At 41.5% G+C, this 1153433-nt stretch overlaps 2 protein-coding genes, 2 long non-coding RNA genes, 1 other non-coding gene and 3 pseudogenes across 6 annotated transcripts; 5 read left to right on the forward strand and 3 right to left on the reverse strand.

Moving 5' to 3' along the window:
- The first annotated feature begins 9256 nt into the window (after positions 1–9256).
- On the forward strand, positions 9257–914434 carry SDK1 (sidekick cell adhesion molecule 1). The gene is made up of 45 exons (XM_020281544.2): positions 9257–9551; positions 332747–332906; positions 347867–347973; positions 350118–350265; positions 531901–532034; positions 661195–661306; positions 661974–662164; positions 671005–671088; positions 674763–674957; positions 677765–677881; positions 679345–679512; positions 681351–681453; positions 683910–684086; positions 694206–694342; positions 714858–715005; positions 715925–716065; positions 720557–720738; positions 744968–745083; positions 746718–746910; positions 752165–752263; positions 759169–759360; positions 762357–762478; positions 790225–790334; positions 792017–792167; positions 792751–792988; positions 804176–804291; positions 805778–805967; positions 808337–808435; positions 819992–820186; positions 823815–824016; positions 831905–832008; positions 835086–835156; positions 842626–842761; positions 843489–843548; positions 845446–845547; positions 861499–861614; positions 863791–863977; positions 865688–865825; positions 871690–871851; positions 872530–872655; positions 883386–883550; positions 886734–886871; positions 889939–890059; positions 894029–894158; positions 913143–914434. The coding sequence occupies exons 1-45, from the start codon at positions 9257–9259 to the stop codon at positions 913401–913403; spliced, it is 6639 nt and encodes a 2212-aa protein (XP_020137133.2). The 3' UTR covers positions 913404–914434.
- On the forward strand, positions 144270–165339 carry LOC142862431 (thymosin beta-4-like; annotated as a pseudogene).
- On the forward strand, positions 283349–283455 carry LOC142862544 (U6 spliceosomal RNA). Its single transcript, XR_012913618.1, has one exon. It is a non-coding gene; the product is annotated as a U6 spliceosomal RNA (small nuclear RNA).
- LOC105868204 (ribosome biogenesis protein BRX1 homolog pseudogene) lies at positions 506552–507613 on the reverse strand (annotated as a pseudogene).
- A 145240-nt stretch (positions 914435–1059674) lies between the features above and the next one.
- On the reverse strand, positions 1059675–1072046 carry LOC109729597 (uncharacterized). Of its 2 annotated transcripts, XR_012913505.1 has the most exons (4): positions 1071751–1072046; positions 1061800–1061934; positions 1060844–1061238; positions 1059675–1060142 (listed from the first exon to the last, which is right to left on the reverse strand). It is a non-coding gene; the product is annotated as an uncharacterized LOC109729597 (long non-coding RNA). The 2 variants fall into 2 exon arrangements; XR_012913504.1 differs by lacking the exon at positions 1059675–1060142 and having other exon boundaries at positions 1060718–1061238.
- Positions 1063969–1064810, forward strand: LOC142862453 (endosome-associated-trafficking regulator 1 pseudogene; annotated as a pseudogene).
- A 14638-nt stretch (positions 1072047–1086684) lies between the features above and the next one.
- Positions 1086685–1088226, reverse strand: LOC105855906 (Y-box-binding protein 1). The gene has a single exon (XM_075995258.1). The coding sequence runs from the start codon at positions 1088085–1088087 to the stop codon at positions 1087098–1087100; it is 990 nt and encodes a 329-aa protein (XP_075851373.1). The 5' UTR covers positions 1088088–1088226; the 3' UTR covers positions 1086685–1087097.
- A 47810-nt stretch (positions 1088227–1136036) lies between these two features.
- On the forward strand, positions 1136037–1140383 carry LOC142862432 (uncharacterized). The gene is made up of 3 exons (XR_012913506.1): positions 1136037–1136446; positions 1136889–1137424; positions 1137557–1140383. It is a non-coding gene; the product is annotated as an uncharacterized LOC142862432 (long non-coding RNA).
- The last annotated feature ends 13050 nt before the right edge of the window (positions 1140384–1153433 follow it).

The raw sequence follows: 1153433 nt of genomic DNA on the forward strand, positions 1-1153433 counted from the left end.
CATCCCTCCCTCCAATATATTCCCATGTATTCCAAATTTTGTAGGAGAAAAATGGCTTAAACAATTTCCCCCACTTAACACTACTTTATCATTTTCCCATGCCATTAAATATTCTTTGAAAATATAATTTTCTTAGTATTTCCCAAAGCAGATAAACCATAATGTGGGATAATTTCTAATCTTAGATGTTTAGGTTGTTTCTAATCTTTTCCTCTTACCACAAAGCAGAGACAACCATTCTTGAACATAGATCTTCATATTTTCAGTTATTTTAAAGATATACTTATTGAACTACAATCTTGGGCCAAAGAATATGAACTTTCATGTATACGTATCACCAAACTACTCTCCATAGTCCCTTTGTGGCTCTGTAGAAATGAGCCTCTCTTCCTAGTAACTTTTCTGAATGATGGAGTAGATCAACTCTCAGTTTTACCTCATAACTGAATGTGACACAGACAAGTGAAAGGTAAAAGCTATATGCAAAATGCTAAATTTCTCTCCAAGGATCCTAAGCCCCATAAGTGAGGAAAAAACATGAACAGTTGGAAAGAAAATTGGAGTTAAACTGCCATAATTGAAACAAACACATAATAAATGTCCCAATTGAAGTTGAAATGCCAAGTGCATAGGTATGTAAAAAAAAAAAAATCCCTTAAATAAGAATGGCAAGTCCTGTGCTATTCAGCATGGTAAATCTTAGAGATTGTGCCCACATGGCTAGAGGCACCTAGTCTCTCACTGCATCAGTTTGCTGGGGCTGACATCACTGAATACCACAGACTGAGAGGTTTAACAGACATTTATTCTCTCACAGTTCTGGAAGTTGCAAGTCCAAGATCAAGGTGTGGGCAGGGCTAGTTTCTTCTGAGGCCTCTGTCCTTGGCTTGTAGATTGCTTGAAGATCAATTGGTCTTCCACCTGCACATGTTTGTGTCTTAATCTCCTCTCTCTTCTTTTTATAAGGACACCAGTCACATTAGGAGGGCCCAACCTAATAACCTCATTTTAACTTCATCATTTCTTTAAATTCTCCAAATATATTTGGAGGTACTGAGGGTTTGGGTCTCCACATATGAATTTTGGAGTGAAATAATTCAGCCTATCACCCTTAGCTAGAGGGTTTTGTGTTTGTAAGAAGCTGATCTCATCAGCTTCTGATGCAGGACTCCAGGCCCCTGCAAAGTCTCTTTCTTTCCTTCATGTATTTCTGGGAGTCTTCAGGGGGTATCTCTGGCAAATTGTATTTTCCCAAATGGTTGCAACAATATCTCCTATCTTGCTGGCTCTTCTGCAATGTGATCTCACCTTTCCCCATATCCAGAGATAGAGTCTTATTCCCACTCCTCTTGGATCTGGGCTGGCCTTACTAACTCGCTTACTACCAACAGAGTGCAGTGGAGATGAAGCTGCATGACCTCCAAGGCCAATTCAGAAAAGGCCATGCAGCTTCCTGGTACTCCCTCTCAGAATCCAGCTGCCAGGTTGTAGAGGGAGCCCAAGCCAAAAGGAGAAGCCACACAAATGCACTCTGGCTGACAGTCCCTATTGAGCCCAGCCAGCAACTGATCCCAGCTCAGGTGCCTGACATGTAAGTGAAGACTTCCCAGGTGATTCCCATCCCCAGCCACTTTCCTGCTATGTCCCGAATGAATTCCTGTACCCCCCAGAACCTGTAAACACAGTGAAAGGATTATTTTATACCATTTTTGGAAAGAGGGATTGTGGCTTATTCAAAGTTATTTGGCTGGTTACTAGCTAGATTAAAACCTAGGCCTCACAAATTTTTGATTAGAGGTCCTTCCACCATTTATTCTTTCAATAAATGTTTATTTTCTACAGAACTCCACATACTGTTTTGGGGATTGGAGAGATAGTGACACTTGGATTTAGCTCCAGAGTACAGAATAAGGACCTGTGGGTGGCTGCTGCAGAAAGGTTGGTTATGATTCAGTGTAAACAAGACCTCAGTATTTAGGAGAACTTTCTCCAAATAGAATGACCTTGACGGATGGCAATGAGGAGCTGAATGCCTCAGGCAGACAAGTGGATTTGGCGAGTGTGAAGACCAGTCCCAATTCTCCCTGGCAACTCTGGGAGCCCATTGTTTCCTAAAGGAATTTAAGATAGCTTTCTTTTATTTGACTTAAAACTTCCTCTTTTAAACAAGATGCTCTTAAAGACCCTTTCCAAGTTTTCATGATACTCTTTGTACAATATTTGTCCTGCCTGCCCCAAAAGCAGGAGGCAGCATCGGGAGACATAGGTTCAAATCCCAGCTCTACCTCTCATTGGCTTAGTGGCCCTGGGCAAATGATGCAAATTATCTGAGTTCCAGTAAAACGGAAAAAAAAAAACCACCAAACAAACCATACTTCCCACCACACAGGGATTGTTGTGAGTATTAAAGTGCTTATGCAAAAATCAAGTGAAGAAATGTCTATTAAATATGTTGTTAAGTCTCCCTCTTTCTCCAAAGAAAATATCATAAACTTTCATTGTCTGCACTGCCTTGAAAGTCTGCCAGTTCCCCTCGCCCCTCACATTCAACAGGTGACCTAGCTAGTTCAGAGAAAGAGAGAGAAGAAAAACATCAGGTGTGTCTCCCTCAATTTTCTCTAATTACTCTTCTAACTGAGCTGTGCCCTCTCCCCTGTTCTCCCTTATGGTAGACCAGAGGGTCTTCCCCTGTCGAAGGCTAAGCCCCCTCTTCGGAAACATTCCCAGCGGTCTTGACGGCCCCGAGCTATTGGTGACGACCCCTCCTCCTTGGTCCCCTTTTCTATAGAAAACAAGCCAATATTTCTCCTGCTGTCTTCTGCCTCACCTTCACACTAAACCTCTTGAAAATGTCATATGTCCACTTCCTACTTGTGCCTCTACCACCTGGGCTGTCATGGCGTCTGCAAGGACACCTTTGTTGCTCAACCTAGAGAGCACTTTTCCATCCTTCACTTCCCTGCAGCGTTGCCTTGACTGTTCTAGGCTCCTCCAAGTCATCTTCCACTGCTCCTTCCTTCTCAGGCCTACCCCCAAACATCCTCATGTCTAGTGAACATATCTGTGTGTGGACATCCTGTAGACACATCACATTTAACAGATTCAAAATCGAGTATATGGCACTGTCTTCCCTGTCCCCACTCCTCCAAGTCTGACCCACCTCCTGTGTTCCCTCCATTCAGAAACCAAATGGTCATTTTTCCAGTTTCTCAAGCCAGAAAACAGAATGTCATCCTCAAACCTGGCTTTCTTAGCTATGTATTCCATCTAACCTTCTAATTAGCTTGATCTGCCTTTTCTTGCCCATCCCAACTGTCCTGGTTATTTCACATTCAGATTGCTGCGACAGCCTCCTAGCAGGTCTCACTTCACTTCAACCCAGTCCCTGGTCTGAATGGTCTTTCTAAAAACATTTCTGATTCTGTAATTTTAAAAACCGTCATGGTTCCCTATTGTTCTCATGCTAAATTTCAAACTCTGGGCTTTTGCATGTGCTGTCCCCTGTGCCCAGAACACACTTTCTCCTGGCTGTTGCTTCAATTCTTCATTCTGCAGCTCTCAGTTTAGATGTTACTTCCCCTGATTCCTGCGGGCTGTTAGATCCCTTCTCAGATAGACCCTTAAGTGCTTTCACTTATCATACAATTATTATAATTGTGTATTTCATTCTTGCCTGGCACTGGGGCTGGCACGAATCAGGTACTTGATAAATACTTGCTGGAAAACAAGAACAGAAGGAGTTACTTTCCACCAATGGTGATCCAGCTTGAGTGTGCATTAGAACTACCTGGAGGGCTTGTTAAACCAGTTCACTGGGCTCCACCCCCAGAGTTTCTAAGTCAATAGCTTGGGGAGATGCCCAGGTGATGCTGATGGTGCAGGTCAGAGACTAGGCAATAAGGCTCTCTGCTTCATCCAATTTAAAGCAGCCTGAGAGGTAAGGGATAGCTACTTTTCAAGAAAGCTGGTAGGAACTCTTGGAGGCTTGGTAAATTCCTGGTACCTCTCACTTCATAGCTTCCTTAATAAGAGAACTTCATGAAATTTTAGCTTCTGAAAATATTCTCAGGAAACTAGGTAGCTCTAAGGTAACCAAAGCACATGCCCCATTAGGGCTCAAAGGCAGCACCTGGAGCTGCGCCCTGCTCGGTAGCGGGTTGCCAGGCAACGGAACAAAGGTGAGGCTGAGCTGGGATTAGCAGCTGGGGGAATCTAAGAGTGAACCATTGAGGCAATTAAGGGTGGAGTTCTCATTAGGAGAGGACCACAGTTTTGGGGTTGTAAAGAATCCCCAGGATGTAGATCGGGGGCCTTGGTTTGCAACGGGAGGCCATAACATCCTCACGTGGACAAGTTCGTGTTGCAACTTGGCCTCTAATAGCACTGGGGTTTATTTTTCTCAGAACTATGAGAACTCATGGGGGAGATTTCTTAATGAGTTCTGGGTAAGAAGTAACTTATTACGCTCATCACCATCAGCTTTTAAAAAATGTGCTTTATTAGTTTATTGTAAGGTACACATTCACATTTGAAAATTTAAAAAGTATGAAAACAGGCCGGGCGCGGTGGCTCACGCCTGTAATCCTAGCACTCTGGGAGGCCGAGGTGGGCGGATTGCTCGAGTTCAGGAGTTCGAAACCAGCCTGAGCAAGAGCGAGACCCCGTCTCTACTATAAATAAAAAAGAAATTAATTGGCCAACTAATATATATACAAAAAATTAGCTGGGCATGGTGGCGCATGCCTGTAGTCCCTGCTACTTGGGAGGCTGAGGCAGAAGGATTGCTTGAGCCTAGGAGTTTGAGGTTGCTGTGAGCTAGGCTGATGCCACGGCACTCACTCTAGCCTGGTCAACAAAGTGAGACTCTGTCTCAAAAAAAAAAAAAAAAAAAAAAAGTATGAAAACACATATAATTCCATGACCCTTGAAGGAAACTTGATTATGAGTTTGGCATTCATCTTTTCAGAGACAATAAACATAAGTGAGATTATTCTATATATATTTGTCCTATAACTTAAGATAACACTTAACTGTATAGAATGGACATTTCTGTATCAACACTTCTAACTATTCTTTTAACAGTTGTAGAAATTTATTGTGTAGATGTAAAATATCCTCCTTTGGGGGGGCTATTTTTAGCAATGCTGCAATGGACAACCTTATCCACAGATCTTTTGCATTTGTGAGTTGGAATAGCTAGATCAAAAACATATTGAAATTCATATTTCAAGTTTAGCTATGGCTTGCAGGTTTCTCTCCAGGAGGGCTGTTTCATTTATACTTCCACTAAGAATATATGAATGCCCATTTCCACATACCCTCACCAGCATTTGTCATTATTAATCCTTAAAGGATAATTAAAACAATAGGGCTTTAATTTTATAAGCCCCATTGCTTTCATTTTTTAGATTATTTTTGTGCACCTCTTCAAATGTTTATTCTCTTCGTATTTCTCTGAGACGTGCCTGTTCCTGTTATTTGCTCATCTTTCTATAGGGCTTGTTCATCTATTTTACTTATTGACTTACAAAAGCTGAGCTGCTCTTCTAAGTCTTATTGATTTATATTGAGAGATATTAATACTTTCTCCAGTTTTTTTTCACAATGCCATAAAGATATTTTTGGTTTTTAATTTGTAAACAGTTCAATCTATTGATGGTCTAGAAATTTGCACATTTTCCTTAAAAATAAAATAAAATTACAATTATTTAAAGAAAGCTTCCCTTTTATCTCATGGCCCATTAAGAAGAGGGGGAAGAAAAGACAGAATGAAACAGAAGAGGAATGAAGGCAGAGAGGAAGATACAAGAACATAAAAGAGAGTTATATTCATCAAGCTTATTAATTCCTAAGAGACACAAAGGGATTAATTAGATTAGTGATTCTCAAACTTTAATTTACATAGGAATCACTCTGAGATATTGTTCAAATACAAATTTTCATTTAGTAGGTGCAGGGCTGTGCCTGAGAGTCTGCATTTCTAACCTGCTCCCAGGTGAAGTTGATGGTCTATGAACCACACCTGGAGTAGCCAGTCTTTACATTATAGTGAAGGGCAAATATTGGTGGTCTCACTGATCATCCTAATGCCACTTAAATTATCCCCTGTTTTGAAAACTAACTCTCCCACTCTCGCTTTCCCTCCCTCTTTAATTAAGCAGGGAAATTTTTAACTTCTTGTTCTGGGAAGTGGGAGATGCTCATTTTTTTTTTTTTTTTTAAGAAAAATAAGTCAGCTTTCATCAAGTAACATCCTTCCAGCTCATGGCTTTTTAGAATATATGGCTAAATATATGGTGAGTATACAAGCATAAAATGTTCACTCCTTAAGGCCTGTTTGTTGGGCTGGGTAAGACAGATTAACTGGCCTTTTGGGCAAAAATATTCCAACCCTGTCCTGGCTCTCTCTCCTCCCCAGAGTTATAAAGGGGTTTCTCTGTATTATTCTCTGAGAGAAAATAGCCATAGTCTAAACACACTCCCCAAGATAGTAACCTAATGGGTCTTGTAAAAGGCAACATAGTCTGGGCAGTGGGGCAAAAAAAAGTCTTACAATAGGTCTCAGGAGAGCTGGATTCTTGTTCTGGCTTTAACACAGTTGCTTTGCCTATAAAACTTTCCTGTCTTGGTTTCTCCATCTGTAGAATGGAGGCTATCATATAGCTTTACTTCCCCAGGACTCTAATTGGAGTAAAAAATTTCCCAGAGTGGCCTTGGGACCTTCTCTAGTAGCACTGATGCCACTGGTCTCTCCTAACCTAGTGCATACTGACTTGGTTTTCCAACTGCCAAGCAAATTTCCACAAAGCGTTCTGTTAAGTGCAAAGTAGAATCACAGCCAAAGAGGCTTTGGGCATTTCTGGAGTGTCCCAAAGTCAAGAAGTTGCCTAAGTCATATCCATGCCTCTAGGTACTTACTGTATGGGCATTATGTTTCTATTTGAAAGTAATGGGCATCTGTTACTACCTGAAAGGAAAGATTAAATATGGGTCACACTCAACTGGTAGGCACAGCAAGGGAAGCTTGGAACAAGCATTGGCACATCTGTATAGAGAAAGGGATACTAGCATTTATTGAATGTGAATCATCTCACTTTCCTTCCACAGCCCTCTGAGATGGGAGTGATTCCTAACTTTCCCCCCAGGAACTTAGAGTCAGCAATTCGCCAATTTTCACAACTGAAGAGGGTGGAGCTAAGACCTCAAAGTCCGGATCTGCTCCACTGGTAGATTGCCCCCCAACCCCCCAATTTCTGATCAAAGCAGGGGTGCTTGGGGATGGAGAGAATGGAATTTGAGTTCTTGACCTGGGGGAAGCCGCTTCATCTCTTCAAGCCCATTTCCCCACCCGTACCAGTGACAGCACCTCTCACGCACACAGAGCTCCTGCACAGGGCTGGCCCACAGGAAGTGCTCAATGACCAACAGGTATTGTCCCTCTACCCCCAGCTCTCACATAATCTTCCAAGTTTGAAGAAACCCAGGGTTGCTGGCAACAGAAAACAAAAATAGACACCCCTCCCTGCCTCCAGTCAGTCTCACCCCCAAGTCCTCAGGGCCGGGAGGTCACTGCTGTCCTCTTCCAGCCGGTGCCCACTTACAAGCCCTATGTTCTCAGGACAGGCGCCTGGGAGCTCATTTTACTTTTGTGCCCCTTCCAGCACGGTGTGGAGAGGGGGCAGAGGGCAGCCTGGGGAGCAGGTCTGTTCTGAATCCTCCTCCACCTGGCTGCTGTGCTCCGGCTTGTCTCCCCATCTTGCGCTCACGTGGTCATCCTTAAGACTTTGCAGACAACGCAAAAAGCCTACTACGGAGCTAGCTTCTGCCCCCAGCCCCTGCCCTACTCGCCCCTCCCCCCCCCGGGGGTCTTTCTTGGCTGGACGATCATGCAAAGAGAGCAGCAAGTGCTTCCTGGGCGCACACCCAGCCTCTCGCCTCCAGCAGTTACGTGATCGCATTTAGTCATCATTTCAGGCCCCCAGGCTCCTCCCCACCAGCTCCCCGCAGCATCAGCCTGCGTGTCACCTCCGGCTCTCCGCCCATGAAAATGCTGCCTCCAACCTCCAGAGCGCTTAGTTCACCCCATAAACGCGGCTGATGCTTACCACATGCTGCTGAGTCTCGCACCCACCCCGCACCCCTGCGGGCTCCCAGGCCCCGCTGGGAGACCCTTCCCCGGCAGATCCCTCCGGGACACCCGCCCACCCCGCGGCGGGAACGCCGGGCGCAGTGGTCCCCAGGCCAAGAGTGACCTTGGGCACCCCTACAAAACCCTGTCCACTCCTCTGAACACGCGGCAAATTTGCACCCAATGGTGCCTTTTGTTGCCACGAATTAAAATACCGCTTGCGCGTGTTGCTCATTTGCAATTACGGTAACTTGGCGAGTAACCCCAGGCACAGAGCCCGCAGGTGGGAGCAGGGCGGCTTCTGGGCGCGCCCACCTGTCCTCGGCCCGGGGCTCCCCAGGATCTGCGAGTCCCGCTGCACCTGGTCTAGCCCCCAACCCCACAGGCTGCCCAGGGCCAGCGGCCCCGCAGCGGGCCAGCCCCACCTGGGTGCCCGCACGGGCTCCCAAGGCGCCGCCCCGCCCGCGCACGCCCTGCCTGCGAGCCCGCCGGGGAGCGCGTGCCGAGACGGCGCCGGCTGCAGTCCCCGCCGCGGGTCCCTAGGGGGCGCAGCCGGCGCGGGAAGCCGCCCAAGCCGAGCACTGGGGCCGGCGCGAAATTGCAGGCGGGCGGGCGCCGCGAGTTTGAAAACAAGCGAGGGCCGTGGGGGCGGGCCCGGGGCTCGGGAGCCGCCTCCCTGGGCCAATCAGCGGCGGGCGGCGGGCGCGGGCGGCGCGTGCGGCCGGGCTGTGAATGGGGAGCGGCGGCGCGGCGGCGGAGGGCGAGAGCCGGCGCGCGGGCGGGCGCACTTTCTCCTCAGCGCCGGGCGGGGGTGGCGGCGGCGGCGGCGGCTCCTCTTCTAGCGCCCGGCGGACCCCTGGAAGAGAGCGCTGCAGGGCCCGGCACTCCGGCCGCGGGGCGGCGGCCGCGAGAGGCTCTGGACTGCAAGACACGAATTTTCTTCGCTGACAACTTCTCCTTCGCCCGGCTCGCCCGCTGCCCGCGCCGCGCCCCTCACTCGGGGACCCGGGACGCCGCCCCTCAGCGCCCGGCGGCCGCTCACCTCGGGCCGGGGGGCGCCGCGTCCACTCGGGGCCGTCCCGCCGGTGCGGACGTCCTGCGCGGTGCCCGGGGTGGCGGCTGCTCGGCATGGCCCGGGGCGCCCGGCCCTCAGCGGCCGGCGGCGGCGCGGCGCCCCCTGAGCGCGCGGGCCCGGGGCGGCCGCGGGGGTCCCCGCCCGGCCGCGCCCGACCGCCGCCGCCGCCGCGCCCCGGCCCGGAGCCCGTGTCGGGCCGCGAGCCCCCGGGACCCCGCGCGGCGCCCGAACCCCCGGGCGAGGACGCGGCGAGTGTGGGGCGGCGGGCGGCAAAGTTCGGCCCGGGCCGCCGCGGACGGTGGGCGCTGCTGCTGCTCCAGCTGCACTTGTTCCGGGCGCTGGCGCAAGGTAGGTGCGGGCGGGGGCGCGGCGTGCGGGGTCCCCGCGGTTCTCGGGGCGCGACTGCGGCTCTCCAGGGACGGGGGTGGGGAGCAGAGGGGTTAACGCGGCGAGTCTTCTGGTCAGCGCAGGACTGGCGGGGAGGGACGGCGAGCTGTCTAGAAAACGCGCCCTGTCTGCTGCTTTGCTCTTGTATTCTCCCGAGCGAGACGCCGCAAACGCCTTCAAAGTTGGGACCCATTCGCCCGCTCCCTGACAGGACGCCCGAGGCCGGTCCCGCGGCGCGGACTAGAAATGGGTTGATTTGTCTCCGTCTCTGCACCGCGGGGTCTTGTTAGCCGTGAGTGACGCGGACCGCAGACTCCCGAATGCCGGGCTCGGCGAGCCTCCCCCAGCCCCTCCCCCGCGTGCCGCCTCCCCTCGTCGCCCAGTCCCCCGAGTCCCGGTGCCCGACCCCGAGTGGGTGCTGTACAGTCGGTGGAGCAAAACTTTCAGTGCCCACAGCCTTTCCACTTTGCTTTGTTTTTCTCCCTCTGTTGGCTCCTGTTTAGAATACAGCGGTGATCTCTAAAACAGGGAAAGAGGATCTGCTGATTCGAAGTGACCTTTTGAAGAGGGAGGTGGAATCTCTTCTGAAATGTGTTTTACTCCCTAATTCTGGATGATTGTTTTTTTCCTAAACCGGTACTGTCGCCCTGCCGGTTAGCATCTTTTTTCGCTGAAGTTTGCTGGTCTTAAAAACCCAAAAACCCAAACAAGCCAGAAATAACTACTTTAATATGGCCTTTGATGAGGTCTTTAAAACAGGATAGTGAACCTGTTTTGCTGTTGGCAGCTTTCGGAAAAATTAACTTTGTTCGTTAGCTGTATCCTGGAAGACTGCTGTCGTGGTAAGGAACTTGGTACTCTGAGGTTGTTGGAAAATGAGAGCCATTAAACTTAAATTAGCTGTGTTCTGTGTCATGTGAAGGTGATTTATATGTAGTAATATGATTTAAATGTAATGTCTTGAAGATCTGAACTCAAAACTATCAACCGGTAGTTTAACAACTCATATTTTTATTAATGCTTAGGTAATGTTATCTAAATTGTGGTTCCCCCCTTTCGTAAATGCCTTTCATGTTTTACTATATGAAAACAAATTGCCATATTTCTGGTTAATTTAACCCCTCCATTACTTGGAAAATTTTCATTTCACTTATTTGTGCTGCTTTTTGCTTAATGACTTAGTCTGGAAGAAAAGCATCTATTAAGTCATTTTGTAAAATGGGATCTGTAGATTGCCAAAGAGAAGCCAGGTTCAAGTGAAGAAATCTAAATCACTTAGGATGACCTTTAAAATAGAAGTGGTGTTTGTTGTTAAGTTTCCTTTTTTTAAAACAGTGACTTGCATTTTGCAGTAAGACCTGTATATATACATTTGAAGATGTGGTCACAAATTGAGATGGTGGGGAAAAAAATCTGCCAGTGGCTTTGTTTTGAAGTATATTACATGGATTTCAAGTTTTGTTTTTATCAGTTGTGCTTTGAAGGCTATATAAAGAGTTGCATTTTTACAACTGAAATGTTAATGAAAATACATTATTCTTTAAAAAACATACTAAGGCAACAGCCAAACTTTGTTAGGGAGGAATATTTTATTCCTTGTTGACAGTGAAAACATTGGTACCTGTTTTACATTTATATGGTTTATGAAAGTATATGGATCTTTTAGTGTAAAATTTCAAATAGGTTGTCACAAATTTTAAATTCATTGACAGGTTTCTGTTCTCTGTGCTCTGTGAAATGTGTAATATATCTATCACTTTTTATATCATATTGAAAATTCATATTACAGAGGAGATGTCACCATTTGACAAAAGCTCATGTATCTTGAAAATGAAAATTCTGGTGCTGCTGTAGAGATTTCTGATGGGATGATGAGTTGGTCATGTGCGTAGGAATGTATTCTCTTGAATCTCATTAGATAAAATGTAACATTCTAAATGGGATAGTTACCACTAAGTTGGAACTGGTCTTAAGTACCACATTATTACTATGTAGCCAGGTGAAGCTATTCCTAACTTCTGTTTTTTTTTTTTTATGGACCTTCATGTGGGCATGCTTAGTTTTGATGGGAGATATGTGCAACATTGACCAGTAAAAGTTAGATATTTATAGCTGATGTTACAAGTATGTAATTGATCATTATGTGAAATGTTAGGTTCATATCTTCCAAATGTAACTGATATGTCCTGGAGTTTCTTCTCCATGGTAATGAGAATTTCTGAGTTAAATACTCTGCTTATTGGTGTGTGTTTAATTGCTTGTGAATGCTGGATTCCTAAAAAGCCAAGTCTTTAATTCTGAAAGGCAGGTGGCAATGCATGCTTGCTTTATGCTGTCCAACAAGAAGCCAGATGTGAGTGGTTTAGAAGGATGACTTCTGAAGCAAAGGATTTATCATAAGTATGATATGTGTGAAGTCTGTGGTGCCTTTAGCTTTACTGCTGCATCTTTCACAGGCTTGCTGATTCTGGTAATGTCCTATACACCCCATAGATTTCAGCTTGTGTTCACCAGGGCCAGAGGGTAGGAATGCTCCTGTCAATTACTGTCTTGGAGAGGTGTTCATAGTCCTTAGTTTCTCATCTGGAGTTATTTCCAGTCACTTACACCAATCGTTCTCAAACTTTGGTATGTATCAGAATCATCTGGGGAGTTTGGTAAAGCTGTAGAAGATGGCTATATTCTACGAGCAACAGTTTCCTTTCCAGGTGATTCTGATACACAGAACCACTAACTTATATTACCTTGTTTTTCCTCATTCTAGTTACCTGGTGACTTTCTGGAGACTTACTAACCCTGTGTTTTTCTCAAACTTGGTTGCACATTAGAATTGCCCAGGAGCTTTAAACACTACTGATGCCTGGATCCTCTAGAATTTGTTGTAATTGAGGTTTGACTTGGGCATCAGGATATTGAGACTCCCCAGGTGATTCTGATGTTTAGCCAAGTTTGATGATCATTGCCCTAACCCCTCTAAATGAGATCACATGACTTGATTTCCCTTTAACGTTGATTTGGGCCTGTAGTCTGCTCCCAGCCCTCAACCTCCCAATTCCAGTAACGTTTATGGATCTGGAACCTATCTTCACTTATACCTGTTCCAGGTTTATGATCTCAAACTTGGAAATTTCACCCTGAGCTAATCGGGTTTTTACTCACATATTCTGTTCCTACTGAGACTGTTATGCTCCTACTTTGTGCTAGCCTGCGGTGTGCTTCAGAATTACCAGCGAAAATTTAAAAATGCAATTAAGTGGGCTCCACCTCAGACCTGCTGGTTCTCAGAAGCATGCAGTTAAAAACTCTACAAGTGATTCTTGTGTCTTTCCGTTACATTTTTTATTTATTTATTTATTTATTTTTTTGAGACAGAGTCTCACTTTGTTGCCCAGGCTAGAGTGAGTGCCGTGGCGTCAGCCTAGCTCACAGCAACCTCAAACTCCTGGGCTCGAGTGATCCTTCTGCCTCAGCCTCCCAGGTAGCTGGGACTACAGGCATGCGCCACCATGCCCGGCTAATTTTTTCTATATATATCAGTTGGCCAATTAATTTCTTTCTATTTATAGTAGAGACGGGGTCTCGCTCTTGCTCAGGCTGGTTTTGAACTCCTGACCTTGAGCAATCCGCCCGCCTCGGCCTCCCAAGAGCTAGGATTACAGGCGTGAGCCACAGCGCCCGGCCGTTACATTTTTTATCCTTGTGTTTATCCACAATCTCACCCAATTCTGTCACCCTTGGCCTGATACCCTGTAGTCTGGACTACTTAGGCCAATTCCCAACATTGAGTAAGGTCTACTAATTAGGCTTTTCAACCACTTGGTTGCTGGAGTGTTACTTGAATTCACTACCAGTTTAGTTTCCTTTGTGTCCATATTTTTTGTTAATCCAAAAGTGCTTTGTTTTTCATCTTCCTCTTATCCTAAGACTGCCTTCCACTTACAGCTTTGCAATTTGAGTCTCAACTGGAACTTGATTTCTGGACTACCTTGCTTCACTAGAGAGTCTTAATAAAGGATCTTACACTTAATAAATGCTCAGATACTTAATTAAATTTTTATTAGACCACTGAGTTATTTAACAGACGGCAACTGATCACTTGGTTGGTTACTGTCTTGTAAATCCAACAATAAGCAGTTATCACCCTCTTTTCAGTCTGTAGTCACCTATAGCTGTTATCTAGCCCTTCTGTGCCAAACACTAAGTGCTCATTCTTCATGACAGCTCCTGAGAGGTAGCATTTTTTGTTCTCATTTTATTGGTGAGGAAACCAAGGCACTGAGATGTTAACTAATTTGCCTGCCATCTCAGGACTGGTAGGGGTGAAGCCCAAATGAGAAGCCTGATCTGAGTCTATGAACATAATTTGAGTTTGTAACCACTGGGCTTGTATGTCTCCCAAGTAGCCTCTGCCTTTATAAGGTCAGGGAGAAATGGGCAGCAATCCAGTCTATGCCAAAGGGAAGATGGTAGTAGATGTTTTCTGAATACCTGGTTGTTATCTGACCTCAAGTTTCAGGTTGCCTTAGTTATTACAAAACAGTAAAAAATTACGTTAAGTAATTTGAAAGATAAAAGAAGAATATACATAAACCCCTACATATACCCATTCCTCTCTCCTAGTAAAATTACTATCACCATTTTGGTGTATTTGTCTTACCTCCCCTTCCACCCCAACATAGCTTGAGTTCCAGCTCAGTGAGTTGGGGTCTGTTGGCAGAGATTTGACCACCCTACAATTGACTACTGGAAATGAACCAACCATTTTTTGGGGGAACTTTTGGAAAATTCTTTTAGGTGCACTTAAGTATATGAATTTTTTAAACAAAGAGGTGGAGTTTGTAAGGTACAGGTGTTTTATTTGTTTGCTTTAGCATGCATTTTATCTAACCACAGTTAAGTTCAGCTATGTACTGGGGTTATACCTAGCCAGGAAATTTCCTGTACTCTCAAATATTGGGATAAAACAAATTGTAAGGCTGCAAATTAAGTGGGTAGTTAGGTGATGTCAGATAAGACTTTGTAGTTTAATCCTGCCTACCAGTTGCCTTTATATTATTTTCATCCTAAGCATTGTTGCATTTCATTGTGGTACATGGGATTTGGTGTTTCAGGTGGTTGAAGTTTGTGGCATGTACTGTCTTTCTGCCTGCCTTTTGGCCTGTCTTAAGGTGTCCCAGTGGTCAGAGATGGGTAATATCAGTTGACTAAAACTAGAGAATGGAATGGACACAGTGAGGATTTTGATTAGGTCATGGCTTAAATTTCTCTAAGAATTGAAGAAAGTAGACCCTTGAAGTTCCAGTGCATTAAAGCTGAGTAAGGCTGAGCATATGGAATGAAAATCAGGTCGAAAGGTGTAGCATAAAGAATTAAGGAATTATTTTTTAAAAAGTAAAGGTGTTAATGTGAGTTTATTTAGTTAAATACTCCTAGTAAGCAATGATACATTTCTACCTAATGGAACTGATCACTGTAATTTATATAGTCTCTTATTCTAATTAATTGGGTCTAACATTTCTGTAAGGCATTTTCTTAATTGAGTGTCCCCTAAATTTGTACCATTTCTTTTAAATAAAAAGCATTTGAACCCCTAATCCTGAGGGAGAATACATTTTGTAATTTGGGACTGCAAATATGGCACCTCCTGCCATCCTATGGTAGCATGTAGAAATTACAGTTATAAGTTTTTCAATGAATCCCTGAAATGCAAGAGTCAGTCATAGTGTGACAGATACCTACCTGCCAGTTATCGATCCTGTACCTGAGACCTGGAGAAATTTATTACTCTTACAGCTTGATTATATTAACACTACTTACCAAACACAAAATAATATGTGAGCATTGCTTTAGGAAACCTTTGTTTATGCATTTGCTAGTCTAGTATGTAGTTGGTCTGGCCTCTTGACAAGCAGCTCAAGAGCCAGAGACTCATTGTTAGCCTGGCCTCAATCTCCTGTGGGTATTGTGGGAATGAGAATATTTTTAAAAAACCTTTCCTAGAAACAGATGTGGCCAATGGGAAAGGCACACTATGTCATACCTGGCTTTTATTTCATTCTGTAACTACCTTGCCATATGAGCAAGTCTGTTAGCCTGAGTCTATTTTCTCACTTATAAGAGGAGGGGTTTAGATGTTGAAAATCGTTCTGCTCTGATTCTCTGATCTTCCGTATGTTGTCATATCCTTTCTGTCCTTCACCAGACTGTGTGTGTCTCCTGTCTGGGGATTCTATAACTCCATATGTCTTAGCTCTTAGAACCTCATTTTCTTCACTTTACTTTTGCCAGAGAATTTACAATGTTGAAGATAACTAAGATGCAATATAACGTTTCTCCTTAGGTACTGCCATCTAAGACATGATGTATATACTCTAGCCTCAAAATGGTTCATGCTCAAAATTTTAGGTTCTGTAAAACAAATTAGTGCCATAATTTATCAATGTAAGCTTGAAGATTAGAGAAATAAATTTCCTTAAAATATGAGATGCTTATTTATCTAAATGGCTAAAAGAAGAAAGGGCAAGACTAATGGAAATCTGGAGGTAATTTAGTGAGAAATCTAAAAGGATACAAAATAGTGATGGACGGGGGGGGGGGGGAATGGGCATTTATTGAAACCTTAAAATCTGTACCCCCATAATATGCCAAAATAAAAAAAAAGTAAAAAAAATATATATATTGCAAAAAACTGACAGAACCATAAGGAGAAATAAATAAATCTAGTATGAAAAAAAAAATAGTGATGGATGGAAATGTTTATATTTACACAGTGACCATCAGGAATTACAGAAATCAGTAGATGGTATCTATTTCTTTGCTCAACTGAATGTTATGTTGGTATAATTATTTTCATTAGGGACATGTAGTAAAGAACCCTTAAAATTAACACAATTATTTTTCAATTTAACAGGCTTAGTGGGCAATCTATTGATATACAGACAATATCTAGTGAAGGTAACAGCTATCAATTAAATCCAATTTCTTAACAGATACATGAGTCAAGTAAATTTATCAATTTACTGATCTTTGGCAATTAGCTTATTGAACATGAGCTGAGACTACAGTTTCTGCAGTGTTTTTGGCTTTGCTGTGTTTCTAAATTTTTTTGAAATTGACAAGGCCATCTTTAGAGATGTGGGCTTCAGATAATGTGCTGGCCCCTGGGGCCCATATTATTACATAGACAAAATTAGCCTTTTGTGCAATGTTGCATCACCTTTTCTCCATTTTAGAACTCTCCTCTGTATTCTAGACCTAATTTTTTTACCATGAGAAGTTTGGAAGTTCTGTAAGCCTGATTTTACAAAGATGAATGGAACTTTCCAAGAAGAGAAATACAGGGAAATAACCAAATAATGACTATGGTGTGACTTTGGGGAGAGTGTAGATAGCTGGGGAGCTCCAGTAGTTGCCCTTATTAAGAATAATTGGTAGCGGGAATTTTAACAACCTTAAGCATGCTAGTTAGGAATGTATTTCAGATTCAGGATAAGGAGGGTTCATATAGGTATAATCTATCATACTTAGATAAGGGTGCTCCTTTCCAGAGGTGGTGTAGTGTCTGTGGGTTTTTCTCTTTAGTGTTATCCTTAGTTTATTTTGCTTTGTGGTTTTCTCATGAGGAAGGTCAATTTTATCTTCTCCGTACATGTTAGGTGTGATGCAAAAGAATGAAAGATTTTGATTCTGTGTAACCAACTCCTTCTATACAATGGATGTCAGCATTGATTTTTACGCATGAACCACCAGATGGCAACAGAAAAAGTGTTTATATAGGATAGAATCTGTAGTTTCCACAGCTAATTTTTTTCTTCCATACTGCACCAGTTCTCAGTATATTTGGGTAATATTTAGGATTCTTGGCCGAGAGCAAGGTGAGTTTATAATATCTGACAATGCAAAATCACAACCAGGAAATAGAATAGTGGTAAAATGTCACTGGAAAAATATTTTATTTACGTGAGTGCATGTATAAACTGTTTCCAAAGGGAGGGAGTTCCCAGGGATGCAGCTCTATGATTTATACTATTGTATAGTCATGCTTTTACTTCTAATTTTTTATTCAGCATTTATTCCACTCTTACAGTAAGCTGTGATGATTTGCAGAACATAAAAGAAAACATGGCTTTTACCCTAAAGCATTTTATGTAACACCTTTAAAAGGAAGGAGATACGTGAGTTTATAAACAGCATATTTATATATTTGCTGGCCAAAGGTATTTTTACTTTATGTAGAATTTGTTTTATTTTTGCCTTGTAGACATATCCCCTTTTCTAAGATTGTTGCTTTGGCTCTTCTAAAGCCTTTTTTTTTTCCTAAGCTAAAACTTTTAGTTGCAAGCTAGAATCTCAGCCTGAAATACTTAAGGAAAAAAGATTTTTTTTCCTTTTTATTTCATCATATTATGGGGGTACAAATGTTAAGGGTTGGAGGTGTCCTTGGGGTATTGCAGCATAACTAGAAGAATACCCTAAAACCTGGTAAGTTTGGGATTCAGTTCCACCTCAGGAATAACTAGAGGTAAGTGCTCAAAACCTCTTAGATATTGTCCTCTTTGCCCTCATCTTCCAGTTTGCTTCTGTTTCTGGATTGGCATCATTCTTGACTCGCTGAAAATTTTATCTTTGTGGCTGAAACCTAGCTGTCACCAATCTTTGCATTCCCATTGTTTCAGACTATGAAATAAAGATTGATTTAAAGCTTTGCTGCTAAGTCCAAAACTTTTATCAAATGATCAGATTTGTATTTTAAAATCATCTTGGGGGGAAAATAAAAGTACCATTTTTGTTGCACAGTTGAAAATGGGTTGGAAGAAACCAGAATGAATGACTGTAGGTGAGTTAAGCTATAACAGTAGTTGAGGTGAGACGATGTAGCAGCTTGAGCCAGAGTGGTTGTGCTGGAGATCAAGGGAGGTGGATGCAATAGAGAGATTTGGGAGGCAAAAAATGGACAGGATTTGGTAATAGGTTGGATATATGGAGGGTGAGTTAGAAAATGTTATAGGTAACATACTGGTTTCTGGCTTATGTGACTAGTTAGTACTAGCATTCACTGAGGTTGGTTCACTTCAGTTTGGAAAGTATGATCATGATTTTGGTTTTGATACATCAATGTGAATCTTCGAGGCATCCAGACAGGGCTGTTAAGGTGTTTGGATAGGTGAGTTATGTGTTTAAGAGGGTTCTGGGCTTTTGGTATAAATATTTGTGGAGCCAGTATAGCATGTTGTTTAAAACAATGGGCTTGGCATAAAATAACTGACTCAACCACTTGCTACCTGTGTATCCTTGGATTGGCTAACTTAATCTTATTTAAGTGTTATTTTCTTCCCTGAAGAATTACATAATTGCACCTACTTCATATAGCTGTTGTGAAGACCCATTGATCCTGGCTGTGATTTACTGGATGAACTACAGGGAGGAGAGTGTGGAGTGATAGGGATGAGTTAAGGAATGATTGAAATATAGTATAGGAATGATAAATATTTGAACTGGTATAGAAAAATTGGAATGGTCATTATTGTTGCAGAGAGGTGAATAGATGAGAACCAAGAAAAGGCCATTGGATCTGTTAAGGTGAGAAATGACAATCTTTGAGTATAAGTTCATTTGAGTTGTAGGAGTATAAAGTAGATTGAAGCTGATTATGGAATGAGTGGATAGGGAGAAAATGGAGTCAACAAGTGTGTTCTTATACTATTGAAATTCTTAAGGAAAGAACTGTGAAGCCATTTGAAAAGCATAGTGACAAAATGGTCTTAAAATGCCTTGGGAATATTTATTTTTTCCAAATTTAAAACCTGTTGTTGAGGCTGGGGAACAAAAGGTGAGTGGTTATCATCTGACAGAATGGTAAGTAATCATTATCAGTATCATATTTTGTGACTACTGGAGACTTCTGGCAACATTGCTGCCAGAGTTGATATTGAGGACTCCCACCCTCTGCCAAAAAACACATAGAAACTGTGGACAATATATAATAAGAACAAACAAACATAACTGGGCTTGAAAGACCAGGAAATCCCCAGGAGCCAGAAATGAAAACTAAGTTTGGGGAGTAAGCGGGAGCTCTCAAGGCTTGTAGCAGTTTCAGATCTGGATACAAATAAATTCATACCTAGACATAGGTGAAATGTTAGAAAACAAAACCAAAGCAATCTAGGAGAGCAGACATCTGAACTGGCAGGTGTTTTGCTCGTAGCAGAGGATGATTAATATGCTGAGGCAGAAATCCACCACCAACCTAGAATTCTATATCCATTTAAAGTAATATTTAAAAGAGTGAAATAACATCTTTATACATAAAGACAAAGTTGATTCATAGACTTTTGCTGAAGGAACTACTAAAAGATGTACTTCAAGAAGAAAGAAATTGAAAGGAGTGAAATGCAAATAGCAAAAGACTAAGAGGAAGCAATGTAGTAATGTGTCCCTCAAATTTACTGTATGCATATTTGCCTTGTGGTTTTGGAAAAGTGTTAGCAACTTCTACATGTATTCATATTGTAGCATGTACTGATTAGCTAAAGAGTGTGAGCAGCAGGGAGTGGGAGGGGCTAGGGAGATCTTGGTCAAAGTATACAAAATTTCAGGAATAAATTTAGGAGATCTTTACAACGTGGTAACTATAGTTAATGATGTATTTTGTTGAGTTGCTAGGAGTAAATTTAGTCTCACCACAAAAGTATGTGAAGTAATGCATATGTTAAGCTCGATTTAGTCATTCCCCAATGTATACATATTTCAAGACATGTTACACATGATAAATATGTACAACTTGTAGTCAACTAAAATTTTAAAAGTATATGAGCAGTAGAGTTTATTTAGTCAGTGCTTCAGTGAGTAAAGTGCTATATAAGGCAATAAAGGCACAATAATAAAACATACTTCCTTCATGGAGCTTCTAGTTTATTAGGGCATAGGCACACTGACAAATATAATGCAGTACAATTGGCCTGGGAGGGCCCTTTAAGCCATATAGAGGGTTCAGAATCTGGTAGGTCAGCTTAAACAGCTTATGCTTTTGATTCCAGAGAACAGAAGTTAGAGATGCAGATGGTCTTCGTCTTTCCAAATGTAATACTCCATGATACCAGACTTAAGTAATTTTCAAACTTCAAGAGTTGGTGAGAAGCAACCAGCTGATAACAAGTTGCCACAAGAGTACAAATGGCCACAATTCTTATCTGTAATTAGAAAAACAGGACCTTAGCAGACATACAAGTAGGCAAGCTGTGTTAGGATCTGGAGATTCAGATTAGCGCTTGGGACACAAACATGAAGGATACAGGTAGAAAGAGACTCAGCAACAGGAGTGAGGAACTCAATGCCTAGATCATAATGGGATTCTTGCAAAACAGGTAGAAGGACCAAACAACATGACCTTCATGTTTAGATAATACATTCCAAATGACCTCCAGTACATTCTGAATTGGGCTCTTGCTTGTCATAGCTGTGGAAAAATAAGACTTGGATCTTGGCTATCAGAGAGCAGACTGAACGCACAAGATAAAGTACTTTTAACAATTGAGGGACAATGACTCCTGCCTGTAATCCCAGCACTTTGGGAGACCAAGATGGGAGGATCGCTTGAGGCCAGGAGTTTGAGATCAGTCTGGGCAACATTAGCAAGACCTGTTTCTACAAAAAATAGAAAAAATTATCCTTTTGATGTGTGCCAATAATCCTAGCTACTGTGGAGACTGAGGCAAAAGGACTGCTTGAAAGGAGTTGGAGGGTACAACGAGCTATGATTGTGCCATTTCATCCCGGCCTGGGCAAAAAATTGAGACCCTGTCTCAAAACAAAAACAAAGCCCCAATGCCCACAAATGATTGAGAGAAAGCATACACATAGAAGAACGTGGTTAAGATTTGAAGAAGCTCAATGGATGTGAGAGTTAATTACAGATAAGAATGTGGCCATTTGCACGTTTGTGGCAACTTGATATCATCAGCTGGTGGTTTCTTACCAACTCTTGAAGTTTGAAAATTACTTAAGTCTGGTATCATGGAGTGTTAAACATTTGGAAAGATGAAGACCATCTGCATCTCTAACTTCTGTTCTCCGGAATCAAAAGCATAAAATGTTATAGGATATAGTATGCTTCTATGCAATTAATACTTGATAACAATTTAAAAACTTTAAGATTTCATTGGCTGCAGATATAGCTTAAGAGAGTTTTTTTTTTCAATTCGCAATTATTTTGCTTCAAAAGTTGCTGTTTCTTGGGTGAATAAGCTGAATTTCATCACAGATACTATTGGCAACAAAAATAGTTTTTTAAAGCCTAATCCTACTTGGCCTTTGCATTGTCCCAAATCAGCTAGTTGAGGAAACATTGAGAATCCTGACCTGCTCTGACTTCTATTCCCTTGTTTTAGGGAGCAAGCTGGGTTGGCCGAGTCCTCTGTCCCCATATGTATCAGTCAACAGCAAGTGACCCTGTCCACGATGATGATCTGAATTTCTGGTTGCTTTTACAGTGACTGATGTGGAACAGAAGACTACTATGTTGGTATTAAAAAGGATAGTGTAGAAGTGGCTTCAATTGATATGAAAGGATTTCAGAATATATTAGTTGAAAAAGGGAGGTTACAGAATTTGTTGTGGAATCTAATAGCTTGTTTTTATTGAATGCTTTTCATATGTCAGGCGCTGTGCTAAGGTCTTTCTATGCAGTGTCTTATAACCTTTGCAGTCCTATTTTATAGATTAGGAAATTGAGCTACATAGAAGTTAATGTGTTCCATTTAAGTGATGGAATTGGGCTTTGAATTGCAGCCCTGGCTGTCTCCAGAGCCCTTGTTCTTAGTCTTTACACTGTGCTGCCGTCTGTACATGATGTGAGCTCACGTCATGGGAAGTCTTCAAGTATCAGCTTTCTTTGATGTAGGGCCATTCGTATATTAATATATGCAAGTAGAATAGGGTATGAAAGTCAACACACCAAGATACTGGTATCAGCTGTAGAGTAGATGAGTAGAATTGTGGGTGTTTTATTTTCTTTTGCTTTTCTCTATTTTCTGATCTATAATGAGCTTAGATTGCTTTTGAAATAAGAAATAATGTAAAATCTTACTGGAAAGCATAAAGATTAAAGTATGGGGATATAATAGTAAAAACAGATAGAAAATTATTCAGTTTTATAATATGATACAGTGAGTATGATTGAAGAAGTAGACCAACCTGCTTAAAGTGCTTATCTCTGTTACAGTGCTATAGGGGATTTTCCTTTATTTCCTGAATGTTCTAAGCTTTAAACAATAAGCATTTTTTATAACTTTTTAAAAATTATGAAAGCCATTTTAATTATCATAATGTATTAGTGGATTTTAGGAGGAATTTGGTATTGTTGTAGTTTAGTGGTTCAGACTGAGAGTGCATTAATAAGGACCATAGATTTTGTTTTTTTCCCTTCATTTGAGGGAACTTAAATTATTTCAGGCCTATTTTATTCATCTTTTTGAAAAAGCCATGTGGTATCTTAAGTTACAGGCTCATTATAAGAATAAAAAACTCCTTTGAAAGATGGATTGATAAACATGTTTGTACCATTGATTTCTGGTTAGTGCTGTTTAATCTTTGATTCTAGTGTCGAATTCTCCCAACAACTGATATTGAATCAGTTCAGTACATTCAAGTTTTTTATGGCAGTATGCACAAAATTTGAAGCATATAGTTGTAAATGAAAATTAGGAGTGAAATTTAAATTTAAATATACATAAATTTAGTATTTAAAACTTTAAGTGCAGTCATGTGCTGTGTGATGTCATTTTGGTCAACATTGTGTGGCATATGCAACAATGGTCCCAGAAGATTATAATATCACGTTTTCACTGTATGTTTTTTATGTTTAGGTTTGTTTAGATATGCAGATACTTATCATTGTATTACAGTTCCCTAAAGTATTCAGTATGGTAACATGCTGTATAGGTTTGTAGCATAGCATCCATAGGCTGTACTGTATAGCCTAGGTGGGTAGTAGACTATTCTATGTTTGTGGTAAGTTCACTCTGAACTTCGTTCCCACAATGACGAAATCATGTAACCATGCATTTCTTAGAATGTATCCTGGCATTAAGTGCCACACTGACCTGTATATTGAATATAATGTAAATTAGTAGAGCATTATGTATGAATGCTATAGTGTAGTAGGCAACAATTGGGTAGCACCTGGCTCACAAAAATGTACCATTTTCTCAGCATGCCCTGGTACATAGTAGGGGCCCCATTGGTCACATCTCTGTACTATCCTCTCTCCACTCTTTTATGGAACTCTACAAATCACTGCAGCCTGGAGCTATTCTGGTTCTTGCTGGTCCTGAGGTTTGGATGTTCAGTTTTCCTGAAGTTTACAGTGTTTGTTTTACAATGTATCCCTTTTTGCTTAAACTAGCCAGAGAGAGGAGGGAGAGAAGGGAAAGAGGGAGGGTGTTTTTAAGCAGTCATTATTCAAACCTTTTAAAATAGGGAGAGGGTGCTTAATCTTATTTTAAATATAAAATTATAGTATCTAAAAGTAAAGTTTTATAAGGCAAGCAAAGGAGCATTGATTCTTACTATATTATTCATTTGATGACAAATAAAATTGGTCTTCATGTACTTTGATTTTTGTTTTCAGCTTTTTGCTTTCCAGACTAATTGGGAGTAAGAATTCCTATTCCTGACCTTGCTTAATTTAGATGCTTCTGTGACTTCATCTTTCTTTCACATTTCTATAGCTTGGCTTTGCTCTGCAGCTGTGTTACCTGGGGCCTGCCAGGTATGGGCTTTGCTCTGCCCATTCCTCCCTCTCCCTTGACTATATCTGGCCTTTTTTTTTTTTTTTTTTTTTTTTTGCTTCCATACATCTATTAAGACTTTCTACCTGCAGTTTCTTCTCCCATGTTCACTGCAACTGGTTTTTCATTTTCATGCGTGACAGCATCTTTGGTTCATATTTAGGATGTGAGCAGTGTTAATAGGCATCCTTTACAGGTAAAAACATCTAAAAAGGATGCTTGATTAAAATTAGGTATGTTGTTACTATTCTTAAGCATCTTTATTTAGCTTTGGTAAACAGGCTAAGGTATCCTTTCATTACAGGATTTTAATTCTCGTGGTTACATTGTTGTGTTATGTAGTATTTCTTTCTATTTCAGAATATTATGGGGGGTACAAATCCTTTGGTTAACATATATTGTCTTTGCACCACCCAAGTCAGTGCTATAAGTGTGCCCAACCACAGGACAGTGCACACTATCCCTGTTAGGTGTCAATTTACCCATCCCCTTTTCTCATCTCCCACCTGCCTGACACCCAATGAATATTAACTTACATATGTGCACATACGTGTTGATCAGTTAGTATGAATTTAATGGTGAGTGCATTTGGTGCTTGTTTCCACTCTTGTGATATGTAGTGCTTATTTCTTATAAAAAACTGAGAAGGTTGAATTCATACCATACCAGAGTGAGGTAGTGAAAGTCTCTGATGTTTTGATCCTCAGTCCCCTAGTTACCTCTGCTTGTGGCTGTCACTGTTCTCAGTTTCATGAGTGGTGTTTCAGTGCTGTCTTACGCAGATAAAGCCGTGTATGTCTTTCCCCTCAACTCTTTGACTTTATACAAATGGTAGCGTACTAATTACTTTCGAGGCTGGCTCTTAGGACACTTGCCTTTTTTCATTTAACATCGTGTCTTAAAGGTCATATTATGGGAATATCTTGTTAAAAACATGTAAAAAACATGCTTTAAGACCATCTGCTATAATGTATTGGCATTATAACATAGTGTTATGAGTTTTAGAATAGAATTCAAATCCTGGCTCTGCCATTTATGAGCTGTGTGACCTTGGCAAGTCATGTAGCTTGTCTGTTTCAGGTGCTCATTTATAAAACAAAGTCAATCTCTCTCACAAGGTTTTTGTAAGGATTAGAAGAGATAATGTATGTAAAGCATTTAGCACAATGTCTTGCCTAATAAATCATAGCTATTATTGTACTCATTAATTTATCAGATCAAATGAACCCCTAATGTGTTTCTCCTTTCTCAACTAAAATACACAGAAGGCACTACTTATTACTTGTTTTGTGACCTTTTTACTTACCTTGGTTGTCCTTTTTGTCTCATTCCATTCTTTATATTGTTTCCCTCTTTCTTCCTGACCCTCTCCCTGACAAATGTCATGTATTTCTTTTACTTTTTGAAGTTTCTTGGCTTGTTAATGAATTTACTGACTTATCATATCCTTGCTGTTGCATTAGGTATTGTCACTTGTGGTTTAGTATAAAAACTGAAAAGGAATATTTCTGTTGGTGATACTTGAGTGAATTTAATACTGGCAATCAAATTTATTCAAGTCACTAGACAGGATGATTCTTTTTGTGATTGGGATTTCAGATGGAATAGAGAACTGAGATTTGGATATAGATGGCACCTGGCAGAGAGTGATAAATGTGGGGTTGAGGTGCTGCAGAAGCAGTTCAACAGTGTGGGCCCCTCTGGAGGTGGCCTGAAGTGGCCAGTCATGAGAGGGGATGGGGAATACAATCACCCATCATTAAATAAAAATTGGCTTGATAACTCATGTGTGGGTTTACCAAGCTCCAGATGATTCAGCTTCATATGTGCATCTGCCTCCCCACCTCCCTCCCCACATGCACTGAAGAAGTTAGGCCTTCTAGAGACCTGATTCTAATTTTCATCTTTGCCCTCCTTTGAAATGATAGCTTTTTTCTATTTTTTTTTTCCTATCCCTTGTCCTTAAGTTCTCATATTACACATACTTTGAACTCTGGAGAAAGCTACAAGTAAAGTAAAAGTATTTTTATATTATATGGAATAAACTCATGTTACTATAAATTGCTGTTTAATATCACAATTGTGTATTTCAATGTCAGAGTTTCTTTAAAAAAACAATATTTTCTTTTCTATGAAAAACCTAATAAAGATAGAAGGATTTTGCCTAATTTTTCTTTACAAATATTAATCATCAGAAATCAAACTAAATTAATCTCTGGTGCTAGTTTGTGGTGCTTATAGATTTTAATCAAAGATCTTATATTTTAAGCAATTGCTGTATTTAATACTAATTACAGCTATCCCAGAATAAGTCCTACTTGATGTATGCAATTTGTTCAACTACTAGTCTTTGTTATAAAACAAATACTGTAAGATCTGTCATGTATCCTTTGCTGCTTATAGATTGAGACCAAACTTTATATATAGTGTTAAGCTTGACAAAAGTATAATTTTAGTAGATCTCAGAAATGAGAGAAATTAGTACATTGGTACTGTCAGGAAAAGTGTGGCTTAAAAAAGAAAAATCAGCCAGGGCTCAGTAATCTTAATTTAAACCTTGTACTTGATTAAAAGTTGGATGTTGCCTGTAGACTGCCATCAGAAAGCTCTTGAAGTTTCTGTATTTTTCTTCTGAAACTTAACTTTTGCTACACAACATAGGATTTATGGATATTTTCCAGTCCTAAAATATTAAGATATTTCAGGGCTTATCAACTGAAGGCTTTTGAAATGAAAACTGTTAAGTATATTTGTCATATGTGAGAAGATCTTTTTGAAACTAAAAAATCCTTTAAAAAATTCAGAAGCAAGATGATACTGTGGAGCTTTTTTTAACAGACTGCTTAGATAGAAGCATCAAAATCAAAGTAAAAGTGAATTAGAAAGTCCTCTTTGGTTTTCCTGAGTCTTTTGAGTTGATTAATTTGAGTAGAGCACAGTACTAATGCAGTCCTGGGTGGTCGGCCTGTGAGCAGTGAGCTTTGGCTTGTTCTTTTTTTTTTTTTTTTTTTTTTTTTTTATTTCGGCATATTATGGGGGTACAGATTTTAAGGTTTCAATAAATGCCCATTTCCCCCCCTCCCCCCAAAAGTCTGAGTCTCCATCATGACCATCCCCCAGATGGTGCACATCTCACTCATTATGTATGTATGTATATACCTGCCCCCCTCCCCCCTCCCACCTGCCCAATACCCTATTACTGTAGTACCTATGTGTCCACTTAAGTACTACTCAGTTAATACCAGTTTGCTGGAGAATATATCTGGTGCTTGTTTTTCCATTCTTGGGATACTTCACTTAGTAGTATGGGTTCCAGCTCTAACCAGGAAAATATAAGATGTGCTATATCGCCATTGTTTCTTACATATACCACATTTTATTAATCCATTCTTGGATTGATGGGCACTTGGGCTGTTTCCACAGCCTTGCAATTATGAATTGTGCTGCTATAAACATTCCAGTGCAGGTGTCTTTTTTGTAGAGTGTCATTGGATCATTTGGGTAGATGCCCAGCAATGGGATTGCTGGATCAAATGGTAGATTCACTTGTATCGCTTTAAGGTGTCTCCATATTGCTTTCCACAGAGGTTGAACTAGTTTGCAGTCCCACCAGCAGTGTAGGAGTGTTCTCGTGGATCGGCAGACTCAATATCATCAAAATGTCTATACTACCCAAACTGATCTACAGATTCAATGCAATACCTATTAAAATCCCATCAGCATTCTTCACAGATATAGAAAAAATAATTTTATGCTTTGTATGGAACCAAAGAAGACCCCGAATATCAAGAGCAATTCTAGGCAACAAAAACAAAATGGGAGGCATCAATATGCCAGATATCAAACTATACTACAAAGCTGTAGTAATTAAATCAATATGGTATTGGCACAAAAATAGGAATATTGACCAGTGGAACAGATGTGAGAATCCTGATGTAAAACCATCCTCATATAGCCAGCTAATCTTTGACAAAGCAGACAAAAACATACGCTGGGGAAAAGAATCCCTCTTCAATAAATGATGCTGGGAAAACTGGATAGCCACCTGCAGAAGGCTAAAACAGGACCCACACCTTTCACCTCTCACAAAAACCAACTCACGCTGGATAACAGACTTAAACCTAAGGTATGAAACTATTAGAACACTACAGGAAAAAGTTGGAAACACTCTCCTAGACATCGGTCTGGGCAAAGAGTTTATGAAGAAGTCCCCAAAGGCAATCACAGCAGCAACAAAAATAAATGGGACATGATCAAACTACAAAGCTTCTGGCTTGTTCTTTCCAGCCCTGGAAACTCAGCCCAGAAATGTGAGTCAGGTGAGACTGTATCAAAACATGTGTTACTGTTGTAAGAACTCAAGGGCTTATTTGGTTGGTACTTAGAATAATCATTTACATGGATGACAAGCCACACTGCTGTTTTAAACACAGGTAAAGATATTGTAAACAACATATCTGAAGTTACTTTCTAAAGAAACATTCTTCATATTGTGACAAAAGAAAAGTTATTTCTTAAACTTAAGTTTGATAAAGTGAATGTGGATTAGTTAATTTTTTTTTTTACTGCTTTGGAAATGTATTTATAGGATTCAAAGGTCAAACTGTAGGAATGTATACACAGGAGTTTTGCTTGTTCCTTCAACTCATTTGCTCCCTCCTTCCACAGGTAACCATAAAACCATTCTTTTAGATTTAAAAGATTTTTTTTTGAGGTGCAATTCACATAACATAAAGCTATTTTAAAGTGAACAGTTCAGGGACATTTAATATATTGACAGCGTTGTATGATCACCACCTCTATTTCCAGAACATTTTCATCTCCCCCAAAGGAAATCCCATACTCATTAAGCAGTCATTCCCTATTCTCTGCCACCCCCCCCCCCAGCCTCTGACTACCATCACTCTGTATTCTGTTTCTATGGATTTATCTATTGTGAATATTTCAGATAAATGGAATAATACAAGACTTTTTGTGTCTGGCTTCTTCGACTTGGCATAATGTTTTCAAAGTTCATCCATGTTTTATGTGTCATTACTTCATTTCTTTTTATGACTGAATATTCCACTATATGTGTATACCACAATTTGTTTATCCATCTGTTCATGGACATCCTATGTTATTTCCACCTTTTGGTTATAGTGAATAGTATTGCTGTGTACATGTATTTGAGTACTTGTTTTTAATTCTTTTGGGTATGTCCAGTAATGGAATTGTTAGGTCATATGGTAATTCTGTGTTTAACTATTTGAGTAAATGCCAAACTATTTTTCACAGTGGCTGAACCGTTACATTCCTACTGGCAATGTACAAGAATTCCAGTTTCTCCACATCCTTGCCAACACTTGTTTTCCTTTTTTTTTTTTTTTTTTTTTTTTAATTATAGTCATCCTAGTTGTGAAGTGACATCTCATTATGGTTTTGACTTGTATTTACATAGTAATTAATGATGTACATCTTTTCATTTGATTGTTGATCATTTGTATATCTTTGGAGAGAAATATCGAACTCATTTGCCCATTTTAATTGCATTGTTAGTCTTTGAGTTATGAGAGTTCTTTATATATTCTGGGCATTAAATCCTTATCAGATGTAACTTGAAATATCTTCTCTCATTCTGAGTTTCTTGTTCATTCTTCCCATGTTCTTTTTGCATATATGCACATTTTTATTTCCCCAGTCTTATGTAAAAGGTAGTGTATCTCAATTTTCTACAACTTGATTTTTTTCCAACTTAATATGGAAATCTCCTCATAGTACATGGAGAGATTCTTTGTCTGTATAATATATCATTGTGTGGATATGCCATAGTTTATTCAACCAGACCTCTGGCTACTTGGTTGTTTCCAGTCTTTTGTTATTTCATATAGTCCATATTGAATAATTTTACATATGGATAGTCTCTTCCTTGTGTTGGTGTATCTGTGTGATAGATTTCTATAAGTGGGATTACTACAGCAAAGACCTATAGTCTTTTAAAATATGACATCCTTGAAAGAAACTCTGTTATTGTTACCTGAGCTTTTTCTCTATTGCTCCCATTACATTTTATCATTTCTCATTCTTCTTGTATAAGAATTGCTGTGTAGTGTTAGACTTAAGGCTCATTCTGAATGGTAGCTGCCTGTTGTCTTACCTACACTCAACTTTTTGATTATTCTTTTCTTTTATGCAATGAGAGTAATTGCAAACAGTGACTAAAATAATGTAAAATTCCACCTACTGTTGTTGGTCTTTGGCTTTTACCTGTTACCTCTGTGCCTTTCTTATGCCCCATTTCTTCTTTGCAGGGTCAACTTTGGATGAATTCTCCTTCATAAATATTTCCTAATTAACCCAAGCTAGAATATTTTCCCATCTCCTATGGCATTTTTTTGAAACTTTATTAATAGTATTCAGAAGTTGCTGTCTAGTATTAGTTATGTATATATAAACTTTCCTGTTGTAGTATAGGTTCCTTGAGACCAGAGATTGTATCTTTCTCAGAACCTTCAGTATATTGTGTGCTTAAATATAGCTGAGCTTTGAATGAATTAATGTGTGAGATTTTGCACTGATTTCTCCTCTTCTTACCTCATAAGTGTTGATGTTCTTCAGGTTTCCTCTTTGGCATTTTTTTTCTTGTAATTTCCTCTAGTCTTTGTCACTTATCATTCCTAAACAAAATGAATTTGTCTGTCTCTCCTCATTCTAGCTCCTGACCTGAGTTTTGGGTCTGATCCACTGTATCATAACCTCAAATACAGTATCTTCCAAGCCAAGGTCATCATTGCATGATCTAGAGCTGCATCTGACCTACAGTAAGCATTTATATTTTTGGAGTAAGTGCATAAATAATAGAATACATTTTTCATCCAGCTCTTTTGCCTGACTTTTTAAAGTAATGTTTCTCAGACCCTGCTTTGCCCACCTGTCTAATCAATTGCTGGGCCCCATTGTTCATGGAAATATCTCTTTCTGTTTTCCTACTACCACCACCTGAATGTGCTTGCTACCTATTGTTTGGCATATTATAACAGCATTTTCCAAAGGATACCTTTGGACTACTTCTTTAGTCTAACAAACTTTCCTTGGAGCCACAAAGCTTACCAAGTTGAGCCTAGCATTAAGAACTGTCCACCATCCTATAGACCTCTCTAATCAGATTTCCAGTCTTTTCTCCTATTCTTCTGTAACTAGTTCTTATTTCAGCCAGTATTTTATCTCTCTTCATGTCACCATCAGCTGAATTACCCAATGCTCGAACCTCACACTTCTCGAGTCTGCCTCTTCTTGATCATCCCCACCCCTTCGCCACCTGGTGTTAGTTTTGAAATCCTGTGGGTTTTCTTCTATTTCTCAGATCTGTCCTCATCATTCTAACCATGCTTTCTGCCCAAATTTTTGGTCTAATCCATCCCCCACATAGCTTCCAAAACCTAAATTTCACCATGAATCTCTGCTTATAATGGCTCTTATTGCAGCTTTTGGGGATCTTTGTAGTCTGAGCCTTGTTTTCCTCTGCAGTGTAATCTCTTCCTGGTTTTTTTTGTGTTTTTTTTTTTGACACTCTAAGTAAGGGATTACCAGCAGTTCCACTCTTGTGCACCCTTTCCCCATCACACTAGTGCCTTGCAGGTCTCTATAACCCCAAATACTGCCATATCCCCTCCCCACTCCACCTTTGGCCAGGCAAATTTCAACTCATTTGCTGAGTTCCAGCTCAGGATCACTGCCATCATGTAGTCTTTTCTAATTTTTGTGCCCTCAACACCAAGAATTAGCTTGGTTTCTGTAGTACTCTTTGCGTAACTACTGTGCATACTCTGTGCTCTAAATTTGTACCTTTCTCATTACAGTTTATCGTGTCAGTCTGTTACCAGTCAGTGAATTTCAAAAAACAGGATTATTTTATTTGTTGTTACATTCCCTGCACCTGGCACGGTGCCTGGTATAGTAGGAACCCATTAACTGTTGACTGAATGAATGTATTTTTTTTTGCTTTTATCACCATTTCTGCCTATGCTTATTTCCAGAACTTGCTGTAAAAGATGGGAAGAAAATGTATGGCTAATGTTGGTCAGTGTTTGAGTGGGTCTTGATATCTGGAGTTTCTAGGGAAAAATACACTTCCAAGCTCATTTATGTTGTTAATCAAGTACAGTTCCTGTGGTGGTAGGACTGAGGTTTCAGTTTTCTTTTTGGCTGTCAGTTGGAGCTTCTAGAGGCCACTTGCATTCCTTCTTATGTGGCCCTTCCATCTTCAAACCAGTAATGATGTATCAGGTCCTTCTCATACTTTCAGTATTTCTGACTGCTGTTTTCAGCTGAACGAAACTCTGCTTTTAAGAGCTTATGTGGCTAGATCAGGCCCACTGGGATAATCTATCTTCAGGTCAAATGTGCCAGAACATGACATCACCATAGGAGTGAGATCTCATTTTTAGTCATAGGTTCTAGAGTTTGGGGTAGAACATTTTTGAATTTTGCTTACCACAGTGCACATAGTTGAATGATGTGTTGATAGATTGGGTAAAGGTTCTGCTTTAACCAATACAATGTCTCTTTCCCGGTCTTTTGTTTGCAAAGTTTATATGACCTGTTTCTATTTCTTCAAGCCTCTTAGTATTGCTTTGTATGGTGACAAGGATCATATCATATGATGTATATCGCAATGTAGAAATAAGCTTGGGAGAAATGAGTGTAAATGGACTGTTGGCCCCACAATGAAATCTAGGATATATTCTAGGAAAATACGATTCATATTTCTCCTTTTTCTTTTTTTTTTTTTTTTTTTTTTTTTTTTGAGACAGAGTCTCACTTTGTTGCCCAGGCTAGAGTGAGTGCTGTGGCGTCAGCCTAGCTCACAGCAACCTCAAACTCCTGGGCTCGAGTGATCCTTCTGCCTCAGCCTCCCGGGTAGCTGGGACTACAGGCATGCGCCACTATGCCCGGCTAATTTTTTTTTTTTTTTTTATATATCAGTTGGCCAATTAATTTCTTTCTGTTTATAGTAGAGACGGGGTCTCGCTCTTGCTCAGGCTGGTTTTGAACTCCTGACCTCGAGCAATCCGCCCGCCTCGGCCTCCCAAGAGCTAGGATTACAGGCGTGAGCCACAGCGCCCGGCCTCTCCTTTTTCAACTTAGTTTTATCATTTGTCTGATCCTCTTTTAGCATTTGAAATCATTGAGTAGATTGTTTTGATTATAAACAACAGAATCTTTTTAAAGTAAACTTTTTGTTGAAATATACATAACAGGAAGACAAATAGTGTATTGCTTGATAAATTTGCACAAAGGGAACATATACATGTAATTAATGCCCAAATCAACACATTAGAACTTTCACTCGTACCACGAAAGCCTACCTACTTAGTGGTCCCTTTGAAAGCAGTATTTTGCTTGTCTGTTAACTTGATGAACTTTCAGCCTATTTAATCCTTTTTTACTACTTTTTTCTTTTAATTTGAGAAGTAGGTATAAAAGACTAATCCTTAAAATGTTTGGAGCATGGGGTGAAAATAGTTAGGAGGTAGCTCTTATTAGGGGCTCAATACCTTCTCAGTAATAGGAAATAAACTCCTGTTTAACTTTTAGTTATAAAAATGGGTTTTGCACTCAAAGCAATAGTAGGCTCTTAATTTTACTGTTATAATAGAAACTGAAAAATTATTCTTTAGGAAAGTCATCCTAATGGGGTCAATTTGAGGTAGTTGCTGGCTTTCATATTTTCTGTATTACCAATATTGCTAATTTTTCTCTTATTATTTTACTAAACCTGTGCCCAGAAAAAAGTTGAGGACAATTTCAAAATCTATGTATTAGAAAGTTCTTTTGGTCAAACATTTGGAAGAAATTCCTTTTTCTATGCTTAATTTTTGTTTTTTAATAGAGTAAGCTTTCCATGTTGAACTTTTTCTTAACAGAGGGACAAGCTTTAGGAAACTATTCAAGTCACATATAAAATGGTAGCTTCTACTACTGGAATGAATATTAGTTATGTTTCTGGAACTGTACTTACTTATTACTGTTACCAAAAAGATCCTAGGCTCTTTGGTAAAGACAGCTTCTCTTAATGTTCTTTACCGAACCACATTTTTGGTGATGCTTGAAACACAGATTCTGATGTGATACTCCAATGTAGAGATTTGAGATCTTAAAGTCACAGACTGTATCTTAAACATCTAGTCCATAAGGATTCATGATCTGAGCATTAATAGCCTACTTTTTCTAATTACATATATAATAGTAATCCTAACCTTTTATGTCTAACATCCTAATCTTTATATATAGCATCTTAATCTGTTGCTCTGTATTTCTTTAATGCCATGGATTATTGCTTACATTTATAAATAAGTAACTTTATATTTTCATTAATATCCAAAGAATACCAACTTAAGGAGAAAAATATGGGTATATTTTTCAACTGAGAATTTAGACACTGAGCTTAAAATTCTTTTTATTATGATAGCATGTGAAGCTTTTTATATAATCCCAGTTCCCAGGGACCAAAATGATGATTTTGATTATAGACAATAAAATATAAGAGTAACCATTTCCATAGAACTATTATAAAAGATTAAAGGACATATCAACAAAATAAACCAGCTTGTGTAAACTTATTAATATTGCTAAATAATACAGCTTTATATTTGTCTATAAAAGTACAAAAAATTGCTGAATAATGTCTTAAAGAATTTTTTTTTTTTTTTGAGACAGTCTTGCTCTGTTGCCCTGGGTAGAGTACAGAGGGATGATCATAGCTCACTGTAGTCTCAAACCTCCTGGGTTCAAGGGAGCCTCTTGCCTGGGCCTTCCGAGTAGCTAGTACTACAGGCACACACCATAACACCCAGCTAATTTTTCTGTTTTTAGTAGAGATGGGGTCTCACTCTTAGGCTGGTCTTGATCTCCTGAGCTCAAGTGATCCTCCTGCCTTGGCTTCTCAGAGTGCTAGGATTATAGGTGTGAGCCACTGTACCAGACTTAAAATTTTTTAAAAAGTTGTATGTAAGTAGTCCTGAGTTCTATTGGATTTCTGACATTTTGCTCAACTAATTTTTAATTTGCAGGAAAATCTTATAGGTTGTTATAATAAAAGTGGCATGCTTTTAGAAACCACAACTAGGCTGCATGAATCCAACATACTACCTCTAACAGACCTATGAAAGACCATCTCTCTTGGTTGCATCCAGTATACTCTCATAGGGAAAAGAGCTAACCAAATAAAAGGGCATATATACTTAGGCATATATAGTGAAGCTATAGGCAAATATTTCTTAAGATAACTTTAATAATGTGGTTAGACTTTTGCCCCCAATGGTTTAGTTTTTGTAAAAATCAGTTATTCATTGCAAATTATAGCATGTATAAAAGTATAAATGATAATCGCCTTAGTTTATGGTGAAGACCTTGAAGTAGGATTGCTGGTTCATAGAGTATGTCTCTTTTGTTTCATATCACCAAATCGCCCTTCAAAAAGGTAGTTTACACTTACTAAGTCCTCATTTCTTGTCTAACCAAAGCTGCTTTGACAGTATTCTAAATTATTATACATTTTTTATTATAAATATTTATGGTAAATTAAATTCAATTCACCCATATTTTATTGCTTTAACTGTTTATCATGACAAATGTAAATATATGTGATGGTAGAATATATATTTACCATCACCCAGTTGCAGCAATTCCAACTAACAGCTAATCTTGTTTCATCTATATCCCACCTGTTTCTCTTCATTTTTTGAAGCAGGTTCCAGACATAGTATCATTTAATCTGTGATACTTCATTCTTATTTACATCTCTTCGTATATTACTGAAACTATCTTTTTATATACTTATTAGTTACAAAGTGGTTATAAATTTTAATTTAATAGTAAGTGATTTTTTTTCTTCCACTGGTTTTATACCAATTGCAAAAATGTGATTTAGTACTTAGATTTAGTAATCCTAAACTGTTAGATGTAAAGATAATGTTCAGTTCCAGAAAAGTAACCAGACTATGTGATCAGATAACATCTGTTGCATTTAGTACGGGGTGTGATATCTTAGGAACATTGACAAATGAGCATATACATAAGAGAGTGGCCAGCATGGTGAAATGAGAGAGCAGTGTCATACACAGTGGTTGAAGGAGGTAGGTGTGGGGGCTCTTCAGTGTAGAGAAGGCAAAACTGAGGGGAAAAAGGCGGGGGGTGAATGGAATGGAAACAGCTGTTTGCAGATGATTCATGTAGAAGGTTTCAGGGATAACAAGCAAGAAGCTGCTAATTAAATAGCAATACATTTTATCTCCCCTCTGGCTCCTCAGACTTAGCTTTTATTGACTTTAGATATGGCTGATGAAAGCAACTAATAATGGGACAGAAGCGATGCTTTTGGGTATCCAGGAAACCCTGAGATGATCTTTGTCAGGTTTTACTCCACACACTCATCTCTCTAAGGATTTAGAATTGAGATTTTTCAGTAGAGAAAAATAATTTTCCATTTGAAAGCTACCCAGCATAGGGTCAGAATCCTGTGTCTGTAGTTTCAAAATAAAATTATGACAGCAAAATGTGGTTTGTAACTCATTTAGAGGAAAAACTTGACCTGAACAGATGACTTTTTCCCACTTTATGTGAATATTCATACATTTCTTTGCAGAAATAGCAATGTTTGATTATGATGTGCATTTCCCTACCTCAGGGAGTGTCATGTAATGCTATAATTACCCTTCAAAAACCCAAAGAAGTCTGAATTCCGAGCACTTCTGGCACAAAGGGTGTTTATCCCTATAGTTGTATTTTTTTTCATATATTGAATGATATGCGGTGTATTTTGGTACCTGATCACTATGCAAGAGAATGATAATGCTTTTCCTGTTTGTCCCTTTGGAGGCTATGAAAATTAGATTACTATGTAGAGCATATTAAGAACAGGACTGCCTAAAAGTAACGTGTTACTAGTAAGGTATTCTTATTCTGGGCATGTTTAACTTTCCTTCTGAAAATAATTGGGAAGAATAATGTGGAAATATGTAGTTGAAATATTGTAACTGTTGAACAAAGATGTCTTACAGAGGCAAAATGACAAATGATATTTTAAAAATATTTTCACTTTATCCAATCTGATTAGTACATTATAGTGTTATGAATTATTTGAAATGAAGTAATGTATCATAAAACAGAATCAGGCCTATTTTAAGGTCTACATTTATGAGCTGTGAATTTGCTTTTAGGCATATATATTGAAGTTGCTTGTAAATGATGATGATTTCATTTTAGATCATGCTAATATCCTAGTTCAAGAGGTCTACATTGCTTGTATTTGTATGGCAAGGCCTAAACTTCATACAGAAAGGGAAAGCAGTGTGGTTTTGAAAAGGTGGGTGTGTATACACATATAGAAAACATTGAGTTAAAAATCAGAAAAATGTGTGTATACATTGACATATGCATATAAAAACCCAGTTAAAAACCAAATGGGAAAAATGTATTATATAAAAGGTCTCCTTCCTCTAATCCTTCACAAAGGTAACTAGTATTAAGTATTTTTTGTGTTTTTTTCCCCATAAAATCTCCACTCATATGTCAGTATTTATATTTTTCAATTACACAAAATAGGATCATATGCTCTCTATTTTGTCTTTTGCTTTTTTATTTATGTGCCTTAGGAATCTTTCTAGAACTGCCTACATAAATCTTTTTAGTGACTGTCCAGTATTCCATGTGTACCATAATTTTCACAACTAGTTTTTCAACTCATGGGCCTTTAGTATTTTTTTAAATTAGTGGAAATGATCATGCAGTGAACATCTTTGTATATGCAGTTATATTTTTGTAAGAAAATCCAAAAGGTAGCTTCCTACCATGAAAATGCTGGTTTGAACATTTATATTGATAGTACTGAATTAATGTATTTTTTACTGCGTTAATTGATGCTGTTTATCCCCTTGCTGCTCTTACGCATCATTTAAGTAGGTATGTTTTTGGTAGTAATATTCTCCGGGGATTAGGAGGTTGTAGGGGGCAAACTCACAACTAAAGGACATGGTGAGCATTGTAGAAGGGGGAAGGGCATGCCTCTAACCCTCACTAGGGAGAGGCAAAGACATAAAATGTAACCAAAATGTTTGTACTCTCATAATACCCTGAAATAAAAGATATGTTTTTAAATATAATGAACATTAATTTTTTTCATTTAAATGGATTCATATTTTGTTAAAGACAATGAACTTAAATTTGAAAAAATAGTTAATATATAAATGAGGCCATTTTTCATTTTGCAGAAAATGGTTGGTACTCATGTAGGCTCCCAGCTCCTGTGCCTTTGGACCACCTCCATGAAGCACTCTGATGATTTCCCCTCTCTTCATTTTGATCTTCTTGGGAGGAAGCAAGCTCCTTATTTGTATATGTTTAACATTTTTTTTAAATTTTAAATTATGGGTGCATAATAGTTATATTAATGGGGTACATTTGATGTTTTGATACAGGCATATATCAAATCAGGGTAATTTGGATATCCATCACCTCAAGCATTTATCATTTCTTTCTGTTAGGAACATTTCAATTTTTCCAGTTATTTTAAAATGTATAATAAATTGTTAACTGTAGTCACCCTGTTGTGCTGTCAAATACTAGATCTTATTCTAACTGTAGTTTTGTTCCCCATTAACCATTCCCACATTTATATACTTGAAGAAAAACTTTGAGATAACATTCACATACCATACAATTCAACCATTCAGAGTGTATGATTCAATAGTTTGTAGGATATTCAGAGTTGTGTAATGTTTGGTAATCAATTTCAGAATATTTTCATCTTTTTTTTTTTTGATAGAGTCTCGCTTTGTTGCGAGACTCTAGGCTAGAGTGAGTGCTGTGGCGTCAGCCTAGCTCACAGCAACCTCAAACTTCTGGCTCAAGCAATCCTTCTGCCTCAGCCTCCCAAGTAGCTGGGACTACAGGCATACGCCACCATGCCCGGCTCATTTTTTCTATATTTATTAGTTGGCCAGTTAATTTCTTTCTATTTATAGTAGAGACGGGGTCTCGCTCTTGCTCAGGGTGGTTTCAAACTCCTGACCTCGAGCAATCCGCCCGCCTCGGCCTCCCAGAGAGCTAGGATTATAGGCGTGAGCCACTGCACCCGGCCTGAATATTTTCATCTTTCCTGAAAAAAACTTCACTCTTTAGCTATAATCACTCCATATCCCTCAACCCCTAACCTAAGGTAACCGCAGATCTACTTTTTGTCTGTATAGATTTGCTTGTTCCAGACATTTCATATAAATGGAATCTTATACCATGTTCTTTTTGACTGCCTTCTTTCACTTAGTGCATAGTGTTTTCTAGTTTCTAGTTTTCATGTGTTCCATGTTATAGTGTGTATCAATTCAGTTGACCCTCTGTATCCAACCAATTGTGGATCAAAAATATTAAATTATCTGCACTGAACATGTGCAGATTTTTTTCTTGTCATTATTCCCTAAATACAGTATAATAGCTCTTGACATAACATTTACATTGTACTAGATATTATAAATAACCTAGAGATGACTTAAGTATATGAGAGACGTGGCTCACATCTGTAATCCTAGCACTTCAGGAGGCTGAGGCAGGAGGATTGCTTGAGGCCAAGAGTTCGAGCCCACCCTGGGCAATGTAGCAAGATCCTGTCTCTACAAAAATATTTAAAAAATGAGTTTTTACATTCAATTAGATATTATAAGTAAAGTATATGGGAGAGGCTGGGCATGGTGGTGTGTGCCTGTAGTCCCAGCTACTCAGGAGGCCTGGGGTAGAAGGATCTCTTGAGTCCAGGAGTTAGGGGCTGTAGCCAGCCATAATCATGCCACTGCATTCCAGCCTGGGTAATATAGTGAGACTCCATCTTTAAAAAATAAAGTATGCAGGAGAATGTGCTTTGGTTATATGCAAGTACTATGCCATTTTATATGAAGAATTTGAGCATCTGTGGATTTTGTTATCCCAGGAGGTCCTGGAACCAATCCCCCACAGATACTGAGTGGGTAACTTTATTGCATTTCTTTTTATTACATTGTGTGGATATGCCACATTTTATTATCAGCTGATAAACAAATATTTGGGTTCTTTTTGGTGGTTATTAGTAATGCTGACACTTAAGTTTTATATGGACATATGTTTTCATTACTCTTGGGTATGTACCCAGGAGTGAAATTGCTGGGTCATATTACAGTAATTGTTTAAGCTTTTGAGGAACCACTAGACGTTTCCTAAGTGACCACATCATTGTACATTCCCTCACCGGTGTTATGAGGGTTCTAATTTCTCCATGTCCTTGTCAACACTTATTTTTCTTTTTTTTAAAGTTGTCGTCTGCTATGGTTTGGATATGTACCCCCAATTTCATATCTTAGAAACTTAATCCCCAATTCCTTATGTTGATTAGAGTTGGGGCCTTTGGGAGATAATTAGGTTTAGGGATAAGGTCATAGAGTGAGGTCCCCATGATGGGACTGGTCTCTTTATAAGAAGAGAGAGACCTGAACTGATATAAACACCTTTGCTCTGTCTTGCCATGTGATGCCTTCTGCCCTGTCATGAAGCAGCAGGGAGGCCCTCACCAGATGCCAGAACCATGCTCTTGGACTTCCCAGCCCCAGAGCCATGAGCTAAATAAATTTTTCTTTATAATTTACCCAGTCTGTGGTATTCTGTCATAGCAACAGAAAGCAGACCCCACTACACCATCGTGGGTAAATAAGAAGTGGTATCATGGGGTTTTGACTTACATTTCCTTGATGGCTAATGTTGTTGAGCATCTCCTCATGTGCTTATTAGCCATTTCCACATCTTTGGAGAAACATGTATTCAGATCCTTTGTCCATGTTTACATTAGTTATTGATCTTTTTATTGAGTTGTGATGGTTTTTTATGTATTCTTGATACAAGTGCTTCATTAGGTACGATTCCCAAATGTTTTCTCCCATTCTGTGGGTTTTTTTTTTTTACTTTCTTGGTGTTCTTTGAAAGGTAGATGTTTTTAATTTTGATTTGTCCTTTTGCTTGTGCTTTTGGCATCATATCTTTGGTAAACATAAATCTGTGAAGGATGAATTTACTTGGTGAAACATCTTCCCTTTGGATATTGTGTTCATAAGATTGGACACAGTTGATGTGTCTTTTTTTTTTTTTTTATCCCAACCATTCATTCCTTGAGGATGATCACAATTGCAGCTTATTCTAAGGCAGTAGTAGTGAGTTGGCTTTTAGACATGTTACTTGGAAGTACATTTACAGTTATTGAGAAAACTAATCTAGCTTTTATAATCAACTCATCTACTTTTGCAATTTGAGAATGTAGCTTTCTCATTCCTAATTTTGGTTAGCATTAAGCCTCTATGCTTAGATGATGATTAACTTATTATAAGCTGAAGGATACTTTATTCAAACTATTAAAAGTTAATATGTCTAAAAATTTTGAATGACACTAGTTGATAACTGAGATTTTTGGAGATTTAAACTGGTTTATTTTTTGATCATCCACAGAAAACTTTAAAGATTTATTATCAAATTGTGGCTTTAAGTCTCCTTGGTTTTTTTCTGGATAATTAACCTAGAGGGCCTGGCTTACTGATAAGTGTGACTACAGTTGTACAAATTAATCCTAGCAGGGTTCCATCCTTTAATGTCAGTGCTGTAAATTGTTCTCACATTATTCCTATTATTCTGGCATTATATCTTGATATAAATTCTTATTTTGTGGTTGAAGAGGGATATGGTTCAACAGGATTCAAGGACTTAAAAATTGCCCTCCTTCACATTTCTAATACATAATAACTCTTTTAAAGTGAAGCCAGTAATTATAAAAGCATGGTAATGGAATCTGTTATCTATTTGGAAAAACAAATCTTTTTGCCATTTATAATAAATGTAAATGACCTGCCATTTATTTTAGAATTATATTCCTAGGTCCTAGAAAGGCTCTGCATTTCATAATTCAATTACAGTTAGTAGAAGCTGGATCAGTTTCTAGGAATGTCATAATTTGTTGTAGGGGACTATGATACTTTTAAAGGTTCTGACATTCAGCCAGTAAGGTGTTGCTATTTCCAAATAACTTGTGCACCCCCCCCCCAAATAGATACAGGAAGTATTTTTGGTAAATCTGCGAAGTTTATTGTGGTTCTCACTATAACGAAAGTGCACAAATAATATTAACATTTTTAAGTTAAACAGTTATTCAGCCTACCACTTTGGCATTACCCCTGATTAGAATTGAAGGCTAAGTTGAGCTTGGGGAATAGGTTTCATTGTCTAGAAAAGGGCTCTTAAAATTTTCCCTCTCAGTATATTATAACCTTTTATAAGGGCAGTGCTAAGAAAGAAGAAGCTGCTACTTCAGGTGGTGTATTTGGCATTCTCACAGGTGTGCTGTCTGTGAATGAGTTCAGATCTCTTAAGAAATTGGGAACTGCTTCCTGTGGTTCTGTTGCTTTGATGGTGCTTAATTTCTAAAGAAGGCCAAAATGCCCAGAGTCAGTAGGGCTAGTTCTTAGCAAAAATTATGTTCAGAAACTTCTGGAATGTCTACAATGTTTTATAGATATCCTACGGATGTCTGGTTTTGGGAGAGTACGTACAAATGGTATATGAAAGGAATGTTCCATTTTCTGAGGTGTTCATTACATTTTATAACTGTATGTTACCATTTAATGAGGTCAAAGAAGTTTCTTTACTGTAACTATGAAATGCTCATTTTTGTTCTGCTTTCCTTTAGTTGGTGTCCTAAATGTCTGTCTTTTTCATTATTTCTGACTTCTTGTGTGTTAGCAGCAGCTTTATTTCCTTCCGTACTCAGCCTGGATTCCAGGGTCATTTCTAACTTGTACATCAAGACCCTGAAGTGTTTTGTCTGTTTAATTTGTCCTATCATGCTTACCTGCAACCCAGCATAAACTCCTTACCTTACCTGCTTTTGTACCCACGTTGCTCAGCACTATTGGATAAATTAGAACAACTTTGAAGATTGTACTGGTCAGGGGTTGGTTGTAGAGAACAGAATCTAATTCTTCTTTAAGCAGAATGGGATTTATTACAGGGAATTAAATGTCTTCATGATTTCTTGAGGGTGCTTAAAAACATACTCCAGTGTGGCCTGCCAGGAGAAACTCTCACATCCACCTTGTAGAACTGGGCTGCCAGGGTAGCCACTGTTCTAGCCCAGCCATGGAGAGGGCTGTTGCTGTGAATGTTGCCGCTCAGCCCCAGGACCATGCTACCTTGGCTGCTGTCCACAAGAACAAGATGCCTATGTCACATACTTTCTCTCTCCCACTTGATTCAGTTTGTCTCAACTCAGTTGGAGCATACAAGTTCATGTGTTGCATGATTCGTGTTTATCTTGCTGTGACTGACAGAACTTCAGACCAGAACTATAGTAGCAAGAGTGTTAGGAAATGTGGTTTTTAGTTTTCTGGCTTCTGCAGTTTTCTGGGAGGCTGGAATAGATTTGAGTGAGTCAGTATACAATATTGTCCACAAATTTATGGTTTCTAACTATAACTGGTTCTTCAAAATTGTCCTGTAGTCCTTTCACTTTTCCTTGATGGGTTCTTTTGTCCCATAAACCAGCACTTCTGACTCTACTCTGATGCCTTTTACTTTTAGTAGATGGTGGAGCCTAAGCCTGAAAGAAGCAGCAGTTTTTGGGTGTGAATCTCCACTTAATTATGCTTCTGTCCTTCTCTCCTAGCCCTTTCAAATTACCGTAAGTAGCTGTGATACCACTGTATGGAGTATAGGAAAGAGGAGGTGAGAGTCAGGAGTCTGTAGGGAAACAGAGGGTGGGATTCAGGAGGTGAGGAGGACAAGTGTGAGGAAGGACACAAAAACATTCTAGAGGCTCTAAAAACAACCTCTTCTGAGCATGTGACACCAAATTACTCTTTTGAAAACCTTTAACTCAGAATCCAGGACACTCAACTCCTATCTCACTGAGTGCAGCTAGTTCTGTTTTCTTTATTGAATCTCTTCTTCCTAGCCTCAGAGCTCAGTTCTTACTCTTCTTTACTTCTGTTCTCTTTGTCGGCAATCTTCTACTCAGATTATCTATAGCCTCAACCTTCCCCAGAAGTCTAGAGTTATATTTCCAAATGGTCTACATTTGCTGCTGCTTAGATGTCTAATAGGCTTCTTAAATCTAAACCAAACTTTTTTTTTCTCCTCTGAATCTCATCCAGTGTCCCCTCTTTTAGTAAGTAGCTTTATAATTTACCCAATAACTTAGGCCCCACATCTTGGAGTTATCCTTCATCTTTTCCTTCTCTCATTTTTCACATTCAATCCTATTAGCAAATTCTGTTTCTCTGCCTTTAAATTATACCTTGAAACTGACCAGTTGTAATCAGCCTATTGCTGCCATTGTAGGCCACTATCACCACTAACAAGCCTTGTAGATGGTGGGCCTACTTTTAACTTCTGTACCCAACAGCCAAAGTGACACAAATCCAATCATGTCTTTCCACTGCTTTCTTAGAATATAAATCCTATTGTACTTCAGATACAATTTAAAATCCTCACTATGTGCCTGTAGTGTTCTATGTGTGTGGTCCTGGCTGTCTTTCTGACTTGATCTCCCACTATTACCTATCTGGCTCACTAAGCTGCTTCCACACTGCGTCCTAATTATTACCTGGTTAAAGCAACTGCTTTCTCAACTTAGTGGGATAGATACATAATGGTACATATGGTTTTTTCCCCCCTGTTCCCCACAAGAATATAAACTTCATGAGGGCAGGAACTTTATTTTGCTCCCTGTTTTATCTTTGGTACACAGTAGGTGCTCAAATATTTGCCAAATGGAAGAGGGGCAGTGAAATTATTACAGATCTTGTCTTGGAAGATTGAAAAATAAAATGTCTTTGTGTAGGGATCAGTTGGGTAGAAAGTGTAGCGAAATATGTGACTTTCCCTTTTGTTGTGGTAGTAAGTGTTAAGGAATAAGACAAGTATGGAACTTTCAAATTCATAGGAGAAAAATGGAATGAATAACACCCTAACCAAACCAGTAAGAATTAGGAAAAGTGGAAACAGTATAGAATAGCAAAGTAAGATGAAGAAATGGGAATGGGCCAGAGACTTCCTGTTTGACCAAGATGAAGCTGTCCCATTCTCAAGCTCTACCTTCTTACAGCTCAAAATCCCTAGACTTAGTATGACAAGGAAGCAAAGGAAGATGCTGAAAGATGGAAAGAAGACTGTGGACAGTCTAGAGTTCTGGGGACTTGAGAAATGATGAGTGAGTCCCATGAGTTTCCTTATCTCCTATATGTCCTGCACAGGGTGCTGTAGAAGCCACCAACCCTCAACCACTAGTAGGTACAATTTTCTGTTCCCTATAGCCAAAGGATAGGGGAAGGGTGGTCTAACAAACTTATCAGGACTCACCCTGATCTAGCTAAACACCCAAAAGAACTGACCCTCTCCCCTCCCAGGGTTCAACAGCAGGCAGGCATGCTCTGGTTCCCCACCCAGAGGTTGGAGGCATGCCTGAGCAGGGAGCTAATCTTTCATTTCCTGGCTGGCAGAAGCAAGTGGTACTTCACTTTCCCTGCCAGGTATTGACAGGGTCTAGTGTGGAGCTGATCTTCTACCCTGTGCCCAGGAGGAGAAGCAGGTGATGCTCCAACTTATTTGCCAGGTTAGTGTCAGCAGGATCCAGCTTGGAGTGGCATTCCCCGCCACAATGTGGTGGTGTAAGTAGGGGCAACTTAGCACTACACTTGACCACTCCCATGCCTGTGTCTTCTAGTGGGGAGGGTAGCCTCCACATCCTCTGGCATCAAAAAGGTACAATGAGGGAGGGAAAGAGGGCTGGTTGGCACTGTACTCCCTCTGCACCCCTTGTGGTATAAATAGGGCCCACTGGGGTGCTGAACTTCCACTCCTGTTATGCAGCAACAAAATGGTATGACTTAGCCCTTAGGTTCCCCCTCCCTGGTACTAGCTTAGCCCAAGGGAGAGCTGATTTTAAACAGAGGCAACAGAAATGGTGAATTGGAGTCAGTTGCCTGGGAAGGTGTCAGTGAGCTGAACTTCTATCCCATCTGTCTGCAAGAAGGTGGTATGAGTTAGTACCTCACTTTTGTCAGGGTGATGGAGAAGGGAGGGCCTAGCAGGTAGCTGAACATGCACACCCACTCATCCCTGGTATTATACCTTTAAGAAGGGAAACTGCCTGAGAAAGAAGATTAAAATAGGATTCAAGGGTTCTTAATACCAAAAATGTATACGATACAGTTAAACGATCACTTGTACCAAGAACCAGCAAAATCACTTGTGAATGAGAAAGGACAATCAACAGGTCCTAACACAGACTTACCTGACAAGGATTTGAAAGCTATGATAAAAATGTTTTAACAAGATATTACAAATTCTCTAAACAAAAAATTAGAAAATCTCAGCCGAGAAATAGAATTTTGAAAAAACAAAAAACCAAAAGATAATTATAGAACTGAAAAATACAAAGTGAAAAAATTGCTGAATTGGCTCAATAAGAGTGGAGATGACAGAGGACAGAATCTGTGAACTTGAAAACAAATGATTAGAACTTAACCAGTGTGAACAACAGAGAAAACAGACAAAAAGCAAATTGAGTCTTGCAGACCTCTGGGATGATAAAAGAGATGACATTCATGTCATTGTAATTTCAGAAGGAAAGGATAGAGTGGGACCAAAAAAGTATCTGAAGAAACAATCTGATAACTTCTCAAACTTGTGAAAGACATAAAGCTATGGATTGAAGAAGTTGAGTGAATCCCAAACAGGATAAACCATAAGAAATCCATGTCAAGATACATCATGATTAAGCTTCTATAAGCTAAAGATAATGAAATTATTGAAAGTAGCTGGAATTACGAAATGTGTTACTTATAGGGGAAAGCAAATCCAAACTAGAGGAACTTCTCATCTGGAGTTACGGCAACCAGAAGGAAGTAGCACAACATTTTTCAAGTAAAAGAAAAGAACCACTAACTATGTATGCTTTATACAACAAAAATCTTTCAGGAGTGAGGGGGAAAAGAAAATCTTCTTGAAGGAAAGTGAGAGGAATTTATTGCTAGCAAACATGTTCTTAAAGATTTTAGATAAAAGTTCTTTAAACAGAAAGGAAATGATAACAGAAGAAAGCTTTCAATTTCAGAAAGGAACACTAGAATGGATAAATATAGGGGTAAATATAGTAAACTATAACAGTTTCTTAAATCATATTTGAAGCAAAAAATTATAACTGTGTTGTGCTAAATGTCTACAGAGGAAATATTTAAGATAATTAAAGTGGGGAGGATAAAGGAACCTAAATGGAAGGTATGTTTTCTATATTTCTAGTGATAAAAACGTTGGTAACAGTAGTGTGTGCCAAGTTATATATGCATGTTGTAATCCTTAGAGCTGCCACTAAGACAGCTATGCAAAGTGATGTACTCACACTATGCATGAATCCAGATGGATTTATTTATTTATTTATTTTTTTATTTTTTTATGATTTATCTTTTTTTTTTTATTTTGGCATATTATGGGGGTACAGATTTTAAGGTTTCAATAAATGCCCATTTCCCCCCTCCCCCCAAAAGTCTGAGTCTCCATCATGACCATCCCCCAGATGGTGCACATCTCACTCATTATGTATGTATATACCCACCCCCCTCCAGATGGATTTATTTTTTATTTAAAAATTTTTTTATTCATATTACAGGGGGGGTACAAATGTTTAGGTTATGAATATTGCTTTTGTCCCACCTGAGTCGGAGCTTCAAGTGTGTCCATCTGTCAGACAGTGATCACTGAACCCATTAGATGTGAATATATCCATCCTCTTCTCCCCCCATCCACCTAAAACCTGATGAACGTTACTACATGTGCACTTAAGTGTTGATCAGTTAATACCAATATGATGGTGAGTACATGTGGTGCTTGTTTTTCCATAGATGGATTTATTAATATAAAAAGGTTACATAACCCATGGGAAGATAAGGAGAAATAAGAAACAACTAAATGGCAGGTTTAGGCCTACCATGTTAATAATTGCCATAAGTGTAAGTGGTCTGAATATACCAATTGAAAGGACAGATTGGCATAAAGAAAACATTCAAAATCATGCTGTTTTGAAGAAAGTCACTTTAATACAATGACACAGGTAGGTTGAAAAATAAGAGGGGAAAAAGATAGGCCATACAAACATTAATTTGAAAAAACAGGAGTCGACTATATTAATACCAGAAAAGGTAAATTTCAAAGCAAAGAAAATTATGAAAGACATACAATGATAAAAGGATCAATCTATTAGGAAGACATAATGCTTCTAAATGTATACCTACCTAACAGAGCCTCAAAATACATGAAGCAAAACTGATAGAGCTAAAAGGAGAAATAAATTTAATAAGTTAGATACTCTCTATATACATAAATTTAAATGAGATAAACTTGTGATCTTTAACACCCCACTCTCAGCAATTTGTTATAATTACTATACAGGAAATCAGTAAGACTATAGATGAACTTAACTGTCAACTAATGGAATCTGACATACTTAGAATACTCTAACTCAAAACAACAGAATATATTATTTTTTCAAATGCCCGTGAAAAGGGCTAAAAAATTTTAAAAGGATTGAAATCCTACAGAATGTGTTCATTGATAATAATGGAATCAAACTAAAAATGACAACAGAAAAATCTCCAAACCCTTAAACACATTTATAAATAATCTCAAAGGAAAATTTTAAACATATGAGAATGAATGAAAATACAATATATCAATATGTGGGATGTAGCTTAAAGTAGTGCTGAGAGGGGAATTTATAGCACTAAGTGATTATATTTGAAAAGGAGAAAGGTCTTAAATCAATCTAAGCTACCTCAAGAAACAAAAAGAACAAGATAAACCCAAAGCAAACAGAAGGAAGTAAAGAGCAGTCAATGAAATTGAAAATAGGAAAGAAAAAAATAAACTGTTTCTTTGAAAAGATCAGTAGGATTGATAAACTTCTAGCAAGACTGTGAAAGATGAAAAAGGCCCAAATCGCAATGATCAGGAATGAAATAGAAGATATCATTGCAGAAGCAGCAGCTGTTAAGAGTAATATTTAATAAGATAATGTTGCAAACGACTTTGCATACTTAAACTTGACAACTTAAAGGGAATATCTTTAACTTAGTTTTTAGTTTTAGTTTTCCTTAAAATGAAAAAACAAAAACTATATACTAAAACATACCAAAACTCAATCAAGATGAAATAGACAACCTGAATGTAGGCATACCTCAGAAATACTGTGGATTCAGACCACAGTAAAGTGAATCACACAAAGTTTTTGGTTTTGTAGTGCATATAAAAGTTGTTTACACTTAATAAGCTATTAAGTGTAAGTAGTATTGTACATATTGTACAAAAAGTACTGTTATAATGGCTAAAAATGACACCTATAGACTTGCTCAACAATGTTGCTACAAGTCTTCAATTTATTAAAAACAAAGTATTTGCAAAGCACAATAAAACAAAGATATGCCTTACAGCTATTGAAATTGAATTCTAACTTTAAATGGTCCTGAAAAGTAAACCTCTGGGCCCAGATGCTTTCACTGGAGAATTTACCAACATTTAAAGAATTAACACCAATTTTATTCACTTTCTTCCAGAAAATAGGAGGAAAGACTTATGAATTCATTTTAGAAGTCTAATATTAATTACCCTGACTGCAAAATCAAAGACAGGAAAAAATAAACAAAAACCTTTACAGTGCAGTATGTATCATGAACTTAAAAGCTATGATCCTCAACAAAATATTAGCAAATCAAATCCAGTGATATATAAAAAATACTTAACCAAGTGAGATTTATTTCAGGCATGTAAGGCTGGTTCAACATTTGAAAATCGATGTGTTTCGGGCTAAAGAAGAAAAATATCAGTTGATCACAAAACATTTGACAAAAGTCAACATTCATTCATGAATAAAAACTCAGAAAACTAGAAATGAAGAACTTTGAGAGTATCTACCAAAACCCACCTCTAGCTAAGACCATACTTAATAGTAAGGGGTGGACTGTTTTTCCTCTTCAGGTTCAGAACAAGGGCAGGATGTGTACTCTTAGTTTTGCTGTCCAAAATAGTACTGGGAGTTCTAGCCGCTGCAATATAGCAAGAAGTAGTAAAGGACATACAGATAAAAAGGAAACAAGACTGTCCCTCTTTACAGATAACATAATTGTTCATACACAAAATCCTAAGAAATCTAGGAAAAACTCTGAACTAATAAGGGAACTCAACATGGTTGCTGCATACAAGATCAACACCACATTTCTATATCTTAATATATAGAAATTGAAATTAAAAACACCATTTGCAAGTGTTCCACAAAAACTTGAAACAGGTATAAACTTCAACATGTATAGGATCTTTGTGCTGAAAATTACAAAATTTTGATGAAACAAATCAGGGTACCTAAGTAAATGTTGTTGCATATCGTGTTCACATATTGGAAGATTCAGTAGATACAGCAGCTTTCACTCAGTTCTATAAAAATCTCAGCAAAGTATTTTGATAGACATAGACAAGATCATTAAGAAACTGGTATGGAAAGACATAGGCCCTAGAATAGCTAAAACAATCTGAAAAAGAATGTCATTAGAATCACTCTACTGATATTAAGGCCTTCCTTATAGTAATTAGGACACATAGATCAATACAATGGCATAGAAGACCAAAAATACATTTACACAAATATGATTAATTCTTGACAAAGGTGCAAAAGCAGAATGGCCTTCTTAACAGTGCTGGAGCAATTGGATGTCCATAGACAAAACAATGAACTTTGATAAAAACTTTATACAAAATCAAAATGGAACAGGAACATAAATGTAAAATTATAAACCTTTAGGGAAGAATAAAAGGTCTTCAGGGTCCAGGACTTAGGTAATGAGTTCTTAGTCTTGGTAATAAAAGCATAATCCATAAAAGAAAAAAATGGATTTGAATCTGTTAAATTTAAAAAACTTTTTCTCCATGAAAGATTGTATTAAGAGAAAGAAAAAACAAGCTACAAGATGGTAGAAAATATTTATAACCGCTATATCTGCCAAATGACCTAGGACCTAGAATAGGTAAAGAAATCTCAAAATTCAATAGTTAAAAAACAATCTAGTTAGAAAATGGGCAAAAGACATCAACAGACATCACACTGAAGAGGACATTAAAGTGGCAAATAAACACAAGGGTGTTCAACATCACTAGTAATTAGGGAGATGGAAATTAAACTAGTGAGAAACCACTGCTTAAATGACTTCAAGTGACATCATCAAATGCTGGTGAGAATGCAGAGAACCAACACTTGTACATTGCTAGAGGGAGTGTAAAATGGTTCAGCTACTCTAGAAAATAGTTTGGTTGTTTCTTATAAAACTAAACATGCAACATACCATATAACTGAGCAGTTGCACTCCTGGATGTTTATCCCAGAAAGACGAAAATATATCCATATGAAAACCTGTACCCAAATGATCATAGAGGATTTATTTGTAATACTCCCAAATTGTAAACAACCTAGATGTTCTTCAATGGATGAACGATTAAACAAGCCATGGTATACTATGTCAACATTATTTCTCCTGATAAAAAGGAACAAAGTATTGATAATGTAAGTGGATGAATCTCTCTCTTAAGTGATAAAAAGCCTATTCCAAACGGTTACATAGTGAATGATTCCATTTATATAAAATCTGTGAAATAACAAAATTCTAGAAATGGATTAGTGTTTTTCAGTGGTTAAAGAGCAGCTGAGGGTGAGAAGACTGTCGGTATGGCTGACAAAAGGGAATCAGGGAGGGATCCTTGTGGTAAGGGAAGTATTCTGTATCTTTACTGTACTGATGTCAATATCCTGTATGTGGTATTGCACTTGGTGCTCAAGATGTTGTCATTGTGGGGGAACTTGGTCAAGGGTGAGTGAGATCTCTTTGTAGTATTTAAAATGACATGTGAATCTACAATTATCTCACAATTAAAATTAAAAATTTTGAATGGACTGAATTCTGTTATAGAAGATAAGAATAGAATAGTTCCTTAAAAATACAGCTAATCACAAGTAGCACTTCAATCAAATTGTTAAAGGGAAGATGAAAATAGAGATGGGTAAAAAGATACCATACAAACAAACACAGAAAGAAAACAGAATGGCATCTAGTTGAAAGCACTAAACATTATTATGGGAACATTAATGACTTTAAAAAGGCACCATTTATGAAGAAATTATAACATTGAAGATGTGTAGACACCAAATCGCATAGTTGTTAAACACATTAAACCAGAAAAACTGAAAGTGCATGTTAATTTTCACAAATTTAGATCAAACCAATAAAAGGAATGGCTCCATGAAAACTGTATATATGGAAAAATCTATAGAGTTAAATGTCTTCAGGATTAAAGAACACAAAGTAAAAAGTGGAAAACAAAACTCCATACCCAATTTAAAAAATGTTTTTAAAATTGTGGCAAAATACACCTTAATTTTCCATCTGTAATTTGTAAGTGTACGGTGCAGTAGTGTTAAGTACATTCACATTATTGTGCAACCAATCTCCAGAACTACTTTTATCTTGCAAACCAAAGCTCTGTAGCCAGCTGAGGATCCAATTTTTCCTGTATTTCAGTTGTATGAGAAAATTTTGATTGATTTAAGTAGTTACTAGCAGTTATTAGCTTTTGAAACCAGTTTCTCTTACAATTTCAAGATATGCTCTGCTTGTACTGATATAGAAGCTTAAAAGAGGAATTATAGAAAGTTTATTTCTGAGCTGAATAAAAATATAACAGCTGCTCTTATATTAATAGAAAAGACCCCCAAATTTGCAACAAACATCAAAACTATGTTATGATCTCAGAATACATGGATATTGTGTTCTCATTTGTTTTTGTAGGACTCAATATAATGGGGTATGCTGAAGCACATTTCAGTCAGATGTACGTGCGTAGGTCCTGTCTGGTGTATAATTAACTTGGCACATGTGTCGCAGAATTATGTTTGGTGGTAAGTTCTGTGAGTGAATGTAAAACTTCAACAGTCCTAAATTCAGAAAGTGATGAGTGGTGAGCCTTTGTAGTTATGACATGAATACTGCAAGTCATACGCTTGTACAGTAATAACAAGAGATGCTTTATTTCAAGGTCTGCACAAGCACAAGTTAATCTGACTACACGGGGTAATGCTTTGGAGGACTTCCATATGTAAGAATTTGGAGTTGTATCTATCTAATGACCATTGTGCTTTATTATAGGTCTTAAATATATTGCAAGTGTTTAGAAGCCTCGAAGTGATGCTGTAGAACCTTGTGGCTTCACAGAACGTATTAATAATTCAATCACTACTGTAGTACATGGAAAGAATGTCATTAGGAACTGCATTTTGGATTTGGAGGATTTTCTCATATTTATTCTATAGTAAAAATGCTTACATTTATATAATCTATATCCTTATTTCTCTAGGACCTGACTTGTTCCAGATTAACATTTCCACAGCTTAAATATCTTCAGAAGAACACATTGTTTGAAAAAAGATACTAGGGCATTATGCATGTTAAGAAACAAATGAGATTAAAAAGAAACAAAACTAACCTTTTTATTTAATATAAATATATCATGTAAACAATTGAATGAAGTAGCTGTCATTTTTTGAGATACTTTCCTGAAAAAAGTACATAAAATCTTAAATATTCAGTGATATAAACACATGAAGTGTGTTTTACTCATACAATTTTACAATAAGCATGATTTGCAATGCAGTTTTACTTACATGGCAAACATCATTCAATAACATGAGTTTTCATTTCTCCAGAAAATTTTTTGATTTGAAGATAGGATTATGGTAACCTCACTTATCAGGACCTGTAACATGTTTTTAGAAACACAAATTCTAGGAAGATGCCACAGCTCTTTGAAGATCCTTCAACATTATCTATTTTCCCTGTGCCTTTTCTTTTTACTTTGTTTCAGTGTTTCTGTGGAATATTTCCTTCTCTGTAGTAAACAACCTTGTACCATGAAATTTGAGATATATTTCATGTTAAATAGTTTCTAGTATTTTTAATCTCTTTAGGATGGACATCACCCTGCTTAGATTACATGACTCGGGCTGCTGTGGCATCAGTGGTCAAATGTTCTCAGTCTGTTGGAATTACACTGCCATCACTCATTATAGTTATCTAATTCTTTTTTCTTTTAAGCATAATAAAATGATTATTTTAGAATCTAAACTAAAAATCCTAAGCTCCCCAACTGACTAAATAGACCCACTCTTGGCCAAGGGAGCCCCAGAGAAACAAAAACTGAGTTTCTGGCTGTGACTGGATGAGAGGTCAGACATGCCTCATACCCCTTTTGTTTGGCAGTTCAGACAGACTGGACAGCATTAATGTTAAAATAGAGATCTTAAGACAAAATGGACTCTGACAATAAGATATCAAATTATAAACGAGACCTAAGACCATGGAAAGCAAGGATTAAGTCTTGCCTGCAGCCCATCAATTTTGCTAAACAGGTTGTCTTGACACAAATATATATTGGCTTACTTTCCAACCTGACTCTAGCATGGCATAATATGATAGATAACAGACCCCCTTTATCTTTAGCATTCCTTTCTACTGACTCCAAGTTTTTAGACAAAGGTTAATTCTTTCAACCCATTGCCAACTGAAGACTTATAAGCTCCCGCTTCTAAATGTACCACCTTTTCGGGCCAAATTGCTATATACATACTTCTCATGTATTTCTTAATTTTTAAAATTTATTTTTAAGAGATGAGGTTTCTTGCCCAGGTTGAAGTGCAGTGGTGTGATTGTAGTTCGTTGCAACCTCAGCCTCCCAAGTAGCTAGGATTACAGGTGTATGCCATCACACCTTGCTAATTGAAAGAGTTTGTTTTTGTATATACAGTATCTCACTATATCGCATAGGTTCATCTTGAACTCCTGGCCTCAGGTACTCCTCCCACCCCTGCCTCCCTCAGTGCAGGGATTACAGGCATGAGCCACAGCACCTGGCTGTTTTCCCATGTATTTAATTTATGATTTTGTCTGCAACTCCTGTCTCCCTAAAAGTGTATAAAACCAAACTGTAACCCAACCACCTTGGGCACACTTTCTTAGGACCTCTCGAGACTGTTTCCTTGGGCCAGGGTCACTCATGTTGGTTCAGGATAAACCTCTTTAAAATATTTTAGAGTTTGATTTTTCCATTAAGAACAATTCCATTGTTAGATGCTTCTGGCATTTGTACTTATAGATAAACTTTTTGGGTCTAATTAAGATTTAGAGTCTTTTTCTAAATTGCAACTTTGAATGGCCTATACTTTCCTGCTTAAAATCTTTCAGTGGAGTACTTGTTGTCGTCAGAATAAAATTCAAGCTCTTGTGCATGCAAGACTGCTGCTCACTATAAAGCTGGTTGAGCCTCACGTGTGAATACCAGTGAGGAGAATGAGTTCCGCCAGCCTGTCCTGCTACTCAAGCTCTGGGGCTGGTTGAGGAGGTTTCCAGCACACTGAGAGGTGTCATATGCGCTAGTGGAGCTCCAGTGAGCCTTTATGCAAGGCTGTTCATTTGACTTTTGCTGCCTTCCTAGGCTCCACCTTATTGTCTCTCCATCCTGCCAGCACCACAGACATATTTCTATGGTATTGATATAGCAAACTTGAAGTTTTCCAAATGTGCTATGCTTTCTGGTACCTTTGTAGTAATAATTAGAGCTAACGTTTGTTAAGCACTTAACTTAGGCCAGACACGTTACATGCGTCATTTAATCCTCGTAGCAAGAGTGTGAGGGTAGGTGCCATTATTGCTGTCATGGAGATGTTGAGCAAATTTGTCTAGGACCATACAGCTATAAAGTAGTGGAGGTAGGATTTGAACCCACGTTGTGATGATTCGGCCCAATTAGCTTTTGAAGACTCCATCATTAGAAATTTAAAAGTTATTTTTTAAAAAATTTGCAGAAGTTTTTCTGACTCTCTGTTGATGGAGCCAGTGTTGCCTTTGGGGACAAAATGCTGCTTTGAGAAGCTCACTTAAGTAGTGAGCTTAAGGTTTTTTGTTTATGTAAAAGTATGCAAGACATTATTCTGAAGGTGGAATCAAACTTCTGCATGTAAAATCTAAGGAGATCCCCCCACCCCTAACCCCTCCTGTTGAGAGGAGTTTGTACTTCTAGATCGTGTGCTTTTAAATGAAGAAGAAAATTCCTGAGCTCTCTGTAGGTATTAAGGGATGTCAAAGGCCTGGATTTCTGGAAGATGAGTCTTAGGGAGGTGGTAAATGACTAGACTTGTGACCAGTTGGAATGTAGAGTCTGAGCAGTTGAGTGTCCATGGCAGCACACTTGTCTTTCAATAGGAATAGAATTAAAAGCACACATCACATAAGGACAGCAGTATTATTTTATTGAAGGAAGAAACTATTTTAAGAAAGCGTGAACACTGGAAAAGAACAATTAAACCATACCAAGTATGGCTAGTTATATCTCTACTTGATATTGGGTATAGCAAAAATACTAAAGGAGAATTAGTATTAATAGAAGACAGTAAGACCACATGTGAAAAATTAGCAATGAAAGTGAGAATTCTTTATCCTCCTCTTCTACAAAAATTGGAGTTTCACGTCATACGCTAAACTCCTACAGTTAAAATTCTTGCTGAGAAGTCTGCACCTTCTCACTTCCATTTGTTGCCATTGCCATTCCCTCTGCTTGCTTTTTTTGTTCCCTCCATTGGGATGTTAGCCTACTAAGTTGTCCTTGTCCTCAGAGACCCTGCTTGGATGCCAGTTCTTCCAGGAATTGTCCAATTGCACAAACCAGAAATGATTTTATATTCTTAGAGCAACTTTGTACTACTTTGACAACACTTGATGTTAATTTGATATTGTATAGTATATGGAGTAGTATTTTTATAGATTAAAGAGCCTAATTTTGCATTAGTAGTGTTGATATTGTCTTGTACAATGTGTACAGTGATATTTAGATTGCTGGAGACCTGTAACTACTGATGTGCTGTCACTGTGAGACATTGAGAGGGAGGAATATTCCTGGCTGATAGGTTTATAGAGAAGGTTAGACCCCCTGGGTGAAGAGGCTGGAAGAGAATGGGAAGGTGGTGGCTGCCAGTTGGAGACCAGCGGACTTCCTAAAGCCACTGCTCTTACTCTGCCTCTGCCAAAAGTACTTGGGCAAAGCAGGAGCACGATAACTCTTCATCTACCTGCTCTTTGATCGCTGCAGTCAAAGCTGTGCCCTACCCACTGGGCCCAAATGCTCCGTCCAAGGTGTTTTTCTATCCAGAAGACCTAGATATTTCCAACTTCCCTTTAGTTTCATTTCTGCCAAATTCTGCAGGTCCAGAGGCTAATCCACTAGAACAGTATTACCCTGTAGCTTGAATTTTAATTTTGTTCTGAATTTAGTTTATATTCCTAAATGGCTTTACAAGTTTTTTGTCTTGATGCCCTTAGAGAAGTTATGTGCTTCTGAACCTCTTGGGCACCATTTTAGTAAATTAAGAATTCAGTTCACTGAGTGGTACCTTGTGGTGTGTGAAAGAGTTAATACAAGTTTCTTAAGTACTTTATTAATTCCTGGGGAATAATTTATACATTAGAGTGTGGTTTAGTATTTAGCCAGTTACAAACACACTACAGTTTTTTTTTTTTTTTCCTTTTGGAAAGTAGGGCCCTGAAAACAAATGGAGGTTCAACTTAAATTAAGAATCCTGATTCATAAATACTTAAATATGTATAGTGCTTAATTGAAAGAGGGATATTATAATAAAGATGAGGTGGATTCATATCCCAGCGCAGCTGTACACTTCTGTGAGACCTTGGTACATGTTAACTTTTATACGTTTTTCTCTCTAAAGTGGGAATGATGTTTACATCGTAGTGCATAACCACTTTGCTACGCTGTCTTAGGTTTTAGTGCATAACCCAGGTGCACCTGCCTGGGCTCAGTTCTTGGCTTCACTACTTGATAACTCTGTGATCTTAAGCAATTTCATTAACTTCTCTGATTCAACCTTTCCACCTGTTAACTGGAATAATACTAGTACCTAACTCAAAGCTGTTATGAAGGTAAATGCTCAATAAATGTGAGCTGTTATTTAAAAAAAAAAAAAACTCATCGTTAGGACTTTTTGAGCTGATCAGATGAAATAAATGATAAAAGTACCAAGTACCATGCCTGGAAACGTAGTAGTAAACACTGAATAGAGGATAGTTTTTGCTATTAGACACGGTTTATCTGTGGAAAGTTCCAGTTTTAAGGTGAAGATGTAAAAAGCCACTTACAATATGAAATATTTTGATGCTCTGTGCCTTGTTTCTTATGCTTTTATGCTCCATCCTGTCCCTGGAATGCACACCACATGTTTTTGTACATGTTTCATAGAGTTTATGTGGCTGGCCTGTGCTGCTTTCTCCTTTTAAGCCCCCTAGGCAGCAGTGTCTTGAAGTGAACTTTAGTTTTGTGATTTTTCTTCATTTCCCTACTGTGTCCCTACCCTTCTACTTTTGCTGCCTTCACCCTCAGTCCTTTACCTTCAGCTGCCTTGTGGTTGCGATAATGATGATAAAAGTAATCCTGTACACAGATGTATAACTGTGACTTGTGGAGGGCTGGTTTTGTGATAAGAGCAGGGTCTTACCCTTATAGACTATGGTTCATTATCACTTAAGGGGAAAGTCATTCTTAGAGTCCAAGAATGTTACTCCACGAATGACTCATCTGAGAAAAAGCTAGCTCCTCAGACTGGGAAATGTAGGATAGGGGTGCTGGGGAGGGAGGGTGGTGAGAACTCTGGGTTACTTGAGAATGAAACTCTGATTCTGGGACCTGAGTGTGACTGACAAAAGTGTCCAAGGAGGAGCTGCCCTGGCATGTGTCCAGGAGGAACCAGCCCTGTGGGAGGCAGAGCACTGAGAAAATTGATATGCCTTTTCTCTAGTTAATCTGCCTTTTGTGAGTTGATTTTTCAGTGAACCCTCAGAAGGCTGAGGGGAACATTTTTTTTTTTTTTTTAGCAAAGGCATATTTTTATTTTAGAAAGATTGTGGCTTTGGAGAGGAGGTTGGGTCAAGGGAGTGGAGCAGAAGAGGCACAGGATAGTTGCAGCAGTTTAGGAATACAATCAGGGTGGCAATGCACATGGAGTGCAGGGGATGGTCCTGCAGACACTAGAAGGTGAAGGTGTTAGGATAAGGGCTTAAGTGTGGGGCTGAGGGAGCCAGACGAGGCATCTGCTCAGAAGATATGTGTTAAGGTTACCCAGCTAGAAAGTGGCAAAGCTGAAATTAACATGGTGGAGCTCTAGAGAGAAGCCAGTGAGGGAACGTCACAAAGTGTGGCTGCTACAACTTGTTGGACATTGTTGGGCTGTTAAAGTAGCAGGTGGAGGATGAAGTTTCACTAGGGACTTCATATATCTCACATTTATGCTATGTTATGTAGTAAAAGAACAAAAGTTCACACTGTTGGTTGATAGATGGGTAAGGTAGTCTAATAACAGTAAGTTTGGCTTAGAAGGGATAAATCATTTTGAGTCAGTATATAATGGATCAAAGGAAGAAACCTAGCCTATCAAAAAAGCATAACAGGATGAACGTCATAAAGGCAAAAGGTCATTTAACACTGAACACAGAAAAACAAGAATTGAACACAAAGTTTGTCAGTGCCTGTGCAAGCATTACCTATTGGAGCGGGTGTCCTATGCAAATTCCCATGGTGGAAGCAGATACAACGTGATACCATGAATTTCTAAAACCGGCAATTAACTCCCTTTGTTGTGATTCCAGATTTACTCAGTGCTTTGTCTATTGTTCTCCAGTGTAGTTTAGTAGGACAGATTACATTGACCATAAGAGTTCTGTATTCAGTCTTTATGGCAGTTATTTTCTTGTAAAATACTGATAATACACTATTTATCTTTTGTAATTGATGGCCTTTAGGCCTGAGGCATTTTTCCTGAGTCTGATCAACTCTAGGACTATGAGGTCTTTGGGCCGCAGACTCGAGGGATCTTATCCTAGACCCCTTGTCTGTGAGGCATTTGGTAGTGGCCAGGTAACCTTTTCTTAGTGATGTCCTAGATTTTGCTTCTATAGTCACCAAATGTATTGAACTTAACTGTTTCATAATGCTAAACTTTGTACCTGTTCACTTCTCACAACTGATCATACAGTTAGGATAGTTTGTGTAAAACTTAAGAAAAAAATTAGTAAGATGACTATAATAATCTGTTTCTTCCCCATTAAAAATGAAATGACATTCTTTTATTTCTGAGGAATTTGATTTCAACTGGTTTTTATTTGGGGCTAGATGTTAAGAGAATTATGATAGTATAAACACAATTAGTGACATCTGATTGCCACAAGGATCAATAACATCTGATACATAAATACCATTTTGTGATAATATACCTTAGTTTTCATTGAATAAAACTAGGATAAAATATTTGAAAGCAGATTGGTTACTGTCGAAACAGCAGTTGTTCTGAGAGCCTGTTGCTATCATTTTTATGGGCAGCCTTGTACTTCTGTAGATTAGGTTAATCTTAAAGACCAGATGGTAGTTATATCAAAATTTCATGAAGATTTTATTCTTGTTTTGCCATCAGCTAAAAGTATGAGAATTTAACTAAGAAGGTTATATTTATATATATATAAATAATACAAGCAAAAATTGATTATTTACCTATTTACTGACATGACTTAAAGAGAACAGAAGGGGAAAAATTAGAAAAATAGACTTTAACACCATTGCCTATGATGATGAAGAAAAAACATGGACGAAGCAGGAAAAACAAAGCACAAAATAACACAATAGTTATAAATGCAAGTGTCAGTAATCACAATTAATGTAAATAGACTAGATTCAATGAAAAGACAAAGGTGGTTAGCTTTTATAAATAAAATCTGAGATGCTAGGTTTATAAGCACATCTAAAACATAATACAGAAAGCAATAGAATGGAAAATTTCAGGTTCATTTTAATCAAAAGAAAGCTGATATAACTATATTGATATCATAATTGATAAAATAGACATTAAGGCAGAGGGAATTAGAGATGAAGAGGATCACAACACAATAAGTTCAGTTCACTAGTTGTAGATACAAATTATATATAACAAAAATAGAAGGAAAATAGCCAAATCCAAAATCCTAATGGAAAGTTTACATTCCTTTTGGAATAATTAATACATCTGGCAGATAGAAAATTTAGAAGGACATAGAAGATTTAAAGAAGATAATTAACAAATTTGACCTCATGAACATAGAACATTACATAGTTTCTGTACAACCCACTCTTTTCAGACTCATGTAGAACATTTAACATTGATTATGTATAGAATTATAAAGCAAGTCTCAACAAATTTCAAATGATTGAAATTATGTAGAGTTTTTCTTAACCATCATGGAATTATGTAAGGAATCAATAAAAATATAATGGCAGTATCTCTATCTAGAAGTTATTTTATGGATTAACAAAGCTTAAAAAGTTTTGTGAAAGAAATGAAAACTCGTTTAAAAAAATTGCTGAACCCAGTAACTATTAAAAAAATTGTCAGCATTTGGGACTCTTATGTCCAAAGATCCCCCATATTTTTGAGAATGCTCATGTCTCAGGAGGCTAGTGATCATGTATGTTAGATTAGGGAAGTAAGTCTTTGAGCTAAATGGGGAAGAGATCATTGCTGCTGATAGCAAGGAAGGTGTGCCATGATCAGGTGGTCTGTGGATTTACTGAAAACGTGGGATTTACATCCAGAGTTTAATTCGTTGGCTGTGGTCTCCGTTTTCATTTATTTAGAAGCAGAGTCTATAGTTGTGTGTCCTTGGACCAACACTTAAGGAAATTTGAGGCTCAGAGAAGTTGAAGGTGGCTTATTTCCACTTCCATATTTAAATAACAAAGGGTATCCATAGGCTCTCACAGGCATTATGTTTGGAGTTTGACCACCCTTTTCCATTTACATTTCTGAGGAAAAAAGAGATTTTTCAGATTACTGATTGTTGGTGATTTAGGAAAGCCCTTTGCTTAACCTTCCCTTTTTTATTTTATTTTATTTCAGAGTATTATGTGGGTACAAATGTTTTGGTTACATAAATTGCTTTTGTACAGTTTGACTCAAAGTTATAAGTGTGCCCATCACTCAGATAGTGTGCATCATACCTGTTAAGTGTGAATTTACTCATTACCCTCACCTGCTTGATTTCTGATGAGTTTTATTTCCTTCTGTGCACATAAATGTTTTTGATTAGTTCCAATTTAATGGTGAATACATGTGATATTTTTTTCCATCCTTGCAGTACTTCACTTGGGAGGATGGTCTCCAGTTCCATACAGGTTAATACAAGAGGTATTAGTTCATTCTTTTTATAGCTGAGTAGTACATATACCACATTTTATTAATCTACTCATGTATTGATGGGTACTTGGGTTGTTTCCACTTCTTTGCAGTTGTGAATTGTGCCTCTATAAATGTTCAGGTGCAGGTGTCTTTTTCATAAAATGTCCTTTTTTTCCTTTGGGTAAATACCCAGTAGTGGATCAAATGGTAGATCTACTTTTAGTTCTTTGAGGTATCTCCATACAACTTTCCTTAGAGGTTGTACTAGTTTGCAGTCCCACCAACAGTGTATAAGTATTCCTATCTCTCTGTATCCAAGACAGCATCTGTTGTTTTGCCATTTTTTTTGACAAAAGCCATTCTCACTGGAGTTAGGTGATACCTCATGGTTTTCATTTGTATTTCCCTGATGATTAGAAACATTGAGCATTTTTTCATGTGTTTGGCCATTAGTCTATCTTCTTTTGAAAAGTTTCTGTTTATGTTCTTTGCCCACTTTTTAATAGGATGGTTTGATTTTGTTTTTTCCTTGCTGATTTGCTTCAGTTCTTTGTAGATTCAGGTTATCAGCTCTTTATTGGATGTATAGCATGCAAATATTTCCTCCCATTCTGTAGGTTATCTATTCACTTTGATTTCTTGGCTGTGCAGAAGCCTTTTAATTTGATCAGACCCCCTGTTTAGTTATTTTTGTTGTTGCTATGATAGCATTTGGGGTCATCTTTATAAATTCTTTGCTTAGGCTAATGTCTGTAAGAATTTTTTCCAACATTTTCTTGTAGAATTCTTATAGTTTCATGCCTTTAGGTTTAAGTCTGTTATTCATCATGAATTTTTGAGAGTGGTCAGAGGTACAGATCCTGTTCAGTCTTACACATGTAACTATTGAATTTTCCCAGCACCCTTTGTCAAAGGTCAGATGACAGTATGGTGATGGTTTTATATCTGGGTTCTCTTTTCTGATCCATTGGTCTGTGTTTTTGTTATTTTGCCAATATCAGGCTGTTTTGGTTACTATAGTCTTGTAATATAGCTTGAAGTCTTGTAAAGTTATGCCTTCCAATTTGTTCTTTTTGCTTAGAGCTGCTTTGGTTATTTGGGCTCTTTTCTGGTTCCATATGAAGCATGGAGTTATTTTCTCTAGATCCGTGAAAAACGATATTGGTATTTTAATGGGGATTGCATTGAATCTGTAAGTCACTCTGGGTATTACAGACGTTTTAACAATGTTGATTCTGCTTATCTGTGATCATGATATATTTTTCCACTTGTTTACACCCTCTGCAATTTCCTTCCTCAGTGTTTCATAGCTCTCCCTATAGAGGTCTTTCACCTTCTTGGTTAAATATATTCCTAGGTATTTTATTTTCTTTATTGCTATTTTGGGAGGGTATTGAGTCTTTGATTTAATTCTAGGCTTGACTGTTGTTGGTGCATAGGAATGCTTCTAATTTGTGTACATTGATTTTGTAACCTGAGACTTTGCCGAATTTATTTATCCATTCCAGGAGTCTCTTGGCATAATCCTTGGGGATTGCTAGATAGAAGTTCATATCATCAGCAAAGAGTGATAGTTTGACTACTACTTTCCCCATTTGCATACACTTGATTTTCTTCTCTTGCCCAATTGCTCTGGTTCCGTCAGCACTATGTTGAATAGAAGTGGTGACAGTGGGCAACCTTTTCTGGGTCCAGTTCTAAGTGGGAATGCTCTCAATTTTTCTCTCGTTAAGTATAATGTTGGCTGTGGGTTTGCCATAGGGCTTTTGAAGCTTTTGAGGTATGTTCCATTGTTGCCTATTTTGTTAAGAGTTCTTGCCATGAAAGGGTGCTGACGTTCGTTGAATTTTTTTTTTTTGAGTCAATTGAGAGGATCATATAACCTTTGATTTTACTTCTATTTATGTGGTGAATGATGTTTGTAGATTTGCATGTGTTGTAAATCCTTGCCTATCTAGGATAAAGCCCACCTACTTATGGTGGATTGTTATTTATTTATTTTTTTGATGTGCAGCTGAAAGTCGTTTGCTTGAATTTTATTGAGAATTTTTGCATCTACATTTATAAGGGATATTGGTCTATAGTTTTTTGTTACTATGTCTTTTTCTGGCTTTGGTATCAAGGTGATATTGGCTTTGTAGAATGAGTTGGGGAGGATTCCCTTCTCTCACTGTTACAATTAATTTCTGTAGTACAGAACCAGTTATTCTTTATGGGTCTGGTAAAATTTGGCTGTGAAACCATCTAGTCTGGGACTTGTTGTTGGAAGAGGTTTTTTTTTTTTATTGCTGCTTCAATTTCATTACTTGTGTTCTGTTCAGGAGTTGTGGTTCTTTCTGATTGAGCCCAGGGAGGTTTTGTGTTTCAAGGAATTTGTGCATTTCCTCAACATTTTCAAGTTTATGTGCATAGAAATTTTTATAATTTTCAGAGATGATATTTTGTATTTCCATGGTATTAGTTGTAATATCTCATTTTCTGATTGAGCTTATCTCAGGATCTTTTTTGTCTGTGGTTCATCAGGAGAGAGGCCTGTTGATTTTCTCTTTTCCAAGAACCAACTTTTTGTTTTGTTAATCTTCTGTAGAATTCTTTTGGAATCAATATCATTTAGTTCTGCTCTGATCTTAGTTATTTTCTTCTGCTGGGTTTGGGACTGGTTTGCTTTTCCAGTTCCTTGAGATGATTCATTAGATTGTTGAGTTGTGATCTTTCTGTCTATTGGACATACATTTAAGGTTATGAATTTCCCTCTTTGGACTGCTTTTGCAGAATCTCACAGATTTTGATAACTTTTGTCCCCTTTGTCATTTAGTTTGAAGAATTCTTTGATTTCCATCTTTATTTCCTCCTTGACCCAGTAATTGTTCAGCAGTAGGTTGTTTAATTTCTATGATTTTGTCTAGAGTTGAGTGTTTTTGATGGAGTTTATTTCTAATTTTATTCCACCATGGTCTCAGAAGATACATGGTATAATTTCTGTCTTTTTTAATTTATCAAAAGTTTGTTTCGTGGCCTAGGATGTGATCAGTCTTAGGGAATGTTTAGTAGTTTGGGGGTAGAATGTTGTGTAAATGCCTGTGAGGCCCATTTGTCTTAAAGTCCTATTTAAAATCCATTGTTTCTTTATTTTCGCTTTGGAGGATCTGTACCATTCTGTCAGTGAGGTATTGAAGTCCCCGGGTATTACCATGCTGTTGTTTATTATTATTTTTAAATCAAGTAGGATTTGCTTTATGAATTTGGGCATACCTGTGTTAGGTACATAGATATGTAGGATTGTTATGTCATCTTGTTGAATTGTTCCCTTCACTGTTACATAATGACCACCTTTGTCTTTTGTCGATTTGAAGTCTGTTATCTGATATGAGAATGACTACATTAGCTTTCTTTTGGTTTCCATTTGCAGGGAGTATTTTCTATCCCTTCACTTCAAGTGTGAATGAGTCCTTTTTGGTTAGATGGAGACAGCAAATACTTGGATTATATTTATTTTTATCTATTTAGCCAGAGGGGAGTTCAAGCCATTAACATTGAAAGAATTGATCAGTGGGGTGGATTTCTGTTCATCCTGTTGTGTATAACTTTATTGCTTTTAGATTTTGAGCCATTGTGGTGTCTGGGCTCTTAACTTTAGTTTTTGGATGGTTACACTGGTGGGTGTCCATTGTACTGATCACTGCATAATGCAGATCTGAGTACTTCCTTCAGGGCAGATCTAGTCTTGACAAACTCCCTCAGTATTTGCTTGTCTGAGAAAGTCTTTTTCTCCCTCATATAAAAAACTTAGTTTTGCAGGATATAGAATTCTAGGCAATGCATCATTCTGTTTTAGAAGACTAAAAATGAGTCCCCAGTCCCTTCTGGCTTGTAAGGTCTCAGTTGAGAAGTCTGCAGTTAGTCTGATTGGGTTTCCTTTGTAAGTTATGTGATGCTTTTACCTTATGGCTCACAGGAGTGCTTCTTTCTTGTTAACATTGGCCAGTGTGATGACAGTATGTCATGGTGATTGCCTCTTGGTGATGGATGAATCTTCCAGGAGTCTGTTGTGCTTTTGTAGTACCTGAGTGTCCAGATTTCTAGAAAGACCTCGGAAATTTTCCTCAACTATTTCCTCAAGTAGATTTTCCAGATCTTGTGTGTTTTCTTCTTCACTCTCAAGGTGGTTTATGAGTCTTACGTTAGGCCTCTTGAAATAATCCCATATTTCTTATAGGCTTTGTTCATTCCTCTTATTTCTCTGTTCTTTCTCTTTGATTGACTTGTTTAATTTAAATGCGTTGTCTTCTAGCTGTGAGATTGTTCCTTCTGCCTGATCTAGCTTACTCTTAAGGCTTTCCACTGTACTTTGTATTTCCTCAAATGAATTTTTAATTTCCCGAAGCTCTTCTTGATTTTTTTAAAAAATAATTTTAGTGAATTATTCATTGATTACCTGTATTGTTTTTGTAGTTTTTGTTTTTAGGTTTCTATTTTCTCTTGTATATTTCATTGAGCTTTCTTACAGTTCATATTTGAAATTCTTTATCAGTTATTTCAATATTCTTATTTTGGTTGGTTTCCATTTGTATAGAGTTATTTTTTGGGGGGGGTGTCCTTTCACTCTGATTTTTCATGTATCTGGAGATCTTTTGCTGATTCCTTCTCATTTGGAGCAGATTTTGCTTGTTTTGGGGTTTTCTTTTGATTACATAATGGCACACTCAGTTTAATCTCTGAGATGGTGGTGCTTGTGAGACTCAACTACACTCTGTATGATTGAATCAATAAATACTGTAAAGGGTTTGCAAATTTCTCCTTTTTTAAAGTTCTGAGGAACATGAAAAAATATAGGCATTAACAACATAAGGAAATGAATTCCAGCCTGTATTTTGAAAGAGTGGGAATCTAAATCCAGAATAGATACTAGGTTGAAGAAATTATTTTGTCACATAATGGATGCAAAAAAACTATATATGGGAATACTTTTTTGGAGATACAGAGGGTCTGTCTTGAGAAAAAATAAGGCATAAAAAGTATGTGAAGTGTTAGGTAGATACATAGGTTTTTCTGGTGATCATATCCCATTGTCTCATTAGTTCCTTTTAAAAAAAAAAAAAACAACTTTCATATCCCAGTTTCTTTCTATGAGTCATTTTCTATTTTGGTTTCCTATTATCATTGTTAAAGTGCTTGACTTAATTCAAGATAGCCACTTACAAACTTAATTGAATATCTGTCATCTTGGGGATTATTTTGAAAATTCAATGTATTTAGAATAAAAGTTAGTCCACATTTGAATTTATAAAATGTACTGAGCATAGGAACTTGCATGACTCCTAATTTTTGAAGTAATCATAGTTTATAAAAAAAAAGTTAAATCACGGAACTGAAAAGTTAACATACTACTCCTTGGCATTAACAGGATAACATTTTCTTTGTTTATACTCTGTGTAAAATTGAAAAAAGTGACATGTAGCACTTAGTAGTGCCCTATGCATATTTTCTGTAATGGTTTCTTCAAGAATTGGCTGCAGTCCCTTTCTTAATGCTTAGTGGAGCTGCCCACCACTCCTAGACCTGTTACGAATGGTGATATTCCTCCTCTGTCACAAAGTATTAATAACTAGATTAACATGCATAGATGACATGATTCATAGTTACAGGGACCATAGGGACCATGTTTATCTTTGTTGGGTGGAGGACCATTCACTATGGATTTCATGCATATCAATAAATAGAAGAAACAGCCTCATGTGTTCCAGCAGCTTTTGTGTGTGTCAGCTTCCATGCAGAATGCTTTCCATACATGACCTCATGTTGCCCTCCTCCTCATCTCATGACGTTGGAGATGGAAATTGAGACCAGAGGTTAACTGACTTGCTCAAGTGACACGTTTTGTGGTAGAACTGGCTCTGCATCCATATTTTAGATCACTCTTCATTTCACCAAAATCAGATTATTTTTTAAGACAAAGACAAAACAAAACCAAGCCTGTGGACCATTAGAAGACAATATGACATCCTTTTGTCTCTTACAGTTATGTCTTGAAAGTTGAATATAAGGAAAAAGTTGTTTTTGAAATACTATTTTTTATTGGTATCTGTGATCAATCATTCTAGAAATTAACTTTCTGGGAAGAGAGTATAGGCAACATAATAAAAAGTTTAAGTCTTAACATTTCAATTTTAATAATATTTTTTGTCATTTAGTGTTTTAACAGCTCCTGATAAAAATTAAGTCATATGATATGATCAGCGAAGAGCGAGAGTTTCTCATTGGCCCCCACTTGGATGCCTTTAATACCCCTCTCTTGCCTGATTGGTATAGCTAGGACTTCGAGCACTATGTTGAATAGAAGAGGAGATAGTGCGCATCCTTGTATAGTTGTGGTTCAAAGAGGGAATGGTTTTAGTTTTTCCCCATTCAGAATTATATTGACAGTGGGTTTGTCATAAATTTAAGATATAAGCCGCCTATGCCTATATTTTAAGAGTTTTTATCATAAAGGTGTGTTGGACTTTATCAAATGCTTTTTCTGCATCTATTGACAGAATCATATGGTCTTTGTTCTTGTTTTTATTTATGAGGTGAATTACATTTATAGACTTGCGAATGTTGAACCAGCCTTGCATCCTGGAACAAAGCCCACCTGGTCATGGTGAATTATTTTTTTGATGTGCTGCTGAATTCTATTTGCTAGAATTTTGTGGATTTTTGCATCTATATTTATGAGGGATATTAGTCTGTAATTTTCTTTTTTTGTTGCGTCCTTTCCTGGCTTTGGGCCTGCAAACATATGAAAAAATGCTCAACATCTCTAATCATTAGAGAAATGCAAATTAAAACCACGATGAGATACCATCTAATCCCAGTGAGAATGGTCTATATCAAGAAATCCCAAGACAACACATGCTGGCGAGGATGTGGAGAGAGAGAGGAACACTCTTACACTGCTGGTGAGACTGCAAATTAGTGCAACCTTTGTGGAAAAGAATTTGGAAATACCTCAAATAGCTAAAAATAGAAATACTATTTGACCCAGCAATAGCATTGTTAGGCATCTACCCAGAAAAGCATAAGACATTCTATTATAAAGACATCTGCACCCGAATGTTTATGGCAGCACAATTCACTATTGCAAGGAAATGGAAACAACCTAAGTGCCTGTCAATTCATGAGTGGGTAATTAAAATTTGGTATATGTTTACAATGGAATATTACTGAATTCTAAGAAATGACAGCGAGCTAACACCGCTTATACTATCCTGGGTTAAGCTGAAGCCCATTATCCAAAGTGAGATGACACAAGATCAGGAAAATAGGCTCCACATGTACTCACCATCAAATTGGTACTGATTAAAACTATGGTACTCAAATGGTGGTAGTGTTCACCAGGGATTGGGGGCGGGGATTAGACCCACATCTTAGGGATGTGGTAAGCATTGTGGAGGGGAAGGGCATACGTCTAACCCTTCCTAGGGAGAGGCAAAGATACAAAATGTAACCAAAATGTCAAAAAAAATGTATTGGGTGTTAGGCAGGTGGGAGAGGGGAGGAGGAGATGGGTGTATACTTACATAATGAGTGTGATGTGCACCACCTGGAGGATGGACGTGCTGGAAGCTCTGACTCGGCGGGGAGGGGGGTAGCAAGGGCAATATATATAACCTTAACATTTGTACCCCCATAATATGAAATAAAAAATATGTTTCAGGTACAATTCTTAATTTGAAAAAAAATTACGTCATGATAAACATTGTTTATGTATAGCAAAGGCACCCATTTATTAAATCATATGCCATTAATTATGTTTCATTGGGAATTCATATTGACATTATAGGTCTAGTGTAGATTGTTTAAATAGCCCTGCTATTTACAGCATTAATCCTTGCCCTTATTAAAGATATTTCCTGAAGGATAAGGGCAAAATATTGACTGTATTATGCTTAACTATCTCAAAATGAAAATAGAATGAAACCAAGTTAAACTATTGTACTTAAACTATCCTTTAGTTCAGGCGTCCTCAAACTACGGCCCGCGGGCTACATGTGGGCCGCCTAGCACATTTATCTGGCCCTCCGGGTGTTTTTGCCATTGTTGCCTGTCCTGCTTAGCAGCTGACTGGTCCTGGGCCCACAGTGTGCACTCTCCAACAGTCTGAGGGACAGTGAACTGGCCCCCTGTTTAAGTTTGAGGATCCCTGATTTAGTTGATCATCTTAAACTTCATTGCTTTGTAACAACCTACCAGACAACACTTAGTACACATGAAAGTCGTTTAATTTCTTTTATCTACTGGGAAGCTCTAATTATAAGTGAGTTGCAGTTTATTTTCTCATTTTCTTTGATTATATGCATTCTGGCCAAATCTAGTTTTTTAGTCACGTTATTCTATTGATAAACTTTATTAAAATTTGCAGGGTTTTTTGTTAAGTAGGTTTCAGAATTTTATATCTAAAAATTTTGCATACATTCTTTGAAATTAGGGCTGAAAGTTCTTTGTTAAAATATAAATGACATGTCTTCACTTAAGTTATGGAGTTACTTTTAGAATGTGTAGAATGTGGTATCCATTGGAGAAAAATGTAAAAATGTACTGTTTGCCATTTGTAAATTTAAATCTCAACACTTCCCCAGTATTTCCAGTTTTCATGTCCATTTTTTGCATCAGCTCTTCACAACTTTGCCATTCTTTTCAGGGTCCTATTCCCTCCCTCCTCACAGATGCCCTTCATAGAAGAAAGGGAAGCCGTCACTGGGAACACCGTTAACTTCCTATCCACAAATTTATTCCTCTAGACACCCATGCATCTTCACCATTTATGTTTTAACAAAGGCTTCTGATTCTTATTTCAGGAAACAATCTCTAAATTCATCTATAATTCCCAAATTCATTATCCATTAAATCTATTTTATGCCTCTTATGTTTTTCCATTCAAATATTGAGAGGGCAGAGCATAGAACTTCGGAACACCTACCCAGAGTGGTTGTCCTGGAGTGAATTTGATGCTGTTGCTAAATAATTCTTTTCTTTGAAGTTAGGAAATAAAGCAACTGTTCCAGCGTTCATGGCATTTCTCCATCTTGGGGCCCACTCTCATCCCGTTATCATGAGGACTGTGCCAAACAAATAGGATATCTCATACCTCTTACAGGCTATAGTTCCTAACAAGTAACACCTGTTGAAAAAGATTTCACAGCTTTGTATCTTATGAATTCCCATGGCAGCTTCATTAGTTTTTACAAACTATTTTCTTAGTTTGTAAGAATCTTACTAGGTATACATACTAAATATAAATGACTATAGTTTTTGAAAATTGAGTCAGTGTTTGCTTTCCTTCAGTCATCTTGTACCTTTTAAATTTTTTAACCTTTTTTTTTGGTGAAATATAATACAAAGTGCATAAAACCAGATGTATAGTTCAACCAACTATGAAATAAACACCTGGGCAATCACCACCCAGATCAAGAAGTAGGATATTGCCAGCTCCCAGATGCCCTCATATTTGTTACTTCTCTTTAAAGGTGAAGATAGTTGTTCCATGAGATTGTCCAAATTCCTATGTTGTAATTCATACAAGTTAGGAAGCTACAGTTTAGAGTGTAAGATTCAGTCCTTTAGTATCTTACCTTTGGATTTAAGTTTCCTCTTTCTAGTGTTTAGTTTCTGGGTATATTCTGAAGATTTTCTTTGACCAAGAAAGTAGGTATAGTGTTAAGTATGTTGTCTCTAATGAGTTGCTACAATGTAATGTGACTAAAACTTTTTTCCGTGTTTTACAAATTTCATTTCATTCTCAGATTGTTTCCTGATACTAATTTTAGAGATTGTACATTCTTTTATATGCATGATACATCTGTCTTTTAAACATCTCCTTTGAAAATCTGAGCTCATCAGAAAAATACCCACTTGGCCATGTTAGTCTCTTTAAGCATCTCTTTCATTTTATTGGAATCATGTGTTTGTGAAATCAGAATTTAATCTTTTTAGGGACTCTGGACACTTCTTTTGAATGTATTCATACAGTCTTAGAGAATGTGACATTTTGTTTTTGTGTCTTTTTCTTGCTTCTGCTCTTTATCAGTCTTTTTGCTCTTCTGTTTTTTTTCCCTCTTGCTTAGTTCTCTGTCCACTTCTCTTTCCTCTTCTCTTTCCCTGAATTAAACGTGGTACAGAAACCAAAAAGTGCCCCACAAAACTAAATTTATAAGTAACTTATGGCATAGATGCTCAGGTTGTCTAGCTGTGGCTGTAGGACTGAAGAGAAAAGGGAAACAAGTTCAGATGGGTAAAGAGCTGGAAACACATTGTTAGGACTGAGGTACACATAATGTGACCACTGAGCATGTGATCTGTACTTGACAGTATCTTCTAACAAAACAGATAAACTGTGAACTTTCTTTGCTGTTGAATTTATGATTTATGATTAACCATTTCTTTCTTTCTTGCATGTTAGTTATGCATAGTAGATGTATTTCTCAATTATATTTGCTTTAAAAAATACATATTTAGTGACACAAAGAATGTAGCATAATAAAACTTTAAATCATTAATGATACTTGTAGATTGATATGTAAGCTACTGTGCCTGTTTATTTCCTGTACTAGAAGTGGTGATCTTTGACAGTTTGTTTCAATAGTAAGCTGTTTTAATGAGGGGAGAATATTTGGAACAATTAGCTAATCTAATTATTACAATGTTCTTTTAAGCTTAAAGCATAAGGTAGGAGTCATAACAAAGTTTTCTGTAAAAGCAGTCTCCCAATATAAAGAATTAAGTGCTCTCTGGAATTACTATGCAGCCAGAATTTTCTGTAGGATGATAGGTAGCAGCAGCTCTAAGTATTGATATTGATTTTGAAAATTAATCCAGTTGGCAGTCATCCCTTAGAAGAATTGATTTCTGAGACCTGTATATGTACTTGCACTTTATAGTAAATAAGAATATATCCTAGGTGGAGCCAAAATATGAGTTTCAAGCATTTAATAAAAGTATTATTTTGACATTTTGACTATTTTTTTCCTTTTCAATAGAGTTAAATAATTGTTAGAGATATGGTATGCCCATTCCTGGGGCATGGTTTGGAACATTAGCACAGTTTTTCCCCAAGAACATCTTAGAGTCCTAGGTTACAGGTTGTGTTCCTTGGAACTCCATGAGTTATGAGAGTTTCCTCAGGGATCATTTTTGGTGTTTTCTCCCATCATAGAACCTTATGGCATCACCTTGGAGACACAGTGTTAGTTCAGGGAGTGGGATGTTACCAGCCAGGTCAATTGGAGTCCCATTTGGTGCTTTTCTGTAGGAGTAGCAAGGAAAAACAGCCTTTTCTTGGATTTCTAGTTGTGTGTGGACTGCCAAATGGCTGCCTTCCTTGCTCCATGCAGAATGTAGCACCTGGAGGGTGCCAGAGACAGGAGGCTCGAGCCCTGATGACACTCTAGGAATCTAGGCCCTAAAAAGGTGGAATTTCTCTACTCTAGAATTTCTCAGCCTGCTACCCACTTGCATGATGAACATATATCCCTTCTTGTCTAGGCTTTTTTTTTTTTCCTTAAGTGGGGTTCAGAAATATGACCAATACCTTAGGGAAGTTGGTAAGTTAGGAGCCATACTAGCAGGCTCTTGTTACTAAAAGAATCACAGAGGCTAGGTTGTTAGTTTTAAATTTTTTGATTATTACATATCTTTGCTTATTTGTGACGAGTGAATCTACACCTGGCTAGGAACACATTTGAATATAAAGTTTTAGATACCTTCTCTAAAATGTCTATTCTGAGAACAGGATTATTACATGGTCCCTGAGTCTTGACATTCTACTCCACAGGCTGTGCGGAGTTCTATGAGAATGCAAGAGCTGACATGCTGATTCCAGGGCAGTCTATCAATTATGAGCCTCACTTTCAAGAATTCAGCAATTTTGAAACAGTATCTTCAAGCTTTGTGGGACTGTTTGGGGGTTGCTGCTATCCAGGGCATGCTGGAGATCACTGTAAAAAGGAATAATGTTCAGTAATTAAGCCCTGGAGAGTGGAATTATTACTGTAGACATGACCCTTGACGTCTTAGGGCAAATTGAGGAAGATTCTTCATTTGGCTGAATGAATCTTGAGGCATCCACCTTACCCTGGAGTTATTGTCCTAATTCATAGCAACAGATACTTTCACAAAAGGTTTATTAAGCAAAATATAACATTCTCCATTTATACTCTGCCATTTTTCTGTCATGTTTTCAAGCCATATAACATTAGGGATAGGAGGAAAGGTGTTCTTTCATCTTTTATCTCCTGGCCTGCAGCGTTCTTGGACCAGAGAACCCTTTAACATTACTATCACTTCTATTAGTCTGCTTATTTAGTGTTAGAATGTAAGCTCCAAATATTCTTGGATAGCCCCAGTCAAGTACCTGACACAACAGGTGCTTGATATATAATCTACTGAATGAGTAAATGAAGGTCTTAAGTTATCTAAATTTTAGTAACTGTTGAGGTGGATGCTCATCAGACAGGTGCAGAGAACAAAAGGTATTTTAAAGCAATTAAACTTCACCAGAACACCATTATGCAAATATGTAGCAGTGGGATGCCAGGCCTATAATGTTAATGAAGTGTGTGTGTTTGTATATGTTTTCTGGAGTGAAGGATGGGAGGAGTCTCTTAATATTAGGCTTCCATAGGTTTACTGATACTCTTTGATAGAAGTTAACTGTTGAAGATTGCTGTTGAAACATACATACTTCTATTTTTCATGTGTTTTAAAACTTGTCAAAAATATGTGAAAAGCTAGTGTTGGGTTGATTTTTCCAGGTGGCCCAATGATGCCACTGCCATCTCAGCCACCCAGCCTGTCAGATCCTGGAGCAGTGTCCCAGAGAAGAAGATACAACTCTGTTAGGTAATTGTGAGTCTTCTGGGAAGGAGTGGAGAAAGTTTTTCTTTGAGGAATTTCCATATGGTATATTTGACACAGTACCAATGGGTTATTCAATATTTAAATGGTAAGGCCTCCAATTGCCATTTATAGAGTATGTGCTGAAGAAACAAAATGGCGAGTGAGTTGGCAATCATCGTCTTTCCACTTTGGTTGAATTTCAGAGTAACAAACTGTTTTACTTTAAGAAACTCGATCAAATGACAATTTTAAACACATACCAAATTTTTAGAAAAAACATATCAGTTATCTCTGATACTGTAGTTTTTTCTATATTAAAATCAATTTTAAAACCTTCATTGGAATAAGTAACTTTTTAAACATTCATGGTAAGAATATTTGCATTTCTTTTGTATTACCTCTCTGTTACTTGTTCTTGGACTCTACCTTCTTGTCCGACTTGCAGTTTCTCTTCTAATTTTTTCTTTTTCAGCTTCTTCCTCTGGTCTTTACTTCTGTATCTCTTCCTTCCTCGTGTTGGTTTCTTTTCTTCTCCCATCTGTTTCTGCATCTTGTCTCTTTATCCTGTGATTAGCTCCATTTAAATTACAATTTCATCATCTCTCATTGGTTTATTTTTTTATTGTTTATAAAGCCCAGCAGTTTCAAATAGGATAAAAGCAAGGTGTGCTTCCTGATGAATTATCCTGTGGCTGCCACATTTTTAGATCCCTTTGCTAGAATTTTTCTTTGATCATGCATAGGAGATAAGACATTTACTATAGGTTTATTATAGGGCTAAAAATAACATAGTTGTTTCTTGACCAGTACTATAGCTGGGTAAGTTTCTAATCTTGATCACTTAAAAATTACTAGTGAATTTTCTAGGGTGATTAATTAAAGTGCTATACTGATAATAGGTACGAAAGTAAGCTGTATGTACAACCTGGTAATTTTTTAAAAAATCTCTGTGAAGTATTCTAGATATACCTTGGAGCAGATTAATTTTTCAATGGCAGTCTTCATTTTTTCTATATTGAGTTATGTCTTGGTACCACGCTTTATTGCAAAACTCTCAAACCTAAAGGATTTAAAGTTTATTACTGTGATTTTAGAGCAGGTTAGAAAGAAAAGAAAAATAATTTTCCTGAATGAAGGGACCTAGCTCTTAGAAAAGCATTTTGATCTGAGGACTATGCCATGATAAATAACTCTTACTATAGAATCTGGATGAAATTAACCCTGGGAGAGAACCTTGTATATACTTGAGGCATTAGTTGGCCAATTGTGACTGTGTATTATCTGTTTTCACATAGTATAGTGCACAAGTGCACGTGTGAGCAGAGTGTAAGTGCACCCTTCCTTCACCTTTTTTGATTGATTTTTTTTTTTATTTCTAAATGTTTAAAAGGTTTTTTTTTTTATTTCGACATATTATGGGGGTACAGATTTTTAAGGTTTCAATAAATGCCCATTTCCCCCCCTCCCCCCAAAAGTCTGAGTCTCCATCATGACCATCCCCTAGATGGTGCACATCTCACTCATTATGTATGTATATACCCGCCCACCTGCCCAATACCCTATTACTGTAGTTTGAGACTCATTTTGAAGGGGATCTAACATTTGCTTGAGTTTTCTCTTTTTGTCATTTGAGTAGGGTTTTGATGCTTGTGTTTGAACATATATACATAGAAGTAGAAAATTTACATAACACCAAATTCACAATTATTCTTGGATTTATTATATCTAAAGGATTTATTATATCTAAATTATATCCATATCTATATTATATAATTTATTGTATCAATATTTTCATATTTTTCCCTATGTCTTTATAAGCTTTACTAGAACATTAAGTTTAAAAATTGTAAGATTTTTTTTCTTAAATTTCTGAAGGAATATGCAAGATTTTAAATTCATTAATTTTTAGAAATAAAGAATTTTCACTTAGTAAGGTAACACTCTGGAATATGAAATAATACTGAAATGTATAATTAGGGAAAGCAATATTGATTGAGAATTATATGACTCTACAAACAGATTTCTTCCTGGGAGACAGGTACTTTTTGGGATTATGTATATTTCAGTGAGTTTCCTGTGCATGTTTTACTAGACTTCTAAGAAAACCTTAGATAGTTTCAGGATAATAAAATTTTTTATATTTTCATTTCAGTGTAGTTCAGTCATTAACAAATTATCCATTTGTTTTATTTTGGGAAAATTATATTTTAACATACAGTTATAAGAAATATTAATAATACAGAGACATCCATTGCCCCTTTTTACCAATTTTCCCCTAATGGTAACATCTTGTCAACTATGGAACAATGTCATATTCAGAATATTGATACTGGTATACTCAAACACAGAACATTTCCATCTCATATTGCCTTATAGCCACACCTATTTCCCTCCTGCCACCTTCCACACCATTCCTGGCAACTACTAATTTATTATGCATTTCTATAAATTTATCATTTTAAGAATGCTATATAAATGGAATCATATACTGTGTATCCTTTGGGGATTGCCTTTTTCCACTCGGCATAATTCTCTGGCAGTTCAACATTGTTGTGTATATCAGTAGTTGATTTCTTTTTATTGTTGGATAGTGTTCCATGGAATCTATGTACCACAGTTTAACCATTCACCCTTTGAGGACACCTGGGTTCTTTCTACATTTTTGCTATTACAAATAAGGTTGCTATAAACATTTGTGTATAGATTTTTTTGGCAAATAGAAGTGTCAATTTTTCTGTGATAAGTGCCCAGGCATGTTATTGCTGGGCCATATGTTAAGAATCCTTTTCTGAAGTGATAATACTATTTTACAATGTCACCAGCAGTGTATGAATGATTGAATTTCTCCCCATGCTCATCAGCATTTGGTATTGTCATTATCTTTTAGCCATTCTGAGAGGTGTGGTACTTAATTTTGGATTTAATTTGCATTTCCCTAACATTGAGCATTTTTTATGTGCTTGTCATTTGTATCTCTTCTTTGGTGAAATGTCTTTGTCTTATGCCCATTTTCTAATTGGATCATTTCTGTTGAATTCATAGAATTCTTTATATATTTTAGATACCAGTCATTTGTTGAACATGTGATTTGCAAATATGTTTTCTCAATTTGTACACTGTACTTTTCATTCGTTTAAGAGGGTCTTCTGCAGATAAAAAATTTTTAATTTTGATGAAGTCAAATTGATATTTTTTCTTTCATGGATCATGCTTCTGATGTCAAAGCTAAGAATTCTGCCTAGCCCTGGACTTTGAATATTTTCTCTTATGTTTATGTTTTATAAGTTTTATAATTTTGTTACACATTAAAGTCCATCCATGATCCATTTGGAGTTAAATCTGTATATAGTTGAGGTTCATTTTTTTTTTAACCTATGGATGTACAATTGGATCTGCACCATTTATTGAAAAGGCTATTTTTTCTCCATTAAGTTGCTTTTGTACCTAGATCAAAAATGAGTTGGATGTATTTAGTTTAGTTTAGTTTTGAGTTTTCTCTTCATCTGTGTATCTGTCCCCCAGGCAGTGTCACATAGTCTTGATTGCTATAGCTATATAATTTTTGAAATTGGGTAGACTGATTATTCCCCCTTTGTTTGCTGTTTCAAAATTATTTTAGCTATTCCAGTTTCTTTATCTTTTCATATAAATTTTTGCATACTCTTGTTTATATCTATACAAAATCTTGCTGGGATTTTGATGGGAATTGCATGAAATATTTAGATGAATTTTGAGAGAATTCACATTTCTACTATGAGTCTTCCAATCCATGAACATAGTATGTCTCTCCATTTGTTTGATTTTTCATCAACATTTTTAATTTTTAGAATACAATTCCTATGCATGTTTTGTTAGCTTTACACATAACTATTAAATTTTATTTGGATTTGATTGTAAGTGGTATTTTAAGTTTTGGTGTCCATGTATTCATTGCTAGCATATAGGAATTTTATAATATCCTGATTGTGCAAATAGGAAGGCACAACTGCTGTAAATCTAAAGCCAGTGCACATGAAGAAGGCAAAAAACAAAACAAAACAAAAAATGGAGTGCCTTGTATATGAATAGATGTTTGGTAGAGAATGGTGATAGTGGACATGCCTCTCAATTTCATTCATTTTCAGTTTGAATAAGTCACTTTTCATGTTACGCTTTTCCAAGACCTGAAACTTTTTCTCTAAGACGTCCTAGTCTCTTTCAGGGGATGATATTTGGAAACCAAGATCTGGGTGCCATTGCTTCAGGAGGACATTGCTTCAGAATATTTTCAGTGGTCAGACCTAGGAAATGAATTATGAACTTGTATCAGTATTTCCAAGCCAGAGTTAGCAGCAGAGTGGTTTTCTCCTTTTTTCACATGAGCTGAAAATAGTAGTTCCTTAATAACATCAACTTAGTTACTTATTTGCTTTATCTTATAGTAAACATAAAATGTCTTAAAATTGCAGAATTTTAAAAATTGATCAAAGCTCAAGATTTCTTGGCAGGCTTTTTTTTTTGGGGGGGGTAGGTATAGTGGTTCTAATGCACACCACCAAGAATGTAGACAGTACTGAGTTTAAGTCTCCTCAAATCTTTTCTCTGCAGATATTTAACAATTTGATATGAATATTGGTTTAATTATTCCCATTTCTTTATATTGTAAGTCTTACATTTTTTGATTTAATTTTATTTCATTTTCTGCCATATATTATTAATGTATTTTAAGTTTCAAAGTCAAATGTTATATTTAGAGAAGTCTCACTTCCAATTCCTCTCCTCCTCCCCACTATCCTCCATAGGTAACCATTTTTACTAATTTTCTGTTACGAAATTAAAATACTTGTTTATCATCTCCTACACAAGATTATATTCTATATTCTGTTTTCCACCTTGCTTTTTGTTATTTTACAATATATCCTGCAGATTACTTCATAGAGATTTTCCTTGCTCCTTTTTACAACTGCGTATGTACTGGGTCATTCTGCCTGTGTACTTTTCATTAGATACTGCAAAGTTCTCCTTTATGGGAATTTTATTCTGTGCTTTCATCAGCAGCGTCTGTGATGTTCAGTTTCCTAGCCTTGTCAAGAGTGGATTTTTGTCAGATAGATGAGAAGTACTATCTCAGTATAGTTTTTATTTACATTTCTCTAATGAGGAGAGTTGAACATCTTTTAATTTTTAAGGGCTTTTGCCTTTCCTTTTTGTCAGCTTTTCATATCTTTTGCCTATTTGTCTATTTTTTTAAAAAATTTTTATTGGTGTCTTGATTTCTAAAGAGAAAGGATTATCTCTTTGGGAGATAGGTTGTGACTGTTATTTCTCAGTTTGTCATTTAACTTTTGACTTTGCTAATAACTTTTTTTTTTGCCACACACATGGTTTTTAAAATATATTTATATTTGTAACTTCTTGTCGTTTTCATGTGATCTGGCTTTCTAGATGTTTCACATCGATGAAACAGAAGTTAGAAATTATTTTCATGCCTGTATTCTTTAGCTGCTCACCTTCTTGAAGGGTATATATGGAGCCAACGGTCACGAACAGTGCTTTATTCTAGGTCCTATTTTGATTTTTCTCACTATGTACCAGAAAACCATAGAGTGCCACTACTGGCATTTCATCTATCATATACTTGTCATTTGTAAAACAAGTACCTGGTGATAGGAATTCTTTCTGTAGAACTGTGTTCATGTCTGTTTTTCTTCTGTATTTCTAATTAACTCCCATAGTCTGTGTTCTTTGGGTGTGTTGTCTAAACCAGGGGTTTGCAAACTTTTTCTATAAAGGGTCAGAATTAAATAAGCTTTTCACATTATATAATCTCTGTCACAAGTACTCATATCTGTTGTCAAAGTATAAAAGCAGCTGTAGACAACATACACATGAATGGATGTGGCTGTGTTCTAGTAAAACTTATTTTCAAAAATAGGTGGAGGTGGGGGAGAGCAGAGAGTTGGGCATATTTGGTCCACGGGACAGTCTGCTGACCTGGGGTCTAGACTATTAGGATTTAACTCTCCTTAGATGTACTGCCTGCTTCCTTGCTGTCAGTTTGAGTTAGTCAAATTCTAGTTGCCTTAACTATAAAACCAGATAATAGAGCCATGTACCTCCAGGGCATTCAGTATTATTTGGATGGTGATTGGGTTTTATTTACTTTGTTTTTTTGATATAACCTATTATAACAAAATTGCAGTGCAAAATGAATTCATAGGAAAGTATTTCAGCAAACTGGAATAACTAGAACATCCTTAAATTCTTATTTATTGCAGGTTGATGTTACTTGATAGTATTCCCTTTAAGGTGAGCATGCAGAAAGACTATTAAAAGTGGTGCCATCACATCATCAGTCATAATTCTAAGAGAAAATGATCTGCAACAGGAAAGGAATCCTGTCACATTTTTACAAGTAGATTATTGTCTTCTAAAGAAAATTAAACCTAGTAATAATGGCATCAATGAGTAAAAAATCTGAAGCAGATAAAAATATGTAAGATTGCATTAAACATTGAGTTAGTGCCACCTGGCGCCACCTTCATACAGGGCAATTTGTTATTTCAAAGGAAAAGAACTTTTAAAATCAATCTTTGTTTTAGACCTAACTCAACTTGAATTCAGAGCCATAATAAACAGTATGAACATAGTCATAAGATAAAGTTTGAATTTAGACCTGATTTTGAATGGAAAGATGTATATCACTTTAGAAAGTGGTTTTGATAGTGTGATTGTTAATGTCTCAAAAGGAGATCAGCTTCATGAGTACGTGGGTTTTCAGTACGGTCTCCTTACCAGCAGGAGAATACCATACAGTGGTGTTCTTCAGACAGTGAAGCAGATGGCTCTTCCTCTTCAGTACAGGGCGTGCCAACCAAAAGAGATAGTTACACAAATGTTAACCCTGGAGGGAGAGAGAAAACAGTTGCCATCAGTTGTTCTTTATAAGTCTGTGTCTTGACTTCAGAAAGATGTAAGAATTAATTTTGTCTTTTACAAAAAGTATGCATTAAATGCACAACTGCAGCCTATAATCTGAGTTCTCAAGTGGTGGAAGATGATGTAGTACTTAAACTGTGTTTGACATTTCTGGGATAAGGTGGTAACAGACTACTTGGGCCCTGATATACCACTTCCAAATTCTTGTTAAAACATGCATGAAGACTGTAAGCACAGGCAATCACAGTATAAAGCAAATTGCCATATGCCATTATTTGGCAGAATCTTCTCTGATATGGCTGATGGAACAATTGAGAATAGTCTTGGACTACATAGCACATGTTCTGGTCTCTAGTCTTGGTTCCACACAAGGTAGGGCACATTGAAAAAAATTTACTTACATAATATGCCTCACTTTGGGAAGCCCGTATGTCTTGCTGAATGGCACAGGTTTGTCCTTCACAGGCTGTGGAACCAGTCATGCCAGAGCCCTTGACTTGGCCCTTCTCTTCATCTCTGCTAGTTCTTTTTTATTCACTTTCAATTAAAAACCCTACCTCCCAACTTGCAGCTCTAGCAGCAGGAGAGCTAGGGAGATAGAGAAGGTGCCCTACGTTCTTGGGTACAAGTCACTTAAACACTTTGGAAACAGAGTAAGAGCTGTGTGTTTAGGTTCCTACAAACAATGCATGTGACAGCTTACAGGAGTGACCAACTGTCAGAGTGGGAAGAATTATACTCTCTCCACACACATTAAAAGGAATGTCTGTCATACATGACTAGTCAGGCTGAGAGTAGAACATGTCTATTTCCAAGTTTAAATCTCAGAGAACCTGCCAGCATTTAGTGGACATGGAGAGGAGACTAAGGACGTGTTACCCTGTCTGTGCAACAACATTAGATCTAGACAGAGCTCTCCTTGTCAAAGGTGTAAGTACATAGAAGCAGCCTAGCATGTGGCTTATGAAATTCCAGAATATAAGAGAAAGGAAAGAATGGCTTTGAAGACAGTGCTTCTCTCTGAAAATGGTCATGTTTGAAAAACAGGTAACAAATTTAGGATAAATCTCCTGGTGTCTTAAAAAAAAAATCATGGGTTTGAGGAAACAGTGAAACCAGAGGGCGGTAAGGAGAAACAGGTTGAGTTAAAAGAAGTGTCATAAAAAAGGTTGGTTGAAATAATACAAGGAAACCAAAATTGTAATAAGACTTAAAATTTATAGTAAAGCAATCAAAAGAATTGATCCCACAAAATAGAGTAATATGCATGAAAAACTTGAACACTCCCAGAATACAGAGAAGAAAAAGGCAAAGATAAGTAAATATGAGAAGTGGTAGTGGAAGACAATTAGGTCTTCAACCCAAGTGGTGTTCCTAAGTAGGAAACCAGAACAGTAATCAGGGAAATCATGATTAAACATGGCTGTGCCAGAGAAGAGTGTTAGTAAATAGCAAAAGAAACCCTGACAACCAGCCAAAATTGATGAGCAAAGTTTTCTACTTAAATCTATCATGGCGAAATAATTTTAAGGATAAATAGAACAGGTTATCTGTGAAGGAACACCAGTTAGGTTTGTTTCAGATATCTTGTCTATTAAATGCCAGGAGTCTATAAGGCTGTGGTCCAGTAACTATAGTCGTTAGCTTTGTTAATACACACTTTAAACACTGTTTTCACATGTAAAACAGAATGGCTGGGTGGATACCCTGGTAAAGTTGAAAAAAAGTTGGGTTCCATCTTGTAATTCAAATTATGAACAAGTCAATGGAGAAAAACCATATGGTCTCAATATATGTTAGGGAGTTATTTGATAAAATTTAATCTGTTCCTCCTTTGAAAAAGAAAACCCTTTAGTAATAGGAATTAAGGGATTGAAGGGTGTTTTCCATCTAAGCACAATCAGAGATATGTCTCAAATCTATTAAAAATGTTTTTTTCTTTTTTTAGGAAGTTATTTGACACTGAAAAATAGTGACAGGAAGGAGGAAGCAAAATTATTGTAGCTTGAAGACATTATATGATTAGGAAAACAAAGGTCAATGGACAAATTGTTAGAAGCAATTTAATAAAGGGGCTTGTTTACAAATTGCTTTTTTATATGTACTAATAGTAACCACTTATAAGTAATAAAGATGACCCCATTTACAATTGCAAGTCCCAAAACTTGAAATAAACTTCATAAGAAGTACATATGATTTAATATGTAAAGAAAACCATAAAATTTTAAAGAGGATCATAAAAAATACTTGCAGCAAGGATACCTTGTTTTTACATGAGAATAGTCAACTTTGCAAAATGTCATTTTTCCCTTGGTCTCAAATTTAACCCCAAACCAAATTGTGAATTTGTTTAAAGCCTGACCTGCTGATATCCACAGTAATTTGGACTGTTGGAAGAATTTGGATTCACTGGAGTATATTCATAGCTGGAGGGCTGTGTAATTGGGGGAGGTTATCTGAGTCTAGAGTCAGGAACCCACTGTTGCCTCAAGTGGTTCACTCCTTAGGATCAAGACTTACCTCACTTAACTGCTCTTATTAATAAGTTTTCTACTTAGGATTTATTACCTTCCTTGAAGACTTGTAATTTACCCCTACTCTCCTGCTGTGCACAGAAGGACTCATTATCATTGGCTACTATGGCTACACAAAAGATTTTTTCCTGCAGTTGACTTTCTATGATGTTATTAAGTATGAAATGTCTGATTTCTTTAAGTACTAAGTTTGACAGTTGATATCTCTGACATTTCACTTTGAAATTGTTTGATTTTTATTGTGAAGGTACATTGTCAGTTTTTCAAATGCACGTTGTGGCTTGTGATTGTCTTGTTTTGCACATTTTTTAGAGCAATTTTTGTGAAACCGTGGATATATCAAAAATTCTTGTTATTTTTGAATATGATTTCTTTTGGTGGAACCAATGCAGCAGAAAGCTTGAAATATCAATGAAGTGTTTGGAATGGCATGGCTAATGAACACACAGTGTGTCTATGATTTGAGAAGTACTGGCCTGGTGATTTTTATCTTGAAAATTAGCCAGATGGGAGACCTAAGACCAAGGTGGATAATGAGTTGAAGGTGATAGTGGCAGTGAATCCATGTCATTCTGTGCATGGATTAGCAGTGAGAATTGACATTACTATTGCAACAATACTGGATCATTGGAAACAAATTAGCAAGATAAAGAAGCTGAATAGATAGATTCTGCGTGTATTAAATGAGTACCAGAAGAGAAAGTGAAGCTTGCATTTCTTTGCTGTCACTACATAAAGTGAACCTTCTACACTGTCTTGTTGCGTGTGATGAAAATTGGATTCTTTTTGATAATTGTAAGCATTTGGCATAATGGTTGGATAAAGATGAAGTGCCAAAACACAGTCCAAAACCGAATATTCGTCAAAAACAGCTAATAGTGTCTGGTGGTCCAGCACTGGTACTATCCACTACAGCTTCATGAAACATGGTCAATTGATTATAGCAGATGTTAACTGCAACCCATTGGAAGAAATGATGAGGGTGCTTGTGATTAAGCAGCCAAAATTGGTCAATAGAGACAGGCCAATCCTCTTGCAAGACAACCCTCGACCACAAATAACACTGTTCAAACTACAGAGGCTGGACTTGGAAATTCTCTGTCATGCACTGTATTCACCAGACCTTGCACTAACTGACTACCACTTCTTCCAGGCTTTGGACTATCTCTTGCAAGGAAAAATACTCTCAACAAGCTGCGGAAAAAGCCTTTCACGATTTCATTGCCACTGGCTCTGCAGGTTGCTTTGCTGCTGGCCTAAACAAGTACTGTGAAGATGGTAAAACTGTGTGGATAGTTTAGGTGCATACTTTGATTAATTGTACTGCTTCTTGTTTGAGATATAATAAACTACACTTTTGATTAGAGATCAGACATTTCGTATCTGATGACCTAAATTCCATCGTCTTACTATATCTTTGGGGAATTTGGCTGCCTTACTGTAGTGTCTTAGCCATCACAGCTCTGGCACCAGTGCAATCTAACTTTCCCTCTGAGAGCTCTGTACTGGCTCCAGAGATTTCTCTTGCCTACTCCCTGGGCCACTACTCTCCTCTGGTCTCTCATCTTTCCCTACACTGTAACTTGCCTTTTTTCATTGTTTTGAACAACTCAAGTTTTCTCTGCCTCAGGACCATTACAAATGCTGTTCCCCCTACCCGGACCAATTTCTAACCATCATCTGCTCACGCAACCCCAACTACACATACACATACCTGGTCAACTTTAATCTTTCAGGAATTCTAACACTTCTTTAGACTTTTTTGATATTTCAGAAATGATTAGGTCTCCTTGTTATGCTCACTGTTTCAGGCCTTATGCTTTTGTCTCATAGCACTTACGTGTAATGTATTTATACAATTTCTTTACAGCCTGCCACTCCCATTAGAGGACAGGGACTGTGTCCCTTTAGTTCACCATTGTATATCTAACACAATTGTATCTACCACTTAGTAGGTGATCATTAATTTTTTTTAGTGAATAAATGTGCAGTAATTTAAAGCATATTGGTGTCATATATGTCAAACATGTCAACATGTTTAGTGATGCTGCATAGGAATTTTCCTTACACAACTTCTATCAACCTTCCCCACTGTAATCTATCACAGAGGCCAATCTGGTGTCTCGTATGTAATAAAGCTAATATGAGGTGAGGGTTAACTATCTCTTTCCCCTGAAAGTTTGCTGAAAGATCAACTCATAACTAAGACAGATTAATGAAGAAGAGGTTTATTTACCTTGTGCAGGGGGAGAATCACAGAGTGATTACCCACTATCCCAATGGGATCCAGATATTTTTATATCTGCCTTTTAGAGGGGAACGGGGATGGAGGAGTATAGATAATGCTGTTTAGGGGCAATAAATGGTTGCTAGGGAGGATGTAATGGACGGGGGAACAGATGGACTGTAAATTAACCTGAGAGACAGGTATTATGTTTAAAACGATTTGGGCCGGGTCTGGTTGCATTCTTGATCTTTTTTTTTTTTTTTTCCTGCAGTATACTGAGATAACAGGGCAGGGAAGTCAATTGTGGTTTTGAGGGGTTAGTCTGGTTCGGTGCTGACAGAGGGAAATCCCCTTCCAGTGCCTGCTGATCTTGACCTTTGATTCAAAATAATCTTTATACCAAGGACTCATTTTTGAGATGAAATTTCCTGAGCTCCTTCACTAACTTTAAGTTCATTTGCAAGAATAAAGAATATGAGAAAATTTTGGAAAATGTACACAAATATAAGAGTTGCCTTTATATATGACAAATCTGTAATTATTAAATTGTTGTAGTACTGACCCAGGAATACACAGAAAGTGAAATAAAGTCTAGAAGTAAGCCCAAATATATATGGGGTTTTAGTGTATGTTCAGTATATTTCATTATAAATTACTATAAAACAATAGGAGATAGTCACCCTCCAAGATGGTCTCCCAGTGATTATTGCCTCCTAGTATCTCACCCTTGCATAGATTCTTCTCACATTGGATAGGCCTGACCTATCTAACTGATGGGATATTATGAAGATGATAGTGTTGACTTCCAAGGTTAAGTCATAAAAAATGTTGCAATCTCTGTCTTGTGCACCCTTGTGTCATTTGCTGTGGGGGAAGCTAGCTACCATGTCATGAGGATGCTCAAGCTGCTTTCTGGAGAGCTCCATGTGGAGAGACACTGAGGCCTTGGTCAACATCCAGCCTCAGCTTGTCAGCCATGTGAGTGAGCCACCTAGGAAGTGGATCCTGAACCCCAGTGAAGTCTTAAGATGACTGCAGCTCTGGGGGACATCTTGCCTGCCACCCCATGATGTTACAACCGAACCAGAATTGCAAAACTAGTTGCTCCCAAATTTCTGACCTACAGAAACTATGTGAGATAATGTTGATTGTTTTAAGCCATGAAGTTCTGGGGTAATTTATATAGCACAATAAATAGTCACATGGATTGTTCAATAAGTGGTGTTGGAATGACCAGCTAGAATGTGGGGAAAAATAATTTGGCTTCTTACTGAAGTGTTTGCATCAAGAAAAACCCAGATGGATCAAGTATTTAAATATAAAAATGGAACAGTTAAGGTATTAGAAAAGAAGCTGAAAATTTTTATACTTTCAGGGTGGAAAAAGACTTCTAATTATGAATATGGAATCTCCAAACTACCTAGAACTGTTAAAAAATTCTACATCTCCAAATTTAGAACTTTTTAATGACAAACTTTATAAACATGGGTGAAAGACAAACCACAAATTGGGAAAACATTAGCAACCTGTATCACAAAAGGCAGTATCTCTTAAATGAACTCTTAAAAAATCGCTAAGAATACTCTTATTTATCAATGGGATAGCCAGGGACATGAATAGGCAATTCGCAAAGTAGAAATATTAATAAAATATGAACAGTGGTTATCTAAGAAATATAAGAACAATAGGGGTCATGTTTTCCTATTAGATTGACAGAGGTTAAAAAGATTGACAAGGTTAAAGAGATTGCTATTTTGGCAGGAAGGTTATACAACGTGGGTGGGAATGTAGATTTGTCTAACTGTTCTGGAGGACAGCCTAATAACATGTCTCAAAATGCAAATAGGAAATGAGTGCACACTGTGACTCAGCTATTCTACTTGTATAAATTTATGCTAAGGTAATAATTTGGGCACACATAGAAAGATGCATATACTATTATTAAATTCAATATTATTTGGCCTAATTAAATTTTATTCTGTTTTTTTCCCCCGCTGTTTTCTCCTCCTATTGTCCCTATTTCCTTATGCAGAAATTCCTCTTGGACCTTCCTAGATCTGTTTTTTACTTCTCAACGTTGTGCTCTGTTTCTTAAATCTTTATTTCTTCTCTATATTTGTAATCTTCTTAATTTTAATTTCCATGTTGCCAACTCTCTGTCATCTATTCTAACATTCACCTCTGCTTTGAAAATTTTATTTTAGCAATACTTTTAATTTGCAAAAATACTTTATTCCTGACAAATTCTTTTTTCTAGGGTTCTGTTCAACAATGGATATATAGCTCTTAAATCTCTCTGAGGATACAAATTAGAATTTTTAAAAACTTATCTTCAGATTATTTGATTATGGTTGTTTCTTTAGTGGTTAGTGGTTGTATGTATTCATCTTTTCCTTCTCTCCCATGCTTTCAGGTCTTCAAGGCCTGATGATCCTTGCCTGACTGCTCATATTTATTAATAATTGACTAGGTTAATTAACACTGGTAGCTATCACATGTCTTCTCTCTAGTTATATGTATTTTCTGGTTATCTCTTTCCATGAATGGGAGGATTCACTTCAGGCTCTGTGGCTTCTGGGACGTGTTACTTGCCAAGTTTCCCTGTAGGGTGCTGACTGGGTGGGGAATCAGTAAGCAGTTGGCTTCCCTCCAGATTGCCAGTGTAGAGGGAATTTGCTATGAGGTAAATCAGTGTCCTGTTCCCAGCCAGGGCTGCTGTTTTTCATGCCCTCTCCCTTCTCACCCCTTCCCTTATGTCTGTCCTAGAGGTTAGGTGTTCCCTTTCCCTGTTCTATCTCTAGCCCTAAGATGCGCACTTGGAGCTCTCCACAGATAACTCATCGATTGTAGGTTTCTCTTTTCACTGCCTCACTAAGGGCAGGGGATGTATGTGGGGTGCTTACTAGCCCAGCTGTTCCACACTCTTTTTAAATCAAGTTCTCATTGACCGTCTCTTCCTTGTATTTGTTGACTCTGAGCTTCTTTTTGGACTTCTTGAGAACTGTTCTTACACTGATCTGTTTGGGGCTATAATTGACAATGCTCTGTCTTCTAAAAGTTGCTCATATTTTTTGTCCTACATATTTTCTGTCTTCTAGACACTCCATAAAACATACGGTTTGCTGATGGCACCATTTTTTGTGTTCCAGAATTCTTTAATTTTACTTACAAACAAGTCTCTTCTGTCAGTTCATGAGACCTTGGGTGAGAGGGGAGGTAGACATTTGTGCTCAGATGTGCTGTCCTTTTTTCTGTGGGTGTGTTATCTCTTGAAATTTCTGAATATCTTCATTTTAAAGTTTTCTTCTGCTTACTGTAGCAACTGTTTACTGAGGGATCAGGAGTATACACACACACAGAGCAACACTAAAGTCTGGGTTGGGATTCAGAGCCTGTCTGTCTGATTCCAAAGCCCATCTTCTTAACCTCGATGCTGTATTTTCTCATTGTTCAGTTGAATGCCTCTTTCTGCTGTTTGTTTACCTCAAAGGTTTGGTGTTTGCTACATTTCTCTTCACATTTGTAGGTAAAGATCTACAACTGAGTGTATTGCCTTAGCTCAAGTGAGAGTCCTTCTTCACCTTGTGGTGAATGCAGGTTCTAATAGAGGGGCTCAACTTCCAAGGACTTTTCAGGGCAAGGGGAGGTGGGGGCATCATTTAGCTTCCTTGTTCTGTAGGAGCTCTGACCTACTTAGCTTGTCCCTAATTGGGCTCTGTTGTCTTCTCTGTTGGGACCCCTCTGTAAGAGAGCCCCTGTCATGCCCACTGACCTCCCATGCTTTCCCTGGAGCAAACATTCAAGTCAAACAGGGAAGTAGAGGAACTAGGTCAGCTCTTCTAGTGTCTAGTTAGTTACTTGGCCAATTTTCTGGGGTTGGCTCTTCCTAGCCTGCACTGCACCAATAGTGGGATCATTCTGAGCTGCTGCTGGGGAAACTTCAGCTGACACAGGTTCCTTATATTTCTTTAGGTTTGGATCGTTCCCATCAATTTTAGATTTTTCAGGAAATTTGTCTGTTCTGTTTGTTGTGGAGGGCATTGTGCTGGGCATTAGAGAAAATGGTGAACACAAAGCCTATCATGATGGAGTTTATATATAGTTTTATGGGGGAGACAGGCATTAAACAGTTAATTTACACATACAAAGTACATGTTTTGTGAGGAAAAGTTGAATTGTCCTGTGGGGGCATATGGAAAGGCTAACTTACTGAGAGATTGTCATGGAAGTCTAATTGGGACAAGTGACAGTTGACCTCAGATACAAAGGAAAAGAAAGAAGGACTAGGTGATGAAGAATGGGAAGAATAGTGTTCCATGCAGAGAACAGGATATGAAAAGACCTTGTAGATAGAACATGGTCTGTTGGTTTCATAGATATTTAGTATTGCTGTGGATTTTTTCTCATTATGTATGTGTTCTCCTATTTCGTGGGATTTGGGAGGGAGAAAAAATTAGATGGACCTGATCTTGAATCAGGAAACGTCAAAGAATAATGACTTGGAAAAACTTTACCATATAAGCAATAAATGAAAAGCATAAAGAACTTACATGTCATTTATAATACTCACATACTGTATACTCACAGGCTGAGCATCCCAAATCCGGAACTGTTTGCCGACTTGCTCAAAGGAAGTGCTCATTGGAGCATTTCAGAGTTTTGGATTTGGGATGCTCAGTCAGTAAGTATAATGCACATATTCCAAAATCTGGAAGAAGCCAAAATCTGAAAGAAGCCAAAATCTGAAACACTCTGGTCCTAAGCACTGGATAAGGGATATTGAACTTGCATTAAATATTGAAAAGCAATATACTAATAACAAAAATGTAACTTTGGGATGTGGGATGACAATTTTTATTACCTTTTTAAACTTCTATTAATAGTTTGAATTTTAAGATTTCCATTAGTGTAGATTGTTTTTATAATCAGAAGAAAATGTTCCTAAAATGATGTTTATCTTGGGATTTGACTTATAATATGTACATGTAGGGTTTTTTAATAGGTGAATGTCTGCAGTATTGTAAAGATATTACTATGTACCTAATGGAAATGGCATATGATGGGTAACAAAATGGACTCATACAATAGAACATTACTTTATTGTGAAGAATTCTTGCTAGTGTCTCATGATGTAATGTTTTGAAGTTAAGTGGTTCATAGTGATCAAAGAGTTATAATCTTTGCCTCTTACATAATGTTTTAAGAGTTACAGAAAAAGCTATCAGTTTTAGCTGCCTTGAAATTGCAGTATTTGCAGAATAGTACTTAGATATTCAGACCTACAATGTGTGTTTCAGGAGATGGCTGTTCAGTTTGGCCAACTTTGGTATTAGTGGGGATTGTATTCAAGCTGCAGGTAACACAAGTTCAGAGGAACAATTGCTCAACTAAGTAACTTAAAGAGAGCAAGCTTAAAACTTCAACTTTTTCAGCTTCAGGTTGTGTGTGTGGTAGTTACACCATTAAAGAGCCAGGCAGGCTCTTTCTACCATCCCAGTTTACTGTAGAGTATGGCTTTGACTTCATGATAACAGGGTCGCTGCTGCACCTTTAGAAATTACATCTGTGATTCTGACAGGCAAGGGAGAAGGGTATGTTAGGTGTTTATCCCTTGTTATCAGAAAACAATAGCTTTCAGAGAAATTGTACCCATTAGATTTTCATTTACATTTCTGTGACCAGAACTGTCACAGAGCCATCTTTAGCTGTAAGGAAACCTGAGAAATCAAGCTTTCATGGTTCTTGTTTTTAAACCAGCACATTGCTGTTCAAAACAAAATCAGGGTTCTGTTAATAAAGGAGGGAAAAATGGATTTTGGTTAGGCAATTTGCTGTGTCAGCTACAGGAGTTATGTGCTTATGGATGGTAATTGAAGTCAGGAGTGTGATTAACGTTACTCAGGGGGAGTACACAGTAAGAAGAAAATCGGTGAAGGAACTTTAGTGTTAAAGGGGCAGGCAGAAATGTGTGTTCTCAAGAGACACTAAGGAGGAGTGGCCACGAGTGAGTTGGGAGTAGAGTGATCATTTGGAGGACTTGGTGGTACACAATTTGGGTTGATGGGGAGGCAGAGTTTATATTGCACTATATGCTGATGAGTCGTCTCGGCTAGGAACTGAGACATGAACTTGAGGTGTAGCAGAAAGAAGCCATTGGTGACCTTTGAAGCAAGAGCATCTGCAGTGGTGTCCATGGGCTACTGAGTGACAAGGAACAAAGCAGTGACAGTGAAAGCCTTTGAAGGACTTTCAAAGGCTAACTGTGACTCTAAGATGGAGGGGGAGGGGCGGGAAAGGGAGGAGTGTGACTGGAGAGAGATGGGGGTCAAGACAAAACTTTTCTTTAAGGCAGATGGTACTAGATTAGAGCATGTTTAATTTTGAGAAGCGGGGCATTGAAGAATATTTGAGAAAGATTCTAGGAGTATTATTTCTCGAGAGATGGAAAGTGTGATCCAGAGGATAAGCTTTGAAAGAAGGAAAACACCTTTACTTCCCTTGAGGAAGGCAAGAAGGGTGCGTGAACACAAGGGACTTTTGTAGTTTGGTGGCAGCAGTAACAGGGGTAACTTGCTGGCTTCTGTCCTCTCTGTGAAATGAGAAAAAACATTCTTTGCTGGGTTAGGAGAGAGACGGCAGTCCTGAAGTAGGAAAAGGGTGGAAAAAAGATCATTGATGAATATGGTAGAAATTCGAGACAGCATGAAACATGGGTAATTGGGCTGCATTAAGAGCTCAGTCATGGTTAGAGAACCTGAATTTAATTAAGGGTGGTGGTACCAGTCTATGCAGTGCCATTATCTTACATAGAAATTATCTTTAAAAATTTTAGTTGACATTTTTGAATGATACCTACTAGCATTTTAGAGGTATAAAACCATAAATTTGCACAAAAAAGCAGTTAAAACTTAATAGTTACATTTGTCTCTAAAACTAGAAGTTTATAACTAACATTTATTGGTACCCTACTCTGTCCCAGACAGAACTAATTACCTTACCTGCATTATCTGCACAGGAAAAACCTACGCAGTGCATGTTGTTATCCCCATTGTAAGGACAATGAAATTTAGGCTTAGATTATTTAAAATATCATGTTCTAAATCACACAGCTAGTGGTAACACCAGGATTTGAACTACATATCTGACTCTAGAGTGGTGTCATTAACTACAACTGTGTGGATTGAACCACATGAAATTGCCTGTCATGTAGGTGAAAAATGATAAATGCTGGGCACTTGGTTCTACCTAGTATACTTCCTCACCAAAATAGCCTAGGTCAGTGGGCTGCTTACATTGTGCCAGGTATTACCCTGTGTTTTGACTGCCATAATCTGTTGCAGCATTTTGAAATATTTGCAATCTTAATTATCCTGATTTTTAAGATAATTTTATGCTAATTTTTGAATAATATACTTGAGTACAAATAGAAAAAGCGATACTGCTTTTTCCTGACTATACTGATAAAATTATATTTTGGGGAAACTACTGGAAATATTGACAAAACTTATAGAAGAATAAAAACATTGCAATCTAGTTTTTCACAACAGGAATGTTTTTTGGTATTTTCTGCAGCATCTGATTCATTGAGTGGTAGTTGCCCAAGAGATTCCGGTGAATTAGTTTTTAATTCAGTAGATTTCTGTCTTGTATATTTGTTTACTCTTGATCAACCTATATTCTTTGATTTATGCAGCTTATTTTGGGTAAAGAGAAAGAATGCCTTTCCATCTTCTCACTTTATCCCGAACTTGTGAACACCCATGGTGATATTAATAGTAAGTCACCTACTCTCTCATTTTACTAATATTCTTAAATTCTTATATTTCAGCTAAAAAATGCCATTTAAAAATAACTTAGAAATTGGATGAGTTTTTTTTTTTTTTCCAGTTGAAAAAAGGATAAAAAGATATGCCTTGTGATAGTGTTTGGTTACTTACAAAGCTTGTGGTGGAGGGACTTTGGCCATCTTTTTTTGGCCTCCATGTAATCGGATTTTATGCGTATTTGAGACACTTAAAAAGTGTCTGGCTAATTGTACTCTATATTTTGAGAGCCTGATCTTAAACTCTGTGGTCTTGGTATTTTCATGTCACTTTTAGTTCAGGTACAAGAAGCCTTTAAAAAGGCATGAACAATTAATTACGTGACCGAAAAAAATAATTTCCCCCAAGTTAATTGCACAAATTACTATAGCCCTAAAAGGTTAATGATTGTCAACCATCTTTGATGCATAGAGCCTATTAAATACCAGTATCATTTGAATAATTTAAACAACTAGTCCTGCTTGGGCAAATAGACCTCATCCAAAAGACAACAGTAAATAGTTCCTTTTATATGTTTTAGAGGAATATTTTTAGACTCTTCAACTGGAGAAATAAGTCAATCTTATGGACTATAATAGATGCTTATATTTCAAAGTATAAGACTTAAATAATTATTTTGAAATGTAAATATGACTTTTAGGTAATTTATTCTTACTTTATAGAGCTACTGAGTTAATGGCCAGGAGTGGTGGCTCATGCCTCTAATCCTAGCACTGTGGGCGGCCAAGCTGGGAGGATTCCTTGAGATCAAGAGTTTGAGACCAGCCTGAGCAAGAGCAAGACCTTGTCTCTACTGAAAATAAAAAAAATTAGCTGAGTGTGGTGGTACCCACCTGTAGTCCAAGCTAATGGAGAGGCTGAGGCAGGAGGATCGCTTGAGCCCAAGAGGTTGAGGTTGCAATGAGCTGTGATAATGCCACTGCACTCTACCTAGGAAGACAGAGTGAGACCCTATCTCAAACAAACAAAAAACCCCCAAAGAACAAATTCTCCACCCCCACAAAACACTGAAGAGTATCTTCATGATTTAGTCTCAGATCCTTTGCACCTGCTGGGTCCCTCTGCCTGCAGTGTTCTTCCACATGTAGTGACTTGTTCCTTCCTTTGTGTCATATTTCAGCTCTCACAGCCAACCTTTCACTTCCCTGACCATCCAAAAATTGCCCCTCTATGTGTCTCTTTATCCCTTTATCCTACCTTATTTGGCTTTATAATTCTTATCACTATCAGACATTTTAACACATACATCATTTGTGAAGTGAAATGGAGATTAGTAAGATATTGCCATATCTAGTAATTCTGATTTTTAACAAAATTTCTTTAGAGCAAATTTTTGCCTGCTTGTATAGTTTTTCATACCCATTATTTCATCACTTTAGAAGTAGGGAAGCTGTCAGATACATAGGTTACTTACCAGTGGTACATCTATAAAATTCTCTAGTAAAATTATCAAAATACATGTGCTCACTCTTTCCTCTCTGTGTGGAAATTTTTTCCCTTAGGGAAATGGGGGTAAATAAAGTTACAATTTTTCATTAGCCAGTAATATTAATAAAATAAACTATGGGGAAATATTTTTCTTGTCAGATTGAGTAGCTAGTGAAATAATGGAACCACTTATTTTAAAACTGAGAACTTTAAAAAGATACTTGGTAGAAATAAGACTCATACATTAGCATCCACCCAAATTATTATAAGTGATCATGTAATATAAGGCCAGTGATACTTGAAGATGTACAAGATTGGGTCTTATACTGTATCTATTAGAAATATGTTTTTATTTTGTTTTTGGTGATGGTTTTAATACCATGGAGGTTATAATTTGGGCTATCAGGAATTTCTGGATATTTTAGGTAAAACAACTTCTTCCTTTAAAGGGTTAAGGTTTTGTAAGACAAAACGTGATTTCACTTCATACAGCTTTATATCATAGACTTTTGCAGTAATTTCAAAATATACTTCCATATTTTGTTCACAGTTAAAAGAGCTGTCTAGAAGGAGTTTCTAGTTTCTTTAAGTTATTCATGATGTTTAGATTATTTTCCATGTTCTTTCCCGAGATACTTTCTTCTTCCTCTGGAAGTAGATTGTTGGTGCTTCTCTAAATATTTGCCTTCCGTGAGTATGCCCTGTGTACCTGTTCATTTCCAATGGCTTACTATTTTCCTAATGAAGATCAAGCCCAGATATTCTAGTTCAGCTCCTGTAGGCAGAGAGTGCACCTGTACCGGGCAGCTTAGAGTCAGTCTCCGGGTCTCAATATCTTGCAGAGGTTTTCTGCTAATTACAGTTGCTCCCGCCATGTTTATATTTTGGGAGACTGGATGCTGCTCCTCTTTTAATGCTTTGGCCCAAGAATAGACAACATAAGTATAACTGACACAATGCTGTCCTGTTTAAAGACATCTTTACTGAATATTGCAGAGTAGTGAAGGGAAGAAAACCCAGAGAGTACTGTGAGTCATGAATTTAGGCATTCTAACTTTAGAGCTATGGCATATTTATCTTCACGTAGTTGGGACTGTCATAATATTTGCACCATAAGTGCCTTTTCTCATTTCAGAATGAAATGAGGTTCCCCAGTTGAACGTATGTTCTCTCTGGGCTGACAAATTACAAAGAGGTGTCACCTCTAGGCACATGCCTCCTTAACCAAGCTGAACCAGCCCCAAGTCAGGGTGCCTGGTTGCTAGGGCATGATTTTAGATCCCACTCATGTCCCCAGCCTGGGCACTTTTGTGCAGGTTTAAACACACATGTGTGGCCCAGCATTAGCGGTTGCCTACTGAGGATTTTCTTAGCTTTCTTTTTACCTTCTCAAGATAACAGAGCACTTTTAACAGTCCTGCACATGGATCTTAGGGGTCCCTCATCTCCTCAAAGTCCACAGACTGTCATCTTTTATCTCCCCTCTACAGATCCCCTTCATGGTGCTTGCTTCACTTCTGAAGCTCTATCTTCTTTTTGGCAACTGGTACCATGAATGATCTCATCTTTCTGTTAAGACTGTCTCCTATCTATATAATGATAGAATCTAACACCTTCAACATCATGTAAGAGCTGCATATGCCAGTCACAATTGAGTTGTTTATCCTTTACCAGGTCTCCATGTTTTGAAGGTAAATATTCCTATTTCATTTTGGTGTGTGTTACAATGTATTGCTTAAAAGAGTTCTGGAGATGGATGGGGATGATGATTATACTACGAATGTATTTAGTATTACTCAACTATATACTTTAAAAATGGTGAATATGGTAATTCTTATATGTATTTTACTACAATAAAAAATTGATAACTATATTATTAAAATAATACTTGATAAAGTTAATGTAGTTTTTACTATATACCAGTTGCAATAGAAAACTAAAACAGATTTTGGAACCTGGAAGTGTAATGCTGCTGTAACAAATATCTAAATATGTGGAAGTGGCTTTAGAAAGGTCAGCGGGGAGAGGCTTGAATAGTTTTGAGGTTGCATGGTTGATAAAAACCTACATTGTGTTGAACACACTGTTGGTAGAAATATGGATGTTAAAGACTCCACTGGTGAGGTCTCTGAAGGAAACTAGGAGCTGCTTGTTGGAAACGGGGGGAAAGAGGATCCTTGTTATGTGGTGGCAGAAACTTTGGCTGAATTGTGTCCTACAGTTCTATGGAAAGCAGAACTTGTAAATGATGAACTTGGATATTTAGCTGAGGAGATTTCCAAGCAAAGTGGTGAAGGTACTGCTTTGATTCTTGTTGGTTATGGTAAAATGTGGGAGGAAATTCTGCCTATAGACTGTAGCTTCAGATTTATGCTAGAGAGTTCCAGTGTGCCCTCTGATAGCCTACCCTACAGACTTCCCTTTGAGAAGCAAAGGGAAGAGAACTGTAGAGAACTGTTTATTCATTTAGCGTGTCAAATGGATGTCATATACAAGAGTTTGGATTTGCTCATCAGCCTTCTAAATGTTTACCACTGACAGTGACTTTACTGATTTAATTACAGTTATCTAAGCTAATATATAAGAACTGTTCATTCTCTTATTTTTTTACATACTTGTTTGGTAAGCATTTCTCCTGTACTAAGTTGAATAGTGTCCCTTCAAAGTTCATGTCCACTTGGGACCTGTCAATGTGACTTTATTTAGAAATAGGGTTTTGTACAGGTGTAATAAAGTTATATTGGGTCATACAGGATTAGGGTGGGCTGTAAGGGAGAGTGCCACATGCAGATGGAAGCAGAGATTGGAGTTAGGCTGCCACAAGCCAAACAATGCTGAAGATTGCTGGCAATCACCAGAAGCTAGGGGAGAGGCATGGAACGGATTCTTCTTTTGAGCCCGTGAGAAGGAACCAACTCTGCTGACACCTTGATCTTGCAGTTTGGGCTTTAAGAATTGTAAGATAATAAATATCTGTTGTTTTAAGTCATTAAGTTTGGCATTTGTTATGACAGCCCTAGGAAACCAATATATCTCTTGTCAAGTAAAAGTTAAATAATGGACTCCAATAAATTAATATTTAAAAACCCAACAGAAAACGTCACTTATCCATGGAGCCAGTATCTACTATGGCTGTTTTCCAAACTTGGAGTTCTGGAAGAATTTTAAGTTAGCTACTATAGCTCCTTGGGTAATTCTTAAACCTTTTGCATTGGGTCGGACCTATGAATGGAGTAAAAAGACCTTGGCACAGAATCAAACTTAATATCACATTGAGAAGTGACAAGAAGGAACTAGAAGAAATGCTACATAAAGTGGTGCCATGTCTTCTGTAATTTCTTTCTTGTAATATTTGCCCTGGGCTGGCCAGGGAAATAATAGATTGGTTCTACAGAAGTCAACTCTTAAAAATGACTTTTCTATCATTTTTTACCTCTGTCCTTTCAACTACACATGACCTTTGTTCCATCGTGCATGCCTTATGAATGCACCTGGAATGTAAGCAGTTCCTTGTAATGATATAGAAGCAAAAGGATACTTCATTTTGTGGAATGGAGTTGTCTCTAAAAATTTTGTTTAAATGTAAATTTGGAAGTGAAATTGTTTCTTTCCCCTTTTAGCTTTTCTGTTGTGGAATAAAAAATTTCTTCCCACAAAGAAATAATTGTACCCAAAATATGTCTGAAAATACACCATGTATCCTATTAACAAATAGTTGGAATATTTTAAAGAGTATACCTATGATAGCAAAATACATGTTACTGAAGGTTTAGTTTAACAATGAGCATTCAAGGCTTCTACAGAGTAAAATAAATGCACTGATGTATGACATTCATGATGGAAAGTATCAATGTTACAAAGATGGCCGTTGTCACACATTAATCCATAAATTCAGTTCTAATCAATAACTGAACATTTAAGATATTTTTAGCACAGACATTTTTAAACTTCATAAAAGTAAAGAGAATAATACAGTGAACCCTGTGTACCTACCATCCAGCCTTGACAGTTACCAGCATTTTGGCAATCTTACTATAGTTCCAGCGATTTAGTAGGGATGTTTTGTTTTGTTTTTCTGGGGAATTTTAAAGCAGGACCAGAGATCATCAGGGATTTTAACTGAGTTTGTATTTCTGTCTGATAAGTACTTATTTTTAAAAATGTACAGTATTCCATTATCATGCCTAAAGAAATTAATGATAATTCTTTAATATTTAATTTTGCATCTATATTCCGATTTCTCCAGTTGTCTCCAAAGATGGCTTTTTACAGTTGCTTTCAGTCAGGATATAAATAAGGTCCCCACATTTTATTTGCTTGTTATGTCTCCCAAGCTTCTTTCATTGTGTAATGGTCTCCCCTTTTTATTTCATACAGTTGATTTGTTCAATTTATGGCTCTGTGTTCAGGTGGTATGAGCCTGATCCCTCTGTTATAACCTACCTACCTGAGGTTTTAGTATCCACTGATGACTGTTGCCTAGAACCGTGATTTCTTCAGGGGTTGTAAAACAGTACGTTTCTAATTATATCATTCCTTATGCTTTTATTAAGAACTCTTTATGGAACTAACCTGCGTTAACTGTGTAGTTACCCTAAAATGGTTTGTACTGAAGGACAGGATAAATTCTTGATTTTTTTTCTTTATTAATTTTCAGAGGAATGAACTGAGACCTGCTTGGTTATCTACAGCTGCATAACATTACCCTCAAAATCAAGGGGCTTAAAATAATTGCTTAATTATATATCATGATTTGATAGATCATGAATTTTGGAGGGCTTAATCGGGAAATTGTATCTATGTGGCAGAAAGTATTTAGCTGGTGAATGGGCTGGTCTGGATGGTCCAAGATGACTTCACTCGCACCTGGCACTTTGGGTGGGGATGATTAGAAGGGTGGGGCTCACCTGGTACCATCTATGAGAGAGCCTATACATGTTCTTTCCATCATGGTGGTCCAGAGTGGTTGGACTTTCTCCACAGCAGCTTAGAGTTCTATAAGAGAATGTTTCAAGAGCTGAAGGTGTGTTAACTGAAAAGCTTCTTGTGTCCTAGCCTTGGAGTCTCAGATCATCAGTTCAGTTACATTCTATTGGTGAAGTAAGTCACTAAGGCTAGCTTGGATATAAGGGGAGGGATAGAAAACAGTCTGCAGCTGTCTTTAATCTGCCATAAAACCCCAGTAGACTACACTGGTGACCGATGATTTCTTAAAAATTTAGTATTAGTAATAACTTGAGTTTTTAAAAGAATACTTGGGGTGCTTAATTCATGTCAGTCGCTAGTTTTTATTGATACTCAAATTGTCACATCTTTGGCCAGCTGAGACACCTTTAATTTGGATCTTGTGACCTTTTGACATGACTCCATTAGTAGTTGTAAATTGTTTTATTGTGATAAAATACACATATACATAGCATAAAATCTGTCATTTTAACCATTTTTAAGTGTACACTTCAGTGACATTAATTAAATTCACGATGTTATATAGCCATCACCACTATAAGATGATTTCTTCACTTCAAACGCAAACTCTGTAAAAACATTAAGGAATAATTCCCTATTTCCTCCTCCCCCAGACCTTGGTAACTTCTCATCTACTTTCTGTCTCAATGATTTTGGCCAATTCTATGTATTTCATAAAAGTAGAATTATACAATATATGTCCTTTTATGTCTGGCTTTTTTCATAATTTTATTTTTATGCTTTCAAGGTTCATCTATATTATGACATATATCAGAATTTAATTCCTTTTTTGGCTGAACAGTATTCCAGTCTATGCATATACCACATTTCATGTATTCATTCATGTATTGAGGACACTTGGGTTGTTTCTACCTTTTGAATATTTGCTGCAATGAATATTGGCTTATAATTATCTGTTTGAGTCCCTGTTTTCAATTATTTTACACATATACCTAGGAGTAAAATTGCTCAGTCATACGGTAATTCAGTGTTTAGTTTTATGAGGAACTGCCAAACTGTTTTCTGCAGTAGCTGCACCATCTTACATTCCTACCAGAAATGTATGAGGGTCCGAATTTTTCTGCATCCTTGCCAAAACTTATTTTCCATTTTCTTTTACTGTAGCCATCCTAGTAGGTATGAAGTGGTGTCTATACAGAAATGTTCATTGTAGCATAGTTAAAAGTGAAAAAAAAAACCTGAATTATGTATGTGAAAAGAGTAAACTGTGGATTATTCATACAGCAAAACATTATATAGCAGTTAAAGTGAATGGGCTAGATTGCATCTACATCTTGGTTTAATTCTCAAACCGAGAGTTGGATGGAAAGGATGTGGATCCACAGTATTTGACATATCACCAGTGTGAGCATTACTACATAAATTGTTCTATCAGCTTGGAAAACCAGGTTGATATTATATCATAAAATTAAAAGTTCATATACTCTACACCTGAGCAGTATATGTACCCTTATATATACTATATACTGGGAACATGTGTATGATCTTCATGCCAGTAGTGTTCACAGTAGCAAAAATCTCGGAAGCAACAAAAATGCCCAATGAAAAGAATAAGTGAATAAACGCTGTGTATTCATTCAGTGGAATACTGTACAGCCTTCATGCAACATGCAATGATGGAGATTAAAATTTTTTAGCAATTTCTTTAGTTTTTGTCAAACAACTTTATTGTGGTATATTTTATATATCATAAAATTTACCTATTTTAAGACAATTCAATGATTTTTAGTGGCTTTGTTGAGTGGTGTAACCATCCCATAAACGTTTTAGAATATTTTCAATCACCTTCCACCTGTAATAAGATCCCTCCTGACTATTTATAGTCAATCCGTGTCTCCACCTCCTACAATCCCCAGTAGACCACTCATCTACTTTCTGTTCATAAATTTGCCTTTTATGAATATTTTATATAAAGGTAGCATACAATATATGGTCTCATGTGTCTAACTTATTTCATCTGCTAATAGAAGAATGTGTTTGAGTTTAATCCATGACATAGAATGTGTCAGTATTCTGTTCTTTTTTATTGCTGGATAGTATTATATTATATGGATAAAACACATTTTTGTCAGTTTACCAGTTGATGCATATTTAAGTTCTTTCCACTTTTTGGGCATCAAGGCTAATGCTGCTTTAAACATTTGCATTTTCTCAGTGACTAATGGATGTTGAGCATCTTTTCATTCACTTATTAGCCATTCTTATACCTTATTTGGTAAAATGTTCATACATTTGTCCATTCTTTGATCTGGCCATTTTTCTTCTTCTTACTGAGTTGTAAGGGTTTCTGTAAATTGTGCATACAAGTTCCTTACTTGGTATGTGCGTTGTAAACATTGTCTCCCAGTCTTGTCTTTTCGTTTCCTTAATGGTGTCTTTGAAGTGAAATATTTGCGAATTTTGATCAGGTTCAGTGTATGAGGTTTTCCTTTTGTGAATAGTGCTTTTGGTGTTTTACCTGAGAAATATTTGCCTAAACAAAGTCTCAAATTTTTCAATCTGTGATTCATTTTGAGTTAACTTTTGTGTATGATTTGAGGAGGCAGAGGGTCTAAGGTTATCTTTTTGCATTTGGTCTACTACTACTATCTAGTAGTACTGGTTTTATTTGTTGAACAGGCTATCGTTTCCTAGTGAATTGCCTTGGTATGTTTGTTAAAAAATCAATGGAGTATAAATATAAGGATTTATTTCTGGATTCTTAATTATGTTCCATTGATCAATGGCTATTCTTTCTGCCAATACTATGTTGCCTTGATCACTTCAGCTTTATGAAAGTTTTGAAACTGAGAAAAAGTCCTCCAAATTTCTTTTTCAAAACTGTTTTGGCCATTCTAAGTGTTTTGCATTTTCATATAAATGTTAGGACCTGCTTATCAATTTATATGAAAAAACTTCCTGAATTTTGATAGGGATTGCTTTGAATCTATAGATACACTAGGGGAGAATTGCCATCTGACAGTTTTGAGTATTCCAATCTATGAACATCAAATGTCTAAGTGTTTTTAAAGCTCTTTAATTTCCTTCAAAGTTTTATAATTTTTAGGTGCAAGTCTTGTGGCTTTTATGTTAATTTTATTTGTAAATACTTTACTGTAAAATTCTTAATGCTATCATTAATGGAGTTGTGCTGTTAATTTTATTTCCAAATTGTTTATTACTCATATTTAGAAATACACTTGATTTTTGTTATTGATTTTGTATTCTTCTATGCTGTGACCTTGATGGTTTTTTTATTCTAGTAGTTTTTTGTGAATTTCTTTGGCTTTTCTATATACAGGATCATCTCACCTGTCAATAAACGTAGTTTTACTACTTTCTTTACAAACTGGATGCCTTTTATTTCTTGGTTGGGTTGCACTTTCAGTATTATGTTGAAAAGAGGTGAGAACAGAGATCTGTGCCTTCTTCTCTAAGCAGAAGAGAATTCAGTCTTTCACCATTAGGTATGATATCTGCTATAGGTTTTTTGCAAATGCTCTTTATCAGGTTGAGGAAGTTCCCTTCTCTTCTAAGCTTGCTAAGAATTTTTAATCATGAAGGTATGTGGGTTTTGATAAAGCATGGCTTTTTTTTTTTTAACTTATTGAGATGTTCATCTGTTTTTTGTTCCTTATATTATTAATATAATGTATTCCATTATTTGATCTTTAGCTGTTAAAACAACCTTGCATTTCTAGTGTAATTCCCACCTGATCATGGTTTATAATCTTTTTTATATTTGTTGTTGAATTTTGGTTCACTAATTTATTGAGGATTTTTACATCTGTTTTTGCAAAGGGATATTGGCTTGTAGTTTTCCTTTCTTGTGATGCTTTGTCTGGCTTTGCTATCAGGGTGTCATTGCCTCCTACAGTGAGTTGGGAATGTTCTAGAATGAGATGAGTGCTGTTTTTACATCTACATCTTCTACTTCCTGGGAGATTTTGTGGAGTATTAGTATTACTACTTTTAAATATTTGGTAAAATTCCCCAGTGAAGCCATTTGGGCCTGGTCTTTTCTTTGTGGAAAGATATTTTAATTGCTTACCCAGTCTTTGTGCTTGTTATAGATATTTTCAGATTTTCGATTCCTTTTTGAGTCAGTTTGTTCTTTGTGACTTTCTAGGAATTTGTCCATTTTATCTAAGTTGTTGAATTTGTTGGCATGAAGTACAAAATACTTCCTTATAATCTTTTTAATTTCTAAGGGATCAGTAGTAATCTGTCTTCCATTCCTGATTTTTGTGGTCTGTTTTCTTTTTTTAATGCTAATGGTTTGTCTCTCTAAGGGTTTGTCGATTTTGTTAATGTTTTTAAAGAACTACTTTCTGAATTTACTTTCTGTATTGTTTTTCTGTTTTACATTTGTTTAATTTCTCCTTTATTTTTTTCATTCATTTGCCTTTGATAGTTTTGTCTATGTTTTAAAAGTGAATGCTTAGATTATTGATTTGAAATTTTTCTTTTTTACTAATATAAGCATTTAACCCTATAAATTTCACTCTGAGTATTGTTACCTGCATTTCATGCATTTTTGACATGTTGCATTTCTGTTTTCATTCAGATTAAAATGCTTTTTCATTCCCCTTGTAAATTCTTTTTTTAGTAACTTCAACCGATAGGTGTTTTGGAAATATGTTTAATTTCCAAATATGTATAGATTTCTCAAATTCCTTTGTGTAATTCTAATTTAACTACATTGTGATTGGTAAACATACTTTGTACTATTTCATTCCTTTTAAGTTCACTAATACTGTTTTATATCCCAGCATATGGCTTATCTTGGATTCTACTTATGCTTGAAAAGATTGATTATTGTGCTGTTTTGTGGAGTGTGCATTAGATGTGTAAAGGTAAGTTGGTTTGTAGTGTTAAGTCTTTCATGTTGATCTGTCTACTTTGTTCATTATTGAAAATGGAGTATTGAAGTGGGTCAATTATTACTGAATTATATCTCTCTTCAATTTTGTCAGTTTTAGTTATGTATTTTCGGATTCTATTGCATACATAATTGTTACCTTTGCCTATTTAACTGTTTGGCTGTTATAAAATTTACCTCTTTTTTTTTTTTTCCTAGTAAAATTTTTTGTCTTTAAGTTCTTTTTCTCTGATAGTCACATAGCTGTCCTTTAGCTACTATTTGGATGTTAGATCTTTTTCCATCCTTTTGTTTTCAACTTACTTATATTTTTATATCTAATGTGAGTCTCTTTGGCAGCATATAGTTGAATCATGTTTATTTTTCAATAATGTATTTCTGCCTTTTGATTATAGTGTCTAATTCATTTATATGTATTGACATTTAATGTAATTACTGATCAGATAAGATTTAAGTCTACCATTTTGATATTTGTTTTCTATATGTCTTGTGTGTTTTTTGTTCCACCATTCTTCCATTACTGCCTTCTTGAGGGTTAACTGGATTTAAAAAATTTTTTTATTTTTACTTTTTGTTTATCATTCTTATTGTTTCTTTTACTATATTTTTGAGTTATTTTCTTAGTGGTTACCCTGGGGAGGTCACAATTAACATCTTAAAACAATTCAGTTCAAATTAATCCTGACATAAAGTATGCAGAAGTTTGTTCCCATGTAGCTTCTCCCCACCTTTATGCTGTTTTTGCCTTACAAGTTAACATTTTTAAACATTATGAGCCTATTAACAAGGTTTTATAATTATTGCTTTATACAGTTGCCTTTTAAATCAAATAGGAGTAAAAAGTTACCAATAGAACATACTGTCTTTTGTGTTTACCAGTGTAATTGCGTTTACTGGTATTGTTTATTTCTTTATGTGGATTTGAGTTCTCATTGAGTTTCATTTCAGGTAGAAGTAATCGTTTTAGTATTTCTTACAGAGCAAGTCCACTAGTGACAAATTCTCTCATTTTTTATCAGGGAGTATCTTAATTTTCATTTTTGAAGGATAATTTTGCTAGATATATAATTCTTGGTTGATAGTCTTTTTCTTTCAGCAGTTTGAATATGTCACCTCACGTGGCTTCTGGCATTTTATGGTTTCTAATGAGAAGTCAGCTACTAATTTTATTGAGAATTCCTTGTAATGGACAATTCTTTTTTTCCTGTTGCTTTCAAGATTCTGTCTTTCAGCAGTTTGTCCTGATGTAAGTGTGAATCTCTGAGTTACCCTATTTGGAATTCATTGAGCTTCTTGGATATGTAGATTAATGTTTTAAATCAAACATGGAAAGTTTTTGGCTATCATTTCTTTTTCTATTATGGTTCTGGCATTTCCTTTTGAGTCTTTTTTAGAGTTTACATCTCTGCTTACATTACTCATCTGTTCTTGCATATTATACACTTTTTCCATAAGAGCTCTTAGCATATTTATCATAGTTATTATAAATTTATGATCTGATAATTCCACAATCTCTGCCACATATGAATCTGGTTCCAATGTTTGCTTTGCCCTTTTAGATTGGGTTTTGTTTTGTTTTGTTGCCTTTCAGAATGCCTTGTAATTTTTTGTTGAAAACCCAGCTTCATATACTGAGTAATAAGAACTGAGGCAAATGGGCCTTTAATGTGAGGTTTTATGTTTATGCGGCTTGGAATTAGGTTTAATGTTTTCCTATAACTGTAGGTTTCAGAGACTTTAGTTTCCCCTAGTATTCTTGGTTTTTTTCCCCTCCCCTGTTTTCTTTTAGTTTCCCTAGAAATTCCTTCTTAAATAGAGTCTGTATTTTGGAACTCTTAGTTGTAATCTACTATTGCTACACTGGAGCCCTGTTGATGTTGTGATAAAGTGTTGTGGAGAGGAAGCATTCTATAATCTTGTGATAAATCTCAGATTTATTTAGTAGGCCTGAATCCCTTGGATGTGGCCTTCAGAATAGTTTTTAATACTTTTTCTTCGTCTTATGTGAGATGGGGATAATAGAGCAGACTGAGTTGTGCAGTTGCCCTTTCCCAAGGCCAGATGAAATTTTGAGTTTCCCCTGAGGGAAGGCCTTTTTTAGGGAAAGCAATTCTCTGGGCATATTTCAAAATGCTTATTTTTCCCATGGACATATCTTAAAATGGTTGCTTTCCCCATCCCCTTGCTTGGTTCGTGATGCTACTTTTCTCATCACCAGGACAACCTGGGGGGGCTACTGGAGGTAAAACTTATGAAAGCATAAGGCCCCCTAAAACTGGTCCCCCAGAAATTTTTTTCCCTTCAAGCAAGTTAATACTAACCTTCTGGAAAATGGTTACCACTTCAAGTGTTCCTAGCAGTTACTGGCTCCTAGGGATTTCCTCTTAGTAAGCTATGATTCCCTGTGTCTCTAGTGTTCAGCACACACAGCCCTGTGACCTCAATTTTCTGATGTATCTAAGAAGAATTGTCCATGTTAAGTTTTTTCAGCATACTTCTTGTTGTGAGGATGGGACTTTCAAGCTCTTTACATGTTGCAGCAGGAACTGGCAGTCCCATTATCTCTTCATACAGTCTTCTTTTTCTCTCCTGTTCTTTGGGACTCATGATATGGGAATCTTTGGTGATATCCCAGAGGCCTCAGACTGTTCATTTTTCTTTATTTCTTCCTTCTGTTCCTCATACTGGATAATCTCAATGTATCTTTGAATTTGCTGGTTCTTTTTCTGTCAGTTCTTATCTGCTGTTGAGCCCCTGTAGCGAATATTTCCTTCCAGTTATTGTACCTTTCAATCCCAGTGTTTTTGTTTGGTTCCTTTTTTATAAGGTCTAATTATCTTGAAATTCTTTATTTTGTGAGACATTTGTTGTCATACTTTAATTTTTTAGACATTTCTTTCAGTTTTTTGAACATATTTATCATAGCTGATGTAAAGTATTTGTCTGAAGTCCAACGTCTGGGCTTAGGGACAGTTTCTATTGACTATTTTTCCTGTGTATAATCTGTACTGTGTCTTCGCATGTCATAATTTTTTGTCAAACACTGAAATCATTTAAAATGATTTAATGTGTAAACTTTGGAACTCCATGTTTCTTATCTCTCCAGGTTATCTTCTTATTCATATGGCTGCTGTGTGTAGTGACTTTTCTACATTAATACTGTAAAGTGTTTTCTTTGTTGTGTGGGGACACTAAAGTCTGGTCTGATTAGGGGTCAGCTAATGATTAGACAATGATTTCCTGAAATCTATTTTCCTAATACATCTCCTAGCTTTTTGTGAGGGGCTCTGTGTTGGGGGCATACTTTCAACACTTGGGTAGTTGATGAATCTTCCTTAGTTCTCTCTGGTTGTATAGGGCCACAAGGTCATCCAGAAGTCAAACTCAGGTCTTCACAACCAGTGAACTGTGGCTGTTGTGGCCAGAGCCCCCAGACCAGTCACCTGAACCATGAGTGATCTTGCTACTTTCCCTAGCAAACCATGTAAAATTACCATTTCCTGTGGGTTCAGTACAGGAAAAAGTTTGGGAAAGTACTGTTTGACTCTGTTAATACTATTAATATCTCTCAAAAGGTCTTTCAATAAAATAAATTTTCCAGTGGTAGTACTCTCATTTTTAAGGCCACATGTTGACCCTTCTGTATTCTTTAAAACAGGAAAACTGTAACTGTTTAAATTTCTATTAGTTACTGTTCCATTCTGATCCTATCTCCATGATATTTTGTACAACTTATCATGGCTGGAGTTTTACATATTCCCCTGAGTCTTCAATCATGAGGTTATTCTAAAACCTTTGTTGCACATTGGGTAAGTGGCCAACATCAAGTGTGGATTTTACTAAGAGTAGCATTATCTGTGTACTCTCCCTGACTGTTCCTATATATTTACTAAATCTGTCAGAGCACATTATGGAGCCTGAGGGCTAGGAGGCTGCAGATGGCAGCAAGGACCTAGGCAAGGGTAGTATTAGCTGACTGCTTGTCCCATAGTGGCATGAGCTGCCATCTATTCTTTCCTCTTTATACCTGTCCTATGCTGACACTGGAATTAGGCCAGCAGAGGCAGCCTTATGTGAGGCTGGGTAGAGAAATGTTCCCTAAACAATAACTCTGGCAATAAAAATAGCTTTGAAAGTTGAAGTTGAATATCCTTTTTAAAACTGCTACATAATAGCTATCCCATGCCATGTGAAAACAAACACAACCATAAAGTGTGTTTTCCTGTGTATATATTTTTAATGATGTAAAAGAAGCTATGAACCCACCACTGCAAAATAAAACTAGACCTTACTTATAATGTGTGTTAATATATTATCCCGGTGTAACCCTTACTCTTATCCCTGGGCCTGCCACCACCTAAGGGTAACCACTGTCTGGAATCCTGTGCTTTCTTTTTTATAGTTTTATACTCGTCTATGTTATATAAATATGTACATTTTGATATACTTGCAAGTGTATATTTGTTATTTTAGTTTCTAAGTTTATATATATATTTTTTTGCGTATTTATGTTTTATTTTTTATTTATTAATTTTTTATTTCAGCATATTGTGGGGGTATAGATTTTAAGGTTTCAATAAATGCCCATTTTCCCCCCTCCCCCCACAAGTCTGAGTCTCCAGCATGACCATCCCCCAGATGGTGCACATCTCACTCACTATATATGTACATACCCGTCCCCCTCCCCCCTCCCACCTGCCCAACACCCTATTACTGTAGTACCTATGTGACCACTTAGGTGCTGTTCAGCTAATACCAATTTGCTGATGAGTATATGTGGTGCTTGTTTTTCCATTCTTGGGAAACTTCACTTAATAGTATGGGTTCCAGCTCTAACCAGGAAAATATAAGATGTGCTATGTCACCATTGTTTCTTAGAGCTGAATAGTACTCCATGGTATACATATACCACATTTTATTAATCCATTCTTGGATGGATGGGCACTTGGGCTGTTTCCACAGCCTTGCAATTATGAATTGTGCTGCTATAAACATTCGAGTGCAGGTGTCGTTTTTGTAGAGTGTCATTGGATCTTTTGGGTAGATGCCCAGCAATGGGATTGCTGGATCAAATGGTAGATTCACCTGTATCGCTTTAAGGTATCTCCATATTGCTTTCCACAGAGGTTGAACTAGTTTGCAGTCCCACCAGCAGTGTAGGAGTGTTCCTCTCTCTCCGCAACCACGCCAGCATTTATTGTTTGGAGACTTTTTGATAAAGGCCATTCTCACTGGAGTTAAGTGATATCTCATTGTGGTTTTGATTTGCATTTCCCTGATGATTAGAGATGTTGAGCATTTTTTCATGTCTGTTGGCCATTCTTCTGTCTTCTTTAGAAAAGTTTCTGTTCAAGTCCTTTGCCCACTTTTCAATAGGGTTATTTGATTTTTTCTTCCTGATTTTCATGAGTTCTAAGTATATTCTAGTTATCAGTCCCTTATCGGATGCATAGGATGCAAAAATTTTCTCCCATTCTGTAGGTTGTCTGTTTACTTTGATGACTATTTCTTTGGCTGTGCAGAAGCTTTGTAGTTTGATCATGTTCCATTTATTTGTTTTCGTTGCTGCTGTGATTGCCTTTGGGGACTTCTTCATAAACTCTTTGCCCAGGCCGATGTCTAGGAGAGTGTTTCCAACATTTTCCTCTAGAGTTCTAATAGTTTCACACCTTAGGTTTAAGTCTGTTATCCAGTGTGAGTTGGTTTTTGTGAGAGGTGAAAGGTATGGGTCCTGTTTTAGCCTTCTACAGGTGGCTATCCAGTGTTCCCAGCACCATTTATTGAAAAGGGATTCTTTTCCCCAGTGTATGTTTGTCTGCTTTGTCAAAGATTAGATGGCTATATGAGGATGGTTTTATAAAAGGATTCTCACATCTGTTCCACTGGTCAATATTCCTATTTTTGTGCCAATACCATATTGATTTAATTACTATAGCTTTGTAGTATAGTTTGATATCTGGCATATTAATGCCTCCCATTTTGTTTTTGTTGCCTAGAATTGCTTTTGATATTCGGGGTCTTCTTTGGTTCCATGTTGAGCGTAAAATTATTTTTTCTATATTTGTGAAGAATGCTGATAGGATTTTAATAGGTATTGCATTGAATCTGTAGATCAGTTTGGGTAGTATAGACATTTTGATGATGTTGAGTCTGCCGATCCACGAGCATGGTATGGATTTTCATCTGTTTACATCCTCTGCTATTTCCTTCCTCAGTGGTTCATAGTTCTCCCTGTAGAGGTCTTTTACCTCCTTTGTTAAGTATATTCCTAGGTACTTTAATTTCTTTGTTGGTATTGTGAAGGGAATTGAGTCTTTGATTTGGTTCTCAATTAGGTGGTTGTTGGCGTATATGAATGCCTCTGATTTCTGTGTGTTGATTTTGTATCCTGAGACTTTACTAAATTCATTGATCAGTTCCAGGAGTTTCTTGGTTGAATCTTTGGGGTTTTCTAGATATAATATCATCTCATCAGCAAACAGTGAAAATTTGATCTCTTCTGCCCCTATTTGGATACCTTTGATTCCATTTTCCTGTCTGATTGCTGTAGCCAAGACTTCCAGCACTATGTTGAACAGAAGTGGAGATAGTGGGCAGCCTGTCTGGTTCCAGTTCTAAGTGGGAATGATTTCAATTTTTCCCCATTCAGTATGATGTTGGCTGTCATATATGGCTTGTATCATTTTTAGGTATGTCCCTTCTATGCCTATTTTCTTAAGTGTTCATATCATGAAGGGGTGTTGAATTTTGTCAAAAGCTTTTTCTGCATCTATTGAAAGAATCATGTGGTCTTTGTTTTTGCTTCTGTTTATGTGGTGAATTGCATTTATAGATTTACGTATGTTGAACCATCCCTGCATCCCTGGGATGAAGCCCACTTGGTTGTGATGGATTATTTTCTTGATAAGCATCTGGATTCGGTTAGCTAAGATTTTGTTGAAAATTTTTGCATCTATATTCATTAGGGATATTGGTCTGTAGTTTTCTTTTTTGTTGCATCCTTTCCTGGTTTTGATATCACAGTAATATTCGATTCATAAAAGGTGTCGGGGAGGTTTCCGTTCTTCTCGATGTTGTGGAATAGTTTCTACAAGATACGTACTAGTTCTTCTTTGTAAGTGTGGTAAAATTCAGGTGTGAAACCATCTGGACCGGGACTTTTCTTTTTAGGGAGATTTTTAATTGCTGTTTCTATTTCAGCTCTTGAGATTGGTCTGTTCAGGGAATCTATTTCTTCCTGGTTGAGCCTAGGGAGGCTGTGTGTTTCTAGAAATTTGTCCATTTCCTCCACATTTTCCAGTTTGTGTGCATAAAGATTTTTGTAGTTTTCATAAATTATATCTTGTATCTCTTTGGGATCAGTTTTGATATCTCCTTTTTTGTTCCTGATGGAGCTTTTATGAGATATCTCTTCTCTGCTTTTCGTTAGCTTAGCCAATGGTGTGTCAATTTTGTTTATTTTTTTCAAAGAACCAACTTCTTGTTTTATTAATCTCCTGAATAGCTTCCCTGTTTTCAATTTCATTTAGTTCTGATTTTATCTTGTTGATTTCACTTCTTCTGCTGTGTTTGGGGCTGGTCTGTTCTTCTTTTTCCAGTTCTTTGAGTCATTTCGTTAGATTGTCTATTTGTGATCTTTTTGTCTTTTGGGTATAGGCATTTATGGAGATAAACTTTCCTCTCAGGACTACTTTAGCTGTGCCCCAGAGGATTTGATAACTTGTCTCTCCATTGTCGTTTTCTTCATAGAATTTTTTTATTTCCGTCTTGATTTCTTCATTTACGAAGTAATCATTTAGTAGGAGGTTGTTTAATTTCCACGTTTTTGTTTAGAAATGTGAGTTTCTGTTAAGGTTGATTTCTAGTTTTATTACAGTGTGATCTGAGAAAATACATGGTATGATTTCTATTTTTTTAAATTTCTTGAGATTTACTTTGTGTCCTAGGATATGGTCAATCTTAGAGAATGTCCCATGAGCTGAAGAGAAGAACGTATATTCAGTGGATTTTGGGTAGAATGTTCTGTAAATGTCAGTTAGACCCTATTGTTCTAGAGTTTGGTTTAAGTCCATTATTTCTTTATTAATTTTCTGTTTGGAGGATCTGTCTCGTGCCGTCAGTGTGGTGTTGAAATCTCTGGTGATTATAGAGTTGCTATTAATCCATTTGCTTAGCTCCAGTAAGGTTTGCTTTATGAATCTAGGTGCACCTAAGTTGGTTGCATATATATTTAAAATTGTTATCTCTTGTTGAACTGTGCCCTTCACCATTATATAATGACCCTCTTTGTCTTTCACTACTTTTGTTGGTTTAAAAACTAAATCGTCTGAAATTAGAACTGCCATGCCAGCCTTCTTTTGGCTTCCACTTGCCTAGAATACTGATCTCACCATTTTACTTTTAGTCTATGTGCATCTTTGCAGGTTAGATGTGTTTCTTGAAGACAGCATATACTTGGCCTGTATTTTCTTATCCATTCAGCCAGCCTATGTCTCTTGAGTGGAGAGTTTAAGCCATTCACATTTATTGAGAGAACTGATAGGTAAGGTAGATTACTGTTCATTTTGTTGGATTGGATGTTGTTGCTTTGATTTCTCTCTTGAGCCATTGTATTATCTGGCCTTTAATCTTTGGGTTTTGGTTGTTTTTATATTCATGAGTTTTTATTACGGTGTTCCGTGTGTAACATTGTTTTGAGTACTTCTTGTAGGGCTGGTCTTGTCTTGATCAATTCTCTGAGACTTTGCTTGTCTGAGAATGTTTTTATTCTCCTTCATATACGAAGCTTAGTTTTGCAGGGAATAGTATTTTAGGCTGGGCATTGTTTTGTTTCAAAAGAGTGAGAATGGGGCCCCAGTCTCTCCTTGCTTGTAAAGTCTCATTAGAGAAGTCTGGTGTTATTCGAATTGGCTTTCCTTTGTATGGCTTTCACTTCTTTTGTCTTACAGCTCTTAGAAGGGCCTCTTTAGTTGATACTTTGGTCAGTCTGATGACTGCATGTCGTGACGTCTTCCTGTTTGCATTGAATCTCCCAGGGGTCCTCTGACCTTCTTGAACTTGTATATCGAGATGTTTAGCAAGGCCTGGGAAATTTTCCTCTATTATATCTTCAAATAGCTTGTTCAACCCTTGAGTGTTGTCTTCTTCCCCTTCTGGTAACCCTATGACCCTCACCTTAGGTTTCTTCACATAATCCCACATCTCTTGTAGGCTTTGTTCTTTTCTCTTGTTTCTCTGCTCTATCTCTGTGACAGTTTTATTTAGTTGGAGGATGTTATCTTCAATCTCTGAGTTTCTTTCTTCTGTTTGATCTACCCTGTTCTTGAGACTTTCCACTGTATTTTGTAGTTCCTTGAATTGATTCTTCATTTCCAGGAGTTTGGTTACACTTTTCTTCATTGTGTCTATTTCTTTAGTGATCTTTTCTTCTAGGTCCTGGAGGCCTTTTGTGGTTTCTTTGTGTTGATTATTGAGTTGTTGTTGCAGGTCGGTGAGTGTTCTTATGATCCACATAAGAAATTCCTGTTCTGTCATTTTGATTGCCTGATTTGTGTTGGTTTCCGTTTCTAGGGGGCTGGTGTTCCTCTTTGGGGGTGTGTTTTCTGTTTGGTTCTTCATATTTCCTGAGTTCCTTTGCTGATTTCTTCCCATGTCAATCAGTTGTTGTTTCTTTCCTTTAGGTGTGTGTTTGGGTATTCACAGACCTTGGGTAGTTTCTGAGCCGTTAGGTGGTGTCTGTGGGTGAGATTCGACCACTCCCTGTATAATGAGTCAGTGTTGTGCCGTGAAAAGGCTGTGCAGGATACCGTCCCTGTCAGTAGGTGGCGCTTGCTTGGAGGAACAGGCTATGCTGTTGTTTTTGTGTCCTTTTATCAGCTCTTGTTCTGGGTGGAGCTCGGTTGGGTAAGCCTGCCCTCAGGTACCACCAATGCCCTTAGCAGGGGTCAAAGTTCTGTTCTATGCTTCCAGGAAAAGCTGTCAGCAAGGGGCTGGAATGGTCCCGCTCAACCAAAAAGTCTGCGTGTGGGGGTGGGGCTGTCTGAGACCTGCAGTCTGGAGCGGGCCTCGCTTCTTTCCACCCTCCCCAACTCCGCAGCTACTCCTCGGCCTCTTTCAGCAGGCCAGACCACATGCCACCAGGCCTCCCAGGACTGTGATGTCAGCGTGGAGGTTCCCTGTTCAGGAACACCACCTATGCTGGGCGTACGTCCTCCTTTTGGGAGGAGGGTTGCCCTCTAGGATGCTGATCTGCCCCTGGAGGCACACACACCTCAGTAGGCTGTGCATGTACATCCCTTCTGTGCCCTGGGCAATGCTAGACCTTGGTGCATGGGATCTGGTCTGCAGGTCCAACTTCTGGGTCCCAGAGTTCAAACTGTATCCCCACCAGGGAGAGGAGTTCGGGTCCCAATTCACCCACAGAGAGCCCAAGCTGGGTCTGTGTCTCTCAGCCTCTGAGTTGGCACCGTTCTCCTGGGAACACCGTGCCAGCAGCACCTGGGAAGGCTGGCGGGTAGGGAGCTCATAGTCTGAGTTCCCCTTAGTCAGCTGTAGGGTCCCAAAAGGGAAGGTCCTGTTCCCTGGAGGTGCCTCTGGCTGGTGGCTGTATTGTCTCTCTTGGCAGCTGCTGGTAGGGCCCGGGGAGGGGATAAGGAGGCAATATGGCGCCTGCCGTGCGGCTCAGGTCTGTGCACCCGTAGGTGCCTGGAGGGAGTTGGGAGCCTGGTGCCGCGTCCGCTACAGGCTCACCGCTAGCTGGTGGCGGCCGTCTCTGGGCTGGTGTCTGCAGGTCTGTCCACTCGCTGGGGCGCCCACCAGCAGTCCCAGATGCAGGGGAGGGGAAATGGCAAATCCACCTACCCTTCCTGCTGGTCTCTGGGCTGCTCCGGCGGTCTCAGCTTCCAGTTCTCCTCCGCAGCCTCCTCCCGTGGAGTCTTCCGTGTCTCAGGTACCCCTCCTTCCAGCCCTTGTCCGCTGTATGCTCGTCTTCTTGCTTCTTTTTTCTAATTTCTGCTAGAATCTGTCTTTTCTGAAGAGACATTCTGTCTGGCAGTGTTTCTCGTCTGCCATCTTTATATGTTTTTCAGTTTCTAAGTTTATAAAATGAGTGAATGCTGTGTTTAATCTTCAGGGACATACTTTTTCACTTGTTACTAAAATTCATCCATATGGGATATGAAACTATTTGAATAGTGGAGTGAAGACCTGTGGAAATGCTCTCATCCATAAAAACAATGAAAATGCTGGCACTATTTTCAAAAATAAGCTTTTCCAAAATTTTGGAAATTAACCAAAGTTATGCAACAACCTAACAACCTAAGGCATTATCCTAGGAAAACATCTGAATTTTGGTTAGAATGGCTTGGTTTATGGCATTTTAACTTCGTTTACTGCATCCCCCTTCTCCTAAGCTCTACAGTAGCCTTAAAAATGAGCAGTCTCCCAACCACAGAAACTGTGAAAATCTGTAGGCCTGGATAATGCTACTGTTAGTAAAATCCATACTTGATGTTAACCACTTACCCAATTGTTCAAGAGAGGTTTTAGAATAACACCATGATTGAAGACTTAGGGTAATAAATATGTAACACTCTAGTCATGGTGAGTTGAGCAGAATATCATGGAGGTAGGATCAGAATGGAGAGGTAACTAAGAAAACAGAAATTTAAACAATTATAGTTTTCCTGTTTCAAAGAATACAGAAAAGTCAATGTGGGGCCTTAAAAATGGGAGCACCACCACTGGATAATCTAGTTTTATTGAAATACTTTTTGAGAGAGAGTATTGGAGTCAAACAGTGCTTCCCAGACTTTTTCATGTATTGAGCTCACAGGAAATAGTAATTTTGTGGTTTGCTGGAGAAAATATTAATTATCAAGACCACTCATGGTCCAGGTGCTCCTCTGGAGCACCTGGGGGCTTGGGGGCTCCTCTGGCCACAGTAGACTGAAACAGCTGTAGTTCACTGATCGTGAAGACCTGAGCTTGACTTCTAGACTTAATTTCTTATTTGCACTTGGGCATTTATGTTACTTCTTTGAGCCTTAGTTTACCTATCTAAACTTTGGGGATAACACTGTATATAATGATTTTGTGTCTACTAATATTAGAATATAAAAATTACCCTAGTTTCACAAATACTTAAACTCTAAAATAACATTTGAGTATTGACCAAGATGAGAGCAAAAGCCGTTTGTACAAATGCATAATTAATCTTATTATTTATTTGGAATTGAAGGCTAGTACATGGCATATGCTAGTTTATGTTCACATTTAAATTATTTTGTGTAACTGTCTTGCATCTGTCAATTTGGAGGTAAGAACACCTGCTGGATGTGTATTAATACCTTGTGTTAGCTATTGTGGGATATATAAAAGAAGCACAAAACTGGATCCTATCCTCATGAAACTTAATCTGGTTTTCAAGGTATGACTTTTATGTGAATCACTGACAAAATGATGCCATTTGCAGAAGATAATACACAGAAAATGAATGTGAAAAGAGCTGGAGGGCAAAGCTCCACGTGGCTTAATGTCCAGCACTCAGTAGGATATGTGGAGGATATGTATAAAATCTAATTGAGATTTTTAGGAAAGGCTTAAATGAGGACTAAAGAATGAATTATTAGATATAAAGGATTGGTGAAGTTTGGCTACTGAGAGAGTAATGGGGGGAGGTACTTCAATAGTTTTTATTGTCTTCCTAACAATATTCATTTCTGAAGAGTCGAGGACTAAGTTTGAGAAAAGAAATTTCTCCTAAATGCTATTATAAAGTTTGAGTATTTCTATTATGATTTTATGCCTTCCCATCTGTGGTAGATGTTTTCTTGAAATTATTTGGATGTTATCATCAAGCTGTGACAATGATGCTTTAAAGGTCACACAGAAAACACAATTAAATTTTCCAAGCATAATAAGAATATGCATTGTGAAGACAAATAATTTGAAGTAGTTCCTTTTTTTTTCATACGGTCCATTTTATGATGACATTTTGTGGTGTTTAAATAAATCAGAATGTTGCTTTTCTTCTTGATTGCAGTTTTCCCTTTTTAATATTTGTGTAGCTTTAAAAATAGAAACCAATGTGTTTAAGTTTCAACATTATTGAGCCTGTTAATATAGTTAATCTAAACTTTATCCTAAACTCAACAGTAGGTTCCATTATAACTATGTGGAAACTTATGAAGATTATTTTGTTCTCACATAAATGTGGTAGCTTCTGATTGATAGACATTTAATTATGCATACTTTGGCTTATGAATTAGAATTCATAGAACATTTCTGTACCTCTTGTTTTTTTTATTAGTTTATTCATTAGGTAGGAGATCACTAGAATTCCTTTAATTTAAAATTTTGTGATTTTATTTTACTTTCCCTTTCCATAAAAGTAATGATTACTTCTCTGAAAAGTTTGGAAATGAATTCTGGAGAATTATTAGCAATTATTACTCTTTTCAGGTTATTTGAGTATTGTGACTATTGATGTATTTATTTTATGTTTGATTTGTGGTGCTGACTTGTAAATGCTACTGAAACACAGATGTTTTTGTTCTAATTTGAGGAGGGATTGTTTAGGTAGCTTTAATGACTTTGGTAAGTAGAAGTTGCTTTGCACCTATGAGGAAAATTACAGATCATACCTACATATCGGAGTAAAGAGTAAAAAGAACACAGGACGATAGGAAAAGGAGACAAACATTTTCAGTTTTTTGATGTTAATAGCCCAATAGTTGTTGCATATTTAAAACATTACTATTGTCTATATCTATACTGATTGCTTACTTGTGTGCTGTCTCTGAAAGGGTAAAGGTACTACACATCTGTTTGGATACTGTCATAGTAAATTTCCAAGTTGCATTAAAGGGATGTGAGAGAGAGAGAGATATCATATATACCATATACAAACCTACCTGTGAGATTGTTCAGTTCCAGACCATTGAATCGCACAAACTTTTGGTTTTCCAGTGCATATAAAATTTGTTTACACTATACTGTAGTCTGTTAAGTGTATAATAGCTTTATGTCTAAAAAAATTACATACCTTAATTAAATAATACTTTATTGTTAAATAATGCTGACCCAGACACAAAGTGAACACATGCTGTTGGAAAACTGGTGCTAATAGACTTGCTTGAGGAAGGGCTGTCACAAACTTTAAATTTGTGGGGGAAAAAATCTGCAAATTGCAATAAAATGAGGTATGCCTATGTGTGTGTATATATATAATTTATGGCTTCAAACATTGGATTCCTGCTAACATATGGCTATGTTATTCTTGTATTGTTACTGATTTGCAGTAATTGACATTTTTTTCTACATGGCATGTTATTTTTTGCCATGGTTGATAAACAGGAAGTTAATTTACTCTTAGATAATAGAGAATTGATTGCATTATTAATGGAGCCTGACTTTGTTGTTGTTTACCTAAACAATTTAGTAGTCTGCCCTTAGGTTTGACATTATTTTGGGAGTATAAGAATATTGAGTGGGAAAGGAGTTTTGATATATTTTAAAATTATTAAGTACTTCCAAACTGGTTCTGAAAGCTTCTCTGGGCCGAAAGCCAGTTGGTGGTTGTTAGTATTCTTACACAACTGAGGTCAGTTACTTGAGAATTTGAACAACTGCAGCCTTGGTAAATGGTCCAGTTCTGTCCCGTGGTATAATATGGGATCATTTTAAATGTTTCTGTAATTGGTATTTTAACAAATGTGTTTTGATCAGGCAAGAATGTAAAAGCTCTTTTGGAGTATTTTCAAAGGCATGAAGTTTAAAATAATGTAACTTGTTAATTTTGTACTCTTTGATGTATATAAGATTGAGGTTTCAGTGTTTGTATTAAGTAAATAAAAATATTCAAATCAAAGATTCTGAACAAAAATAGTTGAATTTTAAGAATTAAACTAGATGCCAGAAGGCTTGGGTTCTGATGATGTCCACCTTAAAGCAGCCTTTGTGACTTGGACAAGCCTCAGTTTTCTTATTGTTAAAGAGGATCTAGTCCAAAACTAGTTTTGTCTGACTTCGTCATTTGTAAAACTTTCCTTAATCTTGGAATACTTTTCAGAAGAAATGTGGCATATTGGTGGCTCTGTGAGTATTCTGGTATTATAGCTGCTGAGGTTTGGGGGTGGGAGTGGACTAATTGGGAGTAAAATTTGGACCTACAATGTCCAGAAAATCTAGGACCCTATTGCTAGAGGAAACAGCATACATTTTGCACAGTGAGTGCACAAGTTAGAAACAAGTAGCCAGTGGGCTGGCCATTGTTTTTCATGTATCCTGAACCATAGTAGTCAAAAAGTTTGAATTAATACACTTGGAGATTCACGCACTCTCTCACTCCCTACAACCTCTACCTTTCTTTAGTCTCACACTGGACTGTTTTACCTGTCTCTTGTTTTGAAAGCTTTTGAGTTTACCCCAAAAAAGGTAATACATAGACATAGAAGGATTGTGAACAGGAGATGGCATTATCAGATGATAGTATGGTTTTGGCTCCAAATCTCCTGTTGAAATTTGATCCAGTTTTGGAGGTGGGGCCTGTTGGGAAGTATTTGGGTCATGGAGGAAGATCCCTCATGAATGGCTTGGTTCCCTCACTGCAATAATTCAGTTCTTGCTTTATTTAGTTCACAAGAGAGCTGTTTGTTTCAGGAAGCCTGGTACCACCACCACTCTCTCTTTCTCTCCTTCCTTCTCTTGCCATATGACAGCCTGTTTCCCCTTCATCTTCTGCCTAGAGTAGAAGGCTCCCTAAAGCCCTCACCAGAAGCAGATGCTGGTGCTACACTTCTTGTACACTTTACAGAACTTGGAGCCAAATAAACCTCTTTTTTTTATAAATTACCCAGCCTCAGGTATTCCTTTATAGCTATGTAAACAAGATTAACATAGATAATGCTTATAAGAAAAGCTCACTTTAGCAACTCCGTACAGGGTTGATACGGCAGTCATGAGTAGTGGCAGGTAATGAACTCGGTAAGAGGATTGATACTAGTCATCTTGATTGTATTTCAGGACCTTCTTCGTCAGTATACATCTGTTGAGTTTTCTTAACTAACTCTATAACAAGATAGTCAAGTCTTTAATTCAATGATTTTTGCTCTCATTTAAATGCATTGAAACATGAACTCAGTCACCATCTCACTGAGCTGCTCTTGGCATAGAAGTTGGATATATGTGTTATACTAGATTCTTGGCTTTAAAAATATATCTATTAATATAACCGTGGGAAAGCTTTTCATATAGACCAGACAATATAAATTGCCCTAGATTTGTACTTAAGGAGCAAATGTGTTTGTGAAGTTATCACTGGTGTCTGAGAGGAACCTCCCTGGATTATTTTTCCCTCTCCGGACTGCCATGGTATTAATATATTCTTGTCAAGATTAGACACTGTGAAGTCAGACCTTGTTCAACTGTTGTTTCTCCTCCTTCAACTGTGGCCCAGTTCGATTATCTCTTTGAGCTTTGGTTTCTTACTCTATAGATTGTTTTGTGGATTGAATGAAACATGAAAGCATTTAGCTTTACCATCCAGACTAGTGTACTAAACAAGAAAAGCCAGCTTTCTAGTGTTTGGATGTGTTTGAGAAGAGGGGCTATTTAGGGGAAAATATTAATCTCTAGTCACTCATCAAAGACTTTTTGAGTGATTGGGAAACCACATACATCCACATATAAACACACCCATATATATAAGGAGATTTATGTATGTGCATGGGCACAAATGTTGATATACACATAAAATGAATTTAGAAAGTTAATTGACGAATGGAGAAGTTTTTATTATATAAAATGTGAGTAGTACATTTGTAATGTAAGCAGTCTACTTTTATACTAAAACAGTCAGAAAATATGCTTACTGTAGTTTTTACCTATTTGTGGACAAGATAAACTACAGAGTGGGCGAGGCACAGAAAATTGGTTGCCAACAGGATTAAGAATGCTACAGAAAAGGGCAGAGATCATCCTTTCACCCAAAATTGCTCTGTTTCACTCCTGTATAGGGTAGAAAATAAACCAAAAACAGAGGCAAGGAATACAGGTCTGCACTAATGATGCATGGGGTGAAAGAAGTCCTTACAAGTCTTGTTTCTCCCTTAGTTTACAACCTATTCAGAATTTACTGGGTTTCCTGGAACTTCGTATTAAAAATTTTGTATATCCCAGTAGCAATTTTCAAAAACCATAATCTTTGCTTACCAAACGTTTGTTCTTTCAGTGCCTGATTGAAAACAAAGCTTTTGTGAGCCCTCTTGTGTGATGCTAGTCTTCATGGAATTTGCATCTTGCTAGGTGATATTTTTTGTGACCAGTGACTGGTCTTAGCAACCTGCATAAATATCTACAATGAAAAGACATGAATGAATGAATGAATAAACGAAGGAAAAAATAAGTATAGTGACAGTATACTTATTAATATATCCAGAAATGTGTTTCTGGATATATATGATGATATATATGTATGATATTGGGCAGCCAGCTGTCATTTAATGAATTAGATTTATTTTTAGGAAACCAGTTTTTTTGTTGGTGAGATACATTATAAAATCCCAAACTGGATACTATAAATTAAAAATAAAGTTCTTTCACTTGGCAATTATGTTATCAAATATTCTGTGTCAGGTACTGTTCTAGGTGTTGGGTATACAAAGATACGTAAGAATTTGTCCTTTCGATGAGTTTCTACTTTTGTAGCACAGAAGGCCTTGAAAACAATTCCCTGAACTACCACTTACTGAGTGACTACAATGGGCCAGGTATTGTACTAGGTTCTAGAGAGAGAAGCAAATATAGCCCTGCTCTCAGCAAACACAGTTTTATGAGAGTAGTGTAAGCAGGGAGCTGCGAAGCACAGATAGAACCTAAAAAGAGTTGGGTAAAGGCCAGTGTACTATGATAACATGAAAAATGCCATAGTTCATTCTTTTATTTTGGCTCAAATAAATTTACTTAGCGATGAAAGTATTACTTTTTCCTTACTAAATAATCCTCTGTTCTTTATTATTATAAATATTGGTTTTATTATTTTTAAATTTAGACTGATTATTTCTAAAGGGAGTTACAAATAATTTCATATAGCATAGTGTTTGGCAAATTATTGAAAAAATATTTAATTAATACATTTGAGTATCTCATTTATCTTGTTATTCAAGGAGGTTTTAGCTGATTGCTCTTTGCTTTCCATATGTTGATTATTCTTTTTAGGCACCCATTTATTTAAACGTACTGAATTGACCTGTACTTGAATTAACTATTTACGTTTGATATGTTGGATAGTACCATAAATTGTTCTATTTAGGAACAATAAGTTTTTCTTCAATATGTGTGTCAAAATTCTGCTTTTATAATAGAACTTAGTTGCTTGTGTATACTTAATTATATTCACTAATGTTTGATAATGCATTATAAAAGAGCAATGCTATTTATTTCTCAAAGGCTTGCAATATTTATTTAGCAGTTTGCAGTTTTGAAATAATTAAGCAATGATGTTCAGTTTTAATTGTATTTTAAAATGTAACTAGTTAATTAGTTTAAGTGGTTCTGTCAGCTGTATTGACAGTTGGGGACACATAGTGCTGGCTTGTCAGGCCACTAAAATGAAACTTAGAAGAATGGCTTACCTTGGTTAGCTTCTTTTCTTTCCTGTCATTGAGATATGAGTGGGCTTTATTTTTTGTGCAGTAAAAACAAAGCCAGATAATGTGAACTTGACACTTATTCTGATTAACACGAGCCTCGTTAAATTTCAAGTAGTTGCTTTTCCACTCCTTTGCCTCACTGAGATTTCACTAATCTTCATATACTTAATCTGCACTTTCCCTCATGGTCCGTTTTAAGATTCTATTATGTTCTGTTTTGGATGCCTTTGAGGCCATTTGAATAATGCTCTTGGTTGACCTGAGAACAGATTACAGTCTGGTCACATATTTACTCCTGCATCAGTGTCTTGTTGCCTGTATAGTCAGGTGGTCTTGTTCCCTCTTCACCCTCCACTGCCTTTCAGACATCCTTCATGGATGAGACTTTGAGGTGTTGCCACTCCTATTTTCATCAAACTTGATATAAATTACAAAAGTATTCTACAAACATACATTTAGTACAGTTTGTTTGGCTCCAGAATCCAGTCCTCTGGCAGGATCAATAAAGGAACTGGAAATGGAGGAAAGAAGAGTACAAGGAGGGAGAAATCCCAAGACTAGAGGTGAGTGGGAGAGAAGAGTATCAAGGATGGCTGTAAATTAAGCCTGGGTGACTCAGAGAAAAGTTGAGAGGAGAACCATGCTTTATGGGTGAGTGGGGCAGGGGGGAATGAAATACGGAGTTTGATTTATGACATTTTCTTTTTTATGTTGGTGAGACATCTTGTGTAAATCTTCTAGCAAAGTTTAAGTGAATGAAGATGTCTATATTTGATGGGATATATATTTGAGAGTCATGGCATAGAGGTAATCATAATAGCAACCACTACTGAGTGCCTTCTAGCTACAGTGATAAGTGCTTTATGAACATGCAGTCTATGCCTCAGTTTCCTTATCTGTAAAAAGGGGTATAGTAGGATTATTATGAGGATTAAATGAATTAATATATGTAAAGTGCTTAACAGTGTTTGGCACATAAGTAAAATTTAAATTTTATCATTGTCATCACAATTTAACTCAACATCCCTTTGGAAAGAGTTATTATAAGTTGAGCATCTCTAATGTGAAAATTTAAAGTCAAAACTGCTCCAAAATCTATAACTTTCTCAGCACCAATGTGATGCCACAAGTGAAAATTCCATATCTGACCTCATGTGACAGGTCACAGTCAAACTGTAGTCAAAACTTTGTTGAAGAAAATTATTTAAAATATTGTATAAAATCACCTTAGAGGGCCAGGCATGGTGGCTTGTGCTTGTAATCCCAGCACTTTGGGTGGCTGATACAGGAGGATTGCTTGAGGCTAGGAGTTCAGGGCAAGCCTGGGTGACATAGATCTATCTCTACCAAAAAGAAAAAAAAAGCTGGGTGTGGTGGTGCATGCCTATAGTCTAGCCTACTTGGGAGGCTGATGGATTGCTTGAGCCCAGGAGTTCAAGATTGTACTGAGATGTGATTGTGCCTCTACTGTATTCTAGCCTGAATAACAAAGTGAAGACCCTGTTTTAAAGGAAAAAAAATCACTTTTAGGCTATATGTATAAGGTGTATATGAAACTTAAATGAATTTCGTGTTTATACTTGGGTCTCATCCCCAAGATATCTCATTATATATACAGAAATATTAAAAAATCTGAAGAAAAATTAAAATCTGTAACACTTCTTGTCTCAAACAATTCAGATAAGGAGTACTCAGTCTGTATACAGATTTTATACAAGAGGAAGCTGTAGTTTGAGCAACATGACTACTCTGGCAAAGATTTATGTAACTCGTAAGTGGCAGAGTCAGAATTTGAACTCAGGTCAGATCTTATTTTTATTTCTGCTTGTCCCTTACCTTCCTTTGTGAAAATGAACTCTTCAACAGAGGCTGCCTGGTGGACAAGAAAGATAGGACAAAATACTTAACATGTAAGAGGTTGTTATGAGTATTAAATGGACATTGCACTTTCAAAACAGGTAATGAAAGCTTTTGAATGATGATCATTCTTATAAGAGAAAATCTTACAGAAAGATAAAAGAGTAAGGCTTGGCATTTGAAAAAGGATGATCAGTGTACAGGGCAAAGCAAATCTGAGAGAGAGAACAAGAGGGTAAGAGGAAGAATCATGTAGTTTCTGCATTTAGGGACAAAAGAGCTTCAAAAAGTACCTGATGGTCAACACCATCAAGTGCTGCATGGAGGTCACAGAAATGAGACCTAAGGAAAGGCAGTCTGTCATTTTTTGAAGTTAGTAGATCAAATTATTTCTCCTTAGAGCCAAAACAATTGACTGTAAGTACAGTTACAAGAAACAGGAACATATGATTCAATGATACAGATGAATCAGGAGCTAAAATTTTGAGCGTAGATTTATTCCTTTGATTTTTCCCTCCCTTTTGTAATTCATGTTTTACCAATAGAGCATTCTAGTAGCAAGCAGTGTCTGACATTTGTCTGCTTAATTAGAAATCCAGTTACAAAAGTTAGCTATCTTATGGGTCTGTGATACTTCTCAGCAAATCTGAAATGCAGTAGATACACTGCTATGAAATGATGAAAAATATGCTAATGTTAACCTGGAAAGGCTCCCTTTTAATGTGATGCTTTATTCATACTAATTCTTTTCACTTTTTTTTTTTTGTATTCCCTGTGTCTGGTCTCTCCACAATTAAAAAACTGAGCTGATTTGACTATAAGTGCAAAAGATTAAAAACTACGATGTTTAACTTGCTTAATGTCTATGAGGCATGATTGGGGCTGAGACTTTGTTCACCAGGTATGACCCCATTGCCTAGAATAGTGCCTGGCACATGGTAGTTCCTTAATGAAATACATTTTAAGGGAATGAATGAACTCTCCATGGAGTTTATATTGATAAAATTTATTTTAAAAATCCTGACACAATGTAATGATGGACATAATTGTTTTGCTTTTAAATGAACAAATATTAGAAATTAGACTAGGTAAACTGCCATTAAGTATGATTTATGTAATAAAAGCAGGCTTTTCTGCAATTCAGATTGCATGTGTGCATGCATGAGTAGTGAGACGTGGATGGTGGAGTTGGGAGCATTATGGAGCCAAGCTCAGGGGCCTGGACAGGGAAGAATTAGTATAAAAGATCCCTAGATGTATAACTCACTCTAATTGAGGTTCCTGAGATTCCTTATTTGAAGGTATTCAGACCTTCTTCATCAAGAATTATAAGATGACATACCATGAACATCCATAACCTGGAAGCCCACTTATGATAGGATGCCTCTGCCCTCTTTAGTATGAAAAAACATAATTGTAACTGAAGGCCAAAAAATAGATAGGAATTGGGATATTCTAGGGGTGAGGTTTCCAGTGAATCCCTAGTGATGAGATTCCTGGTGCCTGTAATATTAACGTAGGAACTATAATTTGAGAATGTTTCTTTACCAGGTATTTAGGGAAATCCAGAGGTGAGTAGGGCATGATTCATATCCTGGGGAAGCATACTATTTAGTCAAGCAGATAGTCTATATGTTAGAAAAGTGAATAACAATGTGAAGTAGCTGATGCTGAGTTCTGAGGAATGGTGTACCATCAGCTTCTTACAGGTATTCTTAGGAAAAAGAAATCATTTCCAGTGTAAATTATCATGTAGCATAAAAATTCACAAAGGAAATAAGATTTGATTTACACAATGTTAAGAAATGTAAGATTTCATTAGAAGAAAAAGAGACATTCCCAGCAAAGATTGAGAAAAACAATGTTTAATAAAGCAAATGTCTAATGTAGCTGAAAAGTTTCAAAGTAAAGAGAAATGGAGCTAGATTTAGAACTGTTATGATGTGGACAATTCATATATTTATGTGGTTTGAAATTCAAAAAGTTTAAAAGCATTTCCGTAAAAAGTCCCTTTGCCTGTTGCTTTCCTCAGCCACTCATTTTTCCCCTAGTGTCAGTGTGCATAAATTTTATGCATATACAAACATGTGTATTGTTTCTCTTCTCCCTTTTGTTTCTCTGAAATGATGTCAAACTGTATGTATTCTTCAGCACTTTGCCTTTTTGTTCACTTAACATATTTCTTGGAGATGGTACCTAAGCAGTATGTAACCATGTATCTAGTAGATAGGCAGGTGCTTTATTCTTAAAGGGCACTGCAAAGAATTCCTTTATATAAGATTATACCATAAATTAACCTGCCTCTTACTGATGGACATTACAATCTTTTGCTATTACAAAGTACTATAATCTTTTCCATGTGTTATTTCACACATGTGCATGTAAAGCTGTGGGATAAATTTTTAGACTGGATAGATTAAAAGATGAAGTTATGATTTTGAAAGACATAGGTGGCTTTCTATCAAGGTTGTAAGTGTGTGGAAGACTTAATTCCAAGCCAGTGGGTCTCCTTTGCTGCCTGCAATAAACTACCAATTAGGATTTTATTTGGGTTAATAAGTAATCCAGGCCTGGAAGATTTAAGGAATGTGACCTTCTTAATGCTGATTATTTTTAATTCACTGTGCATTTGACCTAATGCCCAGCTGAGAGCAAGCCATCTGATACATACTTACTGCAAACCTACCATTTGGTTCTAAGGAATCAGCAGGAAGCATGATGTTCTTGCTGTCTTGGAGTTTATATTCTGGTAGATGAACAAGTAACGTAATTCCAGGGAGTGATAAATACTAAGAAGATAAGCATGTTAATGTTATTATGATATAATAGACTGGTTATGGAAGACCTCCCTGAGGAAGTGATATTTCAGCTGAGCCTGAATGATATAAAGGAACCAGACATGTGAAAATCTTCGGTAAAGGTAGCAAGAACAGCAATTACAAAGAACTTGACCCAAGAGCAAGTCTAGAGGTTCTAAGAACAAGAAGTAGGATAGGGTAGTGAAGGGGAATATGGTCAGCAGAGGGGAGCTGGGTGGGAGGAGGGGCTCAAACCAAGTAGGCTCTTGTTCTGTGGTAAGGAGTTTGTAGGATTTTAGGTATGGAAGTGATGGTGAGATTTACTTGTTAAAAACATAACTTGGGCTGCTGAGTAGAGAATGGGTTGTCAGGTGGCAAGGGATAAAAACTGGCAGCAACAGGGGTAAATCTTGGAATGACATGTTTGTGCAGAGTGGAATTGTCAAGATTGGCTGATGCCTTATCATTAGAAATAAGAATCAAGGACTTCTAGAATTTTGACTTGAGCAAGCTGGGGGGTCAGAGGCAGAAAGAGATAGGGGTGTGGTGGGTGGTGGAGGATAATTTTGGAGGGTCCTGGGGGACTTCATTGAGAGAAGTGGCCTGAAGAAAGTGACAGAAGGGGGTATTCTGGCTTGCCTCTGGGAGCAGGAGGGTGCTGGGTTTTAGAAATGGGGCATTTCAGAGCCCTGACATCAGTCATGGTGCCTGGAGACCTAAAGTGGGGAGAACAACAACAGTGATACTGAGAAATGTTCCCAAGTCTGGAAATTTTCTTTTGTAGGTATGTGTATATAGACCTATCTAATTCTTCCTTCACAAAAAATGGATGAAGTTTGCAAATTTATGGAACTAAAGAAGTAATACCTTATGTTTTTGTGAAACTTTCTTTGAGATATAATTCACATAACATAAAATTCATCATTTAAAAGTGTAAAATTCAGTGATTTTTAGCATATTCATGAGGTTGTGTCACCATCACCAATACCAGAATGTTTTTAATCACGTCAGAAAGATATTCTGTATCTGTTAGCAATTACTCCTATTTCTCCATTCCCCCAACCCCTGGCAACCACTAATCTACTTTTTGTTTCTATGGATTTGCCTATTCTGGACACTTTTATAAACTGAAACATATAATATGTGGCTTTTTGTGATTGGCTTTTTTCATTTAGCATAATGTTTTCAAGAGTCACCCATGTTGAAGCATGTGTCAGTACTCTATTCTTCATGGCTGAAAAAACTACTTCATCGCATGGGTACATGCTACATTTTATTAATCTGTTCATTAGTTGATGAACATAAGGTTGTTTCTACTTTTTCACTATTATACTTAATGCTGCCATGAGCATTTGTATACAAGTTTTTGTATGAACATGTTTTCATTTCTCTTGGGTATATACATAAGGAGAATTGCTGAGTCATATGATAACTGTTTACCTTTTTGAGGTTATGTAGAACTTTACTATTTATAAAGTACTTTATATCCTTCATATAATTAATTCGTTACAATAACTGAGAAAGGAAACTAAAGTTTTAAAGGATTCAATGGAGTAGGCAGCAGTCCCCAACCTTTTTGGCACCAGGGACCAGTTTCACGGAAGACAATTTTTACATGGTCTGGAGAGGTGGGAGGGAGGGAGAATGGCAGAGGAGCTCTGCTGCCCAGTCCCTAACAGGCCATGGATGCAATGCTGGTCTGCAGCCCAGGGATTGGGGACCACAGGCCTAGAGGAAAACTTGTGTGTGTCACAAAAATATATTTAAAATGAGGTTCATTGATCCATTGGCCAAAATAGGGCAGACCAGGAAACTTTAGTATATGTGTATCAGAAAAGGAAATAAAATGTGTAATATTTCTATAGAAGAATATGACAGATTTGTATGTAGCATTTAAAATTAAATGTATGTAATCTTAATAGGGATTAAAAACATAATCTTGAGTGAAAAGAGTTGTAGGATGACATTTATGTAAGTTAAGAAAACTAATATATATTGCTGAGAGATACAAATGTACATACACATACACACTAAAGTATAAAAAGGATTGGAAATACCCACAAATCTATGCCAGTGGTTCTGTATCTCTACTCCTGATCTTTAAAAACCATGTCATTTCTCCTTAATACATATTTGCAAATTATTTGTTACATGACTGTACATTTCTTTAGGGGCTATATTTTCTTGACTATTTGCTATCCATTGCCTAGCACATACGTGTGAAAACATTTTTGAATGAATACTAGACCACAAGTTATTTTGGGGACAAGACAGGGGAGGATGAATAAGCCATTCTCCTCTTTTCTGTTCATTGTCTTTACTCCCTGCCTTCATATTCTTAGTGTTGTCATAATATGAGGCTTGCAATTACAAGAGCAGTTCTATGTGACACGACATGCTAATAAAGCAGATGGCATGTGCAAATAAGCAGGATAAAAGAGATCTTTGCTGCAAAAGTCATTGCTGTCTCTTTTAAAGTATGGAATATTTTATGATTCCTCAGTAGATTTTATCTTCATTGTCAAGGTAATGATTATGGATCATATAAATCTTTATGGCTTTGCTGTATCAAGTGTCAAATTATACAGCTTAGTCAGGTGGTTGTGGAAAGAAAGATGTGTATGATCAGATTTGGAAATAGTAGTAGTAGAATTTTTGCCTTTCAAGAAGGCGTAAATCTCACTTCTTTGTGTTTAGATAGTAGAGGAGAACCCTGCTCCCACTTGAGGGCCCACCCTCCTTTCTCCTTATTAACTTGTCCCCAGGGGAAAAATAATGTCAAATTGTAAAGTTCAGAGCTTGGCATTAATACAGGTGAAGTCACTGGATTTCCATACAGCCTTCATTCTGTCTTTCTCTGTGTGCTTCATGGGCTGTAGAACAGAAATCTGCCATTCTCTTCTACTTCCTGTCTGCTGTTTTCAGGCAGTAAATGAAACAGGGAGGTGTGCCCCTGGCAGGCCTAGCCTGGTCTTTAGCATTTCTAGTCTAGTGTTTCAGCCTTCCCCTGGGTCGGTAAGTCAGTCCAGGTTTGCTCTGTGAATCTGGCTGCCTTCAGGTCAAGGGTGTAAACTAAAAATTAAATTCTTGAGCCCTTATCCGAAGTGAGGGGTAACACAAGATGGGAAGAATAGTCTCCACTTGTACTGACTGATTAACAGTATGGTGCTCACATGGTAGTAATATTCTCTAGGGATTAGGGGGTTGTGGGGGGTAAACGCACAACTAAAGGACACGGTGAGCATTGTAGAGGGGAAGGGCATGCCTCTAACCCTCGCTAGGGAGGGGAAGGGCATGCCTCTAACCCTCTCCCTAGCGAGGGTTAGAGGCAAAGACACAAAATGTAACCAAAATGTTTGTACCCTTGTAATACCCTGAAATAAAATTCTAAGCCCCCCAACCAACTGAATGGACACCCTTCTTGGCCAGAGGAATCCCAGAAAAACTGAGTTCCTGGCCATCATGGGAAGAGGTTGGACATGCTTCATTATACCCCTTTTCTTTTAGAGTTTAGACATAACAATTGACGAATGTAATGTTGAAATAGAGATCATAAGATTGACAAAACAGGAGTGGGCTTTGTGGTTCATGCCTATAATTCCCAGGATTTGAGGAGGCTGAGGGCAGGAACATCACTTGAGGCCAGGAGTTCGAGACCAGCCTGGGCAACATGGTGAGATCCTGTCTCTACAAAAAAAAAAAAAAAAAAAAAAAAAAAAAAAAATAGTTAGCTGGGCACGATGGCTTGCGCCTATAGTCCCAGGTACTTGGGAGGCTGAGTTGGGAGGATCACTTGAGCCCAGGAGTTGAAGGTTACAGTGAGCTATGATGCAATCCAGCCTGTGACAGACAAAAAATAAAAAAACAAAAGCAAAAACAAAAACAGACTCTTCCTGAAATAAGATACCAAATTATAAAAAAGACCATTGAGACTCCCCCAATCCTGTCCCCATCTTAAGCATTTCTTCCTGCTGACTCCAAATTCTTAGTCAAGGTTTAACACTCTCAACCAATTGCTAACTAAAGAATTCTTAAACCCACCTGTGACTTATAAGCCCCCCCCTTTGAGATTTCCCACCTTTTTTGGCAAAACCAATGCTAATGTATACTTTCCATGTATTGATTTATGATTTTACCTGCAATTCCTGTCTCCGTGAAATACATAAAACCAAACTGTAATCCAGCTGCTTAGGGATCACTCATGGAAGACTTCTTGGGTTTGTGTTTACCCAGGTCCAGGTAACATATGTGGCTCAGAATAAACCTCTTTAAATTATTTCAGTTTGGTTTTATCCGTTAACAGGAGAAGAAAATAGGAAGCTCCATTTTAACCTTAGACCTAAACTATAATTGCCAGCACAGTTTATCAGAACCCTTTGGGGTTATGTGCTACCAAGCCTCTAATAAAGGTCATGTTTTGATCCCCATCTGTTGGTGAGTTATTTGTGGCTAGGCTTAGTTGAGTAGAACTCACAAAGGTGGTAAAACTGAGCCATGTATATGGAGACTGAGGTTCTAGTTCTCACTTCAGGCTAAATATACACAATTTCACTTTTAAAACTATAGAACAAGTAGAGGTGGAACACAGGCTGGCCCAGGCCCACCTCTCTAGCCTCTTCTTTGGCCCTTGATCTTCTTTCTGCCCCATATAGTCAGTCTGACTTAGTTTCTTAAGCTTACCAAACTTCTTTCAGCCCTGTGTCCTTTGCCTATGTTACTTGTTCTGGCTAAATTCTTCCTTTTGTGGTCACATTCTAACTCTTCAAGCTTACGCTTAAATATTACCTTCTATGACTAGGCTAGGTTTGATTGCTCTAGGTTTGATTGCTTTAGTATACTAAGGCAAGTGTACCTTCATGTATTCACAGTGTTCAGTATAGGGCCTGGTACATATTTAGTGCCTAATGAGATTTGCTGAGGGAGTAAATAGCAATGTCCAACAGCAACATATACTGCTGAGATATATGGCAAGTCAAAGTCCGAAAGATAGCTGATGTGTTTGGCAGTGACCTCCATGGATATTTTAGAACTATGGTCCCAAATCCTGGGCTGGAAACCAGTACTGGTCTGTGACCTGTTAGTGAATGGACCTTACAGCAAGAGATGAGCTGCGGGTGAGCAAAGCTTCATCTCCATTTTATAGCTGCTGTTCATACCCGCCCCCCACCCCCCACCTGGTCCATGAAAAAATTGTCTTTGGTGAAACCGGTCCCTGGTGCCAAAAAGGCTGGGGACTGCTGTTTTAGAAGGAATGTTTTAGTAGAATGGTAGGAACAGAAGTGATACTACAAAATATGTTACAATAAAAATAGCAAAACTTAATTACCCAATGTTAAACATCAAAACACTTGCAAATGATTTTTCTACTGACAGAATTTCTCTACTGACAGCAGCTTTTTGGGTTTTTTTTTTTTTTTTTTTGAGTTTTACTAATTCAGTAGACACTGTCAGATTTTGCCAGATTACAACAACAGGATAAAAAATAAGTCCCAAGGCATGATACTATGACTTCTTTTCTCAATGGACGACGAATAGAATAGAATATTCACTTAAGTACAAATAATCACAGGCAGGCAGTTCAGAGCATTGTGCTCCAGAAAAAGCAAAGGGTGAACTAAACATTTCTGATCTCCTCTGCTTATCACTGAGCCAAAAGTGGAGTCATTTTTGTTTTTAAAGACCAGTGGCATAAAAAAACATGTATTCTTTTATATCTATGCTCTATAGGACTTGAAACACAGTCTTAAATGACGAGCTCTTCACTTAAGCATGAAATAATTTAGAAATCCTTACATAATGGAAGTAGCCAAGCAAAGACCTTTATTGTCAAGGCCTTCCAGGGTGTATTGTGGGAGGTGCTATGGCAGGTATATAGGCAGTGCTATGCATAGCCCAGGATATTCTACTTTTGATAATTAACAGTAATTACAGATATAACACTTTGGGCAAGTTAACTGTTCTAAGCACTTTGCATATATAGTCATCCCTTATATACATGAGCAAATGGTTCTAGGACCCCCACCTATACCAAAATAGATGCGTACTCAAATCTTGCAGTTGGCCTTGTTGGAACTCTTATACAAAAAGTTGGCCTTCAGTATACATAGGTTTCATATCTTGTGAATATTGTTTGTTCTATCTGCATTTGGTGGACAAAAATATGTTGATAAGTGGACCCATGCAATTTAAGCCTGTGTTGTTCAAGGGTCAAACTGTATTAACTCATTTAATCCTTGTAGCAAATCCTGTGAGAAAGTTGCCCTTACTCCTTTTACAGATCAGGAAACTGAAGGTCAGAGAGCTTAAGTATCTTGCCCCAAGTAGCAGAATTGGCATTTGAACCCAGATGTTTTGGCTTCAGAAAGCATGTTCTTACCCATTAATTAGGTTGTACTGCATCTCTGTGGCCACTGATTATAAAGTCTGTGCTTAGGATTGACTGTCCTTCCCTTTCATGCTTCTGTCCTTGTGCCCATGTTCTTATCCTCAACACTGGAGCACTTGTTCCCTTCCTCATCTCCAGTCTGAGTATCTAGGGAAACATCAACGCAGAGGCTTCACTTTGTCCCACCAGGCATTTCCATAGGGGAATTGCTGTTTTGGTAAGTATTGAACACTGTGGACACCATTATCTATCCTGTAGGGTTCTTTTGTAGTATGACCTTCATTGCGAATTCAGTCAATTTTTGAATGCTGGTCAGGTGTCCTAGTTATCCTTCACAATACTGATCATATGGGAAAATATGTTCCTAGTTTCAACAACTGATTTACATGTACACTTTTGGAACATAATCTGTTTTTAAGTTGATAACTACCTGTGTATACATTAAGTACTAAAGTTGCCAGTGTTCAAGAAATGCCCTATGCTATTAAAAGAGAATTAGCAGCTTTCTCTAAAGAACAAAACTAATCCCTTCCCAGAAGTTCCACAATCAAAAGGGCAAAATGTGGAGAAGCAAAGGTACATAAATAAAATTGGAAAATATGCCAAGTCGTTAGGATGTACCAATGACTCAGAAGCAGGTAATAATGAGAAATGCAGCCGCCCCCTGTGACTGTGAAATATGCCACTGAAATTTTGGGTTTTTGAAATATTTCTCTGGCACTTGAACCTTTTTGTCAGTGGCAAACTGGAGAGCTTTCTGTAGTTACGTGCAAACAAGAGAATGCCCTAGAGCAGGGGTCCTCAAACTTTTTAAACAGAGAGCCAGTTCACTGAAATAGCAATTATTTTGCATAGTTTGATGCCTTGCCCAGCAATAGGGAAAAACTTTGCAATTCCTATGGTTTCAACACTCTTCTGATCTTCTTTTGCATTTTTCCTTCTCATTAATTGTCACTTTTTCTTTTAGAGAAGTAATCATTTTACTATATGTAAAAGAGGTGCTTAAGTAGTTAGGTGCTAATGAACTTGGCCCATTTTCTAATTGTTTGTCTCTTTATCACAGCTCTTAATAGTCTTGCTAATCTTTTGGGGGAAGGGTTAAGGGAAGATTGTACTTAATTTTGGGACTTGTCTTTTAGGGAGCTTGTCAATATAAAGAGAATCCTTATGGAAGAATATGCTAGATCTCAACAGTTTTTTAAAGCAGAGTATTGGATTGTTTTACTGTTTTGTTGCTTAAACACAGGAACTGCCCTGTGAGTTAACTCATGGTAGTTTTCAGACTGGGGCCTCATGAAGCATATGTAACTCAGGTGTCTTCACCTTGGGAACCACATGAACTATTTTTCAAGTTGGGTGTAACTCATGCACAGAAAACAATAAAAAATAACACATTTTTCATTAAATTAGAAAGGATTGTTTCGTTTTCAAAGTCTTTATTCTGTTTTCGTAATAAAACACTGTGGAACCAAGGAAAAATTTTTTTCTAGTGTGGCAATGTGTTAAGTGGCTTTTTTTGAGAAGCAGTAAATTAAAGCTTTTTATCAAACTTTTTTTTTTTTTTTACAAACCTTTACACTCCCATTTATCAACGTTAAATTTACCATTTGTCACTAAATGTGATGTTAACCAAAGCTTTCAAAACTACATTCTTGTAATTTTGTTACTTTCTAATAGAAAACCTTTTGATTTAAATATTTAATGAATATTTTAAAAATTTCAGATTATTGCTATTTTGGTATGTAAAGTTTAGTTTTGAGTGTTGAACTACCATATATATTTTTAAGTTGTTAAAGAAAAGAAAAAATAAACATAAATAATTGGCTTCAAGCAATTCTCCTGCCCCAGCCTCCTGAGTAGCTGGGACTACAGGCACGTGCCACCATGCCCAGATAATTTTTCTAATTTTAGTGGAGATGGCGTCTTGCTCTTGCTGAGGCTGGTCTCCAACTTATGAGCTCAAGCTATACTCCTGCCTCAGCCTCCCAGAGTGCTAGGATTACAGGCATGAGCCACTGTGCCCGGCCCACATATAAACTGATATATTGTGAAGACAATAGAGATTGGATATTTATTACTGTGTTTCCCCCAAAATAAGACCTACCCATAAAATAAGACCTAGCAGGATTTCTAAGCGTTTGTGCAATATAAGCCCTACCTGGAAAATAAGACCTAGTGATGGGCGTGGCTACGCAGCCTATCTGCACAATCCATGCATTTCATCCTGGAGCGGTAAAGAAAATGAGCAGCTCTTCTCATCTGCCCCATGGGAGCTCTGTTGCTCGATATGAGAGATTGGGGCCAATGGCTCTAAAGGAAATAGAGACATAAGAAATTCAGAATGGAATTCAGGTTTTGGAGAGTTATGATGATCCAGAAGACGATGACTTAACTATATTTGAATACATGTAGATTGTTGTACTTAAAAAAAATAACACATCCCCTGAAAAAAAGCCCTAGGGTGTCGTCTTGAGGAAAAATAAATATTAAGACCCTGTCTTATTTTCGGGGAAACAAAGTACAATGGCATGAGTATCTACAACTAAAGAGGGTATCTCTAGGAAATGAGGTAGCTTTCTGTTAGCTCTTGGTTGAGACCATGTTCTTGTGGACTTGACAGTGATGTCATATCAAAAGATACTAACTCTCTTTCCCTAACTTAAAGATGACATTTAAAGTACTGTGGGGAATAATCAAGATGGCGGACGAGAAACACTGCCACAGAGTGTCTCTGCAGAAAAGACAGATGCTAGCAGAATTACAAGAAAGAAACAAGATGAGCACACATCAGACGAGGGTCAGAAGGAGGGGTACCTGAGACCATGGGAGACTCCACGGGAGGAGGTTGCAGAAGAGAACTGGAAGCAGAGACCTCTGGAGCAGCCTGGAGACCAGTGGCAAGGGTAGGTGGAGTGGTTAACTTTCCCCTCCCTTGCATCTCAGACTGCTGGTGGGCTCCCCAGTGGGTGGAGAGACCTGCGGACAACAGCTCAGAGACGGCCACCACCAGTGAGCAGTAAGCCTGTAGCGGACGCAGCACCAGGCTCCCAACTCCCGCAGGGCACCTCCCTGCACACAGACCTGAGCTGTTGGGCAGGCACCATATTGTCTCATTCTCCCCCCCTCCCCCAGCCTATCCATGGCTGCCCAGAGAGACAATATAGACATCAGCAGGAGGCACCTCCAGAGAACGGAACCTTCCCTTTTAGGGCCCTATAGCTGACTGAGGGGAACTCAGACGGTGAGCTCCCTACCTGCCAGCCCTCCAAGATGCTGCTGGCACAGTGATCCCAGGAGAATGGGGTAGACCCTAAGGCTGAGAGACATAGACCCAGCTTGGGCTCCCTGTGGGAGAATTGAGACTGGCACTCCTCTCTCTGGTAAGGATAGGGATTGAACTCCGGGGCCCAGAGGTCAGACCTGCAGACCAGATCCCGTGCACCCAGGTCTCGCATTGCCTGGGGCACAGAAGGGATATACGCAAACAGACTACTGAGGTGTGTATGTCTTCAGGGGCAGATCAGGGTCATAGAGGGCAAACTTCCTCCCAAAGGGAGGCTGTGCGCCCAGCCCAGGTGGCATTCCTGTGCAGGGAACCTCCCAGCCGGCATCACAGCCAGAGGAGGCCCGGTGGTGTGAGGTCTGGCCTGCTGGCAGAGGCCCAGAAGTAGCTGCAGAGTTGGGGAGGATGGAAAGAAGTGAGGCCTGCTTCAGAATGCGGGTCTCACACAACCCCACCCCGATACGCAGACTTGCTGACTGAGCCGGGGCCATTCCAGCCCTGCCCTGACAACTTTTCCTGGATGCAGAGAACAGAACATTGACCCCTGCTAACAGCATTGGTGGTGTCTGAGGGCAGGCTTACCCAACCCAGCTCTGCCCAGACTTACTCCCAGGCCAACCCTCATTGAGGGGGAGAAAAGGACACACCTGGAAGTCTCAGAGCCCCACCGACCACCTGAGGCACTACAATGTCTCTCTAGGGGAACAAGAACTGGTTACAGGACACAAAAACAACAGTGTAGCCTGTTCCTCCAAGCAAGCGCCACCTACTGACAGGACATTCTGCATACCCTTTTCATGGCACCTACTGACTCATCGTACAGGGAGTGTTCAAATCTCACCCACAGACACCACCTACCAGCTCAGAAACTAAATGAGGTGTGTGAATACCCAAACAAAAACCTAAAGGAAAGAACAACTGATCGACATGGGAAGAAATCAGCAAAGGAACTCCGGAAATAAGAACCAAACGGAAACCACACCCCAAAGAGGAGCCACCAGCCCCTTAGAAATGGACAAACAAAATCAGGCAACCAAAATGACAGAACAGGAATTTCGAATGTGGATCATAAGAAAATTCAACAAACTGCAAGAACAACTCCATAACCAACACAAAGAGACCACAAAAAGCCTCTAGGACCTGGAACAAAAATTCACTAAAGAAATTGAAACAATGAAGAAAAGTTTAACCAAACTCCTGGAAATGAAGAATCAATTCAGGGAACTACAAAATACAGTGGAAAGTCTCAAGAACAGGGTAGATCAAATGGAAGAAATAATCTCAGAGATTGAAGACAAAACTTTCCAATTAAATAAATCAGTCACAGAGATAGAGCAGAGAAATAAGAGACAAGAACAAAGCCCACAAGAGATGTGGGATTATGTGAAGAAACCTAAGGTGAGGGTCATAGGGTTACCAGAAGGGGAAGAAGACAACACTCAAGGGTTGGACAAGCTACTTGAAGATACAATAGAGGAAAATTTCCCAGGCCTTGCTAAACATCTCGATATACAAGTTCAAGAAGCTCAGAGGACCCCTGGGAGATTCAATGCAAACAGGAAGTCGTCACGACATGCAGTCATCAGACTGACCAAAGTATCATCTAAAGAGGCCCTTCTAAGAGCTGTAAGATGAAAGAAGCAAGTGACATACAAGGGAAAGCCAATTCGAATAATGCCAGATGACTTCTCTACTGAGACAAGGAGAGACTGGGACCCCATTCACACTCTTCTGAAACAAAACAATGCCCAGCCTAGAGTCTTATTCCCTGCAAAACTAAGTTTTGTATATGAAGGAGAAATGAAGACATTCTCAGATAAGCAAAGACTGAGGGAATTCACCAAGACAAGACTAGCCCTTCAAGAAGTACTCAAAACAGTGTTACCCATGGATCAGCACAATAAACACTCATGAATGTAAATCTACTCCAAGCTAAAGATCAAAGCCCAGACACTACAATGGCTCAAGAAAGAAAACAAAGTAACAAAGTTAACCCAACATAATGAACAGAAATCTGCCCCACCTATCAGTTATCTCAATAAATGTGAATGGCTTAAACTCCCCAATCAAGAGACATAGGCTGGGCGAATGGATAAAAAAACACAAGCCAAGTATCTGCTACCTTCAGGAAACACATCTAACCTGCAAGAATGCAATTAGACTTAAAGGTAAAGGGGTGGAGAACAATATTTCAACCAAATGGAAGCCCAAAGAAAGCTGATGTGGCGGTGCTGATAACAGAGAACTTAGATTTTAAATCAACAAAAGTAATAAAAGACAAAGCAGGTCACTATATAATGGTGAAGGGTATAGTTCAAGAAGGCATAACAATTCTAAATATATGTGCACCCAGCCTTGGTGCACCCAGATTCATAAATCAAACTCTACTGGATCTAAACAAATGGATAAACAACACCATAATAGTTGGAGACCTTAACACCCCACTAACAGCACAGGACAGATCCTCCAAACCGAAAAACAACATAGAAATAATGGACTTAAACAGAACCCTAGAACAAATGGGCCTGACTGACATCTACAGGACATTCTGCCCCCAAACCACTGAATATATGTTCTTCTCATCAGCTCATGGGTCATTCTCTAAGACTGACGATATCCTAGGACACAAAGCACGTCTCAAACAATTAAAAAAAATAGAAATTATACCATGTATCATTTCAGACCACAATGGAATAAATGTAGAAATCACTCCTAACGGGAGTCCTCATTTCTACACAAAGTGATGGAAACTAAACATTCTTCTGGTGAATGATCACTTCATAAACAAGGAAATCAAGATGGAAATCAAAAGATTCTTTTATCTAAATGACAAAGGTAACACAAGTTACCAAAACCTGTGGGACACAGCTAAAGCAGTCCTGAGAGGAAAGTTTATTTCCATAGATGCCTATATCCAAAAGTTGAAAAGATCACAAATGGACAACCTAATGAAGCATCTCAGAGAGCTGGAAAAAGAAGAACAGACCAACCCCAAACCCAGAAGAAGAAGTGAAATCATTAAGATCAAATCAGAACTAAACAAAATTGACAACAGGGAAACTATACAGAAGATTAATACAACAAAAATTTGATTCTTTGAAAAAATAAAATTGAGACACCATTGGCTAGACTAACAAAAAGCAGAAAAGAAAAATCTCCAATAAGCTCCATCAGGAATAATAAAGGAAAAATTACAACTGATGCCATGGAGATACAAGATGTAATTTATAAATACTACAAAAACCTCTATGTACACAAACTAGAAAATGTGAAGGAAATGGAAAATTTCTTAGAAACACACAGTCTTTCTAGGCTCAACCAGGAAGAAATAGAATTCCTGAACAGACCAATATCAAGTACTGAAATTGAAGCAGCAATAAAAAACCTTCCTAAAAAGAAAAGTCCTGGACCAGATGGTTTCACATCTGAATTTTACCACACCTACAAAGAAGAACTGGTGCCTATCCTGCAGAAATTATTCCACAACATCGAGAAGGATGGAATTCTCCCCAACACATTTTATGAAGCCAATGTAACTGTGATACCAAATGAGGAAAGGATGCAACAAAAATAGAAAACTACAGAGCAGTATGCCTTATCAATATAGAGGTAAAAATTCTGAACAAAATCCTAGCCAATAGAATCCAGGTGCTTGTCAAAAAAATAATTCATCACAACCAAGTGGGCTTCATCCCAGAGATGCAGGGATGGTTTAACATACGCAAATCTATAAATGTAATTCACCATATAAACAGAAGCAAAAACAAAGACCATATGATCTTCTCAACAGACGCAGAGAAAGCATTTGACAAAATTCAACACCCTTTTATGATAAGAACGCTCAACAAAATAGGCATAGACCGGGTTTTCCTAAAAATGATACAAGCCATATATGACAAACCCACAGCAAATATCATACTGAATGGGGAAAAATTGAAAACATTTCCACTTAGAACTGGAACAAGACAAGGTTGCCCACTATCTCCACTTCTGTTCAACATAGTGCTGGAAGTCCTTGCTACAGCAATCAGACAAGAGAGCGGAATTAAGGGCGTCCAAATGGGAGCAGAAGAGATCAAGCTCTCACTCTTTGCTGATGACATGATATTATACCTAGAAAACCCCAAGGATTTAACCATGAGACTCCTATATCTGATAAATGAATTTGGTAAAGTCTCAGGATACAAAATCAATACACAGAAATCAGAGGCATTCATATACGCCAACAACAGTAAAAGTGAGAACCAAATCAAAGACTCAATTCCCTTCAAAATAGCAAGAAAGAAAATAAAGTGCCTTGGAATATATTTTAGGAGGTAAAAGACCTCTACAGGGAGAACTATGAAACACTGAAGATGGAAATAGCAGAGGACGTAAACAGATGGAAGAATATACTATGCTCGTGGGTTGGCAGAATCAACATTGTTAAAATGTCAATACTACCTAAAGTGACCTACAGAGGCAAGGCAATCCCTATCAAAATACCGTCATCATTTTTCACAGATACAGAAAAAATAATTTTACGCTTCGTGTAGAACCAGAGAAGACCCCGTGTAGCAAAATCAATCCTAGGCAATAAAAACAAAATAGGAGGTATCAATTTACCAGACTTCAAACTATACTACAAGGCTATAGTCATTAAAACAGCTTTTTATTGGCATAAGAACAGAGACATTGACCAGTGGAACAGAACAGAGAACCCAGATATAAAACCATCCTCATATAGCCAACTAATCTTCGACAAAGCAGACAAAAACATACACTGGGGAAAAGAATCCTTATTCAATAAATGGTGCTGGGAAAACTGGATAGCCACATGTAGAAGACTGAAACAAGACCCACACCTTTCACCTCTCACAAAAATCAACTCATGCTGGATAACAGACTTGAACCTCAGGTGTGAAACTATTAGAATTCTAGAGGAAAGTGTTGGAAATACCCTTCTAGACATTGGCCTAGGCAAAGAATTTATGAAGAAGACCCCAAAGGCAATCACAACAGCAACAAAAATAAACAAATGGGACCTGATCAAATTAAAAAGTTTCTGCACAGCCAAAGAAACTGTCAAGAGAGCAAACAGACAACCCACAGAATGGGAGAAAATTTTTGCAAGCTACACATCTAAGGGCTGATAACTGGAATCTATTTAGAACTCAGGAAAACCAGCAAGAAAAAATCAAACAACCCTATCAAAAAATGGGCAAAGGACATGAACAGAAACTTCTCAAAGGAAGACAGAATAATGGCCAACAAACATATAAAAAAAGAATATTCAACATCTCTAATCCTCAGGGAAATGCAAATCAAAACCACAATGAGATATCACTTAACTCCAGTGAGAATGGCCTTTATCAAAAAGTCCCCAAACAACAAATGCTCCATGGATGTGGAGAGAAGGGAACACTCCTACACTGCTGGTGCGACTGCAAACTAGTTCAACCTCTGTGGAAAGCAATATGGAGATACCTCAAAGTGATACAAGTAGATCTACCATTTGATCCAGCAATTCCACTACTGGGCATCTACCCGAAAGATCAAAAGTCACTTTATGAAAAAGACGCCTGCACTCGAATGTTTATAGCAGCACAATTCACAATTGCAAAGCTGTGGAAACAACCCAAGTGCCCATTAATTCATGAGTGGATTAATAAAATGTGGTATATGTATACCATAGAATACTACTCAGCTTTGAGAAGCAATGGTGAGATAGCACCTCTTGTACATTCCTGGATAGAGCTGGAACCCATTCTACTAAGTGAAGTATTTCAAGAATGGAAAAACCAGCACCACATGTACTCACCAGCAAATTGGTATTAACGGATCAACACCTAAGTGGACATATAGAAGTAACATTTATCAGGTGTCGGGAGGAGGGAATGGGTATATACAACCACGAGTAAGATGTGCAACATTTGGAGGAGGGACATGCTTGAAGCTCTTACTTGAGGGGGAAGGGGAGCATGGGCAATATATGTAACCTTAACACTTGTACCCCCATAATATACTAAAAGAAAAAGAAAGTACTGTGGGTTTGTGAGAACCTGTTCTTAACCTCAGATAATAAAGCTGCTGCTGGGGCTGCTGCTGTCCTTCCTAGTTTCTGGGTACTTAGGACTCTTTTGGAAAATGGAAAAAGTTCTTAAAATAAGCTATCAATTCACTCAAGATCCCTCCAGTGGTGAAGTTCAATTCAATTACTACTTACCTTAGTTTCACAGAGCCTCCCTAGGTTTTTATAACTAGCTTGAATAATAACTATGGAACCTGTTTTTTGATTTTTGTCCATATTGGGTACTGTAGGAATGACATTTAAGCTGAGACCTGACAATTAACTTTTTAATGGAATTTTCAGGGTACTAAGTCTATTAAACAGGAGATTGATATCAAAATGGAATAATCTGAGCATGGGAAAGAGTTCTTTAAGATGTAAGGCATATTTTCTGAATGGGGGAATTACAGAGCAAACTTCATGGTGCCGAAAATGAAATAGTAAATTAGAAGATATAAGGCCTAATCAACAAGAAACAGTATATAATGAGATATGTATGTCTATAGTGAGATTTCTGAATTTGAAGATAAAGTGAAAGTTCTATAAATATCTAATTATAATAAAATACGTTTTTTTCAAGTGGGGAAAAGTATCAGAAAGTTTCCAGAATTCTATACCCAGCTAAACTATTACTTAGGTGGTTAAAGGATCAGCATTTGCAGACATACTATTATTGTTCTAACTATGAATTCTTTCAGAAAAAAATTTAGAAAATACTTCAGTTAATGGTGAAATCAAAAGTGAAAAATATCACTATAACCAGAAGGAGCTAATGGCTTATATGCAACCAAATGGAACTTCAGTTGAATCTAAATGTTAATACGTTGTAATGCTAAGTGGATTCATTGACATGAAAAATACTCTAGATGTAACCAGTTTTTCTTAACACTGAAGTTCTTTTTAAAACATAAAATTAATTTTTTTTGGTTACTTCAAGTTCACATGTACCTTTAACCTATTGAAAATCCTACTCTGGCAACAAAATATTGAGCAGAGGATGGATAGATGAGGGTAAAGTTGAGGTCTTCCGGATCTGGGAGAGGAAATTATACAAATATGATAAACTTGTCAATTACAGGGAAAAATAGTAGAAACAACTGGTTTGATTTTTCAGAAGTAATCATAAAAATAGGTAGCATTTATTGAATGTTGCAAAGTCTTGTGCTAAGTATTTTTATTATCTCATTTTACCCTGCGTGTTGTCAGAGATATTAATGGCCAGTCCAATTTTATGTACCTGCAGAAATTGTAATGCTCATTCATTAGTATTATATACATGTTAATTATAAAGTGATTTTAAAATAAATTTCCCTTTAACTCAGATTGAAAACTCTAGAGGAGTAATCATAATTTATAGAATTGAAGGAAACAATAGTAGATACTGCATGTGAAGAGAAAAGAATGAATTTAGTTGAGAGAGTCACCCTTCTTTAAGAAAATTTAAACAATTCGAACAGTTTACATTTTTTATTATAGCCAATATAGTTGACTCGTTTTATATCAGACAGTAGAGAAGTGGAAATTTTTATTGATGAACCACTTCCTGAGTGTCTCTTAGAAGAAAATAAGTGATTTGTATGATTCCTATCAAAAGAAAAATGAAATTTTGAGATTGGCTGAGCAGAGGTAATAAAGAGCAGAGTTAATTAAATCTTCATCAAAAAATTTCTTGAGATAAGCAGGTTTCTATGATTTCATAAGATAGAATTTTGGGGCAGTGGGAATATAAATGCAAGAAATTCAACAACAAAAACTCAGTAAAGTCTCTGTATTGTTTTAGTTATGGAAACAATTGCTTTTTATACCTCCTCACTTTTATTCTCCATGAATATTACCCTAAATATAAAGGGTGTGTATATCTATGCAGCAATGTGTTACAGAGCTCGGTGGTATAAATTGATTTTAATTTTGCTTTGATACCTGAGTAGATTAGGATAATTCCTTTTAGGAAACTGGAGACCAGAAATCAGACAGACATCATATTAGTTTCTTTGGTATGAAAATTATAATTCAACCTTGTAAAAATTTTCTAATGTTATGTTCTCTGTAAATAATATAGATAGTAAAAATAAATAAAATCATTACTTTGTGTTTTTTCTCTACACATTCTGAATGGTAAACAAATGGTTCTTGGCAAATACATACCATTTTAACATTAGTAATGTTATAGCTCATTTTGAACGAAGTTGTGAAAAGCTAAATTATTTTATGCCTCTATGTGAGAGCTGAAGTAGCTTGCTGTAGACGTTTGGTGTCTTTTTAGATAGTTTTGTAAGAATTTCTCTTCAAAACCAAAACATCTTTCATGCTTAGAAAAATAAAACCTAAAATATTTAAGAACATCACAGTCTTTTTCATTTTTTTGAAATAGCAAAAGCTGATTAAAGCCATTTCTAGCCAAATCAATTATTTATCAATTAATACAGTTTGTTACATACTCTATATGGATAAAGTATTCAAACCTTTAGGCCTAGATTTTTTCATTCTTGACAATCATAAAATTGTCAGCACTTTTGTAAGTAGTAGACAAATTGTAAGAACTACAAAACTAAAAATTACCTTCTCATTTTCTCGTAAGCTGCTTAACAGTTAAGTAATCTCAGGGAGACAGACCCGTTGTCATCCTTCTATGGCACTGATTTACACTTACACAGAAAGGAAATTTATAGCCCTTATATGTTGAAGACTTTTATGAATGACTGGTATAAATCAAGAATTGAATGAATATTTTCTCCTTTGAGCATAAATCAATGATTGGGAGATTGCTTTCTGAGTAACTCTTAGGTAACCTATTTAAATTGTCATCTACCAATTTTCTGTGTTTTGGCATAAATGGAATAACTAAAATATCACTTAATACCAGCATGATAGATTTGTTTTTCTTGTTAGATAGTTCTGGAATTTATCTAGACCCCTCATAGGCCTCAGTAAATAACTCAGTTAAAACTTAAAGTAGAAAACAAATTTATATAGTGTAAATCCCATTAATGGGAATGAACAACACAATTATATTCACCTTCTAGGCAGGAGAAAGAAAATGAAAGAAATATGTTTAATTTTAAAGGTTCTTAAAATGTGCCATTAATTAGGGAAGTAGGAAAAGTCAGTCATCTCTAGGACACTTGAAGACTAAAAACCTTTTATTTAAAGTATTAGGAAGAGTATGTAAAAAACTTAGTCCAATGTGATCTTTTGAATATGCTTTCTTAAGAGGCTTTCTGTCAGGAAGATGTCTGTCTAAAAACAAAAGACTCAGACAATAAAAGCCGACATAGAGTGAAAAGCTAGAAATTAGGTGGGTTAAATAATTTTATGGACCACACATTCAGGGCAACTTGTAACCATGCTCCTGGGTAAAAAAAAGATTAAAAAAAACCCAAAAAACTTCACATATATCATTTTTCCCTTTACAAAAAATTATCCATAAGTGGCAACTTATAGATGGATGGGTTATAAAGTGCATGAAATTGTTTATTTTCTTCTCAGATAAATGGCCCTTTATCTTCCTGTTCTAAGCAATTATATTTAACTTAAAACTTAAAAACATGAAAGAAAGGGTTAGTCAGTAGATAAACAGCTGATCCCAGTTTTTTTTTCTTTTTTGAAGAGAACTTTTATGATATTAGGAAGAGAAAGTGCTGATCATATAGTGGGTGCTCAGTAGTATCTGCTATAAGACAGGAGGAAGGAAAGCATCTGGGATGGAAGGGACTACAGCATGGAGGGCACTAAGTGCGGAGAGATGGGGCCAGGCATGAAAAAAGCATGGCCCACTGATGAGTGGGATGAGAGGGTTCAGTTTAAGTTCTGGAGTTGGATTGGCTGGCCTCATTCTGCAGGACCACTTACTAGCTGCGAGATCCTAGGCAAGTTTTCTTCTCTCCGTCATATTTCCCTTATCTCTAAATGGTGAGAATAAGAGAACTTACCTCCTAAAGTTGTTAGGATTAACTAAGTTAATATGCAGTATATATGCAATATATGCATATTGCAATATAAAACCCTTCGGACAGTATCTGGCACATTGCATTCAACAAATGTTAGCAAAATATTACCTTAGCCAGTCATTCATAGCCATTATCAACATCTGTCTCTAGCTATCACTATTTTTGGTCAGTTCCTCATTTAGATATTTCTTAAAGATGGTTTCTCTTCTCCATTCTAGTGGCCACAGCCTTAGATACTTTTTATCTCTAATTCAGTTCCTCCTTTTAGTCACATTTTAGTAAAGTCCATCCTGCACAGTATGACCAGTTAAGTTTCTAAAAGGCAGATCTTGCTCTGCCATTCTCCATAATTAGGGAGTGTATCTGTCATCATTCATTGTGCACTACCTGTTGTATTGACAACTTGGAGTGTAGTTTTCTGTAGAAATAATGTTTGAAAATGTGATTTTTATATGCAGTCCATACTGTAAAACCTATATTATATGCCTAGCTGTATGTGTTTCCATATCTGTCTATGTATCTCTTTCTGTGTTATTTAAAATGCATGTACTCATTCCATAAAATGTATTTCATCTTCCAATTTGGGAACTGTGCTCTGACCTGGAGGACAGCCCTTTTATAAGCAGTACTACTGATGACTAGGAGGACCAGTGTGTTCGTTAAGTATTTACCTCTGTGCAGCAATGGCTCCTACCTTTCTCTCTCCAAGTTTGTAAGAGAAGGAGCCATTTTGGTGAATTATTACTCAAGTATTTATAAATTTGGTATTAAAAGGACATGATGCATTCTATATTCAGTTTCTCTGACTATATAAATGTTCTTAATTGTTTTTGTTTATTGGGACTATGTCCTAATTAAGTTCTTAATTAAGGTTATTTTGATAGAATAATAATAAAAACACACTCTAGATCACTAAAAAGAAGATACTCATTCTAAGGCTACAAGGGTTTCATGTATATATATGTTTTAAAAATATACCCGCTGGATAGAATGAGGAAAACATGACTCTGTCTCATATGACTGAATTATGACAAGAACTCAGTGAATCTATGTGAAATACTTCAAAATTGAGTTTCGCAGGGCTGCAGTAAACAAAGACTATCCTCATACCTTAGATTTCGGGGTGAACATTTTCCAGTGTAAAAATTACAGGAGTGCTAATTTTGCTATATCCTGGCTATCGTGTTGACATCAGTATCATAAGGGTCATGGCATTATGACACTGGTGCTGAGTCAACGTGCACAATTGGAACCATGTCATCTTGACTCAGGGATGACTGTAGGCAGTTTTCATTTATCTATTGCTACTAGAATTTTGATACTGCAGTGTTGAAGGGTTGATTTGTACCATGGCAATCTACGCCTACTTGTGAATTCTCTAGAGGGCAAAATATCCTAAAAAGCTAAAATGTAAACAAGCTCAAAGGATTAAAGAAGTACAACAATATAGGAATTTGGTTTATGTTGAATTTAGATAATCGTTTTAGTTATTTAAAAGTATATTGCTATAGGGAAGAAATATATTTGGCCAGATTTCACATAGAAAAACTGTCCTCCCTGGCTAGAGACAGACAAGACCTGAATTTCAATAGGAATCCAGGTTTGTTGTCTTCCCAGTGTAGACTGTACCTTGCTCTGTCATAGAAAAGTGTTGGTTGACTGGGTTGTGAAACAGACTGATAAGCACATTTAAGGTGCCTTTGAAGGAATCGATTTACCTCCCCCCCCCCACAAATACAGTAACAAAATTTGTTTATATTCCACAAATTATTTTTCTCTATCTAAAAGAGATTCTCCCAAACCAGTTTGAAAAATTGCTAAGATGAATATTGCTATGCCACCTTTTCTGGAAAGAATTTCATGGTCATTGTACCAGATTCATAGCATGCTATTACTAACCTGTAAATATTTATTTACAGAAAATAAACACTATAATCTCTTAGAGTTCTTTTGGGCCAGGGATGGTAGCTCGTACCTGTAATCCCAGCTACTTGGGAAGCTTAGGTGGGAGGATCACTAGAGCCCAGGAGTTGAAGCTCAGTGATACAGTGAGCTATCATTGCACCACTGAGCTCCAACCTCAGTGACAGAGTGAAATCCTCTCTCTTAAAAAAGAAAAAGTCCTTTCATGTTGGTGTTGAGGTTTCTATCCAAGTTAAGGTAGTTTTCCATTCATTTTAGAGGAAGGTTTTTCCAAACAATGATTCTTCTTGATTGCAAAACATGTCTCCAGAGATACCAGTCAACATGATTCATGCTGACCATTTGATTCCAAGTATGACAGCACAGTATTCAACAAGTCCAAATGAAACCTGGTGGGGACCAGAGGATATGCCTGGCTTTGCCTGAATTATCTGATTAACTGCTTCAGTTCTAGATTTCAGCTGGCTTCACATGAATGCTAAAAACCATTTGACTATGTTTTCACACTTCAAAAGGTGTGCGCTAGTTGATGTTTGGCTTAGTCGCATTTCATCACTGGCGAGAGGGGTTGGTTGAATTAAATTTCTGCTTTTATTTCCTTTCTCTGAGAAAGGTAAGGCAGGCTCTCAGAGTATTGTATTCAGTTAGTAAACTCTCTGTCTGCATCTCCTCTTTTGCTCTCTCCTTCCCCTATTTCCTTTCCCTCTTCTTTAGGTTTATATGAAATAGAAACTATTTTCCAGCACAATGACTGAGTGAATTGCAGCATTAAAGACTGCTTGGCCAAGAAACTATTAATCTTTGTATGGCAGGCTTTAGGGACCAACATTAAATACAAACATGCTGGAATTGTTTTTGCCATTCTAGCTCAACTGATTCAGACAAATTTTAAGGGCAATAGTGAATGCTTACCAGAAAACAGATAATGTAAATTTGAGAAACTCTCATCTTTAACATGGCTTTTACATCACAAGCTTGCCAAGCTTGCCAACCTTGCAGATTACATGCATGCCACGGTTGGCTTTACAATTTTGTGTTTTAGATGCAATTTTATGTTAAATTTTTCTCTAAATTTCATTTATTAGGTTTAACTTTTGTTAGGTTACTTTGTGTATAACTACTATAATGCATTAAGAAGGAAATGTTAAAAATTGTCCCAGATATCTGATTTAACATCATTCCATTTAGGCAATCAATAGAAGGAAGTTCAATAGTGGAATAATGACAGAAAAGAGGTGCACACTGTAGATAACAGGTCCATCACATAACCTTTTCTTGCTGGTAATTTTGGCCTATTTTGTGATACTTTTTTCCTTTCTCATTGAAGACTCAGAGGCAGCATGATGAAGAGAAGATTAGGGAACTGTGTTTTCAAATTCATTCAATGCAGATGTCAATATGATTTTTCTTTAGGAAGCTGTAAGAGAATTACCACATTATTCACCTTGATTTTGGTGTTATGAGGTGGAATTTTTATGGAAGTCCTGTCTATGTTAATTTTTTGAGGATAGGCATTCCAATCTTGCCATCTTGGCTTACCCTGGAGAAGTTTGTTTACTTACAAGTGCCACCCACTTCTTTTGGAGAAGATGGAGTGTCATTACTATAGCTACCATTTATTGAGGATCACTTATTTTTAATATTTTAATCCTCACAACTTTATAAGTAGTTGAAAGATGTTAAGTAGCTCACCCAAGGTCATTTTATCAGTTAAGTGGCTAAGCAGGGGCTCTAGCCCTAGTCAGCTTCACCCAGTGTGGTCTTAACCAGTTCTCTAGATTGCCTCCCCATGAGGTGTGAGTTGCCATTGTCAACCCAGGACTATCTACCTTTGGGGTTCTGAGTTTGAACTCCCAGCTGGGCAGTGGTGCAGACAGTAGGGTAGATCAAAATCATAGAGAAAACAGCACCTGCTGGCAGAGCCTCCCACCTTCGTTGACTGCCAGAAAACCTAGACACAGGTTAGAATTGGCTTATTTCACAGCAATGTTTATTTTACCTTTTCTTATCTCCCAGGTGATTTTTTTCTGGAGGAAACATGAGCTAAAATTTTAGATTAGTTTTTGAAGACTTTTCCTAATTGTCAAATCTCCATCAGGTCCCATTAATAAGATATGAAGTTATATCCCAGAGAGGAAAGTACCAAATTATGTAATCTTAATGTGGCCAGTCAGTTGCAATTTGTTCAGCTTCAAATGAATTAAAGATTTCTAACTTATTTATTCTTGTCATTCTTAATACTTCTACAAAAGTCCCTATTATTGAAATAAGTATTTTCTCATTATTTATGTTATGGAAGATGGTGACTGGGAGAAAGCAAAATATTAAGTATAAAAACATATTACATTAGAAATCTATTTCAGTGTGATTTCCCAACCCACATATTTTGATATCTGCCTTTTAAAGAGGCACTAAGGGGTAACTAATCTCTAAGCGCTTTTATGTACCTCCCACCCCATTGCCTGTCTTATAAGGCTGTGGTCTCCAACCCCTGGGCTGTGGACCAGTACTGGTCCATGGCCTGGCTCACACAGCAGGAAGTGAGCCCTGGGCAAGCCAGTGAGCAAAGCTTCATCTGTATTTAGAGATGCTCCCCATCACTTGCATCACCGCATAAGCTCTGTCTCCTGTCAGATCAGCATCAGCATTAGATTCTCATAGGAGCGCTACTCCTGCTGTAAACTACACATGTGAGAGGTCTAGGTTATGTGCTCCTTTGGGAATCTAATGCCTGATCTGAGGTGGAGTTGAGGCAGTGATGCTAGTGCTGGGGAGGGGCTGCAAATAGAGATCATCATTAGTGGAGAGGTTTGACAGTACAATAAATATAATGTGCTTGAATCATACTAAAATCATCTCCATCCTCATCTTCCACCAAGTCCATGGAAAAATTGTCTTCCATGAAACTGGTCCCTGGTGCGAAAAAGGGGCTTGTTCCCTGTTCATATTCACTCTCTGCAGCCCTCATATTGTCTTATGAATTTATGTTGATTACTCCCAAACTTCTATTTCCAGCTCTGACTTCTCCCCTATAATCATTTGTTAACAAGATTCTATTAAAGGAACCAGCAAAGCTTTTTGTATCAAAAATATGAAAAAAGGCAAGGCTGTTACTCCTGCCTAATGTTAGCTTTGGAAATGAGGCCTAAATTAGGTTTAAGGTTATAAATGAGCTTAGTATCATGTGGCTTACATGATAAGTTATATTAAAGAGTTTAGATTTATAATTGTTAAAAATAATTATGTCATTTTATTTTCAATATAATATGGTTCTTAATTGTAACACTAATAAGCACTGAGGGCACTTTTAAGATTCATCCATATGAAGTGATTTGGTGAAGTAAGGTGACATTTGATGGATTTAGTGGAAGTTTAGATCCAATTTGCATTTCAGTGGTATTTTATAGCTGACTTTAGAAAACTTTTTGGATAGGATTTCTTGGTAAATTAAAGGATTTAGGGGAATGATTATGAAATAATTGATTAAAAAGTGTGCAATATTGGTTTTCATTGAACTTAAGCTTGTATGGGTTCAATTTAAAGTCTAATTCAATACATTTTAGATTTTATATTTCCCTGAACCTCTTTTGGTGTATTAATTTTGTCATGCTTGTCATTCTAATCTAATGATGATTTAATGTTTGCAAACCTGAATAAATTTGTATGCAAGGAGTTCTGTGTTTCTAATCAATGAAGATTGAAATTTGGCAACTGAGATAAAAAATGAAAAATTTTAAGTAGGAAATGAAAATAATGATTAAACTTTAGAAAGTGCTCTTATTAATGTTCTTGGTTATGAACAACATTTTTCTCTTCATCGTGTAGTATTTTGAAGGTGACTAAACTTTCAAAGAAGTAATTACCACTAAATCATGTACAATATTTAAGTTAGAACAGATTCTTTGTGCTTACTTTCTTCCTCCTTTCCCTGAAACCTGTGGTCTACAGTTGTAAATAAGAGCTAGAAGAATGCTAGACTACTTTTTAAATACTCATTTACCCTCCCTAGGAACTTGCATACACAATAGAATGTTCTTTAATCAAAGTATATATTTACCTCATTCTCATTTGTCATTGTTGAGAAAAAATATAGAACCTAGAATGTCTAATGGATGAGTCACGATAGAAAAAAATTCCTGGGTTGTGTATCAAAGGGCCAGCAGCCCCTTTTCAATCAATCCAGGAGAGCCTGGTCTAATTTAATATTACTTTTCTTTTCAAATGATCTCATGACACTAAAAGACGATTAATACATTCTTTAAAAATCAATATGAGACATTTTATTGTAGTCCTTCACCTTTATTGTTCAGTGCCCTTCAAGGATGAAAGGAGATATTCCAATGCAAAAAATGTTTGAAATCCTGAGTGATGAGTAATAAGTGATTATTAAAAAAATGTCTTCTAACATTGTGACTTCCCAGATTAGAGATGTGGATCTGGGAGTGCAATAAAAGATGACTGTGATTATTTTCAGGGCTGAAACTTGACTTTTTTATAAAGCATGTTTTAGCATAGTATCACAAATGTCTTAAAGTATATAGAAAACAAAACTTTAAAAAAAAGTAGTGGGAATTTACAAAACCTGTAGCCCCCTATTAGATGACCTCAGTCAAAATTAGGTATGGTTAAGGAGAACAAAAAGTTATTCAGATAGCTTAGTAGAGGCTTTGGCTAAATAGAAGTTCCATCTTCTGTAGTATTGGAACTTAGTGAAGAAATTACATAGTTGACATCTCTGAAAGAGAAGGCGATGACAGTGAGAATACTGCCTTACATCTCTGTGAGTCTTGATGGTTTCTTTCATATTTTCTCATTTGAATCCTCCAAGTTCTGAGACGTTCTTGGGGCAAGTGGAATCATTCTATATTTTATAGACATAGAAATGAACTTGGAATAATTGTTATCCAAGGGCATAGAGTTAATGTTTGCAACTAACCTTCACCCCGGATCTTTTGATCTAGCCTTCCCTGCTCCCTGACTCCTACCCTACAGACCTTTTAATGTGCTGCACTGTATGGTCTTCTATTATTTTGATTTTACGTGTCATAGTTAACACTAAACTAAAAGTTTGCTACTAAGACCTATATTATTTTATATTCTCAATGACTATGACTTCTGCATAAAAGCATTTAACTAGGGTTACCATTTTATGGTATGTCATCTGTCATCTTAGCTAAATTTATCACCTTCATATAAAGACAGAATACAGAATGTGCTATGTATTCAAAATGATTTCTCTTTAACCATAGCATATTCTATATTCTAAGATTTATATTTGAGAGAGGCTACATAAATGTCCTGTTTCCTGTTGTTGCTGTGTCTGTGTTATCTGTAAAATGTGGACGGCTGCAGAGATACTGTCAGACTCATGCAATGTCCTTGTGAAGGCCTCTAGCCCATGTATCAGTGCCATTGATGGCATGAAAGAGGGTTAGTATAATGGTTAAGAATTTGGACTCTGGAGTAGACTGTGTCTGGTTTCCAATCCTGACCTGTCATTTATTTGGCATGTGACATCTCATCTTTGATTCTTTTCTTCCCCACTTAAAGTTTTAATCTTTAACTCCTTGGAATGTTCTCCTTTCACTTCAAACAATGCATATATTCCCATCCTGAGAAGATTATTCTTCATTAATTCCCTCATTGGTAGTGATCTTGTGTTCCCCTTTCCATTCATTATCAAGCATCTTGAATGTATAGTTTATGCCATTTTTCAGTTGAGGGAAACCAGTAAAGCTAATGTTTCTCAAATTATGATCATACATGAGGAGCTTGCAAGATCCAGCTATTCCATTAGAGACCCCAATAGTGTACTCTTTTCAAACCCTGGAGAACTGATCAGGAGTAACACTGGATTGTTTGGGGATCATAATACACTGAGTCTGTACAGGAAGGCTGCTGTGTGTTGTAAGAATGTTCTGTGATGGCTTAGTTAATACTTTCCAGTGGAGTAGAAAACCCAGTATGTTTCTCCTCCTTTTTGTTAATGATCCTGATACACTTTTGAATGAAGTATCATAGCTTGCTTTATAGGACAAAAAAAGCATTTTCATTAATATGATTTAAAGCCACCAGATTTGTGAGAGGAGATAGGATTGCCAGGACAGCTTTAACTATGCACATTAAGCTCTCTTTCCTTAAGAGAGGGCCCTTGTGCTGTCCTCAGAAGCTTCTGAGTTGGATCAGAATAGAATAATAGTTAGATTAACTCCCAAACTACCCTATACTGGACTTTTATTAAATAAAAAAAAGTTACAGCTATCGAGATATTAACATAGTAATGGAAAACATTTAAAGTATATACTTGGATTTGTTTTGACATACATGTATACAGTATTCTTTTTATCTTTGTTTGTTTTCTGTGGTTTTATTTACCCATGGTCAACTGTAGTATGAAAACATTAAATGGAAAACCCCAGAAATAAATAATTCATGTCTTAAATTGCATGCCATTCTGAGTAGTGTGATGAAATCTCTTGCCATCCCCCTTAAGACATGACTCATCCTTTGTCCAGCATATTCACGTTGTCTGTGCTACCTGCCTGTTAGTCACTTAGGAACCCTTAGTAGCCATCTTGGTTATCAGATTGGCACAGTATTGCAGTGCTTGTGTTCAAGTAACTCTTATTAATGATGTCCCCGAAGTGCAAGAATAGTGATGTTGGCAATTCAGATGTGCCAAAAAGAAGCCAAAAGTGCTTCCGTTAAGTGAAAAGGTGAAAGTTCTTAAGAAAAGCGTGCGCACATGCACACACACATATCACATGCTGAGATTGATAAAATCTACAAATCTATTGGTGAAATTGTGAAAAAGAAATTTGTGCTAGTTTTGCTGTCACACCTCCGACTACAAAAGTTACAGCCAGAATGCCTAACAGATGGCTAGTTAAGATGGAAAAAGCTTTAAATTCGTGGGTAGACAGGAGTGGAAAATATGTTGCATCAGAAATGATTGAGCCTGTAGGAAGACTTCAGCAAGGTATCACCTGAAATGAAGGACATCAAGTCTTTTATTGCAAGTAAGGGATGTTTACATAGATTCAGGAGTACAGGTAAGTAGTAGCCTAACCATCACAATATCTACACCATTCTTCGTACTTCATTTCATCACATGGAACCTGTATTGTCTCACATCATCACAAGAAGGGTGAGTATAGCACAATAAGATATATTGAGAAAGAGATCTCACATTCATATAACTTCTATTATTGTATGTTATAATTATAATGTTTTTAATCTCTTACTGTGTCTAATTTATACATTAAGCTTTATCCTAGGTATGTATGTATACGAGAAAACATACATAAGGTTCAGTACTGTTTCAGATATCTACTGGAGACCTTGCAATGTATTGCCCCTTAGATAAGAGGGGGCTGCCATACATCATGAAATCATTGACTGAGTCAAGATAGTGAAAATATATCCCTTCCTCCTAAATTTTACCAAGAGTTGGATTTCCTACCTCAAGTTTCTTGTAAGTTCAGTATTTGAGAAATCTTTGCACCCTCATCATCAAATAATCACTGATCTGCTCTTGTCATTGTAGTTTCCTTTTTGTAGAGTTTTATATAAAATGGAGGCATACAGAATGTCTTCTGTTTTGCCTAATTATTTTGAGATTCATCTGTGTGTGCAGCAATGGTTCATTCCTTTGTTATTGCTAAGTATTCCATTGTATGGATATAACACACTTTGTTTATCCATGCATCTGTTGATGGACGTTGGAATTATTTCCAATTTTGAGCTACTACAAATAAGCTGGTATGGCTATTTCTGTTTGGACACATTTTCCTCTTGGGTAAAATACAGGAATGGAGTGGTAGGATCATATAGTAGGTGTACCTTTTAAAAAACTGTTTCTAGGGTGGTTATATCATGTTCTAGGATATTTCTAATGTCTCTGCATCCATGCCAATACTTGATATGGGCAATCTTTTTAATTTTAACAATTTTATTAAGTGTTTAGAAGCATCTCATTATGGTTTGTTTTAATTTGCATTTTCCTAATGATGAAGAACATAAGATGTTGAACATCTTTTTATGTACTTGTTTGCCATCTCTATCGCTTCTGTGGTGAATTATTGTGTAAATCTTTTGTACATTTTTAAACTAGATTGAGTTTTGAAAATTCTTTCTTTTGAAAACAAGTTTATTGGGTATATGCTTTGCAGAGATTTTTCTCTCAGTATGTGACTTTTCAGGCTAACAGAATCTTCTGAGGAATATTTAATTTTGATGAAATTTGGTTTTCCAATTTGTTCTTTACCTGTGCTTTTGGTACAGGGTATCTTACATCCTAAAATCTGAAATCAACAATGCTCCAAAATCCAAATTTTTTTCAAGTGCCAAAATGACACTGTAAGGAAATGCTCATTGGAGCATTTGGATTCAGATTTTTGGATTTGGGATGCTGAACTAGTTATAAAGGAAATATTCTAAAACCTGAAAAAAATACAAAATTGGAAACAGTTTTGGGCCCAGGCATCATAGATAAAGGGATATTTAATCTGTATGGTATCTTAGAAATTTTTTTCTAAACCCAAGGTCACAGATATTTTCTCCAAATCTTTTTATCTAGAAATTTTACAGTTTTAAGTTTTACATTTAGGCTTATGATCCATTTTGAGTTGATTTTGTGTATAGTGTGAGATACGGATCCAAAGTCTTTCGTTGTGTGTATATGTGGTTATCTAATTGTTCTAGCACTATTTGTTGAAAAGGCTGTCTTTTCTCTACTGAATTGCCTTTTCACTTTCTCAGAAATCATTTTCCACGTATGCATGGGTCTATTTTTTGCATCTGTCTTATTTTGTTCATGTTTTTCTTTATACCAGTACCATATTTTGATTACTGTCAGTTTATAATAATTCTTGAAGTCAGGTATCATTACCTTTCAGCTTTTTTGTTCTTTTTCAACATTGTTTGGGCTATGCCACATGAATTTAGAAACAGCTTGTTAATTTCTACCAAAAGGTCTCCTGAAATTTTTTGATTGGGATTGCACTGAATTTATAAATCAATTTTGGGGAGCACTCCTTAGTATATCGAGTCATTTCCAAGTCTCTGAAATTTTAAACCATTATCTGGGTTTAAAATGTAAACCACTCAGGATCACTGATCAGAAAAGAAAGCAGAGAGGTTACTTTTAGGGTGGCTTGAAGTTATAATAAACAGGATCTGGGAATTGATCTTTTTGCTTGATTTGCCTGACCAATTTTGCACAAAATTCTCACTTAATATGATAATGTCAAAATAGTGGATGCTTTACCCAAAGGAGGAACCTTGAGCCATCTGCATGCATCCTTATCCCACAGATGTCAGTTGACCATGAATGTGTATACTCACCAAGTCTGACACCATGCCAGATGGTGGATATTCGGGGTGATATTAAGATGGATTTAAACCAGATATCCGAGAATATGCAAATTCTTCCCAGGTCAACCAATGCTTCCTGGAAGTTTCCTGCAGGAAATGCAAAAGAAGACATGAAAAGAAGATTAAGCCATTATTCATGGGAGCATCCTAATTCTAGTAATGAAGGAAAGAGGTCAGAGTGACATAGATATTTAGATAGCCATGTCGTCTTTAGAATATAGCCTTTCATGTTTGGGCTTCACATTTTTCTAAGGGAGTGTTGATTATAGTGGTGAAGCTGTGGTTTGACTCGTGTGTCAGGTAGCTGGATCTTTCATTACCACCACAGCTGATACCCATACTCCTGTTTGGTCAGTTTCTTGAAAGACAATCTCAGACATATTTATCATTGAGAATGTCCTCTTAAGACCTCTCGTAAGTGGAGAATATACCTTTTGGACTGGGGTAATGTGGTTAAGGGCATGAAGTCAACCTACCTGGATTCAAATCACCACTCTGCCACTATGATAGGTTTGCAAATCTAGGGATTTACTTAGTTTCTCTAAGCCTATTTTCTTTAAGGATATGGAAAATTGTAATGGTAATGTGAAGAGATTGAGTTGAGTACTTGTAAATGTTTAGTGCACTTGGTAAATTCGGTGTCTTTAGCATAATATTTTCTCTACTTTTATCTTTCCTTTTCTATGTTCTTATTGCCACTGACTACCTGTGAAAATGTGAACTGTGTGTTCAGTGAACTGCTTTTGCTTCACTTTCTGTAAATTACTTGTTCTGCTCACCCTGTATCACCTCTCCATTCCCTCTTAACTTTTTTGATTTTTTCTTTTTTCCCCAGTCAGGCTTCTCTTTCACTTCAAAACTAATGTGTTCTGAAGTGCCTCCCCTTATGCTCCACAAATGACATAGGAATTAGATGAGGGGTGGGAAGCATGTTCATTAACAAAGCAAGCAATCCAAACATCCTGCACACATCAAACCTATAAAAATAAAAAGCCAAATGCTCTTTTCTACTCTAGAATAAAGAGAAAAGTTAGAGTTACATCCTTAACATGTAATTAAGAGAGTTCAAGATATTTTATGTCTTATATAGCAATGCTGAGAATATTTAATAAGCATTGACAAAAAAAATTTACACTTGTGGTGGATAGCATTCTCCCAATTAACAATTTAGCTACAGAATGAACTGTGTCAGTATGAGAGCTAACATTTACTTATTTTTGACAATTTTAGAATAGGAATAAGATAAAAATACTCAACAGCGATAATGGTAGCTTGAAAACCATTTATGTCAAATATATTAAAATTTGAAATAGTTGAAGGCTAGAATCCAAATTCAGGAGTAATTAACCAAAATAGTTGACAGATGTCAGCCATGCTAATAAAATTTGTATACCCTGAATATTTTCCAGCTTGTAATTAACTGTACAGATGATGTGATCTGATTTTGTCACTAACTGCTTATTAATGAAAGAGATGATGACTAGTTATAAAATCCAAAGTGCTAGCTGAATACTAAGTTTAAATATTTCTCACACAGCTGGCATAAATAGAAGCCACGCTAGCCTTGATAGTGGTTTGATTTGTGCTTATTCTCTTGTTCTATAATTGCCAAGTAGAAATGGAATTTGTTAAATTCAGCTCTGAGTGACCTTGAAGATAGTAAATCTATTTTTATTTGGTGGTCAGCAAGCATAATGGCCCTTATTTTTAGATTCTTTATTATAAATTTATTGTCATCAGGCTAGTGATATCACCATTGGAAGTTCCATAATAAAGTGCGCACAGATAATTTCAAGTTCAATTAAAGCTAAGCAGAAAATGATCTGCCCATATGACTTGAAGACTTGAATGCAGAATACTGTTAAGAGAAATGGTTTAATAACAAAAGAGCATTGTTTACTATTGATATCACATAATGTGGCATTTACTTTAAAAGAGAAATAAATACTTCTCAGATGGGTGATGAGCTTCTAAGCATAGATAAGATTGTATCAGGTGTTTCTGACTTTAGAGCACATATTTGCTAGTGATAATGGGCCCTTGCTCATGGTTCCATTCATTTATTCTATCAACCAGTACTTACCCAAGGCCAACTATATGTTAGACACTAAACTAGGTACTGGGGATATAGTGATAAACCAAATTGTTTAGCATCTAGGGTAGCTTACACTCTGCAGGGAGGTAGACAATTAGTAACACCAACAATTATAATTTTGGGTGTCCTGCAAGTCAGGAACTTTTTTTATTTAACTTTTTTTTTGGAGACAGAATCTAGCTCTCTATGCCCTGGCTAGAGTATAGTGGCATCACCAAAGCTCACTGCAACCTCAAACTCCTAAGCTCAAGTGGTCCTCCTTCCTCAGTTTCCTGTTGAGACTACAGGTGCATGCCACTGTACCCATCTAATTTTTCTGTTATTGGTAGAGATGTGATCTTGCTCTTGCTTAGGCTGGTCTCGAACTCCTGAGCTCAAGCAATCCTCCTACCTCGACTGCCCAGAGGGCGAGCATTACAGGCATGAGCCACTGCACCTGGCTGGTTAGGAATATTTTATTGTTGCTGGAGGTCAAGAAAAGGTTCCTTGAGGGATATAGTGCTAAAACTGAGATCTGAAGTTGACCAGGTGAAAAGGGAGGGAGGAGCATACAAGCAGAGGGGAATGGCTAGTGTTCAGTCCCTGTGGTGGGAGAGAACATGGTGGATTTAGGTACTTAGAGTAGGCCGGTTAGGCTGGAGAAGGATGGGTAGTCATATCAGGTTACAGATGGTTCTGGAGAGTTAGGCAGGAGCCAGAATATGCAGGCTCCTCAAAGCCAGTTTCAGGTGATGTGTCTTAATGTTAAGAGCAAAAGGAAACCACTGAAGGGCGTAAGGAACAGAGATAATATCAAATTTAGATAGGAATCTTTATGGCTGCCATTGGAAAATAGACTGCAGTGAGCCAACTAGATGTGGGCTGTAGCATTTAGGCAATTACACTTGTTTTGGAAATAAGCATGGAACCCTGACAAGAAGCAAAAGCTTTCAAGAGATACCATTGGCAGCCTTTTCACCTGTGCCATCTCTGTCTAATAAACTGTTAGAGTGCTTTTCTCTCTTCAGAAACCTTTACCCTGTATTGCTATTTCCATTTGCTTTTCCCCTGGAAAGGACAGGCTTAGTTCTGTCCTTTTTTGTAAGACAGAGGTGGTTGCTACCTTTTGAGCCCAAGTCCCCAGCTATTTGCCTTCTTCCTTGGGTGGTCTTTCTAGTAGAGTGGTCTTAAAGTATTTGCCTGCTAGCTGGTCTTGCTTGCTTGACATCTCCACGTGGATGTCTCTCAGACATCTCAAACTTCACATGTCTTTAGTGTTACTTTGATTTCCCTTTTCTCAAACTGATTCCTCTACCTCCTCCCTCCCTCCTCTTTGTTTCCTTTCTCTTCCTACCTTACTTTACTGTTTCTTTTCTCTTTCTTTTCTTCTTTTGTATTTCTGTGTTTAGGAGTGCCTTAATAACTTACTTGTTGAGTTGAATGGGTGAACTCAAGATAGAATTGCAGTAGCACGTAGTTCTAAAGAGGGAAGATTTTTTTCCTTACTCTATCCAAGATTTTTTTTTTTTAACAAGAGAACTCTAATTTTTCAAAGTTCTTTTTAAAGTGGGTCACCCAGAATTAGACACTCTTATTGTTTGCTAGTAGTTCTCCTTGGATAGTCCTACCTCTGTGCCCCACTCTCCAGCTGTGTATACATCTACTCCACAGTAAGTTATTAGGTTGCTATCCTTAATTGATTTTCCCCAGCATGATTGTGTGGCCAGCTTCACCAGTGGCCAGCTTTATCTAAAGCAATGTTCCCTGTTTGCACAGACAACCTCTTTTTTTTTTTTTTTTTAATTTCTTGCAACAATGACAGCCTTCAGAGCCCATACCTGTGTGGTTTGAATATCCTCAATAACCAGTTTTCACTCTTAGAGAATAGATACGCATTATAGAATAAGCCAAAAGTAATTCAGAGCAATATCCAGTAAATAATATGGGTATTCAATAAGAGTATAAAACAAACAAAAAAACGTGAGGTGGCACTCAGTGGTGGCCACTGCGCAGACCAGATCCTCCTAGCTCACATACTTTGCTCTGTTTCCTCCGCAGCCATGTCTAACAAACCTGACATGGCTGAGACTGAGAAATTCGGTAAGTCATAACTAAAGACTGAAATGCAAGAGAAATATCCATGGCCTTCCAAAGGAACAACAAAGGAGAAGCAAGCAGGAAAGTCGTAATGAGGCAAGCACCACGAGTATGCACTGTACCTACCTCAAGCATTGCCTTACTACTTTTAGCTATTTAACTTGGTAAGATGCAAAGAGATTGAATCAAGTTTAAATGACTGTGCTGCCCCTTTCACATCAAAAAATCAAGAACTGACAATGAAGCCACACTTGCCTTTCCCATCTTCCTGTCTGGCTAACAGAGAAGGCAAAGAACTTGAATGCTGGTGAGGGAAAAAGTGGATGGGAAGACAGTGAAATCTAGAGTAAAACCAAGCTGGCCCAAAGGTTCCTGCAGGCTGCAAAATGCAGTTTAATCAGAGTTCCATTTTCTTTTTTGTTCAAATTATTTAAATTATTGGAATGTATAATTTTTAAAATATGCAAATAAAGTTTTAAAACCTAAAAATGTAAGGTGTATGTAATGTAAATAATATAATGAAGCTGTGTTTCCTACTTACAAAACTATTTTGAAAAGTTGCAAAAACTGTTTAAAAACATTGATAATATCACTTGAATTAATATGCATGTTGCATGGAATTAATATGACTGTTTTGAGATGTAGGATACTTAGTGTACATTTTGGTATATTTGTTTTTTTTTTTTAATCACATATTTCTGAGAAAGATAATTTATTTTTACCTATGCTGCATTTATATTAAAATTGTTGACCTTATTAATAAGCCAAATAATATATTCTTTTAAGAATTCAAAACTCTAGTAATACTTGGATGTAATCTGATAAAACTTTCATGCATGTGGGTATAATCTTAGATGTCTATAGAAGAGAACCAAGACAAAAATGGGCTCAATGGTAATAAGAGAACAAGTATTAATATTTTAGACAGAATTTATTGACTTTAGCATGAATAGGTTAAATTAGGTTAAATTTTAGAAGGAAATGGTATTTCCTATCTCCTGAAAAGTTTAGGAGCAAAGTATAATCTTGAATGATTTATTAACTTGAGTGAAGTTAAAAAGCACTCTTTTAGTTTTTTATTTTGAGATAATTTTAGATTTGCAGGGAATTGCAAAGATAGAATGGAGGTCCCAGTCCTCTTCACCCAGTTGCCCCCAACGGGTATTGGTTATGTAATTTGGGAAACTGACATTGGTAAAGTGTTTGTGTATAGTTCTATGTCATTATAGAAACCTTACCTTCCTTAAAGTCTGCTTATCCTACCCTATTTATAATTGCCTTAGATATTTCTTTTACATGCACGGAGAGCTACATCAGATAATATTATAGTTTTCGCTGGAACCGTCAAACATAATTTAGAAAACTCAACAGAAGATTGTTTTACCCATATTTTTGCTGTTTCTGCTGTTCTTTCTTCCTGATGTTCTAAGATTCTTCTAGCATTTTCTGTTTTCAACTTTCTTTAGGTGTTCTTTCACAGTAGGTCTACTAGAGACAAATTCTCTTCATTTTCCTTCAACTGAGACTGTTTTGATTTTATCTTCATTTGTGAAGGATCATTTTTCTGGATATAGGAGTTTGCAGTTGGTAGCTTATTTCTTTCAGCACTTAAAAAATGTACAACTTCATTCTGCCATCCATGGTTTCTGGTGAGAAATTCTCTGTCATTCGAATTGATTTTCTCTTTAGGTAAGGTCTCATTTCTTAATGCTTTCAAGATATTTAATTTGTTTTTAGTTTTATGTTTATGATGTATATTGGCATGGATTTCTTTGGATTTATCTTGTTTGGGGTTAACTGAGCTTCTTAAAATCTGCAGATTTATTACTTTTGCCAAATCTGGGAAATTTTTAATAATTATTTCTTGGAGTACTTTTTTAGCTGCACTCACATTTTTTTTTTTTTCCTGGACTCAGTTAACATGAATGTTAGGTATTTCGTTACAGTGCCACAGATTGCTAAGGCTCTTTTAATTTTTTTTTCGGTCCATTTTCTCTCATTTTTCAGTTTGGATAATTTTTGTTGTTCTATCTTCAAGTTCACTGATTGTTTCCTGTCCTCTACATTCTGATGGTTGAGCACATCCATTGAGTTTTAAAATGTGTGTTGTTTTTTTCAGTTCTGTAATTTCCTTTTTAAATAATTTTTCTTTGCTGAAGTGCTGTGTTTTTTCATTTGTTTCAAGTATATTTGTAATTGTTTACAATGCATTTTTATGATGACTACTTTAAAAGCCTTGTTGGTTAATTCCTACACCTCTGTCATCTTTGTGTTGGCATCTATTAATGTATTTTTTCATTTGAGATTTATTATGGTTCTTAGTATGACAGGTGACATTATACTGTATCTTAGATATTTTGAATAAGACTCTGGAGCTCATTCAAACCTTAATTTCTGACAAGTCTCCTCAGAAATTACACCTGCTGAGGAACAGGGTGCCTCATATTGCTTCTAGGTTTGAGATGGGGGAGGGTCTCCACTTATCCTTCATTAATACCCACAGGGCCAAGGCTCCTTGCTGGTGTTCAGTGGCAGCAGGATTTCAAGCTTCCACTAGGACTCCATTGATGACGTCTTGGAGCTTGGAAAGGAGAGGGCCCCTTGTTATCACTGCCCGCACAGCCTTCACTGACACAACAGGAGGAGGAGACTTATTGCTGCTGGGTGGTGGTGAAAGTCTGGTTTGCCACCTGGTCTTATCTGACACCTTGATGGGAGGAAGAAGGGTGCTCCATATTCACGAGAGGGAGTGGAAATCCAGGATCTTTGTCTTGTCAGGTTGCCCCTTTCCTGGTCATTTGGTTGGTTAGAGACCGCAAGTTTTTTAGGGGAATTTTCGGTTTGTTCTCATTGGTTGGTTGTCATCTTTTATAACATCCAGTCAGGGTAAGGCAAAAAGAAAACTTGGGGAATATACTGCTGTGTTTTCTTTGGGTCCCAAGGTCCCTAGCCAGTCTGACCTTTATCTTCCAACTTTCAGATTCTTTTTATGTTTGTGGCTTTTTTTTTCTTTTTTTTTTAAATACAGGGTCTTGCTCTGTCTCCTGGGCCAGAGTGCACTTATCATCACAGTTCCCTGCAACCTCAAACTTCTGAGCTCAAGTGATCCTCCTGCCTCAGCCTATGGATTAGCTGGAACTACAGGTGCTCATCACCACTCCTGGCTAATTTTTCATACACAGGGTCTCTTTCTTGCTCAGGCTGTTCTCAAACTCCTGGCCTCACGCGATCCTGCCACTTCAGCCTCCCAAAGTGCTAAGATTACAGGCATGAGGCACTGTGCTAAGCCTTTATGTTTGTTTGTTTTATATAAGATACCCAGAGTTTTTAGCTTCACTTAGGAATAAGGAGAAGTATGTCTGCTCCATCTTGGTGTGGAGCCAGAAGTCAGGAACTTCTCTTTACTGATTATATTTCTTTTAAATAAAACTTGTTTAGTAGATAAAAATCTCCTTTCCCAAGGGAAAGTAATTTTACTTTATACTTAAAGTATAAAGTTTACCTTATACTTGTTTGATGTATATTTGTTTGCATTTTGCTCTGTTATTAGAATTCTTAATAGCCTTGCTATAAATCTTAAATCTTGCTATAATCATATTGCTATAATTCATTGAGCACCTGCTTACGTGTTTGGCATATGTTGCATGCTATCTCTAATCTTCATAAAAACACCCTGCATGTTGAGTTGTATTAACTCCATTTTGTGGATGAAGACTCCTAGGCTTATAGAAATATGTTAACTTAGCCAACGTCACAAAATTAAGAAATGTTTGAGTTAAGATGTGAACCAAGGTTTGTCTAATTTTAAAATACTTGCAGTATGACTGTATCACACAATTGTAGACAGTTGGATAAAATCTTAGAGTTAGCAAGTTTCCCACCAGCCCCTTTCACACAACAGAAAATAAAATTTGTTAGTCCTTTATTTGACTTGCATTTTAAAATAGAATCTTAAATAGGTACTATGCGTAACAGCCACCAAATTTACTTTTAGAAACATTATCACGTTAAATATTTTGGATCATTCACCTCTATCAAGTCTTTGCTTTTAATTCAGTTTTCTCCTGTAGATTCCTTATACAATGTATTGTGAACTAGCATTTGTAGAGTAAGTTAATAAAAATTTTAAGCAATACCTGTTTTCAGATAAGACTAAACTGAATTTGAATTTAATCCCTAAGAAATAACTAGTATCAGTGGCACTGCATAGAGTTTAGTTAATATCCCACGGTATTGTTTTAGCTATAAGTGTTTGTGGATGTTAACCTGTATAGTCAAGTGGGTTTGTTTATGAGATTATTGCTTTCTCATGTATTTATTCTCTTAAATCTTTTCAAGATTTTGTAGTTGACTGGTTTATCTTTTTAGACACCATGTAATTGATAGAACAACAGTGAAGAAAAAGATTGATAAAGACGGATGAGTTCTGTGAAGGGAGATTTAATGAAGCAATCTGAAATATCAATGAATTGGGATGTGCAGTGGGCTTTAGGTTCCTATTTTTGTGCAAGGGACAGGTTATAGAGTTCTGAAATTGAAGTCTTATTAAAATCTCTGAGGATGCATATAGAATAAATCTCATTTAAAAAGTACTCTATGTGACAGATTTATAATTCAGTATTATATGTTTTAATATATTAAATATGCATTAGCCTATATTAGAGAAGACTATCTTTTGTGGTCAATTTTAAAAATTTAATTAAAATAAAAACTTAATCATAACAATTGAAAAAATTAACATATTATGAAACAAAACTTAATTATCTTCAGTTGCTTTTGCTCCATCCTCTCTGAACTAATGTAACATTAATCCCTAACCATAACATTGTAACTTATGTCTTTCCATACCCTTCTCCATGTTTGAACAAGTACAAACACACTTAAACATTTCATGTATATTTGACGTCAGTAATAATAAATATTTGCTTCACAAATGAGATCATTTTTTATACATACTAGTCTATGTTGCATCCTCCATTCTTCCAGGACAATAAATACAGATCTAAGTCATTTAAAATTAACTATAGTATATTCATAGTGTGGACATGCCAATTTATTCAGTTATTCCATATTGATGGGCATTTGGGTGGTTTCCTGTGAGCTTTTCTTTTTCGTTGCTATGATGAGGCAATAACTTTGTTTATGTTTATTCTTATGTAGCAATGTTTTTATTTCTAATGGGCAGATTTCTGATAATGGGACTGAAAAGTCAAAAGGATATATATACTTAATTTTGCTCAGATAGCTTTCTATCCCAAACGTTTGCTGTAATTCATATTCCTAAAAGCATTGCATACAATTGCTTGTTTTCTTAATCTTTTATCAGTCTTTTAAATTTATGCTAATATGATGGGCAGAAATAGTATCTCATTGTTGGTTTAAGTTGCACTTTCTGATTATTGGTGAAGTTGAACATCTTTTTATCTATCTTGAGCATTTCAGTTTTCTGTGAATTTCCCCTTTATACTATTTGCCCATTTTTTCCATTCAGTTGCCTTGTATGTTATCAATTTATGGGAGTACTTTCTATATTAGGGATAGTAACTCCTTATTTATTTTGGAAGTATTTTTCCCCAGTGTATATATTTTTGGAACAGTTTAGGGTAGTTTTGCTATGAAATAAATTAAAATATGTAATCACATTTATTCACCATTATCTTAATCATGTGTAGGTTTCCCATCTTAGTTCTACAAATATTATTCTAAATTCTCATATCTTGAATATTACTGTGGTGTTTTTTATATGGAAATCTTTAATTCATCTGGAATTTACTTTTATTTATGGTGAGATATAGGAGTCAAGCTTTACCTTTTTCTAGATATCTAGCCATTTATTATGCTAATGCCATTTAGTAAATAAACCATCCTTTCTCTCAATTTAAATGCCATCAGTATTTTTAAAAAAATATTAAAATGATTACACGTCTTTCCCAGCTTAACCCATTTTCAGTAAGGTAATGACTTTTTAAAAGCAGGATTTAGTAAATTGGAAAGGTTATTTCTCTTTGCTCAAATGTCAAATGCTACCTGATACACTTTATTTTTGCTAACTGAAATTGCAAGCACAGGAAGGATTATTGCTGTGGACAAATCCACTGATCAGGATGCCAGCTTAACTGTTTTAAGACCCTGGAGAGTCTTAAAAGGGAAAATTTGGGATATTTATTCAGTTACTCTACCAACACAGTAATGCATAAACACTGTGAATAAAGGCATTTATGAAATCTATGAAGAAAAGTTTTTTCTTTTCTGACACACAGAAATTAGGGTTCATAGAGGCCTTCTTTTCCTTTATGGCATAAGCTGTATAGGGATAGCTCTCCAAGTAAGGCTGTGTCTTATGTTTTGGGACTACGGGTGCCTAAAAGCTGTTCAGAGAGATCTGAAAGCAAACAGCCTGTTGCACCATTTAATTTGGGTTCATCCTTTAAGTATGCCTTGCACAGAGGGATCAAATCCATACATATCTTACTTTCATTCATTGTGTTAATAAGTCCTCAGGCTTGGTGATACAATGTCATGCTTTTCAAAATCATCTTGCTGGGGAATGTTGATTGGATTTATCTGCCAGTATACAAGTGATGAAGGCTCTGTCAGCCACCAGGAATCTACTCTGCCTGATCGCTTTCCATTTTGCTCTGCTTCAAAATGTTCATTTTTTTTTTTTTAATTTTGTCAAGCATAAATATTTAAAAACAAACTGTATGTGGTCAATCAAACCACTGTACTAAGTAACTTAGAGAAGTGCATAAAGGTGGTGTTCGGACAGTTACCAGGGAAATAAGGTTCAAATGGTGGGAGTGTTAGCATAGCATTCGGGTTTCTCTGCTTATGAGCTCTGACTAAAATACTGATTTTTTTTTTTTGTATATAGAATAAAAGAATTTGTTCAAAAGTCATTAAAGTGAATAAACTTGTATTTTAGAACCAGGAAGAAGAAACTAAACTACTTACTGAGTTAAATTGTATAAAGTTTTCCAAGGGTTTCTAGGGTAAGCCGACTCACATGATAAAATAAGTTATGAACATTTTTGTTCATTATCTGTTCAAAATATTTGCAAACTTTGTCATGTCAGCTTTCATGGACAAGTAGGACAAGTAGAATTTCATCTAAATTCTTCAGAGTAAATGTTTACTTTCTTAAGGATTCTAGGTGGTGGTTAAATTTGCCAAATTCTTAGATGCTGGTTATATAACTTTCTTAAGCATCTGTTTTCTTTCTGCCACTCTCTATAAGCAGGTAATTGATACTATCAACTGACAGGTTGTGAATAATGTACCCTCACATTAAAAACAGGAATTTATTAATTTACTTTTGAATCAGAGAAATCCTTACTATAAACATCCGTATAATAAAGTTATCCTTACAATTGTTATATCAAAAGTAAAAAGGAAGTTTTTATTAAATGGACTAATAACAAATCAAAATCTTTACTACTCAGATGTCATGTTGAGAAAGCTTAATTTTGTTTAAAAAATGAAAATACTTGCCAACTTGCTATGTCTTATGTTAGAAAAATTTCTCACAATATTGTCCTATGCATAGTGACACTCAGAGTTAAAAGAAATATGTGTAGTTATTGATTTTGTGTGGAATTTCCCTTCCTTCATCCATCACCCTGTTATAAATGCCCATTGTTTACTCTTTCCAGAAGTCTAGCAAGGTTTTTTTGATAAATCCAGTTCCTGTTGCTCCTGCTAAGGATACCTCTTTCTTTCCTCCCTCATTTTGTTGTGTGTGGTTCATTCTGGTGGGTTTCTCCCCACCCAAGACAGAGCATAGTCACCTTAATACCTTTGTTGCAGTCAGTTACCCCATCCCACCTTATTCATCCATGAGGAAACTGCATATGGCTACTGTTTTTAATGGCACCGCGGTCCCCGTTCCAGCATTGTTTCCTTAGTTTAATACTGCTGCCATGATAAAGTTGACCCTGCTGTCACAACACCATATGTCCACATCCTGCCACTGGTGTCTGTGGTCATAAGCAGGTTAGACTCCAATATTCTCTCTTACTCCCCCTACCTCCAACTGGCTAAATTCCCTGTACCAGTACCTGAGCAGAGCAAGTGCCTTGGTGTTCTGGGAGTTTCCTTTCTTAATACTTAGTGTGGTGGCTCTAAAACTTGACTGTATGTGAGAAGCATCACTAGCTTGTAAAGGATGCAGAACCCTGGTCCCCACAGCCAGAAAATTGTGATTTAATAGTTGTTGAAGGCTGAAAAATGTTCTCTCTCCCCACCCCGATAAATAGCCACATCAAATCTCTGAATCCTGTGGATGTGATCCTATTTGGAAAAAGGGTCTTTGCAGATGGGAATAAATTCAGGATCTTGAGATGAAGTGATAATCCTGAATTTATCTGGGTGGGCCTTAAATGCCAGCACAGTGTCCTCACAAGAGACAGACACAGAGGGAAATGAAGACAATAGAGGCAGAAGTGTAGTGTGTTCAAAGACAGAGATTGGAGTGATGTGGCCACACATCAAGGAAAGCAGACACTGCCAACTCAAAGAGGCAAGGAACTGATTCTCCCTGAGAGCCTCCAGAGGGACAGAAGTTCTTGTAGACACCTTGATTCCAGACTTCTGGTTTCTAGAAATCTGAAAGAATGAATTTCTGCTGTCTTGATTTGAGACTTCTCTTCTCCAGAAATCTAAAAGAGTGAATTTCTGTTGTCTTGAGCACTGAGTTTGAAGTATTTTGTTATGACATTTGCAGGAAACTGGTGTAGTAGCTTTGGGAAGCTTTGGAGCCTAGGAATATGTGTTTTTCAAAAAGCACCTAGGTAAGATTCAAGTCCTTAGTTCACTAGACTTTGACAATATTGGTTTGAAATTCAGAGCTATCTGCTTGTGCTGTTTTAACTGCAGCCAGTGTGAGATGATACCTAGCATGTCAGGTTGAAATTTGGACAGTATTTTTTAATGGAACCGAGAGTGTTACATCTTCCATTTCTCCTAGAACTGTAATTCAGGCACATTTGGAATAACTGTTAGTCTGGATTAGTCCAGGTCTGTAAAGTAATCTCATTAATTTTATTAATCTGTTGCAATGTATGTCTGTGGTGTAGTAGAGGAAAAAAGTTGGGAAGTTTTAGGAATTACAGGTTATGTGGATTTTTTTTATGTTGAGAACTTTGTCATTTTCATTTTCCATTATAACTTATTTTCTATTCATACAACTTTAATAGCTACTTTTTTACTTATTATGTAAGCCTGGGCCCAAAATGGATTGGTTGCTGATTTATTAATACTTACACATGTCTTACTTTGCAAAATTTTTTAGGTACTACACAATAAAAATACATAAATATAATCTACATAAAGGAAAATCAGGCCCCACAATAAAATTGATGTAGCTAGATAATAAAAATCAATTCAGTTTCTAGGATTTCACTTTATTATTTTATTTTTTGAGACGGTGTCTTGCTCTGTTGTCTAAGCTCCTAAAATGCGGTGGGGCAATCATAGCTCACTGTAAGCTTGAATTCCTGGGTTCAGACGACTCTCTTGCTTTAGCTTCCTGAGTAGGTGGGGCTACAGGCTCGTGCCACCATACCTGGCTAATGTTCTGTTTTTTGGGTTTTTTTGGTAGACATGAGGTCTCACTATATTGCTCAGGCCAGTCTCCAACTCGTGGTCTCAAGTGATTATCCTGCCTCAGCCTCCCAAAATGTTGGGATTACAGGTGTGAACCACTGTGCCTAGCCAAGTTTCATCTTTATCATTCATTTTAATATTATGTTTTTTCTTTTAATTTAATTTTTGTTTAAAAATGAACTTTTGATTAGTAAGCATATTTAGATTTATTTTATGTGTCTCCAGATTTGTGTGTTCATATGCATTTAAATCTATGATTTTCACAGGTATAGGTTTGTTTCCACAGTCAAGAGAATAGTTCCATTGTTACGAAGGTTTCTCATGTTGTCCTTTCATAACTATCCCCTGCAACTCTAATCTGTTGCAGTGACAAACTTGTTTTCTGTTAGTATAATTTTATTTCAAAAATGATACAGTATGTAATGTTTGGGGATTTGCTTTTAGGTTCATAATTTCCTTGGAAATATCTAAGTTGTGTTCATCAATAGCTCATTCATTTTTATTGCTGTGGAGTCTTTCATGATACAGATGTACCACGGTTTAATTATTTACCTGTTGGAGGACATGTAGGTTATTTTCAGTTATTGGCAATTATCAGTAAAAATGTTGTGAACACTTATGTATAGGTTTTTGTGTGAACATAACTTTGTTTCTCTGAGATACATGCCCAAGAGTGTAGTTGCTGGGTTGTATGGGAACTGCATGTTTAGTTTTATAAGAAAGCGCCAAACCATTTTCCAGAGTGACCATACTATTTTACTGTTTCACTATATAATTGGTACTATTTCTCTGCATCCTTACCAGTATTTGGTATTACTATTTTTAAATTTTACATATTCTGATAGGTGTGCAGTGATATCTTATTGCAGTTTTAATTCCCATTTCTCTAATGGCTATTGGTGTCATATAGCTTCTGATATCTGTCCGTGTCATTTGCCCATTTTATAATTGGATTTTTTTTTTTGCTGTTGAGTTTTGAGAATTCTTCATATATTCAGATACTTGTTCTTTGTTGGCTATATCAATTGCAGATACTTTCTGTAAGTCTGTAGCATGTCTTTTCATCCTCTTGACAGGGTCTTCACAGAGCAAACGTTTTACACTTTGATGAGATACAATGTATAAATTTTTTCCATACAGATTTATTTTTAATGTAATGTCAGAGAATTCTTTACTCACCATTATTTCCTGAATATTTTATCCTGTTTTATCTAAATATTTTATATTAATAGTTTTAAGCTTTACATTTAAGTCTATGCTCTATTTTGAGTTCATTTTTATATAAGATGTGAGACTTAGGCCGTGGTTCTTTTTTTATTTAATGAATGATGGAATCTTGCTCTGTTACCCAATGTGAAGTGCAGTGGCACAGTTGCTCACTGCAGCCTTTAACTCCTGGGCTCAAGAGATTCTCCCTCCTCAGCCACCCAAGTAGTTAGGACTGATTTTTTTTTTTTTTTTTTTTTTAAGAGACTGGGTCTTGTTATCTTGCCCAGGTTGGTCTTGAACTCCTCCTGGCCTGAACTGTTCCTTCTGCCTTGGCCTCCCAAAGTGCTGGAATTACAGGCTCACCACCACACCTAGCCTTTTCATATACATTTTTAAATAGTTTTATCTATTTCTTCAAAAAACCATGCTGGGATTTTCATAGGAATTGCCAAACCAGTTCATGAATTTGGCGAAGAATCAACATTTTTTGTTAAATTGGGGCAATATTTAGCCATTATTTATTCAAATATTCATTCAGCCCTGCTAACTTTTTTTGAAGTTTCAATGATACAAATGTTGGGTCTTTTGTTACTGTACTGCAGGTCCTGAGGTTCTGTCATTTTTTCCCCAGCCTATTTTCTCTCTGTTCTTATTGGTAAATTCTATGGTTTTGTCTTCATGTTCACTGATTCTGTCCTCTGTTATCTGTATTCTTATTGAGCTCAGCTGATGAGTTTCTTTTTTTTTATTTCTGTTACTGTATTTTTCCATTCTTTAACTTTTATTTGGTTTCTTTTTCATAACCAGTACTTTGCTGAGACTTTTGTTTCATTTGTTCTAAGAAAATATGTAATTACTTGTTTATGCATTTTTATGATGGCTGCTTTAAAATCATCGTGAGATAATTCCAACATTTGTCATCAGTTGATAATTTGCTCTTAAGTTGGAATTTTCTTGGGTTTTATTTTTATTTTTGTTTTTGTGCCACATTTTTAAATTAGGTGATTTTGGGATGTGTTTATTTTAAAGTCTGTTTTGTTGTTTATTAAGATACAATATTTTAAGATGGTAAATGGCATAACTATTTCCATAAGCTATTGCTTCCTGAAGTGTTGTAGGCACAATAAGCATTTATCTTTTTGATGGGGAAATGCTTTCTAAATTTCTCTGAGCCAAATTATAGTATGGGGGCAACTGCAATAACTGTGGGTCATACCTGCTTGGTGTAGTTACATTTTGGGATGATCATGTTATGCCTTTCATAGGAGTAGTTCAAGAAAGATGGAAATGGGTGAATGAATCACTTTATCTGAAAAGGTTTAATTATTGAATTATCAATTTTTAGGAACTCTGCTTTGGAATCTAAGTCAATAAATGTCTATTACAGGTTTAGATGTTTATATCATTGAAAAACTGAAATTTATCTTATTTGACAATTGATTTATATGAAAATATCTTTCACATAATTTTCATATTTACTGACCTGAATCTTGCCGTTTCTTTTCTTTAGGTCTATCCTTATTTTATAGGTTGTATTATCATCCCTAATGTCACGATTTGAAAGGAATTAGAAATAGTTTTGTTTGTGATGTCAAGTGGCTTTGTTTAGTGATTGTGAAGGAATCAGTTAAAAACTTAAGGGCTAAAAACAGTCTAATTGTTATAAATTGGAGAATGAATAAATAAGGAAATTTGCTTATAGAAACCAGTTCAGGTTATTAATATCCCCTTATTGCTCTATTTCTTGACATTGGTGTTTTTAAAATAAGATGACTTAGAGTAAATTCTTGACTAAAAAGCAACCTTTGTACATTTGACAGAGAAATGTTTCTTTTTATATTATAAATACATGGACATTCAAGAGTATATTATAGCCAACTTGAGAAATATACATATCTGATATAGAAATTTGCTAATATATACAGATTTAACTGGAGTTTACACATTTTATTGTTTCTGAGGCCTTGTGAAGTTTTCAATTTAACTTTCATACATGATGGTGTGTTGTACAAACCAATTTGGAGTGCAATCTAGGAATCAGTCTCTAGTTAAGTTAGAAGTTTACAAACACAGCAGTTGCCTAAGCAGCCTTGCTATTATTGAGTCTTGGCTTTGTGTAGCTTTTGTCCAAAAATGGACAACAATCTCGTCCATTTTTGGAACCTTGTTTTCTAGTCCTGGTGACCATTCTGTGAGCAACATGGTTGCCTTGCCATAAATTCCTTTTCTGTTTGATACAGCTAAAGTTGAGTTCTTTTATTTAAAATCATAACCATGAGTGGTAGAATAAGCATATTAAGTTTTAGGTAACATCCATATCTCTCTGAGAATACTGTGATTTTAGTAGCCAAAATTTCTTTGTGTAAGAGTCATGGTGGGGGGAAATGATATGAAGCAGGGAGAAAACAAAAAAGCCAGAGGACAGAGCAAACACTCTTGTGGTGTGGCATGAGGGCTGAATTCAAGTTTAAAAATCTGGATTAGAATCCCTCTGTCACTAGTGGTTGTGTGACTGTGTTCATCATTTAACTGTTGTGAGGTTTGATTTCAGCTCAAAACTTTCCCTCTTCTCCCATCACCATCTTTTCAATAGATGACCTCATCGTATAATTGACAAACAGAAGCCATTAGGTAGAAACTCCCTCAGCATTCCACTTTCAGAAGTGACTGACCTGTGTATATCTTCAGCATTTTCTCTTTTTGTTAAATATTTAAGGTCAACATCTCCATCTGGTTTTGAATTCCATCTTCTTCTGTCTTCCTTAGGAATATGCACTGTTGTAAGTTCTATATTTCTCCTTTTTTGAATACTCAACCACCTGCTCTTAACCAGATCAATTCCATCAGCATTTGAGCTTGCTCAAGACTCTGTTTAAAAAAAACAAAAAATCTCCTCCCCTAAGCCCTGCATCTATCTAGGTATTGCCCTTTCATTCTTCTCTTTACATTTATAGCAGAACTTCTGGGAAGAGTCGTCTGTACTTGCTACCTCAACCCAGGTCTTTCTAATGTGGTTTCTGCCTCCATTGTTCTTCACAATTGCTCTGCAGAAGGTGATCAGTGACCTCAGTGAAACCAGGCCTAAAGGATATTCTCAGTTCACATCTCTGATTTCTCAGTGGCATTCTTCACTACTGGTCTCCCTATCCTTTTTAAATAATTGTAACAAGCCCACTCTCTTGGTTTTCCTCCTAAATGACCTTGCTTTTTCTCTGAGTCTTTCTCTATTTTTTCCCAGGCTGGGTATGATTATCTACTTATCATTAAAGGTTGGCATTTCCCTAACCTTGTCCTAGTTCTGTTCTGTTCTAATCTATACTTTCTTCCTAAGCTATTTCATTCATGTACATAGTTTGAATTGTTCTTTTATATGTTATATATTGATAATTAAAAAATTATCTGAATTTCTATCATGTCTGTCCAACCATTAACTTGATTTTTCTACTTGGATATTTCCAAGACACTTCAAACTTAATGTATTCTATACCAAATTTATTTAGTCAAGTTAATGTCATAAATTTAGGACTTGTTCTTGATGAATCGTCCACTTTAACCCCACATATCACTATTCTCATCTGTCTTTCTCTGTCTCTACTGCTGCCACCCTAATCTAAGCTACCATCATCTCTTTCTTGGACAACTGTAGTAGTTTTCTCACTGATCAAGTCTCATCCATTCTGGTTTGCTGCTAGACTGTTTGCCACTCATTGCCAAAGTGAGTTTTGAGAAACAAAAATATCATTTTACCCCCATTTTCTCATTCTTGATTGCCTTCCGATTGCTGTTAGGATAAGGACCAAAATCCATCACTTGGATTTTACCTCCTTGGCCTACCTTATTTGGCAACTACCCCATGCTCTCTCCTTTTTCTTTCCCTCTGATATGTAAATTTTGCCCTGTTCCCTCCTGCTATGGGGCTTTGCACTTGTGTCTTACCCTTATTTCACCTAGCTTTTCATCTAACTCCATCTCATCCTTCAGATCTTAGCACAAGTGTCATTTCCTCAGGGAAATTGTCCTTGAGTCCCACAGATACAGGATCAGGATTTGTTATAGGATTGGCTTGTTCTTCATAGTCCTTTAGAGACGTGTAACTTTACATTTCATTTTGTGATGATTGGTTTAATATCTTCTTTCTCATGACAGCATGGACAATATCCTTTTGTTTTTTTCCCCACCATTATAACCTTGGTGTTGCAAAATGTTTATGATGTAGTTGGGACTCACATATTCACTAATGAAGATAGATTGGCTTTTGAGTCCTGGCTCATACTTTTTTTGTGTGATCTTGAGCAAGTTTTTAGAAAGGTCAATTTCTCCAAAATCCTTTTTCTCTTACCTTTTAAATAGGGATGATAATTTTACATAGTAGTTAATATTATGAATGAAAAATGCACAGTTTAATGCCAACCCATGATAAGTGCCAATAAATTATCATGTGGTCATTATTACTGGAGTAATTGCAACTTCTGTTTTTATAAAGTAAGTACATTTTCTATGCCTATTTAAACTTCATATCTCCAAGGAAAAAGTAATGGAGGATAGGGTTTAGGTCTTGTGAGGGACCCTTCTGGTCTCATGCAACATTTCCCTCTCTGCCTCTTGTAATGCTGGTCTCTCCATACATTTCTCTGTGCTAATGTCTGATGGCTTTTAACATGTTCCCTCTGTGATGGGCCATATGAGGAGAATCTAAGTTAATGATGATTTTGGCACATGAATTGCCTCTTTGGCACTTTCCAGGGATGTGAGCCCCAAAGTTATTATTTGACTCAAGGCATTCATAACTTTAGAGCTAGTTCTCCCAGCTTTGGAGCTTCAGCACTCAGAGGACCACGCAGATGTCAAAGGTTCCTCTTACTATTAATTTCTCAATAGCTTTAATCTAAAAACAATCAAAATCCTTTTATTATATTTTAACTATGACTTAACAAATTGTAAAAATTATTCTAAAATATTTTATGTACTTATTTCTGCGTACAGGTACACTGACACATCTTTCTTTGAGTGAAATGTATAGAGAAACTTTTTTATTCCTCTGTTAAAACAAAGTATTAAAGTTTCATTCTGTCAGTTACTCTTTTGTATTTTTATTTTATTCTGAGAAGAGATATGTTTTTTTATTTTTTTTTTTTTGAGACAAGCTCTCACTCTGTCACCTAGACTGGAGTGCAGTGGCACAATGATTGTGGCTCGCTGCAGCCTCAAACTCCTGGGCTCAAGTGATCCTCCGCCTCCCAAGTATCTGGGACTGTAGGTGCATACTACCACATCTGGCTAATCTTTCTTATTTTTGTTTTTATAGAGATGAAGTCTTGCTATGTTGCCTGGGCTACTCCTGGCCTCAAGCTATCCTCTGGTCTCCACCTCCCAAAGTGCTGGCACTATGCCTGGCCAAAGCTGTGTTTTTGTTTTTGAGACACTCTTGCTCTGTCACTTGGGCTGGCAAAGCTATGTTTTACAAAGCCAACATTTATAACTTAAGAATAAATATTGGCTTCAAGCTTGATTCATAATATGTTAACATTCATTGTATGTGCATGCATGTATATATTTATACGCACATAAAAAGTACTTGAGCTGAAATATATTTCAATTTTGACTTCAGTTCAATTTTTTCAGAGCAAAATTTTATAATTGTGACTTTATACTGTATATCAAAGTAGTTCTTACTTGAGAAAAATACATTTATGTGATGTTTTTCTTGTAGTATTTGACATTGAACTGTAGTTTCCATTGAGTATTTTAAAAATAATATACTTCGTGTTGCTAAGGCAACATTATTGCTAACCAAAGGTATTGCAGAGGAAGACTTTTTAAAGGGAGGGTACAAACTCTTACAGACATCAAAAGTCAAATTTCACATAGGGTGGAGCTAACTCTTATAAGTAAAGGCTACAACTGGACAGGCTCCCCAAATTGAAGTTATGCCTCCATTCAGTGCAATTAGTGGAATTCCAAGGTCCAACCCTACAGTGAACCTTTTGATTCATGATATAGCCTGGCTTCTTTTTTTTTTTTTTTTTTTTTTTTTTTTTGGGAGATAGAATCTCACTCTTGCCCAGGAGCTAGAGTGCCGTGGCGTCAGCCTAGCTCACAGCAACCTCAAACTCCTGGGCTCAAGCAATCCTCCTGCCTCAGCCTCTTGAGTAGCTGGGACTACAGGCATGTGCCACCATGCCTGGCTAATTTTATATATATATATTTTTAGTTGGCCAATTAATTTCTTTCTGTTTTTAGTAGAGATGGGGTCTCGCTCTTGCTCAGGCTGGTCTGAAACTCCTGAGTTCAAACAATTCGCTCACCTTGGCCTCCCAGAGTGCTAGGATTACAGGCGTGAGCCACTGCGCCTGGCTAGCCTGGCTTCTGCTGTGAAGCAAAGACCCTCATACTCAGTTTGTTACTTGTGACAATGGTTATCCTAATTTTCCCCAACATTTGTATAGCACATACATAAATAGGAATAAAAATACTTAAACCAAAAAGGAAAATTAAAAGAAATAGGTATATAAAACACTAGGGGTAACCAGCATAATTTGAGATTTGGGCAGTGAATACTAAAGTTGAGAAGAAGAATTTCTACAGGGACATTCTGCCGTCCCTGACATCAGTTTTTCCTATTGTTTAGTATCTAGGAAAGCTTCTCTTCCTTCTTTGAATGGCTTTGCATTCCTTTCATTGCTGAAGTTTACATATTCTTGGGTCATTGGTGGGATCCAAGTTCCCTGTATGCTGTGAACACACCCTTTCTGATTAACCATTTATACTGAAGATGGGAAAGGTCCACAGAAGAAGATGGGCCCATGTTCCCTTGTCATTTCCTTGTCTGACCACTCAGGAACATGGCTTTGGAAGGTTGTAAGGAGTGTCAGGTGAGCCAGTTTAGAGCAGTAGATTGGTGTCTATGAAAGGATTTTACACTCTATGATGGAGCATTTCAGGGAGTGAATACTCAATTGGCCATCAGTCTAAAACTCCAACTGTAGTGGTATGCTGAGGAGAATTTAATATAAACAGCACCTGAGATATGTTCACACATGGATCAAGTCTTTTCTGAATAAAATGTGTCATAATTTTCCATCACACTTTTTCTGGAGCAATAAGGACAAACCAGGAATCCCTCCTGGTGGTGGTTTTTCTCTTTTCAGATGACAACTCTGTTAGGCGAGATTTTGTTAATGGATATGCCTCTTAGAATGGGACTTTGGGCACAATGACATCCAAGACCAAATACTTTATTAATAGATGGGAAGCTATGTTCAGTTTTTGGTATATAGAGAGCTCTGGAGTCCTAAGGCAGATTTTTAGCTTTATGTGCTAGTTATGGGAGCTCTATTTTACAGGGTGTGGAAGCAGACATTTACCTCACAAGTGAGAAGTTCCATCATGAAGTCCTGGATATTGCTTCTGAAAACATTAATAGGAAGCAGAGCAACATCAGACCACACTTTCTCTTTGATACTGGAGAAATGCTGCGTGTTTATTTGGGTAGCAGAATGAACATTGTTCTGTCACAGGGTTTTTGTTTAGCTTGTACCCTAATCTCAAGAATCCAGGTGCATTGTGTGTTGTCAGTTGGAGGGACACTTTAGCTTGGGCTATAAGCTCAGCCCTGTGCTGTTTCTGGTGGGTCTACTTACCTTCATCTACTCTTATCTCAATGGGGTATGCCTGTTTTTTGAGCCATGATCCATATCCATAGTTCATATGAAATTATTTGTCATTCTTATCACTTAATAACTGGCTTCTTTCTACTGTAGCATTTGTTAATGGCAGAACTATTCAAATGATTATGATAATCTGTCAAGAGGATTAGACAAAGTATCTCAACCTCCCAACCCTTCTCCAAAGCAGAGTTGAATTGAACATCATAAAGGGCATTTTCATAGCAAAGGATTTTTACTAACGGTTTACTGTTTAAATTGATGCTGAATGACTGGAGGCACTGAGTTTTTAAAATTGGAAATATTTACAAGCTGTTTGTGGTAAACATTATGTATCATTCATTTCTTTTCCATTAGTGTTTTCTCTCTAATTTTGAAATCTCTTTATAAATGTACACACCCAATCAACTACATAAAACATATACATAGTAAGTAAAAAGGACTTTAAGGAAAGACATCAATATGTTAATAAAGATGATTATGCCTTGTTAGTAGAATTGGGGATATTTTAAAATTCTTTATACTTTGCTCTCTACTTCACATGAAACACAGTATCTTTCTGATCAGTAAGAATATTTTTCTGTACCAACCATATATTATTTTTATAATAGGAAAATTCTTTTAAAATTTGCCAGTAATTAAAATCACAGTAAAATTTGTATATTGAGCAACATTTGAATTGGAACTAATTAAATACCATTTACGTGTCTCTAAAAAAAGGAAAATACTTTTACTCAGGTCATTAAGAGGCCCATTCATTAGAAGTGTTGCCCCACTGTATTTTCGGTATATGTAAAAATATAAAATATACCAAAAATAGTAGAATATAGAATTATATACAAAAATAAAATTTACCAAAACCTAGTAAAGTAACAATCTAATTGGTTTTTGAAGAAATAACTAGATGTTCCTTTATCTGAATGAGTTTGTTTGCTTTTAGGTAATAATTCTTAGTAAATTCTTTTAAACTTGATATCTGGTACTAAAATATAATGGAAATTGTAATCAATCTTTTGCAACTATTACATTTCCTTAAGAACAAAGTTTGTTTCAACTCTTATGATCAATTTCATTTGTGATTTATTCCTTTTTTAATTATAAATTGAGATAAAATTAGAGGTAAACTTAATTTTATGGAAAAATATTTGAAATTGGATGGCATTTAAACTTGTCCTTTAGATAAAAATTTAGTCTTTTCCCTTTAGCATTAGACTTGATTTATTAGCTTATGCCCTATAACAATGATTAGAGAAATCTGAAAACAAATCACAAGTTTATTAGAGATCTTGCTTTCATGTAATTTTTAGGCTTTTTGATTGTCATACAATAGATGACATAGTCATTGTCATTATCATGTTTCTTTAATGAGGGTTTTAAGCAGTTCTCCACTTCAGACATTTATAATGTCATGTAATATATCCAATAAATGAATATTATCTCAATGTTTTTAAATGGAAAAAATAAAGCATAGGGAAATCATTTAAGTTGTGAAGCAGTTCAGATATGTTTGACATTCGTTTATTCTTATTTCATGTGATAATCATGTTGTCTGAGAAGTATATTTTCTTTTACTATAAATGAAATTTGATTCTCTTATGCCCAATCATACGCTTTCTGAAAGGATATAAACAAAAGTGGTTAATATGATTTTGAGGGTTAACTGTTTACACAATTTGGGCTTTTCTTTACTGAATTTATGGTATGAAATACTTCTATTGATAATGTTAGGTTTAAAGATTGATTTGTTTTCTAATCATGTCATTATGTACAGGCTGATTTAAAATTTTATATCAATTAAATGATTTCAAGACCTGCAGTAAATAGCATTAGGTGAGGTACACCTCCTTAGTATTTTTGAATATTTATAGAGACCTTGTTGACTTAACTGTGACTTTGTTTTTCCAAAGAAAATTTTTTTTGTGTATGAATGGCTTGCTGCTTTTCCTTATCCATTGACCTTTCTGAAGACTTTGTTTTCTCCATTTAATGCCTAATTACTTAAGGATTCTCTGAGCACTTTGCTTGAAGTATGTTTTTCCTTCTTAGCCCTTGCTGGAAAACACATCTGCCTGAGTGAGGCCACTTTGATCTTCAGAGAGCTTTATCTAAGGAGAGATTAAAAAGAAGTCTGTCAGGCATTTTCCCAAAGAAATTGAAAATGCTTCCTAAGATTTCAGATCAGGTAAAGCCTTTTCTCTAGATTAAGACACAGGAAAATAACTATGCTGATGAATGGTTCCATAAGTTATAGATTGCAGAGATTTGCTTTAGGTATGGGGAATATTTTTATTTCACCTCAGGCACAAAATGCATGTCATAATATTGATGGCCAGAGCAACTTCTTTCCATTAAAAAATTTTATACCATATTTAACACTAATAATGTCTGTGAATAAGAGACTGGAGAAGTTACATTTGTAACCACTGACTTCTTGAGGTCTAGTATCATAAGAATTTTCAGTTTGTATAGTCTGAATCTAGAGTTTAAAAATGTCTACGGTCCATATGCCAACCTCCTCCATTCTCCCTTCTTCCCTCTGTCCCTCCCTCTCTTTAAACAAATGTATATATAGGGTGTTTTGTGATAGACTCTGGGTTTTTAATATTTACCAAGAGCAAACCTAATAGGTGAGTATAGGATCTGATACACTGTAGGCTACAGAGAGTCAAGGTACTATTTTCAAAACATGTGTACAACTATTTAAAGATCTCATGAAGTGCCTAGGTTTAGTAAAGCCGTATAAAATCTGTAATCAAACAATTTAATATCTGATATACTATTTTAACCTTTTAAAAAGTTACAGCTAAGGAGCTACTAATTTATCAAATAAGATAGGTATGTCTATAGAAGAGCCTGCTTTGAGATTCTCAGTAAGAAAACCTTGAGGAGAAATATTTAACTGGGTACATTGGAAACTTTTTATTAATTTGGTGGTATGAAAGGAAAGAAAACAATATGAAAAGTTTTAACAGTTATAGACTGATTTCTGAAATGAATAGTTGAAAAGATACAAAAAAGAATGAAAAACAGGAGAATGAAGTTTACCAAATTTCTTTTCAGAAATTCCAGGCTTTTTATGAAGTTATGAAAAAATAGTTTAGCCTTCTGTTCTTCCATTTTGAGCTGCTTGAAAGAAAATATTACATAAATGCAAATGTCTGGTATCATTTGTTCACCTTGTATTATGTGCTTAAGGAGTAAGAGAAATGAGAAGCTGTTTAATATACAAGGCATTGCCTACAAAATATTCCTTTGTCACATGGTTTGCTGTATTGATAAACAACTACCTTTATTTCCTCCTCATTTACACCCCAAGTTAGTTTCTGAGTTGATCAAAAAGACCCTGTCAACATCTGACAATTATTATATCTGTTTGACGAATATTGGTATATGGGGCTTGAGTTGCTATTAGTTGATAACATTTTGATGTCCTTCATTTTGTTAATTAGTTTAGGAAAACTATTTGGATTTCATATACAAGTGCTTGCTAATTACTTGAGTGTTGAGAAGACTGAGGTCCAAGTGTCCTATTAATTCCTTTGAGTCTGAAAATTTTCTTATAATTGGTTTGGCAAGAAGAATAAGTGAGATTAGTTGCTAATGAGGAGATAAGTATGTAATTTTAGCATGATATAAAGCTGTGATTGTCAGTAAGTGGTATTAAGAATCTAGATTATTTTTATTGAACCTTATTTCTTTCTGCAAAATCATTATCATCTCCTGATATTGTAAATTGGGTTATTTCACACCATTATTTTTAATATGTGTTAATACTCAAACTACAGGTACTTAAAACCTTGATAATTAAAGAGTCATTAATAAAGCTGGCAATATGAGCAGTCAGTTTAGATTTTTCATATAATTTAGATGAAATTTAATTTTACATATTTACACTGTGTTTTTAGTTTGGGTAAAATGTTTAAAGTAAGCAAAGAATAAGAAATGTTGTCAACTTCCAGTTCATAGGCCAGCTAAGCTTGTTTTCAACTGAAGAACTGATAACGTTGTAAAGAAACAGAAAATACTATTTTCACTAGCCAGAAACAAAATAAGATTTGTATAGTTTTACTTTTTAGAGTCCATTTACCTTTCTATTTTTAACTAAGACTTGCCTGATTAGAGTAGTTGGAAATGCTCTTGGGACCTTTATTCATTGAACTTCAATTGTAAGGTGAAGTTAGAAACAAATATTACAGTGTTTTGCACTTGATTTTGAGAAAAGGTTTATTTTCCTCTTTAAAATCAGATTGTTCAAATTATTCATAACCATAGTCACCTTTACCCGAAGTGTGCTCTTTACTTAAAGCATCTTTAGCATTTTTTCAGGTTTTTACCTTTGTAATCTTTATATCCCTCTTCTGTACTTTCATTTATGTAGAAGAAGTACTATTGTTATGTTGTATGTGAGCATTTTCTTACCCTTTATTCATCTCTTTCCCCACTGCATTTTGGGTTAGTAAATGCATAATTCTCTCCTTTACCTTTTGGTGGTAAAAGGGATTGTAAATACTGTTTTGCATCTCTTGTTTTTTAGATATCCACAGAATTCAATTTTTAGCCATAGTGCTTTTATAATTTTGGAGTATCTTTTGCTAGATAGGGGAGAGATTACAAAGAACAGTTTAGTTTCTACGTGTTATACATTTTGTGTAAGTTTTATTGGGCATCTGGTATGTGCCCAGTACGTTCTTAAGCACTCTGAAGGACAAGAAAAAAAACTGTTGATTTTTTTTTTTTTTTTTTTTTTTTTTTTTTTACTGCCCGAGGAGGCTTATGATCTGATTAGAGGGACAAGGCTAACCAAAAAAGTAGAAAGCAGTACATGATGAAGATACTATGTATGTTTACGAGTTTATTGGTATATCTTAGTAGAATAATTATGACTGATAATGACTGCTTCTACATTTAGTTAAAAATGTTTACTTCCCCATGGCAAGGGCCTGAAATAAACAGGATGCTATGTTTTGAATTTTAAAGAAAACAAAATCAATATCTTTTTTTTTTTTTTTTTTTGTGGTAGACTCACTCTCTCACTCTAGTGGCATCATCATAGCTCATTACAACCTCAAACTCCTCTCAAAGGATCATCTTGCCTCAGCCTTCCAAGTAGCTGGGAATACAGGCACATGCCACAATGCCCAGCTAATTTTTGTATTTTTAGTAGAAACAGGGTCTTGCTCTTGCTTTGTCTGGTCTTGCTTGACTCCTGAGCTCAAGTAATACTCCTGCCTCAGCCTCGTAGAGTGCTAGGATTACAGGAATGAGCCCATCATCAGTCTGGCCACAATCAATATCTTACTGAAGTTTACTGAGCACCGTAGAGCTTTCAAAATTTAGAACTTTAACCTAAATGACTCAATTTACATTTGAAGGGACTGAGGCCACTGACTTGCCAGAGTTACACAGTTAACTAATAGTGCCAGCGTTAGAACACAGGAGTTAACAGCCAGGCACATTCAACTTGTCTGCAATGCTTAGGGAAGGAGAACTAGTAAGCATTGCTAATGTAATAAAAATGAAAGCCTGTTATACACAGACAGTGGTCTGTATTATTTGACCCTCTCTCTCCCTCCCTCTTCTTTTTCCTCATTTTCCTATTGCTACTCTTCTTCCATCATTATCAACATCATCAACATCATTATCCCTTATATTTGTATGGCTCCTTACGGTTTTAAAAATGTTCTCATGACTACCCATTTATTTGAACATCACAACAACTTTGTGAGGAAGGTCAGGATTGACTATGATTGAAGATGAGAAAGCACACCTGCTAATCAGTGAAATAATTTGCTAAAGTAAGTGAAGCCAGACCTCAAACCCAAATTGCCTACTCCGTCAAGCCTTTCACTGGACACACTGCCCTTTAGAAAGCTGGTTCCACTCCAAATCTTTCCCCAAACCAGGGACTCAATTAGAAGAACATGTAGAAAATGAACATTGAAGTTGTGTTTAAATGTTTATAATTACTTGGGTTGTACTTTTTAAAATGATTTATAAATTTACTTCAGTAATCTTTGTAGATTTGTGTTGAATGCATTGTTAGTAATTATACAGCATAAACAAAAATCTAGGCTAGTTTAAACAGCTTTGTGGAGTTTTTTAAGGACTCTTGCATTAAGTGGTATGTTAGCTATCTTGAATGACCTCTATAAAGGCCTTTTGAATTCTACTCTGTGTGTCCGTGTGCTTATTCATTACTACATTTTATTTCCTGGGTTCAGCTACCAATAAATCTTGATTCATTGCTTTTTTTTTTTTTTCATTTTGTCTTTGTGGTTCCATTCATTCTACTTCTAGCTGCTGCTTCCTAAACACAAAGCCCTAGCTCCCACAATAGGTTGTTAATTTATATGATAATGTTCAGGGAGTGTGATAGAAACTAGGCAATCGTTTTAGACCACTATATTGTCTTTTTAATTTTTCTTACGGTTTTTCCCCTCCCAAGTTCATATATATTCCTAGCTGCCACAGCACTGAAGAGGGGGGTAGTGGAAGGAATTTGGACTAAGGCTCTGGAGCCAGAATAGTTTGGGTTGAATGACAGCCTCCACCCTTTACCAGCTGTGTGGTTTTAGACAAATGCCTTGATATCTTTGGGTATTCGTCTTTTAAAAACAAGGGTAGCTGCCTTGCCATGTGGGGAGGGTGCTAGAGTCCCTCTGTTTGTCAACTTGACATCTCTACTAGATGTTTTGAAGACACACATACTTACCCTTTCCAATAATGACCCTAATATCTCACCCTATCTCTCCCTCCAGCCCCTTCTATGCACCTGATCAGTGTTCTTTAGTTTCCTTAACACTACCGTCTTCTATCAATGGGCACCTTTTTCTCCTCCTCAAGCTTTCTGTCTAATCTGTTATTTTCTTGCCACTGCATTCTTGTCTGACTTATCTGCTTTCCACCTCTGTCATCACATTAATTCAGATTGCTGCCATCTCTTACCTGGGTCATTGGAGTAACATTCTCGCTGATACCCTCTAGTACATTCTGCACAAAGTAACTAGGGTGATCATTTTAAAACAAATGTATCATGACTTTCTCTTGATGAAAACTCCTTAGTTCCTTCCCATTGTCCCTTCTGTAAAATTTGGCATGTAATTAGGTCTCACATGATCTGGAACCTGAATTCTCCCTCTTTAATTATTAGCTGCTTTCTTTTATCTTCAAGGCATGGCTCTTCTCTGAGTACTTGATCTTCCTCCTGTCTGGAATTCCTGCTCCTTGGCACCCTCTCCAACCCTGTCTGCTTTACTGCCCCGCCTGCTTGTCCTGGTTAATAACTGCTCATTCTTCAGTACTTTGGGCAGACTCCTGAGGACTGTTTATCCTCCTTTCACACTGTGGAGGTTCTTCCAGACTGGTGTTTCTTCTGTTCAGAGCACTTTGATCTCACTCAGTGGGATGATCACTTGATTTGGCAAAAACGAAACCATGACATAATAGATGCGTAACATACTAATTTTCTTTTCCCTCTATCTTTTTGTACAGTTGTGAAATTTATTTTGGTTAGTATTTTATTGGAAGGAAATTATTTCTCTTTAATTGATCGCTTAAAAAAAATCAAACAGTATCACTTGGTTTTGTTATGGCCAGGTACCCCCTCCCCATAGGGGAATTGTTCTGAAAGTAAAGAAATTCACTTAACTGTCAAATCAAAATTTTATGATATATTCATTCAAAAGAATGAAGTACATTATATTTGTATAAGATTGTCTTCAGGTAGAAATATGTGATTTCATAATGGCTCTGCAGGCTGGCGCGGTGGCTCACACCTGTAATCCTAGCACTCTACGAAGCCAAGGTGGGAGGATCATTCAAGGTCAGGAGTTCAAAACCAGCCTGAACAAGAGTAAGACCCTGTCTCTATTAAAAATAGAAAGAAATTAATTGGCCAACTAAAAATACATAGAAAAATTAGCCAGGTATGGTGGCGCATGCCTGTAGTCCCAGCTACTCTGGAGGCTGAGGCAGAAAGATTGCTTGAGCCCAGGAGTCTGAGGTTGCTGTGAGCTAGGCTGACGCCACGGCACTCTAGCCTGGGCAACAGAGTGAGACTCTGTCACACACAGACACACACACACACACACACACACATCTGCATTTAAAAAAAAAATTACTGTAGCTCTTCTATATATCTCTGTGGCATTATGAGGTATTTCTTATTCATTGCCCTATGTGATTTCTGCCCCAAAAGATTAACTAAAAAATTTGACTTTCCCTTTAAAATTCCAGCATAATTTAGTAGCTTTAGTTCAATTTTAAATGTTATTTATATATCCTACTTATTATCTTTTGGTAATTAAAACTTTTTCTATTTGTCATGAAAAGGACTTATATTTTTAAAACCAATTTAAAACATTTTCAAAAGAATTTCTCTCACTTTTGAGTTAGGTGATGATTGTATTTGTATCTTGTTTCATTCATTGAAGGTTTCAGAGTACTTCCTAAAATGTATTACATGTGTATGGAAGTTGCTCCTGTGATCCTATTGTTCTGATCTGTTCTCACTTTTTATGGCTTTCTGTAATATCAGTGACTGGAATATAGGGTTCCATAATCCAAAGCAGTTTACCATTTATATGTAGATGATATTCTTTAGTCACTGTTACCTCTCTAAGTCGTGTCCAACACTGAGAGGGCTGAGTCTTCAAAAAATGGTGAGTGATGATTCCAGTATTTCTTTTAAGAAGAAATTTTTTCCTAGATTATTATACTGTTGCTCATATTGAAATTAATATCCATATTTCTGCCAAAATGATACAATTTAATGAAATCCTCTTAATTTATTGCCAAAAGCTTGAGTTCATGAAGAACTCTACCATTATTTCATTTCAGCATGCTTATGAGTTTTCTACCTGTGCCATTGCCTTTTGATTTTAATTGTGAATTTATTTTATGTTGAAATTTAGCATTATTATATAAGTAATTTTGTCTATCTCTTTATAGTGAACTTTTCCAATCTCTTTTTTTTTCCCCTCTCTATCTTCTGCAATTGCCATTTGGTTTAGATGACCTCACCCCCAGGCTCAAGGATTGATCCTATTTAGTTGAATTTAAAGGCATGATGCCAGGTGTCTTGCTGAGACTGGAACTTGTGCCTAATCCAACTAGTGGATGAGAGTAACTATAAAGAGATGGGTATGACTAGGACTTTTGACAGTAGATGGGGAAAGAGAAACTCTTTCCAGTGTCATGAGCCATTTAGATCTAAGAACTAAAAGTCCGTAGGCATGATAGAAGAGGACAGATTTGAGAGAATGGCAGGGAAATGGAATCAGCACTTAAGTCATGCTCAAGCTAATTGTAACCAATCTCTTTACTTTGCAGTAACATGAGCCATTAAATTACTTCCTTGGTAAGCCAGTTGAAATAGATTTTATATTTGAAACTTGAAATATCCTAACAATTCATTTTTGCTTTATTTTTATATAAAATGTCCCGTGACACATTATATATGTACCATGGATGGAAATTTTACTTACATTTTCTTATTCTTGTTTGTTCATAAGTGTTTTAATCCTTATGTGTAGTATGTGGTTGTATGGTATGACTTAGAGGTCTTTCTTTACTCTCCCCCCCCCCCAATAATTTCCCATTACTTACTGAATTATATCTTTTCCTACTGATTTGAAACACTGCTTTGGAAACTTTAGCCTATTTTTGCATGTTCTGTTTTGTTCCCCTGAACTGTCTTTAAATCACTATATCAATAAAAAATTTTAAAGTAGCCTCTTGTAATAAAAAAAATTTTTTTTAATGTTTTTAGGGAAAATCTCCTGTGTTATTTTCCCAAAGTTTCTTGGCCATTATCTCCTATTTATTCTTCAGGATTAACTTGAAAGTTATTTTATAGTTTACAAAATAAGTTTTTGGTGTTTTAATTAGAATTCTATTCATTTTATAAATTGTTTTATAATTAATATGGCTGTATTGACATCTTGATGTTATTAGGTTTTCCTTTTTCTTCCAGAAACATGGTGAATCTCTTTATATGAAGTATTTTTATGTCTGTAATTTTTTGAGATATATTCACCACAATTTTTGTTAATGTACTTTTAGGCATTTTATATCATCATTGCTATTGTGAATGAGATCTTCATTCTCTTTTTTAATTTGGAGAAAATTAAAAAAGGCACAATTGATATTTATTAGAAAAAGAACCTGGGAATGTTATATTTGTACCTTCGCTTTAAATACAATACAAATAAAGTTGAATATCCAGTTACTATGAATTTTATGTGTATCCTTGAGTCCGTTTTTATTTGGGCCTTTTTCTTCTTGATCAGTATTGCCTAGAAATTTATCAGTTTTATTAGGCTTTCCAAAGAATCAAAGATTTTGTTGAACTATTGAATCTTGGTTAGTTAATTCATTTATTTTTGCTTTTATTATTTCCTTTATCTGATTTAGGTTTATATTATTTCCTAATTCTTAAATTTGATGCTTACCTCATTGATATTCAGTTTATATTTTATAATTTAAACATTTAAATTTATATATTTTTTATAATCACTTGCTTCATATATACGTGGTTTTTAACTTTTCATATGTAATTATTTTTAATCAATGAATTATTTAGAAATGTGTTTTTAAGTAAAAAAGTCTTAATTTTTTTTAAAAATACTGATTTCTAACTTAATTGCATTGTGCTCAGGGGACTTGTATATTAAGCTGATTGTTTAAAACTTGTTGAGACTCACTTTCTGGCTCTGTATGTGCTTACTTCACATAAATATTTGATGTTTGCATAAGAATATCTATTGTCTAATTGTTAGATACAGGGTTCTAAAAATATCTGTTAATCAACTTGTTAATTATGTTGTCCAAATCTTCAGTGTCTTTAATCATTGTTTTTGGTTTGATTATCTAGCAGTTACTGAGATATGTTAAAATATTTCACTAAATCATGAGCCTGTAATTTTCTCCTAATTCTTTCAATTCTTTCTTTTTACATTTTGAAGTTATGTTACTAGGTATTGCAGTAGGCAGAATAATGACCCCTCCTTACCCCACCCAGATAAGGACTGCACATCCTAATCCCCCGAACTTGTGAATATGTCCTTTTATACCGTAAAGGGGAATTAGGATAGCCAAAGGAATTAAGGCTGTTAATCATTGCATCTTAAAATCGGGAGCTAGTCCTGAATTATCTAGGTAAGCTCAATATAATCACAATTGTCTTTAAATGTGAAAGGAAGAGGCATAAAAAGAGGTCAGAGTGATACTGGAAAGATTCTGTCATCCATTGCTGGTTTTAAATATGGAAGATGATGTGAAAGTTCTCAGTACCAAAATGGAGTAACTTATGTCAAACCCTAATGGAGGCCATGAAGAAGGAGCCCTCATGCATATATTCCTCTGATAAGAACGAGTGCAAGGAATTCCTCAGAACTGCAGTATTCCAAATAAACTGCTTTCACAAGGAGACTTGCTTGACAAGGCTGTCACCATTGGTGAACTAATACCACCTCCTGTAACAAACTCTTGTAACCGATGGTCTTTGTTTCAAGACAGCTTAAAAGGACTTCTCCTTTTTTCCTATTAAAAAAAATTCCCCTTGTCCCAACCTCTTTAGATGGGCTTGTGGGTCCCCCATTGCATGCCTATCTTCAGATTGCAATCCCCTGCTTTTCTGGAGTAAACTCTTAGAGAGCCACTTCCTGTCTTCTGTTGTAAGTTGACAAAGGGCTATGATTTAAAGAATATAGGCAGCCTCTAGAAACTTGAAAAGGCAAGGAAATTGATTCTTTTGTGGAGCTTCTGTGAAGGAATGTGGCTCTGCTGATTTTAGCTCAGTGACACTCATTATCAGACTTCGGGTTAGTGTTTCTCTACATTTTTTCCTTTAACTTTGTATTAATACCTTTCAATAACCTCATAAGTGTACCTCTTGTAAACATTATGTATGTACATTATGTATGTGAATTTCAATTTTTTTTTGTTTTACCTATTGTGACTATATTTTAAATTGGAGAATTCTGAATAATTTTACTTATGGTTACTGATGAATTTGGAGTTATTTGAATTATGTTCACCATTTTTTTGTCTTTTCAAAAAATTTTTTTTGGCTGGGTGTGGTGGCTCATGTCTGTAATCCCGACATTTTGAGATGTTGAGGTGGGAGGATTGCTTGAGCTCAGGAGTTTGAGACCAGCCTGAGCAGCATAGTGAGACCTTGCTACAAAAAATACAAAAATTAGCCAGATGTAGTGCACACCTGTAGTACCAGCTACTTGGGAGGCTAAAGCAAGAGGATTGCCTGAGCCCAGGAGATGGAGGTGGCAGTGAGCTGTGATGACACTGCTGCATTTAAGCCTGGGCAACAGAGCAAGATCCTGTCTCCAAAAAATAAAAATTTCTTTGTTGTATGATCTTTCTCTATCACATTGCTTGTAATAAATCATTTCTATCTATTCTCTTTGTAGTTACTCTCAAAAGTTTAATGGCATACCAGAAGTCCAAAGGCTTTTTCAAGAACTTCTAAATGATTATAACTCTGGCTAATTGTCTTCTGTAGTTTTACCTTCCACTTTTTTAGTTCTATCTTGTTTTTATTTGTAACGTTCAAATTCAGTAACAATACTGTTGTCTTATGCAGTCAATATTTGTTTGCAATTAGTCACACGTTTACTATTTTCATGCCCCAGTTTTCCTTATTGCATCTTCTATCCTTCTGATTTTATTTGGTTTCTTTCTGAAATTCCTTTTCACATTTTTAGCTTTTCCTTGCCTGAAAAATGACAGTTTTATTTCCTATAGAATTCTAGGCTGACAGTTATTTTTATCACAATATCACGAAGGTATTCATCTACACTTAAGGTTATTTTCTTTCTGCCATCATAAAATATTCCATGGTCTTCTGATTTCCAATGTTGCTGTTGAGAAGTTCTCTGCACATTGAATTGCTATTCCCTAATATTGTTGTCTTTGGTGTTTTGTAGTTATTATACATGATATGTCTAGATGTGAATTCTTGATAATTACCTTAGTTGGGATCTTACTGAATCTGATGGTTTATATGTATCGTTAATTCTGGGAGAGTTTTTAGTCCTTATTTCCTCCTCCTATCATTTTGTTTGGGGATTGCTATTTTATGTATGTTAGTATTTCTCACTGTATTCTGTGTCTCTTTGTCTTTATTTTACTTTTAAAAATATGTTCTGTTTGCCTTATGCTACATTGTAGGTTTACAAGTTCTCTTTTCAGCTGTATTTGCTGTTTAGTTCCACTTTTTTTTATTTTCAGGACATGTAGTGTCTATAAAATACACTTAGTCATATTTTCATCGTTTCTTAGTTCTTGTGACTCTAATTGCCTATTTTTCAAAAACATTGAATATGCTTGCTTTGTTTTCTGTCAAAACATTCTATGTATCTTAAGTTTTTTGTGTGTGTATCTGATTATTATATTTGTTTTTTCTGTTGACCTTCACTTACGCTTTCTTTTATGTTTTTATTGTGACCTCACGTTTGTGGAGATAGTTACGCCAATTCTCTGAGGGCTATATTAAGGGAGCCTTTCTCTACAGATAATTATGTTCTCTCTGTCATATGTTTGGAATAGCTACCAAGGAGGGACTACTTCAAATTAATTTCTCTATTTGGAGTGTTTTAGATCACACAGATAGAATAAAGTTAAATTTGAATCATTAAGGTTAGTTTGTGATTAGAATTAACAAGACTTTTTTTTTTTTTTTTTTTTTTTTTTCTCATTTCTTCTAGAATCAAGACCAAGAGAGACAAGTTTCCTTTCTGTTTTATGGAATAGATTTTTTTTTTTTTGTAGTTCACCTTTTCACAGAAGTAGGGACCTTTAGTTGCTCTGTTGCTATAACTTCCCACCTTATATAAGCCCAGAGTTGTCTTTCCTGTTATTTGTGCAGTCATTAGAAACAGAAGCTCTAAGTTGTTGGGCTGCAGTCTTAAGCCCTTCTGGGTTTGTGTTCCCTTTTTGTGCTTTGTATTGGTTTGACCTACCTTTTGAAAAGGAGTTCCCTTTCCTCCTTATAAGCTGAGCTGTGCACTTAAAAGTTGTTTTTCAACATTTCCCTTTCCTTTTTGGTATTTTATTGCAAAAAAAGCTTTCGCAGTATCTAGATTAGTTCATTGTTTTATTTTTCACTTTTTAAAATGTATACATTTTTAGAACTTATAGTTATGAACAGTGTTCATTATTGCTTTATGATGTATAGTTCTAAAATATGAAAAAATATGCTAAGTGCTCTTTTACTCATTTTTAAGATTTATGTAAATATAGTATGAAATATGCATGGAATTCCATCTTATGAATAAGTAATGTGTTATCCATTTCCTAACAAGCATTTAGGTTTTTTTTTTTTTTTAACTTTTTTGCTTTTACATACAAGAATATTTTCATGTGTTTGGGCATTTATGGGAGAAGTTTTCTAAGGCATATTAGAGAATATAATTCCAATTAAAATTGGAATTGAAATCTCTTAAGTATGTAAGGTGAGCCATTTATAATTCAACTGGTTTGGTCTCTTTAACAAGTTAGTGCTAGGAAAAAAAATCATTGGGGATCACTCATGATTACAAGACAGTCAAGAGTGAGCTAATAGTGGAATGCAATGTGTTGCCATTGGTTGGCTCCTGATTTGAATAAATGAGCTATAAAAGTCATTTTTTAGACATTTGTAGAAATTTGAATTTTGAATACATGAAATTAAGGAATTGTTAGGTGTGATATAGTCTGAACTATGTAGCAAAATATCTTTATTTTTAAAAGATGCATGCTGAAGTATGTATGAGGCTATATCATGATATTTTATATTTATGTGAAAACAATTAAAAAATATTGCCCAGGCACATATGGTAAAATGTTAATATTAAACGTGGATATTGGGTATAGATACTATGCTATGATTTTTTACTTATATTCAAAGCAATAATACAATATTCCTTGGTATCCACAGAGGAGTGCCTCTAGGACTCCTCAAAATTTGTAGATGTTCGAGGCCCTTAAATAAAATGGTGTAATATTTGTGTATAAGTCACACATGTCTTCCAGTATACTTTAAATCATCTCTAAATTACACCTAATACAATATAAACCCTATGTAAATACTGATGTACTGTATAGTTCTTATTTACATTTTTATTTATTTATTTTTTTATTTTACTTTTTAAGAATATTTTTGACTCTCAGTTGAATCTGCATCTGTGGATACAAAGGGCCAACTGTGGATACAGAGGGCTAACTGTAGTTTTAAACAAAGAAACAATTTCTGCTTTATTCCATAATAGGGATTTACAGACTATTTGCCCAGTGGCCCTATGTGGCCCTACCCACATCTTGTAAATACAGTTTTATTGGAACACAGTAATGATCATTTGTTTATGAATTGTCTGTGGCTCACTTTGTACTTCATTGTCAGAGTTGTGTAGTTTCAGCTGAGGCCACATGGCCTGCACAACCTAAAATATTTATTATTTGGCATTTTACAGAAAAGGTTTGCAGACCCCTTCTCTATATACTTTGATTTATTTTCCTGCATAGCCTCATCTCTCTGTTCTCAATCCCTACCTCTCACACCCTCAACATATATTTTATTGTTTGAATTTTGTTTCAAGAAGATAACCTTCAAAACAGCATATTATAGATCCGTAAATTTTTGCCAGTAAAGTGGGTGAAAGTGCATTATGTTACTTTACTACTAGTGAGATTATGCATTTTTTCCTCTGTTCTCAGTTTATTGATTATGTATATTTTATCTTGTGTGAATTGCCTGCTGATCTTTCACCTGTTTTTTTATTTGGTTGTCTTCAGTAATGTTTCCAATATTGGGTGGAAGCTACTTTCCTCCAGAGAGGATTTGTCTTTGTTTTTGCCAGTTGCCTGGGGACACTAACTACTTGAAGACTGCATTAAATTGTTTGCTTGAGGTTGTTTTGGACCTCCCTGGTAGTGTAGGAATATAAAGGGTAGACCTTTGGGAGGCCCCTGGTGGTTATAAATTCTCAGAGGATAGCTTTCCGTTCTACTCCAGCGAGTTAAGACTTGTTTCTTTGCTGTTCTCTTCTACACAGGGATTTATTTCTCATTCACCTTTACACTATAGTTTGGGGGTTCCAGCTTTATGCAGCAGTCTCTTTTGAGCTTCACACTTTGTAGAAACCGCAGGCTTTATCGGGAGCCCTGTGCAGCCATCAAGGCCACCAGAACTCAGAAAGGTGGTGAAAACAGTGTGAAGAGCTCACTGCCCTCCCTAGAGTCCAGCTTTCACTTTTGTTTTTCTGCCAATTCCTTACTTTCTTGCCTGATCAGAAATACATTTTTAATAGCTTTTTAGGGAAATATTTCATGTAACATTTTAAATTATTGTTTGTAGGTAGGTAGTTTAGGGTATCTGATCTATCATAATACTATAAAATGAAACCTATATCTTTTATATGTGCTAATATTATACTATGTCCTTTGGCTTTATTGTATATCTTGTCTTTTTGTTAATAGATATTTTGACATTTTTATATGTTTGGACTATTAATCCTTTATATTTTTCTGCGTTTTGCTTTTCGATGTGAAGTAAGGCTTTAATAATTTATTTCCACAAAAGGATAGGTGATTTGATTAAGTATTCCTTTCTCACTTTATCAGAATCCTGGCAGAAAATAGATTGTGCAAACAGAGCTATAATTTGGGAAGAGTTCAATAAAGGGCCTTTCACAAAGGTGTGGCAGTTTAGGGGAACCAAAAGGAGTAATACTACACCATGGAGCAAATAACTGCTTTTTCCACCTCCAGGCCTTAAAGAATAAGGGCAGGGAAGTAGAAACTAGATGTTGAGAAGGCTTAGTTGGGGCAGGCTACCTGGTAGGAACTGTTTGACCTTCTCTAAGGGAGATAGAAGCCTGTGGTAATCCTATAGAAAGGGAATGATGGTGGGGAGGGGAGGTGGTTCAGGGCCAGAATAAATTCCTTGATCTAATTCACTACCCTCATTTCCCATTGGCTGGATCCAGTTGGTAGCCACAAGGCAGGCCACCAATAGTCCAAGAAGTTCAGCCTCTGGGGACACAGAGCAGGGTGCAGAGAGCTTATGTGGACTGGTACAAGGAAGGTATCCAACATATTCTTGATCAGAAATCCTAGCTTTAGCTTACCAAATTCCATAAATACATGAAACTATACCAGAACAATATGTGGTTGCAACGGTCACATATATGGGATTGAAATCCAGTTTCTGCAGTACACTAATTGTAAGATTTCGGACAAGGTACTTAACCCTCTGTGTCTTAGTTTGCTCAACTACAAAGTGGAACTAATAAAAATACCTACTTTAAAGGAATATTGTGAGAATTATCCAGCTATGTAATAAAGTTAGAACTGTGCCTGGCACCCAAATGCTAAATAAATGTTAGCTCTGATGATGTTGATGATAATGGTGATGTTGATAATTTTAAGGCTCTTTAATTCTCTTTTATTAAATATTGACTTCTCTTTCTCTGTTAATATCACACTATTTTAATTAATATGCTATAATGTTTTCAAATTGTAAACATTTTTAAAATGTTCAAATTCTTTCATTGTTTTAAAACGTTTTTTCTTACATGTTCATGGTGTGTAAGTTTTAGGATTACCTTGTTTCTGAAAAGTGTTTGGGTTTTGATAGGGATGGGGTTACATTTATAGATTAATTTATGAAAACTGACATCGTTACAATATTGAGTCTCACCATTTCTGAACAGGGTATATCTTTAAATTTATTCAGGCTTCTTTTTTGTCATTTAGTAAATTTTTATAGTTGTCTTCCTAAAGATCTTGAATATATATTTTTTTAGTTTTTTAGCAACTTTTAGGTTTATGTTTCTTTTTTCTATTAGACTCTTAAATTGGGTCTTTTGAAGGTGTAAGAAAGCTATGGATTTTTGTGTTCATCTTGTATGTGGTCCCCTTCCCAAAATCTTTTATTATTTTTTCTGTTTCTGATTTTCTAGGTGAATACTCAGTGTTTATGAATTATGATAATCTTGTCTTTTCCTTTTCAACATTTATATTTCTAAAGTTTTGTTTATCTTATTGCAATGCCTGAATCAGCACAATGTGGGATTTTTGGTAAAACAGATATCCTTATTTTACTGTTCATTTTAATGGATGCTTCTAATATTTTACCATTAAATATGTTCTCTGAATTTCTGGTGTATACCCTTAATATGAATTTGCTGAGCATTTTTGTCAAAATGAGTGTTGAATATTGTCAAATGTTATCTTAGCCTCCATTTGATAGTCATTATCAGTTTTTCTCCTTTAATACATTAACACAGTAAATTCATTGGAACTTTTCTCTTTATCATTGAAATGTCCTTGTGTGCCTTGGATAAGCCTCACATTGCTGCAATACTTGGCTAACATTTTTAAAATTATTTTTTATTTTTAATTGATACATAAGTTATACATATTTATGGAGTACATGTGATATTTTGAAATGTGTAGACAATGTATAATAATCAGGGTAATTGGGATATTCATCACCTCAAACATTTATCACTTCTTTCTGTTGGGAACATTACAAAAATTCTCTTGTAGCTATTTTGAAACATACAGTCATCCCTCAGTACACTCAAGGGACTGGTTCTATTAAACTCATGTATACCAAAATATAGGAGTATTCAAATCCTGCCATCAACCCTCTGTATCTGTGGGTTTTGCATCCTGAAAGTACTGTACAGTTGACCCTTGAACAACATGGGTTTGAACTGCACAGGTCCATTTCTACACAGATGTTTTTTCAACCAAACATATATCAAAAATATTTGAGATGCAAAACTCACATGTACAGGGGCTGACTTTTGCGGGTTCTGTAGGGCCAAATGCTTGACTTTATGGGTGGTTTTTGGTATTTACAAAGGTATTGGAACTAATCGTCCACATATGCTTAGAGATTATATTTTCAGCCCAAGTTTGGTTGGAAAAAATCCGCATATAAGTGGACCTATGCAGTTGAAACCTGTGTTGTTCAAGAATCAACTTCACGATAAATTACTGTTAACTGTAGACTCCCTTATGTGCTATCAATAGAACTTATTTCTTCTATATAACTATATTTTGTACTCATTAAGGTTGCTCTCTTTATCCTCCACTTCCCTGTACCCTTCCTTGCCTCTGCTAACCACCGTTTTGTTCATGACCTCCATGAAACCAAGTTTTGTAACTCTCACATATGACTGAGAATGTGTGAGATTTGTCTTTGTGTGTCTGGCTTGTTTCACTCAACATAATGTTAACTCGTTCCATCCATGTTGCTACAAATGCCGGATTTTGTTGTTTTTTATGGCTGAATAGTATTCCTTGGTGTATATATACCACATTTTCTTCATTTTCTGATGGACACTTAGATTGATTCCGTATCTTGGCTATTATAAATAGGCTGCAGTAAACATAGAAGTGCAGATATTTATTTGGTATAGTGATTTCCTTTCTTTTGGATAAATGCCTATTAGTGTGATTGCTGGATCATATTGTAGTTCCATTTATGGTTTTTTGAGGGACCTCCACACTTTTTTCCACAGTAGTTGTGCTAATTTACATTCCCATCAACAGTGTACAAACATGCCTTTCTATTCATGTTCTTACCAGCATCTATTTTATTTTTTTGAAAATAGTTATTTTAACTGGGGTAGGATGATATCTCATTGTAGTTTTGATTTACATTTCTTGATTAGTGATATTCAGTATTTTTTCATATTAGCCATTTGTATGTCTTCTTTTGAGAAATATGTATTCAGATATTCAGATGTTTTGTCTATTTCTTTTCTTTTTTTCTTTTTGAGAGAAAGGTAGGGTAGGGCAGGAGAGGCACAGGGAAGGAGGGAGTTTTGCCCATTTTTAAATCAGATTATTTGATTTTTTTCACACTGAGTTACTTATATATTCTAATTATTAATCCTTTGTCAGATCGATAGTTTACAAATACTGTCTCTTCACTTTGTTGTTTGTTTCTTTTGCTCTGCATCAGAAAATTAGATATTTTCCCAGTCTTTATAGTCTGGCCTTATGTGTACCCATCTGTCTTCAGACAGCCCTACTTGGGAGTCAAAGGGAACTGATTATTGAGTCCTTAAGCCTACAGTGTGGCCACTGTAGCCATTTTAAGATTAGAGTGGGCCCTAAACCCCATTACTCTGCAACTGTCTTGCAGATGCTAGATGTATAGCCTTGACGGACTTGGAAAGATAAAGGAAAATTCCCTAGGTTTCTAGGCAAATTACCTCCTTTTGCTCTCTGTCCTTCAAGCAAAAGTAGTCTTTCTCTCTGTTGAGCTGTCTGGGGTTGGGGGAGGCATGATACAGGCATTCCCATGGCCACCATGGCTGGAGAAGCAAGCTGAGTTTTGCCTGTGGCCTGCTGCTGATGTTTATTCAAGCCCCAGTGCCATTTTAGTAACTTTTACTGTGCCAGTGGTGAAACCAGCTGTGATTTGGGTCTTTTCTACTGGGGCAGTGAATTTCCTTCTGGCCTAGAATGGGTCTAGGAGCTCTGTCCAGGAGTAATAGCCTGGAATCAAAGTGCTTCAGGTTTCTGCCCAGTGCTGTGTTTTACTGTGGCAGTACAAGGTTCCAAGGCAAGGGGCCTTGTACTCTTCCTCTCCTTTCCCCAAGTAGAAGGAAATCTCTGTTCATGCTGCAGTGGGGAGTGGAGGGATAGGGGCATTCCTATTGTTCCTACAGCTCTTATGTCTTTGGGTTGTACATTTTCCCAGCTCAGCACTGGGGTTCACCAAAGACTGTTGTTGCTATGGCCTAGCTGTCTCTGAAATTTATTTGGAGCTCAAAGCTACTTTAGTCAGCCAATGGTAAAGCAGATTGGAACTTCGATTCCTCTTTTGAGGGTGGCAGATGCCTATCTGGCCTGAAATGTGTCTAAATTTTCCTTTTATAGATATCTGCCTAGAATCAAGGGCAACCAAATTCTGCTATATCAACTAAGTTTCTCTTTTCGTATTTTTACTGTTTATGAATCCAACTATATTGGCCTTTTAAAATATATTAGGGTTTTATAAAATCTTTTTCTTTGTTCTAGGATAGTTTGTATAACATTGGTATTATCTACTTTTTAAAGACTTGGAAAACTCTTCATTAAAACCATCTGCATGTAATGCTTTTTTCCTTCCATTTTTTTAGTTAAATCATTACCCCAAACTGTAGCTTTTTCTATGGTTATTTGTTCTGTTGATTTTTTTCTTTTTATCCTTATGCAAATGTTAGTATTTTAAAAATATTTTTAATCTGTTCTCCCTAGCTTTTAAAGTTAATAAAAATGGTGAAAAATTTTAAATCTTTCATGCCTGAAGTTATTTTTTTAGAATTTCTATTGTTAACAGAAATCGACAGATACATATGGACTTCCTTTTTTTCTTAATCAGACTTGCCAAAACTTAGCCATTTTTTATTGGTTATTTCAAAGAACCTGGTTTCAAATGTCATGGTAGTTTTTTTGATTTGATTTCTAATTTCTTTATCTTCAATAATTTATTATACTTTTTGGATTTATTGATGTTTTGTTCCCTTATTTTCTGAGTTATAAACTAAGTTTACCTGTTTTCTATTTCTTGTGTTTTCTGATAAATGCATTTTATGCTGTGATTTTCTTTTGACCATGCTTAGGCTGTTTCCTATTCTTTATTTTGTAAGCTCTAATTGGTGTGTATATGTGATGAAAATGAAAATTTTTCTTTGTTTTTTTTCCAGCAATGTACATTTATAAGTGAGGTTTTAAATTTCAATAAGATATTAATAGATATAGAGGTAGTAGTTTTTAAACCATGTTTTAATTTTATTCCATTACATTTATTTAAAAAGATTTATAAGATTTGTATTTTTTTGAATTTGTAAATATATCCCTTTGTCCTAATACTTGATAATTTTTGTGAGCATTGCACATGAGTTTGATTAAAAGGTACATTCATTATTCTCTGGCTCTCTTAATTCTCTACCAATTTCTCCTACTTTTTTTCTTACAGACTAAAACTTCTAAGTGCATAAACTTTATATTAGCTTTGCTAAGATAGTGTTAGCTATTTTTTTTATGGTCTGCAACAGGGGTGGGCAATATTTTCTTTTAAAGGGCCATGTAATATTTTAGGCTTTGAGAGCCAGATGGTTTTTGTCAAAACAACTCTGCCATTGTGGTGTGAAAGTAGCCTCAGATAATATGTAAATGAAAGTGTGCCTGTATTACAATAAAATTTTATTTATAAATACATGTGGCAGGCCATAATTGGCTCACTGGTCTCAATTTGCCAACCCCTGGTCAGCATAAGCATTTTGTGACTCTGAAGTTTTTTGATATTAACTGTCTGTCATAGCATAACCTTTTTGGTAATAATTTGTTGAAAATTCATGCAACTTCACCCATTGATTTTGGTATTTCTGCTATTCTCTCCTTTGAATCACTATCCTTATTTTTCTGAAACACTTTACTTAATACATGCATTCCCAATAATGATAACACTGAAAATTGGTTTGGGTCAGGGGAGCAAAAAAAAAAAAAAAAAATTAAAAATTAGTGTCTTATGGTGGTGTAAAGCTCAATCCTAGCCAACAAAATTTCATTCTTTGGGTTTAAGTCAGGATCTCTGTGGGCATGGTAATGCACAATAGGTAAAGTATTAAGTATATTAATGTAATCTTACACATTTTTGTATTTGTTTCTGTGGTACTATTGCTATAGATTTTGCTTGCTCTCCTACTTTTTTGCATGTTGTGTTTTCTCTAATTTTTTATTAGACTAGCCAGAGGCTTGTCTCCCCCACTCCAGCTCATTCTAGATTCATCTTTTTGTCTTTCTTATTTATTTTGCTTATTTTTGTTTATTTCTGGTATCTTTAGTTGAATGATTAATTTGTTTTCTGCCTTTCCTGTCCCCAATTTTATGCTATGTCATTTCCTCTAATTATAAATCTGCCTATATTTGCTTTTTTCTTTTACTGTTTTCTTTTTTTAATTTCTTAATATGCATTATTATTTTTTTAAAGATTTTGTAATTGTATCTTTAGCTGTCCTGAGAAATGATTTAGTATCTGTGGAGAATTTTAAAAATATTTCCCTTACTTAGCTATGTTTTGGTTATATTTTTGTCCTGAATTTCAGTTTTTATTATCTTCAGAGAATGTGATCCTTGTAATTCATATTTTTTTGAATTGAGGCTTAGTTTGTGGCATAATACATAATCAGGTTTTATAAGTGTTCCATGATTACAAAATGGTTTTTGAAGTCCATTACAATGATTGTCAGTTAGGATGCTTTCAGCTACAGGTAATGGAAAACCAACTCAAAATGGGTTAAACAGAAAGGAAATTTATTATCTATATATTATAATAAGCCCTGAAGCAGGGTAATTGTATAGATTGTTAATTGGGGGTCTCAGTAGCATCATCAAAAACCTAAGTTTCTTCCATTTTCTATTTTCTTCTCAGCTGTGACAGACTTGGGCTTTTCCTTTTATGCTGGCTCTCCTCAGGGTCTCAGGATGGTTTTCAAATATGATACTGAACAGAGGCTAAATGTCCCCTTTCTAGTACTTCTTTTTCCCTTTTCTTCTTCTTCCCTCCCTTTGTGTGTTGGGGAGGAAGGCCTTCCCAAGCTTTTTATAGATGGATAACTCTCATCAGTGACCAGAATTGTGTCATATGTATAATATATTCCGAATCATTGGGAATGAGATCACTACTTGAGAGTGAGTCCAGGCTAGCAGTACAGAGGGATACTAGCCTTTCCCAATAACATAGTCCCTGGGCCAGAGTCCCTGGGCCAAAATCACAGTTCTAATAGAGACCTTAAGGCTAGGGTGGGGCAGGGAGGTATAGGAGGTGGTTAGGCAGGCAACCAACCAATTGTATCATCTGTACTATTGAGGACTTGACCTATAACATTGTGGAAACATTTGGAATATTTATTCCTTCAGGTGTGAACTTAAGCATCTTTTTTAACTGCAAATAATTGAGTTTATCATGAACAGTTTGGGTGATTTGTATTTAGTATATAATTGCTGTAGCACTGAGAAATAACTATAAAATTTTTTGTTAGAATATCAGATATATATTTTTGCTATTTCTTTATAATTCAGAATCTTAGGATTTTGAGCATTGTGTATTCCTTATTGTTCATCCAGCTCTGAGCACTGGATTTCCAGAAACTAATTATTGGTAGTAATAAAATGTGGATATCTGGAGATAGATTGAAGTGTAACTCAAGATGTGATTAGCTACTCAGTTTGTATTAAAATGTTATTTTTTCCTGAATATTTGTAATCCAGGGAAAGCTTATAATATGAAAAATAAAGTAGATTTATTTTAAGGCAACATATAAAAATAATTGGTTCAACAGCATTGTGTGAATACAGATGAAATTGTCCTATTAAAATTTGGTCACAAAGTGTATATGGTAATGCAGCAAGATTCATACCAACTAATTATTCAAGTTTGGAGTAAAATGTTGAATTATTGGGAAGTTGTAGTGTTACTAAATGAGTCCTGTCATGAGGAAATGATATTGACAATTACACATAAAATCATCAAAGGTTAATACAATTGTCAAGATGGGCTCTTCCCCCTCTCTTGTGCTTACTGGTTATTTTCATTTTTGTTGAGAATACACAAAAATGATACCTTGTCACTTACTTTCAAGCTAGAATTATTTCTCTTCATGTTTCTTAGTCACAGGTACCAATTAAGTGAAAAGAAATAAATCTGTCTTAAATGAAATCATACTAGTACAGTGTATCTTGTAATTGTTTTATCTTGTAACTGCAAGGTTCTTTACTTTGCATCTAGGTATAGTATGAATGATGGATTATTAAATTCTTTTCATAGGAGATAGGCATATTTTAAGTTAATAGTCCTTATCACTAATACCAATTAGCAGAAAGCAACGAATTTCCTGGATTTATATTTCTTAATAGCTCTTTCAGGATTATTTTCTTACTCTAGGGGAAGGTATATGAAATTTGGCCTAGATATTGTGTCCAGTGTAAAATTTATCTTCTCTTTCAACAAAGTATTTGAGTACTTGTTCTATGCCAGTCTTTCCTGTGTTCTATACATCATTGTAGAGATTACCATTCCTTTTCTTTAAATACTTTATCTTTTGTGTTACGAATTTGCCATGTGGAATGCTGTGATTTCCTCTTCTGTTTAACTTTATATCAAATGTAGAATTCAGTGTGAACATGTGAAGGACCTACTTGCTTAAACAATGACTAAGTGAAATGGCTGTATGAGTAGGAAAACATAGCCTTCAGCCTACATCCCTAAGTGGGGCAGGACAGATTTGGGTGGTCTGTGAGCCCCTATACTCCTGTCTTACATACTGAGGCTATTGCAGGGAGCCCCAGTTCTCACTCTGGGGCAGTTTCTCAGATTCTGCCTGTAGGTCTTGATCAAGTGTATATGCTCTTATTTCTTGGGGTATTCTTGGAACTCTGGGAGAAGAGTGGTTGATCCTCCCTGTCCCCCACACCCATAGGCAAACTAGTTTCTCTTAGGCATTCACTTCTGTGTAGCATTTACTGTGGGGCCTCAAATTTCAGTGGTGATACAGCCACCATCCACAGACTGATCACCTTGCTTGTGCTGTGTGCTCTGAGCACTTTTAAGCCTCACAGCAACTTCTGGATAGGTGTTTATTGTCCCATTATATAGATTACAGAAGAAAAAGTATAAGGATTTTATTTGAATTGCCTGATAGAAGTTCAATAAAGTGTTCATGAAACCTCATTTAATAGTGTTTATCCTTAAGTGAGCAGGCATTGAGGTCTCTTTGGTTGCTGAGGGGCTCACTTTTACTCATTCAGTTATTTCTCTTTCCCTTATTGACAGTATACAATGATACTACAGCAAGATAGATCAGTATATCTTCATATCCTAATACCGCAGCGTGGAGTACTGCAAAAGTGAGATCCCTGTATGATTTCCTGAATTGCAGAGGAGCACATCTTTGGTTTAGAGCACCTATTCTGTATTGGTATTGGAATCACCTGGGGAACTTTTAAGACTGCTGACACTTGGACTCCCCTCCCACCTACTGATTAAATCAGAGCCTCTGGGAGTAGAACCCAGGCATCCATATTTTGCAAAGTTCTCAAATGATTACAGTGTGCAGCCAACTGTGAGACCCACTGGTTAGAGCCTTAAATAGTGCAGTTGCTATTGTTTCATGGTAGATCTTACAGAAATATGTTGTTGAATTTCCTATAAAATGAATTAAAGATTAAAGCATTTCTTTTTCCCCCATTCATAAACCATTCTGATAGCAGTCTTAACTTCTATAGAATTACCTATTTTGCCTGATGAGGTTTACTTAGAGAAGGAAATAAACATACAGCTATCTCTCTCCTGAAGCCTTTTTGCAGTGACTAATTAAGGCAGTACACACATTCTCAGTTGAGCTAGAGGTTTAGATACTGTCTCTTTGCTCTTAAAGGAAGGAACCCAAGTGTTATGGCTTTTTAAATGAACCAGAGCAATAAATTCAAATGTTGTTTGTAAGCTAAATACTTTTTTCTCATATGCCAACAATTATGTAATCATAGTATAAGGTAGCCATGTAAAGATTCCTTGCTATTGAGCAGAATTTAAATTTAAAAATTAAAAGTGGTAAAATCCTCTATCCGTATGAAACATATTACCTTTTGTTCCAATTCACATTGACTTCTTGTGGGAAGAATACAACTGAAGGTGTTGATTTCATTTTCAAAGCCAGATGTGATTTGGCAGGATAAAACTTAAATTTTCTCTAATGAATGTTTTTTAGGGACTTAAGTTACTAGGAAATACAATAACTGCTTGTTTAAATCTAGCATATTTCCAAAGGTCCTTTGTATTCACCTCAACCTTTTCTCTCTGCTAAAATTATTTGTGAGAGCAGATTTGTGAGTTTTAGAGTAATGTTTTTAATTAATAAGCTGGTGCCTGACATGCGTCTGAAATTGGGTGAGGTTACTTAAGAAATATATAGGGAGAGCAATGCCATGCAAGGAGTAGTTCTTCATAGTGTTCCTCTTCCTTAAAACAGCAGACTTGATCCTGTATCTCCGCAGTCACATGTAACAAGTGCCCTGTGTCTTTCTCGCTGACTGATGTTCTGTTTCTTACATAACATCCTGACATCCTATTAAGACTACAATTATAAAACACAGTCCCAACTCATTGACAATGATGGCAAGCAGAAAGATGCAGCTGTTTAGCCTGCTCCTCTTGATTGAACATAGAATGTAATTTGGCCTTTACTTGACTAATGACTAAAATTTTTATGTTTAACGATAAGCCAAGAAAACACTGGGTGTTTAATTGAGATTCAAATAAGTAGCTTATGTGTGGGTTGTGTTCAAAGAGAAGATTTAAATATATGTCTGTCTACCCACCTATCAACTGTCTATCCTTGACATTATTCAAGAGCTAAAAGTCTTCCTCAGAGTTTTTAATCTTTAAATCCAGAGCTCAGTCCATTGAGTTATTGTGTTCACCAGATTTCAATGCATGGTTATGGTTTTCTTAAGAAAATTGCAAACATTATTTCTGATGTGGTTGTACTGTTTTTACTGCAGAATATTAATATTTCCTTTATTTCTAATTTATATACATTGACAAGGAAGTGCCCACTCTGATAAAAAACAAAACAAAACAGTGTCAATCAAGAAGTTTGACTTTCTTGGACTATTATTTAACTAAAGAAAAGAATTATAAAGAATTTTATGAATGCTATCTTCATGAGTCAGGGTTTTTGCAATGATAGGTAGTTTCAGTTTCTCTCTTGTAAGATTAAAAGAATTATTCTTGTGTTAGCTCACAAATACTGCATTTGATCGTCCTTTCCCACTTACAGACATAGCCTCAGTGACTTATGGAACATTGGATTTGCTATAGTAGATCTGTCTGACTCTGTGTCTACATGGAATGATCAGATTGAATTGACAACAAAATTCCATTACAAATCCTTTATCCCACCTTCCAGTTTGAATTGTAAATATCAATTCAAGCAGCTTGGAAGCCATTAAATATTTCAGTGGTTTTATAAAGCTAGAAGAAGCAGAACAATAAATTCTGGTATAGACAGTTCTTTGAAAGAGTCCATTTCTGTATTATACCTACAGAGTTTTGAAAAATTAGAACATACTTTTTTTCTTGGTAAACTTTCATCCCATTTATTTAGAAGTCAGATAAGTTCCAGGAGCCTAGGAGAAAGCAAACACCTTCCTCCTCCCTTCCCCCAACATTCAAAATAGCTATTATAAAGCCCTTTTTCTAGTTGGGCATGGTGGCTCACGCCTGTAATCCTAGCACTCTGGGAGGCTGAGAGGGGAGGATTGCTTGAGTTCTTGGAGTTCGAGACCTGCCTGAGCAAGAGGAAAACCTCTACTAAAAGTAGAAACTTAGCTGGGTGGAGTGGCATGCACCTGTAGTCCCAGCTGCTCAGGAGGCTGAGGCATGAGGATCCCTTGAGCCCTGGAGTTTGAAGTTGCTGTGAGCTATGATGACACTACTGCCTTGTACTGATGGTGACAGTGAGGCTGTCTCCCCTAAAAAACAAAACCCTTTTTCTTACTGCATAGGGAAGACTTCTGTGTGCTTTTTTATTTTGAATCAGCCTTTTTATGTTAAGTATAATTTTAATAAGTCTTGTTATGTGTTCTTTCAATCCAGATTAAAGATAGCAATTTAGAGATGGGTAGATTAAGCAATGAGAAATGATAGGGGCAATCTACCTGGAACAGAGTGAAGAAATTGTAATAGTCTGGGGGCATTTAGGTGGGGCTAAATACCTCTGGGTACGGTAAAGACTTCTTTGGGCATCAGTGTTATAAGTAAGACAATGTTCGAAATTATAAATTTATGAAAAAATTACATTTTTATATTTTTTTGGCAAATGATTATAAATATAAGGTACACAGTGATGTGATGTTATGTATGCAGTTGGAATGATTGGATGAAGCTAATACACCCATCACCTTAAATATTGATCATTTATTCCTCCTTTCTAGCTGTAATGTAACTATGTATCCTTTGACAAACATCTCCCTATCCCTCAAGAATTATGTTTTATACACTCCATTAAGGAAGACAGGATATATTTGGAAAACCACCAAATTTTATTAAATTTATTACAATTTTAACATTCAAGAGCAAATATTTGTAAGGTTCAAGATTATGCTGTGTAATTGAGGGATTATTACATAGAGTTTATTTGGTAAACATTTATCATGTGCAAGGAGTGATGTGGGGGCATCCCTAACCATATTCTCTGCTGCTGTGTTTTTATGTGTCTCCATCTCTCTTTCTGTAACCCGGACCTCTCTCATGAGTTCCAAACCATTATTTCTTATGGGTTAATAGCACTGTTTATTATGTCCTGTAGCATCCTCAAACCTAGTGTTGACTTAGTGGTCTGATTTCTTCTCTCTGTGCCTCTAAAGTGCTATTACTACAGGGCATTCCTTGTCTTGATTAATGACAGATGCCACTATCGGTTGCTTTCAAGCTTGAAGCTTCAGAGTGTCCTCAATGCTTTTTAAAATTTCTATATCCTACTGATCCCACATTGTCATGAATCCCTCAGAACTGTTGTTTTAATGAGCCTCCTTCCACTTCTGTGCTTTGGTTGAAGCCCTGAGCTAGAATACATAATAGTTCTGATGGGTCTCCCTATGTTCAGGCTTTCCACAGCAATTCTTTTTAAAAAACAGAAGTAATGGGTACCATGCTTCCCACAAAAACCTTCACTAACTACTCCATATGATTCCTGCCTCATCCATACCATTAGCTCTCTCCACTGCTTTCTCAAAACATGCCCTACAGGTACGTGACAACAGTGAACTTTCCTTTGTCCACCACAAACTGGGTTCCTCCATACCACTGCATCTTTGCACATGCTATTCTTGTTGCCTAGATGCTTTCATAAAATGTATCCTCTTATAAAATGCTAAAGCCAAGAAGAAAATGTGCCAGCCTCTCCTAATTTAACATCTTGTTCTAGAGTAGATCTTTTATACTTTTCAAAATTTTAATTCACATGCCTACCACACCTGTGGCTAAGAAAAAATAAAAAAGGAAATTTCAATTCACAAATTCCACAAGAATTTTGTGTGTATCTAGAACATACTTATATTTTATCGGTGCTCTGTTGCCAAAAAATAGGAGCCTAACTATAAAATAAATTTACATGATAAAACTTTTCCCAAGAAGAGAGTTGGAATAACAGTACCTAAGAGCTTGGCCCCTGGAGACACATGGTTTGGTCTTGAATTCCATCTCTCCCACTGAGTAGCTATGAACTTCTCTGTCATTGCTGCCACCTCATCACTGAAGTGGCTTCCCGATTCCTGGAGGATCGACCAACTTAGCATACCTGGAGCTCTGAGGCTAGTGTTTGGTATGGAATTGTTTTAGCTACTGCTGTTATCGTCATTGTCAGTTTTGATTCTATGGCTGTAGATATGTTCATAATTGTCATAGTGTATTCTTTAAGGAATTCTGAATAAAACTATTTTGTTTTCTCCTATGTGATATTTTGCAGTTAAATCTATAGAGAGATATGTTCCTATGAGTTAGGATATCAAGCTGTATTTTTAATATTTTTAGCATTATGGAGAGGTTGTATGTACTTCATCTTATTTTGCTTCCTAATTATCAAATACAGGGAAAATCATATCATTTGCATGAACAAATGTATTAATTGGAACAGGTTGCTTGGCGTAAGTGAAAAAACAGGATTCAGCTCCAGTGTAATGTATTGATTTATACCTAAAATTCATAACAAATTTTCACATGTTGAATTTGTCTGTTTTATGAAGTATAGCTGTATTCTGAACATTTTACTTGCCAGTTCAGTTTCATTTGTTACATGCTGAAAGCCTAAAGAATGGGCCATTGGTTAATTTGTCCAGTGAAAGTATACAAATTCCAACTAAATATGTCTAATCTCTCCTACAGGCTAGGAGGTAAAATCCTTTTAGCCCCCTACAATTAGGTCAGTAGTGCTTGATGTGACCAGATCCCTCTTCAGAGGTTACCTGATTTAATTGTGGCTGTGAAGAGGCTGAACAGTATGAATTCCTATATTTGTATTGCTGTCCTTTTATATTCTCAGCACAGAAAATAATTAAATAATTATTGTTGGTCATATTTTTCCAGTGAAAAATGTTCATAATACATATGTGACAGTTCAGATTGTTCTGGATAGGAATGTTTATTGATGGACAAGATAGTGCTTATTCCTAAACCTCCATTTTAATCTAAGACTTTACTAAAAAGAGAAACCCAGAAAAATGTTCTAACAAGGACTTAACCTCTATAGGAATACAGTGATTACTCTTTTATTTCTTAAATTGGTTTGCCCTGAAGGTAGGTATTCCCAGGGCTGAAATTGTGGAATAGAATGTACACAAGGGGACTGGTGCTTGTAGATTTGTGTGTATAAATATAGTATTTGTGGGGAATGTCAAGCTACCTACTCTTTTTTTACATTTTATTTATTTTTTGATAGATGATGTTTATCACTCTTTTTGTAGCTCTCTGCTGCAGACATCATTGCACCTTTATTATGAAAGTGCTGTAGCTTTCCAGTCATTGCTATTCTAGAGTGAGTTTCTGAAGCAGCAGGAGTGAGATGATTTTGCAAATTGCAATATAATACCATATATGATCTTGTCTCAACCTGTAACACACATATCTTCACAGAAACAACATTTAATTATGGTAATATCCTCCCTGATATCAGACACAGTATGGCGCCTGTTAAGATTATATTGTTTGTAGTAAGATGGAGTAAAAGTGGTTTAAAGATGAAGGAATAAAATCACATACCTTGATAAACCCCTTAGATGCTATTTAGGCTGTGGAGAGCTAGCTTTTTGATTTTGTTTCCTTTCTTTTCTCCCAAAATAAAATTGCAAAGAATAATTTGACAGACAAACAGTGTCATACTCTGTAACCCTGTCTAATCCCCTCACTGCACATCTTAATCCCTGATGGACTTTTCTCAGATATATGGGCTATGAGGTTAGGGAGTTTCTGGATGTGATACTTTTTCCAAAGTCCCCCAGTGACAGATGCAGTGACCTTATCATGCAAGCAGCTCTATCCAGTTTGACAGTCCAGCCATCTGGCTCATATCGATCATAATTGATTTAAAGAAACTCGCACTCCAGAAGTTGGTCATTTAAAACACTAAGGTTAAATTGGCCTACATTTAATTTGAAGTTTTAAACCTTTATTTTTAAAACTAATTTTGAACTTAAAAAATTCAGCCTCATTTCTTAGCTGTGTGGTGGGCATTTAGGGTGAAAAAAAAATCATGGCCTGATTTGATAAAAGTCAATTTTTATGGAGACTGTTTTATACTCTAGAGACTATATATAAATGTGTCCTCATAGGTATATATTTATATTTCTTCTTAGATTTTGCAGGACTTTAAAACTGGCAGGGTACAGTGGCTCATGTCTGTAATCCTCCACTCTGGGAGGCTGAGACGAGAGGATCACTTGAGATCAGTAGTTCAAGTCCTGGCTGAGCCAAGAGCAAGACCCCCATCTGTACTAAAAGTAAAAAAATCAGCTGGGTGTGGTTGTGCAGGCATCACTTGAGGCCAGGAGGATGAGGTTGTAGTGAGCTATGATGACACTGCTACACTCTAGCTGGGGTGACAGAGTGAGACTGTGTCTCAAAAAGAGTTTAAAACTTAATTGGACTTGGATTGTAGGACTTCTAAAAGTTTAGAAACATTTAGGATGGTTTATTTACTAAGCTTTTGAACTTTGGCTACTCTTTGAGTCTTGGTTTGCTCATCTCATTGCATTGTTGGGAGAATTAAAAGAAATAATACAAGTCAAGTGCTTACCATACTGCCTTAGCACATTGTGTGTGATAAAGATTTATTTTACAACTGATTGCCATCACTAGTTAGTAGCTACTATTGATAGTTATTACTACCTTTTTGAACTTTTTTCATCTGTTGGCTTCTAAAACTTTCCTCTTACTTTCTTTTCCTCCAATATCACTGACACACTTGCTCAATCTTTTATGTGTTTTTCATCTGTCTGCCTATTCATGATTGGAATGTCTCATAATTTTACCTGTAAGCCTTTCCTGTTTTTTACTTTACATCTTGCATGACTATTCTCATTTACAGCTTCATCAGTTCTTAATTACATGCTGAAGATTTCCATACTGTTATCTCTAACCCAAATCTCTCTTTTGGGTTCCTTTGAAGGTACTTCTTATTCTGCTGCATGTATGGTGGTTTAGGGGACCCAGTAGGCGTAAGGGCAGGTAAACGTAAATTTGGGAATGAATACCATTGATCTGGAGCCAACTCTTATTGGTTAATTGATAAGAATATGTGGAAATCCAAAGTTTAACTAAAATGTTGGTATTTATATGTTGTGTTTTAAAATCTGATGAATGTTTCACTATAATACAAATACATTTTGGTAAAGCATTCCCTTTCTACAACTCCTACTTATAACGTAGCCTCTGTAATTGTTTGTTTTGGAGAACTTGGTTTTCTGAAAAACTGAGATTTTATCAATTTCAGCAGTAAATGGTTTAAGATGGACATGTTTTTAGATTTATGCATTGATTTAATTCAACAATTAATCATTTATATGACACTAACTTGCATAAATGCCTTCTCAGGCACAAATTAACTTGTTTTATTAAAATAGTTTATTAGCCAATCATTTGTTAATGAGTTAGCCATGTTTTTTATTGCCGTTTTGAATTTTCTTAAAGTGTGAGAAGAGTATATAAAATGTGCATTATGGTATAAAAGATAGTACTAAAATCAACACCAAACTACCCAACTTCCAGATTTAAAAAATGACATTTCCAGTGTCTTAGAAACCACTTTGTGCCTCTCCTTTGTTTCCCTTTCCCTCACCCTCAGAGGTAAACACAATGTTTACTTGCTCTTCTTTACAGGTAAACTGCCACGTTGTTTTGCTTAAAGCAATTTATTGTTTTGAAAAATTGGGTAACTTGTATAAACCTAACTGTGTAAAGGAAAGGCAGTGTTACCACTGCAGGCTCCTATGAGAAGAGAAATTGAGCTGATTCTCTGAGTCATAGCTAGGCTTAGTTTTCCTTGGACTTTATAAAAGTCCCTTCTGAGGAAGTGAATGGCCAGGGTTATGAATGGGTTCTGGGAAACATAGGGCTTACCATAAGTCAGAACAACTGGCAGGGCTGTTGTGTGCTAGTTAGACATTAGATGTCTACCAGAAATATGCTAAGAGGGGCTGAGTGCTTCTCCATTTTCTAAGTTCACTGTGCCCACTCCAGCTCTCAGGAGTAGATGAAAGTGGACCATTATAGGGTGAAAGGAATGTCCTCAGCTGATAAAGGCATTAAGGTGGGATTGGGGGAGTTGATGGAGTATAGAGTAGGAACTCCATTAACATGTGGTTAGGACAAACCAAGTACAGATAGGAGCCTTGGTCAGGCTCACTGGGGCATTTTGCCTTGTAGTTAAAGAGGGGAGGAGTTTTTGTGGTGCTCAGCTCATCTAAGATACCTCTTCAGTCACGTTGCTAAAGTGGGGGTCCAGTCCTTCTACCTTCATTGTATAGTTCTGATCCTAGCGTATTCTAAGGATTCCATCTGCTTATTTGTACTTGATCTCATTTCCCATATCCCTATTTTCCATTTTCTTGCATTATACTCTTGTGTTGGTGGAACATGTCATCTAGTATCTTTTGAGATAAAGCTATATAGGAAATGGTTTGTAACAGTTAATTGAAAGTATTGCTCCATTGCCTTCTTCCTTCCAGTGTTGCTATTGAGAAGTTAAAAACCATTCTGCTTTCTAATTATTTTTAGGTAATCTTGCAGTTTTTGTTTGGTTATTTTAAGAACTTCTTTATTCTTCAGTGTCTTGAAATTTCACAGTGATATGCCTAGGTACAGATCATTCCCCCCCCCCCCCATTGTGCTGGGGTGCTCAATAGATTCTTTTAACATGGAAACAAATTTCCTTCATTCCTGAAAGGTTTTCTGGAATCCTTTCATTAATGATTTTCTTGCCTTAAATTTTTTGTCTTTTATTTCTAGGACTCCTATTATATGGAAGTTTTACCTCCTGAACTGGCCCTTTTTTTCTTATCCTTCCTTTCATTCTTTTTTTTACTTTGTGGGAGATTTTTTTTAAACCTCATTTTCCAACTCTTTTTTTTTTTTGGATCATGTTAATTTCTATGAGTTCTTTTATGGTGTTATTTTTGTAACATATTGTTCTTGTTTAATGGATGCAAAATCTTTTAACATCTGAGACTTATAATGAGAGATTTTTTAATTGTTTTCTTCTGTCTGCATAGTCTTTGCTTTCTCCAAGTTACTCTTCTTTGTTTTGATTTCTATGTTCTCTGTTGAAGTGTTTTCTTAGATGACTGTTTATCACACACACACACACACACACACACACACACATATATATAATTTCTCTCTATATATGTGCTTACAATGCAAAGTGGCAGACTTATGAGTTGATAGTCTGAGCATGAAGGTGGGACATGTTACTTCAAGTTTCATAGTGGGGTGATACGTTTGAGCTCTTGTCTTGGTAATTTTTGGTGCTAGTATCTTTAGGGACTGATTAGATTTCCTGGAGCAAATAAATTCCTTCAGTTTCCTGCTTGGCAATTTACTGTTGTCACTGTTTCTTCCTCTACTTTTGTCTTAATGTACCATTTTCCAGTTTGCAGTAGGTTAGGGAATCAAGGGGAAAAAACTGATTAGGATACTTTGAAAGTAGAATAGTTAGGTTCTAAGTGACAGCCTACTGGCTGGTGAATAAAATGCTTTTATGTGTGGAATTTTTTGCATTTGTTTTGGTGACCCAGAACCATGTTTTTGTTTGTTTTGTGTTGCTGAGTGTATTGTGGAAATGTGATATATCTAGGTAACAATTCTAAATAGATGAAGTATTAGTGCAAATTGTTCTATAGTAATTTGTTTTTTCTCATTCATTTCAATTAGTGTGGTATATATAACTTTTCTAGTTGATTATAAATTGATTTATTAATTTATTCTCTAGTCTTCCTAGTTATTGAAGTAACTACTTAATGGGCTATAATTACCATATCTCTTTATTTTATTGAAGTAGGAACAGTCATTTGAACTTTTCTCAGTTATGGATTATCACTATGATTTCTCAAGTAATGGAAGACTGTATTTTAGAAATATTTTTCACTTTTGATATTCTGAAAGATTCACATTATGAGTTGCTGTTGATTTTCAGACTTTTGGAAATTTAAAGTATTTTGCAATCATTGATTCTTATCCTTGTTCCTGCTTAATGTTTTACCCTCCTAGACCAGAGGCATTTGCTCTTTACCACTTTATATGTTTATTATAACAGATGGATTTTTACTAATAGGCAAACCTTTAAAAATTCCACATTAATTGGGGCTCCTTCAGAGAGTGCTGACATTTATTGTTTTAATAAAATCTTTTCTTGAAATGTTTCAAAAGACTTAATTTTTTTTATTTTGCTACATCATTTATTGTATTTACCTTAATTGATCAAGTCTGTGATTGATAGATTTTTCAGTGGGAACTGAGTTGTTGTTTTTTTTTTTTTTTTTAGTTTTAGCGTATTATGGGGTACAAGTGTTAAGGTTGCTTATATTGTCCATGCTCCCCTCCCACCTCGAGTAAGAGCTTCAAGCATGTCCATCCCTCAAATGTTGCACATCTTACTCGTTGTGGTTGTATATACCCCTCCCCCTTCCCACTCTCCCGATACCCGATAAATGTTACTCTTATATGTCCACTTAGGTGTTGATCCGTTAATACCAGTTTGCTGGTGAGTACATGTGGTGTTGGTTTTTCCATTCTTGAGATACTTCACTTAGTAGAATGGGTTCCAGCTCTATCCAGGAATATACAAGAGGTGCTATATCACCATTGTTTCTTAAAGCTGAGTAGTATTCCATGGTATACATATACCACATTTTATTAATCCACTCATGAATTGATGGGCACTTGGATTGTTTCCACAGCTTTGCAATTGCGAACTGTACTGCTATAAACATTCGAGTGCAGGCGTCTTTTTCATAAAGTGACTTTTGATCTTTCGGGTAGATGCCCAGTAGTGGAATTGCTGGATCAAGTGGTAGATCTACTTGTATCACTTTGAGGTATCTCCATATTGCTTTCCACAGAGGTTTAACTAGTTTGCAGTCCCACCAGCAGTGTAGGAGTGTTCCTCTCTCTCCGTATCCACGCCAGCATTTGTTGTTTGGGGACTTTTTGACAAAAGACTTATTTTTAATAACACTAATACATTTAAAGCATCATCACATATATAAAATTTGGATTTATACACATTTTCAGAACTATGTATTTTACATAAGTACACATCTATTTATTTTATTTTTGACTAATAATTGTATTTATGGGACACAATGTGATTTTAATATGTTTATAATGTGGAATGACTAAATCATGTTGATTATTAACACCTATTTCTTGACAATAAGAGGGATTTTTTTTTTTAAGAAACCAGCTCTGTCTTTTGATTTTTTCCAAATGACCTTGAACAAATTATATACTTGTTCTATGGTATACTTCTTGTTATAAAACTGAGATGAAGATGTTAATCCTGATCCAACCAAATCATTTTGATATTGTAGGGATTATTGAACTGTTTGTAAAATATTTTGTTGGAGTTACCTGAATAGATGATATTATCATTAATATTATATATTATGTTCAGCATAGTAGACTAGATAATGATGCCATTGTTTTATCTAATGTTTTGAATTTCTTTTAATTAAAATTACATGGAGATACCGGTATGCTTGCTACAATCTTGTCCTCCTCTGCAAATGGCAAGTTAGTATTATTACAAAATATTTAAATTATACATAATTTCAAGGTTCTTAAGAATTTATCAGCTGCAGGGGAAAAAAATGAGTAGGAAGATACTCATTAAGACTCAGAACTTCCAGGAACTCTATTTGGAAGAATTGGATTATTTTGTTTATGGCATTCATAATATTTCAAAATGATTGATTTTTAATGATTAAATCTTGTCAAACATAGTATACAAACAACTGCATTTATAATAGTATTAAAAAGAATAATATACTTAATCTGGAAAAGTGGAAGACTAGTACACTGAAAATTATAAAACATTAAAAGAAATAAAAGATCTAAATGAATGGAAAAACATGACATGTTTATGGATTGGAAGACTAGTGTTAAAACAGTGTTAATCTTAAAATTAATGTACAGATTACTCATAATTCACATAAAAATTCTAGCTGGATTTTCTTGTTACAGAATTTGACAAGATGATCCTAAAATCACATTGTGGTAATACAAAGTGCATGCAGTAGTCAAACTATATTAATAAAGAAGATCAAAGTTGTAGGATTCATGCTGCCCAATTTCAAACTTTAAAGCTAGAGTAATCAAGACACTGTGGTACTGGCATAAAGAAAGACATATATACATAAATAGACTAGAATTAAGAGTCTAGAAAAGAACCTTTACATTGATAGTCTATTTTCACAAGAGGGCTAAGACAGTTAAGTCAGGTAAGAATAACCTTTTCAACAAATTGTGCTGGGGCAACTGGATATCTAGAAGATGAGGATGTTTGGATTCCCCTCAAGCCATACACAAAAATTAATTCTAAGTGCACTATAGCTAAAATTATAAAATCCTTAGAGGAGAACATCAGAGTAAATTTTCATGACCTTGGTTAAGGTAATAGTTTCTTATATATTAAAAGCACAAACAACAAAATGAAAAACAATATCTCATATTTTGCTGGTAGGAATGTAAAACGGTACAGCCACTTTGGAAAACAGTTTGGCAGTTCCTTAAAATGTTAAAAATTATAATTACCATATGAACTAGCAATTCCACTCCTAGTTTTGTACCCAAGGAAAATGAAAACATACATCCATGTATAACATATATACAAATGTTCCTAACATTATTAATCAAAAAGTAGGATTAACCCAAATGTCTATTGATGATAAATAAAATGTAGCACATCCATGTATAGGCTGTCCCTGGGTTATGGACAACCTGACTTACAGCCTTCCGTACTTAGAAACAGGCTCCCAAGGTGCCCCATAAGGACAATTTGTATTTGAATAATGAAATTAATAATTTGGGAACTAGTTTCCATACATATAAACAAATCTTCATGGCATAAGTGATTTGTTGGTGCAGCATCTTTACACTAGCAGCTGGTCTCGTTGTTTATATGGTTGCTTACACATAGCATCACTTTCATCTTAACTTTTTCATTCTATTTTGTGAGTGTATGTTTATCCTTATTACTATGCCTCCAAAGAGAAAGTCCACTGCAAGTCCAGGTGAGCCTACAGCAAAGAGAAAAGTGACTCTTATGGAAATGAAAGTAGAAATCAGCTTTTGTAGAAAGGCCAGATGCCACCATTCATTGGGAAAGCATTAGGCTTCAGTCACTTGATTATGGGAGGACTTACAAAGAATGAAGGTGAGAGTAATGGAGCATGTGAAAAGCAGTGCTCCAATGAAAGCATCAATTATTACTAAGCAGTATAGTGGATTAATTATTGAAATGGAAAGACTATTATTGATTTGGTTAGAAGATTAAAGTAAGTATAACATTCCTATTAGCCTAGGAATTCAAAGAAAGAGCACAATAGTTTCTGTATCTTACTATTTCAGTACAGGAGTAGTATTGCACTATACTGTTACCACATAGGCATTATAGTATTATTATCATTAGTGTATACGCACTGTTTATCAGGGATCCAAGTTACATATAAACCCAACCTAAAGATGTTCTCAGGAATGTATCACATCCACAACTCGGGAACTGCTTGTACTTGGATATTATTCAGCAGTAAAAATGAATGAAATACTGATACATGCTATAATGTGGAAGAACCTTGAAAACATTATGTAAAGTAAAAGAAGCCAGACACAAAGACTACATATTTTATGATTCCATTTGCATGGAAGATCCAGAACAGACCAAATCTATATAGAGGAAAAGTATATTAGTAGTTGCTTAGGGCTGGGAGTGAGATGAGTAATGGGGATTAACTGCTAATGGATGTGAAATTTCTTTTGAGGTTGAGGAAATATTCTAAAATTAGGTCGTGATAGCACAGTTCTTTTAATATATCAGCTTCTGTTGAACTGTAAACTTTAAATGGGTATATGTTATGATATGTGACATAGAGCTGTTTTTAAAACCCATCTATTTCATAGTGGTCAGTAAAATGATGTGTAAAACCAATTTTTCAATTGTACTTCATGAATAGTTTTTGCTTTACAGAGATGTGTTTGGGGTTGATAGGGAAACTAAAGTGGCAGGGTTCCAGGTGCCCTGAGGCCTCCCTTAAACTTCTAAATAGATTGTTACAGAATTTTGTTTGGAAAATGAATTGTAATGCTTTTTAAAATATTGGGAAATTGATATTTAAAGCATAAACCACCATTTATAAGAAGTTGGCCTACCATAAAATGTAATTAAAAGACCAGTTTATTAATTCAACTAATGTTTATTGAGCATCTCTTATGTGCTTTGCATTTTTCTAATCACTAGTAATACAGAATTAAGCACAATAACGCTTTACCAGAAAAAAAAAGTTTTCATGCTTATGGAACTTTCATGGTAAGGCAGTGGGCTGTCAATAAACAAATAAAATATATAAAATATCAAGTAGTGACAGAACTCCTGATGTTTCATTTGATTCTTTTTCTATATGGCAAGCCTCTTTATTAAAATAATTTTCTTTAAAAAATATAGGGTGTGTGTATTTGATCAGAATAAAGTAGAAATTTTCCTTTTTTATTAGTGTATAACCTATATATTTTGCTTTCTTAGCTAAACCTCTTTATGTTGTTTTTCTAGTCCGTGTGTTTACAGTACTTCTCTATAATTTATTGTTGTCTGTCTTCAAATAATACTGTATCTCTTTATGTAAAAGATAACATACTTAAAATAGTATATAGTTGATGCTTGAACAAGATGAGCTTGAAACACACCGGACCACTTATATGTTGATTTTTTTTCCAATGAATACAGTCAGCCCTCTATGTCCACAAGTTCCACAGATGAAACAAAACTCAGATAAAAAATAGCAGTATTTGTTGGATGTGAAACTCACAATGCAGAGCTTTTCATATACGCAGGTTCCACAGGGCAACTATGGGATTTTAGTATGGACAGATTTTGATATCCCTGGTGGTCCTGAAATCAGCCCTTATGAATACCAAAGGATAACTGTGCTGCTATTTTTTCCTTCTTGTTCCTTTCACTGTTAATACACTTTGTATGTATATATGTTACAAGCTCTACAATGCATTTTTTTGTTTTTTAAGACAGTCTTGCTCTGTTGACCAGGCATAGAGTTCATACAGTGCAGTGGCATCAACCTAGCTCACACCAACGTCAAACTCCTGGGCTCAGGCCATTCTTCTGCCGGAGCCTTCAGGGTAGCTTGGACTACAGGCATGCACCACAATGCTTGGGTAATTCTTTTCTATTTTTAGTAGAGATAGGGTCTCCCTCTTGCTCATGCTGGTCTCAAACTCCTGAGCTCAAGCAGTTCTCCGGCGTCAGCCTCTCAGAGTGCTAGGATTACAGGTGTGAGCCATCGCATCGGGCCTAAAATACATTTTTATTTTTGCTTTTAACTACCAGTTTTTTTTTAAAAAAAATAAGTTTAAAATAAGTGTAAATTTAATTTATATTTACCCACATTTACCATTTATGGTGTTCTTTTTGTAGCTGCAGGTTTTCATCTGATAACATTTTCCTTTTGCCTGAAGAACTTTTAGCTTTTCTTGCAGTTCAAGTCTTATAACAAATTCTGTCAGCTATTGTTTGTTTGAAAAAAAAAAATTGATTCCATTTTTGAATGACGTTTTTATTGTATATAGTATTCCAAGGTGACAATTTTATTTTTTTTCCTTGACCTTTAAATTTGTTCTTCCATTGTCTTGTGGTTTGTATTGTTTCTGATGAAAAGTCTATTCCCTGTCTATGATTTATGTATTTTTCTTCTGGTTGCTTTGTAAGAATTTATCACTAGTTTCCAGGAATTTTATTATCATGTACCTCAGTATGTTCTCTTTATTTTTATTCTGATGTTTGTTGACCTTTTTTAAAATATATGGTTTTATATTTTTAACAAATACCTGAATTTTAAACATTGTATCTTCAAATACTTCACCCTCTTCCAGCACTCCAGTGACGTACATGTTATGTTGCTTGATGTTTCCCAGTTTACTGAGACTCTGTTCACTTGCAGTATTTTTCCTCCCCACAGCCCCTTTTCCACACTTCAGTGTGTGTAGTTTCTACTGCATTGTTTTCACATTCACTGATCTTTTCTTCTCCTGTGTTTATTTGCTTTTAAATACATCCAAGGACTGCTTCAGTTCAGGTGTGTCTTTTTTTCTTTTACTCTAGATGTTTGTTTGATTTTTCCGTATTTTTGTATAAATTCATTAGACTCTTTGTTTTTCTTTAAATCTTAAACATGTATATATTTATTTGAGTTCCATGTTTATTCTATCATCTATCAGACAATATAAATAGGCACAAAGATGCTGCACCTATTTATATTGTTACATTTATCATTGCTACACCTATTTATATTGTCTGATTTTTCTCCTGGTTAAGGGCTGCATATTCCTTTAAAAAGTATCTTCATTTCTTACCATAAGCTACACTACATGTGTATCAACTTGATCTATTCAAGTCTGAGTTTTGTATTTGGCGAGTGAACAGTATTATTGTTGGGTTTGTTTAACCCTAATGCTAGTGTGTGGTGTTACAGGATTTCTACTGAATGCCCCAGGTGTTCACTGAAGTTCCAGTGGGACTCTGACGTCTTCCAACCCTGTGGGCTCCAGTAGTTGTTCATTGCACTTCTCTCCAGTGGTTGCTCTTGTTATTTGTGTTGTCTGTTAAAATCTCACCCTACACACGTGCAGCTTAGTATTCAGACAAAAAGCCAGCAGGACCCATATGTAGACTTCTAAACTTCTCTATAGATCTCCTTTCTTTTTAGTATTTTGCCCACAAATTCCTCTGATCTGCGTCTTCAGCTAACAAGTGTGTGCTTTTGGGCACCCACTCACCATCATTTATTAGATAATGGTCCAATAAATGCCTCAGACATCACAGTCTAGTGACAGAAAACAGTTGTTTCCTATACTTTCTGTTTTCCCGCTGTTTACTGCAGGAAGGCTGATCCAGTCTCCATGATGGCTGGCAGTCCCCATCTATTATTACTACTTGGTTTTCTTTTTGTTTGTTTTCTTCGTTAATGCAGAGACTTTCTCGTCTTTGCTATATTCTCATATCTAGAAAAAGCCTGACACATAGTAAGTGCTTAATAAATATTTGCTGAATGTTTTATTCAATGTACAATCTCTTCCTTTTTCTTTGTATGTTTAATTTTTCCTTCAGTGCTGACTCCTTTCAGTTAGCATTTAAATATGCTTTAATCTCTCTTTGTCTTATTTGCCATATGTGGACCTGCTGTTATTCTCAACCTACTCCATCCTTTGATCCAGCATTCACTTTGCAGTAGCATTCGTCAAGTTATTCTTGGCTCCCCCATTGCTTATATCAGTGGACCTGACTTAGTCCTAATCTCCCTTGATTCCTGGTGGCATTTGGCAGTGTTCACTATCCTGAAATTCTCTTTCCCCCTGACTTTCTTGACACCATAAGTTCTACTTTTCTTTTTTCCCTTCTGGTTGTACCTTTTTTGTCTGTCTTCCTTGTCCATTGCCAGGTGTTAAAAGTTGGTGATACTTGAGGTGTTGTCTATGGTCCTTGTCTTTTCTAATTCTACATACTGTTTGTTAGCAATCTTACATACTTCCAAGACTTGAATGACCGTCCAGAAGTTGTTTTCCAAGTATTTTTTTTTCCTGTTCAACTTCTCTTCTGAGCCTGAGATTCATGTGGACAGCCAGCTGTTGACTTCCCTATCCCTCAGACTCTCAAACTCAGTATGCCTGCAATTGAACTAATCATTACTCGTATCCCTCTGATATCATCATTCTTTGTGGGATTTTTGTTTTTGAAGGTGGGGTCTTACTCTGTTGCCCAGGCTAGAGTGGCATGATTATAGCTCACTGCAGCCTCAGGTTCCTTAGCTCAAGTGATCCTTCCCCCATAGCCTCCTAAGTAGCTAGGGCTACAGGTAGACACCACCATGCCTGGCTATGACGACATCATCCTTGAGATTGTATCTTACCTTTCTGTAATTCCAAGGTCCTTTCCTGATTCTCTGAATTGTTCTGCACTTTTTTCTATCTTAACACCTATAGCCCTTGTATTGAAATTGCCTGTAGTGCATCGACATTGCCATTGCCCCCAACTTGCTTGTTTCCCTAAATTTGAAGTTCTTTGATGTCAGGACTGGTTGCTTTCAGTAGGTACTTGATAAAAATTTATGGATGAACACATGAAGGAATAAATGAGATTCATAGGAAGTGTTAGGGTAGCATGGGATGAGAAAGAATTCTCGACATAAAGATTAGGATAGATTTAAAGCAAAACGTTTACTTTCCAAGGGATAAAGGGCACGGCACAAAAGAAAGAAGTAGTGCTAGTCCCGAGATTGAGGGGTGTAGGGGGGCTGGTTATTGGGATAAAGGGAAAAGAAAAAGTGCTGCTGGGAGCTGATAATGGGGCAGCTGTGAGGGGTGTGTGTGTCCTCTTCTTTCTGCCAGGCTGGCTTTATCTTAGTCCTTGGAATGTGGTCTGGCAGGAACTGGGTGGAGGTCATTCTTCTGTCTGCTCAGTTTTTTAAAATGCTGTAAAAACAAACTGTTAAAGGCAGCAAAGTTAAGCCAGAAGTGGTTAATCAAACAAAGGGGTGATAGTGTGCTGTGATCTTTTTCTCTTTTTTCTTTCTGTTACTTTATTTTTTTCTCTGTTAGATAGTTTATTACCAAGGCTGTTCTTTCAGGAAGTGTTTCTTTTATTGATGTAAAAGATGTTTATTCATCTGCTCTTAAAGAATAAATACATCTGCACTGTTTCAGTAGATGGAATGTTCTAGTAATTGCTCGCTCAGTGATAGCAGTTGCTAGCAGGCAGGGAACAGTGATGAACTCAGCATTTTATGGCAGCCTAATTAGTGAGGGTTGGTTGTGTGTGTGCTCACATGCTTTTGTGATAGTTACAGACACAGGTAAGTCCATCCATCTTAAAGAATCAGAGTAAAAAGTGAGATTATGTAGTGTTAGACAGTGGAGTTTTGCCCATTGACATGACCCCCCAGGATACTAACCCTGATACAGGATGCTTGGGAGGGTCCTTGGGCTTTCCTATTCTATTGTTTTTAATGGAAAAGAAACCAAATTCTTTAAAATAATTTTAAAGAGATTTATTCTGAGCCAAATTTGAGGACAGTGACCCAGAACCATGCCCAAGTAGCCTTGAGCACGTGGACTCTCTGTGGTTGGGTTACAGTTTGGTTTTATACATTGCAGGGAGACGGGGGTTGCAGGTAAAGTCACAAATCAATACATGGAAGGCATACATTGTTTTGGCCTGAAAAGGTGGGCCATCCCAAAGCAGGGGGCTTACAGGTTATATAAGATACTTTGACTTTCAATTGGTTAAAGACCTGAAGCTTTGTATAAAGCCTTGGAATGTTTTAAGATAAGGAGCTGTTAACTGGAGATAAACCACCAGACATATGTGTTGTGTAAATTGAGGGACCTGAAGGTTTGTCTTGCATACCCTTAGGCCTGTTCATGGATTACAAAGGATGTCTTCAAGAAGGGGGAAAGAGGCAAGGAGCCATGATAAGGCATGTCTTACCTCTCTCCTTGTGGTAGGCAATTTAGTTTTAGGATATCCCCTTGGCCAAGAGGGTGTCCATTCAGCCTGTGCTGGGGTGGAGGTTGGGGGAGAACCGTTAAGATTTTATTTTAGTTCACACTGTATTTCTAATATTAGTGACATGAGCTTCTCAGGCTGCTTCTGGAGTCTGGGCTTTGAATCCCACATCTGCTGACATGTTACAAATCTCAGCAAATGTCTTTACTTTTCTGTGTTTGTTTCCTTGCGTGTAAAATGGGGATAATGATAACACACACCTCCTAAGAGATAATGTTAGTAAAGCCCTTGAAGGGTGTAAATGCTGTTTATAGGTTTGTTAAATGCTTACAACCACAATGTTGGGGGCTATTCTCTCACCTCCATTTTACAAAATTAGGTCCAAACAGCTGAGTGTTACTGGTGTTCCTCAAGTAGCAGAGCTGGTCTGTCCATCTCCAGGCCCCTTTCCCCAGACCATGCCTACCTGCCTCTTCACTCACCACTTGACTCTCAGGTTAACATCACAGGGCAGGGTCACATGGTAGCTTCCAGACCATGGGTGTTTTCTACCATTGGCTCTGTGTGGGATATCTATAAGAAAAGCAATATGGCAGTCAGAGAGAGCCCTCTAAGACACAGAAGATGATTATTTAGAGCCTAAATTTTAGAGAATAGAATAATTAGATCAGAGATTCTCAATTCAGGCTGCACAATAGAATCTTCTAGTAGGATTTTTAAAAATATAGATGCCCTGGGCCTCACCCCAGATTAATTAAATCAGGATCTCTGGTAGGTAGGGGTCAAGTACTTCTCCAAACTCCTCAGGTGGTTCAAATATGCAGCCGTGCTTGACAGCGACTGACACATCGCTGGGATGGGGCTCAATATTATCTTGGTCCTCCAGGTTTTCCTAAGAGACAACCTTATCAAATGAGTAGATCCTAACAGTGTTTTCTCAGTGCTCAGACCAGGGGATTATTTTTTTACTCCAGCTTTAATCCAGTACACTATGGATTAATCCAATATGGTGAGGCAAGAGCATTGTAAGAAGTGAAGCAGCCAGGATGTCTCAAGGAGTTTAAAATTTCAAAAGAAAGCAATATCTGAATACTGATATTATACTGCCACTCATTTGCTAAAAAGCTCTGCCGTAATAGGTGTTACTGAATAATGTGGCTGTTTGAGGTGTTTACTTTAGTTATGTTTGCTGACCATGCAGTGCTGGGTTGTTTGCATCATGTGACATTCTTTCAACGGGCTGTTGACATTGATTCTTGTTACTCAGTTTTTTTTCTTTTAGAGATAGGATCTCTTTCTGTTGCCCAGGCTGGTATGCAGTGGCCTGATCATAACTCACTGCTGCCTTGAAATCTTGAGCTAAAGCAGTCCTCCCACCTCAGCTAGTACTATAGGTGTATGCTATCACACTTGGCTAATTTTTTAAAAATTTTTGTAAAGATGGGGGTTTTGCTGTATTGTCTTGGCTGGTCTGGAATTTCTGGCTCAAGTGATCTTCCTGCCTTAGCTTCTGATAGTACTGGGATTATAGGTGTGAGCCACTGTGTCCAGCCTTTTTTTTTTTTTTTTTTTTTTTAAAGCATGACATTTTATGATAGGTACACTAGAAACCCAGATATCACCACTGTACAATTCATCCCATGTAACCGAAAACCACCTCTACCCCTAAATCTATCAAAATATAAATTTAAGAAACGAATAAACATGATAGATGGAGGATTAAAAGAAGGCGGCTGATGAGAGGCTAGTTTGGAAAACAAATGTTTCTTTTCATACATTCTTTTCAGGTATACCAGTGCATGTTTTTCTTCACAATGAAAATAATTTCCTAATAAATGATAATCACTTTTAGGAGTATAGGCATTAAGTGTCATTGGTCTTAAAAGAGACAAATTTAACATTTTAAGATAGTTTTAGGTAGATTTCCCATGATACGCGTGTATATTTTGTGTTGTGTAAATGTACTACTTTTTCCCATTCATTCAACACACATTTATTCAGCATGTACAACATGCCAGTTAAACTCTAGATGCCTGGGAAACATCAGTGAATAAAACGGACAAAATTTCCTGCCCTCATGAGCTTTTGTTTAGTGGTGGTAAGGATATGGGGGAGACAGGATAAATAATAAACATAACAATTTATATAGTACATTATAAGATATTAAGTGCTATGGGGAAAAAAAAGAGTAGAGAAAAAGTGATGGAGTTTGAGTAGTCTGCAGCTTTCACCAGGGTGGTGGAGGGAGTCTTCATGGATGGTAACTTCCACATGAGAGAATGTGGGGTGAGCAGTGTGTTATCTGGGGAAAGAGCATTTGGCAGGTGCAAAGGCCAAGGATTCACTGAGTTCTGTGGCCTTGAGTTGGAGATAGATTGGGGTCAGGAGTATAAAGCTACACTGGACATAAGGGCTTGGCCATCGCTGCCTTTATAAGGACCTCTGTTTTTACTTTGGGTGAGATGGGAAGCCATTAGAAGATGTGACATGATCTGACAGAAAAGGATCTCTCTGTTGATGAGTTGTAGGGGTGTTACTGAATCAAATTAAGGTCTGCTTGCCCAGTGCAGCAAAGCCAGGCACTGATGCCAAGAGTTGCAGTGGGAGAAAGGGGCATTTTTATTGCATGGCATCATGACAACGAGAACAGGCAGCTAATGGTTAAGACCCAAATTCCCTTATGGCTTATAAGCAAGTGTTTTTAAGGCAGAGGTACATTTCAGGAAAGCAGAAGTTGCACACAAAATCATAGATTAGTACATGGAGGTTATGTATTGGTCTGGTGAAATAAGGCAGAGGGTATCTTGAAGCAGGGGTTGCTGGTCGTAGGTGGATTCAGAGATTCTTTGATTAGCCAAAAGGGATGTTGAGGTGTGTGTGACTCTCTCCAGGCCCATAAGGGAGAAACATGGAACAGAGAACAGGATCAGAGTTCAGTTCCTCAGTTCCTCTTTGTATCTGCATTTTCAATCTGGAGGAGGTTCTGGAAAAGCAACTCAAGAACACGTGTTAAGACATTACCTTTTAGTTTCCATGGGGAACTAAAATATCTTGAGACTGTGGCTTCGAGAACTATTGTTCCTATCTTCTTGCTCATCAGGTTGCCCATTTCATAAGGCTAGCCAGGTGCCAAGAATTTCCCTTAACAGGACTGAAGATTTTCCATTATTTTCATGCTTAGGGGCCAGGCAAGCCCCTAAGAAGGATCCCCTCTCTGTTTCAGGGAAACAAGGAAGAATATGGGACTAGGAAAGAGGAGCAGTGGGTTTGGCAGTAATCTGGATAAAAGGGAGATGACAGTGGCTTTTGGGGCCAGGGTACAGGGAGGTTTTTGAGGGTAGAGCCAGCAGATTCCATAGTCTGAGAAAGAGGAGTCGAGGATGAGTGCAGGCTGTACTTGTGTCTGTTGAAGTTCACCGCAGGCTATTAATTTAATACTGTGATTTAGAATTTTCATTTGTTGGGCATTTTACAACATAATTTGTTATATTCTTTTTTTTTTTTTTTTTTTTTTTGAGACAGAGTCTCACTTTGTTGCCAGGCTAGAGTGAGTGCCGTGGCATCAGCCTAGCTCACAGCAACCTCAATCTCCTGGGCTCAAGCAATCCTACTGCCTCAGCCTCCCGAGTAGCTGGGACTACAGGCATGCGCCACCATGCCCAGCTAATTTTTTCTCTGTATATATTAGTTGGCCAGTTAGTTTCTATTTATAGTAGAGACGGGGTCTCGCTCTTGCTCAGGCTGGTTTTGAACTTCTGACCTCGAGCAATCTGCCTGCCTCAGCCTCCCCGAGTGTTAGGATTACAGGCGTGAGCCACCGCACCCGGCTGGTATATTCTTAAAACTATATTATATTTGGATTGTTTCCTTTCTTTTTAGATTCAGAGTGATAATATCCTTGCCTGTTTTCATCTTTGGAGATTTTTGCATTTGTTTTCAGGGCTAAGGACTTTAAATGAAGTTCTAGTTAAAAAATAACATTCTTTGAAGCTTAAATTATTTAAAGTTCAATAAGTAGATTATTTTGGTAATTTTACTTTAGTTCTTCACATTAAAATTTTCCCGTTTAATGAATATTTAACTAATTAGTAAAATTTACTAATCTAATTGTCAGTCTCTGTTAAATGGCTCGTCAAAATGTTTATTTAGCACTTAATTTCGGTTGTCTTAACATTGTGAATCCCTGTAACCTTGTGGTCCCCAACCTCTGGGCCTTGGACCAGTACTGGTTGCTGTCCTGTGAGGAACCAGGCTGCAGAGCAGGTGAGCAGCGAGCTATTGAAGCTTCATCTGTACTTACAGCCCCTCCCAATTCCTGGCATTATTGCCTGAGCTCCACCTTCTGTCAGATTACCAGCAGCATTAGATTCTCACAGGAGCGTGAACCTTACTGTAAACTGTACATGTGAGGGATCTATGTTTTGTGTTCCTTGTGAGAATCTCATGCTTGATGATCTGAGGTGGAGCTGAGGTGGTGATGCTAGTGCTGGGGGAGCAGCTGCAAATGCCAATTATTGTTAGCAGAGAGGTTTGACTGCATACAGACCATAATAAATCAATTGCTTGCAGACTCATATCAAAACCCTATCAGAGAGTGACAAGCTACATCTGGTGACAGTCTTTATAGTGGCAGATGAGCATCTTATTTCAGTTGTACAGCTGCATCTGTTGGCAGGCTTTAAGTCAGAATTCGACATTTATTTTAGTCTGTACGTGGCCTGCCCATTGTTTTCTTTACCACGTCCATCCATTCCTGTTTCCTTCGCTGCACACTTGTCACAGTCACAGTTCTGGTAAGCCCACAAAAGCTAACCCTAGCAAAAATGAGTAAAAGGCAAACGTTACTGGAGAGCTTCGTTGAAAAAGGGGAAGGACCCAATAATGAGACATCAGAAGACTCTAAGATTGTTAACAAAACGAAGGCTGCATTTAAAAGAAAAGACCAAGAGTCCTTAAATTTTGGGTTCATTGTAACAGGTGATTGACAGTCTCCAAGCCCATTTTGTGTAATATGTCATGAGCAGTCATCCAATGAAGCCATGAAACCTTCCAAAAAACTGCCTCCCCACATGGAGACCAAGCACCTTGCATTAAAAGACTACCTTTGGAGTTTTTCAAGAGAAGAAAAACGTTAACATGAAGAATAGAAGCAATTATTGGAAGGCCACTACTTCATCAAATGTGTCTGCACTGAGAGTATCATTCTTAGTGGCTAACCACATTGCTAAAGCTCAGAAACCTTTTACTATTGGTGAAGAGTTGATCCTGCCTACTGCTAAGGACATTTGCTGTGAACTTTTAGGAGAGGCTGCAGTTCAAAAGGTGGCTCACGTTCCTCTTTTGGCTAGTGCCATAACAATTAATTGATGAATTGATGAAATAGAGGATATTGAGGCAAAATTGTTAGGATTAGTGAGTGACCTTGGTATGCAATCCAAGTTAATGAATCTACTGATGTTGACAAGGCAACAATGCTTGCTTTTGTGCAGTGTATTTTTCAGGATGATGTGCATGGGGATATGTTATGTGCACTTTTGTTGTCAACACCACAGCTGCAGAACTGCTCAAGTCTTTGTTCTGTTAAAAATACATAATCATTGTAAGAGCCATGTGATTCTAATGAGATTTAACATTCACCTATTCTTACAAATTTGGGTTATTTCTACCTTTGAAAAATGAATATTACAATTCAAATAAGCGTGCATAAAAAGCTTTCAGGTATTTTGTGTTATGTTCTTACAATACATCCCAGAAGTTAGATCACTGGTTTGGAGAGTGGAAACATTTATGAGGATCTTTAAACCTATAATGAGGGTTTTTAAACATACTATGATGTTCTTTAAACCTATCATGAGGTTGCTTTCCAATAATTATATTAATGAAAATATTAGCAGTTAACATTTATTGAGCTCTATCTATGCTAGGCATTAGGCTTAGTCTTTCAGATGTTTTAACTCATGAAATTCTCCCAGTAACTGTGTGGTGGGACTTAGGACTATTCTTGTTTCACAGGTGGAGAAACTGAAGCCCAGAAAGATGGTAAAAGTCTTCAGTAAGAGATACTATAAATGACAAAGATTTGAATAAAGATACTCTATGTATAAGAAGACTTTTTCAGATATCAGTTATTCACAAATTGATTTACAAAGTTAATACAACTCCAAACAAAATTCTACAATTTAGGGAAAATGTAAATACTTAAACTTCCTGGATGGTATTTCTAGACTTCAAAATGATAGAAGACATCATAAAAGAGACAAATTAAGGAAGACTTAAAATATTTTATGGCCAACAGATAAAGTTATGACAAACAATATAAAGAAAATAGAAATAAGGGAAGACCACAGGACAAGGTAGGTTATATCAGTGTTTCAGAGCAAATGTCTATAGACTCACTATCTAATGGAGTTCGTATGTTTTTAGTTTAAATCCCAATTACGATTATCTTTTGTGTGTGTGTAGCTGTAGGAGCTTTACAATGGACATTTCTCCATTTTATAAAAGATGTTGTATAATCTTTCCTTGTTTCTTGTGTATGTTTTTATGTGTTAATTTGTATTGTCTGTCAATGAAACAAGGAAAATGTGTACACTTAAAACACAAATATATTTATAGATTGCTTATCCGTTAAATTAACTTTTCTTCTGATAGAAAATCTATTTGGCTTAAACAAGGGAAAGGTTTATTTCTCTCATAAATTTAGAGAGGTAGTCCAGGGTTGGTGTGGCATCTCCACAGTCATTAGGACTCAGGCTCCATGTAAGTCAGTGCTCTGCTATCCATATAGTATGTCTCTTTATTGTCCTAGATGGATGCCCTAGTCCAGCTATCATGTATTTCAGCATGCAGGGAAGAGAGTAGGGAAGAAAAGTGGGGGTGGGGGAGTGGGAGCAAACATGTGCTTAGCTGTTTGATAAGGAGGTTTCTGGAAGTTGCCATACTATGCTTACACCCCTTCTCCTTGGCCAGGACTCTAGGCCTGTGAAACAAAGTACAATGTTTGTGCCCAGCTAAAAGTCAGGACTTGTACTACTAATGAGAAATGGGAGAATGGATATTGGGTTAGATGAGTAAGTAATGTCTGCTCCACCTTATTTATATTTATCTTTTTATGTATACACACACATAAAAACATTTATTTTAAGTGTAATAGCAAAGGAAACATTTATAATACTAATCAGAACAGCAATGTCTTTGGCCCTTTTTATCCACTAAATATAAAATTTTCATAATGAAGCTTTATCAGGCTTTGAAGTTGCCTTTGACACTGTTGTTCCTGTGACATCATCTAGGGGTGAAAGTGGGGAGGCTGGACTTGGCAGGTAGGAGATCAGACCTGGAGGTGCAGTAACTTCTCATTCTGCTGTTACTGAGCAATCTGGTGAAGGTGAGCAAGGCTGTGGCTGAGCACTGATGCTTAACTTCTGTGACCATCCTGAGAAAAGGTACCTAGGAGGTAAGAGTCCTGTATTTTATGAAAAGAAGAAAATTCATTCTTTTTTTGTTATATCTATATTGAATTCAGAAGGGGAGGTAACTCTGGAGGGCCAAAATTGCATCCTTATGAATTGCTTAGCGCCGGTCCCTGTATATAAGGCCCTCAATAATTATTTTAATGGCAGTGATATGATAATGTTAGGGCTGAAACTATATAATTTAAAATTCTGTACCTTCAGGAATAACTTCATTTAAGAACACATAGTATTCTCCATAAGTTATTCTTACAGGTATATTTTTTTATAAAATCACGTATCCTCTATAATCTGGAATGCATTCTTAAAAATACATAAACTTCTTGTAATCCCAGCACTCTGGGAGGCCGAGGCGGGCGGATTGCTCAAGGTCAGGAGTTCAAAACCAGCCTGAGCGAGACCCCGTTTCTACTATAAAAATAGAAAGAAATCAATTTGCCAACTAATATATATATAGAAAAAATTAGCCAGGCATGGTGGCTCGTGCCTATAGTCCCAGCTACTCGGGAGGCTGAGGCAGAAGGATGGCTTGAGCCCAGGAGTTTGAGGTTGCTGTGAGCTAGGCTGACGCCATGGCACTCACTCTAGCCTAGGCAAGAAAGCGAGACTCTGTCTCAAAAAAAAAAAAAAAAAAAAAATACATAAACTTTTCTTGTCCTCCGGAATTTAGAACTGAATAACAAGTAACTTTCTAGGTTTAGGATTTGGAAGTCACTTCAGAATTAAATAAGGTGGTTAGTCAAAGAGAAATGTTGATGTGAATTTTGCTTTGTACATTTTGCTCAATTTTTCAACTCCCTTGATTTTACTGCTGAAATTACAAATGCATTATTAAAAAATCCCAATGGTACAGTCTCAGACATAAATCACTTTATTTTGATCAATTTTTGAAGATTGAAACAAAACTAATGAAAATTATTCTTCACTATGTAGAAGAGACTTAGCTGAAATTTTTCATTTTGACCTTTGAAAACGTTCATGTGGTATAATTAGAAGGGCTTTCTGCACATGTTATTATTTCATTACTAATTGTTATTTAATACTTAAATGTGTCATATGAGAACCAAGGCTGAAAAAATATAAGAAACTTTGAGAACCCTTTTGTTCTTATTCTTTAATTCAAAAGATATTTTTGTTGTTGTTTTTTTTGTTACACTTTAAAAATAGACATTTAGACTGGGTATGGTGGCTCATACCTATAATCCCAGAACTTTGGGAGGCTGAGGTGGTAGGATAGCTTGAACACAGGAGTTGGAGACCAGCCTGGGCAACACAGTGAAACTCTGTGTCTATAAGAAATAAAAAAATTAGGTGTCTACAAGAAATAAAAAAAATTAGGTGTCTACAAGAAATAAAAAATATTAGGTAAGCATGGTGGCATAAGTCCCAGCTTCTCGAGAGACTGAAGTAGGAGATTTGCATGAGCCAGGAGTTTGAGGCTCCAGTGAGTTATGATGGTGCTACTGCACCCCAGCTTATATGGCAGAGTGAGACCCTGTCTCAAAAAAATAAGACATTTGTATGTATGTATACAATATATGTGTTTTATATACACATGTAAGATACATACAAACATTTACACACCTGTACATATATAGTATGCTATACATTTGTAATATACATATATCCTATTGTTACTGAAAAAAATGTGTTCTTTCCCTGCTTTATATCAGCCACAAGGAAAGAACATCCAATTGATAAGGCAGTCAGGATTTTTATTCTTTTTTTTTGTACTTGAAATTAAAAGGGAATTACTAGCAGATTCCAATTTAATAAGTGTATCTTTTGATTAAGACTAAGGTGCTCACATGATGGGATTTTTCTTCTTTGGTCAAAGAATGGAGAAGGGTAAGCTTGTGCTCTAAGGACACCTTCTCCCCTAGCAAAAGAAGATGTGGGAGTTTTAAAGACGTAGATAGGGGATAGAGGAGGCATTTAAACATGTACAGGATAGAGTTTCAGATGCACAGATGCAGCCCATGTACATGCTTCGTATATTGCATGTATAGAAAATGGCAGCAATTCTCACTTGAGGGAGTGATTTTTAGTATTATGAAGACATATTAATGAGTTAGGGGTAACTGGAGATTGTCTGCTCTGGTGTATTCAAGCTGTGCTCAAGTCCAGGCCTCTGGCATCAAGGCAGACAGGGGGTCATGTGGCTATTTGTAGCCTTTGGTCCTTCTGGTGTCCTTGGGTAGCTGTGTTTCTGTGTTTCTAGATAATGAATGCTAAAGAAACTTAAAAGAGAAAACTTAAAGTTTTTCCATCTGCATTGTCAGGCCATTCAGGTAAAACTACATTCATACATACATGCACCTACATATCCTCCCTCTTCCCCCAATCCCCTCAGTTTCTCAGTGGAAGCTACCTATGTCATCCTACTGGGTGATACTTTTCATATTCTTTAAACCAAAAACTAGCTTTTATAATTAGAATTTATTTGCCACAGGCTAATAATGTAAAGTATAATAAGTAATTTTAAGTATTTTACTTAAAAGGTTGTTTTATATTTTAAGAAATAATTATCAAATCTTTTATGAAAGTATTCTCTTAATTCCTAAATGAAGTATTTTTAGAGCTTCCATGACCTCTTTGTGAGTTCATTTTCTAGTGTATTACTAAAAATATTTTCATGAAGTGTTCTAAGAATATGTTAATTAGAGTGTAATAGTCTTTTGGATGAATTGTTATGTGTTTGTATAAATGATAATTTGGGAAAGTTCACTAAAGTCTAGTGTGAAGAACTCTATTGTGTAACAACCATCTGAAATGTATCCGGTAGTAGACATTTTTACTTTAAAAGAAATTGATATAAAAATCATTCAAAGAAAAACTCATTCTTTCTGAGGAATTCATTAACTGTAATGGACTTCATTACTCATAATTTGAAGGCATGAAAAAGCACTAATTTAAGGAGTTGTGAAGTACCATTTTGGGTCAGATTGGTTGCTGTTAGGTTTCTGATGTTGACAACCAGCGACTATTTTTTTCCTTGGGGGAGGGGAAGAGAAATGTGTTTGCCTTTTATTGTGTCATCTCAGGGGATTACAGTTATATGCAAACGGTCCTCAGTTTTCTTTATAGCCTATATTATATGTATCATTCATACATGGATAAAAAACCCTTATTGAGCCTAGTTACAGTTTTAGTCTAAACCATTTCTAGAAGGAACTTATTTCTTAAACCTTCTCAAAGAATAGCAGCACATGCTCTGATAGTTAACTATATCTTTAGGGTTTATAGGAGTGCCCCATAATTCACATGTGTTCATCATTATGTAAAAACTTATGCCCAGTTTACTCTTTCATTTTGCAAAGCATTCATGTTTTTAGTCTGTAAGTGGAATTCTTATATCCTCTTATTTTGGCTTATTTTTGTTTGGTGTGCTCCCTTTTGAGTTGTACCCATGTAAATTTTGTATTGCATTAGAGATGCGTCTTGATTCTATAGAAGAGGAAGTGAAGTAGTGTTTTGTGTTTCTAACACTCTTCCTGGTGATACTCACCACGTTTTCCTTTTGCAGTAACTTACTGTGCTTGTTTGATTAGGAAATAGCCCACAACAACTTAGAGAGCCAAGCATGTGTCACTTTTCAAGACTCACAGTTCAAAGCCTGTCATCTCTAGAGTAAGCTTGAGTTATTATCGTAAATGTGTTACCTGCAGGCTGTCTACTGCCATTCTTCTGATAAGGCTCTCAGGTTTTCTATGTTGTATAATCTATTAGCCTTGAAACCAAACACTTCCTTTTCCTAGCATATCTAGAGAATTCCATGTGCATTTCTTCTTCTAGGTCACCACTAGATAGGACCATTCTAGTGCCTGACACTACAGTTGGAATTGTTCTTTCCAGAAAAGAAATTCCTTGTTGTTCTATCTTTAACTAGTTCTTATTGACTAAATATTTTTTCTTAGTCTAATGGTTCTTCATTTGGTATTTTGTTTGTTTGTTTATGTGATTTCTGTTTGGTAGCAAATCTTAACAGGGTACTTAAGGAGCCAAATTAAGTTACAGTTTTAGGCATGTTCTTGTCAAACAATTTATTTTTCAAAGTATTTTAGTAAGATGTTTATATTTACAGTTTTGGGTTTGTTTGCCTACAAGATAGGATGAGCGTATATAGCATACCCAGTGTTGGTAAGAGGCAGAAAAATACATTCCTTAAGGGTGAATAACTTATTTTGTACTACTCTTTCTTGAGATCAAACTAGCCATATATATTAAAAATTCTCAAAGTGTGAACCTTTTGCTTCAGGATGATTATCTGGGAAATGGTTTTGTGAATAAATCCTCAAAAGCAGAGACAACAAAAGCAAAAATAAATGGGATTATATCAAACTAAAAAGCTTCTGCACAGCAAAGGAACTAATCAACAGAATATAAAGACAACCTACAGAATGGGAGACAGTATTTGCAAGCTATTAATCCAACAAGGGATTAATATCCATAATATGCAAGGAACTCAAACATTTTAACATTAGAAAAAATAATAAAAGGTGAAATGATTTGAGCAGACAGTTCTCAAAAGAAGACATACAGTCAACAGATATCTGCAGAAATGCTCAATGTCACTAATTATGGAAATGCAAATCAGATCCACAATGAGATATCATCTCACCCCAGATAGAATGGCTATTATCAAAAAGGCAAAATATAACAAATGCTGGTGAGGATGCAAAGAAAAGGGACCTCTTATACACCATTGGTGGGAATGTAACTTACTAAAATCAGCATGGAGAACAGGATGGAGGTTCCTCAAAAACTGCATATAAAACTGTCATATAATGCAGTGATCCCACTACTGGGCATTTATCCAAAAGAAATGACATCAGTAAATATATCAAAGAGGTATCTGTACACCCATGTTTACTGCAGCGTTATTCACTATATCTAAAATATGGAATCAACTCAAGTGTCCAAGAACAAATGAATGGATATAGAAAAGAGGTATATATACACAATGGAATACTACTCAGCTATAAAAAAATGAATCATTCATTCAAGGCAACGTGGGTGGAACTGGAGGACATTATGGTAAGCCAAGAACAGAAAGTTACACACTGTGTGTTCTCATATGCAGAAGCTGTAAATTAAGTTGATCTCATAGAAGTAAATAGAAGAGAGGATACTCTGTTCCCCAGAGGTGGGGAAGGGGAAGAAGAAGGGAGGGGGGGGGATAGGGAGAGATTTGTTAAAGGATACGAAATTATAGCTAGTGTTAGGTAGCACTATAGGATGACTATAGTTAGTAATATATAATTTAAATAGCTAGAAGGATTTTGAATGTTCCCAACTTAAATATTTGAGAGGATAGATGTGCTAATTATCCTGATCCAATCACTATATGTTGTATGTATCAAAACATCACTGTATCCCATAAATATTTATGATTATTATGTATCAGTTAAAAAATAAAATTGTGAGCCCTTTCACCCAATAATTACACTTTTGGGGATTTCCTGTCAGAAATAACAATAATAGCTAGCATTTTTATACTGCTTGCTATGTTTTGAGTATATTTTAAGCATTTTACATATAACTGCTCATCTAACTCATAATTCTGTGAAGGTAGGTGCTACTATTATATTCATTTTATAGATAAAGAAGTTGAGGCACAAAAGATTAAGTAATTGGTCCAGTGTCACATAGCCAGTGAATGGTGAAGTTGGAATTTTATTTTGCCTCTATTACATCCAGAGATATGTATAAAACTATATATAAAAGATTAGAAATTTTGAATCTACTTATATTTCCACAAATAGAGGTTACTATTAATTAAATAAGACATTATAAAATGAAGTTTAACTTTACATAATGCTAAAAGTTTAAGAAAATATTTTTATAAAAAAAGATGTTAATACACATATTAGAATACAAATATCATATATATAAACCAGAAAACTATTCAACAGAATATTAATAGTAGTGATTACGTATGGATGTTTACATTATGGTTGATTTCATTTGTGTGATTTCCTGATTCCAAGGCTTTTTTCATTGAGCATGTATTTTGCATTTAGAAAAAGTTATTTAAAATTATTTAAATTAGATTAAAAATTATTGTCTTTAATTGTGTTTTTGCTATTATGTTAGTTAGGCAAGTAAAAATTGCAGATATCACATTACCAGAGTCTCTGGAGCCCGTCTTATGGGGGTTGCAGTTATATTCAGCCTATCTGTTGACGTGGTGATTTTGTAAGTGATATAGTATCAGGATTTTGACCCCAAGTCCACAGTTTCACCCTGTGTTCCTCTAGAGCTTCTGGATAAATCCTATCTGGTTCCATTGATTTGTCTATATCCAATTTTGTCAGTTAAGAACTTCTTGTGCAGTTACCTGTTTGCTGTGTTGAGCCCTTAGATGGTTATCTCTTTAATATAGTGGTAATGACAGGGCTATGTGTATGATCTCTCTGTATGCAACTGTTTAACTTTGCTGTGTTTTGTGGTGCAGACTGTTTCCCTAACCCTGTAAAAGAAAGCCCATTGAGTCATAAGAGGATGTTTTGCCCAAATGTTGGGAAGTTTTAATATAAATCTCTTTATATCAAAAGCAGTCAAAGCAAATAGTCTTATCATATGCTATACTCCTAATGTATTTGACCTGCATTACTTTAAACTTCAGTTTGGGTATGTGAATCTCTCCAAGTTTTTCCTAAGAAAAATTGCAATATTAAGCCTGTTCTTTCCCTGTTCAAGAGGGTATGTTGATCCTTTATGTAACAAATTTGCCAGCATCTAAAGAACCACTTACGTTTGGATAGCATGTCTGAAAATGCATTTCTTCCTTCCTGCCTTTTTGTTTGACCTTGCACAACAATATTTATTAGTGTATTAGTTTCCGATTACTGCCATAATTAGCACAAATTTATCAGCTTAAAACAGCACTCATTTGTTGTTTCACGATTCTGTATGTCACAAGTACAGGTAAGACACAGTGTTGCCGCCCAACTGGGTTATATTGCCTGCTACATGAAAAAGAGCCAATAAACTGAGGCTGCCACAGTTACAGTGGAGAAAGGGTTTACTTCTGCAGAGCACTAAGCAGGGAGACGACGGGGTGGGGGAAGTATCTCAAATCCGCATCCCCAGGAATTTGGAAGACAGGGTTTTTAAAGGTAGTTTGGCAGGCCAGGGATTAGGCACTTGTTTGTTAATTATTTAGGTTTAAGGCCAAATTACAGGTGTGTAGAAATTATCTTCTTGTGTTGAGTCAGTTCCTGGGTTGGGGGTCACAATTCCAGTTGAGAGAGTTTGTTGGTATGGTCCCCTGGTCTGGGTGGATCAGCCAATCCACTGGAATGTTGGGCCTGGGAGATACCATAGAAACTACCTTTAATTTCTAAACCTTTAGGTTTTGAAAAGGTGATGTTATCTACAGAGAACATTAAGAATCTTGATGACCATCAACTATGTGACTCCAGAGTAGCAATTATAGAGAAGCAAACGGGAGGGGGGGGACGGGAGAGGGGCAGTGGCTGATTATTATTATTTTTACCTAAGCCTGTATCTTTGCTGAGTTTTAGACCCTTACCATGGTTCTCATCTTGTTACCCCCTGTTGATTTGTAAAGGGCAGTTTCAATGGCTTAAATAGTTCCTCTGCTTAGTCTCTCACAAGGCTAAAATCAAGGTGCCAGCAGGACTATCTGTGTTCCTTTTTGGAAGTACTGAAGACTAATCTCCTTCCAAGCTCATTCAGATAGTCTGCATTTTGTTTGTTGTGGTTGTAGGATAGAAGCCTCCATTTCTTGCTTGTTCTTGGCTAGGGGCTGCTCTTTGCCCCGGGAGGCTGCCCCCATTTCTCATATTTTCCGTGTGATGCTCTTCAGCAACAGCAGCTTGAATTCCCATTCTAGGGAATTTTTTACTTCCCTTCTGCTGCATCCCTCTGCTTTAAGAGCTTATGTGTTAAGATTGGGCCCACCCAGATAATCCAAGTAGTCTCCCTATCACATTTGCAAGGTCTCTTTTGCCTTGTAACACATAAGTTCCAGGGATTAGGGTCATAGACATCTTTTGGGTGCCACTCTACCAGTCAGCCTGTTTGTTCTCATGAATATAAACATATTTCTTCTAAGTGTTTACCATTTCAGTGTACACCTAGCTAGTAAGGAATATAGTCCTGATACAGTTTGTAAAAACTAGTTGGGAACTTGTGATAAACACTTTAATGTATTAGTATTTTGGGAGTTTAAAGGAAAGTTAGTGAAGATGAAAAATAGGGAAGGCCTTATAGAGGAGGAAGCACCTGAGTGGGCCTTTGAAGACTATTTTGGATTTTTATATTCACTGAGGTGTTTTGAAATGTGGAAAATAACTTGATCAACCTGAACAGTATGATGTGGGATAGGGCCTGATGTTTTTATGTAGCAGCAAGAAGCTATATTGTCTAGCAAGAAATGGTAGAAAATAATATATACAATTGTGGATGGTTCAGAGAATCATACAGTTGGAATTTAGGTATGATTTCCTAAAAAGAGGAATGGCTAAGGTTTTGAGTAAGAGAGAAATGTAAGGAAATGAGTGCTTGTTAAAGATTACTCTGGCAGTGATGTGCGGTGGATGGAAGGTGGGGAATGTGGAGTTACAACAGGAGAGCACAGAACAGAGGGTCTGCACCATCGTTATCATGCCACTTCCTCCATAGGTCACCTTCTTAAATACTGACCGCAAATGGTTTTTGGCATTTCAAAGCGTAAGCTTTAAGTGGCTACTTCATTAATTCCTTCATTAACAGTGCTATCTTTTGATTTTATTATATATTTTTATATACATACTATTATAAATCTTTTTTTTTTTTTCAGGCCATGATGCCAGTAACAGTGATACATCTACCTCCTGTGTCAGACTTTTGGTGCTTCACATGCTATTCAGATAGTAGCCTTCAGGGTGGAAGGAATTGCTTTTTCTATTTGAATAGGAAGAGTTAAAATTCAGGAATCGAAGTGATTTTTATCCAGATCACTCAGCATATCAGTGGCATAAGGAAAAGCAAAATTCTAGTCTTTAATTCTGATCCAGTGTCCCATCCCTGTGGCTATTCTTAAATACGGTGTGAGATAATCTTGAGACACACAGCTTAAAGTAAGCTGAATAATTTTCCTGCTTAATATATATACATATGTGTGTGTGTGTGTGTGTGTGTGTGTGTGTAGTTTTTAAGGGGATAACTTACACATCTGGCATAAAATGAATACTTTGGAGCTCCTTGTAGGTAGGGACTATGTCTGGATTATCATTGGTGTTACCAGCACTTAATATGGGATCTGGCTGGTAGAAGGAGCCCTGTGATGTGATTGATGATTTGGATCACCTAAGGCTAACCTTTGACAGAGTGACTTCCTATCCTCTGGAGGGACAGTTGACAGATCTGGGGAGGTAATATCCTCATCTGCTGAGATGCTATCCTGAATCTCTGATAGAGTTCCAGCTTTAAGGTTCATAGTATCTTTTAAAAAACCTGCTTTTGTTTTAAAATCATTTCCACATTGATCCTTTTTGGCGATGGTGCGATTCACTAGTATATCAGTGAGTATGAGCAGATTTTTCTGTGGAGATCTGATTAGTTTGTTAAATTCACAGTAGCATTTTAGACATGACTTCAGTAAAGGTTACAGGCACTCTTTGGCTCTTAAATTTCATTTCAAAGTAAGAGGTCCCTAAGGGTTAGTTTGACTTATTTAATTACACCGTACAGGACTTAGGCAATAGTTTTATAAAAACCCTCTATAAGGCAAATTCATAATTTAATACAAAGTGGTAAATTGGTAAACCTTTAACATTTGTATCAAGAGACAGGTGATGTAGATCAGGATTAAATAAAAGGGAACATTTAGGTATCATACTTGAATTCAAAATGACAATATTTGTGTGTTTTTGACAAAATTTGAAAGAGCAAAATCTCCTGGAAAACACTGTATGCAATTGACCTGAATGACGTAATTGTTAAAAGCTACTGCAAAAGTATTTGTAAATCTTAAATGATAAAGCTTATTTTCTTCTCGGTTAAATTTCAAATGTCTCCTATGTGCAGGGAAGTGTGCTAGATACTGAATCTTAGAGATGTTGTCTGTGCTGGCAATAGAGTTTCTAATCTTGTGGGCAGTGACACACAGACACAGGATGTACATTTCCAGTGTTGTTTGCCATGGGCCCAGAAAGAACATGCAAAAGATACTTAGTACAGAGTATCTAAATGTTGCATTGGTAAATGAAAGTGACCCTTCTCCTAGCCCTGTCTGCCTATCAAAGGGCTACTGATCTTTCAAGGTTTAGCTAAGTCCCATAAGACTCCCTTAGAGTGTGTTTTTTGACCCTTTATTACTTTTATCCCCCACAGTATGCAGTATGTGCATCTATCTCAGCATTTCCAATTCCTCAGTGGGCATAGTGTGTCAGAATGAGAATGGGAGGAGGAGGTCTGGGACGCCCAGCCTCCTAGAACAGGAAAAACCTTGTAACTGTTAAGAAATCAGAATTATCAAACATTAATGTCACATATTAAGTAATCTGTACCACTTGTCAACAACCAGTTAGACTTTTGATTTGCAGCAGTGTAAAACTTTTTCTTTTTATAAAGCTAGAAAAAACAAAAGACAACTAGAATCCTTTAGCTTAGGAATCAGTTCTGCTTCAGGGACAATGAAGGGGGAACGTATTTTGCCTGCAAAACCCTGCCCCTTCTCCCCATCCTGCAATGTTCATTGCTTTAGTTGGTGTCTGATAAATGTTCAGGAATATGTTAGGGGAATACTAATTCAAAGAAAACTTTTTGTTGTGCTTGTTATCATAAGTGGATTTAATATTTTTGTTTACATTTTTGCATTCCCTGGGAAAAGTCTACTTCTCTTGCGCTAGTTTTGTCTAATCATGGGCATTGTGAGTTTCTGGAACAAAGCTCTTTTACCTGCATGACACTGAGAGTAATAGCATTGTCTTGTGTCCTCTTGTTAAAGAAACATGTTCTCCCTTTTGTCAGTTGATGGCCTCCACATTTTCTGTCATCTGTAGTTCACTTGCCTATATAAGATACATTCATTTATTCATTCATTTCCTCAATAAGTGTTTATTGAATAGCTTATGAGCCAGGAACTATTCTTGATATTGGAATAAATCAATTCAGACATGGTACCTGCCCTTATAAATATTATAGTCCAATAGAGAAGACAAATAATTAAGTTATTGCAGGGTACTGTGGTTAGAATTATCATGGGGACATTGAGAGGACTGAGGGGGTTTAGGAAAAGAGATTATAATGTTATAATGGAAATTTTGATGTCAGGAAGCTCTGTGAAAATGTCTAGTAGATTTTATATACCAAAGACAGGAATATACTATAAAGTAGTCAACCAAGAAGAAGTAAATCTATCAGTGTTGTCAGTTAAGAAACAGAAAACCGTAATATCTTCAAATTGTAATCTGTTACATGTATACGTTGTGAAAAGAAAATTGAGCAGACATTTGAATTAAAAATTTTTTTAGATAGGTAAAGGAAGAAATATTATCTGGTATATGTGGTAAGTAAGTAGGTAGATGGCTATATTTTGGCCCCTGAAAAGATACACTTTATAGTAGTGCTCCTCAAACTATCTGTGGTGAAGAACCAACTTTTTTTTTTTTTTTTTTAAGTCACTAATAGTCATTCTGCACATGATTACTATGCAGCTCCTACCACATGGGACCCAAACTGGTCAAGGAGACCTGTTCACTGACATATCCCAACAAAGTCAATTGCTGTAAAGTTTCTAAATGCTTACTCTTAATTTCTGTTCTTGTTTTCTCAGGGACCAGAAACAGTGTGCAGACTGATACCAATTTGAGGTCACATTTTGAGCAGCAATTCTACAGTGTAACTGGGATGCTTAATTTTTGGTATTATATCAGATAATTTAAGTCTGTTTGTTCTAATTTTATCCTTACCAAGCAGTTGTGTGGTTGGACATTTGGTTTTCTATTTCCTTATGTGACAAAAATATTACTATGACTGTGGGTACAGCCCCTGTTGTCAGCTAATGGCTTGATGTCTATACCATCTCCTTTGAGTCTGGATTCTTGTTCCTGGCCTCTGCTTTCATCTGAGGGATTAGAAGCCTGAGTCAGGATGTTAACTCTATTGACAGCATTGGTTCATTCATTCATTCATTCAGCAGATAATGCCTGAGAAGATGACATTTGCTCAAAGATGTGTGCAGTAAGGAAGGTCGTGAGCTAAGTGAATATATGGTGCAAGAACTTCCCAGAAAGAAGAAAAACAGCAAAATTAATTGCTTGAGATATGAGATGTGAGGTCAGGGTTGCCAGTTCACGTAGGGCCTTCTAAAGCATTATTTGGAGTGAGATGACAAACTATTACAGGATTTTGAGTCAAGGTGGAAATGACAATATCCTACTTAGGTTTTAACAATTACTCTGGTTGCTGTGTTGAGAACAGTATGAATGGGGCAAGTATAGAAGCAGAGAAATCAATTAGGAGGCTATTTAAATGATCCAGACAAAAGATGATGAGATAATTGGATCAAGTGCTATCAGTAGAAATGGTGAGAAGTGTAGGAATTGAGGATAATTTAGAAGTTGTGCCAATTGGCTTTACTGATAGATTGGATATGGAGAGAGAGTGTGTGTAGGTATACACATGTGCCCATAAAAGAAAGGAGAGACAGAATGGAGTCAAAGATTACTGCAACATTTTTGACCTGAGAAACTGTGTTTCTCTACATTGAGATGGGAAACTGGGTAGCATGTTTGAGGGGGAATGTCAGGAGCTTAGTTTTAGATATGTTCACTTTGAGTTGTCTGTTCGATATCCAAGTGGGACTATCAGATAAGCAGTTGGATGTACAAATCTGGAATTAAATTCTGTAGAGGTTCAGATTAGCAAAACAGTTGGAGGGTCATCAGTCTAACCAAAGGTTTAAGAACCACAGGCGCAGATGCAATCACTAAGAGAGTAAATATAGATAAAAAAGAGAAATGATCATCTTGAACTGGACACTGGGACTCACCAGCATTTAGAGATCTGGGCAGTAAAGAGGAACAAGCAAAGGAGATTTCAATGGGTGGAACTGCCAGAGCTGTAGGAGCAGACCAGGAGAACATGGTGTCCTGGAAGCCTGGAGAAGGAAGTAGGTCAGCCTTGTCAGTGCAGCTGCTGAGCCTGCAAAGAGGCCTGACACCTGAGCTCTGGATTCAGCCATATGGATGGTGTTGGTGACAATGATGAAAACGTGATTGAAGTGGGTTCAAGAGGCATGGGAAGAATGAGATGGGAGATTGTGAAGACAGGCAGTTCTTACATGGAGTTTGTTTTAAAGGTGATAGAAGGAGTGGTACTTGGTGGGAGGGAGTGAAGGGCTTTCAGGAAAGGCTTTGAAAAATATAATTGGGTGAGTAATTTATGGGCAGAGGGGAAAAAGTCCAATGGAGAGGGAGAAGTGAATGATAGGGGAAAGAGGGTAGAATTGCTATAATTATTTTCTTGATCTAGTATCCCAGTGCAGGTTTTGGCCTTGGATAGCAGTATGGCCAATTTATCTATAGTGATAGGAGAAAGTGCGGAATATACAGGTATGGAGACCTTTATGCGGGTGGGTAAGTGTTGTGTAGGGGCTCTTCTGATTGTATTTATTTTCTCAGAGGAACAGGAGCAAGGTCATCAGCTGAAAATGAGGAAGAGGGAGGATATGTGTGGGAGTTTTGAGGAAAGCAATATGAAGTAGACATCTAGGAGTGGGAGAGAGAATGGACCAGACAGATGTGAGTGCCAGGCAGCAAGAAGGGACTATTTGAGGTTTGTGATCATGAATTCAGAGGAAGACCAGTCAGTACAGTTGGATATTTTTCTCTAGACACAGCTGCCTAGGAGCAGAAATGAAGCTCACACATACAAGAGAGTCGAATTAGAGTGGGCCCTCTGTATCTTGGGTTCCATGTCCACAGATTCAACTAACTGTGGATCAAAAATAATCAAAAATATTAAAAATATTTACATAGCATTTACATTGTTTTAGATATTATGTGTAATCTAGAGACGATTTAAAGTGTACAGGAGCATGTGTAAATATTAAGCCATTATATATAAGGGACTTGAGCATCCAAAGATTTTGGTATCCTGGAGGGTGGGGGGGTTCCTAGAACCAGTTTTCCCTGTGGATACTGAGGGACAACTGTACTTCTGTAAGCAATTATGGGCATCTCCGGGTGAATTCAAGCCACCAGGAGTGGGTTGTGGAAACAATAGATCATTCTCTGTTCCCTCTTTATCTAGCAGATATGTATTGGGTAATTTGCTCACTTGCACCTGAGGAAAAGCTTATTGGCTACTAAGGTTGTTTTTGACCCAGGGGTTCCTTTTTCTTGTTTTCTCTGAGGTTGATGACATAGTACATTTACTCTTCAGGTATTCTATAAGTGTCGCTGCTTGGTAAGAGAGCAGAACTTAATAGTGTCTCCTGGTACCATCAACCTGGTTGTTAAGAGAGTTGAACCTTAGTTGTGTCTCTCAATACCACCGACCTGGAACATCTTTGTTGGAGGTGCTTAGCTGTATAATATCCTCCTGATTGCAAAGGTTCTACCCTGGTATTAGATCAGGATTAATTCCTGTTGGCTCCTTTTTTCTTAGAGTTCCATTTCTAATGAAGGGATGATTTTGGACAGATGATACCTAGTTGCAAGCCATATTTAAAGTTCATCTTCCAAATCACTTCTCTCAAATGTCCAATTTGTGTCTCACTTGCTTTGTAAAAGATTTCTTCTGCCTAGAATTCCCCAACTCCCTGTTCTCTGGCCAATAAAAAGTTATCAATTTTAATGTAACAATTTGTCCTTTGCAGTTTTGTCATTTAAATATAATTCAAATTTTACCAAGTCCAGTTTTAAATAGGATTTACCATGGATTTTTACGATGGTATCTATTTCACTGTAAACTGACAATACTTTTTACGTATTGGAGAAAATTTTTAAAGCCAGTTTTCCTCCCTTATGATTTGATGTATCTTCTGTTTAATCATTGTTTTTAGATTGAAATTTTATCAGCTCCCTTTTTATAGCATATGTTTTCCATGTATATAGTAATGTGAGTATATGTATTTAAATATAGATGTAAATGGGTTTTTTTTGTTGTTGTAGATAGTTATTTGGTGAAATTTTTATATTTAGTTATGTTTTTCCTGCATCACTTTGCTTGATAGTGCTGGATGAAAAGGTTACTTTCATTCCCTCTCCACCATCATGATTATTTCCTGCAGTCCCATTTGTTTTTGTCAAGTTTTCCTTCATGTCATCAATCTGTCTCATTTGTGTACCGGTTATGTTTCTTTTTCTTTTCTCACAGCCGCAAAGAGCCATGGATGATCTTTTATTTGGTTGGTTTTCATTCTTGATGCATATACAAACCACTGGAGTATGCATTTTTGAATCTTATATATGTCTTCCAGATTTAGCTTTATATTATTATGAAGATATTTATCATCTGGGCAGCTCAGAAAGGCTTTTTCCTTGAGACACTCTCTGCTTACCTTTTATAATGTTCAGATGGCAGATTGTCAGTTAACTTGCTATAAATCTGTCTTCAGTTTCAGTATTCTATAATTATATAAATTCTATTATTAATGGCACATTTCTAGTTTGGTTTGCTCTTGATGTTGCCTAGTGGTCACTAACCTTGTTATTTTGGCATTTATAGTAACTGCATATCTTGATGATTATATTTCTCTTTGTTACACATTTCTGTTAATGTGTCAATTAAGGAAATATTTATTAAATGTCCACAATGTATTAGACACTATTATAAGTAATAGGAATAATACAGTGAAAAATGCCCTGTAAGTATTATATTCTAGTGTAGGAGGGAGACAAGTGGCAAGTAAATAAAATAGAGTATAGAGCTATACAAATAATGTTAAGTAACATGAAAATAGGATGCGAAGGTGGAGCTGAAGGCATGCAGTGTGGTCAGCGAAGGCTTTTGGGGGAGGTGACATTTAAGCAGAAACCTAATTGATAGGATGGTATGAAGGGCAGTTTAGGGAAGGAAGCAATAAATTAATAGGCCCTGAGGCAGAATTAGGCTTGGAGTGTCTGAGGGGCAACAGAAAGGTCAGAGTGGGTGAATGATGGTCAATCAGGATGAGTGGTAGGAAGTGAGGTTGGGTGATGGTCTAAAGAGGTCCATAGTAGGAGGTGAGGTTCGGTGGTGGTGGACCAAGGAAGAGTGATGGCTGGAGAGGTTGGAGAGGGTAGAAGGAGTGATCTGAAGGCCTAATAGGGTATGGGAAAGAGTTTGGGTTTCATTTTAGGTATAAGAGAAGCTCATGGAGGATTTTCAGTTGGGTATAACTGTGAGCTTGTTTGCATTTATTTAAAAAAAAAGATTATTCTGGTTGCTGTCTGGAGCATAAACTATAGGATTACAAGAGAGATGATTTAGGAGACAGTCTTTGTGAGTGACGAAGGCAGCTTGGATTATAGAAATTGCCCTGAAGATGGTGAGAAATGGTAGGGCTTCAGTTATATTTTGAAAGTAAAGTACATGGAACTTGGTAATGGTTTAGATCTGGAGTCTGATGGGAAGAGACAAACCCCTGTGTTTTTCAATCTGAGTAATGGGATGAATCGTAGGTGTATTTATTGAGAAGTGGAAGACTCAGAAGTAGGTTTGGGACTGAACTTGAGAAATTCCTTTTTGGGCTTTTTATGAGCTCTTTCTAATCTCCTTCCCTTCCCTTCCTTTTGAGGCAGTAGCAGGTACAGGGGCTGAAGAGGGAGCAGCCAGCTTAGGGTTGAAGGGGGCAGCAGATCTGAGAGCTGAGAAGGTCACCAACATAACTGGTGAGTTGGTTATATACAGGGGATTGAGAAGACAAATATATTGAGAATAAAGGGAATTAGGTTTGTCATCAACAGATAAGTGATTTATAAATACAGAAAGAAAGGAATATTAAAGAGAATCTTGAGGTGTTAGTCTAGAATTGCAAGTATTAATGTAAACTCATGGTTTTCAAAACATTTTTATATATAGGTAGATAATAGAAAAAAAAAGTGTGTGTGTACACACTCGCAAAAACACACATGTCTACAGCAGATAATCACCTGTTGGCAAGGAGTATACCAAGTGCCTAGGTTTTGGTTTGTAAATTCCATTCTCTACTAAAGGGGAAACCAAGGCTCCTTGAAGGAATGGGTGATTCCAGGAAAAGTCAAGGTAAGCCTGGAAAATATATTTATGGTAGAAAGTAAAGAAGTACTCAGAATGGTGGGAGCATGTCAAAAAGTTATAGGGGCCAGCTTAAGGGGGCTCTCACTGGCCAAATTTTGTACAGTTTTGCACATCAAAATAAAATGAAGGATATAAATAAATGAGAGAAAGGAAATTCTATTTAACAGGAGAATGCCTGTTAATAAACAAGGAAAGAATGGAGTTTTTAAAAAATCACAATTTAGTAACCACCGTAGCAGTAGTTGATTCATGTGGGAGTTATCAGCATACTAAGGTTCATGGGATGAGGTTTGATGAGAAACAGAATATTGATGAAGTCTTGGGAATCTCCCCACAAAATATTTATTATTACAGAGGGAAATCTGGTGACCAGGTGATCAAGGCTAACATTCCCAGTGGTGGATTATGTTGATGACATGTGCCTCCTGATGAGAATCCTGAGAAGGTCATAGCATCATTCCTGTGGTATTCCTGGCAAAAATCCAGCCTGAGTCAGGGCATGAGGAAACATTGATAGACTCTGGTTAAGGGGCATCCCAAAGAGTGAAAGGCCTGAACTCTTTAGAATTGTTAACATCATGAAGATGGGGAAAGACTAAGAAACTGTTAAAGGCTGAAAGAGGAGACATAGCAATGTGACGCAAAAAGTATAAAGAGATGTTGTTAGGGGAATTGATGAAATAGGATCTGTGGATAGGATTGGTGGTGCTATATTAATGTTGATTCCCTGAATTAGGTATATTGTGGTTATATGTGAGAGTGTTCTTGTTTTGGGGAACACTACCACTTCTGTGGTAGTGAGGGGTGATCATTGTTTAGGTCAGAAACTTGCTCCTCAATAGTGATGATAATGGGAACAGTGAGATAAAGAGGGTGATGAAGCAAATGTGGTAAAATATTGATGATTGAGAAATCTGGTGTGCCAGGGATCTGGTTCTCTGTAGTGGAACAGTGAGATAAAGAGGGTGATGGAGTGAATGTGGTAAAATTTTGGTGATTGAGAAATCTGGGGTGCCAGGGATCTGGTTCTCTGTACTGCTCTTTCAGGTTTTCCCTAAATTTGAAATTATTTCAAAATAACTTACAAAACAGTAGTTCTTTTTTGGGCATGTTGGGATTTAGGTGTCTAATAGACATCCAAGTAATTATTTGAGTAGAATTTTCATATAGGAGTCTAGATTTCCAGGGAGAGTTATGGCTGGAAATAATTTTCAGATTTATTATAAATATGACATTTAAAGTGAGGTCCGATCAGCTTGGTTTGGGGTTTTTTAATGAAGCATTTTGAGCTGTTAGTGTGCAGGTGAGGTAGGGTTAGAGAGTTGGGTTTAATCAGTGTTGGGGTTTTCCAGGTGTCAGTGCCAGAGGTGAGAGAATGATGGAGCATCATAATTACAGTGATGGACAGTGGAATCTAAATGGGTAGAGACTAAGGTAGGGCACAGATTGAGGAGTGAAACAGTAAAGATGGTAATCAGTGGATTCCAGTTTTCTCTGGAGATCAGTTCTTGTCAGTATTAGCAGGACTGCTTTGTTGTGTAGCTCTGGTTGTGTAGTGCACAGTAGGATACTGGAGATTGAGATTTGTCATAGGCTCCAGAGTATGATCATGGAAGGAGGTAATTGAGTTACAGAGTTCTTCAGAAATGGTGACTGCTTAGAATTGAGAGATCAGCATGATGGATGAATCATCTGTGTGCATATTAAATAATATTAGAAATTGTGATGGCATAAAAAAGAACCTCTCAGTACTAAAAGTTTCATCAGTGAGGGGAGGGGATGTTCAAAGGGTAAGTAGCTGGTTTTAGCAAGAGACAGGTAAGGCACAGTGGTCTGATAGTCAGGATACCCTCCCCCCCAAATATCCACGTCCTAATCTCTGGAACCTATGAATATGTTACTTTATAAAACAAAAGGGACTTTGCAGGTGTGATTAAGTTAAGAATTGTGATAAGGGGAGACTATTATAGATTATTTGGGTGGGCCAAACATAGTCATACTTAGGTCCTTATTTACTTTTTTTTAATTTTTAGAGACAGGGTCATGCTCTGTTGCCTAGGCTGCAGTGCAGTCAGTGGGCCTGAATCATAGGTCACTGCAGTCTTGCCAAATGATCCTTCTGCTTCAGCCTCCTAAATAGCTAGGACTGCAGACATGTACCACCAGACACAGCTATTTTTTTTTTTTTAATAGAGGCAGGGTCTCACCCTGTTGTCCAGACTGGTCTCTGGGGTCCTGGCCTTAAGTGATCCTGCTGCCTTGGCCTCCCCAAATGCTGGGAGTACAGGTGTGAGCCACCAGGCCTGGCCAACAAAGTTTCTTATGAAAAAGGAGGTGGGGAGGGTTAGAGTCAGAGAAGGAGATGTGATAGAAACAGAGCTTTGCATGTGCTATGCTGCCAGCTTTGAAGGGGCCTTTAACTTAAACTGGGCTATTTAAAAGGAAGGAGCCTCTAGAAGCTGGAAAACACAGGAAAAGGGATTCTTCCTTAGAGCCTCCAGAAGGAATGCAGTCCGGCGGACACCTTGATTTTAGCCCAGTGAGCCCCATTTCATACTTGGGACCTCCATAACTGTAAGATAATAAATTTGTGGAGTTTTAAGCTATTGAGTTTGTGGTAATTTGTTATAGCAGCAATGGGAAACTAATACAAATAGTTTGAGGCCATTTCTTCAAGTTTACTAAAAGTTTTAGTGAGGAAAAATTCTGGAACCAGCTATAACATACTGTCTTTAAGCCATGGCATATGGAGTGTGGCAGATAAAAACAGCTTTCATGTACTGTGGCTTGAGGGAACAGCCTAGTTTCAATTAAAGAGGTGATGGGGTAATTCAGAGAAGAAATCGAGAGTGTAGAGGCATGACAGTGAACTCCAGAGGGCATTGTGGTATGGAGATATGGAGGTCAGGAAGGTAGAATTTGAATGTATTTATCAAATGTGAAGTATTATATGGAGTTCAGAATCTGCATAATAATGAGTAACCTAGAATACTCAGGGTACTTGGGACTGAAGTTTAAAATAAACCAAGCAAACAAAACTCAGTATTGAAAGGCATAATGGGATTGCTCCTTGGAAAGATGGATGATCAGTTCTAATTTTGACCCCTTTCTTAGGATTCATCTGTTAGGCAATGCATAGTGGGTGAGATATGTGAAGTCATGGCCTGGGGCAAGCAGCAACTGCTAGTCTATACAAACTCCTTGGTGCAACCTGGGATCTTACCCTTACACAGCTGTAAAGCACTTTAGTAGTTATAGAGATACACGAAGATTGTTCTCCAAAACTATGGTGAGACAGGCACAACTCTCCTACTCCCAGATGTACAGTCACTCTTACTACACCACCAAGAAAGAAAGAAAGAAAACTTAATTCCTTAAAAATTATCTTCATTAGTTCCCTGATTTTTTTAAAAATGTAAATTACAGAGATGTAGTAACATGTAAAGAAGAAAACAAAAATTACTTGGAAATAATCATTCTATTTTGGTATGCTGCTTTACTGTTTGACATAGTTGAAATCATGTTATATATATATAGTACAGTTCTCTGTCCTGTTACACATACTCTTACCTCATAGCCATTTTCCATTTTCCTTTTTAACATGTAAAGCAATATTTTAATGTAAAAAATATTCTATCATAAATCATAATTTGATATTGTAGTTTCAGAGTTCTAATTTTTCACTATTATGTGATAAACACCTTTGTGGATAAAATTCTGTACTTCAGAGTATTCCTTAGGTTAGAGTTCTAAGAATGTAATAGGTAGATAAATGAGCAAGAACTCTTAAAGACTCTTGAAAAGTATTGTCAAATTATATTCCTAAAACTTAACATCAATTTACATTCACACTAGTGATATATATATGCAAGATCCATTATATCAGGGCCAAGTAGCAATGAGTCTATTTGCATACATTTTAAAATAAGGACACTGTAAACCAGAGAGTCTTAGAAATGACCCATTTCAACTTGGCTAAGAGCAGGAATTACAGATATTTCTGATGCAAGAATATTTTCTATGGCATCCTTCACAGATGTACATCATAATTCTGCTTAAACACTTTCAGTGAAAGTTCATGGATTTTATGTTTTTCTCAGTGGCTAAATGATTATTAAAGTTTTAGGGCTTTCCAAATTACTGAAGGAAAATTATCTTTTATAATGTTATTAACCTTTGTAATAACCTACAGAAGATATCTACTGATAATTGATTCTTAGAATGCCTGTACATCATGAGAGAAACAAAAAGACCAAGTCAGAAAGGATAAGGAAGGAATGGATAGAACTTAAATTTGCCCTTATGTTTTATAAAAGAATACTGACAGACTGAGCAATAGAAGAAGAAAGTAATGTTCCTGTTGTTTGTGATAATATTAGTACTCATTGTCAAATAGATAGCATATAAAGAAAATCTTGTATTTCAGAATTCAACATATATCATCAACTGTCCAAAAGGACTTTTCATTGCACAACAAATTTTAATGATATTTGGACTTAACTGCTGAATAGTTGTCTTCTGTTTTTATACACAGAGAAATAGGCAAATGATTCTTTTAGAAAATATGTTATCACATAAATTGGTTCATAGATGTAATTCAAAGACTCACTAGTAACTCCTCATGAGGTAAATGAATACTGGTATTCTATGTGTGCATTTACCTACCTTGACCTACATCTTTCTTGTTTATGCACCTTTCTTGTAATGGACAATAAGTGAGTCTTTGAATTACATCTATGAACCAATTTATGTGATACCATATTTTCTAAAAGAATCATTTGCCTTACTATTTCTCTGTATATAAAAACAGAAGACAACTATTCAGCAGTTAAGTCCAAATATCATTAAAATTTGTTTTGCCATGAAAAGTCCTTTTGGACAGTTGACGATATATGTTGAATTTTCATTGATATGGAAATGGTGTGGCTAATGTTTAGAATTATGTTATAATATTCTACCAAAATTACTTCATGTACCAGTGAATGAATCATTCATTTAAGACATAATAAGATTTTACTAAAATGAACTTTAGTTTGAATATTGGATTTGTTCTTGTCAGACCAAATACCCTTGGACTACATGGGGTTTTCAGTAGATATGAAATGCAAGATTTTTGGTAAGTCCATATTTTTATTTGATCATGCTGAGCATATTTTGGATTGATCTTAATCAGTGCCTTATATTAGTGCTTACTTTAAGTCATTTATTTACTCTTAGTTTTATATTGAAATGTTCATGATTATTTTGACTTTATTTCCTTAAGGGAACTGAGAAATGTGACAGAATTTGTTTTTATTTGAATAATGGGCATTTGCTAAATTGAAGATGTATTTAAACTTTTTAAAATTTGAAAAACTGAATTTAAGCTAGCTGCAATTGGAGCAGTTAATGTCTTCTGTACTTTTTCACTGAGATCCAAATTTTCCCAGCCATATTCTGAGTTTAGCTGCTAGAGAATATAGTTTGGTTAGAACATACTGAGTGTATTAGTAATTGAATTTGTGCTACGATCTAAGTATGTCACGTATAGTCAAATATAAGTGATTTTAATGTATACATTATTTAGTATCCATACTATGTTTTTCCATATTACTGTAGATAGTTAAATTAATACCACTATGTATTTTTGTTTCACCTGGGTAATGACAGTTTTTAAAAATGATACATGGAGAGTTTATTTTTTTTTAAAAGAAGTGATTTTGGTTTAATACTTCTGATGCTTATTGGAATAACAAAGTGTTATAGATAAGTATTTTAAATATATAAGGAATTCACAGGAACTACTTTGCAGTTCATGTAAAAATAAGATGTCTACAAATTAAGTAGGCTTTTGTCTTAAACCTTATTCATTTATTTGTACTAAAGTAGCACATTCAGTAACACACCATTTATCTGGTCATTTTCCAGAATAAGATGGAATTTTCCAGGTAACTGATCATAAATTAGTTTTCCAGATAACTGAATCATATACCTTCAAGGACTAAAATCTTTTAAATTTAACCATTTTAGATGGAAATTTTTATGAAATATATCTACCTTCTACTTACTTTCCTGTGTCTTTTTTTTTTTTTTTTTTTGGAGACAGAGTCTCACTTTGTTGCCCAGGCTAGAGTGAGTGCCGTGGCGTCAGCCTGGCTCACAGCAACCTCAATCTTCTGGGCTCAGCGATCCTACTGCCTCAGCCTCCTGAGTAGCTGGGACTACAGGCATGCGCCACCATGCCTGGCTAATTTTTTGTATATATATTTTTAGTTGGTCAATTAATTTATTTCTATTTTTGGTAGAGACGGGGTCTCGCTCAGGCTGGTTTCGAACTCCTGACCTTGAGTAATCCACCCGCCTCGGCCTCCCAAAGTGCTAGGATTACAGGCGTGAGGCACCACGCCCGGCTCCTGTGTCTTTTTAATCAGTGGATACTCAATGTAATTAGACCTATTTTCTGATGACTCAAGATTACTGTTTTTTTTTTAACATGAAGTAGTTGACTGTTATGCTTGCTTTTAAGTTTTTTTGATCCTTCTTGGTCACAGTATTAATAAATGCCATTTCTTCTGCTCTTGTATTCACCTCCGAGAACCCTTCTTTCTCCCTTAATGGTTTCTCTTTTTATTTTCCATGGCTTGTGAAACCAAAGTTGTTAGGAATTACTGTTGATGGTAAATCAGAATCCAAGAGGGTCATCTTGAGGGCCTAAGGAAGTCAGTCTATGCTTTAGTGCTGTTCCTTTTTCCTTGTTTTGTCAGGCTTTCACATTTCCCAGCTTGCTTCTGACTTTGGACTTTTATCTGAAAGGTTGATTATTGTGAAGTGGGTGACTCATGGAATGTTAGGTCTTAACTTGGTATATTTGCCTTCTCTTCACAGGTGAGTCAGTTGAGCCCTAATAGAGTATTCTGGGAATCACTGGCGCTTGCATACACTATTAGTGATAGAACCCTGTTTCCTCACATCTCCCATCTCCAAGTCCACTGTCTTGTTACTATAATGTTAACTCCTGGTAATTATTACCAGCATGGTTAGAAGTCTTGATAAGTAATAAAAGCTGTGTTCTTTCTTGATTGGATTCTTGTTATTCACCCTCTTACCTAGGTTAGAAGCTAGAGTCGTCCTAGACTTCTCCATACTCTGTATTCACAGAGTTACTAAAGCTTTGTCTAGTTTACTGCCTAAATATCTCTAGTCTCTTCCCTCCTTTCTGTTCTTGTTACCTGGCTCTTTTTCAGATCCTTTTGCCTTCTTTCCCTCCTTGTTTTGCTCCTTGTTCCTGGACTCATTTTCCTCAAAAGCATCACCCATTTGGCCAATAATTGTGGTGGAGAGGGAGTGACTAAACAAACAGAAACACCTGAGGGGCAGAGAATAAATATCAGTGGGTAAAAAATCAAAATTCCCAAATACAGATAGAGAATAATTGAACTGTACATATATAGATGTGAAGGAAAATGATTCCACCATTATAACCAATGTAAGTCATGTGATCAACATAGACTGACACAGTGAACACCCTGAATGCACATACTATCTAACATAGACATCTCTCTTATTATGTATTTGAAGATTAATGTCACTGCTGATCAGACTCTGATTAGAATTGCGTTTCTAGCATGGGGCAGTATTAAATAGTAGACACAATGCCTGAAGGACTTGAGCTCTACTAAGTAAATTGAAAAGATAGTTAAGAAGACTCATTGATAAAGGTGAAAGGAAACTGAGTTACTCAGACTTGGAAAGGTCAAGGGAGAATTTAGATATGACTTTTAATGTGTGAACATTTTTATTCTGAGGGTGATACCAAAATGAATTCTATATATTCCCTAGATGGTAAGAGTTTGTTATATAAGCAGTGTTTTAAATGTAAATATTTTAATTTTTATCAACCTAACATTTTCTATGTTAAATCAATTATCACTATAATGAAAAATAATACTAGGTACTCTGTTTATCCTTAATATATGGAAATTAATGTTCTAGGAATTTGGGGGATTATTTCTCTGATACTTTCCTTCTTTTTGTTTTTAAACTCTTTTTAGAACTCTTGTTGTTTCCTGTTGAATTTGCTGGATTGATCTAATTTTCATCTGTTTCTCTTTTATCCAGCTCTTTGGCTGCCCCCATTTCATTGTTTGACAATATTTTTGTCTTAGTTATCTGAGGATATTCAGTTTCTTTCCTTTTGGTTTCTTCATTGCCTCTGTTTCTTCTTTCTATTTTTCAAAAAAAAAAAATTAAGTTTTATTGTGGTACGAACACTTAACATGAGATTTACCCTCAACATATTTTTTAAAGTGTATAATGTATTGTTAAAGATACAGTGTTGTACAGCTGATCTCTAGAACTTACTCATCTTACATTACTGAAACTTTATACCCTTTGATGAGCAGCTCCCCATTTGTCTCTCCTACAGCCCCTGAAAACCACTATTCTGTTCTCTGCTTCTATGAGTTTGATTATTTTAGATACCTCATATAAGCGAAATCATATAGTATTCTTTGTGACTAGCTTATTTTACTTAGCGTGATGTCTCTTAGCATAAGGTTCATCCATCTTGTCTCAGATAGCAGCATTTCCTTCTTTTTGTAAGGCTGACTTAGATTCCATCATATATACAATATAATACATATTATATGTATAAAATATATATCACATTTACTTTATTCATCTGTTAGTGGACATTTAGGTGCTTCCATGTCTTGGCTATTGTGAGTGATGCTGCAGTGAACGTGGGAGTGCAGGTATCTCCTTGAGATCATGATTTCAGTTCCTTTGGGTATATATCCAGAAGTAGGATTGCTAGATCCATATGGTAATTCCATTTTTAATTTTTTGAGGAACCTCCATACTATTTTCCATAATGGCTATACAATTTTGTGTTCTCACCAACAGTGTATAGACTTCCAATTTCTCCACATCCTCACTGGCGCTTTCTGTCCTTTGTTTTTTTGATAGTGTCCATCCTGACAGGTGTGAGGTAGTATCTCATTGTGACTTTGGTTTGCATGTACCTACTTCCTTTATTATTTGTTTGGTTTGGTCTCTGCGTTTAATGTTGGAAGGTTTCCTCACTTGTCTGTTGGTTGCCACTTCATAAACCCCTTGCACATGGATGTGATTGGCATGCCTTTCGGTAGGGTGATCATTTTATTTCGGTGAGTTCTCCAGCTGTAAGTATATGTTGTTCTTTCCTTACATATTAAGTTCTCCATATTTACCTAGCAAAACTAAAAAGCTATTTAAAATAAGCATAAGAAATACTTAAATTCTGGAAATGTTTAATACATTGCATTCTCATGGAATTATAACATCTGAAAGCTTATTAATTATTTTGATTTTTAAACATCAGTGTTATCTGTGATGTTTCTAGTGTGGGAGGTTTTGTTGGAGGAATTGGAAACAGAGTATTCTTGTGTGTTTTGAACAGGGAGGGTGTTGTTTCAGGAGCATTACAATTCCACTTCCCCAAAGTTTGCTGTAGTTTAGGGGATAAATTTGGTCTAAACTAACAAATTATAGCATATATTTTCTTCTCCTGGTAGAATTACTATAGCCACTTAGGCGGTTGAGAATGACTACTAAGTGATAACTTTATTACTGTGATCCTTAATTAGGATGAAATAATGGGTCATTTTCTTCATTCTTGTAAACTTAGTTGTAGGGAAACCATTTCATGTAAAAATAAATGTTTTAAACCAATGTAAAAAGTAGGTAGATGTCACAAAGAAAATACAATGTTTTCATAGAGCAATGATAAATATTTTCTCAAAATTGTTTTACTAATAGATACTAAGGGTCTTGTAAAGTAAGAAAAATGCATTTAGCCGTATGGTTTAAATTAATAAAATGTGCCAATTTATTTCAAAACTATCAAAGCTAATAAAATAAAAAAGCTTGCACATTAGCTTTCATTAGTGTGATTGTGTTAAGTGTGGTTCTTTTATCACATTAAAACAAAAGAAAACTGTGGTAGGCTATAAAGAGTCCCTTTGTTTATCTGTTGGTTTAATTTAAAAGTAAAATGTATATTCTAATTATATGGATTAGTGTTGAATGTTACATTTATAAGTTTATGGCTCTTATTCTTAATTTTAACAGCATTTGATTACCTTATGCCATATGGCTGCAGTATGTTGTATGGAAAGAAAGCTTTGGGAATCAACCAGGCTCAGTTCTACTACTCATTAGCTGTGGGACCTTATGCAGGCTTCTTAACTTCTTTGCTTTAAAGTTTTCTCAGCTGTGAAATGAGAGCCTTCTATAACATGATTCGTTAGGGTTCCTTATCTGTAATATTCCCCTTTTATATGACAAATTATGCCTATATAGGACTTTTTCAAATAATGAATAATGCAAATGTTTTATATATTTATGTATGTGTTTCTGTGTATATACACATGCATACATGTACACATATGGTTAAAATACATAAATATACATGATTAAAAATTCAGATGTTATCAAAATATATAAACTGAAAAATGATTTTGCCACCAGCCTCACTCAAAACAGATTTTTAAAAAAGTCTTTAGTGACAAAGCTACAATTGGTAATGGTTCCTTGTACATTCTTGTAGAAATTCTTACACATGTGTCAGTATATGCACATAAATCACAGTGCTATTTAGTACCTTACATTTTTTTCCTTACATCTTGGAAATGATTCTATATAAACATATTCCTGAACATATTTATTTCTAGTCAGTATCTGGTAGCTATAATTTATAAAAAGAAATTTAAGTTTTCTTTGTCTTTTTTTTCTTAAATCTTATGTTCTCCCCCCACCCCACATGTTTGAATTTGTATTAGAATAATTTTTAAAAAATATTCACATAGAAAAATGTCTGGAAGCAAACAAAGCAGATGTTAATAATGTTTGTATTAGGTGGTGAATTTGAAGTGATTTTTTTCTTTGTGTTTTTCTATATATTTTATATTTCTAATAGTTAATCTTGGGAAAAATCCATTGCAATACGTACCATGCTATTATGAAGTCCTAATTATCAATCAGTTATTTAATTGAATTATACAACCATATTTATTGACTGTTAAATCACACCTCATTAAAAATATTTTATTGATTTTTTTCTTTTTTAATTGAAGTATAATTTACATACAATAAAATGCACAGATTTTAACTATACCTTTTGATGAGTTTTTTTATCCACTGTATTAAAATATAAAACATTCCAATAATCTTATAAAATTTCCTCAAGTCCCTTTTAAATCAGTTTCTTCCCTCTACCCAGGCAGCAACTGATCTATCATGGATTAGTTTTTTCTGTTTAGAACATCATATAAGTGGCCTCCATATATAAATCCTTTATAAATCAATTAAATGGAATCCAACTCTAGGTACACTTTTGTGTCTCGTTATACCACTATGTATCTTCATCACAATTTAAAAATATCCATTATCCCCTTGTTTGTTTGATTTTGAGACAGTGTCTCACTCTGTGTCTCTGGGTAGAGGGCAGTGGCGTCATCATAGCTCGCTGGAGCCTAAAACTCCTCCTGGGCTCAAGTGAACCTCCTACCTCAACCTCCCAAGTAGCTGGGACTACAGGTGTGTGCCACCGTGCCCAGCTAATTTTTCTATTTTTAGGAGAGACAGGGTCTTACTCTAGCTTAGGTTGGTCTGGAAATCCTGAGCTCAAGCAATCCTTCAGTGTTGGCCTCCCAGAGTGCTAGGATTACAGGTATGAGCCACTGCACTCAGCCCCTTTTTTCTTAAAGTTTAAGTAACTGGCCAAAGTCACACAGCTGGGAAGTTCCAGAGCAGAGCTTGGCCTCAGGTCTGTGTGACCCCATAGCTCTTTTCCCTAATACTATATATGCTGCTTCCCAAGGGCTCTTGATAGAAATACAGTTGGAAGAAAGGATGATGTCAGATTGTAAAATGCTTTGAATGTCATTCCAAGGATTTCGTATTTTATTCCTTATATGTGGGATCTCCACTGTAGCACCATGGTTCTTTGGGGTTGCTGAAGTATAATAACAAGTTTGTTACAAAAGAAAACCCCAGTTTTTCTTCAGCAGATATTCATCAGGCAGCTACTGTGATCAGATACTCTTCTAAGCAGGTCGCCAACCATGAGCCTTCTATGTGGGAGTGGAGTACTCAGCACTGGAGAGTCAGGGAACTCACCTTTAGATATTGGCCTTTTGAGGCATCTTGAGCGGGTCAGGTTCCCTAGAGAAGACTCTACTACTCTTCTGCCTGGCCAGTGATAGCCTGGCTGCCAGTGTTCAGGAAGTTTAGTTGGAGCATATGTGTGTAAATCCGTATAATCTCCCTGTTTCCAGTGAAGTATCCTGGCCATAAGTATCTCAGAGTCTCCCTCTCCTGAGAACGAACCTCCAGTGCTTGTCTAGGATGGGAGAGGGCGAAGAGATACAGATATTGATAGTTTTTTTTTTAATTGCCTTTCAAGTAACCTGCCTAATTGTGGTTCTGCTTCACCCCTTGGGTAGCTCAAGCCACCAGTCCCTGGAGTCCCCAAAGGAGACGTTTTGCATTGTAGGTTAGACTGGCTGTTTGTTTTCCCTATTGCCATGTTAGGATTTAGGCTTCTTGGGTCAGCTCTAACACCTCCCACTGCTATAACATTTTTCAGCTGTCCACATTTTGTATTCTCTTGTGTTTCCACCTCTAAAAGAAAATTCTGCTTTTTATCACAGAAGGCATTAAGAAACAGCCTAGGTACAGATCTCTTTTGTTAATTTTGTCTTTTCATTGATAAGTCTGTTAATTCTGAGGGAGGTTCTGATGAAATAGTGCATTTTTGGTTTTTCTGTAAGTTAATGTCATTTTGACTCTAACACCTTCTTATTGACTTGTTAGCACATTGTCCTTATTCATTCGTAAAGTAAGCACTACCCCCCTTACCTGGAAAAGAGGACAGTGTCAGATTGTGAAGTACCTTGGATGTCATGCTGAGGAATTTGTATCATATTTCTTATAACATGGGAACTGATGAAGCACATGTGGTCTCCTGTGTCTGCCCACTCAGCTGCTTCTGAGGTAGACTTAGGGGTCAGCAATTTAAGATACTTCCTACCTCTACCACAGGACTTTAAAAAACTTGGAGAGCTGGCAGAACTTTTGGGCCCAGATCAAGAGGAAATCACTTCAGTGGTTGGGTAACATTTTAAGGACCAGAAGAGGGCCAAAGAGTCCCCAAAACATATTTATGCTGCTGTCATTATTTTCTGGGTGTAGGCACAAAAAGGCAGAAGGAAGCTAGATTCCATTTCCTGTTTCTCTCCTGTCCTCTAAATTGGCATGCTACTTCAACCCAGTCACTAACTGATGTGATTCAGCTCATAAGAAATAGTTTTTGGTTTTGTTGTTTGTTGAATATTTCCTGCCACCATTTTATGCATAGAAGAAGACCCAAGAGAGAAGTTGTTTAGTAGCTTCCCCTTCTTTGCTCTTGCCACCTGTTTCTGAGGTTGGGAATAATTTTCTGCCCACAAAGAGGAGACAGTAGGCTAGGGCATCCTCTTTCTTGTAGTTACCATGAAGTGGGAACATAGCTATACAAATATTTTTTCCAGTTAGTGCTTAGCTTTTAGCAATTGCTTCAAAGACTTGAGAAGGATATATATATATATATATATATATATATATATATATATATATATATATATATATATATTATATAAAATAATGTATGTATTTCAAAACAATTATTTGCATTTATATGACATTTTAATGGGAAAATGAGAGAGGAGCTGTTGGGCCCTTTCCTTTACTACCTGGAGTACTCAGAAGAGGGTTTCCTGCAAGAGTTTTAGGTTGGACCAGCTGAGTTTTTGCCAGCTTTGGAACATCCATCATGAGATGGTCCCTACAGTCTGGAGTTCAGCAAAGATTAGTGGACTTTCCCACTCCTTCAGAGCAGGGTGATATCTCATTTGTATTTGGATCCTGGCATCTGGCATAATTCATGGCATGTAATAGGTGCTCAGTAAACAGTTGTAGAATAAATGAATGACCAAATGAGGTAGTCACTGTGGCAATCATCCATGTCAAGGTGAGTTGTGGATATAAATGAGGTTAGGAAGAGTTATTGCCCATGTTTCAGGGCTCACCCAATGAGTGCATACAGGATTTAAAGGAACAGTGCCCATTCTAGCATTATAAATGGCAGCTGAAATTTGGTCACAGTGTAGGGGTAGAGAGTTGCAGAAGGGAGAGCATGTGCCTTTTCTAATGGGGGCTGTTGTTGCTTGGATGCAGCCAGTAGGCATGATGACACAGTTCCCAATTTTTTAGATTTAAGTAAAACTCTAGATAATAATATGAAGCATCTTGACTTTTAAATTCAAATTTATTGAGGCACAAATAAAACACACTTATGAATCATATTTGATTGTAGGCCTTCACATTGTCTTCTCTGGTAAACCAAACAAGAAGAGGTCCAGGTTGCCAAGAACTTACATTTAAGGGGAAGGTGGAAGAAAAAGAATTTTCCAACAAGATTAAGGAGAGATGAGTTAGAAGGGAGCAGTGAATCTGAATCTAAGAAGAAAAGACTTTCAAAAAGTGTAGATAAGATTGATAAATATCTGCTGTGATACATACTAAGGCAAAATTAAGTAGTTAGAGAACACAGTGAATCATTTACGAATGCAGAGAGAATATGCATTAACATTACGCAGCTAGTTTGGGCATAAATGTGATACAGACTGTAGCTTAGGTATCAATTGGACCAAACTTGTTTTTAAAGTTCTTTCCTTAAAGCTCTGGCAAGAAAAGAGCTCAAGTTTACATAAATGAATTTGTCATTTTGAAAACCCTCATTCATGTATCTATAGCAAAATACTTCAAAGGAATATTTATAATATTTCAAGGAATTTATATGAAACTGTTAAGGAATTGCTGTTTTTATATCTTCCCTGTGATAGTATGGGCCTTCATCTTGTCTGTCAGTGGGAAGTTATGATGATAGATCCTAGTCCAGGAAGTTTTATTTTACTGGAGGGGAGCCCAGTTGAAGTCCCAGTGTTAATTTCCTGTCATGTTAACTACCAAAGAACAGATTTCCAAAGTCTCTCAAACGTGTGACACAATCATTTCCATTTGTTAAACTATGTTTTTTGGATGATATGTGCTTTTTAATTCAAAATTGAACAAAGTATATTCTTGACCATAACTAAGTATATTCTAAGGCATTGAATTAATACAATATGTTTTCATTTTTATGTTAATTGTTGAAAGTTACAATTAATTATAAATTACTCTAAAGAGTGCTTTGTACAAGTTAGAAATTGTCTAGTAGAACAAACAAAATCCATTTACTAAGTTCCATCCATATACTTCCATATGCTCAAAGCCATCTAGATGATTTGTTATTCTCACTTTGCTAAAGAGTAAAAGAGTGTGTAATCTGAGGCATACACTGTTCATTCTGTCTTCTTGTATGTCTCCATGCTTTTTCTCATATGTTTGCCTTTGCCTGGAATGTTCCATCTATTGTCAACCTTTTTTCTTTCTAATTTTTCTTGTAAAGTCCTCCTTATGCTCCAGAGACAGTATAAAATGTTAGTTCTTCTATAGCAATCTCTAACTCCTCCTTATCATAGTACCCATAGCACTTTGTAAGGACCATAGATACAGCACTTATCAAATAATTTTTTTGGTATTTATTTTTCTCTTCCACAAGACCGAGTTCACTAAAGTCCATGTCATTAATTTCTGCATCTAACCATATATCTGACATAGGAGAGCTTTTCAATAGTTGATTGTTGAATTAGGTTGAATCCATTCAATAAGACAGACATCACCTCAGTGCAAGAATTAGGCAAATACACAAATAACCCAGTGTGTTACTGAAGAACCATTAAGCTTAACAGTATTATGAGCTAAATGCCCTCATATGTTGTTGTTATGTAATTCAAACGAACAAAAACTAAGAATCTTTAAGATAAGGACTAGGTATATACTTAAGCCTTTGTAAACTAATTTTTTATTTAAAAAATTAATACTAATTATATTTTTCATGTTAATTTAAAATTTAGTTTTTGATAAGTCACAAACCCAAACTGTAGAATTTTTTATTCAGGATGATAGGTTTCTCTAATAATCTGCAATAGATTTCTTATATTATAGCCTGATATGGTTTGGATATGCATCAATTTTACATATTACATCTTAGAACATTATTTTCTCCCCATTACTGATGCTGTGGAAAGGTGACTCCTTATCTCTAAAAGATCTTTCTCAGCCTCTGCTTTGTAGGGATTTGAGCATTACCCCACCTTGTACAGGCCTGTGTAGCCAGCATAACCTCTTTTGGCAGCTCCTGGACAGAGCCCTGGATCTTTCACAGAGAAGGATGCAGTGAGCAGGGGCTCTAGTGGGGGACATCTTTATATGCCCAGCTCATGTTATGCATGGCTTATAGTAGGTTAGCATTTAATAAGAGTTTCTTTAATCTTGCTTGATTAAAATGACAAAAGATATTTTAATCAAAATTATTAAAAATACTTAAATAATAAGATACTTTATAAAAATACCTTACAATAGCTATTGGCTATACCTTACAGTACTATTGTCTCTTTTTAAATCTCTCTTAGAAACTGTGTGGTAGCTTTAGTTTTATTTTTTGATTACTAGAAATACCATCAGAGAAGGCACAGAGGTCTCAAAAGGGCCTCTTTCAAGTATAAGTGGAGAAATTAGAAAAAACATCAAAGACAAAGAAAGACTTTTAAGAGGGAAAGGAAAAATTGATATACCTAACTTCAGAAGCTTCCCCAAAAGCAGGACTGGGGAAAAAAAAGAGTGGAGACCAGACCTTGCTGATGGCATCCTTCATTTCCTCAGCTGCCTTTTCTCATTCCCTAATGCCAAGAGCTTTTGTGGAGAGACTAACCTTCATGGGGGAAGTTATATTTGTTGTTGTACTCATCTCCATGTTGAGGCAGGCTTAGAAGTAATGCCTGTCAAAGTTTCCTGTCAAAATGTGTTGAACTGTGTTTCCAAGCTAACTGAGGTTATACTTCATTTTAATTTTAGTTTTGAAAATTGACTAATGTTTCTAGCACTACCAAGAAAAATTGAGATGTTACCATAGGAGAATTGTCATTGAAATGGCATTTGTGATAGGATTTGACCTTTCCAAAAAAAAAAAAAAAAAAAATAGATCCCACTCCTCTTGGCTTCCTACTATACTTTGTGTGTTTAATTTGTTTTATTAACATGATCATTATTTGTTGTGATTGTGAGGCAAAAGCCACAGGACCAAGACCCCACCCCACAGGGGAGCCATTCTTACTAAAGAGATGGCTCAGTTCTGAAGGGAACATTGGCAGAATGGGCCCCCAGTGGGTGGGAGGCAACTTCCTTTCTCATGGTCTGCTCGTGGCTAGTAATATCTTTCTAGGGGCCATTGCTAATAATGGGTAATAAAGATAACACATAGCCATAGAAAGGCAGATTTGGACACATATAAAGATGTCCATTTGCTTACTTCTGAGGAAAATATTTGGAATGACATAGATTATATTTCTCAGCAAGCAGAGCAATAAGTTTGTTGATCATGATTGTGTTATGCATGCTCAGACATGGGCAGGAATTATATGGACTTCACTTTTATAATGCATTTTAAATTGATGATCATATGTTTTGAATTCTATTTTTGGTGTATTCTCTACAAAAATCTTTTTAGAGCATTTGATGAATATTAGCTTCTAAATTGCTTCAAAATATTCATTTATTGGTTACTTAATAATGAAAATATCAACAGCAATCTGAGTTCTTTTATATTAATATAAACATTTTGTTTTTGTCATTAAGATGAGCTGTATTTTATTTTTGAAAAATGATCATTACTCTACTCATAGATTATTATCACTAGCCATCCATGCTACTGTTCAACTTGTTTAATTTCTTCAACCATAACAATTGTGTAGTTTTTATATTTGAATAATTTTGCTCATAGATTGTGTTATCCTTGGCTAAAGGCTTTTCTCTTTAGTAAATGCTTTTGACTGTCTGGCCTTTATAGCATCAATTTCATTTTTAAATGTCCGTGGAGACATGCTTGACTGCTTATAAATTTTCTAGTATAGTTCTGTAAGAATTCTTCACTTTCCAAGGACCATATGTATCCGTCTTGGTTCCCAACAGTTTATAACTGCCAGAGTAATTTAAAAGGCATTTTTCCTTTGCAACTTAATTTAAAGTAAAACACATTTTGTCAGAGAAAGTGATGTAGGAAATGGCATGGATCAAGCAGCCATAGAATGCCAGCAACATCAAAGCCAGGTTGGGGCATGCGGAAAGCACTGCACTGGTAATCTGCTGGTGTGGCCTGAGTTCTAGCCATGCCCAAACAAAGGGCGAGGCCTTTCCTAGTCACTGCTTGTTTCTTGACTTAAGTTTCTTTACATGGAAAATGAGGTATTGGTCTAATGATGCCCCAAGGTAAGTCATTGATTCTAGATTTTAACATTAGTAGTTCAACATGAACATTGTCAACTCAGTCTTAATAATCCTCTCTGTATCAGAGCACATTTTGGGATTGCATTCTGAAAAGAACCAGAGAAACTAGGCTATGCTACAAGTTTTAACTGTAAAATCTTAGTGGCATAAAACGAGTTCATTTCATGCTTAATGGTACACATTCAGTCTGGGTTGGGTAGAGGAGTTCTGCTCATTACAGTCAGTCAGGGACCTGGACTGATGGAGCAGCTTCCATTTCAAATGCTGCTGATAATGTCAGAGGGGAAGAGAAGTGTGGCAGACAGAAATACAGGCAGTCCCAGGTTATGAATGAAATACAGTCTGTCTTTAGGTTAGATTTGTATGTAACTCTGATTCCAGATGAACAGCACATACACAGTCATAATAACAAAAACACTATATAATGGCTTATCTGTAGTAATAATATAGTGTAATACTGTAATAATAATGATGATGTCCCTGTACTGTAATAACAAGTTACAGAAACTATTGTGCTCTTTAATTCAAACAGAACATTAAAAAAAAAAACTCATACAAAAAGTTTAGATGCGTGATAGGAGAAACTTCAAAAATTCTCCTAATATTGCATCAATGTCTTGCTCACTGGAAGGGGCATTTTTGAGGCAAGAAGGTAGGCTGACAATAATTGGAAGATGATGATGGAGATGGTGCTGGACAATTAGGAATTGATGCTGTTACTGGAGGCGAGAGGAGCTTCCCACTGAAGTCAGTTTCTTGAAAAAGGTATCTAGGGTTGTTTGCACAGCCTTTTCATTATAAATGGCCTTGTAGCAGCTGATGTTCTCACTAACTGCTTGGTAGACTTTTGTAAACCACTCAATGTTAGGATCTTGCTCCTCAAGTTTAGCAAATCCTGCTCCAGTGAGTCAAAAAGTTTCTTTTCATCTTTAATTCTTTTTTCATAGGCTTTCTTGGCTCTGGATCTTGTGATTCTTCATGTTCTTGTGGTTCCATCAGTTGCTTCTCTGTCTGTGAGACTAGCCACTAGTGTAAAGATGCTTTGCCAATGAGCCGTTTATACCAGGTGGGTTTGTTTACATACACGGAAGAAATTAGCTCCCAAACTGTTAATTTAATTATTTAATTATAAATTATCTGTATGGGGAGCATTGGGAGCCTGTTGGAAAGTACGGAACACTGTAAGTTGGGTCTTCTGTAACCCAGGGACTGCCTGTATATAATTCACTGGCTCCAAAAGCTTTTTACCTGCAAGTGAGTTCATAACTTATGCTTACATTTCATTGCTGCAGCAAGTGACCCTCACTGATTCAGGGGAGTGTGGTCTTGCCAGGGCCAGCAGGGGAACTGGGACTACATGGGATTGGCAGTGGGATCAACACCACACATTACAGAGGGCTTCTGACCAAAGCCAACTTGAGGAGAGGGTTTTTATTGATAGCTAATAGACCTTTGCTGGGCACACTTCCATGTTGTTCACAATGACAATGATAGCTGGTGTCAAAGCTGCAAGGGATAGGCAAAAGGCATTACATGGAAAGGAGAGAAGTGCATGGGATTGATGAAGGGATTAGAAGAGTAGTAGTGGTGAACCAAATAAGCATTTCAGTAGGATGTCAAATGGCCTAGTGTTAATGACCAATTTTTAGGACAAGGTAATAATGAAAATTTGGGGGAAAAGAAAAGATTAATATGGAGTCAATCCTCTCATGTTAGTCTTTCTTACAGCTGTCCACTTCAGAAGTCTGTTACTTCTCATCCTTCATGACTTAATTCAAATATTATTTGTTTACATGCATTTTTTCCTACTCAAATATGAATTCCTCCAGAACAAGGGGCCATTTTTGTATCCTCTGTGCCTAGCACGTAGTTTACAGGCACTACGTAAATATTGAATGATTGAATTGAAACCAGCTGGCAACCTTCTCCCACTGTGCCCTTCTGACTGCAGTCCCCTGGTTGGTTCAGTGTTTCACTGGGCCAGGGCCGGGCATGGGATTGGTGCTGGTAGAAGCAACTAAGTCAGGATGGATGGCATTTCTGAGACTTCTGGATGCCACTTTAATTTTGGTGGAGCCAAGTAGGAGTGGTAATAATATTGCATTTTGAGATCTGAAAGGTGAAAAGAGAAAAGTAATTTGTACCTAAAATATAAGTTTTGTTCTGTATGTTTTAGTTTCATTCTTTTGAATTAGTATATATTGAGTGTCTTAGAATGAAGAATACCTAAATTAGTATAATCTAATCATTTAAAGAGTTTTATAACCCATTGACATTCTTCACATTTTTTTAATTATGGAATTGCTGAACATAATTAGATAATTTAAGTTTTCATCCTTGTGATGTAGAACAATGGTTCTCAAACTTGAGTGTGATCAGAGTTGCCAGGGCTGGGGGTTGGGGGGAGGCTTGCTGACTCACAGACTGCAAGGTCCCACACATACAGTTTGTTTCAGTACATCTGAGGTGGGGCCTTGTAGTATTCTTAGAGTTTTAGATAACTTTATGGCTTACCCTTAATGTTTTAAATTTATACTTAATAGTAAGTGTAGAAATTAATATTGAATGTGAAGTATTAACATTTTTAGTCTAAGTGCTTTAATAGCTAAATAATTAAGATTACATAAAAATTATAATTTAATAGTCACAATTATTATCACTTATATAAAAATATGAATTGTATAGGTCAGAGCAAGTTATATGGTAAATAAAAATTATTTTTTGACAATAAAATTGAGAGTTTTAAACTTAGGGCAGAGACTATATCTGGATAATAAATTGAGCTCTAGACATTGAAGTGTTATTATATATACTATCTATCATTATGATTAATATAGCATTATTATATAAAAGCCTTACTGAAACTGTAATAGCATTTTATTATGTATTATTTTCAACCAGTGAATACTAAAAACCTTGTTACTACCGTATGGGTTCTATTTAGATTCTTGGCATTCAAAAAGGAATTTTGATACTCGAATACTGGGAATCTTGCCCTAGTGGGAAACCTGCGGCCTTGGGGCCATATGTGGCCTTCTGGATCCTTGAATGTCGCCTTTTGACTGAATCCAAGTTTTACAGAACAAATCCTTTTAATAAAGGGATTTTTTCTGTGAAGTTTGGATTTGGTCCAGGGGTTACACTTGGGAATCTGGATAGCCACATGTGGCCTTGAGGCCCCAGGTTCCCCACCTGAAAAGGTTTGTTACTTACATATTTCTTACCCTTTTGGATAGAAAGCAAGGATCAAAAGCTAAGAATATTAGGTAGTTTAAGATGTGGGCATACTCCACCACTCCCTTAATACGTAGATACACTTTAGCCTTAGATGATGTCTTTTTGCTGCCTCATTTTCCTTTTTACCTGGCCATCTCCTCCTTAAAACCACTGATCATGTTGGTTCACATATTCTTGTTGGAAAGTATAGCCAATCCCCCCAACAATCTTTCCTCCTTTTCTTTTTCCTTGCTTTCTTGCTTGCTTGCTTTTTTTTTTTTTTAAGAGACCAGAGGATCACTCTGTTGGGCAGGCTAGAGAACAGTGGCCCAATCATAACTCACAGTAGCCTCAAACTCCTGAGCTCAAGCCATCATCCCTCCTCAGCCTCCCAAATAGTTGGAACTACAGGCATGTACCAACATGCCTGGCTAATTTGTTTTCATTATTTTTTGCAGAGGCAGGATCTCACTATGTTGCTAAGGCTGGTCTTAAACTCGTGGCCTCAAATGATTCTCCTGCTTTTGCGTCCCAAAGTGCTGGGTATTACAGATGTGAGCAATCATGCTTGACAACCCTTCTATTCTCTTAAAGACACATTTTATTGTTCCTAATGTACCAATGGAAAAATAAGTGTCAAAATTTGCCCTCAAATTTTTGAAAAATTATAGTGTAGGGGAACTCTAAACCACACACTCTGTACCACAAATTTCCCACAATTAAATCAGTATGAATTAGCATTGAAATGAATCAGTTGAATAGATTAGAGATCCAGGTATATATGAAGATCTGATATGAAGCTGGCAAAAATCAGTTCAGAAAAGGTGGTTTATTCAGTAAATGTCGTTGACATAACTAATTGTATATCTGGAAAAATAATTATAGAATGCCTTTTTGCAGTGTATATAAAAGTTAATTTCAGATGAATTATTGTTCTTATTCTGTTTTACTCCAAAACTACTAAGCTACATTTTAAGCGTTAATAGGTAATGTCAGATTATATTCCATAAAGAAATGAGGAAACATTTTCTTTTGCTAATATTTGGTGGTTTTCATTTTATTTTACTTTTTGTCATTATAAACAATGCTGAAGTGAATATCCTTAGGTCTACATTGATAAAGGGGCCCATGATTATTTTCTTTTAAACAAATTCCTAGAAATGAAATACCTGTGTTTAAGGGTACTTAGGCTTTTGAAACAAACTTCCAAATTGCTTTTCCGAATAGCTGTGCCAATTTATTGGCTTGATTCTTTTGTTGTATTTAATATCTCACTGTTTTTCTCTTCAGAGTAGACTATATTTTATTATAGAAAAGCATTATACTCTCATCTTCCTGTTATACTGGCACGTTTTTAATTAACTTAGTGCTCCCTGAGAAATGTGGAGAAGTTGATATTTTGCATCATTTTTATCATGTGTTACAGATTAATATATTAATAAACTCATGAAGAAAATACCACTTCTTTGAGCCAAAATATCTCCTCCTCTAGCATTCATTAGAGACATCCAGCCCCATAGAATAACAACAATAGGGTTTTACCTTCCATAGTGTCAATATGTCATCTGTGTTAGAGTTGAGGTCCCCTCTGCCTGTCAGGAAGTTGTGTCTCTGGGTAGAGCTTGCTCTTACATGGCTTCTGCCAAACTCCATTATCTATTCAGTATAGGTACAATGTATTTCCAAACTGTATAAAAAATGTGCTGCATGAAGGCTTATTCCTATCTTTAATTATCTTTCATTATCTTTCATGCATATGGTTCTTTTTGATAGAATCTAGAATTTACTGAATTCATTCTGAAAGCTGTGAAGTATGATCTCAATGAGTTCTAGTCTTCCTGTGATGGTGCATTCTTTTTGTGGAATGAGCCATGGGATTGGCACATTATTATTTTTTCCACATACTTTTTGTACCTTCCTCTGTAACCAATATATGATGATGTTGAAGTGATAACATCTTACCAATTATTTGATATATATTGTCCTTTTACTTAAAATCTTTAAATAATTTAACATGCTAAATATTATCCTTTGTGCCAAAAGAAAGTAAAAGTAAGTTCTTATGTTAGAGCAGGGAGTTTTATGGCTTACAGTATTCAGAGTGAAATAGGATAGAGATGTGTGATCAATCACTGTACACCCCAGACTGAATTTAGTGTCTGCATTCTGGGATCAGAGTTACCTGGTCTCTGTGCAGTATGTGTCTTGTTTTTTGTTGTTGTTGTTGTTTTTTTACTTTTTAGCATAGACTTAGACTGTTAAACTATTAAAAAGCTCAAAATTATCACAGGAATTAAGTTAGCCCTGGTTAATAACACTGTTGATCTTTCTGTAAATGGTGTTATTAATGCACATATAGGCACTGTCCGTCACCATTTTCCTTCTACTTACTGCAAACCACCTAATACGTAAACAGAGAGCTGAATCGTAAGTTGTTTTTCTTATGTGTAGGCCAACTCTTTCCTCAAGCCAAAATTTAGCCAAAAAGGAAAAAAAAATCCCATTTTGGTGCATGTAACACTAAAATAAAACTATGCAGCTTCATTTATAGTTTTCTTTAATCTGCATCTTAAAAATACATTTTAGGCCTATAATATGTTAAACATTAGCACAGTTATCACAATAATAATGATATTCGTAAAGCCAATGTGAACTTGTGGCTTTATATATAAATATATATACACACACATATGCATGCATACATACATATCTCGACATATTTATGCATATTTATCAATGTGTGTATCTCATGTGTATCCTATATTTACACATATATATTAATACAGCATAGATTACAAATGATTATTAAAGAGGCTGCAATTTAGGAACCTTGTGATCAAAAAAATCCCATATTTCTGTGCCTGGAATTAGCCTTTGTATTTTATTAATAGTTATTTGCATTTTCTTCCCTTTTCTAAATGTAGTCTTCAAATGAATCAATATACTCCAAATCAGCATAATACAGCAAGAGTAAGAATGATGAGTACTATACAAGTTGGCAGGGATTCAGTCGAAACAGTTCTGATGACTACTTGGTTAAAGCATGTACCTCATGTTCCCTTTACCTTCAGCCTCTTCTTAGTTCAGCAGGGCCCTTGCTGTTATCCCTTCGCTGATTGCGTTGGAATTTGTGCTCTGGAATACTTCTTTGTCATATATTTAGTTCTTCTCTATCCTTAATACTTGATGAATGGCTGCTAAAAGTGAACTTTAGGACATGTAGAACAAGTCAGGAAGTCTCTTGTGTTGATTATATCCACTTGATCAGAAATTTTCTTACAGTCATTACAAAGTAAAATTTGAATGTTTTGTATGATATTAATATTGTTATTACTATGATAAGTGTTTTAAAAAGAAAAAAATTTCTTTTAAGAACACATATTTCATCCTATTTTCATGTTTTGATACTTCTAGGTAATGTATTATTAAAGGTAAGAGATTTATAATTTGGTACAGTACTGTTGTGGAGCCTAGGTGAAATTAGTGTATTAGCTTAGTTTAAGCGTTCTTATGATTTTTGATTTTTAAAAGAAATGAAGGTTTAAGTAGATTGTAAACTCAACTAGCTTTTAATAATCTTTTTTTAAAAGAGGGTAGGAAAAAGAATAACCTATTTAAAGACCTAACCTACCTTTTTAAATCATGCACTCTATTTTTTTTGTTTTTTAAATCTTTTGCCTCTTTCTTCTTTTTTTTTTTATTTCGACATATGATGGGGGTACAGATTTTAAGGTTTCAATAAATGTCCTTTCCCCCCTCCCCCCACAAGTCTGAGTCTCCAGCATGACCATCCCCCAGATGGTGCACATCTCACTCATCTTTTGTATTTTGTTTATTATAGCAGTTGTTTGCCAGGAATTACAACCTAGCCAAAAAAACAAAACAAAACAAAAAACCAGAAACATATACACTGTGTTTATAATGCAATATTTATTAATATAGGTCATATTACATTGATATATCAGTACCTGATGGGGATGTGAATTATTTAAAATGAGCATCCTTGTACTATTTTATGGTATCTGAAATAAAATGAATTTTTAATGTTCATATGTAATGCGATTTGCCAAGATTATCTTGGTAAGGTTTTTAAATTCAAATGGAGAATCAGCAATATTTCTTCCTCATTTCACAGGTAGAGCAAACTTAAATTTGGACACAACCTTTAAAATGGGCTAATTATGTATATGTTTATAAACCATCATATTAATTTGTAAGTCAGTCAAACTTCAAGCTCACTCTTTGAGGTTTTGTTTTTTTAGAATTAAAAGTATCCAAAAATAAAACCATGAACATCAATTTAGCTGACGTCAGTTTCCCCTATAAAGTTTTTTGTTTTGTTTGTTTGTTCTTTTCTGACAAGGTCTTGCTCTGTTACCTGGGCTAGAGGGCAGTGACATCATCATAGCTCACTGCAACCTCAAACTCTCAGGCTTAAGTGATTCTCCTGCTTCAGCCTCCCACATAGCTGGGACTATAAGCACACGCCACCACACCTGAATCATTCTTCTATGTTTTGCAGAGACAAGGTCTTGCTTTTGCTCAGGCTGGTCTTGAACTCCTGGCCTGAAGCAGTCCTCCCAGCGCAGCCTTCCAAAGTGCTAGGATCACCAGCACAAGCCACTGCACCCAGCCAAAAGTTTTTCTTAAGGGAATGGTTTGGACTTAAAAATTGTGAATCATGTTATCAAGCTTTTAAAAACTCTTAATTAAGTACTAATCTTAAAGTCTAAGTCATTTGGATTGCAGTGTGATACAGCCCCTAAATGTGCTGCTGTCACAGCTTCTAACCATGATTCTTTTGGACCCTCTGGTTATTGACAGTTGAAGTCCCAGGCTCTCAGGAGATGTTTGCTGATTATATTCTCACTTTGCCACTCTATTTGCCAGAGGCTACTAGATTTTCACCTCTTTTCCCATCACATCCAGACTAACAGAGTCTGAAAGGAAGACAGAGTTTGCTAATATGTTTATGATACATATTTTTTCAGGGAAGTGATTATTTTCATTTTCCTGGACAATGTTTTAGAGTGCTTCCTTCTGTTGATTTGATTCTAAGTAATGTTTCAGAGCTGGACTGACCACAGAGTAAGATCTTACCTTATTCATGGCTGTGAATCACATTGAGCCATTTGTCTTAGCTGTCATGCAATTTGCTAATTAGGTCATTCTAGGGGTTAAGGGAAATAAAATACTTTGAAATAATCATTACATTTTCAGGACAAAGCAGCAGCAGTTAAATGCTTTTGCCTAGTCATTTTATTCTGATGTTTCATAAACCCAAAAATGGAAGATAAGTTAGGATGTTATTGTTACATTCATTATCTTTCTCACTGTATCTGAAGATTGTGTAGAAGATATTTAAATAAATACCTTAAGGAATGATAAGTTGTGTATTTCTATTTTCCTTATTAAAAACATTTTATCATTAAACTATAAATGTTGTAGAATATTTGGAAAACAGAGAAATATTAAGTAAGAAAATTTAAAAGTACTCCTGATCATATTATCTAGAAGTATAATTATTTGATGGATTTCCTTCTGGCCTTTTCTATTCATATATTTTTTCATAAAATTTAATTATTGCATTATATTGTGTAACAATAGCTGACATTTTCTGAGTGCTTATTTCATAGAAGTCAGTGAGCTAAGAGCTTTACATGTATTACATATTTAATGCTTACAGCAATCTAGGAGGCAGTTATTTGCCAACAGTGAATCTGAGAGTTACATTTGCTCAATGTCAAAAATTTGGAAACTTGAGACTTCTAATTTGGACAGGGTGACATAGACCTGTTTCTCCCTTCTCCTCTTCTCAACTAAATACAATGATAAACCCTGGAAATAATGCAAGAAACAAAGGAGAAGAACTCTGAAGGTGATAGGAAGAAGTCAAGGTGGTTCAGAACCTCAGGAGTAGAAGACCAGTATAGTGACAGGGCATCTCACATTTCCTCACCCAACAGAAGAGGCAGACCTAGTGTTTCTTGACCTTTGAACTAGCACCCAAGACAGCCCAGAGGCTGTCCTCCCTTCCTTTCTTGCCAGTCCTGAGGTAGTCCTTCCTAGTGAGAGACACCTGGGCTTCTGGGAAGTACCTCTTAGAGGGATATTGCCACAGCAAATAGCCCAGCCATGAAGCCATTTTGTCCCCATGGACGTGAGACTACCCTCTCCGGCCCAAAGACATAGAGTTGGCCAGGGAAACCTCTTTGGGCCTGAGCACCACCACCCCTTCTTCTGAGAGACACTAGGAGTCAGCCCTGGGGAAATCCGTGTACCCGCCCCTCAGGTAGCATCAGCCGGGACCAAGGGGAACCTCATCGCCAGCAAATGAATGAAGCAGACCAAAGACCCCTGCAAGGCTCTCAAAATTAGGCTGTCATGGGAACTATAGTCCACAAAAGTAGACTGGGACCTGCATGCTCAACCTAAACAGAGTGACTGCCTAGACAGAAAATCAACAAGGATACAGGAAGTCTGAACAATGCTATCAACCAATAGGACTTAATTGACATTTCTAGAGCACTCTACCCAACAGAATGCATAGTCTTCTCAAGAGTTCATGGGACATCTGCCAAGATAGAGCACATCTAGTGCCATAGGGCAGACCTCAGCACTTTTCAAACAATTGAGCTCATGCAGAGTGCACCCTTTGGTCACAGTGGAGCCTAAACTAGGAATCAATGACAGAAAAAAACAGGAAAATCTCCACATAGTTGAAAATGAACAACACACTTCCACATAACATATGGGTCAAAAACGAGGCCTTCTGGGAAATAAAAATACACAAGTCTGACTGAAAATGAAAACATCAAAATACGGGGGATGCAGGTAAAAGCAGTTCTGAGAGTAAAACTTAAAGTACTAAATGCTTACGTTAAAAACGAATGTTTTCAAATCAGTAATCTAAATTCCTACCTCAAGAAAGTAGGAAAAGAAGAACAAAATTAGGCAAAGAAGAACCCACAACAAGCAGAAGGAAGGAAATAATGAAAAGCAGAAGTCAATGAAATTGAAAATAGGTAACAGTAGAGAAAATCAGTGTAGCAAAAAACTTTCTTTGGAAAAAAATCAATAAAATTGATAAATCTGTAGTAAAACATAAAAAAGTGAGTAGACACAAATCACTAATATCAAGAATGAAATGGGGCAACAGTACAGATCCTGAAGCCACTAAGGAAATAGTAAGGGACAACATTACAATCATAAATTTTCCAACTAAGAAATGGGAACAATTTATCAAAAATTACAAACTTCTAATACTCAACCAAGATGTAATAGATAACCTGAAGAGTCCTCTCAACATTAAGGAAAATGATACAGGGTAGTGGTTGTGGTTACAAGAGGGTGAGACCAGGGATCCTTGTGGTGATGGAAGTTGTTCAATATATCTGCATGGTGATGGACTCATGAACACACACATGTGCTAAATTTTTATGGAATTAAGTACAAACATACACAATTGAGTACAAGTCAAACTGTGGAAATCTGGGTAAGATAAGTAGATTATATCCATGTCAAATCCTGGTCCCAATATTGTGCTAAGGTTTACAAAATGTTACCACTGGGGATAACTGAGTAAAGGGTGCTTAGAATCTCTCTGTATTATTTCTTACAAGTGTATGTGAATCTATAACTTTGTCAGTAAAATTTTCCATTCATAAAAGACAGCTAGCAACTTGTTTTAGGAGTCTAATATTTCTTTTTATTGTTCAAAGAAATTAATTGAGCAAAATGAAGGATTTTCTGCAAGGACCTCGGAGTAGGTATTAGGATTAAAGAAATTGCTGGAAGGGACAAGAGAGCGCTGTTGTCCATAAAGTTTGGAACCCAGGTGCTCACGTCAGCAGCACATATACTAAAATTGGAACAATACAGAGAAGATTAGCATGAACCCTGCGCAAGGATGACATGCAAATTAGTGAAGCATTACATGTTTTTTCTATAATCATTAAAAATTAAAAATTTGAATCATATCATATATTGCTTTTCACATTTAGCAATATTATGAATTCCTTCTTTATCATCAAATAATCTTCCCAAATACTGAGAATGGCTATATAATTTTCCATTGTATGAAAATACTCTAATAGTTTGAGCATTTCCTTACTGTTCGGCATTTGTTTCCAATATATGTTTTTTAATTATTATAACCAATGCTTCTGTAACAGTCCTACTAGCTGAATTTTAATGGATATACTGGAGATAAAATCCTAAAAGTGGAATTTTTATGTATTAGGTCAAAAAGTTTGGAACCTAGGTCATACTCTCTTCATTTCCATCTCTTACGTTTTCTTCTGAGTTTTGGCTTCCACTGCACACATTGCCTGCGGTGGGATCATTGGTGCCTTCCAGTGTTTTGATCTAACAGTCCTTCAGTAATGAAGGAAAGGGAACCTCTCTATTCCAGAGTTATTTGAAAAAAGTCCCCGGAGGGCTTACAATTTTCTTGGCTTGGATCATGTGCCCAGCACTTTTGTAATCAGTGGGCAAGGGGCGGTGACTGGCCCATTACAGGCTATGTGGACAAGAAGGCAGAGGCTGTTGCTGTATGAAGGGACGGCATCAGGAGCAGGGAGACCCAGACACACCCGTTAGGGTGACCACTGAGCCAAGGGTCGCTGTATTCTGTGTCTGTAGTTGTCAGGGCAAGATGTCTAAACAGTAAAATCATGAATATAAAAATCATTTTTAAAGTATACTTAATTGTTACAGCTTTTGAATTGAGTAGAATATTTCCTCTCTGGTAATGAAAAGGCAATATACTCATATTACAGACTATCAAAAATATTTCATAAGCATTTAAACAAGGAATTTTTATGTATTTTAACATACATTCTATTAGGCAAATATGTACTCTATTACAAATTCATATAATCCTCCCCATCCCCACGATACTCAGGGTCACATATCTAAGATTGTTTGAAAGAAGGCTTTTGACGAATGAGTGTTGGAAGAAATGACTGAATGTTTTAAAATTTCCTGGTATGTACAGGATATGTAATTTTTGAAGACTTCGGAATGAAAATAGCATATTCTCTCCAAATGAAATTACTTTCCTTGAAGCTGTCAGTGTATAAGTCAGATGCGGAACCTATGATACATAAATATTTCTATTATAAATGTAACCTATAAACTTGAAAGTAAAGTCCCAAATAGTATAATGAGTCTTGAAAAGATTGATAATTGAGTAATTTACTGTGATGCAGTCTGACTTTATAGCTAATCAGCATAGTAAGCCTCAGTTTAAACGATGCTGTTTTCTCCTTTGTAAGGTGGTAGCTGAAAGTATCGTCCACATTGTTATCCAGCATGATTTATATGAAGATCTGTGCGGACCCTGCTTGGGTCTATTTCAGGAAAAATATTTTCTATGCCAATGAACTTTGATGTTTCTTTTGCCAGAAAATGAAAAAAAAAAAATGCATGTTTTAAGCTTTTCTTTAGTGCCAGGGCACTTAGGAGCCCAATTCAGTGTCCAGATGTGGAGTCAGCTTCCTCAGATGTAGTGATTCATTCATAATTTTTTCTGATTCATCATGAACTGTCTTGCAATAGCTTTTATCTGCCTGAAGCCCTGTTGTAAAAGCAGTATCAATTCAATTCACTGCATCTGTTTATAATATCTAGTTCTGCAATCATAAATATTTGAACCTCAACATAACCCTGTAAAGTATAAATAGCGATGACATGTTTTTTCCTTCAAAAATAAGCACAGATGAACTTAATATTAACATAGATTGTAGTCTCCACAAGGGCCAGGCTATGTTTTAACCACTGTATCCCTACCTGCTAGTATAGTGCCTGACATTGAATAAATGTTTTAAGATGATTGATGTTGAATAAACTTAAAAAGCTCTGAGCTCCTCAGAACTTGTGATAACACAGAAGAACTTGTATTTGCAGAAGAGAGAAATGCAAAGCCCTGGGAGATCAGAATATAGCTCAAAGCAACCTGTCACAAGCACATTTGTTTGAAGTCTAGTGTTTTATCATAATAAGTCATACAAATTTGAATTTTACTTCATATTAGAAGTGTTTCTTTTATCTCAGAAATTGTTTTAAATGTTACTTTTCATAAAATAATATGCTTCTGCGAAATATACAGTGTTTATACTGAATACCCCTAACATCTCTAGGAGCACATACTTGCATTGCTTCTGAGAAATACAAATGTCTGATTAATTACATTTTATTGATATACGATCTGTGTGCTGATGATATCCACATTTATGTCTTACACCTTACCTCACCTCTGAATTTACCATTTTAGGTAATGGCAACTCTGTTTTTAAAGTTTATTGGGGAAAAAAAAATTTCTGGAGTCATCTTTGACTTGTTTATTTCTTTTATACTTTACATCCAATATATTAGGAAATACTGTTAGCTCTACCTTGAGAATATATCCTGAATTTGATCACTTTTAGCCACTCCTACTGTTGCTACCAAACCACCACCATCTCTTGCCTGGATACATGCAGGAGCCTTTTTACTAATCTGTGTCTGCTCTTGACCCCATAGCCTAGTCTCTACATTGGTGTGGAGCAATGGTGTGATCCTGTAAACACATAGGCACTTATATTTAACATACCATTTTATGTGTTAAAGGTATTTAATGTCTCTCACTGCCGCTTCCACCTGCATCCCTAGTACATCCCCAGGTTGTAAGATGGGTGAAGGTAGGAGAGAACTGTACCTGTTATATAATAGGCATGCCAGGAAATCTTTGTTTAATCCTGATCTGTCTTTAGAGATTTATTTGCATTCTTCCCCACCATTTTTTTTTTTTTTTTTTTTTTTTGAGACAGGGTCTTGTTCTGCTACCCAGGCTATAGTGTAGTAGCATCATCATAGCTCACTGCAACCTCACACTCCTGGGGTAATGTGATCCTCTTGCCTCAGCCTCCTGATTAGCTGGGACTACAGGCATGCACCACCATGCCAGGCTAATTTTTCTATTTTTATGGAGACAAGGCCTTGCTCTTGCTCAGGCTGGGGAATCTTCCCTTTTAACTCTCCCTCACTCTTCTCTTGGTTTCAAATCTATAATACTCATTCACCTACAAAGTCTATTTCTTGGCTTTAGATTGTTAGGACAACTTAGAGTGAGGAATACTTCTCAGCTGCCCCTGGTTTTTTCAGGCATCAGGAATAGAGCTTTTACTGGGGAAAGGAAAGACACCATCTCCTCTCTGGTCACTTATTTATTCCTGGGTAGCCCAGGCTTATTTCTGTATGTTGGGTACTGTAAGCATGGTTGTGAAACTTGGAAGTCTCCAAAAGCATAAACTTTCTCACAACAACTGTTCTTCCTCTGAGTAGATCACTCCTGTGTAGACTGATGTTAAGGTGCGAGTGTGTGGTGTTTGTTTCTCTAAATGTTAGTTATTGGTCAGGAAATAAAGATTAGCACATAGTAAGTGTTCAGTAAATCATTTCTGAATCAAGACTAGGTTCCTAAATTTGAATTTGATGACTTCAGTTTCTCCCTATACAAGTTGCATTTGGTCTTCACGTTTTTTATATTCTGAAGCTGTAGGAGGTACATCATAGGCCAAGCTATGAGGAATCCATGTTCCCTCCCAAAATACACTGTTTCTAACAAGCAAGCTAAATTAATTTCTCTGAATGTAGATTTAAACAAAATTCATTATAGGAACCTGTAAGTTATGAATATTTCACTTTCTTTTCAAAGTTTTCTTTTTAAATGCACATTTGCTTTCATTCTCTTGTTAAAATGGATTGAGAAAGATTAACAAAAATGCCAGTAGGGAAAAATACAGAGAAAATATGCAATCATAATAAATATTGTGGGCCTCTGTTTTTCAACAACCCACAGCTATGTTTACATAATTGATCTAGGACAGAGCGCAGTGCTATATCTCTACAATACGCTGCCTCAAAGCCAGCTCTCACCTAGGGAATATAATTTGTATGTTTGGGAAATGGCATGGTGCCCTAATGAAAAATGATTCCAAGTGCAAGGCAGATCGTGTCTCTAAGGATTTCAGACCATGTTCTGTGGTTTCCAAAAATAACCTCCCATTATCAGCTTTGACCCTTCCTTTAAAATAACATTTTTTTTTCTATTTAAGTAAAACATGCTAATCATAGAAAATACTTTGGCATATTCTGCCATAGATTTTAAACATAAAAAGTGATGTATAGGCTTTTAATCCCAGCCAGGATGGTAAGCTAGCGTAGACTACTGAATCCTGAATGCCATATTAACTTTGAAAAAGTTTAAAAACTAGAGGGAAATATGGGTGCTAAGAATGAACAACAAAAACATAAGGATCCCCTTGGGAGACTGAAGAATGCTTTAACTTTTGTATAGTTGGGAAGTGGATGGCTGCAGACTATGGAGAAGGCAGCCAGAGGTGTCATGAGAGTGTGAAAGAAATTATTTTTTAAAACTGGTTTTTTAAGTTGTGGTAAAATAGGTGTAAAGTTTACTATTTTGACCATTTTTAAGTGTACAATTCAATGGCTCTAAGTACATTCACATTAACTCCTGCTTTTGCCTTTCCTACTGCTTTGAATTTTATTTCCAGACAAATTGTCACTCAGAAGTGAGAGATTAATAAATATTGTCAGCTATACAAGGCCTTATAAAGTTTCACATATAATAACCCATACTGAAATATGTTGAGAGGAAATTTAATGAAAGGAAACAAATACATGAACAGCTATAAGAGAGGAAGTAAGGAGCATCAAATTCCCTAGCAAAGTTTTTCACTGATGCCTTTGAAAGTCTAGGACCAAAGAAAAGAGAAAATACATACAAAATAACCAAGAACTAAAACTCAGCCTTACTGGGTGGAGGACAAACCAAAGGAACTTAACAGTAGGGGCAAATTGGTATAAGAGTGGACCTGGAGGGCAGACACCATGAAAACAACAAAAAAAAACCCCAGAAGGTATAGCTTTTAAATGAGCAGAAGAAAACTGGATGTATCTGACCAAAAATAGGAAGGGGAGAACAGGTGCAAGGAAAAACGCAAAAAGAAAGTGTAGAAAATGGGAAATATGAATAGCTATAAAATCCTAGTAGAGTAGTAATTACAGTTATGTTACTGGGTTATAAAGAGAAATTTCAGACAGGATGGAAATACACGATGTAAAAATAAGTTAGCTATAAGAAACACTTCAAAAGAAAGGCGGAGAAAGGTTGAAATAAAAGGATGGAAAAGAGTACACAAATGTGAATCCAGAGAAAACCAGTAATATATGGTAAAGGACAAAGGAGAATGTTATATATTGATAAAAGGATCATAACGAGAAAAACAGGTATCTGTAATATAGCTTCTGCAGTTGACAGAATTGCAGAGAGAAAATCAACAATGGTATTTGAAGATTTTTAACACTGTTCTCAGAAATCAATAAATCCAAAAGTCAAAAAATAAGTAGATGTGGAGAAAACCTGAACAATATCATTAATATGCTTGAACTATTAGAAATATACCAAAAATTGCAGGCTCAACAGAAAATGTGTGTTTTTTGAGCTCATGTGAAATGGGTTATAAACACAAAGCATGTATTATGCCGTAAAGGAAGCCTCGATAACTTCCCAAGAATGAAAGTGATACAAATTAGGTTTCCTCAGTGTATTGCAATGTAATAAGAAATAACTAACAAAATGGCAGGCCACCCCCCAACTCCTTCTGCTTACAAATTAACATTTCTACAATAACTCTTGGGTTATAAAGAAAATAATGAAATTATGATAAGTTAGAACTAAAAAAAGTGTCTGAATTGTGGGATATAGTTCAAGCAGTGATTAAAGGGATTTTGTAGTTTAAATACATTTATTAGTAAACAAGAAAGGTTTTAAAAATTAGCCAAAAAGTTGGTAAAAAAGAACAACAAAGTAAAACTCAAGGAAACGAGGAAAGAATAAGGGTGAGCACAGAAAGTAATTAAATAACACTAAATGATATAGAAGGTTGAGAAAATAAAAATCTGGTTCTTTGAAGGATATATAAGGTAGACCTCTGAAGGACTAAAGAAGAAAAGAGAAGCTAAAGTAAAATACAGAACAACAAAAGAAATAACTGGAGGACAAAGAAATATTCACATGAGGGTATTAGAATAAATATATACTAATTTGGAGGAAAAGCTAAATAAAATGAATTTTCAAAAAAAGATACAGAATGTCAAAATTATCAGAAGAAATAGAGAATGTGATTAGACAAATACATAGTGTAGAAATGGAGATAGTAGTAAAAAATTTTTCTCCCAAAAAGCCCTCGGGAGAATTTTACAGATGATTTCTACAAACCTTTTATGAAACAGTTGCCTTTTCCTTTTGGTTTGAGATAAGGTCTGTCTCTTTTGCCTGAGCCAGAATTCAATGGAGTGATTATAGCACTCTGCAACCTCAAACTCCTGGGCTCACTAGATCCTCCTGCCTCAGCTTCCTGAGTTGCTGTGACTACAGGCATGTGTCACAATGGCTGGATAATTTTTCTTATTTTGGGGTTTCACTATTGCCCAGGCTGGTCTCAAACTTGTGGCCTCAAGAGATCCTCCTGCCTCAGCCTCCCAAAGTGCTAGGATTGCAAGTATAAGGACCACACACAGCCTAATTCTTACCTTTTACAAATTCAGAAAAGCGAAAGTAGAAGGATGCACAACTCGTTTTATAAAGCTGCTAAAACCTTGATCAAAAAAAATCTATGAATGTAATTCTGTACATTAAAAGAGCAAAGGAAAAAAATTATCTCAAGCAGTGCAGCAAAAGCATATGGTAAATTTCAACACCAATTTATGACTTAAAAACTACACCCAGACCATGCTTGTAATTCTAGCACTCTGGGAGGCTGAGGCAGGTGGATTGCTCAAGGTCAGGAGTTCGAAACCGGCCTGAGCAAGAGTGAGGTCCTGTCTATACTATAAATAGAAAGAAATTAATTGGCCAACTAATATATATAGAGAAAAAATTAGCTGGGCATGGTGGCGCATGCCTGTAGTCCCAGCCACTCAGGAGGCTGAGACAGAAAGATTGCTTGAGCCCAAGAGTTTGAGGTTGCTGTGAGCTAGGCTGACGCCATTGGCATTCACTCTAGCCTGGGCAACAAAGTGAGACTCTGTCTTAAAAACAACAAAAAACAAACAAAAAAACCCACACCCATAACAAATTTGTAATGGAAAGGAACTTCCTTAAAGATCACGTACCAAAAAATATATCAAAGATTATACTTAATGGAGAAGTTTTAGGTACATTCATTCCTTCTAATATTGGGAACAAACAGATATGCTGGTGTCAGTCACTGTTTACTGCAGGAGACAATCTAGATTTTCAAGCAGACAGATGGAGTTTGGTGGATCAAGTATTTAAACAGTTGGAAGGACGGAAGAAGCAGGTTTGGGAAAGGAGGGTGGTTGCATTAATAAGATCACAACCATTGTAGTTGCAATCTAGGAGACAGGAAGTTGCTACTACTGTCACTTTCATTAACACTTTGTTTTTACACACCCTACAAGGGGATTAACTAGACACCAGAATGTGGAGTCTAGCCCCATAAACACCTCTCTCTAATCTTGCCTTCCACCATCCCCATCCGCTGGAGCAGGAAAATGTCCTCTATTTCACCACCACTTTCCAAATCTCATGAGAGTGCATATCACTGACAGATCCTAAATTGCATCCAGAACCTTACCTACAAGGGAATCTGGGGAATGTAGTTTACCTCTCAGGTCTTTTCAAATAGAGGGAGTGAAATGGTGTTTGAGAAATTCAATCTAAAGTGTCTGTTACATGTGCTCATTGGCTCTGCTGCTGTTTAACATAGCATTTTATGTCTTGACCAGTGCTATCCAGGAAGAAAAAGAAATGAGGCATAAGTATTGGAAAGAATAGATAAAATTGTCATTATTTATAGACAATATGGTCATCTTAGCAAGGAAAATGTAACAAATGGATTACTAGAACTAAAGAGTATGATGACATCACTGTGTATATACAGTTGTACTTCAGTGTGTGCAGGGGAGCGGTTCTCGGACCTCATGCAGACACCAAAACCCATGGATGTTTCTGATATAAAATGGCTAGTATTTGTATCTAACGATGAATATTCTTCTATATACTTTAAATTATCTCTAGATTGCTTATAATACCCAATAAAATGTAAATGCTATGTAAATTATACTGTATTATTTGGGGAATACTGAAAATGTACATGTTCAGTATTGGTGCAATTATTTTTCATTCTACATCCACAGTTGGTTGAATCCATAGATGTGGACCCCGCAGATATAGAGGGCTGACTATATATATGATCAATCTATAGGAATCAGTATAATTTGTCCATGCTAGTAATATTCAATTAAAAATGTAATAACACATAAGATACCACTCATGATGGCAACAAAAATTTTATAGTATCTGTGAATTAATCAAGCATGATGCACAAAATCTCTTTGGAGAAAAATTTTAAATTCTAATAAAAGATGTGAGTGACTAGGGAAACTTTTTATTCTCTTGGAGGCAGTATTTAAAAGGTCTCAGTTCTTCCTATATTGTTTAAAATTCAATTCATTCTCAATTTTAGTTGTGTATTTTTGAAGAACTTGATAAACCTCTTAAGAGTATAAAGCATTGGGGAAAATTGATTAATTTGACTATATCACAATTATAGATTTCTGTTTAATGAAGGCCTCTGTAGACAGATGACAGAATGGGAGATGATCTGTGCAATGTCCAAAATTTTCTAAGAGATTAATAGCACATTTGTGCCTAGAACTGCAAGAAACTCCTTGCAAAACAATATGAAGGGAGGATAACAATCCAAGTAGAAAAATGGGAAAGAGATATGAACATGCACCTCACAAAAGAGTAAACCCAAAAGGCTAACAGTCATAGGAAGAAATCATCAAACTCATTAGCAACCAGAGAAATGGGAATTGAAGCAACAATATGATATCCCTATTAAACTAGCAATAGTTAGCTGAAAATGGCAAGTACTAGTGGGGATGTATAAATATAGGAACTCTCATGCAGTGGTGGTGGGAACGTAGACTTTGCGGCTATACTGGAGAACATTCTGGAAGTTCTTAATCAAATTAGGCACAGAAACACTGTGATCCACTGTTTATTCTCCTGAGTACGTATTCTAAGGACATTTTCTATAATTGAATAAGGGATACGCGTGAGGCGGTCGTGGCAAAATGATTACTAGAGGCAGGATGTTTGGGTGCCATTCTAGGAGAACAGTTGGGTAGAAAGTGGTGGCTGTGTGCAGTGGAAAAGTTAGAAGCAGCTGCAGCTCCTGTACACAAAGAACATGGTAAGAGATTATGAAACAATACTGGGAGAAAAAGTAAGCAGGATGAGCTTAATAGGACAATACCATCATTCATTTGAATTAAAAGTATATGCACACAAAGCAATATGCATTTTGCAAGAGCCCAAAGACTACCCACCAAGCACATTAGAATCATTACTTTTTGTCATGAGGGAAGAGTATGGGGATTGAGTTTAAGAGGGAATCTGTACATAAATTTGTCCTTACACATACACTAAAATGAGGCCTTCTGCAGAATAATATGTTTTGTAAGCATATGTGTTTTGATGCATCTATGATACTCTCTTTATGAGTAAGTATAATTAAGGCAGGGTGCCCTTTGTTAGGTGCTTAGATTGTTAGGGTTTTTAAAACAACTGTGATAAATATCTTTACACATACCATTTGGTCACATTTCAGGTTATCTACTTAGGAAGAATAGTGTTTTGCTGTTTACTAACTGTGTAACCTCAGCAAGGTATTTATTTATCCTCTCTTCTTCAGTGTCTTCATGAGTGGTTATGAGAATGAAATGGCTTGCTGGAAAAATAAGTGCTTAGGAAATGGTAGCTATTACTATAGCATTATTCCTGGAAACCCAAGCATTGGGTTAATTAGTATGAATTTTTTAAAGGCTCATTTTAATTTGAGTATTTATTAAGTGATACTATACGTCTTGGCATTTAGACAAAGTAGACAAAAATACATGCCTGGGTGGTACTAAACTATCACAGTAAAATGAAAAAAAGTAAATAAGATATATGTTAAATGGTAGTAAGTACTACAGATAATGCCATCATTGGTTTTGATGGGACTTTGATTGAAATGTGTTCAGCATTTGTGTCATCTACTCACCTTTTCTTTCTTCATTTGTTTCATTCCACAAGTATCAGTAACAGATGGTAAACTTCTGAGATTTTCCTTTCGTTCATCTTTGGTTCCTAATCATGATAGGTTAAAATGACTGCCCACTTGCTGTTTTATAACATTCTCCATGGTTCTCTCAAAAGAAGTGATCATTGAGAGATTTGTTGTGTGAACGAACCACTGTTAGCAATGATAATGTGTGGATCAATTCATTTAATAAATTAATCTTAACTACTTTAGACAAGTCTGATACGCCATATCCATTTTCCTAGCTTCCTTCCAGATGAAAATACTGTTGTTCTTTTCAGGGCTCCCCAAACTCTTTGAGGCTCTGTTATAGCAATTATCACCTTTTTTTCTTTTTATTGTAGGATATGTATATTTTTCCCTGATTATATTTTAGATTCTTCTAGTCAGAGACTATGGTGGCTTACCTTTGAATCCCTAAAATGGTTAGCATTCAAGAAGTTTTTGTCAAACTGCATTCTTCCCCCTTGGTATCCTTTGTGCTCTCTGCTGGTAAATATTTAGAATGTACCTCAAGGTTATTTATTACCATATTCTAAAGAACCACAGAAATGATTCTCACCAGCAACTTATGGTAAAGAGCAGAGCCTTGGCAGACAGAGCCATCATAATTTATGACTCTGTCTTCAGTGACATGGCCTTATGGCAGACTCTCTGGTTTTTCCTGAGTTGATTGGGAGTCTCTGTAATGGGTAATACTGGTTGCCAGATCCCTGACAACACTGTACAGAATCCCAGCAAGTTTTGCTTCTACACAGAAGCATATATCCATTTTATGTTGTTAATAGATAGAAAATATTTTCTCAAAGGAATTATATAGGCAAATTGATTTAGTGTATTTTTCCACTATATAATTAAACATTTATTTTTAGTTTAACTTCTTTAATTTATTACAGAATATTTATTGTGGCATATGTTTTTTTCTAGTACCACATTACCATTACCATGAGTTCTTTAGACCTTAATTTTCTCATCTGAAGAATTAATCTATATTTTTTGCAATTTAGTCATTTACAATTTATATCATGCTTAGTTTTAAAATGCGTTTAAATTTGATGAAAAGCATACAGAGAATACAGACACAGATACATCAGTTAGAAGTAGGAAAAACAAAAGTAGATGTTTGAACTAGAACTGGAAGTGAGGCTGATAGAAAAATGCAGAGAGCCTTGTTGTCATGACTGTGCATGAGGTTAGTAACATGATGCTGTCTATTACAGCAACCAATAGGAAAAGGGAATCCTAGTCAGTTGCTGGGTTCTCAAGGTTCACTGATAAAGCAAATGCTGAGATGCATACTAATTAATCATGGTGCTAGTCCAGAAGGATATTTTTCTTGAGAAGTTTAAGAAGGGCACTGTGATTAAAAGAGCAGTGTCTCAGTGGCATCCTTATAGTAACCTTAATGAAGACTCCCAAAGGGCTGCCCAGGACACCCTTCTCCATACAGGCGGTGAGGTCACTCCCTCAAACCAGGAGAAGATGAGAAGGTAGGCACTGGGTGGGTTCTCGGCCCTGGCAGTGTTTGGGGTTTTTCTGCTGGCGGGGCCAGGGCGTCTGTGCTCATGATTCAGTACTGGCTTCTGCTTTGCATTTATTCGAATAAATTTTTACTCTATTTACAGGAACTACAAATGGGTTACTTTAGGAGGAAGAATTTGACCTTAAACTTATTTGGGTCTGTTCTCTGTAACATTCAGTTGATACTTTACTTGCTCTTGTAATGGAAAATGTGTCCACTTCGTGTGCCCATGTGTGATAAACCACCATATTGCTTTGCCTCTACCTCCCAGAGGCTCAGAATGTTTTTCTCTTGCTTCAGCTTTAAGAGCATCATTTTCTTTTATCAGTCTGTTTTCCTCACAATCCTAACAACAACTCCATCATTTGAGAGAGGTTGAGGACAGAAACCCCTGGCTCTTAATTCTCTGTGTAGCCACTGGCATCCCATTGGTTTGGACCAAGCCTTAGGCTGCTACTTTCCTGGCTTGTTAAGTGTCACTTAACTAATGGGTCCCTTTTTCCAGACTATTCTCTACCTTTCACTGGATGAGGAGGTTTCCCATTTAATCCATTGCTCTTCTGAGAATGTCTGTAATTCTGTCTTATCTGGAGATACTTCTTGTTTTCTAGTGATAGGTTAATTTGTAACAACATGATCATTAACTTATGTCACAGTCACAGATGGCAACAGCCTGGCCATATCCTGCAATCACATTCCAAGGCATGTGAGAGCCAGTGCAATTTACTGCATTGATGGGTCCCTAAAGGCATTTCGAGCTTTGCTCCACAAAGTATTTTAACACAAATTAATGTTCTTTATTTTGTTCAGTGATTTTGTCAATATATAAATGCTTAGAATTCATTATAATCACAGTTTGCTTGCTTTTCATGCATGCTTCTTTAATCTAGGGTGATTTATATGTTTACCATCTGCAGTATGAATTTTTCTGGCAGAAAATGACTGAGATATTTGTACTTCTGGTACACATATTTGTTTTATATTTCCCAGAGAGCTAATATTTTGTTTTTTAAAAGGTATTTGTTTAATAAAATTAGGATCTTCATGTTGAAATGTTTATTTTTAAAATCTGAGTTATATTAAGTAGTTAAGTCTAATTTATTTCAACTTAGAGTTGGCTTATTGAAATTAATTTACTCAAATGTAATAGCTGGAGAATATATATATATATTTAAGTCATCTTAGGTATTTTATATTGCCAATCTTGATTTCAGTATTGTTCTTATTATAGATTATCTTTGTTGTTATGGGAATATCTTTTTGTTTTAGAGTTTGTCATAAGGGAATTCACAACTCTAATTCTTTTTAAAATTATTACTAGTTGATCTGTAACCTTTTTTAATAAGCAACTTTGAGAAATGTGAGGAGTGTATTGAATATAAAATTCTTGGTAATCAGAGAATGGGATCCATTGATTAGCTTGTATGAGCAGTTCTAGCATGAATTATGAGGAAATATAAAGTCACCTGTTCTCTTAATGTTGAATTAAGTCTGTCTGTATTTTTAAAGCAAATTGTTGTACTTCTGCCTAGCCTTCAAAAGGCCATCAGTCATTTTTCTGTCATCCTATTCTCTTTTCTTACCTAAGTTACTCATTTGCTAGACTGCTATGAAAATCTTTAAAATCTACTTGTTGAACATGTAAGTATATGGGATTAATTAGCTAACTACTGATGCTTAACTATCAATGAAAGGGCACCCTTTAAGATAAAACTTTTAGATCAGCAAGAAATCATTAATATTTTTTATTCAATTCAGGGAACATCTACTCGGCACTTACTATGTTCAAAGAACTGTGGAAGATAGGATTAATAAGTCAAGAGTTCCTAAGTGAAAGTAACTTACATGCTTGTTTTTTTTTTTTTTTCTTTTCCTTTGCCAGAACTTTAATTTTTTATGGCATTTCAGGAATTTTGGTAAAGTAAAATATATTTTATTAATGTCAATTCTAGACAAAAAATGCCTCATCAGAGAGAATGTGGAGCTTATTTGGGATCAGGATCTTCCAGCCCCTCAAAGCAAGAGTGGACTTGGCATAGACAGCATGTCTGACTGGGGGTAATTTCGGTTTGTATGCCCTATAGAGAGTGACAGAGGAGCAAAGATTGAATGAGCCAAAAATAAAGTGCCTAGCAAATTGGCTGTCAGTATGTGTGTTCAATAAAAGGTGGCTTCTATTATTATCATATTATTTTATTTTGATTAACTTAGTGAAGGTGGATAGCCATTCATTCAATTGGCTATTTATCAAGTGGCTGTTGTGTGATAGGCATGGTACTAGGTATAGAGAATTTAATTGTGACCTAGACAAGCCTGGTCATTGCCCTCATAGAACTTAGTGGGGGATTTGGACAAGTGTGCAGGCTAAACAGTTAAGTATAATGATGATGAAAAGTAGAACATACTGTTGGAATATATTCCCCTTAAGGGTTCAGGAAGAATTCTCACTGGAAGAATGTTTCGGCTGAAGTGGAAGTAGGAATTAGAGTAGGAAGTAGGGATGGCAGGGGACATTGTTCAGGCAAAGGGAGCATCCTGTGTAAGTACCTCGAAGTGAGGCACAGCGCAAAGCCTTGGGAACTTGTATGAGTCCCAGGGCTTTGCGCTGTGAGTCCAGACATGGCCAAGTAGGGACCTGCTGCGGGCAGCGACTCTCAGCTTGCTATGACGGAGTCTGGGCTTTATCCCAGGACATTGGGGAGCTATAGATGAATTTTAAATGGTGCCGTGATCTGATGAAATACTTAGATTTCTCTCTCCTCAGAGCAGAGAATGGGCTGAGATGGTGGAGCAGGAGCTGCGGAACCAAGGCTGTGGTGGAACCAGGGCTGGAACTGGGCACGGGACTGACATTGAGCAGCTTTGACCTGGACAGGCAGAAGAATGCAAATAACCTCACAGATGTTGGGAAAATGGGGCAAAAGAGTCAGGGGGCTGAGCAATGGGCCCTTCCATGCTGGGCCAGCCTTGGGTGATATATACTTTGTATCAACAGAAAACCAGTGGATCTGTTTGCTTTGGGGCCCAGGGAAGACAGGCATTGGGGAGCTGATGTCACTGGCTGATGACAGCAGATGTGACTGTCCTCTAGAGTACAACAATGTCTATGTGCACAGTGTGGGAAGAAGTGACTCACAGTCTTTTTAGCCACACTCAGGACCTTAATTACCACTTCTTTCAAAGCCTGTCTTTGATTATGAAGAACAATAATCAAATGATGTTTTCCCCAAGAATTGGATGGGTTATCCTGATTAACTCAGGGACAAAGCTAAAACTAGAAAACTGACGGTCTTCTGGGAGTCAGGCTACTTTGTGGTTACTGTGGCCAGGTAACATTGTGATTTCTGCTCCTTCTTTTCTAAGGCATGCTGAGAACCCTTGAAGGCTCCTGCCATTTTCTTTTCTACTCTTTCCTTCCAGTGCTCATTGAAAGAAAGAAAGAGGAGAAACTGAATGTGTAAGTAGATCGAACATATGTTTTTACAAAGGCCAAACTATGTTTTTTTTATCTTTTTCTGACAAGTTCATCAATTCTACATGTATTTGTTGAATACTTACTGAAGGCAGAGCTGTATTTTAGGTTCCACTCTATATGGAGCTTTTTTTCACTTTAGCTCTAAGAATAAAGCATGTGTTGAAGAACTTCTAGTAGCTTTCTTTGACAATGCATATAGGCTTTGCTTCTGCAGCTGTTCTTCTCAAGTAGACTGTACACACACCTGCTTTGACTCTAGTATATGAATTGCTATCTCTGGTATTGTTAACTGGTACCAGCGCCTGAGCTTAAAGTCACTAGCAGGACCAGTGTACTTTTTGCTGAGAATATATGAATGGGGGGGGGAATCTCTGACCCCCTTGCACCCTTGGCTTTGATCAGTGCAGGGTGCTTACCATTGGCAAAGCAGGGCCTCTAATCCCACTCCATACCCCCTTCTGTGCATGCATTCCATGTAGCTAAAGTGGTGTATAAAGTATTATAGCTGAAACAACACTGTACTACCTGGCTTCGTGAAAATCAGAGGGAGAGCATGTCATTTAAAGTTATGAAACTACCAAACCAAAACGAAAGAATAAAGAAACAATGATAAAAGGTGAAAGAAAGTTTACTGAAGTAAGAGTCATAGGATTAAAAAAAGTAATCAATAGTTTCATAAATTAATATATGAAAGGCATTTTCTCTGAATTATAGAAAATGTTTGAGTGTGATCTGTCATGTTAGAGCCACTTGGTACCTGCAGAGTACATAGTAGTCATTTTCTGAGTTCTTTGTAGCACACTTCAAGCTGTTTTAAATCATCATTGCCTTACATTCATGGAAAGCCTAAAGAATGCCTCCTTTGGTTCTTAGAAGACAGATTCTCAAATTTTAATTGACATCTGTCTTATTTATCTCTGTCTTCCATTATAAAATACCATTTGCTGGGTGGCTTAAATAACAGATATTTATTACTCACAGTCTTGGAAGCTGGGAAGTCCAAGTTCAAGGTGCCAGCTGAATTGGTTCCTGGCCAGGGCTCTCTTCCTGGCTTGTAGATGGCCTCATTCTTTCTGAGCTCTCCTGTGGCCTTTCCTTGGTGCATGCATGTGGGGAAAGAGAGAAAGAGTGAGTTTTTGGTGTCTCTTCTTATAAGGGTATTAATTTTATTATGTAACCCTCCTCATCTAACCCTAATTACTTCCAAAGGCCCCATCTCCAAATACCATTACATTAGGGGTTCAAATTGATGAATTTTGGGGGACACAGATATTTATTCCTTAACAATAGTTCATTTGAAATTTTTATTTAAGCTAAAAGAATAATTTTTTATGTTTTTCTGGAGGGAAAAAAACCATATTGGCTATAGACAGTGGTTTTGGCTGGCTTTTGATTTTTCATGGTCAGGAAAAATAAATCTAGAAAGAAACAATAAAATCCCATGAACAGATTCAAAGGGACCATCTTAGTAAAGGCAATAAATCTGTTATAAGAAAGTTTTGGGGGTCAACTTATTAATAGCATTCAAACTCTTCAGGTTTTCTTTATTCTTTTAAAGTTATGGGAATGAGTTAAAGACAGGTTTCCCAGTCTATCATGTATCATTGAAACCCAAAACACAACAGCATTTGTCTTGTTACAAACCAGGAGGCTGTAAATCTATTATTTATTTTTTATTTAAAGGTGCAAGTTCCAGAGTGAGGCCCATGAATAGCCCAGAGAAATAGGAGATGAAGCCTTTCATCTCTGCTCAGTTCTTCCCCATGTGACCCAGGTCAGCAGTGATTCAGTGTGCCTGCTACTCTTATGAATGTGTTTGTTTACCTACACTATGTTCAAAAGGTAAAGAAGAAAGGGAAAAATGGAGAAAATCACAAATCTGACTTCATGTTTCAGATCAGATTTCAAATTGTAATTAGAGAAAGCATCATTATTTCCAGCTCTCAACAAAATTTTCCATCAAACCAGTTGTGCTTTGGGTCTCTTATGAGTCATTATAAATAATGTAGAATGATAATACTGTGCTGTTCAGACTTATCTTTTATGGCCATCCCCTCCAAATAGGCCCCTTGGGGTCACCATTGTTTATAGAATCGTGATAGTTGCCTCACCCAGGTGAAAGCTTCTGAAGTTACACTACATACCTCAGTCTGACTCTAAACTAGTCGAGGGTATTTGCAAGCAAGGTAAGCTGTGTGTTATCTTGTTAGAGAAAGCCTATGCTTTTCCCTGGGGACTCATAGGTGCAGAAAACATTGAGCAAAGAAGTCCCAGCTTGTTGCCAGTGGCAGTGGTAACAGAGATGTCTTGCTCCTTAATATGTTGGTCTTCTAAGGAACTGATTCAGTTCATGGATATCCAGCAAATAACTTCTTTGTGTGAATATTTTGGTTGCACTATAGTAAAGCTGCCAGTCTCTTTAACTTCCTAGAAATGCAAATCATAATAAATTCTATCATTTTTCTCTGGGGTAGAAAACATCACTTATACCCATGTGAATTATGCATGGCCGTGTATGTGGCTGTGTTTTGCCTGTGTTAAGCCATGTGCACAAACTAAGAAGTGTTTCTTGCCTTCCAGAAGCTAGAGCTTCTACATTTTATTCCTAATGCTTCCTTGATTCAGGAGGATGGTGTTTACTTGTAAAATATATACAGTACATAGTCTCTGCAAAGCAGAAGTCAGCTGCTATTTGCTTGGACTGCTTAAACCCATCTTGGGGAATAGCAGTTTAATTTCCTGATAGCTGATCAGGTACCTAAAACAGTAGACTTCGGGTGTGCATCCCTTTGCACTTTCACCATTGTGGACAGACTGTCATCAGTTTTTATCGATGCCTTTGCAGCCATCCCTTGACATGACTCCTTATGTCTGGTCCACCTCACAGAGACAGGGCAGCACATGAATCCCCCTGGAGCCTGGCTGTGCTGGAGAATTTCACCAGCCTCTGAGCCCCATTCCAAATGAAATGTACATTTCTCCATCTGGAATCCCAAACTTACTACACCACCACCACGGCCCACCTTTTACTCCCTTTCCTCAACTTGTCATCATATAGTTCTCATAACAATAAGAATAGCTAATAACAGCCTTCAAATCTCTACCAACGTCATCTTAGCCTTCATTACAGCCCTACTAGGAATGTTCATATTCTGCTCTTTCCAAGGTTGGTTCTGTTTTATAGACAAGGAAAAGGAGACTTAAAGAGATAGGTACCCAGTCCAAGGTCCCAAGGACAGTGCACTGTAGTGTCAGATTGGTCCGGCCTGTCTGACTGTGGGACAAATTGTGGTGCTGCCTGTCCAACTGCCTTGGACCTCATGGGCTCCTGAAGGTTTTCATGCTCTTCCCTCTTCCCTCACTGCAGCTGCTTCTACCTCAGGGGCAACCTTTCATTCAGTAGATCTTTGATGGAAGTTTTCCTCCCACCAGGTGATTCCCCGGGAACTCTTTCTTTCCTCTGCTATTTATCGAACCCTGTCTGCGTCAGACACTATGCTAAGAGCTTTCAATGTTTGTTAGGTTAAATTAAAAGGAAATAAACTAAGAATTGAATTATTGCAGCAGCCCTGTGAGGAAGGCATTCTCTCTTTTACAGATGAGAGAACTGGCTTGCATTAAGTTTTTCTGTGGTCATATTCTCCCCCAACCATGTTAAAAGCTTCTTGAGGGTAGAAACTATATTTTCCTCATCTCCTGTATATCCTAATAAATCCCAGGCAACTCCTAATATATCCACACACCTTAGAGGCATGCACTGAATGCATTCCTTGACTCAGTTTAAAGGAAATCTGAAGATATTAGAGAAATGGTCAGGGGAACAAGAGCTGAAAGAGGTGGTGAAACTGAGCCTTTTGATTCAACTTATGATGATGAGTGAGATAGTGATGTTTCTTTCTTTTCCTCCTTCCCCCTTTTTTGGTTTTTATCTTAATTTTTTCCCCTGTAGTTTGCATTACTTATTATAAGGGGGCTCTATGAAAGTGCTTACCAGTGCTAGTCTGAAAATCCAGGTACTTAAGTTCCAGTCCTCATTGTAATTTTGCTTTTAGAGAAAACAGAATTCCCCTTCAGTTTCTCTGGCTAGGCCTCTAGCCTTCCCCAGCCCTTTCTCACGTTTTTCCCAGCTCTGAGTATGGCAACAACTTTATTATTATGGACCTCAGTGGTGCTGACTAGAAAAGAACTATATATAGGGAAAGGATTGTGGCAGATAATAATGAAATTACAAAGGTGATGACTGTACATACTGGGAATTCACAGGTCTTCAGGAGATTGTACTCCTAAGGTCCTTCCCTCTGTTACTCAGCCCTAGTCCTAAATGAGGCTGGCAAGGGTTGGGGGAGCCGGTGGGAGTAAAAGCATTTTGATAAAGAAACTCATATTGGAGACTTGGACAAATTGGCATAAACATTCTCCAGGCCTCCGGTTGTTTCCTGCATTTAGGCATTGGCTGTAGCTGTGCAGGCCATATATCAGCACGACCTTGTTTACAGCTCTCAGACTAATGAGGATTATCATTTATGCCCGAGAGTATGTAAATTTGGCAGTTCTTGCTCTAAAATAACATTCTCTGTCTTTTCGGGGGTAAACTGATTTCTTAGTAAACAAATTTTCAGTTTATTATGTTACCATTTAGAAACTTTCCTCTTCTGGTGCCAAATTGCTCTTAAAGGTGAGTGATTCGTAGAAAATATTTTGTTTACTTTGAAATGAGATTCTGTTTGGAATAGTATTAGAACACAAGCCGAGTCAGGAATTCATCATTAGAAATATATGAGGAGCTAAAACATTGGAATCCACATCTGTGTTTGTCTTTTAGAGGTTGCTTCTGTCCAGTTCATAGCACTTATATCTGTATCATTCATTGAGTAGCTAGTATGTGTAAATTCCTCTGCTTGGGGAGCTCCTTGAGATACAGAAATGAGTAACACATCAGTCTTTGGCATCCGAGCCTCTATACTTTGGAAGGGGAAATAAAACAAGCACTAAAATAAGAGACAAGAGTCCTGGGTGCCCTCTGAGATGTGTGGTGTACAGCAGGCACAGGCAAGGAAGCAGGGTCAGATGAAATACCACAGAGTAGGTGGCATCTGTGACAGCAGAAATTGCTTAGCAGTAGAAAGACAATGGCAAGCATTTCAGGTGGAGAGATAGTCTCAGCAGAGGAACACATGAGAGCTTCTTGGAGCAATGGGAAATCTCCTTTGGTTGAGTGGAGGTCACATGTCAGCAGACCAGTCAGAAATAAGGCTGGGCCTCACCCCTTCACCATTCCAGGAGGGGACCAAACTGCCAATCTAAGGTGGTAGATGATGGAGTTTGTACAGCAAGGGAAATCAATTATTTGAATAACTTTTCCCAGAGTATGTTTTTGCAAACCTAGTTTGCAGTATTATGAGATTAAGAGTTCTGTGCTTAAATAAGTTTGGGAAGTAAACATATTTGTTGTCTCACAGCCTTTAATATGCTTTGTGACTTTTTGGAAGTGGGTATATACCAGCCATATTTGGACCATAGAACCTGAATTGGACACAAACCTGCTGTGCCTTGTTGGATTCCCTTAGTTTCCTCTCTCCTCATCAAGGCCCTGCTTGCCTGGCATTCCCTCGCCAGTTTAAGGTAAAGCTCTGTCCCTTCATGGCCCCACATGGCCCTCCCTCTGGGCTTTATTCTGATTGAGTTGTCCATTTCTGGACTTGGATAAAATGCTGCACCCACAGGGTTCTTGAGCAGCCACTAAGGGGCTGCATGGTACAAGCTGGAAGTCCTGGGGGAGTTAGCTCCTGAGAGAAGAACCTTGATCAGTGATAAATGGCAGGGAGCCTGGTTGGTGGGTGTCACATCCTTTCCCCTCCATGAACTGCGCCAAAATGTGCTTTCCTCTGAGAACTTTTCAGAGAAGACACACATGCCTGGATGTGTCTGCCAGGTGAGCTAATGTGTCTGAGTCTGTCTGTATCATTGCTGTAGTTGGAGTGTCCCATCACTTCACATCTTCCTTGGTTCACCTCCTGTTTCTCTACATCCTTCTGCACTAGTTTGTGCTTCCCAAATATGATGTTGGTGTTTAATCTTTGCCTTAGCTCTGCTTACTGTAGGGCAAGATAGACTCCTGATTTCACTGAGCACTTTAGACCAATGTTTCCCAGGACTCGCTTCGGGAAATGGCAATTGGATGGCTGCATGAGCTAAACTGGGGCATTAAGCATTAAGAATGACCAATTTTACAATAGCCCAGGCAAGAAACAGGAAGAATAAGGAGAGGAAATATCTAGTAAGTAGTTGATGAAGTGAGCCAGGACTTGGAATAGAGGCTCTGGAGGCAAAGATCTGGGGGTAGGTGTCTTGGAGACAACTGATGAAAGGCTGAGAGTACAGGCTGCATATGCCAGGGAGTAGGTAGGAAAAAGATAAGAGATGGCAACGCTGAAGCATGGTAGAGGGAGGAGGGGGAGCTCTTGGTGTGAAAGGACTAGATATAGTAAGTAGAGTGCCAGGTGCAGAGCTGCTGAGAGTCCAGAGGATGGGCCTAAAGGAGGAAATTGATCAGGGCCCTGAGTTTGTTAAATGCACGGTCACTGTGAGTAACAGAATGGTGGAGTGCACAGCTTTGGGTGGGGGCAGTGGGTGACTAGGAATTTGAGGTTTGGGGAGAGGAGGAGGGTGGCAGCTTCATGGTATCTTAGGGTTGCGGAAAGAGGAAAGGTAAGACATGAAACAGAGTGAAAAACATCTAAAAGCAAAATGGATCATACCACTCTTGCCTTTATAGATGTGATATATTTTTGTCAGTGAGGAAATCTATTTCTTGTAGTTTCAGAGAATGATAACAATGGGATTAGAAGAAAGACTGACACTTTAGGGCCTCTGCCATTTCTTTGTTGCTAAAGGAGACAAGGAGTATGTGGCTCTTTGTTTTAGCAGAAACACCAGTGAGCTTTTGTGTATACAAATGTAGGCTCCAGAGCTGATTGGGTGGATTTAGCTAAGTTGTGCTAAATCCAGAGGGGAGAATTGCCTTTGGGACTGACCTGGGAGAGAAGCCTGGAAGTGAATTGAGCCACTAGGGGTAGGGAAAGCTGAGAGACCTCACCATCACGCCTAAGTGAAGTGTGGTGCACAGAGAATGCCTCACATGAACACCCTAGGCAGCAAAGAATGAAAGAAAAGAATTTAAGTCACACAAAATGGGCTGAGTTCTACCAGGTCAACATGGACCAGTGGAAGAACCCTCCATGAGCCAAGAGCTGTGAATGGGAGCGTGTGTGTCCAATTGATGGGACTGTAAGACTGCATCTCTTAGTAATTAACAGCAAAATTGAGGACAGCTTTGGATTACCCTCAATATGTACAAAAGGATAACGGAAGCAGTTTTATTACGATGTCCAAGGACAGCGTAACCTTAGCTGTCCTCCAGGTGTCATGGGAGACTTCTTCATGTTTTACAGGCAAGGGGAAAGCACCCACTGAAGACAAAGTTGCTGCCACTTCAGCAGAGAGGTGACATGTACTGAAACAGTTGTGAGCCACTGGAATGAGGATTCCATAAAAGATGCTTTTTAAAAAAGCAGTGGAAGTCCATACAGGATTAGCTGGCATTGTAGTGAAGCAGACAGCATTGCTGCTAACTCTAGGAGAGGAGAGGAGGAGTAGGAGAGGAAAGGACATTAGGCACAATACAGAAATTTGGAGTTTAGTATGGTGGACATGGGTTGAGGTCCTGTCGGGGAGGGATTCTTGGGGGTATGAGAAAACCTGCTGAAACGGCTATCTGTGGGTCCAGACACAGTAGTTAAGTTCTAACAAAGAACTCTGTTCTTGTACCTAGGGAAAAGGGAAGAGTTGAGAATTTAGCAGTCAAATTTAGGCCAAAGACAGAGAAGTGAGACAGTGGAGGAAAAAGATGGCAAGGAATGGTGGGCAGAGTAGTTAAGAGAGTTTGAGATTTTTAGTCAGGGCTCTCCAGAAAAACAGAACCAATGCTGTGAGTGTGTATGTATAAATATATATAAAGAGACTTATAGAAGGTATTGGCTCATGTGATTATGGAGGCTGAGAAGTCCCATGATCTACCAGATGTGAACTGGAGCCCCAAGAAGGCTGAGGGTGTAGTTCACAGACCTGAGAGCTGGAGGGCTCATGGTATAAATCCCAATCTGGGTCTGAAGCACTGAGAACCAGGAGCATTGAGTGAAGGAGAAGATCATCGTCCCAGTGAAAGCAGTCGGGCAGAGAGAAGGAACCATGAATTTAGCCTTTCTTCTGCCTTTCATTTTTTTTTTTTTTTTTTTTTTTTAATAGAGACAGGATCTTGCTCTGTTGCCCAGGCTGGAGAGCAGTGGCACCATCATAGCTTACTACCACTTCAAACTCCTGTGCTCAAGTGATCCTTCTGGCTCAGCCTCCTGAGCAGCTGAGACTATAGGCGTACACTACTACGCCTGGCTAATTTTTAAAAATTTTTAAAGAAATGCTGTCTTGCTGTGTTGCTCAGGCTGGCCTCAAGCGATCCTCCTCCTTGGCCTCCAAAAACATTGGGATTATAGGCACGAGACACCATGTCTAATCATCAGCTTTTTGTTCTATTCAGGCCCTCAGTGGATCAGATGATGCCTACCTACCTTGGGGATGGCCATATATGCTTTACACCAGGGGTCCTATAACTTTTTAAACAGGGGTCCAGTTCACTGTCCCTCAGACCATCAGAGGGTCGTTGGAGAGTGCAGTGCACATTCCACACATGCGCACTGTGGGCCTGGGACTAGTTGGCTGCTAAGCAGGACAGGCAGCCCCGGCAAAAACACCTGGGGGGCCAGATAAACGTCCTCGGCGGACTGCATGTGGCCCACGGGCTGTAGTTTGAGGACCCCTGCTTTACACAGTCCACCATATCTTCTGGAAATAGCCTCACAGACACACCCAGAAATGATGTATAATCAGGTGTCTGGGTACCATATGGCCTAGTCAAGTTGATACACACAATTACACTGCTCCTTGACCTTTCTTGGATGCTACCCAGCTTTCTACATATATACCTGAGATCTCCATATCTAAATTATAAGCTCCTCTAGGGCAGGGGCCCAGATCTTCTCTTGTGTGTTCTCTGTAGCTGATACAATGCCATCCGTGTACTAAAGGTTCAATAAAAATGTGTTGGACGGTTCACTGACCCAATAAACTTATGTCTATGCCAATACAGAATTGCTCTTGAAAAGCTCTGGGCAAATCAATTTTTTGTAAATTGAATCTTATTTCAAATGTAGTAGGATGTTCATTTCAAGAAACTCTGGATTAATCTTTTGTGAATCCAAGAGTCCTTTACTCTGTTGTTCTCATTTTACAGATAAGGAGGCTGAGTTACAGAGAAATTAAGTGACTTACCACAATCTGATTTGTCAGTCAAATGTAAGGTTTCTTCAAGCAAAGTATACCTGTTGTTTAGGTCAAGAGTGACTTGGTGAAAAGCCTGGCTATGGAGTTTGGAACATTAGATTAATGGCATTATGTTGTCAGAAGTGTTTATTTTTAGTCTGCAGAAAATTATTAAGTTTGTTTAAATTACTAATGAGTAAAGGCTATGCTGAATTATTTAGCAGTTGATGGCAGGTTAAAAACAAAAGAACAAACAAACAAAAAAACTTCTGGCCAAGAAAATTCACTTCTAAAAGACTCCTAGCTGGAAACATTCAATATTCTTCTGTGATTTGTGTGAGGATGATGAATGTTCTGGATAGGTGCCAAGTCCTGGGGTCCTGCAGGGTGTGTTCCTAGGTTTATTGTTGATGTGATGAAAATCTTTTCAGTTGGTGGCTTAATGTCAGATGTGAGAAAGATACTGGAAATGATTTAGGGAAACCTTTTGGACACCTCACTGATTGAATTATTCATTTTAAATTGATTACGTTTTATCAACATCTGTATTGGGTTGATTTAGTTTCTTCTTGCTATGTTCTAGAATAAAGTAATTTATTAGATGTGAGAGAACTAGGAAAAGAATGAAGTTACTTTGCATCACTCTTTGGATAATCCAAATAAAAGAAGAATCAAAGTGTGCATTTGATTTGGTCTCCTGTCTCTCCGTAGTCATTCTCACATCCTTCTGCCTATCAAAAATGAGATTGAAGATGTCATTCACTACAGAAGAAGCTTCTTTTTCATTTAGGCTTTTAGTTTGTTGCTATGGAACAGTGAATCAGTTGTGGGGCACAGGAGTTAATTTGTGTTGATATTAGCTTACAGCTGTTTTACAAATATCAACTCACTTAATTCTCATACCTTGGCAGGTAGAAATTATTACCTCCATTTTACAGACATGGAAACCAAGATTCAGAGGGAAAAAGATACTTGATCACTTAGTTAGGATGGGCCTTTTGACATCAGTGCATGAACCATTTTGCTCATCAGCCACCTGCACAGCCTCCCTATGTCATCTTTTAGTTTTTACATATATTATCATTCTTGCTTGCTGTGAGCACTCTTCTTGGAAGGCGATGTTACTTTATTTACATAGTAACCTTTTGAATAACGTTACTACATGAGCAGTAAGAAAAGTGTGGATAAATGCAACCTTTATCCAAACTCTATGTGCTTATTGCAGTTTTCATGTAACCAGAATCAGATGCTTCTTGAGCTAGTTATGTGATGCTATGCCAGGACACGCACAAAATGATAGCGACTGGAAATTTTTTTTCATATTATAGTAAATATAAAGGTTAGGGGATAAAGGATAAACTGCGTATGGATTTATAAAATTGAGAACTAAAATTGAAATGTATAACTTGTAGCAGGCAGCTTCAGGCTATGTTCCCAAACCCCGGGGCAGTACATGTTCAGTTTGTTTACCTACTATGGGTACTCTTGACTAAGAGTTCACTTTTAGTGGGTTTGAAGTAAAGAAATGGATAGATTTCAACTTTTCCCCTCCTTTCTTGTTCCCACTTCCTTTGCCTTCCTTTTGATTGATGTGTGAATGAATAATATTATAGCCAAAATATAATAAAGAAGACAAATTATGGGTAAATTGGAAAATCAAACTCTGTGGAGCAAAGATTTATTATTTTTAAATTATATAACAAACTTAATGAAATAAATTGTCCCCAAAAGTGAATTGACAATTTAAAATGTTTTGTTTAGCTCCTAAAAGAATGAATGCTAATAAAGTTTAAAATCACTAAATCACAGTAATTTCTTGCTTTGTGTAACAGAAATCTATTAATTAAAATTGAAAGTCTAAAGATAGTTTGGATAAGAGTGCTAATTTCAAATAACTGTGAGCGGTATCCTCACATTGAAATTCCTTTCAATAGTTCTCATCCTTAGATGCACATTGAAATAACAAGGGAAGCTTGGAAAATTCTAATGCCAGGGCCTCACCCCCAACCTTCAGATTTAATTGGCTTGAGGTGAGAGCTGGGTGTGGCATTTTAAAAAATTCCTCAAGAGATTCTAATGTGCAAGTTAAGAATTACTGTTTATATTATAAGCATTCTTTAATCATAGTTATATTTTAAAAGTTAGATTTCTGTATTTTAGCGTTTGACTTTAGAGATGTAATATTTTGAGAAAGGCAGCCCAGATCAACTTACAGGCAATTCAAGATGTTGACCTTTATCTGTAAAGTTTATATGTGTTAGATGGCAGTTGCTATAAGGATTACCTTTTTCCTTTTGCAGTATCATAATAACTGAGTGCCAGGACCTAAGTTTTTGAAACCTCCCAATAGACCCTTTTTAAACTGCTTTGAGCCTGCAGGGCATGGCTGTACCAAGCCGTTAATTCAGTACTTTCATCTGATTGACCTGGGAAAGATCACCAGCTACCTAGGGGAGGCCTTACCATTATTAATTCCTTCCTGGATGTCCTTTATGTGTCTGCCCAGAGGTTTTGGCATTGGGCACATTGTGAAAGTCATATAATTAAAGAAATATTTTGCGCTGGCTGCTCGTACTGACATTCAGAAAAACAAATCACAGTAATTGCTGGGGCTTCTTCCTTTGAGAGAACATGCAACTAGTTCCTTTCTGGTATATTTCTTGGTAGAATTTGCAGTGGGTCTATACCTCATTGAGGGGTGGAAAAGCAGTAATGATCATGATAGGGCCACAGCTGCTGGAAACTATTTGTAATCTTTGCACTCCTGGGGTGTGTGTGTGTGTGTGCGCAGAGGTGCACATATGGTTTTGTTTGCCTTTAAAACATGAGGCTCATTTTTTTAAATGTTAGCAAAATTTGTCCAAAGGGAGGAAAACCTTTAAATCAGTGATTATCAAACTTCTGTATGTATATTAGGATCATATTTAGTAAACCTGGCATAGGGTCAGAAGCTTGAGAGTACTGGTATACATAGATTTTCACAAAAGGCTCCTTTTCTTAGATGGTGTGATACAGATTATAAACAAGGCTATTGATGGCTCTATACAGAAACAAATGAATATATTTTTACCATTTGTGAAAATTGTAGTTTTGAAACTGGGAAGGCCTAGGTATCACTATCAGCTCTACTTTTGGAAGTAATGGAGGAAGTATTTCAACCTGATTACTGCCTGTGGAGTGAGGAATTTCTTAGTATTTGACTGACCACCTGCTGATACTTTATTTCCTTAGAGCTCCTCAAGTCATTATAAGAATCACCCAACAGTTTGAAATCAAAATGATGTCTTACTATAAAATGTCAGCTATCGTAAAAGATTATGCGCCATTTTAAAATATAATTGCCATCCCTACCCCCACTTATATTCAAGCATCTCAGGATAACAGAATCCTTGCAAAATGAGAAGGAGCATTCAAGGTTCAAGCCTTGCAAATTTGAGAAACTGCCTTATGCTTTAAGTCTTTTAATAGTCCAGATAATTATAACTTCACTCACTGCCCTTTTCTTTCTCTCTACTTCCTAGTCATTCTTGTGGCATTTTAATGATGCTGTTTGTGTATTGCTGCTGATGAATTCTGCCGAGTGCAGGTTATTTATTTATTTTTCCCTGAGCTGGATTTTATCCTCTGTTTACTTATCTTGGTGTTCTGTTTCCTTTCTTAACTGCTACCAGACATTCCTTTACATGCCTTTATATAATACACAGAAGGCTGATGAAGCATGGAGATTCCTGCTGTGGAAGCCCTGCTTGGGTAAATGTCACCACTTTATATAAAGAACTTAGTTAGATCTTAGCAACTCCAGAAACAGCTTAAATGGCCACACCATACATACTTTATCTGATTATTAGTATGTGTTTTTTATGATTTTGAAGCACTGAGTGGTTTTTAATGCATTGTTCATTAATATCCTTGAGGTGAAGGTGAAAACTAGCTGATAGGTAACCTGGAGTCCATGTCATCCTGCCCTCTGCAGGCCTGCAGGATATTAGGCAGTTGAGACAGACACCTGAGAAAAGATATCTGTAAAAAAACATTTTTGATACATGGATAAAGTGTTGCAATTGCAACTTAATGGAGGTGCAGAAGAGAATTCTGCTTCTGTCCCACTGTTGGGGGAAATAGTTGATAGAGTATGTGTGATAAGCTGGTGTATTAGGTACTATTGTAAGGAGTTTTATTCATTTTAAGGATAATTTATTGTTATTAGGAACATATTTATGCAGTCCTTATCTCAGCACCTCAGAACTCTTGAAAAGGGGCATTTTTGTCTTCACTGATTTCTGTATAGCAATCTCTGTTCCTGTTCTTCCCTTTCTAGCGTAGAGCAAATTGGGGGAGAAGGCATTGGAGACAAGGTGGGGCTGTTCTTCACATGCTTCTTGCCCCTCAGGTCTGCAAATGGCGTGTGATCCAGATAAGCATAATCATAATCATGGGTCAGTCAGCAGCCCCATTCTGCTAATTTTGCTTTACTCATAGACCTTCGTGGCTCTGAAAGTGCTCAGTTCATTTTGTGTATAATTCTATTTGTTTTGAACATCATTATTTCTAATAAAACTTTGAAGACACCTTCTCATGGTTTTTCTTTCCTATTCTCAAGTTGGATCAACTGGCCTCAACTGAAGACCTGGTCCAAAAGAAAGGTGCCCCTGCATACCTTTCAGAATGCATGCACAAGCTTAAGCCAAATGTTCTTCCATCTTTCCATTTTCTCTCCTGTTCCTGTGTCCCCTCCAACCTCCCTATCCCTCCTCCTGCTCAGTGACCACTGCTGGCACTCCCAGACAAAAAATTACCTGTTTCAACAGGGCATATGACACAGAGGTAAGAACATAAACTTTGAGGGGGGGGGGTCCTGGGTTCACATCTTGACTTTGCTACTTCCTGCTGTGTACCTTCAGGCAAATTCCTTAACCCCTCTGTGCCTCAGTGTTCTCATTTGTAAACAAATGAAAATAATAGCATTTATCATGCCTAGCAACAATAATATTTTTTAAATATACAGTTTTAACAGTTCTGTTCAGATACAACCAGACACTGTTGCTCATGCCTTGTAATCCTAACACTTTGGGAGGCCAAGGTGGGAGGATTGCTTGAGGCCAGGAGTTTGAGATCAACCTGGGCAACACAACAAGGACCTGTCTCTATAAAAACTAAAAAAAAATAAAATTAGCTGGGTGTGGTGGCACACATCTGTGGTCCCAGCTTCTCTAGAGGCTGAGGCAGGAAGGTCATTTGAGCCCAGGAGTTCCAGGCTATAGTGAGCTATGATCACACCACTGTATTCCAGCCTGGGTGGAGGTAAAAACAAAGATATAATTTACAGCATAAGGTTCACCTGTTTAAGGTGTATAATTCAAGTTTTTTTATATGTTTAGCGAGTTGTGTAACCATCACCCTAGTCTAATTTTATAATATCCCCCAAAGAAACTATGTACTTACTAAGAGTCACTCCCTATCCCATCCTCCTCCTCTACTCTGCTTCCCCATCCCCCAGGTAACCGCTAGCCTACTTTGTCTGTATAGATTTGCTTATTCTGCACATTTATATTAATGCAGTCATACATTACGTGGTATTTGTCACTGGCTTCTTTCACTTAGCATAATGTTTTCAAGGTTCTTCCATGTTACAACACATACCAGTATTTAATTCTTTTTTATTACAGAATAATATTACATTTTGTTTGTGTATTCATTGGTTGGTTGATATTTGGGTTGTTTTCACTTTTTGGCTTTTATGAATAATGCTGCTATGAACATTCATGAATAAGTTTTTGTGTGGACATATGTTTTCCTTTATCTTGGGTATATACCTAGGAATGGAATTACTGGGTCGTATGGGTAACTTGATATTTAACTTTTTGAGTAACTGCCAAACCATTTCCATTTTACATTCTCATCAGCCATGTCTGAGGGTTCCAATTTCTCCACATCCTTGTCAATACTTGTTATTATTTGTCTTTTTGATTGTAGCCATTCTAGTGGGTGGTGTGGGTGGGTTATCTCATTAATCATGATTTTGATTTTAATTTTCCTAGTGACTAATGATGTTGAACATTTCATGTGCTTATTAGCCAAACTATAGTATTGATTGTAAGAAAAATTGCTTACTGTTTTAGAAAAAATACAGATATAAGATATATCAGTCCCTGCTTTTATAAAGTGGGCAACCATTGTAAGAGTGAGAAGAGTTTGCAAGTCAGGCATACTTAAGGGATCATACCTGCATCTCATTAAAAGTAGAAAATATTAGCTCTAGGTAAAACTAGGTTGTCATTAATGTGTAGAGTTTTATCATTTTTCTAGTAGTTTTATGTGTAGAGAGATCATTTTGTTTGGTTTGATCTCTATTTGCTTTTGAATTTTAATTAAAAAAATGGGTGATTGGTAACATGGAAAATACTTTTGTTGCCACCACAGTGAATTCCATTTTGTTTTCAGCAACTAAGATTGAAGTCAGATGTAGCCAATTTTCTCCCAATTATTTTTTTTTCCATCTTGCCTGAATAATTTAAGTTTTTCAACTAGTCAATTAACACTGGTTTTTCTGCGGTATTGGTGAGTTTGATATTTTACTTGTAGGAAATTATATATGTTCATTTTTATACCTCAATTTACCCTAGTCATTAAATGTTCCCTGTATGGAATATATAGCTACTGCAAGGGTTATCTTTGATTGCTTTTCTAATAACAAAAATCTGTACTTGGCTTGGTCTTGGGTTTGAGGCATATTTATGTGTATGTTTTCTATTTATTGAAACAGAAACATGAACTGTTCCCTCTGATATAAAACTCACAAGTACCATGCAGTGTAATTATACAATTATAATTCTGTTCATTTTTAGTTTACATTCTGAATCTCAGGAGCAATAGGGCAGAGTGATATGATCTTGGAATTATTTAGGTGACAGGGGTTTGACCTTGACTCTACCACTTTGTGACCTTGAAAGAGTTACCTAATCACTCTTACACAGTATTTCAACCTGTGTAGTGAGCATTTTAAAAGAGGTAATACTACCTATCTCATCAGGTTGTTGTGGGAACATTTTAGATGTTATTTATTAAAGTATTTACTCAGTGGGATGAGCTGGCTCACGCCTATAATCCTAACATTCTGGGAGGCTGAAGTGGGGAGGATTGCTTGAACTCATGAGTTCCAGACTAGCCTGAGCAAGAGCTAGACTGCCATCTCTACTAAAAATAGAAGAAATTAGCTAGCTATCATGGTGTGCACTTGTAGTCCCAGCTACTTGGGAGGCTGAGGCAGAAGGATTGCTTGAGCCCAGGAGTTTGAGGTTGCGGTGAACTAAGCTGATGCACTGCACTCTAGCCCGGGCAACAAAGTGAGAGACTGTCTCCAAAAAAAAAAAAGTATTTCCTTGTTGGTATGCAGTAAATGCTCAATAATTGTTATGTAGCACAGGTTGAGTATCCCTTGTCAGAAAATCCATAATCTGAAATTTTCTAATGAGCATTTCCTTTGAGTGTCATGTTGATGCTCAAAAAGTTTCAGATTTTGGAGCATTTCAGATTTTTGGATTAGGGATACTCAACCTGTACTAGTAGGAGTACTAACAGAAGCTGTAATCTTTCTGGTTCTTCCATAGGGCACATGCAAGGAATTAAATGGTAATAAAATAATTGAAATTTTAGTAACAGGCAATCTTATTAGCCTAATAATTAGTACAAGAGAGTAAGTTTCAAAGTACCAGTGACTATTAGAATAGACAATAGTAGTTGGAGGCAATGACTGAGAAAGGTGTATCTCCATTTCTGAGGCAAGGGGTGTAGGTGTTTACCCTAAGGATTTTTAATTAAGGTAAAAGTTATAAATAGTGAAGTTCATAGATGTTAAGTGTAAAATTCAGTGAGTTTTGAAGGAATGTAAACTCATGTAAACCACCTTGTTACTAAACCAAATTGGGGCCAGACACTGAAGCTGGGAGTTGCAGGAGGAGAAAGAAACACTGCTCTGTGTATGAGAATGAGCAGCTGATGCTGAAGAATGGGACTCCCTGATGGCTTACAAGCCAGGGTTTTTAAAGACTGGTACATTTCAGGCAGGCAAAATTGTAAATCAATATATGGAAGTTATATGTAGACCAAATCCAAAAAGGTGAGATATCCTGGGGTTGGGAGCAGGAAATTAGGCGGATTCAGAGATTATCAACAAGGAATGTTAAGATGGTTGTGATTGGCTCCTCAGGGGAGATTTAGAACAAAGAATGGTGGTCAGAGTTCAATTTCTCATTTTCCCCTTATTTGCATTTTCTATAAGGTAGGGGTTTCTGAAAAACAACTTAAGAACATATATTAAGATGACATCTTTCAGTTTCCATAGGGGATCAAAACATCTCATGACTCTGGCTTGCCTGAAGGATCAGTGTTATTCCCATTCCCATTTCAAGGCTAGCTAGGTGCTCAGAACATCCCCCAAAGGGGTGATCAACAGAAAAGAACCTGAACTCTGTAAAATAATTTAAAGATTTATTCTAAGCCTAATGTATGTTATGATAGCCTGAAGAGCCACGCCCAAGAAGCCTTGAACAAGTGGTCCTACTGTAGTTGGGTTACAGTTTGGTTTTATACATTTTAGGGAGATAGGAATTACACATAAAATCATAAATCAATACATGGTAGTTGGACCTTGGTTTGCCCTGAAAAGACAGGACATCTCAGGGGTGTACAGGTTACAGGTGGGTTTAAAGATTCTTTTATTTGTAATTGGTTAAAGAAATAAAGTTTGGAACATTTTAAGTTAAGGTTATCTGTTAATCGGAGACAAGCCACCAGACATTTACGGGAACTCAAATGAGCTGTCAAGTATGGTTTAAGCTTTGCCTTGCATGGCCTTAGGCCTATTAATGATTTAGTATCTTACTGTTACAAAAGGTAGGGGGCATAACTAGGGTGTCTGACCTCTCTTCTCCTCATGTCTGGCAACTCAGCTTTAAGGTTTTTCTGAGGTCCCCTTGGCCAACAGGGAGTCCATTTAATCCACTGGGGGGCTTGAGATTTTTAGTTCATGGGACTCAAGATTTTCCTTTATTACCATGCTTGGGGGGCCTGGCAGGCCCCTAAAAGGTGTCCCTGTTCTGTCTCAACCTCAGTCTAACTCCATTTCTGTCACCTCAGCAAGTTTCTTCATGCCCCTTCCAATCAATCTCCATCTCTGTAGGCAACCACTTTTCTGATGTTTTTTCACATAGAGTTATTTTGTCAGTGCTTGAATTTTATATAAAGGAAATCATACTGTTAAAAGAAAAACTTCAGACAAATTAATTTAGCAGAGTTTAATTGAGCAGAGAATGATTCACTGATCAGGCTGACCCAGAGCCAGAATATGGCCAGAGTGCTCCAGGGCTGCCACATGATTGGATAACATTTATGGGCAGGAAAAAATGATGTACAGAAAACGGAAGTGAGGTACAGGAACAGGGAGATTGATTACAGGTGATATCTGCCTTATTTGAGCTTTGTTTGAACAGTTGGCCAACTGTGATTGGCCAAAACTCTGATTGGTACAAGAGTAGGTGACAGTCTGTTTTATATATCCAGTTAGGGTCTAGTTCACGGTATATGGTGAAACCTTTAGGCTAGAGCTAACAATTCCCCTCCACTCTAGCAATCATAAGTGGACATATTTGGTTTCAAATCCCACTGGGAAATAGAAAGTTTTGTAAGGTGGAGACCAGAGAACAGAACAATAGAAAAAAAAAATACTGGTTACTTAGGTTACTTTTTTTATAAGGGTTAGAGTAAAGGGGACTTCCTTATTAAGCTGAAATCTCCTGTTTTCAGGGGGAAGAAAAAGCTGCTCTGTTTTGGGATCTTTGTGCCTTCTTAAAGTTTTAGTTTGCTTATGTCACATTTAGCATGAGTTGAATGCCTTTTGGTGTGGTATGATCTATTGGGGGCCTCGTGCAGGAGCTCAGTCCAGAACAATCTCCTGCCATAATTTTGTTTAACAGTACAATATGAACAGTTTTGTGTCTGACTTTTTTCACCCAGCATAATATACCTGTGAGATGCCTCCATGGTGTTGGGTTTATCAGTTCGTTCCCTTTTATTGATGTACATCTTCGTTGTTTTCAATTTAGGATATATAAATGACACTGCTATTGACTGTTCATGAAATATTATTTGTGTGGATGTATGCTTGCTTTTCCTTTGGGTAAATATCTAGGCCTGGAATTTCTGGGTCATTGTGTAGGTGTTTAATTTTGTAATTAATTGTGAAGTCTTTCTAAAGTTGCTTTACCATGTTTACGTTCTTACCAGTAATGTATGAGAGTTGCATTTGCTATATGTATTTGCCTACATTTAATGATGTCTGAGTTTTTCTACTTAGTCATTATAGTCCCTGATGTCAAATGATGTTGAGCACCTTCCCAGTACTTGTTGGCTATTTGTATATTTTCATTTGCCTTTTGTATTATTGAGAAGTAGGCATTGTATATGTAATCTGGATACAAATCTTTGCAAAATACAGATAATCACAACATTTTCTCCCACTCTGGCTTTCTTATTTATTATCGTAACAGTACATTTGCTTTAATAAAACTTTTTTGCTCTGAGATAATTATAGATTCACATGCAGTTGTTAGAAGTAATACGAAGAGATCCCCTGTACCTTGGTACCTTTCATTCAGATTTTCCTAGTGGGAATTTATTACAGTAGTACAGTGTCACAACCAGGATACTGATATCAATGCAGCCAAAATACAGAACATTTCCATCACCACAAGGATCCCTCATGTGGCCCTTTTATAGTTGTACCTACCTCATTTCTTCTGCCCCCATTCCTGACCAACACTAATCTCTTGTCTGTTTCTATAAGTTTGTCATTTCAAGAATGTTGTGCAGGAGGAATCATATTGGATGTGACCTTTTGGGATCTTTTTTTTTTTTTTTTTAATTCAGAAAAATTCCCTGCAGTTCATCTAGGCTGTTGGATGTATCAATAGTTTATTTCATTTTATTACTGAGTAGTATACCATGGTATGATTATACTGCAGTTTGTATAACCATTCACCTTTTGAAGGACATCTGGGTTGTATCTACTTTTTAGCTGTTATGATTAAAGTTGTTATAAATATCTAGTACAGGTTTTCATGTGAACATATATCTTCATTTCTTTGAAATAAATTCACAAGAATGCAATGGCTGGGTTGTGTGGTAGTTGCATGTTCAGTTTTATCAGAAACTGTGTCTACCTGTTTTCCACAGTGTCTACATTACTTATGCACTAGCAGTGTATGAGTAATCCAGTTTTTTTACATCCTTACCAGTATTTGGTGTTGTCACTGTTTTTTACTTGAGCCATTCCGATAGGTATGTAGTGGTATCTCACTGTAGTGTTACTTTGTATTTCTCTAATGGTTAATGATGCTGAAAATCTTTTCATGTGGTTCTTTGCCATCTGTAGATCATCTGTAGTGAAGTCTCTGTATCTCGTTCTCATTCTCTATTTGGATTTTTTTTTTACTGTTGATTTTTTAGGATTCTTTGTATAGTCTAGATAGACACTAGTCCTTTATCAGATAGCTGGTTTGGACATATTTTTTTTCAATTCATGCCTGTCTTTTCATCCTCTCTAAATATTTTATAGTTTTATGTTTAAGTCCATGGTCCATTTTGAGCTAGTTATTACATAAGATGTGAAGATTAGATAGACTTTTTTTTTTTTTTTTTTTGGCCTTTTGGATGTTCATTTGCCCTAGCATCATTTGTTTCTCCTTCAGCCATTGAATACTTTTTTCTACTTTTGTCAATAATCTGTTGGGTGTGCTTGTTTCAAGACTTTCTATTCTATTTTTCTAATCCATCTACCAATACTATGCTATATTTACTATTGTAGCTATATAATAAGTCTTGAAATTAAGAAGAGTGATTCCTTCTATTTTATCCTTTGTTTGTTTGTTTGTTTGTTTGTTTTGAGGCAGGATCTCTCTCCATTGCCCTGGCAGTGGTGCAATCATAGCTCACTGCGGCCTCAAAAATCCTGGGCTTTTAAGCCATCCTTCTGTCTTAGCCTCCCAAGTACCTGGTACAGACACGTGCCACCATGCTTGGCTAATTTTTTATTTTAGTTTATTTTTTTGTAAGACATGAGGTCTCACTATGTTTCTCAGGCTGGTCTCAAACTCTTGGCCTCAAGTGATCCTCCTGCCTCAGCTTCCCAAAGTGCTGGGATTACAGGTGTGAGGTGTTGCGCCTGGCCCCAGGATGTGATCTGTCTTGACTAATGGTCTATAAGCACCTGAGGGGGAAAGAAAAAGAAAAACACATGTATATACTAGGTATGATAACTATTATAAAGTTTAATTTGTTTTCATCTTGTGGTATTGCCATTTGAAAGAACAGTTAAATAAGAAATTTTAGACATCGTGTCTCTCAGGAAAAAGTATACATAGGTCACTGCTTATAGGATTGTTTTGAGCAATACTTCATTTAAGGAAAAATGTTCTCAAGAAAAAATGACTACAGATCTCAGTGAGCAGCTAGAAGTCTCATGTACTTCATTGCTCAGGCTCACAGGAACTTCTTATGTTTGACTTTTCATAGTGTTCCCATCCTCTCACTATTGGGAAGGAAACTGAAGTCCAAAAATTGTATTTTTTGCCAGTAGGTTATTGATGCCATTATATGTTTAGAAAGGACATTTTCTTATATAATAAAAATGTCATCCACTATTTAATTTTCCTTTCCCTTCTAGAGTAATTTTCACTGGGTCTGATTACATAATTACATTTGATACAACTGGGTATACTTGATAAGAAAATGAGAATTAAAATATTTCAGAATGTCATTATTTCAGGGATTTTGCTAATCTTTCTTTTAGATAATCAAGATAATTTATATTTTTGACTTTGTTATTTTTGAAATCTAGAATATTAAATTTTAACTCCTCATGAAATCATATTGTTTTTAATGGTTATGTAATTTATATATTTCATATCTTTGGCAAAGTTTTTTAAATTAATGAATTTTTTTCTATGAAACCTATCCAATTAGCTAATTCCAAATGTTAATTTTGGAAGGTGTTAATTTCTAAACTGTTAATTTTGAATTTTTCTGGGAATCACATATGTTACATGAACCTGTCAATTTAACAGCTTTACATGGATGTCTAATATTACTAGATCTCAAACTTAGTATGTTCAACATTGGACTTTGGTTCTTTCCCTCTAAACCTGCTCCTCCCATGGTCATTCCCACTTCAGGAAATGACAATGGCATCTTTCTAGTTTCTCTGGCCGGAAACCTTGGCACTGCCATAGATTCTTCCCTTTCTCTGACACCTGCATTCTACATCTGTAAATTCTGTTGGCCCTACCTCTACAATATGTCCTAGGTCCAATCATCTCTTGCCACCTTCACTGCAACCAGTTTGCCACATTACCATCATCTCTCTTTGGGATTGATACAGTGGTCTCCTGAGTGGTCTCCCAGCTGTGGCCCTTCCTGCCTAATCTCAGCACAGTTGAGTGCTGAATGAGTAGTGAAGCAATGGACATTGAGGTCAGAGCCTATCACTCTTGCTCAGAATTCCCCCTTGGCTTCCAGTGTCACTTGTAAAATCCAAGGCCCCACAAGGCTTCCTCCTCTTTCCTCCTTTGCCTCATCATTTCCCATCCTCCTTGCTCACTCCACTTCATCCAGCTGGGCCTCCTGTTCCTGGCACACATGGGACTCACTTCCACATCAGGGCCTTTGCACTTGCTCTCCCTGCTGCCTAGGATACCTGAGTGCATCAGCTCCTTCTGATGCTTGTGTAGGTGTCAGCTTCTCAGCAAGGGCTTCCTTATCTTCCTCATTTAAAATTTCTGCCCCTTTAGCAAAATTTTTTTCTTTTTTCTCATTTTTTTCCCTAAAGCATTGTGTGTAAGATTATCAAGCATTATCTTATTTGCAAGTATTTTTCTTATTATTCCATATATGTGTTCCTGAAAATTTTCATGTTCTGTGAAATCATATAGTAAAATAACAGATCTTATGGGAAAAACTGTTAAGGGCAGACCACTTGAAAACTATGGAACTTTGCAGTCAGGACCCTAATTAAAAAAAAAAAAATACTTGTGGTAACTTCATTGATTTGCTGTTTTGATAGGAAGGGAAAAGCCTTCCAAACTTATACATCGGTATGTGTAGCTTCTTTCAACGGTGTAATGCATACTAGTGGAAAGTGAAGTGGTTCATGAAGACTCTAAACTGGTCCCTGCTTGCACTAAGCAAAGGAAGATACTTTTTTTGTTTTTAAAGTAGTTTTTTTGTTGTTGCTGCTGCTGCTGCTAATTGCTTTCTTATAATTTTCAGGCTGGCTTTTTAGTAAATAATAAAGTTTGTTCGTGATCACCTTAGAACATTAATATTCTGGGAGGAAATCATGCGTAAATCGGAACAACTTGCATGTTATACCATTGTCAGTTCCCTGTTTACCACATATGAAGTAATTTGCATAGAAGAAAATGTTAGCAAAACAGACTGTACTATTTATTTTCTTGTCTACTGTTTACTCTCTGAACTAGAAGGTAACTCCCTGAAGGTGTGATTTCTATTCTGTTTTTTTTATTCCCATCTGTATTCCCATTTTGTAGAAGTTTTAGTAGGTATTTAATATTTGTTGAATGAAATAATAACTAATCAAATAGATATTTAGATTTCTCTAGAATTCTGAAGTAATTTGAAACACCTGTTTTTCTTTAAATTGGACAACTTCATTGGTTTAATAGTTATTGACATTTAAGACTAGCTTGATTTATGTGTGTTATTTAGAAAGCCAGAAGTAAATGTGTTCTGGAAGAAGTTCAAGACCCAGTGTTCTGTAGGAAGGTGCAATTTCATTTTACAACAATATGTTTTAATAGACACTAATACATATGTTGTGCTTCTCTACCAGGCACTGTCATAACCATTCTGTACACATTAAGTAATTTAATCTTTGAGGCAACTCTAGAGCAGCAGTTCTCAAAATATGTTTCAAGAACCTCTGGCAGACCCTGAGACCCTTTGCTAGAGGAGGCTACGAGATCAAAAGCATTTTGTAATAATACAAAGACCTTTTTGCTTTTCTCTGTGTTGAGATTTTATTGGTGATACAAAAGCAATCAGAAAAATTCTGGCACTTGAACATCAAGGCAGTGGTGCCAAACTATACTATTTGGCACATTATTCTTCCCTACGGCACATCTGATTAAAAAAAAAATCCAGTTCTCTAAGAATATCCTTGAAATAGTAAAAATCATTAAATAAATGTCCTTTTAATATTTGGTGTCAAAATGTGAATTATGTGTAAAACACTTCTGCTGTATGCCAAAATGTGATAGTTCTCTCAAGGCAAAGTCCTTGTGAGGTTATCTAAGCTAGGAGCTCAACTAGATGATTTTTTCATAGCACTCCATTTTTAGTGGTAATTCCGACTTGGGTATTTGGCAGTATTTTTTTTTGAAAATGAACAAAATAAGCCTGTTGCATCAATGAAAATAACTGAGAGTGTTTGTGGCTAAAGATAAAAATCAAGCTCATAAGTAAAAATTAGTATTTTGGAAATCTTGTATGTACTGCTAATATGAGCTTGTCATTTTCTCATTATTGAAGGACTTATCTGATGAGATAGGTAGCTATATTAACATGTGATATTGTTTACATTGTATAATGAAATGTGTCAATATTGGGAAGATCTGCACAACTCAGTGAACCAAGAAAGTCATGCATATGTGAAAGATCTATTTAAATTGCAAGATAGACCAAAGAATTTTAATTTAAAAGTACCAAAATTTCATTGGTATCATTTCAGATTGCACATTGCAACTAACCTTTATGAAAATGACACTTGTTCAGTTTTGGTACAGTAATAATAAGAATATTCACAATTATTTAAGAAGAGTATTAAAATACTCCTCCCATTTCCAACTACATTTCTGGGAGGCTGTATTTCATTCATATCCTTCAACCAAAACAACATAATTGCAAGAGACTGAATTCAGAAGCATGTATGAGAGTCTAGTTGTCTTTTATTAAGCCAGACATTGAAAAAAATTGTAAAAAATATAAGACAATTCCACTCTAGTATTTTTTGCTTTGTTTTGGATAATATAGTTATTTTTCATAAAAATGTCTTGTGTTAACATGTAATGACTTTAATTTTTTTAAAAAATGAATTAATAGATATTCTAAAAGTTTTCTAATATATATATATATAAAGAAATAACTCACATAAACAAGAATTTAGGGGTCTTCAATATATTTTTTTTAAGTTGCAAAGGGATCCTGAGACCAGAGAGTTTAAAAACTGCTGCCCTTGAAGAAGTTGGTTCGATTATTTTTTTGACTGGAAAACCCAGACATAGGAGGCTAAGCAGGTCACCCAAGATCACAAAGCTACTGAGGGTAGTACTGGGATTTGAACAGAGTCCCAAAGTCTTTGCTCTAAACTGCCATCATGTACAAGTACTCTTTGAGAAACCTTTATGGTTTATGACTTTGCTAAAATCAGTAGGTTTTATTTGATTAAACTTAGGTGTCCTTAGGAAATTCTTTTCAGTTGTAATTTTCTTGGTGTAAAATGAAATCTTCACCACTTAGTTATCTTTTGAGTCCCAGTTTTTGTATTAGTAAATATGTACCATAAACTCACCAGCAAACATCTAAGCCAGGAGAAGGTAAATCATATTTGAGGGTTTTTTTCTTGGACCTTTTGGCTTTCTATTTAATCAGAGTTGATTTTTAAGGCTTATTTGAAAGAGTCTTTCAAAGAAATATTATACCATATTCAAGAATAATGGTTATTTTTGGTAACTTTCCTCTTATTTTGATTGGTCATACTTTTTCACTACAAACTATACAAATCACAATTTAGTGCACGTCTGCTTTGAAGTAAAATATTGGAGAGCTGGAAGCTTATTTCAGTTTGGAGAAATATGGGAATCACTTTTATCCTACTACCTCTTATTATTAATTTATATGCCGAAATAGATTAGCACAGTGCAGGACATACCAGTACATAAATACAGCCCTTTATGTTTCTACCATCAGCTTCAGCTGTAGATTAATCTCACTGAAAGCTTGAATGGTTTCTTAGGGGAAAATATTGGAAAGGTAAGTTTACCTTATGAGTTCCCTTAAATATGCTGTTAATTCACATTGATTTCAGAGAAAACATAATCAGTTTGACTTCCCCAGTGACTGAATGTGTAGGCAAGCTGTTCACAGTACTGTTTAATGAAAATCTTAGGGACCCCTCCTGCTTTCCCTGTTTTTGAATGCACAGATTCACATATCAAGTGGATGCCATGGATGCACTACTTGGAGAAAATCCCACACTTGTTAGTCAAACCTTGAGTACAAAATGATGACTTTATGGTGCGATCTAGGAAGACGGAATGTAAACTTTTATTTGCTTTGTCTCTTCTGATTATGATGCCTTCCAGAGAACAGTGGGACAGAGACCAGAAAGAAGGGTGAATGTCTGTTTTTTCTTTGGTCTTACAGTATGCTCAGGTATCTGTGCCCCAGCATATTCCCAAATTCTGTTCCAGGCCAAGCTTAGCAGTCACTGATGTCCCTGCTAGGCCATTCCTTGGCCTCAGTGTCCTCCATGACTCTCCAGACGTGAGAAGAAGTTCCTGCAAGACTGCTCACCTGTCATAGCCAGGCCCAGGCACAAACAGAAAGCAAAGTGGTTCCCAAAAGTTTGCTTCTTAGTTGGAATCTGGGAGTGCATTCGTCTGAAAAAGTTCTTATTTGTCATAGAAGATGGGGCAGGGGACAGTTCTTTAACAAGCCTTCAAAAGATTTTGAAAGCCGCTGATAGCAGAAGCAGCACCAAGAGATGTGCTGAGCCCGACCTGTTTCTGTAAGTCCCTGGAACCTCAGTCCTCTGAAGGCTGAGTCTGTCAGAGTGCCCTGGGCTCCCCTGGGCATTGGTGCCCCTTGAGCTTCTGCCCAGGCTGAGGTGTAGAGACTTCAACCACAGGGAGGTCCTCAGCTGTGAATATCAGGGGCCTTCTCATGGCAATGGCTTCATGCCTTTGTCAACTCAACTCCTGGTAATGCCCTTGGCTTCTTTTCAAGTGTCGTATTTCCTAGAGCATGAGCTCATTGGAGCAGGGATCAGCTGTATCCCCAGTGCCTGGCAGCCAGGAGGTGCCCAATGAATACTTGAGGAATGATTAAGTGCCTTTGTAACAGTGGAACAGGAACAAATATGGGCATGAGCCTTGTGCCTCCCCTTCTGTGTGAAGGTCAGCAAAAACTAAGCAGGTAGTGAGAATCTGCTTACTGTTGGTCAGAAATACTACAGTACATTGAATCAAGATCATATGGGTTGTAACTTATAGTTAAACTTCCAGCCATGTCTCACCAGAAATAATTGCAAGAGATTGCATAACAATTTGAAATTTGAAAAATATTGTTATGTTTTGTACTCATCAGTTTTTCTGATTCTTTAAAATCAGATATATACGTATATATTCACTTGTAGCTACTTTTCACTCTGAAATTTCTGATATTTATTTTACAAGGCAGTGAAAATATATAAAGTGACATATGGAGAAGATAATTTTTTTTAGATTCACAGAATATGATGGTACATCCTACTCTAATTGAAAGTCTATCACTGGAAAATATTTACAAATATTTCTGATAAGCAAAGAGAATGAAGTCTGAGAATTAGCTGTGATAATAGAGCCAACTCTTTATTGGAGTGAGAATTACCTAGTTTGAAAATTAATGTGTACCCTTCATTTATCTCTTCTTTCTCCTCCCTCCTCTTCCTCCTCCTCCTACTCTTACTCCTTTATTTCACCTTTAGCAACCTTGTCCTAAAACAGTTATAGGGTCCTCTTATAGCATCATTGTGTGACTTTTCCATATTTGCATATTTAGCTGTAGTAGAACACATCTAGTTATATATTTAAATGTTAGCTCAGAAGTACATTTGAAATGCCTAATTGTTATCATTAAAAAGATTAATATTACTATTATGAAAAGAGCACATTGTGCTGTGAGATTAAATTCTTGGCCTCAATAGGTGTACGTAATGAACTGCTAGCAGCTGAAATTTGAATGACTACATTTACCAGAAAAGGATCTTCTACCCATATTTTTAAGAATAGTTGTTCACAAATGATACATTATGCCCTGTGCTTTTGTTTGTCACTGGAATTTGAAAAATAAAACTTTATGTTAGTGGTAAATTCATAAGCTTGGGGCATGAAAATGTTTGAATTTGATATAAAGGAAGTTTTGAAAGGAAGATTAGTGATTTACACTGGAAGATTAGTCACCCTGGGAAATTCAGTGGTGGTAATGCAGAGCTCAGTAATAGAAGGTCCTGCTCTGGCTGATTGCGCCATTCATGCTGCGATTCCTGATCCCCCGCTGGACCCTCACCTGATTGATGGTCTGATTACAACGGCTTAATAAATTTCATTGTCACTTTACCAGAACATGTGGAATTTGTCTGCTTCAGGCACCCCCTTGTTTGTGGTACAGTTGATTCCTCTGCTAAGTGGAGGTTGATTATTATTTCTTTATTCATTATCACTTTTAAATGGAGGAGAAAAGGGCAAGTTACCGAATAGATTACAATTATCCTAGTTGAAGCTCTCATTGGCAGAGTCGCAAGGAGAGCTTAAAGCTTGACTTTCTTGGTACCTAGTAGTTGTTTCCTATCCATTTTGCTATTAAAGTGTTTCAGGTAATAGACTCTCAATTTTCTGTTGTGGAGGCAGGAACTAATGAAAACCCATTCCAAGTCCCCCTTCTTCCTGTCAAGGAAGCCTGGAGCCACAGGGCAAGGCTCTGCCCCAGCACTGCTTGTGTTCTAGTGCCTCCCGAGTCAATGATTTCTCCTGGTCTGATGGGTCATGGTCCCTTTCTAGTAGGCAGAAGATTATCTTTGCATCAGGCAGGTAAAGTTAAATTCATTTACATTATATCTGTAAACCTTGAAAGTTTATTTAGGGAAGTGGCTTTTACATCATAAAATTATGATGTCTTGAGAGAACATTAAGTCCATTCCTCTCCTTTGGATGGACCTTAAATCTGTATTATTGAGACACATGAAACTCTCTGTTTCATAAATGATTTATGTTCTATTTAAAAGTATGTGAAAATGGAAATTTCATAGCTTTCCTTAGTAATTCTTTCTAGGGTCCTATGACGTTCATTGTTAGAATACAGAAGTATGCTTAATATCTGCTCATTTTCCTTGAGGAAAGGGATGTCTGTTGTTATTTGAAACACAAACACTTGCAGGAGTGTGCACGTGTGTGCATGCACACATACACACACACACCCCAGCCACCCCTGTCCCTTTCAAAGAGCATTGAATGGACCGTTAGCATTTCCTCAGGTCAGAGATTGGCAACTTTACTTCAGAGGTAACTCAGTCATTTTTTTTCTTTATGTATCTTTTCAGACATTTCTTTGCCCAAGTTAAAGTATCTAGTGATTAAATTCTTTTGTAAGGGATCTGTGCAGACTTCAGTACTAATCCTTCTTTCTCCCTTTCTCTCCCCAAAGCTTTTGTGTTTTGTTGCCTTTATGTCCATGATCTACTGTATTTCAGTGGTAGATAGTGCTGGGCTCGTGTGGTGTTCTCCACATTGGCTAATCTATGCTAAAATACTCATGGAAGTAATTTTAATTTGGATGCTTAAAATTCCAGAGCATTGACATATTTGCCTTCCCTTCTTCTATATTAGCATCTGTGCTAACCGAAATTCTACAGTCATTTGGATCACAAGATATTTGCTTGCCAACTATATATACATGAAACTACCCATTACGAAGATTTTTTTCTCTATTATATCAGAGAACCTAGCATTATAATTTGTACATAGTATAGGCATGTTTGGTTAACTATAAAATCTGTGAGAAATTGAATTGTGGTATCATTTAAATTCAAAATCATCACATACTGTATTAAATTGGTGATGCTCTCTCAATTGTAAAACCAAATGCACGTTCTTGAGCTTCTGTCTTGAAGCTTTTTCCTTTCAAAAAGATGTATTTTTATGACTCATTCATGTAGGACACTGGGGCCATATGAAGTAGTGTTTCTTTTTCTGTTGTTAAATAGAGTGCAAATGGAAGGACATTAATAAAGCCTGTAGCTCAGTAAATCCCAAGGTGGTGAATCTATATCCATTGCAGCTCAGCTTTATTAGACTGTTTGGGTCATAAGAGGAGATTATTTTAGCTAAAGTACATAGCAAAAAGGGAAATTGGACACACAGCTGACAATCAAACCTAAGAATGCACTTGAAATACAGCTTAGAGCATGTTATATGCAGCAGAAGGCAGTGGAGCTCTTGGACTAGAACAAGGATTGATTACTCCTGACTTTAAGTTACATATTTTGTCACAGTACCTACCACTTTACTGTTTATATTCCTGTGTCAGACCTTGATTCTAGCCTCTATGGAATAGGGATGTGTCTTAGTCCCTTGGTATTTCTAATGCTGCTAGTACACAGAATCAATGCACGTTTATTGAACAGAAAATTGGACAAGCCAGAGACCTAAGAATCCGTCTTGACACTTCCCTTTCTCCTGTAACTGATCTATCACTGAATCTTTTTTACCACCTAAATATTATTTTAAAGCCACCTATTTCTTTTCATCTCCTCCACCACAGTCCCTGTTACCTTGGCCCAACCTCCATCATTTTTAGAGCATTTTTCCTGGATCACTGCAGTGGTTTCCTGACTGGTTGACTCCAACTACTTTGTTCCCTCTTGAACTCCTCCACATTATAGCCAAAATGTTCTTTTAAAATCACAATCCCTTCAAAGGATTTTTTTGCTGTCCTTTTGTAATAATAGCTAATGACCATCATCATGGTAATATTGATAGTACTTATGACCAAGGTGTTTAAATAGGGTGATTATGTAACTTATTTATACTAGAATGCTTTTGAATGTGGAGTGGGCACTGTTGAAATCACACAGGGATGTGCTCACCCTGTCTCCATTCACCCTCTCTGTACCTGCAGTAAGGCTTACTTTTCACTTTTGTACACCCCACCGTTGTTCACCACACTTGCTTCCACTACAGGGCCTTTCTACTACTTTCTGAGTATTTTGACTCCTTCTGATCCTTTAGTTCTCAGCTCCTGCATTCTATCTCATTGACTAGGTTAAATCTCCTTATTGTAAGTTCTTACCATGTTCACAGTTGCAATATAACATTTATTTACTTGAGTGAATGAATGCTAGTAAGAAGTTGGAAATATTGTATTACTAATATACCAGTTATGATGGAATACAGTGATCAGCACAATGGCAAAATAAACTCTACATATTAATATTTAAATTCTATATATTCATTTTAGTTGTGACAGTTTAATGTGTAGCTGCAGTTTCAATTTTAACAGTCTCAATTTTAACATTGTGAATATACTATTTGATGTTTCATTTATTAAATATATAGTGATTTAACCTAAAAGTCCAGCTTAATAACTTTACAGATTATCAAAAATTTGAAATTTGAAACTAGATATGAGTTAAGAAGAAAGTTTCCTTATTGAGAATTCTGTGACATTTGGAGTCAATATATAGAACTGGTGGGTTCTGGATCCAGATTATGTGGATTTAAATCATGATTTCACCACTTACTTGCTGGCTAGCCTTGAGGAAGTTACTTAAATTCTCCATGCCTCTGTTTACCCATCTGGAAATAGGTATAATAATGACATCTATTCTGTAGGATTTTTGTCACAATTAAGCTAATAAATATAAAGTACTTAAAACAGTTTCTGGCACATAGTAAATGCTCAATAAATACTAGCTATTGCTGTTATTTGTGTTTATTCATTCAACAAATAGTTATTCAATATCTACTTTGTATCATTGTTCTAGTTGCTGGGAATTCAGAAATGATCAAGACGAGATATAGTGTGGTGTAACCCATAAACACTTTAATTTCAAAATCTGATGAGTATTGTGAGCGAAATAAACATAATGATTTGCTTGGGTATATTGGAAGGAGGGGAGGAGCCTTAGTTAACCTAAAGGATGAGAATAAGTCAGCATACACAGAACATGCCAAGTGGAGGAAGAGTTGAGTACAAAGGCTCTAAGGTAGTTGTTGTCTTGTTCCATTTTCTGTTGCTATAACAGAATACTACAAACCAGGTAATTTATAAATGATAGAAATTTATTTGTCTCACAGTTCTGGAAGCTGGGAGTCCAAGAGCCTGGCACTGGCATCTGACAAGTCACTTGATGCTGCATTATCCCATGGCGGAAGTCAGAAGGGCAAGTGAGCATGAGGGAGGGAGAGAGAGACAATAGGGGCTGAACTCATGGTTTTTATCAGGAACTCACTCCTGACAAAACTAACCCATTCTCACAATAATAGCATTAATCCACTCTTTAGGGCAGAGTCCTCATGAACTAATCACCTCTTAAGGTTTGCTCTTTTTAATACTGTTATAATGGCAATTAAATTTCAACATGAGTTTGGAGGGGACGTTGAAGCCACAGTGGTAGGAAAGAGCTTGACCTGGGTTTAAATGTGAAGAAGTGAAGTATGTTTGGAGTGCTATATGTGAGTGGAGAGGGTGGAAAGCCTGAAAAATAGACAGGAACCAGTTTATGTAGGTGGGTGTTGGGATCTTTGTGGAAAAAGGAGTCACCATATTCTATTTATTTTGCAGATGAAGACACAAAAACCCATGTGTCCTGATGAAGGTCAGGTAGCTAATTAGTCATGGAGCTAGAGTTAGAAGCCGTGTGTCCTAAATCCATATTAAAGATATTGAAGTATACTTACAAAATGGAAAAATTGTGTGGTTTTCTATACATTTTCACAGAGTAAATACACCTTTGTAAACTTATAGAAATAAGCCTTGACCAGCTCTCCATAAGCCACCTTGATACGTACGCCCCCATCTCTTTCCTGTCCCCCAAAGATAACCCTTATCCTGACCTCTGACACCATAGATAAGTTTTGTCTGGTTTTGAACTTTTATCAACTTTTGAATGGAAGCAGCATATGCTGTAACCTTTTTTCTATCTGGCTTTTTGAGTCAATATTATGTGTTTAAGATTCACTCACATTATTTTGTGTAGCAATAATTGGTTCATTCTTACTGCTGTGTAGTAATCCATCATGTGAATATACCATAGGTTTCCAGTTTTATATTCCTCTGAAAGTCACTAAAAGAGACCATTTGTGTGTGTGTGTGTGTGAGAGAGAGAGATAAAGGAAATTTAGATCGTGATGTGTGTCATTTATGTACATGGATGTATGTTAATCTTATCCTGTTACTTTTTAAAAAAAACAATTGAAGGTTATATGATGAAATTTCTCTTTTGTAGCCTATATATCCTTAATTGTTATTTTACAAATAGATTGTCTAGTAAAAAACAAAGGTTTATATGAACAAGGATTTCCCAATATGTCCCTTTGAAAAGCTATAATTAGTCATAAATAGAAATAACTTGGATGAACCTGTCAGATGCTTTCAAATCACGGTATCATTGAGCCTTTGGCCTTTGAAATATTATCTGGGATATTGCATGTTTCTGGGGATGGAGGAGTCAAGGATTATTTGCTTATTAATTGGGTCAAATAGTCATCATTTCTATTTTTTAAAATTAGATCTGTTTAAATAAATTATTAATTGAATGAATACCATTTTCACATTCATTTTTTTTAAATCTTTCAGATGACGTTGCACCATATTTTAAAACAGAGCCAGGCCTACCACAGATTCACCTGGAAGGGAATCGCCTTGTTCTTACTTGCCTTGCAGAAGGCAGCTGGCCTTTGGAATTCAAGTGGATGCACAATGACAGCGAGCTCACCACCTACAGCAGCCAATACAAGTAATTGCTTGAAAATAAAATTTCATTTCATGTTGATGTGTTTAGAATACTCACCTTATTGGCCATAATAGTACAATGGGTGAAAATATTGGATTGAATTTCTAATGCATTAAAGATTAAAGGAATAGATTTGAACATGTAATTAGAATGTGATTTACTATTCTGGTATAAGCTGTATTTATATGTAGAAAGTCTATCATTATATTTGTAAAAGTAAGTCTATTAGTGCAACTACCAGACAAAAAGGCTATAGTTACAGGGTAATGCACGTAACAGCTTTAATATGATAAATTTGCTTTCTTGGGGAAATCACCCTACCCAAACATACTGTTCCTATCTAATGAGCATAAATGTTTAAACAGAGGGCTTTAAGTTGGTAGCTTTAAGTAGTGAACAAAAAGCTTTCCTAGCTGAATTTTCAAGTTGGGATGGGAAAGGATGGAACCATGGGAGAATGGACATGAGTAGAGCTTCTCTCTTCAGCAGCAAAATCAATATATGTCGAACTCGTGCCGTGTGCCAGGCATAGGGATGCAGTGTATGTGGGGTAGATATGATGTGGGAGCAGCATACAGGGGCTGAGACTGGGGCAGAGCTGGAGATCAGGTTCAGTCTGAGGTATGTCTCTACCCAGGAAGCAGCAGCATTGCCTTTTAAGCATCAGCATCTCACAGTGTTTGAGAGCTTTTCAGGTTTGTACCTGGTAAGGATTATTGTACTAGGTGCTATAGTTCTGAATAGGATGGAGAACTAGTGGTACCTGAAAAGTCCAAGAGGCTCCAAAGTCAGCCAAATGAGCAATACCATGCTCTTCTTTAGGTGAAATAAGAAAGAATTGGCTATACAGAGGTATTTTAAATAGTTTCTCAACATGGGATATAGCCTATCCACTCCCTCTCTTTACCTCAGAGGTTGTAATATAGTAGTCTGTGAACCACATGCCTAGATCCTGCCTAGATTGTGCGTGTGTGTTTTAAAAATCAGCTGAAAATATACGTGGGAATACATACAACATATTTTTAATTGGTTGCCAACATTTGACAATTGTACAATTTTATATAAAACTCTTGATTTATGGCCTCTCTAGACCAGTCAGAAGGCCTGGCCACCAGCAAAGGTGGAGACCCTCCCACATTCTCCTCAGTGCTTTCCGGCCCTGTCCCTTCCTGTAGCACCACACCTGCTCTACTCATTTCCATTGTCCAGTCACCCTTTAGACATGAATTTGGGACCTCCTCTTATGTTATTAGACCTATCTTGTGTCAGAAGTATCTATCTGTTTTGAGGGGAGTAATTTATTATAATAGTTGAAGTCAAACAATCCTGGGTTGGAAGTCCAGCTCTACTACCTGTTAGCATTAGTGTTAGGACCTCAGGCCACCTCTGAGCCCTTCTATAAGTTTAAACAGAGAACTATATCTGCAAAAGGGGGATGATCACACCTCATTTAGGGTGTTCTAATGAATGGAAAATAGTGCATTTTCTGGCATACAAATAATCCTTTAATAAATTTTAGGCAACATTATAACATTATTGCTATATGACATAATGTGGCTTGGTTTGTTAGAAGAGATGTAAGGAAGCAAAAACAACAAAAAAAGAGAACTTAGAAATAAGAACCATATATGAGTAATAGATTTTGATGACAGATGACTTCAATTTAAGCACTTGCCAATCAACTTATTATCTGTGTGATTTTGGGTAAGTTGTCCATTTTGATATTTCTTTTCTTATCTGAAAAATGGGTATATAAAACCCATCTCACAGTGTTCTCATAAAAATTAAGTGACGTGTTTTGTGTGCCCGAGAAAGAAAGGAATGGGGTTTTGAAAGAACCCAAATCATTTCTTTCTAATAAAAACAAGTAGTGATGTGGATAATCTATAATAGTGGCCTTCAAACTGGGGTACATACCATGGATGGTGGGAAAGGAATTGTTTTCTAGATCTTTAGTTTCCATATGTATGTTTTGTGAAATTGAGCTACCCAAGAGCATGACTTTGTCTAGGCACCAAGCCATTTCTCTTTTCCTATGACCTGTAATAATGATTTCTTCCACTTCACAAAAGATAGATATACTACTCCTTTATGTGAGTCTTCTTGTGGAAATATATCGTGGGAGTGCAAGAGTAAAAAACAACAATATCAGAATTCTTACTGTTAAGAGTTCCTTTTCTTTATAAATGGGTAATATAGGTATCAAAATCATATTATTTGCATTTCATTGGATATACAGACAGTACCCAACTTATGGGTTCAACTTCAGAATTTTTGATCTTCACAGTGGTGCAAAATCATTGCTTTTCACTTTTAGTATAATATTTAATAAATTATGTGAAATATCCACACTTTATTATAAAATAGGCTTTGTGGTTAGATGATTTTTTCCAGTTGTAGGCTAATATAAGTTTTCTGTGCATGTTTAAGGTAGGCTGGCTAAGCTGTGATGTTTGATAGGTTAGGTATATTGTATTTTCAACTTATGATTTTTTTCCAACTTATGGGATTATTGGGGCATAACCCCCATCATACACCAAGGAACATCTGTTTTTAAAACCATCATATAACAGTTTTATTTTAAAATGACAAAGTGTACAATATGCTATTGTATATGCAATTACTTACAATCAAACAATTTTGTTGTTAACTTAAAAATAGAGAGGTAGAACTCTATTTGCATTGCTCCTTCCACTAGTAAATTTACTTGTTCATTTGAAATATACCATAGATAATCCACAAGAGGAAAAAATGTTGGTTGTATTTAAGCAAGGCAGAGAGAGTGACTTATTATATATGGGCCACTCGAATAAGGTATATATAATACTTTACTCCTATTTCACTGGAAACATGATAAAAAGAAATGGGTTATTCTGAAGCAAGAATCATTTGGGGTAGATGTGATGAATTGTATTCTGTTCACTGAGGGCTTCAGATACTGAGATGGGTTATCAAGAATCCATCATATTTTGTCATTGTTTTTTTTCCAGATATAAAACCTGTCTAAAAATCTCATGCTATTTTTTCAAATTACTCTTTCATCTACATTCCTTCAATAAGCACCTTCACTTGTCATATGTTAACCTTCAAGAGACCTTTCTAAGTTTCAGATTGAAAAACATGGATAGTTTATGAAAATGGTAGCTGTTTCCTACCTGAAAGCAAACCACTATTTTTCCATGCTTCGTTGTCAGTTATGAAAATGCTAACCCTATAAAGAACAAACAATATAAATCCACCTCTTTCAGCTTTGACTAAAAATAGAAGTTTCTTTGCTGTGTGTGTTAAAAACTGCACAGTGAATTTCATTGATTTTCAAATGTTATATTTCATATTGATGCTCATATCTACATTTAGGCACAAGTGTCCACATTGGCAGATTGATACTAATTCAATAGTTAAACCAACTTTGCATAGATGTCTTAGGTGTATTTATATCTATTTTTTTTCAGAAAGCATTTATTAATTTTCTACTTTGGGATAAAAACAATCTGTTGTAATTATATTCAACACACACCAAGAATTTAATGCTAGGCACAGTACTTATTGTTATACCAGGAGGAGTAATTGGATACTCTAAGCTGCTAAAACTTTTATAGTTTTCTTATGAGAGTTGTCTCTGTGGTTCAATTTCTATGACAGTATAAAAATAGAAATTCAGTGGATGTTTATTTTTTTATTCCAGTAAAAATAGGAATAGTTAAAAGTTATTTTTTATGTTTTATAAAAAGGAAAATAAATTTCACAATATTAATAAAAATTATGAAAAACCTGGGAATAATTTTTATAAGAAATGAGAGAACTTATGTGAAATGTATATAACCTCACTGAAAAATATAAAATTTCCTTGATAGGAAATTTAAACATTATAAAAATGCCAGTTCCTTTGAAATTATCATAGAAGTTTAACCCAGTATCAATGAGATTTTTCATAAATCTAATATCAATAGGATATTTTAATAAAGGTATCAATAGGATTTTGGGGGGGGTAACTTGACTGATTGTTCTAAAGCTCATCTAGAAATATAAACAGAAAAGAATACCAACCAATTTTTTAAAACATTAGGCGAATAATAGAAGTTTTCATTTCTAGGATTAGGTTATTTTAGAATGCTAAATAATTAAATAACATGTTAGTAGTATAAAAATAAATAATCCAGAGAACTTTGAGTGAGGCTCTGATACACATAAAAATATATATAATTAAATGAGCATTCACACCAATGGTAAAAAAAAAATCAATTATTTGGAAACAGCATTCAAACTAGATCCTTAGACACCAAAATAAACTTCAGATACATTGAAGAATTAAATGTAAAAATGGAGGCATAAGAAAACAAAGGGATTACTCAAATAGTCTATAAGTATATCAGTAGAAAGTATAAAAGCATTGAAAAAATTTACCAAAAATAGATCGCAGATAACTATACAAAATTTTACGATGTCTGTGTGCTTAAATAATCATTATGAATTGAAAGACAAGCAACAAACAAGGAAACTATTTGCAACAAATCAGACAGCTTATATATGTAATAACCTGGAATCCTCTAAGAACAGTGCTTGAGACAAATGGGACATCTGATTGATTATTTGTAATGTAATCACAGGCAGCAAGTGTAAATAAAGGAGGGGTAATGAAACAGGGAGGAAGGAAAAGGCAATGCAAGGATCTGTTATCATGTTGGTGATCATTGTAAGTGGCTGGAGCTGAACCTTGCTTGGAACTTCCATGTAAACTTAGGAAAATGCATTTTAAAAATGTCCAACCTAAAGAGTAAAAGAGGAAAATAGTTAACAGCCCCTTTACTTGACTGATAAATATTGGCCCTGTGGTCATTAGCCTTTGTTTCTCATTAGCTCAAGCTCACTAGAAATGTGCAGCACGCAATAAACATTCTTTATGTGGTGCCAGAGAATCTTCAGACAGGAAGCAAGAAATATGAGGCATCAGTTAAGACCAGGTACTGCCAACTGTACCAGTATGAAGCCGTTCAAGGCTGCCTGGAACTGTTAGCTACAGCAGTGGCTCAAGTAAAAGGTGGAGCCAGAAGGAATTTTGAAATGAAGCACAGGAAGATGAAACTGAGTCCATTCCTTGAGCCCCTCTGTGTACTTATACCTACTATTAAGTCCAGTCTATCAAAGAGTCCCTTCCAAGAAGATAGTTACAGTTTCTACAAGGACATTATTCAAGAGGGTTAGTGGAACAAACTCTTTTTCTTACGATTTGAGCAAGCATTAAAGCTTATTTATTTTCTCCTCCTCCTCCAGCCCATTCTAGATATGCCTAACTCTTAGCCAGCTCTTCAGCTAGTCCAGTTTGCTTGCTTCTGAGGTGACCTAACTCTCTGTCTCCGCTTTTAGTTGCCTTGCTTTTGTTACCACATGGATGTTGTAGTGGCAACTGGTCTTGGAAGCACTAAGCAGTACCCTAGTGAATTTCCTCCTCCTCGCCTTCATTGTGTGGTACGAATCTTAGTGTCTTGGGTAATCAAGGGCATTTATCTCCATCAGTGTAGTAACTCTTTTTTTTCCCCTTCCACTAGCTCACTGGCATGAAAAGTATGAAGGGACCAGGATGAATTGTAGATTCAAGTTCCCTGGATCCCTTCCTCTATCTCAGATGGGAAGTGTTTCCCCCTGAGAACCAAGACCTCTAATCTAAAAGAGCCTAAGGTTGGGAAACACAAATAGATCACTGGAATGGGGCCAATTAATACTGTAATCCATTAGTTATGGCCATTGATTCAACACATTTATCTTAGAAAACAACATACAAAATTATGTAACATGTAGTTCCCAATTCTTTTATCCTTTAGCATGGCTACTTCCAGGTGGTACAGTATATACTAGAACTATAGGATACCTGCAGAAAAGTGCCTGTTTTTACACCTCCTTTGAAAAATAAAATTAGTCCCTGATCTGATGCAATGCTATACAGGCTGTCATGATTACAGATTGAGTATTCTGTAAGTCCCCAAGTTGTGATGCTGGCTGAATTAGCAGGGAAGACAAATCCATTTCCAGAGTTGATACTGAGTTTGATAAGGATGAATCACTGCAGGCCTCCATGGTACAAGGGTCAGATGTAATTGACCAGTCACAAGTGACTAGTGCAAAGAATGTTGCTGTGATGAGGGCTCAGCCTTAGTCTCTGCTGTTGGCAGTTTGGCATCTAGTAGTAGCAAGAACCAGATTAGCTTTGATGAGGAACAACCAATGCTATTGGACCCATTCATAGCTTCAGTCCTTGCCAACATGACCAATTTATATACAATTTCATTAATTGAAGAGAAACCTAAATGACATCCACGGTTGAGTCATCCTATCCAGTTGACTGATGAGTGCCTTATCTGAAGTGGATGCTCTCTAGTGGTATTAAAAGATCCACATACTGCACCCACCCATATGGATCTATTAACATATGACTTTCTTGTTTCTGAATTTCCAGCCATGCCTCTCACCAGCCTCTTTCCCATCAGCCAAGCTATTTGTCACTGCCCAAGTGTCTCTTTATATCTATTCTCAAGCTATTCCTTCCGCAAACTTCTCCTTATTCAAAGTTAAGGGCTAAAGGTACTGCTTGAAGCTCTGTATACTTGGGACAGCATTCCTTCATTATGTCCCTTTTGGCCAACCATGAGTAGGGCTGTAGTGTGACATCTCCATTTTCAGCATTGAGGTGACCCATGTATAAATCCAGACCCAAGTGTTTAACAGTTCTGTCAATTGGTGAGACCTAGGTATAGTTGAGAGAGTCTTACTCTTATGATTTCATGGTTCTGATAATAATTTCCTCATAATGGTTATCTCCAGTTGCATATTTTCTTAATATCCATGGTTTGATGATCAATTTGTACTAAGCAGACCAGGAGTTGCTTTTCAGTGTATGTAGTTCCGTGCTGCAGAAGGCATAATCTTGTTCCAGAATCTTAAGGTTCTGTGCTTGACTTTTTTTTTGGGTTACTAAAGACTCCCCATGACATCCTTAACCCCAAGATGTATCTCTAGCAACATCAGGTATATTAGGATATGTGGCTTAAGTGGAGGAGCAACTTCCAGAACTGTAATTAAGTCCTATTGCTGAATCCTCTCTTAGGGTTAGGGTTAGGGTCTGGCCCCCACTAAACACTGACAGCCTGGGCCAAGATAAAATAACAGGTCAGATTTACTCTCTCTCACCTGAAACAACTATAAAACTGGAGAAGAGGTAGAAACAATTGTTTTAAAGACACTAGACATCAGGCAGGGAATGAAAGATTGTGATCCCTTGGGAAGACACACAAGGTAAGCCCTATGATTCTCCCCATCTTACTACTTTGAGGGAATTTCTAAGGCTGTCTCACAGAGTAGAAAGATTCAGGCAGAACCTGGAGGACTCCTGAGTTGAAGACATGAGAGTTTGGAGAGATCAAGCCAGCTGGATTTCCCACGACCAGAGTGCTAGAAAGGAGAGGGCTGCACAGGGAAAAAGCTCTGGAGACCACCAGAGGGTCCCCCTAATGATTTTTTTCCAACTTACGGGATTATTGAGCATTTGGCAGAATGTTTATCACATTCATGTGAGGAAACTGCTCAAGGCCAGGGAAAGAACTACCCAAGAAGATTAGAGGTAATAGTTCCCTGAGCTCACACAGCATCTGGCTGTTCTCACGAGCCAAACCATAAAACATCATAATTCATGGGTTTATTGGTTAGAGTACACGGAATTGACTTGGGTCCATAGTGGATAATTATAAGCCCTTAACTAAATACTTCTCTGATTCTGCCTCACAAATAATAATAATAATAATAATAATCAAACAAAAAAAACAAGATCCAAAAGGATCAAACTGTTTTCAAGTATCTTCACAGTATCAGAGAGCAAAGCTCAACAATATTTATAGGAATAAAAAAATATTCAGCACCCAACAAATAAAATCACAATGTCTAGTCTCTAATCAAATATTATTAGGCATGTACAGAGGCAAGAAACTGTGACCCATAGTGAGGAGAAAGATCAATTAATTGAAACCAAGAAAGAACTGGAACAGGTGTTATAATTAGCATAGAAAGACAGTGAAACAGTTAAAACTGTATTTCACATGATCAAAGTTAAGTAGAGACAGAAATATTAAAGAGGCAGAAATCAAAGTTGCAAAGATAAAAATTATAAATTCTGGGATGAAAAACACCGGATGGAATATCCGGAGATTAGACATTGCAGTAGAAAATATTAATAAACTTAAAGCAATAAAACTATCCAAAATGAAAGGCAGATAGGAAAAAGAATCAAATACAATGAAAAGAGCATTAATGTGTTGTGGGAAAACTTCAGTGGCCTGATATATGTATAATTGGAATCCCAAAGAAGGCAGGAAAAGGAAAAATATTTGAAAAATAATGCTGAAATTTTTTCAGATTTGCAGATCCCTTGCACTGGAGTTACTAGCCAGTGCAGTAAGACAAACATGAAACCCAAAAAACTGCATCTAGATTGTGGATGAGAAGAAGAAATAAAACTGTGTTTATTTTCAAGTGACATCATCTATGTGGAAAATGTGGTATCTGTAAAAAAGCTGCTAATAAATGAGTTTAGCAGTGTTATAGGATATAAAATCAATATACAAAAATCAATTATATTTCCAACAAAATTCTGAAAATTATATGCTAGTTAAAAGTGGGTGAACTATTGTCATTTCATTACAAGTTGAAGTAACTAACATTGACTTCCCAGGCTTGTATGGTATGCACCTCTGCTCTCTTTTTTGATTAAGATCTCTAATACTAATGTGGTGTGGCGTCATGTTTATTGCTCCTACAGAGTTGTATATTATTTATATTGTTTCTGGCTTTAGTTTGACTGCATTTTTCAACTCTTTGTGGTCATAGCAGATGTGGTTGTTTCTGGAGAATCTCCGAAGCACAATTAGCACTAAGCTCTTTATAGTTCTTAATTGGAAATGATTTAGATTTAGATAATTAATCACTTTTGACTCTTTTCTCCAGGGATCGTCGTGGAATCTAAGTGAAGAACTTTTAGCGAGAAAAACCAAATTCTTTGTTGACAAATGAGTCCAGATGAGACAAGTGGGAGCTTTTTAAATTTATGTTTGTAATTCACTTGTGCTTATGTTGTATTATGTAATAGAGTAGATTGGGTCCTTTTTCCATTATGTCTTAGTATGGATATTATTGATTATGTAGAAAATAACATTTACCTCATATTTTAATACTTCATATAATAGTCTCTGATTTTTTATATCCATAGAGAATCAGGCATTATGTAGAATTAAGTAAAGAAGTATGCAATACAGTATTTATAATCCTAAAAAATTCAATGTGTTTTATCCAAGAGTTTCTGTATTTCCATTCTCACTGACTTGAGAGAGCATTTAATCCTAACAATAGATTTAACAGACTGGTTCCAGTCATGTGTCCATGCTTCATTAACTATGGATTTCACATTTTTTTGCTCCTGATTTGATAAGGAAGAGTAGGAATAAGTGAAGAAGGAATGAAAACACAAATATGGTTTATGTTAGGGAAAATTACATAAACCAGAATCCCAGGAGAAGAATCTTAGGCACATTTCAATGTTCACTCTTAAATCTTTGGATTGGCTTTTATAACTATTAACGAAGATAAAGTTTAAATGTAGTTATTCATGGTATGATGTCGGTAAACAGATTTTGGAAACTTAGATTCTAATTGGTCCCTGGGTGGCTTATATTCCCCAGATTTATGTTCCTGAAACAACTGTAGCAAATTCTGTAGACTCTTAGCCCATCCCCACAGGGACTTGTTTATTGCCCTTCTCAATATAATATAATTTTGAAATAAATACAGATTAAATAACTTTTGTACATATAGTATACTTATCCAATAGCTTCCATCTTTACCATGCTATTTTCTTTAACTTCATACTGATTATTTCAACTTTTTTGAGAGAACTAAAAACAACCATCAGCTTGCTTAATGCCTAGACCTATTAGTGATCTGTACACACTTTCAAAATTGCACGTATATCTCTTAACAAATTTCAGTCTGGATTTTTCATTTCATTATTTTGCTTGAGGTAAAAGCTAGCTAGAGACTCGCCCTACTTTGAATTGTTTTTTAAAAATTTCATATAGGAAATTTATAAAGATAAAATTGAAAACATATTTATCATTTCATTCTAAAAAAGAGAATTGGGTGGTTCAAGAAGGATATAAATGGCTTATAGTTATTTTTTCTTTAACCCTTTTTTCACTTGAAGGATAAGAATGGGCTTTGGGCCAAGATATAAAAGCATATTGTAGAACTTGCTTGTTTATTTTCATGCAAAATAGGTACTTTTATACCAGTATAAAATTACATTTGTGGAGAATAGTCTTATCCAAAGTGGCATTAAATGGGTGTTAACACCCCACCCCATCAAAGGAAGGAAACCTAACATCTAATTTTAGTGAATATAAAAATTCTTTCTTATGAGTTGAATTATGTTCCCTGACCATGGAGGGAAAAGTACAGATTTTCTCCTGTATACTGAAGATGTGATTTTATTATTGTCATATATAAATTTAGTGATAGTATCTAACTGTTAGAAAGAACAACAGTCATGATTCTAAAACTAGATAGTATTTTTTTTAGACATTTTCTAAAATATCAGTGTTTCATATTCAGGAAAACTCCTTATACCAGGTTAATTTGTCCCAGTCTTTGGGGATTCTGTCACCTAATGATTTTTAGTGGTTTACCGGTGGACACCAGTGCTGGAGCCACTGCCTCAATTGGCACTCCATGTTCATACTGCTTCTGGGGCAACGTAACCATGTTTATATAATTATTATTCACTGGGGCACACAGTGTTCCTCTGTGTCCCCACCAGTGCTGCTGTCAGGTACGTTCCCCTTTGACCCTGTTCCTGGGCATCACCCAGCCCCAGATTGAGAAATCCAGAGTGTGTATGTCTAATTGACCATGCTATGTCTCATACCTGTGAGACACAGGGGCAAGGGTTTGGGAATATCCATATGTGATCTTTTTGGCATTTAATTTGAGATAAACTTTTCTCCACCAAGATTCACAGAGTAGCATATTCTCCAAGTATAGGGAAGTGGTTCAGATCCTAGGCAGACAAAAAATGTCAAATATCTGCTCCAAACACTTGTTCATGGGCTAAAATGGACCTGATGATGCTTCCTAGAGAAATTCTGAGGTAGTTCCAGTGGCCCATTCACAGTTCCTGTTCATGACTAAGGTATTCTCCTGCTTAGCAGAAATGAACGTTTAAACTCTTGGTTTTGTTGGGATTTTGTGTTTGATTTTCTTTGCCATTCCTGATAATAAACTAGCCCTGGAAAACTGTCAGTTGAGTGAAATTCTGCTTTGGTACAGTGAATGCAAACATTCCCCTGCTGTGTTGATTTGAAATAAGAACAGGCATTTTCTATATTTTAGCAGCATATGGTGCTAAGATTTTAGCATACTTTCTTATAAAGAGCCAGGAAACTACTTCTGCTTAAAATGTGTGTTTATAAACAATAGACTTACAATGAATATTCCCATCTGTTAGGTGAACATAATTTGTATAGGAATTCCCATAATAGGTGGAGGACTATGCAACTTTTTTTGATATTTTTTCCCTGGTGAGACATTAGACTAAAGAGAAGGTACAAAACAGCATATGCTTAATATTCAATTTTATATCTGTTTCTCCCTGTCGTTTGAAAGCAGTATTTTTTTTTTGTGCCTTAGTATATAGGATTGCTATACAAATTATAAAAATTTAAGATCTATTTAGATATTGCAAAAAAACAAAAAGAATGTATAATAATTATATATATGGTTAAGTTGCAATCATAAAACTATTTGTAGTTTTTCAAATATGTACTGCAATGACTTGTGCTGTTTCTTTTCTTAACTTTTTTTGACTCTGTTTTAACCTAATCTTGAAACTCCCCTCTGTTGTAATCACAGTATATAACAATCACAGCTGCTCATCCTTCTAGTCTTGATTTGTAATTTAAATACATGGCATTGACTCTTTGTGTTCAATTTGATATTATTCTGATTGTATTCATTAATTAGTTTTGTTTGAGGTGAACCATTCCTCAATATAGAATAAAAATTTAACATTAAAACTCAGCAATATTTTTACTTTTCAAATATTGTATTAATTGTGCCATAGGATCTCAAGAAGATTATCAGAGGGAAGAATGTACTTGGATTAATATATGCTTAATGTTGAATTACCTCTATTGTCCAAATGTTTTATTCACTTAAAAATTATGCCTATCAGTTCCTTTTTCAGGTTGACTAATTGGACATACTTGAATAAAAAGATGAGCAATTAGTTAAATATAAGTGATTCAAGGTATGCTTAGGAACGGAGCAAATAAAGCATACGATATACTTTCTTTTACCTGACTTTTTTTTAAAGTTTCTCTGATTACACTCTGTAAGAGGAAATGTTTTTAAATTACAACTAGAACATTTTTTTTGTAAAGGATAGCATCGCTGCATTTTCTTTCGTCGTCTTCAGAAAATAGGCTACCATTTGAGCGTGTTTCAGGTCTTTTTCTTAAGATAGAAACCTTCCCATATGTGAAAAGTATCCATGCCTCAAGTCTTACTCTTTTTTCTTTTTGGCATTCAAATATTATCTATCTTACTCAGTTGCGATGTGCTGCATACATTTTATTTTTTAAATGAGATGTGGTTGACACAAAAAGCTGTACATACTTATGTATACAACTCAGTGAGTTTTGAGATAAGTATACACCCATGAAACCATCACCACAATATATAGCATAAACCTCTCCATCATCTCCAAAAGATTCTACCTGTCCTCTTCATCTGTTATCATTTTTGTGTGATAAGAACACATAACATATGATCTACCTTCTCAGTACATTTTTATTTAATAAATATATAATACAGTATTTTTAACTATAGGCACTATGCTGTACAATAGATCCCTAAGACTCTAAGATTTATTTATCTTGTATAATCAAATCTTTGTGCCCTTTGATTCCTGCCCATTTCCCTTTTCCCGCAGCCCCTGGCAGCCACCATTTCACTCTCTGCTTCTATGAGTTTGACTATTTTAGATTCATGTTTTATGTGGTTCTGTGTCGTATTTCTTCCTTTTGTGTTTGCCTTATTTCACTCAGTGTAATGTCTTCCATGTTCATTATGTTGTCACAAACGGCAGGGTTTCCTTCCTTTTAAAGGGTGAATAGTATTCCATTATATGTATATACTGCATTTTGTTTATCCATTCATTTGTTGACAGACACTTCAGTTGTTTCCCTATCTTGGCTATTGTGAATAATGCTGCAATGAACATAGGAGTGCAGAAATTTCTTTGAGATCCTGATTTCAATTCCATTGGATAAAGTAAGATTGCTGGATCATATAGTAGTTCTATTTGTGATCTTTTAAAGGAAACTCCATACTGTTTTCTATAATGGCTGTACTAATTTACATACCCACTCACGGTGTACAGTAGTTCCCTTTTCTCTACATCCTTGCCAACATTTGTTATTTTTCATTTTTTTGAATAATAGCCATTTTAACAGGTATGAGATGATATACCATTGTGGTTTTCATTGGGATTTCCTTGATTATCAGGAATGTTGAACACCTTCTTTGTCCTTTTTTTTTTTTTGAGAGAGGGTCTTGCTTTGTCACCCAGTATGCAATGGCACTATCATAGCTCACTGCAGCCTCCAACTCCTGGCTCAGTCTCCCAAGTAGCTGGGACTACAGGCGTGTGCCACCATGCAAGGCTAATTTTTTTCTTACTGTCTTGTAGAGATGGGTCTCAAGTTGTTGCCCAGGCTGGTCTTAAACTTCTGGCCTCAAGTAATCCATCCCTCTTGGCCTCTCAAACTGATGGAATTATAGGCTGAGCCACCACACTCGGCTTCTTTGCCCCTTTTAAAATTGGGTTATTTGGGGTTGTTTTTTTTAGCTATTAAGTTATAGGAATTTCTTATGTATGTTGGATATTAGCCTTTTATCAGTACATGGTTTGCTCAAACCTTACTCTTGATTTGTTTGTGAACATGGCCTAGAAACCAATTCATGTGCCATCTTAGGTAGATTAGAAGGTGTGGGTTCAGGAGCTGTAATACTCACTTCAAGTGGTCATTGGTTATATATCTTTACATACTATGGATCCATACTTTCAGATTTAAAACATCCTTTAGGGTTAGCAATAAACTTAAAGCAGGGTTTTTATGGAAACTATGTCTTAATTCCTTTTTTCCTTTAAAAATAGACTAAAAGTTTTATAAAGTCATAATTTGAAAGATATAGTCACAGGAATGGAAAATACAAATGAAATGACTTTTCTGTCATCTAAAAAAATTTAAAGTTATTCTCAGGCCATACATGGAGAAGTAAGAATAAGAAGCATATAAATTATGTCTGGAGATGTCCACACTGGCAACTGGATAGAGGCGTGGGTCCTGATGCCATTGCTTTCTTTGCCTTAATGACCTCTGTATTTCCTGGAAGTGTAGATTGAACTTTCATATAGAGCGGTATAATACATTGTGTTAAGACTGTTGCCGGTTCCAGAAATAATTTCTAGAAATTCTGAGATTCTACAGAGAGAGAATTAGAAATAGTTTTTTATTGAAAGAGCTAGTTTAAATGCAATGACTTTTAATTATTTAACATTTCTCATTTTCAGCCAGTAGCGAGTAATATCTACTGTATGCATGGCACTATGATAGACACCAGGATAAAATGATGAATAAAACAGATGTACATCCTAGCTTCTTGTAATATTTACAGCCTACTTGGGAAGACAGATATTGATGAAATAATCTCAGAAATAAATTGCTGGTGTAGTTAGCATCTTGGTCAGGGAAGGATTGCATAGGTATTAAGTTACCAAAAATAAAATATTTGTTAAGCACCTACTAGATAAGATGGCAGTGCTATTCTAGATATAACCATTAACACTTCTTTTTGGTAATTGGCAGGTATATTATTCCATCTCTACAGAAGCTTGATGCTGGGTTTTACCGCTGCGTGGTGCGGAACAGAATGGGAGCACTACTGCAAAGAAAATCGGAAGTCCAAGTGGCATGTAGGTGTACGGGAAAGAGATCACCACATGTGTCTGTGGGGGCAATCAAATCACTGTTAACCATTGTAGGAGTTGAGATTTTATCTTTGACTCTATTTAGAGCAGAATAATTGCTAAACTCAGTGAGAAACAAGTATGCAGCTAGTTGGCTGGTCAGGAGAGGGGACTGATGAAGCAAATGCCACTTTTTTCCAATTGAAAAGACTAGGGACCTGACCAGGCACTGGGGAGGATAAAACAAATGAATAAGGCTTCCTTCTGTTTTATGAATCAGCTGCTTTTCGTATGTAAGATACTCAGATTCAAAATGCTTTTAAAATAAAACCCATTTAGGTTAAAGTTCATCAATTCATTATCAGTTCTTTCTAATGATGATTTGTTTAGAAGAAATCATTTTGCTGCACTACAGAAAAGTACATGAATAATAAACATCACAGATGATATTAATGTTGTAGTGATTTATTCTTTATTGAGCAGATCCATTTTGGAGAATGAAACTTTCAGTAGTAGCCAAAGGAGATATCGAAATGCAGGGAGCTTGAATTTTAGTGTAATCTTCAGAAGAAATGAGAATGAACTTGGTCTATGCAAAGCTTTTTTTTAGTCCTTTCTCTAATCCAAAATCTAGGAAGGGTAAGATTTGTCTAAAGTGGAAGTCTGCTTCATTATATTTTGATTTTACTACCAAAATATTTCTTTGTTTAAAAGTAAGCAAAAACTTATAAAATTTAAAATTATATTTTAATATGTTATTATAGACTTTAGAGAACATTAAAGGGCTCTTGAATTTGGCTGTGCTGTTCAGTGATGATGGTATTTCCTCATTTGTTAATTTTGATCCCAGTTAAAGCTTCTAGCTTTCTGCATTATCATATAAAATAAGATAATATGTAGTCTACGATTCTACAGTAAGTCTAGTGATTGAGGTGCCGATGATGCACGTGTTTAAATATTAAATCATTTTTCTCAATTGTGGTAATGAAGTTACTCAGCTAAATTGGTCTGCAGAAAAATCCAGAACTTTTGTTCAGTCAAATAATTGAAAACATAACTAATAAATAAAGAGTGCAGATCAATTCCCAATCCATATCTGAATAAGAGCTTCAAACTTACTATATTAAATTCTATTTTGTAAAATTTAGTTTTGAGCTTTTACTTATTTATATCCTTGTTTTATCATTTAGCTCTTAGATTTTTTTGTCTTTCTTTTCTCCTTATCTTTGATAAGAAATTTCATTTTATTTTAAAATAACCATTAATATTTTTCTAATCTGTTTCACTGATTTCATCTTTTCCCTCAAATTTTATACTATGTCACATAGAAAATTTCTTTTGAATCAAAAAGCCATTGATAATAGAGCTCTTCTATGGGCTATTTCAAACTTATATACATTTAAATAAAATATATTTGGCCATATCTATTTGTATACACATTTATCTGTCTCTAACCATAAGGTGGAAATTTTTTGAAAAATTTCAAATGTTACTAATTTTAAAATTAGCCATTTATACCCACATTTTGTTGGTGGTGTTTTCTTCCTGTGACCCCTATTTTTGAAATATTTTTAACCAGCAGAATAAAGACCAGAAGAAAACTCAGTTGCCTAGAATTAAGTCAACAGTATGGGAGTGGGAGAACTCTTGGCGAACTTCAGTGGTTGGCCAATATTGCTCCCAAAAGATCTGTGAGGGAAGCAGTCACCTCAGAAACAAAAGGCAGGAGAAGACCAAGCAGGGCATGGGCCAGTGCTGGGGTAGACCGAGCTTGACAGAGTTGGTAGATTGAAGATGTCAAGAAGCCTTTTATTATAGTTTCTGTGAGAACTGCTTCATGTGGCATTAAGATGGTTTTCAACAACTCATTTCAATATGACAGTCAGTTACAAACACTCCTAGTATTGTTGCAGTGAGGCAGACCATGTAGCTTTGCTGGTTGACACACTGCTTGGGTCCTTTGGAGGCACCTGGCTTTGCCTCTTGCTTCACTCACAGCAGGATCTGCACTCTCAGTGCTGCCCTGTAGTCTCACTTGTTTTGTTATTAAGTATAGCAGTATTGGTAACATATACTTATTTCTATCTCTGATCTCTCCTCCACACAAAAAAGTTTTTTAGAACTGAAAAGGACTCATTTTTTCTCTGCAGATATGGGAAATTTCATGGATACAGACCAGAGGAAAACGGTTTCTCAAGGACATGCAGCAGTTCTAAACTTACTGCCCATTACCAGCTGCCCCAGGCCTCAAGTGACTTGGTTTAGAGAAGGGCACAAGATTATTCCAAGCAACAGAATGTAAGTTGCTCCAAACCTTAAAGCTTCAAATACAATTAATGATGCTTGCAGGCACCATTTACATAGTAAGTTACATAGTAATTACATAGTAATGTTGCAATTGTGGTTACCAATTATTTGAAAAGAATAACCTAGTCTAGTAGTCCTACCCTAATCTTTAATAAACAACTATTTTTTAGGACTAGCTTGGATATTTTTAGGGCAGTGTAAGTAAATAGCCATGTAAATTTATTATTCAGTATGTTGCATGCCCTAAAATTAAAGTACCCTTACATATTTGTACTCTTTTTTTTTGGAATGCACTTTTTAAAGATGTCATTGTATATCCCTAAGTTATGTTTAGCTCCAAGTATTGATTTAATGAGTGCTGGTATTTACTTACAGAGCTGTGGGGTTTTTCCCCCTCTTTTGATTGAGCCATGTTTGATACTCCTTTCTCTGACAATAAAACAGTAATTACTGCTTATTTCTCTTTATCCTTTTATCCTACCATGACAGTTTTATTTCCCTTCATCTAATTAGTGGTTTGCCCATCTATTGCAGAATAGTTGCTTTGTGATTAGTTAAGCATTATTTCAAGGTGTTCTTGCCTATCTCACATTCAAGGTGTATTTATTTAATGTCAGACAGGTTTTCTTCATTTGGAACTTGAAGCAATTAAAAAGAACATTTGGTTTCATTTCATAACTGGACATTTGCAATCTAATTTAAAGACAGTATTACAAATATAAAGGTTTCAAAGATGAACATTTCCAAAAGAACAATGAAATACTACAAACTTAGGCTAAAAGCCAGATATTTATGCCATCAAATGGTTGCACTCATAAAAATTCATGAGGGGAAAAAGCTCTCGTTTTTTTTGTTCCCCCAAAAGAATGTGTGTAAAATAGTTTGCTGAATAGATATGAAGTGTATTTATGAAAGTAGCTGTGGGACATACACTCGTTATCTCTGTTGCTTGAGCATCTATGGAAACCCTTCTCTAAGCCTCATGTCTCCAGTCTTCTACCGTGGTATCTGAACCCTGCTTGAAGGTAAAGTATTGAGTTTATTTCACAATTGTTTCTATTTGAGTTATTGGAAACAAGGAAAAAACTGGAATATATGTAAAAGCCATATTTTAAGATTCCAGTAAAAATACCAGTTCCTTAGAAAATGGGATAACTGCTATCCTTTTTGTTTATTTGATTAAAAATTACTTAGGTATCTACCTTTATATTGATTTAAGTCATAAAGATATCTATTGAATTTGGGTGAAACATAGATGAAGGATCAACTTTTATGCTGGGACAGAATTGGTACCAGGGATGGGGAAGTAGATTGAATCAGGTTTCCTATTAAACACTGGAGCTTTTAATTAATGCCAATGGCAGCAAAATTCATGGTGGAGGGATTATTTTAACTTTGCAGCATATAAATATGCATTAATTCATTTGTTAACCTGTGGTCTAGCTATATTTATGAAACAATACTTATTCAAGAAATATGAAAGGATACAGAATGAAGTTATTCTTAATTTCTTACTTTTTTTTTTTAACTTGCAAATGCATGCTAAAGATTGCTTAATCCCTGGTAAGCTAATAAAGTAAAGATGCTGGTAGGGTTTTAACTTAGTGTAATATCTAACAAATGGTCCGCTTACAAGCGTGAAGCTATTGATAAATCTCTAATCTCAGTAAAATAATGTAGTATACCATTTTTTGAGGAGATGAGATGAGGCTGATTATGGATATTTACATTTTGCAAGGCCCTTTAGTTTCATATTTTCCACCTCATCATCACCCCACATTTATTAAGTACCTGCTGTGCAAGATAACATAAATCAGTATGTGTATAGTTTTCTTGACAATTTTATTCATCATTCAAAGATAGTATTGCTCTCCACTTCCAAGGAAGTACAACTTTTGACTGAAGGTAGAAGGACATTTCTGCATTCTTCCTACCCAGATAGTCACTAGGCACAGGTCAGCTGGCATTAGATCTCTTCTGCACCACCAGAGGTGCCATTTAAAAACTGGAACATTTGACTCAAAGTGCTTTCTGTGAATTATCACACAGGTCAACATTCTGTATATGTTTTTAACCTCCTTATGTGAGGTCAGTTCCCTAATACAGCAAGAAAGGTGGTGGAAAAACCTCATCTCCTTTCCCCCCATTTTTTTAAACATGTTCTCACAACCTTTAAAATATGAGCTTTAGGCTTAGAATTAAATGATTTTTTTTTTCATTTTCAAGAGAAACAGTCTAATGTTTCCTAACTTGAAAAATTAGTTGAATAGCTTATTAATACTCTTAACAGTGGCTATTATTTATTGAGTACCTATTTTAAACATATCTTCTTTAATCCTCACAATTGCCTTCTGAGGCAGGTATAATAGCTCCACTTATAGCTATCTAGAGCAAAGATTATAGATGTTAAACAACTTACCCAAGGGCCCACAGCTCATAAATGGCAGGACTATGATCCGAACTCAGGTCTTCTGGACTCTAAACCTCACCCTCTTTCTTGCATCAGGCTAATTCTTTTTTTCACTTTATTTGCGGAATATTTTTCATGATTTTGATTATTTTTTTCTGCACATTGCTTCAGATTATTTTTTTCTCCTGTTTTAGAAGGCCAGCTTTTAATTTTAAATAATTTAGGTTAACTTGGGTTCACATATAGGTGGTGAAAAGTGTCAGATATGGATGTATTTTGGAAGTAGAATCAGTAGGATTTTCTGTTGGATTGGATATGGGATATGAGAGAGCCATGGATAAGTCTTATTTTTGGCCTGAGCAACTGATAAAATGGAGTTACCATTTCTTGTAATGATATTGGGGAAGTGATTTGGGGATAAGTGAGTTTTGTGTATATGGGTTGGGGTTGTTAGTGGTGTCTGCCATTTGTTTTTGACATGTTAAGTTTGAGATGCTTATTAGATAGCCCAATGGAACCAATGATTAGATAGTTATATGTATCAGACTTAAGGTCAGCAAAGAGGTCTAGGCTGTCTGGATCCTTTAGTGTGGCCTTTTGACTGAATCCAAATTTTGCAGAATGAATCCTTTTAATAAAAGGATTTGTTCTGTGAAGTTTGGATTCGGTCTAGGGGCTGCACTTGGAGATCTGGAGGACCACATGTGATCCTGAGGCCATAGGTTCCCCACCCCTGGCTAGGTTAAACTTGGGAGTTGTTGGTATATTAATGGTATTTAAAACTCTTTATAAACCTACAAAATAAATAAGTCAGTAGGCCAGTTCCAGGAGTTCCACTGTATCAGTTAAGATGCTCTTGGCTGCAAGTAACAAAGGTTGACTTTGGCTATCTTTTACAAAAAGAAAATTTATTGCAGTATGTAGAGAATTATGGAACTGAACCAATAGGAGAGGACTTGGTGGTATACAGGGCCACTCTTGATGCCTAAGGAACATGGAGCAAATCAACAGTGTAATAGCCTCTCAAAGACATCCATGTCCTAATTCCCGGAATTTGTGAACATGTTAGATTACATGGACATGTTAGATTACATGGCAGAGGTTGCAGAAGCAGTAAGGAATGAATACAGTACAGGTAGGAAGATGGGACAAAAGGAAAAAGGCAGTCTGATGACTAGTGCAGTTAAGCTTTAATGTCTATACCCTATGACTAGCACATGCCCAAATGCTGGCAGTTCCTCCTCTCAGCATCTAGCTTTCATGCTTTAACCAGTAAGAGTTGTGTCCCAGTATCTGTGACTTACACATTCCATTCTGATTCTACCAAGCTTCATCTGCTCCTCTCTGAGTAGAAAGGGTAAAGCATTCCTACTTTTAGAGGTAGTTCACTGGATTCATTTTGACCACCTTAAGTACTCTTTACAATGCTTGGGATCTTAACACGTTAACTGCCATGTAAGTTGTATTTAACTCATGCTATTGTTGAGCCTGGGGACTTTGTGAAGCATATGTAACTCACATGTCTCTTCACCTTGGGAGCCATGAGAACTATTTTTCAAGGTGCATATAACTTAAGCACAGAAAACAATAAAAAATAAAATTTTCATTAAATTAGAAAGGATCATTTTGTTTTTGAAGTTTTTATTCTATTTTTGTAATAAAACATTCTTGCCCCAAGGGGGAAAATTTCTTTTTCTAGTGTGGTAGTCAATGTGTTAAAAACAACATTGTTTTGAGATTTATAGCTTCAGTCAAAACTCTGAGATAAGAAAAAACTTTTAAAGCATCTTGTTATTTATCTTGAGTTAATTGTTAGCATTTGTAGGTACTGTCTGCTCAAATAGTTTTCTTTTCCCCCTACCCACCTGGGGTAGTCACCAAATAAAACTTCTTTATTTTTATAACACTATCTGGCCCAGTGGCATGCATAGCAGATATGCAGTATTGGAGTGGTTGAATGAATGAATGTGAAGGAAAATTATGTAATATCTGTAAACTTTCTCAGCAGAAGGGAAAAAAATAGCAAATCTTAAGAAAAAATGTTGATGAAGCAGAAAAATATCCTGGAAGTACAAACAGTATTTTAAAAGAACTGAGAATAAGTTATATTCAGAATTTTGAATAGGTAATTATAGGTTTTATTTATGTGAGAAGTTGAAAAAAATGCATGTTTATTTCTCTGATTTACTGAATCCAAACAGTTTTCTATCTTTGCATATCAAAGATGAGTATAGCTTTGTCTGATAAATATAGTCTAATTTGATAATAAAATAGTTCTGTGTTATTTTGATTTAGATATATTTTCTTTGTTTCTTTTTCTCAAAATATGAATTGTGAATGTGGATGCCATGCAATATTTCTCTTACCTCCAGGAGGTAATTTATGTTGGTAGTTATCAGATTAGAACGCAAAAACTTGTTCTGTACAATGCCATTTTTTTGCTTAATTGCAGGATCTTGTGCTCAAATTGCATCCTGTAGCCTACCTGACAGGAATGTGTAAGCATAAGTGTTTTTGCATGTGTTTTTCTGGAATTTGAAGTTTATAGATTAAATGTTTCAAACTTCCAGTCAGCTTTGCAATAGACGACTTGCCAGGAACGATCTGGATTGTGAAGTAGGGGCAGTAGTAGATAGCATCCCAGGTAACTTAGAAACAGTCTGACTCCTAATTGTCCATGCTTAAATACCTGAACATCCATTAACTCATTACCATCTCATTTTACTTGCTTCAAGAAAGATCTGTTTAAATTAGCACTTGCATTAGAAGTCACAACGTAATGCTTGAATGATCTGGTTATAATAATATTTTTATAGTTAACTGAGCTTTCAAAATAATGTGGTTTTAAAATTTTTATATTTTATAGGCACTTTGTGAATGTTTATGGAGTATGTACAAACAGCCATATTTGGTATAAATAAAACAGATGAGGAGATAGGATTCTAGACGTGTTTCCACCATAACTATGACCTTGGGAAAATTACTTATTCTCCCTTTGCTTCAATTTTCTCATGCCAAAGATGAGGAAGGTTTACTAAATACTTCTAAGATCCTTTCAGGTGTTAATATTCAGTGATGTTATATTAATGGAAGGGTGTACTTATGGCCAATTATGCTACTCCTTCCCTCTTTCTTCCTTCATATGTTCCATGGATATTTTCTGAACACTTATTTAGTGCTAGACATTGTTGCAGGGTGCTAGGAACAGAAGGGAGGCATTGAAGAAGGCATTGAAAATACTGCCATCAATGAAGTGATGTTCTGATGTGGAAACAGGTAAATAGGATGCTTTCCGGCAAGGATGGATGCTATGAAGATAGTGAATAGGGTAGGATCAGGGGAGTCCTGAGTTAGAGGAGGTTGAATGTGGTGGTTAAGAACAGCCTGTCTGTGGAGGTGACATTTTAAAGAACCCCTCTTATTCCTATACCACAAAAGAACTCCTTCCATGCTAAGAGAGCAATTTTTAATGCATGTGAAACCAATGATAGTAGCTATACAAATCTATAAAGGTGATTGAATGTCATACATATACACATATTTAAAAAATGCAGGTAATAACTGGGGAAATCTGAGTAAAGTCTGTGGTCTAGTTAGTTGTACCAATGTCGATTTCCTTATTTTGGCAATGTACTATAGTTATGAAAGATGTTATCTTTGGAGGAAGCTGGGTGATGGATACACAGTACTTCTCTACTATAATTTTTTGGCAATTTCTTGTGAGTCTGTAATTATTCTAAATGTAGAAGTTTAAAAAATAACATATTAAATTGTGTTTATTAAAAAAATTGATCTGGCAGTACATATCTGAGGTTTTATCAGATAACCAACCCTTCAAAGAAATAATCATATAGAATAATATACCGAAGAAAAGAAAATAAATAGGACTAGTATAATACTAAGTAAACCAATTGTTTCTTAGGTGACTAAGATGTAATTAATAAATAAAAAGAAATAATAACTAAAAGTTTAAAAAATAAAAACCACTTTATTGAGCTATAATTTATATACAACAAAATGTACAGATTTTTAAGCACATTGGTCGATGAATTTTAACAGATGTAACCACAGAAGTAATCACCAGCCCAATCAAGAAAGTTCCCTGTGCCTCCTCATGCAGTCAGTTCCCCTTCCTGCAGCTCCACCCTCCCACTAATCTGTAGTTCCACTGCCACAGGGTAGTGTTACCAATTCTAGAATTTCATATAAATGGAATCATTGAATATGAAGTCTTTTGTGCCTTGCTTCACTTACTCAACAAAATTTCTATGTTATTCTCAATGTGATATTTAATAATGACAGTAATTAATGATTTTTGAATGCCAGGCACTGTTTTAAGGGCTTTATATATAATGATTCATTTAATCCTCACAGCAACCCAGTGAGTTGGTACTGTTGTTATCATCACTTTCCTGATGAGAAGAACTAAGGCAGAGAAAGGCTAGCAGCTGGTCAGCAGCAGAGCCATTTACTCCTGAGTCCACACTGTTCCCTCTGTGCCGTGTTGCTCTCTTAGGTCGGTAGCTGAGAGATGAGAGGGAGCCAGCCATGCACAGATCCAGAGGATGAATGTTTAGACAGAGAGAGCGAAACAGGAAAGAACTTGATATGTTTGTTAAACTGAAGAGACAATGGTGTGGTTAGAACATTGTGAGAAAGAGGCTGGCACAGTAGACAGAGAAGGTGCCTGAGGCCCTGTAGGTCCCAGAGTCTGGGAAGGAATCTGGGTTTTATTCTGTACAGTGGGAAGTCTTTGGAAGGGTTTTTTTTCTTCCTTTTTTTTTTTAAATGTAGTAAAATGTGTATAACATAAAGTTTATTATTTGAACCATTTTAATTATACAGTTTAGGCGTTAAGTACATTCACATTGTCATGCACCCATCACCACCATCTATTTCTAGAGCTCTTATCATTTTGTAAAACTAAAACTTGATACCCACTGAACTCGCTCCTTATTCCCTCCTGTCCCCAACCTCTGGCATCTACCATTCTTTCTGTCTCTGTGAATTTGACTACTCTGAGTACCTTATGTATGTCATACAATATTTGTTCTTTTTTCCCATTTTTAATTAACACATCAACTGCCATGCTAGAAAAAAATTTCTCCTTAGGGCCATGGTGTTTTATTATGAAAATAGAAAACAAAATAATCCTTTCTAACTTAATGAAAAATTTGTTATTTTTTATTGTTTTCTGTGCATGAGTTATATACAACTTGAAAATTAGTTCTCGTAGCTCCCAAGGTGAAGATAGGTGTGAGTTACATATCCCTCATGAGGCCCTGAGCTCACCTCTAGCTTGAGTTAAATACAACTCACATGGCAGTTAATTTGTTAAACATAGTATTTTGAGATAATTATAGATTCACATGCAGTCAAAAATAGTACAGGGAGATCCCATGTAACCTTTAACCAGTTTCTGCAAATGGTAAGAGCTTGCAACACTGTAGTACAGTATCACAACCCAGGCCATTCACATTGATACAGTCAAGATACAGATTATTTCTGTCATTGCAAGGATTCCTCATGTTGCCCTTTTATGGCCACAACTACTTTCCTCATACCCCCTCCTAAATCCTGGTAATAACTGATCTGTTGTTCATTTCTATATTTTGTCACTTTAGGAATGTCATGTAGATGGAATCATGCAGTATGTAACCTTTTGGTGTTGACTTTTTTCACTCAGCGTAGTTCTCTGATTCATCTAGGTTATTGCTTGTATGGATAGTTGGTTTCTTGTTATTGTTGTGTAGTGTTTCTTGGTGTGAACATACTAGTTTGTATAACTATTCACTGTTGAAAGACATCTGGATTGTATCCAGGTTTTGGCCATTATGAATAAAGCTGCTATAAATGTTCTTGTACAGTTATTTTTGTGTGAACATACGACATTATTTCTCTGTGATAAATGCCCAGAACCAGAATGACAGAGCTGTATGGTAGTTGCATGTTTAGTTTTGTTTTTTAAGAAAATGCCAAACTGCTTTCCAGAGTGGCTGTACCATTTTATATTCCCACCAGCAATGTATGAATAATCTAGTTTCTCTGCCTCCTTGCTGGTGTTTGCTGTTGTCACTGTTTTTTATGTTAGCCATTTGAATCGGTGTATGATGATATCTCATGGTGCTTTTAATTTTCATTTCTGTAGTAGCTAATGATGTTGAAAATCTTTTAATGTACTAGTTTTTTGTTTGTTTTTTGGTTTCTTTTGAGACCAGGGTCTTGCTCTGTCACCCAGGCTGTAGTACAGTGGCCCAGTCATAGCTCACTATAACACTGAACTCTGGGGCTCAAGCAACTGAAACTACAGCATGTACCACCATGCCCAGTTAATTTGTTTTATTTTTTGTAAAGACAGGGTCTCACTATGTTGCCCAGGCTGGTCTCAAACTCCTGGCCTCAAGTGATCCTCCTGCCTCTGCCTCTGAAAGTGCTGGGATTACAGGCATGAGCTACCATGCCTGGCCTTAATGTGCTAGTTTTAAAAAGAGCCAAATAAGGAAAAAAATCCAACTTCTTAAGGTGAAAACTGTATTCATTTATTTAAAAAGTCAGTGAATGGATGAAAGAACAGACAATCTGCAGCTAAAGTGAGTCTTACTGTTCTGGGAGAGTTGAGAAAATTACTCAGAATAAAGTAGAGATAAAAAGGTGAAAAATATGGAAGAAAGGCTAAGAGAGATAGAGCATAGAATAATCAGTAGACATCTAAGAAGAGTTCCACAAAGAATGGAGAGAATGGGGTATAGATAATATTAAAGATTATTACTACCATATTTTCTAAAATGATGAATCTTCAGAGTTAAGCAACAGAATGAGCTCCAAGTAGGACAAATTAAAACAAACCCAAATCTTATACATATTATAGTGTAAGTGTAGAAAAACAAAGACAAAGAAAAAATCTTAAAGGCAACCATACATGTAAATCAGGTTGCTTCAAAGGAACAGCAGTCATATGATAGCTGACAACAATAAGAGAAATGATGACAGAATAATATCTTCAGGATGCCAGTGGGTATAACTGTCATCATAGAATTCCTTATCAGCTAAAGTAACATTCAAAAGTGAGGGAGAAAGGGAAATATTTTCAGACAAGACTAAGAATTTGTATTTCCAAGAACATTGCCGAAAGATCTAAGAATGGGTTTAAAGAAGACACTAAATCTAGAAGGAAATAGAAATGTTGGTCTTCATTTTATTATTTTCTCTAGTTAGGAAATGTTTAGTATTTGGAATTTTCAAATATTTAAATAAAAGATGAGGAAGTAGAGATAGCAAGTTAAGATAACTCTTTAGAGATTTTTATTGTGAGTGGTTGCAGAGAAGTGGTGATATGTCTATAGTGCACACACGAAGTCAAAGGAATTGTGTGGTTTTTGTCTTAAGATAGACAATACCAGAAAATATTTATAGGCTTATGCAAGTTATTCAGTAGAGGAGGAGAATGTAAAGATTCAAGAGCATGTAAGCGTACGAAGAAGAGCCAAGTCCTGGCACAGGTGACATGGGCATTTATAGAATAGCATGATAATGAGGGCCCTGAAGTTGTGCTAACTTTCTGCAATGGCTCTTCAAGGACAGCTTCCACTCTAATAAGACAGAAGCCAGAATATAAGTATAGATTTATCCTGTTCAGTAAATGTACTTATGGACAATTCAGTGACTTCTTGTGGATTTTTATTCTCTCTGTGAATATTCAGATGAGCTTATAAGCTTAGAATGAGAGGAAGTGTTAGAAGAGAAGTAACAATGTTAAATAATTATTCAGATAGTCAAAAGGAAATTAGGGCAAGATGCTAGGACATCATACGGAAACATCTGAGTGCAAGTGCACAGTTGCAGTTATTGGTAATGGATTTTTTTCAGTAGAGTTTGGAAGTTGTGATGCAGTTGTAAAGAAGGCAGCTAGTTGGGTTCAATTGAGGCCTCTCACATGGAAGTAAGAAACAAGGGTGTTGAGGGTGTTTGCAACGGGGTAATGGGTCTCAGTTGTCTCTAAGTTGTATAACTGAGGAAGTGAAGGACATTCAAATATGATGTAGTCAGAAGACTTCAAGAGTCTATATTGATTGGAAGAATAATTGCAATGGACACAGGAGTGAGTATATTAGGTACCTCAGATCCTCTAATCCTCACTTCAGCTGTTCCATTCAATCCCAAATACTGGAATTCTCCTCTCATTTGGAGGAATCAAATGATAGAATCAAGAAAAGTGACAAAGTTAAATTTTTGTGGGGTTAACTTTGGCCCTTAGAGAATCAGAGAATGGGTGTATGCAGGTAGATCAGCAGGTAAATTACTGATGCCACCCCAGCTGGATTGTTCTGTGACACACACCTTCACATTGCCACTCTGAATTCATCCTGTGGGTTATGCCCTCTTTCCTCTGTCCTCTCACTTTTCCTAGGATCTCACTCCCCTGTAGAGAGAAGGCCAATGGGTAAGCTGTTGGAGAAGTTCTGTTTTTCTGAAAACCCAGGCTGACACATGGGATATTTGAAATCTAGACTTCAGGTGGAACTTTAATTGGAGTTGACATAGTTTAGGGAGTGACCCAGGAGCATAGGGTGCTGAGATGGCATAAAGGAAAAGGTAAGATGGGTAAGTTGCTGAGGCCTCAGTGTTAGAGTGAATGTTTACATGAATTTGAAGACACCTGGGATAATGACAGGAGAAGGGGCAGAGGAACGTAGAGAGCCAGGAGCTATAGTCTTCAGTTGGGGGGAGGAGAGAGGGAATAACCATAACGTCAGGTGTGACAGTACTGAGGATAAAGGGTACTACAGCCTGATCACATAGGCTTCAGAGGAGCTGGGATCTGGAAGGAGGAAGAGGAGAGGAGTTGATAGTGCCTGCTCATGGCTGTGATGGGGGTTACTCTTGGTAGACTAGATAACATAAAGGCTTCCTGGAGCTACTTCTTTGGGCATTTGACTACAACACCTTGCAGCTTGGAATCTCAGGACATCCTGGTGTGCCTCAGCTTCATTTATGAATAGGGAGAATGATCTCTTCACCCTGGAGTTCTAAGATTCAACAGAAAAGAATAAGCAAGAAAGTAAAGTGAGAGACCGTATATGCTATATGCCACCCCTCAAAAAGATAAGCCTGGATGCTACCTTAAAAATGTTCTTTATGAATGTGGTCCTCTGTGTGGTTGTGCATGTAGCTGTCCTGTGAGAACCTCTGTCCCAGCTTGTCTCAGTGCCTCTACATGCTTCTCCAAGCACTGGTTTCTAAAGCCCAGAAAGTTCTTTTTGTTGTTGTTTTCACCACATTCAGGAAGATGGGACATGGTGGGAGTCCGTTGTCTGAGCCAATATTATCCTGGGGCGTATTAGTGTCCATCAAAGTGGGTAAGAAGAAGATTGAAGTGTCATATTGCTTTAATGAATGGGATGTAGACTGCTGAGTAAGGCTCCCTGTCACTGTGCTTTATACCAGAACCCCACTGCATAGTGAGAAGTGGACTCAGATTTTTGTGAGAATTAGTTATTTTCTTTCAGATTGTCAGGCAGTATGATGAAGGGTTACCTTATAAACAACATTAGATCAGGTTATGGGCTGTAGCTAGCAGTAAATTTGAAGTCTGTATTATCACGTGGTACAATTGGACCTAATGAAGGTCATTAAAATATTCTCTCTTAGGTAGTGCTTGTTGGGCATCTGCAGGTAGCTGACACGGTACCTGCTGCTTTGGGACAAAGGGTACATCACAGATAGAGAACCACTTTATGCAAACCAAGGAGCGGGGAATGGGGATCTTAGAATTACTTGGTTCCATTTGAGTTGGCAATGTAGTATTTAACTTTAATGACAAGAGTTTAATATTCTATGTACCAATTTTTCATTTGAAATAAAATACCACTTCATTTTACATGAGCAGATCTTGTGACAATAATGCATTTCTTTACAAATATTAGCCTATTATACATCTTAAGTCAGTTGCACATAATTGCATTTCACCTACTCTACATAATACTTTAATTAAAACTAGGATAATTAAAATACAGTTTTAATGAACAATAAATTCTGAAGTTGCCAAGCCTAGAATGAGTTAGTTGAATCATACCTTTTTCCTTTTTAGCTCTTAAATCTGTATCCACATTATATTTTGAAATGGCAACGATCATGAGCAAGAGGCATTTTTAAATGCATATAATAATATGTACTATTAAATAATGTGTTTCTTTATGGCTGTCTTATATATCTGTCTATCCTCTTGCATATAGTTGGTTATTTGCTACTAACTATAATCTCTAGAAACAAGGAAAAGGTTTCCTTTGTCTTTGAAGGCCCAGCAACTTACCAGAGTGCTTGGCCATACTAAGTAGTGAATGTTTATTGGATGAATGGATGAGTATTTCTTGAATGAATGAATAAATAATAGCACATGGCTTATTTTGGGGAGAAGGTGTGAGACAAAGTACACTAGACTGAGGCTCAGAAAATAGGGTTTCAGTCTCAGACTTGCTACTTAGGACCTGTGTGACCTTGGGCAAGTCAGTCAACTATTCTTAGCCAAGTTGAGATAGTGGTATATCTCAAATGGAAATAATAGTAGCTACCTTACCAACCTCTTGGAATTATTATTGAGTGCATATATTTGGTGAATAAAATTATAGGTGTGAAAACACTTTTTAACCTGTAGAGCAAGCATATTGTAGTGGTATTATCACTCCAACCTCTGCTCATTCTGCTTTCTAATTATATACATGAACATGCATCAGTATTCATAGTCAGCTGTTCCTCATCTCATTTGGGACTTTATGTTTTAGGAAGTTTTTGCATAATTAATTTTCAGCTCTTGGTTAGTGACACTTTGCCATATAGAATATAAGGAGATAAGCACCCTGCATCCTTCCCTTTCCCCTTCCTTCCATCCCAGTTATATTGTCCTTGGGAATTCCAAGTGAGTCTTAATGTTGTCTGGGTAATTAGGGAATCATTGCTACCTGTGCATCTAATAGTTTATTGCACAGCCACATGTAAGTGACTTTTATTAGCTTTTCTTTTGTATTATCAGTGTCAATGCTACCCTCCCCCAATACAAGTCATTTGTTTGTATAACAAATACCTCATTGTACTCATCACCCATGAAAGTTACTCCTAGAGCTCCAAATTTTCTATAAAGCAAATGTGCTTTACACCCAGGCCAAGGGGATACTGCTGGAGTAGAAAGTCAGGATGTTGTAGTGCTGGTTTACTTGTAACCCAGAACTGGGGCATGGTCCCCATGAGCAGCTTCCAGTGATGCTCCAGGGTACATATCACCTGTACTTCTGTGGAGAGCCAAGGGTCAGTGGACTCAATCTGTACCTGCTCTTTGGGAACTCTGTATGATGCCAAGCCTGGTCTCATCTGGTCTTATCCCAGGCTCTTTAGGTAGAAATCTTGTATGCAAAATTACCTTCTCCCATCCAAAGGATGAGGGGGAAGACACTCTCTAGAAGGAACCTTGGAGAAGGGATGTGCGCAGAGCTCAAGGACCATTATAGGATGTGTATCCCCTACAAGGCAGTCATGTACTTTAGGGTTGGGACTGTGAGGAGTCTATAAACAGGAAATATCAAGACAGTGATGTTTAGAGAAGGCAAAGAATGTTAAGCAGATGAAAGGCAGACTGCCCAGAGTTGGCTAGAGGTGCTGTTACAGTTGGCAGCCTGTGTCCACAGGGTGGGTCCTTCTTTGTGGAAAAGGAAACAGCATTCCCTTCCATGGGTGAGGGGAGGAGGAATAACGCAGCATAACCTGCAGAGTCCTTGAAAGTGAGTGAGGAACATAACTGTTGGAAAATAAAAGGCCCTATACAAATGTGAAGTGTGTGAGGAGCATGGTGGGGGTAGAATGCATACTGGATTTGAAGTAAGAAAAATGACTTTAAGAACAGCTCTACTCTTTGATCATTTTCTGATCCTTAGAAAGGCTGACAGTGTTTGAAGGCCTCAGTTTTTTCATGTGTAAAATGGGGTCAAACCAATCCTGTGAATGTCTGGTGTGAAAACATTTTCTGTTGGTTGGTGCTGTGGTGAGGAGTGAAGGGCACTGGCAGTCCTTGGGAAGAAGATACTTCTAGAAGCAGGGGTAGGGATGTGCAGCCCATGCAAATGATGTGGAGTGGAACACATTTTTCCTGTCTTTCTGCAGGACAGCTCTGAGTCTTCACAGCATGTAGTTAAGAAAGCAGGGAAGCCTTATCGCACCAATTTTTTGGATAACTGCATGGGGGAAGAAAGTGGCTACATGATTTAAGGTCAAATAATACGTTTGTGATAGGGCTGAGGGTGAGATTCAGCCCTTAACTGATACCCCTCTGGTCATTTTTGTGCATGTTTATGACAAGGTTGGTCTCAGCTTACCCATAAGGGTGGTGAAATGACAAAGGGCAGCCTGCACTGGGCCTCTGGCACCCTATGCTTTGGCCCCAAGATGTCACATGCAGCCACGTATCTTAAGGCAAGTTTCTGACTTCTGCGAGGCTCCTTTCCTTCAGGTGATAATAAACTGGCCTGCCCACCTCACAGGACTTTTCTTTTTGTGCATGATAATCAAATACTGTAACAAATACAAGAGCGTTTAGTGAATTATGAAGTGTCATGTCTGTGTGACGTGGAATCATTTTCTCATGAGGGCTCATTCTTTGTTGTAATCAGATCTGACCAAAGCCTAGTTATATCTAATTGCCAGAGTATTTGCTTCCAAATGCCAGTCCCTCATATCAAGGTCATCCTTCCTTCCTTCAGTCAGTCAGCACTGTGCTAGGCTCTGAGGATAAAAAGATCAGTACAACAATTCTGGCTTCTCAAGGGCTCACAGTCTGCTGAATGGGTTACAGCAGTCTCATAGTAGTTCATCTCATGTAGTCTTTTTTTTTTTTTGATAACAGCTTTATTGAGATGTAATATACCTACCATAAAATACACCTTTTTACAGATCATCTAATTCAGTGGTTTTTGTCTATTCACAGGGTTGTGCAACTATTGCCACTATCTAAAAGAACATTTCCATCTCTACAAAACAAAACCCTGTATCCATGAGCAGTGACTGCCCATCCTTCCCTCTTCTCAGGCCTGGCAACCACTAACCTGCTTTCTGTCTCTGTGGGTCTGTCTCTTCTAGACATTGAACATAAGAGAAATTGTGCACTTCGTGGCCTTTTGACACCTTCCGTAATCTTTACTCAGTTATCTATTTTTCTTCCTTTTCATCTTGCCTTATATTGATCATCATTAAATATTTCACTGGGTCCTTTTTTTGGTCCCTTTCCTGGGCCAAGTTCCATGGTGCGGGGGAGGGATCAAGAAAAGATATTCCTTCGTTCTTTAAACAGATACGTCAGAGGCCTCCTTTATGTCAGATGTTCTTGCAGGTACTGGCATGATGTCACCGGTTCCCATACAGTCTGGTAAGGGTGAACCAATAAAAAAAAAAGTGGATAAAACCCAAACACATACAGCTGGTAAGGTGATGAAAGAAGCTCTGTCCAAGGATGTATTTGTAGGAGAAATAGAGCTGGACATTGTGCACACAGCATTTGCAAAGGAGCTAAGGTGGGAGAGAGTCCAGTGTGTACTTTGGCCTGAAAGGAAGCCAATGTAGCTATAGTGCTCTGAGGAGAGTGGTCCAAAATGAGGTCAGCAGGGACAGGATTGTTCAGGCTTTGTGGAAACAGGTTTGGGTTTTATTCAATTGCGGTGAAGGGATTTAGACCAGGAGAGTGCCATGATCTGATTTGGTTGAAGAAAATGTGGCTGCTTTGTGAAGAATGTATATTAAGGGCAAAAGAGGGAGCAGAGAGAACACTTGGGAAGCCTTTGCAAATGTCCTGGCAAGAGATGTTGGTGTCTGGGATTAAGACAGGGCAGAAGAAATGGAGAAAAGTAGACCAGTTGAAGTTATAGGTTAAAAGTAGAATCTTTGTGGTGCACACCACCTGGGGATTGGACACATCGGGGGAAGGGAGGGGGCAGGGGCAATATTTGTAACCCTAACAATATTAGTACCTCCATAATATGATGAAATAAAAGGAAAAAAAAGATTTTAAAGTTGAGTACATAGTGGAGTCACGCTTCTTGTTTCCGATTTGTGCCCTTGGGTGTATATTAAGTGAAATGATGACAACTGGCTTCAGATGGGGTTTTGTGCATGTTAAGTTTGAGATCTTGTAAAAAATCTGGGTGGGAAGATTAACTAGACTTTTGTATATACACAAGTCTGGAGCATAAAAATTGGGCTGGAGATTTGAAACTGGAGCTCATTAGTGTGGGGGAGGTGTTTAAAACTGTGGGAATGGATGACTCTTCCAGGGAGAGAGAGTTTAGAGACAGAAAAGAAGAGAAGCAAGGTCGGAGGACCTCAAACACTTAGGAAAGAGTAGAGAAATAGGATGCCCACAGAAATATAGAAAGGGAGGGGCAATGAGGAGCTTGCTGCTGTGGGATCACCAAGAAGAGAACTTTTCACCAGATTCCAGCCCATAAGTAGCTTGAGTCAACAGCACTTGCATTCCAGCCCTGAATGAATGATTGATCAGCAGAGCATAGGAACAGAATGGGAAATGTGGGAGAGAAAAGGAAGTGGAAAAAGACAGACAGTAGGGAAAAGCCTATCTTTTTGTAGCTTTTGTCACCTTTTGAGTAAAACCTGCACATAATGGACTCAGCTGCACAGCCTGGTGGGAAAAGGTCTACTAGTTTCACTCTCCACAGTGGCTATAAATTAGAAGGCCCTCTGAAAAAAAATGTGTTGTGGACAGATTAGAAAGTTTAGGATCAAACAGCCGTAACAGCACTAGGTCATGTTTCACTCAGGATGATTTTTCTTCATGTTTTAGTACTTGGGGTCTTTGTCATAGCTGACGGAATTGCACTGTTTTACCTTGGAAGGTTATAAATGGGGAGACGTCCTTAGAACTTATTTATCTTTGAGAGCATGAATCTTTCCTTCTTCAGTCTAGACTTTCCCATTCATTATTAGATGAGGTAAATTATTATATCTGAGAGATAAATTATGTCCTTTGGTGATATGTGTATACTTTATTTTTATAGTCAGGGTCTGTAGTTTAATGCATGAAGCAATTTTGAGAATTACCTATGCTAAATAATTTTTAGTATTTAGAAATTACCTATATGAAGTCTACCCATGTTCACGGTCATTTTAACACCCATATTTCATTCTGTAAAATCACTAGGAAATCCTTATTGCCTACTATAGTGATCTAGATTTCCATTTACCTGTGCTTTGTTGAGTTTAGTATTTTATCTAAAAACCTGCATATGCCAAGTAATTTAAACAACTAATTCACTATCAATGATTTTATTAATATTTTTATTATTTTTAAAATGGATGTATGCAGAAAAGCCCTAGTCTGGTTTGAAGCTACTGCATGTGGATTAACATTTCTGAATTTAATTTTAGTTAAACTTAAGAATTTCATCTATGAAAATGAATGTGAAGCAGTACTTGTGTTAATTAAAGTTGCAGCAAAAGCAGGCATAGGCAACCTGCCGTTGGCTTATCTTTGATCCTTAGTTGTGAGTGGAATGTCCAGTTGCTTAGTGCCTTGGCCTTCGTCTAGCGTACTCTATGTGAATTTTAAAAAATTGTAAATGCCCTGGATACAATTTAGTCATTTCTTTGATCTAATGATGAAATAAGGAATTGTGGCTATCATGGAATTTTATAAAAACATCTACTGGTTAAAACTTTTTAAGAAACTGTTTCTGTAATAAATTCTTAGTGTGAAATACCCTTGGTTTAGCATTTTCCATTATTTTGCTGTTCTTAATATCTTTAGAAATAGATAAAAGATATTAATATAATTTGGAAAGAGACAAATATAAAATGGTGGCTAAGAATGTGAACTCAGAAATTAGAATGCCTGGGTTCAAATCCTGGCTCTGACACTTAATGGTTGTGGGACCTTGGGCAAGTTACTCAATTTCTTTGTTTCTGACTTTCCTCTTCTGCAAAGCAGGTATAATAATAATAATGCCCAGCTCATAGTATTATTGTGGGGATTACTTGTTTAAGCACATTTAAATCTAGAGGGCTTGGACTAAGATCAGCATAATTGTTAGTGGTTCTTATTTCTTTCATTATTATTATTACTACTTATTTGAGTGTTCCAAATAGAGGAAGAGGCTAGGGTTGTATCATTTTCTTGGTGTTAGTTCCGTTTAAGGAAATCTTGCAAAGAGAATTGAATTTTGTAATATCTCATTACTTTCTGGAGACATGAAAATTATTAATCCTTCGTGTGAACAAAAGTCCAAATTCAGTAACAATAGATAAAATGGAACTGAGGAAACAGTAGTCAAATGGATCCTGAGGAAGGAGTTGTAACTTAAGTTATGCAGGTTTTAAAGGCATCATCTGAACACTTCATAGTACTTTTCAAAAAAACATCCTCCTTGGTTACAGACAATATGGAGCACCAGAATGTTTCACAATATGGAACTTGGAGTGAAGGATACATCTTTTTCCCAGTCCCCTTTCCTTTTCAGAACATTAGTTCTGAAAGTAACAAACCCATCACTGTGGGCAGCTCTCCTAGATTCCATTTGTACATTTCAATGCCCTATTCAAGCAAGGTAGAGAAGGTACTGAGTACTGAGGATCCAGACGGTCCGTCTTAAGTCCCAAGAAAAGAAGGGTGCTGACAAGGGCCACTGCAAAGAGGACCAGGAGCTCGCAGATTCCAGGCCAAAGAGGTGGTTCTCCAATTAAGAGCACAGTAGCAACAATAGATGTTTAGGTTTCTGTGTCCTCCAAATGTGCCTCACAGGTGTATAACACACATAAAATTATATACAGGTTGAGCATCCCAAATCTGAAAATCCCAAATTTCAAATGCTCCAAAATCCAAAACTTTTTAAGTACCAACATGAATGATACTCAGAAGGAAATGGTCAGTGGAGCGTTTTGGATTTGGATTTGGATTTCAGATTTTTGGATTTGGGATGATCTGCCACTGTACATTCTGTAAATATTTCAAAATCCAAAAAAAATTGAAATCCAAAATACTTCTGGTCCCAAGCATTTTGGATAAGAGATAACCTGTAATATTATTATCTGCCATATATATGCAAGTTTGCATGCACATATGGATGTGAAAGTATGTATACATGTAGAGAGATTAGACAGCTACTATACATTTCATCTCATTTTGGACTTTGAATGCATAATTAATTTTGTTTCCATATTTTTAAATCTATTGCAGTGGTAAAAAGTCTCTTAATCTTATCCATATTTTAAGTGAATAAAATTATGATATTGATTAGAGTAAGATTTGTAATGATAAAACATCCTACATCACAGAAATGAACATCCATGTTTTTGTCTTTGGGATGTTCTACCAGTATACATTCTGCAGATATTTCAGAATCTGAAAACCAAATAATTAGATAATTTTAAGTGAATTATACAAAACTGAAGATTATTTTATGGATACTGTTTTTCCCTTTTTGAGTTTTTAATTAAATGAAATATCTAAGGAAGCAGGATTTATGCTTGTAACATATCTTCTTGATTTGGGGCTTGTTCTCATGGTTTTTTTGTTTGCTTTTTATGAAGTTGCCCTCTTAGAGTTGAGGGATTTGTATAACACAACATTGGATAAGATGAGAAAATAGAGATTACTGTTTAGCCCATGTGGCTAGAGGGCATATTTGTGATATACAGGCTCCAGCTCATTCTGGTTTGCCCAGGATTGTCCCAGTTTTAGCACTGAGAGCCCCCTCAGTCCCTGGGCAAACCAAGATGGTTGGCCACCTATTTGTTTTATAGCTACTGTGGGCATAAAACTTGCCATATTAGAATTATATCTTTTCCCTAGTACTGTCAAAGGCTCTACATCTAAAAGTAAGTATGGAAAATAGAAAAATAAATCTAAGATTAGCTAACTATCCTGTAAATGCTAAGCAAGGCAGAAATGTTTCATGAACAGGACTGAATTTATTTTCAAAGCATTTTTCTTAGTCATGTATCATTGTCATATAGGAAGAACTTGATATGTTTCCATAATATGCTAGGCTTGTGAATTCAAGAAAATTAACCATAAGATAGTCCCTGACTCCTAGCACCTCATTCTAGTTGCCTAACACCTTTTTACAAACATTCTAGTTTATTTTCCCTTTGTTCTTTGTCTGAACATCATTCAGGGCTTGTTGAAACATACCTGTTGAAATTAGCTCAGTGAGTATTTCCCAGTTTGCCAGAGGGAGACATTTTTCTTTCTTCTTGGTGGAATGCTTGACAAAAACACAGATGCCCTGAAGGGAGTGTAAAATATGAGGCAAATCAGAGGAGTGCCAATGAGCTGCGTTACTAGGATACTCTTAGTCACAGCAATTGTTATAATGAGAAACGCCAGGCTGTTAATTGCCCCCACAACTCAGGGCACCTCCAGCCAAAATGCAATTGTGTTGTGAAAAAGTATGACGAGAAAATCTGATATGTATACTCTGATCCCCAAATGTATACTTTCTTCTGGACATCTTATAGCCTTTTCTGTTAAGCTTATAAATTTGAAAAATAGAAATGGTATGATAGAGCCTTTGGTATGCTTTGAAATCTGCATGCATTCTAACAACTTGTCATCTTGCTCGTGGCTTTCAGACAAAGGAACATTGCCTTCAAGAAACAAACTGTTACTTTCATATCTTCATATATTAAAAATAGCAGTGATTTTAAAGGACAGTCTATCATCAGGAAGAATAGATCTGACCCATATCCACAGCAGAATGATTAAGATCTTTATAACTTTGGGTGAGTTCTTTTGACTAACTCAGAGATCCTTGAGTTTACATGAAAGTAGATAAATAAATTAATGATGTAAGTCTCTAAGAAAGAATGGACCTTCTCTCTGACTGTTGTTTTTCCCAAGCCTGTGGAGAACTTGTGAATGGGCCCTCCACCTGTGAAGTAGGTCCCAGGTGTGAATTCCCTAGGTGCTTCCTCAACAGGTGACGGCATGCATGGAGACCAACCCTGTGCACCCAAAGCGGTCTCTCCCCTCATTATCACTTTATAATGATGCTTTGGGACCCTCATTTCACTGTATTTTACAACCAGTAGTCACACTTATGGGAACACTTTGAGCAAATTCTGCCGGTTCTTTTTAACATAAATGAAAACTCACATGAATCTATATATCAATTATACTTAATAATAATGAATATTTCTTTTATTCCTGCTCCAACCCCTGTTACCTTAAATCAAATTAGGTTGAAATTATTTGACATCAGGGACTGATTTTTGTACACCTTTTTGTCTCTTGTATACAACACAACACAGCACACTACATGTCGGCACTCAAGAAATACTCGTTGATTGAATGAGTGGAGCATTGTGTCATACCTGATAAGTTAATAAATATTTTTCTATTTGTTTCTTTCTCCTTCTCCCCATTTTTTATTGGGATAAAGAGACAATGTTATAGCAAAAGGCAGGTGGAAATGGTATTTTGTGATTATTGCAGAACATTGGCCGGGGACTCCCTCTAATACTGGTACCACTGCAGTTGGCAGTCATAGTTCAGTGCTCCCCTTGTCACCCAGAGTCTAGAGTCAAAAGTGGTAAATAGTTTATTTACTTTAGAAATAGTCATTGTTGCTTGTGTTGCTTTTCTCTCTTTATTGACAGATTTAGGTTGATTTTTAGTAATAAATATGTTTTCTCAGTTGGTCTCATTTATGAAGAGGCAGGGCAATTTAAAACACTTTTTATCATTTTCTCATAATTTCTCCATTAGCTTACCATTTGTATCCCAGTTGGGCATAAAGTTCACTCTTTTTGCACTGCCACTATCTTTATTCAGGCCATCAGCATATTCTACTTAGATTCCTGCAAAAGCTCTTAGCTTTTTCCTGTGTTTACCTCCCAATCCAGTCTATACCCTTGAGGTTAAGGAGATCTTTCTGAAGATCACAGATAGCACCCTATGTGGACTGCCCATCCCCTTTAAAAATATTTTAATGGTTTCCAGTCTTTAGGACGAAGTCTGAGCCCTGATCCTACCTGCCTGGGCACTGTCTGCCTCTGGCCGCCCCTCCTGTCAGGCCCACCTCTCCTTTCCCTAACAAGGCAGCCACACTCAGCTATTTGTACTGCCCAGCTGCCTCAGCCCTCCTGTCCCAGAACCTTTGCACATGTTCTTCCCTTGCCTAGAGCCATTTGCCTGATTGGCTTTTTACTTTAGCTGCATGATTGGCTTTTTACTTTAGCTGCAGATTTCACCTTAGATTTCAGATTTTATTACTTTCTTTGAGACTATTTCCCAGGCTACTTTCCTTACCCTCGTTGCTCACAGAGACCAGGTACAGTGGGATTTCTCTGTGGTCTGATGGCATCTGTCCTTCCCTCAGTTGTGGGTCTTGTCACCTATGTGCTGAACTGGCTTGCTTATTGGTTCTATCGTAAGCTCCTTGAGGACAGACATCTCTGTAACCCCATGGCTTAAAATAGTGCCTGGTGCATAGTAGGTAATTGGTATTTGTTTGAATAAAATAATTAACCTATTCCTAATGCTAATTTTCACTCTTCACTCATCAACTCATGAAGGTCTACTGTTGCTCCTACAAAGCAATAATCTTTCAGTTCTTAGCCTACTTGAACTTAGCTAGTGTTGACCCTTTGGTCTACTTTCTACTTCGTAAAACACTCTTTCCTTTTGGATTCAGTAATACCACACAGTCTTGTTTATTTTTTTTTCTGTCTGTCTCCTTCTTAGACCCCTTTGCCAGCACTTCTTCCTCTACCTGTCCTTTGAATATTGTGTTTCCTCAATCCTTGGTCCTAGGATTTCTTTGCTTCTCACATTGTTCTCCCACTTTTGGCAATTTCATTCAAGTTCATCAGTTCATATACAAACCATGGTACTTGCAGGTGACTCACAAATTTATATTTATTCATGGTATTTTCCTGGATTGTTTTGAAAGGTATTTCTTACTCAGTGTGTCCAAAACAGAACTCTCTATCTTCATTGGCTATGTTTTCCTGTCCCTTACTTTACTGCTAGCTCTTCTCCAGTGTCCATTTCTTAACATAAGTGACACTACTGTCCTGCAGTTGTCCAAGCTAGAGTCAAGGAATTATCCTTGATACTTCTTTTTTTTCTGCCACCACATCTGATTAGTCACCAGTTTCTCCTTATCATACCACCTAATGTCCCACAAATCTACTGACATCACTCTCTGTACATCTCTGCCACCCTACCTGACCGGACTTTTCTTCTCTTATGAATTTCCTAATTGGTATTCTAACTTATTTCTATATGTCCACTTCTGTCTTCTCTGTTTTTCATGCTGTGGTCACAATGATTTATTAACATGAATCTGATCATGTTACTCCCTTCCTTAAAATCCATTAGTATATTAATCTGAATAACAAAATCTTTAACCTACAAGGTCTAGATAATATGGTCCCTTACCTCATCTGCCTTGGTTCAATTTCTTTCCCTTTGAAGTCCAGCCACACCCACTTTGGTGTAATGATTAGATTCTTAGTTTCCAAAGTCTTAGCTTTTCACTTGCCAGGTGTGATCTCAGATAAGTTTTTGTGCCTCTGTATCAGTGTTCTCATCTCTGAAATGGAGTTATTAGTGTCAACTTCTTAGGGTATTGTGTAAACTAAATGAGATGACACATGTATAGTGGTGGCATAGGGCCTGGCATTTAATAAGCTCACCATGAATGTTAAATTATTTCCTTAAATGAACCATCTAACTATCTTTCTTCTTGTCTCTTAAAATTCTCACTGGCTCTTCCCTATTGTGCAGGTTACTTTACCTGGTTAAAACTGACTTACCCTTTTCACCAAGAGGACCTTACATCATGGTTGACTCAGGACAGACCCAGTTCATGTCTTTTGTAGATCAGTTAACATCAACTAATTATTTTTAGGTGTCCCCTTTTACTTCTGTTTTTTTTTTTTAATATATATATATTTTTTTACACTTCCATGCTCAGTTCAAAAGTAATTTTTCTAGGAAAACTTCCCTGATCCCACAAACCTAGGTGTCCCAGGACACCTATTTTTCTTATAGCATATCCTTTATTTTTCTTTGTAGTAGTTATCACAATTACAATTACAATAGTTAATTATATAACTAATTATTTGAGAGTTTCTCTTGTTAGGCTCTCAGCTCTCAGAGGACTAGGACCTCAGCTGTCTTGCTTCATCCCTCAGTCCTCAGCATTGGTCTTATTCAGAGGCATTACTACATATTGTTAGAGGAAAGAAGAAACACTAAACAGGAATCCAATTTGGCCTTCCCTCCTGTTTCTGACAATAAATATCAAGTCATTTCCCCTCAATGGGCCTCAATTTTTCATCTTGTAAAATAAGAAAATTGGACTTAATGTTCTCTAAAATTCCTTTGGATTGTACATTCTGTGAGTTTAGGTACATCAAAGAAATTTCTTAACCTGTTTTCTAATATTTAAACTCATAAATTTTAAGAAGCATATTGAATCGATTTAGACCTCACCAAAGATAGAATAATGTTGCTCAGAGAAAGAAGCCCTGATTGTTACCCTTTTTACTTATGAACTCCTAATGAATAAATGGTGTGTTATCCATTCTTTCTCAATATGTCTGAGAAAAATATATAGTCTATATGATTATATAATTATGCTATACCTATTAACAAGTTTAAGAATGAGCCAATAGGGAAAAAAAATCCAAGTTAAGATTATTTAAAATGAACTTGTCTTTCTCTAGGAAGTTAACATTTTTTTGTTGTTGCTGTTGTCTTGCAGAACAAAGCAATCCTTGAGGAGACAGTCTCTTGAAAAACTTAAAGCATTTTTGTTGAGTTTTATAATTAAATTAAGTAAAAATTAAGAGCAGAAAATGAAATTTATAACACCAGTGGGAAATCTTGAAATGATATTATAAGGTTTTTTCCTTCTAATTTAATTGAATCTCTTAATATGTCTCTGAGGTTGAGAAGGTTTTTGTTTGCTTGCTTATTGTTGGTATTTAATAATGTGGGGAAATCAGCTGAAACTAACTGCTTCCTTTGCAGTTGATACATGAATAACACTGCAGTCGCTTAGAACTAAAAGTGGAAAGACTTGGAAACTGAGGCACAGCTACTCTGAAGTCATGGTGGCCTCTGGGAGGACTTCACAATGCAGGATCTCCTGAGGTCTTGAAGGAGTCTTCTTGGTAACTTGACCAGTTATCTAACCTGAAGGATTGTCAGAATGAGGGGCAGGGAAGATTGTAAGGAGATAGTCTATACTGCCAGTGAGAATAGAAACCCCTGAAGTGGCTTCCCTGCCAGTCCTGTTTTTGTAGTGTGAATTATTGTGCACCCACCATGCATTATTCTGTCATGACAAGGAGCTCATCTATTCCCTGTACCCTGCAAACCTTTAAATGTCTTCCTGTTTTTTGGCCCTCCTGGAGGTAAGCCAATATGAAAAACTAAAGCTGAATTTGTACTTCTACAGAAAACTCTTGAGAAAAAAACTGAGGCATTGCCAAGAGAGAGAGGAAATCCAGATGAATAAGAAAGATGATCTGGAAATCAGTACCTAAATAAGTCTAGAAACAATCTTATTTATAGGCTCTCAAGTGAGATTGCCTTGGTAAAGGAGATGATGTGGAGAAATGAGAAAAGCATAGAAAGCTCTAAGCATGCAGAGAGCACACTTGTGCCAAAATAGGCACCTGTAACGAGGATCCCCCATTGAGCGCTGGAGTGCTGTTTGGGTAAAAGCTCTATTCTAACTCTTGAAACTGTTAAACTTTTTCTAGGTGCATCTTTCAATATTACTTCAAAGGATTCTAAATGACTTCCTTTTTTTTTTTTTTTGCCTTTTTGTTATTTTTAGAAAATAAACATCTTTCTTTTACTTCTTTTAGCTTTGAGGCAGCTCTTGCCGATACTAAATAAATACCTAAAGTACAAAGATACTTTTTTATAGCATTCGACCAATTTTTAAGGCAGTGGTTTCCAAATTTCAATGATACACCAAGCTTTTCAGAAAATGAGTTCCAAAGGGAATTGATTTTTATCTGTAATACTCTCATTCTACAGACAGGATATTGACTACATTTGATAGAATGGAAGTGTAAAGCCAGAATGAAGCATTGCAGTGACAAATCCTATGGGGGGAATTCTTGATCAACGGAATTGTTCATTGGATGGAAAGATCTGAGACCTAGATGGTGTCAATAGGGGAGAAGGAGAAGTAAAAGCATTCGTTTTCTGAAAGAGTCTTTTCCCTGGAGTTGTATGGTTTTTGTTGACAGGCTCTTCCTTTTAGTATGCTTTCCATTCCTAGTTGTTCATTAGCCCATGTGAGAATCTTAAAACTCATAATAATTTGTAATCCAGTATTTATGTGGCAAAATAAAAATACTGGCATACCATAGCCTCTGCTGGCATGTTACCACATGATTTGATTCACATTTATTGTGAGATGCCTTGGTATAGTCTCATTCTTTTATTTCTGTCTCATGTTATTTTGAACATTCTGCTTTCCCAAAGCATTAAGTAGTTTTGTCTTACTGTGGGAAGTTAAAAGTTCTGTCATCAGTGTATAGGGTCTCTTAAGGACTGCATTCCCTGCTGCTTTGTGTATTTGGTTGCTGGCATAGTTACTTCATTATATAGCAGACAGTAGTTTGCATTCCAAGGGAGGAAAACACATGTTGGTGTCATTTGATTATTATATCATAAAACTGAGTTCTCTAAGTACCTATTCTTGAATATTGACATCATTATTGATGAAATGATTAAAAATTATTCTTAAAAATAAGAACAAAGCAAATTTTATCTCATTAAAGCCTAGTAGAAATTTAATCAAGAATAAGGGGTTATTTCAAGGAACTTTTTAATAAATGACAACAGAGAGATTTATTTGATCGTGGATTTTTTAAGTGCTTTTAAGTTCTTGAAATCTATTAAGGCATAGAAGAGAGAAAAGAGGAGTCAATATCTCTGAAGAGCACAGGCTGATCAAATGTTGACTGAAGGACTATCAATGTACAATGAAATTGTAGGTCAAAAGTTATATCAGTAAAAATAAGAGATAGCATCAAAAGTTGACTGCAACAATGAAGGTGTAGTGGGAAATAAAGTTAGAGGACATGAGATTCAAAGTTAAGAATGGAGGCAAGTTGAGAAGAGTGAGGTAAAGTGGATTGGATTCATCATGAGGAGGTAGAAGCACACCTATCCCACCTCCAAATGCAGTGGTGTGAGGGTTCTAGAGAAGGCTACAGAGGCACAGATGTCAACACGGGAGAACTAAGTTTCTAATAGAGCAAGAAGAAGAAACATTCAGAGTAGAGGTTGACAACACAGGGGCTTTTACTGAGGTTGCACTTTGAGTCCTAGAAGGTACAGTGGAAGTGGTTAAGGAGGGTTGGATTGGTGAGGGATACAGGGGAGCAGGAGCTATTCATAGTGGTCTGGGGATTTGCATGCAGGAGATAAGAGATGAATTGAGATGCTAGAACTTCATCCTGTAAACACGATGAAAGGCAGTAATGTGTTGTTAAATGTTTAATAATTGGCTCTTGCCAGGGAAGAGTCCTGATTTGTAGCTTTTGCCAATTTCCATGGTGTAAATACTCTCACCATAGATTTCAACTGACCAACCTGACCTCATTCTATAGGGAATTGGACAGAGAATCACAAAATTGGCTGTTTTGAGCCCATAGAAACTGGCTTCACACACACTGGATAAAGGGCATAGTTGGATTAATCCTGGTGGATTCAAGCAGAAATTGGGCAAGATTGTGAGTTGTAGGGAGGAGAGAAACACTGGCATCTCCCTTGATCCCTGTGGGTAGAGGTATAGTGACCTGAGGAACAACAGCCATCTTGGCCTGTGGGCCATATAAAATTGGGTGTGTGTCAGATCTGGCTCATGGGCTATTGTTTGCCGTCCACTGCTCTAGCTAGACCTTACCATCCTATGAGACATCTCCAATTGGAAATCTAATAAACATCTCAAGTTTAGATCTCTCTCTATGCCCCAAACCTGCTCTAGTCACAGTCTGTATTATTTCATTGAAAGGCAACTTTATCTTTCAAACTGTTCAGGCCAAACACCTGCTGTCATTCTTGACAGCTCTATCTATCTTTCACCCATAGCCAAAGAAAGCCTGTTTGCTCTCCCTTCAAAATGTATTCAGAATCCAACCATTTATTATTTTCACTGCTACCACCTTGGACCAAGCAACAGTCATCTACAACTGGAATTTATTATAACGGTCTCTGGTCTAGCCACCTTCCATATAATCTATTCAACACTAAGCCTATGTTTTTAGAACATAAGTTAGATCATGTTTCTCTTCAAAATGAGAAATGGCTTTTTCTTGCATTCAGAATAAAAGCTGAAGTACTTATAGTGCCCTATAAAACCCCACCTAACCTGGTCACCATGACCTTTCTAACTTCATCTTTTACCCTACTTTGGTCCCCAGAAAATAACAACGATTCTTGTATCTCTTGGCCTCTGGGATGTGTATTTCATATATCTTTTTTTTTTTTTTTTTTTTATATTTTTTTGCGATGAGGATGGGATGTGAACCCACGCGTGCATAGCACAATGGTGTATTTCATATATCTTCTTCCAGAAATCTGGCTAGCTAATTTTGTACCTTCTTCAAGTTTGTTCATATGTCCCCTCCTTAGTAAAGACTTTCCGACCAACCTAATTAAAACTGCAACAGATATCCTTCCTTGGAATTTCCAACCCCTTACCCAGCTCTGTGTGTGTGTGTGTGCGCGCACACGCACACACACAAGTACACATACATGTACTAGTTTTATTCAACATGTAATACTCATCTTTGGCCCTGGATTTTTCTTTTCTAGATGTTAATATTATTAAATGTTAAATGTAAAGATAAATATTGTTTGTGGATTAAAAGATTCAACATAGTAAAGATGTCCTAAAAGTGGTTTATTGATTTAATACAATTCCTATCAAAATCCCAGCAAGGTTTTCTGTAGACATAGGTAAGCTTATTCTAAAATGTATTTGGAAGAGCATAGACCTTAAGTAGCTAAAACAATCTTGATGAAGAATAAAGTGAGAGGAGTCACTCTTCATGATATTAAGACTCACTGTATTGCTGTGGTAAACAAGACAGTGTGGTATTAGTGGAGCAATACACATATAAGTTAGCAGAGTGGAGTAGAGAACCTAGAAATAGATATGCACAAGGATAACCAACTGATTTTTGACAAGGGTACAAACTTCAAGAAATGGATATACAGAATATATAAAGAACTCCTACAACTCAACAACACCTAAACAAACAAAATATTTCTCCAAAGATGGATGTACAGAAGGCCAATAAACATATGAAAATAAGCTCAGCATCATTAGTCACTAGGGAAATGCAAATCAAGACCACAATGAGATACAACTTCATACCCCTTAGACTAGCTAATATAAAAAATTGAAAAATAACAAGTGTTGGTGAGGATGTGGAGAAGTTTGAGCCCTTCTGAATTGCTGATAAGAATGTAAAATGGTGCAACCACTGTACAAAACAGTTTGTTGGTTCCTCCAAAAGTAAAACCTAGAATTACCGAATGATCCAGCAATTTCACTTCTGGGTATATACCCCAAATAATTGAAAGCAGAGACTTAAACAGATCCTGTATACCAATGTTTACAGCAGCATTATTCACAGTAGCCATAAGGTAGAAACAACCCAAATGTCCATCAATTGATGAATGAATACACAAAATGTGGTATATAGATACAATGGACTGTTATTTATCCATAAAAGGAGTGAACTTTGAAAAAAGCCTCAACATGGATGAACCTTGAAAACATTATACTATGTGAAACCAAACATAAAAGAATAAACATTGTTATGACTCTACTTATGTATCTAGAATAGGCAAATTCATAGCAACAGAAAGTAAAATATAATAGGAATTACCAGAGGCTAGGGGGTAGGGGGAAATGGCAAGTTTGTGTAATGGGTACAGAGTTTCTATTTGGGATGATTAAAAAGCTCTGGAAATAAATAATGGAGACCATTGCACAATATTGTGAATGTACTTAATGGTGTTAACGTATATACTAAAAATAATTAAAATGATGCATTTTATGTTATGTATATTTTACCACAATTAAATCGGTGGAGGAAAAATAATCTTTTCAACAAATGTTGCTGGAGCAATTGGACATCTACAGGCAAAAAAAAAAATGAACTAACTTAATCCTCATGCATTATATCAAATTTCAAAACCCCAGAACTCAATGCATATTATAGATTATAGATTTAAATGTAAAATGTAAGATTGTAAAATTTATGGGAAAACATAAAAGGCAATCTTTAGATCCTAAGGATTAGTGAAGAATTCTTAGACATGGCACCAAAAGCATGATCCATAAATGAAAAAAATCAAAAAATTGGATTTGATCAAAATTGAAAACTCCTCCTCTGTGAAAGATACTGCGCAGAGGATGAAAAGACAGACTACAGACTAGGAGAAAAATATTTGCCAACCACACATCTTTCAAAGGACTTTCATTTGAATTTTATAAAGAACTCTTAAAATTGAATAGTTAAAAAATTCAATTAGAAAATGGGCAAAAGAAATGAATAGACATTTCACTAAACAGGATATATAGATGTCAAATAAGTGTATGAAAATAGATTCACCATCACTAACCATTATGAAAATGCAAATTCAAACAATGAGATTTTACTACATACCTGTCAGAACAGCTAAAATTAAAAAAATAACAGCATCAACTACTGTTGAGATGTGAATATATGAAGATTCCTCATACATTGCTGGTCGGTATGTAAACTGACATAGCCACTCAGAAAAGTAGTTTGGCAGTTTCTGTAAAAACAAAACATATACTTACTACATGACCTATCGACCACATTCCTTGACATTTATTCCAGAGAAATGAAAACCTATGTTGACACAAAAATGTACACACAAATGTTTATAGATGCTTTATTTGTAATAACCAAATTTTAGAAATGTATTTGTAATTAACAAAAAATTAAAAACAACTCAGATGTTCCTCCGTAGGTGAATGATTAAACAAACTATAGTACATCCACACCATGAAATATTTCTCAGCAATAAAAAGGAATCACCTAATACAGTCAACAACTTTGGATCTCAAGGACATTTTGCTTAGTGAAAAAATCCAGTCTGAACAGGTTATATACTGTATAGTTGTATTTACATAACATTCTCCAAATGACCCAGTCATGGAGATGGAGAAAATATTAGTGGTTTCCAGGAGTTAGAGATGGAGGAGCATTTGGGAAGGAAGGTGAGGGGAGAAGGGTGGATGCGAACATAAATGGATAGCACAGGGGATCTTGTGACAATGGAACAATCTGGGTTTTGAGTGTGGTGAGGGTTACACAAATGTACATGTGATAAAATCACATAAAACTATATCCCCACACACGAGTACATGTAAAAATGATGACCTAAATAAGGTCTAGAGATTGTACCAATGGCTATACTGGTTTTGATATTATACTATGGTTATATAAGATTTTACTTTTTGGGAAAGTAGAGTGAAAGCTATATGAGATATTTCTGTGCTATTTTTGCATCTTCCTATGAACCAATTTTATTTAAAATCTATTACTGATATTAAAATATAATTTTGCAGCTTAATTATTATCAAGTATATATTTGCATATCAATGTCAAGAAATGAAGCACTGCAGCATCTGAGAATCCCTGGGTGTTTCTTTCTACATCCTATCCTTTCTCTGCCCCTTTAGGCAACAGCTATCCTGACTTCTACATTAGCCACTTTGTATTTCCTTATAATTTTACTAAAACCCTATAAGTGCTTTATTTTTTGGACTTTATATAAATGAAATCTTACTGTATGTATCCTTTGTGTCTAGCCTCTTTCACTGAATGTTATTTTTGTAAAATTCATATTCTAGAAAACATTTTTTTCATTGCAGTTTAATATTTCATTGTATGTACACAGCAGTGTGTTTATTGTTGATAGATTTTGAGTTATTTCCTGACTAGACTATTATAAACAGTGCTGCTATGTACATGTCCCTGTATACTTGTGCACATGTTTCTTTTGGGTTTTACCTCAGAATGGGATTGGTGGGTCATAAAGGTAGGCATGTATTCAAATTTATGAGAAAATGCCTAATTTTTTAAATGATTCTAATTGTCTTTTTTTTTCACTAGCACTTAATGTTGTTTAACATGCTATACTTTTTAATAATGTTTATTATGTCTTTCATCACTAAAAAATAAGCTCCCAAGATCATGCACTTTTTTTCCACTTTTTATCCCTAGTGTCTAGAACAGAGGCTGGCACATAGTAGGCACTTAATAATTATTTGTTGAATGAATAAATTGAATCCATGGATGCTGCATCTAAAAGATAGCTTTCCTTTCACTGATTAACTCTACTTTGTGAATAAAGTGTTCCTTTTTTGCATCTTTGGCACGAGATATGTTTTAGAATTCAGAATTTTATTTTTCATATTCTGGAAAGATACAATCCATGCACTGTATATAGCTCAATACCACAAATGTAGTCTCTCAGCACATCATACAGTCAAACATATTAATGTCTCTGCAGTGAACACTAAATAGGATAAGAACAGACTCTAAATAGCTTTACCTCAATTAAGGTGATTGTTTGATTAATAGAAATTTAAGGTATCTGCCTGTCAGACCTCCAATGAAGATTGTGATGCTATAAATTATACATCAGCATTTATAAAAATGGTTCACCTCTCTTTACAACTCTGAGATTATAGGCAAGCTAGGTATTATTATACCTGTTTCACAGATGAGGTGATTGAGGCACCAGAGAATATGGACCTTACCCCAGGGTTTACTAGACAGCAGAGCTGAGACACAAACCTTATCTTTTGATTCTGTCTAATGCTTTTCCAGCAATGCCGCAGCTGCATCTACTTGATGAAAGTAGCAATTTTTGTGATTTATAAATTAACATTTCCAGAGGGGAAAAGTGTCCTCCATAATGAAGCTGTCATAAATCATGCACAGTTGTCCTGGGATTTGGAACAAAGCTAATGGCAGTGTTCCCACGGAGGTGCATGTATGAACTAGAATGTCCAGGGTCAGAATTCATTTGTCTGCTGCAGAGAAAGTGCTGAGCCTCCACCCACACTGAAGTTGGCCTTTAGCATTGCTGACCTCCTCCTCTTGTGTTCTCCTTTCTTTGTTGAGAAGTTTTATATCAGCTTCGTCGTGCTTCCTATTACACTCTAGCCTGCTTTCCTCTTTCAAAACAGAGGATTGAAACCAACCATTTGGACTTACAGATTAAATAGCAAATTGTACTGGGAATGAGCTTCAGACAAGGTATTACCTGGCAAGGCATTTATACTCGTGACCTGGTTGAGTGGATGAAGATAATATATAGTCTCCTTATGCAATGTATTTACTGTTTTTGTCTCCTCCAGCAGAAGTTAAGCTGCACTAGTATAAGGCTTTTTGTCTGTTCTCTTCTCTGACACTTCTCTAATACCTGTAACAGGACCCAGCACATACCCTGTACTTGCAAATATTTGCTTAATAACAAATGAGTATTTAAGTTTTTAAAGAGGTATATGACTTTGAGCTCTGGTAACAAAACTAGTTTAGACAGCAGGAAGCAGATAGGGAAATTTTTGAGGGTAGTAGGTGGGCTCATATATGCCCCATGTGAGCACTCATCATAGGTTATTATAATTTTTAAATGTAATCTTCTGTTAAGATTTTGTTCACTTCATGAGGATAAGAAACTCATCTATACCAGGTACGGAGTAGTCATTCAAAAAGTATTTACTGGCCTCATGCTCTGTCAGGATAGAGTAGCCTCATTCCTCTCAGGTACTCCCCCCGTACAGCTGAAATCCCTATGCATAGCACAACAGGCCAGTGTAGGAGTACCCTGAAGACTGGGAGAAGAGGCGACTTGCCTAGGAACCTTGGACTTTGAAGAGCGATGTGTTGGTGAGTTCTCTGAATTGCCCTGTGGTTTCCATGTGTCCTGGACAAGAAGCTGTAGAAACCTCTAATCTGGAACTAGCAAGACACAGACATAAAACTCTAAGAAAAGCCTGTTTCCAAAGGACTGGCCAAAGTGTGACCTACCAAAAAAAAAAAAATGGGGGGTAATACCTGTCCTACTCCAGCCAAACAGGAATGGAAAAATGGCACGTTCTCCTCCAGTTACCCTTCCACATGCTTTCAGTGGGCAGAGTGGAGAGGTAATGTTCTGCCACAACATGCAGGTGCTCAGATTACCCCACTGGGTGGTTTGGGCAGGACTGAACAGGGGTCTGATCCTCCATCTCCTGCCCAGTGGTAGCAGGTGCTCTGACCCCCACCTGCACCCCAGAGTAGTGCAGGTGGGTCTGGTCTAGAGCTGAGCCTCTATCCTCTTCCCCCAGAAGAAGAGATCTAAGGTGGTTGAGGGAAGCTATGGTAGTGATTATTAAGCTTCACTCCACACTCCCTTTTCAGCTGGTGCGAGTTAGCCTCTCATTCCCCTTCCTGGTGGCTGTAGGGCCCATTTTGAAACTAATCTTTACCCCTCACTGAGAGGCAATGAGGGGAAGGTCAGGGTCCCACTTTTGCCAGGGTAGTGTTGGAGGATCTCAGTACACAGCTGAACATATATGCCCACCTGACCCTCATGCTACTCATCCGCAAAGGGTACACCTGCTAAAAAGACGATTACAAAGAATGCTAAGTCTTATCAAAATATCTGAGATATAATTGAAGATCACTTATCAAACTTACAACCAGGAAGAATCACAACTTGAATGAGAAAAGCCCGTTAATAGGCACTAATAATACGGAGTTAAATTAGTTGTTAGAATTATCTGAACAAAATTTTGAAGTAGCCAATCATAAACACTTTAATAGTAATGATGACTTCTCTGAAATAAATGAACAGAAAAATCTCAGCAAAGAAATAAAGGTCATAAAAAAAGAACCAAATGGAAAGCAGAGAACTGAAAAATACAATCATCAAAATAAAAAAATAAACTCATTGTATGGTCTCAATAGATCAAGAATTTAGCCAGTACGAACAACTGAGAAAAAATAGATTGGGGTATGGTGCGGGGAACAACAGACCCATAAGGGACTTGTGGGACAATCACAAGAGCTAAATACAGATCATCAGAATTCAGGAGATGAGAACTAGGGTTGAGCTGAAAACACGTTTGAAAGCATCCTGGATTTGGACAAAAACTTAAGACTATGAATTCAATAAGCCAAGTGAACTGCAAATAATATAAATACAAAGAAATTCACACCAACAGCTGGGCTTGGTGTCTCATAGTCATCCTAGCACTTTAGGAAACTGAGGTGGGAAGATCGCTTGAGGCCAGGAGTTTGAGACCAGCCTGGGCAAACACAGTGAGACTCTGTCTCTACAAAAAATTAACAAAAACAAAATAGCATTTGCCTGTAGTCTCAGCTACTCCTGAAGCTCAGGCAGAAGGATTGCTTGAGCCAGGAGTTTGGGTTGCAGTGAGCTATGATAACACCACTCTAGCCCAAGTGACAGTTCACACCAAGGCGCATTATAATTAAACTTCTGAATGTTAAAAAAAAAAAACTTGAAGTCAGATATGACGCATTACTAATAGGGGACCATGAAAATGACAGCAGTCATCTGATACCACGGAGGCTAGAAGGAAGTAGCACAACATTTTTCAAGTACCAAAAGAGAAAATTGTCAACAGCAAATTTTATGTCTGGCAAAAACATCCTTCAAAAATGAAAAAGAAATCAAGATATTCCCAAACAACAACAGAAAACTAAGAACTTTTGTTGCTAGCAAATCTTCTTTAAAGAACAGCTGAAGAAACGTCTCTCTTTTTTTCTTCTAACTCTGCAAAAAGAAGTCTCTAAACAGAAAAAATGTAATAGAATAAAGGTTAGAACTTCAGAAAGGAAAGAAAAATGTTGGGATGCATAAAAATAGGGTTGAATATAACAGACTCTCCTAGTTTTCTTGAGGTTCATATCTGATGGTTGATGCAAAAATTATAATACCATCTAATACAGTGCTCAGTGTATATAGAGGAAATACCTAAAACCATTACATTTAAAAAATGGAGAAAGTAAAGGGACTGAAGGGGAGTAAAGTTCCTACCCTCCATTCAGAGTGGTAAGTCATGTCTATATATTATAATACTTATTTCAACACTAGGAAAACTATACAGAATAAGATACAGAAAAGTACTAAAATAAATCACTATGAATTTCTAAAAAATATATAGGAAGGTAAGAAAAAAGAATCAGAAGAAATGAAAATAAAATTATTAATAGATTTAAGCCATATGTATTAATAATTATGTTAAATGTAAATAATCTAAATATACCAAAGTGCCTAGATTTATAGAGTAAGTAATAAAAACATCATAATACACTATAAGAAACTCACTTAAAATACAGTGATACGCAATGGGTGAGCTGAAAGTAAAAGAACAGAAAATGTTATATAAGAAAACATTAATTTTTTTTAAAGCAACAGTGGTATCTGTATAAACATGGCACAAAGCACAGTTGTATTAAGTTCCCAGGGCTGCAATAAGAAAGTACAGTCATGACTGTGGAATGACATGCTCCCATCACTCATATGTACATTGCTGGTGAAAATGTAAAATGTACAGTCACTGTGGGAAATAGTTCAGCAGTTTTTCATAAATCTAAATATGCAAATACTATATAGTGTTTTATAAAATTTAAGATCGGATGGCAGGATACAGCACAGTTCCCTGGGGTAGGTAAAAGGCAGAACTCTTTGTTACTTGTGGCTCTGAAGGGGAAGTTGAGGTCACCAGCAGGGCCACACAGGAGGCTGCAACCTAGGACAGGGTAACAGTAAGCAGCAGCTGTAGTTGTTAGCTTATGTTTTGCAAACAGTTAGCTAATTTTCTAGGGCTCCCTGTGGATTGGATAATTTGAGATAATTTCAGTGGGTTTCAGGGCAGAAGGTTATTCTTACTTGTCTGGTGCCTGGCCATGGAGCAATTAGGATGGAGAGATAGTGGTTGTGGAGTATGAGGGCCCAATAAGGGAAGCAGTTGGGATGTTGATTTGATTGATAGCTCAAGAAAGGGAACTTGACTGGCCACTAGCCAGGGCCTCCAAACTGGAACAATACAGCATAAAACAACAACAACAAACCTATATCATGTAGATATTTTTCCCAGAGAAGTGAAAAATTATGTTCACACAAAAGTCTGTACACAAATATTTATAGTATTTTTATTCATTATAACCCAAAACTGAAAACATCTCAAATGTCCCTCAATTGGTAACATCATCAAACTGTAATACATCTACAATGTGAACTATTGCTCACCAATAAAAAGGAACGAGCTACTGATGCATATGGCAACTTGGATGAATCTCCAAGGAATTATGGTGATGAAAAGACTCAATCCCAAAGATTATATGCTGTATGATTCTATTTATATAATATTATTGAAATGGCAAGATTGTCAGCAGATCAGAGGTTGCTAGGGGTCAGTGAAATAGGGGAGAGAATAGAGGTGGATGTGATTATCAAAAAGCAACACAAAGGACTGTGGTGATGGAAATGCTCTGTATCTTGCCTGCGTCAATACAGTATCCTGGACATGATGTAGTATAGTTTTGCAAGCTACTACCATTGTGGGAAATGGGTAAAGGGTACACAGGACCTCTGTGTTATTTCTTACAACTGCCTATGAATTTGCAATTATCTCAAGAGCTTAGAGAAGGGAATCAGAGAAGAAATGTGGTGCCTTTGAAGATTATTAGAAAAGAGTTTATTTCCAAAGATTAGAAGATTTCCAAAAGGAAGCTACTCCAAAAACTGTTTTTAACTGCATTTGGGGCAGCCAATGTATTCAAAGCTTTAAGACAGTCAGTGCTCGGTGTGGTTATGATACAGGCATTTCCTAACTCCTTTTTGGGTTTTGTATAAGCAAAATTAATTGTATCATTACTATTTCAAAACTACTGAGGCTTTCTAAGTGTTTCTTGGGAGTATTACAAGCCTTTTAAAGTCCTAGAGAGCAATGAGGTATGTTTATAGGAGGCTGTAGTTAATGCAGAGTGGTGGTTTGAGAGACCAGGCTCTGGAATCAGACCTGGATTTAAATTTCATCTCTACCAGTTCCTGATTGTATGGCCTTTGACAAATTAGTTAATATTTGGGGCTTCAGTTGTTATAAAATAAGAAATAATTGTATCTATATAGAAGGGGTGTTGTGTGAAGAATAGATGAGATAATTAACATAAAGCACTTCATAAATTCTCCACAAATGCCATATTTGCTGCTGCTGCTGCTATTATTAGAAGCAGGAACAGCCGTGGTACAAAGGAATCAAGAAACAAATGCCATCTTTGCTTTTCACAGTGTGATTTCTGGAAAGTTGTAGCTTTCTAGACCTTAGTTTCCTCATCTGGAATCTTAGTATGTCAGAATAGATAGTATGTAAAGTATCTTCCAGTTTTCACCTTCTTGGATGCTAAGGTGAACTTTTTAGAGGGAAAATGACATAGTAGTGGTTGAAAGCACAGACTGAGGAGCTTATAAGCCTTGGTAAGAACTCTGCCTCTACTGTGTGGCACATCCTACTCACGGCTGATGCACATTCTGTTTCCTCAGCCTTCTAATAGGACTGTTATTTTGTTCAGCACCCCTCCTCCCTGTGCTGAATCATGATTGCTGTAAGACAAGTTAGCAAACTACTGCCCAAGGGGCAAATCTTCTCACGTCCTCACCCACTGCCTGTTATGTGTATGTGTATAAATAAAGTTTTATTGGAAAATATCCACCCATTCATTTACATTTGTCTATGGTACTTTTTCCAGCTATATGGGTGGAGTTGAGTAGTGACAGAGACCATATGGCCTGCAAACCCTATTTTCCATCTGATCCTTTACAGAAAATGCTTGTCAACCTCTGACCCTCAGTTCCCTAGCTTCCCTTCCGGCTGTGGGGGACTGTAATATACACCTCTTCCAGAAGGATGTACACAAAAGCTATTGTAGCTGGCTGTTCTCCCTCCTCCTTTTGCCTGCTGGATTGTGTTCAGTTGTTTCTAGCTGTGGTGCTTGTAGGTGAGTGGCCAGCCTGCAGTTGCAAGGCAGTAAACAAGAGACAAGCTGAGCAAAGCGGGAGGGAGGAGCAGGATTCTTGACAGACATCATTGAGCTGTTACACTGGCCCTGGCCCTGCAGTTTTGTTTTGTTATGAGCAAATAAGCTCCTATTTTTTTTAAAGGCTTTTAAAATTGTTTGTTGTTTTTGCCTATGACTGAATGGAATCCAACTGTTACAGTCTTTTGCTATTTGTGAAATTTTGAACAAATTACTTAACTTCTCTGAGCCTCAGATTTCCTGTTTCTCACTTTAATAACAATGAGGATTAGATTAGATGATAAATATAAAGCTTATATTAATTTCCTTCTATACATAAGCAAATAGTTAGAAGTTATTATTTTTATTTCCTGATGAATCCATACATAATTCTAAATTACTGAGTCTGTGTCTACACAGGCACATATTTGCCAAATTAAATACCTTTTGCAAAAATCATGCTTTATTTAGAAATGTTTTGACAGCCAGAACATATGTTTCTATCGCAAACAATAATGTTTCCAGCTTAGAAATACTTGTTTTGATCATCTGTGTGGAAATGAATGTTTTGTATTTGAATTGTTAAGCTACAAAATATATTTGCTAAATGTTTTTGCAAAAATGTTCGTTTCTTAGAATATTGCCTTGGAGAAGCACCCAGTGGCAATTATGCTCTTAGGCAAGGTTTACCATTTATAACAGAGCAGAACAAACCTTTTGAAAAAATATAGAATGGAAGCTGGTGCAAACAGCCTGGTTCATTTGATGCAAGGCTTCTCATTCTTCTTTATGACTATAATATTATTTCCAGTGCTAGCTGGTTGATCTTCCACATGATGATTACCATGAATCCAGAAACTAAATGACATGTTATACTTCTGTCACAGGCATCATACAATATGGATTTTTGTTTTTACTGGAACTAGAATTTTTTTTCTTTGAAGGTCATGAGAAAAAATTTTTTTTCAAAAATGTAATAATTCTGTTGATGCTTATTGTTAATGTTCCATGATAATGGCAAGGGTTTATCCTTTTATAATCCTCATACTGTTTCTCTTTCAAATTTTACATTTTTTGAATAAAGAAAGTAAGTCCACTGAATAGCTTATACCTTTTGCTGGCATTTAGGATAAAGAGAAACCCAATAAATCATGCATTGAGGAGCCTCCCTGATATTGAATTATAAGATCATAGTATAACTTTTATAGATAAATCACCAAGCAAATGTCACATAATCTTGTTTAAAAAGTATGAAAGAAGTTCTTCTTTTTAAGATTCTATGTTTGTTTTAACCCTATATAATATTATACTGATAATTTTTTATTATAACTCTCTACTACAAGGTCAAAATAAACTTTATATTAATAAAATCCATATGACTTATCTTTAGAAATCCAAGAAAACTTCATTTAAAAGTAATACTTTGCATCTGTATAACATCTTTCATAATATGTAGTCTCAAAATACTTCAGAAATAAAATACACTAATATTTTAGCTTGGATTTACAGGCAATTCACTGGGCTAATGTCTCCTTTTAAAATTCTCTAACCTACCAGGAATACTCAAATACAGTGTATTTGTCCTCATCAGATGCTTTTGTCCTTCAAGGAAAATTATTTGGAAGAAAATTTCTTCAACTTGTATAAGAGAAAAATATTCATCTCTCGTTTTCTTATCATTTGGCAGGAAACTTACTGATTTCTTTTAGGTAATTACACCAATGTTTCATACCTTAGAATCACCTTTCAACATGAATTCAAGTGTATATGAAAAGCAACTAGAGATTTCTGAATTTCAGATTTGCTAGGGACAAAGATACCTCAAATTTCATTAATTCTTATGATTATTACAAAGCAGAGTTAAGATGCCATAGAACAAAAATGCCTTATGTTGATATGAAGGGGTCAGGCTCTTCCTCGAAGTACCAGATCAATCACAGGCTTGGTTTTAGACTGGAATGGACACCCCCTCCCCCTCACTTTACCGGTGGTTATCCATAGACAGTCGTTTTGTGGAACAGCCAAATGAAGTCTAGGTGTAATGCACCTTGCTTCATCTAGGGTACTTGGAGCATGTTGTAAATGGCTCAAAATACAGGATCATCTCTTTTCAGAGACCTATATAAGGTAGCGGTTGTATTCACAATACAAAGTAGAAGATAAATGTTCTCTGGTGGCATGATATTTTTTAAAAAGTAGATTATTATCTGTCTTGATCTATTGTGAATGGATCTTATCTTCCTATTGTGACCTTGGTCATACAGCACCAATACAAACGCATAGCCCTTGCTGTTAGATCTCGTTTCAGGTATGTTTAGAATGCATTGAAGTCAGAGAAGTAAAAATAATGGGCTTGTAGTACTTGTTTTTGCCTTAATTAAGAGGTAAATCTTGGTTTATCTACTTATTCCTTCCTACGACATGTCTTAAGAATGTATTATAAGCCAGATAATGGGGTAGGCAATGAGGTTGTCTTTAAGAAGTTAATAGTTATAGGAGCTCCATATCCTGCCAGACTCACCATGACCTTGTTCTTCCATTCCTCTATATCCCACATGTGCTCTCTTCTCTTTGCCTGTCTCTCTGTCTCTCTCTTCCACCTCCCCCTCCCTCTTCTTAATTTATTCATTCATTCATTCATCAGAATATTCATTGAATTCCTGCAATGTACTAGGCACTTAGAACATAGCTGTGAGCAAGATATGTGGTTCCTACTCTCATTTAACTTGTAATTGAATTGGGAGACAGACATTAAATAATTACATAAATATTTTTATTATAATTCCTGTTCAGAGATCCAAAATAATTTCGAATTTCAACTTTTTTTCTTCAAAAATGCTTTCTGGCAAGTGGAAGCCAAAAGAAGGCAGGTGTGGCAGTTCTAATTTCAGACAATTTAGTTTTTAAACCAACAACAATAGTGAAAGACAAAGAGGGTCATTATATAATGGTGAAGGGCACAGTTCAACAAGAAGAGATAACAATTTTAAATATATATGCACCCAACTTAGGTGCACCCAGATTCATAAAGCAAACCTTACTGGATCTAAGCAAATGGATTAATAGCAACTCCACAATCACCAGAGATTTCAACACCCCACTGACAGCACAAGACAGATCCTCCAAACAGAAAATTAATAAAGAAATAATGGATTTAAACAAAACTCTAGACCAATTGGGTCTGCCTGACATTTACAGGATATTCTACCCAAAATCCACTGAATATACGTTCTTCTCATCAGCTCACGGGACATTCTCTAAGATTTACCATATCCTAGGACACACAGTAAACCTCAAGAAATTTTAAAAAATAGAAATCATACCATGTATCTTCTCAGATCACAGTGGAATAAAATTAGAAATCAACCCTAACAGAAACTCACATGGCTACACGAAAATGTGGAAATTAAACAACCTCCTACTAAATGATTACTGCATAAATGAAGAAATCAAGATGGAAATAAATTCTATGAACAAAATGACAATGGAGAGACAAGTTATCAAATCCTCTGGGACACAGCTAAAGCAGTTTTGAGAGGAAAGTTTATCTCCATAAATGCCTATAACCAAAAGTCAAAAAGATCACAAATAGACAATCTAATGAAATAACTCAAACAGCTGGAAAAAGAACAGACCAACCCCAAACCCAGCAGAAGAAGTGAAATCAACAAGATCAAATCAGAACTAAATGAAATTGAAAACAGGGAAGCTATTCAGGAGATTAATAAAACAAAAAAGTTGGTTCTTTGAAAAAATAAACAAAACTGACACGCCATTGGCTAAGCTAACGAAAAGCAGAAAAGAGAAATCTCTAATAAGCTCCATCAGGAACAAAAAAGGAGATATCACAACTGATCCCAAAGAGATATAAGATATAATTTATGAGTACTACAAAAATCATTATGCACATAAACTGGAAAATGTGGAGGAAATGGACAAATTTCTAGAAACACACAGCCTCCCTAGGCTCAACCAGGAAGAAATAGATTTCCTGAACAGACCAAACTCAAGAGCTGAAATAGAAACAGCAATTAAAAATCTCCCTAAAAAGAAAAGTCCCGGTCCAGATGGTTTCACACCCGAATTTTACCGCACTTACAAAGAAGAACTAGTGCCTATCTTGCAGAAAATATTCCACAACATCGAGAAGAACGGAAACCTCCCCGACACCTTTTATGAAGCGAATATTACTCTGATACCAAAACCAGGAAAGGATGCAACAAAAAAAGAAAACTACAGACCAATATCCCTAATGAATATAGATGCAATAATTTTCAACAAAATTTTAGCTAACCGAATCCAGACGCTTATCAAAAAAATAATCCACCACGACCAAGTGGGCTTCATCCCAGGGATGCAGGGATGGTTCAACATACGTAAATCTATAAATGTAATTCACCACATAAACAGAAGCAAAAACAAAGACCACACAATTCTTTCAACAGATGCAGAAAAAGCTTTTGACAAAATTCAACACCCCTTCATGATACGAACACTTAAGAAAATAGCCATAGAAGGAACATACCTAAAAATGATACAAGCCATATATGATAGACCCATAGGCAACATCATACTGAATGGGGAAAAATTGAAAGCATTCCCACTTAGAACTGGAAGCAGACAAGGCTGCCCACTATCTCCACTTCTATTCAACATAGTGCTGGAAGTCCTGGCTACAGCAATCAGACAGGAAAGTGGAATTAAAGGTATCCAAATAGGGGCATAAGAGATCAAACTTTCACTGTTTGCTGATGATATGATATTATATTTAGAAAACCCCAAAGATTCAACCAAGAAACTCCTGGAGCTGATAAATAAATTTAGTAAAGTCTCAGGATACAAAATCAATACACAGAAATCAGAGGCATTCATATATGCCAACAACAATCAAATTAAGAACCAAATCAAAGACTCAATTCCCTTCACAATAGCAACAAAGAAATTAAAGTACCTAGGAATATACTTAACCAAGGACTTAAAAGACCTCTACAGGGAGAACTATGAAACACTGAGGAAGGAAATAGCAGAGGATGTAAACAGATGGAAATCCATACCATGCTCATGGATTGGCAGACTCAACATCATTAAAATGTCTATACTACCCAAACTCATCTACAGATTCAATGCAGTACCTATTGAAATCCCATCAGCATTCTTCACAGATATAGAAAAAATAATCTTACGCTTCGTATGGAACCAAAGAAGACCCCGAATATCAAGAGCAATTCTAGGCAACAAAAACAAAATGGGAGGTATTAATATGCCAGATATCAAACTATACTACAAAACTGTAGTAATTAAATCAATATGGTATTGGCATAAAAATAGGAATATTGACCAGTGGAACAGATGTGAGAATCCTGATATAAAGCCATCCTCGTATAGCCATCTAATCTTTGACAAAGCAGACAATAACATACACTGGGGAAAAGAATCCCTTTTCAATAAATGGTGCTGGGAAAATTGGATAGCCACTTGTAGAAGGTTAAAGCAGGACCCACACCTTTCACCTCTCACAAAAATCAACTCACACTGGATAACAGACTTAAATCTAAGGTATGAAACTATTAGAATTCTAGAGGAAAATGTTGGAAACACTCTCATAAACATCGGCCTAGGCAAAGAGTTTATGAAGAAGTCCCCAAAGGCAATCACAGCAGCAACAAAAATAAATAAATGGGACATGATCAAACTACAAAGCTTCTGCACAGCCAAAGAAATAGTCATGAAAGTAAACAGACAACCTACAGAATGGGAGAAAATTTTTGCATCCTATGCATCAGATGGGGGACTGATAACTAGAATCTACTTAAAACTCATGAAAATCAGCAAGAAAAAATCAAATAACCCTATTGAAAAGTGGGCAAAGGACTTGAACAGAAATTTTTCTAAAGAAGACAGAAGAATGGCCAACAAACATATGAAGAAATGCTCAACATCTCTAATCATCAGGGAAATGCAAATCAAAACCACAATGAGATATCACTTAACCCCAGTGAGAATGGCCTTTATCAAAAAGTCTCCAAACAATAAATGCTGGTGTGGATGCAGAGAAAGAGGAACACTCCTACACTGTTGGTGGGACTGCAAACTATTTCAACCTCTGTGGAAAGCAATATGGAGATACCTTAAAGCAATACAAGTAAATCTACCATTTGATCCAGCAATCCCATCACTGGGCATCTACCCAAAAGATCCAATGACACTGTACAAAAAAGACACCTGCACCCGAATGTTTATAGCAGCACAATTCATAATCGCAAGGCTGTGGAAACAGCCCAAATGCCCATCAAGCCCATCAATCCAAGAATAGATTAATAAAATGTGGTATATGTATACCATGGAGTACTATTCAGCTGTAAGAAACAACAGTGATATAGCACATCTTATATTTTCCTGGTTAGAGCTAGAACCCATACTACTAAGTGAAGTATCCCAAGAATGGAAAAACAGGCCGGGTGTGGTGGCTCACGCCTGTAATCCTAGCTCTCTGGGAGGCCGAGGCGGGAGGATTACTCGAGGTCAGGAGTTCGAAACCAGCCTGAGCAAGAGCGAGACCCCGTCTCTACTATAAATAGAAAGAAATTAATTGGCTAACTAATATATATATATATAAAATTAGCCGGGCATGGTGGCGCATGCCTGTAGTCCCAGCTACTTGGGAGGCTGAGGCAGAAGGATTGCTTGAGGTTGCTGTGAGCTAGGCTGACGCCATGGCACTCACTCTAGCCTAGGCAACAGAGTGAGACTCTGTCTCAAAAAAAAAAAAAAGAATGGAAAAACAAGCACCAAATATACTCACCAGCAAACTGGTATTAACTTAGTAGCACCTAAGTGGACACATAGGTACTACAGTAATATGGTATAGTGCAGGTGGGAGGGGCGAGAGGGTGGGCATATACATACATAATGAGTGAGATGTGTACCATCTGGGGGATGGTCATGCTGGAAACTCAGACTTGGGGGGGGAGGGGGCAAAGGGCATTTTTTGAAACCTTAAAATCTGTATCCCCATAATATGCCGAAATAAAAAAAATGCTTTCTGATTCTAAAATTTTATAGATAATTTAGAGAAAGTAAGAATAAATCAAGGAAAAATAGCCTAAGATATCCTACCAGCCCAACATAACTGTTGTTACCATTTTGATACATTTCCTTGCAATTTTTCTTTCTCTTCGTACTTATGTGCATCCATGTATGTATTTGCCCATGTGTTTACCTTTGGGATCATACTATGTATTCAGTTCTGCTGTTCTTTTTAAATAGTGAGAAATTCTCATTTTAAATATTCTTTAATAACATTTTAAGTTTGCTGAATAATTTTTTATTTTAGTTATGTGACATAAATTATTTAACTTTCTTTGGGTACATTTCAGTTATGTGCTACAATTTTTGTGTTATTTTAACTGATGATGAAAATGTAAATTTTTATCTGCATTCTGATTATTATTCAAGTATATAATCTAGAATTGGAATTACAGGGTCAAAGGGTACAAATATTTTATAATATACCCTATATATAATATACAATATGAGGCATTCTCTTCTATTCTAGAATTGCATCAATTTACACTGACATGTTGTCAGTGTGTAAGTGTCTAGTTTTCACATCCTTGACATCATCAGTTATTTTTAGATTTTAAATATATAATAATTTGATAGAGAAAAGTAGCATCCTGGTATTTTAATTTAATATTTCCATTTATATATCATATAGTTGTATTTTACATGTGCATGTTATGATAGTCACCAATTTTCTGTTGAAATGATAGTCTAGTCTTGTTTATTAAATATATGAACATAAATGTCTTAATATTATTGCAAATATCATTATCTTAAAACGTATTATTACAGATCCCTCTAGTTACTTAATTTTCATTGTTGCATGTTGTTACCTCTTAATTCTTCAGGTCAGTTTCAGAATTTCAATGGATAGTTCAAAAAATACCTTAAGGATTTTGGTTGGAATTATATTAAAGGTTAAATTAATTTGAGGAGAACTGACATCTTTACTATATTACATTTTCTCCTTGAGAAATATTGTCTGTCTCTCAGCTAGTCTGTATTTTCGTTTTTATCTTCCAGTGATGTTTGGTAAGGCTTTTTTTTTTTTTCGCCATAGAAGCCATGCTTTTTTATATTGCTAGATATTTTATATCTTTGGTGTTTTCTTGAATAGTTTCTTTTCATTGTCTTTTCTGATTGTAATTATTATCTTTCTCTCTTGGAGACGATTTTCAACTAAGTTGTTCAAGAAAGTGGCCCAATGGTCTACGTGGGTCCAGCCCCTGGAATATGTGGGATATCTATTATTATTTCCTCTAGATTCTGGCATTGGGTTTTAATTTTTACCAGCCCAGTCTCTACTGTCCTTCTACGTATACTCAAGCTGCAGTTGAACTAGACAAACACCTGGTTCCTGTAAACATCCCATTTTCTCTCTTCTGCACATCTTTCTATGCCCCATCTCCTCTTTCTGCCTGTCACTATTTCACCCATCTTCCACCATTCGGCTCCCATGCTACCTTGCTTATATACTTGTTCCACCTGAATGTGACTACCTCTGTCATCACACGTTCATAGCATTTTGTACCTTTCTTGAGATGATTTTTCATATTTTGCATTTTATAATTTATGTGCATACCTATCTTGCTGCAAAGTGTGACAGAGTAGAAAGCCAATTGTGAAAGACTAAGCCCTGTGATAGTGGGAAAGTCATTTAGAAAGCTCTTTGCCTCAGTTTTCTTACTTGTATACGAATATTAAGTTATGCCCTGCCGACATCGTAAGATTGTGTGGAAGTACTTCAAGATGTGAAAACTGCAAATCTAAGAGAAGGTGACCATGTGTCATTTTCTCTCCTAGGTTGGGAGGTCCACAAAGGTAAGTCCTGGCTCTTACAGTTTCTGTGCAGGTTTATTCATTTAGCACAATGCTGTTCTCTTGTAGACATCCTCAGACTGAATCAGTGGAGGGCTACTCTTGGCAAGTGGGGGTAGCAGCCAAGTTCTAGTAGGTTTTGCAGCATGTACAGTAGGAGGGATTCCAGATAGTCAAACTTAAAATTACAACTAAACCCCAGGACCACTGATTATGTCTGGCACTTATGTTGGTCTGGAAAGGGTGTGTGTATGCTGATGGGAATAGTTGCAAGTAGAAGAATCTGAGATTGAAAAAGTATATGATTTAATAGGTATTCCAAAACAGTCTCAGGAAAACAATATTCAGATCTTGGTGTGACTGGTATCCTAGGGAACTTTTGAAAACATCGATCTCCAGGCGACATCTCTGGATTCCAGTTCTATAGGTTGGGTCCAGGAATCTACATTTTTATAAGCATCCTTGGTCATTATGTCATCAGGCAAGTTTTTAAATGATAGCACTAAACCAGCAGGATTCTTAATGATGATGTGCAAGCCTCACTGGAAATCACTGGTTCTACCAAATGAGAAGCTAACAAGCAAAATGTACAAACACACAGGCACATCCCCTAGAATAATATGTGTTTCTGTGCTCTGGAATTTCTCTTTTCTTGTCAATCCTCCAAACTTTGAAACATTTCTAGTATACAAATGCTGTGCCCTGAAAGCAGGCATAGAGCTGGTTCACTGGAACTGTACATATTAGAGACAAACATTTGTTGATGTTAAACTTTTTTGTAGTGGCACATAACTCAAGCTTTATTAATTACTAAAAACATCAAAACGTGATTGTGCACATCCTGTAAGACAGCATGATCTGTATTAGCTCCCTCACATAGCAAATAAATAGACATTTCTCTCTAATAACTTGCACACTAAACATACTTGTAGGAGGATAGGGAATTGATTCTGTATAATGTGATTTAATTATCCCTTTCCATGATTTTTAATATATTATACAAACTACATATTCATTGTAATATATTAGATAAATACAGAAGAATATGAGAAAGTAGATAAAATTACCTATAATCCTATTTTCTGTAGGCATTCATAAGCATTTTGTTATGATTTACTTTCTCTTATATATGTTTTTCATTGAGATCCTACTTGTTAAACTATTTTGTAAATATTTTAAAATTAAGATTATATCAAAGATATTTTCATTTATCAAAAACTCTGAACATCCTTTCAAATGGCTGCATAAATTTATAATGTTGGGGATACCATACTTCAATATGAATATTTTTACAAATTGAGAACTTATAAAATATGGAGAATTGCATTGCCAGTACATTACATTAAGTATTTCAACTAAATACATTTAGTTAAATGAGACTATATCATGTATACATTTTCCTTATAACATGTGTTTATTAATCCAGGTGATATAAATGCTTGAAGGTAAACAGAAAAGGCAAATTATGAGCTGGGAACCAGTGTACACAGCAGAGGACATACAGGAATACCAGCATTAACACCCAGAGGACATCACTGAAATCGCCTTCTTGTAGTTCTGCAGTGGCAGCCCAGTCAAAGCTAATGGACAATTTCCACTTTTGACATTATTTTGTCTTTTGTAGCATTTGGAACAGTTGAGGATCTTTGACTTCCTGATGCATCTTCTCTGCCTCAACTCTGTTCTTCCCTATTTCTCTTTTGACTCTTCCTCTCAGCCTCTTTTACAAGTTCTGCTTCTTCCACTCATCCCTCCTTCTTGTACATTGTCTACTCACCCTCTTTTCTTCTCACTCTAAATTATTTCCTGGTCTGTTTCTTCTTCCCATGCCTCTAACTCTCCTAGATATGATGCCCTACCAGTTCACATCCTGTTGCCTCTCTCTCTGCCTGCGAACTCCCACTTAGCTCCTGCCCTGCGGACCTGGTCCAGATCCCTGTTCTTTTGTAACTTGGCCATTCTTCTCTCCTTGGACCCCTCAGATCACATGACCTCTGCTTCTGCACAGTGTACAATGGGTATACTTGCTGTGTCCTCTGCACATGGAGAGCAGTGAATTATTGACTAAATGACTGATTGGATCACTGACTGATGCTAATGAAAATTCCTCCCTCACTAATTCCTGTACAACCCTTATTATCTTCACCTAGTATTTGAGGATGGTGCTCTGTAATATGTAGTCCAACTTTCTCTTTCTCATGAAGCATACTTTTCTCTTTTTGTGTCATCATCTACATATAAGGTTACTTGAAAAGCAATAATACTTATATTTTATGTAATTATTGTCTAAGCTTCTAATCCTTTGTTGCTGCTGATTTCTAAAACAATATTAAGAAAAGTAATCAAAAGAAGAAATAATAGCATATATTTAATTTTTTAGTTTATTGATTCTCTAGTTATTGAATTAATTATTGTATTGAATTTAGCTACTAAAATGAAATTATAAGAAAGTAAGTCACTGAAAAAGCATTTTGTTGTTTCTAATACCTGTAGGGTGCCCAACAGCTAGTAGCTGGGAAATCTCTAGTATTTACCAGAGCAATTTCTTTAAAAAAAAAAACCATAAGTAACATGGTATATGTGATGAATTCATTTTGTTTATAAAATAGTAGTGTTGAATTGAGCTTCAGAAATCCTTTGAAGATCTTGAAAGGGATATACTGTCTCAGGTTCTTCAATATAAGAATTAGAATGTGAAGTCTTTTATTTTCTAGATATTCCTTCTCTAGCTGTCTTTGACCAATTCTTATAATAAAAATAGATGGAGTGAATGCAGTGAATGTCAACCATTCTTTGCTAGGATTTTTTTTTTTTTTACCTTTGGAAAATAATTATAATGATTCTGTGCAGGGCTGTGGTTTTTAAATTGCTTGTCTGCTAATTATAAGAAAAGCCAAGATATTGAAATTTGTGTAGTGCTAATTACTCACCCCTTTCTCTCCCACTGTAATTTACAGTGTGTCTTCAGGATGTCAGTTGCTGATTTGGAGCTTCTATCTCTGCTTTTTTCTCAGCAATTAGGTCTCATCTTCAGCTAATGGAAGTGAGCCATGTTTAGCTAACAATATGGAAAAACTTCTCTTCAGCTTTGCTTCATGGGAAGTTTGTGTGAGACCTGGTTTCTGGTTTTTTTGTTTCTAAGGCCAACCGATATTAACTTATTCTAATATCCCCTTTTCTTGAATCATTATAGCCTCGTTGTGTTCTTACCCTTTGCCCTCTACAATTCTTTGACCATCTCCATCTCCAAATGTGTCTTTTTGCCCCAAGCAAAACAGATAAGAAGTACTTGTTTTTACTTCCACACTTGATGTACAGTTCATAATTTACTCATTTCTTATGCCTACTTCACTCCTGCAGTAGATTTTGCCTTATTATTGTTGTTCCTCCCTCATTTCTATGTGGTAATGATCCTTGAATCTTATTTTGCTGATCATCAATCTGTGGAAGAGAATCACTGTTAAAAGAGGCTTCTCAGCTCACACTTCTGGAAAGATTGAATAGATGTACATATCCCTTTGTGTCCTGCCAAGTACAGCTAAAAACCCTGAACAAAATATATAGAAAACATATAACTCTGAAAGGTTGGGAGAAGAAGGCAGACTGACTGAGGACCTTGGGACTAAAGGGAAAGGACAGAGTGGCAGGATCCCTTAGCTTCCTGTTCACATCACATATCTTGTATTGAGTGCCAAGAAGCTGACAATCTGGATGCCAATACCACAGACCAAAAAAAAAGCTCCCCCAAACCCTGCTCTTTCCACTAAAAGACCCCAAAAGGGGTAGCTTAGCATAACTAACTGCTCTACTCCAGCCAAATACTACAGAAGAAAACTATGGCCACATTCACAACCCCTAGCCCCAGACTTCCCACCTCACCCCACTGTAAAGATATACCCCAACTGCCCTATCAAAATGGTAAGAAAGAAGGATATTAATGTGCAGCCAAGGATTCTGTCTCCTTTGCGTGGTAATGAGCTACCTACTGCTCATGGTATCAGGGAGGCCATGTGTGGAGCCTGGACTTCACTCCACCTGGTGTTATCAAGGTGCTTCTCTCCCCTACTGTGCAAAGGGAGGCTGTATCAGGAGCAGTAATGGACCCCTTCCACCTCTGTCTTAGCCTGGGCTACAATAACAAAATTCCACTGACTGGCAGATTTAAATAACAAACATTTATTTTCTTATGGTTTTAGAGGCTGGGAAGTCCAAGATTAAAGTGCTAGTCAATTCATTTCTGGGTGAGGGCTTGCTTTCTTTCTGGCTTGCAGATAAGCACCTTCCTGCTGTGTCCTCAAGTGGGGGTGGGGGTGGGGGTGGAGGTGGGTGGGGAGAGATTGAGAATAAGCTCTCTGCTGTTTATTTTTGTAAGGGCACTAATTTATTTCATCATGAGGACCTCAACCTCATGACCTCAGCTAACCCTAGTCTCCTTTTAAATGTCCCATTTCTAAATACCATCTCATTGGGGCATGAAACTTCAAAACATGAATTAGGATAGAGGAGGGGACCCAAACATTCAGTCCATAACAATCTACCATTGGGAGGTATCAGCAGAGGCCTAGTGGGGAATTCCCACCCCAATCCAGCAGTAACAAGGAGTCTGCTCTCCATTCCCAGGGGTCTAGTGGTAATTCTATACTTCTACCTTCAGCTGGCAGCAATGAGGGGCAGTGCGCCCCTTTGGCCTCTACTGGCAGTGTCAGAAAAGACCTGCTAAAATAGAAGATTTAAGTAATATACAGAATCTTATAAGACTCCAAATGTCCAGATTTCCATTGAAAATCATTGGTCATAAGAAGAAGAGGGATATGTCAACTTGAATGAGGAAAAACAGTCAACAGACACCAGTGCCAAGATGACACAGATGTATGTTAGCGATATCTGACCAGCATTTGAAAGCAACAGTCAATAAAAATGCAATTGAAGAAGAGTTACAACCTTGCTGGAAACCATTGGGGGGGGGGAAGGAACATCTTCTCAAAGAAATAGAAAATGTCAGTAAAGAAATAGAAGAGATAATGGAGTATTAAATGGAAATTATAGAACTAAAAAATATAGTAACTTAAATAAAAATCCCAATGGACTCAACAGCAGAATGGAGAAGACAGGGAAAAGAATCTCTGAACTTGAAGATAGAACAATAGAGATTACTTAATTTGAACAATAGATAGAGAAAATAGACTGAAAAAGTAAAAGATGAAAAAATCCACAGAGCCTCAGAGATCTCTGGGACTACAACAAAAGATTTGACATTTGTGATCAGAATCCAAGAAGGAGAGGAAAAAGAGGGTGGGGATGAAAAAGTAAAGAAATAATGGTTGAAGTTTCCCAAAATTTGGCATTTCAAACACACAAATTTATAATTCAAGAAAGACACCTGCACTCGAATGTTTATAGCAGCACAATTCATAATCGCAAGGCTATGGAAACAGCCCAAGTGCCCATCAATCCAAGAATGGATTAATAAAATGTGGTATATGTATACCATGGAGTACTATTCAGCTCTAAGAAACAACGGTGATATAGCACATCTTATATTTTCATGGTTAGAGCTGGAACCCATACTACTAAGTGAAGTATCCCAAGAATGGAAAAACAAGCACCAGATATATTCTCCAGCAAACTGGTATTAACTGAGTAGCATCTAAGTGGACACACAGGTGCTACAGTAATAGGGTATTGGGGAGGTGGGAGGGGGGAGGGGGGCGGGTATATACATACATAATGAGTGAGATGTGCACCATCTGGGGGATGGTCATGATGGAGACTCAGACTTTTGGGGGGAGGGGGGGAAATGGGCATTTATTGAAACCTTAAAATCTGTACCCCCATAATATGCCAAAATAAAAAAAAAAAAAAAATATTATAAAAAAAAAAAAAAAAAAAAAAAGAATCTCAGTGAATCCCAAACAACATAAATTCAAAGAAATGAACACTATAATCTTTAAACCTCTAAAATTAAAGACAAAAAAATCCTAAAAGCAGCCAAAAAGAAACAGCACCTTACCTATAGGAGAAAAACAAGCTGAATGTCATCAGATTTCACATCAGAAACCATGGTGACAAGAAGGTGGCAGAACATTTTTCAAGTACTGAAAGATAAGAATTGTCTACTGATAATTCTATGTCTGGTGAAGCTGTCCTTCAGGAATAAAGGAGAAATTAAGACCTTCGTATATGAATGAAAACTAAAAATGTGTTCTATAACACCTACCCTTAAGAAACTTATCCTTATTAGCCTTAAGCTGAAGGAAGCTCTCTATAAAGCAGAAATGATTAAAAATTATAAACAAAGTGATAGTTATCTTGGGACATAAGAATAACAGAAAGAGCAAAAATATGAATAAATAATTTTTCCTATGAGCTTTCTAAATTATGTTCAATTGAAGCAAAAAAGTATAACATTGTCAAATATGTTAATAGTTCACAATGATGTAGAGGAAATATTTATGATAAACATATTAAATATGGGGTAGAGTCCAGGACTTAAAAGGAGGTAAGGTCTCTATAGTTCGCTCATACTAGTAAAATGTTGACACTAGCACACCATGATAAATTACCTAGAATAATCTAATATTAAGAGTAATCACTAAATAGCTATGCAAAGAGATATACACAGAAACACTATGGGTACATCAAAATAGAATTCCAAAAAAATTGTTCAAGTAACACTCAGAAAAGCTAAAAAAAAAAAAAAAAAAAAAGAAAGAAAAAGAAATTACAGAAACAAATGAAAAACAGAGAAAACATTTTTGATTGAGTTTATTAAAGCCTTTTTCTTTCTAGTTCTTGTCAATCTGGCAAAAGGGGTATCAATTTTGCTTATCTTTTCGAAAAATTAGCTTTTGGTTTTATTGATCTTCTCTATAGTTCTTTTGTTCTCAATTTCATTTAGTTCTGCTCTAAGTTATTTCCTTTCTTCTGCTATGTTTAGATTTTCTCTTCCTTTTCTAGTTCCTTGAGAGGGTTTACTAGTTTGTTGATTTGTGAGCTTTCTGTCTTTTGGATGTGAGCATTTAATGGTATTATTTTTCCTCTCAGGAATGCTTTTGCTGTATCCCACAGGTTTTTATAGCTTGTGTCCCGTTATCATTTAATTCAAAGAATTCTTTTTTTTTTTTTTATTTCGGCATATTATGGGGGTACAGATTTTAAGGTTTCAATAAATGCTCATTTCCCCCCTCCCCCCAAAAGTCTGAGTCTCCATCATGACCATCCCCCAGATGGTGCACATCTCACTCATTATGTATGTATATACCCGCCCCCCTGCCCCCTCCCACCTGCCCAATACCCTATTACTATAGTACCTATGTGTCCACTTAGGTGCTACTCAGTTAATACCAGTTTGCTGGAGAATATATCTGGTGCTTGTTTTTCCATTCTTGGGATACTTCACTTAGTAGTATGGGTTCCAGCTCTAACCAGGAAAATATAAGATGTGCTATATCACTGTTGTTTCTTACAGCTGAATAGTACTCCATGGTATACATATACCACATTTTATTAATCCATTCTTGGATTGATGGGCACTTGGGCTATTTCCATAGCCTTGCGATTATGAATTGTGCTGCTATAAACATTCGAGTGCAGGTGTCTTTTTTGTAGAGTGTCATTGGATCATTTGGGTAGATGCCCAGCAATGGGATTGCTGGATCAAATGGTAGATTCACTTGGATCGCTTTAAGGTATCTCCATATTGCTTTCCACAGAGATTGAACTAGTTTGCAGTCCCACCAGCTGTGTAGGAGTGTTCCTCTCTCTCCGCAACCACACCAGCATTTATTGTTTGGAGATTTTTTGATAAAGGCCATTCTCACTGGGGTTAAGTGATATCTCATTGTGGTTTTGATTTGCATTTCCCTGATGATTAGAGATGTTGAGCATTTCTTCATATGATTGTTGGCCATTCTTCTGTCGTCTTTAGAAAAATTTCTGTTCAAGTCCTTTGCCCACTTTTTAATGGGGTTATTTGATTTTTTCTTCCTGATTTTCTTTTTTTTTTTTTTTTTGAGACAGAGTCTCGCTTTGTTGCCCAGGCTAGAGTGAGTGCCGTGGCGTCAGCCTAGCTCACAGCAACCTCAAACTCCTGGGCTCGAGTGATCCTTCTGCCTCAGCCTCCCGGGTAGCTGGGACTACAGGCATGCGCCACCATGCCCGGCTAACTTTTTTGTATATATATCAGTTGGCCAATTAATTTCTTTCTATTTATAGTAGAGACGGGGTCTCGCTCTTGCTCAGGCTGGTTTTGAACTCCTGACCTTGAGCAATCCGCCCGCCTCTCTTCCTGATTTTCTTGAGTTCTAAGTATATTCTAGTTATCAGTCCCTTATCGGATGCATAGGATGCAAAAATTTTCTCCCATTCTGTAGGTTGTCTGTTTACTTTCATGACTATTTCTTTGGCTGTGCAGAAGCTTTGTAGTTTGATCATGTCCCATTTATTTATTTTTGTTGCTGCTGTGATTGCTTTTGAGGACTTCTTCATAAACTCTTTGCCCAGGCCGATGTCTAGGAGAGTGTTTCCAACATTTTCCTCTAGAGTTCTAATAGTTTCATACCTTAGGTTTAAGTCTGTTATCCAGCGTGAGTTGGTTTTTGTGAGAGGTGAAAGGTGTGGGTCCTGTTATAGCCTTCTACAGGTGGCTATCCAGTTTTCCCAGCACCATTTATTGAAGAGGGATTCTTTTCCCCAGCGTATGTTTTTGTCTGCTTTGTCAAAGATGAGATGGCTATATGAGGATGGTTTTATATAAGGATTCTCACATCTGTTCCACTGGTCAGTATTCCTATTTTTATGCCAATACCATAGTGATTTAATTACTACAGCTTTGTAGTATAGTTTGATATCTGGCATATTAATACCTCCCATTTTGTTTTTGTTGCCTAGAATTGCTCTTGATATTCGGGGTCTTCTTTGGTTCCATACGAAGCGTAAAATTATTTTTTCTATATCTGTGAAGAATGCTGATGGGATTTTAATAGGTATTGCATTGAATCTGTAGATCAGTTTGGGTAGTATAGACATTTTGATGATATTGAGTCTGCCGATCCAGGAGCATGGTATGGATTTCCATCTGTTTACATCCTCTGCTATTTCCTTCCTCAGTGTTTCATAGTTCTCCCTGTAGAGGTCTTTTAAGTCCTTGGTTAAGTATATTCCTAGGTACTTTAATTTCTTTGTTGCTATTGTGAAGGGAATTGAGTCTTTAATTCAAAGAATTCTTAAATCTCCATCTGAATCTCTTCCTTCACCCAGCAGTCATTTAGCAATAGATTATTTACTTTCCATGATAAACTCAATCAGAAATGTAAAAGGAGAAGTCACTACAGACACCATGGAAATACAAAACATTATCTTTGAAAACTATAAAAATCTATATGTCCAAAAGCTACAAAATGCGGAGGAAATGGACAAATTCTTGGAAACACAACAACCTCCTTAAGCTCAATCAGGAGAAAATAGAACACCAGAAGAGACCAATAAGAAGCTCAGAAATTGGAGCAGCAATAAAAAAATCTTCCAAAGAAAAAAGAAAAGTTCTGGACCAGATTGGTTCACACCTGAATTTTACCAAACATACAAAGAAGAACTCATACCTGTACTGTAGAAATTATTCCAAAACATTGAGAAGGATGGTATCCTCCCCAACTCACTCTATGAAGCCAATATTACCTTGATATCAAAGCCAGGAAAGGATGTAGCAAAAAAAGAAAACTACTGACCAATATCCCTCATGTACATAGATGCAAAAATTCTCAACAAAATTTTAGCAAACCAAATCCAACAGCACATCTAAAAAAGTAATTCACCACAACCAGGTGGGCTTTATCCCAGGGAGGCAAGGCTGGTTCAACATACACAAATCTATAAATGTAATTAATCACATAAATAAAAGCAAGAACAAAAACCATATGATTCTGTCACTAGATGCAGAAAAAGCATTTGATAAAATCCAGCACACCTTTATGATAAAAACATTCAACAAAATAGGCATAGATGGGGCATTCCTTAAAAGTATTAAGGCCATATAAGACAATATCATACTGAATGGGGAAAAATTGAAAGCATTCCCGCTTAGAACTGGAACCAGACAAGGTTGCCCACTATCTCTACTTCTATTCAACATGGTACTGGAAGTCCTTGCCAGAGCAGACAAGAAAAGGGAATTTAAGGGTGTCCGAATGGGGGCAGAAGAGGTCAAACTCTCACTCTTTGCTGGTGATATGCTATTATATCTAGGAAATCCCAAGGATTCACCAAGAAACTCTTGGAATTGATAAATGAATTCAGTAAAGTCTCTGGATACAAAATTAATAGATACAGATTAGTAGCATTCATATACAAAAATAACAGTCAAGTTGAAAATCAAATCACTGGTAGGAGATTGGTAGTTTATGTAAAAAAAAAAAAAAAATGACCCAATTATATGCCATGATAAACTCAATCAGAAATTATATTATTTGCCATTTATATATAAATGACCCACATATTCTGATGTGAGTTTCTTGTAGAGAAACTCACATCAGAATGATATAGGTACATTAAAAGTAAAAGATGTAAAAGATATTCCATGCAAACATAAATCAAAAGAATTCAGGGCTGGTTATATTAGTAACATATAAAGTAGACTGCAGAACAAAAAAAATTGCTAGAGACAAAGAGGGACATAAAGAAAAAGGGTCAATCTGCCAAGAAAATGTACCAATTTAAAAAAATGGTTTAAAATTTTAAACCAAGCAACAGAGCTGCAAAATATGTGAAGGAAAAACAAATGAAACTGAAAAGAGAGATGTACAAATCCAAAATTATAGTTGGAGATTTCAATACCTCTCGCTCAATATTTGATAGAATAAACAGAAAATCAGCAAGGATTTGAAGAATTTAGCCACACCACCTTCAACCAACAGGATTTAGAGGACATTTTACCCTAGAACAGCAAAGTACACAATCTTCTTAGCACTCATTGAACATATACCAAGATAGACGTTATCCTGGGCCATAAAGGAAATCTTACTCAATTTAAAAAGAATTGAAATCACACAGTATGTTCTCTGACCATAATGGCATCAAATTAGACACTAATCACAGAAGGATAACAGGGGAATGTTTAAAGAGCACATTTCTAAATAATCAATGGATCAAAGAAAAAGTCTCAAAATGATTTTTACAAACTCAATGAAAATTATAATACAACATGTTATAATTTGTGGGATATAGCAAATTCAAGGCTGAGAAGGAAATTTATAGAACTAAATGCTTACATTAGAAAAAAAAGTTTCAACTCAGTAAGCTCCCACATTAAGATACTAGAAAAACAAGAATAAAAGAAACCACAAGCAAGCAGAAGGAGAAAAATAACAAGAAAAACAATGAAATTGAAAATAGACAATAGATAAAGCCAGTAATAAAAAAAAAAATTCTTTAAAAAGAACAATAAAGTATACAAACCTCTAACAGACTGACCAAAAAAAAAAAAAAAAAAAAAAAACAAAAGGAGTGGGGGGAGACAGTAACTTACCAATACTTGGAATGAAACGAGTGATCATGATCGACACTGCAGACATCAAAAAAAATAAGGGAATACCATGAACAGCACTACACACACAAATTTAACATAGGTGAAATGGACCAGTTCCTCAACAAAGCACATACTACTACTTAACTCACTTAAATTGAAATTGATAATTTGAACAGCCCCGTGACTATTAAGGAAATTGAACACATAATTTTTAATATTTCTAAAAAGAAATCTCTAGGTGCACATAATTTCACTGGAGAGTTATACCAAACTTAAACTCAAAACATCAATTCTATCCAGTCTCTTCCAGATAATAGTAGAGGATGAAATGCTTAAATAATTTTATGAAGTCAGTATTACTTTCATGTTAAAATTAGAAAAATGTATACACACATCCAAAAGAAAATTACAAACATCTCTCATAAATATAAACAAGTAGTCCTTACCAAATTATTAGCAAATAGAATTCAGTGATATATTAAAAAGAATTATACACCACAATCACATGGGATTTATTCCAGTTCTGCAAGGCTTGTTCAGTGTTCAAAAATCAAGCAATGCAATCAAACATACAATCTAAAGAAGAAAACTCATGACCATGTCAATTAACACAGAAAAATGATTTGACAAAATTCAACACCCATTCCTAATACTCTCAATAATGGCAGAACTTCCTATAAACAGCACATACAGAAAACCTACCATTAACATATTTCATGGCAAAATACTGAATGCTTTCCCTGTAGTTTGGGATCAAAGTGAGGATGTTCACATCACTCTTCCACATAGTGCTGGAAATTCTAGTGAGCTCCATAATGCAAGAAAGATAAGAAAGAAAAGAACTGTTCCTATCTGCAGTTGACATGATTGTCTACCTAGAAAATTCCAAGGAATCTACTAAAAAACAACAAAAAACTCAGAATAAGTTTAGCAAGGTCACAGAATGTAAGATCAAAATATAAAAATGAATCACATTCAGGCTGGCGCGGTGGCTCACGCCTGTAATCCTAGTACTCTGGGAGGCCGAGGTGGGCGGATTGCTCGAGGTCAGGAGTTCAAAACTAGCCTGAGCAGGAGCGAGACCCCGTCTCTACTATAAATAGAAATTAATTGGCCAACTAATATATATACAGAAAAAATTAGCCGGGCATGGTGGCACATGCCTGTAGTCCCAGCTACTCGGGAGGCTGAGGCAGGAGGATCACTTGAGCCCAGGAGTTTGAGGTTGCTGTGAGCTAGGCTGACTCCATGGCACTCACTCTAGCCTGGGCAACAAAGCGAGACTCTGTCTCAAAAAAAAAAACCGAAAAAAAAACCAAAAAAAACGAATCACATTTCTATAAAATAGTGATGAACATGTGGAAATTCAAATGAAAAATTCAGTACTATTTCCAAGTACTTTTATAAAAAGAAATAGTTTGGTATAAATTTAACAGGTACATGCAGGACTTGACATTGAAAACCACAAAACACTGATGAGAGAAATCAAAGAGCTGAACTATGGAAGACATGCCACATCCATGGATTGAAGGAGGTCAGTTTTCCCCAAATTGATATATAGTTTTAATGTAATTCCTATCAAAATCCTAGCAAGATTTTTTGTAGGTTCAGAAAAGATTATTTTAAAGTTTGTGGATAAAGAAAGGAGCTAGAATAAGTGAAATGATTTTGAAAAAGAAGGAAAAGTGAGAGGAATCACTCTACTCAATCTGAATTCTTGGGATAAAGCTAATGTAATCAAAACTATGATATTGGTGTATGAAACAGAATAGGGAACCCAGAAATAGATCCACACAAGTATAGCCAAGTGATTTTTGACAAAAGTGTAAAAGCAATCAAGGAAGAATAGTCTTTTCAACAAGTGGTGCTTGAATTGCTATGATCCCAGGAGTTTGAGGCTTCAGTGAGCTATGACCCAGTCACTGCACTCAAGCCTGAATGACAGAGTAAGACCTTGTCTTTAAAAACAATAATATAATTATAAAATAGGCAAAAGACATGAAGAGACATTTTACAAAAGAGGATATGTGGATGACAAATACAGGAAAAAGATACTTGACACCACTAGCCATAAGGGAAATGCAAATTAATACCACAATAAGATATCATTAAGTAGCTATTAAAACTGCAAAACTAAAAAGTTTTAATTATTTGCTGAATACTGGCAAAGATCTGAAGAAAAAGGATATTTCATACATTGCTGGTGGGGACATAAAATGGTACGGTCACTCTGGAGAATAGTTTGGTAGTTTCTTTAAAAAGTAAACACATGCTGGTGATACCACTTAGCAATTGCATTCCTAAGCATTCCAGAGAAATGAAAACCTATGTCTACACAAAATGTGTGTCTGGATGTAGAAACTGTCATTAATATCCAGAAATCATAAATAACTCATATGTTCTTCAATAAGTGATTTAATAAAATGTGGTACCTTTATATCATAGAATGCTACTCAGCATTACAAATGAATGAGACGTTAATAATACAACACTTGGATGAATCTCGGGAATTCTACTGAATGAAAAACCCATCTTGAAAGGTCACATGCTGTGTGACTCCATTCATATAACATTCTTAAAATGACAAATTTATATACTTGAAAAACTAGTGGGTGCCAGGTTGGGGATGGTGAAGGGAAGAGGGAGAGTGTCTCTGAGAGGGTAGTGTGAGGGAGATGTTTATAGTGATGGAATAGTTCTATATCTGGATTATGGTGGCAAAGCCAGCTGCACATGTGATAAAGTGACATGGAGCTATACCCACATGTTGCACTGATGTCAACTTCCAAGTTTTTCATTGCACTGTATTTCTTTAAGATGTATTCATTACAAAAATCTAGGTGAAGGATATGTGGTTTTTCTGTTTTATTTTTCCAACTTCCTATGAATCTATAATTATTTCAAAATAAAATATTTTTTAAAAGGAGTTCTTAGATGTCTTTCAAAAATATTTGTCACTGGCTTCCCAAAAGGTTTGATTTTTTTGTTGTTTTGTTGTGTTACAGTTTTAGGTTTGCATCAACAAAAATTGTCCTGTTTTTGAAGTAAATCTTTGTCTTGAAATTGGGCTTGTGAAAAATTTTTCTTAGCTACTTTGAAGGATGAACTGAATTTATAATATTAAAGGATAACTTGGCCCAAGAATTTGCAAAGGTTGGAAGCTGCAGGGTTCTCTTCTCTTGGTATTTGTCATCAGGGACCATAGTGATCCCACATCCTGGCTGCAGGATGGGCCCTGTGTGAGCTCAAAGGAGCAAAGTATGTGCCAGATGCCCCAAGACTTAGATGTTCTCTTTGTTTTTGTATTTTTAAAATAATTTGATTAATTATTTTTAAATTGTTTGATCTATTATTTGACTATAGAGGAAAAAATCAGATTTGTATTAAAGCATTTCTTATTAAACTTTTCTTTTGCTTTTTACTTACAATGCTTTTTATGTTTTAAATCATTTTAAGACAGAGAATTGACTCTTGTTGTTCATTGACAGATCCTGTGGTACTTATAACATGCCGCAATTGTTCTGTTGTCTCATATAAATATATTTTGTTTTCCCACCTGGATTTCTTTTTTTTTTTTTTTTTTTTTTTTTTATCTTTTTTTTTTTTTATTTTGGCATATTATGGGGGTACAGATTTTAAGGTTTCAATAAATGCCCATTCCCCCCCTCCCCCCAAAAGTCTGAGTCTCCATCATGACCATCCCCCAGATGGTGCACATCTCACTCACTATGTATGTATATACCCGCCCCCCTCCCCCCTCCCACCTGCCCAATACCCTATTACTGTAGCACCTATGTGTCTACTTAGGTGCTACTCAGTTAATACCAGTTTGCTGGAGAATATATCTGGTGCTTGTTTTTCCATTCTTGGGATACTTCACTTAGTAGTATGGGTTCCAGCTCTAACCAGGAAAATATAAGGTGTGCTATATCACCATTGTTTCTTAGAGCTGAATAGTACTCCATGGTGTACATATACCACATTTTATTAATCCATTCTTTGATGGATGGGCACTTGGGCTGTTTCCACAGCCTTGCAATTATGAATTGTGCTGCTATAAACATTCGAGTGCAGGTGTCTTTTTTGTAGAGTGTCACTGGATCATTTGGGTAGATGCCCAGCAATGGGATTGCTGGATCAAATGGTAGATTCACTTGGATCGCTTTAAGGTATCTCCATATTGCTTTCCACAGAGGTTGAACTAGTTTGCAGTCCCACCAGCAGTGTAGGAGTGTTCCTCTCTCTCCACAACCACGCCAGCATTTATTGTTTGGAGATTTTTTGATAAAGGCCATTCTCACTGGGGTTAAGTGATATCTCATTGTGGTTTTGATTTGCATTTCCCTGATGATTAGAGATGTTGAGCATTTCTTCATATGTTTGTTGGCCATTCTTCTGTCTTCTTTAGAAAAATTTCTGTTCAAGTCCTTTGCCCACTTTTTAATGGGGTTATTTGATTTTTTCTTCCTAATTTTCGTGAGTTCTAAGTATATTCTAGTTATCAGTCCCTTATCGGATGCATAGGATGCAAAAATTTTCTCCCATTCTGTAGGCTGTCTGTTTACTTTCATGACTATTTCTTTGGCTGTGCAGAAGCTTTGTAGTTTGATCATGTCCCATTTATTTATTTTTGTTGCTGCTGTGATTGCCTTTGGGGACTTCTTCATAAACTCTTTGCCCAGGCCGATGTCTAGGAGAGTGTTTCCAACTTTTTCCTCTAGAGTTCTAATAGTTTCATATCTTAGGTTTAAGTCTGTTATCCAGCGTGAGTTGGTTTTTGTGAGAGGTGAAAGGTGTGGGTCCTGTTTTAGCCTTCTACAGGTGGCTATCCAGTTTTCCCAGCACCATTTATTGAAGAGGGATTCTTTTCCCCAGCGTATGTTTTTGTCTGCTTTGTCAAAGATGAGATGGCTATATGAGGATGGTTTTATATCAGGATTCTCACATCTGTTCCACTGGTCAATATTCCTGTTTTTGTGCCAATACCATATTGTTTTAATTACTACAGCTTTGTAGTATAGTTTGATATCTGGCATATTAATGCCTCCCATTTTGTTTTTGTTGCCTAGAATTGCTCTTGATATTCGGGGTCTTCTTTGGTTCCATACGAAGCGTAAAATTATTTTTTCTATATCTGTGAAGAATGCTGATGGGATTTTAATAGGTATTGCATTGAATCTGTAGATCAGTTTGGGTAGTATAGACATTTTGATGATATTGAGTCTGCCGATCCACGAGCATGGTATGGATTTCCATCTGTTTACATCCTCTGCTATTTCCTTCCTCAGTGTTTCATAGTTCTCCCTGTAGAGGTCTTTTACCTCTTTGGTTAAATATATTCCTAGGTACTTTAATTTCTTTGTTGCTATTGTGAAGGGAATTGAGTCTTTGATTTGGTTCTCAATTAGATTGTTGTTGGCGTATATGAATGCCTCTGATTTCTGTGTATTAATTTTGTATCCTGAGACTTTACTAAATTCATTGATCAGTTCCAGGAGTTTCTTGGTTGAATCCTTGGGGTTTTCTAGATACAATATCATATCATCAGCAAACAGTGAAAGTTTGATCTCTTCTGCCCCTATTTGGATACCTTTGATTCCATTTTCTTGTCTGATTGCTGTAGCCAAGACTTCCAGCACTATGTTGAACAGAAGTGGAGATAGTGGGCAGCCTTGTCTGGTTCCAGTTCTATGTGGGAATGATTTCAATCTTTCCCCATTCAGTATGATGTTGGCTATGGGTCTGTCATATATGGCTTGTATCATTTTTAGGTATGTCCCTTCTATGCCTGTTTTCTTAAGTGTTCGTATCATGAAAGGGTGTTGAATTTTGTCAAAAGCTTTTTCTGCATCTATTGAAAGGATCATGTGGTCTTTGTTTTTGCTTCTGTTTATGTGGTGAATTGCATTTATAGATTTACGTATGTTGAACCATCCCTGCATCCCTGGGATGAAGCCCACTTGGTCGTGGTGGATTATTTTTTTGATAAGTGTCTGTATTCGGTTAGCTAAGATTTTGTTGAAAATTTTTGCATCTATATTCATTAGGGATATTGGTCTGTAGTTTTCTTTTTTTGTTGCATCCTTTCCTGGTTTTGGTATCAGAGTAATATTCGCTTCATAAAAAGTGTCGGGGAGGTTTCCGTTCTTCTCGATGTTGTGGAATAGTTTCTGCAAGATAGGTACTAGTTCTTCTTTGTAAGTATGGTAAAATTCAGGTGTGAAGCCATCTGGACCGGGACTTTTCTTTTTAGGGAGATTTTTAATTGCTGTTTCTATTTCAGCTGTTGAGATTGGTCTGTTCAGGGAATCTATTTCTTCCTGGTTGAGCCTAGGGAGGCTGTGTGTTTCTAGAAATTTGTCCATTTCCTCCACATTTTCCAGTTTGTGTGCATAAAGATTTTTGTAGTATTCATAAATTGTATCTTGTATCTCTTTGGGATCAGTTGTGATATCTCCTTTTTTATTCCTGATGGAGCTTATTAGAGAGTTCTCTTTTCTGCTTTTCGTTAGCTTAGCCAACGGCGTGTCAATCTTGTTTATTTTTTCAAAGAACCAACTTTTTGTTTTATTAATCTCCTGAATAGCTTTCCTCTTTTCAATTTCGTTTAGTTCTGATTTGATCTTGTTGATTTCACTTCTTCTGCTGGGTTTGGGGTTGGTCTGTTCTTCTTTTTCCAGCTCTTTGAGTCGTTTCATTAGATTGTCTATTTGTGATCTTCTTGCCTTTTGGTTATAGGCATTTATGGAGATAAACTTTCCTCTCAGAACTGCTTTAGCTGTGTCCCAGAGGAGTTGATAACTTGTCTCTCCATTGTCGTTTTCTTCATAGAAGTTTTTTATTTCCGTCTTGATTTCTTCATTTACGAAGTAATCATTTAGTAGGAGGTTGTTTAATTTCCACGTTTTTGTGTAGAAATGTGAGTTTCTGTTAGGGTTGATTTCTAATTTTATTCCACTGTGATCTGAGAAGGTACATGGTATGATTTCTATTTTTTTAAATTTCTTGAGATTTTCTTTGTGTCCTAGGATATGGTCAATCTTAGAGAATGTCCCGTGAGCTGATGAGAAGAACGTATATTCAGTGGATTTTGGGTAGAATGTTCTGTAGATGTCTGTCAGACCCAATTGTTCTAGAGTTTTGTTTAAGTCCATTATTTCTTTATTAATTTTCTGTTTGGAGGATCTGTCTCGTGCCGTCAGTGGGGTGTTGAAATCCCCGGCGATTATGGAATTGCTATTAATCCATTTGCTTAGCTCCAGTAAGGTTTGCTTTATGAATCTGGGTGCACCTAAGTTGGGTGCATATATATTTAAAATTGTTATCTCTTCTTGTTGGACTGTGCCCTTCACCATTATATAATGACCCTCTTTGTCTTTTACTACTTTTGTTGGCTTAAAAACTAAATCGTCTGAAATTAGAACTGCCACACCAGCCTTCTTTTGGCTTCTGTTTGCTTGGAATATTGATCTCCACCCTTTTATTTTTAGTCTATGTGCATCCTTGCAGGTTAAATGTGTTTCCTGAAGACAGCATATACTTGGCCTGTATTTTCTTATCCATTCAGCCAGCCTATGTCTCTTGAGTGGAGAGTTTAAGCCATTCACATTTATTGAGAGCACTGATAGGTAAGGTAGATTACTGATCATTCTGTTGCGTTGGATGTTGTTGCTATGATTTGTGTCTTGAGCCATTGTAATATCTGGCCTTTAATATCTTTGGGTTTTGGTTGTTTTTATATCCGTGGATTATTATTATGATGTTCCGTGCATAACGCTGTTTTAAGTACTTCTTGTAGGGCTGGTCTTGTCTTGGTGAATTCTCTGAGCCTTTGCTTGTCTGCGAATGTTTTTATTTCTCCTTCATATATGAAGCTTAGTTTTGCAGGGAATAATATTCTAGGCTGGGCATTGTTTTGTTTCAAAAGAGTGAGAATGGGGCCCCAGTCTCTCCTTGCTTGTAAAGTCTCATTAGAGAAGTCTGATGTTATTCGAATTGGCTTTCCCTTGTATGTCACTTGCTTCTTTTGTCTTACAGCTCTTAGAAGGGCCTCTTTAGTTGATACTTTGGTCAGTCTGATGACTGCATGACGTGACGTCTTCCTGTTTGCATTGAATCTCCCAGGGGTCCTCTGGGCTTCTTGAACTTGTATATCGAGATTTTGAGCAAGACCTGGGAAATTTTCCTCTATTATATCTTCAAAAAGCTTGTCCAGCCCTTGAGTGTTGTCTTCCTCCCCTTCGGCTAAACCTATGACCCTCACGTTAGGTTTTTTCACATAATCCCACAGCTCTTGTAGACTTTGGTCTTTTCTCTTGTTTCTCTGCTGTATTTCTGTGACTGATTTATTTAATTGGAAGGTGTTATCTTCAAGCTCTGAGATTCTTTCTTCTGCTTGATCTACCCTGTTCTTGAGACTTTCCACAGTATTTTGTAGTTCTCTGAGTTGATTCTTCATCTCCAGGACTTCGGTTAAAGTTTTCTTCACTGTGTCAATCTCTTTGTTGAACCTTTGTTCCATTTCTTGGAGGTTTTTTGTGTTTTCTTGGTGTTGGTTATTGAGTTGTTGTTGCAGCTGGGTGAGTGTTCTTATGATCCACATACGAAATTCCTTTTCTGTCATATTGGTTGCCTGATTTTGGTCGGTGTCCGTTTCTAGGGGGCTGGTGCTCCTCCTTGGGGGTGTGTTTTCCGTTTGGTTCTTCATATTTCCTGAGTTCTTTCGCTGATTTCTTCCCATGTCGATCAGTTGTTGTTTCTTTCCTTAGGTTATTGTTTGGGTATTCACACACCTTGTTTAGTTTCTGAGGCGTTAGGTGGTGCCTGTGGGTGAAATTGGACCACTCCCTGTATATTGAGTCAGTGGGTGCCGTGGAAAGGCTGTGCAAGATGCTGTCCCTGTCAGTAGGTGGCGTTTGCTTGGAGGAACAGGCTATGGTGTTGATTTTGAGTCCTGTTATCAGCTCTCGTTCTGGGCGGAGCTGGGTTGGGTAAGCCTGCCCTCAGGTCGTTAGCAGGGGTCAAAGTTCTGTTCTCTGCTGTCAGGGCGGGGCTGGAATGGTCCCGCTCAGCCAGAAAGTCTGGGTGTGGGGGTGGGGCTGTCTGAGACCCACAGTCTGCAGCAGGCCTCACTTCTTTCCACCCTCCCCAACTCCGCAGCTACTCCTGAGCCTCTGCCAGCAGGCCAGACCACAAGCCACCAGGCCTTCCCGGTCTGTGATGCCCGCGGGGAGGTTCCCTGCACAGGAACGCCACCTGGGTTGGGCGCACGGCCTCCTCCTGGGACGCCGTTCCGCCCCTGGAGGCACACAGACCTCTAGGACGCTGATCCGCCCCTGGAGGCACACAGACCTCAGTAGGCTGTTCACGTATAATCCTTCCGTGCCCCGGGCAATGCTAGCCCTCGGTGCAGGGGATCTGGTCTGCAGGTCCGACCTCTGGGTCCCAGAGTTCAAACTGTATTCCCACCAGGGAGAGGGTTTCCGGTCCTAATTCACCCACAGGGAGCCCAAGCTGGGTCTATGTCTCTCAGCCTCTGAGTCGGCACCGTTTTCCTGGGAACACGGTGCCAGCAGCACCTGGGAGGGCGGGCAGGGTCCCAAACGGGAAGGTCCCGTTCTCTGGAGGTGCCTCCGGCTGGTGGCTGTATTGTCTCTCTGGGCAGCCGCGGGTAGGGTCGGCGGAGGGGAGGAGGGGGCAATATGGCACCTGCCTCGCGGCTCTCCGTGCACACGGAGGTGCCCGGAGGAAGTTGGGAACCTGGTGCCACGTCTGCTACAGGCTCACCGTTGGCAGGCGGCGGCAGTCTCTGGGCTGATGTCCGCAGGTCTCTCCACCCGCTGGGGAGCCCACCAGCAGTCCCGAATGCAGGGGAGGGGAAACAGCAAATCCACCTACCCTTGCCGCTGGTCTCCGGGCTGCTCCGGTGGTCTCAGCCTCCAGTTCTCCTCCGCAGCCTCCTCCCGTGGAGTCTCCCGGGGTCTCAGGTACCTCTCCTTCCGGCCCTTGTCCGCTGTATGCTCGTCTTCTTGCTTCTTTCCTCTAGTTTCTGCTAGAATCGGTCTTTTCTGCAGAGACCCTCTGTCTGGCGGTGTTATTCGTCCGCCATCTTGCTCCGCCCCCCTCCCACCTGGATTTCTTAGAGGGGTCATGTGACATTCCTCTATCAGAATAACTAGCTTGATGAGAGATCCTCACAATAACTTGTTAACTGGTTATTCAGTTGTTCCATGCTATTTTAATGAGATTGGGGAAAAAGCCATTGCCCAAATCTGATTGTTCTTTATTTAAAAGTTTTCATGTTGGAATAATTAAGGACAGAGATCTGGTCAAGAGCACTTCTAGTTTGGATATAAGAACAAGCTGTTTAGGAAAAAATCTTTCTCTTCTGTTTTAGTGCTTTACTATGTATTTTTCTAGTTAAACAGAGTCTTTATACTGTTTTCTCTCCTCTACTAAAACAGAAGAGTGAAATATGAGGCAAAGATTGTGAGAGTGCTTTGACACTCTTGTAAATTAACCTTGTAGTTAATTTAACTACAGCTGTGTTATTGCTTGAACTAAAGGGGCTTCTAGTTGATTGAGAAAGGAGCAGAGAGGCTAATGGGTCAACAATGTTGGCAGCCAAGTTCCATCTAATTTTAGAGAATTTCCTAGGAATGTTTGCTTTGGCATATGATTATTTCTGTATCTATTTTCAAATTACCTTATACTATTATGTGGTATATTGAATGTTGCATCATTAATATCTGATTGATATCTCATTACTGTGGTTTCATGTGGTAATATAGAGATTTTCCTCTAAAAAAACAAAGTATATTTGAAAGCTATTCTTTTACATTTAAATCACATTCAAACTTTTGAATTTAATTTTATTTCCAGGAAACTCTCAGGAGGTTCTTTTGTGAATTCATAAAGTATAATTTGATCGTAATTCATATTATTTTTCAAAAATAAAATAGCTCTACGTCCAAAAGTTTGAATTATGTCATTTAAGAAAGTTGATGTGCTTTCTCTTTTATCACAGGAAAAAGTATGATTTTACTTTTTTAAACAGCATAAAAATATTTCTAAATATTTTTGCAAATTTCTTGCTTAAAGTGGGAATAATCTCCATTAATTTCAGAGACTATGGTATCCATCATCTTTGCTGTTAAGGATTCATTGATTCTGTCATTAAGTGTTTATTTAGTACTAGGCTTACACTTCAGGTTACATCATAGAGTAGACAAATAAGGTCTATGACCTCATAAAGTTTGCTTGTGGGAGACAAGCAGTTAACAAGTAAACAAACGAATAATACAAGATGATTATAGATAGCTATAAATTATATGAAGGAAATAGTGATTTATGTAATAGAAGTAATAGGTTACTTTGGTGAGGGGTCAAGGATGGCTACTCTAAGAAGGTGATATTTGTGCAGCTTTCTAAAGCATATGAATGAGCCAGCTATTCTGCAAATACCTGGGGTTAGAACATTCAGGCTGTGGAAATGACAGTCTCAAGGAGCCCAAAGCAGCAAAGCTGAGTTTGTTCAAGAAGCATGAAGAAAATGAGTGTGGTTGGAGTATTACAAGCCAAGGAAGAGTCAAAGACAGGGATGAAGAGTTACGCAGGGACCAGATACTATAGGGCCCTGCAGACCATTTATACTGAATTTTATTCTGAATGCAATGGGAAGCCTTTGAATACTTTTTAGCAGGGTGTAATGTGATCTTCTTTAAAATGTGACTGCTTTCCAGCATGTTCCTATGCTATAGGCAAAACATCATAATAATAAATAAAATAAAATGTGACTGCTATGTGGAAGCTATGTAGACCTCCAGGGGAAAAATCTCTTGGACTATTGTCTTATGTGGGCAAGTTACTTTGTCTAAACCTCAGTTTATTCATGTGTAAAAAAGATTAATGATAACATCTACACAATAGGATTGTTGTGAGGGTTCTTCTGTAAGAACATGTATGTGAAAGGGTTAACACATTGTTTGTGAACTAAGCAAGTGCTCAACAGTATCATAAAAATACTGTAATGTTGTTATAAAGATGAATAGGACATTTCACTGCCTTCATGAAGCATGCAGCAATGGGCATATAAACAGACATGTACTGTACAGTAGTTTTGCCATTATAAATATATTACAGGGTATACCTGGACACAGAGAAGTTCATTCTAAGAGAAAGGATCAGAAAAGGCTACATAAAGGAGATAAGTCTAAATGTGGCTAAATATATGCCAAATGGCCCTGTGATTTGGCCCAGGTACCCCAAATGTCTCCCCCATAGACATTCATTGGTACCATGTATTCTCTTCTTTGGGTTAGGACATTGTTCCCCAAAAGCCTCTATGAAGGTGCAAACTCATATGCTCAATACTCAGGAATATTGGTGGTTTTGTTGGCCCCAAGGCTTTCTTGGGATGGGAATATCCAAGGGATGCCAAGGTAGATTGTGTGACAGGCTGCAACTCCTGGAGCAGCAGGAGATCTCTGACAGCCAGGGATGGCTAGAGCGTGCTGGGAACCCTCCAACAGCCTGGGAAACTCCTGGGATAAACACCTCCTTCAAAGCTGAATCTGGCTGGTCAGACCCTAATTCAAGGAGTGTTTCATCTCAGTCCACAAACAAATTTGAAATTTCAGACTAAAAAATGTGAGAGGCAGGTGTACACAGTCAGCAGCAAGGAGTGAGCTGCAGCCTAATGGCAAAGGAGGAGATGGGAGAATGCAAAATACAAAGCCGAGAATTCAAAAAAATGGCATTTGAAGCTATGTTGTGAAGGTGTAAATAATCCTGGACATATGGTGCAGCAGAAAGAGTTCTGGGCTTTAAAGCTACAGATAGATCAGGAGGTAGAAGCCTTGGTCATGCCCACCATAACCACACCCATTGCTTAAAATCTCTGAACTTCAGTCTCCTTGGTATAAAATATGAAGGAAAATAATTATTCTTAGACTTAAATGAAATATTTGTGAAAAAGGCTTTGGAACTGTAGAAGTATAATATGAATGCAAGCTTTTTTTTACCCCTTTTTTTGGCCCATTGAGTAGTTGTCTTTCATCCTCCCTGAGCCTCAGTTCTTCTTAAATTGAGAATATTTTATTTGCCTATTTCACACCAGTAAATAATGTCCTTAAAGTGCTTTGCATTCTGCCACATCTTCTATAAGTGATGATATTATCATTACTGCATTATAACACAATAAGCAAATTATGAAAATGGTCCTGAGGCCTTAAGAAAAGGTTAAATGTCATTTGATACACTTTATTTAAGAAGGAAGAGCACTGCTGTATAATTAATTTCAGGAAATTTATTTTCTTTGAAAAGTGATTCAGAAACAAGTTTCCATGCTTAATGCATTGAGCATCAAGTATCTGGGAAATTTGTTTATTTAGGACAGCTCATTTCCCAGTTGTGCCAGAATGAATTGTTTTGTGTATAAGTGCCAAGCATGGAGAGGTTCTGATTAAGTGCAAAGTATAATGAAATTAGTAAATGATACCAATTTTTAGATTTTAAAATGGGCTTTGAAAGAATACAGTATGGGCTTAGATGGATAGTAATTCTCATTTTTAAAATTATGATTCAATGTTATGTAACATTAAAACTCGATTAAATAAAAATTAAATGAAGAATCAAGTAGAGAGAACACTCAGCTTTCAGTTGGCTCAACCTTTCAAATAATGACTTAAAATCTGCTAAATCCTAAGGTTGTAATTGTTCTTATTCACTGTATTCCAAAATGATTGCACATATAATTAGCATCAGTTAATGAGAAATATTATTCACAAATATGCTAGGTCGTCATAAATTGTCCAATATAATTACAAACTTAAGGTTTTATTTCACTTTTTGCAGATGACCCACAGACTAAAAATGAATTTATGTATGTAACCACTTACCAGAAATTCTATGAAATCAAAAAATATTTGACCAGCAATTTTCTGATCCATCCCCCAGTGGCAGAAGGTGGGCCAAGCAGGGGAGAGTGTTTCCCTCCCCAGGTGACACCAATCAAGATTGATGAAGTCCATCAGCACCTGATAGCCCAGAGAAACCCTCTCAGTTTACAGGGCCAGGTACCCCTCACATCCCCCGTAGTGACACAGGGAAGCCTAAGGAAGTGCCTTCTGACCCCACAGGAGGGACTAGCAGGATCCCCAGACTTTATGGAACAAAGGAGACCAGAATAGCTCTAAAAAATAAATTGTCATTGGAATGGCAGCCTGGAAAAATAGTCTAGATCCTATACACTAAACCTGGCAGGCAACTGCTTGCCAAAATAAAAGATTTAAATGGGATCAGGAGTGTCAACGTATAGTATCTAAAATATCTAGGATACAATTGAAAATCAGTTATCATACAAAGAACCAGGAAAAATCACAACTTAAATGAGAAAACACAGTCAACTGAGGCTAAAATTGAGATACATTTGATGTTGAATTGCCTGACAACGGTTTTAAAGCAGCCATCATAAAAGTGCTTCAACCACAAACTATTTTAATTCTCTTTGAACAAATGCAGTAGAATATCTAGGCAAAAAAAAATAATAATAATAATAATAATCAGAATTAAAAACTATCAGGATGAGCTCTGTATATGGGGAAGACAAAGATCAGTGAATATGAGAATTGATCAATAGAATTTACTCAATCTGAACAACAAAGAAAAAATAGACTTATAAAAAAAGAACAGAGCTTCCTGTGAGACTCTAACCAAAGATCTAATTTTCATGTTGTTGAAATTCCAGAAGGAGAGGAGAAAGAGGGTGGAACTAAAAAAGTATTCAAAGAAATAATGGCTGAAAATTTCCCAAATTGGGAAAAAAACCTCACAAACCTACAGATTGAAGAAGCTGAATGAATCACAATAAAATGAACTCTAAGAAATCTATTTGAAAAACTTAAACTTCTATGTTGAAGATAATTAAATTTCTGAACTAAAAAAAAATAAAACTCTTAAAGCTAAAATAAAACTATGACAACCACTAATTCTATATCTGGGAAAAGTATTATTCAAGAATGAGGGGAAGACTCAGACTAAGGAGAACTCAGATAGTGTGTTGCTATATCATGCCTACCCTTAAAGAATGACTACAGGAGGCCTTGCAAACAGAAAATAGAGAAGGAAGTTTGGAACTACAGAGAGAAGTTCTGTAGAACAAATCAGTGGTTAAAATGAGGGTAAATAAAATAAACTGTCCTTCTCTTCATGAGTGTCTCAAGTTATATTTGAAGTTTGAAGGATAAAATTATAATGCCATCCAAAGTGATGCTAAAATTTATGTAGAGGAAATGCTTTAAGGCAATTATGTTTTAAAAATGGAGAAGGTAAAGGGATCTCAGTACTTCATGTGAAGGAACAGAATGATGGTAGGAATAGGCTATGATTAGTTATAGACATATACTGTAATAATTAGAGCAACCACAAGAAAACTATACAAAGTGAGATACTAAAAAACACTATAAATAAAGATGGAATTCTAAAAGCTGTTCAACTAACAATTGAACAGTAAAACAGTAAGACAGTTGAACAGATGACAGTAAAAGAACAGAAGAACAAGAAGTAGAGGAAATAGACTCTAAACCAGTTGAAAGATTGGCAGAGTGGACTTAACAATAAAACTTGCTTCAAATGTAATGACATATATAGGTTGAAAGTAAGAAGATGAAAAGTTATACCAAGAATTAATTTTTTAAGAGGCAGGACTGGCTATCTTAATATGAGATAAAGTAGACTTTAGAGCAAAGACAAATCACAAGAGGTAAAAACAGACATTACATAATAATGAAAGTATGCTTGCATCAAGAAGACACAAAAACCTTAAATGTGTATGCTCTGAACAACAAAACTTCAAAATGAGTCAATTAAAACTCATTGACCTGAAAGGAGACATAGACAAATCCACTCTCACCAACTGATCTAATGGATAGCAAGAATAGATAGGGACTGAACAATACCATTGACCAGTATGACCTATTAGTAATTAAGCTTTATAGAACACTCTACCCAGTAGCAGCAGAATGCACATTCTTTTTAAACCACCATGGGACATTCTCCAAAATAGACCATATCCTGGTTCATAAAATCTCAACGAATTTGAAAGAATTGGAATACAAAGTGTGTTCTGTGAACATAAGGGATCAAACTGGAAATTAATAACAGATAACAGGAAAATCTCTAAACATGTGGATATTAAACAACTTCCAAATAATCCAAAGATCAAAAAAAGATATTAAATAAAAGAAATACACAGAACTGAATGAAAATATAAAACAAACTTTGGGGGTACAACTGTAAGAACATGCTGAGAAGAAAATTTATTACACTAAATGTTTATAATAGAAAGAGGAAAGTCTCAAATCAACCATTTAAGTTCCTATCTAAGAACTCAGAAAAAGAAGATAAGAAAAGAGAAAATACCAATCACTAATTTAGGAATAAACAGGAGATATCACTATGGGTTCTGCAGCTATTAAAAGGACAATAGGACAATACTACAGGTGGGTTTATGCTCATAAATTTGACAACTTAGGTTAACTGGACCAAATTCTTAAAAACTATGAAGTGTCAAAACTCAACTTACATAAAATACATATCCTGAATGGTCCTATAGACATTGAAAAAACTTAATTTGTAGTTAAACTGTCCCTCCTCAATATCCTGGCCAAGATCATTTGACTGGAGGTATTTGCCAAACATCTTAAGAATTTAAACGAATTTTACATAATTTTATTCATTAAACTGAAGAGTAGAAAACACCTCCTAATTCATGTTATGAGGTTGGGATTATTCTGATACCAAAATCAAGGACAGCACTAAATAAATAAATAATAAACAAACCAATATATCTCATGGATATGGATGAAAAAATTCTTAACACAACATTGGCAAACTGAATCCAGCAAGGATTATAAACCATAACCAAAGCAATTTTATTCCAGGTATGCAGTGCTGGTAAAATATTTTAGAATTATTTCGTGTAATCCATCATAACAGAGTAAAGAAGAAATCTTACAAGTATTATCCATTGGTACAGAAAAAGCATATGATAAAAATCCAACACTGATTCATGATAAAAATTGTCAGCAGCCTACTTATAGGGAGTAACTTCTTTCACCTCATAAAGTGTATGTGTTACAGAACTTACAACTTGTATCATACTTGATGGTGAAAGGCTCAATGCTTTTCCCCTAAAATTAGGGACAAGGCAAGTATATCTGCTCACCTACTCTTTTAACAGAGTGTAACTAACCAGTACAATAAGGCAAGAAAAAGAAGGCATAAAGATTGGAAAGGAAGAATAAAACTGTTCTTGTTTGCAGATGACATTATTGACTACATAGAAAACCCAAAGGAATTTACAAAAAAACCTCTAGACTAATAAGTGATTTCAGCAAGATTGCAGTATACAAAACATACACACAAAAATCAATCACATTTCTACATAACAATAAACATGTAGAACCCAAATTAAAAACACAATGCCATTTACGGTTGCAAAGAAAAAATACTTAAGTATAAATCTAACAAAATGTATAGGAACTATATGCTGAAAATTACAAAATGCTGAGAAAAGAAGACCTAAAAATTTGAAGAGACCAAAAAATTGTTCATGGATTAGAAAACTTAACATAGTAAAGATATCACTTCTCCCCAAGTTAATATATAGTTTTAACACAATACCTATCAAAAACTCAACAATCTCATTCTAAAATGTATATAGCATCAAAAGGGACCTAGAATGATTAAAACAATTTTGAAAAATAAAGTGGGAGGAATCACTTTATCTGGTGTTAAGTCTTACCATACTGTGATAGTAATTATGACAGTGTAGTATTGGCAGAGGGAAAGAAGACACATAGGTCAGTGGGACAAAATAGAGAACCCAGAAATAGACCCACAGGAATATGCCCAAATAATTTTTCATGAAGATGGAAAAGTGATTCGATGAAGAAAATATGGTCTTCACAGTATAGCTGGAGCAGTTAGACATCAATAAGCAAAAAAAAAAAGGAGGGGGAGAACCTTGATCTAAACTTTATACTTTATTAAAAAAATAAAAACCTTAAGTGTCATAGTACTTCACAAAATATAAAATGTAGAGTTATAAAACTATTAGAAAAAAAATCATCAGAGTATTTTTAGGACCAAAGAATAGGGGAAATTTCTTAAACTTGATAATATAAAAAATATGATCTACGAAAGAAGAAAGTGAACTTCACAATTAAAAATTTTTATGAATGACCATATTAGGAGCATGAAAAGACTGGCTGAGTGCAGTATCTCATGCCTGTACTCCCAGCACCCTGGGAAGCTGAGGTGGAATGATTGCTAGAGGCCAGAAATTCAAGACCAACCTGGGCAGCATAGCAAAACCCTCTCTCTGCAAAAAAATAGAAAAATTAACCAGGTGTGGTGTCCCAGCTACTCAGGAGGCTGAGACCGGAGGATTGCTTTAGCCTGAGAGTTTGGGACTCCGGTGAGCTACGATGATACCAGTGCACTCCAGCCTGAGTGACAGAGCGAGACCCCATTCCTGGGGGGTGGGGGGGGAGTACGAAAAGACAAATTACAGACATAGAAAAAATATTTGTAAACCACATAGCTGATGAAGGGCTAGACTATACTAAGATATGTAGAATATATAAACTATGCTCAGAACTCAACATTAAAAAACCTATTAGAAAATGTGCAAAAGATATGCACAGACATTTTACCAAAGAGGATGTACAAATAGCAAAATAAGCACTTGTAAAGATACTCAACATCACTAGCCATTAGGAAAATACAAACTAAAATCACATGATATATCACTATTTACTTATCAGATAAAAAATGTTGATAACACCAAATGCTAGTGAGAATTCAGAGAAACTGGGTGGCTCATACATTGCTGATGGGACTATAAACTGGTACAGCCATTCTGGAAAATAGGTTGGGAGTTTCTTCTAAAACTAAAAATGCGCTTATTATATGACTCAGCAAGTACACTTTCGAGCATATCCCAGAGAAATGAAAACTATGTTCATAGTTTGTAAATGTTCATAGCACCTTTCTTTGTAATAGCCCAAACCTGGAAATAACACAAATATCCTGCAATAGATGAATGTTTTAAAAAACTGTAGTACTTCCACACCATCATATATTGCTCAGTAATAAAAAGTAATGGACTACTGATACAACAACTTGAGTAGACCTCAAGAGAATTATGCTCAGTGAAAAGGGGCTATCTCACATAGTCACATACTGTGTGATTCCATTTATATAATATTCTTGAAATGGCACAATTATAGCGATGGAGAAGAAATTTTTGTTGTTGCCAGGACATTGGAGTTAGGAGCAAGGGAGTAGCTTAAAGAGGTAGCTGGAGGGAGCTTTGAGGTAATAGAGCAGTTTCTATCTTGGATGTGGTGATAGTTACACAAAGCTACATATGTGATAAAATTGTAAAGAAATGTATTTACACATGCAAATGAATGTAGGCAGCACTGGTAAAATCTAATATCTGTGGATTGTACCAATGTCAATTATCTGATTTCAATATTGTACTGTACTCTAGTTAATTTGTAAGATGTCAACATTGGAGGAGGCTGGGTGAGGGGTACATGGGATTTCCCTGAACAGTTTTTTGCAACTTCCTGTGAATCTATAATTATTTGAAAATTAAATTTTAAAAATGTTATTTGAATGTGCAAAAATCAAATAAGTCTTCTAAAGTATGGTATAAGCTTCTGAATTTGGGGAAGAGTATCTTAGAAAGATTTGGTAACATGTTTGTGGGCATGTGCTTCTGATGCAAATGGTCTTCTACCATTTGTTCTGCTCTAACCAGACACCTGTCATAATGGGTGTCTGGTGTTTCCAGAGGAAGATGGGACAAGATCAGAGAGGGCATTGTGTTCTCCCTGTGAAAGAGAAGGAATAATGATCTATTCCCAGGGATAGAAAAACAGGGAAGAGATGATTTAGGACCATAAGAAAAGAAACTCCAGAGCTGAGAGCAGGCAGAAATGTGCTCCACTCCATTTTACTAGGACTTAGCATAATAGCTTCATGAACCGTCTGCCATCCTTTAAACTCTCCCTTATGTGCCAATTACCCCATGATTGTCTCATGATTATTAGCAGTAAATCTTGCTAAGAAGATTTCCACAGGAAGAATGCTCTGGCTTGTTAGATTTCATGGAAGAAGGGGAGGCTAGAAGACCACATCCTGCTGTGGGTGGGTCTCCAGCCACTGCTGGAGAGACAGGAACACTAAGAACAGAAAGAAAAGCTGAGCTGAAGAAAACAAGCAGAACAATCTCTTCCCCCTGGCACTTCAGCATCAAAAAAGAGGCCCTGAGGAGTAAGCCCAGGGTAGAGAAGTATATGCAGAGCTTTTAATCACCAAAGCCTGCAGGGTTCCCTTACTCACTTCAGGGGACACCACCAGGGAGGAGAGCACCCAGGAGCCATCTGCTGTTTGTACATTTCATCAGTCCTTTATCTCTGCATACTGTTTCAGAACTGGGTCCTCCTTAGGGATGCGCTGTTTCTTTCATTCCATAGCACACCACACAATTCTGGACATGGGGATGCTGATGAAGGGCTGTAGTGTATCTAATAGCACCCCACCCCCACCCCCTGGTGCCAAGATGCCTGCAGGATGAACTCAAGTAGGTTCAGTGTCTGTAGAGACAGAGGCTGGGAAAGTGGTGGGTTGGTACATTCCTCTCTCTGCTTTTTGGTCCTGCCCAGAGGCCAGAGCAGGGTGGGCTTCTGGCTCCCAGGGCCACACATTTGCTCCCCTGTTGACCTTTTCCCTCCTCTCTCATGAAATATGCTTCCCCAGGATGGGAAGGAGAATCGGCCTAAGTACTTAGTATTTGTAAACTCCTTTTACCTTGAAATTGCTTTACAAATTTTAAACTTAACATTACTCTTTGGGAGAAGGAAAAAATAACATGCAATATTCAATTTCACACTTGGGAAACAACAGTAAAGTTAAGTAACTTTCACACAATGCTAGATAGCATATCTGTGTTAGGAAGGAATTTGTGACTATATATAAAATTCTGTTCTCAGACCTTTCTCAAGTGAGTTCTAAAATAAAAAGCTTCTGTACTCAAAATTTAGCTTTGTCCCTATTGAGTAATAAATTAAGAGTTCAAAATGAGACAATAAATAAAGGTTAGAGCAACTAAATAAGCTGCCTTTGTGTACTGAGGTATAGACATAAATTCATCTGATTACCATAGAAATCAGAGAGCACTTTCCCAAAATAATAGAATAACAATGTTTGTATCTTAAATATAAGCCTCTGAAAAATAAGATGTTTGTTGATAAAAGAACTAAGGAATGCCACTTTATCTTGATGACTTAACAAATAGGGAAGTTGAAAGAGGTTATTTCTTAAGCATTCTTTGTTCACACATTAGTAGCAAAGTTAGGAAACTCAGAAAATTTTATCTTTTTTGTTGACCTAACGATAATATTATGAACTTTTCATTGTAAAACCTGTAATATTCTCTTTAATGAATTTTGAAGAATTAGAAGACGACAATTCATGCATTTAGAAAGTAAAAAATGGTATATTAAGTAGTTGTCATTCTATTGTACTATCAGCTTATGCTAAAGGGTGAAGTTAAGAGAAAACTTTTTTTGTGATTATGATCATGCCTTCTGAGGTGCCTAATACTGAACTATGTTATGCTAGGCTATTAACAGTCTCAAAAATATATAAAAGCTCAAACGCAATAGAAGTGGTTTTCATTCATAGAAGAGCCCAGGATAGGTGCTCCCAGTCCTGGGATTGTTGTCTTCTGTGAGGTGATTCAGAGACACAAACTCCTTCCATTCTGTACTCCTACCGTCCACCAGCTGCTCTGCATCCAGCTTTTGGAAGAAAAAGGAGGAGGAAGGGGCACACCTTCCTCTCATGAGCCTGGCCTGGCCTGGAGGCAGCACACATCATTTCCACCAACATTCCATTGAAGAAAACTTGGCCACATCTACCTGCAAAGTGGGTTGGAAATACAATTTCTGGCTGGAGTATAAATGTGTATTTTAGAAATAGAAAATAGATTTTGGCAGACGACCAGCCCAGCTGCCATGAAGGTTTGCTTAAGCCGTATTAGGTTAGACTTTCTTATTTAACCACATCTTGCGTCCCTACATGTGGGCCTAGACAAGTACTTTTAGAGAAGGATAGTTCTGAGAGTTGAATCCATTTTCAGTTGATAGAGGAATCAATTTTTTCTGATTAGAATTCAGTTAAGGAAGAAAACTTGCTAGAGCATTCTGAACTACAAGAAAATACACCCTGTTCTTACTATTAGATAGAAAGAATGCTGGGTTTAATGCAGAGAGTCTTTTGAATGTCACTCCCAGAAACTTCACAGTGAGATCTGGAGCGTGTATGCCTGGACCTTGAGCATGAGGGAACTCCCCTTCTCAAAGTGTTGCTGCATGATAAAGGGCAGGTAGGTGGGCATGAAGGGCTTGGCAGAGGCGCTGTTTGTTAAATAATCATCTGACTTATTTTCCTTGAAATCAGAAAATTACTTAGGTTTTGATAAATTTCATGTTTTTTTAAAAAATGTTCTAATCATAATTCCAGAAGAAGCTGTGAAAAGATCAAGTTAAGAGAACATTAATACTATTAATAAAACTACTTATTCCGACAACTTTAGCCCATTCTTGCTACTCTTTGGCTCTCTGCTTTTCAACATAAACCACAAGTAGATAGACAGAAACCCCCAAAACAGAGAGGATGGCCACCACGCTGAAGAAGTAAAGCAGTCTTGGTCCTTGGAGCCTCAGCCATAAGTCAGACTTCACAGTTGCCCAAAGCCAAGACCTTTGGAAAGAAGATGATTGCTAGTGCCAGTGTGAGAGTTACATTGTTGTCTTCTCTTTTATAAGTGTGGTCATGAATGGCATCTGATTTGAAACTATAATTTATTACTGTAGTGAAGTTTCTAATATTACTGCAGTCAGAATCCAATTATATTGAATAGTCAATTGATTCTGGATTAAAACATGCTTACATCACAGAATAATGATTGGTTTGAGAAAAATAAAGTTGTGTTCAGGAGCCAATATCTCAATGTAAGAGAGACACTATTAAAATTCTTTGGGGGAAAATAAATTGCTGATTTGCTAAGTATGCTTGAAGTAATATCACCTTACATTTGACTAATGTTTATTATAGCATCCCAGTGAAATAGGTAAAGTAGGAAGTTCTACTTTATAAAGAAAGGATCTAGGGCTCTGAGAAGCTACCATGTCAGAAGATTTTTGATTAGTACTAGAACCCAGTTCATAAGGCTCTTGACTCCAAGTATAATATGATGGCCACTGGGTTGACAGAAACTTTTTTTAAAGATCATATTTAGAGGCATGCTCACTAAAATTTATTAACTCTGATTCCTATGAAGAATAAATGCTTTTTGGATATCAAGATAGATGGTATATGCAAACAATGAAATTGGAAGTAGTAACTCAGCTGTTGGTATTTCTTATAGGAAACTTTTTTTGGTAGCCTTATGGCAAATTTTGAGGCCCAAATGTCACCCCTTTGCATGTTTTCCTTTAAGGAAATAAATGAATTCTTTGTTTTGTATTTTGTTAAAGCTTTCAAGTAGTTGTTTTCATTTTGTTTTATCCCATTGCAAGGCAATTGTTTCTGATTTTATTCTTTATTATTGAATCCCTTGTAAGGTTCTAAATTAAATTTAAAAAAAAAACTTAACCTTTAATGCTTTAAAACTTTAAAATGTGCGGAATGGGGAACATCAAACTCTGGATTCTCTCATATAATCAGGAGCGAGGAGAAAGATTTCAGCAACATCCTCAGTACCAGCAGACCTTCCTACAGATGTTTATCAAAACCTTCTGGGCTTCATTCTTCTAAGTAAATGTTCTACAACTTGCCCAACTCTTCCCTTTACTCAACCCCTTGTTAGTAACCACCATTCTATTGTGTAGTCCATCAGGGTATAAATCACACCAAGAAGTTTTTGCTCAACCACTTTGTTAGATATATTAGAAAGAAACACCATTTATTACATGCGAATAAAACCATAATTGTCCCCCTGACAAATTGACCATGAATAAGGTAGCTCTTTTTGACTGACACTCTTGGGAATGTGCATCGCAGTTAGGACATGCTTGTGATAAGAAAGCAGGCTTGCTGTTGGGGAGGCAACAATGTTTCGCTCTGTCTAAGGAATTGATTTTTAACATTTTCACTTGCCTCATAAATAGGTGTTGAAAAAAGTATCACTCACTGATTGTTTACCTGGCAGATAGAGAAGCAAGTTACTTTTAGTTTAAAAAGCAACCTTGTTGCCATATTGATTTAATCAGAGTTCTGTTTGTTTGTGTCTGCTGATCTAATGTGTAATCAGAATCCCTAAGTAAGAAATAGTTTCATTCCATTGCTCTGTGTTCTGGAAAGAAAGTATGATGTTGGGTTTATCATTCACATTTGCCATCAGCTTGTCACCATCAAAGCCTTTTGCATTATTTTTTGTGCTTTTCATAAAGCTGGTTCTGCCCTATCATCCTTCTCTTTTTGCCAGAGACAGAAATTTAAAATGAGCCATCAGGAATAAAACATATTGACTAAAGGCCATACTTTATTCAGATTCTCTTAGTTTTTATTTTATGCCCTTTTCTATTCTTGGAGCCATCCAGGATACCATGTTACATTTAGTAATTGTGGCTTTTCCAGTCTATAACAGTTTCTCAGATATCCTTGTTTTTGATGACCTTGATAGTTTTAAGGAGTGTTGCTCAGTATTTTGTAGTATGCCATTCAAGTTTGAATATGTCTGATTTTTTTTCCATGTTTAGATTGATAATGAATTAGGGGAGGAAGACCACAGAAGTAAAGAGCCATTCTGGTCATATCATGTGAAGGATTCATGCTGTCAGTCTGGTTTGTCATTGTAGATGTTCACTGTGAGTGATGGCTGAAGTAGTATTTGTCATGTATCTCCTCTGTAAAGTTATTTCCTCTTCTTTGTGTACTAATACTACCTATTTTAACTCTACCTGTCCTGCAAAAATTATCTCAGGCTTCACCTTCTTCTAGATATCTTCTCTTAAATCTGACCAATTTAGTGGACTATTAGATCACTGACTTAGAATTTAAAACAGGTTGTTTATTGAGAACTACATTAGGAAGGAAGTGAGCTGTGTACACCAGATCTTAGCTGAGGGACCCACACTGTGATTCCACAGCAGATCACAGTTACAGTCTTTTTTTAACACATTGGTAAAATTTAACACTTCTAAGAATTGCTCTGTGGTCAACAGTGGAGAGGAGATGACCCAAAAGTCATGAGTTAGCAAACTCCAATGGGTATTTCTAACAATGCAAGTACATATTTGAGAGACAATCAGTGTTTCCAGTAAAATATTTAGGATCTGTCACTTTGCTGAGATTTTAACCTATCTTTGCTAACTAGCAGGATATGTGGCATATAGCTTGGTATGTCATCAATGTTTATCCCCCAGGAATTCCTCTCCCAGAACTCTGAGCTTTTAGTTATTCTTAACCTATGTTCACTTTTATCTGGAAAAATTTCCCTTAAATTAACTTTAAATCAGACACTGTGTCTACTGTGTTCTCTATAACTTCTAAGCTTTAGCACAGAGCTGAGCTTTCATGACTGTGCTCTTCATGATCTCTTGTTTTTCCTTCTATCACTTGTCATGTTGTGTTATCATTAGTTGTGTATGTGTGTAACTCTGTGACATAAGGGACTGAGTAGTATTCATCCTTAGCACCAGTCTAGTGCCTAGCACAGAACAGACATTTTAAACAAAAGCAGCAGCAAAGGTCCTTATAGCTTATAGAAGAAATGCAGTATAAAGTGAAATAACCACAAATTTCCATTGAAATGACTACATTTAAGAATGAATTTGTTAGTGTCAAAAATTCATTAGTAGTTGTGTGTGGTGGCGCATGCCTGCAGTCCCAGCTACTGGGGAGGCTAAGGCAGGAAGATCACTTGAGCTCAGGAGTCTGAGGCTGTAGTCCACTATGACCATGTCTGCAAATTACCACTGCACTCCAGTATGGGCAATATAGGAAGACCCTTTAAAAAAAAAAGTTCACTAGAAAAAATTATGTTTAAAAATTATGAAGGTAATTTAAGGGAGAATATAGGATGCCAACAGTGTCTCATTACCTTAGCTTTTGAGATCGGGTGCTGATAGCCTGGGATCCTACTTGATCATTCAATTCAACTGTAGTGGGCAATATTGTTCTTGCCTGGATGGTTTATACTTACTTTACCATGACGTCAGACTTTTTTGGGTATTAATAAAAGTTTAGAAGTAAAGTCTAATAAAATTAAGTGTCCTTTATCTTAGAACAACATTTATTGTTTTGTTTTACATTGAGAAGCAAAGTTAGCATTTATATATTCAGGTATAGAATTGTGTATTAGCCCAGATGAAAACAGACCTTCACAAAGGAATATAGAGTTTAATGGCTGTGTTATTGGAAGCATTCTCTCGAGTGCTATATTCAGAGACTTGTAGCCTCGATTATTGGTTGAAAGGTGGTAGGGGGATTATCCCTTAGGGAACACTTGACAGTGTCTGGAGCCATTTGGGGTTATTACAACTGGGTGGGGGGCAGCTACTGGCATTTTGTGAGTGAAGACTAGGGATACTGCTAAAAATTCTACAATGCCCAAACAAGTCCCCATGGCAAAAAATTATCTGTCCCAAATTGTCAACAGTGCCAAGGTCGAGAAACTTATGATTGACTACATCACCTCTGGTTCTTGTCTAGCTCACATTTCCCTAGACGCCGAGACATGCTGTATATTTAGTTTAGTTATATAAACCAGTTAGGTAACCCCAGAAAATGTCTGTGGACCTAGGGAAAATTACCAGAACTTTCAAGTATTCTCATATAATTGTTGAGCTCTTACTATTGAACAAGAGCTCAACTGAGAAAATGTATAACGATGCTGACATACTCTCTCTGTCTCTCTTACATACACAATGGCTATGGATTTTAATAATATATTTAAGGTAATTTTTATTTTGTTGAGCACACTTTTGGAAAATAGTAGTACAAATATATGTTTGTGTGAGACTCAGTATTTCATTATTTATTCAGTCTATAGATAGTGCCTGGGTGCATATGGATTTGATGTCCCCAGCAGGAAATCTTTGTCCTCAGAGTGGAAAATGGCCCACGATTTAGAAACCATTGCCAAAGAGGGTTCCTTTGAGACAAAGATGACATGGTGAATACCCACATCTGTAGCTAAAATAAATAGTCTAGGGCAGAGGGATATCTTAACCCCACATACAGTGACTACTTACTACATTTCTGCAAGGGAAGGTGGGGGCTCTATTGTAGTTTTTATGCATTATCACCGATTAAAGGAATCCGACAGCTGAGGCATCAGGCTGCTTTCTTTAGCTGTGGTGAGAGCAGGAGCTCTGGAATGAAGCCAGTGAATAGAACTTCTGCCAAGACTCTGAATCTTCTGGGACTATCTGTGTCCACTTTTTCAAAAAGCAGATTGTGAACTGACAGGAGGTAGGACATCGAGGGTAATGGAGATGTGAGTGAGAAGATCTAGGAAGGGGAGAGTGAGGACTGATGCCAATGGGAAGAGCCATCAGAAGATGAAGTGTTCTGGCAGGAGGACTGAGAGGATGAGGTGACAAACAGCTTTTTTTTTTTTTTCTGGGAAGGAAGCCAGTGATGTGCAAGAGTTGTGGCTTGAGTTCCAGATCTTAGATCAATTTTCCTTACAAGATTAAGGTCCACATTCCTTCCAGGAAACTACCTAGAGTAAACAGATCAAGAGGTGGCCAACTGGAAGAGCCTCAGATGTAGTAAGAGGGTGAGGACATATAACTAGCTCTTTTGGCAGCCGTACCTACCAAACTCTGGCTTGAGGATTTTGCTCTGGCTCCCAGACTAGAGACCTTTCTGTGTCTTTATCAGTCTTTTTGAAATAAAGCTTAAGGTCCCACATGAACCACAGGACAGCTTTTATTTTGAACATTTTGGTCCTCAATTCCTGTTCTCTAGTTTTCCATTGAGTGGTATATCAGTCAGCTATTGCTATATAACAAACCACCTCCAAATTCAAAGAGTAACTTTTTGTTATTTCTCACAAGTCCATGGGTTGGCTAGGTAATAGTGCTGATCTGGACTTGCTCATGGATCCCTAGCCATAGATAGCAGGATGACTGGGGGCTGGTTGTGCAAGGATGGCCCCAGGGCCCACCTTCCTTTTTTGTGTCTCCCATATCCTGCTATAAGGCTCATGCAGGCATGTTTTCTTGGCGGTGGGTCCAGCAAAGAAAGCAAAAATGCACAAGTGCTTTTCCAAGCTGTTGCTTGTGTCCAAATTACTACTGATCCACGAGGAAGCAAGCCACATGGCCAAACCCAGAGTCAACATGGGCAGGTGTTAGCACAGACTGCAGACACGGGGAGGGAGTGGGAGAGCCTCTGATCCCATCTCTCTGCTGTAGCTGGTGTAGCTGGTGAATCGCAAGGACACCAGTTGGTAGCTTCTCACTAGTCTTCAGGATGACGTGTTTTCTTCTGCTATTTTACATTTAGTGGTGTTGCTTTGGAGCAACACATTACATGTTTAATAAGCTTTGTGGTTGAGATTACGTCAGCAGGCATCTTGACTAGGTATTTTAAGTAGATAATTTTCCTATCTCTTAGCCATTCTGTTATCTCACCTATGTGATGATGATTGAAACCCCAGGAATACAGACACCATTCTAATACAGTATGTTCAGATGAACTGAATAAAAGAGAAAAACATCCTGGTAAATTTTATTTTTAAGATGGAATGGTGGATGAAGGAGTATTTGTTAGCAATGACTTCACAGAGCTCCAGTTGGCTTTTTGTGTTTTAGAAGTAGGTAAGAGGTATAGTGAATTCCAGCTATTTGTGTTTTGTCAGTAGGGTATGGGAAAACTGGTGATTTTCAAATTGCTATGATCAAATGAATACAGAATTATTTATAAACATATATAAATAATAAAAATATGTTTTTGCATTGTCAGGAAGCAGCTGACATGTTATTTAGAGCTTATTTAGATAGAATAAGGTAGAACTTTCTAAGAATCCAAAGAAAGATACAGGAAGATTTTTATAAAACTTTATATAAGTAATTTCCACTTTATACCATTCATATTTATAACATTTCCATCAGTCATCTCTCAATCTTAACTATCTCTGTTCACGTTTTTGTTCAGTGCTAATATATATATATATATATATATATATATATATATATATATATTTATTTATTTATTTTATTAGCAACGTATTTCTCTGCTTTCTCCTTAGGATGCATTCAAAGAGACTGAACAGCAAACTAATCCTTGCAGCATGTCTCTTTGGTTTATTTAACTGAGGCACTGAAATGTCTAGGAACACATTCAGTGAAGTGTAATTCAGTGGCAGAGAGGGTATGGAACCTTCAGTTCAAGACTCCATAGCTGTTTCAGTAAACATCATAAGGTAATACTTGTGAGGCACTTCAAGGCTTTAAATTTCACTGAATGTAGGTGTGGCAGCTAGATTGTCTTTTATGTGCTATTTCACTTTTCTTAAAGTGGCTATCCTTACTTGCTGTGAAGAATGAGTTTGTCTTGATTGGAAGTCATACTGGAGTATAGAGAGGCAACCCTGTTTTGAGCAGATAGTTTTGGGAATTCCAGGCTTGTGTTTCTTCCCCCCATAATTTGTCATTTGTCTGCACACTGGCAAGTGACTTCATCCCTGGGGAGCTATATTTTTCCCCAATTAAACAAAACAGATATTAGGCAGTTTAATGATAGGCTTAAAAGAGTTTGACAAGTTTCTTTAAAAAGAGGGTATTAGATAACTATGAATGGCTCTCTATGTAAAGTATTAAGTCTTTAAAGGATACTTTAATTTATCACCTGTGTCTTTAAAAAGGTCACTTGAACCAAATTTAATATCCAAGAAGATACTTTGTCTGAAGAACTTTTACACATTGACATGAAGATAGGTACTACATTGCGAAGCCTTCTAATACGTGCAGTTAGATAGCTGGTATAAATTATCTGCGATATTTCATTCAGTACAAGCTGTCTTACGAGTTATTTTGCATGTTTGATTTGTAGAAACTACAGATAATAAAAGTGCTCTCTTTGCTTTAAGTGGATTCATTTGGTCTTCTTCCCCAGGCTGGAGGTTCTAGGTTTCCCTGCTCTGGAGGTCCAAGCATTAAGCAGTGAATGACTGAAGAAGTGTGGTAGGCATTCCTGGGGGTACCTCTCTCTGTAGATTGTATGTTTTGTATCTGTGTTCACATGTAGCCTGTGAGTTCCAGCTGTCTTGTTCAGCTCTTGTTTTCTTAGCTCGACTACAGTGACTAGTAATAAAGTGATCAATATAGATTTATAAAGTGAAGGGATAAATGAAAGCAAGTAAGGGGAATAGAATTTGCTTCTGTGTGGGGAGTTTTAAAGCCCTGTTGCTTCACTAGCCTTCCATGCATGAGGTTTGGTGGCAGTTCCATCTCATTTCTCACAATCTATTGTGACTGTTCTAAGAACAAATAGCTTCCAAATCCAAAAGAATTGTACACCTAGGTTACATGCCCCAGAACTGACTCAGATCTCCAAGCAGTGGGCCACAGAAGTTTTTTTATTTTCGAAAGGCTCCCAGGATGTTTCAGATGCAACTGCTATGTGGATCTACATTGGGAACTATTGGTCCAGACTTGCCACAGGCCCTGGCTGTTCCCTGGACCAAAAGCTCCTTTCCTTGCCCACGTGCCTTGTAAGATGAAGGCTCAAGGAACTCATCTCATCATCTTCATGGCAGGCATTTAGAATTAATGAGCAGTAGTTCTCTTATCCATAATAACATGCTGAAAATTTACCATAATTGTTTTTGGTATGTATTTGTATTAGGTACCTTAGCGCTCCTGGAACAGAAGCCTAGTGCGTAGTTAGTGCTCTGTAAGAAATGGAGGGATGGATATGTGAATTCTGTGACCTACTTAAGAATGAAATCCAAATTGACCTGCCTAGGTCAAGAAGAATGTTGAATTTGTCTTTACACCAATTAGCATAAGGAAGTACTTCTATCCAAATTAATAAAGGTCATGAAATCTATATTCGGTTTTTGATTCACTTATAGATGGTGTTAAAAATTATACTTGAATAGAGATACATTTTAGAATTTGTCTGCTTTGGAACTGCTCCTTAAGTACTGAGTCAGTAATTCAGTAAGAGGGTTAAACATTTCAGTTGAAGGTGTTATCTAAGATTAGTTACCATCTTCAGTGTAAATAATGTATCTCTTCCATAATTCCATCAAATGAAATAACTGTTAATTAAATACCAGTTCTTTTCCAATTGGAGGACATGAATGTAAATATCAAAATCTGTAGGCCAAATTATTTTTGAGACATAAGGGACATTTGTAATGCATGTAGCTGATGTGCATCTAAACCGCTTCATCTTCTGCATAGGTTTTGAGTAATCGAACAGCCTGTCTTAAAAACAAATTAAAATAATGTTAGGATCAGCCTTCTTTTTTTAGGCATTTTTTTCCATCTCAGGTAGCCTGTGTTTTCCACATTCAGCACATAGCAAGCAGTCAGTCCTGTTCCTGGCCAAACTGTGAAATAAGCAATCCGTTTTTAGTGTCATGTCCCTCACTCTCCTTTGCATGTACATGTTAAGACCCCTATAATTGTGCAAAATTCCCTCAAGGTAGGTTAAGCATGGTGGAGAATATGTAACTGGAATATTGGGTATCTTCAGAATCGCAAGGCATGTGTCCAGCTGGGACTCCAGAAGGGGCTGGACCAAGCGCTACAAAACCTCTCTGGGTTTCTTTTTCTCTTTGCAACTTTCTCTAAATTTGCTCCCTTCATTTCTTTTGCTACAGATTAGCTTCTGTTTCTTCTTAAATTTTAAAAGATTAATTATGCTAAAATACACATAACATAAACTTTACCATCTGAGCCATTTTTCAGTGTACAGTTCAATAGTGTTAAGTATTAATATATTCACATTGTTGTGCAACAAATCACTGGAACTTTTTCACCTTGCAAAACTGAAAATCTATACCTATTCAATAGTAACTATCCAATTTCCCTTCCCCCTACCCCCTGACAACCACCATTCTACTTTGTGTCTGGGTTTGACTGCTCTAGGTAACTCATATAAATGATATCATACAGTATTTGTCTTTTTGTGACTGACTTACTTCACTTGGCAATAATGTCCTTAAGTTTCACACATGTAGCATGTATCAGAATTTTTTTTAAGACTGAATAATATTCCATTGGATGGATATATACCATGTTTTGTTTATCTATGGAAAATTGGGTTGTTTCTACCTTTTGACTATTGTGAATAATGCTGCTATAAACATACGTATACAAATATCTCTTTGAGTCCCTGTCTTTAGTTCTTTCAGATACATACTTGAAAGTAGTATTGGTGGATCATATGACAAATCTATGTAAATTTTTTCCACAGTGGCTGCACCATTTCACATTCCTACCAACAGTGTACACAGTTTCCAATTTCTCCATATTCATGCCAATATTTGTTTTCTGTTTTGTTTTATTTTTATTTTTTGATAATGGTCATCCTGTGTGAGGATTATTCTAATAGCTCAATGTGGGTTTGATTTGCATTTCCTTATCCACTGGTGATACAGAGCATCTTATCCTATGCTTGTTGGGCATTTATATACCTTCTTTGGAGACATCTATTCAAACCCTTTGCCTGTTTTTTTTTAATTTTTTATTTATTTTATTTATTTATTTATTTTAGCATATTATGGGGGTACAAGTGTTAAGGTTACTTATATTGCCCATGCCCCCCTCCCCCCTTGAGTAAGAGCTTCAAGCATGCCCATCCCTCAAACGTTGCACATCTTACTTGTTGTGGTTGTATATACCCTTCCCACCCTCCCGACACCCGATAAATGTTACTCCTATATGTCCACTTAGGTGTTGATCCGTTAATACTGATTTGCTGGTGAGTACATGTGGTGCTGTTTTTTCCATCCTTGAGATACTTCACTTAGTAGATGGGTTCCAGCTGTATCCAGGAATATACAAGAGGTGCTATATCATCACTGTTTCTTAAAGCTGAATAGTATTCCATGGTATACATATACCACATTTTATTAATCCACTCATGAATTGATGGGCATTTCGGTTGTTTCCACAGCTTTGCAATTGTGAATTGTGCTGCTATAAACATTCGAGTGCAGGCATCTTTTTCATAAAGTGACTTTGATCTTTTGGGTAGATTGCCCAGTAGTGGAATTGCTGGATCAAATGGTAGATCTACTTGTATCGTTTTGAGGTATCTCCATATTGCTTTCCACAGAGGTTGAACTAGTTTGCAGTCCCACCAGCAGTGTAGGAGTGTTCCTCTCTCTCCGCATCCATGCCAGCATTTGTTGTTTGGGGACTTTTTGATAAAGGCCATTCTCACTGGAGTTAAGTGATATCTCATTGTGGTTTTGATTTGCATTTCCCCGATGATTAGAGATGTTGAACATTTTTTCCTATGTTTGTTGGCCATTATTCTGTCTTCTTTTGAGAAGTTTCTGTTCACGTCCTTTGCCCATTTTTTGATAGGGTTATTTGATTTTTTCTTGCTGATTTTCCTGAATTCTAAATAGATTCTAGTTATCAGCCCTTTAATAGATGTGTAGCTTGCAAAAATTTTCTCCCACTCTGTGAGTTGTCTGTTTGCTCTCTTGACAGTTTCTTTGGCTGTGCAGAAGCTTTTTAATTTGATCAGATCCCATTTGTTTATTTTGTTGCTGTTGTGGTTGCCTTTGGGGTCAAAATCAATACACAGAAATCAGAGGCATTCATATATGCCAACAACAATAAAAGTGAGAACCAAATCAAAGACTCAATTCCCTTCAAAATAGCAACAAAGAAAATAAAGTACCTTGGAATATATTTAACTAAGGGGGTAAAAGACCTCTACAGGGAGAACTATGAAACACTGAAGAAGGAAATAGCAGAGGACATAAACAGATGGAAGAATATACCATGCTCCTGGGTCAGCAGAATCAACATTGTTAAAATGTCTATACTACCCAAAGTGACCTACAGAATCAACGCAGTCCCTATCAAAATACCATCATCATTTTTCACAGATATAAAAAAAAAATAATTTTATGCTTCATATGGAACCAGAGAAGACCCCATATAGCAAAATTAATCCTAGGCAATAAAAACAAAATAGGAGGTACCAATTTACCAGACTTCAAACTATACTACAAGGCGATAGTCATTAAAACAGCTTTTTACTGGCACAAGAACAGGGACATTGACCAGTGGAACAGAACAGAGAACCCAGATATAAAACCATCCTCATATAGCCAACTAATCTTCGACAAAGCAGACAAAAACTATACACTGGGGAAAAGAATCCTTATTCAATAAATGGTGCTGGGAAAACTGGATAGCCACATGTAGAAGACTGAAACAAGACCCACACCTTTCACCTTGCCTGTTTTTTAATTGTGTTATTTGTATTTTGGTTGTTGAATTGTAGGAGTTCTTTATATATTCTGAATACTATCCCCTTATAAAGTACATAATTTGCCAATATTTATCCCATTCCATTGGTTGCCTTTTTTACTCTGTTGATTTTGTAATTTGATGCACAAAAATTTTTTTAGCATATTATGGGGGTACAAATGTTAAGGTTATGTATATTACCCTTTCCCCCCTCCTCCCTTGAATCAGAGCTTCAAGCGTGACCTTCCCCCAACGTTGTACATATCACTCATTGTGTTTGTATATACCCATCCCCTCCTACCCCCTCCCACCTGCCAGACACTCAATAAATGTTATTCCTATATGTCCACTTAGGTGTTGATCTGTTAATACCAATTTGCTGGTGAGTACATGTGGTGCTTGTTTTTCCATTCTTGAGATACTTCACTTAGTTAGAATGGGTTCCAGCTCTATCCAGGAAAATACAAGAGGAGATGCACAATATTTTTTAATTTTGTGTTGAATATATCTACTTTTACTCTTTCCCCTTACAACTGTAAACATTTTATTCAATGACTTCTCTTATTTTGTGATCTTTTTAAAAATAATACAACATTAGAGGTCCTTGTTAGCTGCTATCCTCAGTTTAATTTCTCTTTCCCCTATTATAGGGTTTACCCTCAGCTCTATTAAAGTATAACTGACAAATAAAATCAATATATTTAAGGCTTACAACATAATGCTTTGAGATATGTATATATTGTGAAATTACCACCACAATCAAGTTAGTTAACTCATCCATCATCGCACATAGTTAACATTTGTGCATGTGTGTATGTGTGTGTGGTAAGAATGCTTGACTTAAACCTAAGGCATGAAACCTTAAGAATTCTAGAAGAAAATGTTGGGAAAACTCTTATAGACATTGGACTAGGCAAAGAATTTATGAAGAAGACCCTCAAAGCAATCACAGGAGCAAAAATAAATAAATAAATAGGACCCGATCAAATTAAAAAACTTCTTCACAGCCAAGGAAACTTATCCTTAGAGCAAATAGATAACCTACAGAATGAGAGAAAATTTTTGCTTTCTACACATCTGATAAAAGGCTGATAACAAGAATCTATGTAGAACTTAAGAAAATTAACAAGAAAAAAATCAAACAACCCCATAAATAAATGGGAAAAGGGCATGGACAGAAACTTTTCAAAAGAGGACAGAATAATGGCCAGCAAACATACAAAAAAGTGCTCAACATCTCTAATCATTAGAGAAATGTAGATCAAAACCACAATGAGATATCTCACCCAACTCCAATGAGAATATCCCTTATTAAAAAGTCCCAAAACAGCAAATGCTGGCTTGGATGTGGAGAGATGGAAACACTCTTACACTGCTGGTGAGACTGCAACTTAACACAACTCCTGTGGAAAGTAATTTGGAAATATCTCAAAGAGCTAAAAATAGAAATACCATTTGATGCAACAATCCCACTACTAGGCATCTACCCAAAGGAGAAAAAGATGTTCTATAATAAAGACATCTGCATTTGAATGTTTATGGCAGCACAATTCATAATTGCAATTGCAAAGATGTGGAAACAACCCAAGTGCCCATCAGTACACGAGTGGATTAATAAAATATGGTATATGTATACCACAGAGTATGACTCAACTACAGAAAACAACAGTGAACTAGCACCTCTTATATTATCCTGGATAGAGCTTAAGCCCATCCTTCGAAGTAAGGTATCACAAGAGTGAAAATACAAGCACCACATGTACTCGCCATCAAATTGGTATTAATTGATCAACAGTAAGGTGCTCACATGGTAGTACTATTCACTGAGTTCCAGTCAAGTGGGAGGGGGCTGGTAAGGGTGGGTAAACTGTATGAGGAGTGCACTGTATGGGGGAAGGACATGCTTATAGGCCAGGCTTGGGTGAGGCAAAAGCATTATATGTAACCAAAATGTTTGTACCCCCATAATATTCTGGAATAAAAAATCTACCCTCTTTTAACAAATTTTAATTATACAACACAGTATTATTAACTATAGCCACTATGCCATATGTTAAATCCTCAGAACTTATTCATCTTGTAACTAAAAGTTTGTATCCTTTGGCCACTATCTCTCCATGTCCCCCATCTCTCAGCCCTTGCTAACCACCATTCTACTCTCTATTTCTATGAACTGTACTTTTTCAGATTCACATACAAGTGAAATCATACAGTATTTTTCTTTGACTGATTCCTCTTAGGAATAATAATGGCCTTAAGGTACATCTATGTTGTGACAAATTACAGGATTTCCTTCTGTTTATGGCTTAATAGTATTCCAGGCTGTGTTCCACAATGGGGCAGAGCAGTAGGCTGAGCTCCACAGCTGGACGGGACTGCAGGCTGTGTCCTACAGTTGGGTAGGGTCACTGACTGGACTCTCTGCCTGGGCAGGGCCATAGGCCGCCTCCACAGTCTGATGGGGTTGCTGTCTGGGCTCTTTAGTAAAGTAGGGTTGCAGGCTCTGTTCCATAGGTCAGTAGAGTTGCTGGCTAGTTTTCTTCCTCAGGAGTAGCTGCAGGCTATGCTCCAACGATTGGGCAATGCTATCCTCTGAGCTCTGCAGCCTGGCAAACTGTAGTCTGGGTTCCACAGCTAGACAGAGTCTCTGGCTGGATTCAGGCCACACTGCCCTGTTGGGGAGGGCTGCTGGTTTGGCTTTCTGCGCAAGTAAGGGTGGGCTCCAGGCTTGGGCCAGACTGTTGGCTGTGACTAGTGCCAGGCAGAACAGCATGCTGACAGTTCTCCCTGGCTAGATAGTGACACTGGTTCAGCTCTGAAGGTAGGTGAGGCCACTGGCTGTGCCCTCTCATCATTAGCAGGGACTAAGTGTCACCACTAATGTCTACAAGCTCATTGCTTTGACCTCACTACTTTTGTTTCTGGCTGACCCCAGGTAGCCTAACCCTGCCACTTCCCCAGTGTGCCCTTTGTGAGATGAGATAGAAGTGAGCCTCCTGTGAAGTTCCAGAATGCTGTGGAAGCTGGATGTCCACCTTAGGCTCTCTTTTCCCCACTGGAGAAACCATAAGCCTAGAGGAACCCTCTTGATCTGTGTGCTCTGCCAGCCTAGAGGAGGGGCGACATGGGAAAAATGAAACCTCTCCACTCCTTTTACCTATCTAATGCAGCTTTTATTGGTTTTTGTGGTCCAAGGAGGTGCTTCAGCCTCATTACTGGGTTCTGGGATTATCACAAAAGGGTTTTGTCTTTGGATAGTTGCTAGTAGGTCTGTCTTTGAAGGGGACTAAACGTGGGGACCTCCTATTCTACCATCTTACTGATATCACTCTATTTTTACTTTTGTTGCCTGTGCTTTTGTTGTTATATCCCAGAAATCATTGCTAAATCCAATATCATGAATCTTTTCCCATATTTTTAATTCCAAGTGTTTTTTACTTTTGGGTCTTATGTTTAAGTCTTTGATCCATTTTGAGTTTATTTTTGTATATGGTATAAGATAAGGGTTCAATTTGCATGTGGATATGCAGTTTTCCTAATAGTGTTTATTGAAAGACTGTCCTTTATCCATTGAATGGTCTTGGCACCCTTGTCAAAAATTATTTGACCTTATTTGCAAGGGTTTATTTCTAGATTTTTCTGTTCTATTGGTTTATATGTCTCTCTTTTTTTTTTTTTTTTTTTTTGAGACAGAGTCTCGCTTGTTGCCCAGGCTAGAGTGAGTGCCGTGGCGTCAGCCTAGCTCACAGCAACCTCAAACTCCTGGGCTCAAGCAATCCTGCTGCCTCAGCCTCCCAAGTAGCTGGGACTACAGGCATGCGCCACCATGCCTGGCTAGTTTTATATATATATTAGTTGGCCAATTAATTTCTTTCTATTTATAGTAGAGACGGGGTCTCGCTCTTGCTCAGGCTGGTTTCGAACTCCTGACCTCGAGCAATCTGCCCGCCTCAGCCTCCCAGAGTGCTAGGATTACAGGCGTGAGCCACCGCGCCCGGCTTATATGTCTCTCTTTATGCTAGTACTACAGTGGTTTGATTACTCTAGCTTTATAATATGTTTTGAAATCAGGAAGTGTAAGACCTCCAATTTTGTTGTTTTTCAAGGTTGTTTGGTTATTGGGATTCATTGAGGTTCCCTATGTATTTTAGGTTGGATTTTTCTATTTCTGCAAAAAAAAAATACCATTAGGATTTTTATGGGGGTTGCATTAAATATATAGATCATTTTGGATAGCATTGACATCTTAATAATCATCAAATTCATGAACATGGGATATCTTTCCATTTGTGTCTTCTTCTTTTAAGTTTATTTGTACTTTAGTGGCTTTGATGCTATTGTAAATGGAATCATTTTCTTAATTTCGTTTTTATATTGTTCATTGTTAGTGTGTAGAACAATACTAATTTTTAATGTGTTGATTTTATTTCCTGTCATGTTACTAACTTTGTTTATTCTAACTGTTTTTTTGTGTTTGGAATCTTTAGGGTTTTCTATATGTAAGACCATTTGTCTGAGAACAGAGATAATTTTACTTCTTCCTTTCTAATTTGGATGCCTGGATATGTAATCTTTGGTTGACTGTTTTTTAATTTCAGAACTTTAAATATACCATCTCATTGTCTTCTGGATTTCATGGTGTCTAATGAGAAGTAAGCCACTAATCTTACTTGGTGTTTCTTTTTTGACTAGCAATTTTTCTCTTGCTGTTTTCAAGATTTTTTTCTTTGTCATTTAACAATTTTACTTTGATGTGCCTGAGTGTTGATCTCTTTGTATTTATCTGTCTTAGAGGTTTTTTTTATGATCTTATGTGTGTGGATTTTTTTTTATATTAAACTTGGCAAGTTTTCTTTATTATTTCTTCAAATACTTCTAAAGTATTCTTTCGGCTTCTTTCTCTCTCCCTTCCATCTGCTATTCCCATTACACATGTGTTGGCACATTTAATGGTATTTCACATTGTTTCTGAGGGTCTTCCTATTCTTTTATCTCTGTTCTTCGGGTTGACGAATCTCTATTAGCCTATCTTCAAGTTCAGTCATTCTTTTTCTGCATGTTAAAATCTACCATTGAGTCCCTCTAGTGAATTTTTTATTTGTTATTTTACTTTTTAACCAGGAACTTAATACTTTTTAAGTAATCTCTATCTTTTAATAGTCTCTGGTAACATATTTTTCATGCTTTCCTTTAGTTCTTTACAAATTGTTTCTTTTAACTTTTAAAGTATATTTAGAATGGCTAATTTAAAGTTTCTGTCTAGGAAGTCCAACATACGGGCTTCCTCAGGGACAGTATCTATTGATTGCTTTTTCCTTGTGGATAGCCCATACTTTGATGTTTCTTTGCATATCTCATAAATATTTGTTGTAAACTGGACATTTTGATGATATAATGTGGCAACTAAACTTAGTGGTCACCTAATGACTGGAGAGAGATTTATTTAAATGATTTGGCCAATAAATCTCTGAGCCTTTAGCAAGGGACTTGCATATGTGTTGAGGCCTTCAGTGCCTTGGAAGGCAATTTATAACCCTTCACTTCTTGCTTGTGTAGAACCGAATGTCAGCCAGAGGTGAGTAGGGCCTTTTGAGATGCTTTTTCTGGACGTGTGCACAGCCCTGCACATACGCGTGGCCTTCTAAATTCCCAGGAATAGGACAACTCTTTTCAAAATACCCTGTGCATATATTCTCCAGTTTTTCCATTTAAGTTTTTTGATCAGTCACTTTTTAACCCCAACTGGTGTTGTTGCCTCAGGCAACTGCAAGATTGATCAATTGTTACTGATTATTTTTAACAAAGAATGCCCTAGGTATAGGGCTTTTTACATAGAACAAGCTGAGATTCAGGTCAAATAAAGGCAAGCACCAAGAATGGACCTTTAAAGAGAGCTCTTTGACTTATCAAATGGTAATAATTCTCTGCTCCATCCTCTTCAGTGGTTTCGAGGCTATTGGTTTTCACAGCTACTGTAGTTGCAAGGCTGTTGGTTTTCAAGAGTCCTATGGAACTAGGGAAAGAGATACAGGAATAGGCAAGTTAAAACACCTACAGTTTATGTGTTTTTAACAAGATTAGTCTGATTTTCTTGAATAACCACTCCTTGGATTGTTGCAAGACTTTGATTAATTTCTAGAGTTTTGCAAATGTTGATTTCAAAATTTTTTCAGTGTTCACTGACTTTATGGAAAAGCTGATTTTCAAAGGCTTTTACTATGCCATTACAGAGTTCATATTTTCTCAGGTGCCTTTCTATGGTTCAATCAAGTATGGATGCAAGGAAGGATCACTTTGTAAAGAAAAGATCACTTTGTGAGGGACCTATCTTTGTGATTAATGTGCCAGTTACCCCTCTCTGGAACCTCATGGAGTGAGATATCTGTGGATTATGGAAAACTAGGCTTCCTTGGCCACATCTCATTGAAAACTCCATCCTGCCACCTCATATATACGAAGTGAAAGTTCTTAATACTCTCTTATGTGTTAAGAAAGATGTCAACAAGCTTTCAAGGACAGTACTTCCCCACCAACCATAGGACTGGCTGAAGTGTTTTGAGTTTCCCCCGTCTGAATCTTTAAAGCAATCGGAACCAGAGAAGACCCTGTCAGCCCACCTGCTTCACTGGAGCACTGGGCAGTAACCCATGGCCGGTGTCATCCCAGGTCCCTGGGTGCTCTTTCTCCTTGCTCTGCTCTCCCACAGTGGGCTGTGTGGTAGTTGTGCACCCCGTGGGCAGTACCATATGCGTGTGAAGCTTATTTTAGCTATCCTAATCAGGAAATGATTAAAACAATTGGTTTTTAAAACTGCTCTGTATTTTATCTGTGTTATTCTTGAATATTGGATTTATATTAAATAGTAGTTTGCCCTAATTAACTTTAATATTACAGATTTGTGCTTTTTGAACTCAGCATGCAGATTTATGTAAATTACATAAAGCGTTTAAACTACTAGTCTAGAATTTACATTTCCAATCCCATTTATCCTATGTCTCCTTATCACTGACTCACAAAAGAATGACAGGAGCTATTGGGATGGACGTGCTTGATTATTTTAATTTTGCTATTGTGCAAACCAAGGAACAAATAGTAAGTGATTTCTCCAAAGATACATGTACATATCTCTGTGTGTATATGTCTTTGGATATACATTTATGCACACTTACAGAACCAAAACCAATATCTGGGTCTCTTAACTATAAACCCAATTCCCTGTCCATTTTCTTGAGGTACAGTTTGTATACTATACTGTAGTGCATACATTAATACATGTGTACTGTATGTCTGTTGATTTTAGAATTAGTGCTTGAAATAGAAAGCACAGAGCACTAATTTTAGGGGGCAGTTTTAATTTGGTTTTCATATGTCTGGTTACATTAACTCCTCTGTCTCTATTATTTTAAAATTGCTTTTCTTCTCTCTTCATTCTTACCTTTTCTCCTCAATCTCTTCAGTATCTCTCAGCATCTCAGGCAAAGTTCATGACATAGAAGTTGTAAAAGATTGGAATATGCCACCCCAAAGTACATCACTCTGGCATATGGATTATTTTGAGATGAAGGCAAGTGAGAAAAAGCAGACACAGGATGAGCTCTCTGCCCTCCTCCATCCACCTGAAAACAGATCATAAGTTTCCCTCCTGAAGGTATTCCTCTCTGCCTCCACTTCCTGTAAAGGAAATTCCCAGAAAAGGAATAATAACTTTATTACTAGAGATGAGATGGCACTGAGAAAGAGTTTATGCAAACAAACACTACTTACTAGTCATTATCTACCGTATGTGGAGACTAGCTATTAGCTAATGTGAGCCTTCCCACACTGCCACTCAGGAAGCCCAAAGTCTCTTTCCATCTTCTTCTTTGCTTCAAAATTTTAATCCTTTTTCCAAATAGTATAAAAACTTCCAGGCATAGCTGTTTCTTTGGGGGTTTCTATCTTTTTATGAAGCCCCCCTCCCACCCTTTTCCATGACACCAAATAAAATTATAGGCTTTTTTTCTGTTAATCTGTCTGTTGTCAGTTAATTTCAGACTAAGCCAGAGAACCTGAGAGGGTTGAGGAAAATATTTCCTCCCCTACAAGGTTCAGTGTCTTTTTGGATACAGTTTAGAGGGATTAGTTATTGGAAAAGAGCAATATTCATGGAGAAATATGCTAGAAAGAAATTTATTGCAATCAAAGAAACAAAGAAATGCCAGCAGGCTGTAGATGTTAAATTGGGACTGGTTTTCTGCAGAGGACTGATCTTCGTCAACATTAGTAAGCACGTATTGATATTCAATATGACATGATTCCTACTTATTGATAGGCATAAATTTGTACAGAATTTTCCCAGATCAATGCACATGTTGTATATCAGAAAAGGCTGTATTCAGGAATGTGATGGGCCTTGGGGATCTTGAACAGGACAGTAATACTTAAGCAGATTCCAGCTCATCAGGAAAGTCTCTATATAGAGGTAAGGCGGTGTGGAACTCATGTGAGGGATAGTGTAAAGGAAGTTCTTTGTTAAGATTACACCTGGTATACTGACAGGTGAATTTGGGGTTGGAAGTTGTTTTCTGGCTTCTGAGTAAGGTTTGAAACTCAGCTCTTGTAGCTGTGCACATGTGACCATTGAGTGCTCCTCTCAGCAGTGAGTCACAGACCTCAAAATCCCCTTGCCACATTCCCCACACCTCATGTGACCTTCCATGTACAGAGCTAGAACTAGCAAAGCAATTAGAGTGGGCTTCTCATACAATTATGAGTAAAGAACAAGCAGCCCCAGAGGAAATGGGAGCCCTCATAAAACAACCCCCTACCCCCGCTTTCTTCTGCATTACTAGAATGAGTGTGTGGGGATACAAAATGCCCTAAAATAACTTCAGCTGCAAACAATTATAATAGTGAACTTGTAAAAATTATTTACTACGTGCCAGAAACACTGCTTAGTGCTTTATCTGTATTAGTCATTATAAATAGATGTCATAGGAAAGAGAGCGAGTATATATCACCACTGTGTGTATGAAAAAACACAATGTAGGCCGGGCGTGGTGGCTCACGCCTGTAATCCTAGCACTTTGGGAGGCCGAGGTGGGCGGATTGCTCAAGGTCAGGAGTTCGAAACCAGCCTGAGCGAGACCCCGTCTCTAACAAAAATAGAAAGAAATTAATTGACCAACTAAAAATATATACAAAAAAATTAGCCGGGCATGGTGGCGCATGCCTGTAGTCCCAGCTACTCGGGAGGCTGAGGCAGGAGGATCGCTGAGCCCCGGAGATTGAGGTTGCTGTGAGCCAGGCTGATGCCACGGCACTCACTCTAGCCTGGGCAACAAAGTGAGACTCTGTCTCAAAAAAAAAAAAAAAAAAAAAAAAAAAAAAAAAAAAAAACCACAATGTAAAGACGTGAACAGAGCTGCATGGTGAGAAAGACCTCCTGATAGGATATTACTGTAAGTGCAATGCCTGGTACCACACTAGCCATGAGTTAGTTGCTGTCTGTAGCCATAAGTGGATCAGAAAAGATGTCTCCCAACATGCTGACATCATTTAGCCACTTAGCCCCAGCAATAACACTGAAATAATTTCTACAGACATAATATTCTGTGTGATTAATAAAACACTATTAAACAGTATTACTCTAATATTCTGTTACTTGCATTCAAAGCCATACTACTGGATATCTCAAGTCATTGCCATCTCTCACCTTATTTATTTCAACAGCTTCCTAATTTGTTCAGGAAATTTGCCGTGAGTGCTGTTCCAAAATTTTTCCATATCCTGGTCCCTCCATTTATCCAGTTGTTTTCTCAAATGTCATCTCCTGAGAAAGATTCTCCTTATCTAAAATATCCTCCCTCCCATTCCTCCAATTATTGCTGAACTCCTTTCCCTGCTTTGGTTTTTTGCGTAGAACATACCACTACCTTTCCATATATAGAAGTCATGTTTCAAGCATGGACTTCATCTGACAAGCATACACTAGGCATCCAGTAGATCTGCAGGAGGAATTAATATGGTATAACCAACATGCAGAATCATCTTCTTTTGGTGATTATGCTGCTTTTTTTCTCTTCATGAAGACTAAATTTCCTTGTATGCTTCAATAGAAATCAATGACAAGAAAGTGGTAGTGATATCAGAGCCTTATTATAATTGTCTATTAGCTGTATTATTCTCTTAAAGGTGAAAAAATCATAAATCATTGGTTTTACTTCTTACATTGACGTTCCATGCCATTGCTGAATATAATCTTTGGGATTTTTTTAACCAGTGCATGAATTAGATTAGGTAAGATCCTTTGGTATCTTGACATCTCTGAGCTCAGTTTCTTTTTTTTTCTTTGAGACAGAGTCTCACAGGCTACAGTGAGTGCCATGGCGTCAGCCTAGCTCACAGCAGCTCAAACTCCTGGGCTCAAGCAATCCTCCTGCTGTGACTACAGGCACGTGCCACCATGCCTGGCTAATTTTTTCTATATATATTAGTTGGCCAATTAATTTCTTTCTATTTATAGTAGAGACGGTGTCTCACTCTTGCTCAGGCTGGTTTTGAACTCCTGACCTCAAGCAATCTGCCGCCTCGGCCTCCCAGAGTGCTAGGATTACAGGCGTGAGCCACCGCTCCTGGCCTGTGCTCAGTTTCTTTATGTTTTGTGGAAATATTACCCTTTAAGTATATAAATGATACATATCTTAAACCAATTGTACCTATAAGTGAAATCCTAAAGCATTACTCTTAGTGTCTAGAATAAAATGAAGTGTTTTTGCTATTACTCTTTATTTGGAAATATAGGCTCATAGTAAGTTGCAAAAATAATAATCCTGTAACACCCTCAACTTCTGCCAGTGGTGATATCTTGTATAACTATAGTGTAATATCAAGACCAAGAAACTGAAATTCATACAATGCTGTTAACTAGAAACAATGCTGAATTTTCACCAGTTTTAATATGCTCTCATTTGTGTCTATATGTTTGAATAGTTCTATACAACTTGATCCTATGTATAGATTCATTTAATCACCCCCACAATCAGGATACACACCTGATCCATCAACACAGAGAAACTCCCTTGTGCAGCCACTTTACAACTGTTTCACCTCATTTCAGCCTCATCACTGCCGCTGTTTAACACTGTTTTAGAATTTCTAGCCAATATAGTTACCCATGACAAATATTAGTAATGCTATTGGAAAGGAAAAGTGAGAAGAAAAATATATCATTGTTTGAAAATGATATATTTGTCTCTCAAGAAAAATCCAAAATAATTAATTGAACAACTATTAATTTAAGATTTACTATATTGTGATTTAAGAACATGTACTCTGGAGCCTATTGTGAAGGTTTGGATCCTACCTACCCTTGTATTAGCTGTCAGTCTCTTACAAAATCACTTAACCTCTGTATAAAGGTTTTTCTTATCTATAAAGCAGGGATAATAGTAGTTACCTCATTGAGTTGAGAGAATTAAAGACTATGATGCAAGAATACTTCAGAGATCCTATGGATTTGCCACAGACTACCACAATAATGTGAATATCATAATAAAGCAAGTCACACAAGTTTTTTGGTTTCCAAGATCATATAAAAGTTGTTTATACTATTCTGTATTCTATTAAATGTGCAGTAGCATCATGTCTAACAAACAATCTTAATTTAAAAAATACTTTATTGCAAAAAAATGTCAACGATCATCTGAGCCTTTTTGCTGGTGAAGGGTCTTGCCTTGATGTTGATGGCTGCTTACTGATCAGTGGGTAGTTGCTGAAGGTTGGTGTGGCTGTGCCAGTTTCTTAAAATAGAAAACAATGAAGTTGGCCATATTAATTGAATCTTCCTTTCATGAAAGATTTCCCTGTAGCATATGATGCTGTTTAATAGCATTTTACCCACAATAGTACTTCTTCAAAAGTAGAGTCAGTCCTTTCAAACCCTGTTACTGTTTTATCAACGAAGTCTATGTAATATTATAAATCCTTTCATTTTAACAATGTTCACAACATCTTTACCGGGAGTAGATTCCATCTCAAGAAACCACTTTCTTTGCTCGTCCATAAGAAATAACTCCTTATTCATTCACGTTTGATCATGAGATTCCAGCAATTCAGTCACATCATAAGGTTCCACTTCTAATTCTAGTTCTCTTGCTATTTCTACTACATCTGCAGTTACTTGAAGTCTTGTGTCTCTCAAAGTCATCCATAAAGGTTGGAATCAGCTTCTTCCAAACTCCTGTTACTGTTGTTATTTTAACTCCTCCCATGAATCATGAATATTCTTAATGGCATCTAGAATGGAATATCCTTTCTAGAAGGATGTTTATATATTCCAATTTACTTTGGAAATATTTTCAAAGTAAATATTTCAATTTACTTTGCCCTGCTCCATCAGAGGAATCACCGTTTATGGCAGCTATAGACTTACAAAGTGTATTTTGTAAATAAAAAAACTTGAAAATTAAAATTATTCCTTGATCCATGGGCTGTAGGGTGGATGCTTGTTAGCATGCATGAAAACAACATCAATATTCTCATACATCTCCATCAGTGCTCTTGGATTACCAGGTGCATTGTCAATAGGCAGTAATATTTGAAAAGGAATTTTTTTTCTGAGTGGTAGTTCTCAGCAGTGGGCTTAAAATATTCAGTAAACCATGCTGTAAACAGATATGCAGCCATCTAGGCTTTATTGTTCCATTTATAGAGCACAGGCAAATTATATTTCATATAATTCTGAAGGACCCTAGGATTTTCAAAATATTAAATGAGCATTGGCTTCAACTTAAAGTTACCAGCTGCATTATTCCTAACAAGAGGGTCAGTCTGTCACTTGAAGCTCTCAAGGCAGGCGTTGACGACTCCTCTCTAGCTATGAAAATCATAGATGGCATCTTTTTCCAATAGAAGGTTCTTTTATCTACATTGAAAATCTATTGTTTAGTATAGCCACCTTCATCAATTATTTTAGCTAGATCTTTGAGATAATTTGCTGTCGCTTTTACATCAGAACTTGCTGTTTCGCCTTGCACTTTTATGCTATGGAGATGACTTCTTTCCTTAAACCTCATGTACCAACTTCTGCTAGCTTCAAACTTTTCTTCTGCACCTTCCGCACCTCTCTCAGCCTTCACTGAATTGAAGAGAGTTAGGGTTTTGCTCTGGATTAGGCTTTGGCTTAAGGGACTGATGTAGCTGATTTGATCTTCTAACCAGACCAGTAAAACTTTCTCCATATCAGCAGTAGGCTGTTTCGCTTTCTTATCATTCATGTGTTCACTGGAGTAGCTCTTTTAATTTCCACCAAGAACTTTTCCTTTGCTTTTACAACTTGGCTGTTTGGTGCAAGAGGCCTAGTTTGGCGTTTGACATGCCTTCTCAGTAAGCTTCATCATCTCTAGCTTTTGATTTAAAGTGAGAAAGGTGTGATTCTTCCTTTTACTTGACCACTTAGAGGTCATTGTAGGATTATTAAATGGCCTAATTTCAATATTGTTGTGTCTCAGGAAATAGGGAGGGCTGAGGAGAGGGGGTGAGATGGGAACAGCCGGTTAGTGGATCAGTCAAAACACACACAACATTGATTGATTATATTTATGTTGTATGGGTGTGGTTTGTAGCACCCCAAAACAAGTACAGTAGTAACATCAAAGATCACAGATCACCACAACAGATACAATAATAAAAATTTATTATGAGAATTACCAAAATGTGACACAGATACATGAAGTAAGCATATGCTGTTGGAAAAATGGTATAAATAGACTTGCTAACAAAAGGTGGCCACAAACCTTCAATTTGTAAAGAATTCAATATCTGCAAAACACAATAAAATGAAGCACAATAACATGAGGTATGTCTGTATATGTAAGGTGTTTAGAACTACACCTGACATATAGTACATTAAGCCATATGAAATGATTGTTTTAATAGAACAGAATGGCTAGGTATTGGCAATGTCATTTAGTTTGATCTAAGAGTAATGAATATGTGTTTTCTTTTGTTAGTATTATTATCACCCATAAGAGAATTGAGGAGGGTACCTTGTTAAAAAATAAACATTAAAAAATCAGAGACTATCAGCTTACAGCATGACAGCATGTGGGGCTCTGCTGACCCAATCCCCAGTGAAACTGGTATAAATTATTTAAAAAGAAATGAAAGATTTTGGAAATGGTTTGTTCTGAAGGTAAACAGACAATAAACATCTATTTAAGAAAATGTACAAAAATTCAGGAAGAAATGTGGAATTTGAATTAAGACTGCTCCTGCCTCTTCCCCCTTCCTCCCTCCCAACTCACCCAGGTAGAGATTCCAGTTCTAACTGCTTCAGTCAAGAACACAGGACTACTTATGCCTCAGGCTCCAGGTCTGAGGGCTTTCTTCTCAGGAGAGCTGCCTGTTGCTAAATCAAAGCCCTAAGTGGATACAGTGGAGAGGTGGAGGCTTCTTTCTTTTACCTAGCCTCTGCCTGTGGATATGAAGCTCTACCTTGGGCTAGACACTCTAGGAACACTCGGGCCCCAATTGCCCTGGAGGCAATGGTTCCATGTCAAGAGATATAAGCTGAGAGAGCCTCAGCCTCCACGCTCTGGTGTCAGTGTGTGTGACACTCAGAGAAACTTCTTGTTGTCTCCACTCGCTAGCTCTAGAACCTTGGCTCAGATTGTGCCTGGAGGGAGCCCTCCTGAGGTCAGGACAAATCTCAAACATTGGCCTCAGAAACCATTTCTTTGAAGAAGTCAGAATTTGATTGAAGTAGTTTGTATAGTAAGTTATGCCTTGGGTCATTGTTGAAAACAATAGAGCTATCAACTAGCAATTAGTGGAGTTTAATAGGTGGATGTGGTCAGGGAAAGAAAAAGGAGGAGATCCCTACCATAACCACTGTCATCCCAGGAAGACGTGGGCATGCCCAAAGCTGTGCTTCTCTTAGGAGCAAAGTTGGAGGCTTCACATTCTACATGAGAAATAAACTTCATTTAAATAATCTAGCCAGTCACTAAATAAAAAATAAGCAAATAACAATAAAAAGCCCCATAGTGTAGGAGAACCAATACCCAGAGTTGCTATAGAATATTTCCTACAATATCCAGTTTCCAAAAGAAAATTAGGAGTCATGCAAAAAAGTAGGAAAGTATGATCCATACACTGGAAACAAAATGGGCAACAGAAGCTGCTTATAATAGTGAGCATATGTTGGATTTATCGGGAAAAGACTTCAAAGTTGCCATTATAAACATGTTCACAGACTTAATGGAAATTCCAATTAAAGTCAATGTTGCATCAAATAGAGAAAACAGTAGAGAGATACGAATTATTAAAATAAATCAAATGGAAATTCTAGAGTTGAAAAGTACTATTGAAATTAAAAAATAAAAAAAAAAATAAAAAAACATCCTGGAGGAACTCAACAGTAGATTTCAACTTGCACAAGAAAAAAAGTAGTAAACTTAAAAATTGATGGATAGAGATTATGTAGGTTGAAGAATAGAGAAAAGAAAGAAGAAAAATAAAGAGAGCCTAAGAGAAATGTGGGATACTATTAAACACAGCAACACATGCTTAATAGGAGTATGGAAGGAGAGGAGAGAGAGAAAGGAGCAGAAGATAATATTTGAAGAAATAGTGGCTGAAAGCATTACAAATTTACTGAAAAATAATAACCTTTCCATAAAGGATGCTTAGTGAATGCCAACTAGGATACATTCAAAGAGACCCACAAACAGACACATCATAGTAAAAATGCTGAAAGTCAAAGTCTGGGAGAAACTCTTGAAAACAGCAAGAAAGAAATGGCTTGTTACTTATAAGAGAACTCCAATAAGATTAGCAGGTGACTTCTCAGCAGAAACAATAGAGACCAAAAGATAGTGGGATAGCATTCAAACTGCTCAGATGAAAAAACCCCAACAACGAAGAATCCTATATTCTGCAAAATTATCTTTTAAAAATGGAGGTAAAAGTAGGACTTTTCAGATAAACAAAAATCAACAGAATTTGTTTCTAGTAGACAGTCTTTACAAGAAGTACTAAAGGAAATTCTTCAGGATGAAAGCAAATGACACTAGATGGTAATTTGAATCCACATTTTTTAAAAAAAAAAAGCATGGATAAAGCTCTATCAGAGATCACACAGATCACAGGGCAAACCACCACCCCAAAAGTTGGAGAGATAGGTAAATATAGAGAATCATTGGTGAGATCAGCTACCTAAAACAGAAGCCACTGGAGCCAGTAGCTGGTAGGAACACTGAACTGGTAATTTTGATGAATTGCTAGAGACAGAGTATGGACTAGCTTGAAGTTAAAAATTCTCAGGGTCCAGAGTTAGTAGGGCTCCTATACTTTTATGGATTTTATTTCTTGTAATCCCATCAGGTTCTTCATATAAAGTTGAGAGAAAAATCCTCTCTTGTTCCAGGTAGGGAAGAGAAAGAGGAGCACTTTGAAATATACCCAGGGCATTCCCTATGCAAAGGCCCACCCTCCAAGGGAAACTGACTTACCTAAGGGTTGTCTGACCGGGGAAAAGAGCAATTGGCCAGCTCTAGTATGTCCCCTCCAGCCTTCCTGTCTCATGAAAGAGAAGAAAAAAAATGGCAGATAAGTACTGGAATCTGATGGTCCCTAGGAATTCAGCCCCCCTTAAAAACTGAGATTTAATCATAAGATTATAGAACTTCTTTTTTCCTGTACACCTTACCACCACATCAGTATGGCTCCAGTATAAAACAGTAGATAGCACCTGAGAGAGCTGCAATATACAGACTCTATTGAAGAAGGAATTCTTAGGGAAAACCAAAGACACTGATGGGGTTGGGGGGAACGGGGAGATAAGGATATTGAAGTTCTGTCACCTACAGTTGTAGCAAACATAAAACATACTCAGTTCCTAGCCAGACAAACAAAACCTCACACTAAAAGCCTAATTACACCAGTTTCTAGTACCCAATACATCATTCCTGCTTTTCAACAAAAAATTATAAGGCATGTAAGAAACGAAGTCACATTCTTCATTGCCTTAAAATGCAACAAAAGTGGAATGCCAAAGCAATGATTATAGAAAAGACTTTCAATAAATAGTGAGACAGATGGCTAACTGTAGATGCTTCTTGACTTACAATGGGGTTACATCCAGATAAACCTATCATTAAGTTGAAAATATTGTGAGTCAAAATGCAATTAATACACCTAACCTATCATAGCTTAGCCTAGCATATTTTAAAAGCATTCAAAACACTTACATGAGCCTATAGTTGGGCAAAATCATCTAACACAAAGCCTATTTTATAAAGTTTTGAGTACCTCATGTTAATTTATCGAAAACCATGCTGAAAGTGAAAAACAGAATGATTGTACAGATACTTATTGCAAGGTTTCTACTGAATACATGCATGTTGTATTGCCTTTGCATCATTGTAAAGTCAAAAAAGTGTAAGTCAAACCATTGTAAGTCATCATTCTCGTTGGTATTATAATTAAAAGTGCATTTTAAACTGTCAATAACAATATTTAGTTTCTTTTATTAAATAGGCAACTATTTAGAAAATAATGATACAATAACCAGTGTCTGTGTGTAATTTTAAGGGTGGAGTAAAATGTTTACTATGCTAGTCTCTGGTGATATTTATTGAAAGCATTCAAAATGCATGTAACTTTTGACAGTCATATTTTAAAGAATTTGTCCTGAGAATTGGTCAGATACACTATGACTTTTGTTTACTAACATCTTATTTATAGTCAGTCCTTTATTTAGCAAATGCTATTGTGGGCCTTCTCTATGTGAGCCATTGTGATAGATGCTGGGAGCATAGTAGTGAGCAAAGCAGAAAGACAAACGTTAAATAATGGAGGAAAAGAAAATGATCCCTAGTGTTGAAGGAGGAAGTACTGTTCTAGATATAAGAGGGCCTGTAACTGGAGGATTTAAGTTGTTCTGAGTGTGCATGTTTGTGTGTGGTAAGGAGTCCTCCCTGAGGAAATGATGAACCCTGAGCAGAGGGAGGCAGAGAGGAGAGAATGGACGAAGTGTGAGGTGACCAGCAGTAGCATATGTACAAGGAGGCTGGTGGCTGCAGCAGAGAGAGAACACAAGAGAGGGGCATGGTGACTCTGGGGAAGTAGGAAGGGTTCATGACACCTTTTAGGCAAATCTGAGGTTTTAGCTAGGAAACGGATATGAAAAATAATGTTTTTAAGGAAATATAATGAAAGAATATTAAAGAATATTAAAATTAAATGATATAATTTTAATGATATAATAGCATTATGGCATATTATATATTATAATGGCTTTATAGGCTTATATATTATGATTATGATTACATACTATATAATCATTAGTATTGAATTATATGTTTTAAATGATACATAATGATACAATATTTAATGATACATTATTAAATGATAAAAGAAGAATACAAAACAGCATGTATGGTTTAATCTCAATTTTGAAAAGGAAAAATTTTAGCTATATATTCCAAAACTGAACTGCAAATTGTTGTTCCAGTGATTTTTTTGTATGGAGGGATGAAGGCTGCTTTTTATATTCTCCTTTATTTCCCAAATTCCCTAAAATGAATAGGTGTTACTGTGTATTATTTGAGAAAAATAGGTTCCATTTATCTTGGGACATTTAAATGAATAGTCTATATATATTATAATAGGCTTATGGAATGATACTGAGAAATGCCCACTAAATGGCAAGTTGTCTGGTCTAATGTTGGCTTTTGTCCCTTTGAGGTCTCCTTCAATGTGTACTTTTCCATTAGGTACTCTTAAGCTTCAAAGTTTTTATGGAAATATATTATTCAATCATATAGATCTAGGAAAGAAACTGAAACTAGCTAGCCTTGGGCAATTGCTTTAGAAATTCTAATACATGTTCAGTTTCCTCATGCTTTATGTATTGAACTTTAAAAATTCTCTCTTTGTTACCATAGGAAAATCATAGGGCAAATTAAATCTCAGCCCTGTTTTATTTGACTGGGAATGAGAAACAAATCTTAAAATTCAGAAGTATTTGGTGCAGCCATGTGATTACTATGCATAAACCCAGAATCTCAGCCACTGTATGTCTTCATTTTCAGTATCATTCACAGCATCACTATTTTTCAGGTATATCTGATTCACCAGGTCCGGACAAAATTTTTTTGTTGTTGTTCTACAGAAATTAATTTACAATTATAACATTCTGGTTTGGGATAAATTCAACACACCAGGTAAAAACAAACAAAAGACAAACTTAACCCATAATTAGACAGAAACATAGCAATAATAGGATATTTTTGACAGATCATATTCTCACCATTCTGTGCCTTCAGATTTTAATCAGATTATCTAACAGATTATCTAATGCATGAAAGAAAGTTAAGGAGAATATCACCTCTTAATCTGATATAAAAGAAGTCAAAGTTCTGATATAAGGACAGAAATGGCTCTGCTGCTGTTGAGCCCCTTTCCCCTGCACCAGCTTGCTCATGGTTAAAGTGGTGTGGGAAGAGAGAAAGCACCGCTTATAATTTTTTCTCTTGAAATGTAACAGGACTGGTGGGATAAAGTTCCTCTTTGGCTTATGCATCGGGCTGGTGTTTCAAGAGTTCCAGTGTCCTGTATCCTAATAGTAGTCATGAACCCTACAACTTCGAAGGCAGGAGCTGTCCTGATGTAAAATAGCAACAATCAAAAATAATTTGGCATAAGTCAGTAATGTAAAGAAAAAACAAAAGTGAAAACAAAACCTCACCTTTCACAGCTGTATAAGCCAACATAAATTGGTTAAACCCGAGTTCTTGTAAGCATGCAGGCATTTTTCACACTTTTAAATATAAAGTTCACACAGGCTTTATAAACTATGATAAAACAATATGTTTAGAGACCAAGAAGTGATTTATTTACCTAGCACAAAATTGACTTAATTTATTGAACAAAATTGGCAAAGGTGTTTTACTGTCTGAATATGTGGTTATTTTGACTGCTTCAATTAAAAATCACTTCATAGTATATGTTCATCATTGCAAAGAAGGACTGGAGATTTAGTAAGATCTTACAGACATCTCTAAAGAAGATGCTTAATTCAAGCAAAAAAGTGACTAGTTGGACCACAAAGCTGCGAAAAGAGGTGTTAATTGTATTGGAGAAGAGTGGTAAGAAAACTAAACCATTTAATTTCAAAGTCTGTCATGTGCCAAACAAGCATGAGAGTATTTGAATATATGTAATTTATATGTACTGCTTTCTGTGGAGAATGTTAAAACAATTCTTCAATACTTATTAAAGCATGGTAAGGAAAACTATTCGGGACCACCGTGAGAGGCGTAGGGACCACTGCAGCAGGGTTTTGCAGTGCGGGAGAGAGATTGGACTCAACTCTGAGCACAGCACAGGCCAGTGGGAATTTATAGCCAAGGAGCAGTGTGGGGGTCAGTGGATGGAAAATTACTAACAGGAAGGATCAGGGGCTTCTGGCTAACCTGACTTAGCAGAGTTCTTTGCTAAAATTGGATTTTCCAACAAAGAGTGCAGATGAGTCTAAGAGAAGGTTCAGACGCCTGACTAAAGTTTGGCCAACTCTTTGTCAATAAACACTAGTGAAATAAAAGAGATTTGGTAGAGTCAAGCAGGATAAGAAAATGACTTCTATATCTGTCATCTCTTCACAGTTTTCTCTTTTGCACCTTTTTTTGCTTCCATTGTGAGGCTATGCCTGCATATGGTGGTGACAGCAGAGCAGAAGAGGTACACTTCAAGGCTGTCCTCTTTGTGCAACCATCGTTTCTGCCCACATGTGCATGATATTTGCTTTTTGAGAATCTATTTCCTTTTAAAGAGTGGGCCTGTCCCCCAGCAACAGTACCTTGACACTCCACCTTGTAGCTGCTGTCACAGATGGAGGCTGGAGAGCTGCTCATTGGTGTTGGCCCAAACTCTCCCCCTGGTCCCTCTGTGGCTACAAGCCTGAGGAGTTGTGCCTCTGATATTACAGAGCATTTAGGCAGTCACTAAAGTAAAACTTAAATTTCAGCCTGTGGTTTTTTCATGAGTATTTCAGTTTTCTGAAGGTCTGATGGTTCTTCTCAAGGTATCAAATACAAGGGCTACTAAAGCAAGCATGATGCCCCTCTTTGGCTCCTGTCCTGTAAACCTTGAAGTCAGTGCCTCTGTTCATGGTTCATCACTGCTGCACAGTTGCTCACTCCACGATGCTGCTGATGACAAACAAAGCAGGAGTGGTAGAACCAGAGATGTTGCACACAAGATAAGAGAACTTTGGGGTCAGGGAGTGCAGAGGGAGGGCAGTACTATGGAGTGTGGTTAAACACCTGACAGACTCAATACTGCCTAGCCATCCCTTAATCGTCCAGTGTGGACTGCTGTCACAGGCCTTAATCTTAGTGATAATTCTGACAGCCACACAGACTTCCTCTTGATAGGTCCTTTTTCTCAAAAGAAATTATTTAGCATTTCACCGATGGGAGTACTGAGCTCTGTAATCAAGCACAGCTGATGGTGCTGGGAAGGGTTACTGGGCAAGGACATTTACCACTGGTGCCCCTGAAGCTGCCTCACAGAGTAGTTGGCACACTTGGGCTCCAGACAGCCCTTCTCCTCAGTGTCTGTTGAGAACCACTCCCTTCTAAAAGCCCTGGGAAAATGGCTTTTGACTTCCATTTTTTTTTCTTGTTTAGTTATGAAATTTGTATAGTTATATCTAATTTTTAAAAATATCTTGAATAGTGGGGAAGAAACTAGAAATAGTATCTCATTTGAGGCATATTTTGAATGAGTAGAAGATGAAATGAACTCTCAAGCAATGAAAAAAGTATTCCCTTGGCCTGCTATGATTTACATTTCAAACATTTTGGGAGAAAGTTAACCAATAAACACTTTCTAAGTCACTGCCTATGTTATTGAATATACATTGCAGTTTGTTTTCATCTTGCCAACCTATTGGTGAACTTGAAATTGACTCTGTTAACTGCCCTCCATTAGCTTTTATTCACTGTCTGCAGTCTATGTAATGAATTTATTAGATCAATTATTTTTATCTTAATGCATGTTTAGGACTTCAAAGACCCCTTTCTTTTGATTTTTTTCCCATTTAAATAGTTTTCTGAACATCACAGTTTTGGTGCCTTTACTTTGATACATAATTACTATTCTACAGAAGATCCCAATACTTTTAATGCCATCTGATCCTAGGTTTTTAATAGAATTAAATGAAAACAAGATGAGGAAACAAGGGTCATGGAGAAACTTTGTTAGTGAGCTTTGGTCAAAGTGGGATTCTGTCTTTAAGAAATCAAAAACATGCCAAGAGATGCCTTTAAAAACATTTATAGAAATACTTTTTTGAGAGTTTGATTTTAGTATTCTAGTATGGATTTATATCATCTGATACTATATAGTATAGTCTTTTTTCCTTATCCTCTAATCCCCAATTCTTAAAACTGTATGAATCCTTTTTGTTCTTGCATTTTTATTATGAATCATGAGACCCATCTCCAAGGCAAGAACCTTATTATTGGAAAACAATGTATAAAAAATGCTGATTTGTTACCTGTAAGTATATAGTAAGCCTGTTATCTTTACTCACCCTTGGAAATTCACACATGACTTGTAATAAATCTATAGTAAGTATATTGAATTTTTTTCATCTAGATTTTGTTACTATCCCAGTCTTAAATTTCATCTTTCCCTAATTACTGTCTCTCTACCCTAAAAGATATAGGGTAGACAACATTGATGCTACTAGTTATCTAACTAACTAGAAGGAGAAGCACTAACATCTTTGAATTTCACTGCTGTCAGATATATGAGATGTCTGAAGTGGTGATCAAAAATTGAAAAAGTTTTGGTGAGGGGGCAATATTTCCAGATATAGTAATTTATAAGCTAGTTTTGATATTGTCAGAATTAAATTTCATTACTATTTTTCAACCTGAATTTATGGAAATAAAACATCTCAAACTCTCCTTTATTTTGTGAACTTGATTCCTCAATTCCTCTGAAATCTATTGATGTTCAGACCATAATTCCGTATAGTAAAACACCATCAGGAAAAAAGCAAAAACCCTCGCCATCAGTATTAGAGATGAAAGAAATGCAAATTTTCTAAACTAAAAAGTTAGTGTCACTTAAGGAGCCCTTATAGCAAGAAGAAGATCATTTTTGAGCTCAATACCAGAACCAAAAAGAGAAATGCAAGAAAGAAAATAGGTGTGGGCTTGGACAGGTTGCAGCCACAGGAAAGTCCTCGCAGTTTATTGAGGTTGACTTCTTGCCCTCTTGCGAGGCCAAGTGTGTTGAGGGTGAGCGGCTGACTACTGAGCCAAGTCCTCTCAGCCATTCTACAGACCTGTTTGTTACAGGGAAACTTGGAGGTGTCTAACTATAGTGGGGCTTTTATTATCAATGAAATGCATGAAGTAATAGTCCTCGGTTGGTGAACTCACTTTTGTAGACTGAATATGGCTATGCATACCTATGGCAAATAAAAGACACATTCCAAGTAGCTAGAACTGGGCACTTCAGTATTTATTGTCCTTATTTTCTTCTTTTTACTATATTTGACAAAGTATATCCATGAGAATTCAGCATTACCTATGAAATAAAATTCTGAAGGAAAGTCAAATGAAAAATAATTGAATTGATTATCTGATTAGGAAAATCTTTCTAACAGAAACGTGATATTTCTAAGCAATCCTCTTGGCTTTCCATTCAGGACTTCTGCCCAAACCATGAAAGTAAATGACTAGGCCATATGGAAATTGGTTGTAAAAGATGTTTTAGATTAGCCAGTCACTCCAGGAGTCTTTGATGTTATGCCGGCTAATGAAGTTGGCTCTCAGAGAGGTTTTTATTCAACCTAACTGAAATTCTGTTTCTGAGAAATTCATATTGTACTTTCATACAGTTGTCTTGGTTCATGCCCTAGGGATTTATTTAAGTTATAATTGAATATTATGTTTTTAAGTTTTCTTAATTTACTGCTTCCTTCTGCAAATTTTGCTTTGGTATTGTTCTTTCAGAATAATTTAATTTTGCATTGGCTAATTTAGCCCATATTAATACTTCATCTGAAATTCTGATAGCTTGGCAAACTGTTACAGGTAGTAAGAAAGAAAATTCTTGTATAAGAAGCATTAAAATGTTAACATTGTTGTGAAGTGAAATCTTTTATCAGTCTTTGGAGATATTCCATTACTAACATTGTATCTTTTCAAGAAAAGTTAATTTTTATTCAAAAACTGCTTTCCTTTTCTCAGTTCCTCCTCTTCTCTTGCATTCTCCACTGCTCCTCATTCCTCCCTGTCTTCTCCTACCCCTGAAGCTCTTCCAGGATTGCAGGCTGTAATAACAGAAGACTGGTTTCTAAGTAACAGAAAAAAAATCCCTTGTCAGTGGTAACAATATGCAGTGAATAATTCAGACATGATGAAAGAAAGTCTCATTTGACAAGGTAGCACCTGTTTCACTGAACAGCTAGTGTGGAAATAATGATGGCATTAGTTAGGGGAATACAAGAAGTTCAAAAGGGTTTTTGTGGTTGTGAAGGGGAATTGCAGCATGGGGAGTCTTCACCAGCTTCCTTTCTAATGTTCATTTGTTATGCCCGAAGTTTCTTACATTACTGATTACATAGCACTTGGGCAATGTTTTATCTAATTTCTGATAAGGCTTTGTTTTATAAAGTGGGTTTGCTTCTGTGGAAATAAATGAAGACCAAGTGAGAACAAACAGAGGCTATTTATTCAGAGCTTGCTATAGCAAGGGAGCCAGCACTATCCCTTGCTCTTGGCAGAGACTCAAAGGCAGGCAGAGGAGTGAGAAAACTGCAGAGTGGAAAAGCGACAGTTTCCCGTGTGCTCTGATTGGTGGCTGTTGGCTTGCGGAAGCTGGAAGTGGACTCATGGGAAAGGGGGCATCTCATGTGATTGGCTTGGGGAGCACATTTGGCTTCCTTCATTGGTCTTGAGTTGGAAAGGGCTGGAGGCAAAACTAGGGAAGTTGGCAGTCATTGGCCAAGTCCCAACCATTCTGGATCATGGTTGCAGAGGTTGTGGTATGACTTACTGGATTCCTTCCATACTGTGTTTGGTCATCATGTTTTCTTGTTCTCCAATCTGTGACAATTTTTAGTCTTTCCATATTTTTCATAACTTTGACATTTCTGAAGAGCACTAGGCAGGTATTTTTTATAATGTCCCTCCATTTGGGTTTACCTATGGTTTCCTCATGCTTAGCCTGGGATTGTGGATTGGGGGAATAATCTCACAGGAGTGAATCCCCTTTTTATGATATCATATCGGGGCATATGACATCAGCATGACTTATTCTTGGTGATGTGAACCTTGACCACTTGGTGAGGGTGTTTTCAACCAGGTTTCTCCACTATAAAGTTACAATTTTTGTTCCAGACCCTATTCCTAAAAATCGTTTTTATTTTTTTTTCTCACACCAATCCAATACATGGTATTTTTCCATACAGATTTTCCAACTCTGACACCAACTCCCATAGTTAGTACAGCCCCCATGTGTTAAGGACTCAAGACTACTGCCACTCAGATGCCAACTGCAAGTCCCAGGTTTCCGCCTGGACTTCTGATCAACTGGGGATTCCCACAACCCCCTTCTGAGGTTCCATAATTCACTAGAACAGCTCAAAGAACTCAGGAAGCCACTTTACTTGCTAGCACCACTTTACTATAAAGGATCCAACTCAGGAAAGGCAAATGGAAGAGATGCATAGGGCAAGATATAGGGAAAGGGGCACAGAGTTTCTGTGCCTTTCCAGGGTATGCCATCCTCCCAGTACCTGAATGTGTCCACCCACTCAGAGGCTCTATGGACTTCATTATATAAAGGTTTTTATGGAGACTTCATCACCTAGGCATGATTGATTAAATCATTGGCCCTTGAAGTCAATCTCCAGCCCCTCTTCCCTCCCAGAAGGTTAGGGGCTGGGGCAGAAAGTCCCACCTTTCTAATTAAGACATGGTCTCTCTGGCGACTAGCACACATCCTAAAGCTATGCAGGGACCTGCTAAGAGTTGCCTCATGTGAACAGAAGACTATCCTATAACCCTTAATCACTCAAGAAATTCCAGTGGTTTTAGGAGCTCTGTGCCAGGAACTAGGGACAAAGACCAAATATATATTTCTCATTATACCACAGTTCCTTAGGAGCAAGTCACTAAGTCTAGCCCACAGCCAGGGGAAGGGCAATTAACCTAACCTCCACTTCTGGAGGGAAGAATATCAAATAATTTGTGGGCATTTGTTAAAACTACTGCAGTGCTTAATAAATATTCTGAGGAAGATACTTTGAGGCTTTGCAAATATCTGTTTCTCCTAAACTTTGACCCATCAGTTTTAGCATTCATCAGTGGATCTTGCTTGCAGTAGTTATTATGGTTCTGGTGGTGATTCTCTGATTTCCCTTATTCCTTCCACATTTTTGTTTTTGGAATTTTTCTATAAAGGAAATTTGTCCCTTCTCCCCATTTATTTATTGAGTCATTTATGTGATTATGACACATGGATGTTTATGTTATTCTTTGGGTTATAATCTTCTATTTTTAATTTGTAGCTCAGTTTGTTCCCACTATGGGCTTAGGAGATTTCTCAGGTTGGCTCCTGAGTCTGTTTGACATGGTCTCATCTTTTCTTAGCACTTGCTTACTCTGGCACTACAAAGACTCCAGGCTCATTCTGTATATTACGTGTTCCAGCCCCAGAGTCAGCCATTTGTTTAAGAATGCCTGATTCCTTTTATTGGGAAATGGGGTTATTTACTACTATTGGGGTGCTGAGTGTGCTTATTGCTACTGGATTGTCACTACTTCTAGGCCTCTCAGTGGACAGAGCTAGGACATACATATGTATCCTATGTATGTATGTGTATTTATTTACTTATTTAAGGTATAAAAAACTTTTAGAATTGCTGACTCATACCCTGTGAGAAACAAATTTACCAAGCAGAATACAGTGTTTATAGACAGCTTCTTTTTCTTTGGGGCTTGCAATAATCAGTCAAATCACCATTTTCCAAAGGGGTTTGGATCATAATACCGAAAGGCACAATCTTGAATGCCATAATCCCTTCAATCTAATCCTGAAAGATCAAAAACAGAAGATGGGAAGATTTATTAGGGAATGCTCATGTCAGTGCATATCGAATCACAGGAGAAGTTCAAAAAGAACAGCACCATGTAGAAAATGAGTGTGAATATATTCTCTGAGTAAAGCTATATTCTAAAAGAAAAAAAAAAAAAACAACTCTTCATTGGGATGTAACACTTGAAAATATAGTTAATGATTTTTAACTATGAAATGAAATGAAAGTCAGCCAGTTCTATGGACCATCTCCATGCAATTGTTTATAATCTATCCCAGTATATATACTTTTTTAAACATCAAATTTTGTTTTTAGCTTTTTTCTTTTTCATTTTTAGAGTTTTTTTCCCCAAAATATTAAATTCTCAGCATTATATTTTACAATTTGCTGTGCTATATATTTCATCTTCACATCATTTTCAATAATGGAGGCATACATTCTGTAGAGACTTTTAGAAAGTTCTAATTCATTTTACACATTTTTTGCAAATTTGACTCCACGAAAATGGATTATCAAAACATTGACTTTGCGTATGCACATAGAAACATTGAATCTTCCTCAATAATAAAGAGATGTACCTTTTATGCATCTGTGTTTATGAAAGATAAAATGTCTTTAGATCTTGGCTTTTGGGGCCACTGCATTACACGGGGGTGACCCATCTCACTTTTCTAATTAATCTCGTCAAAAGACTTAGGTTATTCATCATATTTCAAATGACTGCAGTTATAAAGCTGGGTGCACATTATAAATGCACCATAGTGATAACATTTATGCATTTTCTGTTTTCACCTATTTCTTTTTTTTTTTTTTTTTTTTTTTTTTTTGAGACAGAGTCTCACTCTGTTGCCCAGGCTAGAGTGCCATGGTGTCAGTCTAGCTCACAGCAACCTCAAACTCCTGGGCTCAAGCCATCCTACTGCCTCAGCCTCCCAAGTAGCTGGGACTACAGGCATATGGCACCATACCCGGCTAATTTTTTCTATGTATTTTTAGTTGGCCAATGAATTTCTTTCTATTTTTTGTAGAGACGGTGTCTCGCTCTTGCTCAAGCTGATCTCGAACTCCTGACCTTGAGCGATCCACCTGCCTTGGCCTCCCAGAGTGCTAGGATTACAGGCGTGAGCCACCGCGCTCGGCTTTACCTATTTCTTTGTGAATATGGTTTGTCTATTCATAACTGTTGTGTAGCTGTCATTAGTGTATCTGAGTATTTATAGTTGTGAAAATATGTATGTTACTATTGCCTATTTTATTGTGTAAAGTGGCCTATGAATGCCCTTTTATAAATATAAATAAATATATTTTAAGGAATTTATAAATTATTTTTACAGAATTATGTTTTCAGAATTTTGATCTTTCAAGATTATTATTTTTGAGATTTTGGTCTTTCAGAATTTTAACATTTTTGGATTATGGCATTTTGGATTGTCTTTCAGGATTATAATTGGCTCCTAGCAGCCACTGATCTGTTTCTGACCCTATGCTTTTGCCCTTTTCAGTAGGTCATATAAGTTGAATAATGTATGTAGCCTATTTGGTCTTTCACTTAGAGAAATGCATTTAAGATTTATTCATGCTGTTGGGGGAATCAACAGTTCATTTCTTTTTTCATTGTCTGGATGTATCATAATTTGTTTATCCATTCATCTGTTGTAGGATGTTTTGGTTGTTGGGATAATTATGAATAAAGCTGCCATAAACATTTGCCTATATATTTTTCTGATTATGTGAGCTTATACTTTCAATTCACTTGGGTAGATACCTAGGAGTGGGTCAGATGTTACAAATATTTGTTTAATTTTTATGTAAGCTTTTGTAACAATTTGTTAATCTACAACATAGAATGGATAGCACTTTTCCCTAGTGAGCATTTTGATTACCAAGTTATGCATAGCTTTTTAAGTTGATTGACTTTTTTTTCTAATTTCTTTGAAAAATCCAGTAGGTTTTCTTTTTTCTTTCTTTTTTTTTTTATCAAGTACATTTTTATGGACCCACACTGAGGATCTATTTAGTTATTTGGTGGCAACTCGTCTTAACAAATGAATTTGTATGCCATTTCATCTTTTCTGTCTTAAAAAAATATAGGCCTAATCATTATACAGGGATGATGGAGGAGAAAAAAGAGATAGGAAGAAGCAAAGACAGTAAACATCCAGGATGTTGGGGAAGAATGCAGAGAACTAGGAATGACTCAAGAATTTTGATGATACAGTCTTGATTAGAGTAAAATATGCAAGTGCTGCAGTGGCTAAGTAACAAATGGAAATGGAAACTTTAAAGTTATGAAATCATGCAGGACTGGAACACTGAGGTTGAATAATCTGAAAATTGATAACAAACATCATAAGAATAATATGTAAAAAAAAGTATGAGGCTTTTGTGTTTGCTCAGATTTTGAATAGCAGAGAATGTTTGACTTTTCACTATGGGCTCAGTGGCTTATATCCAACCCTATGTAAGAATAAGCAAATATTGTTTCCATATGACAAGTCTTTAGCTGCTATTTGAAATGCTTTCTTTGTAGTGAACTATAGTCACAGAATATCAGCAGGTGACTGTATACCTGAGCATATCTTTGTGGGGTTGGGTGATTTTAACCACAATTTAACCACAAATTATTTAAAGAGGTTAAAGATATTTTTGTATTAAAATTATTTAGGAATGAGCACACAATAGCCTGCTAATTCTGTTTTGGGGGATATATTTCTACTATTAAAATTGAAATGCTTCTAAAAAAAATCCTTTCACGTTAGCTCAGTGGTTTTTAGTAGTTGTAGTATTGCCTCCTACAGGACATATTGGATGTTTTTGGTGGTACCAGTGATAGCAGTCATTTAAGAGGATAGAAGTCAAGCTAGGCCTCCTGCAATGCTCAGGACAGTCCTGCAGGATGAAGAATGGCTCTGTGCCCTCCTCTGTCTTTTTGTATGTTCCCTGAATGTTTACAAAGGTTAAAAAAAACAAAAACAAACAAACAAAAACCTATTCATTATAATCTGAGCCTAGAACTTCTTTTTTTATAAAAACACATAGTATTTAGTATAATATTTTTGTGGTGTTTTAACATACACTGAAATTTTCTGCAAATGCAATTACTGAGTCAGTTGAGAGAAAATTATGCTTTGTTTCCTTGGGAACTTTACCAAGAGTCATTCTCCATTTCAGCAATGCACTTGTGGTATTTGAGCTGCCATTACTACACATGTGTATCAATCTTCATTTGTAGCTGTGGCATGCAAATGTTTAACAGAGGGGATGTGAGAATCATTGTAATAGACTTAGAACCAAATATCTTTTTAATTAGTAGAAGAACATGAAGTGTGACAATATCACTGACTTTTATTAATAGTTTTTAAAAGGTCACTGTCATCTTCTATATATTTTTTACTTTAATAGTATGACAATATGAATTATGTTATAAAATCACATTTAAATTATTAATTTTTGGGATTGCCTATAGTTTTTCAGTCTCTGTCACTACACCCAGTAGTCTCTTGATTCTTTCCCTTTTAAGTATCAGAGACTGGATCTATTACTTGGCATGTGAGAGGGATTTGAGATAGGAGATATATTTTCTGGGACCCTTTGTAACTACCCTATCCTATGTTATCATAGGACATTATTTTGACACTGCACTTAAAAATAATTCTCATTTTTTCTGAGAAAGTGGTAGATTTTCTTTACTTTAACAATGAGTAATTTGTCTTGGAACTTTATTTCCATAAAGATTAATTCTTCTTTATTTCTCATTTAGAGATAAGCCTAGTCTCTTATTATTTAGAATAATGTTAGTATCTTTAATTAATATTTCAAAATTTTAAATTTAGTATAACTTATATATAGTAAAATACACAATTCTAAGTGTAAAAATTAATGGTTATTTTCACATTTTATTATGAACATTTTCGAACATACAGAAAAGCTGAAAGAATTGTTAATGAACACCTTTATACCGACCACCTGGATTCTACAGTTAACATTTTGCTATATATGCTTCATCATGTTTCTGTACATTTTCCAGTGCCTCCATTCTCCCACCAGTCCATGTATTCTCTGATGTATTTCAAAGTAAGTTGAGGACATCAGTACACTTTATTCATAAACACTTTGCTATACGCATCATTAGAGTTCATTCAATGTTAGTTTATTTTTTAGGTAAAATTTGCATGCAATGAAATGCATAAATATTGTGTACCACTTGATTAGGTTTTCAAAATGCATATATCTATGTCCTGTAAGCCCTCCCCATCAAGGTATGAAATATCACTATTACCCCAAACAGTTCTCTCATGCTCCTCTCCAGTCAAACCTCACCCCAACCCAAAAGGAAACCAAAGTTCTGAAAATTTTCACTATACAAAATTAACCCTGGTCTGGCAATTTGTGGGTGACCCTGAAACCCTTCAGGGGACCACAGAATCAAAACTATTTTTATACTACTACTTGGATATTATTTTCCTGTTTCTATCTCATTCTCTTGTGGGTGGGATTTCTAGATGCTGCAGTAATTTTTTGCATTGTGGTGTTATTGCTCCTAGGTTCTGTGTTGAAGGGAGGATGATGAGCTAAGGAAAGTTCAACTACTTCAAAATGATCTAAGGCAGTATCCTCTATCCTGCTGGACAAAATACCTTCCTTTTTTACAACAAATATTTAATCACGGCTCCTTTACGCTCTTGCAATGAAATTCATAGATTAAAATATCCAGCCTAAACATATAATTTTTAAAAAATCAGTAGAATGCCCTAGCTTTGACATAAAGAAGAAATAAAAGAAAGTAATTCATAATGAATGTTTCTTAATATGTAAATCTTATGCAGAAACAGATATGAGAATCCAGCTATCTTCTATTAAGCCAAACATTAGACATTTTCAAAAATGTAAAGCAGTGCCATTCTTTTAACTTCTTTTTTCTTAGGAAAACGTTTTCTATAAAATATGTTATATATACTAATATGTAAGGTTTCTTGTCATTTTTAAGGGATTATGAATATTTTAACTATCTCAGTTTAAAATTTAATATGGTAAATATAAGTAGGTATAACTGACATAAAGGAAAACTTTTGGGTCGTTCTCAAAAATTATAATTTTTAGATTGTATGAGAATACTAAGACCAGAAAATTTGAGCACTACTGTTTTAGCTTGTACTAGAAGTTCACATAAATAGATCCTACAGAGTGTTTGTTTCTTTTCAATCTGAGGCTTATTTTACTTAGCATAATGTTTTTCAGATGAATCCATGTTTTTTTGTATATTAGTATTTTGTTCCTTTTTATTAATAATATTCCATTGTATGAATATGCCACAGTCAAAGAATTATAAGGAAGGTGTTCTTTCATGTCTGACATCTTTGGCTTGACATTTGCTTCTGAGAGTCAACTGAGTTGTATGCAACAATAGTTTGGTTTTTTTCTTTACTTCTATTATAACACTAGTTCTTGTTCTAGTGTCCACCTGTACTTGTGCTCTTTCATTTTCCTGTATGTTTGTATGGAATGGCTTTTAATCTTCTTATAGTTTTACATCCAGACATATTCATTATATGAAAGTACAAGCATCAAGCAACTTTATTATGCTTCCAGTGTAGTCAGGCTTAAGAATTTACATATTGAAATACATAGTCATTATAATTGCTTTCTTTCATTTCTCCTTTACATCATTGTTAGGTGATTATATTGATTCTTTAAAAATTATACGTAAAGGCTGGTTATTTTATCTATGAATTTCATTGCAGGAGAATAAAGGGGCCATTATTAAATATTTGCTGTTATAAGGGAGGTAGAATTACATCCAACAGAATTGAGTCTACCTCCTTAGATCCTGTTTTAAAGTATTTATTCTCTTCTTAGCTCATCATCCTCACTGGAATACAAAACCTAGTAGCAATAACTTTGCAATACAGGGAATCATTTGTTTTATAAGAATGTTTTTGATAAGTGTACCATTTATATAAAAAATGGCTTTTCTCCAAGAGCTGACATTTCTGGCCAGATGGCCAGAATTTTCAGTGATTGGTAGAAACTTCATGCTTGATGATTGGCATCTTGAATTATGTGCAAAATTCTAATATTGATTTATAGATGACATTATTCTTATTGTATATGATCATATTTACTTATCTCCAGGTTATCTCATTTGCATTAGTTAATATTAAATAAGCAAAATAGTTGTCCATTTTTCTCAGTCTGAACACTTTCTAAATTCATGCCTGAAGAAACTTAAAAACATTTCTTGAAATAAAAATTTCAAATTAATTGCAAAGCGTATTATCTTATTTTTCACTTTGGGAAAAAAACTAATTAAAGTGAGGTCTCTGCAGTTAAGACTATCTTAATTTTTAACATGGCTATACCAGACTAGTCATATGCCCATCTGTCTCGGTTTCCTTATGTATGAAATGGGGTTATCATGCCTACTAAATCCTACTAATTCTACCAACTTATTAAGGTTGTTATAACTATTAGATGGAATAGTTACAACTATTAAGGTGGTTGTAACTATTAAAGCAGCTGTGAATAGTAAGACACTTAGAATAGTGTTTTTATTAAGAGTAAGCTTTTATCTGGCATACTGATACCTCCCATTTTTTGTTGTTGTTGTTGTTGTTGTTGTTGTTGCCTAGGATTGCTTTTGATGTTCAGGGTCTTCTCTGATTCCATACGAAGTGTAAAATTATTTTTTCTATATCTGTGAAGAATGCTGATGGGATTTTAATAGGTATTGCATTGAATCTGTGTATCAGTTTGGGTAGTATAGACATTTTAATGATGTTGAGTTTGCCGACCCACGAGCATGGTATGGATTTCCATCTGTTTACATCCTCTGCTATTTCCTTCTTCAGTGTTTCATAGTTCTCCCTGTAGAGGTCTTTTACCTCCTTGGTTAAGTATATTCCTAGGTTCTTTAATTTCTTTGTTGCTATTGTGAAGGGAATTAAGTCTTTGATTTGGTTCTCAATTAGATTGTTGTTGGCGTATATGAATGCCTCTGATTTCTGTGTATTGATTTTGTATCCTGAGACTTTACTAAGTTCATTGATCAGTTCCAGGAGTTTCTTGGTTGAATCTTTGGGGTTTTCTAGATATAATATCATATCACCAGCAAACAGTGAAAGTTTGATCTCTTCTGCCCCTATTTGGATACCTTTAATTCCATTTTCCTGTCTGATTGTTGTAGCCAGGACATCTAGCACTAAGTTGAATAGAAGTGGAGATAGTGGGCAGCCTTGTCTGGTTCCAGTTCTAAGTGGGAATGCTTTCAATTTTTCCCCATTCAGTATGGTGTTGCCTATGGGTCTGTCATATATGGCTTGTATCATTTTTAGGTATGTTCCTTCTATGCCTATTTTCTTAAGTGTTCGTATCATGAAGGGGTGTTGAATTTTGTCAAAAGCTTTTTCTGCATCTATTGAAAGAATTGTGTGGTCTTTGTTTTTGCTTCTGTTTATGTGGTGAATTGCATTTATAGATTTACGTATGTTGAACCATCCCTGCATCCCTGGGATGAAGCCCACTTGGTCGTGATGGATTATCAAACTATACTACAAAGCTGCAGTAATTAAAACAATCTGGTATTGGCACAAAAATAGGAATATTGACCACTGGAACAGATCTGAGAATCCCAATATAAAACCATCCTCATATAGCCATCTAATCTTTGACAAAGCAGACAAAAACATACACTAGGGAAAAGAATCCCTTTCCAATAAATGGTGCTGGGAAAACTGGATAGCCACTTGTAGAAGGCTGAAGTAGGACCCACACCTTTCACCTCCCACAAAAATCAACTCACGCTGGATAACAGACTTAAACCTAAGGTATGAAACTATTAGAATTCTAGAGGAAAATGTTGGAAACACTCTCCTGGACATTGGTCTAGGCAAAGAGTTTATGAAGAAGTCCCCAAAGGCAATCACAGCAGCAACAAAAATAAATAAATGTGGCATGATCAAACTGAAAAGCTTCTGCACAGCCAAAGAAATAGTCATGAAAGTAAACAGACAACCTACAGAGTGGGAGAAAATTTTTGCATCCTACGCATCTGATGGGGGACTGATAACTAGAATCTACTTAAAACTCACGGAAATCAGCAAGAAAAAATCAAATAACCCTATTGAAAAGTGCACAAAGGACTTAAACAGAAACTTTTCTAAAGAAGACAGAAGAATGGCCAACAAACATATGAAAAAATGCTCAACATCTCTAATCATCAGGGAAATGCAAATCAAAACCACAATGAGATATCACTTAACTCCAGTGAGAATGGCCTTTATCAATAAGTCCCCAAACAATAGATGCTGGCATGGATGCGGAGAGAGAGGAACACTCCTACACTGCTGGTGGGACTGCAAACTAGTTCACCCTCTGTGGAAAGCAATATGGAGATACCTTAAAGCGATACAAGTGGATCTACCATTTGATCCAGCAATCCCATTACTAGGTATCTACCCAAAAGATCCAATGACACTCTACAAAAACGACACCTGCACCCGAATGTTTATAGCAGCACAATTCATAATCGCAATGCTGTGGAAACAGCCCAAGTGCCCATCAATCCAAGAATGGATTAATAAAATGTGGTATATGTATACCATGGAGTACTTTCAGCTCTAAGAAACAATGGTGATATAGCACATCTTATATTTTCCTGGTTAGAGCTGGAACCCATACTACTAAGTGAAGTATCCTAGGAATGGAAAAACAGACTTCACATATACTCACCAGCAAACTGGTATTAACTGAGCAGCACCTAAGTGGACACATAGGAACTACATTAATTGGGTATTGAGCAGGTGGGAGGGGGGAGGGGGGCAGGTATACACATAAATAATGAGTGAGATGTGCGCCATCTGGAGGATGGTCACGCTGGAAACTCAGACTTGTGGGGGGAGGGGGAGAAAGGGCATTTTTTTGAAACCTTAAAATGTGTACCCCCATAATATACCAAAATTTAAAAAAAAGAGTAAGCTTTTAGTAAGTGATCAATAGAGAATAACTTTTGGTTATTGGCTATTATGACTTTAGAAATAATAATTATAAAGCCAATATTATTAGCTGTTAGGAATTTAGAAATATGAACAAATGATGAGATTAAAAATTGCTCCTCTAATGAACTTTTTGGAATTAGTTTTCTTAGTAGGCAACAAGTATATATTGACTATTATGTGTAGATACTGGAGAATTAAAGAAATACATGAGTCATTATTACTCCTGAGAGCAAGCTCATGTCATTGACACTGTAATAATATACCCCAAATTGGTTATATTTAAATTCCACAAAAGAGAAGTAGCAGTGTCATTTGGAGCATTGGATTTTAGTGGATATTTGGTTTGGGAATCAGGAACATATTATTTCATAGTGACCCTAGCAGGGCAAGCCAGAGAATGGAAGGGATATAAAGGAAGTAGAGACTGTGTGTACCCATTTGGGGTAAGTTTGAGAATGGAGCAGAATGGGCATCAGAGGGGGTCCTTTTTTAAGGAAGAGATAAGGTGAAGGCAGTGTATTGCACAAACTCGAGGGGTGGAGACTATGACAGAGGGAAGGGCAGACTTCCATGTGTTGACCACACATGTGAAGACCAGCTGTGGCTGCAGATGGACACTTAGACTCTAATATGCCATCATCGGGTTGACCTAGGGGCAGAGTGGGCAAGGTTTGAAATTATTGCAGAGGGAAATGAGAACAACACAAGCCCTAAAATATATAAAAAGCAAACAAAGAAGTACCGTGCTGAGAGCCCACTAGGATGGGACACTTTAGAGAGTGGGAATATGGTGAGACCTTTTCTCTTTTTTCCATTATTTTGATTATAATTTCTTATTTTAACACAAAATGAAATTCATAATAGCTAACAAATAGTACTTACTGTCTATCAAGCACTAACCTAATCTAAATATTTTACATATGCCAACTCATTCCATTTTCTAACAATTTTCAGAGCTAGGAGGAAATAGACACTGAAATATTAAATAATGTGGTTAAGAGGAGAAGCTAGACCTGGGCTCTCTTAGTTCTTAATTATTTAATTATAATTACGTTGCCTCAAAAAACAAACTTTGAAATCATTCAGAAGGAAACAACAACAAAAATAATAACACAAAGTTATAGTTTTCCTTCTTCCAATTCATTGATTGTCATGAAGTGACTTTCTACGAAAGCAAGGAGGGATGATTATTTAACACTTACTTTGAGCCAGTTAGTATCTTAAGCCATTTACATCACCTTCCCTTTCTTAATCCTCACAACTCTAATAGGTAGGTACTGTTGTTTTCCACTCATTCACACACATGGAAACCAGAAGTGCATTGGTTTTCCTAAGGTTGCACAACAGGTAAGAGGCAGAAGCATAATGCAACCCCAGGTACTTGATTGTCATATCGACCATCATTAATATCCCATTTATTCTTTGGTTGGTAATGTAACAGCCAGCTTTTTAATTGAATTTACTATTCTATTGAAAGCAGCTTTGAATGTAATAGCACAAATTCCTTTCTTCTAACACCTAAATTTCAATAGGAAAACAGTTACTTTAAAGAATCTGTATAAGCATAGACTTACCCACATAAAGCAGAGTGTAAAGGCCCCCAAAACTCAAGGACAATATTATAATACATAAATACAGCAGATTTAGCATGCCAATGAAATTTTTCATTAACATCTTGAACCTTAAACTTTAAGGAAGCTAAATAAAAACCAGTAATGTCAAAGAGTATTTCATTAAATAGGCAAATCCTTATTATTAACCCCTCAGTACTTCTTGGCTCAGTGGCAGTTTCTGAGACTATGTCTAATAATTTGAATGGCTCACACAGGCATGTGCCTTACATTTGGAATGTCTTAGACTTGCTTCTTGGAAACTCCAGTGCCACCAGATGACTAGAGTAAATTATATGCATATTCCCATATACTGACAGAAGTTTTCACTCTTCGCATTGCATAGAGCACACAGCTGTAGGTGCATGTCTATGCTCAACACTGAAAAATTGACCAGAAAGAGTCACCAGTGCTTTTCATCTTCTAAAACCCCCATTCTTGTCCCTCTGAAGTCTGTTCTTCCTCGCTTATGCTACCCTCTCCATGACCCAGATTGTCATTAATGTGCTCCTTTTCCACTCAATTTCCCTTCCCCCTACCTTAAATCCTGTAGATTTGCTGTAAGAATATAGAACAGAATGAAGTAGTTTCTTATAAGTCCATAAATTCCTAATGGTCTTGTTATGTTGTGACCAAAGCCTGTGTGTGTGCTGAGTTAACATCTGTAAAATGGTCACAATAGTGCTGCTTTCTCTTGGTGTCCTACTATAGTTTCCATTCAATTTTGAACAATGGAGCTTTTTAAATGAAACTTTTTATTTGGAAATAATTATAGAATCACTTGCACTTGTAAGAAATGCAGACAGATCCCATGTACCCTTTACCCAGTTTCCTGCAGTGGTGATTTTCTTAGTCCATTTTCTGTTGCTTATAACAGAATGCCTGAAATGGGTAATTTGTAGAGAAAAAGAATTTATTTCTTACAGTTATGGAGGCTGAGAAGTCCAAGGTCAAATGACCACATCTGGTGAGAGCCTTCTTGCTTATAGGGACTCTGCAGAGTCCCGAGGTGGCACAGGGCATTACATGGTGAGGGAACTGAACATGTTAGCTCAGATCTCTCTTCCTCCTCTTGTAAACCACCGGTCCCACTCCCATGATAACCCATTAATCTATTAACCCTTTAATCCATGAATATATTAATCCCTTACGACCCAATCACCTCTGAAAGGCCCTCTCAATACTGCCTCATTACGGATTAAATGTCAACATGAGTTTTGAAGGGAATAAATATTAAAGCCATAGCAGTGACATCTTGAAAAAATATAATATCAAAACCAGGATATTGATATTAAGTCCACCAATCTTATTCAGATTTTCTTAGTTTTACTTGTTCTCATTGTGTGTATATGTGTGCATTTAGATCTATGTAATTATATCATGTGTCAGTTCGTGCACAGTCTACCACAGTCAAGACACTGAATAGTTCCATTGCCACAAGAATGCCTCCCATTGCCCTTTTATAGCTACACTCACCTCTTTGGATTCTACCTCATCTCCCCTAGCACCTTGCAACCAATAACCTGTTCTCTATTTTTATAATTATGTCATTTCAAGCACATTATATAAATGAAATAATCATACAGTATGTGAGCTTGAGATTGTTTTTTCCTCTCAATTCCCTTGAGGTCCATCCAAAGTGCTTCATATATTATTAATAATGGTTTATTGCTAAGTAATATTTCATGGTTTGGATGTACCACAGTTTGTTTAACCATTTGCCCTTGGAGGACATCTGTGTTATTTACAGTTTGGGGCTATTACAAATAAAGCTGCTATGAACATTCATGCACAGGTTTTTGTGTGAACATAAGTTTTTATTTTTCTGAGATAAAAATCCAAAAGTACAATTGCTGCATTGTATGGTAGCTGTATGTTTAGTTTTATAAGGAAAAAATACTATTCGAGCTATGCAACTATTCACAAGTTCCACTTCAAACAGAAACAGTGCACTGTTGTCAAAAGCTAACAGACTGGTGTACTTGACCCCCATAAACTCTCATCAACCAGCCTCATGTGGTAGCGGCACCAGTCAGGTGGGGGAAGTTAGAACTGAATCACGAATGTAGCAGCCATCAGTTTAGCCCTTATGGCTTACTAATGTTCTAATTGTGCTGGACAGTCTGGGAGGATTATTTCATTGAAACGTATTCTCTGGTATTTTAAATATGTTCATTTTAAAAATAAAAATATAAAAGGTGAACAAGAATGTATTAATAAAAATAAAAGGATTTGTTCTGTAAAATTTGGATTCAATCAGAAGGCCACACTTAAGGACCCAGAAGGCCACAGATTCCCCACCCCTGGCCTAGTGTGTCTTAGTGAGGAGGAGAGTCTCAGACCTAGTAGGGAAGGAAAGTCCTTTTTCAGGCCGTTTATTCTCAGTGGGCCCCGATTGATTCATCCCCTTGCTTGTGCTACAAGACTTACCTTATATTGTCAGTGGGCCTCCATTTCAGGTAAGGGATCAGCCTGCCTGCCTTCTGTTGCTAGGTTAGGGGAAACTCCAGGCCTGGGTTACTTTCTTCTGTTGGTGGTGGTGGGATATTGATGGTAAGATACCCTGCTGCCATCTTCCTCCAGTCCTGGTGTCTCTAACTAGTTTCCCTGCATGTTCACAATAAACATTTATTGTTGCTCATGAGTCTCTGGTCAGCTGGGTGCTTTTTCTAATCTTGGCTGTTCTCATCCATGGTCAGCTGCAGATCAAGTGGGTGGCTCTGCTGATCCAGACTGAGTTCTCCTACATGTTTGGGGATCACTGGCTATAGGCTGATCTAGGATGGCCTCAACTTGGACAGTTGTTTTCTTCTCTGCATGGTCTCTGATCCTTCAGCAAGCTAGCCTGGGCTTGTTGTGTGGTAGTTGCAGGGTTCCAGGAGAGTGTGGAAGATCACAGCCCTCTTGGGCCTTGACTTGGAATTGGCAGGTCATCATATCAGTTGCATTATGGTCAGCCAAGGCAAGCTACAAAAAACAGCTCAGATTCAAGTGGGGAGGGACAGACTCTAAAGGGGAGGAATTTCAGTCTTATAGCAAAGAACATGGATATAGTTAAGGGTAAAGAATTGAGTCCATTTTTGTAATAAATTCACCCTCATTGTCACCCATATGTATGATCAGGTTAGTCTCTTGAAGTTCTGACACCCTTAACCTGTCTAGGGGTTCAGGACAGAGACTGAAATCTATAGCATTTCTCTTTGCTTCACAGGATGAATTTGGTTTTTGAACCATTCATCGTGGAAAGCAGTGTGCTTTGTCTTCTTGGAAATTGGTATTTCTGCCAGATTATTTGTCTTGACATTTTTCTGCATTTTTCAAGTTATCTTTAAGGAGTATGTAGCTTTTGTCCAATTTCTTTTATTGTGGTAAAATACAGATAACATAAAAATTACCATCTTAAACATTTTTGAATGTACAGTTCAATGCTATTGAGTATGTTCATATTGTTGTACAACCATCACCACCCATCCATCTACAGAATGGTTGTCACCTTACAGAATTGAAACTGTATATCCATTAAACAGTAACTCCCAGTTCCCTCCTTTGTCAAGCTCTTGGTTACCACCCTTCTACTTTTTATCTTATGCTTTTGGCTACTCTGTATACCACATATAAATGGGGTTATACAGAGTTTCTCATTTTGTAACTGGTTTATTTTACTTAGCATAATGTTCTCGAGATTCATTCACATTGTAGCATATATCAGAATGTCCTTCCTTTTTAAGACTGACTAGTAAGGAAGGACTTGCTTCTGTCATTTTGCTATCTGTCTTCTATATGCCTTATAGCTTTTTGTCCATTATTTCCTGCATACTGTCTTCTTTTGTTGAGTTTTTGTAGTGAAATGTTTAAATTTTTCTCAATTCTTTTGTTTATATTCTGTATCTGTTTTCTTTGTAATTACCATGGATTATATTTAATACCCTAAAGTCATATACTATAATTTGGATTTATACCAGCTTAATTTCAGTATCATACAAAACATTACTCATTTATATCTTCATCTTCACTCCTTTTAGTTGATACCACAAAATAACATCTTCATACATTGTCCCAAAACATAAACTAATAATTTTTAAATGTGTTAGCCTCTTAAATGATGTAGAAAACAAAATATGGATTTTCAAGCCAAAGTTGTAATAATTCTAGATTTTTAGGCTAATAATTGCTTTGTAAAAAATGTATTAGCTTCATAAACCATATAAGAAAAAGAAGAAGAGTTACAAGCTGGTGTTATAATACTACTAGCTTTTATAATTGCCCATGTATTTACCTTTCCTGAGATCTTTATTTCTTCATATGGCTTCAAGTTACTGTCTAGTGTACTCCCATTTCAGCCTAAAGGACTCCTTTCATCATTTTTTGTAGGGCAGGCCTAATGATAACAAAGTCTCTCAGCTGTTATTTAGTGGGAATGTCTAAATTTCTCCCTCACCTTCTAAGGATAGTTTTTCCATATATAAGATTCTTGGTTGCAGGTTTTTTCTGGTAGCATTTTTTATATATCAGCCTAATGCCTTCTGGCCTCCAAAGTTTCTGGTGAGAAATCTGATAATTTTATTGAGGCTCCCCAGTATATCATGAGTCACTTCTGTCTTACTGCTTCCAAGATTCTTGGGCTGGGTGAGGTGGCTCATGCCTGTAATCCTAGCTATTTGATGGGACAAGGCAGAAGAATCACTTGAGGCCAGGAGTTGAAGACCAATCTGAGCATGAGTGAGACTCCGTTGCCACAAAAAATAGAAAACATTACCCAGCAGGAGGATCACTTGAGTCCAGGAGTTTGAGGTTGAACAGTGAGATATGATGATGCCACTGCACTCTAGCCCAGGTGACAGAGTGAGACCCTGTCTCAAAACATGAAATAAAATAAAAAATAAATAAAAGATTCTCTCATTGTCTTTGGACAGTTTAATTACAATGTGTCTTAGTGTGAGTCTCCTTAAGTTCACTGTACTTGGAGTTTTTTAAGCTTCTTGGATGTTTATTTCCATGCCTTTTATCAAATTTGAGAAGCTTTCAGCCATTGTTTTTCATTATTATCTCTGCCCTTTTCTCTTTCTCTCTTCTCCTTCTAGGACTCCTACAATTCGTATATTGGTTTGCTTTAGTGTGCTTCACAAATCTCTTACACTCTGTTCACTTTTCTTTGATCTTTTTTCTTTCTGTTCTGTAAACTCACTATAATACTTTCCTTTGCTCTATCTTCCTGTTCTTTGATTTTTTTTTTCTGCCTGATTAAATCTGCTTTTGAATTCCTCTAGTGAATTTTTCACTTCAGTTCTTTTTTTCAGCTCTAGAATAGCTTTCTGGCTTCTTTTTAGGCTTTTTGTCTCTTTATTGATATTGCCATTTGTCCAAACATTGCTTTCTTGGCTTTCTCCACATCTTCCTTTATCTATGAGCATCTTTAAGACAGTTTTAAAGTCCTTGTCTAGTAGATCTGCCATCTGGCCATTTTTAAGGTTCAGTTTCTGTTGTCTTATTTTGTCCTTTAAGTAGGCCATACTTTCTTGTTCCTTTGGTATGCCTTGTGATTTTCTGTTGAAAAGTGGACATTTGAATCTAAAAGTGTGGTAATCTAGAAATCAGATTCTCCCTTTTACACAAGGTTTGCTATTTTGTTTGTTTGGTGGTTGTGGCAGGCTTTCTTCCTGCCAAGGATCAACCTAAAGTGTAAACTATAGGTCTTCTTAGGTCTTTTCTGAGCTTGTGCCTTTCCCTGGGCATGTGCAGTCGCTTTCTAATTTTTCCCCATATGTGCAGTTGCTTTTGAATGTCGTATATTTTAATATCTGACTCCCAAAAGGAGAAAAAGAGAAATATTATAGGGGGAAAGATTGCTATCCCTTTAAATTCCCTGGTGGTCACTTTAGGAGGTGGTAGGGACTTGCAGCAGTGAAGAGAGGGGCAAGAACAGTGACCACTGGCCTCTTTGTCTACACCTCTAGGATCAGGAGCAGCAATCAGTGATCAGATCACAGATCTCTGATTTTTGGAGGCAGTGCCCTTTTTGCCCACCCTGGCTCCTTCAAGCTGTGTGTAATATGCTCTAGGAACATGTGCACAGCTGCCTGCCATTGGGCTGGGTGTGAGGGCTGGGTGGCTGCTAAGTACTAAGAGCCAAAATTGACTGAAATCAACTGCAACTTACTGTCCAAGCCTTTCCCTGGAAGTTGGAAACCTTCAGTAGCCTCTAGACTTACAAAATAGTTATACTGGACAGATTCTGCCAGTGCAATTATTATGTAGGTAGGGATACAAATTTTTGGTACTTCCTATTCTGTCTTTTTCCCAGAGTCATATTTTTGTATCTTTTTATAATCTGAAAAATAGTTTTAAAATGTGAAGGTATTTTTCTAGGTTTTATGATTTTTGTCGAATGAGATTCTTTTGTCTTGCCTTTTTTAATTTGTGGTATTAGTATCCAGATAACTCTGATCCTGTAAGTCTGACAAACCGTGATGTGACTATATCTAAATGAGATTGCTAAACTATCAAACCGATGCTTACTTCTGTGAGGGAAACCATTTGCTTCTGCAGTGGGTCCTTGCAGAGGGTCCGTCTCTTAAGGATTTGTAAAGCCTGGGCAGTGCCCAGGGTCAGCTCCTCAGGAGTCCTTTCCATGCTCTTCCGCTCTTGTTCCTGAAGAAAATCACCCTCACAAAGCTTCAGCCAGCTATTTTGGAATTACCTATGTCATTGTTCTGAACATGCTGGTTTTCAGTAAATGTAGGTCAAATTAGAGGTTTAGAAATAGCTCAAGGTATTTGTTTTTATGAGGTCCTAATAATCTCTCTTCACTGTTTTTGCTTGATGTGGGCCTTCTTGGTTTCTATTAAGATGAATCATATGCAGTTGTCGATTAAAGCAATCGAATATGAACAACTGCATATGATTTAACCTAATACTTTATATTTTACTTGAAGCAATTTGTGGCTTTGCTTGGGTCGCCTTCCTGACTTTCCAAGGAAGTCTTTCTTTCACTGTTTAAGAGAGAAAGGCTCTTTCCCAGGCCAGACATATTTTAATCCCTGATACATATGTGTTTGTTCTGGTCATTCATGCTGTTTTTAAAGTAGTTTTCAGCCTTCCATAATAACATTTTTTATTTATTGATACCTCCTTAAATGAAATAATTATTTGATTAATGTTTTCGATGCTCCTTCTTCCACAACTTGTTTGTGACCATTAGTTGCACTGATTCACCAAGCAAGTGACTCTTCCACCAGTCTTATTTGTTATCCTAAGCTTGTGTGATGTGTTTGCCACCCTGTGTTGACCACGGTATTCTTCATTCATCACCTACCGTGCATCAAGCCAAGTGCCAGACACTCAAATTGTAAATATGATAGTAACTGGCATATAGTGTGTGCTCAGTAGTTTGTTGAATGAATATATGAATGAGAGTCAGTGAATGAATGGATAGGATTTGCTTTGAGGAGCTTTCTGTCTTCAGGAGAAAGAAACTTTTAGGCAGACAGTTTGAGTGCAGTGTGCAAAGGACAATAATATTAATAGATGTATATGCCGAGTTCAGAAACACTGCAGAGACATTTGTTTTTCATATGCACTATACCTATATTCTGCTCCCTTAATTACACTCTGAAAGGATATTCTGTCAGATTTAAGTTTGGACAATTCAAGGCCTGTATTGCTATCATCTGAACAAATTGTGCAGATTTCTCATTCACATTTGACATTTCTAACTCAATATAATGAACTTGTTCAGATTCCATTGTTGTATAACATTTTTTGGATGTAGGCTTTCCTCACCTATCTCACAAGTTTGTTTATGAGGCTTAAAGGAAAATAATATGTGGATGTATTCAATATTCATATATTGAATATTCATATATTCAAACCACTATGTAAATGGCATGTATGTTAGCAGTCTCTATGTGGAATAGTTGTTAATCATTGCCCACAGTAAATGACTTGAAAACCAGCTGCTAGGAAGAAGAAAAGAAATTTTCCTACTTTTTTTTCTAGAATAAATAGAGTAAATACTTAAATTTTGTGCCAATAAAATAGTTTCCTGGACAAAGATGAATCTAGAAAAGACATTTAACAGAAATCAACCTTGTTTTTGTTACAGCAACCTAAGAATGTCAGGCAATAGCCTCGCATAAACCTTACCTAAGTCTTTCATATAGTGAAACGTCTCAAAATCCCCATGGTAACATGCAGAGAACTGTATCACAGATTGCTGTGTATACCCACACGGACTCTGCTCTAGCTAGAGAGAGTTTTTCCATTCCCCACACACGATTTGCTCATTTTCTTCTCTGTGCTTTCCCAGTGCCTCAGACACCTGCTTCCTCATTGCTAAACACGATGTTATTTTTCCCTAAAATCTGTTTCATAACTCTTTCTGATTTTACTCTCTACCCCCTTGGCACTTACATAAGATGAGATAAAGGTGTCACTGTAGGGCTGCAAACTTCATTATGAATAAGACACTTGAAGCATAAAATGAATGTTTTAATATAATAGCAGACCTGAGCAAAAACACAAGTTTGATCTTCAAGCAACTTTTGTCTCCCTCTTCATATTCAAAAGGCTGTGCACTAATTTGCCCTTGTTAGTATGCTGCTTAATAGATATTCCTAAGCCTTTTTACAAATAATCTAATGTTTGAACATGACTTTATGGCTGTCAAAGTGTTTACTCATATAATCCAGTTGGATCTTCACGTTGTGAGATAGTCACAGGAGGTGATACGGTTATTGTTTTACAGGTGAGGAAACATCCTCTGAGGTGGATTTACCAACCCATAGTGAGTGAGAACCAGAACCAAGGCCCATGTCCTTGCACTTACATTGCCATATGTGCCCCCTGAGGAGCTGGGTGACAAACATCTAAAGGGCCCAGACACTCTGCCAACTGTGTCTCCTCACAGCTACTAGTATGATCTTTAGCCTTGAGCCCAGAGTGAGTAAAGATTTTGATTGACTACCAGCCTCAAACTTTCCATGCTCCCCTTTTATATACTATTTACAATAATTATTATAAGCTTAGGGACTTTAAAGAAAGTTGTCCATAAAGTATTGCTAAAAATATATAGCAATTACAAAAAAGAAACATGGTCATTATTTTTTCCCCTTAATTCTAAGCAATCAAGGCACCATCTTTGTGCTGAGAAAGGATCAGCAGGGAAGGATAGAAATTGTTATTTGGTAGCTGACCTTTCTTAACGTGACTTTATTTTGTGTAAGTTCCTTGACGTTTTTATTGATTATTCTCTTGCCTTCCTTTCAGGCAAAGTTAATGTTTTTTACTCATAAAAATCAAGTGGTCAGTGCATTTTCCATGCCATTATGACCACCATCTTGGTGTAATAACTAGTAGTGTATAAAATGAAAGCCCTCCCACTTTTCAGCAAATCTTTGTTTTCCCTATTAAGAAAGAAGGTTAATCTGAAGCTAGAGTTTTCTTTACTAATATTAGTCCATATTTTAATAACATTTTTCTAAAGAAAATATGTCAGCATGAAAAAGCAAGATGATATTATATTTTGGAGAATGCCCTCATGGCTTAGATTTTTAAAGTAATGCTTTTGTTAAGTATTTTGGCTTTGAACAAAAAGCCTCCTTGAGAAACCCTGTTATCCGTTGCATGGTTCCTTAACTGGCTGGGTTAAAGTTCATGTTCTTTATCTTTTTATATCTGAAAAATATACCCAGAGAATGTGTTCGCTTCATCTTACAGTTATTTCTACAGATTTGAGCAGACAGCTTGCATGCACCTGTATATATGCATTGGTAACATGACTATATATTTTGTATTTCATTATTGAAGTACTTTACATATGCTTCTAGTAGGCTGAAGTATATTTAGATCAAACATGAATCTACCATGATCCATAAACTAAAATATATTTAATCTTAATAGACTAGACTTGGTCGAATGGCTGACTTTAAACATAAGCTTAAACAAAATGATGAGTTCATAATTATTTAATGTAAACTGAATAAGGTTGAAGGGCCCTGTGGGGTGGATTTCAAAGTGCTTCAATGATTACACATTATAGACCGCCTTTCCGGTAGAACACTATTCAGGTGGGAGACTAGCTGACAGCACTATAAAGTACCTAAATGGTTTCAGACTAAAGAATCTGTTAGTTTTGTAGGTTTAACATCCTTAACACTTTATAGGATTTGAGATTCCATTGTAGCAGCAGCTTTTATTGCATGACACTTTAATTGAATGCCTTAGAGTAAAATGAAATTAACAAAGGCAGTATTAAATTATGGATGTTCTTTTTTTATCATTTGGCTAAGAATTCTGCAGTTTCTTTTCTAATTATATTATTTTAAGCTGATTGATTTGAAAAAATAAACACTATCTGTAAAACTAGGTATACCATCTGGTCCAAGAAATTCTAGATAGAATGAGTATGGAGTTGGAGTTGGCCAAGTTATTTCTCCAAAGCTTTGAAAAGCAATTACATTAGGGACAGAGTAGTTTAAGAATGGTCTGCAATAAATCCCCATTCTTCAGTGGGTAAGGAAGTGTCAGGCATCTCTGTCTTCTATGTTGCCACTACCAAAATTATGGATGATCCTAAAGACAGATTGGAGACACTGCACAGTAGCTGATTTTTGTTTGTGAAGTCATGTTTTCCTTAGCATGGCAAAAACCAGTGACCTATATGTTTTAAAATCAAAGACAAAGCCAATTGTGACTTGTTTAAATTTAAACATCCTTTAGTGAAAAATAGTTTTCATATTTGGATGTTGTCAATCCTAATATTGCTTCTCTTTTCCTCTAAAGCTATTTCAAATAAAAGGAATATGCAATTGAATCAAAATCTTGAAAGAAAATTATATAATTAAGAAGCTGAAAGTGATGTCAGCAGATGATGGAATAGGAAGTCTCAGGTTCTACTGCCTTTCACAGAAAATTCAACCAGCAACTATTCACAAACTAGAACATCCTTTTGAAAACCCCAAAACTTGGGAACAAGCCTGAGACACCCATGTAGTCCTCAGAAGTGAATGAAATCCAAATTAGTTGGGTAAGAAGAATTGTCTGCTCTGAATGTATTGCCCTCTCCCTCCCTCAAGTCAGCACAATGCCAGATGGAGAGAATTTCCTTGCGCCCACAGTTTGTATAGGGTAAAAAGACAACTAGAGTAGTCATCTAGTGTTCCTAGTATTCCAGGACTGTCCCCAGGAAGCCCACTCTAGTCTCACCTCATGGGGAACACTAGAGGCAGCAGCAACGCAACAGTGTCTGGAGTCAGACAGAAACAAAGGATCAAAGGTCATAATGACCAATGCTTAGATCTTGGTGGTATCACTGTATTTCTGTCAGCTGTGGTGCCTGATTGCGTATAACAGCCAACTTCGTAGCTAACTCACAAAGCTGAGCTAGTTACCTCCAGAAGCATGGTGATAATTTTAACCTAGCTTGAGCCCTCTGGCTTCTGGTCTTCCTGTCTAGCCTCAGAGCCCATCCTAATGTCCTCCTCTGTTACCCCCCCAACACATAGGCAAGGAGATGTCCACCTCCTCTCATTTTGGAGAAGTGGAGATGGCTAGACCAATTTCACCTGGGAGGTCAAGCAGTGGCTCCACCCAGCCAAAAAGCCTACCCAACAACCGTGCCCAGGCAGTGATATACCCACCTCCTTGCATTTTGGAGAAATGTAAGGGCTAGTCCTGTTTATCTGGGAAGTCAAGCGCAGTAGATTCACTCAGACAATAAGCCCGTCTAACAACTCTGCCCCCAGGCAGGGAGATGTCTATCTCCATATATCTCAGAGCAGCATAGGGTCTACATTGGTTTGATCCAGAAAGTTAAGCAGTGGTTCCACTCAGTCAAAAAGCCCACTTAATGATCCCACCCAGGCAGGAAGACTCCCACCTCTGTGAATTTCAGAGAACCAGAGGGGCTAGATCTACTTGACTAGGAGGTCCAACAGCCACATAGCCAAAAGCCCTCTCTACAGCTCCACCTAGAGAGAGAAGCAATCCTCAATCTTGGATTTCTAAGGAGCATAGCTTCTGATCTCACTTGTCCTGAACTACAACTTCATATAACCTCAGAGCCCAGCCTGTAGCTCTGCCCAACTGCAGATTTCAAACAGCAGAATTGCCTGCCAAGGAAATACATCTTGTGACCAGTCTGACCAGAAGCCATAGCAGTACAGAGCCAGAAGTTCCACTTAATAGCAGAGACCAGCCTGTGATCTCATAGGACAGTGGAGCCCATCCTGCAGCCCCACCTGAAATCAGAGCAAAGGGAATGGCCCAACCAAGTAGAGAATTCACAACAAGCTCTGTCTGCTCAAGACTGTGACCAGCTCCCCTTCCAGAATCACAGGCTAGTCTAAATAGTGAAGGTCAAACCCCATCATGTCAAAAAACACCTGTGTCCTCAAATGTGCAGACAACACAAGGATACAAGAATTACAGAAAGTACATGTGGTGATCAGGTGTCAGGCAGATGGAAGGGGGGAGGAGGAGATGGGTATATACATACATAATGAGTGTGATGCGCACTGTCTGGGGAATGGTCATGCTTGAAGCTCTGACTCAATGGGGGGCGGGGGGGGCAAGGGCAATATATGTAACCTTAACATTTGTACCCCCACAATAGGCTGAAATACAAAAAGAGAATTACAAAGAATCAGGGAATTGTAACACCTCCACAGGAAACTAATCAAGCTCCAACAAGATATGAATATGACTAAATTTATAATGACTAAATTGAAAAAATTAATAGCAAGCTGTAACAGTAGTCTCTATCAAACAGAAGAAAGAAACAGTGAGCTGGAGGACAGAACATTTGAAATTACCCAGTCAGAGGAGCAAAAAGATAACAGAATGAAAAAAGAATGAAGAAAGCCTGTGAGAGTTATAGTGTTCCATCAAGAGACCATACTTTTGCATAATAGTAGTTTAAGAAGGAAAAGAAAGAGGAAAAAGGGCCAGAAAGCATATTTAAAGAAATAATAGCTGAAAACTTCTCCACTCTAGGGGATCAATGCCAACACCCACATACAGGAAGCACAGAGATCTCCAATCGAATTCAACCCAAAGAGGAGTATACCAAAGCATATAATAATCAAACTATCAAAAATCAAAGACAAAAAATTATGGGAGCAATAAGAAATAAGAAACACATCACATACAAAGGAACACCAAGACTACTCTCAGTGGATTTCTCAGTAGAAGCCATTCAGGCCAGGAAAGAATGAGATGATATATTCAAAGTGCTGAATTTATATTTATATTTTATAATAAAGTATTAAATATGTCATGTAAGAGTATTATACTGCATCTTGCTAGCACAGGAAAAGGTAAAAATTCAAAATTTAAAGTTAATGTGCATTGCTTTCTTACCATCATAAAGTTGAAACATTCTAAGTCAAACTATTGTAAGTCAGGGACCATCTGTATTTCCAAACTCTCTTTATGAGGCCAGCATTACCCTAATACAAAGCCAGTCAAGGACATTATGAGGAAAGAAAACTAAAGGCTACATATCCTTGATGAACATACATGCAAAAATTCTCAACAAAATACTAGCAGACTGAATTCAACAACACATTAAAAGATCATCCACCATGATCAAGTAGGATTTATTCTTGGGATACAAGGATGATTCAACATATGCAAATCAATAAATGTAAACATATCACATTAACAGAATGAAGGACAAAAACTTTGTGATCGTCTCATTAGATGCAAAAAAAGCATTTGACATCCTTTTATGATAAAAACTCTCACCAAATTAGGTACAGAAGGAATGTATCTCAACACAATAAAAGCCATATATTAAAAACCTACAGCTAACCTTATACTCGATGGTAAAAAATTGAAAGCCCTTCCTTTAAGATCTGGGGCAAAGCAAATATACCTGCTGTCACCACTATTGTTCAACATAGTATTGGAAGTCCTTGCCAGAGAAATTAGGAAAGAGAAAGAAATAAAAGGCATCCATATCACAAAAGAAAAAGTGAAATTGTCACTATTTGCTTATGACATGATCTTATATGTAGAAAACCCTACAGACTACACCAAAAAACGAATAAACGAACACAGTAAAGCTGCAGGATACAAAATCAACATACAAAAATCAGTAGCATTTCTATACACTGAAATTGAACTACCTAAATAAGGAATCAAGAGAACAATTTCATTTACAATAGCTACAAAAAAATAAAATACTTACGAATAAATTCAACCAAGGAGGTAAAAGACCACTACACTGAAAACTATAAAATGTTGAAATAAATTGAGGATGACACAAATAAATGGAAGCATATCTCATGTTTATGGATTTGGAAGAATATTAATATTGTTAAAATGTCCATACTACCCAAAGCTATCTATAGATTTAGTGCAATCCCTATCAAAATTCCAAAGTCATTTTTCATAGAAATAGAAAAACCAATTCTAAAATTCATGTGTAGCAACAAAAATCACCAACTGGCCAAGGCAATATGAACAAAAGGAACAAAGCTGGCCAGGCACAGTGGCTCACTCCTGTAATCCCAACTATTTGGGAGGCTGAGGCAGGAGGATTGCTTGAGCCTAAGAGTTTGAGGCTGCAGTGAGCTATGATCATGCCACTACACTCCAGCTTGGGTGACAGTGTGAAGCCCAGTCTTTAAAAAAAAAAAAAAAAATAGCTGGCAGTATCACACTACTTGATTTCAAATTGTACTGCAAAGCTATAGTAATTAAAACAACATGGTACTAGTTTTAATAAAAACTGTTTATATTTTAATAAAAATAATAGACAATACTGACCAGTGGAACAGAATAGAGAGCTCAGAAGTGAACCCATGCTTGTAGGACCAGTTGATTTTTGACAGAGGTGCCAAGAAGACACAATGGGAAAAGGACAGTCTCTTCAATAAATGGTGTTGGGATAACTGGATGTCTATATGCAAAAGAATGAGATTGGACCCTTATAGTAAATGCAAAAATCAACTCAAAATATAATAATGACTTAAATATAAGACCAGAAATTGTAAAACTACTAGAAGAATATAGGGGAAAAACTATGTGACATTGGTCTGGGCAGTGATTATCTGGATTTGACCCCAAAAAGTGCAGGCAACAAAGGCAAAAATAGACAAATGGGATTACATCAAACTAAAATGCTTCTGTACAGCAAAATAAACTATTAATATTAACAGTGTACAGAAACAACCTATAGATTGGGAAAAAATATTTGCAAACGATTTATTTAATAAATGGTTAATATCTAAAATATATAAGGAGCTCAACTCTAATAGCAAGAAAACAAAAAAAATCCAATTAAGAAATAGGCAAAGGACTTGAATAGACATTTCTCAAAAGAAGATATATAAATGGCCAACTGATATATGAAGAAATGGTCAACATCACTAATCATTAAGAAAACTCTCACCAAACTCTCTCTCTAATTGAAACCATAATGACATACCATCTCATACCTATTAAAATGGCTACTGTCAGAAAGACAAAAAAAAAAAAAAAAGGTAGCAAGCATTGGCCAGGATGTGAAGAGAAGGGAACCCTTCTATACTGTTGATAGGAATATAAATTAGTATAGCTATTATGGAAGACTATATGGAGATTCCTCAAAAAACTAAAAATGGAATTGCTGTCTAATCCAGCAATTCCACTTCTGGGTATTTAATCAAAAGATTTTAAATCAGTTTGTCCACTCTCATGTTCATTGCAGCACTATTCACGGTAGCCAAGTGGTGGAATCAGCCTAAGTATCTATAAACAGATGAATGGGTAAGGAAAATGTGGTACATATATACAATGTAATACTATTCATCCTTAAAAATGAAGGAATTATGTAGTTTGCAGTGGTGTGGATGAAATTGGAGATCACTATGCTAAATGAAACAAGCCAGGCACAGAAAAACAAATACTACATGATCTCACGCAGAAGTGAAATGTAAAACAATTCAACTCATAGAAACAGAGAGTAGAACAGTGATTATGTAGGCTGGAGGGTAGGGTAATCGGAAAATGATGGTCAAGGTGTACAAAATTTCAGGAGGAATATGGTTTTGTTTTGTTTTTGAGTTCTATTGCTGAGCATGGTGAATATAGTTAATAATGTAGTATTTTACATTTTAATATGGCTAAGAGAGTAGATTTCAGATGTTCTTACCACAAAAAAAATTAAGTATTTGAGATGATGTATATGTTAAGTAGCTTGATTTAATTATTTCACATTGTATTCATAAATCATAACATCACGTTGTACCTCATACCCTTATACAATTATAAATTGTCTATTTGCAATAAAAACATCTAAAAAGATTTTGAAAATACATAAGGGCAGTCTGCTTAGAAAATGTGAAAACAGAAAAGAAAATGTAGGAAAACATTAAAAATTAAATAATTATTTTCTTAACCAACTATCAGTGTAAATGCTTTATAAGTAATTGTCTATTGGAGGGAAAGCAGGGAAGAAAACAGAACATATTTGAGAAATTAACCAATAATTATAAGCATTTAATTTAGAAAATACAATTGTCCATGATTATGAAACTTTTAAGCTCAAAGTCTGAAGAATATGAGGAAAAAGGATACAGTCTCTTAAAAATTTCACAAGCGCTAAAATTCAGATCCTCTGTTGAGAGTTGTTGCATCTGCTGTTATTCACATCACTGTCCTGTTAAACAACTGTGCATTCATCTTATTCCTGGTATAAAATAGTGAGGTAAATATTCCTCAAGCAGATATGGTATTTATTTTGGATAAACACAGTAATAGTGAATTGCTGACTTTTATTAGGTCATAGATCTTGCTGTCTGGGTTTGTCACATAATACAATTGTGGTCATGCAAGTAACACAAATGTGGTCTCTTTCAAAATAGGAGAAGCTGATGTTGCAATGAAGCATGAAGAGAGTAAAATTGTTCTCCTTAAGCACTCCTACTTCATTTTCCTCTTTCTTTTGGGGTCTGCCTGTTGATTTCTCCGACTCTCCATTTTTCCTTCACTCCTTCTAGTAAACAGCATTTATATGCTGAACAGAAACATGTACAGGCTGACTTATAGCACAGTCCTCTTGTATTGCTGCCATCTTCACACATAATTGGTGATCGATGATTTCCACTTGTTGCAGGGTCAGAGTTTTCTAGCGAATGCTGACTCTAGATAGAGGCATAAGTGATAGTAACTGAAATAGACCTTCTAAGGGGCATTTTATAGCTTTTCTTCTGTCTCACCTAAAAACATACCAGATACTTTTGCATTCAGAATCTTAAATCCTGGCCTAGTGCCAGTCATGCATGTGAAACACAAAAGGAGAGAGAAGGTTATAGTTAATGCCTTATAAACTTCTCCATATACAAGACTACAGATAAAAATGCAAAGAATGTCACCGAATGTCTTTTTTTTAATAAAGCTTTTTATATGTTTCAGTGGATAGACTGAAGTATAGTACAGCCTATTTGCCCTGATATCTATGAATTCTTGTACAATAAATACATTGTCTGATCTTTCTCTCTCTGATGAAATGAATGTTTGTTAGGGCTGGAGGGAGAAAAGAGGTATGAATTAACTGATAACTGTTCCAAACAAATTTTTAGGAAGACACATAGGTATTGCTGCTCTACAAGTGGTACCCTATGACTCCCTCTGGCTCTTCCTGCTCCTCACCACCCCCCAAAAACACACTATATAAAAACACACTGTATAAAACTAATATTACTAGACCTCCACATCATTATCTTTTAAAAATTTCAAAGCAAATAGAAGAAATAGCATATAAACATTATTCTCTCCTTTTGTTCAAACAGAATCGATAGACATCTTTTCCCTTACACTTTAGTCGTGGTTGAAATAAACATTGTTTTGTTTTCAAGGTGTAAATAGGAAATGAGACTTGACAGTTTATTCATTATCATTAAAATTATTTTATTCCTGAAAAGACTTACTGTTAAAATCACTTACAAAAAAATTCATTAGGAAAACTTTCAGAAGTAGAATGTTTTCCTTAATCTTCTTTCTTCTTTTTCCTGGTTACTTTTAATTTTCTGGCATTGTTTGAATAGTGATTATAATTGGAAAAATTCTTTTTTCTATACGTAAGCATCTAAATTATGATTAACTCATGAAAGTGCAAAGAAAATACTTATTCCATCTGCAAAAAGGCAAAGGTGACAGTGCAGTCACGAAGTGAAACTGGTCATACTGGAGATGTGCATGCTCTGTGTTCCTTCCGCTGTAGCTGGCTCAAAAAGCATCTTCTTACCCTAGAGCTGCATCTATGTAAAAATAAGTAAATACCAATAGAAACTGAGTGCAACTTTAGAAAAACTAATGACATTGGTATAGAATCTCTTCTACTTTCCTCAATTTCTGTATCTCAGATATTCCCAAAGTACCTTTTTATAAGTAGTAAGAAAAGTTCCTCTGTATGATGATTCCTTTGTTTTTTTCCAGCTGTCCTGGGCCCTATCTATTATCTCCTTATAGAATACTGGGCAGTTCACCATAATACAGTTAACTCAGAAATGCACTCTTAAAACCACTCTGAAGTTGACCTGCGTGGCAAAAGTATGACAAGTCTGTTCTCTCTGCTGTCCCTTATACAGACAGTAGCTTTGTGAAGTACTACATAAAAGCAGTTTTAAACATAAGAGGTTGTTTGGTTGGTGCCCTTCTACCTCAGGACCGCTGGAGTTTTTGTTGCTGTCAATGTCAGATGCAGATAGCATGGCAACCACTCTCAGTAGTCTGAAGAGAAGGGAATTAAATATAAAAGCTAGATTCTTTTAGGGCCATTGGAAGGACTGGAGGGGCAGGCTCTGGACTAAGCATGGAAATCACTCTCTGAATTGAAGCCTAGACGCAGGATCACTCTGGGGAGGGGGCAATCAGAGCAATCTCAAAGTTGTGGCCCCAGCTTCCAGCCCTGGGACCTCACTCCCTCTGCCCAGATCAGAAGCAGGAAGCCAGCTGTGCACCTGCTGGCTCCAGGAGAGAGCGCTTGGGTGCCAGCATCTCTAGCACACACTCTGCCTCTTTACACTCATGAAGTGGCTGTTGCTGCTGACACCAAACAGCCTCATGTCTGTGCTTGTCAGAAGAAAGAGCAGAAATGTGGAACTCCCCCCCCCTACTTCTCCCTCTGTCACCCGCAGCAGCAATGCATGCACCCAATGTGTGGAACTCCACAAGGGAGTCTAAGAAATGTAGTGTTGAGCCTTCTAGCTTCTCCCAGGTCAGTGCTCTACTACAGAGTGGTGATGTGGAGTTGAGCAATCCATTCTGTGATGTCTACCACCCAGTCTGCATTTGAAGTACAGATAGCTTTTGCAAAGAAGTCGTGTTTTATAATGTTTTCTGCATGCCACACAGTTCTAATGCCCTTATTTCTATACCTTTAGGTCATTTGTATGGTACTCAGTGTTCCCCAGAGGTCCCTCAAAAAGCATCACTTGGTTGGTATCTCCCAGTGCCAGATGAAGTGGAACTCAGGTTTGAATCTTCAGGCAATGTGGGTCTGCTGCTCAGTCCTGGGAATAGGGCCTGGGCTTGGGGTGGGGTTTAGGAGGTGTAATTTAACTATTTGCTGGGCATCCTCGGTTCCCTGAGTATGGTTGTCATTGGTTGGCACAAGTGCCATGGCTAACTAGGTCTTTTCTGAGGGAGCAGAGCTTGACCATACACTAGATAGGACAAAGCTGTTCTTTAAGGATTGCTTCTGAATTGATTGACCCTAGGAAAGTCTAGTGACTGAGGAAATTAATTCTACTTCTAGCTGCTTTTACTACTTTAACATGTAAATAAGTGTTCCTAGGTAATCCCTTTTAAAATTAATCATTTTAATGCTTGTGTTATTTTGTTATATTGTATCATTTTGTGTTAGGTTATTTTAGAAATGTTGGTGAGGTCATTTGTATATACTTTCTGAATTAAAAAAGAAAAGTGGTAATGCATTGAAAAAAATATATCCTCTAACTTCTGATTAGACATGGAACATTACACTTTTATCTCCTCTTCCTCTTGAAACTCCATGAAAATGACAGTAAGAGAATAAGAAAGTATAAACTCCAAGGGCAAAGGAAATGGAGAGGAGACAACAGTGGGCTATATATGAGAGAGTTCAAAAGACCTTCTAAGGATAGAGGTCAGCTGGAACCCCAGGAGCTGATTAGCAGAACAGAGACAATGACAATCAAAGAGCCTGCAGATCAGTTTCCCCTCACACTCTGGGAAGGCAGGGGCTGTAGTCGGTTGGGTGGGACAGGTGGGAGTGGAGGGAAATATATATACAACATGGCCACCAACCAGCTCTGCACTATTTCTCACCACCATCCATCCCCGTTCCCCAGTACCAAGTATTTATTAGTGGAGAAGTTGAACTAGAGAGAGACTCGATGCTCAGGAATACCGGGGGCAGCAGAGGGTGGGGTGAGGGCATTAGAGATGAAGCCTGCATACCAAATGGTGGGACCAGCAGCCCATTTTCTGCCCTACTCCCCCAGATACCAGCAACCCGATGTTTACTCCACAGTTTGGAAGACAAGAGGTTGTCTCTGAAGAAGCTGGATGGATTCAGAGAGAGTTTCCAACATTTATATCTGAAAACAGAAATCATGCTAGATATTTCAACAGAGGGATTTAATATATGGTATTGATTTCATAGGAGATAGAGGGCTGAAGGACCAGAAAGGAGGTAACCTAGAGCAGGAAACAGCTACCATCTCTAGAGATGGGGGACAGAAAGAGGCTGCTGCCACTATGGTAACCCAGCACCTGGGGTGACAGCTCCTCAGAGCTGGGCTTAGACATCTCAGGAGATGGTGCCACCTGGCGGCTTCTGGAGACTTCAAGGAATACAGTGTCCTGAGAGCGCAAAAGAATCTGGAAGCAGGAGAGTGGCTGCTAGGAGTGTTGCTCACAGGACACCTGGCACTGCAGCAGGGGGTAATGGGAAAGAATCCCTTCTCCCCTCTGTCTGCTCTCCAGTCTCTCTGTGGTCACCCATTGGCAGGTCCTGACAAGGAGCCAGCTTGCAAAGGAGTCTGTGAGACTGCAGAAAGCAGGGTAAGGAAGGGTGGGTTTGGAGCTGAGAGATCAGAAGTGAATGGCCCACACAGGCAAATACCAGATCAAATGCTTAAAAAATGTGAAAGTGATTGTCTTTTGGGAATGGGACTTGGGGCTAGGGAGTGTGGGACAGGGTACTGCTGAGGGTTTGGAGAGAGGTTAGAGTATGTGGAAATGAGCTTGACAGTGGAAAAAGGAACTTTGACTCTGTAGTCCCCATGCTCGATTTGAATCACAGCTCTACTAATCTGCTGTGTCACCTTGGGCAAGTCACTTAACTTCTCTGTGTCTCAGTTTCCTCATCTATAAAATGGGTCTAATGACAGTGTCTAGCTCCTAGGGTGTTATGAGTATTGTTTACTGTTTGTAAAGCCCTTAGAACAGTGTCTGGCATTATAGTAAACATTATATAAGTGCTGGTTAAACAAAAGTACCTGGATTATGGCTTATGTCCTGAAGGGCTGAAATGGTGGACAAAACCTGAATTTAGGTGAACAGGAGCATAATTTTGCCAGATCAACCTACCTAGTAGAACTGCAGCCAGTGAGTAAGAATTGCAGAAGCAGATTTAACCCTTGGGAACTGTTTTGCATTTAGATACTGGGGTCCAGATTTTATAAGAGAACTGAGGGAAAAACAATGTCATATGGACCAGATCATTGTGGTATGGGCTTGAGGGAAGACTGATATTGTGGCAGTCCCCAGAGCATTTATCATAAGTCTAAAGTAACATGATGCTCTGGATCCTACTATACAGAGGCATGATGCTGCTAGAGTGACTGCTGCCTGCCTGCCTAGTCCTTAGTACCCAGTCAAGGATGAGTGTGGTGGCACTGGTCACTCCCCTGAGTGGGGAGGAAGATTGGGAAAGGTGGGGGCTCACAACAGGTGCCCACTCAGCTTCGAGAAGCCTCCAATTAATTCCCCATCTCTGAAAGGGGAATCAGTTTGTGCAATAGACCCTAATCAAGGGGGATCAGTCCAGGCTGTGCTCTAGGTATGCAATTTGTTGGTGGGTCCTTTGGCCAGATGTGGAGCAAAGTTCCTGGAACGCTGGCATTGCTTTGAAACTTGCATGGACCCTAAGCTTGGCCTCTTAGCACTGCCTGGCTCCAAACCGTGCTATCCCTCCCCGCCACCATGCCCTATCCTGGCCAGATCCTGACCTGCAGCTGCCTGTGAGGCTGCACATCCTGAGCTCTTCACCACAGACCTGGCTGCAGGTGCCTACGCCTTCCCTCCTCCCCCTTAATCCCCCCTTCCCTTTCTTCAGCCATTTCTAGTGAGCATGGAGAGTTAATTTAGTCATTTTCCTTACTAAGTCATGTGTTCTTGAAGGCAGGCACTGTGTCTTATACAGCTTTACAGTCACTGTTCCTCTGCCCAAGCAGGCCCAGCAAAGAACTGACCCAAGTTATTATAGTTGATGAATAAGTAAATCTCACAAATTGGGCCTTTATGCTGTCATCTCTTCTCTACTGCCCAACTGATGTCCCTTCAGGCATGTGAATCTTTCTTTCTTCTCTCCCTCTGATCTTCCCATCATCCATTTATTCATTCATCCTCCCCTCCTATCCTCTCACCCGACCATCATTCTCCTTATGTGCTTGTTGACTTACCATCAGGACCACTGATGGCTCCTGCTTGGACTCTGTTTCCCTGTAACCTCTTCTCACACATGTCCGGCGTTATAGAATAGAAAGCTAAAGGAATACACTGCATTGTGCTTGGGAACAGCGAGATATTAACATTGTGATATTATAACTCAAACCTTTCATATAAAGGGAAGGAAAGGATTCATTTCACAACAATACTGAGGACTGTGTGGGGGATAATGGAAAAAAGGGTCAAAGGATTCCAGAATCCTTCAAATGGGGTGATGACAAAATTAAGAAGAATGATGTGCTCTTATGAAAGATATCAACCCAATTGTCCCTTTAAAAAGTTATATTTTCACATAAGGGTTATAAATTAAATATTTTAGTCTGTTTCTATAAAAGACAAATAACACATTTCTAAATTTGAGGGCAACCCTCCAATATTAAAAGATCCTGTAAATGATTCATTTAACTTGTTTTAAATCTTCTATTCCTCTTTGAAAAGACATGATCATTATTAATAATCAGCTGAACATAAGATGTATTCCTCACAGACAGAAAAGCTATGTATTTGAAGGTCTTTATGTTCTATAAAGAAAGAGCCTGCCCAGCAATTGACGTGACGAATACTGAATATTTCAGTGCACAATGGTGGTCGCTTTCAGCTTATGAAAGGATTCCTTGTGCCGTAAGATAGTCTTCAGGTTTCTTTCTTAGTGCAAACTTTTAAGTAGACCCTTGAGCCTCTGCCCTTTACAGCTTTTGCATCCTTCTTGTGTTGATTCTATAGCTATTGTCAATCTTGTTTTTTCTTTAGATTTGGAAAGCTATAAACTGTATCTTTTTAAACCTTCCAATCCTCTGCCACTTACTGAGCTGTTGGAAGCAAGGTTTAAAGCATAAATGAGGTGTCAGCATTCAGAATACTGGATTCTTCAATGACTGTGCAGTCTGGTTATTCTAGGATCTCAGAAAGGGAGGGGTTTTAAGTGGGGGCAGGGAGCAGCATTTTTACACAATTGAAGTCACCCTGGAAAATGTAGCTGGATCTACCTAAGCCTGATTAGGACCTCTTCATGTCAGAGCAGGTGCTTCCTGCCCTGCTCCCTAGGTAATATGAACATCCTGAAACCCTCTTGCCCTGAGGGTAATATGAACATCCTGAAACCCTCTTGCCCCAACCCCCATGTACTAGTAGTCGGCTGCCCCATGTATGAGAACGGAGTCCTTGGACTTAGCACATGATGAATTTGTTTTATTTTTAATAAACATGTTCGTTCGTTCCCCCCTCCCTCCCTCCCTTCCTTCCTTTTATTTAAGAAAAGGTAATCATTGATTTTAAGATAACATGCTAATTTTTCTTTCTTTTGAATGTTATACTAATTATATATAAGATAGTACCAGATAATAAAAGTATTTACATACTAAATACAGCATAAATATAAAATAACAGAAAAATGAATTAGTTATCGATTGATTCATTTTGGTTTCCCACTGTCCATCCTCTGTTTCCTTTTCCTTGCCTTTTGTAAATCCTTTTCTTTCTTGCTTTCAAGTTGACTTTTGGCTCTGGTTTTACCGGCCATATTTCTGCGGATTCTTCTTAGCTGGTTTAACAGAAGCATCGGCAGTGGGGTCATGTGGAAGAAGAGTCTTTAGCTCTTGCTGTCTGAGTTTCTGCACATCTTTCACTTGCTGTTTCCCTTTGTATCTCTCAGCAATGATGGATCTTATGACACGCCGAGGGGTGTTTGGTGACTGGTAGTAAGGATTTTCATGTAAAGTTGGTCCTCTTAAACTTTCCTGGAAAATCTTTATAAGATTTAATACAGAACAAGGTTTTATTTCTATAAGAGCAGCATCTTCTTCAATTTACTGAAAGTTCTAAAACTATGTTCTGTTACCCAAAATGGCGAGAGTAAGCATATGGTCCACACATACTTGGCTTTGGGGATGATACTATGGAGTACTAACGATCTGAACTAACAGCTCTTCTGAAAGATCATCAAAAGCAAGGTCAAAGGACAAAGGGCCCAGAACCTTTCGAACAGTTTCCAATCATCTTGTGTTTAGCTGGGGTATGAGCATTTTGAGGAAGGAATTTAGCAGATGCTCCATAAGGTAAATTTGAAATCCATACATAGAGATCCTGTTTTTTCTTAGCTTCAAAATAGATGCATTTATTACAGTTTTTCATTTTACAGACCTCACAAATAATAACAAATAATTTATCTTTTATGATGCATTTTAGTATCTGCTTTAGAATAAGGTATCAGCATTCTCAAGTCCTGCATTAAATGTCTTATTGTGAAATTTATTTCTGTGGAAGAAAAGATGAAAATCCGTTCCTTATTTTTCCACTTGCCCTTGCTAATAGGGCCTGGAATACAGTCTCAGTCCCTTGCTTTCCTCCACCTCTTCTATGCTGCTTAACTGGTGACCAGGCATTGTTTTTGGCTTCTTTTTGGCATTTTTGCCTCCAATCTGCTTCCTCTTGGTTGCCACCATGAAATGTGTTATCTTTATAAAATTTCTCTAATATGCTCCTTGGACTCATTTTACATTTTATGATTTTACCTCTTTCAAAAGTGTAATGAAATATTTCAGACACACAAAACAAGTAGAAAGGAGAATGTAATGAATGACCATATACCCAGCATGCTACTTGAAAGCATAAAACATTACCAGCCTGGTTGAAGGCCCCTTTCTACCTCTCCCATCTCTCAAGACATAGACATTGACCTGAATTTGATGTTTAACTTTTCCATGTTAGCTGCTACTTCATTTTTATTTTATAATAATTTTAAAAATAGAAAAAAAATGAAGGTATATGTAGCAAGGGAATAGCTTTGGGACATGGTATAATTTGAAAGTTTGTCCCTCATGAAATGCATGTTGAAACTTAATCCACAATGTGGCGGTATTAAAAGGTGGGGCCTTTAAGAAGTGATTGGGTTATGAGAGCTTTGTCCTCGTGAGTGGATTAATGGGCTAAAGTGGGAGGGGACCTGGTGGCTTTATAAGAAGAAGAAGATGAAGAGATGCCTGAGCTAGCACTCTCAGCTCCCTTGCCATGTGATGTCCTGTGCCCCTTCAGGACTCTGCAGAGTCTCCACCAACAAGAAGTCTCTCACAAGATGTGCCCCCTTGACCTTGGACTTCCCAAATTCCAGAACTGTAAGAAATAAATTGTATTCCTTATAAATTATCCCATTTTAGAAACAGAAAGCGGGCTGAGACAGCATGCCTCCACGTTTTGCATTTCAGAGGTTGGACATCATCCTCTCTCCTCCATTTGATTGGCTCTGAAGACGTCTGTTTTAGATCCTCTGTCTCTTGCTCTACATGAATTCTTGGACACTAAACTTGGCCTTTAGGAAAAGATTAATGGACTTACTATAAAAAAATAATGATAGATATTGTTATTGTTGCTCTTATGCTATTAAATGCAAACTCTATGTCAGGCACTCAGCTAGAAACTTCACAAGTGTTACCTTCTTTACTTCTTACAGCAGTCCTATGAGTGTCATTATTCCTTTTCTCAGACGAAGTGGCAGAGCCTTAGGGCAGTCAAATGGCTCATCCAAGGTTAGTGCCACAACTAAGTAACTCCAAAATCTTTTAACCACATCAAAACATCCTGGCACAGTAGATGACATTTATTAGTGGGGACTCAGATACCTACATCCTTCATTATACTTGGTTGGGACAAGGTTCTGTGGCTGTGATTTTTTTTTCCTTTAAAGGTATGCTGGATAGGATGTCATGTAAATTAATGTCACCAGGCATGCCAGGCCAAATGAGGCTCAGCTTTCAGTAGACCCTGACACTTCCTGTAGTATTGCTGGAAGAGGCCTTACTCAGCCTTATAAATTATTTTGTGAGTTTATTACAGAAGGGGAAACAAGGGTCCAGAAACAAATATAAAGTATCCTGAACGCCTTCAGAAATAGGACCTGAGAGGAGTCTTAATAACTTTAAAGGGCAAAGTGGGGAGGATTGACTGTACTTGTGGAAATTTTTCTTCTATTTCTCACTGTATCTGGTTGTTAAACATGTGTCTTATAGCTGGTGTTCTCATCCTTCTCTTATTTATCATGAAAAGTTAAATTACATTACATTGAAAAGTGACACTGATGTATTATAACCCATCACAGTAGATTGAGAACTGAGACCTAACTTAAAATGTGCCCTTTCTAAAGTATCATCTCTAGAAAGTATTTGGCGTTCTCCCCATATTATATAGTTATATGATAAAGTCACAAGAATGGGTTTGTACCCATTTGTATTCTTCCTTGAGTCAAGTAGTAAAATTTATGAAATTGACTGATTATACTCAGAATAATATCCGCGAGGGCAATAAATCTAAACTTTAGCTCTCATAAAAAGTGTTTCTGGGAAGGTAATGATTCATGATCAGATGCACACACAGACATCACAAGACTACTGAGAAATAGATTCATAACCTTTGGCTTTAAAAATCATAGACTTTTTTTTTTAAGCTAAACCAGCCTGCTCTGGAGTTCAACAATTTTGTGAAGTCTTTCTCTTTGTTTGGCTCTCTTGGTTTGCTTAGAGGCTTAGGATCAGCTTCTTCTGTTGTGTTGGAAAGGAAGAAAAATGATTAAAGTGATAAAAAGCAATTCTTTAAAATGAAAGGGGCAATTGAGTTTGTGTAGGTTGACAAACTTTGTGCACCTGTGGGTTTGATAACAAAAATGATTTTTATTACTTTTGTTTTCTTTGTTTTGATTATTAATAATGCTGAGCATTTTTCAAATGGGTAGCATTAATTTTTAATTTTAAAATGAATTTTCTGTTGTTTTACACATTTTTGCTAGTTTGCCTTTTGATGTTCTTGGTTTTTAAGTAAACTGAAATTATAAGTGTTATGTAGTCAAGTTCATTAATGTCTTCATTATTTATTACATAGTTTTTACATTTAGAAAATAAGTTCATATTTAGCCATTAGATATATACTTATCTAAAATTTTATTTTTGTGTTATAGTGTTTAATGCTTATTATTTAATTTCTATAACATATATTCCCATGTTATAATCTTAAATATGCATAAATGTGATCAGATACATCTTTTATAAAAGTTCATTGTTTTTACCTTGTTGCTTCCTTTTCTCTCTTTTCCTCTGATATATATATAAACAAACTAATAGGTATCTTTTTTTATTTTTTTGTTTGGTCATATAGTCCTCTGTAGACATGGGCATGCACACACACAGTTTTTATTGCCAGCGTTTTAAAAATTTGGGACATATTTTATATGCTTTACTATATCTTTTCATACTCAACAATATCTACAAAAATTACTGAACTCCATTTATATAGCTCTAATTCATTGTTTTAAATGGTTGTGTAATAGCCCATGCTTACTTAGTATGCCATAAATTATAGTCTATTTTCATAAATGCTTTTCTATTGGAATTTTATATTGCTGTATGGCATGAGGTAAGGATCTATTTTTTTAAATGACTAGCCAATATTTCCTTTATGTTTTTGAAATATCTATTCCTGTCCTATTGATTTATAGTTCTTTCTTTACTATGTATTAATCACACATATCTATGATGGCCTGTATCGGGTCTCTCTCTTCTGTACAAATGTCAACTTTTTGTTGTTGATTTTGTTCAATATCATTTTAAATCTCTTTTTATGTTGAAATAATTTTAGATTTATAAAAGAGTTGCAAGAGAGTTCTGATATTTCCTTCACCCACATTTCCCTAATGTTAACATCTTGAACGATCATAGTACATTTATCAAAACTAAGAAATTTGCATTAGTACAACACTATCACCTAAACTAAAGACTTTATTCTGATTTTTCCAGATTTTGTCCTAATGCCATTTTACTGTTCCAGGATCCATTCCATGACCCCACATTGCGTTTAGTCATATCTCCTTAAACACTTCCAATCTGACAGATTCTTGGTCTTCCCTTGTCTCATGACCTTGATACTCTGGACAAGCACTGCTCAATTATTTTTAAAAATGTCCCTCAATTTGGGCTTGTCTGATGTTTTCTCATGATTAGGCTAGGGTTATGGATTTGGGGAAACAATCTTACAAAGGTGAACCTCTCATCATATCAGGGGCACATGACATCAACATAACTTATTACTGGTGGCGTTAGTGTGATGATTTGGTTAAGGTGTTTCAGCCAGCTTTTTCCACCGTAAAATTAGTGTTCTCACTCTGTGTTCCATTAGAAGTGAGTCATTTAGGCCAGCCCACATGCAGGGAGAGGGTAGTTAAACTCTACTCACTAGAGGGAGGAGTATCAATGAATTTGTGGACATATATTAAAACCACCACAAAAATTAATATCTTGGGTAGATACTTCGAGGTTATGCAAATATTCTGTAAGTTTTGCCCACTAATTTCAGCATTTATCAGTGGATCTTGCCTACCATAACTATTTCTGTGGATTTCTAATGGTCATTTTTCTATTTCCCTCATTCCTCCACATTTACTAATTCCGATTCTTCTGTAAGGAAGATTTATCTCTTCTCTCCCAGTTATTTAGTATTCAATCATTATTTATAATAGTATGGATTTAATATCATTTGACAACCAGTAGGGTAAGTCCCTCATGTTTATTCTCCTTCTAAAAACAATTTTGGGGCTTTTATTACTTTTTTGATTCTTCTTATAAACATCAAAATATTTTCCATTTTCAGAAAGTTTAATTGGTATGTGCTTTAGAATTTTGTTAAATGTTGCAACTAAATCTTGGAAGAAATAATACTTTTATGATCCAATAATTCTCCTATCTAAAAGTGTGATATGCCTCTCCAATTTTCCAGTTACTCACTTGAGACTCCTTCTGCCTTCTCCATGCTTAAAGGCACATGAATATGTTAGGCACTATTTATTCTAAAATTTACACAGGTGGGCCCATAACTTCTCTCTACCCTTGCCTGAGTTTACATGTTCTTCACTTGTAACTATGTGCTTTGGGTATGTACTTCTAAATTTACTGACTAAATTACTATAATATGACTTGGTTCACATTTTTTTCTGATTTATTCTACATGTTTCGTTCTTCTTTTAGGCGAAGTTTTGATTTCTTATCTTCATGAAATGGAACAATACCTTTCCCAGAACTATGTAACCCATTTAGGTTACTATATGGGATTTATTATAACCTGCAAGTATATTTGATAAAAATGAGATTTATGTTTTGGTTAGATGACAGTAGGTGTGTGAATTTTTCTCCCAATACCCTAACTTTCCATTGCACAGGCTTCAATGTGGTGGGCTTTCTACTCTGTATCCTGGTATGCTAGATTAGAAAGCTTCTAGCCTGTGCATCTAATCTGATAAGGACATGTTTTAATAATAATTACATTTTCCTATATTTTTGAAAATTCTTTGTTCTAGTAGTTCTTACCAGCTTGGTACTTCAGTATTGACATATATGTATCTTTATTCTCATTATTCATCTGTGAAAATTTCTAGCCATATTGATATGCTCTCAGCTACACTAGTACCTTTTTTTTTAAGCTAAGTACTATTTGCCATTACATACCAAATGATTCATAAACTAAAATGGTATTCAGGCGTTTTCATCTGAATCACTCTTACATACACACACACCCTCAATCCCTCAATCAAAAGAGAAAAGTCCTCTGTACCTTTTGAGATATCTTATTGACCTGTGGTGTGTTGGAAGCCCAGGTATACTAGAAGGTGTTCCCCATTGTTCTTGGCCTAGCAGACTTGTCACAATTCCTGGCTTTGGTTGAGCTAACTCCCTTTACCTTTCTTTTTATATTGACCCCTTTTCCCTTTCCACCCTAAGAAATATCCCAAACTCAGACATTTGCCCAATGATAGGTAGTTTTTAGTAAATTTCTCTTATTTTCATAATACATTCTAAAGCACAGTTAAGCTAGAAAGACTAAGCTGATGGTTTTTGAACAAAGGAAGACAGAGATGCAGATTATAAAATAAGATACATTCTTTCATTTATGAGATGTTATGTAATTAGCTATTTCATATAACTGTTTTTCTTAAAAGCTGAAAGTAATATTTTATCAACATAACCTTTTTTCCCCTCCTTGTGGTAGCTTTAATGAAAACTTTTCTAATATGTCTCCACTTTTCTTTGGAGCATATTGCATATAATTTATTCTCTTTTCAATGTCAGGGCAAGGTTATAATTAAAAGCATAAATTCTTGTTTCATGACTCTTGGAGCCTACTGAATGTTTAATTCTTTTTTAAAAAAATTCATTAACTGGCCTCAACTATGCATTTTGAGTTCTTATGGCTACATTTATATAAAATTATTTATTTCAGTTATAGATTGCCAATGTGCTCTCTCTACATGTGCCCTCCTTAGCCCTAAGGACCATCAATCTTGACCAAAGCAGGAAGGTGGGGCTGGATGTGATAGGTTACTGATCCTTCTCATTGATAAGGACTCCTGAGCAAGGTCTGGCAGGTTCCAGATGACATGGCTGCTCCAAGCTCATATCTTCTCCGTTTCTTTGGTTCCCTCTAGTCTTCCCTCCTGGGCCTCCTTTGACATCCTGTAACACACCAAACCTGTCCCATTTCAGGGCTTTTGCACTTAGAGCTCTCTGGATCCTCCAACCTCTATCTTAATGTGTTTCACCCTGTTTGGTTATTCAGTTCTCAAACTACAACATTTATCTACCCTGAAAATGCCAATCAGACCTCTCTGTTGACGAGCTGGTGTGTTCTAGGAGGATAAAACAGCTTGTTGGTTTTAATTTTTAAGTTATTCTCTCCTTGTAGAATGAGTTGGGGCTGTTCCTTCTTTTTCTTTTCTCTAGCAGAGTTTTTATTTTCTTTTGATTTTTTTAATTCAAAATAATTATACATTCACAGATAATTATAAAAGTTGTTCAGAGAATTCCCATGTACCCTTCACTCACTGGTTATATTTTACATATAGTACCATATCAAACCAGGAGATTGCCACCAATATCATGTGTGTGTTTATCTGTGTGTGTGTGATTCTGTGTCATTTTACCAGATTCTGTGTCATTTTACCAGTGTGTAGATTTGTATAACCACTGCTACAATCGATACACAGAACTGTACTATCACCATAAACATCTCCCTTGTGCTAGCCTGTCATGCCTGCCCCTCTCCCCTGCAGCATCATAACCTAGCAACCACTAACCTGTTTTTCATCTCTACAGTTTTATCATTTTGAGAATATTATGCAAGTGGAATCATACATTATGTGACCTTTTGAGTTTGGCTGTTTTTCACTCAACCTAATACCCTTGAGATCCACCCAAGTTGCATTTGTTTTTTCCTTTTTTTGCTGTATAATTTTCTGCAGTATGGATGTAGCACAGTTTAACTCTTCACCTATTAAAGAACATTTTTCCCCAACATTTTGATTATTACAAATAAAGCTGCTATGAACATTTCCATACAGGTTTTTGTGTAGATGTACATTTTTATTTCTCTGGGATAAATGTCCAGGAGTACAATTTCTGGGCAGAATGTAGAATGGTAACTGTATGTTTAGTTTTTTAAAAATACTATCAAACATTTTTCCATAGTGGATGTGCCATTTACATTTTTCTCAGCAATGTGGAGAGATTCAGTTTCTCTGCCTTACAATTTTTTATTCTAGCTGTTTTAATGGGTGTGAAGTGAATACTTACTGGGGTCTTAATTTGCATTTCCCTAATGGCTTGTGATGTCGAACGTCTTTTTATGTGCTTATTTGCCATCCACATATTCTTTGTGGTTAAAATCCTTCTTGCTCTTTGTCCATTTTCTTAATTGGATTTTTTTTTATTGTTGACTTTTAAGAGTTCTTTATATATTGTAGATATATATCCTTTATCAGATTTGTGTTTTGCAAATATTTACTTCTAGTATGTAACTTGTCTTTACCTCTTAATTGGGTCTTGTACAGAACAAAAATGTTTAATTTTGTGAAGTCCAATTTACCAATTGTTTTCATTTGTGAATTATACTTTTGATTTCATGTCTAAGAACTCTGCATCAAGCCATAGGTCCCAAAGATTTTTTTCCCATATTTTCTTCTAAAAATCTTATAGTTTTACATATTTATCTGTGGTCTATTATGAGTTAATTTTTAGATAAAGTATTAGGCTGAGGTTAATTTCTTTTTCCATATGAATCTCCAGTTGCTTTGGTACTGTTTGTTGAAAAGACTCTCCTTACTCCACTGACTTACTTTTGAACCTTTGTAAAAAAAATCTGTTTGGGATCTATTTCTGAGTTCTCAATTTTGTCCCATTGACCTATCTGTCTATTCCTTTGCCAATACAACACTGTCTTGATTAGTGTAGCTATATAGTAAGTCTTAACATCTGGTATACTTATTTCTCCCACTTTATGCTTCTTTACAAACTTGTTTTGGCTATTCTAATTCTTTTACCTTTACATATTCTAGAATACTTTTTCATATATCTACAAAAAATCTTGCCGATATTTTTATAGGAATCACATTAAATCTATTATAGACCTGTTTGGAATAAAGCTAATACCCTCCCTTTATTGAGTTTTCCAATCCCTGAACTTGGTATGTCTCTCCGTTTGTTTAGAACATTGATTTCTTTCTTTTGTATTTTTGTGGTTTTCAACATACAAATCCTGAACATATTTACCAAATTTTCACTCAAGTATTTCTGTTGAGTGTATAAATGATATTTTAAATTTTGCTTTACATAAGTTCATTGATATTATATAGAAATGCAACTGGAGGTAGAGAAATTAGGAAAATGTTAGTCAAAAGGCATAAAATTTTAGTTAGGAAGAGTAAGTTAAAGAAATCTATTATACGTCATGGTGACTATATTTAATAACTATATTGCATTCTTGATAATTACTAAAAGAATAGATTTTAAGTGTTCTCACCCCAATAAAGTATGAACTGTTGCATATGTTAATTAGCTTGATTTAACCATTTCACAGTGTGCATGTGTGTGTGTATATATATTAAAAAATAGGTTATTAAGTATGAAATGTCCAATTTCCTTAAGTACTAAGTTTGACAGTTGATCTCTCTGACATTTCACTTTGACACTTCTTGTTTTATTTTTATTGTGAAAGCATGTCCTCAGTCTTTCAAAAGCATGTTTTGGCTTGTAATTACCTTTCAAAATTTTTTGTAGAGCAGTTTTTGGGAAACCATGGGTAAGTCAAAAATTGACATTATTTTTACTTCAGTTTTCTACATGTGGCTATCCAGTTTTCCCAGCACCATTTATTGAATAAGGATTCTTTTCTCCAGTGTATGTTTTTGTCTGCTTTGTCGAAGATTAGTTGGCTATATGACGATGGTTTTATATCTGGGTTCTCTGTTCTGTTCCACTGGTCAATGTCCCTGTTCTTGTGCCAATAAAAAGCTGTTTTAATGACTATATCCTTGTAGTATAGTTTGAAGTCTGGTAAACTGATACCTCCTATTTTGTTTTTATTACCTAGGATTGATTTTGCTATACGGGGTCTTCTCTGGTTCCATACGAAGTGTAAAATTATTTTTTTTGTTTCTGTGAAAAATGATGATGGTATTTTGATAGGGATTGCATTGATTCAGTAGGTCACTTTGAGTCGTATAGACATTTTAACAATGTTGATTCTGCCAACCCATGAGCATGGTATATTCTTCCATCTGTTTACGTCGTCTGCTATTTCCTTCTTCAGTGTTTCATAGTTCTCCCTGTAGAGACCCACACCTTTCATCTCTCACAAAAATCAACTCATGCTGGGTAACAGACTTGAACCTTAGGTGTGAAACTATTAGAGTTCTAGAGGAAAATGTTGGAAATACTCTTCTAAACATTGGCCTAGGCAAAGAATTTATGAAGAAGACCCCAAAGGCAATCACAACAGCAACAAAAATAAACAAATGGGACCTGTTCAAATTAAAAGGTTCTGCACAGCCAAAGAAACTGTCAAGAGAGCAAACAGACAGCCCAGAGAATAGGAGAAAATTTTTGCAAGCTACAAAGGGCTGATATCTAGAATCTATTTAGAACTCAGGAAAACCAGCAAGAAAAAATCAAACAACCCTATCAAAAAATGGGCAAAGGACATGAACAGAAACTTCTCAAAAGAAGACAGAATAATGGTCAATAAGCATATGAAAAAATGTTCAACATCTCCAATCATCAGGGAAATGCAAATCAAAACCACAATGAGATATCACTTAACTCCAGTGACAATGGTCTTTATCAAAAAGTCCCCAAACAACAAATGCTGGCGTGGATGCGGAGAGAGAGGAACACTCCTACACTGCTGGTGGGACTGCAAACTAGTCCAACCTCTGTGGAAAGCAACATGGAGATACCTCAAAGCGATACAAGTAGATCTACCATATGATCCAGCAATTCCACTACTGGGCTTCTACCCAAAAGATCAAATGTCACTTTATGAAAAAGACACGTGCACTCAAATGTTTATAGCAGCACAATTCACACTTGCAAAGCTGTGGAAAAAACCCATCAATTCATGAGTGGATTAATAAAATGTGGTATATGTATACCATGGAATACTACTCAGCATTAAGAAACAATGGTGATATAGCTCCTCTTGTATATTCCTGGATAGAGCTGGAATGCATTCTACTAAGTGAAGTATCTCAAGAATGGAAAAACTAGCACCACATGTACTCATCAGCAAATCGGTATTAACGGATCAACACCTAAGTGGACATATAGGAGTAACATTTATTGGGTGTCAGGAGGGTGGGGGGCCGGAAAAGGGGATGGGTGTATACAACCACAATGAGTAAGATGTGCAACATTTGGGGGATGAACATGCTTGAAGCTCTTACTTGAGGGGGCAGGGGGCATGGGCAATATATGTAACCTTAACACTTGTACCCCCATAATACGCTAAAAGAAAAAAAAAGAAAAAGAAAAAAAAATTGACATTATATTTGAATATAAGTTCCACAGTGGAACCATGGCATCAGAGCTCAAAACATTGACAAAGTGTTTGGGAAAGTTGTGACTAATAAACTCACAGTACATTGATGGTTTGAGAAGTTCTTTTCTGTTGCTTCTAATCTTGAAAATGAGCCACATGGGCAACCTGAGACCAAGGTGGATAATGATGAGCTTTAAAGTGTAGTAGAAGTGAATCCATCTCAACCTACGCATGAATTAGCAGCAAGGTTTGATATTATTGTTCCAACAATATTGGACCATTTGAAACAAATGGGCAGGGTAAAGAAGCTGGATAGATGAGTACCACATCAATTAAATGAGTGTCAGAAGAGAAATCCTCTTGGAGCTTGTCTGTCTTTGCTGTTATGACATAAAAGCGAACCATTTCTACACTGAATTATTACATGTGATGAAAAATGGATTATTTTTGATCATCCCAAGTGCTTGGCACAGTGGCTGGATAAAGATGAAAACATATTTCAAAACCAGATATTCATCAAAAAAAAAGCTGATATAGTCTGTGTTTGGTGGTCCAGCACTGGTATTATCCACTACAGCTTCATGAAACTTAGTTAATCGATTACAGCAGATATCTGCTGCACCCAATTGTACCAAATAATGAGGATGCTTGTGATTAAGTAGCTAAGACTGGTCAATAGAGATAGGCCAATCCTCTTGCAAGACAATGCTTGACCACATATAACACAAATAATGCTGCTGAAACTACAGAAGCCATACTTGCAAACTCTCCATCATCCACTGTATTCACCAGATCTTTCACCAACTGACTACCATTTATTCTAGGCTTTGGACCACTTCTTGCAAGGACAAATATTAAATTCTCAACAAGCTATGTAAAATGCCTTTCATGATTGCATTGCCACTTGCTCTCCAGGCTTCTTTGTTCCTGGGGTAAACAAGCTACTTTAAGATGGCAACACTGTGTCAATAGTTTAGGCCCATACTTTGATTAATTGTACTCCTTCTTGTTTGAAATATAATAAACTACACTTTTGATTCCAAATCAGACATTCCATATTTAATTACCCTAATATATTTCAAAACATCATATTGCACACCATAAATATATATAATTTTTATTTGTGAATTAAAAATAAATTTGTGTTGTTTTAGGCTAACAGAAAAAAGAAATACAAATTTTTATATATTTATCTTCCATCCTGAAACCTTTGCTGAACTTACTTATTAGTTATGTGAATTGTTGTTGCTACCATTGTTGTTTTGTAGATTTCTTGGTATTTTCTATGTAGACTATGTCATCTGCAAATACAGTTTTACTCTTCCTTTCTGATTTGTGTGCCTTCATACCGATGCTGACATTTTCCCCTTTTTGTGTGCAGTCTCTTTAGGTTGATTCCTGAGTCCTTTTGCCAAAACCCAGTCTTTGCTTTCTCACTATGTAGTTTGAGATGTTTCAGGCTAATCTTGTACATTCCCTGCCCTAGACCTATAATTAACCATTTCTACAAAAAGCACTATTCCTTTTTGTAGGAAATGGCATTTAGAGACCACAGCCTGGACATTAGGGATTGCAACCAGCACTTTGAACCACTCTGATAGCAGTTCCCCATTATGGGTGCTATGGACTATAGACTGATCAACCCCTTGAAACTCTATTATCTATCAGTAAACTCCTCAGGACTTGATAATTGTTAGTCAGATGAGTAAATCAATGAAAGAACAAATGAATGAAATGCATCTTGTGCTAGTCTCTGCTTGGTGGCAAAGGAAAAAAAAATCAGTCTATCCAAAAAAGAAATATTGTCAAAGTAATTCAGATCACTACCAGTCTTTCAGAGAATTACAAATTAATGACAAACCACAAAACATCTCTTTAAATCCCCAATTACCTCCTCGCAGCCATCCTGGCTTCTCCTCCCCTCTCCCTTCCTTTCATGAGCTATTCTCATTTCCATGTTTCTTTCCTCAGCATGAATTTTCAAGGCTCTCCATCTCTGCTTCTCTGCTCCTACCACAAACTGCATGATAAGGCCCTAAAGTGAAAGACAAGGGAAGATTACAAATGCTTATAATTGAAAATCTTCTCTTTTATTCTCATCATAAATAAATGAATGAATGCCAACATTCTATCAGAGGAAGCTCTGAGTCAGTCTTGCCATAAATTTGAATGTGTCTATGTGATAATAAGAAGCATGTTGTTGAATATTTCACAGGGCCAGGCTCTATGCTCATCACAACGTACATACTTTAAACTTAATTTTATTTTAATACACATGACAACTCTATGAGCCAGATAGGTTCCTCTTGTTTCCAGGATGAAGAAACTGAAGCCTAGAGAGCTAAAAATTTTCAAGGAGTATATTAGTATTCAATTGCTACTATAACATTACCATAAACTTAGTGACTTAAAACAACACAACAATACAAATTTATAATCTTACAGTTCTGAAAGTCAGAAATTTGGAATAGGTTTTATTGAACTAAAATCAAAGTGTCAGCAGGGCTGAGTTCCTCTGGAGAGTGCAGGAAAGAATTCATTACCTTTTTGTTTCCTGCTTCTGAAGGCCCACGTGCCCTGGCTGGGAGTCCTTCCTTCACCTTCAAAGCCAGCCGCAGAACATCTTCAGATCTGTCTCTGGTTCTGACTCTCTGACTCCCTTTCATTTTTAGGACTCTTGTGATTACATGGACCCACACAGATAATCTAAGATAATCTCTCCATCTTAAGATCTTTAACTTAATCATATCTACAAAGTCCCTTTGCCATGTGAGATAGCATATTTATAGGTTCCATGGGTTAGGACATTGATGTCTTTGGGGGGCCATTATTCTACCAGCCAAGAGAAGGTTCATGTGGCCCAAATAGTTGGCTAAGAGTTGATCCCAGAACTCTATTACATTCACCTTTCTCTACCTTCTCCACCCAGCAAAGGTTGTTGTTCTTCAGAGAATCACAAAGGTCATTACCTTTATGTAACTCTGGCAAAGGGTTGGCTGTGGCCCTTTATTCTGTTCAAAACTTAGTGCCTGGTTCATTTTAATCATTGTGGGCCAGGGTGCCTAGTTAAATACTGGTTGTGGCAAACCTGTAATAAAATGCCTGTTAAAAAATGTGGCTAAGGACTAAGAACAAATACATCACAGCTTAATGAACAATGTTGCTGTTCTCTGAGAAGATAAATGGAGGCAATGACATCTTATGTTATTGTGTTATGTTTGTCATGGAAATGAACCTCATGGTCATTAACAATGGCCATTAGTAGAGACAGTTGGGAAAGTAGCTGCTACCTTTTTTTCTGTTTTTATCCATTTTTCCCTGTTTTTATTTTTGTGTGCAGTGTCTAAGAACTAAGAGTGATATTACCTAAATTTGCCTACTGCTTGTATCTCACATGTGTATTGTCATGGTTAATAATGTTTTCAGTATACTTAGACTTTCTCAATATGGCCCTTTTTGAATTATTTATAGTTATATTTCACCCAGGCAAATCTGAGGTTTCCTTCTTATCTTCTCATTTTAGACACATCTTAAATCAAAACAAAGGGTAAAGCCTTTCCTGGGAAAGTCCAGAGTTGGTACCTCTTGAGAAAAAACATTCCCATTCTCCAAAGGAAACTGTTTTCATTAATCTTCAGTGACTGGACCCAAGGCTCTTAGTTCTGCCTCTTGTTAGCTAAATTGCTGGGTCTTACCTAGCAGAGGAGATAACTTCTCTTATAATAATAAAGTAGGCCTAATTTGGGGGACTCTCTCAAGACAGGAAAGGGAACTACTTAACTCCACCTTAGGGTGTCATGGGGGCTCCCCTGTTGAGATCTGGTATATTGCGATGTAGTCATTTTTCTGGTAGATGGCAGTGCCCAGGACTTCCTCAAACCCAAGTGGTCATAGCATCCACTCCTACATTTTGTCACCAGTTTTACCATCATCACTACCATATAAGACAGGCACTGTCTTAGCCACCTGGGAGTCAGATGTGAGACCTACAGAAGGGAGGAGATAGAGAAAAGACAGAGACAGACAGACAGATACTCAGACAAAGGCAGAGAGAGACAGAGTAAGAGGGAAAATGGGTTGCCCAAAATGCGGCACCATTAACACCATGATAAAAGTGCACATTGAGTACTTTTCCTGGCTTCTTTCCTAGCTGAGACTGAAGCCAAGGTAGGTAGCAGAGACTGGGGTCAGGGAACATGAAGAATGGATACATTTGAGATATGTGGTAGATGAAGGACTGGGTTAGATTCTTGATTTTTCACTTCCCTTGGGGAAGTTATTTCACCTCTGATAGCCTCAGTTTCCTGTCTGTAAAATGGGAGTAATAACAGTGGCTAACCATATTTGTGATTTGAGTGTATGCTAGATACTGTGCTAATCACTTTTTTTAATATTATCTCATTTAATTCTACCAACTCTAAGAGATGGATACAGTTATTATCCCCATTTGACAGATGAGGATCGAAGGATTAGTGTCAATAGTCAAGCAGCTTTCTCAATGTCACAATGTCACAGGGCTAAGAAGTGCCCAAGAAGTGTCTCCCATGCAGTTGTCACTGGGTCCAAACTCTTGCCTCTGAGGGAATTTAAATATGTATAGGATCGCTGTGAGGACTAGGTGAGGTAATGCATGTAGAGTGCTTTAGCAACTTGCCAGGCCCATAGAAAGTTTTCAGAAAAGGTTAGTTTTCGTCATTACTGTGAGGAGGGCAGAGCAGGAGCTCCATAGGGAAGAAGGGTTGAAAGGGAGCATGGTGCTCCTTTTGAGGGACTGCAGGAACTCCAGTGATGGGGTGAAGAGGGCACGGCTAGAGGGTCAGTCCTTAGGGAGGTAAGTCCCAAACAACAGCTTCACTCCTGCTGAAAAGAATAGCAATGTTTGTTTCCCAACTGTGGCTAATGCTTCAGCTGGATTTGCTGAGCAGCACCTTTTGTATAATTTCCAGGACAAATGTCAATTAACACAAGGCCTCCAGGAGCCCAGCCCAGCTGGCAGACAGGGTGGCCCTGTCCTAGAAGAGATGTGCTTTCCTGAAAGTTTAGTTTAGGGACCCACGATTTTAAATAACATCTGGCCTTGTTTATAAGTTAATTTCTACCTACTAGACATATTACAATTTCCCTGCACTTGATTGTCAGGATGTTGCCCATAACCATAGACAGTGATGGTGCTGGTGAGTTGTATGATGAAGCAGAGAGCCCAGTAGACATTCTGTTTACACACAGATGCCTTGCCTATGGAATAGTCTTCAGAAAGAAAAATTTGTTTTAGAAAATTGTATTTTTCTTATAGACTTATTTTCACCTTCACTATTGGCAGAGTTCTGGGCTTGAGCATGAAGATCCAGCCCTATAGTTGGGGGAGCACTAGCTTTCTAGTAGTGCACTGAAAGGCCTTGCTGTCACCGAGATCATTACTCGCGGCCCTGGGTCTGCATGCTGTCACAGGAGCTCCCTTCTCTGCTGGCACAGCTTTGTCACTTAGGGATCAAAAAGAGTTTAGCAGAGGAGTGGAACCCCTTGGTAATAATTATGCTCCTTCAAAGAGAAGCTAATATAATGACAGACTGGAAAGGTTGAGAGCATTTATGTAAAAAGCAGTTTGCTCTGCTTGTAATTTTCTAGTATTTCCCTATTGTTTGCTTTAAAGAAGAGCTCTCTCTTTCATAGCAGTGGCCTTTTATGCTTGATCCAGCCGTAAAGACATAAATCCTAGGCAGGTGCTACCACATGGAGTGAGGTTCGCGTGCTCTGTCCACTGCCCCTTTATCTGTAGAAGGGAAGAAAGACTCTTGAGTGCCTTGTTCTGAAGAAAATAAGACATGGAGAGAGTGTTTGGCTTGTCTGGAAGCATGAATTACTAGCCTTGGGCTTTGGTAACTCAGCCCATGATGACAATGACTGCGTAGGAATGGCCAGGTCAAGTTTCCCACTCAGAAGTTGCAGGTTAGGACGCTGATGGCAACTTGAGGCCCCACCTAAAAGCTCCTATATTCCCTGGATTGGCAGCAGCTCTGTTCTGATATTCTTTTAATTTGGTGAAAAGTGTCTTGCTTAGCCATGGAAATATTTATTTACTTTTGAGTGAAATATTCATTGTTCTTTTATTCTATCACTGTATAAAATGAAGTGATTTCAGACTTGTCTACTGCTTTTGGAGTTATCTCAGAGAGAGAAGGACTCACTGTGAGCAGCATCACCTGGAAAGGCTTTAACTTACTGGTCCTATCTGTATTTTTTTTTTGAAATGAAGTCTCACTCTGTCACCTGGGCTAGAGTGCAGTGGTGTCATCATAGCTCACCGCAACCTCAAACTCCTGGGCTCAAGCGAATCTCTTGCCTCAGCCTTCCGAGTAGCTGGGACTACAGGTGTGTCACCACACCCAGCTAATTTTTCTAGTTTTACTAGAGATGGTGCCTTGCTCTTGCTCTTACTCAGGCTGGTCTTGAACTCCTGAGCTCAAGTGATCCTCCCACTTTGGCCTCTCAAAGAGCTAGGATTACAGGCATGAGCCACTGCACCCAGCCCCTATCTATTTTTTAGTCACCTTTCTGTCATCTTTTTAAGGTTTTCTAGTTTGAGTGGATTTTCTACTCTCGGTAAATTTCACTGTTTAAGGACCTAAAGACCTAAAAACACAGATTCCACACATTTTGTCTTGTTTCTTTTCCCTTTTACTAATTTATTTTGATTTAGCAGACAAACTCTTGCCTGGAAGTTTTTATGCCTAAACCTCAGCTTTGTATAAATTCTCCTATTCCTGTATTCTTCTGCATATGGCCACACCAGGAATTTGGCATGGCCATTTATTTCTGTCTGGAGCTAAAACAATTAGTTAAAATAGCAAAAGGCCCTGGATAAGTACAAATTGACTGAAATGCTTTTTAAAGATTAGCTAGAAAATTTAAGAAACACTATAATAAATAAGAAATATATTTCTTCAGTGTAAAAATCCCTGATGAAATAAGTCCTTCACCAGTTACATCAACAGTTACCCTGAAATCTCTTCAATTTCTTTTCCATCCCTCCTACTAAACAGAGTCTTTCCTGGAGGAAAAGAATCAATTCTATTTATGACACATAAACACATGTTGAGCAAAGGCCAGAGATTTTCCAGCATTAAAGTCTTGTAAAGTGGGTTTTAACAGTTGTGTCAGCTGGGAGGACGTATCTAAAAATAAGCTTTTCATAGGCCTCTTTGCTAAGTCGTTACACTTTGGCTCCAGAGTACATGGCTTTGTTTTAGGTAATAGAGGCTTCAGGCCATTTTATGACTTTAATCTGATAATTCAGTGACCAGGCTGTGTTTGTACAGAAGTCTCTTAGCTAAAACTCTAGAAAGTTCTTGGTATTTAGCCCACAAAAGAGAACAGTTGACTACATTTCTCAATGAGTAGCTATGAGTCTGCCTCGTTCATGTTATTACCTGCTTTGCACTTCATAAATGCCCTTTTGGCATAAGTATTACCATTCCCATTTTACAGATGAGAAGACCAAGCGATGAGCCTGAGAAAACAAAATCAGGGCCAGGTTCAGTTCCCATTCCATCCAGGTAACACTTGTCTGATGGCTTTGAGGGCTTCTCTGTATTAACAGAGTACTGTAGTAACTTAATCCTCAGCGTATTTATGGCGTTACTTTCTGTCAGCTGTGATCATCTTGTTCTGCTAGAAAAAATGAGGTGTCTTTTCTGTAGACCACTTTGGATTTTAACTTCAAGGCAGATTGTATCCTGTTTCCAGTTACCAGGCAGCTCAGGGAGCTGGACTGGGTGAGCATGCACCTTAAGCTCAGCATGCACCTTAAGCTCAGCAATCTGTTTGGCTTTTGTTCAGAGACTGACAACGTTCACCCAGGTGGGGTGTCCCTCTCTGCTTCTCTAATAACAGTTCACTGAAGTTGTTCTCTGCCCCTGTTGGCCATGCTGACTGGGACACACCCAGCGCCTGTGCTCCAGAGGCAATCAGAGAAGCCCCAGGTCAGGAGAAAGTTAAATGTGCTGCCCTGCCTTGCAGAAACCCAGAAGCTCTGGTGGACAGCGAGCCACAGAGGTGGACGGGTCAGCAGCAGGGAGTGCGGTAATTCCTCACGCACACCTGCAGAAGTAGTCATCCCACCGGAACTAGTAATACCTCCTAAGCTAGAGAACTGGGTTGTCTTTCTAATTTGATATCCTATCAGATTTTCACATTTTAAGAAGCTTTCACGAGGAATATGACCTGCATGTTTTGTGGTGGGTTGGCTGCCTATTTGGCTTACTACTGCTCCTCTAAAATTCTATGAAATACATAGACTAGCTTCACCCGGTTAGAAATTCATATAGCTATCATTTATCTTTTTTTACACCTTTGGAGCTCTTCTTTTCATTGAGACATTTCCTTGTGTTCAATGATCATATTTCCCAGCATGCCTTCCCTGGAAAGTGTTACACCCAGCATAGGCACTACAAAAATAATTATTGAATGGTTAAATTACTCCTCTCCTTGCTTGGGTTCTAGGCACCAAAATGTAACTGCAAGCTCAGAAAAAGAGTAAATATGTGAATATGAATACCTGAATATTTCCTTCTTTGTTTTCATTCATTTAACTCATATTTTTTATGACATACTATTTGTCAGGCTGTGTGGCTAAATACTGGGGGACCATTGTGTATAGGCAGAGCATATGTGCATCTGAATGTATTTCAAATCAAAGAATGTTAAGAAATTATCATTGTAGAAATTCTACCCTACAATTTACCTCCATTCGTGTCTATAATTAAGAGTTGACAAGCATTCAACGTAAAATTGGATAGAAGGTGAATTCTTATAAATTTAGTTGTATTTTTCCATGTGCTTGCCATTATGAAATTAGCTATTCCTGTCATAGAAAAGAACCCCTACGTAGACTAAACTGAAATGTTTTGCAAGGAATAGGCTACTGCATTAACTAAACTGGTGGAGGGCTTACATGGTCCTTTTCTGTCTCTAGTATCTTCCCTCTCTGGTCATCTTTTGGTCTTCTCCTACACAGAAGTATAGTATATCCTTTACTGAATAACCACAGTTCCCAAATTTAATGGCTATCTTTCTCCTTTGGAGGCTGCCTTACTATATGCAATAGTGCTGAGCTGCAGTCCTATTTATCCAGAACTACTTAATGCTCTATTCAGAGTATGCATGCATTCTGTTAATCAGTATACCTCAACTTGTCATTTCTGTTGGTTTGAAATTATGAGAAATAGGTTTTTCAAATTCTTTCTTCATTTGCTTTTAAAATGTGTTCTTGCATCCAGGGCAAATGGTCAGTGGCAAGTGTTTGCCTCTTGACTAAGTGAACATGTCACTCTGGTGCTATAACATTTATTGAGTATCCAGGGACTCATTATTGCCAAAACTATTTGGAAGCAATTTTAGTTCTTGTCATTATACAACTGAGGAGAGTTCATCAATTTTTAAGTTGTCTGCCTTCGATGTGCTAATAAACTGTGAGGCTTGAAATCCAGATTATACTCAGAACACTAAGCCTTAGAACCAACCCAATTAAAAACTTGCTTAATTAAAATATAGGATATTTTGAATGTTTTTTACTTTTTGAGGGTTTACAAACTAATGTTCTTCATTTTCCTGTACTCTGATTCTTTTTAAATATACTTGAATGTCAGTTGAAACTGATCAAATGTTACTTTAACATTTGTAGTGGTAAAACTATAAGCTCAAATTATTCTTTTAATATTTCATGGGAAAATTTCTTATTTTATCAAACATTTTACTGAATTTTCATCATAATGTATACATTGATGTATATATTACCATCCTAGTTTGTGTTAAAAGTGTCAAAGATCAAAATATGTATTGATAACCAAAGAGAATTTATCTTTTCGTGGAAGCCAAAGGATGGGCTACATTGCAAGTGTTGAGGCAAATCATGAGAAAACTTTTGGAGACCTCCTGGAACTCCTCCCTTTGGGCCCACAAATATTCTTAAGGGAAATTTATTAAAGTGCTTCCTGTTACTTCTTGTAGTTCATAAATATACCCAATCCAAGCTCCATCCCCTGGTTCAAGTTAATTTCCCCTCCACTCAGCCTTGCCTGGGGACTCAAACAGCTGCTGATGAAATAGTGAATGAAGCTTCTTGGTCTGTTCTGATAGTGTCAGAGCAATGGATACCTTTTCTTTTCCTTCCTGGTCTTCAGGCACCTATGAAGTGTCCACTGGGCTGTTTTCACCAAGCATAAATCCTGTGCTTCCAGGATGTCTATATCTGTGTTACCTCCCTAGAGGCAGGTCATCTCTTATGCATGGGGAAGGCAATGCCCCCTGGACACTGGCAAGCAGAGCCGGAAGCTCAATCGTAGATACCCCAGCATGCAGTTCCATCCCCTATACTGCAAGGGATTGGTCTAGGCACCCACCTCTAGGGGCATGTTTCCCCAAGGGTATTTTTGGTCAATGCTGATAGTCAAAGATGCCAGGTAGCTCCTCTCTGCCTCAGGTTTCATCTTTTCTGAAACAGGGAATTATTATTTTGCCCAATACCTCACAAAACTGTGAGAGAACCAAGTAAAGAATGGCCAGAAGCATGTGGGAAGTGCCCACTGCGAACAGTCATCCTCTCCTGAACTGCAGCATGCACCTTTTTTGTGGATCTCAGCTGCCAGAGACCACGGCTTGGCTTCTCTCTTGTGAAGACTCTTCCTGTGCTTATAGTTGGTACCTCAGGGAGCCTTTAACTTGTTCTCATGAATCCAGCAACCTAGTTCCTGACCTATAATAGGTCATTTCACCTATATTGGACTCATTTTTGTTTCCTATTCTCTTTATTACTGGTCCATGGATTTAGATGTTAGAATGAGGAGGTTTAATTTTTAAATGTAGAAAGATAGAGGAAGACTAAGGAAGTAATTTTACATAAAACCGTAATACATTTATTTCAATAAAGTTAAAGGAGAAACTCTCTGGCTGAATACTATAATTTTCCTGTAAAGACAAAATAAGTTTTAAATGTATAACCTGGAATTATGTTATAATAAGGCCAGGTAGTTCAGATTATGGGAAAAATATTAAACTTTGCTAAAATAATTACTAAACATGCCCTTGTATTTATTTTGTTACCTTCTGATAACAAAAAGTGTTTATTGTAGAAAAATTGGAAAATATTTTAAAATATAGAAATCAAAGGAAAATAACTTGTGATCTTACCACTCAGAGACTGACCAATGTTAATATTTTATGTTTACACACATATACCAAAACACATACATAGAGTTTTTTTTCTCTGCACAGAACATACACTTTTTTAACATCCCAAAGCGATGCTATTTATTGTATAGGTTGTTTCGAATCTGTATCTTTTTGACTTTTAGTAATAGAAACGTTAACTGAAACAATATTGAACGTGAATGAAGAGTATTATCCGATGAAATAGGAAATCCAGAGATAGGACAGGCTGCTGGATGATTGATTCATTGGCTTAATGGGTTATCAAAGACCCAGGTGCTTTCCATTTTTTTCTGTCCTGCCACCAATATTATCAGCTTCATGCTAGGGTTGTTCCCCTTGTGGTCATAAAATTATCACCATGAACAGGTGGGACACAATGATCAAGACTCAAACCTGATGCTGGGAACACGGCCGGCTTCCTCACATTACAGGCTGGAGTGAGTGGAGGAGGCGAAAGTACCATGACGAATTCGGGGTCTGAAGTGAAGAGGTCTCAGAGAAGGGATGCTTGGTGCACACTTCACTATCTTTAAAAATTGTTTTTCTCCTTAAGCATTACAGCAATTATCAAAATTTAAAATTAAGATGAATGTTTTTAGATATTTTGTTTTCATTTTTAAAACATCAATTTATTTTGTAGAAATGCTCTGTTCAGAAAGATTAGGATAGGAGAAAAAAATAGTTTCCTAGGGAATTTATCCTTATTTATATAATGTTCTCCAAAGATTTAGCATTTCTGTGGTGTCTTTTTTGGCAACAGTTAAGTATTTCTTCATGAATTTTGACTGAAACCTATTTGGAAATTAAAAACTAAAAGAAAAAGATGAGTTTAAAAATAAAAATTATAATAGATAAAACTTTAATATTTTTATTCTTTACTTTTTTACTTTCACTACCCTTGAACAATGCCATAAATACATAGAGGGAATTAATGGGCATTTTAAAAGAATAATTCTGAGAAATAATAGGCGTATTTGAAATTACTATGGTAAAAATCAGATGTTAAAGAAAAAAGTTATATATTCAGTTTTTAAATTATACTATTAAATGTATAACTTCATGTGTAGTAAATATTCATATTTAATTTTAGGTGCCAGTGTAACATATAATAAAATAAAATGGAACAATTTCTATGGTTCTATAAAAGAATCTATAAAGGAGTCATAAATATAGTAAAACTCTTTTGAAATATTTTTATGGGACTAAAAATTGAAAATTTCCTAGTAGGGAAATTTCCTAAATGAGACATGAAGTAAGTTAGTCATAGAGACCTCAAATAGTAATATATCCTATGGGAACCCTGAATAAGCAATAACTTCTTAAGATAATTTTATATAATGTATAAAAATCAAGAGTTTTTGAAACAGCCCTCCACAAGGTAGCAGAAAGAAAAAGGTGGTTATTATACTAAAATTCCTCATGAGAGGTTTATTCATTTTGCTTGTTTTTCATGTTACCAGAATAAAGATTTCAGATTATCTGAATCGGAAGAGCTCTGACTGCCTGGGATTAAAAAAACAAACACACTAAACTTTTCTGTGTTGCGTAGAGTAACACAATTGTGGTGGGTAACCCAGTTCACTCTAGAGTCTCAAGATGTTTCTAGTATTTTTGGAAACTAGAGCACAGATTAAATGATATTTTGTTTGTTAGAATGCATCTTACCTTCTATGCCCAATTCAAGAGTCAGAGAATAGTTTACTCACACTTGTAATTTTTAAAAACAAATTCTACACCCTCCTTAACTAGCAAAAGGAATACAGAACCGTAACATGAGCAAAGGATGCTATAGGCACCCATTTTAATTAAAAATTGTTTGTATTTATTAAAGTTGTATCTTTATTATTTTTCTTCTTTAAAAATAAGTAATACAATGAGAGTCTTTCTATGATATGATTGGAAGAGTATTAATCTACATGTAAGAAGATCTAGGCCCTCTGGGATTAAGTTGCTCTGTTACCTTGATCAAGAAACTTGTCATCTGTGAGCCACAGTGGCTCACGGCAAGGGTGAGTGGGTCAGCTGTGTCTCAGAGGTTCCTTTCACACTAGAATTGGGATGAATGAGAAGGATCTGGGCCTGACCAGTAGACTGTTTACTTGTTTGCACTCCTAGGATATGGCCTGGAGTAAATGACTGTGGAAGAATTTACATCATAGGGGATCAGCACTATGCCCATCAGCAACTTTCCTTCCATCCACTAGTGTTGAAATAGACATTCAGAGGCACTAGAGGCTCCCCTGAGATGGAGAAAATCACAACAAATTCATTTGCCTTGGTTCAAGGTTTTGAAGGTCTAGACTTCTGTTTGAAAGGTTTGTAACCATTGCATGATCAAACAACCTTGCAAGAAAAGGGACAGCTCCTCTGGGATTTATTCTAACTGGTCTTATTATGAATTCTCAGGGGAACCTCTGAGTTTTAACAAATTCTGAATGTATTTGTCCTCAAACATTGTCTTCTCACAGTTAAGAGTTGGTGTGGATGTGGAGCACCTGGGACATTCAGACACTCTGGTGGGAGTGTGTCAGCCAGGTCAGAGGAGGCTCAGCCACGGTCACAGTCTTAAAGTCAGCCTATGTATTGGTTTTGTCTTTTTAGCTCTTTTTGTAAACTCTAGACATTCCTTTATATTGGCCTAATAATTAGTTTTGCCTTACTTGTAAGAAATTCCCTGGAGTGGCTTTGACATTGTCCTCTACTTCTTTGAAACAGAGCCATCACATTGGAGAATCAGCTGGTGATCCTTGCAACGACGGCAGGTGACGCTGGGGCTTACTACGTGCAGGCTGTCAATGAGAAGAACGGAGAAAACAAGACAAGCCCATTCACTTATTTGAACATAGCAAGTGAGTCTTGAAATCCCAAATGATAATTCTGAAAATAATAAAATCTTGCTTTAATTAATAACCACTGTCTGGTGGGACATTTTGCAATAAATCTTATTTCTGGTATGGTAATTGTGATTGAATATTGATCTAAAGTCAATAGTTTGGAGAGCTCTAGGGGCTTTTGCTTCCTTTGAAATGATGGGCATAAATATTAACTTAAATGATATTTGTGAATACAAGATCTTTTTTATAAATTAAAAAAATATTTTTGCTTTTGTACATGGTTAAAGTATATTATTTTTAACAACAAAAAAATCTTTTGACTTATATGAATTGTATCCATGAACCTTATTTGAGACTACATCAGGTGCAGCTTATGTTCTTTTAATCTAAGAATAAAAACCTTGAGAAAAAATAATATACATAAAGTCGTATTAAAATTAAAAGTACTTAGGCATAATCAGTTGGTCATTTTTTCCTGAATCATGAAGAGACTACACACAAATCACAGTTATATGTACATCTTATTTAAGGAAATTTTAGTTTGAGGAAACTTAATTTAAATGTTTGGCCTTTGAAATTCTACCAGCAAGATTTAATGGCTAGAGAAGGGAAAATAACTAAAAGCAAGAACTTTGAACTAAACTAGATTCAAGCATGTGTATCAGAGGACGTGTCATCAAATGATTGCAGTGTGAAACTTCATGGTATGAAATGCAGTTATTATGTTGTTGAGAAAATACAGTTGGAAATAGTCATGGCAGATGGTAAATATCAAATATTGTGATCATGTCATACAAGAGTGAATTATATTGATAGTAGTGAATTTCATCTTTTTAAAAATCATCTTGAAACAATAGTTTTCCCCCTTAAGATGGTTTGAAAAGTATATGGGATAGTTGGATAGTGTTTGCCTTACATGATTCTTGAGGGATACAATTGTTTTAGGCCCAGTAGAATGTACTGGGCAAATCATTGTATCAAACACTGGGTGCAAGAGTCTCTGTGGGAATTAACTGAGCTCTCACATGCCTTCCACATTCCTGATAATTGATCCTAAGTGGCTGTGCTGTGTTGTCATCTTGCTATTAGCTCCTTAATTGGAGGAATTGAATCCTGCTCTCTCAACCATATACTAGGTACAGATTTAGGATTAGCGAAGTTTTTTTAATGCTTTGGAAAATTATGCACATTGATTAGGTGTGGGGTTCACAAAGCCCAGTGCATGATGGACTGCTATTTAAAGGACTGTCTGAATCAAGAATTATAGTAGAAATTAATATGATTTATCAAAATTTTTTGCATTGGTGATGATAAAAAATAGAAATTGTATTATCAAATAGATTGTGATTATTTTAGCGATTTCCAAGTTTTACAAGCAGAGCCATTCATTCTGTTTAGCAAATCTGATTCAGCACTCAATTGTAATATGAATACCAGGATAACAATAGTTTATGGGGGTGGAGGGTGGAATTCTGGGTCAGAAACAAGAAATTGGCCTTTGTTAGAAGAGGGGAAAAAATCATTTCACAAAAATTCTGGTTTCCATTGCAAAGTTATAAAATAGTCTGCACCTAGTAATTTCCTACATGCCTACTCTATAAAGGCCAGTAGAAAATAAAACTAATGCAGTGAATTTGCAAATTGCCATTCTAATGCAATACCATGGTGTTAGATAATTGAAATATGTAAATTTTTTTCAGTACTTTCAGTTTCAACCCAGACCAAAAAGTATATTGGAAGCTGCTCATAAATATTATAATTAACTGGCTTGCATTTTGTTCCCTTGTATATTTTTAACTTTTCATTGGCACCAGGTAAAATGTGTAAAAGGTCAGCTATAAGGAGGTTGATGACATGGTATGGACTTATTTTAAATCTTAGGAGAAAACTCACATTTTTTTTCCTTTATGTATTCTTTGCTTTATCAGGACCAGGTAACATGTGAGAAGTAAGGAGGTTGAGGAACCTAACTGCCTTATTTTAATTCTTAGGAGAACCTCCTGCCTGTTGACATATTGGATTTAGCTAAATGTTAAATGGTACCCAATTATGCATTTTCTCACTAAAAGTTCTGTTTTGAAAACCTTTAAAGATCAGAAGTCTTGATAAATCTTTGGAACACTCCAGAATCCTATGTTAAATTTTGCTGCTTTCTGGACTGCAGTGAGTGCTCTTAGCAACAGAAACTGCAGCCTGGGACCTGTTGGCTCAGCTTGTGAGGACCTGAGATACTGAAAGATGTGTCACCCCACTAGATTTACTATGAGCTAGATAGTCTCAAGACCTGTTCATACTGGTAGTAAGACATAGCGTGTTCTGCAGACTTAAACATCTTTCTTTTTCTGATGTGGGCTTTTATAAAAACACAAAACAAGATTGATGAAAAATTTTAAAAACTTGCCAGCCAGCATTTCTGAAAAATCAAAAGGTATTACAGCCAATTATCATCTAATGAAGATGAATTTTTCCTTGGTGTCGAGAGAATAAAGCAGGGAACCTTTATGTAGTGAACATGATCAGGATGGTAGGAGACTGGAAATTAAATTCCTGGTGGATTGTACTGCAATTAATTTACAATCAGAGTGCCATGCAGCCCCACCCTTTGTGTCCTTCTGCAGGGACAGCACAGTGTCCGAGGGGAGTAGCCACTAGTAGCACATTTATCTCAAAACGTGAATTAGTGATATACTGCCACTCAGCTAAAAGGAGGAAGTAATGTACTTTCTCAAACAACTGAGTACTTGAGAGTTCAAAAACCTCATCCCCTTTTCAGTTGCTAAATATTTTGGCTGAGCTTGAAGCTTATGGGAGGCAAAAGGTAAAGAGGGTTTGGATAAAAAGAAATAATTTTTTTTAAAAAAAAAGCATGACCATTAGAAGTGAAATCCATAATGGTACCGCCTACTGTTTTGTGCATGTTTAGTAGATGGCATCATTATCTCTTAACATTTCTTCCCTCTTTTGTGTGGTTAAGAAGATAAATTCCAGCGTGTTCTGTGCAGATATTCCTGTCGGGAAGGAGAAGACTTCTCTGAATTATCCACCTCCTGCTCCTGATGAAAGTTTGCTGCCATCTCAGGGGTGGATTCACTTTGAAGTTTTAATGTGATGTGAAGCCAGCAGATGTTAAGGACATAGGTGGGACTGTTGAAGCATCCTGCATGAATTTTTCATAGCTGGCTCCCACAGCTCAGGTGCACACCAGAAAAGGAATGGGCTGAGCTTGCTTGAGAGGAGACATTTCTATTCTGAGGTCAAACCCAGGCAAGCTTTATAAATCTGTCAACCTGTTTTTGGCTTTTGCTTTGAAGATTTTACATTGAGTTAACTTTTGTGGATCAGACCTTCTGAACTGATTAATATGTGAATAAGAGTTTCTTCTTTTTAAAAAAAAGCATAAAGTTAGGAAATGAGAAGAATGCTGTACAGTGGTTAATCAATCATTGTTTAAATGCCATTGTACATACCTTAGACACATCATCAGTTCTGATCCAATATTCAAAATGTCCAGCGTAATGAGATTCTGTACTAGGGATGAAGCTTAGATTAAAAAAGAAATGACTGCCTCTCTCCTTCCTGTTTTTTTCAGCTTTTTCATTTTAATGTCTCCTCTTCAAACAACATTTGCAGATAGGATATCATTTCAGCTGATCCTCCTTCAGGCTGACAAACTCTTGCTTTTAATTCTGAAGACCACTTAACATTCTTTTGTCCTCTATAATGCTAATTTAACTGCAGACCTCACTTAGTGTTGGTAGTTGAAAGTGGATTCCTGAGAATAATGTCTAAGAACAGTCATCTGAGAGGACAGCCCTGATAGGACTGCCCTGTAAAACATGACTTTTGTGTGCCCAGATAAAATCCTGTCTTGTTTTCCTTGTTCCTTTAACATTAAAGAGAGAGAGGGGAGCAAGCATAAGCCTTTCAAATGGACTCTGACATGGGCTGGATTTCTAAAGCAATAGGAACAGTTTGAAACACTACTAAAAACCGGTTCCAGGTACTGTCCCCTCATCACAAATGAGCAATTTGGAATCAAGCTACAGCTTTATAGGTTGCATGACACTTTGCTGCCAGAATTTTCAGAAACATAAATAAGAAGTGTATTTTATAGTAAAACCATGAGTTTAATCATTTAGGCATGTATTGAACCTGCTAAGTGGGGTATGTGACAAAGTGTAAGCTGTGCTCTGACCCTGACCACCTGAGCTGGTGATGGACAGAACTAAGTCTAGGCTGCAGTCTCTAATGCTTTTTTATAGGCACACCATCAGTAAATAAGCATTGAGCATTTACCCTTAATATATGAATGCTTAGTTGATTATGAATTATAAGGATTAACTTTCATATAAAAGAGATATGGTGGAATAAACAGTATTTTAAGTATCTTGCTAATCATGAAAGTTTCATTCCATCTTTAGATGATGTCTCAGGGCACAATATGCACTTTGTAAATGGAAACCCATATTTTACTTGGTCTTCCTGGTAATGTTTAGTTTTTTGGCCAAATTATTATGATATTTGGTTCCAGAGAATTGTTTTTCCTGGTAATGTGGCTCATATTAACAACACAAGTGTCAGTGCTGCCATCGATAAGTAACTCAGATCTGTAGTTTCTTCCCAGAAATACTTTTGCATTCAGGTATCCACTCTGTGAGAGTTAGTTAAAATGAAATACACAAGGACGTAAATCCACCTCTCTGGGCAGAGGTGAAACTGTAGTGCAGTTTCTGGAAAGTTCTGGAAGCAAAAATACATATGAGGGCATCTTGTCCACTTCTTCGAAACTGAGCATTTTCAGATCTTCCCTTGGGATAGCTTGCACACAAAGTATGACACAGGGCCTTCCAACATATAGACTCAACCTGTATAATAGTATTAGCGCTTAGTTTTCATCCTACGATTTCAGTGAAAAAAACAAATGAAAATGCCAATTCTAATATTTTGTTCTGAATCACAAATGTACGTGTATACAGACTGGTGAATGAGGTTTGGGTAAGAATACATCTGGTGACTCTCATGGAGACTTTAGTAACAAGTGATTGAAGAGATAACGAGTCCATGATTCTCTCCTGACACCCACAAAGCAATACTGGATTATTTCTGTTACCTACTTATGCTTTCTCCACCATATGCCCATCTCTTCTCATCCCCAAGTGTCTTTCCTTTTTCCTTTGTGACTTATTTCAACAAATTTCATCATTGGTAAATCTTAGGGAACCAGGTTAAACCATGAATTATAATTTGCCCTCAACTTTAGAACAAATTTGGGACAGCCCTAGATTCTCAGTCTCCCAAAGTTGCAGTCACTGGTCTGTGAGTATCAGTTGGGGTACATATAGATTTCCAAGGGGTAAGCAGGCATATATAATTTTCAGGGAATCTATTTCCAGTTTCTTTCATGTATTCTTTCCATAAATGGATCTGTCTGAGGTGCCTGAGGTCAAAGTGCTTTCACAGTTGCCCCTCTCTTGCTGTACAAGATAGAAGGCTCATGTCTTATTCATCCTGAATCTTTAATATGAGCATTGTCTGAGGCTATAAATGTCCAGGTACCAAAGAAGGGGATAATTCTAAATATCAGTGGCAGAATTGAGAAAGCAAAGAACTCTAATAACTGAGAAATAAATCATTTTATAAACCGGGTGTTTTCAATCCTTTGCTATCTACAAAAGGAGGTAGGACTTAAATGTATTGTCAGCTGACATTTCATTACAAATAATTTTTGATGCTTGCTGATTGTGAGACTCCATTTATTCTCATGACAGAAAAATATTTCCACCCCTTTGCATTTCTGGGGGCCATGTGAAAGGAACAAAGTATGTCACTTTCAGGCCACTCATTTAAGACCCAGTATGTCACGTTCACACTCTCCTTTCCCCTTTGGGAACAACTGTGGCCAAGCCACGTATTGAGATGGTGGAACTATAAGGTGGACGCTACCAGGTTTTTGAATCAGCACATAGGAAGAAGGGCTGTGGAAGGTTACCTCAGCATAATTGGACTTTATATGAGTAAGAAAAAATCCTTTCTTTGGTAAGCACAGAAATTTCAGGGCTTACATAACTAATACATTACTTTATGACTTTTAGTATATAATACAGAAGAGGGTTAAAGAATTGAGAGATATTCTATGATAAAATTCCTTCCATTCTCATCTATTATTTTATATGAACAAAATTTCATTTATAGCTATAAAAAAGTAAGATTAGAATTAGTATAAACTTTACTATTTATTTCATTTCTGGTTTTTTATATAAATTATTCATCAAAATTTATAATAGTTTTTTAAATTGAGTGTCAATAATAATTGTAACAACTCAATCCAAGACAAGATTACTTTTTGGTAGTGACAGGGTCTCACTATGTTGCCCAGGCTGATCTTGAATTCCTGGCCCCAAGGGATCCTCCCTCTTCAGCCTCCCAAAGTACTAAGATTGCAAGTATGAGCCAGTGTACCTGGCTTTTTTTGTTGTTTATTTTAACCACATAGTCCTATGATCACTGGGTGACATTTAAATTTATATACATATTTTTCAGAGATTATGATAGAATGGTCAATAAAATACTTTGAATCAATAAATATAATAAATTGGGATAAAACTGTGGGAGGAGTAGGATGGAAGTACAAAAAGAAAATAAGGAATAATGTAAAATTTCTGACTATTAAAAATTAGAGCTTATTCATGTATTTTTAAAATGGGTGATAATGTGTACCAAATCCTTAGACCTGCTCTATCAAATATTTAGATTCCTTTGAATACATATTAAATTGCTGCAATACATATTAAATTGCTGCAGTTTTATTTTATTAAGATATACTAGAATATTAAAATATTAAAATGTACTAGAAATTATATTCTATTCAGTCCTTCAAATTTATGATGAAAAATTTTAGATGTCAACTTAAAATGTAGGGAAGATATACAGTTTTACAAAATTCTTTTAGGTGATTTAGTAGCAAAAACTGTTTCAAACTATATACAGATTTGACGATAATTTACAAATAAAAGTACTGTTAAATGATTCTCCAAGGGCACAGATAGAAGAAGGGCACTAACATTTCTTAGGCACCAGATGGATATTTTCACATATATTTTTCTTCTTTTTTTTTTTTTTTTTGTCTACTTGTATTCAATTTTTTTTCCATTTTTTTTAATTATTTCAGCATATTATGGGGGTACAAATGTTAAGGTTATGTATATTGCCCATGGCCCCTCTGTCCCCACAGTAGCACTTTGGGTTAATGAGCAACTCCATTTCAAAGCTGAGGACATCAAGGCTTTATGAAGTTAGGTTATTGACCCAAATCACAAGAATAGTAAATGGGAAGTTGAGGATTCAAGCCAAGGTTTATTTGACCCCCTAAAGCCCTCGTTCTTTCTATAAAAGGGGAACTGCATATATCCTGAAGGCTGGCTCTTGGTACCAACATGTGTCCAAGTGAGACAAGCCTAAGGAGAAGGCAAAACTCAGGGGGGAGAGTGGCCGTCCCACATCTGAGCCCTCCCTCTGTCCTGGAGGTTCTCTGTCAAGAGCACTGCTACACTCAAACCTGAGAAGAGCTTGGTTTTGTTTAAAATAAAGATGACCATCTATTTTGATGTTAAAATCATTCCCACTGAACGTTCAGTCTAGGTAACACCAGTGTGCTGGCCCTATAAATGCACCTTTGAGGCTGGCACCCTTTTGCAACCTTAGTGAGGCACGTCTGGGTGGACAGTGGACACAGGTTTGGCTTGAGGGTGTCATGGGAGGAAACTGGAGTCCGTGCCTACTAATGGAGAGTCATAACAATAATTTACAATTTATCATAACAAAGAGGTGATTTTGTTATCATCAATAATGCATTAGACACCACACAGGATATAAAGTAAGACGTGATCTGTCCCGATGGATTTACGAGACTAAAGTGCATGATTACACTCCCTAATTCCCAGGTATTAATATTGTACTGTAATATTAAATCTGTTGTGGCAGATTTTGCACAGAGTAAACCTCACCCAGGGAATAAGGTAAGTATTTGGGAGAATTCATTAACCAAACAGAACTGACCAGTTGGATTCAGTAGATGGACCATAAGTATTCATTTACTTCTCTCAATTAAGGTATGAAGATTTAAGGGCACAGATTATCATTCAGTAGTGATTTGACTAATCAGAATTTTTACAAATTCTTCCACAAAACTCAGCTTTAATAATTCCTCCAAATCACCGTTTCTCCTGCTTCTTTGTTAAATATACCAGCTTAAATTATAATATTCAGATATTTAAGCATTGGAGTCCTTTAATTGTGGCAGTTTTAGGGCTGGAACTCAAAGTAATCCTAATAACTTTTCCCTTGACTCTGGGATTTAATTTTTTAAACTTAGCCAACAGCCACATGCCTGAATTTAGCTTACAGAGAATTTAAGATAATTTCATTGTCAGCTCGTAATATGTAAACATAACATTTCAAAACTTACAATATATTGAGCATGACTCAGTGTTGTAACTTACTCAGGCCTTATCTTGTTGGCTCTGATCAGTCTGGATGTTACATTAGTTGAAGTACTTTGTCTGCTTTCACTGTAAGAGTAATTGATATGAAAAGATAAGATATTTTTAGAGGGCACAAACAAGGGGGATGGAAAATTGAATTTTGCTTGCTATCGTTTTATAAATTCTAACATGTATCCATTACACAACTTGTCAGTGGAAATCCTAAACAAAGTAATGGTTCCTGGCCAAGATGAGACCACAGAAGTAGTTGAATATAAATGATGCTCCTAGTCAATTCCCTGGTGTTTTCTTTTAGTTACTTTCTAGACTAAATAATTCTACTCATACCTTCCCAATGTTATTTTTCCTTTTATGAATGAGTTCAGTATTCTGAAGCTGCTAATTAAGAAACACTTGTTTAATTTATCTTCTTTCAGAATTGTTGCGGTTTTCAAAATCTAAATTGTCTGATTTGCTAGGCTGAATTGTCTTTCCATATCTCATCTTTCAGAAAAATGAGGGTGCATGATTTTCTAATTTGGAGGAACATCTAGAGTTGGAACCAACATTTTCTATAAAAACATTCTATTTATGTTGAGGGTAGGCATTGATATCTCTTATGTTAACTTAAATTTCAAACTTTGTGGATGGGAAGACGTGATTTGGCTCAGTGTCTAATGAAAGCGTATTATAGTAGTATTAATAGTAACAACAGCCATTTGTTGAATGTCTACTATAAGGCCAGTATGTAAATTTCTACCTCATTTAAAAAATTAATCCCTACATAATCACCATTATTTAAAAGACAAGAAACCATGAGGTCAATATTATCCCCCTTACACAGATGAGGAAACAAATCAAAGGAATAAATAACTCATACAGCCTTACACAGTTAATTATGTGGTTTAGTTTTGAAGACAGATCTGTCTTCCTCTGAAGAGACTTTCACTATTTTACTTGATATTATTTATATTGCAGAATTGTTTTTGATTTTAAAAATCATGTTATAACTTCTTAATCTGGCTGCTGCTTTAGTGTATATAGCCTAACAATTGGTCACCTTTTGATAATAGTTCAATTCTACCTTTACCACTTAGTCATAATGTTTTATTACTGATCACTGTAAATGATGTTCTTTTGGCTCTTATAGAAGGCAATTACAGCAGGTAATTAAAACTGTAGATCTTTACAATGTGGTTGAGAATATTAAATCAAGTCCTAAGAAAATCAGGTAAAGTATATGTTAAAGTAAAAGGCCACTTAGCAACTCTTAGCCACATTGCCAAATCCAGAGTGCTGGATTCCTTGCTTTTCCAAGAACACTTTGTATCTGAGATGTAAAAAAATGGAATTTATATCAGAAATAATAGGAGCCAAAATTTATCTGAAGATGTAGATTCTTTCTGTTTGTTCTAATTAGTGAGTTCTTAGCAATAGTCTCTGCCTGTGATTCTTGTTATTTCAGGTAATTACTCTGCCCGTACTCTTTCACCTTTTATGATCTTCAGGAATATTCTCTTTATTACAAAATCAGTTCCTTCTCTTAGAGTCTAGTGTAGCTCTGTATTTGGCAGAGCAGGTCACAGGAAGGCCTAAGAAACCCTGGGACCTTTGATTATCAGTATAACCTGTTATTTTACCCAGGAACATCTGGCAAGTGTAGCTTTTTAAGGTGGATACCAAAGGCTATTATTTTACATAGTTTTACCTTAGTTATAGGCCTCTTTGACCATCTGGACAGTCCGAAGGCTGTGATGATTTTGAGATTCTGCTAGAGAGTAAGATACAAACATAAAAACTGGAGGTGCAAAACTCTAGTGAAACTCTTGAAAGAATGAATGCTTTCTCATTCGGTTCCCAACTTGGACTTAAGAAAAAGGCGGAGTTAGAGCTAGGAAAGAAAGAAATCGGGAGTGGTAACCATTCAGCTGGTCCCTGGGGTTGTGTGTGGGTTTGCTGTCTTAGTGATGATGCATTTTGTTGAGGTGCGTCCCATGAAGGCTGCTCCATTCCCTTCCTGTGAAAGATGGTTGCACACTCTATTTCCCCAACAGGATGTTACTCTGTGGTTTTATTAATTCAGACAGGGTTGAATTTCATTTGGGAAAGTTTTCAGCACAGGTATATTCCAGAATTCAAACTTCTCCCTTTCCAACCCTTAAGACTTTTAGAAGTATCCTCATTAGTCAGAATGATTTACCATGTTTCCCCAAAAATGAGACCTATCCATAAAGTAAGCCCTAGCAGGATTTCTAAGCATTTGCGCAATATAAACCTTACCCCAAAAATAAGACCTAATGATGGGCGTGGCTATGTAGCATATCTGCACAACCCATGCATTTCGTCGCTGAGTGGTAAAGAAGACGAGCAGCCCTTTTCATCTGCCCCATGAGAGCTCTATTGCTCGACATGAGAGATTGGGGCCAATGGTTCTAACGGAAATAGAGTCGCAAGAAATTCAGGATGGAATTCGGGCTTTGGAGGGTTATGATGATGCTCCAGAAGAAGACAACTTAACTATATTTGAATAAATGTAGATTGTTGTACCGTACTTAAAAAAAAATAACACATCCCCTGAAAATAAGCCCTAGGGTGTCTTCTTGAAGAAAACTAAATATAAGAACCTGTCTTATTTTCAGGGAAACACAGGAGGTATAGAAAACATACGCATAAGTTAATCTTTGCTTATTAATCCATTTCAGAAAGCTTATGTGGTTTCGTACTTCTCAGCCTACTCAAGAAAACGTAACTTCTGAATTGAGAAAATGACCTTGGAAAAAATATGCAAAAATGGTATCATATCAAGAAATATGAAGTGAATAGGCAGTATTTTGAGCATTTCATTTCTTGATTTTTTTAAAAAGTGCAACATTAAGCATGTTCTTGATAAAAATATTTACTTGAATTCTGTACTGGCATTGGATCATATCTACTTCTTAAGCTTGTACCAGAAGAAATGATGTTAAGCCATTTTGCGTCCACTGGTCTCTGTTCGGTCAGTGTGCCTGCCATGTTGGTCATTAAATATTTTGAATATCATCTCAGCCTGGAAGAATACCTACAGATGTATAAAACAGTAGACTTACCATCATTATAGAAATAGTTTGCATACTGGAGTCATCCCTACATCATTCTTGTAGGTCTGCAAAGAAGCATCAGTTGGAAGTGCTGCATATGATTTCTTCTGGCTTTTATAGGCTGTATATCTTACTTGTGTCCCAAGGTGTGTGGTTCCTTTCCTTTTTTAAAAAATTCAGACTTCAGTTCTGGTATTAAATTCAGAAACACTGAGCATCTGGTATTTACCAGACATTATGCTTGATGCTGAGGAGACTCAGTGAATAAGACACGTGGTCCTTGCCTTTCCTGGGCTCACTTTTTGCTAGAAGAGGCAGACCCCTGAACAGATGACAAGAATACAATGTGTTGAAGGCCAATTGAAATGGAACTATGTAGAAATGTCATGGAAGCAAAGGCCAGGCAGCTTTTAATTCTGCTTCCAAGAATTGGAAAAGCAGACAAAACTTTTCTTCCATTTTCTTTGTTAGCAGACAAAGCGTTTCTTCCATTTATGGAGAGACGTCCCACCAATGAGATGGTTGGGAGAAGGGGATTGGGGTCAGAACAGTGCTTGTTATGACAAGGGACTGTGTAACTATTGTCCTGTTGTTTACTCCCCTGCTGTCCAATACCAGGGTCCCTCAGCAAGAGTCTATGTTTCATATAACATCATTCCAAGAGTCCTCACTTATGAAGTATCTTATCTATGAGTTCCACAAGGACTTGTCCCTCTTGTTTCCACAAGCAGCTAGAAGCATGCATGACAGACAGTAAGGACTCAATGAATACTTGTTTGACGGATGGATGAACATCCATGCCATGAGCCATTTTTCACTCCCTTCCTTGATTCTCTTCATCTTTGGCTTTCTGGATATCTTCTCACTGGCTTTGTTCTTGTTCTTCCTGTAGCTACTTTTCTTTTGGTGTTCATTGCTCCTTTTGGTTCTCCTTATCCCAAGATGTGAAGATTCTCCATTGTTATTCCTTTGATGCAGTGTTTTGTTTTGCCTTTCTGCCTTTTTCCCCCCCTTGGATATCTTATTCATTCTTGTGACTTTAAGTATCACCTTTGATCAAGTGTTATCTCCAGGCCTGAATGCCAGCCTAGGCATTCAATCTTTGTTAAGTAGAAAGTTGGATGAAATGATTTTAAGTCTTCTCTAACTCTGAAATTCTGATTGTCTTCTGATTCTTGAACTTATTGTCTGATGCAGTAAGTGCTTGAAGATGAAAGGCTGTCCCCATGCATCTCCTCACTTATCAACTAACTTTTTTTTCTTCAAATGAAGAAACTTCAAATGAAGTTTTATAACTTCATTTGACCTGTTGGTCTCTGGCCTCCCTCTTTGTCTCCGTCTTACTCATTAAACTGATTATGTTGCCTCTGGCTACAGTGGATAAGTCTCGCCCTGTCTAGCCTGGTGCTTGGGACACTGTGCCCTGACAATGGAGTCCACTGTTTGGCTGGGTGTTTTCACTTGGAAGTTAAATTAACCTGCCTCCTTGTTCTTCCTATTCCAAAGTTGTTTCTTCTCCTAAATTCCCTAGTAAGTCATCTCACCTTTCTGTGTTTTCAGCTCTTACCTATCCTGAACACTTAGCTTAAATCTCTGCTTTATCCAGAATATTCATTTATCTGCCCATCTGTCCATTCAGAAACCCATCTGTTAATTCATTTGTTCAACATGTATTTAGTGTTTACAAAGGGGCATGGGCAATGATAATATAATAATGCTTGGGGCAAATGGGTTTCTGCCTTCAGAGCTGATGTTGGGGGAAGAAAAAGACAAAGGAGCACTTTCTATTTCATTTGGAATGTCTAATAGAATAGTGATGTTCCCACTGTAAGGTTTTTCGGAGGTGGCGAAAAGAAAAGAGACACAGAAAGAGAAAGAGTAGGGGGGCCAAACCACGTGGCTTTATTATACACTCGTGGACGAGGTTCTGGGGCCCCAAGAGCGGGGGCCCCGGAAGTTACCGCAGTTTGAAGGGGCTGAGGCCTTTTATAACGTTTGGGCGGGGCTAGGGACTTGTGGCAGGAAGAGCTGGGGATTCTCTATTGTGACCTTGGAAGGTCGTTGAGAAATAGGAGGGGCTGGAGGTATTGTGGAATCCAGGAGCGAATCCAGGTGGAGATCTGGGTGTGGTTCCTCTCAGTGGGGCCTGGCAGTTTGTCCTTGGCAGGTCAGGTCACTAAGCGTTTTCTTTTTCAATCTAGGGAGGGGAGGGGGCCCCTGCCACCAGCCTTACACCCACATCCTGAGTTTTTGCCACTTCTGTTTTCAGTCCTTTGCCTACTTTCAAAGATGGGGTTGGTAAAGGTAAAGGAAGATCAAAATATGCAAGACTATACGCTGAAGAAATACTTTCTTGGGACAACTTATCAGCAGTTCTTATTTATATGCCTATTAGTATAAGCTTATATAGAGAAAGTATAAAAAAATGTCACAAGTAGAATAAGTAGAATTATAAGTAGAATAATCTGTAGAATTGCAGCCTTCAAGCCACAGATCTCATTCTCATGAGCAGGACTCTTCTATACACAAAACTGCCTGGGCCCTGTGGAACAGCACCAGTGCCCATGTTTGCAAGCCCACTGTGGCAAACTGTAACTTTAAAAAATGAGTTGCTTCACAAATGAGCTATTTGTATTAGTTCTTCATCTCTAAGCAATTCAATATGTTATTCTTAAACATTGGTAATCTTATATATAATATATACATGTAACTTATATACATACACATAAAATGCCTTAGATGCATGACTAAGTTAAAAGTATTGCATTGCTCAGCTTGGGCTGTCAGAACAAGAAGCCACAGACTGGGTGGCTTAAACACAGATATTTATTTTCTTACAGTTCTAGAAGCTGGAAGTCCAGGATCAAGAGGCAGCTGTGTTGGTTTCTGGTGAGGCTTCCTTCCTGGCTCTTAGCAAGCCACTTTCTCACTAGTCCTCACATGGCTTGTCTTTTGTGCAGGGGGGTGGAGTGGAGGAGGAGACTTAGATATCTCTAGAGTCTCTTCTCTTCTTGCAAAGGCACTGCTTTTATTGGATTAGGGCTCCACCTTTATGACCTCGTTTAACCTTAGTTACTTCCTTAAAGGCCCTGTTTCCAACTACAGTAACATGGGGGTTAGGGGTTCAACATATTAATTTTAGGGGAACAAAATTCAATCCATAACAACTACACATTCCTTATTCTTGTGTTTTCTCTCCTGAGGTCCAGTACTACTCTAGATCAGAAGTTCAAACATGCCATTTGTCAGCTGGATTTGCTTCTTTACTGTGTTTAGCCCTCATAATACCTTAAAAATACATGTGCCGATATTTAAAAGTTGGGAGAAATTTTTCCTGCTTTTCTTAAAATATCTGACTATACTAGGATCCTGGCCCCAGTTTGAACAGTCTGTACAATTGAATGCCGCCTTCTGAGGAAGATACTTTACTATGGAGTGCACTGTTCTTTGTTATATGAATTTACTCATTGTGGAATTTTAAATCATTGTAGATTTAAAGCAGCATGTGGGACAGACATTTCAGAGTGAGAGATTGTCTTTTTGTTCTTGAGGTAAGTTGAGTATTTACATTAGCAGACCTCCTCTTTGAAGAGAAATATTTCTTAATCTTAGCCTGCTGCTTTTATATTAGCTACCTGGCTCTGGAAGCATTTGGGGTATGGCCTGTGATCCAGTATCAGGCTCTGTGATACAGGCAGTATCCCCTATTTGAATGTACAATGTGGTGGTCATTAGCTAGCTGCATGGAGCTATTGAGTATTTGAAATGTTACTGTTGCGACTCAGGAAGTGAATTTATAATTTTATTTAATTTCAACTAATTTTAATTTTAGTAACCTCATGACGCTGGAGCAGGACAGTTTTATAAGAACACATAGCACTTTGCATCAAAAAGAATTTCTGTTGGAACTGTCCACATGACTGTCACTGACCTTAACAGGCTCCTGGAACCATCCAGGGGTGGTAAGAACTTGTCAGAGCAGCAAGTCTTGACCTCGTAGGTCTCCTGAGAGCCCTTGCACATAAGACCTGTGGCTTGTATACCAAAGTTCTGTGGCTGGGGAGCAGTGTGTGGGGGGAGGCTTTCCCTTGGGAAACATACTGGCTGGTCACTGTGTGGGCTGTCACATTGTACACCTTCATGGTGTACAGCAGTCTATGTTAATGCTGCCTGAGAGAAGTGGTCGGTAGGTAGCCTGCATCTGTGTACACAGCAATCCTGATTAATTCATTCAATAGCTATTTATAGGGCCCAGTGCTAGGCATTGCACAGTTAGGGAAATCCAGGTGAGATAGTCAAAACCTGGAGTCTACAGGAGCCTCTCTACTCACAGACCTTCAACTTAACCAACTATCATAGATAAGAACAAAGCTCTGTCTTGTTTATGACCAGCCTTTTAAAACTCAGATATTCCACGTAAATATTGGAGATCTGGTGTTGCCAAGCCCACATCCCTCAAGACAATGATCAGCTGGAGCTGACGAGATACTGTTATCTTTACAGGGAACATCAACGCATCAAGTATTCCAATCGGTGCCCGTAAGTAGGAGGCCAGTCAGTTGTTTATCAAAATGTTTGTATGTTGGGCATGGTGGCTGATTCCTGTAATCTCAGCACTCTGGGAGGCTGAAGCAGGAGAATCGCTGAGGCTGCAGTGAGCTATGATCACACTATAGCACTCTAGCCTGGGCAGCAGAGTGAGACTTGGCCTCAAAAACAAAAAAAATTTTCTTTTCACTAGTGTTTTTCTTATAGTAGGGAAATCATTTGCTATATCCAGGTCTATATCAAAAATAGAGAAATAGAAGTTAGACAGAAAGATGGAGTGTCTCTCACACTGGACTCTTATTTATGCTACCTATCTGCTTGGCCCCTACAGGCATTAGTTTGGGCAAAGGCATGTCACCTCTGCCCCTTGCTAACAAATAGTGTTAATCTAGATTAGAGATCTTCAAATCAGGGTTCACTTACTCCAGGGGATAGTCAGTCATGGATGGCTTTCAGGGGATCAGTTCCCATATCCTCAACTCCCTTGTGTACCCTTTCCCTAAACTGATCTGCCTGAAAACGTGTTTGCAGTGGAGGAGTGGGTTCTTCCTCTCATCTCTCCTTCCACATTTGTTTTTCTCCCACCTTCCGAACCCTAGTTTTTCTTGATGCATTGCTTTGGCCTATAAAGCCCCCTACTTGCCAATATATAGATGATTTCAAATATTGGGGTCGATGTTGACAAAGTGGATGACTGTAATTATTGGGTAAGAAATCCCCTTGCAAGCCATATGGCTTGCAATTCTTAGCAAAATTGCAGGGGGACCTAATCAAATTGTCAACCAATAGATCATTAAAAATAATGTTCGATGATGAATTACTGTGTTATTTTGGGCGTAACTATCAAAATGATGTCAGAGAATTGAGTGAAATTGTTATAACAAAACTGTTTCCATCCCCATATATTTATTTATGAAAATAAGTTTTCTCAGTGCATACATTTATAAAAACAAAAAATAGAAATAAAATTGATGCCGAATACTTTTTAATTTTCACTAGAAGTGATAGTCATCCATGAATACATCAACTAATTTAAAAAAAAGAACAGTCCCATTCATCTCATTAAGAGATGCATTTCCAGTAAATTTTACTTTTTATAGTCAATAATTGTCAGAGTTTACAATGATGTATGTTAGTTTGATTAATCATTAATAATAATTGTGACAGATAAGCAACCCAGATTTTTATTTTTTAACATTTAGAGTGGTAGGATCACAGGAAGTTTTTAAAAATTATTGAAATATCTGTCATTTCTGTATAGAGAAGTATGGTACAGCAATAAATAAAAGGCTTTGGAGCATAATATATATTACAGTAAATAAAATTCTGTGCATTAATTGAAGGACAAAAATATTGTAAAATACCATTGTTAAAGGGAGATTTTTTAAATGGGTAATAATAGCCGTCAAATCACAATGGTATCTAGGTCCCTTGGATCATATCAAAAAGTGATCTAAAGTTTTATCTACAGTACATTAGAAGTTAAATTTAAACATTTACAGGTAAACTTAAAATATGTGAGGGGGGATATAGTTTTTCAAAATTCTTTTATGGAGCAGATGGGCAAGAATATTTACAGGACACGTTCGGTGAAAGTGAGTTTTAAAATGACACTTGAAACAGGGGAGGTGGAGAATGGGGAAAAGGGAGAAGAGAAGGTGCTGAGCCCATGTATTTAACAATTATCATCGAGAAACAGGAAAAGTGACAATATAGAACAAAACCCTTTTAAATACATAACGTTATTTCTTAACTATAGATGCCCAAGAAATCACCTGGACTGGATCAGGACTTTTTTTCAGTTCCCAGGTGATTTACTGTACAGCCAGGGTTGGGAATTATTGGACTGAACTTAAAATGTGGTCCTTGGACCAGTAATATTAGCATCATCCTGGGAGCTTGTTAGAAATGCAGAATTTTGGGCTTCATCCCAGACCCACTGAATCAAATTCTGCACTTTAACAAGATACTTAGGTGATTCATATGCACATTAAAGTTTTAAAAAACCAAGATTTCTAACAAGCTCCCAGGTGATGCTGTTGCTACCGGTTCACAGTGTGCAGTTGAGTAGCCAAGTTCTGGAATAACGTTACTCTGAAGTTTTGTGGCGTGGGTACTCAGAATATGGCTCCAGAGTCAGAAGCATCAGCGCTGCTTGATAGAGTGAAAACTCTCAGGACCCATCCCAGACCAGCTAGTCAGAGTCTCTGGGAGTGGGGTCCTGGAATCTGTGTTTTGTCAGGCTCTCTAGGTGATTCTGATGCTCACTGAAATTTTAGAGGAACTGTTATAGACATAATCCACATTAACATCTGATAGCGCTGAGCCTCAGGTTAATTTGGGAGATAACTAGGAGGGCTAGGAGTTTGTTAATACTGAGAGGCCCAGCTTAATGAGAGAGCCACTGCTGAAGCTTTCATCACAGCCTCACCTGTCTCTAAGCCTAGAGTCACCTGTTCTGCAGTGGGTCCCGAATGTATGACCAGTTTTATGCAGGCATGAGCTGATAGTACCTTGCTTCTTTCCACATGCCACATGCACGTGCAGCCCTTGGGCACTGCGCATTCATGTATTGAGTTATTCAGCAGGCTGTCAGTTTCAAGAGGGTCCAGACCAAGAGAGGACTGTGCAGTAGATTCAGTTGCAAATTCCCAGTTGTTCACATCATTTGATCCCACAGGTCTGATGGTGCTAGAGACATCTTGTTTCAACATGATGATGATGTGAGAGTCTGTGTAAGCCCCAGTCACCGACTTGCAGTTCAGGGCCTATAGTTCTAGAGCAAGTCCATTCATTCTAGGGCAGAGAACTGCTCATCATTTGAGCCCTAATAAACACTGCACACCAAGTGATTGGGAATTAGAACTACCCCTCACAAGCCAGGTATTATCAGATTCTCCAAGACATGGTCAGATGCAAGAGCAATCCATTGAATGATAGAAATGGTATATTTGGAGCCAGGCCCAAGTTGGTAAAGAAGGCCGAAGTAAGTTACATAAAAGGTGACCCCAAACTCCCATACCACCTACCTCTTTAGCACTGACAACTCTCCTCCACCTCATGGCTATAGCCTCAATGGGAAGGGGTCCTTATGACCAACTTACACAGAAGTAAAAACTTGGGACTGACTTACAGATGGGCCCTAGCGATATATATATTGGTGTTTGCTGAACATATAGTTGCTCAATACTGCCCCTCTCCAAGATGGCCCTGATTAGCAGTGGCATAGGGAAATCCCTTCAATGGGCAGTTCTGGGGTTATACTTCCTGTCCCTAAATATTAGGTTCTGCTCTTTATAGTCCTGCTTCCTGGGAGACAATGCCTCCACCAAGCAATACACAAGGGTTCCACGACTAACTTGCAAAGAAGGAACTCACTGGGCTGGCATGGTTCGCTGCTACACAATGGGGTCCAGGAGGGGTCTGCCTAGCCAGGTGACTTGCTGGTGTGTCCTGTGGTGCTTCCACATCCAGTGATAATGGTCCCTGGGCAGTTGTAGCAACCAAGGACAAGTCACCTTAAACCCTTTGAGAAAGGTCTGAGATACCCCATCAGGCCAGCAACCTAGATCAGCTAAAGTGCTGACCAAGCATGAGAGAATTGTGCTGCTTTTTCCCCTCATTTCTGCTTCACTGGAATTATACTCCCTGAAAATCCTGAACTCAGGCTAAGATGGAGATGTCTGGATGTATATAGCAAAGAGAAGGTGGTGTCACCACAGGTATAACCAAGAAATTTACTGTGAGATTTGTGGACTCCAATGTGAACCAAACTTGTCTCTTTGGGGAAGGATTCTCTTAAGAACCTATATCAGCCAAGGAGAAGAAGGTGGCTCAACTTACATTCTCATTTGGTGAAAGTGCACTTAACAACTGCTTAAATCTTCTTAGTCAGTTTGGATTTATGAAAAGAATGGATCTAATGAACAAGCCTGTGGGTACTTAATAGTAGAGGAACATCTGTAATTCAGTGCAGCATGCGCCTTTCCCAGGGTCTGGATTTGCTGAACACTGGGCTTTGGCTGAGCTGACAGGCTCAGCCATTGATTTTAAGTCTTAGCATGAAGCCTAATAGTAACCCAAAAGGGAAAACAAGAACCACTTTCCTCAACTTTTTGTTAACTTACATTTACTTCAGAATTCTGCATAGCATAGACTCATACTGCTTTGTCTTCCAGACCAAGTTGAATCTCCTGGCTTCAAATTGTCCATTTCATAACTATAGATGGGATATGATTTATTAACTTTGTCTCTAGCTATTTAAAAAAAAGAGCTTTTATTGTGGAGAAGAAATTGTTAAAGTCCTATCACCTGTAAAATAGGACTTGGCTCTTTCTTTCCTGAATTAACTAAAATCAACCTGTTTTCAATTGGTGATATTCCTTCATTAGTTTTAATTCATTTTTTAGCACATCTGATTTTTTTATTCATAATGCTTTTGAGGAAAATTAATTAGTTTCTTTTAGCACTGAAACAATATTATCATGGGCACGCAGACATCGTTATAAAAAAGAGCCTTATTGTAAAGCTGGTCTCAGGATTCAGAGCGTGATTCTACAAAGAAAACTCACCTTAGAATGAAGCCAGGGGTGTGCTGATGCTTTTCTGGCTGCTGGGGTCTGGGCCTCAGTTTTCCCATCTGCAAAATGAAAAGTTTGAACTATGTCAACTAAATTTTTGTTTTATAAGCCCAACAAAACTAAGTAAACATTTATAAAAGATATGTGAAGAATATATACAGAGGTTTATGTAAATATTATAGTGCTTAAACATTTTCTTAGCCCAATGCAGAATGCTAATCAATATTCTAACTAGTTAAGGGCCTAGAGAAAAGGAGAACTGCTCATACAGGTGGATGAGGAGAAGAAAGAAGAGGAGTGGATCCCATCAGACCCCCTCAGGTTTAATTACTAAGACTTAGAGGACACTCAGATATGCTAACCTGCAGGTGTCTTGGATGTGCTAAACTGACTTTCAGGGGACCATCAAACTTGGAATCTACACCTTTCCTGACCTTGCCCCAGATGTACAGCTTCCTGCAATTTGATCTCTTTTACAACAGGGAACTGTGAAATCAAAATTTACTACTAAACCAAAGAAAAACCCACTTCCCTAACTATAATTCAACAAGGAAGAGTTTAGAGAGAGAGAGAAATCACTTTTTAAAAGTACTACTTAATGCAAACAGCAGCTCTCCAACTTGAGTTCCGTACATATAATCTTGCTGTTTGCCTAAGGCCTTAGAGCAAAATTCAAACCTGTCTACCTGTCTTGCTGCTGATTTGGTCTAATTAAACAAGAGCCTTAATTTTTATAAAATGTGTACAATTCGTTATTCAAAACCTATTATGAGTAGAACCTTCTGAATTAATCATATGATCACTTGCCAAGTAAGTTTTCTTTCTCCCCCAAGAAAAGGGCTTATAACAGTATTTATTAGCTATAATATATGTTTCAGCGGAATATCTACCATCACACAAGATATAGAGAATGACCTGTCTAAAAATCTGGGCTTGACTGGCCCAGAGGCCAGGTGAGTCTGCTACCTAGAGGTGCAGCTTCAGAAACAGGAGGTCTCAAGAGCAGGGTGGGCCCAGAGCAATGGCCCAGAAATTACTGGTGGACATGCCCATCTGAGGACAGCCAAAGGAGGAAGGAGGGTAGGTGAGTTGAGTAGGTGATAGGTGGGGGGACCTCATCTGTGAGTTGTGAGCCAGACCTGTCACCATAGTGGAGGGAAGGGTGAGACGTGGAGCTGCTCCGGTGGCCTGACATGTGCACATGCTGGTGCGCTGGTCACACTGGACACCGGGTAACAAGCAGGCCCTGAGCAAAGCAGCCCTGACACGCACTTCAGCAGCCTGTCTCTTCAGCATTCACACCTGATTCTCTCTGCGCTTTGTTTTTCTTCTTCCCACAAATACAGCCTAGTCAATTAAAAAGAAATTGCATTTGCAGTGGGTATTTATTTAACGCTGAACAGGTTGCTTGGTGTATGAGACCCAAAATAATAAAAGTAAAATAACATTTGAGTGAATAAATTACTGGTACATTTAGAAAGTGGATGAATCGTCAGTATAAACAGATTAAAATTGTGGTTTCTAGAATAAATTCGGTAGAAATTATATTTTATTTGAGCTGCTCCCCTACATACAACTTTGCAGAAATCCAATTTAACAGTTTTAGACCATAGTCCCAATTACTTAAAGGAGAAGGGTGGGTTTGTATTTCTTGATAACACAGGTATTTCTGTTTGAAGTAAATGAGAGTGACTTGCACATAGCAGGAGGAAAGTGAGTCCCCAAAATTTTATTAACTAGAGGTTGCTGATAAATGACACTCTCTTAATTCATGAACTGAATAATAAAAGAGCTCCCCAGGACATATACCCAACACATATATGTACATACACACACACAGGAAAAGAAAAATGTGCTAGCATTCCCCTTTGGGTATGCAGTTAATATACTGTTTAAAGCAATCTCAATAAAGATTTCCTATAAATTATGTTTATTGCATGAAAATAAGTAGAGTATATGGTATGAATTCTAAATGTGCTAAGGGAATTTCACCCTCTGATTTTAAAAAGAGAGGGACATTTGTTTAAGGAATTTGATTATCTACTGATAGGTCATTTCTGAAAATAATATAGAACATTCATCTTCAATCATAGTAGATGCTTTAATGCAGACCACTTCCCCAAGCCCCAGTTCCCTGCACACCTCACTCTCAACAGGCTCCTGATTCTTTGAGAAAGGAAAGTCATCCACTACTCTATAAATTTCCCCCAAATATATGCATATTGACTCATTCTTATTAAGCTCACTCCTATTCTGGGAGAGTACTGCTACTCCTTTTCAAGCCTAAAGCTTCTGTACTTCTGTGAACTCATCTTCTCTATACTTGGCTCTATTTTCTCCTTTCTGTCTTACCTTTATCTAGAGCTCTGTAGGTATACTCAGCACCTTTCCTAGACTCCTATCAAGAGACAACCCTGTCTCCCTTCTCCCTACCATGAGGGACAAAAGCAGCCTCCACCACCTGCCTCTGTGGTCCTCTTTACTCTGTTGAAACTGTGCTTGCTGCTTGTCCAGTCCCCACTGGAACTGCCACCAGTGGTGAAAGGTGTCCTGTTCATCTCCACATCTGGGAGTGTGTGTTGGTTTTCATCTCCTTGACCCTAGTGACAGGGCTGGCCATCCTTTTTGCCATCGTAGGTTCTGCCCAGGGTTTTCATGATCTTTTCTTCTCTGCCCTCCCATCAGACCTTCTGTTGGGAGCTGCCTAGGCCTCACAGCTCTTTTCTGTTCTAGTCTCTCACTTATGACTGAAGCCTCCAAACCTGCTTTTATGATTTTGAGCTATACTGGTGGAACTCACATGTGTCCCCTGCTGTCTAGATATCCCATAGGCTCCTCAACATCTACATACATGCAACATCTACATAATAAAACTCAGCATCTGTGTAAACTCATCTACATAATAAAACTCATTTCTTGCCCAGACCAATTCCTCTCTCATTATCAGCTTGGTCATCCTAAAACTAGAAATCATAGGATTGTCTTAAATTCTTCCCCTCTTCAATTAAGTTCCCAAATTCTATTGATTCTATTTATGAAATAATAGTAATTTTATTTAATATTTACCAGGGCCTATTATGTACTACTCTGAGATGGATATTTCACAGAGGAGACTGCTTGTGGCCATGGCCACAAGATGAATAAGTGACAGAACCAGGACTTGAAGCAAGTGTATGCAACCACAAAGCCCAGTCTTTCACCCTCTCATGTAGCTCTCACGCCCTACTGTTTCCTTATTGCCATTGTCTGCTGTCATCGTCCCTCTCTGGAGTAATACTCTTCAGATGTTTTTGCTACTGCTCCTCTTGAAAGAACTTTTGAAAGCCACATATTTCCTTGCACTTTTAAAAAAGGATATTAAAAATTTTCATACATGTAAGTAGTTGCAAGGAATATTTAAGTATTGACTTTTAAAAATAAAACTATTACATCATTCTTCTGAATGGATTAACTAGAATATCAAATGATACCATCATCTATTTCAAAAGTATATGAAAAACATTTTCTTCAATGGTTGGAAGTAGTGCTGGTACATTATTATACTCCCTCTCCCCTCCCCCACAGAATTATATTCTAATGTTTTTTCACGATTGAGAAACTCTTACCACGCTATCATGTTTTCATGCAACATACATACACATATTCACCCATATATACAAATATACACATGCATACACACACACAAAAAGAGTATTTGAAATTTTTTAGTTATTTTCAGTGATCATAAAACTCTGTTTTTACAAATTCTGTACTGAACTATTACTATGATAATTTTAGGACACAGTTCATCAGAATTCCATATTACAAATTTCATAAATAATTATTGAACCTATAAAATTTTAATTGGAAATGCATCTTTTAATGAAATGAATTCAGGGACGTTTACATTTTGGTGCCCTGATGAAAGGAATTTAAATTGTTTCTTTGTTTTGATACCCCGAAGGATTTTATCCAACAGCCCTTTTTCTGGAATCTGTGAACATCCTAGCACTCTAGACAGTCATGTCTTATTCAAGGTGCTTTATTCAAGGTGGTAAGTCCTTAAGATTCAGGACAGTGAGAGGTATGCCTTTCTTTTTTAAAATGAGAAGGACAATTGTGCAGGTGACAGGGAGAACTGGAGTTGAGAATTCTCAGGCAGACAGTTTTAGGAAAGACGACACATAGAAATTGGATATCTGCAGTTGATTCCCTTCAAACTGCCTGTCTTAGGAAAGTCTGTAAGGAACACACTTAACTCCAGTGGAACAGGTACCACAGTGTGAAGACCACCCTGCCCCCCAAGGCCACTTTCTGTAACTACAGTGCTGTTCCCTTTCTAAAACACACCACTTTCCTTCTCCAGGACTCTTCATAGGCTCAGAGCATGAGATCTTCACACCTGTCCTAGCTTATGTTTAGGGTTTCAATTTTCCATCCCAACTTTCCGTCAACTCTTCCCTCTTCTCCCCAAATCAATGCATCCCCTCCCCTGCCGTGCTATTTTTTGAACAAATCCCCTGGCCTGGAATGCCATTCCCCTTGTTTCTGCCTACATATCTTTAAGACAGCCCCAGAGTCACCTCTTCTCTGGAATCATATCCACTCCTCCTGGCCCAGTCACACCCCTGCCATCTGCTTATCAGTGCTGGTGTACCTGCCTTGCCTGTTGAGGTTGGGGCTCCTTCCCAGGCAACACCCCCCTTTTCACCTGGTATCCTAGGGTCAAGCACAATACCCAGTACAAAATTTGGAATGGAACTTTTATAATTTTAGCTGACAAGAGGTACTTGGATATTTGTAGGAAAATTGATTAGTCTTTGGAAAGATAATTTTTGTAGAAAATTTGTTTGAACAGTTCAGTATTATATTGATTGGTTGAGGTGGGAATTTTTGACTTCAGAGAATTTTGCAAGAAAATATTATGAATTTGGAAGATCTTTTGAACTTTATACAGACTAGTGAATTTCAATTTAGAGCAGGATGCAGAATTCATTTTGATGGATTATTCTGAGAGGGCTGCACATTTTGATAATAGATTGGAATGTTGCTGATAGCTGGCCATTACCTATGTTACGACAAATAGTCTTTTGGGTAGCAGTATCATTTGTTTCTTTTCTTGTTATTGTACCTATCTGTGTAACTTTCAAAAATCATAAATAAATCTTTTTAAAAAACTGTTCCAAAACTCACATAGGGAATTCATGATAGAGAAGCCGACAGACCTTTAATTATGAAGGCAGTGCTTGGCACCACAATAAAATATTAGCTTTGCTAGAAAGAGAATTCAGAAGTTTGGAATAATAATGTGCATTTTCACAAGTCAAAATGACCAATAATTCACAAGTTGAGAAGGGACTGGAAGCTTGTAGTTTCTTGAATGTTGTGTAACAAGTTATTTTCTTCTACATTGCTATTCTATGACAAAAGCGAGTTAGGGGAGAGTGTATCGCAGAGTGAAGAGCTCCAGCTCTGGGAAGAGGCCAGCTTCCATCATGCACTGGGCATGTTGCCTTTTACAAGTTAAGGAACCTTCTTCCCTGCTTCCCATTCCTCATCTGTCAAAGGGGAGTAGCAATACTACTTCTCTAACAGGAACACTGTAAGTGCTAAATAAATACATGGAAAGCATGTATGACTACCTGACATGTAGTAGTAAAGTGTTACTTATTTTAATTATTATCGTCTCAAATGAAACTGAAAATAAGATACCTTTTTTTGGTAATTTCAAAGAATTATTTGAGTTCTTGACCAAACCTGATGGGCCAACTAAAAAAATCCCATGTGCGCATGATTAGTAATTCAAAATTATACAATGAGTGTTGGCATTTTCACTTGTTAGAGTAAAAATTATCATTTTATTAAAATTCATTTAAAGCTTGTTAAAAGCAGACAAAGATGCTATCTACCCTGAAAATTAGCCTTTAGAGACAATGTCTTTCTTGAAGACATGATATAGTCTTTTTTAAATTGAATTATTTGGTGATATTAACATTTTAATGAAGGAATTATTCCATTTTCATATTTCTTAGAAACTGATATTTAATTTCTACTTCATGTTAATAATGTAAGTATTTAACATATTTAAAGTCTCAGTTAAAACAAATTCATGCTTAATATTTCTGTGAAGATAGAAGCATAATATGCTTCTTTTATTATGTGTTTATGTTCTTGTTTTGTCACAAGTTTTCCCTTTTATGGAGCTATATTTTGGAGATGCTAATTCTCAGGGAATAATAATTGAGATCAGTCATATCTTTGATGTGAAAACTTGCCAATCACATAGGTGTTGTGAGGATGTATAATTTTAAAAAGCACCTTACTCACTAAGTAACGTTCACTGACTTTAGGCAGCCTGGTGCATGTGATTTATAGGAAAGCCTTTCCATGGTTTTGCACAGTTCACCAGTAAACCTTCCTCACAGATAGACGTGAGCTCCAACCTAGAAGAAATGGCCTTTGGAAAAAGACTGGACATTGAAGCTAAATTACTAAATAGCCTCAGACATCCCCAGAGGAAGAAAAATAAGATTTAAAGTGTTGTTATTTAAAAATATGATCTATAAATAAAATAGTATATTCTCATACCCCTGACAGATTTTGACAAATAAGTGAAAAATGTGTTCCTAATCGGAAAAATGTGTTTGAAGTGTGTTCTAAACTATTTAATGCTGCTGGTGCATTGAGAGATTGCTGATCAAGTTGAAGTTGAGTTAATCTGACTGAACAAAAAGAGAAGGAAGGGTCACTCTGCCTTGGAGGTCTGCTTTTCACAGAGCTTCTTTAAAGATGACCAGACTGGAGGACAAGCCTCGCTGCTTGTTCTCAGGCCCTCACGTGGATGATGAGCTAGGTACAAGAATGTGGGTCTCATTTTTATTTGGGATTCTTTAAGTCATTTTGAAATTTTGATTTTAAAAATAGTGCTGGCTGATATTCTGTAGCAGCATGGGAGACTGGCCAGCCCCCAGTGACGGATGGGACAGGGTCCTGGAAGGGCAGTGTATGTGTGTGTGTGTGTTTGGGAGAGGCAAGTGCACTGCTGTGGATACAGGGCTGTCATCAACCATCACCACTGCTAACATTACAAAAGGTGAGAAAGGTACCATTTATTTAAAAATCTTTTCTTTAAATTTGCTTTAATATACACTATTTCAGGAAAGAAAATATGTTTCTTTAATCTTTAAATACTGAGTACCTTTGTCTTAATAATCACCCATCCCCAGAGTCTTTCTGAGAAAATCATCTCATATGAGTACAGAATGTTAACTTGTGGCTAAACTAATTAGTTCTGTCTTCTTCCTGACAGTGGGGGTAAGGGAGCATTTGTCATTGGATGATGCTCAGTGTGCGCAGTCATCCCTCAGCAGACACCGGGGACTGGTTCCAGGACCACCTTCCTTCCCTACACCCCCAAACCAGCATCCTCATATACCCCTAGTCGGTCAGCCCTGTGGAACCCACATAAAGGAAAAGTCCCTCCATGTATGTGGGTTTCGCATACTGTGAATATTGTGTTTTCTTTTTTTTTTTTTGAGACAGAGTCTCGCTTTGTTGTCCAGGCTAGAGTGAGTGCCGTGGTGTCAGCCTAGCTCACAGCAACCTCAAACTCCTGGGCTCAAGCAATCCTCCTGCCTCAGCCTCCCGAGTAGCTGAGACTACAGGCATGCGCCACCATGCCCGGCTAATTTTTTGTATATATTTTTAGTTGGCCAATTAATTTCTTTCCATTTATAGTAGAGACGGGGTCTCGCTCTTGCTCAGGCTGGTTTTGAACTCCTGACCTCGAGCAATCCGCCCTCCTCGGCCTCCCAGAGTGCTAGGATTACAGGCGTGAGCCACCACGCCGGGCCAATATTGTGTTTTCAATCTGCTTTTTGTTGGGATAAAAACCAAACATACACTTTTGATTGAAAAAACAAAAGGTACAAGTGGACCTGTGCAGTTCAAGCTCATGTTGTTCAAGGATCAGTTGTGTACTGACTTTGCCGGTTGTTATGGTGGAAAGCAGTCTATTGTCCAGACTCATCTCAGAAACAGCTTATAGTCCTGAGTGTAAATTCTAGAGTTTGTTCATTTATCCAACAGCGTCAAAGGGCATCTCTTAAGTGCCAGCTGCTGGGGATATAGCAATGAACTTAACTGTCCTTGTGGACATTACAATCTAGTCTTGCTTATGTTTTAAAATTGTGTGTGTGTTTAATCAAGTGAATTTTAATATTAAAAGCTCTATTAGGAAACTTCTTAAATATTGCATATATACATGTATGTGTATGCATTACTTTTACAGGTTGTGTGTCCCTTATTCAAAATTCTTGGAGCCAGAACTGTTTTCAATTTTACATTTGGAATATTTGCAGAATACATACTTTTTGAGCATCCCTAATCCACAAATCCAAAATATGCAGTGCTCCAATCAGAATTTCCTTTGAGTGTCATGTGCTCAAAAATTTGGATTTGGGAGCATTTTGAATTTAAGGTGTTTAGATTAGGGATGCTCAACTTGTATTAATAAAGCTCTAAAAATATGAATTATAATTTTTAGGAATAGAATGCTTGAGAAAGATACAGTGAATCTCACTTTGTTAGAAAACTCTTAGGAGCCAAAGATTATGCCTGGTGTGGTAGACGAGCAGAGAGAGGTTTGGGGACCATCTGACCTCAGTTCAGATCTCAACTCTGTTTCTTCCTAGTTTCATGACAGTGGGAAGGTTACCTAAACTCTTCAGACCTCAGGTGCGACATCTAAAAATATGAATAATAAACATACTAGTCTGTACCTTAAGGAGTATTTGTGAATATTAGATTATATAAGTAGAACCCCTGGAGCACAATAGACATTTAATAAATGTCTTCTCATTTCCTTACCTGAATTCTCAGTATTTATTACTGATGTCTGTTATTCACTACTAAAGATGATCTGATTATTATAGAATAACATAGTGACCATATTTCATAATGCCAACAAGATCTTTCAACAAGAACAGGATATAATTTAAGAAATATTTTACTCATGAAATTTTAGAGTCATGCAACTACACTTGAGTGTGTCTGTTTATTAGAAAACATAAAAGTGACAATTTAGGTTTTTTCACAAAATATCTTCTGAAAGTACAGGAAGAATATTTAAGGAATTTTAGATCAAATTTCAGACTAAAATACCTTCTGTAGCCTCTCCCTCAAAATATAGAAACAACAAAAAGATAGATACATAGGTTGAAAACACGAAGAAGAGGAAGAGAGATGTATTATGAGGGATCCTTAAAAGAGAGCAGACAAGATTGGATTGAAAAGAAATCTACAAAAGGTGAAAGTAACACTAGAAGTGAGAGACACCATGAGCAAAATGCACCCAGGTGCAAATGCTGGATGATTGAGCCCTGACCTCTCCATCTGCAGTATTCTCCGTACACTGTGCTTCCTCATTCCACTCCTGCAGTGGCCACAAATGTGTCTGCCCACAGGTGACAGCTGTGAATATTAGGATTTAGGTCTGAGAGAGGTCAATTCTTTAGTGAGGTAGGAGGAAAAGAGAGCACTTTCTCCCAGGAGATTATCTAGATAAGCATCCTGACCAACAGCACATCGCCATCTCTCACGGCAGGGGATGGACACAGCAGATATTCTCACTGGAATCTCAAATACAAAGATGAGCACAACAGGAACCACTGACAGCTGGGAAGTGCTGACATCATGAAAGAGAGACACTCACCCAACAAGGAATATTCGTGCAAGGAAACATTGAATAGAGCAAGTGGCAAAGAACTACAGACAAGATAAATTTATTATTTCTGGAACAATGCAAGAACATATTGCATTTGTAAAAATTGGAGTTACTGGATATTAAACATTGATTGTTGAAGTAAAAATTCAATAGACTGAAGAAAAAAGTGAATACAACTGGAGAACAGGCTTAGGAATTCTCCTAGAATATATCACAGACAGACTAGGAGATGTATGTGAAAAAAAATTGAGGGATCTAGCAGATAAAGTCAGGCATGAAAATATTCGTCTGATAACAGGAGTTTCATAAGGGAATGTTGGGGAGGTGATGTGCAAAGAAATCCTAGACAATTTTCCATAACTAAAGAAAGACAAAGGGGTCATTGGGTGCCAATAAAACAAAAACAAATGAAAACTTCCAACATAGTATCTTCCTATATTTTCAGAAGTCATTGCAGAAAAAACTTAAATTGTCACTTTTATGTTTTCTAATGAACACACACTCAAGTGTAGTTGTGTGAATCCAGGTGCTTGTCAAGAAAATGATTCATCACAACCAGGTGGGCTTCATCCCAGGGATGCAGGGATGGTTCAACATATGCAAATCTATAAATGTAATCCACCATATAAACAGAAGCAAAAATAAAGACCATGTGATCCTCTCAATAGACACAGAGAAAGCATTTGACAAAATTCAACACCCTTTTATGATAAGAACGCTCAACAAAATAGGCATAGACGGGACTTACCTAAAAATGATACAAGCCATATATGACAAACCCACAGCCAATATCATACTGAATGGGGAAAAATTGAAAGCATTCCCACTTAGAACTGGAACAAGACAAGGTTGCCCAATATCTCCACTTCTGTTCAACATAGTGCTGGAAGTCCTGGCTACAGCAATCAGACAAGAGAGCGGAATTAAGGGCGCCCAAATGGTAGCAGAAGAGATCAAACTCTTACTCTTTGCTGATGACATGATATTATACCTAGAAAACCCCAAGGAATCAACCAAGAGACTCCTTGATCTGATAAATGAATTTGGTAAAGTCTCAGGATACAAAAATCAATACACAGAAATCAGAGGCATTCATATATGCCAACAACAGTAAAAGTGAGAACCAAATCAAAAACTCAATTCCCTTCAAAATAGCAACAAAGAAAATAAAGTACCTTGGAATATATTTAACTAAGAAGGTAAAAGACCTCTACAGGGAGAACTATGAAACACTGAAGAAGGAAATAGAGGACGTAAACAGATGGAAGAATATACCATGCTCGTGGGTCGGCAGAATCAACATTGTTAAAATGTCTATACTACCCAAAGTGACCTATAGAGTCAACGCAATCTCTATCAAAATACCATCATCATTTTTCACAGATTTGGAAAAAATAATTTTACTCTTCGTATGGAACCAGAGAAGACCCCGTATAGCAAAATCAATCCGAGGCAATAAAAACAAAATAGGAGGTATCAATTTACCAGACTTCAAACTATACTACAAGGCTATAGTCATTAAAACAGCTTTTTACTGGCACAAGAACAGGGACATTGACCAGTGGAACAGAACAGAGAACCCAGATATAAAACCATCCTCATATAGCCAACTAATCTTCCACAAAGCAGACAAAAACATACACTGGGGAAAAGAATCCTTATTCAATAAATGGTGCTGGGAAAACTGGATAACCACATGTAGAAGACTGAAACAAGACCCACACCTTTAACCTCTCACAAAAATCAACTCATGCTGGGTAACAGACTTGAACCTTAGGTGTGAAACTATTAGAATGCTAGAGGAAAATGTTGGAAATACTCTTCTAAACATTGGCCTAGGCAAAGAATTTATGAAGACGACCCCAAAGGCAATCACAACAGCAACAAAAATAAACAAATGGGACCTGTTCAAATTAAAAAGCTTCTGCACAGCCAAAAAAACTTTCAAGAGAGCAAACAGACAACCCACAGAATGGGAGAAAATTTTTGCAAGCTACACATCTGATAAAGGGCTGATAACTAGAATCTATTTAGAACTCAGGAAAACCAGCAAGAAAAAATCAAACAACCCTATCAAAAAATGGGCAAAGGACGTGAACAGAAACTTCTCAAAAGAAGACAGAATAATGGCCAACAAACATAGGAAAAAATGTTCAACATCTCCAATCATCGGGGAAATGCAAATCAAAACCACAATGAGATATCACTTAACTCCAGTGAGAATGGCCTTTATCAAAAAGTCCCCAAACAACAAATGCTGGCGTGGATACGGAGAGAGAGGAACACTCCTACACTGCTGGTGGTACTCCAAACTAGTCCAACCTCTGTGGAAAGCAATATGGAGATACCTCAAAGTGACACAAGTAGATCTACCATTTGATCCAGCAATTCCACTACTGGGCATCTACCCGAAAGATCAAAAGTCACTTTATGAAAAAGACACCTGCACTCGAATGTTTATAGCAGCACAATTCATAATTGCAAAGCTGTGGAAACAACCCAAATGCCCATCAATTCATGAGTGGATTAATAAAATGTGGTATATGTATACCCTGGAATACTACTCAGCTTTAAGAAACAATGGTGATATAGCTCCTCTTGTATATTCCTGGATAGAGCTGGAACCCATTCTACTAAGTGAAGTATCTCAAGAGTGGAAAATTCAGCACCACATGTACTCACCAGCAAATTGGTATTAACGGATCAACACCTAAGTGGACATATAGGAGTAACATTTATCGGGTGTCGGGAAGGTGGAAGGGGGGAGGAAGGGACGCGTATATACAACCACAACAAGTAAGATGTGCAACGTTTGGGGGATGGACACGCTTGAAGCTCTTACTCGAGGGGAAAGGGGGGTATGGGCAATATATGTAACCTTAACACTTGTACCCCCATAATACGCTAAAATGAAAAATAAATGTAGTTGTGTGACTCTAAAATTTCATGAGTAAAATACTTTATACTCTGGTTGGTGGGGCTGGGGAAAGGTTTTTTAGTCAAGGTTCTGAGTGAAAAACTTTGAATGTAGAACTCTTTCCTGCTCTCTTTCAAGGGTCAAAATGAAATAAAGATGTTAGACTTTTTCAGACATTCAAGGTGTCTTAGAAACTTGCCACCTACAGACTGTGAAAGAATTAATAAGTGATGTACTCCAGCAGTAAGAAGACTACATACAAATGAAGTAATAATGAATAAAAAATTTGCTGAAACTTGTTAAGTCTAAATAATGTTTATTGTTCCAAGAATTATACAATCAGAGATATTGGGAGTTTTAGGGAAAGAGAGAGATGGATGGGGAAGGAGTGAAGAGAAAGCATACCAGTTTTGTTTTCTTGCTTAGGAGAAGGATATACCTACTGATGAAGTCCAGGTATAAAGGAAGTTTAAATAAATGTTAAAATTTAAGGGTAGCCAGTAAAAGAATAGAAATTGAATCCATAGCTTCCAAACCACTGGAGAAAAAAATTATGAAGTTAATCTTATCAATCCAAGACAAGACAGGAAAAGAAGGTTAATGAACCTAAACTCATGGCAAAATAAGTACATAAAAAAAGACATCAGTCCAGTCCAAACAGATTAGTGCTATCAGTAAATGTGACTAATTTAAACTAATGTGACTAATTTAAACTACCTCTGAAAAATAGAGCCTTTTATATAGGGTTAAAAAAACCAGCTACATTATATGCTATTTACAGGGTATAAATTTTTTAATGACATAGGTTAAAATAAAAGCATGTAAATGTGTTAGACAAATGTTAACCATGACAATTAGGTTTAGCAGTATTAATAAAAATTAGAATTCAAGGAAAATTGTATTATTGTATTAAAATGGACATAGAGGGACATTTCATGTTGAAAAGGGAAAGATCTACCAAGGTATTAAAATAGTCATACTTAATATACCATCACCAAGTAGATTGAATCCCCCCAAATATAAAGATGGTTCAGAATTACAGTATGAAAAAAATCAGTTCCCATTCATTGAAAAACTTACTCTTAGCCACCTGAGTATAAAAGGGACATAAATTAACCAAATAAAGGGCATCTAACAACAATATACTAGAAATAACTTAAGGGTGAATTATTAGAAGCATTAAGTTTAAAATCTAGATCTGGGCAAAGATGTCTGCTGTTAACATTACACTGAGAACAGTCAATGCAGTAAGAAGCAAAGAAGACAGGGAGGGAGGGGGTAGGAAAAGGAAAGAAACAGAAAAGAAAGAGGTATACTATATATTAGAGACCAGAATGTCGTTATTTCAGGCAATGTGATTGCTTACGTAATAAACCTAAGATAATCAATTGACTACTAGGATTTATGAGAGAGTTCTGAAAGATGGTTGGATACAAGATCAACATAGAAAAAAATTAATCCTTTTCCTGTTCATCAGGAATAACAATTTAGAAAAATATAATAGCATATAGCTATCAAAATAGGATTATCCCTTTCACTATAGCAAACTAAACTTTCCAATATTTTTTAATAAACCCAATGAGAAATATATAAGAATCTGTAGGACTTTACTGAAGATGATTTTAAAAAGGAACAAATGGAGGATGTGCCCATGTACATGGATGGGAAGACTCAATTATGTAAAGATATCAACTCTCCAGAAATGAGTCTATAAATTCCATAAATTATGAAACTTGTCAAGATGATTCTAAGATTAATATGGAAGCTTTAATGAAATTGCTTAATAAACCACAGTATATTCATACTATATCTTAATAGTACAACATATTAGATAAGGATAATGAGGTAGATTTGTATATATGAGTATGGCTATACATCCGAAATATATTTTTCTGTGGAAAAAAAGTTGCATAACAGTACATGTAATATGATATCATTTCTTTAAAAAATGCAGAATACTTTGTACACTTTATTAGTACATGTATATTCATCTAAATGAATTGAAAAAGATCTAGAAAACAATACATCAATCTGTTCACTTCCTCTCTGGAGAGGAAGAATAAGGATAGAATGTAGAAAATTTTTCAGAAGGGTGTTTCACCCACCTTTCAGAGCCTTCTTATATTTGCTTTATATGTAAGGCCCAGGGCTTTTAGTTGTACTTAGGAGGAAGAATTGGGAAAAGTATGTCTAGACCATCTGGGAAGTGCAAGTCCCAACACAGCTTTAAAATAAAGAAAAAAAAAAAAAGAGGGAAGAATTTCCCTATTAGGAGTCAAAGCATATTGGAAAGATAAAGTAATAATTATGATATTGGAACAAGAATGAACAAATGTATTGTTTTTGGTTATGTAGTGTAACAACTACCCCCAAATTTAGTTGTTTAAACGACCTTGTTTTTTCCTTTTGCTCAACATGTTGTGGGTCATGAATTGGCAAAGTGCTCAGCTAGGGAGTTCATCTCTCAGGTGGGTGGCTGGGCTAGTAATCCGTTTCTGTGGTGGCTTCTCCTTGTGATATCTCATTCTCCAGGATCTCCGTTCATGGCTTGAGGCTGTCATTGTGTGGTGGCTTCAGTATAGGTGCGCTTCTTTGATGGTGAAATCCACTTATCAAGTAGATGCCTTGAGCTTCAGTAATAGAAAATCTCATCTCAAGCTGGTTTTCAAGTACAATCCTTTATTATCACACATTAAGCCCAAGGGTATCACAGGTGCCCATTGTGCTCATATTGTCATCAAAGGCCTGATTTTTTCCATCTTTCTGACTTTATCCCAAATCAAGATGACTGCTGGTGGCAGTTTGGGCTCCATGTTTCCTTATTATATCATCTAGAGACAAAGTCATGCAATGAACATTCCCTCCCTTTTGTCTTATTAGATCAACTACAGATATGGGGAAAGGAGCGCTCTATGCTCATATAAAACAATAAATCATTAAGAAATATTGGTGTAGGGAAGACCTTTTTAAGAAACAAAATTTTAAAGCAGTAAAAGAACTGATAGAAAATACCTTATTGCATCAGAATTTAAAACCTTTGTGTAACAAAGGCCCTATAAACAAAATTGAGACAAGACACAGATTGGTAGAAAATATTTGCAGCATAGTTCATCTACAAAGGCTTAATATTATAGAGGTAATCAATATGAAAAAAGACAACTCAATAAATTAAGCTGGGCAAAGGATATGACAAGGCAGTTGATAGAAGACGAATACATATTGCCAGTAAACTTAAGAAAAAATGGTCAAACTCAATGTAGGAAATCCAAATTAAAACAAAATACGAATTTTTCACTCAGGTTGTCAAAGATTTAAGAAGTTTGATAATATCAGGTGTTGGGTAGGGCAAAAGGATAGTAGAATTTTCAAAATGAAATTGATGTATAAATTAGCACAGCCATTTTAGGAAGCAATTCAGTGATATCTATCATAATGATAAATCTCCAAGCGCTATAAGCCTCCAGCCAACTGCTCTGAGAAATAGTTGCTCAAGATTACAAGGAGATATGTATAAGGATGTTTGTACTAGTGTCAACTGGAAACAGTTATAATGTTCCTGCATAAGGATGATTAACCTATTATATATCTAGAATATATTATGCATAAATATTATGCATAAAGGTCAGTCAGTGCAGTGCTATGCATAAAGATCAGGAAAGATACTGATCAAATTTACTTTCCACTGGTTAAGTCATATATATATATTTGTTTAAACAAAATTCACTTGTAGTTGCACTTGATGTCTTTGTAAAATTGGAACAGGTTCTGTACTTGGTTATCACAGTGTTTACAGGAGGAGGGCAGTCACTGTGAAGGCATCTTTGGGTTTGGGGAGTGCTTGTGTGCTTCAAACTGAGGAGTTTTAGCTGACCCCCTGCTGCTTTGGTGCCACCAAAAAGAAATGAAATGAGTAATTTGAACACAAATGGGAGAAAGCAAGACTCATTTCCATACTGTGGAGAACCTGCATGTCTTCACCAGAAGGGAGTCTGTTAAGTTGGTGCTCATTCAAAACCTTATTTGGGACTAACACTTCTTTATAAGCTGCCTTCATGAGCCTGAAGTAATTCACAGAGATTGATTTGAAAACATTCTGAATCAATTAAGGCTTTAATCAGCAAAGTAGCAAACTTCACATGGCTTGTGGACTAATTTTACCATCTCCCATCAATGTGAACCTAAGCTGAAAAAAGAAAACAATTAAGAGGATGCAATTATCTGTCCTGATTACTGAATTAGAAGAGTTTGTGTTTATCTGTCCCAATGTGAAGGTAGGTATGTTCTGTGGAAAACAATCCCAGCAGCTATGGCGTGGAGGAGTCCAATGTGGGTTACTGGATCTCCTTCACACAGACCTGCTCAGCATCCCAGAGACTCTAGTGATCATGCTTTAAGTGGCCCAGCATCAAAGGCTCCTGATTATTATTTTGTATAAATGTTTTTGAGAGCAATATTTGAAAAAGTTCCTTGGCAATGGCGGTGGGAGTTTCCTGCACAAACATCTCACAAACATCTTGAATTACCACATCTACTTACACAATGATTAGGAAATTGGTTTCCTTTATTTAGACCAGCTCTCCATGGTGGCTGCATATTAGAACCACGTGGGGAGCTTGGAAAGTCCCAGAACCACCCCTACCAATTACATCAGAACGTCTGGGGGAGGAAGCCAGGCGCTAGTACTTTTAAAGCTCCCCAGGTAATTTCTGTAGCCAAGATTGACAAAACCCTGATTTAGACAGCATTTTTAGGCTAATGCAATCTCAGCCTGTGTTGTTAGGTTATGGTGACCAAGACTTTTGGGAAGAGACTCATTTTTGACAATTTGTTCACTTTGGTAAAGGCTGTGTGTTAAATGCATAACTAAAGTTAACCTTTGTAACTTTTTTAGACTTTTTCATATTTATGAATAAGAAAGATTCTCAGATAATGCTTCCTAATTCTTAATTTGGAAAAGGTGGTTATGTGAATTATTTGTTAGGCAAACATGAATAATCAGTAACTTTCATTTAGTCTCTTCCTTATTTTCACCTGAAGTTTCAGCCTTTGTCTGAGAAATCTTGACTTTAAGTTACTAGTGGTTTACTTGGGACATCTTCTCTTAGCTCCGTATTCCAGAGCAACTTAGAGGATGGGCAGAGAACTGCTAGTGGAAATGTTCAGCCTGTTTTCTGTCATCCTGAGCCATTCTCCTCTGTCCCAAACAGAAATGTTCTGCTTAGCAAAATAATCCAAACTCCTTAGGAGGAGTTCAGGGAATATAAAACACTGTTACTTGTGCTTGTCTTCTGGATTCTTTGCTTCTCCCACAAGTAACTTATCAGAGAACTTTCCCTGAGAGGAGTTCTGGCAGGAACTTTACTTCTCAGCATTTCCACTGATGTCTTACTACCCCTTTTGAGATCCATACCCCAATCTTTTTTTAAAGGATTGTGGCAGATATACAGGAGATAAATATTACCATCTTGACTATTTTGAAGTGTACAATTAATTGGCATTATAAGTATATTCACACTGTTGTGCATCTATCATCACTCTCCATTTCCAGGACTTTTTCATCATCCCAAACAGAAACTGTGTGCTCATTGTATGAGATTCCCCATCATCTTTCCTCTTCCTCCCATGACTTTTATTCTACTTTCTGTCTCTGTGAATATAACTGCTCTAGATACCTCATCTAAGTGGACTTATACGATATTTGTCCTTTTGTGTTGGGCTTCTTTTGCCTATCAATGTTTTCAAGATTCATCTGTGTTGTAGCATATATCAAAATTTCATTCCTTTTAAGGCTGAATAATATTGCATTGTATGGCTAGAGCACAGTTTGTTTATCCATTCATCCTTTGAGGGACATTTGGGTTGTTTCAACCATTTGACTGTTGTGAATAATGCTGCCGTGAATATGCGTGTACATACATCTGTTTGACTCACTATTTTCACTCCTTTGTGTATCTAGGAGTGGAATTGCTGGGTCCTATGGTAACTCTATGTTTAACTTTTTGAGAAAGTATCATACTCTTTTCCACAGTGGCTGTTCCATATTATATTCTCACCACCAGCGTACATGGGTTCCAATTTCTCCACATCCTCACCAATAATTTTTGTTTTTCTTTTTCATAATTATTCTAATGAACGGATTGTAGTTGGTTGGTCCATTTTTAATATAATCCTGCCTGGAACTGGCTTCCTCTAATATTTTTACATGTGGAAAGGAGACTGATTTTATGCAGATTTGGGTAGGGCCCTCACTAGCTCTGTGTGCAGATGGGGACAGTGCTCCATTTCAGCCTCCAGCTTTACCATAACTTCCATGGTCCCTGCAGTCTCCAAGGCCTGCCACTTTTCTGGGATCTGCAATATAAATTCCCTAATCTTTTTAAGATATTTTTTAAAACAGGCACTTGTGTTGTAATTTCCTCTCTTCCCATCAGTTTTTTTCTTCCAAAAACTTTTAGTAATCTCTAGAAAACTATGTCTCCTCTTCTCTTCACTTTATACTGATAGACCAGTAATTTTTTTAAAAATCTTTTGCTGTCATTTTAGTGAGGTATTGAAAAGAAAAGAAGGTAAATATATATTGACAATTGTTATGGTTTGGGAGGCTGGATAAATAGTGCCCTCTCTTTCCTGACCAATCAGACAAAAGGATCAGGCAAACAAGAAGTTAAAATACTATTTATGACTAATAAGCAAATATTGAAGATGTGGCTAATATCTGCAGGAAATTCAGTTTCCTAACACCAAAACCCTAGCTGAACCTACCCACTCAGTCTTGGACAGCCGTGAGGATAGAATGAGGCAGAGCAGCTGTGCCTCCTAGTAACCTGCCTAGGAAAAGGAAAGAATTCTATATAGATTTTAGTTATTATCCCTTGGATGTGTAGCATGCAAATATTCTCCTTCATTTTGTGGGTTGTCTATTTGCTCTGATGATAGTTTCCTTGGCTGTGCAGAAGCTTTTTAATTTGATCAGGTCCCATTTATTTATTTTGTTGTTGCCGTGATTGCCTTTGGGGTCTTCTTCATAAATTCTTTCCCAAGAAAGAATTTTTGCCAACATTTTCGTCTAAAATTCTTATGGCTTCATGCGTTAGGTTTAAGTCTGTTATCCCATCGTGAGTTGATTTTTGTGACAGGTGAGAAGTGTAGATCCTGTTTCAGTGTTCTACATGTGGCTATCCAATTTTTCCAGCACCATTTATTAAATAAGTATTCTTTTCCCCAGTGTGTGTTTTTGTCTGCTTTGTCCAAGATCAGATGGCTATGTGAGGACGGCTTTATATCTGGGTTCTCAGTGCTGTTCCATTGGTCTATGTCTCTGTTCTTGTGCCAGTACCATGCTTTTTTGGTTACTATAGCCTTGTAGTATAGCTTGAGGTTTGGTAAATTGATGTCTCCCTATTTGTTCCTTTTGCTTAAGGTTGCTTTTGCTATGTGGGGTCTTCCCTGGTTCCATACGAAGCATAGAATTATTTTTTTTAGATCTGTGAAAAATGATGTTAGTATTTTAATAGGGATTGCATTGAATCTGTAGATCACTTTGGGTAGTATGGACATTTTAACAACTCAGGAAAATCAACAAGAAAAAAATCAGCCCCATTAAAAAGTGGGCAAAGGACATGAACAGAACTTTTCGAAACAAGATAGACTAATGGCCACGAAACATGAAAAATGCTCAACATCTCTAGTCATCAGTGAAATGTAAATCAAAACAATGAGATATCATTTAACTCCAGTGAGAATGAATGGCTTTTATCAAAAAGTCCCAAAATAGCAAATGTTGGTGTGGACGCAGAGAGATAGGAGCACTTATACACTGCTGGTGGGACTGCAAGCTAATCCAACCTCTATGGATAGGAGTACAGAGATATCTCAAAGAACTAAAAGTAGAAATACCATTTGATCCAGCAATACCACTACTCGGCATATACCTGAAGGAAAAAAAGATATTCTATAATAAAGACATCTGCACTCGAATGTTTATAGCAGCACAGTTCACAATTGCAAAGATGTGGAAACAACCCAAGTGCCCATCAGTACATGAGTGGATTAATAAAATGTAGAGTTCTACTTTGCCACAAAAAACAATGATGAACTAACATCTCTTGTATTATCCTGGTTGGAGCTGGAGCCCATTCTACTAAGTGAAGTACAAGGATGGAAAACAAGCACCACATGTACTCACCATAAAATTGGTACTAATTGGTCAACAGTTAGGTGCACATATGGAAGTAACATTCATCGGGTGTTGGGCAGGTGGGGGTGGAGGGGATGGGTATATTCGCAAGTAACGGGTGTGGTATACACTGTCTGGGGGATGGGTACACTGTAGTTTTGACTCGGGTGGTACAAAGGCATTATATGTTACCTGAACATTTGTACCCCTATAATATTCTGAAATTTTAAAAAAAGAGAGAAAAAAAGGAAAGAGGAAGGAACACACCTTTGTATTTCCCCAAATTCACTAGTTAGCTAAGTCATACCTCTTTCCCCAGTGAAGGGAAGAATTAGGGGACAAAGGATGAGTTATAATAGTGGATTCTCTCCACAAAGAAGAAAAGAGAGATAGATAAAAAGCATTTTCCCTGAGTACAAATCTTCCATATTTAAAAGACTCTTTTTACCCCCATTTGAACTTAATCTCTGACCACTGTCATCTTGAGGTAGCTAGGTTTGACCACACTTTCTATACTTTCATTTGGCTTTCTAGCACTCAAACCTGTTCACTTTGGCATGAGTCCTCTGTGTCCTTCCACATGTTTTACTGACAGGAGTAGAAAGGAAGAGTGTGCCATGGCCCCTGAACTTGGGGAGTGAAGGAGATCAAATTTATGGGAAGCCCTGCCTGAGACACAGCAAAATGGGCAGGAGGGAGAGGGGGAGGTTGCAAGTTGTGAAAGCAGGTGATTTGGAGAGAAGTGGTGATCCTCTGAGGGCAGCGAGAGTGAGGTGAGCCTTGAAAGAGTGAGTAGTTGAGAAAAGGGAAAGAGTGGAGAAGGGTATGCCATCTATCTCCCTTTGAAGGGAGGGTAGAATGTGTTAGAAATAAGACTACAGGCTCAGGACTTTTTTTTTGACATATAACATGCCATTTATAAAAAATCCTACCTGTAGGAAAAAATGGAAGAACAGCAACCAGCTAGAAGCCAAGTGACTATTTCAGCTCAGTTGTTAACCAGTCAGTTTATGGCTTTTCTGCTCTATAACCCAAGTACAACCCTACCACCAACATCCTTCCAGAAATTATTTTGGGATCCACAGGGAAAGGAAGCCCTTGTAGTCATAAGTAAACAAACTTTGAATATGCATTTGAGAAGCAGAGAGAGCAACAGTAAACAAGGCGATATATAGGTCTGAAAGGAGATTCAGAGACATATTTGAAAGGAAAGGGAGTCACCTTAATAAAGCAGAAGATAGAATAAAACATTATGAACACATTTTGTTAGTTGAGTTTTTAGATATTTTAAAATATATAGCATAATGTCCTTTTGATCATCAGGAGGCTGATTTCTCCAGCAACCACATGAGAGCCTTTCTTAGGTCTCAAACCACATTGAAGAGCTGATTCATTCATGTATTCATTAATTCAGCAAATATTGACTGAGCATCTCTCATTGGCTAGGCCTATTCCAGGCTTGGGGGATTCTAGGGTGAGTAAAACAGAGATGATCCTGCTCTACTGAGCTCTCATTCCAGTGAGGGAAGATAGCTAACAAGTCAACAAGCACATAACTGTGATAATTCCGGATAGTGATCTGTGCTTTGAATGATGAAAGGAGGCTAAGTATTCTTTCTCAGCAGAGAAAACAAGTACACAGGCTTTAGGAAGGTGGGAATTTATTGTTTTGGGGGAAAGAAGACTACAATAGCTGGGTTACAGCTACCAAGGTGGGTACAGGATGTGATGACAAATGCTGTGGCCCAGCTCTCCAGAACAACACACACACTCACACAATTTTTCATACGATTCTAGGGAGGTTATAGACTCCCTCACCCCAGCCCAGAATCATGGACTGCAGAGAGAGACTGAGCATTGGTTTGAGGGTGTACAGAAACAAGGCTGGGTGGAGTGGGGAAGCAAAATGTTCCTGGTACACAGGAGCAACATGCTGTGTTTAAGGGCAGTGACAGCGGAAGAAGAGTGTGAGAGAAAGGCAAGGGACAAATTATGAAGGACTTTGATGTCCAAACGGAAGAGTTTGACTTTGATCCCTTTGGTCCTGGAAACTGGGCTGCCAAGAGAGCACATGGCCTCCAGTCAACAGCTCAGTCTCTTTGCTGGGCCTCAGGCTGGAGGGGGGTCCACCAACTCATTCATTCTCTGTCCCTCTGACAAATTAACAACACACTGGCTGGACATGGGGGAGGGGGCCATGGCTGGTGTGAATGGGTGTGGGTCTTCATTCCCAGTGCTAAAGAAAAGTCATATTTTTCCAAGTGATGCCATAAAGGCCAAGGAAAATTAAGGTTCAATAAAACACAGAAAGAAATGATTTTATCATGTTGGATTCAAATGAAATAAAAATTGACCTTGGTTAGTCTTAATCTAAAGATATGAGTTCAAACTGGCTGAAGAAAAAAAAAAGTCCTCTAACACAGGAGAGAAAAAAAATGGGCTCTTAATTGAAAGCATATTTTCCTCAAGCACATTAAGAAATTAGAATTTGACTACTTTGGTGTGAAGGTATATAAAAATATGCCTCTTTTGATTAAAACATTTTTAAAAACTTAAAATATGTTTTTGATATTTATTTTATTTCAGAATATTATGGGGGTACAAATGATTTGGTTACATGGGTTGCTCTTGTGCTGCTTGAGTCAAAGTTATAAGTGTGCCCATTTATGATTTCACCCATCCCCTCCTACCCCCCCATCTGCATGATTTCCATTGAGTTTTACTTCTGTCTTTGCACATCAGTGCTATCGGTTCCAATTTAATAATGAGTACATGTGGTGTTTGTTTCTCTATTCTTGTGATACTTCACTTAGGAGGATGGTCTCCAATTTCATCAAGATTGTTGCAAAAGGTATTAATTCATCTTTTATGGCTGAGTAGTACTCCATGGTGAACATATACTATATTTTATTACTCCACTCATGAGTTGATGGGCACTTGGGTTGATTCCACATCTTTGCAATTGTGAATTATGCTGCAATAAACATTCTAGTGCAAGTTTATTTCTGCTAAAGTGACTTTTTTTCCTTTGGGTAAATACCCAAAGGATTGCTGGATCAAAGAGTAGGTATACTTTTAGTTCTTTGAAGAATCTCTATACTGTTTTCCATAGAGGTTGCGTTAGTTTACAGTCCCACCAACAGTGTGTAAGTGTTCCTATCTCTCTGCATCCATTCCAGTATCTATTGTTTTGGGACATTTTGATAAAAGCCATTCTCACTGGGGTTAGGTGGTATCTCATTGTGGTTCTGATCTGCATTTCTCTGATGATTAGGGATGTTGAGCATTTTTTCATATGTTTATTGGCCATTAGTCTATCTTCTTTTGAACACCTTCTGTTCATGTCTTTTGTCTACTTTTTAATGGGGTTGTTTGATTCTTTTCTTACTAATTTCCTTGAGTTCTTTGTAGATTCTTGGTATTAGCCCTTTATTGGATGGATAGCATGTAAATATTTGGTCTCATTCTGTAGGTTGTCTATAAAGCTTTTAATTTAATCAAATTCCATTTATTTATTTTTGTCGTTGCCCTTGGGGTCTTCTTCATACATCTTTGCCTATGCCAATATCTAGAAGAGTTTTTCTAACATTTTTTTCTAAAATTCTTATGGTTTCATGTGTTAGATTTAAGTCTGTTATCCATCTTGAATTAATTTTTGTGAGTGGTAAGAGAGATGAATCCTGTTTCAAACTTTTACATGTGGCTATCCAATTTTCCCAGCACCATTTACTGAATAGGGATTCTTCTCCCCAGTGTATATTGCTGTCTTGTTTTTTCAAAGATCAGATGGCAATATGTAGATGAATTTATATTTGGGTTCTCTGTTCTGTTCCATTGATCTACCTCTCTATTTTTGTGCCAATCCTGTGCTGTTTTGGTTGCTGTAGCCTTGTAGTATAGTTTAAGGTCTGGTAAAGTGCTTCCAGATTTGTTCCTTTTGCTTAAGGTTGCTTTGTTTTTTCAGGGTCTTATCTGGTTCCAAATGAAGTATAGAATTATTTTTTCTAGATCTGCAGAAAATGATTTTGATATTTTGATGGCGATTGCATTGAATCTGTAAATCACTTTGGGTTGTATGGACATTTTAACAATGTTGATTCTGTTGATCCATGAGCATGATATGTTTTTTCATTTGTTTACAGCATCTGCAGTTTCCTTCCTTGGTGATTCATATTTCTCTTTGCAGAGTCCTTTCACCTCCTTGGTTAAGTATATTCTTAGATATTTTATTTTCTTTATAGCTATTATGAAAGATACTGAGTCTTTGATTTGATTCTCAGCTTGATTGTTATTGGTGTATAGGAATGCTACTAATTTGTGTACATTGATTTTGTAGTCTGAGACTTTCTGAATTTATTTATTAATTCCAAGTGTCTCTTGGCAGAATTTTTGGGGTTTCCTAGATACAAGATTATATCATCAGCAAAGAGTGATAGTTTGACCTTCCCTTTCCCCATTTGGACACCCTAATTTCCTTCTCTTGCCTAATTGCTCTGGCTAGGACTTCCAGCTCTATCTTGAATAGAAGTGGTGACAGTGGACATCTTTTTCTTATTCCAGTTCTGAGTGGGAAAGCTTTCACCTTTTCCCCATTCAGTATAATGTTTGCTGTGGGTTTGTTGTATATGGCTTCTATCATTTTGAGGTATGTTCCATCTATGCCTATTTTGTTAAGAGTTTTTATCATAAAAGGGTGCTAAATTTTGTCAAATGCCTTTTCTGTATCTATTGAGATGATCATGTGATCTTTGTTTTTGCTTCTGTTTATGTGGTGAATCACATTTATGGATTATGTTGAATCCCACAGATTTTGGTAGTATGTGTCCCCTTTGTCATTTAGTTCAAGGAATCTTTTGATTTCCACTCTAATTTCCTCCATGACCCAATAATTCTTCAGTAGTAGGTTGTTTAATTTCCATGACTTTGCATAGAATTAAATGTTGCTAGCGTAGTTGATTTCTAATTTTATTCCCCTATGGTCTGAAAAAATATGTGGTATAATTTTTATTTTTTAAATTTGTTGAGACATGGTTTGTTGCCTAATATGGCATCAGTCTTAGTGAATATTCCATGTGCTGATGAGAAGAACATATATTCAGTAGTTTGGGGGTAGAATGTTCTGTGAATGTCTGTTAGGCCGATTTGCTCTCAGTCCTGTTTATGTGTAGTGTTTCTTTACTAATTTTCTGCTTGGAGGGTCTGTCCAGTTCTGTCAGTGGGGTGTTTAAGTCCCCAGCAATTACGATATTGCTGTTTATCACTTTGTTTAGATATATTAGGGTTTGCTTTATGAATCTGGGTGCACCTGTGGTGAGTGCATAAATATTTAGGATTGTTATATCTTCTTGTTGAATTTTTTCCTTTACTATTATATAATGACCATCTTTGTATTTCTTTACTATTGTTGATTTAAAGTCTATGTTATCTGACATGAGATTGGCTACACTGCTTTCTTTTGATTTCCATTTGCATGAAATATTTTTTCCATCCCTTCACCATGAACATGAATGAGTCTTTGTGGGTTAGATGTGTTTTCTGGAGACAGCAGATACTTGGATTGTATTTTTTATCCATTCAGCCAGCCTGCCTATGTCTCTTGAGTGGGGAATTCAAGCTGTTCATATTTATTGAAAGAATTGATAAGTGGGATATATTTCTATTCATCCTTTTGGGTAGAGCATTATTGCTTTGTTTTACTTTTTGAGACATTATTTTTTGGGGGCTCTGAACTTTAGATTTTGAGTGATTTGGGACTGGTGGGTTTGTATTGTGCTAATCGATGTATAATTCAGATCTGAGTACTTCCTGCAGAGCAGGTCAGATCTTGACAAATTCCCTCAGTGTTTGCTTGTCTGAAAAAGTCTTTATTTCTCCCTCATATAAGAAACTTAGTTTTGCAGGATACAAAATTCTAGGGTGGCCATTGTTCTGTTTAAGAAGACCAAAGGTGGGGCCCCAATCCCTTCTGGCTTGTAAGGTCTCAGTCGAGAAATCTGCAGTTAGCCTGATGGATTTTCCTTTCTAATTTACCTCATGTTTTCACCTTATGGCTTGCAACAGTTCCTCCTTTGTATTAACTTTGGCTAGTCTGATGACTATGTGTTGTGGTGATTGCCTCTTTGCAGTGAATCTCCCTGATATTCACTGAGCTTCTAATACATGGATATCTAAATTTCTAACATGACCAGGGAATGTTTCCTCAATTATTCCCTCAAATACGTTTTCCAACCCTTGTTTTTTTTTTTTCTTTTTTCACCCTCATGGATGCTTATAATTCTTATATTTGGCCTCTTTACATAATCCCATATTTCTTGTAGTCTTTATTCTTTCCTCTTAATTCTCTGTTCTTTATCTTTGACCGACTTGTTTAATTTGAAGGTGTTGTCTTCAAGCTCTGAGATTCTTTCTTCTGCCTGGTGTAGTCTATTCTTAAGACTTTCCACTGTGTTTTGTGTTTCCTTGAATGAATTTTTCATTTTCAGAAGTTCTTGATTTTTTAAAATAATTTGATTTCTTTAGTGAATTTTTCTTTCATTTCCTGATTTGTGTGTGTGTGTGTGTGATTTCTTTCTGTTGGTTTTCCATTTTCTCCTATATTTCATTGAGCTTGCTTCTAATCCATATTTAGAATTGTTTATGTGTCATTTCAACATTCTGATTTTGGTTGGTTTCCATTGCTGGAGAGCTGATATTCTCTTTCGGGGGCAACCTTTCTCTCTGATTCTTCATACTTCTGGATTCTTTCGCTGATTCATTCTCATCTGGAGCAGCTGTTGCTTCTTTTTTTGGATTTCCTTTTGTCTAGATAGAGCTTTTTCCCCTCACTGCACTTGTATGGGTGTGTTTATATCATATGTTGGATAAGAACCTTCGGCTGTGCTTGTGGGGGCTTTGATGACAATCTAGGTTCTAGATGGATGCCTTGGTAATAGATATTCTTGGTGTGGTGGTATTCTCAGTTGCTAATTGTTTGCAGTCTGTAGGAATGGTAGGCTATGTGAGTAGGTAGATTCCCTTATTCTCTTTGATGAGGGAGGATGGAGGCCTTTGAAATCCTTTCTCTTTCCCCAGACCCATGGTCTTCTTAACAGTCTAAGTTGTCATGGCATGCAGTTTAATCTCTGAGGCAGTAGTTTGTGCTTGTGGGTAAGAATCAACCACACCTTGTATGGTTGAGTCATTAAATGTTGTAAAGGGCATACAAATTGACCTCCCTGTCAGTAGGTGGTACTTGCTTTAAGGAATAAGGCTCAGTATTGCTTTGGGGCCCTGTGACCAGCTTTAGTCCCTCAGGAGAAGCACTCAAATGTCCCACATGGTAGGTGGGACCCTGGAACTCCAGGTGAATCCTTATTCTCTACCACGGCAAAGGTAGATGGGGGAGTGCAGCTGGGTGTGGCTGGGTTGGATGAGCTTGCCCTCAGGCTTCACAAAAGCTGGCAAGGTATCTGTTTCAGCAGGATTCAAAGGTTTGCTTCCAGCTTCTGGGCAAAGCCACCAAGGAGGGACTGAAGTGGCCCCACCCAACTAGCAAGTCTGCTTGTGAAGGCTAGGCCATCTGAGATTCACAATTTGGCAGTCTAGAGTACGCCTCACCTGAGCTTAGAGTGCTGCCTTCTTGTCAGGGGAGAGGTACCTCACGAGCATGCTGCAGCTGGGACCCACACTGCACTTTCCCCTAAGCTTCCCATTTGGGCTCCCTCGCCTCCTGAGACTAATTCATAAATCTCCCCTCCTTGTCCCTGAGCAATTCAGTTGAGACCTGGGGGTATGGGATCTGTGCCATGGGCCCATCCTCAGGTTCCCAAAGATTAATCCCTGACCATGTCAGGGAGAAGCATGCCAGTCCCGAGTTGCCCATGAGTGCCCAAGCAGGTTTGATGTCCCTCCATCTCAGGGCATTCCCTAATTTATTGGAATCACTGGGCCAGCACCACCAGGGAGGACTAGTGGGCAGAGAGCTCACAGTCATAGCACCCCTCAGTCTATTGCAAGAATCCAAGAGGAAAGATCTGAGCCCCACTCTCTGTGGAAGCCTCAGTGTGATGGCTCAATTGTCTCTCTTGGCAGCCACAGGTGGGGGAGGGGAAATGGAGAAAAACGGTCAGAAGAGAGGAAAGCTAGCACTCTGATCACGTCTGTCCCTTGTTAAGGAGTTTGTCTTCCCAGAATGTCAAGGCTCTGGAATCACACAGATCATCTGAGGCCCACTTGACCCCTGTGGCTCCTGTAGTCTGGGCCAGAGTTGAGAAATGTCTGTGGAGGCCAGCAAGATGGAACCTGAGGGGCTGAAGCCCCCTGGGGAGGACAAAGGTGCACAGTGGGTAGAGAAGCAATAAGGCACCTACCATCCTGGCTCAGGTCTGTGGAGATAGGAGGCGCCCCCAGGGGGCTGGGAGCCTGGTACCCTGTCCAGAAGAAGCTTCCAGCTCACTGGTGGCAGCAGCCTCTGGGATTGTGTGGGCAGAAAGTCTCTCTGGCAGCTCAGGAACCCACCAACTGTCAGAGATGAGAGGGAGGGAGAAACAAACCACTCTACCTACCCTTCTCACTGGACTCCAAGCCTCTCAGGGGTTGGTCTTTGCTGATACCTTGCTCCTTCGTGTTCTGCTCTACAGTTTCTTCCCATGGAGACTCCTGAAGGTTCTGGCACCCTTCCCTCAGATCCACACCCAATCTCTGCTTGTCTATTCACTTTTCCTGTTTCATCTAAAACTTTTCCTTCTTACTGATATGCTCTGGCAGCTGATATCTCTGGTCAATAATCTTGCTCACTCCAAAATATGACTTTTGATCTCTAGGTTGTTTTCCAGCCTTGAGGTACTGTGATTTTTTTGTTGTTAAATCAGAATTTTCTTTAGAAATAATAATGTGTTTTATTTCTTAGCTATCACTCCTTGGTTATGCATGATTTTCTACTACATTAGTGTGTTTTTTTTTTTTTTTTTCTTTCATGGAAGAAATAAATATGATTTCTGGCAGACCATTACTTTTCCTTTATATCTTTCTAGAGATGATCAGAGTCTACGGATTGCATAAAACCTCTCATAAAAACTCTGTTTCATAACTCAAGAGTAATTTTGGTTTGAATGTTTAGCAGAATGTTAATCCCGGCATATGTAGCTGCCATGATGATGGATTTCAGCTGTTGGCATGTAAAGTTCAGGAGAAATGCTCCAAACTGATGAGTCATAGGTCAGTCTTATAAATTGGAAAGAAATACAATCAAGTAACCTGACTCTACCCATTAGGAGTGCTATCATTTATTATTTTTTAATAAATAATAAACAAACCTGTTACCAATCATCAATTCTGAAAAATCTGCTTAGTTTATTCCAATAGCTGGTATCATATGAGCAGGGGGGATTTGTCTCAGGGAAGCACAGTGATTATTAAATACCATCAAGCAGACCCTTGATAGAATGAGATTAATACTGTCTATACAGAGGAACTAGACTTTATTAAAGAAAAAATAGGAAAAGAAAGCCACGTTATCAAAGTTGGCTTATAGTCTGGGTGACATCTGGTTAATAAATTTGCTATTTTTGTTGAAAACATAATTTGCATTACTATTAGATAAAATAAAATATATTGGTGTCTTCACAAGCAGATAATGTAATCTGTTCTACTACTATAGTCAAACCCTGTTCTTTTATCTATGATCTTCTTCCATAAGAATTTACTAATGTTTAATGCTGCATTTTACCCTGATAAGCAGTCTAGACTTTCATCCTAATTTCATACATTAGCATGAATGTAAACATACACTCTTGTTTATTGTATTTCTTCATAAACTAGTGGCACCTCTGAGGGCACATAAGTTACCTGTGACTTGCACACATAGGTGTGTGTTCATGAGCTGCTGTTTATAAAAGGGTGTTTCCTTTGGCATCATTTCAGCCTTCAGAGTAAGAAACATCTACATTGCTTGCTTTTGTTACCTAATATTCTGAGCTGAATAAATGATGTGTACAGTATCATTGCTCTGTATAACAAAATGTAAATTACGACATTACGTTGTTGGAAGGCAATAACACAAAAGGGAAATATGAAATCGATTGACATTTCTCATTCGGGAAAAACAAAGCCGATTCAGGTGCTTTTATATGCTAGATTCTACTTGGCTGCAGAGCATTGTCAATTGAAGCTTTCTTAAAAAAAAATAGTGGAAGCTAGTGCAGTGTGCTTTTTGGCACAATCAAATTTTCCTTTTTCCTAAGATTTCAGTCTGGGGCACAAACACAGAGGGAAGCAGGGTGGCCGGACGTCAGGGCTCTCTGCAGCGGCTGCTCTGCTCACTTCTACCCGGCAGTTCCCGCTCTTTCTGTATGAGCAGCAATCAGCTTCCACAGGCCAGGTAGATACGTTTCCTCTAAATCAGACAATGTGGTACACTGTTTTTAACAATTTGACATTTAAGATTTTGTGATCTTACCTGGCAGAGAACGTTGCCACTCTCAGGCAGTCACCTGCACGTAGGAATGGCTTGCTGCCCCCCCAAAATGAGAGGGGGCCAAAGTGTACATTTAAATTAAAAACCAACCTAACACATTGCCTGCAACCTTTAACAAATAATACATTGGTTCCTTTTGTTCCCACAGGGTAGGAAAAGAAAATGCTGTTGAAATTATTTTATTTGAAAGAAATGCCATCTGATATTTATAGTTCCCTGAGTATTACAAGTTAAAAATTTCATGGATTTATTTTGGGTCATCCATCTAAGTGTAGTGCAAAAGGTTCTGTGTAAATGGAGTTCTGTCATTGCATCATTAAAAGTAAAAATGATCAAAATAATAAAAGGCATTTAAAAAGACATTATTCTTTAATACAAAGCCTTGGTCAGCACTCAGAAAAGTTTATGGAAAGCTATATAATACTTTGCTTTTAAGACTCTATAAAGATATTATAAACTATGGGCCATAGTTTCCATGGGTTTTTGATATATTCAACTTAACTCTCTCATTCTATAAATGTATTCTAATATATCAAGTAATTGCCACTTCTCATTATTTTTATAGCTCTTTGCCCCTTTTAAGCTTAGGGAGCTGACCTTATGTACCAATTTCCAGGGGAAGATGATGGCCATTGGAAATGAAAGAAGTGTTCAATAAGGATATAACTGTTACATTGAACAAGTAGGACTTACAGGGTATAATAATTTAAAAATAAATAGCTTTAGGCCAGGCACCGTGGCTCACGCCTGTAATCCTAGCACTTTGGGAGGCCAGGGAGGGGGATTGCTTAAGGTCAGAAATTCAAGATGAGCCTGAGCAAGAGCGAGACCTGGTCTTTAAAAATAATTAACCTATTGTGATGGCACATGCCTGTAGTTCCACTGAAGAGGCTGAGCAGGAGGTTCACATGATCCCAGGAGTTTGAGGTTGCAGTGAGTTATGATGATACCACTGCACTCTAGCTTGGGGAACAAAGCGAGACTGTCTCTCCAATAAATAAATAAATAGCTTTTATTCATGTCTCCCACTGCCCATTTAACACACCTTCCTTAGAATAGTCCTTCCCTGGACTCTTCAGGGAAGTCTCCAGCAGAGATCATTTATTTTTTTTTTAAAGTACACTTTTAATTTTAAATAATTTTAGATTTATAGAAGAGTTGCAAAGTTAGTACAGAGAGTTTCCAAATACCCTTTAACCAATTTTATATAACATTAACATTTTATATAATCGTAATACATTTATCAAAACTAAATACAGAGCTGGGTACAGTGGCTCACGCCTGTAACCCCAGCACTTTGGGAGGTTGAGGCGGGAGGATCACTTGAGCCCAGGAGTTCGAGAACAGCCTGGGGCAACATAGCAAGATCCTGTCTCTACAAAATTTTCTTTTAAAAACTAAGAAATTAATATTGATATATTACCATTAACTATATAGTTTATTCAGATTTTCTCTGTTTTTCCACTAAAGTCCTTTCTCTGTTACAGATCCACTCCAAGATATCATGGTGTATTTAGTTGTCATGGTTATGTGTCCTTAGTCTCCTCCAAAATGAATAGTTTCTCATTTCTTCCTTGGTTTTTATAACCTTTATACTATGAAAGGGTACTGCTCAGGTGTTTCATAGAGATTATTTGATTGGTATTATTTTGAATCTATAGATCAAATTGAAGAGAATTTGACATCTTCACAACATTGATCTGCCAGTCCATGATCCTGTTGTACCTCTCCATTTATTTAGGTCTTTTTTGTTTGTTTGAAACTCCTTAGTCAATTTGCATATTTAGGTCTTCTTTGATTTCTTTCATAGCATTTTATAGTGGTTAGCATACAGATCCTACACATTTTGTTAAATTTTTATTTAATTTATATCTCTTGTCTTTTTTCTTTTTTGGTGCTAGCATAAATGGTAGTTTTGTTTTGTTTTTATATTTTTCTGCCCAAATTTCCATTGTCTATTGCTGATATATATAAAAACAATTGATCTTCATATATTAACCTTGTATCCTACCATCTTACTGACCTCACTTAGTTCTAGGAGCCTTTTTGCTGATTCTTTGGGGGTTTCTAATGAACAATAATTTCACCTCTGAATAGAGACAACTTTATTTCTTCCTTTTCAATCTGTATTTCCTTGTACTGGTCAGGACTGAATAGTATGTAGTACAGGGTGATTACAGAAAACTTCCTTTTCTTGTTTCTGACCTTAAGGGAAAAGCCATCAGTCTTTCACTATTAAATATGATGTTAGCTATATATTTTCTGTGGATGTCTCATATATCATTATTTCTATTTCTCATTTCTGAGACTTTTTATCATGAATTTTGTCTGCATCTACTGAGATGATCATATGTTTTTCTTATTTAGTCTGTTAATATGGCAAATTACAGTGATTGGTGAACCTACTTTACAATCCTGGGATGAACCCCACTTGGTAATAATGTATTATTCTTTTATGTATTTCTGGGCTCAATACACTAATATTTTGTTGAGAATGTTTGTATCTATATTCATGAGGGGTATTCATCTGTAGTTTGCTTGTAATATGTTTATCTAGTTTCAGTATTAGGGTAATGCTTGCCTAATAAAATGAGTTGGAAGTATTTTCTTCTCTTTTATTTTGTGTAAGAGATTGTATACAGTTGATATGTTTGGAAGATTTCACCAGTGACACTATCTGCATCTGGAGTTTTATTTTATTTTATTTTGTTTTTAAAGTTTTCAACTCTAAGTACAATTTCATTAACAGATATAAGACTACTCAGATTATGTATTCTTCTTAAGTGAGTTTTGGTAGCTAGTTTTTTTTAGGAAATTAGTCCATGTCATCTAAGCTGTTGAATTTATAAGCATAGAATTCTTTGTGGTGTTTCCATATTCTTTCTCACATATACATATAATAGGTATCAGCAGCGATGCTCCCTCTTTCATTCCAATATTGTATTAATAATTTGTGTCTTCTCTCTTTTTTGTTAGTCTGCCTAGAAGTTTATCACTTTTGTTGCTATTTTCAAAGAACAGCTTTTAGTTTCATTGATTTTATACCTCTTTTCTGAAAACTTTTTTCGTGGCTGTGGTAGGATTTGCAGTATACATTTTAATCGGAATCCACCTCCACATAACTATTATACTGCTTCACATGTAGTGTCAGGACCCTACAGTGTATTACCAATCCCCTCCTGTCCTTTTTCCTGTAATTGTCATACATTTTACTTTTACATATGCTAGCAACACACGAAGCATTGTTGTCATTATACCTTTAAAAAGTCAGTAATCTTTTAGAGAACTTAAAAATAAATAAAAAGATTTTAATTTACCTTCATTTACTCCTTTATGGTATGCTTTGCTTTTTTATATATATCCAAGTCTCTATGTCATATTCTTTTTGCCTCGATAATTTTCTTTAATGTTTCACCAAGAGTATTTCTGTTGGCAGTAAATTCCCTGAGCTTTGTTTTTGCTTTTGTCTGAAAAAGTATTTCTTCTGCACTTTTGAAGGATATTTTTACTGGGTATGTAATTCTGTATTGAAATGTTTTTCTTTCTACATTTAGTGTCATTCCATTATCTTCTTGCTTGTGTGATTTTTGACAAGAAGTCTGCCAAATTTCTTATCTTGCTCTTCTGTAGGCAAAGTGTCTTTTTTCCCTCTGGCTTCCTAAAATATTTTTTTCCCTTTGTCCTTGGTTTTCAGCACTTTGAATATGATGTCTAGATATGACATTTTGTATTTTGTTTTCTTTCATTTGTTTTTATGCTGCTTAATATTTGATAAGCTTCTGTAATTTGGCGTCTGTCACTGATTTTGGAAAACTTTTGGTCATTTCTTTAGCAATTTCTTCTGTCCCTTCTCTTTTTTTCCTGCTGTAGGAATCTAGTTATGTGTATGTTAAACTATTTGGTATTCTTCCACAGCTTTTGCATGGTCTATTTGGTTTTATTCACTTTTTTTCTCTTCTCATTTCAATTTGGATAATTTCTAGTTACCTGTTTTCAAGTTCAATAATCTTTTCTTGGTTCTTTCATGAGCTTATCAAAGGCATTCTTCATCTCAATATACTGTGTTTTTGATTTCTGTCATTTACATTTGATTCTTTATTGTAGTTCATTTAATTCTTTTTGTAGTTCCCATTTCTCTGTGAAATTACCTATCTGATATTATATGTTATCTACCCATACAGCCTTTAACGTGTTAACCATAGTTAATTTAATTTCCTTGTCTGAGAAGTTCAACATCCATGTCATGTCTGAGTCTTGTTCTAATGATTGTTTTGTCTCTTCATGGAGTGTTTTCCTTGCCTTGTTCATATGCCTCATAATTTTTTGCTGGAAGCTGGGTATGTCATATAGGAAAGTAGATACTGAGGTAAATATTTTTTGTGCTTAGAGATGAGCATGCCTCTCTTCTGCTAGGCCTTTAGTAAGAGGGTTTGTGTTAATTTAGTCAGAGATTAGGCTAGGTGTAGTTTGTTGTTGCTATGATCAGCCTCATTCTACCTGAGGCTTCAAACTTCTGTAGTGATATCTTGTGTTATTGGTATATGCTCATTTTCTAGAGGGTTTTTTTCAGTGTATGCTCTCCACTTGTCTTTGAGGTGCCTGACTTGACTTTGGGTCATCTCTTTGCATTGCTCCCATGAGAGACTCTGTCTCTTGTGGCTCCCCCTGCTGAATCTTTCAGTTATTTTTACTTAGTGCTTTTGAGTGTGTATGTGGGTTAGAGGAGGGGGTGCAGGGACAGAGTACATTCTTTTATACTCTGATGAAGCCTCGATCTTAGGCAGGTCCTGTAAACCTTGGCTCAGGTTTGTGGCCATTACAAGTGTTCATGCTCCTTCTCTCCTTGTCATGCTGAGCCTAGCATATATTCCTGACTCTCTCCCAGGGGTAGAATTTCACACCCCTTACCTTCCCCATCTGCATGGCATTGCACCAGTGCCCTCATGCTATAGGTGTGTGTATATATATATATATATATATATATATATATGTATATATATGTATATATATATATATATATAATCTTGTTTGTTTTTGCTCTTTCTCCTGCATATTAAGGCTTTTGTTCCTTAGGGAGATGGGTATAGGCAGAGTTTAGTGGTAGCAACCATTGCCATCCCCTGGCCACAGTAGGCTTCCATCAATGCCCTAAGGCTATGAATATTTAGTCCTTCACCCTACTGATTAAGGCTTTTGTTCTCCTAGGGACATATGGGAAATGGGTCTAGGGCTGAGTTTTGGCAGGGGCTGCTATTCCTCCCTCCCCCCAGACAGCACCAAGGGTAAAAGCTTTCTTAGGATTCCTATTGATCTGCCCTGAGAGCACTCTGTAGAGTTCCTGGAGGAAAACCCTGCTCTAGGCTGTTAACCCTTTTATGTCCTGGTCCCTAGTGCTTCACACACTCACAGTAGCCCACAGTTGGCCTTAGGCAATTCATTAAATCTTTTTGCTGAATCTTCCTGTGGGCTTGTATTGAGTTTGAGGTGTCTGCCCAAGATACACAAATGCTTGAGTCTGTTTCTTCCTGAAAGTGCCAGTCTCTTTCTGGATTGTCTAGTTTTTGAATTAGTCCTTTACCCTGCAATCTTGGTTCTCTGACAGATTCAAGAAAAGTCATTAGTTTCTACTTTGTCCAGTGTTTTTCTTGTAGTGATGGTGAGAGTGATGTTCTTTCCAGCTCTCTACATCTAGGAGCTAAAACCAGAAGTTCACTGTAGCCAATTTCTGCCATTTACCTTTCAAGTCACTCTCAGAAAAATAAACAGTTCTTCAATCCCTTTAATACCCAAGATAATCCCACATTGAGAAATTAAACTGTCTGGTCCCACTTAGAGGAAATGCTCTTGAAGCTAGTGTTCCTTCCCCTGCACAAGCTTGTGTGAAGCTGGCTGTCTGCAGTGGGAAAGAGGCTGTGGCCAGCTTCTCCTCTTTCCCACTTCAGTTTCCTCTCCATCTCTCCCAGCTAGCTATGGGTTCTACTGAATCCTCCCAGTTTGGAGATTTAAGAACAGGGTAGAGGTGAAGGAGAAATGTAAAGAAAGGAGACAGAAAGTTTACTTAACCAGTACTTTCTTGAACTGGCAGAGGTGTTTAAATGTGATAGTCTCTTCTGAGACCACTTCGTGCTGGGGACTCTTCACTTACAGATCCCTTAATATGTAAGATGCACCTCCTCCAGCCCATAGGTCCTGTGTCCCCTTCTTAGCCCCTTGCACCAGGTGCTATGCTTCCAGCTTCCTTGTCCTCTCACTCTCCTAGCAGTTGTCTGCAACAAGGTCTAAGACATTAGCTCTTCCATGATCCCAGGGAAACTTTGACCTTGGCAGCCTTGTCACCATAGGTGGTGGTACAGTTACTTTCTAATAAGCAGCTCTTCAACCACAAGCACTTTAACCAGAATTGCTCTGGTGTGAGTCAGGCACCTGTCTATTGTTTCCCCCCAACTTACCAGGGACACATGCAAACTCTCCTAGCGTCCTCCTGAAGCCCTTCTCACTTGACATGAGGTGAGATGTGGTAAAGGCCAAACTCTTAGTGTTCTGACAACTTTCTTCAAAATTTTTCTCCAGCTTTTTTGGTGTCCTCTCCCCCAGTTGCCTTTAGGTTGGAAATTTGTGATCAGCTAAAATGTTGCAAAACAAGTTTTTGACATTCAATATTTCAATCTTGTTTTCAGGATCTTGTACTGTGAAATGTGGAAGGAATTATGGTTTAAATTCCTTAAGAACACTTAGCCAGGAAGAATTCAATATTAAAATCTTTGTATCAGTGCTCATTCCCTTTAAAGAAATAGATATTTTTAGTAACTGGTTCCAGGAAGTATTATTTCTCTGAGTACTATTTTTATAATTTTAAAATGGAAAAGTAGCCAGGCGCCATGGCTCATACCTAATATCCCAACACTTTGGGAGGCAGAAGGATTGCTTGAGAACAGGAGTTTGAGACCAGCCTGGGCAATATAGTGAGACCTTGTCTCTACAAAAAAATTTAGGGAAAAAAAATTAAATACAGTTAGATGGTCCTTGAGAACTCATAACATCTTAAGATAGAGTTTAAGATATTAGAAATTACATTTCAGATTTCAAAACTCATAATACTGTAGATCTTAAGTGGTCAAAGGAAAGGTATTTTGTAGAGCAATGGATACTTATTGTCTTTTCTTTTGACATAATGGCACTTTTAATCAAGATAAGCAACCTTGCTTCCCTTGAAGTCTGTATAGCTGAAGTGAAATATAGAGGTTGAGTTGGATTCACCAAATCTTAGCATTTTAATATAGCTCTATTAGACTTTACCTATTGTCCCCAAGGTAATTTTTGTGGAATTGAATTATATCTTGATATTAATTGGGATTTTCTTTTGAAATGAATTGTATTTTGTTCTTTTCTTAAAACAGAGACTTTTTTGATAAGGTAAATAACTTCTCTCCCTCTGCCCCTTCCCATTTGTCTTATGTATAAATCTAATTCTTAGATTCAGAGGCAAAGTGTTTATAGTTGAAAGGTCACACTTAAAAGACCTAGCTTCAGAATCAGAGGATTCACATTCTTGCCAAGAACAGACCCCGATCAGTCAGGATGAATGTCTGACTAATCCGAATGGCCACCTGATCGTCATAGAGCCCTGCAGCCCCTACTCCGTTTGGCCTGTAGCAGCTGAGCCTGCCCGTTTTCTGTATGTCCATCCACGGGGATTGTCAGCCTCTCTGAGCCTCAGCTTCCTCCACTTGTGGGGATGATAACCTCCACCTTGCAGAATTGTTGCGAGGGCTAACCAAGGTACATTGGTTCCTTGCACATAGTAGGACCTCAGCAGAAAGTAGCTGCTATTATGGCTTTGTCATATGTTATATATCTCAAAGAGTTAGAAAGGGCATGCTCCTTCTCTGCCTCGTAGTTCAGTGTACCTACCCTCGTTCACATCTTTTGGGGAGTTAGTTAATTGAATGGAAATATGAACTATATCTAATGGAGATGTTTCTTTGTTTTCCAGATAAAAATCTTTAGATTATTTATCCCTTTTAATTTTGGTTATAAAAGTATAGAAAAAAAAAGAGAATACAGAAAAGATATGAAAAATAAATGTAAAATTATCTGTGATCCTATCACACAGAGTTAATCACTGTTAACTTTTTAAGTATATTCTTCTAAACTTTTTTCTGTGAAAATAAGCAGATATGTACAAGAATGTGCATTACAGTAAAGGCAATGTGTTAGAACCTCCTTGTCACCCAGTGATCTGTCACAGGCATATTTCCATGTCAGAAAATAACTCCATCAGAGAATGCCAATATGTAGACTTTCTAAATTTATTTAGCCATCAATGAAATTTAGATTACTTCCAGTGAACTGCAATGAACTGCCCTATCCTTATATCTTTTAATATATAGATAGTTATTTTCTTAGCATACAATACCACAAGTGAATTTGCTGGAACAGAAGGAATGCATATTTTAAATAATGAGACATATTACTGAATTCACTTGGGAAAGGCTGTTCTAAATTACACATACTCCTATTAAAACATATATAATATCCCTGTCTCCACATTTAGAAGCTCTTGAATAAAATAATTTCTGTATTCTGTGATAAATGTGTGCATTTTCTCCCCCAAATCAAGTAGTATCTGTTAAAAATTTCTTCATATTAAAGTAAAAAAAAATTCAGTTATTTAAGAAATAAATAAGCAAAGGCTTTTAACTGCAAACTAAGTCCTTTTGCTATGATGACTATTAAAATTGTATTTATCAGAATCATAGTGAAGTCTTTTTTTTTTTTTTTTTTTTTTTTTGAGACAGAGTCTCGCTTTGTTGTCCAGGCTAGAGTGAGTGCCGTGGCGTCAGCCTAGCTCACAGCAACCTCAAACTCCTGGGCTCGAGCGATCCTTCTGCCTCAGCCTCCCGAGTAGCTGGGACTACAGGCATGCGCCACCATGCCCGGCTAATTTTTTTATATATATATCAGTTGGCCAATTAATTTCTTTCTATTTATAGTAGAGACGGGGTCTCGCTCTTGCTCAGGCTGGTTTTGAACTCCTGACCTTGAGCAATCCGCCCGCCTCGGCCTCCCAAGAGCTAGGATTACAGGCGTGAGCCACCGCGCCCGGCCAATAGTGAAGTCTTAAATACCATCTTGTATAATCTGCAGATGAGCAAAGTGAGGTCTGCAATCAGAGGGTTTGAAAAAACAGGAGTCTCCTAAGTTCTGGTTTGTCACTTTTCCTCTCACCTGTTTTCTTATATTGAAATAATTACCTTTTTTATTTCTAAAGGAAATACTATTAATATTATTTTTCTCCTAACATCAAGGCCAGCTTGTGACATTTAAAATTTTTTATTGAAAGTATAACACCCATACATAAAAATGTAAAAATCTCAACTGAATGAATTATCACAAAGTAAACACCTGTGAAATCACCACTCAGGTCAAGATCAAAAAAATTTTAATTAACACTTTCTAATATAGATAATCACAATGAAAACTGTAAAATTGTCCTCACAATTTCTTGGACTACAACTTTTATATCAGACAGTCAGTAATTTCTTCCTGGGAGAAAGTACCCAGTTAGTCACCCCACTTCTATAGTTATTCTTCTCTGAGGCAATTAATTTGTAAAATTCTGTATGCAGTAACTTGCATAGTTTTTAAATTACCCACAACACTGAAAAAACTTTTAATATTTTTGCTACTTGACAGTGAAGCCAAACCAAAAATGTATAAGGACAAAACATGGTGGCTTGCAAAAGTGTGTGATTGAGAGCAGATCACTGTGGCCTAACACCAACTGCTTTGATACAAGCCAAAACGAATGATTGGCTTCAAGTCATTATTTGGTACTAATCTTGCAGTTATTGAGTAAAGGTGGAGGTAAAATGATAATTGGACACTCTGCATCTGGGAAGCTTGTAGGTGTTGCAAGTACCTGCACAGATTTTGGTGCAACAACTGGACCACCAAGGCCCTGGGCCTGAGCCACTTGTCCATGACTTTGGAACTCATTGGAGACAGAGGCCACAGCACCCCTGACTGCTGGACATCTTGCCCTTTCCAAGGGACCAGGCTATGCTTCAGAATCTTGGCAGAAAAGATCCTGCTTCTGCACTGGCTCTGGCAGCCAGTGTTGCTCCCGCCCCTGTGCTCAGCTCACTTAGCCATTCGCTGCGTATCCAGGATGGACACCTGGTTTAATCTTGTTGTTCAGTCAATAGCTTTTGCATTATCTTTCTTTTTGTGGTTAATGTACCATTTTTCTTCCCTTTTCTTCCCCTACACAAACACTGCCATGCCTGAAGTGCTTCCCCTGCTTGTAGAGAAGTTATAGCCTGGGCTGTAGCGGAACAGTGCTCTGATTAAAGTGATTAAAACTATATACAGCATGCATAATTAACCTTTGCGCGGCTGTCACAGCGAGCTGATGCATGGAGCTGATACCGTATCTGTCTGTGGCAGCCGGCGTATGCTACATGACCATTTTTTTTTCCTGCAGAATTTTAATCACTGGAGATAAAGAGCCAGGAGAGAGAGATCAAGGCTGTATTAATCCTCTCAATGGCTTTATAATTTCCCTTCTATTCTGCTGCTGGTAATCAAGAAAAATAATGCTGCCTTAATCCTGGATGCCAAGGTCAATCATCTCTGTGCCCTTTGATAGTAAGGATGTCATTATGAAAGGATTTTTAATGAACATAATGCTCTCTGTACTCCTCAGGGACAGGGATATGTCCACAACGTCAGGATGGTCAGGCAGTCCTCAATTTCTGACAAAAATGATTTTAAAACATTAGCTCTATTAGAAATAAATTCCTAACAGCTGGTTGAGGTTGTAGACCAGCTACACATAGCAATTGGTGATTGAAAAATTCAGGAGTGAGCCACAGCAGCCAGTCCACAGGTGAGAAGGGCCCGACCCCCTGATTAGCAGCTGGGCAACGCCTGGAGACCAGCGCTGGCTGGCAGGCGAGGCAGCAGAGCGCAGCCCCCCCCCATGAACTCCCACACATCTCTGGAGGGCTGCCAAGATCAAAATACAAGTGCAGTGATACGCAGATGTGTGGTGACATTTTAAAACAATGCCTTGGTCTTTTTTTTTGAGAACACGTAGACAGGTGAAAAACAAAAATCCTTTCAGCTCAAGAGCACCTGAACTAGATCCCGGGTGACTACTTGCTGCTCTTTCCACACACTTCCCCTCTTGGTTTTCCCCAAAATGCATCCCCTAGATCGAGGTGACAGAGCTGACATAGCCTTCACAGGAACACGTAGGCCTGACAGACCAAGAGCAAGCTGTTGGCTCCGGAGGCCCCAGCTCGTGTAGCGCTGCTGGCCATGGATGTGAACTGCAGCCTGGCAGTGGGAGGCAGGGCTTGTTAGGAAACCTCTATGTAGTGTGGGTCACTTGTCCTGTGAAGACAAGTGAAGAAAAGGCTGAGGGAGGCCTTGAGTTCACACTTCAAACACACACAGGTTATTGAAATTATGGAAAGAAATGAATGGGTAGCTAGCTAGCTAGTCATCCTTGAGAATAAAAGAAAAGAGAAACCTTCCTCTCTGGTAAACAGGATTTCAATACCATTCAGTGAAAACACACAAACATTCTAAAGGGAGCCTTCACACTGGAATGATTAATATAAGTGGTTCTTATTTGTATGTCTTTAAAAGCACATTAGATTTACTTTCTCTTGAGTGGCTCATGTGTAGCTTCCCGGCATGCTAAGGGATGGCCACAGGAGCACAGAGCTCTGGTTCTGAGATGCTCCTGAATTACCAGGTGGAGTGGCCATGGAAGACCACCTGAGATGCCCTCCACTCCTGAGATGCACAGGCAGGTGACTTCGGATGGTTAGAGTGAGAGTCAAGGCCATCGTGAACCAAGAAACACTTTTCCAATAGACCTTCTTTCTTCTCTACTTTATAATGTGACCCTAAACAGTGATTCTTGTCTTCTAGAATTTTTGCTTGGATTCGGTAAATACCTCCGTTTGAATTCTACTCATTTAGAATTTATGATTATCTGACTTGGCCTGGGCTGAAATTTACTCTTGTACCATCTATGAGAAAAGTGTCAATGGAGCAGCGAGGAATGTAAATAGCATTGTAGGGGCATGTTTTGCCTCCTTACATGTACAAACTGTTTTTAAGGACTTCTATACCACTAACGTCACTATTTACAAATGAACCTTTTTTCTTTATTAAAGCAGACTTGGCAGGGCCTCTCCTTGAAACCACTTTGTTAGCAATTCAGTTGAGCAGTTACAATGAATGAAACTGAATTAAAAAAAATTTCCACAATTTAGACCTTCACTGCTTCCTCTGAGTTACTGTACTGCGTTGATACAGGAAACAGTTTAGTCATGCATACCTAAGAGACTCTTCTGGCTTTTTTCCCCTTCAAATGTAATTTCAGTAATGGAGCATTTGCCCCATTTCCATAGATCAGTAGAAGTATTGGCTGGAAGGGCCACGTGGATGTTATCCTCATAAGAAACTGGAACAGAGGAGGTGCCACACTGAGTTTCTGGTCCTGTTTATGGAGCCCAGAAGATTTTCTCCTGGGTGCCACAGAGCCCAGGGGTTCTGGAAGGTGCCTAGAGGTCTTCCAAGGGTAAAGCCAAGATTCCCTGGGTGGCCAGTGTGCAGGGCTCCCTCAAACACACACACACACACACACACACACACACTTCAAGCAGAGTAGCCTGCTTTTGTCTATTTCCTACTTTGGGGTTCCTCCTAAGACTTCTTCTGGGAAAAAGGCTTGTAAAAACGTAAGGACTTGTATATAGCCCTTTGCTCTGTCTAAATGGAATTTATATCTATCTATCTAGAGATGGGGTCTTACTACGTCACCCAGGCTGGTCTCAAACTCCTGGCCTTAAGTGATCCTCCTGCCTCAGCCTCCCAAAGTGCTAGTGCCTGGCCTCAACAGAATTTACAAAGTCAGTTTATCTCTTGATAAGAGACTTAGGGAGGAATGTATCTGAAAGATTAAGTTCTTTTGGCAGTTGTTATAAGTCTTCTACACATTAATCCAGATGTGCGTGGGGGCTGTGTACACATGCGCAGGTGTGTGTGTGTGTGTTCTTCATTGAGGCCGTCTCATTTGTCAGTTGAGGCCCAGAAATTCATCCTCCAGGGTAACTGGGAAACTAGGGCACATAGGGACCAAGGAAAGACTTTGAGACTTAAGGGTAGTAGACCCTAGATTATGAAGGCCTTTGGTCTCTGTTCTGAGAAAGTTGGACTGTACCATGAAGACAGAAGTAGAAACCCAGAGTTATTCTCTAGATCTCTCCCCTCCTTTTTAACCAATCAATCGTCACTCTGCCTTCATGGAGAGCCTCTAATCTAGTCCTTCCTCTCCATCCCTATTGCCCTGGTTCTAGTCACCATCATTTAAACCTAAAGCATTTAATGTCTTAACTGTTCTGTCTCCAGACTTTCCCCCCACTCAAACTCCCATGTGGTCCTAAGAATCCTACCTTTAAGACATAGATATGATGAAGTCACCACCCTTATAAATAATCTTCAGTTGTTCCCCACTGCCAGAAGATGAAATTCCAAAGTTCCAGCCTCTTAACAAGATATTCAAAGTTTTACACAGTTTTGTTCAAAGTGATTTCTTTGCCTATAGCATTTTGCTGGCTGTGCATTCTTTCATGTCCTGCAGGCTTGAGGCTCACTGAATGCCTGTTGCCTTTGAATTCCTGTGCCTAGGTGTTCCGGATGTTCAGTTGCACATTTTACTTTGTTGTTGTTGAGGCTATTATTTACTGAGCATTACTATTATTGTGCCAGGCATTTGACATTTGCCCCTTTCTAACTCCTCATAACAACCTCAATCAGTAAGAGCTGTTAGCTTCATTTCTTAGATGAAGAAACTTAGTCTCAGAGAGATTAGATACCTGGTCAAACTTTATTATTATTTAACATCCTTCCCACCAACAATTCTTGAGCACCTGTTGTGTCAGGTGTGTCCTAGGTGCTAGGAACACAGACACGGGAGGCTGAAGGCAAAGGCCCCCCTCGGGAAGTGCACAGGCTGGCCAGGAAGACAGGCCCCTCCAGCCCCAGGGAGCACATGGGGATGTTCCCCACTTCATGGGAGGCAAGTATGGTTGGTGCTCCATAGACAGAATGTGCCTATTGTATGGCTGCTTCAAACTTTCATGAAAGAAAAGGTGACTCCAGGGGAGTCCTCAAAGGTGAGTGGGTGGGGGCTTCTCTCCTGAGGAATGGGGCTGGACCTCGAGGCATAGCCCCTCTCCTCCCCCAGGCAAACTGAAAAGGAGACAGGAGGATGCTCTTCTTGACCTGGTGTGTACCCCTTCTCTGCCAGTCATCCCCGGCCAATAGTGGGGGCGGGAGTTAGGTGTACTGAGCCCAAGGCTGCTCCGGCAAGATTGTAGCCTTCGTGCGGTGGCCTTCTATGCTGGGCATGACAATTTATGCGGGCTGGTTTTGGGAGAGAGCTGTGAATGAGCTGGCAATTACTCGGGGTTGGCTGCTTTGTGAACAACGTATGTAAACTGTTTATATATGTAAATAACATATGTCCCATGCAGAGACAGAGTTCCTCGAGTACAGTAACTTGGGAGCTGACTGTGTGGGCGTTGGGGTCAGAAGTTGCCTATGACCCACATTCCTCACGTTTTATGGAGAGTGCAACGCCGGGTCTCTGATGATTGTCCTGTTTGTGTTGTGTATTTGTTGTACGTGACAATCCCCATGCTTCTGATATGTGTGTGACTTATTAACAACCCACAGTGGTGTTCCACCATCCCACCCACCCAGTCTAACACTTCAGCCCTCGTCCTCTGGCTGTGGCACCCAGACCCACCCTCCTCCCCTCTCGATGGTGCTGGTGGCACTTTTGTGTGCCTCTGTTTTCTCTACTACGTTGGTGAATGCTGTGTCAACATATCTTTCAACAAATATTAATGGGTAGCTGTTGCTTAATTATTTAGTTAATTCCCAGCCTGCTTTATTTCCCCATCACTCCACAGTGCCAGCTTGCATTAGTTGTACAATTTCATTGAAGCCTTCCCTGTCTCTTGTTTCCTCCCAAAGTTCATAATAAATAGCGATAGTAATAACAAATGCTAACATTTGTTAAGTACTTTCTAGAGACAGGGCACAGAAGTATGCATTTTGCTATTGTTCTGTTCTGAATTCTCCCACGTACCCCCTAAGCTGAGTTCTGAGTTTTGATTGTCCTCGAGGCATCTCATGAGGCAAGGATTTCAGTGCAAGCGGTTTATAGGAGGTGATCCTAGGACAAGAGAGACATGTGACACAAGGAAGGGGAGGCAGCCAATTAGAGGTCATCAGGCATAGTAGTACTGTGGATAACCATGGCTGATTTCTCTGGGGAACTAGTTATCCCACCTCAGAGATGAAGAAGGGAGCTGGGGTGTTATACACTAACGCCCAGCATTCATCTTTGACAGTCGCACATAGGCGATGCTAATTCTCTAGAACATCTGGTCATTGTGGATGAAGGCAGAGCAGGCTCCAGCCACCAGAGAAAGCTGTTAGGCAAAGAGATACAGATGCTGGCCACAGGAATTTGGCCACATGCACCATACTGGTAATGCTGCAGAGGATACAGACATCAGCAACATCTGCTATGTTAGGCATCCACAGTATTTTCATTTTATAGATAATGAAACTGAGTCTTAGAGGACTCAGTAACTTGCTTTAGGTATCACTCCTAAGTCATTTGTGTTCTTTCCTCTCTGTGAAAAATTTCTGACAATACAAATATTTAACTTGCAATTCAGTTCACCAGCTATTTAGCGAGCTTGGTGTCTGCTTATGTCTGGGTTGGGTGTCTTTTCCACCTGACCCTGCCTCAAAAGTTGGCTCTTGAAATGCCAAGCCTACTTGTGTCCATGTAAGAGTATGTTTCAGTCTACTCTAAAGAGAAACCAATGAGGCTAGGTAAATATTTTTGTTAGAATGATATATTTTTAATTCAAACTTTGAGTAATTGATAAGCTAGGTTATGCTGCTGTTATAAACAGCTCCATAATCTCAGTGGTTCAACCCAACGTGGGTTTATTTCTCATCATACAGAGTCCACTGCAGGTTCATGTGGTGATTCAGGGATTGAGGCTGCTTTGATCTTGTGGCTCCCCAACCTGAGCTCATCAGTAGTTATGGCAAGTCAAGAATGACTAGAGACTCATGCTTTTCACTAATTCACTCCAGAAATGATAATGCCCTTTCTATTTTCATTTCATTAGTCAAAATATGGCCCCAACTAATTATAAGGAAGCTAAGAAGTGCAGTCTTCCCTGTTCTCAGAAAGGGCAGGGTGAACCACTGGGTATTAGTACACCAGAAGTATCTTCCCCAGTAGAGAAGTAATAATTACTGAGCGATCATGATCAAGGCCTGCCTAGGGCATTTCCTGAGGATTTCTGAAAGGCTGGAAGACTCTTGCCGAGGGCTGTAAATGTCAGTTGCTCATTAATTCCTAAGAAATGCCCAGAGCCAAAGTTTCTATTGCTAATGAAATACATTTGTTTGGTTATTTAACAAAACAAAAAAGCATGTTGTCATTTTCCCCTGGACCTGATGATTCTTTAAGCAGAGGAGTATTCTCCATTTTATAATCATATTAGTTGTAACATCTTTTTCTTTTATATCCCTCCAAGTTATGGTTGAGAATAAGTCTCCTTGGCATGGAATATCATCATGGGGTAGTAGTCAACAGTTGTTCTCACAGCTGTTTTGAAACCTAAATAACTAAAAAATGCATTTTAATGTTTATTTTAATAATCCCTTTACCCCTAGCAACTGATGTGAGATTTGCTGGTCTTGGATCTGCAAATTTTCATTAACATTTGGTGTATTGTATTTATTTTCTTTGTCCAGTTGTTTCAGGAAAAAAAGTGACATTTAGTTCTTGCCTCCTTACCATTAAAGATGCTTTCCAAATGGTATATATTTCTTTGACATATATTTCAGCCAAAAGGGTAACAAAAGATTTAGGAAAACATTGGATCTGCTTTATTTAAATGAGTGGATGAAGTTTTACTTTCTTCTTTCGTCAGTGAATAATCGATGCCGTGCCTTCTGCATGACTTGCACAGATTCCATATGGTACAGGAGGAGATTGTACCCTCATAGCTTTTCCCACATTGTCCTCACTCAGCTATTTGTTGTGAAAATTGTGGAAATAATTCCTTCGTTCAAGTAAAAATGAAGCATCATGTACCTGATGCTGTTTTCATAACATTGCCCAGTCCTACAATTTGGTCTCTAGCATCTGGGATGGAATTGGAAACAGCTCCTACTGAGAGCAAAACAGGCCATGCACCGTACTCCACCTCTGGAGGGCCCATGCTTTTATTTTCCCTGATGTACACAGTGGATTTACAAAGCCCTTTGAGAACCCAAAGAGAAAATGTATTCAATAAATCAACGGTGATACATTAATAGACTGCTACTGTATTCATTGTTCACAGAATGTAATTCCTTGATAATAGCATTTTTGTACAGTATATCATCACAAAACAATAGCAATATCACCACAATAGAAATGACTTTGATAAATTATACAAGAATAGGATCTTAGAATTTCAGTACATATCTAATTTGGTGTAAAAGGATTTGTGGAGAAGTAGATTTCATTTTTACATTGTACAGAGGTACAAAAAAATCCTGGGAGGAAGAATGCACATATTGTGAGAAGCCAATGTATATAATGAGTTATTGGTGCAGAATTGGTGAGGTTTTCACATCTTTTGACTCATTCTCTTCTTATTCCATTTGATATGCTATGTTCACTTTAATTTTTCATTTTACTAAAAATGAATCTATGAACACTTCTGAAAATTCTAGGAATGTTAAAAAGGAACTATGAAATTTTAATTTTTAAAAAGTAGAGATATAGAAATAGCATAGTTTTGTTGCTATTCCTTTTAAATGAGATGTGTTGATATTACTTGGTAATATTTCAAGGATCCTGACATAATTATCCATGGCCCTTGCAACCCTCTGCGACCTTGAGGCTTAGAAAACCCACTAAAACCCACTAGCAGCTCTTAGCTCTCTTACATCTGAAAAGAATTGGGATGAAAAGTGATATCTAATCAATGCCTCCAAGATCCAACCTAATAGTAAGGTCCTTGAAAAATATAACTGTATTGAGTTATACTCAGATGAGTGTCTGTGTCCTATGGCACTCACACTGGTGAATCTGGCAGTGAGGCCCTGGTGGGAGGTCATTCTCCCTATCCTGGACCTGGCTTCCAAGAGTTGGACATATAGGTGGGCTCTCCCAGGACAATGAATGCAGTATAGTTGGCAGAAAGACCAAGGAGGGATTGAGTTCCTTTGTGGTAGCTACAGCTGCATTAGAATCCATGTTGGTAGTATCCAAAGGTGGTGAGTCCTACAGTGACATCCTGGCCGACTCTTGCTACCAGAAGATGGTGGTTGTGTCTGCTGTTTCTCTGATGACTAGGCTCCTGTTGGTCTGTCTTCCAAGGCTGACCAGCCACTCTTCTAACAGTTTTGTGAACTCTTGAGACCCTTTCAGGAAAATTCCTACCCCTCCTCCTCACTTTTGCCTAAGTTAGCCTTATTTGGTTTCTATCATTTACAGCCAAGAATCCCTGACTGGTTCTGTAGTTAGTATTGGTTTGATGTTTCCTAAATGCTCAGATCAGAGAGAGACAACTTTCAGACATATCCCCAGCCCAGAGTCCTGTAGACAGCTGGTAGCTGAGCAGGGACCAGACTCTGTTCTTCTGACTCCAAATCTAGTGCCCTTGTCACTTGTGGAAGGTTTAGTCAGGAGAAGAATTATTTTGTAGACTATACTCTCCATTCGGCAAACCTGCACTACGTGGTAGCCACTGGCCACATGTAGTTACTGAGTAACATGTGCCGCATCCAAGTTGGTATGCGCTATAAGTGTGAAAACACGGCAGATTTTATGGATTTAGTACCAACAAAAATGTAAACTATCTCATGTTTGGATTTTTATGATCACATGTTTAAATTTTAGATAATGTTGGGTGAGATAAAATATATTAAGCGAGTTTTTACCTTTTTCTTTGTGCTTTTTGCAATATGGCTATCAGAAAAACTAAAGTTCCATGTGTGACTTGCATTCCACATCCATTGGGCAAGCTGCTGTATACAATTCTGACAAAGATAGCACTTGAGTCTCTATGGGTGGCACTGGGCTATGGTTGTTATGCTGAAGATTGTATTCTTCAGGTTTTGCTGTGGTAAAAAAATGTGCTACAAATTTGAGGAGCTTACAACAACCCTCACTTATTTTTCACCATGGGTCTGCCATCAGCTGCAGCTCTGCTGGGCTGGGCCAGCCTAGGCTCATCTCAGGCTACACGTTTGTCATTTCAGGACCCAGGCTCCAATGGAGCAGCTGCTATGTGGGGCATGTTTTTCAAGCCCTGTGTACCTTGAGCTGCCAGAGGGTAAGCAGAATCACAGGAGGAGCTAGACAGGAAAATTTCCTTTTGTAAAGAGGATGAGGAGAAGGTCTACCACCATCCCTACCAGTCCTGGTGTCCTGCTGGGCAGACACTGTGAGGGCCCTGAGTCCTGGAGTAGGGAGTGTTGATTAGGCCTCCGTCGGGCCTCCTGGGAGGGCTTCACAGTCTGTTGTTTGCACTGCTCTGCATCTACCCTCTGAAAGTTGCACCCTCTGTTATCCTCCTTGGCTACCTCTGAGGAAGACACTAGAAGATATTCCTTCCTTGATGGCTGAGCCAATTTCTTAACCTGTTTTCTGCTCATGGGAAAGATGAACACCAAGGATTGTTTTAGGTCTCAAATAGCCACAGTCTGTTTTAATCCAGCTGAAAGGGCAGTTAGCGATTCACCTTTTATGAAGCCATTTGTTTGTTTTTAATCTACTTGATTCCAGTCATGTGCATGCAGCACTCCCACAATTATTTTCAGGCCAGTACTTCCCTCTCTAAACTCAGTACAGGTACACTGAGCTCATGCTTCCAAGAGACTGAATTCTGGGTCTCCTTTCCCAGGTCACTCTGCAACTAAAAGATTTCATCAGGGGCCATGTTAATCCTACTAGAGATTTCAACAAAAGTGGCAATGGTCATATCTTTGATTCTGTCCTTGCTAGGAGGCTGTGTCTTAGTGGCCAACCTTAATTTAGTGAAAAATAGTTCCATTTTCACATCCTTAAAGTCCTGGAATTTTTGGATTCTCATGTTTCCTTTCAATCACGTTTGCAGAACAGTGAGGGGATTTGGGGGTCGCAGGACAGTGCATTTCTTTCCGGTAGCCCTTTTTCAAAGGCATCCTACAAAAACCAACTCACATAGGTAAGATTCTGCTTTTAAAACAAGTTATTAGGTGCATTTTCTACCTTCTGAGTAATCACGTGATTTTTTTGCCAAATGTTTCAGCACTATGTACCTTGAGTTGCCATTTTTCCAACTTCCTGTTAGAATTTTCTAGCTTGCCATCACTTAACCTAAAACCAATGACCCTTAGTTCAGGTTTTTGTAGTGGCAGCCTTTACTTCTACAGACCAATTTCTGTACTAGTCAGCTTTTGCTGTGGTAACTAACAACCTCCAAATCTCCATGGCTTCCAACAACAAACATTTATTTTTCACTTAAGAATCCTGTGAGTCAGCTGCAGCTCTGCTGAGCTTGGCTGTGCTCTCTGTGTCTTCTCATGCCAAGCTGAGACTGAATGAGCAGCTGCCATCTGGGCTGTCCTCTTCTCGAGGTGGGGGGCAGGAGCTCCAGAGGGTAAATGGAAACCCACAATATCTCATAAGCCTTGCTGGGAACTGGCACACCGTCCCCTTCCCCCACAAGTCATATGGCAGCCTAAAGTCAATGGCGTGAGGACGTGCCCTTCACCGTCTGGGAAGTCATGATAAGACCAGGGAGGAGGCAAATGATTTTGAGTAAGTCATACAGTCTCTCCAGGTGCAGACTCCGTAAAGACAGCCAGTAGTGAATCATCAGGCCTCGCATCAGGAGCAGCTGTGTTGCATTTTTAACAGCAGGTGCACAGCGGGATAACAAACCACGAGACTGAGGACCTCGGATTTAGATGGACATCCAGCTGTGCACCTGGCTCGGTGTAGTGAAAAGAACCTGTGGGGAGTTAAGAAACCCAGTTTTGGCCTCGGCTCAGCCACACTTAGCTGTACACCGTAAGCAGGCCACTTACCCTCTGTGGATCACAAGTTCCTCTTTAATATTAATGAAGAGTTGGATGCAACAATATCTTGGGTTGCTTTTGAGGATGATGCCCTGATTCTCTGCCAACCCACTTCTTGTGGTGGAGAACATGCTGCATTACTAGGAGGCTGGGCTGCAGTAGAAAGAACGTAAGTTTAAGAATCAGGCTGATGTGAGTATGAATCCCATTCTGCTATTCACCAGCTGGCAGATTGGGAACATGGGCTATCTTGAACTCTCTGAGTCGGTTTCTTTGTCTGTGAAATGAACATGATAGCACCTAACTCAAGGGTCTGTTGATAGGATAATTATTTTATACAGTGTCTATTGTTAGGAAACTCTTTGTCAGGTAGTCAAAATCTGAGGCCCTGCCAGTGAACTTTGGCCCCACTTCTGCCTCTATAGAGGGGCAGCAAAGCACAGAGGTTAGGAACCTGGGCATGGGTCAGACTGCCTGGGTCTGAGCCCTGCTCTGTCAGCGCCCAGTCAGCATGGCCATGGGAAAGATATGCAGAGCCTCTGCCCCTTAGTGTGCGGATCTGTAAGTGAGGTACGGACAGTATCTGCTCCACAGTCTCGTTGTAAGAATAAAGGAGCAAATGCCAGTGGCTGTTACTATTTCCAATGGCAGCTCTTTAATACCTGAGCCTGGTTTGATGCCTTCTGCATCCTCCCGGATTTCTTCAGGCAAAGCAGACTCAGATCCCTCAAGCACTCTGTAGATGTCAAGATTTCTGCACTCATCACTTGTCTAGCTGTCCTCTTTTGAATTTGCTTCAGCAGCTCTAGTTAAGAGGCAAAGGAATAGTGAGTGCATTTGAGTTTATCACAGGGATGATTGCATCTGAATGTCTCCAGACTTCCCCACAGACACTCGGGATCTGCCCAAGGTCCCGCCATCTTTCCCCTGTCCTGCTCCCTGGCTGGCATGCTTGGTTTGGGGCCATGCCCTGCCCTATCCAGATCGTGGGGATTTTATGGTCCCAGGCACCTGCCTCAACACTCACCTTATCTTACCCTGGCATTCCTGGGCCACCCACTTGACAGTTGAAATTTTTTTGTCTAACTTTGACTTTTTTACACTGGTATGCAGGGTTTTACAAGTTTACCTTCAAACAGGACTTCTAATTCTAGCATCATAAGCCATTTATTTATTCTCTGCTTTAGGGTATGTTTCTTATTTGCCAGCATTCTATTTTAACAATCTGGAATAATTTGTTAAGTGGATCCCTGAAAGAGTTAAGTTACTTAAACAGGGAAAGCAAAACCAACAATTCTCTGGCCTTTTTAGCTGGAGAATAACGGGATAATTTATTATTTTTCTGAAATCTATGAAATGGTCACTTATTTCTTCATTTATATTTAAAGTAGAGATCCACTCAGCATTTGATCCTGATGAATCACATCATATAAGAGTTTTTTAAAAACTATTACCATCCTTTAGCTATCAAGCAAACCATAGTAAGCATTCTGAATGCATATTCAGAATTCTGAATTCCCACAGTATTTATATAAAAAAATCACTTGCCTTAAAGGAAACATACACTCCACTCCAGGTATACAAGAGTTGCACAGCAGGGGTAATAAGACCACCTGTATGCTCCTAGTATAAGTACCACCTGTGTTGTGCTGCTGAAGAAATGAGACCCTGACTCACACAGCCTGCATTTTCCTTTCAGGACTTCTCTTAGCTTCACTTCCCTGCTAATTTCTCAATGGCCAGGCACTGCAGAAGTGTTTAAGATAGAATAAATTCACCAAAAGACATGGGAAATTTTGTAAGCAATGTCTCCTGAGAAGCTCTGTTCTGAATAAGGCAAGGTGTGTTTTAAGTTCTTCATGCTTGAAGCTTTTCCTACTTTCCATCGTTGCAGTTGGACCAGTTCTAAAATATATATATATGTACCTCATAAATAATCTTCAGAACATTTTAATATACTACCAATAGTATTAAAAGTCAAAGCTTTCACAAAATTTAATTTATTTCTCTGTGTAACTTAAATCAAGAATGGTTTTAAAATGTGCATGGCTCCTGCTAAATTTAACAGCTTATCCTTTAGCTTTCTTGGCTTGGGGGCTACAACAACCTGAACCTGGAAGCTTAGTGGCTGCAGTATCTAGTGAAGCTATGTGTTCCACATCTGCACTGAAACCTCTTTATGGCCTTTGCTGGGTGTTGGTGTCAGGCCCCCGGGGATGGTGGGGAGTGGGCCTTCCTTTCTTTTTTTTTTTTTGAGACAGAGTCTCACTTTGTTGCCCAGGCTAGAGTGAGTGCCGTGGTGTCAGCCTAGCTCACAGCAACCTCAAACTCCTGGGCTCAAGCGATCCTTCTGCCTCAGCCTCCCGGGTAGCTGGGACTACAGGCATGCGCCACCATGCCCAGCTAATTTTTCTATATATATTAGTTGGCCAATTAATTTCTTTCTATTTATAATAGAGACGGGGTCTTGCTCTTGCTCAGGTTGGTTTCGAACTCCTGACCTTGAGCAATCCGCCAGTCTCGACCTGCCAGAGAGCTAGGATTACAGGCGTGAGCCACTGCGCCCAGCCAGGCCTTCCTTTTTACAAAGCCTTTATGGGAGGTTCAGATAGAAACTCCCAAGATGGCCCCAGTTGCTGGATGGAATCCTGTGCCTTAGTTCGCAGCCTGGTGATCCTGTAGGATCTCCACCAGGGCGTCTTCCTGGACAGTTACCATGTCAGGGCGTCAAATCCATAGAAAATACATGTGTTTCACTGTCCATGAGGTGTGTATTGAAACCAAAACAGAATAATACTATCTTTATTTCTGAGCTCTCAATTATCAGCATGTATCTAATATACATTTTGTCATTCATTCCTCTAAGAATTTTGATGCTTTTACTCAATATGGTGAAAGTTTCTATCATAGGATAATAATAATAGCACCAGATATTCAGCAGGTACAGAAGAAATCATTGCTGAAGAAAGGAATCCTGATAAATAGTAGTTCAGGGGCTTGGTACCCATGGACTCAATTCATAATCATCACAGGAAGTCATTCATGTATTTAATTATTGGAGCATGATAATGTTAATCCCTTGCTTTTGTTTGGGTATTTATGGTTTATTAGGTGCTTTTTATGCAATCACCATAGTTCCCTAGACACTTGCAGCTAGATGTGGCCTTGTAACAAAGTTCTGGCCAATAAGAATTTAGTGGAAGTCTGCAACATAGGGCTTACAGAAATGTTTTTTGTTTAGGATAAAAAGGGAAAATGTGACTAGCAACACTTTGCCATTCTCCCTGCCTGTTCTGGAACATGGGTGTAAAGCTGGAGATTGTGCAGCCTTCTTGTGACTGTGAAGCAGTGATCATGAGGACAAATGCCAATTCTCTGAAGAACTCCCGCTTGCTCTGTTTCCACTATGCTGTCTTGAGTGTTCTTTTATTTTTAGAGTTGCATAAAATGGGTACTTAGTTCATTTATTTCAAATCTTTCTTCTTTTCCACTGAAAGTGCTTGATGCCACCAGTATCCCTAGAGCATTGCTTTAGGTGCACCCCAATTTTTATGTTGGGTTTTCATTTTCATTCATGACAGGAATTTTCTAATTGCTTTTGCAATTTTTCCTTTGACTCATGAGTTATTTATAAGCATGTTGTTAAGTTCTGGCTATTTGGGGATTGTCCAGATATCTTTCTGTTATTGATGTCTGATTTAATTCTGTTGTGGTCAGAGAATATCTTGCATGATTTTAGACCTTTTAAATTTATTGAGATTTGCTTTATGGCCCAGAATATCTTGGCAAATGTTCTTTGGACACTTAAAAAGTGCATTAGCTTCCAAAGTAGGACCCAATGTTGGCACTTAAAAAGAACTTGTATTTTACTGTTGTTGGGCGGAGTGTTCTATAAATATGAATCAGGTCAATTTGGTTGGTAGTGCTATTCAAGTCTTCTATATGTTTAATTATCTAACTTTTAAGGAAATTTGAAAAATGAGAAGCAAAAGTTTCATATTTACTCACATATTAACCATATTTCTAGTATTCTTTATTGCCCTTTGTACATCCAGCTTTCTGACGGGTATTGTTTTCCTTCTGCCTGGAGGCATTTCTTTCACATTTCTAGCAGCACCAGTCGGCTGCTGACACATTCTACCCAGTGCCCGATGTATGAGGGTCGGTGGGAGCACAGACTCTTTATGGCCTTAAGTGGGCTCTCAGGATTACTGTTTTTCCTGGCCTTGGTGGTTTCCTTACACACACAGACAGATCAGGACTCAGTGGAGACTGGGGGGATCTCCTACAGATCTCAGAAGCTCTCTCTGTATAGCTGTCTCCTCTCTGGTGTCCTGCTCCACAAGCCTTAGCCTCCTTGGCCTCCCAACCTCGAAATTCTGGCCTGTCAATTCAGGAAGCCCACTGGGATCTGTTTGGGTTCCCTCACCCTGGCGGGAAGCTCTTTGAGACATTTGCTTGAGTACATATTTGTTTTCCTTCACTACGGGACCACTGTCCTATGCTGCCTATGGCCCAGTGTCTGAAAATTATTTTTTCATATATTTTATCTGCTTTTCTAGTTGTTTAAGGTAGAAGAATAAATCTGATTTCTGTTACTCCAAAAGTTCTCTCCATCTACTTTAAAAAAAAATTGTTTAGTTGTAGCAAAATACATATAACATAAAATTTATCATCTTAATCTTTTTAAGTTTACCATTCAGTAGTATGAGGCATTGTTGTGCAACCATCACCACCATCCATTTCCAGAACTTTTCCATCTTCCCCGAATGAAACTCTGTACCCATGAAACAGTGATTCTCCCATTCTCCCCTTCCACGGCCCTGGCAACCACCTTTGTGCTTCCTGTTTCTATGAGTTTAACTACTCTAGAGACCTCATATGTTTGGAATCATACAGTATTTGCCCTTTTATGACTGGCTTACTTCACTTAGCAGGATGTCTTTAAACTTCATCCATATAGTAGCATGTATCAGAATTTCCTGTCTTTTTAAAAATTTTTTATTTGTAATTATTATGAGTACATAATAGTTGTATATTTTTATAGGATATATGTGATGTGTTGATACAGGCATACAATGTGAATTAATCAAATCAAGGTAACTGGGGTATTTATCACCTCATGCCATTAACATTTCTTTGTGTTGGGAACATTCCAGTTCTGCTCTTATTTTAAAGCATACCCTAACTTACTATTGATTATAGTCACTTTGCTATGCTATCAAATATTGTTCATTCTATCTTACTATATTTTTGTACCCATTAATCATCCCCAGTTTATCCCCCACCCTACTCCTCTACCACACCCCCCACTAGCCTTCCCAGCTTCTGATAACTCTGTCTCCATGAGATAAATTGTTTTTAATATTTAGTGCCCACATATGAGTGAGAACATGTGAGATTTGACTTTCTGTGCTTGGCTTATTTCACTTAACATACTGTTCTCCAGCTCCATCCATGTTGTTTTAAATGGCAGGATTTCATTCTTTTTGTGACTATACACTATTCCATTGTGTATATGTACCACAATTTCTTTATCCCTCAGTGTACACTTAGGTTGATTCCAGACTTTGGCTATTGTGAATAGTGCTGCAATAAAGAATTTCCTTTCTTTTTAAGGCTAAGTATTATTCCATTATATGTATGCACACATTTTATTTATTCCTTCTTCTGTGGATGGACACTTGGGTTGTTTCCCCCTTTTGGCTTTTCTGAATAGTGCTGCCACACTCTGTGTACTTTTTAATGTTCCAAAAATTTCTTAAAATTCTTTAAATGCTGTTAGCCATTTCACCATATAGTTCAGTTGTTTTTATACCTCTGTGTGTATTTGTGTGTGTGTGTGTGTGTGTGTTCTAATGGGAAGAAAAAGAAATAAATGGCTGTAGTTCATTGCCAACTTCCTTGCCATTTCCCTTTTCTTTTTCTTTCCTTTACCATTCCTGTTTCTCACCTTTTCTCTTTTCCCACTTCTTTTTCTCTTCTCTTTTCTCTTTCTTTGCTTTAACTTTTTGTTTTTTCTATTCTTCTAAGTCCATTTCTTCCCATCCCTTCCTTCCATGTAGGCATGTGCACTTACTGTAAGAGTCCACTGTGCACACAAAGACCAGTCACCATGGTGGGTGTGCTGCAATGTTAACATGAAGCAACTCACACCCCAGCAGCAGCGAGAAAACATGGACCTCAATGACTATAGGGTGTGCTGAAGTGGCCTAAATATAAGAACAGAAGTCCAGATACTGTGTTTCAATTATTCAGTGAGAGAGGTTATTTTTGGTTAAGGACAAGCCAGAAGGACTCATTGAAGAGCTGACAGTTGACCTGAACCCTTAGAGTTAGGCACAGTTTAGCTCACCAATAGTGGCAGAGATTTTCTAGGTTAAAGAAACAACGGGCAAATGCATAGGCAAAGGAAAACCTAACTTCTAGTGCAGAGTCTTGTCATTGTGTCATTCAGACCTCTCTTCCCAAAAATTCTTTTTAGCTATCTTTTCAAATTTCAAAATAATATATAGAAAATTATATATACAAGTAAATTAAAATGAGCTCATGAAAATTATTTACTTTTTATGCACTTTGCTCTTTGTTGTTGGTTTTAGACATTGTGTATTACAAATATTTTTCTAATTTTATCATTTGCCTTTTGTTTTTTATAATCCTATTGTCCTTAAGAAAATAATTACTCCTGAAACTAAAAAGCAGCATCTTAGTAATTATGACTAATGATAATAAGTCATCTGAATTAATAAAAAGTTTGAATGACTAATTTAGAATTTTAGTTTTATTATGTTAAAGCCCTTCTGTCACATGTGCTTGTCAAACTGAGTCTTAGCAATTAGAGCTCTTTAGGAATATGTTTTAATAAATAAATGGTGACTTGTTTCATTTTGAAGTGCAAAGTTTATTCTTGACAAGGTCAAATGCATCTCTAACATCTTATTTATGTTGTTGATTTGCTTATAAAAATACTTTATCTTTAAACAAATATAGATTTTTAGTTTAATCCCTAAATGAATTCTCATAAATTCTGAATTAATGGTTTCCCAATTATATAGTAAGGTAAAACAGTCCATATATGCCTCATTTTATTTATAGCACAATTCCATGAGAAATTTGCTAAAGTATCATATTTCCTATGATCCTACTGGTTTTACTGGTATTCTAAGTGCAACTGTGTGTAAGAGTTGTCTTTTGAAAACAGCGATGTTCACCCTCCATCATCTGGTATTGACGGACCTCCACACTTGTCTTAAATTTTTAACATATCACCTTCAGTTCTCCTACAGAAAAAAAGTGCTTTATAACCTTCATATGGCTTTTTCTATGATGCATCTGTTCTTGCCCTTTCTTGGATTAGAGTTCTCCAATATCTCCCCATCACCTATGGGTTAAAGTCTGTTTGAGAGCAAAGAACTCTGAGTCTAGAAGCCCTATTTGATTTCCTATCCAAATCCTACGTCCACCACATACTATGAGACTTAAAGAAAATTACTCATTTTCTCCCAGCATAAGTTTCCTTGTCTAGAAGATGGGAGTCACAGTGGCTGCCCGCCAAGATTGCTGGAAGGCCAAATGAGAGTGCGTGTAAAGCCCTCTGCTCATCCTCTGCTACAGAGCAGGCTGTCAGGAGTGGCCACTGCTCCACACTCCCAGCAGCAGCCAGGCTCTCTTTCCCTTCTCACCACACCCCCTCCATGCCAACTCCTCAGTCACACTCCTGCTCTGTAGCACCTCAGCATGCAGGCTCCCTGCTCATCTCTCCCCTGAACCCCTTGTCCATCTGCCAAGCATCTTCAAGTGTCAGTGCAGGCTGACATTTCTCTAGGGGCATTCCCTGACTCTGACTGCCCAGGCGAACCCAAGCTCCTTGCCCTGCCCTGCTGGGCCTGGTGCATGTCTCAGCTGCAGGAAGTGCTGCAGCAAAGTGGGATTCTTCCCTTGGATTTTGCTCCCTTGCTCACATTCTGACTTATCATATAAATCTTAAAGTATTTGAATGGATTTTTAAAAAATTTTAAAAATTCTAACTGTGAAATATTTCAGACTTGTGGAAAGCTATAATTAGATACCAGTGTATGAACATTTTAAAGAAATACAATTTTACAGAAAACCCAAACCCCCTCCCATCCCACTCTCCTCTCTTTGCTGAGCAAACCATTAACCTGAAGTTGGTGCTACTTCTTCTAATCCATATGTCTTTTCATTTTATTGTGTATTTTACCCCATAAATCTATAGAATATCATTTGTATATTTTTTAATTTACACAAATATTTCCACTTTTAAAGTGATTACCCAAATATTTAGCATGTGTAAATGACTTAAGAGAGTCTAAAATTAACCAACACATTCCAAAAATAAGCTACCTTAGAACACTGATTCCAATCAGCTGCTCTTCCATGTTTCATGTTTTTGTTGTTAGTATATTTGTTCTACCTGGTTTTTAGTCCCCAAGTTAGTTTTAATAGTAATGACAAGTTACGTCTCATAGTTAGCGCTCTCTTAGCTTTGCCAGCCTGCTGTACTCATCCTGGCTTCTCTGCTCCCACTCCTCCCTGTGGTATAACATCCTCACAGAAGTGCCTCCTTTGGAAGTCACTTCCTACTGGAAGGCTGCAGGATGTCTTTATTTCACCTCACTCTTTTTCTCTTCTACTTTTATTTGGGAAATTTTCACCCTGAAGAAATGTAAGATGAATAGACTGAGCATCTTTCACTTAGATTCACCAATTGTTCACATTTTGCCACTTGTGAGTCCTCTCTCCCTATCTCTCCCTCTCTCCCTATCCTTCTTTCTTTCTCTCTCTCTCTCTCTCTCTCTTTAGGCTGAAGCATTTGAGAATTTGTTGCAGATATCCCACTCTAATACCCCAGATCTGTAATCTCTGAGCATTCTCCTACGTAACCACAATATTATCAGCCTTAAAAATTTAACATTGATTCAGTACCATTATCTAATATATAATTCAAATTCAAATGTTCCTAATTATAGCTAAAAAGACCACTACAATTTTTTTCCAACTCCTGCATCCAATAAAGGATTATTTGCTATGTTTAGTTCTCATGTCCTCTTTATTTCCTTACCCTTAATCTAATAGTTCCCTGACCTTTTATTTTTCTTGAAATTGACATTTTTTAAAAGATGAGAACAGTTGTTTTATAGAATATCCTTGCATTTTGGATTCATCTTTTTCTTCCTTACTCCAGTAAATGGACCATCCTGGAGACACCGAGCCCTGCTCAGTGTACCACGTCAGAGGCACTTAATGCCCATTTGTCCCATTAGTGACGATTTTTAGTGTGATTATTTGGTTAAATGGGGCCAACAGATTTGTTCAAATACAAAGGTGCATTTTTCCTTTGTAATTTATTAATAACCTGTGAGGTAATACTTTGAGACTACACAACTATTCTCTTTCTTAATAGTCTGTACTCATTTACTGATGGCTCTTGCATTAACCAAATATTAACATGAGATGTTGTATCCTAGTGATTGTTTTAACTTCTACCATTTTGTCTATATTTATTCAATTGGCATTCATCTGTAAAGAACTTCTTTTCCTTCTCCACACTTCTATCCTTTTTTATTTTTTAGAAGGGACTTGTATTCTTTCTATTAATTCAATATGTTACAATTTAATCCTTCAGTTATTCATTTTTGATGCTCAAATTGTTTTATATTTGGCTGCTGGGAAACCCTTCAAAGTGTCTCTTGTATCTTTTCAACATGTTCTCTTCTGGTTTTGAGTATTTATCACTTTCTGTCACCACAAGGTGCTCCAGGCTCATCTGTATTTTCCCTACCCCATTGCTAAAATCAGCCATTGTTCCAAGCAGCCCTGGTTCCTCTGAGTGGACTGTGATATTTGGAAACCAAGATCTGGAAACTATCTGTGCTTATTACTGCTGGGAGATTATTGTTTCCAGGCTCTTTCAGTGGACATAAATGTAAATAATATATAGTAAGTTTACACTGGCACTTCTAACTCCAAATGGATATGACAGGGTTCTTTCTCTCTTCTCCCTATTGAATATTACTGTCTTCTCCCACAATGAGAGCACTGGTTCCCAAAGACATTAATACATTTACTCATCTACTCAATCCTGTAATTCATACTAAATTGCTTTGGAATTGCTATACCAAGACTACTACCCACTACAAACTCACTAAGAAAAATGCAAAATTTTTTTCTAGTCCTTCTTGTACCGAAGAGATGTTCTATTAAGGATTACAGTCAGATATTGGATTCTAAACTTTCCTGCCTTAGTTCTTTTTTTCTCTTCTGTGTATTATGTTTTCTATTTGATATACAGTTGGGTTCATTTATTTCAATGCAGGAAAATTTTCCTGTCTCCATTAATTTAGTAATATATTTTAGGATATGCAAAACAGCATAGTTCAGAAATCAAAACTACATGCAAAGATATGCTCAGAGAATCCCCATCTTTGTCCATATCAATACTTTGTATCCCATTCACAACAATACTCCATAAATAGCCATTTTCATAAATTTCTGGTATATTCTTTCTGCTTTTTAAAATTTGTTTTTTGCTTTTTAGTGGTATTTTTGGTTTGTTTTTTTGTCACTTTCTTCTTCTTCTTCCTCCCCCTCCCCCTCCTCCCCCTCCTCCCTCCCCCCCCTAAAATAAACATATAGCACAGAATGGCAAAAAACGTTTTCATACCATATATCTGGTAAGGCTCTTGTCCATGATATATAAAGAATTCTTACAATCCAACAATAAAAAGACAAATAAACTAATTTAAAAATGGACAAAAAAGTTTAATAGTTCTCCAAAGATAAACAAATGGCCAAGAAACACAGGAGAAAGTGCTTAACATAATGAGCCATTAGGGAAGTGCAAATCAAAACCACAATGAAATACCTCTTCACACTCACTAGGCTGATGGCAATAATTTTTTAAAATGGAAAATAAGTATTGGCAAGAAGTAGAGAAATTTGAACCCTCATATGTTACTTCCAGGAATGTAAAATGGTACAGCTGCTATGGAAAGCAGCTTGGCAATCCCTCAAAAAGTTGAATTCAGAGTTACCATATGACCCAGAAATTCTTCTCCTAGGTATATACCCAAGAGAACTGTAAACATATGTTCACCAAAAAACTGGCACACAAATGTTCTCAGTAGCATTGAGCATTGTTAATAATAGTCAAAAGGTGGAAACAACCCAAATATCCATCAAGAGATGAATGGATAAACAAAGTGTGTTATGCCCATTCATGCAATGAAATATTATTCAGTCATAAAAGTAAATTAAATACTGCTACGTGATAGGCTATGGTTTCGATGTCGTCCCCTCCAAACCTCATGTTGAAATGTGATCCCCAATATTGGAGGTAGGGCCTAATGGGAGGTGTTTGGGTCCTGAAGGGAGTCCCTCATGAACAGATTAATGCCCTCCCTTGGTGGCGAGGGAGTTCTTGCTGGTTGTTAAAAAGAGCCTGGCACCTACTACTCTCTGTGGCTTCCTCTCTTGCTGTGTGATCTCTGCACGCACTGTCTCCCCTTCTGTCTTCTACCATGAGTAGAAGCAGCTGAAGGCCCTTAGCAGATGCAGATACCCAGGCTTAAATTTTCCAGCCATCAGAATCATGAGCCAAATAAACCCTTTTTTCTTTATAAATCACCCAGTCTCAGGTCTTCTGCTATAGAAACACAAAACAGACAAAGATATGGTACAACATGGATGAACCTTGAAAACATGCTAAGTGAAAAAAGCTAGACACAGAGGCCCACACATTTTATGATTCCATTTATATGAAATATTCAGAATAGGCAAATCCATAGAGACAATAAGTAGATTAGTAGTTGCCAGGGGCTATGGGGAGAGGGACAAAGGAAGGCAACTGCTAAAAAACACAGAATTTATTTTTGGGGTGGTAAGTATGTTCTGGAATTAGATAGTGGTACACAACTTTGTGATTTTAATATTATCATGTTGTATAAATATTATATAGTAAAAACTACTCAGTTGTGTACTTTACGGTGGTAGCTTTTATGGTATATGAATTATATCCCAATAAAATATAAGCATACTTTATTTCTTAAATATTCATGAGGCACCTTGTTTTTCCCCCACACCCAGTTAATATCCTGGAAGTCAGTACCTATCGGTTCATAGAAATCTTTACTTTTATTTTATTTTATATCTGTTACATATTCATTATACTATAGTGTATCAGTCCTATATGGACTTTTTTTTTGAGACAGACTCTTGCTCTGTTACCCAAGCTAGAGTGCAGTGGTGTCATCACAGGTCACTGCAACCTCTAAGTCCTGGCTCAAGAGATCCTCCTGCCTAAGCCTCCCAAGTAGCTGGGACTATAGGTGCATGCTATCACACCTGGCCACTTTTTTCTGTTTTTAGTAGATATAGAGTCTCACTCTTGCTCACGCTGGTCTCAAACTCCTGGCCTCAAGCAATCCTTTCGTCTTGACCTCCCAGAGTACTAGGATTACAGGTGTGAGCTACCATGCCTGGTCCTATATGGACATTTAAACTACTTTCAATATTTTTATATTATATGTAATAACAATATTTGTGCATCTTTTGTATCACTGGAGATAATTCTTGAATGATAATCTGGATATGTATAAAATTCTAGGTTACCTAGGTTTACTTTCTTTTGACCCTTTGACACTATTATTACATTTTCTTCTATCTCCTTTATTTTTCTGGTAAGAAATCTGCTGTCAGTATAATTATTCTTTTGTAGATAATCTTTCTCTGGCTATTTTTAAAATTTTTTCTCCCTTGTCTTTGCTGTCTGCAATTTCACTAGGTAATTTATTTTCTCCTGCTTAAGAATCATTATGTTTCTTACATCTGAAGAATCATGTCTTTTATTAATTCCAAAATTCTTAGCCTTATTCTTTCTAAATATTGCTTTTCTTTTACTTGTTTTAGTTTCATTCTAGAATTCCTATTTAAACATTTTGGACCTTCTAATTTTTGCCTTATTTTTTCTTCGCCTCCCATTCACAGTTTACATCTCTTTATCTCTCTTTGCTCCATTCTGGAAAATATCCTTGATCTCTTCCACTCAGTTGTTTCTTTAGCTTTGTCTTATCTGATATTTCTCCTTACCTTTGAGTTTTGAATTCCAATGATTACATTTTTCATGTGTAGTTCCATTTGCTGCTTTTAAAACCCATCTTTTTATATTGTTCTATTATTTTGTTAGAATTTTAATTCCTTTTTATGTTTAATCATTTCAGACTTATTTTGTGATCTCTCTCAAATTATCCTGTTGTCTCAAGTTGAGGGTGAAAATCTTGTTTTTTTGAATGTACTGTCTCTTCCTAAAGGTGCTATTTGTGTGTGTGTGTGTGTGTGTGAGAGAGAGAGAGAGAGAACTCATCTTCATTAATTAATTGTTATGCTCATACAACTCCCATGCTCCCTGGATTATGTAATTGTTACACTATGGGATGGTTTTGCATATGTTTGTGCCATTGTCCCACTGGCTTCACTGGTCTGGAACTGGTTTAAATTAATTTTTCATATTAGGGAGTCTTACAAGACACAGGTAGTATTTCAGTATCTTTTTAATCTTCTTATTTTCTGGCATATGTTAACTGTCTTCTTTTTTTCCTATCAAACTTAGCTCTTCATTTAAGACGTCTTTCTTATATTTCACCTAGAATTTTTTGTGCTTGTAGCAGGAATAGGGTTTGTGATAGCACATTCTGCCATGTAGCTAAAATAAAAAATCTTCAAATAGATTCTTTTTCTTTTTATTATAGTTATATATATAAAAGACATAAAATTGCTACTTTAGTGGCATTAATTATATAAACAACATTGTACAAACATCACTAATACATATTTCCAAAGTGTTTTCATCACCCCAAACAGAAACTATGCACCAGTCAAGAAATAATTTCCCTATTGCTGTCTCCCCACCAGCCACTTCTAATCTACCTTCTGCCAATGAATTTGCATATTCTAGATATTTTGTGTAAGTGGAATCATACATTGTCCTTTTGCATCTGATTTATTTTACTTACCATAATGTTTTAAAGATTTGTCTACATTGTAGTATGTGTCAAAGCTTCATTCCTTTTTATGTCTGAATAATATTTTATTATATGATATATCACAATTTGTTTATCCATTTACCCGTTGACATACATTTAGATTGTTTCCGCCTATTGGCTATTATGAATAATGCCACAATGAACATTCATGTGCAAGTATGTTTGAGTCCCTATTTTCAGTTCTTTGGGATATATACCTAGGAGTGCAATTGCTGCATCACACAGTAATTCTCTGCTTTTAAAATAGATTCTTAGCAAAATAAAATCAATCACAAAGGCATAGCACTCAAATAGCAGAAGTGGTGAGGATCTTATATTATCTTGCATCCATTTTGGTTAACATATATTCAAAATTAAGAGCAATACCTTTTAGCCCTGGAATGGTCCCGTGTTTGTTACTTGTTGCTCAGCTGTGTACACTATATCCATCTAGTGTGATTTTTAAGAGAACTAAAACAGTTTGAGCAAGTGCTTGTGTACTTTTGTTTATTTTTTTTAACTGTTGTTTTAGGAGGGGTTTTTGTTTGTTTCAGGTTTGGGGGTGATATTGAATCAATACTATACTCATTCCTGCTTCAATACATTATTCACTGGCCTTTCTATTTCCTCTGTGACTGCTGTTTAGCTTTTCTTCTATTTAACAAACATTTATTGAGTGTCCATAATGTGCTGGAATCTGCAACAGCAATACAGTAAGACATGGGTCCTAGTCAATGAACCAGATACAGAGAAAAAATGATTATAGAATAATGTGGTCAGAGCTATAATAAAGGAATACAGAGAATGTTTAATAACTATAGTCATAACCAAGATGAGGCTGGTGTGTGTGTTTTTGCACATTGGGCTGCAAAAATCAAACACTCATTTAGCTTCCAGCAAGCGATGGAAAATTCATTATACAAGTACACGTGGAAATAAGGAATGCAGAATCTTTAGGAATGATGCGAGATCCAAGAAGGAATCTGCTTGGTCTAGTTCCCCGCTATGAACCTTGTGTTAAGACACCACTGACAGATCCCTTTGTATCCTACAGCCCAGATGCCCATCTGTGGTCCAGTCAGCTGTGACCAGAATGGCTGGGTCATTTGGAAACAGCATAGTGATTCATGCGGAAGGTTCTCTTAAAAGGATGACATTCTGATGCTTAGCCCATCTGGTACAACCTCCGTTAATCTTCCTTCCTTTAAATATTCCAGCAACTCCTCTCAGACTCTTATCACACTTAATCTTATATTGATAATTGTCTTTTTCCTCCAATTGCTTTTAATTTATTTTGTGTGTCAAAGGGAAATCATACTCTTGTAGGAGAATACATGATACGTCTATTTTACCTGTGTCTCTTATGTATCTAGAGTAGGAGTCAGGGAAACAGCATTTTGGGGAGGTTTCGGGAGAGAAAGAACTCATTTTTTTCCTGCTTTAAAGAGACAGTGAGTTACATTCAGAAGACATGGGTTGGAGTCTCCTACTTCCACAGGTGTTCCCTCTTCCACTGTAGATAACATTGGAGTTCCAGGACGGGCCATCAGGAGGTGACGCCACATCGGGATGGCCATTCTTACTCAGGTGGGTGGGAGTGGGGAGGAAGGTAGGAAGGCAACCCCATTGGCTGTGCCTTTTGGCCCGTCTTCCTCACGGTTGCCCTGCAAGTTGTTTATTCCTGGAATTGGCTTTAAAATTAAATAGGAACTTTTTTGGCACAAGTAACAGAAAGATCCCAGGACAGACTTGTCTTCAGACACAGCTAGATCCTCATACTCTGCTTCATGAGATCCGTGTTGTTCCATTTCTGGGTTCTGCTGCCCTCCAGGTTGGCTCTCTTCTCAAACAGGCTCTTGAGTGGTGACTGGATGGCCGCCAGTTACTCCATGCTTACATCCTGTCTCAGCTGCAGCATGCACCCTCTACCCCGCAGGTGCAGCTGCCCGCAGTGTGAGGAGTGGCTGGCACAGCCGGGCAGGGTGGAGTGGCCTGTGCACATTCTGAGAAGCCTCTCCATCCTCCTGCTTCAGCCTCTGCTCAGGCTAGCATAGCCACCTAGCAGCACTAATTGGCCTTTCACACTTTTGCATGTCCCTAGCTCTCCCAAAGACAATAAGCTTGGGAAACATGGAGCCTGGTGCAGCGTCTTGCAGTTAGCAAATTTGTGTAGATGGAGTTGGCCTGTATGTGTTACCCATTATGAGGCTGTATTATTCTAAGAATAACAAATACACATTTTCTAAATGCAAATATTTTAAAATTTACTGCAAGGAAGGTCAATGATTAAAAAACCATCTCTTGATTCTCACGGTCTATGGCTTTATCTTGTTGTATACCTTGCTTGCTTATGAGGCACCTCTTCATCCATAAATCAGCCCCCTTTGAATAATAGTTAAATCCAACAGGATTGAAACACAGTCTTGAAGACATATAATGAGCAGTAAGGATTATTATCTATCTACACCCCCAGGGATTTGAATATTTTATATGAGAAAAAGTAGAGGCCAAGAGCAAGGTTCATTTAAAATGTATAAAAATAATAAAAGCGCTGGTGGATTGAAAGCCCATCTGAAAGGACTGTTAACTTTTTGGTGATGCTGATGTGGAATCATTGTGTTTCTTTGCAGAAAAAAAAAAAAAGACACAGTGTATGAATGGCTCCCTGCATCGTGCTGCATCAGCAGACAGTCACATTATTTTTCTGTGGAATGTGCAGTGCTTTGTGCCTCTGTTCTCTCTTTAGCACATAGAGCCACAGCGGAGAGAGAATCCGAACATTCAAAGAGAGACAAAACAAAAACAGATTATTCTGCTGTGCTGCTGCATGGCCACAGCACAATACTCTGTTCAAAATTATCTCCTGTCAGGCACATTTTTTAAACAGTATTATGTTTATAAAGGCTCTCAGTGTTGGAGAATTTGCATGTGTAGGGAAAATAGCTGCATGTTGCAGAATATTTCCTGGAGGTCAAATTTATTTTCCCTCCCCCAAGGAATCTGTTTCCTCAGATTTTAGAAGGTGCCTGAGTTTTCCATGGTCACTAAAATGTACTGAGTAGTTGACTGTACCATTCTGTTACATTAAGTACTGCCGGCCTTGTCTGATGCTTTCACAGGCCTCTTAGAAGGTCTTTTTTATACCCCAGTCATGTTTTTTGCATAGACATGCAGTCCAGGCACAGTCGGTTGGAAGGTGTAGAATTGGACATCTTTATTTCCCAATTGCCTTGTAAGTAGTCTTCAATGTTAATTTTCAGAATGCAGGTCACCCGAAAGGCCAGTTCTTGGCCCTTCTGCCCGAATAGCTGATGATTCCTCCTCTTACATCCATCATGATCAATTATCCAGAAAAATTGATTATTCAGATCGTTAAATCCTCAATTAGTCTGGATAATCAGCATCCTATTGTAGCCCATAAATGTGGCCTGTGCTGTAGATCAGGGTGGGCTTCTTCCTGGCACCCTGTGGCTCTTCTGTCCACATGCTCAGACGTGCTTCTCAGTCCCAGGCGTTCTGCTCTGTTGGCTTTCTGCTTGCCTTGAATGCTACAAATGCAGGGCCTTGCTAAGGTGGTACCCTGGACTTTGTGTCATGGGGACTAGAGTGACCCAACTGGGGGATTTCCTCAGACTCTCTCTTTTTTAACTAGAATAAAACATACCCAAAACACAGATTAACTTTAATGTACATGCCCTCACATACCTGACATGGCTGTGAGAGTGTTTTCTCTACCTGTGGCACTGCTAGATTTCAAACCCATGTTCACCTGGCCAATACTTTTAACTAAGAAAGATGGCAGCAACAGAAATTAGGTGACCTATTGTATTAGTCCATTGGGTTGCTATAACAAAATACCATAAGCTAGGAGGCTTATAAACAACAGAAATTTATTTCTTCCAGTTCTGGAGGCTGGGAAGTCCAAGATCCAGCCACCAGCAGATCTGGTGTCTGGCAATGGCTCACTTTTTTGGTTCATAGATGGGGCCTTCTCACGATACCCTCAGCTGGTGGAAAGGCCAAACAAGCTCCCTCAGGCCTCTTTTATAAGGCTACACCCTCATGACCTAATCACCTCCCAACAGTCCCCTCCTCTTAATATAATCACATTGAGGATTAGGTTTTAACATACGAATTTTGAGGGAACACAAACATCCAGACTGTCCCACCTGCCTGAGGTCTATAACTGGTGAGTAGCCAGGCCAGCCAGCTGTTTCCTGGACCCCTGTTTTGTCACTAGTTCTGCATTGGATGTTGGAGCAAGGGATATTGTGCAGGATTTGAAAATAAGTGAGATGAATAAGGAGCAGGCCCTGCCTACAGGAGCTTAGGGGGAAATAGTAAATCCCCTCAATAGTAGATGATGGTAGCAATCTAAAGTGGGTGCAGATAAATGACCTGGGCGAGCTGAGGTGCTGTGGGGACACTCATTCACGATGCAGCTTAAAGTGGGAGAGAGCTCCAGGTAAGGCGTCAGTGAGCTCATAGTGGGTCAACGAGGGCCAAGGGGCCCAATTCACAGAGAACAGATGTTCTGCAGAATAAGTCTGGGAAACAGACCAGACAACAGAGGAGTTGGAATGGAGTTGAAGTTTATTCTGTGACCTCATCGAAGGTTGAAAGCTAAGGAGCTATGTGATGACGGCTGTTTTAGGAAGACAAATCTAGCAATGGAGCAGATGGGCTGAAGGATCACTTTCTAAATTGCGTTTCTTAGGCCACAGGAAGGGAAGCTGGCTTTATGTCTTCAGGATTTGCTTTCAAATGCTAATGCATATATGGTGAATTCGGAAAAGAGGAAGAGTTCCTAAATTTATTTGACCATAAAACCTCTTTTCATAGAAACTGGTACGTCGTAGGCCCTCAGTGTTTTTGCATGAACAAATAAGCAAGTACAACACAAGTATGCCACAGAATGTGGTTCAGGAAACATTGCATTCTTTAGAGGGGCTGAAGCAAGAAGGAAGGCCTGTGAGAGGCTTTGATATTTATCCAGAGAAGATGTGCTGATTGCTCAAGCTGAGCTTTAATGGGCTAAAGATAGAGAAGCCAACCACTGACCACCCTTCTAAGCACGTCCCACCCCCGAGGTGGACTTGGCTGGGGGACCCACTTCTGGGCTCTCATGCCCCATGGCCCACCCCCACAGTGACTAGCACAGGTCTGACACGTAGTGGTTCAAGACAGTTTGTGGAAGGAGAGGAAGGGGACCTCAGGGACTTGGCAGGCAGGTGGATAAGAAGAAGACCTGACTTCTTTATTTATGTGTTGACTTGCTTGAAAAATATTTTCAGTCCTTAACCAAAAAGCGCAGTGACCTTTCCACTAAACCATCTGTTCGCACTGGATGCAAGTGCGAGTCTCCATGTAAGGGCTCAAAGAAACCATGGAGGGTAGGGAGCAGGCAGAGATGGAGTATCTGCCTCTGCTTTTCTCTTATTCTTCTTTCCTCTCCCCTTCTAAAATCATAATCTGTCCTTAAGGGGGCTTTAATGACAGGAGACTCAGTCAAAGTGAAGAAGAGTTCACCTAAAGGAAGCATCCAGGATGTGGGCAGAGCCTGGGCATTAGGGACCCTGTCCTGTAAGCCCTCCAGGCACCAATGGTTGTTGTAGCTCCTCCAGCTCCTGGTTCAGGTGAAGCCCACCCAGTTCTCCAAACTGCTCTGGGTCTCCTGGCCTCCTAGAGCCTCTGGGTCTCTTCTCTCCCGTCTTCTGACCTTTCTCTTCTGCCTTAGCTTCTCATCCATTATTTTCTCTGGAATGTGTCACTGCTATGCTAATGTCCTTTCCCTCATTAAACTCTCAACTCTCCTAGACCTCCTTGAGTAAATTTACCAACAGGTTATTCATATTCTGTTCTTGTCTCCATGTACAGCAAAAATAAGAAGACTCATTCTGGGGCAGATAGATGCTGACCCTTAACAATTTCTCTTTGCTTTTCCTCCACATGTTCTCCTTGTCTTTTCTTTCACCCATCTCTAAGCCAGAGTACATGAGAATGACTGATTTGTGACTGATTTGCCCCCGATCACACATCTGGTTTGTGGCAATACTGGGAAGAGAGCCCAGTGTTCTATTCTGCTATACCCACCCCCTTCCTCAACAATGCCTGCTTTTCTAGAAGCTCTTGCTTTGATAAAGACAGTCTACTCCAGATGTTGAGAAAAGGTAAGGAGCAATTATGAAAGCCCACTACTGGGGATGGCTTAGTGTTTTGCACTTAGTGAAAACCCATTTTCAGCTTTTCCTCATATTTGGTTGAAAGCATTTGCATTATACAGTTCATTTATGCCTTTATCATAATTAGGTGCAAGTCGCTGCTGCAATATGCTTGTCTACGTTATTATTGTGTTTGCCTTTTTTCATTCCTGCTCATCTTATGTTATTTTGTCTTATTGGCTTTATGTCAAATCATTTAGATATTTATAATATTCTGCTTTCTGAGACTGGGGGTGGGGCAAAGATTATTGTCAAAAATTCATGGAAAATAAAGAAATGTGTATACATATGTAAACAGACAGAAGATCTCCATTGAAATCACAGTGAGGTTGTGGCAGACATGAGAAAACATAAGATTAACAGCTTAGAGAGTTTTCATGCTCCTGGAACTCAGAAATGGTATGTTTGCAGTTGCTGCACAAACATGGTCTAATTGCCATAGCTATTTTTAAAAGGAACATTTGAATGGCTAAGGCAGGGAAGTTGAAAGGCCTCTCTTACACATGCACAGTAATTGTTCCCAACTCTTGTATCAAAATGACTTTTTGCTTGAGGACAGAGTGTTGCATGTCTGTGACAGCCACAGTGACATGGGGCTACGAGGTGGCTCCAAAGCAGCTCCAGAGGAGCAGGGATGGCCCACTGGGTAATTAAAAGCTAAATGGAATGTTGAAAAGATTCCCATACAATTTGATTGATTCATTGATTCACTTTTTTTGAGAATTTAAATGGGACCTTCACAATCATTTGAACTTTTAAAAAGAAATCGTTTTGAAAGTCTCTGAAAGTGAGTGTGTTTGTGTATCTGAGTGACTGTTGAGATTGGACTCATTTTATGTGGGCATTGATAATATGGGTGCAGCCGTCAAGTGTGTAAGTCATATTTTTCTTAGAAATCTTATTGCTGCTTATTGACCTTTATGGCCCTGGTCCCTGAGAGCTTTGAATTAGCCCCTAAAACACAATGACTGGAGGGTATTTTCCACATAGCAGAATCTACATGTGCATGATCAGGTAGTGGCAGGGTTGGGTCAAGCAGAAAGAGCAAGAGCTCAGTTTCTCCCTCATTCTTTGTGGCTCTTTAGCAAAGCCAAGTGGTCATGGTAATGAGGAAAGGATGCAGGAGAAGCCAGGGAAGTCTGATCAGGTGTCCTGGAGGGCGTGTGTTCTAACCAAGCACCCTCTGCGGCCAATTACAAGTGTTAGGGAAATTGATAAAGTCCCCTAAAGAACTGAGTACTGAGTTATGCATTCTGACTCGTTGTTCTTTACATTCTATATCTACCTTCAACCCAGAGCACTGTGTCAAAAAACTGGCCTGGCCTGGTCACAATTTGGATAATTATTCATTTTGTAGATATTTCACTTTTTTCCCTTTATTTTGCAACCTACCCCTTGTTCATTTCTTTATTCTTTACAACCTCCATTAAATGGGAAGGGAGAGTAAACTCTAAGAAGGCCGTCCTGTTACTTCTTAGTGCTCTGGCAGAAAAGGAGATTATTTGTGCTCTTGCCCTTATCTTAAGAGACAACGGAAAGTCGACTGCTCCTGCATGTCGGAAGCAAATTGGTCATTTTAAGCAATTTCTAGGCAATGTTTACCATGGCCTCAAATAATTAGAGGCCTGTTAGGAATTATTTATATAAGCCTGTGTTACACACTTTGCCTCCATATGTGTGTGTGTGTGCATTGTATTTCTAGGAAAAATATTGAATAGCAGTTCACTGAATAATTATATATTAGAGAAATTAATCAATACCCCTTCCAAATTCTGTATGCTTCATATTATCCTTCATATTACCTTCCATCTGTTGAAAAGGAGAAAGCTATAGAAGATAGATGGATGGATAAATGGATGATGGATGGATAGATGATAGGTGGATGGATGGATGGATTGATGGATGGATGGCTAGATGGCTGCATAGATAGATAGATGGGTGGATGGATCGATAGATATAGATGGGTAGATGGATAGATAGAGGATTTCAGCTTCTACAACAATTCTTGATTTCACTGCAGTTGCACACTCGCTGTATATAGTTGTTCATCATGCCTAGTGCCTGAGCATTTCCTATTTTGATGGCTGTTCTAGGCCCAAAGACTCACAGACCTGAGGCAAATCTCCATCTAAAAACACTACCATCATCTCTTAACAAACTGACTACAAAGTAACTCATTGTTTTCCATCAAATGAATCCTAAAGTAGTATTTAAAATACAAAGATTCTGTCTGTTTCATGGGCCACACATTTTCAAAATTCTTTTCAGGCTTATTTGGAATCTGACTTGGCAATAAAGTAGAATCAATCACTTGATAGCATATCTTATTTTTATCTAATATCTTGTAGGCAAGTGTCTATATTTCCAAGCCAGCCTTCATCCTGCATTTAGCTAATATTTATTGAATCTCTGTGTTCTGTTGGGAGTTATGTGTGACATGAGGGTGGCTGGGACATCAGGTGTCCAGCTGTGAGCATTTCTCTCCTAGGAAGGCTCCTTGCACCAGGACACAGACAGCTGTGGGCGCTTTGGGAACTCAGAGGCAAGCTCCTCCCTGCCCTTAGGGGCAGCAGGCAGTCCTGGCAGGGGAGTTGGCAGTTGAAATGGACCTTAAGGGGTGGGTGGGTGGAGACTGTAATAAGGAAGTGGGGAAGGGGGTGTCAGGAAGTCATGGCTCCTGTTTGAGCAAAGCCAGATGAGCCAAACTCCTAATCAGGCTTAGAGGAACTTTTGCAGGGCCAGCTGTCAAATTAAAAACATAAGCCATGCCTTTGTTTTCAGAGCTCTCAAGGAAGAAAAACTAGGACATCCTAGACACAGTTTTGATTTCTAACAGAATTGTCTCAAAGTTACTTTCCTGCTTATGCACACACGCACATGTATGTATAAAGAGTGGTAAGTGAATACACACATACGTGTACACACATCTCCTCTGCACTCAGGGTTTACCGTCCCCATGTGAAGAGATGAAGATGTAGGCTTCACAGATCTTGATCATACTCTCAGTAAAGCAGAAACATCTTCTGTTGTAATTCTACGTGGCTGTTTCAGGGCCCAAGAAAGTCAGTTTCATGGGCCTCATATGCAATTCATAGTTTTGTTGGAATACCCTTGGAGGCAGGGATCATAGAGCAACCTTTGACCTGGTCTCAGGTCAGCTGCCCCAGGTTCTGCCTTCCCACCCCAAACACAATAGGAGATTGTCTGGTCCCAGGATACTATGGGCTATGTGTCTGCCATCTCAAGACCATGGCATTCTACAACACTTAGGAAGCATCTGTGTCCCTCTCAAGTCTCTCTGTAGGAAATGACAGTTCTCTGTAGGATAAGCAGTTCAACTGGCAGCCTCTTTCTTCAGCCGGTCCAATTTCTAATAATTTTCCACATACATGCTTTCTCACTAATGTATCTATACCACTTACAGTTTTATATTTCACCTCTTTTCAGATTAATCTGTTAGCTTAGAATTATTCTTCTATCTATTATTATTACAACATTCAATGTAATCATCATTAGCCCATTAACTCATAGCCGTTACTATCATTGCTAATATAATGACTGTTAACTAAACATGAATAATTTATGCCATCACTAATATAATTACTATTATTAACTATATTCTATCTCACATAATCTATCTTTGCTGCTTCATCTCCCTCTACTTCCTTTCACCTTCTCCCTGCAACTCTGTGTTGCAAACTGAACAACTTAGAGTTTCTTGCAGACTCTAAGAGCCAGGCTTCTCTCCCTGGGCCATAATGAATGTGTGTCAGTGATCAATGAACAATTAGTTTCTCTGCCAAGGCAAGACCTCAGGTGAATTGCTGGTTTTGAAGGCTGTGTGGGTGTCCCGGTACTACTCTTGCTCATTCAATCAGACTTTCGCCTTTGCTGATGCCATAGGACCCGCCTTATGCAGCAGCTGAAGCGTCAGAGACAGGTCTTGTGTCCTGCCCTCCCCTCCCATCAAGTGAGAACAGATGGCATGTGGAGGGGACGGAAAGGAGGAGGTCAGAGGGCTAGAGCTGCTCTCTTATTCTTCCTGGTTCACTGAAAATACCGATAATATCAAGGTGTTGACCAAAACATCACCATGTGTTCTATGCCCTATGGAATCTATTTCTGATGGAGCATTAGGTCTCAGAGCTCTTAAAGACTCTGATTTATTAAGTGATTCCATGTTGTTGTGCTGGGGGTCCTGTGGGGTAGTTAACAGCTGTTAGCCTGAAGGAACTTATGTGTCTTGTTAGGGGCTACAAGGTGTAATTAATTCATTAGGACCTGCTACATGTTAGAGGCTGTGCTAGACACTGGGCTGCACTTACACCTCATATCTCAGACGCAGGCTTGGACCTCAGGGAGGCCACAGTCTTCCGAGGGAGAGACCAGCAGAACACCAATCAAAGACTTCCTCCACTTATGCCACTGACCACTGGAGTAAGCACAGGGACTCTGGGGTCAACATGGAGGGGTCACCTGATTAACTTGGGGGATGTGCCAGTTCTGGGAAGGCTTTGCAGAGAAGATGACAATTAGCAGAAACTTTTAGGATGAAAGGATGCAGTTGAGAGGCCTGGGTGAAAGGGCAGCATAGGCAGAGGGAACCACGTGCAGAGGCATAGAGCCATCTCAGGAATGGCAATGAGTTCTTCCTGGGTGGTGGCTTGTTCATGTTTGGGGGAAATGGATTGTGGGCCTGGGGATCCCACTGTGCATACGGAAACTTCTGCAACTCAGTCTGTGGGTCCTGGTAAGTCGTTGAAGGGTTTTAATCCAAGGAGTGTTTTAAGAAGATCACGCAGGCTGCAGCATGCAGACCAATTTGAAGGACAGCTTTTGCAGTATGTCAGCTGAAATAAGATAAGGACTTGAACTCAGAAAGTGGCAGTGAGCATAGAGAAAGAAGAGCAGACTTGTGAGTTTGGGGGAGTATAGAATCAGCAGGATTGATGGTAATCTGCGGGACTAAAGAGTGGGGGGTATCCTCTCTGAATTTTGTGCTTCTAGCTTGAATGACTAGACAGGTGCTGGTGGCATTTTAGGGCTCAGGATTAGATAAAGAGCAGAATTAGGTGGTAGGGCAGGGAAGAAGACAAAGAAGTGAATTCTGCTGTGATACATTGCATTTTAGGTGCCAAGATGGAAATGTCCAGAAGGCAAATTGGCACTTAAGCTACAGCTGGTGCTGGAGTTAGAGATTTGGGAGTCATTACTGTAGGATGGTTTTGAATGATCTCAGATCACCCAAGAAGAGGGTAGAGGAAGAATGTGCAAAGAACTCACCAGCATTAAGAGTGAAGAAGGCAGATAAATAATAATAGAAAGCAGTAGATGGTGAGTGTCAAATAGAACATATTAAGGACATAAAGCAACTTCTCTGAAGTTACTTTATAAAAAGACAGATCTCTTGAATTTGAGTGCTAAAGAAGGCCTTTGATAATCACTTGAGGGCCTTCTCTGTGCCAGTCTCAGGTACTGCAGCCACAAAAATGAATAAATACCATGCCTGCTCTCAAGGGAAGGCCAAATAAACAGATAAATTATAGATCAACTCTCTAATTACTATCATTGAGATATAAACAAAGTATTATGGGAACACAGGGTTCATTTTCCTTTCTTATTACAAGAGTAATAAATGTTAATTGTAGAAAAATTAGAAAATGTATATAAACAGAAAGAAGATATATAGAACTCATGATTCTATAACCCAGACACATGACTCTTAAAAAAAAAGCAAAATGGGATCATACTCTACACATACTATTTTGTAAACTGTTTCACTTACTATTTTATTATGTAATATTAACAATCTATGGTATCATTCTAAATAGCTGCCTAGTTTCTTTTTTAAGTGAATTTATCATAATTTATTAACCTTGTTCTCAAGCACTGAACATGTAGATTGTTTCCTGAGTTTCATCACTAAAGACAGAACAGCAAATATCCATATAGCTGCATCTACACAAACATCTAAATTATTTCTTTACAATCAATCCCCAGAAGTGGAACTGTTTATGTTAAAGGGTCTTCTAGTTAAGCTTTTTAGTTACAAGAACTAGACAACCCCTACAAGCTTGCTAGCTCCAGTATAAACATGGGGAAAAGGGAATTGTTATGAACAAAAGGAAATGAGGGACATGTCCAGGCCTCTCAAGAAACTGGACATGCAGCACCCCTGTATCCAAAGCACTTTTTCCTGTTACTCGGGAGCCACATGGCCTGTCGTCCATGCTTCTCTGTGCCTCTCTGCTCACTCCCCTTCTTCTCCAGCCAGGTTTGCTTACTTCTGCCCTCAGACTCAATTTTACATCATGACCACTCAGCCTCAGAGGCTGATAGCAGTCTCTGTGTTTCAGTTAAAATACTTGAGACAATGAATCTGACTGGCAGATTCCCACGAGTCTTAAGTCCCAGCCAGCTAATCTTGAGCAGCCGTGAACTTGGGGTTGAGGGCAATGTGCTGGAGCCTGCTCACCCGAGCTAGTGGGAGCCAGGCATCTTCTCCCAACTCCAGGTTCAGTGCTGTCATGCTCATAGCTTGAAATCTGCCATGGTGGGAGTGATTACACCAAGGAAATCAGCAAATGCTATGAATCATGGCCACTTGTGAAATATTTGTCAGATTACCACTGAATGTCACAGAGAACACAACCATCTGACTCTTTGGGAAAGGGGTGTGGCCAGTGACGGGCATTATAGAATATTTGTGAGACAATTTAATTTCCTTAAAATTCTGTAGATGTTACTTCATTCTATTCTTGTGTTTAATCCAGAGTTCTTTGGTTTTCATTTTTGTTTTCTTTAGGTTGATGCCCTGTTTCATCTTTCTGGACTCTTATAAGTTTTATTTGTTCACAAAGCTCGAACACGTTACTGGGGTATGACTATTGTAGCTCTCCTTTTCTTGGTACTCAGTAAATCCTTTTTATTTGATGAAGCAAATCTTTTTTCAAGTCAAGGAAGTTTTTCCAAGTTGTTAATTTGATTAATGTTTTTCTGTCACTCTGTGTTCACCTTCTGGGATTCCTATTGTGCTTATATTGGATCTCTTGGATCAGCCTTCCATTTTGCTTATCTTTTCCTCCTCATAGTTCACTTAATCTATTTCCTCTGACTTCTGGGGAAAACTCAATTCCAGCCAAATTCACTGATTTGATTTTATGCACTATGCAATCTGTTCTTCAAGGCTTCTATTGGATTGTTAATGTTGGCAATTGTATTCTCATCTGAAAGTCATCCTTTCTGATCTCAGATTATTCCATTTCCATGTTTACAGTATGTTATTGACACCTCTCAATGAATTTTTTTTTACTTGATACAGATTCTTTGATCCATCTGAGTCAATTTGATTCAGAAATTTCCTAAAGTGTTCTGTTTTATAAGAGGGATGTAAGAGGGATGTTTCTTTATATTCTTTAAATTGATCCCTTTATTATGGACTTTTTTACTATACACTTTATTATTGGGGTTATTTCACTTTTATATTGCCACATTAATGAATGTGTAGGCTATACTGAGGGGACTATAGTTCAACATAATTGGGTGAAGGGAGTTTTATTACAGGGCTGAAGGAATTCTTTTCTTCTTTTGTTATAATAATCCAGAACTTGCAAGGGCTCTCTGCTCTTCCCTCACTTCCACTTAGTGTGTTCGAGAGGTTCTCAAAGTAGAGTCCGCAGACCGGCAGTGTCAGCATCACCTGAAAGCCCGATAGAATGCAGATTCACAGAACCCACTCCAGATATACTGAGTCAGAAACTCTGGGGGTAGTGCCTAGGAATCTGCATATTAACAAGCCCACCAGGTGATTTTTATGCCATTCAAAGTTTGGGATGTACTTATCACTCATTACTATGTTTCTAGCCATAGCAGGTATGAGCCAGGTGTAGTTTGTTCCCTCATGCCCACATCTGTGCTCTTGCAGGAGCCATTCGCAGATTGACCCAGCCGATCAGTCAGCTCCACAGGCTGCTCTTACCTTTAATTCTGGCATCCTGACCCTTGTGTGGTTTGTGCCATTCCCAAGGCTCTCTTGCACTGTTCTTTTGCAGGTGGGAGTTTCTGACTGGTAAGCCCTTCCCTCACACAGGGCTCGCTCACTCTGGCTTGCAAGAGTTCTCTTGTGGATAGTGGTGAACCTGATTCCTGATTTTCTGTGTGAATATGGATCTTTCCCTATTTTTTACCCTTCAGATATTCTAGAGGGATTTAGGAAGAAGTACTAAATGAGTGAATTCAAATCACCAAGAAGAAGATATTTTGTTTTTGTTTTTTAACAACAGTGTTTGGGGTGCCCTGAGGGAGTATAACCACAGAGAATTACAGGGTAGAGGGAAACTGTTGTAATTGTCTAGGTGGGAGGTGAGAAGGGTCTGGCGTAAGGCTGCGAGTGGCATTGGGGGGGAGGGTTGGACTCCCAAGTATTTCTGAGGTGCATTGGACCCACTCGATGAGCAGCTGAGCGTAAGGAATGTGGGAGAGGATAGAGTTCAGGAGGTTAAATGTTCTAGCTTGGCTTTCTGGTGACTTCTTGGAAGACATCAAATTGTGTTTGGCTTGGCAGAATGATGGTACTAGATATGTGAATGGAGGGGGTGGCCATTCCAGACCATGGGGTAACATGGCAGGGACATGAGGACAAGCATGTTGCGATGATAGGGGGTAATCTCCCCTCTCCTGTTGCCCCTGGAGCAGTCCTGGTCACATGCACACTCACTGTCTGACAAACAGGGTGAAGAACTGTTTGGTTCAGTTTCTTCCAGCCATTCCTTTTGGGTCTCTTACATTCCATTTTGTTACTGATGAAAATAGTGTTGGGGACATTTCTCCAAGTTCCCTGACAGACAGCCAAGGAGAAACAGCCCTGTTCCTCATGCTCCTGTTACCTCCGATTGGCTTGTAGCTTTTCCCAAGCCAACCCTCTGAGAGTTTTGGCATGTTAATTTTCAAGTTTACGAAGTGGCACTAAAGATAATAATGAATTTCTTCACCCATTACCCTCCTCCTATCTGTCGTAATTTTTCCCACTTAAAATGTTTGTTTTCCTTGTTCCTGCATGTGTGTGACAGAGGCGAGGGCCAGCCTTCACGGTAAATAACCCACTTGTCTGGTACTTCAAGTCTTGGATTCTCATTCCTAATTACGGCCATTGTAATTTTCACCCAGCTGGTGATGTGAGGACATCAGCTCAAGCCTCTCAAGGGCTCCACGACCTGCTAGATCCAGCCTCTTAATGTGACCATTAACAATTGATTTTGTCAGCTCACTTTCCCTTTTTCTCCTCATCCTGTGGTAGCTTAGCATCTGTCTGCTTGTCCTGAGCATGTAATGAAGCCACGCCAGCCAGGCCATCTCGGAGGGCAGGGACTACGGCTAGGGGCTTCTCCGCGCCCTTGTGCAGTAGGAAGCTCCTAGCTGCCCTCTTGCCATGGGAGCTACAGGAACACTGAATAGGGAGAGATGTGTTGATAACATGAAAACTTTTTACCTTTTATTAGCACAATTGACATTAAAAAATAAAAAGAAGTAATGAGAAACTGAGAAGAAATCCCTTCCCATTGAGTTTGCTTAGAGGAAAAAGTGCACTCAGGTTTCCATTTAGAAATTGCAGTCAGTGACGCTACACACTGAGTTCTGTCGCTCAGTATCCTTGCTTACGCTGTTATTGGCAAGAGCGATGGTGTTTTTGCAATCATTAGGAGAGACTATCACTATTAATCTCCAGCCACCAAAGTAAACAGTTTTAATCCAGAAGCAGAATGGAGATGAATGAACATGTGGAGGACGCTTTACTGGAGGCTGCACATTCTTGTCGGTCTGCCGTCCTGCTGCAGCCTCAGAAGGGCAGCCTGGGCTTCCTGCAGTGGGTGGGGGCTTAAGACACCAGTCCCCTCCTTCAGCTGAAGAAATGCTAAGGGAAAGTGGCCTAACATTCAGAGCAATCTGGGAGGAAGAGCAGCTTTGACCTGCTACAGAAGGGCTCTGCAGGTGTGCCCTACAGCCTGCTGAGAGCCTGCAAGCAGCCTCCCTCTCTACTCGGTGGAAAAATAAAGGGGCGGGCCTTGCCCCTCCTTTTCCCATTGTAGAAATAGAAATTAACTTTAGAAATTGTGTCTTTAGCAATACTTTGTATTTTCACAGGTAGGTTTTTACAATAAGTTTTACAAATGTTTTATCCTTTTTCACATCCTAACTTAAAGAAGGGCTGCAAAGGGTGTAAGTGAGAGTAGAGCCCACAGGGGGGACCCTGAGTCACTTCAGGGGAATCAACACCACCCATGCAGAATCACAAGTCAGCTTGTCTAATCGTATAGCACCAGAATAAGCGCTAACAGAGTCCACAGAAGCGTGAGTTGCCATGGAGAGAGCGTGGGCTTTGGTGCTGAGCAGACCTTTGGACAGTACCACTGCCATTAGAGGACCCTTAGCTGGCTCATCTGAACTCTCAGCGAGGGTGGTTGTGAACAGTGAAAATGATGATATATATATGGACACTTAGCATAATGTCTGGCATGGAGTAGGGGCTCAACAAATGTTAAGTGTGTTATGTTTGTCTATCAAATGTTAAATTTGTGTCTATCGTCTTTTCCCAGTTTCCTCAGGGTTTGGTTAGAGTTGAAATGTCATGAAATTGGTTTGATTTCAGATTCACCTCTTAAAGCACACGTTGTCATGTGCTGGCCACAACTTCCTCTGAGGCACCAAAGCTCGGAGGTTAAGAACACAGGCTTTAGTGTCACAAGATCTGGGTTTGCATTCTGTTTCAACCACTTGGTGACTGTCTGACGTAGGCCAGGTTGCCTGACTTTTCCATGTGTCAGTGTTCCTAGATATAAAACAGAACAATCGTTTTGTATTTAGGGGAGGGTAGGCAGAAGCCAAATTTCCAGCAGGATGTGGGGACCTGCGTGTAAATGAAAGTCTGCCCCAATATTATGGTCACTCTTAGGGCTAAACTTGGGGCCCCTTTATATCCACCAGGCTCCAGATCATAGAGGAATTCCCGATCCGTCTACCCATGGGTTTCCACTGTTTTGTGTAAGGGGCAGGTATGGGATGATACTCTTTTCTCTGGCTTAGATTTCAGAGTTGGAATTTGGGAAGCTCAGAAATCACCTATGAGGTCTTACTGAACCAGGTCTGATGTCATATTAACTGTAAAAAGGCTCTGAACATGTTGGTATTTGAGAATCCTTTTGAAAATATGTGATGTTCCAAAGCAACCGTATGACTTAATTGAAATAATTTTTTTCATTCAGCAAGTATGGGGTTTGTTCATTTCTCACCTGTTTTTAATTAGGTATTTGGGGCATTTACTTCATTTACTTAATTGAGCAGCTACTATGTGCTAGAGGCTGCATTATATGCACCATACATATGTTATTGTATTTAGTCCCCACAACAACTCTGGAAAATAGGCCTAATCAACTTTTCCTGGATTAAAGGGGAGCTTGGAAGTAAACAAGCTTGCCAGGGTCAGAGAGAGAGCAAGGGAGCAGCAAAGTCAGGACTTATACTTCAAGATGGTGGCCTCTAAGCCTGTGCTTTCTCCATGACACTGTCATTTCAGAAGCTACATGGTATACTGTGGCTAAAGACCAAACTCAGCTAATATCTGCTGCAATAAAGAATTCATCTGCCTTCTCTTCTATTGTTTTGTCCAACTTGTTTGTCTGGACATACTTTGGTCACTTTAGAGAATTCTGATTGGCAGTAAAAATAATATCCTCTAATTTCATAAATATATTGGGTTTTGAGATGTACTTCTTTGCAGGAATCTAGCTCACTTAATGTCTTTAGATATTGAAAATTGTGGTCATGACTGAGGTTGTTTCCTAAGTTAACAAATAATTGTTCCTCACCACAGAACTGTAGGAATGACCCTTACAAATGAACACATTCCTTGCTTTTTCTTGATTGCTGACAGCAGCCACTGTGGGGCCTCAGTAGAAGAGTATGTAGTGAGAAAAGCCAAGCTAGAATTGCAACAGAGGGGAAAAAAAGGAAAGCAATGAATTATCTTTCTATTTGCACCTTCAAAAATAGGTTAATTGTTTCAGTGACTGGGTCTGTCTTGATTAGGAAGCATTAATAGCAATTACTGATATAACTTCAAAAATAGGTATAGGAAAATTAATAGAATTCTTAGCCAACATAAATTATAGTCATTATCTACTGTATCCAGAACCATCAGGGCTGCCAACCTAGTTGATTAAAGGACAAGTGGATTTTTTTTGTCTGAATTTTATAGATAACTGAACAAATCTTTTCTTGATTTTTTTAGTATAAAATTCCATATGGTGAGCTAACAATATTATTTAGTTTAAAATGTCTTAATCCTACACCTTAATTAAAAACGTTTCAAAAGTTAATTTTATTAATGTAGGCACATTGTGTATACATGTGCAAATATTTGATTGTAATGATGCAATTTTTTACCAAAAAAAGAAACTGCTAAAGTGTGGCAAAAAATAGTTCAGGTCAAAACATATGAAATTGTAGGACTGATTTTATCTAACTTATCTAGCTTTAATTCTACTGTGCAGTAGAAACAGAATGTATTTTCTTTGGAAATGCCAATAATACTAAGAATAGCAATAGCAAATACAATAGAAATAGTGATAACTCATGTGGATATATCCTTAATCTGTACCCAGGACTGGGGACAGCACTTCACCTGCATCCTTGTTCATCTTCACACTTACAGCAATCTTCGTGGTAAGCAGTATTATCCCACTTTAAAAAGGAGGAAACCATGGTCCAGAGATGGTTAGGAATGTGTCCAAATTCCAACAACTGGCTGGCAAGGCTGAGACTTGGCCCAGGTGGGGTAACCCCAGGTGTGCACTCTCAGTCTCTCGGCTGAACTGCCGCATGGAAGTTGACTTATTTTAAAAAGATAAAATTTGTCTCACTAGACCCAACTCTCTGCTTTATTCGGTATTCTTTCTCACTGTCACCAGAGCACACATCAGATACAGTTCTCCTTCCTGATGTTAACTCTAGACAGATAGGAATGTCCCTCAAAAGAGTCTAGGCTGGCTGCCTAAAATTTTACTCTTGGTTGGAAACTGGTGCGTTTGTTTTCACTCTTGGGTGGACTATTATCTGGGTAAAGTTGGCTTATATTTATCCTTTTATTATCCTTAATGTCAAACTTGCCAGTAAATTCCATCACTGATTATTGAGACTTGATGAACAGTCTCCATTGATCTTACACATCTGTTTCAGGGTTTTATGGACTTCAATAACTTTGACCAGTCCAAACCTGCCAGGCACTCTCACCCAGTTGCAGTGGTTGCTTTGTATGTCTTTATTAAAACTTTCTATCTTGTTCTTTTTTTCTGGAGATAGACATCCAGAAGAACATTCTGCATTTGTACCTTAACCTATAAGGAACATATAAATAGGGCTCTTTGTTGTTGTTGTTTTCCCCAAGAATGTTTTCGAAGGCTAATTTCAGAATTCTGTTGGCATTCTTGGACAAAGCAGCAGAAATGTTTTCCTTTGAACAAAATATTTATTGAAGTATTATTGTTTGTAATATACACTGCTTGAGGGTTGTAGGGATTTGGAAGAAAGGGTCAGGGTGATTAGGGAAAGTTTTGGAGGAGATGAGATTTGGTCTGGTCCTTGAGGGACATTGGCATTGGCAGAGATGGATGGTTATTTGTAGATAGGTGGGAGGGGTGGGGGTTGAATATGAGCCAGGTGCGGAGCTGGGAAGCAGCAGACCACACAAGCAGGACAGAGAGAAACCAGCAGGATGAGAATTGAAGAGAAGTGGAGGGTAAAACTGGATTATAGTCATGAAGAAATGCATTGTTAGGTGACTTTGTCATGGTGCAAACATCCTAGAGTGTGCTCACATAAACCTAGATGGTCTAGCCTACTACACACCTAGGCCAGATGGTCTAGCATACTGGTCCTAGGCTACAAACCTGTGCAGCATGGTACTGCACTGAACACTATAGGCAACCATAACAGCATAAGTATGTATGTATCTAAACATAGAAAAAGTACAGTAAAAATATGACAAAAAAGGTTTTTCTGGGAACAGGGATAGGTAATACCCTCCTGTGCCAGGAAGATGAAGAGAATTGGAAATCTTGGTGAGCTTTATTAATCTCTCCCAACCCAGGCAAAAAGGTTTAGACTTGGAGCAGTTGTCAGGGTCTGCATTTGCTGAGAGTGTGTTCCAAGAAGGTTAGCCCAAGTTCCTCATTTCAAACAATTCCAGCTTCAGAGTTTCTCAGCTCTCTCCCCTCTACGAGCTTTTATCTATACTGCTCATGTGTGGGCAAACCATGGGCCTGTTTGTCAGAGTTAGAATTGGGTGCTAGTTAAAAGCACAGATCCTAGCTGTAAAGCCCTGGACTTATACCCCAGCTCGGCCATTTAGTGGCTGTATGACCTTGGGCAAGTAACCCACTTTGCAAGTCTTAGTTTCCTTGTTGGTCACAATGAGAACAACACAAAATACACATGATGATGAATGCAAAATGGTTAGCGGGGTGTCTGGCCCATAGAAATAGTTAACAAGTGTTTGCTACAATTCTTATACTCTTGCTGCCCCTCTGGGGTCTTTCATTCTATTCACAGCCTTCCTTCCCTCTGCCTTTCCCAACTTCCTCCCCTTCTTGCCTCATTGGTGCCTAATTCATCTCCAGAACCCCCGACCCCTATCCCTCTCCTAGCAGCCCTTCCTTCCTAAATACCGTGGGGGTCCACATCTTGATTATTCCCTTGCACATACCAGTCCTCTCTTGACCTTCCAGAGAGGGTCACCTTGCCAAAGCTCAACCCATCCTTCAACTGCTCCCTCCTCTGCAGGGCTGAGGCTCCACCATAATTGGGTGTTTTCTAGAATCTTTGGAGGTGTCCGCGCTGTACAGGAATCCTTGGATTCATCCCAAGTTTCCTCCTGCCTCTTTTGCCCTGGTAGTTGGCCCAGGTCTTGCCTCCTTTCACCCTACTTACTGCTGAGTCATGTTCATGAAAACAGTGTTTTTGTTTACTTTTACCTAATTGGTGAAGGGGTGATTATAAACCTATTTGGAGAATAGAACACCCAGCACAGAACTTCTCAAGTTGAATGAGGATTCACTGAGATGATGGAGACATCGCCAGCCAGCTTGTTAACATTGAGGCTCAGATTCAGCAGGTCTGGAGTAAGGCCCGAGACTCTGCCCTTAAGACCAGCTCCCAGGAGAGGTCTGTGGTGCTGGTTCTGGCTCTGCTTGCAGGAGGAAGGAGTTGATTGACATGTATTGAGTACTCACCATGTGCTGAAAAATATGACCTTTCCTTGGAACAAGTTAGAGCTCTATTCCTAAAGCATGCCCAGAGCCCAGGCTTCAGGGAGCTGGTTGGAAATACTGAATCTCAACTTCATCCTAGACCTGCTGATTTAGAATCTGCAAATGAACAGGATCCCCAGGTGAATCATACATACACAAAAGCTTGAGAAGCACTGACTTGGAAGACATAAATAAAAAGGTCTTAAGAACATTTGTGGTTTTTCGGTGCTCAGAAAACTGAAAGTACTGGTGTCAAATTAGGTTAATTAGGAAGTGGGTTGAAATTAATTAGTAATAAAAGTCTCTCTGAGGAAAACAAATTTTATGCTAGGTTTAGAAGAAGAAAAGGTATTTATAAATATATTTAAGATTTGTATTTTTAGCATCAGTTCGAACATCTTATGTATAGTCATTTCTTAGAGCCTAGTTATAAAAGAATAATTATATTTGCATATCTTGCTGAATTGCTTTTATTTTGTTATTTTTGTTTATGCAACTAATAGCAAATATGCATGTATAATCATTTCTTGTCTTTTCTAAATAAATATGAATAAAAATAAAGAAATTGCAGAGCACTTCCAATCTGAGACACATTGTAAGGATTCCACCAAAGGCAGCTCCGTTTTTTTTGGAAGAATAATTTTGGGGAAATCTTTGCCTTATATTCAAGCCTGTGTATATTCAGGCATGTGGAGTAGGTTCTAAGCTCCAGAAACTGCCCCTGTCTTCCTCAGCAAGTTTCACCGAACATCCACAAACTGACTGATCCTGTGCTAGCTACCAAGACAGTGCCATCCTGGTTTTGTTCTTTCTCCTCTGTGCTGGCTTATACGGAATTTTACTGCTTATGCATTAGTTTTTTCCATGGATTGAACAGAGGCTAAGTGAAATTTTTAAATAAATGGATGATATCCTCTTATTGGAAGCTTTGGAAGAGGTTTGGGAGAAGTGCCTGTTGTAATTGGTTTGCCATAATTACTTTTGGATTTTCTATAATTTTGCTATAAATCTGTTATTCATGCTGCCTCACAGAATGCCGAGCACCCACGCTGCTTTAAAACTATTATACATGAGACTGCTAAGCATCTGAAATGTTCTTGTTGTTCATTTGTTTGAACTGATAGTTTGCACAGGCTAGATTTGCTGAGTAATCATCGACCTTCCACATTTTAAATAGGCCCACACTGACCAGCTTCATTCTTAATATATTTGAACAATCACACAATCACTTTATTTTTTTATTCACCTGCTTTCCAGTCTACGTGAACAGATTTTTTATGTTCCTACCAGCGGTACACTCCCCTCTCAATAACGCTTCTGATAATATATTTGTAAGTGTATATCTTGGGAAGGATCTTAGCTGTGTTTTTATACACTTAATTCTGTATACACAGCTTCTGCTTTATACCTTCTCCTTCTCTCTATCTTCAACCTTAGATTTATTGTCAGTGTTGATTTTAGACCAAAATATAAATGAGATTGTGTTGACATTTTTTTAAAAACCTTACTTCATAGCAGATTGAGTAGAGAACCAGTTGGTTTAAATAGATAACCTTGGGTCATATCAGAAAATGTCTTATTCTAGCAGAGTACTCTATTCTTGCACTGTGGGACTGACTTTATTCATTTAAAGGAAGCTGAGGCAGACAGGAAAAGAAATATTTTCTTCTCTCAAGATTTTCTGATTTGTTTATACCTCTGTTGTGACACCCAAGGGTAATTCTGATATAGCAACTTCTAACAAGAAGAAAGGAGATGGAAAGACAAAAGGGGAAATGCCTCTGTGGTTATGAGCTCTCATTCTTCACTATCGAAGTTTCCTGTACTCCAGTTGGTTCTGTGGTCTTGTTTGCTATGCTCCTCATCCAGGACAATGGCCATTCATTTCCAGAGAGAGACAGGAAGGAGAGAGCATGGGGCATGCACACGTGAGTGAGAGAGAGACCCAGAAAGAAGCCAAGAGCCGCTACTTCTTTCTTACCTGTGTGCTCAGGTTGGGGGTAGCAGTGTTCTACAGCCACATGTGAGAATTTATTCTTCTCAGGATTGGGGCTCTCCACTCATGGCGATAAGTACCCAGAGAGGCGGAGCCCAGAACATGCCCTGGTGTGTTAGGAGTTAGTCCCACCCTGTCGGTAGATGATACAGCCCTGCCAGGCCCCCCTAGAGCTGAGGCAGGGCAGAGTACCCATTCCATCTCCCACAGGGAAGTGCTCTTTGATTCTGATGTCAGAAAATGGACATTTTATTTTGAAATACATATTATCGAAGGACTTGGTTCACTATCAAGTTGTTTACTTACTGCTGATTTGTTCTGGAACATTTAATACTCATAGTTGCTTTGTATTGGTTAAGATAGAAATCTTAAAAGATTTTCTGCCTCAGAGGTTGCCTTCCTCAAAGATGAAATAAATAAGACATTGATTATCCAAAAACATGGCAGAGGAAGTATTTATCAGTCTATTAGTATGAACATTCACTTTTAAGGTGGGAATACATAAGAAAAGAAAATGTCCCATGTCTGAGAAAATGTTTCTCCAGTTCTGGGTATTACCACCTTTCAATGTTTAGTGTTTCGTTGTGAACTTCTAATTTGAGAAGCTCTGGTTTTATTTAAGATAGGACAAAATGAAAAGAGTATCAGTCACCTGGTGGTCCATGGGGTGCCCCTTCTGGTTAGGAACTGAAGCCTCGAGAAACCTGTCTCTCTAAATACTGGCCCCTGGGCTCTGTGTGTTTTTCACATGGCTGAGGGAGGGTGTAAAACATAAAGCTTTCTATTTTATGTTGTTCCCATCAACCAAAGTCTTCACAAAGTAATAGCCCTGGGAGTATTCACCTGGAGTATGGCTTCTCAAGCAGGTTTCTTTATATCTAAACTATGAATTTACCTTCAGCTTCAATTGCCATAATTTCTAGTCAGTGAGTTGAAGAGTGATATCTGTAGCAAGGGAAAATAACTTCAATTTAGTCTGATTTTCTAAAGATCTTTCTCGTGTTTTAAGGAGGGGGCATAATTGTGATTTTCAAAGCTGTATTCTCTGAACAGGCTGAGACCCCCTTCCCTCTTATTTATCTCCTTTTTTTCTTTCTCTCATGTGCTCAAAGCATTTGTTAAGACAATTTTCTTTTTTTCTCTGGGGACTCAAGATTGAATTTCTTTGTTCTTGGTTTATCTATTAAAGACACTTTTCTAGTTACAGATACTGTTTCTTTACATGCTTTGTAAGGAACATCTGATTATCAGCAGGATTTGAGCTCAACAAAGAGTCACAAACATCCCAGGAGCAGAGCTATGCTGCTTTCCTGAAACGTGCATACAAAATTCTTGACTTGGGGAAGTCTTAGGAACAGGTGTTGATATCTGTTTGGAAAATGTAAAGTTAGATTCATTCAATTTAGCAAATATCTTTTAGGCACTTACAGTTTGCCAAATGCTCTAATCCATACAGGGGCTCAGAAGTATTATGTGCTTTCAAGGAGTTTACAAGGAATGGGGCTGAAAGAGATGGACTCTTGTCTTACTCTCCCCAGAAACAGACTATGTGAGCTCAATGAAGATGGAGTACAGTAGTACTGATAGGTGATCCCAGGAAGTATGGGCAAAGGAGTGTGCAAAGGAAAGGTGCCAATAAGAGTTCATGAGTGAGCCCATCACTGTGGCGAGCAGGTGGGCCTCAGCCCCCAGAAGACCTCAGGGAGACTGTACAGAAGCCACCCTAATGGGAGTGAAATGTCATCTCTGTGTTGCTCCCGGGGTGGGGAGGGGTGGAGAAAGCTTGGGTATTTATTCATCAACTTCCCTCTTGTATGGGTTGAGAACAACTTTCAGGGAACATTCTGTTCTGTCTGCCTCACCTTTGTAGGCCAACCATACCCTGGGCCAGAGAATAGCTTGGAATTTGCAGGTGAATGGTGAGTGTCAGGGCTTGTGGGCTGGGCACAGGCAGTACCTGCTACAGAGCCATATTAGAAAGTTATAAATATATACTGCATACATTACACAAAAATATACAAAAATGAACTGAAAATGGATCAAAGTCATAGTAATAAATATAAGACCTAGAACTGTAAAACTCTTAGAAGAAAACAGGGGAAAAGTGTCAGGATGTTGGATTTGGCAATGATTTCTTGGATATGACACCAGAAACACGGGCAACAAAAGAAAAAATAAAAACTTTTTTTCTGCAGCAAAGGACGCTATCAACAGAGATTGAAAAGGCAACCCATGGAATGGGAGAAAAGTTTTACAAATCATGTATTTGAAGGATTAATATCCAAAATATATAAAGAATTCTTACAGCTGAACAACAACAAACCTAATTTAAAAATGGGCAAAGAACTTGAATAGATATTTCTTCAAAGAAGGATATACAAATGGCTAATAAGCATATGAAAAGATGTTCAACATCACTAATCATTAGGGAAATGCAAATTAAGGCCACAATGAGATACCATTTCATACACATTAGGATGACTATTATTAAAAACAGAAAACAAAACAAAACAAAGGCAGGAAATAAAAAGTGTTGGCTAAGATGTGGAGAAATTGGAACAGGAACACTTACGCATTACTTGTGGGAATGTATAATGAGGTAGCCACTGTGAAAAACAGTATGATTGTTCCTCAAAAATTAAACATCGAATTACTAAATGATCTGATAATTCCACTTCTGGGTATATTCCAAAAAAAACTAAAAGCAGAAACTTGAATAGATATTTGTATACCTATGTTTGGAACACCATTATTCATAATAACCAAAAGGTAGAAGCAACCCAAGTATTCATTGACAGATGAATGGATAAACAAAATTTGGTCTATCCATAAAATGGAATATTATTCAGCCTTAAAAAGGAAGGACATTTTGATACCTGCTACAACATGGATGAACCTTGAGGACATTATGCTAAGTGAAATAAGCCAGACGTAAAAGGACAAATATTGTGTAATTCCATTTATATGAGGTACCTAGAGTAGTCAAATTCATAGAGACAGAAAGTAGAATGGTGGGTGCCAGGGGTTGAGGGAGGAAGAAATGGGGAGTGAGTGTTTAATGGGGACAGAATTCTAGTTTGGGAAGATAAAAAAGTTCTGGAGCTAGATGGTAGTGATGGTTGCACAACAGTGTGAATGTGCTTAATGCCACTGAACTGTTCACTTATAAATGGTTAAGATGATAAATTTCATGTTATGTGTATTTAACCCAGATTTAAAAAAAAAAAAAAAGAAGTATACCACAGTACAAAGAGGAAAACCACTTTAACTGAGGGCACTGGGCAGCCTCCATGGAGCAGGGATGTGTTCTCTGGGCCTTGCTGTATGGGTGGGATGTCAGGAGGCAGTAAGGGAGTGGGGAGGAGGTAGGAATGGAGATCATTGTTACAGATGGAGACATTTGGATCAGGGGAGGTAAAGGTGGGGTGCTCAGAGAATGCCGTGTGCTCAGGTGCAACTGAAGCTCAGAATATTGGAAGTCAGGAGGAGACCCAGTGAAAGGGCAGCCCTGGCAGCCTGGTCGTGGTCACCTTGTGCCCGTGGTCCCCTTGTGCCCGTGCAGTAGCTGAGACCTCAAGAGCAGGGTGATTCTAAGTGAGACTGCACTCGAGACTGGAAGATGAAACCTCTTAGCTCTATCACACTTGGCCCTGCAGAATTCACAGACCCAGAAAGGAGAGACTTGTCCCAAGGATTTTACTCTGGGTCCACTCAACAGTTTTTTGCTGAGCCCCTGCTACATGGCTACAGGTCAGGCCCTGTTCTAGGCCCCAGGAATGCCTATGTTCACAGTCTTACGCCAGACTGGAAAAGAACAAATGCCAGTGCTCCTTCAGGTGGATTTGAGAACCACGCCAAAATCAAGGCAGGGAGGGAGGCCTTGTCACAGAGCTACCCAGCCTGCAGGGGGACAGTGCATCCTGTGGCCTTGCTGCTCTTCCTAAACAGTGGGTTTAAAATGAAAATGATGGTCTTATGTTATGGACATTAAAAAAAAAATCAAAAGTTGGTTTTGACCCCTCTATTCCAGTTTATTAAATGCAGTGGTGTTCATCCTACAGATCTAAGAATATTTGGCATTTAGACTAACAACCTTAATGTTTCCTGTCTCTCATTTCAACTTTGAAAAGAACTTTCTGCCAGGGAGCTCCTGCAATGGGGGTGGAGGAGGTCCAAGCCTTCAAAGGCCCCTGCCAGGCGCCTGCAGTTTCCCATTGTCCTTGCTAATAGCCTCAGATGGCATCAATTGCCCTGGTGGGCTTGGGCTCCACGCCCAGATTTGCATGCTTGGCAGAATTATTCAAGGGCATTTCTTACTGCAGCTCAGAGTGATCTGTATTGTACCTAGTTACATTATCAGTAATTTTAGAACTCCATTTGGAAAATTGACCTAATCTCATGAAAAATACCCTCTTACTCCTTTGTCCACCCAAACTGTGTATAGTCCCAGTCTTTCTATTGGTTGTAGTTCTTCCACTATGAAATGACAGATTATGCATTTATATGTTTAAATAAAAAGCAGGTTCTCAGCTGTTGTCTTTTGAATCAGATATTTGGATCACTCTAGTGTCCAATCATGCCATTCCTAAATCTACACTGCCATTTATGGTTTGTCAATTTGTGCTCATTCTGAACATACACACATAAGCCAACTGTAGAGTTATCATTTATCACCTTCATTTTTCTCTGCCCAGCAAAAAGCTGATGAAAATACATCCTTTGTTACCATCCATTCATTTCCAAATGTGCAAGTTTTCAAATGTTATAAATGAGAAGAAAAGAAACTGCTGGATTGTTTGTCAAACTACCTTATTATTTTATTTATTGTCTTTTGTCGGTAGAAAAGTCCAGAAGTGTATTGAGATAAAAATGGAAGTACATGTGAAGATAAAATTGTAAAAGGGATATACTGCTGTATTTCCTCTTATTTTTTCTTTCTCTCCTACTGTTGGACAGTAAACAGGAGGAATCTAGTCATCCGTGCACACTGGTCTCTAGGGAACGGCTAGAGCTTTCTGAATTTGGGTTTGTCCACAGGAGCACACGACCCCTCCAGCACACCTCAATTCCACCTCCTAGCACCTTCACCATTTGTGAATTGTGTTTGGTTTACCATTTGTGAATTGTGATTGCCTTTGTGATTTGTGATTGGTTCTGGCTGATGAACTATTAATATAAGGAGACAGCCTTTAAAAGAATAGATGTTTTTCTCTCATACAAATTATTAGCCCAGAAATTTATAAACCACTCCCACCTTTTCAGGAGCTGAGTGAGTATAAATTTAAAAGTGAATTTAGGGAAAGTAAATGGTGGGAGGAATTTTCTATTTAGTGAACATGATATTTTCCTATTAGGACAGTTTATTTCAGTTTTCACAATAAAGTGAGTCTCAGAATCGCCCAAGTTCTGCCTCTAGAAACTTAACTCTGGAGTGCTAGGGAATGACTGGCGTCTGCCTGCTGCCTGAACATTTTTCACTGTGTACATTTTAATGAAAAAAAATGTCTATGGGTTCTTGGAAATATCTATTTATGTCTAAGTCTTAAAAAATACGTATGCTGGGGGTTCAGAGTTCCAGTGTGAACTATCAAGATGGCAGCTCCCCTTGGTGCAAGAGATCAGACACATCTATTTCTTTGAGATGCTTTTGCAGTCAGGAAAGCACTTAATCCCTTTGCCAGGCCATTTTAATAATGCAGAGAAAGATGACAGACTTCAAGTGGTTATAAAGGCAACTGATAAACAGAAAAATCCACCTGATTTTTTTAAGTGAAATGTCTTGAAGCTCTTTTACCCAACCCCCAAAAGAGTAGCAGTGCACCTTGCTATGTAATGGGGGAAGGTCGAGAACCAGACAAGACTGACCAATTGTTCTTTTCATTGTCATAAAGCAGGTTGAGCATGGTCAGAGCCAGCCCATTTGCAGAAATTGACCTACAGAACTGAACACAATAGTGACTCAAGTTCCATAATGTTCTAAATGTGTTTTGTGGTACAGTGAAACACTTCTTGGCGAAGGTCAGGACTTATACATAGCTCTGCATTCCTTAGCAATTATCCTATGCGGTAAACTCAGATTGATTTTCAAAAACTGATGGCCTGGCCAACATAGCAAAACCCATCTCTTCAAAAAAATTTTAAAAATTAGCCAGGTGTGGTGGTGCATGCCTATAGTCCCAGCTACTCGGGAGGCTGAGATGGGAAGATTGCTTGAGCCCAGGAGTTCAAGGCTGCAGTGAATTATGATCATGCCACTGCACTTCAGCATGGGCAACAGAGTATGACTCCATCTCAATTTTTTTTTTTTTTGAGACAGAGTCTCACTTTGTTGCCCAGGCTAGAGTGAGTGCCGTGGCATCAGCCTAGCTCACAGCAACCTCAAACTCCTGGGCTCAAGCAATCCTGCTGCCTCAGCCTCCCAAGTAGCTGGGACTACAGGCATGCGCCACCTTGCCTGGCTAATTTTTTCTATATATATTAGTTGGCCAATTAATTTCTTTCTATTTATAGTAGAGACGGGTCTTGCTCTTGCTCAGGCTGGTTTTGAACTCCTGACCTCAAGCAATCCGCCCGCCTCAGCCTCTCAGAGTGCTAGGATTACAGGTGTGAGCCACTGTACCCGGCTCAATTTTTTTTTTTTAAATAGAAGTAGGTTTGATCTTACATGTGGGAATTCTTGTCCATTAGGAAAACATAACTGCCTCTTTCCTTAGCTCTCATAACATCTTCTCTTCCTTCTACCATTTCTCTGGCCACTCGTCCATACTGTCCTTAGTGGATGTCTTTCACCTACCATTTCGGTCAGTGCTCCCTGGGCTTCTCTTGGAGGCCTGGCTTCCGTCCACGTTCATCCTGCTCTTGTGGCATATTCTCCTTTTCTCCTACTTTGTCACCACACATATGCCCCTGACCCTGTGCCCCTAGGTGCCCCATAGGCACTTCACCTGAAGCACAGGCTTCTTCACCAAACGGCCCCTTCTCCTCCCTCTGGACACACCAACATCACCACCACCAGTCCCTGTCTGTCTTCTGAGTGTCCACTTGTAATGGGCTGCTCCACCACCCACCTGACCACTCAGGCCAGAGCCTGGAGAGAAGCTGGCAGCCACAGCCACCTCTGGTCCTCTCACCCCTCCCTCTTACCTCCAGTCAGGCTCTCAATCTCACCCTTCCTCTTTCTTCATGCTCCTTGGGATACCCTTGACTCACCAGGCTTTGGTACCTTGTCCCCCAGCCCTGTGGTGGGCTTTGGCTCCAGTCTCCCCACTGCAGTTCGTTCTCACATGCTGTGGACAGTGTGTAACCTGATCTTTGCTTTCCTCCTGATCCTCATTGTGTGTCAGCCATCAAGAACTACTGGCATTTTCTTCTGTTCCTGAACTGCCTTTCCTCCCCTTGTCTGCCAGGAAAGATCCATCCTCTTCCCTGCTCAAGCCTTTCCTAATTCTCCTAGAAGAAGTGATCTTAGCACCCTCATGCCCCGCCTCATGCTTGCTCTTCACCTCTGCTAGCTCACTCAGCAATGTATTTGTACTTGTTCTGTTCACATGGTTGCCTTCCTCTGCTAAACCCAGACCTCTAGATGATGCAGACCTAACCCAGCTTAACTTTGTATCCCTAGTGCTAGTGTAGGGCCTGCCATCAGGGATTCCAAATAAGAGGCAGTTGCTACTGTCATTACCATCCTACAGCAATAATGCTCTGATGATGATAACCAACGTGTTATATATGGACAAGCTTAATTCCTCTTTCAGCAAGTGCTTATAGAAGGGCTGTTGTAGGCTGGGCCCTTTGCTAGTAAGTCCAAAGATGACAACACGTATGTCCCTCCTATTTCAGAAGATGGGCAGGTCTATCAACAGATAGTACTGCTATAATGAGATAAGAGCAGTGTCCAAGGAGCCAGGGTACCCATGACATTGGCCGGAAAGTGATCACTTCTTCTTTCCAGATAACAGTGTGCAAGATTTTAACACATTTTTGTTACCATTATCTCATCTGGCAACACAATCAATAAATATTATTAATGCATGTTGGAAAAAGATTCAAAATAAGCCAAAGAACTTATTGCTCAACACGGAGCCTTTAAAATAAGATCTTTTTCCTTGGTTTATTTTCAATCTTATTTTCTCTTTTGTTTCTACAAATTTTAGAACAATTGTTTTGGGGCAAGAAGATTTTGAGGTTTGAAATGGTCCTGTAGACCTCCTTACATGTTTGTTTTTTGATGGGATCTGTTAGTTTTGTTCAGTGAGAAAAGTATGTATAGGACAAAATGCAGTTAATGCAAAACTTACGCTTGTAAAACAATAGCCCCAAGAGCCTGGAGAGTCCCTGGAGGTTGTAAATCTAACAGACAGCTGCAGCTGGCATTCCTATGCCCCCTGATAAGGACAAAACTATCCCCACCCCTGTCTCTGCAGGTGTTGCTCACTCCCCGCCCTGGAAAACCCTCTATACAACCCAAGGCTTTCCCCTCCCTCATTGTGGACGCTCTTTTGGCCTCCACCCATCTGCATCTAGGTGCTCAAAATAAACACCATTTTGCTATACTAAGGCTTCATGTGTCTCCCTCTTGGTTCTAGACCTAACAGGATCCTGTGTTTTACAGAAATAACTCTATAGATATAGATGCATTCCAAAATAAAAACCTGGAAATTTTGTTTAATCCTAGAATTTGTGGCCCTTGTGCTACAGTTTATCTTGTAATAAGCCACCTCTCATTGGATACATCTATTTGTATTGCTCATTTTGCATGTGTTCACATGAAAATTATATGTGAGTTTCGTGTCTCGGGACAAATATGACTTAGCATCTTTTGGTTGAGGGAAGCATTTGACCTTGTTGTTTTCTGGCATGGCACAGGGAGAAGCCTGACAGTGCATAGGTAATGACCCCCAGCCTTGTCCCTGCTCCAGCTGCTGCAAAGATCTCCCAAGGGTGTTTTCCAGGAGCACACAGCTATGAGTCAGGATACTCAGATAGTGGTTTTAACAGAGAAAACCAAAACATGGGATTTGCTCTCTCAGATGTTCTAAAAAAATTCCACTTTTTTAGGGCATAAACTTTTTCTGAAGAAAGAAGGCTGTGGTTTTTAACGAGGTGTTAAGATCTTTGTAACAAGTGTCCGGGGAAATGTGACTGTGCTTTGAGCCCCAAGTGCGGGCTTCTCCCTCTGAGCTGTGGGCAGGGCTGCCAGCCTCCCACAAGGTTTAGGCTCAGCATTCTTCTGCACATAACTGGGAGCAGAGCAGCCGCTGGTCCAAGCACCTTTAGGCCATGGAGAGGAGGGCATCACCGGCAGGAGGAAACCTTGGCCCAGAGCAGAGAGCAAGTACTTTGTTCCCAATAATGACAACATGGGAACATATTGACAGTAATATTAATACTCACTAAGTTTGGGCAGCACTTCCTATGTGTCAGTCACTAACTGGCAAGCATCATCTGTACATGCATGCATATGGAGATACCCACATATATTCTTATATTTATTTATTTGTTTGTTTGAGACAAGGTCTGCTCTCTTGCCTAGGCTGGAGTGCAGTGGCATCATCATAGCTCACAGAAACCTCAAACTCATGGGCTGAAGCGATCCTCCTGCTTCAGCTTCCTGAGTAGCTGGGACTACAGGCACGCACTATCATGCCCCAGCCTATTATTTTATTTTATTAGAGATGGGGGTCTCGCTATGTTGTACAGGCTAGTCTTAAACTCCTGGCCTGAAAAGATCCTCCTGCCTTGGCCTCTCAAAGTGCTAGGATTACAGGTGTGAGCCAGCAACCTAAGCCCATTCTTGTTTTTTAATGGCCTTGTGAGGTGGGTATTGTTTTGAAAATGAGGCTCAGAGAAGTTGGGTAACTTGCCCCCAAACAATCAGGAGCCGTGAATACTTTCAGGTTCTCTGGATTCTAACCTCACTTCTCCTTATAATATGCCTCTTAGCTGTAGGGCACATGGGAACTTCAGCTGGGATCATTGGGGGGAGGTGGAGACACCTGGAATGGGAAGGACCATGGACTGGAGTGAGGTTAGGGGTCTGAGTGCAAGACTTGGCCACACTCCATACCATCTTGTCCAGAGAACAGCTTGGACCTGGTTGGGAAGAAAGGCTTGGTCAAGGCTCAGCAGGTCAACAGGTCAAGTGTGCTGGCAGAACAGGGCTGGCTTCCTCTTGGAGAAGTTCAAGTGAGAAGGGAACGCAGGCAGTTCTGCAGGGTTGGGACCAGAGCGCGGCTGGGGTGGGAAGAGCTGAGTCATAGTTTGAAGGCCATTAGCAAAGCAAGTTACATACCTACTTCAGGCCTCAGGGACAACTGCAAACTCTACCCAAGGGAAGTAGGAAGCTCCATTCTGTGGGGATCAGGAAGAGGGTGTCCAGAAATTGCACGGTGAATACCTTTGGGATCTGGTGTGCAGCTCTGGAAAAAGCAGGGTCCAGTGGGGAAGGACAACACCCATCAAGGACTCTGGGCCGAGCTCAGTGTGGGATGATGCCCCTGGTGCCTGCAGGGGAGTTCCAGCTGGACTTGCCCACTGGCCACCCTGCTTTGTGCCGAGGAGAGCCCTCCGACCAGCCAGGGCAAGAACGGAAACCCAGGCCAGGGAGATACTGCCCACTGCCTCCTCCCAGGAGGTAGGCAGCTTTCTTAAGAGGCATTGGTGGGACCAGAGGAGGCAGAGAGGAGAAAGGCTGTGTGTAGAGGGCATCACAGGGTCGCTGCTGGCCCTGTGATGAGTCGTATCTCACATTTAACACCTTCCAGACCAAATCCCAGCTTTACCCCCACAGCCTCCTCCCTTTCTCTCTCCAGTTTTTCCATCTCAGAAATGGCAACTTCCCTCTTCTGGCTCCAGCTCTGCAGCCATCCCTATAACCAATCCATCAGCAAATTCTGCCATTCTGCCTTTGACAATGTCCTAAACCTAGATAACACTGCCCCTGCCCCCGCCTTGATGTCCCTGTGTCTTGCATGGGCCCTCACAGTCACCTGGCCAGCCTCCCTAAGCCCTCCTTTGCCCACCACAGTTAATTCCCCACAGTCTCCAGAGCTTGGTGTTTTTAAAATAAGGTCGTGTCATATCGCTCCTGCACCCCAAACCCCCCCCCCCCCGCATTCAGAAGACAGCAGCCCACCAGGCCCTACCTGAGCCTGTCCCTTCCCAGGTCAGCCTCCTGCCCCTTCACTGTCTGTTCTAGCACAAGCACGTCCTTCACTGTCTGTTCTAGCACAACAAGCACTTCTCTGCCATCTTTGCCTGAATGCCCTGTGCCTAGGTACGCTTGTGGCTGGGTTTATTTACTCCCTTCCTTCTAGGTCTTGGACCGCCACCTCCCCTGACTCCTTGTTGTGTCTCCGTTACTTGCCTTTTATCGCATGCCAGCTCTCCCATCTAAAACCTGTGCTTGGTTGCAGTGAAATGGGCTATTTTCCATTTATCCTACTTTATCTGCGCTAATTCCACAGCTTAGCAGTTCAGGTTAACTTTGAACTTTTTTTTTTATGTTTCAGAGACTTGATATTCTTTAAATGTACTTTTTAATTAAATGTGACCTAGACAACTTCTCCCTACTCTGCCTCTTTCAGTGAGAAAAGAAGTTCATGTGGGGGAAATTGACTAGGATTAGCTTCCATTTCCCTCTGCTCTGAGTTCTTTATTCCTGTAACTACAAAGAGGCTTCGTCTAAAGTATTTGCCTTTCTGCCTCTGAAGCTACCTGGTGCCCATTTGTTGCTGACTTCTGCAGAAATACTCTTTTGATTCAGTGTCTTCACCTCCAACCACCTAAAACCAGCCTGGGAAATGTTCAGTTGTGAAAGCTACCGTAAAGTCGCAATTAAGGAAATGCTTGGGGGAAGGAGTGTTCTAGTTAATTTAATTTTTGGTTAACTGAGCAGAACCAGAGTTTTTATTAGGAGGAGGCAGCATTATGTGAAAGAAAGATTATAAACTTTGGATGAAGACATTTCTTGAGTTAAAACCTTTCTCTATCATCTGAAGCTATGTGACTTTGGGCCTTAATTTTCTCATCTCTAAAGGGGGATAATAATACCTATCATATTGAGTTGTTGTTAGATTAAGTGGGTAAACCATTTAGCAAAATGTTTAGTGTCTATACAGGAGCTTGGTGAAATAGAATTCCCTTCCTTCTTTCTATTTTGTTTTCATTGTTCTTGGAAATAATTCTTCATACATGGTATATGGCATTTAGAAAATGTTTTGATGTAGGATGTTGAAAGAGAGGGTAATTGTAGTGGTGGTGGCAGTAGTGGTGCCTTGTTCTTGTAGAATATTTATGATAAATAAATCATTGAGTATTTGTTCAATGTATATTATACATCAGAAAACTATGGGAATAACAGTAATAAAGAGGTTGTTATATTCTTTTTAAAGTGCTTACATATTCTTCTTTGCATCTTTCTTTTAAAAATTAAATATGGAAGCCGGGCGCGGTGGCTCATGCCTGTAATCCTAGCTCTCTGGGAGGCTGAGGCGGGCAGATTGCTCGAGGTCAGGAGTTCGAAACCAGCCTGAGCAAGAGTAAGACCCCGTCTCTACTATAAAGAGAAAAAAATTAATTGGCCAACTAATATATATATAAAAATTAGCCAGGCATGGTGGCGCATGCCTGTAGTCCCAGCTACTCGGGAGGCTGAGGCAGAAGGATTGCTTGAGCCCAGGAGTTTGAGGTTGCTGTGAGCTAGGCTGACGCCACGGCACTCACTCTAGCCTGGTCAACAAGCGAGACTCTGTCTCAGAAAAAAAAAAAAAAATTAAATATGGAATAAATTTCAATAGAAAAGTCATCATAGCAGGTTAAAAATGGCAGACAAAGCATATCCATTTACTTCCTCTTGCTTAAAAGCCCCACTAAATATCAGTAAAGAAAAAGAAATGTAGGTGTCCCCTATGCCAAACAGAAAGGGAGAGAAGCCCTTACCAAATGAGTGATAAAAACAAACGTCGCGGAAGCAGGTCTCGGGTAGAGGGATTTTGACCCTCAGGGGAGGAGGGCTCAGTCTGGCAACACGTGGAGCAGACTTTCCCATCAAGCGTTAGCTATGGCTGTGGCGTAGAGCTGAAAGAGCGGGATTCAGGGGTAGTTTGCACATGGAGCAGTCTGCTTCCTACCCCTACCACTGTGAGCAGAATACTCAGAAGCTAAAATAGGTAGGTAGACACACAAACAGGTAAGGATTCCTCTCCACTGAGAATGAATGGTCCTGGAGAAATAGAACTCTGCACTCTGGGATTTAGGTTTCTTTCAGAATAATAGTGAGTTTCTCACCTGATTGAAGTGAAGTTGTCAACTGACATCTCCCAGTTCATTCTTAAGTATAAAAGGACCCTAAAGGGTCATTTGAAGAAAGCCTCTACTGTGAAAGACATACCAAATTAACAAATAGGGAGGAAAAAAGATGCCAGAGGAAACAAATAAAACAGAATTTGAAAAAGTGTTTATACCTTTGAAGAGATTTGAAAGTGTATTTCATCCATAAAACAAGAACAGGTTGTTATAAAAAATGAACAATCAGGGGAAAAAGCACTCTTGGGAATTACAATATGGTTGCTGAAGTAAAAATTCAGAACACCTGTTAGAAGATAAAGTTGAGGAACTCATTCCAAAATTTAAAAAAGGAAAATACTGGGAAAAAGTGAGAAACATACTGAATCAGTACAGAGTCTTAAAATGAGAACACTAGAAAGAGAGAACAGAGAAAACAGAGGGCAGAAAATTATGAAGGAACTGATGGGGTACTCCAGAGTGGAAGGGCCCGTCAGGTACCTACCACCAAGCACAAAATTCTCCACACATAGGCACATTGTGTAATAATATTAAATACATCAGCAGTCCCCAACCTTTTTGGCACCAGGGACTGGTTTCATGGAAGACAATTTTTCCCTAGACTGGGGAGGGGCGATGATTTCAGGATGATTCAAGCACATTACATATATTGTGCAGTCAAACCTCTCTGCTAGTGATAATCTGTATTTGCAGCCGCTCCTCAGCACTAGCATCACCGCCTCAGCTCCACCTCAGATCGGGCATTCGATTCTCATAAGGAGTGTGCAACCTAATCCCTCATGTGCCCAGTTTACAGTAGGGTTCATGCTCCTATGAGAATCTAATGCTGCCACTGATCTGTCAGCAGGCAGAGCTTATGCAGTGATGTGAGCAAAGTGGAGCGGCTGTAAATACAGATGAAGCTTCCCTGGCTTGCCTGCCATCCACCTCCTGCTGTGTGGCCCAGTTTTTAACAGGCCACAGATGGGTACTGTGGGGACCACAGAAATACATGAAGAATATTTCAAAAATTCAGAGAGAGAAAAAGCAAACAAGATTACCTACAAATAGCGAGAATCAGATTTATCAGACTTTCCCCTATAACTTCAGATACTAGAAGACAGTGGAGCAGTGTCTTCAAAGTTCCAAGGCAAGTTTCTACTTGGAGTTTTCTGCCCAGGCAGCCAACTACATGTGAAAGCAGAATAAAATCATTCTTTCCATCATTCAAGAACTTCGCAAATTTACCTTTTCCACATATATTCTTCTTAGTGAGTTACTAAGAAGAAGGAGACAGTGAGGTCCAGGGAACAGTGGATAGGACCCAAGAATGCAGCTGAGGGCAGGCTGGGAGGACAAGTCCGCACTGAACAGGGAACTCAGCAGATTGCCTGCACATGGACTAAAGAGAACAGTACAAAAGGCTTAAAATGAAATGCAACAATTGCCCCAGTTTCATGCCAAAGGCATTCTCATCTCCATTTAGCCCTTTATTCTAGTATTTAACTCCATGTGTTAATTATATGTATCTATTGCTATTTCTTGGTTGCCAGTTTTAGACATTATCTATTGACTTCCTGCAATGATGGATGAACTTCCAGCTCACTTACACCACTTCACACATCCTTCTCCATACAATTAAACCAGTATTTTTAGTTCTTTTGGTCCTTACCTTTGTAACTTTAACACACACACACACACCTTTGTTTCTTGTGCTGTTGGAAACAGTATCTTTTACCCTTTGTTGTATGATGGAAAGCCACCCTTCCTTTCAGTTCTCTTCTGCTCTTCCACTTTGCTCTGTCTTCTGTAATTTTATATCATCAAGATTAATAACGCTTACATTCTCTTTCATAGTCACAATTACAGCTTCCATTTTGGACTATAGATTAATTACAAAGCTTTGAAATAAATATACAATGTTTATATTTTGTTTACCATGTAAAGATTATCCACTGCACATCTAGTAGTATGCAATGATTATATTTCTCTCTTCTATAGGTATTTTTGTTTTCCTTGGATTTCTAATTTCCTTTCCTTTTAAAAAAATCTATATATTTAAATTACAATTACAAAGGTAAATAACAGAAGAACGAAAATCCTGTTTGAGGGATGTATGAAATGGTGTAAGTGAGCTGAAAGGTCATGCATCATAGCAGAAAGTTCATAGATAATGTCTAATATTGGAAAATCAAGAAATAACAATAGATGCATATAATTTAAAGACAAGGAGTTAAAAACTAAGATAAAGCATTAAAAGATTTAGAGGACATTGCCTTGGGTGGGGAGGGTATGGTTTCATTTCATTTTAAACCTTTTTGTACTGTTCTTTTTAATTTATGTGTGTATCTGAATTTGATTAAAATTTAAAAACAATTTTTAAAAGAAGAAAGTACACCAGAATTTAGTACTATGATGAGCACTATCCTTGCTATTGGGATATCTGAATTCTAGTCACTTATGTAAAATTTTACTGAAATGTTTTTGTACAATTTCAATGGAAAATGCATGGGCTTTGCAATCAGAAGACCTACATAACTTGACCTTGCTGTGGTGGTTTCCATTAAGTCAAATTGACCTTACCAGTGACCTTGTGTGTATATTACCATTACTCTTTTAAGGCGCTATTACATTTTACTCTACATCTCTTCCCCTTTCTACTTCTCCAACAAGTATCCTGTGGCATTTATATGTGTGTCATTAGAAAGAACAAAGGAGTTGGGGTTAGAAGCTCAGGTTAGAGAGCAGACTATTCACTAACCCTGAACTGAGCAAGTCCCTCAGCTTGTCCTTTAGACTCTGTTGGGTGAGGGTACACTGCAATAGTGTATTTGTGTGTGCTTATTGTTCTTTATGAGCCAGAACTAAGGACTGGTTCATCTTTCTCCTCTGTAGCTGACACCCGCAATGGAGTGGCGCATGGGGCACCTGCTCCGCTTGCCCCTGAAAGTTTGTGCACTCAGCCTCGGGGCTTCTCTGGACCCTGCACAATCTCTTGGGATCAGCCTGGAGCCGAGGCTCACCGGCCTGGGGAGGAGGAGCCTCAGTGGCACGAGGACTGTCCTCCCCAGATATCCCCCCCACCTCCAGTGCTGAGCATGGGCTTCCTTTCTGCCACCGTGGCTGAGCAGTGATTAATGCCAAATTAGCACCTTGCTCAGTGACCTTTCAGCATTTGCTGCTGCTCTCCTTCACTTCTCATAACTATTTGCAAATATTAGCTTCTCAGGTCGTTTCTCCTCATCAGCGACTTTCACAGATGACAGGCAGGTCGTTAATCTGATTGGCATTCAGTTTATGTCCTTTGCCCCATCATGAATGTGTCTGTACTCTGGCATCTCCTCAGAAATCTGATAACCAGCCCAACAATCTCTACAATATTATAAAGGGAGAGTGTCGGCAGGAAGGTGTGCAGGGAGCCCTGGAAGGCTGCTGACTTCAGAGCCAGCGCATTTGGGGAAAGTGAGGGCTGCCTCTCAGCTCTCCAGGGGACCGGAGGAGAAGTGAGAATCAGCCTCCCATCGTGTAATCAATGTATAGGATTTAAAAAATTAAGTTGTTGGCACTGCCTGCATCAAGGTTTTCTTTCCCCCCTTTTTAAATTCACATGCATCTTTAATACAAAAATCACATAGTGCTTAGGCAGTGAAAGGCAGAAGACGGAGCTGCTAGAAATCGATGTTGATGAGAGGCCAATCCTTTCTTTCCTGTTGTTCTCTCAATGGCCCCGACCCCACTGCCAGCCAGGCAGGCTAGAACCTTTCCTGTACCCGAGTTCCCTCCACTGCTCACAGTGGCACAGGTCTCTTCAGCATGAAGTACAGATGAAGCGTTTTGCATTTGCTGTTGTTTAAATTTATTTTTATTTCCAATCTCTTACAGCTCCACCCTTTATTGAAATCTCTATTCTAGAAATGTTTGATCACTCTTCATTTTTCCTAAATAAACAGTAGTAAAGTGTACTGTGGGTAGCTTAATTTTGATGTTACATGTATTTTGGAGAAAAGTAGCAAAAATATGTCATATTTTTCCCCTTGTCACCAGAAGTGTGAGCTAAATTATTTATAGTTTGATACTCAAGAAAGAGGGATAGATTCAGGATATTTACTTTTCAGAAAAGAAAAAGGATTGAAACTGCAGTCATGGAATGGAAGATTTTGTTAACTGAATGTGTTTGCTCTCGGGAATCACATTTGGGCCCGAGTAAGAAAGCCAGCCACTTTCTAATGATACCTGTGCCTAGCAGAGTGCCTGACATATGAAATATTTGTGGAATGGAGCAAATTTGAAAATAGTGGTAGACTAAGGAACTCAATAAGCAAAGTCTTAAATCAATAAAAAAAAATAAAGCCAGTGAGCATTTTGAAAAATGCTCAACAGCTGAAAGCCCCTTAGCCACACGATGTACCAAGCAGTAACATAATACTCTCAGTTACTGTGCGTTCTAGTACAGCCTGTGGATTCTCACAGAGGAGACTGGCTGTGCTCAGACCCTGCTCATATGGTGTGATGAAGGCCAGTGGCAGTGACCACACCCCAAAGTTCCTCATAGGAAGTTCAGGTAGGGTCATAAGATTCTGGGTTTCCTACCGATGCAGCTTGACTATTTCCTTTATTTGTCATGTTCCAATCATCCCGTCTTCTACACAGTAGTCCCCTTATCTATGGTTTCACTTTCTGAGGTTTCAGTTACACATGGTCACATGGTCTGGAAGTAGATATGCACCATACAATAAGGTATTTTGAGAGAGACAGAGAGAGGAAGAGACCACATTCACATATCTTTTATCATACTATGTTATAATTGTTCTATTTTATTGCCAGTAATTGTTAATTTCTTACTGTGCCTAATTTATAAATTAAACTTGATCATAAATATGTTTGTATAGGGAAACTCGTAGCACAGATGCTCCTCAGCTTGTGATGGGGCTGCATTCCGATAAATCTATCTTAAGTTGAAAATAGCACAAGTTGAAAACACACTATCATAACCCCATCATAAGCTGAGGATCATCCTAAATGTATATTGCTTTTGCACCATCATAAAGTTGAAAAAATTGTAGACTGAACCATCATAAGTTGGAGACATCTTGTGTATATAGGGATTGGTACTATCTTTGGTTTTAGGTATCTACTGGGGATCTTGGAAAATACCAGCTCAGATGAGGAGGTACTACTGTACTTAAAAGAGTTGCATGACGATTTTTGTTTTTTCTGCCCAGTAGATATTGGAGCACCTGAAACCATGGCTCCAACGATTGTGGTTCCCCCAGGCAACAGGAGTGTGGTAGCTGGGTCCAGTGAGATCACCTTGGAATGCATAGCCAGTGCCAGGTATGAGTCACATTCCTTGTGTGGGAATACTAATAAATAGTACCTGTGAAAAGACAATGACAGAAAAAGACAATGGCACATGTGGTTCAACCTTCTAGCAACAGTGGTCTTGTTGGTCCAGCTGGCTGTGAACAGGATGCCTGGCAAGACAGGGAACTGGGTGTGATAGCTTCCCCAAGGCTTCCGCTGAGACAGGGCCATGCTTTCCGTGTAGCCATGGGCAGTGGTGGGCAGCCTGGGAGGGGAGAGGAGTTGAGGCCACCGAGTAGCAGAGGGAAGAGTCCATTACTCCTTTCTTCTGTGGCCCTGGGTATTCTCTGCCTAGTTAGTGGCTACTCCAGAAACACACCTTTCATATAACTGTGTCCCCTAGTAGTATTTATTTTAAACATTCTTTTCCTGAGCAAATGGAATCATTAGCACTGATGGTCCATTGCTACTGCAATTAGCTATCCTTGCTCAATAGCCCTTGAGCAGAATGTATCGTTGATGCGTGCTGTAAGGGAGTAGAGTTCTATCTGGATTGATTTTTAAATGTCCATTGCTCACCTCGCCATGGTTCCTGGTAGAATTAGCTGTGTCAAGCCTGTGCTGAATGCCTGAAGTTATTATTATTGCCATCTACGTGGCTCACAATTACTGTCACCAGTGCCCTTTGTTCTCACAGGCCCGTGGAGGAGCTGAGTGTGAGCTGGAAGAGAAACGGGGTGAGAATCACCAGCGGCCTGCACAGCTTCGGGAGACGCCTCACCATTAGCAACCCGACGTCCGCAGACACTGGGGCTTACGTCTGCGAGGCGGTGTTGAGAGGGAGCGCCTTTGAGCCAGCTCGAGCGAGAGCCTTTCTTTCCATCATAGGTAACGCTCAAACTAGCAAGTGCTGTTGTCAGCATCCTCAGATAGCGTCCCCACCCTGACACTTCCATGGAAACCAAATAGTAACCCCTCTATTGTACCAGCTTTCTTTTTAACTCAGCAAAAGAGATGAGGTGGAGTTTATCTTCCACATTCACCCTATTCTTCTTTTCCAAGAATATAAATCCATTAATTCCAAAGTGTTGCTGTTCTGAATGCTTCCAGCCATAAAGCTTGGGAAATAGAGTGGTAAAATTCTTGTTGTACGTATCACCTTCTGATGCTAGCTCCCGTGCTTCACTGGAACTCTCCTTGGCTATTACAATCAGTGGTCAGAAAGTATTCTATTATTGTTTTTATTTTTTTGATACAGAAGAAAATTTAAAACTGTTGAATGTTACCTTTTGTTAAACTAAAAAGTGTGAGCAGAGATACTTCCTAAACATGAGCAAAATATTATTCCTGAATCAAGAGAAAGAGGAGATTAAATTAAGTATATATGAGTTGCCGAGCTCTAAGTGCTGGAAAATATCAGTGTTTAGGAAGTGTGCATCGCTCAGTGGCTAAAGAAATCCTAAATTTATTATCGGATTATGATAAGATTACATTAAGTTGTAAGGCAAGTGCCTTTATTTTTCTCAGTTTTCTGGCTACCATCATATGTTTATTCTTCCTAAGTGGCTATGATTACTATTGTAGTACCTGTCTTCCTAGACGGGTCAGGTAGACACTGCCGATAAGAGAGTGCCTTAGTGGCTGACTCCAGGAAGGAGAATCTCTACTTTGTCTCTCCTCTTTGGGAACGGAGGAACTGAGACTATGAAAGATCAAAGAAGAAGAAAACTTTCAGAAAGCAATTATTCCTTAAGTAATATATTTTGCAGTTTGCCACTTTGCAAAATAAGAAAAAACTAAAAGCTTGTATTTTCCTATGAAATTGCCAGGAGAATCAAGGAATACTGTATAAAAGGTGTAGTTTGCTTGATCATGTCATATTCCTATAAATTATTAGGAAAATGGCTTTGTGCTCCGAATATGACTGCTAAATACAATGTAGTGCACACCTGTCAGTCCCTCTGAAAGAAGCGTAAGAGCAGTAAAAGTATCAGAGAAAGCAGGCTTCAAGTCACAAATCATTGTGGATTCTACACTAGGGATCTGAGCCTGCTCTTTTGCTGCCTTTCTCATCTGTGCTTTCGCTATAGATGTAAATATCACATCCCATTCTCTGCAAAGACTTTTTCATCAAGGTTGATCTATAGCTATATAAGCACAGCACATTATAGATTGAACCAAAATTAAAATTTGTGAAGTGTAAATCTCTAGTAGACAAGACTATATTGTGTTAAAATATTTTAGGGTAATTTAAACAAGAGAAGAAATTTATCTCCCTATAAACTAGAATGTTTGTTTCAATCATAATTCCTTTTTAAAATATTTAAATCTATCATATGAACTTTGGTTTTGCATTTATATCTGAATTCCAAAGCAGATTGTTTTTGAGTTCTCTGGAGTTGGCATCTCTCTGTGTTCTGACTTTTAAAGGTGCATGAACATACTTCCCTTCTTTATGGTGTTGATTTAAATCCCCTTTATTCATAAGACTTTGCTATGATTTTGTGGTTGGATCTTACTGGAAAAGCCCTGAAGAGAGTGCCTTTGTCAATTCAGAGGGATTTTGTGAGATTATAAGCCTACGCCTAGCTGCCACAGAGGGATCCTCAGGCATGCTACCAGTTTCCCAGGGCTGTCACCAGTGGACCTGTCATAGAGCTGTTGACATGAGCATGCAGATGAAAGAAAGCAGAAACAAATGGGCTCCCAGTTACTTTCATTTCATACTGATGAGACAAGACAGACCAGTTATGGCTGCTTACCCCACCTGTTGCCTTCCCTGCTGTGTTGCTTAATTTCTGTGCTTTAGACAGGAGCACGGAGTTCTGGGCCAGGCAGCGTCATACCTGCTGAGAGGCCTTGTGGCCGCCCACTGAACGACCAGCCCCTCCACACACTGCACACAACCTCCTATTTCCCCAGGGCACACACAGCCCGACACACTCACATCACTGCTCTGTGCCCAGCATGTCCCTTACCTCCTCTGCCCGGTGTGGCTTCCAACCGCAAGTGCCTCTGTTTCCCTCCTGGTTGTATTCCTGGGTGCTGGACCCTGCTTTGCCCACTGTGGCAAGCTGGAGTTGCTGGGGAGTGACACGCTAGGAGCAGCCTCAGCCAGCATCCGATAGGAGCTGGTGGGCAAGTACCCAGGCCCCCCGCTCCTGAAGGGGGCGTGTTTGTTCTTGGCTGGCTTCCAGAGCGTCCCCTGGGCCGAAGCTCCTATTGGAATCCAGCCCTGCCTCAGGGCCTGCTTCTGGGAGGACCAACCCAAGCCATCTGCTCAGGCCTGTGTGTGGGATGAGTGCCCCTTGCCCTTGATGCCACCACCCTCTCAAACGTCACCTCTGCCGTGACTCTCTTGGGCATCTCACCAGGGAGAAGACTGACTCTCTCTCTCTGCTGTGCCCTCGAAGCATCTGGTACACACGGGGTGGGGGGGGGGGCGTTGCCTGATGTGTAATTATGTGGGCTTTGAGGACAGAACCGGGTCCAGATCCTCACTGCACCATTCACTGACTTGAACAAGTGTCTGCCTCTGTTGGCCTCAATTTCCACATTCATAGAATGGAAAGGAAGCACTGAAGTAGTGGCTTTGTTTGCCATTGGCATGACTCTGTTATAACACATGCAGCATCTTAGACTCAGTGAGAGGCAGCATATATACTTCTCCTTCAGTCAGCATTTTCTCCTCATCTCACACAAAGCAGAGCCATTCACGTGGTTGCCCTACTCCCATAATTGTGCACATCTTAGCACCCAGGTCTTTTGCGCCTGCTCAAAAACTTGGGAGAGTGAGAATAACTATTATAGAGAGCTATCTCTGTATGTCTCAAATCTATTCTGATTTTTTATATACAAATCACTCAGGAATTTGAAGACCTTAACTATTATTAATATCTATTATCAAGATAATAAGTTACTTGTAGCATCTTTCAGCTGATACCAATATCACAATTGAGAAGTTATTTTGTAGCTATACTGTAGAGTTGTCTAGAGATGAAACTGAGCCCCTTTTAAATGTTCACATCTCAACATAAAATCCATTCCATCCTTCCCTCCCTTCTTTTCTCCCTCCCTCACTTTCTTCCCTCTTTCCTTCCTTCCCTCCTTGTTTCTTCCTTCCTTTCCTCCACTTATTATAAAAACATGTATTGAGTTTCACATCCCAGACTCCATGCTGGGTGTTGGGGGCAATGGAGTGAAGAGACAGCCCTGGTCCCAGCCATGGAGAGTTCTTGTGTGGAAGACAGTCCCTTCAAAGGCTGTCCAATACAGCCCAATGAGTGCTCAGGTAGGGGGAAGCTCAGGGGCACTGGGCAGTATGGGGGCAGAGGCTGTCTTGGCACATGGCAGACCCCCTGCCCAGGGGCAGAGTGAAGGACTCCCACTAACAACCCCGGCAAACATAGTCCCCTACTTGTGGAGCTGTGCAGAGAGTACCTGCCTTGTAAATCAGTCACATTGGCTTAAAACAAACTTAAGATGTCTTTTTTAAAAATAGATTTCACATATGACCTGTATGAGAAGCACCCAAGTTATTTATCGATGTTAATCCAAACTATAGAACTTTTCTGTATGGCAGTTTATTACTGAATGAAGTTCAGAAAATGCAGGTATTATATTAGAATAGAACTGCTTCCAAAATAAGAGGTAAATCTGAGTGAGCCAGAGACCGAGTGATGTTTGCATGGCTTGCTTCTGAGTGCAGCATGCAGGCCAGCTCTCAGTGCTCTGAGACAGGGCAGGAATTCGTCTTGAGGGTTAGGGGCCAGGCTCTTCTGTATACCCTTCTCCATCCCACCCGTTCTTCCAGGCTCTCTTGCCCTCTTCTGTCTTCTCTGCCCCTTTACCAGTCATTTATGGAACTCATAGTGTATGTAAGGCACTGAGTGCAATGTTGGCATGAGTGAAAGATGGAGAAGGAGGATTTGCAAAGAAGAATTAGACATATTTCCTCCCCTAAAGGAGTTTAAGCTATTTTAAGATCTTTGGTAGTCTCTATCTATCTTCCAGTAGATAGTTTTTAAGTGTCTTCTCTGCAATTATGATAGGTTCTAGACATGCAGAGATGGGCTGGGCACAGTGGCTTATGCCTGTAATTCCAGCACTTTGGTAGGCCAAGGTGGGAGGATTGCTTGAAACCAGGAGTTCAAGACCAGCCTGGGCAACATAGCAAGACTCCCATCTCTATAAAAAAAATTTTTTTTTAATTAGCTGGATGTGGTGGCACGTAACTGTGGTCCCAGCTACTTGGGAGGCTGAGGTGGGAGGATTGTTTGACCTCAGGAGTTGGAGGCTGCACTGAGCTATGATTGTACCACTGTACTCCAGCCTGAATGACAGTAAGACCCTGTCTCAAAAAAAAAAAAAAAATACAGAGGTAACTAAGACAACATTGTTCTCTGAAGAAACCTACAGTGTGTGGGGGAGATAGATATATAGGCACATCACATGGATATGGGTCGCCAGTGTCAGAAGGGTACAGGGGGAGATGGAGCCTGCCCGGGGAAGTCAGGGAACCTTTGCAGAAGAAAGGAGGCTTGAACTGCATTTTGAAGGTTGAGTCCAAATTTGCCAATAAGATAAAGTTGAGAAAGACATTCCTTGCAGAGGGAATAGATGAGTATGTTACTTTTTTATTGCTGTTATGACAACTGACCACAAATTTAACAGTTTAATACAAATGTATTGTTTCCTGGGCCTGTGGGTCAGACATCTGGGTGAGTTAGCCTGTCTCTTTGTTCCAGGTCTCACAGGCTGCAGATGTCCACTGGCCTGGCTCCTACCTGAAAGCTCTGGTGGGATTCCACTGCCAGGCTTCCTTGCTTGTTGGCAGAGTTCAGTTCACGTGGCTGTGGGACTGGCTGCTGGCCAGGGGTCATCTCAGTCTCTGGAGGCCACAACATCCCTGGCTCATGGCCACCTTCGCCTCCACCTGGCAGTGAGCCAAGTCCTTCTCGCATTGTAACCTCCCTACTCTCCCTTCTGCCTTGTTGCTCCCGCATCCAGCTGGAGAAAGTTCACTGTGTTTAAGGGCTCCTGTGATTAGACTGCCCCCACCCCAGCTAATCCAGAAAAATCTCCGTATTACAGAGTCAGAGGCCAGACTCATATCTGCAGAGTCCTTCTTGCCGCATGACAGAGAATATTCACAGGCTCCTGGGATTTGGGTGTGGATGTCTTTGGGGACCATTGGGCCCACCATCCTGGACAAAGGCCCACAGTGGACAGTGGGGGCCGAGGGCACACCATGCGATTTGCTGAGAGGGGCATTCTGGAGGGGAAGGGAGTATAGAGCAGGGAGCATTTTTGGGTCTTGCAGCGATCCCCACTGAGGACAAGCCCTGCAACTCAGAAGCCAAAACCAGCCTCGAGGACAGGAAAGCGTGACGCATTCTTGGTGTATGTGTGCCATCTCCACTGCCTCCATCAGGCCAGAACCTGCACTCCATCACACTAAAATTTTGGAGAGTGGGACAATTTGATAGAGGTCCTTGGCTTGGGGGCTGCCAAACCTCCAGAATTGGGAGCTTGTGCCTAATTCTGGAGGCTGCTGTCATGGGCTTGGGGCCGAGTGGAAGGCAGACAGCCTGTGCTGGCCTTCTCTTAACACCCCGATCTCGCACAGGGCACGAGAATTTCTCCTGATGTCTTCATGTCATTTCACAAGAGATAGAGGTATTCATTTCAACCTCCAGTCTTATTGGCTGCAGTTGTGATCAATTTATAAAAGTCCAGGGTGGGTCTGTATTGGCAGTGCACCCTTTCTAGAATGAGTTGTTACCAATTAACTCACCATTTTGCCCTTTGAAGATTAAGTGTTTGGAACAGTCTATGCACGGGACAGCTAATTCACAGTGGATTTCCCATCCACTGAGATTCATCCAAGATGAGTTACACTTTGCTAATATAAAATCCATATATATATATATAAACGGTCAGCACCCGCAGGACCAGCCTGCCTTCCCCGAGGTACTGACTATGGATGCTGTCTGGAAGCATCCATAGTTAACTCACAGGCTTCTCATAGTGGACAGGCCCAGTATCTCCTGCTCGTTTTCCTTATAGCAGACCCTGTGGGGAAAAGTAGCTGGGGATGGGAGGGAAATCTTCTGAGCACTTGCTGAGTTGAGATAATGTGAAGGGGAAGCACTGAGAGAAATGGCATCTGTGCAAGGTGGGGAGGAGCTGAAATGATGGCCGGGAGCTGTGTGGGCCTGCGAGGCCTCTGGGGCCTGTGTAGCACCACACCCACGCTGCTTGCTTGGCTATCCAGAATGCCTCTTCTGGAACATGGCACGAGCATCAACAGTGAACGAATGGGCCGCGCCCATGCCATTCTCCACCTTCCTAGTACTGACTGATTAAAGTCCCCAGGTGTGGGCTTCTGCAAGCATTGGCTGCCCTTCCAGGCCTGGCCCAGGGCCAAGGTGCTGTGGAGTCGATGGAGTAGGGTGAGTTTGCCTACCCCGTGGTGTGGTGTGTGCCAAGCCCACACAGTAACTGGTGGGATCAAGGGAGGCCCACACTCAGAGAGGAGTGGCCTTGGCAAGGCCTAGAGGTCCCTAATGCACATGCCAGCCCCAGAGCCATGCACTTGGTAAGTTCGAGTCAGATGGGGTCACAGTGTGAAGTGCCCTCACCTCTAAATCCTTGAGTCACTTCCTGGACTTGAGGGAAGCCACAGGGCATTGTGCCAGACAGCATCCATAGTCAGTACCTCGGGGAAGGCAGGCTGGTCCTGCGGGTGCTGACCGTTTATATATATATATATATATATATATATGGATTTTATATTATCAAAGTGTAACTCATCTTGGATGAATCTCAGAGGAATCATGTTGAGTGAAAAAAAAAAAACAATTGCAAAGGTCACATACTCTCTAATCCCATTTGCATAACATTCTTACATTGTTGAATGACAAACGTATAGAAATAGAAAACAGATTAGAGGTTGCCAGTGGTTAGGGATGGAGGCTGTGGGGTATGTATAGAAGAGCCCCATCCTTATGGTGATGAGCATTCTGTGTCTTGACGTGGTGGACACATGAGCCACACGCGATAGTGTTGCATATGAACCTTACATGCGTATTCTCTCTCTCACACACGCTTGATTGCACTTGAACAGAGCTGGGAGATCTGGATAAGACAGGTGGATTGTATCCGTATCAGCATCCTGGCTGAGACATGTGCTAAGTTTGGCAAAATGTTGCCATTAGGGGGAAACTGAGTAAAGGATGCGTGGGAGCTTTCAGTGTTATTTCTTACAGCTGCATGTGACTCTAAGCTATCTAAGAATAAAATGTTTAGCTAAGAAAAGGAAAATTGTAATTAATCATAGCAAATGTTGATGCTTAACACATTTTTTTCCTTTTCCCCTCACATCCTTTTAATCAGAGCATGACTGTAGATATTGACTCAGCATTCACTGATGAATACGGGTCAGGACCCACGCAAAAGGGCTTTGACAGGATGCAGCTTCTGTATAGTTAGAATATAAATAATGCTGCCTTCATTACTATTGATTAAGGAAATGTGGCTGAATAGGGAATAGATGAGTGTGCAGTGAAGACCATCTCGAAAAAGGTAGACATTAAATCTTTGAAGGGTTTCTTTAGGCCTGGTCTATACACATGAAAAACTAAGTAAGATTCTGCTTCCATCTAGTGAATTTGCAGCCATCTCTCAGCCCGAGTGGATAATTCAGGCAGATTGTTTCTGCTTGAGTGGTCCAGGTAATTGCAGAATTGATACCTAACTTTGCCTCCATTCAGAAACCTTCAGTTTTTTCTCTTTAATCATGTCTTTGAAATGCTAAGTTTTCATTTTTCTTTTCCCTCTTTTAGGTTCTGCCTTGTTTTAAAGATATAGTCAATGTAAGAGGCATGCCAAGCCATATTATCCACATTCAACACAATTACAATGAAAATAAACCACTCTGGAAGACAGTTCCCAGAAATTAATTATCATGCAGAAAGTGAATGCAACAGCTTTTTGTTATCATGATAATGAAATCACTACCACCTTAATACTCTGCAAACTTTGCCATGCCTCTGCTGAATTTTTGCTGAATAAACTGAGAAAAATATTGCAATTTATTCTCCAAGGAAATTCATTGTTTAATATAACCATTATTTTTTTGTTGTTGAATAGGGGAATGGAGTATATAGAGATATATAAGTGGTTAAGAGTTTCCTTTGCTACTAAAGATAGTTTCCTTTGCTATTATTTTGCTTTCCATTGAAGTATTAAATCTGTATTTTGGAGAAGAACTGCTATGACTTTAAAAAATATGTTAATAGGTTGCACTGTTCCTTGATACAGGCTGGTGCCTGGTGCCTTGCTACCGCACTTTATTTGACATGCTTCATGAGTTGGTGTTTAGTTTAGATACTGAAGCAAACTAGCCTATAAAATACTGTGCTGTAAATATAAACCTTTATGAACCTCTTGGGATAGTCCTTCTAAAATGTGAATTAAGATATTTCATGATTCAAGCTCATAAACTGAAAAGTAACCATCACCCTGAGTAGTAATTTGCCTTCTGAAACCTTAGAATATAAATTGCCTTTGGCCTCTGCTCGCTGAATTCTAGTTTGTATGTATGATGGTAACTAATGATGAAATTTTAAAAAATAGTTTTAAAAGGAGCTCAAACTCTTTTAAGCTATATGGTCTCTGACACATCCTTCTTTTGCTTAGGGGCTATTTTTTTTTCTTGTTTAAAGAGCCACCATATTTCACTGCTGAACCCGAGAGTCGGATTCTAGTTGAAGTGGAAGAAACTGTGGACATCGTATGTCGAGCCATGGGTGAGTGTGGAGAGGCTGTTGGACAAGGAGCTGTGACGTGGAGGAATGAAAACTACCTTTTTCCAAGGCAAAATTTTCATTGTTCTAGGGAGACATTGAGTGTGATGGTTAAGGACAGAGTTTGGAGTGGAGTAGAACTCAGTTACTGGGTGTGTGACCTTGGGGACGGTGTTTGACTTTGCTGAGCTTTGCCTTCTCATCTGTAAAACAGGGATAATAATACTTATCCAAGGGACCAAAAAGGAAGGCTTCACCCTGTCTTTCCCAAGCAGTGACAGAGGGAGTATAGTCATGTCCTGTTGACTGCCCTTGAGAGGCTCTGATTCCATAAGAGCATGACCCTCCAAGACTTGGGGCAGAAAAGTCATTCCCATCCATGGGGTGAATGGGACTGGTGACCAGATTTGCTCTGAAGGAGAACAGATTGTTTTGTATTTTTTGAACAGCAAGTTTTCCTTTTTCTTTTCTTTTCTTTCTTCTTTTTTTTTTTTTTGTTTAGCCTTTTCAGCTTTGGATCAACTTTTCCTTCGCTATTTAGGTAATTCCACCCCTCATCCCCCATGCCTTGATTACTGTCATCATTTTATGCCTGCAGCACAGGTAATTACCCCACACCCCCAGGAGAGGCAGGGTTTGCAAGGCAATTTCATTCACAAAACCTGTGTGTGTTGTCTGGCAACTGTCAAGAAATGAAAAGGACCTTTTCTTTTTATTTCTACCTGTCCATCTTAAGGATGGGTATTTTCTCCAACCCCCTAAGAACGTGGAGGGTAAGGATTACTACCAATCTTGTAAATCTTCAAAACAGCTCCATAAGAGAGATATTATCTCATTGTACACATATGAAAACCAAACCTTAGAAAGCAAAGTTAAGTAACTTGCTCAAGACACAGAGCCACAAAGATGAAACGTGACATTTCTCTTGTAAAATCAGTGCACAGTGTCTGACATATAGGAGTTTTCCATTAAATACCTGGTAAGTAACTTACCTAGGGTCATATGGTGATGGAGACAGGTTCCAAAACCAAATCTGTCAGCCACCAAAGCCTGTGCTCTTGCCAGGACACCTGACTTTCCCCCAAGATCTGAGGCCCTGTGATGCAGACAAAATACCCTTGATCTGCAGATATGACCATAAGGATGGCATTTTTCATTTCTAAAAGTGAGTGGGATGCTACTCCTTATAGTACTGACAGCAAAGCCTGAGATGGAGACCCTTCCTCTGCCCACTGTGCTTGTGTGGCTCCTGCCTCTGCCCACAGGATTTGTTCCATTAGCAGTTCTGTTCTCAGCTCCCAGTCAGCACACAATAGCTGCTGCCTGCAGACCTGCCCTGTGTCTGTTCTTCTCTGTTCTAGCTCTACTGATACAGCTGCAGGGAGGGGTAGAGACAGGTGGGAGAAGAGCAATATGCATTTCAAATGGAAATATTTCTTTTACTGTGGCTGCATTGTTCTTTTTCTTGTATAAGTGCCAGCTTCTTAAGGCCAAAGACTGTGAATGTAAAGCTATAAAATATTTAGAGTGCTTATACTTTAGAAACCAGAGTATACAGTACTGTGGGGGATACGATTTCTGTTTATGACATTAAATTTCCCCAAAATAGAAACAGGCCTAGTTCCCTATGTACTAACAATTATTTTTCAATAAATGACAATCTTAAACTCTCCCTTTGACAAGAGAATACTCTTTTTTTTTTTTTGCCTGATTTTTACATAGTAGACTGCTTGTTAAGTATAGATGTATAAATATATGGAACAGGTCTTTCAACATTGCATTGCCGTTGTATAATTTACTCCTTTCCTTTAATTTTGACAATGAAGCTATAGCAGCATGTGAAGTGGTTATTCTTTATGAAAGCTACATCATGTAACTGCTAGTATAAGATTTTACATGAATTGGTTTTGCTTTTACCTTCAAATGGTTTTTTTTTTAATTTCCTGATTTAATGAAAAGTGACAGGAAACATAATTAAGGCAAAGAACAGAATCTGAGAATACATTATCTTGAAATATTCTATGACATTAACTTTATTTATTAAAGTAGACATCTTACACCTACTTACATAGCATCTTAAATCAGGGGATTTGGGTGTGCTTTCCACAGAATTGTATCAAGCTGTGTTTTTTATTTAAGTCCACTTTATATTCAGGAAAACTGAGGTACAGAACCACCTGAGATCTAGAACTAGGTCTAGATATCTCCTCACTTCTCCCATGGGCTCACAATAGTCATCCGTGTACCCACCATATTTCTGGACTTTGTGATCTTGTGTGCTTCAGTCTAGTTCTATATCAGTCCTCTCTGTTCTTCCCAGTTTACCCTTCCTGGGTGGGCTGGGCCCTGCTTGACTTCAGGAGGGCCAGGGAGAAGTCCTTGGGAAGCAGTCATCCACTGTTGCTAGCCACCCAGAGAAGCCACCAAGAGAAGGGGCCTCGTGTTTCCTCAGTCAGGGCTTGTCCCATACACAAGGCCAGCAGGGAAACAGTGTGGCAGCATTCATTCACCAGCACCTGGACTACAGGACTGACCACAGCCATGAGGGGACAAGCAACAAAGGTCCTCATGCTCTCAGGCCGAGGATAGTCCCTTCATTTGCAACTCAGCTTCTTCCCTTGTGAGCTTGTCTTTTGCCCACTGTGTACACCCCTCCCAGACTCAACCCACAGCCTGATTCAGGGTGGGGCTGGCTAGACCGTGTGCAGCTCCAGCCTCACTAACCAGAGGCTTTGTTTCCTGCTGTGACACTGTGGAGATGAGGAAGGGGCAGCGAGGAGTGGTACTGTGCATTTCATCTCGGTCTGACCCTCCTGTCCCCCGGTCTAACTCCTCACCATGTTCTCAGCTCACTTCACTCTTGGGGTATGAGAACAGAGCCAACCTGCAGTCCCTTCTCCTCACCTTTCCAAACATACTCGCCTCTGTCTCAGGGACCAAGCCACTTTTCCTATGTGCACAATGTAATACTTCTGTGTCTCCTTGACCTTTACCAAATGCATCTCCTGTGCTTGTTGCTTAACCTAATAAATCACTCCTCTGATACAGTACAATTCTGTTAAGGTCAGTGATATCCAACTCCTCCAACAGAGTGTGTTTTAAAGTTGGCACTCCTTTTATTGTTGTTAGGTGAAGTCATGAGTAGCAACACTGTCCATTGAGTGCTCACGGCCAGCTGTAAGAGTTCTAGCCATATGTGCACATCTAATCTTCACAGCCTTTTGGAGTCATAAGTGTTTCCTTACTTGTATGTGAGGCAGCAGAGACAATGACAGGTAAAGTACCCGGACCGAGGTGACCTGGGTTTTGACCTGCATCCTGCTGCTGGCCGTGGTAACCCTGTGCCTGTGCCTTCCCGCGCTCTGCTCGGGTCCTGCAGATCAGGAGAGGCCATCGTCTCCATCTGAATCTTGGCGTCACTTTGTTCCCCAACAAGATCACAAACCCGTGTGGGCTCAGAGTAGAGCCTGGAAGGACGCACAGCCCCGGTATTTGAACGCCTCTCTATCGATTTCTTCAGATAAGATTAGCAAAAAGCTCTTTATAGGGTGTTTGAAAGGAATGATAGATGAGAAAAGGCCTATTAAAATATTGCCATTTTAGCCTTTAAAGCATCACCTTAGTCCTCATGGAAAGAATTACTTTTTAAAAATGACATTTATTTCCATCCTACACAGGGGTCCCTCTTCCCACCCTCCAGTGGTACAAAGATGCTGTCTCCATCAGCAAGCTCCAGAACCCCCGATACAAAGTGCTCTCCAGTGGAGGCCTGCGCATCCAGAAGCTGCATCCAGAGGACTCCGGAATCTTCCAGTGCTTTGCCAGCAATGAAGGAGGGGAGGTCCAGACCCACACCTACCTGGATGTAACCAGTGAGTACTGCCTGTCTGCAAAGCCAGACTCGGGACTGGGTCTTCAGGCCACAGCTTCCCAAACCTTGCCTCTTGAGACATACACAAAAAATGGTGGTATCCGTTCCTCCCCCTGAGATAAATGGGCAGGATGATGTGGCCAGAGGTGGCCAGACAGGAGAGCCACACCACAGGCATGTCTTAGCCCACTTGTGGGTCCCATAGAGAAGCTCTGCTAAAACCCATGAGTAGTGAAGATGCCTGGCTGTTCCCCGATCCCTTGAGCACTCGCTGTCCTTATGAGAACCTTGCTTCCTCCTGCACCAAGCCCTCCTCTTTCTTGAGGAGAAGTAGAAAAAAAATACCCCATTTTCCTGGGTGGAAATGGAAGGGCTTTTGAATGAATAGTTTACTCCTAATCTTTTTCTTTTGATCTTTTTTGCTATTTTTATATTCATTCTCTATTTTAGTTTTATTGAACAATTATAGTTCTTTTGTGAGTTTCTTTTATTATCCCATTAACAGAAATACCTTGGCACTCTGTCTTTGAAAAATAAAATAAAAGTAAAGGCTTTCATTGTATCTGTGGGTTTTCTTTCTAATCTTCCATAGTTGTATAATATTGTTCTAAAATGAAGTGGAATTTAGTGATTACGGAATTATACCTTTCATGTTTGCCCTTTTGGAAGCAAAATGCTGATATCCTCAGGTGTGAGAGCTATTTGAGAAAGCAAATCAATGCCATTGTGCGCATGGCTGTTGGCTTTTACAGCCAGGGCTTGTGAAGAGACTGACAAACTATTTAAAGATCCATACATGTGTTTTCATAAACTAGGGGCCACTTCCTTGAATCTTACCCAGTAGTCAAGTTTGTGCTCCAGTTTGGAGCATAGGGACCAAATATTGTTTCAAGCAGTAGAAATAATATCAGGTCCTTACATGAGAAACTGAGTTTTGAGCACTTATAATTATTTAAAGCCTGTCTTTCAGTAGTGGGCCAGGATGTTCTGGGCAGGGATCAGTAGGCTTTTTCTGCAAAGGGCCTGACAGTAAAAATTTTAGGCTTTGAAGGACATGGTCTCTGCCATTAACTACTCAAATTTGCTATAGCAGCATGAAAAAGCAGCCACAGACAGTTCTAAGTGAATGGGAGTGGCTGTGTTCCAATAAAACTTCATTTACAAAAATAGGCAACAGGCTGGATTTGGCCCACAGGCTGTAGTTTCCAACCCCCATTCCAGTGAGAGACCTGGGCATCGGGAAGGAAGGTGACCCAGAGCACGTCTCATTGCCTCTCTCAACCTCCGTTTCCCCATCTGTTGAAATAGAACCAATCCAGCCCAGTGTATAGGTGCTCCTCAGGTCAGATTGGAAATTTAAATGCAGGTGCTGCTTAATCTGGTTACCATGGCAATTGTTGAGTGAACAAATAAATAAATGATTATGATAATGCTAAGTTATCTCTTCTGTAAGTACAGAGTTTTACAAAATGATTTTTTCATCAAATTAAAATACCTTTAAAAGATAAAACAAAATAAAATACCTTTAATGAAAGGAAAATATGTGTTAAGAAAATCAATGTTTGTTCATTCATTTAGCAAATGGTCCTTGAGCATCTGTGTCGAGCACAGTGGGTTAGGCTCTGGGGGTACAGCTATGAGGAAGGTAGGTGAGGCTCCCATGCTTCCAGGACAGGGGGTCCTGGAGGGGGGAGAAGGACAGCAGGGCCCAGTGTCTTCCATCTGCCAGGGTGCTGTGGTGAGCGGCACAGTGAGCAGGAGTCTCCCTGCACAGAGAGGAGCTCTCTGGGGTGAGACCTGAAGGCAAGAAGGAGCCAGTTGAGTGAAATCTTGGAGACAGGCATATCACAGGGTGGGGGACACACTAGGCATGTGCAGATAAAGGGAGGCAGGTGGGAAAAAGCCTGATAAGGAGCCTGACAATGAGCAAGATGGCCTGGGGGGAGGGGCCCTTGGTGGGGGATAAGCAGGGTTGGGGGCCTGGGGGCTTCAGGAGCTCTGAGCGGGCCAAGGGCAGGGCATGAAGTCCTTTGTAGCCTTCAAGGGGCACCCCAAAGGTTGGGTGTCGCATGGACCGTGAGGCAAGCGCAGTGGCATGGAGACCAGTTAGGAGGCTCTGCGTCCTCCTGGTAAGATCTGGGACTCGAGTGGTCTTGGGTGAGGGGGAGGCTTCAGCATGTGCCCTGGAGGTGGAGTCGCTAGGACTTGCTGTGGTTCTCAGGGATAACGTAGAGGCAGTGGTTGAGCCCTGGGCTTCTTGAGTCCTGTCCACAGATTTGGGACACAAAGATCACCATGAACAGGGGCACTGACCCTTGGGGCTCACAGCACCTCCCAGAAATTGGTCTTTATTGAAGTCTTTGAAATCAGATTATTTTAACTTTCAGAGCAGATCCTAGAAAATGTGAAAGTATCATCTTGTGGATGACATTTTACATTCAAAAATTAGCTTTTTTTCCCCTTTTATGCAAAGAACAAAAGCAGTTTGTTTGGTTTATTTAAATAAATGTGTCTCCTGTTTTAACATCCATTTAAAACTGTCCTTCCTGGGCCCCTACACTTCCTACTTGTGTATCCATTATATTAGGAGACTATATTTTCTCTTTAGGTTATAAACAAAGATAGGTAATTCCTGGGAGACGAATAATGGAGGGTTATAGTCGCTCCTGAAAGGTTTTCATTTTTTATTGCTGCAGTTTTCTCTGTGATTGGCTCTATAAAGCCCATATGGAATACTCCACCGGGCTGGCGTGAGCATCTCTGAGGGACGATGTACTGATCATTTCATTGTTTAACTCCTCTACCCAGATATAGCTCCAGTGTTCACCCAGCGTCCTGGGGACACCACAGTTACTGACGGGATGACAGCCATTCTGAGGTGTGAGGTGTCTGGGGCTCCCAAACCTGCCATCACATGGAAGAGAGGTAGGTGGCTTCCGTTCTCCGAAACAGCGTGGCCAATGCGGAAAGTGAACCCATTGGGCCAATGGTTGTGTTTATTATTCTCACTCTTGTTTATTTATCCCTTCATTTACTCACTCAGTAAAGATTAAATAACCATTCATTGAATGGTTATTTGCAAGATGCCAAGGGTGCAAGGATAAATAGGACAGAAAAGACCCTTGCCTTCCGGAAAAGGAAACAGAAAGTAAAAAAAGAAAAAGAATCGTGTATGCCACTCTCTTTGACCTAAGTAAGCTCTTTATAGAGTGCCTTATGCCTATTTTAGGGTTTCTTAAAATGTTCTTTCTTTTTCTTTTTCTTTTTTTTTTTTTTTTGAGACAGAGTCTTGCTCTGTTGCCCAGGCTGGAGTACAGTGGTACAATAATAGCCCACTGCAACCTCAAACTGCTAGACTCAAGTGATCCTCCTCCTTAGCCTCCCAAGTAGCTGGGACTGCAAGCATGTGCTACTATGCCTGGATAATTCTTTGATTTTTTTATTTTTGTGGAGGCAGAGTCTTGCTCTGTTGCCCAGGCTAGTCTCAAACCCCTACCCTCAAGTGATCCTCATGCCTTGGCCTCCCAAAATGCTGGGATTACATGTGCTAGCCACCACACCCGGACCTAAAATGTTAAGTATTGGATGTGAAGTAATGCTGCTAGGACTCAGTTTTCCAATGTGTGAAATAAAGAAATTCTTCCTTAGAATCATGTCCTTTTTTATATAAGAAAGAAATATACTTCTAGCACAGCATTGTTTCATGCCCTCTCCAGTTTGATGAGTAAAGCTTAGCTCCATCTGTGTTTTCGATCCCTGTGAAGAGTGACATCAACATCACAGGCTGCCTTTGCAGTTCTCACAGCCCTTTCACAAGTGTCACCGATTGAGCAGTGACACGTCCACTCTTATCTTCTCTGTGCTGAATTGTGTTGATTCACATGGATTAACCAATCCAGTACTTGGCGGACTATATTTATATCTTTTCCATGCTACCAGAAAACTGAATGGTGGCTTCTCAAGTCCCAAAGGGTACAACTCAGCACATTCAGACACAACTTATATACATAAAGATCTGAGAAACTACAGATCAATAAGAATAGGTTTTTCTTTTATACATTTTCTTCTTTCTCTTTCCTGATTTCGAATGTAATAACTTTATATAGAAAATTTTCAAATGCATATAAATATAAAGAAAAATGAAAGCCAATCACCCAAAGGTAGCAATCACATACCTGGATCAAATTTTGTTTAACCAAATCTCTCTATTGAACAATTAAGGTGTTCTTGGTTTATGTTATTCTAAACAATGCTAAAATAAACTACTTTAGTTATTTGTGTGCATAAAATGTTTAATCTGTAAGTTATTTTCTTGGTTATGGCTCTGAACGTTATCTTCCTTTCTTTCAATTGTTGTGGCTCTATCATCCCTGTTTACTGTTCTCCAGAAAACCACATTTTGGCCAGTGGCTCTGTCCAGATTCCTAGGTTCATGCTTCTTGAATCTGGAGGTCTTCAGATAAGCCCCGTCTTCATCCAGGACGCTGGCAACTATACCTGCTACGCAGCTAACTCAGAGGGATCCCTGAACGCCACGGCAACACTGATCGTGTGGAGTAAGGACCATGGTCTATGTGAACCTTCTATTAATCATGGTTTAATCATCATGTCATCTTGCTCAGGGGATGTCAGTATGCCCTTGGACTTTCTAATTTAATCAAAAGAGAATGATTATTTTTACAACTTATTTATAGAAATCTGTTGAGCAATTAATTTTTCAGTTTCTAAAAGAATAATTAGAAAATGTATTCAAAGATTTAATGGGGACGTTTCAGGAGAGATAAAAGATTGACTTTTTAAAGTCATTAGAGTAGGGATATTATACCAAACTAGCTCAAATAACAAAATTGATGTATTGGTTAATTTTATAGGCATTTTATAAGAAAACTGAATTACAAATTAAAATCCCAAAGAATGTATATTTTTCTATACTATTATTCTGATAAACTAAAACACTTCTAGTATATTAACAATGAGTGCTTCTTATGTATCAGGGAGTAAACTAAAAAAAAAATCTTTATTGTTTCTCTAGCTTTTGCCATTCTTATTTTACCGATAATGCAGGTTTCTGAAGTGCAGAATAGATTTTTCTCTGAAACATAAGAATTGGAACACTTAATCCCCCGCCCTTTTTAGCTTCAATTGCCAATATGCTTTTTCCTCTCTGCTTCATCCAAATCTGTATTACTAAAAACACGTCTGTTCAAAAAAGCAAAAGAATGCTCACTAACAGACTTTCATGAAGCTATCTGTATGAGCAAAGAAAGTTTTAACTTGCTTGAGTGAATAATTCATTAAAATGCCATTCTTAAAAATAACTAAATCATTGTTCTTTATTTCATATTTGTTTAGCGTTCTCTATCATGTAGTATATCCACTTTGTAAATGACTCTAATTTATTAGGTGTTCTAAAAATATCATGAATTGAAAAGAAATTAATCCAAATTCCCACTATATTGTCAAGCACTAAAAAAGAAGTTTTGTTCCATTTGAGTCAGCCACTTATGATTCATCATTTATCCCTAAACATTAACCGTACCTTTAAAAGCTTACGAAAAAGTAATATCTGAATCTCTGTAGATCACTCTCCAGAAAATGTTGTGGATCTGCAAAGATTCAAAGTCATAACAACACTAGAATGCCTGGTATAACACCGTGGTGGCTTACAGAACATTTCCTTACTTTACCTACTTTTCTCTGTACAGCCATTAGTGATGTTAACATCCCCTTTCACAGACGAGAAAACCAAGACCCAGAGATGTTTTTCTGGATGCACCATTAACAGCAGGTCTTGAATTTAGCCTTGTGACTCCCAAGCTCCGGGCTCTGTTCTTGGCACCAGAGCAGCATCTCCCTCAGGGCTGTGTGTGATGCAGGACACATGGCTCCAGCTGCCTCAGGTCCACGCAGAGCCATCTATTCTCATTCCTGAAAACTGGGAGTAGTGATATAACAGCTCTCACAAGATTGTTGTGAGGATTAAATAAAACAATATAAACGAAAACACTTGGCAAAGTCACAAACTGCTATGCAAGCATTAGACATTACTAGAATGAGGATTAACTTGAATCTAGATTAATTAGAATCTAGATTTTAAGCAAGTGCATAGAACCTAATAAATATTTGCATATGATCTGCCATGCTCATTGTCTTCTGGAGTGTTTGAGGTTAAAGAGGACTTAGGGGGGCCAGTTGGGTTGACTGACTTTGCTGCAATGTGGAAAGGCTTGTTTTCAATGCTCTGGACGTTTCTGAGCACTTCCATTTGCACTTGTTCTGCCAAGATAAGAGAAAACCTGGAGGATTTGATGTTAGATGACCAATTCATTATCCTCCTGAGGGCAGAAACTCTCACACCCATCCTTCATCTGAATTGTAACTTGTGTTTTTTCAGACCGAACGATCATCGTCCACCCTCCTGAGGACCGAGTAGTAATTAAGGGGACTACAGCCACGCTGCGCTGTGGGGCCACACATGACCCTCGGATTTTGCTCAGGTTGGCCCAGTCAGTTACAATGCCTGGGGCTTGTTAATATGCTATGAGCTTATGAAGTGAAGTTGAGATGAGAAGGAAGAATTTGGGGAACTTTGATTTCAGCTGCAGATCCCTGATTACGGCATCTTATAGTCATGGGCTCTGTCATTAATCACACAAATCCCATTTTCCACTCCAGCCTTATGTATTATTTACAGTGAGCTATGTTCCACTTCATGACTTCAATACAGCGTTTCATGATTTTTTCTGCCAAGGTTAATACACTATCTGTAAAACGTACTTGTCAGAGGCTGATACTTAATGAGAGAAAAATCCAGAGGGATCGAATAGGATTTCAGCAGTGTTTACATGGGGGCTATTTGGTACTCAAGAGGGGTTTTCTTACTCCAAGGATAGTTTCATTGTGAAATGGGGAGCGAGGGAAACCTGCACGTGGAAGAAAGGCAACCACAGTACCTAACACACTTAGCAGAAAATATACACAAAGAAGGAAATTAGATAACTTGAGGATTTTCTAAAGGATTTGCAATATCCTGTCTTTGAATTCGGGCTCAGAGAGTAACAGTGAAAAATATGACATTTCAGGTGAATGCATGGCAGCAGACAGGCGGCTGTCAGTGGTAAGCTTTTTCCCAAAGAGCAGCCACTTTCAGAATAGTTTTTGATTTTCAGAATCAGCCTGAAAAAAGAAAATAAATCAAAAAAGAAAAATCCAATCATCATAGTATTTTCACTCTGGCTGTAGCCCAAAAAGCACACAGTTAGCCAAATGGGTGGATTCAAGATGCTTTCCTGCTTTTGGGGACATTTTATTCTGAGCAGAGGGGATGGCTTTGACATATATGTCATTAACTGGATTCGGAGCTAAGCCATTCTCTCACTCTTCTTGAGCAGGTGTTTGGCAAATCATAAATTTCCATATCTCCACCTGATTCTCTAGAATTTCCCAGGGCTCAAAAACCAAGCTTTGTTTAGTTACAAGGATGCTGAATGCAATACAAAACAAACAAAAACTAGCAAGTTAAAGATTACCTGAAAAATCGTTGGGGGCTTTCCTAAGAGATAATTGTCATTTCTAGAAAAGAATTCATTCCTTTCTAAATGATTTGGAATATGATTTCCAATAAGTCAGGTTTTCTGCTATTCTGAGAGCTCAAAAAGAGTCCCTTTGGATCTTTGTGGTTTTCTTGTAGCTTTGTATATGTGATTAAATTGGAGACCACTTCCTGAAAAGGAACTGGATTATTCACTCTTGGGCACCCCTGGTCCCAGGGTTTCTCTGTCCCAAGGAGCACCAGGCCCTACATGACAATTTCAGGCTGCACCCCAGAGTGAGCAACCTATTCATTTCCTTTTTGTGGATTAGTCCTGTTCTGTCTCAGAGTAATTTCAGATAAGTAGTTTATAAATGTCTGTGCTCTTTGAATATGATGGATTTAAAGAGCTGGGTACATTTGGAAAACCTGATCACTTTCATCCCATCTAGCAGTGAGTAGTGGCCCTGCCCGTGGACATCTATAGACAGAACAGGCTCTTAATTGATTATATATTTGAAAAGAAAAATGTGCTACAATTGCTATAGATAAAGATTAAATGAGAAAGAAATGCAGTTTTAAGGACCATCTGCCAGAATGGTTGGATTTTAAGAAAATATGTTTAGGGGGTGTGATTTTTTTTTTTCATGAGTTGGGTAATTCTACTCTGGAGATTTTTAAATAATTGTTGCCTCCTGTCTAGACAATACTCTTGTCCTCCAGGAACATTCTGGGGCAGGAATGTCAGGTGCAGTTTTATCAGGTGACAGGCATGCAGATGATGCTGCACACCCCATCTCTAAAACATACGCTCAGACAGATGTTGTCAGTCATTTTCATTGTCCTGTTTTTAACTTTAGCATCTATTTTTGTATTATCTGTTTTTTCTTTTTTTTTTTTTTTTTTTTTGAGACAGAGTCTCGCTTTGTTGTCCAGGCTAGAGTGAGTGCCATGGCGTCAGCCTAGCTCACAGCAACCTCAAACTCCTGGGCTCGAGTGATCCTTCTGCGTCAGCCTCCCGAGTAGCTGGGACTACAGGCATGCGCCACCATGCCCGGCTAATTTTTTATATATATATATCAGTTGGCCAATTGATTTCTTTCTATTTATAGTAGAGACGGGGTCTCGCTCTTGCTCAGGCTGGTTTCGAACTCCTGACCTTGAGCAATCCGCCCGCCTCGGCCTCCCAAGAGCTAGGATTACAGGCGTGAGCCACAGCGCTCGGCCTTATCTGTTTTTTCTTTTCTTTTCTTTTTTTGGGCATAATTCACATACTATAAAATTCACCATTTTAAAGAACATAATTCAGTGGTTGTTAGTATATTCACAAGGCTGTCAGTTGCTTGCTTTTTAACAAACAAGAAGGACCAGTGATTCTGTACTTACAGGTTTCGTAACTCTAGACTTTTGCTTGGCCCACAGCTATGTTTGGAGGAAGGACAATGTGGTCATCACTCCATCTAGCAGTTCTAGAATTGTGGTGGAGAAGGACGGGTCCCTTCTTATTAGCCAGACTTGGTCAGGTGACATCGGTGACTACACCTGTGAAATTATATCCGAAGGAGGGAATGATTCCAGAACAGCCCGGCTAGAAGTGATGTGAGTAATTCAATGTTTGGTGTTAATCAGTTCTTAATTATCTGCATTTCTGCATTCAGCCAGCACTCTTGCAAGTAACTACCACTTAACATGTATGATGCCCAATTGTGTCCCAAGTCAGCAGTCAGAGGCCACATAGCCACGTCATATCACATAGCCGTGTCCAGTGACAGGATATTTTGCTTATTGTAAAACTTCAAAATCAAAATGTGTCATCTTTGGTGTGTAGACAGTCTGATTGTTATTTTTTGTCCCCATTGAGCCCTTACGTCATATTTTCCCCATTTGACACCTTAGCCCGACAGACTGTTTACCACATTGCATTTAAGTAACAGTAAGTTCATTTTTCCGTTAATGCCCATCAGAGCTTCCGATCAGTGAAAAATGCCAAGATCAGTCCATGGAGGTGAACGCCAACTAGACTCCGAGTTCAAGTTAAGTTAGTCCCTGCTGCCTCTCCATGGGAAAATAGATATTTTCCTTTAAGTCTTTTGAAATCCTGAAAACAGCAAGCAGCTGCCCATTACTTCCAATCCAGACCTTACTGGGGGTCCAGAGAGCCTGGGTGGGAAACCATCGATCTCCTCTGTCTTTTCTCTCTCTCTTCCTCAACTCCCTCTTTATTCATGGAACAGGAAACTGAAATGCCTGCTGACAAATTTTATTTTTCTGACATGTATTTATTTGCTTTTTAAAAGTTGTGCCTTCTCAAATACTCCTGGAGTCCATGAGTACAAAAATAAAACCTGAAAATAAAGAATCAAAGCTGAGGAGTTGTCAGGGCCCCCACCGCCTCCAGGGGCACATGCCAGCCCATCCATCCCTGGTTAACGTTTGACATGCTGGGCCATTAGAAAAAGGCAATTTTGAGTAATTTTTCTTACTGGACTCTACCCACCTTCATCCAGGAAAGATTCTATATACAAAAATCATTCCCTAAAAATAGAATTTGAACACTTTGAGCACAAAGGCCATGTCTCATTTATCTTTGAATCTCTAGACTCCAGCTGAGAGGATTAAAAGTGGAAAAAAAATGCTTGCAAGTGCTGAGCACATGGCCTTCTGTGTTTGTTGCGTGTGTGTGAATGAGTAAAGAGACTAACTGCTTTCCTGTAGCCTCTATTTGTGGAATTTAAAAAGTTAATGATGTGTAGCAGCCACTCCAGAAAGCCCTGTTATACCTTCAGTACCTGAAAAAATATTTCATTCCACCTCCTGCTCTGTCTCTCTCCAGGATGACTCCTTGTTCTCTTTCGACATTAGTCACCTGTTGGGAGCAAAGGTCATCCCAGTTAGTCATGAAGACACAGGCGTCCTTGTGGCCCCAGAGGACTAGCTGCAAGGCTGTCACACAGATGGTTCTCAGCTTTGGGAATGTGCCTGGGAGGAACATCTCTCAGCCCCTACCTATAGGCATCGGAGCCCCTGCCTCTGGCTCTCCCTGCCCTTCCCATGGGCCTCAGCCATCTGCTGCCCTTGCAGCTTGGCTTGCCTGTGTCTTCTGCCAGCTTTATCTGAATCCTTGGAATTCATCTATAGGATCGCTTCCTGCCACATGACGCCAGGATGCCTCCTGCAGTTCTTCCCCGCACCTGGCCCACCCTGCCCCTTCACATTGGGCACACTGGGGGTGGGGGTGGGGGCCTGAGCACATCCTCAGGTTCCTCCTCCTTCTGAGGGAGAAGCATTTGATGACACAGGTTTGCATTTGAGTGCCTGACACAGTGATGGGTACGCAATAGGTATATAAGTATATGCTGGTCGGTTGGCTGGTTGGATGCATGGCTGGATGACTGAATGTGTGTATGTCAGAGCCACTGGCAGCCCCTCCTGACCCCCCACCTTCAGTGCTGGTGTGCCCTTGGCACCCCTTGGATAAATGCACAAGCCCACATTGCTCTATCCAAAGCCTGGCGGTCAGTGCCTGGACGCCCTGGATGCTCTGCTCCTGCCTCTCCTCCTGCCTTCTGTATCTCCAGTTGAGGACTGTTTGTTTGGTTTTTATTTTCCATTTTGGTAATGTTGGAGGAATTCATATAATCTATTGTGCTATTCACATTTTTAAAACTACCTTTGAGAACCCTTAGATCATCCATCGTTGATATCAAATAAATAAGTGTTAGCAGTTCATAAAGACTCTGTCAGCAGAAGCCAAATTGCATACTTCCAATAAAGCACATTCTTTTTATTCTGCACAATTTTTATGTTCTACTGATTTACATATCTTGCCTACTATTTGCTTATTTGATTTTCTCTAAGTAAAATACATTTTTCAGCAAATGTTGCTGTATGTATAAAATAATAGGCTTTCTGTAATGGTAAAACACCTCATCGCTAAATATAGAAATATTTGCAGATTTGTGATTCAAACCAATTTGGGTACAACTGGTTACAGAATTGATTTGGAATATACAGTTGTTCCTTGTGACTTGTTAGTGTAATGAACTCTGCTGCCCAAGATCTAAATGGATGGGGAAAGTTGTAGGCTCTTTTGTGACATGTCTTTAGATCCAAATAGGACGTGACTTTACAACATCAGCAATGACAATAGTAATGATAATAATAATAATCCACGATCGCAGGGCATTCTGGGCTTCTCTGAGAACTTTCAAATGGAGCTCAGTAACATTTCCATATTTTACTCAGATGACAAAAAAAAAAAAAAAGGCAAGAAAAAAATCTCATATTGCAGAAGGGACTGAGAGGTACTTATGGCTAAACAATGTCCTTCAGAAAAGCCTGTAAGCCTTTTTTCCCCTTGCCTCTCCACTTCAGTTAAAAGCTACTTTGTTAAATACAGAAATTAGGAACATTAGAAGTGAGATTTTCAAAAATAGACCATCCGTAGGCATGTTCTCCTGTTTGTTTGCTCCATGGCTTGTACTTTAGCACTAAACTTTGGCTCATTTAAGCCTGGTTGAAGGGGCAATCCCTTGACCCCACCTCACACCCTTGACAGTCATGGCAGGGCCACAGAGCCACCTACGGGTGAGATTGGGTGGGAGTTCCTGCCTACCTCTTAGTCCTCATGTGACTTTGGGCTGGTAGCCTCATATCTCAGCCTCGGTTTTCTCAACTTGTAAACTGAGCATTGCATTGTGCCCCCTAAAGGACTGTCCTGAGGGTTGTGTGAACCAGTGTTTGTAAACCTGGCGTGGAACCCAGCTGAGGATGGGCATGCGGTTATTTCTATCTTATACAAGAATGCCATTCCTCCCGTCATCAACAACACCCTGGCCTCCTGAGGCCGGGACGTCTCTCTCCTCTACCCTGCTTTATTCCTGCTCATGTTCATATGGCCGTGTGACGCTGGACACTGGATGTGTCTGCTTGGCCTGCAGCCCTCAGTGCCTGGAGCAGTGCCAGGAGTATAGCAGGGCCCAGTAAGTGTCTGAGTAAGCCTCACTCTACTCTCCGAGTAAAAATGGGACGCTGCACTGTGCGCCACTGAGGAGGACTAATTTATGAGGGCTCTGCCTCAATCCCCTCCCTGAGACAAGAAGCTTCTAAAATTCCAGATGGTTCCATGATGTATCCTATAAATTAACAACACACTTCATCGTTAAACACTGGTCACCCCTTGTTTTAGTAGCATCTTTCCTATTAGTGTGCTGGTGGCACAAGGGCAGAAGCTGGTCTCTGGGATGACTCTGTATCCCCCAAAGCGTCTTGCTGCATTGAGCACACCAGAGAGACTGGGCTCCTAAGGCTTTATGGATTGATTAATTGTTAAATCATTTAAAGACCCAATTAGCATTGCATCTATCCTCCTGAAATCAGAGACTAATTCTCATCAGCCTGGAGTACAGAGAAAACCCAATTTACGAAGCTGACCTTCTGAAGACTCAGATCCTGAGGCAGTCGGAGAGGTTTCTTTCAATAAAACCACTTCTGACAAAGCCATAATAAGGAGTGAACAATTTAATACGTTTTCCAGAGTTATCAAGCCCCCATCATCTTCATCCTCAGAGTGAAGTCAAAGAAGATGGGTTTGACCAAGTCATCATTTGTGCATTAAAGGGGCAATGCTTTCTATATAGAAAAATACTTATCTGATCCTCTTCTGCCAGAGCAATTCCCCCCTGCAGCCACAATTTTACCAATTGCTTTCTCTTGAGTCTTTTTCTAAACTGTTTTCCTCACACACAGCTCGCTTAATCTCCTTCCCGTACAGTCCAGGTTTTTGTTCTTTTGTTATTTTTCATTTCTGATATTATTGTAGTATGATTTGCCTGATGGTGATCCCCCACCCCCATTCTCTTTAAATTACAAAGTGACTCAGCACTGGGCTTCTTTCCATTGTTCTCTGGGACCTTTCATTTGTCACCCTGTCTGCATATCACTGTCTGTGAGTCACTCTGCTGATCATTTATCTCCTTTCAAAGTTGGCAGAGAAATGCCTAGATGCAATCTATTCCCATCAGATAAGAGTTTCTGAAATGGATTCAGAATATATTAAAGCCTCATTTATCCGTTATTGATGGGTTAGTCAAGGATTTCACAAAGCTTAATTTTCCAGATAACCAAAACTTATCGTTTAAAGAAGTGGTTTGTATTTCTAACATAAGGCATACCTTGTTTTATTGCACTTTGCAGATACCGTGTTTTTAATGAATTGAAGGTTGAGGCAACCCTGTGTTGAGCAGATCTGTTGGTGCCATTTTCCCAGTGGGATGTGCTCACTTCATTCTCTTTGTCATATTTTGGCAATTCTCACAATACTTCAGACGTTTTCATTATTTTAATATCTATTATGGTGATCTGTGATCAGTGATCTTTAATGTTGCTATTATAATTTTGGGGGGCATCACATACTGTGCTCATATAAGGTGGTGAAATTAATCAATCAATGTTGTGTGTGTTCTGACTGCTCCAACATCCAGCCATTCCCCCGTCTTTCTCTCTCTTCTTTGGCCTCCCTATTTTCTGAGATGTAACGATGTTGAAATTAAGCAAATTAATGACCCTATGGTGGCCTCTAATTGTTCAAGTGAAAAAAGAGTCACATGCATGTCTCTCACTTTAAATCAAAAGCTAGAAATGATTAAGCTAGGGAGGAAGGCATGTTGAAAGCCAAGATAGGCTGAAAGCTGGGCCTGTTTCACCAACCACTTGGGCAAGTTGTGAATGCAAAGGAGAAGTTCTTGAAGGAAACTGAAAGTGCTATTGCAGCGAACACACAAATGATAAGAAAGTGAAACAGCCTTATTGCAGATATGGATAAAGTGTGAGTGGTCTGGATAGAAGATCAAACCAGCCACAACATTCTCAAGCCAAAGCCTAATTTAGAACAAGGTGCTATTCTCTTCAATTTTGTGAAAGCTGAGGTGAGGTGAGGAAGCTGTAGAAGAAAAGTTGGAAACTAGGAGATGTTGATTCATAAGGTTTAAGGAAAGAAGCTGTCTCCATAACATAAAAGTACAAGGTGAAACAGCAAGTGCTAAGGTAGAAACTGCAGCAAGTTGTCCAGAAGATCTTACTAAGATCACTGATGAAAGTGGCTACACTAAACAGCAGATTCTCAGAGTAGACAAGTGCCTTCTGTTGCTTCTATCTAGGATGGATTTTAAGCCCACTGTTGAGACATACTGCTCAGAAAAAAGATTCCTTTTAAAACATTACTGCTTATTAACAATGTACCTAGTCACCCAAGAGCACTGATTGAGATGTATGAGGAGATAGATATTATTTTCATGCCTGCTAACACAGCATCCACCCTGCAGCCCATGGATCAAGGAGTAATTTTGACTTTCAAGTCTTATTATTTACAAAATACATATTGTAAGGCTATAGCTGCCATAAACGGTGATTCCTCTGATGGAGCTGGGCAAAGTAAATTGGAAACCTTCTAGGAAGGATTCACCATTATAGGTGCCATTAAGAATATTCATGATTTATGGGAGGAGGTAAAAATATCAAAATTAACAGGAGTTTCAAAGAAGTTGATTCCAACCTTCATGGATGACCTTGAGAGGCTCAAGACTTCAGAGGAGAAAGTAACTGCAGATGTGGTAGAAATAGCAAGAGAACTATGATTAGAAGTGGAGCCTAAAAATGTGACTGAATTGCTAGAATCTCATGATAAAACTTTAACAGATGAGGAGTTGCTTCTTATGGATGAGCCAAGAAAGTGGTTTCTTGAGATGGAATCTATTCCTAGTGAAGATGCTATGAACATTGTTGCAATGACAACAATGGATTTAGAATATTACATAAACTTGATTGATAAAGCAGCAGCAGGGTTTGAGAGAATTGACTCTACTTTTGAAAGAAGTTCTACTGTGGGTAAAATGCTATCAAACAGCATCGCATGGCACAGAAAAGGAGGAGTCAATTGATGCAGCACACTTCATTGTTGTCTTATTTTAAGAAACTGCCACATCCACCCAAACCTTAGCAACCACCACCCTGATCAGTTAGCAGCCATCAACATCGAGGAATACCCTCCACCTGCAAAAAGATTACAACCCACTGTAAGCTCAGATGATTATTAGCATTTTTAGCAATAAAGTATATTTCAATTAAGGTATGTACAGTTTTTTAAAATACACAACACTATTACACACTTAAAAGAATACAGAATGGTGTAAACAAAACTTTTATAGACACAGGGAGACCAAAAGATCTGTGTGCCTTGCTCTGTTGTGATGTTTGCTTTATTGTGGTGGTCTGGAACTGAACCTGCATTCTCTGTGAAATGCTTCTGTATGAAAAGGTTCTTTGCATTGCTAAATAGGTAATACTGACCACAGGAGATATTGCAGAGGGATGTTCACATAGGGTGGGCACTAGGAGTAGTGAAAAAACTAAATTTCCTTCCAACTTCGAGTCCTGTGATTTGTGTAAAAGTCGTCACACTGGATATGACTCTGAGCCAGCGAGGTGGATGTTGTTGGCAGTGGTAGACAAGGGCTTTGCACCTGTCTGTGTGTCAGGGACACTGATGGCCTCGGGCCCCACGGGGCTGGGAGATCTTAGTTCCTACACTCGGTGTCTCAAGGCTGCTTTGCTTTTTAAATTCTTAAGTATTTGCTTTTAATCTTTTAAAGAATCTTTCTAATCCCTTTGTCTCAGGCTCTTAGCTGCCACGTTTGCTATTCATTGTGCCTGCTTTTGGCAGACCGGGTTGCTTCTCATTGATTGCTTTGATCTGCCTAGACTCACACCCTGAGCAGGAGTGAGCAGGCTCTGTGAGAGGACAGAGGGACACAGGAGTGTATCCCAGGGATCTTAGGAGCTCACACCTGGGTGGCAGATGTTGCTTGGTTAGTGGTCTCCATTTAAGACAGTGTGACAGGGCTACAGTCTACAAAGCCCAAAGAGCAAGGCCTGTGAGACAGGCCATTTCCGTGTGCACTCACATGTTAGGCTAAGAGAAGCCTGATCTGAAACAAGAATAAGATTTCACTGCAGGAAAAATAAACTTAAAATTTAGAATAGGCTCAAGCATAACCCACTTGGGGTCATAAGAAAAAGTGTGCAATAGGGTATTGGGCAGGTGGGAGGGGGGAGGGGGGCGGGTATATACATATATAATGAGTGAGATGTGCACCATCTGGGGGATGGTCATGCTGGAGACTCAGACTTGTGGGGGGAGGGGGGGCAATGGGCATTTATTGAAACCTTAAAATCTGTACCCCCATAATATGCCAAGATAAAAAAAAAAAGAAAAAGTGTACAGATGTAGCTTCTCAGGGACCACAGATCAGACACTCCAACAGGAGCCCATTCATGTCATATATGATGGTCACCAGGACAAGATGTCCCTTTTGCAAAGTATGTGCGCCCTTTATCTCTTCCCTCGCCTGGCTCCTTGAGCCTCTGACCCATGGTTAGTTAGCCTATGGTCTGTCCTCCCTCCCGACTGTTACAGGTTATTACCTACTAGTTGTACGATCTCTTGGTACCATTTCCAATGAGCTGCGCTTGGGGTCCCAGTGCCAGCCCTGGAAAGTCAGTATCAAAAAGATATCCCAGAAATTGTGAACATGGACTCCTTCTTGGTCTCTCTGGTCAGGAGTACCAAACCTTTCCTTGGCCCTGCCCTGCCTCTCTTCTTTTGCCTGCCTCCACAACCCAGTGCAAACCCTGCATCCCTGCTCTTCTCACTGCCCAGACCTCCCACCAGTCTTACCCACGCCCTTAACAGGCCACTCACCTTCTTCATCCTGCCTGAACTCATGTTCCCATTCACCCTGGGAGAGCCTTCCTTCCCTCTCCACTCACCCAGACCACTCCCAGCCACTGTATCCCCACCTTGCCACTAGGCCTGCCCCCTACAACCCTGCTCTGCATTCCAGACCACTCCATGGTCCACGCCTAGATCTCTGGGGTCTGGTGTTGTCCTGGACTCTGTATGGCCTTGTGCCCCTCCCTGGCTTTTCAGCTCTGGGAGGGCAGGACTGTGACAGCAGGTTAGGCTGGCATCACCTCATCGAGTCACTTGGTTGGTGTTTCCAGCAAGGCCAGACCCCATCCTGGACTGGTCCAGAGCCCCATCCTGAGTCACCTCATGAGCATAAACTCAGTTGTGGCTAGAGAGGCCCGCCATAAGTGACAAAAACAGTTCTATCATTCAGGAAATTCCAAGGGTTCAGAAGCACCATCCCAGACCAGATGAATTCTTAATGATACTATAGTCTTATTTGGATATATCAATCCAAGTTTATTCTTGGTTTGTTTTCAGGTGGGGCTATTGCAACAGCTTTGGTTTGGTTTCAGACCAAACCAGTTCAGATTGGGGGGAAACATTAATAGGAAATAGGGCTTGGGAGAAGTAGAATAAATATTTTTATCCTGGCATTTCCTTTATGTTGATCTTCATTGGAAATTGAATGGAGATTTGGTTTTTAGAGAACTCAAATAGAAGTAACAGCTCTTTTGGTGATTTAAAACTTAATTCACAACTAAGGAAAAAACAAGATAGCATTTCAGACTCAAGTTGGTTCTTTATTGTACTAAGGTATAATATAGTTGCCTTCCACATTAGAAATACTAGTATATTTATGAATAGCACACACGGATTAGCTATGTTTCTTAGGCTGCTGAAAGCATGAAACAGCTTAATAAATTTCAAAGTATAATGAGTACAATTTTTAAATTAAAAATATCAAGTATAATTATGGCTTTTTGTTCTGACCTGTTTGGTTCAGCAATAATTGATGTCTAAGAGAGACCAAAAGCTGGTTAGTGGGTGAGGTGGGTCAGGCTCCGCAGCCCTTTTTCCTGGCACTGCCCAGGAAGCTGCAGAAGCGGCAGCCGTCCAGAACAGCCATGGAACAGGGTCCTGCTCCCAGATTCCTGAGTTGTGAGGTTAAATACTGGGCTTGGGCAGCTTATAATGTTAAGGTTGCATACTCATCATTGGTAAAAACTGTACAGTAAGGTTTTGTAGCTTTGTCACCATTAAATCCCAGTAAAAACCCTTTTTATTAGTAATGTCTTTTCAGAATTTATTTGCTTTAATTACATTTCCATTTTATAGCCTTGCTGATGTGTTATTTACCATTTCCACGGGATTTTAGCTAGCGTTTTCACCACATTTCCTTTAAGTGCTTCCCCCAAATTTCTGTATTCCAACGGAAGATAGAATGGCAACATAACCTCATGCTGTCAATAAATGAGGTGACTGTGTTGTCTAAGAATGCACATGGACGTTTTCTCTGGAACTCCAAATGGCTAGTGTTGGAAATTTCGTACTAAGTCACGGTTACTAGGCCCTTTCCTGTGTCTATGGTTTATTTCATTTCCATGACCAGCTTTTAGTTGTAAAAACAAGTTGTTGACATGTTTTCTCAATTAAGTAATATATGTATGAAAATCTGCATCCTTCCACCCCCATTTAAGTGACAGTGTCATCACTTGCTTTGATACCTACCATAGGGATTAAACACAATTGTGAAATTTGAAATTCAGAAAACAAACTAATACTATAAGGAGTGGGGGTGGATTTTGTTTGTTTGTTTGGGAGGAGAGAGGTTAGTATTTGTGTTTGGGCATATTTTCATGTTCTTCATGTTCAAAACATACCACACCAGGACTGCCCATGTCAGGACTCAGGCTAACCGTGGATTCTGATATGTGTTTTCTTCTTTCTCCTTTTCATTCCTTTTATTCAAGTGAACTTCCTCATTCACCTCAGAACCTCCTGGCCAGCCCGAATTCTTCTCACAGCCATGCCGTGATGCTCTCTTGGGTTCGGCCCTTTGATGGAAACAGTCCTATTCTCCATTACATTGTGGAGCTGTCTGAAAACAGTAAGTAGCGAAACAAAACTGTCACCATAGACCATAATCCAGTTTCTTTGTGTGCTCTTCATGTCCTTAACCTTTACTTCTGGCTCAGACCCAAAACAACTAGTAAAATGTTATGATGCTTTCTATACGTAGTTTCGAGCGGAAAACACACCTTGCGATTTAGAGAAGAGAAAGGCACCATGGGGCCCAGGAGAGGGGCTGAACATGAAACAGTTGACATGACTGAAACAGTTAGCAGGGCTCTTATGGGAGTGGGTGTGGGGACCAGTGATGACCATGACCGTGGGGTTACCCCTAGGGTGAACTTGAGACGGGTTAGTAATGCCTCCCACCGGGGCTGACTCAAGAGTTAACCACAGCACAGCTCACGTCTGTGGAATGTTTTCTCCAGCACAGACATGGTACTACATTTAGCGGGCCTTTTCTTTTCTCACCTTCCTCGACCTCTCAGCCCCATTTAGTGCAATCCTTCAAACCTCCCTCGTCAAACACCCCTTCCTCGGACAGCCCTGCAGCCTTGGCTTTTCTTGCCTCCCGGCCATTCTTGCCCCCACTTCCCGGCCACAGTGCCCACTCATCTCTGCCCTCCCTGGAACCTCCTTCTAGGAAATCTCACGTGCCCCCATGACCTAAGTGACATTGCTTCCTTGATGACTCTCGGGCTGGTACCTTTACCCCAGACCTCCAGGATCACATGGAACCCAGTGACTTCACATCTCCATCTAGTTGTCTCACAGACGTCTCAAACTTCTTTAAACTATATCTTTTAATGTTTTTAACCTAAACCCTGTCCCCACCTCACTACTGCAGCCTTTTTTACCTCCGTGACCACACCCTGGGTTCCTGCATGTCCCCAGCCAGGAGCCCAGGGAGGGTCCTCAGCTCCTTTCCCTGGAGCCCTCCCCCATGCCCATCGCATCAGTGGCCCATCTGCCATGTTCTGGGATTCATTGGGATTTGCTCCCTTCTCCCTCTCTCTCTCTCTCTGACCTCCATTATCTCTTACCAGAACAATTGTAGTCACCTTCTAACTGGCCCTGCTTCTGTTTGCCCTCTTCCAAACCATCATCTGCACAAGCTACAACCCTGATCTTAGAATATGATTGGAATAGACTGCCCTGTACAAACCCTGCATGGGTGCCAGCTGTATCCCAGAGGAAAGTCAAGCCCCTTGGTCGCTGGGCAGCCGTGGCTCACCCCTGGCCATGGTGCTCTTTGCTCAGCATGTACCAGCCACAGTGGCTTGCTTCATGGTGACTCCCTGAATGCTCCAAGTTTTCCATCTCGGGGTCTGCTTCCTCACCTGGAATGCTCCCAGAGCCAGATGGTCACCCCTCACGATTACCCATTACCTCCTCAGAGAAGCTCTCCAGCACACCATCTCCATCTCACCTTTCTACTCCCGAGCAGGAGTCCTCCTTTCATTATCTCATCCTTTCTGCCAAGTGAGAGCCTCCTCCCCTGAGCCTCCTGCCCTGGGCCTCCCCCAAGGCAAAGCTGGCCAGACCATAGGTTGCCTGTCTCCTAAAGCAACCAACTTCATTTGGCCTGTGGTTTGTCTCATGGTGGCACTGCCATTGCAAGCAGCTTCCTGTTTCCAGGACAGCTAGGAGTGGTGCTTTCTCAATGTTCCCACCCCTGAAACCCAACTGTATTTGGTGACATTCCCATGTATTCCTGCGCTGCTCACTTCTGTAGGCAGAAACATTGGCAGTTCTGCTAGCATTCTTCCCAAGCTCACACCAACCTGTAACTCTTCCTGTCATTATTGATGTAACTGACTTTACTTCCCCTAATTATCCTTTATCTCTTCCTCTGCTAGGATAGATTCCTCTTCTGGTGATACCACATGCTCATACCACAGCAGCCCTGTTTGGTTCTCATTTTATAGTAAAGGGAATGGGTGTGTAGAGGGTGTCAGTCATTGGCTCAGGGTCACTCTCTAGTGGTAGGTGAGATGGGATGGCCCAGGCTGTGACTCAGAGCCTGTGCTCTCACGTGTGTCCTGGGAGCAGTCTTCCCTCTCACACTTCAGCGCAAGCCCTGTGGTGCTGTCAGGCTGGCCAGCTGCACCTGGGTTCCAGTCTGTGCGGAGAACAGAGGAAGCCATGCTGAGACTCTGAACTGGGCATCACCCAAGCCAGTCCCCTTACGGTGTTCCAAAGACAATATTTTACTTCCATTTCTTGGGGTTCCAAGTTTGCACCCTTGGCTACAAGACTTCCTTCAGAGCAAGGTCAGAGCCCAGTGGGCATCCCTGACTCTGATCAGGCCTCTTTCCTCAGAGAGGCTGGGAAGCAGTGGAAACCGGCCTGTGTGCAGACAGCTCTGACCAAAGAGGCAAGGGATTGGCTTTGTTTATTCAAATAGCCCTTGTGAGAAGCTAAGGCTTTCCTGAGGGTGTCACGCCATGTTGCCTGTGAGTAAAACAGGACTTCACGATGATCTGTGTGGAGAGAATGTGACAGGAGTGGAGTGCTTGTCATCCAAATTCTAACAAATGCCTGACGTGCAGACAACTCCCATCGGGCGTCCGTCGCCTTGAGATTGAGGATTGTTTTACTCATCTTCATGTCCCTAGGTTTCTGTCGGTACTCGACAGAGGAGCTCAAGTTCATCTCTCTGGTTAACTTCTTAATGGCCCGGCTCAAATCTCACTTCCCCACATCTCGTGGTGGACTGACCATTCCAGTCACACACCATCATCCAAAACGGAGGTGTTCTGCCTTCCCCAGTTTACACAAAATGAGGCATTGCTTCAAACTGCCATACCGACCCTTTTCTCAACCAATCGCATGGCTGGTTCTTCCAGTCAGATGTCTTGCCTAAGTAGGAAACATGTTTTGTGTGTGACCATCCAACCATTGCAACATAAATCTTGACTGGCCACCAGCTCTGTACCAGACACTCTCCTGGGTGCTGGGACACAGAGATGAGGTGATCATCTCAACTGTGAGCAGCAAGGAAAGGGTCAGACACATCAACATGTCCCCATGGAAGATGTTGCCATCGAAGTATGTACAAAGTGCCCTGGGACCATGGTAAAGCAACCAGATGGGAGACAAATCAGAGGAAATCTTTGAAAGGGGTGACATGAGACCTGGGGCGGATGGGGGCCAGGGGGGCAGCAGGAAGGGCCCCTGGGTGCCAGGTCTCAAGGCATGTTTGGAAACTGCTGGCTGTCAAGTGTGACTTAGGGACATTGCTGCTGGCATGTGGCAGTGTCTTCCTGGGGAGATTCTTCCTCTTAATGGCCCAGCTCACATCTCACTTCCCCACATCCCATCATGTCCAGGCAGAATTAATTTTCCCTCCTCAGGGTTCCTATATCACTATATGTATTTCCCTTTGAGCACTTAGTACATTACGTGATAATTGCTGGTTTATATGTTTGTCTTCTGGCAAGACCATAAACCCCTTAGGGCAGGCAGGGTCCGTGTGTCAGTGCTGTCCATACCTGTGATAGCTGACAGAGTGCCTGGCATGCACTGCACCACTCTGTAGGTGTCCTGTTGCTCCATTTCACTGAGAAAATGACAAAGAACATCGTTCGTCCCTCTTTAGCCTCAGCCTCTCCTGACTATCCTTAGCTTAGAACTGGCTGAGATTCCAGTTCTTTTTCCTCCAGAGCCTCTACTGCAGGTATTACTGCATGGAGAATGTACAGTGGGTAAGAGGGTTGTCTCTTGGCCATTTCTGATTTCAACTATATAAAGTACGTCTGTGACCTTGGCTGAAGCAGCGTGCGCTGCTACCAGTTAATGGACACGTGCCTTCCTGCTGCGGCAAATAGAAAGAGCAGTACCATCATCCGCGCCAATGATCTGGTTTTTATTTTTATTAGGAACAAATGCCCTTAAGAAGCAGCTGAACAGGCTGGCTAATTATAGCCAGAAAGAGCGGCTTAGCAGCAAGTACACTAAAATGGAAATTATATTTGGCCCACACTCAGCGCTGTGCAAGTGGACAGTGCTAAATAGCTCCATCCAGTAGGCCCATCCATCAGCTGCTTGGGGGACCCTCTGCAGCCAGCTCCTCCTGGCAGGCCAGTTAGGATGTCATTCTCCTGGAAACCAAGGGTCCTGCGCGGGCCACACTGACATGATTTAGTGGCCATGGGAGACACCTCGTAACCTGTGCCCTTATGACATTCCCACCACTACAGAAGGGCCTCTTCTGAGCTTTATGGAGCAGAATGCTGGGGTTTGAACTGAGCCTTTGTCCATCTGCTTGACTCGAGTTGAAACCCTGTAAGGAAAATGTGTTTGGCTCTCTGCAGGCATCCTGGGTTTTGCCTGTTTGGGACATCTGATCGTTCTTTTGTCTCAGGTGCACCTTTAGGACACCTTGGGCTCAGAGGGACAGCAGTGTGCTAGGGCCTGGTTCAAGGTGCCTACCAGGTGGGTTGCAGAGTACAAGAGGGTCAGGCCAGGAGATGGATGAGGGAGGCCTGAGGGATCCTCTGCTGAGAGAGAGCAGGGATTATTATTATTATTTTTTTGAGACCGAGTCTCGCTTTGTTTCCCAGGCGAGAGTGAGTGCCGTGGCGTCAGCCTAGCTCACAGCAACCTCAAACTCCTGGGCTTAAGCGATCTTTCTGCCTCAGCCTCCCGAGTAGCTGGGACTACAAGCATGTGCCACCATGCCCGGCCAATTAATTTGTTTTCTATTTATAGTAGAGACGGGGTCTTGCTCTTGCTCGGTCTGGTTTCAAACTCCTGACCTCAAACAATCCGCCCACCTTGGCCTCCCAGAGTGCTAGGATTACAGGCGCGAGCCACCGCGCCTGGCCAAGAGAGCAGGGATTCTTGATGGTACATAGAGAGGACCCTAAAAACGGGCTAAAAATGCTATTGAATAATAAAAACATTTGGCCCACTCTCTAAAATGTCTGTTGCTTATGATCAAGAATCATCTTCCTTTGAGATTATTATGATCACAAGGAAGAAGACTGTCAGGACAAAAAACGTAAAAGACTTTGCAGTGGACCAAAAAATAAATAAATGAATGAATGAATGAATGAATGAATGAATGAATGAATGAATGAAAGAAAGGGTGTCTCATCCAGCACCCTTCAAGGATGATTCCACAGGGACTGCCCTTTATTGTCTTTGGCTGTTTTACAACTCTGTAAATGCTTTTTTTCCATAGAAATGCTAATAAATTTTGTCCTGTAGAATATAATTGGCTATTGCTCTGCCGATACTGACCAGTTTTGCATCTATTTATAAATTCATTTTAGTATTGTCAATATGTGTGCATTGTCTGATTTCTCTTTTGATGCAGTTGTGACATCTTACCAATTCCCTCTTAAATTAATGAGTTAACTAAAATCTTTAATACATGTTCCTTTTATATTTGAATAAGAGCCATGATTTTACCTTTTTAAAAATGTATCCTTTAACATGAGTGAATTGGCATCACACAATATTAGAAATGCAGATACTCATCTAATGCAACAGTTGCCACAGGTTTCCATGGTAACCCTGATATTTGGGAGAGGAAATTCTAGTTCTCAAACTGAGCCCCTATGAGTTTGCCATGGGTCGGACTAAGGCATCCCACAGCTGGCATAGAATAACAGTGGTCTTTTACCAGTTAGTAAGAAAAACTATTCTTCCCCAATATAAAAATCTTCCCAGGATTTTTCTTCAAACCTTAACATCTACTATCATGGTGTCTCCTAGTAAGAACCTATAGGTAACAAGCATACTGATGGTAAAAATTCAGAAAGCTTCTTTGTATTTCTTCTACTGCTAGTTTTTAATAGGTATGATTGTTCATACCTTATAATATTTATGATGTTGTATCATACCTTGTAATATTTAAATTTAATTGAAATATAAGATAAATTTGTACCTTTTATTGTTAAAGTTACATATGATCATTAATAAAAATTTAGATATTACTTAAAGCACAACAGACATGAATAATCTCGACAGTCTCTCATATGTTGAAGCCAGTCCTCCACGCATCCCTTTATTCCCTCTCGCTGCCCCTGGACTTGGCCCTGTGTTTAATCCCTCTGTTCTCTGTCTTCAAGTTCTCCCTCTCTCCTGGCTCCTTCCTCAGAGGCTCTGCTAAGTGTCTCCACTTTCCAAGCCTCCCTCATGCCACCCAGCCCTGTCTCCTGGGATTGTGCCACCATTGTTATAAAGGACAGACTGGTGGGCACTGCTCAGTCCACATCCCCCAGTTCTCCTCATTCCATGCCCTTCGTCACTCCTCCTGGAGGCTCAGCTCCCATGTCCTCTTCCTTCTTGCCTCTTACTCTCCTCCCTGCCCTTTTCACCGACTCCGCCCCTGCCCATGCTGGTGCTGTGGTGTGTCTCGCTCCGGAACTGCTCTTCTCACCCCACGTGCTTTCCCTAGTGAGTCAGGTCTGTGGCTCGCCTTTCACCCACATGCTGCAGGTCCCTAACGTGTGGTTCCAACCTGGACCTCTGCCCTGAGCCTCAGGTCCTTGTAACCAAATGTCTTCCAGACTCCCACACCTCCATGTCCTAGAGGTGCATCACACTCAACCTCTAAAATAGAACTCTGCTTCTTCCCCCAAAGTTGTTCCTCTTGCAAGGTAGAAATATAATGTCATTCTTGACTCCTTTGCCATTACCTTTCCCCTACAAATAAATCAATAAATCCTGACTTGTCATCTAATCCATCGCGCTGCTCCATTCCTGCAACCACCCACCCTGCCTGGCTGTGGCACTAATCCGTGGCTTTGGCCTCCTTAGAGCCATCCTTCGTGGGGCTACCACAGGGAGCTCTATAAAGTACAAACCTGACCAAGTGGCCTCCCCAGCTTGACACTGGTCAGTGGCTCTGCAAAGAAGACTCCACGGGCTGGGCAGTGAGGCTCGAATTCCCCATTGTCCCACTGGCTCCCCACCACGAGCTCATACTTCAGACAAGCCTCCCCATCCAGATCACCAGCCCTATTTCCCCCCTACATACGGCTTCTCTCTCCTTGAAGAATACAGCGCTGCGTATCATCTGACCTCCGCCAGCCTCCCAGAGTCATCGCCAGCCACTCACTGCTTTGTTTTTCATGCTTCAGCAAGGAGGCATTGCTCGTAGTTCCCTGGGCACACCAGATATCCAACGCCACCATGCCTGGCTCAGCGTGTCTGGGAATCCTCTCCCCACCCTGCCCTTCTGCCTTTGCCTGGTCAGTCCTAGTTAGCATCTTCTCCTGGGACATGTCCCCAGCTCCTCTCTGCCCAGTCACCTCAGCAGTGCTGAATGACACAACAGCCAAACTAAGCCTTTAACTCTGCTACCAGCAGAGGCAGGATTGCAACACCAATGAGAATGTTTAGAAGGAAATTGTTTTAATAATCTTCCTGCTGCAAGTTTGCAAAGATAGTCACCTATGTTTCCATTCAGAAGATTTATGTTCTTACTTTCAGGTCTTCTGATGGTGGTTTTAGTTTGCGTTGCTCTGACTGCTGATATTAAACACACTTTTCCAAGCTGGTTGGCTTTGTGCACTTTCTGTGCTATGATCTGTCAATTTCTTTTCCCTCGTTTTTCTATCTAGTCTTAGGGTTTTTTCTTTGATTTGTGACAAGTATTTTTTTCAGTTTGCTTTTTACCTTTAATTTTGGGATGTTACTTATTGACATATAGAAGTGTTTGGTTTTGTGTAGTTAAATCTATTGATATTTTCTTTCATGATTTCTTTCATTATTTTTGTGTTTGGATATTTTAATACTATTTAAGTATGAAAATATTTTTATAGATTTTTACCTTGTTTTTACAGGTTTAATTTTTAATATATTTAACTCTTTATTGGAATTTAGAAGTGTGATATATTCTGACGTAGGACTTTTTCTTTCTTTCAAATGATCCATTTTCTAGCATGATTTATTGAACAATCCATTTGTTTATGTTTCCTTGTTATGTATTAAGGGGACCTATTTATACAAAAGTCTGTTTGGGACTAACTTATTTCCATTGACTCATCATCTCTTTTTCTGCCAGTTTTATGATACTTTAATTGCTTTAGTTCTAAAATGTATTTTAATACCTAATAAAGCAAGTCCCCTCATCTTTTTAGAATTTTATTTCTTGTCACCATTTATTCTTCTAGAAAAAATTGGAATTATTTTGTTAAGTTTCAAAAATAGTCCCATTGAATTTTTAATTATATTAAACCTATAATGAGTTTTATCAGAACTGACTTCTTGTTAATTCTTCTCATCCAGAAAATAATGCTTCCCTATTTATTCAGCCCTTTTTTTTTTTGTATTGCTCAGTGAAGTTTGCACATTTGTATCCATAGGCTGTATACCTTTTTTTTAACTTCAGCATATTATGGGGGTACAAATGTTAAGGTTACATATATTGTCCATGCCCCCTTTCCCCCCTCGAGTCAGAGCTTCAAGCGTGACCATCCCCCAAACATTGCACATCTCACTCATTATGTTTATATATACCCATCCCCTCCTCCCCCATCCCTCCCGCTCGACACCAAATAAATGTTTTTCCTATATGTCCACTTAGGTGTTGATCCATTAATACCAATTTGCTGGTAAGTACATGTGGTGCTTGTTTTTCCATTCTTGAGATACTTTACTTAGTAGAATGTGTTCCAGCTCTATCCAGGAAAATACAAGAGGTGCTATATCACCATTGTTTCTTAAAGCTGAATAGTACTCCATGCTATACATATACCACATTTTATTAATCCACTCATGTATTGATGGGCACCTGGGTTGTTTCCATACCTTTGCAATTGTGAACTGTGCTGCTATAAACATTCAAGTGCAGGTGTCCCATTTGTAGAGTGTCATTTGATCTTTTGGGTAGATGCCCAGTAGTAGAATTGCTGGATCAAATGGTAGATCTACTTGTATAGTTTTAAGGTATCTCCATATTGTTTTCCACAAAGGCTGAGCCAGTTTGCAGTCCCACCAGCAGTGTAGGAGTGTTTCTCTCCGCATCCACACCAGCATTTGTTGTTTGGGGACTTTTTGATAAAGGCCATTCTTACTAGAGATAAGTGATATCTCTGTGCAGTTTTGATTTGCATTTCCCTGATGATTAGAGATGTTGAGCATTTTTTCATATGTTTATTGCCCTTTATTCTGTCTTCTTTTGAAAAATTTCTGTTCATGTCCTTTGCCCATTTTTTGGTAGGGTTGTTTCATAGGCTATATACTGTCCCAAGATTTTGTCTTGTGCTATTGTAAATAGAATTTTACCCCCATTTCATCTTCTAACTAGTTATCATTAGAACATAGGAAAACTGTCGAGGTTTAGGCATTTATTTTCCATTCAGCCACAAATCCATATTCTCTTACTACTCTATTGATTTTTCAGTGGATCGTCTTGGTTTTCAAGGTAGACAATCATATCTTCTCCAAAGAATAAAAATTTATTATTTTCTTTTTGTTTTTCCTCTTATTGGGTTGGTCAGAATAATTTCAAATAATACTTGGCACAACAGTGTCTCTTGTTGCTTCTTCCCTGATCTCTATGGAATGTCTACTAGGATTTTACTGTTATATATGATTTTGATTTTAATGTTTCTTGAGATATAATTTGCATGCAACAAAATGCAGAGATCTTAAGTGAGTTTTGACAAATATGTATACCCGTGTAGCCCAGATCTCAAACAAGGTACAAATCATTTTCAACATGCCAGAAAGTTCCCTGTGTCCTTTCCAGTCAGTCTTCCGCCTTCAAAGGCAAGCCTTTTCTGACCTCAGTCACTGCAGAGTAATTGTGCCTGCTTTAGAACTTCATAGAAACAAACATGATATTGACTTGAATGTGCAGTTTTTTACCCCACAAGACATTCTTCCCATTCTTAATTCTTAGGATTTTAAATATTGTATAGGGAAATTTCTTATTTCTAAGCAAATTATTCTTAAAATAACTAAATATTACATTTAGAAATGCCCTACAATTTATGCAAGAGAATTCAACATGTGCTGCAGCTTCCCAGCTCTGACATGAATTCCTGAGGCTCTGCCCCCTGGACAGGTTTCAAAGCTGACGTTCTAAGGGACTTGGTCTTCATCTGTAACTCGAGGTTCCCAGGCTTCAAGCTTGAAATCAATGTACTTTTCCTTAACTCAGAAAGAAACACTGTCTTCTACAAATAAGAGTTAATACCATATCTTCACCCTTTCTAAAAATGTGGTAGAAGGAACGACAGGTTGGAAGAACATCTCCCTGTCTTCTGCGTCTCTTACTGTCTCTCATACATAGCTCCATGCAATAGATGTCTCTGCCCCCTAGGGAATGCTTGTCTCTTTTGATGATTTCAGGAGCTTCCTTTGGAAAATCTACATCCAATACATTTCTTTTTTTTTTTTTTTTTGCCTTGGTTGCTGGGAAGCCCAAAGCTAACCTGAATGCCTGACTGAAGGACCTAACTCATCCCAGGTTTTCAGAACAATGCTTTGTCTTCTTCTCCGTGATGATTTTGGATTTATTTATATTTATTTTCATTTTATCATCCAATTTTATACATATTTTCTCTTTAGAAGATCTTTAAGCCCTCTTAAAAAGTAGGAGAAAGCTCTTTCCATATACATGCATACAAACATATAAACATGTATACATGTGTCATGTGAACATACTTTAAGGACAGGCTCATGTGAAACTAGAGCCATCGACCTCTTCATCTTTTTTATTCCCCTCCTCATTGACTTGGTGTACAGAGCACAGCAATGTCAGGCAAATCTGCAAATGATGTAGCCGCTCCTGTCTGACAGAGCTGAGACACAAGGAGATGCCTGGAAGATGTAAGGTCAATCTGAGAGGCAGAGAAAAAACACACAGAAAAGTAAATAACAAATCCAGAGCCGAGAGGGGTGTAAGTGGGTCCACGCTCAATTGCCAGGGAAGTGGCACTGAGAATGGGGACCCTCAATGAAGAGGGGTCCTTGCGGCCGGAGTAGTCACTGTCCTCAGAGGTGGGCCTGAATGGAACGTTGGGATGCGCAGGGTTCAGATGCACTGGTGCAGGGGGCAGGGGGGTGGGGAGGATGGTGGCCAAGGACTCCAGAGGCTTGAATGCAAAGCAACGAAATGGGAGGGAGGAAAGTTTCCAGGCAAGTGGATTAATAGGAGCAGAAGGCTCTTTGGGCAGGAGAAGCAGGAGGCTGGAATGGATTGCTTTAAATAAAACCCATTTTCTATATAATAATGTATTTTTAAGAAGTAATACGTGGTCACTGAAGCTAGAGAAATAGTACAAGATGTATAAAGGTGGAGTTTCTTATCTCCCTCCACCATGAGGGACCGCTGCTAGCAGCCTGGTGCGTGTCGCTCCACACTGAAAAGAGAGGCCTGCGAGGAGCACAGAGGCCAGACGATGCCGGACCACAGTCTTACACAACAGAGAGCGAGCAAGGGAATGTTGTATGAAAACAAGTTTTTAGCAAGATTAATGTGCAAGTGGCCTGCCGGAAGCTGTTGCGTGAAGTTCAAGGAGTGGGAGAGAGTAGGGGCAGCGGGCCCAGTGCAGGATGACTGGTCGTTCCTGAATTGCTGATGGGGTTTCCCGGGGCAGGAGGGGCCAGAGATGGCTGGGGACCTTGGGCCTGCCCCTGCACGGCAGGAGCCCACTGAGGATGAGTGGAACATGCTGAAGCTGAGACGATGTTTTGGGATCCAGATTGCAATATCCTCTGTACAGTCTGTCTCTCCTCCAACGTGGAACATGCCAGTACCCACAGTGGTCTGCTGCCTTTTGTACCCACCCATCTCTGCTTTCTCCAGCACAGCGGGTTATGTCAGCTGCTGGTCTAAGACTAGCTTTTGGAGAATGTTCTACAAGGCCTGGTGCCTCTCTGGGAAGGAGCGCTTTCTTCACAAAGAGAATTCCTAAGCTGTGAGGCTCGCTTCTTTCTCCTACCACAGGTGTCTTTTCATGTGCGGAGCCATCAGCCGTCTTGCACTCTGCTCCCCATGAAAGCCGCTCTGACTGTCACTGCACAATATGTTAAACATCTTCATCCCTGGTTGCTATTATGTACTTAAAAGCTGATGGGCTTTGTGCTGTGTTGCTTGCCAAAATGGCAAAGAGACTTTGTTCTTTATGCTCCAAATCATTTTAATGCTGTCTTTGAAACATGTCTCACATAGGCATTTTCTAATAGTCCCAGAGTTGTTAGGAAGTGTTTTATGTTTAGCTCATTTTTCTTTGGAATTTTGCATATTGAGCCTCACGTTCATAGCATGTGCTCCTGATTTAAAATGAATCCAAGGAGATGGTGTCTGTCACAGGTGTTTATGGAGAGAGGACCATGGCTGTGCTGGGGACCAGAGAGGGGCTAAGGTGGAAGGCTTTGGGCTTCACTCCCTGTTAACGCCCTGCCCTCGGGCAAGATGGGAGGGGTGGGAAGCATGGGTTCTACATCCTCTATTGATCCCTCATGGGTTCCACATCCTCTCTTGATCCTCACCTTTCGGCTCTGTTCAAGCCTGTCCCACAGACTGATGTACGCTCCTACACAGGTATGCCTGTCGTGACAGCTCAGTGCAGGATACAGAGTGTCCTATAGCTTTTCCTGAGGCTGGGCCACCTGCTCCACCCTGTATGTAGCCTGCCAACCCAGGGGAGACAGGCTCCAGCCTGCTGCAGAGGTTTACAACTAAATCTAAGCTTCTGGATTTGTCCAAACTGAAAATACCCATCCCCTTCCTATACCTTCTTCTCCATGTTCTATGAAATCTCTGTCTGGTGAGCCTTTCTTTCCCAGGCACTCCTAGAGGTGCATAGCCTGTCCCTCCTGGGGCCTCAGTCTTAACTTCCAAGGTTGCCATGAGCACGTCTGTGTGACGACATTTTCACAACTGTGTTTGTGCTCACATGGGGATGTGCTTAGTGCCCTCATAGGGTCACATTCGTCCAGAGGACCCCACAGTGCTCTTGCCGTGTCTGTGCTACACACGTTGTGTTTACCAGCCCAAGCATGCAATTCTATAGTGCTGCTAAAATTATATTCCTTTCATTCTTTTAATAGTTTTTTAAAACTAGAATCCTGTAGAAAAATCTTATTTAACCTTTGCAGAACTAGTTATTATCTGTGCTTCTCTTTTAATGCCCAGATGAGCTTTGACTAGACCAGGAGAAGCTTTTCCTTAGATGTGGGTGTGCCTGTCTTTGAGCTCGCTGACCCCAGCCTGGAGTGGGTGAGTGGCTCGGAGCAGGAACTCCTTCTGCAGCCTTACCCTAAGCAGTGTGACTCTGCCGAGGCTGGGATCATTTGTTGTCTGGGCTTTGAAACCGTGTATCTCTGTTCATGTGATGATAGTAATTTAAGGGCACTTTAACATAGAGAAGCAAACATTATTCATTCCACCCAACTAATCTCTATAACTCATTGAGCTGAACACTAAAATATAGGTTGGAGTCTCCAAAAACTTGAAAATAGTTACAAAAAACACTTGAACAACCATGAGAATGGTTTTAAAAAGGCAACTGCAGTTTGGACCTGTGCTCGTTTAATTTCATTATTTTCTCATACTCTTTATTTTCTGAATTTTTGTTAATGAATTCGTATTACTTTTTTGTGGTATATATACATATATACACAAACATATACGTATATACAAATTCACAAACAAATATACACACACTGTATACATTACATAAAATTTACCATTTTGTATTACCTTTTTTTTTTTAAGAAGACAGGATCTTGCTTTGTCACCCAGGCTGGACTGCAGTGGTGCAGTCGTAGCTCTTTGCGGCCTCAGTGATCCTCCGCCTTGCCTCCATAATAGCTGGGACTACAGGCGTGTAACACCACACCTGGCTTGTGTTACATTTATGGTGGGAAAAAATGTGGCCTGGGAGATGGATACATGGTTCTCAGGAGTGGATCCAGCTCTCTGGAGCCCTGTAGGCATTGCTCCAAGAGAAGAGCTCAGCTTCCCGATCATCCCTGCAACCAAGCCCTTGACTTCCTAGCGTTAACTACTAGGCAGCCACGAGACATAGAAAAGCACAGTTGAGTTTACTGGGGAGTTTCTACCAAGGAGTGTTAATATCAGGTGGGGAGACTTTGAGTCAAAACAGCAGTGGAATTAGAACAATACTACATTCACACTTTAATTCTTCCACTTAACTCTGTAACCTGGGGGAAGTGACCTTGTTTTAATGAAAGCACGTTCAGTCTCATTCATATAAAAAAAACAAGGTAAAGCATCCATGAAATCACATTTTTCCCCCGTCAAATGAACAATTGAGACAGAAATGCTCAGAGCTAGCAATGTTGTAGCAAAACAGTTACCTTCTAAAACCTTTTTATTGTGATTAATACTAAATAGACATGAAAGTATGGCTTCAATGACCGGTAACATTTTTACCATATTTGTTTCATCTATTCTCCACTGTTTTATTTGCTGGAGTATTTTAAAGAAAATTTCAGAATTTATGTCATTCATCCCTAAGTGATCAGTAAGCAGCTCAACAAAAGGACATCACACCTAACAAGATCAATTGTAATCCTTAACACTACCCAATATTAAGCCCATATCTAAATTTCCCCAACTGTCTAAGAAAATGTCTTTTTACATTTGATTTGCTTAAATCAGGACCCAAACAAGGTCCATCCTGTTAGGGTGGGAACTTGTGGCTCAGGATGAGAAATAATTCTCAACACAAAGATTAGAATAGTTTTAAAGGAAGAATGTTTATTTTACTTCCTAAAGGTAGGAAAGGGTATGGGGTTTGAGGTTTTTATGAAGATAAGGAGAAGAAAAAAAAAGGTTGTTACTGCCAGCTGACAGCAGAAATGGCTATGAAACAGCTGTGTCTATTTCCCCTCTTTTTTTTTTTTTTTTTTTAATCTTTTTCTCTGTAAGGCTGGCTTATCAGAGTCCTTGGAATGTTGTCCAGGGAGAGCTGGGAAAGTATCACATTCTTTCTGTCTACTCAGTTCTTTTTAAGTGCTATGAAAACAAACTCTTAGAAGCAGGTGGTTAATCTTAAAGACAACTAGTTGAGCCACTGGTGGCTAATCAAACAAAGGGACAGTTGTGCTGTGATCATTCCTTTCAAAAGGTCAATTATGTATTGAGAGTTTTCTCTTTTTTTCTGTTAGTTTATTAGTAAGGCCATCCTTTCACATTCCTTGTATTGATTGTTTTGTATCTTCATGTCTCTTAATCAACAAAAGCTCCCACCTGCCTTCCCTACCTCTCCCAGCCCTTGCCTGGGCTGAGGCCATGTCATCAGTCCCATAGAATGTCCCATATCCTGGATTTGGACCATGGAATTATTTAATTGGTTCCTGTGTCTTCTTTATTGTCTGGAGACTGGATTTAGTTTGCATTCAGTTTCTGGGTTTCTATGTTTTCTTGAAAAGTGTGTGTGTGAATACTTCCCAGGTGTTGCCAGGCACTTCCTACTGTCCAACCCAAGAAGGCACAGGAGGCCTAGCAGCTCCACCTTTGCTAATATGGGAGTCCAGGTGGTGACCACCTGTAAATTGGGAAAAGTCATTTAAATTTCTATGAGTCTTGGTTTCCTCAAGTGTAAAGAGGTGTGATAACACCTCCTCCTGAATAGTATTCATATCTGTGGTTACAGATATGAAAGCACTTCCAGACTGCACACTGCTATACAAATGTTAGGTGTTAATAATAATAATGATCCTTTGGCAATTAAGAATTTTTCCTTCATAAAACATTATCCTTTCCCAGGCACCTTTAATTGAGAAAATAGCAATGGTCTTTTTTATTAGACAAAGCTTCCAGTACATTTTCAGAGCTTGCAAACCACCAGCTTTTTAACCAACAGATAGAGCGGAGGATGATTAAGTCCTCTTAGATTCTGGACCTTGACACTAAGAAAGAGTAGTGATGCCCCTCTGTATAACAGAGGTTGTTAAATAGCCCGATTGGGGAAGTCTAAAATTCCTCAGTCTTCTAGTTCAGAGATTCCCTAAAGGGAAAGAAAAAAGACATTGAAACTTTTATGGGATGTTTCCTTTATCAAACAAAGGGTTTTCTACATTCCATCCCCCATGACAAGCATCCTGTGGCACTCTTTTGTGAAGACTGGCTGGGGGGAGGATCTTTTAAAGGGATCTTGCTTATTGATTGTCAGGAACAGACTTGCTATTTAAATTTTAACAGTTCTCAGCAAGCTCGCAATTCCGAGGCTTGTGAACAAGCGAATCCTTCCCAAACCACTTTTTTTTTTTTTTTGTACAAATCAGAGTGCCCATGAGATGGATCGGGTTCATTTGTATTAGTTTTCAGTTTAATCTCTCTTCCTGCCAGATCTTTTATCTTCTAGTAGAAGAGGAAAAAGAATAAATAAAGAATTCTATAGTTGCAACAGGAGGACTGAGCAGAGCCCGGAGGTCCAGAGGAGATTAATAGGCCCTGTTGTCAAATCAAACTGGGCAGCAGACTCTGCGACTGGGGTTATAGACTTTCAAGAGCTGTTTACACTGGAATGAACACAGGGTCGAGGCTGGAGGGGGGCTAGGGCAAGAAGGCAGCGTCTCAAGGCTCTCTCTGCCCTTTCCTCATCTGATTAATCACTTTAGTCAACTGGTCACAACTGTCCTTTTGACTTTGTCTCTTTCTGAAATGACTGTTGTTCACTGTGTATCTGACCGAGCAGGTGAGCTGTTCACTTACAAACACTGAAACCTGAAGGAGGAAAGTGGGGGAAGAAGAGTTTTACCGAGAACTGTATGGGTCAGAGTTCCCACAGGAAACAAGTGACGCTCTTGACTTTAGAATAATCAAGGAGGAAGTTTTAGAAAGGGAGTGTTTACAGGGCTGTGGGTGTAGGGGAACCCCAGTGACCTGGGGCTGGTAGCCTCAGAGCTGGTTCTTCCCTTAGGTCAAAGAGACCAGGATAGTTGCAGAACCCCTGAAAGAGAGATTGTATAGAGCTGCCCCCTTGAGAAGAGCAGGAGCCTTTGGGTGAAGGACACAGATAGCCCCAGGCAACCTCCCAGTGAGGAAGGAAGAGCCCTGACTTCGTCTCCTCCTGATCTCCCGGTGGAAGCTACAGGGCAGGACCACGCCCCCACCACCACCACCGGGAGGCAGAGCTGGGTCTAGAAGGTGCTGTGTGGACCTAGCAAGAGTGGGAGCACCCATCACAAATGCAGCCAAGTGTCCACCTGGCCAAGCTTCCTGCTGGTTCAACACTTCCAGCATCTATTACCTCATTTCATACTCAGGCAGTCTTGGGAGTTAGATGTTATTCCCCCACGCCATCTTTTCATCATTTATTTGTTAATGGAAAAAGACCCAAACTCCGTAAAATAATATAAAGAGGTTTATTCTGTGCTGAGTGTGTGTGACTGGCCCAGAGCACATGGCCTCAAGAGGTCCTGAGAAAATGTGTCCGTGGTAGCTGGGTTACAGTTTGCTTTTATACATTCATGGGGACAGGAATTATGGATATGTAAGACCATAAGTCAGTTGAGTAGAGTGTAGATTGATTTGGCCAGAAAAGGTGGGACATCTCTAAGCAGGGGCTTAGAGGTTATAGGTGGACTTAAAGATTCTTTGATTTGCAATTGATTAAAGAAATGAAGCTATGTCTAAAGGCTTAGAAATGAAGCTATGTCTAAAGGCTTAGAAATGAAGCTATGTCTAAAGGCTTAGAATGAAGCTTGTCTAAGATAAGGATGTGTGTTAATCAGAGAGAAACCACCGGACCTTTACTGAAACTCAAGTGATCGGTTCAGCAAATTGATGGCCTACAGGTGTGGTTTAAGCTTTGCCTCCCATATAGCCTTAGGTTTGTTAATAAGTTACAAAGGATATCTCCAAATGTCTGACCTCCCTTCTCATGACCAGCAACTGAGTTTTAGGGTATTTCCGGGGTCCTCTTGGCCAAGAGGGAGTCCATTTAATCAGCTAGGGGACTTAAGATTTTTAGTTCACATGTTTTAATTTTCAGTTGTGGTAAAATACACATAACAAAATTTACCATCTTCACCATTTTTAACTGTGCAGTTCAGTAGCGTTAAGTACATTCACATCATTGTGCACTCATCACCACCACCCTCTCTAGAACCCTTCATTTCATTCTCTAGAATGAAACTCTGCACCACTAAACAGTAATGCGATTTCCCCGCCCCAGCCCCTTCTGCTTTCTGTCTCCATGAATTTGACTACTCTAGATACCTCATGTAAGGGGAATCGTACAATATTTGTCTTTCTGTTACTTGTTTATTTCATTGAGCATAATGTCCTTGAGGTTCACCTATGTTGTGGCATGTGTCAGAATGTCCTTCATTTAAAAAGCTGAATAGTAGCCACTGTAGGGATAGACCACATTTTGTTTATCCACTTATCCACTGGGAGACACTGGGTTGCTTCCACCCCTTGGCTATTGTGACTAATGCTGCTGTGAGCACAGATGTGCAAATATCTCTTGGAAACTCTGCTTTCAGTTCCTTTACTGGCTATGTACCCAGAAGTGGGATTGCTGGGTGATATGGTAATTCCACTTTAATTTTTTGCGGAGCCACCATACTGTCTTCTGTAGTGGGTGCACCATTTTACCTTCTCACTATCTGTGCACAAAGGTTCCAGTTTCACCACATCCTCACCAACACCTGCTATCTTTTGTTTGTTTGGTTTCTTTGATAACAGCCATCTTGATGGGTGTGGGACAGTATGTCATTGTGGTTTTAGTTTGTCCCTCATTTTTACAGAAGAAGCTAGAAAAAAAAGAGCTGTAAGTGGAAGAGCACATAGCCAACTGTGGTTTCCATGCTTTTTTTCTACTATGGATCAGTCGTCTTCAGAATGAAAACTGCATTTCCATGGAAGCTTGGCTTGGCACGAGAGGCCCAGCTTCCTACCAACCAAGTGTAGCTACACTGATGTTAGGAAGTCTCTTTCATCTTCTGTGTTGGCAAATAGCTCTTTTCTGTAAGGGAGACTGCTTAGAAAACCAGCTCCCCATGAGCTGCTTAATGCTAACAGGAGGGTCTCAGACTCCCAAAGTGAAAAGAGAATCTGGCATGAGTTTTTCCATAGGTGATTAGGGAGGCACACATTGTGTTTCTAAAGGAAACATAGAGCGGGATCTTCATCAGCCGTCAATTATCCATGTCACTGAAAATCAAAAGCCAAGAACACTGAAATGCCCAGCTGGTGGTGAAGACTGCATTCCCACAAAACCATTTTTGGAAGCAGCTTTATTTGAAATAATTAAAAAGATTCAATCTTCATAGCCAACTGGCATCATGTTTCAGAGCAGCTTAACTTTGTGTTAAGGAATCCGGCTAACAAACTCTGAATTAGTGATAGACATCTCTGTGTGAGTCAACAGAAGTTGCCTTTGAGAGTCTCATTTTCATTTTGGAGTGATTTGTGTCTACTGCTTAGTGACCTGTAAGGAACCAGAGTGCATTTCTGGTGAGCTGCCAGCCATAGACTTGTGAATCCCCGTGGTACGACCTTTAGGCTTTTGGAGAAACGGCTGTGATTTTATGTGTGGGGTTTACATGCAGCTGGTATTGTCTGCAATCTTAGCACAGCCCAACACCACAGTGGAAATCATGTGTCACCTCTTTCTGACTACCTCCAAAGTGAGTGAAAGGAATTTTGTGTACCACTTCAGTTGAATGAGAAAGACAGTTTAATTTCCACAAGAATCATCAACCCCCTTCCCCACCATGCTTTACTTCACTAATAACTTGAAAATTCAGTCCCAGGCATCATCGCAATTCAGAATGGGAACTGACAGTGGATGCTCGAAGCCATTGCCAGGTCGTGTTCATTCCAGGGCATCACTCTACAAAATGATCGGGCTGAAAAGCATGTTTAAGCTCTGTAAAAATCACGCAAGGGTGTAGGATCCCCAGCAGAACCTTCTGAAGCCTTGCAGGCGAGAGCCCATTTGGCTGACGGAGTCGCTCTTGCACACCTGCCGGAAAGCTGTGTGCAAAGATATCCTAAACTAGCTGCGAATTTCATTACATCTCTCTCCAGCCAAAGCCACTCAGGGGTGTGGTGGTGTAATGGGCTGCCACGCAGATGGGCTGCGAAATACACAGCCCATCTGTCTTTATCATGCTCATTTCCTCTTTTATTAAAATGTTAATGAATATAGTTTTTATTTATCATTCAGTGACATGTGCAGCATCCTTTTCTGGGAGACAAATCTGCAATCTGCCTACCCATGTGAGCTGACAGAGAACTTTCTCCCATTACATATTGAACACAGGAATTAGGAACATTTTGGTTCCTTTTAAACCACCGCCATATGCAGGTTAAAGAAAACTTCCCTTTACTTGTTGATGGTAACATGGGGGTAAGCTGATGCCACTAGGATGCCACTAGATCTAGGATGAAAAACCCCAAGTTTCATGTCAACCTCACTAGTTACTGGCCATGAGACTGTGAGCCTCAGTTTCCATAGCCATTAAATGGGAATAACCACTCCCTCTCCTAGAGCTGCCTTGGTAAGTAAATGAGCTAATTTATGGGAATGTATTTGCATTCACTTATTATTCAGACATGCACTTATGTGAGTTTGAACTTGTTTCGCTCATTCTTTTAGACTCACCATGGAAAGTGCATCTGTCAAACGTTGGCCCTGAGATGACAGGCGTCACTGTGAGTGGCCTGACTCCGGCTCGCACCTATCAATTCAGGGTGTGCGCAGTGAATCAAGTGGGCAAGGGCCAGTACAGCACAGAGACGAGCAGGTGCGTGAGTGCCCGTCCCTCCGTGTGGGCACAAGAAACAGCTTGGGTTTGAAAATAACCAACTTGCATCCCTTAGGGATATTGGCAGAAACATGAGCAGAAAAGACCGTCACAGAGAGGGAAGGCACAGTCATCATATGTTAGGTTAGCTGGGTTTTTCTTAATTGCTATAAGGCAGGTTTCTTGGATTTCTCCTGTGGTGCTCTGGCTGTGCCTACATAAATCGTTCCTGATAGCACAGCCCTCGTATCAAGGAAATTAAGGACTTACATGTTGTCCATGTCCTTTATTTACCCTGACTGCCAGCAGGGTGGAAGCTGATGCCACTGAAGCTGAATGGCCCCAGTGTTTCCTCAAAGGTGTTGCGTTCCTGAGTAGTCTTCACGCTCACCTGTCCCCGGGAGGGCTGCTTCTAAGGGCCATTCAAATGTGACATGGGAAAATGGCTTCATCAGATTTCAGCACACCCTCCCCAACCACCCTGAGCTTTCAATGGGCTTGAGTTTTAGCATAGCTGAGCTGTAAGTGACTTTTTTCAAAATGCGGGAGTTTGATACGAGAAATATTGAAAGAATTAATAAAACAGTTTGGAAGGAATCTCAGACTGTGGGCCTATGAGCTGATGGTCTCAGGCTTGTAATCTGTTTAAAGAGATGGGGCCTGTGGGGTATTCAGACAGAACAAAGTCACCTCCTATGGCTGCCTTGTTGCTTGCTTAACTGATTTTCTATTATGCTGATTTGTTATATCTATTTCACACATGTTCTTTCAGTTTGATAGGCTGTGTATTTTGCTTTTTTTGTCACCTGATTTTGATATTCATAAATAGTCAGACTCAAGATGCAGCAAGATAGAGAATGCAAATGGGCAACCTTTGTTTCTGGAACTCGTCTCTCTCCTACCCATCTCTTATTTTTAGGTTGATGTTACCCGAAGAACCACCCAGTGCACCCCCGAAAAATATAGTGGCCAGTGGCCGTACCAATCAGTCCATCATGGTGCAGTGGCAGCCACCCCCGGAGACAGAGCACAACGGGGTGCTACGCGGATACATCCTCAGGCAAGTGGCCTGTGACTGACTGTTTCTACACTGTCATTGTAAAGAGTCAAGTATCTGTTTCGCCAAGGTTGCAAACTCATATGTCTGCAGGAGCCAAACAGCAATCAGGGACTGGGGCCGAGGGTGGGACTCTGGGGGTGGTGGAGGCAGCTGACGTAGCAGCCTTGCAGACATGCTGTGCGCATCCAGCTGAAATCACGCACACAAAACTGGTGCCAGTGGTTGCACTTTGGCATGAGAAGGGAGTTTATTATGGGTTGGGAGGAAGATATGCTATCTATTATAGGTTCTTTAATTCCATTTAAGTTTTCACCAGGGGTGTATTATCAAATATAATAATTTAAAATTAATAATAATTAATTTGATTTAATTACCTAATTTGCATGATGCTGATATGTTGTTAAGTATTGTCAAATCTTCTAGTATTTGCAGGAAATCTAAAAATCTAGCTTTTTACATGCAACCACACAATTTTTAGATGTTGGAAATGAAACCAGTATGTTGTGAAACGTAGAGCAAGCCAGACGTACACATCCGCAGGCCAGAAGGGTGGCCAGTTTGCTATCTCTGCCTTGTAAGGGATGGTTCGGTTCCAAAACTGTGGAGAGAACTATGTCAGAACTGGCTGTGTTCTTAAGACGAAATCTCCTTTGCCAAAACCACTGCTAATTTAAAAATGGCATTCAAAGTGGTAATTGCAGTGGTTTATTGTCGTAAGTAAAAAGAAAAAGTAAAGCAGTATTAAAGGATAATTATTAAATCTCTTCTCATAGACTGCACTGTGCTATGGATGTATTTGTTAATTTTATCAAGCATTACTGGGACAAGAACTGTAGGTATCTGTCATTCCCTCCCTCCAAATGCCTGCCCTGAGCTCTTCTGAGTGTGTTGACCAGTAAATATTTGGTTAACAAAGGTCGTAAGTGGATAAATTTAATACCTTAGATGAATGTAAGAAACTGTGACAGTGTTGCTTCTTTAACTCCATTATCTTTTTATATGAAGGACAACTTATTCCCAGAAAGATGTGTATAATCACCGTTCATCAGTTAATACATGTTTCTGTGTGTGTATATGTGATATTTGCCTGGCAAAACCAATTCACTGCTGTGCCCCCAGGTTTTCCTCAGGTGTATAGACTCTCCTCTGAGTATAAGCCAGATGTCACCTGCCTGATATGGGTTGAATGGGCCATCCCGGTCCACAAAGGGCTAGAATCAGTAGTCGTGGCCCTTCTGTCTCTTGCCCCAGCCATCCTTCCCCATTTCAAAGAAGGAGAGGAGGATACTCAGTCTGCCCCCTTGGGTGGGGCAGTGCCATAACTGCCCATGCTGCCTCCCCTACGGAAGACAGCCCAGCGCTTCCTTCTGCCTGACGGCGGAGGCTGCAACCCCTCACTGGCCCCTTGCCCTTCTTCTGCACCCTTCAACTAATGAGAATAATTGGCTGCCTCTCCAGCCAGCCCGCACACGCTCGCCTTCCCAGCCGCCTCTGCCTCTTCTCAGCGCTTGGAGGAAAAGTTTCCTCAGGCTGAAGCTGTCAAGTAAGGACTGTAAAAGTCATCCCACAGAACCAGGCTCGGGGCACAGAGTTTAATAATAAAATCTCTCTGATGTTATGAGGCCACATCAGGGACTGCACATTTCTCTATTTAGTGGGATTACTACTGTTAAAAGGATTTTCCATGATGGAGTCAGAGAGTTGAGTGCTAGAGATGAGGACATCTGTATTTGTAGGGGCTTAAATCAAGAAAGCCCTAATTTGAGGGTGCACCACCCTAGGCCTGTGAATATCAAAGTTTTCAGAAATTAAAGACCCATGCCAAAATGAATTTGCTTGGAAACATTTCCGAATAATCCTCCGGTCTGCAAATCAGCTCTCTGTTTGCAACTGTGTATCCTCCAGGGCACAGTCTCTGTGTCAGATCCAAGGCACAATGCATGCAAGAGCAAGTGGAAATAAATCACTCCCGTGGCTCTGGCCATAAGAAGTAGTTAGGATGCGTGTGCAGTAGTAAAATATTTATAATAATAGGCAGGGTGTTTCTTGGAGAGGAGCATAGGGGTTATGTCCTTTAAAAACATTCTCCTGTTTGTTTCCATGTAAAAAATCATCTTGTTCTGGCAGAGACTGTCTCCTGGGCAACATATCCTACCAGAAAGAGGAGAATGCCTTGCACTTCCATTATTAATTGTGACCTTCTTGGACATCCTTTGAATATTACAAAAGCACCCTGAGCCTCTCTGGTCAGAATGGCCAACATGCCTGTTCTGGAAGGGAGCACAGCCTATTTTTAAGATGTGAATTCTGCAGTTTGTTTTTCAATATGTTATAAAGAGTGGCCTGGGAGAAGATGGGTGGCTCATGCAGGCTTAGTTTCTTACAACTCAGAGTTGTCTCTTACATACTTCTTAGTAGAAGAGTGGTGTTTTCCGCAAAAAAAAAAAGGGGGGGGGTTCTTCATACTTTCACATCTCTTTCACATCCATTGTTTCATTTGGTTCTTGTAACAACTGTATGAAATGCTATTATAATTTCCATTTTAGAGAGGTAGAAACCAAGCCTCAGAGAAATTTAAAATTTGCCTGAAACCCTCCAGCTCATAAATGACTGAGCAGGGACCTCAACCTGAACCTTCTGATGCTAATTCCTTTGCTTTCCCCTGGAAGGTGTATTGTGTAGTGATGGCCCTCCTTAAGAGGCCGTGCTTATCACACCATATTGATTATAGAGGGTCCTTGGTAGCATTCACATGCCCGGTGACTCTGTCATATGGTGTGGGTATAGAGCCAACTTTTACCTTTTTCCAAATGGCTAATTATCTCAGTGCCATTTATTTTAAAAGTTTATCTTTTGTAGATGTTGAATTTAAATGGAAATACCTATTACAGGGGTTAATCCATGCCAAGCCATCTCCCTGTGGCCTGTTGCCTTCAGAGCCATTATACTATATAAGGGAAGTGAATACCACTGAGGTTTGCACTTGTGCTTGCCTGGTGCCGGTAGTCTATGAAGGAATGCCCATTTAGTAGGAATCAGAAGTTGGCAGAATATGAAGCAGAAATGGGTTCTGGGAACTTTCATTTTTGCCAATCACAGAATAATGCTCTCCTTCCCCTGTGCCACCCACTGGGCAAGTGGAGGGACCGCTTGCTCCTTTCAGGCAAGAGGCAGGGGGAGGCCTGGGCCTTCTTGGTATTCAAGTGCTGTCCTCCCCTGATCATTTGTGTCTCCCATCAAACAGGCCGTACCAAGTGCAAATGGCCTGTAACAAGAGGAGCCCAAGGAAGACTCTCAGAAAATCCTGCGTTTTGTGAAGAACCTTTTACTGCCATTTCTCTATTTCCTTACTGCATTTGCAGCCATCATTCTCTTTGGAAAGTTGTTTTATAGTTAGGGGCCTGAGTTTCTGGGGTTTTGCTTTTTTTGATAATGCCAGTGGAGGAACTGGAAGGTCTTGACACGCAGTGAAAAGTTAAGGGATCCGGTGCTGCCACTCTGGCTTTGGATCCCTGTCAATCTTCCCCCTTTCCACTTAGCATACAAAGCCACATTTTTCTGAGACAAGACCATGGCTGGGATAGAAATTTGCTTTGGGAAGCTGCAGGATGACTAGGCAATTGCTCTTACTGTCTGTGTCCCTGGCCTTACCCAGGGATACTGATCAGAAAAGCTCAGTAAATTAACTGAGTCAGTTCAGTGCATTAACTTCTATAAACTGAATTATGGAAAAACATTTGCTAATCAAAATAGTACTATAAAAGCTCTTTCATAGTACAAATAGCAATTTCCCAATTTATACATTTTCTAAGTCCAGAGTTGTGTATGTCACCTTTTTAATAAACACAACTTTAAATTTCTGCCTTTAGTACACTAAAGAGCATGCTACCCAAGCACTCAGAGAGGTCCCCTAAAAAGCAGTTTGTCATACTTAGCATTGGACTAATATTTTAGAAGTTTTAACACCTTTTCAAAGCCGCTTATCCTAGTTCTGGGATATATTTGGACAAATCTGTAATTCCTAAATGGAAACAGCACCAGGCGCTCCGGCCATGGAGACCAAGAGGCCACGTGCTGCCTGCTTCTCTATTTCTCCCCACGTTTCAGAGTCATGATAGGAAAGTATTTCTCAAACTGATTTATAGCAATTCCCCAGTGGAAATCATATCTGGATTTTTTGGTACTAAGTCACTGTATTTCCTAGACAAGTCACACTTAAAAAGCTATAATTTTTTCTTAACTGTATCGTAGTTGAAATGTCAGTTCTATTTTGCCCAGAGCTTATAATCACTGTGAGATTAGATTATACTTTTTTAAATCATTGAATTAGAAAATGTTATCTGGAGCTGACCTCTCAGCTATGCTCTTGTTTATGTACTTCCATTTTCCCCTAACCATGCAGAATGACCGGTAATGACAGGTAATGACAGGTAAACCCAATTCCTTGTTCCAGTTAATTCTCTTCTGTCTCGGGCTTCCTTTCTGGTGCAGGTACCGCCTGGCCGGCCTACCTGGAGAGTATCAGCAAAGGAATATCACCAGCCCGGAAGTGAACTACTGCCTGGTGACAGACCTGATTATCTGGACACAGTATGAAATACAGGTGGCAGCTTACAACGGGGCTGGCCTGGGCGTCTTTAGCAGGGCAGTGACTGAGTATACCTTACAAGGAGGTAAGCGTGCTCTCCTAATCCATGAGGTTGTGGAGTCTTTGTTGGGGAACAGAGTTTGCAAGGTTTGATTGGAGTGTGGTAGAACTAAAAATAGAGGATGCAGTCCTCTAGAGAGCATTCAGAAGAAAATCCACCACGTTTAATTTAATCTCTCCATCTCTCCCTAAACTAAAGCAATACCGTATAAGGGAAACAAATAATAGTATTCCAGCTGCTTTCTTCAGCTAGTAAGGGCAGGAAGCATCTCAACACATCCTTTAACTAGTACACCTATTCTTGCAAAGTGTAGAATTGAATTTTTCTAAGTGAAATAATTATATGTTTTGCAGTAAAGCTGGTTGTGCAGTTCTATGTGATACTTACTGTGTTTTTCAAAGAGAATGATTATTTATAATTTTGTTTTTAATGATATAATGTGATTATTGGTAATGGAATTTATAACTGGTGCTTTTGTTTGTCTTTTTCAGTCACACAAGTAAACAATTTACTAGATCAATAAAAACTCTCCCTACCCCTGCCCCCCAGAAATGACCAGACAGAATGTCATAAGGCCAGTGGGTCTTAAATATATGTGCTAAGACCCAGGCTGTTGTTTAAAGCTTTCTGCAGCATCTGATTCCTCCACTGCTTTCTGGAGGATTCAAGTCTCAAACCCAGGAGGAGCTGGGCCCCGGGTACCATGTCCACGTCTGCATTTCATTGTCACTGCTCTCAGCAGCAATAAATAGACCCTCTCTTGATGTAGCCTCGTTTGTCCTGCAGGAGCCCAAATCCTTGCCCAGGGAAGTAATTTTTCCACAAAGTCTAAAATCCTTTTTCACTCGGCGATTTATACCCTCTCCTGATTCACAGGTGTGATTTTATTTGCTTAGGCATTTTTATTGCTACCAGGCCTTGACCTTTTTCAAATGATAAGGTTTCTAACTGCCCACTTCTCTCCCCAAATCATGCCTGAGACCTAATGTTCCTTGATATTACATGCTGTTATTATCATCCCTTATTGATTGGCTGTCTGTTGTCATCTGTAAGTCCATAAATCCTCCTTTATAAATTAAGTGCAGTCGGTTCTGCTTGCACAGTGACTAGCAGAAATATTTAAAATGTAGGACAGCCAGGAAGGACCTGTCCATCTGCAAGTAATTCTTGATTACTCATTTGAAAAGAAAAACAGCTGAAAACCTGGACAATTAATGTTTGCTTTAATTAGTCTATTTAATAAAATAACAATAAACTTAGAAACACTTAAAATGACTATTGCTATTAATAATCCCCTATTACTATTAACCGTGACTGTTTCATTTTATTACTGATGCATTTGAGCTCTGCGTAGGCCGGAGGATAGCAGATCTCGACCTAATTGAGAAGGGCTTCAAGGCGTTAGAGTTTGGCTGCTATTCAGTTGGCACTGGGGAGCCATTAAAGGTTTAAGAGCCATGAGTGACGTGATCCAAATGCTGCATTAGGAAGTGGAATCTCTGGGCGGCTGTGCAAGACAATGGGAAGGCAGCAGCGATCCTCTAAGAGTTGAACCCTGGCTCTGATGGGTGGTAGCAGGAAGGGTAGGGGTAATTACCATTTTCCAAACAGTTGACAGGGTTACCTCGGCTGAGCATTGCAACAATGCTGTGAACAGACTCGGGTTAGCTCCTCAAGCTCTCCCAGAGCCTCCTGTACAACAGGACTGGAGTCCAGACCCTTTCTCAAACTGCTTACAGTTTATAGAATGGAATAGGGCAGATGTGATTTTCAGTCACTTATAAGGAAACTGAACATTCGCTAGCTTGAATTTGGTTGGTCTGAAATCGCACGGCCAACAAATGGCAGAACTAGCACTAATGATGTCCAGTCTCCTGAGTCAAGACAACAGTGCTCTGAGTGACACCAGAGCCTCTGGCATCGATGGGACTTGAGAGGAGATTCTGGCTTGGCTGGTGATGGGCTGGCTGCCCAGACTCGGGACTGGGGTCCAGGGTTCTGCAGGACATGGTGGCCCGATGCGTGGGCTCTGTATGCGAGCAATCTTCCGGGTGGAGAAATTATTGAATTATACTTTCGTTCCATGAACAAATTTTCTTTTTCTTCATATGAAGGAGAATTTGACTTCGATTCACTTTTTGTCAGAAATGTGGTTTATCATTTCTGCTTCTTTTTTTTACTATTAATGAGCTAATGTTTGTGGATAATGCTGCCCATGCAGTCTTCCGTCTGCAGCTCTGCTTTTGTAGCTGAGTTACCTTTCTCTTGCCCGGGCGCTTGATGTCTGGTGTTGGCACACAGAGGCCCTCAGAGGTTCCAGGAGCCACCTCCACCATGGACATGGTCATAATCTACATCTCCATGTGTCCTGTGTTTCCACACTCTTGAGGACGCCCTTGTACATACGTCATGGCTGTCTTCTGTCCCCCTACTGAGCCCAGGAGCTTCCTCAGTGTGTGCTCAGGAGTCACAGGTGGATCTGTTCTCCCTTTGAGGGTCTCGGTCTTCCTCTCTGTGTGTTTCAGACTTCCCATGTGCCCTGTGAGATTGTCAGTGCCCCGAGGGACATCTCCTCTGAGCTTGCTGGGGTTCAGAAGGTCACTTAATGCTCTTCATCGAGACCCTAACCAATCCTGCGCCACTGGACAGAATTTCTCAGGCTTGTAACAGCCTCTGAGACTTGCCCAGGAAACACCACCCACTCTGACCCTACTTTATTTGAGGGACATTCTTGAGCCCTGGGACAGATGCAAGGAGTTGACAACACTTATTGACCAGAGCTTGGGACACTGTCCCTTGGACTTGGCTGTGGCACTGACACAAAGCTGGGCTCAGGTACTCGGCTGGCATCAGGAGGGGCCCATGGCCTGGGCAGGGTGCTGGCCCACAGCACCAATGCCTTGGGTGTGGTCACGCTGTGTGTTCAAAAACCTCCCAGTCAGCAAGCATGTCAATTCTGTCCTTAAATCCACGTCCTCACCCAAGATAGGACAGAGATAAGAAAGGATGTCAGAGCACCAAGTTGGGATGAATGCGGGAGGGGAAGGAGGAGGGGGCAGGGTTAGCTGGAATCAGGAAGGGAGGATTTGGGAGCTGGATAAAAAGGGGTCTGACCAGGAGGTAACACATTAGGAAGAAAAGTGACAACAGAAAGGGACCGTGAGTATTTTTAGGAGATACTGATGGAAGCACAAATCTGTATCCACACGACCCTCAGAAAGAGCCTCTTCCTAGGAGTTCATCCAGGCCTGAATCTCTGCGTTTACTACTATGGTGCCTTCAGGAAGCACAGTTAGCCTTTTGGAGCCCCTCAATGTTTTCATCTGTAAAATTGTGGCATTTACGTCTGCCTAACTAAGGGCTCTGTGAAGAGAAAATGAGACAATACACTTGGAAAGTCTTTGGAAATGAGATTGCACAGATATCAGCAGTGTTGCTTGGTTATCTGTATTCATTTTCTACTATGATAACAACTAGTATCCACTACAGTATTTGAATGTTTCTATAGTGGCCATTATACAGAAAGAGACTAGGGGTCAATGTCCCTGATAAGAGTAAAATTAAGCACAGACATTCAGGAATTGACACATATATCTATTGTGTGCTCAGACTTGTGGGATGGGGTGCTAGCACCGGGGTAGAGAAGATGCCTGATGCATCTTCGACATGGGGACCTACCATCCAGCCCAGGAGGTAAGACTGACGCTCGTGAAACAAGATTAAGAAAGAGAGAAATCAGCCTCACCCATGCGTGTGACCCCTCACGGCCTGCAGATCAGTGGTCCCAAGCACACTTCAAAGATTCCCCAGCCAAGCTCCAGAGGAACACGCTGGAGGTAGGGCCGTCCCTAAGGAGGGGCTTACCGTGATCCACGAGGGGGTGCACATCAGAGTTTGCCGCTGTCTGCATGGGTAAGGAATGGTGTCTGGCAGCTAGAAGTGGACCCAGGGTAACAGTAGCTTAAACAAAATGGAAGTGTGTTTTTATTTTTCTCACGTCAGAAGAGCAGGCAGCGGGAGGTGTGCAGTTGTAGTGGCAGCTCCAGGGTCATCAGAGAATCAGGATCCTTCTGTCTTTTTGCTTTGCCGTCTAGCATTTGCCTCATTGTCACAGGCCGGCTGCTGCATTGCCAGCTATCATGTCCCCACTTAGAAGGGAAGAAGGAAGAAGGCTCAGCATTGTGCCTTCCGGCCAAGTGTTGCCACCTTTAAGAAGCTTTCTTAAAAGTCCGTTTCCTGCTGAGTTCTGCTTACAATTCATGTGCAGGAGCAGCTGGAAATGTGGCCTTTTGGCGGAACACATTTCTGTCCGTTGTTAAGAAAGAAGGGGGATGGATACTGGAGCAGCTTCTGCCTCACTTTCTGAAGCGAACCCTGCTGAGCAGGCAGAGGCTGGATGTAAAAGTGTGTTACAGTCTGCCTGGCGGACGGCACTTCATCATCCTCTGTGCTGGGAGCGGCAGAAACTGCAGCCCCGCAGCTCTTCCGGGCGCAGCCTTCCCACCAGATCCCCGGGGCACAGCCTGGGCCCAGGCTCAGCGGGGCTGTGGGGCGGCAGCTGAGCAGCGCTGCTTTGCCGCTGGGAGCCCCACTTAGTGTGCTTGAAGGGTCCCACGACCATTAGCGCTGATTGCCAAGACAGCCTAGATGCCTGAGTAGGTCCTTGAAGCTGAAAGGGGAATAATTAAAATGCCTGTATGTTAAAGGGAAAAAGAATAACTCATAAAATTAATTATTTGTCAGCCTAATTTGGGAAATTATTGGAATGTATAGAAACATAATTCCACAGCGTGTCAGGAGATCATGCATAAGGCAGGAAATACTCAGCCTGGGGAAGGATAAAGCGTCAGTCCAACCAGCCTAATTTTTCTTCTCCCTTCGGCCAAGTGGCAAGCTTGATGCATCAGGAGAAACGAGATGTGATTTATCCTGACTTTAATAAGGCCCTGGGACTGAGCTCCTCTTGAGAAGATTTGGGGATGCTGGGAAGATGGTGTGGCTCACACTAGCATTAGGTGGGTGTGGGGCTTGCTAGACAGTCCTCAAGGAGAACCTATAAAAATGATGCAGCGTTTGCCGGGGGCGAGCAGAGGGAAGGCACACAGGCCACCCGTGTTGGGACAGCAGCAGCAACTGAACGATGGGAAAGCTCTTTGATCCAGACACCGGGAGCAGCTCATTCCTCCAGAGCACAAGTTTTGGGCCTCAAATGCGTTTCCTTTAAGAAAACTCCTTAAGGAAGATAAGCAGTTCTTCCCTCCTGGAGCTCCACACAGTGTGGTGTTGATACCTGAAGCAGTCTGAACCTCCCGTGCACTGGGCCACACCCCTCATTTTTCTTTGCAATGCCATTTATTACTGAAGTATATTTAAAACGTATGGTTTGTCAACTCTGGCTCTTTCCAAGTTACTAGCATCTTGGTCATGCAGGGATGACTTAATATAAACTTTCCAACTTCCCTGACTTTTCATATTCCCACTTCATCCACCATCCCCCATTATCTTGTCTGCCAATCCCATTTAATTGATGTTATTAACAGTGCCTCCGCGACCTTTTCTGCGCAAGGCATTTTTAAATGGGGCATATTAACTTACAAATGGAGCAGCAAAGCTCTAATACAGTTTCAGCCAAGTGAACTTTCTAGGGGGTGAGAGGGAAAGGTTGGTTCTATCACAGGAGCTATGGCCTGAAATTCCAGCACACTTGGAACCCACTTGTCAAATTTCCATTACGATTACCCAAAGTGAAATGGAAAATAGCTTAAATTTACACGAGAATTTTAAAACACTTCCAGAAATCAATATGCTTTTGGTTTCAAGTGGCAGAAACCATAGAGTGTGAGTTCTGCATAACTAAATGCCCAGGATAATTAGAAGCATTTTTCTTCTTGCCAGTGTTTACTTCAGCAACTTTGTAACCATTTAGTGTGGGAGGGAAAGTACTACCCACGTATGAGCAATCAGTAGTTCAGATTCAATGCTGATTCAGTGTTTGGTTCACAAATTCAGTTTTTGTTAGAAATTGTTCAAGTAATGGTGAAAGGCACATGAAGAAATAATATGACCATGAAGTTCTCAGGTGAACCTGAGTGTGGAATACTACATGCTGGCTGTCAGAATATAGAATGTGAGAGATTATAGTTATACCCTAAAATAAGCCTGTGAAGATTAGCAAACTACTTCTATTCATTTTTTAAACGTATCTGTTAAAATGCAGATGTTGATTTTTCTATAAAAGGTCCAAAGACAAATTATACTATAAATCATCATTTTGAGCATACCAAGGTTTTACTTTTTTTTTTTTTTTTTGGCTTTGTTTCTTTACCATTTTTCTTCTTGTAACAGGTATATTTGTGCTATAATGATTTGTTCTGGTTTCAGAACATTACCTTATAATGAAAGAAGAATATTTCATATTTAAAAAGAAATGGAAAAAACATTTGGTTATCCACATTTCTAAAACATTAGTAAAAGCTCCTAAATGTTCACTTGGGCTTTGAAAGGTTTTTTAAAGTGAGGATTATAAATGAACACTCTGTTTACAAGCCCCATTCTTATCTCCTCTTGGGAGATTCTCAATGCGGTATTAAATGACATTGCACAAAAGATTTGTTTCCCAATCCCTAAGGCTTTCTAGACCTCAGGCTGTACCTAAAGAATAGGAAAATGTTCCAAATTCTCCAAGCATTACCTAAAACACTAAGTAAAAGCTGAACAAAATAGATATGGGATGTTCCATTAGGTATGAGCTTAATTTGGTCTTTTAGAACTTACAGGAATGGTAAGGATAGGAAACTCGCATTTGGGGGGAAGCCACTATATACCAATTTTTGTTATGCTGTGCTGTAATGCACTTACACTCATTATCCTATTTCGTTCATTCCCCCAGTAGTCATGTGAGATAGGTATCACTGTCCCTATTTTACAAAGAAAAAAATGGAAGCTCAGAGAAGTAACTAACTTCCCCAAGGTCTTATAGCTAGAAAATACTGGGAATTAAACCTAAATATACTGGCTTCCCAAGGCCATGCCCTTTTTGCTATAATTCACTTTTTTTCTATTTGCATATATCAGGCATGGATAAAAATTACTTCCAGATTTTCACTGCAGCTTGTATATGGACTAGAAAAGGGGTGAGATCTCATTTCACTTATGTTCACATGGCAAGTGGGTTTGCAGCAGCTTTTGGACGTTTAGACTGCAATGCACAATAATAAATGCATCTTACATTGAAACCCTAGTACACACACACACACACACACACACACAGCTGAAATAAAATGTTCATGGAACAGTAGTTACCCTCTCAGTGTATGATGTTCTTTGATATTTTCTGTTCTATTCTGTTTCACTCTTTAAAAAAATGCTGGTGTGACCATTGAATTGATTTCCTGATCTGCTAGTGCATTTGTGACCTATAGTTTGAAAAATACTGAATTCAAGCAATACAAGGTGTTTGGTTTGACTGATCTTGCATCACTTTCAGAAAAAGCTTCCACTGGAGTTAATATTCATCTGGGTCAGGGCTGTGAGGCCTGTCTTGTGTACGCAACTGTGAGAGACAGAGGAGGGGTCTGAATGGGGATGTGAGCAGGGGCCACAGGCCTAGGCACAGAGCTGAGGTCTGGGGCAGAGGAGGTGGCAGGGGAGAGGTTGGCGTCTGTATCTGTGCGGATAGCCTTTGTGAAAGAGAAGGGTCCTGAGATTTTTCATCCCACTGCCACTAGAAGACACATGGAAAAATAAAACCAACTTTAAATTCCTGTGACTATCTCATTATTTTGTGATTTACAGACCTGTCTTTCCTATTAGCCTAGGGGCTCTTTGAGGGCAGAGGCTGTGTCTGATTTTCTTTTTTATATCTGTATCCCCATATCTGAGTGCGATGCCTGACACATAAACAAAGCATAAATAGATGTCTGATTAAAAATAGACTGCTCACTGTTCCTACTTCAGTGTCCGATGCTGTGCCGATGCCGTCTCCGTATTCAGCGCAGAGCACTGCCTTCTGCCCTGCCTCTTCTCGCTGTCTAGAAGGCAGCTTTGAGCACTACAGTGTGCAGGTGGGGCCTTTCTTGTCTTTCTACATAATGACATCCAAAAGCAAACCTTCTTGCGTGCTGCCCACACTGAACCTGGCTTTGCTCGGCAGCCTGAACTTGGAATCCGCCCCTCACCTCTGCTGGAAATGCCAAGTCTGGGACTGTAGCCAGGCACATGTGTCGGGATGTTGTCTACATGACAGTGTCCCCAGCATAATCAGGAGGCATGCTACTCAGTGTCACGGAACCCAAGGCAGTGGCACTCGTCCTTAGCGCATCAGTGACCGTGTGTGTGGAGATGCTGCTCACCCACGGCTTGCAGGGAGAGCTGTTCATGTAAGGGCAGAAGAGAAACCACAGATATGCAATTTTACCAAACGCCGAGAGCACACACAGATTGGGTGCATGAGGAAAAGAGGAGTCACCAACTGGGCAAAGTCAGCGTGCTGATGAATGAAGCCAAGGGAAACCGTACCGAGCATCAACCCTTGGCAGCCTTGGTCCCTTGTTTTGGAAACTCAGCGTTTGGCACAGGTGAAGATATTTTGTAGGAATGAAACTGGTATTTCATGAATAGAAATATCCCTGTTCTTTCATCTTGTCCCTATCCGGCTACCGATTGGGAAGAGTGGGCTCACGAAGGCCTCAACGGCAGCCAGCCCAGGGCAGCTTGCTCTGTCCTGTGCTGAATGGGATACAAAACTTTTCAAGTGTTAAAATATTTTCTTATGAAGATCATAAAAAGATACTCAAGCTTATTTGTCAAATATTTATCTTAATAATGTGTTAGGAATGTTTAATGCAGTGAGAACATTCAGGTGTAGCAAAACTGCAAGAACCGTAACAACACAAGAGCTCAGCTGTAGCCTGTAACGATCTGGAATTAACGATAAAACCTGGCACACAAATTGTAATATATATATCCACCCAGTAACGGGTAGCTAGTGATTCTTCCAAGTAACGAGCTCTCTTCTCCCGTGTTTGAAGGGCATATGCATTTAATTCTGTGGGGTTACCTGGAGAGATAATGAGCATGAATTCCCATTAAGGTCTCACAGACACTTCAGTCCCCAACATTCGAAATCATATACTTTTAGGATAATGAAAAACAGGCATGCCATTGTGGCAAGGACTTGAAGATCAGTGCCTCTTCCATGGTGTAGGGACGTTACTGGGAGCACCTGCCCACTCTCCACTGTGTCCCCAGCCCCTTGCCTGTGGTGGAGCTGTGACAGGTTCTCATGATGGAGTGCACGATGTGGTGAGATTCTTTTCCGGGAGAAAGTGGTTCTAAAGCCAGCCGGGGGAGACTGGGGCCGGCAGGTGGACCCTGTGTGGTCCAGTGCGAGGCTGCCCACCACCCAGGAAAACTGACATTGCACACAAGGGTTGTGAAAGATGAAAGTTTAGAGATTTGGTGGTTTTTCTGTAACAGATAAGGTAGTGTTACTTTAATAAGTACAAGTGGGCATGTGAAAACATAAAAATTATGGTGGCCAATGCACTATAAATTTCATTCTGTGCTAAATTCAGCTGATTTTACAGCATTCTTAGGGGCTTCTCGTCATGTTTGGGTTTTCATCCGTCTGCTAGGGGGTGATAAGCAGGACAGAGGAGTCAGTCATTTCCTGCCATGGAGGCCTGGACCCCCATGTCTGCCTGTCCCCAGAGGCCCTGTGAATTGCTCCACTAGTACCTCGTATCACTTCATTATTCATAATTTTATCTGACATGTTGTGAATTTCTGAAACATCATATAGCTCAGGTTTCTTTTGATTAACCATGATTTTAAACTGTTTCTGCCATTTATGAAGATGGAAGAGAAGATGAATTGTAATAATAGACTAGAATTTACTCAGGGGTATTGCAAATAAGACTTACATTATCTGCATAATATTATTAGACTTAAATGAAATATCAAAAATAAAAACGTGTGTCTCTTTTCAGCTGCAGGCAATGGTGCCTGCCCGATGTAGTCGGAAGGCCTGTGGCTGTAGCAGCACTGGACGCTCCTGGTAGCAGCGGTGGGGAAGAGGCTGTGGGAGGGAGACCGGGGCTTTCTGCCAGCCAGTGAGTTAGTCTCTAGATAGAATAAAAGTAATAACCAAGGGAAGAGTGTAGGGGGAGAGAGTGAGAGGGCAGAGAGAAAGGAGGAGGAAGGCAGGCAGGTAAGAAAGAAGTCAGGGAGGGAGGAAGGAAGTAGAAAGGAAATTTGGAACAGTGGTTTTCAAAGGTGGCCCCTCAGCCAGCAGCATCAGCATCACGTGGGGACCCTTCCCAGATCCACCAAATTAGGAACTCTGACCATTTGTGTTTCAAGAAGCCTTGCAGATGATTCCGATATGTGCTGTAATTTGAGAACCTTCTCTAGAGGCTGATGGGTGCAAGAGAAGCAACAGTCCACATGAACCACAGTACATCATGTGAGCTTGCCATGTGTGCAGGTGCGTGTGTTATAGGAGTAGGGTACCTCCCACGAGGAACCCCAGCTGTGTTTCTGGACACTCTGGTGGTTGGGCACGAGGTTGGTGTCTTCTGTAAGATAAAGATCATGACTTTGGAAAAGAGGAGAATTTAGGTAATGATGAGGGTGCAGCTTCTTGGACCAAGGTTAACCAGTGACAATATACATATGTTTGCAGGAGACGAGAATTTCAGAGCAGTTTCTGCCCTGCATTCCTGTTTCCAGCCCTGTGGAAGAAAATGAGGCTGGGATGGGCACATGTATTTCAGGTCCAGCGGCCTGACCGTATTTCAGTAATCTTTTCTTCTGCTTTTGTTCTGGCTACTGTCTAGATGAATGGGGTTTTTGTTAGAACAATAGGTTTCTGACAGGGGATGGGTTCTTCCTTCCAAAAAGGACAGGAAGAGCACCACAGTCAACAGATACCTTGCTGATAATTGAGGGATAGAGAGGAAAGGCCTAGACGAAACTGCAAAACAGTCCATGACGGCCAGCACTGCAGGTATCACTTAAAGAAAGAGGCCGAGAGAAACATGGCCCTGTGATCCCCAGGAAATGTCACCAGGAGTCTGTCTGGTTCACTTGGAGCAAGTCACGTTCTCCCAACCTCATTTCCTTTCTGGGGAGGGTCACTGAATTGATAGATCCAAATATCATATTCATTTTGTAGCTTGACTTTCATTCGTTCATTTGTTGCCCTGTAGATAAGATGGAGAAATACGGATTGGGTGATAAAGTAATTACATGGATTCCTGGACTTGAGCTGTGCCCAAAAAGTGTGATTTGCTTGACTGCCCACCACAAGGCAGCATTAGCATTGCCTGGGAACTTGTTAGAAATACAAATTATTGTTGCAGAATCCAGCATTCTTCTGGGCTTTTCTTGGTCAACACTCTGTCAGAGGCTCGGAGGGAATGGAGGTGGCATGCCTATCAAATATGTCATGGCTGAGCGAGTAATTATTCCATCTCAGAATCAGAAATCAAAAATAAATTGCTTTGTTAGATTGGTGGTTGCACTCAACAAGCCACAATGTAAAAGGTATAAACCAAGGTATGCTACATTTAGATGCAAACAACCAATGACGTGACAACAGGATGGGGAGACATGACTTGCCAACAGCTACCATAAAGAGACTGGGGGGGGGGTAAATGCAAGGAGAGCTATGACCATAACTTCATCTCTCTCTGTGAGTGATGGGTTTCTAAGTCAAGGCGGATCACAGCACATGCCATCCTGTGCCGGGTCGATGCACTTGGAGCCTGGAGGCCACAAGGGATGGTGAGAAAACCCAGGCTCCTCACAGAAGGAAAGCCAGAACAGCAGTGCTCTGCCCATCCTATTGTATGAGAAACAGAGGAGAGAGAGAGGCAGGGCGTCTGTTTGGCCTGTGGCAGTAAAGCCTAGCTGGATGATTTTGTGATTTTCAAATAGTCTAGTAGCTATATGATACATGCATATGAGGAACAGTTTACTCTGCAGACAGAGTGGGAATCAACAGGTGAAAGTTGCAGAAGGAAAGGTTTTGGTTCAGCATGAGGGAAGTCCTCTGACAGAGCACACCGGAGATCAAGTTGACCTAAGAAACAGGAAAGTTGTGTCCAAGAAGTTTCGCCAGCAGCAGCCGAATGCCGCCTGCGTGGGTGCTGTGCGCAGGGCTGGTGAGCCACGTGACCTCGGAGGACGCGCAGCTCCCCTTCTGCGGTCTGCAGATCATCATGCAGACAGCAGCAGTCGGGCTGTTTATGTATCCCTTGCTCTAGGAAGCTTCACAGCAGCATCATTTACCAAAACTCTGGTTATTGTATTTTCAGAGGATAAAACCATGATGTTGAGTAGCGTGTATGTATTCAAGTTTGCGTCTGTGCCTTGGCACATTCATACGATTGTGTGAGTATTGTGGGACTGGGTTGATGTCATCAGAAACTGAGGTTTTCAGCATAGTTGAAACTCTAAATCTGAATTGGGAATATGACGATTTTATCTTTCACAAAAGAGGATTTCTTGTAAAAAAATAATAAGGGGGGGGGGCTGGAAATGAGAATGAACCCATTAGCACTGAGTTTTCCAGTACCAGGAAATAAGCAGGCTTTCTTAGAAAAGTAGATGGTTCCAGGTCAGAGGCAGGCAATGTGTGAGATGAGCCCGGAACATTTTGTCATTTCATAAAAGCAAAGAAGCTGTCAAATATTAATGTGGGCTTGTCAAAAAGGCTCAGATGCCAACTCAAAAAGTTTGAAATTGATAATAATAGTAACTTCAATAGATTGAAAGGTATCAAGTATGTCTCAATCTATAGATTCATAGCAGCACTAAAAAAGTCTCATTGATCATCTTTGGAGAATGCTAGGGAAACTATTAAATATTGGGTTTGTGTGAAACTTGCAAATCAAAAATCTCTTTGAGAAACTTGAGCTTGGTTGATGAACATAACTTTTTCTATATCTGGTTTTGTTCTTGAGATGGCTCCATTCAAGACTTTTAATGACGACCACCTCACATATTTGAAAATTACCATTGATAAGAAAGTCTTTGCACAAGTAGGAGGTCACAATTGCCAGGAGGTTATTTATTGCTTTTTCCTCAGTTGAGAGAAACTTCTTTTTTGCCATTAACCAGAATTCAGATATGCCAATCTCTTTAAATTATGCTGTAAGTGTGCAGTGTTTCTTTAGGTCAACAGTTCTTCCTTTTATTTCCGTAGCAAAAGTTATGTTAAATGGTTTTTGTGATAATGAGAATAGATTTGGAATCTGATCAAATGTTTTTAATATCAGGTATCTCAAAATAATAGGCATTTCCGTAGACTTACACCAGTGCTGCTCTGCCAGTCTTAATCTTCCTTAGGGTTCAAACACTGACTCCTTCAGAATTATAAAATTGATTATATATCACTAGCTAACAATTTTTACCTCTATATTATACTTGGATTTTTGCTTTGAATCCATACATTTTACACATACTCATAGTATATACTATGGTCTGAATGTTTGTGTGCCCCCAAAATTCATATGTTAGAATCCTAACCCCCAAGGAGATAGTATTAGGAGGTAGGGCCTTTGGGAGGTGATTAGGTCATGAGGTCTCCACTCTCATGATTGCGATTAGTGCCATTATGAAAGAGACCTCTAAGAGCTAGCTAGTTTGTTCTGCCATACAAGGTTATGGTTAGAACATCATCTATGAGAAACCAGGCCCTCACCAAACACCAAATTTGCCTTGCTCTTGGACATTCTAGCTTCCAGAACTGTGAGAAATAAATGTTTGTTGTTTATAAGCCATCCAAACTAGAACAGACTTAAGACAGTATACTTTCACACATTCTTAAAAAGTCAGTTAAGAAGAAGCCATTTTTGATGCCAATAACCTATCCTTCTCTTTTGGAAAAATCATGGGACAGTATAGAAAAACTACCCCCCAAATGTAGAGGAAACAGAGGGACCAAAGAATGACTCAGGCAAGTCCAGCTAGATGAGTTTATTAGAGATTATTTACAAAGTCTCTTTCTCTCACTTGCTCCTGGGCAGCACATCAGTTTCTTCCACAGGAGCTTTCTTGCATGCAAAATCCACATCTGCCCACCCTGTGGTGTTGCCTTAATCCCTTCCCAGTGAGTAATGCAGCGTTTTTACATTGTGGTGTTGCTTATTCACAGTGAAACAAATCACACAGATGCAAGACCATCATCATAGGCTGTCATGCAACCCATTTTGTGTTAATGATATTACAGTTTTCTACTAGGCAGGGATTTTAGTACACAATTAGCTAAAGGGCAGTATAGGCCAGCCAAAGAGGCTCTAAAGTAATCCAGGTCAGGCTGAGCTGGCTGTTTCAGGGCAAGAAAGTGCTGAGACACCCAAGAAAGTGCTGAGCACTCCCCCGCCCACCCCAGTAGTTATCTTAGTATCTGTTTAGTCTACTTTGTGACAATTTTGCTGAGCACTCTAGGCTAGCACCCTGTTTCTGTTACTTGGTGGGGAACCTGCATGTTTTCTCCACTTTCAACAAATCTTTGAAGTGAGACTCCCTTTACCAAAAATAATAACAATGATGATGATAATAATAATGCCTTGTTCAGTTCACAGATTCTGGCAAAACTCAGGTTTTTTTTGGACAGCCAATACACTTCTTTTTCCACATTTTTTTTAAATTTCAAAATATTATGGGATTACAAATGCTTTTGGTTGTATGTATCAGTTTTGTTATGCTTAAGTCAGGGTTATAAATATGCCTATCACCCAGATAGTGTTCATTCCCCTTCCTTTGAAATTGAAGTAGGAAATAGGAAAGTTTCCACTTTTGAATAATATAGTTTGAAGATGCATGGATGCCATGTCAGATGGCCAGAGACAAACTTAGTCCAGATGGTAATTAAATTAAACAAGTTTCTCTTGCTGGTTGATGAGTACTAATGTGAGTGACGGCACTTGGTGTGTAGCATGAGTTTGACTCTCAAAAGTGGTGTTCTCATTCCTTGCCTTTCACAAAGCAAAAAGTAGGCAGACTATAGTGTGTTGGACTTTATTAGACTTGCTGTTCTGATAGCATCATTTAATGAGGAATTCAGGTCTCCAGACCACCTTTTACATAGGATACCTTCTCTGTTAAATACAGCAATGGATTTCTTGGTTCCCAGGCTTTTCAGATTAAATTCTGCTATAAACTCTTTATACCTTTCTGCCAGCCTTGGTATTCAAAACATACTGTTTTCCCTAATATCTTGTTTATTCCAAAGCGTCCATGTGGCTTTGACCATTGCATCCCCACTAGCTTGTCTGGTGTGCGGTGGACACTGTGGCGTCCCATCCACATTGGCTCTGCAGGGCAACACGCCTGTCCTCAGTGCTGGCCCACGGGCTGCTGGGCTCACAGCTGTGACCCTCCCTGGGAACTGCCTAACCCGAGGTGGCACCCTCCCATGGGTCAGCCTGAGACCCGCTCCCCTTGCCTCAGTTGAGGACAACTTGAGGAGACACCTGTACTCCAGAGCTCCCCACAGCATTGGCTCAGCCACCGTTGCTGCCATGTGTGGGGCAGCTCCTCCCCCTGCCCAGTCCCGACCTCCCCCCTTCCACACAGGTGTCTCTGCTGAGCCCCAGTAAAGCTTAAATCCAAAACTCTCCATGCCTGGAGTCTGTGATCAGGGCAAACAATTGAAGACAAGTATGTTTTTTTGTACCACAAATAATTTTCTAAGCATTTCTTTTGAAAGATTCAAACCTATGCTCTCCACCAAATGCCATTTCTAACATCAGTACTCATCAATCTGCAATGGAAGCTTGTTTGATTTAATAATCTTCTAGACTAGGTTTGTCTCTGGGTCATTTGACATGTCATCCAGGCATCTTCTAACAGTATTATTCAAAAGTGGCACCTTTCCTATTTCCTGTGCTTCACTGGTCCCAAGCATGCTGCTGACAGTTTCTAGGCAGCCTGGCAAAATGAGTGATTCTGCAATTGCAGGAGGAATTTTGGCTTTAGCTATTAAATGCAGGACATTGTAACTAGCTTCTTACACTCAATCTGATACAATTGTAGCCAAACTAATAAATACCCTTGCTTCTTACTGGGTACCTGCAGAAAATTTTACTAGATCCGATCTTTTTCTGTGTACTATTAACGCTTTGGGGAAAGGTGCTGGCATGATTTGTCTGGCATCATGTCTTCATCTGATTCCTTTTTCATTAAATATGACATTGAGGATTGGACAACGCAATCCTCAATGAATGGATTTGAGCTCATCCTCATTGTACTCCCTGAGTAGAAAAATTTTGGCTACTCTGACTTGGTATACTTGATGACTTCCTTTTAACAAAAGAGTTGTTCATTACAGTGGGAAAATATGTAAAAAATGTCTCTATAAATATTCAATAGTATTAATAATATTGACATAAATACTTGTAATAAGTATATATTTAAATATAAAGTATTTAAAGTGGACCACAAGCATTAATGGCTGCAAAAATCAACTTTTCAAAAAGTTTTAATTGCATATATCTTTAAGAATGTTTCAAAATAAATCAGATTGAAAAATTCAAAGAATGAAGCATGTAGTAAGCAAAATAGGCTCTATTGACACATTCCTTTTTTATTTGATTAGAGAATTAAAATTCTAAAAATTTTATGAATTTGAAAAGTTATGTCAACTCTGATCTAAAATATTTTGAAAAGTCGATTATTAGAAGTTATAAAACCCTACAGTCCTCTTTACTAAGTTGATTTAATTATGTAGCTTATTATTTTATAATTTTAAAAATTTCTAAAAACAGATTCATTTTGAAATTCCATCAAAAATCAGATCTTGCTGAATTTACATCATCACTAGCCAGGGAGAAAGGGAAGGAGGAAGAAGAAAATATCATCCGTATATTATTGGGGAACGAACACCTAATACCACATAGTAATCATCAGCATAATCATGCATGCCTTCTATACAGGACTGGGTGAAAATGGTAACAATTAACAAACTGTACAAAATACACACACTGAATAAACAAATTCACAGATGAGAAGCAACTTGCAGCTGAAATAAAGCCCAGCCTGAGCAGAGGGGTCAGCAGGTACTGAGGAAATTACTTCATGGCTTGACTGCTCGGAGGCCTCTCTGCAGCAGGTGCTATAAAGATAGCTACCAAATTCAGGTTTATAGAATGGCCATGTGTGTAGTTTTCTTTTACCATATTTTTTAGAGCAGTTTTGGGTTCATTGAGTAGAAAGTTCAGAGAGTTCTCAGATACCCTCTGCCCCCAACATGCGCACCTCCCGCATCATCACCAGCCCCTCCAGGGAGTGAGACCTTTCCTATGTCCACCTACAAGGAAGAGGCTGAAGTATAAAATGTGATTTAAAGAGTTTATTTGAGCCAAAATGAGGACAGCTGGTCCAGGAGACTGAGACCCAAGTAACTTTGCACATGAGCTCTATTAGGCCTTTGTGACAAGTCGGTTTTTAAAGGCAAGAAAAGGAAACAGGGAATGGACAGAGACAAAGTTGTTTGTCAGGAATTCTCATGGGTTTACAGATTAGTGATTGACTATACACTGTTGAGCTATAGGGTGTGAGTTATAGTGTTCAATGCCACATTATTAGGTTAATGTATAGCTACCTGTGACAATAGCAGTTTCAGGGATGGATACATGGCTCAAAGCAGGTAGTAGGACATGATTGCTGTCTTATTTCAGTATGTTTCTGGACCTGATAATTTAAAAGGACTTGCATTCCTCAGATAAAAGTTATTTTATTTTATCAGATGCAATCAATGAAACTACTTTGACACATCATTATCGCCCCAAATCTACAGTTTACATTAGGGTTCACTGTTGGCATTGTACCTTCTATATGGACTTTGACAATCATATAATGAAATGTATCCACCATTAAAGTATCATATAGAACAGTTTCCTTGCCCTAAGAACCCCCTGTGCTCCAGCTATTACCCCCAACCCCTGGCAACCACTGATCTTTTACTGTCTTTGTGGTGTGGCCTCGTCCAGAATGTCATATTGTTGGAATCACACAGTATCTAGCCTTTTCAAGTTGGCATCTTTCACTTAGCAATATGCAATGCATATGTATAGTTTCCAAATGCAATTGCAACTGCTGTACATTTTTGAATGATTCTAAAGAATGGTTTGTCATTATGAAAATTAGAAGACACCAGTGTCTCCTGGCCCCTGTGCAGGCCAAGCAGGCACAGTGGGGGTGGCTGCAGTGTCCTGCCTCCTACTTGCCCATTCCAAGGAACCCATCTCCAGGAAGAACAGCTACATTTCATCCCAGTTGCAGACATTTCCGTCACAAAACCCCTACTGCCTAAAACATGCTTTCACACGTTGCTGTTGTTGGGAGTGCTGGGCGCTTCAGCACGGAGCTCCTTGTGTGATTGGAGACCTGTCAGATGGGTTCAGGCTATGTCAGATTTAAGACTGAGGACCTACTCAGGTCTGTGCGGTGGGAATTATCTAGTGAAAAGAGATTTCTTTCTGAGCAATGAAAACCAGAAAAGAGCATAACACCTGTCATGTTACCAGGCTGCTTCAAGGCCTGCCTTAGGGGCATGGAAAGAACTGCACTTTACATGCTAATTATCTGGGGAGGAAACATCCCTGGAGACCTCAGTCTGAGCAGCAGGAGGCCGCAGCTTCCAACTAAGAACGTGTGGGAAGAGGGAACCCAACCCTGTGAAGGCAGAGTAGTCACACTCTGCCCTTGTCTTTTTCTTCAGAAGGGGCAGGGCTATGTAACTTCAATAATTGAGACCTTCCCGCCATAACTACTCTTTTATTTTAAATACTGTCAAGAAGGATTTATTGGCTATAGCTCTTTTTCTCACTTGAGGGAATTTTTAATTCCATTGTCCATGGATTTCTGAGTCACTTCCGATGACAAAAACTAAGACAAAGATAAGCCGAGGATCTGTGAATAGAAGCAGGCTGAGAAGAGTCGGTGAGGAGGCTTTAGACCCTCCTTGGTCCTGTGGCTTTGGGGATGGAGAGTGTGGGCCACTGGGTCAGACTCCGTGGCTTTGATGGAGGCTCAAGTAGAGCGATGGTGCAGGCGGGATGTGACGTGGCCCCCATAATGAGAAGGGAAGGGGCACTGCCTTCTTACCTGGGTCAACAGGGGGGTGGGGGTAACACTCCTGGCATGTGTTTCTCTGAGACATTCATGGGTCCCGGAGAGACCTGACTTCAGGGATGAAGGATCAGCACCCGGCATGACACTACACAACCGCAGAGCAAAGGTGCAGAGGTCCTCTTGAAACGGAGGGAAGTGATTGCCTATTTAAATTACACTGAATATTTTTTCTAGTATATGATTGTATGGTCTTATTTTAGAGAATTTAACAACATTTGATGGAAAAGTGTTAGGAATTCTCCTGTGGAGATGAGATGCGCCCCTCAATCCCAGACATTGCAGGTCCCAAGACAAAAAGTCAAAACATATTTTAGTATTTTCCCAGTAGCTCCTGAAGTTTATTCTTCCTTTTCCCTTTTCTTCCTTTTCCTCCTTCCTCCTCTTTTCTTCTCTTTCTTTCTTAGAGATTGTCCTGGTTATCTATGGCTACATAACAGACTACCCCAACAATTAGGGGTTTAAAGCAACAGCCATTATATCATATGCCACGATTTTGTGGGTCGGGAATCTGAGCAGGGTCTGGGTGGGATGACTGCTTGTGCCTGGTGGTGTCACTCATTCAGTTGGGGGTGGGAGCTGGGAAGGTGGCTTCACACACACGTTGGCATCCCGGCAGGGAAAGCGGTAAGGCTGGCTCTCTGGGGCTCTCCCGCAGGGTGGTCTCACCGTCCTTCAACGACTTCTGTGGCCACTCAGGGCTCCCAGCCAGGAGTAGAAGCTCCTAGTTTATTAAGACCTGGGTTGTATTCTGTTGGTGACAGTAGTCACAGAGCCTACATTCAAGGGGCCCAAACACAGACACCACCTCTGCCTGGGAAAAGTATCAAAGAATTTGCAGCATGTTTTAAAAGTGAGATTTATTGTGCTGTCATTTGTACACAGTAAAGTTTTCCCCTTTTAGTGTACAGTTCTATAAGTTTTGACAAACACTTTCAGTCCACATTCACTATTATGATTGAGATTAATAGACTGTTTCTATCACTTCAAAATCCCCCTGGGCTGCCCTTTCATGTTCAAACCTCTTCCCCTCCCCCCAGCCTTGAGCAACCACTGATGTTTTCTCTTAGAATTTTGCCTTTTACAGAATATAATGTAAATGGAATAATCCAGTATGTAGTCTTTTGAATCAGGCCCTGTCCTTTGGTGTCACGCCTGTGAGTGGCATCTGCACTGGTGTGTGTTTTGTCTGCGGCTGAGCACAGATCCGTTCCATGGACATTCTACAGTTTGCTTCCCCATCCACCAGTTGAAGAACACTTGGAATGTTTTCAATTTCGGGTGATCGTTAAAGCTGCTATCAACATTGCATACAGATTTTCATGTGAAACTAAGTTTTCATGTCTTCTGTACAATTATCCAGGAGCAGGCTTCCTGGATTGCGTGGCTAGTGCACGTTTAACATTGTGAGAAGCCACCAAAACTGTTGTACCAAGTGGCTGTACCCTTTGGCATCCCTTTCTAAAAGTGTGAGAGCAACGGTTGCTTCACATCTTCACTAGCATGTGGGTGTCGTTTGTTTTTATTTCAGCCCTTTGCACAGAGGTGCAGTGGTATCAATGATGTTGATTTCCCCCAGGACTGGTGATGTTGAGGTCCTTTGCACATGCTCATTTTCTATCATTATATTTTCTTTGGTAATGTAACTATGCAAATTCTTTTGCCCGCATTTTTGACTTCTTGGTTTTCTTAGTATTGAATTTTAAAAGTTCCTTACACATTCTGAATAAAAGTTCTTTATTGGATAAGTGTCTAGCAGACACTGTCTCCTAGTCTATGGCCTGTCTTTTCATTTCCTTAACAGGTGTTCTATCATAGAGCAGACGTTTCCTATGAAAACTTTTGATAAAGTCAGATTTATCAATTTTTTTCTTTTATAGACTGGGTCCTTGGTGTCATATTGGAGAAATTTTTACCTAACCCAATGTCACAACTATTTTTTCATAGAAGTATTTTAATTACAGGTTTACATTTAAGCCTATGATCCATTTTGAGTTAGTTTTTGTATATGATGTGAATATAGATCTAGACTTTATTTTATTTTTTATGTATGGATGTCTAATTTTTCCAGTACCATTTGTTGAAAGACTATCTTTTCTTTAAAACTGATTGATATATGTGTAAGCAATTTCTAGACTCTATTCTGTGTCATTGATAAAGGTGTCCATCTTTTCTTCAGTAATACCTTGTTTTAATTACTATAGATTTATATTAATAATTAGTCTTGATATCATGTAGTGAAGGTTGTACAATTTTTTTTCAACATGATTTTGGCTATTTTAATTACTTTGTCCATAATAAACTTTTAAAATCACCCTTTCAATTTCTAAAAATATCTAGTGGGATTTTGATTGGGATTGCATTCACTACTATACAGATCATTTGGGGAGAAGTGACCTCTTCACTGTGTTGTCTTTTGATCCACTAATATCACAAGACTCTCTATTGAGTTAGGTCTTTGGTTTCTTTCATTTAGTGTTTCGTAGTTTTCAGTATACACACATAGTTTATTAAATTTATATCTATTTCATGTTTTCATTGCTCTTTTATTAATAAATGATACTGACTTTTTAATCTCAATTTCCAAATGTTTATTGCTCATGTTTAAGAACTTAATTGATATTTTTGATTTTGAACTGGTATCCTGACATCTTGCTAACCTCATTTAGTTCTAGAAACTTTTGTTGACTCTTAGAAACTTTCTACATAGATAATCTCATTGTGAATAGAGAAACTCCTCTCCCCCACCTCACATACTCTGTAAGCTTTTTATTTCTTTTTCTGGCCTTACTGCCTGGCTTGAACTTCTAGAATAGGAATGGTGGGAAAGACATCTTTGCCTTGTTCCTGATCTCAGAAGGAAAGCACTGAGTCTTTCATCTTAAATAAGATATTAGTTGTAGATATTTTACAGATGCCCTTTATCAAGTTTAGGAAGGTCCTTTAAGTTCCTACTTTTCTAAAAGTTTTTTTTTTTTTAATCATAACTAGATGTTAAATTTTTGTCAAATGATTTTTCTAAATCAGGATGACCATCTGTTTTTTTTCTTTATTCTGTCGATGTGATATGGTGAATTACCTTGGTTGATTTTCAAATGATGGACCAGCCTTGCATTTATAAGATAAATCTCATTTGGTCATGATAGATTTTTATATATTGCTGAATTTGACTTTTTAATATTTTGTGGGGTATTTTTAAAACTTGTGTTCATGAGGGGTATTGATCTGTGGTTTTCTTTTTGTGTCTTTTTCTGATTCTGACATCAGAATCAGAAAAATCTGGTGCTTTAGAATTGGTTTAATTTATTCCTCAATATCTGGTGGAATAATTAACCAGTGGAATACTCATAATTCTCATCTTGCTCCTCTGTATATAATGTTTCCTTCTTGTGTGTCTGTAGCTGCAAAGATTCTATACTCTCAGGTAGCCCAAACTCAGCCTTTAGGACTTCACTGAGGACTTTAGCTGAATTTTATTTACCCAGTTGCATGGTACCCATTGTCCCTTTTCAAGTGCTTGGTGATAGGAGAGAACCCACAGCCTGGCTCCTTGGAGATGCCCATCTTTCCACATATGTCAGAGTACAGACCTGTGATGTGGCTCAACTCTCTTAGGAGCTCAAGAAAAGTTATGATTTTATAGTTTGTTCAACCTTTTCCTGTTCTTAGGCAGATATGATGTTCTATACAACTCTGCATCCTGGGCACAGCAATACTTGTGTCCATCCCTCATCCACACAGTCCTGTGGGCACTGACCGGACAGTTGGGCGGTTTCCTTGGTGACTTGTGGAGGAAGGAACTCATGGATGTCACAACCATAGCCAGCAGTAGCTAGGGAAAAAGAGTGACCTGGAAGAGCAGCCTTAAGGGGCATGTCAGAGTTCAAGTTTGTTTCTGCTCTGCCTGATGAAGAAGAGAGCTGTGAAAAGTGCAGTGGCTTTTAACAGGACCATGTTGGACCCATGTGTTCGGTGCTAGGAGCTCTTGTTTTTGTTTCTTGGCCTTGAGCCAAAGGATCCTTAGGGCTTCTGTGTCTTTTGAAACAAGCTCCTAAAGATCCAGGACCTTCCTTTCCACTGTAGAAAGTCTGATGTACAGTCAGTGGGTAGAACCCTAAGTGTAGGCCACTGAGGCTGTTACCCTTAAAAAGCTGGTCCAGTCACGCCACTGCCTTTTTCAAAGAGTTTTCAGTTCCCCAGTGCCTGCCATGTGCGTTACTGACCACGGTGCTGGGCACACAGGCTATTCTAGAGCGACCTGCCCACCTGCTCTGCCCCCTTCCCCCACATCCCACGTCTGGCCGTGCCCACCACGTTCTCACCCCACATTAGGCTTGCTTGGATCCTGCACCTTTGCTCACTCCATTTCCAGCTGAGAATGCCCTTCTCAAGACCTTCCCCCCTTCAAAGGCCCACCCTCCCTTCCAGACATTGTCCAGTGCAGCCGTCCTCCTTCCAGGGCGCAGCCAGCTGCTCGCCCCTCCTGCTGAGTGTGTAGTGACATGGGCGTCTCCCCCACAATGTATGTTCCTTGGAGGCCATTAGGCAGGTATATAACTGGGTTCAATACCTGTTCCATAAAAGAAAGAAATAAGCAGTGGAAAATCCAAACGTGTTTGCCCCTATCAACAAAGAGAAATTTAGCCTGCCTCCAGAAGAACAAACGCGAATGCATGTGAGAGTGAGGAATGGATTTGTTTGTTTTTCATATAAAGAACAATTGAACTTGTCACATGGTGGTAAATATTGAGGGGTATTTCTAGATGAAGCCTTGCCTTAATCTCAAATATTGGGTAATTGAAAAAGAAATCAGAGAGCGCGTTCTGCTTGCTGTCTGTCTCAGGTCCAGAGTCCTGGCCCATGTGGACTGAGAAGATGGTCTAGCCCACTATTCTGCCTGTGTCTTAAGGCATCTGCAACAGAAAATGAGAAATAGCCCAATTCTCTTTCCTTGTAATGCCACTGTTAGCTTCCAAAAACATTCTCCACACTTCCCTGTCCCCGGTACTGGTTGCCTGGAGTCCTGAGTGGCAGCTAAGGGTTCCTTCTTCATCTCTCCCCCTACGGTGCCTCTGTGCATTTGCTTCGCTGTCTTCACCACCGCCCGGAACAGTGCCCACTGCGCCCCCGCAGAACGTGCAGACGGAAGCGGTGAACTCCACCACCATCCGGTTCCTGTGGACCCCTCCTCCTCAGCAGTTCATCAACGGCATCAACCAGGGGTACAAGGTATGCGGAGGCTGCCCCTCTCCTTTCTTCAGGAACCCCTGGAATCAAGGCGCAGAGTGTCTTGACCTTGGCAGGGCCACCATTCACCCCGGGCTTTCTCACCAGCTCTCCTGGTTCAGAAAAACAAATTCTTAGTTACCAAGACAATGGTTCATACCTGAGAGAGCAATTTCTTATGAGAAAGTCCATTGATTTAAAATGACCAGTGGGAGACCTGTTGGTGATTGAGATCAGCATTTGTGCAAACCACTTCTTTCCGGAAGGGAGGCCTCTCAGAAGAACATACACGTAGAGCAACGGGTACTGGATTTGGTATTTCTGTCAAGTCAGGGCATTTATTCCTCCCCCCTTTCTACTTAGTACTTTAGTACTTTCTTTCTACTAAAGAAACTGAGACCAGTTGGCTCAGGGGACCTATCTGACTGCATTAGAGACAGACACAGACAAGGTTCCACCTGCCATCGTCTTTTGTCCTTAGTGACCAGAATGTGTCACCTTCGTAGGTGTGCTCAAATGCAGCCTCCGATGGTGTGTCTTTCCTTTAAATCAACTTCTCCTGGTTAGATTCGGGAGCCCACCTGAGCTTACCTACAGCATGTTTACCACCCTTCTTTCATGGCAGGTAAATGTAGGGAAGCTCTCTAAGCAAAGGGATTCCATCCAGTGTGTTCAAATACATGGTGATTTCAGATTCAGAGAGTGTTATTTCCTCAGACACATGGTTCATTTTTTTCCCCATTTGGATTCAACTTATTAAAACACTTGCCTGTCTTCTAGACAGGCAGAGGTAACTAGAAATTTGCCCTGACTTTTGTTTCTCCTCAGAGGTATCTCAAGTCAGAAGCTTTTCTGAAAGAAAATCATATTGATCAGCCACGATGACTTTGCCTTCTTGACTCTCCTGTCAAGTCTCGTTGGCGAGATTGCAGTGTTCATTTGATGGCTTCGTTGTCAGTTTGATCTACTAAAAATACGATTTGTGTCCTGCAGCATGTCACCTTTCAGACCTAATTAATCCTAGAAATGTTTGGCGTCAAAAGAATTAAAACTCACATGCATACATAATGGTACCAAAATATTAAAACAGCTTTCCTTGGAATGTGTACATACTCTTTATTTCTTTAAAATTATAAATAATTTCTTAAAATCCTTTGTAGGAAACTAGTATGATATAAATAATAAATAATTAAAATTGTCCCTATCAAATTATGGGCTTCTTTTTGAGTCAGAGTAGGTGCCTATCTGGGAAAATATCCTTGTTTATTTCATTATACTGAGTCAGTTGCAGTAACAGATAGTGTCATATTTATTCTTCACTATTAAAAAATACATATGTTCTATAACATGTTTAAGTGAAAGGAAGGTGAGGATCTGAGGGAGTGCCTGTTATTCCAATGAGGTAAAGTAGATTATTTATATATACATGTATAAAATATATGTAAATATAAATGTATACAATAATCTGTAAAATGTCTTTTTTAACTCAACTTTTTTGAAGTGAGATTATAAAATGTAGAATTTACGGGCTTTCTTATTTATGACTTTACTTTTTTAAAGACATATTAACTGTAAAATAACACTCTGCACAGATGTGCAATTAAAAGGGATCTCTTTTGCAATCTGTTCCATTGCAGCTTCTAGCATGGCCAGCAGATGTCCCTGAGGCTCTCACTGTGGTCACCATCGCCCCAGATTTCCACGGCATCCACCACGGATCTATAACCAACTTGAAGAAGTTTACCGCCTACTTCACATCTGTTTTGTGTTTCACCACCCCGGGGGATGGGCCTCCAAGCACACCTCAGCTCGTGTGGACTCATGAGGACAGTGAGTGTCCTTTCTCTGTGTGTCATAAGGCCAGGCCCGGCCCCATAGGTCAGCTGTTGGAGGCAGGCACCACTATGATTTCCAACACTGGGCGAAGGTGGAGATGGAGCACACGGAAGCCTGTGTTCCCAGGGTGCTTACCATGTGCTTGCCCCAGGGTAGACAAGCCATTGGCAGGTATAGTCATGCTTGGCAGGAGATGGTCCACGGTACGTGGAAAAGGGCAGTGGCTGTGGGGGACCCCTGGGGACAAGAGTCTATCCCAGCTGTGGCCACTCATTTGGTCTTGCTGAGCTTGTTCTTCACCTAGATTTCAACTTCCAGTCCCCCCACCTCCTTCCTTAGTTCCCTTAATGCCTCCCTGCAACTTCCCCTAGGCCCTCCCAGGGCGTCTTACCCCAGCCCTCCCCTTGAGCCCCTGGACTCCAGTTGTTTCCATCAGGTCAGCTCAGCCTGCTCCTTCCCTGCGCACAGGCCAACTGGCACGTCTGGAAAACGTTAGCTAACGGAGCTACCCTGAGAAAATAATCACAGACGTACACAATTTACTCATGGGGAGGCTTATTACAGTTGTTTGTTGTTGGAGGAAGAAATGAAAGGCTTTCAAATATTGCAAATGGAGAGAATTTGAAAAGTTATGGAAGGAAAATAAAATAAACATTTTATAGATACTTTAAAAGACAAAACTTTGCAGATTCAACATTTTGAGTGAAAATGGTCATGATATAATGATAAGTGAAAAAAATTGTATATAAAACTGTCTGAGATTCAAATTTTATAAAATACCATATGAACTAAAAAAAAAGACCTTGGAACAAACATGTCACAGAATTTTGAGAGTTATTATTTTGGTGTGATATGATTGTGGGTACGTTTTATATTTTTCTTTGTATTTTCCCTCACTTTCTAGTTTCTACCATAAGTATGTACTCCCTTTATTAGGAGAATTAAAACTAGGATAAATTTTTTTAAGTCTCCCAGGCCATCCCTCCCCCAGCTCCACTCTCTCTGTCCCCGCTGGGCCCCGGGGTGGCTCAGACTCTGCTGCTCCTGTTCTTGGACTCCCAGCTTTGCTGCAGCAGGTGACACTTGCAGAGTCAAAGAGCTTCCCTCTGCCCTCTCCCCGTGTTCTCACCCTTGATTTTCTTTCCTCCTCTCTCACAGGTGAAGAGTCTGACTGTGTTGAAGGGTCCCTGGTCACTCCGTGCCGACCTCCCTTTCCCTCCTCATGGCCCTCTCTGTCTCCTTGCAATGGGCCCCTTCCCCTCAGCCCACACACATGCTCCGGTCTCCTCCCTGCAAACTGGCAGCTCCCAACTATGCTGCCCACAGAGCTGCCCAGGTGGCTCTGCATCTCCTTTCCGTACAGCTGTGGCTTTGACCTCTGACCTTCTAAGCTCTCCTTGACCCTTGGCAGCCTGGTTTTCACCTTGCCATGCTCATCCTGTCTCGTTGTGGACTCGGTCCATGTCACATTAGTGGCACAGGGAGAACAGGACATGGGTTTCTTGACCCTCTGAGACTACTCACCCCTCTCCCACCAAAAACAGATAAAATAAGAAGCAATCGGCTGCTGATCTTAATGGACCCCAGAAGTTCTTCCCATACTTTACCTTGGATCTGCTCTCTGCTTCTTGCCTGACATTTTTATTGAGAAAAACATCTAACTGACATTTTTATTTATAGATTCACATGCAGTTGGGAGAAATAATTCTAAGATGACCATATACACTCTGCCCAGTTTCCCCCAAGCTAACATTTGCAAAACTATATTATAACATCACATCCAGGATGTTAACATGGATACAATTCACCCATCTGATTCAGCTTTCTCTAGTTTTATTTGTTCTCATTTGTGCATATGTGTGTATTTAGTTATTTGTCATGTGCACAGGTCTGTGTCTATGACCACAATCAAAATCCACCGCCACAAGGATACTTCCTGCTTAGTAGCCACACCCACTGTCCTCTCGTTCTTCCTTTCCAATCCCTACGCCTTCTTTTCTTATCTCCTGTTCTTGCCTTATTTGCAGTATCTAAAATTTCTAGTATTGACTAAGGTGGATTTTTCTCTTTACCATTTCCTTCCATCTGCTGGCTGTGGGTTTATCTTGCTCTCCTTTTCTCATTTCTTGAGGGAGGAATTTAGATTATGGATTTGAGGCCTTTCCTCATTTCCAGTGTAAGCATTTATGCTATAAATTTCCTCTTCAACGTTGCTTTAGCTGCATCCACATCTTTTGCTCTGCTGTGTTTTCATTCTCAGTCCATTCTGTGTATTTTTATTTCCTTCGACCCACGGATTATTTAGAAGTGTGCTATTCAATGCTACTCAATGTCCACATGTCTGGACATTTTCCTGTTGTCTTTCTACTATTGATTTCTGATTTCATTCCATTATGGTTGGAGGACACGCTTTGTATGATTTTAATTATTTTAAGGATATGGTCTATCTTGGTGAATGTTCAATGAATGCTTTAAACATATGTATATTTCTGCTTTTTAATCATAAATTTTATGTCTCATTAGAGAAAACTGAAAGTAATGTTATCTTTTTTAGACTTTTCTAACCAAACCACTATTTTTAATAGGCAAAGAGCTATTTATTTTATTTAGAAGGACACAGCATCCTTGTGAATGTTGACTATCACATTAAAACATTGGAGGGAGGGTTGATATCAGCTCTTGGGGTACAGCCTTGAACAGAAAAGTCCAGACTCTTGGATGCCAGGGAAACAGCCTCCGTTGCTCTCCAGCCGATAGGGCTGCCGTCACTGCACGTCTTCTTTTCACAGCTCCAGCGAAGTAAGAGCTCATTGGGGGAGGGGACAGTAAAGAGGCAACGATGTAAATTTTAAGCCTAGACGTTGGCAGCTGGTTCCTGCAGAGCTAGAGGACAGCATATTTGGGCAGGAATCCAGGAAGCAGAAATACTGAGAATATAAAAAGAGCAAAAAGCTTTCTTTGCTATTCCATCGATTGAAGTGAGAACAAGTCAGTTCAAAAATCCGTCAGACTGTCTTTCTGGAAGCTCACAATTGGGGCAGGATGAGATGGTCTTGACAGCCATTCTATTTTACCATCTTCCACACTAGAAAAGTGAAATTTGTCAGCGTGTTTGAGCTTATCCGTAAAAAGTCTTTTGAACGTTTCACCCAGATGAGTGTATTTTCTGAGACTGTTACCATTTCTAAAAAATTACAAGTTGTGCTAGAAGGCTTTGTCCGAGTTTCAGCTGAGTAACAGGTATTGAATTCGCCCTAAAAACCTGCTGTCTGTGCAAGTAGGGCAGGCAGTAGCCGGCGCAGGGGCTTGCAGGGGTGAGGCTTCTCCGAGGGGACCCGAGAGCCCTGTTCTCTCCCAGAACAGCCAACACCCTCGACTTCATGCTTTCCTATTGTAAGCTAAAAAATTGCCTTTTTTATTACTAAAAAGATCTCGGTGCTGCCCCCTCAGCAGGTTCTCTAGAGCAGCGTGCAGTGGGAAGCGGTGCGTTCCCTGCCGGGCGTGGGGTTGGTGCTTACCCGGTACCTGCGCAGGTGCAGGGAGTTCTCTTCCTCATTCTCCTCCTCTCCTCCTGTTTCTCCAGCTCTGCCTTTGACCTTCCCTTTCTTGTTCTTCTGTCTTCCTTCCTGTGTCCCTCACTGTTCTCCTGGACTGGGCACTGAGAGGGGGACATGGGGGGAGACTGGCAGACTGGCGGGCTCTGGGCTGCAGGAGCAGAGCAGTTCTGGGCGAACCAGCTGTGTCTGCCTGCGGAAGTGACCAGTGGGCGCTACGCACTCCTCAGGCTTGAGAACAAGAGCACTGTCTCTCTTCCTTTCCTCCTTCCCCTGTTTGATCTTAGGCCTCCTCCGAAGTGCGGCCTTTCCACCTGGTCCCCATACCCAGCTATGGCTGCAGAGACTGTGGCAGGCTGCGGGCAAACGGCAAGGCTGGGGAGTCACCAGCATCCATGATAACAGCACCCTTGGCACCCCCACCCCCCAGTCACCTCCAGATTGCCAGGCGCCCTTTCCCCACTCCCGCCCAGCATGGGGAGGGCTGGCCTGGGCAGACCTGTTGTGGGGGCAGTGAAGGGCTCTAAGCCTGGGTGAGCTGAGCATGAGGTGAGGGGACAGAACCGCCCTGAACACCCCTGCAGTCCATCCAGCAGTGGCCTCATCCCCTGTCCTGCTGTCCTGTGCAGCTAGCACACCACTCATCCACATGCGGGACTATGCTCTGCGATCCTGGCTGCATGTCCTCCAGCAGGTTGCTTCACAGACCTGGGTCTGGGTCTTGGATTTTTAACACAGGTTTTGGACTCTCAGATCTCTTCTCTCAGATGGCAATAAGCTAACTTTAGAAGTGACTTTACATCCTGATGACAGGGTGCTGCTGCTGCTGGCCAACCATGATAACAGCAGCTAATGTTCATCGAGCATTTTCATGGTGCCAGGGACATGCTGATGCTTTCATGTTTTATTAAATTTTGTTCTCACAATTACCTTGCAGAGTTATTTTTATTTTCCCCGTTTCACAGATGAACAGACTAAGGCTCTGAGAGTTTAATTGCATAGCTAGCGAGCAGTGCAGCCAGGTCGTAAGCCCAGCTCTGGCAGCAGCGTTTAAACATAACTTTGCTACTCTGCCCTCCCACATTAGCAGGAGGGCTTCAGGTCACAGAAACCCCCGGGGAAAGAAGCCTATTTTTGCAAGGACTTTCTCAGGTCACTGCCCTGCCCCTCTGGAATCCTTCAGGAGAGTGAGTGGGGGTTGGAGCCTGTAATTCTGGATCGAGTTGCCAGGTGGGCCAGTGTGGGCCAGTGTGGGCCGGGCCTGCCCCTGGGCCAAGGCTCCCTGCTCTGGCTGCACAAGTCTCCCAGGGCGCTCAGGCCAGAGGCTGCAAACCAGGTGGAGGGATTCTCAGTGTGAGCAATTGCTGTTGAGGATCCAGCCAGCCTGATTGTTCTAATTAGATCAGATCAAGGAGATAGACAGAAAATGAGTTGTGTATAAATCTCCTGCCGCCAGTTCCTTACGTGCCCCGTGTGGCTGGGCTGAAGCTGGGAAAGATAATTCATACGATGATAGCTCGGACGCCTTTAACCTTGAATTCCTTCAAACCCTCTGCATTTTCACTATGTCTCCTGCAGGTTTTTGCTGGCCCTGGCTCACCACTTCCTTTCCATAGTTAGAATCTTCTATATAAATTTGATCAAAAGAGAATTGGGCTATTGTGTTAACAGATGATTTTATTTTTAATTGGTAGAACCAGGAGCTGTGGGACATCTTAGTTTCACGGAGATTCTGGACACATCTCTCAAGGTCAGCTGGCAGGAGCCCCTGGAGAAAAATGGCATCATTACCGGTGAGTATCCCTGTCTCCTGAAAAAGAAAAAGATAAGTTTGAGGTGCCTACAGCTTCAAACAAAACTGCGGAGAGAGGAACTGGTGCCCACCGCCTTCTTGAGGGTAACTGAAATGTCTTCCTGGCAGAATCGCAGTCCCCAGGACTGTTCCATGGAGAGCCAGCCTTGGGGGAGGGAGGCAGGTTGTGCCACGTGGGCACCAGCCTCAGAGTCTGGAGACTTATTCTCTTTGCATTATTTTAACAAGCTTCTACAGTTCCTTTGATCAGTGAGGACAGTCATTTAGTGATACATTTGTTCACATGCATTTATCTCTCCCAATTCTTGTGGCAACGGCAAGGTAAATATTAATATTACGACCATTTTACAGGTGAGGAAACTGAGCCTCAGAGACAGTATGCCAGTGGTCACCAACCTTTTTCGCGTGAGGGACTGGTTTCACGGAAAACAATTTTCCATAGATGATGGCGGGTGGGGGGAGTGGGCGCTCAGGCGGTGATGCGAGTGATGGGGAGTGGCTGTAAACACAGATGAAGCTTTGCTTGCTCACCTCCTGCTGTGCGGCCCCCCGGTTCCTAAGTTTCGTGGAAGACAATTTTTCCATGGATGGGGCAGGGGTGTTCAAGGGAGAGTGGCAGAGCTCTGCAGCCCCGTCCCTAACAGGCCATGGACAAGTACCGATCTGCGGTCCAGGGTTTGGAGACCACAGGAGTACGAGACCTTTCCTTCCTTTAGCAAATAGCACCGCAGGCGCTCTTCTCCACCGCAGCCAGGCTGCTCACATGCCAGTGTCTCAGCCCTTGCCCCACAGCTGTGAGTGGCAAGGCCAGGACAAAATCTGGGTCCTCTGACTCCAAATCCCATGTCCTGTGCCTTCCTCACTGTGCCTTCTGGTGATAAAACTAAGGATGATGAGAGGCAGATGCCTCTGAGGAAGTTCTGAGTTGTGCACAGTAGGAATGAGGGCTGAGCGTTGGCTGCCCTCAGACAGTAGAGCTCTCTCTCCTCTCCTGGCTCAAGGTGTCTCTGGGGGAGGGAGCTCACCTTTTGTAGGGTTTTTAATGATTTCATTTTATAGAAGAGGTTTCTGAAAAACCTTTCAGATTAAAGCTTAATTTAAGTCTTAGATTAATAAAAATTATTGGTTTGATAAAACCAGCATAGGCTTTAGCCTCAGAAGAAGTTAGGGAGGGTCCCACTGTCACTGTGGGAGCCTCCACTTACTTTTCAGAGCCTCAGTTTCGACTGTGGGCACAGCAGTCCCCCTCACAGGGGCTGTTGGGAGGATTACCTGAGGCAAATTGTATCAAGTGGCTGCCCACGGCCTGCCCAGAGCAGCTTGGCCACCAGTAGCATCCTTCAAATTTCCTCGAAATTCCTGAAGTTTTAGGCAAGCCACTAAATAGTCTTATTGCTTGGCCACCCATATGGTGGACACTTATATGTCAACCCTTGCTAGGGAACCTTACCTATGGCATCTCCTGTCCTATCAAGGACTTCTATCTAGATATTTTACATGGGCCCTGAGGTTTCAGGCCGCCCAAGCTTCTGAATAAGTTGTTTATTTTCACGCTAGCGGGTCAATTTGGAGCTGAGCTACTTTGTCACACAGCTGGTAGTTGTGGTCCCAGAATGCCCACAGGAGCCCGTGTCATTCCTTGAGTTCCTGACAGTTCTGTGGAGCAAACTCGCGCTCTCCGGGTGTACCCAAGAAGCCTGTGGAGGGCTCATGCTGCTTGGAGACCAGGACCAGGTCTTGGAGACCTTGGAGACCAGGTGGTTCCTGCTGCCCAGCTGCACTGTTGTGGGGGGCCTTCGTCCCATCACTCGTGTCCCGGACGGCAGCAGCAGTAACAACCATGGGTACTTCCCATGTGTCAGTCACCTTAGCACTGCAGGCATTTGCTCAACACCCACTCCAGGTATGTCTTATAAGCCCCATCTTGGCAATGGTGAACCTGAGATGACAGGCACCAACGTCCTGTGGTCACAGCCTGCAGGTGGCTGAGCCAGCACAGGGACTGGTATCTGCGTCCTCTTCTTTGTGTCTCCAATGTGCCGGGGCTGGGGTTTGAACCATGCTCTGACCCCTACACTGGAGGTTGCTCATCTGCCCCATCTACAGTTCTTTTAGTGTCTTAGGAAGTTTCTTGAAGCACCCCAAGACCAAAGAAATACCTAACAGTTCTGTTTATTAAGTAGTTATATCCAAACAACTTAAGTATGTGCTAACAATTCATTAGCCATTTAAAAAATAATACATGTTAATTGAAAGAAAAAAATACTTACATTTCCTTCTTCAATAACCACAGTTAGTTCCTAGTGGATGTTTGTACCCATTGGACTCTGCCCAGCTTCTCAAACGTTAGAATCAGACTACACCCCTCCTCCTTCATTTCCTATTCATGTTGGTTTTCACATGGTTCTTATTTTCTTATCCCAACAATCACCAAACCTCTGCTTTGCAGAGATAGGATGTATCCAGAGGCGCATGGTATGCTCTGATCTTGGAAACTATAAACTGCCTCAAGCTGGAGGCTCACTTTTGCCCAACAGCGTTGTGCAGCCTCTGCTTTCCTGCAGTGCTGCTGGGGGTCACGGCAGCATCCTGGGTGCCCCAGGGCACAGCCCGGAACTGTGCTCCCACACAGAAGGGTTCCCACACGGAAGGGTTCCCACATGGAATGCCACTATTCTCTCCTGTTACGCAGCAGAACGGTACCAGACCCGTCACTGCTGATCAGTAAATGTCTGCAATGGCCTCACCAAGCACATCTCCCGTCCCCGATGGGAGCACTCAGTCCCATCACACAAGGGCACCTTGCAGCCAATGCCACCTCTAACCTTAACCTTTAAATAAAACAAATTTATGAATCTGGCTCTGCCTTCAAGAAGTTTATGTTTTGAAATACCCACATGAACCAATGTAATGACTCCAGGAACGGGGAAAGTCACTACCAAGATTTGACATCAAACCCCCAATCTGTTGTACATCTTATTAGCATAGAATTGCAAGTACTGAGCATGAAAAGTAAGAAAAACATCCTATTTATTTGACGTAGAAGTAATTAAAGGGAGGGGGAGCAGCAGGGGAGGGACATTAGAGATGGCGGGAAACTAATTAAGTTTGATATCACTTTAAACCATACAAAGGAAGGAAAAACCAACTAGTTGGGGGGTGGGTAGGGTTAGCTGGACCCCACAGGGACCAGGTCTGTGCCCGTGTTAGCACTGTGCTCACCCTCCTTCCAGAAGTGAGGCTGCCGTGAGGAGGCGGATAATTCATGTCTGCCCGGGGGCTTTTCAGACCCACAGTCTGTCCCCTTTTAGAGTCTAGCTGACCCCCGGTAGGCGGTTCTGACACAGAGGACTTCCCTTTTTATAGATACACACATTTAGCCCCTGCCCTGTCCTTTGTGAACACACTACACATGTCATTCTTGTTTTAAAGCGTAAAGCAAAATCTATAGGCATGATCATTTGAGTTAGGCCAGCATCTCAGGGCTAAGCGGTGGTTGCCAATACTTCCAATTTATGATCTTCTGTTGTCACCACCTAATAGAGCTTAATGAACTCATTTTCCTATTTTATTTACACAAATACCTGTAACTACAAGCAACAGCCTATTGTTTATTGTGGAACTTGACCTGGTCTGGAAGCTCTGGTCTTCTGAGTCGGGTTTAGCCGGGTGCTGCCCTCTGCCGAGGCCTGGGTTTGGAGGTGACCATGCGGTCCATGCAGAAAGGCCTAGGTCAGAGCTTCAGGGAGACTCTCAGGGTGGCCACATGGTTGCCCTTTCACTATGTCTGGCCTGTGCCTTTTTCCATTGCTACTCACTCTCACAGATGTACCTCATGTCACCAGAAACTGCGGTGGGTGCCCACAGCCCTGCCTTCAGCAGCTCTGCAGAGGAGAAGGTCCTACAAGAGGTGAGATCAGACGGTCATTATCTCATTAGCCGGGCGTCACCCCATCACCTTCCAGGGGCACCTGCTGTCAGTGGCGCTCCCCCGGCCCTAGGTGCTCTGCCCTGACAGTCGGCACCCCCCAAATAGACATGGATTTCTAGTGCGACACACTGGCAGCACCACAAAGCTCTATTTCGTGCTGAAGGTAGAGTATTTTATCAACTACAGCAAAAGAAAAGCTGTGTTTGTGGGCAGAACTGGCCTCTAAAAACCAATTTCAGAAAATGTTGATGTGGCACCACCATCCTTTCAAAGACCTCTGCTAACGCAGCCCACTGCTCTCAGTTCGGCTGCTGGGAGCGGACGATAGCCTAATCACTGGCCCTCTGCACTGCGCCACGTTTCGGCCCCGTCGGACAAGAACGGGGCTTCCTCAGCCTGGCCAAAGTGGGCGCCCCCCTCCACGCCCCCTTTTACATTCAGGGCCTGGAATGAGAGCGACGCTGGAGCGGGGGCGGACGCACACCCGCCGGGTAAATTGCCCATTGCGCTCTCATTGTAAATTTCAGGATCTTCCACTCTCCCTCTGTAAACTCTGATTTATGAGGGCCAGGATGCAGACAGACAGTTTGTGATTGGATGTACTGCTCTCTTGTAGGGAATTTACTTCAGATCAACAGAAAATTATTTCTGAAGCTCCTCCGGTCGTTAGTCTCAGTTAGGCAGCCGCGGGGAGCAGGTGGGATGCCAGGCTGGGGGCGCCCCGGCTCCTGGCTCTGGGCGCCTCTCTTTTTTCTCCTCTCATACACGGCACCAGATGAGACATCCGCTGGCCAGACCTTCTGGAGTCCACCACACACAGCCCCCAAATCTGTGCATGAGTCGGGGGGCATCTTGACCCGCCACATGCCATGGTGCTGCCCATCTGTGTGCTCGCAGGCGTCACTGGCTGTCCCGTGTCACGAGTGCTGGGATAGTGCTGGCTCTCAGCTGCTGTTTTGCTTGTAGATCAGCCTCTTTGGTTGTCAGTTGGTTTGTGTTTGTAGCCCTAACACTTTGAGCATATTGTGTTGTCAATTTTAGTGTTAAATACCAATAAATCCCAGCAATACTGAGCTTACTGAAGGTGCTGGAATCTCCTGGACTCACCTCCAGGCTGACATGATGAATAAGATGCTGTGTTTGAGCAAATTTTGATGAAAATTCAACAAATAAAATTTTCTGGTAGACAATGCTGTAACATTAAACAAAGACTCTTCTTACATTATGTTCACAGCAGATCCTGGGTTTCAAATTATTTAGAGATCCATTAGGCATAACCTGCCTAGGCCAGGGTGGTTTTCAAGTTCACTCATCACATCAGAAGGAGGTGGAGAAGGAGGCTCTCTGGGAGGCCAGGGATTGCAGCATCCAGGCAGAGCCTGAGCCCTGGAGCCGGACTGTTTGAAGTTCTAGCAAGTTCACGAAGCTCTCTCTGTGCCTTGGTTTCCTCCTTTGTAAAATAGGAATAACAATGGCGCCAAGTTCCTTGGTGTGTAGTGAGGATTAAATGAATTAATGAGGGGCTAGATAGGGTGGGAAGATGAGGTGAGGCATAGGGAGATTTGAGGGTCTGAAGTTAGAGGCCAGATGGGGAGAAGGCAGCGGTGCGTGGAGGCAAAAGAGGAGCAGCTGGGAGCCCTTGGCGAAGCCACAGGGAGGGCTGCTTAGTGATCCGCACAGGCCTGGCCAAGACCCAGAGCCCAGGAGAGCTGCAGCCACTCGGTGACTCAGTTAAAGAAGCTGGGGGAGCTCTGCTGGGCCCCCCTCTGGTTGCTCTTAATCCGTTGCTGTCCCTGCTTGTGCCCCCCAGCATGGGGTCACCGGCGCTGGTGCACAGAAGCTGCTGGGCTCATGAGGCTGTCGGACAGAGGACAGGGAGCGGCTTCCGACATCAATTTTTTTTTTGAAATAGTAAAGGCCCGAGACGCTGTCCTTTAAATTCTTGTTTACCTGCAAGTGCAACTTCCTAACTTTATTTATTACTTTCATCAGAATGAGAAGGAAGTTTAAGATGTGTCCTAGTGCTTCAGCATCCCTGAGTTTATTGACTGAAAAGAAGGAAGAGCAAGCGTTTTCAGCGGTTTTCCTTTGCCTCTGGACCCGCGAGCTCTCTCCATCACCATCTCCCTCTTTAAAAGACACTTTTAAGTGTTCTCTAATCACATAAACTCCTCTCCAAGGGAGTTGATTCAGGAGCAAGTTGAGTCTTTTTTCTCAAAATCCCAAATCACGACGGAACCCGAGGTTGAATAAATTGCAATCACGAGGCCCCGCTAGACTGAACAGAGTACAGGAGAAATCAGATTTGCTGGGAAAACAGGATATTCAAAAAGGGGAGGGGCAGAGCTCGAAGCAAAACTCATGCACTCAGGTAAAAAGAAACTTTTCCAGGCAAAGCACTTTGCAAAATGGAAGAGTGGTCCATCAATCATTGCATAAAGGAAAAAGTAGAAGTGTTCCCACAAATTAGTTGCAACCCAAGAGCAAGCCACTGATTTAGGGTACTGTATAATGAAAATATCAGCTTATGAAAATGGAAATATTGGTAAAATGCACCCATAATTCAACAAAAGAAGGTTGCATCAAGCACAGCAGGCTGGCAGTCATCATCCTTCTGTAGTCATTGCACCGGGTGCTGATGTTCCCAGAACATCTGACAGGCCTGTCCTGGTGAAGCTCACCTGGCTGGGAAAGGCAGGCCGCTGCGGCAGGTGAAGGGGCAACAGAGATTGCGAGGGGGGTAGCATGCGTGAATCTGAACAGAATACAAAACTTTGAATAAAGTATATACAGAGGGAGGGGCCAGGCCCGAGCGGGGCTACAGGCTAACTCACCTCCAGCAGTCTAGCTGAGCTCTCCCTCATTCCAAATCTGCAAAGATAGTGATATGGCATCTAGCCTCAGCCCTTGACTTTCAGGAGACTTGAGTCAGCTCTTGTATTGTCACTTTCTAGGCTACCAGATTTCCTGGGAGGTATATGGCAAGAACGACTCTCGTCTCACGCACACTCTGAACAGCACAACTCTTGAGTACAAAATCAGAGGCCTGTCGTCCCTCACCACCTACACCATTGACGTGGCCGCGGTGACTGCCATGGGGACTGGCCTGGTGACCTCCTCCACCATTTCTTCCGGAGTGCCCCCAGGTCAGTAGAATCAATGCGGGTTTCCTGCTATTGTCTTTCCTTAGTGATGTCTGACCCTAGAAGTTGATCGTAGCACTTTTGTGCAGAAGCTACTGAGTCTCTGGAAAAGGGGGTGCCAACCTCCTGCTGAGATGCTTGACGGTGAATATTGACCCAACTTCAGCCTTTTTTCCAGAGTATTCAATTGTGGCTTAACATTTCTCCTGTCACTGCCTGGATTAGTAGAAGTATGCTTATGGGAAGAGAGAGATTTGTATTCCACCAAGTGTGAGTGTGGTCTCAAGTGCCCTGAGACTGAACTAGCACCGAGGAAAGTATTAATATGAAACTTAAGACTAGAAAGCATAAAACTTTATTCACTTAACAAAACAGTAAAAGTTTGGGTTTATTTTCAGAAAAAGAATAGGAGACGGTGGGAAGAATAAAAGGTAAAGAGATAGAGGGAGAGAAAAAGGTCTCCGTTGGGAGTGAGGAGAGCCCTGTGGTGTGGGCATGAGCCGTAGCTGTGATCACGTGTTTTTGAAATTCAGATTATCTTCCTAAGTAAATGCTCAGCACACTCATTTCAGCTTTAGAAAATTGCTACTCAGCTCTTTCTCTCCAATTTTAAAGTTTATGTTCAAAAGTTAAGGTGTTTTTCCACAGAATTCTCAAAGAGATGTGGCTGTGAGAAAATACCACAGGGCTATCCGTTCTGTTCTTTAATGAATATCTCTTGCCATTGAAAATATGTCAGTTTTCCTTATTGTGGTCTTTTGAGAAAAGCTTCACTGCCTCCCTTGTAAGGGCTCAAAGGATCCCTGTGAAACAAGCGTTTACCCTCTAGCTGCTCCACATGCAGGTCAGTTTTCATGCCCTAATGATTTGGGGGGAGGGTAGCATGCATGAATCTGAACAGAATATAAAACTTTGAATAAAGTATATACAGTAAAAAAAAAAAAAGTCCCTGCAGGAAAGCACACGTTCACTATGCTTACCTCCCGCAGTCCAGGGAGAGGCAGGACGTGTTCTGCTAATCCCCCCACTGCCCGGCAGAGCCTGTGCCTGTCTGTCCACTCGCAGCCCATGGCCATTGCCCTCCCTTGGAGGCAGGGGACCTGGCACTGCCTCGCGCTTCAGAGCCACAGACCACCGGGCCCCACCACGAGTGTCTGCTTTGTGGATCTGGGGTGCAGCTTACACATTTACCTTTGGAACTTGTTCCCAGGGGCGCCTGCTGCTCAGTGACTGTACCATGAAACTCTTGCTCTCGGGCATTTCAGTATTTTTAAAAAATACATTCACAAAATAAAATAAATAAAATAACAATCAAATATATTCTTTTTAAAGAAAGAAGTCTTTGACTTACAGGAAGATTCATTTTCTTCATTTATTTTACACAAATATCCAGTTCCTATAACACATGTTTGAAGTATTTAAAGCCAGTTCCCTAAGCACACATTTAAAATATTACTAATAGTTCCAACACAGTAGGGATTATGAAGGCATGCTCTTTAATCTGTTAAAAGTGGCTGCAGATACCGACTGAGGGTAACACTGGAAACAGACCTGTGTGTGAGGGACCAGGTTTTCCGGCGATGGCTTGGACACTGCAATCTAGGACAAGGGAACAGGCCAACTGATCTACCAAAGGCCTCTGGGATCCACACTGCACCTGGCCCTGCAGAGTGGAGGATTAGAGGGAAAACCGAGGCCTGCGTAATTGGATAAAGCCCTGGGAGCCAAGGTGCAGCAAGGCCATGGAGTTGCTGTTGCTTCATTTGCCGGACAGATCACCTGTGGCTGGAGAGTGAGCCCAGGACCTGCCCACGCATTCTAAGTACTGGCGGAAGCAATACCATATGGTGGTGATCACTTTGGGGGGCACTGAATTCTATTTGCTGTACTTGAAGTTTATATCCATTAATGACTGGAGAACCATCCAAAAAGTCCAGAGAGCTGAGAAATATATGGAAAAGAGTCACTTATCCTTTGATTTAAACATTTTCTTCTTCAAATTCATTAAACAAGATGTGGAAAGGACCCTTGAGGTCCTAGAGACCCTGCCTGTGCCAACACTGAATTGATCCCTAAAGTAGTTCTAGTGTCCCTGTGCTTGGGTTTTAAATACCCCAAACAATGGCAAGTTAGGAAATCATTCCTCAGAAATAGTACAGTCTGAAAGCTGTACTTGCATTGCATTTCGTTTTTTAAATCTCATTTTTTCTCATTATATTCCTCTAGGGTATTTGTATTGCATGATAATAAAAAGCTCTTACTCTGAACTCAGTGTTACACTTTAGTGGGAGGAGCTTTTTGGAGGGCAGCCCCTACCAAAGGGTCTTTTGTCTGCGGGTGGGCTTAAGCCAGAGCCTCCCTCAGAGGATGGGGGTTTATTCAGAAGCACCTTCTACCTTGTTGAGTTGCTGGAGCAACTGAATACAAGCAGAGTGGGAAGAGTTTTGCACTTTTACCTGAATTTGGTTGTCTTGGAAACCAGACCAGGAAGGCTGAGGCTCAAGACCTGAACACTCACCCAGACCCTGCTGCCTAGAAGCAAAACTGGTCCTGTACATTCTTCCGTCCACTCTTCAAGGTGGACGGTGATGGAGAAAGGGAGCGCGGCCGTTCCGTTCTTGGCATTGGCTCAGGAGCCAGGAGGAATTGTATCCTTCATCCTTGCTTCATTCGACAAGTGTCTATTAATTGCCTACTGTGTACAGTGATGACTAAGACTTGATCCCGCCCTATGAGTTTATCCTCTAGGATAAACCCGACTCGTGATGTCCCCAATGCCACCTCAGACGCATGGAGCCATGGGTGGCTGTTAAAGTGGAAGCCGTGCTGCAGTGATGCTCCTGGGGGAAGCTGTGTTGCTTCTCACCTTCGCGGCTGTGAAAACAAATCCTCATTTGGAATAGGGTCATTTTGAAACTGTTTACTTGCGGACATGTTTGATACCTTTTCTAAGTTGTGACAGAATTTAAATCTACCTTTCATCTCTCATTCATGTCCAGACCTCCCTGGCGCCCCGTCTAATCTGGTCATTTCCAACATCAGCCCTCGCTCAGCCACTCTTCAGTTCCGGCCAGGCTACGACGGGAAGACGTCCATCTCCAGATGGGTCGTCGAGGGGCAGGTACGTGTCTCATCGGGCTGGGTGCTGGCGTTTGGCAGAGTCATGTTGGGACCTGTACTTGGGGGACCGAGCGACGCCTCTGCAGAAGGCCTGGTCAACAGCTGGCGTGGCCGGGGGTGGTCAGGGAGGTGGTCGTCCCTGGAGGAGGAGAGCCAGAGCCTAGAGATGACCTGGATGCTCGGGCAGGACGTGGACAGACGAGGGAAAAGCAGACGCCCTCCTAGGCGAAAGGAGGGGTCGTAAGGGTGAAAATTCAAGTCATGGTTCAGAGTGGGCACCCAGCATTTGGTAGCATAGTTGACTGAGTTTTTTCAAATGTTTTATTTATTTATTTTATTACTATTAAAAATTGTTTTTAGAAATAGGGCCTTCCTCTGTCACCTAGGCTAGACTGTAGTGGCACAATCATAGCTCACTGTAACCTCGAACAAACTCTTGGGCACAAATGATCCTCCCATCTCAGCCTCTTGAATAGCTGTGGCTACAAGTGCACACCACTGACAAAGTTTCTGTTGTAAAGGAGAAAAGTTCTCTTTTGGGAGGAAGGACCCCGCTGTGGGGAAAGGACATGGAGTTACAATTGAGGGGCAGCAGGAGGCAGGTGGCCGAATGAAGGGCCTGCAGCCCAGAGGGCAGGGAGTGACCCTGGAGAGGGCCAGCGGCACAGCACACAGGACCCAAGAGAGGAGACCACAGACAAGAGCGCCTGACCCTGGGTGTGACAGCAGGGCAGGGCTGTAGCTGGCGTTGATGAGAGCTACACAACCCACAAGTTCCATGTTCTAATAAAAGCAGGAGAAAAAAGACAAAGAGCCAAATTATGAGGAGTAGTAAAGTTCCAAAATAGTTATTGTCTGTAGTAAAATCGTAGTGATTTTCATGATTGTACTTGTCCTATATTGTAAGACAATTCACTCCTGGAAATTGAGCATAAATTTGGGAACCAATTCTATATACATCTTCAAAAGTTTCACTAAGCAGACATTTCTGGAAATCTACGTCAGGCCCTGCAGGTGTGAGCCATCCATGTGGGACTGATCCAGAAATGAAGCAGGAATGATTATTCACTTAGGAAATGTAGCAGCATGTTCCTACCTCACATCAAATTAAGAAAATGAACCCCAGTGAATGAAGACTAAAATGATAAAAGCAAACTTTACAACACTTTGGAGGAAATACAGGAGTTGAATCATGGTATCTCATGAAAACCAATTTTAGAATCTTAAAGTCCGTCAGGAGAAGGAGCTGGGCCAGGACTGTGAGGACTGCAAGAGCACCTGGTGTGGCCTTTGGCATGTCATTGTGCCATGAAGCTGGGCACCACCAAGACCGAGGTGGCAGCGCTCACTGCAAACTCAGAAAACTTGCGATTAGGCTGGGTGAGGGCCCGGAAACAGAAATGCCAACGTCGTCATCATGGCTCAACACACTAGAGCTTTCTTCTGTGCTTCCGGAGCAGGCTGAAAGAGGGTCACACTACTTTTGCCCACTGTTCTGCTGAGGTCCTGATGGGCACAAGACCCCCGTGTAACTGCAGGATGGGCTGGGGACTGATGTGCTTTAGTTTGCCCAAGAAGAAATGACAGGCTGGACACAGCACAGTTTGCCACGGCATATTGGCTTTATGCCTCTGTCCCACGATCTATCTATTTGTATTTTTAATATGTAAAGTTGTAAACATACCTAAAAGGCAAGAGAATAATATAATGAATTTCCATATAACCATCACCCAGATTCAACAATTCTCAAGGTTTTGCGACATCCATCAATCCCCCCCTTTTACTGTAGATTGTGACGTGTATTTCAGACCACATGTCATTTCCACCACGTATTTCACAGGCCTATCTGAAATAGACATACATGCACCAGTACAGGGGGATTTCATAAGCATATGTTGAGCAAAAGAACCCAGACTCCTAGTTTGAGCATATACTGTATGATCCATTTATATAAAGTTCTAAAACAGGAAACCCTAATCTGGTGTTACCACTGACTGACGGACTGGGTGGATATGGCCGGGGAGGATTCTGGAATGCCAGAAATGCTGTTTCTTCATCTGCATCCAGGTTGTGGGGTTGTGTACATGCTCATTTTGTGCATATGCGTGTGGTTTGTAAACTTGCCTGTGTGTCTTACTTCAGTGAAAACTTTATATTAAGAAGACAGGATTCCACTGTGCAGACACCTCATTTGCCTCGCCCTGATCCTGGCCCACAAATCTTGCATTTATTTAAAATTTTGAGATTTTGCTCATCAGGGATTTTTCTTTACATTAGTTTACAATTAAAGATATTGTGTTAGAAATATTAAAAAACAAAATACATTACATTAAAGTATAGATATTTTCTCTCATAATTATAATGCATTGTCACCCCTGGTAAAATTAATAAAAAATTCTTAATACCATCCAATAATCAGTCCACATCCAAATTTTTCCAAATTTTCCAAAAACATCTTTTTACTATGGTTCTAATTCAAACAGTAGCCAGACAAGATTCACATTTTTTTAGTATATTTTTTATTTTAGCGTATTATGGGGATACAAGTGTTAAAGTTACTTATATTGCCCATGCCCCCCTCCCCCCTCGAGTAAGAGCTTCAAGTATGTCCATCCCCCAAACGTTGCACATCTTACTCGTTGTGGTTGTATATACCCCTCCCCTCCTCCCCCCTCCCACCTTCCCAACACCCAATAAATGTTATTTCTATATGTCCACTTAGGTGTTGATCCCTTAATACCAATTTTCTGGTGAGTACATGTGGTGCTGGTTTTTCCATTCTTGAGATACTTCACTTAGTAAAATGGGTTCCAGCTCTATCCAGGAATATACAAGAGGTGCTATCTCACCATTGTTTCTTAAAGCTGAATAGTATTCCATGGTATACATATACCACATTTTATGAATCCACTCATGAATTGATGGGCACTTGGGTTGTTTCCACAGCTTTGCAATTGTGAACTGTGCTGCTATAAACATTTGAGTGCAGGTGTCTTTTTCATAAAGTGACTTTTGATCTTTTGGGTAGATGCCCAGTAGTGGAATTGCTGGATCAAATGGTAGATCTACTTGTATCGCTTTGAGGTATCTCCATATTGCTTTCCACAGAGGTTGGACTAGTTTGCAGTCCCACCAGCAGTGTAGGATTGTTCCTCTCTCTCCGCATCCATGCCAGCATTTGTTCTTTGGGGAGTTTTTGATAAAGACCATTCTCACTGGAGTTAATTGACATCTCATTGTGGTTTTGATTTGCATTTCCCTGATGATTGGAGATGTTGAACATTTTTTCCTATGTTTGTTGGCCATTATTCTGTCTTCTTTTGAGAAATTTCTGTTCATGTCCTTTGCCCATTTTTTGATAGGGTTGTTTGATTTTTTTCTTGCTGATTTTCCTGAGTTCTAAATAGATTCTAATTATCAGCCCTTTATCAGAAGTGTAGCATGCAAAATTTTTCTCCCATTCTGTGGGTTGTCTGTTTGCTCTCTTGACAGTTTCTTTGGCTGTACAGAAGCTTTTTAATTTCATTAGGTCCCATTTGTTTATTTTTGTTGCTGTTGTGATTGCCTTTGGGGTCTTCTTCATAAATTCTTTGCCTAGGCCAATGTCTAGAAGAGTATTTCCAACATTTTCCTCTAGAATTCTAATAGTTTCACACCTGAGGTTCAAGTCTGTTACCCAGCGTGAGTTGATTTATGCATTTTGTTATTGTATCTTTTAAATCTTTTAAAAATATTTTTAAATGGCTTTATTTAGGTATAATTGACATATAATAAACTGCATATATTTAAAGTGCACAGTCTGATAAGTTTTGACTTAGCTGTACCTATGCATGCACCTGAGAAATCACCATGACCTGGACAATGAGCACAACTATCACCCCCAAAAGTGCCCTCACACCCCTTGGCATCCCTCCCCACAAGCCCTCCCCATCCCCGGGCACACCTCTCTGGTTTCTGTTGCTATAGATTAAATCTCTCTTAATCTAAAGGAGTGACCTGTCACCCCTCCCCTTTCCCCATGCCATTACCTTGTGGACAAAACCCAGTCACCTGTCCCGTGGAGCATCGCATTGTAGATGTACCTGTTCACTTTTCCATGGTGTCACCTGATTGGTCACTCTTTCCGCACGTGTTCTGTAAACTGGAAGATCATTGCAAAGGCTCCATTAGCTTTCATTTCCACCTCTTCCCTCCCTCCCTCTGTCCCTCCCTCCCTCCCCCCTCCCTCCCTCTCTCCTTCCCTCCTTCCTTTCCTTCCCTCCCTCCTTTCCTTCTCTCCCTCCCTCCCTCCCCCCTCCCTCCTTCCTTCTTTCCCTCCTTCCCTCCCTCCCTCTCTCCTTCCCTCCTTCCTTTCCTTCCCTCCCTCCCTCCTTTCCTTCTCTCCCTTCCTTCCTCCCTCCCTTCCTTCCCTCCCTCCCTTCCTCCTTTCCTTCCTCCCTTCCTTCCGGGTGCTTCCCAGGTGGTGCTGCCCACACTCACGGTACACTTGCAGTTGCTGCACTCAGGGATGCTGACTTGAACAGCAGGTTGTCACAGCCTGATCCCTGCATTCTCAATTCCCCCATCAGCTTTTTATCTAACAGTCTCATCCATCCATGATCTCTGCCTGAATTAATATTTTTTTTTATGATATTCAAACCGGTAATTCTGTCAGTCTTTCCTCATTTGGTAGCTGGAACTCAGAAATGGAGCTCTCATCCTTCAGACTGTTTAGTTACCCTAAAATACAGGAAGGCAGAATAAATGTTTAATTCTTTTCCTTAATTGCCAATTTTCAGGGTGAGAGATTAGTCCCCTAGTTACTTCCAATGTTAGACAGAGTTTTCTTTCTTTCTTTTCTTGTCCTGCTCTTTCCTGAGTATCATTATGAAGGCATAGGTTTTTATATATTCAGTGTGTTTCGATCACCTATAGTCATTACTATTTTTGAACCTAAAATTGACTTATCTTTGGCCTGTGCAACCTTTCATGTTCTGGACCTTTTGGCATAAGGAATAAGGACACAAGTCTTTGCTGATGTCTTTGCTTTATGATATGGCAGAATGTCCTAGGATCATGTTGTGCCTTCCTGCCCCAAGCTCAGATGGAGCCGTTCCTACAGGGCTTTGGTTTCATTTAGTGTCAAGTGGTGTTTACAAACCTTACTGGGCACTGAGCCGGGTGGGCGCTCACTGTTACCAGCTGCTCATTGCTTCTAAACCTTTCCGGTGGACAGAGAAAGGAAATATGTGTTTTTTTCTGAAACATCCTGAGTACATGCTGATATTTCCAATTCAAATGTAAGATTACTAACCTTGAATTTATATTTTATGTATTTTTCTCTTCCATTAACATTTTGCTTTTTAGAAATCCTGACATAATTGTTTTCTTTATCCTACTGATGTACTGAGTTTTAAAATTGTAATTTCAGTGGTATGGCTAGAAATAAGATTAATGAATGAAATTTAAGTGTTTGTCCTTAGAATATATTACATCGTGGATGTGTAGTCAAAGTACCAAGTCCTAAAGTTACATAATTCTTCCCTCTGTGATTATGTCACCAACTTGGTACAGAGTTAAGTTCATTCATTTCAGGATTTTTGTTTTATTTTGTTCTTTGGCTTCAATTTTTAGAAATGATTTTCTTTTAGAATCATTTTACTTTAATAAAGTTATTGGAACATTTTAAATTTATTTTTGAGTATGTAACTCATTGACATGATCTGAAAGTCAAAACCAAAATAAAGTTATATGCAGAGAATTTTTTGTTCTTCTTTGTCCCCTCTGCCCTGCTGTGCCTCTCTCCCCATGGATAACCATATTTATTTGGTTTATGGTTTATTCTTTTTTTACAACATGAGCAAATATGCACATTTGCATCCCCCTTCCTTACACAGAACCTTGCTGCCTTCACCCGTCCACACGCCCCGCAGACCCAGGTGCGTCTGCGTGTGGAGAGCCTCCTTGCTCTCACACTTGCACAGGTCTCCTTGGTGTGCATGAGCCAGGTTTGTTTGCTTGGCCAGTCCTCTACTGATGAATGTTCGGGATGGTGTATTAGTTTTATATCGCTGCCATGACAAATAACCAAAACCTTAGTGGCTCACGATTCTGTAGGTCAGAATTCCAGCATCGGTCTCACGGGCTCAAATCCAGGAGTCCTCAAGGCAGCGTCTGCCTCTTCTGGAGGCTTTGAGGAGGAACTTGCTTCCAAGCTCATCCAAGTCATTGGCAGAATTCAATTCCTTGTGGTTGTAGGGCTGAGGTCCCATTTCCATGCTGGCTCTCAGCTGTAGTCATTCCCAGCTTCTAGAGCAGGGGTCCTCAAACTTTTTAAACAGGGGGCCAGTTCACTGTCCCTCGGACCATTGGAGGGCCAGACTATAGTTTAAGAAAAACTATGAACAAATTCCTATGCACACTGCACATATCTTATTTTGAAGTAAAAAAAAACAAACGGGCAAAAACACCCGCATGTGGCCCTCGGGCCGTAGTTTGAGGACACCTGTTCTAGAGGCTACCACGGTCTGTGGCTGAGGCCCCTTCCTCCATCTTCAGAGTCAGCCACACCTGGTCGAGTCCTTCCCAGGTTTCAGCTTTCTCCTCCTGCCAGCTCATCTCTCTGGCCCTCTCTCCTGCCTGTTTTCTAATTTTGAGGATTCCTGTGATTACTTTGGACCCACCTGAATAATCTCCTTATTTTAAGGCTCTTCGCCTTAATCACATCTGTAAAAGTCTATCCTGCCACATAAAGTAACATACTCACAGGTTCCAGGAATAGAGTGTGAATAGCTTTGGGTAGGAGCCACTCTTCTGCCTAAAGGCTGGTTTTTTCCAGCCTTTTACATAACCATTTTGTATTTTTGCTACTGTGTTTTGGGAGTAGATTGCTAGCAGTGAGATTTCTGGAAGTTAATGAACATAAAAACTTTCTAGACATTGCCAAATCCCTCTTCTGGAGGTTGTAACATTTTGCATTCCCATTAGCAATATGTATATATTTTTTGCCATGCAAACAAAAAAAATTGAAGTCCATTTTATCAATCTTTTCTTGCATGCCTTTGGATTTCGAATCATAGGTAGATAGGTTTTTCTCACTTTCTGGTTATAAAGGAATTCACCCAATTTTCTGCTACCACTTTTATGGTTTCATTTTTACATTTAGAACTCCATCCATTTGGAACTTGTCCTTATATATGGAGTGAGGTATGAATCCACTTTTATCATTTTGCAAATAGCTATGTAATTGTCCCAGTGTCATTTATTAAAAAGTCCACTTTTTTTTCTCTTCCTAATTTGTAACATTAAATTCTCATATCCACTTGGGTCCTTTTCTAAATTTCTTATTCCATTCTATTGTCTGGTTATTCGTGCACTAATTCCACATTGTTTAATTATAGAGGCTTTAGAATATCTTTTAATATCGGGTAAGGTCTCTCTCACCCCCACCAATACACACACACACACACACACACAGCTTGACCTTTTTAGGATTTTCCTGGCTACTCTTGTTGATATCTTATGATGTTGAATCTTTCTATCCAGGATGAGATACATCTTTCCATTTGTTTAAATTTACTTTTGTCAGTTACTTTCTTCTTGGCAAAAGCACTAGGCTATCTCTGCCAGCCATTACCCTGCTCTCAGAAAGGCAGGCAAAGTGAGGGCAATCGTTGTGCCTCAAAAGTTGCAATCCTACAAGTATGGGCTTTGGGCCAGATGGACCTGGGTGCCCCTTTTTAGCAGCCCTGTTTCCTAGCTCTGTGATCCTGGACTTATTTCTTCACTTCTATGTTGGGCTTAAGTTCGTCATCTGTATAATGGGGTCAGTAGTACTATCTTCAAGGACTGCAGTGAGGATTAATTAATGTATGCATATTTTAAATTGTATTTTCTGACGTTGTTGCTGGCATACAGGAATGTGGTTGACTGTTTTCTTTTTTTAGTGACAGGGTCTAGCCCTGTTGCCTGCACTAGAGTGCAATGGCATTATCATAGCTCACTGCAACCTCCAATTCCCGGGTTCAAGCGATTCTCCCACCTCATCCTCCGGAGTATCTGGAGGATTACAGGTACTCGCCACCACATCCAGCTAATCGTCTTCTTCTTCTTCTTCTTTTTTTTTTTTTTTTTTTTGGAAAGACAGCATATTGCTGTGTTGCCCAGGCTGGTCTTGAACTTGTGGCCCTCAGGTCATCCTCCTGTCTTGGCCTCCCAGAGTGCTGGGATTACAGGCATGAGCCACCGCACCTGGCCCACAATTGGTTTTTGAGTATTTTTATTTATTTAATAAACTCTCTGTGTTCTAAGTGCTTTCATAAATATTAACATGCTCACTCCTCACAATGACTCTCTGGCTGCTGTTATTACCCTGTTTTACAGATAAGAAGTAAGGGATGAGGTTACTTGCCTGGAGGCACACAGCTGAGCCCCAGCAGTCTGCGGCTGCCCAGCCTGGTGTGTTGGTGTTATAGCCAAAAACTTTGGGAATTCTCTTTTTAGTTTGTTAGTTCTACTATCATTTTCTATAAAGGATCTACATTATCTGTTAACAGTAATAGCTTTGTTGCTTCCTTTGAGAGCTTTTTATCCTTTCTTTCTCCTTTTTGTATCATTTTATTTTTTTATTTTATAATCTTACTGGGAGGGCTAGAACCTCCTGTGTTGTGTTGAATTGGAGCAGTGATAGCAGCCAATGTTTGTTTTATTACTAACTTTAAAAAATTCTTTTAAGGTTTTATCATCAAGTATGACATTTACAACATTTGTAGTGGGCTATATATATATAGCTAGCCTGTGTTGGGATGAGATGATTCTTTTCTAATCCTGGTTCTAGGAGTTGTCTTTTTGTTTTTGTTTGATATTTTTTTCTTTAGAAATAATCATAAATAAATTTAATCAATTTTTAAACCATTGAGTCATAGATATGATTTTTCTACTTACATATGTGGGTAAGATGATTCTAATTTTTCACCATTCTGGTGTTCCTGAGACAAACACAATTTGATCATGGTGTTTATTTTGTTTGGTTTTATTTGGGGTTAAGATTTCATATATGAACTTGGCTTTTTCTGGTTGTTGGTTTGACTTGATTTTTAAGATCAACCATTTATTTTCTCACCAATTTTCATAAGCAAAGAGTTGATTGCACTTGGCGTTTCTTAGACCTCAGGCAGAGGTGAGAGGCAGGGCTGCTGCCTGGCCTTGTTGGCACAGTCCAGGAACTCTTGGGCATCTTCCTGAAGTGCTCAGACCTTCTCAGTCCTGGCTGCACATTGTAAGTAGGGAGATTTTTAAACACATGGATGCCCAGACCCCACCTGAAGTCAGTTTATCAGAATCTCTGGGGTAAGGTCTGGGACATTGCTGTTTGTTTAACTTGGAAGGGGACAAAGTAGATTGTCTGCCATCTCTGTTGTGGGTCCACCTCAGCCAGCTGGCCTCTCCCAGTGGCTCTTCCCCTGATGTGTCGAGGTGGCCGTGCCCCTTCCCCTGACCTGCACTGGGTCACACGCCCCCAGTCTGTCTGGGGTGCTCAGAGCAGTGGCTCCACAGTGCAGAGCCCACAAGCTGACCAAGTCCCCTCTCCGTGTGTGCGTCTCCTGGGCTGCTTTACTCTCAGGCTACCTCAAGTTAGCTGCAAATTCATTTAAAATTTTACCTGGAGTTTTCAATTGCCCTGAAGCTAAATCTTTACCTTTCATTTTGAAAGTACTTTAGAAACTATAGGAAAGTTTTAAGAATCCTACAGAGAACTGCCATTCACCCAAAGGCCCCATCCAAGTCTTGCCAGTTGTCCCCAAATGTCCTCAGTAGCTAAAGGGTCCAATCCAGGACACAGGTTGCATCCAGTTGTCACATCTTCCTGATCTTCTCCAAGCCCAGTCCTTCTTGGACTCTTGTGACCTCGACAGTTTTGAAGATTCCAGGCCAGTCAGTTCTTAAAATACCTCTCCATTTGGATTTCCCAGAAGTTTCTTCATGGTTAGTCCTAGATTATACATTTTTGGTCAGAATTCGGGGAAGTGGTGCTGAGTTCTTCTCGCTGCACCTTGTTGGGTTTGATCTGGTGTTGATGTGCCCCGTTGTTGGTGGAGATAATTTTGCTCCCATGAAGATGGTGTCTGCCAGGCTTCTCCATTCCAAAGTTATTCTCCCCCCTTTGCAGTTAATATTAATAAGTATTTGTGGGGATATACTTTGAGATTATAGAAAAGTCTCATTTCCCTTTCCACTTTCATCCACTAGTTTTGTCATGTACTGGTATTTCTTGCCTGGATTAATCAGTACAATCATGGCACCAGTGATTTCTTTTTTTTTTTTTTTTTTTTTGAGACAGAGTCTCGCTTTGTTGCCTAGGCTAGAATGAGTGCAGTGATTTCTTAATATGATCATTTCTTCTACATTTATGTGTTGGCCTTTTACTGTAAGAGAGAGCCTTCTCTTCCCATTTATTTATTCATTTCTTTATATCAGTGTGGACTCATGACTTCCTATTTTATTTCACAGATTTTAACCCATTGTTGTAAAAACTTGTTTTGCTGCTCAAATGTGCCAGCCCTGCATTTGCCAAGGGGGAGGCCCTTCCATTTGGCTTCTGTGTTCTTTTGACATCTCCACATAGTTCTTTGAGCACTTCCTTACTTGATGGCACAAAATGTTTTCAGCTCATCTTGTTCTTTCTCTCTTCTTTTGCAGCCATTTCTCCAAGGAACCTCTGGTCATTTAAGTGGAGAGTGGTATTTAGAGACCAAGATCTTAGCAGTAGGTGCTCATTCCAACTTGGGTGTCACTGTTCCTGGGTCATCTCAGTGCACAAGAGATAGGAAATACACATAAGCTCATGTGTCTACAGCTGGGTCAGCTTCAGTAGTGATCCACATATTCTGGACAGCATTATTTCTCACCCTCACCTCTAAATGCAACTCAAATCCATCAGTTTATTTGAGCTGCCCCTCTCCACGTTATGCTAGTTCTTCTTTGGCTCTCAGGAGCCTTAGTATTTTACTTATTTGTTTAATTTCCCTGTATGTGGCCCATCTCTTGACCAGAGTGGGCTGCCACCCTTCTTGGACACATTCTTTGTAAAGGCCCTGACCCTGCCTTGGTCGCCCTCACACCCTGCCCCAGGAGGGAAGGGCAAAGACTCCCCTTAAATTTTTCACATGTAAACTGAAGTTATCAAGGTATAAAGTTAGTCATTATCTCTACTTTCCTTCCACAGTTCAGAATTTTAAAATTGCTAAATTCTAATCAAGTCAGACGTGTTATATGTCCAGTATTTCAGTTCTATCTTGCTTTTGTTTATGCGTGAAGGCAGCGATCATTGTCGGTATCTAGCCTCACAGTGTATGCTTCCTTAGGTTTGACCACGTTTGCCATTTTCTTTGATCGTGATTCTTTCCTGCATTCTTCCTCCAGGTTCAATTTCCTTTTCCTTCAAGTGTATCTGTTAGTTGTTCTCTAGGTGCAGGTTTGTGAATGGCAAGTTCTCCCATGGTCAGCGCTGGTTGATCTGGAAATATCTTTATTTCAAAGCTATTCTCGGAATGATAGTTTAATATTCTAATTATAGTAGTTATTGCTGTAAAGTTTGAAGATAACATCCCATTTTCTTTTTGTGTCTATTGTTGATTTTGAAGCTTGCTTCCTGACTAGTTTTTATTTCTTTGTGGATAATCTAGTGTTTTAAGATCTCTTGTCTTTTGTGTTCAGGGTTTTACTGCACCTCAGGTTGGGGCGAGGGTGGGGAGCTCTTTCTAAATCCCGCTCAGGATTTATTGAACATTTCGAACCTGAGAATTCGTGTCTCCTAGAAAATTCCCTGTCATGATGGTTTTCAATATAGCCGCTCTTCTCTGTCTGTTCTTTCCTTCTGGAATTCAAATTAGACATGGGAACTCAGTTCGCATTCTATCCTCCACGTCCCCAAGCATCTGCTTCATGTTTTCATTCCTAAGTAATTTCTTCAGATCTAGCTTCCAATAAATTAATTCTCTGTTGACCTGTGTTTAATTAGCTTTTTAGTCTATTCGTTGAGTTTTAAATTTATTTCAGTGGCATATTTTTTCATTGTAAGCAGCTCTATTAGTTACGTCTTTAAATCTGCCACTTTTTAAAATAAACAGTGGCTTATTCTGTACTCATGCTTTCAATTTATTCTTTTATGTCCTCTGTGTCTTTTTAACAATTTTTGTGTATTTATTTTTCAGTCTCTGTCCTTAATCACTTTGACATACTAGTGTTTAAATCTCTGCCAGGTACTTTATAATCATATTTTATATTTTCTTTCTCTAGGAATCCCAAACCAAAAAGAGGGCAGGCCTACGATTATGAGTTTTTCAGATTGTTTTTTTTTCTTTCCTCTCCCTGCTCCGACCCAGGAGCTCAGGCAGGGGGAGGGAGGCAAGCTGAGCCCTGTGCTTGTGCGTGGGTGTGAGCTGGTGCCTCTTTCACTGAGGTGCAGCCTTCTTGGTCTCAGTCTTGTTTGGAGAGTGTGAGGGAGTTAGATCCTCCTCATGCCTCCACTGGGCGAATGCCCCAGGTGCCACCTCTGAGGCACTAACCCCCACTCCTTTGGTTACTGTGAGCAGTCCCACCCAGAGCAGCTGCAGGGTCACTGCCCACTTATGTGTGGCCCCTGGACACTCACCTTGCTGCTTTGTGTACTCAGTTGTGCATTTCAGAAGATGATGTCTGTCATGCTCTATCAGCATGTCTCCAGCTTTTGGAGTGAGAGACTTTTTAGATGATTTAGTCTGCCACATTGCCAGAACTGGAAGCCCCTTAGAAGTATTCTTTCTGAGATATTTAAAGTTAGCTTCACAAGTCGACACATTCTGGTAGTGGTGCAGATGGTCTAAATTTCAAAATCAAAAGATCATCTGTTTTTCCTAAAGCTCATTACCTGAACCATTTGTGTTTCAATATTCCTAGAGAGGAAATGTTAATCTGTAAAAAGACACTTAGTTCCAAACATGAGAAGGTAAGGATTATAGACTTATCTCTGGGCTCTTAATGGCAAGAGGAGCAGTAGAAGATAAGTTATTGAGCATTTCACCCCTCAGTGTTGGGACCCTGAGCCGGTGCTGTGGCAGAGAGGAGCACGCACGCGGCTGTCACGTGGCTTTTCCTATTGGATCTTTGTGCCCCATACAAGAGATTGCTTCTCTCTTCAAACACCCAGATTGAATGCACCAGCACCCTGCTACCTTGGTTTTATGTTGTACTAATTCATTCTCTCTTGGTTGAACGAGCTGATCTGGTTTTCAATAATATACTAAATTATCCCAAGACAATCTCACAATCTGACATGGCCGAGGTTAGAATTAATAACCATTTGTTGGCCAAACCAATCCTACTTTTATTTGAGACCTATTCCTCCTAACCTGGAAGGCACGTTATAGCAGGGTGTGTCTTTAACAGGAGTGGATGGCCAGCTCTTTCAATGCTTCAACGGCACTTTCCCTGCTGGGCTGGTGTAGATAAAGTCCAATGTTTGTTCCCTTTTCCACAGACTTAAGCAGAATATACTCTGGCCCACCCACATTGTCATCTGATGCCTTGTGGCTCCATCCAGGGAGAAAACAACTCTGCAGCCCTTGCCACCATTCTCAGCACAGGACTCTGGCCACTCTATCTTTCTTTCAAGGCGCTTGGTCCTGCCTCACTCCACATACCGCCTCCCAGGCCTTCATCACATTCCCTGGATAATCCTCTGACTTACCCCCCCAGGAAAGATGCCACTGACGTGTGGTGCTCGTAATGAACCAGTGATGTGAAAACAAACAGCACAGGCTATGAGATTGGAGGACTAGGCCTTGGATCTCAGCTTTGCCACTTCCTAGCTATGCGGCTTCAGGCAAGTCACTTAGCTTAGGTTCTTTAGCCATAAGATGTGAATAGTAATACCTGTGAATAGTAATACCTGTCCCGCAGGGTCACTGAGAGAATTAGAACATGTGTTATGTTTATTTCTCTAAGATATTCATGCTTCTGCTTTTTGCCGGGCTTGAGGTACTTCACAGACTAATCTCCTCTGAGAAAACTGCCACGGCCTCAGGGCAGCCTGGGCTGTCCCCAGCTTCCTTGGTCCTATCCATGTTCCGTTGCCCTCTGGGAAGCCTGACTTTGGTTCACCCCAGCTCCTTCTCTGACATTGTGTCCCTGCGCTCCTTGGTCCAGGCAGGCTCCATAGGTATCCACAAAGCCCCACTTTCTGCAAGTCCAACAATGGGGCCCTTGAGGCTGTAACTAGTATACATGAAGCCTTCTGGAACGTTCCACCACTAATCCATTTTGAATGGGATGCAAGACAAACCCAGGCTTTCTCTGCTGTAGGGAGACGCCAGGGTTCTCTCTCCCCACCTCTCATTCCGGAAGCGGTTGTTGACACCTATTCTGTGCCTCGCGCTGGCTGTAGTTTGGTGAGGAGCAGGACTTAGGGGTGTGTGGTCCAGATGAGAGGTCTGTCATTCAGCAATTCATCCCAAGAAAACCAGGGAGATGGTTTAAGAGAGGTTTGCTCAGGTGCCAAGAGAACGCTGAGGAAAGAGTAGCTGAACCCGTGGGTGGTCGTGGAGCATCCGTGAAGGAAGTGACACTGAGACAGGTCTGGAGGCTCGGGGAACATGAGCCCAGGCAGATAGTAGCAGAGCAGCCTTCCGAAGGCCGAGATTGAAGGGCTCCTGCCCAAACACTTGTCTTCCCTTTCATCCACTTTTCAATTATACTTTCTTTGCAGAGAAGCTTCCTTTAAATTCTAACCATTTTTTAAAGTGCACCAAGAAGGTTTTATTATTTAGAGTTACCTCCAGTGAATTATAGAATGAAAGATCCTAATCATTGGAGGAGCCTGTTGAAAGGCCCTGTAATAAGTTGATGCTCAGATGTAGGTTAAAAAAAAAAAAGCAGCAGCTTTTATAGGTGTTTCTGGTTCAGTAATGCTTTGCTTAATTAGTAACCTTTGACTGTAGAGTGAGCAAAACATCTCTTCCCACATTTTTATGGCATACCATAAACGGGGAGAATGCAAATGTTACGTGTTTTCATTTGCCACTCCTGGTGCCTGCTCGGTTACCTCTGTAAACCCCTGCCGTTCGCAGCCGTTTGCTGTGCTCTAATAGCCAAAATAACATCTCGTCTCCTCAAAAGGCTGCTTTGAGCAGAGTTTTCTATAATGAAGATGCTAGTGGTAACACTCTGGGTACAGCTAAAACAGTTTCATTCTGAAAATGGAAAGCAAAAAAAAAAAAAAAAAGCCACTTAGTGCTTATTTGTGCATAATAGTAGCCATTTTCTTAGAAGAAACTGTTGCAGAGAATGTTATGGGCTAATAAAATAAAGCTCAAGTCTGTTTAGTGCTGGTCTCTCGGTAACTAAAGAGTAGTGGAGATGGAGCAGGCGGGTGCCCAGGAGCCCCCAGGTAGGACACTCACTGACGGTGAGGTGGCCCGGCATGTTGACAGCGATGTCATTAGGAATGACGCATTCCTTGGTGAAGTCAGGGCGCAGGTAACATTGTCTATCTCCTAAGTGCACTGGGTGCTGGGACTGCATCTCGGCTGACGGATGAAGGCCACAGGCTTTGTTTCATTTTTCTGTTTGCTGACGCACTCGCCTGGGAGGACATCATCCAGGATCTATGGGGCTTTCTGTTTCCCTAACATGCCCTTGATCCAAAGCCTTTTGCAATAAATTTCTCCTAGAGGTGACTTCTAGGGAAAATGTTGTCTCTGCAGATGAGCATGTCTGTTATACGTTCTCTTGTCAGAAGTGAAGCCCACACAACCCAGGGTAGCCCCCTTTTGCCTGAGCGGCCCAGGGGTTTTAAAGCCAAAGATGTTGCCCAAGACCACTCCCCTCTGCTCCCGTGCACTGGAAGTGCTCTGCCCACCCCTCATCCAGGCCCTGCGTGCTCACATGTGCTGTGCTCCGGTGTGCTGGACGCTGCCGCCTCAGAGACGAGTGAAAAGCAGCCCCTGCCTCCGAGGCACTCGGGAAAATCCAGACAGGAGAGCTCACGGCAGTGGCTCTGCCTCAGGGAAGTGAAGGGCGCAGGTCTGAGGTTTCATGCCTGAAGACCTTGTGACAATGGGAGATGTGGACAATGGGGAGCTGTCCTGAAATGTTGCTCTAACGTGTCCACTTTCCTGTGTATGTATTTTCTTTAATTTTTTTTCTCCCTTCGAGAGCCCGTAGGAGTGGTAAGGATAGCAAATGGGGCAATGTTGGGGTTCGGAAACGCCCAGGGCTCCGTGGAATACCATGCTCAGATGCCCTCTCTTTGCCACCTGTATTTCCCTAGTTCCATCTGCTTTCTGAGTGGAACACTGGGGCATCGTGAACCTTCTCTAAGCCTCAGTCTCTTTATCCTAAAACTAGGAAACTAGTATTGCATTTAAAGCTTTAGCCTGGGACCGGCACATATTAGGCACTTCATAAATGGAAGTTCATAGTTAAAATAATAAAGTCAAGGCAAGCAAGCCTTTGGCCTCCAAGAAGGCTGCTTGAGATGCTGTGAGCTTTGGAGGAAAGAGTATGTTCTGGGGCTTAGCCCTGAGCTCACTCCTGGAGAGAGACCTGTGGACAGAGTGCCGGCTAAGCCCCAGGAAACACCCAGAACAGCAAGACCCAGCTGGCCGGCGTCTTGGTGCAGGGCCCACCAGACATGATCAGTGCCAGCAGGAGCTGAGAATGGGAAGCAAGGTGCACTGATGTCTCCGTAGTCAGAGAACCAGGTGGCTGGGTCCCCAGTGAGTAGAAGAATTTGTGGAGACTCAAGCTGATGGTACTTCCGGTGCATTCAGACAGAACCACAAAATCCCGCAGCTTGAAAAATATCAAATGTAGCAATCTCCTGTCTCCTTTTCCTGGTAGAAATTAACTTCAAAAATAGCCAGGGGCTTCCCAACCAACTTTACCTGCCTAGAAGGCAAGGCCGGCCCATCTCTGCAGAAGGATCTGCCTGCTCCTGCCCCAGCATGCCTCGAGGCATGCACAGAACCAGCAGCACAGCCTGGACTGGCTGTAAATGGGGCGTCACCTGGTCTGTGAGGCAGACCACTCCAGCAGGGCCAAGGGGCTCCACATTGCTCCATTTTGTCTGCATTTATCTGCTAGGTGGTTATTGTCTTTGTCCTCCCAGGAACACAGCTTGGTGAGAGCAAGGACCTTGTTTATCCAGTATGGGCTCTCGCCTGGGCACCTAGAACAGGCCTGATGCATAGAAGGAAGGTTTGGGAAATGCCCTTGAGTATGTGGGTGGGGCACTACACAAATGCCAGTGGGATCAGAGACAGCCCAGCCTGCTGAAGGCGGAGTTCCCATCCTTTAAAAGCAGGCTCTTTGTTTTACTTAACTGTCCACTTGGCTACCTATCATCTCCGAAGGGGGAAGGAAATTCTAGTGTGTTCTGTCTTCTTCAGGCTCATCAGCCAAGTGTTTTTATCTCATCACTCCAACTTCACTGGAGTTGAGGATTTCTAATCACTAATGTTATATCTCCCCCTTTCCTCATTACGGGTGGACTTGAGGGCTGTTTGTGGCCTTTTTGATAAATATCTGTCAGCATTTGGATTGTAATAAACCCTGGCTATAGTTGAATTTCTTTTTCATAATAGGAAGAAAAAGAGTGACATTATTTTTGAACAGCCTGTCGCGTATGCATAGGAGAGCTGCCATCGGCTCTAATGGCTCCTTCAATAATAATGCGGTCATCTGGGTAAATTTGCCGAGACGGGCTTTGTCTTTTGTTCTTGTGTAATGTCTCTGCCTAGGCATTTAGGTACCGTGGAGACAGGTGACAATGAAATACACACTCAGAAATTCCAAATGTTTATTGGTTGTTTGATTGTCCATAATAACACCCTTAGAATGAATTTTCCCTCTTATTTCTCGGCCAGCATAGGAAATCTGTACCCGATGAACAGTTGAAAGTGGCTTTTTTGTTCATTAGTCTATCAGATCCGTTTACGTCCTATAATGGGACTTTTAGAACGACCACAGGAGAAGAAAATGCTGCAACATAAGTGACAACTCCAGCAAACTGAAGGAAGTGTTTTACTACAAATGTCATTTTCGAGAAATAGAGGTTAACGTATATATAAATCACAACTGTCAAACCAAATTAAATTTTATGTGAGTAATATTTTCCTGTTCTGTTTGAGGACCGCTCTGTGCTGTAATTGTTTTGTCCTAATTCTCTCATCGGATTTTTAGATTTGCCTGTATGTTTCATTTTGCCAGTCATTAGGTTTTATATTTGTTTCATTCGTTCATCCATTCATCCAGCAAACATTTATTAAGCACCTACTGTTTTATAGGTTTCATTGTTTCAGGTATCATGCTATATACTAAATTATTAAGGTGAAAACTTTTTACTTTCTCCCTCCAGGAACTCATAATTTTTGTGGAGTGAATACAGGAAGGAGGATTGAGAGGTGGTCTGATGTTTGGTACAAATGAGACTTAAAGAATTGTCATAATGAATTGTTGCTAAGAAATTATGGGAGAGCAAGTGAGTGAGGAAGGTAATCAAGGAAGGCTCCAGGCAGGAGGTGAAATTTTTAAGGTGGGTCTTGAAGGATAAACAGGAGGACATTCCAAGTGGGGAGAATAGAGAAATGAAGGCTTAGAGTTAGGAAATGCACAGCACCTATTGTTTTAAAGTGTAAAGTTTTTATTCAGGTATGGTGAGGCCAACAGATCAGGAGCCAAATGGTATTGAAGAGACAGCTCATTACTCACAGATCCCAAGAGGAAGGGGCACCGCACACCAGGGGGCATATGTGGAGTGGGGGGTCCTGGGGCAGGAGCCTTTGTTGTGGCTTCTGAGGGAAGAAATGGGCAAGGCAGGTGAGAAAGGCTTAGCATTGGTCTCTGTCCCTCCTTCACGGCTGTCCCTAGCTGTGTGGCACCTGGCCCTGGGTGATTAGGACAGGGCATGGTGGCCTGGAGTGTGAGAGCCACCAGAGGAGCTGGCAGATAGATGGGCTTCAGATATGGAAATTGCCCCCACAGGTGAGTTGTTTGCTGTCTCAGAGTTGGCTAACCTGGGAGGGGTGGTCGCAGCAAGGCCCACCAAGCACAGCACCAGGGAGATGTGGCTGATGCACCAGCAGAGAAGGCCCAGTGGCCACATAGGAGGGCACGTGTGAGCAGGACGTGACAGGCAAGCCTGGGGGCAAGCAGAGCCTGCGTGGAAGGCCTCAAGCACTGTGCTCAGAGCTGGCTCATTTCTGCCTGAAAACACCCGGGAGAAACTGCAGCTCTGGTCACCAACCAGGATGCCACGTACCAGAGTCTTCCTGGCTGTCCGCTCCCCTGGTCCCATCTGGGTCTCCTAATAGCCCTTTGAGGTCACCTTTGTTGTCCTTCCTGTACAGACAAGGCCAAGGCATTGAGCATTTCGTGGGCACCAGCCCGGCCTGGTTTCCTGGCCTGGTGTGTTCGGCTGTGGAGCCAAAGCCACTCCCCTGGGTCCCCTTCATGCATGACAGAGCACGAAATCCTACCGTGGGGCACAGGGGACATTGGCATCCCATTGTCCTTGACTGGGGTTGTGTCTAATGGGAGAGACAGGACAGACACAACACATGTGACAGGCACAGAGGAAGCCAGTGCATGCGAGAGATGAACAGGAGCTGGGAGCCAAGAAGGCCTGGGGAGGCCGCAGGGGTGGGACTGCTCCCAGGCTGCATGGTGCATGGGGTTTGCAGTGCAGGGGTAGCTGTGGGGGTCAGAGGTGACCCTGGGAGAAGCCTTTTCCTGGGGTGGGCCTTTGGAAGAACAGGTTCTATGAGGGCAGCATGGGGTGGGGGTGGGAAGGCAATTTCAGGGGGCCACGTTTGGGTAATGCGAACAAATGGGCCAGACTGGAAGGAGCACAGGGGAGATAAGGCAGGTGCTGTGGGCTGCGTATCTGGACCCCCAGGTCCCTGCATTGAAACCCCCAGCCCCAAGGTGATGGTGTTACGTCAGAGGGGGGATTAGGGCCCTCAAGAAAGGAACCCCAGACAGTGCCCTCGCTCCCCTGCTTCCTGGAAACTGGCCCTGGTTGGACTTCCAGCTTCCAGAACTGCAAGAAAATTAGCTGCTGCTGTTTGTGAGCTACCCAGTCTGGGAGCTTTGTCACAGCAGCCTGACAAGGAATGTTGGAAGACAATGGTGGAGGTTGGATTGGATGCGACTGCAGGCAGCACGGGCCAGCCAAGGAGGCTGGACTCAACTCTGCGGACAGTGAGTGCCGTGCACCGCAGCTTGGGTCAGAGAGAGAAACCACGTGCTGTCTGAATTTTCTGGGACTCTAGAGTCCCTCCTCGGCCTGGCCCTCACTATGGCTATGAGCACTGAGCCCAGGACATCCTGAGATCCGCACTGCAGGGCCCTCCTCGGGCTGCACCACCTCAGGGACGGAGTCCTGGGCATAGATACATGATGAATCACCGTGGAACCTGCAGTTTTCAAACTGCCCGTCTGCCTTGCCTGTGTCAGTGGCCACTGCATGGACCTGGGAGACCAACAGCTGGGCAGACCTGACCCTCTGGTTTGTCCTAAAGTAGCAAGGATGACTGCGTTCTTTTTAAAATTCACTGAGCTAGATTGTCAAAATAGTTCAAGCAAGAAGTCAGGAGCTGCTAACCCAGAGTCCTGCCACTGAGACTGAGCAAGCGTGGGAGTGGCGTGGAGCCCTCCCCACGCAGCAGCTGCGCTCACCAGGGCGGAGAGAGAAGCAACATCGACCCGGGATACTGGGGGGACAGTGGAGAGGACTGTGCTGTCGGGACCAGACATGTGGCCTCCAGCGGCACAGCTGTCTTGGAAGGAAAAAGACGTGTTCTGGCTGCATTGTGGAGTTTCGGGTGCTAGTGCAGAGATGTCTAGAACCAGGAAATGTCCACCCTGTGGTCAGCAGGAAGGCAGACCGCGGACGGAGACCTGAATGTCCCTGTGGAGGGACAGGAAAAGCCACATGGAAGGAGGCCGTTGCCGAGGGGGCAAGGGCAGACTTGGGGGGAAACTTTATTTTAGGGTTGCTGGGGACAGAGGAGGAGCCAGAGAAGAACAGTCGGGTGCACAGGAGAAGCAGAGAAGCTGCCTCAGAAGAGCCGGAAGAGCAGAGCTGAGCATGGAAGGAACGTGGTCAGAAACCCAGATGGTCATTTCTCAGCCCTTCTGCTTCTGCAGACAGAAAGAATATTTAGAAACTACCTGGAAAGACAGTACAAGGGAGGGAAGGGCTGGTGTGAGACTCTTTGGAAGCACGAAACCTCCTCCGGAGCTGAGACAGATCAAGAGCTGAGAAAGATCCGCTCAGCAACCCTCAGGTTCAGAGACTCGTGGGTTTGGGGGGAACTGGACTTTGGGCCTCCTGCAGGCCTCAGGGCCCTTCTGTTTGTGCTACGAACACTTTTGCCAGAAGCCCCCATCTGTCCCTCTGCCTCTGCCCCCTCCAGCTGCCTCCTTTGGGGAAGCCGCATTTGGCTGTGGCACACGGGAACGCGGCTCAGAACAAGAGGGTACTCGGTGTCTGCGCATGTTGCTAGACGTGCAGGTTTTCCTGCTGACACCAGAGTTTCAGCCAAGCGGGGTGCACTTGGCTTGGCAACTTTCCATGAAAGGAGTTTTGGAGCGTCTGTTTCTTCCTCTTCTTAGCTCAGGATGAAAGGAGAGCTGCTTCCTCGCCCTGCGTCCCCACTCGCAGCTGCCGCTCTGTGTGCTTCCTCCCCATTTGCAGCATTACCTTTTGGATGAGGTTAATGACTGTCCTCTAAGTGGCCATTGACCCCTGGCCTCTGGGTGCTGAGCTCATCATGGCCACGGAGCCTCCTGGCGGGAGTGTTCGAGGCCCTGCCCAGTCCACCCAGTCTCCACCAGACTTCCCGGAGGCTGGACCTGGTGCACACAGAGCGCCCAGCAGACAAACAGGCCCAGCCCACTGGCTGCTGGCGCCAAACACGGGCCAGGCGAGGAGTGGGCAGGCAGGGGCCTCTAGGTGGGGCGTGGTGGGGCAGCAGCGGCTCCAGTGGCGTTGGCAGACAGCGTGCTGTTAATGGGCCTAGAGAGCTGCTCCCTGCGAAGTGGCATTTCAGATGTGTGGCATTTCTGCTTTTGTAATAAGTATTGTGAAGTGCTGTTTGTTAGCTTTAAAAGAAGAAGTTAAAAAAAAGAAAGAAAGAAAGAAAAGCCCTTCAAAATCCCAGCTTCCCCATGGAGCTTTGATTTGTTTTATCTGTAAAGAATTCTGCCTCACTCCATGACCAGCACATTGTCAGTGAGCAGCCGGTTCCGTCTCGAACACTCTGTCATGATGGCCTTGAAATCTGACTGGAGAGCCAGAGGAGCCCAGCGAGGGTTAAAGAACTCCTGTTCCTCACTGAAAAGAATCCTGGTCTCTTTGGATCAAAATGTAAACCTTTTATTATACAAATTTAAGTTTTACCCCCAGAGGGCTATAAGTAAAGTTACATTTTTGGTAATAATTTGCATTTGGAGCATGTAAAACAACCCATTTTGTATACTGATTTTCAAATCACTCACACGTTCATTTGTATATCTGTTCGTGTGTTAGACAGGGCTGAGCACCAAATTTAGGCTAGAGGCTGGCAGAGATGCAGGAGATATAGGGCTGAGTCAGACCCTGTACATGCTTCAGGAGCGGTCTGCAGGCAGGCAGTAGTGACAGCACCACATGGCAAGATGGCTCAGAAATGGAGGAGAAGGAGCACTGTGTGCGTTTGGTGGTATGCTGGAGCAGGGGTTGGCAAACTTTTTCTGAAAAGAGCCAGATAGTAAGTACTTTAGGCTTTGGGGCCAGATGGTCTGTAACAACCATGCTGCTCTGTTGTGGAAGCATGAAAGTAGCCAGCAGCAATGCCTAAGTCAAGGGCTGTGTTCCAATAAAACTTTATTTACAAAAACAGGAAGTGGGCCACATTTGGCCCAAGGGCCTGAGTTTGCTGATGGTGGTACCTCATTGAATAAGCCTGCATAAGTGTCATCTGCCATAAGGGATATCATTGTGTTTGACTTACTGTTTGTTGGTTTGGCCCAGATGCTGTGAAGTTAGATGCTAGAATATCTTGTGGAAGATTGAAAGTTGCAAAGCCAGAGGTTATGATTGTGTTGTTCTTATAACCAGTTTTATTTCTAGCTTTTAAACCTATTTAAGCATTCCTTCTTTCATTGACTCTACAATACTTTGACTCTTATATTCTCCTCTGAACCAGTTTTATTATCCTACTGGTTTCCCTCATTAACAAGCAAAATGAATCTTTGACACTCACTGTGTGTTTGCATGAGTCATGTTTTTAAACAAATGCTTTGTCCAATAAGGTCAACATTGTATCTGGTATGTAGAAGATGCTATGGGGGCACAGAATGAGGATGTCAGGTTCCAACACCCCGGTTGGGGGAGGAGCAAAGGGGGATGTTGTTCCTGAGGTTTCCTGAAGGCCCAGATGCTTTCTGGATTCCGGAGAAGGTTGCCAGTTCCACAGAGAAGGGGCATATGGAGCAGACACACGCTGAGAGAGGAGAGTATGTGTGAGGGTGCAGGTGTTCGAGACTGCCTGCTGCCTTCAGGTAATGGCACACTGGGGTTGGGAGGAAACATGCAGGTGGAGCCAGGTGGGGACACATGACACCACCTCGGCTCTCCAGTGATTGGCACCTGTTCAAATCACATCTTTCAAAAAGGGAGGCCCAGAGTTGGATGGGAAGGGCAGGGAAGTTTGACTTTGGCTGTCAGCCTCAGTCCTTCTCTGTTGTCATCTTCCACTGGGTTCCAGCCCTGGAACTGGGTTATACTCAGTAAAACAAAAGCCCCACAGTTACCGGATGTTCCCTTCTTAGGGGCAGTTTAGGGGTCACCTATTAGAGAATGGCAGTGGGGCCTTGGGAACCTGCAAGGGAAGCCTCTCTCCTCAGAGCCGCTCCTATGCAGGGGGAGGATTTATTTCCTGCTGGCCCCTCAGGTCCTAGCTGTGCAACGGTTTCCCAAGACCTCGGCTGGTGGCGCTGCAGGCCTGGGGGTATGAGAGGAAGGGTGAGCATGGTCACCTCTTGGTGCACTTGTTTCTCACCCTCCTGCTCCTGCAGTGCCCACAAGGCTTCTCTTTCATCTGGGCAGTGTCTCAAGTCTTACCAGGTCCCTTCCATTCCTCTTGGTCCTGTGGGTTCAATGGCCTTGAATCCCAGCCACTGCCCTGACACTACCCACCCTGGAGTAGCCGCTGTGGACACGGGCATGTCCCACACTCAGTGCCTGGACAGGCCAAAGGTGTCCACAGGGCCAGGGAGCCGCCAGGCAGACACATTCATACAAGCCGGCACCAAGGCAAGAGCAGGACGGCAGGACGTGAGGCAGAACCCCTGACTGCAGGACCCAGTGTCCCTCAGCCTTGTTTATTTTTCCCTCAGGGACCTCAAAACACTCATCCAGGGTGGGGGACAGACAAAAGGAAAAAGAAAGGAGGCTCTTTGTGAAAGTGAATGAGTGTCCGCATTTCCGCCTTGGGGAATAAATGGAACCGCCACGTGTGTGGGGCAGATCGGGCAAGGAGGTGGGAGGTCTCCCGCCAGCCCCTCGCTGAGCCGTGCACAGCACCCCTGACTGCTGGCTCTGTCCTTAGCTCTTAAACGTGGAATTGAGTGATCAATAAAAGGTCTCGAGTTGACTGGCCTAAACTTCAAGTCATCTCTTTTTCTTTCTTCTTTCCTTCCTTTTTTGTAAACTTATCCACAAAATAGCCCAGCACTTTGGTTTAGCATCCAGAGGATTCATTTCACTAAGAGGTGCCTATCCAAGGCACCTCGGACTCTGAACCTCTGAACCGTGCTGTGGGGCCCGCATTCTACACTCAGTAAAATTCAGCCAAATTTGGTAGAATTCTGACTTGAAGGAATTCATAAATTTCATTAGCAATTAATCAAAAGGTAAGATGTGAGCTGGGAAAACGAAGGGCTCAGCACACCGCCCCAGCCTCTGTCCCAGCCGCCGGCCATCTCTGCTTCCCTCCCCAGGGAGCCTGAGCCACTGTGCGTCCTCACCCCACACCCCACACCCCACACCCTGCTGCTCTGTGTGTTTTCGCTCCATCTGGAGGCCTCGAAGGCACTGTGGGCTGTGCTGGGCTGTGACCTTGAACAAGTCACTCTTTTCTGGGCCTCGGCTTCCTCTAGTGGACAATGGGCTGGGTGAATTCTTGCAGCTCTGTGTCTTATCTGTTAGCTCTCTCCTCCACTGATTGCAGATAAACAGCGAGCATCTCCCCCACGCTAAACACCGTGCCGGGGCGGGGCTTTCTGGTGGACATTGGAGAGCTCCCTGTGATCCCCACGTACCCCAGCTCATCCTCCGTTTGCTCACCGGGGTTGGGTGGCTCCAGGCCACATTCTGCGTGGGCCAGTCTCCTGGTCCTTCCCTCCTCACAGACACGATGAAGAAGGCAGGCAACAGCTGTGGGCCCCCTGGACAGGGCCTGGTCCTGTCTGGTTCTAGAGCTTGTCCCCGCTGGTTAGTGTAGACCCTTCCCTTCTCTAGGAGTAGTATTCTGCCTACCCTTAATCTATCCACTAAGCCTTGTTTTCTGTGTCTCTGAAGTGAGGACTGAGGACTTCAGTGGCTATCCTGGTGCTAAGAACTGGCCTGCTTTGGTGCCGGGGCACTGTCCCCCTTCCTCCTCCAGCTGTGCACACGGCAGGGTCTCTTCCTAATGACACTGCCCCGCTTTCAACTGCCTTGCTGCTTTGCTGACTTCTGGGCTACTCATTGTCTACTCTGACCTCCAGATCTTTTTTCACCCACTGTTTTGGCCAGGCATTCTACATCTTTATTTTAATGTTTCTTTTCCAAGTGAGGTGAAATTCACGTAACATAAAATTAACTGTTTAAAGTGTACAATTCACAAGTTAGTAGATTCACAATGTTGTTCAACCACCTCTATCTAGTTCCAAAACATTTTCATCCCCACAAAAGGAAGCCCCATACCCAGGAAGCAGTCACTCCCCACCCCTGCAATCACCAATCTGCATCCTGTCTCTACAGACTGACTACTCTGGTCATTTCGTAAGATGGAATCACAGTGTGTGCACTTGAGGGTCTGGCTTCTTCCGCTGTGCATCATGTTTTAAGGCTCATCCACGTGGTACCATGTGTTAGTACTTTATTCCTTTGTACAGCTGAATACTATTCCATCGTGTGGCTGGGCCACGGAGTGTGTATCCTTCATCCGTGGACCTTTGCCTCGTTCCCGTGTTTTGGCTGTTGTGCACAGTGTGCTATGAACATGTGTGTCCAGGTATCTATTAGAGCACCCATTCTAAATTCTTCAGGGTATACCTAGTAATGGACTTGCTGGGTCACGTGGTAACTTTTGGAGGAGCCACCCACTACTCTGATGCTTTTCACTTAGCGTACTAGAGTTCTGTGCTTCGCCTTTCACCATCTTTAGGAAGCCCCAACACCTGTGCTTACTCAGGCGCCGCCGCATCCTCTGCATCCAAGGTCGTTTTGGATTCTCACACCACCCTCCCGGGACTTGGCCACCTGCCAGTTGGTTTCCTCTGCAAACATAATGAGCACCTTTCCTATTCTGTCAGTTAAGCCAGTTATGAAGTGTGAACTGCTCAGGGCCTGTTAGCCTGATGCACTCTATGCTCACAGCCTGACTTCTCTGTGTGTCCCTGGGTCCTCCAGAGCCACACAGCCATGTGAGGCCCGAGTGCGCCTGTGGCGGGGATGTAGGATCTGCAGACCGGAGCGCCAGGGCTCTCCCGGCTGGCATGAGGCGGCGGGGTCTGCCCTGTGGCTCCCGTGCTGGGCGTTTTGTGTGGCATTGGCACAGGAGTAAGGGGTGTGGTCCCCTTGGCTCAGACAGATATAGAAGCCACAGTGGACACTCGGGTTTCAGCGACAGCAAAGGGCAAGGCAGAGTGACAGGTGGCTCGGGTCAGAGCAGGGGTCCGGGAAATGAAATAGCCCTGAGCAGGCCGACAGCGTGGTGCTCACAGAGGGAGCAAAGTCGGCAGGAGGCGGATCACTGGGCAGGACCTGAGGCCCGGAGGGGTAGAGCTGGGAGCTCAGAGGGCACCCAAAGGGTCCCCTATTAATAGACTTGGAAACGACAACGCTGTTTGAAGGGAAGGGTTCTCCCCAGTCAGCTCTGCTCTGAAGCGGTTCCTTTAAATCATAAAGGGACAGGGACTGCCGGATCTGACTCCCAGGGTGGAAGCTTGGTCCTTCTTTGTGTAAGGACCTTCCTCATGCCATGGGCCAGCAGTGGTGTCTTTGGGGCAGAAAGGGTCAAGGCAGAAGTGGGGAGAGACAGTCCTCCTGGGTCAGCATGTGGTGAGGACACCCAGCCTGTGTCCACAGCTCACACTGGGATCCTGGCCAAGTCCTTCTCTCTGAGCCTTTCCCTGAGGTCTCACCTGCCAAATGGGAGGAAGGACAAGGCAGGATTGGAAGTCCTCTCCGTCACTGCCAGTCTCTGAACCCTCAAGGCTTTGTTCCCAGAGGTCCCACTGTCCAGGTCCCACCTCCTGGGGCCCAGTTCTTGACCAAACCCACCAGACTTGATGGTGGCCATAGCAAGAGCCATATTTGCAAGGCACAGGAGGCAGGTGTGCAGGACTCAGTGCATCCTAGGTATGGGTTGCTGTGTGGTTCTGCCCAGCCCACCGCCCACTGGGCAGGGGAACGTGGTCCTTAGGGCAGCCTCAGGCCCTGCGGCACGTCCAGCAGTCTCAGGATCTCCCTTTCTGCAGGTTGGAGCCATCGGCGATGAGGAGGAATGGGTCACCCTCTATGAAGAGGAGAATGAGCCTGATGCCCAGACACTGGAAATCCCAAACCTCACACCTTACACTCACTACAGGTGAGCACAGCAGGTGATAAGCTGCCAGAGAAGGAAGTGTTGGCATCTCTAGCAGGTGGCTTCTGTCAGCAATAACAAAACCCAATTGAACACATGCAAATTAGAAGTTTCCAAGTAGCAATAACCATAAATCAAAGCCTTAAGGAGTAGGCGAGATACACAGTTGGTTATTATTCCAAGGGAGATTATACCCAGATGATAGATTAGCAATGTTATTTACATCAATACTAGCCGGCAAGTACCATATAGAAATGGCTCACTATTATATTAGGCTTAATAATCAAGAACCACAGGCAGCAGAAATGTGGCGCTTTTCTTCACAAAACTCCACAACCTCTTGGGACTGTTAACACGCTATGTGAAAACAAAGCTGATGTCCTGGGCATATCCTCCCGTTCCTTTCCAGGGCCCAGGAGCTGCTCGTCCCACTTATCAAGCACTTAACGTGCCATTTAACCTTTTGCTTCTTGATCCTGAGACTGATCAGGCCGTAAATCCTTGGCCTTAACAAAGGGTAGAGCGATCACGAGCCGTTAGCGACGTTACAGCTTCCCGTAAGGCCGTTGAGGGAGATGAAATTTCCAGTTATCACCAGATGTTGAGTTTGATAATGTCATTATTCTGCCAGGACGGATACATTTCACAAGATTGGGGTATGAAAGAATAAGAATTACTAATACAGGGAGTGAAAGGTGAAATTACATCTTTGTGAAGAACATTTTTTCATACAAAAACCAAAGTTAGCTTTAAAAAAAAAAAAACCTAATGAGAAATTGTTTAGCTTCTATTCATTTTAACATCCTTCCTAAGATGAGAGCAGACAAATCAAGGCACAATGCCCTGAGTTTTAAAGAAAAACGTTTAGCTTAAAATGAGCTGTTGGGATTCAACACTTACCATGTGAAATTAGCTGCAACTCTATAATTATTTCAAAGATCAGGAACTGCAATTAGAGATCAGTGTCCCTGTCTTAAATTCAGGCACGTTTAGGGAAACTATAATAAATATATGTGTGCATGTGTGCTTAGGATTTTTCTTGTATGTAAGTTCAATTCAAATAATTATATATAAATAAAGAGACAGAACTGAAAGTGTTACCATAGACTCTAAAGAACATCTAACTCCACCTCATTTCATAGCTAAACAGAAACAAGTCTGATTTGCTGAAGGTCTCACAGTTACTCAATGGATTAGAATCCAGGGTGTGGATTCTGGGGCCGTTGCTCTTCTCCTGAACCAACGCAGGGGTGCCCTTGGTCCTTAAAAAGGCATTGGACTTTCAGAACTGTCCCCCAATAGCCACATTCTGACACTCCAATTCTGTCAAATAGCTACTTGATCTTTGATCCCCTGATCAAAAAGTTGAATCAGCCAATGGCAACTGATGACATAGATTTCTGGCCATCTAACCCATCCAATTATATTTCACTTGGAAATTTAAAATTGTTGAGTTGCAATAGATTTACCATTCTTTGAAAGCTTTTAGGGAAAAGGGATATATATATATGTAATTTGCATTTGATGAAAGGGGTAGAAAGAGAATGTCCACAAGCAACAGCCTTTATGATACAGGTAGACACATGTCTGAGCCTTCTCCTGAGAACCAGTCATGGGATTTTTTGGTTTTGTTTTCTTTTTTCCTTGATTTGGTTTGGAATAACTCTCAATCTTCTCACCTTTAGATTTCGAATGAAGCAGGTGAACATTGTTGGTCCCAGCCCCTACAGTCAATCATCCCGGGTCATCCAGACCCTACAGGCCCCACCCGATGTGGCTCCGACCAGCATCACGGTCCGAACCGCTAGTGAGACCAGCCTGCGGCTCCGCTGGGTGGTGAGTGGGCTTCAGGGACAAGACTCTGGAGGTGGCTGGAGCAGGCACAAAATCCAGAGCTTAGCAGTCTCTTAGCTGTGCCTTTCTCCTCGTCAAAACTAATCTCATTGTTAAACCAGAAAGTATTACATTTTATTGTTAGTGCTGGATTTCAGACCAGCCTCGGATATGTGATTAATTAGTAGCATTACTCGCTCTTTTCTTGGAACTGAGGGGTATTCCTGGGGGGAGGAAGGCTGGTGGTGCTGACTGCTGGACCTGTAAGTCCTTAAGCTGGGTCAACATGGAACCAATACTCAGTATTTGTAAGGCAGCCAGCCTGATATTTAATCAGAACATTTCCCCACAAAATTAAGCCAAAATGTATTAAAAGAAATTATATCCAGCCAAAGTTACTGATAGGGTTTCATTTAATTAACAGAGGAAAAGTTTCAGGGAAAAACAGAGTAGAAGGTTCTAAGATTATTCCCTTAGTAAAGTATTTTATATGGAATTGGCCTCATAAGACAAACCTATCCTTTAAGACCTTTAAGGGTGACAGTTCTGAGACATCAGCTCATCATAGACTGTTATTCATTTCCAGCCCCTGCCTGATTCCCAGTACAATGGGAACCCCGAGTCTGTGGGCTACAGGATTAAGTACTGGCGCCCAGACCTCCCGTCTTCCGCATTGGCCCAAGTCGTTAGTGACCGGCTGGAGAGGGAATTCACCATTGAGGAGCTGGAGGAGTGGACGGAATACGAGCTGCAGATGCAGGCCTTCAACGCCGTCGGGGCCGGGCCATGGAGCGAGGTGGTGCGGGGCCGGACCAGGGAGTCAGGTGAGATGAAGGCAGTTCCAGTCCCAGAGACGTGGCCCTTTCCATGCCTCGTTAGAGACCGATGGGGTTTAGTGACCCCACGTCTCCAAATCCCATTCATGTCTATGTTGGTGCTCTCCTAACTGCTGGTAGGCCAGCCTCGACGGGAATCTCAGTGAAACTTCGCCAGGGCCCTGAGCCATTCATTGGAACTTGATGAGTTCTAGCAAGGGCAAGACTCGTGTTATTATTATTTTTTAGTTGGGGATAATTTTCCCTATCAATGATGAAAAGCCAGAATGTGTAAAGATCCTCTGGGGGATCTTTAAATACAGGGCATTGAGGTCACCTCCTCACAAAGGAATAGGGCAGCACGTTAAGTAGTCCAGCCTGTGGTAACAAACAGACCTCCAAAAGGTCTGTTTAATTGCCATCACACAGCAGAAGCTTATCTCTCGCCCATACTGCAGTCTCAGGAGGTGTTCCTGCTGGGTGAGTGGTTCTCATCCACGAGGCGATTCAAGGACCCAGGCTCTGCTATTCTGTAGGACTAAGCACCTTCTGCATACGGCTACTAGAGGGAAAAGAAAGGGCTTCTCCACACTGCAGAAATGTGGCTCATCTGCTCACCTCACCGGGCCCAACCAGGGGTTGCTGCTAATCCCAGGGAGAACAGGAAAAGTGTTCTTGGTCACCCTCGAGTGGACCTCTGCTCATTACGCCGATGATGAATGCCCCTAGTCTTCCAGGCTTTGTGGATTGACCTCAAACAGGCAACAGTGGTTTCAGGGACCTTTTCTTGCCTAATTTGAGTTTGCAGAAACACAAAGGGAAGAACACAACTAACACTCTTTAAAGACACCCTACAGCCGGTTCTGTCCTGAAAAGGATGAACTTTCTTTCCTCTCTAGAGCCGTCTTTGATGGATGTCACAGCATGTGCTTGATGTTCCCAAGCTGTTAATTCTAGGCTAACTTAGGCTGCTAGAAATAGTACTTAAAAATAAATTGCTGGCCTGTGTCCAGGCGGGAGACAGTGAACTAGGCCAGTGGTCAGCGGTAAAGAACAAAAACACTCCCTCCCCTCCGCCAGGCGGTCCTCTGGCACTTTGCTTATTGATGTCAAATGCCACTCATTCTCTCGTCCTCCTCAGCACCAACTCACATTAGATGAAAATCCTTCAGCACTGCGTTTTCGCTCTGCAGTAGACGTAGCTCGAGGACCTCCCCTCTCTGCATCTGTCCCTGGGTTCAGACACCATGTGAACAGTCTCCCTGTCCTGTTAAGTAGCAAAACGAATTAATTAAATTTTTAAATGTTGAAAACCGCCATAGGAGATAACAAAGTTAGAATCCAGAGTGACTTTGGTGGGAAATGTACAGAAGGATGAGTTGGGAAAGCCAAGTGCACGTCCGCACCTTGGAGACAAACCTGGTGCACCAACCCAAGCGAGGGCGAGCAGGCAGCTGTGGTTGGCTCAGGACCTGCTGGCAGGGCTGTAGGTGGCTTTGGAAGCAGCGTCCTCAGGACCAAGGAGTTTTGGGGGAGTAAAGCTGGACACCTGGGGAGCCCCGTGGCTGCCAGCGCCAGCCTGCCTGAGACAAGCCCCATTAGGAGCTCTGAAGAGGTGCTTGGGAGGCAACGCTGGAGTGTGAGGACGTGGACCAGCTTTGAGCAATAAGGAAAAGAAGATCCGTGGAGACCAGGGGCATGGCCCTGGCCCCTTAGCTCCTCCCAGTGCTGTTTTGTCTCATGCCAGGGATGCTGCCTGTGCTGTGGTCAGGTGTAGGGGTGCTAAACCCTGCCTCTTGGTCCTTGAGGTGGTCAGCAGGGTGGAGTGGTTCTGCACCTGGGGTGGGGCACAGCAGCACACAGCACAACATGTGCCAGCAGATGCCACCTGCTCTGTGCACCACAGCATGGAGAGCTTGGGGAGCTCTGGATAAAGGCTCAATCCCCTGTTCCCACCAGTGACAGACACCAGGTAATTCTGAGTCTCACATTGCCATTACCAGATGCACACATAGGTGCCTAGGATTTACCCTTGATTTGGTCAGCTTTCAGGCACAGATTACAGGCAAACGCTCCCAGGCAGGTTTGTGATTTTATTTCTTTTAATCTTCTGGGAGTGGGTGGTGAGGGTGGACGGGAGAACCCTTGAACAGTAGCAGGGAGAGACAGGATCGCTGTCTTGGGGGATTGCTCTTGGTGCATAGTGTGAACCCCGGCACCCGCCGTGAGAGCCCCTGGAGAGCAGCTGTGGTGACAACTGTCAAGCTCTGAGAGGACCAGTATTTAAAGAGGGATTTTCCAAAGCAGTCAGAGCTGATCAGACATCTTCTACAGCTCTCGCTCAGACTGTAGGTTTTATTATGTTAGAAAGAAGAGATTGAGACACACTGATACTTGGCTTGTGACTGTGATCACATGAATTTTAAAAAGCTATATTTTCTTCAATGTCTGAATCGTTTTTGACAAAAAGAGAACTTAAGAAATTCTAAGGGACAGTTCTAAATCCAATAATAGGCAGGCCAAGAAAATATTTTTCAAAAAATATTCTGCTATAACCAACTAGAAAATTATGGATGAAATATTATTTCTTGAAACTTTAAATTTATTGACATGCTCATAAGAAAAACAAGGAAACCCCCAGGTGTGAGAGGCATAAAAGGAACTGAAAACAGTTCAGCAGTAAGTGCTGTGCGGGGCCGCAGCTGCCCTGAGTGGGCCGGGATGGGGCTGAATGCGTCCTGGTGGTTTCAGGACTTGGGATTTGGTGCCCTTGTGGGAACAGGAGAGTCACCTGGAACCTATGTAAGGAGGGAGTCAGAACCCGAACCCCTGCATGGAGACATGACTCTTGAAGGCTGCATCTTCTTTGATAGGGGAGAAAATACCTGCTTTCAAAAGTTTGTCCATGTCTACTGACTCTGAATAGGGGAAAAAGATCAACTCCGAGTCCTGTGCCCGACTTGAGTTTGGGTTTTGAATTTATGCTGTATGAATGTCCCAGATACTCCCAGGATAGAAATTAATGTAAAATTTGGTTCCAGAAACCAAAAGTACAAGTAACAAAAGAAAAAAAGTATAGATAAATTGGACCTCATCAGAATGAAAACCTTTATGCTTCAAAGAATATCATAAAGAAAATGAAAAGCAACTCCCAAAATGGAAGAAAATATTTGCAAATTATATATCTCACAAGGGACTTGTATCTAGAATATATAAAGACCTCTTACAACTTCCCAATGAAAAGACAAATGATCCAATTAAAAGCTGGGCAAAGGATCTGAATACACATTTCTCCAAAAGAGATATATGAATGGCCATAAGCACAGGAAAAGCTGCTCAGCATCATTAGCCATGAGGGAAATGCAAATCAAAACCATAATGAGATATCACTTCACACCCTCAAGATGGCTAAAATAAAAAAGGATGAACAATAACAAGTATTAGTAAGATGGAGAAATTGGAACCCTTGTACATTGTGGGTGGGAATGTAAAATGATGCAGCAACTTCGGAAAAGAGTTGGCATTCCTCAAAAGGTTAAACATAGAGTTATACGACGTGAAAATTCCACTCCTAGGTATATATACAAGAGAACTGAAAACATGTCTACACAAAGACTTGTATACATAAATGTTCATAGCAGCACTATTCATAATAGCCAAAAAGTGGAAACGACCTAAGTGTCTGCCAGTTGACAAATGGATAAATAAAATGTGGTATTTCCACACAATGGATAATTCAGCAATAAAAAGGAATGGATTCAAGATACATGCTACAATGTGAGTGAGCCTTGAAAACATTGTGCTAAGTGAAAGAAGCCAGACACAAAAGATCTCATATTATATGATGCCATTTATCTGAAATGTCTAGAATAGGCAAATCTATAGAGGCAGAAAGTAGATTAGTGTTGCCTAGACCTAGAGAGAGGGTTTGAGAGGAATGAGGAGTGATTTATATGGATGCAGGGCTTCTTTCAGGGGTGATGAAATGTTCTCAAGTTCATTGTGATGATCGTTGCATAACTCTGTGAATACACTAAAAAATATTGAATTGTGTACTTTAAATAAGTGAATTACATGATATAGGAATTATATTACAATAAAGGTATTTTTTAAAAGGAAAGCTTTGCCTTCCCTAGATTAATTTTGTACAGATAAAATGTTATTGAAATAAGTAAGGTTCATAGATTGTACACTTTCCCTAGGGTTGGAAGGTCCTGAAGATCATCCTACTGCTCATAATATCCTATTATCCACAGGAGAAATAGTGATCAACTCCTCCTGAAATAGTTATATATTATATTCAATAAGGGATTTTACTTTTCTCCAAAAACAAAACAAGAAGAAAATACAAAAACAAAACAAAACAAACAAAAACAAAAATGAAAACAAAACCCCAACATGGTTCCAGGCCAAACCCTTTGGGCAGACAACAGAAGCAACATGACTCCTTTTCTGGATAGATATTGCCATAGACACATTGTCTCAAATAAAAATAAAGCCCTTTTAAAGATGAATCATAATTATCAAACACAGAATGAAATAATTTACCATAATTAAAAATGAACAGCCTAAAAAAAGAAAATAAAGATAGGTGTCCTTGATTACTTTAAAATACACAGTAGTCTCAAAGAAAATATGTGATAAGTACATTTAAAATCTTAAATTACTAAAAGAAAGCATTAAAACTTTAATATTAAGATACCATTTTTCAAGGTCAGGAGTTCAAAACCAGCCTGAGCAAGAGTGAGACCCCGTCTCTACTATAAATAGAAAGAAATTAATTGGCCAACTGATATATATATAAAAAATTAGCCGGGCATGGTGGTGCATGCCTGTAGTCCCAGCTACTCAGGAGGCTGAGGCAGGAGGATCGCTTGAGCCCAGGAGTTTGAGGTTGCTGTGAGCTAGGCTGACGCCACGGCACTCACTCTAGCCTGGGCAACAAAGCGAGACTCTGTCTCAAAAAAAAAAATTAAAAAAAAAAAAAGATACCATTTTGTAAAGAAGTCTTGTTGTTTGTTTTTAGAGAAAAAACCAAATAGGACACAGTTATTTAAAAAAAAAAAACTCTGCAGTTCAGGTAAAAAGCAATTTAGACACTGTCAAAGAGAGAATTACCAAACTAGAAGCTAGATTTGGGTAAATAAATCAAAATTCAGCACAAAGACATAAAGTTTGAAAATATGACAGAGATTAAAAGAAAAAGAACAGAATGAGAGGATCTCACATGTATCCAGTAAGATTCAAAAGGGAAAGCGGAAGGACATGTGAGTGAGAAAATACGCAGAGATGATGGCTGAAAAATTCCAAAATTGATGAAAGACATTATTTATCAGACTGAATAAATGAATGCAGACTAAAACATGAATCCTGAGCAAAATAAATAAAAATAAATCTACACTAAAATGAATTTGGCACAAATGCAAACACCAAAACCAAAGAGAAAATCTTAAAAACAGAGTGAAAGATAACCCAAGAAGACAAGATGATTTCACTGATGTGACCACTCAAGAACAATAGGGAAGAGAAAGCAATGGGTTGATGATCTTGAAGGAGCTAAAAGAAAAGAACCCTCAACCTTGAATTTTACACCCAGCTAAACTACTTTTCAGGGATTTAATTCAGAAAACAACAAAAGAAATGTTATATAAAAAAATGAAGAAATTATAATAAAAATGGAAATATTGTTTTAATAATTTTTCAAAGGATATGCTTTGAAAACCAAGTAAACTAATGGCAAATTACTGAGTTGAGACTATATTTTTTTTCACACCTTTCCAGCTGTTGAAAACCTGTTTTTACAGTAGTCAAGAGGATGCAGAGGATAATCCTTTATGTGTAAACTCACTCACTCCAGGTTTTTTTCTTCTAACTTTGTTCTCTTCAGACAATCCGGTATCAACTCTTACACAATAACTCTGAGGAGTCTTTCTCCAGCAATGCTGTTTAATTTTTTAGTGACTGCTATGTTTTAATTAATATTGAAATATGGATTTTGTATCAAAAAAAGCATAACGAATCATTTTTGTCTTAGTCAATTGAATCAGCTATAGCTCCAGGGGGCTCACAGACGGCCTATGCAGAATTAACTGCATCGATTCAGTATTGCTGTATTCATAGTTCACTTGTTGAGAAGGTTTTTGATCAAGAGTTATAATTGTTCTTGCAACTGAAGCTTTGCTTCGTCAGTCACCACGTTCTTTCTTTCTTTGAAGATTATGGCTTACAGAAAATTATTTTTAAATTTTTGATTGGATTTTTGTTCAATTAGAAATGTGGGTGCCACACATATCTCTCTGGGAAGAAGAGTTGAGTTTTGGTTCAAGTATTTTCATTACCAATTGAACAATTGGGTTATTGATGTTCATTTCAAGATTGGATGATTCAGATTGTAGACATTGTTAATGCTGGAATAATGAGCCCTTAGGGATGGTTCTTGGGCTGATCTTTTTTCTGGTGGGTGAGGGTTCTCAGCATCAGTCCTCCCCCACCTAGGGGTCCACAGATGCCCCTCCAATGCTGCTGGTCCTATAGTACTTTGTCTTTCCCCTTGTACTTGGCTCTTCTTAATGGAGCTTCCAGAACCTCCTTCTGTGGGAAGCTCCCTTCCTCTAACCTCAAGGCCCTTCCAGTCACAGCAGCTTTGACTTCGTGCCCTCCCTGGATCTGCTGACACTTCCCTGCCCAGCAGAGGAGCTGAGCCGAGCCGGCCAGGCACTGCTCAGCCTTTTGAAGTGGGGGCGGAGGCAGGGAGGGGAGGTGGGGCTGTTGTTGACATAAGTAAGGATCATAAGTTGTACACTTTGCGCATAGTTGGAGGGTCCTGAAAATTGTCCTCATTGCCCATGATATCTTCTCACAGGGCTGAAGGGTAAAGCAGAACCCTTGGGGTAGGGGAAGAGCTAGAGAGAGAACTAAGGAGGGGAATGGAGCTGCTGACCATGTCTGGATAAAAGTGTCACCTCATTGAAAACAGCAGTTCCTTGAGACTTAGCAATGGCACCATGTGCAGGAAACTGGACCCAGCACTGGGACGTGGAAAAGGACATTTCGAGCCACATCTCAATGAAATTGACGACCTTGAAGTGCAGTCTAGCAGGTCCTGTGACATCTTATGATATATTATGAGCATAACCGAGGCCTTAAAACCGAAAGAGACCACATGAAGAGGAGCAGGAACCCCTGTGGAGGAGGGAGAGACGTGAAGGAGAGAGAGAGCTTTCTGAGTGGTTTTGTTTTTAATGAAGGGCATTTCTGAGAACGTCTCAAAGTTTAAGATGCCAGGTTGGAAAAGGAGTTGAATCTGCCTCAATAGAGATGATGGGTAAGATTTTTCCTCTTCAAATCCTAAAAACTTTGCAAATAAATGACAGATTTTGTCCTGGTATGATAGCATTTGAATTAGCCGAAACTGGCATGCTGAACTCTGTCTGCCTTTTTCTTCTTCAGCAGCCTCGCCTGGCTCCCTCCTTGCGAGAAATCTGACTGTGCCTGAGTTGCTGCAATCGCCGGGTTGCTGCTGCTCTTTGGGGACATGGATGCCCCTCCAGCAAATGGATGCACATATTACCACCTCTCAGAAAATCAGCTGTCATTTGTAGGTCTATAGTGAGAATTGGGCACTTACAGTTTCAAAGATTGACCCACAGGAAGCAGTTAAGGATTAGTGGACCCATTGTGTTGCTATGACAATGGCCTCTCGTTTTACAGCCAGGGACAGTTTTTGGAACACAGCACTAATATCTTGGGCATATAGTCTGTTTGGTGTTCTCATCTTGTTCTGAATAAACTCACATAAATTGTAGGTTTATATTTTCTTTTAATGATAGTGACACCTTTAATTCATAGCTGATTCAATGTTTCAGTTTATTACTCTCTTTTGTAAAATAAATATATGTATATGCCATTTCATGGTAAAAGCCCCAGTGGTGGTTAAGACACCCCATGGGTGCCACTTGCAGGCACAGGGAGCAGGAACAAGGAGTGTGGGCACCACAGCTGGAAGGCACGAGGACAGAGGGCCCCCTGACGAGCATCTCTCCTCAGAAAACCAGGCAACCTCAAAATTACAAGTGTTTCTTTTCTATGACACTTAATCTGCTCAAATAAATTAATAGAGTTTCATTGAAGGACTGAACAACTGAATGAATGACTCTCACCTGACATATTTGGTAGGGAAATTTATCTGCTACACTGAGCTGACTAGCAGTATCTCTGTCCAGAAATGTAAGGAGAGTCACTATGGTTTTTATAGTAACAGGCATGAGCAGGTGACTTTTCTATATTGTGGGCACATCAGTGACGCCTGTGCAGGGAAGATGCACAACGTAGAAACGAAAGAAGAGGAGAGATGCTGCTCCTAGAGCCATCAGGGCCAGGGACAGTGCCCTTCAAAGACTACATGCTCCCCCCCCCCCTCCGGGGAACACCTGGCAGGGTGTGGAAGGGGCAGAGGGGGTGCGGGCCACCACCCCCAGGCTCAGTGTCTCCTCAGCCCTGCTAGGCTGTGACATAAAGTGTCATCCTTTCCTCTCCCTCATCCTTTGTTTGTAGAAACTCCCAGCCATAGTGGCCGCCTGCTTATGCCACCAAGTCATGTAGCAGCAGCCCTTCGAATACTCATATGGATCCTGGCATTTTGCCTTAAAAAACATATTTGCATCATAACTGAGTACCCAAACCGGGTGGCTAAACAACAGAAAAGTATTCTCTCCCAGTCCTGGAGGCCAGAATCTGAGACCTAGGTGCTGGGGGAGGGTCTGCCCTATCCTCTCTCCAGCTTCTGGGCCCCCCGGGCTTGTGGCAGCATCTCTGTAATCTTCCCACAGCATTCCCCCACTGTGCGTGTCTTCCTCTTCCCTGACACTTTCACTGCATGTGTGTCTGTGTCCAAATCCCTCCTTTTTATAAGGACACTAGTCATATTGGATTGGGTGCCCCTGCTTCAGTGTGACGCACCTTGACTAGTTGTATGTACAACAACCCTGTCTCCAAATAGGGTCATGTTCTGAGGCACCTGGGTTAGGACTCCACACTATGAATTCAGGGAGTGCACAGTTCAACCCATAACCAGAGAGACCAAAGCACTTGGCTATAGAAAATCTAGGGATCAGATGTTGGGGACAGCATTATTGTGCAAACCCATTTTACTTTACGTATCTTCAAATTAACTGACTAGCAGAGCTATCTTCATGGCCCCTTTGTAACAGGGAGGAAGTCCTCGTGTCTGCAGGAATGGATGAGTGAATGGGTCTACAGAAAGACAGTAGAGGAAGCCCCTGAGCTCCAGCTGCAGAGGTGCATTCGTGCATCCCAGTGTCCTCGGAGCTCGGTAGGATTGCCAAGGAGAAAGGGAACCGACACCTCCATTCACCTTCTGTGTGACAGGCTCTGTACCAGGCACTTCCCACTTCATGGGGTAGGGGTGGTTGTAGCATCAACATTTCACTTTCTACAGCAAATAGCTAGAGCAAATCACCTGCTAATAGCTACAGCAAATCACCTGCTAATTGCAAAGTGCTGGGCAGGAGAGAAGACAGACGCCAAAGCATGAAGGTGGGCTGGGCTTTGCCATTTCACAGATGGGACAACTGAGGTACAGAGGTCGGGGCAGCACCCCCAGGCCCCATTCTGAGTCAGGTCCTGCTCCATCGCCCCCTGAATATCTCACTCCCCTGTGTGAGCCTTAAGACCTCCTGAGTTCAAAAGATGATTTTGCCACCTAGAAGTGACTTGTGAGAGCCTCTGTTCCTTCATCTGCAGAATCAACCACCCTGTGGGGTGCTCAGGAGGGTTAAATGAGGCAAGGTGCTGAAAGGTGGGGAACTTCAGGTGTTTCTCTTCCTGTTTTGACCACAGATGCCTGGTGTGTAGTGGATCTTCAGGCCCCGCTGAGAACCTCTTGTCTCTGGTTACAAAGGCGCATCCTCTGACTTGGCTTGGGATGTGCCCAGCTCCATCTTTTCCTGCATGGATAGTGTTTGAAGTTTGAATGGGCCCACAAGAAAATTAGCAAAGCAAATTGATATTATCTAAAACAGTGGTCCCCAACCTTTTTGGCACCTGGGACTGGTTTCATGGAAGACAGTGTTTCCGCAGACTTGGGTGGGGACGGGGATGGTTTCGGGATGATTCGAGTGCATTATACCTATTGTGCACTTTATTTCTATTATTATTACATTGTAATATACAATGAAATAATTGTACAACTCACCATAATGCAGAATCTAATGCCACCACCGATCCGACAGGTGGAGCTCAGGCCATGATGCAAGCGATGGGGAGCGGCTGTAAATACAGATAAAGAAGCTTCAGGTGTTTGCCTGCCACCCACCTCCTGCTGTGCATCCTGGTTTCTAAAAGGCCACCAACTGGTTCATGGTCCCGGGGACTGAGGCCCACAAATCTAGAATATAAAGTCCTTTTTTAAAAATTTTAGCTGTTGTTTTTGTACACATTGTATCTGAATCACTGCAAACATATCAAGACAAATTATTTCATTGGCAATGTAAACAGAAGGGAGATTGCATGAAAGTAAGAAAATGACCTGATGTGCACATGGGTCAAGGATTGTGTGGCTGCCCCTGTACACCCGTCTCATTGTCAAAACACCTTCATTTAAATGGAATAGAACTCAATTTCCTCGAGCTCCAGTTTTCTCATTGGTAGAAGAGGGTAATGATATCTACAGCATTGGATCATTGTGGGGATTAAGTACAATTATGCATCTGAAGGCAGCTGGCACAAGATAAGCGCTTAGTAAACCCTTTTTCTTCTCCTTGTTATGTGTAAATCCTAACATCACCTCCTCCCACCAGCCCCGCCTGTGCCCTCCCAGAACGCTGGGTTCAGCAATGGCAGTGAACTGAGGCTGTCTGAAAGTGAGGATTTCCTATTTGAGATAAAAGTCTGCAGTTTCCACAAGTTAATACAGAAAGAAAGACCAAGCATATTTTCTTGCTAGGTGGACTCAGGTAAAATTGAGCTCCTAAATACCCAGGATTTATGGAATTTGTTGCTAATATTAAAGAGATTTACATATCTGTTATACTCCTGCAGGTTTAATCTGATTACTACAAAATGCTCAGAATACATTGCTATTTCAAGGACAGCTTGATTATTTGGTTCAAAATCGGACCTTTATTTGTAGAAGCCTTTATACGTTTGATGCCAATCTATTTAACTCATTCTTTGCAGTTCCTTCAGCCGCCCCTGAAAATGTGTCAGCCGAGGCTGTCAGCTCGACCCAGATCTTGCTGACATGGGCTTCCGTGCCGGAGCAGGATCAGAATGGCCTCATCTTGGGCTACAAGGTATGTGTTAAGGTGACCCCCCTTTGCTTATGGAGCCAGCTGGGGAGATGCTAACACGTCGTGCCTCCAAACCAATGCGTGTTTACTCTCTTACACATCTACAGCACTGTCCTGTTTTACATCAGTGGTTTTTTTTTTACATCAGTTGCCTTATCCAAGCCTCGTTATAGTTTGAGAATTGGGCCTGGCATGACACTTAACAAATACCAAAACAGGACACTGACAGTAGCATGAACTAGGGGTTGAACTCAGACTCTCAGCTCACACCCAGCTCTGCCCCTGGCCGCTGCCATGCTGAGCCGGTTACTTAAACTCTGTGCCTTGTCTGCTCACTTATGAAGTGGAAAGGATGATAGTAGCCCCTTGATAGGACTGGAGTGGGAATTAAGTGGGTTATTTTACAAAGCATCCTTGCTCACATTCAGCACTAAATGTACTTAGACAGGTACGTGTTGGTACATGAGTCATTGTCACCGGTTGGTCCTAGCAGTGGCATCAGCTGTAAGAACAGAGCCGTCGCAGCTTCTCCAGGGAGCCTCCTCTGGGTTCCATGCATCTACCTTGACCCTTTAAAACCTCCTTCTATTCCTTGTTCCGTCACTTGGGGTGACAAGCCCATGTCCCCGTCTGCTCTCAGCTCAGCTCTGCCAAGCAGCAGAACGAGCTTTCCTGGATGTGGCCAGCAAGGCCACTCTTGGCGCCTCTTTGCCTTCTCAGAATTCCCCCTACCTGGCTCTTGTTCCCTCACCTGTTCTCATGCTTCCTCTCTCCCAAGCCTTCTAGGTGCTCCCTGCTGGCTCTGTGATACATGACAATCCTGTTGAGTGGGTTCAGTGACCAAAACTCCACGCTCCTGGGTCCTGGAGGAAAATGCTCCTCCCCAGCCCCTCCCTGCAACTCTGCCTTTCACAGCCTCTGGGTCCCTGATCTCAGAAGGCGGCTCAGAGAGGTGGGCTGTGAGCAAGGACTTGGGGGCTGTGGCCGAAAGCACCGCAGGATGGCTGTGCCTGTGGCATGGGCATAGCCCAGGGAGGCCGCCGCTTCCGGTCCACGTGGAGAACAGCAGATCTTCTGGGGCAGAAACCCAGTTTCCATGGAGCCTGCAAACCGAGTGGACTGCTGGCTCCTGCTTAGGAAGCAGAATGTCTCTGTGCTCATAACTGAGTCTTTGTTTTAGTGGCTGTGCTTGGCGTGGCTGCAGTTGGGCAACTCAGATCTCGCAAATTACAACCAGGCAGCCAACTCGCGCAGCCGTGGGCAGGGTGATGAGCTCCCCTTGCACTCTGGAGTGCAATCACTTCATCACCCTCTTCCTCCCCACATGCCAACGTGTTGCGATTAGATCCGTAAGCTTTTGGCACAGCTGTCCTCGGGGAGAAAACACGGTTGGTCCTTGATTTGTGGTTGGGAGCTTGCCCCGTGCCCAGGAGGTCTCTTCCTAACATGCTGCGTCTTCGTAACCGTCCTCGCTGTGTCGATGCTCCAGATCCTGTTCCGGGCCAAAGATCTGGATTCTGAGCCCAGAAGCCACATCGTGCGAGGGAACCACACGCAGTCCGCGCTGCTGGCAGGCCTGCGCAAGTTCGTGCTGTACGAGCTCCAGGTGCTGGCGTTCACCCGCATCGGGAACGGGGTCCCCAGCTCGCCCCTCATCCTCGAGCGCACCAAAGACGATGGTACGTTTATGGCTTGCACCTTCCTGCGCCTCGCTGGCTCCCAGGGTTGCCTTTCCAGTCCAAACAATTTGAATTGTTGTTTTTTAACTTAATTTTCAAATGACTTTTTTTGTTTTTAAGTTGAAAGAAAACAAAATTGTTTTTCAGTCACCGAGTGTTTATATGGCCAATTTCAGCCTGGAGTGAATTTTTACAGCCTAATTATGAACCTGTGCAGAATTTCCATCGTATCTCTGCCACAGACGGTGCTGGAGAGAGGCCGTGAAGGCGGGGCGGCTGCTCCGCTTGGCCGTGGCTACACACAGCTATGGCGGTGTCCACTTATCCAGGGATATGTCCCCAGAGGATGCCTGAAACCACAGATGTTATGGGACCCTAGAACTCCGTTTTTTCCCACCTGATAACTGAGATGGCTACCAAGTGGCTAACGGCCGGGCAGTGTAGACAGCGTGGATGCGCTGGACAAAGGGAAGAGTCACGTCCTGGGCGGGTTGGAGAGGGACGGCGCGAGATCCCATCACGCTACGCAGAGCACAGGCCATCGAGAACTGATGAATTGTTTATTTCTGAATTTTCCATTTAATATTTTTGAATCGATACTGGAAAGTGAGACCGAGGATAAGGGGGCTGTTGTAGTTAAAAAGTCCGGTGTGGACTGGTGTGCCTCAGTTCTCTCGGTTCTGCCTGTTCTCGCCACATGCATTATGAGCCATGATTAGAAGTTCCCTTCCCGTGTGGGCAGCTGTGTGTCTGACGGGCTCCAGGGTCCCCAGGCCCCTGCATTTCCAGACCTGCATGACAAGTATGTCTCGCTGGCTTTGTTTTATGCAAGTCTAAGTCACCAGTAAGTATGTTTTCCCACCTTGCAGATGTCAAACACCACGCAAATGTTAGCGCCTTTATATTTTCATTATTGAACAGACTGTAATGAATATGTCGGGGGAAAGACACCAGTCTCCCCCCAAAAAACCTGCCGTGGGGATCAGAGCGTTTGACGGCAGTGAAGCAACTGCAGATTTTCTTCAGCATCTTTACTGAGTGACTGAATTAGCCCCAAACACACGCCAACCACTGAGTGGAAGCTTCTCTCCATTTCACTGGCGAGCAGCACTGCCAGCCTCGCCTCGATGCGAGAGTGAGCCCCTCCCCAGTGCAGGCTCTCAGGGCGCCGGGGATCTGTGAGGGGAAGTAGAGCATGGACGTGGTTTCTTTGCGAGACTATACACAGCATAGTGTCCTGGTTTACTCAGACAAAACAGAAGAAGGGACATTTTAGAAACTTCCTAACACTAGGCCCGTTTGGCATTGTTTCTTCCTGAAGCACGAGGGCGAGTATGGATCAGTCTTCATACAGACGAGTCCTTCCTCCTCCTCATTGCAATGTGATCCCCTGATTAGTCCAGGAGGGGTGGGGGGAAGGGCGGCATCAGAGTTTGCACGTCTGTGAATTAGTCCTGGCTGCAAGCCAGCGGCCTCCTTCAGCATTTATTTTACCCCAAAAATAAGTGTCATAGCACATGTTCAAAATTTAAAATACTGTTCTCAGCTTAATAGCCGGAGGCAGAATTCACCAGCCCTGGAATGACTAACGCACATCATTGTATTCTGGTATTGATTGGTCCGTGCCCGTTCCTCTTACCTGGGAATCAATTGGTTATTAAGTCCCAACAGGAAGCTCACACTGGCCACACACTTACTTGCCTATCTATGTAAGTAAATGTATTTTATGAGGGCTACGACCCTATTATTCAATGGTTCTACAACACATAACTGCTTTTTGAATTATTGGTGCACTGAACCACACAGAAGAATTATTATATACATTTGTGCACATCAACTCTTAATTTTCTAGGACAATACAGTAGAGAGGGAACATGCATATGAGAAAAATCACTGATTGTAAACATCTTATTTCATCAGTAATTATAACCTGCATTTAGAGTTGGAAGGAACATCGGGCCACCTCATCAAACGACTGCTTTGCGGTTGTCAAACCCAGTGAAGGAAGCTGAGTTCAGATTAGTGAAATCTTCACTTTTGACCTAGTGCGCACTCTACAAAGTCTTCTGATGACCACACACTAGTTTCCTGGCATATCATGACACTCACATTATTCCCAGCATAGTTGCTGAGCCCTGATTTTGGAGCTTGGAAAGTAGATGGGCAGGATTCAAAATGAGGTGTTTTCTCAAACTCGTCAGGGAGCCACACAGAGCCAGTGAGATTGCAGAAGTCATTCGAGCGAGACTTCAGAGCGCTCCACCCTTGAACAGTGTCATCCATGCTCGGGGCTGCAGTTGGCTGACCCTCGGAATCCTGTGTAACCTGTCATTGTCTCGGTATCTGGATCACTGTGTCTTTCTCTTCAGCCCCAGGCCCCCCCGTGAGGCTGGTGTTCCCCGAAGTGAGGCTCACCTCGGTGCGGATCGTGTGGCAGCCTCCGGAGGAGCCCAACGGCATCATTCTGGGTAAGGAGCCGCGGCGACCAAACGTGGAGCAATAAACAGATTGATTCTTCCATTTTTATTAGGTACTTATGAGGTTAAAAAAATCACGTCTACAGCAGCCTCACGTTTTCTGAACTGAGATGATCATGGACCCCTTGACTGTTCTCTGAGTTATGCACAAAGGCTCTTTTGTGGAATGAAATTTGCATTTTGTTAACCCAGAATTTGTTCTGTTTATTCGAGGTTCATGGAAATGCCGTTTGTAATCAACCTTCCCTTTGCGCTGTGAAATATCAGGCTATTTTGATGTGTATTTGGGAAACAATAGGCTAGTTTTTCATAGAAGATGCAGATATGGGCTTTGCTCCCGAGCTCCTGGAAACATCTTTCTGCCACAGTGCTTGCACCCAGTCCTTGTAATAAGCTACTGAAGTGAAGTGTATGCCTTGGGCCCCAGGAAATTTGTTTACTTTTAACTTTTCATTCAGAGAAGCAACTCTGATAACATTGATGAAAAGCCTTAATTTTTCCCAGTTCCTTAAAGGCAGCAAATTATATTTTATAATATCATCAGTTCCTTTATTTATTCTCCCTTTCACTGAGACAAATTAGGACTTTCTATGAGCCAGGCATCATATGCATAGTGGGAGGTGAGGAATTAATAGGATGTGCCCATCCACAACACGCCCCCTGTCCCACGAGGGAGACGCACAGTGAAATTACAGGGTGGTGAGTGTGATAAAGACTCTGTTAAATGCCCCCTAAGCAGCTCCTTCTGGGTGAGGGTCTTAGTGGGCTGCTTCTGATCTGGATCTCAAAGACAACTGGATTCCAAAGCCTTGGAAGGAGGGAAAGGAAGCATCCACTCAGCCAGAATAGGATGCCTTTCCTGTGGGGCGGAGGGCAGATCCAAGGCTGCCGGTGTCGGTGGGGTTGGTTAAGAGCTGCTGTGAGCGCCCTGCTATGCCCTGGAGAATGTGGCCCTGAGGCCCAGATGTTTTAAATTGGGCTTTTAGAGGCAAGGCCACGAGGCACAGAATATTGCTCCAGACCCCGCAGTTCTCAAATACGATATTTACCTAATCCTAACACACTGGAGACCCCCTGATTCAGTTAGTGTTCTAGGTGATTTTCAGTAAAATTATAAATCTGAAATCACAAATGAGTGGTAAAAATCCATCACTCTTGCCTGCCTTTGATCTTGAGATTCTAAGGTTTGGGTTGAGAAAGGGTTTCATTAGGAAAAAAAAAAAAAAAACTTTGGAAACCTGCGCCGAGTGCAGTAGGGAGTCAGTCACCCAAGGACTCTGAGCGGGAGAGTGACATGATCAGATCTGTTTTTTAGATAACACCTCCGGCCGCAGTGAGAAGGTTGGACTGAAAGTCAAATATTTATCGAGCATTTGCTTCATTAGGATGGGGCCTGGAGCATCCCTACACGAGAAGGCTGTGGCCTGTTTTCACTTTGATTTCTGTGACTTCTGGAGTCGCTGGATTGAAGTATTTCGCTGTGCGTGTAGCATTCTTGACGTAGGTGACCTTTGGAATTGCAGGTTCTTGCTACTAAAATCACAAATTTAAAATCTTGCTACTAAAATCACAACTGCAAAAGCCACCATGGAAGTGAGCGTTTCAGGGCCTGCTACAGCTGAGGGGCCACAGGTCACAGCTGGGGCCTGTGCAGAGACGCCAGACCTGGGGAGGGTTTGGTCTGCAGAGCAGAGGGCCAGATGGCCAGGGCCAAGAGGTGTGCCGGAGCCCCAGCCTGGCAGGGCCTGCCTCAGTACACCACCAGGCTGCAGCCTTTCTAGACAAGCAGGGCTAAATACCTAATTACCCAGAAGTCGTCCCCAGCATGCGGTGAAACAGGAAACACTGGAGCGCAGAGGGTGAAATTCTGACCTCTTGCTTCTAGTCCCAGGAGGTCGAGGAACTGTGTTCACTGTGAAGAAGCAGGCATTCCCCGGCCCCATCCTGCCCAGAGTCCCTGGCTCCCACTGCCCGCCTCAGTAGAGCCTCCCAGCACATCCTGACTCTTCCATCATCTCTGTGCATTCACTGTCACCCCACTGGGCTGCCAAGAAGAGCAGCAGTTCTGGAGCAGGGTTGCATGGGGCCATGTGGGAGCTAAGTGTGTTTCATCTGTTTCTCTATTGCTAGAGAGAGGCCTGTGCTCTGATTCTGATGCCATGACTTTGACCTGCCCACCCAAGGCCTTTCTTGTAAACATGGTGAGGCTCTGGCCCCAGCCAGCTCCAGGGTGTGCTTGTTGGGGCCCCTGTTCCTCCGTGGAGACTCACGTAGAGTGTCCACTGTGCCTCCAGGTCTCTGCCTGCTTGGGTGTTTCTCTTTGCTCCCGGCAGCGCGGCACGATCCCACTGTCCAGATGAGACTGCCAGCTCTCTTTAAAATCTGTCGTTAACTTTTCAGGCTGTCTTTAACCTTTGTTTCTCTGATTATAAAGGCAGTATAAAATGATAATTGAGGCAACAATGGAATGCCATTTCACATTAGTCAGATTTGGAACCATAAGAAAGAGTGATAACACCAAGCACACATGGGGATGTGGAGGAACAAGCCCCTCCTGCACGTAGTTAGGAAGGTGAATCGGTACAGCCACTTTGGAGACCCTCCTGCCAATATTGAGGAAAGGCAAACAGTCCATGCTCCATCCGGCAGCTCTGCAGTTCTAGTCTGGGCCTTTTGCCCTGGAGAAATTCTCACGCGTGCACACAAGGAGAAATGCAGGAGGATATTCATTGCAGATTCATTTACATAGCAAAAAAGAAAGCAGGTTAGTCTGCATGAGTTTTGTTACGTGTCATGAACCTCAGGCTGCCTGCTTTTATTTTCCCCTGTGTTTTAAGTGCTGTGTCACAGACAAACACAGTGGCAGCGTAGGTGAGGTTTTGGACGTGACAGCAACACTACCCAGGTGAGGCTCCAGCCTGCAGTTTACTAGCTGAGTAAATTCGTGAAAGTTGTTTAAAATCGCCATGGCTCAGTTTCCCCACCCCTCAAAGGGGAATAACATTCATGCCTCCCTCATCAAGTTAAATGAAGTGCACCCAAAGCACTAAGAACAATGCCTGCCACATAGTAAGTGCTCAATAAATGTTAGTGTTAATATCACATTTAATATTCCCTCATTCCCTGGACCATAGGGAGCTAGAGACCTGGGGCTGCTCATAGGCCTTCATGTCACTGTGGGCTCAGCATAGTCCTCATGTCTGCTTTGAATTCACTGAAGGGGCATTACGTTCATATGTTCTCCATAGCTCCAGGTGCTGGAGCAAGGGTTCATGTTGATAAGAGAGGGGAAAAAACCTAGAAAGGCAGTTGGGTTATAGAATGTTCCTAATGGACTTTGAGAAGTTTGGATTTTGATTTGCAGTCCCTAAAGGCAGGTCACTGAAAATCACAAAAGCTCAGGTAAGGAGAGGTTAATATTTAAATGGTTTGAGCACTCCAGCCATGGCAGAGCAGATGCTAAATCAAATACTCTGTGTCTACCTGTGGTGCAGAAGACATCATGTTGGAGCCTCTTTTGTTGAATGGCTTTTGGTTGTAATTGTAACTCGTGTTGTCTGGGTAACCTGTCACCTGTATGTTATTGCAGCCAGCACACCAAATTGTAGATGCTGTAGGGAAGATGGGAAGACAATTTCTAAAGACTCCAGTTGGTGTTCATAGGGGAAAAAGAAAAACATCTTTTTGCATGACTCACTTTACATCCTGAGACCTTGAATCAATGTTCCCACTCTGGCAGCTCGGCCTTCGAAGTATATAAACACCTCTGCAGTCCGAGCTTTCGTAATCTATATCAAAACATGTTCTTGCATTTCCAAAAGAGATTAACAGCATGAAACACAGCCAGGTGCCTAGAGAGAAAAACACTTGCTTATTTGCGTAAATATTTTACTATGGAGAGCTTTTAGTGCGTAGAACCTTCCTTTGGGGAATGCGGCTGTAGCCGCCTGAGTATGGCCACCTCCCCTGCCTTCAGCAGACTACTTCACACGACCATAAACACTATTGAGCTAATGTAATGCTTGAGCTCTGCAGACCCCCCAGGACTACCCACGCCAGAGCTCCCCTCCCTCACCTCCCCACAGTCAGGAGGCCGTCTGCCTACGAGGATCTAACACTTACCTTCAGCTTATTACAAAGGGTGTGCGGGGACTCAGCTGAGAATTAGGAGCTCAATTGGATATAATCCATGTTTGCAGATTCATGATTCAGACCCACTGTTGCATTGGTTCACTCCCAGCCCTCAGATGGATAAATTGTAAAACCAGCAAGCCACGGCCTCCAGGTGAGGCTGTGTTGGCCTCCTGGGTGATTGAGCGCTTGTGGGTTCTCTGACCAATTCATGGACGTTGGTGAAGATGGCCCCCCCTACCCACTCACTGACAGCCGCTAGTGAGGGGTCAGCAGCATATGCCCTACCGAAAGCCTTGCTGGGGAGCCTGAGCTTGGGGCCCCAGTGACATCCCACTTAACAGGCTTTCTGTGTACCACGGAGCGTACCATCCATAAGTGCTTTGCAGCCACCTGAAACATCTCCCACGTCGCCCTGAGCACCGCTCTGTGGCATCAGCTTTGGTCTGATCGAGAAGCCGAGACCCCCATAAGGCTACCAGTCTGTGGTCCCATCATCTTAGCATCACCTGTTTGTGTCTTGCAAATGGATGGTTCTGGAACTTGTCTGACACCCATAGCACACACTCTTTTTGGACTCTTTTAAGATGTGTGATGTCTCCTGCATCTTCTAGGTGTGTTCAGAAACCTGTTAGGCCTCTCACTCTGTGTTTTTAATCTTCAATTTGATTCAATGTTCCTGGTAGTTGGCCTTGCTCCTTGAGTGCTTGTATTATCATAATTCATCCATAACCTTAAAAATAGGGCTTCTCTCCAGCCACATTTTACCATCAGTATTGATTGGGCTTATCCATTCCTTCCTAGCACACACCAGAGTCTTCTGCCCTTGCATTGCTGAAATTCAAAGCACTAATGGTTTCTGATCTTGCTATAACCATAATTACATAACTAGCCTTTTCCACTGAAACACTCTTATCTCCCAACACCATCTATCATTATTCTCTGAAAATGCAAGGACTGTTACTCAGCTGCTTCTTTTAGCCATTTATGCACAGAAAGGCCTCCTTCCCATTGTCCACTGAGTCTAGGACTTTTTAAATGTGTCAAGGTAAGATATAGGAATTAATCTTTATGTTCAACAGACCGAGGTGTGGGGACCAGATGATACCATTTTTCCTTTAAGATACATAATAGGAAGGTGCAAATACTACCCAGAGGCTGAGGAATTTTCTCCTAGTGGCTCAGCATGGAAACTGAATCAGAGGTAGAAATAATAACTCAGATTTCTGCAATTAGGAACAAATGACATTGTGCTAGACAATTTGCATACATTATCTCAGGGGCTGCATCCTCTCTGTGTTAGAGTGGCAGAGGCTAAAGTTCGGGGAGCCGAGGGCACCCCTGCAGCAGATACCCCCCCTTGTCCACACAGTGCAGTATTATGCAGTCATTCAAACTCTTGCTTCTAAAGAGAAAAAATGCTTTGATATGTTGTGTGGAAATAGCAGAATGAAAATCCCGATATTTAGAGTAAAAACCCAGTTTTGTTTGAAATTCATATGCATAGAAAAATGATTACCAAAATAAAAATTCCCAGGGTAGCAGCAACTATCTCTGAGTGGTGACCTCATTGCACTGTGGTACGAGCCTCATTGCAGACCCGTCACCCAGGACTCGCCCCTCTCAGCTTCCAGGGCCTCTGCCTGGGGGGGGGGGGGGCTTTCTCTAGTGCCAGAGCCTGCTGTGCCATTAGGATTCAGCCAGACTCTTAGGGGTCCCCCAACAGCCCTCAGCCAATGCCACTTTGGTAATTTGCCAATTACCAAAGCCAGTGGGTAAATCCGCAGCTCCCTCCTGCTCTGCACCTCTGGGAGGAGGCTAAAGCCTTCTCCACCAGCTCCCCAGTGGGCAGAGCCCAGCCCAAGGGGTCCCTGCTCTGAAGCCCCTGCCCAAGTTCATCAGCTTCCTTCCCTGCCCGTCTCACTTCTACCCCCATCCTCTGTCCCTGGGCCGCCTCCCACGTCACCATTTGCACCCCAATCCTTGCCTCGGGTTCTGCCTCTGGGGGACCCACCCTGAGGCCATAGATGATTTCTAATTTCAAGCATTTTGTTCTTATGTTTTAGATGACTTTTATAATAAGGAAACAAACTATATATATAATCTTAAAAAGGCAAACCCCCATCCCCCAGGAGCATTATGGGACTTAGGGGCCGAGAGCTTTGGAGCCACATCCACCCTGGGCTCTCCTGAGTGGAGCACTCAGACTCAGGCCGAGACATTTCGTAGAGGAAAGTGTCTGTGCCGGGGCAGAGCCCAGTCAGTGCACACTGCTGGCCAGCTCGGCAACAGTGACTCCCGCCATGCCTGCAGACGCGTGACATCCAGAGCGCCTTGTCCCCGTATGGTTTCTCTGGGAGCAGGCACTTCCCCTTCTTCCAGTTCTGGCTGCTGCCCCCGCATGTGTCCCCAGTCTGCTCCTTGTAGGTTGTTCTGTCCTGCTCTCAGAGTTGGTGGCTTCACCTCCAGCCCACTGCCTGGCACTGACCCTGGGCCCACCTTGGTCAACCTATTTCCCTATGCTGCACCCGAGGCTCTTCCAGAGGGTCTGGTTTCTTTGGCACTTTCTGGAGCAATATGTCCTCCCCGGACAGCAATGTCACATGCCGGAGGTCCTGCTCTGCGGCTGTGCCATAGCCAAGCCCCTGGCACCATGATGTGGATTCACTGCTTCTAGATGCTGTGCAGTTGCTCCCACTCCGTCATGATCACCGTCAGAATATCCTGCTGAGGGACTTGCTCCAAATTGTTTTCTGTTCTGTCTCTCTTTTCTTCAGTGGTCACACTGCTATCATTTTACAGCAGGAAGGGGCTCAGGAAGACAGCAGGTATTCCCGGAAGAAACCCAGGGGCCCCTGGCCCAGCCCTGCTCACTGTGTGCTTGTGGCAAACCCTCACTCCCCGTCCTCTACTGTGAAGTGGAAACATTAGTCTCTGCTCACCGAGATCGCAGAGCCTAAATGAGACAGGTATAAAGTGCCTGGAATATAGAGGCCCCTGATAAGTTGTGGCTAATTTTTAGGAAATTATCATTAGTAAGAAATGGGTACCTGAGGGCCATAGAGAGGTGGGACTTGCCCCAGGCCTCCTGACCACCCGCTACATGATCAGAGCTTCTGAGAGAGCTGTGAGGCTCACACCCGCAAGAGACAATCCAAACATACCTGGCAATGCAGCATTCAGGGCAGGTGAGGTGACACACGCCTGCGAGAGGAGGAGGAGGGTGGACACAGAGTCACATGCAGAAACCCACATGGTCCGAGGCGTGGCTGAGGCCAGGGTCACCCTGGGGAAACCAAGAGAATCAGGGGCAGCCGTGGCTAGAAAGGAGAGTCTGGTTAGTCTGAGAGATTGGGTCTCACTTCATGCCCACATTCTGTGGGTCATGAAGACATGCCTTTGAACAGAACCTTCCTTTCCTCACAGCAACAGCCTCATCTGAGCAGAGACAAGACACGAAGAAACGGTAGAGATTAAGCCATAAGGAGAACACATCTGTAAGAGTTTATACACTCTTGCTCCTAAGAGTAAATAATACCTCATTAATTCACTTGTTAGTTGAAAGGCAATTTGAATTTTTAGTCAGGAGTCCTAATCACACACAACTTTCCAAAATATGAAGTAGCAAACGCAGGGAGCTAACGTGAGCTGCTGGAGATCGCAGGAGACGTGCACTAACGGGTGTCAGGAACGCAGGTCTCGTGTTGGTTCTACAGATGTTAGAGCTCGTGTTAGTGCCCACAGATGCTTGGAGAGCACGTTGCGTTAGGTTTGTCTGCTGTCCTGGCTGCCAGAGGTTCAGACACGTTTTTTCACACTGTGAAGAGGAAATCTGTTCAGCTGCTGTGCAAATCAATGAGACAATCCCACACGACATTCTGAGTGTAGAGCAGGCTGAAACCCACACGTATGCACGTTGGTGTGTTTCTCATGCAAACCTGAGTTTTGCTGCTTCAGGGACGGGACAATTTGTATCTCTTCATCACAGGAGCGATGTTCAAATGCCTAAACTACTGGGTCGCACATCATTCTTGATGTTTTTCAAGTACCATGTTTGATTATGTTTTTGTTGGTGATGTTTGTGTCTGCCCATGTAGCCTCTGTGCTTTATTATGAAGTTTGGTTTGTCTTTGTGGAATATCTTTCTTTAGTTTCTTTAGTTTGCAATTGTGCATATGATGATGGCGATTGGCCCTTGGACAGTTGCTTTTGTGTGAGTCACAAATTGACTTTCCTCCAGCTGTCAGGTGGACCAAGGCCCCTGGCTGACACCTGGTTCTACGTGTAGCTGGCTTTGGCCTTTATCTGTGAACCACAGTCTCCTGTGGACCCAGCTCTGATTTCCCCTGTTTGCTGCTTTCATGCTATTCATACCCACAGTCCCAGGTTGTGCAACAAAGTGCCAATGCTCCAAGTCATAACAGCATGACCGTAGTGATATGACTCACAAAAGCCAGGGGTAGACAGACTGAGAAGGTTAGAGGTGATGAGGAAATGCTGATTTACACAGCTTCCAAAGCAGTGGGTGATTGTCAAGAGATATCATTCAGAGATAATAAATCAGGAAATAGTGATATCAATGTATTTAAATGTATAACGGCAACTACTTGGAGAAATAAAAGCAATAGCATAACTAGCCAAAGTCGTGTGACAGAAAAGCAGGGCTGAGAAGAGGGTGCTGTGCCAACCCTGTCACCATCGGCAATGAGGAGTTAGCAGGTGCTCCCCGGAGAAGCCGAGGATTGAGTCAGTTATGCAAATTGAAACTTCAAGGGTATGTACTAGAAGAACCAAAAACAGGTGATAAACCTTCCAAAGGCTCAGGAGGGGAAACACACATCCAGCACACCAAACGCCAGTGAGAAGGCCACAGGCGGGACAAGGGGCCCACGATGCCACCCATGCCACCGTGTGTGGAAGAGGCGTCTTCCCAAGTGCACCCATTTCCATATTCTCAGCGTGTGGCTAGAAAGACGCACCAGAATCCCGTGATGGGGCTTGCTTGGGAGAGGGTAGAGGGGGGCCTGGCTCAGAGTGGACAGAAACATGCTTTGTACTGTCTGCCTCACCCTTGTGCACTATTTTTGAGAATATTTTTGAGAATATAATACAATTCAGAAAGTAATAATAGGACATTTTAATGCCTTTAAAAAGAAAGGCAGCATAAGTCTAGAAGTTTCCTAAGATGAACATGAATTCTGTGATCATAGATGCTGTTCCCAATCGGAAGGCAGCTGCCAGAGGCCTTAGAATTAGGATGGTTCTCCCAGCCCCCGAGGAGGCAGGACACTGCTGAGAAACACGCACTTGGAGGGGTGCCCCGCTGATGGAGCACCCGCTCCGCTCCTCGCGCAGTGCTGAGCACGGCCACACGCAGCTAGCTCAGTGAGGCCTCGTAAAGTCAGGGTGTTACTCCTACTTTACAACCAAGGTAGGGGAAGTGAGCATCTGTCCCCAGGTCCTTAGGGGCTAGGCTGGGAGTTGGACCGTGTCTGTTTCATGTTCACCATCCTGTCCTGGAGCTGCCAGGCCTCAGACACCTGTAAAACTGTCACAGTTTCAGTGCCTGGGGGGGGGGGGGGAACCAGAGGTGCTCAGAATAAAATCCGTGGAGGTTATAAAAATATGATAACTCTGTGGTTGGGACAGAATCACCAAGACACCAGAAGGCAAAGGGCCTGCTCGGGACAGCATCCTGCCAGCTAGAGGAGCAGAGAGAACCACCATAATTATTTTGTAATGACGTTAAAGCCAGGAGCAAGCATGCAGTGACAGATGTGCCTCCCAGGTCCTCAGGAGTGTGAGCTTGTGGAACCCTCCGGGCAGCCTGCAAGGTGTCTCCTGTTATCCCCAACATTGTCTCACAAACTGAGACTCAGAGAGGCCACCTCGTGTGTTCACAGTCACATAATGGAGAATTTGCAAGGTCCAGATTCCAGCCCATGAGTGCCGCTCTAGGGCGTGTGTCCCCCCTGCTATGGGACACTGCTTTTTGTTGGAAAGTGTGCTCATCTATTGCAGCATGGGGGTCTGAGGCTGGCCGGGCCACATTAAGAAAGCCCCAGGGCAGCAGGGCACCACAGCAGGGAGAAGAGCCGTCCACAGAGCAGGGTAGTGGCCATGCTGGCAACTCAGGGCCTGAGTTCAGGGTCCTGCAAACACCAGGGCCTACAGGTGGCATCATTAAGGACAGGGCAGGGCGTGCACCCCACAGTCTGTGTGGTGATGAGGATGACACTGGTGATGGCCAATAATGGCTGCAGGCCTGGTGTTAGGGCAGCTTGAAGTCTGACCTCCATGTAATTGTCTCCTGGCCTCCCAGATGGTGGCCGGGAGAGCTTGTTAAACAGTTGGATAAACGACAAAATGCAGGAGCTGGGAAGATGCCAGCAAGCTCGGTCGCCAGTGGAGCCAAAGCCCAGGCAAGAAGGAGGAGCAAAAGGAGTGGGGGCACCTCACCCAGGGTAGAAGGATAGGGGCCTGGCAGCAGGTATGGCTCATGCAACCCCGTAGCGAGGCAGAGCTGGGGACACCCCTCTCAAGGTTTGCCCACTTGGAGGCAGAGTGGGCAAAGCCACAGTGCAGCTCTACCTGGTCGGTTTCTTCTTGTTGAACCTGAGCGGTTGGGTTGTGGCTGATATTTTTGGATGCCACTGTGCCCCATCAGCTCTGGTTGTAATCCGTGCTGGGGCTCCGCAGCTGGGCCACACACTGTCTGTGAGCCTAGGGAGGCTAAGCCCCATGTGGACGGCAAGGCCTGGGTCTGGAGAGGTGGCAAGGCCTTTGGAGACCCGGTGGAGAGGCCTCGAGTGGCCTGGTCAGAGAAGTTTGATCGTTAATAACATCTGATGGACCACAAACCCTGAGTAATCAGGGAACTTTGAGAGACATTGGGAGCCACCAGCCCTCCCTCCACTGATTAAGAAGCTCAGGGAGGATAATTTAAAGTGGGGAGAGCTGCTGGGGGTGGGGGTGGCTGCTACTGGGAGGGAGCTGGGGCTGCAGCAGACAGGACTGGCCGGAGTGAGGGCCCTGGAGCTGTGTGACCTTGGGCAAATGCCTTCCCCTCTCTGTGCTGGGCGAGGGAGGGGTGGGAAGGCCAGAGTACCCAGGAGCAGTGGTGGGCACCTGGCACTGGTGGCATTCTCTCTGCATACCAGCATCCTCGGGAAAGACAAAACTGCCTTCACATCTCGTTCCTGTGAGGGATGAAGAGGGAAGCGCGTTGCTGGGGAACGCGCCCAGAGGCCCCGCCATCCGTCATGCAGCAAGGACGCCCTTTCAGGGTGCAAATAGCTGGGAAACGAGCAGCTTGCTCCGGGTTTCCAGCCCAGCCTCATGCGGGGTGGGGGCCGTGAGGGGCTTCCCCAGTGTCACGAGTGAATGGCTAAGCAGCTCCTGTCCCCACCCTCACAGGGTACCAGATCGCCTACCGCCTGGCCAGCAGCAGCCCCCACACGTTCACCACGGTGGAGGTTGGCGCCACGGTGCGGCAATTCACAGCCACGGAGCTGGCCCCAGAGTCCGCGTACATCTTCCGGCTGTCGGCCAAGACCAGGCAGGGCTGGGGGGAGCCTCTGGAGGCCACTGTCATCACCACGGAGAAGAGAGGTGAGACCTGCAGGCCGGAGTCTTGCTGCTGCAGACGGATGGGAAGGACAGGAGGGAAGATGGGTTGGGATGGGTGCTGTGGGCCTGGCGGGCGCGGCCTCCTCAGCCAGGCCCTCCATGGTCTGCGTGGACACCAGGAGGCTGGGGCCTCCCTTTGGAGCAACAGAGGGACCTGAGCATTTATTAAGTATCCACTGATCCAGACACAGAGCCAGGCATATTACTGTATGGCATCTGCATAGCACGACCTTTAGCCACACACCTGCTCTCTCAGATGGGTGAGCTCATCCCAGGTTTAAAAACAGAGAAATACTCTCAGAGAGGTTGTATAACTGGTCCAAGTTTGCACGGAGTCTTCGGGTTTGAGTGTAAGCCCTCTGAAGGCAGTTTCCTGGTCTCTGAGGTTCAAAACCACATCCCCAGTTGAGCAGGTGCTCAATAGATGTTTCTCCTAAGCAGCGCTCCTGCTAGTAAGAACTGCCATTCCCGAACACACGCTCTGCTCCCAGCACTGGCTTTGCTGCCTAATATACTTTACGTGGCCCAACCTCACTGCAGCCAGGGAGGAGCATGGTATTAGCTCCGATTTTACAGAAGATGAATTGAGGAAAGCGAGACAGATTTATTAATTTGCCCAGGACACACGGCTGTGGATCTGAGATTGGGACCTGCCTCCGGCAGTCCACAAGACCAGCTCTAACCACTAGAGTCTGTGGTGGGCTCCTGTGTCAGTGGGCTCCGCACCGGGCAAAATCGAGGCCGCAGCCCCAGCTCTACCTCCAGGTCCTGACGACATGGCCAGAGATATTGGGGGAAAGGAGGACAGGAAGGAACTTCCCTGGCTCTAGAGCTGTGTGACCTTGAGCACATCCCTTCCCCTCTCTGTGCAGTGGGCTAACGAGGGCTGACAGTGTTGTCCTCAGAGCCCCCAGGGAGCGGGCAGCATAATGCAAGTGTCAGTAATGTGAGCGAGTGTTATTGGTGTCTCAGTGACGATTTCACTACAAGATCTAAGGCAGACAATTTAAGGGAGCAACAAATTGAACGCAGAGTGCCTGGAACACAATTTGGTCTGAAATTACGCAGGCTGCGCTCTCACTACTCATCTCGTGAGGCGTGGCCACATCTGTGGCCTTCCTTACCTTCCATGGAAGCATCCTGAGGGTTTGCTGGCCAGGAGGCCGGTGCTCCACAAGGTGCTGTAGCCCCCTAAAGTTGGTGGCAGCAGAGTGGCTGAGCCCAGGTTGAAGGCTGGGGCTGTCCTGCTCCAAGGCCTGCTCTGCGCTTAGCCGTCCGTCGCCGAATCCACCTGTCCTTCATCTGGTGTTCAGTGAAAAGGCCACAGTGCGGAGCAAGCTGACTTTAAGAGTAGACTGCCCTGAGAAGGAGACACCTCTCATTTTTGATTTCCAAACTGGCGCTTAGATGACACAGGTGAGTCAGGCCTTCACAGCCGTGATGCGCGGGTCTGCGCCAGGCCAGAGAGCCATGCTGATTTGTTCTGCTCAGTCTCTGGACTGAGTCCCAAGAGCTCACTCGGTCCCCAGACCCCCACCCTGCCATCAGGGCCCTCCCTGCCGGCCCCAGAACCCACATGCTCCAAGTGGCTCCTTCTCTTTCTTCCTTTCCTGGATCTTAAGATCAGAATTTTTTTCCCACTGCTCAGAGTTTAACTCATCACTCCCTTAAGCTGTCTACTCTAGATCTTGTAATAAAAACAGTCACAAACACAACGCTAACAAGCTGTCTCAGCTTGTTACCACTCCACCTGACTCGCCTCCTCCCAGGGGCTCCTGGACAGTGCCCACCTGGATGGCCCCGGTGGGGAGTGTTGCTGATGGGCCACCCTCCCCCCAGCCCACTGCACGCTGCCAATCTGATGTCACTGACATAGAGCGGGGGACAAATGGCTGTCAGCTCCTGCATGTTAGCTGTGCTGGAGCACATGGCTGACCACCTCCAGCCAGCAGTGGCTCCCCCTTCCTGTAGCTTAGAATCTTCTGGGGGAGGCTGAGTCCCAGCCCCTTGTGCACCCTGGTCACCCTGACTGGCAGCTCGGCGCTGACCAGTGAGCCTACTTCCTGGTGATGTGATGGCAATGCCTCCCACAGAGCAGCCTGGCACTCAGAACAAGCATGTGCTCCTGCACTGCTGTTACATGATGACTGTCATTTTGATCACTCATTGGAGGGACAGAAGCCTTCATGTCACCAGGGGAGGGCCTGATGGCAGAGCGGGGATCTGGGGACACAGTGAGCTCTTGGGAAAAAGGGCGGGAGTCTGGACTCGTCCCGGAGACCAGGCAGCAGAATAAATCCACACAGCCTCTCCAGCCTGGCGCAGATCCTCGGGCCGTGACTGGTCCAGGGCAAATGGCACATGGAGGCCTGATGTACATGTGTGACCCCAAGCTTCTCCAGAAGGAGAGGATCCCTGTGACAGCCACCTGTGCTCCTGCACTGGTTGTCAGCACAAAGTGCCTTCCAGCATTTCAGAAAAATGTCAATACACTCCCAGAGCAAACGTTTTGACTTTATTCTTCAATGTACTTGTGTAGTTTTACTGTTCATTTTTCTGAAACGCTGGCTGTGCTCTTGCTATGGCCAGGCATGTGTGTGGGTGCTTCCCAGATGGCACCCACAGACTCTTCCCTACACCCCGAAGTCAGCCCCGCCCGCCCCTACCCTCCACAGCACCACCTGCTTTTCAGGCTCCAGATCTGGGGAATCTCCACCGGCCCCCCCCATCCTCGGTCCTGTGGCTCCAGGAGAAGGAAGCCCGGAGAGATTTGCCGGGTGCCAATACGTCCCAGAGGGGGCCCTTGATGCGGGGAGGGGGGCTGCCATGCCGGCCGTTACTCTGAGGCCAGGAGAAATCACGGTGCTGATTAAGTTAGATCGAAGTGCTCCTCACAGACTGGCCACCGCAGGCCCGGCAATCAATCGCTGCTTTATTACACGCCACACATTTTAATCAGAATCAATAATCTTCATGATAAACAATTAAACAATTATTCCTCTCTCTGTGGACTTTCTCTGCTGAAATCGATGGGGTGCAGAGACACAGAGAGGGCAGACGCTTCTCGCTGGAGGCCGGGCCCCCATCCCCACTGCTGCGGACCCCGAGTGGCGGGCGGCCCCAGAGGCACCCTCGCCCCCACGGCAGGTCTGAGCAGAGGCCTTTAGTGCTTTAGGCTCAGGTCGACTGCAAGAGAGAGGATAGTCAATGTTAAGGATGCATTCATCCCAAAGTCAATAAAAGAGTCCAAAGGGACCTGGAAGTGCTTGGGAGAGCCCGGGCCCTGCGATCCCAGCTGCCGTTCCCAGATGACTGTGCTCCGTGGTGAGCAGGCTGGGGTGCCTGTTTTGGCTCACTTCTGTCTGTCTGGCTGCCTGGCTCGGCTCTGAGTGGTGCTGGAGGCCTACAGGGGTCTCCAGTCATATCCAAGGTGGGCGCATCCACAGTCAGCTGTAGGAGAGCCTCACACCCGGGAGGAAGCGGGAAGGCTCTAGACTGAGCCCTGCAGGCAGTACCTGTGGGCTGTCAGCAGTAAACAGTGGGCTTCCTGGGGAGCCTTTCTGGAGGGGCAGCCTCTCACCTGTCCTGGTCTGTCCTCATTTGGTTGCAGAGCGGCCAGCGCCCCCCAGAGAGCTCCTGGTGCCCCAGGCAGAAGTGACTGCGAGAAGCCTCCGGCTCCAGTGGGTCCCGGGCAGCGACGGGGCCTCCCCAATCCGGTACTTCACCGTGCAGGTGCGAGAGCTGCCCCGGGGAGAGTGGCAGACATACTCCTCGTCCATCAGCCACGAGGCCACGGCCTGCGCGGTGGAAAGGTACTGAGAGAGCCAGGAGGACCCTCCCCGGGCAACTAGGGCCCTGCCAGTGGGGGTCCCTGCCCACCTCCTACTGCTGGCTGCTGCCCACAGAGTGGGGAGTCTGTGTGGGCTCAGGAAATGTACCCCTGAAAGCTCATGCCCCCCTTCTTATCAACACTCCCCAGGCCAGAGACCCCAGCATCCTGGGTCCTGGAGCCACTTCCAAGCCCACCCGGGCCCTTCCCCTGAGCCTGCCCTTCCAGGTGTGCATCTCATGTTGGTTCACATACCCAGGCCCCCGGGACTGGCGAGGCATGGAGGAGCAGGTGGGCTTGGATGGTGGACTGGAGTCCTAGCCCCTCTCCAGGCCACCCTTAGGGAGAGGAGGGGGTGGGGAAGGGGTGGGCCCAGACATAGGTGCTGAGGGCTGGAGAGATCCCTTCTCCGTGTGCTCGAGAAGCAGCCGGGATGGACTGCATCTCTCTGTTGTGTTGTCCTTCTTTAGTGATGGATGATGGGGAGGGGGCTTGCCCAGGGGACACGATGAGAAGCTGCTCACCTACTCGTTATTAGGGAGCTGTAGGCACGGGCGGGGCAGCACCCAGGCGTGACCCCGTGTGGGCCTGATGACTACAGTTTGCAGTCTCACCCGTCTTTACCCTTGAGGAAATTGAGGCTGAGAGACTCAGACTAACTGCCCGGACCTCACAGATGGGCAGCTGGATCCCCAGAGAACCCCTGACCCCACACCTAGCCCAGGCACAGTTCAGGCTCTGGAGTGAGGGGCCAGGCTGGAGTGTGGCTCTACTGCTGCCACCTAGATGTGACAACAGTGGGATTTAAGAAGGGAACTCGGGGGGAGGGGGGAAAATGGGCATTTATTGAAACCTTAAAATCTGTACCCCCATAATATGCCGAAATAAAAAAAAAAAGAAGGGAACTCGCCTTCCCTGGCTCAAAGACCCAGCCTATGCCAGAGGGGAAGTGTGTGCACAGGAGAGACGGTCTGCAGATGAAGCCAGAACCTTCTAGGTGCTGGTCCAGCTCCCACCATTGCCATTTGGGGGATCCTGGGCAGGTGAAGCGGGCTCGTGGTTGTCTCCTGTCACTTGCCTTTTGAGTTGTGTGGAGATGACTGTAGGTGCCTGGGTACTGGGTACTGGGCCCTGGACCGGCGGGAGCCATTAGTGTCCTGACACCACAGCGTCACCCCCACGCTGTGCCCCAGGAGGTGCGGCAGTGTGTTAAACACAAATCCTGACTAGAGTCCAGGAGCCGCCTAGGCAGGTCACACAGTGCCTGTGTGGGGCTCTAAGGCTGAGGGACCCCTTGGAGACAGGCTCAGAGCCAGGTCCAGGCCATCAGCTCACAGCCCTGGCTGTCCGGGCACCCAGATGATAAACCCTGGCACAATCACCCTCTTCAGCCTCATGATCACAAAGCTCTCCACTCTGTCTGAATGTCAAGGTTGGGTGGTCCTAAGCACAGGGATTGTTTTCAGCGGGTCCAGGGTCACTTCCAGCCCCTCTTAAAGGGGACAGCGTTTGTCCAGATCCAGATGTGTATGTTGGCGAGTTGGAGTTTAGAAAGCGTGTTCCGTCCCACAGCTGCACTTACACCCCTTGAGGGAGTTAGGAGGACGGGATGGGGCAGCACTGTTCGACGCTCTCCTCTGAGGTGCTTTGCAAGGTAACTTATCAAGTAGCTTCCAGATGGCCAGCACCTCCTGTGGAGACTCCATTTCTGTCACTATTACCACTGCTGTTCTCATAGCCATTATCACTCATCATTCTGTCACTTTCAGAACCTTTCCATATGTTGTTTGATTAGTGAAGATTCGGACCAGACCTCTTCCTGTTCCCATTTTACAGATGAGGAAGTTGAGGCAGAGATGTCTTAAGTAATGCATATGCTGTGTCTCTGCTTCTCCAAATGGAAAAGATAGCCCTAAAATTGTTGTGGCTCTGACATCCTGTGGGCCTATAGCCCACAGCTTCATAGGCACAGTCCATTTCTTGCAGTGGATTTACGAGGGTCTGGGATGTGGTGAAAATCTAGTGCGTGAGTGTCTAAGCACCAAGCCTTCAGCATCAGTCTGCCCTTAGTAGCCATGTGGCCTTGGAAAAGTCCATCCATGGCCACTCCCTAAGCCTTGGTCTTCTCATCTATGACAGGCAGGGCTGGAGGAATGGTCCTGTTGTCCTTTCTGCTCTGTGAGTCCAGGATTTTCCTCGTTGCTGTTGGCAAACGGCAGCCAGCAAATGAAGCCATCCAGATAGTCAGACTGTCCTCCAAGCTCCTGCCAGCATCCCACTGACCCTTTGAACAACAGCGGTGGGACTGGAGAGGCATCGCTCTTGGCCCCCAGAGGACAGTGCTGTTAATGGCAGGTGCATCCACCTGAGCCCTGGGATTCTCCTGGCAGGGCCCTGAGAGTCAGACGAGTGCGGCCAGGCATGCACAGCCTTGCTTAATAAGCCACGCTGGGTGCTTAGCTTAATTAGCAACGTGCGAGTGGATATAAATAACCACATCCCTTTGTGTAACCATCTGAAAGAAAGAAAAGAAAATCCAACCACTTTTCCTGGAGGCTTCTGAAATCAAACAGACTAATTGCGTGCTTGGGACTTCATGTTGGAAAGGAGAGGTCCATGTTTCAGGACGGACAGTTTAATTTGGTATAGGAGAAACTGTTGTCAATTTCCTAATGGGCCAGAACTAGGACAAATGCTTCCTCCACCTATCAATAGAAAGCATGGCACAGGCAGAATCCCAGGGAAGCAATATTTCATACACTACATGGCATAATCCCCCTTCCTGTTTAATAATCCTGACAGCTACATTTTACTTTTACCAGTTACATTAAATCTGCTAGTGTCCAAAAATCATGAAGAGTTTAACCATCTAAATCTAGTGACTGTGACTATATTTAGTGAATATGCGTCTAGACCTGCAGGGAGCAGGGTGGGTCTGGCGCGTATCAAGGTATGACCAGTTTCTGGCTAGTGGTTGAAGCTGGGAGACTGGGTGGCCTCCCGCAGAAGTATGGTAGAGAGGAAGAGAAGGGCTTCGAGCCCAGAGCCACATGGAGATTCTGGATGTCACTTAAGGGTGGAACAGGACAGTGTGAGCTCAGGGGGTGGTGGTCACCCTATCGTGGTGGGTCCTGCTCTGCTCTGAGCTCTCCCACTGTGACAGGTGTGATGGATCCACACAGACAATGTAAGGCCAGGAGGAATTACCAGCAGGATTCCGGAATAAATAAAAAGTATTTATTCCGCATAGGGCTGTATGGGCAGAAGGGAGAATTTGGGAGACAGGGTTTTTAAGGATAGTTTGGAAGTAAGAGATTAGACAATTAGGTTAATTGGAGCAAAATTATTGGGGTGTAGAAATCATATTCTTGTGTTGCTCCAGTCCTTGGGGTCACAATTCCAGTTGAGTTGGTTTCTTGGTCTGGGCCGCCGGTCTGGGTGGGCCAGTTGATGCACTGGAATGAGAGGCTTGGAAGATACCTTAAAGACCACCGTTAGGTTTCAAAAAGGTGATATTATCTATGGAGAAAGTTAAGAATCTTTATAGACACCAACTATGGGGAGAAGTTAAGAATCTTTATGACCACCAGCTGCATGGCTCCAGAATGGCAATTATAGATAAGCAAACAGGGGAACAGCAACTAATTATTATCATTATTTTTAGTTAGGCCTGTGCATTATTTTTAGCGAGGCCCTTACCATAGTTCTTGCCATGCACCCTTTTTTATTAATTTGAAAGGGCAGTTTCATTAGTTCCACTGGGTTGTTTCTTTTCTTATTCTCCCACATAATCTTTAAAAATACTGCCAGGCGGACTTGGCCAAAGATACACGTGAGCTTGATATTCTTTGCTCCTCGTAATGTCAATAGTGAATTCTTACCATGTATTTTCAGTATCTTCAAGATAAATAAAGGCATCAGTGGATTGCTTTTAAAATGCTCAGGACTCACATATTTTATATGATAACCAATATTCATATATGGGGCTCCCAATACTCATATGAGTCTGCATTTAGCCTGGAAGAAGGGACATTGAATTGTCAGCCATGACCTCCCACCCCTGACCCCAGAACACTGTTGCTGTGGGGTGAGGTTTGGCTGTGAGGCTCACAGTCTGGGAGGGCACACGCACAAACTGGCTTCCTAAACATACCAGGTGCCTGGTTCTGGGCGGCGAGGGCCCTGTGTTATCCAAATCTGTGTATTTCCTGAGTTTCAGGTGGTTAGAAGTGAGAGTTTAGAGAGCAGGTTTTGTCTCATAAATGTACCTAATCTATTCCGTTTTTGAGTTTGGGTGGTGGGAAGTGTGCGGAGGGCTGAGAGCCGTGCACAGCACTGATGGCTTCCTGGGGGCGAGGGCGCCAGGGCCTTGCCGAGCCCTTGAGGAGACAGGAAAGGGAAAGTAACATTTGTGAATTGCCTACCGGGTGCCAAGACCCGTTAGACTTCATGAAGGTGGCTGTAGAACTTAATTTTCACCCGGCCCTGGTGGAACAGGTGCTTTCTCCATGTCCGTAGATGAGTAGGGCAAGACTCAGGGAACCTGCCCAGGTTAGTCACGCCAGGGCCAGCATTTGAGTTCTGCTTGGCCAACTCCACAGCAGAGCTGAGTAGACCTGGATGAGTGAACAGAAAAAAGAATTTGGGGGCATTAGAGGGTTTCAGGAGAGTATTCTGGGTCGTTTGTTCACGTGTTCCCTTACCAAGTAGTTGCTGCAGCTGTGCTCTGCTGTGGAGGGAGCGTGGCAGGAGTGAGGGTGCGGGGAGGGGGTGGGGAAGTAGACCAGCAGTCCAGAGGAGCAGCTGCAGAGAGGCGAAGAGGGAGGCTGGGGTGGACGTGCAGAGGATGTGGCGGTGCAGGACCCCTGAGCAGGGCCCGGGAGCGCACGTTGGGAGAGGGGAACCGCTGCAGGGAGCGCCCTGAAGACCCAGAAATCAGGGCGCTGGCGTGGCTCGCAGCCGAGAGGGTTGGCCTGTGTGTCAGCCCAGAGACAGTTAATCAATCCTTGGTGAGCGAAGTGAGCCTGGCAAGACACAGGGCTCACACCAGGACCCTGCTCCCTGCTCCCTTTGCCTCGTTTGTCTCAGAGCTGGGTCCAGCGCTGCCTGCACACCACTGCGTGCCCAGCGTGCAGAATGGTAGAGAGAAGGGGTCTTCAAGGACCCTGCAGTATGGCCCTAAGTCCCCAGATCGTTATCGAACAGTGAGGCCCTAACTGTATGGTGCTAAATAGAGTGACGATAGTTGTTTCCAGAACACCTGCTATGTGCCAGAGACTGTGCTGAATTGTACATGTGTCCTCTTACCCGACCCTCCCAAGAAACTTCAGGGACAGGGACTATCATCCTTCTTCCTTCCTTCAACACGCAGTTACTAGACACAGGGACACAGCAGTGAATGAGGCAGACCTGGCCCCTGGCCCCCTTGGACTTTGAGTCTTGTGAAGACGTCAGGCAGCCCTCAAGGAAACGTCAACTACCAACGGCGATGAAGAAGATGAAGGAAAGGGATGGGTGGGGAGGGCGAGCGGCAGGGCTGGGTGTGCACTGTCGCTATCTAAGATGGCTCCTAAAGGATAATAGTAACAACAGCTAATATTTACTGAGCACCTGCGACGTGCCAGACCCTCTTCTAAGTGCTTCACCTGAATTTAATTCTCATCAACTTTATGATGCTGGCGCCACATCAGCCCAGACACAGACGCTGAAGCAAAGCCAGCTGCCCGAGGTTTGCTCGGAGTTCGGAGCAACACAGTTTGGGCGCAGAGTCCAGGCTCCTGACTGCCCCTTTGCTGTTGGCACTGCAAGAAGGAGCAGCTGGCCCTGCAACCATGTGTGGCTCAGTGGGCAAGGAGGGCGGCCACAATAGAAAAAGCATATGGTTATCACCAGCCGGGATAAAATAACTTCTAGGAAGCTAGGTGCAGGCAGAAGTTGTTTGTTTGTTTCGACTTAACAAAGTCTACCTCCCAGAGACCCGTAGCAAAGATCATTCTTAATGGTTGGACGTTAGCAGCATCTCCATTAAAGTTGGGACCAAGGCCAGGCTGCCCCTGTCACTGCTCTCTCTCATGCAGAAGCTGAGTGCAGAGGCTAAGACAGGTGCCTGCAGTCAGGGCCTGGGAGTGCAGGTAATGCCGGGTTTGGGAGGGCTTTCAAGAAAAACCATCCCCTGAGCCGTTAACTGGTAGAGAAACATTGCAGTCTGGTCTCAAGTAGGAGGGTGGTATGAAAGCAGGAATAGAGGGAAAGTTTCTGATTGTGGTTTCCAAAACTGGTTATCAATTTTCTAAAACACAGAATCTTTTCCTTAAGCCAAGTATTACCCAGGACCAAATGTATAAACCAGGCAGAAATGGAGCTCCTGTTAGTGGAGCAGGTGGTGTGGGGCTCTGGACTCACAGAGGGTTCTCTGGGGTTGCATAGAGTCTTGGGGGATCCACGGTGCTCGGTTTGAAAGCCACTAGTTTTCAGATTGGACTGGAGGGAGGAGGGAGGATTCGTCTTCAGATGACAAGCACTTTGGCTTAGACTGATAGTCAAGGACACTCAGAGATAACTTGGCCTGGGGAACAGGGGTTGGAGAGTCCTGGATCACCCCAAGTCTTCTGGTCTGGGAAACTGAGAGAATTGTGGAGCCATGGCTAATACAGAGCCACTGCCAGGAGGGGAGGAGAAATAAAGTGGCTTCCTTCACTGCTCATTTCGAAGTGATGGAAAGGACGTCAAGAGGAGTCACTGGCCAGATCCTAAACAGGCGAGGGCGTTTGGAACTGCAAGTCAGGTCGCTGAGGGGCCAGGGCTCCATGGACCCTCAGGCACTGTCTGCACAGAGGAGTTTGGCTGAAATCTTAGTGTCAGGCGCGGCTGGGGCTTGGCATCCGAGACCCAATCCACACAGAATGGCTGGATGAGTGGATGGATGGAAGGAGGAAGGATGGGTGGACGGATGGCAGTAGGAACACCGAGCAGTGCCTCAAGGGCATTAGTGCCCCTAAAATCTCCATCAAAGGGCTGGGGGCATTTTTTCATGTGGACAGTAGACACAGATGTATTCTTAGGTAAAGTGGCACATGAATGTTGCTTTAAGAAGAGCCCCCCCCATTCCAATCCTGCACTCAACAGTCCTCTGGCAGTAGGCACGAGAATGGATCTAACTGGGCCCCTGTTTTCTCATCCTTAAAAGGGGAATAACAATGATTCCTGCCTGTCAGAGTGTGTGCAGGTTAAATGGGGTAATGCTTATAAGTGCTGGGCATGATGTCCGGCTCAGTAAGTGGTAGGGTGTGGGTCCAGGTGGGGCTGTGCTGACAGCTGGGACAGAGGCTGGGCTGGCCTGTGCAGACCTCTGCAAGGAACATTTAAGGATGAGAGAGGAAGTGAATCAGGTGGGAGGGAACTCATTTACCTCTCTGGATGGCACGAGGGCTGATCTGATTAGCTCCTCCTGAGGAATTCCCTGAGTCCCTCAGAGAGCAGTGATTTGCTGTGCAGGAGTGTCTCTAATGACAAGAGGTGCTAGTACCTCCCTGGGGAGCTCTGAGCAAAACCTTCCTGGCCAGGAAGTTCTGCACTCCCCTCCACTCTGTGAAATCCCTCTCCCTGGGCATTAACATAGTCCAGGGTGTTCAGGGGCTGCTCCCAGACAGATTCAAGCTCCCCTTAAAGGCCTTGCTCACTGCAGCTGAGAAGGGGCACAGTCCTGACCTGAGAACAGCTTCCATGCTGCAAGGTAATCTGTCGTGCCTCACCCAGAGCGCCCGTCAGGGCAGGGACGAGGTTTGCCCTTCCTTCCAAGGCGCCACCAGGAGTGCCATGGGCTGGGCAGGGTGGCAGGTGCCTGGCAGTCATGAGTCTCTCCCACATTTCAGGCTGAGGCCCTTCACTTCATACAAGCTGCGCCTGAAAGCCACCAATGACATTGGGGACAGCGACTTCAGTTCAGAGACAGAGGCGGTGACCACGCTGCAGGACGGTGAGCAAGCTGGGCCCAGAGTGCTCTCCTGGCTGCTGCCTCTGGAGCCAGGACACTTGTTCCGAGAGAGGGGCCCCGCTTTCATCCTGAGCCAGGAGGGGCCCCCGGGGAGTTGTGGTGGGCAGGAGAACTCCATTAGTCACAAGTAGCTCAGAGCTCTCCGGTATACCCTGTGGCTGTAAATCAAGGCTTCAAGAGCTTCCAAATGGAATGGAAGTTTCTTTGATTGGCTTCCAAAGCCCCTACTATCCATTAGCATCCCAGAAACTGAATAATTGATAGGGGAGTTAAAAATAAATGTCAGCGGGTAGCTGGGTTTTAAGAGGTTTTCCCAATTTTTCTCATTCACAAGCCAATGTTTGACAATAGGGCAGGTAAGTGATGGAAGTGAGATCTCCTCTAAGCTCCAGGTGGCATTTTCACCCCCTCTGATCTACCTCAGAGGTGCTGGGCCTAAAGATTTACTGTAGTTTCACATGACCCAGGCTACGGTGCGCCTGGAAGACAGCTCCATCCTATGCCTCCAGTGGGGCTGGCTGGGCAAGTAGGACGGAAGAGAATGGGAAGTGCATACCAGCCGCTGCAGCTCAGATCCCAGGCCAGAAACCCCAGCACTCAGCTCACCCAGGAGTGCTTATAGCAATTCCCTAAACCTACCCCAAAGCACTATCTATTTCATTTAACATAGCAGTGGAACGATTTTCAAATACACTAGCTTCCAGCAGGCTCAGCCCGTGACCTCACATCTTCAGTTCTGCTCTTTTTAAGACCTGAAAGTTAGTTTCTCTGACACAGGCCTCACATGACCTTAGCGACCAGCAAAGGGGCTGAGGGGAACCATTCTCTGTTTCTCAGCAGCGCACAGAGCTGTTCTGCAGCAAACCCAGTGCTCCCAGTGGAGCAGAGTCTCAGAGGGCCTCTGACAGGCCCCCAGGTGTGCTCCCAGGAAAGGCCAGAGAACTGTTGTCTTTGTGGCTCCTGTTTTCTAACCCAAACTATTTCGTGGGCACTAATCCTTGGAGTTTATTAGATCCCAGAGGAGACCTGTAGGAGAGAAGGCAGCAGGGCTCAGGGAGAAGCCGCCCATGCACAGGGTGTGGCCCGGTGAGCTCTGTGGTCCTGGGGTTTGGGGACCAGTCTTGAACTCACAGCATGGGGGAAACAAGAGATGAGACAACCCAAGGACGAGGGTCCTGGAGGATGAGGCCACTTGTGGCTGGAAAAGCGTTTCCAATGAATCCACTTAAAGTGGGGGCTGATTTCATGCTGAACTGCAAGGAAAAGGTTTCATTAGAACTAAGTACAAAGCCAAACTGTGCAAAGGCATTCATTTAATCTTACATTTAACACAATTGAGGTAATATTTGCAACTAAGCACTCATTCTCAGGATAAAGGAACAACACACACAGGCTGGTTTTGTTGTCCTAATACCTCTGACAGATTGTGCCAGAGCAGGATACAGCAGCCTCCTTGCCAGGCTGTGCATCCAAATGGTTCATTTCTGAAAAAATATCCAGGGGCCTCTTTAAGCTCCCTACAGGCCTTTCTTAGCCTTTGATATTCAAATCAGTGCTTTGATGCACCTATCTTGTCTTCTCCTTTTCTGAGATTTGCAGTTCTCTCTGCAGTGGATTTGCATTGCATTCGTACTGCATTTCTGTGCTATCTGCTGGAGATTGGCAGGCGCAGCCTGACTCCAGGGCCCAGGGAACCCCAGCTACATGGGGAGAGTCCTCTGTGTACGAGATGGTTTCCTGATACATATTTTCTTATTAAGGTGATTTTTATTTCCCTGCACACTCTCACACCTTGAGGCTATCAAGAGCCCCCATAATTGCACTCTAGCCTGAGCAGAGCTAGCAGGAGAGCTGGTGAGAGGGCCCCCCCAGGCTGGAACGGCAGGAGGTTCAGAGGGCAGGGAGGGAGATTGATCGCAAAGGCAGAGCTGGGAGGGGAGGTGTGACTTGTGCAGGCTCTGCGGGGGCTGGGCACCAGATGAGGACCAGGCCTGGCAGGTCCAGAGGAGAATGGAAGAACAGGTGCCACAGGGACAGATCCTGGGTGCAGAGTGGCGGGTATCTGCCAGACACATGGGTGGGGGCATGGGGAGAAGACCCTCAGTCGTTCAGTGCAGTGAATGTGCAGCGAGCGGAGGATGTGCGGGGCTTCTACTGGGTCTCAGGATCTCACAGCTGGGGAGACACAGAGAGGCCAATGCAATATGCCAAAATGGGGCCGCACAGACCCCAGAGGGAGCAGAGGGGTGAGGGAAAGGGACAAAAAAGCCCTCCTGGATGGGTGGGTGATGAGAAGGATTTCAGTTTGGGCAGAGTACAGGGCACAGTGATGGGCAGAGGTCAAACCAGGCTTGACCCTCAGAGACCAGAGCAGAACCGCTGTGGCCACCTAGAACCGTGGCAGACTGCCTGTCAGCCTTGCTGTCCCCGCCAGCTGCAGCCTCACTAGAAATTAGCCCCATTCATGACAGTCACATCAGTGTTTCAAGCCAAGAGCCCTGAGACCTGGCTTCATCATTTGCCCTATTCAGGAGAGGTAGCTCTGCCCTAAGTACCGAAAGAAAGAGAGAAAGAGGGAAGGAGGGAAGGAGGGAAGGAGGGAGGGAGGGAGGGAGGGAGGGAGGAAGGAAGGAAGGAAGGAAGGAAGGAAGGAAGGAAGGAAGGAAGGAAGGAAGGAAGGAAGGAAGGAAGGAAGGAAGCCAGGAAGCCAGGAAGCCCTCTCCCCCAGGATATCCTAGAACTTTAGAGAGGGAGGGTCTGGCAGCAGCGCACATGGCTGGCTCTCAGAAAGTCTGCCTGGGAGGGAGCAAAACTCATTCCTTGTCTTGGTTTGGGTCTGTTTGTCAGGGACACTATGAGGATTGGGTCCCTTCTATCCTGGGCACAGGCTTTGAAGGGGAACCCCAGGAAGCTCTGAGAAAAGGCAAGGAGAAGGGGGTCCCTGGGGAAGGACGGGCGCTGGGCTTGCTAGCTTCCCACGCACTGGGGGGGCGGCCCCAGAGCACGGTGAACTCTGACAGAGCTGGTTAATCTCCGCTTTCTTCTTGTGCGGGTTTCAGTTCCAGGGGAGCCTCCAGGTTCTGTCTCCGCCACGCCGCACACGACCTCCTCTGTTCTGATCCAATGGCAGGTAAGAGCCGGGGGAATCACACGTGTTCTGTAAAATGTGTTCTCGCTCCTTGCTCGTTCAGCCACGTTGGCTGGACTGCACGCCGAGCCCCGTGCTAAGTGTTTGAGAGCAGAACAAAGGAAACACCCTCATCGGGCTTGCGAACCCGAAGGGAAAGTGGTGTCAAAGTATAATTTCCTGGCAGATGCAATGCACATACAGAATGAACTTGCACTCAGCTCGTTAAGGAGGGCCTGGCAGGGTGGCAGGGCTGGCTCAGGACATGAAAGGAACTGGAGTTTTACAGGTATCTGACAAAGGATGGTCGGGTAAGACTACTGCGTACACACAAAACTGGTCAGTGTCCTTCAGGGCAGTAAAATTATAACCTCCCGAGTGATCCTTTCTAGAGAAATCACTTGCAACCAGATCAATATCTACAGGATTACACGTATTTTCCCAAAGTCTGGGGCTCCAGTGTGCAGTGAACAGTGAGGCGAGATAAGCCACGTCCTCCGAGACAGCCTCACAGCCCTCGGCGGGCCTGTCACACTGCCCCAGTGAGGCACTGGAGTACACACCGCGGCCGCTTTCCCTTGTTTCCGATCTTGGGTAGTGTTTGCCGACAATGAGGTGCATTGAGGGAAAAACCAACAGGGCAAACCTGCCCAGGAGGGTGCAAGGCCCCAGGAAAGCCCAGCTGAGGAAGGAGGTGGGACTCTGTGGGGGTGGGTGGCGCAGGTCCCAGAGCAGAAGGGGGCAGGCGCAGCAGACCCATGTGCAGGGGCAAGACTGAGAGCAGTGGAAGCTTCTGGCCAACAGGGGACACTCATGAGGCCAGATTGGGGGGGGCTGCCATGTAGGGGAACGGGGAGTGCCATGGGATGGGGTGGAGGGGTCACTGTGGTCTGTGTCAGTGTCAGGGTCAGCCGGGGAGTGGCCTCTGGGAGCTGGGGGTCAGGAGGGTGGTCTGTGTGGGCGAGAGAGTCTTGCTGGAAACTGATACTGTCAAGGAGAATGACAAGGTGCCCAAGTCAGCGGGAAGGAGGAGACAGTCTGGGAGGTCAGGAGGGAGAAGGACCTCAGTGACACTGACAACTGAGAACAGAGCACTGGTCTTGGCGAGCCGAGGGGGGTTCTGACCACATGCACCACACTGGCATGGGGGAGGCTGGGAGGAGTTCCTGCGCAAAGGGGAGGGAGGAAAGCCAGACGCAGAGGCAGGGGTGCGCCGAAGCCCTACAGAGGCCGTGAGGGAGCTCATTCTAGAAGATGCTCCCAGGGGGCCATGCAGAGGGGCAGTCTGGGTGGGCTCGGCCCGGCCCTGCAAGCATGAGGGTGCAGCCCAGGGCTGGGCAAGGATGGGAGGAGCAAAGAATGTGCCAGAGACCCCTCGGGGGCTGCAGCTGGGCTGAGGACCCAGAGCAGAGAGAAAAATGCCAAGTGGGCAGCCTCAGACCCAGACTCCTCAGCTCTGTCCTGACAAGGCCTTCCCAGGAGGGGCTGGGTGTGTCTGTGGGGGTGGGGCAACCAGAAGGTGCTTTCTGGACCATCCAGCTGGTGACTCTGACCTCTGATATCCCAGCTTCCCTCGGTTGTGTTGGAAGTGGGTGGTGTCAGTGCGTGTTAGGCTAGAGTACATGTGATCTGACCATGTTTGCAGGGCAAAAGGGGCAATTTCATATCATTCAACCTAACATATAATCACTTGATACTATACTTACATCAGCGATGGGTGGTAGGAGTTTAACAATTGGGTTTCTGTTAAGGGTGCGTAATCTCCTCCACGAGTGGATAGAAGAACTGTGGCCACTTCGCCTCCTTCCTGTCACTTAGCAACAGCTGCTCTGGATAGAGTGGGAACATTTCCAGGTGATAAAAAGACATTTCCAGTGTCTCCTGGTGAAACTGGAAATTCACTGCTGTGGCTCGGCCCTGTCTGGGTTTGCAGAGTGTAGGGGTTGGAGCCGGAACCAAGAAAATGCAGCCTGGCCCCTCCCTGCCTCTGGGAAGCCACTGGCAAGCTGACAAAGTCCCCCCAATTTGCCATTGAGCAGCTGCGACCTTGAGAGGACTCTCTGCCTCCAGGTTCCTCCTTTGTAAAAACAGAAGGTCACAAAGGTGACCTCTGAGGTCCCGTGCAGAGTCTGTGGTCTTTGGTCTGTTAGACCTCCACAGTCCACGCTCCAGCCTGGACTTCACCAGTGTGGTCAGCAGGAGGTGGGAGACGTTCAAAGTGGCAATCCAAGGTCCCCAGCACTTCTGTTTCCCACTCTCCACTAACACAATCTACTGAAAGAAGATAGGTCCTTTGTACTGTGCTGAATTTTGCTAGAAAATTAGCATTTTCTTTGTAGACATGGCAGCAGCCTGCCAATAACTAGGTAAGTGCCTTTTCTGTAAAGGCAGCCAGCGTCAGGGCTGGGACGTGTCACTTCCTCAAACAAGGGCTATGAACGCGTCGCCCACTGTCAGCCTCAGCGCCCTGCCTCTCACTGGCGCAGGGCTCCATGTCCCCCAGGGCTGTTGGGCTGCTCTGGGAAGAGCCGAACCAAAGCAACCTGGCCTGTGTGTCCATCAGCTGTCCCCCTCCGGAGACTAATAGAACAAACTAATTGCGAGAAGGCAGAGCAGGAGGTGGTCAATATGATGTATTGTAGAAATAAATGCCTGTCAACCACCAGGCAATTGAAGGATAATTAAAATTATGAGTAATTTGCTAAATCAGAACGAGCAGAACAAAGAAAAAGAAACTAGGTTTAAATATAGATTTGCATTCCAAATGAAATGTTTCACCTGTAAACCTTTTTTTTTAGTAATTTGTTTAAAAATGAAAACCCCAGCTGTAATTTTGAGGCTATAGACCCATTTAAATGCCTCCCCCCAAGGCAATCTGTCAGGTTTGATTCTTCTTAGTAGGACAATCAATCTTTGCCTTTCATGGGGTCCAGCTCTGTTTGAAATCTACAGATTTGAAGGTGTATTCTAGACAGTGTATTGTGTTCACACTGAGAACAGTTCATAATAGACATTAATGTTTTTGAATTGATCACAACATTTAAGGTGGCTATTCTGAAACCTCCAGTGGATCGTACAGTCTGCCACTCAAAAGCATTGCCCCTCATGTTGCTGCAGATTTCTCTAAGTGGGTTTTGAGGCTGTTTTTGAGCAAAGAAAGAGTCCTAAGCAATAGATGACATCATTCACAGAGCTCTTCTTGGAAGAAGGACTCCGTGTAGCAATGGGCACCTTCTTAAGAGGCAGCCTCAGCTGCCTGAGCAGGGGTAGGGAGGCATCAGGGCCTATTCAGAACTCATGGATTGTTTCCTTGTCTCTTCACTTGCACCATCATCCACAGAGCCAGCCCCTGGGTAGGCACGGAGCCCCAGAGTGTGCAAGACGGACTGCAAAACTTAACTTTCATTTTGTGTGATGAGCTCTGTAACACATTAGTGGGAAGATTGTGGGGGCAGCTGAACACACTGAAGGACAGACCTCCCCAGGTAGGAGGCCAGGAGAAGAGCACCAGGCACCAGGCACCAGGCACCACGGGCCAGGCAAAAGGTTTTGGCAGGAAGTCACTGGTATTTGATGCTGTGTCTCAGGGAAGGTATGTTGGGCCCCCTGTGCTCCACTAAACCACGGGGACTTAATATCACAGGGAATCCCTGTTGTATTCTCCAGGAAACAGAAGTTACTAGATGTGAACTAGAAGCTCAGCTGCCCAAGAGATCATGGCAGTTGGGTTAGATTTTGACTTTAGAGCCAGCTCTGCCTGGTACTTGCCATGAGGTCTTGGGAACATTCCCAAAGTCCCAGGTACTTGTCTGCAGAGTGGGGAGGGTCCGGGTCCTGCCCTGCCTGCCTCCCCTAAGCAGAGGGCCCTGGGCAGGAAGGCAGAGGCCAGCAGCTGGGGTGGGCCCAGCCCTGACTGCACAGGCAACTGGAAGGAGTGTGGCCGTCGTGTGTCCTGCACCCTCATAGAGGGGCCAGGACCCTTAGAGAAGCCACCCTCAGGGCTGTCCAGCCACCTGATCCCCTCCCTAGCCTATAGGATTCCTGCTGAGAGGGGCCACATTTTGACCATGCAGATGCTCTGGGATTTCTGGTGCAAACAGCCATCACCTCAGCTGTTGGCCAAATGTGAGCCTCAGCCCTGTGGTTGCTGGCCACTGTGACTGTGGGGCAAAGGGCTTGGCTTCTTCTCCTTATATCTCTAAAGCTAGAAATACCTGTCAGTCCCAGGTCAGACTTCAGCCACTTCCCATCTCCAGCCCCAGGACGTGTGGACGTGAACTGGGGGGTGGTGCATTTGCTGCCAGTTACAGTCCACACTGGGGCCCCAGCAAGGACAGTTTTATTTTCCCAACCTCCTGCTTATTTGATATTTTTGGTAAATTGAATCCAGTGCCCCCCATCCCTAGCTTTCCTCCTCCCCTAAAAGTAAATTGCTCTCGCTGTAATCCTATCTCTGCCTCCCGTGTCTGTAGAGTTGGCCAGAGGCCTTTGCAATCTTCCTGCTGAGGTCTGAGTGCCTGAAGCTGACGCGAGTACAATCTGGGATGGGGAGGCAGGCTTTGAAGGTGACCTCGGGGTGAGGTTGCTGGCTGGGACTTACAGAGCCCCAGCTGCAAGCCTTTGATCTGCCCACTCTCCGCTCCCTTCTTGCTGACTCCAGTCAGCCCAGACCCCAGGCATGGGAACGTGAGATTTCTCATCTGCACTGCCCAGACCCCTGCCACTCCCACCTCCTGCCAGTGTGACCAAGCAATAACAGTGCCCAGGGACGCTCAGCAGGACTGCCTGGGCCATCTGACAGACCAGAGCCTGGAGCAGAGAAAGCAGGCTCCCGGGTACACAGTGACCTGGGTATAGGGAAGTCAAAAGCCCCCAGGGTCTCAGAAGCCTCTGCTGTCTCTCACTGGGCAAAGGGGGCAAAGGGTTCCACCTGTACGTTTTCACAAGACTCATTGTTGACAAGGAGGAACAGCAGCCCGGGGCACCAACCGAGCCCATGTGTGGCTCCTCAGTGGGCATGGAAGAAGCTCTACTCTGGTCAGTCTCTGAGTTCAACTGCAGATCCCTCTGGGAGTCCCCCCATGTGGGGTGATGCAGGACCTGGGCTAACCTTGGCTCAGGCTGGGGACTGTCTCCCTCGGCCTGGCTGCTCCTCCTGTGCCTGCCCCATACCTGCCCCACCACCTGGGCACCTTCCCATCCCTCCACATCCTTCACTCCTGCCTGATGGGTCTGCCCGAGGTGCTGTGGTGCACCTCCCCTCAGCAAAAGCTCCCTCCTCCTCTAAGGGCAGCTCAAAGCCATTGCTCCTACATTATCCTCCGCTTCTGCCGTGCACAGGGAGCACTCCCTTTCTGAGGCTCCAGGGTCTTTTTCTTACCCACTCCTGTGGCACCTTGCACATCATACAGAGCTCAGGGGATCTGTAGACCCAGTGAGATGGCAAGGCTGAAACTGCTTCCCCCGCAGCACAGAGCTCAGTGCTGTCATGCGTTTACTCAGCCAGATGCCCAGAGCCCACCACGGGGTGCAGCATGTGCAGTCAGCTCCAGCTGTGCCAGAGAGGAGCTTCCTGGTAGCCCTATCCCTCCCTGCAGACCGGACCTTGGCACAGAGCTATCCTTCCTCCCTGAGGGGCCGCATCTGTGCAGCAGCCTGACAGAGGCACTGGACTCTCTGGGGCTGGCCAAGTCATCGTGCCTCAGTGTGGATGTCACTCCTTCCACCTTCTCTGAAAAAACTGACGGCGTGTGGAGAAAGGCCTCTTTTTATTCTTACACACTGACTTTTTCAACTTTCCATCTATTACATTTCTTTTAAGAAGGGGGTTAAATAAGCTTTCTATTACAATGTGGTTAGCAATTATGTTAGAAGATTTACTCCCTACAGAAGATGGGTTTTAATTTCAGTTGCAACTATAGCCAATAAGAAAACCAGGACTAGAGATGAAATAGCAAATTGCCCAGAACCTCTCTGCTGTGGTTATTGAGTCCATGTATCACGTGCTATGCATATACACACCCACACAACACACACGGTGTTTCTTTCTGTCTCCACATCTATTGTGACGCGCTCACAACACATACCTGGCACCGATTTTCAGTTCAATGTGACATTGAACACATATCCTTAGCACACGGAACCAAGTTTTAAAGAGTAGGGCTAAAAATCTGAAAACCTAAAAGCTGCTCTGAAAACAATTCTGTAGACCCCACAGGGAAAACGGACCCTGTGCGCACCTCCAGTTTTATGGGAAGGGCTGAAGTACCCAGTCCTCAGGGAGGGGCAGCCAGGGTGTGTGGGCTGCAGAACAAACATACAGCCTGGATCTCCACTGCTGGGTGCACAAGGCATCCTGAACACGAAGGTTTTCTCCTCAAAATCAGGAGAAAAGAAAAGGAGAACATTTAATAACATAAAAGCCACAGCAGAAGCTCCAGTCCCCTCCTCTCCCTGGCCCAGCTCTGGGCTGTGCCACAATCCTCCCCTCCTCTGCTGCCAGCTCTCGGCTTCCTGAGCTCCCAGCTCCCGGCTCGGGTTGGGTTTTGTTCTGTTTTCCTGATGAGTCCCAGGAACTCGCTGAGCCAGTGAGCAGGGGGCTCTCTGCTGGGGAAGTGGTCAGTGATCACGGGATGTGGATGGGTGGGGTGGCTGCCCCTGGGACCATGCTGCTCTGCTGACCACCCTCCACTGCCCCAGGCACACCCCATCCTGGAGGTGCCCTCTGTGCTCGTTGTGTTCACTTCCGGTTGTGTTTTGCCAGCTGTTCTCTTGGGGGATTTAAAAAACATTTCCACCTGTAGGTTACCCCGTGGAAGGCCGTCAGGAAAGGGGAGGCAGCGGGCATCCAGGGAAAGTGCCGCATGCCCAGTTATATTTGATTTCAGAACAATGAGTTTGAGGTTCAGGCCTAGCTGCATGTCCTGCAAACCTGGCAGCCCTAGGAGGGAAAAAGCAAAAAGCAAGAGATTCGCCTGACATCAAAATCCAATAGCCATGAAAGGTAAAGAGAGAAAAGGAAAAGCCCATGGAAAAAGTCCCTACCAAGATAATAGTCCAACCCCCCAGGCCGTGGAGAATTTGGAGCCAAAATATCCAAATGCTTAGTGGCACCATTTCCCTCCGTACAGGTGGTCCTTGTACCTTTCAGCAAAGTTGAGGAGAACTGCGGGGAGTTGGCAAGCACCCCACGTAGGGGACACTGGGGGCTCAAGCATAGCCCTGATGGATGACAATCCCTCTGCCCCTAGATTTGCACAGGGGGTCAGACACCCTGAGCCAGGAAGAGTGGGGCTGTGCCCAGGCAGGAGTCATGCCTACGTGTGGGGTCACTGGTCTATTCACAAATCTGATATCTATCCTTTGAGCTGGTGACATCCCTCTGTGTGGCTGGCTAGTAAAACGGGGTGGAGGTCACCAAGCCTGGACGCAGGCTGGCTCAGTGTGGCTGAGTGGGTGTGATGTCTCTGCAGCCTCCAAGGGACGAAAGCCTGAACGGCCTCCTGCAGGGATACAGGATCTACTACCGGGAGCTGGAGTCTGAGGCTGGGTCTGGCACCGAGGTCAAGACGCTCAAGAGCCCTTCAGCTCTGCGGGCCGAGCTCACAGGTGAGCACTGTCCCCTCTGTCCTGGTACAGGTACTGCCTCTCGGTCACTGCAGGCAGGGCAGGGAGGTTCCCTTGGCAACTGCTCGGTGCATGTTCTGGTGGGAAATGCTGGGGAGGCAGCGAGAGGAGAGGCAGCCCTGCCCTCGGGGAACAGGCAGGCCATTTGCCCACCAGAGCATGCGGGGTGCAGGTGTGTGGCGGCCACTCAGCGATTGTGCACTCTGGGCATGCCCTGAAGGTGTCCGTTGCTGGTGACCAGACAGCAATGAGCATTTCCCTGGGCTTTGCCACAAAATCAAAGCACAACAAAATCGAAGGGCCCCGCAGCACAGTTGGGCCCTTGCACCTGGTCATGAGTGCCTCTTCCAGAGCCAGCTGGCAGCCGTCCTGCCCCAGGGCACCCCGCAGATACCGACATGCGTGTCTTCCCTGGTGCCACTGGCGCTATGTTGTGCTAAATACTAATACGTTCCAATGAATCAGAGGGCTGGGCACAGCCCTACCTATCTTGGGCTGGGCTGCCTTGCTGTTTTACGAAGAAGTGCCATAACCCCAGCGAGTGTGGGAGCGTGGGTGGCAGCATGGTCTTCATGCCCTGGGAGGTGCCACGTGGGGGCCTGGACAGCATGCGAGTGAGGCTGTGCCGTTTCCCTTGTTTCTGCTGTAACCGTTTGCAGTAACCGAGTCCCTGCGTGCTAACCGCCTCTCTGCTTTGCTCACCCGATAGCCCAAAGCACCTTCAGGACGGTGAACAGCAGCTCCACACTAACAACGTACGAACTAACACGTAAGTGGGCACCGCCTGCAGGGGACTCCCGTCAGCCAGCGCCAGGTGGCCTCTCAGGGGACCCAGTGAAACCAGCTTGGATTAATGACTCTAATTTCTAGGATTCCCCCCTTCAAATGCTGCTTCTCAACATACCAGAACTGCCAGGGAGACAGGAAAGGAAACTTCTAGAAACTAGAGGCTGGGAAGATTTACTGACATCTGGTCTTTGAGTTTGGAACAGAAAGTCAGATTGAACAAGATCTCCTCTCTGGCCCCCTTCCCTATCCCCCCCCCTCTTATTTTTAGCTCTTTCTTTTTTTATTGTGGTAAAATACACATAAGAAATTTATCCTCTTAGGCATTTTTAAGTCAGCAGTTGAGTGGCATTGAGCACATCCACATTGTCATGATGGCTTATTTCCCTGGGCATAACATCCTCAAGGTTCATCCACACTGTAGCAAGTGTCAGAATGTCCTTTTTAAAGCCGTGCAATGTCCCATTGTCTGAGGCATTTCAAGGTCAAAGTGCAGGGCTAAGGGGTGACCCATCATGTGATTCGCTTCCTTTGGAGAACTTGGCTGGATTAGCAAGTGGAGGAGGCTGGCGGTCCCTGAGTCTGCCGAGAGAGGGCATCCTTCAGGCTGTCAGCGCCATCCTATTCTTTCCTCCCACCACCCAGGGTGGCCCGCCCCATTCCCACGTAGGTCGGCTATACCCTCGTGCTGCTTCCCAAGGTGGCGCTTTGTCCCTGTGCCATCTGTGCAACTCACCCCCATTGTTCCTCACTCGTTGTCATCACTCCCATCACACGCACTTGCTGAGTCCCCCCGGGGCCAGCCACCCTCCCACTTGTCCCCTCGGTGGAGGGGCAACTTAGAGAGTTCAAGGATAAACCAGGTTCTAGTCAGGAGGGTTCCCAAGCTCAGGGTTCTCAATCACAGGTTATGAAAAACCAAAGAGGGGTGGCCCAAGCCCACAGGGCTGTGCCACGTCCATATTTGCCTGGCTCCACCCACCCTTCTCCTCGAGACTCCGTGTCACACACGCCCCTGAGATGAGCCTAACATGCCAGGCCAGCGTGCTCTAGGAAGCCCCTTCCCATGTGGTATTTGTAAGGCTCCAGCGGTGCTGCATATTGGGGGGCTGGGTCCTGGCTTAGCTGCATGGGCAGAACCCGGGAAACACTTTTTGGGAGCCCATGATAAAAGGACCCAGTGGTCTGGTTCCCCGAAGCTCCACTGAGCTGGCAGCTTGCAGGAGGCTGGGTCCAAAGGCCTGATTCGCGTCACCATCCGCAGCAGCACACAGGTGCTCAGACACACACGCAGAGCCTCACAAAAGCCAAGTCCCACAAAGAAATATTAACCAGTGGGAGAACCTTCCAGAATGTTTTGGCTTAAAGGTCAGTTACTCTGGTTCTGTCACTTGGTGCAGAGCCCTCGCTTGGCCACCTGCTCTGTGCAGCTGCCCACACCCTTTTCTTCCAGGACATGGTCATTAAAAACTCAAAGCCTTTGGTTTACCACTGTCTTTAATTTTTTTTAAATAATCCCAGAGTCTTAATCCAGCTGTTCTTACTTTTAAGGAGAGAGTCTGGACCAAAAGGCGGGCCCGTACTATGTTTTGTATACTCAATCCTTTGCTTTAGAAGAGGGAGCTTCATGCTGCCTTTCACCTGAACATGGGCTAGGATGAGTCTTTTTTCCTAGCCATGGTGAAGGTGCCGAATTCATAACAGGAGGGGGCGGGGTGCTCCTGCGAGGGGGTGGAGGCATTTCACAGGCTTCTCTGTGGAAAAGCCAATCCCCAGCCCATCCTGGGAGGGTGCTGATTCCAACAGTGTGGCTCTTGGAACTATGTAAGGATGGAGGGTGCTCCTGGTGCAGGCTCACCCTGGTTCCTTTAACCCTGTAGATTTAAAGAAGTACAGGCGCTATGAAGTGATCATGACCGCCTACAACATCATCGGCGAGAGCCCAGCCAGCGCGCCCGTGGAGGTCTTCGTAGGCGAAGCGGGTAAGCTCTGCACATCCCCAACCCCGCTGGCATCAGCAGTTGGAATAGCCGGCTGCACTGTGGCCAGGAGTCTCAGATGTCAGGCCGCACTCTCCCTCCTGGAACCTGTTGCTGTTGGGGCCAGAGGTTTCCACATCACCGGCTGGTAAAGACAGCTCAGCCGGCGCTGGAATTTCCTAGCAGCTAAAGTGGGTGACAAGCCTTGCTTGTGAGCCCCATGGCTCTGTCACTATCTGGAGCCCTGATATTCATCATGGCTTTGCTCTACAAGAGCACTGTTCCTATCCCAGTGGGCAACCGATGTGTGAAGTGAGATTTGTCCCCTGGAGGGGGTAGAGGTTTATACTTCACCAGCCGCCCGGCCCTCACTGAGCTTCAGCCATGGCCCATTCTCCAGGCCTCGTGAGGCCATGTGGATCGATGCTTCTATGCCTGTGAGATGAGATGTGTCCCCTAAGCTGGATTCGAGGGAATCACACTTCTGTGTGGCTAACCTGCCGTGAGACACAGTGTCGTGGTTTTAGATCAGGTCATGGCCCCGTCCTTCTGGCCTAACGTGACTCAGCTAACAGGAGTGACACCCTCCCACTCTTGCCCTCCTTCTTGGCGGATGGTTTTAAAGAGTTCCATGGGTTTGGCGTACAGCCTGGTGTCTCTGCTCAGCTCTGAAGGTGCAGATTTCAATGGGTGATGCTTCCGGCTCAGAGCAATTAGAATTTCCCTGAGGATAAAGGCCCAGCCTGGCAGGAAATGCAGAGCAGCCGGAGGGAGGTTTGGGCTGCTGGGCTGCCGGCTAGAAACACATCAGGTGACCTTTTGCAATTTGGAAAGGTTATTGTTATAAGCCAATCAATAGCACAGAGGCTTGGTTTAGCAGGGTTTTTCTGCAATGGTCAAGCAATATTTGCATACAGATGAGGATGCGTGAAATACAACATTTGGAGCATACGTTATTTGTGCTTCTCTTTGCACAAAAATCTGTTCAAAGGCGTTTCTCAGAGCAGTCAAGGTGGGGGGCAGACATTTCAGCAGGGATGGCCTAGCCATAGGAGAGACACTGAGGCAGATGAGGGACCCTGGAGGCACAGTGCAAGTGCCATCAGGAACAGGTTGTCTTGGCCTGCTTAGTGTTGCAATAATGGAACACCTGAAGCTGGGGAATTTATAAAGAGGGGTTTATTTGGCTCACAGTTCTGCTGGTGCCTGCATCTGCTTCTGGGGGTGGGGGGGGTGTCAGGCTGTTCCCACTCACAGCAGAAGGGGAGAGAGCTGGCGTGTGCAGAGATCACAGGGCAAGAGAGGAAGCAGGAGAGAGGGAAGGGAGGCACCAGGCCCTTTTCAATGCCTAGCTCTTAAGGAACTAACAAAGTGAGAACATGTTACCACGAGGATAGCACCATGCAGTCCGTCAGGGATCTGCTCTCACAGCCCAAACACCTCCCCACATCACCACATTGGGGATTAAATTTCAACATGAGGTTCGGAGGGTCAGAAGAACCATATCCAAACCATAGCAAAGGCGGCAGCTGCAGCCAGTGATAGCCGTGGCAGATTCCACACTCTCTGGTTTTGTTCAGGCAGCCGGGCCCCAGTTGGCCACCAAGGTGGGGTTAGGTTGTGAGCCACACCAGTGGAATGAGGGAGCACAAGATAGCAAGCTGGGATCCCCCCATTCCTGAACTATGGGCAGCAGGTCTGTGAGCTCGGAGCATGGCATGACTTTTTGGACATGTGTGGCTCATACAGCTCTGATCTCCCTGCCCAGCTGGTCTAGGAGCTGCGTCCGAGTATCCTTGGCACCTGCAGGCAGCACAGGGCATAGCCCCACTGTGGGGAGGGAAGCACTCCCAGCCTCCTCCTCCACAGGCTTCCTCCGGATCCTGGCCTCTGCCTCAGGTCTGGCCACCCTGGCATATGTAGCCTCCTCCTGGGAATTGGAAATCATAAGGGCTCCCGAATTTCTAGGGAGGAGGGCTTTGGAGTTGTGATCTGGCTCACAGGAGAGTTGGGGACCCATCTTGACACTGCATTTGCAGCCCTGGTTGTGTGTGTGTCTGGCACATAGTGTGTCTGTAGGTGAGGGTGAGAGGGGTATGGGGGGGTCGTACAAGGCCAGGCAATGCCTCCTCTGGGTGAGGCGGGTGGTACCTGGCTAGGTGGCATGGGCTGGGTCCCAGGTGGTGGAAAACTTTATAAACAACCTGTGAGGTTTTTACTATTATTTTACATCATCAAATACATTTGCAGAGGGTGCTGGGCCTACTACCTTGCTATTATAAATAAAGCTACTCTGACACTATGACAAATCTTTTACAATTTATCTGAAACTTTCTTTAGGATAAAATACTAGAAGCAGAATTTATGGTTCAATGACATAAACACTTCTCCCTTTTGAAAAACTTAACTAATTGACTTCCTTCAGCAGTAACCAGATACAGGTCTGTGGTTCATTCCTCCCTCCTTCCACTTTTAATCTTTAATCTTTCCTGATGTGTTAGGCAAAAAGTCATCTCATGATTGTTTTAATATATGGGATTTGGGTTGACTAGCTATGATTAAATACCTGGTATTGTTCATGGTCCTTTTTCTCATGGGAGTCCGTTAAAAGGTAAAACTGAGACACAAAATCGTGAATAATTTATTTGAGCTAATGGCAGTTCATGAATTGGGCAGCACCAAACTGAAGGTGATTTGGATTCTGCTGAGGGAGCCCAAGGGGAAGGTTTGTGAAGTGGCATGTGGACGCCAGCCAAAGCAAACATGACTGGTCGCAGTTATGCCACGGCCTTGTTTGGTCTTTCTTGTTGGAACATCCTTGCTTGTATAGCTATAAATTAGTTGATAGCTTCTGATTGACAAAGCTTAAGTTTTTTTTTCTTTAATATAGGCATTTATAAGAAATAGCCCAAGTTAAATTTCATTTATGTTTGCAAATTTAGCAAGGTCAAGGTTGTCCCCACGGCCTGAGTTGGTCTGCTCAGCAGGTTCTCAAGCCTGGTCTCCGTTTTATTTTATTTTAACAGGTCTTAGTATTTTGAGCTGATTTTTAAGAGCTCCTTATATATTAGGGATATCACATTTGATCATGTTGGTGGCAAACAGTTTTCCCTTTCTGTTGTTTGTCTTTAACTTTAGTGTGTTTAAATTGTTGCATGGTCAAACCTCTAGACCTGTGGCCCCATTCAGAATATTCACCAAAATTTTTTTCAGAATTTTTATGATTTCATATTTTCCATTAAACTCTTAAATCCAGCTGGAATTTTTTTTAATACCTGGTATAAAGTCAGCTCTAAATAGATTATTCGTTTCCAGAGAAGTTTTCTCCAGTACTGTCTATTGATTGATTCTTGTGGTACATCTGAAATGTTTTGAATTCTTACATACAGTTAAGTCAGAGGACTTTCTTTAGATCTACAGACATCTTTACTATTGCTCTGGTACCACCAAACTTTTCATTTATATCACTTTATTACATATTTTTATATTCAGTAGGGCTTATCTTAATCTTTTTTGTTTTCCAAAATTTCTCAGCCATTTTACAAACTTTACAATCATGTTGGCAAGTTCTCAAAACAGCAAATTCTACTGAGGTTTTGATGGAAAGTGTATTAAATTATAAACTGATATAGTAATAGAAATTCTTGACATCTTCCTTCTACTCATACTTCCTCTCCTGGGACTGGCCTGTCTCTCCTGTGTCCTGTGGTAGATTTGGCCACGTTCTCAGTCCTGCATGTTGACTATGGAGTCGTTCCCGGCAGTTTTACTGCACCCATTGCTGTGAACCCAGATATTGAAATGTCTTGTCCCTCCTTGCTCTGCCCACAGCTGATCACAGCCTGAGGCTGAGGCTCACCCAGTTACTGAGACACATTAAATACTACTCCAGCCAACAGAGCAACTCTATTGGTTTTCTACAAAAGGGAGCCAGGACTTGCCTTGTCCCTGAATCCGGTGGGGCCTGGTGGCCAAGTCAGGTCAGCAGCAGATGCCCAGAACTGTGGGCCTTGGCTTTATAACTTTCATCAAAAAAGAGGAAACAGACACATAAACTCCATATTTCTAAGTATCCAATGGCTTTAGGTGCTATTTGGGTTGCTTTGGTGTACAGGCTGCTTAGGGAGACAGAAAAGTGTCTTGAAATTATTGGTTTGCTGTTTTCTTAATGCACAAAAACTTATTGTAGAATGTGGGTTCTACCTTTCTTCTAAGTACTCCAAATTTTTAATTACTGTTGGTTGGAATGGGAAAAAAATAACAAAGCTTCTGGTTGTTTTAGCTCCCCCTGGTGACAAATAAAGCCAGTCCTGGAGCCTGTTTAAGTGGAATGAAAAGGACTCAGAGCTGTGCTCGTTTGAAAACATGTGTTTACGATGAAGAGTGGATGGCACTTGTTTACAGAGTAATTAATGTTGTTACCCCGCACTTCATAGGGCTGTGCTATCTCATCATGGCTGTTCAACAGGATCCCCGGGTAACTATTAGTGAGACACACAGTAATGACGTTATGCAAACCCCAGGCTGTTGTTTCCTGGCCGATGCCGGTAGGCAGTGCTGCATGTAGGTCCAGCTAAGCCATCAGGGACAGCTGAGTGAATCTGCTGAGGGCCCACCACGTGCGAGGCACAAACTGTCACCACCATCACTGCAGTGGGAATCGCTACCTCCAATTCACAGTTGAGTGGCTGGCCCTCGGAGAGATAATGGGCCAACCCTTTATCACGTGTTTGCAGGGTCAGAGGGCTCCTTGGGCTCCTTCCCACCCTCGGGTGCTGCAGCTCCTGTTTTTTGCTCCTTTAATGCACAATCACCAAGGGGTTCAGATGAGATTTTCTGGGATGCAAGTGCTGCATGGGTCATCCTCCAACACTGCTGCACCCAACCCAGGGCAGAGAGTTTGTCCACCCCCCGCCATGCTGGGTGGGGAATTTCAAGATACCATTCAGGTCCTCCATGGATTCCTGCAGGCTCTCTGCAGCACTCACTATCCCAGGATACCTTCTTAGTGAGGTTCCCACAGCTGCCAGCCAGGTGGCCTGAGAATCTGAGACAGGCTCTTGGAGCACAGTGGGGGCTGGAGGATGGGGGCAGGTGCTCAGAGAACACAGGTGCTCCCAGAACCAAGCTGTCGTGTGTGGGGGCAGATATGGCTCCCAGAGAGATGGTGGCCCTGGCCCTGGCTTCATTGAAGCTGGTGGGAGGGAGGTGTCCTGCCCATAGGTGAGCTGTGACCCAAGGCTCCTCTAGCAGTGGGGAGGGGTGGGCTCTGTGGCACCTTCAGGATCACACGTTCCTGTTCCTACCCTTTGGTGGATCCTCATTGTCTAGAGGAGAAAATCAAAACCGCTCTTGGGACTGGCCATGGGCCCCCAGGCCCTGCCCAGGCCAACGCTGTGGTCACAGGAGCGTCGCCCTGGCCCCAGGCCGTGGCGTGTCCATCTCATGCTTCATGTGCTGCTTACTTCAGCCGGGCTGTGGCTGTTCCTGGCAGATGTGGGTGCCCAGGAAATGCTGGTGGATAAGTGATATTATTAATAACCCTATTTCCATAAACGTAGAAAGGTTACAGAGAATATTCTAATGCCTAATGCTTTATTTGGAAAGGATCCTAAACATCACACAAGCTGAGTGTTAGTCAGTCCTAGGCCAGGAAATCTCTGGAAACTCCGGTGTTTTGCCACACTGGCTGTCCGCGGAGACTCTCTGCCGAGCACCCCTTGCTCAGCAAATGCTGGGCACTGCGGCCTGGGCCCTGTCCCTGGGAGCTTGCCTGAGGGAAGAGAGGACGCCTGGCCAGGGCCTTCTCAGGGTGTGAGGCTCTCCGGGGTCGAGCCTTGAAGGGTTGGGGCCTCAGTCCCTCCACTTGCACACTGGTCAGCTCAGCCCCTGACACCACTGAAGCTGCACTGCCAGTTGATTAGCTTCTTCTCTTAATTTTATTTTTAACTGACAAATAATAATTATATATATTTTTGGAGTACTGTGATATTTACAATGTGCAATGTGAAATTCATCACCTTGCGTACTTCTTTGTGGTAAAAATATTTGAAATCTGCTCTTTTATCAATTTTGAAATACACAATGCATTATTATTTACTATAGTCGTGCAGTTGGTTTCTGGTGACAAAGTGTATCGGCTGCTCCTCATCCGTGGTCTGCACCTGGCCCTCGGCTCCCTGGTTGGCGTCCAGAGCACAGCTCCCTCGCTCCTGGGCTCCCTCCCAGCCGCTTCTGCTGGGCCCGGCTCTTCTGTTGCCACCCCACCACGTGGTCACATCACTCCCACACCCTTGGCTGCCTTCTGGGGCCACATGACACCTGCGTCTCCCCTCCATCCTAGATGACTCAAGTGAGTCCACACCCACATGTCCAGCTATGTCCCCAACATAGCTGAGGTGGCCCACAGGCTCCTCAAACCCAGCTTGTTGTCCACCTCAATTCCCTGGTCACCATGACTGGTTTACTCCAGGTCCTTAGTGTCAGATCCACCTTTGTCACTTTTCTCCTCTGTCCTGGCTGTGGGCCTTGCTCAGGCCACTGTTGGCAGCACGTGTCCTCACAGAAGCGCCTCTGGGCTAGGCCTTTGCGCCCAGTGCAGTCCCCAGCCACAGCCAAGCCACCTCTCTCTAGCTCCACTGTCACTGCATCATTCTCCCTCCAAAGCCTTTCCGGAGAAACCTCCGACCTGCTGTGCGGTCTCACCCCAGCCTCTCAGCAGCTGCTCCCTCTGGAGCTGCTGTCCCCTCCCCGTCTCCCCACCCAGCCCTGTGAACTGCTCAAGGCCCAGCCTCGACAGGCCTTCCCAGGAGTCCTGGCCCAGGCGTGCTCATCCCCAGCGTGGAGCTAACCCCGAGGGGTGGACTCGCCTATTGGCATCTGTATCCTGCACCAGATCGTGTGCGGGCGAGGACACGTGCCCGACTGCCGTCTCTGGGCGCACAGGCCCTTGCTGTGATCCAGTGCCTTATGTGGGGCCTGGCGGAGAAGTGTTCCGAGGTGATCTATTGCGTAGATTGCCACCTCTTGGCTGACAAGGCCACCTCCCTTCCTCCCTCCCTGACTCTTTTAGGACATGGCTGGAGACTGAGGCTGTGGCCAGGAGAGTCCCACTCTGGAATGGGACAGTCTGGGCTTGAATCCCAGCCTCACCTCTTGTTGGAGCACACCATGTAATTTTCCTTCTTATTCAACAGAAATCATGGGAATGGCCTCACAGGTGAACCTGCAGCCTCAGCCTCCTCTTCCCCCAGGAATCGGAGAAAAGGGGAGGCAGTTAGGCCTTCACAGTGGCCTGGGCTGGCCAGGACCAAGATTGGTGGACCTTTGCTCTTGTTCCTGGTGCTTTGAAAACATTCCCCTGCAAGGAGGAAAAGGATGCTTCGTGGTCAGCCTCATGGCTGCTGGGTCTGGCTCATGGGAGGCTGTGAACTCTACGCTGCAGCTTCTCCGAGTGCCAAGTGCCGGCCGAGGGCGCACTGGCCATTTGACTAAATCCCTAACCTGCTTGACCTGTGGCTCTTCACTGGCCTGGCCCAGTTCCTCCAGCTCGCTTGCATGTGGATCTTCCAAACAGTGCTCCTCTGACCTCCCCCGGAGGACTAAGTGCTCGACAGCTCTTGACACTTGGCGCGGCAGCTCCTGGCACTAGGACATGGTGGAATAGAAGAGTCAGAGGGATCTCCTCTGTCGTAGATAACAGACACTGGCCACATCCAAGCAGTGCGGGGTTTAAAGGTTGCCTTCATTGCACAGGTGAGAAAAACCAAAGCACAGGTGCTTCCAGAGGGTTCCCCAGGAAGTCCCAGCTGACCAGTGGTACCAGGACACACAGGTGTGACTGCTTCATCTGAGGCAGCCATTGTCCTCATTGGAAATAAGGACCCTAGAATCAAAATCAGAACTGAAAGGCATCAGGTTTCAAAACATGCGCACTCAGTGGGTTGAGCCCATCTGTGCACCCTTCCAGCTTGGCTTTTCCCCGGCACCATGTCATCTGTCACCTGCCTCCTGCAGGTTGTCCCAGAAGCTCATCTTCTGCAGCAGCCCAAGCACAGCCATGGACAACTCTCACTTGACCCTCCAGGGGTCCCATGGTGTCCAGAGCCTGCTTGGCTGTCCCAGTTGCCCGCCTGACAGTTGTGGGGTTAAATAACAGGGACAAGGTCACAAGGGTGATGGCCTGGTACACCTGGGCCAGGGCTCTTTGTGCTTGGCAAGCCAGCTCAGCAGCCAGGCCTTCCCTGGCATTCCAGCCCCACTCCAGCCCTCCTTGCCTCTGAGCAGGACCTACAAACTTGGCCCAGGGGCAACCAGTTCATTGCCTGTGTCTATAAATAAAGTTTTATTGGAACACAGCCACAGCCACAGCCACGGGTTTACATATTGCCAGAGGTTACTTTTGCCATAGAAAGGTAGAGCTGAGTAGTTGCAACAGAGCCTTATGTCCCTCACAGCTTCAAAGTCTTCCTATCTGGGCCTGTACCGAAAAAGTTTCCCAGCTCCTGCCCTAGCGAAGCAGCTTAGACCTTAGGGCAGGCAGATCCAAGTCCAGCCTGTTCTGGCTCATGGGACTCATCCCCTCTAAGCCTCAGTTTTCTAAAAGGAGAATAAAATATTTCTCCAACAGCTTGAGTTTTGTGAATACAAACTGCATACGATGCAATCGATTAATTAGAGACCACAAATGGCGTTATGCGTAGCACTACTGGCCATAATACAGTCATGATCTGTCAGGCCCTGGATCTTGCTGTGATGGGGAACTCGCTCTATAAGGCAAGGAAACAAAAACAGTTGCAAGCAGCAGAGCTGGTGTGTCGAGTGGCTTTTAACTTTGCTTATCCTAACAGCGGGTGATAACAGTGATTGAGCTGATAAAGTATAAGCACTGTTTGCTGATGACGGGAAAACAAAGATCATTAGTGGATGAAATCAGAGGCTGCATTTGTCCAGTCGTGTTGAGGGTTCAGAGCTAACCTTTCAACTGGACATATCTAGAAGAAAAATACATGTGTTATTTAAAGTATGAAACTCTCTGGCCTCAACCACAATTTCCTATTGAAAGGATTGTTTTTAAAACACAATCTAGAAAACCTCTCAGTGTCTTAGGATTGCAGCTGCCATGTCAGGGGGCCAGATTCATGCCTGTCTCCCAGGCTTTGCAAGGCAGAGTGTCCACTGCCACAGCCACACTACCCTCCGGCCCCACCTGGAGCACCCGCCTTCCTCTGCACACAGGTGTAGACCTTCAGCCAGAGCGCAGAGCTCTCGGTGAGTCATCCTGTCCGTGTTCTGGGGGCATCTGTAATCAGAGCCACTCAAACGAACCCGTGCACAGTTCAGGATTCTGTCATTCTCACCAACACATCTGCCCACAAAAGGCCAGGAGCTTCTCTTTGACTTCCTCTGCAGACTCAGAGTGCCTGCCCAGAGCTGCATCCGGGCCATGGATAAAGACTGTTGCCCCCAAACAGTGGGATATCGTTGAACACCCATACCATGAAATCCAACATTTATGACAGGGTGCGGGGTGGGCATCTTCCTAGAGATACTCAATGCTCCTGCAGCCATGCTCTCGTCATCTATTGCCACGCAACAAATTATCCCAGTGTAGCTGCTATAACAACACACATCTGGCACCTCACTGTCTGTGGGCCGGGAACCCGGGCACGGCTTAGCCAGGCCCGCTGCTTCTGGGTCTGAGGCACGGTGTCAGCCTAGGGCTGTGTTCTTCTCTGAAAGCTCAGCCAGGCAAGGGTCCACTCCCAAGCTCACTCGCTGAACGTTGGCAGGATTCCGTTCCTCATGGGCTGCTGGACTAAGGCTCTGTCCCTCACCAGGCACTGGCCAGAGCATCCCTGAGTCCCTTGCCATGAAGGGCCTCTCCACAGAGCAGCTTGTGCTGTGGCTTCGTTAGTGCACGCTAGTGAGAGAGCTGCAGGGAGTGCTAGCAGGGTGGAAGGCACAAGCTCTCATGACAGAATCTCAGTGGTACCATGTTCTACTCCTTAGAGGCAAGTGACATGTCCAGCCCATGATGTGGAGAGGGAGGAGATTCCCAGGCGCGTGAGTACCAAGAGGTTGGATCATTGAGCTGTGTTGCAAATGGCCTACGTGGGGACACAGACGCTTGCACCTGTCCACACACCGTGTATAATTACTTAGGGTCTCTGCAAGGGTGTAACCAGGATGGGACCAGTACCCCATGCACCCCTACCTCCACTGACTGGTTTACCAGAGAGGAGACCACAGGCAGCCCTGCCTCTTCAGGGCCGTGAGCTTATGCAAGAAGTCTGGGCTCGGCTCACCTGACGGACATGGGCTTGCCAGGTTCTGTGCTCTGCTCTCACGTGTCGTCTCATCCCCTCCCCAGGCGTTTTCAGTGTGGCACCCTCCTGTTTCACAAACGATGAAATTGAGGCCCAGAGAGATTGAATAATGTGCCCAGAGGCACACGGGTTGAGCCCAGTTCTTAAAAGTCAGAGTCTAGGGCTTTCTCCACCATGGCCCCATTACAGTGTCTATATCCAAGAGACACATCATGGATTTTTTTTTTTTTTGTAAGATAGTTTTTGTGACTCGTTTCCTGATTTGTTTCTTGCAAAGCTTCCTTAGAGTTGTTTTTGGTTGTGACACAGCAGATGAGGTGATAAGAGTACAGCTCAGAGGGAAGGCCAGGGAGCTGGAGGGAGACGTGGCTGGTCCGAGGAGGCTGCTCCTGGAAGTGGGGGCTTGGAGGCCCTGCTTGCCCTTGGGAATCTGTGGGGACAGAGATTGGAACACAGGTCTGAATCCACACACTTGCTGGGTGTGAGATCTTGGGCAAGTTGCTTAATCTCTCTGGGCCTCAGTTATCTCGTCTGTGTGATGGGGGCAAAGAATACTGTCCACCTCCCAGGGTTGTGAGGATCAAGTATGCCAGGCAACGTGCTTGGAAGAGTCACTAGGCGTGCAGGAAGCACCCTCGACATCACCATCAGTGCCACTGCGCACACCTTGCTCACGAATCGTCACAACTCCACGGCAGCGAGCTAGATCTCACCACTGCCTGCTTTTGATTCCAAAAGTCCAAGAGCTTCCAGGAGAGATGAGGGCTTTTAGTAGAGAGAATAGTGATCGATGTCCATCATGTTCATTACACAGGTTTATAAAATATGATATTCTCACTTTGAATTGTCCGTTGTAAGCTTTTTAAAATTACTTTATAATTCTAACTGAAACACTCATTTAGGGGCATGAAGTTCCTGGAGGGCAGAGCTAATGGCTTTGTGGCCTGTCTGTGTGAGCTGGCATTGGATGTCCTGTGTGCTCGGGGACTGTGCGCTTGCCAGATGCAAAGGCTTTGTGTTTCCGGTCTTGCCGGTACACCTGTCTCCCTCCTTGCTTTCTTGCACTTCTGCATTGAGGCATTGCTTTCGGCCTCCAATTTTCACTTGTCCCTGACTGAGTTGAAGTATTAATATTATCTATTTAAACCTCCTTTATGTATCAAGAAGGCCCCAGCAGCTAAATAATTACCCAGACCTGGAGTATGTTTCCAGATATCCCTGCTTAGGGGAACAGATGTGTTGGCAAAGTTTGCTGAGAAGGTAAATTAGATTAGAGAATTCTATTTCCTGTTTACTTCAACAGGAACTCAGAATGAGTATTTGATCAGAAAAATGTTGATGTAATTAAAGCAAACTGATGAATGTCTAATTTTTTTTTAAATCATATAAAGAAACACTTATTTCATTATATTAAAACATTAACAATGATTCTCAAATTATCAGGTAAAAACTTGCTCTACCCAAATAATAAATCACTGAGTTAAAAAAACTCAAAGTAGGAACCCAGTATGGTTTATTATGGCCTAACATGGCTCTAGCAATAGCAGGTGACCGTGTGACCCAGGGTGATTTAGCAACAGCAGATGCCCAGCATGGCTGAGGGTGGCTCTAGCAACAGCAGGGTGCCTGGCGTGGCAGAGGGTAGCCCTAGCAACAGTGTGCCCAGCATAACCGAGAGTGATTTAGCAACAGCAGGAGGCCCGTGTGGCCTAAGGTGACACTAGCAATAGGATGACCGTCTGTCTGCTGTGAGCCCAACAGACACCCGCATTCTCACCTCTTTCTCCTTCTATTTTTACTATCAGCAGTGTCCTTGTGTGACTGGCCAATTGTCACATGGCAAATCCAGCCCATTATTTAGGAACCAGCCAATGTTCTGTTTTCCAGAAAGCATCCATGTCCTCAGCCAGAAGTGATCGCTCCTGGCCCTTTGAACCTCTCCTCCCATTCTACCTTGTTTTATGATTATTGTGATTTCTCTCTCTTGTTAAATTTGTCTTGTATGTCTTTGTACTCACCCACCCCTTAACCCTAGGCCTGTGATCTGGTTAATATTGAGGCAGATTTCAGCAAAGTTAGGCTGTGGGAACAAACAGCCTCTGGATCTCAGTAGCTTATGACACTACAGTGTCTTCATCTCCCACCTTACCCGTCCTCCAAGTGTCGGCTACGTTCCTTCTGCTCCCTGCTGTTGTCTTTCCAAGTCTTCTTCTGGGACATGTTGCTGCCACCCATGTGTCACTTCTGCTCCCATATCATTGGCCAAACTGAGACATGGGGTCAAACCCAGGTGTCAGAGGGGCAACACACAGTCCTCCCTCAGGAGGGGCAGCTGTAGGGCACGCGGCCGTGCCACTGTCCACACATCAGCTGGACACCCTCCCACCAGAGAGCAGTGAGCATCTTGAAGGAGTGAATGAAAGGCTGAATGAATGGACATCATTCCCTCTGCAGAGTTACTAATTCCTGCGACTCCAAAAACTTTCCCTTGCTCTCTCAAGCTTCTCACTGCTCTATCACAAAAAGAATTATTTTGTTTTCTTCCTGTGCTTTGAGTACAGTGGTACCTGTCCAGAGACCTCACTTGTGGCAGAGGTTCTCAAACCCTGAGCTGGGAGGGCCTGTAGCCCAGGGCCGCCATGCAGGGCCCAGGTTTGTGTTGGTCTGCTGGGATGTGGAGTTAGGGGCATGAGTCAGGGGTAGCCATTGTGTTCTAATGGCTGCTTGGTGATCCAGCTAAAGCTTGATGGCCACCTCGGGGACAATGAGCCCACTACGGGATGGGGGTGGGTGGGTGAGGCAGACATAGGCACTGTCATGGCTGTCTTGTGGGGCTTGACCACAGCGTCCAGCCTCCCTGACCCCCGTGTGCCTCCCAGGGCCACATGGCAGCCTGGCTCAGCCCACAGCTCCCAAGCATGCAGGGCCTCCCTAAGTAATCAGCTAGAATTCCAGAAAATTCAAGAAATCTCTGGAATTCCACTACAGCTGTCAAGTGCAGTGCAGGCTGCCTCTAGAAGTCCCTGAAGTTTCTCTGTTCCTGCCTCGAGGAGCTCTCTCCCCAAGGCCATGGTAGCCTCCTAGTAAGGGTGCAAGAGGGACCACACCAAGGACAGTGAGCTGCCTTGTCACTCTGTGATGCTGTTGTCAGCCTCCTGGGAGACACCTAGAGAAAATTCCAGCTTTGTGCCCTAACCCGTTCACTCTTCAAGGCTGTTTGTAGGCAATTTACGTCTCAGCAAATGCCAGAGATTGCTGGTCTAAATGTTTTTTAAAAATAATTTCATGCATTTTAATAAAACATTCCAAGCTGATATTTGTGTTATCCTTATGCCACAAATGTTGAGGTGGAAGAACAAAAAGCCAGTGATGCCTCATGGGCTCTCAAGCTGCACACACATTACGGAGGAGAATTGCGTCAGGGACGGGGAACAGCGGCGCCTTCCTGGACGTCAAGTTCTCCTGTCAGGGTGGAGACCCTGCAGGTTTCAGGAGCCAGAAAATAAGTGTTGAAACTGACATGCTTTGCTTGGAGTTTACGTAAGCTTCTGCCTTTCCTGCTTGTGTCATCGACAAAAAATGCTTTGTTGCCTGCAGTATTTTTATGGCACAAAAGTGCTATGCTGCAGCATCGCCAGTCGGCACATCAAAGCGTCTCTGCTTGGGGGTGGCAGTGCGGCTCGGCTGCTCAAGACAGGACCTGGGGACTTTGTCCAGCTCGTGTCACCTCCCAGTGATGGGCACATGGGCCCCCGATTTCTGGGGAATCAGCTGGAGCTCACGGATTCCACTGGTTCCTGCGGAGGGATGTCTGAGCCCAGAGCTGTCGTGGGCACCGGGTCTGGCCGAGTCTTTGAGGAGGAAACCCAGGGGTGCAGGGGAGGGCGGTCTCTCACCCACTACCAGGGTAATGGCCATGCTCAATTTTGCCTTTCACATTTTAATTGTACAACAGTAATTTTGCAATAGAGTTGCCGATGGCAAACATGCAAAAGACATTAACTTTATTTATGTTTTGGATTATTAATGTGGCTGTTAAAATTCCTCCAGTTAGTTTTGATTGAATTGTTTTTTTGTGTGATTCTGTTGTTTAATGGAGCGGTAAATAAGAATTTCTGATAATGAGGCTGAGCATCTGTCACAACAACCTGGTGTGGGTTATTAACATTTCCATTAACGGCAGGGTGGGCAGTGATAATACGGAAACCACACAGTTAGAACAAAATAAATAGTTGGTGTCAGGCTGAGTGGGTGTTAATTACTATTTTATTCTACATGGGGCGGGGGGACAAAAATTGGGGAGGGAGACATGGGGAAGGGGTACCTCATGAGGTCATTCCCTCCCAAGGAGGCCTCCCCAGAGAGCCGAGGTGCCGGGCCATATCCCACGGACAGTGACTTTTTATCACCTTCGTTTATGGACTATAAGCAGACTTGAATCCCAAGGCAGCTCGCCTGGGCTGCAGGCCATGGCTGCAGGAGGTGAGGGGGGCTTGGCTGGCCTCCGCCTCCCAGAGCCAGGCCCCCTGGACAAAGCCATGCAACTCCCCAGGGCCCCTCCTGGCAGAGAATGCAGCCGGGAGTGCCCGGGTAGGAGGAGGGAGTAGCTCCTGTGTGGCAGAGAACAGACCATTGTGAGAGAGTGCCCAGTGTGAAATTCAAAGACAGCACATGCAAAAAGCAAAGAGGATGGAAACATTATAGAATGCAGGCATGTGCTTTGGGCTGTTTTCAAATCCCTAATAGCTTGCATAGTGAGGTATGGCCACACTGTCCTCATCAGTCGCCTCCCGGCTTTCGCACGCACAGTGTGGCCCTGCTGACATAGACAAAACACCCCAGAGAGATCCTCCTGGGTGGGAGGGAAGGAACAGGGTGCCAGGACTGGGTCCTCAGAATTTTTAGCCAGGGCTGGCCTCAGAGAGCCATGGGGAGTGTTCTCAGAAATCCGAGTTTCCCTGTCCCTTTTGGAGGGGCAGCTCTGCGTCTCCGGACAAACTTCATCTAAACAGGGCTTCATAACTGGGGTTGCCTGAACTTGCGATGGGAACATAGCTATCTTTATTTTCTCAAACGTCTATCCAAAACTCAGCATTTCTCAATCAGAAACATCGGCCACAAACCACAGCAGTATTGTGACTGCCTTCCGACAGTCCTTGGGTGTCCCCTGTCATGCCAGGTGTCATGCCAAGACCTTAAGTTGTCATCCACGCTCATCCATGCCTCGATCTCACAATTGGCATCAGCCAGGCAACTGAGCCTGTGTCCTGTGTTATCCAGAAAGCACCTGGGTTACCATGATATCTTTGGTTTCAAATACTCTGCTAACTGTATCTCACATAAAAGAATCATTTTCTTTACAATTCTATATATTTTATTTTTTTTATTTAAGAACCTTCTTATGGGCAAGGTTTGTAGTCACCCCTGGCATAACAGGGCTGAAAGCTCTTGAAGGGGCACAGACCCGTGGACCCTGGATGTGACTGTGCCGAAGCTGGGGCGGGGACCCCAGGCAGGCTATCTCTCAGGGTCCACATGGCATTAGGACTTGTGTGAGCCTCGGGGACATGTGGGACAGGGTCCCAGCTGGCTTCTCAGTCACTCTCATGTTCTGATTTTTCCCTAGCCCCAGCGATGGCACCGCAGAACATCCAGGTGACCCCACTCACAGCCAGCCAGCTGGAGGTCACATGGGACCCACCGCCCCCGGAGAGCCAGAACGGGAACATCCAGGGCTACAAGGCAATGCTCTCTCGCATGGTTTGGTGCTTCCTTCCAGTCCACTTGCGTGCCCGGGCTAGCGGCCTGAACCCCGGGACCCCGAGGGCTTCGGCTGGACTCCTGGCCCCACTCCAGCCTGCTGCCCTCGGCTCACTTTGTCCTGCCGGTCTCCTCGGTGGCAGACACACAGGGGACACTCAGTCTGGAGAGCCGGGGCCCTGAGTGCCAGAGCAGGCTTAGCGGGACCTGGGCTCTCGGCCCGTGATGACAGCTGCTTGCCGGGTAGAGGGCGCAGGGGGTTGGCTCCCTGTGTGGCTGGCCCACCACAAGACACCCCAGATTGAGGGGCCCTCGGCTCCACAAAGGTGCTCGTCCAAGGCCTCTCCCTCCTGGGGCCTCCACCGCCTGGCTGGGGGACCCTTTGTCTTCCCTCTCCGAAGCCTCCTTCACTAACAGTAAAAGAAAGGGGGGTACCCTGAAGAGAAGAGGTTTCTCATCCTTGCCCTGCCCCTGGGTCACAGTTGGACACTGAGTGAGTCCCTCGATTCAGTCTGGGGGGGGGGAGGGCCCAAGAATGGCATTTCTAACAAGTTTCCAGGCATCATGGTTCCTGAGAACCCCAGTTTGAGAACCACTGCCCTAAAATGTATTTTGTTGTTAAAATATTTAAATGTCCAGATTCACTAAATGGTGTACAGAGAGCAAAAGAAAGGCATGGACCATATACATAGGGTGTCAGGTGAGGAAAGATTACACAGCGCTGGTTTCCCCTGGGGGTGGGAAGCTCCTTGCTGTGTCTCCTTGCTGGTTTCCCCTGGGGGCGGGAGCCCTTGTGATCAGCTGAGATGGTCCCAAGGAGAACGCCCCAGTTCTGCTCCATGTAAATGCCTCCATCCTTCTCCAGAATTAATGTCCTTGTCTGGTCTGTGGGAGCCACGGTGATCAGTCGTCAGATTCTATGGGCTAGCCTGCTCTGACAACCATCGGACCAATTAAATGTCCATTTAAAAATGATTTTTGCAGGTGTTTTATGAACATTAATACCTTCCTCCATGGCAGGGCTGTTACAGTGATTAATGAGGTAACGGAAAGTCCCATGAGCTTGGAGGCAAGGTGCTATTTATGTATGTCCAAAATATGTTTTCTAATTTTCTTAATGATAAAGACGTTGAACTTGGATATCGATCTCAAGTGAGCAAGGCCTGGGTGAGCGGAGGATCTTGGATGGTCAGTTCAGTGAGCAGGAGCTCAGCCGTATGTTGCAGATGGAAATATGCAATGCCCACCTGTCAGGGTCTGCTCCGGCCTGAGTGAGACCCAGGCGCTTGGGCCAACGCTCACAGCCCCCATGCTGCTCTTGCACGTGGGCAAGCTGCTCTGATGCCTGGCCCGGGGTTAGGCCCACAGAGCCAAGGAGGGTCTTCTGACTGGTGCTATCTTTGGGCAGCCTGGCTGGAACTGGCTGGGGGCAGTGGTTCTCGGCAAGCTGTCTAGGAAAGCAATTCTGGCAACCTTTTTAAACCTTTGTACTTGGGCATCAAGTTCAACTACCAGCACATAAAAGCAGGAAAGGAAATGGTACCCAGGAGAAAGACAGGGCCTGCCCTACAGTTCTGAGTTCAGCACGGCTCTCTTTCCTGTTATTTTTGGTTGCTTTAACTTCCACAGTGTTTTGCCACATTGATTGAAAACTTAGATGTCAGCTCTGATCAAAACATGGGAACGCAGGCAGGAGCTTGGGGGCTTGTTCTCTCCACACGTGGGAGCCGGGGGTAGACAGTGAGTGGTTTCCCTCCTCTCTCCAGAAGGCTGGGGAAGGGCAGAGGTTGATCACAATGCCCAGAGACCTAGCCCTGCAAGAGGAAAGGCACATCACAGGCCACTGAAGGACACCTCACACCCCTTCCATCCTCACACCCCAACCTGAGCAGTGCTTTGTTTAATGAGGTGATGCTCACACTCTAGATGCACAACTGGGAAATGTATGCTCCCAAACAGTCTTAGCAGACAACGGTCTCCATCGCCCCACAGGAGCCTCAGCTGTCCCCAATTCCTAAAGAAAAGTGCCCTCCACCTCCCCACCCCAGCATGGCTCCTCCCAAACTCAGCCCAGCCTCAGGCCTGACCTTGCACTCAGGGCGCCCTTCCTGGAAGGCTTCTGCGTGGCCCACCCCCAACCTCTCACTCTTTCCAACAGATTTACTACTGGGAGGCAGACAACCAGAACGAAACTGAGAAAATGAAGGTCCTGTTCCTCCCGGAGCCCGTGGTCAAGTTGAAGAACCTGACCAGCCACACCAAGTACCTGGTCAGCATATCCGCCTTCAACGCCGCCGGGGACGGGCCCAAAAGTGACCCCAGGCAGGGGCGCACCCACCAGGCCGGTAGGAGGACAGCGGGTTTCCTTTTCTCGGGCCTTGCTGGACATGTGTTTCGGGAGCATCCGCCCATGTCACCTCCCCAGTGGTTCCTGGCCAGCTGGGCAGGAGGAAATACCCTCTCTGTTTGCACTGGCTCTGTGCTCTGCCTGTGCCACGACACGCACCACATTGTGCAGCTGGGAGTTTCTGGGGAGGCGGGACTGGGCTTGAGTCATTCGGTTTCCCCATGTCTGGCCTCAGCCAGGTACATGGTGGCACCTAGTCAGTGTTAGTCCAGCGGATTGGGGCAATGCATCCATCATTTTCTCCAGAGCCCTCGAGAAGGGTAGAGGGGAGGGAGGACATTGCATCTGCAGCTCGCGTGCCCTTCACAACCACCAGGGTCAATCCCAGCTCCTCAGGGGACTCTCACCACAGTCCCTCACCAGTGGATCCATACACCAGTGATCTTGTGTATAGAGGCCAGGCCACTGTGCCAGGCGTCCCCTAAACAGCTCAACAGACACATGCCACAGGCCAGTTCCAAGATGGCAGACAGGGGCTGTGCTGCCGTGGCCTCATTTCCACTGACCCGGTGTGTGTGTTTTGAGCAGAACACTTTTCCAGTGCATCTTACAATTTCCTAGTGGCCTTGAGAGTATTATTACCAGGCTGTTTCCCAAAGAAACAGCAGCTCAGCCTTGGGTCCTGGGGCTCTCAGAGGCCCTTCGTAAGATTCTGATGTCTGAGACTGGGACAGTGAGGTTCAGGAGCTGTGGGGCAACGACTCAGGCCTTGGGCCTCCTGACTCGCTGTGGGCTCAGCTGCTGAAACCCCACCTGGATGATCAGCCTCCTGAGGGTCAGGGCTCCTTGGCATCTCCCGTGAGCTGGCTATGACCAGGTCACAAGGGCAGATTCCTTTTGGCTTTGTCCAGTGCCTGAAGGGGATCAGTTTTGGAATCTGAGCTGGAAGGGTGTGAGCAGAGCAGGGGGCAGGGATTGGGGCCACTTCGGGATGCTGTGGGCCTGGCAGGTTACGGGCTGCAGGGTCCAGAGACTGGAGGGAGAGCAGAGAGGTAAAGGGTGAGTGCCAACCCACAGGCACTTCTGAGCAGTGGGGGCACCCGGGCAGAGGGGCCAGGTCCCCACCCAGGCCGACTTTCAGAGCCCAGGCAGAGGGGAGCCGTGAGTAGGCCACACACCTGGCCTTCTGTGTCTGCTCAAAGTGGCCACCTCGCTCTCCCCAGACCAAGAAGGGACAGACACTCTGGGCTGGCTGAATGTCATGGGAGGTTTCAGATAGAAGAGGCAGAGGTGCCTTCAGAGACCTCCAGGCCCCTCAGGAGAGGGGAGGAGGGGAAAGAGGGGCTTCCTCCCTCATGGAGCAGGACAAGAGCCTCTGGAATCCTCCAGCAGTTGCTAGAAAATGGAGCTATCTGCATTTCATTTTCTGTTTCCATCTATTATTCATTTTTATGACTTTGTCATTTCGTCTCAAGCTCCTTTGTGTTTAGACACTGTCGTTTTCCTGGCTCGTCCCTGGGGGTCTGTGTTTCTGATTGATCCCAGGAAGTTCTGAAGTGATCAATAAATCTTCTCATTTTGTGGCATTTACTTTTACTGAGTTGAAAGTAACATCTAATAGTTTTATTCTATGTGGAGGCACAGACACGTGTGGATATAGTCTCTACAGGAGCCTTTGTGGGAGTTACTCTGTGTTCTCTTCTTCCAGCTCCTGGGGCCCCCAGCTTCTTGGCGTTCTCGGAAATAACCTCCACCACGCTCAACGTCTCCTGGGGCGAGCCCGCGGCAGCCAACGGCATCCTGCAGGGCTACCGAGTGGTGTATGAGCCCTTAGCACCTGTCCAAGGTACAATAGGGGCAGAGGGAGGGCAGGCCCCATGCATCTGCAGCCCCAACAGCGTGCAGAGTAGGGGACCCACCTATTCTCGACCAGGCAGGGACCTCCCGGAAGCTCAGAGGTGAAGGAACTTGCCTGGTGGAGGAAAGGTAGAGCCGAAATCAGACCTCACGTTCTGATGGCCAGACCACGCTGTGCACTTCCTTTGACTGATCTCAGTAACACCCGTGACATTTCTCTCCTATTCCTCCTGAGATGTTTGTCCTTGTGGTCACTGATGGAGACACCCTTAGCTCCACTTGGAACCACACCTGGCATTGTTGGCCCCCTTAGAGCCATCAATGTGCTAGGAGTGGGCTGGCAGCCCCGTGTGCTCAGGTGTGCTCTGGGACCCGCCATTCTTTCATCACTCAACGAATGTTTGTACCAAGTGCTGTTCTAGATGTTGGACTCTACGGATCCAGGAAAGCAAGGATCTTGACTGACTTGTTTGTCAAGATCCTTGCTGTCCTGAACCCGGTGAGTCTGTGTTCCAGTGGGGGGAGAGGCAACACACCAATGGTTAAACCAGCAAACAAAAATCTGATAGTGGTCAATGCTATGAAGAAAAGAGACCAGGGACAACATGAGAGGTATAGGGAAGAGACCTGGATGACAAGGACCCAGGCACATAAAAGCCCAAAGAAGACCTTCCCACAGAAGGCTTGGCAGGTGCAAAGGCCCTGAGGTAGGCAGGGGCTCAATGAGCAAGAGACTATGCAGCAGGGGAGGAGCCTGCAGGGCCGTGGTGGACTTTGCTCAGGAGCGAAAAGGGAGAGAGAGGATCTGATCAAGACCCCAAGACCAGGATCCCACAGACTACATGAAAAGAATGTCACCAGTGATGAAAAGTATGAAAAGAAGATGAAAAGAAGGTCACCAATCACCTCGGCACTTCCTAGATCAACCAGAAACAGACCTTCCAGAGAAAAGGTTTCAACACAAAGGAATTTGAGAGAAGAATGACAAAAGCTTGAAAACGAATGACACATGAAAACAGAAGATGAAACTCAGATGGCTTTGAGGGGACAGGGCTGCAGGGATTCCACAGACATGCAAAGGAGTCCTGTCGGGCTGGGTGGGGGAGCTTGGGGAAGGGAGACAGTGGTGGAGAGGTGAGACATCTTAGGGGTGTGTTTTGAAGGGGGAGCCCACAGATCCCCATGGAGGAGCGGAGGAGCTGGGGCTGGGCTTTGCTCTGGTCACGTGGCTGCTATTGCCCCGAGCCTGCTGCCTCCCAGCGTCACCTGCCCCTGGAATTATTTTAACTGCTTCTGCGTCCATCTCTCCCACCACGTGGACACTGATGCGTCCACGGAAGGTTCGGGGTCATTTCCTTCTCACCCCACTGTGGGCCGAGGATCAGTCCAGCTGCCTCTGTCCCATGGTCTAGGGCAGGTTTCCTCCCTGTGAAATCCACAGACAGACTGTAAAAATTATAGATTATTTAATGTCTAGGAGGAAAAAATACAACCAGCAATCAAATAATATTGGCTCTCCATTTAAAGCAGTGATAAAAGTTTCCTTTTAAAATAAGCACATTTAGATAAAACAGGGAGTTGATTTGGAGAAGAAAATTTAAGCACTAGATTTTATTTCATCAAATCTGAGATGCCATTGACTGTAAGATTCATCGTTATTTTATGAAGTACTGAGAAAGAAGGAATGCCTCTAGTAAACGATGGCCCGGCACTTTCGTCTCATCAATTCTCAGTATTCCAAATCAGAGATGTGAAAATGTGAGAAGGAATGGAAAATGTGTCTTAGACAATCAGTGGATGCAGAGGTGACATGTGGACGTGGTTTTAACCTGGCAAAGAGGGCACAGGAATGACACTGATCTGGGGTGGCTGCCTCCAAGGTGGAGGCTATGGCCCACATCGTCTCATATGCTTTTCAGAACCGAGCACCTGTCTGGGAACCCGGTGGCCTGGACATGGCTGCCTTTGAGGGAACAGCGGGAGACATGCCTGTCATTCCTGCTCACGGAGCAGGGAAATGGTAGAGAATTGTCGGAGACCTTCCATTTTGCCCCCCAGTGTCCCTCCCTTTCCTGAATGTGCGTACACACATGTGGGTTGCGTGAGCCCATGTTGTAAGTAAGTGCCTTTTCAAGGATATTGACCAATGGGAGCCACTCAAATGAGAAAATGATTGTCAAAAATTTATGGTTCTGATTGACCTATGCATCCTTCCTAATTAAATACAGCTTAAGTTTTCCCATTCTTCCTCAAATAAACAACGTATTCTGCTTACCCAGTCCTTTTGTGTAAGAGGGTTTGCAGAATGTCTCTAGAAACTCCACAGTGTGCAATGCTGGGACTCTCTCCGGGCAGCTGCTCTTGGTCTTATAGAAAAGTACTTGCTCTCCGAGCAAGACCATTCTGTGGATCATCACCCAGACGGAAATGCCACGCAGGGAACTCTGTGTGCTGTGTGATCTCCTGTTCTCTGTACTTCCACTCAGTTCGAATTGCTTCTGAGTTTCAACAAAACCTTCCTCAGCCTAGTGCCCTGAGGCATGGCCCCACACATCTCATTTCTCTTGAGTTGCTAAGGTTGCGGTTTCTTGTTCATTTTTATGACAAGTTTCGCATCATCGGGAAACTCAAAGAGCATTTGGAAGATTTCCTTTTAGATGATCTTTTTCAGCGTGTCCAGCTTGCACGGACTTTCAGCATGCACGCCGACCCGCGCGCGATCCCACTGGGTGCAGTAGCTGTGGGCGATGTGTATCGAGCACTTGCTGCGAGCCAGGCACTGTGCTAAACACTGACGTTTGTCATCTCTGAATGCTCATCACAGCTCCGCAGTAGAGCTGCTGCTTTTATTCTCACTTTGCAGACAAAGAAGTTGTCCAGGGCCTGAATTTTGGGAATGGTGAAAAGAGGTGGGATTGGAACCCAGGTATTCCGATTCGAGAGCCAAGGTGTACACTGCCATGTGACAGGGAGAGTGTCTACCGTACCATGTTTCTGAAAGTGGGTGTGAAGGTGAACTTCAGAGACAGGGCGTGAGGAGGATTTATTAAAGCATCTCATGTTCCAGACAAACCGCTGCTGCACAGCCGGCTGTGGGCTTGTCACGCCCCTGGGTGACAACAGGTGGAGTCACTTCTATCACAGCCATTGTCACCTCTTTTCACAGGTAATAGGGCCGTCCATCACCAGCACTGACTCTTTTGTCTGTGGAAAAGGGCTGGTTCTTTGAGCCTGGATTTTCCTGCTTTCTATTGAGCGCGATGTGCTCTGAAATCAGAGCAAGGGGAGGCAAGAGCTCTCTCGCTTTGTGGCTCCCTCGTTTATGCCTCAGACTGCAAGAATCTCAGCAGCAACAGCTTTGTCTTGTCTCCCTGGTGCTCAGGAGAACAACCCATCTGGACCCCCACATTCCGACCCCACATTCCAGGCTTCCTAATCTTTGTGCGGCCGCCAAGTGGCTGCTCCAAGGCCGAGGCTGCCCTGTGGTGCGCAGGGGGTGCACCCTGGTCCTCCCGCTGCTCTGGGAACCTGGCCATCATGTGCTCACACCTGAGTGGCCCTTGGGGTGACAGCCAGCCAACTTTCAGGCATGTGAGGGAGGCCACCCGGGATCTCACAGACACACGTCTGAGCACACACCTCACAGACACACGTGACCACAGAGACACGTCTCAGCCCGGCCCAGATCAGTCGAGCCAGAGCAGCCAGAGGACAGCCCAGCAGGATTGTAAGCAAGTTAAACGGTGGTGGTTTCAAGCGTGTGTGTGTGAGTGAATTGGTTCCTAGTTACGTATGTTTTGGAGATTAAACCTTTTGACAGCTAAAAACAAATAATGATCTCACCTGTTAGCGACTCTGTCGGATCTCAGACCTGCTTTCGCCCCTGCTCACTCAGGAACTCCCGCCCAGCACTGATCAGCTGGGCCAAGGGGAGAGGAGAACACAGCAGCCACGTGGTGCCAGCAGTCCCTGCAGTCACTCCATCAGGAAAACAGTCCTGGCTTGTCCTGTGTGCTGTCCCCTGGTCCCTGAGGGAGCAGCCCTGGGAGACTCCAGGGCACTCTGTTATCTGGAGCCCCAGGCCACCCAAGCACTGAGCCACGTTCTTGGGAATCTTATTTTATGGCAGAGCTATTTTTATGTTTTTAAAAATGTTTTAACAGTAGTATTTTATGGGATTGTACCCTGAGGCTGTGTAGTGCAGGGCATGGTTTAAAAATTGATTAAATAAATAAAATTCTGACACACAAGCCAAGGGGAAGGCCAGACTGGCTCTGGTTCCTACTGGGATGGGATTTAGAGAATCTGTACACGGGTTTGTTTTTGCTCTGGGAGGGTGAAGGCATTTTTAACAACAAAGAATGAGTTGCTGTCCGGCAGGACTACATCGAGCAGGGACCTGTTCATTTGCCCGTGACAGTCGCCAGGTAGCAGGTGGATAGCATTAGAGAAATTGGCTTTGATGGCTTTGAAAGGTGGGTCTCTTTCGTATTAAAAAGGCACTTTGTTCTGTTCTGAAGTCAAGGCCGCTCTAGTCCCAAAGGTGCTGACGAGGCTACACTGCTCGGGCTTGGGATGCGGGGCCACCAGAGGGGCCTGGGGAAGGAGGCGTCCACCAGCACAGCTCTCCTCCAGGACGCGGTGGAGGCGAGCTCTGCCTCGGAGTCCCACCCCCTCTGCCTCCGCGGGAGACGGCCAGTAGGTTTTAGTCTACTGAGACCTCTGGGAAGTTGAGAGCTTACTCAACTTTTCTTTTTTTTTTTTTTTTTTTTTTTTGAGACAGAGTCTCGCTTTGTTGCCCAGGCTAGAGTGAGTGCCGTGGCGTCCTAGCTCACAGCAACCTCAAACTCCTGGGCTCGAGTGATCCTTCTGCCTCAGCCTCCCGGGTAGCTGGGACTACAGGCATGCGCCACCATGCCCGGCTAATTTTTATATATATATATCAGTTGGCCAATTAATTTCTTTCTATTTATAGTAGAGACGGGGTCTCGCTCTTGCTCAGGCTGGTTTTGAACTCCTGACCTTGAGCAATCCGCCCGCCTCGGCCTCCCAAGAGCTAGGATTACAGGCGTGAGCCACAGCGCCCGGCCAACTTTTCTTTTTAAATGCATCATTTTCAAGCTTACTTAACCAAAGAACCCCATTTTCCTTCTGGAAAATTCTATATTCACATAATTTTCAGTATATTTTCCCCCAAAATGTTACATCTCCGTTATCTATTTATACTTAATCCAACCAGCAAGACTTTTACGTTATTCCCTCATCTACATAAGTATGAGAACGTTTGTCTCTGCATTGCCATCATCCTCTGAACCAAGGCACCTGTACCTGCAGCAATGAATGTATTTTTCTTCATCCTTGCTCAAGTTGCTGGAGCCCTTTGGCCACAGACTGGCTGCAGGCCCCTCACAGGGTCTAACTGAATCTCGCTGCAACTCTTCCATACTCTCCTCTCCCTGTGACTATGTCAGGAGCTGGCAGTCACCATGCCAGTGGCACAGGACTTTGTACACCTCAGAGCCAAGCCCGTCCTGGATACAGGTGGGCGGTGCCCCTGCACCGTGCCCACCGACTGGGTGTCCCTCCCTCCTGGTGTCACTGGTGGGGCTGGCTCCTCCCTCCCTGTGCTGCGGCTTCCTCCTTCCTTTGTCAGCACCACTTATCAAGCTTAAGCTCTAATTACACTTATCTGTGCTGAAAATTGGCTATTATCACCATGTAAACTCCTCCTAATTGTAAGAAATACTTCCTTGCAAACTGTAGGGACGTTTCCTTATTATCCCGGCAGCACAGACAGGCTCAGCCCCTCGCTGAGCCAAGCTCCTCTCTCCCCTTTGCCTCCGGTGGCTCCAGGCGTGAGCAAGGTGGTGACCGTGGAAGTGAGGGGCAACTGGCAGCGCTGGCTCAAGGTGCGGGACCTCACAAAGGGGGTGACCTACTTCTTCCGTGTCCAAGCAAGGACCATCACCTACGGGCCGGAGCTCCAAGCCAACGTCACGGCGGGGCCCGCCGAGGGTGAGTGGAACTCCAGAGCAGAGGGTCCACGTCGGTGCCAACTGGAGCTTCTCGCTCTGCTCCCTGGGCTGGGGGTGTGTCCCTGGGCTGGGGATGGGGGTGTGTCCTTGCTCTCAGCAAAGCAGTGTTGGCGACTCTGAGCTGCCATCAATTCATGCATGTCTGGGCAATATGGGAGTCCTCAGTTACATGCGCATGTGAACTTCTGCAGAGGCGCTTGTCACATACAGATGAGCAAACTCTTAGGCGTTAAGCCCGCATTGTTTTGTGGGAAAAAAAAAACATAAGATAAAATAAGTGAACTGGTGTTTTGAAATAAAATAAACAAGAAAATTTAAAAGTTTCCATGTCTTAAAGAAGGGCCATGCCACGTCCTGCTCAGCCAATGGTTTTGGCCTTTGTTTCTGCACTCTGAGGCCGTGGCAGCAACACTGGTGTTCAGGGAGCCCGTAGGGTCCCGGTGTAGTGCTGGGCACCCTGCACGCATCTCCCCTCCCCGGCCTCTGAGAGCCTCCTCATTTTAAGATGAAAAGTCGTGGCTGAGCAAGGTTAAGTAACCTGCCCAGAGACCCAGGGGCCTTGATGGATCTGACCCCGTGCTGTGACATCTCCCCGTGCAGGGGATGGGGCGATCCTGCGTGCACATGTCCACCCTCCCTTCTCTTCTTCATCCCACAGGGTCCCCGGGGTCCCCCAGAGACATCCTGGTCACCAAGTCCACCTCCGAGCTGACCCTGCAGTGGACCGAGGGACGTGCTGGCAACACACCCACCACAGGCTACGTCATAGAGGCCAGGCCCTCAGGTAGGGGCATCGGTGTTACGGGCAAGTGGCTCCCAGTGCTGGGATCCATGGCAGTCTGCGTGAGTCCTTGGCTTTGCGAGAGAAAGAATTCGGGAGAGAGCCAACAGAATCAAGCAAAAGCAAGTTTTATTTGGGAAATACAGAAGATCTACACCACAGACAGGGTAGAGGCTAGCTTTCCCTGCTGAGGAGAACAGCACCTGTGGGTTTTTTGGTTTTATTTTTAATCTAAGCTGACTTAATCATAGGCTAAGCAGGGCAAGAATATTCATGTTCTTTCTTGGAAAGGGGTGATGATTTCCTCAAACCGGGAACCCTCCCTTTTCTTTACTTACAGGGTCCCTCCCAGAACTGTCGTGGTGTCAACAGGAGTTCCCTTCAGCCTGCTGACATAGTACAGCTGGGGTGTGTGATGCGCTGCAAGGCCATGCAGAGGCTAATTTCTTTGCCATCTTGGTTTTGACAGGTCTTAGCTCGTTCTGTCACCACACCCTGTCTTTGCTCAGGGTAGCTGGGGCTTTTGACTCCGGTTAAGCAGGGCCTGCCAGTTCCCTATCTCATCCGGGCCCAAGGAATGATGGTGTCTCAGCCCTGCTGAAAGCGACATTCCTAAGAGTCTCAGTGCCAGAGCCTTTGGCCACTTTCTCTTTCAGCAACTCCCAGCAAAGCTGAGACGAGAGGGCAGTTGTGTTGGAAGAAGAAGCTCATGTCTCTCCGCCTTTCAGGTTTATAATCACAGCTGTGCTATTAACCCCAAGGGCATTCGATTCGGATGTTTTAGCCACGTGGCACTCACTTAGAATGATAATTGTCAAGCTCGGAAATAGGCAGAGAACTTAGGGACACGTAAGCCATTTTCTGCTCATCAATGAGATCCGGGAGCGTTTCAGGAACTCATCTCGGGGTTCCGAATGTTTGCACGCGGGCTGAGAAGAGTCGCGCTCGTCTCTGGCAGTGTGGATATTCTTATTAGCAGGGACACCGGCACATCATTTGCTTCATTTTTTAAGTTTCTGAAAATGAGGTCTAAGATCCATTTCCAACTCTATTCACCCGAAGAATTCTCTTCCTTCCATTTGACTTTAATAACTAAGGACGGACATTATTGGAAAATGAATTTCTGATGGGTTAAGTTGGATATTACTGCTTAGAGTTGGAGGTATCACCAGGCCTAGGGAGCACTGAGCAGCTTCACGGTGACCTTCAGCTGGTTGCACAGTTAATCATGAACATCTGAGCATGAAAATATGCGATGTGCCAGAGAGGCATTCGGGAAGCGAACCATCAAACCCCGCCCGCCAGATGGGCTGAGAGCTAGGAGCCGTTTTAGTCTAATATTTAAAGAGGCTATTAGACCAGGAGGAAAGATCCCAAAAGTTACATCCATCACTGTGTCAGAGTCATTTGTTCCCTCCTTCCCCACCAAATTGCTTTTGAAAGATGACTAGTTAGACTGCCTTCTAGAAACTTCTAAGGAGAAACCTAGTGCATAAGACCAAAAAAATTCCTACTAAAGGCAACATGAAAATGTATTTGGCTCAAGGACGCAAAAATTCAGGATTGCTAGCCTAAGTAAGGCATTTGTCCTGTGCTAGAAGTAGTGGGTCCCAAATCGATGAGGAGTTTGAGCCTGGCAGGGGCCTTCTGTGGGCACCAGACCCCCATACCTTGAAGCAGATGGCCCTGGAATAGTCAACTGGCTTCTACTGATGACATTTGGCTCAAGAGCCCAGCCAGAGTGCCAGAGCTATGCAGGGAGGGTCCTGGTGCGATCTGGGCCCCAACTAAGAGGTTGCAGAGGCCCCGTGTAAGGAAACAACTCAAACTTTCCCTCCCCAAATCTAGGGAGAGCATGTATTACAAAGGTTACCTTGTTAACTCTTCAAGCCCACCAAGGGGCCCATAGACAGAATTCAGGAGATCCATGAACTCAAATGGGAAAAAAATACATTTTTATTTTCACTAACCTCTAATGGAAATTTAACATTTCCTTTAATTATGAACTTCGTGCATTTGTATGCCGGGGCTTCCGTAACAAAGCACCACAGACTAGGTGTCCTAAACAGCATAATTTTTTGTCTCACAGCTCTGGAGGCTGGAAGTCCAAGATCAAGGTGTTGGCAGGGCTGGTCCCTTCTGAGGCTGTTCAGGACACCCTCCTGGCTCCTCGGAGTTTCTGATGCTTCTCCTCATCACTGTCCTCATCTTCACGTTGTGGTCTCCCTGTGTGTGTCTGCGTCCACATTTCCTCCTGTGGATAAGGACACTAGTCATATTGGAGCAGGGTTTACCCTACCCCAGCATGTCCTCCTCCTAACTGATTACATCTGCAATGGTCCCATTTCCAAATAAGGTCATTCTGAGTTATTAGGGTTAGGACTTCAACATATGAATTTGCAGTGGCAGGCAGGGACAAAATTCAACCCATCATAATAGGTGAAAAACCACATAAGTAACAGTAAGGCCTGTGACAGCAATAGAAATCACAAATACTTTCATATGACATTCCAGCTAGTGCATCCATTTCACCATATTGCTTATGCTTGTCATTACTTTGAAATTACGACCGTTTGTGGACTCTCTGCTAGACCTTGTTATCTCATGAATTCATGAAGAAGCAGAGACTTCTAAGTTGCTCTGGGGTAACAGTGGTCACAGGTCACCTAAACCCAACTCGCCACACATCTTCCAAAGAACCATCTAGCTAAACAAGTGGCACAGAGGAAACCACCCAGAATCTTCACTTCTGACACCACCAGGAGACAGAGGCTGCTAGGAACTGTCTCAAGGTCATTGTAAGCATTGCCGATGTAATTGGTGTCCTGTAATCTTACTTTATGCATCTGTAGCCATTCTGAAAGGGTGTCCTTAAGGGTCAACGGATTGCCGAAGGGACCCATGGCACCACAAACAGATTGAGAAGCCTGCACTAATAACCACAGAAGAGTCTTGCTGCTTGCTTTTCTCTACCTGAGTACCTGTCTCTCTGGCTGTAGACTGAGAATCCCAGGGGACCTGTGGCTGTGAAAGGGAGGAGATATTCTGCATCTCAACTGTGTCATGCAGGTGTCCGGGTGATGACACGGTAGCACCGTGTTGCAAGATGCTGCCAGTGAGGGAAACCAAGTAAAGGGAAACAAGCTCACTCCAGATAATTTCCCATCACTGCATGGGGCTCTACAAATATCTCAAAATAAAAAGCTGATTTTAAAATAGCAATTTTTAAAAGGCCATGGATGGTCTCCCCAGCCTGTTCGCTCAAGTGCACCAATGCACCTTTGATAAGAGCACCCTCCTGTCACACATCAGCCTGTGAGGATGTGCTGTCCGCAGCCAGCCACGATGCCTGGGCTTAGCATCTTAACGCTGGTCAACACTTTGGGGCATTTTCAAAGAGATGATAAGACGTTGCTTCTCAGGCTTGCCTGGGGAGCTGTTTAATTTCTCCTCCGGTTATAACATGCTCATCCGCCCACCAAGCTTAAGAGAATGGGAGGCCTGTGGGCTAAATGTGCTGTGTCCGGGGTCTCAAGGCAATGTGAATGAGAACTAATTGGCACGTCTGCTGGGGCGTCAAGCTGAGCCCCACGCCTTGGAGGAGCTGCCCAAACGTGGAGGAGTCAGTTGGAGGTCTGAGCTCAGAGGGGTGGAGCCAGCAGTGGACACTGACCAGGAGCTAAAACATGATGAGAAACTGACCAGGAAGATGCCTTCTTTATCAACGAGCATTAAAGATTTTGCTTTCACTTCCGCTTTGCTACTTGACATTGGAAAGCAGATTGCCAACGATTTCCCCTTTCGGATCATTAAGGGAACCAGAGCAGGCTGCTGGACCTGTGGCCTCTCACAGAAAGTTGGGAAAGACGCCCCTCCCTTCTGTGACTAAGGCCAGCAGCAACTTGTCAAAGGAAATGCTTCTATGGATTGTCAATATTTAAACACCTTGCAGTACCTGAGGGCTTTGGATCTCAGCTGTCATCTATTACAGGCCTCATTACACAAAGCATTAAGTGCTGTATCATCTCATTTTCCCCACCGAAGCTCTCTGGCAAGGCGTTCTCCAGGCGAGGGAGTGGTTTGCTGAAGGCGTAACGCGCCCTGTCTTTATTAGGAGGGGCCAAATCAGGAGCCCTCACCACAGGGCAGTGGGAGATGGGGCACCTTGCACTGGGCAGCCCGTGGCCCAGGCGGTCGGCTCGGCCTGATGTCTCTCTGCCCCGCCAGATCTCTGCCTCGCCGGCGGGAGCTCTGTGGTTGCTGCAGAGCGCGTGGGCAGCAGGCCTGGGCAGCCTGGGCAAATGGCAGTGCAGCCTCTTCCTCTTCCTTCTGCATCCAGACTTTAACCCCTCAAATTCCTCTGAGTAGCCCCCGTTGTTGCCATAACGTGGAGACAGAACTGAACAGCAGCTAATGAAATTAGCACCAGGCTCGGACACAAGGTCCCTTCTTATTCCGAAAGGGTGGGCGGAGAGAGAGGCCCAAGGACATCACCATCAGATTCCGCCATCGTGACCAGGCCAACACATTCATGTCTCTGGTTGTGTGCAAGTTTCCTCCGAGTCGGTGTTGCAAGCTCCCTGGAAAGCAGTGGGGGCTATGCAGTGGGCATATGCAGATGATTTATTTACACAAATTATTCCGAGGCATTTTACTGTGTAGATCATGAAGCCTAATTTACATATTTACACAATAGACTGGAATGGCACTAAAGGAACTATAAATATATTTTCCTCTCCAAAGCAGCCATGAAATACATATTTAGAATGTACCCAACACAGGCAGACACTGAATTACTTTTTCAACAAATAATGTATTTAGCCCAGAGCTGAGAGCCAGGGAGCTGGAGCCCAGCCCCTCATCTCATCCCTGAGGGGACACTCTCCGGCAGTGGCCGTCCACTCTCTGTCCTCCTGGGAGCTTCCCAGCTCCCGTCCGTTCATTGTGCTCATCTTCAGTCGTTGGTGACGAGAGTTTTCAATTGAACAAAGAAGAAAATGAGTGTTTCTCCAAATGTTTAACATCCACAGAAGTTCCCAAGTCAGCAAATTCAGCAAGAGGGCTGCAGCCGCTCTCAGACGGTGCTGCCGGCCCTTGTCTGTCTCATAACCGAGTTTGTTGACAGATCGTCAGCCGAGCGTCCCCTTCCTTCCCGGGCCACTCTCCCTCACAGGCCATCCTTCATTTCCTGCCTTGAATGAGGATCAGACACAGGTAATTTTTTTTATCAGATGTATTTAGCCTCGTGTTTAAGCCCCACCTGCTTCAGTTAAATTTCTCACCTAGTTGACCATTTGAACAGAGAGGAATGGCAGTGTTTAAAAAATAAACAACTGACAGGCTTCCATTTGCTCGGAGCTGCAAGCTGACAGCCGAGCGGCTGGTTGTGTGAGTCCGTGGAACCAGCGCGTGCAGGCGGTGAATGACAGCTCCATGCGGCATGGAGACCCTGTTTAATTGTCCATGAAATCAGACTTTTGCACTGGCACGACGTCTGCCCTGATACCTGCAGCACACAGCTCTGTTCTGGGCGTTGGAGGGAGAAATTGAGCACCGCACCCTCGGCCGTGCTGCACTGGGCTCCATCTCAATTCAGAAGAGAGGTGATCATGTTTCCAGGTTTATTAGGACATTGTCTGGGAACAGATGTGCCTCCTACCGTCTGGGCGGGGGAGAGGCTGGCACAGAAGGATAACGGCTGACTCATTCTGCCGGCTGGAAACGAGTAGCTGGGATGGCAAAACCTGTTTATCCTGGAAGAGATTTCCTGTTTGGGGGATCTTCGATATTAGCCACTTCTGTCGTTTAAGTAGCCAAGCAACATAATAAAGGAAATAAAGACAAGTGGTTTGTAGTCTCTGTGGAAGAACCCCCCAAATGGGGAGCTGAACTTGCACGCATTGATTCTTGTGCATCTTTCCTTCTGAGGTCACAGGATTTTAGGTTTGTGATGACAGTGTGGCTTATTTAGGAATATTTTGCAAAGTTTCTTTCTCAGTGGTTTCTCTGCTTCCTCAGTGGTGTTTTCCAACAGTGTTTCTATACCAAGGGTCCTGGCAGGTGTTCTTTCAGGTGGCCAGAGAGGACAGGGTGGGCTCAGCAGACAGGTGCGAGACAGTCACTCTGCTGCATGGACCCAACCCTTCCCCAGATGTCAGCAGTGGAGGCCAGACTGGAGGTGGGCGTGGCCCCCAGGAAGTTCAGAGCCCTGCCCTGGCACGGGGGCTGGGGCCTGGATCAGTCATCTGGGCTCAGCCATTCATTGACCTGGCTTTGGAAGGGCTGTGACTGTTGCCTCCCACCCAGTCCTAGGTTTACCTGTGATGGTGACGAAGCTCATGTAGTGGGGAAGCAAAGCCGGGCTGGAGTCTTCAGAACATCCCAGCAAGACTCACCTGGGTAATTGCAAATGGGCTGAACTGTGTGCCCAGAATTGCCTGTTAAAAAGAAGAAGGCCCTGCACTCCTCTCGGGGGTGGCTTGAGGTGGAAATCCAGGCACTCGGGATACACTGGGGTGTGGAAAATCAGTTGCACAAATCTCATTATTGCTAATAGTTCTTTAATGTTATTTTTTCCTCCTAATTTGTAGAGATACTTTTCTCCATCATTGATTTATTGAGATATTTAACAGCATAATACAAATGAGAAAAACAATCCACAGTTGAGAAACAGAGTGGACGCTTTTGACGGCTGCCAAATTTTTTTTTACCCACGCATAGTCATGGTGTAAATATTAGTGTGGCTACGTAGCCCAGTGAATTAACTGGAGTGTAAAATGTGCTGATTTTGTGAAGGCAGAATTAAGCAGAATAAAAATAGGAACATTTTCTTCTGTTAATTCAGAAAGAAATTCTCTCGGTATAACATTCCTCCCAACATTTTTGAGTATAAATGGATTGCTAAATAAATCGTTCTGTGTTGAGATTCTGTATCAATATTTTAAAATGTTTTTATGAAAAATGCGCACAATTCCTGGAGCTATGACAGGGCGCTTAAAATAAAATGTGGCCTTTAGGTGATGGTAGAGGAAGAGGAATCATTTTTTTCCCTCAGTAGTAGGAAGGCATTACAGAAACATTAATGCAAAAGACATTCAGAGAGCCCACTCCAGAGGTGTTAGCCCTTCTTAGAACAGTCTGAAAAAATATTTTATAGTCTTAGTCCCTTAACTTCAATGGTTTTAAGCAACACCCAGTTTATAAGAGTATGCATTTTTGTCTTTAGTCACTTTCACAGCATAAAATTATCTATTTTTTTAGAGGGAAAACAATTTATTCAACATTTAAAGTCCTTAAAACAGTGACTTGCTCATAGTAAGCACTAAATTAAATGGTGGTGGTTTATTATTTACTGAGCCTGCTTGCACTAGGCACCAAAAAAGGCCATGTTAGGCCGCAGAAATGTACAGCCCATGTGGGGGAGAGACAACCGCCTAAAAAAAGACTCAGAGTCCAGAGACTTGATGCAAAAGCATGAGGTTTTATTTCCAGCGCAGCGCAGGGGCAAGCGAGCTAGGGAAGCTGCCGCGCCGGCCTTTTTTTTCCTTAGGATTTTATAGGCAGAAACCACACGCAGGTGGCTAGGGACCACAGGGTGGGGGGAAATTCCATGGGCTTTGACCTTGCACAAACATGTACCAGATGGGCTAATATCGGGAACTTCTACTCTTGGTCAATAAACTCCAAGGACTAATGGCAAGCGGTTTTCGGGGAGTTACAGAGTGGCGCCAGCGGAGGGATGCCAGCGGGGGAAGGGAGTAGGGTTGAGCAAGCGGAGTTTACAGAAGCAGAACGGCAGGTTAGATTTTTCTCCACAGCCACAGGACACAAAGACGGATGGATGGGTGGATAGGGCAATGGACTGGTGGATGCATTGGCGGGCAAGTGGATGGGTGGATGGATGGAGACTAGATGAATAATGTCAACAGATATATATTGAGTTCTTTAAAAATTCAAGAGCCCAGTGTTGCAAACTGGTAGGTAAATGTGATGATGTGCTTTGGAAGCCCTTGGGTAGAAGCAAACATCCCTACCTGGAAAGTGGGGTGGGGTTAAAATTGGGCTGGAAAAGGTGAGTCTGAAAGGGTGGAATGACCTTGTTGATTTTCCTCCATGTGGACCACGGCCTGTGAATAGCTCATTGAAAACAGAAATCACGTCTGATTTCCTGAAGGGCTGAACAGGGCCTGACCAAAGAATAGGCACTAAAGTGTCTGTGAATAAATAAGTGGGGCTGGCAACTGGGTTCCCCAGGCCAAGGGAGAAGCCTGTGCAGAGTAAATGCATGAGCGCCCCCCCTAACTGTTCTCATGCAAAATTCATACAACATAAATCACATATAAAAATCATTTTGTGCATAAACCTCAGTATCTTAGCAGGGAAAAAACAAAAGGCTTAGGCCAGCCAGGGCTTGCCATTTTGACACCATTAATGGTCATGAGTATCTTGGTGAGAAATGACTGGATACTACCTCTCTGCCTGTCCAGAGATTTGCACCTTTAAAATCTCATTCACATCTATTCCTCATTAACCTGTGACTAGGAGGACTTAGTTGGTGCAAACTCTTAATCCTCTGCAAATATAGACTGATACAATAGCAATTTTCTTCCTGTTTACTGTTGGGCTAATCCATCTGAGCAGAGCTGGTGCTTCAAGGTGTGTGATAAGGTTGGTTTCCAGATCACCCTCAGCCCCAGGAGGCTGTGGGCACATGGCCATGCATATTCAAATGGGTTTTCCTCACTAGCTCGCCTGCTTTTTAAAAGATCTCATACCTGTGCCTATAAGAGAAAATATAATTCATGTAGGATTGCTACTTCAAATGAACATTTTGGGCTCTGAGCCCACCTTGTAACCAAACAACCTCCTTAGAGATTGAATTTATGTTTTATTTTGCAAATGTTTATGTAGTGCTTACTATGTGTGAGACACTATTCTAAGCACTTTATAAATATTAACTTAAAATCCTTGAAAACTGTGGTGTAGATGACTTTGTTATCACCATTCTAAAGATAAGGCAAGGAAAGGTTGAGTACTCTGCCTGAGGTTGCACAGCTAATTGGAGGGTCCAGGTTTACATCAATCTAGCTCCAGACCCTGCTGTCCTTTCAGCCTCGATGGTGTCATTGGTTTCTTTGACGACAGATTTCACTGATCATTTCTCTTGCACTATGGGTAGATGCCTCAGAAACAAACCTATTTGCTTTTCCTTCCTCTCTACATAAGATTTTCTGGCTTGAATTTCAGTTTTATTAATGTTTTCCTATACGTCAGAGTTTAAATAAATTTAATATATATTTATTTTTATGCTGTCGTAAAATAAGCGTACCCTAAAATGTACCATTTTAGCCATTTTAAGTGGCATTAAACATTTTTAACTGGCATTAAGCACATTTACATTATTGTGCAACCATCACCACCATCCATCTCCAGAAATCTTTTCAACTTGCAAGACTGAAACCCTGTCCTCATTAAACACTGCCCTCTCCCTCTCCCCAGCCCTTGGCAACCTCCGTTCTACTGTCTGTCTCTGTGGATCTGACTAGTCTGGGATCCTGGTGTAAGTGGAGTCATATAGGATATGTCCTTTCATGTCTGGCTTATTTCGCTGGGTGTTGTGTCCTCAAGGTTCATCAGTGTTGTAGCAGAATATTCTTCCTTTTTAAGGTTGAGTAATATCCCATTATATGGATATACTACAACTTATTTATTGACCTATTGGTTGATAGACCCTTGGGTTGTTTCTACCTTTGGCTATTGTGAATTAATGCTGCTGTGAACATGGATGTACAAATATCTGTTTGAAATTAAATATATTTATTAAAAAATTGTACTAATATTTGGTGGTACCTGAGCATAGATTTAAAAACTAACTGATCTTAGGGCAGGACTGATGCTGAAGCCACTCTAAGGGATGCTCAAACTCGAGGGTGGCACTTTGTGTGATTTTGGGGGCAGCTGTAAGTCACAAGCCCAGTAAGGGATCCCCGGTGTGAGGGAAGGGTCCCTGGCGGGGCTTTCACGGAGCTCATGCAGGTCCCACGAGTGCAGCGTCTCCACATCAGCCGCCATCCAAGTACTTCCACTGTGAGCGGGGTCTCGGGACCACGCAGACGAGGTAAAGCTGCACTCGGGACACTGCGGCCACTGCCTGGTGTGACATGGGGAGACCTTAGCAGCGCTGCAGAGCTGGCGGCCAGCGGGTCAAAGATGCTGTTGTTTAAAATTTCCACTTTGACCCATTGGCTGGTTGTAGTTTCCAATTAGGATGCAGGTGGGATGCCCTGGGCACTCCAGACACCTCAGGGCCATGCTCGCTGTACATAGGGATGGGGACCAGCTGGTGATCAGTGGAGTGGCTGCATCGGGAGCTGTTGGCAGGATCACAAGAGTCAGTAATGGGTGTGCAGGGAACGCAGCCAGGCAGAGGGAGCCAGAAATCTCAAAAGTGAGATCCAGTCGGACCCAGAGGGAAAGGCCTGGAAGCCGACAGGAACACTTAGGCACAAGGCGAACAGGCAAGGGGGCAGCTTGGTCCGTCACTGAGGGAGGGATCATCTCCCTCCTTTCCCACTGTGCGACCCTCACTGGCCTCTGATTTACATCGCCACCCTGAAGCCCTCGGCCAGGCTGGCCAACAGCTGACCCGCCAGGCAGCGGGCACCCAAGTGCATGGGGCTCACCCTAGGGACAGTGCTCCTAACCTCTGCTCTTACCCTATCATCCCTCTGCAGATGAAGGCCTGTGGGACATGTTCGTGAAGGACATTCCGCGGAGTGCCACGTCCTACACCCTCAGCCTAGATAAGCTCCGGCAGGGCGTGACTTACGAGTTCCGAGTAGTGGCTGTGAACAACGTGGGCTACGGGGAGCCCAGCAGCCCCTCTAGGGCGGTGTCAGGTAGGGGCATCAGGGGTCTCGGGGGAGAGAGGAGGAGATGGAGCCATTGGGGAAAACAGAGAGGACATGCACCTGCTTCCTTGGGGCTCTCTGGCTTAGTCACGGGGCTGCCTGAAGAAATGCCAGTGTGGAGGGTGGTGTGTGTCCTGGCACTCTTCAGTGCCACCGACATCCTGGGCAGCTCCCTGCCCTGCAGCCCATGGGGCCAGCTCTCCCCTGACAGGACCCCAGGCCCTAGAGCCACCCCTACACCACCAGCTCCACTATTGATAAGATTACCACATGGTGCTCAAGCAATTTTCAATTTGTTTTCTCATATATGTTAAAAATCAGAGACTTATGCAAGAGACAGAGTGGTCAGCCTGGGCTAAGCAGTGTCATGAAGGTGTTTCCAAGCAAAGCAGAGCCCTGGGCCCCTATGTTAGCTGACATGTTGTTGCCAGGAGCAACCGGTGATTTTGGAAGTGCAGACACAGCCCCAGTAGCCACAGGGGACATGTTAACACTGGATGACCTGAGAGCGGTCGTGTCCTACTGGGGCCTCCCAGAGAGATGTGGAGGGGCTCAGGGAATGTGGCTGTTCAGGGCTAGAGTGAGCCAGTGCCTGTCACTGTCCCTGCAGATGGAGTGCGGGTGGCACCCGCCTATTTCTTGGGCCAGACCTTTCTTCTTATGTTCATTCCTGGGAGGCTCCAGGCTCCAGCCCTGGGGCTGCTCTGGGTGGGGTGGCAGAGGAGACCATGGCAAGGTTCTTCCTGGAGCAGGCATATTAAGGAGATGACAAAGGTGTCCATGGTCACCAGCAATGTGGCAAAGCTGTGACATATGGTGAGGGTGGCTTCTCTTGGGGAATTCAGAAGGTGCACAGGATATGGCCACAGAGGAGGAACCCAGGGAGACAGAGACAAAGTCCTGGTCACTAAAGGGCCCCAAGAGAGGGAGAAGCACAAGGGGGAGGAGGCAAGGCTATCACTTGTCATGTCCTCCCTCCTTGCCACCCTCACGTGTTAGGACCTTAGGGTCACTTGGCGATGTTAAAAACACCCTCCCTGGGCTCCTACCCCAGAAGGTGATGTCAGTGGCTCTGGGCATTATTTTTCCAGCTCCGCAGCGATTCCCACGTGCAGATGGGCTGCCCGCCAGGGCACTGGTGGTTTGAGCGAGGGGTGGCTGGAGGATGGCAACACGAGGCAGCTGGAGAAAGGGGCAGCAGCTCTCAGGAGCAGGAGGCCTGGGGATGGCAAGTAGAGTCTAGGCCAGAGCCAGGAGAGACTGGGCTTTCAAAGAGACAACCTCACTGTTCCTCTTCATTACAATAAGAAAATTATGTTTCATTTCCGTGCATTTAGATTTGCGTAAGCTACTGGCAGCATTTGTTGAAATTGAAAATAGCTTCATCCTTTTTTGGCCACATGTTTGGAAGAAGGGTAGGGTCTGTGGGCGAGTTTGGAGCCCTGAGCCCTGCACCCCGGTCTAGGGGTGTCCTGGGATTCTGGGGCACTCAGTGGGCTGTGAGGAGGGGCCAGATGATGGCTTAATTTTTTAATGAGTAAGATTTAGAAAAATAAAAAATTTCTCATTTCCTTAATTTTTATTATGAAAATTTTAAACATACTCCAAAGCAGGGTGAATAGAATAAGGAACCCCCAGTACCTCTCATCCCAGTTCAGTAATTCAAGTCTGCCTTATGTGTTTTATCTATGAAAAATTGGTGTAAAGCAATTCTAAATACACGCAGTTTCTAATTGCACATCCACACGCCAGTGGCAGAGGCTGGTTCCTTCCGCAGGTCACACTCCCTTGCCCTTCTTCGTGGGGCATTGCGGCCGGAGCCTTTCTCTGAAATGCCATCGCATCCAGAACTGGCCTTGCTGCCCTCTGGACTGTCCCTCAGAGGAGCCAGCTGCTCATCACCTGCTGGCATCTGCTAGGACCCAGGCCAAGCAGCTCAGGTCCCTGCCCTTATGTGAGGAGCCCACAGAGCGGCTGAGGCCTTTCTTTCCTGCCAGGTGCCAGAGCCAGGCCACTCTGGGCCACACCTGGGGCGGGTTGGGTTGGCTGCACTAGTTCTGTGAAGGATTTAATGTGCGGCCCGAAAACCTACTTGCACTTGTGGATCTAAAATACTGTCATCGCCTAAGCAACCCCATGGTGTCAGATTATCCAAAGCCCATTTCTCCTTGTTATTCCCAGCGTGGGCACATTCTTCATTCACCAGTGAGATCTCAGCGGAAGGTAGCTGTGTTTCCGTGGGCTGGCAGCCGGGGGGCAGGCCGTGGGCTCTGCCTGTGAGAGGCTTGTGTTTCCTGGCTCCAGGCCGCAGAACCAGCCTCCCTGCAGAGAGACCCTAGCACCATCTCGCACCTACTGAGAAACAATTTCTCACTTTTCTGTTCCTGGTAAACAAAATAAAACATAAGGAAGAAGAGTAGCCACCTTCAGAGCAGCTTTTAAATGAAACCTTTTCCGTTCGTTTCTCAAAAACATATCTAAAGATGGGCCAGTAGTTGAGCCCAGTGCTACCCTGGCCTCCAGGGGCTGGTGACCTGGTGGGCAGGTGACAGTGGGCAGACGCATCCAGCAGGCACCGTGATGCGAAGTTTCTGCCAAGTACAGGTGGGACCCAGTGCTTGGCATGGGCGGGGTCAGCTCCTGGAGCTGACAGGGAACCCCTGAAGGCCTTGGGGAGGGGGCGACTTATTTCCAACTTGGGAAGATCTCAGGTGGCAACTAAAGAACAGATTTGGGGGAGACAGGAAGAGGCAGAACAGTGGGGATTGGGGGCAGTGGCATGGGCAAGGGCTGCTGGGGAGAAGGCGGGGCTCAGCGCTGTCTCAGGAGAGGTCCCAGCACCAGGGAGAGAAGGATGTCACGCACCTGTGTTCCCTCCTTTCACCTGGGCAGTGTTTTTAAGCAGCCAAAATTAGGAGAAAATGAGCATGACAGGCGGTGGCTTTGATGGGCAAGGTGAGGACAAGGTCCAGGACATAGACATCTCTGGGGTGGGGGCCTGGGGTGCCTGAACCCCGTCCCGCTGGAGGGTGGTTTCCTCTCTCCTGTGACTCGGGTTCACCCAGCATGTCCCTCCTCCCAGCATAGCCCTCCTCTCCTGCCTGGTTCCCCCGAGGCGACTGTCTCGGAGCTGCTGTCACACGTTGCCGTGTGTTTGTGTCTTTTCCTCAGGTCAAGCAGAAGCCCCGTTCTACGAGGAGTGGTGGTTCCTCCTGGTGATGGCGCTGTCCAGCCTGATCGTCGTCCTGCTCGTGGTGTTCGCCCTGGTCCTGCATGGGCAGAGCAAGAAGTACAAGAGCTGCAGCACAGGTGCGACGCCTCCCGAAGTGCCCCGGGCACCCGTGAGCTAAACTGTTGACATTTATTTTTCTCTCCTGGATCTGCCGTGCCAGCACCCACTTTTCCATTTTGCCTGCCTGTTGGTGATAAAATAAATGCAACAGATTGTTCTCGGAGGCAGCAAGGTGTAGCAAGGCAAGAGCTCTAGACCTTGGGGACCCAGGTGCTGGCCCAGCCTGCCCTGGGTTAGCTGTGCATCCTGGAGAAGGCCCTGCAGTCATCCAGCCTCTCTGAGCCTCAGTCCCCCTCAGTCCCTTTGCCCAAATGCAATTGTATTTTGTTGTATAATTAGAAAGCGTAAAGCATTAAACCTATGAAATATTGTACTATTCAGCCTTGTGAATACAGTGAACCGGCCACATCTCGGATGGTTCAGGGTGGCTCCAGGGGAGCTACAGAGACGTCCTGTGGCCCAGTCTCCCATACTTTCAAGTTTGTACCTTGCCTGTGTCCATGGCCTGGTTCCGGGCCCTCCGAGGGCCAGTTCACTGTGGTGTTTCCAGCACAAGCTCCACACCAGGCATGGGTGGGCATTCCATCTAGAAACGTCCATTGCTGAGTGAAGGGCCATCGTTAGGGAAAGGAACAGATGGATGTGGGGCAAGCCAGCCGCAGAGAGCACATGCGGCAGCCTCCTTTATAGGAAGGGCAGGAACAGCCCAAACAAACACGTGTTTTCAGGGGGCGGAATCGAGGTTGCCTCTTGGCAGAGAAGCATGAACAGGGAAGGTGCACGAAGGCACCTACGGGTGCTGAAAATGCTCTCCATACCTCGATGCATTGGCAAAATATCACCCCAGACACTTAAGATTAGTGTACTTTGTGCATTTTATTATCCTCAGTTTCTTAAAAATGCTCATAATTACAAGTGAGACAGATCTTTGCATAACCAGAACGTAACTGAGCTCTAGACTACGGCCTGTTTTTATTCCACACGGCATCCGCCAAAGCAGCAGCACAGCCAAAGAATGCAGATGGTTCTCTGAGCCCGGCTCCCTCATTAGGGGTTCTCCCATCAGCTCGTCTGTGGTCCCTTTTTAGAAAAGAGTCCCTGGTGAGGTATTTTTAAGAAGGAGCCCATGTAGGCCTTTGGGGGTGAGGAGACAGCTGAGCAGATCCCCGACCTGGCCCTCCATCCCACCGACCTTGTGCCGAAGGGGTTAACAAAACCAGGCACCTAAAGCTCCTCGCCATTTGCTTTTGTAACGCTTGCAATTCATCCCTCAAAGAAAGGATTTATTTTTTTCTGTATAAATTCACTTCTAACAAGTGTTCGTAAATCAGATTTTATTCCTATGGGATTTACAATGTATGAATGGCATGTCATTTTACTGAGCTAATGCTATTACAGAATCCTGTGTCGGGCGCATGGAAAATCTCTCCACTTTTCACTCTCCTTCTCCATCTGGAAAACAGACTTGAAAAGACAGATCTGACCTGCAGCTTCTGATACTCAGCCTTACCCTGGAGTATTAATTTAACATCATAATTGAGGCCTAGGAAAAAGAAAAACTTGCCTACCAGCATGTTCCCTTCCTGCCCAGGAGACATGCAAAACATAAACCTTTGCTACACAGCATCACTGACATCCCGCCCTGCCTGCCCTCCTCAGCCACCCACCCTCGCCTGACTTCCTTTCTGATGCTGGCCCCCACCTGCTCGCTCCCCTCAGCCCGAGTCCCCTCGCAGGCACGCTTGTCTCCCACCCGCTGCTCTGTGTCCCAGCACAACAATAGAGCGTTCAGGCATGCGGCATGCGGAAGGGTGCCAGGCCCCAGCAGAGAGGAACCCCTTGGGGTTTAGAAATGTCAGTGCACTTAGGCAGGAGAAGGGGTCACCCTGGATGGCCAGGGAGGGTCCCTCTGCCTCAGGGCCTTTGAGCTATGACCTAAGGGAAGGGAAAGGGGCTTCCAGGCAGAGGCAACAGCAGGTGGGAAGGCACTGAGGGAGGGAGGGCACACCCAGTGTGAGCCCGTGTTGGGGAGGGGGCGAAGGATCAGTGGTGACACGGGTGAGGGTACAGACTAGGCCAAGAAGGTGAGGACTCGGGCCGGCAGATCAGGTGGGAAGCGTTGGAAATTTTTATATGTTGTTTGGTTTCTTATAATTTTATTTTTCTTCATTTAGTCTGCTAATATATTTCAAAATATGCTTTGATATGTATTTGTAAATTTATTCTTTTTTTAAAATGTGCAATTCAGTGGTTAATTCATAGATATGTACAATGGCTACCACAGTCAAGTTTATTTATTTATTTACTTATTTATTTATTTACTTTTGGGACAGAGTCTCACTCTGTTGCCTGGGCTAGAGTGCCATGGCATCTGCCTAGCTCACAACAACCTCAAACTCCTGGGCTCAAGCGATCCTCCTGCCTCAGCCTCCCAAGTAGCTGGGACTATAGGCATGTGCCACCCTGCCCAGCTAATTTTTTTCTATATATTTTTAGTTGTTCAGCTAATATCTTTCTATATTTGGTAGAGATGGGGTCTCACTCTTGCTCAGGCTGGTCTCGAACTCCTGAGCTCAAACGATCTTCCAACCTCGGCCTCCCAGAGTGCTAAGATTACAGGCGTGAGCGACAGTGAGGGCTCTGGGACCCACAGTTAAGTTTAGAACATTTTTATTACCTCAGAAGGAAATCCTATACCCCTTCTTTAGCTAGCACACTCCCATAAATTTACTTTTTACTTTCTGTTTTGTTGTATGATTGTGAATTTTTTATTCTGAAATTTATTAAATATTTAATTTCCCCGACTTTTAAAAAGCTTATACATTCTGAGTACATTTTCATAAAATACTGGCAAGAATACGGATATTTTGTCATCAGGCAAAATGAACACTGAAATGCTCATATTGTCATTTTGCTCCGACGCCATAATCAGTGCACAACTTTTCTCCCCAGCTCGACTCTAACTGCCTTGCAAGCTGTCGTAGGTCTCACATGTAGCCAGAATCGGGAGCTCCTGTCCCTGGCCCAGGGTGGCTTGGTACTGCCACTAACACAGCTTTGTGCTCGATTCCTGGTTGGGCGTAGGTAAGAGCGTCTCCACCATGGAGGAGTCTGTAACCCTGGATAACGGAGGATTTGCTGCCTTGGAGCTCAACAGCCGCCACCTCCATGTCAAGAGCACCTTCTCGAAGAAGAACGGAGCCAGGTAGGGGGGCCGTGGCTGCAGCCGGAGTGTGTGGTGTCTGTCAAGGGCCTGAGCCAGCCCCATGCCCACTGGTGCCTCCTGAATCCCACTGTGTGGTTTCAGGAATCACCAACAGGCACGATTCTAAACCCAGCAGGGGCAGCGCTGACTCCAGGAGGAACAGGATTGGCAGAGTGGTTGGAGATGTTTCCACACATTTCTAGAGACATAAAAAGAGGGTAGGACCTCAGTGTGTGGGAAGAGCCCTGAGACACCTAACAGCTGCCCGCTGGCCTCCCGTATCCACTGGCTGACACCTGGGCTGAGGAGTTCCTGCTTCACAGGGGCGTCACCCTGGGCTGCAGTCGGCTTGCCCTGGTGTCCTCTCGGGGAGGGTTGTAGTTGTAGTTTTATCACTTCATGTATTCCAAGTCTTCCTGTAATGACGCAGATCGCCACGTCACATGTGGACATGAATGGACAGGAATGATCTTTACCACCAAAGCCTTTTATCTTTTTTCCCTTTGCCTAATTTCAGCAGGAAGTAACCCTTCCTAAAAAAGAAAAAGAAGTGATAACCTTGATTTTCCTGTTGATTTGTAGAGCATCCTCTCCTGGTTGAGCACCCTTGACCACGGAGCAGGGCCGGGATTGGTGAGGGCTCTTGGGAGTCTAGAAGGAAAAAAGCAAAACACCTGAGGATGCTTTACCTGGAGAACAGACAGCTCAGGGGGCTTCCTGGGGCCAGCAGCAGTAGAGGTGCCTCTCCTCCCTCAACCATGCCTGCCTCGGGTACTTTTAATTGTGAGGATGTGGGATTAGCATCAAAACTCAGAAAGGCTAAAAGGTTTTTGTTTCCCTTGATTGTAACACGCAGTGGCCGACAGCGCCCCAACATTGCTGTACTGCTCCCGTCCTCACCCGAGTCTGGGAGTCTCATTGGTTGAGCGAGGCTGATCACCCAGGCGCCTGCAGCTGACCCTCTGCCAGCAGCACCAGGAGGTCAGCCCAGAGCAGAGTCGGCCGCCACCCGCGCTGCTGTCCTTAGGGCAGGAGCTAGAAGCCAGTGATGACCTCTGGTCACGACTTTCATCTCATTTGTCTCCTAGGAGGCTAGTTTTTCCTGTTGTGTAAAAGAAACATGAAAAGGCAACCACACATAATTTTAAGACCAAGGGGAACTTGTCACAGAGAATTTTTAAATATTATATGCTCCCTTGCTGCAACTATCTCTTCTGTCTTGAGAAGAAGCACTCACAGTCTTGAAGCACATTGCCCAAGAATAGATAATGGTCCAATTTAAGTTCATCTGCTTCCTAGAAAAAAAATCATTTCAGGGTGAAGCTGGAGGGTCTCAAAACACAAAGAGGTTTTCCCAAGGGGTCCCTAACGGGGAGCATACAAGTATCTTATGTCAGTAGAACCAGGGTCTGTGTGTCTCCGGGAGACTTCATTGTGATGGATGGTACAGGTTTTATAGGGAGGTGGATTTGGCACAACTGAGCCCTTTCTACAGAAAAGCTCTCGGGCACTGGAGGGGCCATGAGCCTCCCCCAGGCCAGGAAGTGTTAGAGCCACTTTAGGAGGCTGTGGAGCACCGTGGGCCAGGCAGGGTGGCAGACCAGATGCCAGCCTGCAGGGCTCCTTCCCTCTCCAAGCTCCCTGAGCCCATCTCATGAGCCGATGCTGCTTCCTGAGTCCGTGGGGCCACCGCATCTGGGAGGGTGGTGGGCGTGGGCCCGTGGCCATCCACATGCACTTCACCCTCAAACACATGTAAGCGGCTGTCTCTGAAGTGCTCGGGTCACATCTCTAGGCGTGCATTTCCACATCCAGAACTGACCGCTGCCTCCTCACTTAGCCAGCTGCCAGGAACACCGACCACGACCTCTGGGTGGTCTGATGCAGGTTCTCGGCGTGGCTGCACGTTCCCCATGGACAAGGGGCTATTTGTTTTGGTTTGTTCATCCACGTCAACTGGCTTCAGTCAAGATCCTGAACTTCCCAACAGGGTCAGGTGCAAACCATTTTGAACCTGCTAAGAGCCAAGGACAGAATGAAACCAAGACAGAAAGGCAGACTGACCCTTTCCTGGAGTTTTTTCTTCAGTCCTAGCACTGAGACCCCAAATGTGATTGAAGGAAAAGATTCCCTGCTGGGGAAGGGGTCTGAATGTTGCCAGGGCTCCAAGGAGGGCTGAGGCACTGGGGCTGGGGAGGGCCCTGTGGGAATTAGCCCCCAGCATCATCTCCAAAATGTCTTCAAAGTAAGGATGTGGTTGATTTATATCTCTCTAGTGCGTATGCTGTGGTTCCAATTTCTATGTGGAGAAGGCACTACTTTAGCTCCTTAGATAAAAAGATTTATCCAAATGGTTAGATGAGAAATGGAATCTTTCCAAAAATAAACTATCTTTGAGGTGGAGGAAAAGACAGCCCCTCGGGCCGTCACTGGGCCTTTCCTGAGAAACAGGCTTAGCAGCCCCCGAGGGAGGCAGGGCCTACTGGCGAGACCTTCACTTCCAGTCTTCCCACCGCAGCTTCTCCTCCTCAGTGTGATCTCCAGGGGTTACTTTTCCCACTGGGGGATGAAAAGACACTCCATCTGCAGCCGCCGCTGGGCTCTGCACTCCTCGCAGCACCAGGGAGGGCCCGGCCGGGGCTGCAGGGGTCCCGGACGTGGTGCCTGTGCGTGCACTGGCCGTGCACTGGCCGTGCCGCTGCCCCCCACTCTCGCTGACAGGTCCTGCGCATCCTTAGGGGCAGCGGGGACACTCAGCCCCGCTGATTTAAAAATTACACAATTTTGTGCTTGGACTTTCTCCTCAAGTTACAATTTTTTTCATCTGAAAAATAGAAGCTGGGCTTCTACTCAGCTACAAGACGACAGTCACCAAGGAGTTGGGAGCTAAAGAGTGTATTCACTTCCCATGGCCTCATGACAAACGACCAGAGTGTAGCAGCTTAAAGCAGCACGGGACAGGAATCTGGCCGCAGCTTAGCTGGGTCTGCTGCTCAGAGTCTCATGGGGCTGAATACAGGCATTGGTTGGGCTGCATTCTCATCTGGTGGTGCCACTGGGCAAGAATCCTCTCCCAGGCTGGTGCATGCTGCCGGCAGGATGCATTTCCTCACGGCCACATGACCAAGGGCCCTGGCTTCTTCCAGCTGTTGGCTGGAGACCACCCCAGATGGCCACTCATGGTGCCCTGTCATGGGTCCTCTCCAGACGCCATTCCCAACATGCTGTTTTTCTCTGCAAGGCCAACAGGAGAATCTCTGTCTCCGGTCATCCAAAAAGGGATCTCAGATAATGTCACATGATCATGGGAGTTTGGGGAGTAGCAACCCCCCACTGTTTCCATATAACAACTGATCAAGGCAATGATACTCCACCCCGTATATTCCACTAGTCAGAAGACACCACAGGCCCCACCTTACTCAAGGGAAGGGGTGATATGGGGTGGGCAGTGATTGGCCATCTTAGATTTCTGCCCACCACAAAGAATTAATGCTCTCGAAGCTCCTCCTCTCACCTGGCCCAGCCCAGGGTCCTGGGCCCCCATCAGAGCAGGAAACCAGGCCTGGGGCAAACTTCCCCAGACAGAGATCAACCCCTGTCTCCATGGCTTCTCCCTCATCTCTGTCCAATGCGCTCCCCTCCCACTGCCACCAAGCACCTCAGGGCTCCTGTTAGTCCTGACCTCCTGGTGTTCTTGTGCTTGGGTGTTTCTTGGCCTCCCCATGTGCAGCCCAGCTCACTGCTCGGTACCCCCAGCCTTGCGCGGCCAGGCCCCCATTGAGCGGAGGCTGTTAAATCCCAGTTGCCTGGTGCTCAGTGCTTGCAATTTTTTGCATCAGCTGCTAAAATGGTATCAAAGGCTGTGGATTTCCTCGTCCCGGTGTGATAAGGCCAGATGGCAGGTTAGGGGCTTCTGGGGAGGGCACCTTGTGCCCAGACGGTAACTTGTGGCCATGGTCCCTATTCTAGGTCCCCACCCCGGCCGAGCCCCGGCGGTCTGCACTACTCAGATGAGGACATCTGCAACAAGTACAATGGCGCCGTGCTGACGGAGAGCGTGAATCTCAAGGAGAAGACAGTGGACGCGTCAGAATCTGAGGTCAGTGCCTGCACTTTCTGTTCCCTGCTTTATGGTAAGTCTCCTGCTTCCTCAGACTATTAAATATCTCATCTTATTGGCATCTCACAGCAGCCCTGTGAGGTAGGCAGAGCCGGTGACAGATGGCTCCTCTTCTGAGATGAGAACAGAGTGAGAGAGCCCAAGTCCAGACCCTTAGCCCATTTGGGGCCCATCAGACCTCCCATGGCCTTGAGTAGGACAGTGCTCCAGCCTGACTCAAGGAGGAACAGGTTCCCATTCCTAAATCCCAGGGCTAGAGTAGAGAGGGCCAGGGCTGGCACCCTCTGCCGGGGTGCCCTGCAGGCTGTGCACAGGAAGCACAAGCTTTTGCTTCCCGTTAGTCCTGGAGGTGGCTGATGCTAGACCACCTTATACAGATGGCAGCAGTGAGCAAGATCAGTAACTCGCCTGAAGTGGACTTTGCCCTGAAAGCCCACTCCCTCCACTTTACTTTCAGAGATAAGCACAGAGGTTACCATAAAGCTGGGAGGTCTCCAGACCCCAGTTAGGGGCAGAGGCCTAAGCCTGCAAGACTGATGGGAAATGGGAGCCCCCACCAGAGAGGGCGTCTCCTCACTCCTGTCCCTGCCTACTGCTTCCCTGCCCACTGCCCCCACCCCCCGAGGAGCTCACTGGAGAGAGGATTTACAGGTGATAGTGCTGGGTGGCTCACGAGGGGCTCCAAGAGGGGGCTCGGCACCCCGGGGAGGGGGCCTTTCCCTGCCAGCATACCGTCTCAGTGTCTTATGTTAACGGCCACGCCTGGTGAGGCAGCGACTGCAGAGGTCGCCCATCAGCCATGAACTTTTGTTTCAGACAGGCCCAGCCCAAGGGGGCCGAAATCTCTGAGACACATACTGTCCATGTAGGCCGGCCCCGCCTCCTGGCATTCATACTCTAAATCAATATTTAATCTAAAACAAGTCTCACCTTCATTTTACCTGAATTCAGGCCTTATTAAGCCTCAGGGCTCAATGAAATGGCTCTTCCATTGTGGGCTACGCCTGACTCCCAGTGAGTAGGGACAGCAGGTGGGCGCACGAGGCCCCGCTTTGCTCCGAGTGTTCTGTTTACAGAGGACCCTGGGCTGTCAGCGCCCCAGCCTCAGGCCTGGCACAAACAGCAAGCAGCAGTGCAGATGTCCAGAAAGGTATATTTGTCTAAAATCAAGGGCTATCAAGTGAAAGCCTGTAAAACTGACCTGCCTGTTTCTGATAACAAAGTGGTAACCTTGTTCTGGCTGTGAGGACCTAGAGCAACACGTCAGGAAAGGGAGCGGGGACTCTATCTGTCAGCAAAGAAAGCCTCAGCTCTCGGGCACCTGCCTCAGATCTGTCCTCCAGGCCTGGCCCGCTGCTCTTTGGAGAACACAGGCATCGTGCAGGATGTGGTGGTTAGTTGTGTGCATGGGCTCTGCGTGCTGGGCTGCTCATAGTTCATGTGTACTGAGCACTCGATAAGGGCCATGCATTTGTGCCCAGCCAGCCCTGTGAGGCAGGATGACTCTGCTCCTTGTTCAGAGGCTGAGGTCACCCAGCAGGTAGACGTCAAAGCCCACACCCACCCAGACCCTTGTGTGTCTCTCGGGCTCAACTTAACCCTTCTCCTGTAGCCCGACTCAGGGAAGGGGTGGCGATGGGTGGCTACGCCTAGAGCAGGCAGGATTGGATTCATGAATGCTGAACTATTTGAGGGGAGTTCTTTGGTTTTTTGTAATTTCAAAATACTAATTAATTAAAGGAGTACAAGTGTTTTTATTACATGGATATCTTATATAATGCATGTCAGGGCTTTTGCTGTGCCCGTCACCAGAATAGTGTTCACTGTACCCAATATGTAAGTTTTTCTCCCACACCCACCTTCCCATCCTTCCCCGTTCTTGGTTTCCAATGTCCTTTATATCACTTTGTGCCTGTGTGTGCCGACCTATTAGCTCCCACTTATTAATGAGAACACGTGGTGTTTGGTTTTCCATTCCTGAGATATTTCACTCAGGATAATGGTCTCCAATTCCCTCCACATAGCTGCAAGTGACATTGTTTCATTCCTTGATGTGGCTGAGTAGTACTCCACCTATACACCATATTTGCTTTATCCACTCACAAATTGAAGGGCACTTAGGTTGATTCCACATCTTTGCTATTGTGAATTGTGCTGTGATAAACATTCAAGTCAGGTGTCTTTTGATAAGATGACTTCATTTCCTTTGGGTAGGTATCCAGCAGTAGGATTGCTGGATTGAATGGTAGCTCTACATTTATTTCTTTGAGGAATCTCCATGCTGTTTTCCATAGAGGTTGTACTAATTTGCAGTCCCACCAACAGTGTGTAAGTGTTCCCTTCTCTCTGCATCCATGCTAGCATCTATTGTTTTTCGACTTTTTTAATAATTGCCATTCTGATACGGGTAAGGTGGTAGGTATCTCATTATAGTTTTAATTTGCATTTCCCTAATGATTAGTTCTGTTGAGCATTTTTTCATATGTTTTTTGGCCATTTGTCTATATTCTTTCGCAAAACTTCTGTTTGTATAATTTGCCCACATTTTGGTGGAGTTGTTTGTTTGGTTTTTTTTCTTCCTGATTTGTTTGAGTTCTTTGTAGATTCTGGATATCAGTACTTTGTCTGATATATAGTTTGCAAATATTTTCTCCCATTCTGTAGGTTGTCTATTCCCTGTGTTGATTATTTCCTTTGCTGTGCAGAAGCTTTTAAATTTAATTAAGTCCCACTTATTTATTTTTGTTGTTGCCTTTCGGGTCTTAGTCATAGGTTCTTTGCATAGGTTGATGTCTAAAAGAGTTTTTCTTACATTTTCTTCTAGAATTTTTATGGTTTCATGCCTTACATTTAAGTCTTTAATCCAACTTGAATTAATTTTTGTATGTGGCAAGAGATAGGAATCCTGTTTCATGCTTCTGCATGTGGCTATCCAATTTTCCTAGCACTATTTATTGAACAGGACCTCCTTTTCCCAGTGTATGTTGTTGTCTGCTTTGTCAAAGATCAGTTGGTTGTAGGTAAATAGTTTTGTTTCTGAGTTCTCTATTCTGTTCCATTGGTCTATGTCTCTACTTTTAATACCAATAACATGTTGTTTTGGTTATCATAGCCTTGTAGTATAATTTGAAGTCAGGTAATGTGATGCCTCCAGATCTGTTCTTTTGACTTAAGATTGCTTTGGCTATTCAGGCTCTTTTTGGTTCCAAACGAAGCTTAGGATTATCTTTTCCAGATCTGTGAAATATGATGCTGGTATTTTGATGGGTATTACATTGAATCCATAAGTCACTTGGGCAGTATGGACATTTTAATAGTATTGATTTTACCAATCCATGAGCAAGGGATGTTTTTCCATTTGTTTGTGTCATCTGCGATTTCTTTCATAAGTGTTTTGTAATTCTCCTTGTAAAGGTCTTTAACCTACTCTGTTAAGTATATTCCTAGGTACTTTATTTTCTTTGTAGCTATTGTAAATGGTATTGATTTCTTGATTTGACTTTCTGCTTGACTGTTATTAGTATATAGAAATGCTACTGATTTGTGTACATTGATTTTGTAACCTGAGACTTTGCTGAATTTATTTATCAATTCCAGGAGACTTTTGGTGGAGTTTTTAGGGTCTTCTAGATAATATCATCAGCCAACAGGTATAGTTTGACCTCCTCTTTCCCAATTTGGATGCCTTTTATTTCCTTCTCTTGCCTGATTGCTCTGGTTGGGACTTCCAACACTACGTTGAATAGAAGTGATGAACTATTTGTTTTAAAAGCATTCTCAAAATGGATTAATTGGGTGCATTTGGTCTGTTTCTCCTCTCACATTTGTGGGGTGTTTTGAGATTCAAACTCAGCTGATATTTATGAGGATTTTTAAATGCACCCATGCATTGAGCTAGGCATATACATGCATGCATAAATATACACACGCACACACACATATATGTGCATGTACACCTAAAAACACACATACATACACATATATACTCACATGCTCACATATATACCTAAATACATACAGGCAATACACACATGTATACATATATATGTACATAAACATACATACATACATAAATGCACACATAAATATGCATGCATATATACACACATGCACACACCACACACATACTACATGAAATATACACATCTACACAAATACACATACATAGACACACATACATACATACCTAAATACGAATACACATTCACCCTACATATATACATAAACACCAGTACATACCACACACATGCATGCATACTACACATATACACACACATAGACACACAATACATACATAAATACAAACACATATATATACATACACACATGCACACATGCATACACACACATACCTGGATATTAATACAAACACACACGCACAGAGGTTGGAGGAGGTAGGGAGGTGAGTGTGGGGGAGGGGAAGGCACAAGGGAGGGCAGGGAATCCAAACTGAGCGGAATATTATGATCCTCATACAATAGACAACACAGCCAAGGCTAAAAGAGTTCTTTGACTATCTTGCCAGGACACACACTAGTGAGCAGCACTTGAGAGGCAGCCTTGAGCATCTGGCTCTAAGCTCTATCTTCCCACCAGAACTAGGTTGCTGCACCGCAGGCCAAGTGGCTGAGGGAGTGAGGGCCCAAGAGCCCAACTGCCTTGCTCCCACCCGGCAAGTCTCATGCTGGGAGAAGGGGTGTCTCTGTGGTTCCCATAAGTGTGCCTCGAGGTTCCTAGTGCCTTTGGGTAATGGACTCCCTTGGGAAGCTGATGAAAGGTATAGAACCCTCCACCTACATGCAGAATTTCACTTAGGACTCCCTGAAGCCTCTCATGGACCCCTCCACCTAGGATCCCAGGAGACACAGCTAAGAATCCCTGTGCCTGGGCCATCGTGTGCTCCCTGGGTTCTCAGGCAGATAGAGCATGGCCTTTCTTTTCTAGGGAGTTCTTTGCTGTATAATCTGGCTTCATCCTATCTTTGAATGAATCTGGGAGATTTGCAGGCACTAAATATTCATGGGATCCCAGTGGAGGGACCTAAGGGACTTAGATCGTTTGGGAAGAGCCAGCTCAGATGGTAACATTCACTTTGAGCCATTATTTTAAATAGCTGGATTGAGAGATAATTCACATACCCTGTGATTCACCCATTGGAAGTACACAATTCGATGGTTTTTAGTGTATTCACAGAGTTGTGCAAACATCACCACAGTCAATTTTTTCATCACCCCAAAAAGACAGCCTGTACCAATTAGCAATCACTCTCCCATCCCCCAAAACCATCCACACACCCCTGCCCAGCCAACCCCCGCCCTTGGCAACCACTAATATACTTTCTGCCTCTACAGATTTGCCTGTGAGGGACACTTCATCCAAATAGATCATGAATATATTGTCTTTTGTGACTGGCTTATTTAACTTAGCACAGTGGCTTTCTAGTGGTTTGAACCACTCTAGTGGTTTGAACCACTTTTATCAACTGATCAACTTGTGTATTTCATCAGTTCTCTTTTGCTTTTGTCTTGGTCCATTTGCTATAAAGGAATACATGAGACTGCGTAATTCATAAAGAGGCTTATTGGACTCACAGTTCTGCAGACTGTACAAAAGCAAGGCACCAGCATCTGCTTTTGCCGAGGGCCTCAGGCTGCTTCCACTTGTGGCAGAGAGCAATGGGAAGCTGCTGTCTGCAGAGATCCCATGGGGAGAGACGGGGGAGGGGAGGGAGATGCCAGGCTCCTTTTAACAACCAGCTCTCTTAGGAACTGATAGAGTGAGAACTCGGTCATTACCGTGAGGATGGAGGGCACCAAGCCATTCCCGAGGGATCTGTCCTCATGACTCAAACACCTCTCATTAGATCCCACATGAGACTTGACGGGACCAAACAAACCTTATACAAACCATAGCAGCTTTGTTTGTTTTTAAATCCGCCTTCAGTCCAGAATTTCTCCACGCATGTGAAATAAACATGTATTTTCTCAACATATTTGCCCATTTGTTTTCTTGGAAGGGAAATGTATTTTCTTTGTATGGGTCTGAAGGAACGCAGGCAAAATACCCTGAAGGGATTTGGAAAGGCTCCCAAATTCACGCTGGCATCCCACCCAGCCCCAGTTCCACTCTGGTCAGGATCTTTTTTTATTAAAAAAGTACTTTATTGACTTAAATTCACATACCATATAATTCTCCCATTCGTAGTATACAATTCCATGGTTTTTAGTATATTCACAGAGTTTTGCAACCATCTCCACAATCTTCTTTGGAACACTTCCATCACTCTAAAAGGAAGCCCCTAATGTTGCCAGTCACCTCCCATTTCCCCCTACCCGTGAAGCCTGGAAACACTAGTCCACTTTCCATCTCTATAGATTTGCCTATTCTGGGGATTTCATGGAATGGAATCATGCAGTATGTGGCCTTTTGTGCCTGGCTTATTACACTCAGCATAATGTTTTCAGGTTCATCCCTGTTGTGGCATATGTTAGTACTCATTCCCTTTTATGGCTGAAAATATACCATTGTATGGAAATACCACATTTTTAAAATCGATTCATCTGTTGATGAACATTTAGATTTGCATCTGGGATCCCCAAGACCACTCAGAAGCCCGAGAATTCACTAGAAGGACTCACAAAACTCAGCATCTAGTCTGTCTTCATGATTCAGATTTATCAGAGTGAAGGAATACAAAGCAAAGTTGACAAAGGGGAAAGTGCTCGGGCACAAGTCAGGCACAAACTTTCAAGAGTCACACAGGACACACTTGATCCTCCACCACTGAGTTGTAGGAACATGTGTGCATTTTGTCTGCCACAGCTTGTGCCATAGCCTTGAGCCTAGTGCAAGCTGTGGGCCGCACTGTCAATGCTGCTGAGAAACTCGGTGCCCAGAGCTGTTACTGGGAGGTCACATGGGCATCCTCTGCCTAGCACGTACCAACCTTCCAGACTCCCCGAAGGAAGGCAAGGTGTTTGGCATAAACCACATTGCACAGTTTAGGCACAGTGGCCACGCTTACAATTTAGGGAAACTGTATGTCAGTGTAAGGAAATTTTCATCAGTCAAGTTCCCAGATGCCAATCAAGGGTCATGGTTGGAAGCAGGCCTTTCTACGGCTAGTGACCTCAGGCCTGCTCTGTGAGCCTTTTTCTGCGTTGGAGTTTTCCTACCTTTTGGCTAATGAATAACATGCCCTTTATCTGGTTGAGTTTGGTGAGTGTTTTTATTCTTAAAAGGTGTTGGATATTTTCAAATGGTTTTTCTGTGTCTGTTGAGGTGGGGTTTGTCCTTTATTCTATTAATATGGTATATTATATAAATTAATGTTTGGATGTTAAATCCACCTTGCATTCCTGGGATAAATCACAGTTGGTCATAGTGTATAATCCTTTTTGTATGTTGTTGGCTTAAGTTTGCAAGCTTTTGTTGAGGATTTTTGTAGCTATATTTATAAGGGATATAGGTCTGGAGTTTACTTTTCTTACATGCCTTTGTTTGGTTTTTATATTAGGGTAATATAGAATGGCCTCACAGAATGATTTGGGAAATATTTCTTCCTCAATTGGTATTAATTATTTTAAGTGTTTGTTAGAATTTGCCAGTGAAGCCATCTGGTCCTAGCCTTTCCTTGGGGGGCATTGTTAATTACTAGTTCTATCTCTTTATTAGTTATAGATTTATTCCATTTTTCTATTTTTTTTAATTTTTAAGTCAGTGTCAATCATCTGTGTCTTTCTAGAAATTTGTTATTATCTCAATAATCTAATTTGTTGAGATACAATTGCTTACAGTTGCTTATAGTCCTTCATTTCTGTAAGATCAGTAGTAATAACCCCTAATTCATTCCTGATTTTAATAATTTGATTTAATAATACATTTCTCTCTCTTGTTCCTGGTTAAAATTTTAGAAATTTGTTCATTTTTGCAGAGAACCAACTTGTAGTTTCATTGATTTTCTATTTTTCTACTTTGTATTTTATTTATTTCTATTCTAATCTTTATTATTTTCTTTCTCCTACCTGATTTGGATGTAGTTTGCTCTTCTTCTTTCAGTTTCTTAAGTTGGAAATTTAGAATGTTGATTTGAAATCTTTCTTTTTGGAAATATAGGCCTTTATAGCTAAAAATTTCCTTCTACACACTGGGAAAGCTGAATTCCATAAGTCTTAATATATTGTGGTTTTTATTTCACTAATTTCAAAGTATTTTTAAATTTCTTTTGTAATTTCTTCTTTGACATATTGGTTATTTAGGAGTATGTTATAAATTTCCTCTTATTTGTGCATTTCCCTAATTTTCTTCTATTATTTATTTTAAATTTTATCCTATTGCGCTCAGAAAAACATACTTTGTATATTTTTAGTTCTTTTAAATTTACTTATTGTCTTCTGCTGTTATTGGGTAGAGTGTTCTGTATATGTCTGTTAGACCTAGTTGATTTATAATATTCTTTCAGATTTCTACATGTTTGATCTTCTGCCTGATTGTTCCATTCATCAGTATCTAACTATGATTGTTGAATTGTCTCTCTCTCTCTTCAATTCTGTCAGTTTCAATTTCATGTATTTGGGCTTCTGTTGTTAGGTGCATACATCTTTACACTTGTTATAACTTCTGGATGGATTTACCCTTTTATCAGTATAAGATGCCCCTTTTTGTCTCTGATAACATGTTTTGTCTTAATATGTGTTTTTTCTGATATTAGCAAAGCTTTTCTAATTCTCTTTTGGCTACAGTTTCCATGGTGTATCATTTCTATCCTTTTATTTTCAACATATTTTTTTGTCTGAATTCAAAGTGTGTCTCTTATAGGCAGCATATAGTTAGATAATGTTATTTTAATCACTCTTCCCATCTCTGCCTTTTGATTGGATTGTTTAATCCATTCACTTTTTTTTTTTTTTTTCTGAGACAGGGTCTCACTCTGTCACCTGGGCTAGAGTGCAGTGGCCTCATCATAGCTCACTGCAGCCTCAAACTCCTGGACTCAAGCAATTCTCTTGCCTCAGCCTCCTGAGTAGCTGGGACTACTGGTGCACACAACCACACCTAGTTATTTTTCTATTTTTTGTGGAGATGGGATCTTACTCTTGCTCAGACTGGTCTTGAATTCCTGACCTCAAATTATCCTCCCACCTTAGCCTCCCAAAGTGCTAGGATTACAGGCATGAGCCACCACACCCAGCCTAATTCATTCACATTTAATGTAATTACTGCTAAGGTAGACTTTATATCTGCCATTTTGATATTGGTCTTCTAGGTGTCTTATCTCTTTATTTCCCTATTTTTTCTTATTGTTTTTTATTAAATGGCTTTTTCTAGTATACATTTTAATTTCCTTGATTTTGCTTTCACTATATATATTTAAGTTATTTTTGTCAGTGACTTGCTCTAATACCAGTATCTACTTCAGATTTATACTGAATTTCAGTGACATATACAGACTTTACTTCTATATAGCTGTATTCCCACCTCCTCTTTTTGTGCTAGTATTATACATATTATATCTGTATGTGTTAAAAACTCAAGAATGCATTTTTATAATTATTACTTTATATAATTATATGTCTTTTAAAGAAATTAATAAAAGAAAGGGGATATAGCATATATTAATGGAGTTTGTAATTTTTGCCTTCTCATTTATTATTTCTAGTCCATTTCTTCCTGTGACTTCAAGTTATCATTGAGTGTCATTTCCTTACTCTACTGCCTCCTTTGTATTGTTATTGTTAAAATATGTTACATTTCTATAGATTATAGGCCCAACAATACAATTATATACACAATGTCTTATGAAATTCTTTTTAAATCAGATAAGAGAAGAAATATGTAATTATGCTGTCTTTTTTTTTTTTTTTTTTTTTTTTGAGACAGAGTCTCGCTTTGTTGTCCAGGCTAGAGTGAGTGCCATGGCGTCAGCCTAGCTCACAGCAACCTCAAACTCCTGGGCTCGAGCGATCCTTCTGCCTCAGCCTCCCGAGTAGCTGGGACTACAGGCATGTGCCACCATGCCCGGCTAATTTTTTATATATATATCAGTTGGCCAATTAATTTCTTTCTATTTATAGTAGAGACGGGGTCTTGCTCTTGCTCAGGCTGGTTTTGAACTCCTGACCTTGAGCAATTCGCCCGCCTCGGCCTCCCAAGAGCTAGGATTACAGGCGTGAGCCACCGCGCCCGGCCTATGCTGTCTTATATAATTATCTATGTAATTACCTTTATTAGTGCTTTTTGTTTGTTCATATGGATTTGAATTATTGCCTGGTATCAGTTGCTTTCAACCTGTTGGTCTTCCTTTAGTATTTCTTTTTTTCTTTTTTTTTTTGGATAGCCACAAAAGCTGTTACCTTTGGTATTTCTTGTAAGGAAGATCTGCTTAGCATTGTATTTTTTCTCAGTTTTTATTTGGGAATGTCATTATTTCACCTTTATTTTTGAAAATAGTTTTACTGGATATAATATTCTTGGTTAACAATTTTCTTTCAGCACTTTGAATGTGACTGCATTGCTTTCTGTCCTCCATTCCCTCTGATTAGAAGTCAATTATTAATATTATTTGAGTTCCCTGGTACATGATAAGTTCATTTTCTCTTGCTGGTTTCAAGAGTTTCTTTTTGTCTTTGTCTTTCAAATTTTGACGATGAAATGTATGGGTGTGATTCTCTTTGCATTTATCTTATTTTCAGTTTACTGAGCTCGTTGAATGTACAGATTATTGCTTTTTATCAAATTTGGGAAATTCTACATTATTATTACTTCCAGTATTTTTTCTCTTTATTTCTCTTTCTCCTCTTATTATGGTGCTCTTATTACACATATGTTGGTGCACTTAGTGCTGTCTCATGTTTTTTCTGCTCTTTTTAAATTCTTTTTTCTTTCTTTTTGATTGCATAATCTCTGTTAATCTGTCTTCAAATACACTGATTCTTTTTCTGCCAGCTCAAATCTACTATTGAACCCATATAATGAATTTTAATTTCAGTTATTTACTTTTCAACTCTATAGGTTCCCAGTTTCTGTCTCTTTATTGATATTCTCTACTTGGTGCAATATTGTCCATCATACCTTCCTTTAATTCTTTAAACATGGTTTCCTTTAGTTCTTTAAACATAATTATAATAGCTGCCTTTGAAACCTTTGCCTGCTTTGTTCAACATTTGGGCCCCCTCAGAGGCTGCCTGCTTTTTTTTTCTGTGTATGCATTATACTTTCCTATAGTTTTTTGGGTTTTTTTAAACATCATTTTAGATAATATACTTTAGCAACTCTAAATACTGATAGGCTTACCCCTTTGAGAATTGTTGTTGTTTGCTTATTTGCTTGTTTATTTGTTTCTAGATTTGGCTGGACTAGTTCAATGAAGTCTCTTTCCCCTGCAGTGTGTATGCTCTGACATCACTTCTCAGAGGATGTAGGCATCTGTAGCGTCTCCTTGCCTACCAGGGATGACTAGTATTAGTCGGGCTCTCTTTGACTCTCCCCATTAAGGTTCTAGATGTAGTCACACTATTGGCATCATGCCCAGCAGTTAACCACCAGTACTTAACTAGCTTTATTATTTTTCAAATGCCCTGGGCATAAATTGCTCCACACTCTGATCCAGTTACACTCCATCCCTTTTGCAGTAGCCACATGCTGACAATTTTTGATGCTTGTTATGACCCTAAGAAACCTCTTAGCCCTAGCTGTACCTTTACCTGGCTCTCTCTGTTTAAAATTCTAGCTGGTTTCTGCTTCACTTATTGCTTCATGGAACTACCAGCTTCCTCTTCATTTCTCACCACTGAAGTCTCTGATCTTTTCAACAACCCCCTTAGGCATGCCTTGCTCCAAATAAAGTCATTATCCTTAGGCAGACCTGGGGAGCTCTCTGTTCTAATGGACTATCTTTCCCCCTTGTGCAGAACCTCTGTGTCACAGCACCCAAGCTGGAGGTGGGGACACTGGTCCTCTTTTTCCATAGTGACAAACCTGCTACACAAGTGGGACACTGGGTTGAGATGTTGTTAGCTCCTGGTCTTCTGAGCTTACTCCTCCCAGTGTGGAACTTCTTCCCTACAAATGAGCTGGGGTAGGGCAATCAGGGCCCAATATTCTCTGCCTGCTGCACCTGGTATAGACCTCCCAGCTGATAAGTGAAGGCAGGGTGAGGGAAGGAAGCCCCAGTTCTCTTGGCCATACCTGCCTGGAACAAAGCTTCTTCAGTATGGAGCTGGGTTAGGGAAGCAAGGAAGCTAGATGCCAGATGCTGGCAGCTTTCCTCTCTGGATTAAACCAAATTCCTAGACCAGGACCCCGTCTTTTTTGGCCATCTGCCCAGGTGGAGTTTCTGTCACACTAAGCTAGGGGTGAGGGTGGGGACAGTAGATCATGGCTCAAATGCCACAGACTCTCACTATTCTGAGTGTGATTTCGTAGATTTTCTTGTATAAATCTTTTTCCATTTGCTGTGTTCCCTTAGCACCATTTCCAAAGACTTTAGATGGTTGTTTACAAAATAATTTTTACCTGTTAAATCATTGTTCCACTGGGGAAAGTTCTGCTGAGCTCTTTACATTGCCATTCCAGAAGGATTTTTTGCCTCCGTGACTAATAATTCTTATATTCAGAGGAGACTAGTAACAAATGTGGGTTTCTGGCTTGGTACCCTAACTCCAAATTTACGGAAACAGAATAAAGTTACAGAACTGTAGATAAGGCCCTTAGCTGGAGAAGCAACTGTCACAGAGAACAGACTCAGGTTGCTCAGCAGTAGAATAAACCCCAAAGCTGTAATACCAGTTTTCAAATAGGACTATCTAATAAGGGACTTGGATTTAGATGTGGGTTTAAGATGTTTATCCTCCCTACTGAAGGCAGCTTATGGATTTAAATACATTACAACTGGGATATTAGGGATGAAGAGTAATGTGCATTCTTTGCCCTGAGTTCAAGCCAATGATTTGCCATGGTGTAGATGCAGTTTAAACCCATGGACCAGGGCAGTATCGGGGGGTCACGACATCCCCAATAAAGATAGGGTCCCCTGGAAAACTGTGTTGCAAGAGATAAAAGAAACAAAGACACAGAAATAATAGTTAAGAAAGCGGGGAGATCAGGGGACCACCAGTACTCTGGTGCCAAGGTGGCAGTGACTAAACCCCAGCACTTGCTTTTTATTCTCTTTGCCATATTGCAAAATACAATGATCTCATGTGAAAAAAATCACAGGATACAATGATCAAAGGTTTCGGGGCTCCCCCCAAAATCACAAGGTGTCTTAGCTAATTTTCTTTTCCTTTCTAGAAGTGAAAAACACATAATTCTTTAGTAGGTACAACCCTTTTGATCAAGGTAAACTGACTTATCCCATGCTCAAGCTATATACATGGATATCAATCTTTAATGTCAGTAGCTGCGACCCATTTGATCAAGAAACAAGGAAACTACATGCTTCCCACTGGGAGACTGGTTTTACATTAACTGAGGCATTGTTGAGAGAAAGGGAGAGAAGGAACTTGGCCCAGGGTGCAAACACTGTGGAAGCCTTGAGACCCTTCTCCTGGGCTGACATATTGCAATCTACCTCTATAGCCATGAGGAGTTTTCATGTCAGGCCACCTGCAGCTTTTCATGCATGAGACCCCTTAGGCTCTGAGGTTGGAGCATGCTTTGCTGTACTCACAGATTGCTGATATATATCCCCCAACTAGGCAGTTAACATCTGCATTTATTTTCAGGCTTCTGCTCAGGCAATTCCTTCACCTCCTATTCTCTCACAGCCTCAGACATAGCATCCCTAAGTCCCAGTGGTCTTAATCCCATCAGGGTAGGCTCCTCCTGCCCACCCTTCCGGGACACTCTTCTCCAGAGCCCAGGGCATAAGGAGTCATAAACCCCACACAGTCTCTGCTAGAACTCTCCTGAGAAGCTACTATTTCACTAAGAAAATAGTGATGCCATAGTTTTTTCCCCAGGGTAATTTTTAACCATTTTCAGGAATACTAAAAATGGTTAAGTCGGTTCCCAGGTACACAGGAGCCTGCCTGATCAGAGCTGCTCTGAATGATGCCTGAGTAGCATGTGGCACATGCTGGGGCTCTTTATTTTTCTGGTTAGAAATAAGAGGTTTTTTCACCATTTCATCACACAGCTGCTTATGAATGATATCAGGACTATTGTTCAAATCACATGTTAAAAATTGTTTTCAAAATCCAAAGAAACAGTTTTCAAACTCCCTCCTGCTCTAACCAACTTAGACTAACCCCTTGTACCCAATTAATTCCTTAATAATATTTGAGTCTTTCATCTTGCCAGTATAATACCCAAAGTGTTGAGATTATCTCTATTAGCTGCTTCCCAGGCATCTGTGCACCTTTAGAAACTCTCACAGTTGGTCTGACGCCGCATCCAATCACATTCTGTCCTCCTGCGGTTTCCTGGGAAACCAACACACATCGCTACTTCACATCACACAGGAAACTTACCAAAAAAAAAAAAAAAAAAAAAAAGACCCTGCAGCATTTCCTTTTTGTCAATAATTCTAACTCTCTAAAATACATCCTCATTAAAAAATAATAATATCATATAAATAATAAACAGCAGGCAGCAGGAGGAAGAATGGTATTTTAACACTGTGCTTTCTCCAGCAGGCAATGGCAAGGTCTGAGCAGGAGCCAGGAAACCTGGCTTTTAGCTCTAACTCTGCCTCACACTTATTTTTTTTTATTTTTGTTTTTTATTTCAGAGTTTTATGGGGGTACAAATGTTTTGGGTTACAAGGATCACTTTTGTAATGCTTGAGTCGGGGTTAAAAATGTGCCTGTCACCCGGATAGTGTTCACTGTACCTATTAGGTAGGTTTTTGACCATCCTTTCCTCTCTCTCCTTCTGCCTGATTTCCTTTGAGGTTTACTTCCCTCTGCCTGACATTTACTTGTCATGTGACCCTGCATGCATTCTCACTCCTTGTCCCTAAACAAAGAAGCAAAGGAAGCCTCTCTTAGTCTCTTGTTTCTGCTTCTTTCTGCACAATGGGTTGTTGTTCTCTCAGATTGGCTTTTAGAATCATTTGGCTAGGTTTATGAGCATGGGCTTATAGCTTTACTCCCCATACAGAGAATTCTCCCCTTCCAGATGCAATGTGAAAAATCCCAGGGCAAGATGCTGATTGGCAGAGGGTAAGTCACATGCCCACCCATTAGCCAATCACTGTTTTCTGAGAGGTGAGCCATTCAGCCCACGTGGAAAGAATTGCTTCCTTCAAAGAAGGGGTCAGTTGAGTCCCAGACACAAACACTAAGCTGGACAGCCACTCCCAATTTGTGTCTCCTGCCTGGACCCCTTCTTAGCACCCACATTTGTCATAGACCCTTCTCTTGATATTATAGGACTTTTAGATTTTTGGTTGAGGAAACACATATACCTACTAAGAAGTCTTGAATGAAATGGTACTTTACAAATCACATGAATATATACAGGTGTGGAACACATGTTACCTTCATTCTCTAAACAGTTCTAGACATATGCTTAGAAGTTCGGACTCCTCCAAGAAGTCAGCAGTCCTTTGCAGACTGCACCTACCCCCGACCTGGTCATGAACCCCACTTCTCTACAGCCTACGAACTGCAGGAGGAGGGGCTGGGAAAAGGGCATAAGGAGGACAGAAAGATGCCCAAAGGGTTGTCAAGTGGCTGCTACACGGGTTTACTGACACAGAATCAAAAACACACATTCCCATGAATTTGGTAATTTTTCCACCACTCAGAGTGATATAAGACCCACCCCTATAAACAGTGTTTCTCTACCTTCCATAGGACCAAGGTTGGAGATGTCCCCTGTCTGTTACTAGAAAAGCTTTGCTTCTGCCACGTTAGCTCATATAACCAGTGCTGGGTCTGGCCCCAGGCTAGCCCCAGCCTCAATGACCCTGAAAAGATCTAAAAACATCACTTGCATTTGTGGGTCCGGTTCTTTCAGATCCATATGAGGAAACTGAATCCAGTCACTGTTTCTCAGCTTTTCCACTTGAGTATCCCTAGGGGGAGGGAGGTTGGATGGGGAGGATCCCAGAGCACCTGGGGATACAGTCTGAAGAGGGTGAAAGTCGTAAACTTTCTGTATGATATTCAGGTGATAATGAACCCCTAACCCCAGTTTGTGAAACCCACAACTAAATTGCTGTCATCCATTCCCAGCTGTTGTGTGCATTTCTTATGAGAAAAGTGATACCTTCAATGTATTTCAATACATGGTCTTTTTCCTTAGCTTCAGGAAATTTGGATTCAAAGTCGGAGTCTCAAGAAGTGACAAACCCAATTCAGGGGCTGATAACAGACTCCTTTGGCTTCTTTTGGATGATCTTTGTTCTCTTTTCTTCCTGTCCTAGTTTGCACAGAGCTCTACCTTGTAATCCACCTCTAGGCCTCTAGAAAACAGACAAAGAATAAATCTTAAGCAGCAGCCACAAATACAGATCCCTGATCTCTCACCTGAAACCCTCAAGGCCGGATATGTTTAAGAATTTAGCGTTTCTCAGTGTTGGAATATGTCGTATATTATGTCGCATCCCCCGTAGGGTCGGGCCAGCACCCCATGATCAAACACGTTGGTATTTCTGCAGCAAACCGTGAGAACATTCACACTGAATAGCCCACATCCGTCCAGCTCAAGGTTAGCTGCTAAATTGGCTCAAGTCAGGTCAGGCTTGCCACCAAATGAGTTATAGGAAAAGCTCTTGATTTTCAGAGCACTGTGGGCTTGGAATCACGAATCAGGGCTGTGGACCTGCTCAGCTCAGGCAGAGGGACACCGTAGCCGAGGTCAGTTCCACGTCTGCTGGGGCACCGAACCCTCGGCAGGTCAGGCACTCAGGCGCCCCCACCTGGCCTGTCTCACTGAGCCTTGCTTCTTCCTCCGTGAAATGGGAATAACACCCACGCCAAAGGACCGTGGGCAGGTGCAAAGACCGTGCAAGTGCATCAATCTGGTGTGACACCAGCGTGCACGAAGAAGAAGCCGCAATGCTGTTGATCACTGTCGTGGCTTGTGGAGAAGCTGGCTCTTGCCTCTGGCCAGTGCCGGGAGAAGCCGCTCTCAGCTCCGCGTGTCTGTAGGAAGTAAGAGGCAGAGGGACCCCAGGTGTATGCAGCGGCTGACAGCTGACTGTGCCATAATGCAAACAGTTTACACTTAATGTTCTGAAAAGTCCCCAGTCTGTGTCTTGCTGTTACTTTCATGTAAATATTCCAGTTAGAGCTGGATTTTCAGCCTGTGTCCGAAAATCCCAGGGGTCTCTGGCTCCCCCTATGTTTACAAGGGGTTTCTGCACAGCTTGGAGGCGACTGCTCTTCCAGGCTTCTAGGACGGACGCTGCTCCCCAGGTGCAGGACAGCTCACGGATCAGAGCTTCCCGCCTGGGCGCTGATGTGGGTAATTCACTCTCCAACTACCCTACCAGATGACAGAGAGCAGCTGGCAGGAACATCGCTTGTAGTGCCGAGGGACCCTCTGGTTTTACTGCGTCTCAGAACGGCCCCTGTAAAATGAAGGGATGCAGACCTCGTTCCCTTCCCTGCCCCACCCCTGCAGAGAGGCTGCTGCTCTCACACCCTGGGGACCCACCTGGCTTTGCATTTTTCCTTTGAGCGTATTTTCATTCTGAAAGAGGTGCTGTGACCTGGGCCACAGCCTCCCGTGCTAAGGCGCAGAGACATCCGCACGTTGCATCGCAGCGCCCAGCCTGGTGGTAGCAAGATGCTGCTGGTCCCCAAGCCGGGTCTGCCCACCCCACAGGTACCTTGAAATGCTGGGCTCTACCCACCACAACGTCCTGTTCCCTCCTTGAACTTTGAAGGCTGGCCACCGTGTTTACAAACCCATTTTTGACATCTCTCATGTGTCTATGGGCCTCTGTACCGTCCAGTTGGGGGAAGTGAGGAACCTGCTGTGTTTCAGGGATCTGGAATGTGTCTTAATGTTGGTCCCAAGGCAGAGCATGGACAAGCCAGCCAGGTTTTGTCCCCACCAGGTGGGCTTCCCTACGTGCTCAGAAAGCTCCCAGGACCCTCAGGTGGGGGTCCCAGGGTGTTTCAGCCTATCTGGGAGCTTGTGGCACTTGTCAGGGAAACCAGGAGCCCTCCACTCTCTTGGGAAAAACTCCATTTCAGCATCCATTTTCTCCCTTGGCAATCCTTCCAATGATTTAAAATCAACCTGAAAGACCGAAAAAAAAAAAAACACTATAGTTTTGCTTTAAGAAAATGAACATAGAAAATGTGAGTTCAATGTTCTTAATGGAAGCTACTGATTTATTTTATATCTATATATAAAATACACACACACACACACCTCAAAGGGACTGATCTTCAAACATCACTGCAATGCCCAGTGTGGATTTTTCATGGCTGTGTGTCGAGGGATGAGGCCACTCAGCACCTGGTGGGGGGAGGCAGATGTTTTAGACATTCTGCTCGTCCAGGCGGCTTCATTTCCCGGTGCCCTCCCCACCGATGTCTCTGACGTTACACCGTCGTTTTTGAGGGAGGCCACAGAGGCTGCACCCTCTCCTCCCCTTCACATGAGCATCCTTTCTCTTTGGTCTGTAGCTGAGCCCAAACCTTGATCTCAGGCAAGCTGAAGACTCTGCTCTGTTCCCCCCCTAGTGGTCGTAGGTGTGCTGCACTGTAAGGGCGGACAGAGCATGGGGCGGGCAGGCCTCTCCTGGGGCAGGGACGCAGTGCACACCTCTCCCCGGTGGGGCGGCCCAGCCCTGCGCCAGGGACCAGACAGGAGGTGTGCAATCCTTGTGCCGGGCTTGGGAGACCTGGGCTTGGAGAGGGGCTGAGGCAGCGGGAAAGAGCTGGCATGTGCCCACCACAGTGGCCCCAACGGCCTGCCTCCCGCACCCCAGCCTGCCCTGTGCCCTCCCAGGGCCCGCGTGGCCGCGGAGTCGGTGCTCACACTGCCCTCTCCCCGCAGGCCACCGACTCGGACTACGAGGACGCGCTGCCCAAGCACTCCTTCGTCAACCACTACATGAGCGACCCCACCTACTACAACTCCTGGAAGCGCCGGCCCCAGGGCCGAGCCCCCGCGCCGCACAGGTACGAGGCGGTGGCGGGGGCCGAGGCGGGGCCGCACCTGCACACGGTGGTCACCACGCAGAGTGCGGGCGGCGTCTACACCCCCGCAGCCCCCGGCGCCCGGACTCCGCTCACCGGCTTCTCCTCCTTCGTGTGAGCGCGGCGCCTCTATCAGGGTAGATCGGATGCGAACACTCCGGAGTCTATTTTTGTTAAGACAATCAACTCCAATAACTGAGCTGAAATTTTTGTTTAAAAAGAAAAGAATTCTGATAAGTGATGGTTTTACCCACTTGTGAACACTAGATTTCAATTAGAAAGGTTTTTTTAATGGCTTTTTGTAACATCGCTGCAGGAAGCAGGTTTCTTTCTTTTTCTTTTCTTTTTAAGAGAAGGTGTATTTCACTGGTGCAATGGCTTGGCACCGCTGGGCCTGGGGGCTCTCACGCCTGCCCAGCCTGGGCTCCTCCGCTGAAAGACCGGCTGGGAAGGCTGGGGGAGGGGAGAGCGGAGGGCCCAGCAGACGGCGGAGCCACCCCTCGGCCGCCCCTTCTCTTTCTACCTCCTCTTCCGGAGAACCAGCGGCTCGCATTCTCCACCTCGGACACCCACCGTCTGGGGTGTGGAGAGCAAACGTTCCTGCCCAGGCTCGGGCTTGCGGACCCAGCTCCATCCGTCTCTGAAACGTTCTCACTCAGCAGCGTCCGGCCAAGGAGTCAGCTCCGAGGTTCCTGCCGATGGCAGCCGTGCTAAGGGGCCGCCCTCTGACCCCGGGGGCCCAGCTGTTGCGTTCCGTGTCATCCCAGCGGTGAAATATTCGGGGCTTTTCTTTCTTCCTTCCTTCCTTCCTTTACACCCGACAGTGCAGGAGCAGGCGGCCTCCCCAGGCTGGCAGCCGGGCGCCCGCCCCCAGCGAGCAGTACCCTCCGCGCACGCACAGCCACGGCCGGCCTCCCCTAAGGAGAGGAACTAAGACGGCGTTTGCAGAACTGCCTGTTATGTAGGAAGTGTGCATTGTTAACCAGAGTATTTTTTAAATCTTTTTATCTTTTTTTAAGATATGTCACATGAAATGAATGCGTCTTTGCTGTCTCCAGGTGCCTTTTTATTAATTGTTCAGCTTTGTACATGGGAAAGATGAAACGCAACAGTGTCTCCAAATAAAGCGAAACAGCTCTGAGAAAACAAGGTCCTGACTTACCTCGGTGCACACCAGGCGTCGCTGCGCACGCCGGGGCAGTCCTTCTGTTTGTCCTCTTGCCCCGCCGGCCACCCACTGCTTCTTGACAGCTGGCGCTGCTGCCCCACCCCCATCCGACGCCAGCTTTTAGCCTTAACAGGTTTTCTGGAAACGTTGGTTTCTTTAATTGTCATTGCTTTGCTTTATCTTTTTTGGCTAAATGAAAATAGTTTGAACTACTTTGGAAAACTTAGAGCCCAGACGTGGCTGTGCCCCCAGCCACTGTGATCTGAGCTGTAGGTGAGCAGCCCCTCAGCCCCGGGCCCAGGGCTGGATGTCACTGGAGAGTTGCTGGTGCCAGTCAGGCGTGCGCCCGGAGCTCCGTGAGGGCCCCGGCCTCCATCTCGCCAGCAGGAGTGCGACACACTCAAGACTCGACACCACTGTCAACATCCCCCGTGCACAGCAGAAAAGGGGGGTGCCGTCCCCTCAGGTGACCTTCCAGTGCCCTGAGGGTGGGGAACAGCTGGGCTGGCGACTGGCTGGTACCACCAGGGAGACGGTCTCCTAGCCACATGTAGAAAACGGGGTCTCTACTTGGCTATTTTCTTTGCACGCCTCCCTGGGGCAGAGGGTGTGGACGCTGTCTCGATGTCTTGATTCTCTGCTTTCAGAGTTGCTGGGTGTGGCCCCAGGAGACCAAGGAGAGTTTTGAGTGGGATGAAAAACCCTTTTCAGCCCTTCCAAAATTAGAGGGTGTGGGAAGTTTCCTTTCTCCCTCTCCTTCCCTCCCTCCCTCTCTCCTTCCATTTTTCCTTCCTTCCTTCCTTCCTTCCTTCCTTCCTTCCTTCCTTCCTTCCTTCCTTCCTTCCTTCCTTCCTTCCTTCCTTCTTTTTCTGAGAGGAAGGGGAAATATTCTAAACCAAAAATCCTAGATGCTCTGCCCAAAGCCACTTCTGCGTGGAAGTCACCAGCCACAGTGCAGTGGACAGAGCCCAGCTCCCTCCTCTCGGCCCCGGAGAGGGCGAAGCGGACAGGAAACCGCGATGTGAGTGCTTGGATTTCCACCGATGAGCAGTAAATGGAGAACATGGACAAACATGCCTTCTGTGCACTTTGCTCTCTTAAGCCATAAGGATGTTGCTTTAAATGCGGGGGCAAAGCGTTGTGACGTCTTAGGTTGAAGATGATTTGGTTTTCATGACCACAACATGACACTTTTGTTTCAAGCTCATGTTTTCTGTATTCTCTTAACTTTTTGTAGACTTTGCTTTGTGTGGAATGGTCTATACTAGGCTGCCCTGGCCCCATGGCTGCGCCTGCCCCCCCCCCCCCCCCGAAGGGACTCTGTCCCGTGAGAGCCACCTGCACCAAAGGAATGGAGTTGGGTGTTTCTGGTTAGATTTCAGCCTCCCAGAGTGACATGGGCATGGAGAAGTGTCAATTCCTAACTTCTCATTTTAGGGAAGAAAAAAATTGCACAATAGAAAAATGAATATTGAATTTTAATCTCAGCTCTGAAAAAGAACAAGCAAAATGTCTATCACCAAGGCCAGACCTTGCTGCCTCCCACAGTGCTGGAAGTCCCGCCGCCCAGGTGCCTCAAGAAGGTGGCAGCTATGTCCCCTCTGAGGCTCTCAGACAGGTCATTTCATATCCTGTTGAGCTGCCCTTGCCCTGCAGAGACGGTGCCACGGAGCAGCCAGGAGGGGCCGTGCTCTGTCCGAGCCCCGGGCATGGGTCCGCACGGCCCCCTCCTCCCGGGGCACGCTGAACCGCAAGGGCCCCCCGCACATCGCCCACCCTGTGGGCAGCAGGGCCCCGTCTCCCCCAGTCTTCCCTTCTCTCCCCTTCGTGCTTTTAAGGCACACTGGATTCCACGCCTCGGCAAAAGAAGACGCGACATGGGGCACCGGGAGCTGCTGAGGAGACGGGCGCCGGGTAAAGCGCCTCCCCAGCTGCGGGAGGGTGGTGCTCGTTCTGTAAAATTCTCTGGATGCTGTGCTTGTACTGATCACGACCGGGCTGAAGCATGGTGTTTGCGTAATGGTTCGTAGCATGGTTTTTCGTTTTTACGCATTCTTGGCACACGGTGTAGTTATTCTCCCAACGAGCAGTCAATCTGCGTATGTAAGCGTGGCTCTTTAGTTCAGCATCCCTGTAGCATGGATCCTGTCCGAAAGGTGAGAACGATCTAGAAACTCGCGAACTGAGCTCGTCCCCTGAGGCAAGTCCCCTTCCAGGGTCACCTTCTGGTTCAGGGAGCACTTGGGTCAGTCCTGAAGTTTTCCCTACAATATTTTCTGAAATTGTGCAGAAAACCAGATCTCATTTAAAAAAAAAAAAGAAAACAAACAACTCGTAGGAAGCTAGAGAGGTGCTATGGGTACAATTTTTAATAAAAACATTATTTTGTTTCCTTAAGTGCTTGTGATTTTTTTCAAGTAGTGATGAAACGACTTAGGGAGTCTTCGGAACATTCATGTATTCTAAGGCTGTGAGCGTGAACCACTGAAACTAAACCCCAATGTTGCACTGAACACACCCCCTTACCCTCTACGGGAACCCACTCCTGCTGAAATGCAGGTGTTTACAGACAGTGAGACTCCCCCCAGCTGGAGTTGAGGTTTCAGGGAAAGCCACTCCACTGGGGACACTCGAGCCATGAGGCCAGGTGCCATGGAGCTCAAACCGTGTGCCCCCTCCAATGGGCCTGTAGCCCTTCCCAGAGCCAGCCCACCCCACCCCTACCCCCACCCCCACCTGGCCAGACCACTGAAGACTTCACAGGTGCACAGAAGGGGGAGAACCGCTCATGATTCGACTTAGCCTTGGGGGGGTGGGGCACAGAGGGGTGAGCAAGGCCGCCTTCCCCTCCCAAGGCCCCGGCCCACGTCATGCTTTGGGCCAAGGGGAATGAGAGGAGGCCATTTCCCTTCCCTTTCAAAGGGAAATTTTAAAAGTGTCTACCAATCCCTGTCGAGAACCCTGGGCTTGTGTGAGCCACAGCACCCTTATCACCTGCCCCGCCAGCCCTAGGACGAGGTTCTCCGTCCCAGGGCATGTTAGCGCCACCCTGGGGCAGTTAAATGTCCCTGTGCCCAGGCCACACGCCCACCATCTCTGGGGACTGGACCCAGGCATCCGGTTTGTTTTGAAAGTTCCCCAGGTGATTTCGGTGCAGCCAAAGCAGCCCTGCGAGGGGAGGAGGAGAGGTGGCCCCAGGGAAGGGGGTGGGCTTCCGGCCTGGCCAGCTTTGCCCTTTGGCTCCGGAAGTAGTCACTGCCACTGATAAGCCCTAGGTAAGAACCTTTCGTTTTTCTCTGTCTTTTCCCCGCCATTGCCCACCTACATTCCACCCCTTCCTCCATAATTCAAAATTAAAACCTGCACATTTTCCACCCTCTCTGGCATTTCTGAAATGGCAGCTGCCGTGTAAGAGGTGGTTGGCATTTATGGAACACATGTGGGACAGTGCTCCACTGTGTTCTTTGCATTTGTTAACCCAGACGGCCCCACCAGGACGCTGTGAGGTAGGTACAGCTGGGGCCCCTTTTATAGATGAGGAAAATGCCCAGAGAGGTGGAGCCATTTGCTCAAGGGTAGCCAGCTGGCTGGGGACAGGTCCAGCTCCAAACCTCAGCAGCTGGAGGCTCCAGAATGGAGTCCCAGGGTCCCTAACCACTGCACTGCACGGCCTTGCAAGAGGCTGTCTGCTCTCACCTGAGACCCCTCATATCCACGGCAGTCAGAGCCGGCGTCACTGCTACAACCACGCGGCCCAGAAGGTTAGTTTTCCCCGCATCAACCTCTCCTGTAATAAAGAGAACACCCATGAGTTGGGTCGGCACATGTTACGCAAAGCCTCGCCGTCATCATCATCATCATCATTTACTGAAAAGTTAATGGGAGAAGATTTGAAATGCAACCATTTATCACAGAGAAAAGACATGTCCACTATCTTGTTGGATGACAATTAGTTAAAAATACCTGCACAAGAAGGAAAAGTGGCCTCAGTGAGAGCTGCTGCTGAGCTGGGGGCAGGGACGGGAGCCTTGGCCTCGGGGCTGGGTTCTCTGCAGGTAGGAAGGGAAGAGCGGGAGGAAGCTGCCAGCTCCACCCTTGCTGGGAGGAGCCTGTGGGTTCTCAGGCTCGGGGTCGCAGAGCCAGTGGCCTTCCTCCTGCAGCCCCCCGGCTATGTAAAGGGGGCATGCCTTGGGCACGGAACCAGCTGGGACCCGCATCTTCCTGGGTTCAGGTTTCCCCTGAAAGGAACTCAGGGCTTGGGCACTCCTCTTCCTCACACAGAGCCCAACAGGAAGGCGAAGACCGAGGCACCACCAGGCTCTGGAACCAACTGGCACCGCCGCTGGCAAGGCGCCTCTGAGCTGAGCTGGGCACCCAGGGGCCAGGCTCTCGGGTGGAGGGAGGTCCTTTGTGCTTCGGCTTCCCACGCCACTCTCATCTCCCGTCCAGCAGCACCCTCAGGGCCTCAGGGCATCACCTGTCCCCGAGAGGCGCCATATGGCAACCATTCTTTGGGGCCGATCCAGGCCAAGGGGCACCAGGTGGCCGGAGCCAGGCCCCTGGGTGGGCACTGCTGCCTCCTGGGAAGGAGAACCTCTCAAGCGAGGAAGGAGCCAGTCGGAGGCTCCTCTGAGGTTTCTCCTCTGAGGTCCCTGGCTCTGCGGAGCTGCCTTTCCACCTGCCAGTTCCCCAGCTCGGCTCCTGTCCATTTGTCCAGCTCCCGGAACCCCCCCATGTAGCCTGAGTCTGTCACCGAGTGTCACCAGAACAGCTGCTCCTTGTACCCTGAGGAGCCCCCACCGGCCCGAGCTCTGAGCACAGGCCGTGCGCTTCCCTCCGACGGGCCTCCGTGTCGGCACCAGCACAGCTCTGGCTCCGGCAGCAAAGCCCCGGGAAGGGCCTTCGGCTCTCGGAGCAGCGGCCACACGCCCTGCTGTCCGGCTCGGGAGGAAAACAGAGCCTGCAGTGAGCACGCTCTCCAGCTGCGGCAAACCCGCGTCTCCAACTCGAGAGCAAAGAGTCACCAACCAGCAGGGCATGTTTCCCACAAAACGAGGCATTTCCAAGGCAAAACATGCTATGAAAGTCAGGAACTATCTTGCCTTTGGGTCAGGCGCCCACCTCTGCAGGTCAGCGAGGCCATGCCCCCCGCCCCCCACAAGGACATTGGGGCTGACTTGGGTGAGGGACAGCAGAGCAGGTGCTCTCCTGCCTGCGCACACCCCTTCCTCCACCTTGGCCCCGTCCTTCATGAGAGGCAGTGGGGGATCCCTGGTGTCCCCAAGGGATGCAGGATCCTTGCATTATTGCATGTGGACCCCGTGGAAGAGAGAAGCCGAGTGTCAGGAGCCGTGCGGGGTGGCCGTGGGAAGAGCGCCCACTGCACTGTCGGCAGGTGAGACCCAAGGCGCCAAGGACATGACACAGCGAGATGCGGTTTTGAGGCTGGTGACAAGGTCTTACCAAACTTCCCGAGAAAATCAAAATTCAACGTGGCTGATGCTAATTTCTGTTCAATTCACAGTGAAGCTTTAGAGGTTTGGTTTTGTCATGAAGTGGAACCATTTTGAGATACTTTATTTGGGAACCACAAACATTCTGGTTCAACAGCCTGTTTCTCTAAAGTGGCTGGCTCACCAGACGCCTATTTTAAAATGATTTGAACATGTCCATGGCTTTGCTTGTGCAAGTGCTTCACGATTTGCCAAAAATTCTTTCCCTCTAATGGCTTAAGTCAATTAACAGCCAGCATGGGCGAAAATTCCAAGCTGTTAATTTTGGGTTCTGTGGTCTTAAAACATCCTGCTTCTCCTCAGATAAGACAATATTCTGCAGTCATTAAGCAAACCACTACATTATGGGGTTGAATTCGATCCAGACTCAAATATTTTAATTTAAAAAAAATCACATTTCCGAGGCATCCCGAAAATGCTCCGTTTCCGTGGGTGTCTACAGTCGCCACCAGCATATTTGGCCTGTGGACGTGGGGGGTCCACAGAGCCCCACGGGTCCCCAGAGGGAGGCCAGGAGGGGAATCCCGTTCACCTGAGGAGCTGCTGGGTTTACGGAGGAGTCACTCGTGTCTCTCCATCTCGGGGAACATTTGTTTGAGAACACCCACTGCCCGGGGATTGGAGAACAGAGGTGAGGGGTGACAGAAACCAGCTAAAAACCCAGACACAGCCCTGGGAAGGTCTCCAGGGCCACCTGTGACAGAGACAGAGGCCGTGCAGCCTCCTGGGCTCCCCACTTTCGTCACCCCCTCAGTGGTGCCCACCCCTCAATGGCCCCACACAGCTCTGGCCCGGGGTCCCCATCAGCCTTTCCTGCCATCGCGCTGCTCTCCCCACCATGATGTCCTCCTCTTCACTCCACCCTGGCCTCAGCCCATGTCCCTCTTCTGCCAGGAAGCAGCCTTCCCACCCCCTGTGGTCCCAGCCAGCCTGCTCCTGTGGTCCCCAAATGGCCACTGTCCCAGGAAGGCCACACAGTTGAGTCCCCTAGTGGCTCCTTGCACTCCCCCACAACTAGGCCACCCATCCTGCGGACGGGGGAGTTGCCTTTTCTTCCACATTTGCGCTCCCAGCCCTGACTGTGGCGGACGCCCCCACATGCTGGGTGCTTAGGAGACCAGCATGCATCAGACACTTTATAGCCTGCCTGTCACCAATGCTGGGCTCGCAGCAGGTGTGGGTGCTACATGCTTGACCAGCTGAAGTCCCATGGGGGTCACAGACGTGGCCCTTCCCCAAGCCCCTGTCAAGAAAGGACACGACGCCGCGGTTGCAGGGAGAGCCGCCAGCGCCTTTGGGGTCTGGCTGCCTCGGCTGCAGAGGCTGCCTTGCCCGAGGAACCCCCACCCCGCGTCCTGGGGCAGCCACGTGGCTGACGGAGGTAGGCATATCCAGGCCTGGCCATTCCAGCCAGACACAGGATGACTCTGGTGGGACATACGCGCCCTGGAGCTCCCAACAGGACCCACATCACAGCCGGACTCCACCCAACCCTGCCCCAGCCCGCCAGTGTGGACACCTGCACGCCACGCTCCCTCTGAGGACACCTTCCAGAGCCCCTGCCCTGTGACGTGGAAAGGGCTGCCTGGGAAACCGGCACCGACACCCTCGGGACTCCCTTTGCTGGACTCGCTGCCCTGCCACTGAGCGGGGCTCTGCTGCGATGTCCGCCATATGGGGAAAGGCAGGCAAGAAAGGAAATGTCATCACAACATGCTACGTGGCTCAGCTGGGCCTGGTATTTACGTGATGATTGTGTCTTGAACTTTATGTATTGACTTCATTGATGAATTGTGATCTAATTCTGTTGGAAATTCACCACGTTTGTAGTGAAGTTTTTGAGCAGAGTGAGGGCTGAGACTTGAGATTCCTGGGTAAGTCATAAAACATCAAAAGCTGATCAAAGTAGCAGCACAAGCATGGCTCTTAGAAAGATGAAGATAAACACGAGACGGAACAGTTGCAGACGTTGGAAGCGATCGCGGGGGTGGGGGTGGGAGTCGGGGCTGTCGGGGCTGTGGCAGGGGATGGGACTTGGAGCAGAGACCCTGCAGGGGACGCGGCTGTTGTGACATGTTTTCTCATGCTGTCAGACCTTTACACATATCACTTTAATAAAAAAGAATAAAATAGGGGAAAAAAGGCACTGCATGTGTGTAATTATGCAAGACTTGAAACAGCCTCAGTGTCCACCAGAGGGGGACGGGGACAGTGAACTGTGCTGTGTCCACACAGGGGACCCGTGTGGCTGTTTAAAAGAATGTGGTGGAATGAGATGCGCTCACACCTGTGGGCATAGAGAAATCTCCAAGTTATACCCGTAAGGGCAAAACAAGTGTGCTCCCACTTGTGTGTGCACGCGTACACGCATGTGGATGTGTACACACGTGCTGGCATGTGTAGACGATCTCTGGAAGAATGACCAAGAAATCGGTAACAGTGGTGGCCTCCATAGAAAACAAGAGATGAACCAGGATGGAGAGAGACTAACCTTCGCACTGTTTGAATTTTTTACCCTGTATGTATGTGTGTATATATATATATAACCTTTTCCAATAAAAAAACAGAAAAACTAAGCAATGCCAGGGCATCTAGGCTGGTTGGTCCCCCCACCCCAACCCTACCCCCAGTGCCTGCTCGATGAGCGTGGTCCGGAGCTGGAGAGATGAGCCCCTCCTGGCTGTGACATCTTGGGGAAATCACACCGCTCCGTGGTTATTTTCTTTTCTGTGATATGACACTGGGTTAGCTTGAGGCTTAAATGGGAAATGGGTAGGAAAACAGTTTGAAGTCCCCAAAGATATGTTAGTGTCAGTTTATTCCTGTTGTCACCATCACTTCCACCACCACCACCCCAGGGCACCGCAAGTAAGAGACAGGGTGTATCAGTGGGTTTGTGAGCCGTCCCCACACTGGTCACCCAGGTGTCACGGGAGAACCAGAGGAGGAGACCATGAGACCGGCTCTGACAAGGAGGTTGGAGACTACCCAGCCCGCACAGCCCAAGGTGTGACTGCCAACTCAGTGCTCCAGGCAGGATTTTATGGAAGTGAGGCCTAGCCCCTGTCAAAACAAATTCACAGCTGTAGTTTGAACCAGCCCACACTGAAACTGGACTTGGTCAACATTTCATTTGGGAGCAACTTAGGGCATTTGAGATAGGAAATTTTGCCCATCTTCCATTCAGAATCGTGTCATACATTTGCAAAATTCATTTTTGAAGTTTCAGAAATCTTTACTTACCTAACTCTCGATTTAGAAACTCAGCTATCTCAGGCTCACTCTTCCCCACGCCCTGTGTCACATCCTCTGTGTCCTGTCTTCCCGGGTAGCCTCTAAGTCTGACTGTCTTTCATCACATCGAGGACAATCACCACTAAATTTGGCGTCTGAATTTCCATTGCCTTCTGGATGAATCAGAATCTAACTCGGACGAAAACTGGAACCACTGTTGGAACCTCGATGTGGCCTCAGAGAATCCTGGTGGCTCTTAGCAGAGATTATTGGAAAACAAGAAGATAAATGGCGCGAGGAGGCCGTGCTAGCTGAGGCCGAGGTGGTCACAGCTCACGATGCTCACATCTGCTCCCAGGGAGGTTGTTTTGCTGAATCTACCACCAGCCAATTTGTCTGCCTCCTTTGACGCGCTGCCTCATCTAGCTGACAGGAGACCCTCATCACCCCGCCAGGCTCAGGAAAGAACCAGGTGAGCCGGCAGCGGAGAAACCATGGACAAAGACTTTGCAGAATGTCAGGGATCAAGAGAGTTGTGTGACTGTGACTCTGTCCCCTAAAGGCACAGCCTTTGAATGGCTGTCTTTCCAGTTTACAAGAGAAGCTAAAATTCTGCATTGGATGCTGTCCAGATCCTGGGGCAGTCGCCCCGTCTCTCGCTGGTGCCAGCTGATTGTAAGAGCTATGTGTGCTCACATAGATGACCTATTTCCATTTTTCTCAAAAAAACACACCTTCATATTAATTTCTGTTTCCTGGAGGTTTATATGCTCACTTTCCATTAGTACCTTCCAACCTGGCTGGCCCATTCCTTTTAGGGGTTCCTTAGGCTGTGCAAGTTTCTTTGCCTCTGGCTAGAGTAATATCCTACAAGTGTAGTCATGTGGGTCGACCCCTGAACCCACTGGCTGTGGGGCCAGTGTAGGTCATTGGTCTAGATCAGGGGTTCACAAATAATAGCTAGGGGCCAATTGTAACCTCTGCCTGTTATTTTTCTTCTAAGAGCTTTACTGACATGTAACCTCCGTGGCCCATTCAAAGTGTGCAAGTCTGTGGTTGTGAGTACATTTACGGCATTGCACAACCATCACCCTGTTCAAATTTTAGAATGTTTTCCCGATTCCAGAACAGACCGTGTGCCTTGTAGCAGTCACTCACCGTTTCCCCCCAAACCTGCACACTCATCCGCTTCCTGGCCTAGGCAACCACGAATCTACTTTCTGTCTCTGCAAATTTGCCTTTTTCTGAACATCTGAAACAAATGAAATCATACAATACTTGGTCCTTGTGACCAATACATGGCTTCTTGTACCATGTTATCAGGACTTCATTTCTTTTGATGGCTGAAAACGTCCCACTGTAAGGATGGACCACATCTTGTTTATCCACTCGTCACTTGGTGCACATTGGATTGTTTCTACTCTATTATGAAAAATGGTGCTGTGAACATTCATGTACAAGTTTGTGTGTGGACATAGGCTTGCATGTCTCTCGAGTATGTGCCTAGAAGAATTGCTGGGTCATGTGATAGATTCATCTTTAACATTTTGAGAAACTGCCAGACTATTTTCCAACACAGTGACACCATTTTGCATTCCCATGAGCAAAGTAGGAGGGTTCTGATTTCCCCACATCTTTATCAACACTTGTAATTGCATGTCTTTTTTATTCTGGCCATGCCAGGTGTTATAAAGTGGTGGCTCATTTGTGGCTTCAATTTAGGTTTCTCTAATTAAGCTGAAGACTAATGCTATTGAGCATCTATCTTTTCTGGCACTTCTTAGATATTCTGATATGAAATGGCTACTGAAATTCTTTGCCCATTTTTAAATTGAGCATTTTATCTTGTTATCATTGAGTTGTGAAGGTTCCTTACATATTCTGAACACAAGTTCCTTATCAGATATATGATTTATAAATATCTTCTCCCAGTCTGGGGTTGTCTCTTCACTTCCTTGATAGTGTCCTTAGAAGCACAAAAATTTTAATTTTGAAGAAGTCCAACTTATCTATCTTCCCTTTATCACTAGTGCTTTTGGTGTCTTAAAGAAATCACTGCCTCACTCAAGATCACAAAGATTTACTTCTGTGTCTTCTTCTAAGAGTTTCATAATTTTAGCTCTTACTAGGTCTATGAGTTTCTGTGAGTTAGTTTCTGTGCCTGGTGTGAGTTAGGGAACTAAATTCACTCTTTTGCATGTGGATTTCTAGTTGTCTCATGCAACTAAGATAAAACTGAAAATACCTTTTACACACCGGCTTGTAAACAATGAAACTATTCATCACATCCAGCATTGGAAAGTAGGTAGGAACAGGAATTCTCATTAGCTACTGAGAGTGCGGACTGGTGTGTGTGTGTGTGGGGGGGGAGCGTGTTAGTAAGTAGTGAGTAAAATTAAAAATATGTGTACTTATTGATACAATAAGTCCTTTTCTAGATACCTGTCCCAGAAAAGTGACCTCACCTATGCTCAAACAGGCAAGAGTAAGGATATTAATATCATCATTGCTTATAAGAGCACACATTTGCACATAAGTTCTTCAGTAGTAGATGAGTTATAAATTACATTATTTTATTGTCTTTATTTTTTTGAGACAGGGTTCCTCTCTGTTGCCCTAGGTTGTCGTGCAATCATCATAACAGCCTCCAATTGCTGGGCTCAAACGATCCTCCTTCCTCATCCTTCTGAGTAGCTGGAGTCCTACCACGCCCAGCTAATTTTTTTCATTTTTTGTAGAGATGAGGATCTTATCCTGTTGCCCAGGCTAGCCTGAAACTCTTGGCCTCGAGCAGTCCTCCCACCTTAGCTTCCCAACGTGCTGGGATTACAGGCATGAACCACCATGCCTGGCTGCATTCTTATATAGTATGGAACTAAAAAAATCCTTTTTTAGCAGCAGCTAAAACAAATGAGGACAATCCCTGTGTAGTGACACACAGCAATTCCTGAAGCGTATTTAATGGACAAAGCAAACTACAGAACAATATTTATAGCATTTGACTATTTATAGAAAGCAAAACCATCTATTGCAAATCAATAACCCTCCCCCTGAAAAACAACAACAACAACAACAAAAAAAAAAAACCCAGGAATTTCTCCAAACAGTTGAAATCTAAAAATTCTAAATAATCCATGAGTCAAAGAGAAAGTCTCAGGGAAAATAAAAAATACATGTTATTAAATTAAAATGAAAATACAAATCCATTGGTAGGTTGATGCTAAAAGAGTTCTGAGAAGGAAATTTATGGTACTAAATACATGAGCAGAGGGGGAAAGTCCCCAATCATCAAGCTTCCACCTCAAGAAATTTTAAAACAAATAGTAAAGTGAAGCCAAAGGAAAAGGAAGTAAATAACAAAGATAAGAGCAAAAATCAATAAAATTAAAAACAGGAAAAATGATAGAACAAAATCAACAAAACTAAAAGACAGTTCTTTGAAAAAGGTTAAGAAAATTGATAAACCTCTAGCAAGACCAATAAAGAAGAAAAGAGAAAAAGCAAATGATTAATATCATGAATAACATAGGGAAGTCACTATAGACCCTTCAGACACCAGAATAATAATAAGACAATCCCATTAACCACTCTCCACTCATAGATTTGATAAGTTGGATGAAATGGATGAATTCTTTGAAAAGTACCAACTATCACAACTCACCTGATATGAAAAAGATACTTTGAATATTCCTATAACTATTAAGGAAATTGAATTCATAGTTTAAAATCTATAGAAAAGGAAATCCCCAGGTAGACTCACTGGAGAACTCTACCAAATATTTAAAGAAAAATTAACACCAATTTTATACAATCCATTGTAGAAACTAGAAGAGGCAAAAATGTTTCCCAACAAATTTTATGAAGCCAGTATTAGCCTGATACTAAAATCAGACAAACACAGTTCAAAAAAAGAAAATTACAGGCCAACATCCAGCACAAATATAGAGCCAAAAATTCTTAACAAAATATTAGCAATTAGAATCCAGCAATATATTAAAAGAATTATACACCATGACCAAGTGAAGTCTATTGCAGGCATGCAAGGCTGCTTTAATCTTTGAAAACTAATCAATGCAATCTACCATATTAACAAACTAAAGAAAAAAATTACATGATCATATTGATTAATGCAGAAAAGCATTTGATAAAATTCAACATCTATTATGAAAAACTTTCAGAAAACTAGGAATAGATGGAAAACTTCTGCAACTTAATAAAAAGCATCTACAGAACCCCACAGCTCACAGACTCAGTGGTGAAAGACTGAATGCTTTCTCCCTAAAACTGGGTACAAGGCAAGGATTTCCATTCTCACCAGTGCTGTTCAATGTGGTTCTGGAAGTTCTATTCAGAAAATGAAAAGTCATACAGTGAAAAGTAAAAAATACAACTTTCCCTATTTTCAGATGACATAAGTCTGTGTAGAAAATCCCAAGGAATCTAAAAAATACTCGTAGAACTAGTAAATGAATTCAGCAAATTCACTGTATGTATGATCACATACATTACAACTACCAATTGTTTTCTATACACTAATAGTAGACGTAATAAAGTATAATACCATCTTACCATTGCTCAAAAAATGAAATACTGAGGGGTGAAACTAACAGAACATGTATAGGACTTGTACACTGAAATCTATGAGTTGCTTATTAAAGAAATTAAAGATCTACATTAATAGAGAGACATCATGTTCATGGATTAGAAAATTCAACAGAAGAAAGTTGTCATTTCTACGTAAATGGGCATATAAGCTTAACACACTTTCTATCAATATTCTAACAAGATTTCTTTGTAGACATAGACAAGATTATTATAAAATTCATATGAAAAGGTGAAGAACTGTAATAACTAAATTCTAAATTCTAAAAAAGAAGGAGTGAAGTGGGAAGAACAATTCTACCTCATATCTAGACTTCTGTGGCGACAGTAACCGATACTGCCAGCTATTGGCAGAGGGATCAACACGTGGATTAACAGCACTAAGCAGAGGACCCAGAAATAGTCCCACACAAGTATGGCCAACTGGTTTTTGCCAAAGTGCAAAGATGGTTCAATGGAGAAAGGAAATGGTGTTGGGGCAATTGGACATCCATACTCCAAAATTGATCCCCAAATTAAATTTCATGCCTTGTACTAAAGTTAACTCAAAATCTATGATAGACTCCAATGTAAAATATAAATATCTAAAACTTTAGATATTAGGAGATATTTAGATATAGGAGATTTTTGGGATCTGGGTCTCAGTAAAGAATTCTTGAACTTGATACCAAAAGCACAAAAAGAAAAGAAAATTCAATAAAATTTACTTTTTCAAAATTGAAAACGTGATCTGTGAAAGACCATAAGAAGAGGATGAAAAAAGCTACAGACTATGAGAAAATATTTGCAAATCACATATCTGACCAAGGACTCGTATCTAGAATATATAAAGAACTCTCAAAACTCAACAGTGAAATAAAAACCAAACGATCCAATTAGAAAATGGGCAAAAACACAAAAGACATTTCACCAAAGAGGATTTAAATAAGCACGTGAAAAGATTTTCGGCATCTCTAGCCAGACTCCCCTGCTGCTGGGAGCCTACCTTTGTTTCTCCAACTGCAGGCGGCCTTCTTGGCCTCTGTGGGCAGGGGGGTCCCCACCTCCTGGGAGGATTGACAAGGGTGGGGAGGGGCCAGGCCCCTGCTGGAACCTGGGGACCCCGACACAGGCCTGGGTGGAACAGGACGTGGGGGGCTCGGGGGTGGTGGCCCCCAGCAGCCCACCGCAGGCAGTCGGCGCTGGCCAGGGCTGGGCAGACGAGTTGACTTCCCAAGCCAGGACAGGCTTCAGCAAGGTCAGGAAGATGTTCCAGAAGGTTCTCCGCCCAGCCAGCCCCATGTCACTGGATTCAACAGGCCATTGCCAGGGACGACGGGGATTGCAGAGAAGGGTCAGACACAGCTTGATCGCAAGGAACTGGCAGAACCGATACTGAGGCGTCGAGACACACAGAGAACAGACCCACAGGCCAGTGACGCCCTGGCCACCTCGCAGGGTGGATGTGAGTGCGGGTCAGGACCGTCCTGCCCCTTCTGGTGACGCCAGGGACACCCGCCCCCACTGCTGCCGCAGCTGTTTCCAACATTAGGGGCACACAGCCGGCAGGAGGACGCCGGGGAGGCTCACAGTTAAGGGAGGGACCCGTCAGTCATGACACGGGGACGGGAACTTCTGGGCACACACACGGGCGGGAAGGGGACCTTCCAATCACAGGACATAGGGCCGGAGTTGCCCGGCCCACGGTGCCCAGCCCAGCCTTCCCTGTCAGCCAGGGGTCTGCGAGGGCCGCGTTCCTCCTCCCGAGGTGGCTGCAGCAACGGTGCCAACGCCTGGGGTGCCCTTCCTCCCCCGCAGTGTCAGCAGTTAGGGGGAGTTATTTATACAGCAGTTATTTATACAAAAAAATCTGATTTTTGTATAAATAAAACAGTGCCCAGAATCCCAGCACTTTGGGAGGCCGAGGTGGGAGGATGGCTCAAGAGTTCTGGAGGCTGCAGTGAGCTGTGATCACTGCACTCCAGCCCGGGTGACAGAGCAAGACTCCATCTCAAAAAGTAAATAAACAAAACAGAATGGGAACAACTTGAGCATGACGAACTTTGTGGATCTGTCGGAAGCGCCCCTGGAGAGAACCTCAGGCCGGCTGTGACCTTTGCCAGGGCCACCGGCATGCATTTGTTCGGCCACTTCTACACGCTGGGGACAGAGACGTGAATAAGACAGAGGAGGTCACTGTCTCCACAGCGCTGACATTCTGGGGGAATGGACAGGCAGAAAACCAGTGAATAAGGTCATTTCGAATAACCGGGTCAGTGCCGGACAGCGCGGGCTCAGGAAGGAAGCCACCCGTGCGGAGGGAGGCCCTTCCGGGAGTGCTGGGACCACGCAGCGAGGACGCAGCCGGGCAGGACGTGAGCTGGTCACACTCAGGCACGGAGAGCCTTGGGCTTAGCATCTTTTATGTTTCCTTCCACCACATCGTCCAGTGCGTGGCTGAACTCTAACACGCCGGCTGCGGAACCGTCGCACGGGGACCTGCCGGTGCCGGTCACTGGGCAGGAAGAACATGGAGTGAGAAGAGACCCTTTGCTTCCACGGCAACTGCATTTGGTCCAGATTCAAAACTACAGTCTTAATTTCTAGAAAACCACACATAAGGAGAACGTCTTCCCCGATCTAGAGCGCTTGGGTTTCTCGCAGCTAACCCCAGCTGAAACGGACTCTCGCCGACACACTGGCACGGGAGCCCTGAAACTGGATTTGTCGGAATACATTAAATTGCTGCATTGAATATATTAATCCATCAACTGCATTAAGTTGCTGCGTGGATTTCCATAGTGTCAGTGTAACGCCGTTCAGTCATCCAGCCCGCTGCCAATGGACATCCGGTTACTTGCAGCTGCTGCGTTTACAGTCAGTGGGATGGCGTGCAGGGCTCGCTGCTGGCGCAGTGTCCATGTCCCTCCACTCCGCGCCTCCCAGTGGTGACATTCCGTGTGACTAGGGTGCACTCTCGAAACTCGGGCATCTAAAGGGCCCGTGGCCCATGGCCAATTTGAGCCAGAACTGGGACTAGAAAACAGGTATGGGACATTTATCGCTAATGAAAAGTTGAAAGAGTAGGGGAGGAACTTCCTAGAAAACCAACATCCCACATGTTCTGGCACTACCTGATGCTGAGAGGAAGGGTGGTCATGAAACTGATTAAAACACACTCTTGGTCCTAAAGATCCCAGCAATGTCGTGTCCAGTGTTAGAATTTAGTTCACGGCCAGCTGACGTGAGAGGAGTCGCGGGCATGGCCCCACCCAAGACTTCCCGACTTTCTTCTCATCTGGCAGCAGGTGTTGGTATGTGCGGGAGGGGCGTATCCAGTCTGCGGGCAGGATTTTGACAATCTCTCCTTTTACATTAGACTAAGAAAACAATGGCTCAGAAAACACAATGGCTTTTCCCCCGCAGCGTGACTCCAGTGGGCTAGTTCTGCAGAGGGAGCCCTTTGGAGACCCCTGGACACTGGTGACAGCGGCGCCCCACCCCACGAGCTGTTTCCAGTGTCAGCTCCCCGCTCTCGGCACCCAAATGTGCCAATCCACTGCCCCTTGCCCAGCTGCGACGGCCCACCATGGCAGCTTGCTCCTTCTGAATGCCCTGGGAAGGGGACAATGTTGCACATGACTGATGCCTCTAGTCCTTCTTGGAGACCTCCCGAGCGACACCCCCTAACCCAAGCTGGACCTGTTCCCATTCATGTGGTCCACTTCAGATCTGGGGTTGCCGTGGACCTTGGGAATCCCATCACTGCTGAGATGAGAAGTGAAAATACCTCAGAACTGTCGTCCGCCACCCTTCACCAGCAGAAACCGGGAGGTGGCAGGGAGATGCCTTGGCAGGGGGCAGGTGTCAGGGCCTCGCAGCTCTTTCCACCTTCCACCCCTGCTTTTCCTGCCTCCTTCCTGCCCCTCTGTGCCCCCATCCTCCTCCCTCTGGGACCATTTGCCTCCCCCATCCTTCCTTCCTCTCTCTCTTTGTCCCTTGCCCCCTTCCAGTCTTTCTTCAGTGAGGATTCACACCAGGGTGAGGCAGATGCAGACAGGTCCCTGGATCTGCCGGGGGCCAAGGCACCTGGATGAGCCACGGTGGGGGGGGGGGGCGAGGATCGACTCACCCCTCTCCCCTCTGTCTCTCAGCTGGAGAAGCTAAATACCTGCTCTCATTCTCCATCTGGCAAAAGTTCTTACAATATCGGTAAATTTGGGCAACATCTTTGTATGAGTAACGTGTGTGCCGTAACAGTTTAGCCACAGCCAAATCAGTATTTTTAAGACTCGGGGAAGTGGAGTGAGGGAGGATACAAGATTCAAATTTCCAAATGTGGGTTTGGTGACAACGTTGTCTCTCCTCTCGAGTCCCCCGCCGGGCACTGCGGAAGGGCCATGGTGGGGTCCCTGCATGGGCGTCCCAGGGACACGGGGCTTCCTCTTCTCCTTGCCGGGAGCCAGGGGTGAGGAGGCTCTTTGGACCCTCAGGGACGTGGCATTAGTGGCTCGAGGTTGGCGGTGGGAGTGTTCACTCCACGGAAACTGGCAAAGACCACAAATGGAGCTCTTTTCCAGGGCGGGCAGCTCGTTAGACATTTACAACACCCCATTGATGTCGCTCCATCCGGAAGGTGAGCCAGGCCCCTCCTCTCCTGCGTGGTGACTGCTAACACCAAGACAGTCCTCGAGTCCCAGAAAGATTTATACGCATAGACTGGACCTCAAAGGGCAAGAAAGTCAATTCGAGCTTCAAACATTTTACGACCCATGATGCAATAAAAAGTCTTTTCCTCACTCCGTCTAATTAATCCTAGCGCCTCTTTCCTCTTGTAATTAACTCGAATCCCCTGTTGTTTCACCAATTCTGGTTAAGGGAGGTTTCATATGTGACCCACCCTGTGTCTTTTTCGGGGCTGGGCACCTGTGGAACCTGGACGGCTGTCGTCGTGCCCCAGACGTCCCCTCCTCACGCTGCAGAGACCTCCTGACACAGAACGCAGGCAAGTGCGGCGTGGAGACCACGAACGTGCGGGCACGTGTGACCAGCGGGAAGGGGGGAGCCTGGGAATCGGGCCGGGGAGCTGAGAGTTGTGGTCCTGCAGCCCAGACGTCAACGTTCAGGACTTCCTTTCCCGCTTTTGTCCCTTTATGTGAGTTTAGACGAGCCCCATCCCAGCCCTGCGCATAATGAGCATGGGCTAAAAGGCCCAGAGCACAAATGAATTTAGAACAGGTATTTTGTTAAAAAGTGAGAATTTTACTAGCTAGAAATTCTAAGCCGAGGTCTCAGTCACCCCCTCACTCCACGCACCTGCGGTTGGGTGGGGAAGCGGGTGGGCGCAGCTGGCCCCGTCCACGCCCCCTGCGTAGCTGGGAGTTCGGGGCTGGAAGTGTCCAGGGCGCTGGAGATTCAGGCACCAGCTCCAGGGTGGGTCCCTGTCATGACTAAAACGCAAACACTAAAATGCATCATGCCAGCCCCCTCTGCTAACCAAGCTCAGCATTTTATCATGAACAAAACGTAAGCACTGCTCTTTGGTGTGGAATGGAGGGAGAGACAAGGAAGAACCGGGGTGTCTCAGCGGGGCAGGTGGGGTGTCGGTGAGGGAGGCAGGGGTGCAGAATCGAAAGGCCCGAGGGACGTGACAAGCCCTCCAACTTGGACGCCGTATCCGACACCAGCTCCATGCCACTTAGCAGAAAGGAGCGGGAAACTCAGACTTTGAAGGCTGTCTGCTTCATCTTCTATTCCATCAACCTCTGAGCACTCTCCGAGTGGCTCCCTTGGGCTTCAGATCGGATGCCAACCTGCGCAGCGGCTCTCAAACCGGCTGTGCCCTCGTCTTCTGCTCGAACGAGTGGCGCCGGCAGAGGAGCCCGCCCGGTCCCTGGGGCCCGCGCTGGGCACTGTCAGCCGTCTCTCTGCCCACCCGCTCTGCAGATCCCCGATGGGTGCGGGATGCCTCTGCCCACGGGCTTCTGAATATTAAAACAGCTTTAAACGTTTGCCCGGGCAGACTGGCTCAGCAGACCCTCAAATACAGGGTGTTGTTTTTAGAAACAAATAAATCTACATATATCCAATCTCCAAAACACATCTTGCTCAATGAAGCTTCAAGGGAAGGGCAATTTGGCTTTGCAATACTGATGCATCCCAAAGCGTTCCCTGCTGCCAGGGACAGATGAGGGTGTTACAGCCCTTAGAGACGGGGACACAGGGGCGGGGGCGGGGGACAAGGACTTGGACAAACGTTTTTGTGAAGATGTGTGTCTCTGCCTCAGGGAGCTGCTGTGAGGGTAAGAATGACTCAAAGGCTAAGACTTCGGATCTCCAAACAGATGGAAGAAGTTCCCCAGGGAATTAATTGGAACATACTTCCGCTCAGTACTGGAATTGTCCTTTTTTTTTTTTTTCTCCTGTTTGATAATGGTTTTTGGTTATTTTTAAACATCACTTTATCGAGTCATGCCTCGTAGACAGTAAACCACACACATCTGCAATGCACAATTCAGGGAATGTTCCTGCCTGTGTACTATTAACCAGATCAAGATATAGACTATTTCCGGCTTCCGGAAGGTTCTCTCCTGCTCCTCCCCACTCCCCCTGCCCCCTACCATGTTACTGCCTCTCTACCTCTAGCATTATGGGTAAGTTTTGCCTATTTGTGAACTTCGTACAAAAGTGACCGTACACTTGTGGCCTTTTGCTTCTGGCCACGAGTGTCTGTGCGATTCACCCACGCCGTGTGGTCGTCGTTCATTCGTGTTCATCGTTGTGAGTATTAATATTTCATTCCAGGGACATACCAGAATTTATTTGCCCATTCTACCATGGATGGATCTTAGGGGCCGTTCCAGTTTGGAGCTGTCACTATTAAAGTTGCCACGAACATTCTTGTCTGTATCTTTTTGTGGTGTAAGCAATGGTTTTTTCTGGATATATACTCAGGAGTATATATGGGGGGTGTTTATCTTTACTGGAGACTGCAGAACTGCTCTCCCAAGGACCGAGTGCCACCTCACGAGCCCACCGCCTCCGTGTGAATTGCAGCCACCCCTCACGTAGTCGCGCTTTAATCACAGGCATTCCGGCGGGTGTGCAAAGCCACTCTATTTCGGTGTTGACTTGCATTTCCCTAATAACTAACGGTGCTCACCACACTCGCTCGTTCTTCACACTTACCGAAATTCTCTCCTACCTCGCAGGCCCAATTCTCGAACCCTTTTCTGGCAGCTGGGCACCACAGGCCGCGCCTGCCTTGGCCAGCTGGTGAAATGGCAGACAGCGGCACCTGCAGAGCGGCCCCTGGGCGTCTGCTGAGTCTCCAATGTTCCTTTCATGACCCTGCTCTCCGAGACCCTCACTGCATTTGCAGAACCTTTGTACTGTGGGCACCAGAGGCGGAGGACGGTTTGGATTATTATTTTGCTGAGTGCATCTGCCCCTGTGCTGGGCTCGGAGCTCAGGAGGTGGCTGGTGGATGGGAGGTGAGGTTCCCGCACCATCTTGACCCCTCGGCTACCTCTGTTTTACTGCCGTAACTGTTAAGTCATCTTTTCCGGCACAGGGTTGTGGGGACCTACAGCCACCCCCAGCACCCCCTTCTGTGGGGACTCTATTTCCAAAACCACCCCAAGGCAGCTTCTCTCTGCCGTGTTAGCAGTTGACAGAGCTGAGTTTCCCAAGCCTCTGGCCGTCCTCACCCATACAGAGCACCGCCCCACCAGCGCAGGGCTGCGCTTCGGCTCTGGCCCGCAGCCACCTCTCAACTCAACTCGCTGTTGAGGGCCTGGCCCCCAGTGTGACACCACACCCGCTCCCGAGGGGAAGACCAGGGGCTGCTCCTCAGGGCTGCTGTCAGCACAGAATGAGGTCAACTGCCGGGAAGAGATTTACAAGCCCAAAGCTCGCAAATAAAGAAATAAAAAAGACAGCATCAGAAAAACTTCCTGTGTTGCAATGTGGTTTTGCATTAAATTAAAATACAGCAAACCCTTAGTTCATGAGCCCAGAATATTCCAGGGTCTCCAAGCTCTTTTGATTGCACACCCATGTGAGCAATAATTTTTCGAGCATGCCTCACAAATATATTTGCATTTATTTATTTATGGAGCATACTACATACTACTGTGCAAATAGGTTATACCCATAATAAAACATACTCCAAAGTAGGTAATTTTTACAGGGTAAAATAAAAATAATGTAAAGAGAGATTTTTAAGGCTTTTTTTTTTTTTTTGGTACCACTATGGATTACAGTGCACGTACCCAGATGTAGCCCGGCCTGTTTATAAGAGGCTCTTTGGTGATGAGGAGGTGCGTAGGAAAGCGTTTCATCGATAGCATCTCGGTCTCCACAGCCCCGTTCACGATGCTCCCCAAGTGTCCCCCCCCCCCGACTCAGTCTCACCTTCCCACAAGCCACGACACGGGCGTGGTGCTTCAGAGCCATATGCACGGCTGAGGCTCGGCGTGTGGACTCTCTGGTCTGATGTGTGACCTTGGGCAGGTTTCTCCCCAAATTTCCCCGTCTATGAAGTGGGGAGGACGGTGGAAACACCCTGAGACTGGTGTGTGTCGAACAAGGTGACCTGTGCCAAGTAATCAGCACAGGGCGCCGGGGAGGCACCTCGTTCTGACTCACAGCCACTCGCAGTCTGTTTCTTTTTGGGAGGGAGGGAGTTCCAGAACCCTCGCATCCCTAATTTCCCTCCCACCGGAGACCTCGTGGGGCTCACAGAGGGTCTGGAGCCTGCTCTGGGTGCCACGCCCCGTGTGCAGTCCACTCACAGCGTCCTTGTCCCCCTTACTGGGATTCCCGTGCCTTGTGTGCTGATGGGAAGAACGAAGGTGACCCTGCTGCCCAGAGAGGAGCTGGACTTCACAGATGTCACCTAACGTGGCAGGAGGAGCAACAGCGAGTGGCCCCGGGGGACCCCAGGCTCTGCCCCACCAGGCTCCTCTGGCAGCTATCCAGGCGCCACCCTGGTCACAGAGGCACGGTGGCCCTGGTGGTTACTGCCTAGCCGTGGCGCGCCAAGCCTTTGCGTTCAGAGCTCACCCTTGGCTTCCTCCAGAGCTGCCGAATCTCCAGGTCCAAACCTCAGTGCCAGCGACCCAGACCCAGACCGCGGGTTCTGGGGACACAGAGAGGAGGCGTGAGCAGGACACACAGGGGGCTGGCTGGAGGACTGTTGTGATGCGAGGCCAAGCATGAAACAGGACGGACGGCCCCTGCCCCACGGGAGGACAGGGCTGCCGCAGCGAAGGATCCAGACATGACGGGGTGGGAGGGGCGACCCCTCCCTGGGACCAGACAGGGGGGCAGAGTCATGGAGGCCATCGCCTGAGGAGGGTCGGCTCCCCACCTTCCCTGAGCTCTGCGCCTGGTGCGGCTGAGCCAGACAATTGTTCTCAGCCACAGCACGACACACACCTCCGATGGGGTTCATCACCTCTGGTCTCTGGGGGCCCTGAGTTCCTCGTTTGTCAGTTTGGGACCAAGAGTAGAGGAGGCAACATGTGGAAGAACACAGGCGGTCAGGGTTGTCCTGGGGGCGCGGGGGGCCTGTGACGCCCAGGGTGTTTGCTCCGGATCCGTACCTGACCCCCGCCTTGAGGAACCTCCTACCCAGCACAACACTGACACCTGTCACGCACTGTTAGGGGTCATCCCTGAGACCGAGTTAGCTGTCTGCATTCGTGTCCAGGGCTGCTGTGACCAGGTACTATGGCCTGGGCCGCGCAGCGCAACCGGAATCTGCTTGCTCACAGTCTGGAGGCCGGAAGTCCAAGCCCCAGGAGCCAGCGGGCACGTCCCCTCCAAAGGCTCTGGGTTGTGTTGAACAGGCCCCACGTGTGGATCCGGGGCGAGGTGGCCTGAGGCCCTGGAATTTGGGGCCTTGGGACCTGAATTCAAACACTCCTCACAGAATGAGTTTGGCAGGTCGCATAATTTATCTGAGCACCAGATTAATCTGTAAAACAAAGTCAGTTTGAAGATGATGACAATATGTGGAAATGCCTGGCGAATGCCCGGCTCGAGTCTCCGGAGGCTCCAGGGCAGGCTCCTTCCTGCCGCTTCCAGGTCCTGGGGCTCCAGGCACCCTCAGTTTGTGGCCACATCACTCCAGCCTCTGCCTCCGTCTCCACCTGCTCCGTGGGCTTTCACGTGGCCTTCTTATATGGACACCAGTTGTTGGATTTAGTGTGCAACGATCCTGGCTACTTAACTCTCCCATTTTCAGTCTGAATCTAAATTCTAGAATGTTCCAAGACCAGGAGATGCTGACACCACTAGACCAGCAAGTATGCATTATCCGACATCAGATGTTGACCTCACAGGAACCATGAAAAATAGGAATCCTACCTCAAAAACATGAATTAGAGGGGGGAGGAATGAACTGGACAGTTAAGAATATCTTGAAATTCCACAACACGCCAAAGTGGCCTGACATTCACGCACGTAGCGGGTCCTTGTTGAGCACCCAGAGTAGACCAGCCCAGGTGCCAGGATTCAGGGACCCAGTGGTGGACAAGCTGGACACCGGCCCTGGCCACAGGGAGCTCTCTCTGCACCGTGACAGGTGGAGACAGGGTGTTTCCAGGAGGGAGACACGGGCAGGTGCACGGAGCCCCACGCTTGGAAACGCCCAGCACGTGGCATGATGCTCTGCTGTTCTTGCCTTGAAATGCTTAATAATTTTGAGCATGAGGCCCTGCGCCCCCACCTCCACTGAGCCTTGCAATTACGTAACTGCTCCTGGCCGAGGGAGGCAGACATCCAATAAGCAAATGAAGCAATAAATAAGCAAGATAAATTCAGATGGTGGCGAGTTCAGTGAAGGGCATACAGCAGGACAGCAGGTTAGGGGATGGGGTGATGGGGCAGACGGTGGGGCGTGGCTGGGGAGGGCACAGGTGATCAAGTGTCCCTGGGAGACGTCTCTGAGCAGGGGGATTTGAACCAGGATTTGACTGAGAAGCAGCCGCCTTACAACAACGTGTCCCAGGTGGAGCTGCGTGCAGGGAATGGGGCAGGGGGCGATGGGAGGCAGGTGGGGCTGGGCTCCACTGGAGCTGCGCCCCCAGAGGCTTCTAAGAGGTAGGCCACGTGATGGGACACGTACATGGAAAAGGGAGGCAGGGAGGCCCACGGAGGCCGAGGTCCGAGGGGAAGGAACACAGCAGGGGAAACTGAGCAACAGATTGGATTCCAGGAGCTGTGGGAGGTGAAGCTGGTGGGGTTTGCTGCTGGATAGAACAGGGCCAAGGACAACTTCCAGGTTTGGGTCCTGACCACGTGGGCGGATGGTGGAACCATGAACAGAAACACGGGGGCAGGAAGGAACCGTTCATGGGGGACAGAGTGTTGTTTGGCCATGTTGAGCTGGCCGTCGCTGGGGGACATGGAGTGGGCACCAACTATTCTGAGGGAGCAAAGGTTATGCCAACCCTGAAAGAATCGCACCAACCGGCTGCCACCCACCACCCTAGGGGACAGTCTGGGTAATAGAATTCCTTCTTTTTCTCTGCATCCAGCAGGAGGTGCGTTTAGTAGCCACATCACAAACACCCTTTACCCCCACGAGGCCCAGCTGCAGGTGCAGACCCGGACACGCAGGGCGGGAGGCCCCCAGGCTCTGCCCCAGGGGACACCTGCGGAGAAGGGTCTGTGAGCAGACCACAGAGGTCAGCGGGGGGCTGTCCCTCTGCAGGTCTGCACTGTGCTCCGGAGCACGGCGCCCTAGGGGTTCTGTCCTGGAAGGCGAGAGGGCTGGGCGCTAATCTGTGCCGACTCTCAGGGTGTGTCATGGTGGAACTCCTTCTCACTGCGACGTGGCCTTTACAGCAGGGAGACGCCGGGGTTACCAGCGCACGCTGGGATGGGTCTAATAAATCTCCCAGTGCAAACAGCACAGCACTCGAGACAGGGAATTTCATCACCCCAGGACGTCCCCTGCCCTCCTGCCCAGCGGCGTCTACCCCACAGCAACCACTGCTCTGACCCCCGTGCTAGAGGTTAGTCTTGCAGGTCGTTGAACTTCCTGGAATGGAGTCACCCAGCACGTCGTTCTTGTGTACGTTGCTCCTTCCCGCTGTCTGTCGTATGGATGTACCGCAGTCTGCTTCTCCACACTCCTGGTGACAGACTCCCGGCTTGACTCCAGTTTGGGGCTAAAACCAACAATTGCCGCTAGGATCGTTCTCGTGTAAGCCTTACTGTGAACGAATATCTTCATTCCTCTTGGGTGGGTAATCTAAAGGTGGGAAAACATCATAGGATTTTTTAAAAGGACCTGGGAAGAGCCACGTGCCACGCAATCTCAGATGGCCTCCATCCACTCTGGGTCGCCACCGTCATAAAGAGACAATGCAAACGTTCGCCCAGATGCAGTGGGGAGCGTCCAACCCACTCTCTCCAGCCAAGGGGTTTTATAATCTCCATTCACGCACTGTGCTTGGAATTTAATTAACTCTATTGAGGAACGTGGCACCCTGACCAGCTCAGAGCAGCTGGAACATTGCGGGGTTTACGGCCAGACACTAAAACCAAAGCCACAGGGAGACGGGCTTGCAGCCAGGCACATCAGCGGCAAGGAGGGTAAAGATGTGTTGAAAATAAAATTTAATTTTCCAGCTGCGGTTATGAGCGAGTCGTATTCCGGCGTCACCGTGGGGTCGCAGCCTAACAAACGAGGCAGGGAGGAAGGGCGGGGCAGCCCTCGCGGGCAGCGGACCGGGGAAGACGGAGCGTCCCCAAGCCACACGTGGGCTGGAGCTGGAGCCACCACCGAGCGATTCCCGTGCATCCTTATTTGCATAAATCCTCACAGTCGCAATCAAGGAAATCACCTGGAACCTATTTAGCTAAATCGCTTTTCACAACGGGTCAGCCGCGCGGGACGGGAATCCATCCTGCATTTCCCCCGAGTAAGAAAGTCACAGCCCCGCCAGGCACGGCCCCCAGGGTATGGCCCGTCCCCTCGCAGTGGGGTGCATGGCCCAGTGAGGTCCAAGCTGACCAACTCCAGCCCTGTTCCTGGACTTGTCATCCCGCCTCCCGTTAGCTCTGCTGCCCAGACCCGTCCACCGTCCCCGGACGTGCCCGAGACCCACACTTTCCTCCTCTGTGCCTGCGGAAACGCCCCGTCCTCCGCGGTCACGTAGATGCCAGCTCTCCCAGGTGAGCCTTGTGGACGCCGCCTCCTCCGTCTCCCCATGGGAGCCCGGACAGACCCCACGGGGCACCAGCGCTGTGTGTTCGGGGTTCTCTCTTCACGGCAGCCCTGGCCTCATTTCCTACCTCCCCCCTTACATGCATTTCCACTGCCTCTTTTATCTTCACCACAATTACATCAGTCAACAGGGATCAAGGTTAGAGATGCTTAGTGTGCAAACAGACTGTGGAAAGCTCGCAGGCAGAAGTACTTTGGAATTTTGCACCCGTAACTGCTCACTGCTAAGGAGCTGGCAGTTTTCTGAAATGCAGAAGTTCTGAAGCCCCAGACCCTGCACAGAGACTATCCTTGTGTGTCCTTTGGTTAGCCCAGGGGTCCTCAACCAAGCGTGCAGGAGAATTCCTGAGCAGGGTAACAGGGCCTTAACCAGGGAAATTGTACTTAATGGGGAATTTAAGAGCTTAAACTACAATACCACATCAGGTGGGGTTCACTTTAGCACTCAGGCCAGGCCCAGGAAGACGCAGACATCGGATGTTCTCAGAAACATTCTGTAGTGACTCGTGGGCCCTGGATCCACTTGTGGGTCCACTTAAGGTTTGTGGTCATAGTATTTTTTTTTTTTTTTAGAGATGAGGTCTTCCTGTGTCACTCAGGCTGGTATGATCATAGCTCACAGCAACCTCAAACTCCTGGGCTCAAGCAATGCTCCTGCCTCAACCTCACAAGTAGCTGGGACTACAGGCCCATGCCACCACACCCAGCTAATTTTTTTAATTTTTTTGTAGAAACAGTGTCTCGCTAGGTTGCCCAGGCTGTTCTCAAACTCCTGGCCTCAAGCGATCTTCTTGCCTCAGCCTCCCAAATTGCTATGATTACAGGTATGAGTCACTGGCCAATGGTTGCAAAGTTAAGGTCAAACCAGCTAGCCAGAGAGTGTACAAATTTCCCTTTAGCCATCTTCAGGTACCTGGTACAGGTGTAGGGAAGGCAGATAGTAGGGTTCACCCAGAGCTGGTGCTTCCCTTGGACAGGTATGGTGAAGACAGAGGGGCAAGGGAGCCGAGGACAACTGCAACTGTGTCCCTCAGGTTGCCCTAGCTGCAAATAATAAAATTCCCAATTCACAGTGGATGAATAAATGAAGGTTATTAATTTTTTCACATAACCACAGGACTAGAGGCAGGAAGCGTAGTAGTGCAGTGATGCCAGGGGTCTGGTTTAGGGCCTGTGAAATTATCTTGGTCTTCTCTGCATGGTTGTAAAATGGCTACAAGTAGCATCAACATGATGAAAGATGGAGGGAGACAAGAGGAGAATTAGGTGGAAGCTAAAGATATTGATCAGTTTAAGAAATCATCAGGGGGAAATGAACATGATTAGAGGTCTCAAGCAAAGACAATCGCCACAAGAACAAAATTAGCATATACAACTTTTAAACAACCTGAAGAAAAGTCTTTATCCAATGGAAGCAGGAATGATAAATTTTTTTTTAAAAGCACACAATATAACAAAAATTACAATAAATATAAATGAGTTAAATATACCAATTAAAAATAGAAACTCAAATTGGATCTAAAAAGAAGAGCCAGCAATATGTTGTTCTTAACATATTTAAAATAGAAAAATACAGAAAAGTTGAAAATAAGAGGATGTTAAAAGATATAATAACAAAAGATGGCTAAGGTGGCTATTTTTTTTTTTTAGAAATAAACTTTAATGATATTAATTTGTTGAGATTTGGGATTGTTATAGCAGTTCACCTATCTGACTAATACAACTGTGTACTTGGATCATAAGGTTCTCTGGAAACAAATAGTATGTAAATATGGGGGCGGGTGTATATGTAGAAAAGTGGGTCAAGTTGTGTAAATTTCCCATTACTTCTCAAATGTAGAGTAACTGCATTTACCTTCCAATTTTTGCAGTTTGTTTAGTAAGAATGACATGCATTATAAGCAAAAAAGTCTGATGATTTTATTTTTATTTATATTTATTATTATATGAATGTTCCTATCTCTCCACATCCACGCCAACATTTACTGTTTGGGGATTTTTTGATATAGGTCATTCTCACTGGAGATAAGTGATATCTCATTGTGGTTTTGATTTGCATTTCCCTGATGATTAGAGATGTTGAGCATTTTTTCATATGTTTGTTAGCTGTTAGTCTATCTTCTTTTGAAAAGTTTCTGTTCATGTCCTTTGCCCACTTTTTGATAGGGTTGTTTGATTATTTTCTTGCTGCTTTTCCTGGGTTCTATATAGATTCTAGTTATCAGCCCTTTATTGGATGTGTAACATGTGAATATTTTCTCCATTCTATAGGTTGTCTGTTTGATCTCATGACAGTTTCTTTGGCTGTGCAGAAGCTTTTTAATTTGATCAGGTCTCATTTATTTATTTTTATTGTTGTTGTGATTGCCGTTGGGGTCTTCTTCATAAAGTCTTTGCCTAGACTGATGTCTATAAGAATTTTTCCAACATTTTCTTCTAGAATTCTTATAGTTTCGTGCCTTAGGTTTAAATCTGTTATCCACCGTGAGTTGATTTTTGTGAGAAGTGAAAGGTGTTGATACTGTTTTAGTCTTCTACATGTGGCTATCCAGTTTTTCCAGCACCATTTATTGAATAAGGATTCTTTTCCTCAGTGTATGTTTTTGTCTGCTTTGTCAAAGATTAGATGGCTATATGAGGATGGTTTTATATCTGGGTTCTCATTTCTATTCCATTGGTCTATATCTCTTTTCTTGTGCCAGTTACATGCTGTTTTAGTTTCTATAGCTTTGTAGTGTAGCTCAAAGTCTGATAAATTGATTCCTCCCAATTTGTTCTTTTTGCTTAAGGTTGCTTTTGCTATACGGGGTCTTCTCTGGTTCCATACAAAGCCTAGAATTATTTTTTCTATATCTGTGAAAAATGGTGTTGGTATTTTAATAGCGATTGCATTGAATCTGTAAATCACTTTGGGTTGTATAAACATTTTAACAGTGTTGATTCTGCCACCTCATGAGCATGGTATGGTTTTCCACATGTTTACGTCCTCTGCTATTTCCTTCCTCAGTGTTTCATAGTTCTCCCTGTAGAGGTCTTTTACCTCCTTAGTTAAATATATTCTCCTAGGTACTTTATTTTCTTTCTTGCTATTGTGAAGGGTATTGAGTCTTTGATTTGGTTCTTAGTTTGACTATTTTTGGCAGGTGACTATCTTAATATATCACAAAATAGGATTTAAGGCCAAAACACCTATGACAGATGGACAGAAATACTATATATATTCTACAAAAATAATATGTACCTAATAAACATCCAAAAAATATATTCAAACAACCAATAAAAGAACTGCTGGAAAAATAGACAATTCAACAACAGTAGTTGGAGGTTTTATTATGCCCCTCTCAGATAGATAGATCAGATGGACAAAAATAAGCAGACATACTGAATAATGCTATTAATAAGCATGAATAATGCTATTAATTAGACACCTAAATAATGCTATTAATAAGCATGGGCCATTATACACACATGCATGGAACTTTATACCCAAGAAAGAAAGAATAACTTTCTTTATGAACACATATAGAACATTTACAAAATTAGATTCTTCAAAAGAGTTCTCAAATTCTAACAGACCTAACTTACTATAGATAAGTTATACCACAATAAAAATGTTAATTAAGAATGTAACCTAACAGCTTCAATGAAAAGTCATATAAACTATATTTTCCATCTTTAATTCAATAACATTGTAAATTAAAATATAAGGACAGATTAAAATCATATGCTTGGAAACCAAATAATATATTCCATGATGACCCTGGGTTAAAGAGAAAGTCATAAAAGGAGTTAGGAAATATTCTCAACTAAATGGTAATATAAAAATTACTTATCAAAATTCTAGGACATGGCTAATGCATCCGCAGGGGAAATTTTATAGCTTTAAATACTTTTGTCAGGAAGAATAAAGGTTAACAATAAATGAGCTATCCACACAGACACTTACCAGGAAGGGTCACAGCAGCAGGATTTTGGAATTTCTAATTCTGAACAGTAGAAACAACTCAAATGTCCATCACCTGGGGAATAGATAAATAAATGAGGGGTATCCATGCAATGGAATGCTATTCAGCAATAAAAAGCCATGAATTACTGATACATGGTAGAACATGGATGAACCTTGAGAACATTATGAAGAGTGCAAGAGGTTATTCACAAAGGGCCACATAGTGTATGATTCTATTTATATGAAATGCCCACAAGAAGCGACTCTGCAGAGACAGAAAGTAGGTTAGTTGTTGCCTTGGTCTGGGGTGGAGGAGGGAGTTGAAGGGTGATGGGCTAAGGGACATGAGATTCTTTTTTAAGTAATAAAAATGTTCTAAAGCATTTGACCTGATCGTGGTGATGGAAGCATAGTTACGTGAATATACTAAGAACCACTGAACTGTACGCTTGCAATAGGTGAATCATATGGTATGTGAATTACATCTCAATAAAACTATTAAAAATACTAATCTCATGCTTGTAACATTAAATGTACAAGCCAAGCTAAACAACTAAAAGGAGATGTAGGAGTCTCAAGGTAGAAAGGTCTTTCTAGGCATAAAAACATAAAATAAATGGCAACAGAAACAAATGAAATTGTACTGATATGTTTAAATTTAAGAAAAGAAGAGAAACAAGAAAATAAAAGTGGAAAGATAAACTAGGGAAAAATATGTGCAAAATGTATGAAAGGTGATAGCTTTGAAAGCAAGTTCTAAAGCTAGAAAAATAAATCACTAGCTGACATATAAAATATTGTACATATTAATATTAAAGCCAAAAATACAAAATAATGCAAAGTGAGGTATTAGAAAATCAAATTGTCGAGGCTTTAAAAGAAAAGTAGCACACGCTGGTAGGATAAGTACCATGAGATGACACCACCATTCACTGCACATAGAAGAGAAAATCCTATGGGATTTCTGAAGCACCGTTTGGAAATAAACATCCAAAGCTTACATAAGGTTTATACCTTTGACTTGGGAATACTGTTTATCAATTCACCCTCAATTTAATACATACTCGAAGATTTATATACAGATATTAATTTATAACAGCCAGAAATGGGGGCCCTCCTAAATATGTATGAATAAACGAACAGTTATACAAACCATGATAAATTTGTATAATGAATGAATTATATGTAGCCATTAAAAAGCTACTGATATTCATCGAGAAATGCAAGGAATCACCAGGTGATTAAAAGCAGGAGCCAAATTGAAAGTACAGTAGATCCTAATTCTGAGTTATTTGGTTTTTTTATTATTGATTTGCAAGAGCTCTTTGCATATGAAATAACTGAAGATATGAACATACTGGGAAGAGCACTGCTTGACATCTCTACCTGGGTACTCAATAGTGTTATGGAATGTAGCAAAATGAGAACTATAGAAAAACACCAAAGTACGAACACTGGCTTTGGGAGATGTCATTTAGAATGATATTTATTTTGTAAATGACTTTGTGCATTTTCTAACTTTTCTACAGTCCACACAAATTACCCTTATAATCAGAAAATAACATGGTATTTTAAATTTTAAAACACCATGAAGATGTCAAGGAAAATAAAGACTGAAAACTATTCATCATATTCAACAAGTAGGTGGAAACAATCAAATAAAAAATTCAAAGGAAACAAAAGCAGGAGAGATCAGTGTTGGGGGGGGGGTAACCAAGGAAACAAACTCTTCATATCTTTACCCTTGAGATTTATAGCAAAGGTGTTTGAAGTTAATTTTCAGTTCACTGTCCTGGTGTGAAATAAAAACCAAGACTGTTATAAACGACAAAAACATTCTCATGGTGGTGGGTTTTTTTCTTAATTTTTTGATTCCTAGTCAATAGTTTCCTATCGCATTTATCAGAACATGTTACCACTACTGGCTCCTAACAGGTGGAAAATTGCAGTGTTTTGTCAGAAATCGCAGGGACGATTCCAAGGCGAGCATGCCCAGTGTGACCCACAGGGCAGGCCTAGGCTCTGGGAGCCCACTCGCCTTCGATGGGAAGCCCTCTTCCTCCCATTTGCACATGGCTGTGCAGAATCCTGGATCACTTTCCACCCTTTGGCCACCAGCTTCATCACAGCAAATGAACATGGGCAGTGAAAGTCCTTAATAATGCACAAAATAACCCAATTTCTGGAGAGTGGAGACATAAAAATGCAACATTGAAATCCTAAAACCCTCTTGGTCCGGAGAGCCAGGCTGTCTCATAATCGATCCATGAGAATAGCTAAAATGTTTTTGGAGAGCAGCTGAGGCACAGATAATAAAGAAGATTTGATATCATTTCTGAGCCAAACAAAATAATGTAATTCACACTAACCAGCTGCATGATGGGCCCAGAGTCACTCTGTCTGGTTTATCCCAACACTGACTCCAGAAGATTTTTCCCCCCTCAGATTTACATTTATGGTCCTAAAACTCTGTTTCAAATTCTCGATATTCCGGAGAAATGTAAAATAGTGCAGCAACTGTAACAGTCCTCCTACAAGGGGCTACATAAAAGTTAAACTTCAAAGAGATGGTTGATAAGATACAATGTCACCCCCTCTGCAACTCCCTCTGTCACTCCCAAAGTAGCTTGTTCTGGGTTGTGACCCCTTTGCAAAGTGGCATGTTTCCTTTCTTTCCAAACGTTTGTTCATGCCCCTGCAGATGAGGACCTGAAGCCAGATTTGACAAAAATAAAAATACTGGTGCTCAGATGGGGGTTCACTACTTTAGTTTGCACACCTTCCCCTGAGAGGAGCCCTGCGTGGTCCCTGCAGCCTTCCGAACGTAGCAGCAAACTCTCAGTGGGCTTCCTCTGTGTGCCCCCCGCTCCCTCCTCCCTTCCAACTGCTTTAAACATTCATGTCACCTGTCTACCCCGAGGGATTTTGCGTGAGATACCTGACAGCGACTGGACGTTGTTCATGTGATAGGACATGTATTTAGTACATTTCACGTTCTCCATTCTTTGTAAAGACGAAGAGGTTCATGCAGGGGCCACGAGCACTGCAGGGTGACAGTCCCCTGCGATTGCAGGCATCATACATTTGAAGAGGTTTCATGAGCTCAAGTAGAGTATCCTGTCTCCCTGTGGTCAATGTGAAGTGACCACAGGACTATCCGAGATGAATAAATGTGCCCCAACTGCAGTTGTTTACTATGAGAATTCGTGGGTCATATGTAAGAACACAGCTCACGAGATCTGTGCCTGGTGGCGTTATTCACGCAGGAGGCCACCCTTTATAGATCACATGTGGACAGCACTCCCTGGAGTTGTGGACCAAGACGGCCCTAAGACATGACTTCCAGCTTTCAGCAGGCATCATTCCAGTGGTCACCTCTAGGGGGAGCACCTCTAACCAGCACAAGGGTTGAGGGCTTCACCATGTGTGGGTGTCACAGACCTACTGGTCTCTCATTCAAATTAACGGGGGCTTCCGTTATGATGGAGACATTGGGCCAAAGCCAACAACACATCTGCCAAAATACGAGCAAATATGACCCGTAAGACCTCACCCCAGAATCTCACGATCTTTCCAGACTCTGATGTTGCACCTAGTGCATCCTTATTTTCCACAGCAGTATCCCCTGACCCACATCACCTACTGTCGTAACAGAGAGATGTCAAAGATGGCAACAGGAAAGAAATCATGTGGATTAGCCAGAATCATGTTCTGATTTTTCAAAACAGCTTTATTGAGATATAATTCACGTGCCACACAATTCACCATTTAAAATTGAATAGTTTTTAGTCTAGCCACACAGTTCTGCAGCCATCCACAAATCTCATGTTAGAACAGTTTCATCACCCAGAAAAGAAGCTCTACATCCATTAAATATCACTTTTCATTTCACTCCCACCCCCAGCCCCAGGCAACCACTCATCTATTCTCTGTCTCTACAGATTTGCTGGTTTTAGGCATTTCATATTAATGGAATCATGCAATATGTGGTGTTTTGTGACTGGCTTCTTTCATGGAGCATGTTTTTGAGGTTCATCCATATTGTAGATGTTTCAGTACTTCATTCCGTTTTAATGCTGGAAAATATCTCATTGCATGAATATAGCACATATTGTTTAACATTTCATCGGTTGATGCACATTTGGGTTGTTTACACTTCCTAGCTATTGCCAACAATGCTGCCATGAGATTCATGTACACGTTTTCATGTTTTTATTTCTGCTGGGTTTATATCTAGGAGTAGAACTGCTGGACCATGTGGTAACTCTGTGTTTAGCATTTTTAGGAACTGTCAAAGTGTTTTCCACAGTGGCTGAACAATTTTACATTGTACCAGCAATGAATGAGGGATCTAGTTTCTCCACATCCTTGCCAACACTTGTTATGGTTTGTCTTTTTGACTGCAGCTGTCTTAGAGGGTGAGAAATGGTGTCTCATTGTGGTTTTGATTAGCATTTCCCTGATGATAATGATGTTAAAGCATCTTTTCATGTACTTTTTCTTTGCCGTTTATATATCTTCTTTGGAGAAATGTCTATTCATATTTCTTTCCCATTTTTTTCAAATTTAGTTATTTTTTTTAAATTATTGCATTGTATGAGTTTTTATATATTTGAATAGGAGTTCCTTATCAGATATAAATTCACAAACATTTTCTCCCAGTTAGTAGGTTGACTTTTCACTTTCTTGTTGCTTTTATTTAAAGCACAAAAGTTTTTAATTTTGATGAAGTCAAATTTGTCTGTTTTTCTTTCCATTGCCTGTGCTTTTGGTGTCCTATGTAAGCAAATATTGGCTAACTTAAGGTCATGAAGATGTAATCCTGTGTTTTATTCTAAGAGTATTATTATAGGTTGGCTCTTATATTTAGGTCTATGATTCATTTGAATTAATTTTTGTGTATGATGTGAAGAAAGAGTTCACTCCATTCTCTCGTATGTGGCTATTAAGTTGTTCCAGCACTATTTATTGAAAAGATTATTATTATTGAAAAGATTCCATTGAGTTATCTTGGCACCCTTTTCAAAAATCAATTGACCATAAATCTAAAGCTTAATTTCTGGACTCTCAATTTTATTCCATTGATCTACATGTCTATCTTTTTACTAGTACAAACTTTTTCTTGATTATAGCTTAGCAGTAAGCTTTGAAATCAGAAATTGTAAGTACTCATTTATTCTTCTTTTTCAAGGGTGTTTTGGTTTTACTGGGTCCCTTGTATTTCCATGTGAATTTGAGGATCGATGTGTTCATTTTTGCAAAATAAGTAGCCGGGATTTTTATAATTACATCTGTAGATCAGTCTGGGGAGTTTTACCATCATAACAATATCATGTTTGCCAATCCATGAACATTGGATGTCTTTTTGTTTATTTAGATCATCTTTAATTTCTTTTAACAATGTTTATTAAAGTGTACAAGTTTTGCACTTCTTTTGTTAAATTTATTCCTAAGTATTTTATTCTTTTTGATAAAAGGAATTGTTTCTTAATTTTATTTTAGGATTTTTCATTGCTACTGTCTATACACTAGCAATGTCTATATGAGTGATTTTTGTGTGTTGGATCTTTTATCCTGCAACATTGCTAACTTCATCATTTGTCCTGATAGGTTTTTTTAGTGTGTTCCCTAGGATTTTCTATATACAAGATCATAACTCTGCAACTAGAGATAGTTTTACTTCTTCTTTTCTAAATTGGATGATTTTTATTCCTTTTTATTCCCTAATTGCTGTGGCTAGAGCCTCCTGTACACTGTTGGATAAAAGTGGTGAAAGTGGGTATGCTCATCTTTTTACTGATTTTAGGGAAAATCATTCAATTTTTCATCCTTAAATGTTAATGTTAACTACTGATTTTTGGTAGATACTCTAAATCAGGTTGAAAAACTCCCCTTCTATTCCTACTTTATTGAGTATTTTTATCTTGAAAGATATTGGATTTTGTGAAATATTTTTTCTATGTCTATTGAGATAATTCACATAGTTTCTATCCTTTATTCTATTAATAATTATATTATATTGATTTATTGTCAGATGTTAAATCAAACTTGCATTCCTGGAATAAATCCCAGTTGATCATGTTGATGTTTTCATGCTGTTGTCTTGAATTCTTTTATTGAGGACTTTTGTGTATCTATCCAATGGAATAAATATTGGTCTGCAGCACTGGAGTATTTATGGTTTTGTGATGTTTTTTTCTGGTTTTGGTATCAGGGTAATACTTGGCTTATAGAATGAGTTAGTAAATGTCCTCCCTCTTCTATTTTTTAAAGAGTTTGTGAAGCATTGGTGTTAATTCTTTAAATGTTTGATTGAATTGACCAGTGTAGCCATTCAATTATGGACTTTTCTTCATGAGTAGTTTTTTGATTGCTAACTCAATCTCTTTACTTATTATAGGTCTATTCAGATTTCCTATTTTTCCTGAGGCAGTTTTACTAGTTTGTGTCTTTCTAGAAATTTTTCCACTTTATTATCTAGGTTATCTATAAAGATGTCCATAGTATTCCTATATATATATATATATGAGTTATATATATATAATATATATAGGAATTATATACATATAATATAGATAATGCATATATTATTTGTGAAGTATATTATTTATAAATATAATATAGATAATGCATATATTATTTGTAAAGTTGGTAGTGATATCTCCTCTTTCATTCTTGATTTTAGTAATTTCACTCTTCTCTCTTTTCTTTCCTGATAAGTCTAGCTCAAGCTTTGTCCATTTTGTCCAATCTTTTCAAATAATCTACCTTTTGTTCATTGATATTCACTTTTAAGATATTGTGCCATTTCTTTCTGGGCTTCTTGTTCACTTATGAGAAATCTACAGTCATTCAAATCATTGCTCCCCTATAGGTAACATTATTTGGTTATTTTTTTCCTAGCTACTTTCAATGTTTTCTTATTTTTAGTTTCCAGCTTTCTGTTTATGATGTAGCTGAATTTCCTTGAGTTTACCCTTGTTTATTTTCTTCTTGAATTGGTAGGTTTTATTTTTCTCTAATCTTGGGAAGTTTCTGACCACTATTTCCTTAGATACTTTTTTAGCACCGTACTCTTTTTCCTTTTCTTCTCCAACTCAGGTAACCTGAAAGTTAGACCTTTTGTTATTGTACCACAGCTTGCTGAGCTCTGTTCATTTTTTTCAATCTTTTTTCTCACTATTGTTTCTCTCATTGTTCAGATTAGATTATTTCTATTGATCTATCCTCAGTCAGTTTATGAACTCTCTCAGTCATCTCCATTTTGCTAATGAGTTCACCTAGTGAATTTTTTATTTCAATTATGATTTTTTATTTCTATAATTTTCACTAAAAAAGAATTTTCCATTTTTTCGACTTAGAAATATCATTTTAATATGTTCCAAGACTGTTTGCAATTGCTCATTTGAACATTTATTTTAAATTATGGTAAGTGCACCCAACATAAAATGTACCGTATTAACAATTTTCAAGTGTGCAGTTCAGTTGTCTTAAGTACATCCACATTATCAAGCAAACCAGTCTCCAGAACCCTTTTCATTTTGCAAAACTGAAGCTTTGTATCTATCAAATGCCCACCCTAGCCCCTGCAATCACCATTCTACTTTCGTTTTTATGCATTTGACTACTCTAGATACCTCATAGAAGTGGAATCTCACAGTATGTGTCCTTTGGTGATTGGCTTACTTCACTGAGCATTATGTCCTCAAGGTTCATCCATGCTGTAGCAGGTGTCAGAATTTCCTTCCTTCCTGAGGCTGAATAATCTTTCATTGTATGTTGTCTTAGTCCATTAGTGTTGCTATAAAGGAATACCTCAGGCTGGGTAATTTATAAGGAAAAATGACTTATTTGGCTCATGATTCTGCTGGCTGGAATACTGGGCATCTAGTGAAAGCCTCAGGCTGCTTCCACTCATGTAGGAAGGGGAGCAGCATATGCAGATCACATGGTGAGAGAGGAAGCAAGGGCTGGGGGTAGGGGGGAAGTACCAGGCTCTTTTTAACAACCAGCTCTGTGGGAACTAAGAGAGCAAGAATGTACTCATTGCTGTGAGGATGGCACCAAGCCATTCATGAGGTGTCTGCCCCCAGAGACAAGCACCTCCTATTATACCCCACCTCCAACATTGGGGGTCCAATGTCAACATGAGACTTTGGGGACAAACATCCAAACTATAACATATGTATATACCAGATTTTATTAATAATCTATCCATTGACGAACACTTCGGTTGCTTCTACCTTTTGGCTGTTATGAGTAATGCAATTGTCAGCAGAGATCTACAAATATTGGCTTGAGACTCTGCTTTCAATTCTTTTGTATATCTAGAGGTGGAGTTTCTGAATCATATGGCAATTCCATCTTTAATTTTTTGAGGAACCATCCTATTGCTTTCGTTTTATATTTCTACCAGCAGGGCACAAGGGTGTCAGTCAGTGTCTCCACATCTTTGCCAATACTTGTTATTTTCCTTTGTATTTTTTCTTTTCAATGGAGCCATCTTAATGGCTGTGTCATCTGAACATAGTTGCTTTAAAGTAAAATCTTTGCCAGATAATTCTAGCAATTGTGTCATCTTGATTATCGTGTGAGTCAAACTGTTTGTGGTGTGGATTATATCTTGTACAATTTCAGGAGGATGCTGTGGGACTCTGGGTCTTGTTTAAATCTGATAGACAATATTGATGGTTTTGCTCGGTGAACAATTGGCCACATGAGGCTCAAGCCGCAGGTCCTGTGGGTCTTGGCTCCAAGGTCAGCGCAGTCCTCAAAGCCTTGTAGCGTTCTCCCCATCTGGCCCGGGCGTGTGCCACCCAGCGGCCAGCCTGGGACCTGAGACATGACTTCTCCATAGTTCAACTCTCACGTTCTTGGGTGGGCTCGAGAGGGAGCCCAGGAACTCGTCAGCAACTTTACGGAGCCTCCCCTGAGCTGCTCCCTCGCTGGGGTCACCCCACTGCTTCCTGGTTCCCCGAAGCTCCCTGTTTAGATCCTGAGGCCGATCTGCTGTGCACGTCTGTGATCAGCCCCACGTCTGGCCTGTGTGGTGGGAGGACAGAGAAAGAAAAGAGCTCCTGGGGTTGGGGCCACCTGTTAGGGCACCAGCTGCACTGGTGGCCGAGGAAAGAGCCCCTCTCTGCTGGGGTCTCTCCAGCTGCCACCCCTCCACTGGATTCCCTGGGGGCTGGATCTGGGGAGAACAGAAAACAAGATGAGAAAAAATAAAAGAAAACCCTGGGGCGGGGTGTGGGAGTGGGATGGGGGGGCCTTCTGTGCTCTCTCTGAGCCGTAGGAGCTTTCCCCGGCCACGCCGGCCACACCCCAGGGCTCACCCTGCGCTTCCAGCCGCATCATTTCCAGCTGTGAACACTGGAGGGAAAAGTGCCCCCCCGCACCCCTCCACCCACTGGGGGCATTTTGAATTCTGGTCTTCCCCGATCTGCCTGCTGCTGTTTCCTTCTCCGAGTCCTCATTCTGTCCAGGTTTTATAATTACATGCAGCAGAAAAGATGGGCAAAGTGTGCTCTTTCCACGTTACCCGGAGCTGGAACTTGAATCGGACTTTAGAAGCTAAAACCCAAAGAGGAACACAGATTAGAACAAATCTATTATTTTTACTGGAAAGATAATTAAGCCCAGAGTCTCCCGGTGACAGGTTAGCAGCATCATCTTCCCCTACGAAGGACAGCTTCATTACCGTGGTCTCCATTTCATGCCCCAAGCATAGCTTTATCTAATTTTGCTTTATTTGAAAGAAAATTATTCAGATTCGTTGAAATTTCCAGCTGCTCCTGGATGAGGTTGAATAAATGAATAAATGACTCCCAGGGACATTTCCACTTTCTAAAGCTGTTTTATCACCTGCACGCTCTCGGGTGTTCCGATTTCCGCACCTGAGGGTCTGCAGGGATTATCCCAGCTCATAGTTTTGAATATCGACCTCTATTCTAGATGAGAAAGTTGGTGGCAATGCCAACTTCAAACACAGGAATTAAAAGACACTAGAGCGCAGTCACTAGATGCATACCTGTGACAGTCTCTGTGGGTGCCTTAAGAGTTTGTCATAAGACACAGGGAGAAGTCAGACCAGAGGTGCTATGGTCCTCTACTCATTCAGATGCAGAGCTTGTGTGGTAGGACGCCATGGATCACCCAGTCAAATATCAGAGACTATTGTTTGAGATATTGCTATTGTCTGAATATCTGTGTCCCCTGCCCATGACCAAGTTCATATGGTGAAATCCTAACCCCCATGGTGATGGTATTAAGAGGTGTAGCCTTTGATCATGAGGGTGGAGTCCTCATGAATGAAAGTTGTGCCCCTAGAGAGGAGATTCCAGAGAAACCCCTTCCTCTCTCCCACCATGTGACAACACAGTGAGAAGGTGCAATCTGCTGGCACCTTGATTCTGGACTTCCCGGACTCCAGAACTGTGAGCAAGAAGTTTTTCTGTTTATGAGCCGTCTGGCTGATGGCATTTTGTTATGCCAGCCAGCCAAAATGGAGTTAGGCAGATATTAACTAACCTATGTTCTCCCCCTGTGGAAGCTGTTAGCCTCAGAAGATTTGGAGCAGGAAGGAAGACAGGAGGTACTTGCCAGGGACTTTCTCTCCCTACCCGGTTTAGTTTCAAAAGCTTAAACTCATTGAGGAAATAGAGTGTGAAGAGAGAAGCGAGATTCTGAGGAAAACAATGAGACCGATCTAGAGTTTCTCTCAGATGAAAAAGAAACTTCTCCTGGGCGTGCAGAGTAGGGGCTGCAGTGCCCCCAGCAGCGGGGCACCCGTGCCAGACCTTTAACTATGTTCCAAAGTCGTGCCTGGACCAGGGACGAGGCCACCTGCTGTTCCTGGGGTGTGGCGCTCAGCCTGGACTTCCAGCCTCACAAAAGACAGCAGGACCCCAAAACTGGTTCGAAACCAGCAAAGAGAACTTCAGACTTGAAGGGTCCACAGGGACTGGCAACCGGCATCTCTGTCCCCACCCGTCTATGACCCAAGGGGCCGTCACACTCTCTCAGCCCCGCCTGAAACTCCAAAACCTCAGCACAAATTGTAGTCGGGGAGGAAGAGTCCTAAAACTGCCTGGGGTTGTATTTCCATCAGCCAAGCAGGACAGGGACTCAGACGCAAAATCAAGTTAATTTAAAGATATTAAAGACATGGGACATTTCTGGTACACCCAAGCGGGTCAATCGAGAGCCTCGTCCCCACCGGCCACATGTGCACAATAATAAACAGGAAATAGAGACATAACCCTTGTGGAAAGAAGAATTTTGACCAAATATACGAGGCTGCTGGAGCCAGGGAGTCTTATTCAGCCACATGATTACAGCTTGAGTTTTATTTCTAAGCATCTTTTTAGCATTATGTTGTCACCTATAATAAGTAGCACTTCTTGCGCAAGTGCTAGAAGATCCTAATTGGCCCTGGAGAAGGAATTTTTCACACGTTTCAGGAGAGAAAGGATAAGCAGCATATGCAGTTACACTAATGGTTTCATTTTTTAAGGCACTGAGTATTGTTTATGTGCTGTTCTTATTTTATTGTGCGCAGATTAGCAATCGCTCATCCCGACCAGAGAGCCGGGATCGGGAGGCTGCATTTCATTTACCGGCTGCCACGAGCCGCCTCGACTGGGCTTTTTCCCTCCCCTGCTGGGGTCAGTACCCAGATCCGGTGTGCTTTCTGCTGAATCAGTTTGCGGCTATTCGTCTTGTCCGCAGTCCTCCCGTTAATTATGTCTTCAAATGAGCGCGGGGCTGAAACGCAGACTCGTTTCAATAGTGAAAGCGTGTTTTTCTCTGTGTCTGACCGTCCTTCCTCCTGACTCCAGCTCCCCCCGCCCCCGGCCTGGCTGTAATCACGTGGGTTGGGGCCTTGATCTGGCAGGAGTGGGGGGTTCTTTGGCAGGTCTTCCCTTTCAGACTCCAGAATCCAGAGTTACTGCAGAGATGAAAGGACGCCCTTCTCCCCCCATTTCAGGGAATGCGCTCTCAGCCCCTCATGTTGAAATAGCCCTCCCTGCTAGAAATCTGCTAAATTTCTCTCTTGTATCAACATGGTCCCTCTCATGGACAGATAGCTCTGCCTCCAGGTGAACAAAAGTAAAAGCAAACTTCAAACAACTAGCATAAAAAAAAAAGACCTTTCTCATAGAGAAACTAATTTTGTCCGGTTTAGAATGTGAATTCTACTACGCCGCATAGCTCTACTTTACCAGAATTCAAGATGGTTATTCCACACACCTGTCACAGGTGCCGTGGACTCGTGGCCGTATTAAAGTGACGACATCTTAGGCCCTGGCCAGGCACAAGCTGTATTCGCTATTCATGCTCATTCGTATAAGCACGAAGGCCATCAGATGAGTGAAAACTGCCGATGAGGGAGCCGAGACCATGTGGAAAGAAAGGTGAGTCATCATCTCTGTTGTTCGGGGCAACAGGGGAAAGATGAGTTGATAAAATCCACCTGTGCGCAAACCACCGTCTTCACAGCATGCGTAGTCAAGGCGTGTCCCTTTATCCCCTCTGTAACCATATTTCCATCTTTTCGAGGCCCACCTGAGATGAAACTGTTAAGTAGGGACACCCTTGAGTGTCAAAACCCTTGCTACTCTGGCGCCTTACTCCCTAAAAGCATCTCTGGTCCCTCTGTAAAAGCATCCACGGTCGATTCTCATTATTTCCAGTAATTACGTCCCATAAGGTCACTGCAAAACTGAATTATTGAATACCGAGCCATTGCTCTCAGGAAAATACAGGGTCAGGCCTTGCTCCGCGCGTGTCTCTGTTAAGAAGCCCCTTATCTAACGTGCACCGTTGGCGCGTTAACGTGGAGCTCACAGCCGGCGACGCTGTCGCCCCACCTGGACAGAGCGTGTCTAACGGGCACGTTTTCTCCACAGGGCACGTCACGGCATGGTGCTGGGGACGCCAGACAGCACCCGGCGTTACGCATGGGGCCGTTTTAAACTGCAAATCAATAGAAGCCACACACAAACGTGGAAAGCGTGGCCCTAAACAGACTCCAAAAGGCCGCCTGCCTGCGGCGTGAGAGCAGAAAGCAGAACGAGGTCACCTGGCCCGACCTCAGCTGGGAGCGAGCGCAGCAGGGACCCGACAGCTGGGAAACAGCTTTGCCACGATGGCCTTAGGCAATCCTGAGTCCTCCCTTGGGGCGGATGCATTGCAGCTCTTACCCAGGAGGAGGGGTGGTGGCCACTTAGCAGGGTCCACCCCAGCCACGTCTAGCCTCATGCCTCAGTGGCTTCCAGCCAGTCCCTTGAGCCCCCCGAGCCTCAGTCCCGTTGCCTGTGAAATGGAACAACTCCACGTCCTCAGCAGCGTGCCTGGCTCTCTACGCCCTGAACGAAGGAGGCCCTGGAAGAAAGGCGGCGGCTTCCTCTGTCCAAACACGCTGCAAACGTCTACAACTGACCTGGTGGTGGGAACACAGCAATGCTCACGGTTCTGCCTCGGAGTTCAGCAATCTGCTTTCAGAAGGAAAAAAAATCAAACTGGACATGCTAGAAAAAATGTTGTGCTTCGAGTCACAGCGGATGGAGTGAGCCGCAGTCCTCGGCTCTCTCAGGCTGGAGCCAGAGTTATGGCCCTAACAGCACCGTCAGGCCGCGGCTCCGGCTTCATTTATGACCCGTGGCTACTGCGCCCGCCCGGTGGGGAACGCGGTGCCAGGAGACTCGCTTTGCATTTACTTAGCGGCTCTTACACATTCATTTCCTTGGAGTCTCCACTTTTTTGTAGGGTCATTACCTGCCTCCAAGGTGCGTCTCAGGCAATTTCAGTCGGAGTAAACTGGCTTGCGTTTCGCCCAGCGCAATGTCACCAGGGTTGTTCTGGGACGGCAGACAATAAGACGTCGCTTTCGTCCCTAAACCAGATGCATTCCCTCCTCTGCGCCTGACCTTGTTGTCGTTCATCAAGCTGATTTTCTGTCACTGGCCTAAATGGGTACTTGCTGCGGTCTCTTCGTCCTACAGAGAAATTCCTTTTACCGCCGTGTCCCGAGAGGACAAGTCCTTGGCTCCTCGTAACCGGGATAAAGTGACTCGTGAAACTGCTCCGTGGGCTTTCAGAATGAGCTTGGCTGTGCGAGAACATTTTTCTATGTCTCCTCCTGGAAATCATACATAAGAAACAAGGAGAATTTGAAAACCCCGCAAACTCTATTTTCAGGGAAAACGAAAAACAAATAGAGTCCACAGACTTCCGAGTGCGTGTCCAGACTGACAGGCAGCTGGGACGGAGCAGAGCCGGCAGGGAGAGGGGAAGGGGCGACAGGAGGGGAACTGGCACCAGCCAGTGGCACCTCCCCAGGGCGAGGGGCCCCCGACCCTCGCCAGCCGCACCTCCTACGTGCAAGGACGACTGGTAGAAGAGGCCCTTTTGCACCTGGTTTTGTCCAGAGAAGCAGGACCACAGAGCAGGAAGCCACCTTTAAGCAGGAGCCCAGCTGCAGCAAAGAGAAGAAAAGTCCTTTGGGCCGTGAAGACTCTGATCCGTTTCCTTCTGCCACCCCTCGACGACTCCCTGCAAGGGGCTCGCTCACAAGATCGCAGCCTCGTGTCTTCCCGGATCCTTCCCTTCCTTTGTTCACGTTCATGGGGTTTTGGCTGCGCACGTGGCCGCCCACCCGGAGACTAGGCTCCCAGCCCCTGTTCCAGCCAGACGTGGTCGTGCAACTGCTCGGGGCCAACAGGATGGGAGCGGGAGGCACGTGCACAGCTCCTGGCTGAAAGGCAACCCCATTGTTGTGGACTCTGCCCTTTTTTTCTTCTTTCCTGAAGCTGGAATACAGATGTGGAAATGATGCTGCTTCTACCGTGTTAGATTCGGGGCAGGAAGCTAGTGACGGAGCAACAAGATGGGAAGAACCTGGGCCCCTGAGTGACTTCGTGGAGCTTCCCCTACAGCCTGGACAGAGAACCCCAGGACTGTCAGGGGAGAGAGACAAGCTTCTCTTCCATGGAAGCTGCTGTTCTACAGCCCTAACCTATATCCTAGATTCTATATCCTTCATACGAATTTGCATCTGGAAGTGGGGTGTGGACAAAACAAAAACCTAAAATACTATCATTGGCTTCTTGGCCCATGAGGGGGTCCTTGGATGTGGAGTGAGCCTGGGTCCTCACTTTACCCCTTTGCCAGGTAAATCAGCCTCTCCAGGAGCCAGATTAAATAGGGTGTCTCCAAGGTTCCGGGCCGTGTCCTCCTGCCTGCAGAGCCACATGAATCTCTGTGGCCTCTCGCCATCTATGCACCTGTCAGTCAACTTTCAAAGCTTGCTTTTACTCCGAGATCACGGGTTTCAGTAAACTTTGCCCAGAAAACCTCAACTGTGCAGAAATCCAAAAATATTTTCTCTGCAGTCCCACAGTAAGCACGATGCACACATCTCTCAGGTCTAATCTTTTTCCCTGTCCTATTTTGCAGAGCTCAAGGAGGGCTTATCGGGCTTTCTGGGCATTCTGCAAGACGTGAGCTCTCTGAAAAGATGGTGTTGAACTTGCCGTGAATAAACATCAAGGGCTGTTGACGAGAGTTTTAAATCCACCTGACCGATTAGACCATGAGCCACCACCATAGGTAGGGTCTTGAGGTCTGGAGAAGCTTCCAGGGTCTGACGCACTCTTCACCCACACTGGGCAGGCAAATATTTGCTCGTTGACTTTCTAAAAAACTCAGCTGTTGACTGTGAACTGGTTTCTAGCTGGAGGACGCGCTCCGTTCAGAAGGCAGCCACTCGTGAGTGCATCTAATCTGCTTTCCATCCATGATCCTCAAATGTTCTTTAGTAGAAGAAACTTCTTTTTTGTCCCCAAACTAAATCGCACCCAGAACGTCAATATGTAAAAAGAGATGAAAGTGGATGGGCCGTGCGGGTTCCGAGGGCCCCGCAGCTCTGCCTGCTGCGCTCACCGCAACCCCGTCCTCTTTTCTCAGTCTCGGTGATCAGAACGAGCTTTTCGTTTGCTCAGACGAAGGTGATGGATTTCATGGCTTCTCTGTGGTCCTCCATTCCCCACTCTAATCTTGCCACACTGGATGGAAGTCAGAGACTCGCTGCCAGAATGCAACACCACGGATGAACTTTGCAAATGCTCTGCTAAGCAAAAGAAGCTGGACACAGCCAAGTCCGTACTATTTAAATCCATCAACATGAAAGTCTGGAAACAGATGAAATAAAGCTGTAGCGACAGAAGGCAGGTCAGAGGTTGCCTCTAGGGGACAGGGATTCACAGGGGAGAGTGACCCAGGGTGCTATAAAGCTCGCTCTCAATGCAGGTGTGGTCACACAGGGGTATGCACTTGTCACCATTCATCAAATCATCACGTGTGCATTTCATAAGACATGTGCATTTCACTACATGTAAATCTTACCTAGAAAAAAAGTGCAAACGCGTATTGAACTCTAGCTTGTGAAATGCACACTGACGTGCTTAGGGGTGAAAAGCGTTGATGTCTGCCGCTTCCTCTGAAATGCACCAAAACGAGATCGATTTATGGGTTCCGGGATAGACGTGATAGAACAAACACAGCAAAATGCTCATTGCAAAATCTAGGTGGTTGTGGGTAACTGGTCATAGCACCATCCTTTAAACTGGGGTTGAAGATTTCCATAATTAAATGTCGGGGTAAAATTTTCATCAGAATGGCCAGTCTGGTTTCCTGTTGAAGAATGGCTGTTATTTAATACTCTCTTCTAAATATTTTCCTGGGCTTTCTTTTCTGCCCATGCATTCAGAACATCTTCCTCCATCTTCTTTCATTTTTAAAAAGGTCATCTTTTCAGGTATAATTTCCATGCAATAAGATTTTACCTCTCGGCGTACAGTTCCGTGAGCTTGACAAATGCACACAGTTATGTGACCACCACAGTCAACCGTCACCTCACGTAATTCTCTCTGTGATTTGTAGCCGGTCCCTCCCCTAACCCCAGCTCCTGGAAGACACTGGGCTCTTGTCTGTGCCTACAGTTTTGCCTTTTTGAGAATGTCATATAAATGGAATCACATAGCATGTGGCCTTTTTTGAGTTGGACCTTTTCCACCTAACCACTGTGCATTTTAGACTCACCCATGCTAGTGCACATGGCAATAGTTCTCTCCTTTTTTTCCCAATTTTTCATTGTGGTAAAATACACAAAACATAAAATTTGCCATCTTAACCATTTTTAAGTGTACAGTTCAATGGCACCGAATATTTTCATAACATCGGATCACCATCATGCAACTTCATGCACTTTTCATCTTGTACCCATTGAACAGTGATCCCCTATTTCCTACCCCTAGCCCCTGGCAACTACCATCCTGCCTTCTAGCGCTGTAATTTTCACTACTCTACACACTTCATGCAGGTGGAATCGCACAGTATTTGTCTTTCTGTGACTTGCTTGTTTCACTGAGCATGACGGCCTCAAGGTTCATCCATGTAGCATGTGTCAGAATGTCCTTCCTTTTTAAGGCTGAATAATGCTCCACTGGATGCAGATTCCATATGTTCATATCCACAGTGTTATTGAGGACTTCTGTATTAGTGCTTATGAGTTTATTCCTTCTTGTTGCTGAGTTTTCATTCCACTGCGTGTATGCACGAAAGTCTGGTATCCATGGACGTCTTGGTGGCTTCCAGTTTGGGGGTTATGAATATAACAGCTATGAACACACAGGCTTTTGTGGCAATATAAATTTCCATTTCTCTTGGGTAAACACCTAGAATGAGATCACCGAGTCATATGGTAAATGTGTGAATGAATACTTAATTGAATTTCGAGCAGGAATGCAGGGTCAGGAGTGCTTGATTTCCACTCAAGAGAGCAAGGATGGCTTCATCAGAGAGGAAATATTTTGTCTGAGCCTGGAGAGAGGGGCCAGTGCTGGTCTCAAAGCCACAGCAAGGTGAGCAGACTTTGGTCTGCTGCTAAACAGGATGCACTGAAAGTTTTAGTGGACAGACAGGACCAAAAGCATATTTTAGGAAGACGGTTATTTTGTCACCTTTCAAGTGGGCACATCCCAGCATCTTGCTGTGAACATCGTAACTCTGGCCTTCGTGTGTCTCTGAGCCTCCTTGCTGCGTCTGGGGAATCTGCCCCTGCCCGGGCACAGCTGCCTCTCCCGCCCGAGGAACAGGCTGGAAAGTGCCAGCTCCTAGTGTTCCCGTCTCCCGGGCAGCTGCGAGTGGGCTGGGGCTCTTCCTGCCGAGAGTGGCCACAGCAGAGTAGCCGTGGCAGGGCCCGGTGTCCGGAGCAGCAGCAGACGCGGCTCCCAGCGTGGGGGACGGAGGGGCGGGGCACGCAGACCTCTCAGAGCCCCGGCACCTTCCAGCCAGTGTGACCTGGGGACATCCTCGGTGACAGTGCAGTCTCTAAGCCTGCTCGTTAGACCTCACGGAGATTCCCTAAAATCCTCTTAATAAACTCCGTTCCTGCTTTAATTAACCACGTCCAATTTCTGGTGCTTGTAACTAAAACCCTCACCGATAATACCCCTGTGCTTCGAGTGCTAATTCCTTACAATTGAGCCTGCGGTGGCACTCGGCCGAGGGCGGGATCTCAACAGGCGTTTGTCAAACGAACACATTTAGAATTACAAACCTGAGGCTATGACAGCAGCACCTCTCCTTAGAAAACACTCATTCCGGAAAGGATTAGAAAACTCTCTGCCTAAGGCTGTAACTCACAAGAGCAGGGGGACAGCGAGGGGTTCCTCCAAGGACAATCCAGGCCAGGACACCCCAGGACCTCGGAGCTCCACTGTGACCCGACTGCAGAGGAGCGGGGGGTGGGGGGGACAGTCAGGAGTGATGGGTTTGGGAGGAAATGAGGAGAAAGGATAAAACTTACGTCCACACGCTCCGGAGGCTGCCGTCGGCCTCCCGCTCTAGGACCCAGGGATCGCTCTGCGGTGACTACGGGTCCGCAGGACTCGGGGAGAGACCTTTCCATTCACTGACGCCAGGAAGTCGTGGCGAAGACTTGACGAGGGTGGAAGTGGGGACTGGAAACCCAGCTGTCCCCGTAGTGTACTGGGGAGCCAAAGTGACGCTCTTAGCATCTCTGGGACTTGGCAGCCTAATGACACGAGAGTGTCGCAAATGCCCAGCTCCGTAGACACGATGACATGGGTAACTAACAGTATTATCTCACTTGATGTCTCCAGGTGGATGGCCGTCCTGGGTTGAGTGGGGATGCCACTGTCTCTGTGTTGCACCCAGCACTGACGGGGCTGGGACCCCTGGGAGAGGCAGCGTCCAACCAAGAGTCCCCACAGCGAGTGAGACGCAGGCTCTGTGCTGCTGGCTTCCTTGCGGCACCTCACACGCCTCCCCCCACGACCTGCACCCAGAGGAGGGAGGTCAGGCGCTCACCTTGTCCCTGTGAGGACTGTCTGCCTCTGCACACACTTGGCTCAACCGCTGGGACTGAGAACTGTGCCTTCGGGCTGGGCACGCAGGTGGAACGCAGGGACAACCTTCGCCCCTCGTTCTGGGAGTGTCTTCAAAGTCAACTTCTCCGAACCACACGCTGCTCAGACAGAGTCCTGGCAGGACGTGAGGCTGCAGAGCACAGCACTTGCTTATGAAGCAACTGTATGCATCAAACTCGCTTCTAGTTCCTTGCCTTGCCAGGCCCCCAAATCCAAACGATTACGTCAAGAACTTTGCCCAGCCCTACCCAGACCACGTGCTGAGAGACCAACCTCAGACCACTGTAGGCTTGTGCGGGCTGGAAGGTGCCCACCCCCCAAAAGGTACATCCACTTCCTGGTCCCGGGAAGCCGTGAAGGTGACCTTGTTTGGGAAAAGGGTCTTTGCAGATGTATGTGAGGACCCTGGAATGGGGCAATCACCCTGCATCCCTGGGGTGGCCCTAAATCCGGTCCTCCCAGGAGACACAGCGACAAGGGGGAAGCAGTGGAACACGGGCAGAGCCAGGTGCGCTGACAGACACCAGAGGCTAGAAGAGGAGAGAACAGATTCTCTCTGTGAGTCCCCAGAGGGAGCCCAGACCCAGGTTTCACACTTCTGGCTTCCAGGACTGTGAGGGTGAACTTGTTGTTTCAAGCCACCCGTTTACTGTCATTCATGATGGCAGCCCCAGAACACGGCCACGTGGCTCACCCTTGTCTCGCCGTGGCACCTGGCCACTACCCAAGGTCTTCCCACCTCAGTCGATGTCTCCATCCTTCCATCTGCTCAGGCCAGAACCCTGGGGACATTCTGGACTCTTCTCTTTCTCTCACATTTCACAACCAAACCGAGACAGGCGCCGGACACCCGTCAGGCAGTGAGGCAGGGCCAGCCAACGTCACAGGGTGTGAACATGCTCAGCTAGGACAGACGTAACCGACAGGGACTTCAGTTATTTTGCTTTAGCCGTAACATCTTTACCTCAGGTAAAAGCGGGAATTGGGGCACACACGTGGTTGAGGAGACAGTGTCCCTAATGAACTGCCCTCATCGATACAGTAAAAATTACACCCACGGCACTGTGACAGTTTACAAATGCCATGGCAACTCCAGGAAGTGACCTCCCCTGTGAGGTCAAGAAAGGGGAGAGGTCCCCGTTCCAGGAATTGTCCACCCCTTTCCCCGAGAATCTATGAGTATTCCAGCTCCAGCTTAGCAGAGTATTATGGATTCACCACGTAAAAGGACAGACCCTAACGCGGGGTGGCATTATTCCTTCTCGGATCACTTCGCTCTTCTGCCTGTCCTTAAGGGGTCTCTGCTTTCAATAAACCTCTCTGCTTTGCTCCTATCTCGTGTCTGAGCTCTTTTCTCTCACTGGCGCCCCTGCACTTGAATCCCTTCCTGTGCGGAGGCAAGAACCCTCTCTGCCGGCGGGGACAGTCATCGGCGCTGGTGTCAAACCATGACGGACCCGTGTGGCCTCTGCCTGAGAGAATGAACCCAGACTCTGAGCGGCCCCCATCACCTCCTCTGCGTCCGTGTGCTGGGCTGTTCCAGTGCCCTCTGTCCTTCCACTGTCCCCTGCATCCTCTCTCTGTACGACCAACAAAACCACCCTGTTAAAGCGTTAGTCACATCTTGTCACTCCACGGCTCGCAGTTTCTCATGTCTCCCTACCTGACCTGCCCGGTACCACCTCCCACACTCACTTCTCTCTCTTCCCTCTCCCACCCTCACTCACACGCTCTCATTCATTCCTCCAGCCACACCAGCCTCCTGGCTGTTCCTGTAATACCCCAGGCTTGTCCCTGCCCCAGGGCCTTTGCACGGGTTATTTGATCTCCATAGAATGTCTTTGCCCTAGCATCTGTGTGACTTGCTCTCTATCCCCTCTTAAATTTTGGCTCAAATGTCACTTTCTCAGTAAGGTTTCTCCTGACCATTGATTCAAAATCACAACACCTCCCTCAGCAGTCCCAATTTTCTTACCTGCCTTTTATTAAAATATATAGCTTTTTTTTTCCTTATCACCTTCTATCATGCTGTGCCCATTATCTATGTTCTGTGTTTGTTGTTTTTCACCCCTGTCTCCTTAGAACGTAAACTCTAGGCCAGTAGGAATTTTTACTTCCTTCGTTCCCTGATCTATCACCCAGAAAAATGCCAGATGCAGAGTAGGCACCCGATAAATATTTGCTGAATAAATAAGCGAAATAAAGAGTGTTGACTATTTCTTTCAAAATATGGTGCCTTTGTCGAGATCCCAAAATAAATGAAATTGTGTGGTCATCAAAACTGTGGCGTAGCATTTTGAAATATGAAGATATTCAGCATTGCTAAAATGGTTGTCATTTTTCTGGTCTTATCAGCTACATGTAGCAGCCGTCCCACTTTGCCGACCGCAGCTGATCACTTACCACTGAGAACGGCAGCATTTTTCTTCCCAGTCTGGTCCAAGATAACCATTGCAAAAGGCCACACGGAGAACATTTGTAACCTCCATTCACACTCCCAGGGATAGGCTAGGTTAAGCTGCAGTAACAAACAGCCCCGAGATTTCAGCAGCTTAAGACAGCAAGGGTTTGGTTTTTGCACATCCCAAGTCCTCTGTTTTTCCGCTCACACCAAGTGGCTGTCCAGAGAGGCTCATCTTTGTACCTCTGTACCTAAAATGTGCCGCCATGATAGACCACTTTGGGGGGGGGGGAAGAGCACCCGGGAGCCTCTTCTATAAGCACTTAAATGCTTCCGTTTGCAATGGCACCAGTCGCTTCTGCTCCATCTCACTGGCCAAAACCAGTGCCCTGGTCATGCCCGACCCCAAAAGCATGGGGACCATATAGGAGGAGAACCAGAAACCAGAAATACTGATAAGTAGCATCATATACACCACCACAAGTGATGTTGCGCATCTTTTATGGTTTTTTGAACTCTTTGTTCATATCTTTTGTTGGTTTTTCTAATGAATGCTTGTTTTTTCTTATTGATTTCTAAGAACTCTTTATATAATGAGAGTAAGCCCTTTGCTTCTGATATGTTACCCACATGATTCTGCAATTTCTCTTTTGACTTTTTATAGTGTTTTATGCCATGAAAAGTATGACATGTTTTAAAACCTTTTTATTATAAAAATAAAACATGGGTATAGAAAAATGTATACAAATATTTACTAAGTGATTGTAAAGTAAACACCCTTATAAAAAATGCCCAGGTCAAGAACTGCATCCCTGGGGGACAACCCCCCTCCCCCATCTTGCTATTGTGATCTCAACCTTCCTCCCTCTCCAAAAAGTTACCACTCTCCTGCCTTTCACAGTCATGACTTTCTGAGAGTAAAAAAACATACTTAGGGTTTGTTTTTCTATTCTCTCCTTCAACAACAGTAAACACGGAAGACCGCCGTGAGCACATGTGTGGGGATTTTTCCTAATCAACAAGCAAACAGTTCGTTCTACCTAACCCCGGCGGGGTGTCCTCTAATTCAGTTCAGTTCTCACACTGTCCACCTGGCGTATTATCAGGTCCCACAGGTAAGGCTCAGTCCCAGCACTGACACCTGCCCCCTTCAGATCCAATCGCATGCTGCAGCAGCAAAGGAGAAGCTTTTGCCCATCAGGTTGTGTCCCCTCCCTGGCAGAACTGAATTTTTCTCGTCGTTTGCTGAGGTTCGCGGACTCTGAGCCAGCGCCGTTCGGATCTCTCCTCGATGTCTCTCCGTTTCCTTCTGCCAGCTCCGGGGGGAACTCAGCTGCCTCTGGCAGCATTTACCTGGGTATTAGAGTCGATTTCCATTTGCCGAAAATAAAGTTTGCATGTTTTTGCTATTCTTTTTTTCATTTTTGTAGTATGGGAAAATTTGAGCTTTATAGATATGTTCAAAAGAAAATTCTAATCTGAATCTTTCACAGATGCCCCAGTTGGTCACTAGAATTCTTTGGGGCGTACATTGAGAAACGTCTAGAAATTCTTCATCACTGAAGGGAGACATTCTACATTCAGAGACAAGGACTAGGTTCTGGCCAAACCAGCACCTCGCACCATGCGCAGCACACACCACCTTTTAGGTCTGCCGCTAAGCGAAATCTTAGAGGCAAAATCTTTTCTGTTTGTTGAGTCAGAAAAGAACAAAAACGTCAGTAGGGTAACTTAGTCCTACCCACTAGGCAGATGAAGCTCTGTTTACAAAGGCAGTTCTAAGTGTCCTTGATGAGAAAAGGCCAAAGGAATCTCCAAAAATCTCTGTTTGCCTAAAATATTCCCTACGTCAATCTACAGGGCTTGAAAACCCTCACCACTCAGTGGGCTGGGAAATAAGGTGGGAGGAATTGTCTCCAAGGCACATAAGATGCCTGATCAGAAAGAACACCCCACGTTCATGGTGGCAAAGTCCACAACAGCCGAAAGGCGGGCACAGCCCAGTGTCCATCAGCAGATGAGTGGACAAGCAAAATGGGGTCTCTCCACACAATAGAATATTATTATTCAGCCTTAAAAAGGAAGGACATTCTGGCACGTGCTACAACACGGATGAACCTTGAGGACGTTAGGCTCAGTGACGTAAGCCAGACACAAAAGGGCACATTTTGTATGATTCCACTTACATGAGTTTCCTAAAGCAGCCAAATTTCTGGGTATAGAAAGTAGAATGGTGGTTGCCAAGGGAAATAGGGAATTGTTGTTTAATGCAGACAGAGTTTCCATTTTGCAAGATGACAAGGGTTCTGGAGTTGGATGTTGGACAGCTGTACAACAGTGCGAACGTGCTTAGCAAAACCTTCGAACTCTACGCTTAACTGCTTAAGACGGTAAATTTTGTGTTGTGTGTATTTTGCCAAATATTTTTTAAAGGACAGGACTGTAGCCAACCTCCTGCAGAATGAGAAACAGCACTTATGAAATCATGAACCAACTGCTGCCGAAAATGTCTTTGATTAGTTCTCGAAACATTTGCTAAGCGTCTCTGTTGCACGGTGACTGTGAATTGCATAGACGCTTCGTGAATGTCTGAAGGGGCTGGGCTCACATTGGTTTAGACAATACGTGGGCGTGTTACACTGTACGATATGAGTAATGGTGGGTTTCCCCACTTTTGATCCAAATATCACTCAAGCAATGTTCGACGTTGGCATTTCTACTCTGGAAAGAGTGAAATCAGCTTGGGTCCTCCCCGCCCTTGTCCACTATTGATGCAGATGGTGGTGGGGATTAGCTGTGTCCTTGCAAATTGGTATGTGGAGGCCCTAACCCCCAGTACCTCAGAATGTGGCTGCATTTGGAGACAGGCTCTTAAAAGAGGCGATTAAGGCCGAGCGCGGTGGTTCACGCCTGTAATCCTAGCTCTTGGGAGGCCGAGGCGGGCGAATTGCTCAAGGTCAGGAGTTCAAAACCAGCCTGAGCAAGAGCGAGACCCCGTCTCTACTATAAATAGAAAGAAATTAATTGGCCAACTGATATATATATATATATAAAAAAAAAGTTAGCCGGGCATGGTGGTGCATGCCTGTAGTCCAGCTACTCGGGAGGCTGAGGCAGAAGAATTGCTCGAGCCCAGGAGTTTGAGGTTGCTGTGAGCCAGGCTGACGCCACGGCACTCACTCTAGCCTGGGCAACAAAGCGAGACTCTGTCAAAAAAAAAAAAAAAAAAGAGGCGATTAAGTTAAAATAAGGTCACTAGGGTGTGTCCTTATAAAAAGAGGAGATGTGGGCACAGACACACACAGAGGGATGACTATGTCCCTCACGAACGGAGAAGATGGCCATCTACAAGCCACGGAGAGAGACCGCAGGGAAAACCAACCTCGCCAAATCCTTAATCTTGGACTAATGGCTTCCAGAATTGCGGTTTCAGCCCTCAGGCTCTGGGGGTTTTTTGTTTGTTTGGTTGGTTTGGGGTTTTTTTTGAGACAGGGTCTTGCTCTGTTGCCCAGGCCAGAGTGTCATGGTGTCAGCCTAGTTCACAGCAACCTCAAACTCCTGGGCTCAAGTGATCCTCCTGCCTCAGCCTCCCAAGGAGCTGAGACTACAGGCGCTCACCACCACGCCTGGCTGTTTTTTGTTGTTTTTTTTTAGTAGAGACCTGGTCTCGCTTTTGCTCAGGCAGGTCTCTAACTGCTGGCCTCAAGTGATCCTCCTGCCTTGGCTTCCCAGAGTGCTAGGATTATGGCCGTGAGCCACCGCGCCCAGCCCCAGGCTGTGGTTTTGTTACGGCAGCCCTGATACACTCATACAGGTTAGGGATTGGACCGAAGGTGTGGACCAGTTGGAGAATGTCACTGTTGAGTACTGCCTGGCTTTAGCCTTGGAAAATCTTGTTCCCACACACGAGTCTCCCATTCTCATGCGTTTCTTTGACCACCTTCTAACAAACTGTCAGGAAATAATAAACATTGTGATGTGAGTGGACGACTTTGACAAGTTCACGTCCAGAATCTGAGGGTCCTGCCTTTCAGACAGGAGAAAGAAGGTAGAAATTCCCAATTCTCTGTGGCTTTCCACAGAGTCTCTGACTTCATCACGTGCCCTCTCTCTCCCCATCTCCCCTCAACACTAGGTTTTTATAGACAAAGAGGTCACTTGAGATTTGGGGCTTTTTAGGCAAATGCACCCTATGACAGTGTCATTGCCAAGTTTATTTTCACTTTCAAGATGGGCTATTATAGGAAATTTATCTCAGCTAAGGAGAAGAAAAGCAGTTGTAGTGATTTCACATGCATTTGGAGTATATTGATGCCTCCTCCCCAGATGTGTGGAATCAAGTTAGCATTTCCATTAATATTAGTTACTGCTATTAATGTGTAGTGGGCAGGTCTCTGGGACAGGCACTGTGCTTGGTGCTGCAGACCTAAGAGGACACACAAGGAGATTTGGCGCCTGGTCAGTGAGCTCAGAGCCTCGTGACAGCCAGACGCTCACAGGAAAGGAGCAACAGGCGAAGGGAACGTGGGGCTGAGACTGAGCCGTGCCCAAGTTCAAATGCATTAGGACAAAACCTGTGCGCGGATGTTTGCAGAAGCTTTATTTGTAATTGCCAAAATTTGGAAGCAACCAAGGTGCCCTTCAGTAGGCGAGTGGATAAACAAACTGTGCAACCTCCAGACAGTGGAATATTCAGCAATAAAAAGAAATGAGCAAACAAGCCACGCAAAGACACGGAGGAGCCTTAAGTGCATATTACTGAGTGAACGAAGCCAATCTGAAAAGGCTATGTACTGCACGACGCAGACGATAGGACATTCTGCAAAAGGCAAACTATGGAGGCAGTGAAAAGTTCAGTGGTCGCAGGGCTCACTGGGGAGGGAGGGTGAACCGTGGGGCACAGAGGATTGGGGAAGTGAAACTCCTCTGTACGATCCCATAATGGTGGACCCGTGACATGATAGATTTCTCCCAACCCACAGAATGTGCAGCACGAAGGGTGAACCCTCACGTCCATTAACTGTGGATTCCAGTTAATGGTTATGTAGCAATATTGGTTCATCAATTGTGACCAATGTGCCACACTGATGCGGGATGTTCATAATAGGGGAAACTGAGGCGGGGAAAGTGGGTAGATGGGAACTCTGTCCTTTCCACCCGATTTTTCTGTAAACCTAATGCTCTCTTTAAAAAGCATCGGGAAGGCTGCAGAGGGGAGGGATGAAGTGTCTGAGAGTGGCAGCTCTGTGGCAGGAGGGTCTCCAGGGCACAGGCGGACGGTTAGCCTAGGGTGGGCCACCCCCTGGCATGGCACACGAGGAGGAGGAGGAGAGGGAAAGGGGAAGGAGGAGGGGGAGAAGGGGGAAGGGGAGGGGGAGGAGGGGAGGGGGAGGGACAGACCCAGGAGACCTGGGGACAGGGACAGGGACACGGAAGGCATTTCAAACTGCTGGTTTCCCTTTTCTCAGTGAAGAAGGAGGCAAAGTCGTTTCCTTCAAGTGAGGGTAGGGGGTGGGAGTGGGTAGGAGGTTAGAGAAGAGGTTCGAAGCAGTCCCGGACGCGCTGGACGTTGGCCGTTGCTAAGTGGAGGAACCTGGCGGGTGAGCTGGAGGCCTGGAGCACGGTCCGCGCTGCCCGTCACGCCAGACCGCACACCTGGGCCGGCTCCACGTGGACATTTTATCCCCACTTGGAAGACGTCTTTGGGCCCTCTCCCTCCTCCGGACCACAGGGAGTCCTGCGAGCTGGCCGAGCTCCAGCCCACCTGTGCCAGGTGAGTGCTCCCTTCTCTGTGCTTCTCCCAGCGGGAGCCCCCTCCTGCCACTCGGTCCATCCCATAATTGTCTGTTTCCACCACTCTTTCTCCTCCTAGAGGCCCCGCGGGCTGGGGCGAGGCCTTCTTCATATTTTCCTACCAAGTGTTTGGCACAGTTTATTATCTCAGTGTTTTGTCAGGAATCCAAGTTGCTTGACTTTCATTAATTAACAGGGTTAAAGTTTTCCCGCATCCCTGACAACAAACATGCACTTTAGAGAAGGCTCACCCTGAACGGTGCCGTGCGGCGCCGGAGTGATTCCTGCGTGAACACGTTGTCACTGGTGTCCCCAGCTGACTGCTGTGAGAACCAGCAGTGCCCTGCGTCTTTTTTGTGACTTAGTTTTATTGAATTGAAATCGATTGTTTACGTGTGATTTTTCAACTCCAGTTTCCAGTGGTGGGAGGCAGTGAGCACTGCAGCTCACCGTCACCCATTGCCTCAACATACCCTTTTGACATCCGCTTTCCTTCTCTCCTCCCGAGCCAGGCAGGTTTCCCCTCTGAGCAAACCTAAACAGCCCTTCCCTCTCTGCGCCGTGCCTTTCTTTCCCGGCAGGTTTTCTAAAATACCGATTCCATGAATCAACATTTTCTGCTACATAATGAAAACACATTCCCCTCAAATTTCCCAAATCATTTTAAGAGTAAGAATTATCTATTCAGGAAATCAATATTTATGCAGATGACTTCCAACTGCTGCCTCTCTACAAATTATGAAGGGAAATGGGGCACCAACTGGGCAAAAAAAAATGAAAATTTAAAACAAATTTTATTGCATAAAAATCCCTGGGATTAATATCAATGGGCAGGAACCAGGAAAGGGCCCGTCCTTCCTCAGTTTCCTGTAATAGAATCCCACATGTAATCAAAAGAGCAAACATTAATAGGGGAACAATAATAAGCTCTGTTTGATCCATCATCCAGCTTGTTAATAATTCCCAAACATATACCAAAACTCATACAGTGATGGACCAATAAAATAAAATGTCCTACACAAATTTAGTATGGAAGCCTGGTGTGGTGGTGCATACCTGTAGTACCAGCTACTCAGGAGACTGGGGCAGGAGGATCACTTGAGCCCAGGAGTTTGAGTCCAACCTGGGCAACATAGTGAGACACCATCTCTAAAAAATAATACATAAATGAATAAAAATGACAAGAATTTAATATGGTTTGAGACATTTGCTCACTTTTTCGCATGAGCAAAGCGTTGACAGAGGAACTGGTAGTGGGGACTGCAGGTGTAGTTTGCCCAGGGGGTGCATCACCCCATGACACAGCCAGACAGCCCAGGTGAGGCTGGTGTCAATTTATGACCCCGAGCCCTGGGGTCTGACCCTCGAGGTTGGTTTGAGGCAGTCAGTGCTTCTGGGGGGAAGGGGGCTGATGACACATTGAGGTGGCCTCCCAAAGCTTGGTCTCACATGTATGGAAATTTGCACTGTTCAATTCTGCACAATGAATGAGAAAACTTCCTGAATCTCTCTTGAATGTTTCATATCTATTGGTTCCACAAATGTTTAGGCACCTTGGGGCAGATCGAATTAGTGGTGTGAATTCCTCCTGCCCTTGTGGTCCTACTATGTGTGCACATCCTTGCCATGGTTTTGTGGAGGACAGGGTATTTCCACCCCTTGACTCTGGGCTTGGCCATAGGTCATGCTTTGGCCAATGGGAAGTCAGCAGGTGAGATGATAGGGCTTAAGATGTGTTCATCAAGTTGGGTTTATCTTGCACTTAGGCCATGGCCATGAGAACACGCCTCAGGTATGCCACTGATCCCAGAAGAATGAGAGACATAGAAAGCAAACCTGAATTAAACTCAGGCTTAGAGACAAATTCAGCCAAGCCCAGGCTCAATCAGCCAAACCCCAGCCAACCAACAGACATATGCACACCAAATAAATGCTTGTTATTTTATGCCAGTGAGTTTGGAGGTGATTTGTTATGCAGCATTATCGTGGCACTAGCTGACTGATACACACCTGTAGTATGCTCAAACAAGGGGTGCAGAGGTGAAAAAGTATAATGGAAGAAGGTTCTAGTGTTTAAGGAGTTCGTTGAGTGGGGAGTGGGTGTGCAAACAAATGAAAAACCCTAAGATAGGTGTTGTTACAAATGTCTGAGCCCAGGGCAGTGGAGACCCCAGGGTGGAGTTATTGGCTCCTCCTTCCCAGGGAAGACAAATTGAACTGAGAATGAACAGAGAGTCCCCAGGAAGCTAAAGGGGAGGGCCTTGCAAGCAAAGAAAAAAAGTGTGTGCAACATCCAGGGATCTGCTGGTCACTCAGTCTGGCTGGAGCACGGGGCAATAGGGGAAGGTCAGCCAAGGAATAAAGCCAAAATTGGGGGATTGCACCCCTTTGCATCCCATTACAACCAGAGCAGCAACCACTGCAAAGTTCCCATGGAAAAACCTGCTGTAAAACCTGAAAATGATTAAAGAGAGACTTTGAAGTAGTGGAAGAAAAATTCAACCCGAAATCAGTAAAGTAGTACATGAAAACGCAACTTTAGAAATGCAGATGAGACTTGATTTTCAGGCTGTGCCTGAGATAGATCAAGGATCAGGGACGCAGATAATATCCATACTGACAGATCTGAAAGTCAACAGAGAATTAGGCGGGGGAGGGGAAAACCAGCAGAAGGATAAAAAGATTGCAAGTGGGCTGAGATCTCCCAGACAGAAAAAAAGAAAGAAAAAGTGTCGATTGACTAAATCTTCAGCCTCTGTAGTCTGGGCAAAGGGTCCTTGTGTACAACAGCAGTAAGCATCTGAAGCACTCCCGGGGTCAGGTGGCAGGACCCTGAGTAGGGACAGGGCTGCCTGAGAAGAGTGGTGTGCAGTTCCCTGTGTCCAGCCATCATGGCCTGGGAGGGACACACCCAGTGAACTCTGAAGCCTCACGGAGCCAGGCAGGCAGCGTGAGATTAAGACAATAGGGAGTGGTGAGGACTGGGGCTAAGTGCCCAGAAGGGGAGTCAGCTGCTGCTCAGCCCCACCCACCTGTTGGAGAGTGGGTTTGAGGTCCCAATAAGGCTGCATCTTCTGACTGTTTTTGAAGAGGTCAGATTTCAAGATTTTAATGAGAAATCATTCAATGTGTTAAAAAGTTAACTTGTTCAATTTTAAAACAAACAAACAAAAGGCATACATCATATGTCAAATTAAAGATCTGAATAGAACCACCTATCTGCCGGCCAGCAGTTGTAAACCTTGGATTCAAATCCCAAGGTGAATATAAATGATCACCTCCAGGCCAGGGATTCGAAAGTAGCCAGATTTTACCCAGAATCTAAAAGCCCCTTTGCTTCAAGGATAGGTGCAGACCGGGCTTTCCAAAACCACAGGAAAGGCCAGAGCGGGAGATATTAGCAAGCTTCACAGTCTCTGGGAATCCTCTGTGCTGGGTCCTGAGAATAAACTACAGACACGGCAGCCACAGTTTCCTCCAAATTTGGATTCGTGGGATTTGGTGGTTTGTAGGTTTTTAGTTTTTCGGAAAAGCATACCTAGACTTGCGTTTAGGTCTACGTTTACCCGAAGGTTTCCTGGTGTATCTAGATGTGTAAGCCTCTTGCACAGTAATACGCAATCACAGGAATCATCTTAGGAATTTTAATCATTTTGTAATTTTGGGGGGGTGTATTTGTCAGGGAAGTAGGGCCACTGGGAGTATTATGGGATAGGGATTTACTACTAAGACGTTAGCCCTTACACAGATGTGGGTGAGCCGGGGAATGAAGGCTGGAAGGCAGAGCTAGGGGGTCATAGGAAAGTTGCTCGGCCATCCCCCTGGAGCATGGAATGTGTAGGGGAGTGGGATCCCGCAGGGAAATTCGGGAAGCCCAGCCTAAGCTGCAACTACAGTGGCTGCAGAGATGAACATGGGAGTTGCCGTCCCTCTGGACCCACAGCCAAGGGGCTGCACATGGTGTGTGTTGGGGGGTGCTGTCACCTGGGGCCCAAAGCAGGTGCACCCCCCAGGCTGAGTAGAGGAGGGTGAGGACAGCTGGACCCATGAACACCTTGGGTCCGCCCATCCCCACGCCAGACATGGCAATCAGGGAACTGATCTAGCCACTGTTCCTCCCTCTTCCAAATCCCCGGTGAACTCCTCCTTCCATGAACTCTAACCGGAAGCTCATGGGTCAGGGGTTTCCGGGAGGGGGGGCGGGGGGGGGGGGGTTCTCAGCCTCAGCCAAGGTTGTCAGACAGTCCTGCACACGTGGTGCATGATAAAGAAAGGATTGTAAGTTAAAATGCATCCTTTTAGGTCAGTATAATTTTTGCAGTCATATCTAACAAAACTTATATCAATATTTATTTCACAAACTATACAGAAAATGTTGTGGGTTCCCAATTAGCTCAGTATAAAAAAACGTGATTCATTTACCAAAAAAAGTAAAAATAAGAAATGAATTTTGAAATGTAAATTGAAATTCAACCATTTGTTATGTCCTAAAGATGGATCAAAACCAAATTGGCTTGGTGTTTGAAATTCTTGAATCTTGAATTTCAAAACAATCAACTAATTTAGGGGGAGGCCATAGGTTTTTTAATGAAATATTTAGAGTTCCAGATTTGGGTAATTTTTCTTTATTGCAGTAAAATACAATAACAGAATTTACCATTTTAGTTATTTTTAAGTATGCAGTGCAGTGGCATTAAGCACATTCATATTGTTGTGCAAACGTCACCACCATCCATCTTCATGACACTTTTCCTCTTGTAAAACAGAAACTCTGTTCCTGTTAAACACTCTCACTCCATTATCCACCTCTGCCCAGCCTGGAGCCCCCATTCTACTTTCTGTCCTTAAAGATCTGACCACTCTAGGTCCCTCCTAAGAGTGGAATCATTTGGTATTTGTCCTTTTGTGACTGGCTTATTTCATGTAACACAGTGTGCTCAAGGTTCATCCATGTTGTAGCAGGTGTCAGAGTGTCCTTCCTTTATAAGGCTGACTAATATTCCATGTTGTGCACAGACCACATTTTTATATCCTTTCATTCATTGATGTCCATTTGGGTTGTCTCCACCTTTTGGCTATTGTGAACAATGCTGCTATGAATGCAATGCACAGACATCCATTTATGTCCCTGATATCAACTATTTTGAGTATACACCCAGAAGTGGAATTGCAGAATCCCATGGGAGTTCTATTTTTAATTTTTCGAAGAACTAACCATACCGTTTTCCATAGTGGCTGCACCATTTTACATTTCCGCCAGCAGTGCACAATCAATTGATTCGTTTTTTAAAAGTATTGTTTAATCCTTTAAGTATTTGTAAACTGTTATGTTTTGTTTTTAAGTGAAAAGGTAAGAGAAGGTTTCCAGTTGCTATTTGCTATTGTGCCTTCACAAACAGCACCTTGCACAGCACCTAGACAGAGGGAATGATGCCTGTGTTCCCCAAAGACGGGAAGTCGAATCAGGTGGTGTCATCGCTGTACTTTCTCTTTCAAACGTTAATTTTTAAAACATGGAGAAGTGTCAACATGCCATTTCGATACAACAGCTGTAATTTACAGATCTAGGAAAGAGCTGCTGAGAATCATCTGGAGTCAGATTTGAAGACTCTGTGTTTCTTTTTATTCTCCTAGTATTTAACTTGCATTTAAAATTCAGAGTTCCACATGCTTTCCGTCTTTGAACAATGGTGTATTCTACATACATGTTAAGGAATCGCTAAGGATGAGGACATGTAAAATCTTATAATTAAAATCCATTTGAATTTGATCCAGCAATCCCATTACTAGGCATCTACCCAAAAGATCCAATGACACTCTACAAAAAAGACACCTGCACTCGAATGTTTATAGCAGCACAATTCATAATTGCAAGGCTGTGGAAACAGCCCAAGTGCCCATCAATCCAAGAGTGGATTAATAAAATGTGGTATATGTATACCATGGAGTACTATTCAGCTCTAAGAAACAACAGTGATATAGCACATCTTATATTTTCCTGGTTAGAGCTGGAACCCATACTACTAAGTGAAGTATCCCAAGAATGGAAAAACAAGCACCACATATACGCAAACTGGTATTAACTGAGCAGCACCTAAGTGGACACATAGGTACTACAGTAATAGGGTATTGGGCAGGTATATACATACATAATGAGTGAGATGCACACTATCTGGAGGATGGTCATGCTGGAAACTCAGACTTGTGGGGGAAGGGGGAAAGGACATTTATTGAAACCTTAAAATTTGTAACCCCTATGCCAAAATAAAAAAAAAAAGAAATAGAAAAAAAAATCCATTTGAAGCTACATAATGGCCAAATGTGCCTTGGTGGCCCGAGTCCTTTGTGAGTGAAAAAAGGATGGAGGAGAGACAGCCACAGCCAGGGGTGGGCTCACTCAATATGCACGTGGAAGCTTTCAAAGGGCTCTAATTTAAGTAATAAAAATATTAAAATAACAAGCTTAATAAGGATATTTTTTTACTGGAAGGAAAATATGTGCTAGGATCATTTTTAGCCATTTCTGCCCCCAGGTCATATGTTTGATCCCCTGTTGGTTTATGGAAACTGGTTGGGAAATGCTGATTTAATCTTAAAGCCTTATCCATGAAAATGATGTTGAAACTGCTCTGGAACAAACCTTAAACATAGAGTAGTCTTTCTCCTACAGAACCAGATGGAAGGAAATGTTGGGAGGAACTCCTCCCTGGAAGTTCTGAAGAGTCTGAGAGCGTGCCCAGGCCCAGCAGGCGGTAAGTGTGTAGAAGACACTCGCACACTCCAGGTGGTCTCAGCAACAGAGGCCAGGGCCCTGTACCCAGAAGGAGCTTTTCTGGGCAGTAGAAGTGATGGAGTGGCTAGCCCAGCCATTTCAGGGAATTCAGAAACAGCCCAAAAACAAATTAAACACAATTTCCAGTGGGAAAAACAATGTGTGAATTCCTTTCCTCCTTGCTCCATGCTGGGATAGCTAAGGTAGAGAAAGCAGGCCTGGAACATTTAGTGGCTTCCCTGAGAATCAAGCTAGGACAAACGTTGCCTGTGAGTTAAGTCAACAGACATTCCTGAGCCATTCCACCTCTGCCTCCACTGCGGAGGCTGGAAAATCCTCCATTTCCCCGGCTCCCTTGCAGCTAGGATTTGCTGTGGGACGCAGTTCCTGCCAATGACATGCAAGCAGAATCCCGTTGTAAGCTTCTGGTGAAGTTCTTATTTTTCCTGCTAAACACAAAAGATGGACCTGGCCTCTCTTTATTCTTCCTTTAAACACACATTCAACATCTCTAGCCCCAAGTTGTCAGCCTGTTGGAAAAGTGAACAGAACAGCAGAGGGAAGAACCCACAGCCATGACCTCACTGAATGGCTGTCACAACACAGGGAACTCCCTGCTTCTGGACTTCTTGCTGCTTTTAGATGCAGGTAGAGGAATGCCAACTTCATCCACCATCTTCAAACTTGCATCTCAAAGTGCACGGGTGTTTGAGTTTTGCTGTTGTTGTTGTGTATGTGTCTAGAGGAGAACTTGTATTCCTTCATGAGAGAACTCTAGAGCTGAAATAGACCTTAGAAATCCCGCAGTGGCCAAGCCCCTGTACAAACAGATGCTTGGGGGTTGCTTCTTCCCTCCCCAAGATAATTCCCCTCACCATTAGGTAGCCTGGGTGTCTAAATGTTTTCATGACTTTTTAAAGGATTTTGCAAAGCTTTCTCTAAAATCATTTGTGTACAAACTGTTTCTCCAGAAGAGGAACCACCCAAGAAAGAAAGAAAGGATTGCACTTGAACATCTTAGAAATTGTGTCTTGAGCTCTTCCTGTTTGTGCATCAACTTGTTATTCCATGTGTGTGTAGTGTCTTTTCCAAGTAAGAGAAATGTAAGGCACATGGTGTTGTTTGAGCCAAAAAAGGAAAGGAAAAGAAACACCACATTCAATTAAATAATCCATAACTAAGCCTGGCTTTGTATGAAAGTCCCCTGGATGAGATTTTTCAGAGTCATGGAACTTTTACCTGCAAGCCCTCCCTGCTAGTCTCCTCAAGTTATAGGGACAACCACCCGGAAAGGTAGTTATTGTTATCCCTGTCTTGAGTTGCCATTTGTGTTAACGTAAAAGTTCACTACAGGCAGCGGCTGTGCTCCCACTGAAAACTCTGTGGGATGCTTTGCAGAACACTCAGGACATCCCCCCCCCCCGCCCCCAGAGAGCACCGGAGTGGGGGCATTTAGCCATTGGTCCCTTTGTGCATTCAGTGAGGGTCCCCCGAGGGCATGAACTCCTCAGTGCTTCCAGCCTGGTCTGTGTGCACAGACCAAGGACATTCCTGCACAAGCAGGGGTGACCTCAGGCAGAGAGACAGGCAGTGGCTGGTGTGTCTCAGAACCACCTCAGGTGACCTTGGAGCAGTCCAGGGGACGGGGGCTTGACCACGTTGGCCTCATGTTAAAAGGGACGATATTCAGGAACTAACAGAGGAAGAAAAGGGAATGTGTCAGGTAATTCTTCACCATATCACCCCAAAACATAGGTGACCTCATTTACTCCTCACTAAATAATCACTCTCCCTACCTTACAGGTGAGGAAATGGATTCAGAGAGAGAGGTGACCAGACTCGCCCAAGGTCACAGGTAACACAGTATCTGACTTTCCGCTTTGTGCCATGCGGGTGTTTCTTGACGAGATGGATGGTTTTCACAGTTAACTGGGCCTCATCCTACATCCCAGTCCTCAAGTTACAGCGAGGACTCCGACTGAAAAACGGAATTTGTGAAAGCAGGACTATTTCATAACATTTAAACGCCCTGTTGACTTTATCGATCCTGACACAATAGCAGGTCTTTACGCACCCACGCTCAGTGTTATTAAATGTGAGTTTTCTTCTCTCTCTATGTATTTTTAAACATGCCGTGGTGCTTCCATTGTTTGGAATAACTGCTGTTAGCAGGAACTGGCTCCATCCTGAATAACGCATCAATACTAATACGGTAGCCGGCCATTACGCGTCCATAATACACATTTTAGATGTGTACGTTCTTCCCGCTTGATCTGTTTTACTTAAGCATTCTCCACTCTACAAGCTAGCAACTATTTTTTTTCTATACTACCTCTAGTTCCCAAAGGCCCTGGAAAAATAGTATGTAAACAAACAAAAAAACCAGTAAATGAGTAAAGAATGGACAGATGAATGAATTCATCAAGTTTCCAGACCAAGATGCCTCAGGACAAATGCAATGTCTTCCAAGAATAGAACCATTATGAGGAGGAGAATTATCTCAGTGTGGCCCAGAGGTTCTCACTCTCCCTTACATATATATTTTACTATATATACATATATATATATATATAGTCCATCTGGAAAGTATCCAGCCACATAATATGAAAAATAGAGACATTTGTTGAAGGAGATACAAGAAACATTGTACATAGGACAATGACACCTCAGTCCCCTTCAAAGGAGGCACATTGGAACCTCACACAGTTCTCCCAGCTTCTCAACCCCTGCACACGGTCAACATTCTCGTGTGTTCAGCTTGTTGCAGGCCTCCCAGAACATGGATCACTTTCAACACATTCTCGACCATCTTTGAAGCGTTTGTGCCACACCTCTATTTGTGCTGCACTCATTGCATCGCCCCCAATACCCTTCTGAGTCATCCAAATAGCTTCCCCGGAGGTATGTTCAAGCTTAATGCAAAATCTGATGCAGATTCATTGCTGACTAGCACAGTGAAGGTGTCATTGTTCACGCACGTGCATTCCAATCCACTTGCCTCGGCTGCCAGGTTACATCCGTGTCCCACAAAGTGTTCTTGTTATAGTCCCAATGGCTGGATACTTTCCGGGCAGAACTTGTGCACACACTCACACAGGCTCTCTGTCCCTCTCCCTCTCACATATACACATACACACACACACACACACACACACACACACACACACACACACACGTGAGATATAGGTGTGTATGAATAGGTATATATCTTTATACCACAATTGGTTTCCTCTTTCTAGAGCCTCAGGCGGCCATACAACATGGTGGTTAACAGGAAGGTCTGAGGCGAGTGAAGAATGTTACTGAAGTCGACTCCCAGGAGACGACCAGAGCAACCTACTGACCCGGCAGAGCTGATTTCTCACCCGTTGCAGGTGGGTGGCCCCACCTCAACCGAGTCTCCGTCATGTCTGGAAGAGGGGTCAAGGGTTGTCATGTGCAGTCTTGAGATCTGGGCTTGTATTCATCTCCTGTGGCTGCTGTAGTGGCTTAACACAAACTGTAAGACCACAAACTAGCCTAACCAGCTCTCTGCTTCTGTAACCACGCTTGCTTTTAGAAAACCAAGACCCCACACCCCTTCCACCCTTCCAGGAAATAGCTGTTATAGCTGTTACAAGTTCCCGGAACTAAGTGCAACCAGTTATACAAGACAAGACCAGTGGAATTTCCCCACCCTAAACTCCCTAACCACCGGCTGCGGTTTTAGCTTATAAAAAACCCCCCAAGCTTGAAAGTGGCGCGGCAGCTCCCCTAGCTTGCTGTCCGCCCCTGGGCTGCGCTAGAAATAAAACCTCCTGCTCTTTTGCATCAAGCCTCTGGACTCTGAGTCTTTTCGGGTGGTCGTCTCTCTCCCAAACGGGCTGTACATGTCTACGGCCCAACAAAACCAGGTGGCTTAAAATAACACAGAATTCTTCTCTCGAGGTTCTGGAGCCCAGAAGTCCGAAATCGAACTGTTGGTGGGACCATGCTTCCTCCCGAGGCTCCAGGGGAGAGTCCGTTCTTTGGGGACATCCAGAGGAAGGGACAGTCGGTGCCGTCAGAATGGCTGAGGGGACATTGGCAGTTTGTCTAAGCAGCTATTAGGGAACGACCCCTTGATATGGTCTACGGGGAGATTTGGGGTTTGCTCGTGCAGGTTGAGATGTCTGGAAGGAAACTTGTTCCACGCTGTGTAACCTGTTCTCGCCAATGCTTATCTCAACTCCAAATTTTTTATTTTTTATTTTTTGTAGGATGTCCAGTGACCTCAGAACAGTTAAGAAACAACTACAGCAGGAAGAAGAGAGCTGCAAGCCCCGAACCCTGGGGAACACCACGTCTCGGGATGAGCTGAAGAGAAGAAGCAGATGCAGAAATAGCGGAAGATCCCGCTGGAAGACGACGCTGAGGAGACAACAGACGAGGGAGCCTCGGGGATGCCAAAAATCCCCGCAGGTAATGTCCTCCTTGCTTGACCAGTGTTGCCCTTGGTCTGCCGGGCTGGTAATTTATGTTCCGCAGGGGTTCCGGAAGACGCTGTGCTCTGCTGGGAAGACGAGGATGCCCTCTCTGCTCTGAGGTGCCTGGGCCTTGATGTGTCCCCCCTGTCCTCCCGCCCCAGCTCTGTCCTCTCTACCGTCCACAGAAGGGCTCTGTCTCTGTCTCTCAGATGTCCGTGATGCAGCCAAGACGCCTCTGTCCTTGGAGCGTCAGAGCTTCACTGGCCTCCCCAAGTCCATTTTCTCTGCCCCGTCCCGTCTCTTGAGAAAGAGTTACTTTTTAGAAATGCAGATGGCATCAGCTCAAGACATAGACTGAGAGGTAGCAACGGTTGCTACCGGAGACCAGAGGGAGAAAGAGCAGATGGGGGCATCGTTTTGCTCAGGTGTCCGGAGCTGGAGGGTTCTGCACACCCACTGGGGCTGTGCGTAAGGTTGAGGCCGTCGCTGGCTGCTGAGTCACAGCCACACGCTGCCTCCCCAAAGCAGTGTTCAGCAATTAAACAAACAAAGCAGTATCTGCCTGGCCACTCACCTGTGTCACTGAGAAATGCAGAATAATGACAGTGCACCAAGCACTGTTGACGGGGACAGTTCTTGTGAGAGTCTCTAAGGGAGGGGAGAGGTGCAGACAGAGGCGGCAGTTTGGGCTCCTGCAGGTCCAGCTCCGGCGGGGTCAGACGCCCCGAGACTGCATTTATCCTGCCTGGTTCCTGGGAGCCGTGATGGCACGCGGTGGCCCCAGGCGGGTCCTCATTGGATTTTCCTGACAGCGGCACTGAATCACTTCTCCAAGTCACTCATCCTTCCTGAAAATGCGCTTCCTCCTCTGGCAGGACAGGGTCCAGGCGGAGCAGTCGCAGACTCGGGATGTTCTAATCGACGACCGTATGCCGCCTTTCCCCATCTGGAGCAACTCGCAAGTTTCCGCTTAGATTTGTGCGTCCTGAGCCTGCCAGTCTCTCAGCGACCACTAACTGACCCCCACCTGGCTCTGCTCACGATAACGGATTGTCGCTTCAGGGGCCACTGAAGGAGCAATGCTGTGAGCTCCGAGTATCGGATTCGACCGAGATTTGAGGGGTGGTTGGCCTTGCAGGTGCAGGAGGAGGTCGGGCCTGGGACGGCTTTGGGAGAAAGAAGCGGAAGGGACAGAGGCAGTTTGTCCCCACAGAATCCAAGAGCAACAGGGCTGTTGGTCCCCCAGTAGGGCACAGGTGAGAGATGGGAGCTGAAAACAGGGGGCTCAGCTCAATATTAAGGGACCCTGTGATGGGACCGCAGACCATCTGCCCTTCCCCCACCCCTCCCTGACAGATGACAGGAAGGACTTTATTCTCTGGAAAAATATGGCAGCACCTTGCGCACCCACTACGTGCCAGGCGGTATTCCAGGCACTGAGGACACAGTGGAGAACAAACTCAAGCCCTTCCTCCCCAGCACATGCTAGTGGGATGGTGGAGAGAGGTGATAAACAAATAAAACAAGCATTATTAGAAGTATGTCTTGCTAGCTCATTTTTATTTTGCACTTTTTAGCTTGTTTTGCTCCATTTTTGCCATGGAACAGGGTTTCTCTTATAATACTCCAGTAAAACAGCTTTCTTTATGCACTGATTTACCCGTGGAAGCTGGACATTTCTGGTACCATGACCTAAAAAGAGATAAGAAACAGAGAATCCACGTAAGAGATCGACATCTGGCTCACAGGAATTTCCCAAAGAAAGAACTGAGAAAAGGGAAAGGGAAATATGATTAAAGAAGCGATCCGTGAGCCTTTCTAGCACCGGAGAAAGACCCCAACTCACTCACGATCCTAGGGTATCGGCCCAGACCCTACAAGCTCCCAGAAGGAAAGCAGAACAGACAAAACCAGGTCCCCGACACAGAGCTGGGAATCTTGGTGGCATCTTCCCTCCCAACAATACCGGGGCTTACAGGGCAATTGAGGAGTGTTTAAAATGATTTTCGGTTCAGGATTCTTTACCATGGAAAACTATCAATCTAGTGGGAGTTTAGAAAAAAAAGATACTACCAGACACGTGCGGACTCAGAAACATGTGATTCTCACGCGTGCCTTTCTTCGCACACCTGCCACAGGGTGCTCCCACAGCACAGGGGGTCGCGCCGGGAGCGGGGGAGACATAGCTTATCAGATGGGCTGCAGACGGCTCAAATAAAGAGCTGCTCGAGGGGGGCCGAGGACGACGTATAGAGGTTTTTTTGTTTGTTGTGACGACAACACAAGGAGCCGACACCAGACACTAGCCACAGTTTCCGCCCTGGGGGATGAAGGGACAGTTGGGTGCAGCAGCGTCCCTGGGGCACGGTGGCCTTGGGGGCGAAGGGCCCCCCCGGCAGGAACCCTCAGCGTGGAAAGATCAGGGCAGTGGCGTGTGCTGCGTACGTAGCTCTGCGGCGAACACCTGCTAACGCGAACCCCACGTACTGGTTCACCCCCAGACACCGGGAGGCTGTGAGGACGCGTGGCTGTGCGGGGAGGAGAGCAACGTCTGCACCCGACAGGGCAGAGCCCTCACGGAGGACGCAGATTGAAACATAAAAGCATAGCTGGGTCAGCATGTTTTTTAGAGTGTTGGAAGTCCAAAAAAATAAAATAAAACAACAGCCAAAAGTTAAAAGTGGTTCTGGGCATATAACACAGAAGCAGGGCTCCCGTTGGATCTCCGCACGCCCGGCATCGTGCACAGGAGCCAAAGGCGGAAGGGGCCCGAGTGTGCGTCCACAGGTGAGCGGGCAGCAGTGGGGGCCCTGCATGCCGTGGGGGACTGTTCAGCCTAAAGAAGAGGGAAACTGACACCCGCTCCAACTTGGACGAAACTTGAGGACATTACGCTCAGTGAAGTAAGCCACACATAAAAAAGGCAAATACTGTATGATTCCATGATTACATGAGGGCCCTAGAGCGGTCAACATCGTAGACACAGACAGCGGGACGGTGGTCGCCAGGGGCTGGGGCGGGGGCGGGGAGTCGTTATTTAGTGGGTCTGCATTGCAGTTTGGGGAGACGAGAGAATTCTGGACATGGATGGTGGCGATGGCTGCACAATACAGTGACTGTGCTTAATGCCACTGAACTGTGCATTTAAAATTATTTAAAAAAGGGCCGGGCGCGGTGGCTCACGCCTGTAATCCTAGCTCTCTGGGAGGCCGAGGCGGGCGGATTGCTCAAGGTCAGGAGTTCAAAACCAGCCTGAGCAAGAGCAAGACCCCGTCTCTACTATAAATAGAAAGAAACTAATTGGCCAACTAATATATATAGAAAAAATTAGCCGGGCATGGTGGCGCATGCCTGTAGTCCCAGCTACTTGGGAGGCTGAGACAGAAGGATCGCTTGAGCCCAGGAGTCTGAGGTTGCTGTGAGCTAGGCTGACGCCACGGCACTCACTCTAGCCTAGGCAACAAAGTGAGACTCTGTCTCAAAAAAAAAAACAAAAAATATTTAAAAAAAAATAAATGATATATATTTTTTTCCCATAATAAAAAAAGTTAGAAGTGGTTATCCATGAGAAGTAGGACTCGGGGTTAGGAAACAGTGATTTTCATGATAAACCTTGTGATAACACTTGATGTTTAAACTATGTATACATAACACTTTGATAAAAACATTTTTAAATTAAAAATCTTTTAGTTGGGAGGAAAGGAAATCTGTATGAGAATATACATATTTATATGTCGTGTCTACTTCATGGTTTTCATCTCGCCAGAATGAGAAATAATGTATTTTTCTGCCCGGGTAGAACCGGCAGAAAGGTAGAATCCGTTTGGAAGAGCTGAGATGTTACACTGGAGATCCTTTTCTGATGAAAAGGGAGCGCTTTTGGTTCACATTTTTCAAAGCATGCTCACAGACATCAGCTTATTTGATATCATATCTTTGTATTATGAGCTGCAGGTGCGTTTGCTCTTCATTTTAAAAATGAGGAAGCTGAGACTCACAGAGATGAACAATGAGTTCCTGCAGTAGACGTCCCGGGATGTGGGGAAACCAAACATGTGGGTAACATTTCACAAAATGGTAAATTTCCCACGTTAGCGGTCACTTAAGCATATGGCTCTAAAATGGACAATTAGCAAATTATTGTATGCTCTGTCTTCCTACCTACCTACTTACCTACCATCTATTTACCTGTAATCTATCATTTATCTACTTACCTATTTGTCTGTCTACAGATATCTACTTACCATCTACCCGTCTGTCTGTCTATCATCTTTAGGGTGATCAACCTCGGTACGCCTGAGACAGTATCCATTGGCACCTGTTGTTCCAGGTTAGCATTTGTCTCATTTCTAACCACTCGGTGTCACACACAGAATACGGCCAGATGGACCTCCACTTTGTGTCCCGGAAGCTTCTGCCATCATCTTGTCTAGTCATGTGTGAGACTCATGTGAAGGGAATGGAATTCTCACTCTCACACATGGCTAAATCTGAGAGCTGATAATCCATGCTCTGTCCCTTGTTTCCCAATCATTTCCAACAGGAACTGATCCGTCTCTTTCAAGGAGAGCAGTAGGGGACTTACCGGTAAAATCAAGCTGGCGGATAAAATGAACTTGGACAAAGAGGCTGGGCACAGCCCCCCCATCCGGTCCTGGGAGGAGGGGTGGAGTAACCTCCTGCTGCTGCCCGGGCCTGGGGGGCCAGCTAGGCATGGCCTGTGCTTTGCCCTACAAGAGGCACGTACCCACCGGACCACCAGTTGTTCGGGTCAGTGAGAAACACAGGAAAATATACATAGGTGCATGTGAAGTTTATGTGGGCAATGCTCTGTATAGAGTCTGTTAGACTAGTCTGAACTCTCTTACTATAGTTGTATAAATGCTTATTGCATGGAGCAAAATACAACTAGTTATGAATTTTAAGGTTTGGTAATGCCTTTTTTTATTTTGCAACAAACCCTTAGGGTAATAATAAACTAAAAAAGAAAAAAGCAAAGTGCCTGTTTAATAAAAATTAAGTACTGAATTTCCATTTCTCAAGAAAGTTGATGACAAATACCTAATTACATAAAATACTTGGTGACGTACCTTGGGGGCCGGGGCGACAGAACACCTCACATGAAAATCACAGGAATAAAAACCTGCAGAAGAAGTTTCAGTGTCTACTGCAAGAGGTTAATTGTCATTTTAAGAAGTCTGTGCCCAATGATGACAATTTAACACGTGTAGCTGTGGAAGGTACATTGACATAGTGCTCCGCAAAACATGACTTTTCCTTTAGATCCAAAGACTGTTCTTCTAAATTAATGTTGCTCATTTTCACTCCCAAGTTTTCTTGCACATGTACAAAAAGTGAAGCAAGTAGCTTCCCTTTATTATGCATTGACTTCGTTAGCAGAAGAATTTCACAGTTAAATGATGCCAGTTTGTATCCAGGTCGTGAGATGTTGCGAATAAAAAATCAGATAATACCAATTATGGTTTGAATTTTTTCATCCAATTCATATTATCAAAGTAAAGCCCTTGAAAGTTCATCCAACTCTACCAAGAATGCTATTGAAAACTCAGTTAATTTCAACATTGAAGATAAAATAATTTTTTGGCCGTGATAAAACAATACAAATCTTCATGGAGCACAATGTCAAGGTAAAAACATCTTCCTTACTAAATTATAAAATCTATGGAACAAAAAGTGTGCTTGGACTAGTTGTGCTGCACACACAATCATTTCTAAATATGCAGCAACGCTCTCCCAGTAGAAACAGAAGCTGTGCCTGCCACTATTTATAAATATTTTATTTATACAAAGAGTGACTAAACTACAAAATTATTTAAATGATGTTGATGGTAAATTTTTAAAACATGCATGCTTTTTCTCTTTGCTTCTCATCAATGCATTTTAGAAATGTTTGAGCCTTTGAACGTTTTTAAATAGAACACTATTTAAATTAAGTATCCTACAATGATAGTGACTTTTTTTTTTTTTTTTGGTAAATGAGTCTTCCAAATTTTGGATGCATTATTTTTTTTTAATCAGTTGGAAATTTTTAATTAACGTAATCATGGAGTACCAAAAGATCTTCAATGCTTAGCAAAATGTAATTATTGGAAATAAAGTCTGCAATCAGGAAGGTATTGAAATTTGTCCCCACAAAAGCAAGCCTGAAAGTAAACAACTTAATTGATGTGAGCTCAAACCACGTACACGATTTAATTTTAAACTTCTAAAATTGTGTTTGATGATATCTAGATGTGCAGGAAAAATCTTTTGATGTAACTCCTATTTATAATTTGATAAATTGATACCCAGCACCTACAGTTTCCCAGCATCTCTGATTAGCAAAACACTCAAAAGAATCATAAATAAAAGAAAATTATTTCGTGAATTTTGATTCATAAGGATATTTGTCAACAGAAGGTATTCTGAACAGAAGCAAAAAAACAGAATCTATAAAAATTTGGACTGAAATATTTACACATTTTAACACAAAAATAATAAAATTGATAATAACCTCTATTTATCAGAATTGCTGGGAACTTACCACATACCTCAGCATCTGTAGAGAGAAGTATTTTTATAATTTAAAATATTATGACTGACTGAAAAGAATCAATTGAAGGTGTCACATCTTCAAATTCATTAACCATAAAAGCCACTTTGAAGAAGACTGCAGGCAGTTTTATGAAAAGTAACATAGCACAATATTGAAAAGCTTCATTTTTCAGAAAAATACCAGTGACATGTATTAGAAGTATATATAGCCGAGAAACAGAGAAATATGTGAACCACCACCAAGAATAATTATTCTTCTTATGCTAGTACCTAGCGTCAGATAGTTAATATAAAAAATATAAAATGATTTTTCCTTTAATGCATATGGAGTTTGGTTTTCAAATATATTTATTTTTTGAAGACAGGTTTTGAAAGAACTATTTTATAGGTCCATGAACAGAATGAAACCAATTTGTCAGCCAATATAAATATTTTTATAATTATTTCTATTTTAGCATCCCTTTTCAACCTCAAAATTTTCCTTATTTGGACAAAAAAAATTAAATGCTTATAACCCATTTATAACCCTTCATGCTCCAGAAGAGATTTAAGGCAACATAAAAAGATATGGAACATTCCAATGTTTAGCCTCACGGAATCCTAGTTTTGAGCCTCAAAATCCTTTCTCAGGACTTGTCCTCCTTGCAGTTGAAGTGACCGATTTCAAGCTAGAATGATTATAGCTTTTGCTGTAAACAGAATTAGGGCTACTAGTTTTTATTTTGCTTCCTATTCATTCTAATCCACCTGACTCCTCCTTACCACCCGAAGCAGATCACAAAGGTGGCGTCGATCCCATCCGTCTTCAGGTGCTCGCAGTAGGCCATTTGTGAGCAGTTTCCATTCGAAAACCAATCATCCAACCGTTACTGGACCCCCCTCCCTAACCTGTGGCATAGCACGACCTTCTCAAATGCGATCATTTGAGAAGACAAGTATGTAAAGAGGTTCTTTATCAAAAGATAAAGTGTGTTTTTGCAAAACCACGAGTTTCTGTTTAGAAACAACCCAGTTAGCTGCAGCATGCAAGTGCGTGAGCAGCAGGACCTGCGGGAGCTAACAGGGGCGTTTGGGGGGACTTTCCTCCCACTTGGGCAGAGCGGGGTGAGTCTGACGAGCTGTCGGGGAAGCGATGACAGCAGCGTGGGGGTCAGCCCGCAGCTTCGGAGACAGGGAGACGTCTCCCAGGGTCGGAACCTTCCTCGTCCTCCTGTAAGCTACTACGAAGAGGAGGGCAGAGTGGAGCCAGCTGAGAGAACCGAGTTAATTAAAGAGACAGTTCTTCTCGCTGTTCCTGGAGGGACGGCAACCCTGCGGGGGCCTTTCCCAAGGATCGCTGGAACGTTCCCAAAGAGACCTTCTTGCCAGGCAGGTCTTGGCCTGGGTTTCCCCAAAAGCCAACTCGGAGGCAAAGAATCCAGCCCAGGTTGTTTGTTTGGGTGACCCGAGAAGGCAGAGGGAGATCAGACGTGCAGGGAAAGCAGCCAGTCCTGCGCATGGCGTGGAGACCACAGAGGACGGGGCTCGGAGGAGTGGCGGAGCTGGGGTTATTCCTCCCCGGCTTCCACCGGTTATCTGAAGACTGCTCTGGCTGGGGGCTTCAGGCAGAGGTTGATCTGTCTCCCGTGACTAGAGTAAAGCCCGCAATCCCAAAGCCACAGTGTTAGCCGTCGGAAGCTTTGGGGTCTGCACCCACCGGCACCAGCAGGGGGGACTCCGTCCTGTGGCTGCACCACGGTGCGTTTGCCCAGGCTCCTGGTGACAGAGGGCTCGTTATTGCCATCATTTTGCCATTATAAACAACACTGCAGAGAGTGTTTTCAAACAAGTCTTTGCAATCTTAAGGACACGGTTTTATCTGGGATCTGCACCTAGGTGGGATTGCTAACTGATGGGGCGTGGGTGTTATCAGCTGCATTAAATAGTGTCAATCGCTTCCCAAGGTCATTGTGTTGATGGTCACCACCTCCGGCAGTAGGTGAGTCTTCCTCCTGATTCCCGCTCTCACCAGTGTGTCCTCGAGTCACCCTTTCTCGGTGTTGCCCACCGGGTAAGTGTGCCTTTCGCTTGCATTTCCGTGATTACCAGTGAGGTTGGTCATCTGTTTATGTGTGCATTGCTTACCAAGTGCTTTAAAAAAAAGTCTGGTGCTGAGTGGTTAATTCCATAGGCCATGTATACAGCTTAAGAAAAGGGTGTGTGTGTGTGTGTGTGTGTGTGTGTGTGTGTGTGTGTGTGTGTGTGTTTGGATTCTTTCTTCATTTTGAGGATGTTTGTCAAGCATAACTCTTCAAGCTACCTTGGGAAGGTATTTGTGATGGTTAATTAGTAGCACTTTTTACAGAGACCCCAGTAATGATTTGAACCACTGTAATACTCAAGTGTGAACAATATCCTGAGGAAAATGAAATCATATTCCCCAAAATCATCATCATAATTCCTTCACATTAACTGAACTTTCATTGCACTATTAGCCTACATTTGTACTCATTGAGTCATGCAAGTTCCTAGGGAACTTAAACAGCACCAGTGCGACAGGGTTCCATTAGATCCTGAGCAGCTATTTATACTTCGATCATAATCCAAGATTTTCCAGTTGCATTTAGCTAGCCTTCCTTTGGTGGTGGTTGTTGTTTGTTTGTTTTCCTATCTATTCTTTGACTATCAGCACATCAGGAAGAGCAGCAGCATCTTCTGCCATAAATAAATCCTTTCTCAGTTTTTTACACTCGGGAGCAAGATGAGAGAAGCACTGGGCGGGAAGGAAACCCCATAAAGACACTCTTCATCCACCATCTCAGCTCTGGGCCGAGCTTCAGGCCAGCAGCAGGGATGACACAGGAGAAGTTTAAACCACAGTTGATGAATAAGTGGCCACTGGGAAAGGGGACCAGTGCAGTGAGGAGTTAACTCAGCAGATCTTAGTCGTCCAAACCCTGCACATTAGAATTCTGGCCTTTAACTGGCTCCTGAGAGGTAGCCTCAAAGCCCTTGGAACGTCCTGCCTGGTAAGAATGTCTTTGCTTACCTGGCGGCCTTCAGTCATGCCACGTAGTCTAGCAATGTGATTGACAGTGAAGGCGTTGGGTCGCACGGTATCGGCTTGACCTCTGGCTGGAGACCGAGTTCAGCCACACAAGTGGTTGGCTGTGTCTATGTATCTGAGCCCCGGTAAAAGCTCTGGACACCAAGGCTCCAGTGAGCATCCCTGTCTGGCCATACTCCAGGCGTGTTGTCATACACAGTTGCACAAAGGAGTAGGTGCTGTCCGTGTGACTCCCCGGGAGGGGACTTGTGCCAGGTCTATCCTGGACCTGCCTTGCGAGCCGTTTCCCTTTGCTGATTTCAGTCTGTGTCCTTCTGATGTAGGAAACTGTAACTGGGAGGACAACATCTGTCCTGAGTTCTGTGAGCCCTTACCATGAATCACGGAACCTGAAGGGAGGTCTGGGCACCCCCCGAGCTGCGGGGCCATGCAGTACACACCCAGCATGCACAGATATAAGGTGCAAACCCACCTAAGTCCTTCCTCCCCATCTAGCCTCTTCCTTTACCACTGCCTTAGTGCAGTTACACAAAAATATTATAGACTGAGTGGCTTAGACAACTGTAAGTAATTCTCACAGTGCCGGAGACTAGAAGCCTGGCATTAGGGTGACAGCATGGTCAGGTCCCGGTGAGGGCTCTCTTCCTGGTTTGCTGCCTTGCTGTGTCCTCACTTAGTGGCAGGGGGCTGGGGGAGAGAGCACTTCCCATAAGGGCACTAATGGCATTCATGATGGCTCCACCCTCATGACCTAATTACCTCCCACAGGCTCCATCTCCAAATACCATCACGTTGGGGATTGGAGCTTCGAAAAAATGAATTTTGGTGGACCCAAACATTCAGTCCATGGCAGCCACTAACTGTTGCTATATGCCACCCCAACCCCCAAATGCTAAGACCTTAACCCCGTGAAAGCCAGCCAGAATTTCCTAAATTTTAATAAAGAGGCCCTGGAGACAATATTTATTATAAATAAACTGCTTTTTGCTCCCATCAGCTACATCTATGGTTCTTGGTTCACATTTCAACGTGTTGGTTAGAAATGGCCCAGCCACAGAGATAACATCCTTTAGAGACGCATATTGTCAGTTCTTTTTCTTGCTGAACCTATTTAAATCCTTTAATTAATGATACCTTCAAGTAATATATTTATGTATCCAGTGCCTCTTGCATAAGAAGCTACAATTTCTGGCCAGGCATGGTGGCTCACACCTATAACCCTAAAACTTGGGGAGGCCGAGGTGGGAGAATTGCTTGAGGCCAGGAGTTTGAGACCAGCCTGGGCAACATAGCTTGACTCCATCTCCACCAAAAAACAAAAACAAAAAAGAAGAAGAAGAAAGAAAATTAGCTGGGTGTGGGGGCACACACCTATAGTCCCAGCTACTGAGGAGGCTGAGATGGGAAGGTCACTTGAGCCCAGGAGTTTGAGGCTGCAGTGAGCTGTGATTGCACCACTGTACTCTCTCCTGGGTGACAGAGCAAGACCCTATCTCTAAAAGAAAAAAAAACGTTACAACTTCAAAAATTTCAATAAGCAAATAACTCCCGCAGCATTGATTATTCAACCTGTTTTCTTCAACTCAGGTTAGAAAGTTCGTTTGAATTATAATAAAATTACATGGAAAATAGGATAGATTTTAAGTGAGAAAAACAGATCACAGAACCATATGTACAGTGTAATCCTAGTTCTGTAAAAACTGCACACATATTTGCATAGAAATGAACAGAAGAAAAAACTTTCAGATGTTCACAGTGGGCGCTCTGCCAGAGGATGGGATTGTGGGCAACTTTCCTTTTTTTATCTTTCTGTTGAGTTTATTGTTTGATTTTTCTGCAACAAACATGGATTAACCGAGAAAGAAAGGAAGAAATATTAATAAATGAATACATTATCTCTACCGTCCTAGTTTATTTTCTTGTCTGACCTTCTTTATAAGTTCTGAAGGAGACATTCTGCGCGGGGTATTTTATGCTCGTAAAAGCCCATCAAGTCGCAATATAGGGTCTGGGGCCAACGCCAGAGGGAGGGGGGTGTGACCAGGCCTGGAGCCTCAGCTCCAGGAGGCCAGGGGTGGCCTTTGTGTCCCAGGGACCTGGACCAGCACCTGTACCTAACTGTGCCCAGCCCAGCTTGTCCAGTTGAATGAAGGATTCTTTTGTTTTCTTTGCCAAACCTGGTCTGAGAATTGTGGGGAGAAAGGAGAAGAGAGGAGGAGATGGAGAAGGAATATCCTAAATAAATGCACCCATTGGGGCAGCATCTAAGTCATTTTGCAGTCATTGATTTTCTGAATAAGTCTGGGGGGAAAACACAGGAAAAGTCAATCCTGCAGTATTTCTGTGAATACTCGCTCTTGCATGTCCCACGGTTTCCAGGTCCTCTGCCACTGTGTTATCCTTGAGCGTAAAGCTGAGCTCTGGCTGAAAAACACATTTGCTCTCTGCCTCACTGAGGGGCTTAATGGAAATTGGAAGCCGGGTCAAAGGTCAATTGCCCCATCCCCTTTTGCAGGACCAGGGGCTCCAAGTGTGGGGGGAAGATTACTTCGCTTACTGCACAACTCACCTCCGAGAAGAAAGAACTCTTAGGTTCGCCTAAATCCTGCAAGCGAGGCAGGACACATTATGTGATCTTCAGTGTGGGTTTTCCCAGCAGGGGTTCGAGACACACAGCCGTAAGGAGACCCTGAATGTGTCTCGCACACACCAGCTTCTGGGGTGCCCGTCACTTGGTGGAAAATGAGAGACACACTCATTGTGTAAAACTAGTATGTGACAATATCCTAAAGCAGGGGCAGCAAACTGCTCTGTAAAGGCCCGGGAGTAAACACGTTTGGCTCTGTGAGCCTTGAGTTCCCCTCCTGACGGCTCAGCTCTGCCTTTACGGCTCAGCGGCCGCCATAGACGGCACGTAAACAAGTGCACGTGTCTGTGTCCCAATAAAACTTTATTGGCAAAAACAGGCCCTGGGCCTGTTTGAGGGTCCCTTTGCTAAAGAAAATTGTAAGCTCAAAGATTTATGAAATGTTTATTTAAATTGTTACAGTGTGTGTATATATATAAAACATATATGTATATACTTTGACTATTTTATATACACTGTGACAATATATCATATATCTACACTTTGATATATATCATATATTTACATAGTATTTAACAATTTAATATATTTTATCAATTATATATTAAATTAATATAAATTATTGTTTATACTGTATAATATATAACATATTCTTATAAATTATTTAAATATATTGATTAAATATCAATAATATAATTTATATTATATCAAAGTATGTATTCAAAATTGTGATATATACACATATTTGTATTATATGTGTGTGTGTATATATACATATATATATAGTTGACCCTTAAATAACTCAAGGGTTAGGGGTGCTGACCCCTTGTTTAGTTGAAAATCTGTGTATAACTTTTGACTTCCCCAGAACTTAACCACTTATATCCTACTGTGGACTGGAAGCCTTACCCATGACATTAAGCCAATTAACACGTAAATAGATTTGTATCTACATATATTTTGTGCATTCAAGACAAACCTAACTTTTTCTTAATTTTTTCAGCACCTCAAGACTAGGCAAAAGTTTTCAAATTACTGCAAATCTCCAAAAAAATTTCCAGTATATTTATTAAAAAAAAAAATCCATGCATAAGTAGAACCACACAGTTCAAACCTGTGGTGTTCAAAGAATGACTATGTATTCAGAGGTACTTGCATGTTTGATTCCTTCTTTACCAAGTCCAGGAATTAAACATACGTGAAACACAGGCTGTTTATTGCTTCACGTTTGGGCTCTACGAGCTTGGGCCAGGGTTCTAGACGACTGTAAAGGACAAGCAGTGGAAACGCCACTGTTGTCCTGGGCCTGGTCACTCCCTCCATTCCAGTGGTCCTGTGACTTGTTCTTTCTGACACCGGAGAACGGCCCAAGGGCTTGATGGCCGCCATATTCAGACACCCCATCTTCTCCAGATCACCGTACCTTCTAGGTGGGCAGGATTCATTAACAAAGGAGAAAATAGCTGCCAAAAAGGCAGCTATCCTAGACCTGAACTTTATCTGCTACCTAGTAAAGTTGACTCTAAATAGATAGCTTTTGTTACTCCACTTTTTACTTTACTTGTTTTTACTCCTTTTTAGCCCAAATGACTGCTTTTCCAATGGCCAAATAGAATGCATCTTAGAGAAAAAGTGTTCATACATGTTCATCTTTATTGCCCAAGAAACACTTTGGTCATAGCGGCTGCCTTCCTATTTATAAAATATATGTGATTTTTATTCCGCCCGAGTTGAAATTTATGTATATTCCTATTATTGTCTAAAAGACACCAAAAAGTAATCACTTGGAGACTAAACGGAGCAGAGACAAACCAGCCTGTGCACTGGATGACCCTCCCCACCCCCGTTAGGCGCTCAGCAGGGAGGGCTCAAAGGCCACCCGCTGAAATGACGCCAGTGTACACGCTTTCCAGGCAGCCGGCGTCTGACAACAGGATATTTCACACACGAGCCAGGCAATAACCTTGCCCCAGTGATTGCTGCTCCCTTCCAACTCCTTTATAAGTATGGGAGGCTGCAGAGAATGGGGTCCTCCCCGAGGCACTGCCATGTCCAGGCAGCCGTGCCTAAGCCCATGTGCATGCCTTCCTGCGGAGTTCCAGAGACGACTGCAAAACAAGTCGTTCCCAAACTGTAAGACATGAAGCAATCATTTTATTGTGTCCCCACGTGCTGTGGGTCAGGAATTCAGACACAGGTCCTTAGGGACAGCTTGTTTCTGCTTCCCACCATGTCCTAGGCCTTAGCCAGAGAGTGTCAAAAGCTGGAGGTGACGCAATAGCAAGGCCCTGGAAGCATCTAGAACAACACTATCCAAGGTCTTTGAGCCCTTGGAATGTAGTTAGTGCAACTGAGGAACTGAATTTGAAACTTTATTTGATTTCAATGAATTAAAACTTAAATGGCCACATAGAGCTAATGGCTACCACATTGGGCAGCAAAGATCTAGAGTCACCTTCACTCATGTGTCTGGCACTTAGTGCTGACTGTTGACCTGGACCTAGGCTGGGCTGGTGGCTGGAACGTGCCCATGTGGTCTTTCCCCGTGGTCTCTTTGCATGGGCTAGTTGGGCTTCCTTATAGCATGGCAGCTGGGTTCCAAGGATCAGCATCTCCAGAGAACCAAGGGGAAGGTGTATCATCTTTCATAACCTAGCATTGGGAGTCATAGAACGTCATTTATGCCATGGTCACAAGCCTACCCAGGTTCAAGCACAGGGAACATAGATCCTGTCACTTGACAGAGAAGCCTCGATGTCAAACTGTAAGAAGAGTATGCAGAATGGGAGATGTTATTGTGTTAAGAGGGAAGTTCATATCAAAATCAGTTATCTATTACTGTGCAATTAACCACCCCAGAACTTGGTAACTTAGCGACAATTATTTATTTTGCTCACAGTCTGCAGGCTTCAGAGGAGACAGCTCATCTCTGCTGGAGACAGCATCATCTAGGGCAGCTCCACTGAGCCCTGAAGCGTCCGCTTTCAAGATGGCACACTCACGGGCTGGTAAGGTGGTACAGGCTGCCATCAGGGAGCTAGGTCGGCTTGGGCAGAGGTTCGGGGGTCTTGGTTTCCCTCCATGTGGACCTGTCCCTGGGCTGCACTGCTTGGGCTTCCTCACGGCATGGTGGCTGGGTCCCCAGAGTGAGGCTCCAGGACAGCACAGCATTTTTCTGACCCAGTCTCAGAAGTCACACTGCATCACTTCTGTTGTGCCCAACCCGGCGAGGCAGCACCAAGAGCTGCCCAGGTCCCAGGGGAGGGGACACAGATTCTTCCACTAGATCATAAGGGAGGTAAGGACACACTGAAAGAGGGGCATGGGGGGGTGGAGGGCAAGGAGGCCATCTTTGGGAGAAGTAACGTTCCACACCTGGGAAGGTGACAGAGAGGTACCCTGCCAGTCCCGAGCCTGGAAGGTGTCTGAGCCCGCGCTGGGTATCAGTGATGGTCTTTCCCGACAAATGCACACCTCCCACCTCACTGCAGTCCTTGAGCCACTTGCCATCAGCATCCTGAGAGCCGCAGTTCTGGTTTCTCTCGCGCCACCTATTCGCGACCCCGTGTCGGGTGTGAGCCAATGTCAGATAAGTGTTCGTGTCCCCTGTGCAGCGCAAGGGCGTCCATCTCTTAAACAGATGCGTCTGCCCCACTGGGGCTGCGGCCAGGTGTGCGCATCACGGACCAAGCTGGTAAAGATGTTCACATACAGGCCCAAGGGGGAAAGAAGGGAGATAGTGGCAGTTTCCATCAATTAAAAATAAACTGGGTGATTTTGAATTACGGCTGTTTCCAAGCACTGCCTGTTTCCACCGGTCAGAAACTGGTGGTGGCATTTAAGAAGTCCTTCCATGTGCTCTGGTTATTCTGACACACTGGCAGCTTCCAGAACATTCTAGGAGTCTTTGCATGTGCATTTACCTCTGCCGGGAATGCTCTTCCTTTTCCTCTTTCTTTCGCCTCGTCACACCAGTTCGCTTCTGGAAGCATCTCCTCCCGTCGTGCCTGGCAGGGTTGGGTACCCCGCCCTGTGTCTGACTTGTCACAGAACTGGGGTGTCCTTGTTGCCATTGCTGGCTGTGTGCAGAGATGTGTGAAGGTGACGCAGGGCTGCTTGGTGGCACTTCAGTCCCTGGAGCAGCCCCGCAGAGGCCTGGATCTGAGGTTTGAGACAGTGAATTCTCTGACACAGGTCTTTAGAAGGTGACGTTTTCTGCAACAAGCTCAGGGCACCTTCTCAGCAAACCAGGCCGGAGATGCCAGGCTGTGGGTTTGGGGTGAGCTCCGCCTCTCACACCCTTCACCGCGTCCCACAGGAGGGCGGCTTGCATTGGAGGTGACAATGTGCTGCCGGTCCCGGCTGTGGTCCCTGGGTCCCGAGATTTCCTGGGTGGGGCTTTCCAGGCCTCTAAGATACCCAACCACACCAGCCTGAAGGGTCAGGTAAATGCCTTAAAGCCTCTCCCTGGACTCGCTCCTCGGTCACTGCTGTGTTTCCAGAGCCCGACGCGGAGCCTGTAAGTGGGCAAGCTCGACAGGTGGCTCGGACCCAACAGTCGTCACACGGCACAGCCGCACGCTGCGTGCACTTGCCTCTGTACCACGGGCACTCAGCTATGGGACGGCGGGAGCACCTCCCACACCTCCCACATCAGGAAGGAAAGAGACAGGAAGGACGCCGGGCCGAGCCCACGTCCCCCCGCGAGCAGGAGGTGGGAGCGGGAACCTGCCATTGCCATGACACAATGTGCCATTGCGCCCGTCCCAGGGGCCTCTCGTGCCACACCCCCGTGCCAGGCGTGAGTCTCGGGTTTAGAGACCCACGTTTCTTAGACAACACAGCCTGGACACCCAAGCTAACCACTTTGTGTTTATGTGGAAATCACGGTACTATCTATATCGGTGTATGTGCTCATGTGTATGTACATACATTACATATAATATATATACACATTATATAGCATATACAATGTAATTTATATATTACAAATAATATAAAGATTATATTACATGTAATATAAATTATATTTATTATATTTACATATGTGCAAATATTAATTATAAAATTATAATTATATTGATTACATTATATATGTTAATTAAAAGATTGATTTTTAAGGAATTTGCTCCACACTTGCGGGGGGCTGGTAAGTCCAAAATCTGTGAGGCAGCCAGCAGGCGGGAAGCTCAGGCAGGGGTCAATGCCACCGTCTTGAGTCTTAAGGCTGAATTTCTTCTTCAGAAAACCTCCATTTTTGCTCCGAAGGCTTCAGATGATTAGATGTGGCCTGCCAAGTTATCGAGGGTGATCTTTACTTAAAGGCAATGAATGGCATATGCTAACCACCACCGCTAGATTAGTGTCTCACTACTGGGTACTACATGTAGCCCAGCCAAGCTGACACATAAAATGAACCAATCACGATGTGTAAGAAATTTCCAAGGGTAATATTGGCTGAACTTGACTTTTTCCCCATAGATACTGACTTTAAAGTCACACCTCCAATATATATACAACTACGGTGTGTACCTTTGCTAATAACAATGCCTCAGGGATTAGGGCGGATGTCTTTAGAGAGGCCACTATTCAGCTGAGTGCATTAATCAGCGAGTGATTAAGAGCAAGTGCGAAAATATCGCGCATAGTTTGTGGTATGGAAAAACAGTGTGTGTCTATACATCCATACCCCACTTAACAATCTTAATTTACTTCTGCAAACCCTGCTGGCGAGGGAAAAGCTGTTAAATGAAAAAGAAATTTCCATTACTTGATAGGAAAAATTGTTCCACCCCAACCCAAGCAATCTAAACAATTTTCACAGATAAAATATATATATCAATTGAACATTGAAAACAAGGTTATAAAAGTAACACCTCTAAAGTAAATAAAATAGTTTGTCCATGAAATATAATGTAATAAAGATTTATTGCACTCGCTTTTTTTCTTTTTTTCTGTACTTTCTTCACCATTTTTTCAACCTTTCGGAGACTTGTGGTCACTCAAAGTACTTTAAAATAGAGTTGCAACACACACCGTCACCTCTGGGGCAAAATAAAGGCAACCATGAGAACTTGTCAAGACAAAACTGTGGAAACAGCAGGTCCACACAGGAGACTGGAGGGTTGTTGGAGATCACGCCTTCCACCCCCCTCTGTTGACACATGTAGGCAAAGCAAAACGTTCTGGCATGCAATTAACTCCTGTTGGATGATCTCCCACCGGAAACCCTATGTCAAGTGAATTGTATGTCCTTGCTTGCAACTGTGTGGCAAAATACTGCTTCTTTATAATATGTTTTATTGAGTGTGCTTTAAATGGAAAAAGTCATTACACGCACACACACGCTCAGAGTCATTGTTTGAAAAATGCTGCAACTGTCCCAGAGCTAACATGGCCAAAAGCCATAAACTGAAGAGTCGTTCTGTGAGGTCGGTGCGCCCGTGCTTGCAAACGCACAGACGGTTTCTAGGAAGATACACCGGATGCTGGCCACAGTGGCTGCTGCAAGGTAGGCCGACAGTGACGCGAGGGGAATTTAGTTTTAACTTAGTTTTTAAATGACTGGAGAAAGAAAATTTAGGGATAGCAGTGGAGTCCCTGAGTAGGGCCCTACAGCCTTGGGTCAAAGCACACAGTTGGGGGACATTGCGGTGAGCAGCTTCCCTGCAAGGCCCTCCTATGGGGTAGAGGGATGGCACCCACTTCTGAGATCGTTTGGTGGAGACTGTTTTTCTCTGCACAGATTGAGAATTCACAGTTTTGCCCTATAGAGAGGGGCCTGTGGAGCAGACTCTGTTACCGTCCCTTCTTCCCACCATCCACCACAGCACCTGAGAATGACAGGTTCGTACTTTCCCAGCCTGTCTTGCAGCTGAACTGGCTTATTTCCTGCCCAATGGATTATCAGAGGAAATCTACTGAGGGAATATCCCCTGGTCAAAAGAGACATACAAGGGAAAAGTCCTTTGCTTCTCTTGGTCATGGTTGGGCAGAGATGTGATGCCTGGAGCTGTGGCAGCCATCTTGTGACCATGAGGAGAGTCACCTCAGGAAGAAAGCTGAGGAGGATGATCAAAAAGAAAATGTCTAAGTTCATGATGTCTTCATTGTTCCACTGAAATAACCAATCCAGGAACCATTTGCCACTGAAATTCTTATAATGAGAGACTAAACATCTATATTATTTAATCCTCTATTTTTCAGGTTTTCAGTTACTTGAAGCTAAAGTGTCCTAACAATGGATGTAGCATGTAATAACATTTTAAATAATTATTTTAGACTGACAATGTCCATAAACATGATTTTCATTATGACTTTTCTTGTAGGTTCAGCGAACAAGAAATAAAAGTTCTAAGAGTGAACATTTTATTAGAAGGCCGAAGTGCAGTCAGTCCTTTGTGGTTTGGGGGTCAGGGATCTGCATAGTGCTAATTATGAACAAGCACATTTCGAGAAAATGGCTCTTTGAGATTTATCTCTTTTAAAACGTCTTAAAACTAAGATCTCTTTTTGCACCAGGAAGAAGCTAGGGAAGTCAGCCAACCCTCCCCCACCTTGTTCTACTTACAGATCTACTCGCAATATACGTGGCTGTTATTAAACAAACTGTGACTTGAGGAACAAACAGTTCCTCTAAGTCTGTGACAGGCCCCATTTGCCCCATCACTGAGGCTAGTGCTACCCGCACCCGCCACGTCCAAGGAGCAGGTGGTATGGGGGAAACAGGGTCTGGGATCGGAACACTCGGGTTCGAATCCAAGCTCTGGGGACCTCAGTCCTTGCTGAGTGAACTTAAACAAGTTAGTGAGCTCTTTTGTGCCTCCGTTTCCTAATCCAAACAGTGAATATGATAATACGCATTTCAAAAGTATTCTAAGAATTAGATAGAATGTAGTTATTAAAGACACCTCATCCACATTCCACTTCTACCTCTGAGGCCATGGCTCTATGCCTGCCTTCGCTACAGACAACTTGATGCTGTCGTTATTGTAGGGTTCCGCCCTCTCCCTCTTTTGTGTCCCGGCCCACTCATCCCCGACATCACCACGGCAGGGTTTGTGTTTTATCTGCAATTGCATTTCCAGGGTTTAGAACACAGGAGGAGCTGGGCTGAATTTATATATGCATTTATATTCAAAGCTGTTGGGAGGCAACTGAGCAAGAAACTCACCGAGGGGGGAAGTCCAAGCACCTATCAGAGGATCCACCTGAAATCTTAACCCTGTAAAATGCAACAACATAAAGCCTCGGAGATGCCTGAGTGAACTGAGTGAGTAAACTCATTGCTGTACAACCTTCATGGAAGAGAATCTCTCCATCTTCAATCGTCTAGAAATCAGTCATCAATGGCAGAATGTCAGCTTGGCCCTGGACACAGTGAGAATGCATTCAACTATAAGTAACAGAAAACTCAGCTAATACAGGTTCACTCCCTGGGCAAGGAGACAGGTGGTGGCTGCCACTAGCTCAAAAGAGTTGTCAGACATCCAAGGTCATTTCATTCTTTTGTTCTTTCATCTTTAAGATATGGGCTTTTGGAGCTCCTGTTTCTTGCCTCATGGTCACAAGACAGCTGCTGCAGTGCCAGACGTTGCGACCATGTTCAAAAACAGGAAGCAACGCAGCCGTGGTTCTGTAATGGTTCTCTCTTATTATCAAAGAACGAAAAGCTTTTGTTGAAGCCTCTCAGCAAATGTTTTCTTGATCCTCGCTAGCCAGAACTGTTGTGGTTTGTGGCAATTTCTCGTCACAAAACAAATACTGGAAAAGCAACATCTGACCGTTTTTAATTCTCTAAAGTGGAAGCTAAATAAAAGAGATGGGAGATGGGATCTATAAAATGAGCATCTATTTTCATTAGCATCACTCCCAGGGCCACAACTAGTCCCATCATCAAAAAAGCAGATTAGTGTCAAAGCCTCAAACACATACCATCAGGTTTTGCAGATAAATCCATACTGCATATTTATTAAATGCCAAGTGATACATAAATCATGGAACTTGTACCTTTTAGGGAGGGCACACAGACAATAAACACGTGTGATTAAGTATACACAATAAGTTAAAATTGATATATACGCCTTCAGGGAAATAAAAGAGCAGATTGAAGTAGAAAGTGATGTCAGAAATGTGGGTATTTCTAGCCAAAATATAAAATACCATTTGTGAAAACTATGCTGCACTACAACCGAGCACCGAGTGTTGTCGTCAAAAATCAAGTTACCTTCTAATCGAAAGTGATAGCACGATCGGCTTCCCTCCCGAGACCGCACTTGCCCGCTACTCCAAACATTCCTTTCATTTAAACAAAGTTTTCCCGGCCCCCTGTGCTCTGCGCGTGAACCCCCGCGCCGTGCGATCCAGGCAGGAGTTTCCTTCTCATTCGTTACAAGACCTTTGTTTCCTCTCCGCTGGGAGGCCCCGCTTACTGAGCAGGTGCACACTTTTGACGATTTTCTTTCAATTTAGCTTATTGATGGATGAAGAATTCTAGCCCTTCTCTAGGGAGTTGGTTCGACATTGCACGTTGCAGAAGGAGCCGGGAATGTAAACACAAGTGTGAGAAGAGAGCGGACACGCTGGGGTCACAGGCGTGCAGCGGGGCACCTGCCTGCCGCCGCCTTCCCGCTGGGCCCGGGTGGAGTCGCTCCCTGGGGCTCTCTGATGGCCAGGACTGACTTTTCTCGGACCCCCACGGCAGAGTGAGTGACGGAATCTCAGGGCTGCAAACGCCCTGACCGATCGCCTCATGCAAACGACCACACGCTGCATAAACCCTTACCGCGACGATCCCGCCACGTGTGCGTCCCTTCCTGTCCGGCCGGGTCCCCCGTTGCTTAAAACTCACTCCAGCTGCTCGCTTGCCTTGAGTGTCTCCTCCTAACCGGCGTCCCCTGGTGCTGATGTCACCTGGACACCCACCAGTCTCCCAGTGTGACAGTGATTGTCCATTTTTAATATTGAGCGTGGACTGGGTTTCAAGTACTTTGAGAGTAATCTCATCTAATTCTCACAGAAACCAAGGGACTTAGACATTTCATTAAAAGTCTGTTTATTTTGAAATAGTCATAGAGCCGCGGGATGTTGCAGAGAGCGTGCAGAGGGGTCTCATGGGCGCTTCAGTGTCCCCCAGTGTCCCCCAGTGGCAGCAGTGTGATTATAGCTTCCCATCGGACCCAGGAGGCTGACTTGGTGCGGCGTGCGGGCGCCGTTCTACGTCATTTTGTCACTTGTGTAGTTTTGTGTCACCACCGCCGTCACCAAGACGCAGAACTGACCCATCACCCCAGAGGTCTCCCTCCTTCTGCCCCTTTGGCGTCACACCCCAGCACTCCTCCCAACCCCCAGCAGTCACGAATTTGTTCTCCGTCTTTATAACTTTGTCATTTTTAGAATGTCATATAAATGGAATTATACAGTATGTGACCTTTTTTTTTTTTTTTTTTTCTTTTACTGACAAGTCTTGCTTCTAAAGTATGTGACCTTTTGAGATTGACTTTTTCACTTATCATAAAGCCTGTGAGATCCACCTGAGCTGTTGCATGTGTCCATAGTTCATTCCGGGGCTGGGCACGGTGGCACACGCCCATCATCCCAGAGCTTGGGGAGGCCGAGGCGGGAGGATCACTTGAGGACAGGAGTTCGAGATTACAGTGAGCTACGATCACGTCACGGCACTCCAGCCTAGGTGGCAAAGCAAGCCCCCGTCTCTTAAATTTAAAAAAAAAGTTCATTCCTTCTCGTTGCTGAGTAGCATTGCATGCTAGAGATGCACCACAGGACAGCAATTAACCGTGCACCTATTTTGACTGTTTCTAGTTTGGGGCTATTACAAATAGAGCTGTCATGAATATCTACATGCAGGATTTGAGTAGACGTAAATTTTCATTTTTCTGGGATAAATACCCAGGAGTGCCATTGCTGGAACATATGGCAAGTGTGTGTTTAGTTTTCCAAGAAACTGCCAAGCTGTTTTCTAGAGCGCCCGTGCCATCGTACAGCCTGTGGGCGTCCGGCGGCTCTGCGTCCCGTCGGCACTCGGTGCTGTCACTGCGTTTATTTTAGCTGTGTAGACGCGTGCGCCCGGCCGCGGCCCCACGCCCCTAATAAGGGGTGATGTCGAGCATCACTCCATGTGCTTATTCGCCCTTCGTATAACCTCTTTGGTGACATGTTTGTTCGTATCTTTGGCTCATTTTCTAAACGGACGGTTTGATTTTTTTTTTTTTTTAGCTATTGAGTTTTGAGAGTTCTTTAAATATTTTCAGGCACGAGTCTTTTTTCTCCTATCTGGTTTGCGCATATTTTCTCCCAGCTCATAACTTGTCTTTTCATCCACTTCACAGGGTCTTTTACAGAACAAATGTTTTTAACTTTAATGAAATCCAATTCATGATGTTTTTCTTTTATAAATCAAGCTTCTGGTGCCATGTCTGGGAATTCATCACCAAGACAGAGGTCCTGAAGATCTTCTCCTACGTTTCCTTTTAGAAGTTTCATAGTTTGGTGTACACAGTTAGGTCCATTATCCATATGGGGTTAATTTCTGTGCAGGTCTAATGTTTGGGCTGAAATTCCTTTTTTGAACAGACTAGCCTTTCTCCATGGAATCGCCTTTGCACTATTATTATTATTTTTTTAATCAGGCAGGAGTTTTTTTGCTTCTTTGTTTCTGATGAGAAATTCACTGTAACCAAGTTAACATGTCATTTCTCTCTGACTTCTTACAAGATTTCTTTTTTTTTTTTTTTTTTTTTGGTTTTCACAAGTTTGACTTGGTGTGTCTTGGTATGGATTTCTTTGGGTTTATCCTGTTTAAGATCCACTCAGCTTCTCACATCTGTAGGTTTGTGTTCTTTTGCCAATTTGGGGGATTTTCAGCCATTATGTCTTCAAATAGTTTCTCAGCCGCATCCTCGTGCGTCTCGCCTGGTAATCCGGTGATCCGGATACTGGCTCTCCGGCTACGGCCCCCCAGGCCTCGGAGGTGCTGGCCCGCCTGCCCCCCCTCCCTCCCTCCCTCCCTCCTTCCTTCCCTCTTCTCCTCTGTTTCCAGAGTAGGTCGTCTTTATTGTTCTGTCCACCCTGCTGTCGAGCCCATCCGCTGGATTTTTAATTCTATTTTTCTTGACACCGTCTGTCTCTGCTGAGACTCCCTTTTATCTCTGGATGCGGCGTGTTCGCAATTTCCCACTGAAGGGCGCTTGTGCCGCGGGCTTTTCCTCCCTGTGAGGTGACGCCCACGTCTCTTCTATCTCGGTGGCTTTTCCTCCCTGTGAGGTGACACCCATGTGTCTTCTATCTCGGTGGCTTTTCCTCCCTGTGAGGTGACACCCACGTCTCTTCTATCTCGGTGGCTTTTCCTCCCTGTGAGGTGACGCCCATGTGTCTTCTATCTCGGTGGCTTTTCCTCCCTGTGAGGTGACACCCACGTCTCTTCTATCTCGGTGGCTTTTCCTCCCTGTGAGGTGACGCCCATGTGTCTTCTATCTCGGTGGCTTTTCCTCCCTGTGAGGTGACACCCATGTCTCTTCTATCTCAGTGGCTTTTCCTCCCTGTGTGGTGACGCCCACGTCTCTTCTATCTCAGTGGCTTTTCCTCCCTGTGTGGTGACGCCCACGTCTCTTCTATCTCGGTGGCTTTTCCTCCCTGTGAGGTGACGCCCACGTCTCTTCTATCTCGGTGGCTTTTCCTCCCTGTGTGGTGACGCCCACGTCTCTTCTATCTCGGTGGCTTTTCCTCCCTGTGAGGTGACGCCCACATCTCTTCTATCTCGGTGGCTTTTCCTCCCTGTGAGGTGACGCCCACGTCTCTTCTATCTCAGTGGCTTTTCCTCCCTGTGAGGTGACGCCCACATCTCTTCTATCTCGGTGGCTTTTCCTCCCTGTGAGGTGACGCCCACGTCTCTTCTATCTCAGTGGCTTTTCCTCCCTGTGTGGTGACGTCCACGTCTCTTCTATCTCGGTGGCTTTTCCTCCCTGTGTGGTGACGCCCACGTCTCTTCTATCTCGGTGCTGGCGTCTGTCAGCTGTCTTTCCTCGCCCAAGCTGAGGTATTCCTGGTCCTTGGAATGACAAGTGATTTCTCTTGAAACCTGGGCATGTGCGGTACTTTGTCACGGGATTCTAGCTTTTCCTTCAGTCTGGTGTTTGGCAGGCCTCGGCCGGCCGGCTCCAGTAGAGGGAGGAGGAGGGCAGCTGGTTCCTGCGGGGTGGGGTGGAGGTCGGCCTCCCCACTCAGCCTCCATGGGCACCTGCACAGGCAGGAGCTTCTCATTGCCGCTGGGTCGGCGGGAGTTCGAGCTCCCACTGGGCCTCCACCCGAGAAGACCCTCCTAGCTGGGTGGCGCAGGGTGACCTCGTCCCCACCGGGGATGTGGTGATGAAATCTCCTAACTCTCCACGAGGCCTCCTCCGACTCCACCCAGCGAGGAGCAGGAAGAGGGTGCCCTGGTGCTGCCGGACAGGGCTGGACGTCCCCGCGTGGCCTGTACTGACCCAGCGTGGGGAGAGGGGACAGCCTGTGGCCGCCCAGTGAGATACGGGCCACGTCCTCACTGCCTGCCAGGGGTGGGACTTGCTCCCCACGCAGCCTTAGCTGGCAGAGAGGGGAAGGGAGGTGAGGGAAGGCGCCTCCTTCTCCGGGGTTTGGCTGGAGCACAGTGACTGTCATCTGAAAGTTGTCCGTCTTGCCAGCTTTTTCTGTCCTGGTCCTTTGGCCAGAAAGAGCAGGATTTTGTTCAGGATTTCTTTTATCTGCACTCGTTTGCATTTCCCGGTTGCTGGCTTTTTCAGCGCCCAGTCTGAAATACATGAGGCCAAAAAAAAAAAAAAATTCAGGGAACTTACTGCCGTGTCACTCCTTGGGTCCTGGGGTCCCTCACCAGCCTGCCTGCTTCTCTCCTCCTTTCAGAGGACGCTTGTGTTTGTTTTTGGGTTTTGTTGTTGTTGTTGTTGTTGTTTGTTTTGTTTGTGGTAAAACATACATCACAAAAAATTTACCATTTCAACCATTTGTAAGTGTCTTGTTTAGTAGCATTAAGGACAGTCACATTGTGCCCTGTGGTGGTTTTATATGTGACATCCTGAGTTTTTAGTTGTACGCAGCAAGATGAACAGGAGAAAGCACGTCCACTCCATCACGTGGAAGTCAAAGGCATAATTTTACAACCACAAGGCAACGGGATACTTACTGGAGAAGCATGAGACGGTGTGAACGTGTGATTAGTTCCTGCAAGTGCTTTGGTCAAGATATGCTCCTTCCTTTCTGGAATCAGGGGGAAGCTAAGGAACGTGCCCTATTCCTGGTGGTGCTCTGTTGAATGAAGGGCAGGCGCAGCCGTCATTAATCCCGTGGGTACCCTGGCTGGGTCCCCAAGGTCGTGACCGCTGTAGCATGTCCTGCATCTCTTTGCTGTGGCGGGCCAGCTACAGGGAATCGATGCCCTCCAAGCGTAACCCTCAACTCATGACTGACGCCTCGGTGTGTCCATACCCCGGCTGCCCCATCCCTTGGTGGAGAACACCGGGCGGGGCATGTTCTGCAACGGCAGAGCTCCCCAGTGGGGGTGCGGTTCAGTTACCCACCTGGTGAGTTGCTGGACACCGACGGTACCCTATATAGTCTGTCTCTCCTTCTCCCTCTACCTCCCAGTGATTTTGGGGAGCCCCTCCCAAATAAACTTGAACTTGAATCCTTACCTTAGGAGATACCTCTGGGGGAAGCCCAACCATGACATTATTTATGTTGGGAAAGTCTAGGAGCATCTCAGTGAAGTTTCCAAATTAGCAAGAGCCCCATTCTGAAGAAGTGCTGGACACGCTGGTCCTGGCTCCCGCACTTAATGTCTCTCTGATAGTTTTCTCTCCTCCACGCCTCTCTGCGCCTGTTCTCCACGGGCATCTGACTGTGTGGCGGGGACTCCACTGTATGTCCCTTGGGTAAGAACTCAAGTTGTCTGTCACAGGTGCCAACTGCCTTTATTCCTGTCCTCTCTCCCACATGCAGTGGGGTCAGGAAATCTGTGCTGGTTTGCCTGCATACATGCTCTGCCTCAGTCCCCTCGTCTTAGTGACAGTGGTCGAGTCTGCCAGCACACATGCGAGTGCTCAGCAGTGTCCGACATGGGCCCTGGGACCTGTCAATCCACAAACGTCAGTCTCCTGCCTTCCCTCCTCTGCAATGGCAGGGCAATGACTTCTAAGAACCCATTTCTAAGGACAATTTTCCAAGAATGATAACTAATACATGAATGCATTTTTTTCATCCAGTTGCTTGGATCACTCAAGGAATCGATATTTACATCTGATCACACACTGGTCGTTATAGCATTGTATCTGTGCTATAGGCGGCACCACAGGTTCTTGTAGTATGGAAACAAAAATCACAAAGTTTGCTTTTTTTTTTTTTTTTTTAAGGCTCCAGATAACTCCACCTCATACGCTGAGTAGCCTGATCTAAATTCATGAGCAAGTGGTGATTGGGGGAAGACTTAAGATTTTCAGTGTCATATTTCAAATCAGATATTTGAATTGTGAGTAGATATCAACTGTATAGGTTCTCATTTCCATACCTGAGACAGTTTGGTAAAATTTACGAACTTGGAACTTGCTTACTAGGAGAAATGAAAGCAGTTCTGTGTACCCTACAGCCCAGCCAGGACTCTTGAAACGCCACTGATGACATATGGTTTCCCCTAGGGTGCAGCGCGGTGGATTCTTGCTCTCTTGCATAGACTGACGCATTCTTCACCGCTTCCTACCGGCCATTCTCACACCAGCTCCCTACATAATACTTTATAGCTCAAAGCATCTAGAATTCATCACTATCTTCACGACTATTAAAAAAGATGATACTTTATAGGTTTCTCTGCTTTTTTTGAAATTATCTGTAATTCAATTTCAAATGTATAATTTAAACTTAACTTCAATGACATCATTTTAAAATTAAGTTTTTTCTTTTCAAGTAACTGAGTATATCAGATGACCATGTACTGGCTTGGAATTTTTTTTATTTCAGAATATTACAGGGGTGCAAATGTTTAGGTTATACATGTTGCCTTTGCACCACCCAAGTCAGAGCTGCAAGCATGTCCATCCCCCAGACAGTGCGCACCGCACCCATTAGGTGTGAATGTACCCATCTCTTCCCCCCCCCATCTGCCCGAGGCCCGATGAACGTTGCTTCCATATGTGCACGTGAGTGATGGTCAATTAGTACCAATTTGATGGTGAGTGCATGTGGTGCTTGTTTTTCCATTCTTGGGATATTTCACTTACTAGAATGGGCTCCAGCTCCAACAAGGGTAATACAAGAGGTGCTATATCACCATTGTTTTTGTGGCTGAGTAGAACTCCATGGAATACATATACCACATTTTATTAATCCACTCACGTATTGATGGGCACTTGGGTTGTTTCCACATATTTGCAACTGTGAATTGTGCTGCTATAAACATTCAAGTTTTTTTTATAAACATTTTAAAACATTCATGTCTTTTTTATAGAATGTCTTTTGTTCTTTTGGGTAGATGCCCAGTAATGAGATTGCTGGATCAAATGGTAGTTCTACTTGTATCTCTTTGAGGTATCCCCATATTACTTTCCACAGAGGTTGTACTAGTTTGCAGTCCCACCAGCAGTGTATAAGTGTTCCTCTCTCTCTGCATCCACACCAACATTTATTGTTTGGGGACTTTTTGATAAAGGCCATTCCCACTGGAGATAAGTGATATCTCATTGTGGTTTTGATTTGCATTTCCCTGATGATTAGAGATATTGAGCATTTTATCCTATGTTTCTTAGCCATTAGTCCATCTTCTTTTGAAAAGTTTTTGTTCATGTCCTTTGCCCACTTTTTAATTGGGTGGTTTGATTTTTGTCTTGCTGATTTTCCTGAGTTCCATATAGATTCTAGTTATTGTCACTTTGTTGGATGTACAGCATGTAAATATTTTCTCCCATTCTGTAGGTTGTCTATTCACTGTAATGATAGTTTCTTGCTTCTTGACAACAAAGAAAATACTTCACTTGTTATGTTACAGTAGTCAAGTTCATCTCTTGGGGAGGTTAAACTAAAACTGGAGACACCAAGGACAACTGAGCACAGATAGGTTATGCTCACAGGTGCATTCATACCATTTTTTTTTCTTAAAAAAAATGCTTTTACCCTTTGGTTTCCCACTAGCATGTGTTATGAGGACACAGAAACTTCTTGCAGTGTGTGTCACCAATGAGACAACCAGGACATCAGCTCCCAGGGCACTAAGTTCTAGGAAGTAGAAGTAAGACTCAGTTTAAGCTTTTTACCAGTTAATGATATTTTTTCCAGAACTATGGGATACTTACTTAATATAAATGTAGGAAATGAGTCTATTTTCTCTCTCTTTTTCTTTTTTTTTTTTAGAGATGGGGTCTCACTCTGTCACCCAGGCTGGAGTGCAGTGGTGCGATCATAGCTCACTGTAACATCAGGCTCCTGGGCTCAAGTGATCCTCCCACATCAGCCTCCCGAGGAGCTGGCACTACAGGTGTGTGCCACCACACCTGGCTAAGATTTTTGACATATAATAAGGATTACTGGAGATATGTGCCAGAGAAGATATACAAACCAACCTACATTTCTTTTTTCTAATTAGATATAACCATACTGACAATGTACCCCTTAGTGTAATCATATAAGAAGTGCCTCTGTACACATATGTAGCATATATATTAATAGCTAGAAGTTAGCTCTGCCTTCTCAAACTTCCATAGCATTTATAGCTCTTTTATAACATTCTCCCATACCATTTTATACAATAGCTATTGGTGGATATGACTAGTAACACACAAAGTCGTTAAAAACAGAGGTCGTCTTACATGATATATGTAACCCACACAGTATAAAATTCATAATCAGGCCTTATAAGGATTTCCTAAATAAATGGTTCTGTATCTCACCAGTAAGAACTGTCTCTTAGGCAAGGATATCCACACTCACTACTTCTGTTCAACATAGTGCTAAGAGTCTAGCCAGAGCAATTAGGCAAGAAAAAGAAATAAAGGGCATCCAATCAGAAAGGAAGAAATAAAATTATCTCTGTTCTCAGATGACATGATTTTGTATGTTTAAAAAAACCCTAAAAATTCCACAGGAATGAAAAGCCCTGTTAGAAAAAAATAAATGAATTCAGTAAAATTAGAGGATCTAACCAATGTACAAAATCAACAAACAAAACCAAATGTAATCAATTTTATTTATATACACCAACCATAAACTATATGAAAGGGAAATTATGAAGACAATTCTATTTACAATAGCACCAAGAAGAATAAAACACTTAGAAATGCATTTAGGCAAGGAAGTAAAAGACTTCTACACTAAAAACTATAAAACACTGGTAAAATAAATTGAAGCAGACACAAATAAATGGAAATACATCCCATGTTCATGGATTGAAAGAATTAATAGTGTTAAAATGTCCATAATACTACCCAAAGAAGTCTACAGATTCAATATAATCCTATCAAAATCTCAATGGCATTTTTAAAGAAATAGAAAAAGCAATCCTAAAATTCATATGGAACCACAGAAGAGCCAAAGCAATTTCTAGCAAGAAAAACAAAACTGGGGCATCACACTTCCTGATTTCAAAATACATTACAAAGCTACAGTAATCAAAACAGTATGATGAAGGCATAAATACAAACATAGAGACCAATGTAACAGAATTGAGAGCCCAGAAATAAATCCACATGAATACAATCAACTGATTTTTGATGAGTGCAAGAATACCCAATGGGGAAAGAATAGTCTCTTAACTAAACAATGCTGAGAAAACTATTTAATGGTCACATCTAAAAGAATAAAATGGGACCCTTATCTTACACCATACAGAAAAATTAACTCTAAATGGATTTATGACTTAAAAGTAAAATTTTGAAACTATAAAACTCTTAGAAGAAAACATAGGAGAAAATCTTGGCATAGTCTCGGCAATGATTTCTTGGATGTGACACTAAAAATAAGGCAGCAAAAGCAAAAATGGAAAAGTGGGACTATGTTAAACTAAAACATTCTGCACAGCTAAGGAAATAATCAACAGAGTGAATAGACAGCCCAATGAATGGGAGAAAATATTTGCAAACCATATATCTGGTAAGGGGCTATAAGAAACTTTTACAACTCAATAGCAAATAAATAAATGAATAAATGCATACATACCTGTATATGTACATATTTAACCTGATTTTAAAATGGGCCCAGGAGCTAAACAGCCATTTCTTCAGAGAAGACATATGAATGGCCAACAAGTATATGAAAAGCTGCTTAACATCACTAATCATCAGGGAAATGAAAGTTAAAACTACGATTACATATCATCTTACACTTGTCAGTTACCCATGGCCAACAGCAGCCTGAAAATATTCAATGGAGAATTCCAGAAGTAAACAATTCAAAAGTTTTAAATTATGCACCATTCTGAGTAGGGAAGTGTTGATGAAATCCCACTCCGTTCTGCCCAGAACATGACTCGTCCCTTTGTCCAGGCTCCCTACTAGCTGCCCGGCAGTCACTAAGATGCTGTCTTGGATCAACCGCCAGAGTGTCCCAGTCCTTGCATTTAAGCAACCCTTATTTTACCTAACAATGGCCTCAAAGCACAAGAGTTGTGAGGCCAGCAATTCGGATACTCCAAAGAGAAGTAAAGTGTTTCTTTAAAGTTTTTAAAGAAAAAAAAACCATATGGTGAGGTGGCTTAGGTCTACAGTAAGAATGAATCTTCTGTCTGTGAAATTGTAAAGAAGGAAAAAGAAATTCTTACAAGTTTTGCTGTCACACCTCAAACTGCAAAAGTTAAGGCCACAATGCGTGGTACGTGCTTAGTTGGAAAAGGCATTGGATTTGTGGGTGGAAAGAACAGAGATGTGTTTCAATTGGCGGCATTTGGGTTTGGTACAATGCAAAGTTTCAGGTATCCACAGGAGTCTTGGAATGTATGAAGGAGGAATTACTATTTACTCAAAAGAATTGAAATCAGGACCTTGAAGAGTTACTTGCACTCCCCCACGTTCATTGCAGCTTTACTCACAATAGCCAAGATATGAAAACAACCCAAATGCCATCAACAGAGGAATGGATAAAGAAATTGCGGTATAAACATATATAGATGGAATATTATTTAGCCTTAAAAAAGAAGGAAATCCTACCTTTCACAACAACATGAATGACCTGCAAGAGATTATTGTAAGTGAAATAGGCCGGTCCCAAAGGGACAAATACTGCATGGTTCCTCTTGCATGAGGCATCTAAAATAAATGTCAAGCATGTGAAGTGAACAGTAGCATGCCGGTCACCAGGGGAAGAGAGAGGAAGATGCAGGAAGTTGTTCCATGAGTATAAAGTTACAATTAATTCTACAAGATGAGTGAGTTCCAGAGGTCTGTTGAAAAACTTAGTGCCTGTAGTTCACAATAAAATATTGTGCACTTAAAAATTTTTAAGAGGGTAAATCTCATGTTAAGAGATCTTACCCCACAACACACATGCACACACACACACATGCACACACACACACGCCCCCACAAAGGGACACAGGAAACTTTGGAACAGGATGAATGTTTATTACCTGGAAATTTTAAAGAAAAGGCGACTTAGTTTTAAATGCTAATATGAGTCACTTGGTGAGCACATCAATTCTTTCTCGAGCTCTGATTGGAGGGGGCTGGACTCACGGTCACCACCGCTAGGCCCACAAAGTGAGCACGTGTGTAGCTGCGCAGCCCCGTGTTGACTCACAAGTTGGCTGTAGAATTCACAAGCCCCATTTTCTAAACTGTTCCCTGGATGATCCTGTCTTGTCTGGGGCAGGGACATTTCTTGCTGGAGAAACATCAGCAATACTGGAGCAAACTTCAAACTTTATCACAAAACCATCTAAAGACCAGTTTTCCAGATGAGTTTCAGATTGCTCGATTCATCTCCAGCAAGGAAGACCGAAACATTTCAGACTTCAGTTTTGTATCTTTTCTTTTAAATGGATCTACACTTTCCCAAAATCAAGGACCAAGTTAATTTCTATCTTTTCCTATCCATTGGTGGATCCTTGAACATTAGAAGCTATTTAATCATCCATGTGCTTAGGAAACTAATATCATCATATTGCATATTCTTAGTATAAGCTCAATTTTTTCCAGAGTTGTATCAAAAGTTGAATTTATACAATAGGGATTTTTTTTTTAACATTTCAGTACAGACACAAAGAGAATAAGTGGGCTTTCTGAGAAGGAGAGAGCTGAACAGGTTACGGCCTAGTTCACAAGCAAACTGTCCAGAAAACATTCTAATTGGGGAAAACAGCCATGAGGGTCACACGCTGCTGGCGCACAGCTGCCCCGACAGCTGAACTCTTACTTTCGCCTTCCTGTTTCTCGCACTTGCAAAGAAGTAAACTGGAGTTGAGGGCACAGAATTTGAAAAGGCAAAAGGCAAGCATTCTTCTGGCTTGTTTGAGCCTCCTCCTAGGAAGGACTCCCATTTGCAAAGGTAAAACCTCTAATTGGGGAGAGGCAGGCAAGGCTGCGGGGCTGGTGACATCTGGCAAAGCTAGCATCGCCCCCGCAGCGCCAGCAAGAAGGCACGCAAAGGAACCAAGGATGCTTCTTTTTTTCCCTTCGTATTCTTTTGTTTTCAGAAATTGTAAATATTCTGAAATTTTTTTAAAAAAGAAATTGTGATGAAAAAAGTTCCAGAAAACACAGTTGTGCATGATTTGCAAACAAGGTGCTAAGTGGAATTTTAGACTTGGCTTTCTCCGGAGGTTTGAGCATCTTCTGAAATAGTGTTTGATAGTGCGTTTGAGTTGAGCCGAATCCACATGTATCCCTTGTGATTAGGAGCCGCAGCTATGCGACCTGGGACCCATGGCTCTCTGATGCTCCGGCCAAAGTAAACAAATCTTGGAAGGAAAACGAGCCTTCTTTGAAAACTCGGTAATTCTAAAAGACAGAAAACAGCTACAGTGCACACGGAGCTGTGGGAAGAGATCCCCTCGGGACCCCCTCGCTGCCCAGCTGGGGGAGTGTGGCCTCAGCTGCAGAGAGGCCCCCGTGCCCGAGGTCACCCCTTCCGGGTGGCCTGCATCTGGTGACTGAGCGAAGCTGAGGGGAACAAAGGCGTGGCCGTCTCAGTCCAGGCACCAGTGGAGATGGTCGCTCTGGAGTCCCCACCGACTGGGCTGGGGCTGTGCCTGGCTGTTGTGGGGTTGATCGTGTCCCTCCGCCCAGTGCTGATTTCTCCTCTTTTCTTCTCGGGGACTGGTCGCCAAGGAGCAGCTCCACCCACAACTCTATCTCTGCATCCGCTTCTAGAGGGCCCGAGCCGTTCACCTGGGCGCTGGGATGGAGCGCTTACTCCTCTTGTCTCAAATAGTCCATCAGGGCCCACAAAGCTAGCGCAGTGGTTCTTGGCCACTTCTAGCTCACAGATGCTCTCGGGAAAACGAGGAAGGCTACGCTTCTCCCCAGAAAAAATGTACATAGCACGTGCAATTTCGCCTGCAATTTCATAGAATTTGGAGAATCTCTGGAACCCTTAGAGACATTGACCCCAGTGATAAAATCCCCACCCTAAGCCTCTCTTGGATAATGTTCTGGTAAATTCCTTGGAGTCCGGGTGCTGTTAGACTTACGCAATGGTAAACTGATTTTCCTCTTATGGTAAGTGGCTGAGGGGTTGAGATACACCATGGTTCTCATCTGGAACCTAGAAGAGATGATGACACTTGAATGCAGAAGATGAATTTTTTAACTTGGCTTAAGCGCCCTGTCCTCCGTGTAAAACCCACGTAAGATTTATCCCAGGGACTGGTGTCTGGGTGGCCAACAGAAAGCGCCATCATTCTTTCCTGCTACTGACTCTTCAAACCCATTTTCCTGACTAGTGTTTTTTACTGCTCAATGAAATTTCGGGAAGATTGCATAGATTTGGGGGTCACTTCCAGGAAATATAAGTGAATAGTATCTTTTTCAGGGATTTAAACACTCTAATATCAAAATGTCCTTATTTCATTAAGTCTAAAATTTCTCTCCTCCACTGGCTTGGGCTGGCTTTAGGATTAGAGACCTGCAGTGGGAGGGAGAATGGTCCTTTGTTTCCTATTCCTGACTCAGCCTCCTTCCACACTCCTAGCTGTTGCCATTCGCTCCTCGGGGTCAGGCACAATGGGGAGGAGGATGTGGCTTGGCTGGTGCAGTCGTGACCAGACCTGGGGCACCCTGGGTGTGGCGGATGCTCTGAGGGGTGTCTCTGAGGCTCCGCTACACACTCCCCTGCTGGGAGCTCCAACCTCATTTCCCCTGATAGAAGCTGTGCCTCCCCGACCTAGGCTTCTTGCCGTACACCCATCTGCTGAGTCACTTTGCCTGCCAGGACGTCTTTGTAGGTTGGCAGTCACCTTCTAGATAGCTCACTGCCTTGACTCCACATCTGGTCGCTCCTCCCTCCTCACCCCCAGCTCACGTTAGGCCCCATTGCCGCTGATGGAGGTGCAGCCCTCATTCCCCTCGCTCTGCCACCAGGGGGCGCCCGACACAGCCTTTCCCACCCTCAGGCGTGAGTGGGACAGTCACCCATCCCTGCATCCCTCCAGCTCCCCGGACTCAAGTCACGTTTCACAGATGTCCTCTCAAAGGCACACCAACCCTCTTGTACTCCAGAGAAACCCTCCCTTTCCAATCTCCTCAACCCCCACGATAAATTCTCTGCCTTTTCTTTCGTAACCTGCTGGGAGAGGGCAGGCCGGTGCCACGGCACCATTAGACAATGTCTCTGCCTGTCCCGACAACAGGACAGCTTCCATTTCCATGTCCTGTGACAACGCTATGATTTAGTCTTCAGGGAAAAATCCGTCTATACCCTTTATTCCCTCCCGAACCGTGAGCTGCGTGGTCATCGGGACAAGACTTCCTCTCCGTTAGAAACTCGGGCATGTATTTATTAATAGAGCTATGCAACTGGGAGCATCTATTAACTATTTGGGGCTGATTAGGAATACTTTGTGAAAGTAAAGGAATTTTTCCGTCTGTGCCAAGACCCCGGAGAGAATATATATCAGGAAAATATCCACTGAACGGGCTGAAATGTCCAGAGCAGCAGAACGATTGCCCCTTTGAAACACGCCCGGCATCCCGAAGTCGGCTGCCTGGGGCGCTGACAGGCAGCTGCAGAGAACCTATTTTTGGAAAGCCTAAAATCATAGAATTTCAAACTTCCAACGGAAGCCTGAGTTATCTATAACAGATGTTTTAGGGAAAGGAGTCGAAATTTTAAGTCCTTTTTAATAAGCCATAACAGTTCTGAGTGTCAGAGGAATACAGCCTGGGGACACTCACCTTTGAAAAGTCCTAGACGGCCAGATATCGTTCCTACAAATGAAGAAAAATGCAAGAATAGAAAGGTGTTGCAAAAATACCAAAGCTGACCACATCTCTACCTCACGACCTGAAGCCTTGTGGATCTGGAAGGTGATTTGAAGGTAAAGTTCCAGATTCTATAGAGCATGCAGCTGCTGGGCTGATTAGAAAGGAAGTTAGGACCTCAAGCAGTGACAGTTGTCATTTTGGGATATTTAGGAAGGAATACAGTTTTTTTTTTTTCTTTTTCTTTTTCTTTTTTTAGATAGAATCTCACTCTGTTGCCTGGGCTAGAGTGTTGTGGCGTCATCCTAGCTCACATTAACCTCAAACTTTTGGGCTCAAGCAATCCTTCTGCCTCAGCCTCCCGAGTAGCTGGGACTACAGGCATGCGCCACCATGCCTGGCTAATTTTTTCTATATATTTTTAGTTGGCCAATCAATTTCTTTCTATTTTTAGTAGAGACAGGAACTTGCTCTTGCTCAAGCTGGTTTCAAACTCCTGACCTTGAGCTATCCACCTGCCTCGGCCTCCCAGAGTGCTAGGATTACAGGCGTGAGTCACCGCGCCCGGCCAGGAATACAGTTTTATTAACCTGATAGAGCTTTAGAAATCAACCTTTGACAAAGAGGGGTCCCACTGAACTCCATGGAAAAATAAAAATTATTTGGAATTCATCTTTATATTTCTATTTAAATCCATATTTATAAAGGCAAAGCTACATATTTATATATATAGTTTTTTCTCAATTTGATTTTTTCCAGTGGGATTCTTACCCTTCATGTGGTTGATAATTAAGCATTCACAATGTGATTTGTACACTGGCAGTTATTACAGCTTTGGGTGGCATGAAAAGAGGTTAGGAACTCTTCAAGACCAGGCAGCTGGGTAAATCCACTGTCTCCCTTTTAGATGGGTTTCAAGAGAAATCACCCAACTCAATAGTTCTCAGCAGGGACTGTCCTTACCCCAGGAAGCATTTTGAAAATTGGTGGAGCCACTTCTTGTCACAATGACTGGAAACACTTAGGTGGGCTCAGAGATGCTGTAATAGATGCCCCGCGGTGGACAAGACACTTCTGCAAATCCTTCATGACTGTGTCATGTTCTCACTGACATTGAAATAAGAGTTTTAGAAACCTGTTCATGATTATCAGAGCTTAGATGAAACTCAGATGTATGTATAAACACAAATTATGTTTTGCATGGTTTAAGTATACATGGAATATCCAGAAATGCAAATTCAGGGGAAAAATTGTACTGTGATTTTTTTTATTTTACCAAGATAAAATTGTGATTTTTATTTTGTTTAACCATTTTAGAAAACCATATCACCAGTGACAATGCTAGCCATGATCATTTGAGTTGCCAACACAATATTTCTCTATGAGTTGGCATTTGTGCCAGTTACACAGTGATTCCACATATAGGTGTAACCGTCTGACCCTCTCTTTTATCCTCCAGAATAGGCACACTCGAGCATGCACACATTCAAATATGTATTATTTTGTCTTAATTCCTCTCCTTTAACTTATCTGTTGTATTATAGTAAGGGCTTTAAATTGATTTTTTTAATGATATTATTGAAAGAAATAAGGTACAACCTAGCTTTGGATATATATAAAATTCATCTTAAGATTATTAAAAGGGATATTACAAAATATTTGTTGTAAATGGGGGTCTAATAGGGTAGCAAACCACTGCCTTAATTGAAACATTGTGATACATTTTTTTGAAGTCCTGATTTGTACAAAGCCTTCTCTACATATGTTCTAGATGTTTATTATAACATGATTATTGTGTTCAAATCTTTTTATATCCCTACTGATTTTTTTTTTTGTCTACTGGAGAGGTTAAAGACTCTAATATTGTAGTGGATTTATCCATTACTAGTTACAACCACAAATTTGTTAATTTTTGCTTTATAAATTTTGAAGTTTTGTTATTCGGTGCATACAAATTTATAGCTGGCATATTCATTTAATGAAAAGAAATTTTATCATTATATAGTGACTCTCTTTTTTTCTGTCTTAAAAATCTATTTTATTTTATTTTTAATTGACATATAATAGTTGTACACATAAATGCACATATACAAACATACACATGCATGCACATATACAAACACATACATACATACATACACATATACACATGTACATACATATACACATTCACACACATACATACTCAAACACACATATACATATACAGACACACACATTCACACATATACATATGTGCACACACACATACATATATACACTTACCTATGCACACACAGACACACACATGCACGCACACCAAATTTGCTCCATAACGCCCAGGTACAAGAAACATCACCCTTGTTGATTTTTCTAAATCATAAAATCCCTAACCCTAACCCCTCTCCGCAAGGCCGGGGCCAGGTAGGAAACGTCCCTGGCTTCGCCGGCCGCACGACCCCTTGGCAGCTGCCCAGCCCTGCACCAGAGCACGAAAGCAGCCACAGGCGACGGGGAAACGAATGAGTGTGGCCACGTCCCAGTAGAGCCTTAGTTGTGGACCCTGAAATCTGAATGCCATATAATTCTCACATGTCACAAGATATCATTCTTCTCTTTTCTTCCCCCAACCGTTTACAAATGCAAAAGCCCTTCATGCACCCCCAGAAACAGGCGGCGGATCGGGCTGGCCGCGGCCCGGTGACGCCTAGGACGGCCACCACAGGCCTGCTCGGGGAGTGACGGTGAACTCTTCCCTTCTTCACGAATGAAGACACCGAGGCGTGGCGATGCCGCGTGACTTCCTGAGGTCACACTGCCAAGGCTGTGGGAGCAGCTGGGGACAGGCGTGTCTGCTCCGGAGCCCCACTCCTGCCACGGCGGCGTGGCGGGTGGCCTCAGCTACTTCTAACGCGGTGTGGCTCGGCCCGCGGCACACGCGTCGCTAAGTGCCACGTGTTCTCCTCCCAGAGCTTTGCTTTAACCCCGAAGCCTCCAAAGGGTCCCACGACTGAACTTGCGAGTGAGGACGGCAGAGTTGGCAGCCCGTCACCAATGTGGGCTGTGACGGCTTTGTCCCCCCAGACCCCAGGCTCGGAAGACGTCGTGGTTGCGAGCATTCACTTATTCACTCACGTTCTACGATGCTCCTACAGGGTTTTAGGTGACCAAGGGCACTGAAGAGGTGAAAACTGGGTGATGTGAAATCCTGAAACACCAGCCGTAAGTCCGGGGCACACTCCTGCAGGGATACTGATTTGATTTCTTTCTCTTTCCAACACTTGAACAAGAAAAATAACTCACCAGTGGAAAAAGCCAAAGGTGGGCTTGCCAGCCTCTCAGTCACGCACGTCTGGTTTCTGACAGCACGAGGACAACTCCCTTCCACGGACACTTTCTAATTATCTCTCTGTGCTCTTCTTGCGATAGCAAATTATTTGAGAAATACAAAAAATGACTGGACACAATTCTTATGTTCAAGGCACTTACAGCTACTGAAGAAATCAGTTCTAGATGAATCCATTATATAAGAAATGTCACTGCGGCCGTGTTTGCTTCTGACTTTAGTTCTCAGACCAAAGCCAATAGTGACCTGCCCCAGGACCTTTGCACGTGCTTGTGCTCGCCTGCTCGGAACGGTCGTTCCCTTTCATGGTTGGCTCTTTCTCATGGCCTAGACCATGGCTTGATAACCCCTTTCTGACCCTTTGTATAGGGAGTTTATCTTCTGTTGGTCTCTTTCACTGTGTTCTGTTTCTCTCATAAAACTGTTCACAATCTGTAATTATGATATATTAATTATGCAGTTATAATATACGATTTGTTTGTGGCTTACAACATCTTTATCAGTCTCCTCCTCTCACCCGGAAGCTTTAAGGAGACCACTGTTTCCCTGACACTTTGCACGAGGCCTGGCATATAGTTGGCGCTCAATACATGTACATAGGATGCGCACATGATTGAGTGAATGAACACAGATGAGGCCGGAGGGGGCCATGTGGGTGGCCTCGGCCCCTCTCTGTCATCTCAGCTCCAGCCAGAGCGCATCAGCCTTCGGTAGTTTTACATTTGGGCATTCGTGTCATTTTCATTGTGATTTCTAAAAACAACCACCAAAAAAATGCAACCAACCAAACGAACAGGAAAGAAGCTGTCTGGCTGAACTGGAGTTTGTTTTGCAGAACTGTGAAAGACAAGGCTGGCGGGATGCAGCGAGAGCCGAGCTCAGACCGACACCGCGGCGACGGCGATGAAATCGGCGTGCTCTGGGCGCAAAGACGGGTGAGGAGACCGAGGGGGCACAGAGGAGAGTTCAGAATTAGGCCATAGCCGGGCTTCATGTCATTAACAACGGCACCGCTTCAACAAGTGGCGTGGCGTCATCGGACGGCTTTTCCTAAAGACAGGAAACAGCTTCCGTGGGAACGTGCCTCTCACATTCCAGCCAGCCGCCTCCTTTATCTGACTCCCGCACAGCACGCCACTATCCCCTGCCCTAAGTCATCGCAGGACCAGACACCTGGGGTGGGCCACCCCATAGCCCAAAGCCACCAGAACCATTCACACCGGCCAACCCTGAGCTGGTGACTCTGCGCTCCCTGCCTTCCCCTCGCACCCTGGTAAAGATCGCAGCCCAGGTTTCCAGACACTCCCGCCGCCCTCCCGCCCAAATCCAGTGTCCCCACGGGGCCCTGCACAGCGTGGCATGTCTCCTTCTCTTGGAACTGTGAGTAGCAAACTCTTCTTCCAGTGGCACTGGCCTTTCTGTGCCATTGCTCGGTCACCTCCGTAAAGTAAAATCCCTCTGGCACAAATGAGGCCCGTGCCTGCTCAGCAATGTCATTCCTGGAGAAATGAGTTCACTCGTGCACCAAGAGCACACTCTAGAATGCTCACACCAGTTTACTGGTAACAGCCGCAAACCCGAAACAACCCAAACGAGCATGGAGAATTGAATGGATAAATAAATTATGGCATATTACACAATGGAATGTTATAAAGCAATGAAAAAGAATGGCAAAAACAATACTGTGGATGAATCTTACAGGCATTTTGTTGGCCAGACACAAAATAGAACATAGTGTGCCAGACACAAGACAGTATGTCGCATGCCATCCCACCCACGTGGAGTGTGAGACATGCCAGACCCACCTGCTTTGACGTAAATCACATTAGCAGTTACCTGGGGGGTGAGGCGTTGACCAGGTAGATGCTGAGAGAGACTTAATTCTGGGTTCAGGGGATGTTCTAGATTTTTCAGTGGGGTGGTAGTTACACACGTGTGCACACATGCACACTCGATGTACACTCGCTGTTAGTACATGTCAGTGTGTGTATGTGTTATGCCTCAATAAAAAAAAAAGGTGTTTTTAAGGAAAGGATAAACTCAAGGAAGGTTTTGAAAATTAAAGTTATGCTCTTGGATGCTTGGCCGCAGAAGTCGATAGACAGGAAAGGAGAAAAGGGGGCTTCGAAGCCCCAGGGACTGGGAAGAGTGGTGCCCCCGAGGGGCACGGGCACAACTAGGACAGGGCTGGGAAGCTGACCTCCGCTGTTTGCGACATTCCGATTTTGAGATAACGGGAGGGCCCCCAAGTAGAAACGCCCCGCACGCGGGCGGAGATCCAGGCCGCAGCACGCGGTAGGTGAAGCTGTAAGCACTGGCGGTCCCCAGGGGAAAGAAGGTTAATGGAACTCACGTGCAAGACCTGTCCTCGGTAATGCCCATGACTGGGAAAGAAAACACCGCGGGCCAGGAGGGCGGGTGATGTTTGCGAGGCAAAGGGTCTGGGACAGAGAGGCAGGGATGGAGGGTGACTTTGACAAGGGAGGATCACGGCTCCTGCCTTTCCTTCTTTGCAATGCCCACGGGTCCCCATTTATCAAGGACCTCACATCTGGGGAGCCTTGGGGTGCGTTTCCAGGCCCCGAGAACAGCAGGGTCGGAAGCAGTCCCTCCTCACTTGGGACCCCAGTTGTTCCCCTTCGTTTGTTCTGAATTCCCTGTATTCGAACTGAACCGAGTCATGAAAGTTTAAAAAAAAAAAAAAACGGGGGCTCTATCCACTCTTCTGCACTAGCCGAGGGATGGGCTGAAAGGTCATCTCAAATAATTATCGCCCTGATAGCTGAGCAGATGGCAATCACCAAAGCGAGCCCCACCAGGCGGCGTCCCTGCGGCTGATTCACCTTCATGCCTGGACAATTTGCTCTAACTAGATTGTATTTCATGAACGCCATTTATATTCTTTGCTTTTCCACGTGCCCGAGAAACTGAATTTCTAAAGGATTTTTATTCCACAAGAGGCTATTCCTACCGAAGCTATGAAAGTGGGCCTGGATCCAGACACCTAACGTTGATCACTTGAGACATCACAACTGTCCTCAAGCTTTTCTTTTTCATTCCTGCCTCTGCGTTTTTCTCGAGCTGTGGCCATCACCTGCAGCCTCCTTCCTACCTATGCTGCGAAGCTCTTCTCTGATGGCACTCTGTGTGTGTGTGCGTGTGAGTGTGTGCAATATACTATATATACTAATATAGGACTACCATAACAGTGGCGCTATATGTGGACTAGGTCTTCAATCTTTCTCCATTTTTTAATGAATCGCATCCAAAGAAGAGAAAAGCAACTCAATTGCAGTCAACATTTTTCTTACTTTGTCATCCTGTAAAACATTTCCCTCCTCTTTTACTATCCTTTTGTTTGGTCCTTTTAATAAAAATTCTAAAGGAGCTGCCTGCACTATGAAAATCTACCTCTCTCCAGGAAGCCAATCACCAGGGATGGCAGGTGCTACCTCTGTGAATGGGTCATTACTTTTAGGAGGAGATATGAATAGCCCATTTACTTTGAAGAAATTAGAGGAGAGTACGAAGGCAACAACATATAATCACTTAATTTGGAGCAGATTTAGGCCTGAATATAAGCACCTTTGATTTAAAGCAGAAAAAGCAATTAAAGGCAGTTGGCAGAATGTTCTTTCAAATCAATGAAGTCATTCAATCAGTCCATAAAAAACGACTAGCTTTTGAAAGTATAATTTAATCCCAAGCAAGGAGAGAGGAAAAAAAAAATGCAAAGATTGGCATCCATGAGCAGGAAAAACAAAACTCAACAATAGACTTCTTAGGAATTTCCATGATTTCATTGGTTTTCTAGTTCCATTTTGTTTTTCAATCATTCTACTTCTCCAGTACATTGGCAAATTTGTCATTCATTTTGCACACCCAGCATCTTAACCCCTCCTAACATTTGATAAGTCCTCACCTTCTTGGGAGGCAGGGCTGGGTGGGGAGGAGCAAACACTGTCCCCACTGCCAGGACTGAAGATGCCAGATACTGACTTTCCCAGCCTCCCTTGCAGCTCAAGCTCAAACATGTGACCTTCCCCCACCAATCAGAATCCGCCTGTGTGGTGCCCAAGCTGGTGATCTCAGAAGCAAGGGGCAGGGGGCTCTGCCCAAGCAAACTCACCAGAACCAGAAATTTAGGGGAATTTCTCCAACATGAGAATACTATATATCTGGGGAGGAAACATCAGTCAAAGAGAGAAGGATAGTGGGAAGCAGCCAAAAGACAACACCAATGTTATATAAATGTCACAATTTTGCTTGGAGGCGAATGAGTTCAACTTGTAGCAAAAGGGATCTCAGATAGGGTCAGTCCTGAGAAATATTAGAAATTTGCTTTCAGTGTAACTCTCCCTTCCTTCCCCTGTTATCTCCCAAACTGCCCTGGTTGTCTAATTCGTGCTCAGTGACCCAATGCCCCCTGGGCGCTGCCGCCCCTCCCAAGTCCCCCAACATCCCCCACTTTTGCGGGACGGTTCTTCTCCCCCTGTGCAAAGTCCAGCGCTCTGCTTATAACTCCGTTATCACTACGCAGTGTCTTGTTACAATGAGAGGCCAAGGTGCCTTATCAGAAACCCTTGGGGCCAGATGTGTTTTGGAATTCAGAATTTTGCTGCTTTTGAAAAGATGATGCGCTGCATCTGCTCGGTATTGCATTACAAACCCTGAAGGATCTGGGGCAGCACCCTGTGATCAAAGCCATTAATATTTCTGCAGCAAAATACATGAATATTCAGACTGAGTAGGGAAAATAATGAGTATAAATAGTCTCTCATGGATTCAGGTCAGGTTTTGCAGCAGGAAAAGAGTTCCAAACAAACTTTCATAAGACCTCTGGCTCGTCAAAAAAATTAAAATTAAAAAAAAAAAACCTTCAATTCGCAGAACTTTTGAATTTTAGAGTTGCAGGTAAGGATTGTGGACCTGTATTTACATATCTTTCAACCCCACCTGACTGGAGTGGCTCTCTACTCATCTGTAAAATCTCAGGTCTTGGTACCAGGTCCGACTGATGAATGGATTAAAGAAGGAAGAGTTGAAGAGTCAAAGTGGTTGTCACGTTTCTTCTCCAAAGTGCTGCCTTCCTAGGGGCACCTGGCTTATCTGATAAACTAATACAGGGTGGGCAAATGTGCATACGTTGTGAAATTATTAAATCAAGCTAATTAACATATTCATTATCTCACATACTTATTTTTGTGTGTGTGGCGAGAATATTTAAGATCTACTCTCTTAGCATGTGTGTGTCTGTGTGTGTCTCTTAGCAATTTTTAAGTACACAATATATTTTTATTAACTATAGTCACTATGCTATATAATAGCTCCCCAGAATTTATTCGTCCTAACTGAGACTTTGTACCCTTTAACCAACATCTCCCCTCCCACCAGCCCCAGGCAGCCACCATCCTACTCACTGCTTCTATGAGTATGACTTTTTTAGATTCCATACATAAGAGAGATCATGCAGTATTTGTCTCTCTGCGCCTGGCTTCTTTTACAGAGTATGTTGTCCTCCAAGGTCATCATGTTGTTGCAAGTGACAGGATTTCCTTCTTTTTCTTAAGGCTGAATGCTATTCTATATATCCGAAGGAAATTAAATCAGTATGTCAAGATGTCTGCACTCCTGTTGTTCATTGCAGCACTGTTCACGATAGCCAAGGTATGGAATCAACCTGAGTGTCCAGCAATAAATGAATGGATGAAGAAAATGTTATATGTATATATATATATATATATATATATATATGCACAATGGATTTAGTTTGATAAAAAGAATGTGGTCAAATCCAATTTTATATCATTGCTATAAAAATGGCTTGTCAATTTACCTAACATGATACGTTAAATAATCCAGTGTTTTGCCTTTGGTTTGAAAGCCAGTGCCACATAACCATTCACCGGGTTCCCATGTGCACCTGGGCCTATTCCCAATGCTCAGTGTCTTCCTTGGCCTTCCTGTCGCTGTGCCACAGCCTTAACCATTTGAACAAGGGGGCTCAGGAATGGGTTTGGGGTCCCCGAGGCTATTTCTCCTTTGTCCTGAGCAACAAAGAGCTGCACAGTTAGAGATGCCTCCCAACCCGAGATCTCTACCCCACTCTCTCAGTGACAGTTGGAAATTATAAGATGCCAAATCGGGAGAATAAGAGGCAGAGTCCAGCTGCATCCGTCAGGGTTTGCTCGGGAAAGCAGAAACCAATTCAGACATTTCCAGCTTGAAGGGATTTAATACAAAAAAAAAACACGAAAGACCTAAGAATAGCATGAAAAGGGAAGAAGGAGGGAATTTGGAGAAGCTGGTGCTAGTTTAAGAAGTTCGGAAACAACTGCCAGTGGGCTCAGCTGTTTTCACTTCCCCCGTCACGGGAAAGGAGCGGGCACGTGTTCCAGGTGGTACAATCGCCAGACGCCAGGGACGCCGTGAGCCTGGGCTCCCGGCTGGGTACACACGCCTCCCGATGACTCTCCACGGCCCCGCAGGGTGAGTGAGAATGAACTCTTGTCGGAATAAGCAACTGAGATTTGGGGGTGTTACCAAGTCCGTGTTATAGAACAGCCTTTCCTGACTCACACTGTACATTTTGAGTAAAAAAGGGAATAAAGGGAGGAATTCTCCTTCTTCTCTCTCTCTCTCCCCTCTACACACACACACACACACACACACACACACACACACACACACACACACACACCCTTCTATATTTTAAACCAGTAACTAAGTGCAAATGGTCACCTATGAGGAAGGGACAGGTGCAAGGAACGGGGGCGGAATCCCCACTTCCCTGAACATACTTTCTTACACAGTTTTGACATTGGAACCATGTCATTCTTTTAAATATCTTTAAAAATAAAATTAAAACAAGCAAAATTCCTGAAAATTTGAACCAACCTGAAATCAATGGCCCTAACTGCATATAAAACTGATAACATAAACACATTTTTAAAAAAGAATTATTTCCTACAAATTTAGAATACAGTGTTTCAACCATACTTCCTTAAGGAGACATATTCTGGGCACAAAAATAAAATAAAATTGCAAAGAAATTTTCAACCACATTCAGTTTGCTATAGTGTTAACTCATATCAATATTGTTATTTTGAGTCACACTGATTTTATTATAGGTAAAACAAGACTTTCACCGTGTGTGTGTGTGTGTGTGTGTGTATCTATCTATCTATCTATCTATCTTGAGACAGAATCTCACTCTGTCGCCTGGGATAGAGTGTTGTAGTATCAGCCTAGCTCACAGCAACCTCAAACTCCTAGGCTCAAGCGATCCTCCTGCCTCAGCCCCACGAGTAGCTGGGACAGGTGTGTACCACCATGCCCGGCTAATTTTTTTCTATTTTTAGTAGAGACAGGGGTCTCACTCTTCCTCAGGCTGATCTCGAACTCCTGAGCTCAAGCAATCTTCCCATCTCAGCCTCCCAGACTACTAGGATTATGGGCATGAGCCACTGCACCTGGCTAAGATGATCACCATAAAAGAAAAGAAATATAAAATGTAGAAAGTTAAGCAAATTTCCTGGATTTTATTTTTAAATATGTAATGTTTAAATTTAATTTTTTATTTAAATGTAACTGCTTAATATTACATTTAAAAATAAAATATCAAATATTGAATATTTAAACTTGAATTCTCAGAATAACTCATAATCTTATAAGATGTATGTTTCCACTGAAAAGACACAGAAGCAAGGGCAGCCAGGGTGTCCTGGGTGCACCACTACAGGTGCAATGAGCACATAGTCACCCATACTTTGGTATCTAAATACCATCCTCCTTCAAAAGGAACCAGGGCTCCTTGTAGACATGGCTGATCCAAGGTCTGAGCCCGAAGTGCACGTGATAAGCCTGAGGCATTTTGGTTTTGCTCTAGAGGCAAGGTCACTGTCAAAGATTAATGTGGTGACCTCAAAAGGACAAATGGTGCAGTTCGAAGGGCTCCTACTGCACACCTTTTGGCTCTTCTTAAGCTTCCGTTAAGATTTCTTCTCTGACCCACAAGTTACTTAGCAGTGTGGTTTTCAGTTCCCAAGTAGTGAGCATTTTTAAATTTGTCTTTTTGTGTTGACTTCTAACTTAATAGCCATGTGATCAGAGAACAAGGGCTGCGTGAAGTGAAACCTGTTCTGTAAGACGTACTGTGTCTCCGTGTGGCCTGGCAACGACGGGGCTGATGCGCGTGGGTGCTCTGGGTGTCCGTCTGAGCTCTGAGTGCAGACTTGCACGCGGGGCTGTTCGGCCAGTGCTCTGACCTGTGCAGTTCTCCCACGTGCTTGCTCGTTTTTTATCTGATTGGCTTATCGATAATTGAAAGAATTGTAAGAGTGGATGTATCAGTGTCCACTCTGGGTCTATCACTTTTTAGCTTCCCCTACTTAGGGAAGCTAAACCAGCACACCCGTGTTTAGAATGGCTGTATCTTCTTGCTCAATGGGACCTCTCACCATTACAGGGACCAGCCCCACGCCTTGTAATGATGTTTGTTTTACAGTCACTTCGTCTAATGCTTACCTGAGTATGGCTGTCTTCTGGGTAGTGTGTTGCTAACAGGTCTTTTTCTCCATCGTTTTATCTTCAGCCTTTGTGTACCTTCTGCTATAGATATATGTGCCTCTTAAAACAAGAGACAGGGACTGAAAAGGGTAGTTGGGATAATAGCCACTTCCCTCCACCCCCAGACAAAGCCATACAATCACTGGCTTCCAGGGACATGGCTTGGATTTAAGGGGCAGGTTCGTTTCCTGCCCCCACCCACTTTGTGGTTTCCTGGATGGGATCAGAGAAGCCAGGTGGGGGCACGCAAGTTTCACTTAGAAGAACCGAGGAATATATTTGTCAGACGCCAGAAGAGAAAGTAGCCACCCTCAGAGCCCCTCTCCCCTTTTCTGTTGCTATATTTGGTCTCTGTTTTAGTGGCTTTAACTTTCCGTGAGGTTAGAAACAGGACTTGGGGACCACAGACTGAAGGGGGCCTACAGGGAGAGGGAGAACTGAGAAACCACCCCATGGAGAAAACCACTCCATCGGGGCAGAAAGCACCCTCTTCCCAGGCCCAGTAGACCAGCACAGGTCTATGAAACAGTGCCCACATTCAAGTTACTTATATTGTATTTGCCTATTTGCCTATAATCATGTAGTTATCCTTATTTGCATGTAATACCCTTTTTCTTCTAAAACAGAAGACTGTAGATTTAGAACAAAACTCATATACCTACAGGAGCAAAGCAGGGGAGGCGGGTGGGTGAAGTACCCAGCCTTGGTCACTCACTGGGAGCAGTGGGGAGTTTGGGGAGCAGGGTAGCACTGGTCCCATCTGCAGGCTGCTGGTGTCCAGCCCGTGGAATTTCCCAGCAGTTTGGAGGCGTCTCATGATGGAGACCAGCGCCTGCTTTGTTGAAATCAATCACTGTTGTAGGCGTGGTGAGCCAGGAGTAGGTATTAAATGCATTAGGTTTGCAGAGCAAGTCAGAGTCAAAGCCTCAGGAGAGGTGCCATGGCACCTTGTGTCCCGTTTATTTCCTGCACGTGTAGAGCTCTTCCTCTGGCGGGCTGGAGGTTAACACGGGGAAAGAAGGGGCTTACTCACGGACATGGGGTTGAAAGGACCAAAATTCAAAGTGTTTGAGTTGCAAGCGCATCAAGCTTTTAAAACCAACTTATAAACTTAAAGCCTCTGGCATCAAGAGAAAAGACTCAGACTCATTTCACGTCTCAACTGTGACATGACTATCTCAGTGAAATTCTTGATATTTTTAGAGAAGACTTTTAAAATGGAAGCTTCAGAAGTGAGTTTACACACATGTCAAACGCCTTATACAAAGAACATACGCTCGATCTAGAAATTCCATTCCTAGGAACTTGTCCTAAGAAGGGGCCCATTGGACATAGACAAGGGTATCGAGGATGTTAACTGCACTGATTTTTATAATAGAGAAAAATCAGAGAATAACCTAAACGACTATCAATAAAAGATTTATGGAACCAATAATGGCATATCCATGCAAGGGGATACTTCACAGCCAAATTATGCCACAAATCAACACTTACAAACAGGGAAATATGGCCACTGAAAAAAACTAATATTATACTGGTTTTCTTTTAAAAAGAAGCGTGTGTACAAAAATACATGTAGCTTGAAAAACGTCAGAAATTTATTCATCAGAACGTTAACAATGGTGGTCTGAATGTTAGGATTATTGGCAATCTATTTTTTCCTTTATGCATTTTTTGTAATTTGTAAGTTATTTGAAATAAACACAGTTTATTGTAATTTATAAACAAAGTTATTAGAGTCCATTGATAAAATTCTTTCAGCATTGAAATGAATAATTGATCTATTCAGTGGTTCATGTTTAGTCTAAATTATAAATTCCCAGAGAGCAGGGAGCATTTTTTACTTCTTATATTCTCCCCACAGCTCCATACACAACACTGCATGTATTATAACAAGAGCTCCGTAATGGCTGTTGATTGACGGGGTATTTAGATGTCAAGCACTGAGGAGATATTAGCGAAAATAGCTAAGAACTAAATTGCATGGCTGAGCCTTTGGCACTAGAACCTTAATAATTGAAAACTAAAACCTTCAAGTCATTTCATTTTATTGTAAATGAACCCACCCACGACTCCCCTGCAGTTTTGAAATCTTGCCAAAGTGTTGGTTCTGATCCCATCGCTGGGCTAATGTGAAAGTTTTAAAAGCTCTTTAATGACATGATGGTCTTGCAAATCATAACTAGGGAGAAAAAAATGAATCAGGTGTTTTGAAATAGCCACACATGGACCTGTGATTTCTGATGGGGGAGCAGGATCTGTCCAGGCAGATTGGAGAAGGTGATAAAATCTTACTCTGCATTCCTGCTTTCCTCGCCATAGGTTTGCCTGCTGTATCAGTCAGCTGTTGCCACGTAACAAACAGACACACAATATCCGTGGTAATGAAAAATAGCATGTGTTGATTGACCCAGGCTGGGCTCGAGCTCCCCAGGTCCCTCCAAGAGTTGGGCCCCAGCCTGCTCCAGGCCTACTCAATACGGAGCCCAGGTTACAGAGGCAGAAGCTGTTCAGGGGAAGCTCTTCTGACATCAGTAAGAGAAGGGCGAGCGAGCCTGCCCAACCACACAAGCACAGTGCAAACCCCTGCCGGGTCATGTACACTCACCTCCTTTTGGCCAAAGCAAAGGCCCAACCTCAGGGAGGCAGGGAAATAGATTCCACCTCTGCAAGACCCCAGCGAGGGTGCATGTGCGTCCGCAGATCTCATTCCCCACCTCCTCTTGCACTGAGCCACCCCGGGTCTCCGTGCAGCCCTGGCTTCGTCACACAGAGACACTGCGCGTGGAATGAAATGCAACTTTATCTGCATCGTTAGAAGGAATATCACAGGGCAACATTAGCGCTTTACTCTAGGAAATGAATTGTGTAATCTCAGACAAGACAGCCCTCCAATGCACTTCTATATAACCATCTACTCTTCCTAAAGGAAGAGCCAGCCCTGCCTAGAACAGTGAACCGCATGTCCTTTTTGAGTAAATGAAGGCTGGTGTGATGTTTTGTAGGCTCAGCCCTTCTTTTCTTCGAAGGTTCTTTGCAGAGGGAGAACTCTCCCCTGGTCAGGGTGAGCGTAGCTTTTCATCTCTCTCAGTCACAGAACCAGGGGCACGAAGGTGCTTGACCCAGGTGTGCAAGGAGAGTGCCTGGGGCCGAGGGAAGAATGGAGTCCGCTTCGCCCCGATCGGAGAAGACATGCAGCGACCGAGCCGCCTCGCGGGGCAGGCAGGAGGCCAGGTCCGCCAGCCGTGGTAATTGGCACCATCCGAGGAGGAGCGTTTATATTTCCTTCAAATTGTGGAGCAACAACAGCATTTGCACTAATGATTCCTCGCTTTAAGTGTCTAGGAAAAGCACATGAAATTTTACTTTCCAAAGTCGTAAATTAGGCTGGGTTCGTGGGGCCTGCGGTGAGGCGGGTGGATGAATGCGAGTGACTTTAGTAATGCTGAAAGGAAAGAAGACGTGGGTGAGAGGGTGCCGCTGCAGCCCTCAGCGACTGACACACTGCCCAGACGTTTTCAGCCTTTTCTCTCCAAATCTAGACGCTCCTTGGCAATTCGTGTGTCTATTGTGTTCTAAACTAGGGGAGACATCCATAGCTCCCAGGGGCTTGAATGGGGCTGAGGCAAGAGGGAAATAGGACCCTCTAGCCAATAATACCCGGCAAGATCAGAAGACAGGGAGGCTTGAAGACAGGATGGTTGGGGTCAGGGGCCTCAAAGAGCAACTCTCCCTGGCTGCATCAGGACCACCTGGGGACTGGTTGGAAATGCACGTTCTCAGGTGCTACCCCAGAGCTACTGGGTCAGAAACCCTGGGTGTGGGGCCCAGCAACCGTGAGCGGAGGGGTGCCCCAGCCATCTCAGGCACGCCAGGGAAGAACAGCTGTAACGTGAGTCTGTAAGGAAACCAACTCCCCGTGGAGGCAAGTGGAACAAAGACAGTATAGAAAAAATCTGGGTGCAGTGACATCATTTGAATGCCCGAAGCCACGCCCATTCCTACACTGCCTGGTTACGTGAACCAGTAAGTCTCCTTTTTGTCAAAGTCACTTTAGATTGCTTTTCTGTCCCTTGAAATTTAAGAATTCTAACAGATATAGATGGCTTGGCATCTGTAAAGTCAAAGAAGCTGCTGAGCCCACCGTGGGCACATGTACAAGAATGAAAGCACTTGGTTCTCCTGGGGAAGACAGTCCCGAGATCCCGGCCGCTCCAGGCCCGCCTTGGCTTCAGAGAGAGATATCCCAAGCCCTGCACCCTTGCCTGGCACACCCGTGTCTCCAAGCACACCACAGAGGGGGACCCGCCCCTGCTCTTCAGTGTTGGGCGTAGGCTAGCAGCACTACATCGCTCGGAGCTGCTTAGAAATGCAGGTTCCCAGGTCCCGTCCAAGACTCTCTGAATCAGATTCTGCATTTTAACAGGACTCCCACGTGACGCACATGCACATTAATCCAGAACCACAGTTCCTACCTTATAATTAATGAACAAAATTATGGTGGATGAAATCTCAGCCATTTCAACAATCAAATTGGATTTCTGCTCATTCAATCTGATCTAAAGCTATACTCCCACTGATTGAGATGATCAAATGACTAGGTCACCCTATGACTATAAAATATTAATACATAATTAATATATATAGATTGCCCTTAGGTAGTATAGAGATTCTACTTTGAAGTACGCTAGGCATCAGACAGTATTTTTAATGAGTGTGTTTATCAAATTGCATTAATATAGCACTATAGAATATTAAGACAAAATACGTGCCTTGAATTATACCATGTCAACCGTAACCATCAGCATTATGAACAAAAGTTGCAGAGTAATGACTCAGCTCTTAACTTCATGCATTTCCATTCACCGAGTGACCAGAATAGCTAATTGGATACTTGGTCAGTACCAAAATAACATTCCTTAGAATCTGAGACAGCTGAAAGGGCATTGGAATCTCTAGCAGTTCATCTACTACGGAAAGAAAATTTTGTCTTGCATCCTGAATTTCAAAGTGATTTTTTTTCTGGCCTTTCCTGCAATAAAGAGCTACTCAGAAAGCCTTTGGGAGTTAGTTTCCATCTGTGGTCGTTGTCCATGGCACAACCTCAGGGTAGCAGGCACTGAGGGTGTAAGAGGTGTGCTGTGGGCACCACGTTTGGATGGGATGAGCAGTTGTAAGGACTATAAAGGAATAAATAAGGACCACCAGGGCTTAGTTAAAAAAATACAAAGCTGCATCTATTCAAATGCAGGCAAAGGATCGTGCACCCAGGAAAAAATGTAGTCAGCATAAGTTCAAAGCTTAAATTCTGCACAGGAGCCATGGTGGTTGTGCTAATTGAGGACTCACCACTGTTGGCGCGGACAGAGCAGAAAGAGCCCAGAGGTGTGTGCACAGGGCTTACAGCAAGCCCCACCTTTCACTGGTGCTGGAAATGTCTTCTGTTTGTCCCAGAGGGGATCTAGGGTCAGTCCACATGCATGGTCCTCTGTCAGCTGTGGCTGGTGGGAGCCAGGTGAGCTAGAACGCAAAAGGCAGTGGTGACACGTCTTATGCAGCTGCTGCTGCAAGTGGAAATTTTCATACACAACACAAATGTACTCAGTCCACATTTATGGGTCCTGTGATACTGATCCCTCATCTCGATCTTTGCTGCTGTCATGTCGTCACACTGGAGAGGCTTTTTGTACTGTTGTAAGATTGCGTCCTGTCTCCCCCAGCCTGCTCTCCACCCCTTGCTCTGGTCCATATCTCTGCATAACTCCTGTCACTGCCTATCATCCTGTGACAGGATGTACGATTTTTATACCTGGGCCCCGCTGCTGCAGTCTCACCCACCTGTAGTGGAAGCTGCGCAAGGAAGGGGCTTTGTTTGCTTCTGGCTGCATTTTCAGCACCTAGGACAGCGCCCACCACACAGTAGGTGCTTGGTAAATGTTTCTGCGTAAAAAGCAATGCATCAGGTGCTAGACAAAACAAAAGTTTCTCTAAAATATAATAATTAAAACATTTTATTATAAAACATAAGTCAGATGCTGTACATTTTAATTAAATATGTTTTAAACCCTATGTTAAAAAGCACAGGGCGATGGGAACACTCATACCCTGCTTTGGAAGGCAATTTATCAGCATCTACAGACATTTTAAATTTTAAATTAATTTCTCCTACTGTCTGGTCCAAGAGTTCTGCCTCTCTGAGTCTACGCTGGCCCTCGTGCACATGGAGGCCAGAGCACGGATGTTCACAGTGGCACTGTTTGGGAAAAATTGAAAACAAGTCATAGGCTCCCTGGGCCACCTGCTCCCTGTGGACTTCATCAGAGAACACAGCAAGCACTCGGTAAATGCAGCCTTCGTTATCCACCACAGGCTGTCTGCCCCTTCTTTGTCACAGCCGGGGCCAGGACATCAGCATGAGTGACCAGTCAGCTGAATCAGCCACCACAGTCTGGGGCCACAGTCCGCGGCCCCGAGAAGGGCATCTCTGATGCGTGGCCACTAGGAGTCAGCTCCGCCTGCAGAGGAGCCCTGTGTCTGCTCTGGGCTCTGCCTGGCCGGCACCAAGGCTGGGTGGCTGTCACACACAACACTGGGTTTCAGTGTAGCCAGACTCAGACATTTAGGGGAAGCTTTGGGAAGGAAGGACCCTGGTGACTTTGGCTTTGCTCTAGGCGGTAGAGGGGGAGGCAAAGTTTCTCCCACAGGGATGGCTGCCCCTTTCCCATGGACAGCTGAGCTATGACTGTGATCTTCAACACGCCGTGCCTACTGGACAAGTAAGACTGGGAGTCCTTCGTACCTGTCAGTCACAGAGCTCAGCTGACCAGCCACCTAAAAATAGGGGAAGCAAGCCTCTCTGGGTCAGGCGTCGCATTTTGACAAGAGCTCAGTAGCAAACTATTAATAGCAGCTGCTTTTCAAAGGCTGTGCACTAGTAGCTATTCGAATCCACAAGTCCAAAGCCCCAAAGGGTATCTCCTGCCAGAGGCTGCAGTTGGCCAAACCACCACGTTTGTTCTGCTTGCTGCACGTAAAGAGTGTGACAAGGCGCTAGGAGCCCACACTGAGCACTGACCCATCCAGCCGCGGCAAATGGGGAGGAGATTGTCCTGCTATGGTTCCCTACATCAACTCTACCTGGGTCACAGTGGCCACTCCAGCACTTGGGAGACGCGGAATCACAAGCATGTCACACACACGTCCACCCTTCCTGCGCATTGGGGGGGGGGGAAGCAATAGGAACAGTACATTAATAGGCCCAGAGGCTGCACCTACAAGGTCCCCCCAACTTTTTTTTTTAATCAATTGCAGTGTTTGCCCAAATACCATCAGTTTAATTTTGGTGTGTGCACTCGCTCGCTTGCTCTTTCTCTCTCTTTCTCTCCACACCCCCGTCTGCAGGAGCACGGCAGTGTAGCACCTCCTTAATTAGGGGCTGTCACAGCTGCCAGGAGATCCTACTCTTTCCTGACTGGGGTCTGGGACATGGGGGTGGGCAGTGGAGACTAGACTCAGGGGGCAGCTGGGGAGACCTTTTCATCCCTTAGGTTCCTTCGCTCAGGGTTCACCTCACCCCCTGTGCTCCTCCTGTCATCTGGAGAGTGTCCAGGCCCAGCGGCTTTCCTTGGCCCACCCCTGACACACAGGGCCAGGCAGGATGGTGGCCTCAGCAGGGGTACCCACAGAGCAGTAAGAGGCTGCGTCTCTCTCCTCCCTGAAGCTCCCCAGCATATGTAGACCGTCGCGTCCACCTTGAGGATAGGGAGACCTTGGCCCCACCTTGAATCCTGAAAGCTGGTGAGGCGGGGGCAGGGGGAGCGAAGAGTCAGGGGACAGAAGACAGTATTTCTAAGCCAGTAAGAGAGACACCTTTACACTCAGGTCTCGCAGCGTGACAACTGCTCGTAGCTCAACTGAACAGTCTTCCAACATTGTTAGTCCACCGAAAACCTCTACCGGCCATGGGGATTCATATCCCTCCCTCTTCTCACATGGAGGAGAGTGGAAAAATACCCAAAATGCCATTCAAGCTGCCTATTTCAACCCTACAGCCACCTCTCCAAACCACCCTACTAATGGGCAGAGAAGAGGGGGCCAGTGTACCGCCCAACTGACTGCCCAGTTTGGTCAAGCATCAAGCACCAAATCGCATGCGCTTCCCTCATGTCCCATTCTCTGGTCTTTGGAGCCTTCATCTGCCTCTTCCAGAAGGCCGTGTCAGTGTCCTGGCTGCATTGCCTGAACTATTAAGTCAGAATCAGTGAAGGGCCTGGGATTTTATCCTACTCACATATGCTTAATATTTAGCTTGCCACCATTTTAAGTGCATTATACTGACAGAAGACACAAGACCCCTGGGTCAGAGATGCAGATGGTCTATCACTCACAGCAAAAACAGCAGACAGAGAAGCATCTTGTGTGTTGGGTTGCCCCACACCCTAGTCCCCACAAAGCCGTGCACTGAGGGCCAGATGTCATCTGTACGTGCAATGAGGCACACCATCGGACCCTAAGGTAGGGGACTCTGAGCTTTTATGAGGCTGCCAGCTCATCTGCTTGCTCTGAGGGGAGAGATTATTCATTATGCTGGAGTGTAAGCAGATACTCCCAGAAGAGGAAGGAGGTTTTATCTTTGTCACACTGGGACATCTCCAGGGAAGGTACATCTTTAAATTTCTCTGGTCAAATATACTATCTCTGGCTTCCAATGCAGGTCTGCTCTTCAAGTGTGCTCTTTGCTCAGAAGGCCTGGACCAGGCAGAAATACAAGAAATCCACGGAGAATTGTCTCCCAACAGTATAATCTTTTGTGAATTGTCTTTTCAAACATTTGGGCCATTTTTTATTTGTCAATTCATCATCTTATTGAATTCTAAGAGTATACTTTGTATATATGTATGGTGATATAGATTTATAAAAAATACATACACACACATATATATCATTTGCAAGATATATGCATTGAAAACATGATATTAAAAAAAATCCCTTCAATTTTGTGATTTACTTTGCTGGTTACTTAATAATGCATTTTAATGAGGAAAGTTTTAAATGTTTTATAAAGTCCAATTCATCAACTTTTAAAAATTTTATAATTTGCTTTTTGTATTCTATTTAAGAAATTCTTGCATGCTCTAGACTGCAAACATTTTCTCCTATGCATTCTCCTATCCATTCTCCTATGCATTTGTAATTTTTGCTTTCATATTTAGGTCTATGTTCTATTTCAAGTTAATATTGTATATAGTGTGATGGGTTCATGTAAGGGTTCATGCTTATTTTCTCTTTTATATATATATATATATATGTGTGTGTGTGTATGTGTGTGTATATATATATATACATATATATATATATCTTTTATATATGTATATATATCCAGTTAGTCTAGCACCATTTGTTGAAAAGACTTTTCCCCATTGATTTGTCTTGGAAACTTTGTCAAAAAATAATCAATCATGTATGTGTGGATCTATTTCTGGACTTTTTATTCCAGCACTATCTAATAGAAAGATAATGCAAGTTATAAATGTAAGCTACATGTAAGCTAATTTTAAATTTTTTAGTAGCCACATTTTAAAAGGTGAACAGCAATTGAACTGCCATCTTGATAACCCATGGTTTAGTCAACCATGACTTCCTACCCCCTGGTTCTATTTTTATAATGGATGAAGGCAGGCTGAACAACATGGCCAGTGGCCCACCATGAAATGTGTGTCAAGTAAAATAAAACAGACTAAATTGATCCATAAGCTGGAGCCCTCAGCCAAAATCAGAGCCCAGGAGCTGTGACTTTCAATGTGGTGCCATATAATCAATGCTGAACATTTCCTTCTGCCCAACCTATATACAGCAAGGAGCAAGACTCTAGATCCTGAATCAATACAATGAGTCATATGAAGGTTAACTCAAAGAGGCGAGACATTGTTCAAGACTGGAATAAATCTTAAAATAAAATTTAGTTGGAAATAGCATACGATATTCTATCCCCAGCTGAATCGGTGCAATTTCTAAAAATAATTGGAGGAAACTCTGTGGTTAAAAAACAAAGATTTATGGGAGAAATAACATTAGGAGGACAGAGGTTGTAAATAAATATGCCTTTATAATTGTTGATTATTAACAAAAAATAAACAACAGAGATGTACCAAGAGAATGTACTGAGCATCATTTCCCTCTGACTTTAAATCCAATATAATGGCAGAAAATATCATTTTAAGGAGAATAACTCCATAGACTAGAAATTTTGAAAATTGTTTTGAAATACAGAAAGTACACAGGATGTGATTTACGGAGGGCGGACAGGCAGTGGACCCAGCAGTCCAGATCGTACGCAGAAGCTGAAGCAGTTCAGAGATACTCCGAGCCCAGGGCAGAGTCAAGATTAGAACCCAGAACACCCCGCCCGCTGGTCTCCAGCCACTCATTTCTCCTCTTACATTCCCCGTCTTGGCTAAATATTTTCCTAAATAATTGAGTATTTTAAAAGTTATCTCACATTGCAAACCTTTGGCTTTAAAAAGCAAACAAAAAAAAATTCCCCATAAAGAGTATCCTGATTAATTACCACATTTTTCCATATTTTCCTCTTTTCAAGTGTGTTTTACGTACACGTAATTGCAATAGTAGCATGCACACAATTTTATGTCCTGTTCTTCATTTAACCTCATGTTAGTATTTCCCATTTTACCGCTGAGTCTTTATGGCTGTCACTTTTAATGTCCACATAATATTCTTCGATTGAATACATCATGATTTACTTTCTTCCCTCCTTTCGGGCGTTTGGATTCTTGCCAACCTGCGCTATTATAAATGACACTGCAATTAACATCTCTATTTCCTCAGATAAATTTAAATCTGTTTTATGAATTAAAAGCCGCTGAACTGACTTCTGTGTCATTCCTTTTTGAACGAAAATGGAACGTCCTGGTTTCATTACAAGGAACCGTCTAAATTTAGACCCTGGCAGAGCTGTGTGACAAGGCAGGACAGCAACTGCAGAATTCCTAAAGCACTTGAGAAAACATCTAGTTAGTTTATTTGTCCCTCTTTGGGGAACAAAGTTCCACATTGCTTCAATTTAAAATGAATCTCAAGATTGGTAACTTTACCCTTAACAAGAAGTTTTGTTTTGTTGTTTTTTTTCTTTAATAGTGTGTCTCTTCTGGTTTTATTCCTTTCTTTGGATCTTACTGCACATGACCAAGGTGAGGTCGACAATGAACACATAATTTTCAAGCTATTTGAAATACTGTGTAGCACAAGAAGGTTTCTACTTTTCTAAGAAGTGTTTTGTCACCACAGTTAAAGCAATGCCTGGTGAGACTACAGCAGGTGTGTGAGTGTTCGGGGGTGGGGGAGTTGCAGGAATAAAGAAAAAGGACCAATTAGGACTCTTAAAAATTAAAAACAATAGTTAAAATGTAAAACTCAACAAATCAGGTGAATGATCAAGGCAGCTGAAAATTGATTATTGCCTGAATAATCAACCCACTCTGAAATCCATGTATTATTAATAATATGAGTTTCCTAGGTAGAGGATTGACAGAATTGAGGAAAGAAAAAATTATTAATAAAATAAAATTATCCAAAGCTAAATAAAGACACAGTATTTGTGTTGAATGAGTTCACTGAAGGCTGATCCCAATGAGGGAAACAGAAACGTACCCACCAGCATCATTGGGAACTTTGGAAACAAGAAGGATGAAGAGGAAGTCCTTAAAGATTTCACCAAAACAGGCCAAAATCATGGGGAAAAAAGCAAAGAAAGCAGCTTGTCTACAAAGGAACAAAATCAAATTGGAAAGCCAGGCAAGGTAGCTCATACCTGTGGTCCCAGCTACTCATGAGGCCAAGGCTCAAAAAAAAAAAAAAAAAAAACCCAAATTAGTTCTGCCCCCTCATTGGCAACAATGGATTCTGGAAGGCAAAGAAGCAATAACCTCAAAACTCTGAGGATAAAAAATTATTTTGAACCAAGTATTTTATATACAGTCAAAAGCGATTAATAATATTTAAGTGTGAGATCAAAATAGACACTTTGAGACATATGAGGATGCAGAGTTTACCGTCCGAAAATCTTTTTTGAACAGATTAGTTAAGGACTTACTCTAACAAAAGCAAAAAATTAATGAATTGAAGAAAGTAGACAATGTGACACACAAGTAACCATAGTGATGGAAGACAATTGAACTGAAGAAATTGAACTGCACCAACAGTCATCTCATGAGTGTCACAGGCAGAAAATTGAAACGAAGGGGAGAAGGAATATAGATAATTCTGGATGCAGAATATTTTAAAATGTGTTACCGAAAACGTCAAGCTAAGAGAAATTTCAGAAGATCCCAATGTGGGATGAGGAAAGTTGAGTGTGAGCAGGCAGGACGGCCGCTAGGAGACGGGGGAGTTGAATTAACCTGAAAGTCCTGTCTGATTTAGGAGCAAATAAAATTACTAATTCTAGACATTGTAAAAAAAAAAAAAAAAAAAATTTAAGGGTAGTTGCTAGAAAAATAGAAATAGATGTATAACTTTTTAATCTCAAACTACTGGAGGAAAAATAACAAAATAGCAAAATAATCGAAACTCTACAGACAGGAAATAAAGCATGCGATAAGATCTAATGAACAAGTTGAGGGGACGCAAAGCCGGTGGGCTCTAAATGGCTAAAAAGATGCTTATTTGGACCATGTTTAAAACAACTGGGCACATACAAATTTGAGTTTGGCACCAGTGGGCTTTTGTGCTAAGGGGTCCCAGCCTGCTGTGAAGACATAAATCACGTAGAAGCCAATCTTCAGGGGCCGTCTTTGGGTCGTTTATATAACAGCAGTAATGTGGCTCTCCTCTAATACGGTGCTGTGTGAGCCTAACGAGACAACGTAAGTTAGGGCAAAATGAGCTAGAAATATTAGCATCGACGAGCGTTGCACTGGCTGTGAGTGACAGATGACGTGATTCCAGCTACACAAAGAAGTGGCTTCATTTTCTCCCTTAACTGAGAAGTTCAAATGTGTGTCCGGCAGCAGACACACTTGGGTCAGGGACGTAAACGACGTCCACAGGACCGAGCCTGTCCTTCCGCAGACCCTGTCCTCCTCCGTGTGGGTCCCCTTCTCGGGCAGTTCGTGGAAGCAAGTGGTTTCCAGCAGCTCCGTGCTGTGCCTTCCCAGTTCAAGTCCAGTGGGAAAGTGAGGACCGCCCTGTGTCAACCGCCCCCCACAGGGCTCACTGCCCGTCTCCCATGTCCGGGCAATGCCTGCCGCAATGACCCGGGCCTGAGTCGCACACCTGCTCCTGTAGGGGGAGGGGGTCGGGACTGAGAATGGCTCCTCGAGAAGGGCCCTGCCTCTCAGAAAGCACCGTGTGGGTTGACTTGGATTGTTATGTACAAGCGTTTAATGACGATGGTGACGGTGATGATATGACGTGTAACTGGCTCAGTCACAAGAATACCAAGTGTTTAAAGTTCTTTAAAGTCCTTTTCTAGTCAACAGTCCTGATTCCCCTACAAATGCACGAAGCATAGGGTCCCTTCTCTTGTCCTTTCTCCCCAAGAGTTTCCCTTCCACCCCCCTCCTGGGGAGCAGCCCCATCCTGTAGCCTCTGAGAGTCTCTCACCGTAAGGGGCTTTCCCCTCAAGCTAATCTGTCAAAGTGTTGACCAAATAAAACTTGTGCATTCTACTGCCACCTTGCAATAGAATTTCCTTTTCCCCACTCAGCCTCCAAATCCCTCAGGCTCACTACAATTACCTCACCTGCTTATTGAGGAGTAAGAGGACCAGAGACATCGGGGATGTTCCTCAGGCCACACAGCTAGTCGGGCTGGTGCTAAAACTGGAATGTCACTCCGTTGACGCTAGTTCAGTGTTGTTCCACCCATGGGCCTTCTCTGGACTCCCTGGCTTCACTACAACATGGGTCCGCAAACTACAGCCCATGGGCCAAATCCGGCCCACTGCTCGTTTTGTAAATAAAGTTTTATTGGCACATAGCCACACTCACTCGTTTTGAATTGGCTGTGGCTGCTGTGATGCTACAACAGCAGAGTTGAATCCTTGCAACAGAGACCCCACAGCCAGCAAAGCCTGAGACATTTGAGCTCTGGCCCTTTTCAGAAAAAGTTGGCTGACCTCTGCTGTAGCAAATTATTGTCCCTGGTCACTACGAATCCTGAAGACAGACTCCAGTCTATAGAATCTCAGTTTTACCGAGAGATGGAGTGAGACACAGCCGAACACCAGCCACCTTTAAATTATTGCAAAAGCTGAAAATCTCCATTCTCCATCTCATTCTGAGGTCTCAGTGGCCCCAGGTCACCCAGGTGAGTTTCAGCTCTGCAATAGACAGATGCTCCCCTAAATCTGCCCCAGCTGCCCCTGCTCAGGAAGCAGGTAAGAGGAGCCTAGTTGATCCTAACAGAAAAGAAAATAAAGGCCTTTGTTCTAAGCGATGACTAGAAGATGTGTTCTAGACACAAAAAGCTATGGATGCAAAGACGCTGGCATGAACAGAGCGTTGCTGGGTTTGGGGGAGAATTGCTGTAACCTTAAGATTAAACCACGCTGGAGGGTGAATTAAAGGGATGGCTTGGGAAGGGGCTTAAAAGATACTTACATGTCCCACAAGTTGTATTTAATGGTGTTTTGCTAAGTAATCTAGTTTCTGGTTTTACAATTTGGATTTTAGTTATTAAGAGTTTGTGTTGGAACATGAGGCTAAACTGAAAAGCCACTTTCTAGCCTCCTACGGGCACATCCCATGCTAGGATTGTCTTATGCAGAGACGCTTTCCCAGGTAAAAGTCAGTTTACAACAGCAACACCAACTCCAGCTCTTCCTCTTCCCCTCCTCTCTGTCTCTCTCAGCTATAGTTCCCAGGAAGGACACAGGACAGAGAACAACAGAAATAGCCTGGTCTCCCCTTCCCCAACCGGGGGCTCCCAGCCCAAAGCAGCCCTGAACGAGGAGAAGGGAAAGCGAAAGCTAAGGCAGGCTTGGCACTTGGATTAACGTCTCAAATTAGACAAGCTAATTGCTGGCTCAAGACTGCATTTGCTGCTTAAGCTAAACCTGGGACTGTCTTTCACATAAGAGTGAACCAAACACCACAGCTAACCAAGCCCGTATGGAGGAAGGAGGGGAGTTACCCGGCTAAGTGGGAGAAAAAGAAAGTTGCATTTTGATTGTGTCTAGAATCATCCTTATTCAACGCAGAGAGTAGAGCCCCTATTAAATTCAGAGGTTTTTAAAAATCTCATGTATTGGTTTCTAGACCCTTCATCATCCCAGATCCTCTTATCTGATTACACTTCAAGTTTGCCTGGGATTTTTCCTCTTAAAACAGACTATTTACATACGCTCACGCCTAGAATTGCAATTTTTCAAAGCTGGGTTTTCATATCGTTGCCTACTAGTGGACTTCCCAGCATTTTGGAAGGATTAACTCATCAGGATGATGGCCATACCCATGGGGCGATGGTTTTACTGCCCCTAGGAAGGACAGGCACCCCAAAATCCAACATTCCCCAAAGTTACTCAGTGTTGCTCACAACAACCCAAAGACACTGTTAGTGGGTTTGATTCCTGCCATCCTCTCGTGGGGTTCTGCACTCCTATAGGGCAAACTCACAGGTCTGGGGAAGGACTCTTGTTAGTAGGAGACACGTGGGCCGAGTGGGGCCAGCACTTCAAGTCTTCAAAGTTTTCAAAAAATGTCAGAAACCTGGATTTTTTTTTTTTTTTTTTTTTTTTGGTAACTCTCCTGAGTTCTATATGCTGGCAACAAAATAAAAATAATTTTAAAACATTCTATGAGCCAAGCAAAACAAATGTATGCACCTGATTCAGAGCAGGCTCGTGACCACTGATTTATGGCTAGGTCTAATCGGGAATAAATCCCAAGAGCGATGAAACTGCCTGGGCCAGAACTGGATTCAGTAGAGAAAAGAAGATGAGAGTCGTTGCCGTGTCTTTGCCATGGAAACCCCAAGGGAGGAGGCTTATTTTTTTTTCTGTATTAAGAGATCAATGGGAGATTAATAATAATCCGGTACATTGATGTAACACTTCAAACTTGAGTGGTCGCTCAGCTATAATCTCGTTTGATCCTTGTGACAACCCCTTGAGCTTGTCAAGAACATCCAACACTCTCTAACCCAATAAAGGGAGATAAGAACCCAGACAATTCACTTACAGAAAGAAGGCAAAGAGAGGAAGGTAGCAGAGGTAAAGGGAGGACCCAGGTTTTAGTGGAAATGCTCAGAAATAAGCTCATTTTTCTTTGCTTTTGTCTGTTGTCTCTTACCTTCCCGCTGTGGGATACACGTTCTCGTTCCACGGCTGCAGAAGTCAGGAGGCAGGGGGGTTCGAGGGTGGAGAAACAGAGCATGGCTGGCAAGACGTGTCAAGAAAACACAGCCCCATAGTGGAGGAGCTGGGGACATAGTTTGGGGTCTGACTTGTTAATGTCCTCAGACTCAAACCTTGACTAACCTCAGTCTAGTCCATATTCATTAGAAAAACATCATTACCTGGAGCCAATCTTTATCATCTGGTGACTCAGAGGTAGCGTTCTCTTATTAAAAGTGGAGTAAACATACACATTAGGAAGGTTACTATTTTTTAAAAATGATAATAACGAGTGTTGGTGAGGATGCGGAGAAATTGGAATCCTGGCCCCTGTTGTGGAAGCGTAAAATGGCACAGCCACTGTGGAAAACAGTACGGCAGTGCCTCGGAAAATCAAAATACCAGGTGACCCAGTAATCCCACTTCTGGGTACACACTCGAAAGACTTAAAGGCAGGGTCACGAAGGGACATTTGCACACCCACGTTCATAGCAGCACTATTCACAAGAGCCAAACGGTGGAAACGACCCAAGTGTCCATCAACAGATGAGTGGATAAATGAAACGTGATCTCTCCGGACAGTCAAATGAATATCATTCAACCTTTAACAGGAGGGACATTCTGACACCTGCTGCAAGATGGATGAAACTTGAGGACATTATGTTGAGTGACATAAGCCGGTCAACAAATGACAAATCCAGTATGAGTCCACTTCTATGAGGCCCCTAGAGCAGTCAAACTCATAGAGACAGGAAGAATGGTGGGTGCCAGGGTCCGGGGTAAGAGGGGATGGGGAGTTGTTGTTCAGTGGGGACAGAGTTTAGGTTTTGCCAGATGAAAAAGTTCTGGAAATGGTTGGTGGTGATGGTTGCACAGCAATGTGAATGTGCTTAACGTTCTGCTGCACTGGACGTTTAAAAAATGACTAGGATGGCAAATGGTATGGCATGTGTATTTTAATTTTAAGTGGGGTGAAGTCCCAGAACTGATGCAATCCCTTCCACCCCAGCCCCCCTCTGCTCCTACTTTGCGTATCAACCATCCCCCCTAATTCCAAACTCCCCAATTATACTCTGCTAGCCACCACCTGGTTTGCCAATTCTGTGTCCTCTGCCTGGACTGCTCTTCCCTTCATCCCGTTTTGTCACCAAACTCAAAACCCCCACAACCTGCCCTGAATGTTCGCTGCTCCATCTTTGGGCCACGCCTTTGCCCTGTCTGTATTTCTGTCATCATCCTGTCACACAGTATTACGTCTGCTTGTTCACGTGTGTGTCTCCCCCGTCAGACCACAGGGGCAGGAGGGGGTGTTGTGAGGAGGGAGCCGAAGGCATGGTGGGACCCAGGCTTCCCTCACTGACCCGGACAGAGTGAGGAACCAAATATTTGCAGATTGGATTTATTAACATGGTACTGTGATGGCCTTAAACACGTACACCTCATAACTTCCTGGTGAATCTTCTATCTCTCTACATTGTAAGCAGAGCACAGGTTCCTACGCTGGTGTCACTGCAATTTGGGGCATCTCTAGGGGCCACTGGGGCCCTCTGAGTCTCGTGGGATAGAGGAAACCCACAGGAGATGGGCTGGGCTCCTGTCCTGGTCCTGGGCTCGAGATATCTAAGTGAACTGTGTCCAGCAAGGGGGATCGCCACCATTAAAGAAAAGTGCCTGGTGACACACAAAAAGTGCCTGGGAAACTGAGAGGGGAACAACTGAATCATGAAAACGCTTTCAAAGGACAACCTTGGAGACCTTTGTGCATATAACCTAACCCAACCCGTCAGGGGACTTGGGCCAGATTCCCAAGAAAAGAAGATTATAGTAAACAGTATAAATAGTAAAAGAGATCAATATTTTTTAAAAAAAAAAGCTATACCCCTATTAAAAGCCTATTGAAAGTTAAAAGCCTATTGAAAGACTAGAGCTATAAAGAGAGGAAAGAAATGAGAATCCAGAAATAGACAGGCACATGTATCATCAATTGATTTATCACAAAGTTGCCAAGGCCACCCAAAGGAAAAGGGACAATCTTTTTAACAAGTAGTGCTAGAATAACTAAATATCCATATGCAAAAAAATAAGAATCTTCTGGCCTGGCGAGGTATCTCACGCCTGGAATCCTAGCACTCTGGGAGGCCAAGTCTGGAAGATCACTTGAGTTCAGGAGTTCAAGACCAGCCTGAGCAAGAGGAAAACACAGTCTCTGCTAAAAATGGAAAAATTAGCTGGGCGTACTGATGCATACATGTAGTCCCAGCTTCTCAGGAGGCTGAGGCAGGAGGATTGCTTGAGCCCAGGAATTCAAGGTTGCAGTGAGCTAAGCTGACACCATGGCACTCTATTCAGGGCAACAGAGTGAGAGTCTGTCAAGAAAATAAAAGAGGAAAGGAAAGGAAAGGAAAGGGAAGGGAAGGGAAGGGGAAGGGGAAGGGGAAGGGGAAGGGGAAGGGGAAGGGGAAGGGAAGGGGAAGGGAAGGGGAAGGGGAAGGGAAGGGGAAGGGGAAGGGAAGGGGAAGGGGAAGGGAAGGGAAGGGGAAGGGAAGGGAAGGGGAAGGGAAGGGGAAGGGAAGGGAAGGGGAAGGGAAGGGAAGGGGAAGGGAAGGGAAGGGGAAGGGAAGGGAAGGGGAAGGGAAGGGAAGGGGAAGGAAAGGAAAGGAAAGGAAAGGAAAGGGGAAGGGGAAAGGAAAAGGGGAAGGGGAAGGGGAAGGGGAAAGGGAAGGGGAAGGGGAAAGGGAAAGGGAAAGAAAGGAAAAGAAAAAGTCCACACTGTGTAAAATATTAACTCAAAATGGACCTAAATTCACCTAAATGTAAGAGCCGAATCCATAAAACATCTAGATAAAAAACACTGGAGAAAATCTTTGTGATTTGGGGTTAGGAAGGAATTTCTTAGGTATGACACAAAAAGTACAATAGAAGATAGAAAAAAACTGATAAATTGGACTTCATCAAAAATAAAAAACGTTTACTCTTCAAAAACACCAGAAAGAGAATGAAAAGACAAGCCATAGACTGAGAGAAGATATTTGCAAAGTGTGCATGTGCCAAAGAACTTGTATCCAGAATACACTAAGAACTTCTACAACTCAATAATAGGAAGGCAAAGAACCCAATTAAAAATAAGTTACAGATTTGGATATTTCACCCCAAATCTAAATACACAGCTTATATGCACGCAAAAAGATTCTTGATATTATTAGTCATTTGGAGGATGCAAATTAAACCCACAATGGGACAGCATTAGACACCACCTACTATCATCAAAAAGATTGTCAATTTGCAAGGATGTGGAGAAACTAAAGCTCTCAAGTATTGTTGGTGGGAATGTAAAATTGGAAAGCAGTTTGGCAATTTCCTTAAATGTTAAGCATACATTTATAGCATGAACCCTATCACACAAAGCAGCAATTCCAAAATAAAAATGTGTCCCCACCAACAGTTGTGCATGAATGTTCACAGCAGCTCTATTCATAATAGCCTCAAACTGGATACAACCCCAATGTCCATCAGTTGATGAATGGATGGACAAAATATAATATAGACACACAGTAGAACACTACTCAACAATGCAGAGGAATAAACTGAGGTATTAAATAGTAGGAATGAAACTCAAAAATAGTACGCTAAGCGAAAGAAGCACAACACAAAAATCTACATATTATACAATTTTGTTTATATGGTATTTCCAGAAGGGGCACAACTTCAGAGGTTGTTGACAGATCAATAATTGTCTGAGTTTGAGCTTAGGAACAGGCACAAGGGAATTTGGGGGGTGACAAAAGTGCTCTAAAACTGGGGACAGTAATAATGTTTGCAGAACCATATAAATTTACCAAAAATCATTGAACCGTACACTCAAAATAGCTGCATTTATGATACATAAATTATACTTCAATAAAGCTATTTTTTAATCTGCTATAAGTTACTCAGAAATTCTACCCCCAAGAATCTAGCTTAAATATACTTTAGCAAAAATACGAAATGACACACGTATTAGTCTATTCGTTATGGCACTTTTGTGTAAGCAAAAAGCCACAAACAACCCAAATGTCCTTTGGTAGGGTACTGATGGAATTATCTGTGGTGTAGCCATATAACGGAACACTCTGCACCTACAGAAAGGCATGAAGTGGATTATTATATATGCTATACAGTAAATTCCAGAAAATATTAAATGAGAAAAATTAATCTCCTTAATTAAAAGAAGAGTTTGTAGGCGAAGGGGAGTTTTACAAGAGATAATATTAATGTATTTAAATATGTATTTGTTTATCCTTTCAATAAAAAACTATTAAAGATTTTTGGGAGGTTTTCTGGTTTAATTGTGCTTACCAGATAGTCTCGTGCCTGCGCTCCCTTCAGTCTGGAATGGCAGTGCAGTGACAACCCTGCCAAATGCCACCGTACCAACAGTTCTCACAGCTGCCCTGTTGCGACTTTCAGCCACAAACAGGACTTTCATCAACCTGGTAACCTGAGAGTCACGTGAGATGAGTTTAGGGGAGGAAAGTGGGCCAGAGAGCCCTCTGGGTAGGCAGTGGTGGCCGGCAAACACCTAACAACTGGCTCTGCAAGGGGAAAGGCCTCATGTGGAGTGTGGGCCACTTTCCACGGTGTAAATATTCCCACACGGCCAATTTCAAACTAACCCTGTGAAGTCACCGTACCTGGAGTTGGGATGAGAGGCACAAGCTCGGGTCGCCCACGAAGCCCAAGCCAGCACATGGCTGGCAACGAGGTACCATGTCACATATCCAGTTGGCAGATCAAAAAATCTGACGATACCAGATGTTTAATATAAAGATGCATTAAAATGTGGTAGAAATGTAAATTGGTGCGATCACTCTGGAGAGCAATGTGGCATCATTGGGTATGGCACATACTCTACAGTCCAAAAATGTTTGCGGTTTTCCATCAGGAGATCAGTGTTTGTTGCAGAATTATTAGAGCAAAAAAAAAAAAAAAAAACAAATGAAAACAATGTAAATGTCAGATATAGTTTGGATATGTGTCCCCTCCAAATCTCAGGTTAAAATTCCATGCCTGGTGGGAGGTATCTGGGTCATGGGGACAGGTCCCTCAGGAATGGGTTGGTGCCCTCCCCAGATCATGAGAGAGTTCTCGCTTTGTTAGTTCACGCAAGAGCTGGAGGTTTAAAGGCTCCTAGCTCCTCCTCCCTCTCTTGCTCCTTCTCTGGCCAGGTGACAGCCTGTTCCCCCTTCACATTTTGCTTTGATTGGCGGCTCCCTGAGGCCCTCACCAGAAGCAGGTGCCACTGGCATGCTTCTTGTACAGCCTGCAGAACCATGAGCCAAATACACCTCTTTTCTCTCTAAATTACCCAGCCTCAGGTATTCCTTTATAGCAATGCACAATGGACTAATGCAACGTCCCTCAGTAGGAAAACGGGTAGATTAATTATGGAATAGTCACTCAATAGAAGAATACTCTACAGTGTTTAATATTAATAAGTTAATATCTGTATCGAGACGACCAGATCTTAGAAAATAGAATGTCGAATAAAAAACAAGCTTTAGCAGGCTCTGCTATGCATGACATAGAACTTCTGTAAAAGTTTAAGATGCATAAAATGATACCCTGCAATATCGTGGAGAGAGATGTAGTCACTGAAACACGCGAGGAAATCATTTTAAATAGAATAGACAAACACATGCCAGATTTATGAGAATATTCCTCTAGGGAGGAAAAAAAGAGACTGAAAGATACAAAAGGTACTTCATTATTTTATTCTATCGCCATTAAATATTAAAAAATTATCTGAAATATTAATTGCAAACTCTGAGTAATAGGGTGTGTGTGCTGGTTACCTTAGTCTTTATGTTTTTCTGTGTTTTGGAAGCTCCTTCAAAACGCTGAAGCACAGTCTTTTATGACCACAGATTTTTAATTTTATCACTGTTCACCGGCAAATCCCACAGGCCCGATACTCAGGCACAGAAGTGTCATTAGAATATGGTAATGTGATGGCACTCTCCACTCAAGTGGCCTGGGGCCGAATGTGAACAGTTTAATGCCCCCTTCTCTGGGAAGCCCCTCCTGACCCCCACCGCTAACTTCTGGGGGTATTTCACAAATGTTCCCGTGGTGACATTTGTCATACTATATGTATAATTATTATGTTTCTGTCTCTCCCATGAAACTATGAAATCCTCCTGAGAGGGAGCCACGATGTATTCATTCCTGTATTCCTGGGCACCTGGAGGGCCGAAGGGTGCATGGTGGTGTTTTAATGAATACGAGAATGAAGGAATCGCCTTCATTTTGCACAACCATCTTCTGTATTTAGCAAGCGAGAGAGTGCAAAGCTCACATCACTTTGTAAACAGACCGGTTATTCACTCCTTACCCCAGTCCTTACAAGGTGTGATGACATCCGCCCCTTGCAGGTCCCTGGCAGAGGGAGGGCGAGCGCTGGGCCAGCATGGCAATGCCGGGGCACCATTGGCGCCCAGAGCGGCTGGCTTTAAGCCCGGCGCCTGCCTCGGGCACTTCACTAGAAGTCAATTCAAGAGAAGTGAATTTGCCAAAATTGTGAGACAATGAGGCCTGGGATAGCCCATCCCTGCCACTTCTCTGCCAGAGGTGGAGACAGAAGTCCACAGAAATAGAGAAAAGGGTAAAGTGGGGTTGAAGGAAGTCCACCCATGTGCCCATGGGGTGGGGATAGCAGGGTGGGCTAGGAATGGGACGAGTCAGGGGGACAGGGCAGATGTCAGGGCAGGACTTATATCCAGAAATAAAAACAGGGGAGTGTTTACATGTAATAGTGCAGCTGGCGGAGGTAGAGGGGAATGACTAAGACTCCGAAAGTGTCCTCAGGAATCCAGCGAATGTGTCATTCAGCAATTCGGGTCTTCAGGCAGACTGGTCTGTGGCACGTTGGCCTTGTCCCTCACTTCTGCAGCTCCGAGGAGCGGGAAGCGTGGATCTCAATAGCCACGGCCAGCACTGTTGGTGGCAGGCCACATGCCTGCCATTGTGCTAAGAGCCTTGCAGGTATTAATTTCCTTTATCTCTGCAATAACCCTATTAGGCAGATGCTGTTTACATCCCTGTTTTACAGAAAAGGAAACTGAGGCTCCAAAAGGTAGATCTGCCCAGGTTGAAAGTGGCAGGGGGCTGCTGTCATCCAACAGCCTGACTAGACTGGATAACCCACTCCAAAGGCAGCTCACTCACATGCGGGGCAAGTCAGGAATGACTGTGGCTGGAGACTAAGTTCCCCACCATGTGGCTACTTGAGTGTCCTCCCAACATGGCGGCTGGCTTCTCCAGAGTGAGTGATCCAAGAGGGAAGACTGTGGAAGCCTCAGTGTCTGTTGTGACCCAGCCTCAGAAGTCACACACCATCATGTCCATAATATCCTGGTGGTTTCCTAGGTCAGCCCTCTTCATGGCATCTACACAAGGTATAGATGCCAGGAAGGAATCATGGTGGTTGCCCAGGAAACCTGGCTCCCACACCACACACTGCAGTGTTGCCTAGTAGCTGCGGAGCACAAAAGATTGGTGTCAAGCAGACTCGGCACATAGTAGGTGCTCAGCAATGTAAGTAGCCTCCTCTTGCCTCTTTGTGTGGAACCATGTGACTGAAGGGCACCTCTGCTTAGCCCTCAGCCCCCCTCCTTCTGAGGGGATCCATGACCCTGTGGCTGCTCCAGAGAGTCACGGTTACTGAAAGATTTCTTTCTTCTTCCAATTTCCTCCAGTTCTCATCTGTCTTCTGGGTCCTATATATTTTACTCCACCTTAAATGAAGAAGGGATGCTCTAAGATCTATTGTTGAGTGGACCATTATGATCCTTGATTTTGCTCACAAATCCGGGGGTTGATGAGGCTGAGCTGGGCCGTCCTTGCTTGGGGTCTGACAGTGGTATCAGACAGGCTGGGGCTGAGGTCTTCCTGATGTCTGGGCTAAAAAGACAGAAAGAAAGGTGGATGATAGATGCATCGGTGGGTAGACAGACAGACAGAGCTAAGTAGAGAGAGAACATGCATACATACAAGCACCACGCTTACCAGGCGTTTTTGCATCTTCAAACAAGATTCCATGGAGAAGACACGTCTTGGCCAAAGGGAATGAATATGGAAATTCAGAGACCCAACGGAGGACTGTCCAGCCCCACCGAGAATCACCCAGAAAGAATGTTCTAGAGAAGTTCTCAGCCAGTCTGACACAGGAGAGGGAGTGAATCCCGGATTAACCAATGTTGACTGGACATTGCCCGGCGCTGCCTGTTCGTCTGACACCGGAAGGGATGGCCCTGACTCATCCCAGCTGCTCACGTATCCTGGACACCACACAGCATGGACCTGACCCAAGGGACTTGTCAGAACTGTGGGACTGGAAAGGCCGGGAGGGCAGGAGAGAGCCGGGCTGTCTTTGCTCCTTAAGTAGGTAAGTCACTCCCGGCTCCTGTGCACAGGGGAGAAGACCCCCCACACCGCCCCCAGCTGCCCCGCCTTCTCATGTGACCCCACCCACCCCCGCCCCTTGAGTCGCCCGTTGGAGTGGTAACACCACACCCCGCTTCCGTCTGGTCACGGGAATAGCGCACGCATGGTAACAGCAGCTCCGTGGCAGGTGGCCGGAGGTCTCCAGACAGCCCAGAGCCCCGCCGCTGTGCTGCTCCTCTCTACCAGGGTGACAGTCTTGCCTTTCTCTGCCTCCCACCTGAGTTTTCTCACCAACACATCTGCATACTAGCCCATGATGGGGAACATCTGAGCACAAAATGCAAAAATAGCTCTTGAAAGAGATGATTAGAAATAACATTAGAACATTTGTTAAGTCTAGGTGGTGCAGACGCGGGCATTTCCTGTACCGTCCTTCATAATTTTGTGTGTGTTTAAAATTTTTCATTATCAAAAAAGGACATTAGGTCAGTGAAAATTTGAAGGCAAGTAAATTATCTAAGAGCAGAAAAATTAAATGAGAACCCACACACTCAGCCATTAAAATTTATAATTTTAAAGACATGTCAAAAATATGAAAAATGCATATGACATAATATTAGATGAAAAGTGGAGACATGCTGATCCCAAATGCATAAAAATGTGTGTGCAAATGGAAAAAGACTTGGAATGCTCAAAAGCGATATTGCAATTATGAATAATTTCTCTGCCCTATTTTCTAAAATCTTCTTACTATTTTACAATTTTTAAAAGACAATATTATTTTTAACTATTAAAGAGAAGTCTTTTGTGACATTAAGGCTAAAAAATTTTGGAAGAAAAGGACAAAGCCTATAAAGGAATAAAGAAAGGAACATGTATAATTTATTTTTAATTAGTTTTTATTACTTATATTCTTGCTCTGTCACCTTAGCTAGACTGCAGTAGCATCATCATAGCTCACTGCAACCTCAAACTCCTGGACTCAAGCAATCCTCCTGCCTCAGCCTCCCAAGTAGGTGGGACTACGGGTGTGCACCACCACACCCAAAAATACTTCTATTTTTTGTAGAGACAGGATCTCGCTCTTGCTCAGGCTGGTCTCAAACCCCTGACCTCAAACAATACTCTGACCTCAGCCTCGAAAAGTACTGGGATTACAGGCGTGAGCCACCACACCCAGCCTCAGTACTTATATTTATTCATATAGGGATGGTGACATCCCCTCCCAGCAGGGCAAGCCCATTGTTGACACACACATCACACAAAGCTGAGCCTCTGTATGGGACACATCCCAGTCAGGCCAGCTCTCCAGGCTGTCGGGATGCCTATGCATGGCAACAGGCCCTTGAATGAGGTCTACTGCAAGTTTAATTACACTATTTGGCATTTTATTTTTCATTATAAATCATTTGCATTTGCTGAAACAAATTGGAAGGTTTTCCACAAGTCACGTATTCTTTGACTTCATGGAAGAATTTCAAATAGTTTCATGACCGCATATGAAAGTTGATGAGACGCACTGCCCACGTCCAAAAGTGTGCTGAAGCTCAGGGGGTGTAAGTGGGTGTCGGGTATTTGTAGGTTAAACCACTGACGGAAACCATGGAGTCCACACTTAGCTCTGAACCAGCATCACACTGATCATACTTCTTGAGTAAGCCCCCTCTTCCCATCATGTTTGCTCAAAAATATCTGGGTGGAGAATGGACAGTGTGAAATTGTGGCTAACAACACTGACAAATCGATCCTGGTGGCTTCTGCATCATTTTCTCCTTGGATTGCCAGGACGTTGCATGGTCTTAAGTCACTCCCAGTATTTCTTCAACCATCGGTTAAACTTCAAATTCCTGAGCCCCACCCCAGATCCTCCAGATTTGTTCTTTCCGGGACTGGGGATGCAAGAATCTGCATTTTAACAACCTCCCTCAGGTGGTCCTTATGTACACCCAAGCACAAGAACCATTTTCTAAAGGGGGAGCTGAGGCCCGTGATGATTAAGTGACTATGCCCCGCATTCACAAGAACTAAATGTCGCAGGGGCACTTGGAGTCGGGCCCATGCAGACCAGGTGCTGTGTGTCCTTTCAACTCAGTCACGTGGCCTTTACGAGCACTGCCAACTCAGCATGGCCCGGTGGTCAGCCCTGTGCTTTCTGAAGACTTAATAAGAAAACGTGAAGAGGTACGAAGAGGCAAAGCCGCCTTCCGCTCGCTTTTAGCATGCGAACACACGACCGCAGCCCTTCCAGTTCCCACCAAACCTGCAGCAGCTCTGAAAGCGAACAGCTGCTGCAGTTGGCTGAGGCCACCCTGCAAAATCCTAAAGTCCATCAGCCCACCGGGACTCGGTGGTTTAGATTACCCTACTTCTCATCCTCAAAGGCCGCAGAATAGAGTAGGCAAAGAAATACTTGTATGTTGTACAAACCTCTATTGAAACGCCATGGCTTACATTTCAAAAAAGAAAAAAAAAAAAAAAACAACTCCATGCTTGCATAAAAAGCAAAGCCTAAATGCCTCCTCAATCTGTTTACCTCTATACCCTAGTCCTTCTTCCAAAAGTACATATTAAATCCAAAATTTAAATAAAGGATTTTTGGCTTTTAATTAAAAGTGACACCATCTGGGAAAGAGATAATGCCGTGCATTGATGAGCGCATATTAGAAAGGTCTGAAGTAATGCATTTTTCTGCAATTAAAGGGGACTTAAGTAAGGGGAAATGGAGAAGAAGAAATAGCCAGACACTGGACGGAAAGCAAGACTGGCAGTCCCTGGGCCCTCAGAGCCTGGAGAAAAGTGACAACCTGCAATGTTCTCAGCCTAATCCAGTCTGCAGACCCCAACACCTAGAGACATCTGGGATCCTTGGTATAATGAGCATCCGAAACCTTTACAATAGACAGCTTCGTCCCAAGAGGCTCTGGGCCAATTGTCCTGCACTCAGTGGAGTACGTCTTCATAGCAGCAAGTCTATGCGATGGAACCTTCCAGAAAACTCACCCCCACATTTCCCCATACTTTTTATAACATTTCATGTCAAAATACCAAACACCCTGGAAAAGGAAACAAAACAAAACAAAATTTGATTATTATTATTTAAATATACTGACCCCCACCCCTCGTTGGGACAGAAATGGCTCCGATCTGCGATCTGATGGAATCGGGATTCCTATGAAACACAGCAGCTAGAGGGAGGCTTTTATTCAGAGACATCTCATGGGAAAGGAGTGAAAATAGAGGAGAAATTGGAAATGGAGGATTTAAAGTCTGTCTCGGGCCGGGCGCGGTGGCTCACACCTGTAATCCTAGCTCTCTGGGAGGCTGAGGCAGGCGGATTGCTCAAGGTCAGGAGTTCAAAACCAGCCTGAGCAAGAGCGAGACCCCGTCTCTACTATAAATAGAAATAAATTAATTGGCCAACTGACATATATATAAAAAATTAGCCGGGCATGGTGGCGCATGCCTGTAGTCCCAGCTACTCGGGAGGCTGAGGCAGAAGGATTGCTTGAGCCCAGGAGTTTGAGGTTGCTGTGAGCTAGGCTGACGCCACGGCACTCACTCTAGCCTGGACAACAAAGCGAGACTCTGTCTCAAAAAAAAAAAAAAAAAAGAAAAAAGAAGATAAAGTCTGTCTCGAATATTCTCTGAGTTCCATCGATACAGAATGCCTTAACCTTGTCTGTGAATACGAAGTCACTCCTTGTCTCTCTGAAGTGTTTTTGCTCGTGCATGTGTCATTTCCAACGTCTCCTACCTTTCTGAATCGCCCCTCCCTGGACACCGGAGGAAACCAAGGCTGCGGGAAGTGTCTCCAGGGTCACATGTTCTTTCCTGTCCTCCTTCAGTGTCCTCTCCGCGTTCCTCATGAGCCCTCCCTAGAATCCCAGTGGAATCGGGAAGTGGAAGACACCAGGGACCTCCCTGGGTCTGGCAGGTGTACATAGGTCCAAGGCCTGTCGCTGAGTGAGGAAATGAGCGAGCGAACGACAAAACGGACTCACCTCCAGTTGTCCGGCTCAACTCAGAGAAGATCGGAATTGCCACCTCTACGCACGGGACACGGCGAGTCACAGCGAGTGCTCCGAGTTTCCACTTCTGAAGCTTAAAAACGAATCTTCCTGCTGCTAAGTTGCAGTTGTGATGTTTTAGCTGTGCAAAAGACAGTCCCAGGAATGTGGGTCTTGGGGTATATCTATTAAAGAATTGATCTGGGAACGGTGAAGAGGAAATAATAGCTTTCTCGGAGGAAAAAAAGTATGGAATTCTTAGGCAGTAATTAGGCAAGGAAGGCCTCAGTGGGGAGAATCAGAACCTGAGGAGTGTGGGGGCGGAGGGCGGGGCCCACAGCACCTGCCACAGGCTTTGCTGCCGGCCGCGTGGGCGTGAACGCGTGACTTTCCGCCCAGGTGTCAGGCCCTGGTGAGGCATCAGACGGGCTAGCCACAAAGGCCAAAGGTCACGGGCAGTGGGACACACGTTCCATTCCATTCAGTTAAATCACACGTTTGATAATTTTGTCAAAGCTTCCCCTTTCTGGTGATTTTTTTTTTAAGTGATTCTGCCTTTGTGTAAAAAAAAAAAAAAAGACTCATTTTGTGGTTAAATATCCGAAGACAACCACCGTCTTGTCTCAGTTATACCCACTCCCCACTCAGACTCACCCAGGGGTGCCGCCCTTGAGGGAAAAGAAGCAAAGCAGAACTTTCTTACGATGTCTCTCGAATCCCCGAAAGGAGCGAACGCCGGGGTGCCGCTGTGGAAGTGCCATCAGGGAGTTTAGCAGTTCTTGAGAGAATCCAAGCAGGTGCAAATTTCCGGACGGTGGGTACCTGGGCTGCCTGTAAACTGAAGTTGCAAAGCCGTTCAGCAGAATGGAAGAAAGGGTTCCCCTTGTTGTGGTGCACACAGCTTAACGAGCCGCACCCGGCCCCGTCCTGCTTTCTCCTAAGTACAATGTGCCCCCTGCCACCCTGCACCAGGGAGGACATCCTCTTTGCGGTGCTCACAAAGTCTGAAGATCAAGCTGGAACATCGTCGAGCCCTGATCTGCCAGAGATCCAGGCTGTTCCACTGAGGCACAGCCAAGGCCCCTAGAGTAGACGGCAGGGCCTGGGGTGAACCTGGCGGGCTCTGGGTGGGGCCTGCCCCCCGTTCCTGTGGGTGGGGAAACTCAGGACCACCTCACAAGCAGGGGCGCTTCACTGGTGGGGCTGAGCTGGTGTTTGCAACCACGGAAGCGAAAGAGGGAGTTCAAAGGACCCTCGCCTGCAACAGGTCACAAAGGGTAAGGGTGTGGGCCCCGGACTTCCCAGCTTCTAAAGCATCCACATGAACAGGTCCCGTATCTGTAAAGGAGACGAGAAAGCCAGGTCACAGGGCTTGTGACTTTACAGATCTGGGGGCTGCCAGTCACTGAGGCAGGACCTGGAACAGTAGGGAGAGGGAGGTCACGTGCAGGGTGCAGGCAGGAAATGACAACAGCAGCGACTCCAACCGCAATAGTGACACTCATCAGCTCCTTCCCGCCTCCTCTGTCACAGTGATGAGCTAATGGCTTGTGGTCTCAATTCTGGAGTGGACACTTGACAAATGTCCCCAGATTTGAGTGCACCTGAGAGGGTCGGGCTGGGATTCTTCCAGGGCACTTCACTCACTCATGTCCATCAGTGAGGTGGCCCTTCCCTGACTTCGGGACTCTCACACTAGGTATGCAGAGGTGAGGGTCTCCCCTGCGGGGGTTGATTACACGTGTCAAGGGGGCCAGGCTGGATGTCGCTGTGAAGGCATTTTGCAGAAGGGATTAGATTTAAATCACTAGACTTTGAGTAAAGCAAGTTACCCCATCCAATCTGTTGGTGGCCTTAAGTGAAACGACCAAGGTCCATACGGAAGAAGGAATTCTGCCTCCAGGCTGCCTTCAGATCAAGACGGGAACATCCGCTCTTCCCGGGCCTGCAGCCTGCTGGCCTGTCCTGCAGATTTCAGACTCGCCAACCCCTGCAGTCACGTGAGCCAGTTCCTTAAAATAAATCAATCTCTCTCTCTCTCCCCCACACACACCCTACCCCCATATTATTGGTTCTGTTTCTCTGGAGAACCCTAATACAGCTCTGATGATGAGATTTTGTGCAATTGCACCTGTCCCATCGCAGAGGGTCACCAAGAGCTGCCACCACATTGTCCTGACAGCTCACTGTCTTTTATGCATTTCCTTCCCTAATCCTGTTTTAGGATATGGCCTTTCTTACATCTGCTTCCACCATGAGGCCTCAGAACAGCCACGGTGTTCTCATTTCTCTAGAACGAAAACCATGTTTAAGGCTTCCGCTGGCCTAGTAGCAACGTGAGCACCTTTCAGCCGCCACCCCCCCAGTCTCCGTGGTCAGATGACCTGGCTGGTTTGAGCCATAGGGAGGGACGAGTGACCCACATGTTCCCTGAATGACACTGTGCAGAGGAACCAACAACTGGAGAATCCATATTGAGGCCACGTCTCCCCCGTGGCATCTGGCCCTTCCACTGGTGATACTCCGCTGAGAATCTCAAGCCAGGCACGCCCGTGTCTGTCAACGTGGCCAGTCACCGAGCTGCCAGTTTGCCACCTCTGCAAATCTGCAGGAAAACTCACAAACACCAGTGCTTTGTGTGACACCTGACATCTTTGCTGTGTCATGTATGGACTCCCCCACCTGGGGGTTCTGGATCCCTGCAGAGCTTCCCACGCGAGTGGCACTGAGAGGTGGCAGATGGGAGGGAGAAGCCAGGCTGGGGGAAGCAGCCGCCAGTTTAACCCTGAAGCTGCCCGGCCCACAAGGATGGCCCCATACAGGCAAGTGGGGAAGGTGTGGCTGAAAAGCAGGTGTGTACAAATGGTTCCACATGCCCCACAGGCGCCCTCAGCTAAAAGACAGGGGCCCTCCAAAGTTCAAGTACCTCCCGGACGAGGAAGAGGATGAGGATGGCGGTTGGACTGGGCCTATCTGCCTTGCGCCACGGAGCAGACGCACTCTGCAAGGGTCCCTGCGGGCACGTCGCCCTGTGGCACACACCGTTCATTTCTTTCCACCCTGTCGCAGCTGGCGGGGCCCAGGTCCCTGCCTTCACGGACTTGAGTGACACTGACTCTCGTGTGTCTCCGGCATCTCCAGCGGGGGGTCCTAGCGCAGACTTTGTGCCTCACAAAGAGGCTCTGGGGGACCGGCCGGCACTTGCGGACGCCGCAGGTAAGTTACGAGGCACTGAAAGATGACAATTCTAAGAAGGAAGCTGAACGAGGTTCACAGCTTCTCTGAAACTCAACCAGAAATGGTGAGGGCATTTGAGCAGAAATTAGAAGCAAAAAAGACCACGGAGGAGAGGGACTTCCATGACCTGGGGTGGGTGATTCAGCAGGTGGAGCAAAACCTGGAGCTCATGACAAAACAGGCTGTAAAGGCAGAAAATCACGGCACGAAACCGAGGCAGGAAGTAAACTTGCTCCAGGCGCAGGTCTCCGACTTCAAACGCGAGAACGAAGCGCCAGGGCCGGCCAGGGCGCCAGCCCGGCTGTGCCGGAGCAGATCACCGACGTGGCCTTGCCGAACCTCCGCGTCCTCAGGAGCAGCGCACAGGCTTCCACGAAGCAGCTGGTTTCCGGAGCCGGAACGTTGAATCTTGTTGCTGAGATCCTTAAATGCATAGACAGAATTCCTGAAATTAAAGACGAGGAGGAGGACTCTTGAGAAGCTCTGCGAGCTGTCCGCTTGAAGCTCCGTGCACATCCTGAGGTCACTCCCACTTCGTCTGCATGTGCAGTCTTCACCCAGAGGAAAGTAGTTATCACAAGATACTAATTTCATGACCTAGAACAGTATTATGGGCCACCCACCAAAGGACCCGATCCTGTCTGGGAGTCCAGGCTACAATTTACATGCAGTCCTTCTTGGTGAAATTCCTGCTATTTTATAGATTCTGTTGATCTATTGGAAGGAATCTTTATAAAAGTCAGTGATTTTTTTTAATTGCTAAACATGAAAACAGCAATTCTGTAAACAAAAAAAAATGGACCCTGCCCAACAAATATTGGGGATCTGTATTCTGAACATCAGTTGCTGCTTCTTCCCACTCTATAAGTCCCCAGAGTGGCTCAACACGGGCTGAGTAGGGGGACATCTCATTAGGAAAATGTATCAAGCCGCAGCTATCTCACCTACCTCCTTATCTTTACTTGAGAGCTATGGAGCAGCCTGAAATGTCTACCATGATAGTTTGTCACCTTTGGATTAGCGTTTGCATCAAGAGACCCCTGTTAACATCCATAGTTACCCCTGTAAGGTGTAATGCACAAATTCATCTATTCATCCATGTACTGCTTCAAGGCCAAGTGGGTGAATGTCACGAGCAGGTGTTGTGCCAGGACTGGCCTGGAAGCCACAGGGTCCCCTTCCTCGGGAGCCACCTCCCAATGGGGAGAGAGACTCATGAACGTGCGGGGATGGCGATTTGCATGCCATCTGGAGTCTCTGGGAGAACAGAGCCCTACAGAGAGGTGAGGAAGAGAAGGGGCAGCAAGCTTGACTATCAACCAAGGACAGACACGGGGAGCTGGGAGACGATCCCCGGGACAAGTAGGATAAAGTCCACGGAATTCTGATATGTCTTTGCCTCCTTTTTGGCTTCCCTGAGCTCTGTTACATAGGGTCATGCCGCTGTCCCCGGTCTACAGGTGTGCAAACCGAGCCTCCGTGACTGCAAGTGGCTTCCCAACAGCTATTGATCACAGCAAAATATTAGATATACAGCCAACACGAAGGGAGGTGAAGAGTCCTCCGCTGCTCTGTACATCAGTATGCGACACCTGCTGCTCCCTGATAAGGCTCACTGTGGGAGGTGGCGCGACTCAGGAATGAAACAGCAGATCGGTTGAGATTCTTGTTCCAGGCTCAGCGGTTACTCCCCGCAGCTCCCCCGCGGGTCTGCCAGAGCAAAGGTCTCCATCTCGGCCGGCAGGGAGAGGGAAAGATGCGAGTTCTGACCATATCGGCGGTGCTGTTGGGAGGCCCGCAGATTACATTCGGACGAGGAAAGGTTACAGTGTCATCTGATAACTATCCACAACTTCATTAGCTCACCTAAACCCAAAGCCTTTCTTATTCTTTTTGGAAACAAAACCCCTGTGGAATCTAATATGTTTTCATCTTCCTCCAAAACACATACGTGGCTAAGATGATTTTAGAACTAAGGCTAAATATGACCATCCACCCGCCCGACTCACGGGGTCCAGTTGTTGGACTCTATGCCAACAGCAGTAGGCTGGCCACTGCAGGGGACCAACCTGCAGCCAGCACCATGTCCTAACCAGTGCAGACGCTCTTGTTCTGCAAGAGGAAATGATAGAAGGCATGTTCTTTGTGTCCCTTAATTCCACAGAAAGTAACACCTGTAACATGAAGAGGTTTGCACGCTAAGAGCTGTGCTAAACATGACAAGGGAGACACTATGTGTCTGTCATGTACTCACTCCTGTATCAAAGCACACATCTGTGTCAGTGCACAGGTTGTCCAGGGACTCAGTGATGCCAGGGAGGCCATCACGCTAATATTTCTGTCCTTTTATATCGTTAGCCCCAGCAGTACCTTTTCTGGGAAGCCGCCCTGACTTCCACTGGCCAAGCAAGTTGTTCCTGGCATGGCAAGCAGCGTTGCTCTGGAATAATCGGTGTATTAGATTCAAATTTCATGGGCCACCATCCTGAGTGTGCACAAAATCAAAAGCAAGATTGTTTGTCTATAACTCAGCTTCCAAGTCCCCATTCTTCTTAGCAGAGCAAAACTTGATGACAATTTGGGGTGGTTGGGGGGTGGTATCTAAGTGTTGGGGGGGAGGGGTGAAGCAGCTCTTCTGGGTCTCACGATTAGGGGCATCTGCAGCAAGGACAGTGGCCAGTCCATGGATGTCCTCTCTTGGCATTGGGGGGGAGGCACCTCACCCGATGTCACCTCACGTTGGTTTCGGTTGGGCTGCGTGCCTGCTGTGTTCAGGCTCCGTGCCATGCACTAAGTAGGTAGTGAGATAAGTAGTGTCGGATTGTTTTAATTCTCACTTTGCAGACGTAGAAACAGAAGCTCAGGGTGGGGAAGAGACTCGCCCAAGCAATGAAACCATGAAGCCAGGGCCCGGAGCCAGATCTCGTCATCCCAACTTGTGCCAGTGGCACGCTGGTCCGGATGCCAAGGGGCCTCCTGAAATAACTTAGCAGGTCGTGTCAGCCTCGCAGGGGGCAAATATTTCCTTTCACACCTCCCAAAACATTCCCAGTGTGGTCACAAAATGTTGCAGTGCTGGTCGTGACCACAGAAACAGCACACCTGCCTGTTGCTAAATTGCATATTCTGCGAACTCAAGGTATCAGCAGGAAGGAGGGTGTCCAGACAGTTCCGACATGTCACAATCAGGATCGTCTGGGTTGCCAGGAGAGCCAAAAGCAAAAGGTGATGATAGAATTGAGTGGAAGAGAAATCACAGAGTGTAAGGCGGATCTCAGAAGAACATGCGGAAGGCAATTAGTGAAACAAGAAATGTAAGGTGAACATCTCAGGGTGTGTTGCAAGAACAAGGCAGAGCCTTCTCCCTCTCACCTCCTAACGGTTGCAGCGACCTTTGGCTGGGCACCTTGCCACTCCCTCAGTCATCTCAGCCGCCATGACATCATGGAACTGTCGCCCTGAATAGGACAGCAACCCTAGTAAACTGCCAGGCACTAGACCCTGCTTCTCGCTGGTTCTGCTGCTTCTGTGACCCTGTCTACTTCCGTGACCACTGCCTTCACCCAGTTTCTCTGTGTGTCTCCTGGCCAAGGGCCCCGAGGGAGAGGCTGGTCACTGTTGTGAGTTGAGCTGTGGTCCCTACAAAGACAATTTGAAGTCCAGACCCCTGGTACCTAGCAAGGTGGCCTTATTTGGAAATAGGGTGTTGGCAGATGCAGTTAAGATGTGAGTTAAGGGCACACTGGAATAAGATGGACCTTTAATCCCATATGACTCGTGTGCACACAGGAAGAGAAGAAGAGACCCAGGGACGGACACGCACAGGGGAGGAGCCACGTGAAGACACAGACACAGAGGGGAGGCGTGGGGGGAAGGAGGCGGAGATTGCAGTGGTGCAGCCACAAGCCCAGGGATGCCAGGGCTTGCTCGCAACCCCCAGAAGCTAGGAGAGAAGCATGGAAAGCATCCTCCCTCTGACCCAGAAGGAAGAAGGAACCAACGTGGCTAACACTTTGATTTTGGATTTCTGGCCTCTGAAACTAAGAGGGAATAAATTTCAGGGTTTTTTAACCTAGCACATTCGTGGTACTTCGTCCGGGCAGCCCTGGGGAACCAATACAGACACCACCAACTCAGACACATCACAGGCTCTGATCTCCTGTAGCATGAAGATCAAAACAATCATAACACATTCCTTACAAGGCTACTGTCAAGAGTAAACAAGCAAATGCATCACCAAGGTTTAGCCCAGTGACTGTCACTGATTAGGTGACAGTAGTGACAGTCAACGAAGGTAAGCAGGAAGGTTAGCTGACATCATCGCTGACATCATCATCATCCTCATCATTGTTGATGGCTTCCTTGGGCCAAGCAGTGATTTGAGGTCCCAGCAGAAGCCAGAGGTGCAAGTCCCCATGACACACAGCAGGACGATGTGTGTGAAAACAGCCTCCGCTGCCACTTTCCCACATAAAGTTAATGAGCTCATTGTATCGTCAGGGCCTCAGAGTGGCTTCGAGAAGCAATTGACCTAGAATCCCGCAATCAGTGCCAATAGTGCAGCAACGCCTATACCAACACCAGCAGCTGTGTGAGTCCCCGCCTGATGCTAACAGGAAATGGTCAACACCGGCCCCACCACTCAGATGGGCAGCTCGTGCAGTCCCACGGGGGCAGTTCATGGCTAAGTCACATGGTGCATCCCCGAGGGGCAGAAATCTCCCAGGTCAAAGTAATCTCTGCCTTATCCATTATGTTGCTCGGTGTCCCTGTGTGACAGCCGCCTGAAAAATTCCTTGTATAGTTAAAAACCAGAAAAGGGCTCTCTCTACCAACAAATGGACCAGCTTCATTCCTGTTAAATAAAGTGACTTATGCAATGCTTCCGTTTCCCTTATTGCCCAGACCAATAGGAATCCCAGTGCCGAAGTCAAAATTTAATTACAGTAACTCAGTCCTGGAGGGAACGTATGTGTTCCTTTTCGTGGCTTTGATCCATTTTCTTTTCCAATAATCTTATTGGATGTGCCTCTTATTCTAAGTGGCCTTAATTATCTTTGGGAATTACCAAGCCCGGTCTATGAATGCTTGACAACAAATGGCTTTGGGAGTCAGTTAGCAAAAATTACAAAGAAAGAGAGAGTAGTCCAACCATGTCTAGAAAAAACAGATTTAGGAGTCTCACCTGGAAGGAAATGGACAAAGGAAGAAAAAGGACAATGGTCAGAACCTGATGGCTGGGCCAAGAGGTACAAGCCCAAATGGACAAAATGACTCAGGAAGAGAACCACCAAGAAGAGGCCATGATGCTAGAAAGAGAAAGGAAGGGAGAAAAAAAAATAGGAAACAAAATTTAAGGTTCATTTGCATAACACTAAGAATACTAAGAAGTAATTGAACATTCACGGGTTCTGAGGGAAATGGAAGAGATTGCCCGGAGATGGGAAAATAATTTTCAATATATCTAGTACTTTGATGTAAAGAACGTAGTACTTCCATACCAAGAGTATTTTTAGATTTATAATCTGAAAAATATCCCACCGAGTCCGAGGTTTAAATAAAGCCTTGCTTGGAATTGCAAAAACAGAAGACAGGCTTGCTGAAGGTCACTGTCCTCAAATATGAAAAGGTGATGTCTGAATTTGATTTTTGATGAAGAATTTGAGAACTTCTATAGCGAGCTTTGGGGCAGGGGCAGGGATTTGCAGTCTACATGTTCTGTCCCTGCATCTGACAATAAATTCATGCTAAAAGAGGCAGAACCAGGTTGCTTTCGACCTACCCAGTCTTCCAACTTCTGCTTGAAACACAAAGGGGATAAATTTCTATAACAAAATAGAGGCCATTCCTAGATAATGGTCAATGCATCACAAAGAATCAAACTTTTGGTGCAATATATACATGCAAATCACTATGGCTTGGGAGTGGATGAGGGGAGGAAGGTAGCTCTTGCTTTCTAATCATTTTTGTTTTAGCTAAAAGAAGGACTTGATAAATAGCTCTCCCTCCAACCATCTGTCACCTAGCCTTTTTGTCACTCCTGCATGCATTTCCTCTGCCATACCTTTCATCTAACCAGACAGTTTTGCATGATATGGATGATAGAAATCTTGACTGTCCTGGTGAGGTTATGCTTTTAATACCATTTTCATAGTCATCCGGAGCAACGTAGTGCATTCGTTCTGAACATAAGGCCCTAAGCCACAGGTGCAGGTACCAGACACACCCAACCTCCCCTTTCTCACGCCCGACATCATCCACCAATTCATGGGCTCTCCAATCACCCAGGTTTGAGCCTGGAGCCTAGAACTAAAGCTCCAGAGCTTTCTCTGAAGATATATATGTAAGTTTATAAATATCCCACCTGTTGTTTGTTAAGTTATAGGAGTTCTTTATATATTCTGAATATTAATTCCCCATCACATATATGATTTGCCAATATTTTCTCCCATTCTGTAGGGTTTTTTTCACTCTATTGATAGTATTTTTTGATGCACAAATACTTTTCATTTTGATGAAGTCAAGTTTGTCACTTTTTTCTTTTGTTGCTTGTACTTTTGGTTGTCATATCTAAGAAATCATTACCAAATCCAAGGTCATAAAGATTTACCCCTATGTTTTCTTCTGAGAGTTTTATAGTTTTACTTATTAAGTTAATATATGAGGTTTCCCCTTTAAACACTATTTTAAGCTATTTTGATCATTTCTAAAAGCTGCCCCTGCCCTGGGTCTAAGGAAACAAGGTTATACTCATAAGCATTAAGAAGACAATCAAATTATAGAGAGAAGTTTTGAAAGACACATATACAAAATCAGGAGTGTTGAGGCTACGCCAAGAGAACTGATTGGTTCAAAGCTATTAAAGAAGGGAAGAAGACCAGAGAGAACCAGAAAACAGGTCAAAGAGACCTGGTGTCAGACTAGAAAATGCCCAAAACTAGAAACCATCATGAAGCAATTATGAAAGATAAAATTTCTTAAATAGAAGACCCTCCACAACAGAACTCTAAAGACCTACCGCACAACAAATAAATGTCAAGTTATAAAGCTTTAAAGAGAAAGATAGATTTCTACTGGATTCCAGGAGAAAAGAAAGAGAAAATATTTATGGATATGAGGGTGATGATGACCTCTGTCACCTGCCAGGCTTGGCGGGAGAGAACGGCTTTGGGGAAACCTTCTGCATCCGTTTAGGAGAACGGGAGTTACCCGGGCCCTTGGAGATGAAGGGAGCCTATCTTAACCTGGGACAGTTTTTCAACAAAGTCCCACCACTGCAAGATTATTGCAGAACAATTAAGACCTGAGAACCAAGAAAATGAAAAAGATAAAGGAATTATCTTAGTCCATTTTCTGTTGCTTATAATAGAATACTTGAAACTGGGTAATTTATTTTAAAAGGGAATTTATTTCTTACAGTTATGGAGGCTGAGAAGTCCAAGGTCAAGGGGCCACATCTGGTGAGGGTCTTCTTCTCTGCAGAAAGTCCCAAGACAGCCCAGGGTGTCACATGAGGAGGGGCTGAGTGTGCTCGCTCAGGTCTCTCCTCTTCTTATAAAGCCACGAGTCCCCCTCCTGTGATAACCCATTAATCCATTATTCTGTGAATGGATTAATCCATTCATGAGGGCAGAACCCTCTCGACCCAATCACCTCTTAAAGGCTACCTCTCAATACTGTCACTTTAGGGATTAAGTTTCAACATGAGTTTCGGAGGGGACAAACATTCAAACCACAGCAGGAATCCAAAGGGACTCGAGGAACGAAGTTGATCCAAAGGTTAACGAAGGCCCATATTGATTGTTCTAGAGAATGATCAATCAGAAAGTTAAGCAACGTGTTTCCAGAGCTGGGAGGATCGGGTGAAGAATTTCAAAAAGCCTTTAGGATGGCAGAGACACGTGGGCAGCCCTGCCACGCCGTGCACAATGCACGTGTGTGTGAGTCGGACACACAGAAGACAAACCACCTCGTCACTGTCACCACAGGGCTTCTGCTCCCAGAGAGCCCAACAGCACGACACAATCTCCAGTTAACAGGGAAGGCCCTGAGGGACCGTCCTCAGTGGCAGGTCCCAGCCATTTGTGCACATTCCTTCATTTTCCTGTCATTTGTATACAAATATCGTTGTGAAATACTAAAGCAAAATGCAACCCTGTCTTCACATAGCAGGGCAAACATGCCCTGCAGGTCAGGAAATGAAGGTAGCACTGCCCAGACTGACCCAGCAGGGGGCGCCAGCATACAGTAGGTCCAATGTTCTTTTGTCACTTGGCAGACGGACATTTGAGCTCATTGTAAGAGAGAAAAGTTATCAGGGCTGCCACTGGCTTTTGCACAAACATGTAGGTGCCACAAAAGGCAAACCTATAGAAATATCAGGAGGAAGGAGCAATAGGGAGTCCTGGACCCGGGCCAGCCATGTGCTTGCTCTGATCCAGCCAGACCACCTGCTTCATCTTCCTTGTGATGGTCTCTGGCCACAGGTTTGAGACAGAGTTCCGCCACGTACGCTGGTCCACGCCGGCCCCTCAAGTCCCGGCAGGAGTCGGAGTGTGTGGATGGACTCTGACTGCAAGGGAGCCAGTGATGAACTGTCCAGCGAATGAAAGACACAGAGGCCGGATCTTTATCTCCCAGCGGTTTGGGCTAACTTGTGTCTGCAACACAGGAGCAAGTTGGAGTCATCGATGTCCTCACACCAAGACTGAATAAAGCAGGCATAATGTCGTTACTGGGCCCTCGGGCTTCCAAAGTACCCCTGAGCATGGCTGGCTCCACGCACCAGCCTCAAAGTCCAGGAAATATGTAGCTCTCACCACGGCGGTAACGGTCGTCAAAATCTGCATTCGAAGCACCCAAGCGAGTGTCTGCAATGTATCTGTTCATTCAGCAGACACTTTCCTAGACCCTCCTGGGTGCTGGCTGCTCTGTTAAATACCCCGAGAGGATGTCAAAGAATTGGAGAAGTAGAATGGGACAGAAAAGGTATGATCCAATCTTAAACTCCAAAGATTGTTTGGATCTTAAATACTGCTATAAGTCATTCAGTTATTCATTAAATACTTATCCATGGAGTGTGGCCACTCTATTCAAAGCTGCATCCACTGGGTGGAAGACAGCAGGAACATTTTCTGCCTTCAGAACGAATGAGTGAATTAATGATAATACTTAACAACAACTGTGGAGCTCGCAGCCACTGAGTCGGGTATTAAACACCCTACCTCTCGTCGCCTCCTCACCAAGATGGGTGATTTTATTATTCCCGATTCACTGCTAAAGAAACCGAAGCCCAGAGAAGTTAAGTATCTGTGAGTCTCAGAAGTGTTTTTTGGTTGGTGATTAATTTTTCTAACATTTGGAAATATTTTGGAATATTACAACTTCCGATTACCCTCTTTCTTCTCGGATGTTTCTCAGCCAGATTTGACATTTCCTCAGGTGAAAGTTCATAAGACATTAAAGCATAAACGTCGGATAATGGACAATATTCGCACATTTCCTCTCGGGCTGCTGAAAATGAATGAACGATTTTTTTAAATTAGAAGCCTTGCCAAGGTCACCCAACTCCTGAGTGGCAGAGCCAGGACTCAGCCCCCAGTCAGTCTGAGCTTGTCCTCTTGACCACGACATTTGCTACATTAATCACATAAACCCAGTTTGCCGTAGCTGGAGACCCGAGCTCACGCCAGTTAGCCGGGGCAGAATCAAAGGTGCCGATTCCATGCCCTCCACCGGGCTCCTAGATGCGGTGGCGATGTCGTGAGATAACATTGTTTCATTATTAACTGGTGCCTCGTTTTCCTTTTTGAATTAATTGAGTTGAAATTCACATAACATCAAATAAATTGTTCAAAGCGTACGATTCAATGCCATTTAGTTCCTTCACAGTGTTATGTGACCGTCACCACTATCTAATTTCGAAACATAACTGATGCCTTTTTCACGCCCAGTATTTCCTTTAACTCCATGAAAGAATGGCAAAGCGGAAATGCAGAAAGAAAATGCTTGTTTGTTGGCTTTTGAGTTTCAAAAGCCTGGGCCCCAGAGGACGAGAAAGTTCTCATCTATAGCTGAAACGGGGTGAACAGGATTGGAAGCGTCCTACTTCTAAGCCCAAAAAGGCTTCCCCGGAGGTGAGAAGTGGGGGAGACGGAACAGACACGAGGGGCGAGGGGACATGTGGCACAGCTATGCAGACCGGGATGTATTCAACACCGAGGGTTTTACCCAGCACCAAAGCTCCACACGCAACCAGCTTCTGGGAGGAGAGTGGATGCCAAATCAAGGTCCAAAGGCCACCAGTTTGTATTGTCCAGACCCGGGGTCCTCAAACTTTTTAAACAGGGGGCCAGTTCACTGTCCCTCAGACTGTTGGAGGGCCGTTGGAGAGAGCGGCGCACATTCCACACATGCGCACTGTGGGCCCGGGACGAGTCGGCTGCTAAGCAGGACAGGCAGCAGCGGCAAAAACACCCAGTGGGCTGGATAAATGTCCTCGTCGGGCCACATGTGACCCACAGGCTGTAGTTTGAGGACCCCTGGTCCAGACCACTGCTGAGGGGCAAGGCACTAGGCATCCTTCCTTCTAGGAAGCAGTGGAGCCCTGCTCCCCCAGTCACCCCCATGTTTTTAAAGCTTTCCATTGAGGTGTAACCTCCATGCAGAAGTGCACAGACCACGAGCATATAGAGAGACAGCTCAATGAAGCCTCACAAACCCGACACACCCATGCAACCCAGATCAAGGGGCAGAACACGCCAAGGTCCTAGAAGCCTGTGTGAGTCCCCTTCTGCCACCAAGAGGAACCTCCATCTTGATTTCTAACAGCCTAGATGAGTTGGGGCTTTGTCTCTTCTATAAATATAAGTGTCTCTGTCTCATACATAATAAAACCCAGAATGAATTCTGTGTCTGGCTTTGTCCACTCAGCATCATGTCTGTGAGGTTCATCCGTGTGTGTGGCAACAGCTGCTTCATTGTCACTGCCATGTAGAATTATGTGGTGTGAATATATTCAACCCTTCCACCCCTGGGGGGTGTTCAGGTACTTTGGGGCTATTATGAATGGCACTGCTATGAGCATTCTGGTCCACAGCTTCGGGGGTAAAGAATGGAAGCATTTCACTTAGAATATACGTACGGATGGGATTGGTGGGCTATGGGATGTGAACAGGTTCAGCTTTAGTAGATACCACCAAAGAGCTTCCTGGAGTACTTGCACTAAAATTCATACAAAAATGCAAAGGGGCCAAGAACAGCCCAGGCCATGCTGGAGAAGGAATTATATTTATGTTTATAGAAGAAAATAAGGGAGGAAGAGGAGGAGGAGGAGAGATCTACTCTCAAGACATAAAGATAGAGTGATTAAGGCAGTAAGAAAAAATGACTCAGAGGTGACAGGCAAAGGTTGAAAAGTCTTTTACAAGAAAAAAAGCCTTAAGCTAGAAATTTTTATCTCTGTAGGAAATGAAAATGTCTGCAACTTGTTAAGAGGAATTTGGAAGAGAATTGAACGGCTGAGTGCTGAGATGGGAAGTCGGGTGACCCCGAATGGCTGTTGTCTTGTTTGCTGCACAAGGTACCCCACAGAGGGGATGAATGGCCCGAAATCCAGACAACACTTGACTTGCTAAGCTGTGCCCTGCAGAACTGGGTCTGCCCAAGGGGTGCCTTTCCCCCAAAACTTTTATTATACAAAATGTTTGTAAACAAGTAGCAAAGTTGAAAGAACTTTACAGTGAACAGCCATATATAAAGCCAGTGCCTAGATTCTACAATGAACATACTTTATCACATATCCATTCATTTCTTCATTTCTAATTTTTGGGTGCATTTCAAACAAATTGCGAACATTGGTATGCTTCTTCCTAAACACATTGCATGTGCAACATTAACTAGAGTCCAGTGTGCATTTATAGTTGTTTATTTAAAATTTTCATATGATGAAATGCACAAATTTTAAGTGCATATCTATTGACCTTTGACAAGGGCATACACCTGTGTAACCAAAACCCCAGCGATTTATAGAATATTCCCAGGAGGGAATGCCTTTTTTAATTCACACAAAGGTTACCTGTGGCTCTGGATAGAGGATTTAAAGCTTGAGAAGCCAGAAGTCCCTAAGCAGGGTTGATCCCTGGAAACTGTGACTTCATGATAAATATTTTATTGAAAATACACTTGGTTTAAATCTTATTTTTGCTGAGAAGAGACCAGGTCTATTCCTGGGTTTCACACAGGACCAACTTTGTGGATCCCGCACAATGTCCTGTGAATATTAGACTTTAGACCCACAGGCAGGGAGTGTAAAACAATCGCCTCCAAATAGAATGAGTATGGGCCACTCTGCCTGTAGAAGAAAAGTAGTTTCTAGAAACCTCCAAAAACTATCCATGGATATAGCACTTTGTATCTCCCAGCAAACCATTCACCAAAACTGCCCAGTGATTAAAAGCTTGGGCTCTGAAGGCAGAGAGCTCGGATGTGAACCTCAGCTCCTTGCAAACTCACTGGGAGCAAGCTACCGCCCTGGCCTCAGGCCCTCACTGTAAAACGTCATCATACAAAATCCACTTCATGGTGTCTTTTTTCACTTTTTCAAAATAACATATTGCAGTGAAATTCGCATAACATGAAATTAACCGTGTAAAAGTGAATTAATTCATGGCATTTAGCACATTCACAATGTTGTACAACCACCACCTCTATCTAGCTCCAAAACATGAAGTTTCTTTGAGAGAGAAATGAGTTAACACATGTGCTATGTCTGGAACATATGGGCACTTAATAAATGTGAGTTATAATCATCATCATGACTTAAAAAAAAACTGCATCAGGAAAAAAATAACTTCTGCTCCCCCGTGGGTGGGCAGGGGAGGGGGCTTCCCCTTCACCTAACAGAGGGGCAGGTGGTTGGGCCCCAAAAAGCAGGAGAAGCTACGACACGGCAGAAGCAGGAACCTTGTGTGGACAGGGGTGTGGTCGGGCATCCCAGAATCAGAGGTTTCCTGTCGTTTGGGGAAGCAGCAGGGTTATCTCCTAGAAAGGTCCTTGATCAGGAACTACCCCCTCCCCAAAGAACATCCACCCAATCGCACGGAGCAGCCTCTCTCCAAATGAAGCCAGGTGTGCCTCTGGCCGTTTGTCTAGGGTTCGACTTTAATTTCATTTCTCCTGTCCGTTGACTTTGCTTTTCAGATCAATTTCCTTATGTTTTTAATTAATTTAGAACATGATTAGTTTGATTTTTAAAGGGCGTGAGATGGTTCCAAAGGGTCTCTTGGGACAAAAACAAATGAAGGCTCAACCTAATAAAATTAAGCCGTTTACAGCAACAACGTGTCCGTTGTACCCAAAGAAGGAAGGGGAAGAGATGGGCCTTCACTGGGGAGGCCAGAGGGCCCAGGGCCTCCTGGGCCCAGGACCAAGACAAAAGGCATCCCAGAAGGCCCTGTCCCCTCAGGGAAGAGACTTTTATTCTGCTCTTGGATTCTGTGAGTTTGGAAATAAGACAGGGCATCGTCAGGATGGCTTCTCACTGCTCCATGTCCGGGACCTCAGCTGGAGATGCCTTTTCTCACTTGTCTGCTGGTCGATGCTGCCTGTTGGCTCAGACCTCAGAGCTGTCGGCCAGAATGCCTACAGTTGCCGTCTCCATGTGGTTGCCGCACAGCTGCTTGGACTTCCTCACAGCATGGCAGCTGCATTCCAAGAGCAAGTGTCTCGCAAGAACAAAGCAATAACGCACCGCATTTTGATGACCTAGCCTCAGAAGAGCCAGAGCATCACTTTTTCTGTGCTCTGTTGTACACTCTGTGATGGTCCATCCACAGATGAACATCTACTTGCAACTTTTCATTCTCTCCTTGAGAGTGGAGAGTGCCGGCTGCTTCTAGTCTTGCCATCTTGGCTCTCTATGTGTGTTTTTAAAACTAAAGTGAGTCTTTTGTAGACATAATAAAGTTAGGTCTTATTTTTTGTATCCATTCAACCACCCTGTGCCTTTTGATATGGTAGTTGAATCCACTTACATCTAGAGTAATTATTGATAGGGAAGGACATATGCTGTGGTTTGAATGTGTCCCCCAGAGTTGATGGGGGGAGGGGATGAAGGCAAGATGGCTGACTAGAGACAACAGTCGCCAGATAGTCTCAGAAAGAAGGAAAAGTTTTAGGGGAAAACAAAAAACATAGCTTAGGTATGATTCAGAGGGAAAGTGCCAGAAGCTACTGGAGAATCCTTGGGAAGAAGTTGTGGAGTAGAACAAGAAGGAGCAAGATTTGGGCAGAGATCAACCCCTGAGAAACTTGGAGTCCCATGGAAGGGTGTGGCTGACACTTAGCCAAAAGCACCACCCACTGTCGCAGGGATTAAACTGGGCGTCCCAGTGTAATTCACACTGTTAGGAAGACCACAGGAAAGGATTTCAAAGCCTGTCACCATCCCTTGCCAACAAGAAGCAGGGAATCTGCCCACACACGGTACGCCACCACTATAGCCAACAAATAACCAGCAATTAAGAAAACCACCGCACTAAGGATAGCTATAACCAAGGTATCCATCCAAATAGATTCAACCCAAAAAAGGTCCTCTTTGAGGAATATTAGAGTCAAAGTGTGGAAAAGTTGGAAACCATGAGTCGAGAAACCGCAGGAGAAATGCAGGAGCCAAGCATCGTGTAGAACGCAGTGCCTGCTCTAGGCCAGAGGACAGGGGTCTTCCGCTCAAACACCAGCTCTGGTGGGCAGCACCTTGGGCAGGGTCTTGTGAAATGAAAGCGCATCCGCCATGCTTCTGGATCTCCTGCCCGTTTATCTCACCCTCTGTAGCAGGAACAATCTTCTTCTTCGGGGCATCCTAATGGAGTTATCACAAAATACATTGCCCAAAGAGCCTGTGTCCAAAGGCAGGGAAAAAGCCAGTATCCAGCACAAAGGCAGTCAAGCAGGAAGAAATTCCTCCTAGGTGGGGGGAGAGTCATCCTTTTGTGTGCTATTCAGGCCTTCAACTGATTAGATGCGGCCCACCCACGTAGGGAGTGCCATTCTCTTTACTCAGGGTACATATTCAGATGTTAACCTCATCCACAAACACCCTCACAGACACACCTAGAAAAATATTTGACCAAATTCCTGGCCATCCCATAGCGCAGTCAAATCGGCACATTAAACTGACTGTCAGGGGGCCCTTGGTACCACTGGAACAGCCCCGGTGAGAAACTCTAACTCCTTGCATTATTTGTGTAGTCCTTGACAGTGTGCAAAGCACTTTGCATGTGCCTGGTGTCATGATCCTGGTCTGGCCAGTGTCCCCATCTGGGGACACATTTGGCTTTGTGGTCCAAGGTTACCCAAGGTCACACTGCAAGAGCACAGTGGTGCCAAGCCAGCCTCTGGAGTTCTCTCCCCTAGGAGGAACATAGCCCACTAAGCGATCTGCTCATTTACCAATCGATCGACAGCGAATATTTATTGAGCTCCGACCTGGCGCTCCGCGTGGTGCATGTTGCTATTAGCCCGTGGGAAGCATGTCCACGGAGACCACAGTGCCCCAGGGCGCTGCCCGGAAAGAAAAATTAAGCTTAACACTGATTTGCTTCCTCTCTCCAAGGACACAGTGAGAGCTTAATCATGGCCAATTGAGCCCTGGGATTATTTGTCTTCATTTTAACATGGTAAATGGGTTTCATGCCAAGCAACAAAGGCAGACCCAGCCACAAAACGATCTTTTACATTTCCAGCCATACAGATGGCTGGCGGACTTCTCAACCTCCTCCATACACAGAAACTGGAAACACAGCCCTTCAAGGACTAGAAATTAGATGGGTCCAACTTTTTCCCCCCTTCCCCCAACCAACTCTAGCAAAATTTCATGAACTCAAAATATTAATAAAAGCAAGCTAGGAGGACACATGCCAATGGCCCTACATTGTTTCAGGGTTTTGCTTCACATTGCATTTGATTATTTTGGATGAAAGAGCCTGGGTTTAGTGAGGTTCTGCCACCTGAACAAATGTGTGAAGTGGTGAAAATCGAGAATTAGCTCATTTTTACCGGTCTTCAGGTCCCTTTTCTCTACACACTCTTCTCGGTCAAATCCCCAGGGTTTGGCTCCCGCCTAGAGCCACGCAGCCCCAGACCAGGGGCTGCCCACCCTGCGCTCGGCGGGGCTGGGGACTCAGGCACCGCCAGGAGAAGGGAGGAGGGAAGCACAGCTCACCGTGCTTCTACGTGAATGTTCATCAGGACTTTTTTTTTTTTTTTAGTTAAGTAAAACAGTGAAAAATCATTAAGAAAACATTTAGAAACGTGTGCATTCACACCATTCTTCATGTCTTCCGCATCACACCCATGTGCATTCTTCTACTTCGTGTCCCTCCCATCTTCTCTCATTGAAAACTAGTTTTCCCCAGACTTGCGTTCTTGCTGGTTGCGTGTCTCACAGCCCAGAATCTTTTAGAAGACTTGGAACACATATTTTATGTCATCCCATAGAGGTAATAACCTACATGTGGTACAAAATGTAAAAGAAACCAAGGGGTACCATGAGGGGAGGAAGTCCCACCCTCCCACCCACCTGCCCCCAAGCCCAACTTCCCTCTTCCGATGCACCCTATGTGCGTGTAATCCTATGTGTGCGCGCCTTTTCGGTTTTTCTCTTTTTACACAACTGGGGGGACACCATACACACACACACCGTTTGGCACCTTGCTTTTTTTCATTTAACGATGCAACGTGGCAGGGGCACTCTGACCGTCCATAGGAACTACCTCCTTGGGGTATTTTTCATTCTATGGAGCATTTTCAACCCCTCTGAGAGGCGGAAATGTACTGTCTGGGCATGACTGGAGCCACAAGGGAGCATTACAGTTATTTACACAATATCCTCCTTTCTCCTGATATTATAATAACTTCCACTTAATGCCTAGCAGTTCCAGGCAGCCTGCATATATTATCCCTAATGTTTACAAGATCCCTGCAAGGAAAAGAACATTATTTGCATTTTACTGATGAAGGAACTGAAGCTCAAAGGGCTGAGTCATTGGCCGTGAGCCTCAGGTCTGCCCAGCGTCCACCCTCTCTCAACTCTTTCCTCCTAACGTGGGGATTGGAACTAATAGCGATGTCTGCCACACCAGCAGCCCCTCTGGGGTGGAACTGCCCTGCCCGAAGCCCCCGCTGAAGGGGCAGCCCCTGCAGACCACAGCACCCAGCCACTCGGCCACCAAAACCCGCCGGGGCCACCAAATCCACAGTAGCTCCTCTGGCGCAAAACAGACTCCTGGTCTCCAGAACCCAAGTGTGAAACGATGGCGAGATCATCCAAGTGAAGTCAGGTGGGTCAGAAGCAGGAGGTGCAGCCGGAGCCTCAACGAGCGGAAGTTGGGAGGAGCAGAAACTAGGAGGAAGTTTTGCTACTAAGCGGAAGAGGGACCAGCCAAGTGGAGTGAGGATAGGTCGGGGGCAGCAGCACACAGAGTGGAGAGTCAGGAACCGGGAAGCTGCCCCCGGGCGGGGGACGAACCAGGATCGGTGCCTGTGCTGACCACTGCACCATACTGCCCTGGCCCGGCGGCCACACCCTCACCCCAACCACCAAGTACGTGTCTTTGCGGTTTTCATTTAATGCAATGCCGTGGAAACGACACATCAGGGACCCACAGGGACAGAAAGCAGATGGTGCCGCCAGGGGCTGGGGAGGGGAAAGGGGAGTGAGTGCTCAGGGGCACGGGGTCTCCTTCTGGGGTGATGCAAACGTTTGGTAACTAGACAGAGGTGTGGTTGCACAGCGCTGTTAATGGACTAAATGCCGCCAGATTGATGCCTCAAAATGATTAATTTTACGTGATGTGAATTTCACCTTAATAACAACATCCACAGCAATAATGAAATAGAGCAACCCTCTCCCCTAAAGACAAAAGGTCACCTGGCTCTACCTGGCCAACACCAGGAGGCCCCACCCCTCTTGGGGCCCCAGCCCTGCCCACGTGGACGCTCCACGCTGCCCACGGGCTCAGAGGAGCAGGAGGCCACGTGGCCCCGGCTCCCAGCAAGCACAGGCAGGGTCTCTCCACCAGCTTCCAGCCGGTCCGGAGTAAAAGGAGCGTCAGGGACCCTCTGGTTCCACATTTCTTATTTCAAAACAGGAGCGGGTTAAGAACGTGGGCTCAATCGCTTGAGCCCAGGAGTTTGAGGTTGCTGTGAGCTAGGCTGACGCCACGGCACTCACTCTAGCCTGGGCAACAGAGTGAGACTCTGGCTCAAGGGAAAAAAAAAAAAAAAAAAAAAACACGTGTTGGGAGAGGCGAGTTCTGGGAGGCACGGAGGCTGCTCTGCCGGGCAGAACTGATCCTCCTGCCTCGGCCTCCCGAGTAGCTGGGACTACAGGCATGCTCCACCATGCCCGGCTAATTTTTTCTATATATATTAGTTGTCCAATTAATTTCTTTCTATTTATAGTAGAGATGAGGTCTCACTCTTGCTCAGGCTGGTTTTGAACTCCTGACCTCGAGCAATCCGCCCGCCTCGGCCTCCCAGAATGCTAGGATTACAGGCGTGAGCCACCGCACCGGGCCCCAACACGTGTTTTTAATAATTAACTGCACGGAGAGAGCTGGGGCGGCTCCGGCCGGAGTGGACTCTGAGTCCTGGCCCACCCCGAGGGCTCCCCCCCACCACCACACGCAGCTACTGTCCCCAGCCTCACGGGAACCTCCTCCTGGAAACACCATCACATGGACAGTTCTGACGAAGGTCTCTCCCACCTGCATCCAAAGCCACTGGGTCAGCGGTTCTACTTTTCCTCGCTGGAGGAACCCTGTCTTTTTTGTTAATAATAATATATCATTTTTTCCTTTTGTTTTTACTAAGGTGAAATTCACATAACATAAAAATGACCATTTTAAAGTGAATGATTCAGTGGCATTTAACACATGCACAATGTGGTGAATCCAACAGATTGGCAGCCACCAATCTGTCCTGTCAACATCTCTTATTGTGATAAGATTCTGTTACTGAAGAATTTTTCCTTTATCAAAATTTTTTCTTTACAAAAAATATGGAAAATTCATATAATAGATACAGCTATAAAAACGGATGCCAAGGAAGAACAGTTATTGATGCAAAAAGATTTGTAATGTATTGCAAAGTGAACAAAAATCAGACATCAAAATACCCTGCTAAGTATACCACTGATTTTGTAATGTGTGTATTTTATAATTTTACACAAATATATATTTTACAATTATTCACAAATAATTTGTAGTCTATAAGCATGTGTAATTTGTGTGTGTATGTATAGGTGTATACATATCTTTAAAACCATAAGATCATTATCAAAATATATATTACATATTGGTTATGCCTGGGTAGCAGGATAAAAGAGAAATATTTAAACTTTGGTGTTTTCTGTGGGATTTTTTTCACAAATGTTTTGCACTGAGTATGAATTGTTTGTAATTAGACGATGAAGGAGAGCTATGCAATGGGTACATCTGCCTTCATCTTGGCCAATTGGCAGTAATCTTGGATCTGTGCAACCTACTGTTTAGTTGAGCATTTTGAATTATATATAAACTGAACCATCTGTAAAGTTTTACAGATTTCATTATTTGGCTGTGAAAACTGGTCAAAATAAAACTGATGCATCTTAACAGACATACACACACGAAGAAGGCTAAGTGTCACTGAGGCTGATTTGGAGAAAATCACTTTGGTTGGTTGGTTAGTTGGTTGGTTGGTTGGTTTGGGTCAGTTTGACCAGACCTGGTTTGAATATGGCCAAGAGGGACAGGTGTTCCTTGACCTTGGGTTTTTGACCCAACTAGGAGGAGGACTGTAGGACATGTTTAGACAAGGATTTCAAGGACCTTTGCTAAGAAAGGGAAGATGAGAAATGGGTTGGTAGTTAGAGAAGAAAGTGGACTCGAGAAAGGATATTTTTTCTTCTGTTTTAAAAGTAATTCAAGACATACTTATGTCATAGATGTGTTTTGGAAACACCTCTTGTTGTGATAAGCTTCTGTTATTGATGTCAACTGAAAAATCACACAATTTATAAATTTAGAAAAGAGACTTTATTTCTCATGAATGGTTTCAACCTGCAGGCTGGGACACAGACCTCCAGCAGAGGTAGAAAGAAGGCACTGGAAGGAGGAGGGGTAGGGCAGGAACTTGTGCTGAGCAGGTTAGTTAAGTATACGTATTCCACAGGTTACGGGAGGAACTGTGATTATTAACAGAGGAAGTTCATGCACGTGTGATAAGCAAACATGCGTGTTACCTGCGCCCCAAGTTCACTTTGGGGTGGAGACTTCACATTTGAATGTGTTGTGATTCTGCCCCCTACGTCAAAATTAAAGCAGGCACACGAAAGCGCTCCAGTGCACAGGCTGCGTAAGCCAGCCAGAACCAGCCGTGGCCAGGGGTCTGTCCCCAGGAGGAAGATACAGAAATCAAAGCTGCAGTTACAGCTTGTGGGACACAGAATGGGTTGGATGAGCTGCTGTTGTTCCAATATTGCTTATCCCTAGGCCAGCGCTTGTTTAGCTGCTAGAGAAAAAGAAAAAGGTGGTGGCAAGTAGAATACAGTTTATTCTTTACCTGTAGGGCTGTGTGACTTAACCCTCACCTGGGATGGCCTTAGGTCTTGTTTATAATTCAGTACCTTATTACCACAAAGAGTGCATTCTCTCTCACCTGCGGGCCTAGGGGCTTTATTTTTATCTTACATTGGTGATCTGTTTTCTCTCTTCCTGCACTCCCCCTAAATATGTCCCCTGGAGAAGGGACAGAATGTTATGGGTTAAATCAGGTACCCGCAAAAATTCATATGTTGAGGTCCTAACCCCTACTGCCTCGGGATGGGACCTTATATGGAAATAGGGTCACTGAGGATGTAATTAGTTAAGATGTGGTCGTACTGGAGTAGGGTGTGCCTTTAATCCAATATGACTGGTGACCTCATAAAAACAGAGGTGATTGACAGGAGACCCAGACACATGGGGAGAAGTCCACGTGAAGACAGGCAGAGGTGGGAGTGATGCGCTCATCAGCCAAGGAACCCCTGGGGGTAGGGTTAGGGCTTAGGGTTAGGGTTAGGATTAGAATTAGGGATAGAGTTAGGGTTAGCTCCAAGAAACCCCTGGGGCTGCCAGGCCTGGAAGAGGCCTCCCCTAGAGGCTCCAGAGGGAACACAGCCCTGCTGACACCTCGACCTTGAACTTCCAGCCCCCAGAACTATAAAAGACTAAACTTCTATTGTTTCAGCCACTCAGTTTGTAGGACTCTATCACAGCAACCCTGGGGTACTCACAGACAGGATAAAGATGGGCTGTGACAGGAGGAAGCCATGGCCAGAGCCATGTCTAGACAAGAAGCTGCCTCCTGCAAGTCCCCAGTGGATAGTGATGACAACTATAGGGGAAGGAGGTCCCTTGGTCTATGCTACAAGTGAACCTGAGAACACAGCCATGGGGCATGCTCTTCCAGGCCGACTAGGGGGAAGCTGGAAGCTTCTAGAAAAGTCCCTGGGGCGCCATGTCCTGCACCTGGGAGAACAGTGGTGGCAAGAAGTGTCCTGAACATAGTGTGAAGGGGTCAGGAGTCCCTGCATGCCAGAGAGGGGATGAAGACGTCCCTGGGAGGGCCAGAGACCATGATAGGAGACAGATGGCCAGGAACACTTGCGCCTGTAGCAAATCCCCACAAAAGTCCAAACACAGATCCAGGGAGCAGACTTGACCAGTCATTCCCAGGAATATTCCAGGAAACCCCACTGGGTGATCCTAGGACATCCTCTAAGCTCTTGAAAAGAAGCAGGAGGAGAAGGCAGCAGTTGGAGAGATGGAGTCACCTGGACAGAAGGTTGCCAGTATTGGCGTGGACTACGTTTGCTGTGTAGGACTAAAACTAAATGACCACCACCTCTGTAACTGGGTGGCCAGACAGCTCCAATCATAATTATAGCAGTTGCCAAAATCCTTGGGCTTTTCTGATATCTTAAATCACATTCTCTGTGTGTCATTCTTTCTGACTATTTCTTTGTACCAGTTTTCTATCTTTTGTTGGACTGATCATGTTCTCCTTGTTCCATTTTTTTTCCTAATGGTTGAGAAATTATTCATTCTAATTATCTTCTAGATTCTCGCCATAACTATTTAAGTAACTGCTTTGGGGTCTCTTTGTTGAGTTGGTCCGCATCTTCAGTCTTCCACATACCCAGACAAGAGTGTGCTCCCTCTCCCTGCCTCTGTCCCTTCCCCGCACACTCTGCCATCACCTCTGCTGGTTTCCCAATGCAGCGGCTGACGTCTTGGCTGGTTGGTTGTTGGGTTTTTTCCCAACACTCTTTTTTTTTTTTAATTATTTAAGACCTTTATTAACAGGTGCTTGCAGTTTGTTGACTTTTTTCAAAAAATCAAGTTTGTGAACTTTTATTACAAATTAAAAATGAAGTTCTTAAAAATCTCAACTTGACCAGATATGAAACAATTTAAAAACCTTTAAAGGCATAGAGAAAAACCAGGCTTTTTTTAAAAAACACGTTTGTTATTACCAAAAAAGACATCTTTAGGTAAAAATAATAAAAACCCCATGCTGCATAGATAATGCAGATAGTTCTAGTTATCTGGTCAACGGGCAAAAAGCAAGCACTTAAGGTCTTCAGTTCCAATCTTTTCTTCATTTCTTATTGCTGGAATTTCATATTCATTTCTTGTTGGATGACTAAACCGGACGATGGTAGAGATGGTAAGCCGGCATTTACTCAGCCCCGCCCTGCTCAGCCTCGGGAGCGGACGAATTCTCAGCTGGTGGATAGGCTGCTTTTGTCTCTTTGCCATCTTGTGGTTTAGGGTTTTCTGGGCGTCTGCGACGGTAATTGAAGTTGCGGCGGTACCGACGTTGAGGCGGCTGCTGACCTTGGGTCTCATCTCCTTGATTCTCTTTATCCTCTTCATTGCCGTCCTCTCTGGGCTGTCTTTGGCGAGGAGGGCCCCTGCGGAATCGTGGTCTATAACCCCGATACATATTCTGTCTTACTGGTGGTCTACCTTGTTCTCCTGCACCCTGGTTGTCAGCACCCTCCATCACTTCTCCCTGTACAGGAGGGTTGGAATACTGTGGTCGACGCCCATAGGGCCTCCGCATGTAGTAAGGTGGGAACCTTCGCCTGCGGTAGGGCCGGCGTTGTTGGGCCTGGCCTTCAGGAGCACTCTCCGATCCCTCATTCTTTTCCCCACTCTCACTGTTCTGGTAATTTTGCTGGTAATTGCGTGGAGGACCCCTGCGACGTGGATAGCGTCTATAATGGTTACGGTCTGCTGCATATTTACTGCCTTGAACTGGAATTCCACCAGGGCCTGTAACATTTGCTGCCTCCGCACCCTTTTCTCCTTCAACAACATCAAACTCCACAGTCTCCCCATCTCCTGCACTGCGAAGGTACTTCCTGGGGTTATTCTTCTTTATGGCAGTCTGGTGTACAAATACATCTTCCTTGGTGTCATTCCTGTTGATGAAACCATATCCGTTTCTTACATTGAACCATTTTACTGTCCCCAAAACCTTCGTTGCGATGACCTTCTTGTCCCCGCCGGCAGGCGCCGCCGATGTAAGGCCGCCCGGGCCACCGCTCCCTGCGCCGCTGCCCGTGGTGCCGGGCTTGGTGTCGGCAGCGCTGAGGGCGGGGGCGGCGGGGGGGGGGGGGGGGGGGGCGGCGGGCGGCTGCTGGGTCTCGGCCTCGCTGCTCATAGTTGCGGTGATGGTGACTGGGGCCGGCTGCGGCAGCTGCGGCTCCTCCCGATGTGTGATGGTAACTAGGCCGGCGGCGGCGGTGGGGCTGCACAGGGCACTCTGGGGTCCGCTCTCCGCTCCCGCTACCGATCGAACTCCCAACACTCTTTTAGACTTGATAATGATGTGTCTGCGATTCCTTGTTCACCATTGCTTCTCATGACCCATGTCTACCCCCAGAATCATTTTTCATTTTGCTGGAAGATGTCCTTGGCTAATTCTTTCAGAAGTGGTTCTTGGGTGATGAACTTGAGTTACTGCATGTCTGAAATGTATTTTATTCTTATACTTGAGTGACCTCTTAAGTTTAGAATTATTTTTTCATAGAACTTTGAAAATATAATACTTCTATATGATCTTCTTGCTCCCAGTGTTGCCAAGGAGCATGTTGGGGGACAGTCTAAATTCTCATTCCTTTGCAGTTCATCTGTCCCCACTCCACTCCTGCCCATTTGGCCCTGGAAGCTTTTAGCTTTTTCTCTTTACCTTTGGACCATGATAAGCACTTTGGGAATCTCTAGTCTTCTCTTCCACTTTACTAATTCTCTTTTGAATTATGCCCATTCTGCTAGTTTGCAGACTGAGACTGATAGACATTTCTGAAAATAATATTAATAATCACAGTTATATTTTTCATTTTCAGAATCTTACATTCTTTTTGATGGATGCTTACTTGTTTTTCTTGGTTGCAATTACCCAGTTTTATTCCTATGAGGTTATTAGTTAACTATCCAAGTTTCTATCTGGTTTCTTTTTTCAATTAATTCTTTTTCTTTTGGTGTGAATTCTTCTGGGTGAAAATTGTGGTGACTGTGTGTTGGTGTTGGCTTTGCTTAACTTCTGGTGGTTCCCAGTTGTATTTTCATTTTGAAATTGGAGATTCCCTGACAGAGTGTCTGTTTAGCGAATTCATCCTCCAGCGATTTTGAGGAAGGGGCGGAGTAAGCCGGGCATGCAACAGAGAAAGAAAGGCTTCTGTGAGGGATCCAGTAACGCAGCAACTGATGACACAAGTGAAGCCAGACAGCGAACCTCACGCTGTCACTCAGAGAGGCAGGAGGATTCAGGAACGCCAGGACCGGCTCCTTGAAGTCCTTAGAAAGCACCAGCAGATATTCCCTCGCTTTCACCTTGAGCAGACACCACCAGAAGCAGGGCTCAGGAAGGCGGGGCAGAATCACCAAGGATAACAAAGGAGGAATAGCTCCAAAAGTATCTGCACAGTCCGGCTCCTAAACGTAACAGCATGACCTTAGAAGTCGAGTAAGCAACCGCCTGGCTTCCCCAGGACTGGCGGGTCTCCCAGGGTGCAGGACAGTGGGTGCTAAAACTCAGCACAGTCCCGGGCAAACCGGGATGGCTATTCTCCCTACTCAGAAGGCAAGACCTGCATAGAGCCCAGGTAGGCATCTGGACGGAAATGGAAGCCCCTCAAGCCAGGACTGGGAGAGCTGCCCAAAGAGGCTGCATTTTGAATGAACCCTTTGCAGTAGTGACAGAGGAGGGAGCCCTGGAGACAGGAAGCTGGGGACGTTACCTGCGTCCACTCCTCCCTCTAGTGGACTCTCTTATTCATAATCCAGGAAAACGCATCGCATTCAACCATGAACAACAGAAAAGGAACAAGCTCTACCTCCGCACAAAGGTGCTATTAAAAAAGGACAAGGAAGAGTAGCTTAACTTTCCCACAGACAATAAAAACACCCCCGACAAATGAAGCACAAAATAGATGAAAACTGAAACCCAATAATTCAAAGTGAGCTAAAACAAATTAAGAAAATAATTGAATTTCCGAAAGAACAACACAAACGTGAAATATAAGAGCTTAGAGATTATGAAAAAGAAATTGACAGTACTGGGAGAAAAAAACTGAAAATCATTTTAGAACAAGGAATAAATTATAGAGAAGACACGAGAGAATAGACAACATGGAAAGCCCAGGAAAGGATATATTTAAAAGAAGAAGAACAAAAACAAGAAAGAAAAAGAGCAAATAAAATGAAACAGAATCAAGAAAGAGTTTTTTAAGTAGTCAGGAATGGGAGATTCACAATGCAGACAAGATGGTATAGACTGAACTCTCCTTCTCCTCCCCTCAAAATACAGCCATAGACCTTGGACTTGGGACATCAGTCCACAGTTGGACTCTGAAAAGTGGGAAGGGGAAGGAAGGCTGGCTGGGGACTGCAGGACTGAAGGAACAACACAGTGGCTCAGTGTCACAAGGCCCCACCCAGTGACAGATGGCAACCCACACCTGACATCCTGGGAGTCCTGTCCTAGCAGCAAAAGACAGTCTTGGTAGACACATTCCTCCCCTGAATCATAAGGAACTCCTGCCAATACCAGTGGCCCAGTTCAGACTGGGGGATCACCCTCTCTCCCTGCAGGCTCCCTTCCCCCATGCAAAGATGCTTGGTGTCCCAGTGACACCAGCAGGGCAGGGAGCCTGCCAACAATAAAACACTCAACCTGGAGAGGGGCCTTTTGTCCCTTCCCTCATATAGAGGCACCAGGTGACTCAACTGGGGAAAGTGTCTGCCACCCGTGCAGGGGGCACCAGCCGAGATCAGTGGGGGCCCAGCAGCACCAGGATGAGCAAAGCAGCCAAATCACACAGCAAAGACCCTGAAAATGAAACGTTGTTGGAACCATAGCCTGCAGAGGACCCGCATGCTAACCCTAAACAGAGTGACTGCCCGCTCAAATAGGAGATTAAAATAGGACTCTGTGCTGCTTAATACAATAGCCAAAGTGTCCAGGATAAAGTTTAAAATGGTTCATCATCCCAAGAACCAGGAAAATCACAACTTGAATGAGAAAAGATAAGTGACAGATATCAACACCAACATGAATCAGGTGCTGGAATTTTCTGATTTTAAAGTTGCCATCATTAAAATGCTACAGCAAGCAATTACAGATGCTCTTGGAACAAGTAAAAAAAAATAGAAAATCTCACCAAAGAAATAGAAAATATTAAAAAAGAACTAAGTAGAAATTATAGAACTGAAAAATGCAATAAACCAAGTAGAAAATTCACTGAAGAAGCTCAATAACAGAGTGAATGTGACAGAATCAGTGAACTTGAAGATAGAGCAATAGAAATTACCCAATCTGAAACACAGGGAGAAAATAGACAGAATGAGAATGAACAAAGCTTCCCAGATCTTAAGGACAATAACAGAAAATCCCACATTCTTGTTACCTGAGTCCCAGAAATAGAGGAGAAAAAGAGGGTGTTGAAAAAAATATTTGAAGAACTAATGGCTAAAAATTCCCCAAATTTGGCAAAAAAAAAAAAATAATAATAATAAACCTCAAACCTACAAATTCAATAAGCAGAGCAAACTACAAACAGGATAACGTCCTTCTCAAAAAAAGAAAATCCACACCAAGACAGATTATAACCAAGCTCCTGAAAACTATAGACAAAGGGGGGAAAGTCTTGGAGGAAGCCAGAAAGAATGACGCATCCCTTGCAGAGAAAACCGATCCAAACGAGAACAGATCTCTCACCCGAAACCATGAGGTTTCCTCTCATTTGGGAGAAAAGTGGCACAGCACTCTTCAAGTGCTAAGAGAGAAGAACTGTGATCCCTGAATTCCATACCCAGGAAAGATAATCTTTAGGAATAGAGAAGAAATGTTAGAATTCTCAAACGAAGGAAAACGATGGTAATCTGTCACCAGCAAATAATCTGGTGAAGGATGTTTTCCCAACAGAAAGAAAAGGATACCAGAAGGAGGCTTGCCACTCCAGAAAGGAAGACTAATGGAATTGGGAAACAACAATGGTAAACTTAATAGACTACTCTTCTCCCCATGAAATTTTAAAATCATATTTGGTGGTCAAAGCAAAAATCATAATACCATCCGATGTGATGCCTAACATGGATAGAGGAAGTAGTCGTGTTCATTGTGTTTTTAAATTGGGAAGCGTTAAGGGACACAAATGGAAGCAAAATGTCCACACTTCACTTGAACTGGGAAAACACTAATACCAGCAGACTGATAATATGGGTACATTATAATATGGGTACAAGTAATATGGGTACATTGCGATACATAGAGCAACCACTAGGAAACTAACCAAAGCAAGACACTCAGAGCACTACAAATAAACCCAGATGGGATCCTAAAAGCATTCATGTAGCCTAACAGAAGGAAAGAAAAGAGAAACAAGAAGCAGAGGAAACCAACACAAAACAAATAATAAATTGGCAGACCTAAACCCTACCATGTCAATAATTACTTTAAATGTAAATGGTCTAAGTATACCAAGTAAAAGAGATTGTCGGAATGGATTTAAAAAATCACGACCCAGTGATATGTTGCCTATAAGAAATTTACTTCGAATGCAATGACACACAAAGACTGAAAGTAAAAGGATGGGAAACTATGTATCATGCAAATGTTAATTTAAAAAGCAGGCGTAGCCACACTAATGTCAGATAAAGTACACTTCAAAACAAATAATATGGAGATACCTCAAAGCGATACAAGTAGATCTACCATTTGATCCAGCAATTCCACTACTGGGCATCTACCCAAAAGATCAAAAGTCACTTTATGAAAAAGACACCTGCACTCAAATGTTTATAGCAGCACAATTCACAATTGCAAAGCTATGGAAACAACCCAAGTGCCCATCAATTCATGAGTGGATTAATAAAATATGGTATATGTACACCATGGAATACTACTCAGCTTTAAGAAACAACGGTGATATAGCACCTCTTGTATATTCCTGGATACAGCTGGAACCCATTCTACTAAGTGAAGTATCTCAAGAATGGAAAAACCAGCACCACATGTACTCACCAGCAAATTGGTATTGACAGATCAACACCTAAGTGGACATATAGGAATAATATTTATTGGGTGTCGGGAGGGTGGGGGGGGAGGAGAGGATGGGTATATACAACCACAATGATTAAGATGTGCAACGTTTGGGGGATGGACACGCTTGAAGCTCTTACTCAAGGGAGGAGGGGGGCATGGGCAATATAAGTAACCTTAACACGTATACCCCCATAATACGCTAAAATAAAATAAATAAATAAAATGAAGATTAAAAAAAAAACACAAATAAAATTGCCAAAGAGAAAAAGGCCCTTATATAGTGATAAAAAAAAAAAAAAATCAATCCACACAGGGAGACATAATGATCCTAAATGGGTAGGCACCAAAGAAAAGAGTGTCAAAGTACATGAAACAAAAGCTGATGAGGCTGAAAGGAAAAAATAAATGAATCCACAGTTCTAGCTGGGAATCTCAAACACTGAACTCTCAGCAATCCATAGAACTAGTAGATAGAAATTCAGCAAGGTTAGTACAAGCCACCAACAGAGTCTAATTGACATATGTAGAACCCTCCACACAACAACAGAACACACATTTTTTTCAAACACAAATGGAGCATCTATCAAGACAGACCATATCCTGACCTGTGTCGTAAAACAAATCCCAACAAGTGTAAAATAATTAAAATCCTACTGAGTCTGTTCTCTGACCACTGTGGACTCAGACTGGAAATCAACAATAGAAAGGTAACAGGAAAAATCTCCAAACACCTAGAAATCAAATAACACACTTCTAAATAATCCGTGTGTCGGAAAGAAAGTCTCAAAGGAAATAAAAAATAGAGAGAATTGAATGAAAATGAAACTGGAACATATCAAAATATGTGAGATGCAGTTACAGCGGTGCAGAGAGGAATTGTGAACGCTAAATGCTCCCATTAGAAAAGAGGAAAAGTCTCGGATCAATTATAGACGCCCCAAAAAGAAATCTCCAGGTATTTTCACTGGAGAGCACTACCAAATATTTAAAGCAGAATTAGCATGAATTTTATACAATCCCATCTAGAAAACAGGGTGGGAAGGAAGGAGCACGTCCAGACTCACTGTGGCCCCCGTGCAGGGGCAGCCCCCCGAGCTCTGCTGCCCGGAGCCTGCACAGCTACGCCTGGTGGCGTATGCAGACCGTAGTCTGCAAAGCCCGACACGATCTGGCCGTGGCTGCAGCCCAACTTCAGTTCTGCTCTCCGGGTACAATGAGTTAATTGCAGTGTCTTCAAGGAGGCCATGCTGTCTCTTACCTCTGTGGCTGGGGTTGATTCCATTTAACAAAACAGAAATCCAAAGCTCGGAGAGGCTGAGTAACCTGCCCATGTCCATACAGCCCTGCCAATCCCTGGGGCTGAACAGTGAGTAGGTAATGAAGCTACCGTGTTCAGGGGTAGAGTGGATATCAGAATGTCAGTTACTCATCTATGATGAGCATCTATGATGAGCATCAGAACGGTCAGATTGGAACTATTTCTTCCTATCTGCATTCTCTCCCTCCATGTGAGGAAAGGTCCTGTGGAACTGCCATGAGAAATCATCTCATAAAGAACTGGAAGCTGCCAAGGTCAACATGAGCCACGTCCTCCCCAGCAGATCCACATGCAGATCAAAAGGCGACAGCACCAGCTCCAAGTCACGACACCAGGCCTCAGGTGTCGTCCATCCCATAGAGGAGGGTCTTGCCAGTAGGAACAGACGTGCTCAGCAACCATGGCCAAACCATCCACATCCGTCTCCACACTCAGAGGGTCTTGACACTGGAACCAGGAATATAAAGTCCAGTGGCCAAGACGTCCTTAAACTCTGACGGCACTCAAATGTACCTTTCCTTCTTGACCGCTGCCTTGGGTCACGTTCACCTGAAGCAAACGCTGAGATGGAGATGTGTGTGCAGTTGATGCATGAAGGATGTGCTCCCAGGAGAAACTAGGCAGGACGTGGGAGGAGCAGACGGAAGGAGAACGAGCCCAGCAAGGGTGGATGTGAGCAGCTCTAGCAGCGCACAGGAAGCCCTCGGCAGGCGTGAGCTGTAGGAAGACAAGTGCATGGGGGCTGGGGAGGGCACACCAAATCTGCAGTGGGGACCCCAGCAAATCTGGGCAGAGCACCCACAGCGTCCACTGAAGCCTCTGAGACTGCCATCCCTCTGCCTGCGCTGGCAGTGTCCACTGCCCCCAGGGTGGACACACCGTTGCTTGAGAAATGCCCCTTTCCTCCAACCTCTTCATCAAAGCCCCAAGGGCAGAGGAGGGCGAATGCAAACCCCAGCAGATATGGAGTCCGTGTCCAAACTGGCCGGGGACTTTAAAACAAGTGAGACTGTTCATTCTAGTTCATAATCTATCCGTAGGTACTTGCATATGAAAATGCCCCTCTAAATTACTTCACCACCAGGTCAGGTTGAAGCTCCCGGAGAATGTGCCACTGTGTTCACTCTGGGGCTCAGCGTACCCCCAGCATGGTGTCACTCGGGGCTGTTGCCACAGATTGAAAGCGCTTAGATGGGACATGTCAGACACCCTCCAGTCCTGCTGTCCTGGGGCTCTGCTGTGCTCTTCTGGTGTCTTTGGTTCTCTCTGCTCTAGCCCCGCTCATGAGTGGGATACACTTTGTTATCAAAGGCAACCTCATTGCTGTCCTTTTCTAGTTCCTCTAAGACAGCCATCCGCAGCAGCCCTCAGACACCCACAGCACCTCCCCAGGTCAGTGTTGTACTCTGCGTTAGTGTAGGAGGTACTGCCCCTGTGGGGAGGCATTGACTGAAACATGGGGCCGGTTCCTGTTCCATGTTTCTGCTCTTAAGCTGTCTGATTCTAGGGCTTTCTGAGCTTTGCAGCAAGGAGCCATCTCCAACCCAGACTCCTTCAGGACTCCACGGATCCTTTCTGTCATTTGCTCCGCCTTGGAGCTCTACTCCCACCTCGGAACACTCGATACACCCTATTTCACAGGTCCATTTCCTAGCAGACGCACAGCTAATGCCAGGTGCCAGGGTTCCCCCTACACAAACACACTTCTAATAGCAGAGAGGAAAAACAGATCTTCCAGATATAGGAGTTCTCCTGACAGCTCAAAAAATGATGGATGAGCTGGGGTCTCCATTCATCAGAACATCGAGGCATGAAACTGGCACCTGCCACTCATTCTTCTCGCCCGAGTCGACCTGCAGTTATAAGACCACACTCTGATTTGGAAGCAGAAACACTGTTAAGTCTCCTTGTCAAAGCTGGGTGCACGTGTCCGTTCATCCAAAGGTGGTAGGAGAGAGGTGCAGATGGAACAGTTAATTGGACTATTTGCTCAAGGTGAACTTGAACAGGAAAAAAAAGAGGCTGTAGACAGGTGCATGTGAAAATCAGTCCCCTTCCTGCTTTTCCCCACTGTACTTAGGGGTTTTGTGGTGGCCCAGCGAAGTGGGCCATGCAGATGTGGCGCTTCATTTTCTTATCACTTGTCCCTGCAGTTGCCCTGCAGAACCACCTACTCCCTCCCTGCAACCTCCCCGTCCTGTGACAACAAACGCTGATGAGTGACAAAGAGACGTAGGTCAGAGTTCTCCTCCAAGCCCAGCTCCCAGCTCCCTGGGTCCTGGAAACATCACAATCCTCTGTGAATGCAACACGATCCCCATCAAAGTTCCAGCTGGATTTATTTAAACAACTGTACAATTGACTCCAGAATTTATATGGTGGAATAATGGGCCACAAAGAGCTAAGTCGAATTGAAGAAAGAAGGGTAAAGCTGAGAACTTTCCCTACAAGATATAAAGGTGGGACAAACAACAAATCTCTGCTACTGCCACCAAACTCCTGGCCTGGGGTTCTGCATAGTTGGAAATAGCCACACGGCCAAACCCACTAGAGCCGCTAATGGGCGCCCCAGTCACCAACGGCAGCCTCCCACCACTTCTTCCCAATTGTCACCCCTCTCCTTAAGACCCTATCCAGTGCCCCAAATTCCTCACTCTGCGGAGGCAGCCTGGCCTCTCACTCCATGACGATTATGGCCTTCGAGCCCAAAGTCCTCCATTTCTGCTGTACTCACACCTTTCCATAGAGGTGACCCCACCTAGACCTGTCTGTCCACCTCACCTTCTTCCTGACCCCACTTGGGTGAATAAACATCTAAAATGTCCCCCTGGGCACAATGGCTCAGGCCTGCAATCCCAACACTCTGGAAGCCTGGGGCAGGAGGATCACTTGAGGCCAGGAGCTCAAGACCAGCCTGGGCAAAATAATGAGACCCCTATCTCTACAAAAAGTTGTAAAGTTAGCTAAGTGTGGTGGTGCACACCTGTAGTCCCAGCTACTTGGGAGGCTGATGCAGGAGGATCTCTTGAGCCCAGGAGTTCAAAGCTGCCGTGAGCTATGATTGTGCCACTTTACTCCAGGCTGGGCAACAGAGCAAGACCCTATCTCTAAAAACATGAAAAATAATTTTTAAAAGTCCCAAATATGTCCACTTAATTTAGTCATCAAAAGTTATCTCTGGTGCCTTATTTTTTTTGAGACAGAGTCTCGCTTTGTTGCCTAGGCTAGAGTGAGTGCTGTGGCGTCAGCCTAGCTCACAGCAACCTCAAACTCCTGGGCTCAAGCAATCCTGCTGCCTCAGCCTCCCGAGTAGCTGGGACTACAGCCACGCACCACCATGCCCAGTTAATTTTTTCTATATATATTAGTTAGCCAATTAATTTCTTTCTATTTATAGTAGAGATGGGGTCTCACTCTTGCTCAGGCTGGTTTTGAACTCCTGACCTCGAGCAATCCACCCACCTCAGCTTCCCAGAGTGCTAGGATTACAGGCGTGAGCCACCATGCCCCATCTTATCTCTGGCCTTGACCAAAGCATTCCTAGCATTGTGATGGCACCACAAGACAGATTAAAATAGATTAAGGAGCAGGTGGGTAGGAGGAGCAGAGACCTAGAGCTTTGGGGGCTGATGGAATGTTCTAGATCTTCATTGCCAAGAAGGTTTCGTGACCATACACATTTGTCAAAATTCATAAAACCGCACGCTGAAAAGGGTAAACTTCAGTAGATGTAAATTGCACCTCAATAAAACTGACTTATACACAAAAACATAAAAAATAAATCATTTTTATGCAACAGTGGCCACTTTCCTTTTCAAACCCCTCCTTTTCATTCTACACGTGGCATTTTAGATGCCGCTAATCTAAAAGATGATGCGCATCAATATTTCTCTCCTGCTCCATTTCCCACTTTCTCTGTTCACCAATTTTCTCCTCATTTTCCCCTCAGCATAGCTTTTCTTCTCTTCCCTTAATAGCCTCTGTGCTATAATTAGTCCTCTCTGATAATTCTTTTATCATGTGTGTTTTATTTCTGAAATATTCACTGCTGCGGCTGTCCCCTAACAGTTTTATTCCCAATTCTCTGATCGCCGTTTTTACAATCATACAGTATTAATAATATCTTCTATTTTCGTAGTGCTTTTTTTTTTTTTCTGTCTGATGAACAAAAAGGCCTTTGCAGGCGTGTTGTATCCCTGTGAGGCAGTTAGGGAAGGAAAAGACGTTTTGCAGTTGGAAAAAATATATAGACACAAGCATTGTGCAATATGCTGTCAGTTGGAGTGGGCAACGACCAAAAATGAAAATGCTATGAGCATACAGTGTTTAGCTGGAAGGAATTCTGGGATTTCTCTAATACAGAGGCCAACTTTGCTAAATCCTCGGAGTAGTATTTGTAAGCCTGCAACACACGGCCCGGGGCCAGACCCCAAGCCAGCACCAACCCCACCAGGCCATCCTCTGCATTAAGCTCTCCCTGACCCCGAGGCCAAACCAGAAAACAAAGACATTCTCCCAGCAAACATGGGGTCTCTAGATTGTGGGGCGTCCCTGAATTTTCCTCCTCTCGGGCAGGCCCCTCCCCCAGAATCCACTGGAGCTCCCATCCCTGGCAGGCACTTCGCACCGTTTATGGATGCAGGGGGAGGCGGGGGAGGGTCACTCTGGCGGGACGTGGGTGAGTGGGATTTGGACCAGGAGGCACCAACCATGAGTTTTTCTTTACATAAATCATCCACCCAGGCCCTCGGTGAGGTTGGCAGTGGATTCCTCCAAACCTTTCATCTCCCTGATTGTTACCCCTCTCCTTTTCCAAAAGCAACTACAGCAATATCTCCCATCCCCCCTGCTTTTCTTAAAATGGAGCGATGGGGGCCACATTCCTCCCCCTTTGAAACTGAGCAGGCCTCTGTGACCACCTTGACCCACAGAACAAGGCAGAAGTGACGTGTGTGACTTCCAAGGCCAGATCGAAATCCATAAATGCCACGGATGTCTGTCTCACCTTGGAACCTGGCCACCGTGCTGTGCAAAAGGCCAGAGGAAAAGCCGAACTATGTTGCTCGTCCAGGCAACGGGCCTCGGAGGGCCCAGACCGCAGCCTGCATCCCCTCCCAGACACGAGAAGGATCCATGCGGATGGCAGCAGCCCCCAGCCGCCGAGGCCTGCCAAGCTTCTCGTCTTCCCACCAAGACACCAGACATCGAGGAACAGAGACACGCCACCATCCCTGCTGAGCCCTGTCCATGTTCCTGCCCCACACAAGCCCGTAAACACTGGGACTGTTGGTTACATGGCCAGAGAAGCTCTCTCGAAGGACCAGATCTTGAGAAGAGGCATCGTCTGTCCTGTTCTCTTGTTTGTCCGTTTGTACTGTTCTCTTCATTTCCAGCTCAGTTTTGGTCTCTGGACAAGGAAACCCCAAGATCCCAGTCAGGGACAAGGGGAAGTGATGGCATTCACCCCAGCCCGGCGGGGGAGAGCCCAGGTGCCTTCCGGTGGGGACCAGCACATGTCCTCACCTCCCCAGATAAGAAGCTGTCCTCCTGGGCTCTGCTGGCCTCTTTTTTTTAATCCTATTATGTTGTTGTTGACACATAATAATATCACATATTCATAGGATACACAGGCAGATTTCGATACGTGTATACAATGTGTAATGACCAAATCAGAGTAATTAGCAAATGCATCACCTCAAACATTTATCGTTTCTTTGTGTCTTGTGAACATTCAAAATCCTCTCTCCTAGCTTTTTAAAAATATACAATGAATTATTGTTGACCATATTTGCCCTGCAATGCCAGGGAACTCTGTAACTTTTTCCTCCTATTTAGCTGCAACTTTGTATCTGTTAAATAACCTCTGCCCACCCTCCCCTTCTCCTACCTTTTCTAGCCTGTAATAACTACAATTCTACTCTCTGCTTCTAGGAAACCAATTTTTTTACCCCTCACATATGATTGAGAACATGTGGTGTTTGTCTTTCTGTGCCTGGCTTATTTCACACACGGCATCCTGTGCTCCGGGCCATCTGTGTTGCTGGCGACAGGATTTCATTCTTTTTTATGGCTGAGTAGTATTCCACCGTGTGTGCACCTCATCTTCTTTATCCGTTCATCCACTGATGGGGCTCTCAGGTGGATTCCAAATCTTGGCAATTGTGAATAGTCCTGCAATAGACATGAGGGTGCAGGTATCTTCTACATACAATGTCCTTTCCTTTGGATAAATGCCCAGCACTGGGATTGCTGGATGGTACGGTTGTTCTGTATTTTTGGTGTTTTGAGGAACCTCCATATCATTCCCCATAGTGGTTGTACTAACTTACACTCCCGCCAACAGTGTGCAGATGTTCTCTGTTCTCCATGTCCTCGTGCCAGCCTCTTCCCAAGCACCACCAGCACCCAACACAAACCCTGGACGGCCATGGGGTTCTTCTGGCATATTCTGTCTCAGCAAATTATGTGCCATCTACTCAGTGAGTCACACCAGAAACCCTCAACCTCACACACCCGAGTGCACACACACACACACACACGTCCAGCAGATGATCACCTGCAAACCAGCTCTGGGGTCTGACCATGTCAGTCCACTGTCTCTTGCCTGGGTGCCCACAACAGCCTCCTCCCTGGCCTCCCTGCCTCTAGTCCGGCCTCCCCACAGCGGTCAGAACAACCCTCCTCGAAACGAGGTGGGGTACAGGCTGGCCACCTCTCTCCCCTGCTGAACACTCCCTTTAGCATCACTCACGGTGGTGTGGCAGAGGAGGAACTGAAAACACAGTAAGGAGAGCCACTATTTCATGGACATAAGTAGATTTTATCTGTATACAGCAGATGGTACTGTGCACGTTGCTGTATGCCGTACATTTCTCACTTGGTATACTTGGAAGATTTTTCCAAATTAATACATGTATTTTATGTATCTCTCTCTGTTTTTTTGTTTGATTGTTTTATTTTGTTTTTTTTTTGTTTTGTTTTGTTTTGTTTTGTTTTGTTTAGAGAGAGACAGGGTCTCACTCTGTTGCCTGAGCTAGAGTGGAATGGCGTCATCCCAGCTCACTGCAGCCTCAAACTCCTGGGCTCAAGACATCTTCCCTCCTCTCAGCCTCTCAAAGTGCTGGGATTGTAGGTGTGAGCCACTGTGTTCAGCCATAAGTCTTCTCTATATATTTGGACACTAGACACTTACTGAATACATGATTTGCACATATTTTCTCCCATTCTATAGGCTTTTTCTTTTTCTTTTCTTTTCTTTTTTTTTTTTTTTTTGAGACAGGGTCTTGCTCTGTCACCCAGGCTGGGGTGCAGTGGCATCATCACAGTTCACTGCAACCTCAGGCTCCTGGGCTCCAGTCATCCTCCCGCCTCAGCCTCCCAAGTAGCTGGGGCTACAGGCAGGCACCACTGTACACAGCTAATTTTTTCTATTTTTAGTAGAAATGGGGTCTTATTCTTGCTCAAGCTGGTCTCAAGCTCAAGCAATCTTTCTGCCTTGGCCTCCCAGAATGCTAGGATTACAGGCGTGAGCCACCGCACCCAGCCGTCTCATTATTTTTGATGAAGGTATACTACCTCATTATGTGAATGCAAATTGCTTTTTAAGAACTTTTTCAAGCAACTTCATTGAGGCATAATTTACATACAATAAATGTGCCTGTTGTAAGTGAACACTTGGATGGGTTTTCAAACACGTATGCATCCATGAGATGCTTTCTTCATTGTCACTGTAACGGCACAATTAAATGTCTGGTGAATGAATATGTGAACTGACAGGGAAAGGAGCAAATGAGTGAGCGGCTTCAGGAGTTGCATATAAGCTACACACATGGACTGACCCGCCGTATTAATATTTATTTCACCGGCTCTAACCTGTCAAATCTCGGAGCTGCCCCTCAAGGTGTCCATGGGCTAATAGCTTAGCCCTGTGTGGCCTCACAACAGAAGAACCACTGGCAAAGGGTAATGTGGGTGATCATTGTAGTATTCTTATAACTTTTCTGCAGGGAATTAATTTTTCAAGAAACGTAGAATGGCCGGGCGCTGTGGCTCACGCCTGTAATCCTAGCTCTTGGGAGGCCGAGGCGGGCGGATTGCTCAAGGTCAGGAGTTCAAAACCAGCCTGAGCAAGAGCGAGACCCCGTCTCTACTATAAATAGAAAGAAATTAATTGGCCAACTGATATATATATAAAAAATTAGCCGGGCATGGTGGCGCATGCCTGTAGACCCAGCTACTCGGGAGGCTGAGGCAGGAGGATCGCTTGAGCCCAGGAGTTTGAGGTTGCTGTGAGCTAGGCTGACGCCACGGCACTCACTCTAGCCTGGACAACAAAGTGAGACTCTGTCTCAAAAAAAAAAAAAAAAGAAAAAGAAACGTAGAAAACACTCTATTTGGTGGCTCTGCCTGCTCTTAGGAAGATGTCCACCCCGAGGCCAGCACCTCCAGGGCCCAGCCTGACCTGCCCCCTGCCTGATTTTCAACAGTACCTATTGCCATGAACACCGTGATGCTCATCTCAGAATAGGGCCACATGTGCCATAAGATCAACACTCAGTAAATATTCATGGAATAGAATGAATGAATGAGTGAATAAATGAATGAATGAATCAGGAGGATTGGAGCCATAATCCCAAAAAACATAATCCTGAACACCATAATTCCAAATGTTGAAATCCAAAAAAATTAAAATCCTGAAAATTTCAATCCCAAAAGTATAATTCTGGAAAAAAATAACTTCAAAAAATTCTTTTAAAGACATGCATTTACAATCTTAAAGAGGATTTATTTGAGAAACATACAAATGCACCACAGAACACATCGTAGGCCACCTTACACAATAAAATAGGTGATAATAACATGCATGTTTTTGTAAGCCTAAACAGGCATACTAATGACAGTTGCGTGGGTGTCACAGTTATGAATATATTCATAACAAGGTAGGTCAAAAGGAGAATGTATAAATGCATATGACTATGGTTGGTAATTTTACACTCCCAGGTTTATAACTGCCGTCATTTGAAATACCCTGACAGATAACCGAAGTCTTTTGATGAGATCGATCAAAACTGTATGGGTCACCACCATGTGTGTTGCCCGCAGAGAAGTTTTATCTTTCACAAATTCAGATGTACAAAAAGGATATCTCTTTGTTTATTGGGGAAGCTTCAACATTTTTATGTGCATGCACAATGCTTATATACAAAGTCAATGTTGTGATAATGCTCTTGTGTGGAGTCAACTTTGGAAAAAATGCATAAAATGAACTTGAACTCTTTTTTTTTTTTTTTTTTTTTTTTTTTGAGACAGAGTCTCGCTTTGTTGCACAGGCTAGAGTGAGTGCCATGGCATCAGCCTAGCTCACAGCAACCTCAAACTCCTGGGCTCAAGCGATCCTGCTGCCTCAGCCTCCCGAGTAGCTGGGACTACAGGCATGCGCCACCATGCCCGGCTAATTTTATATATATATATTAGTTGGCTAATTAATTTCTTTCTATTTATAGTAGAGACGGGGTCTTGCTCTTGCTCAGGCTGGTTTCGAACTCCTGACCTCGAGCAATCCGCCCGCCTCGGCCTCCCAGAGTGCTAGGATTACAAGCTTGAGCCACCGCGCCCGGCCGAACTTGAACTCTTGAAATGTCTTTACACAATTTATACATCCAGTATTGGAAATGATGCAAAGATGAAACACGTAGCAAAGCAAATTGGCTCTGTCTGTGAAGGGAGGGAGGTCATGACACGATTGAATACTTTGGGGAGAGTTCTTGGAATTTTCGCCTGCGTTTTCACTCCTTCTATAAACTTCGAAACACTTGCCGCACTTGTACTTGGAGAGTGGTTGTGGTCTACAAATTTCATAAGTATATTCTGTCCATTGGAAAGCCTGATTATTGCTTGGCCGTTGCAATTAAGCGATTTTCTGCTTTCACAGCACCAATAATAATTAGATTTTAAATTTTTATCATTCACCATTAAGTAGTCTTATACAACTATCACAGCCTCTTTTTCGAAGGAACAACTTCACAGATCTCTTTCATTGTGTCGTAAGGAATACGGTATGATAAGGATGACCTCTGGCTCCCCCAAAACCAAATCTTAATAATCAGGGTTCTCCAGGAAGACCGGATCCATAAGATATGTACACAGATCACAAGAGAGGATTTATTACGGAAATTGGCTCACAAGGTTATGGTGGCAGAGAAGTCCCAGCACAGGCAAGCTGGAGACCCTGGGTGTTAGAGGCATGGTTCCGTCCAAGTCCAAAGGCCTTGGCACCCAGGAAGCCACTGCAGTAAGTCCTGGAGTCCAAAGTCATTGAGCCTGGAGTTCTGGTGTCCAAGGCAGCAGGAGAAAAGTCCGTGCCAGCTCTCGAAGAGAGAGACAGACCAATGCGCCTTCCTGTATATTCTCCCCGGGGCCCCCAGCTGCTGGGGTGGTACCCCCACATTGAGGGCAGATCTTCACCCCATAGTCCGCTGAGACCTGTACACAAATCTCCTCTTGAAATGCCCTCACAGCCATGCCCAAAATAATGCTTTTCCAGGTTTCTAGGTGTCCCTGCATGCAGTCAAGTTGCCACCTAAAATTAAGTCCACAAATCCACCCCTGTCAACTTGGCACCCAAAGGCATCTCCTGAAACACCTTTAATTTCCAAATAGGGACAATGACAAGATGACAGTCCTGCCTAACATGATGCAACCACCGAAACCGCGTTAATCCCTTCCCCAGAATTTGGCTTTCAGTATTTCAACATCTGAAATTTGAATCTTTTGGGATAGTGACCTGGGGGATTTTAGGCTTTAGGGATTTTGATCTTTAAGGATTTTTGATATTCCGAGATTTTGATCTTTCAGGATTTCAACAGTCAAAATTATGGCATTCGGGGCCGTGTCTTTCGTGGTGGGCACAGAATCAGGCCTACCTGGATAACAAAAACACCAGATTTCTTTGGTTTAGGCAGGAAAGACACCAAAGCAGAGCAGTAGCACTGGCTCATGTGTTGACCCAAACCACTGACAACCCTCGATGACGGGTGATGTATGGAAGGAATATTTGCCATTTGAGTAACAAAGGTGTACTGCACCCAAAAGCCTTCCAAATGTGGAGTCCAAGAAGTAAATAAAAATAATTTAAAAAGTCATCCTTTGATGCTGAAATCACTTCTTTGGAAGACCAGCGGCTCCATTCATTCACTCGTTTATTTCATACGTACTTATTGGGTGTCAACTATGTACCTGGCATCCTTGCTCGTACTTTAGGTCCTTGAGACTCTACATTTATATTTTAGGAGAGAAGTTTCCTCCCCGAGCCTGCTCCCCGATTCTCTCTGAGGAAGGGGGCTGTGAAGCACCAAGGTGACGTCCCCACGGCCACGAGGTAGAACCAGTACGGACAGTGGCGCAGGAAGGGCACATCCCATGATAAAGACCCTCAGATCCTTACAGGAAGCCCAGGGCAGTCAGGGTGACCGAGCATTACCGCCCCCTCGTTGGTTTGTTTTTAATGCACCCCCTTCCTCTAGAAGCTCATCTCCTCCTGAATCATAGCCCAACGCAGTAAGGCGTCACACTGGCAGGAGCTTGGGAAATGGACCGTTTTGGTGAATCGTGTTTCTGGTTGACAGGTAGGGGCGGGTGGGGGCTGAGCTGAAGCCGTCCCGCCCTGACCCTTGGCCTCGTACAGCTTTCTGCTCTCCAGACGTAGCACCGGCCGGGCTACACAGTCCTATCTGTCCTCACGTTCTCCCCATTCCAGAGCTGGGCAAACTGAGACTCTGGGACGCTAAGTTCCCTGCCCAAGCATACCCTGTGTGTGAGTGTCAGCGACAGGGTTTGACTCCTACACTCAAGCGCTCACCAGCTGTGACACAGGCCTCCCGTGCCACTGGGCCTGGGCCTGCCAGTGTGCCAGCACTGCCGGAACAGGGGCTTAAACAACAGACATTCGCTGCCTCCCAGTTCTGGAGGCTGGACGTCTGGGGGCCAGGTGCCACCGGTCTCAGACCGGGGGCTGGTTGGTTCCTTCTGAGGCCTCTGTCCTTGACTTGCAGGTGTCGTCTTCACCCTGTGTCCCCAGGTGGTCACGCCTCTGTGCGTGTCTGTGCCCTAATCTCCTCTTTTTATGAGGACACCAGTCACGTCAGCTTGGGGCCCACCCATATGACCTCACTTCACCTTAATTCCCTCTTTAAAAGCCGCCTCTCCACACATGGTCGCAATCTGAAGTATTGGGGATTAGGGGTGCAACACATGAACTCCGGAGGGACCACCAAAGCTGTCCGCCTCTCCACCACAATCCACGGCATGACTTGCTTCCCTGAAGCTTCCAGAATATTCACCATGCAGACACAATTATTCTGTCTCTAAGATCACTCTGACATATTCAGGATTTTATCTGGAAATGGAAGGCAAGCACTGAAAAAGAAATCATGCATTTTATGCAAATAAGAGCAAGAATATGGTCTATGTCAGTGTGTGTAAACCCCAAACAATCTATCTTCAGGACTTAGGGCAGTAAATCTCTGAAGTCTTTGAAAAATACCAAACCTGTGGATTAGAAGCAATGCGAGAATTTGTATTCCATGGTGGGTTTCTTCTCCCCCTTACCTAAAGCTCAGAGTTGTAGACACCTTTAATACCCCTTGCCAGCCCACCCCCTCCTGTACCGGCCACTTAAACTCCCTAGGACAGACTCAGGGCCGACTGTCCACCACCGCCCACCAGGTTCCTGGCCCTAATTCCTACTGGTGTCTGCCTTGGGATCTCAGTCCTGACCCAAACCCGCTTCTCTGCCTTGCCTCATTTGTCCTTGTCCTCGGGAAGCAAGCATCTTAGGGGGTCTCTCAGCTGCTGGGCTCTGCCCACGAGAAAGCCCAGGGAAGACCCCGATCTGGGTCACAGCTGAGCCCAGCGCCCGCCCCAGCCACCTGCCCCTCAGCAGCCAGTGCTCCCCCAGAGGAGCCCTGCTGAGGGGGGCGAGGCCCAGGCCCCCTTCACCCTCCCCACGCCTCCAGGCCCCCACTCTCGAGATGACACGTCCTTCCTGCCACGGCCCCTGCCCTCACTCTGGTGTGCTGGGTCCAGGGTCCTCCACACCACGGTGATCTCCAAGCTACCCAGGCAGCTGTGTCCACTGCCTACCTTAAAACTTCAGGGCTCCCCGCTGTCTGCAAAGATGGGGCTACAGTTTGAAATTCACCTGGCCCAATGACCTGGCCAGCCTTGTCTCCCTTTACACACAGGCACACTGCACATACATGTCCTGCACACACATGTGCACACAAACTACACACACATGCACACATGCACACAGCACACATGTCCCTCACACATACACATGCACACACCACACACACATCGCTCACACACATATGCACACACCACGTGTACACACATACTGTGCACAGCTCACATGTCCCCCACACAGCACACAGCACACACATGAGCACAAACCACACACAGAAGCACACACATCCCTCACACGTGCACACACCACACACACATGCACACATACCACACACGTGTGAACACATCACTCACACACATGCACACCACACTCAATCACCTGGTGCGCGCACACACACCACCCTGCTGCTCTCCCCGCCTCACCCTGCACCCTGGAACGAGTGAACCCTCATGTAGTCTTTGTCCCGGACACAGCCACACGGGCTGGGGACTGGCCTTCCCGGGGCTGCGGGCCCTCCCTCCTCCTCAGGGGCAGGAACTCGACCCCCAGACACCCAGGCCACGGGAGCCTGCCCGGCCCAGCCCTCCCCGCCCCAAAGCGTCTCTAAGCTGCTACACTCCTGTCACAGATCCACAGCAGCCTCTGCTTCCTCCGGCTACAAATCCTGCCTGACACGCCTGCTTTCCTCTGGCTTCTAGAAGATCTTTTCATGCCTCTGCTGTAGATCCTGCTTCGGTGGCCATATATTATATCCCGCCGTGTCTGTGTTCTCAGCTACACTGTGGTGCCCCAACGGTCTGTCTAGTCCCCTCCTCTCCCGCTGCCTTCCCTTCTTCTCCCAACGCCCGTGGTGTCGCAGAAGGCCAGCCGCCGCAGCAAACAAGCCTGAACGTTCGGAGGCTTAAAACACTAGAAAGTACTTCTCGTCCACGGGCCAGGCCAAGGCGGGTGCTCTGCTCCACAGGGCCACTCGAGGCTCCAGCCTCCTTCAAGGCCACGCCTTAGGAGCTGGTCTGCTGCGGATGGGTCTGGGTCTCCCGGCCCTCCTGGCTGGCCACAGGGAGGCTCGTGGGGGGACAGAGGGACACAGGACAAGCAGGTATGCTGTGATCTGGGCGTGCTGGGGACACTCTGGGGCTGGGCAAATAGGACCCACAGAGAGAGAGAAGCAGGCTGAGCAGTGCATTTGAGCCCAGGCCACCCATCAGAAGAGCCTCCCTCCTTCTGAAAGGGTCAGAGAGTCCCCCTCGAATGGTGTTTTTCCCTCCCGGAGAGGACAGCCCTCCTTCTCCATGGAAATTTGAAGAAAGGAGCAATAAAGTTCCCCCACAATCAGAGGCTCTCACCCCCTGGCCTCAGCTCCTGTCCCTCCCACTCCAGGCCACCCTGGTAGCAGCCTCTGGGACTTTGCATGTGCTGTTCCTGTGCTGTAAATGCCTGTCCCGTCCTTGTCTAAGTGGAAAAGTCTTACACACCCTATAAGACCTGATGTAAATGCTTTCTCATCTCCAGAACATTCCCTGACACCCAGCTCCCCAGCACCATTGGCTTTTCCTGCATCCACACCCTGACTGTACCATGTCACTCACGTGGGTGTCGTTTCTGCCCACACTTTGGGCCTAGAGGGCTGGGTCCAGGCATAGGACAAGGCATGTATTCAACACATGATTTTTTTTTCTTTTTTCTTTTTTTTTTTTTTGAGACAGAGTCTCACTTTGTTGCCCAGGCTAGAGTGAGTGCCATGGCGTCTTCCTAGCTTACAGCAACCTCAAACTCCTAGGCTCAAGCCATCCTCCTGCCTCAGCCTCCCAAGTAGCTGGGACTATAGGCATGCGCCACCATGCCTGGCTAATTTTTTCTATATATATTAGTTGGCCAATTAATTTCTTTCTATTTATAGTAGAGATGGGGTCTCACTCTTGCTCAGGCTGGTTTCAAATTCCTGACCTTGAGCAATCCACCCGCCTCGGCCTCCCAGAGTGCTAGGATTACAGGCGTGAGCCACCGCGCTCATCCAACACAGGATGTTTTAATGAAGAAACAACCAAATGAACATGTCCAACCTGTTCTGACTTCTAGCCCTTGGAAGGAATTCACAGGCCGACCCAGCCCCGCCCATGCCAAAGCCTCTTCCCTCCAGGCCCGAGGCCGTCTCCAGGAGGGTGTAGCATTGGCAGGATGCAGGCGGCATCTCTTTATTTTCTTAAGAGGGGAATTTCTCATTCTCACGAATGGCTACTCCTCTGTGATGCAAATAATTTCCATGGCCTGAGAGAAGCTTTCGTTTCATCTAGCCGGCAAATGTCCTCAATGGAAGGATCCAGTGCAAATAAAAGCGTGGAGCCAAAATGTCAGGGAGCTAAGCCCCTCCCTGATCAGCACGCTGGCAGCCCCTGGACTGTCCTCGGAGTGAGCAGGAGAGGAAAAATGAAACACCCTCCTGTCCACCTCTGGCTTCCCACCACGGTCACCACCATGCTGTTTGCCCAGCGGTTTACTCTTTCTGCAAACACTTCCTCATGCAGATCTCATTTGATCGCTACCACACCCCTGCAAGGGTGTACTGCAGGGCTGATCATCCACGCTATCCCAGCTGAGCCCTGGCCGGGAGGACGAGACTGAACTTACTCCGGCAGGAGAACAGCCGCCGCCGCCGTGGCCAGAATCAAAGATGAGCTGAGCTCCCCGGAGCAGCAGGACGACCGGGAGACACCCGGCTCGAATCAAGGCTGCCGACATCTGCCCATTAGAGAAAGGTCTGTGTCCTACTGGTATGCATGCAAATTAGCTCAGCCTTCCTACAGAGCAGGTTCCCTGATCCTCCCGGATCCAGGAACTCTGAGACCCCACAGTGGGTGGAGAAAACCCGTGAGTACAGGCTTCCAACTCGGGTTCTGCCACAGATTGGCCGTATGACCTTGAGAACTGCGTCAGGTCGCTCTGAGACTCCAGGAAGAGGACAAGGTAGGACTTGAGTGGTTTCCAGCCTTCAGAGTCTCAAAGCTCATGACATCGAGGACCAAAAGGACCCACATTTCCAAGAAAGATGTTCATCGTTCAGCCGCGTCACATGAACATGTGTGACACGACAAAACACCAGTTTCCGACCTAGATTTTATCTGGTGTCACCAGTTAAGCGGCTCTGCTTCTAAACCAGACACAACCTGGGCAGAAGAGCAGAGAGGGCAGAAGCCTGAGCCTGTCGCTGGTGTGATCTCAGGCAAACTGCGCAGCCTCTTTAGTGTTCCATTTGCTTATCTGTAAAACAAGTCTATGAAACGGAGCCGAGAATAGTATCTGCATTAGGGTGCACAGTCACTGGGAAGATTCAATGAGATGATACAGCACCCGACATATAGTAAGTGCCCAGAATACACTGGTATTATTATGGTCGTTCTCATTTAACAATGATGATAAAGACAATTACTTCATGGTTAGCTGACTTAACCATTAGATGCAAAACTAAAATTGCTATACAGAGATAAGCGAAAAATGCTTGAGTTCATCAATTCAGTTTAGAACTATGTAACATCCAGACTTGGAATTTTCAATTCGGTCTCTGCCCCACGACTTGTCACTTGCTACCTCAGCCCTGATCCCTGGAGGACACCAGGTCCTTTCTGAGCAACTTCTCGATGCAACTAGCTCACCCTCGGCTGCTCACCCCAGATGCTCCCACAGTATCTCCCACAGTACCACCCCCGCCCCCACAGTATCTCTCGGCTGCACCATTTCTTGGCTATCGGCTTAAGAAGCACCAACCCCCTTGGGCAGGGCCAGCCCTTGCCTTATGACCCCATAGTTCCAAAGAATCTCCTAAGATGAGTTGTTTGCTTCAGCACAGAAGTGATGGGAGTTATTTTATTTCACAATATAATGACCATCTTGAGTTGTTGTTTCCCCCCCCCCCTTTATCAATGTCAAGGTTAGTGATCACAAATGTACAAGCCTATAGCAGCAAGCCAGGTATGAGTGAAGACACTGGGGGAGGGAATGTGGCACTACATTGTCACCTTGCTTTGGTTTTGCTACTGCCATTGGCACAGGCCTCGGGGCTGGTGGAGGCTGTGGTGCGGTAGAGGCTGGGGTGTGGTGGAGACTGAGGCTAACTAGGGACACATACAGATCAGCCTCTGTTTTCTAATTTGGGGATGGAGGCCCAAGTTCTCTAGTCCCACTGATTTTTCCATATTTTTAGATAAAACAGTCCAAAATGTAAAACATTTGGCTCAATTTTATTTTTAACACTGTGGGTCAAATAAAACACAACTACAGGCCAGATTCAGCCCCTAGGCCACCATTTAGAGAGCTTTCGTTGGGCTTCCTCCACTCAGTCCTCACCATCACCTTCAGTGTGTGTTGACAAGAGTGGAGAATGGTCAGTGTCACCATGTATGGTTGTCTAGGGTGTGCACTGCCCAAGGGCATCACACCTAAGAGGGTGCCATTTCTATCACAGGCATCCAACATTCATACTATGAATTTCAACTGATTTCCAGCAGAGGGCAGTAACACGTCACACTCTAACAAAATCAGCCTATGGTGAAAATTTTCAACAGTTGGCAATAAAGTGTCTCAAGGAAGGAATGTCCTCCTGTAATTCACACAAATGTGTTACAAGAACTAGCGGCACACCTGCAGGCAGAGAATATGGAAATTAATGACCCTATTCTTTCTGACGAGGTAATACAATGGAAGTTCCAAACGCCAAATGTTGGTGAGGTTACAGAGGAACTGGAATTTCTACATTGCTGGGTAAAGTGTGAACTGGCGCACCCCAGTTCGGCAACTGTTTGGCAGCCCCTAATCGAGTGGAACACACAAATGTCCATGATCCGGCCATTCCACGAGGTGCATACCCAGCGGCGTGCGTGCACATGTGCACCCAAAACATGTTCCACGCCGCTCACAGGCACGCCGTCTGTAACAGCCCGCGCTGGAAAGACCCCAAATGCCCAGCACGAACAAAAGGATAACAATTGGGCTGGAGTCTCATGGGGAATACTATTCAGAAATGCAAAAGGACAAACTGCTGCTGTGCACCGTGACATGGACAGACCACATAAAAGTCACGTTACATCAATGAAGCCAGGCACAAGACAGAACATCACGTGTGATTTCATGTCTACAAAGTGTAAACAGCGGGCAAAGCTAATCTCTGGTGTTAGGAGTTGGGAGGGCAGTTTCCCTTAGGGGTGAGTGTTCAGTGGCCGAAAAGAGGCACAAGGGCTAGGAAGGCTGTTTCTTGATCTGAGTGGTGGTCACAGGGGCAAGGTCACGTTGGAAAAACCCACCCAGCTGTGCACACTCACGCTTTGCGCACTTCTCTGTGTGCACGCTGTACTGCAACAAACACATGCCTCACGAGACAATCACGTGTGTGTTGGGCAGGGGAAAGGGGAAGGAGGGGAGGGAGAAACAACCAGCACGTTCACGCATCACTGCTTCAAGGTGAACTGCCCGGAATTGTAGACTTTGCATTCTGGCAGAGGAAACCGGCTTCCTTTGATTGGCGGTGTCAATAGGCCGACTTCCCAGATTTGCTGACCGGGAATCCTCACTTCTGGCAGCCGCTAAAGCCGATTGGCATTTGCAATTCTGAACTGTCGTTGGCCTTGCTAGTTTTTCTGAGGAAACGGAAAACGCTACACCGGTATCAGCATATCATTTAACAATTTATCACCACGTCGGAGCCTGACAAAGTTGATTTATGAGTCCAGCAAGAAGAGCAACCGCCCATCCCCCCAGTTCAGACATGGAGATGCTCAGGGGGCTCCTACGCAACAGGCGACAGGCGGGAGAGGCCATGAGGTCGGTGTAGACTCGATGTCCCCAGGTCCCAGAGGATGACTGTGCACATTCTGTCCCCGCTCCCTCGAGATCCGGCCTTGGCTTCTGCATGCTTTCTCCTGCAGAGCTGCTTTGCCTGCACATGCAGCAGCAAGCGGGAAGTGCTGGGTTTTCAGGCCCCAGGCCAGCTCTGAGCCAATGACAGACAGATTTGAGAATGTGAGCGCCCAGCTCCCCGCCTGCGTCCGGACAAACCCCGAGACGTAACTTACACCGCACAGTCTTGCGGCAGGATCAGGCTGAGCCGCCCTGGGCAGACTTCTCCAAAGGACCTCACCCTGGGTTGGCTCCTGAGTCTTCTCCTCCCTCACCAACCTCCCTGGGACCACGTCCTTCATGAATGACGTGCACACAAACCCGCACCTCCAGGTTTGCTTCTGGGAAACCTGACCGAAGACAGAGGGGGAAATGGATTCCAGCATCTTCTAGATTGGGAAACCTGAGACCCAGAGGGGCCAGGCCTCCTCCCCCCCACACACACACAGGCCTGTGTATCAGGTTTCTGCAAACACCAGCAAGTGGCTTGCAATGCACTCGCAAGCAGCTGTCATCATTTCCAGGATTTGCCATTACTCAAGTTGTAATGTTTTCTTTTTGTACACAGACACAGGCCACACTCCAGGGCTCATTCCCATCTCCGTGGCTTGGAACTCGGAACGCATTTTCCAGGACGGCTAATATCAGGTTGGCAACGGCCAAGTGACAAAGCCTGTTCCCCCGGAACAGCCTTCTTAACCCGTGTGTTGCTGAACCTTAATCTGAGTTCCAGTTTGAGAAGGAAAAGGATTTTCCCCTCCTAGACTCAGGTCTTCTCGGTGGTGCCGCAGGTGGGAGCTCACACCCCACTCGCCAACCATGCACCCGAGAAAAGGCCAACGACCCTTGCTGACCTCCAAAAAGGGCATCTGTCCCCATCTGTCTAAGGGACGCAAGAACACCCACCTCCTGGGATCACATGGGAGTTATTCAACAATGATATGAAAGGGGAATGAGCACATGGAAAATTGCTCAACAATGTTACTCTCCAGAGCAAAACAGAGAAAATTACACTGCAGTACCAGATGGGGCAAAGGCAGGCTCTGTCCCTTTACCTGGGAGCACAACTTGGTACTGCGACTTTGGAGAAATGTCTAGCAGGGCCTGCTAAAGCTAAACAGAGGTGTTGCTGCCCATGCCCCAGCAAGTTCATTCATTCCCAAGAGAAACGGGCACGTATGCATCCAGAGACGTGTTCAGGCATGGGCGCCACTGCTGTGTTTGCAACAGGCTAGAGATGGGAACAGCCCAAACGTCCATCAGCCATGCACGGTCAGTAGCCTGTGGTTACTCTGACAACCAAACACCTCGTAGCAACAAGAACAACGGCCTACCTCCCTGTGCAATGACACGGATGAATCTCACAGACACTATGCACAGCAAAGAAGCCAGACATAAAACTGTATTACTATACGATTGCATTTAGAAAAAGTTCAGAAACAGGTAAAACTAACTGGGAGCCTAGTCCTCTGGGATGGCTAAAACAAAGTACCACTGACTGGGTGTCTCATAAACAGCACCAATTTATTTCTCAAAGTTCTGGGGGCTGGAAGTTCAAGAACAGGGTGCCAGTGTGGTTTGGGTTCTGGTGCAGGCTCTCCTCTGGGTTGCAGATGGCCGACTTCTTGCTATGTCTTCAGATGGTGGAAGGAGCAGGAGAGAGCTCTCTGGGGTCCCTTTGGGGAGGGCACTAATCCCATTCGTGAGGGCTCCACCCCCATGACCTAATCAACTCCCAAAGGCCCCACCCCCTAAGACCATCACCATTGGGAGGTAAGGATCTTGGCATACAAATTTGGGGGGACACAAGAATTCAGCCCACAACACCAGCCCCTGGGGCTAGAGGCAGAGCAGTGATGGCCTTTGCACACATGTTGACGGGGAAGGGGGATGGGAGACCCTCTGAGAGCTGGAAACCTCCCAGAGCCAGACCCTCAGGGGCTCCACGAGTACACGCTATACTCTCAAGATGTGTGCACTTTCCATTATGTAAGTTACGCCTCAAATAAGAAGAAAAGACAGCGAGGAAATGTGCTTCCAGGGTAGGGTCTAGTGCAGCGTCCAGCACATTATAACCAGGCCTCACGTTAACACCTGCTAACATTTGCCAAGTACACCCCAAGGCAGATTCTCCAGATGTACTTGGGTCGCCTCATCCCTCCCTCAGCCCCAGCCCTCACCGCCCCCCACCAGTCCTCCCCCACCCGCCCTGGTCCCAGTACCTCGGACTGTCCTAAACCGACCACTTTGCAACCCAGCCTGAGCCTAACAGGCTCCTACACCCTCGTTAGGGGCTGAACTGTGTCCCTTGCAAAATTCACACGTGGAGCCCTAACCCTAGCACCTCACAATGTGACCTCGTTTGGAAATAGGGTCTTTACCACGGTGATCAAGTTAAAGTGAGGCCAGTAGGGAGGGCCCTGATCCGATATGACTGGTGTTGTTATAAAAAGGGGAAATTTGGGCACAGAGACAGACAGGAGACAGTGTAGTAGGAACGTGATGTGAAGGGACACAGGGAGGGAGGCTGGACCTGATCCCTCCCCTACGGCCGCAGAAGGAGCCAGCCCCGCTGACATCTTCCTCTCGGTCTCTGACCTCCTACAACGTAGTTGAACCTTGAAAGAGTAACTGAAAAAAACCAACCCCAAACGGCCATGCACGGTGTAATTCCATTTACAAGAAATACCCCGATAGGCAAATCCACAGAAACAGAAAGCAGATTCTGATTTCCAGGAACTGCGGGGAGGGAGGGTGGGGGTGACTGCTGGATAGGTGTGAGGTTTCGGTTCAGGCTGACGAGAAAGTCCTGGAACAGGGTGGTGGTGGTGATTGCGCAACGCCGGGCACGTGCTTAATGCCACTGAGTCGTACCCTTTAAAGTGGTTAAGATGATGCATTTTACGTCCTGCGTATTTCACCACATGAAGAAGTTGAGCATACAGTTAATCCGTGGCTCAGGAATTCCACTCCTAAGTATATATCCAAGAGAATTAAAAACATATGCCCACACAAAGTCTGTCCCTGAGTGTTAACAGCAGCGTGATTGGTAATAGCCAATAGGTCAAAACAGCCCAAATATCCATCTGCTGATGGCTGGATAAATGAGCTGCCCAGGGCTGTCATAAGAGACTGTCACAGACCAGGTCGTTCAAAACAATAGAAATGGAGTTTCAAGGTTCCGGAGGCTCGGAGTCTAACGCCAAGATGTGGGTAGGCCCACCCTCCCTCTGAAACCAGTACGGGTGACGAGGGATCCTTCCTTGCCCCTTGCAGCTTCTGGTGGAGGCCAGCAACCCTCAGCATCCCTTAGCTTATGGCTACCTCACTGCCATCTGCCTCCGCTGTCACCTGGCCGTCTTCTGTCTGTGTGTCTATGAACACCAGTCGTATTGGACTAAAATCTTGGTCAGGTGCTGTGGCACACGGCTGTAGTCGCAGCTACTGGGGAGGCTGAGGCAGGAGGATTGCTTGAGCCCAGGAGTTGGAGGCTGCAGTGAGCTATGATGACGCTGCCCCACTCCAGCCCAGACAATCGAGTGAGACCCTGTCTCAACAACAACCAAAAAAAGGCTCACCTTCCTCCAGCCTGACCTCACCTCCACTAATTAACAACTCTGTGTCCAAACGAGGTCACGTTCTGAGGTATTTAGGGTTAGGACTTCAACGTTTCTTTTTAGGGGGACATGATTCCATTTATAATGATGGATAAACAAACTGTGGGAGAAAAGGAAATTAAAACCATGATGAGCTATCACTAGGCAGCTATCAGAATGGCTAAAGTAAAAAACAGTAACAGTATCAAATGGAGGTGAGGATGCAGGGAAACTGGATCCCTCAGACGTTGCTGGTGGGAATGTAAACTGGTCCAGGCACTCTGGAAAATTGTTTGGCACCAACTGCATATGTATCGTACGACCCAGAAATTGCACTCTTGGGCATTTATCCCAGAGAAAGGAAAAGTTACGTCCACACAAAAACCTGTGCACAACTCTTCAAAGAAGCTTTATTCCTAACAGCCAAAAACTGGAAACAACCCAATGCCTTTTAATGAAACTGTAACATCTGTACCCTGAATACTACTTAGCAATAAAAAGGGACGAACCATGAATATATATAATTACTTTTATGGGTCTCAAAGGAATTATGTTGAGTGGGGGAAAAAAGCCAATCCCAAAAGGCTATATACTATATGATTCCATTTATAAAACATTCCTTAAACGACACAATTGTAGAGATGGAGAAGAGATTAGCGGTTGCCAGGGGTTAGGGGTGGGGCGAGCTGCTGTGACTATAACAGGGCTGTATCTTGATTGTGGTGGCAGTCACACAGATCTGCACAAGTGATAAAAGTGATACACAAAACACATACACACGCATAAGTGTGTAGCTAGTAAAACCAGAATGAGCTCTGTGGACTGTACCAGTGTCAGTTTCCTGATTGGATAATGTACTGTAGACGTGCAAAATGTTACCATTGGGGGAAACCGGATGAAGGGTACATGGGAACTGTCTGTCCTTTTTTTTTTTTGCAACTTCCTGTGAATAGAATTATTTCAAAACAGAGAATGTTTTTTAAACAGATTGTCTATTTACAAAAACATCGAACAGCAAATGCTGCTTGGACACTAACCAGTAGGAACAGAGTTTAGCCATAAGCAACCAGTGTGGCCACAACGGGGTGTCACTGCCTCCCGCAGACCCCAGAATGAGACCCGATGGGAGGTGGCAACCGTGTCGTGGAAGGCTGTGTCCCAGGATGAGACACGCTGAAAAAATGGCAGGGCTTTTAAGGATGGCTGCTCTGGTCACATGCCCCGGGAAAGGAGAAGGGAACACGTTTCCTTAGCACAAGGCCGCTAGACGGCGGTGGAAGAACAACTCAACTCCCAGGGGTCCCATCGCCCTCTCCAAGGCAGTAAATAGGCTCCGATGGGAAAACAACCCTGGCTAAATGGAGAGAAAGTTCAGGGAGTTTATCTATAATGGAATTTATCTACCACAGTGGAAACTTGGCAGCAATGAAGTGCCCATCGACAGGGGACTGATGAAATAAATTACCGTGCACGTCCACAACAGCCTTCCCAATGGTGGCTTCTCAGCTGAGCCCCACATTTAGCAAAGGAAGAGAGGGACTGCAGGGCCCCGCTCCAGCACCAATCAGAGCAGCTGCTTTTACCTATTTTATGAAGCGAGCCTACCTTTGAGATTTTGTTTATTTTTTTTAAGCTAGAAAACCACCCATTAGTGGAATTGTTACATATATAAATAGATTGTTAATGGCATTTATCTCTGGGTAGTAGGATTACAGATGAAATGAGCCTTTTTTTTTTCCCTTGGCCTTATTTCTCTCCTTCCCACAACAGATCTAAATCCCTTGTGTTTGAAAGAAAGAAAAAGTAAGTTACGATGTCCCTGTTCTTTGGTTGAACACCACAGAAAGTAACTCGAACTAATCGAAGTGAACAAGCCATGGGAGGGATGGTGGTGACTGAGAAAAAGAGCGAGACCTGCCCGCCCAGCACCCATTCCCTCCCTCTTCCAGCCTGGTTTCAGTCAAGCAGGAATATGTCCGGTTAAATCACACATTTCAGCTTCCCTTAACATGGATGGGGGGGAATCATGTGACATTGTCATGACAAATAAGGTATGTTGGGGTTATGGGGAAGGTTTCTTTAAGTGGTTGGACTATGCTGATGGTGCCTTTTAACCACCCTCCTGCCTCCTTCCTCCAACCTGGAATACCACCATGATGGCTGGCGCTGCAGCAGCTATCATGACCATTGTGTGATCTTGAGGACAGAAGGCTGAAGGACATAGAGGATGGATGGAACGGAAAGACAGGGAGAGTCTCGGACGTGGGCGATTCCAGGGAGCCACAGACTGGACCTGAGCTGCCTGTTTCTGATATTTAAGCCACTCTTTTGCTCTCATGCGGGACTCACAGGATCAGCAAGGATCTGGAGAACCCAGCTTGGAAAGGGACAAGAACCAAGACAGCTCAAGGATTGAGAAATAAGAACCGCAGCCAGGGAGGTATGGACAGCCCCGTCACCGTCACATGATTCTCCTTCTTGAGGGAGCAGCTGGGAATGTAAACAGTTGCTGGTATCTAAAAGCAAGCCACACCCTGCCCTGGGAGCTCAGTTACAGGTTGGGGCAAGGAGGGAAACCATATAAGTCTGTAAATTTTCCTTCTAAAAGTCCCTCGTTGGAGATTTTTCTTGTTTACCCTTGATGCTGCCGGAGAGCAGCGGCCCTCTCAGGGTCTCAGATAAAACAACAGCTGTGAGTAGATGTCCCCACCACTTCCCCGTCAGGAAGGATTTCTCCACCGTGCTCGAGTGTAGACTGGGAGGATCCCTTGCACCCACATCAGCCTCCAGCCTTGCCAGCTCAGAGCTCCGGGGCGTCCAGACAGGGATGAAGCCAGTCTCAGCAGAGCCGGAAGCGGCATCAGAAGTGTCTACATTCGGCTTAGCATACCACTCTCCCCGCCCCATGGTTTGCTTTCTGCAGTTTCAGTTACCTGTGGTCAACCACCGTCTGAAAATATGAAATGAGAGATTCCAGAAATAACAACGCATGAGTTTTAAATCGCATGAGGTTCTGAGCCGAGTAATGAAAGCTCGAGCCCGGCTCCATCCCACCCGGGATGAGAATCAGCCCTTTGTCAGTGTATCCCTGCTGTCTGCACCACCCACCTGCTGGTCATTGGTAGCCATCTTGGTTCTCAGGTCGCCAGGTCATGGGAAGAGTTAGTGCCATCGAATAAGAGATTGGGGGGCGAGGAGAGGAGGAACCACATTCGGTTAACTTTTATTACAGTACATTGTTATAATTATTCTGCTTTCAGTTTATCTTAATCTCTCACTGTGCCTAATTTATAAATTAAACTTTATCATTGGTATGTATATATAAGAAAAAAACATAACGAATATAGGGTCTGGGACTGTCTGTGGTTTCAGGTGTCCACTGGGGGTCTTGGAACCCATCCCGTGCAGACAAGTGTCTGATAGGAAATCAGAGGATAGTAAAGCCCTTTGGGGTCCTGGAATTTCCATCTTTTTGTAATTTTCAAAAATATAAGTGTGTCTTAGCCCCGAGAGGGGGGTAAAGCCCTAATTTTAACACACCCTGAGACCAAGGGCCCCCCAGGAGGGCCTGAGGAAGACGGAGAAGACCCCACTGATTTTTGGCATCATCATTGTTTTGCCCCAGATTGGGTTTGCAGAGGACACTCCAGCTGGGTCTGGCCGGGGTCATGTGATACCTGCGGCCCGGGGAGGGCGGACGCCCGCTTACAAACTCACCCCAATCCGCCCCAATCCACTGGACTGGGCCCAAAGAAAAAAGGGCAGACAGTTCCCCAAGGAGAACCGGGGTGGGGGCGGGGGGGAGTCCATTCCAATTAATTTAAAACTTTAAAAAAAAAAAAAAAAAGAAAACTGAGGCTCCAGAGAGGCAGGGTGATACCAAAAAAGCACATCTGTGCTTCAAAAGAGGTTGAGTTTCTGGGCCCAGATGGATTCTGTGCTGAAATCAACCTGACCAATAATGTGATTCCCTCAGGTGACACAAAGAGAAATTAAACAAATTTTGACATCAACAAAAATTGACATCTCTGACGTCAGCGAGTTCCCAGTCTATCAAGGGAGCAAAGATAGACATGCACCAGACCCTATTATGATCAGTAAGAACCAATCAAAGCATCATGGGAGAACAAAGAACGGGGTGGCTAACTTGACTGCCAATATCAGAGTGGGCTTCCTGGCAGTGGTGATGTTGGAGTCGGTGATGAGGACAGAGAACAGAGATTTTGACCAAGTGATGTAGAACCTTGAATGTCATGCTGGATTTTTCTATAGAAAACAGAGAGCTGTTGAAGGTTTTTGAGCAGAGGGCTAACATGATCTTATCTCAGCAGCAACAGAGAGATTAGATTGCCCCAGCGGGAGAGACTAAAGGTTAGAAGATCCGTAAGAATGTTGTTGCAATAATTCAAATAAGCAACAGTGAGGGGCTGCTTTTGAGCCCTGGTAACAATGACAAACCACATTCCAGAGCTAGACTGGGCATGTCTTGCTGAATAATTGGATGTTGGGGGTCAAAAGGAGGATAATGCAAGATTTCTGTCTCGGGTGATGTGGTGAGTGGCGGTGCTATTAATGAACAGCTCAGGGGCCGTGTGCAGGGGGAAGAGGTGGAGGTCAGTGGAGGTCAGGTAGACCCTGGCATGTTTCAGAGGTAGAAATGTTCTACAGGCAGGTGGAAATCTGAGTCCAAAACTCAGGAAGAAAATGTCACGAGTCATTACCTTTGAGCAATGGAATTAGGGATGATTTTTATTTGATTATTTTAGGATTCTTGATAGACATGTATTACTTTTATAGTTACAAAAGAAAATCTGCGATTTTTTGAGAATAACTAAAGCAGGAAGCAGGTTAGGATAAGGGAAATCAGGATGGCTGCACATACAGCAGAACTTGTGAATGAGATTGCAGAATTGGAGTGAGTTCAGCTCTGACCAGCAGTTTCTCAGCATTTCCTCTTTGCTGGGCTCTAGGGCCACTGCAGCAAACAGGACAGGGAGGGACAGATGTGGTCTCCATCCTCAGAGAGCCCCCGAGGAGCAGGGAGGTGCAAGGAGAGGAGAGATGAACAGATGTCCCACTTTGCAAAGAAGCAAAGAAGGGCAGATTCTGGAAGCTGCAGAACTCTACATCTATGGCTGGGCAAAAATTCTAAGATCTTGTCCACCCTGGGGGGACCAGGCACAGATGGATGGTCCTTCAAGACAGCCCGGATCCAGCGAGGACATGCCTGCCAAAGGAAGCACCTTTCCCTTCCTGAGAGGGGAAGACCCAGGAGACTGCGTGTCGGGACTGCACCCAGACATCCGACAGAAGTCTCTCGATATCCCTGCGGGTGAGCTAGACACGTACAGGCCGGAAGGGAGTCGAGTGAGCTGGGTTCAGATGAGGCAGGTGACCACACACACAGTTTTGATTAATGGGCTGATGTCAACCCTGGGAAAGGTCTGGAGACCTCACCGCTCTCCTCTGGGCTCTGTACCGTTTATCACTTTTTTGACCAGAAAAACAGATATTGGCTCAGGATAAAGTAGAACTTAAGGAAACCTCTTTGAGAAAAGACCTGGGATGCCTTTTGTGATGGGGAACTGTCATCACTGCGTGTGTTCGATCAGGCCCCAAATGACCAACCTCCTTCCAGGGACATGAAACACAGAATCCAGGCCTGGATGAAAGATCATAGCAATGTCCTCTATGGCTGCAGTCCCCAACTCCCGGACCATGAACCAGTAGTGGTCCACAACCTGTGAGGGACCGGGCCACAGACCTTGCCCCCACTCCTATCCTGGTCTGTGGAAAAAATTGTCTTCCTTGAAACTTAGGAACTGGGGACCACACAGCAGGAAGTGAGCAGCAGGCTAGTGAGCGAAACTTCATCTGTATTTACAGCCGCTCCCCATTGCCCATGTCACTTCCTGAGCTCCGCCTCCCCTCCCCCACCACCTTCCATGGAAAAATTGTCTTCCTTGAAACCGGTCCCTGGTGCCAAAAAGGTTGGAGACTGCTGCTCTACAATCCTTCTCAACACTAAGATCGTCTGAGTCTGCAAGCATCCTCTGGACACTGCCACCCAGAAGCCCGCCGTCTTTGCAAGCTCACCGTGTCTACCCTGGTGCTCTCATGCTGGGGGCATTTCGGTCTGTGGGAGGCACAGCATCTTGCAGCCCGCGACAGCTGGTTTCCATCCCCCACCGCACTGCCCAGGTGTGTGCACTTGAGACGAGGGACTCCGCCTCTCCCTCAGCCCCAGTTCCTTCCTCTGTGAAAGGTACAGATTCTACCCGCCCTTTGGAGTTGTGGGAGCTCCATAAGGACCTGCCGTGCTCACCGCGTGTCTGGACGCCCCCACACACACCACACACAAAGACAACTCAGCCCTGAGCATCTGTCAGGTGCCAAGTACTCAGAGAGGAGCGGGGTATTCGAGAGACAGAGCCTCCGCCTTTGTGGCATTCCCTACCCAGGAGAGAGATGGATGATAAACATATAGACAAAGTGGGCATCCACATTCCTTGGGCATCAAAGAAAGAAAAATAATAAAAAAAAATAAATAAATAAAAAACAAAGTGGGCAAATAAGCCAAAGAATATATATTCACAAAATGAGGAGGGACCTGGGGGAGGAGTCACAAGATGCCTCTTGGTATCTGATAAATGGCAATCTACTTCCACGCCACCAGATCAGACGGCTCAGTCTGCTGAGTGGGCACCTGCACCTCGCCACCGCCATGCTGGTTGTCACCAACTGGTGCCACCGGGGCCCCGCCACCAGGCCCCTCTCAGCCGGCTCATTCCTTCCTTCACCCCCCCTCCAAGGGCCAGCAGCAAACAGGCTCCTGCCCCCTCAAACCTTCAATAATGAAACCCTCAGGATCCGGGTCCTCCACTGACCCCCAACACACACTCTTGAAGTGTGGGCCACGCAAGGCCCTCTGTGACCCGTTAACAACGCTGACAGTCACAACATGCACCATCTATCGGCTATCTTACTGTGTGCCGTGCTGAGAGTTTCGCACACGTTCACAGCTTCAGTTCTTACCCAGCCCCGTGTGACTCCTCCCCACTCACCGTTCAGGGAGCTCGGTTGGGCACAAAGAGAAGGCTACTCTCCCTAGGTCACGTGCGGAGGCCGTGTGGGATCTGAACCCAGGCCCCATGCACCGGGAAGAAGCCGCTGCCCAGCCCACCCGTGTGTACAGCTGGGAGTGCTGCTGGCATCCCGCACCCGAATGCCCGCCTCTTCCTACAGCCTCCATTTGTTTTGAGAAGTTGAAGAGTGAAAAAAAATGCCAATAATCAAATGAGCGATTCAAAACATTGTTTTCATGCTAAACACGCCTATGTCACGGAATAGAATGCAAAGTGTAGGAGCATTTTTAAGACAAATGCTGGGAGCTTTGGGGGGAGTTTCAGTGATGGGGGTCCTGAGCTCTTCATTCCCTGCGTCCCGGGGAGCCAGGTGGCTGCTCCCGCCCTGCCCCTGCTCTGCATCTACCCTGCCCACCTGCTGCTCCTCAGTCCACATGGTGCCCTCCGCCACCGCCCCACGCCCTGTCCTTTAAACTCCACCCCCCTCCTCTGCCCTCCAGCACGTTGGCCACTTTGTAAACCACGCTGCACTGTTGGCTTCATTTTCTCGGGTGGTTTTCAATCTCTCCAATGAAATCAGTGGCCTTTTGCAGTCAAGAGGCAGCTGTTGCTTCTTGGTATGGTATGTCGCTTCTTCCCAGGGCCACACCTTGCATGTGGTGCACACGCTCGGGGTATACATGCAGAGCACTTCACAGGCAGGCATCTCCCCACAGTTTGGGGCCATCCCTACCAAAAGGCTACGGCCCTCGCTGAGAGACACATGTCACAAACTCTGGCTTTGATCGGCTAAGCCTAGTTTGTTACCAGGGAGAAGGGGAAAGTATCAAGAAATCTGTCACTGTCACGGAAACGTAGAGCTGTGCTTTTGCTTTAAAGTCATTAAGCATGCTCCCACCCACCCCACCCCGCCACTGTCCCTTAGATCTCGCCTCCAGCCGAGGTCAAACCCCTTCTCAGGTCTGTTCTCGGCCCTCCCAGGCAGCACTTGTTCATAGTTCACGTGTACTTGGGTGATGTTTACTCGATGTTTGCTTTCTTTGCATCGGATCGGTGTCCTCTGCACTTAGCAGGCTGCCTGTCACACAGTAGGCAAATGTCGGTCAGATGATTAAAGGAATGCCCTCCCACCCCAGCGGAGGGACACGAGCCTCCCAGCGACGCCCACCCAAGCCGTGCTGTTGAGAGCTGCTCAGGGCAGGTGGTGGTCTGACTCCCGCTTCAGATTCATCGGAAGAGCTGGAGCCCCGGGTGGGGACCCAAGGAGAATGGCAGGCTGCTTTGGAGGCTACAGCCAGACTGATGGTGGAGGCAGGAAGGAGCGCTGCGGATGTGCTGCTCAATCCCCGTCCTGCACTGCCATCTCCAGGGCACTGAGCCCTCTCCAGGACAAGCCGAGCTGCAGCAAACTCGCTGGGCTGGGAAAACGCAACATCACCTTGTCATCGGGGCTTCTGACCCAGGAAGCTCGGAGCACGCTGGGAACGTTTGCTCATCGACAAGCTCCCTTCACTGTGCAGTGCTGGGCAGGGAGGCAAAGCCGGCTGTTCAAAGCGACCAGAGACAGAAGCCAGAAGCCCAGACGCCCACCCACTGCCCATCTCCTACACTATTAGCAGGCGAGACCACAGGGCCAAGGCGGGGAGGGCCCCAGCCCAGCGTTTAACCCCCAGCGACGACACACCCAGCCAGCACGTGGGACCTGATTTGATCTACACTGAGTACCACTTACATCTCACGGGTTTTTAGAACTCTCCAAGTGATCTAGTAGTAGAAAGCAAAGTTTGAGAGCTTTGCCTTTTATGAGGATGTTTTATTGGGACCACATTAAATTTTACTAATATTTTTGTTAATAGGCACTAAAACTTTTTTTTCTGCTGAGAAGCTATACAAACAGCCACAGCACATGAAAAGATGCTCAACATCATGAATCATCAGGGAAACAAGATTCAAAAGCACAGTGAGAGTCTAGCTCACACCTACTGGGATGGAGGTAATTTTTTAAATGGAAAATAACAAGTGTTGGTGGAATGTGGAGAAATTGAAGCCCTCGTACGTCGCCGGTGGGGATGTAAAACAGTGCAGCTGCTGTGGGAAACAACTTGGTAATTCCTCAAAAAGTTAAACATAGAATTGACATATGATCCAGCGATGCCACTCCGAGGTCTATAGCCCAAAGAATTGAAAACAGGGACTCGGGTACTCACACGCCCATGTTCATGGCAGGATTATGCACAAGAGCCAAAAGGTAGGAAAAACCAAAGCGTCCACCAATAGATGATGGATAAACAAAACATTGCCTATCCACACCACAGAATATTATTTAGCCATAAAAAGCTATAAAGTACTGATGCATGCTACAGCACAGATGAAAATTGAAAACAGCCTGTGCTAAGTTAAAGAAAAGCCAAATGCTGGCTGGGAGCAGTGGCTCATGCCTGTAATCCCAGCACTCTGGGAGGCTGAGGCAGGAAGATTGCTTGAGGCCAGGAGTTCAAGACCAGCCTGAGCAAGAGCAAGACCCTGTCTCTAGAAAAAAATAGAAAAATTAGCTGGGCATGGTGGTGCTGGTCGTCCCAGCTACTCGGGAGGCTGAGGTGGGAGGATCACTTGAGTCCAGGAGTTGAAGGCTGCAGTGAGCTGTGATGATATCACTGCACTCCAGCCTGGGAGACAGAGCAAGACCCTGTCTCAAAAAAAAAAAAAAAAGGAAAGCCAAACACAAATGAACAAATATTACATGATTCTACTTATATGAAATACCTAGAACAGGCTGATTCATAGGGACAAAAAGTAGGTTAGTGGTTAGTTAGGGGCTGTGGGGAGGCAGAATGGGTAGTTTTTGCTTCATGGTTATAAAGTTTCCATTTGGGGTGATGAACATTTCTGAAGTAGGTAATGGTGATGGTTGTACAGTATTACAAATATAATTAATGCCACCGAATTGTGCCCTTAAAAACAGTTACAGTGGCAAATTGTATGTTATTAATGTATGTACTGTGTCACAATGAAACAAATAGTAAAAAAACAGAATGTATTGAGAATTCCAACACCTCCCATCTGCACCCATCCCATTTCAACCACCATCCCCTGCTGGTCACTGCACAGCCCCTCCATGGCTCCCTGAGCCGGCCTTTGCCCCACACACAACCTAATATTCCAACAAAGTAGTCGAGTCGACCTCTTTAACAAGTCCATCAAATCATGTCATTACTTTGATCAAAACCCAGCAGTAGCTCTCATCTCAGGGTGAAAGGCTGAGTTCTCAGGAAAGCCACAAGAACGCCACCCCTACCGCCAGCTCCCCACACTCCAGCCTTGGCTCGGTCTCCTCCATGTGCAGGTCTCCACGAGCTTGAACCCAGTGCTCCAGATGCCCTTTCCCTGCCTGCACTTCCTTTCTCCACAGCTCATCGCTTTCCACCTTGATGTTACATGCACACGTTTACCAGGTTTCCCATCTACGGCCAGGATCGTGGTCTGTTTTGTTCTCTGATGTTGCCCAAGCACCTCGCCCTGGACCTGGTGTTCATGGACATGACCATAATACACATTCCATAAATACTAACTGAATAACTGAATGAGTGCCAGTTCACAGGCTCACAGATGCCAAATGCCTGGACCATGATGATTAAATGATCCACAGGTATTTTGAGAAGAAAAAAGGCTGTACATCCTACCGCAACCGCAAGTCAGGAGTTCGAGTCCTAGTTGGTCAGTGACTTGGAGTCCTGGCACTATCACTAATAAACTAGAGGTCACTCGAGAAACTGCTGAAAACCGATGGGCCTCCATGTCCTTGTTACTAAAATGAGAGGGCTAGACAGGAGTTATTTTTTAAATTAATTTTCTTTAATTGATTTTCTTGAATCGGTAATATATACACATGGAACACTTGAATCAGTAATATATACAGATGGAACAAAATTCAAAAGGAACAGAACTGTGACCAGTGACACGTCTGTCTCTCTCCCAGCTCTATCCCCACCTGCCAGCTCCCTGTCCAAGGATGACTGTTACCAGTTTCCTCAGCATCCAACAGGGATGTCCACATTCACGCAGACACGTGTGCATGTCCCATTGTTCTCACAAACGCTCACAGAAGACAGGAGAGCCCCGTCCCTGGGCAGATTCTAAGCCCTGAATCAGAGACTCCTCAGCCAGCTTCTGTGTCTGGGCCAAGCCACAGATGCTCTAAATTTCACCTCGTCATCTTGTAGACCAAGAAACAGCCTCCGTGGCTCTTCCAGAAGCTGTGGCTTGCAGGGACCACACCTTGGCATCCTTGGACGCTTTTCTGGTCTGTCGCAAAGTGAGTCAGGTACCTTCTCAACCAGCTCAAACACCTCATTTCCAATCAGAGGATTTGTGTCTTCTGGAGACAAGGGAGAAAATCATTCAGAAAGATTTTGCCCATTATTTTAGTTTGTTTTAGGTATTTTCATTTTAGTTTCTATTGTATAAGGGACCTTTTCTAAAGAGCTATCATTTATATGTCAGAATTCTATTGATTTTTTAAATATTCATGTATTTACCTGCCCATCTTATGGAATTCTCTTATTCTTCAGGGCAGTTTCCCAGAAACTGTCAGGTCTCTAGGTGTAGGTGTAGGTGTAGGTGTAGGTAAAGGTCATGATCTGCTCAAAATATTTTGCCTCTTCCCAAACTATCTGGGGTGAAGGACCAGGTTTTGGTTTTCTTCCAAATCTGTTTTGTAAAAGAGGTGACAAGTCCACAAACCCACTCTTGGGTCTCATTGAAATATTTCTAAATGCTTATTTTCTACTTCTGTACCTATCTTGCCAGCAGTGAACAGCTGGCAGACAAGAGTAGTCCACCACCCCCACTTTGAGTTTCATGGCTTTAAACCTGTTCTCTAATGTCATTATAGGACATTAGAATTCCAAACCAATGGTTTATTCTTGAATGTTCAGCTACCAAACTACTGCAAGATCATCAACAGCGGTTATACTAAGTACAAAAACATGGATCCATGTGTTTCCTAATACTTGGTTATATGCATGTATGTTTAATACACTTTTAATGTCTAAAACCAGAAGAAAAGGGAAGAGGAAAGGATAAAACCCTGGGGATGTTTATACTGATATTGAAAGAGTTCATGGGTTTTCTCCAAGCTGGCAGTGTGGGGAGACGAGGTTGAACCTGAGCCAAAAATAAGTTTTAGAAATTCTGAACATACTATAATTTGGTGGGGAGGAAAAAAGTAAATTTTCAAAACAGACTCCTCAATGAATAGTCTCCTCTTATTAATACTATTCACTAGTGTCACAAGTGACATTAATGGCCTAATCGTTCCTGCTGCACCGTAATTGCCTCCAAGTCTGAGAAACTGTAATTACAAGTTGAACTGCACGTGTCTTACAAGATCTTCCGAGCGCACGCGGGATGAGCAGCCTCTGGGATCCCGCCAGTTCCACGGCTTCACTGGCAGAAGAACAAGTCACCTGCGGCTCGGAGGGCAGGGAATTTTCCTGTCGGGTCCTCAGGCTGCCCTCCCTGCACCCCAGCCTGTGCTGACTGAACCTCCCACCTGTAGTTCTGAGTCCCAAGGGTCTTCGTTCTAAAATCAACCATTGGTGCCATCCAGGAAGGGGGATGTAGCCAAAGCCTATTTCCCTGTCTTCTCCAAGTGCCTTTCTCCCATCCAATCATTGTGTTTCATTTGGGTGCACTTTGTCATCTATCGCTACGGGCCTATGTAGCTCCGTTTAGAAATGAGGTGTGACACTACACATATTTTGATAATAATTCTTCACCATTGTACTAGTGGGACCCCACAGTTGACTAAACCCTTGTACTTCTTTAACTTCTGTCAAGTTCAGGAGGTGGGGGGAGGGCTGTCATCAGCAGAAAAACAATCCAGCCTGTGGCTTGAATTCTGGCTCTGCCTTCCTGAACCTCTATTTCCTACTGTGTAAAATGGGGCTGAGGGTCACTGTGAAGAGCCATGTTGGTGTCTATAACTGGGCACAGTGGCTCATGCCTGTAATCTCAGCAGTTTGGGAGGCTAAGGCAAGAGGATTACTTGAGGCCAGGAGTTTGAGACCAACCTGGGCAACATAGCAAGACCCCATCTCTACAAAAATAGAAAAAATTAGCCAGCATGATGGGATGCATCTGTAGTCTCAGCTACTCAGGAGGACCACTTGAGCCCAGGAGTTTGAAGCTACAGTGAGCTATGATTGTGCCACTGCACTTCGGCCTGGGCAATGGAGCAAGACTTTGTCTCTAAAAATAATAATAATAAAGTACCTGGCATGTTGTAGGTACTCAACAAGAAGCAGTTAGGAACGCCAAGCACCCCCTGCCAGGCGAACCCTGGGTTAAATCCATCCATTCATTCCACAAGTATTTACTGAACACTTCCTGTGGGCCAAGACCCAGGCTGGATTGGACGCTGCAAATACAACTGCAAATGGGGCACGTGTGGTTCCTGGGAGTGGCCCCAACAGACGAGAAGCAGGTAAACAGACAAGATAATCTGAGACAGCAATGAGGGCTGTGAAGACAGTAACACAGGATCGTGACATACAGGGTTTGTGCTACTTAAGGGTGGGATTGTTAAGAAAGGCCTCTCTAAAGAGACATTTGGGCCAAAACTGGGCAGTAACAATGCCTGTCCTAAAGTCCTGTCCACTGGCTGGAGCAGGGCAGGAAGGATGTGACAGAACAGGACCAGATCTGCTCATGTCCCAAGCCCTGGGTCCCACTCCTGCTCTGCTGTGTGGCCTGGGGCTGACACTCCACCCTGAGTCACTGTTTTCTCCATCTGCAAAAAGAGCTAACATCACCAACTGTAGTGATGGTAAAACACAGCTCCAAAAAACCTGGACCCTCCTCTTGCTGAGAGGTGGCATCTCTGTCCCCTATCCTTGAATCTGGGCAAGTTTCTGATGGCTCCAACCCAGAGAGTTTGACAAAAATAACACTACATGGTGACTTTTGAGGATATATCCTAAAAGACCATCATGTAGTTCCTACCTGGTTCTCTCAGAGCCTTACCAGGCAAGAAGTACAACTAAGCCACATGCAGGCACTTCTGACAATGGCAGCCCTATCTGACCCCCTGGCCCCATGTGCCAGCATCCCCTGCCAGCCACAGGAGTCAGCCATCTCAGATGTCGAGCCCCGTCCAGCCATTGGACACTCAGAGCACCCACCAGTATCTGACAGCAACCGCATGAGACCCCAAGCAGGAATTGATCAGCTGGGCCCTAAGAAAACTCCTGATCCATAAAATTGTGAGCCAAATAAAATGACTGTTATTTTACCCTAGTAAGTTTGGAAATAATTTGTCACACGGTTATAGGAATGAGCGTGCCTATCTCTCTGCCTTCTTATCTTAAAGCTCTCCCTTGCATGCACATACCATCTGGACCAGTCTTTCTATTCCTCAAATACACCAAAATGTTCCTGGCCCCAGGGCCCTTGCTGTTCACTCTCTTCCTGGAAATTCCCCCCTGCCCCCTCTCAATCTTCCCGTTGTGGTCTCTTTCATGCCTAGGTCTCAGGTCAAAGGGCCACCCTCAGAGAGTTCTTCAGGATCACCTTATCTAAGTTAGATCCCCACCCACCCCTACTCAAGCTGTAATCAGATCACCAGGCTTACCTGTTAAGGTAAGCCTTAACAGCACTTACACCAACCACCTGATATTTTTGTTTGTGTTTACTGACTACGTCCCTGCCAGAATATAAAGTCTGTGAGAGGAGTCCTTCCCTGTTCTGCTCCCTTGTGTCTCTCACTCCTTTTATAGTGCCTGGTAGCTACTAAGGACACATGTCAATAAAATGAATGAACACACGAGAAGGAAACAGCCATGAGAAGATGAGAAGCATTTGCACCAGCAAGAACAGCAAAGATCAGCCCTGAGGCTGGGTGTTCTAGGTCAGGAAGGCAGCCAGGTGGGGCCGGAGGGGTTCTGGATGACACAGGCCGGTGAGACTGCTGGGAGCCTTTTAGATCACAGAAAGGATATTGTGATAAGTCAGACAACGCGGTCTCATCTGTGCTGTGTGCGGTAAAATGTGCACAGCACAGAACTGACCATCGTGACACCTGGGGGTGCACAGTTCAGGCATTAAGCACACTCACATTGTTGTGCGACCACCACCACCATCCGCCTCCACAGCTCTTCCATCTTCCCAAACTGAAACTCCGTCCCCATCAAACAACTCCCCAGCCCCAGGCGCCCTCCTTTCTACTTTGTCTCCGTGGAACTGATGGCTGTGGGGATGTCACGTTAAGTGGAATCACAGTATTTGTCATTTTGTGACTGGCTTATGTCACTCAGCACAGCGTCCACAAGGTTCATCCCTGTGGCAGCAGGAGTCAGAACGGCCTTTTCTTAACTGTGATGAAACAGACAGAACATGAGATGTACTTCCTTCCTTTCCGCAGCGTGCGGGGTCTGCTCCCGCAAGGCTTCCGCGGCGGCGCCCGAGGCAGTCCGGCCCGAGCAGTCAGGGCCGCGACCCAGAGTGGGGCGCGGGGTGGGGCTGCCGTCCGGCAGGTCAGCCCTAAGCTCACGACCACACACCCCGGCCCACCCTACCAGCGAGGACGCCGGTCCGGAGCCCCTGGGAGCGAGCGGGCGCGGGACGGGGCGGCGCCGTGAACCCTTCACGCCCGACCTTCCCCGCCCTTTCCCGGCCGCAGCGCGCGACCCCGCCCCAGGCTGGGCCGGCCGCCGCCCTGCCGCCAGTGCGCAAGCGCGGGACGAGCCGCGCGGCGCGGCCCTAGGACGCATGCGCGGAAGACGCACACGCGCGAAAGGCTCCGCTTCCCCGGGTGTAAATCCACCGATCCGGGGTTTCGGCCCCGCCGGGAACTCTGTTTATAAACACACCGCGCGGCCGCTGGCCAGGAGTAACCCTAAAGGTAGTGGGGTCGGAGGTCAGAGGTCAGCGGGCGCAGGGGCGCCGGCAGGGAAGCCGGCTCCGTCACCCTCGAGGGCTGCCGGTTGCGCGGCGTGGCCGGCCAGGCTGCCCTGCCGCGGGCCGGGGCTGCCGGGGCGCCACGTGGTGCGCACGTGGTCCGGCCCAGCGCGGCGGCTCCCCTCCCCCACGCCGCCGACGGGCCCGCAGCTCCCCCTGGCGGCGCCGCGCTGCACGGTGCGCCTGCGCACCACGCGGCGCGGGGCGCCTTCCGGGGGTCGGGTGTCCCGCGTCCTGCTGCCGGCTCGGGGCGGCTGCGCGTGGCCCCGGGATGGGGGGACCGGCCCGGGGCGGAGCCTGCAGGACTCGGGGAGGCTCATGGCAGTATTCTAGGAGTGTCGTTTCAGGTTTTTTGTTATCTTACCTACTTTTATAGATTTTTATTTATGAAATTCTGCATGAAAAAATACTGTTGGGTGTTTTCTAAGCACTCAGTCAATGGCTGTCGCTTTTTAAAAAAACACAAATCTTTATTAATTCTAAAACGATTTCAGGAGGTTTATAAAGATTAAAAAGAAACTGCTCCCTGTCTTTTTCTGCCATTTTTTTCATTAAGGCTCAGAATTGCATTGCCACTGCTGGTTGCTCTGTAAAAATTAGTGTCCCTCAGTTTATCCACTGCAGCAGCATCTTTTAAATACAGTCACACGTGGCTTGACAGCAGGATGCATTCTGAGAAATGCAGTTAGGCATTTGTGCTTGTGTAAACATCCCAGAGTGTCCTTACACCAGTCTAGGTGGCACAGCCCACTACATGCCCAGGCTGTGTGTTGCAGGCTTCTGTGCTGAGTGCTGTAGGCAACTGTAACACAAGGAGAAGCATTTGTGTACCTAAACATAGGAAAGGTACAGTAAAAATACTGCATTTTAATCTTAAGGGACCACTTCTGTGTACTCCATCCATTGTTGACCAAACATGGTTATGCAGCCCGGGATACTACTCCATGCTCTGAGGTGCCTGGGTCACCTCTAGGTAACAGGAAAATCTAAAAGTGGTTAAATTATAAAGAAAAGCCAGGAGGTACTTTTCCTAAAGGTCATGCTACATGTTTAAAAACCAGCTGGGGAAGGAGTGCATATATACATACATCTATCCGTGTATTTATTTAAAATTTTACTGATATGAAATGTGTAGTACATGAATTACAAATGATGATAAAACACACAGTACTCTTTTTTGTAAATTCCATTCTTGATTCTCAGAGAATACTTTCATTTGCTTTTGCTGAACTCTTGTATCCATGGCCAACCTGTGGTTGAAATTGAATTGTAATCTGCCAAATTATTTGCCTATTTTCCCAGTAAATTTATTGTCATTAAATATGTGACATGATTGTTGGTATTTTCACTTATAGTAACAAGTAAGAAATGAAGCAAGAAAGATATAGAACAAAACTTGATTTGTTCAACAGTGATGTGAGCAACTTCTTTGCTGTATGGGATCATGGTTTTCCATTACTGGACAAATATTCCCTCAGCATTTTGTGCTATTCACAATCTAACGGCTACATGGCCAGACATGGTGGCTCACACTTGCAATCCTAGCACTCCTGGAGGCTGAGGCAGGAGGATTCCTTGAGCCCAGGAGTTTGAGGTTGCAGCCAGCTACAATGATGCCACTGCACTCTAGCCAGGGGGACAGCAAGACTCTATCTCAAAAAACCAAACAAAACAATGTAACGGCGTGACTGGATTTTACATTGTTAATTTTCTCTATTGCTTTCTTAAATCTAAGCTAGGGATTGGTAAACATGTTTCGCAGAGTCAGATAAGATTTTATGCTTTGCCAGACACACAGGGTCTTTGGAACATAGTTTAGTTTTGTTTTGTTTTGTTTTAACCGCCCTTTAAAAATATAAAAACCATTTTTCGCTCAAGCAAGGGCCAGATGTGGCCTTTAAGCTCTGAATTATAGCACTTTCATCTTTTCACAGTGTAAATATCTCTGGAGTGGTTGCTGTCAAGCTACCAATGTGGAGCAACTGAACTTGGAAGGGTATTTCTAGTTGGGAGAGTATTTCTAGTATACGGTTGCAATCGATGCAGATAACCTCAGGAACAAAGGAAATGATGAGTTTCGAGACCTTGTTTTCAACAGAATTGATTTCTCTGTAAGTTTATATAATTTAATTTTCTTTTCTTTTTTCTTTTTTTTTTTGAGACAGAGTCTCACTCTGTTGCCTGGGTTAGAGTGCCGTGGAGTCAGCCTAGCTCACAGCAACTTCAAACTCCTGGGCTCAAGCAATCCTGCTGCCTCAGCCTCCCAAGTAGCTGGGACTACAGGCATGCGCCACCATGCCCGGCTAATTTTTTCTATATATATTTTTTTAGTTGGCCAATTAATTTCTTTCTATTTTTAGTAGAGACGGGGGTCTCACTCTTGCTCAGGCTGGTTTCGAACTCCTGACCTTGAGCAATCTGCCCGCCTCGGCCTCCCAGAGTGCCAGGATTACAGGCGTGAGCCACCGCGCCTGGCCTAATTTTAATTTTTAATAACAGCTATGTATAACAGCCAGCTCACGGAATTCCTGAGAACTTTAATAACTTCCTCTCGTGAGCCAGCTCTGAGTCGGCACTAATTAAGTGGAGATGGGATCTTGGAGTTGTAGACAGTGTTCTGTTTCTCAGCCTGGGCTACACTTAGACACCCTAAAGTGGCCCCCAATAAGTCACACCCTATGTCACCCCCTCCCCTTGAGCAGGGCGTGGCCTGTGACATTTTCTAATGGGGGAGTGTCATTGCCTTGATTGGGCAAAGGGCTGCTACTCCCATCACTTGCACAATCACATGATGTTATCTGAGACCCCATCTTGGCCACCTGGAGAAGCAGCAGCAGCATGTTGGGAACAGCCCTTGGAGAGGACCCCATGACAGGGACCATGAGTGGCCTCTAGAACCCGAGGGCACCTCCAGGCGACAGCCGGGAAGAAGCCAGGGCCTCGGTCATGTGACCATGAGGAAATGCATCCTGCCAGCAGCAGGCACCAGCCTGGGAGAGGATTCTTTTTTTTTTTTTTTTTTTTTTTTTTTGAGACAGAGTCTCACTTTGTTGCCCAGGTTAGAGTGAGTGCCGTGGCGTCAGCCTAGCTCACAGCAACCTCAAACTCCTGGGCTCGAGTGATCCTTCTGCCTCAGCCTCCCGGGTAGCTGGGACTACAGGCATGTGCCACCATGCCCGGCTAATTTTTTTTTTATATATATATCAGTTGGCCAATTAATTTCTTTCTATTTATAGTAGAGACGGGGTCTCGCTCTTGCTCAGGCTGGTTTTGAACTCCTGACCTTGAGCAATCCGCCCGCCTCGGCCTCCCAAGAGCTAGGATTACAGGCGTGAGCCACAGCGCCCGGCCTCTGGGAGAGGATTCTTGCCCAGTGGAGCCTCCAGATGAGAACTCGGCCTGACCAACACCTGGATTCAGCCACGTGAGACCCTGAGCAGAGGACCCGGGTAAGCTGTGGCCAGATTCCTGACCCGTGCTGCCTTAAGCTGCTAAACTGTAGTCATTTGTTACACAGCAGTAGAAAACTAATGCATAATTATTCAACAGATGTGTGCACCTTTCTGTATGTGTGTTACATTTCTCAATTTTAAAAGATTAGGGGGGGAAATGTTAGCATTAAACAATAGAAAACGTCAGGGCAGAAAAGAACTATACCCAAATGTTGGCAAGAATGCTCTCAGATGGTCTGACTCTGGGAGGAAACCGTGGTGGGTGTGGTTGGCCTGTTTGCCCCCAGAGAGCTTGCTGCCCTGACCCTGTGGCCTTCCTGAGCTGGAGCAACTGTGAGGTTGGGAGCCAGATTGTGGGACCTCGTTTTCCCCTCAGCTTCAATGCTTCTTCCTGCCTGTGTGTCTCAACAAGCCTCGATTTGCTCATCTTTAAAATTAGGTAACAGTGGCACCTGCCTCGTGGGAAGATGTGGTGAGCCAGTCATTTCAGCGGACCATGTTAAGTGGCCAGCAACCCTTGTAGCCCTCCCCTGCCATGGAGCTGTCAATGAGCTGGGCAGGGGCCTGAGTCCAGCTCCGGGATGGAGCCCGGATGTTTCTACACCAGGGGCAGCGATCCCGTCCGCATGCCAGTGAGTGCTTCAGGAATCTAAGTCAGTCATCGTCCACCATTCCCTGAGCCGGCCGGGAAGGGTTACGCATTCAGTTTGCAGGGGTGTATAGTCGGAGGTTCTGGAGGGTTCCTGTCTTCCAAGAGGCATCTGTGGGAAGAGATGGCCTTTCCTTCTCCGGATGCCATCGGGGAGGATGAGCCATGGGCAGCCAGGGACGACGTAGTCATGAGGCCCCCAGGCTGCCTCTGGAGGAGAGCAGAGCTGGCCTCACCACCTGCCAAGGGAGCTGGAGCCCCCAAACTCCTCCTACGTCCAGACCCAGTGATGCATACTGACACACTGCGGCACCGTTGCGACCCTGGTGAGTTGGGGTTTTTGGTACCTGATGGGCCGAACTTCCATCCTGATGGGTGAGCCATGTAGAGCCCCGCCCTGGACTATCTGCTGGGAGGTGAGGACGAGGGACAGTTGACACTGGATCTTGTATCTACAGCTCCCCCTACACTTGGGCCCGATGGGACCGGCACAGTGGCGGGCACTGTGTCACAGCTGACACCCGCGGAGGCCTCCTGCAAGCTGGCTGCAGCTGCTTCCCTGCCGTCCACAGCCCGGTGTTGCTCGGGCTGCCATGCAGTCCCATAGGCCGGGAGGCTTCAGCAACACGTTTTCGTCTCACAGTCCTGGAGGCTGCAGTCCAGGGTCAAGGTGTCAGCAGGGTTGGTTCCCCTGGGGCCTCTCTCCTTGCCTTGTAGACACTGACCCCAGGACACCAGTAGGATTGGGTTAGGACCCACCTTCATGACCTCATTTTACCTTAATCACTTCTTTAAAGGCCCTGTCTCCAAATACAGTCACCTTCTGAGGTCCTGGGGGTTAGGGCTTCAGCATGTGAACTTTGAGAGGACACGATCCAGCCCATTACAAACCCCCACTTCACAGATGACGCTAAAGCAGAGACAGGCCAGGCCACATGCATAGGCCACATGGCTAACCAGGACTTCCCCCCCACCCCATGCGTTCTGCCGTGTACCCCCAAATTCATATGTTGAAACCTTGATCCCCGACATGATGCTGTTAGGAGGTGGAGTCTTTGGAAGGTAAATAGGTCACAAGGGTGGGGCCCTCATAAAGGCATTAGTGGCCTTTTAGGAAAAGATACCAGAGAGCTTGCCGTGCCCTACTCCTCCCGCCACATGAGGACACAGTGAGAAGGTGGCTGTCTGCAAACCAGGAAGTGGGACCCCACTAGACACCAGATCTGCCAGCACCTTGATCTTGGACTTCCAGACTCCAGAACTGTGAGAAATAAAAGTTTCAGCCACGCTGTCTCTGGCGCTTTTGTTACAGCAGCCCAAGCTGACTGAGACAGTCCCCTGCACCAGCCACTGTGCTCTGCTGCCCCTGACAACGTGTCGTGAAGCACCTACGTGCAGGGGTGAAAGTGCCCCCATGTTATTTGCCCTTCATGCTGTGCCTACCGATGTATTTGGAGCCTAGCAAAGGCTCCGTAAATGCTGCTGTGCATCTGACTTTTGAATTTGCACAGGATGCCGCCCTCACGGTCAGGCACTTGGCAGTTGTTAAATGAATGAAGGAAAGGCGCCAGCTCTGAGGAAGAGACACCACTACAGTTGATCCTCACTATAATGTGACCAGCATAACCTTCTAATTCCTGCTATCCAGCCTCAGGGACAAACGCCCCCCAAGGGAGCATCGAGCCAACATGGGATCTGCACCAGGACCAGCGACAGTTTCCAGCCCAGGCCTGTAGGCTGTCGCTTTCCTTTCTGTTCAACCTGCCGCCTTCCTCTCACTTCCAGAGCTCATTCTGGCTTCTGTTGTGGTATCAGGTGCCCATGGTTTAGCCCAGGCTAGCCCAGGGCCGTGTCCCTTTGCACAGGCCTGCACCTTCTCCCCACCACCCCAGCTACAGAGGCGTGGGGCTCAGCTGCCCTTGGAGTCCCCCAGGCCCCTTCCTGGAAGCCTGGACACCACCAGCCTGGGGCTTGGATGTTTGCTCTTGTCTGCAGAATTTCACAAAAGAAGCCGAGGGTCCCTGGGCCCCAACTGCGGCCCCAAGAGCTTTGCCAAGGAGACAGGCCCCCACTGATGGGCGGGCGAATCTTCCCAGGCCGGCTTAGGTCGTGAGGTTGGCCTGGCAAAGACCAGACGAGCCGGATGAGGGCCGGATTGCAAGCAAGCAGCTCAGTGGGCTTTATCGCCGTTTTCTGCGGAACAAAGGCCTGGCTGGCCCCGGGAGCTCACGCTGCTGCTCTATTGAAATCTGGAGGTGGTTCTCTATTAATCACTCCCCTCGGTGCCTCAGAGGCTGAAAAAAAGAGTCAAACAAAACCTCTTTTCTAAGCAGGAAGAGCTTTGCAGGGGCCTGAGCAGAAAGATTCCCCCAACCCCTCAAGCCACCTAACATTAATGAGTAGCCTTGGCCTCCCGGACTCACACACAAACAAGAGAGGCTGCCCGGCTGCGTGGAGGGGGCGTTTGGAATGCGACCAGCTCCACTCCGTGCAGGAAGCGGGGCCTGTGAGCCAGGGTCTCTTCATGCAGCCCCTTCCTTGTTTTAGTTTAGACACCAAAAAGACCCAATTGTATGATTTTTTTAAAAAGTACACGTATACTGGGAGCATGGGAGAGAAAAAAACCAAAAATCCCATTTCCTTTCTTCCTTAGACATAACCTTGAACCACAACTCGCTTGTCTCTCTTTTTTGTGATATTATTGTTCTGCATTAAACAACAACTAATATCACGTTATTCATCAACCTATAAATATAAAGTTTGGCTTCTGGTTTTTTTGTTTGTTTTTTGAGACAGAGTCTCACTCTATTGTCCAGGCTAGAGTGTCGTGGCGTCAGCCTAGCTCACAGCAACCTCAAACTCCTGGGCTCAAGTGATCCTCCTGCCTCAGCCTCCTGAGTAGCTGGGACTATAGGCATGCGCCACCATGCCCAGCTAACTTTTTCTATTTTTGGTAGAGATGGAGTCTCGCTCTTGCTCAGCCTGGTCTCGAACTGAGCTCAAACGATCCGCCTGCCTTAGCCTCCCAGAGTGCTAGGAATACAGGCATGAGCCACCATACCTGGCCCTGGCTTCTGTTTTTAAACAGAAGACTACAGGCCAAAATGCCAAACAATCATTTCCCCAGACAAGTCCTCATTGCCCGGGGGACCAGGCCTGCTACCTGTGCGTGTGCACGCGGACTGTCCTGTTGCAGAGAAATGCCGCCTGTTTAGCTAGAAACTGTGGTTGGTTCCTATCAGCCAAAAGGGGCAACAGCCCTAGATTTGTATGCCTCCCAGTGGAAGCCCATTCTTTTTCATATAAATTAAAAAAAAAAAAAAAAAGGAAAGGAAAAACTGGCTCCAATTGCATTTGAGTGTTATACATTCATATCTTAGGGCAGAAGTCCATCCAAAGCAAGTGCATAACATCAGCTTAAAAAACCAAATGCATAGAGATACAGCAATTCATTGAAAAAGCACTGTCCTTGGCCTAGCAAGGCGGGGGCGTACTTCAAAGTATAGATTTTGGCATGGCTTGGATACAGCAGTCATCTTATGAATCTAAAACAGAAATAAGACAGGACAGAAACAAAGTCTGCACTGCAGTGAGAGATTGCACGATGGCATTGTTCATTTGTTTGTTTTTGATCACAGCACAGTGGCATCTGGCACATAATATGCGTTTAGGAATTATTTAAATACCATGTGGTAGATAGTCCCCAGTCCTTCAGCACCCTGCAGTAAGACTATACATCCCCATCTTTTGCCATGCAACTTTGCATGCCTCTAGTAGAAAAGGTGGCATTATGTCCCCATTGATTTGGGGCCTGGCCATGTGACTTGCTGTGGCCAGTGGAATTCAAGTAGAAGCCCACACTGTGCTAGCTCCAAGCCTAGGCCTTAGGAAGCACAGCAAATTCTGCCAGTTCTCTTACAGTTTTGTCCATGATAAGAACATGTCCTGCGTGTGGTGACTGGCCCAAGGAGAATGAGAAGCCCATGGAGCAGACCTAACCCCACCTGGTAACCTGGAGCCAGGCCCAATGGAGCCCAGCAGAGCTGCAGCCAACCCATAGACGATGGATACATGCTTATCGTTTAAACTGCTAAGCTTTGGGGAGAGGGAAATGTTTGTTACACAGCCCTACAGCAGCAGTAGTTGACTAGTACATAGTATCTATCTCTCCAGCTGAGCAGAGGCCAAATCTGATTTTGCTCTTGGTATCCTCAGCTAGCTGTACTTTTTCTGGTATGTAATGGGGGCTCAATAACATTTGGTGAATAGGTGAATGGATCAGTGACACCTTTTACTAGGAAAACTCTTCTCAGTTTTCAAAATGCTTGGATGCATTAGGTTAGCTGGACAATTTGTTCTTAACCCCATTTTACAGATTAGGAAATGAAGGAAGTTCCAAAGTCTTGCCCCTGCTCACACTGACAGTAAGCAGGGCAAGGACAGAGCCTGACTCACTTGGAACTTCTGTTGTGAAATTTGGCTATCTTGGTATTAAGCACACACACTGTGATTCCTCGAATACTAAGTTTGATGCAATTTCATCCACTGGATTTACAGAACTTTTCTAATGCCTAGATTCATTTGGAATTTACCATGTGCCAAAAAATGTCCCAGGCTTTGAGACAAAGGCTAAACTGAGGCAAAGAAATGAGCCATGCAGATGTCTGGGGAAGGGTCGAGGGGACTGCAGCACCAAGGCCCCAAGGCCTAGGCAGATCGAGTTTGTTTGCAGGAGGCAAGGAGTAGTTTCTGTGGCCACTGTTAACAAATTACCTCCAACTGGGAGGATTAAAACAACAGGAATTTATTCCCTCCCAGTTCTGCAATCCAGAAGTCCAAAAGCAAGGTGTCAACAGGGCTGCAGTCCTTCTGAGGGCTCCGGGGAAGGATCTGCCGTTGTCCCTTCCAGCTTCTTTGGCTCCACAAGTTCCTTGGCTGTGGCCACAGGTCTACACTCTGCCTTGGAGGTCACTCGGCTGAGGCAGAGCCAGCAAGGGGTGGGGACGGAGACCTTGTAGGGCCTTGGGGGTAGCTGTCATCACTGTGGCTTTGGCTTTCCATGAGACGGGAAGCCATGGAGCAGGGGAGGGCCTTACACTTCCAAGGAGTCACCTGGGTGCCACACTGGGCCTACACAGGAGGACAGAGGGAGAGAGAGAAAACGAGTACTGCAGGAGGCCAGGTCGAGTCCAGGCGGAGGGTAGTTTGGAGCAGGCCGGGTTTGCAGGCTGGAGCTGAGGCAGAAGGGCCCCCTGCTAGGAGCAGGGAAGGCCTGGGGAGGACAGCGCGCAGAAGGAAGGGCCACCAGGAGAGCACCTGCAGATGGCGAGTGGACGCTGCAGTGGGCTCATGGCAGCAGTCCCAAGGAGACATGCCTGTGTCCTTGTCCCTGGAACCTGGGACTCTCACTTTACATGGCAAATGGTGTGAGCAGATTACCCTTGGAGAAGCTTGTCTCCACATGCACTACACGTGTCCCTATAGGAGGGACGCAGAGGGACACAGATGACCACGTGACCACAGAGGCAGAGACTGGAGTGATGCCGCCACGAGCCAAGGGAATGCCTGGAGCCATTGGAAGCTGGAAGAGATGGGAGAAGACCTGCCCCAGAGCCCTTGGAGGAAGCTCAGCCCTGCTGACATCTTGACTCTGGACTTCTGGCTTCCAGAGCTGTGACAGAATAAATCCCTGTTATCTTAAGCCTCCAGTTAGTGGTAGTTGGTTACAGCAGCCACAGAAAACAAATATTAATACAACCACTTCTGCTGGCTTCTGTGTAAGGAAGTAGTGGGAGATGTAACACAGCAAAGTGGATTCCAGCGCAAGCTTTGGGGTTACACGCCAGGGACTGTGGGCCCAGATCTGCCGCTAACACCCAGTGAGACCTCAGGCAGGTTCTGTGGCCCTGTCTCTGTCCCAGTTCTGTCCACTGGGATGAACAACGGCTCCAGGGCATTGTTCAGCAAAAGTCTTTTCATTTTTTTCAAGCACCCAGTTTCAGGCTTTTGTTTCCCTACTTTTAAAAGAGATGTAACTCTATAAGTTCTATGTATTGTCAGAATATCCTCCCCACCCCACGCAACCTGGCCACCTTGGAGTGACTGTCCCATTGGGAAGGTTGGACTTCCTGCCCTGTTGACAACAGGCACAGCCTTGTCCTGCATGTGGGCTGGTGACAGGTGACTGGAAGTGCCGTGAGCCACTCGGGGCAGAAGCTTTAATGAAAATGCTGAGGCTCCACTGTCCCCACATCCCTTTGTCCACCGGGCCGGCATGTCCCAGGTGGCAGCTGTCCCTCAGCCTGGCTTGCAGAGCCGGAGGTGACCCACTAGGCACCAGCACAGGAATGAAGAAGGCGGCGTGGCCCCAAGTGTGACACAAGTAAGAGACATGCCTGTGTGTTTGTAAGTCTCTGAAATTCAGAGGCTTTTTGTTATCTTATCAGAACCAAGTACTGTGCTCTGGCCTTAATGTTTGTGTCCCTCCAAAATGTTCCTGTGTTGAAACTCAACCCCCGATGTGCTGTTAAGAGGTGGGGTCTTTGGGAGGAGGGTGGAGACCTCCCAGACGGGATGAGTGCCCTTGCAGAAGAAGCTGCGAGAGCTGCCTCGCCCCTTCCGTCCTGTGAGGACCCCTCGAGCATGCGCCGTCTGTGAACCAGAGAGCCGCCCTCGCCAGACGCTGCCTCTGCTAGATCTGCTAGTGCCCTGACCCTGGGCTTCGCAGCGCTGTGAGCCACGGTGTGTCTGTGTTTGTGCGGATTCGGTCACGGCAGGCGGAACGGGACTGAAGCACCTAGTGCAAGCTAGTCAGTACGCACAGGCATGAGAAACACTTCCCTTTCTCCTGACTTCACCGTAAAAGGAACAACAGTGTGGTGACACTTGGGAGCTGATGTCTGAGTCGCACCAGAGACCGCAGAGCGTGGGGGTGCAGGTGAGTGCTCCTTGCATGGCTCCAGAGGCCAGAAGCCTGAAGGCAGGTGTGGGTAGGGCTGTGCCCGCCCCGGCGCAGAGACTGCCCTCCGCCCTGCGTGGCATCTCCCCTCCGTGTGTGGGTCTCTGTGTCCACGTCCCTCCTTTTCGTGGGGACCCACTCTAATGGCCTTGTCTTCACTGGGTCACCTCTGTAATGACCCTGTCTCCAAATCGGGTCCCACTCTGAGATCCGGGGGTTAGGACCCCAGCATATCTTTTTGGGGGACACAGTTGAACGCAGCACAGCACCCACAGGAGGAGAGCACGGCTCTGATCCCACTCTTCTTCTTTGTATTTTATTGTTATTTTAAGAAAAAATGGAAATCTCTATATGTTTGCATGTTGGCCACCAAGTCAGTTTGTGAAAACCCAGCAGGGGGGCCGTCCGCCAAAGAGGTGTGGAGGCAGAAATAGGCCCACGGGGGCCACTCTCTAGTCTCTGGATTAGTTGAATTCTCTCATTCTCCTTTTAATTTATTAAACAAGTATGTGCCAGCGCCCCACCCCCACCTTTCACAGGGGCCGGAGACCGGAGGGCAGAGGAGGCCTGAATCCCAGCCCGGCCCGTCACAGGCTTGTTGCGTCACCTGGGCCGCACCCCTTCTCCTCTCTGAGCCTGTTCCCCAACTATAAAGGGGGTTCCCCAGGGTCCCAAGGCCTGGGAAGGTCTTTCTGTAACAATCTGGTGAGCAAACGAGGCCGGGGGTTGCCAGGTGCTCCACAGCCCAGCCGGCCAGTGATGGGGTGGTGGGCTCTGCTCCCCACCGAGGGTCCGGATCTGTGAGTCCCGCTCCCATCGTTCGCGGTGGGTTTGTCAGAAACTGGCAAGTTCTATGCGGAAAAGCTGGCTCTGGATGCAGCCTCTGGCTCTCCCTGAAGTTTCTGATCTGCCAGGAGACCATTCCAACAACAGGGTCAGTGGTGGTGTTGCTTTTATTAGGTGTGATGAATCAGGACAGAACCAAGAAAAGCAAGGTGATCTCTAAGCCCTTGCTGGGAGTTGGGTCAGGCACAGCCACGTGGTGTCATTGTCATTTTGGCCAATGAGACAAGAAGGGACGTGTGCTGGGGAAAGGGAGTGCCCAAGAAAAGGGTCGCTGTCCCTAAAAAGAGATGAATAAAGCAAAAATGGCCTCTGGATCCTGACTCATGAAGATGGGAGGGCTAAGGTCCCGGCAACCTCCTTGAAACCATTAAAGCCAACGCACCAAGGACAGAGGATCAAATGACAAACTGAGTCCTTGAAGACATTGCAGAGTCAGAGTTAGCCCACCCAGGACTGCCCCATCTGCTAAGTTCCCATTATAAGATCATAAATCCCCTTGGTGCGGGAGCGCATTGAGTTGGGCTTTCTGCTATCTGCTGTCAGAAGCCATCTGACTGAGCCAGCGCTTGAGTTAAGTCCATGCATGGTGTGAGTCCCCTGAGCTCCCTCTGTGCAGGGTGACCCACTCCTCCGGGGTCGCCCCCACACTCAGACTATACCTGTCACCCTGGCGTAATTATAACACTGCCTCATTTTACTCTGAAAAATGTCCCAGTTTCAGATGAGCAATTACATCGGCCACTATTGTGGCCTAAATTTTGTACCCCCTGAAATTCATATGTTGAAGATCTAACCCTCTGTACCTCAAAATGTGGCCTTATTTAGAAATAAGGACATTTCTGATGTAATTAGTTACGATGAGGTCACACTGGAGAGGGCAGGCCCCGGACCCAACATGACTGGTGTCATTATAAAAGGAGGACCTTGGAGACAGACACACACACAGGGAGAACACCACGGGAAGATCAGAGAGACGCTGCCACAAGCCAAGGAGCTGCTAGAAGCTGGCCAGAGGCCTGGGCAGGCCCCACGCCAGCATCTTACAGGGAGCGTGGCCCTGCCAACACCTTGCTCTTGGATGTCCAGACTCCAGAACCACAAGAGAATAGATTTCTGTCATTTAAGCCACCTGGTCTGTGACACTTTGTCACATCAGCTCTAGCAAACTCAGACAGGATGGAGATCAGCTCTGTCAGGTGGAGGCCATGGGCGAGGGAACCTTCTAGACGGGAAGCTGCCTCCATATGTTCAGCATGTGGTGAAGCCTCAGGAGGCCCCATGGTCTATGCTACAAGCAAACCTGAGAACACAGCAGTGGGTCATGCTCTCCTGCCCAGTTTGTGCTGCTCTGTCCCGGCAGCTCTAGGCAACAAATAAGGCCGTCTTCCCCACAGGGGGTGTCTGAGGAAGAAGGGACCAGACCACTTCTGACTGCAGGTGACCAGAGGTCTTGGCATTTGGGGTGGGGCCTTGAAGGGTGGGTAGGATGCCACAGGCAAGTGTGGCATGTGAGGAGAGGCATGAAATGCCCAGGGAAGCGTGTGAGCAAAAGGCAAGATCATAGAGAACCCTGTCAATGCATCCTGCCAATAAGAAAATGAGTGCAAGGAAACAACTATACTTAAAACTCCTCTGCGATGGAGAATGCTGCTGTGAGTGGCAGCAGTAGAGGAAATAGGGACCCTCTTTTTTACAGTCCTTTGAGGTTAAATTAAACCCCTGGGAAGCCTCCAGACCCAAACACGCTTGGCAGCGCGGTGTGACGGGAAGGTACGTGGAGCACACGGTTTTGCTGAGAGCAGCCTGCAGCAGGCGCCATTATCAGCCACGCTCCACACCCAGGGGCGCCTGCTGCTCTCGCTGGGTTTTCAGCTAAGCGAAACAACTGCTGTTGGGCCCTTAAGCAGAATCAGACATAGTTTTAACAAGCTACACCATACGAACTGCTTGTTTTTACAAGTTAAACAGTACATCAGGTAAACAGCTTATAAGATTACTTCAGGAGAAACTTCACATGCTTAGAACATTTGCACTCCTTTGTCCAGCTGGCAGTCAGGATGCTTGCTGTAGGGTCACTACAAGACCCTGTGGCACACATCAGACTTGATGATGAAATACTGAAAGTGTTCCCTTTGAGACCAGGAACTAGCAAAGGATGCATTTCTATTCAAAATTTTACTGGAGGTACTAGCCAGCATACTACAACAAGAAAAATAAATTAGAAAATTAAGAGTTTAAAATTAAAAAAAAAATTGTCATTATTTGAAAATTATATGAACAGGTGTATGGAGAACTCAAAATTATCGATAGATATATGATTAGATTTAATGAGTTGAACAAGGCTGCTAGGTATGTAATCAATTGTATTCCTAGACAGCAGCTACAAACAGTAAATGATATTTAAGAAAAAATACCGACGGGTGAGGTGGCTCACGCCTGTAATCCTAGCACTCTGGGAGGCCGAGGCAGGTGGATTGCTCGAGGTCAGGAGTTTGAAACCAGCCTGAGCACGAGCGAGACCCCATCTCTACTAAAAATAGAAAGAAACTAATTGGCCAACTAATATATATAAAAAAAATTAGCCAGGCATGGTGGCACATGCCTGTAGTCCCAGCTACTTGGGAGGCTGAGGCAGGAGGATTGCTTGAGCCCAGGAGTTTGAGGTTGCTGTGAGCTAGGCTGATGCCACAGCACTCACTCTAGCCTGGGCAACAGAGTGAGACTCTGTCTCAAAAAAAAAAAGAAAAAGAAAAAGAAAAAATACCGTGTAAAGTAGCATAAAAAATATGAAGGACATCAGAATAAATTTAAGAAAAGATATGTACAATATCTGCAGGGATATTATAAAATCTCACTTAGAGGCATTAGAAAGAACTAAGTAGATGGACTAAATAGATCCACTGCTTTTCAGGGATTAGAAAACTCAGTATTGTGAAGATGCCAGTTCTTCCTCAAATTGATTTATAGATCTAATGCAAGCCTATCAAAATCCAAACATTTTTATTATGAAACTTGGCAAGCTTATTCTAAACCTTAAATAGAAACACAAAGAGCAGAGAATAGCCAAGACAAACCCACAGAAGAACATGGTGGGAGCACTGGCCCTACCAGATTTTAATAATTATTTTAATGCTATGACACTTAATATAGTATGGTATTTATTTTAGTATGTACAAATATACCATTGAAACAGGACAAAGAGCTCAGAAGCAGATCCATCTACTTTATTATAAAAGTGGCACTACAGAGCTATGGGGAAAGCCAGACTTTTCAATCAATGATGCTAAGAAAACTAGGCATTCATACGATAAGAGAAATTGAACCCCTGTCTTATACCATATGCAAAAATCAATTCCAGGTGGATTAAAGAATTAAGTGAGAAAGGCAAAGCTGTAAAATTGGGGGTGGGGGGTTGAGGTAGGATCTTGATATGCTGCCCAGGCTGGTCTCAAACTCTAGGCTCAAGCAATCCTCCTGCCTCAGCCTCCTCATTGTCTGGGACTATAGGCAAGATTAAAATTTTATTTATTTATTTTTTATTTATTTACTTTTTTTTTGATAGAGTCTCTCTCTGTCACCTGGGCTAGAGTGCCATGGCATCAGCCTAGCTCACAGCAACCTCAGACCTCCTGGGTGCAAGCAATTCTCCTGCATCAGCCAAGATTAAATTTTTTTTCATTTATTTATTTCAGCATATTATGGGGGTACAAATGTTAAGGTTACGTATATTGCCCATGCCCCCCTCCCGCCTCGAGTCAGAGCTTCAAGCATGACCATCCCCCAAACGTTGCACATCTCACTCGTTATGTTTGTATATACCCATCCTCTACTCCCCCCTCCCACCTGCCTGACAAGATTAAAATTTTAAACAGACATTATGGGAGAATATCTTCATGACACTGTGGTAGAAAATAATTTCTTAGATAAGTTATTAAAAACATTAATCATAAAGCAAAATAGTGATAAATTTGACTGAATTAAAATTAAGAGCATGAGGCCCAGGTTCATTCTCCAGCACTTCCACCAAAAAGAAGAAGAACAAGAAGAAGAAGAAGAAGAAGAAAAGAAGAAGAAGAAGAAGAAGAAGAAGAAGAAGAAGAAGAAGAATTATTATTCATCAAAGTACAGTAATAAAAAGAAAATGAAAAGTGCTGGAAGACATAACCAACCAGGGCTAGTTTTCCAACTATTCAAAAAACTTCATACAAGTAGAGAAAACAAATGACCCAGTAGAAAAATGGGCAAAAGACAACAGACACTTCACAAAAGAAATAATCCAAATGGCCAATAATAATTCATCCTCATTAGAAGTCATGCAAGTGCCTATTAAAATAATAATGAGATATATTTATCCCCTCTAGATTGGCAAAAATTTAAAAGTATGACTGAGTGAGGTGATGGCAAAGATGTAGACTAATGGGAACGCATACCCTCCAGGTAGGAGTGTAGATTGGTACAATAACTTTGAAAAACACTTTGGCATTACCTAGAAAATCTGAATTTTTTATATACTATGACTCAGCAAATGTACTTCTACACACATAACCCAGAACCTTAGCATGCATCAGAATCTCCTGGAGAGCTTTTGGGCCCCACTCTCGGAGTTTGAGTCAGTATGTTTGGAGTGGGACCTGAAAATGTGCATTTCTAACAAGTTCCCAGGTGATGCTGATGCTCTAGGTCTGGGGACCATATTTTGAAAACCACCACCCCAGAGAAACACTAGGATACATATGCAAGAACTGCTCATTCAGTAATAGCTAAAAATGTCCGTCAGCGATTGAATGAATGAAGTATGGTATATTCATACAATGAAATACTAAGAAGCATTGGAAATGAATGAACTACAAGCCAGGAGCAAAGTATAGATGTATCTCCAAACAATTCCCAAAGCCAGACACAAAAGACCATGTACAGTATAAACCCAATCATAAAAAGTTTTAAAAAGCAGTATACTCAAACCATGTTATTAAGGGTTGCAAGCATATGTGATACAACCGTAAGGAAAAGCAAACAGCCTATGATCAAAACCACTGGCAGAGAGGCTTCCTCCAGGGAAAAGGAAATGAAGTATGCCAGTTACTAAGTTAACGGACTCTTGGTTTCACATCCACCCTTTTATGCTGGGCTTTGTGAAGTTGGGGCAGAGACCTGCACCACGCTTTTCTGTTCTTAGGCTCTTCCCATAGATGGCGACAGAGAAAGACTGCAGGGCCAGAAGAGGAAGGAAGGACTTCCTCCTTCCTGTTCCTTTCCTTTGGGTCTCCACCTGTTTCCTGTCCTTTAAGCTGGATCCTAGCAAAACTTCTTTACTCCTGCATCATCAGTTCCTCTCTGTAGCAGCAGCTAGATCTTGCCTGCCATTTTTCTAACACTTTACAGAAGCAGCCTCATTGTGACTCTCACAGTTACCAGCACTAGCCAGCCCCTGTCCTCATAAATGAAGTTTCAGCTCCTCTAAGTTCCAAAATTCCAATAATTCCAACTTCTTCATTTTGTGCCTCCCCTCTCTACCACCCCCAGGGGTAGTATCTACTCCATCCAGTTGCTACCTCTAAGATACACTTAGAATTCTCTTTTTGCCCTTTCAGTTACCTAGTTTACTATTTTATACCTAGTCAACAGTTCTTCATATCAGGTTCTTTCTGTTAAAATAACTCAGTGCCTCATTTTCATGCTCATTGCTTCATAGTCACCTCTAGCATTGAGTCCACTTTCCATGCAGCCAGGAGGGGACAAGAAAAGGGGAAATGGCGCTTGTCAGTTGATCTGCCCCTTGGGAAGAGCTTTCTACTGGGATGACCAACTGTCCCTGTTTGTCTGGGTCTGAGGCAGAAGAGTTCTCCAGGATGCAGGGCTTTCATTGCTGAAACCAAGAAAGTCTGGACAAACTGAGATGAGTTGCTCACCCTAAACTATGTGACTTCTGCTTAAGCACATTCACTGTAATGTCTCTGGTCGCCTTACCTCTGGCTTCAAGGAAGGCTGGGATATGTAGGTTTTTAGCTGGGCTCATTATTACCCCTGGCAAAATCAGAGTTGTATTCATTAGGAAGGCAGAATGGGTACTGGGGAGGCAGCTAAAAGGTTCTGCCCTTTTAACTCCAGACTGTGATCATTAACCACCCGCAACATGGCCTGAGATCACACGGCTGTCATCAGAGCTGTGAGCAGAAGCCAGGTCTTCTGATGGTGGCCCCCGCAGGGCACACTGCCTATTTTCCTCATTGGAATAATGATTCATTTCTGGCAGCGTAGAGAGAGAATCATTTCCATCTTTTAGCATTTTCAATCTTCAATGACTAATTATATTTTGTAGGTCAGATGTTTATGCAGTAAAGCTTCCTCCCATGTATTGGATAGTTACTGAGTGAAAGTGGTCGCCGAATGGAACCATGGCCATTGTATATATGCTCCATTTTTCTTTCTGTGTTTGCAGTCAAGCTTGGCTCTTTCCAGTTGGGAATCTGGATTGTAAGTTCTTAGTTTTGAAAGGGGCTCAGGAATCCCGTGTCCTGTACTTTCCTTTTATTTTGTATTTACTGGTACTTTTCTCAGACATGAGTTATAGTTTTATCCTAGATGTCTTTTTTTTTTTTTTTTTTTTTTTGAGACAGAGTCTCCCTTTGTTGCCCAGGCTAGAATAAGTGCCATGGTGTCAGCCTAGCCCACAGCAACCTCAAGCTCCTGGGCTCAAGCAATCCTGCTGCCTCAGCCTCCTAAGTAGCTGGGACTATAGGCATGTGCCACCATGCCCAGCTAGTTTTTTATATGTATATTAGTTGGCCAATTAATTTCTTTCTATTTATAGTAAAGATGGGGTCTCGCTCTTGCTCAGGTTGGTTTCGAACTCCTGAACTCAAACGATCCACCCGCCTTGGCCTCCCAGAGAGCTAGGATTACAGGCGTGAGCCACCACGCCTGGCCTATCCTAGATGTCTTTATTCTAGGCATCCTTTGGTACCTGCAATTACTCTTACTGACTTGGTAAGGAAATGCTTGCTTGGGAGGATTTAAAATCCAATAAATGCATATGCCGGCTCACTTTCATTTCAACAGCTAGCTGTTTTTGCTTTATGGCATTAATATACATAAGAAGAGGGAGGCAAAATTATATCATAGATTTTTTTTTCTAACTTAAACTTTATAAGATTCTCTTAGCCAGCTTGGTGTTTTCCTTTGAAGCATTCATAGGATAAACAGCACAGGGAAAATACGATCAGTAGATGTTAGACAGCAAGGGCTGCTGGACCTGGCGTGCTTCATATGAATTTTGTGCCCTGCCATACATGGTCACCAGAGGCTGCATTTCTGCAAGGTACACACAAAACAGGAGGCTGCATCTCATCTGCTTTCAATTACCGCCTCGCTGAGTGGGTTCGGTACAACCACGCTTCTTATACACGGCCGAGTGTCGGGCTGGAAGCCAGGGCTTCTCAAATTCCATTTCCTTCTCTAGGAGACGAATTTCTTCATAGATGTGGGAAGCTACATTTGCTTTTTCCTCTGCTCCCACTTCAAAACGGGAATATGTTAACATATATTTAGAGAGAGCAGCAAGCATTTCCTACATCCAGCATGTGATTCACTAACATCCAATTTTATTTTCTCTCTTTGTCTCCATTTAATTCCTTCTTCCCTGGTCAGAGCTCTGAAAATTTCTAATTAAACTCCTACGCTTTAATTTTTTTTCATTTAAGCTTTGATTATAATTTTAGGTTGAACCATATGAAAGTAATGATAATTAACCATATTTGACCATTTTTGAACAGCAGTTGCATGTGATTCTACGTAATACTAAGTTGCACATACAGAGATCTTGCTTACATGCAGGACAGTGCACCAAGCTCTTACACACATGACCCTCAGTTAGTCTGGAGCTTTACATGAAGTGGGGAAACTGAGGCACGCAGAGAGATTAAGCAGCTTGTGCAGGGCGGTGCAGTTAGTAAGTGCTGGAGCCTCAGTTAGAACCCAAGGGCCTGGCTGCAGAGTCTGTCCATGCACTCAATGACACCAGCATGCCACCAGCTCTCCCAGCCTCAGGGACAGAAACATGTTATCATCTGCGTGGATTATAAAGCATTTTGTAGAAAAGTACTGGGCAAAAGCTTTTTGCTTGTGTATAATATTTTAGTAATTTGCCCTTCAATTAATAGCTTGCATCAGTTTGCAAAGATCAGGGGGTAGGAAGAGCTGCAGTGAGCTTTGGCATCAAACCTGCCTGAGCGCCAAGCCCAGGCTCTGCCGTTTGCAAGAGCAGCACGGCCCTCAGCCCAGTTACTTCACCTCTTCCAGACTTAGTTTCACTTTTCTGCTCTGTAAGATGAGGCTAGTAAAAATGCCTCTCCCAGGCTGCCTAGCACAGCGCCTGGCACACAGTAAGTGCTCCATAAATGTTAATTAAAATAAATTATGACACAGCAAATTGCAAAGAAAGTGCTGGGGATTAGTAATGGGGAGGTCTGCTTCTGTGACTAGTCTGGTTGGTTTTTTTTTTTTTTTCACTAGCAGCCTCTGTGACCTTGGAC

This window comes from Microcebus murinus, chromosome 19 (genome assembly GCF_040939455.1).
Source record: "Microcebus murinus isolate Inina chromosome 19, M.murinus_Inina_mat1.0, whole genome shotgun sequence".
NCBI lineage: Eukaryota > Metazoa > Chordata > Mammalia > Primates > Cheirogaleidae > Microcebus > Microcebus murinus.

What these genes read in the sequence shown, in the direction of transcription:
- LOC105855906 (XM_075995258.1), bottom strand. Translation starts at nt 1,088,087, where the DNA reads ATGAGCAGCGAGGCCGAGACCCAGCAGCCGCCCGCCGCCCCCCCCCCC.
- SDK1 (XM_020281544.2), top strand. Translation starts at nt 9,257, where the DNA reads ATGGCCCGGGGCGCCCGGCCCTCAGCGGCCGGCGGCGGCGCGGCGCCC. An exon ending in CACCTACCTGGATGTAACCA is followed by an intron (nt 674,958 to 677,764) that starts GTGAGTACTGCC and finishes TCCTCTACCCAG; the next exon opens with ATATAGCTCCAGTGTTCACC. An exon ending in TACAGCACAGAGACGAGCAG is followed by an intron (nt 715,006 to 715,924) that starts GTGCGTGAGTGC and finishes TCTTATTTTTAG; the next exon opens with GTTGATGTTACCCGAAGAAC.